We start from the raw sequence: 1,153,433 nt of genomic DNA, 5'->3' as shown, positions 1-1,153,433 counted from the left end.
TCGCTGAACCGAGTTCCAAGATAACCCACTAATCTCTGACGGTTGATCAGTTGTCTGTCGATGGTCTGTGAGCACAAGCTTTCGAATTTTTTCAATATTTTAATCGATTCGGGCAGTTGATGGACGTCCAGAACGAGGAATGCCATGAATCGATGTCGCCTTTTTTAAATCGAGCAAACCACTGATGCACTTGCGTTTTTCCCATAGCGTCATCATGGTAAGCTGTTTTCAACATTAGAACAGTTTCAGCAGCATTTTCCCAAGTAGAAAACAAAATTACAATGCTGCAAGTTGTTTTCTTAAACTTGCCATAATAAAAAACTAAACAAGAACGAAACAGTGTTAGCAAAAACAATTACTGCAGATGCACAGAACAAGCCAGGTCGACAACACACTCGGCACTGAACTGGCAATGAGTCGCACTATACGCGCCTAGCGGCAGAAATGCATACTACACAAGCTCCGCCAACGGCAATGTTATTTTATCTTTTATGTGTCCTTTTTTGTGTCCCCCTCGTAGTCTGTCCAATATAAGCCTTTCCACAGTGACAGAGAATTTTATATGACCAGGCTTCCTCAACCTCAAATCATCCTTAACAGATCCAAAAAGCTCTAGTTTTGGCAAAAGGCGAACGGACACTTTTAATATCGTATTTTCTGGGGATTGTTGAAATTTTCTGAGAAGTACTTCCCGCAAAGAGAAAAAAAGTAACAGATTTACAAGTGTCCATTATTGGTCCACATGGTGGTCCAAATTGGAAAGCACGAACAGTTTGATGATCAGTATACCCACTCTGCCTGAAAACAACCTTAAGATAATCCAGTTCCTGCGTCAAATTATCGAAATCCGGTATAGCGTAAGCTCTCTTGGCCTGTGTACTTAAAATTCCCATGCGTTGACGGGATGGATGAAAACTTGTAGCAGGGAGGTAGCGATCTGTATGCATAGGTTCACGGCATACACCGTGACCCGAAGTCCTAATTTCAGTTTTGCGTAATAAAACATCCATAACTACTAATTCGCCTTCTCTTTCAATTTCCATGCGTGGGTGAAGGTAGTGAAAATTACCTAAAAACTGATGAAAATCTTCCATTCCATGTGGCCAAACGCTAAGAATATTATCGTTGTATCTCAAAGAAAAAAAAAAAAAAAAAAAAAGAACAACATGTGAGTTTGACAGAAGAGGTTTTGGCTGCGATATCTTCAAAATCTTCCGTGAGAAGATTGGTGACAATAGGGGAAGGAGGATTCTCTATAGCGACACCGTCAGTTTTTCAAAAAAGGTATCATTGTATAAAAAATATGTCATTGCCAATACGTGGCGACACAGCTCAGTATCATCTAAATCTGCCCAGTTAGCAACATAGACTCTTCCAAAGGTGCCTGAGTAAATAGTGAAACAACATCAAAACTAACTAGGTTAGATGTTCCAAGACAGAGAGACTTCAAGCGGTGAATAAATGGTTCAAATGGCTCTGAGAACTATGGGACTAAACATCTGTGGTCATCAGTCCCCTAGAACTTAGAACTACTTAAACGTAACTAACCTAAGGACATCACACACATCCATGCCCGAGGCAGGATTCGAACCTGCGACCGTAGCAGTCGCGCGGTTCCGGACTGAGCGCCTAGAATCGCGAGACCACCGCAGCCGGCAAGCGGTGAATAAAATCGGTCGATTAGATACATGATGTTCTCATTTCTGAACATGAAGGCTAAGAACAGAAACAGAATATCTGGCCCAATTACAAGTAGGAGCGCCAAAACTGCTGACGATCGGACGAACGTCAAGAGAGCTTATGCTATTTCGGATTCTGATAATCTGACGCAGGAGCTGGAATATCTTAAGATTGTTTTTTGGTAAAATGTATGCAGTGATCATCAAATTGTTCGTGCTTTCCAATTTGAACCACGACGTGAATCAACAATGGACACTTATGAATCAGTTGCTTTTTTACCCATTGCGGAGATAATTTCTCAGAACATTTCAAGAGTCATCGGAAAATACGATATTATAAGTGTCTGTTGAGGATGATTTGGGATTGGGGAAGTCTGGAGTATATAGAATTCCCTGTCATTGCGGAAAGGCTTATATTGGATAGACTATTCGTACGATTCATGACCGATGTGTGCAACATCAACGTCACTCTCGCTTGCTCCAGTGTGAAAAATGAGCCGTCACTGAACGTTGCCTTAATGAAGAGCATAATATAGCAATAAAAGAGACGCAAATTACTGCTCCGCCTTCCCGTTACTGGCACTGTGTACTTTAGGAACCCATCGAAATACGACTGTCCGATGAGATTATTGACAGAGATGAAGGTTTTCCTTTAGGCAATCTGTGGAATCCTATTTTATTAGATACAAGAAATAACCACCTTAATTTGAGATTAATCGCTTTTGCTTCGAAGAAGGCAGCCGTCCCACTTCTCGCGCACGCCCAGAGACCTATTCTAGGGTATAAAGGAGCCGCCGTGCCTCATGTTACCTCAGATCCGGCGTCACTATGCACCTGCAATCTCATCTGAAGACGGCGGCCAGTTGCACCGTCGAAATATCATGTCGTCAGGACGATGAAATACGGCGGCATGCCCTTCAAGAGCATCAATATTTTCTACGCCCGGAAGATCTACGTAATCGCTAAACAAATCTTAACAATTCGTTTTACGTAATTTAGGTACACGTGGCTATCGAACAGCTAATTTGCAAGCAAAATTTCAGAGAAAGAATTACACCTGGAATGCTGTATATACCTGCTCATCTTGTGATCCAAATATTACATCAGGAATGGAGAAAATGAGGAGGTAATAAATGAAATTAACTGCACACTGACTTACCCCTTGCTTTCAGCCTGCAAGAGCCATAGCGGTCGTAGGCACCGTCGGCGCATGTGCAGACTCCACTCGCACACGTCAAGGTGTGAGTCGCGTAGTTGTCGAAGCAATCATCGCTTTCCGTGCACTGCTCCCCTAGACCTGTAAAACGTAAAAAGTTGACCATAGCCTATGATCTCATATTTACGGACTCATTTATATTATTCGCTAAAGTACCATCACTGAAAACATTAGGTGAAGAATGTCCACGCTTTTCTCGAATGGGTTTTTCAGCTTTAGGTGGAAACTGGTGAACAGACAGAGAAGAAGGTCACTGTATAATTTTTTACATCATGACGAGGCGCAATACTCAGAATACATTTTTGTCAGCTGAGTGAACATTGATTTCAAATTTGTCCAAAAAGTATTTTGTTGAAAGGTGCAAGGACTGCACTGTATTGATGTTATTAGTTTACAAAACGAATCATCTATTACGAACCTGACTAAGGGTACTTTATTAAATGGTACCCAAACGTTGTGATCGTTACGGGCCTTCCCCTCGTATACTCTAAAATACTGAGATCGGGTCAGTCATCTTTCCGTGGAATGGTGTTTCACTCACGTATTCGTATCTTGCGAATAGTGATGACTGATTCTGAAGCATGAAGCTAAATTTCGCTTTCTGAAGGAAATAAACAAAAGAAAGAGGCTGAAAACAAATGGTTTACTTTCCCTTCTCCTCTACGTGTATATATCACAGCCCGTTTTACGGAAGATAGCGTGGGCTCTTCGTACGAATATCAGATGTTTTCTTTCCAGTTTCACTTACATGTTCATCATCGTAAAAAAAACCTTGTGGGCTCTGGCATCATTCTCGTTCTTCAGCTTTAACTAACAGGGCTTGGGCTTGGCGAAACAATGTTACCTTCGTTCCGAAGATTCATGAGCTTTACAATTTCATATGGCCTGTGCAGCACACATCGAATTATTAAAGAGATAACTACGAATCTTTGGAACAAAGGAGACATTGTTCTCGCGAAACTCACCTATAACAATGAATGAAAATGCTGTGGTTTGCAAAATATGTAAAGAAGATGTAAAAAACGCTGTGAATAAATTGCACTCCAATTTTGCAAGGAAATACTGTTTTTCGTCTATAGATACCAAAATGGAGAGACATACTAGTACCCATATTCCCAGAATGATCACAGAAGATGCTTTATAAATATAAGCAATATCGCGTCTGCTGGAAATAGACTTTCATTGTAGTAAGCTAAAGACGGTTGAACGAATAATAATTGATTATAACGGCAGTTGCAGTAGATATCTACGCAAAAAATTGATCTGCTAGTTCATTCGATGTCAGTTGTCATGGCTGTTTGCTGGGGACCCCAAATGCACGAGCTGCAGTGTGTAAGTGCTTGCACTAGCAGCTTGTCTGCTATCTCCTTTACACATACACTACTTGTACGGTAGGCAATGGGAAATCCACAGATGACTAGATTTCCAACTACAGTGACCAGCAGGTGTTGCCACTTACCACGCCGGGTAGTGAACTGAAAAGTCACTGGATAACTGGCCCCGTCACAAGGGCAGAATCGGAGAACAGTGGTTTGAGGTGCATGGCCACGAAATCAGCCTGATCTGCACCCATGGAAAACATATGTGATGCTGCCAGGCGGCATCTCCGCGTCCACAAACCAAAAGCCCGTAATTTACGAGAATTGCGAGATCTGTGCTTAGGCGTCTGTTGACTCATACCTTCAGAAACATATCAAGAACATGTCGAATCCATGCCAAACAGAGTTGCACCTATATTATTTATGAAAGGTGGACCAACACGGTATTAAGAAGGTAGTTAGAAGGTTTTTTCACATCAGCGTTTTTGCTACATGTGTCCTTCGACAAGAAGAGCCCAAGAATCTAAAACTGAAAAATGATTGAGATTTTACAGCACCGGGACAAAGAAGAATCCTACACTACACATAAATAATAATTTAAATTCGTGAAAAAATTTGAATCAATAACTTTGTAAAAATATCTTATCTCTTGAAGGTGAAAATACAGTAGTCTTTTATGTTTTATGTTTTTTAAAACAATGTGAAAGACATCCAATATGAATTTTGCTTTCGTCATAAATATACTTTATAACTGTCAGTTCCTACATTCCACTCCACTATGTAGGTCTACAGCAGGTCGTACAATACACTGAAAATTCTCTGTTCAACAGTTTTAATTATTAATTGTGACAATGATAATAATTTATACTATAAAACCACAGCAAGTGTGTTTAAAAATCTTAATAAATTAGAAACAGTATACAACGAAAATAAGTAATGAAACTGAAAAGAAAGATAAATGTATTACATTGCTTCGAATGTGGATTTCTCATAGTTGCCTACCTTCGCATGTCTTCGAGTTTTCCTGCGCATAGCGGGATATGATCTTCACTTAACAAATATGGACCGTTTGTATTCTCTACTGTAAATAGCCCGCGGCCAGTGTGTGGTTCTTTCTGTTTCGTACCAACGCAACTCCTTACGGAATCCGTAAGTAATGTATCTGATTATACCCATTTTAGATTAAAGATTTTAATATTGTAATTATAATTAGTAGTCTAGTTACTGCGCGACTCACCGAACAATTGAATAGCCACAATTCTTTGTAGATGAACATATCTTCCTATTACTTGATACTAACGTAATATTTTTCTCCCCCGCTAGCAGTTAGCCGTTTTCTTCCAAAGGCATCTTTCATTCCTATCATAAGATCTTAGATTCCTGTTTCCATTGCTTCCTGTGTGTATTTTTCCCATCTTAATGCTGGGGATCTTCTCCGTCTTCTTCCGAGCGACTGCCAATTTAAAACCTTCCTTGGTCACATATTTTATTTATTTATTTTATTTATTGATTTATTTAACCTGGCAAGATTAGGGCCATCAGGCCCTCTCTTACATCTAACCAGGCATTCTACTTATTTTACATTCATATGTTTTAGTAGGCATGTTAAACTACATCTAGTATATGGTACTCCACACTTACCCGTACCTCTCAAGCGATCTGTTCTCCGAAGTTTTTGTTATGGAATACGTTATCTGCATTAGCATGCATATTTCCCGTTTCGTAACCTATCTTACCTGGTTAACTGCAGAAATTTTCTCCCACAGTCCATTTGCTCTGTTCTAATTTTCACGCTATTTTTTCTTGTATGAGACCACATATCAGCTCCTTTTAGAACCATATTCTCCACCACACTGTTAAATATCATTTTATTATTGTCTTGCCGAATATTATTATTTCATATTATCCTGTTCAAAGCTCTCTTTCGCTTCTACAGAATATTATTTACCCTCTCTCTGCGTCAATTTTTACCAAATCCTGTCCCTTACACATAGAATCCGCCTTGTCCAGATTTATTCCCAAATCCCATTTGCTATGCTCTTCTTTAACATTTCTCAGCATGTATTCCATAATCATCTTAATCTTGAGAATATGTTGCCTGGCCATCCCCAGAAAAAAAATGAAGAGCGTCGTCACCAATCTGATTCCCATACCTGAACACTTCCTGCAGCAGCCATTCAATGACTATTCCAGAAAAATACACTACTGGCCATTAAAATTGCTACACCAAGAAGAAATGCAGATGATAAACAGGTATTCATTGGACAAATATATTATACTAAAACTGACATGTGATTACATTATCACGCAATTTCGGTGCATAGATCCTGAGAAATCAGTACCCACAACAACCACCTCTGACCGTAATAACAACCTTGAGGCGCATGGGCATTGAGTCAAACAGAGTTCGGACGGCGTGTACAGGTACAGCTGCCCATGTAGCTTCAACACGATATCACAGCTCATCAAGAGTAGTGACTGGCGTATTGTGACGAGCCACTTGCTCGGCCACCATTGACCAGATGTTTTCAATTGGTGAGAGATCTGGAGAATGTGCTGGCTTGGGCAGCAGTCGAACATTTTCTGCATCTAGAAAGGCCCGTACAGGACCTGCAACATGCGGTCGGGCATTATCCTGCTAAAATGTAGGGTTTCACAGGGATTGGATGAAGGGTAGAGCCACGAGTATAACACATCTGAAATGTAACGTCCACTGTTCAAAGTGCCGTCTTTGCGAACAAGAGGTGATCGAGACGTGTAACCAATGGTACCCCACACCATCATGCCAGGTAATACGCCAGTATGGTGGCGATGACAAATACACGCTTTCAATGTGCGTTCAGCGCGATGTCACCAAACACGGATGAGACCATCATGATGCTGTAAACAGAACCTGGATTCATCCGAAAAAAATGACGTTTGCCATTCGTGCACCCAGGTTCGTCGTTGAGCACACCATCGCAATCGCTCCTGTCTGTGATGCAGCGTCAAGGGCAACCGCAGCCATGGTCTCCGTTCTGATAGTGCATACTGCTGCAAACGTCGTCGAACTGTTCGTGCAGATGGTTGTTGTCTTGCAAACGTCTCCATCTGTTGACCCAGGGATCGAGACGTGGCTGCACTTCCCGTTACAGCCATGCGGATAAGATGCCTGTCATTTCGACTGCTAGTGATACGAGGCCGTTGGGATCCAGCACGGCGTTCCGTATTACGCTCCTGAACCCACTGATTCCATATTCTGCTAACAGTCATTGGATATCGACCAACGCGAGCAGCAATGTCGCGATACGATAAACCGCAATTGCGATCGGAAACTTGATGGTATGCATTTTTTCCTCCTTACACGAGGCATCACAACAACGCTTCACCAGGCAACGCCGGTCAACTGCTGTTTGTGTTTGAGAAATCGGATGGAAACTTTCCTCATGTCAGTACGTTGTAGGTGTCGCCACCGGCGCCAACCTTGTGTGACTGCTCTGAAAAGCTAATCATTTGTATATCACAGCATCTTCTTCCTGTCGGTTAAATTTCGCGTCTGTAGCGCGTTATATTCGTGATGTAGCAATTTTAATGGCCAGTAGTGTATTAAACAGAACAGATGACAATCCGCAACCTTGTTTTAGACCTTTATCAACGAAAATATTTCAGGTGCTCTTGTTTCCTATATTCGTCATTATTTTTGTGTTCTTGTGTAACTTTTTAACCAGGTTAATCCATTTTTCTCTCGCATAGGTCATTTTCATTATTTCTCATAATTATATTCTAGGAACATTGTCATACGATTTCTGCGGGCCCAGAAAGGTCATTTCCATAACTACATCTACATACATACTCCGCAAACCACCGTATGGCTCTGAGCACCATGGGACTTAACATCTGAGGTCATCAGTCCCCTAGAACTTAGAACTACATAAACCTAACTAACCTAAGGACTTCACACACATCCATGCCCGAGGCAGGATTCGAACCTGCGACCGTAGCGGTCGCGTGGTTCCAGACTGAAGCGCCTAGAACGGCTCGGCGACAACGGCCGGCTCCGTTTCTGTTCCAATCGCAAACAGAGTGAGATAAAACCATTGTTACGTGGCTTCATGCAAGTCCTAATTTCTGTTATCTTCTTGATGCTTCCGAAAAATTTACGTTGGCACTAGAATCGCTGTGCAGTCAGCTTCAAATAGCGGTACTCTAAATTTTGTCAGTAGAGTTCCTCGAAATGAAAGTCGCCTTGGATCCAGACATTCCCATTTCAGTTCCCAAATAATCTCCATAATATCTAACTATTAAGTGAACATACTGATAAAAAATCTAGGACCTTGTCTCTGAAGTACTTCGATATCTTCCGTTAATACGACCTGGTGAGGTTCTCAGACGCCCGAGCAGTACTTAAGAATTGGTCGCCCTAGTGTTATACAGGGTGTTACAAAAAGGTACTGCCAAACCTTCAGGAAACATTCCTCACCCACAAATAAAGAAAAGATGTTATGTGGACATGTGTCCGGAAACGCTTAATTTCCATGTTAGAGCTCATTTTAGTTTCTTCCACCTACGCTCAATGGAGCACGTTATCATGAGTTCATACGGGATACTCTACCTGTGCTGCTAGAACATGTGCCTTTACAAGTACGACACAAGATGAGGCTCACGCTGGAGCTCCTGCACATTTCAGTCGAAGTGTTCGTATGCTTCTCAACAACAGATTCGGTGACCGATGGATTGGTAGAGGCGGACCAATTCCATGGCCTCCACGCTCTCCCTGACCTCAACCCTTTTGACTTTCATTTATGGGGGCATTTGAAAGCTCTTGTCTACGCAACCCCGGTACCAAATGTAGAGCCTCTTCGTGCTCGTATTGTGGACGGCTGTGATACAAAACGCCATTCTCCAGGGCTGCATCAGCGCATCAGGGATTCCATGCGACGGAGGGTGGATGCATGTATCCTCGCTAACGGAGGACATTTTGAACATTTTCTGTAACAAAGTGTTTAAAGTCACGCTGGTACGTTCTGTTGCTATGTGTTTCCATTCCATGATTAATGTGATTTGAAGAGAAGTAATAAAATGAGCTCTAACATGGAAAGTAAGCGTTTCCGGACACATGTCCACATAACATATTTTCTTTGTTTGTGTGTGAGGAATGTTTCCTGAAAGTTTGGCCGTTCCTTTTTGTAATACCCTGTATACGATGTCTGCTGTACATTTGAACCAAAAAGTCCTAAACTACTTCCAATAAACCATTCGCCTTCACCAGTAGAATGTTCGTTCCATTTGATATAGTTTTGCAATTTTACACCCAGATATTTAATCAACGTAGCTGTGTCGAGCAGCACACTACTAGTACTAATGCTGTCTTCAAACATTACGTGATTATTTTTCCCATTCATCTGCATTAATGTACACTTTTCCACATTTAGAGCTAGCTGTCACTCATCACGTCAATATGAAATTTTGTGTAAATCAACTTCTATTCTCCTACACTCATTCAACGACAGCATCTTCTCGTACGACACCGTATAATCCAGAAACAGCCGCAGACTCGTGCTGCCCCTGTCCGTAAAATTATTTACTTACATAATGAGTAATAGCGGTCCTATCACACTTGCCTATCACAGGTCCTTGTCTCTGAACAGCCGGCCGCTGTGGCCGAGCGGCTCTAAGCGCTTCAGTCCGGAACCGCGCTGCTGCTACGGTGGCAGATTCGAATCCTGCCTCGGGCATGGATGTGTGTGATGCCCTTAGGTTAGTTAGGTTTAAGTAGATCTAAGTCTAGGGGACTGATGACCTCAGATGTTAAGTCCCATAGTGCTTAGAGCCATTTGAACCATCTGATGAACAGTTGGCGTCGAGAAGAATGGACTAGGCTCTGTTATTTAAGAAGTCTTTGAGCCACTCACTTGCCTGGGAGCTTATCCGTATGTTCGTACAGTATGCGGTCTGGCAGCGTGTCAAATGCTTTTGTTATATGTTAAATTACTATTATTATTATTTATTAAAGTATTCGAAATTACATTACAATAAGTTGGTAATGAACACCTCGTCTGTGAAAACCTCGTGATTACAGTCACCAGTAACTCCATCATAAAAGAGATTTGAAAATGCTTGGATTTCTCTAATCTATCAACTAGGCTTCTGCTATGCAAGGTGAACATTAATAAAGCCCACAACTGCAGGGACGGATTCCTGATTGGAAAAGGAAGAAAAAAGATCCTATGAAAATGTATTTGGAAATGCATCATCGTCACGGTAGAAGGCGCTGACGAATGACAGTCCCTCTGACGACGTACTGTGTATTTCTGGAGTGTTGCCGGCTGTGTAATTGACGCAGCATACTGTAAGGAGTAGAATGGCCCGGTGTTAATTTCAGGAGCAAGCCGAGATGGTGTTTATGTATGGCCGAGCAAATGGAAACGGTCGAGAGGCAGCACGGCTACACACAAACATGTACACTCACAGACAGCAAAAACCTCTTACAACATTTCAAGCCCTCTTTGGGCGTTTGTGTGATCTTGAGTCTATTCAGGCGGACGAACGTGCAAAGAGGTAGCGGACTGTGTGTACACCAGATTTGGAGGACTGGGCTCTACAGGATGTTGAGTCGAACCCCAAGCTCCAGGCAAGTGGCCCACCAACATAGCGTAAGCCAAAGTACGATTATGTATACCCTGCAAGACAACCGCTACTACCCCTACCACCTGCAACACACACGGAACAGACGGTACATAGTCAGAGGTACTGTCATTCGTCAGCGCCATCTGCCGTGGCAACGATGCATTTCCGGGCTCATGTTCATGAGACCTTTTTTTATTACATTTCGGGACAGGACCTCGTTCCTGCTGTTTTATTAATGTTCATCCTTTGCAGATGCACGTTATCTGAACCACTATTTTTAAGAAACCGTTTTTCCTTCTCCTGCAAAATTCAACTAAATGGAATTACGAGGTTTCCATTGCCTTCCATCGACATGCTACTATACAACGTACACAACACTTAACTGATGGCACAACGTTTTACACTACTAGGTGTCTGTGTGAGAGAATTCCTAAGGGACCAAACTGCTGAGGTCATCCGTCCCTAGACTTACACACTTAATCTAACTTATGCTAAGAACAACACAAACACCCATGCCCGAGGGAGGATTCGAACCTCCGGAGGGAGGGGCCGCGAAATCCGTGACAGGGAGTCTCAGACCGAGCGGCTACTCCGCGCGGCGTTCCGCTACTTGTGGCGCAATGTTCAAGCATTTTCTAGCCGTGGCCACCTATCTCGTGTATCAGATCGCGACACTCAGTCTCTCACCACTGGAACTACTGGCGTCTATTCATACCGCCTCTCCCTATCACAGGAATCTTCCCTCTCACTCGTTTCCTCTACTCTGTCAACATTGCTCATGCCTGCGTTCCTGTCTCTGACGTCTACTGTGAACTTATTTTTATTTATTTATTGCCAAATTATAGACCTGTTACCTGATGTTTTGAATCAGGTCGTACATTTTACAATTTTCGTTTTCCATCTTCTTACAGTTTTCTTTTCTTTTGTTTTATCTACAACATTTACAAAGAATAATACTTTTCACAATAACAATAATTTAAGATTGAAATACAAATAAAATTTTGTTGTTTTTTAGGGAATAATATAAAATGATAATATGATAGAAGCGAGATTTGTTAGTTCCGTCACTGATTGTGACTGACGGTGAATACCTCGGAATGGTTTCTTCGAGCTGTTGACCGCCAGTCATACACACACACACACACACACACACACACACACACACACACACACAAACACACACAAATGGCAACTAGTAGAGAATTAGTATTGCTAATTCTAGTAACCCTAAGCATTAACCTTAGGTGCTCATCCGTTTACAGCATTTGGTGATTTTTTGGCAAGATCGCCAGCACATTATGCTTATTTACTGTCACATCTCGTCTTCCTCCTCCTGTTCCTCCTCATTGTCACTGTTTCCGCTGTCACTGTGGGTATCACTGTCCACCCTCTGGAGATTGTTGTTACGTTGCGTACAGCCATGTCTCTTACGTCGTGCCCACAGGTACTCTTCATGAGTTGCTTTTGAAATACTGTTTGTCAGTACGTTTAATTGTGCCCATTGTTCTTCGTCTCTCATTGCTGTGTATATCTACGTCTGTTTCTGTGTAGTCTAAGTGTAGCGTATGTATATTGTTCGCCTATTGCCCGCAGAAAATGACCGTGTGTTCTGGGTAACCATCTTCACCGCATGTGCGCATAGGTGTCTGCCTCAGACTCACCCGGTTCAAGTACGTGGGATAAGGTCCGTGTCCGGTTAAGAAATTACCATACCGCGGCTGGGATCGATATGTTTCATTCTCAACTACTTCCTTACGTCGGGAAGGAAGTCGAACAGTCTACTTCCCTTATCACAGCCCACTCATCTTGTCATGTATCCAAACGCCAACTTTTAAGGTGACGCATTGTCTCTATCGGCACACCAGTTATTGTGTGCACCTTATCTAGTCTCCCCATATATAACCAGGATCTTGCAGCTCTATATTTGATCGTGATATCTAACGGGGATATTCCGAGCACCACACACAGTTTATCCACTGAGGTTGTACCGAATGCTCGAGACAGCCTAACTAGAACACTTCTCTGCCCTCGTCAGTCTGATGCTTTATTGGTGACCAGTTTCAGTTTAGTGCCCACGTGCAAGCTGCGAAGCTAAGTACTGATTCGAAGAGCGCACAGTGGTATGTCCGTATAACTGGTAGAGGTTGTCTGTACTGTTAATTTTAGCCTCACCAGTTTGTGTAGTATTTTTTCTGCTTTGCCTGTAGTTAGCCTTATGTATTCGTGGAAATTCAATTTTTCATTAATGTATACCCAAGATAGCGCGTCACGTGTGCTCGTTCGGTGATTGTGCCCCCAATTTTAACTGAAGGATTCCGTTGGAGTGATCCTCTCAGTAATATGTATGTTGTTTTGTTTTCGCCTATCCTGAGTTTATTGTTTTGACACCATTGTGTAATTGTTTGTAGTATTCAACTGGCTTTCTGTTCTAACTGGGCTCTGTTGTTTGCAGTGACTACAACTAATAGGTCATCTGCGTAGGCGAAAATGCCGTCTGACCTGTCATCCCCGTCCAGAAGTTGTAGGAGGGCTTCGATTGTTATGTCCCAGAAGATGAGGCCGCAGATCGACCCTTGAGGACAGCCTTTGGCGATTGTTCTGATTACTTTCCGGCTGTCCATATGCCAATCGACTGCTCTGTCTTTAGAGTAGTCTAGGAAACTGTTGTACAGTGATTGCGGTACCTCCAGATGTCTTAATCTCTGGAACATTGCCATCAGAGATTATCGAATGCCCCGGCAATGTCAATCATTATTGCCATGGCGTATTTCTGTGTTGTGGTGGTGGTAAGTTCCTATGGGGCCAAAGAGCTGAGGTCATCGGTCCCTAATCTTACACACTACTTAATCTAAATTAAACTAACTTACGCTAAGGACAACACACACACCCATGCCCGAGGGAGGACTCGAACCTCCAACGGGGAAGGTCTCGCGAACCGTGACAAGGCGCCCAAGACCGCGCGGCTACCTCGCGCGGCTTCCGTGTTGTAGTATTAGCTATGTGTAGGGCCTGGTTAATGGCATCATCTATCGATCTTCCAGATCTGAAAACAAATTGGTGTTGGCTCATACCCCTGAGAGATTTGTGTGTTTGCAAGGGGTTACATAGTAGCTTCTCTTGAATCTTTGCTAGGATGTTTATTAGCCATATTGGCCTGTAAGTCTTTGAATCTGAAGGATCCCGGTCCGCTGTGCTGTGGCCTTCTCCACCAGACATCACAGCGCCTAGAGTATCAGCAACCAAACTGACAGCGTGCAGCCGCGGGTTGCTCGCCTCGCAGGCACACCGAAGCACTACACAACCGGCAGGCAATATTGATGATAGGCCACAGCAACAACCACAACAACAACAACAACAACAACACAGCAAAGACACCAGGGGCCACTACTGGCCCACATGAACATAAGGAAGAGGTCACTGCAGATCCTGGAGCTATTTTCACGGGTCAAACCACGTGATGGAAAATAGTTCCGCTGTACTCATCCGCCGAAGTGCTATAAAGGCCGGCGCTCGGCCGCACATCGGTAGTTCATCGACCGCCAGCAGACGTGGATAGCTGCCGCACCGGGAGCCCGGCTTGGATCTTCTCGCTGATCTCTGGATTAGGCTTGGTGTATCGGAGAAGCCTCTGGCGGAGACTAGTAGGAATTTATTTCAGTTGTTTTCTATATTATTCCTGCATGTAGTTGTGATTCGAAGACGGATCACTGTTTTGTGTCGGTGTTATACTTGGAGAATTTGTTTTGGTTAATTGAACAGTCCAATAAATTGTTTTCGGACTTTGATCGATAGTTTCTTCTGCTTACGCAGACACTGCACGCTGATTTCTTAATAATGACTGCTTTGGAGGTTTTCTGTACTGTAAGTACACTGCCTAGCCGTAAGGCATCGTTCAGTAACTTTGTTAGGAACGGGGTGATCTGCAGTGCTAGTTTTCTCAGTGCTTCCGAGTGAATACCATGTGGTCGAGGGTGGTAGCTAGATACACTGTTTGCAACAAACTAGAGGTGTGGGCACTGACCTGCGGACCGGCGGCAGCTGCCGTGCAGATAGTGGCTCCCGGGTCCGCAGCGACACACGCTGTCGTGGCACTCGACGCCCAGACCCAGACGGCCGGCGCACTGCATGGCCGCCTCGCACCCCGTGCTGCTGTCCACCGAGGCTGCAACAAGCAGAAGAGCTTATATTAACCCCGGAGTGCTTCCATACCGGTGATTATTTGTTCTCTGGTCGTCAGTCTTCTGACTGGTCTGATACTGCCCTTCACGAATTATTCACCTGTTGCAGCATCTTCATCTCACAGTAGCACCCTACACCCTCAACTGTTGGATGTGTTCCATTCCGTCACACGCTAAAATACCTTGTACTAACGTTCGTCCAGCAAATAACATGGAAACCCTACCCATTAATCAGCAAAATGAAAACCCACGAATAAAACTATAATACTAACTGTCCAAACGTGGGGATTACATCCTACTACAATCCTCCACTGTTATAAATCTTTGATCCGACCTGTCCTTTCCTATACTAATATCGCATGAGTGTCCACCCCACCAAAGTTGTATAAGTGCCTCAAAATCCTTGAACGTCGTGCACATCGCCTCGCTAATTCCTCCACGCGGATCCTCTACCATCTCATAAAATTTCCACCCCTCATTGCCCCTATCAAACACCTCTGCATATCCTACACTATTCGCAAACTAGATTCCAAAAACCCCATTATTTCCCCTGAGATCACCAGTCCTGGTGTGCCACCGCGCCCCTACACACACTACACTCTCTACCCAGCACAACTTCAGTCGACTTCCAATCCTAGACAAGAAGACCTGCCCCGATATCTATCCTCCTTACCAGCTACAATTCTTCATATATCCCACTCCACACCTGGGCTCCCTCTCCCCTTCCTCCCTCTTCCCTAACTACCTTTACCTATCCCACTCCTTCTACCCTCAACTCTATAGAGCACATTCTCTCTTCCCTGAATCCTTTTCTCCCAATGGAAATCCTTCAGCTGTTAGACGAAAGTGCATTGTTTAACTTTTTATCATTTCACATTATTTCTAAATAAGTCTTACTGCCTTTACGTAAAAGGAAACAAAATACAATTTTTTTACAGTTTTTAAAAATCATTGTAAATTTTTCACATTTTAATAATACTTATTTTTGTATTCTTTATATTTTTAAAACCTCTTGGCCGAACAGAGGATGTTGTACTGCTAACAGCCCACCCCTGACCATATGAGTCGACAGGATGAAATTACCATAAAGAAAGCAATCTTTGTCGTCCCTTACAGTTTTTACCTTCTACAGTCCCTCTAGTACTGTTGGAGGTATATCTTCACGTTTTAGCACGAAGCTTGCTACAGACTGTTAGGAAATTAAGTGAAAATAGCATTGCGAGAGTAAGAATTGGAGGTGAATAAGAGTCTGCAGCAGTGTGTGGGGTTTCTTCAGATGACCAGATTGTATTAACACAAAATGAATATGATCTGCGCTGGATGACTAATCCGACAAAGGATGGAAATGGATAGGAATATCTGAGGCGACATCCAACAAAAACAGCTGGTGTGGTTTGACCATCTGAATAGGATGAACGTAGACAGAGACCTTCCGACGATATCTACTTGGTCATTTACATGCAGGGTGAACCAGAACTTCACCGACAAACTTTCAGAGATGAAAGATTAGACCAAAACAAAGAAGAGTCTCATAAACATATATAAACTGTATGCCTTAAGAGCTATAGGCATATGTTCATCTTCGCTACTGTAAGACACATCTCTTCTACTGAACAAGTGCTCATACCTGTTATGGTGCGCATTTTAGAGCCCATGTTTTAATAGTCGCATTTTTCTTGTTTTGGTCCATACTACCACCTGTGAAAGTTTGTCTGCGGAGTTCTGGCTCACTATTTATGATGTGAAATTCTGGAAATTTGTGGTAAGGTGTCATTGGAACAAACTGCGGAGGTCATCGGTTCCTAAGCTTAAGCACAACTTAACCTAACTTAAACTTACACTAAGGACAACACACACACACACACACACACACACACACACACACACACACACACACACACACACACACACACACACACACACATGCCCGAGGGAGGACTCGAACCTCCGACAGGGGGAGCCACGCGGGCCGTGCTAGGTGCCCTAGACCTCGCGGCTACCCCGCGCGGCTATGTTGTGAACACTAATGGCTCTGAAACACTTGCTTGGGGTACTACCGCGGTTGCTTTTGTCAAAAATTTGTCTTAACTTCCGTCTATCCTAAACTAAAGTTTGAGCTATTTTTACTATCCACTAGAGACTTCTTTACTGTTCGCTAAAACAGCTTTGTCACACACTTATTTTAGAATTTATACATCCATTCCCTGCAGTGTTATTGATATTGTGAAAGTGCGGATAACTGCAATAATTGTACCTCTTGAATGAGGTACAGGCTGGCCCCTCATATTTTTTAGCCGTTGCTCTTTTCCCTGAATAGATAGGTGAGTTTGTAGGAGAAGAACAGATACTTTGAGATGACTTGATGGAATAGCGATATGCGCATACAGATAGCCGTAGTATCGCGTACACAAGGTATAAAAGGGCAGTGCATTGGCGGAGCTATCATTTGTACTGACGTGAATCGTGTGAAAAGATTTCCAACATTGCTAAGGGCCGGCCGCGGTGGTCTAGTGGTTCTAGGCGCTCAGTCTGGAACCGCGCGACTGCAACGGTCGCAGGTTCGAATCATGCCTCGGGCATGGATATGTGTGATGTCCTTAGGTTGGTTAGGTTTAAGTTGTTCTAAGTTCTAGGGGACTGATGACCACAGATGTTAAGTCCCATAGTGCTCAGAGCCAGAGCCACTGCTAAGGCCGCACGTTGGGAACTAACAGACTCTGAACGCGGGATGATGGTTGGAGCTAGAAGCATGGGACACTTCATTTGTGAAATTTTCAGGGAATTCAATGTTCCGAGTTCCACATTGTAAAGAGTATGCCGAGAACACCAAATTTCAGGCTCTAACTCTCACCATGGACAACGCAGTGCCGACGGCCCTCACTTAACGACCGAGGACAGCAGCGTCTGCGTAGTCAGTGCTAAAAGGCAAGCAACACTATGTGAAGTAACCGCAGAATGAATCCGTTAGCGCAGGACTGCGAAATTTGACGTTAACGGACTATGGTAGCGGACGATCGAAACGAGCTTTTCTAACAGCACGAAATTGCCTGTCGCGCCTCTCCTAGATTCCTGACCACATCGGTAGGTACCTACACGATTGGAAAATCCTGGCCTGGTCAGATGAGTCCCGATTTCAGTTGGTAAGGGCTGATGGTACGTTTAGAGTGTGGCGCAGACCCCACGAAGCCATCAACCCAAGGTGCTAACAAGGCACGGTGCAAGTTGCTTATTGCTCTATTATTATGTGGGCTGTGTTTATATGAAATGGGCTGGGTTCTCTGGCCAAAATGAATCGATCATTGACTGTAAATGGTTATGTTCGTCTACTTGGAGATGGAGTTTTTTTATGGATGTCAATGCGCAGTATCACCGGGCCTCAATCGTTCGCGATTGGTTTAAAGAACATTCTGGACAATTGGAACGCTTGATTTGGCCACCCAGATAACGAATCCCATCCAACATTTACAAGACATACTCGAGAGGCCAGCCCGTCAACAAAATCCTGTACCGACAAAACTTTCGCAATTATGGACCGCTATAGAGGCAACCTGGTTCAATATTTCTATATGGGACTTCCAATGAGTTGTTGAGTCTATGCCACATAGTCGCTGGACTATGCCGGGCAAAAGGAGGTCCGACACGGTATTAGCAGGTGTCCGACGACTTTTATCTCCTCAGTGTAAATTGTAATTGTTGACGTTAAGGTCTTCGGTGTCAGAGACAGTATCCCAGTTTAAGAGATTAGAAGCCGGAAGAGGCCGAGAAAAAAAACGGGTGGGAGGTAATCTCCGACCGTCGTGTAATTTTTGGAGCCAGTGGAGCATTGTAAACTAGCTGGTCATCCGCTATTACCATGCATAAGTGAGATTAACTGGAGGTTGTGGAGAGTTAATTCAATGCATCACACCGCGGATGGGAGTATGGATGTGTTCATATACTGAGTTAACTCACATGAAACTATGCAGCCACCGTACTTGGTATCCACTGAGCAAGTACATAGTGATGGTTTTATGACGGGAGGCAGTTCGACATGGCAATAACTGTGGTATCTTTACAGACTACATAATTGGAGCCTGGTTTCGTGGGTTTGTTGTACACCAGATACATCAATGTTTTAGTTTTCCCGATCACTTAATCGTAGGTAGAAATCTACGAGGATGTGGATGAAAGCCTGTCTCTTTGCGCATATCTGTCGATGTATCTGAGGATACCCGCAATCATAATTATTTTGCGGTTGAAAAATAAGGAACAGTGTCAGTATTTTAATGTCGCCTGCCTGTATTACATTCCTTCGACAGTAAAAACTTTTACTGTTATAAATAACTGTTATGGCACATTAGGACGGAGTGGGACTACATTCACTTGAATAAGCATCGTCTCTGAGAGGGTAGGTGCGACGTTGACATCTACCGTGGCTAAGGCTGGCGACATGCTCGTTTTCCTGATTTTCTGTACAATTACACGTGTGCAATTACAAGTGCATGCTATTTGTATCAGCAGGTGTCTTGTACCTGAGTTATTCCAGTTTCGTTTGCAGAAACAAACGTCAGTTTTGCAATTACCGAAAGCTGCTACAGAGCTACCTGAAGGTTGTACTAAGACTTCTCATCCATTTGAAGTCTTTGCTTCATGATGTGACTCCTGTTTATCACATACGGCACAAATAATGTTCGGGGTAAAATCATTGAATCTTTCAATAGTATGCAACACGTGATGCAACTTTTAATGCTACATCATTTTGTATTGTATTACATTGCAAGGAATTGGGGACCTCGAAACGACGGAGAGGCTTCGCCCCTCGCCAGAGCCCGCAGTGGTATACAATCCCACAACAGGCTACAGCAGTCCAGTCACCCCACCGCCGCCCCATACCGAACCCAGGGTTATTGTGCGGTTCGGCCCCCAATGGACTCCCCTGGGAACGTCTCACACAAGACGAGTGTAATCCCAATGTTTGCGTGGTAGAGTAGTTATGGTGTACGCGTACGTGGAGAAAGTGTTTGTGCAGCAATCGCCGACATAGTGTAACTGAGGCGGAATAAGGAGAACCAGCTCGCATTCGCCGAGGCAGATGGAAAACTGCTTTAAAAACCATCCACAGATTGGCCGTCACAGCGGACCTGGACACAAATCCGCTCGGAAAGCAGTGCTTTAGACAGCATGGCTAACCGGGCGGGCGTACATCATTTTACTTTCCGATACTACGGAAATGTTCCGAAGAAAATTCACAAGATCAGTTTCAATAATTACGACAGAAAGTTGTAAAGTACGGATCGAATCAAGAAGATGACTAGCTGTGGTATATTAAAACGCACCGTTTATCATCCTCTACGTTCGTAATTGGTGGAATATAAAATACGAGGTTTGACTTCGACAGACGAAAATTTAATCTGTAGCCAGCGCTATCATCACAGTTGTAGCGTGCAGAACAATTTTAAATTGAATTCAAGTCTCGGTCCGGCACGCAGTTTTGTTCAAAATGTGTGTGAAATCTTATGGGACTTAACTGCTAAGGTCATCAGTCCGGAAGCTTACACACTACTTAACCTAAATTATTCTAAGGACACACACACACACACACACACACACACACACACACACACACACACACACACACACACACACGCACAAACACACACACACACTCATGCTCGAGGGAGGACTCGAACCTCCGCCGGGACCAGTCGCACAGTCCATGACTGCAGCGCCTAAGACCGCTCGGCTAATCCCGCGCATTGCCACACAGTTTTAATCTGCCAGGAAGTTTCATATCAGCGCACACTCCGCTGCAGAGTGAAAATCTCATTCTGGCCAATTTTAAATTGTTTACAAAATTTTAAACGCGGATACGAATTAGAGTTGCCGATGCGGGTACAGAAATGGACATGCTGATACGAATCACACCTCTTTTATCCGTGGAGCCCCCTAGCTGCAGGCTTACAAGCTATTGGATAGATTAGCGGAGGTGGCTGCCCAGTGGCCTGTCAGTGATGAATGCAGAGGAGAGCGAATGAAGTCACCAGCCAACACCGTGCTTTCAGGCACAAATAGGGGGAAAAATTCAAGAAAAATTTCCCGAAGGACTCATAAAAACAAAAGAAACTTAGCGCGACACTTTTGTCTTCCACTGACTATCTTCTGATAATTGAAAATGTCGTATACGTAGTTCACAGGAAAGATTGCGTTAGCTCAGCGTTATCAGATCGCACGCACCTGTCTCTTAATCGCTTATCACGCACTGATGTCCAGTTCCACATATGTTATCAGAGCTCAGCTGATCGATAGTGGTCTGACTGTTGATATTCACGTCAGCTCGAAATTCGCGAATGCTTGCAAATTATATATTGTGAAATGACAATGTCTGATCATGTATGTTGCGAAACGCAAAATGACTCGATTCGATTTTCAACTTCGATTTATGTCTGATACCTTCCAATAAACGAGAAATAATATGTAGCCGATGACACATAACCTATCTACTGTACGGTTACTTTTGTTAAAAAGATATTCGCAACGTCTGACATCTGAGGAACCAATAGACAACGTTCATACAGTCAGCATATTTCACATGTCTAAGATCATGTACAGCGTGTCTCAGGAGCAATGGTCAGTATTCAGGGAAATGACAGCAACGATCATTCGAAGCAAAAAATCTAGTAAGCATCGGCTCTAAAATACGTAGTTTAAGAGCTATGAGCACGTGTTCGTCTTCGGTAATGTGAAACAAATCTCTTCTACTGCAAGCTCTTTGCTTTTCACGTGTTAGGAGGTGATAATATGCATCTAAAAAAAATAGAAAAAAAAGACTCCAGTAAATATCGCCTCCCAAGTGCATATCTTAACTTCGCTACCGCGAAACACACATGTTCTACTGAACAAGTTGTCATAGCTCTTAAGGTATTTTACAGCGCATTTTTACTTAAAATCTCTAGACGAAAGATCCGTACCCAAAGACAGGAAATTTGCACAGGTCACACCAATATTAGAGAAAGGCAGTAGGAGTAATCCACTAAATTACAGGCCCATATCGTTAACGTCAATATGCAGCAGGATTTTGGAACATATATTGTGTTCGAACATTATGAATTACCTCGAAGAAAACTGTCTATTGACACATAGCCAACATGGGTTTAGAAAACATCGTTCCTGTGAAACACAACTAGAACTTTATTCACATGAAGTGTTGAGCGCTATTGACAAGAGATTTCAGATCGATTCCGTACTTCTGGATTTCCGGAAGTCTTTTGACACTGTACCACACAAGCGGCTCGTAGTGAAATTGCGTGCTTATGGAATATCGTCTCAGTTATATGACTGGATTTGTGCTTTCCTGTCAGAGAGGTCACAGTTCGTAGTAATTGACGGAAAGTCATAGAGTAAAACAAAAGTGACTTCAGACGTTCCCCAAGGCAGTGTTATAGGCCCTTTGCTGTTCCTTATCTATATAAACGATTTGGGAGACAATCTGAGCAGCCGTCTTCGGTTGTTTGCAGATAACGCTGTCGTTTATCGACTAATAAAGTCATCAGAAGATCAAAACAAACTGCAAAACGATCTAGAAAAGATATCTGAATGGTGCGAAAAGTGGCAGTTGAAGCTAAATAACGAAAAGTGTGAGGTCATCCACATGAGTGCTAAAAGGAACTCGTTACACTTCTATTACACGATAAATCAGTCTAATCTAAAAGCCGTAAATTCAACAAAATACCTAGGTACTACAATTACGAGCAACTTAATTGGAAGGCACACATAGAAAATGTTGTGGGGAAGGCTACCCAAGGACTGCGTTTTATTGGTGGGACACTTAGAAAATGTAACAGACCTACTAAGGAGACTGCCTACACCTGTCCGTCCTCTTATAGAATACTGCTGCGCGGAGTGGGATCCTTACCAGATAGGACTGACGGAGTACATCGAAAAAGTTCAAACAAGGTCAGCACGTTTTGTATTATCGCGAAATATGGGAGAGATACAGGATTTGGTCTGGACATCATTAAAAGACAGGCGTTTCTCGTTTGCCACGGAATCTTCTCACGAAATTCCAATCGCCAACTTTCTCCTCTGAATGCGAAAATATTTTGTTGACACCCGTCTACGTAGGGAGGAACGATCACCACGATAAAATAAGGGAAATCAGAGCTCCTAAGGAAAGATATAGGTGTTCATTCTTTCCTCGCGCTATACGAGATTGGAATAATTGAGAATTGTGAAGGTGGTTCGATGAACCCTTTGCCAGGCACTTAAATGTGATTTGCAGAGTATCCACGTAGATATAGAATTAGAAGTAGATGTACTAGACATTTTTGGTTTTGGTTCATGCTACGTCCTTCCAACACACGGAAAGCAAAGAACTTGCAGTAGAAGAATTTGTTGCACAGTATTGAAGAAAAAGTGCTCCTAGCTCATAAGGTACTCGTTTTAAAGCCCGTATTTACTAGTCTTTTTTTGCTTCTAATGATCGTTCCTGTCACATTCCTGAGAATTGTCCGTCCCTCTTGGGACACCCGTATTAATCACTGCAATGCGGCATAAGGATATTTACAATCAGTTCTCAAACAAAAATTAAAACTTTTTCGTTCCTCATCGTTTTTTGACTTGCTTCGTGGGGCGCGCCACGACTTCCTTTCCTGTTCCGGCCTCTTCATCTCAGGAGTAGCATTTGCATCCACCTGTCGCGTGTAGCGGAGGCATAACCGAAATCTTGCGAAGTGAGAATTTCCAAAGCGTATGCGAGAGCATTCGTGCAACAAGTCAAGGTGTGTGTATCTTCTCGGTATCAGGTCAGAGCGAAAACTTCAAACTGGCTACTAGAGAGAGATTGTGCTGCAAGCGTGAGTGGATTAGTGCAGACTCTCTTGTGTATCGTTCTTTTGTACTGAAAATTGTATACTAATATAGACTTGGTGGTAGGGATTTGTAGATAGAAATGACAATGATGGAATTTATATTCAATGTTTGATGCTTATTTGGAAGTTTAGTCTGACCAGGAACCTGAATTATCAGTTTCTTTATACACCTTTACAGATGAAGGACGTTATAGGTCTCTCCAGGTAGGTCGATTTTACCTGGAATTCATCGTCGGTGAGTGAACTTCCTGCGCTAGTACACTGAAGGACAATAAAACGGATCTGTGCACAAAGTACTTAATTATTTGTTGGGTATATTACTTAAGTTTTGCTTTCCAGTTTCTACCCGCCCAAGATCCTTCCAGTACCATGCAAGCTGTTCCTTACTGTCTTAACAGTGTTTTACAAATCCTTTCCTTGCCGATTCTGAGGGAAAACTCCTCGCTTCTTATCTGCCCATATAGTTTTCTGCATCCTTGTGTAGCACCACATCTCAAATGCTTCTATTACCCCCTTCTTCGGTTTTCTTCAAGCCCAGTATTCACTTCCATAGAGTACTGCGCTCTAGATGTATATTTCTACCTCACATTAAGATCGACGATTGATACCAACAGACTTCTTTCGGCTGGGTGTGTCCTCCTTGCCTTTATTTGGCCGCTGTTTACATCCTCATTGCTTCGCCCATCGTGATTTATTTTGCTTCGAAGGTAATAGTTACTTCACTTTGTCTATGTTCAGTTTCACGCCACTCAGAAGTAATGGCGATAGCTTTCATCTGCACCTACATCTACAGCGATACTTCGCAAGTCACCGTGCGCTGCGTGGTGGAGGGTACGCTGTAACACTACTAGTCATTTCCTGTCCAATTCCGATCGCAAAAAGAGCGAGGGAAGAAACGACTAACTATATTCCTCCCTATGAACCCTAAATCAGAGCAAACAGACGAAGAAACCAAAGGATTCCAATAACATTTCAGTGTCGTCATAATACATTCAAGTTAAGTTAGCTTTAGAAAACTTTAACCGCAATTAGAAAATTTCAACGTTATCATGTCAGACAGGAGGAATTCAGTGTGCACCCCTCCAATTCATTTTTTTTAATAGGCGTTAAGTTATTTCTGAGAAAGAGGATTTACTATTCGTGTTCGAGGAAACTTTCACGTTGTGGCCTCAATCGATATAGAGGAATGTATATACCTGAATGACCGATTAAGGGAGTCTAAACCCTGTACACACCGGATGAAAGTCTGGCATCTTAACATTGAGTCACTTCTTTCAGTCTAACTTCGCAGAGTAACAAAACGAATGAATTACTCCGCAAAGAGTCAGCGGAGAGCAAGGGTTAATTGTAACAATACAGCAAACAACCCAGATGAACCTCTTAAAATCTAACGGTAGAATTCAGACTCCCAGAGCTGGGTAAACAATACTCGCGTTCGAACGGGCACAAGGTTTCCCGATACACGGCAGCGTTCGATTCATGTCGTGCTTTGACTTCGCACGGCGCGATTGCAAGGGATATGCAAGAAACTACGGACTAGCCAGAACGGTAGGCTATGGCTTTGCATTAAATTTAAAATTCGATAATTTTGTGCAGCACTGGACGAAACAGCATTAATTTCTACCACTGCACAAACTCCTATTGCGGGCGAACTTATTTGCAACACAAGTTCTCATAGATTGCCGGTATGTATGCATATTTAAACATTTGTGTTGATTTTAATATTACGATAACAAAGACGAAGACGAAAATATTCTCCAAAACAATAGCACGCGACTGAAACCAGTACAATGTTTTAAAGACTTGCCGAGTAGGTCACACATGAGCAATTCAGTCCCTGTCCACATATCAGAACAACAGATAAAAACGTCACCAGATTGAGGGAAAGCTCCAGAATTAGACAGATTCGTGATAGAAATCTTTCATTTACTTGTTAATTGCCGTTGTTACACAAGACCTGCACACTAAAAGATATTTCTGCCCTGTTTCACAGTCATTTTTAATATTAAACTCAATAGTGGATTAAAAACGCTAAGGCAGGTCGTTCTTAAGGTATAAGCGAAAGCCACTAGATCGCAGGCCGATCAAGAGATCGAAGAGAACCCGAACTTTCCAAAATTGTGACGTAAACTGTTGGAACCGTGAGTCGTGCTCAAACACAGCCCTACAGACGCCCCTTGTTTTTGTTAATTAACGAACATTATGTCACTGGAAAATCGATAAGGCGCAACACAGGGAAGTACGAGGACCTGGAAGAATCCTGGTAAATGGTAAACATTTAACAGGACGTACTGTGACGGCAGTAAATTACAGTGAGAAGATTGTAGAGGTCTGTTACTCTGATGTACCACCATCAATATCTATGGGAGTCAGAATGAACCTAGAAGTTCGTGCGAACAAATTCGAAAGTGTCACCATATACATTCTTTTGACTATTGTTGTTAACTGGATTTTTTACATATCAGCATAATAATGCTCCCGTGATTCGAAGAAAATCAGGTGGATTTGTTGCTCTGGTGTATGGAAATCCCCTGTTGAACCTCGTAGAACACATGTAGCTTGAAGCAGAGAGTTTTTGTCTGCCAAATTATTCAGCCCAAAAATCTCGCAGCATATATTCACCGTCCTGCAGACTGGATGAAAACAAGAAGTTTACTGAAAAACCTTCCTGAAAAGGTTAAACGTTCTGGTAAAAGTAAATGCTTGTGTCTTCGCCGGTTTGCGATGAAGAAGCGAAAATATTGAATTTACCTCCGGAAGGAGTTCAAATGGTTCAAATGTCTCTGAACACTATGGGACTTAACAGCTGAGGTCATCAGTCCCCTAGAACATAGAACTACTTAAACCTAACTAACCTAAGGACATCACACAATCCATGCCCGAGACAGGATTCGAACCTGCGACCGTAGCGGTCGCGGGGTTCCAGTCAGAAGCGCCTAGAACCGCTTGGCCACTCCGGCCGGCCTGGAAGGAGTCATAAATTGTATGAGAATACAATATTTCTGAGAATCTGACGAAGTTTCGAAGGAAAAATTCATCGAGTCTGTTGCCGGTTATCTTCAGGATAAGTATGAGAGACTGATACCGTAACTGGAGAAGATTTCGTTGTAGTGTTAGTCGAACAAAGCGCTCGACTGGCACGACACACGCCAGCCATAAAGCCTTTGGCCTGTTCCGTACAATAAATCTGACAGCGAGGTAGACAGTTTATTGCTTGCGAAGCTTTTAGTCGCATGCCGTGTACTGTCTCACTGCATCGGATCTACTGTGGTTCTGAAGTTCTGTTGGTTTACGACTGGACTGTTATTGTTAAGTTTACAACAGACTAGGCTTCAGTTTATAATCTGTGTTGGCTACCATTTTTCGCTCTTGACAGCCTTGCACGAATTGGACTTGTGATTGATCACCGTGCAGGTGCTTACTTCAGTCACGTAAGAAAGTCACTAGTGTAATATCCGGTGTGTTACTAAATTTAGTTGAATGACTGACATATTTTAAGTAAACAGCAACGTGCTTCTAAAAACATTTTGCTACATGAAGGAGTCAATTCTCGTCAGGCCATGCAAGCCTCCTCTGATAACGTCTTACAAAAGCATATTTAGCTGGTCATTATGAGAGATGTTTTTTTTTTTCTTTTTCTTCTCTCTTTTCTTCTGCTTCATTTTGCTTGTACGTGTATCTTTGATGGTCTAGAATTTTGTTTTTTGTTCTGTAGTATGAAATATTACTATATTTTGCTTTATTGGTCTTACTACAAGAGTCTCTTTTAACTGTGTTTCACTTCCCTCGTCATGCTTATGCGTAATGTGCTGTGTAAAACCAAATGTAATATGCAGCACTGTTATATGAACCGTGATGCGAGAGCGATATCGACACCTGCAGTTGCAGGCGAACAGTAGAGACAGAATGTGTGTGGTGTCGTGGCGTAGGCACCGTTTATGTTGTGCAAAGATGGTTGACAGAATCACACGAAAATTCATGGCCGCCTTCTTATTTTGCGGTCACAGATTGAACTAAACTTCAGGGTGGACGCTGTGGACCAAAACGTTAGACTGTGTGAGTGGTGTGAGTTTCGTGGAGTACTATAAACAGCAGTGATAATGCTTGCGCGAATCTACTGTCACTTGTCCTGTGAGAACTGAACTCTTCGCAGAAAACCGAACTGCACGAACTAATGTAGGTACCTTGAACTTATTACCTCGTGTGCAACTTAATGAGTTGCCGCAAGCGTTGACACGTTGAATGTCATTGTGGAGATTTGCAGACTGATTGTGACGTGTGGCATTGTTTTCGCCAGAACTGTAAATTCGCTATCGTGATTGTTAAAAATATACAGACTGTAATATAGCGATCAGCGGGTGGAATTGAATACTATGGTGTTTTAAAACCGTGTACGGAACGCTAGAAACAGCACATACGAAATTGGATCTATCACAACGATTACCTGTACGTGGGACCATCCTTTGACCACAGAGACGTAAAGGAGGATAATAACATTGAACGGTAGGGCCTGTACCAATTTAGAGGGTGTATCCCTGGCATTTCATAATGGAACCATAATAATTATGCTGCCAGTACCAACGAGCTGTCGTTGACGTCAGAACACATCGTCTACAAAAAGTTAAGCTGCAACGCCAAGCGCTCACTCCCTGAAAAAGACACAAAGAATTTCGAATAATGTTAAATGTAGCTTCTTCTTCTTTTGTGACAATCTTTTCTTCTTACAAGCTTTCTTTAGAAATGGTTCAAATGGCTCTGAGCACTATGGGACTCAACTGCTGAGGTCATTAGTCCCCTAGAACTTAGAACTAGTTAAACCTAACTAACCTAAGGACATCACAAACATCCATGCCCGAGGCAGGATTCGAACCTGCGACCGTAGCGGTCTTGCGGTTCCAGACTGCAGCGCCTTTAACCGCACGGCCACTTCGGCCGGCGTTTAGAAGTAGATGTAACTTCAGTGAAGTGTATTACGTGTTTCGTCATTGCTGACCTACCATTAACAGTAGTTACTGTAATTTTCTGCGTCTATCTTTGTCCTTTATTTTATTGTAGCTATTATTGCATGTGTTTTTACTTGTTCTTTTTGAGCCTGTGTTTTCATAAACGTGTGCTGAGTTTTTATTGGGCGCATGTACGTGTTTGTTGTGGTACGTGCTATACCGCGTAAATTGTGGCGTCCGTCGTTACTTTCCCGCCCCGAACAATCATAGCAAAGCTGCTCGCTCGCTATTAGTGCAACGCACGCTAACGGCGGGATTTTTGATTTTGATAGTTGTCAACTACGTAAACAGTATTTACATTCTTTAAGACGTCGTATTAGGGCATTATCATTTCCAAATGCGAGTTATTCAGTTAGAAGTGAACAAAATTATAGCCATGTCATTAACCCTCCGTTGCTCGCACGGATGACACTCGTCATCCGCATGACTTTCCCGCTCAATTTTGTCTGACAGCGCTGGATTCATTTCGCGCCATTTTCAGTACCTTTCTGTTAACTCTCCGGCTGTTAGCTCCAATCATTGTTGGTTTTCAGTTACGAAAAATACATTGTTTATGAAACATTATTATAGTCTGGAGGACAGTTTTCATCCGTGCGAGCTCTGCTGCCACAATCTGAAACGAAGTCCGTATTACTTTATTGCTTTCCTAGATTCAATCACTCTTTTATGTGCGCAAATTTAGACGTACTGAAACTGATTGCAGTTACCTTCCGTGTTACCTAGTATTTTCTTTATTTTTAGATTATGGAGGAGGTGTCAAAGGCAAAATAACCTCGGACAGAGTTTAGTAGAAATCCTAATGTATGGCTGGAATGGTTCAATGAGCTGAGTGATGAAGATGCCTACAGTGATAGCGCTGACTGAAAGACTGAGGACTGTGTTCACAAAAGCGGTCATGATTGAGGAACAGAACAAGAAGTGTCAGAAAATGATTAATATATATCACAGGAAGAAGTAACTCAAGAGGGTGCATTTTTTTAGGGAAATATGGAATAACTAAACGGAGGAAAAATAAATATCCTACAAATGTTAGAAGCATATCTTGTAATATTATTACGCATTCGCCTGGACCAAAAAATCAAGCTCGTATAAAAAAGACAGAAATAGAAATTCTGAATTTGTTCTTAGATGAAAGCGTAATAAGGATTATCGCAACATGCACTAATATATACGTCAATTAAGTTCGTGGTATCTTCTCTAGGGAAAGGGACGCTAAAGAAACAGAGGCGACAGAGATCAGAGGTTTCATTGGTTTGAGATGTACTAGGAAGAGTATGTCGAAATTGTGGGATACCTCAAAGGGTAACAGACTTGAATCATGCTAGTTATGCATAAGTGAAAACCGATTCAGGGCTCTGTTGAAATGTCTGATGTTTGATAATATCCATGACAGAGGTGTTCAGAGAGAGATTGACGAGTTGGCTGCTATAAGAGAGGTACCGGTACTTTAACTATTCACGAACAATTGACAAAAATATTTTTCACCTAGTGAATATCTTACTGTCGACGAACAGCTTTTGGCATTTAGAGGAAACTGCCCATTTCAGGCAATATATTCCTAGCAAACAAGCGAAGTATGGATTAAAAGTGTTTGCTTTGGTTGATATAAAAACAGCATACACTACGAGTTTTGAACCGTACGTCGGTAAGCAGCCAGAGGGACCATGCAATGCCAGTAATTCAGCTGAAGATATTGTTCTTCGAATTGTTTCAAACGTTAGAATATATTATACTGTGTACAAATATTAACTTATTATATTTAGATTTGATAAAAAACATCATAAAATCTGTCATAAAGACCGTTCAAAGTTTATAAATAGACCTCTTGCTTTGTGGATGACACCTGTCATCCAAGCGAGTGACGATGTCAGGAATTTTTGCGCGAGTAACGGAGGGTTGATTATTTACGGATTTATTTACGGGAGTTTTCATGTTATGCGGTCTTTTGGTGTTAGTTGCCGAACTCTGATGTGGTTACTTTCGTTAAGTTTGGAAGTAAAACACTTTCTTTTGGATTTAAATAATCGTAAATTGCGGTCAAAATTGCGCAAAACAAATCTCTGAGAGCAGTTTTCTTTACACAGATCGTTCTGTAATAATACATTTTAAAAATATTGTATTTAATTTTACACTCAGCACTGAAAATAAACCAGATAACGTTAAAAAGATGTTATAAAATACTCTGTGGTGACATTGCAGAAAAAAAACACCCATACAATTTTATCAGACTGTGCTGTAGTTATTAATAGAGCTGTCTGCGACTGTAGCTTATATATCTGAAGTGCGAATGTGGCAGTTTTCACCGAAGAAGACCGAATGATAGTGATTAGGCGAAGCAGATGCAACGCACAAAAAATGTCAATGTAATCTTTAAAAATAGCGGTGCAGTTCCCGAACTTTTCAGAAACGCTTCTCTTGCTATCACAAAAACTGTGTTTTTTATCCTGTTTCGGACTCTCAGTTATTCTTCTGTCCAAATACCAAACTCGTCTACTACTTTTACTGTCATCTAATTCCCTCACCATCGCATGATTTTAATCAACCTCACTCCATTACCCTCGTATTATTTTCTCTGGTATTCATCTTACAATCTCTCATCAGGACATTATCCGTTCCGTTCAACTGTTCTTTCAGGTGGTTTGCTGTCTCTCACAGAATTACAATCTCATAGGCAAACGTTAAAGATTCTGTTTCGTGTCACTGACCTTTAATCCAACTTCTAAATTTCACCTTGCATTCCCTTACTGCTTACATACAGATTGAATGACATCAGGAAGAGTCTACAAACCTCACTCGCTACCTTCTCAACCACTGCTTCCCCTTCACGTCTTTCGACTGTTATAACTGCAGCATGGTTTCTGTACAAACTGTAGGTAATATTTCGCTTCATGTATTTAATCCCTATTACCTACAAAATTTCGGAGTCCAGCCCAATAACAATTGTCAAAAGCTTTCTCTAAATCTATAAATGGATATTTCCTTCTCTTCAATCTACTTTCTAAGATTAGCCGTAAGATCCGATTTGCTTCGTGCGTTCATACATTTCTCCGGAACCTAAAACGGATCTCGTTCAAGGTCGTCTTTAATAGTTTTGCTATTCCCCGTAATTAATTCGGGGATTACGGAAGTGTCTGATTCCACCCGTCTGCTTTGACCCATGACGTCATCAATATGGCGGAAATGGCTATTCTAAGCGTCTCCAATATGGCGTCTATATTGTCACTACATACACATGGCGGAACACACGAAAACACGTATGAGTAAGACAATAACATATCTCTCCAAAAATACAATCAAACTAATGGGACAACCGAGGGAAATTGGGGGTTTTAGGGAGGGGACAAGCTAAATATAACAGTAAAAAAGGACACACCAAGATCCCAAAACACCCAAAATGACGCTTGCGTTGACCCTTAATTCGTATCAATATTCGGAATCAAGTCTTATTAGAGTGATTCCGTAGTGTTCAAATCTGTCAACGCCTACTTTCTTTGAAATTGGAATAATTACGTTCTTCTTGAAATCTAACGGTATCACCCTTGTGTCATACATCTTGCATACGACGTGGAATGGGTTTATCACGGCTAGGTCTGCTAAGGATTTCAATAATTCTGAGGGAATGTCGTCTACTCTTTGGGCCTTTTTCCCACTTAGGTTTTTCACTGGTCTGTCTCGCAGTATCCTACCTTTCATCTCATTTTCACCTACATCCTCCTCTCCTTGTAACAGCCCACAACGAACCGTTTATCTGACAGCTTCAAAATGTGCGTAAGAGCTAAAGCAATATTTGAGTCCAGTAGTATTTCGGCAGGTTTTCACTTTACTATAGGTCTTATACTTTGTAGATCTAATGGCGCCGTGATCGACGTAACCGACCAACAGTGGGTCACCGTAACGAATACAGGAAGCATCCAAGAATTGTACGACCTACGGTTTTTGTGTATGTGATGTCACATGAAATCTGCTGGCATCCTGTATTGATTTTGTCGTTTTTTTTCGGAGTCGAAACGATGGCATGAAATTTAGGCTCCACTGAGGGAGGAAAACTATCACTATGATACTGCAGAAGGTTATCTTACAAAACATAGGCATCAAATAAACAGTTCGCGTGTTACGTGACAGATTCTGACTTTATTATGAATCTCGGAGTGACAGTAAATCGTACGGAGTCATTGCATATCATAGAGACCACATGTTGGAGCCTTTAGGTAAGAAACTCCGTCACCGAAGTTGCGCAGACACTGCGTCTTCCACTTTCTGTAGTGTGAATGTCAGTTCGGGTAAAAAGACACCGCATTCACATGTCTTGGTCAGTAATGTGTTGATGACAGTGATCGCCCTCGGCTATGGCGGATTGTAACAGTCATCGAGGACCAGTTCCTTACTGACAGCCGGCCGCGGTGGCCGAGCGGTTCTAGGCGCTTCAGTCCGGAACCGCACGACTGCTACGGTCGCAAGTTCGAATCCTGCCCTGGGGATGGATGTGTGTGATGCCCTTAGGATTTGTTAGGTTTAAGTAATTCTACGTTCTAGGGGATTGATGATCTCAGATGTCAAGTCCCATAGTGCTCAGGGCCATTTGAACCATTTGAACCTTACTGTCATCTACAGAAGCCGCTGTTCCAGACGAATACCACTGTTCTCTGCACGCCTCATCCACAGAGATTATCTTGGGTGCCGTAATTCCACGCCTGGGCGGTCAAGGTGTATCAAACGATCGCCTGGACTGCTAAGCCGTTGGTAGGCTCCAATATGGTGTAAGACTCATGCCTCTCCCACATCTTTGGCATTTATGGATGAAAACACACTGACTGCAGGCACCATGGTCATCGCAGACTTAGCGGCTCAGCCACAATCGGCGGTAGCTAGGCAAAGTGAATGCAGTTCACGCAAGTCGATCACCTTGTAAATACGAAGGTAGCATTGTAACAGGAGGAAGACATTTATCTTCAGGCGGCAGCCTCAAGCAGATCATCGCCAGCTTCTCTATGCCGCCGTCTTCTTTACTGCCTCTGTCACTGGACGCCCCGTTCCGCTGGACCCTGCCTAATTCGTCGTTTCGATATACTGTGCCGGCATGGGAATTTACCAGCAATGAAAACGCAAATGTCGTCTGGCATTGTTGGCTGGAATGCCCCACAAAGTGTGTTCAGACGCCCGTCGGAAGCTGTTCTTCCTCCGTGCACACTGGAACTATTCTTTGCTGTTATGTGAGAGTTGACTCGTATGGATTGTTGTACAGTTTGTTTGTGTTGTTGATGATGAGAGAAGGGAGAAGGTGAAAACCGGTGCTGTTAGGTAGCTTACTGCTCTCCAATAACTCCAGTGGGGCCGCCAAGCTTAAGGTTCCTCTCCGACGGATGGATTAACATCAACAGTGTCACATGTTCTCAGCTCACGAGACACTGTGGCGAAGTTCACTATTTAAGTTCTTCATGTACTGGTCCACAGTATCAGTGGATCATAGCAAACATTATCATTATCACACATTTTAAAATAGCCTAAGGCCGAAACTGGAATTTAATGTAATTTATATGCATGGGGCGTTAGAGGAATAAAACTGACAACACGGTGGTTAAAATGGTTCCATAGATGGAATTTAATCCAGGACCTTTGTGAAAAGACTGGTGACAGGGGAAGTTCACGTCACCACCTCTTCTCCCATTGCCAAATACTAGCAATCAAAATTTCGTCCTCCACCATTACTTACGAGTAGAACAAAAAAATGTTTCAAATGGGTCTGAGCACTATGGGACTCAACTGCTGAGGTCATTAGTCCCCTAGAACTTAGAACTAGTTAAACCTAACTAACCTATCACAAACATCCATGCCCGAGACAGGATTCGAACCTGCGACCGTAGCGGTCTTGCGGTTCTAGACTTCAGCGCCTTTAACCGCACGGCCACTTCGGCCGGCTACGAGTAGAACAGAACCACCCAAGAGTGCGTTACTGACTTTTTCGGGCACGCATTTTATCTCTTATTTTATACATAGGAAAAGGAGGGGTCGGGGGCAAAGTGGACAATGGTCGCACCCCGAGGCCTGGCCACGGTGTCCATTCTCTCATTCAGAACTAAGAAGGCTGGAGGGCACAGGTTCCAAGAGGGCCAACATGCATCAATGAAAAGAAGAAAAGAAGATATATTATTAGCATCACCAGCGTGATGCAAAATTTGTGGTATGGCAAACCCCATGATATCGAGCGGGACTAAAACGAAATCGGTCCTCGTCGGAAGAAGAACAAGATCTCGGCTACGGAGCCGGGTTCGCCATGCCTCATAAACTCTGAAACATTTCCTCAGGTTATCCGTGCTACGGCCTCGTACGTCATGTTGAAAACTGGACTTTCTTGTCACATTTCCTTGATTGCATCCTGTCACAGATGCTGAACTGCTTCGCTTATCTATGGTCACTATAAACTTTCTCGGGTGCAAGGCTGTAGTGATTTAGACTGAATTAATGTCTGATTATAATCTTACCATAAATCCGCCTAGTTATTTGCTGTACGTTATGGCATTCTGATGTGAAGAATCGTTTTCATGGGATTGGATAAGCTCTTGATATGTTTGCCATCTTCTCTCAGTGGCGAACGACGTTGGTTGGCGAACGTTGTAGGATCATAGTGTCCCATTATGTGTATCTGTCTGGTTACAGGGCGAAAGCGACTGCTACACGTTACTAGGTAGGTTTACCTAGCTCAGTTTCCCATCAGAGTATATTATTGCGTCGCTTCCCGCATATTATGTAAATTTTTAAGATAAACATATTTTATTTATTTACGCTGTTCATTGGATTCAGTGTGTAAGGATCAGACTACAAATCCAAAGGCGCAGCTCAGCATTCAATCCCCATTCGCTCCTAGGTTTTTTTCTTTCACTTATTGCTTCTTTCACTGGTGTATGTGGAAAATGCAGAGGTCTCTCATGGTTCTGAGTCCTAGTAACTTGTAGGTCCCCCTGTAACTGGCTGTGTGAGTGAGTTTGAAGATCAGAGAAAAGCGAGTACGCGCCAACTTCAATAGCGTCATACCCTTCGTAAGGCATTGAGGTTTTCATATCCGTTTTCATACAGGGGGCAGCTTTACTTACAGGTCTCTGTCTGAATGGCATCCTTTACATGTCAGCGTCCGTTATCATGTTGGAGAGACCGACGAATCGGTTAGCACAATGTGGCGAGATGAACGTATACAGTACGCACCAACATTAAATAACATTTTCTTTTAAAGTTCACTATACAACTTCCACTTTCTTTGTAGTCTGCCAGGAACACACAGATCCCCAAGGGTCTGTGATTCGTATGTTGTGTTATAGAGGATAACTTATCGTTAATGCATTCTGCATTACCGCAGAAGCTGTTGTGACCACTAATCGCATAGCAGCAGTACAGAAAAAGTACCATTTTAACTTCTCAAATACTAAACGTTAATTGTTGCCAGTGACACGTAGCGTAGTAGATATTCCCACCTCCACAAACAGCAGACAAATCGGCGTGTACAGTATATACTCACGAGGTAGACAGAGCGTGTAGTCGTAGTTGGGGAAGAACTGGGATGGACAGGTGCACTGGCCCTCATAGCAGATGGAGTTTTTCAGCGCCGAGCAGTCACTGTCTTCTTCGCACGTAGCGGCTCCTGAAAACATAAAGCCAGGTGTTTAGCCATTCGATATCTGCTTCTACATTACCAAAGAGACAGAAGGCTCCATATACATGAAATACCCTAAAACTTCGTGATAATATAATAATTGCAATTTAAAAAACGACAGGTGCTGATATTCATGTCGGGTCGCCAACCGGAACATAACATCTTGACACAAAATTTCGGCGGTCCATCTGGCCGCCATCTTCATGCCAGTAAGCCGTCGCACTAACTCGCCGGAACTGAAATCAAAAACGCCGCGGCGACTCGTTTATACACCGCCTGTAGGTCCACCGCGCGTGCGCAAACGTAACTGTCCCCGAGACCAAGGCACACCAGCACACCGGTGGTGAAAACTTGCGGAAACGATAAATCGATATCAGACACTACTGAAAGCTTTTGATGGCTGAAACAAAGACGTTGTTTTTTAATGTCAAACATAACAGGGTTCCAACTGTTACTTAAAGGATACCCTTTATCTCTGTTTATAATATTGTCAGATAGCCGGATTTCAGTGGCTTCTTTCAGTACACAGTCCCAATACCCCGACGCAGGGGCAACCACTTGCGTCTCATCGTACAACATTTTATGTTCTTCAGTAAGCCAATGCTCCGCAATCGCAAATTTTTCTGGCTGAAATTAGCGCGTAGTGCGATGGTGCTCCACACATCGATCCTGGACCTTGCGAATCGCTTGTCCGCTTTTCCGCAATGGCAGGGAATTTTGTAGATATCGAGGTTCCTCAAACCCAAATCATCCTTCAGTGAGCCTAGCAGAGCTGTAGTCTTAGCTTAGTTTGTCTAAGGTACACAAGCAAGGGGTTCCACCAATTTGGGCGATCCTACTTATAACTCGACCAAGTATTTAGCATCCATTCTCAGCCCTCATGTCGGAAAATGCGAACATAATTTTTCTAATTCTCTGGATTTTATTCAGCGTTTGAAGACTTCGTGTCTCAGTCCTACGGATTTGCTCGCTAGTTTTTATGTTGTGTTTGTTTTTAACACAGTTCCTCTTGAAGATTCTTTGCTGTTATTTGGTGAAAAATCGGACGAAGAAACAACTAAGCTTTGTCGACGTATTTTTTATTTGATATAAAACTTTGAACAAACTGACTGTGTGACTATGGTAGCCAATTTGTTTCTGGAACATTTTGAGAACACGGCACCGAAGACGGCGTTCTTAAAACCAACTTGTTTTTGGAGGTACGTCGATTACACGTTTGTGGTATAGCCACGTGAGAGAAATGTTCTGGGTCGTTTCTTAGATTTTTTAATTTCCTGCATCGCCATATTGAGTCCACGATGGAAGCTAAAAAGGATTGAAAACTTCCATTTTTAGATGTCTTGGTCTACAGGAGGGATGATGGGACATTAGGACACAGTGTTTATTGTAAGCCCAAGCATATGGACACATATCTTCACGCACCAAGTTATCGTCCATAGTACCAACGCCATGAGGTCCTGCGTACATCGGTAAAATGAGCTTATGCCATCTCAGATGCAGATAGTTTGACACAAGAACTGGATCTTTTAAAAGCTATGTTCAAGCAGAATGGTTATGCCGACAGTCAGATTCGTCGTGCTTTACAGACTGGACCTTCGCGAGCATTCCTACCTTTCGCGAGAAGCATATCTTAAAAAATAGAAAGAATTTTAAAGAGGTTTGATATTAAGTGCGTTCCGTCCACCAACTAAGACTAGAACTTTGCTGGGCTCAGTGAGGGATGATTTGGGTTTGAGGGAGCCCGGTGTTTACAAAATTCCCTGCCATTGCAGTAAAGCCTATATTGGACAAACAATTCGTACGCGTTTGTTTCAGGCCAGAAAAATTTGCGGTTGCGGAACATTGTCTTACTGCAGAATATAAAATGTTGTACTATGAGACACAAATGGTTATCCTTGGGTCGCGTTGTTGGGACTGTGTAGTGGATGAAGCTATTGAAATCCGGCTGTCTGACGATATTACAAAAGGGATCATGGGGCATCCTTTAAGTAAGAGTTGGAACCTTGTTTTGTTTGACATTAAAAAACAACGGCCTTTGTTTCGGTCATCAAAAGCTGTCAGTAGTGTTTGATATCGATTTATTGTTTCCGCGAGTTTCACCACCGGTGTGTTGGTGTGCCTTGTACTGGAGAGCGGTTATATTTGCTCACGCGCGGTGGACCTACAGGCGTTGTATAAAGCACCCGCCGCGGAGTGTTTGATTTCAGTTCCGGCGAGTTAGTGCGACGGCTTACTGACCTGAATATGGCGGCCAAGTGGATGGCGAAATATTGTGTCAAGATGACGTTATGTTCCGGCTGGAGACCCGACATGAATATCATCAATTGCTACGCCAGGGAAGTTTACGAAGCCACATCAAGACAGGTTCTGATAGGTATGGATATCATGAGACGAATTGCTTATAGAAGAATGGGAAAAAGGTAGAAGCTGACCTTGAAGATCGTTTTGGGTTCCTGGAAATGTAGGAAAACGAGCCGCAATATCGACCCTACCATTTATCTTAGAAGACTGGAGAAACGCAATTTTATAGCATTTGTAGATTCAGAGATCATGAGGCACAGCTGCTGTATATAGAAATGCCAACAAGTAGTAGCAGTTCCGAAAAAGTAGTCAAAAAAAGAACCTTTCCTGAAGACAGCATTAGAATTTTTAATCTCTTACTGGCGAAGGAAAACTGGGAAAGCATCGCCACTCAGAACAATGTTGATAGCATGTACATGCATTTTCAGAGCATCTTTCTTCACTATTTTAATGTAGCATTTCCAAAAGTAGATCAAAATTGAACGTTCTTCGGTGCGGCCCTGAGTGCGATATATCGCTGCCAGTAGGGTTCCACTAAGGGCGGCGCCACCTCCCTGTCTTGGAGAGCAGCATCCGTGATGGGTGGCGCATGAGCCGTGTACTGAACCGTGCCCTATACAGCACGTCGATTTGCAGCCTGGCGTCAGTTCTCAGCGGGTCTCATCAGCAGAAGCAGCATTTTCCTGAAGATGGCGACGAGCTGGATCGCCGAAATATCGAGTCAAGTTGATTTTAGGATCCGGCAGCAAACCCGAAGAGACTTTCAAAGATACCTCCCCGTACCAGGTTCATAACTGCAGGCTTCTTTTCACTCAGTATGAGGCATGGTTACCTTCCAGGTTGCAGGTGTTGCGCCACACACACACAATTGTGTGACTGAAGTTTGTTACAACCCAGTAGAACCGATGGGGCAATATAGAAATAAAAGAAAAGGTTTATTTTCAGATAGTTTTGTTTTCATTTTCTGTAAATATTGCTAGATGTTAGGGAAAACTGCAACATAAAGAATGATACGTACGACTTAAAGGGACGTTTTTGGCACATCACAAGACAAAAAGGATGAGGACTACCGAACTGTGCTTTGTCTTTGACTGAGCATTTGGCATAATTCGAAGCAGCTACGTCTTTGATCGACTGTTAATATTATGACACGGAAGCAAATCCGTCTTGATATATTTCTGGTGAATCTCCACCACTGCAGTTTGTACGCGGACTCACAAAGTACTCTTTCGGTAGTTGCTGGATGATATTGTTGAATAAGTTACATATGACATGTTAGATGGTCGACATGTCTGTGAACGTACAGACCATATAAACAGTTGTACCAGTACTACTTCGAAGAAGGCATGTTCATTCCCCTCCACTTGCTGGTGGACATTGTCTTGCTGAAGCAATCCATCTGCAGAGTCTTAAACAACCAGCGACACAGGACATACCAGATATTAAACTGATAAGAACAGATTTTTTGGTATAGAATCAATGTTTAAAGGCTGTGAAGGAAAATGTATGAAAAGGTCACACACAAAAAAAATAGCTCGTGCCTTCTGGTGCTGGAGGCCGGCAGCTGGCAAGTGGCCACAACGGCACTGCGGTCGGGTGGATTGGCCTGCACAGTAGCTCGCAGCAGCCACCATTGCCAAGAGATTTAACTCCAAAAGCCAGTTAATTATGGAATAGGTAACATTTATGCATCTGATGTGCGCTGCTTAAACCATTTAAATTATAAGGAAATGACGAGTGGTAGTGGTAGTGATGTTCAGTCCCAATGGGGCACTGTTAAGTGGGGCATCCCTCAAGGGTCGGTGCTGGGGCCACTGCTGTCTCTTATTTATATAAATGATATGCCTTCTAGTATTAAAGGTGAATCAAAAATATTTCTGTTTGCTGATGACACCAGCTTGGTAGAGAAGAATCTTGTGTGTAATATTGAAACAGTAACAAATAATGTAGTTCATGAAATAAGTTCGTGGCTTGTGAAAAATAATTTGATGCTAAATCACAGTAAGACTCAGTTTTTACTGTTTCTAACGCACAATTCAACAAGAACCGATATTTTGATCAGACAGAATGGGAATATTATAAGCGAGGCAGAACAGTTCAAGTTCCTAGGCGTTTGGTTAGATAGTAAGCTGTTGTGGAAAGCCCACGTCCAGGATCTTGTTCAGAAACTAAATGCTGCTTTATTTACCATTAGAACAGTATCTGAAATAAGTGACAGTTCAACACGAAAAGTAGTCTACTTCGCATATTTGCATACACTTGTGTCGCATGGTATTACTTTTTGGGGTAATTCTTCTGATTCAAAAAGGGTATTTTTGGCTCAAAAACGGGCTGTTCGAGCTATATATGGTGTAAGTTCGAGAACCTCTTGTCGACCCCTATTCAATAGTCTGGGAATTTTGACATTGCCCTCACAGTATATATTTTCTTTAATGTCGTTTGTTGTTAGCAATATTAGCCTATTCCCAAGAGTTTGCAGCTTTCACTCAGTTAATACTAGGCAGAAATCAAATCTGCATGTGGAATGCACTTTCTTGACTCTTGTGCAGAAAGTAGTGCAGTATTCTGCTGCATCCATTTTCAATAAGCTACCACAAGAACTCAAAAATCTTAGCAGTGGCCCAAACTCTTTTAAGTCTAAACTGAAGAGTTTCCTCATGGCTCACTCCTTCTATTCTGTCGAGGAGATCCTGGAAGAGGTAAAAAATTAAGCAAATTCCAGTGTTACATTGTTGATTTTCTTTATTTAAACTTAAGACTTATCGCCTGAATATGTTTTTTATATTTCATTTTATCTGTTTCTACTATCGTGTTATAATTCCACGTATTGACTCGTTCCATGACAAAGGAGACTTCTCCTTAATTTGGTCCCACGGAACAATAAACAAATAAAAAATAAACTAAACGCTGTTCTCCAAATTTTAGTCATGATTCTCTGCACTGGCCCACAGACGAAATTACAGCTATGCCAGACGAGTCGTCCAGCGGTATATACTTCGAGGAGAACACGGACAGTGCCGTAACCAGATTTCCCAGGAACTTCGATCTCTAGGGGCCCTACGAACTTCCCTCACCGATTTGATTCATATTGACAGGCTGCGTAGGGCATGACTAGGACTTCAACATATGTAAATAGCAGAACGTTACTCTGAACTGTTTTCGAGAAAAATCGAGTTTGAATATTTTACACGTTCCTACGTACTTCACATGATCGCTACTAAACAAGGATTCTGCAGCCAAGCGAGTAAGCGCTTAGTTTCGTAAGCGCGAGGTCTGTGGATCGAATCTCGCTTCCGATAGTGTGTCTCTCTCTCTTTCTCTCTTTCTCTCTTTCTCTCTTTCTCTCTCTCTCTCTCTCTCTCTCTCTCTCTCTCTCTCTCTCTCTCTCTCTCTCTCCTTCTTCTCTTTTTTTCTTTACGTAACTATAATGAGAGATATGCGTGGTACGCTACGAAATTGTGTGATGACTGAGAACCGCTTGCGTAGATAACCTAAGTTTGTTTCGCAGTTGACACAATGGATAAAACCATGGACATGCAAAGATTCGATGTTCGATACAAGCGCTGTACGTCGCAGTAATTATTGTTTCCCATGTTTCCAAGATCATAATAATCCTGATTCGTACAGTGCTCCATAGATTACGCGACATTGCTGCTCGCATTGGTCGAGATCCAATGACTGTTAACAGAATATGGAATCAATGGGTTCAGGAGGGTAATACGGAACGGCGTGCTGGATCCCAACGGATTCGTATCACTAGCAGTCGAGATGACAGGCATCTTATCCTCATGACTGTAACGGATCAATCCCTGAGTCAACAGATGGGGACGTTTGCAAGACGACAACCATGTGCACGAACAGTTCGACGATGTTTGCAGCAGCATAGACTATCAGCTCGGAGACCATGGCTGCGGTTACCTTTGACGCTGCATCACAGACAGGAGCGTCTGCGATGGTGTACTCAACGACGAACCTGGGTGTACGAATGGCAAATCGTAATTTTTTCGGATGAAACCAGGTTCTGTTTACAACATCATGGTGGTCGCATCCGTGTTTGGTGACATCGCGGTGAACGTACATTGGAAGCGTGTATTCGTCATCGCCATACTGACGTATCACCCGGCGTGATGGTATGGGGTGCCATTGGTTAAACGTCTCGGTCACTTCTTGTTCGCATTGACGGCACTTTGAACAGTGGACGTTACATTTCAGATGTGTTACGACCCGTGGCTCTACCCTTCATTCGATCCCTGAGAACTCTCACCAATTGAAAACGTCTGGTCAATGGTGGCCGAGCAATTGGCTCGTGTCAAAATACGTCAGTCACTTCTCTTGATGAACTGTGGTATCGTGTTGAAGCTGCATGGACAGCTATACCTGTTCATGTCATCCAAGCTCTGACTCAATGCCCAGGCGTATCAAGGCCGTTATTACGGCCAGAGGTGGTTGTTCTGGGTACTGATTTCTCAGGATCTATGCACCCAAATTGCGTGAAAATGTAATCACATGTCAGTTCTAGTATAATATAGTTGTCCAATGAATACCCGTTTATCATCTGCATTTCTTCTTGGTGTAGCAATTTTAATGGCCAGTAGTGTAGATAAATAAATAAAATGGCTAAATTCTGATTTGATTGAAAGTCTTATGTATCCACTTTTTTCCAATCTCATTACGAAAATATTTTCCCTTTTTTCAGGATAAAAATTATGAAAATAATAAATGAGGGATTCAGTATGACGGTTTGCACAGTCGTAATAATTACGGGGGAAAATAACAAACGAGTGTAGGCAGAGATATTCGATGCACGGTCCGCGCTTAACACCCTCGGATGCGGACTTTTCGAGTAGTATCGATCATACAAAATATACAAACGCTTATACAATTTTCGAACTCAATTTTCTCGAAAACGGTTGAGAGTTGCGTGCTTCTATTTACATATACTAAAGTCTTAGTCGTGTCCTACACATCATGTCAATATGAATCAACTCGGTGAGGGGATTTTCGTACGGTCCGCTTGTGAGTAGAGGGATCAGAATAAGAAAACACGTGTTTCGGCTTATCCGTAGATACGCTACCGCTTCTGAGAAAATGGCATTCGAAGTTTTAGATGTCTTTATCTGCCTTTTAGCATGTTACTCTTTCAGCCAAAGTGGCAGCATAGCTTCACCTTTTTGCGGCCCGTATTCGAAACCACCTTTTTGCGGCCCGTATTCGAAACCTGATTTTTTATTTTTTGTTTTCATTTAGCTACCGATGTCCGTAGAAGATTAATATACCAATGCTTAAAACAATAAACGAATGAGAAAAATTTGAAATTGTTTTCAGTGAAATTCATGGTGTGTGACCTGTCAATAATAATGGTGGTGTCGCGTACTTGTTCCGGTGAAACGGCTTTCGATCTCTCAGCAAGTATGCCCGTATATTCCTGTAGCCTGCAAAGGTCTTTTATTCAGTCGATTCTGACTTGCCCAGCTGTTTCTGTCGTCTTAACGGAATCAGTAAAGGAAACACATCATTCTCCAATTAGATCTGGAAGCGAACAGACAGCAGTGGACCATACACACACACATATTATGTAATACATTTATGACACTTCTTGTGAAACCTAGTTTTCATTTTACAATTAATATAACGCCCTCGTAACCCTTACTTGATAAGAAACATTTCTATAGTAAATTTCTACGGATATAGGTAAATAAATGAAAAACGTAAAAACAGTAATTGGGTCTTGAACACTGGGTGCAGAATTCTGAAGCCGCGAAGCTATATAATGTGTCAAAGCGTCAGTTGAACTTGGCGCCCCCATAAGAGACATCTAAAGTGCATCGAAAATTTGATCGTCGTTTTCTCAGAAACGGTAGAGTAGCGACGGATAATCCGAAGCACGTGTTCGCTTATTTTGACCCTTCTTCTTAAGTTTCTGGGAAACCGGGTTATGGCACTTGTCGTGTTCTCTTTGTTAGTGCTACCCGTTCAAAGACAGGACACGTCGTTTGGAATTGTTAAACCTCTAACCTAACGCAGAAAGGAACCACAACTATTTAAGTCAAAAGGATTGTTTTTCTAATTCATCCACCTATATTTACTTTTCTGTTTGCGAATTTTTGTAAACAGCATCAACTGCTCTCACACACAGACATACAGACATAAATATATGCATTGTGTAGTTGATACCAGCACTTTTAATATATAGGGACTCGTAGTAAGGCTGTCAGATTATTAGTTGTTGGCAATGCGATGCTGATGCTTGAAATCCGGAAAACCACCGGTAACATGGGTTCAAAAGTGTGAAACCGTGGCGCTATCCACTGATGAAACACTTCAGTTGACGTTACCACCCCATAAAAGGCATCTAAATTGCGTCGAAAACTCTGATCGTAGTTTCCTCAGAAACTGTCGAGTACCTGTGGATAATCTGAGACTCTTCCTTGTTTACTTTTGACCCCTCTTCCACTGAGTGAAGTTTCTGGGAAATTTGGCTAAGACACTTGCCGTGTTCTCCTTGTTAGTGCTACCTGTACAAAGCCAGGCCATATTGCTGGTAACTGTTATGCTTCCAACCCGATGTAGCAAACAGTTATTATTTACATCTTTAAAGACTAACAGACAATGTGTCCCTTACGTGTACAGACACTTGCTGACGGATACGCCTGACTGGGGAGAAAGCGGGGTACTCGCCTTGGGCCAGCTGAAAGCCGATGCCGACTGCGAGGACGCCGACGGCGAGGAACAGCGAGGCGAGGTGGGCCATGGCGCGGCGCGGCGTAGCTTGCGAGTGAGACTGCGGAGGAACGCCTCAGCCGGCAGTGCTGACCGGTGTCTCCTGATAAAAGACGGCCGATAACGGCCTCCACCGGCTCTGCGCACACCTGCAACCTCTCTGATAGAGTTCGGAAGAGAGATATGAGCAGGTGGTGAGCTGTCAGCTGCACAAGCGGAGGATGTTGTTTCTAAAGTAGTACCCGACAATGTGTTTGCGTCACGGTCAATGAAAACATTACTTCGGAGCTCAGGCGTAACTGGGATTGCCTTACCAGGTCCAGTGGAACTTTTCTTATGACGTCGTTGGACGGCTACATCAAAACAGGGTTTATTAAAAAAAAAAAGTGTCATATATTCCTGCGGGTGGTAGTGCTGGTCAAAACTAGGAGAAAAATTCCGGCAATAGTGCATGCGAAAACCAATACTTGTTGGGATATGGGCCGTTTGTCTTGGTGACGTATTTCATTCACAGATGAAGTAGACTACACAAAAATGGCATAGTAAAGTAGAGGGTGGCTATAATTAAAGTGCAGCTACCGGTACTGACACAGTTCCAGTGTGGGCTGTAATTATCGTAAGGCAGCAAAACATGGCAGATTCAGTTTTCTTTCTTTTTTGCGTCAGTTTCCTGACTGGTTTGATGCGGCCCTCCACGATTTCCTCTCCCGATGCAACCTTCTTCATCTCAGAGAAGCAATTGAAAGCAACGTCCTCAATTATTTGCTGGATGTATTCCAATCTGTCTCTTCCCCTACGGTTTTTACCCTCTGCAAGGCCCTCTAGTACCTGATATCTTAACAGACGTCCTATCACGCTGCCCTTCCTTCTTGTCAGTGCCATATATTCCCTTCCTCGTGATTCTGCGGAGAACCACCTCCTCCTTTACCTTATCAGTCCAGCTAATTTTCAACAGTCGTCTGTAGCACCACGTCTCAACTGCATCGGTTCTCTTCTGTTGTGTTTTTTCCACAGTCATTATCCAATTATCCAATTCTATGCTCCAAATGCCATTCTCAGAAATTTGTTCCTCAAATTAAGAGCTACGTTTGATATTAGCAGACTTCTCTCGTTCAGAAATTTCCATTTTGCTAGTGCTATATTAGTTCCAATTTTGGACACCAGGTGCGAATCTGACGCTGTTTCCGTATGTAATGGTTTATGACCGGACTTGGGCAGAAGAGGTCAAACAAGTGAGAAACAGATACTGCTGATTTTATTATTAACCGCCACTTACAAAATGTGCTAAATATGACTACCGGAGACGTCATCGACATGCTGTACAGCGCCAAAATTGCAACCATGTATTTCAGCGTTAGCATACCTACCAAGTTTCTCTGCCATACAATAATTACAGTCTACAATGGACTTTCGTGAGTAGTTCCACATTCATTACAACCACCCGGTACCACAATATGCCCGTGTGGGTACACGCAGATCTTCCAGCAATCATGGAGGCGAGACATCAGGATCATTGGAGTATCGGTCTATCAGCAGGAATTGTCGACGACAGACTCGTACGGCCATTTGCTTTTCCAAAAAGATTAAAAGGTCTTGCGAAAAAAAAGTTCAAATGTGTATGAATTCCTAAGGGACCAAACTGCTGAGACCATCGGTCCCTAAACCTAAACACTACTTTAACTTGTGCTAAGAACAACACACACACACACACACACACACACATACCCGAGGGAGGGCTCGAACCTCCAGCGGGAGGCGCCGCGCTGTCTGTGACATGGCACCTCAAACCGCGCGGCCACTGATGCGTCTCACTAATCTCTGTGCCATGAATTACTAGCTCTACTGGAAAATGTTACTCTTTCAGAAAGACAACGAATGTGGTTTAGGTACGACGGGCAATATCCCATTTTCTACTGCTCATGCGACAGTACCTCGCCGAAACAATTCATGGGCAATGGATGGGTGGAGGAGGTCCAGTAATATGGTCTGCTCGTCCATCGGCCTGAATCCATTGCATTTGTGGCTATGGAGACGTTTAAAAACATTGGTGTGTGCTCAACCCATCGTCATTGCGAAAAAGTCACAAGATCGTGTGACCAATGAAAGTGACACAATCCGTTGGTCCAGTTGCATTTGAAAGTGCGCGAGATTCACTTCGAAGAAGGGCTGAAGCATGTTTCAGGGTGCGTAGTAACCACATACAGCACTGTCTCTTACAAGAGACAGATGAAAATGAAAGAATAGCTTGATCCATATCTCAACAGGTGTTGATTTCCAGACATATTATTATAAAAAATTTTCTTCCAGTTTGGGCACTACTACCTCCTGTAGGAATATGAGACACTATTTTTTTTCACTCTGTATTTCCATTTATACTCTGCGAATCACTATTAAGGGGGTGACAGTAACTAATTTTATTTTGTATCACACGTTAAGATCAAAAGCACAGAGGCATATGAATAATCTACAGAATGTACAAAGGCCAAATGATAGTAATGAAAGTAAAAGACGAGGAAGAGAGGTTCTCAATAATGTTTTAGAAAAAGGGTCCACATCCTGATATTATTATTAAGTGACATCATTTTCCCTTCAGTAGGGCATAATTATTAAACAAAATTCTACAACAAAATCAGGCCTACATGAAGGCCTTGATGGGTACAATACCAATGCTCTTACTAAAGGTCAGTATTAGCAACTCATGGCTGTGATACTGCTGATATTCTAGAACATTGTGGGATATCCTTTTGTGCCAACGTTATGGGATTCCCAGGTAGACTGCGTGAGCTTTGGAGACTTTGGACTGAGGTAGCCGGTGGATGATGGTCAAGGATTTCGATCGAGGTGTTGCTCAAATGCGTGGACAAGACGTTCATATTGAGTTTACTGGAGTATAGTGAGTCTGAAAATAATTAGGAGTCGTGTTCGTGATTAAAAGTTCACGGCCAGTCATTTTCTAAAGCAAAAGTGAGTAGATTCATGTGATTTGAGTAATTTTAAAATCGCAGTGTGTTATGCGAATGGCAGCCAAAAATTAATTTTTTCCGCCAACTTGTATATAAGTTGAATATCGGAAGACATCTTGAACAATTTCATGAGAAGTAACTAAATAATTTAAATATTCGTAATGTGAATTGAGTGAGGGAGACCAACTCACAAGCGTGATTGAAACGAGAGAGACTGCTGAGGGAAAGGATAAAACGTGTTTACTTTGAGTGACTTGTAATTTAAGGTCAGTTATTATGGTTCCCTAAACATAAATGATGCCATGCACATGTTGCTTAAAGCGTACAGATCAAATGAATAGGTACGTGCGTATCTGATGTAATGAACCAATTCCACTTGTCTGACTGCCATAAACCTGAGTGAATTGTTTACTTATTTAAGTGAACAAATGGAAAAAGGGGGGTACATCCTCTATAGCCATTTTCAAGCGATAAATGCTGTAGATAAAGACGAGGCAACGTTCAAATAACGTGGATGAGTACGGAAATACACTGTTTCCTGCTAAACACATATAAGATTATGTGCGTGCAGCTTTTACATTTATTCACTGACACAGTAATTTAGATTTTATGTGCATTTTCTAATTAATCGAACATTCGATCACTTATAAGTTCCAAAAGGAGCTGATTTTGTCAGACTTATAGACTCTTGTCTAATAATTATAGTCTACTGAAGGAAAAATCACGTGATTTAAGAACGACAAGTTATTGTGAAGGAAGGTGGAAGACAATGTTGTAAATTGCCGCTGTTACTCAATTTGTAAGTCGGAAAAGGAACGATGAAGTGAGAGCAAATTTGCAACAAAAGATCACAGGGAACAGATGTCAATGTTAAGGTATGAAGATGATGCAGCCCTCCTGGAATACTTTAGGAACTTTTTTTAAGACTTGTTGAAAGGAATGAACAGATTACTTATCAGACCACACAGCTTAAGAATGAACATACCGAAGATAATGAACAATAGTAGAACGGAGATTAGCGACTTTCTTAACATAAAAATTGGGAATGATATAGTAGTAGATGAAGTGAGACAATGCTCCTATCTAGGAACTACGATTACACAACATGGGAGAAGGAGGGGTGATATCAGAAGTAGAACAACATACAACAACAACAAAAGAAATCCCCAGGTACCCGATACCGTCATTGAACTGAGGAAAGTATTCCTGAAACTGTACAATGGAGCTAGACATATTCTCGAAATAAAACAGAAACTAGAAGAATTTTAAATCTTGTAAAATTAAGTGGACGGGAAATATAAGAAACGTAGAAGTTGACGAGGAGAATGGGTGAGAAAACAAGTTTATGGAGGACCCTCGCTACAAGAAGAAGGTGTAGGTAAGCGGGGCTACCTAAGGTTCCAGAAATATATAACTTGGCGGTGGAAGGTTCAATAGAGAGAAGAAATTGTAGGGGCACAGCAAGAGGACATAGCAAGACTGTAAAACCGATGATAAGAGAGGAGATTCGCACAAGGTAGGAATCGATGGAAGATACCATCAAACCAATCACAGGACTGATAATGTAAAAAGTATGAAGTAAGAAGAACCAAACTGGTTCAGAATATACACTCTAAGACAAAAAAAAAGACATACTTCAAAAGAATTATCGAAATGGGACGAAAATCCGTAGATGTGATGAACATGTAAAGACAAACCAATGATTACAATTTCAGAGAAATTGGATTATTCATTCAAGAGAATGGGCTTCACAAATTAAGTCAGTTACGTGTTGGTCCATATCTGGCGCTTATGCAAGCAATTATTCGGCTTCGCATTGATTGACAAAGTTGTTGGATGTCCTACTGAAGAATATAGTGCCAAATTGTGTCCAGTCAGCGCTTTAGACAATCAAAATCCCGAACAGGTTGGAGGGTCCTGCCCACAATACTCGAACGTCCTCTCTTGGGGAGAAATCTGGTAACATAATTGGCCAAGATAGGGTTTGGCCAGAACGAATAAAAGCAGTAGAAACCCCTGCCGTGTGTGGGCGGGCATTATCTTGCTGAAATGGAAGCCCAGGCTGGCCCTCCATGAAGGGCTACAAAATGGGACGTAGAATGTCGTCAACGTACTGCTATTCTGTAATGATGCTGCAGATGACAACCAAAGGGGTCCTGCTGTAAAAAGATGGAGGTCCTGATCATCACTCCAAGTGGTGGGCCTCTGTGGCAGGCGACAGTCAGGTTGCTATCCCACTGCTGTAGAGGGAGTGTCTACATATGTCTTCGCCAGTCATCGGGTCTCGTCTCTGAAGGCAGCTCCACTGCAGTTAGTTTCCAAGCCTAAGACGTGCCTGGAGATGGCCTGGACAGTGGCGGGATACAAACCTGATTGTCACCCACCATACGGCCCGGGAACTAGGAGTGATGGTCTGGAGTGACATTTCTTCTCGTAGCAGGTCCCTTTCGGTTGCCATCCGCTGTACCTTTACTGTACATCGATACGTCGACTATATTCTAGGCCCCATTTTGTTGCCCATAATTGCAAAGCCATTTTGGGCTTAAGTTTCAGCAAGATAAATCCCGCTTGCTTATATTCATGGCTGCCAAACTGTACCTTGTCTAGCAAGGTTGCCGAATTTCTCCAAATTGAGAATGTTTTGAGCATTGTGGGTCGGTCCCTCAAGCCATCCCGCGATTTTTACAATGTAACACGCCAATTGGACAGAAATTGGCCATATGTCTGTCAGGGGGATATCCAACAATTCTGTCAATCAATGCCTAGCAGAATAACTGCTTACATAAGGACCAGAAGTGTACCAACACGTTATTGACTTGCCTACTTTGTGAAGCTCTTTCCCTCAAATAAATTTTCCAATTGTTTTTGAGGTTGTGTAAGGCATCCGGATTTTATGGACCTTACATCAGCTTAATCCATAACGCCAGTTCGGTACCGTATGAGATCCTCAGAAAATAATAATTACATTATATCAACTAAAGGCAATTGCAGTTAATTTTATGTACCAAAAACTAACAAAACAATCACTACCAATATGGACTGGCATGAACAAACAAGTTAAAGTGAAAGGCATTTTGGAGACAAGCCGAACAGGTGGTTAATGATGTCATAAAACTCCCATTTAGCAAGAGAATGGCGAGCTTCAGCGCAGAAAGGGATAAGGCCAGAACAATATATGATTCCTTGTAACATAAATAAGGCTGGGACCGAGGGTTAAGTCGCTGTAAATCATTAATAGGGCTAGGCTGCGACTCAGCATGAAAAAAAAAAGTTTATTCACCTCTAGCGAGATGGTGATTGGCTGAAGCCACACTTGCCAACACAGATGCGACTTGGTGGGAAGGTCCCCATTATATAAAAGCTGAAAATTTCTATCACTCTTTCTCCCGTCTCACGGTGGACTGCTCAAGTGTGTGGAAATAAGCGAGGGCATAGAGTTTTGCTTTCTGCAAAGTGAGGACGATACACTTCACGTATCGTGGCGACAGATAGCGAAGCAGTAGTTAATTATTTCTGCGAGAATTTTGTGGGAAATGAAATTGTGCATGTCACTGCAACCCATAGTGAGTGTGCAATAACCATTATTTCGACTAGGGAAAGATTAGCATTCTACAGAACACAGGTAAGTTGCGACTGTGTGAATTCAGTCAAGGCCAATGTAGGGAATTAGCGTTTCAGATCCAGCACAGAGACAACATCATTTCAGATGCTCCTTGGTAAAGTACCATCGTGCATTAGGCCACAGTAAATGTTGAATCTAGACTTTGCTCATTCCTACTTGCGTATGCTTTCACCGTTGGATATCAAAGGTTAGGATACTAATTTACCTTCACATTGAGTACATGAGTTTTTTCATTGGTCCAAAAAGTAAATTTATCTTCACTAACTCAGTGCATTGGCCAGCTATGCCAACATAGATTTAAATGAGCTGATGAGGATTTTTAATAATCATTCTTTCCTGTTATAAAAATTTTTCATGTTTAAACGATTTTAATAAACGTCATTTCAGTATGTCCAAGAATTAAAGATTTGGTTATTGAGTGTCAAAAGTAATTGAACATGATTGCTGTTTATCACTTGGCCCCTGAAAGCAACAGCTGATAAATTATATGTAGAATAAAAAAGGGAAGGTGTGTTGTCTTTCTAGAATAGACTCCAAACTTTCACTTTTATTCATTCATGCATTCTAGGTACGTGACAGCAGCATTTCTAATGATTTTTGTTACAATCTGCACCTGATGTTACCTGCCTTACAGGGTCAGGGTCATACTTATTTAGAATGTATGTTTGACAGCCTGGGCGTGAGAAGACAGTCCAGATGTTTTGTCCATTTGCGCGCTAAGTGATAAGCTAAGTTTGCACACAGTAATACACTCACTGTGCAGATACAGTGGTCAGAGGTACAACAATATGGCGATCCTGCCAGGATGCAAAATTACAGCATTCTGATAAATTGAGGGTTTGCTTTTGATAGGTACAAAACTTGTAAAGCAGTAAAAAAAAAAGTAAATGTAAATGTGACTCAGGTGTGTAGTAAGTGTAGATGAATTGTATATCATTTATCTCTTAATTACCCGCACACCATATCGTTGAATTGGGTTGTGTTGAGTTCTGACTCAACTCCAGTAATCAAAAGGCTATATAAAGGACGAGGAAACGGATTCAAATATTGAATATAGGACCGTTGATGATGTTTTGAAGTAGAATCAAGTCTTATGATTAGACGCTAACACGTAGTCAGGTTCGGAAAATTCGCGAACAGCAAAGCTTAGTGGAACCCTCAAAAATGACAGAAAATATTCGATTAAGATAAAGAGAAGTCATGGAAGATCTTGATAGGATTGAGTTGGACACACAATAGCTAGGTAATCGTGAACAACACCAGACAGAACACGAAGAAATACTGAATGAGACCGAAAATGCAACACATGATGTTAAAACATGGTCCAAAGAATGGACATGAGAATGACGTTGCTAATGAATCATACGCTGAGTCTGTAGATAGTGATTTACGGTATATTGAACCAAACGTAATCATATTGAATCAGTCAGGCTTGCAATTGAGCGAAAGAACGAGTGTTAGCGGTCCAACACTATGTTCGGAAGTGAAGGAAACGGTTCATGAAAAACGAGATAGGGAATGGTTGCATCAGATGGCAACTGGCGAAAATGGTGTAGATGGAAACGCCATCATATTTGGAATGTTGCAGCGTTTGTTACTACGATATCAGGAATCAGAAAAGCGTATAGAGGGGCGCGTAACACAACAAACAACACAGTTTCAAGAATCAGAAAAGCGAATAGAAGAGCGCATAACACAAGAGCAAAAGGAATTAGAAGGGCCCATAACAATGAGGCTGAAAGAAACTAACAAGGAAATACAAAAAACGAGTGATAATATTCAAGGCCAGTTTGATCAAATGCGGACTGAAGCTAAGGTAGCGCAAATCAAGCTTCAAACACTCGTTACAGGGCACAAACAACTCAGAACAGATATTGACACTGTCCAAACAGACGTGATTACGTTGCGTGAAGATACGCAACAGTGTCAAAAAGCTTAAAGAACAGATAGAACCTTTTGCCATCAAAACGACAATGAAGGCGAAACATGTTATTGCTGAGACGACGTCTCATAAAAGAACTACCAAAGCAGCATTAAAGAAATTCGTGCTCGTATTTTAAAAATACGAGAGAAAAACGAACACCAATTTCAGCGGCTGAGATCGGAAGTTTTACGTGCGATCGAAAGTTGTGGTGGCGTAGAAAGCATTAGTGAGGAGTCGCAGACGACAACAGAATCCACTTTAGTGTCGGTAGATACTACTGTGAATACTGCAAAATAAACAGTAGCCGATAATACGACAGAAATGGTACCCGAAATAACGTGCGAGGTAAGACGGAAAGGCACACGTGGATGCCAGTCCAAAACCGCATACCGCGAAGGGGAAATTAGTCCAAACCAGCGTATGCCAGAACATCATGGTAACCATAGGAATCAATTTCGATTGCGACCACTTGTTCAAGAAAGAATAACAGGTCAATATGGCATACAAGAGCGTGGTTTGCAGCAAGTTTCAGTACATCAAGCACAAAGCGTGACACATACTGATCAAACCATAGTGATGCATTACGCAACGGCGCACCTGCAGGACGAATACCGATGGGTTACAGTACGGTGTCTAACGAGCCAGAATTGCTTACACCCAAGACAGAGCCGGCAGCGGGCGTTATGCACGCATATTGCGCAATGAGACCTGCAACTGATTCGACAGCCAAATGTCACAGAATGAACTAAGTTATACACGCTTGCGTAGATTTGATGCAAACCAAGGACAGAATTCTAGTCTTAAAAACCCAGCAGATACATCACAGAGAGAAGCGAGAGGTTTTGATGATAACCACTTTCTTACAGTGCGGAAATACCAGCACTATAGGGAAAATGCAAATATTCTCCACCCCCACACATTTATTGACCAATTTAAAGAAGGAATACCGACACATTGGCCATTGAAACATAAGTTAGATTTAATTTGCGCACATATGAAGGAAAGTGTTGCTGAAACTATGCAGAAGATAGCAGAAACTTGCGAATCGTATGATTCGTTTAGAGCTGCCTTTGTTGCAAGAAATTGGTCTCCTGAGGCTCAGATGAGAATAAAATATGGATTTTTACAAAATGTCTCATTCGAAAATTCGCGTGAGAAAACAGCAGTCAGATTGTTCGAGAATATGGCTAAAAGGAACCAATACTTATTTAACCCATATAGCGATGGAGAACTGATTCAAATACGCAAAACGAAAGTGCCAATGAAGTATCAACAAGCCTTGATAGGACGTGGGGGCAGTAATGTAGAAACTTTCCAAGGTGTTTTGAGAGAGGTGGAATTCATGTATGAAAACGACGCTCAAAGAGCTCACGATTCAGAAGAGAGTAATTCTGAAAGAAAACGTAATAGTAAGAAGTATAAGAATAATGGTAGTGATGGCAGGCCAGTATTGGGATTGAATTTTGGACGAAATTGGAATAATTACGGAAATGGGAGTAGTGCAAACACTAGACAACAGCGTAATGGATATGGTTTTAATAGTGGTTGGAACAGGCGGAATATAGACGAAAACAGTAATGGAAAACGTCTTTAATCAGCGTACTCTAGGTACAAGGAGAGAAAGCAGATGGGGAGGTGGTGCGAGAACGCAGCCACAGGCAAATACTTCGGGTAATTACCGGAGAAATGAACCACAGATAGAGGTTGAATTACGACCACCATATCCTGGGAAGCGTGAGGATTGATTGGCTTCAGGTATTGTAGGAGTTCAAGCAGATAACACACTTTCTGCAGCAACGGATGACAAAGCGTCCGCAGCAATAAGTGGGTTAAGGTGTGATGCACAAGAGTCGGAATTGGGAACAGGAATGACAGTAAGATCATCAAACGTATCCGCACAGATAGTACAAATAGGGAGGAAGTCACAACTGAAGAGTTGGGACGAGATAGGTTGGAGCTACACTGACGATGAGGATGAACTCCCAGCATTACCTAGTAATGAACCATTTGATTATGACGAAGCATTAATGTATATGGTGCAGATGCTTGATTCTGCACGGACAAAAAATGATTTTCAGCAGGATTATACATATCCTACTGTAAACTGTGACGCTACGATTGGTCAAGACGATAGTATTAACAGACAAAATTCGGCTAATACAAGTCATACGAAAAAGAAGGAAGTATGGATAAGTACAGCGGATCAAAAGTTCGACATGCTACAGGATCTACTTAAGTCCTTTCACAAAACTTTGGAAGAGAAGCAGAGAGTCTGAGGCATTGTGGATTGTGGGAATCGAAAAAAATCGGGAAGAATAAGTTAGTAATGGAGAGGAAAATGACAGGGAAAATATCCCGGCGGGATCGGAAAACGAACCAGATTATAAAGTATGTGAACAGTCTCATTCAAATGCATACAATTTTCGCACATACGAGGAGATAGTACGTCAGTATTACAAGGACTATGTAATCCTCACACCAGACACAGAAAACAGCGTTGTAATACATGACGACACAGCTGAAAATTTGAATCTGCAACTCTCAGTGGCATATAACAAACATGATAACAAGCTGCATCAGGATGCGAGTACAGACAAACTTGAAGTAGAATCTGACGACTCCCCAGAATCTAAGTGTGAAGTACTGTCACACTTAAAGAATACTTGCCAGGCTGTAAAATCCAAATCAAACACGATTACACAGATGTGTGATAAGGAGACAAACTTAAAGGAAGTAGCAAGATATGAAAATGAGGATTTAAATCTAGACTGGTTACTTTAGAAGCTGATCTGGAAGCAGCGTGACTAAAGTTGGACAATTTAAAAAAAGGGAAGTACTTCTCCCCTAACTCTCGATGAAGACCTAATTGCTATATATAACATAAGAAGAGTTCCTTTTGAAAACTACATAACAACAGCTTTCTCATACATTTCAAACGAGCAGAATGAAGACCTAGAGGTGTTAAGGGTCAAACATAAGTGTAAAGACAAGAACTCGATTGACATTCCTCAACATTATTTTCTGAAGAATGAAGTGCTGTTCTACAGACGAGGCCCAAGTACAAGTTTATGGACAGTATGTGTTCCTGATGAATTCGTGAACAAATATATATGGTACACTCACTTAAGTAATGAGCACTTTTGGGTGAAGAAATATTTTATGAAACTTAAATAGACCATACATTTCCCCAACATGGAAAGACGTATTCGGCAAGAACTCAAAAAATGTAAGGATTGCCAACGTGCTAAACACGTTACTTTTCAGACTAGACCACCATTATCATCCATAATACCGAAAAAACTGAAACATCTAGCAGCAACAAATTTTTTTAGAGTTAACATCAAAGTATGTCACTTTGACCCCTTTGAAACGTGCAACTGGTGTTACGATCAGTAAGGCACTACAACATGATTTCCTCAAGCAGGTAGGGCATGTAGAAACGTTAATTTCAGATAATGGGCCCCAGTATAGCACTAAATCTTGGTTGACGACTTGAAAAAGGCGTAAAATTAAACCCATTTTCATATCCAGTTACAAACCAAGCGCTAATTGTGCAGAACGAACGATGAAGGATGTTGCAACATGGTGTCGTCTGTACTGTAGTTCATAACATACCAGATGGGATGCCAATTTGCATCATTTACAGACTATTATTAACGAAATGCCGCACAGTACTACACGATTACCGCCAGTCACAGTGCTCAAAAATAAAATACCATTGGATAGGGTAAGAGAGGTTGTACAGTCCCCCCCATCCAGACGACCATCAACCAGTAGATAATAAAATAAGCACTCGACACCATTGAACGAGTAGCTGCAAAAAGAAAGCTCAGAGCAGACAAAGATGCATCCACACGGGTATTCACTGTGGGACAGTTGGTTCTTGTTAGAACTCTAATAAAGGAAAACAGGTTTGCTATAAATTTTATCCAGCTACCCATGTTAATCAATAAAGTGGTTCATGCAAATGTGGTAGAATTGGTGAACCCAATAATGAGTAAAAATATTGGTCTACATCACATCAGCCTTCTTAAGACTTATAATGAATTATAGTTCTTGCACTGGGCATATGGCAATTAGCCATGAAAACTAAAACATAACTGTATCATAGATGATACAGCAAAAGAATGTAGATATGCTTCAGATAGCAGCAGATCTCAATAGGCAGACAGGATGAGCTACAAACATGTAAATATTCAAATATAGGTACAACAATACTAATCATTTAAACCATCAAAGTAGGTTAGAAAAAAATAAAAGAAAACTAATTGCATGGTGTACTAATTAATTAACCTACACATCATCAATCCATGCTCATTCAAGAGGTAAAGGAACCGTTATAAAATGAAGTAACTTAATGTGACAGAGATAGATTTTAATATTTTAATTTCTTCTGTAAAGTACTGAAAAAACTATTTAAATGTTCGTTTTGTATTATTCATATAAATGTTCAAATGTAAAGCTCATAGTAAATTTAGATATAGAAACTTGTAAGTAGTAGCATTATCAAAAGTGATTCTATACAAATGAAACAAAGAAGGCACTCAAAACAACGTCACTACAGTCGTCTGGGGAAGGGAGCCAAGCTGACGATAGAAGCAGAAAGTCGACCGGTAGCTTTGGTCTGACTGTGAGAGTTTATATGATTGGACAATATGGCATTGGCGACAAACCAAAGACAGAAGTAAGGAATTTATTGTCTCACGCCTCACCCCAATAGCGAGAGGATGGGATAACCTAGTAGCAGCGAAGGACACAAAGGCCACAAACCTGTGAGGAAGGCCACGCAAACCAATAAGTAACGATGCACAACAGCAAACCATCTGCAACAGGTCATTAGTACAACTGCCTGGAAAAATAAACTCAGAATATTTCAATATACCAGATGGAGAAGGTGATAACTGAAAACAGATACATTTCTTCTGAAATTACCTATTCAGACTTGACCATATGTTATAACAACATAATTGGTAGTCCTTCCGAATAACTTTCACTGAATAAGATGTTCTATCCCTATGCCCAAGAAGTTGAAGTAATGAAGAGTAGAAAGGGTCCCAAGATGAGGGTAGAAGACAGCGAAATTCCTTTCTAAACGCTCTGCCTTAAATCGGTAAGAGATTTGGCAGAATCAACAGAAAGCAATATTCAACAAACCCATGGCAGTTATTTCATTATAACTATCAAACTAACCAAAGGCGATCAAACCATCAAACAGAGTACACATAATGAGGACATCAAAATGTAGCAACAATTGTGGGCCTACACACATCATCCTTGATGACAACTACACCAATAAAGGACTATATTGTCACATTATGGCATTGCCTTGGACGAGCTGTTTGTCGTCAAGATAATGCAACGCGGAATCTACCATGTAATGGCATTTGTGCTCGAACACTCAGAACTGTAAATGTCGATAATCATCATCACCATCATTCAGAGTCTACAACTGAATAGAAGCGTCAACCACCACTGATCGACAGCAGCATCAGGAACCAGACCCAATCCAAATTTTAAAGTTTAAAGTGCGTTAAGAGAGGAAGTGATGCATGTGACAAATTTATAGTAATATTTTGAAGAGTGCAAAAGATGATCACTTCAACAAGGAGTTGAGATACCTGTAAATATTCAATCGCACCTGTACCACTGAGATATACTAAATTATGTGTTTCATTTGTGTGTTGTAACTCGATTTGTAAATCGTTAAAGTATATTCATAACTATACCATGTTTTATATTTTGTATTGCATGTGTAATGTGTAAATGATAAATAATGTCAATGAATATAAAATTTTGTTAATGTGTATGGAAATATGTAAAAATATTAACTATTTTAAATATATAATTTCCACTTAAGTACATAAAGGTCTGTTTATGATGACAATCTTCAATAGTAATGTTGGATTTAAGTGTTGAGAGTAGATATAAGAGAAACAGATGCTTCCTTAACTTCACTCATCTGTCACAATCATAATTATCGTGAATGTTTGAGAATTGTGGAATGCCTGAAGTAATTATAAAGAGAAAATCAAATGGATGGATGAACCATTTTAATAGAAGTTAACCACTAGAGAAACATGTTGTAAGATTAGTCAAATAACTATCTATAAAGGACTGTAAAGCCACATAACAATCATCTAAATAGAAAATGACTTTTAAAGCAATACATTTCAAATCAAAATGTAATGTTAAAACGACATCATCTAGCATAACATAGACAAGTAGCTAGACAATGATTAAATTATTTGAATTTATAATTTGCACTGCAATGAGCAATGCCTCAACCATTGATCACAGCAGCACAAAATTAATTTTGAAGGGATGGCATGTGTAAGGCGTCCAGATTTTACAGACCTTACATGAGCTTGAGTCATATCAACAAAAGGCAATTGCAAAAACTAACAAAACAATCACTACCAATATGGACTGGCATGAACAAACAAGTTAAAGTGAAAGGCATTTTGGAGACAAGCCGAACAGGTGGTTAATGATATTATAAAACTCCCATTTAGCAAGAGAATGGCGAGCTTCAGCGCAGAAAGGGATAAGTTCAGAACAATACATGATTCCTTTTAACATAAATAAGGCTGGGACCGAGGTTAAGTCGCTGCACATCATTAATAGGGCTAGGCTGCGACTCAGCATGAAAAAGAAAAATGTTTATTCACCTCTAGCGAGATGGTGATTGGCTGAAGCCATACTAGCCAACACAGATGCGACATGGTGGGAAGATCCCCAATATATAAAAGCATTTTGAGACCTGAAAATTTCTATCACTCTTTCTCTCGTCTCACGGCGGACTGCTCAAGTGTGTGGAAATATGCGAGGGCATTGAGAGCTTTGCTTTCTGCAAAGTGAGGACGATACACTTCACGTATCGTGGCGACAGATAGCAAAGCAGTAGTTAATTATTCCTGCAGGAATATTGTGGGACATTAAATTGTGCGTGTCACTAAAACCCATAGTGAGTGTGCAATAACCATTATTTCGACTAGGGAAAGATTAACATTTTACAGAACATAGGAAAGTTGTGACTGAGTGAATTCAGTCAAGGCCAAAGTAGGTAATTAGCATTTCAGATCCAGCACAGAGACATCATCGTTGCAGATGCTGCTTCGTAAAGTAACATCGTGCATTAGGCCACAGTAAATGTTGAGTCTAGACTTTGCTCATTCCTACTTGCGTACACTTTGGCCGTTGGATATCAAAGGTTGGGATACTAATCTACCCTCACGTTGAGTACATAAGTTTTTTCATTGGTCCATAAAGTAAATTTATTCTCCACCAACTCAGTGCATTGAGCAGCTATGACAATGTAGATTTAAATGAGCTGATGATGATTTTCCTGTGACGGATAATTTTCATGTGTAGAGATGACGATTTTAATAATCGTCATTTCAGTATGTCCAAGAATTAAAGATGTGGTTACTGAGTGTCAAAAGTAATTGAACATGATTGCTGTTTATCACTTGATCCCTGAAAGCAAAAGCTGATAAATTATATGTAGAATAAAAAAGGGAAGGTTTATTGTCTTTCTAGAATAGACCACAAACTTTCACTTTTATTAATTCATCCATTCTAGGTACGCGACAGCAGCATTTCTAATGATTTTTGTTACAATCTGCACCTGATGTTACCTGCCTTACAGGGCCAGGGTCATACTCATTTAGAATGTCTGTTTGGCACCTTGGGCGTGAGAAGACAGTTCAGATGTTTTGTCCATTTGCGCGCTAAGTGGTAAGCTAAGTTTGCACACAGTAATACGCTCACTGTGCAGATACAATGGTCGGAGGTACAACAGTTGTTATCATTGGTTTTTTCTTTATATGTAAATCACATCTACCGATTCCGTCGCTTCGGGCAACTAATTAGCGTTGCGACAATTTTTCCGTCTTACAGTGTATCTGTACCAGTGGGTGACCCTAGTGGTGACACTATGATGTCAGTTACAGTATACCACGTAAGGCTTTCAATTGACACTACTGGCCATTAAAATTGCTGCACCACGAAGATGACGTGCTACAGACGCGAAATTTAACCGACAGGAAGAATATGCTGTGATATGCAAATGATTAGCTTTTCAGAGCATTCACACAAGTTTGGCGCCGTTGGCGATACCTGCCATGTGCTGACATGAGGAAAGTGTCCACCTAATTTCTCAAACACAAACAGCAGTTGACTGGCGTTGCCTGGTGAAATGTTGTTGTGATGCCTCATGTAAGGAGGAGAAATGCGTACCATCACGTTTCCGACTCTGATAAAGGTCGGATTGTAGCCAATCGCGATTGCGGTTTATCGTATCGCGACATTGTTACTCGCGTTGCTCGAGATCCAATGACTGTTAGCAGAATACGGAATCGGTAGGTTCAGGAGGGTAATTCGGAACGCCGTGCTGGATCCCAACGGCCTCGTATCACTAGCAGTCAAGATGACAGTCATCTTATCCGCATGGCTGTAACGGATCGTGCAGCTATGTCTCGATCCCTGAGTCAACAGATGGGGACGTTTGCAAGACAACAACCATCTGCACGAACTGTTCGACGACGTTTGTAGCAGCGTGGACTATCAGCTCGGAGATCATGGCCGCGGTTACCCTTGACGCTGCATCACAGACAGGAGCGCCTACGATGGTGTACTCAACGACGAACCTGGTTGCACGAATGGCAAAACGTCATTTTTTCGCATGAATCCAGGTTCTGCTTACAGCATCATGATGGTCGCATCCGTGTTTGGCGACATCGTGGTGAAAGCACATTGGAAGCGTGTATTCGTCATCGCCACACTGGCGTATCACCCGGCGTGATAGTATGGGGCGTCATTGGTTACACTTCTCGATCACCTCTTGTTCGCATTGACGGCACTTTGAACAGTGGAAGTTACATTTCAGATGTGTTTCGACCCGTGGCTCTACCCTTCATTCGATCCCTGAGATCTCTCACCAATTGAAAACGTCTGGTCAATGGTGGCCGAGCAACTGTCTCGTCACAATACGCAAGTCACTACTCTTGATGAACTGTGGTATCGTGTTGAAGCTGCGTGGGCAGCTGGACCTGTACGCGCCATCCAAACTCTGTTTGACTCAATGCCCAGGCGCATCGTGGCCGTTATTACGTGTTACTACTAAACTGGACAGGAAACCTGCATCATCTGTGGGAAGTATGAGACTGTGATTAATAGTGTCCCCTATGTCCCTGATGTACTACTCCTGTATTTTGAACAGTTTTGTTAACAGTCCACTCTCCTACGAAGGAAGGAATATTAGGGCTTAACGTGCTGTGACGGCGAAGTCCATCAAGCTAGGGCACAGACTCAAACTGGACAAGGATGGAGAAAACATTTACCTTAAATGAATGAGGAGAAGTAAGATTCTTGATAATTAGAAAAACTGATTATAATGAAACTGGAAGTTAAGAAAATAATTTATTGTTGAAATATGTCTAAGACACCGCGGAAACGATGCATTCTATTGCAGCGTAGTGTCATGTTGAGGCCGTCACGGTTGAGGACGCTCTTTCCCTTTCATATGTTCGTAAGTTCTAAGAGAATACGTATTTGGAGCGTAAACGTTGCGCTTCTCGCTGTTCTTCGCAATGGGGTTAGCTGAATCTTGGATTCACTTGTGGGAACCGCTTTGGGCAGAGAGCTTTCCGTGTCTGATACCCGCTCATGGTGCCACAGTTGTGAAAAATCTGTAGAACTGGCCAAATCAATAACCGAAATGCAGTAAAATAAAATACGATGTCTCCTGTGACAAATCTTTCAGAAGTACCTCAGTACGTATGATCTGTTACATACCACTGTATGCTGAAGAGACAGCTCGTAGAACGCAGAACACATCGAAAAGTTATTAAATGCCCTGGACTGACCCTTCGGCGCTGTAATAAAGATGGTAACAAACGAAACAAAAAACAGAAGAAGACAAGTGTTAACTAATAGAATAGCTACGAACTTCATTTGAAAATTATAGAATATTTGAAGAACTACACTCCTGGAAATGGAAAACAGAACACATTGACACCGGTGTGTCAGACCCACCATACTTCCTCCGGACACTGCGAGAGGGCTGTACAAGCAATGATCACACGCACGGCACAGCGGACACACCAGGAACCGCGGTGTTGGCCGTCGAATGGCGCTAGCTGCGCAGCATTTGTGCACCGCCGCCGTCAGTGTCAGCCAGTTTGCCGTGGCATACGGAGCTCCATCGCAGTCTTTAACACTGGTAGCATGCCGCGACAGCGTGGACGTGAACCGTATGCGCAGTTGACGGACTTTGAGCGAGGGCGTATAGTGGCATTCGGGAGGCCGGGTGGACGTACCGCCGAATTGCTCAACACGTGGGGCGTGAGGTCTCCACAGTACATCGATGTTGTCGCCAGTGGTCGGCGGAAGGTGCACGTGCCCGTCGACCTGGGACCGGACCGCAGCGACGCACGGATGCACGCCAAGACCGTAGGATCCTACGCAGTGCCGTAGGGGACCGCACCGCCACTTCCCAGCAAATTAGGGACACTGTTGCTCCTGGGGTATCGGCGAGGACCATTCGCAACCGTCTCCATGAAGCTGGGCTACGGTCCCGCACACCGTTAGGCCGTCTTCCGCTCACGCCCCAACATCGTGCAGCCCGCCTCCAGTGGTGTCGCGACAGGCGTGAATGGAGGGACGAATGGAGACGTGTCGTCTTCAGCGATGAGAGTCGCTTCTGCCTTGGTGCCAATGATGGTCGTATGCGTGTTTGGCGCCGTGCAGGTGAGCGCCACAATCAGGACTGCATACGACCGAGGCACACAGGGCCACCACCCGGCATCATGGTGTGGGGAGCGATCTCCTACACTGGCCGTACACCACTGGTGATCGTCGAGGGGACACTGAATAGTGCACGGTACATCCAAACCGTCATCGAACCCATCGTTCTACCATTCCTAGACCGGCAAGGGAACTTGCTGTTCCAACAGGACAATGCACGTCCGCATGTATCCCGTGCCACCCAACGTGCTCTAGAAGGTGTAAGTCAACTACCCTGGCCAGCAAGATCTCCGGATCTGTCCCCCATTGAGCATGTTTGGGACTGGATGAAGCGTCGTCTCACGCGGTCTGCACGTCCAGCACGAACGCTGGTCCAACTGAGGCGCCAGGTGGAAATGGCATGGCAAGCCGTTCCACAGGACTACATCCAGCATCTCTACGATCGTCTCCATGGGAGAATAGCAGCCTGCATTGCTGCGAAAGGTGGATATACACTGTACTAGTGCCGACATTGTGCATGCTCTGTTGCCTGTGTCTATGTGCCTGTGGTTCTGTCAGTGTGATCATGTGATGTATCTGACCCCAGGAATGTGTCAATAAAGTTTCCCCTTCCTGGGACAATGAATTCACGGTGTTCTTATTTCAATTTCCAGGAGTGTATAAATGTATAACGCAAAACTTTTCTTGGAGATAAGTGTTCACCATGTCTGCAAAACAGAGGCGAAGAAATTAGGCAGCAAAAATGAGGTTTCTATGGTAGACTTTAGTACAAAAAAGAACTGATCGCTTCGAAATGAAGATACATGAATGAGATTCGGTGTAAAGAAATTCAGATACGTCACGTAAAATATTGTTAAATCATGTTGAAATAATGGAAGCTGGAAAGAGTAGCGTTATGTCTTTGAATGTGGAACAGTCTTAATAAGGCTAATTCTGTTGTCGTCGTCGTCGTCGTTGTTGTTGTTGTTGATGATGATGATGATGATGATGATGATGACGATACAGATAAAGAATAAATTCACAAAACCGAAGAACAAATCAGTATAAAATCCTGACACCAATTGCTACTGTACGTATTGAAAGAGGGATAGGTATGGAAATGAAATGCGACGATAAGACATTGGAAACGAAGATGTATTTGAAATTTAGTTCAGATTATTAAAAAGCAAAGTGAAATAGTAGTAAATCGAGATGCATTAGACTGTTTGATCAAGAAAATAACTGTGTAGATACTCTGGGCCACTAAAAAGGATGAAGAACGTTTTATATGCGAAGCGTTTCAGGAGTAGATCAGTCGTCTGTCAGTAATGAGATCGATGGAAAAAAAATTAATTGTAAGAAGAAAAATAAAGTATGTGAGGAACAGATCATTATCATTCGATTCAGGAGGAACAGGCATATGGGAGGATAAAAGAATGGTGGCGCCACATCACAAGAAAAATATAGGATACTAAACAATGTTTGAAAACTAAAACATTTTGTAATTTTTTGTATAATCAAGAAAAATTATACGTGCCTCTGGTCGCTTTTTTTAATCCCTACAGACTAATGTAATAACGACTTTTCGAGGAAGGCCAACTAAAAGTTAATTTTTATTGTCTTCAGAAACACAGCAGCGCCTAATTATACCTTAAAACTAGACAGTTAAACAAGTCATCTTCTTAATAAAGTTGCAAAAAGATCTTGTGTGTGCGTGTGTGTGGTTGAGACTTGAACACGAAAATGGGAAGTAGCAGCTTGCATGTGGTGATATTCTTACACTGTTAGGACAATTTCTTGTAACCAAGAGAAAGTTACACAGGCAAAATAAAGGAATTTTAAAGTGGAACCTGATGTTCAAATGTTGGTCGATATTGTCCGAACACCTGCGATGACGGCAGTATTTATCTGATAAGGCCGACTGGTAATTCTGACCACCTGTTCGCCATGCCAGCGTCTGATAAGGTCTCCAGTAACGGATGCAGGTGTGCGCCAAAGTCATCTGCAGAGATGTCAGACACTGGAACCACAACACACATCAAAATGGACGAGGAAACTAAAGAATAATGCAAACCCATGAGCGGAATGGAGACGCAGGCAGTAAATTAAGCAGTTGTTAGTAACAACTTAATATTAGCTTTAAAATGTGGCACTTCTTTCTCAATAAACTTTCCATAAAGGGAGATTTTTTTTTCATTTTTTATTCCTCGCTCAAATGGGTTCGGCGGAACATTTGAGACCTTGATACGTTGTAGAGCTCAGATCTTTTCCGCCATATTTTAGCAATGTGCAAATGGGGCCGAAAGGTTCCCTATTTGGGAATAATTTGGAGGGGATAAATGTGAACGTCTAGTAAATTTATGTATATTTGTTAGTGAGTGTAATGAAACTGCTCAGCATCTACAGCAGTCTACCTCTTTGTTTGACGCTGTCGTAAACTAAAGCTTCTAACAAAATCATTTAAGTAGGTAAGGGAATATATCCCATTGAATAGGAAAGCTTCTTTAATCTTTAGGGCATGTCTCAGACTGTTATAACACATTTTTCTGTGAAGAAATCAGAAGAGAAAAGGTATACTAGAAAAAATGTTTATGATAGTGTAACACCTCAGTAAGAATACGACGTAGTTAGACGGCAATTTCAACTATATACTCGACTACAAACTGTACTAAGGGACAAGTCTGCACTCGGAAAACTGTCTGCTTAATATGCAATGTAAAGGTTAAAAGCACGAAGAAAAAGCAAAACTGTAGCACTAAGTGGGACACTGAGAATGTGACCCATGGGAGGTAAGGCAAACTATTTTCTATTACTTAGAAAAAGAGGAATGGAAACAAGGAGAGAAATAATTGAAGCTAAAGAGACCTTTTTAGTTGTTAGAAAGGAATGAATAATGATGCATGATGAAATACTCGAGCCAACAGACGAAAGACAAGAAGTGAGAAGAACAGTCAACAATAAACAAGCTTTTTTTCTTAAAAAAAAGCAAAGTTAGTGACTCGAAGGTTCCTGGCTAATACTTGCAAATACAATAATAAATAATAAGTACTCTTCGGAAGAACTGACACTAGAGGCACAGACGAGAAATCATTATTGAGTGGGTACAAAATAGTGGATGGATATAATAAACTGAAAAATATATGCGTTCCTCTGCCATTTATAAAAATATTTTTTCCTATTAATTTCTAAATCTTGCAGAAAAATTTGTCCTCTTTCATTTTGTTTCTCTAATTGCTCTGCCATATCGAAGCATTCCACCTCATATTGTATTACATTTTCATTACCCATAGTTTTCCGTCGTTAGTGAACAACTGAAGCATCAGCATTATTATAGTAGAATACGTTTCCAGATATGGAGAAGATTCTCTCTCTCTCTCTCTCTCTCTCCCATCCTCCCTCTCCCTCCCGTTTCTATCCTACTACCGAGTCTTTAATGCAGGATTTATATTTTAAATTTATCCCAGTCCATTGTGGGTGGAGGTACAGAAACCTTATAATGAGATTCATAATAAAAAAGAAAGACAGTCCCAGGTTGCAGCAGGCCCCGGTGGCCGAGCGGTTCTAGGCGCTTCAGTCCGGGCCCCGCGCGACTGCTACGGTTGTAGGTTCGTATCGTGCCTCGGGCGTGGTTGTGTGAGATGTCCTTAGGTTAGTTAGGTTTAAGTAGTTCTAAGTTCTAGGGGACTGATGACCTCAGATGTTAAGTCCCATAGGGCTCAGAGTCATTTTTGAGCCCAGGTTGCACAGTGTTCTTCATTGGTACAAAAAGGACGTGTTTCACTCGCGTAGGGCATCATCAGGTTATCTCGTGCATCTATGACTGATGACCCACATTGCACGAGATAACCTGATGATTCCCTACGCGAGTAAAACACGTCGCTTATGAATCAATAAAGAACATTGTGCAACCTGGGACTGTTTTTTAATTTTAATTTCTGCTGTTTTTCACGACGACAGGCAGTCGTTCACTGTGCAGACAAGGGTGTTCTGAGGGCATACTCTGTATTGCCCCACCGCATTAGTTAACACGTACAGATAATGACTAACTACGTTGAGTTTTCTGTCGCTGATAATTTTTGGAGAACGTCCATAGTTCTATTTAGAAATCACTATCAGGAAACCAAATAGAAACTGTGTCTTGCCCATGATCGTCACACTAGTAATATTATGCCGCGTGTTTGGCCTTTTTTCTGGTGGGGAACAGTCATGGCGTGACATTAGCCTTTCGATCGTAATTTTTCACGCAGTCTCTAGAGGACCAATGAAAACGCTGGCTACTGACTCGGAGATCACGGGTTCAGTTTGTAATATTTTCCTGAGATTTTCTGTGGTGGAGAGGTCAGCCCCAAGGTGCCAAATTGGAAGCTATTTGAAATAACGATCAGCGACATTAACACACGAGCAGCTGAAATGACACCCAACTGGATGGCTGCTAATACATGTTAATTTAATTTACTTTATTTGTAGTTCTGATATAACCATAATAAATGTGTTAGGATTGGTGTTTTAGTAACCAAGTCTAGAACTTGCCGTTATCTCTTTCTGGATTTGAAGAAGCAGCGAGTCACGTTGCAGGTGGTCTCTTCCTACTGTGCGGATATGATTCATGGCTACCTCTCGTTCTTATCGGACACGTCAGCACTTGTTTTCTCTGATCAACTCTGCGAGTGGCCGTGGAAACTCTACCGACACAACCGACGCCTTGCACGTGTCAAATACAGTCGAACGGTCTTCCGGTCTGTAGCCGAACATTTTCTTTATTTTTCGAAATGTAACTTCAAGGCCGTTGTGTACAGGTGCACAGGAATTCATCTGATCAAGGATAATGCTTGCTTTATCTGTTTATCATTCAAAATACCTCTCAAAAAGAAAGGACTGCATCTATCTCGCTACGTAAATGCAAATTCATTCAGTAGTGGTTCATGGTCTTTTTTTTATATATAAGTATAGGCTGGTCTTAAATGTAATATGGGCTGCTGCTCTGATGCGTAGATGTACATTGTAGAGTATTTTGTCGCTAGCGAATAAGGGAGGGTGGAGATAGTGAAGTGCTCCTCATAGTTACCAAGAGTGACACTATTTTTGTTCTCCTGTACGGTTCAGCATATGACCTAAGGCAATGGCTTTCCTTTGATCACGAAATATGTTCCGCAAATTCTCTTTCCTCGATTGTCTAATTCTGTTGTGGAACCACTCTCAGCCTATGGATTCGAGCTGGAGAACCATGTCGCAAGAGTCAGTACACAACCTGGATTACCGAAGTCGCAAAAGGAGGAGTAACACATTTGTAAATCTGTCGGCGAAAGAACTGTTTATCAGAGGTCCCGGATCAATTCTCTGCACTAATATTTTAGTTTAATATATTTTAGTTATGTTCACAATCGTCAGACTCATTCACAACTCATTAACAGCAATCTGATTGTATACAAATACATTCCACATTAGACCACTGGACTGATAACATACAGTGCTACCATACTCAGGTTAGCACCAAGTTGGCTGTTTGCAAAGTTCTCGGCAGTTTCGGGGCATAGCAAAATGTTCAAAATAAATTCTCAAAGGTCTGAAATCCGAAAAGTCACACCAAAAGTAACCGTTATTTACACTTCCTCGTATAGGGATGGGGAAGAGGTTCTAATTAAAATTACGTAAAATTTATTGACATGAATATAGATGATTAACTTAATCCAACAGATGGTGACACATGTGGTCTTGAAACAGTAAACGTCAAACTTAACTGAAACTATAAACATGGTGGTGCCGTGGCCTCTTGTTTACTTCCCCTGGGTAAGGAATTTGGATATACACTCCTGGAAATTGAAATAAGAACACCGTGAATTCATTGTCCCAGGAAGGGGAAACTTTATTGACACATTCCTGGGGTCAGATACATCACATGATCACACTGACAGAATCACAGGCACATAGACACAGGCAACAGAGCATGCACAATGTCGGCACTAGTACAGTGTATATCCACCTTTCGCAGCAATGCAGGCTGCTATTCTCCCATGGAGACGATCGTAGAGATGCTGGATGTAGTCCTGTGAAATGGCTTGCCATGCCATTTCCACCTGGCGCCTCAGTTGGACCAGCGTTCGTGCTGGACGTGCAGACCGCGTGAGACGACGCTTCATCCAGTCCCAAACATGCTCAATGGGGGACAGATCCGGAGATCTTGCTGGCCAGGATAGTTGACTTACAGCTTCTAGAGCACGTTGGGTGGCACGGGATACATGCGGACGTGCATTGTCCTGTTGGAACAGCAAGCTCCCTTGCCGGTCTAGGAATGGTAGAACGATGGGTTCGATGACGGTTTGGATGTACCGTGCACTATTCAGTGTCCCCTCGACGATCACCAGTGGTGTACGGCCAGTGTAGGAGATCGCTCCCCACACCATGATGCCGGGTGTTGGCCCTGTGTGCCTCGGTCGTATGCAGTCCTGATTGTGGCGCTCACCTGCACGGCGCCAAACACGCATACGACCATCATTGGCACCAAGGCAGAAGCGACTCTCATCGCTGAAGACGACACGTCTCCATTCGTCCCTCCATTCACGCCTGTCGCGACACCACTGGAGGCGGGCTGCACGATGTTGGGGCGTGAGCGGGAGACGGCCTAACGGTGTGCGGGACCGTAGCCCAGCTTCATGGAGACGGTTGCGAATGGTCCTCGCCGATACCCCAGGAGCAACAGTGTCCCTAATTTGCTGGGAAGTGGCGGTGCGGTCCCCTACGGCACTGCGTAGGATCCTACGGTCTTGGCGTGCATCCGTGCGTCGCTGCGGTCCTGTCCCAGGTCGACGGGCACGTGCACCTTCCGCCGACCACTGGCGACAACATCGATGTACTGTCGAGACCTCACGCCCCACGTGTTGAGCAATTCGGCGGTACGTCCACGCGGCCTCCCGCATGCCCACTATACGCCCTCGCTCAAAGTCCGTCAACTGCACATACGGTTCACGTCCACGCTGTCGCGGCATGCTACCAGTGTTAAAGACTGCGATGGAGCTCCGTATGCCACGGCAAACTGGCTGACACTGATGGCGCGGTGCACAAATGCTGCGCAGCTAGCGCCATTCGACGGCCAACACCGCGGTTCCTGGTGTGTCCGCTGTGCCGTGCGTGTGATCATTGCTTGTACAGCCCTCTCGCAGTGTCCGGAGCAAGTATGGTGGGTCTGACACACCGGTGTCAATGTGTTCTTTTTTCCATTTCCAGGAGTGTAGTTGGGGCTGAAAAGCAAGTAGCATGAGAAAGGATATGGGATGAAAACTGCTGTCAAGAGTCGGTACGTAGTTGGTAGGGGCGAGTACGACTAAAAATGTGCAGGGAAAATGGGAAGGAGTCTTCATTTGGAGAAGAAGAGTCGGGGCAGGTTATAATTTATAGGATGGATAATATTACAGTAATAACTTCATACTCTTGGAGGGGAAGGTGATTGAAATTATTCTGGGACCACTCCCGCTGTATGGAGCTGTAAGAAAGGTGGGTACGTGGAGACTGGCAATCAGACTACGGTTTTCAAGGATGGCGATACATGATCGCTATTTTGGGTGAGATGTGCTCTTCTTCTTCGGCACTATATCCTTGATGTGCCTCAGCCACCGCAACAATCTGCGACTATACATCTCTGCTTATCTCTTCCGTCCTCGCATCTCCATCTTGGTGAGGTCAGCCAGCACATTTTACAGCCAACAAGCTGTTGCACGGCCCTTTCTTCTGGTGAAGTACAATCTGCCTTTCATTATTCCTTTACGCATCCTGGCATCTGCTGATACAGGATATAAGTAGTCGGAAAGCAAAGTGAAGTTCAAGTATTTGGAGGGAGTGATAAAGCTTGGGAGGGTCGGAATCTATGCAATATTTACGTAAGTGAGTTTGATATAATTGGCCTTTTAGGTAGGTATGATAAGCGAAGGATTTAGTCTCCGTGTTCAGCCGGTTAATAGACGTAGTAGTTTCAGTCTATCGCAGGCTTTCATTTCGATGGTTAGTAGGTGTAGATCCACTGTTACCTTTGCATCGAGTGTTCTTCTGCGGTATTTTAATATATTAGATGAAATCGAAAGCTCCGGTGACTTTACAGTAATTATGGATTTGTTTGCAAGGTTGTTTGAAAGGTACTAAATTATTGAGGAGATGGAAGCATCGTTTGGTCGAATCAAGAGTGGGACGAACAGCTAGGAAAGAGGTGTCATTAGCGTGTTGAAGAAAGTGCACGAGAACTTGTCACCTGTGTATAAACGAGGTAAAGATGTAGTGCAGTGCTGATCCTTGGGATACGCCTACCGCTGAAAATGCGGGTTGTGTGTGTTGTTTATATAGTTACTTGGAATGGGCGAAAATGTTGATAAGAGAGTATAAAATTCAGGATGAAAGAATATCAATCATTAGATTGCCTTATGACATTACTATTCTCAGTGAAAGTGAGAAATAACAGCATGACCTGTTGAATGGAATGAGGTAATGAGTACATTCTAAGTATCGAGAGTCAACCAAAGAAAGGCGAAATTAATTAGTAATAGCAAAAATTAAATTCAATAAACACAGCATTAAAATTGACGACCACGAAATAGAAAAAGTTAAGGAATTCTGCTACCTTGGACGCAAAATAATACAAGGCGAACGGATAAAAAAATGACATAAAATGCAGACTAGTGCAGGCAAAGAGAGCGTTCCTGGCCAAGAGAAGTCTAATGGCGTAAAACATATGCCTTAATTTGAAGACGAAGTTATTTCTGAGAATGCATTTTCGGAGCACAACATTGTATAGAAGCGTATCATGGACTGTGGGAAAAAAAGAGACTCTAAGCACTTGAGACGTGGTGTTATAGAAGCGTGTTGAAATTAGGTGGACTCATAAGCTAAGAAATTATGAATTTCTGCGCAGGATCAGCGCACAAATTAACGTCTGGGAAACAAGAAGAAGGGATAGGCTGATAGGACACCTTTTGAGACATAAGGGAACAACTTCGATGGTACTAGAGGGAGCTATAGACTGTAGAGAGTAAAAATTGTAGGGGAAGACAGAGATTGGAATATATCTAATTGAGGGTACTGTGTGGAAGTTGTACTCTGAGAAGAAAAGTGTGGAACGTACCTTTCTTAAAAATGGGTCTTTTAATTTAATTACATTTTATTCAATCCCAACTGCTAAAATTAGCAATAATTTAGTTCTTACATTTTCATCTGATGAACCGCCGCAGTAATGGGCTTAAAATAAAAAAAAAACAAAAAAATTTACGTTCCCAGTATAAAAATCATAACTGAGACCTTAGATACAGCGTCCGACCGCATTAAGAAATGCTCTGTCGCTATGTGCGCTTCTCAAAAAACAGATGAATGCAAAATAATAAATCAAAGAGTATAAATATGTCTCATCTTCACGTAGCGATTTAAAAATTGCACATTACCTGTATCTAAAGAATATAATTAATCACACAGTCGTATGTTTTCATTTCGTAACTCAAGTCATTGCCCATTATTCTTCAAAAAATATTACACGTACTGACACTCGTGAAAATAAATTACAAACAGTCCTTGAAAAATATCAGTGGTAACTGCAACAATCATTGTACAGTTATAAATAGGTAAATCCAGAATGAATAGAATGAAATGGCTGACAACCACAATCTTAACTTGTCTATTACTTTTGCAAGAAACCCCCCGGCCGTGATTGCCGTGCCTCAGGACACTGTTGAACCGCCTCCATCGCAGTCCCATCAAGATTATCGAATTAAGTAAAGAATGGTAAATTATAAGTTTTACACGAACTTGTAAATCCTGGTTTGGTGTTTTATGGAAACAAAGTTTTAGTATTCTGACGTGTTTCACAATACGTGTTTCAACGTAACGTAACTCTTGTCGTAAGGATTTTTGAATTTATATGCCTCCAGACGAAATTGTATTTTACTATAATTATTTGAATTCACTATATTCTTATGTACAGCTTTTTTCATTCTAACCAAACCCATTACATAAGAGCAATAAAATAGCGGGCGTTGGCTGTCCAGTAAGACATAATGTGACACTTGATGTGACGATTTTTCGAATCTATTTGCCTCCAGAGAAATATCTTATAATAACTGTTATTTGTGTTCACTGTATTATTCTGTATAATTTTTTTGACTTAACCCAATCCTTAAAATATGGGCAATAAAATAGAAAGCGTTGGCTATCCAGTGTGATGCAAGACGGAGGTTAGCTGTGTGTATCTGTAAACAGCAGGCTCAGTTGGACTAATGTTTCTACGCATTGAAATATGTGTTGTTATAATTATGATGAGTTTACATAGCTACCTATAACAATGTGTAATTATGAAATTGGAATTGTGTTTCAACTGACATGGATTTTGATCAATGTGCTGTTTCTCTATCTGATTGTATTATCTGTATTTGTAGCACTTGTAACAACTACACTGTTAGCTGAAATGTGGATCTACAAAAAAATAAATAAATAAATAAAAAATGAATTAAATAAACGAGTGGTAAGGCTCGTATTTTTCTCTAGTGGTTTAGTTAATGACATCACTATTCTATTATTATAATGGATAATTTATGACGACTTTCATTAGCGTTTATGTCTATTGTAATGGTGCAGTTTTAATGCCTAGCTGCTTGAGAGATACCTACACGATGGCAGCGGGTGAACGCCACATATTATTCTTACTGTCGCTTTGGTGCAGTTACTTTCTAAATGATGAGTTACACCAGAAAAATATTCCAGAAGACATTATTCCGCAGAAATACGAAAAATGTGTCAGGAGGTTGATATGTTTGTTTCCAAGATTAGCAATTACACGAAAAGTAGCTGGACGTGGCTGTCTGAGGAGCTTGATAATGTGCTCCTTCCTGTTCAAGTCTTAGTCCATTTTATGAGAACCGCTTAATAAATCTCTGGAAAATATCATTTACTATCGCTTCTGTTGCTTTCCCTCTAATGGGATTTATTATAAAACAGTACAGATTCAGTTTGTTGAATGTTAAGTGGAAGGTAATTCACACATATGAGGAATTGGAGTGGACCAAAAATTGAACCGTGTGGGACTCTCTTTGTAGTCTCTCGCTAGTCACTCAAATTTTGTACTCTTCCAACCCTGTTCTGGCCCCACAGGCCCTTCCACCTTTTCTCGACGAGGGACAGCGACCGAATCTCAGATATCGCTAGTTCAGAGCAACATGATAAATTTATTATTGTTTCCGGCTCACTTGTATTCTCTGGGTCCAGTCCCATCTACAGCTAATAGCAACACTGCGTACGTCACCATATTAAACAACCTAACGACTAGATAGGTTCCCTCGGTGTCATGTAAACGCTTTGGACGTCACGTGTAGCAAAAGCATTTGCAAGTGCATTACATTTACATGAAGATAATACCTCTTCCCTCCATTTCATTCTTCCCCAATCCCCTCATACTGCCGGCCGGAGTGGCCGTGTGGTTCTAGGCGGTACCGTCTGGAACAGAGCGACCACTACGGTCGCAGGTTCGAATCCTGCCTCCAGCATGGATGTGTGTGATGTCCTTAGGTTAGTTAGGTTTAATTAGTTCTAAGTTCTAGGCGACTGATGACCTCAGAAGTTAAGTCGCATAGTGCTCAGAGCCATTTGAAGCATTCTTGAACCCCTCATACTGCTGAGAATAGAAAGTTCCATCTTCTCTCGCTACATTTTCTAAGACTTCCGCTAAAGCTCATTTCCATGTCATCAATTTCAGTGACACATCGCGCAATGAACAACTCACGAAAATTAGTCGCTAGGTTGATATCTGGATGGATTATTGAGTGCTTTGCTAACCCATACCAATCGGCATTAAAATTTACGGACGGAGTTGTCTGTCAGTCTAAAGATTATTTCTGTTCCTTAACAGTCCAATGTCAGTATTATCCTGGGAGATACATTTGCATTGTACCGCTTCGCTCTACCCGTCGTACTGACTAGTTGTTTCTCAGCCGTACTGCTGAGGTGCTGACACTGCAGTGCTGGGACGAGAAGTCGGCGATATGGCTGGGGAGCGGCATGGCCATTTAATAACCGCGGCCGGAACTCTTCCGCTCATGAATAACTTACCGATGCAAATGACGAGCGGCGTGTACGCCGAGCCGGCGCAACACAAGGACGCGGAAACGGGTGAGCTGCACGCACTACGATCCCTGCCCTCCGTCGGTTCTCCGCTCTGCGGTGCAATATATCTGCTATTTCATTGTTGGATTTCTTTCTTGAGTCATCAGTCCCCTAACTGGTTTGATGCGGCCCGTCAACATTACAGCGATGTGGGAAGTCATTGCATGGTGATTTGCACATACACAGACGGAGGTAGTACCGCGTACACGAGGTATAAAAGGGCAGTGCATCGGCGGAGCTATCATTTGTACTTGGTTGATTGTTGCGAAAACATTTCCCACGTGCTTATGGTTGCATGACGCATGATAGTCGGAGACAGACGCGTGGGATATTACATTTCGGAAATCTTCAAGGAATTCAATTTTCCAAGATCACAGTGGCAAGGGTGTGTCGAGAATACCAAATTTCAGGCTCTCACTAAAGACAACGCAGTGGCCGACGGTATTTACTTAACGACCGAGAGCAGCGGTGTTTGTGTAGGAGTTGTCAGTGCTAATAGACAACCAACTACCCCAGAAATCAACGTGGGACTTACGACGAAAGTTTTCGTTACGGCAGGGCGGCGAAATTTGGCGTTAATGGGCTGTGGCAGCAGACGACATAGCCTGGAGCGCCTCTACTGGACTCGTGATCGTGTCGGTTGGACCCTGGTCACCTGTGTCACGATTCTAGTTGGTAAGAGCCGATGGAAGGGTTCGAGTTCGGCGCAGACCCCACGAAGCCATAGACAGAAGTTGTCAAGAAGGCACTGTGCAAGCTGGTGGTGGCTCTATAATGGTGTGGCTTGGCCTCTGGTCCATCTCAGCCGACCATTGGCTGGCTACCTACAGACCGTTTGCACTTCGTGTTCCCAAACAACGCCGGAAACTTTATGGATGACAATGCCTCATGTTACCGGGCCACTATTGTTCCCGATCGGTTGAAGAGCATTCTGCACAGCTCGAGCGATTTATTTTGCCCTCCAGATTGCCCGACATGAATCCAATCGAACATGTATGAGGCATAATCGAGAGGTCAGTTTGTGCACAAAATCCTGCACTGGTCAAAATTTCGAAGTAATGGACCGTCGTAGAGGCAGCATGGCTCAGATTTCTGTAGGGGCTTCCAACGAATTGTTGAGTCCAAGCCGAGTTGCTGCTCTACGCTGGCAATAGGAGGTCCGACGCGATATGCGGAGGTGTCTCGTGACTTTTACACTTCATTGTAGTACACAGACGCGGCCCATCGCGTCTTCCTGTCCTGCGCCAGTCTCTTCATCCAAACAGTTCGTGTTGCCCTCTTCTATATACTTTCAATATTCCCTATCGGTCGTATCTGGTACGGTTTCACAGACTTGAGCAGTATTCTAGGACGAGTCGCAGGAGTGTTTTATAAGAAATCTCCTTTACAGACCTTTCTTACAAGGAAACGTCGTCTTCTCGACCTCAAATTTCCTCGCGAAAATTTGGGCTATAATTCTGATAGTACGCATTGATGACCTCCTGAGAGTATAGCTTTTAAATTTCGCTTGCACCGGCTGTTTGTCGCTCGCTCCGCCCCACTGCATCAGCCTAATGCCTGAGTGCGAAGCACATAGCGGAGACGCACCCAGAGCCCTCATATTTATGTGCTGTTGAAGACGAGGGAAGAGGAAGGGAGTCGTGGGCGGACAAATCTGCCGAAAGTGTTATAAAATCTTGTTCGAGAAAACATGCTGTTCTGTTTATAAGTAATGTGAGTACGGTACATAGCACGTCACCCTTACGAAAATATATATTCAATATTATTTAGCGATGTTCTCGTACTGATATTTTGCAGCTATATGTACGCCTCAAAAGCAAAGAAACTGAAGAGTTATTATGAAATGAGTTATTTTCGATTTACGATTTAATTTTGCCAATCAAGCTGAATGATAACGTATCTCCTGTAGATGTACGTCACTTTAACATTTACAGCTTTAAAATCAAAAGAAAATAACGCATAACAGTGGTGTATGAATTAGCACTGCGTTACTTCATTAATGATACTGTCACGCGTTTAGTGCATTTACACTGCATTTGTGAATAACAACATAAAAATGTCCAGCATAAAGACATCACTGGCATAAGCTACGTGTTAGAAACCGCAAACTTTGCCGTAATGAACGAATCATGTTACCAGTGTCAGAGCAGTATTTCACATAAATGGCAAAAAGAAGCAAATGTTGTATGTCTCACCAACAACGACCCAGATCGTTGATTTCAGTTTGCAGAGAGTGTGATACGCAAACTTAACGAAAATCATCGTTTCCCCTATGACGTGTAGACTATGTAGGAAGCAAATTTCTATCTGAACGGAAAGGTAAATAAAGAAAATCACAGATAAAGTTCACATGTCACCCTTAACTGGTTTGTTCCATCGAGGGTAGTTGGCACGTGGTATGGTGTGGAAAATGTGGTTCCCGTTTTGTTGGGCCCCTCTTCATTCAGGGTACTCTAATATGTTAGACGGAGATGTGCTGCCGTCGCTGCTATCTGAAGACTGGATACTTCCAGCTTTCTTACAGAACGACGGTGCTCTCTATTCAGCATACCTGTTTATCCAGGATCCCCGAAGAGAATAGGCTGTAGAGTGGAGTGGCTACCGACTTCCCCGGTTCACAAGTCCATTTGATCTCTGTCTATGAGTGCATGTGACGGCACTTGTGTATGCGGTGTGGAACAGAAATTTTACGCACCTCAGGGATGGGATTATGCTGGCATAGCGGTACATGAGTAGGGTAAATGTGTTGATTCGGGTAATAACTACCTAACAACGTGCTGAACAACACGTCGAGCTCATCCTCTAGGCTTCGCTAGTTATCAGCAGCATATGCTTAATTCTGTAAAAAATGCGACGTAGCCCTAGAATCCTCAAATAAGGAGACGACAGATTTTCTCGTGTAAATCCCTATCTATCTGATAAGTCAGCTGATCCCGATCCCTTTGGAAAATTATATTGCATCCAAGATGGCGACTTCCAAAAGCTGCCGTCGTGTTGCTAACATAGCCTCACCGGTTTTTCCTCTCTCCTCTCATACTACTGACATAGGATTTCTATCCACCTGTTTCCGTTCTGAAGGGCGTTTCCGCGCATGTGAAGCAGCCTCTACAACAGTCGAGCAGTTTTATTGCATACATTAACTATCGTGAAACACATCCGTTGTTTTTCTTGTGACTAGAGAGACACTGATCGATCATGTCTAGTGTTTTCGCTGGTATGTGTAGTGCTGCTATACGGGAATTATTTGGCTTTTGGATGAACCAGTGAGGACAAACGAGCCAAGAATTTCAGTTACCAAGAGATATAGCTATTAAAGTCCCACGAGAGGATAACAATGACGCTTGCTCAAACTACGAAAGTTACATAGATTGCAGGTCAAATGTAACCGTAGGCTTCCGCGCCCGTTGTCACTGTCAAAAGATTATTCTGGTTATATCACAGCATTGACAATGTATAAAACGTTTCGTCCACTGCTGCAAACTGCCTTCCTCAGGGTATTCTGGTGACTGAACAAAACTCTGAGGAAGGCCATTTGCAACACTGACCGACACGTTGGTGAATTCTGCATGTTGACAATGCGATCACGTACCCAAAAAATATTATTGACTAACTCCAGCTTAATGATGAATGACTAACGAACATGTCATTTGTCTGTAAAAGCTAAGAAGCATAATATACAGAAAAAGCCGATCTTCATGCTTTGACGAGGCGAAAATTCTACCGCCCTCTTTTACAATGAGTCAGGGCAATAAAGATACAGTGAATGCCAGCATTTGATTGGAAATTGTCTGGTACTCTTCAAATTTCGCACTATAGAGGTTTCGTGTCACTCGCATCGTCGCGCCTCTGCCTATGAGGTCGTAACTGATTCGTGTTGGCTGGAGCAGTTCAGAGCAGATAGGGTTGATATATATATGAGAGAGAGCAAGTTCATGTTTTTGTGCCACAGGTTGGGGGGGGGGGGGGGGCAGAGAGAAAGACACACACACACACACACACACACACATACACACACAATAAATCCGGGAGCAATACACAGACAGCTCTTTTCGAACGTTACCAACTAAAGGGGTGCCGCCACGGCATAGTCTATGGGCACGAACCCGCGAGAAATAAAGCTCAAAATTGTCGTCCTGTCATCCTCATGTTAGTTATTCTGTTGTTCCCCTTAATCGAATAAAGCACTGTCAACTGGTAGTTGGCAGTCAAGTCAGCTGCAACCAGGACTGGTTAAGGAAAGTATGGGCGGTCATTCATCTGGGCAAACAAAGGGATGGCAAGAAGTAAGCCACGTATGCACACTCAGTTTAGCACTCAGACAGCAATCAGTGTATCTGTGCGTTGTTTTCGAAAGGGAACTTGCAGGGCGATATGGAACGTCGATTCCACTAAATATTCGAATTAGGAGGTGAAAAAAGTTAGTCGAAGGAAATACTCGTAGTTCATATCCTTGCGGACAAAAAACTTAATGGCGGGACTAGGTATGCAACGATTCTTGAAATATTTACTCAATTATTCGTTGTCTTTGCTGTAGTGTAGAAATATACGCATTACAAATAACAACTAATACTGAAACAAACAGCTTTAACTGTCTAAAACTATAAATACACCATCTAATAGTAGAATCGATGAGAAAAAAATGAAATGAAATTATTTTATGTAACACTCTGCTGCTATTCTAGCTCCCCATAGTTAACAAAATCAGCAAAAAATCTTTCTGAAATCCGTTTGCTGGTACCGAAATGATGGCTGCAGACGGTTCATCAAATGATCCAACTTAAAAATGTTCTCTTATATCTTCTGACCTCACTGCCCACTTCCATAGCTGAGTGGTCAGTGTGGCCGACTGACATGCGAGGGGCCTAGGTTTGACTCCCGGCTTAGTCGGAGATTTGCTGCACTAGCGGACTGGGTATTCTGTTTTCCTCATCATTATCGACTCGCAAGTCGCCGATGTGACACCAAATAAAAAGCCTTGCACCACACTGCGGAGCTCCCTGGAAGGGGACTCGCAGACATATGGGCCATACGGACATTTCTCTCAAATCATTACAGATAACTTTGAACACTACATTCCTTCTTCTTTCTTCCAGCAGAGGCTGTTCAAGTATTATTTTCCTTTTTCCTGTCCTTTTTATTCTGAGCAATCACAAAAAATACTACGTCTGTGTTCTCTTCTGAGGGTGATCATGGTACACTGCCTGCAGGCTGAAAACGAAGAGCCCAGATTACTTCCTCCCTCGTTCGCTCCCCTGATTGCTCCTACTTTTGGTTGCTGGCAACCATGGCTAGCAGAGTCTTGTGTTACATCTCTAATAACCTCGCAATGGACGAGACTTTAAAATACAATCTTGCCTTTTCATTTCGACCAACACCACCACTGCAACCAGAGTTACAACTTAGCAGACGAAACTGCCATATCTTCCCCCTAACAAGTGACACGAATTCACTTTCAGTTTCTTATAATTCGCAACTTCGGCATTTATAACATGCACTCTTCTTGCTGGAAGTTTAGGTCTAATCTCTTTTATGGAACACTACATACGTATTTGCGCGTTCAGTCAATTACGATTATACTGGTCTTGATGAGAAGGATTAGATGTAACTCCTTTAAGAAGAAAAAAAGCAAATACTGCCAGAGTATGTAATATGATTCTCGACTTTGTAACACCTATTTACATAATGTAAATGTTATGCTATGGGGCAGCAGGTAGTAATTTATTAAATGGTATGAGTTCTTTAATTTTTTAGCTGGAATGTTTGGTAGTCTTGTGCGATATTTAGATACTGCAGCCTTTTACAAGGACCTGAAAATTGTTTGTGCGGACAGGTGAAAACTGGCGGAGAACATTCTGATCATACTCTTCATTCCACATTCCACAGGTCTATTTCTCAGCTCGTTTACACTGAAATATAATGTTCTAAACTCTTAAAATAATTCAAAGGAGTTAGGAATCACGATGATAAATAGACGCCTATTGTCGTTTAACGAAACAGTGTACCATGATCAATATTCACTCTCATAGAATAAGTATCAAAATCATTAAAGCTTGTCCTATAGTTCTCAGCACTCTAGACAGTTCAGAGATGATTTCTATTCTTGGTTCCCATTTACTAAAAGTTAACTGCTAACCTTAAAACAGGAGAATAATCACGGACACCTGCCACGAAGTTTTATACGATGCAACGCGCGAGACATAAAAACAGAACACGAAGAAGAAACATGGTTTTACCAGATAAATTCGTAATTAAAGTAAGGTCACTTTTACACAGTTTCATCAGCTATACGCTGCACATAATTCGATCGACACACAATAGTGCCAGCCATTATGAACACCATACGAAGCTTAACAGGATTGTCCTGGAGTATTGCACGTTCTCCTAGGACAGACAACGATCGAATAACCTCCTCGGGGAAGACACCTCGTTCTTTACATATGCTCGATGTAGGCCGCGAAGGGAACGTTTGCTCTAACACCGCTCCCAGTGTTGGCAGCAGTGCACAGACGGCAACCATTATGACTGCAAAACTATTTATATCGTTCTTAGTTGACTCACAACGATTCCAATTTTTCTATACGTATCTCTGTACTTGATTTATGTTCTATAAAATCCCTCAGCCTGTAACTCTTTAAATTTTGAACTCAAGAGTTTTCCAAACGAAAACAACGGTAAATGGTAGTTTCTGAACATCGTCTTAATTCTGTGCCTTTTAAAATTTACAATATTTTCTTGAAACTTGGTACAGCTTCAGGTACGTGCCGAGTAAAACTGTGAGGGACGGGAAGAACCCACCGTGGTTCAACAACAAAGTTAGGAAACTACTGCGAAAGCAAAGAGAGCTTCACTCCAAGTTTAAACGCAGCCAAAACCTCTCAGACAAACAGAAGCTAAACGATGTCAAAGTTAGCGTAAGGAGGGCCATGAGTGAACCGTTCAGTGAATTCGAAAGTAAAATTCTATGTACCGACTTGACAGAAAATCCTAGGAAGTTCTGGTCTTACGTTAAATCAGTAAGTGGCTCGAAACAGCATATCCAGACACTCCGGGATGATGATGGCATTGAAACAGAGGATGACACGCGTAAAGCTGAAATACTAAACATCTTTTTCCAAAGCTGTTTCACAGATGAAGACCGCAGTGCAGTTCCTTCTCTAAATCCTCGCACAAACCAAAAAAATGGCTGACATCGATATAAGTGTCCAAGGAATAGAAAAGCAACTGGAATCACTCAACAGAGGAAAGTCCACTGGACCTGACGGGATACCAATTCGATTCTACACAGAGTACGCGAAAGAACTTGCCCCCCTTCTAACAGCCGTGTACCGCAAGTCTCTAGAGGAACGGAAGGTTCCAAATGATTGGAAAAGAGCACAGGTAGTCCCAGTCTTCAAGAAGGGTCGTCGAGCAGATGCGCAAAACTATAGACATATATCTCTGACGTCGATCTGTTGTAGAATTTTAGAACATGCTTTTTGCTCGCGTATCATGTCGTTTTTGGAAACCCAGAATCTACTCTGTAGGAATCAACATGGATTCCGGATACAGCGATCGTGTGAGACCCAACTCGCTTTATTTGTTCATGAGACCCAGAAAATATTAGATACAAGCTCCCAGGTAGATGCCATTTTCCTTGACTTCCGGAAGGCGTTCGATACAGTTCCGCACTGTCGCCTGATAAACAAAGTAAGAGCCTACGGAATATCAGACCAACTGTGTGGCTGGATTGAAGAGTTTTTAGCAAACAGAACACAGCATGTTGTTATCAATGGAGAGACGTCTACAGACGTTAAGGTAACCTCTGGCGTGCCACGGGGGAGTGTTATGGGACCATTGCTTTTCACAATATATATAAATGACCTAGTAGATAGTGTCGGAAGTTCCATGCGGCTTTTCGCGGATGATGCTGTAGTATACAGAGAAGTTGCAGCATTAGAAAATTGTAGCGAAATGCAGGAAGATCTGCAGCGGATATGCACTTGGTGCAGGGAGTGGCAACTGACCCTTAACACAGCCAAATGTAATGTATTGCGTATACATAGAAAGAAGGATCCTTTATTGTATGATTATATGATAGCGGAACAAACACTGGTAGCAGTTACTTCTGTAAAATATCTGGGAGTATGCGTGCGGAACGATTTGAAGTGGAATGATCATATAAATTAATTGTTGGTAAGGCGGGTGCCAGGTTGAGATTCATTGGGAGAGTCATTAGAAAATGTTGTCCATCAACAAAGGAGGTGGCTTACAAAACTCTCGTTCGACCTACACTTGAGTATTGCTCGTCAGTGTGAGATCCGTACCAAATCGGGTTGACGGAGGAGATAGAGAAGATCCAAAGAAGAGCGGCGCGTTTCGTCACAGGGTTATTTGGTAACCGTGATAGCGTTACGGAGATGTTTAGCAAATTCAACTGGCAGACTCTGCAAGAGAGGCGCTCTGCATCGCGGTGTAGCTTGCTCGCCAGGTTTTCAGAGGGTGCGTTTCTGGATGAGGTATCGAATATATTGCTTCCCCCTACTTATACCTCCCGAGGAGGTCACGAATGTAAAAATAGAGAGATTCGAGCGCGCGCGGAGGCTTTCAGACAGTCGTTGTTCCCGCGAACCATACGCGACTGGAACAGAAAAGGGAGGTAATAACAGTGGCACGTAAAGTGCCCTGCGCCACACACCGTTGGGTGGCTTGCGGAGTATAAATGTAGATGTAGATGTAGATTACCTATAATGAATGTACTGCTGTCACCTTGGCTTTGTAGCTTAATAACAAATATTAGTGAAACCAAATCGATAATTAAAAAATTTAGGTACGAAAATTGCGTTTGCTTAATAATTCAAAAAGTAGATATCTTCGTGTAAACCTCTACCATATGCTTCTATGATACACTGAACCTAATTCCAGAAGTTGAAAGATTGTTCAGATGGCTCTGAGCACTATGGGACTTTACATCTGAGGTCATCAGCCCCCTAGAACTTAGAACTACTTAAACCTAACTAACCTAAGCACATCACACACATCCATGCCCGAGGCAGGATTCGAACCTGCGACCGTGGTGGTCGCGCGGTTCCAGACTGAAGCGCCTAGAACCGCTCGGCCACTCCGTCCGGCTCCATAACTTGAAGTCTGTAACTTTAATAAGTGCGCTTCTAATATATCGAAGAAACTGGAATAATTCCAAAAGTAAAATAGTTAACTTATTGAAACCATCAATCGTGTGTTTTTATGGTAAACTGCATCTAAAGCCAAAAGTAGAGCTTTCTAGAGTTAATACTCCGCGTCTGTTAGAACTTTACAAAATAATATTTTTTTTTTAAGAAACTAATCAGCGAACCTCATCGAGATTCACAATATTGAACCTTTTCATAGTCTTGCATAATCAGACCAAGTTTTGAAGCAATACTTAAACATCTGATTTTGTACAGTCTCTTTGTTAACGTCTCTTTGCGTATGTCAGACACTCTGTTGTACTGACTTCGGCCGAGCTACTGGGGAACAAAGCAGTACTTTACTCGCCTCACTAAGGACGGCTTGCTTCCTCAGAGTATAAGCAACTATTTTAAAAACGTCTGACTTGATCCTGTTACTAATGGTTTATTTACTCAGTCGAACACAAGGTTGATTATTCTTCTGAAAAATATATCATAATCGGTATACAAAACGGTATGAAATTGCAAACTGTTTCTGTTATGTCACACAAACCTGTAACTATGTGTCGTAGCACGGTGAAATATGGACATAGTTTTTAATGAGTGAAGCAATTGTAGTAATTGAACTCAAATATACAATTTCTAATTAATTGTCTGCATTAACTATTTCATGATAAAGCTACTGATCCAACGTTTACCTCATTTAATACTGATAATGTACTTTGGTGTGAGACAGTTAATCAGGAGATCCTCCCCCTCAAAAAATGGTTCAAATGGCTCTAAGCACTATGGACTTAACATGTGAGATAATCAGTCTCCTAGACTTAGAACTACGTAAACCTAACTAACCTAAGGACATCACACACATCCATGCCCGTTGCAGCATTCGAACCTGCGACCGTAGCAGCCGCGTGGTTCCGGACTGAAGCGCCTAGAACCGCTCGGCAGCAGCGGCTGGCTCCTCCCCCTCACTAAAGCTTACGATAATATTCCTAATGGCATTGAGCTGAGTAATATCTAAAGTAAGCAACGAAATGAATCCGGGGCCTTACTTTCGTTACATAGACGTCCTTTGGATACAAGTACACATAAATGAACATACGCTTGCTATAGTTTTCAAACAATGAAATGGTAAATAAAAATTAATCATTGATCTTGAATATTTGTTGAATAATACTGTCAGAATAAAGCTACTTTTCGATTAATAATTGGCTTTTCTGAAAATTCAAATTCTATTATAACTTTTGGGCAACTAACTGTCTGAACCATTCAACTAGACTCACTCAATAAAATAGTATTTCAAAATAACACAAATTTCTGACAGCCTTAGTTAAGACAATGAGACAGTTTTCTCTCTAAAAGTGATGACACTTATTTGGGCCATAAATTTGTCACAGGCAGTAGTACTTACGTCAATAACAGTTCGTATGCACATGTAAATTAAATTGATAAAGGACACGCAATAAATACGAGTCCATATGATTTACAATGTTAAAGGAAAGGTAACTTTTCCTGGAGACAACGATGCGATGTACTGCGTCGGCTACCTGGAATACTGTGTAGTTTCAGTCCCGTCTGTTGGAAGGCCCACACATGGCTCTTCTTCTAAATAAAAATTGCCACGGAGCACTATTTACCTATTCCATATCTTTTCTGTCTGAGCTAATGTCAATCCGAGGCAATATTTCCTTGGCGCTGTTTGGTTTTCGATCCTCGCTGTGCTCACTATGACTGCTAAGTACTTACTGATGTTCTATTCTCAGTTGGTATGTCCTCTGTGTGCCTTCTACCTCTATCGTTGGAGTGCTTTCGCCTCCTAAGAAAAAAATGGCTCTGAGCACTATGGGACTTAACATCTGAGGTCATCAGTCCCCTAGAACTTAGAACTACTTAAACCTAACCAACGTAAGGACATCACACACATCCATGCCCGAGGCAGGATTCGAACCTGCGACTGTTGCGGTTGCGCGGTTCCAGACTGTAGCGCCTAGAACCGCTCGGCGACACCGGCCGGCTCGCCTCCTGAAGACAGAAAGACTTCCCTGTAGCGTTTTCTATCATAACAATTCTGTCGACCCTGTAACTGGACCAGTGATCTATGAAATATTACGAGTATAGAAATGGTTCATATTTTACACGAAATCAGAAATAAACATAAATACAAACAATATATCCATAGAGAACGGACAAAAACTTATCTATAAGCGATTGAAAATTATAGTTGGGTAAGGTGTATGTGTTACGACTACCAGCCATAGTCCCATGTCCTTCACTTAGCAAACAAAGGCCAAAAACTAAACTTGCTGGAAGCCCTGGAAATTAAGAAACATCTAGCTCACAGTCAAGATTTAATCTTAATGACCAGACACAGCTTAACACTTCCCCTCTTCGAAACTTCACATAACCCTAACAGTTTTTCATTGCTTCCCACACTGTCTGTTCCTTCACACTCCCCCATTTTCCTGCACTGACTTCTTTTATTTTCTTGGAATGTTCAATGTAATCTATGGACTTTTTTAGTTACAATAGTTAAGTCTTTCTTTTAATTGGTACTCGAATTACGTTCATTGTTTAATACCTCTTGAAGTTGTCCCCTCAAGCAATGTTCATTTATTTAATGCAAACTGTTACAGAGGCTCAGTTTTTGAGTATGGTGTTAATGTTCTTCCCATTTCCTCCCTCTATATTTGTATATTGTTCAACACTTTACTTTCAAAATGCAATACCACCACACTCTCAGAGATGGCATTTAGTGTATGTTCCCTCACATTCCTCCATTTTCCTACAATTATTCATTTCTCTTTATCTGACTGATATGCATAAGTTCTTCATATATCCTATAGTTAAAATTGATAATTCTTGTTTGTATGTGTCTCTCAATGTTTTATACCTCTTGAAGTAGTCTTGTCAAGTACTAATTGTATTTTATTCAGTTGGTTTTCTTTGTTAATATAAATATTATGTAGTCATGCTTTTCCAGTGTTGTGTTAGTTTTTCCTGTTCACTCCCTGTATATTTATTTATAGTTCAACTTTATACTTTTTACATTGCTTACCGGCACACCGTTAATAATATCATTTACTGCGCGTTTTTACTTCAATCTAGATGTGTAACTCCTTTTCCAGTGTCATTGACAAACATTGTATATTCTTTTGTAACAATAGTCAGTAAATGTTTGAGGATGGCTTTGTATGCCGAAACCCGGTGAACACAATAAAGACTGTAGAAGAAAAGCAAATTGACGCTTTTCACTTATTAAGAATTCGAAGGAAAATACTGGGACCTATAAGTAGTATTAATGTTCAGTACAAACTAAGACCAAACACAGAGCTGTATTTGAAAATGGAAAAGCTATCTGATCTAATGAGGAAAATAAGACTACAGTTTTATGGATGCATGTACCAAATGGATAATAACTGACTAACAAACCAGCACTTACTTAACAACTACAAACCCAAACCCTCATCTCTCACCTATATTGACAAGGCATGAAAAACAGAGGACTCAGAATGGACATTATAGATAAAAGAATACTTTTTAGAGAAGCAACACAAAAGGCATCACTTAAGCAAAGAAAGAGTTCTCCAAAAGTGGATCCCAGAAGAAAAGGAACGATATTCTCAAGGGATGAAGAAAGTAAGGGAGAAACGAAAATCAAACACAAAGAAGTAAAATCAAAGTTGATTTATCGAACCCTCCAAAAGGGTTATTTGAGTAAATAAATAACTGTAAGAGAAACTAGATCTCACACGAAGATATTTAAGTGTTCGTTTTACGCCGCGTTGTGCGAGAGTAAAATGGAGGAGAAGTAGTGTGAAATTGGTTCGATGAACTCACTGCCACGCATTTATGTGTGAATTGCAAAGTAGTCACGTACTTGTAAATGCAAAAGTGGATTGAGATGGGATCAACAGGCCTCAATCTTGTTTGAAGGCAATGCGCTGTTCGACTGAAATTATTTAATGTAACTTCGGCAAACAAAACTGAACGTGTGCGTTTAGAATTTTTAAATCCTCTTGTGATATACGAGTCCGATGCCGTAACCGATGCGACAACCCGCTCTGTCTTTAGTTCTTCGAATACGGAAACACATTTGCTACCGCCTGGCAGGTCGTCAACTCTTTCGACCGTTTCGTAGAGCGGGTAACATAAGTTCTTAACTAGCAGGCGCAGCTTCAAATACCGCTTGCCGTTCGCGCTTTGTGCATTGGGCTATATAGCGCTGAGGTGGATTCTTAAGGGGACTGAATCCTGTGATAGTCAATAAATCTAAGTGGTACAAAATTTAAGCTAGTATCTAGAAGGCAGACATAACTGGCAAAAGAGGAAAATACACTTACGGAAATGGAAAAAGTTATACTATGAAGCCCCAGTCTGCCGGCCGTTGTGGCCGTGCGGTTCTAGGCGCTTCAGTCTGGAATCGCGTAACTGCTACGGTCGCAGGTTCGAATCCTGCCTCGGGCATGGATGTGTGTGATGTCCTTAGGTTAGTTAGGTTTAATTAGTTCTAAGTTCTAGGCGACTGATGACCTCAGAAGTTAAGTCGCATAGTGCTCAGAGCCATTTGATATTTACCTAACTTCTGGGAGGCGTTCTTGACGTAACAGCTACTAAATGTTTAAACACTCATTCCATTCGAAATTGATGCCCGTCATTAACATCACTATGAGACGTGGCCCACACTTGCACGAATATCCTCTTGTGTTTGTTGTAGCGTGGAAGCAAAAAGAAACAGCTCCAGAATGTCACCTTGTGGAATTTCATATCATACCTGAAACACATTGTCTGTTGATTCGTGAATATGTCTGGCTGGAGGCTGGTATGGAAAAAAATACACATTCGTATTGAATTCCAAGTACGATTCATGGATGAGGAGATGGGGCGGGGGATGGGAGGCGGAGCGAATCAAGGGGCTGGGCAAGAATTCATCAAGACTGTTGTGATCGCCAGAGCTGTGTTGGGTCTTGCATTATCCTGATGAAATATACCATTTGGTACCCTGAGCGTAAACTCCACCGCCCATATTTCACTAGGTACCACAATGCTGTGCTCCAAACGTACATTCTCAGAAATTTCTTGCTTACATTAAGGCCTATGTTTGATACTAGTAGACTTCCCTTGCTGGGAATGTGCTTATTGCCAGTTCTAGTCTCCTTTTTGTGTCTTCCTTGTTTCGTCGTGTTATTTTGCTGCCTAGATACCAAATTCCCTTAACTTTGTCTACTTCGTTATCTTCAGTTCTGGTGTAGTTTCTTGTTGTTCTGATACATGTTGCTTCTCATTACTTTCGTCTTTCTTCGATTTACTCTCAATCCATGTTCTGTACTCATTAGACTCATTCGTCTTCTTTTTCAGTTAGGATAGCAATGTCATCGAGAATCTTATCATTGATGTCATTTCACACTGAATTTTAATCCTACTACTTAATCTTTCTCAAACCCAAGAGACTGCGACGCTATGGCCCAGTTGATATCATACAAGTCTCTGTTATCTGAGGTTTGGTGTCAGGGCTAAACGATGGATGGCAAATGTAGATCCTGGTCTAGTTTCCCGGAATCTGTTGGACGCTAGAGTCCGTGTATTCGCCAGAGGCAGTTGAACGATCCTATTCTCGTGGTGTAGTCCTTCTGGAAGGAAGCGTACCTCTCTTCTTTCCACACTGTTCAGCTGAGTCCACATCGGCACCACTCGTTTTGCCGTTATTGTAATGTAACTATCTATGTCGTCTATCTGTGTGATGCTCCAATGTGCGAATGATTCGACTTTTCTCAACAGTTGAAAGATGAGGATAATCTGTATGCGTACGTCTTCTGGACATGCGATCTCTGCTTGAGATGTTCCAATATTGTTAGGCACATCAAGCAGCCAACATCACACCGTTCATCTTCTGTGAGAATGGCTGACAATACTGAAAATAAGCTCGCATACTTATGAAATTTTAATCAACATATTCCACAGGCATGGAAATGTTGGAGTTTGTTTAGTGTCGTTCGGTGAAGGTATCTGTGGTTATGGACTTTTAGTCTACGACAATACAGAGAGAGAAAATGTGCCCAAAGGAAGAGAGCGTGAAGGTCTCTTCACAAACTAGGTTTCTGGTACCTATTTTGGAATATTCTTCACATCGAATAACCATGTGATTAAAAGACGATGAAGAGGAGTTCCTTACTGTCATAACAAACCATTCATGTTCGCACTTTAATTGAGAGCTTGGTGTAACTTCTTGGTGAAATTTACAATGAAATTCACAGTCGTCGTTTGGACAGTGATTTCAGACTCTAGCTGTCGTCTCAACAGTGTTTGCTGTGTTAGGAAGTGCCTTTGCAACGATTTGGCGACGGTTACGAGACACGGGAAATGTTCGTCGAAGGCCAGTGAAAGTTTTAACACGAGCAAGCGCTCAGGAGGACTGCCCGACAAAATCACTATCAGGTTTTATTCCGTATGGAAACAAATGCGCCATTCTCGAACCCTACGATCAGTTTGTACCGATTGAAATCGGGACTCATCCGACCAGACCACGGTTTTCCAGTCGTCTAGGGTACAACCTATATGGTCACGAGGCCAGGAGAGGCCCTGCAGGCGATGTCGTGCTGTTACCAAAGGCACTCACTCGCGTCGCTCGTCTGCTGCCTTCGCCTGTTAACGCCAAATTACGCCACACTGTCATAACGGATGCGTTCTTCGTATTGATTTCTGTGGTTAGTTCAGGCAGTTTCTTGTCTGTTTTGCACTGACAACCCTATGCAATCGCCCCTGCTCTCGGTCGCCAAGTGGGCCACTGTGTTGTCCGTGGAGAAAGGTATTGCCTGAAATTTGATATTATTGGAACGCTCTTGACGCTGTGGATCTCTGAATACTGAATTCTCAAACGATTTTCGAAATGAACTGTCCCATGGGTCGAGTTCCGATTACTATTCCGCGTTCAAAGTCTGTGAATTTCCGTCGTGCGGTCAATTCTTTTCACATGAATCACCTGAGTACAAATGATAGCTCCACCAACGGACTGCCCGTTTATACCTTGTGCAAGCGATATCACTGCCATCCGTGTAAGTGCATATCACTATACCCGATGACTTGTCGCCTCAGTGTAGTTTTACTGTATGGATGGAAGACATGCCACATATATAGACCCTACCTTTCCGGATGCATTATGCGGCAGCCAGAGTCAAGGTCAGAGAACGCACAGTGAAGTCACGTATCTTTGAAATAATTTTATGGTGGCAACAATGCTATTAAGCTTCTTGGAATTATTAGCCAATGTTCGTATCGTTCATCTGGTTTTAATGGAGCTGCCAGTAGAAACGAATTACGTATTTTTCTTTTGTTACTAGTTATCAACACAAGAGCAAAACAACCTTAGATATCAAAAGAAATCTTGAATTTTTGGACAAAACGGCATCGAAAGAAAAGTTTACCAACGGGAGATGTGTATTTAAGAATCTACAAATGCATATTCATTGGCGCTCGGTTTCCTGCTAAAACATTCCTTAATCTCAGCTGGATCGGTGATCTCGACAGAGAGCATTGGAAAAAAGAAGGTTAATGCCCCTGCAACAACAAGACAGGTCCTTACAGAACACCGACCTGACGCTGTTTAGTCTTGGCCGCTGGAATCGTGTGTCAAATTGCAATGTTCTACGGAGCGTCGCATATGGAGTCAGAAATAACGACGTATTGTGAACTGAGAAGATTCTTGCATCAACCGTCGTGTAGGTACTTCTAGTAAGATTCGAAACCTTAGCGAACAACGAAATAATCGAGCATAGGGCTATAAACTCCTTGCATTGCGAGAAGCGGTGTTACGTATTCAAAGGAAGGGCTGCCAATTATGTCCAGATCTTGTAAAAAGGAAGTATGGGAGAATAGGGTTTAATGTCCTTTCGTCAACGAAGAGGTCATTAGGTACAAACCTCTGGATGGGGAAGGATGGCAACGGAAATTGTCCGTACGCTTTTCAAACGAATCATCAGTACATTTGACATCACTGATGAAGGTAAAGCACGGGAAAATTTAATTTGGACGACCAGATGGTGCTTTAAACGTCGTCTACTCGAATGCGTGTCCACTGTGCCACCCTTCTCGGTTGAGCAAACATATGATTCCCAGTTAGCACTGTGGCAACGGAGTAGTCAGTCCATGACATTCTGCTGCCCTACTTCCTGCTACTTCGCTAATCATCACTATTACAGAAGATGACTGTGCAAGTGCTCATACAGCTTTCTTCACCCTAGAGACGTTATGACTTGAAGATGTTGTTCTTTGGCCTTCTTATCGTTGGAATATACTTTCGATGTTTAAAGATAAAGGTTGCTAACCGAGAAATACGATCTCTACAAGTGATTACAAACAGAATAGGCGAAAGCATTACAGGAGGCTATTTCAAATCAGTTTCACATTCGCACTGTCATCTATATAGCTTTAAGTGACGACTCTCACGATCTGTTATGATTTAGCGTTCTCCATTTCTGCAATATGCCGGCCAGGTTCGGTTAATGAAGGTTCAGAGATACCCACCCATCACCCATCCATTCAGAAAAGCGATTTGAAAGTAATAAATCGGATTTTTTCTTTATCCATTCGACTATACTGCACATGAGAGTCAGACGCCTTAACACTGCACTGTGCTAATTAAATTCGTTTCAGAGATAATGTTTGTTGACGAAATGAAAAGTATTACACACAACAGCTCTTTTCCGAATGTCTGAAACTATTAATAAAAATCTGCATTCCTCTAAAATATTATTTTAAGACGGCGAACAGATGTATTGGCCTACGGTCCAGCTGGTTTTGCATCTATTGTATAAGAACACATCCACATATAATATTTAAGTAATCTGTAAGAAAAATTGTGGACAATCCAAACAATTGTGTTATGTATGTGCAACCATAACCGCTGCACCTCATGTCGCTTTTATATAAATATATTTCCAAGTACCCACTTTGGAAATGTGGTGCTGCTTACATTGGATGAAGGTAAACTTGACTTAAAATCACATGAAATATCTGAAAGGATACCAATGTACTATGATAATAATGGAAATTGTAGGCGCCAATTAAGAAACGGAGTTACAACCGGCGGGAGCAATCGATGCTGATTTATTGCACCCGTAACGTGAAGTGAATTTGATTGCGGTGTTCTTCGACAATGGCTCGTGCTACATAAATATGGCTTCACTAATTAGCACCACTTGTTGCTGGCTGAAAATGAATTGGTGTCATAAATATTCTGCGAAACATTCAGTGCACCTGTAACGCTTGTAGTTCTCATGTCTCGGAAGTTAGTGCCATCTCTCAACCAGACAATTGCTTCTAAGCGGAGGTAAAGGCAAATGGGTATTATTTACAGGTGTAAAATAAGAAGAAACTTCTAAGAGTAGTTAGAATGAGGTCCGGCGCTAATATTCGCGTGGCATTATGTAATTCGATAGTCTCAATTTATTATTCTTGACTAGCCAGGTTACAATATACAAAGGAATATTTTTGTCAGGAACGTTTAGCCGTTATAAAATCTAAAGTATTTAAAAATTTCGATTCTGAAAGGTATTTCGATCCTATTTTAGTTTTTATCTATTTTAGTGCTGAATTTTTTAATTGGTCTCCAGGTGATAAACATAATAATCTTTGATACGTATTGCAACACTCCTGTGTTGCGCCTTATACTGCTGAATAAATTGGACCACGTCCACCAACCTGCACGAATAGCAATTTCAGTATCAGAATTTATTTGAAACATTAAAACTGAAACTGAATTTTCGAAGTAGATTACGCATTCAGTTACTGCTACTACATTATGTACGTAGTGGTAATATACCATGCAGTATATACATCAGTTTGATAACCGATTTCAGTGAATTTTGGAAGCCAAGGTACAAGTACTGATCGAAACAAATATTCTTATAGTGTATAATACTTTACACATTCAATTTGCAATTACAGACATTTTTATTGTTGTTGTTCTTGTCACTGAAACTACAAAACTAAATCAGTTCCTATTATTTGGCATATGTAGCGAATAGCTGAAGCAGTTCGTCGATAAATGTGTATTTGCGGTGTCTGTTCTTTTAAACCTGTGCTAAAGAATAGACACAATTTTGATCCTGCAGCCACTATGAAACAAGACACAAAGCAATTAAAGAATTAAAGACATTAGCAGCCAGTCGGCATTGATTTGTACCAAGGAGGCAAGTTGAAAATTTGTGCCGGATTGGGATTCAAACCCGGGTCTCACGCTTACTAGACAGATGCGGTGATCACTACGCCATCCGGACACAGTGGTCACCACAACAGCGCGGACTGCCCTAGCACACCCAAATTCTGACCTACCACACACTGATGTCGTGCTCCTGCTCACTAGCTACATTACTCCCGGCATCTCGTCAATTCCTGTAAAGAGTTCGAGACTGGTGTGCATCTACACTGTACGGATCATCGATCGTCATCACCTCAATTGTATGTCCAAAACATACGGACCCGGGTTCGAATACCGATCTGGCATAAATTTTCAACTTACCCCATTCATACATGTCAGGTCCACTGGCAGCTAATGTCTTTAATCCCTTTGTGTCTTGTTTCGTCGATAAGTGTTTCACACAACTATTTGCATTGAATTATTCGTGATGTTTATAATGTCAAAAGCCCAGCGAGCACCATTTGGCGAAGAAGATACTTTTACGAATTCACCGTTTTGTACTACTACAGGCAACCGGCTGTAAAGCTTTATTGTTATGTAGTCGATACACAACGAGGAAACAAGTAATAGCTCGATTCTGCAGAGGCTATTGTGCTGTATTGTGATTGACACTGTTCTGAGGGAACAGCACGCAGCTTCATTAAAATGTATCAGCTCAGTTCCTCTACAAATCGAAAATATAATGTCAGATTTGAGGGTACTAGCGGAATTGCTTCTTTTCACGCTGTATTTCTTTAAAAAATAATTAGTGTCTGTACATGTTATCTTTAATATACCTTATGCTGCATCACTTAGTCGAGCCACAAGTTACTTCGAAGGATGAGAGGAAGATGAGGTTTAAACATCCTGTCGTCAACGAGAGCTCCAATGACGGAGCACGAACTGGACCGGAGAAGGATGTGGAAGGAATTCGGACTTGTTCTTTTCCAAGGAACCACCTCATCATTCAGTTTAATGCTAACGATAAACCACAGAAATCGAAAATCTGGAATGTTATTGTTTTATAATCTAAAGATTCGAGTCTCTTATCTTACACTTATAAGAGTTTAAGGAATGTCTCACCATAATAATAAACGAACGCCTTGGACTGAGAGGCAATAACTAAAAAGGAGAGAATAACAGATTTGAAGGTCTCGCGCTATCAATATTATTAGAGACACTGCACAAGAATTTAATCCCCCCCACCCATGTACCCGTGGTCTAGGGGTAGCGTCTTTGAGTCATAATCAAAACGTCTTCGGTCCCGGGTTCGATCCCCGCCACTGCCTAAATTTTGATAAATAATCAGCATTGGCGGCCGATGTCTTGCGGCATAAGAAGTCAGTCTCTTTCTGCCAACGGCCTTGTCAAAGAGGGCGGAGGAGCGGATAAAGGTTCAGGGCACTCTCTTGTCCTAGGGGTGGGAAATTGCCCCTAAAGGCGGAAGAATCAGCAATTATCAACGACATGAGGATGCAGAAGGCAATGGAAATCACTGCACTGAAGTCACGTAACGTGTATCCACAGGACATGTGGCCTGTAATTGAAGAAGTGTCATGATGATCTGTCCATTGGCAAAAGATTCCGGAATAGTCCCCCATTCGGATCTCTGGGAGGGGACTGCCAAGGGGGAAGTTACCATGAGAAAAAGATTGAATAATCTACGAAAGGATAACGTTCTACGAGTCGGGGCGTGGAATGTCAGAAGCTTGAACGTGGTATAGAAACTAGAAAATCTGAAAAGGGAAATGAAAGGCTCAATCTAGATATAGTAGGGGTCAGTGAAGTGAAGTGGAAGGAAGACAAGAATTTCTGGTCAGATGAGTATCGGGTAATATCAACAGCAGCAGAAAATGGTATAACAGGTGTAGGATTCGTTATGAATAGGAAGGTAGGGCAGAGGGTGTGTTACTGTGAACAGTTCAGTGACCGGGTTGTTCTAATCAGAATCGACAGCAGACCAACGCTGACAACGATAGTTCAGGTATACATGCCGACGTCGCAAGCTGAAGATGAACAGATAGAGAAAGTGTATGAGGATATTGAAAGGGTAATGCAGTGTGTAAAGGGGGACGAAAATCTAGTAGTCATGGGCGACTGGAATGCATTTGTAGGGGAAGGAGTAGAAGAAAAGGTTGCAGGAGAATATGGGCCTGGGACAAGGAATGAAAGAGGAGAAAGACTAATTGAGTTCTGTAACAAGTTTCAGCTAGTAATAGCGAATACCATGTTCAAGAATCACAAGAGGAGGAGGTATACTTGGAAAAGCCGGGAGGTACGGGAAGATTTCAATTAGATTACATCATGGTCAGACAGAGATTCCGAAATCAGATACTGGATTGTAAGACGTACCCAGGAGCAGATATAGACTCAGACCACAATATAGTAGTGATGAAGAGTAGGCTGAAGTTCAAGACATTAGTCAGGAAGAATCAATACGCAAAGAAGTGGGATACGGAAGTATTAAGGAATGACGAGATACCTTTGAAGTTCTCTAACGCTATAGATACAGCAATAAGGAATAGCGCAGTAGGCAGTACAGTTGAAGAGGAATAGACATCTCTAAAAAGGGCCATCACAAAAGTTGGGAAGGAAAACATAGGTACAAAGAAGGTAGCTGCGAAGAAACCATGGGTAACAGAAGAAATACTTCAGTTGATTGATGAAAGGAGGAAGTACAAACATGTTCCGGGAAAATCAGGAATACAGAAATACAAGTCGCTGAGGAATGAAATAAATAGGAAGTGCAGGGAAGCTAAGACGAAATGGCTGCAGGAAAAATGTGAATACATCGAAAAAGATATGATTGTCGGAAGGACAGGAAAGTCGAAACAACCTTTGGTGACATTAAAAGCAACGGTGGTAACATTAAGAGTGCAACGGGAATTCCACTGTTAAATGCAGAGGAGAGAGCAGATAGGTGGAAAGAATACATTGTAAGCCTCTATGAGTGTGAAGAGTTGTCTGATGTGATAGAAGAAGAAACAGGAGTCGATTTAGAAGAGATAGGGGATCCAGTATTAGAATCGGAATGTAAAAGAGCTTTGGAGGACTTACGGTCAAATAAGGCAGAAGGGATAGATAACATTCCATCAGAATTTCTAAAATCATTGGGGGAAGTGGCAACAAAACGACTATTCACGTTGGTGTGTAGAATATATGAGTCTGGCGATATACCATCTGACTTTCGGAAAAGCATCATCCACACAATTCCGAAGACGGCAAGAGCTGGCAAGTGCGAGAATTATCGCGCAATCAGCTTAACAGCTCATGCATCGAAGCTGCTTACAAGAATAATATACAGAAGAATGGAAAAGAAAATTGAGAATGCGCTAGGTGACGATCAGTTTGGCTTTAGGAAAAGTAAAGGGACGAGAGAGGCAATTCTGACGTTACGGCTGATAATGGAAGCAAGGCTAAAGAAAAATCAAGACACTTTCATAGGATTTGTCGACCTGGAAAAAGCGTTCGACAATGTAAAATGGTGCAAGCTGTTCGAGATTCTGAAAAAAGCAGGGGTAAGCTATAGGAGAGACGGGTCATATACGATATGTACAACAACCAAGAGGGAATAATAAGAGTGGCCGATCAAGAACGCAGTGCTCGTATTAAGAAGGGTGTAAGACAAGGCTGTAGGCTTTCGCCCCTACTCTTCAATCTGTACATCGAGGAAGCAATGATGGAAATAAAAGAAAGGTTTAGGAGTGGAATTAAAATACAAGGTGAGAGATATCAATGATACGATTCGCTGATGACCTTGCTATCCTGAGTGAAAGTGAAGAAGAATTAAATGATCTGCTGAACGGAATGAACAGTCTAATGAGTACACAGTATGGTTTGAGAGTAAATCGGAGAAAGAGGGGGAAAGACGAAGGTAATGAGAAGTAGTAGAAATGAGAACAGCGAGAAACTTAACATCAGGATTGATGGTCACGAAGTCAATGAAGTTAAGGGATTCAGCTACCTAGGCAGTAAAATAACCAATGACTTACGGAGCAAGGAGGACATCAAAAGCAGACTCGCTATGGCAAAAAAGACATTTCTGGCCAAGAGAAGTCTACTAATATCAAATACCGGCCTTAATTTGAGGAAGAAAATTCTGAGGATATACGTCTGGAGTACAGCATTGTATGGTAGTGAAACATGGACTGTGAGAAAAGCGGAACAGAAGAGAATCGAAGCATTTGAGATGTGGTGCTATAGACGAATGTTGAAAATTAGGTGGACTGATAAGGTAAGGAATGAGGAGGTTCTATGCAGAATCGGAGAGGAAAGGAATATGTGGAAAACACTGATAAGGAGAAGGGACAGGATGATAGGACATCTGCTAAGACATGAGGGAATGACTTCCATGGTACTAGAGGGAGCTGTAGAGGGCAAAAACTGTAGAGGAAGACAGAGATTGGAATACGTCAAGCAAATAATTGAGGACGTAGGTTGCAAGTGCTACTCTGAGATGAAGAGGTTAGCACAGGAAAGGAATTCGTGGCGGGCCGCATCAAACCAGTCAGTAGACTGATGACCAAAAAAAAAAAAAAACATACCCCCATGAACCATGGACCTTCCGTTGGTGGGGAGGCTTGCGTGCCTCAGCGATACAGATGGATGTACCGTAGATGCAGCCACAATGGAGGGGTATCTGTTGAGAGGCCAGACAAACGTGTGGTACCTGAAGAGGGGCAGCAGCCTTTTCAGTAGTTGCAGGGGCAACAGTCTGGATGATTGACTGATCTGGCCATGCAACACTAACCAAAACGGCCTTGCTGTGCTGGTACCGCGAACAGCTGAAAGCAAAAGGAAACTGTGGTGTCACCGCCAGACACCACACTTGCTAGGTGGTAGCTTTAAATCGGCCGCGGTCCATTAGTACATGTCGGACCCGCATGTCGCCACTGTGTGATCGCAGACCGAGCGCCACCACAAGGCAGGTCTCGAGATACGGACTAGCACTCGCCCCAGTTGTACGGACGACATAGCTAGCGACTATACTGACGAAGCCTCGCTCCTTTGCGGAGCCGATAGTTAGAATAGCCTTCAGCTAAGTCAATGGCTATGACCTAGCAAGGCGCCATTAGTAACATTGCATGTATCTAAAGAGTCTCACTTGTATCGCCACAATCTCCAGATGTACCAAAAGGATGGATTAAAGTTAAGTATTCCAGAAGCTACGTACTTTTCTTTATAGCATTCATTACGTATCCTGTTTCAGACCTCACGCCCATCTGCGTGAGCGTAGCGCGTGCCTTTCGGCTTCCTCTCATTGTGTCTAGGCTGTCTTGTCTAGCCACAACATTTTTTGGCGACGAGGCTTCAAAGAGGATTTCGCGTTCATATTGCTCTAATTTAATTGTGTCATGGCTTCGCCAGATGTACTGTCCGAATTTTATCGCTTGCAGAATCAGTAGACGCAGGCGTTATTGGATGCCCTTGGACAGCTCGTCCAGGGTCAACGTGCAATGCAAAACGATGGGGCGGCCGCCGCTTCATCGCTACCGCAGCCACCACATGCTGTTGCACCCACGTTCCAGCCATATGAACCAGCTAAGGAAACATGGACGGAGTGGTCACGCCAGTTTGGATTTCATCTCGCCGCCTACAGAATTCAAGGTAACGAGCGGCAGCCACACTTATTGTCTTGTGTCGGCGTGCAAACGTACCGTGTGATAGTGAAATTATTTCCCCGACGCGACGTAGCAACTCTGTCCTACGAAGAAATTTTGTCTGCTTTAGATGCCTATTTCAAAGAAACAGTCAATGTCGTTGCAAAAAGGTATACGTTCTTTCGTACAAAACGTACGGTCGGTCAAACTAATAGGGAATGGGTTGCAACATTGCAAGGCCTTACTGGGGACTGTGCTTTTGAGTGTGAATGTGGACGCCCTTATTCAGATACTATGATACGTGATGCAATAGCACAGAACGTTTCTGATGTTCGCATACGGGAACAGATTTTGAAACTCGTCAATCCCTCCCTTCAACAAGTGATAGACATATTGGATAGACAAGACACGCTTGACTTTGCTCAGGAATCATTTGCAACTTCGCCAGCCGTGTGTAACATTAACCGGCCCGCCGGGCGCGCTGCACGGCCCGGTAAACTGCCCTCGCACACGTCCGTGCAGCTGCCGCCACGCTCTAAACCAGGTGTGCCGCGACAGCATACAAATGCAGTGAAATCATGCCCGCGGTGTGCTACTAGACATTCGCGTGATAATTGCCCGTCACGCCAAGCTATTTGTTTTTACTGTAATAAAAAAGGACATGTTCAAAGTGTTTGCCAGAAAAAGCTCAGATCAGACACTCACAACCATTCCAAGCCCTTTGCTTCGCGCCGGAATCGAACCAAGAATACTTAGGCTCGTGAACCTTCGCCCATGGAAATTCATGTAGTTAATTCCACTCCGCCCAGTGCCACTCTTTCTAACAGTGACTGTGTTCGTCCCACACAAAGTGTGCATCGACGTCGCCAGAAATCACGTCAATTAGCAAGTGATGCTCTACCTGCATCAGTTCCAATTGCACGAGACAGTCGCTCTTGTCGTCAGCAGGACAATAAACTTTTTGTAGATTTGGACTTCAATGGCAAGGTCATACCATTCCAGCTCGATACCGGAGCTGCTGTTTCATTGATTTTAGTTACAGCCACAGCTGCTGACCTGGTCCTTGCAACCGTTTTGCGTTTTGTTGCTACGCAATGGCCTTTGTCAAAGTCTCGGATCGAGGATCCGTTGGTTCGCCGATTTTTTGCTCACAAGGAGAGACTTTTTGTTCGACGTGGTGTTTTGTTGTTGCGTTCTGATAATGATCAGTCCCGAGTCGTGGTCCCACGTTCGTTACAGTCCTCTGTCTTACGGCTTCTTCACCAAGGACATTGGGGTATAATGCGTACGAAACAACTTGCTCGTCGGCACTGTACTTGGTTCGGAATCGATGCTGCGATTACGAATATGTGTTCTTCTTGCATGGCGTGTGCCGAACAACAATCCGCGCCGCCGTGGAAAGTCTTTGCATGGCCAAAAGCCACTTCCCCTTGGCAACGCTTGCACATCGATTTTGCTGGTCCATTCTGGAATGCTCGATGGTTGGTTCTGGTAGATGCTTTCAGTAATTTTCCTTTTGTTATCCGGATGTCTTCCACGACGTCATCTGCCACCATCCAAGCGTTGTCTGCTATCTTTGTCATTGAAGGTCTTCCACAGACTATTGTTTCCGACAATGGCCCATAATTCATGTCCGCAGAATTTCAGTCATTCTGCCAGGCCAATGGTGTTCAACATCTGACATCCGCGCCGTTTTCGCCTCAGTCAAACGGTGCTGCTGAACGATTGGTCCGGACTTTTCAAGTCACAGATGTTGAAGTTGAACGAGTCGCATTCTCGGGAGGACGCGTTGTTGCTTTTTTGTCATCATATCGCTCTCAGCCCCGAGATGGTCGCTCGCCGGCTGAGTTGCTCTACGGTCGTCCTCATCGAATCTTGATGTCTTTGCTGCACCCGCCGCATCAGGTTCCTGTGCAGCAGCAGGCTCCTGCTTTTGCTCCAGGCGACGTTGTATTCTATCGCAACTATCAAGGTTCACGGCGTTGTCTCGCAGGGTGCATTCTTCGCTGCCTCGGCCGCGCGATGTACTTGGTTTTGGGGGCCTCTGGTGAGGTGCGTCGGCATCTCAATCAGCTGCGCCTCTGTCGTCGCACGGGTTCTGCCGCTCCCCGTCTGCTTTCAGCGACGGTGCCGTCCGGTCAGCGCCCTGGGGACCCATCTACTGGCTTGCCTCATCCCCAGGTGTTACCGACGATGCCTTCCATTTTGCCCCATGGCGACGCGCCGCTGCCGCCTCCGCCGCCGCCGCCGCCGCCGCCGCCTGTCCTCCGGCTGGCGCCGCCCGCAGTGGACGCTTCGCTGCAGCCGCCAAGCGCCTCCTTGGGTCACGCGCCGCCGATCGCTTCCCGTGACCAGCTGTCCTCCGCCATGGAACTCTTGCCCGCTCCGGACCACATCACGTCATCGCGCGTCGGATACCCCGACGCAATGGAGGTCGACCCTTCGGCCCCTCCTGTCTCTTTACGGGCGCATACACCGCATGTTGACGTGCACCCTGGACTAGGTTTTCAGGCGTTTCCAAGCTCCCCTCGGACCGAATGGTCGGGTGCGGGTGGCACAGCCTCGCCTGTTGTTAGGCTCCCCACCTCATTGCATACGTCAACATGGAGTCCTCCCCACGGCGGGCGGAAGCCTTATAACACGACCGTTCGCCGATTTGCGGGGGAGGAATGTGGTGTCACCGCCAGACACCACACTTGCTAGGTGGTAGCTTTAAATCGGCCGCGGTCCATTAGTACATGTCGGACCCGCGTGTCGCCACTGTGTGATCGCAGACCGAGCGCCACCACAAGGCAGGTCTCGAGATATGGACTAGCACTCGCCCCAGTTGTACGGACGACGTAGCTAGCGATTATACTGATGAAGCCTCGCTCCTTTGCCGAGCCGATAGTTAGAATAGCCTTCAGCTAAGTCAATGGCTATGACCTAGCAAGGCGCCATTAGTAACATTGCATGTATCTAAAGAGTCTCACTTGTATCTCCACAATCTCCAGATGTACCAAAAGGATGGATTAAAGTTAAGTATTCCAGAAGCTACGTACTTTTCTTTATAGCATTCATTACGTATCCTGTTTCAGACCTCACGCCCACCTGCGTGAGCGTAGCGCGTGCCTTTCGGCTTCCTCTCATTGTGTCTAGGCTGTCTTGTCTAGACACAACAGAAACTACAGCCATAATTTTTCCTGAGGGCATGCAGCTTTACTGTATGGTTAAATATGATGGCGTCCTCTTGGGTAAAATATTCTGGAGGTAAATTAGTCCCCCATTCGGATCTCCGGGCGGGGACTACTCAAGAGGACGTCGTTATCAGGAGAAAGAAAACTAGCGTTCTACGGATCGGAGCGTGGAATGTCAGATCCCTTAATCGGGCAGGTAGGTTAGAATATTTAAAAAGGGAAATGGATAGGTTGAAGTTAGATATAGTGGGAATTAGTGAAGTTTGGTGGCAGGAGGAACAAGACTTTTGGTCAGGTGAATACAGGGTTATAACTACAAAGTCAAATAGGGGTAATGCAGGAGTAGGTTTAATAATGAATAAAAAAAAAAGAGTGTGGGTAACCTACAGCAAACAGCATAGTGAACCCATTATTGTATCCGAGATAGACACGAAGCCCACGCCTACAACATTAGTACAAGTTTGTATGCCAACTAGCTCCGCAGATGATGAAGAAATTGATGAAATGTATGATGAGATAAAAGAAATTATTCAGATAGTGAAGGAAGACGAAAATTTAATAGTCATGGGTGACTGGAATTCGAGAGTAGGAAAAGGGAGAGAAGGAAACATAGTGGGTGAATGTGGATTGGGGGAGAGAAATGAAAGAGGAAGCCGTCTGGTAGAATTTTGCACAGAGCATCACTTAATCATAGCTAACACTTGGTTCAAGAATCATAAAAGAAGGTTGTATACATGGGAGAAGCCTGGAAGCTCTAGAAGGTGTCAGATAGATTATATAATGGTAAGACAGAGATTTTGGAACCAGGTTTTAAATTGTAAGACATTTCCAGGGGCAGATGTGGACTCTGACCACAATCTATTGGTTATGAACTATAGATTAAAACTGAAGAAACTGCAAAAAGGTGGGAAATTAAGGAGATGGGACCTGGATAAACTGACTAAACCAGAGGTTGTACAGAGTTTCAGGGAGAGCATAAGGGAACAATTGACAGGAATGGGGGAAAGAAATACAGTAGAAGAAGAATGGGTAGCTGTGAGGGATGAAGTAGTGAAGGCAGCAGAGGATCAAGTAGGTAAAAAGACGAGGGCTAGTAGAAATTCTTGGGTAACAGAAGAAATATTGAATTTAATTGATGAAAGGAGAAAATTAAAAAACGCAGTAAATGAAGCAGGCAAAAAGGAATACAAACGTCTCAAAAATGAGATCGACAGGAAGTGCAAAATGGCTAAGCAGGGATGGCTAGAGGACAAATGTAAGGATGTAGAGGCTTATCTCACTAGGGGTAAGGTAGATACTGCCTACAGGAAAATTAAAGAGACCTTTGGAGAAAAGAGAGCCACTTGTATGAATATCAAGAGCTCAGATGGCAACCCAGTTCTAAGCAAAGAAGGGAAGGCAGAAAGGTGGAAGGAGTATTTAGAGGGTTTATACAAGGGCGATGTACTTGAGGGCAATATTATGGAAATGGAAGAGGATGTAGATGAAGAAGAAATGGAAGATACGATACTGCGTGAAGAGTTTGACAGAGCACTGAAAGACCTGAGTCGAAGCAAGGCCCCGGGAGTAGACAACATTCCATTGGAACTACTGACGGCCTTGGGAGAGCCAGTCCTGTCAAAACTCTACCATCTGTGAGCAAGCTGTACGAGACAGGCGAAATACCCTCAGACTTCAAGAAGAATATAATCATTTCAATCCCAAAGAAAGCAGGTGTTAACAGATGTGAAAATTACAGAACTATCATTTTAATAAGTCACAGCTGCAAAATACTAACGCGAATTTTTTACAGACGAATGGAAAAACTGGTAGAAGCCGACCTCAGGGAAGATCAGTTTGGATTCCGCTGAAATGTTGGAACACGTGAGGCAATACTGATCCTACGACTTATCTTAGAAAATAGATTAAGGAAAGGCAAACCTACATTTCTAGCATTTGTAGACTTAGAGAAACCTTTTGACAATGTGGACTGGAATGCTCGCTTTCAAATTCTAAAGGTGGCAGGGTTAAAATACAGGGAGCGAAGGCTATTTACAATTTGTACAGAAACCAGATGGCAGTTATAAGAGTCGAGGGGAATGAAAGTGAAGCAGTGGTTGGGAAGGGAGTGAGACAGGGTTGTAGCCTATCCCCGATGTTACTCAATGTGTATATTGAGCAAGCAGTAAAGGAAACAAAAGAAAAATTTGGAGTAGGTATTAAAGTCCATGGAGAAGAAATAAAAACGTTGAGGTTCGCCGATGACATTGTAATTCTGTTAGAGACAGCAAAGGACTTGGAAGAGCAGTTGAACTGAATGGACAGTGTCTTGAAAGGAGGATATAAGATGAATATCAACAAAAGCAAAACTAGGATAATGGAATGTAGTCGAATTAAGTCGGGTGATGCCGAGGGAATTAGATTAGGAAATGAGACACTTATAGTCGTAAAGGAGTTTTGCTATTTGGGGAGCAAAATAACTGATGATGGTCGAAGTAGAGAGGATATAAAATGTAGACTGGCAATGGCAAGAAAGCGTTTCTGAAGAAGAGAAATTTGTTAACATTGAGTATAGATTTAAGTGTCAGGAAGTCGTTTCTGAAAGTATTTGTATGGAGTGTAGCCATGTATCAAGTGAAACATGGACGATAAATAGTTTAGACAAGAAGAGAATAGAAGCTTTCGAAATGTGGTGCTACAGAAGAATGCTGAAGATTGGATGGGTAGATCACATAACTAATGAGGAGGTATTGAATAGAATTGGGGAGAAGAGGAGTTTGTGGCGCAACTTGACAAGAAGAAGGGACCGGTTGGTAGGACATATTCTGAGGCATCAAGGAATGACAAATTTAGCATTGGAGGGCAGCGTGGAGGGTAAAAATAGTAGAGGGAGACCAAGAGATGAATACACTAAGCAGATTGAGATGGATGTAGGTTGCAGTAAGTACTGGGAGATGAAGAAGCTTTCACAGGATAGAGTTGCATGGAGAGCTGCATCAAACCAGTCTCAGGACTGAAGACAACAACAACAACAACAACAACAACAACGCTGAAAAAAATTGCGGTACATCAGTCACTACTAGTAGAGTTACAAAGTGTCTAAAATCGCAACTCATCAATGCACCAGGGCTCGGCGGAGTTCCTGTCGTAGATAGTAACTGCGAGTGAGTTAGTTTCATTCCTGATCGTAACCTGTCGGAACCCTAGTTATCAGTGAAGTCATTTTTTCGACAAGTTTCGTACGGTGAAAAACCAGATGTCACATTGCGATTTTTATTGTTATTTTGAATTATCACGTATCTTTGAAAGCTGATTAATTTCAAATCAGATATTTAATTAAATTTTTAATTGTTTTTGGACTTCTCAATTGAAATTAGTTCTGAAATCATTCACAAAATTCAGTCAAATTTATGTAGTGAAGATTCTAATTCCTATAGAGAAAGAAGCGGCTGGAATACGGCCACACTGATTGCAATGCGTGCAGGATTGTGTAACTCAAATACTTTGTGAACTAATTAAGGAGAATCTGCAGGATCTCTCGCTATCTTATCAAAATCTCAGCTTTTCAATTCCATAATAAATTCTTGAACTCTTAAAGGAAGTGATCTGTAACAACAAAGAGGTGTAAAGAATCTAGTTAAGCCTCAACATTTGTTCCAACAGACGTTTAGTAGTTAATCTTCCCTCATGAAATTCAGTTTTTCAATTCCATAATAAATTCTTGAACTCTTAAAGGAAGTAATCTGGAACAACAAAGAGGTGTAAAGAATCTAGTTAAGCCTCAACATTTGTTCCAACAGACGTTTAGTAGTTAAGCTTCCCTCATGAAATTCAGTGACTTTTACAGCAAGCAATGGCTTCGATAAAGCTAAACCAAATCACACTTCCGTGTCCAGTACAGCTCTAGAGCAGAAGGTAATGGTATTACGTACTTCTTCCGGATAGGGAACACAAACAATAGAACGTAACGTGGAGATCAAACCAAAAAAGTTTCTCTGGTCAATAAATCGGCGCACCGTCTGTATAAATATTTCATTTGCACACCTAAATGTAACATAATAAATGGTATATTATAATTTCTCGTTGCTTAACTAGTCCATCTGAGACGTGTCTGCTTAATCAATAATTGCACAAAGCTTTCCAGTAAGTGTCACTAAATGCATTTCTTCCAAATTATAAGACGAAAAATATAATGTATTCTGTATTCTATAATGCTCTGTTCCCTCTCATTACTTTTTATAACATTTCACTCACCTTCCACTCAACAATTCTCAAAAAATACTGTCTCTGAAAATATCTCTTTCCTTTCATTCTTTTTATTTGATTGTACTTCTTTTTCGTAATCTTCTCCTGTTTTTCATTTAAATTTCAGCTTGGTGTTGACCAGTACTAGATTATAAAGTGAATCTATACCCGCGGAGTCCAGCATTTGCTTCTCAAATCGTTGAGTAGATATTACCTAGCCAGCTGATAGCCTTTCGAAAATATTTGCAATATTTAAGATTCAAGCAAGGAGATTCGTTACATCCAGTTGAAGCCTATCGTAGAACTTTGTAACGGGTGCTCTTCGTTTCGTTTCTGCTCACAGTGATTCTGTCGTCTTTACCCTAAAGTGATATTGCCCTCTAGTGTTGGAAGATCACTAGATTTTCATTTACATTTAAGTTTTGCACAGTTCCTGTCTTTCCTCTTATATTCTTTTTATTTCATGCCAGCAAACATGTATCGGGACAAGAGTACAGGTTTTGTTTTCTTAAAATCGTTACTGTTTCTTCTTAATTTTTGGACATTTTCTCAAATGAAGCTCTATAGTTATTTCACATTGTTTTGATAGGACCCCTGACTGTAAGTAGCTGACTGTTTACAACGGGAGTAACCATCTAATAATTCGTAATTTATGCTTCAACAATGGCTAGAAAGGATGGAAGACTTTTATACTGAAAATTTAAGATAAAGAACGACTCTTCAATACTGTGTCACTGTCCCAATGGACTCCACCTTCGGGAAAAAGTGCGATTTCCTGGTGTAAACTACTGCCCACTCGCAACCAGATGAATGTTATTCGTTCCTATCAGGTGTCCAATCCTCAGCTACAAAAAGAAAGAAAAAATCGTAACTCAGTGGTGGTTGGGAGGGGTAGGATTAGCCATCTATTCGGTGTTCTTGTGAGAGTTGTACCTTAAACGTACGTATAGAGTGCAGGTGACTTTAGTGGGCGGTAGTATAATGTTGAGAGGTATTTTCATAAGGTGAAGAGAGAGGAGAGAGGGCGAAACTTGGTGCCAGCGCACAGACTTCTCTTCGCGGATGGCACCAATGGGTCTCCGCGCTTGATGTCCCCATAAAGTGTCACGCGCCGTCATTCCATGAGACGCTGCGGCGAGGTTTCGTCTTTAAACTTGGACATTGGCACCCAGTGTAGTGATGAGTAACTGTACGCCACCAACTCTCCCCTCGTTACTGGCCGGGTGTTATAATTAAAGTGCAGCTACTGACGGGGCTGCAGTGCGGCCTGTAATTCTGTATGGCATCGAAACTTAGTACATACGCTAATGTGTTAATGCAAAACCGGTTTACAATTGGAAAAAAGTTAATTCCAGTTTCGGCCACCAGGTGCAAATTTGGTGCTGTGAATGTAAGAAGGACGTAAGAAATGTTCCAAATTTAATGGATTAGGAACGAGATATGGGTAGAAAAGGTCAAACAAGTGAGAAAGGCATAATCTTGATTTTATTATTAACCACTGTGGCTTGTCCAGTGACAACGTTGACGTCGTGCTGTCACACAATGTACCGCGCTTGATTTGCACCCGGTAGAAAAGATGTAAATCGGTTCCGCATTAACGCATTAACATATCTACCAAGTTACGCTGTCATACGACAACTGCAGTCAACACTGGACCTAAGTGAGTAGTTCCACTTTAATTGTAACCACCCTTTGTTTCAGTGAAGCTTTCTTCCACCACCGGGATTCGAACTGACTACGTCCAAGTCGGGCGCCACCGACCTTAGCTAGGGAAGCGCTTATTTTATCATCTTTTTACTGCTGACTATCGGCAGACAGTAGGAAGTGCTTTTTACGTGTAACACTTCGTTGTCGATCCTAAGAGAACAAAATGAATTTATTAGTTTGTTGATAATACGCTGGAAAGCTGTGTTTCTCAGCAGTACTCGTTGTAATTGGGAATGTGTTTCATTTTTCTTAATCGTGCGATAAATGTTTCCACGAACGTGAAAAATGTTTCTGTGAGCGTGGAAAATCCCAGAAAATATGTTTCGGCACTGATACCCAGCAGGCCGCAACATAGTGATCGTGTCGCATTAACTTGGCACTGTTTATCTCATGTAATGCGTCGCTGTGGTGAGACGAATTCCATCGGTGACTAACTGATAAGTTTAGTGTGACGTAAATCTTCTTTCCAGTGTCCCGTCCCTTCCTCGTACGGGCTCAAGATTGGGGCAGGCGAGCCAATGATTGCGTAACTACTAAGGTGGGAATATCCCAACGCATATCGGGTTCTTGTCATAAAGCGTTCCTGCTGCGAGGAAGCGTGTGCGTTAGCTGGCAGCTAAACAACTAATGTATGAAGAAAGTGTGCGACTGTGAGTTGACTGCGGCATTGTTCATGTGGCATTATGTCTATGCTCCGAATCGTAAAAAAACGCATATAAGAATGTTTTCAGGTTGAAAATATTTATTAATGCTAGTTTAAACTGTAATTCAACGAGTATTTTTAATCTAGTGAGACAGTCAGATTTATAGACCTCTCAGTGACGATGAAGAGAAAAAGTACGTTAGTTCAAACCTGTACTAGCAGTTATGATGCAAAGCTGAACACAAATATCTAATGTTACGGTTAGAGTAATTATCGTTGCGTATGAAACTTTTTTCTATATCTTTTATTTTGAACCCTCTTTTTCTGTCAGTATCTTCGGACCATCAGATTCATATGAAAAATAATGCACCTGCCTCTGATTGGAGGTTGTGCTGTGATTAACTTTCTAAATTTAGAGGCTAAAGTGGAAACATAATAACGCATATAATATGAAATGAACCAACAGGACCGGTGTTGCATTTGAAAGAACGGCGTTCGTCCGGCGATGCAGATTCAGGTTTCTCGTCGATCCCTAAACCGCCAAAGGCAAATGTGGGGCTGGTTCCTTTGAGGATAACAGGGCTGACCTCCTTCCACATCCTTCTCCTGTGAGAGCTTATGCTAGGCTTCTGATGATCTCGTTGTCGACGGAACATTAAACTCTAACCTGCCTTCCTTCCTGACCTCAACCAATAGGGGAAAGATGACGCAGAGAAAAAAACAGAGAGTCAGTAAGGCGGGAATGTAATTCGATGACAGTGAAAGCGTGTCTAGAGGGCGGTAACCTTGTTGTCCAGTGTTTCAGCTGGATTTAACTTGCCCTAGAAAGACACGGATATTGAAATGTTTGCTTTCGAGTGGATGTGATTCAAGGAAAGCTCTGCTCGGCAACAATCTTACTGTTACGTGTAATTAGGAGGAGGATACATCTTCTATATTCGCACGTATTGTGCGTTCTTCGCAATGGTGAAGAGATTGTGGTAGCTGACTGGCGACGTACGTGGTCACTGGTTTGATCCCCACCGTCTGCATTAATAATTGTTTAATGTTTGTCATTTATGGAAGGTTCTGGAACTTCCTTTTCTGTAGTTTGGCGTAATTTGCTTACGCGTCCTACAGACTGTTCCACAATTAATGTTACACACTTGTAAAGGTTGCTGAGTGGACTTAGAAGATCAAGTTTTACATAGAAACTCATGGTCGGTAACGTCATCGAACGAGGCTACAGAGCGTAAATGTCATAGGGGCCGGCGCCTGTAAATGCATGTATATATAGGGTGATTCCCTGATGATATTACAAACTTTCGAGGGTTATGGAGAGGGATAAATGCATCAATTTGAGGTAAGGATCCCTGGTTCAGAAACGAACGAGTCGGTACTTAGAAGCGGAAATCAGTCTGATACTTCTGACAGTGTAATACATGTATCGGTACTTTTGTTAAGAATGTAGCAGATGCAACTTTCGTAGGTGATAGTATGGACCAAGACAAGAAAAAATGACTTGTAAACATGGACTGTAAAAGCATACCTACGTAGCTATAAGCACTTGTTCATCTTCGCTAGTATAAAACACATCTGTTCTATCGAACAAGTGCTCATAGCTCTTAAGTTATGCATTTTAGACCCAATGTTTAGCAGATTTTTTTTCTTGTTTTGGCCCAAGCTTATTACTTCTGAAAGTTGCCTACCGTAAAATCTTAGCAACAATAGTATCGGTACTGTCAGAGGTATAAGAACGGTTTTCACTTATAAATTTCGTGTCGTTCGTTTCCGGTACAGGGAGCCTTACCTCAGATTGAAACATTTGTCCTTCTGCGTCGGCCTTGAAAGTTTGTTACATCATCACGGAATCACCCTGTAATACATTCACAGGCGCCGATGCCTGTAACTTTGACGCTCTGTAGCGTCGTTAGATGACGTTCCCGGACATGGGTTTCTAGGTAAAACTTGATCTTGTAAGTCCCTTCTATAATCTCAAGAAGCGTGTAACATGAAATGTGAAACACCCTTACATGCGCACAAACAGGAGCAATGTAAAGCGTTAGACCTTGTTGACGACGCTGCTGTCGTGGCTGGTACCTGACTATGGAGTCTACTTGACAATGTGTGTAGGCTATGAGAGATGATTGCGTGAAGAATTTGCATGGGCACTCGTTGGCCGACGTGGTGGCAGACTCTCGTGACCATGGTGGGGGTCCAGTGAGCCGTCGACAACGAGAAACAATTAGACAAAAGTCAAGAAAACAAAATTGATAAAGAACTGTTCGGTTCTCATTGTCCAAATATAACATGCAAAATGGTAAGTTATACTACCTGTATTTTAAAAAATATTTTCTACATTATAAAGAATGCTTCTATTCAAGATTAGTTTGTAACATCCTTAAAAAATACACTCCTGGAAATTGAAATAAGAACACCGTGAATTCATTGTCCCAGGAAGGGGAAACTTTATTGACACATTCCTGGGGTCAGATACATCACATGATCACACTGACAGAACCACAGGCACATAGACACAGGCAACAGAGCATGCACAATGTCGGCACTAGTACAGTGTATATCCACCTTTCGCAGCAATGCAGGCTGCTATTCTCCCATGGAGACGATCGTAGAGATGCTGGATGTAGTCCTGTGGAACGGCTTGCCATGCCATTTCCACCTGGCGCCTCAGTTGGACCAGCGTTCGTGCTGGACGTGCAGACCGCGTGAGACGAAGCTTCATCCACTCCCAAACATGCTCAATGGGGGACAGATCCGGAGATCTTGCTGGCCAGGGTAGTTGACTTACACCTTCTAGAGCACGTTGGGTGCACTGTCCTGTTGGAACAGCAAGTTCCCTTGTCGGTCTAGGAATGGTAGAACGATGGGTTCGATGACGGTTTGGATGTACCGTGCACTATTCAGTGTCCCCTCGAGGATCACCAGTGGTGTACGGCCAGTGTAGGAGATCGCTCCCCTCACCATGAGGCCGGGTGTTGGCCCTGTGTGCCTCGGTCGTATGCAGTCCTGATTGTGGCGCTCACCTGCACGGCGCCAAACACGCATACGACCATCATTGGCACCAAGGCAGAAGCGACTCTCATCGCTGAAGACGACACGTCTCCATTCGTCCCTCCATTCACGCCTGTCGCGACACCGCTGGAGGCGGGCTGCACGATGTTGGGGCGTGAGCGGAAGACGGCCTAACGGTGTGCGGGACCGTAGCCCAGCTTCATGGAGACGGTTGCGAATGGTCTTCGCCGATACCCCAGGAGCAACAGTGTCCCTAATTTGCTGGGAAGTGACGGTGCCGTCCCCTACGGCACTGCGTAGGATCCTACGGTCTTGGCGTGCATCCGTGCGTCGCTGCGGTCCGGTCCCAGGTCGACGGGCACGTGCACCTTCCGCCGACCACTGGCGACAACATCGATGTGCTGTGGAGACCTCACGCCCCACGTGTTGAGCAATTCGGCGGTACGTCCACCCGGCCTCCCGCATGCCCACTATACGCCCTCGCTCAAAGTCCGTCAACTGCACATACGGTTCACGTCCACGCTGTCGCGGCATGCTACCAGTGTTAAAGAGTGCGATGGAGCTCCGTATGCCACGGCAAACTGGCTGACACTGACGGCGGCGGTGCACAAATGCTGCGCAGCTAGCGCCATTCGACGGCCAACACCGCGGTTCCTGGTGTGTCCGCTGTGCCGTGCGTGTGATCATTGCTTGTACAGCCCTCTCGCAGTGTCCGGAGCAAGTATGGTGGATCTGACACACCGGTGTCAATGTGTTCCTTTTTCCATTTCCAGGAGTGTATATTCAACTAGATGCTGTGTATCTTTTCTCCTCTCTATTGCTCTTTGACTTTATGGTGTTCTACCCTTCGCTGAAAACCTCTACATCTGCTTTCGCACTTTATAGATTACTAAATGCGCTTCGCCCCGTTGTCAGCAGGTAAACGATTATTTACAAATAAATGTTAATGTTGAAACTCACTAAGCACGCGTATGCGCCATCACAAAAGTTATCTCTTGGAAGTATTGGGACACAAGCCAGACAAACAGCACGACATCAGGGAAAAAAAAGGAAAAAAGAATGAGGCGATGGGGTAAGGTGATGGAGTACATGTCACTCACAACTCACTCGTTTACTTAAGGAAAGGAGTTTTACGCGACCAAGTAGCGAATTGCAAAGTGTGCAGCACTATGACAAGCACACCCACCTCCAGCTTAACGTGTGTGACGGCAGCCCCGACAGCTCTAATGAGGTTACAAACTGTACAGAGTATGCAGCAGCGTCGCTTCTTGTCATCACTGTATCGAATGACATGCAGATGGCCACCGCAACAAGTTACTTTGCCAATAATTTTTTACGTTAACGGAATGTTACGTCGGTTCTTGGAAGAACAACATTATAGCAAATGAAAAGCGCTAGTTTGTTTTTGTTCTACAGTGTTACTTTTATTGTGTTAACCGGTTTTCGGCTTGCAGGGCCATCTTCAGACATTTGCTGAGTATTGTCACTGAAGAAGTTACAATTTTTGTAAACAAAATTGGAAGAGAAGTTACGCAATAAAAGTAATACTGTAGAACAAAACCAAACTAGCGCTTTTCATTTATTATAATGTTGTACTACCGAGAACCGACGGAAGATTTAGTTCATACGATAAACTGTGCCACAACAGCACAGTTATCCGTCTTTTATAGTAGATTACTGAGATAAAAAGCAAGTCAACACGACAAATTTGGTTCAACAAATAGTGTTTGCAACGCAGAATTACTGTTTTAACTTTTTACTTTTTACGTTGCATTACCACCACATTGTTCTTTACTGTACGTTCCTGCTTCAATGTAGACATGTTACTTCTCTTCCAATGTTGCTTACAAACATTGTAAGTTCTTTGGTGAGAATAGTAAATGTCTAAAGATGGCCTTGTAAGCCGAAAACCGGTTAACACAATAAAAGTAATACTGTAGAACAAAAGCAAACTAGCGCTTTTCATTTATTGTAATAATTTTTTGTTGACGTTCCACACCGATTCATTCTTGGGCGCCAATAACTCTACGCTAAACGTAATGCACACATTTGATAGTTTATCTTTCATGTATGGCTTTTTAGTCACGTTACCCATTGCATGGGAAAAGTAGTCACATTGACCATCCTACGGGAACAGTGATTTTTTTTTTCGGAATGAAAGATAGCCTATGTGTTTATTCAGGGTATAGATTATCTCCATTCCAAAGTTCATTCATATCCGTCCAGCTGCTTTCGGCACATGAAGTAGTAACAAATATACTAACTTGGCGAAGAAAAAAAGCAATTTATAGTTAGGTGAAGTGCAAATTTTACAATATTGGTACGTGCAAAAACGTCATCTATCCTTACGTGTGTGTCTGTTACCAGCGAATATACTAGCATACCATAATCAAATCGAGCCTCACTAAAAGCCTTCTAAGTTCTACATATAAGGGCATGACGTCTCTCTGTCGTACAGCATTTAAATGACACCGTCGTTGTCACAGACATACATTACTAGATTGGCAAAGATGTAGCTTTTACTGAAGCCTGACGTTCGGTGAGGTAAGAGGGCGGCGTCAAGAAGTTTGTGTATGGTCCTAACACGATTTCCTGAAACGAAATGGCGTTGTAAGCTTTACGAAATGGTTTAAAGAATTTCTGCTGTCGAGCAAATATTTGCTTTCTTGTTGAGTTTAATACATAGAATGTATGTGTTATGAGAAGAGCACTACTTTACATGTATACACGTTTAAAGCAGATTATAGTTTTCGTAAGAACACTCAGATAAATAAAGACACTTGTTGTCAACAACAAATAGCACGTTCTACTTATAGGAGCACATTTATAAGTAGCATACCATTCGAAAAAGAGTCGATCAAAACTGGTTAAAAGCGCTTCATTAAATTACATCAGTTAACATTAGATTATTAAACCCCCTAAGATATATACATAAATTATTAAAATACTGCCGGTATTTCGGCTAAGACAAACAGAAATTTAATCATTTAGGCTTACATACAAAAGCAGAAATGGTTAAGATGTTCCTAGTTATGCTCGCATTGAGACATGTTCCTTTCTTTGTATCTTCCCTCTGCTATACGAAAAATTACAGGCAAACACGACGCATATATTGACCATTAAATCAAAACTCTGAAGGTAACGTAGTTATGTCAGTTTACTCCAATTTCTTTCGAGTGTTTAATGAGTAAGTAAACAGCTGTTTACTCGTCCTGCGCTCGCCGCCATATTGCTATTCTAAATTGCTGGATTCGGTGGCTGTATATGGTACTGCCAGTTTAGTGATGTATGTTTGACGTCATTGTGAGTCTTCCAGCCTCTCAGAAGCTATGAAATACTCCTGATGCTCAGCGGCTAAAATGCAGCGGGCTTGTATGGAAGCATGGATTGTGTAAGCATTGTATTAATTATGTTCGATCGTATTATGTAGGACATATTAAACAATAACAGAACTGTCACAAATACGATACAATTCAAACAGTAAATAGCTTTTTGTAAGAGTAATTATTGTTCCATGTTTTTTCAAATCAGTAGATATCCTTTTCAAAATAGCCTATGTGTCAATTCAAGTTATGAGCCAAATCCATTCCAATTTCTTCCGAATCCGTAAAGCCGTTTCAGCGTGAAGGAGCAACAAACTTACACACAAACTTTCTCATTTATAATATACACTGAAGCGCCAGAGAAACTGGTACAGGCATGCTTGTTCAAATACAGATGTACGTACACAGGCAGAAAACGGCGCTGCCGTCGGCCTATGTAAAACAACGAGTGTCTGGCGATCGGTTACTGCTGCTACTCTGGCAGGTTATCAAGATTTAAGTGAGTTTGAATGTGGTGTTGGCGCACGAGCGATGGGACACCGCATCTCAAAGGTAGCGATGGAGTAACGATTTTCCAGGACGATCATTTCAATGGTGCACAGTCAATGGCAGGAATCCGGTAATACATCTCTGCAGCCGGAAGAAGGATCCTGCAAGAACGGGACCAACAACGACTGAATAGAAGCAGCGTTCACCGTGACAGAAGTGCAACCCTTCTGCAGATTGCTGCAGATTTCGATGCTGGGTCATCAATAAATGTCAGAGTGCGAACCATTCAACGAAACATCATCGATATGGCCTTTCGGAGCCGAAGGCCCACTCGTGTAAACTTGATCACTGCACGACACAAAGCTTTACGCCTCGCCTGGGGCCGTCAACATCGGCATTGGACTATTGATGACTGGAAACATGTTGCCCAGGCGGACGAGTCTCGTTTCAAATCGTATCGAGTGGATGGACGCGTACGGGTATGGAGACAACCTCATGAATCCATGGGCCCTGCATGTCAGCAGGGGACTTTTCAAGCTGGTAGAGGCCCTTGTAATGGTGTGGTGCGTGTGCAGCAGCAGTGATATGGGACCCCTGATACGTCTACATACGACTCTGAGAGATGACACTTAAGTAAACATCCTGTCTGATAACCTGTATCCATTCATGTCCATTGTGCATTCCGACGGACTTAGGCAATTCCGGCAGGACAATGCGACGACCCACACGTCCAGAGTTGCTACAGAGTGGCTCCAGGAACACTTCCGCTGGCCACCGAACTCCCCAGACATGAACATTATTGAGCTTATCTGGGATGGCTTGCAACGTGCTGTTCTGAAGGAATCTCCACCTCCTCGTACTCATACGGATTTATGGATAGCCCTGCACGACTCATGGTGTCAGTTCCCTCCACCACTACTTCAGACATACGTCGAGTCCATGCCCCGTCGTGTTGTGACACTTCTGCATGCTCGCGGGAGCCTAACGCAATATTAGGCAGGAGTACCACTTTCTTTGGCTCTTCAGTGTATATGGGATATACGTAAATAGTTATGTATTCATGAGCTAGTCGATACATATATCGTATACATAAAAGACAAATGTGTGTATTTAAAGATACACTTTTCTCCATGACCACTCACTGTCACCCACTCGCAGTTGTGGCGGTAGATTGGCTACGGTCTCCTGCTGTTAATAAGGGTGTATGGTCGCAGTGGGTGGAAATGGATGCAGTGGGTGCAGGTGTGTGTGTGTAGGTGGCGAAAATAGTTTTCTCACAGATGTGTTTATGAATAACGTCTAAAATATTTTGAATGGCGTTTCATGAGTCAGTGTGAACGGAGATGTATTTGGAATTTTCTAGAAGTATGTTTTGAACTGAATTTTTTGAGAAAGTTCAAAAACCTTTGAAGATAAATGTGGCTGAAAGTTATAGCACTATAATCATGATTCCCGGGGAAGAGAAAGTTCACCTGTTGTTCGGCAACATAAATAAGAAAAATGAAACAGTAAATTTTCCTACTGCAATTTTAAATTTGTTAAATGTTCCACCAAATGCCGTTACACTGCCTCAGATGTTGGTCCGACAGTCGTTTTAGTGCAGAGTCTGAATTCGCCAAACTGTGCAATGGTACAAGATTTTGCATCAAACAATTGCAGAATAATACCATCAAAGCCAATATAACGACTGGCAAAGAGAAAATGCAGACAGCATTTGTATCAAGAATACCTTTTAGTATCAACTGGATTGCCCTTCAGTTTAAAGCGATTGCAATTTACATTAAAGTTGGCTTACAGCGTGATCATCGACGAAGCACAGGGCCAAGAATTCCCATATTGTGGCGTTAATTTAAGCGAATCGTGCTTTTCACACAGCGAATTGTACGTCGCGCGCTCACGAGTTGGATCACCTAAAAATTTCTTAATTTATAGTCCGAAAAATAAAACTACAACTATAGTCTAAGATTTGCTTAAAAGGACATCCGTAACTGAGCTTCACGATAGAATCAGATAATTAACCAAGTCAGAGGTAAATAGTTTTACTGATTCAACCACGACCAGTCGTGATTGAACCAATAAATCTATTTACAATTGAAGCGGTTAAATATCTGATTCTAGAAATATAGTGTATAAGGAAGAGCTGTAAAAAATATTTTTTACGATAAAAATTTTATTTCTTATTAAATTAAGTAACTTTGGTTTCTGACCGGTTTTATTTGAATACAGCATTTCATAGCATAGTTGATTAAGTGATGTAATGTACACAATATACATCGTGCGTTTTTTTTGTGGTAAGTTCCTATGGGACGAAAATGCTGACGTCATCGGTCCCTAGGCTTACACACTAAATCTAACTTCAAATAACTTACGCTAAGGACAACATACAGACCCATGCCTGAGGCAGGACTCCAACCTCCGACGGGAGGAACCGTGCGAACCGTGGCAAGGCGCCTCAGAAAGCACGGCTACCCCCCGCGACATCGTGCGTTTAATGGAATTGTAAGTAGGCTGGTTAGGTTCTTATATTGGTAACGCCACGTAGCGCTCTGTATGAAAATCACTGGCTGTGCTGTGTGCAATCTGTGGCTGGTTGGCAATGTTGTAATATTCGCTATTGTAGTGTTGGGCAGTTGGGTGTGAACAGCGCGTAGCGTTACGCAGTTAGAGGTGAGCCGCCAGCAGTGGTGGATGTGGGGAGAGAGATGGTAGAATTTTGAGAGCGGACGGTCTGAACGTGTGTCCATCAGAAAGAGTAAATTTGTAATATTGGATATCATTAACTTATATATATATATATATATATATATATATATATATATATATATATATATATATATATATATATATATATGATGACTTTTGAACATTATTAAGGTAAATACATTGTTTGTTCTCTATCAAAATCTTTCATTTGCTAACTATGCCTATCAGTAGTTAGTGCCTTTAGTAGTTAAAATCTTTTATTTAGCTGGCAGTATTGGCGCTCGCGGTATTGCAGTAGTTCGAGTAACGAAGATATTTGTGAGGTAAGTGATTCATGAAAGGTATAGGTTATTGTTAATCAGGGCCATTCTTTTGTAGAAATTATTGAAAGTCAGATTGCGTTGCGCCAAAAATATTGTGTTTCAGTTTAGTGTTGATCAGAATAAGTGAAGAGCGAAATGTCTGAGTACGTTCAGTTCTGCTCAGCTGTTTGAAAACCAAATAGCGTAAGAGGTTTATCAGCACTGTAATTCATTAATTTTTCTAAGGGGACGTTACAGAATAGACGTCTTTATATATGTGATAGAGGGAATGGTCCTCATGCCATCAGCCGTGTGACTGACTTGGGCAACGCTGGGTAATGGAGCCACTAATACTGTAAAAAAGCTATAGCACGTCAACTACAGTTGCCCAGCTAACGTTTGTAGCGCAGTAAATAAACAAAAAGAGTAGTGACGATGATTCATAAGAGACTGTATAACTTTATAACCATTTTCGTTACTGCTTTCAGAGAACAGCACTGACCTGTCGGACCTCGATAGTAATGTTTTATGCCTTCAATGAGTAAGACTATAGGGAGATGTAGAATTCACCCCACGACATGAGTACAGTCCGGCGAACAGAAGCTATACTGTCACACATGGCTCCTAAATGACGTCACAAGCGGCGTTGCATCAACCCGATGTGACTAATGGTGACAGTAATTTAGTTAAGGTACGATTAGTAATAGTATAACTTCCCGATAATAGTGGACATAATTTAATGCTTTGGATATTGTTGAAGCCAGTGGATCGTTACGTATATGTTATAGAGTACTGCTCTTTCCAAAAAAGGGAATACTCACGAAGTTTTAACTATCGTCTCGAAAAAGTGAAACTTGATTATGTTGTTAGCTGTTCTCTTTATATTTAGCCTTGAATGTGACATTTTTCGCAGTGAAATTATTCTAGCTAAGCCTGCCATGCGGAAGTTTCTTCATTCGATGAAAGAAGAAGAATAAGTATATTTGGTAGCCAAGATCGCTTCCTGTGATATTTTAATTTTAATTTTATTTTTCAGTGACCAGTTTCGATAGTGTCTACCTGTAGGAAATATTTCTGTGCATGAATCGCACAAAAATAACAGGAGCACACTGCACTTATAGAACAGAGGCGCCACATTGGCTTGTGAACTCCGTGAAACAAAGTAAATAAGAAGTCCATAACATCAACAGTGTGCCCCGGAGTGGAGGCGAGTTTGTCAATGGAGCAGTCTGAATTCATCCCACTGTTGGTGCTATGGACTTTTTATTTATCGCTCCTCTGTCTTACGTATTTAACAACCCATAAGGAGTCTCTGTTTATGTGGAGCTGTCTCTCGTTATGTTTGTACAGTTCATCCACAGTAATATTATATCCAGCATAGGGATGAAACAATGGAAAGCCGGCATATGTGTTGACAATGATCACGTTTCTGCCCAAAGCGAGAAGCACAGATCAACGATCGAAGAGTCAGTCGCCGCCCTAGAAACTTAGCAACATTGGCTTGAGGTTATGGTCCTTTGAGGGGAGAAAGAAGAGATGAAGAAACGTCGCCTGGACCGATGGTTAGTCATCGAACGCCACTGCAACGACTTAGCCACTACCCTGCTCGACGAGAGATGTCGGTATCGCGCCAATAGGTCGACGCAGAAGATGCCATCCGAGATGTTGCCAGAAAGACGTTCGTCTGGTACTTGCCCAGGGGGCTGGTGAGTGCGAAGGGACTGCGGCGTCACCGAATGGGTCACCTGTGAACTTCGAGGTTGATGAACTTCTGCATAACGCGCCAACTTGAGGGTCGCTGGTTCGATTCCGGGACGGAGCACTCCACGTCACCAGTAGCCGCTTGTTAATAAAGCAACGAGCGAATTCACAAGCAGAAGACCTCGCCGCCACCGCGGTATAGGGCTATTACAAATGATTGAAGCGATTTCATAAATTCACTGTAGCTCCATTCATTGACATATGGTCACGACACACTACAGATACGTAGAAAAACTCATAAAGTTTTGTTCGGCTGAAGCCGCACTTCAGGTTTCTGCCGCCAGAGCGCTCCAGAGCGCAGTGAGACAAAATGGCGACAGGAGCCGAGAAAGCGTATGTCGTGCTTGAAATGCACTCACATCAGTCAGTCATAACAGTGCAACGACACTTCAGGACGAAGTTCAACAAAGATCCACCAACTGCTAACTCCATTCGGCGATGGTATGCGCAGTTTAAAGCTTCTGGATGCCTCTGTAAGGGGAAATCAACGGGTCGGCCTGCAGTGAGCGAAGAAACGGTTGAACGCGTGCGGGCAAGTTTCACGCGTAGCCCGCGGAAGTCGACGAATAAAGCAAGCAGGGAGCTAAACGTACCACAGCCGACGGTTTGGAAAATCTTACGGGAAAGGCTAAAGCAGAAGCCTTACCGTTTACAATTGCTACAAGCCCTGACACCCGATGACAAAGTCAAACGCTTTGAATTTTCGGCGCGATTGCAACAGCTCGTGGAAGAGGATGCGTTCAGTGCGAAACTTGTTTTCAGTGATGAAGCAACATTTTTTCTTAATGGTGAAGTGAACAGACACAATGTGTGAATCTTGGCGGTAGAGAATCCTCACGCATTCGTGCAGCAAATTCGCAATTCACCAAAAGTTAACGTGTTTTGTGCAATCTCACGGTTTAAAGTTTACGGCCCCTTTTTCTTCTGCGAAAAAGAAACGTTACAGGACACGTGTATCTGGACATGCTGGAAAATTGGCTCATGCCACAACTGGAGACCGACAGCGTCGACTTCATCTTTCAACAGGATGGTGCTCCACCGCACTTCCATCATGAGTTCGGCATTTCTTAAACAGGAGATTTGAAAACCGATAGATCGGTCGTGGTGGAGATCATGATCAGCAATTCATGTCATGGCCTCCATGCTCTCCCGACTTAACCCCATGCGATTTCTTTCTGTGGGGTTATGTGAAAGATTCAGTGTTTAAACCTCCTCTACCAAGAAACGTGCCAGAACTGCGAGCTCGCATCAACGCTGCTTTCGAACTCATTGATGGGGACATGCTGCGCCGAGTGTGGGAGGAACTTGATTATCGGCTTGATGTCTGCCGAATCACTAAAGGGGCACATATCGAACATTTGTGAATGCCTAAAAAAACTTTTTGAGTTTTTGTATGTGTGTGCAAAGCATTGTGAAAATATCTCAAATAATAAAGTTATTGTAGAGCTGTGAAATCGCTTCAATCATTTGTAATAACCCTGTATGTATGTAATAAACTGGGGACCTAGAAACGACGGAGAAGCTTCTTCCCGCCGTAGCCCACAGTGGTTCACAACCCCATAACAGGCCTCAACAGTCCACCCACACCACTGCCGCACCATCTCTCATAACAGACGAGTGTAGCCCCAAATGTTTGCGTGGTAGAATACTAATGGTGTACGCGTATGTGTAAATGCTGTCTGCGTAGCAATCACCGACACAGTGTAACTGAGGCGGAATAAAGGAAACCAGGCCGCATTCTCCGAGGTAGATGTAAAACCGCCTTAAAAACCATCCACAGGCTGGCCAGTGCACCGGACCTCGACACTAATCCGCCGGGAAGCAGCGCGTTAGACAGCTCGGTTAGCCGGGCGGGCACGGGTACGCTACTGAATGGAAGAGTGCGCCGATAGGCGCTCCGCTCCAACACGAGCCGTCGCCGCGTCAGCGTTCCCTGGAATATGTACGCTACGACTCCGCGCCGCATCGTTGCGGCGAGGAATTGAGCGAGTTAAATACGGTGTATTAGTGTTTGTTTAAACGGTCTTATGTGTCAATAAATGATAGTGCAACCACCAATGTTTCGCTCATACCTCACCCTCTGCGCCCCTCTGTCGCTGACGCTCAATATCTACTCTCACAAAACCATGACTCGCTACACTTTTTCCAATATACGAATCTAAAATTATGAAAATTTTAAAAACTTTAAATAAAACTTTTAGAGTTTTCAAAAGTTTCTTATATATTGTCTCAATTGCTTTTAAAATCAACTTTTTCTTTTTAAGTGGTGACATGTAGAATTACAAATGCAATTAGCAGTGTACAACACTGTTACATGGTCCATAACGGTCTTATTTTAAATCTACATGTAAAATCTGTTATATTCAGTCACACTACCTCTGACAGCAATTGAAACATAAGGCCCTTACAGGGTTATTTCCGTTACAGTCAGTAACTCCAAACAGAGATTTGCGACATATAGTATTAAACACACAATTAGCAGTGTACAAAACCGTTGCATTGCCCAGTACATTCTTATTTTATAATTTTCTGGTTAAGTCTGGTATGTTCAGTCACACTATCTGCGACTGCAAATCTCTGTTTGCAGTTACTGAATGTAGCAACGAGGCCACTGGATAACGGTGCTCAAGATCGTATTTGGAAAGGAAATGACCTGTGACGTTTTGAAAGGAACTGTTTTGGCACTAATTTTAAGTGATTTAGGGAAAGATCCGAGAATTACACGCCATCTCTCAGCACCATGTGAGAAGCTTCTTCTCCGCTTACTGGTCATCCATAACAAGACCAAAACTCTCAGGCAATAAAGCTAGCTACAAAGGCTCATCGAAGCAGGATACGACAGTTTCCCCTCCGGATTTGTCCTAGTAGATAATGTAGAATTAAATCTATTAAAATGATTCTTGTGTTGTAATTGAGCTATAGGATCTCCCCCGACCACCCCCCCCCCCCAAAAAAAACTCCCTATTTTCTAGATAATATTGCTAATACGCTTCACATGACACAATGGCTGCTGTCTAATTGTGCTGAAAAATAATGCGTCCGTATTTTTTATTCTGTTCTCCAAATCAGTTAATGTGTTACATGTCATGCAGATTACTAGGTCGACTTGTTACATGTCATGCAGGTTACTCGGTTGACGTGTTAAATGTCATGCAGGTTACTCAGTCGACTTGTTACATGTCATGCAGATTACTCGGTCGACTTCCCCACTTCGCAGTCGCAAGTTGCAGACCTCTCCCGCTACAGTGTTCCGAATTGTAGCGTGTAACATGGCGGTCTGTAACGTAACTATGATGGAGAGCGAGAAACAAGAAAGTTGTAATCGAGTTCCGCATTCGAAGAGTTCGTTTTCATATCGAGCACCCTCTCCTCCAGCATGACAACGCACTGCGATATGAACAATTACAATCCCGAATTGCCGGCCGTGGTGGCCGAGCGGTTCTAGGCGCTTCAGTCCGGAACCGCGCTGCTACGGTCGGAGGTTCGAATCCTGCCTCGGGCATGGATGTGTGTGATGTCCTTAGGTCAATTAGGTTTAAATTGTTTTAAGTCTAGTGGACTGATGACCTCAGATCTTAAGTCCCATAGTGCTTAGAGCCACTTGAAAAAGTAGACGAAAAAATTTTGCTACCTTCGAAGAAAATAATGCTATACAGAGAACCAAGGACGATGTTGAAAGCTGTTGAGGACAGGTAAAGATGGCATATCTGACCACAGTAAGTCACCTAGTCTCAAAAATTTGAGGAGGAAATTTCTAAAAATATACACTGATGAGCCAAAACGTTCTGACCGTCTGCTTAATAGTTTTTTTGTCTGTCTTTGGAACGAAATACATAACTGATCATGCGTATCAGGGATCCGACAGTTTGTTGCTATGTTTGTGGAGGTATGTGTCGCACAGGTCATGTAATTCGCGTAAATAAAGGGCCGCTGATCTGCGTACGCGGTGATGGCGCCCGATAGCGAAAAATATCTGTTTTACAGGATTTACATCACCAGAATTTGGTCGCTGAGCCAGCAACGTGAGTTCACTATTATGCTCCACTGTAGCACAATCCTGGCTCCGAGACACGGAGAATTATTCAGCAGAAAGACTCCATCGCCGTCAGGGAAGACCTCAAGCTGTCAGCGTGTCTTCGATTTCTACCAAGGGCAGGAGACTGTCTCCCATGGCATAATACTGCTCCTACAGCATAATACTGATTTCACCAGCCTGCGGTCATGGCGCGCTGCACGTTTAGAGTCGCCGTTCACCTCGATGACGGCGTTTCTGTACACGACTAGCGACCTAGTGTAGTAAAAATGTGATTCACCCGCAAGAGCCGACACGTTTCCATTGATCGACGGTGGACTCCCAATGGCCCCGTGTCCACTGAAATCGTAATCGACAATGTCGGTGGGTCAACATGTGGACAAGTAGGGGCTCCATGTTCAACAACGTACAACGAACGGTGTGCTCCGAAACATTTGCACGTGCACCAGCAACGCGCTCTTTCGGCAGAGATGCCACAGATCACCATCTATCTTACTTTACATGCAGACAAGCCTCCGAGCTCCACGTTCTGTGAAGCACCGTGGACGTCAAACCATTTAGCGCCTAGTGGTAGTTAAACTGTCCTTCACGTCTTTCCTTAATGCTCACCACAGTAGCATGTGAACATTCGCCATTTCCTAGATACTTCTTCACAGGCACTAATAATAATCTCCTCTTTGTCAAAGTCGCTTATCTCGATGATTTTCCCCATTTGCAGCCCATATCTTCGCTAGAGTGATACCCTGTCCGTGCCTGCTCCGTCTACATACTTTTGTTACCGTGTGCTGCGCCCGTAAAGCCAATGGGCGGCATCCAACGTCACGGTGAGTTGTGGTCATAACGTTTTGGCGGATCAATGTAAATTTAGAACAAGACATTGTATGTAAGTGAATCATAGACTAAGTGTTTAAGATGTGGTGCTACAGGAGGATGTTGAAAATTGAGGAATAGGAGAAACGAAGTTCTCCACAGAATCAGAGATCAGGGAAGAGAGGTTCATATGGAGAACATTAACAGGAAGAAAGGGCAGGATTATAAGACACGTGTTAAGACATCAGGAAATACCTTGCATGGTACCAGAGGAAGCTGTAGGGGAAGAGAGGCACTGGAATATACGCAGTAAATGATTGAGGACGTAGGGTGAAAGTAGTACTCTGAGATGAAGAGGCTGAGACAGAAAAGGATTTTGTGGCGGGCTTTATCGAGCCAGAAGACTGGTAACCCCATACGGCAATTTGAAAAAGAGAGCGTGTTAGTGGGAAAGAGAGGGTGATACTTATAAATCCCTCAAAAATATTTCTCTCCTTCATACCTGCTCTGTGTTACCACAGATGACGTGCCGCTGATCTCTTTTGTACTGAGATTGCAGTATACGCGAGGTGCCTATTTGCTTCCACCGCCCTGAGTGGAATGCATACGTTCTAATAAATGTTCACCAACCTGCAGTCTTCTACAGTTGTTTTCCCCTGCGCAGAAAACAGCACTTAGGTCGTGATTCCGTAATCGTGATGCTGTAAGAAGCTCTTAGCAAGGAATTGTTTATTCTATGGGAGGGGGGGGGGGGGGGGTTCTTCGGGGGAAGAGACCAAACTTCGAGGTCATCAGTCTCATCGGATTAGGGAAGAATGTCGGTCGTGCCCTTTCAAAGGAACCATCGCGGCATTAGCCTGGAGCGATTTTGGGAAATCACGGAAAACCTAAATCAGGATAGCTGGGCGCGGGATTGAACCGTCGTCCTCCAGAATGCGAGTCCAGTGTCTAACCACTGCGGCACGTCGCTCGGTTTATTCTGGCAATGATTAAATTTCCAATCAGTTCGTTCATATGGGATGCCATTTGCTTTTTTATCACTGTCAGAACACGAGAAACTGCACAATTACATTCCACTTTAGAGTCACAAATCATTTCTATTCTTCAACAAATTAATGACCTGCCTATTTCTGCAATTACAATCACACTGTTCTCAACTACACGTCCATATAATCATACGTTGCGAATAAAGTTTTAACGTGACACCGACCGCGGCAGACAACATGTCTGTCCTCCGACACTGCTGAATCAGCTCTGATCTTACAGCCGATCCACTTCATCCACCATCCAACATAAGTGCGATCCGAAGATCACCGATGTGCTTCGTCTGCCTTTTCGATTAGCTGTTGTTTGTTATTCTGCTGGTTATTAATGCTTGTGAAATAATGGAATGATAACACGCTGTTGAGAGATGCTTTAAATATGAAATGCAAGTAAATACGCTGTGTAGTTTGTGTAATATTAACAATACATCACCGTTTTGGCGTGCAACTTCCGAATGCAGCAGCAAATCGCGGAGAAGGATTACAATTTAGATGATATAGCTCACGATTACCATACCGAACAAACCACCTGCATCGGTACCTCACAGCACATTACATCATATTGCCACTGCAGCCTTCTCAACTGCTCGAAGAAGAGCTTTTTGTACCCGAATATGATGAATGCAAAGCCAGAAACATTAAACATCCTCCTGCTTCTGAGATTTCCAAAAATTTGGATGTTCTCGCAGAGAACAATCAATTTGGGAAATAAACAAATTTTTTATGAATTTTTTAGCTATCATCTTTCAAGAGCCATACAATTCCACTAAGCCTGTAATTTGTTACTGTTTTTCAAAAATAGAATCTATATTTTTTCATTCTCTTACTATTAATCAACTTATATAATCATAGACTTAAGTATTTTCTAATTAGAAAAAAACTATTTGTTACCCTCATTAAATTCGTGTATGACCTTCTATTCCATAATCATTAATCTTTAGTAACACTTTCTACGCTAATTACGTTATTCTTTTAACAGTAAAGATTTTCAAAGTAGTATTACTCTGCACCTCTACGTTGTTCGTAGTCTTTTATTAACTTACAATCTATAATTTCTGCTAGAATACTCTATAGCAGTCTGCTATTTTCTAGCCAGACTTCAATTAATCAGAAATTGTATACTGCTGTTAAACTACTATCGGCGCATTGCCGCCCATTAAATTCAATAAAATATTTCTCATGAAGAATTTACAGTGTTACTCTCTTTTGGCACACTGCCGTTCTTTAAACTGACCAACTGATACACCTCTACTATTGGCGTATTGCCGCCCATTAATTCAACAAAACATATTTCGAGAAGTTACACTGCTACACAACTACTATCGGCGCATTGCCGTCCTTTCAATACGACGAAACATTCTTTACACTTTACGCTATACCTCACTATTATGTCAGCACCATGCAGTTCTGCACTTAAATATATCTGAATGCGTCAATAAAGACATCAACTTCACATGGTCACAAATATAATAAACACAACACCTATATATTTCACAAATATGTGGAGACGGAAGGACATTACACTCACACAATTTTACCAGAACATACGCAAGCAGCACACAACAGCAACCCATATTAATGATTCTGTTATCCATGATGTGATCTCGCGTTGAAACACCAAACTTTCCAAAGTGGTTTGAATTCAACAACTGTAAGTTCATTCTTCCATCTCAAACCTCAGCGTACAGCACCAGTAGAATTACATGAAACCGTTCAAAATGCCTTAAATTAGTTTCCTAACATTTTAAATAAGTCACAGCTGCAAAATATTAACACGAATTCTTTACAGACGAATGGAAAAACTGGTAGAAGACGACCTCGGGGAAGATCAGTTTGGATTCCGTAGAAATATTGGAACACGTGAGGCAATACTGATCCTACGACTTATCTTAGAAGCTAGATTAAGGAAAGACAAACCTACGTTTCTAGCATTTGTAGACTTAGAGAAAGCTTTTGACAATGTTGACTGGAATACTCTCTTTCAAATTCTGAAGGTTCCAGGGGTAACATACAGGGAGCGAAAAGCTATTTACAATTTGTACAGAAACCAGATGGCAGTTATAAGAGTCGAGGGACATCAAAGGGAAGCAGTGGTTTGGAAGGGAGTGAGACAGGGTTGTAGCCTCTCCCCGATGTTGTTCAATCTGTATATTGAGCAAGCAGTAAAGGAAACTAAAGAAAAATTCGGAGTAGGTATTAAAATCCATGGAGAAGAAATAAAAACTTTGAGGTTCACCGATGACATTGTAATTCTGTCAGAGACAGCAAAGGACTTGGAAGAGCAGTTGAACGGAATGGATAGTGTCTTGAAAGGAGGATATAAGATGAACATCAATAAAAGCAGAACATGGATAATTGAATGTAGTCGAATTAAGTCGGATGATGCTGAGGGTATTAGATTAGGAAATGGGACGCTTAAAGTAGTAAAGGAGTTTTGCTACTTGGGGAGCAAAATAACTGATGATGGTCGTAGTAGAGAGGATATAAAATGTAGACTGGCAATGGGAAGAAAAGCGTTTCTGAAGAAGAGAAATTTGTTAACGTCGAGTATAGATTTAAGTGTCAGGAAGTAGTTTCTGAGAGTATTTGTACGGAGTGTAGCCATGTATGGAAGTGAAACATGGACGATAAACAGTTTGGATAAGAAGAGAATAGAAGATTTCGAAATGTGGTGCTACAGAAGAATGCTGAAGATTAGATGGGTAGATCACATAACTAATGAGGAAGTATTGAATAGGATTGGGGAGAAGAGAAGTTTGTGGCACAACTTGACTAGAAGAAGGGATCGGTTCGTAGGACATGTTCTAAGGCATCAAGGGCTCACCAGTTTAGTATTGGAGGGCAGAGTGGAGGGTAAAAATCGTAGAGGGAGACCAAGTGATGAATACACTAAACAGATACAGAAGGATGTAGGTTGCAGTAGGTACTGGGAGGTGAAGAAGCTTGCACAGGATAGAGTAGCATGGAGAGCTGCATCAAACCAGTCTCAGGACTGAAGACCACAACAACAACATGTTTTCATACACTATTACAATAAAAATACACAATATATAATGCTTTGCTCTGATTTAGTGCTTTTTTAAACAAAGCCAACGGTTACATCGTAATATGACAGTGATCGATCAATGTTTTTGTTTTGGTCGCAGATGTAGCTACATTCAGCTGGGGCATTGCCCTTCGCATTCTAGAAGAGATCTGTGTTTGCTCGCATCATCTGCTGCTGCCGACCCAGTTCCCTAATGAGTCACGCCGTTAGCCGGCGACACCTGTTATGTTCTTTAAATCTTGTCTGCGGAGGCTCATAATTGCGATTCACAGATACATCGAGAGAAAATTTAAGGATCTCGTTTCAAACATAATGCACATATACTCATTTACCTAATCGTTGCTTCATTCTACAGTATGAGGTATCATTCCTTCTACATTTTTGTGTCATTGTTGCTACAAAAAGTGCTAATGGAACTCTATTCATGTAATGGCAGTGTATTTTTTATTTAATTTCGCATACGAACATTGTGTGGCTTTGTAATGTGTAGGGGCTAATTATTCTTAGCTAGACATTTATTATACCGTCCTTTCATATTTAAAACCAGTACTTCATATATTTAGACCTTATTTACTACGTTCATGTCTTTTATGAGACTTCCATGTCAGTGTTGTGTCTTACGCCGACAATATGTCTACTCCCTTGTACTTCATAAAATGGTTGGGGGGAAACCACTTCGCCCATAAATACTACTTAATGGCTAACTTACACGTCGCATTTTGCCTTTCCTCCCTCACTTTTCATTAGTGATTGGCCGACTTCCCTGTCGCCCAGTAACAATACTTCTCCTTTCTCCCTCTGCATAAATAATTGGCCGACTTTTCTGTCTCCTAATAACCATAACTCTCCACTTAGCCAAATTTTCTGTCGCATTATAGCCATAAATCTCAATTTACCATTAACCTCATTGGCATGACTATTCCTAGCCTATCAGTATCATAATTCATTACAGTGAAACCACTTCGCCGTTCAATACATTCTGAACAGTAACGATATGCTTATTTTGGCACAATTTGTACATTATCTCAAGGCAACATTAGTTATTTCTACGACTTTTTGCTATCACAATTGCTTCTATTGTACACCTGGTTTAGCGTCGTCCACTTCTTCTGCATCCTTCAGCTTATTTTTAAGCGTTATTTCATCTGTATTGTAAATAATACCCTCGCCTTGCTTTCCTACTCTTAAAATATTTACAAACATAAACGTTTGTGTATCGCCTTTATAAACATTTAAAAATTGTTCCCCTACATGCTGTATGGCATGTTCTTGTTATGAACATTAATCTGGTACTGGTGTCATGTAACTATATCTTGCGTCCTCTTGCCGGCGTATCTGTAATCCCATCTTCGTATTTTCTAGCCTGTCCGCTTATATTCTGTCAAATGTTTGTTTTTCACACCTGCTATCCAAACGTTCATTCTGCTGGGTTACTTTGTATGGGTCATTGCTTGTTTCTTTGTTGTCACATTCAGTATAAAGAAAGTTCCTGATCTTGATCTTGACAGTGAAGAATGTTAAAGGAGACATGTAATAGCTCTGAATGAAAGAAGGGGAAGAACTAACAGCGGGAAAAGAAAATGAAGTATACTGTCAGTTAACTCGGGCAACTGGTATTCGTCACTTACCTAGCAATATAAAGACAGTAATCTTACAGCCGATCCACTTCTCCCGCCATCCAATTTAGGTGCGATCCGAAGATCACCGATGTGGTTCGTCTGCCTTTTCGTTTAGCAGTTGTTTGTTGTTCTGCTGGTTATTAATGCTTATAAAATAATGTAATGATAACACGCTGTTGAGAGATGCTTTAAATATGAAATGCAAGTAAATACACTGTGCAGTTTGTCTAATATTAATAATACAAGATTACCATTTTGGTGCGCAACTTCCAAACGCAGCTGGCAATCGCGGAGAAGGACTAAAATTTAGGCGGATTTCTCACGATACCCGTACCGAACAAACCAACTGTCATCGGAACCTCACACCACATTACGTCATCTTGCCACCGATGCCTTCTTAACAGCTCTATGAAAAGCTTCTTGTAGCCGAATATGAAGGCTGCAAATCAATAAATATTACACTCCCCCCACTAAAAAAAGAAAAACTGCAATTCTTAGCTGTAGCACTGTGGGATGTGAACTGCTAACAAAGAGTAATTTGTCCCGTTGTATGCACAATTTATGTCATCTGCAGCACTACAACGTAAATGGAGAACGTTGAATCGGAAAAAAAGACTCCAGACGATACAGTTTCAAATCGATAGGTAAAATAATCTAAAAAAGAGACGGAAGTGTAACGAAAGAATAACTGTTGGATGATAATTTATTTTGAGTAAACACTAATAAACTAAAAACGATTCCAGAATGAGTTTTTCACTCTGCAGCGGAGTGTGCGCTGAAATGAAACTTCCTGGCAGATTAAAACCAATGCTTGGGTGGCTCAGTTGGTAGAGCACTTGTCCGCGAAAGCCAAAGGTCCCGAGTTTGAATCTTGGTCCGGCACAAAGTTTTCATCTGCCAGGAAATTTCAAACTAACAATGTTAGTCACATTGACAACAATGTCGAATCAGATATCTAAAACGTCAAACACATATGGTATGTGGAATTACAATCGTAACTAGGAAGATGCATCAGATGACACGTGCTCAGGTTGAAAATCTTGATATGTGTCGAGAAATTGAGGGGAGTTTCTGGGCGAGACCAATGGAAAAAATAGATATTTTTTAGATAATCTGCATCCCTCAAGTATATGGGTTACGCCCGCTAAAAATATTTCATTGTGAAATTATTTTGGAATGTTGAATGGAAACGTGAGCAGACCGACATATAGTCAGCTTTAGGCCGTAAGCGAATTAATTCAAGAAAAGATTCGACCCCTGCAGATTTGCCTAAAATATGCATCGGTGCCAGTACTGAAAATGGCTTTGGGAGCTTCAACGCGTGCATTTTTAAAGTGATACCGAAACATCAATTGTTATTCTTCTATTGCAGTGCTTCCCAACCTTTATTAGACCATTATCTATGAGTGCAATCAGACATTAGCTATGTAGAATGAAATTATTATTTTTTTTTTTTGAACACTTTTATTTTTGAAATGATGAAAGATTAAAGATATTTACAGGGTGACAACTACTGATCTATATGAAATGAAATCGTCATAACTTATGAACCGTTGCGTTAAGGCCTTCAAACTGCACTGTTGGCGGAGGGCCATGATGGGGATTAGTATGCGAAGCCCACTTACATTTGGATGGGTTCGTTAACAAGCAAAATTTGTGCATTTTGGGGGACAGAGAATCCGCATTTCGTGATCGAGAAATCTCTTCACCCTCAACGGGTGACTGTGTGGTGTGCAATGTCCAATCATGGAATAATCGGTGCGATATTCCTTGATGGCACGGTGACTGCCGAACGGTAGGTGAAGGTTTTGGAAAATGGTTTCATCCCCATTATCCAAAGTGATCCTGATTTCGACAAGATGTGGTTCTTGCAAGTCGGCGCTCGATCCCATCGAAGCAGGAGAGTGATGTCCTGAAGGAGCACTTTGGGAACCGCATTCTGTCTCTGCGGTACCTAGAGGCCACTAGCACGGACCTCGATTGGCTGCCATGTTCTCCGGATCTCAACTTATGTGGCTCCTTGTTGTGGGGCTATATTAAAGACAAGGTATACAGAAACAACCGCAAAACCATTGTTGAGCTGAAAACAGCCATTCAGGAGGCCATCGACAGCATCGATGTTCCGACACTTCAGCGGATCATGCAGAATTTCGCAACCTGTCTGCCCCATATCATGGCCAATGATGGCAGGCATATCGAACGTGTCATAACCTAAATCCGAATATCTGAAGTGACGTTTACATGTTGAATAAAGTGTTTGCAGGCCATAGTTTGTAACCAATTTACGTTTTTTTCATATAGTTCAATAATTGTCGCCCTGCATGTCAACACGAGCCTGGACAAAAGGAGCAGGGCATTATTGATGAATATGCAGCTGCACTTCGAGAATATCGCCGTATGAAAGGATTACGCAAGAGTCCTCTATCTCCACCTGCTGTGTGGGGCATGATGAAGAAGTTTGAATCAACTGGAACCATGAACTGGGCGTCGTTCCGGGAAGCGGCCGACGACCATTTGGACCACAGGTAGTTCATTAAATCGCTGCTGTTACGGCAGACAACGCTGCATGCAATTCCCGATCGTCAGGTAGTGCGCTTACTGGGCCACGACAGTTGAACATCCCGTATGGTATACGTACAAGATCCATATCGAACAGCAGCTTCCACCACAGAATACAGAACTACGTGTTGACTTCACTCTGAAGTTGTGGAGGGCTGGTCCTAGACCACCCTATGGACAGACGAAGCTCATTTTTCTCTGACGGGTGAGGGAACGCGAAGAACTGCCGAGGGTGGGAATCTTCATCTCCAGTCAATGTGCATGAAGTTCCTCTGGGAGGTGAATGGTGTGGCTTCACGGCTACGTTCATCTTTGGCCCCTCCTTTCTATATGATATAAAATCGTCATAACGCTCAAGGACGAAAGACTTGCAGTGTGACTGGCCAGCGTTACTGCGATATGCTTCGCCAGCACGGCATACTCGCCCTAAAGAAGAGAGACGCAATTGTGGTTGTGGGGCTACCTGAAAGACAGGACCTGATCTCAAGCATTGCATGTCAAGAGAGGTAGCTGGCATACCCACGGGCATGATTCGTTTTGCTGTGCAGAAGGCAATACTCTGCTTTCAGACTCTTCTGGACACCATATTGAGCCCCCTTTTGTAGCAGCAATGGTATCGGTATATAATGGTATGATGTACCGTAGCAGCACATTAAAGTAATTCAATTGAATTGATTCTGCATTTTTTGCTCTTTCCCATGTCCTTGACGTTAATGCTGCCAAGTTTGATACTTGTAGGCTAGTTAGTTTCCGTGTTATAATGTGTTAAATAGGGAAAGTTTAATTATAACCACCCGGTACATCACGGAGAGCCTTATTGTTAAAATTCTTGGATCGTGCGTTTCAATAAAAGTTAGACGAAGCATTACTTACTCCCTCCCACCGAATGACGATCTGGCGAACATATGAAAATTGCAATTCAAAATGAGGGTGCTTTCGCCCCTCTGTTTGCAAACAGAATAGGAAAGAGGAGGAATGAATATGGTACTCGAAGTAACCACCAGTACACACCGTAAGATGACTTGCGAAATATAGATGTAAACTCGACGCGCAACAGGGATGGAGCTCTTAACAGACAAACATCGTCAAGAGAAGCTACTGTCTCCTTGATTAAAGTAATGTACCGTAATAAATTTGGAGCGAAACAACAGCTGATACCAGAATGATAGAGTACTGGGGTTCGTTATTGGATTAGCAGTTCCTCGTGTCTCAGATGAAACACAGTCAGTCTGTGTGTGAGATAAAGAGCTCCGCCTCACTAGTGTGTAATACATCGTGTGTCAGCCTGCGACCTTGTGCTGGATCTACTGCAAGGCCCGATCGTGATCAACGAGCAGGTGATTTGTGATGACAGCCTTTACTTCGAAGTTTATTGTTTGGAAGGGGCCCCTGTCATCGATTACGTGGAGGTGACCTTCAGATATTTCTGCCGTAATTGCGCTCCACTCAGTGTAATGACTAGTTATTATGTGAGGGGTCGTGGTCACCGAGCATCACTGTAAATTCGTAATTACGAAGTGACGTTCCTCTGACCTTATTTGCCTCGCCTGTCCGCCGCTTACCTGAGGCTTCTCCAACGATGAGTTTACGGTCATCGTTATGTTTCATCCAGAAAGATTTCTGACTCGCCTGTCTCCTAGCTACAACAGAAACAAAGATGTGACGAAGTTCCACGAGAATTGGAAGGGAATCTTGCTCAGGCACTTACCATATTTATTTCAGTCGTCGCTACTGCGATGTTGTGCAACATGGTGCAGGCAATGTAAACGCCAGTCCATAGAACTAGTTACTAATAGTTGCGTGCTATATGTTTGGAAGCTGAAGTAGTTTTCTTGCACGAATTTCGGTATGCAGATTTACTCATGGCATAATACGTTAGCACTCAGAAACATTTGTGCTGGCCTACGCTTTTAAGCTGCGTTGACTGAAATTGTGAAGCAGTCATATGTGAATGGCATTATTGTCATCGTCGCCATCATCCATACTGAGTGTCTTTTTAAATGGGTGATTATCTCGATGAATGTTCCACCTACAGAATCCAGTACATAATATCGGATGGCAAATGTTCTACAAATACGGGAGTGACACTGAGCAACGGATTTCCTGGGCAGGAGATGTAGCACTGTGTCGTAACATGACGTAGATCGCAACATATTTACTTAGCTGACGCTCAGATCAGAGGTGAACCAGGATTTGAAACTGTCCATTTCTTGGAATACGAGGAGCAGCGTACAGGAAAGAAACGAGCTCACCCCGAGATTTTTCAGAACTCCGTGATTGGAGACAGCACAGAATGACGTGGATGTGAGGCTAAGGAGGTAGTTATGGTAATAACGAAACAAGACTGTGAACAGCACAGGAACTAATTTATAACTTCAGTAAGTGTAAGATATATTTTATTCCTCAGTCAGTTACCAGAGCAACTGGCCAAGCTGGCCAATAATTTCCCTAGTAAGCAGGAGATCTCGAGTTCGAATCCTGGTCCAGCACATATTGTCACTAGTTGTCGCTAATTCTGTATGCAGTACCGATGTAGCTGACATCAATAGTTCCTTTCCTTTCGTTCCCTTTCTCCGATTGCACCCCAATTATTTAACCACTCAAGATGTTTTATTGCAACAGTGCACATAGAGTACATGAAATTATTACATTTACAGATCAACGGCACAAACGGTTCTGAGGTACCAGGTATCTACCAATGCTGAAACACCCATATTAGTACACGGGCTGGAATGCAAGCGCTGACTCTGATATCCAGTCGATGGTACAGGCGGCGAATACTGTCCTGGGATACATTATTTCACTCCTGCTAGACCTGTTCACGTAATTCTGTAAGAGTTGTTGTTTGACGAGTCACCTCAGCAGTTTGGTCCCTTACGAATTCACACACATTTGAAGATTTGAGCATTTTTGTGTTGGAAGAATACATCATCTTCCTGTTCTAAGAGCGGCAAAATCCGAGTCTAACAACATTCTGCATGTACCGAGAACTGGTTAGCGTCCTCTCCAGGAATACCAAAGGCGAACGAGAGTTGTAGCTTATTGCAACCCAGACCTTAAGACCTGGGATGGAGCCAGTGTGTCTTGCACGAATGCCGTACAACCCTTCATGAAACACTCATTACAGTTCCCACTTGGAGAAGGTTTGTCCTCAAATCTTAGACACAAATTTTACACTTCTTTTTTATACAATTTACATTAGAGTGTACATATAGATGCATAAATATGTTCTTTTAACACATAATCATATATAGGTTTATTCATTGATACAATTAATACATCCTTGTAACACAAATATGTGCAATAGGTAATAACGTCTTCTCCATTCTTCTTCATCTTTCATCTGCGATCCTGTGAATCCGGTGACCTAACTCTAGGGGAAGATAATCTGAGCAGCCGTCTTGGCTTGTTTGCAGTTGACGCTGTCGTTTATCCCCAGTAAGGTCATCAGAAGATCTGAATAAATTGCAAAACGATTTAGAAAAGGTATCTGCATGGTCGAAAATTGGCAATTGGCCTTAAATAATGAAAAGTGTGAGGTCATCCACATGAGTGCTAATATCGTGTAACTTACGTTACACGATAAATCAGTCAAATGTAAATTCAACTGAATACCTAGGAATTACAATTACGAAGAACGTAAATTGGAAAGAACACATAGAAAATGTTGTGTGGAAGGCGAACTAAAGATTGCGTTTTATTGGCAAAACACTTTAAAAGTTACAGCTAATTGACGAAAGAATCTGCCTACACTGCGCTTGTCCGTCCTCTTTTGGAGTTCTGCTGCCCGGTCTAATATCCTTACCAGATCGGCTTAACGGGGTACATCGAGAAAGTTCAAAGAAGGGCAGCATGTTTTATATTATCGAGAAATCACGGACATGCTACAGGATTTATGGTGGACATCGTTAAACCAAAGGCGTTGCGCGCTGCGGTGGGATCTTCTCATAAAATTTCTATCACCAAATTTCTCCTCCAAATATTAAAATATTTTGTTGACACCGAGCTAGATAAGTAGAAACGATCATCATAATAAAAGGAGGGAAATCAGAGTTCGCACTGAACGATATAGGTATTCGTTTTTCCCGCGTGCTGTTCGAGCTTGGAATAAAAGAGAATTATTGTGAAGGTGGTTCGATTAACCCACTGCCAGGCATTTAAGTATTATTTGCAGAGTATCCATGTTGATACAGATGTAGAGGTAGGTAATTTCACTTACAAGGTGCACTTCTTGTGAAATTTACTTCGAGCTGGAGCACAATTATCACGCACATAGTCGTAATATTTGTCTTCTTTCCACTTCCTGCACTGGATGCTGCGTCTGGGACGCCCAAGCGTCAATCCTACGGCCTCAAAAACGGAGTAAGATCGTGTGTACCACAAGAAGAGTGACAGGTCTTCTAATGTTGTCAATGTAAGTCGTTTTAAATGTCGTAAGTGCCTATGTGGCAATATCTTTTTATGACTATGTATACCAGACAGCGTTGTATGACAGTTAAATATGAGTTGCATTTCATGCGTTCTATCCCTTAACGTACGGCGGACTCAATGATGATCCAAAACCGGTCCTAATAAAGAGGTAGGGGAACTCGGGACAGAACGGGATAGCGGGGCATAATGGGAATTTGTTCTCTTTTAGACTGGACAGTGTTGCAACCTGTTGTATGGGCATGTAACTATTTCTCCGGATGGAAGGGGAGTGAGGGCAGCCATTCTGATTTAGTTTGAAGTTCGAAATATAAGTGAATTGTTGTCCGTCACGTTACAGCTTGCGTTGTTCTAACGTTTGGTGAATTTCAACGCCAGGTAAGCTGTTAATTGTTAATTGTATACCCTAAAATGACACATTCCCTTAAAGTGCATGGCATTTGTTATACTTTAGTTATTTAATGCGTTTAAATACGTCAGTTATTACGCTCCACAAAAGTTGTTAACCTCAAAAGTGCTCTTGGGGCGGAACGGGACGGGACAGAATGGGATAGTGTCCCGTTCTGCCCCGTCATATTTTGAGGCAAGTAGAAAGCAAACCCAGCCTGGATGTTCATGGATGCCAGACTCTCCCAACCAGCTATATTCGCAGAGCAACTCAGCTTTCTAGATATCGCCCGAGGCTGTCATTCCAATCCCACTAATCTGTCAAAATGCTCGGCAAACTACAAGACGTAAAGGAAAAACCGTCGTATTACCAGAGTCTCCTTATAAGAAGGAACCGCAGAATGCTGTCACACGTAAAGTAGGCCTACAGAAAGGAGTAGGGTGCACAAACAATGTCAGGACAGAGATGTCAGGTGCAATGCAGTTTAAGGCAAAAATATCAGACTGTACATCCAAAAAAACCAAAACAGAGGATATCAAAGACCTTAAGAAAAATAAAACGAAGAAGATGATGGAGAAGGGAGAATCAGAGAGTGGGGATGCTGAGTGTCTCTATTGTGGGGACTTCGTTTCTAATGAGGGCTGGGTCGCATGCCAGAGTGGGCACACAATTCATGTGCTGGCGTAGACAGTGAAGATGAAGAGGAAATACTGATTTGTGACTATTGTCGATAGGACTAGTAGTTAGTTGGTTCAAATGGCTCTGAGCACTATGCGACTTAACTTCTGAGGTCATCAGTCACCTAGACCTTAGAACTATTTAAACCTAACTAACTTAAGGACATCACACACATCCATGCCCGAGGCAGGATTCGAACCTGCGACCGCAGCGGTCGCTCGGTTCCAGACTGTAGCGCCACTCCGGCCGGCTAGTAGTTAGTGGTTTGGTGGTTATTAAGCATTGTACATTTTTCAGAATGACATTAAAATATTTTCTTATTTTGAAGAATGACTTTTTAATTGTTTAAATTACACATTCCTTAGTCTGAATTGCTTGTTATACATCATTTTGTCATAGTTTAATACGATATTCGTGATTCAAATTCAACGTTTATGCAATAATTTAACAAAAAATACCCTTATCCCATTCTGCCCCGTGGGTGGGGCGGAACGGGAAAAATGCAAGACTTCCTTTGAAAAATTGTAAAAAATGCAAAATGTATTGTTTTAAGTGATTTTATGGTAAGGTACATTAGGTTACAGTACAAGGTGTTTTTTATCACTTTAGGAAGTGTTTCCTTGTGTTCCCTTATTTTATACAAATTGTTAAACATTAAGTATCCCGTTCCGACCCGAGTTTCCCTATGTATTATCAATTCTTGTCAGTGAATTGTGACTTCTTTTATATATTTTCAATCTGTGTTGCGGCGCCTTCGCAAAATATAATCGTGTGATTTCGTATTATTTCATTGGCATTTGAACAAGTGTGGGTTAACAGTACCGAATCAGATTTTGTTAAAGAGTTTGTCTGCAATGGGGGGATTGGATGACTGTGTTGATAAAATATTTCTGGAGGCCCGTAGCTGCAATTCGTTTTACGATTCGACTGGGAGTGAGAAGTGAAAGGAATCTTATACACTGCAGGTAGAATATGCTGCAGTTTCTAAACTGTGTACCGGAACACAATTTTTCCCTTTTGCGGGCAGTGCGGAACAAAGTACGCTATCCAAGGACATCTTGCCGAATAATTAAAATCTTCAACTTATTACTGCCTGCCACCTGCAATATCTGCTATGTTTTTTCCACGATGCTGTGAGACTTGCATCTCTGAGGGGACGGATATTCGGGTTTGAATCCTGGTTTGGAACGCAATTTTAATTTCACAGGTATAATGGAGTAGGCTCTACTTCGCAACAACAACGCTTCGTGGTTCACTCTTGACAGGTGAGAATTAATTTTGCATCAGATAAGGTATCGCAATTTATGCAACTTGGACAACAGCTGGAAGCAATATAAAGCCTGCCAACTTTTGATATTGCTCGTAAGTCGTGGTTCACTCCGAGACGAAAGAAAAAGTACAGTATGTCTTCGTCTTGAACTGTGTGTTAATTCAAATGTGCAGTATTTTATGCCTCCGTCGTGAGATGAAAGAAACGACGATGATAAATAAGCACACCAGTTACGATTCATTACGCTGTAGAAAGGAAAAAAGTTTCATTGTTTAGTTTCGCAATAAAGAACTAAATAAAGCAATATGACTACTAGACAAGCAATAAAGTGTGCTGTAAAACACACACGTGGATGAAATAACGCCAGGTGAGGTCACATTAAACAGGACTTCACAGTAAAATAACGAAATGCGGTTACCGGGCAGCTAGTGATTTTATGGTTCGATGTATCAAATGGGCACAACATCATGCTAACGACAACAATGTACATGGGTGAATGGCGTTATAGATAATCTGTAATTATGGAACACGAGAGAGGTGGGAATGAAACATATATTTTTTTCTTGTAAATATCTGTAGGTCTATTATATAACTTTGTTGCTGGATAGGTTCCGCCATGAGCACACACAGTTTTTTCTTGTATTTACCGAGACAGACTTTGTTGAAGTTACCGCTTATCATTGGTATTTTTTACTGAATTTCTGTTAAATAACAGAATAAAATCGCTTTTTACTATCCGTAGATACAAAACAACAGTTTTTCAGTAAATTTTTCACAAGCTCAAAGGCATGAAATACATATACCATATTAACCCATGCTGTGGTTTCTGTGGTTTAGTCTACTTTGGATTATAGCTGTTTTTTTACAGTTTGTCTTCTGCAACCATAGAGAATTAATATAGAAAGCATTTTTCATCGAAGATTAGACCATCGTGGTTAAACTTGTGTGAAAGATTGTGTGTGTGTGTGTGTGTGTGTGTGTGTATGTGTGCGTACAATATGTTTACACTTACCCTTTTTTCTTCATGTTATCATTTTGTACTATATTATGATAAAATTATTTCATCGCCGGCTGCTGTAGCCGAGCGGTTCTAGGCACTTCAGTCCGGAGCCGCGCTGCTGCTATGGTCGCAGGTTCGAAATCTGCCTCGGGCATGGCTGTGTGTTATGTCCTTAGGTTAGTTAAGTTTAAGTAGTTCTAAGTCTAGGGGACCACAGATGTTAAGTCCCATAGTGCTTAGAGCCATATTTCATCTCTGCGTACATGAAACGTACTCTACTGCTTATTTAATGTATTCTAATCTTTGCATACTATCATTTTTTCTGTTTCTGTCTCTGATAGTCATTCCAGAGCCGTGGTGCCTATTGCGGGAGTCTTACAACGCATCAAGTTAATTTATTTCTACAGTGGATCCATCAAATTAATTTATGCTGTATGAGTAGTGATGCGTTGGTGATGCGTCAGCGTTTTCTTATCTCTACATATGTCTATAAAAGTTCGTCTGTTTCTCCAGCAAAAGTAATCGAGACATTTCAGAGGTTTACTCACACCGTTTTCTTTCCTCATGTTTTACACTTTTCGTTGGTGGCTACAGTATAAAGCCTGTAAAATTTCTCAATAGTTGTTGTTGAATTAGGTAGCACGTAGCAGTTCGAGCCTAACACGCTGGTCATGTAACAAGCAGGAACCTGTTTTGCTACTTTTACAGCGTTCAATATTCGGTGAAATCTTAAACAGAAAGGAAGGAAGATTAGGTTTTAACGTTTCCCCGAGAACGAAGTCATTGGAGACGGAGCACAAGCTCGGATTGTTTCTAGGATGAGGAAGGAAAGCGGCCATACCCTTTCATAGGAACCATCCCGGCGTTTAGGGGAACCACGGCAAACAGGAATCGGGATCGTCGGAAGTGGATCTGAACCATCGTCTTCCGAATGCGAGTCCAGTGTACTTGCCACTGCGCCATCTCGGTCGGTTGGTCGTCGGTGGGACCGGTCGGTGGACAGTCGTTCGTAAATTCTTGTATAATGAAGGCAGAATTTGTTTCCCCTCGCACCACATCTTTGTGAATAGCTGTTGCTGGCTCAATATTTCAACCTGATGCGGAAATACAGGAAACAAGAAATTGCTTAAAATATTTCTATTAAATGCTGAAATTCATTTTGGAATTGATCAAACCTATATGTTCGAGCGCAAACTCAAAAAAATAGTCCTGCTGTGTGACACCAAAACATCGCACATCAGTGTCCCCTCAACACGCTCACTTCCCCGTAACCCAAAAAAGATCACGTCTGCACTAATAGTTGTTTTATTTAAGGGAGGTGTACACAGTACAATCATCAACAAACTTGAAACTTTGATACATCACGAGATGATTCGATGTTAAAATAACATCTATTAAAGTTCACAGTGGTTCGATGATCAAACTGACATTGTCGATGTATTAATTTAGAACGAATAACTGCTCATGATTTCGCTTCTTACAGGACTTGAATGTTATCGGAAGGTGTGCGACGCTATTTTCACTCATTGGTCAGGTTCGCACTAAGTCCGTAAACCCATCTGAGTACCGTATCATCTTCCGTGCCTCATCACTCAAAGCAAAACATACCAGACACCAGTAACGCCACTGTAACACTAAGCGACACGTGATTCGTTCTTATCATCAGCAGCTTCAGAACGGTAAAAGGACCACGAGAATAGTATTTTATGGTCTTTCGAAGGATCCTTTCGTATTTCAGCTAGTCTTGTGTAGGTCTGGAAGAAGAGGACGCCACTGGAACTGGGTGCCGACAACACTGAGTGGTGCAGCAAAAGGCGATGTTCCCAAGGCTGGCGATCTCTGCAATGAGTACGTGGCACAGTTGATCCAGAAACCACTGGACTTGGGAGTGAAGTATCGTCCGCGATTTTGCAACATGGTCCGAGGCAGCAAAACCACACCTCATCATTGTCCAACACAAGGCCCGAAACCGAATGAAATTACTACAGTTACTAATTAACTGTACATGGATTCTGCATCTTTTCACCACTATCCCTAGCTATGTCTCTTACTCATTCTATTCTAACATAACTGTTGTTTGGACCTCTGGTCTCTCTAAATTCTCAAGTCACTTGATACAGAAAGACATGCATTACGTCTTAACCTTTTCATCCACCTACATTTTCGAGCTTGCATTCTGTTACCACACCTTACCTTCTGGAACCCTTTCGAAACTGGTACATTCACAGGAAAATCACATCCCAGCACCCAGTATTCTACTCTGTAATCACAAATCAAAGCAAGCCTTATCCACCCTATACAACTGGAACCTGAACCATGTTGTACTTTCGATCCATGATCTCTTCCTTTTTTTCCAGTTAACAGTGTTTCATCCCAGCCTCGTACCAGTGTAAGGTTTCTACTTTACTTTTAGTATTCAAGAAAAGTGATGTGAGTTTTACATTTAACATTTCACGTTTGTACGTTAAACACTTTTCAGTAGTCGATACGTTAACCACAGAGGCTCTGAGTACAAGTAGTGGGATCTTTGGTTGCTAGTAGCATTGCCGTTGCAGTAGGCATTCTTAACTGTGCTAGTGAGAGAGTTGGGTGTTGGCTTTGCTACTGATCGTATGGAAACAGGTTGCAGAGAACAGAGATAAGGATACAGAGAAGTATGAATCATGAATTATGATTTGGTAAAGATTAATTGGAGAACTTAAGATTTTTTGAGGTAAAAATGTTGCTGCATAGCTTGGCTGTACGTGGTTTAATGTGTGTTTGAAAAATGACATGTTTTAGTGGATTTTTTTGTTTATTGGTTTGGGTTACACAACTTACTGTTCAGATGAGAGTAGGTAAAGTTACCAGAACACACAGATTGCACTCAGAGATTACAGATTTTAATTCTCTTTTCCATTTCCAGAAATTAAATACTTGGAAGAATAAAATTTGTTACAAAAGAGAAAATTTTTGGCTTTCATTGTAATAGACAATGAAATTCAGTTTTTGCAATATAAAGGTCAGTTATTTTCAATCATACAGCAAGTACAAATACCACCACAGTCGAACATGTAAGACGTCAGCCTCGGTTGCAAATAGAAATCAAACTTTACCCGGGTTTCAGCCAAAATAATCTGGCCTTCATCAGAAGTGAGTGACACTAAACTACTACATTCCAATGATTGGCCATGTCAAGTATAAAACTGTGGCACAATGGTAACCAGTTATAATCTACATTACCTGGGCTAAAGAGAAACAGCAGGTCCCACTGCGCAGACGAGGTCGCTAGGCCGCGAGAGTTGCACCGGTATTTTAGTGTCACTCGTTTCTGAAGAAGGCCAAATTATTTTGGCTGAAACCCGGGTATATTTTGGTTTCTATATGCAACTGAGGCTGATATGTTACATGTTCAGTTATCACAGTTGCTGACAGGGCTGCACAATGTTAAAAATTGTTAAACCACCACAGTCACCTCCCAAAAGAATTTCATATTTTCTGATGATGTGTGTCGCTGCATTTTTCTCTGCAGAATATGGGGGCTAAAAATGATACAGTGTCTCATTAGAATAGTTGCAAGTCCTTGCATTGTACTTGCACAAGGCTTTTCTTTTATTTAGCTTGCTTGTTGCTGCGTTGCATATTTTAGGGGTCCAGTCCCAGACTCCTAGATTTTTCAGGAGAGAGCCAGGTGGAATGCAGGGGCGAGATCTAATTATGCTTGAGAGTGCCGAGGGAAACATCGTTGACTATAACATATTTATTAGGCAGTAATACAGGCTCGTCTTCCAGAGCGCCACACCTCAGCCAGGCCAGCAGAACACTGCCTCGTTAGCAGAGGAAAGCCAGTACGTGCTCGGCTCACAGTAATATGGCCAGTGCAGCAAAACATAGCGGCTGCTACGTCACTGGCGACCGTCGACTGTGAAATCCAGCTGCCCCCAAGTTTGTGTATAGATCTGTAAAGTCCTCTCACGGACGTCGAAGATTTCCCCACAGGAGTCTCGACCCAGGTCCACCTGCAGTATTCACCAGCTCGCGGGGTCAGCTGTCAGCCCCTGTTTACGAGACAGAAGGCACCAGCATCACGTCTGCAACAGGAACTGGGTGAGCAGGAATGATGCCCACTCACTCAAAGGCGGATTGTGGACAGCATCCAGATCGTACAAGATAGTGTCTCCTTCTTTCACAAAATTCGTCCCAAATTTTTCAGTTTGAAGTACTCATCCAATATATTTTGCACACTATAAAACTTCAGTTATTCTTCCATTAACATATAGCCAATTTACATGGTTTTCAACAGTTGATACATCAAAGCGATAATGCAGGTCTTACTAGAAGTCGTGTGTTACATACTAACATTATTCATATACTAACACAATACACAATTTGCCTTTACTATGCATGAGCTTTATTTAAAAACCAATCAACGAGTATCTGATGCACAGGTAAATCTGAGCATTGCACTGACTTTCGTTTAAAACAAAAGTACATCACACAAATCGCAATCGGAACCACTAAAGCGCTGGCAGATGTCACGCTTATATTCGTGATACTATGATGTCGTCTACCGTGGTATTCCTGCACGTGCTGGAACATTTGTTCAGCTGTAATTCTCCCTTTTTCCATTGCTACTAGTTTGCCTAGTTAGTCTAGACTATCTGGATTAACGATATTATTTAGAAAGGTTTGGGTTGAAATGCCTGGGCTAATAGGACAGAGCGGATGGATGCGGTTATATGTGTGGAAAGGGGTCAAAATACGTTACTGTCAGTTGCACTCAACATATAAACTTTATTTCTTAATACTCACATTCACACAAGCAAGAATCAAAACTCTCAAGGTTTTAACGAAAGCCGGCCGCGGTGGCCGAGCGGTTCTAGGCGCTTCACTCCGGAACCGCGCGACTGCTACGGTCGCAGGTTCGAATCCTGCCTCGGGCATGGATGTGTGTGATGTTCTTAGGTTAGTTAGGTTTAAGTAGTCCTAAGTTCTAGGGGACTGATGACCTCAGATGTTAAGTCCCATAGTGCTCAGAGCCATTTGAACCATTTTTTAACGAAAGACCTCCTTTGATTTAATTTAGATCGGCTGAAGGCCACATCGAAAATCCAAGGCACAAGGCCTTAAGCAAGGCATTGAGGTACAGGAGTTGTTCTGGAAGTTTCACTTCCCTAGAAAAAAAAAATATCTTCAATATAAATAGGTAACCTCTTAATCGGAAGGCAACCACCTGAAAGCCAGCTGACAAACCAACCAACAAGATCAGTTCTGCTCCACCCGACCAGCAAATCGACAACAAGATGTCAATAGCACAACGTTCTGGATACAGGTTCCCCATCCAGCCAAGTCAGAATAAACGCCCAAAACTACCAACAACACTTCAGCTGTCGAAGTACACGCCGTGGTGGACAGCATCAACACGCCGAGGAAAATACACTGCCGAAAACTACGTCAACGACCATGGGAGGTCACCGGAATGTCAATGGCCACAAGGCAGAAGATACCGCTGGTACACTTCATTAATGAAAGAATGAATTAAGTTAAACGCCACCAAGGAAGACGGCTGCAATTCTAGCCGACTTCAATGCACACACGTTGTTGCTCACGGAAATCTCCCAGAAAGCACAACCAGGATTAAACAAAGATAGTAGGTTAAGTGAGCACTCAACTTTAGTGTCCAGGATTGGTGGGCGACGAACTTCGTAACCCTTGCAAGAAGCACCTCACATCTCCAACCACGCGTGCACGCCGCCAGCGGCTCCAGCCTGACCACGCGCCACGCAGACCTCGCTGCTCTGCTCCAACCGACCGACTGCCTAGGCCCAGAAACAGTCAAAGGACCAAATACACGTCAGCCAATGAGACGACAGACCGAACGACCAACCAACGGCCGTTCCCGCTCCTGTCGGACAGTTCAAGAGTGTCGCCAGCGGTCGGCGAGCTCTGGCTATCCGCGCCTCATGGGCGCTCCGTCCCCGTATTCACTGCTGCTGCGTCCCGACTGAACTCCAGACACACTACGACCTGGAAATACTATCGGTCGCTCCAGAGATGGTACGACAGTGCACTTATCGATAAGTGCTGCTGTTGCCACTCACGCCTGGTAAGGCAGGAATTTTTAACGCCAATAAATGTAATAAGGAAACGAGGCGGCTGTACTGTAAGAGAAGATGACAAACAATAAACAGCGTGAACACGAGCTGCGCAAGGCTCAGGTAGGCAATACCTATAGTGGCTTCTCAGACAGTTACAACATAGGTTGTTCCCACTTAAATGTGGTTGTACTGGTGATCGTAGCAGATTGACAGAATGTCACGCCTGTTAAGCCACAGGTGGTACTATTTAGTATTATTTCACTATCCTGTAATTCCATTCTATTCGTATCTATTGATCTCCTGTGTTTGTTGTAACAGTTCGCTAAGACCAATTCTAGTGAAAGAACTGAGAAGGCAAATGGCTCTGAGCACTATGGGACTTTACATCTGTGGTCATCAGTCCCCTAGAACTTAGGACTACTTAAACCTAACTAACCTAAGGACATCACACACATCCATGCCCGAGGCAGGATTCGAGCCTGCGACCGTAGCAGTCGCGCGGCTCCGGACTGAGCGCCTAGAACCGCTAGACCACCGCGGCCGGCGAACTGAGAAGGTCCGTGGGTATGTGGTCTCTGAATATGTGGATATGGCTGTAACACTTCTTTCTGACATTCACTTTCTTCGGTTTTTTCCCAGCAATAACTATACCTTTCATGCCTGTACGCCATTCTGTATCATCCTACTCTGGCAGATCGTAACATTTTTCCTCTGGCATCTCTGTAGGCCTTCCAACGACATTAGACGGTAGCCTTCTCTTTGCTCTGAAATTGTTAATATATCTTTGGTTCGCACTTGCACCCGTTTCGGTATACGACCTGAGAGAAAGGATTCTGTATCACTATCCCCCATCCATTCAGAAGGCGAGATTACCCAGACAAAACTATACGGCTGCATATACAAAAACAACGTTCTATCGATCCCCCGATAATGAAAATTAAACAAACACATTAAATAGAACAAAATAAAACTGGATGACTTCCTAAATATCTATACAAGATAAAACTAAGTGCAATATAGGCAAACAACTATCTCAAATCTTACCTATCGATGTGGCCTAAGGACGTAAAATTTTTTAGACGTACTCTGGTCATCAGTGGTCTGTTTCTTCTTTACTCAAAACGCAGATAAAATACCTTCTGCATCATCAAAAATTTTTGCTGTTTAATATCCGTTGATAACTTATACTATTCTTCCTATTCTGAGCCTGTAAGCTGTTTTACAGAAACTATATTCAAAAAGTAATCGATGTAATAGTGTATTTATTGCTGACTGTTTATAATTGATTGTAATTATAAAGAAATTAATGGGTAATAGCAAGGGAACTTTATTTAACTGTATCGCTAGCAACTACGAAATAGCAATAGCTGTGCTGTTGTTTATCTTTGAATAGGGAGACACTCTATCTCGTTACGAGCAGAGAGGAGGCAGAACAGCTTGAGTGACGAAATAGTGCGAAGTTTGTTGGGCGCTCCCACAGATACGGTGTGCAGCTATGCTCGCGCCAGTGTAGACACGCCTGATTCGTTAACTCGCGAGTTTTGAGAGTGGACGGGAGGAGGAAGCCGCAGTTTTACTTGTCGTCTATCACATAAGTATCCGTGGCTCTTTAGGCGGCTCTTGATTCTCAAACAGCAGCAGCAACAGAGGTAGCTCAGCACTGTCGTCGGCTACATTCTTCGTCGTATGCACAACTACAACATCGTGTCTGTTAAGCGGTAAATTATAAACTGATATAGGCATTAACCAGCGACATTTCTTTCACAAAGTATGACTAACTTGATTAATAACTTGTAATAGTTAAAACTTGTGGGACACCTGTGTTGTCATTGTCCTTAGACATTATCACCAGACAGGGTCCCTTTCTCTTCCATGCAATAACCCAGTCTCGTAAGAATATGAAAATTGATTAACTATTTACTGCCAGTTTTGTGTGTTTGCTAATGACCAGTTTCAGTCTAAATTTTCTGCCTTAGTAATTGTTCACTATTGTGTTGCATAACAGAAGTTTAACAATTTCAGTTTTGCATAATAGCTTCATTCACTGAAAGTAACGTAAAATTTCACTGGCCAAACTCATAACTAAAGATACGGCACAAATTAAGAGTGCGCAGTTTCATTTATTCTGTATTTAGCTTAGCAAGTGACTTCTGCTGGCTTGGTAAATAGCTTAGTGTTGTTATATTAAAAGTAAAATCATTTGCTCATTTGCTTAAAGTAAATTCCCTTCAATCTTTCAATAATCTTTTTTTAAATTTTGCTTTACGTTACGCTGAGGTTACTGAAAGTCGTTTTTTTACATAACAAAGTTTAAGCCAGACATTTATTTAACCAGTAACTCCACTCAAAATTGCTTTCAATATTTTCTATTTCAAAATAAGTAACTGCAAACTCGGTGCTTTCTAATTCATTTATTTTCTCGTGAACTGTTGTTCTGTAGAAATGCGTGACAAACTTCTGTTGCCTCGCCAGTCATTATTTGCTTAAATTTCTTTGCCATTACCTTTCTTAAGATTGTAGAGATTCATTGTCCTAGGGGGCTGACGACCGTTTAATTATCCCCTTTTTAGTTAATCAGTGTTTTCTTTGTGTTATCAATAATTTTTGAAGTAAATATTAAGTGGGACCTCTTTTCCCCCCTGTGTGGTTCGTGAGCTATTACACTATATTCCACGCATTTCAAAATTATCATCACCATTTAGCTTAAGTTTAGAATCGATTCTTCCCTCAGAAGAGTCTGTTGCACATTTTCCTCCAACTAACCGATGTTATCTTCCTTCGGTAACGGTAGCCGTATTCACTGTAAAATTTCATTAGGCATATGGGATGACGGCCAGTTATATCGCAGTCCAGCAGGTCAATTAGGAAGGGGGAGGTTACACCATGAGGCTTCGCATTCTGCACTATCTGCGGCAGTGTGTCGATAGCTCCCTTAGAAGGCTTGATACGTACCAGGTGAATAATCGAAGTCTTCGTTGACATCTGTATTTTATCATTGACAGGTTCAAAAATTGTTCAAATGTATGTGAAATCTTATGAGACTTGCCTGTTAAGGTCATCAGTGTCTAAGCTTACACACTACTTAACCTAAACTATCCTGAGGACAAACACACACACCCATGCCCGAGGGAGGACTCGAAGCTCCGCCGGGATCAGCCGCACAGTCCATGACTGCAGCGCCTTAGACCGCTCGGTATTGACAGGTGACATCATTTCCACTACTTAGCAAGGTCCATGATATCGGGTCAAGAAATTCTTTGTTTTGCTTTTTGGTGTATATGGGTTCGTTACTAATACCCATTGGCCAATCCTGTGCTGCGGTTACTTCTCTACAAGTTGCCCTATCTTCTCTTGTCATTCAAAAGTTTTCCTACTTGCTCGTTTTACTTGTTGCCAAATGTATCGCACTTTTTTAGAAAACTTTTTTACGATTGGACATCGGATCCATGGTTTGGCTTAACCACGTCGAAAGGTGAAGGCAGTTTCCTCCCATATATTACCTCATATGGAGTAAGACTGGTGGCCATATGGACTTTAGTACTATATGCGCTGGTTACAAAATTTAAACGTACATCCGAATTGCCATAATTACTGTTAACATAACAGCTTGACATCTTCGCAATCGTGCTTGAACTTTCCCATTGGCTTGAGGATGGAGCGCTGTAGTTTGAAAACTGTGAATTCAGAGGAATCGACGCAACAGCCTCATAAAATCTGACATTAAATTGGTATTCTCGTTAGATAAAGTTCGTGAAGATTGTATCTGTTCGCTTGTTGCCGCGGGAAGAGACGCCACTTCGGAGAGCCGGCCGAAGTGGCCGTGCGGTTAAAGGCGCTGCAGTCTGGAACCGCAAGACCGCTACGGTCGCAGGTTCGAATCCTGCCTCGGGCATGGATGTTTGTTATGTCCTTAGGTTAGTTAGGTTTAACTAGTTCTAAGTTCTAGGGGACTAATGACCTCAGCAGTTGAGTCCCATAGTGCTCAGAGCCATTTTGAACCACTTCGGAGAAAAACACCTCCCTCTACTAAAACCCAAAAAAGCCAGTAATTCGTGGTTTCTTTTTTTCCAGAGACGCAGGTTTCTTAACTCTTGCGCTCATTCGACATCAGTTTGTGCTGTCGTGTAGGAGGTAGAAGGGGAGATTTAGCGCCTCTAAAGCCCTGTGATTGGTTCAAGACGGGGTGAAGGCGGAGTCGTTCGTGCTCTTTGCGGAAAAACGGATTTTTTTTAAATTTAAGTCTGGAGAGGTGCGAGGCACTCGGGTTCTGGACTTAGGTCTTGAAGCATCTTCTGGTCGAAGCTCTGGCATGTGTGGTTGGTGTTCGGGACCTGTTCTGAGACTGACTTCACTTGCAGATAGTTAGACTGGAGAGCCTGTGGCGAAGTTCTTACTGTACCGGCAGTGCGACTTCAAGCGTCTCGCACTACTCGGTTGCCGAAGGCACACTTATTTACTTCTGGTTTAGCAATCTTGACGTTTAGTATCCTTATGCCCTCTGTCGTATTAGTGAGCCAAATTGGCCCTTGGTACGACCAGCGAACGGGTGTATCACATACTGAATTCTACCGTGATTTCAGGGCTCTGGTAGAGAGTAAATTGCGATATATCAGCCTGATCGCTAGACCGTGAGATTTTGCGTTTCTTTTGTTGCCGCGATCGATTTACAGGTGCCGCCTTACACTTCGCCTCCGCAGCACACATCTCTACAGCTGAAAGTTACGTCACCGCACGAAGCAAACATGGTAATGTACTGCTGCTCTGGCCTTGTCAGAGCGTACAGAACTCAATCGCCACTTTCTCTCAGTTGCACCTATATAGACTTCTGTAGATTATCAATCAAAGTCTGCTCAGCGCAGATCGTTTCAGATTGCGTTACACACATTTTTAGGGCGAGAGTACTTGACTCACTTCTGCCACCCAGAATCCTTGTCCATTGTTCTCTTGTTTACTGTATTCAATCAATAACTATAATTTATGTCTGATTTCTTTAAAAAAATAAATGTTGTTAGTAAATTTTACTACATTCTCAATCATTTTGTGCAGTCAGCACCACGGGTTAACTTTCAGTGTGATGTCCCATGCCAGGATAAATTTCAACTTCTCTAGTGTTCCCACCGAACTGCGAAAAGTCTGTAGGTTCCAACTGTCTAACACACGACACTTTTAATATACTGTAAAGGTACCAACAACTCAACATGGCCATTCGAAAACACAGTACAAAAAAGCAAACAAATATCAGGCACTCATCACACCACATTTTTACGATTTTCAGTTGATAGCTGTTGACTTCATGTCGGAGCTTCACAGACAGTTGCCTGATGTTGTCCTACATTCGTGGGTGTGGCACCAGACGTAGGTATCTCTACTGCTGGAAACCACTTGCTGACCCCAGATATATACGTCCAGTCCTTGATTCCTATAGTCGTCAGGAGACAGCCAGACAGGATGCGATGGTGAGGTCCTAAGTATGCTCGACAGCACCAAGGACAATGCCTCGTCAGTGGAGGAAAGCTGGAGTGCGCTTGACTCACAGCAATACGGCCAGCTCAGCAAAGCATTTGGTACTGGCTGCTATATCATGGTCAGCCAGCGACTGCGGTAACCAGTAGCCTCCAAGTCTGTGTATCGATCTTCAGTGTACTGTCGTGGACACCAAAGATTTGCACAGAGGAGTCTCGACCCAAGTCCACATGATGTATTCACTAGGTTGCAGCGGTCGGCTTTCTACCCTAGTTTAAGAACCAGAAGCCAGCAGCGTCAGTATTTATCACAAGAACAGTCCACCCACTCGAAGGTGGATTACGGGCAGTGTCCAGATGATGCTTGTCAAGCCTCCAGCAGACCTGCTTGGTGATGGCAGCCTCTGCAACCTATCAGTGTGACCTCAGAAGTTGGCAGTGCAGCTTACAGCAGCAGTGTCTTTCCAGCCGGACTCTGGAACAATAGACAATCAAGACAGTTAGGCGAACTGAGGACCAACCTCCATAGCCTCCCCTCACACTGGACTGCTGCAGCTGACACAAGCGTCGACATTATGTACTGGGCAGTCCGCAATCGGCACTCAGCAATCAGGAATGACGTTTGTTTACAAGGGTGCAGTATTTATGTTGGCGCATCCCGCGCGCTCTGGAGCGGTAAGGATGCTATGACACGATGTGTCCTGGTTTTACCTCGCTGAAAGCTCTCCTAGAGGTTCAGACTTTTGCAACTTTACGTTTCAGAGGCTCTTTTCTACTGGATTGTCACCTGAATACTTGAAGTTGTGCTATACCTAGCCTACCTTACAAAACTCTGGCTTCGTCAGTAGTACGACGGCATCTCTAGCCTTCCATGATGTCATTACGCTTCGCTTGCAGACTCGGACGCTCTGTTGTACCCCCGGGCTGCGATAACTCGCGTTTTCCGCAACTCGCTCATCATTTCCCCCTAACTGGTAGTCTTCAGGTCGTTGACACAGGCGGTTCGGCTTCCGGGAGCCACCAAGGTAGAACTTTTACGAATTTTTAATGTTCGCTGGGGACACTATGCTGACGTGCAACAGTATTTTATGTTCATCGCTTCGAACAGTCCAAGTTTCCGTTGCCAAAGTTAAGCCACATGAAGATTTTACATTACAGTCAAGACAATAAGATCATTTACAGTCAGATTTGCTTTTCAGATGGTTCAGATGGCTCTGAGCACTATGGGAATTAACTGCTGAGGTTATCAGTCCCCTAGAACTTAGAACTACTTAAACCTAACTAAACTAAGGACATCACACACATCCATGCCCGAGGCAGGCTTCGAACCTGCGGCCGTAGCGGTCGCGCGGTTCCAGACTGTAGCGCCTAGAACCGCTCGGCCATCCCGGCCGGCATTTGCTTTTCAAAATCCATTATCAAAGTTAGTCTATGTAAAGTTCATTTCAGATTACATTATGTATCTAGACAGCTGTTCTCACAGTGGAGTGTCGCATTTGAATATTTATTATTCAAAATTTGGAAATTTGTTCAGCCATACTTTGTATGAATATTGTCAGGGCATTGTTTTAGAAAAATTTTGGTTATTTATTCTTTCAAAATTCGACTGGTTATTTCATGCAGCCTTTTTCATTATGCAATGGATTAGCAAATGCCGCGTTGTGACGACACGCATTGTATACTGTTCACTGTAGCACACAATAATGGTTCACGGGGTAGCTGATTTAGTTTACAGTCTTGATTTTCTAATTACTTTGGCAAAGTTAGTTAAAAATGCGATTATACAATTTAAATTTTGACGAATCATTTATCAGATAGCTTTTCCGTAAGTACGCAATTCGTATTGTGCAGACGTGCGACGCAGAGACACACAAGTATATAGAATAGCAGTAAAGTTTACCTTTGTTTCAGTTCACAAAAATAAACAGAGGAAAAGTTACACCAGTTACGATGTTTCCTGGACCTTCCTTCACCCTCGTTTCCCCCTTCGTTTCATCCATCCTTTGTCAGTTGCCATCATAATAAACCATTTCATATCCAAAAGGCTTCTGAAGGAGATAATTTCATTCATTATCAACATCATCGTACCACAGTAGCATTAAAATAATAATTTCTATCGTCCGCAGCTCGTGGTCGTGCGGTAGCGTTCTCGCTTCCCGCGCCCGGGTTCCCGGGTTCGATTCCCGGCGGGCTCAGGGATTTTCTCTGCCTCGTGATGACTGGGTGTTGTGTGCTGTCCTTAGGTTAGTTAGGTTTAAGTAGTTCTAAGTTCTAGGGGACTGATGACCATAGCTGTTATGTCCCATAGTGCTCAGAGCCAATAATTTCTATCTGCACTGTTATCTTCTTGTACAGTCACCCGCCAATTTTAAATATGTAATGCATATTTTCTAAACCATAACAAGAATCACAAATTTATCGTTACAAATGCTTATTGACCGAAGAGCAGTTTTATCCACTGCAAAATTGCTCCCTTGCATGGATCTTGAGTAGAAATACAGAAAAGAAGGCAACACATCGTGGTTGGATCTCGCAACAACTCCGATTGTGATTTGGGTACGATCTCGGTTTATTTATATATCGTATGATGCTCTTAGACGATGAAAAGAATATTAACTTACAAACAAAGAAACTATAAACAACCAGTCAAAATAAAAAAAGGAAAAAAAATCAAAGATAAATGTGCAAGTTCTCCAACCATGCAATAACTTTAGAGCCAGCTTGATGTAGTTCTTCCAGAGATCCAGTGAAACTAGCGAAGAGGAGGTCCTGAACGATATGTTGCACTGTGTGCGCGACCACGCAGCAGTCATAGCTTGACGAGTATCGTCATTCGCAGGTATGGACATCAGCAGGTGTCCTTTCAGTCCAACATGTGATTCAGTTCTGTTTGCGCCAGGTAACACGACTAGACTGCGAGTCTGATATTAAGCCGCCAACTTGGTAGTTGAGTTTTCGACTCGCAGGAAGATGACCGCTCCGATTTCCATATAGCCACGGGATTGAAAGCGCTGTCATGGCGATTCCCCTGGCTAGTTGGCGAGATTAAAATCGCACGACATCGTTTACGGGAAGAAAGTGATTCTTCTATATTCGTGTCCATAATCGAGAAGACACTGAACTAGCGCTGGAAGAAGCGTACCGGATACAATGGAGACGGCCGGTCGAAGCTAAGCATGTGAAACGCCCCTTTCGCCCAGGCCTCGGGATTTACGTGGCTTGGCGCGAAGTCAGACTCGCGGCCAGAATCCACGGCGATGTGCGGCGTGTTAGACAGATCAAGCAACGGACGGCTCAGCGGATTTAATTTGAAAGTTTATAAGTGGACCAGAATTAATTCTATGCTTTGTTACAGTATAATATCAGTTTAAATAAGTGTCACCAGCCACCGGAGAGACAGGGTAAAATTTCTCATTATTCCGAAGTCACTAATTAAAGCCCTGTAGCAATCCAGCTACTTCCAAAAGGGTTCCAAGATCCGACCACTGGACTGGAACATGTCAACCGACTCGAACTGGCTGGCCACTAGCAACTCTTGCCGGTGGTCACATCAAAAACAAAGCGGGACTACAGTTTAATTTCAGTCGGGAAAGAGTAACACAGAAAAGACCACTCTCAAAATTGCACGGAATCAAATAAAGTTTATTTGCACGAATTAAGCGAAGCCAAGAGTGTTACTTTTATCTAACACCATCTCCAATTAGCTGACGTTGCCACGCCCTGCTCTGAGTCTTTCTCTTCACCGAAGACGCGCAGGCACACCTGTCCGAAACGCGAGCCGGAAAAAAAACAACATAAGAACACCTGTGCAGAATTCGACACCCCCGCACATGAACGCACTTTCGAATGGTTTGCAGGATTTCGGAAAAGAAAAAATAATCGTGTTGACCACTAACTCGAGATATAAATACAAAAAAAAAAAAAAAAAACACCCACCCCCACCCCAAAGTGCCCACGACGTGCCGCTTCAAACCCACTAGGGTTATAGGCTGACTCTTCCATCCCATGAGCTTGTAGTAAATTATTCAACACTAACTTAGAGCCCGCTACTTCGCTCGCCTAGAACGTGTGGCCTGCAGAGATCTTTTATTTTTATTTAATCGAATTTTTATATTTTCCACAAATTGCAACACCTGCTAAGCTTTTCACGAAAATTAAGGGCTTATAAGCACTTCTCAACAAAAAGTGATCTGAAGTCCAAAGTTTTTGTTGATCATCTCTTTTGCGTGCTTGTGGAGGTATTTTCATTGCAACTATCATTCCCTCATAAATATTTATTTATGTCTAACCGAGTTTTCAGAAATTCAGCATTAAATTTTTTTAATTTATCGAAATATTTCTTTAAAAATTTTCATCCCCCTTTCCACTCCCTTAGAAGGCGAATTTCCAGAAACTTTAAAACATGTATGTTTTTATTTCTAACCGAGAAATCAAATAACAGTTGTCATAGATATAGCCTTAAAAATCCTTCAGTATTCTTCAGTAATTATTTATTTTCAAAAAAACTTTCACCATCTATTTTACCCTCTTAGTGGTTGAATTTCCAAAAATACAGAAGCACGTATTTTTTATTTTCTGACTGAGAAACCAAATACCAGTTTTCGTAATTCCAGCTTCAGAATTCCCTTAATAGCGTCAAACTTTGAAAAGCCCTTTCATCCCCTATGTCATACCCTTAAGACTGGAATTTCGGATAATCTCTTCTACAACGGTGCCTATGGTGGAAGAGCCACACCCTCTCCAAACTAAAAGCTTCTATCCTTAGCGATTTGGTCTGGGCGAGGATGAGTCATTGAGTCAATCTGTGACTATTTCACTCCCATAGATGTTGAATTTCCGGAAACAGAGAAACACGTATTTTTTCATCTGTAACCGAGAAGCCAACACCAGATTTAGCTTTAAGAATGCTTTCGCAATGAAATAGTTTCATAAAACCTTTCACCTTCTATTTCAGCCCCTCAGGGGCTGAATTTCCAAAAATTTGACATCTGTGTGTTTTATTCCTAACAGAGAATCCAATTACAAACTTTTATAGATTTAGCTTAAAAATGCTCGCACAATGAAATATTTCCATAAATACTTTCATCCCCCGTTTCAACTCTATAGGGGTTGAATTTCCAAACACAATGAAACACATATTGTTTTATTTCTAACTGAGAAACCATACTTAAATTTTCATAGATTTAGGTTTAAAAATGCTTTCACAATAAAATATTTTCATAAAAATCTCATCCCCTATTTCACCCCCTTAGAGGTTCAATTTCCAAAAACACTGAAAGACGTATAATATATAACCGAGAAGTCAAATACCAATATTCATAGATGTAACGTTGATAATACTTTAATAGTTCTTTAACAATGATGTATTAAAAAAAGAGTTTGCCCACTATTCCATCCCCACAGGGTTAAATTTCCAAAAATTGTGAAACGTATTTCTTTTTACTGTCTGAGAAACCAAATACCAATTCTCATAGGTCTATCTTCAATATTGCGTTAATAGCGACTCTTTCCAAAAAACTCTTTATCCCTTACGGTTGGAGCTTCGAAAAGTCCCTTCTTAAACGACGCCTACAGCAGAAGATCCACCCATTTCCACGTTCTCCAAATTACAAGTTTTGCGATTTGAGCTTGACGATTATGAGCCAATAAGTGAGTCAGGACATTCTCTAAGAAGTACAACGGTCACCAACATCTAAGAAATAAGGGTGGGGGTGGGGGCTATGATTTGATCTGTGCCGGAATAGCAGATGTGTTCCGATGGCATAAAGTGTGTGCATTAGGAGCTATAATGCTATCGCTGTATTGCGCTTGCGGTTGCGGATTGCGTAACCTGCGGAAACCAGCAGACCTGCTTTGTACTGCTCAAACACAATTGCCCCGCAGGCTACACCTTCACCTTGTGACCTGTAGAACAACGGATACGACCAACATCCAACACACTGAATGTGTGACAACACTAACAGGAACTAATAAAGTAGCCAAGGTCGCCACCGGTTTTCCTACACGGAATAAAGTTGAGCCAGGATAAGATATTTTTATTATAATAGTAACATCCTACATACAATACGCTTTTATTAACAGCGTGGAATCATAATATACATCTTATGCCATTACTTTCATTAACGCGGTTAGGCAAAAAATTGTTCTTGGTTAGGGAAAACTAACGTCAGTACAACAAAGTTAATACACCTCATTTTTTGCAGCATTACAGTCAAACCTATCCGCAACCATACTTAAACTTCTGAAGGGACTTCATATTTCGAGAGGTCTGAATCAGCTCCAAAGTAGGACTCCAATTTTTTCCTCTTGTATTACGGAATTGAGAATAGACAGAGCGTGAGTTACTATTCTTTGCATCATATGTTTTAATTTGTGAATCATCATCTTGAACTCTGAACTCATTTGAGCTGATGAATATTTCGTGTATCTTTGATGAATATTTAGTTTGTGTGTTTTGCTGCCTACTGATAATGCTCTAGCGTAACTTTGCCTTTAATAAGCGTATTTTTTTCTGTGTTTTAACTGAACGTCATAGGACCACTTACCGTTTGTTTGAGATGTCCTTTCTTGAACAGACGTTGCTCAACACTATTCTCTGTCATCTGAATAAATTACGGACGTTTAAAATAGAGCCCTTGTTATTAAGCTATTCATTTAACTTTGATTTCAATGTCTGTGTAGTTTATTAACTCGCAGTTCTTAGGAATTCATAGAATATTTAACTACAGGATCACAGCTGCGGGTTACTATTTGCAGCGAATTAGCTGCGAGGCTTGAGAGCAGATGTGCGCGGCTCGGCCCTACGACTGCATCGAGCTATTCTTTTTTAAACAGTACCGTGCATAGCCCCAGTACTTAAAGTGCGAGTAACCACAAATAAAGACGCAAAAGACGCAACTGGCTTGCACGTATGGGATGCAGTTAGAAAGAGCAACTACACTCAGCAGTAAACCTTAGGTACCGCCGCAAAGGTAACTGCGAAGAAACCATGGTTAACAGAAGAAATACTTCGGATGATCGACGAAAGAAGCAAGTACCAAAATGGTCAGGGAAATTCACCAATACGGAAATACAAGACGCTCAGGAATGAAATAAATAGAAAGGCCAGGGAAGCTAAGGCGAAATGGTTGCTTGAAAAGTGTGAAGAAGTCAAAAAATAAATAACTATCGGAAGAACTGACTCAGCACATAGAGAAGTAAGAAAAACTTTCGTCCGGCCCCGTTAGCCGAGTGGTCAGCGCGGCGGTATGCCACGCCAAGGGCCCGGGTTCGATTCCCGGATGAGGCAGGAGATCTCCGCTCAGGGACTGGGTGTTGTGTTGTCCTCATCATCATTTCATCCCCATTTCCGACGTGCAAGTCGCCCAGTGTGACGTCGAATGCAATAGGTACTTGCCCTCGGCAGCCGAACTTCCCCGAATGGGTGACTCCCGGCTCACAATGCGGTACGCTCATTCCCATTTCCAAGAAAAACCTTCGGTTAAATTAAAAGCGAGGGTGGCAACATTAAGAATCAATAGGAAATCCACCGTTAAATGCAAAGGAGAGAGCAGACTGGTGAAAGAGTACATCGGAAGCCTCCATGAGAGGGAAGGCTTGTCTTATGACGCAATAGAAGAACAAACACGAGTCGATATTGAAGAGATATGGGATCCTGTATTAGAATCAAAATTTAAAAAGCACTTTAGAAGATGTAAAATTTAATAAGGCAGGAGGGATGGATAAAATTCCATGACAATTTCTAAAATCTTTAGGGTAAATAGAAACAAAATGACTAGTCACGTTGGTGTATAGAATGTGTGAGTATGGCGATGTAGTATCTGACCTTCGCCAAAATATTACCCATACAATTCCGACAAGTGCGAGAATTATCGCACAGTCAGATTAACAGCCCATGCGACCAAGTTGTTGAGAATAATAATATACAGAAGAATGGTAGTGAAAATTGAGGATCTGTTAGAGGACGATTAGTTTGCCTTTAGTAAAGGTAAAGCCATGAGACCGGCAGTCCTGAGGTGGAGGTTGATAGTGGAAGCAAGACTAAAGAAAAATGAAGTTTATAGGATTTGGTGACCTGGAAAAAACGTTCGATAGTGTCAAACGGTGCAAGATGTTCGAAATCCTGAGAAACATAAGGGTAATCTATAAGGAAAGACGAGTAATATTCAATATGTACTAGAACCAAGAGGGAATGATAGGAGTGGAAGACCAAGAACGAAGTACTCGTATTAAAAAGAATGTAAGACAAGGATGTAGCCTTTCACCCCTACTGTTCAATTCATACATCGTTGAAGCAACGACAAAATAAAAGAGAGATTCAAGAGTGGAATTAAAATTCAAGGTCAAAGGATATCAATTGTAAGATGCGCTGTTCGCATTGCTATCGTGAATGAAAGTGAAGAAAAATTACAGGATGTGCTGACTGGAATGAACAGTGTAATGAGTACAGAATAATCGAAGAAAGATGAAAGGAGTGAGAAGTAGTAGAAATGGGGACAGGAAGAAAAGAGGAAACTTAACATCACTATTGATGATACGAAGTAACGGAACACCGCTACTTAGGCATAATCCATGACGGACGGAGAAAAGACATAAAAGGCGGACTAGCACTGGCAAAATGGCATTCCTGGCCTAGAGAAGTATGCTAATATCTCACAGAATGTAACGTTGGAAGCACAGCACTGTATGGTAGTGAAATAGGGACTGTGAGAAAACCAGAACAGTAGAGAATCGAAGCATTCGAGATGTGGTGCTACAGACGAATGTTGAAATTTTGATGGACTTACAAGATAAGGAACCAGAAGGCTTTGCGCTGAATAGGAGAGAAAAGGAATAAACGGAAAACCAGGACAAGTATATGGGGCAGGATGCTAGGATATCTGTTAAGGCATCATGCTATAATTTCCATGGTACTAGAGGGAACTGTAGACTCTAAAAACTGTAGAGGAAGACAGAGACTGGAATACACCCGGGAACTAATTGAAGACATAGGTTGCAAGAAGGGAACTGACACCATGAATCCTGCAGGCCTGTCCATAAATCAGAAAGAATACGAGGGGGTGGAGATCTCTTCTGAACAGCTCGTTGCAAGGCATCCCAGATATACTGAATAATGTTCATGTCTGGGGTGTCTGGTGGGCAGCGGCAGTGTTTACACTCAGAAGACTGTTCCTGGAGCTACTCTGTAGCAAATTATTGACGTATGGGGTATCGCATTGTCCTGCTGAAACTGCCCAAGTCCGTCAAAATGCGCAATGGACATGAATGGATGCAAGGGATTATACAGGATGCGTTCGTACGTGTCACCTCTCATAGTCGTATGTAGGCATATCAGGCGTCAGTCCAACGGCACACTGTCTCCACCATCTTGAACAGTCCCCTGCTGATATGCAGGGTCCATTGATTTATGAGATTGTGTCAATACCCGTACATGTCTTTCCGCTCGATACAACATGAAACGAGACTCGTTCCCCAAGGCAACGTGTTTCCAGTCATCAACAGTCCAGTGTCGGTTTCGACGCGCCCAGACGAGGCGTAAAGCTTTGTGTCGATCACTCATCAAGGGGGCACGAGTGGGCCTTCAGCTCCGAAAGCCCGTATCGATTATCCGGTGACAGTTATTGATGGCTCAGCATTGAAATCCGCAGCAATTTTGCGGAAGGGTTGCACTTCTGTCACACTGAACGACTCTCTTCAGTCATCGTTGGTCCCGTTCTTGTAGCATCTTTCTCCGGCCGCAGCGATGTCGGCGATTTGATGTCTTATCGGATTCCTGATATTCACAGTTCATTCGGGAAATGGTCGTAATGGAAAATCCACATTTCATCGCTACCTCGTAGATGCTGTGTCCCATCGCTCGTTCACCGACTTTAACACCACGTTCAAACTCACTTAAATCTTGATAACCTGCCATTGTAGCAGCAGTAACCGATCTGACGACTGCGCCACACACTTCTTGTCTTTTGTAGGCGTTGTGTACCGCAGCGCTACATTCTGCCTTTTTACATATCTCTGTATTTGAATACGCGTGCCTTATTTGAATACGCATGCCCGTACCACTTGCTTTGGCGCTTCAATGTAAGGTACAAACTGTTGTATAATGGTGCCTTATAATTTCCTAAATAAAAATTCTCTTATAAAATTCTTATTTCCGATGTCGAAATACAGCTTCTGAATCCAGAAGATTCATGTGAAATAACGTTCTCCTGTTTCATCGTATTGTTTTACTAGCCTCTCCTACGAAAATGTTGTTTTCGGCATTTCTGTTCTAGATCTCCATTACCTACTTTCACAACTTTTACTCTCAATTTATATATATAAATTAACATACATATTGTTGTGTCTTGGCAAGACAGCCAAGCCACAATGAGGTAGCCGAAAGGCACGCGTTTAAGATCACGCAGGCTGGCGTGAGGTCTGGAACAGTTAAAGGAGTTGAGTCTAGTAAAAAAAGTACGTAGCTTCTGGAATACTTAACTTTAATCCATAATTGATGAACATCGGTCTGACGGTACATGCATCACAAGATATATAGCAAATGATAATAGCGCCTTGCTAGGTCGTAGCAAATCACGTAGCTGAAGGCTATGCTATCGTCTCGGCAAATGAGAGCGTAATTTGTCAGTGAACCATCGCTAGAAAAGTCGGCTGTACAACTGGGGCGAGTGCTAAGAAGTCTCTCTAGACCTGCCGTGTGGCGGCGCTCGGTCTGCAATCATTGACAGTGGCGACACGCGGGTCCGACGTATACTAACGGACCGCGGCCGATTTAAAGGCTACCACCTACCAAGTGTGGTGTCTGGCGATGACACCACATTCCTCCCCCGCAAATCGGCTGACGGTTGTGGCAAAGGCTTCCGCCCGCCCGGTTGTGGCAAAGGCTTCCGCCCGCCGTGGAGAGGACGCCATGTTGACGTATGCGACGAGGTGGGGAGCCTAACAACAGGCGAGGCTGTGCCACCCGCACCCTGCCATTCGGTCCGAGGGGAGCTAGGAAACGCCTGAAAACCTAGTCCAGGGTGCACGCCAACATGCGGTGTACGCGCCCGCAGAGAGACAGGAGGGGCCGAAGGGTCGACCTCCATCGGGTTGGGGCACCCGACGGGCGAAGACAACATATGGTCCGGAGCGGGCAAGAAGTACATGGCGGAGGACAACAGGTCACGGGAAGTGATCGGCGGCGCGTGACCCAGGGAGGTGCCCGGCGGTTGCAGCGACGCGTCCACTGCGGGCGTCGCCGGCGGGAGAACAGGCGGCGGCGGCGGTGGCGGCAGCGCGTCGCCATGGGGCAAAAGGTAAGGCACCGTCGGTAGCACCTGGGGCTGAGGCGAGCCAGTAGATGGGTCCCCAGGGCGCTGACCGGACGGCACCGTTGCTGAAAGCAGACGGGGAGCGGCAGAACCCGTGCGACGACAGAGGCGCAGCTGATTGAGATGCCGACGCACCTCACCAGAGGCCCCCAAAACCAGATACATAGCGCGGCCGAGGCAGCGAAGAATGCGCCCTTCGAGCCAACGCCGTGAACCTCGATAGTTACGATAGTAGACAACGTCGCCTGGAGCAAAAGCAGGTGTCTGCCGCTGCACAGGAACCTGATGCGGCGGATGTAACAAAGACATCAAGGTTCGATGAGGATGACCGTGGAGCAACTCAGCCGGCGAGCGACCATCTCGGGGCTGAGAGCGATACGAGGACAAAAAGACCAACAACGCGTCCTCCCGAGAATGCGACTCTTTTAACTTAAACATCTGTGACTTGAAAGTCCGGACCAATCGTTCAACGGCACCGTTTGACTGAGGCGAAAACGGCGCGGACGTCAGATGTTGAATACCATTGGCCTTGCAGAATGACTGAAATTCGGCGGACATGAATTGTGGGCCATTGTCGGAAACTATAGTCTGCGGAAGACCTTCAATGCAAAAGATAGCGGATAACGCTTGGATGGTGGCAAATGACGTCGTGGAAGACATCCGGACTACAAAAGGAAAATTACTGAATGACTCGGCCAGAACCAACCATCGAGTATTCCAGAAGGGACCAGCAAAATCGATGTGTAAGCGTTGCCAAGGGGAAGTGGCTTTTGGCCATGCAAAGAATTTCCGCAGTGGTGCTGGTTGTTGTTCGGCACACACCATGCAAGAAGAGCACATATGCGTAATCGCAGCATCGATTCCGAACCAAGTACAGTGCTGACGAGCAAGTTGTTTCGTTCTCACTATACCCCAATGTCCTTGGTGAAGAAGCCGTAAGACAGAGGACTGTAACGAACGTGGGACTACGACCCTGGACTGATCATTATCAGAACGCTACAGCAAAACACCACGTCGCACAAAAAGTCTCTCCTTGTGAGCAAAAAATCGGCGAACCAACGGATCCTCGATCCGTGATTTTGACAAGGGCCATTGCGTAGCAACAAAACGCAAACCGGTAGCAAGGACAGGGTCAGCAGCTGTGGCTGTAGCTACACGACGAAAATCAGTCGGAAACGATTCGACCACGTCATCGGTTTCCGTATCAATGAACATGCAAGCAAGTTCGGAAGAATCGAATGCTCTATCCTCAGCAACAGGCAAACGGGACAACGCATCGGCGTTTCCGTGCTTAGCAGTGGACCGATACAAGATATCGTATCTGTACTGCGAGAGGAAAATAGACCAGCGAATGAATTTCTGCGCTGTACGTGGAGGTACAGGCTTGTTCGGATGAAAAAGCGACGTCAAAGGTTTGTAGTCTGTGATGATGGTAAAGTGACGACCATACAAGAAATCATGAAACTTAGTAACACCAAATACGTGAGCCAATGCTTCTTTCTCGATCTGTGAATTCTTTCTTTGCGCAGACGAGAGCAATTTGGACGCAAAGGCAATAGGGCAATCGTGCGATCCATCTTTGTGCGCAAGCACAGCACTGATCCCGAAATCCGATGCATCGACCATCAACAAAAGGGGTTTCTGGGGATCGAATGGCGTAAGGCAAGTATTGGAAAGCAACGCCGATTTCAACTGGCGAAAGGCGCGTTCGCATTTCGTCGTCCAGACGAACGGAACACCTTTACAGCGTAAGCGATGAAGCGGAGCTGAAATGGAAGAGGCGTGGCGCACATAGCGATGATAATAATTGATTTTTCCCAGCACACTCTGTAGCTGCTTCAAATTCTGCGGCGAAGGCAAGTCTTGTATGACACGGAGGTGCTCTGGACTGGGATGTATGCCTTGGGTATTGAGTACATGTCCCAGATATGGTAAGTCACGAGCAAAAAACACACATTTGTCCTTCCGCAAGCGAAGACCATTTTGTCGCAAGACCTGAAATAATGTTCTGAGATTGGCTAAATGTTCTTCTTCCGTCTTTCCGGAGATCACAGTATCGTCCAGGTAGTTTGCTGCAGTAAGGACCGACGCACAAACTGTCTGTAGATATTGCTGAAACAATGCAGGGGCGGATGCACACCCGAATGGCAGTCGTTTGAATCAGTACAAACCAAGATGCGTGTTAACCACCAAGACGCGCTGGGATTCTTAGTCCACCGGTATTTGCAAGTACGCATCTGCTAGGTCCAACTTCGAAAAATATTTTCCCAGGTATTTGCAAGTACGCATCTGCTAGGTCCGACTTCGAAAAATATTTACCCGGGCACAGTTTGCCAAAAAGATCTTCTGGGTGGGGTAAGGGAAAAGTTGCAATCACTGGCTGGGGATTCACTGTTGCCTTGAAGTCCACACAAAGTCTCAATTTTCCGGAAGGTTTTTGCAAAATTACTAAGGGTGATGCCCAGAGAGAAGCCTGCACACGTTCGATCACACCTTGTGATTCCAAATCGTGTAATGTTTTTGCGACCTCAGCACGCAATGCGTGGGGAACATTGTGCGCTTTGAAAAATTTTGGTTGCGCATTTACTTTCATTTCCAAATGTGCTTTATAGTTCTTAGCGCAACCAAGGCCCGGTGCAAAAATGTCTGCAAACTCGTCACATAGACGAGAAACACTGTCTGAAGGCACAGTCTGATTCACTGATAGGACCTGATTGACTACAGACAAGTTAAACAACTGAAATAAATCGAAACCAAACAAGTTCACTGCAGCAGAAGAACGAAGTATGCAAAATGACACAAGTTTTGTTTGGCCTTTGTATGTTGCAAGAAGGCTGCACTGTCCTAACACAGTGATCGCTTGTCCTGAAGAACTACGTAACTTAACATTTGCGGCACGCAACAGAGGTGTGCCCAGCTGTTTGTACGTGTCCTGATTGATCAGTGAAACTGCAGCTCTGGTATCGAGCTGGAATGGTATCACTTTGCCGTCAATGTCCAAGTCGACACAAAGTTTATTGTCCTGTTGACGACAAGAGCGACTGTCTCGTGCAACGTGAACGGACACTGGTACAGAATCACTTGCGACGTGACGGGATTTCCGTCGATGGCGATGCACACTATTTGTGGGACGAACACAGTCACCATTAGAGAGAGTGGCACTGGGCAGAGTGGAATGAACTACATGAATTTCCATGGGCGAAGGTTCACGAGCCGGAGTATCCTTGGTTCGATTCCGATTCCGGCGCGAAGCAAAGGGCCTGGAATGGTTGGAAGTGTCCGATCTAAGCTTTTTCTGGAAAACACTTTGAACATGTCCTCTTTTATTACAGAAAAAGCAAATAGCTTGGTGTGATGGACAATTCTAACGCGAATGTGTAGTAGCACACCACGGGCATGATTTTATCACTGCATTTGCTTGCTTGCGTGGCACACGTGGCTGAGAGCTTGGCGGCAGCTGCGCGGACGGGCGCGAGGGCTGTTTACTGTTCCATGCAGCGCGCCCGGCGGGCCCATTAATGTGACACATGGCCGGTGAAGTTTCAAATGATTCCTGAGCAAAGTCAAGTGTGTCCTGCCGATCTAATATGTCCATCACTTGTTGAAGGGAGGGATTGACTAGTTTCAAAATCTGTTCCCTTATACGAACATCAGAAACGTTCTGTGCAATTCTATCACGTACCATAGTATCTGAATAAGGGAGTCCACATTCACACTCAAAAGCGCAATCCCTCGTAAGGCTTTGCAAGGTTGCAATCCACTCCCGATTAGTTTGACCGGCCGTACGTTTTGTACAAAAGAAGGTATACCTTTTTGCAACGACATTGACTGATTCTTTGAAATATGCATCTAATGCAGACAAAATTTCGTCGTAGGACAGAGTTGCTACGTCGGTACGTCTGGACGCCTACGGACGCTAACAAAAAAGGCTGCCGCTCGTTACCTTGAATTCTGTAGGCGGCGAGATGGAATCCAAATTGGCGTCACCACTCCGTCCAGCTTTCCAGCGCCGCATCAAAACGACGAAAAGGTGGTGCAACTGCGTGTTGTGGCTGCGGTAGCGGTGGAGCGGCGGCGGCCGCATCGTTTTGCATTGCACGTTGACCCTGGACGAGCTGTCCAAGGGCATCCAGTAAGGCCTGCGTCTGCTGATTCTGTAAGCGATAAAATTCGGACAGTACATCTGGAGATGGTGGCGAAGCCATTACACAAGTAAATCAGGACAGAATTAATACAAACGCGATTTAGCACGTCGCCAAACTGTTGTGACTTGGCAAGACAGCCAAGCCACAATGAGGTAGCCGAAAGGCACGCGTTTAAGATCACGCAGGCTGGCGTGAGGTCTGGAACAGTTAAAGGAGTTGAGTCTAGTAAAAAAAGTACGTAGCTTCTGGAATACTTAACTTTAATCCATAATTGATGAACATCGGTCTGACGGTACATGCATCACAAGATAAATAGGAAATGATAATGGCGCCTTGCTAGGTCGTAGCAAATGATGCAGCTGAAGGCTATGCTAACTACCGTCTTGGCAAATGAGAGCGTAATTTGTCAGTGAACTGTCGCTAGCAAAGTCGGCTGTACAACTGGGGCGAGTGCTAGGAAGTCTCTCTAGACCTGCCGTGTGGCGGCGCTCGGTCTGCAATCAGTGACAGTGGCGACACGCGGGTCCGACGTATACTAACGGACCGCGGCCGATTTAAAGGCTACCACCTAGCAAGTGTGGTGTCTGGCGGTGACACCACACATATAAATAAATTACATGCCCACTCAATTGCTTTTTTAATTTCGCATTTAATAACTGATGGTTTGAAGTTACATTCGTTTCGTCTTAGTTTTCCATCGTATCCAGGTCGCATGTTTCCACTTTTTCGACCCTTTTTACCCTCACGAAATTGTAGTGTGTATTATCTCCGATATACCCGCTAGGATAGGTAAGCGTGTGTGCTCGCCGCTTTCGGGACGCAAGGGGATGAAGCTTTCGTATCGAACCTGCCTCTCGAATTGACGAGAGCTGGTGAGCCACCCAGCCTGGAAGTTGTTGCTAGGCGGCTTCCCACATCCCACTAGGCGAATATCGGACTGTACCATGTTCCAATTCGGGTACTTGTAACGCAAACAGGCTTGTACATAGGAGATTACCTCTAAACGCAGACGGATGGCGTACATGATTATGGGGGCGGGGGGTAAATAAGAGACTAATGACATCAGATCTCGGATCTTTAGCCTCTTCAAACTGTTAATCACATTCAGCATTATTTGCGATGTACACAAAAAAGAAAGAAAGAAAAGAGAGAGAGAGGTGAAGTACTTATACAGAGAAACAAATAATTACAAAGTCAGAAAAAAATTGATGATTTATTTAAGGGAAAGAGCTTCCCAAATGGAGCAAGTCAATAACGCGTCAGTCCACCTTTGTCGCTTGCACAAGGAATTACTCGGATTGGCATTGATTGATACAGTTGTTGAATTCCTTTTGAGGGATATCATGTCACATTTTGTCCAACTGACGCGTTAGATTATGAAAATCCCGAGCTACTTGGAGGACCTTGCTCATAACGCTCCACACGTTCTCAATTGCGTAAAGATCTGGTGACCTTGCTGGTCAAGGTATGGTTTGGCTAGCACGAAGACAAGTAGTAGAAATACTCGCCTTGCGCGGGCGGGCATTATCTTGCTGAAACGTAAGCCCATGAAGGCTTGCCATTAAGGGAAACAAAACGGGGCGGCGACGTACCGCTATGCTTTGATGGCACCGTGGATGACAACCAAAGCTGTCCTGATATGAAATGAAACGGCACCCCTGACCATGGTTGTCGGGCCGTATGGCAGACGACAGTCGGATTGGTATCCCGTTGCTGTCTGTGGCGCGTTCTAGCTGGAATCTCATTGACTGGAATATAACGGTTTTCAGTGATGAATCCCGCTTCAAACTGAGCCTCGATGATCAGCGAAGATGTGCACGCACACGCTCCATTTTGTTGCCCTTCATGGCGAACCACCCTGGGCTTACTTTTCAGCAAGATAATGCCCGCCCGCACATGGCGAGTTTTCTTACTGCTTGACTTTGTGTTGCCAGATCTGCATAGGCCAGCAAGGTCGCCGGGTCTCTCCACAGATCAGAGCCTGTGGAGCGTTATGGGCTCTCCAAGCAGCTCGGGATTTTGACTATCTAACGCACCGATTGGACAGGATTTGGCAAGACATCTCAGGATAAAATCTAACAACTCTGTCGATCAATGCTCATTGCATAACGGCCAGAGGTTGACCAATGCGTTATTGACTTGCTCAGTTTGTGAAGATCTTTCTGTTGAATAACTTATTCAATTTTTCTGAAATTGTAATGTTTTGTTCGTCTGTACAAGCAAATCACATCTACCCGATTTCCGTCCCATTGCAATTATACCTTCGTGGTGCGTCTTTTCTTTTTCTTTTTTTCTTCGGGTGTATTTGTGGTATTCACCTACCTGCTGCCTGATACTCACAGATTAATGTTAGGAAGTAAGGAAGAAAGATTTGGGTCTGAAATTTATGCCGAGGTCATTAGACATCCTCCTCACACTAGCAGCTAGTAAAGAGTGCCGTAGTGTCAGTAAGGAAGAAAGCGGTCAGCTTTACGCTACAGTTGTTATTAAGAGCTGACAACGGGTCAGGGCATCGAGTAAATGTCTACAGTTCTGGAAGAAAATTATCTAAATGGCTCTAACAAGGGAACCTCCCCATCGCACCCCCTTCAGATTTAGTTATAAGTTGGCACAGTGGATAGGCTTTGAAAAACTGAACACAGATCAATCGAGAAAACAGGAAGAAGTTGTGTGGAACTGTGAAAAAATAAGCAAAATATACAAACTGAGTAGTCCATGCGCAAGATAGGTAACAACAAGGATACAGTAAACTCATGGTTGCCGTGGTCCCGTGGTTAGCGTGAGCAGCTGCGGAACGAGAGGTCCTTAGTTCAAGCCTTCTCTTGGGTGAAAGTTTAACCTTTTATTTTCAGTTTATGTGACATACGCTTATGTTTTCATCACTTTTTTAGGAGTGATTATTACATCCACAAGAAAACCTAAATCGGGCAAGGGAGAAGAACCTTTTTACCCATTCGCCAAGTGCACAAGTTAGGTGAGTCGACAACATATTCCTGTCATGTGACGCACATGCCGTCACCAGTGTCGTATAGAATATATCAGACGTGTTTTCCTGTGGAGGAATCGGTTGACCTATGACCTTGCGATCAAATGTTTTCGGTTCCCATTGGAGAGGCACGTCCTTTCGTCTACTAATCACACGGTTTTGCGGTGCGGTCGCAAAACACAGACACTAAACTTATTACAGTGAACAGAGACGTCAATGAACGAACGGACAGATCATAACTTTGCGAAAATAAAGAAAGTAAAGTTCTCACCCGAGGGAAGACTTGGCGAAAATAAAGAAAGTAAAGTTCTCACCCGAGGGAAGACTTGAACCATGGACCTCTCATTCCGCAGCTGCTCACGCTAACCACGAGACCATGGCGCTCCTTAGCTCACACTATCCTTGATGTTGCCTATCTCGCACATGGACTACTCGGTTTGTATATTTTGCTTATTTTTCATAGTTCCACACAACTTCTTCCTGTTTTCTCGGTTGATCTGTGTTTAGTTTTTCAAGGCCTATCGAATGAGCCAACTTATAACTAAATCTGAGGGGGGTGCGATGGGGAGGTTCCCTTGTAAGCACTACGGGACTTAACATCTGAGGTCATCAGTCCCCTACACTTAGAACTACTTAAACTTATCTAACCTAAGGACATCACGCACATCCATGCCCGAGGCAGTATTCGAACGTGCGACCGTAGCAGCAGCGCGGTTCCGGACTGAAGCACTTAGAACCGCTCGACCGCAGGAGCGGGCAAGAAAATTATCTTTCTAAAGTATTGCGATTGTCGAGAGCTCTTCACATGAATCGCAGACTCTCGGTACTCAGTATGTCGTTCTTCATATGCTGTTGAGAGTGTTGATGCTCTACAGGAACTACAGGAAGAAGAATCTTTTGCCTTATGGCCAAAAGCAGAATCATGGGGGCTTGCAACTTGTATCAGTTTTTTGTCAAAAGAGTAGATGCAAAGCTGTGAACAATTGTTTACTTGCAAGTATATCGTAATAACTTTTAATTAAAATGCCACTTTTTGTTTCTTTTTAAAAATTTTGTAACGTGGCGCCATTGTGACAGAACAAAACAGTGCTTTGACGCGACATAATATATACATCCATTGTTTCAGTTTCAGAGAGATTCTCTACATTATTAATTAAAATGTGAGACTGTTACGCAATGGATATAAGTAAAGACTCGGAACATAATTACAACTGTGTAAAAATAGAAAGATTAACAAAAATACGACAGCAATATTAGTGGAACATTATTGTGTCAGAGTTAAGAGAATGCTGTTAAATTGAGTACAGAGTAACAATCATTTCGTAATTTATGTTTTGAATGCTTGTTTTATTATGATGTCCTTTATATCTTCAAATTTCACTCATTACATGCTGAATAGACTAACCTATCGATTTGTGTCAATGTGGTGGTTTGGCTACGCTAAGGCAAAAATCCCAGTAAAGATATTTAATGAAAGATTCATTGACAATTTTGTAAATTAGATTTTTTCCTGGTAAGAAAATAAGAATACTTGTTCATACAGCTGCAGTGTTACGACCACTTCAGATAAACTGATAACGCAGGAGGTCTCACTGGTTACAGTTCACGCAGGAACATTGTTTAATAATGTATAAAATAAGTGTCCACTAAGTGGAGCTGTGTCACAGCGTAGATCAGTTTGTTAGTATGGCACGACACTGCTCATAAGTATCTCAGAGGACCTCACTTCCTCCAACTGTAACATGATGACAGAAGTACTGAGTGATTTGGTGACCATGTATTTCATTTAAAAAAATATATTGCGTACTCTACGACAGTAATAACAGTTGCGCCGGCCGAAGTGGCCGTGCGGTTCTAGGCGCTGCAGTCTGGAACCGCGAGACCGCTGCGGTCGCAGGTTCGAATCCTGCCTCGGGCATGGATGTGTGTGATGCCCTTAGGTTAGTTAGGTTTAAGTAGTTCTAAGTTCTAGGGGACTAATGACCTCAGAAGTTGAGTCCCATAGTGCTCAGAGCCAATAACAGTTGCACTAACTGAACGTAGTTTCGAACCATTTGATGACAAGTAAATTACATAAGAAGTATCAAACATTCTTAATACAAAGCAGAAAAGCATTGTCTTTCAAACACGCGTTCGACCATCCTGATTTAGGTTTTCCGTGATTTCCCTAAATTGCTGCGGAGCGAGGTGGCGCAGTGGTTAGCACACTGGACTCGCATTCGAGAGGACGACGGTTCAATCCCGTCTCCGGCCATCCTGATTTAGGTTTTCCGTGATTTTCCTAAATCGCTTCAGGCAAATGCCGGGATGGTTCCTTTGAAAGGGCACGGCCGATTTCCTTCCCCATCCTTCCGTCACCCGAGCTTGCACTCCGTCTCTAATGACCTCGTTGTCGACGGGACGTTAAACACAAATCTCCTTCTCCCCCTAAATTGCTTCAGGCAAATGCCGGAGTGGTTCCTGTGAAAGGGGACGTTTGCCTTCCGTCCCCAGCTGTCCATAATCCGATGGGACCGGTGGCCTCGCTGTTTGGTCCACTCGCCCAAACCAAGCAACCAGCATTGTCAACACACGAGCTTACTTACGAACTGGTAGTATATTGTGCCTTGTCGTATGAATAAATGATCCAAAACGTATAAAGAGGTGCATCTTGGTATTGGAACGTTATCGGTACAGAAGAAGAAAATCGGCTTTCTAGTGTTACGTTCCACCAAAATCTCAGAGAAAGGAACGAGCGTTTGAAGATTTAAGTGTACTCGTTAGATTTCGAATATTTGTATGTGCAAAGAAAAGAATAACTTGTTTTTACTGTAAGACGTGACGCATTTCGTTCGGCTCTCGAAACGTTGACAATGGGAAATGGTGGTGATAATAGTATCTACAGCAAGTGCTACAGCTATCTAAGACATTTTGCTTCTGGAAAGAATATTCGGCTTTAACAAAATATTTCTTATGCCGTTGAAGACTAAATTAAAAAACGCTTTACGCACAGTTACGAAGGAGAAACGAATTAAGAATGGTGGAAATAGTCTTGAAGAAGAACACTGTTTGAAGCTGTACCAAAAAAATTGTATTGTCTTCCGTAATAATTAGAAAAATTATCTGTGACATTTTTCTTCCGGCAGAATAACAGTAAATTTATTTTTTGCTCAACCGATACATATTCAGCCTTTATTATATTCACGTCACGTTGCTTTCATGACTTCAGTAACTATGTACTGGCAGGTACAGCTCGTGTGGAAAACTGTAATGAGAACCTACAACTGCTGTGACTGTTATTGAATATCTATAGTGATCTGAATATTTAATGACTGTTGTTAAAGATCTAAAAAGATTTGAATATTTAACTACTGGAATTATTTTTCTTTATCATTTTTGCATGATATTCGCATCTGACTTGAGTCACGACCAGTTTATCACTTGTTTTCTGAAATGGTGAAGTAACTAAAAACAATATTAGAATAGATCATATAACTGAGTCACATAATTAAGAAACGTAAAGGGTCCAACTACGATACCCATCTTTCCGAAAGTTCACCAATTTTTTTGTTTCGTAACAGTTTCGTGCTGCTTTTTTCATCGTGATAACTTTGTATGTGCCAAAATTAAGTTGAACAGATGGTTAAAGTTTCCTTCAGCCTTGCCTCAACTGTTTCTTTTAACTGTCGAAATTCTACATATTTCCACAAACGTGGAGCAGTTTACTTACGTTCAGGGTAGCTCGTGTTGGATAGGAAAGTCTTCTTGCCCTGTGTATCCACAGAGCTGTGTGCCTGTTTGCTTTACAATGTAACAAGTCTTACGGGTTTGGGCATGCTTACTGTGACAGCCTCTGCCTCTGTATGCACCAGTCCATCCAATTCAAGCGCTGCCTTTTAAATAAATCTATCTTTTCCGCAAATCAATGAGTAATTTAAAACTCATATTTCTGTGAGAATGATGAAAAAACTTCAAGTACAGTGGTAAACAATCTCTGCCCCTACCCTAACAACAAAATGTCTACGTAAGAAAAATAGCCTCCTGCCCCACACACACTCATAAAGACTCAAAGCTCATCAACTGTAATTTAATGCAAATTTTAAGCAGGTATTCCATATGGAATTTACACTACCGACTATTATAATCGCAGTGCTATGAATGCGGTAAGCTACAAACGTGAAACTGGTATGAAGTGGACTGTATGCTTAGATATGCTTGACTGGCATTTCATTGCAATCGCACAATGTAAATGACAGTAATACCACCTACTCATCTGTATGTAAAGAAAGATAATGCCTCTCATTCATAAATCACATTAGTACGCAATTTCTAATAATATTGAGTTATGCCTAACATTGTAAGTAGGAGAAATATTTACCAGCAAGGGCCGGAATTTGACAACGGTAGGATCATAGCCAGTTGAGACTATTGTTCAACGTTCTACGATATTGCAGTTCGCATTGCAACGTTTAACGGCCCCACATGACTAGCAAGACATGTATCCACATGGTCAGTGCGACGATGTATGGAGAACCAGGGAGTGTCCATGCACCGACCACTGATGCAACTTTCCTTGATGCAGCAGCAGGGAAATGTACACACGAGTGGCTCCCTCATTTCATTTCAGAAGAGTTCTTATTCTGCATAAAGCATGACGATGGGCGTACCCATATTTGGAGGGTCTGCAGTTGCGTATCCACAGCCGCCATTCAAGTTCAGTTCGACTGTATGCCCAGCTAGGTTGCTGCTGTAAGATGTAATAGTGGTGCATACTATTTAATTTGCTTCCCATATATCCCAAATCACCTACAAATTAGACATTATGGTATACTGTATACATGCAATATGTGAATTTTCGTTACATGCTACCCTTCATTGTGCTGCAGTTTTCATTGTCAGCAGTGTGTAAGTATCGCTAGCAGTCGTGGTTTCGGTGCGGCAATATTGTGCGCATTTCGGTATCTCACTCGCCGTTCCACTTGCTTTTAGCCGTATGTCTGGCTACAGCAACTAGATGTCTCTTTCTTATTCCAATATCTGATGAGTTCTTTGGCAGTTGGTCGCCTTCTCATTCTTCATAATTTCAGCATGCTACTTGGTGCATACAAATCATACTTGTGCACCGTTTATTCATAGCTATGATACGATAACAACAATACAGTCTTCAACAATTGATGTTAGTGTTCCCAAAACGGAGAGCGAGTCCTTTACTAAGATGAGCGTTCAGCAAGTAATGCAACAATTTTTTTTTTCTCATCTAATTTCGGTTGAAAAAAAATGCAGACTTTGTTGTGAGACATCGTAGAATATTTCCGCTACAGCCCCTATAAATTCACGAAGTTACGTTCGGTGGCGGCGCTGATATTTAGCCTTTAAAATGGCGTCTACAAAGGAGTTGCGTTCCAAGCAGAGAGATGTCATTCTTTTGGTGGAAAACCAGAGCTTTGCAGATAATCATAGTTGCTTGTAGTGTGTCAATGGAGACCTAGCAGTGAACAAAAGCACGGTGAGTCGTTGGGGAGGCAAACATGTCCGCTCTCCCGTGTGCTGGCCGGCCGCACTCAGCTGTGACTCTTTCCATGTTGGAACGTGCGGACACTCTAATGTGAGGCGATCCACGGGTCTCAATCAAGCACTTCTCTGCACAGCTGGACGACTCTGTTGGTGGTGCTGACCTACTCGTTCACCAGATGGGGTACTCATAGGTGTACGCCCGCTCGGTTCTTCGCCGCCTATAAGAGGACAATAAAAAGCTGCATTGTATGAGTGTTACGTGGGTGATAATGAAACTTTTTGTCTAACATTGTCACAGGCTATGAAACATGGATTCATCACTTCGAGCCGGAAACAATCCAGGGAGTGGTACCACACCACCTTGTAACCATCCCGTGTAAATAAAAATATATAAAATAATGATGTGTAGCCTTCCCGAATATAAAATAAAAAAAATAAAAATAATTAGATTTGGATAATTAAATTCTGACTATGAAAACTGATAAATCTTAACTCATGAAAAACGATAAATTTTGACATAATCAGAGCTACGCTATGGCCCTGTGAAATCAATCTGAGTTTGTCCGTGAGAAATAAACTGAAAAATTCTTACCTCGTGATGGTGTCGCCGGATAACGCTGTCTATATATCTGTTCGTAAATGGCACAGCTTAGTGCAATGCTGGCCTATCTACTAATGCTGGATAACATTTGTCTGAGATCTGAATTACGAGAGAATCTGACTTTACTTAGTGACACAGCTGCCCAGCTGGTCGTCTGGTTACTAAAGAGCACATGACTATCATCTGACAAAAGTTCTGAAATACTTTAATTTAGATAAATGACTGGGTCGGGACTTAAGGGGAAATTATACTTTTACAGCTGACTGTTAAAAACAATTATATTCTGAAAATTTTTTACGTTATTGATAAAGATCTACAATCCATTACACGGGAAAATTGCATATATTAAAAATCTGGGTCAACTGGTGCTGACGAATCACAAAAGAAAAGATTGAAACAAATTCATATTAACATCTCAGACAACTGACTTAACTCCGCTCATGCCAATAAAAATAATAAAATTTACCTTACAATAGATGGTTGACTTAATTACACTGTTGATTTTTCATTATATTAACCATTATTCATTTGTTTATCATCATCTCATCCCATGGTATCATTTAGCTCTGCGGCTGATCACAATTATTATTCAGTTCCATATAATAAAATTTTACAATTTGTTCTGCACTGTGACTTTAACAACTACTAACAGTAAACTGCACTGCACCAGCGACAGACTACAACTACACTGTAGCAGCGAGCGACTGCAACTGCGGCAGAGACTGCTCTGACCTGCGACTGTCTTGCAGGTCTCTTTTGACAGGGGCAAAGATATTTCATATCTCAGGCAGCGTCTGTGAAGTGTCGTGAGCAAGTGAGCAATACATCGAGATTACATTTGCTCCAGCAGGGTAGTGAACCTCTTACAACCTCTCCTTCGAAGAAAAAGTTTAAAGCCGCACCCTCAGCCGTTAATGTCAGGGTGACGGTCTTCTGGAACTTACAAGGGGTTATTCTGTTTGATGTCCTCCCTCACGGTGCAACAAGCAACTCGAAAGTGAATTGTGCTGCCCGCAGGAAATTGAAGAAACTTCGACTTCTTCATCGGCACAAAAGTGGCTAACGAATTTCTCCTTCTCCATGACAACGCAAGGCCTGACACAAGTCTGCGCACACGCGAGGAGCTCACAAAACTTAACTGGACTGATTTTCCTCATCCACGATACAGCCCGGATCTGGCACCTCCCGGCTTCCGATTTTGTTTGTGCCAATGAAGGATGCACTCCGCGGGAAGCAGTATGTGGATGATTGGGAGGTTATTGATGCAGCAAGACATTGGCTCAGAGTTAGACCAGTAAAGTGGTACAATGCGGGCATACAGGCTCTCTTAGTAAAGTGGCTTACAGCGGTCACAATGAACGGACATTATGTTGAAAAATAAAGTTTTGTAGTCAGAAGAGTCTGGAATAATACGGTGTACTGGAATTCTGAACAAAACCAACTTGCCTTCAGAAAAAAAAATGTTGGCTTGTTTACTGAACGCGCCTCATATTACGATACGATCAACTTACATTCTCATACTCTGTCTTTAGTGTTTTTTCAATGGTTCAGATTTCTACCATATAAAACGAATCCTCCTTCGGTAGACGGAATAGTCCATACATTCTAATTCTGATGAGAAATGTTTATTGATTCTAAACAATAACCTCCTCAGGATAATTTTGATAACGTTTGTTAGGAAAACCTCATTTAACCGCATGAAAATATATTTAGTTTCTCGAGTGCTAAAACTGCAAACAGCTTTCACAACATTGAAAACCAGTGTTCAAGAATGTACGTTCTACGTCCTGTGTACGTTGTACGTAGAAATGAGACTAAAACGTGGCAGTGCGTGTAGCGGTACATTCTTTAAGGCAGTGTACGCTTACCGGGATGAATAAGGTTTCCGCTTATTAATACAGGTCTTTAAGAACCAAAGGTGCATATAACATGCATCCTATAACAGAGCCATCATTCATTATCCCTCAGTCCCTTGTTGAAGGCAGCTTTACTTCCCCCCAACAACAACGATCTCTACGGGACGCCAGACCATAACCTATACTAACTGTAGAGCTATCACAAAGCTTGGTGACTCATTTAAAACAAATCTTTATCATGTTAATATTTTGCGCGGTTTTTTGTCGAGTAATATTAATTCAGCTGCAAACTCTATGACATTCAGATGTCAAGAAATACTGTTCACTGCTATTGCGCGCTTCATACTGTACGTAAATTAAAAAGAGGCACAACAGATACCCCACGGTGCACAAAACAGGTCAGAACAGTGTTGCAGAAGTAACGAAAGGAGCACGGCAGGTTTAAAAGAACGGAAAATCTACAAGATTGGCGATGCGTTTTGCAAACTCAAGATTTATCACGGCTTCCAGCATAAGACTGTCTCGACAGTAAACTGGGTGTTTGGATTCTTGCTGTTATGTGTTCAAGAAAGTGTTCGGGAGCTCCAGTGCCTTGAGGCCAGACCATAAACGTGTCGTCAACGTAACGATAAAATGATGATGAACGAAGGGGAGACAAATTTAATGCACCTTCCTCAAAATGATCAATAAAAAAGTTGGCCACTGCTGGTGACAACGGAGTATCAATAGCCATTCCGTCCGTCGGTTCAGAAAATTTACATTGGGCTATATAAGGCCATCACAGCAGCTGTTTATATGGTCAGTTTCTCCCGACGAAGACGGTACTGGTGGGATCGGGGGGGGGGGGGGGGGGTGGAGGTGGGGGGTGGGGGTGGGGGGGGGTGATCGTCGGAGGATCGATGTTTTACCGTAAATTGACGTTGCAAGAAGTCTGTTTTATACAAAATAAAACTGAAAAAAACTAACGGTGTCTACATAAATTCACGAAATGAGAACGCTTGTACGCAGTAAGTTCTTCACAATAACACACAGTACAAATAAGGAAAACATCTGTTTTAACTATTTCACTTGTACTCAGGCGTGGACACCACTAAGTGGCACGTCATACATAAGACGTAATGTTACGCCACTCGCACACAAATATCGCTTATATCCTACGAAGGTGTACGTTAAAGCATCTTTAATATTAATTCCCTTTTCAATTGCTTTGGAGAGTTGAGACACGCTTCTTGATTACCCTCACCTTTCGGAGACGTCAGATTCATTTTGAGCGTGACTATATTACAAATATGGCATGGACGGCACGCCAGTCGTACTGGAATTTTAATTAATATACAGGGTGAGTCAGCTAACGTTACCGCTGGATGTATTTCGTAAACCACATCAAATACTGACGAACCGATTCCACAGACCGAACGTGAGGAGAGGGGCTAGTGTAATTGTTTAATACAAACCATACAAAAATGCACTGAAGTATGTTTTTTAACACAAACCTACGTTTTTTAAAATGGAACCACGTTAGTTTTGTTAGCACATCTGAACATATAAACAAATACGTAATCAGTGCCGTTTGTTGCACTGTAAAATGTTAATTACATCCGGAGATATTGTAACCTAAAGTTGACGCTTGAAACCTCCGACGTTCAGTTGCGTGTTGTAACAAACACGGGCCACGGTCGGCGAGCAGCATCTGCAGGGACATGTTTACGATGACGACCGTGTTTACGAGTGTGGCTGTAGTGCACTGTTGTGGTTTGGTCTAGCTGTCGCAGTGTCCGCATGTAGCGCTTGCTGGTATTGTTATTCTGCATTCGTCTCCGCACGCAGACCAACTGTAGTACACCGTGTTACCAGACGTCTGTGATAGTGTAGTGTTGTAGGAACTGTGACCATGGTGTATTCGAACTCTGAAAAGGCGGAGATGATACTCATCTATGGCGAGTGTCGACGAAATGCAGCTGAAGCCTTCAGGGTGTATGCAGAACGGTACCAGGACAGAGAGCATTCAACGTGCCGCACATTGCAAAACATCTACCGCCAACTGTATGCAACAGGTATGGTCGTAGCACGCAAACGGGTCCGTAACAGGCCCGTCACAGGAGAAGCGGGTGCAGTTGGTGTGTTAGCTGCTGTTGCCATGAACCCACACATGAGTACACGGGACATTGCGAGAGCCGGTGGACTGAGTCAAAGGAGTGTCATGCGCATACTGCATCGTCACCGCTTTCACCCGTTTCATGCGTCGCTACATCAGCAATTACATGGTGATGACTTTAATCATCGAGTGCAATTCTGTCAATGGGCATTAACAGAGAATGCGTTGCTGTTCTACCTGTTTACCGATGAAGCGGGTTTCACAAACCACGGGGCAGTGAATCTACGGAACATGCATTACTCGTTTTTGGACAATCCTCGCTGGCTCAGACAGGTAGAGCGACAGTGACCGTGGACTGTAAATGTATGGTGCGGAATCATTGGCGACAACCTCATTGATCCTCACTTCACTGCAGGGGCCCAAACAGCTGCAACATACATCGCGTTGAAACAGAATGATCTGCCAACGTTGCTCGAAAATGTCCCACTGGAAACGCGTCGACTTATGTGGTATCAGCATGATGGTGCACCTGCACATTCCGCAATTAACACTAGGCTGACCCTTGACAGGATGTTCGACGGGCGTTTCATAGGACGTGGAGGACGCATAAATTGGCCAGCCCGTTCTCCTGATCTTACAAATGGTTCAAATGGCTCTGAGCACTATTGGACTTAACTTCTAAGGTCATCAGTCCCCTAGAACTTAGAACTACTTAAACCTAACTAACCTAAGGACATCACACACATGCATGCCCGAGGCAGGATTCGAACCTGCGACCGTAGCGGTCGCGCGGTTCCAGACTGTAACGCCTTAACCGCTTGGCCACCCCGGCCGGCCCTCCTGATCTTACACCTCTGGACTTCTTTCTGTGGGGTACGTTAAATGAGAATGTGTACCGTGATGTGCCTACAACCCCAGAGGATATGAAACAACGTATTGTGGCAGCCTGCGGCGACATTACACCAGATGTACTGCGGCGTGTACGACATTCATTACGCCAGAGATTGAAATTGTGTGCAGCAAATGATGGCCAACACATTGAACATCTATTGGCCTGACACGTCGGGACACACTCTATTCCACTCCGTAATTGAAAACGGAAACCACGTGTGTACGTGTACCTCACCGCTCATGATAATGTACATGTGCGTCAGTGAAAAAGATCAATAAAAAGGTGTTAGCATGTGGACGTAATGTGCTGTTCCAGTCTCTTCTGTACCTAAGGTCCATCACCGTTCCCTTTGGATCCCTACGTAATTCGGTGCTCTCCGATACACACGATCGAACAGCGGGGGAGTGGTACTCAAGCGCCAACTTTAGGTTACAATATCTCCGGATGTAATTAACATTTTACAATGCAACAAACGGCACTGATTACGTATTTGTTTATATGTTCAGATGTGCTAACAAAACTAACGGGGTTCAATTTTAAAAAAACGTAGGTTTGTGTTAAAAAACATACTTCCGTGCCTTTTTTTATGGTTTGTATTAACCAATTACACTAGCCCCTCTCCTCACGTTCGGTCTGTGGAATCGATTCGTCAGTATTTGATGTGGTTTACGAAATATATCCAGCGGTGATATTAGCTGACTCACCCTGTATAATTACATTACCCTTTTCAGGACAGCCACCCGGTATTTAGAAGTTTACATACTGTATGTGCATACGAAAATTACTTCTTACAGTTGACAGGGGAAATAAAACCCACTTAAAATTGATTGCTTTGATGCGAATGTTTAATTGTGTTCCCGTTGTAGTTCACGTTTCGGAACTTACTTCAAAATAAACGAGGTGTCAAAATGGTAAGACACCGCCCTGCTGTTGAAATCCCCATCCGGCCATCCACATTTTTAGATTTTCCGTTATTTCCCTAAATCGATTAGGCAAACATCGGGATGATTTCCTTGAATACGAGAAGGAAGACCTTCCTCATCCTCCACTACCCGAGTTGTACTCCGTGTCTGTTGATTTAGTCGCCAGTGGCAAGTCAAGCAACAATCTTTCTTCCTTACGGCGGGTGTTTTGCACCTGCTGTTTCATTTTCTACGAACCAATAATTTAACTGTGTTCCGTGCACAGATATCAGCGTTAACTGTGTGCAGTGCATGTTTTCGTACACTAACAACACAATCGACTGATCTTGTTTTCGCCGGCCGGGGTGGCATGGATGTATGTGATGTCCTTAGGTTAGTTAGGTTTACGTAGTTCTAAGTTCTAGGGGACTGATGACCTCAGAAGTTAAGTCCCATAGTTCTCAGAGCCATTTTTGATCTTGTTATCGTGCGGCAATGTAATCTCTGATCGCTTTTATGATAATATGATTTCAATAACGTAATCAAAAGACGACAAAGAATATTATGTGACTGATGTGCAACCCATTAATAGTAAAATATGAATATTTGGGTACATCATCTTTTTGAAGCCGCGTTGCTCATTTTCCAGTCGTTTCAGCTTTCATCTGTGGTGCGGTGTAGTAATCTTTTTTGTTTTGGTATCAGTATATGAAAGGTTGTTATAAAATGTAAGTACTTGACACGCAACACTATCAAGCGAATTGTGGTAGTTGGTGAACAGTGGCATACTTAAGAACTCCTTAAAATACAGTCCGCGCAGTTAGGCATGCTTCCCTGTTATTTCGTGTTCTTTCTCCAGAGGAGAATAATATCTACAGTAAAATGTGGTATGTTCCATTTTTCACTTGTTCCTTATGACCGACAAGAAGGCAGGGTACTGCCCTCACTGCCAAGCAAACGCTCTGCTTGATCGAACTGTTACTGACTGTCGTGTCCGGCATGTGAGAGAGGGGGAAAGGGAGTTACACGTCAGTATGCAATTCCTGAGCGGTTAGGAGCAAATGCAGAAGACACGCTTACAGTGCTGGCAAGTGATTGTTTAGATCAGCGCCAAATACTGCCATTGGGCACCTACGAGAGGCGCGGATTTTGGGCCTCGACAAGGATACTTATAGCAGGCAAGGAGCTCAATGGTCTGAATAACACGATTTTATTACATTCATACTAAGTTCCACGCTGAAAGCTAATTCTAAACATCAGATAAAGCAAAGGATTCGAGTGTTGGCACAACAGAAGTCAGTGTCTGAGTTCGTGGGATGAGAGCTAATACATGTAGATATCACAAACAGCATTTGAGCAGCGTTCCAAATAAGAAAAAAGACTTAGTAGCAGCTTACCCAAGGCTGACGACAAGTGACACAGAACTGGTGTTCGAATGGTCTAACTGAGAACTCTTCTGAATACGGAAATCCTGCATTATTAAAGAATTGTGGCTGCCCCTAGTCGGCCCGCCAATCCATCCACACTTTACAGGCATGAGGCAATTCCCGAGGGTGCCTGTGGCCAATTACATTCGGTTCCCTACCTTTCTCTTACTCTGTAGATAGGGATGTTCCTGGCTTTTATACTAACATACTTCTTGTTTGGCAGCGACAGCGTTAAATTGAAAGCTACCTGCCCTTCCTAATACGGGTGGCAAAACAGTGTTCTACATCACTTTGCTGCGCCATGAAGGACTCTCGTTAGTGGGGACCACTGTTCCAGCAGTTTTACTCATTTTCCATCATGAATCAACTGACGTTGCTGTTCTCAGGACCAAGTATCTGGCTTGCTGTCTGTGCTAAGACATTCCTGTGCAATCTTAGAACAGTGTCTTGACGGTATACTGACAAGAGATTTAATTCTGCTTTGAAGTGAAACTTCTACGCTGGCACAGTTGTCAGCAGCAACTGTAACTTACTGTTACTGTTTACATCTGGTAACCTAATCGCTACCACTTTTTCCTGCTCTCGGCAATGTGTCTCTAGTTCCCTATCGTGCAATGGCTCTGGGCACTATGGGACTCAACTGCTGAGGTCATTAGTCCCCTAGAACTTAGAACTAGTTAAACCTAACTAACCTAAGGACATCACAAACATCCATGCCCGAGGCAGGATTCGAACCTGCGACCGTAGCGGTCTTGCGGTTCCAGACTGCAGCGCCTTTAACCGCACGGCCACTTCGGCCGGCCCCTATCGTGCAGCGATGTCACTTCCAACAGATTGTAAGCCATCAATACATGACATTACAACGTTTAATATGGCATTGGACTGTTCTCGCCGATGTGCCGTTTTTGTGTGAGATATGCCTACAGTTCGTAAATTACTTCCAAAGTGATGTTATACCGCTCATCCCAGTGATGATAAGAAAGCATATGTGTGCTGGGTTCTAGGCTTACAACTGTAGTCTGTAAATCGCTATTAAGTGTCTGACAGAGAGTACTTTTCCATTACGTTAAATACTAACGTGTATTCCTCTTCGTTTCTCCAGTAAGGAGTGGGAAAATAATTGCTTAAAAGTTTCTCTGGGAATTGTTAATCTATTTTTACGATGGCGATATCTACTTGGCAGAAGTCTGTGGTAGGTTTCAATGTAAAAATAGAATCATCAGATTCTGAAAGTACGTTTTTCACGTAGTTTTATGAGTACTTAGAGTGTAAAAGAAATGTTTTTTAAGAGATTTTCAAAAATCCAAAACGGTTGGTTTACCTTTTAGAGACTGGATTGATAAATATAGAGGATAGTTGGTGATTTTCACGCTTCAGATGTTCTATATTGGCCGGCCGGAATGGCCGAGCGGTTCTAGGCGCTACAGTCTGGAACCGCGCGACGGCTACGGTACCAGTCTCTAAACCTGCCTCGGGCATGGATGTGTGTGATGTCCTTAGGTTAGTTAGGTTTAAGTAGTTCTAAGTTCTAGGGGACTGATGACCTCAGAAGTTAAGTCCCATAGTGCTCAGAGCCATTTGAACAATTTTTTGTTCTATATAATAGTCCCCATCAGATTAAAATACACAAAACGTTCATACAACCATGTGGGACTGGTAGAAAAGACCTTCTTTTGGATGATGTTCAACTCGCGCGTTGCGCTGGCTTGAATGTCGGTGTGTCGTTAAAGCGTTGACCTTTCATGTGAATTTCTGCACTTTGTCGTTTTTTGGTAGGTTCGTATTGAAAACATCATAACTCCTCACTCACTGTAACTTTTTCCAGAGATGAATTGTCCGCGGTTTGCATTTCAATCAAGTCGCAGCAAGCGTCCACCTGTTTATTTATTTCTTTCTTCTTCTTCTTTTCCGGGGATCATGGTGTGCGGAACAAATTTAGCATGCCTTTTCCTCTTCTTAAGAACATTCTGGAAATGTCTCGAACACATATTTAGAGATGTTACTAGATTGCGGTTTGTGACACAGTAACTTCATACACTGCGGCTGCAGGTCCACTACTTAACGTTGCCCTACAACTCACTGATCGAATGCACAGCTGCTGTTTACAGTTCCTAGTTACAGCTGCCACCGTAATTACTGGGCTGACGTCGCTTGTACGCCAGGAATGAAAGAAGTCTCCGAACTTTTTGGCCAGGCGTCTGCATATTCCTTTGATTTACCTACAACTCGGTTTTTTGATAGTTCCAATGCATATCCACACTTACTGTTGCTTAGAGGTATTTTTATAACATGTTGCACTTTAGTCGCGTAATCAAAGGAGTCAACGTATTTACATTTCGCATAATGCAACGATGTTTCTCTTCATTAAGAACTAATATTCAATATTTGCACCACATTTTATAAAGATCTAACTAGAAATAACTAATGCATCAATTTTATCGGATAAAACGCACTGCAACGGCGTCATTCCTGAGCAGCCATATTGCAGCTAACACCGTACACTGATAATAGATAATATCAACAGAGATGGATGCATCGCAAGAGGACGCAAAACTACCCCCATATCTATGAATGGCTCTCCGTCCGAAATATGTTGTGTGGTGCCTGACAGTAATTTGTCATTCGTATCACAAACCTGGCTAGGTATTCCACAGGTATGTGTCTTCTTCGCTTGATGTCGACATAGTATAGAATCGAAGCTTCTCCTAATGTACACTCCTGGAAATTGAAATAATAACACCGTGAATTCATTGTCTCAGGAAGGGGAAACTTTATTGACACATTCCTGGGGTCAGATACATCACATGATCACACTGACAGAACCACAGGCACATAGACACAGGCAACAGAGCATGCACAATGTCGGCACTAGTACAGTGTATATCCACCTTTCGCAGCAATGCAGGCTGCTATTCTCCCATGGAGACGATCGTAGAGATGCTGGATGTAGTCCTGTGGAACGGTTTGCCATGCCATTTCCACCTGGCGCCTCAGTTGGACCAGCGTTCGTGCTGGACGTGCAGACCGCGTGAGACGACGCTTCATCCAGTCCCAAACATGCTCAATGGGGGACAGATCCGGAGATCTTGCTGGCCAGGGTAGTTGACTTACACCTTCTAGAGCACGTTGGGTGGCACGGGATACATGCGGACGTGCATTGTCCTGTTGGAACAGCAAGTTCCCTTGCCGGTCTAGGAATGGTAGAACGATGGGTTCGATGACGGTTTGGATGTACCGTGCACTATTCAGTGTCCCCTCGACGATCACCAGTGGTGTACGGCCAGTGTAGGAGATCGCTCCCCACACCATGATGCCGGGTGTTGGCCCTGTGTGCCTCGGTCGTATGCAGTCCTGATTGTGGCGCTCACCTGCACGGCGCCAAACACGCATACGACCATCATTGGCACCAAGGCAGAAGCGACTCTCATCGCTGAAGACGACACGTCTCCATTCGTCCCTCCATTCACGCCTGTCGCGACACCACTGGAGGCGGGCTGCACGATGTTGGGGCGTGAGCGGAAGACGGCCTAACGGTGTGCGGGACCGTAGCCTAGCTTCATGGAGACGGTTGCGGATGGTCCTCGCCGATACCCCAGGAGCAACAGTGTCCCTAATTTGCTGGGAAGTGGCGGTGCGGTCCCCTACGGCACTGCGTAGGATCCTACGGTCTTGGCGTGCATCCGTGCGTCGCTGCGGTCCGGTCCCAGGTCGACGGGCACGTGCACCTTCCGCCGACCACTGGCGACAACATCGATGTACTGTGGAGACCTCACGGCCCACGTGTTGAGCAATTCGGCGGTACGTCCACCCGGCCTCCCGCATGCCCACTATACGCCCTCGCTCAAAGTCCGTCAACTGCACATACGGTTCACGTCCACGCTGTCGCGGCATGCTACCAGTGTTAAAGACTGCGATGGAGCTCCGTATGCCACGGCAAACTGGCTGACACTGACGGCGGCGGTGCACAAATGCTGCGCAGCTAGCGCCATTCGACGGCCAACACCGCGGTTCCTGGTGTGTCCGCTGTGCCGTGCGTGTGATCATTGCTTGTACAGCCCTCTCGCAGTGTCCGGAGCAAGTATGGGGGGTCTGACACACCGGTGTCAATGTGTTCTTTTTTCCATTTCCAGGAGTGTATGTAAGTAGCGAATATTGGTTATAGGTAGTTGTTTGAATGAGCTCATTGAAACATTTGACAGGGCAGTGTCTCTCTTCCATCACTTACGAAAGTCTAATTTTGTCACTCTCTTATGGTATGGTTAAGGTCGAAAAGCATATCATGACTGGGGGATGAAGCTGTCGAACTTCGGTTATTTGAATGAGCTCATTGAAACATTTCACAGGGCAGTGTCTCTCTTCCATCACTTACGAAAGTCTAATTTTGTCACTCTCTTATGGTATGGTTAAGGTCGAAAAGCATATCATGACGGGGGGATCAAGCTGTCGAACATCGGTTTCTCTACAGTTTCTTCTGGGGGAGGCTTTGCTGACTGGTAGAAGAACTTTTAGCCTACATTCTACTCAAAAACGTACTGACGTCAAATCTGCGTGAGTTGCCGTGTTAGGGCATGTACTGGAGTTCATCCTCATATTCGTTAAATTACGCCTGAAGTGCATCTTAGGTTAGGATATAGTTGCAGCAAACTCTGTTTCGAAGATAGAATTTGGCCACCATCGGATCAGAAAGACTCTTGCAATATATGTCTTCTGTCGATAAGGTTAAACGAAAAAGTTGCCCAACTCATTCATTTCCGTTTCTAATCTCCTACCTATGTATCGTCACTCTATACTGTGCTTACCTGTTAACTATAATAGAACATACAGGAATGTACTTTCCTCTTTAGGCGTCGACCTTATCACAAATGTCGTATTAAATCAAGAAAGGTGACGAGATAATATAAATAGCAGCAATGGAAATCCGAAAAGACAATGGTCAATGACCAAAGTTGCGTAATAAGCTTGGCACCTCCTTTTCATCGGCATATATTCTGTGGTGGTCGATCTGCCTATCGGGAGGTGGATATTATAGCAGCTGTTTAGTAAGTCCGTTCAATTTCCACCTTCCCGAACCAAGATGAGCAAAAATTTTAAAACCCGACCCACTTGCAAACGCCAGCTGAAGGAAACTGAAGTAAATTCCTGAGAATGCGAAGTGATTCTTAGTTATTATGGGTCTGATAGAAATGTTATCTGGGAAAAAGATAAGAAAAGAAAAACACCTTCGGTCACAAATTTTGCGTGTCTTATGAAATACACGATGCATTTCGGACCCTGGGGTCATCATCAAGTGTAAATTGTCTTAATAGTTGAATTATTTTTGCTGTTGAATGAGGTGAAATTCTTGTCCCTGTTATGAAATGGTTTGATGTTAGGTTATGAGATTTGTAAGTGAAATGCGAAAAACATGTACTAAACAGCAGAAAAATAAACAATATAAACTTTCCACACAATCAAATTAAAGCATTAGACATACGAAATTCATAACCTAACGTCAAACCATTTAATGAGAGGAACATGCAAAGTCAATTTACACCTGATGATGGAACCACAGGGTTGGAAATGCACCTTGTATTTAATAAAACATGAAAGTTTGCGACTGAAGGCTTTTTTTTAAATTCATGCTTCCAGTGTATTGCATACAGTCACGTTTGCAACTGCAAAATAAAGATAAAATTAAAACGATATGTTCTCATCTAACTGCGTGGGTTTTCAAGTAAAAAATTGCTACTACTCACGACTGGTAAAAGCTTCAACACTAACGGAGATTCTAATGTATTCAAAGAACACCCATTTGTGACTTACCGTAAACTTCTACTACTGATTTAAGTAAAACTATTCAGTGTTGAACTTCATTACGTAATCACGGCAAAAGGCAATCACTTCGTTAAGCACCAGACTGCAGGTCATAGGAACACAAATCTTCATACATTGAGTGTATCATTTACACATAAAGCGGCATAATATTTTCTAACTTCTACCATGTACAGTTACAAGCGAAATATCGTCAGAGTAATCTTGGCCTGGTGCTTACGTTGTTCACAAATGCAATGCAATGGTGAACTCAGCTACGAACATTCTTTTTGTTATTTTTTACAGTTCCTTAACTCAATTGGTAGAAGTGAAACCATTATATAACTTCGTTGTCCGTCTGTTTGTCCGACTTTTAAGACCCCCTTTTCTCCGAACGGGTAGAAATATCAAGTTGAAATTTATATTACATGCTGAAGTCTACGATGCCTTCGCGCAGTAGAAGATTTAAGCTTCTAAGTAAATGTGCTCAGACGATACAACCATTTAAGTAATATATTTCGATACTTACAAACTCACTCAACAATAGGGCACATTTCCTTGACCTAGAAACATGAACTTCGACAAGAAGCGAGATTTCCCAGTTCGAGTACAGGAACAAAATTATGAACCTGTTAATTTTTAATCATACCAAACAAAATATTTTGCCATTTATTGTCCGACAGTCTGTCTGTCGGTCTGTTAAGACGTCTTTCTCTCAGGGGCGGGTATTGATATAAGTTTGAAATTATGTCAGGTACTAAGATGTACGATCCCTTGCGGTGTAAGTCAATGCAATCAAAAGAATCGGACGTTTATGTCACATATTTCGATAACAGGAAACTTACTCATCGAAACCTATAGGGTGCTTCCCGTTGAGCTACAATCGTAAAATTTGATATGGAGTAAGATTTCACTGTACAAACAAAGGGGCAAGTTCGAAGATTGTCATATGGCAATTATATCGTATAATTTTTGTTTTGCCGTTTCTGTCCGTCTGTTTGTCTCTCCGTTTGTTAAGACCCCTTTTCTCAGGAATCAGTGGGGGTATCACATTCAACTTTACGTCAAATACAAAGGTATACGGTCCACTTGCGGAGTAGAAAATTTCAGCTTCTAAGTCAATGCAGTCAAATGATACACTCATGTGTGTTACATATTTTTGATACTCGCAACTCACACAGCAAAGCCTATTTCGAGCCTGTTGGATTAGCAGTTAAGCACATTCCGGGAAATCGAGAGGTCTTGGGATTGGATCTCGGTCGGAGCACGAATTTCTTAGTCTTCATTTTAACCTATCCTTGACCTCCCAACGATGTGACGAGTCGCCAGAAACAACACGTGGTTCGGATTCCATGTTAAACTATAGGTCACCTTTCCCCCCATTGGATAGCAGGGGTGGGTTATGGACACGCAAGTCGTCAAAGCTGCATCGAACAGAAAACCTTGAACAAGGCCGTGGAGCCACTCAAAATTATTATTGTTATTATTATCTGTTTACGTAACTAAGTTTCTACGAAACACTCAGAGTGCGAGTCCTGTTCGCAGTTGTTCGGCTTTTTCTTTATTCAGGAATGATGTTCTGAAACAACTTCTATCACTGCTCGTCAGTTTCGTTAACAGGTAGTGTTAGCTCTCCGGAACTTCGGGACGCAGTTAGGCTCATTGTGATTCATAACCAGCGCAACATTTTCATACAAACATTAGGATAAAAACATTTCCCTACATGTAGCCGGCTTATCCTCTCAGCAGAAACGTTTCTTAAAAATCTGGTAAAAGCACTTGTCAGTTGCTAATGGAACCATTAGCCTATCCTAGGATAGGCAAAGCAATATACATCTCATGAGCTTTCACAAAAGATTGTCATAGGTCAAACAATGCGGGTACCTCATGAATCTTACGGAATTTGTAGCAACATGATCACAGGAGATACCACGACTTGGATCAATTACAAAATCGCACGTGAGTAGGGGCAATAACACTAAATCAGACTTTACTGATTTGAAGTAATACATATCACCAGAAATAGCGTGTTGCTGAAAGTGACACAATAAAAGTGCTCATTCCATTGAGGTGGCTGAATTTTAAAAACGCAGCGCACTCATATTTCTAGAAGTGAAACTTCAAGTGAAAAAAAGTTGAATTCTGTTAACGAAATTGCCCAATAGAATCTTATTAACAACTATTACCAGTCCCCTGAACACGATTTTGCTGACTCGATGGTGCTAACTGAGTCCACCTCTATTGTAAATCCATACCAGCCAACGTGTTTTATACAGCCTACAACGGATGTTCTCTGACGTTACGTCGTGTGAAATGAATTTCTACAGAAGTATTTGGTGCTGTCAACCTTTCCAGTATTCCAAACAAGGGTGTTGCAGCGCAAGAGATTAATAGACACAGACATATAAGTATGTGCCGCGATAGCCGACTGCAGCAAGGAAGAGAGAGTGAGGTATATGTTTATGTGCAGTGATTAATCGGCTACTGCAAGACAATCGTATGTAAACGTTGTACATTTCTTGATGACGAAACTTGCGGAAGATACAGCCACTTATAACACGTAACTCCGTTGGAAAATAATGCTTTCTGTCTTCAGTTAGCGGGAGTTGAGCTTTTGCTTCTCATAGAGTCCCTGCACATCGCAATTTGCAATCTTTGAAGGTTGTTAACGAACGTTCTTTTCTTATTGCCGTATTACGCTTTTATATTCTAGTTAGTATAGTACAAATGATAGCGCTGTTTAATGTGATGTGATTAATACGTATGTCTATGAGGAGAGTTCGGTTCGATGCTAGGCAAGAAATATGACCTGAATGAATTGGAGAGGCCATGGCTATTTGTTATAGTTTTTTCAATAATGTTTCTTACAAGATAATTTTAGATCTATTTTAATGCCAGAAACCTTATAATAGAGCTATCGGAATATCACTGAGTTGACATCAGTTCTGGACATATGCTCGTACATTGTAGCAATTTAACCCAGAATGTGTCGCATTGTTACAGAGGGTGAGTAAATTGTTACACATAGTGTAGCCTATTAAACATTGATAAAAATGTTATAGTTTCGTATCATTTATTGTTGTTTCTTCTTACACACAATTTGTTATCAGTATAAAAGCAAAGCCTATTTTATTTTTACGAATTAGTGTAACCTTAAATTACTTATTTTGTAGATCCGTTATATGTTTCTTTTAGCATTGTGCCTCCATTTGTGTTCTTTTTATAATTTCTGATGTTGCCTTCACAAGGAAAATGCATAATACAAAACTGAAAACTAGCCCCGACGGACCTATAACAGATTGCCCCATACAACGTCATTTGATATTCGTTTATAGATTAACATCAATTTTCAGTTGTAGAGAAATTTTAAATATTTTATCACTCACTTGCAGTTAAGACTACTAGGTGATCCAACAATTGCAGTTATATACAGAATGGCTATGTCGCTATTAGAAAACATAATCAGAGAAGAAAGAAGTTGCAAACAGACAGAGAAACAATATTTTCTCTCGCAGTCCTTTACTTCAGATAGCATACCATCCAGCGATTGACTACCATCTACTGGGAAGAAAATGCTTTGCCAGCAGCAGTTAATTCATAATTCGCATGTAACAAGTTGCCCCACGTAACAACTAGCCCCAGTCTCCCCTAAATACACGTAATGAAGTTACTCTTCTCTGAATTACTAATTATTAAGCGCTAAAGAGAGTCTTCTGCGTGTTTGTGTTATGAAAATTGTCCACTTTCAATGAAACAGCATCCAGATAAAAAATTTGACTGACAGAAAGCGGTCCAGGACTAAAATGTGAGACCATGATGTCGAAACAATATTGAAAATTTTAAAGACTAGTGCAACACAAGAGAAAATGCATTTCCACTCTTCGCTGTAGTGTTGTCTGTTATGGTTAGTGCACTGAGGATAATGTCGCCCATTCTGGAATGAAACAGAAAAATACACAGAAAGTAAAACTGATCATCTGTTAAATAAATATGAGCAGTTATACTCCCGAGCACGTTCTCATTCAGGTATTCAGAACTTATTGTGCCTACATGACTACCTCAACTACCAGGGAATGCTGAAAAGTAATGTCCGCTAATTCTTTATGTGTAATCTCAAACAGATTTTTAAAGTAAACAAATTTTACTAGCATCCTAAATATTTATTCTTCTTGTCTACATATTTATTTCTGAACATAGTCACCCTAGGGACGAATGTATTTCTCCCAGCGTAAGGCCTGTTTGTTGAAATCGTCACTGTACAGTATTTGACTTCGTTGACGGACCCACAATATCACCTCTACTTGCACCGCTTCCTCACTATAAAAATGAACTTCTCGAAGGTATTCTCTAAACTTTGGAAACATATGGAAATAGGTTGTGGTCAAGTCGGAACTGTATGGAGGATAATCGATGACGGTGAACCGAAGGCGTCAAATTGTCACAAATGTCGCAGTGCTTGTGTTTGGGTTGGCATAGTCATTCTGAAGCGAAGAGGGCTCTCCATGCCCTGACGAAGTCATCGAATTCTCTATTACATAATGATATTTCTAAGACACCGACATTGTTACATTACACACAGAACAAGCCATTTAACATTAACATTTGCCTATATGATTAAGATTTATACTATTCGTCTGAATCAATAACACTAATCTCATATTTACACACCTTGTCCACCAGAATTTGGAGGACGACGGTTCGATCCCGCGTCCGGCCATCCTGATTTAGGTTTTCCGTGATTTCCCTAAATCGCTCCAGGCAAATGCTGGGATGGTTCCTTTGAAAGGGCATGGCCGACTTCCTTCCCTAATCCGATGAGACCGATGACCTCGCTGTTTGGTCTCTTCCCCCAAACAGTCCAATCCAATCCAATCCAGAATTTGGTATTATTTCACACACTGTATGTCAAGAAAGAGGGAAAATTGAATCATTCGGAACACGAGGAGTAATTTATGCCATACTACCTCCATGTTACACGCTGTAAGTCGGAGCGGAGGGCTACAAATATTTACACACGAAGAATAATGATGTAGAATATTAATATCGCTTGTTTTGTTTAAAAAATGGTTGAAATGGCTCTAAGCACCATGAGACTTAACATCTGAGGTCATCAGTCCTTTAGACTTAGAACTACTTAAGCCTAATTAACCTATGGACATCACACACATCCATGCCCGAGGCAGGATTCGAACCTGCGACCGTAGCAGCAGTGTGGTCCCGACTGAAGCTCCTAGAACCGCTCTGTCGCAGTGGATTTGCTTAAGAGACTTCAAGAATTTTCACATAAAAAATTCAGAGGCATTACTTCTCAACGTACAGAAGCTCATAGCCTGGTACAAGCATCTGACTTGATCTCACTTCTGCGGATTATTTGCTGAAGCAAATTCTCTGTTTTCCGCCTTTGGAATGAACCATGTTCCAGACAACTAGATAAGAAGCAACTATATGGCAGTACCAGAAATCCAAGTCGAGATCACTGTGACAGCAGTCAGTGAAGCTAACCATATAAACAATTATCTAGAGACTGGACGCTCAGTAACGGAAAAGCGTCATATCACTCCATCGCTACCACACCATGCCATAGAACTAGACTACTGCAACCTACATTCATTTGAACACGGTTACTGTATTCATCCCTTCGTCTGTCGCTACAATTCTTGCCCCTCTTGGTTCCTTCCACTACCAAACTGTCGACTCCTTGATGTCTCGAGAAGTCTCCTTGTTGTGACATAAATTTCTTTTTTTCCCAGTTCGATTCAGTACCTCCTCATCACTTACTTAATCTATCCACCGCATCATTAGCACTATTCTGTAGTACCACATTTCAAAAGCTTCTTTCACAACCATACACGGCTACACTACAGACAAATTCCTTCGTAAAAGACTTCCTAACCCTTACACTTATATTAAATTTCTAATTTTCAGACCTGCTTTTCTTGCTCTATATTGGCTATCATTTATTTTCCTGCCCGAATAGCAGTACGCATTTACTACTTTTAGTGTCTCATTTTAATCTAATTCTCTCAGGATCGTCTCCTTTAATTTGACAAATTCCATTACATTTATTTTACTTTTGTTTATGTTCATCTCACAACTTTTTTTTTTCCAAGACACTATCCATTCCGCCCAACTGATCTCCCAAGTCCTTTGCTCCCTCTAACAGAATTACACCATCACCGGAAAATCTCAATGTTCATCATTCTTCTCCTTGAACATTAATTTCCTCCCCAAATTTTCTTTGTTTTCCTTACTGCTACCTCATGGTACAAATGTAATGAATTGGGAACAGGTTACTATGAGGTCTCATTGCCTTCGCAAGCACTGCATCCTTTTCAAGTCTTTCGGTTCTTAGAACTGCACCGTATTTTCTATGTAACTTATAAATGATATTTCTGTCCCTGAATTTTATCCCTCCTCCCTTCATAATTTCAAAGCGTGTATTCCAGACAACATTATCAAACGCTTTCTCTATATATACAAATGATATAAACGTAGGTTTGCCTTTCTTTAACCTACACTCGAAGCTAAGGCGTAAGGTGAGTATTGGCCTACATTTCTCTAGAACCCAAAATGATCTTCCTCGATATTAGCTTCTACAAGTTTTCCGTTCTCCCACAAATAATTCGTGTCATAATTTTGCAATCATGACTTATTGAACCGATGTTTCGGTAGTATTCTTACCAAGCAGCCCCTACCCTTTTCTAAAAATTAGAATTATTACATCTTTCTTGAAGTCTGATATACCCTACACATCAAGTGGAAATGTTGTCATGGCTGGCTCTCCAATGGATCTCAATAATACAGAGAGAGTGTCATCTATCCCAAGTGCTATGTTTCGATCTAAGTCTTTCAATGTTCTGTCAAATTCTGTTCGCGGTACCCTATCTCTAATCTTCCGTTTCGATATTATTCCCTTAGTTTCCCTTGTACAACCTTTCTCTACATCGCTTCCATCATTCAGCTTTCCTTTCTTTGGTCAGTACTGGTTTGCCATCTGAGTTCTTGATGTTCGTACAGATGCCCTTCTTTTCGCCGAAGGAATCTTTAATTTTCTTATAGGAGGCATTCAGTTTTCCCTTAGTTATGAATACGTCCACATCCTACCATTTGTCTTCTAGCCATTTCTGCGTAGCCGTTAACCACTTTTTTGTCAATATCATATTTTAGATGTCTGGATTTATTTTTGACTGTATCTTTTGATCTACACTCCTGGAAATGGAAAAAAGAACACATTGACACCGGTGTGTCAGACCCACCATACTTGCTCCGGACACTGCGAGAGGGCTGTACAAGCAATGATCACACGCACGGCACAGCGGACACACCAGGAACCGCGGTGTTGGCCGTCGAATGGCGCTAGCTGCGCAGCATTTGCGCACCGCCGCCGTCAGTGTCAGCCAGTTTGCCGTGGCATACGGAGCTCCATCGCAGTCTTTAACACTGGTAGCATGCCGCGACAGCGTGGACGTGAACCGTATGTGCAGTTGACGGACTTTGAGCGAGGGCGTATAGTGGGCATGCGGGAGGCCGGGTGGACGTACCGCCGAATTGCTCAACACGTGGGCCGTGAGGTCTCCACAGTACATCGATGTTGTCGCCAGTGGTCGGCGGAAGGTGCACGTGCCCGTCGACCTGGGACCGGACCGCAGCGACGCACGGATGCACGCCAAGACCGTAGGATCCTACACAGTGCCGTAGGGGACCGCACCGCCACTTCCCAGCAAATTAGGGACACTGTTGCTCCTGGGGTATCGGCGAGGACCATTCGCAACCGTCTCCATGAAGCTGGGCTACGGTCCCACACACCGTTAGGCCGTCTTCCGCTCACGCCCCAACATCGTGCAGCCCGCCTCCAGTGGTGTCGCGACAGGCGTGAATGGAGGGACGAATGGAGACGTGTCGTCTTCAGCGATGAGAGTCGCTTCTGCCTTGGTGCCAATGATGGTCGTATGCGTGTTTGGCGCCGTGCAGGTGAGCGCCACAATCAGGACTGCATACGACCGAGGCACACAGGGCCAACACCCGGCATCATGGTGTGGGGAGCGATCTCCTACACTGGCCGTACACCACTGGTGATCGTCGAGGGGACACTGAATAGTGCACGGTACATCCAAACCGTCATCGAACCCATCGTTCTACCATTCCTAGAACGGCAAGTGAACTTGCTGTTCCAACAGGACAATGCACGTCCGCATGTATCCCGTGCCACCCAACGTGCTCTAGAAGGTGTAAGTCAACTACCCTGGCCAGCAAGATCTCCGGATCTGTCCCCCATCGAGCATGTTTGGGACTGGATGAAGCGTCGTCTCACGCCGTCTGCACGTCCAGCACGAACGCTGGTCCAACTGAGGCGCCAGGTGGAAATGACATGGCAAGCCGTTCCACAGGACTACATCCAGCATCTCTACGATCGTCTCCATGGGAGAATAGCAGCCTGCATTGCTGCGAAAGGTGGATATACACTGTACTAGTGCCGACATTGTGCATGCTCTGTTGCCTGTGTCTATGTGCCTGTGGTTCTGTCAGTGTGATCATGTGATGTATCTGACCCCAGGAATGTGTCAATAAAGTTCCCCTTCCTGGGACAATGAATTCACGGTGTTATTATTTCAATTTCCAGGAGTGTAGTTTATTATTTTCTCCTTTTATCTATGTAAGTATATATCTCTTCTGTTGTCCAAGGATTTGTACTAGCCGTTTGTCTTTTTACCTGTTCGATCACTACCTTATTTCAAAGCTACCAATTCGCTCTCTATTGTATTTCTTTATCCTTTCCCCTGTTATCAACTACCTCCGACTCCTTCAATTTATGCAGCTCCTTACTCCTTAATTTCCTATATTTTTGCAGTCTCTTCAGTTTAAATCTGCACTTCATAATCAATAAATTATAGTCAGAGCGCATACTTGCTCCTTCAAATGTCTTACAGTTTCAAACGTTGTTACGGAATCTCTGTCCTGTCATTACAAAACAAATTTTAAACCTTCAGGTGACTCGTGACAGAGGAAAAACGTAATAATTTTTTAATTCGTTTTGCCTCCTGAGTTACATCCGTTTCTAATGAAAATACCTTCACGACAGTGGAAAAGCTTATGTTATGCAATCACACAAAAAAGGGCCAACTGTCAGATGGGAAAATACTGTGTAGTGTCGTCTCCGCTGCGGGAATAGCTCGGCATAGTCATTGTGCTGTTCTTCCATTAGATGCAGTGAACCCACAGACGAGTTGCACTTCGGCCAGCTCTTCATCGGTAACTCTATCCATAGTGCTGTGCATCACTGTAAATGTACAGCTAACACAGCCGGGAAAACAAACCATTAACGGAAGTGAACAGTGCTAAATGCAATATAGAGAGACCAGTACGACACACAACACAAAGTCCAAATACTGGTGGGAGCGACCGTGTACCCCTAACATTAGCGAATGTACTGTTCACGACATCTGACGGTCAAAATTTAGATTGATGTACCAGACAACAACAGATTTAAGAAACCACGAACTGTCATCTGCTGCAATGAAAGCTAACTTCACCGGCCGATGTGGCCGAGTGGTTCTAGGCGCTTCAGTCTGGAACCGCGCGACCGCTACGGTCGCAGGTTCGAATGCCACCTCGGGTATGGATGTGTGTGATGTCCTTAGATTGGTTAGGTTTAAGTAGTTCTAAGTTCTAGGGGACTGATGACCTCAGATGTTAAGTCCCATAGTGCTCAGAGCCATTCGAACCAAAGCTAACTTCTTTCATGTACCACTGAGGCACTAATTACAGACTACCACTTAATGTAACGTGGATATATGGCAAACCAACCAACAGGGTCAAACCAAAGTAAACTGACATAATTCCTGCAATGACAGTCAAGAACTCATTTGGCACGCTTAGAGAGCATAGTCTCTAATTGTCACTAATTTGTACAATTTGTAGCGGATTTTATCGTTGACAATGACCAACGATTGAACCGTGATTTGTTTTCAAAGAATATTGTTAAAAATTTATTTTATTTACTAGCGATTCTTCAAGAACATTAACACATCTAATCACACTATGTAATCGTGGTAGTAGTTGCCAGGGAGTAACTGATGAAATCATAACCAAATTCCTTTTAACAAATGGGAATTTTATTCACTTTAATAGTGCCTAAAAGCATTTTTCTAAAAGAAACAGATTTAAAATTATAATCAGAAATCTCAAAGTTACAACTTATTCATAGGCAGAAAGAAACAAGTTTTGACTGTATGTGCTTTCGGGCAGAGAACCTTGCCGCTCCCTTTTGACACGGCCGTAGTTACGACCACTCACAACAGCCTCTGAAGGACTACACTGGTGCAAATCTGCAACACACCAAATAACCTTAAACTAAGAGTTTTAACAATTTACACAAGCATACAAACTATGCACCCCCCGTAGGAGGGAAGGAAATGGTACAAAACACTAACAATTAAAACATTAACCTTGCCACCGAGGGTGCAACTTGATTTTAACTTCTAAGAAAAGTCTTACGGTGAAAGGGTGGCAACTTTATATACTAAAATGATCATTTAAATAAAAGCCCATGAAATGCAATCTTACATAAAATTCTACAAGGTTGGCCAAAAAATAGTTAAGATGCTCTACAGTACACAGATACCACCTCTCAAGATCACAGGCAATAATATCAAAGTTTTCAAAGATCAAAACACATTTCAGGTACTAGGCCGTTACACTCCAAGCAATAAATTCGTTAACACACCAAATCCGACAAACATGACAGAGGCAGCTACTAACGTAGGGTACATTGATAGGGAGATTACCGAACAACCCGAATTGCAGGTTAATCTAACCCGCCCCTACTCCACAAGGCAAAAACGGACCACTCAATTTATAAAGAACCACCTTCCCGCGGGTGGGAAAACGGGGAACAATGGTGGGACGACCCCAAAGCAAAACGGCTGGTGACCTCACCAAGAAAACAAGTAGAATTTAGCAAGAGTAAATCAATAAGATATCACCAATCACTTAACTTCTAATAAACTGGGATTTCTCGAGAAGAGCCGGCGCAGCACCCCCAAATCGCTCTCCCGAACCGTCCGCTACCAGCCGCTTCAACGGAAGCAGGAAGGCGCGCCGATCTCCCGTCTCACGGCGTCGCAGCTCGCACCGGCCAGACTGATGTCGTCGGTTGACTCCTGTTGCTCTCGTGTCGACTGCGAAGTCACTATCCCTCGCTATACGCCGCGGCCCACTGGACTCACGTGGCGACCTCACATGCGCCGACGCTCAAGACGGACAAATCATCTTGTGTCTCAGTGCGCGACCGACCAACCTATCGATCCAACCGCCAATGGCCATTGCCTGAGCAAACTCGAGCTGACTGGCGGCGGACTCAGATGCAGGAACTAAGCCCCGACCAGGCGACCACTCGCCGAGTTCTCTTACTGCCGGAGTGGAAAGACTCTCATTTTGCCGGCTTTAAAGGTTGATCCGAACGACAGACATACGAGCACTCCGAACGACAGACAGACACTAACTGCCTTAAAAATGCGGACGAGAGACAGACTAGCAAGTTGGGGACGAGAGACTGACCCAGACACATCGTCTGGCGAACTCATAGCGCCCCTTAAATGCACGTGAACAGGCAGCCCTTCCACTTTCCCACCAGAGGGAGAGACACCAAAGCCGCGATTGCCACAGCGGCGCCACCTCCAGAAACGGAGGGCGACTGCTTCACACTACGCGCTGCGGCGCGCTCTTCAAAACAGCAATTTTTACGACGGCTCATCAATTAAACATGTTCCGTGGAGAGAAACGTGTCCGAAATGTAAATACTCTGCATCGAGCCACTGGAGACCATGAGTCCCTTATGCCAAAATACTGAGAAAATATCCCTGAACAACCGCCAAAATTTTGTCTTTAGAATTCGCTTTCACCCTGTAATTATCATGTACATTGCAAGAGATATTTCCTGACATAGAGCAAACCATTGTATGCGATGTGTTATGAATGCCGACCACCGAAGATCAATCCAGCTTTTACTAACCTCATTAATGGGGCCAGCACTGGTATAACCCCATTAAACGTAACACGAAGATGAAAAAGACTGACGGCACGAATTTTTCTCTGTAGGCTGACGTACTTAATGCCTGTAGCAATTCTAACAAGACAACGATTTTTCTGTTACACGGTGCTCCATTCATCAAGCCACTGACCGTCGACGTGAAACACCTTCGATGTGGTACTCTCCTGGAAACGTAGGGAGGTCTGCAACTACGCAACCGCCACTAATTATTACATTGCGCAGTCATTCTGGAGTAGATTCCGAATCTTTCCGTTGCATCACAGTGAGCAACCCACTGTTGACCGTGATTCTACTCTTGCGCTGCAGGGATACGACGGCTGGCTGTCGCAGCTTCAAGTTGATTCTTGTCATTGCCCACTTATGCACACCTAGCGCGCTGGACGACTCCCAATATTTTTAAGAAATTATTTGCTCACCTACAGTACGTTAATATGTTCTGGAGAGTAGCGTAAAATTACCCTGGAACTATCTGGATTTAAGATATACGGGGTTTTTCCAAATGTTCAAGTGTTTCTCTATCAAATGCCTTTATCGATTTCATCCCTTTTTTTTATCCAGATGCGCTAGTGCTGCAGCTCTACAGACCCTGTAATCTAAAACAGTCTTTGATCCAGCTTAAAGATATGTCACCACAACATGATTCCCAACTTAGTTTTGAATGTTCTAGCGTATTAAGCACATCAAACAAAGTTTTTCATCACCTCTGTTCCGAGAGTTCCGGAACCTGTACAGAAAATTGGAATAGAGGTCAACATAAACATCATTTCCGCCCTTTTTAAAGCTCATGAAAACCACAAATTGCATGCTGTGCCACCATACAGCGAGACCTTCAGAGGTGGTGGTCCAGATTACTGTACACACCGGTACCTCTAATACCCAGCAGCACGTCATCTTGCATTGACGCATGCCTGTACCCGCCGTGGCACAAGTTCATCAAGGCACTATTGGTCCAGATTGTCCCACTCGTCAATGGCGATTCGGCGTAGATCCCTCAGGGTGGTTGGTGGGTCACGTCGTCCATACACAGCCCTCTTCAATCTATCCCTGGCATGTTCGATAGGGCACATATCTGCAGAACATGCTGGCCACTTTAGTCGAGCTATGTCGTTATCGTCAGGGAAGTCATTCACAAGATGTGCACGATGGGGGCGCGAATTGTCGTCCATGAAGACGAATGTCTCGCCAATATGCTGTCGATATGTTTGCATTGTCCGTCGGAGGATGGCATTCACGTATCGTACAGCCGTTACAGCGCCTTCCATGACCACCAGCGGTGAACGTCGGCCCGACTTAACGCCATCCCAAAACAGCAGGGAACCTCCACCTTGCTGCACTCGCTGGATAGTGTGTCTAAGGCGTTCAGCCTGACCGTATCCCCTCTAAACACGTCTACAACGATAGTCCGGTTGAAGGCGTATGCGACACTCATCAGTGAAGGCAATATGATGTCAATCCTGATCGGTCCATTCGTCTTGTTGTAGGGCCCATCTGTACCACGCTGCATGGTGTTACGGTTGGAAAGATGGACATCGCCATGGACGTGCGCATCATGCAGCCTATTGCGCACAGTTTCAGTCGTAACACGACGTCCTGTGGCTGCACGAAAAGCTTTATTCAACATGGTAGCGTTCCTGTCAGGGTTCCTCCGAGCCATAATCCGTAGATAGCAGTCATCCACTGCAGTAGTACCCCTTGGGCGGCCTGAGCGAGAAATGTCATCGACAGTTCCTGTCTTTCTGTCTGTCTGTATCTCCTCCACATGTCCGAACAATATCGCTTTGGTTCACTCTGAGAAGCCTGGACACTGCCCTTGTTGAAAGCCCTTCCTGGCACAAAGTAACAATACGGACACGATGGAACCGCGGTATTGACCGCCTAGGGATGGTTGAACTACAGACAACACGAACCGTGTACCTCCTACCAGGTGGAATGACTGAAACTGTTCGGCTGTCGGATCCCCTCTTTCAAATAGGCGTTGCTCATGTATGGTTGTTTAAATACACTCCTGGAAATTGAAATAATAACACCGTGAATTCATTGTCCCAGGAAGGGGAAACTTTATTGACACATTCCTGGGGTCAGATACATCACATGATCACACTGACAGAACCACAGGCACATAGACACAGGCAACAGAGCATGCACAATGTCGGCACTAGTACAGTGTATATCCACCTTTCGCAGCAATGCAGGCTGCTATTCTCCCATGGAGACGATCGTAGAGATGCTGGATGTAGTCCTGTGGAACGGCTTGCCATGCCATTTCCACCTGCCGCCTCAGTTGGACCAGCGTTCGTGCTGGACGTGCAGACCACGTGAGACGACGCTTCATCCAGTCCCAAACATGCTCAATGGGGGACAGATCCGGAGATCTTGCTGGCCAGGGTAGTTGACTTACACCTTCTAGAGCACGTTGGGTGGCACGGGATACATGCGGACGTGCATTGTCCTGTTGGAACAGCAAGTTCACTTGCCGGTATAGGAATGGTAGAACGATGGGTTCGATGACGGTTTGGATGTACCGTGCACTATTCAGTGTCCCCTCGACGATCACCAGTGGTGTACGGCCAGTGTAGGAGATCGCTCCCCACACCATGATGCCGGGTGTTGGCCCTGTGTGCCTCGGTCGTATGCAGTCCTGATTGTGGCGCTCACCTGCACGGCGCCAAACACGCATACGACCATCATTGGCACCAAGGCAGAAGCGACTCTCGTCGCTGAAGACCACACGTCTCCATTCGTCCCTCCATTCACGCCTGTCGCGACACCACTGGAGGCGGGCTGCACGATGTTGGGGCGTGAGCGGAAGACGGCCTACCGGTGTGCGGGACCGTAGCCCAGCTTCATGGAGGCGGTTGCGAATGGTTCTCGCCGATACCCCAGGAGCAACAGTGTCCCTAATTTGCTGGGAAGTGGCGGTGCGGTCCCCTACGGCACTGCGTAGGATCCTACGGTCTTGGCGTGCATCCGTGCGTCGCTGCGGTCCGGTCCCAGGTCGACGGGCACGTGCACCTTCCGCCGACCACTGGCGACAACATCGATGTACTGTGGAGACCTCACGGCCCACGTGTTGAGCAATTCGGCGGTACGTCCACCCGGCCTCCCGCATGCCCACTATACGCCCTCGCTCAAAGTCCGTCAACTGCACATACGGTTCACGTCCACGCTGTCGCGGCATGCTACCAGTGTCAAAGACTGCGATGGAGCTCCGTATGCCACGGCAAACTGGCTGACACTGACGGCGGCGGTGCACAAATGCTGCGCAGCTAGCGCCATTCGACGGCCAACACCGCGGTTCCTGGTGTGTCCGCTGTGTCGTGCCTGTGATCATTGCTTGTACAGCCCTCTCGCAGTGTCCGGAGCAAGTATGGTGGGTCTGACACACCGGTGTCAATGTGTTCTTTTTTCCATTTCCAGGAGTGTATTTGGGAGGGTTTAGTGTCATCTCTGAACAGTCAAAGGGACTGTGTCTGTGATACAATATCCACAGTCTACGTCTATCTTCAGGAGTTCTGGCAACCGGAGTGATGTAGAACTTTTTTTGATGTGTGTTTTAAGTTTTTAAAGTGAATCGTACGCCGCCTCCGCAACAGATCGTCGTTAATGCACGCTTTTGCGTTGGCGCTCGACACACAGATAAAAGGGTTCTGACGCTGGTGGGGGATAAAATTTTCACTGCCAGTATTTGGCCGGTAAGGAGGGGAGGGTCGTGACGTAATATTCCTGATCACCAATCTTTTCTCCAATAACCTAGGTTATATTCCAAACCTCTCAGTAGTGCCTCATGAAGTGAGCATATGTGACACTGTTGATGGTGATTCGTCTATCGCCCCTTCGCGTTTTTCGCCAGGAGCAGGCTATGTGCCAGAACCCCTTCAGCCTCTTACCAGATGTCACATGGTATCAACAATGTTTGGTGATTCATTCGCTCAACAATTGAAAATTATTCCTATCTCTAATGACACAGTGCGTAGAAGAATTTTATACATTTCTGACGATTTACTCGAGCAATTAATCGATAAAATGCGTAGCACCTGTTTTACTCTTCAGATGGACGAAGCGACTGCTATTCATAAACACGCTATAATAATGATTTATTTATTCCTAGTATTATTAGCAGTTGTGGAAGTTACAAAGCTTAATGAATGATATATTCCTAAAATTGCTTACACTCGTTTCGTTGATAATTTTAACATTCAAGAGGAACTGTGTCTGTGAGCCGATACTGAAAACAGCTACAGCTCACAACCTTCTTGAAAAGATCATTACTTTGTTTTTATCAAAACGGGATATTATGGAATAGATGCACTGGAGTATGTGCAGATGGAGCTCACTCAGTGACCGTAATTCATGTGGATTGCAAGCGAAAGTTAAAGTTGTAGCTCCTGATGCGGAATGGACTGACAGCTTGATGCACTACGATGCTTTCGACCTTAAAGAAATTAGTCCACCCCTTCATTAAGTGTTGCAAACGGTTATTTATACAATTAATATTGCTAAGGCAAAATTTACAAATTAAACGATTTTTAAAGAGTTTTGTGAACACTCTCAGCTGCTCTTTTTTTTTTGGTAGTGGCCGATGGCTTTCAAGGGGCATAGCACTAAAAAGAATATCTGAACTGAGGAATGAAGTATTTTGTTTCTTAAAGGTGAGAAGTCATTCTCTGGCAAACTGTCTCAGCTGTGGAGATTTTCTACTGAATGTGGCTGACCACACTGACACTTTTGATAAATTTAATATTATTAACACTTCACTTCAAGTACTATCTTGGAATGAAAAGTGAAGGCACTAATAAAGAAATTAGAGCTGTGACAAAACAGAATGGAAAGTAGCATTCTAATACGCTCCCTACTTTAATGTCACTGTTAAAGGACACAGAAAATTCAATACTTCCAATGGAGAAGGAAGCCTGCCTTCATCTTGCAACAGTAAAACTTCAGTTCGAGAAGTATTTCTGCCATGATTTTGATTAATTTAATTCGACTAAAAATCAATTCAAAAATGCATTTTTATCGTCAGGTCTAGATATAAAACAGTCAGAAAACAGCTTATTTGTATCACTTGTGATACTTCATTGTAGAGTAATCTAAATAAACTTACTTAGTTGGAGTTTAGGATGTATATTAGCAAGGAATTACCAACTTTGAGCCAAAATGCAATGAAGGTCCTCACTTCTTTTGCAACAACATATTTTTGCGAGACTGGTTTTTCAGCTTTGTCAATTATGAAGTCGAGCTACCGCTCAAAACCGACTATAAGCAAAGACCTCCGTGTGGCTGTTCCTGCTGTTACACCACGCCTTGCGAATCTTTCTTCTCAAAAGCAAGCTCGTCCATCACACTAACTTTGTACTGTAAATTTTTAACGCTCTAATAATCCTTGTTTGCTGAATTGTAAAGTACTGTTTATTTCTCAGTTTTTAAATAAATGAAAGTGTGATAAATTTAAACAATTTGTTCCGCATTTTCGTTATAATAATTCATTTAGTTTTTTCCGTGCAGCGAAAAATTTTTCTAAATTCACTTTGCTAAAACAGAGAATAAGGCAAAGAAAATGTGAAATCATCACTGTTTTTATTAGTTAATTAGACTGAGGGGCTGATACACTGGGAAGCACAACTGAACACCGATCACAGCCATCTGCGCGCCACAGATGCACACTGGATACTTCGTAACAGATCGGACGGAGGTAATGACAAATTAGCTCCACTGTGACCTTGCCCATAACGGCGGTGCTGGAATCTTGCATCTGATCCCCACAGTCAGTTCCTGCATTGGGGACTCTATGTCAATTCAAATTGTAATGAAGTTATATCATGACTATCCATCGCAGAGGATGGTGGGAACGCAGCCGTTAATGATTAACAAGCGGTAGGCGTTTGTATTTTGGTTGTGTCTCTTCTCGAAATCTCCCTCAGTCTGGCCTACATGAAGGCCTTTGCATATACTAGACACTATTTTTTAAATGCTTGATTGTGCATCTTTAACTCCCCGAATATTTATGTTATCTCTCAGTGTTTCTTTCAGTTTGTTACGTGTTCTGAAAGTGATGTTAATGTTGTGTAGTCTAAAAATATTTGCTATTCTGCAGAAGAATTTTCTTGTGAATGGTAAAAAAGCAGTGGGTTTCTTTTTATTTTCTGTATAGCAGTTGGTTTACTTTTTGTTTTCTTTCTGTATGAAGCTGTTAATAAGTTTTCTTGACGACGTCATAAACAAGAGGATGAAAGTTAGTTAATTAGTTAGTTAGTTACATGTTCCTCAGATAATTTGAACGATTCCTTTAACAAAATAATATGTAACGAGTCAGTTTACAGGATATGTACACATGATTAGCGTTAACATTAATGAACACATTATTATATTCTAACTCATGCAGCTACTCTTAAAAACAAGTGTTTCTTTTCTTGGCAACCAGTTGAAATTCGTCAATGGAATAGAAGGCGTTGTCCAGGAGAAATGATTTTAAATTAAATTTAAAAATTGCTTTGCTACATGTCAGACATGTTATAGGGCAAATAGTCAAAAAATTTTGTTGCTGCATATTGACCTCCTCTCTGAGCTACTGACAATGGGTAATAAATGTCATTTCCCTCTATTGTTGTAGATATGGTCTTCTGATATTGTGATGGATTATTTATGACGAATTTCATTAGCGAATATATATATATATATATATATATATATATATATATATATATATATATATATATATATATATAAATTGTGACATCGCAGCTAAAATGCCTAGATCCTTGAAGAGACGGGTACATCATATTCGTGGGTGAACACCACATATTACTCTTAGTGCTGGCTTTTGTGCGGTCAATACTTTCTTTCTAAGTGACGAATCACCCCAGAGAAACAATCAATAAGATATTATTGAGTGGTAGTATGGAAAATCTGTTAGTAGGTTGATGCGTTTGTTGCCAAAATTAGCAATTATACGGAGAGCAGAAATAACTAAACTTGAGTGTTTGAGAATCTCTGTAATAAGTTTTTTTCAGTTCAAGTTTACATCAACATGTACACCGAAATATTTGGAGCATTATATCATAATTACTGACTCCTGCTCATGTGCTACATCAATTGTTGGTATGACTCTGGTACACAGAACTGAACGTAATTGTTCTTTTTTTTCAAAATTTTTGGGAGAGTCTGTTTCAGTGAATGACCCAATAATTCTTTGAAAAATATCATTTGCCAACTCTTCTGTTGTTTTGTCTCTAATAGGCTTTATTACAACAATAGTATCATCAAAATTACCAATTTTACTTGTCGAATGCTATGGGAACGCCATTACATAGGGGATAGGAGTGGGCCAAAAGTTGAACCCTGTGGAACTCTCTTTATGATTTTTACCGCAGTCACCAATATTTTCTTTCTTCGCGACATTGTCCGAATTATTCAGCATAACTTTTTGCATTTTGTTTGTCAAGTATGTTTCAAACCAATTGTGTGTGAAGCCATCAGCTCCACAAAACGTAAGTTTTTCTAAGGGTGTATCATGATCTACACAATCAAACGCCTTGGTGAGATCACAAATTATTATTTAAGGCTTGTACTACTGAAGAGTGGATGTATACGCTACATTGTCAGTGGAGCAACCTTTCTGCAATCCAAAGTATGATACGCTGAGAAAACTGTTTCCACTTAAGTGTGCAACTACTCTTGAGTATTTTACTTTTCGGAATGTTTTCGACAAAGAATAATAAACCAACTGAATGACATAAAATAAAAAAGGCTTCATCATTAGTGCACTGTTCTACACCTCCTCCAAGTTGAGAGTAATCCGCGCTGTTGTTTCTAGGTGTTCAAATTTTCTCAGATGTTAGTGAGCACTGTCCCCTTACAAAAACGGCCCAGACACAATAGCGCGTGACCAACGTAGGTCTCTCTGAATATGACTGAGCAAGATTTCTGCATTGCTAGCTTTGTCAGTCCCCGCCTCTGCTACGAGACTGGTTATCAAGAACCGGACTCTGAAAACGAAGCACTTAAATTCAACAAGAAATCTCACTTAAACAACGGCCCTGACTCTGGCGTGGTGCGGCGGACGACGAGAAGGTATGTAGCGCAGTGAGGACAACCGCCGGTGCGTCCGGTCATTTCCGCTTCGCTGACGTCACTTGATGGCTGTCCTTCTCTCTACGTTCCTTGGCCGGCGCTTTCTGAGACACGCTTCTTTTCGTTGTGTCTTCACTTGGCATAATCTTCATACTTAAAATGAACCTGGCAGTTCACCGGCAGGTAGATGAAAGAGCAGTTTGAGTTAGACATTTAACAATAATACGAGGGACGCTCAGTAAGTAAAGCAAGACATTTCTTCTGCAGCCAGTTTCGGTTGAAAAAATGTGGAATGCCGTAGAGTACTGTTTTCAAAACAGCTTCGAGAGTTTCATGAAGTTCCGACTGGTGGCGACAGCTTATGTAGCCTTCAAAATGGCGCCTGTAACGGAGGTGCGTTTCAAAGCAGTTTCTTCCTGCGAAAAACTAGAGCACTGCAGATGTTCAATAGGCTCTTGCAGAATGTCTACGGAGACATGACCGTGAACAAAAGCCCGGTGAGTCGTTGGGCTAGGCGTCTGTTATCATCGGAACAACGTCGCGCAAATCTGTCCGTTCTCCCGCGTGCCGGTCTGACGCACACAGGTGTGACTCCTGCGACGAAGAAACGACTTCAGCATGTTCGTCGCCTCATAAAACCAAATGAACATATCCTTCTGCATGACAACGCATGGCCTCACACAAGTCCGTGCACCCGCGAGAAGTTAAGAAAACTTCCTCATCCACGCTACAGCCCGGATTTCACCTTCGGACTTCCATCTATCTGGCCTAATGATGGTTGCACCCTGCGGGAAGCAGAACGTGAGCGATGGAGAAGTTATTGATGCAGCAACACGTTGTCTCCAAAGTCGACCAATAGAGTGGTACCATGCTGTCATACAGGCTCTGCTAGTAAAGTGGCGTAAGGTGATGCCCCCGGTTACAGGAGTCAAGGATGACACTTTATTAATAATTGTAGTACAGAGTTACATCTCCAGTTAGACTTACATTTTCCGCAAGTACACCAAGTATTTTAATACAAACATGTATTTTTTTCATCATTACTAACTTTACGACAGGATCGCGTATACAGAGTGAAAGGCATATTACTATAGACAAAACTAGGTCTACTAGTCCCATACGGCCTCCAATGTATAAGAACTTCCAACTTTGCTGTCTCAATCTCCGACCGCTGACGTCATCAACCGCTAGACGTACATCTAGAAGCAGGGGCTCAAGGATGCAACAAATTGATAAAAAATCACTATACTGAGTGCAATGATTACTATTTAGCAATAGCATGCTGTACTGTGCAATCGCACGGTGGGCAGTTTTAGGGGATGGGTTGGTGGGTCTTACCAACAGACGCGTGCTGTCAGTGACACTACAGCACGCGTACGCTATAACGTCTGTTGGCCGAAAAAGCAAAGTCCTTGTATTTTGACTTTCAAGCACTTAAATGAGAGATACAATTACTAATAATCAGCTGTCTGAGTATCAGCCCAGCTATACTAACAAATAATGAACTTATTAACAACGGATATTATGTTGAAAAATCGGGTTTTGTCGCCAGAAGGGTGGGAAATAACAAAGATGTATTGGAATCTTAAGTAAAACCAACCTGCTTTCAAAAACAAAACAAAAAATATTGCTTTACTTATTGAACGCCCGTCGTATCTCAATAATTGTTAATGATTGCACTATTGATATGCAAAAATGTCTTCTGTTAGAAGTTGGTGAAACAACAGAAAATCTCGCTCTCACACAATCAATCTTACAGTCTGCATAAATCGTTGAATATTATAGCCGTGTATCAACACTAACTGAAACACAATCGTCGAAAAAATTGTGCGCACAAAGAGAACCTTGAGAAATGGAGATACATTTCATGTGTGCTTTCGAACATTATTGTATACTGGGTGTTTCAGTATTGACGGTGCAGTATTTCAGCAAAAATTTTACGAGAAGAATGTAGCGAAGTAAGTTAAAATCTTAGATCCTGGAACGACCTAGCCACAGCACTATGCTTTCGCGTTTCAATCTCTATTTCTTTTCATAAAAACATAGTGCTGAGTAAAGACGTCATGGCAGTCATGCGGAATTGACAGCACTGTCGAATGGGACTTGTGAGACACAGAACAGTTGCTTATTTTCTGCAGACTCTAGTTGTCAATATATGGTTTTCTACCAGTCATGAGCCTTAAAGTCGTAAGCTTTAAGCTAGTGTTTTCAATGGATAAAATAAAACGCAATTTCGAATACTGTGTTGTTAAGGACACGCTCTAATCACTCTTTTTTGATTTTTTATACTTTTATTGTTTTTGCCTCTAAAATTCCCATTGTCTTACGTCACCCCGTAACTGCGAAGAGATATAGAAAGTATATTTTAACATATCTAACACTACCAACTTTTGTTGTAATTTCTTCCTAGTATTCTGAACGTCCCCGCGAAGAAAAGTTTGGGTAAATGGGAAGTACCTCCGACCCAATACTGATTTTGTAATAGTCTTGTAAACATTGTTTTGGCTTATGACGTTTCTCATTAACGCTCATAATAGCCAAATACCTTATCAAGTAACTTGTGGCGCAAGCTAATGGATTAACGAGACTCCAAGTCTCCCTAAAAGATAACGTGCTTGATAAGACAGTCCAACCGGCTGCCAGGTCTTCATCATGTGTTAGCAAATATGGATGAAGAGACATTTGGCTAGAAATAAAATTTATCCCTACAGTCGGAAGATCAGTACGTTTTCGTTCGGTGTTTTGAAAGTCAACTTTATTATCTACAAAATATCAAAAAGAAAGAAGGAGTGTTAAAGTTTAGCGTATTGTTGATATCGAGATCATTATAGACAGAACACAAGCTCACTTGGATAACGATGAGGAATCGCGTCGATCGTGGCCTTGTCGAAGGCTGCATCGCAGAACTTTACCCAAAACAAGTATTGCAACCTCCAATCCAAATGAACACGACGCCTTCTCTTACCACTGCGCCGACGCGGGTCATACATATTTTACAATAAACATGTCGGCTTGGGCCGTACGTTCACTCCAAATTTTTTTTTTTTTTTTCGTGCTTTACGGTTTTCGATGAGAAATAGTACTATACGAGTACATGCTACTCCTTTACGTTCCTAATGCCATCCACCCACCGTGCATTAGGACGACATCTCGGTCTTTTCGTGTCACTGAATTCGTAAAGAGACCTCCTTGGTCTGTTGAACATCCATTTGCCTGAGTATAATTTCCGCATCCTGCAGTTCATTCTCACTACAGCCATAATTATATCTTAAACGCCACTTTGTTGCCTCTTTCATGTTTTTTTTTGTTTTCCTGCATTTACTGGTAGTTTCAACCATGCATGTCTCCATTTTATTGAGTTCACATTTCGCTGCCATAAGATAGAATTACTAACACTGACTGATTATAAATTTTCAATTTCATAGGCATCGGAAGACAGTTTTGAAAACACTATTTAGTTTAACAAAAGCGTCCAAGGTCGCTATTACTTTTCCATTCGTTTCTTTTTCTATCCATCTAGACATCTAGACACTGATTTCAACTTTCGTAAACATGAAAACTCAGCTGGTCCTATTGTTTCATTTCTAATTGGTACAATTCTATTCTGTGTGTAGACTAAACGTTTTGTTTTCTCAAAATTAATTTTCAGGTTTACTTTGAAAAAAGTTCTCTTAACTTCTGCCATTAGCTACTGAAATTTATTTGCACCAGATACAAACAACATTACGTCATTAGCAAAACGACGGTGGTTAAAGTACGTTTTATAACACGTTACTTTTCCACATTTGAAGATCTGAAGATTTTTTTCTATGTTCGGATTACTTTATGTGATATGGAATTTCCTTGCCTCATTCCACTTTCATTTGCTGATTCTTACTACCTCAGTTTACTAAATAATGGTAATGGGAATTTTAATGAAAATCTAAGATATAAACTAAAAGACAATCCTTCAGTTGGAAAATTTGAATATGCTTCTGGAAATGACATACATCATATGTTGGTAGATTTTTCCGGGTGAAAGATACAAAGAAACTACCTAATGATGCATAACCGTATATTACGAAAAGAAAGCAGACCAAAATGAAATTAAAACCATAGAACCTATTGATTTTTTCTCCTACTTTTTTATTAATCACACCCGGAGGCAATGGCTGGATGGATAAGAAAAACAGAGGAATAAAAGTGGCGAAATAAATAGAGTTATCAAAACAAAAGTTGCAATGCTTCTGAAAAGCAAAATTTCGTCAACGTTGAGATCATTAGAGACAGAGCATAAGTCCGAATCGTAGCAACGATAAGTAAGGCCGTACTCTTTTCAAAGGAACAATCGTGTCATTTTCCGTAAGTGAGTTGGGATAACAACGGAAAACCTAAATGTGGTGGCCGGAAGGGGAACTGAAGTGTCGTCAGCCTAGTGCGATTCCAGTGTGATAACCACTGCGTCACCTCGCCCGGTAAATAGACTGGAGAGAAAAACGAAACAACGACTGTAATTCAAATGAAACATTTAAGAAGCGCAACTAACGGATGATAGATGGACCATGGAAGTTCTTTGCTGCATTACAGAAGACAAACAAGTGCATGGCAAATACATGGTGATAGGTTGACGACTCTGGAAAACATACAGGAGCATCATGAATGCGTATCTCAGTAATTTTTGGAAATGTATCAGAGATTCCTTTCTCCAGCAACGGATGTGACTTGGCTGATGGTGAGTATGATGATGACGATGATAACAACATAGATTGCGTCTTTGGCTTATTGTATAATGAGGGTTCAAACGAATAAGTACGGAACGTCGTAACAACCTAACCGGTTGATTACCCACTCCATCAACCATGTCCTTCACAAAGTTATTCTTTGATTAGTTGTTAGAATTTAGCTGATAATTACTCACACACACACACACACACACACTGACACACACACACACACACACACACACACACACACAGGAAGTAATATTCAGTGAAGATTACAAAATTAAAAGATTACATTCTTGCGGTTAATATATCTTTATGTGAAGGTGGTTGGTTGGTTTGAGGGGGGGTGGGGGGGAGGGAGTGGGATGGGATCAAAAAGCTAGGTCACCGATATCCTCGAATTAGGGAAGGATGGGGAGTAAGTCGGCCGTGCCCTTTCAAAGGAACCATCCTGGCAATTGCATAAAGCGGTTTACGGAAATCACGGAAAACCTCAATCAGGATGGCCGGACGCAGGTTGAACCGTCGTCCTTCCGAATGCGAGTCCACTGCGCCAATTCCCTTAGTAAATGTAAAGTGAGTAAACTCCTTTGTATGATGTGTGCGCTAGCCTATCATGTTCTTCACTCATCGAGCTCAATTCTATTGTAGTTACGGCTTGTGTGTGTTCTTAGTCTTTATTTTTTTATTTGCATTGCTTGTATGACACACTGAGAATGCCGCACAACGCTATCCTATCTCCCCTACTAGTGTCCTTCCACAAGAGAGACAAGATATGTAAAAATAAAAAGATATTTGGGTATATATGAAGAAAAGTGTATACTGTGAACAAATCAGAACTTAAATAGAGAAACATTTGGTTAATAAAAATTGTTTCAACACTGAAAATGTCACATCTGTTTAACGACAAAAAATATGTCTAGATTATTTGGCATTTGTAAAAATAAGTACTATACATGTCTTCTAAATACTGGTTGAGGTATTTGAAAGAATGTATTTTCTGGAGAAAATAAACGTAAATACTTTGAAACGTTTGGGCGACTCTTTTCTTACAGTAGTTCTCACGAGCGTGGAGTATTTATCAAACACTGCTTGTTACTACATTCTCTTATTATATTCTACCCTTTTAGTAAAAAGGGTGGTCGCTCTTGAGCTGACTTTCACCGTCCAGGTGCCAAACAGCACAGCAGACGCCCGTCACAACACAGTCAATTCTGGCGCTAACGTGTAAATGTAAATGACGCAACAGGGGAGACTCAGGAAGGGAATAAAACTTCCGGGGCGACGCAGCAGACTAACGTGCAACAAGCAGTCGACAGAGACAGGAAAGGCGCTCGGGTAAATGGAGCGTGACGTTATTCCACAATGAGAGCTCATATGGATCTGCTTCAATAATCGACACGTAGGAAGCAACCTGAATTTGAGGTAGACAAATAACTGTTGCGGTTATGTTTTTATTTATTATTATTTAATTTTTTATTGTAACTTCGTGCCCCTCTCTCCACAATGGTGGGAGAGCTGTCAGCGGTTGTAATCCGCTGCTTATTAGCGAAAGGATTTGAAAAATTTAAAACAAAGAAAGTTTTTAGTGGCGTTAAAAGTGGATTGTTTTGCAAAAATAAAAAAGGTGGGTGAATTGCGTTGGTTTAAAAATAAAAGTCTGATTTGTTGACATAGGGCCGGCCGCTGTGGCCGAGCGGTTTTAGGCCCTCCATTTCGGAACCGTTCTGCTGCTACGGTCGCAGGTTCGAATCCTGCCTCGGGCACGGATGTGTCTGATGTCCTTAGGTTAGTTCTAAGTCTAGGGGACTGATGACCTCAGATTTTAAGTCCCATAATGCTTAGAGCCATTTCAACCATTTCTTGACATAGCGAAGAATGAAGCAATGAGCCTATAAACTGTCTGGGTTGAGGACATGATAAGATCTTCAGGTTGTAACCGAAGAATATGTGACGAATAGAATCACCTGTCCGACTCCCCCCCCCCCTCCCCACCCCACCCCCACTCCCCTGCTCCCAGACTTAAATCCCATCGAGCACATATGGGGTGCCCTGATGGGACATACTACAGAACGTCCATATGGTCCAACAACCATGGAGCAGTAGTCAGCCGCGCTTCTGGTGGAATGCGACCCCTATCATAACAACTGCTGGTAATTTCCAAGAAGCTTTGCCTGTGGAGCTCCGAACGTTGTACAGTCGTGCTCAAAAGTATCCGAACGACCTGAATTGCATTTCGCCTGATTCGCATGCAACCCACGTAACGCAGCTGTCTAGCAGGTCCTCTAATCGCTCCTTAGTACAGTCGTTTGACTATTGGGTGTTGTCACTACAAAAACAATACTCTGTATCGCAATAACTTTAGATGTAAAGTAATACTACGATACTACAGATATCAGGGAACACCTTATCACAGGTAAGACTGTTATTAAGGCTTGTAAGCTCACATTTATTACAGTAAATGACATACCTGAAACGTTACCACTCTCATTATTACGTCAGATAGGTAATGCACGTAGTAAGTTCGTCGAATTCATGATTTCCTCTTCAAAGTAACATACCGTACTTATTATTTAACACAAAATGACACTAAAAATTTAAGTTATTCACGAGCAGCTAGGTGAGAATATGTATGAACTTCAAATGACACGTCGAATCGTCTCGTTCTGCATATGGATTCAAAAACCGGTCATGCAGACTAAGCAAAGATTTCGTGATTGACGGAAAGTAACAGTCATTCCTGATTAGGCATACAGAGAGTGATATACCTCGATTTTAGACCGTATCAATTAGCAAATACCAACTTTAAATTACATAACGCAAACATTTTTAACGGACCTGAACTCCTACCCAGCTCCTATTGTCCCTATTAACGAACTACGAGAGATGTTAAATATTGCTTCTTAACAAGTAACTTATTTGAAATGCCGTGAGGTAAAGCTTTGTGTTGGACAGGGATTCGAACCCAGAACCTAATCGGATAGATATCGAAGCACAACCAACTGTGACGTTTCGCATTTTCTCGGCAGTAGGTAGATGTTTTAACTGAAAAGACGAGACGAAACATTAATTTTTTCCCTCCCAGGACTCCAAACCGGCACCTAACGCTGTTGTATTCTAGAGAAAACGAACGTTAAATATGGGTTTGTTGCACCAGCAGCGACATGTGAGCATGTTTGAACTATAAATAATATGACGAAGAGTTCACTGCTGACTGGGAATAGAGCCCCACACATATCGCTGTTGACTACACGCAAAGAGACGTCAGCTACCGAATTTTTCTCCACCAGCAGCTGAAATAACATCTTGTTGAACTTACAGTGATCTCGCAAATATTTTTGTGTCTCTCTGGGAGTCATAAGGTCAAATATCGTTAGTGTTGACAACGAATGAAAATACATTAAAAATTGAAATTATTATCCACCAGCAGATAGGTGTTCTCATGCTAGATCTTCATAATACATAATGAAATTTTAGTGCCGGGCCAGGATTCGAACCCATTCACGCGCAATATGTGGAGATGTTGAGGAATCTGCAGTATTGAAGAAACAACAAATTGTAGCCCAGCTGTATTGTCACGAAGGGAACAAATTCCGCGTTAAGGGCGGTCTGAGTTGCATTTCCACTTCAGAACCAATTTTATCGACATACAGAAGCTCAGATAAAAGATGCAGTAAGTGTCCTGTGAGCCTACATAGCGTTTATTTCGTCACTAGAAATAAATAACTAGTATAAGAAAGGTTCTGGTGATAGAGTTTCTACATGTCGCCACTCCAGACTTTATTGTGGCTCAACCTAACGTCTTCTTGTTAGAGAAGGAATATCATTTTTAATGTGAATTTCAGACCACAATGCCATTATATCTTCTTCACTTGGTGTAGCCAGAAAAGAATGGAATCTGTCTCTCTCTATCTAAAATCACTGACCGAATTTGAAATCGAACCCAGACCAAAGATATATGAACCTCACATCAGCCCAACAGACCATCAAAGCCTCTTCTGAGTGCCTCATTTTTCTATCATAGCGCCGTTGTACCACACTGGCTGAGAATTCTGGCTCACAGGTTCCCTGTATCAACTTGCAGCATGTTCAGTATATTCATTTACTTGGTTGACCGAATAACCATGAACTAGCTGCCTCGGCTACCCAGTGCATACATTCAACTTTATTTTGTAATCACCAAAATAAAATTACGTAAATGCCACCAACACAGAACTGCCAACAGTGTAGGATGCAGAAATTTAAACAGGAAGTGTTCCTTTCCACTTGAGCTGCTCTATTGCGCTATCTGTTTGTTGAAAACGTCGTGCAGTGCAAAAGAAAAGGTATAACTGTTTGTCTCTCATAAGTATTGACCTGGCCATATGCATTATCCCACAGCGCTGTGGAAGGCAGAAGTTCTGGAGGAATTGTTTTTGACTTATGGAGCTGTTATATCTATGTGTCGGCTAGTAGCGTAATGGTAGGTATCGCGCATGGTAGATAAGATGTCGCGAGTTCGAGTACATTCACTGCTATATATTTTATATCCTTGATGATTAATTTCGCTCTCATGTTTACTATTGTTTTAACAACACAAAAGGAAACCTTACGAAAATTGTGAGCTTTATTATAAGAAATGTAGTAAAACTACCCACAATAACCTTCTGAAGTAAGTCTGTCTTAATGAAACTGATTCTCTGCCTCGTGATGACTGGGTGCTGTGTGATGTCCTTAGGTTAGTTAGTTTTAAATAGTTCTAAGTTCTAGGGGACTGATGACCATAGATGTTAAGTCCCATAGTGCTCAGAGCCATTTGAACCATTTGAATAAAACTGAGTATCTTTACACAAGCGTGCCTCTATCGACACGAATTGGTAAAATACTACTCACATAGATTTTGAGTGGGTCTGTGTTTAATTGGTATGTTGTGTCATACTCAAGATGTATGCAAATGTGGCATTTCATAAATAAAGTTATGTATTCCTAGAAACTTAAAATTTGCTTGTCAGCAGCGGAAAGAGGCGTTACCTGTTGTGCACCATTGTAAGTTTTTCACCATTGCACTATGAGCCGAAAGTATTTTCTTGCGATTTCCTTGTCGATGTTTGATTTGACTGTTTGTAACTCTTTCATAGAAGAGCTACACTCAGTGAGACTGGAACTGCGAACAATAACAGACGCTGTTTCACAGGTCAGTACGTTACCACAGAGCTGGCGATGAAGTATATGTCTTAGCTTCCTCTTACGAGACCAATAGTGGCTATGGCTAGAACTCGTAAACCACTACTTGAAGGACGAGATTAGTTGCGATTTCCACGTGCAACGACTTTCCTGGGCTGAAAACAGTAAATTTACAATCTTTTGTTACACCTCAAGCGATAATAACTCAGATTATTCGATGGAAATGACAGGTAAAATCAAGTGAACTTTGAGGCTTAATTCCGTGCACACCAGCAAGTAACTCGTCGATCACAGAGTTGCCAGACATACATTGCCTTGTTGCCAAATCTCAGTTACAATACCATCAGGAAGAAAACGAACCGATGTGATCCTACAGTGGGCTGGGAAGTGACTACAGCTGGTGTCTCCAAGTCGCGGCTGCAACGGCTTGGTATACGTAATGCGTCTGATTCGCATTTCTGTAGCTAGGTTTAGGAACTGGAACGTAGTTACTAATAATACTCAGAACTGACTGCAAACTAAGCATCATAAATCAGTAACTCTCATAGTTGTTTTTATATTTCTTTCGTAAGTGTACTCAATGCTAAGAAACTAATTCACAGACATTTTCGTGCCTCGCCGATAGTCGAGCACAACAAACAAATAAAAATAAAAAAAGAAAGTGTATGTGTGTGTGTGTGTGTGTGTGTGTGTGTGTGTGTGTGTGTGTGTGTGACAGAGAGAGAGAGAGAGAGAGAGAGAGAGAAATCAAAAAGAATGACAGAGAGAGTAAAAAATTGTAAAGAAATTGGATCATGGTATGTAATCAAATCATACATTAAAATGACACATTCCGCATCATTACGATAATCGTGTTCATGATCTATGAAACAAGACTTAATCTAATGTAATGTAATCTAATCATATCCTATTGATGACTAGCCATGAAGAGTCATAAATTACCGAAGTTTTTGCCAATACCAGTAACCAAATCTAAACTTGAAAATAAAACCGGGACTTTTATCAAGACCCTTTCATCCCTGTTAATTAACCACGAAAGATGTCTGATATACCTCTTTGTGAAGTAACAAAGTGTGCATACATTTAAAGATGAAGTGCATGATGTGAAGTTCTGAGACAGAGATACGAACCCATCACGGTTCCTTCCCTGTCTACGGAATCCTTTTCAGGTTAATATCAAACATCAGCAGTTACTCGTAGATTACATTAAAACTAAAGTAGTTGATGAAGACGTTACTTGATAACAAAAACGCGCTGCCTTTCTTCATTTACTTGTGCCTAGAAATGGCTAATGAGTATTGCTAAACCAAAAGGCAAGAGATCTTACTGCCTTCCGATATACGTCGCTGTCAGTTCTTCCATATGATTTGGTCGACATGACCTGTTTCAGGTTGTGTATGACAGACAATGTTTTAGAAAATCTATTGTTTTCCTTTGCAATAAACAGAAAGATTTTTATTCTAAGTATCCAAGTACAAAATTTTCGCAATATTAGTTCAAATTTAATATTCGCTTCTATAATGTAGGAAAGTATTTCACAGTTGCAAAACTCGCATCCGACTCATTGACCTTACACTTAGTCGCTGACCAGATTAAGTAACCTGATGTAGCGAAGACTGTTTGCCAATGCTCTTTCTCACCGGAAAATTCGCAATTCGCTCATTGGACTCCATAAGTACACTGTAACAGTAATTTCTGTGTATGCAATGCATACGGATTAGACTTTAGTGGTGCTCTCTCTTCCACTTCTGTATACAATATGCCAGACCTAACCGGGCCCTTTATCGTTACAGGCCCTGGGCATTGTAACATCATACTGACAACAGTAATGTGCTTACACTGACAACCTGACTGTTCGTTTTGCCTGATTTTGTAATCATTTAAATAAAAGAACGTGACCTTCCAGTGGGAGACATTTCGTCCCTCTTTTTCTTCTGTGAAATTTGTCAGTAAGCTTTTTGCCTTCCAGCCAGTGAAATGCGGCAGAGTACGGCCGGTAAACGAGTCACAAACCACGTTTTAGTGCCGTTAAGACGATTTCTTTAAACATTGCCGTAGCTGAAGGAATTTAGTTTCGTCTTAAATCGTCTCAATCAGCAACGTTCACAGACATCTCAAACAGGAAAAAGCTCATTATCCAGGTACGAAGGTTGTAAAACAAACTTCCCACAGTTTGTGTCAGGTTGATCTTTTCGTCTGATAGCTCTGCGTAAGTATTTGGTCTATGAGGTATCACAAGAAGTGTTCCTGTAGCTGTGGGAATCATTGATTGAAAACGAGTTTATCACCAATGGGTACAGTACTGCTAAATATTCTAAATGATTATCAACCTAAGTCTGATTTCATCCGCAAACTGAGGCGAATTTATAATATCGAAGCTAGACTGTGTATCCTTGTCTTCCTTGAGTGGGCATTAGAAGGCGTTTACACGCACGTATACAATACTATGAATACTTCGAACGCTATAGTTAACGTAGCTCTCATAAACTACTTTTGTTTTTTAATTCTTCTGGATCTTCAGCGTGCAATATGTGTTGTAGATACAGTCTTAGAGCAAAAAATTGACCGCTGAGTCGTTCGCGTAAGATGGGCAATACAGTCGTGCTCCTCTCAAAATCTTATGTCCGACAATATGGTCCATCTGACAACATTTTAGACTGCGGCACTTCCCAGAGGAAGTCTTGACTTCAGTCTTAGTACTTTATTCTTGACTACTACCGTAGTCTTGAGGTAAAACGCGAGACTAGCTAATACGACGTCTGGTAACTAAAAGGACACGTCGACAAAGTTTTTATCGCCCCTTTCCTCTTGGTGCTGAAGCTATGAATGTAATTCAAGCGAATCTACGATAGATTTCGCTTTCTGTCACACTGGTAATAACAGTTTGGTCCAACAATGTTTTAGCGAAAGATTTCTTTGCCGACCATCTGCCTCTGAACACTGCATGCGTCTGAGTTCTCTGGGACCCGTTTGCTGCCTACCGGCGGGGGCTGAGACACTGCATTGTCTCGCCTTCTGCCGACAACGTCTGCTCCACTCCGCACTCTCGACCATGTAAAATGCTTTAATGTTGTTGAGTGGTGACCCATAAAATCTGTCTACGATTTGTTCAAATGACTCTGAGCACTATGGGACTTAACATCTGTGGTCATCAGTCCCCTAGAACTTAGAACTACTTAAACCTGACTAACCAAAGGACATCACACACATCCATGCCCAAGGCAGGATTCGAACCTGCGATCGTAGGGTCACTGCTTTTCCAGACTGAAGCGCCTACGATTTGTGTTTCACTCTTGATAGCAAAGGAGGCACAAAACCGTTTTTATTTGACGATTATTTTATTACACTAGAATGCAATACATCAAAGTGGCACAGAATTAATTTCGTTGTTTCTGATCCAGTGCACTACAATTAAAGCGTCACATTCTGTTCTTTTTCCTTTCACGGGAGGTTCCTCAAATAATTTATTATTGTCATTGATTAATATATGTTAGTCAAGGCACAGAGAGTAAATGCAATGTAATGTGTTTGATTTCTCTCTTTGATTCTCTATGGTAAATGGATGCAAAAGATTGTGTCAATACCTATCAGAACCTGCTCTATAGCTACTCAGGCAAATTACTTGTTTTGAGATATATACCCTAATTAATAGAGAAGTGAACGCTGTTCACAAGTGATATTTAAAATATTCAATTGGATTTAAGGCGACAAAATTACCCATATTTGAAGCTACCCAGAGAAAAAGTAAGTTGCTAGAGCCGCTGTTAGCAAATGTCTGCAGGGAGTTCCTAATTGCTTCTGTGGAAATTTAGCATCGAGGCCCTATAGTAACCAAGAGATTCATTTCCTTCATACTTATCACCCTGGCATGCGAGTCTTAAGTGCAGAACAATATTGAAATTCGTATCGCTGATGGTCGATTCGAATTTCTTCAGAGATGCTGGTATTGCGAAACAGCTTGGCAGTCAGAAAGCCAAGATCTATGACCATTAACACAACTTCAACTTACTGAGTCTAGCTACCGAGAGGATTTCTTGTCTAAAGGTTTTCGTCTGATTTCGGTACAGAATTTTTTCTGGAAATTCGCAGCTCCATAAAATATATCAGAAAAAAGAGCTCGCATACGCTGGCCCCTACCACAGTTACAACTGACGACTGATTGAGCCGTTCTGACCCAAGATACGGGCGGTACCACCGGGCTACGGACGCACTGCTGCCTGTACGCCACTCTCATCATGGTATTTGTCGCTTAGCCTCATAACGCATCGTGAAAGATAATAAAAGTTGTCACTTATATGAAGAATAGTATTTCTTTAGGCTAAAAATTGAATTTTCTGTGTCAGTGTCTTAGTTTACATGAGGATTATATAGCACGAGTCATTCAAATGGAAAGGGAATATCAAGTGAATTTAGCGAGTCAATTCAGTACCATACGCGGAAGTGATTGCACTGTCACAGTGTTGCCTCATGTTTGTGACGATGTTGCCAATTTTCAGCTGCGCTAGGAACAGCTCTGTAGCCGTATGCGAGGAGAATCCCGTGCTCGTGTCATAGGAGGGTATGGAGCCCCAGAGTTTGGTTAATATGCAGAATTTTCTCCTACCAGTAGTGACAAACATTCAGGTGTATAATCTTCCATCACGATTACAGTTTCCTACAAAATATATACGGATAAAACACTTACCTTGTTACTTTGTGACAACATATTATTTCAGTACAATAAAAAGTCTTTGGAAATCTCTTATGCCCACCTGTCACAAAAGTAAGATAACAAACACTTTGCTACTCAAAATCGATTGCACCTATGTAAAGTCTTGTGACGTATAAATACATCGTCTTAACGGCACTAAATCGTCGTTTGTGAATCATTTACCTGCCGAACTCTGCCGCATTTCACTGGCTGGAAGGCAAAAAGCTCACTGACAAATTTCACAGAAGGAAAAGGGGGACGAAATGTCTCCCACTGGAAGGTCATGTTGTTTTATTTAAATGATTACAAAATCAGGTAAACCGAACAGTCAGGTTGTCAGTATAAGCACATTACTGTTTTCAGTATGATGTTGCACTGCCCAGGGCCTGTAATGATAAAGGGCCCGGTTAGGTCTGGCATATTGTATACAGAAGTGGAAGAGAGAGCACCACTAAAGTCTAATCCGTATGCATTGCATACACAGAAATTACTGTTACAGTGTACTTATGGAGTCCAATGAGTGAATTGCGTATTTTCCGGTGAGAAAGAGCACTGGCAAACAGTCTTCGCTACATTAAGTTACTTAATCTGGTGTCACTCTGAGCTAGAATTTATGGTCAGCGACTAAGTGTAAGGTCAATGAGTCGGATGCGAGTTTTGCAACTGGGAAATACTTTCCTACATTATAGAAGCGAATATTACATTTGAACTAATATTGCGAAAATTTTGTACTTGGATACTTAGAATGAAAATCTTTCTGTTTATTGCAAAGGAAAACAATTAATTTTCTAAAACATTGTCATACACAACTTGAAACAGGTCATGACGACCAAATCATATGGAAGAGCTGACAGCGACGTATATCGGAAGGCAGAAAGATCTCTTGCCTTTTGGTTTGGCAGTACTCCATAGCCATTTCTAGGCACAAGTAAATGAAGAAAGGCAGCGCGTTTTTGTTATCAAGTAACGTCTTCATCAAATACTTTAGTTTTAATGTAATCTACGAGTAATTACTGATGTTTGATATTAACATGAAAAGGATTCCGCAGACAGGGAAAGAACCTGTTCTTGGGAATCTACTTCTATAGTGACCAAAAGGCATCACATGATCTTCAAGTACAGTGTTCCAGCAGCAGTATGAAGAAAATGATAGTAATAATGACGGTAATAATCGAATTATCCGGTAACCTCACACTTCCCAGTGGATTTTCTCGAACTAAGAAATTGGCTGAATTTGTGAATATTTCAAAATGCCTAGAAGACTCTTTACATCCTGCTGACATGAGCATAATCTCCGCTTCAGAAGCTTGCTTCTACTTAACCATTTAATAGACTCGCGTTTTTTCCACCGTGACTAATTTTGTAAGCTAAGCACATCATCTGTTACAGCACACTCCTGGGGCTGGGAAATGTGGCCACAATGGTCTGGCGGAACGAACTATCACAGGTGTAATGCGTGGCTTCAGGCATTTACTTTTAAGAAGCACAAACAGATTTACTTTTCCCCTGGTAACATCAGGAGAAAGACGTTATAATCTAGAATCCGCATTAAACATCACGTTCCTTCATTACCAACTGGGCAGAGCCGGTTTACGTTGGGAAATGACATAGCGGAAGTCATGGTAAACAGAAATATAGTCGCCAGTAACTTACATTAGAAAATTTTATTTTATTTGATGAACCGATGGCCATTTAAAGGAACAGGGCTCTTACTTTATTTGTACTTGACATTGAAAAATTTAGTGCTGGACTGTGATTCGAATTCGTATCTCCTCTTTCGAGGATCTGAATCTCTCGGAACAGTATAGTTCAATCATTTCGTTCCTTTTCTTAAGACTGCAGTCTTCTCTAGGTCTCCTCCAAAGGTAAGTATGTGGGTCCGAATCCTGATCCAGTACAAAAATATTCATAATTTCATTTCAAGCCCTATCACGTGCACACCGGCCTGTTAGTGAAAATTAACGTACATTTTTAATGTCTGTTCATGTGTTGCCAACAATCGCAATAGGTGTCGTTATTTCTGGTCAAACACGCACACATCTTACTATTGGTGAGTAAGCAACTGTTACTTAAGCTATATTCATAAATGCACGGTAGGTGTGCAGTTCGATTGTCGCTTAGGCACAAAGGTTTGTATCCTTATTTTAGATTCAAACACTTAGCAGCTGGTAACAAAAACCGATACGAAACATTTGATTTTACTTAATTAACAATCCGATTACGTGTTGGGTTCGTATCTCCGTCACAGAACTTCACATCATGCACTTCATCTTTAAATGCATGCACACTTTGTTACTTCAGAATAGAGGTATATCAGACATCTTTCGTGGTTAGTTAACAAGGACGAAAGGGTCTTGATAAAAGTCCCGGTTTATTGCAAAAACAGTCGTCTTTTATTTTCAAGTTTAGATTTGGTTACAGGTATTAGCAAAAATTTCGGTAATTCATTTCTCTTCATGGCTAGTCATCAGTTTGATATAATTAGATTAGGTTACATTAAATTAATTCTTGTTTCATAGATGATGAATACGATATTTCGGAATGATGTGGAACGTGTCATTTTAATGAATAATTTCTTTACATACCATGATCCAATTTTTTTACAATTTTTTACTCTCTCTCTCTCTCTCATTCTTTTTGATTTTTCTCTCTCTCTCTCTCTCTGTCACACACACACACACACACATTCTTTTTTATTTTTATTTGTTTGTTGTGGTCGACTATCGGCGAGGCACGAAAACGTCTGTGAATTAGTTTCTTAGTTTTGAGTACACTTACGAAAGAAATATAAAAACAACTATGAGAGTTACTGATTTATGATGCTTACTTTGCAGTCAGTTCTGAGTATTATCAGTAACTACGCTCCAGTCCCTAAACCTAGCTACAGAAATGCGAATCAGACGCATTACGTATTTCAGGCCATAGCAGCCGCGACTTGGGGACACCAGCTATGGTTACTTCCCAGCCCGCTGCAAGATCACATCGGTTCGTTTTCGTCCTGATGATATTGGAACTGAGATTTGGCAACAAGGCAATGTATGTTTGGCAACTCTGTGATCGACGAGATACTTGCTGGTGTGCACGGAATTAAGCCTCAAAGTTCACTTGATTTTACCTGTCATTTCCATTGAATAATCTGAGTTATTATCGCTTGAGGTGTAACAAAAGATTGTAAATTTGCTATTTTCAGCCCAGGAACGTCGTTGCACGTGGAAATCGCAACTAATCTCGTCCTTCAAATAGCGGTTTACGAGTTCTAGCCACTATTGGACTCGTAAGAGGAAGCTAGGGCATACTTCTTCGCCAGCTCTGTGGTAACGTACTGACCTGTGAAACAGCGTCTGTTATTGTTCCAGTCTCACTTAGTGTAGCTTTTTTATACCTTCTACGAAAGAGCTACAAACAGCCACATCAAATATCGACAAGGAAATCGCAAGAAAATACTTTCGGCTCATAGTGCAATGGTGAAAAACTTACAATGGTGCACAACAGGTAACGCCTCTTTCCTCTGCTGACAAGCAAATTTTGGGTTTCTAGGTATACATAACTTTATTTATGAAATGCCACATTTGCATACATCTTGAGTATGACACAACATACCAATTAAACACAGACCCAATCAAAATCTACCAATTCGTGTCGATAGAGGCACGCTTGTGTAAAGATACACAGTTTTATTAAAACAGACTTACGTCGTAAGGTTAATTTGGGTAGTTTTATTAAATTTCTTAAAATACATCTCACAATTTTCGTAAGGTTTCCTTTAGTGTTGTTAAAACAATAGTAAACATGAGAGAGAAATTAATCATCAAGGATATATGCGAATTCTCTTATGTTACCTATAACAGTCTGAAAATGCACATGCAGTTTATTGATTACATGCATGTAGAAAACTTGTTCTGAGTTAAAGCTCTCAGACAAGGTTTGAAGAAGAATAATATGCCACTACCAGACGACAGCTAATGTAGAAAATACTTTTCCGACGCATTTTGGCACGATGCGCTCTACCCATACATAATACAAAAGTTTCTAGATGCATCTATGTCTGGCTGTCTGTTAAACCTGAAATGAACAAAATGTCGCACAAGTTAGCCCTTTTTCCACATACGACTATTTTGGGTTAGGAAGTGAAGGGAATTATGTTACAAGTTCCATTAGATGGATAACTTTAGCAGACAGCAGAATTGCGTTTTAAGAAATATAGCAGTGAATGTACTCGAACTCGCGATATCTTATCTACTATGCGCGATACTTACCATTACGCTACTAGCCGACACATAGATATAACAGCTCCAGAAGCCAAAAACAATTCCTCCAGAACTTCTGCCTTCCACAGCGCTGTGGGATAATGCATATGGCCAGTCAATACTTATGAGAGACAAACAGTTATACCTTTTCTTTTGCACTGCACGACGTTTTCAACAAACAGATAGCGCAATAGAGTAGCTCAAGTGGAGAGGTACACTTCCTGTTTAAATTTGTGCATCCTACACTGTTGGCAGTTCTGTGTTGGTGGCAGTTACGTGATTTTATTTTGGTGATTACAAAATAAAGTTGAATCTATGCAATGGGTAGCCTAGGCAGCTACTCCATGGTTATTCGGTCAACCAAGTAAATGAATATACTGAACATGCTGCAAGTTGATACAGGGAGCCTGTGTGCCAGAATTCTCAGCCAGTGTGGCACAACGGCGTTGTGATAGAAAAATGAGGCACTCAGAAGAGGTTTTGGTGGTCTGTTGGGCTGATGTGAGGTTCATATATGTCTGGTCTGGGTTCGATTTCAAATTCGGTCAGTGATTTTAGATAGGGAGAGACAGATTCCATTCTCTTCTGGCTACACCAAATGAAGAAGATATAATGGCATTGTGGTCTGAAATTCACATTAAAAATGATATTCCTTCTCTAACAAGAAGACGTTAGGTTGAGCCGCAATGAAGTCTGGAGTGGCGACATGTAGAAACTCTATCACCAGTAACCTTTCTTATACTAGTTATTTATTTCTAGTGACGAAATAAACGCTATGTAGGCTCACAGGACACTTACTGCATCTTTTATCTGAGCTTCTGTATGTCGATAAAATTGGTTCTGAACTGGGAATGCAACTCAGACCGCCCTTAACGCGGAATTTGTTCCCTTCGTGACAATACAGCTCGGCTACAATTTGTTGTTTCTTCAATACTGCAGATTCCTCAACATCTCCACATATTGCGCGTGAATGGGTTCGAATCCTGGCCCGGCACTAAAATTTCATTATGGATTATCAAAATCTAGCATGAGAACACCTATCTGCTGGTGGATAATAATTTCGATTTTTAATGTATTTTCATTTGTTGTCAACACTAACGATATTTGTCGTTATGACTCCCAGTGAGACACAGAAATATTTGCGACATCACTGTAAGTTCAACAAAATGTTATTCCAAGCTGCTGGTGGAGAAAAATTCGGTAGCTGACGTCTCTTTGCGTGTAGCCAACAGCCATATGTGTGGGGCTCTATTCCCAGTCAGCACTGAACTCTTCGTCGTATTGTTTATAGTTCAAACATGCTCACATGTCGCTGTTGGTGCAACAAACCCATATTTAAAGTTCGTTTTCTCTAGAATATAACAGCGATAGGTTGGTTGGTTTGGGGAAGGAGACCAGACAGCGAGGTCATCGGTCTCATCGGATTAGGGAAGGACGGGGAAGGAAGTCGGCCGTGCCCTTTGAAAGGAACCATCACGGCATTTGCCTGGAGCGATTTAGGGAAATCACGGAAAACCTAAATCAGGATGGCCGGACGCTGGATTGAACCGTCGTCCTCCCGCATGCAGCGATAGGTGCCGGGTTGGAGTCATGGGAAGGAGAAAATTAATGTTTCGTCTCGTCTTTTCAGTTAAAACATCTAGCTACTGCCGAGAAAATGCGATATGTCACAGTCGATTGTGCTTCGATATCTATCCGATTAGGTTCTGGGTTCGAATCCCTGTCCAACACAAAGCTTTACCTCACGGCGTTTCAAATAAGTTACTTGTTAAGAAGCAATATTTAACATCTCTCGTAGTTCGTTAACAGGGACAATAGGAGCTGGATAGGAATTCGGGTCCGTTAAAAATGTTTGCGTTATGTAATTTAAAGTTGGTATTTGCTAATTGATACGGTCTAAAATCGAGGTATATCACTCTCTGTATGCCTAATCAGCAATGACTCTTACTTTCCGTCAATCACGAAATCTTTGCTTAGTCTGCATGACCGGGGTTTGAATCCATATGCAGAAGAGACGGTTCGTCGTGTCATTTGAAGTTCATACATATTCTCAACTATCTGCTCGTGAGTAACGTAAATTTTTAATGTCATTTTGTGTTAAATAATAAGTACGGTATGTTACTTTGAAGAGGAAATCACGAATACGACGAACTTACTACGTGCATTACCTATCTGACGTAATAATGAGAGTGGTAACGTTTCAGGTATGTCATTTATTGTAATAAATGTGAGCTTACAAGCCTTAAGGACAGTCTTACCTATGATAAGTGATATTTGTAGTATCGTAGTATTACTTTACGTCTAGAGTTATTGCGATACAGAGTGGTGTTTTCTAGTGGTGACTTGTTGGAACCATTTTCAATAGTCAAACGACTGTACCAAGCAGCGATTAGAGGACCTGCTAGACCGCTGCGTTACGTGGGTTGCATGCGAATCGGGCGAAATGCAATTCGGGTCGTTCGGATACTTTTGAGCATGACTGTGTATATCGAACGGCGGAATACTCCAAACGAATGGTTGAAGGGGATGGAGGTATGGGACGTAGTTAGTGCGTAGCCAAGGGAACATCGTTTAACGTTTAGCTTTGTGAATTGGAGTGAATGAAGCCATTATAGTGCCGATACTCTTACCTGGCAAAACTTCATCCCCCGATTGCGTAGTGTGCAATTTCGTTTCGATTTCTGTTGGGAATATGGATTGCTGCCAAATGACGATTTCAGGATTTGTGTGAATTGTCATGGAGACAGCTGTGTGAGATTTCGTAAGAAAGGCGCCGAGGCCTATTTTCCATATCAGCTATACTGCGCGCGGTGTCAGGAAAGGACATCGATAAAGAAAAACGCATGCTTCGAAAATTGTGCGTTGATAATGGAAAAGAGTATTATTTCAATGTCGTCCTGGGTAAGAAGCCATGACCCACTAGCAACCCTTCTGAAAATGATTTACCAACAAACGCCATTGGTGACTACCACGGGTTCTGTCGAAAAGTCTGGCGTGTGATAGCAACGAATGACAATGTTCTTATCGGTGGACAAAATGAGGAAGTTGAAATAAATGAATAGCATATAGCCACTCGGAAATACAAGAAATGGCGATTACTAAAAAAGCGGATCTTTGGGGACATTGAACGGGAATCCTGGAAGTGCTTCTTAGTTCGAATATATTTTAGGGAGAAGAAAACTTTAGTACTACTTATAAAGCACTTCTTGCCAAGGATCAAAGTTAAAACAGGCGGCTTAAAGTGGTACAACGCCTGAAGGAAGAGGGATTCCAACATAAATTTGTAAATCATTCCGAGGAATGTGTCTTTTTGGACGATGCATGTATCCACACACAGAATGTACGCTGGTCAGCCAGAACATTATCGATATAGATGCGTCCAGGTGATAGAAGCGTCACCTGACGAGGAATGACTGCTAGTCAAGAAGTATCGTGCTGACCGTGCGTAGAATGGGGAAGGCGCGCGATCTATCTGAGTCAGACCGAGGCCAGATCGTGATGGCGCGAAGGCTCGGCCAGAGCAGTTCGGAAACTGCGCAAGTTACCGGATGTTCGTGGAGTGCTGTGCTCAGTGTCTTCAACACGCGCCGAAACCAAGGTGAAGACGTTGTGGGGTTGGGCGGCCACCCCTCATTACAAGTGTTGGACGTCGTTGGCTGGGAAGACTGGTAAAACACGACAGGCGGCGAACTGTGGTTGAATTAACATCAGACTTTAACGCTGGACAGTGCACCGAACACTCCTAAAGATGGGCCTCCGCAGCTGACGACCTATGCATGTGACAGTATTAAAAGCACGACGTCGGCATCTACGACAGAAATATGGGTACGTAACCATCGGCAGTGGACGTTGGCGCAAAGGCAGCGCGTTGCGTGGTCCGATGAATACCGATATCTTCTTCATCATGCCGATGGGAAGGCGCGAATCTGTCGCGTTTCAGGGCAACAGCTCCTTGACACCTATACTGCCAGACGGAAAAAAGCTGGCGGCGACTCCGTTATGCTCTCGGGAACATTCATACGCGCATTCATGGATGTAGTGGAGTTCGTGCAAGGCACCATTGCAACCAAGGAATATTGTACACTGGTTGCAGACAACGTATGCCCCTTCGTGACGATCCTGTTTCCCGACGGCACTGGCATTTTTCAACAAGATAATGCGCCATTTCACACAAGGCCAGGAGTGTGGTGGAGTGGTTCGAGGAACAAAGTGGCGAGTTCTAATTGATGTGCAGGCCCCCTAACTAGCTAGATCTGAACCGGATCGAATACATCTGTGACTCAACGTGGCGTCAGAGCTCATTGCCCCCCCCCCTTTCGCTGAATTTACGTGAATTATGCGATTTATATGTGCATATATGGTGTCGTCACCTCCTTCAAGAAACGTACCAAGACCTCATTGCTTCCACGCCAGGACGCGTCGCCACTGTTATTCGTGCCAAAGTTGGACATACCGATTATGAAGCAGACTGTCACAATCTTCTGGCTGATCATTGTAGAGTCACCTGTCAGACTCCCAACTAGTTAGATCTGAACCCGATCGAATACATCTGTGACTGAACGTGGCGTCAGAGTTCTCCGCCCCCCCCCCCCCTCCCCAGAATTGACGGGCATTAGGTGATTTATATGTGCATATATGGATATATGGTGCTATCTCCTTCAAGCGACGTACTAAGGCCTCATTGCTTCCACGCCAGGAGGCGTCGCCGCTGTTATCCGTGCCAAAGTTGGACATACCGTTTATGAGGTTGGCTGTCATAATCTTCTGGCTGATCAGTGTAGAGTTCTTGGGCAAATTTGTCAAATCGGCGATTATAAGAGAGGGCAAACCGGGGGACAGGGATGGACAGTACCTCTTCCAGTACCTATGCTTCCAGAGTTTGCACTTGCGTGGGAAAACTGAACCTTCTGAGGCTCTCCCAGTCCTCTGCAGAGACATATCTAGGGTGTACCCTAGTTACGGGAAACAAGGATTGCTCCCGGCGGCGATATAACCCACGGAATAGTCACTGAAGAAGACATGGCTGAGAAGTTCAGTTAGTAAAATCATTAGTTTCCTTCGTAACTGTGTTAACTTAGTAAACGTTCGTCTTTTGTCGTCGCTCTAGGCACCACAATAAACTGGATCTGTATCTGCCGCCACGAGAGTCGTGTGTTCAATATACAGGGTGGTCCATTGATCGTGACCGGCCAAATATCTCACGAAATAAGTATCAAACGAAAAACCTACAAAGAACGAAACTTGTCTAGCTTGAAGGGGGAAACCAGATGGCGCCATGGTTGGCCCGCTAGATGGCGCTGCCATCAGGTCAAACGGAATCAACTGCGTTTTTTTTTTTAAATAGGAACCCGCATTTTTATTACATATTCTTATAGTACGTAAAGAAATATGAATGTTTTAGTTGGACCACTTTTTTCGCTTTGTGATAAATGGTGCTGTAATAGTCACAAACGTATAACTACGTGGTATCGCGTAACATTTCGCCAGTGCCGACGGTTTTTGCTTTATGATACATTACCCGTGTTATAATGGACCGCTTACCAATTGCGGAAAAGGTCGATATCGTGTTGATGTATGGCTATTGTGATCAAAATGCCCAACGGGCCTGTGCTATGTATGCTGCTCGGTATCCTGGACGACATCATCCAAGTGTCCGGACCGTTCGCCGGATAGTTCTGTTATTTAAGGAAACAGGAAGTGTACAGCCACATGTGAAACGTCAACCACGACCTGCAACAAATGATGATGCCCAAGTAGGTGTTTTAGCTGCTGTCGCGGCTAATCCACACATCAGTAGCAGACAAATTGCGCCAGAATCGGGAATCTCAAAAAAGTTAGTGTTGAGAATGCTTCATCAACATCGATTGCACCCGTACCATATTTCTGTGCACCAGGAATTGCATGGCGACGACTTTGAACGTCATGTACAGTTCTGCCACTGGGAACAAGAGAAATTACGGGACGATGACCGATCTTTGTAGTTTTTCGTTTGATGCTTATTTCGTGAGATATTTCGCCCGGTCACTATCAATGGACCACCCTGTATATAGTCGGTCGGATAAGCTAGGAAATTGCCGAACTGTTTATCAGCCTTGTGGCCAGCATTGCATCACGTTGCAGGGTATGCATTGGCTTCCGTGGAGATCACATCCTACTATGAACCATATCCCGTCTTTTGTAACGCCCAGTTCCTGTCATAAATCACAGTGACTTCAATGTAATTATTGTCTTTTGACAATAAAACGGTGCTAGTTTCATCGAGCAGTTCTTACTTGGTGCTGACAGATCTTGAGGTAGTTGCTTTCGTCCTTATTTGTACTCCTGTGTGTTTTTAAGTAGTATACTGCGGCTGTGTCAGAACGCAGCGTTTAACAGCGTGGTGGCAGGCAGTTGTAAGAGGAGGAGGGGACGGGCGCGCGTTGCCGCGGTGGCAGTTTCCACGGCGTTGCATTGTAGCGGCTGGGCTGGGCCGGGCCGCGTCCCGGTGTCGTCTTGCGCGGCCAGTGAGAGTGTCGGAGTGAAAGCGAGCCGCCGGATGCCGGCCGCCCGCCGCGCAGCCCGCACAGTGCTCTGGCCGGCGCTCCACGCGACGCAACTCCGGCCTGGCGCCTCGCCGCGCGCACCAAGGAAACCCCGCCGTCTCCTGTCGTTGCGTCTTGCGCCGCAGTCAGCGCCGAGTTTTCCGCGCGTCGGTACTGTACTCGTCGACTGCAGAGTGCTTCGTTTGTTTACCGTGTTCTCGTGTCTTCTGGACACCGAGCAGCCTGCAGGGTCGGAACGGCGCACGGAGGAGGCCAGCAGTCTCAGAACGTCAGTGAAGTCGAGAACTGCTGATTGTATCAGACAGGTAAGCTACGGCGGGTACAGCCATCGCCGCGAAGCTAAAATTTGCTGACATTTGTTCGCTTTGGACCTTTGTCTCTCTTGTGAACGCAGTTGTGTTGTTATAAGCAGCCAATGAGACCTACAGAAATGCCATACAGGGCGATTCAATAAGAAAAATCAGATTTCAGTTACTTGTTACAGACAAATTATTAAACATAGAAACACTTCCGCATGTCACTAGCTAGGGGAAGGTTCGAAGTTTTATGTTCCCACCATACACCAGCCAACCGATTCTTCAAAGAATGTCTATAGTCAATAGCGCGTAAATACCCATGGCATGCATTTATACGAGGGTAATCCCAAAAGTAAGGTCTCTTATTTTTTTATAAGTACGTAGACCTTTTTATTTCTACAACGGTTCACATCAGTTTACAGCTTGAACATTTAGCTATTTTTCGACATAATCACCATTCCTGTCGATGCATTTTTGTAGACGCTGTGACAGTTTTTGTATGCCCATGTCATACCAGCTCGCCGCCATGCTGTTCAGAAAGTTATGAACCTCTTCTTTCACCACGTCGTCGGAGCTGAATCGCTTTCCGGCCAAATGTTCTTTTAACCTAGGGAACAGGTGATCGTCACTGTTTGTCAAGTCAGGACTATAGGATGTGTGGGTGATTATGTTCCACTGAAACTGTTGCAGGAGAGCATCGGTTTGCCGAGCGATGTGTGGGCTAGCATTGTCATGGAGAATGTGTATGCCCTTGCTCAACATTCCTCTTCTCAGTTTCTGAATTGCCTGTTTGAGTTTTTTCAGAGTCTCACAGTACCTGTCAGCGTTAATTGTGGTCCCAGAGGGCGTAACGTCGACCAACATTACCCCTTTCCGACGCCAAAAAACAGTTGTCATGACTTTACCGGCACACTGTGTTTGTTTGAATTTCCGTTGCTTTGGCGAAGATGGATGCCGCCACTGGCATGATTGTTGCTTGGTCTCAGGCCTAAACTGGTATGCCCAGGTTTCGCCACCTGTGACAATTGAGTCAAGAAAGTTGTCCCGTTCGGCTCAAGGCGGTGTGGAAATGCGCGGGAAGCATCAACTCGTTGCCGCATGCGGTTCTCAGTCAGCATGCGTCGCACCCATCGTGCGCACACCTTCCGGTAATTCAATGTTTCCGTTAAAATTCTGTGAGCGGTGCTTCGGGAAACCTCAGGAACCAACGTGCAGAGATCATCCAGGGTGATCCGCCTATCTTCACGCATGCTTTGCTCAACCTTCAACACTGTCTCCTCAGAAATTGACGGTCTCCCGCTCCTTTTTTCGCCATGAATTCCACTCCTACCAGCTGCAAACTCTCTACATAACTTACGAACATTTTTGACATCTATGCACTACTCACCATACATTTCCGTCAATTGCCGATGGATTTCAATCGACGCAGTGTCCTTTGCGTTCAAAAACCGAATAACTGCACGCAATTCGCACTTGGCGGTAACATCCAACGGGGGCTCCATTCTCAACGGCTGTCAAGCCAAGACTGAACGCCTCAGCGCGGCGTTCGCATGTTTAAATATAGCTCGTGAAGCACTCTTCATAACAGTGTGACCAACTGCCACACAGAGTTCTGTACTTATAAAAAAATAGGAGACCTTACTTTTGGGATTACCTTCGTAGTTGGAGGCGATGAACCCTCTGCCAGCCACTTAAATGTGATTCGCAGAGTATCCATGTAGATGTAGACTTGGTTCTCTATGAATTCACTGCAGGGGGTACAGGCAGACAGTCAAGCGAAGTTCTTTTGAACACGTTTCCCGAAAACTGTCTTGACCAGCCATTTCGGTGGCTCACAGGCAGTGGAAATATTTTAGACCGTGTAGCTACGCCGGATCTTATCGACAACGTCAGTAGTGAAACGGGAATTAGCTTTGATAATGCCATTATAGCAACTATGGCTGCGAAAGATAATAAGTAAATAAAGAAGGCTAGAACAGTGCTTCTCCTGAAGAGAGAACATAAGCAGTTGCTAGCATCTTATTTAGTGAACTGATATCACTTACTTTGAGTAAGATGGGCGTAGAGGGTTATAGGCAAAGTTTAAGCAGATTGTAAATCATGGTCTGGAGAATTACGTGCCTAGTAAGTGGTTTATGGACGGTAAAGATCCATCATGGAGATTCGGAAAATACTGAGGAAGCAGAGGCTGTTGCACCTCAAGAGAGTACGTCCAAATGACGACAAGCAAAGGTTAGTAGAGATTCGTGCATCTGTGAAAAGATCTACCATCCTTATACCGTAGCAAAACATCTGGCAGAGAGAAAATGCGCTTCCTACGTAAAAGCGCTGAGTGGGTCTCAGGATTTCATCCACTCACTTGTTAACCAATCTCGTGTGGCAGTTGAAGTTACCAAAACGAAAGCCGAAGCTTTAAATTTCCCGTTCAAGAAATCGTTCACACAGGAGAATCGTTCAAACATACGTCATTTGACTATCGTACAGACTCCCGTATGGACCACATAGTAACAAGATCCCTCGCGTGGAGAAACAACTGAAAGATTTGAAAGCGAATAAACCACCAGATAGAATCCCAGTTCGATTTCACACAGTGTACTCTAAGGCATTAGCCCCTTACCTGCCTTTTATTTGTCGTGAAACTCTCACCCATTACAAAATCCCATGCAACTGGAAAAAAAGCGTAGTTGATTCCAACATACAAGAAGGATAAGAGAACGGAACCACAAAATTACAGACCAATATCCCTGTCCCCTGTTTGCTGCAGGATCCTTGAACATATTCTTAGTTCTAGTACAATAAACTTTCTTGAGACCGAGAAGCTTTTATCCGAATCGGCGTGGTTTTAGAAAGCATCGCTCATGCGAAACATAGCTTGCCCTATTCTCACATCATATACTGCGACCTATGGATAAAGAGCAACGGGTGGAGTCCATATTTCCGGAAAGCATTTAGCATGGTGCCCCATTGCAGAAAGTACGAGCATATGGAATAATTTCACACATATGTCACTGGCTCGAAGACCTCTTAAGTCATAGGACCCAATATATTGTCCTAGATGGAGAGCGGTCATCAGAGACAAGGGTATCTTCAGGAGTGCCCCAGGGAAGTCTTATAGGTTCACTGTTATTCTCTATACAAATAAATGACTTACGGACAGGGTGGGCACCAATCTGCTGCTGTTTGTTGATGATGCTGTGGTGTACAGTAAAGTGTCGGAGTTGAGTCATTGTAGGAGGATACAAGATGACTTCGACAACATTTATAGTTGGTGTGTTGAATGACAGTGAGCTCTAAACGTAGAAAAATGTAAGTTAATGCGGATGAGTAGGAAAAACAAACCCATTGCGTTCGGATACAGCATTAGTAGTGTCGTTTAATTATCTGGTCATAACGTTGCAAAGCGATACGAAATGGAACGAACATGTGAGGACTGTGGAAGGGAAGGCGAATGGTTTATTGGGAGAATTTTTGGAAAGTGTGGTTCATCTGTAAAGGAGACCGCATATGGGACGCTTGGTCTAGTGTTTGGGATCCGCACCAGGTCGGATGAAAGGAAGACATCGAAGCAATTCAGAGACGGGCTGCTAGATTTGTTGTAGGTAGGTTCGAACAACACGCAAGTGTTACGGAGATGCATCGGGAACTCAAATGGGAATCCCTCTAGGGAATGTGACGTTCTTTTCGAAGAACACCACTGAGAAAATTTAGAGAACTGGCATTTGAAGCTGACTGCAGAACGATTCTGTTGCCTCCAACATATTTTGCGCGTAAGAATCGAGGAGATAAGAGAAATTAGGGCTTATACGGAGGCATGTAGATAGTTGTTTTTCCTCGTTCTTTTTGCGGGTTGAACTAGAGAGGAAATTTGTAGTAGTGGTACGATGTACCCTCCTCCACAAACCGAGCGAGGTGGCGCAGTGGTTAGCACACTGGACTCGCATTCGGGAGGACGACGGTTCAATCCCGTCTCCGGCCATCCTGATTTAGGTTTTCCGTGATTTCCCTAAATCGCTTCAGGCAAATGCCGGGATGGTTCCTTTGAAAGGGCACGGCCGATTTCCTTCCCCATCCTTCCCTCACCCGAGCTTGCGCTCCGTCTCTAATGACCTCGTTGTCGACGGGACGTTAAACACTAACTCCTCCTCCTCCTCCACAAGCCGCAGGGTGAATTGCGGTATGTAAATGTAGTTGTGGATATCATACACTCAACAGGAGCACGATGCGTTGCTCGAGATACATCTAAACGGTAGTCTATTTCATTTCACACGCGAATCAACAAGTCCCTGTTTATTGAACCGACAGCTTCAAGATTTCGACTTCTCAGTTCTCGAAGAGTCTCTGACATAGATGGGACGAAAAGTTTGTCCTTATTGTATATCCCCACAGAAAAAAAGAAATCGCAAGGTATGAGGTGTGGTGACCTGGGAGGTCAAAAACAATGAACAACATCTTGTCCATTTCTTACAATCCATCGTTGTGGGATAATGTTATTAAGGTGGCGCCAGCAGCACCTGAAGGTGAATGCGAGGCAGTGCGGCATCATCGATAAAACTTAAGTCATTGACATCTTCGCAAAGTTGAGGAAACAACCCCTTTTGGAGAATTTTACCAAACAAAAAACCGGCAGTTTTCAGAAATTGTTACTTTATTTACACGAGCAGTTTCGGCATCTCATTTATCCGATCTTCAGTCCTGCACTCCTGGGTATACAGAATCAAATACATCGATACATACGTAACCAGAGCCATCAATACCTGGATTGTTTGAAATTTTTGTGGAGCGTTTTCAAGGAATTGACAACGTGGATTCTTGTCAAGTCTTCTAAGTACACACTCCTCAAAAAAGATACGGCATCCAGGTATTGATGGTTCCAGTTATGCTTGCATCGATGTATTTGATTGCCGATACATGGATTGCGTAGAGACCTGAAGACGGGATTGATGAGATGGCGAAGCTGATCGTGTAAATAAAATAAGAATATCTGAAAACATACGGCTGTGGTGATTATTCTTTGGCTGTGCCGCCGCTGACCCGTATCCATGATGGATGAAGAGAGAATTTTGCAGCTTGTCGGGATACGATATTCCTATCACAGTTTCCTCTGCAAAAAAGAAACAGGATCGGTATAAAACACATTCAGTTTTAATAAGTCTCTTTCATGTTCGACAACGACGACAAGTTTTTGTGAGCCCCAAATTCTTACATTATAGCGTTTTACTTCACCCGATGGATGAAACGTCAGTTCGTCCGGAAAAAAAAGTGTTCTCTGTTGTCTGTTGTCTATTTTCGATATAGATACTGTTAGGACATCGGTTCCGAAAAATCGAAGACCGTATCAAAATCTGTAAATTAGTTCCTCAAACCAGCTCGGACATACAAAAAGAAGCGAGCAGGGGACTTCAGTTTACATATGTAGTTATAGAAAATTTAATAAAATATTTTTATTTAATTACTGAAAGGTTACTACAACTTATGTTTTACGTTTACACGCAGTAGTGTTCGTCTACTACACTTTCATCGGATGATGAATGCAATGTATGTTCTAATGGCGAAAAGATATTTTTATATGATATAATTACAGTTTAACCACTTTCGAATTTCTTTCCTTTACTTGTACTGTGACAATTCGCTTTTTGCTAAATTTCATGATTCTACGGCAATGAGAAGTACCCTAAAGGTTTTAATGTGTGAGTTTTCGAGTATCAAAATAAGTGACATAAAAGGACGTATCTTTTGACTGAATTGACTTAGAAGCTTAAAGTGTTTACACAGCCAAAGGACCATAGACCGTAGTAGGTGACATTAATTTGGACACGATAGGTCCACCTGTTATCGAGAAAAAGGTTTCTTAACAGTCGGACAGAGGGCAACAAAGTTATCCTATAACGATTCCTTTTTTAGAGACAGAGGCGAGTCACAGTCAAAAGACGTTCTGCGCACGTATCTTCGTAACGAAGAAGGGTAGAATAAAGTCATCTATGTTGGCCAATGTCCTCCTGGTAGGTAAACATCATTTGTTTGAAATTTTTATTTTCCCTTGAGATAAGAAAGGATACGAGACACAGGAAACATTAAAATGAAGTATTGTAACCTTTGCGTATTTCTTAACTCGGAGGAAATGTTAAAACTGATTCGTTTTAGAATATAATGACTTATCAAATTTAATTCGTAAGGTTAAACCGAGTTGTTTGCAGTAAAAAAAAGTGTTAGGTAATGTTGCATTAAAGTGAAATCTGCATAATATACCCACTGGCGCATGGGTGAACTGAGAATACTTCTCACTGAAAGTCACTGGAACGACACACAGACTTTGTTTCTGATGGAAATCGGCGTAAAGAGTGCCGATTCGATGCACGTGGCGCGTCTCTGTTGACTAACCCTATCGGCTAAGCCCCATACCTACCATTTCTGTTGTGGCGTGATAGGATTTCACTCCACCGTCAACGTTATTTACAGAGCACAAAATCGTCAATTTTGTTACAGGAGGTTGACAAAAATGTGGAAGCACCAAACACAACAAATTACCTTGAATAATACGGTATAGAAAAACGGTTGGCATTCAAAACAGCTTGCAGCCGTCCTGCAGTGGATAAATACGGGTCCTGTATGGTTTTCAAGAGAATCTCACACAATTCATCCTGAGGACCAGTGGAAAGTTCAGGTAGATCACAGAGGCTCAATAACATTGAAGTATCGTGACTGTGGTGGCCATGAGAGATGTAACAATTGATTCTCGTGTTCACAAAACGAGTCCGGGACCATGCGAGATGTGTGGACAAGGGCCTTGTCATCTTGGAACACGGCATCACCATTGGGGAACAAACACTGTACCATGCGATGGATATGATCAGCCGGAATGGTCACATAATTGTTTCTAGTAATGCCACCTTGCGAACTAACCATGGGACCCGTGGGAAACCACGATATGGCTGCCCAAATCACCGCCACGTTTCAGTCGTGGGACGTGGACTCGCCCAGAAGTTGGAAACAGATTCATCCGAGTAAATGAATCTCAGCTCGCCCTGCAGTTCCCTGCTTTTGGAGCTCTCTTCGTGTTGATTTGGTGCTGACAGGCTTAGCGAGTTCGACTTTTCCAGCTGTTGTCTCCTTAGTTTTCATCACAATCCTATTGAATTTCCGTCTGTCACGATCGCTAAACACACAATTCCGTCCGCGATGAGACAAGCGGATGATGTTCTTCCGTTTTCCCTGCATGCGGAATAAATCTCCGATACGGTGCCTCTTGAAACACGAAATACTTCGGCTACCTTGGTTACGGAAGCTTCCACCATAAGAAGAACAACAATTTGTTCGCGTTCGAATTCACTTAGCGTCGACACAATGCTCTCACGACTACATAGAATACTGTTCTGGCCACGACTGACACTTGCAACGTATTGAGAGCATCCCTCAAGTGCCGTTCCTGGTCAAATTCATAAGCGCAACCCTCTGAGTTGGTCAGCATATCCATTTATATTCAAACATGCATTTATCACAGTGTTTCCATATTTTTATCCAACTCTTATACGATGTTAGGGTAACTTTAGAACATATTTACGGAATGGCGGGTGTAGAAGACAAACTGTTAATAAAGGTAATAAAACTACCAAGAAGGCTAGGAGAGTTATTGTGCTGGAAAGAAGATGTAAACGGTTGTTAGCACTCTTTTTAGACAATGAATTTATTTCCGTTGTGATGGGCTGAGAGGAACTATGGGGGGGGGGGGGGGCAGGGGGAGAGTGAGAGTTTAAACTGAAAGTAAGTTACGCTCTGGAGAAATTATAGTTGTATTCTCGGTTCAGAAAAGAAAGGGGGAATGTCGAGATGCGAAAGTATGTGGAAATTAGTGCGTCTATAAATCGATGCTCGAAGTACGTCACTTACACCGTCGTGCTTTATCGAAATATCGTGCCGGGAGCCGAGAAAATTCTGGTCTTACGTAAAAATCACCAAAATCATCACAAGTTGACAAGTCTGGTGTTGCAATAGCAAATGGCAAAAGGAAATGTGAAGTTCAAAATTTCGCGTTCAAAAAATCATTGAAGCAGGATGATCGTACAGACAGTACCAACGGTTGGCCCTCGCACAGATTCCTGTGTGGGAGATATGGAAATAGGCATCCCTGTCTTTGAGAAGCAAGTGAAAGAGCTGAAAACAAATGAGTCGCCAGGGCCAGATGGAATCCCAATTAGATTTTACAAAGAGTGTTCTACGGCATTGCCCCCTTACTTAGCTCGCATTTATCGCTAATCTCTCGCAAAAGAATGGATCCGCAAAATTATAGACAAGAATCGACAGAATCCTTGAGCATATACTAAGCACGATTGTAATTTATTTCCTGGAGACTGAAAGGTTTATATCCACAAATCAGCACAAATATACGAAGCATCGTTCGTACGAAACTAATCTTGTTCTTTTCTCATATGATGTCCTGAGAAACATGGATAAAGGGCAGCAGGTAGATTCCACAGGTCACACGGAGCCCTACTGCAGATTGTTAACGAAGGGCGGAGCATATGGAAGGTTCCCAGATACACTATATGATCAGATGTATCCGCACACCTCGCTGAAAATGACTTACAAGTTCGTGGCGCCCTCCATCGGTGATGCTGGAATTCAATATGGTGTTGGCCCACACTTAGCCTTGATGACAGCTTCCACTCTCGCAGGCATACCTTCAATCAGGTGCTTTCTTGGGGAATTGCAGCCCATTCTTCACGGAGTGCTGCACTGAGAGGTGTCGATGTCGGTCGCTGAGGTCTGGCACGAAGTAGGCGTTCCAAAACATCCTAAAGGTGTCCTGTAGGATTCAGGTCAGGACTCTGTGTAGGTCAGTCCATTACAGGGATGTTATTGTCGTGTAACCACTCCGCAACAGACCGTGAAATTTGAAGAGATGGTCAATCGTGTTGAAAGATGCAATCGCCATCCCTGAATTGCTCTTCAACACTGGGAAGCAAGAAGGTGCTTAAAACATAATGTAGGCCTGTGCTGTGATAGTGCCACGCGAAACAACAAGGGGTTCAAGCCCCTCCATGAAAAACACGACCACACCATAACACTGCCTCCTCCAAAGCTTACTGTTGGCACTACACACACTGGCAGATGACGTACATCGGGCATTCGCCATACCCAGACCCTGCCATCGGATCGACAGATTATGTACCGTGATTCGTCACTCCACAAATCGTGTTTCCATTGTTCAATCGTCCAATGTTTACCGCCTTACACCAAGCGAGGCGTCGTTTAGCATTTACCGGCGTGAGCCGTTCGACCATGAAATCCAAATTTTCTCACCTCCCGCCTAACTGTCATAGTACTAGCAGTGGATGCTGATGTAGTTTGGAATTCCTGTGTGATGGTCTGGACAGATAACTGCCTATTACACATTACGACCCTCTTCAACTGTCGGCGGTTTCTGTCAGTCAACAGAAGAGGTCGGGCTGTACGCTTTTGGGCTGTACGTATCCCCTCACGTTTCCACTTCACTATCACATCGGAAACAGTGGACCACCTTCGAACGCCGTGAGTTCCGCGGAGCGCCCCATGCTGCTCTCTGACGATGTCTAATGACTACTGAGGTCGCTGATATGGAGTACCTGGTAGTAGGTGGCAGCACAATGCACCTAATCTGAAAAACGTATGTTTTTGGGGGTGTCCGGGTACTTTTGATCACATAGTGTACGTGAGCCGCTCAAGTACTTCTTAAGAAATAATACCTAATATGTTTTCCTGAACGGCGTATCTTCATCAAGACAAGGGTGTCATCGGGAGCGTCCAGTGGAAGTGTGATAGGACCACTGCTGTTCTGTATATACCTAAATGATCTGAAGGACAGGTTGTGCAACAGTCTGCGACTGCTTGCTGATGACGCCGATGAGTGACTGAATAAGGATAATGGGTGGTTTAGGGAGAATTTGGATTCGATGTGACGAATGGCATCTTGCTCTAAATGTAGGAAAAAATATAAGTTAATGCAGGTGGGTGGGAAAAACGATACGTTGATGTTTGAATACAGTATTAGTGATGTGCTACTTCACACAGCCACGTAGATTATTCATGTAGGCGTAACGTTGCAGAGCAATATGAAATGTAACGAACACTCAAGGTCGGTAGCGGGTAAGGCAAATGGTCGACTTCCGTTTATTGGGTGAATTCTAGGAAAATATAGCTCTTCCATAAAGGAAGTGATTGCGATCTCCAGCAGGTCGCATTAAAGCAAGACATCGAAGAAATTCAGAGGCGCGCTGCCATATTTGTTTCCGGTGGGTTCTATGAACACGAGTATATAACTGAGATGCTTCGTGAACTGAAGTGGGAATCCCTGGGGGAAGGACAACGTTCTTTTCGCGAAACGCTATTGTGGAAAATTTAGAGAACCGGATTTGCAGTTGACTGCAGAACGATTCCATAGCCACCACCGTACGTTCTCCCTAAGGATCACGAGGAAAAGGGGACAAGATAAACGAAGTTAATGATCGCACAGAGGTATATTGACAGTCGTTTTTCCCTCGTTTTATTTGCGAGTGTAACGGAAGAACGAATGGCTAATAGTACAAGGTACCCTCCGCCACGCACCATGCGGTGGCTTGCAGAGTATGTATGTGGATGTTAATCTAAGGGACATGTTTGACAACAGAATCAGTCAGAGGATTAAGAACTGGGCTTACACGACCGTCAATAAATCAGCAGTGAGCGTCCACGAGCAGACGCGCGACCTAGTATCTCAACAAGTAATTATAAAATGGTTCAAATGGCTCTGAGCACTATGGGAATTAACTTCTGAGATGATAAGTCCCCTAGAACTTGGAACTACTTAAACCTAACTTACCTCAGGACATCACACACATCCATGCCCGAGGCAGGATTCGAACCTGCGACCGCAGCGGCCGCACGGTTCCAGACTGTAGCGCCTAGAGCCGCTCGGCCACTCCGGCCGGCAGTAATTGGACACTTGTTTTTACACAAGCTGTGTGTTTTGTTGATTACTTAAATGATGTCACCTTTCGAAGAAATGACGCCAGCTAAAATTATTTTATGTTGTAAATGTGGGTGCTTGCAAAAATAACAATATGACAACAGAAATGAAAACACAGTTAATGAAAAATATACCTGTTGTACACGAGATACTATAGAAAAAGGAGGATGCCTAAGAGAAGTTCCCTATAATGCGATCTGAATAAGTTCAGTTGAAAGGGGAGAAAACTGTTTCAATTATTCTATACCAGTATGAAGGAAGGATGCATAGGATTTGACGTCCGTCTGCGGCGAGGTCCATAGATACCGTCCACAAACTTAGAGAACGACAAGGATAAGGGAGGAAATTGCCTTGAGTGATTTAGAGGGAAAAACCTACTCTGGACGGAATGAAAGTTCATTGCCTTACCCACCTCCAACTCCGGTTTCTCCAGATATGATAATCGGTCGTTGCACACATTCACGCGGCCACATTTACCTTTACACGGCCTGTACACGTGATGCCTGGTGGTCCGTGCCTACCCAGAACAATGGCTCCAAATCTCTTGCTTGAGCCACGGAAGGCGCGGAGTTGAAGAGCGTGCGTGTGCGTGATTGTGTCGCCGACGATATGGAACCAGGTTCCGCCGGCCGTTACCCTGAGCGTATGTTTACATAAAGTGTTAGATGCGGTGAGCAAGTGTGCGCCATCTGCTCAGAGTCAGAGGAACTGCATCCGTGAACGGGGCAGCACAGGAACCACCATAGAGCGGAATGTGACTCGCAGCGTAAGATGTTTGTGTCCTTGTTCTGTGTTAGTATGTGTCAATGAGATGAGCAGCTGGCTATAAAAGACCGGTCTCAGTAGTCAATAAAAAATGAAGAAATCAGAGTCTGGAAGCTAGCTAATGCAAACGAAGCTGGGATGTTCGTGTCAAAAGTAACTGGCTGATACTTTTACAGTGAAAAGATTCGTTTTCTGTTGTCTGCTGACTGGTCAAGGGCGTTTCTAAGGTAATTGCGCCTTACGATCTCATTGCCTCATGCTTTTCTTTTATCGTAACTTGTAGGAGCAGACAAATTTCAATGGTCGCAGCACACCCATCAGCCTGCTGTGTGTGTGTGTGTGTGTGTGTGTGTGTGTGTGTGTGTGTAGTCTTAGGAATCTTGATTTTGTGTGTGTGTGTGTGTGTGTGTGTGTGTGTGTGTGTAGTCTTAGGAATCTTGATTGTGTGTGTGTGTGTGTGTGGGTGTAGTCTTAGGAATCTTGAGTATATTTAAACAGTGATTATTCAGACATCTGAGCACGGCTGAAGTCTGAGAATGTCGTATACGGCTGTTTCACAATTTTCGCGTGTAGCTGCGTCTACGTACGTTGAGTGTATGCTGCATGAAGCACATGACATCAGTCTCTGCAAGGCTACCGTTAAGTGGAGTCCACAGACTTTTAATCGCTGGCGTAGCTTTTGATATTGATGACGTCCTTCAGTAGGTAAAGTTTTTCACACTCCTTAGGCAATAATGACTCCTTCACTGTTAAATTCAATGCAGTATATTTTGGACACCCAACGTTTTGGGTGGCACACGGTCACGTAATTCAGGTAAATAACTTTATAGCGTGAGACACTGTGAGTGGAAGTATGAGGCGATCATCTATATTTGAGTCTAGCATCCTTTCACAACACTGTATTGGCTAGATCTTCTGATCCATAATCCCAGAACTTGCAACATATTCGAGCACTCTTACATAGCGCAAAAAGCGGCGCAGAATCTCATGTGTATGAAGAGTTTACAATGTTAGAGATAATCACTATAAGCAATACGACACGCCATCCTGCATGATATGGGAACCAGATGAAGCTATTCCGCTGACGGAAACAGGCAAAATACAGTTATTTCAGAAATTGTAAGTTCATCAAACACATGAGGTTCTGCACCGTGTTTTGCTCTATGTGTTCAGTACTCTATACAGTACCTAATATATTGCAAGTTCTGGGATTCTGGATATGAAGGCGGCCATTGAACTGGCTGAAGCTGGTTATCTATGTCACAAAACTGACGATCTAGGCAGCAAATTGTTCCAAAAGCATACTAGACTCAATTTTATAGTAACTACAGCCTGTGAGTGCACCAAAGGCTGAACTGAAACATTATCGGCGAGTTGATACAGTGAGCTGAAATGTAGTTTTTGTGCTAAAGATTAAAACTTTACAGCAGTGTTTGGTGCTGCCCAGCGCATAATCTTCCTGAATTATTTGACACATTTAGGCAGAACACACCATTAAAATCAGATCTGTACACGGCTATAAGAGACCCCGAAAATGGCACCTAATGAACGACCTCGCAAATAAAATCTCAAAGAGACTTTCAGTATATATAAAGGGAATGTGTCGCCGTAGACTTCCCAGGGTGAACCCACAGCGAATACGAGAAACTTGGAAGTGTATGATAGTGAAAGTGGAGTGATCAGTGAAGATATTGTTCATGGCTGTCATACCTGCATGCTCAGGTGTCCACATGGTTGAAACTGCACACACTCAAACTCCTAAACGACAGAAATAGGAGTGCAATTACTACATCTGAGGTCCATGAAACACTTGGGTGTAGGTAACTATAAATTTACACTATTCTTTAATAGCAGTAGCTTTACTGTTTTTCGAAATTCAGTTGTAACTTCACAGTATACACAATGTTTCATAGACAATACTAATAACAGCCCTGTAACAGTAAAAAAAGCTCTAGATTCCCAGAGCGTGAGCCACATCTACATGATCGCATAGAAATGGAAACAGTAATAGAATGCAGGCAACTGGCCATGAGGTGTTGGCTTAACGTATATTCCAAGGCCAGTAACACCTGCTGCTACTAAGGAGACTTAAACATATCTCTTCCTAATTTCTATCCTTTCATTCCTCTCGCTATCTTTTCCTTGATGCTTTCAGTTTTGCTGCATTGTTTGTATCTTTTATATAAAGCGGTAATTGTCTCCACAAATCACTAATAGAACTGTCATTTCTTCAACTATTTTGCTGTGCTACCAGACAATACTGTATACACAAACTGTGGATGAATTCGACAATTGTATATCAGTTCACTATAATTGTGATTTTAGTTGTGCAATTAATGGAATGTATTTGTAGGGCCCGTTATAGTATCTAGTCCGACGACCACAAAATTCATGCATAATCTTACTGTGAGGCAAGACGGTCAATCACAACCGTGATTGTACCCAGGGGTGCAAATCCTCGTCCGAAGCACATCGACGGCCACGAAATTCTCTCTTCAGGGCTGTACTCTGAACAGCCTCAGCAACATGTGGGCTCGTCTATATGTTGTTTCGACTACGCTGTAGAACTTTCGCCGGGAAGCTCTTACACATCCTTGCCGGCCGCAGGGGCCGAGCGGTTCTGGGCGCTTCAGTCTGGAACCGCGCTACCGCAGGTTCGAATCCTGACTCGGGCATGGATGTGTGTGATGTCCTTAGGTTAGTTAGGTTTAAGTAGTTCTAAGTTCTAGGGGACTGATGACCACAGATGTTAAGTCCCATAGTGCTCAGAGCCATTTGAACTATTTGATCTTACACATCCTCCATACAGCCCCTATCTGCCCCATGGGATTTCCATATTTTTGGAGCCCTGAAGAAAGACATTCGTGGATGTCGATTTGCTTCAGACGAGGAAGTGTACGCCTGGGTACAATCATCATTCCGTAAGGAATCACAGACGTGTTTCAAAGAAGGCAGTGAGCGTCTTGTCTCACAGTAGGACAAATGTATTAACAGTTACGGTGATTACTTTTGAAATAAGGAGTTTACTTACTGCTTCGCATCTGTCTCGTTTTCATTTGACAACCTCTCATAGGCTGATGGCCTCAGGCCCCTCTCAGGTGTTAACATCACATGTGCGAAAGAGTTTTTATAATATTCTCCTAGTCTTTCAACCATTTTATCAGCAGGATGAAGTGTGACGTGATCAAAACGATGGGTACAGTGATCCTGTACAGAATTTGTATCAGTTTTTGATTCCAAGTGTGTTTTATAACTTATCCGATCACTAGTTTCGGTCAACTATGAGCATGTTCAGGTCGGTCTGTAAGAGATACACCGTATGTACACAAGTGCTTCCATTTATAATTATATGAAACATCGTAAAACAATATTAGCAATAACAGCTATATGAAACTTATCGTCCTGCATTGGTTCGACTTATAATTATGTACATACCTAAAGGATAGTGTACCTAGAACCACATGATGTTTTTTTGGCAGGTACTTCACTCTAGCGACTGATATTAGAATCACGTGAAGCAATGCGCGCTAGAGACCGCCATAAGCAGTTTCCATAATTTTCTTCAGTTTTTATTGTTGTACTTCAGGTCGTCTTTTGTACCTCATTTGTAAATATTTAAAGTTCTACATATTTAAGAGATTTATCTAAGTGCCGTACCTTGTTCCAAGGCACAAGATGATCATGTACCTGGGAAAAAATATTGTACCGAAATTTAAAAGCGTTATAATAGAGGAAATTGTTGTGTCACCGCCAGACACCACACTTGCTAGGTGGTAGCCTTTAAATCGGCCGCGGTCCGTTAGTATACATCAGACCCGCGTGTTGCCACTATCAGTGATTGCAGACCGAGCGCCGCCACACGGCAGGTCTAGAGACACTTCCTAGCACTCGCCCCAGTTGTACAGCCGACTTTGCTAGCGATGGTTCACTGACAAATTACGCTCTCATTTGCCGAGACGATAGTTAGCATAGCCTTCAGCTACACCTTTTGCTACGACCTAGCAAGGCGACATTATCAGTTATTATTGATGCTGTAAAACATGTACCGTCACGAGCGATGTTCACCAATTGTGGATTAAAGTTAAGTATTCCAGCAGCAACGTACGTTATTGGCTATATTAATTACCTTGTCCTGTTCCAGACCTTGTCTTGCCAAGCCACAACAGAAATCATGTCAGTGCTGTGTTCAGGCGTCTCTTTGTTACGTTATTTCTCTACTGCAACCAATAATCAGTAAGTACCTTAATTTTCCAAAGTAATTTATATAATTTTGGAAAAAGACTGTAGCACATAAAAATTGAATGCCATCATTTAAAAATGGAATAGGACAATATATTAAGCTTCTATGACAGGGCTGGCTCGACTCTGGAAAGCGTTCCATGGTACAATGCTCTCCGCTACATGATCATAGTTTATCGGAATTAATAAGCAAATAAAATATAAAAAGACTTGCGATTAAAGACTGAGGCAAAGTTTACATTTTATCACTACTTTCTGAACTTCGTCACTGTCTGCATAAGTCTGGAATCGAGCGACCGCTACGGTCGCAGGTTCGAATCCTGCCTCGTGCATGGATGTGTGTGATGTCCTTAGGTTAGTTAGGTTTAATTAGTTCTAGGTTCTAGTCGACTGATGACCTCAGAAGTTAAGTCGCATAGTTCTCAGAGCCATTTGAACCACTTGAACTGTCTGCATAATTATCATACCTCTCCACGCTGCGCTGGGGAGTAAAGAGCGGCAGGTGGAGGTTATACAAGCTGGGATTACATCTCAGTTCACCTCAGGCTGCGTGCTGGCTCCTGGCTTCAGCTTCCTTTTTCTTTCATTACCTTAATCACTCACAAGAAACTCAGACGCGGCACAGCACTTGAATTACGCTCAGCACATACGTCATCACATATGAGATAACATACAGAAGGTCGCAGCTGAGCAAGGCAAACTGCTGCCTTAAGAATTTAGCCAGGAGCACAGTGCAAGGTCTCCACATCGCCACCGCACGCTGCAACTTGCAGTGAAACTGATCTGTATGGATTAAGTATACCTTGCCAACTTGGGCATTCGTACAGTCTGTGTAACTGAAAAACAATGATGTCTAAATTATTGTATGAAATTACAGGCATCTCATCGCTGTCGCAAACAGTGTACAACAGTAGAATATTTCTGGAGACCAGTGATACCTTTTCGCTAAACATATCATTTTAAAAAAATGGTTCAAATGGCTCTGAGCACTATGCGACTTAACTTCTAACGTCATTAGTCGCCTAGAACTTAGAAATAATTAAACCTAACTAACCTAAGGACATCACACACATCCATGCCCGAAGCAAGATTCGAACCTGCGACCGTAGCGGTCGCACAGCACCAGACTGTAGCGCCTAGAACCGCCCGGCCACTCCGGTCGGCCTATCACTTAAAGAAAGCCAACTATTTCTAATGGCTGGCTGCCAGACTGGTTGCGGGAGGGACTAACAAACTGGAGGAAGACATACAGTTTTAATTATCACCTCGGAAAATCAAACTTCAAATGGCTCAAATGGCTCTGAGCACTATGGGACTTAATATCTGAGGTCGTCAGTCCTCTAGAACTTAGAACTATTTAACCCTAACCAACCTAAGGACATCACACACATCCGTGCCGGAGGCAGGATTCGAACCTGTGACCGTCCGGTCGCGCGGTTCCAAACTGAAGCGCCTAGAACCGCTCGGCCACATCGGCCGGCAGTCAAATTTCGACGATGAAATTTGGTGTTACTCCTCCTCTACATATTCACCCTCCCCCCCCGAATTCAACATATGTTTCCGCGATAATGGATGATTTGGGAGAAACCTTGGTTGTAGAAATCTACTATTCAGGAACTTTCCAGGGCGAAAATTACCTCGTCGTGTTCTGGGAATTCCTAATATGCAATGGTTTATTAATCAGAGGAAAGACAGGGGAGACACTTAATGTCATGTCAGGAGAATATGGGGAGGCTGTGAAACAAAATTTGAAATATGGTAGCGGAAGGAACCAGCATGCTTGACTGTACTGCGAAGACTATGTTGGCACATCATCTTGATAACCTCCCATAAGCCCCACAGAACATTTCGGTAGTCTATGCTTGCGACAGCTTGTCACTTACGACCATAATCTTGGAAAACAGCAAGCCATTTGGCATTATCATTTAGTATGAGAATTACACTCTACTAACAAGGAAAGCTTCCCAGCACAGCCCCCTTCTCTCACATTTACTTGTAGGAAGGCTCAGTGGCTAGCCCGTCAAAATCCGAACATAAATCAAGCATAAAACAGGAAGAAGGTGCACTGAAATGTGAAAAAACAAGCACAAAAATGAACAGTCCAAACTCTAGATGTGCAACATCGAGCTGACTGAAAGATCACAGCGTCGTGGTTATGTGGTCACGGTGCTGGACTGCAAAGCAGTAGATGTGTGTTCGAATCTCCCTTGTGCACCTTACTTTTTTTTCACAAAGTTATGTACTGTCCGTCCACTCATTGACGTGTGTGTTCTCTTTCTGTAGTCTTGGCAATTGTCATACTATACATTGGTATAGAATATAAATCATGTGGTAACAATATATTACCGTCACAAGTAAATGTGATGAATAGTGAGAGCAAGCGAGATGCCGCATAGACCTCCAGTTGTGCAGCGAGGTGTGTGATCCGTCGATCTCATCGTATGAGGATGTCCGCACGTTCCAACATTGCATGAGTGACAGATGAGATTAATTGTTGGCAAGGCGGGTACCAGGTTGAGATTCATTGGGAGAGTCCTTAGAAAATGTAGTCCATCAACAAAGGAGGTGGTTACAAAACACTCGTTCGACCTATACTTGAGTAGTGCTCATCAGTGTGGGATCCGTACGTACCAGGTCGGGTTGACGGGGGAGATAGAGAAGATCCAAAGAAGAGCGGCGCATTTCGTCACAGGGTAATTTGGTAAGCGTGACAGCGTTACGGAGATGTTCAGCAAACTCAAGTGGCAGACTCTGCAAGAGAGCCGCTTTGCATCGCGGTGTAGCTTGCTGTCCAGGTTTCGAGAGGGTGCGTTTCTGGATGAGGTATCGAATATATTGCTTTCCCCTACTTATACCTCCAGAGGAGATCGCGAATGTAAAATTAGATAGATTCGAGCGCGCACGGAGGCTTTCCGGCAGTCGTTCTTCCCGCGAACCATACTAGACTGGAACAGAAAAGGGAGGTAATGACAGCGGCACGTAAGGTACCCTCTGCCACCACCGTTGGGTGGCTTGCGGAGTATAAATGTAGATGTAGATGTAGATGTGTGCTGCCGACTGGCACGTGAGAGGTCGTTTAGGTTTGCGCGACCATGTTGCGATGATGACAGATGCCCTGCCCAACGACTCACTGTTCTTTTGTCCATTGCCAGGTCTCCGTAGACATTATGCAAGATGCTGAGAATATCTGCGATGCTCTGGTTTTCCGACAGAAGAAACTCAATAACGGCTCTCTGCTTGGAGCACTCCTCCATTACAGAAGGCATTTTGAAAGTTGCGTATAGCGCCACCACCTATCGGATCTTCATGAAACTATAGGAGTTGAAGCGGGGATATTCCACGATGTGCCACAACAAAAATGGTTCAAATGGTTCTGAGCACAATGGGACTTAACATCTGAGGTCATCAGTCCCCTAGACTTAGAACTAAGTAACCCTAACTAACATAAGGACATCACACACATCCACGCCCGAGGCAGGATTGGAACCTGCGACCGTAGCAGCAGCGCTGTTCCGGACTGAAGCTCCTAGAAGCGTTAGGGCACAGCGGCCGTGCCACAACAAATTCCGCGTCTTTTCAACCGAAACCAGCCGAAGAAAAAATGTATTGCTTTACTTGCTGATCGCCCCTTCTCATTTCTGTTGCCATTATCGTAATTCTAAAAGAGACGAATTCAAAACTGTCTTCACTGGTCTGTGATGTAGTCTACATCAGTTAGTAATGAAGTTATAGCCACTTACATATTGCTTTTAGCAAAGTCTTCCGTAAAGATACTAGGTGGTATTCGAAAGAATCTCTCATTCTGCAGCAAGCTTTGCATAATTTTGAAATTTTCTGACAGATTAAAACTCTGTGTCGCATCGGGACTCCAGTGAGGCCTTACCTTTCACACCAATGCTCTCACCGATTTCACTATTCAGATATGATTCACGTTCCATCGTCACAGCTCCAATATCAGCAGTACTTCGTTCTTATTTTCCAAAATTCACTGCTCGTCTATAAAGATATAGAGAATCAAAAGGGAGACTGCGTGGGAGGATCGTGTGTTGTCAGTGAATATATCAGTCGGTAAGAGTGTTGTATGAAAAACGAGACTCAGGCGATTCTGCTGTAGGAACTGGCATCTGTCAGGAGTGTTTCAGGGAAACGATGAAAAACAAATCAAGCTCATTAGATGGCAACTTGAATTCTTTTCATCCCAAATAAGTCTGCTGTTGTGATCGCAGTGCTATCTGACTCACTCGTGAAAACGGGCCGTTATTCTGGGAAACATTACCACGCCCAATATATCTTACAAGGGAACCTCCTCCTCGCACCCCCCCTCAGATTTAGTTATAAGTTGGCACAGTGGATAGGCCTTGAAAAACTGAACACAGATCATTCGAGAAAACAGGAAGAAGTTGTGTGGAACTATGAAAAAAATAAACAAAATACACTCCTGGAAATGGAAAAAATAACACATTGACACCGGTGTGTCAGACCCACCATACTTGCTCCGGACACTGCGAGAGGGCTGTACAAGCAATGATCACACGCACGGCACAGCGGACACACCAGGAACCGCTGTGTTGGCCGTCGAATGGCGCTAGCTGCGCAGCATTTGTGCACCGCCACCGTCAGTGTCAGCCAGTTTGTCGTGGCATACGGAGCTCCATCGCAGTCTTTAACACTGGTAGCATGCCGCGACAGCGTGGACGTGAACCGTATGTGCAGTTGACGGACTTTGAGCGAGGGCGTATAGTGGGCATGCGGGAGGCCGGGTGGACGTACCGCCGAATTGCTCAACACGTGGGGCGTGAGGTCTCAACAGTACATCGATGTTGTCGCCAGTGGTCGGCGGAAGGTGCACGTGCCCGTCGACCTGGGACCGGACCGCAGCGACGCACGGATGCACGCCAAGACCGTAGGATCCTACGCAGTGCCGTAGGGGACCGCACCGCCACTTCCCAGCAAATTAGGGACACTGTTGCTCCTGGGGTATCGGCGAGGACCATTCGCAACCGTCTCCATGAAGCTGGGCTACGGTCCCGCACACCGTTAGGCCGTCTTCCGCTCACGCCCCAACATCGTGCAGCCCGCCTCCAGTGGTGTCGCGACAGGCGTGAATGGAGGGACGAATGGAGACGTGTCGTCTTCAGCGATGAGAGTCGCTACTGCCTTGGTGCCAATGATGGTCGTATGCGTGTTTGGCGCCATGCAGGTGAGCGCCACAATCAGGACTGCATACGACCGAGGCACACAGGGCCAACACCCGGCATCATGGTGTGGGGAGCGATCTCCTACACTGGCCGTACACCACTGGTGATCGTCGAGGGGACACTGAATAGTGCACGGTACATCCAAACCGTCATCGAACCCATCGTTCTACCATTCCTAGACCGGCAAGGGAACTTGCTGTTCCAACAGGACAATGCACGTCCGCATGTATCCCGTGCCACCCAACGTGCTCTAGAAGGTGTAAGTCAACTACCCTGGCCAGCAAGATCTCCGGATCTGTCCCCCATTGAGCATGTTTGGGACTGGATGAAGCGTCGTCTCACGCGGTCTGCACGTCCAGCACGAACGCTGGTCCAACTGAGGCGCCAAGTAGAAATGGCATGGCAAGCCGTTCCACAGGACTACATCCAGCATCTCTACGATCGTCTCCATGGAAGAATAGCAGCCTGCATTGCTGCGAAAGGTGAATATACACTGTACTAGTGCCGACATTGTGCATGCTCTGTTGCCTGTGTCTATGTGCCTGTGGTTCTGTCAGTGTGATCATGTGATGTATCTGACCCCAGGAATGTGTCAATAAAGTTTCCCCTTCCTGGGACAATGAATTCACGGTGTTCTTATTTCAATTTCCAGGAGTGTATACAAACTGAGTAGCCCATGGGCAAGATAGGCAACATCAAGGATAGTGTGAGCTCAAGAGCGCCTTGGTCACGTGGTTCGCGTGAGCAGCTGCGGAACGAGAGGTCCTTGTTTCAAGTCTTCCTTCGAGAGGAAAGTTTAACTTTTCATATAACCAACTTCACTCTCCAAAATTCCAGGACATGTTCAGATTTGCTTGGAAATATGCAGGATTTGACGCTCTACACACGGAAAAATTTGAAAACGTTAAAAACATATGTTTTGACAGAGCACAGGGAAAACTGTGCGACTGTGAAACTGTTGCATTCATTTGTTGCAATTTATGTGACAAACTCTTATGTTTTCATCACTTTTTTGGGAGTGATTATCACATCCACAAGAAAACCTAAATCGGGAAAGGTAGAAGAATCTTTTTACCCTTTCGCCAAATGTACAAGTTAGGTGGGTCGACAACATATTCGTGTCATGTGACGCAAATGCCGTCACCAGTGTCGTATAGAATATATCAGACGTGTTTTCCTGCAAAGGAATCGGTTGACCTATGACCTCGCGATCAAATGTTTTCGGTTCCCATTGGAGAGGCACGTCATTTGTCTACTAATCGCACGGTTTTGCGGTGCGGTCGAAAACACAGACACTAAACTTATTACAGTGAATAGAGACGTCAATGAACGAACGGACAGATCATAACTTCGTGAAAATAAACTTTTCACTCGAAGGATGACTTGAACCAAGGACCTCTCGTTCCGCAGCTGCTCACGCTAACCACGGGACCACGGCGCTCCTGCGCTCACATTCTCCTTAATGTTGCTGATTTTGCACATGGACTACTCAGTTTGTATATTTTGCTTTTTTTTCCATAATTTCACACAACTTCTTCCTGTTTTCTCGATTGATCTATGTTCAGTTTTTTGAGGCCTATCCACCGCGCCAACTTATAACTAAATCTGAGGGGGGTGCGATGGGGAGGTTGCCTTGTTAGTGATTAAATCCTGACTCTGTTTACACACTCCACAAGCCTCCTTACGATTTGTGACTTAGGGTACTTCTGGTACCACTATAAATTTCTTCGTTCCCTGTTCTATTCACGAATGATTATTGAGAAGAAAGGCAGTCGGCAGGCATCCGTACTATGTTTAACTTCTCACATGTTCCTTCCGTTCTCATTTCGTGAGACGTTTATGGTTGAGCAGCGTCAGATTTGGATAGATTTGGGCTTACTTTGAGAAACAATTTTATTAAACACAAATATATATTTCTTGACAACTGACAAATATTGATATAACTGAATTTAACATGTATCCCATTTATAATTCCTGTAGCCAAGTCATAAAAACAGAACGATAGAAGAATAAAATTCCTTCAGCACCATGATAAACAATTTAAATTAAACGCCGTCCGATTGTTAAGTGTGGGCCAACAACAACAGCACAGCAACTCTTGGCTAAAAAGTACTATAAAAACAAATAAAAGTAACTAACACACACAGCCACTAGTGCAATTAATAAATCGGAAAGACAGTCCTCTGGCTCAGTTGACATTAAATCTAGATCTATTAACCACTAACATCACCAGCTACTCAGTAAAGTAACACCGCTGTTACCCACTAAAATACTAACTACACAATCTTAGCGCTTTAGCTCTGTTTACAGTGGCGTATACAATTTCGATTACACTCACAAGATCAATATGGTTCTCACTCTGACAAACAACTGCACGTCTCGCGTGCCAGCGAAGGCACACGATCCTCCCGTGTGAATTATAACTGATAATTAACTGCACTCAATGCGCACCTTGTGCCCTTTCCTGTACACCAGCTTTCGTCACTCAACCAACGAAAACACCTCTGCAAGGTATTTAAAACAGTCTTTTAGTGTTACTCTTGTAATTAGGGATTGTGTTCATCCCTGACGCAACCGGTTTTGGATTATATCGGACTTTTTCCACACCAGTTTAACCTGACTGTTGAAACAGCTCAAAACAACCGATTCCTGAGATAAACGATTTTCAGTCTCCTATTATTTCCTTTAAAAAAGGTAGAAATCTAAGATTGAAAATTTTGACTCTCACAGTTTCAAGATACATAGAACCAAAATATCAAATTAAATAGGTAAATAAGAGAAGACTTAGTCCGCAGCTCGCTGTTTTTTTTCGAAAAGTGATAAGTGGTTGTATACTACAAAAATTCATTAGTAGTTTCCTATTGATTCTAATTTTTTTGAGACTCTGCACAAAAATCGTAATGTAATTATGGATCACATCACTATTTGGGCATTACGAGTAGTCTGTGCTAAAGATGAAAACTGAGTTGAAGAACTCTGTTTTTAGTGATAATTTGTCCCTTTTCAACGCTTGGTTTCATCCATCCACAAATACACATGGATGAAACCAAGAGTTAACCTCAAGTCCATTGCATACTATGTCGTAATAAAGCAAACAACAAAGCTAGTAGTACAAGATGTGAGGGCTATGAGGTGCAGAATGTGGATCAGACCATTTCTGCTAATATCTGAGATATTACTCAAGTTTATCAAAGATACGGAAATTCAAGTTGAATCCTAGCCAGAGAAAGCCAATAACATTCAGTATAGTTTACAAAGCCTTGACCATGGTTCCACCTGCTTCTTGTACCAGCAGAGGATAGCAGGAAAACTTGCTGCCGTTGAAGGAACCTCTGCAGATAAGATGTATGAGATGGTTAAAGAAGCCATTCATAACGCAGCTAATGAAGCACTGGAAAAAAAAAGAAATCCGAAAGAGTAATAGAATATGTGATGAGTGGTGGAACCTATCGGTACAAGAGAAGGTAGAAAGTAAGAAGAAAGCTTATAATAAACGGTTGAGCTCAAGATCAGACAATGAATGGCGTGAATATAGAGAGAGGAGAAAAGATGGACAGAAAACAATAATTAAGGAAAAAAACGAAGCCTGGCAGAAAACCGGCGAAGAGATAGAAAAATGCTTGGGAAATACACGAACAAATAAAGCCTGGAAGGTATTAAAACAATGAGAACACAGAATAAAGATAAAGCAGATATAAACCTCATTAGTATACAGGAATGAGTACAACACTGCCAAGGATTACTAACTGAGAACAGAGTGGCATTCACTGAGAACCCACCGGACATTGAAATCAGTAGTGATAATATACCACCGATAACTCCGAAGGAAGTATAAAATGCAATGCCCTGAAAACAGAAAGTCACCAGGTCCAGGATTAATTTATATAGAACTAGTTAAAGCAGTTGCGTCAAAACTCGTTGAGATAGTGGCAGTGATTTTTGACAAATGCCTTAGAGGTGACTAAACCCCATAGCAGTGGAAAAAACGCAACAATTTCATCAATATTTAAGAAGCGAAACAGGAGATTGTGCAAACTATCGTGGTATTAGTGTGATGCCATCCATGGCGAGAGTCTATGGTCGTATCCTAAAAAAGAGAATAGAAGAAGAAATAACTGAATCTGAAGAACAAAATGGATCGAGATCTGGTCGCTCCTGTTCTGATGTAGTATTTACCCTCAAAAACCTAGGGGAGAAAAGGACAGCAAGGGCCTTACGACCCACCTTGTCTTTGTGGACCTTCAGAAAGCTTATGACACAGTTCCACAGAACAAGCTATGGACAAGTCTAATTGATAATGGCGCATCACCGAGCTATGTGAAAGCTGTCAGACTCCTCTATCAAGGTTGCACGGCAATAGTAAAAGTGAGAAATCAACTATCCCAAGAGTTTGAGGTGACAAAGGGACTACGCCAGGGATGCACACGCACCCCTACACTCTTTAAGATCTACCTAGCGAAGGCACTAAAATCCTGGAAAAGGAAATGCGGAGGAATACGTATCCCCATACACGATGAGATCTTGTTCACTTTATTTTTTGTTGACGACCAAATGTTAGTAGCTGGAGATGAGGAAGGTGCAAATTACATGTTCCGCAAATTAAAAGAAGAATATGAAAAATGGGGTCTTGTCATAAACGTATCTAAAACAAAATATCTGAAAGTGGGAGAAAATGCTGTTAACGACTTACAACTCGGTGCTGATACTGTTAAAGGGTGTTACAGTTTTAAGTACCTGGGAGTGACACTGTCGTCCAAGGGTAGAAGTATGGATGACATAAACAATAAAATTGGTCAGGGCAAGCGCACCATAAAACAACTAAATGGTATTCTCTGGAACAAAAACATAACGCGCGAAATAAAACACCATCTACCACACAATTATTGAAAGTATCACAACATATGGTGCAGAGTTGGGGGAACTAACTCAGAGGCAGAAAGATCGCCTGCTGGCTGTCGAGATGGATTTCTGGAGACGGAGTTGTGGATATTCCAGGCTTGATCGTGTTAGAAATGATATTATCAGAAAAGTTATGAATGTCGAAAGCACAATCCTAGACTACACAGGAAGGAAACGCCTACTCTGGTGGGGTCAGTTACAGCTTATGCAAGACACAAGATGGCCAAAACGTGTATGACAATGGACTCCAGGTCAAAGAAGAAAGTGCTGTAGACCTGCGAGATGCTGGAAAGACGACGTCAACGAAACAATGGCGGCGAGAAGTCTTAATGATATATATATATATATATATATATATATATATATATATATATATATATATATATATGTGTGTGTGTGTGTGTGTGTGTGTTTGTGTGTGTGTGTGTGTGTGTGTGAGAGAGAGAGAGAGAGAGAGAGAGAGAGAGAGAGAGAGTGTGCCGGCCGTGGTGGCCGAGCGGTTCTAGGCGCTACAGCCTGGAACCGCGCGACCGCTACGGTCGCAGGTTCGAATCCTGCCTCGGGCATGGATGTGTGTGATGTCCTTAGGTTAGTTAGGTTTAAGTAGTTCTAAGTTCTAGGGGACTGATGACCTCACAAGTTAAGTCCCTTAGTGCTCAGAGCCATTTGAACCGTTTTTGTGTGTGCGTGTGAGTGTGATCTTGGCTACAGAAAGTTGTTTACAAAAAATTACTCCTTTTCTTAAAAAGGGTATATTCAATAGCGAAAAATTTTAGCAATGCTGCTGGGGGTAGACGATACTTCGATTTTTTTACTTGGTTGTCAGTAAAATATTCAGACTTTTACAACCGAGAGCAAACAAATACGGAAAGATACCGACTACTGTTTTAACAGGTCGGTTTTTCCACCCCTATTTGCAATCTGGAAGCCCCTGTCCTGTCTACTCGGCTAGGACTCCAAGCGCCCTTCCGGCTGATTGGTGTCCGCTCTCACCCCCTACGGCCCGCGTTGACCGTTAGTGAGGTGCCAACTCGGCTCCTCAGCGCACCGGCAGTGGAGAAGGCTTAGGGTTGTTGGCTACCTATAAGAGACTGCTTTTTTGCCTTGACGCCGCAGCTGCTACTGCGGCCACTGCTACATCTAAAGCAGATCTTTCTCCAGCAGGTGATGTCAAATGCGTGATGATGATGATTTTCGTTTAGGCAAATATAAATTACGTCGTTAATAATTAGTTACACCGACGCTATTTTTTTATTTTTCGAAGCGAAGAAGAATATCTGCCAAAATTGTCAATCTGTAATGTAATGAAACCACTGTTTCTGAAGACAGCTTAAGTGAAACGAGTATGCCTGTACAGATAGATATGTGGAGTAAAACTTGCCTGTTGCAGGTGTCTTTTCATCCTTTAGTTTCACAGTTGTGTTTTACAATCATATTTGTTATATTTTGTTCCATTTTTTCACATATTTGAAGTATGTCCTGGTGAATCACCAGAAGCCACTGAAAGAATAATTAATTTTCCAGTAGTTTCAATTAAAATATTCATCATCTTGCAATATAAAACTAAGTTTCATGAGGCATAAGTAATGCTATGGCATTAATTATGGATCTTAAAAAATGGGAATGCATTAAGTTTCACACTCATTGCTGTTGTCACAAGGAAACAGTATAGATTCCATAAGATTTTTCGAGTTTACTACTCTCTGTTCATTATCCTTATTTTAGGAAAGCAGCTATATCGCTGCTGTCAAAACTGTCCGTCTTAAGAACGAATTATATTTACCTTACATGAATTACACCTGTGTCCTCAATATGTAGCATCAGGCTTTATCTCAAACAATCTATGTTGTGATAAATAACAAGTCAAAGTCGCTTTAAAATAGTTACGTATTGGAAAATGTTCTCGTTGAGAATTTGTCACGTTCATAACTTTACAACCGGTTGTCTTGTTAAAATTAAAGTCTAATTAATAAGCTTTAAAATACTAACCAAAGCTTACGCCTGTCCGTAACCGAGACAGAGATAAGAAATAAACTGCGAATTTAAAATTAATCTTCGCCGTGAATGTCTGCCATTCAGTAAATTTAGTTTAGCTTATAGCTACTTCATTGTAACTCTAACAAATTTAAGTAGTCAGTGAAATATTCTGTGCGCAGTGTTATTGCTTTACAGTAACAAAGTTTTATAGCATTGTGTAGTCGTTACTACCTCGGTGAGCTAGCTTAAGTGTTAGGATATCAAGGACAAATGTATTAAACAGGAGGACTTAGCTTGCGGTAAGTGCCAAGACGAGATAATGGTGATGTCGTAAGGCACTGCTAGTAGCTATAAAAATTTTCCCTTCTGTTGGCGAGAATCCTCCGCAGCGTAACTTGATTATACTCATCTCTACTGTTGCCTGCTCCAAAGACACAACACACCGTATCTCAAAAACGTTCAGTAAAACAGTGTGCATTCCCTGTTTAATTCTTCTCTCATCCATCAAGAGCTGAACCTGATACATGAACGCTCTGCATCGTCTACTGCCACATTTAACATTGATGCCGTAATAATGTTCATCTCCTAAATGTCACATTAGTGAGCGTGGTTTGAACGGTTACCGCTCCTGGTATTGACAACACTGCCACTCAAAATGCTCGTGGCAGGAAGCTTTGACGTACTCCGGACAGATTACTGTCTTAAAACTCACTGTGTACTATTATTTAATACTTTCATACATTGAACTTTGGGAGTTACTGTTATTATGACCGGAAATAAATTTAATTCATTTGCAAATACTTTTGAAAACCAAAAAACGAACTTCTTTACAACACGGGTTATTCCAAATGACGAAACCACTGAGAGACAACCATAAACAAGCCATTCGTTTGAAATAATAAAAGATGAACGCCGCAAGCTCCACGGACAAAATTTCGGAGTCTCTTCGCGGATATTTTCCGCTTTGGTCTACGGTGACTAGTTACAGAGTACTTACATTTGGTTTGAATTCATACTACCGTTCATCTTTGTTTCTGTATCGCACTGAAAATATCTGCACACTAGTGCAAATGACGTCAGTATCCGTTGTCTTTTTTGTTTTCAAACTTGTTCCACTCACTCATGGTACTCAAAAAAAAAAAAAAAAAAAGGTTCAAATGGCTCTGAGCACTATGGGACTTAACATCTATGGTCATCAGTCCCCTAGAACTTGGAACTACTTAAACCCAACTAACCTAAAGACATCACACAACACCCAGTCATCAAGAGGCATAGAAAATCCCTGACCCCGCCGGGAATCGAACCCGGGAACCCGGGCGTGGGAAGTGAGAACGCTACCGCACGACCACGAGCTGCGGACACTCATGGTACTCGCTGTTAACAAATGTACATATTACTTTACACTCTCAAGCTCGCATTTGGCATTGCTCCGGTTTGTATTTGCGGCGGTGTTAGATGTGCTTTGCAACGGCCTTGCCGCAGTGGATACACCGGTTCCCGTTGGATTACTGTCGGTCGTGGCCGGCACTTGGATCGATGACCATCCAGGCCGCCATGCACTGTTGTCATTTTTCGGGGTGCACTCAGCCTCGTGATACCAATTGAGGAGCTACTCGACCGAATAGTAGGGGCGGGAGAGCGGTGTGCTGATCACATGCCCCTCCTATCGACGTCCTCAGCTGAGTATGACACGGCGCTCGGGTGGTCCCGATGGGCAACTTGTGGCCTGAAGACGGAGTGCTTTTAGATGTGCTTTGACAGTGATACACCATACGGATAATGTTGCTGATGAAGACTTGGCCGATTTGAAGGACTTCACAGCAAAAGAGCTCCGTGAGCAGATGACGAGCCAAATCTGCGTGCAGTGAATACTGTGTCCCTTCCATCGTTACAGGAATCAGGGTGCGGATCCGTGCGGAGACTTCTGTAAACTAAGAAATATGTTCTGAGTCAAATGCTTGGAGAAATCTAGAATGGGTTCACAGTAATGAGCCAAAACATTCTGACCACCTGCTTAGCACAGTGGACTCGCATTCGGGAGGACGACGGTTCAATCCCGCGTCCGGCCATCCTGATTTAGGTTTTCCGTGATTTCCCTAAATCGCTCCAGGCAAACGCCAGGATGGTTCGTTTCGAAGGGCACGGCCGACTTGCTTCCCCGTCCTTCCCTAATCCGATGAGACCGATAACCTTGCTGTCTGGTCTCTTCCCCCAACAAACAACAACAACCACCTGCTTAATATAAGGTTTGTCCGTTTTTGGAATGAAATACGTCACTGATTCTGCGTATCACGAATCCGACAGTTGGTGGTAGGCTTGTGCAGTTACGTGGCATTAGATGTTTATGCACAGTTCACGTAATTCGCGTAAATACCGGGCCGGTGATTTGCGTAGCCGGCCGCTGTGGCCGGGTGGTTCTAGGCGCTTCAGTCCGGAACCGCGCTGCTGCTACCGTCGCATGTTCGAATCCTGCCTCGGGCATGGATGTGTGTGATGTCCTTTGGTTAGTCAGGTTTAGGTAGTTCTAAGTCAAGGGACTGATAAATGGTTCAAATGGCTCTGAGCACTATGGGACTTATCATCTGTGGTCACCAGCAGGATTTGAACCTGCGACCGTAGCGGTCACGCGGTTCCAGACTGAAGGGACTAGAACCGCACGGCTACACCGGCCGGCGGTGCTGATAACCTCAGATATTAAGTCCCATAGGTCTTGTACCCATTTGAACCATTTGATTTGCGTACGCGGTGATGGCGCCAGATAGCGACCCATATGAGTGTCATAGGATTTACATCAGGCACATTTGGTCGACTACATATCAACGTAAGTTCACTATAATGCTCCTCAAACCACAGGAGCACGATTTTGTCTCCGAGACAGGAACAGTTACACCACTCAAAGATGATATCACCGTCGATTAAGAGATCAAACATGAAGGAATGTAGGTGGCTCGCAGATGTCAGCGTGTCTTCGATTACTACCACAGGTCCGCTGCTAGCACAGGAGAATGTCTCCGTTAGCATAATGTGGCTCCCACCAGCCGGCGTCTGCGGCGCGCTGCACGTTTCGAGCAACCGTTGACCTCAATGACGGCGTTTGTGGAGACGACCATCGACCTAATGTATTTCCACTGATCGACGGTGCTCCTGATGGCCCTGTGCGCATGCAATCATAACTGACGATTCGTTCAGTCATCATGTGAACACGTAGGGGTGGTCTGCTACAGTGCTCCATTTCAACAAAGGACGTTCGTTTAAACGTATTAATCCACAATGATCCACATCATTGTACTCGCGAACTGGGAAATGTAATGAACTCTGATCATTCCATCAAAGTGCGATAATTGCATGTGAACTTTTTAGAATGGCATTATTGTATGCCTTTCTTGTAACATCTGGAATTCATAAATCAAAACAGATAATTTATACGAGGAGGGTAATAGCTTTTAATGTATTTTTTGCAATTTTAGATGTTCGTGATTCATTGCCTACGTCTACGCGATGAAAGCCTTTACGGCGCGATGTACAATTCTGACTCTGAGCACTAGAAATTGATGCAGCGTGTGCAAGAAAATTATTGTATTTTTTGGATCTTAGTGGATCTCTATGTAGGCACAACTTTCAGTTCATCGTGTATGGCTCAAATGGCTCTGACCACTATGGGACTTAACTTCTGAGGTCATCAGTCCCCTAGAACTTAAAACTACTTAAACCTAACTAACTTAAGGACATCACACACATCTATACCCGGGACAGGATTCGAACCTGCGACCGTAGCGGTCTTCATCGTGTATGTTTTGCAATTTACTGTAGAAGTTAGACGTTGTTAACTCAGAATGCACTGCTGCAATGACAAGTTTGTGAACTCGATTTTTCTCCTCTCATGTTCTTAAAACCACACGCAAACTCTAAAACACAGTGAGTACGGCGCGTATCTTGAGCTACGAAGTTAGGTGAGAATTACAGAAATCAATCCTGATCGAAGAGCTACCACTTGTTGCATATATTGACTCATAACCGCCAAACACGGTAAGCACGTACGAAACGCCCTGCAGTTATAGGGCTCGCAAGTCAGCGCTAGGAATAGCGGCTTATAACGAGTTGCAGTTGTATTGCAAGCAGCCGTAAAGCCGAACGACCGCCTGATTATACCCGCGAGGAAAGGGGTTACACACAACCACTTGTCGTGAGGTAATCGAAGGAATACTTTATATTCACACTTAGGACTGATTTCAGAACGCATTATTCTTCTTCTTCTTCTTCTTCTTCTTCTTCTTGCGTTACGGCCTCTGTAGGACCACGGGTAGCCCCTTCGTAGACTGCATTTTCCTCTTCTTCTCCCAGAACCTCTTCATTCTTTATTTTCTTCTCTCCCGCTCTTCTTCCAAGATCTTCAGTGTCCGTTTCTCCTGTCGGATCCACTGGTGACACTCTAATCTTTTCCTATATTCTTTTTTGTTATTGATCTCCGGTATATTGGTCGGTGTATATTTGTTCCTCCAATTTTGCTTTCCTTCGACCTTGATCCCCAATTCCAACCAGTTCAACAACCCACTCGGTTCCTGTCTTTCCCCTTGTCCTCCCTGTTGTTTCCCACACTCTCTTCGTCATTCTGTCCACACTCATCCTAACTACATGTCCAGCAAACCTTGCCCTTTTGAGTCTGATTTCCCCGGATATTGTTCTCATGTTCCGGTACAATTCTTCCCTAGGTCTTCGCATCCACCTCTCTCCATCTTTTTTGGGACGTAGTATTTTTCTCAGTATTTTTCTCTCCTCTTTCTCTAATTGTTCTGCCCCATTTCTCCCTAGAGTTATCGTTTCAGCAGCATATTATACTGCATTCCTTGCCTTGTAGTGGCTTATCTTTGCGTCTGTGGATGTATTCTTTTTATTGTATATCTCTCCCGTCATGCACAAGGCTGACCTCATCATCCTCTCTGTTATTCCCTCCTTGCTCCTGTTCCTTCCTGTTACAAATTCTCCCAGGTATTTGAATTAGTCCACCATTTGCACAGTGCCTTCCGGTGTTTCCCAGTCTGCAGTGGTATTTAATGTCTTTGTCTTTTTATAGGCGATCCTCAGTCCCACCTTTCTGGCTACCTTACTGAAGTTGTCGAGTTGTGTCCTTGCGTCTTCTTCCGTCTCACTTACTATTGCTATGTCGTCTGCAAAGGCTAGGCAGTCCACTTGAGCCCTGTTGTCCATTTTGTCCCCCACATGGGTCTTCGGTATTCCCATTTCCTCGTTTATTGCTCTCCACTGCCTGATCACTTGTCCAGTGCTATATTGGATATTCGAGCTAAATTTGATCTATCGTCAGAATAATCTGGGTCCCCGTAGCATGCGTATTGCACAGTATGTGATTTGGGATGTTCATAAAAAAGTGGCTGATTACACGCTATCCGAGTTAGATGACATGTACTTCATTTAAGGGGAGGCGAGATGCAACACTTGAGCAGACGTGTATTTTTTTGCTGATGGCGCTGTCTTGAAAAGGGAAGAAATATGTTGCAGCCGCAATGGCTATATCAAGGAGATGGAAAGTCCTATGGCAACACGTGTGTATCACATCAACAGAGATTAACCATAAATTTGTGGGCGGGTATTGGTCTCGAATATCTGATTGTACCGTATCTTCTGCCTAACACGATCTTTAGAGGAAATTACCATATCTTTTTCCGTGAAGTACTGCAGAAAATGTTGGAGAATGTCCCACTAGCAGTCAGTTTCAGCATGTTGGGGTCCCATCGCACTTCGCCGTTGATGTCAGACCACATTTAGACCATGTGTCCTCCAATTCTTGGATTGGGAAGGGTGGGCCATTAATGTGGCCACCACGCTCTCACGACCTTACCCCTATGGATTTCTTTTTGTTGTTGGGAAAAGGGGCGGGGGGAGAGGATTGGCTCTGAGCACTATGGGACTTAACATCTGAGGTCATCAGTCCCTTAGAGCTTAGAACTACTTAAATGTAACTAACCTAAGGACATCACACACTTCCATGCCTGAGGCAGGATTCGACCCTGCGACCGTAGCGGTCGCGCGGTTTCAGACTGAAGCGCCTAGAACCGCTCAGTCACAACGGCCAGCATGGGGGGGGGGGGGGGGGGGAGGGGGATGAAGCGTTTGGTGTACGAGATGATAGACGCTCCAGAGGAACTGGGTGTCCTTTGCCTGAATCTACAGCCATTGTTGTAAATAATGTAAATGGACGACATTTTCGGCAACATGTCCAAAACAAGATTCATCGCACGGCAGTTTGAACACCGTCTCTGAACATCTGCAGCGTCAAAACCCTCATGGACTACTAGCGAGGAAACGGTGCATCTGTGACATTTTTGTAAAGTAAAAAAATAGTTTCTTGTGACACAAAAAAGATTCTTTTTAGCTGCCCTTAACGCTCTAATATCTTGTGTACGTAATATTTTTACATGCGTAATTTTTTAAAGTAAAAAAATAGTTTCTTGTGACACAAAAAAGATTCTTTTTAGCTGCCCTTAACGCTCTAATATCTTGTGTACGTAATATTTTTACATACGTAATTTTTTAGTAAGGATACTTCTTTAGGTGGAGGAGGAGGAGATTAGTGTTTAACGTCCCATCGACAACGAGGTCATTAGAGACGGAGCACAAGCTCGGGTGAGGGAAGGATGGGGAAGGAAATCGGCCGTGCCCTTTCAGAGGAACCATCACGGCATTTGCCTGAAGCGATTTAGGGAAATCACGGAAAACCTAAATCAGGATGGCCGGAGACGGGATTTAACCGTCGTCCTTCCGAATGCGAGTCCAGTGTGCTAACCACTGCGCTTCTTTAGGCCAAAGCTTTAAGTTGACCCTTTTAGGTTTACATTTTTTACTTTTAATGCGGCAAATTATAATGAAACAAAAATTTCAGATAAGAGTTCGGAAAGAAAATTAAGAAGACACGTAGAAAACTAGAGATTTTTCCGTCTCATGCTTGAATTACCATAATCTGCCAAGGCATAGTAGCAATAAGGGTACGCTCAGGGGCAACATTCTTGCTACAACTTACGTATCTGATATAAGATCCATACGACGACGTGTAAAAGAATCTTATATTACAGCTATCGGGAGGCGAGAAGTATCGCAATTCAAGCGAAAGATTCGATCAGGCCATTTTAAGACAAGTAAATGTGTGCTGTTTCTTAGATTCGGTATCCTACAATCAATTGCTGCGGTATCTGCAAAACATATGATAATAAAGTTGCATTCAGTTCATCATTTTATGTAGAATGAAACTTATGAGAGTGGTTAATTGCAAGTATTTTACATTTGGTTGGTTCTACAACTTCAAGCCTTACTAAATGACATGATTTGCTAGCGAAATTTAACTCATAAAAAATTTAATTTGTCATGCTGAAGAGGTGCTACGGAATGTAGTAGCACATAGCGCTCCGAAAATGTGCTTAGCAGTGGTAATTGCGCTCCAAGTGCACAAAACACGACGTGTAAGCGCGTTGGATAGTTGCTGTTCAAAGGTGGCTGACGCATGACGTGCACCGGCGCTAGGCATGTCCAGGTACCGACCTGTTCACAGCCCACTATATTACAGCCATTATTTGGCATAAGTTGCCTTCACTACGGCGAACTGAACTGGTCAAACAGAGTGTAGATGACGGAGAAGCCCAAAGTGTAGCAAATCAGTTCCTTATCTCCAACAACTGTATGAGTGCGGAACTCAGGTGTTTACTATATTTCTGACGGGTCTCTTAGTGTAGTGCAAGCCGCACTGCTGGCCGTTATGTCTGCGGCTTCTATGACCGACCTGTACGACGTGTAGCCGAGTGGTATGGCGAATGGAATAAACAGGAAGTGAAGGGAAGTCAAGGCGAAATACCCGCAGGGAAAATGTGAAGAAATCAAAAAAGAATAAATAGGTAGCGAAGGGAGGTCAAGGCGAAATAAAAAAAAATAAAAAAAAAATGGTTCAAATGGCTCTGAGCACTATGGGACTTAACATCTGTGGTCATCAGTCCCCTAGAACTTAGAACTACTTAAACCTAACTAACCTAAGAACATCACACACATCCATGCCCGAGGCAGGATTCGAACCGGCGACCGTAGCGGTCAAGCGGTTCCAAACTGAAGCGCCTAGAACCGCACGGTCACACCGGCCGGCAAGGCGAAATAGCTGCAGGGAAAATGTAAAGAAATAAAGAAAGAAATGTTCGTCGTAAGCACTGATTTAGAATAAAGAAAAGAGAAACAACCTTCACTGAAATTAGAAGCAAGGGCGTCAGCATTAAGAATGCGAGAGGAGTTCCACACTGAAGTGTCGAGGAGAGATCGAATATGTGGAAAGAGTACACTGAAAACCTCTGCGAGATGGAGGACGTGACTGAGACGCGGTAGAAGAGAAAATGGAAGTCGGTATGGAAGAGACAGAGGATCAGTATTGGAGTTAGAGTTTAACAGAGCGTTGGAAGACTTGCGTCCAAATAAGGCATGGGGGTTGGACAACATTCCATCGGAATTTCCAGCATCATTGGGGGATGTGGCAACCAAAGGACTACTCAAGTTGGTGCGTAGAGCCTATGAGACTGAAGGCATGCCGTCAGACCTTCGGAAAAATGTCACCCACACAATCGCGAAGATAGCGAGGAAAAGTATGTCTGAGAACTATCGCACAATCAGCTTAAAAGTTCATGCAACCAAATCCCTGACAAGAATAATATACACACTGGGTTTGTATTCGGGAGAACGATGGCTCGAACAGGCGTCTGGCCATCCTGTTTAAGGTTTCCCGCGATTTCTCTAAATCGCTTCAGCTAAAAGCTCGGATGGTTCCTACGAAAGGACACGGCCGACTTCCTTCCCATCCTTCCCTAATCTGATGGGACCGATGGCCTCGTTGTTTTTCCCCTTCCCCCGAATCAACCAACCAACCTACCAAGAATAATATACAGAATTATGGAATAGATAACTGACGATTTGCTAGGTGACGATAAGTTTGCCTTTATGAAAGACAATGGTACCAGATAGATAGTACCACCGTTGCGCTAAGTAACAGAAGCGTTACTGAAGAAAATCAGGGCACGTTCATAGGATTTGTTAACCCAGAACAAGCGTTCGACAGCATAAAACGATGCAAGATGTTTGGAATTCTGAAAAAAAACGAGATATACAATATATACATGAACCAAGAAGGAACAGTATTAATGGAAGGCCCTGAGTGATGTACTAGGACTAAAAAAAGTGTAAGACAGGGACTCAATCTTTCGCCCACCTACCGTTCAGTCTATATATCGCAGAAGCAATGACGGAAATAAAAGAAAAGTTCAAAAGTGGAACTGAATTTCAGGCTGAAAGGATGTCAATGATAACATTCGCTGATGACGTTGCTTTTCTCAGTGAAAGCGAGGAAGAATTACGGGTCATACTGAATGGAATGAACCGTCTAAAGAGCACAGGCTATGGACTGAGAGTAAAGAATTTGATTTGATGTAGTCAGGGAAACAAAACAGTGGTCCTCGCTTCCTGTTGCCCCCACCGAAACTGAATTTGTAGCGCAGTATCTCTCCCTACCATTCTAGAAAAGCCAGCCTGTATCCTTCAAGAGTAGTAGGAGTCCCTTTATCAAATCTCTGTTAGCCACAATTTCTTCAGGAGTTAATAACACAAATATTTTAGCCTCCTGTGAAAGATTAAATGTGGTGTATTTTCATCTTCCCCAATGCATAGCCTGCACTTAGGAGCTTCTTTATCTAAGCCCATCGCATGCAGCTGTTTCCTGAAGCTCCCATTGTTAGTTATTAGACCTACCACGAATTTAGCCTGCCTCCTGTTCAAGCCAAGGATTGCATATCTTCTCTTAAAACATGGTTTCAGTATCTTAGCTTGCCAGGTTTTTGTTTTCTTTTTTAATTTGTATTTACCTATTTTATTTTAGCCCAGTACTCTACGTGTTGCCTCTTGATCCAGTTTAGAATTTACCGTCGTCTTAGTGGTGGTTAAAACACGTACCAATACAACAAAAAGAATCGCCGCCCCTGCTCTGGCCAGCGAAAATGGTTCAAATGGTTCTAAGCACTATGGGACTGAATATCTGAGGTCATCAGTCCCCTAGACTTAGAATTACGTAAACCTAAGTAACCTAAGGACATCACACACTTCCAGGCCCGAGGCAAGATTCTAACCTGCGACCGTAGCAGCCGCGTAGTTCCGGACTGACTGACCAGCGAATCAGCTTGTTCATTGTCAGTAATTGGTGAGTGCACAGGGACTTACAGCAGGTTTACCCTATTTTTTTCCCCTAGCCTCATAAGGGTTTTACGGCATTCTGCAACTATGTTCGATCTCGTTTGGGGAGGGGGGGGGGGGGGAGGGGGCTGATAGAGATTTCAGAATTTTGGCTGTGTAACGATTGTAGATGCTACAGTCCTTGCCACACATACATGAATTATCCTCCTCGCATACTATGACAGCGAATGTCTCCGCCTGTAAAGGCGTAGCCAGCGTTCGTAGAGAGAACGCACTTTTCAGTCGAGGCTGCGACCGGCGTTCCCCAGCTCCGGCATCTTCGTCTGTTTTCGGCCCGCCCGTCAGTAAACAAGACTACGTAAGAACAAACCAAAAGTGAAGAAATACGAAAGTACTGAGGAGCAGCAGCAATGATATAAGCGTTAAACTTAATATCAAAATTAGTGTCCGATATGAAGACGATGGAATTCTTCTACTTTGGAAACAAAATAAGGCATGAAGAACAAAACACTGAGACCATAAAAAGTAGACTAAATATTCCTTGCCAAAAACGTCTGATATTACCAAACATTGGTCTTAATTTGATGAAGAAATTTCTGAGAAATGTAATTTTGGAGAACACCGTTGTATGGAAGTGAATCATGGACTGTGGAAAAACCGGAAAAGAGGAGAATCGAAGCGTTTGAGATGTGATGCTGTAGAAGGATTGGAAATTAATTAGACTGGTAAGACAAGGAATGAGTTGGATCTTCGCAGAATCGGAGAAAAGATGGAACAAATGAAAACACTTTTAAGAATCAGGATCGTAGGACATGTGATAAGACATCAAGGAATAACTTGCATGGTACTGGAGGGAGGTGTAGAGAGTACAAACGGCGAAAGAAGACAGGGACTGGAATACACAAAAAAGCGTAAGATGCAAGTGCTACTCCGAGATGAAAAGGGTGGCATAAGGACGGGATTCGTAACGGTTCCCATAAAACTAGACAGAAGAAGAAAAAGTCGCTTAAGGCGCAAGCTGGGATAATTGCTCTAAGAAAGTCGGGTTTGATTTCCTTTATCTGCCGTTATCTAATTCGACCTTGTGTGTCTAATTATCTCTTCACTGAGGTGAGGTGAAGTCCTAAAGCACTTTCTTCTCCTGTGTCCTCCATAATAACAAAGAAAGAGCTAATTTTGAAGACTCTCAGAAAAAGTTAAGACAGGTTGACCTATTATTCAAGCCTGTCACACATGAATGTCCCCTTCAGTGCATGTTCTGTTGATCCATATTATGCCTCTCTAGTCAAGGTTTGTAAGAACGGCCGTTTATTGGCATTCCACACTGCGGTAGCGGGTTACTTTCTTGGAGGCAGGAGATAATTTCATCGTGAACTTTTGGCGTGGAAGGAGATTTGCTATGGTGAATTTAAGTTCATAGATACCAATTTTTTTTGTTCATCTGTTTGCGTTCTTTGTGAGAACAAGTCCATGAAAATCTGTCCTTTTTTCCTCATTGCATCGCAGAGATTTTCGGTAGTTTGATAAAGGGTTACGTTTCTGATGTGGGTTAGTTTGTTGTTGCGGAGTCCGGGGCCAAGGATTTTCCATAATATATTCCATTCTTTGATCTGCAGCCTTTCAACTGGCCCATGGTTAGTGATGGACAAGGTTTCGACTACATACAAGGCTTCCGGTTTGATTACTGATTAGCTATTCAGTTGAAATAAACTTTTTTATGAATTAACAAATTATTATTCTGCTTACTGCACTACGACCCCTTTGACAGTTGCGGCAGCATATGCTCACAAGCTCATCTAGGAGAACCTTTGTAAGGGTATAGCCTCATAAAATTAGAAGACGACGTGCCGAATCGGACTCTGTCTTTCAAGAGAAGCAGCCCTTCGTGGCGTCTACAGCAAGCAACACAAAAAGAGTCCACGTACCTTTCTCCAGCCTTTGGAAACTCCCTGAGGGACGAACATAGCTGAGAGAAAGGACTCAGCCGAGAATGACAACTGCTGCCTAAGTGCCGGTTCCAAAGTGAAACTTTCACTTCGCAGCGGAGCGTACCCTATAATGACGACGCTACCCAGTGTGGCCGAGGAGGCCAGTCAGTCGAGCACAGGACAGAAAATTCTCTCTCTAAGGCACAAAACTTTAACCTGTCGGAATTACGCAGGACAGCGAATTCTCGGCTAAGAGTAAAGAAGGCTGATTCGTGCAACAACACCGAGGTTGTGCCTATGCCTCTCAATCCGTTAAACGCACGTTCCCAGAGCTTGTATCTACAGTACGAGATTTGGATAAAGTAGCTGCTCACAGCTGACCACACTTGTAGTTCTCTTTCAAACAAGGCTTGCGAACTGTGTGATTCTAGCGTGATCCTTCGTTTTTGTTTGGAAGTAGCTTATACCTGGAATAACTTTCTGAACAATATTTTAAAATGGAATTCGGCGTTATAGAGTTCGTTCGGCACAAATCACAATCACCTGTTGATTAGAGCCATTGTTAAAACATGGGAGAATAGCACATTTGGCGTTTCCCGATTGGAATAAGAGGACTCAATTTCACTGTTTGTGACGCTCAGTGCACACGAAATCGCTAATATTGTTCTGAAATCAGCACACCCTCAGTACCATACATTTGGCTTCGGGTGATGTAGGAGGCCGCTGTCGCAAAAAAATGGTTCAAATGGCTCTGAGCACTATGGGACTTAACATCTATGGTCATCAGTCCCCTAGAACTTAGAACTACTTAAACCTAACTAACCTAAGGACATCACATAACACCCAGCCATCACGAGGCAGAGAAAATCCCTGACCCCGCCGGGAATCGAACCCGGGAACCCGGGCGTGGGAAGCGAGAACGCTACCGCACGACCACGAGCTGCGGATGCCGCTGTCGCACCGACAACACCAGTACAATAGCAGGATAAGGGTAAACTAGAACAACCTTCAGGAAAATAGCCAACGCCACAGAGTACTGAGCTTTCATCATGCCTGTAAAATGGCCCATAGCTCGAAAAGTTTTTGTTTGAGGACTTATGCTAATAAGATTTTCTTCTAATTATCCTTCCTTGTATGAGATTAAAACATATAACTCTTTTAAAAGACATCAGTGTCGCGCTCGATAGCCAAATTTATTTATGAAGTTCACCATGGCAATTTTGGTGTATGACCATTTTCAAATCGAACTCAGCGAACAACACGAAATCTTCTGTTTTACACTTTAAAATGGTTGAATGCCGAACTTGCAGCCACGGGAATTCATAAACAAATAATTTAAACAGTGGAAGGTGACGATGGCGTAATCTAAAAACATTTTTTCTAGTTCTGACCAGTACCCTCACCTGCCGGAATATGGGACGATTTTTTTCTAACTCTCAGCGTAAATATGAAGAAGAATGTAAAACCATACAGGAGGGAATCACGGACAATTGTTTAGGTATTTAAAATACACTGAAAACAAACGAAAGTTCTTTCTTTTAAATCTCTGTAGTCACGAAACAAGTCGACTGGAAGATACTCAGAGAAGAGTACTTAACAAGTCATTAATACATAACACTATATTTACTCGCTTTTTCTGTGGTAATTATCCACCAGAAGGTGCAATCTACAATGCATTTGCAACGTATGACGTGTGTGTATACGTGAGTGAATGCAGTATGACGCAGCTAGTTTCGCTGCATTGACGTACGTGATCTGAAACACCCGAGCGGTTTATTGAGGCCGCTTAGGTAACGCCAGATTCGGCGAACGCTGCGTAACGTTAATTACTTCGGCCATGCAGGAGAAAAATGTATACATTTTTGTTATTCCTTACGAACTCTTTCGTATTTATTGTAACGCTGTGTTGTACATGACAAGAAATGAGCTCACGTCTCGTCTTCATGCAAATATGATTTCGTTCTTCAAAGGAAATAACTATTTGGTTTTACTTTCACATTTTAAAAGTATCTTCATTTAGTTTAGCAGTAGGGACGGTGCTGCAGAGAAGCATTCCAGTGTCAAAGACTGAAAAGGGCTTAAAGGAGATTATGGATAAAAAATATTAATGAAAGATCGGGATCTCCAAGCACAGAGGATGATGTAGCGTGTTCAGCGAACTTTATTTTTTCCGTGGGTTTTCTGTCCCATTCTTGTCTTGTGATCCGATATAAATGACCTTGTTCCAAAGTATTAACAATGTGATTTTAACTGCATATTAAAACGTGCCCTAAAAGAAAACACTCTCACGCACACAAAATCATCATCATCCGTACGTGAGCACGTAGTGGTATATGTTACATGTTGATAAACGCCGACAGTGAGACACGAGAACCTCGAAAACCATTTGAAGTGATACATCCCAGCTGTGAAAAAGGCAGTGTTCAAGCAGGTGTTGAAGATGATCTGGTGGTACTGCCCTACATCGAGCCCCTGATACGTCTCCTATCGTCTGTTACAGTTGAACGATATGGGAATCCACTGTTCGACCATGTACATCCATTTGTGTGCAGACAGCCCCTCGGGTTCACCAAGGCAGTGTACCACCTTGTCGAACTTGAACTGTGTCTTAATAATTTGGCGGACCATCTACATAGCGTGGAGAGAAACGATGCATTATGCAATTCTGTATCCGCTGCTTGACAACTTTGTATGCACACTGATCAGCCAGAACATTGACCATCTACCTAATAGCCGGTATGTCCTCCTTTGGCACAGATGACAACGGCGAAGCGTCGTGGCATGCATGGAACCAATGAGGCCTTGGTAGGTCGCTGGAAGGAGATGCTTACAAGTCACCGAAGTCACATCAATTGGAACTCGCCACTGAGTTTCTCAATCCACTCCATCACACTCCTGGCCTTGTGACATATCGCGTTATCTCTTTGAAAAATGACACTGCTTCACTGTGACTAGTGGGTCTGGCCACCAATTAGTGTGAAGACAGAGGAGTACATTTTACACACCACACAATGTTCATGAACATAATCGGTATGACCTATGCGTTAACGTGTGGGCAGGCGTTAAGCACAATGGCCGAACACTGCTACATACCTTTGCGCGAGTGCCATTACAGCGCAGTGGTATTGCAGGGAGAATATTCTGGATCATGTCCGTCTCTGTAGGGCTGCGGTATATCCTAACTTTCTGTCTATGGGCGACAGTGCCCACCCACACATGACCGTAGAGGTGTGGGACACACTGGAAAGTAAAGATAATGAGTGTATTGAATGGCCCGCGTACTCTTCTTGCCTAAATGCTGTAGAGCAGTTTTTTTCAACCAGTTTGAATACGCGACCCCTTTCCAAGTAAAAGTAACCTGGCGACCCCCAGAACCATGATACAAGTAAGTCAGCGATTTCAAAGGCAACGTATATGATTTTCTTTGTATTGATACTACATTGATCGAGAAATCAAGTGCAGTGTGCAAAGAGGTAGCAGTACTCTGCCAGCAGAGATTTAATTATATTCTTTGCCGCAGTAGAGGCGTGGGCTTGAGAAGGGGTCAGCGGGGCAAGTCGCGAGTTTACGGTCACTAGTCAGTTGTCCGACTACGCCAGCAAGTATGGACGTGATTACTGTCTTCGCCCTTCGCTCTGATCGAGCATCAAATGGGCAAGTTTTTCTAAGTTTTTTTCAGATCTTTCTTGGATCTTCTCCATTTAGTTATCGATAGGTTCCTGAAAACAGTTTTCCAGTTTTGCGTTTATTTATCGTTAACACGGTGTATTTATTATAAAACAATCTACATTATGCTCAATCCGGAATTAATGTTAAACAAGGATTACGTAATTTTAATAAAAAATAAATACCATTTTCCATAGGCCTATGTTTTTGTATTAAAGAACCCCAAGTTTTGAGACATGTAGCAGGGTGGTTATTTCATTTACTTTCATTCGGTTTCAAAAGAAGACAGCATTTCCTTTTAATTAAATGCGAGAATATGTAGTACATATATTTTTACAATTGATGGCACTAGTTTTTTTTGTAAAATATTTTTCAGCTCTTTTATAAATCACTCTCAAAACAACAACGATTCACTTCACGGCCATCACCACAATTAACTACACGAAAGAAATGAGAAATTAACCAGGTGACCAGCAATGACGATTTTGTTGGAATCCCGATGAAGCCCCAGAACTAGGAAAATACACTCCTGGAAATTGAAATAAGAACACCGTGAATTCATTGTCCCAGGAAGGGGAAACTTTATTGACACATTCCTGGGGTCAGATACATCACATGATCACACTGACTGAACCACAGGCACATAGACGCAGGCAACAGAGCATGCACAATGTCGGCACTAGTACAGTGTATATCCACCTTTCGCAGCAATGCAGGCTGCTATTCTCCCATGGAGATGACGTAGAGATGCTGGATGTAGTCCTGTGGAACGGCTTGCCATGCCATTTCCACCTGGCGCCTCAGTTGGACCAGCGTTCGTACTGGACGTGCAGACCGCGTGAGACGACGCTTCATACAGTCCCAAACATGCTCAATGGGGGACAGATCCGGAGATCTTGCTGGCCAGGGTAGTTGACTTACACCTTCTAGAGCACGTTGGGTGGCACGGGATACATGCGGACGTGCATTGTCCTGTTGGAACAGCAAGTTCCCTTGCCGGTCTAGGAATGGTAGAACGATGGGTTCGATGACGGTTTGGATGTACCGTGCACTATTCAGTGTCCCCTCGACGATCACCAGTGGTGTACGGCCAGTGTAGGAGATCGCTCCCCACACCATGATGCCGGGTGTTGGCCCTGTGTGCCTCGGTCGTATGCAGTCCTAATTGTGGCGCTCACCTGCACGGCGCCAAACACGCATACGACCATCATTGGCACCAAGGCAGAAGCGACTCTCATCGCTGAAGACGACACGTCTCCATTCGTCCCTCCATTCACGCCTGTCGCGACACCACTGGAGGCGGGCTGCACGATGTTGGGGCGTGAGCGGAAGACGGCCTAACGGTGTGCGGGACCGTAGCCCAGCTTCATGGAGACGGTTGCGAATGGTCCTCGCCGATACCCCAGGAGCAACAGTGTCCCTAATTTGCTGGGAAGTGGCGGTGCGGTCCTCTACGGCACTGCGTAGGATCCTACGGTCTTGGCGTGCATCCGTGCGTCGCTGCGGTCCGGTCCCAGGTCGACGGGCACGTGCACCTTCCGCCGACCACTGGCGACAACATCGATGTACTGTGGAGACCTCACGCCCCACGTGTTGAGCAATTCGGCGGTACGTCCACCCGGCCTCCCGCATGCCCACTATACGCCCTCGCTCAAAGTCCGTCAACTGCACATACGGTTCACGTCCACGCTGTCGCGGCATGCTACCAGTGTTAAAGACTGCGATGGAGCTCCGTATGCCACGGCAAACTGGCTGACACTGACGGCGGCGGTGCACAAATGCTGCGCAGCCAGCGCCATTCGACGGCCAACACCGCGGTTCCTGGTGTGTCCGCTGTGCCGTGCGTGTGATCATTGCTTGTACAGCCCTCTCGCAGTGTCCGGAGCAAGTATGGTGGGTCTGACACACCGGTGTCAATGTGTTCTTTTTTCCATTTCCAGGAGTGTAGAAACAACGTCATCATTCAGTGTGTGAATTAAGGTCTGAGTTGAGCTCAGGCATCCTAGATCCGTTAGGCAGAAATTGCTGTACTTCTTGCCTTGTTTCACTGCTACCAATCCTAGCGATCTATTGTTTGGTTCGAAGCTTGTTACTGAAATGCATTCTGGTAACCGTGGTGCCAAATTTTGCACGTGAGCTGTGTGCGTGTTGCTGCAGCCGATTTGTATTACATTTGAACGCCAGCATCTTTCATAAATTCTTCTCGTTTCGTTTGATATTTTTATCACAGCAGATGAATGGCATGTAAACTAAGTTGTCAGGACTACACAAGACGCTGCCACTGCACCGCCGTTCCAGCCCGGAAGTTGATGTAGTCTTTTCCCTCTCCCTGCAAACCTCTCAGAGGTACATGCTATCTGTACAAGACTTAGTTCCATTCCGAAGAAGTGTGAAGAGATCGATAGACATCGTGTTGCTTCTCACTGCTGCAAGTGTCTACGTATTTGAACTCTTCAAGAGGTTTAAAAATGGCTCTGAGCACTATGGGACTTAACTTCTGAGGTCATCAGTCCCCTAGAACTTAGAACTACTTAAACCTAACTAAACTAAGGACATCACACACATCCATGCCCGAGTCAGGATTCGAACCTGCGACCGTAGCGGTCGCGCGGCTCCAGACTGCAGCGCCTAGAACCACTCGGTCACTCCGGCCGTCCAAGAGGTTTAAATTAAATTACAATTCATCATTATAAATAAGTACCAGAGCTGAACTTGAGTGAATTTGCAATGTGCTTTCACAAAACCTTCTCAATTGCGGGTGCCGTTTGTACCATAGCAGATGATCATGAAATATGCGTTACGAGAATGCTGCAACTGTTTTATCTTGCGACCGTGACCCCCTGAGCAAGGCTTTGCGACCCCCCAGGGAATCGCGATCGTCAGGTTGAAAGACACTGCTATAGAGTATACAGCTTGCTTCGAATGCTCCTGGCAGACGTTTCTCCGCCAACTCCCCCTCCCTGAACCGTGCAACAACTGAAAACTGTGTTGAGAGTGGAGTGGGACAATATTCCCCAAGGACTCTTCAATAGTTTGGTAACTAGCATGAATAACAGGTATGGAGGGTGCATTAGTGTCTGATATCGAACTTTATGTTGGAGCTCTGATCTGTGGCCGCACGGGATTAGCCGAGCGGTCTAAGGCGCTGCAGTCATGGACTGTGCGGCTGGTCCGCCGGAGGTTCGAGTCCGCCCTCGGGCATGGGTGCTTGTGTTTGTCCTTAGGATAATTTAGGTTAAGTAGTGTGTAAGCTTAGGGACTGATGACCTTAGCAGTTAAGTCCCATAAGATTTCACACACTTTTTTTCTGATCTGTGTCAAACTTGAACGTTACTTATGACTGTTATCCTGCTCTCCTGTGTGATGAGAAAAAGTACCACTCCACCTCTGTTGTGTATGTACTGTGTCTTATGTCGTCCATCATTGCCTGTGATTATTTCTGTCCAACAATGCCTCTGTTCGTAGCAATTACCAAGTAGTGTATTTAAAATATGTATGATAGCCTTGGGAAGCCGATAAAGAACTTGAAGAAAATGATAATTCCTCTCAGATTCGTATTTTATTTGCTGAAGTGATTTCCGGACCACATACGTGACTGCGATGAACACCTCGAGCTAGTAAGCAGAGGGACTCCGTTTCAATCCGTCAGTAATCAGTATGTTGAATGCCGAAGCAATGTGAAATGTTTGCAATCCGACAGCGTAAAATTGTTTTGTGTGTGTGTGTGTGTGTGTGTGTGTGTGTGTGTGTGTCAATAGTCCACTTAGTTATCCACCGACATTCATTGCACCAGTGCTAAGAAAATGTAATTTACCTCTGAAAGAAATCAATTTACTAAAGTCCCTCTCTTCTGATTGCTGCGTGTTTCTCGCCAGTCGGGGACACCAAATAGGTGAGATTAATACAGGCAACAAAGAAGATTCAAGAGGAGCAACACGTCTTCTTATGAGTTCACGCAGCAAATGAGCGAGCGGCACGGAGATATTAACATATCTCCAATGTCAGTCGCTACGAGAGAAGCTCTGTGCGTCACAGAGTTATTTATTGCCAAAATTACCGGGACGCACATTCCGAGGAGAGCCAGGCAAGCCAGTACTTCCTCATACATGTTTCTCGGAAAATAATGATGACGCAAAATTCAGAGAAATTACTACAGGATATGCGGAGGCTAAACGGCAGTCGTTCTTCCGCGCACCGTTCGCGAAAGGAATTTGAGAGGGCGGGAAATTACAGCTGCATCTTAAATATACTTTGTCCAACGCCGTAAGGTAGCATCCAAAGCGAAGATGTGGATTGAAACTGTTATCGTCCAAAGAGTTTTATGATGAGGTAGTATTCCAGTTCCTCCTTTGTCATAAAAAAAAAACACAGAACACCATTAAATTAAAAAGCCGTGTGAACAAGTCTTCCTGAGATCAACTTGACACTGACGCCGTTGAGAAATATATACAAGCATAATCAATAAAAAAAAATTATCTTGATAACAATGCTATATGCGGACGAGGCAGAGAACTTTTCACCTCGACCGCGTTTGGCGATAATCTGCAACGCTACAAAACAACGCGTGAAAACCTTGTTTGGAGGGCTGTATTTCCCTACTTCTTTTGTGTACGCAAGGGTGATGTTGCAATGTTACACGCAGCAGCCACGTGTTCGAGTAGCCGGGGACGGCGTCCGAAGGCTGGGTCAGCAGAGCCGCGGCGCTCACTGAGGTCTTGGTGGTCGTGTGTGCGCCACGGGGAGGCGCGCCAGCGTGTCAAGGTCTCGGCCCTCTCGCACCTGACAACACTTCGTAGAAGCGCAGGCGCCGCGAGCAAACGCTCTTACCGGCACGACTCACGCGCCGTCCACACAACTTCCCCAGCAACTTTCCCAGCAGCAACCAAATTACTCCCACCAAAGTCCACTGAGTTTCGGTGGAATAATAAAAAAAAAAAAAAACTGGATAAACTGTACGAACTGAGAGGATTACTATATAAACTGACGGAAAAAAAATCGCAACACCAAAAATTAATTAATATACATAATGAAATTTCGAGAATACATTTGCCTAGGTAGCACATATAACTAATTAACATTGCAAGATCGCAGGTTAATGTAAACGTGAGGTAAGATATTGCAAATGTCAAATGATGGTACATTAATAAGCTACGTAACCGTCAGAATACTGAATGCGAGCATGCAAACGTTTATACAGCACTGGCCATTAAAATTGCTACACCGCGAAGATGACGTGCTACAGACACAAATTTAACTAACAGGAAGAAGATGCTGTGATATGCAAATGATTAGCTTTTCAGAGCATTCGCACAAGGTTGGCGCCGGTAGCGACACCTACAGCGTGCTGACGTGAGGAAAATTTCCAACTGATTTCTCATACACAGTCAGCACTTGACCGGCGTTGCCTGGGAAAACGTTGTTGTCATGCCTCGTGTAAGGAGGAGAAATGCGTACCATCACGTTTCCGACTTTGATAAATGTCGGATTGTAGCCTATCGCGATTGCGGCTTATCGTATGGTGTCATTCCTACTCGCGTTGGTCGAGATCCAATGACTGTTAGCAGAATATGGAATCGGTGGGTCCAGGAGGGTAATACGGAACGCCGTGCTGGATCCCAACGGCTTCGTATCACTAGCAGTGGAGATGACAGGTATCTTATCCGCATGGCTGGAAAGGATCGTGCAGACACGTCTCGATCCCTGAGCCGACAGATGGGGACGTCTGCAAGACAACAACTATCTGCACGAACAGTTCGACGACATTTGCAGCAGCATGGACTATCATCTCGGAGACCGTGGGTGCGGTTACCCTTGACGCTGCATCACAGACAGAAGCGCCTGCGATGGTGAACTCAAAGACGAACCAGGGTGCTCGAATGGCAAAACGTCATTTTTTCAGATGAATCCAGGTTCTGTTTACAGCATCATGATGGTCGCATCCGTATTTGGCGACTTCGCGATGAACGCACATTGGAAGCGTGTATTCGTCATCGATCGCCATACTGGCGCATCACCTGGCGTGATGGTATGGGGTGCCATTGGTTACACGTCTCGGTCACCTCTTGTTCGCACTGACGGCACTTTGAACAGTGGACGTTACATTTCAGATGTGTTACGACCCGTGGCTCTACCCTTCATTCGATCCCTGCGAAACCCTACATTTCAGCAGGATAATGCACGACCGCATGTTGCAGGTCCTGTGCGGGCCTTTCTGGATACAGAAAATGTTCGACTGCTGTCCTGGCCAGCACATTCTCCAGATTCTCACCAATTGAAAACGTCTGGTCAATGGTGGCCGAGCAACAGGCTCGTCACAATACGCCAGTCACTACCCTTGATGAACTGTGGTATCGTGTTGAAGCTGCATGGGCAGCTGTACCTGTACCCGCCATCCAAGCTCTGTTTGACTCAATGCCCAGGCTTATCAAGGCCGTTATTACGGCCAGAGGTGGTTGTTCTGGGTACTGATTTTTCAGGGTCTATGCACCCAAATTGCGTGAAAATGTAATCACATGTCAGTTCTAGTATAATATATTTGTCCAATGAATACCCGTTTATCATCTGCATTTCTTTTTGGTGTAGCAATTTTAATGGCCAGTAGTATATATTAACATTGCAAGTTCGCGGGTTAATGTAAACGCGAGGTAAGATATTGCAAATGTTAAACGCTGGTACATTAATAAGAGACGTAACCGTCACATGCTGAACGCAGGCATGCAAACATTTATACATTGCGTTGTGGAGGTGCCGGATGTTAGCTTGTGGCATGGAGTTCCATTCATGTTGCACAGGGTCTGTCAATACGGTAGACCCTGGAGTTGCCGTCAGGTGATGTCCCATATGTGCTCGATTGAAGGTAGATCTGTTGATCGAGCGATCCAACGCAACAAGTGGACACACTGTAGAGTGTGTTTTGTTACAACAGCGGTGTGAGGGCGAGCCTTACCCTGTTGCAAAACACCCCCTGGAATGCTGTTCATGAAAGGCAGCATAACAGGTTGTGTTATCAGACTAACGCTCAATTTTGCAGTCACGGTGCGTGGGATAACCACGATAGTACTGCTGTTGTCATACAAAATCGCACCCCAGGCCATAACTCCAGGTGTAGGTCCAGTGTGTCTAGCACGCAAATAGATTAGCTGCGCCGAGGCAGGACCAGCTTTTATCAGGGAACACAACATACACCCTGCCCACCAATGAACTCTCACTTGATACCACTGAAGTGGTGGTGGTGGTGGTGGTTAGTGTTTAACGTCCCGTCGACAACGAGGTCATTAGAGACGGAGCGCAAGCTCGGGTTAGGGAAGGATTGGGAAGGAAATCGGCCGTGCCCTTTCAAAGGAACCATCCCGGCATTTGCCTGAAACGATTTAGGGAAATCACGGAAAACCTAAATCAGGATGGCCGGAGACGGGATTGAACCGTCGTCCTCCCGAATGCGAGTCCAGTGTGCTAACCACTGCGCCACCTCGCTCGGTACCACTGAAGTCGCAAATGCCAGTGGTTAGGGGTCAATAGAACGCACGCTACAGGGCGTCTAGCTCGGAGCTGTCCTTGAAGTAACCGATTCTTAACAGTTAGCTGTATCACTGGTGATGCCAGCTGCTGCTAAAACTGCTGCTGCAGATGCAGTTACGAAGCGCCAGACATGAAGGTACTCCCTCTCGGTAGCACCACTCGGCCGTCCGGAGTCCGGTCTTCTTGCAACCGTACATTCTCGTGACAACTGCTGCCAGCAATGATGTACAGTGATTACATCCCAGGAAACTGTTTCTGCATTGTCTCAGGAAAACGTCCCACATGTCATAGTCCTATTACACTACGTCGTTCAAACTCAGTGAGAATTGCATAATGGCTTCTTTGTCGCATTATTTATTTGCATAAACATCATCTTTCAGATGTAGAAACAACTCGCCTCCCAATTTTCGTTTACGTCACACAACTTCTCTCTGGTGTTGCGAATTTTTTTTTTCTCACAGTGAATTATTCAGATTCTTGGATATCCGTTACTAAATATGTAACACACTGACGGTGAAGAGAAGAATTTTTTTTTGGGGGGGGGGGGAGGGGGGGTGGGAAGGGGCGGCGTCTTCAGACATTGCCCTCAAGTGCTAACCTCTTAGAGTCCTACTTGCACCCTACGTCCCCAATTAATTGCTGAATGTATTCAGAGCTCTCTCTTCCTGCATAGTTTCTGTGGGGTCCTGCTCACTCGTCTCGTATAGGGTGCCTAAAGGATGCCGCGTTCTCGGAATGCTATATAACAATTCAAGCAAATGACATTAATAGTTTTTATTACAATAAAGACGATAGACAGTATTTAACTTTGTATTACAAGAGCCTGTCGCAAGTGATGGGCGACAGGCAAGCAATGTCTTCCTCTATATACTATGTCCACTCAAGAAATGGGTATGCTATTGTAGTGCTTTCCTAGTGCCGGCTAGTAGTGGCCGGCCGAGGCTGGCAGTAGCGGCGCTTACATTCTCTTCTTGTAGAGGCCGCTCCTGTCGCGGTGCGGTCCTAGTAAGTGAACTACTGGCTGACATCACCTCGTACCCTGCTCTGCTCATGTGTTCTTCATCTTCGTGCCAGCACGTCTTATCATACTGCCTCTTCCTCTTTTTAGTTTTTTACACATATTTCCTCCCTCACTTAATCTGCAGAGAACTTTCCACTTTTTACCTTATCAGTCGAGCTAATTTTCAACATTTTTTATAGCAACACGTTTCATATGCTTCGATTTAGGATTTTTTTTTCCCTGGCCCGTGATTCACTTCAAGCAATTCTATGCTCCAGGCGAACGTTCTCAGAAATTTCTTCCTCAAATTAAGGCCTACCTTTGATGTTAGTAGACTACTTTTTTCTAGAAAAACCCTTTGTCTGTGATTGACTGATTTTTACTTCTTCGTTGCTTCGTCCGTAGCATAATTCCTACACTTTGTGTGTTTCCTGGTGCCTAAGTTTGATGTTAAGTTTATCGCTAATCTCATTTCTGCTGATCCTCGTTCCTTTTGTCTTCCTTCAGTTTATTTTGAATCCATATTCTGTGCTCATTTGACTTCATTCCATTCAGCACACACTGTAATTCTTCCTCGCTGTCACATAGGACAGCAATGTCATTCATATTCTTTCACTCAAAAATTTTGTTGCCATCCCTGAACTTATCTTCTGTTTTTGTCATTGCTTCTTCGATGTAAGCTTGAAGACTTTGAGAGAAAGACTGCATTCCTCTGCTACACCTTTTCTAATCCGAGCACTTCGTTTTTAGTCTTCCATTCTTATTATTCTTTCTTGATTTACACATATTGTACCCATCCTTTCCTGTAGCATATACTTATTTTTCGAGAATTTCGGACATGTTGTATCATTTTAGACTGTCGAGAGCTTTTGCTAGGTCGACAAATTGTATGAATATGTCCTGATTTATCTTACTTCTTGTTTCTGCTATCAAGCACAGCCTCAGAACTGCCTCTCTGGTGTCTTTACCTTTCCTAAGGCCAAACTGATCACTAACTATGACATCCTTAATTTGCCTTTATTTAATGCCATGTAAATTCATCAATAATCCTACAACTTGTCTATCCGACTCCACCTCCCTTGCAAATACCACGAAAGAACGTCAATAAAATTCTTCAGGGTGTGTGACCGTACTGTCAGCATGTAAAATTCATCGATGTTTCGGCCACTCTTTCAAATGACTCTTCAATCAGCAAAACACCGTGAGGAAGGCAATTTGTAACCGCGCCCGAAACGTAGGAGAATTTTACATGTTGACAATGCGGTCGCGCACCTGACAGGACTAACGACCGTGCAAGCTTGCTCTTACACCACGAAAAGATATTTATTTGTTGTTAGTCTTGGGATAATCCAAGTCACTTTCATTTTCTTTGTCAATTTGAAACGTTTCCTTGTTAGGTAGTTCTCACTCAACTAATTCCCTCGAGCGCATGTATTTTTCTTCGTTCCAAACTCAAATAGGCATGTGGACAGGCTCGTGGCATCTCCCAGAGAATAAATACACTCGAGCTGAAGAGCTGTTCGAACCACAGTCTGAGATTTTCGAAGTGAAACAAGTCACCCTCTGTTAAGTTCAACCCTGAACTGATCCAGGAGAGATGTGCTCAGATCACTCAGCTGGAAGAAGGATGAGTGATAAAAGCAGGTATCAGCATCTGTCGCACGGTCAGGCACATGCATTTACTTTCCTGTAGGTGATGCTCCACAGCTTCCAGATGATTCAGGCATAATATTTTCAAATCGCAGAGAACTGCTGTGTCAATGTTATTTCTATTTTCAACTAGTTTAGATCACAATTCATCATATGGTCGATATATTACCAGGGTATAGGATGCAAGGGCAGATCTGTGACATCAGCCATTCGCATGAATCCACTATGATTTTACAACTACACTACCTTACAAAGAAAGTGAACCACCCAGAAGACATGGTACGTTAACGATTAGAGCTGCAATTCCCTGTGGCAGTTGCCGGCCGACGTGTCCGAGCGGTTCTAGGCGCTTCAGTCTGGAACCCCGTGACCACTACGGTTGCAGGTTCGAATCCTGCCTCGGGCATGTATGTGTGTGATGTCCTTAGTTTAGTTAGGTTTAAGTAGTTCTAAGTTCTAGGGGACTGATGAGCTCAGATGTTAAGTCCCATAGTGCACAGAGCCATTTGAACCCTGTGGCCGCTAGAATGGCCACGTGAGTGCATTAGCTTAGCATTGTTACAAGTCGTGGTAGGGTATTTAAGAGACATGAACAGCGTCAGATGTTGAGTGATTACTGTGGAGGACAATTATTGTCGCGTATCCGTGTGAGGTGGCGTTATCAGCACCTGCCAGTGTTTGAAATGGACCTCACTGTGGGTCTCCATTTCGCTGACTGGTCGAATCATTCAGTATACGTGCACATGGGAATCAGAGAGAAAGTAATCTGTCGTCAAGATTTCAGTCAACTACTACTGACCACGACAAGAGTGCACCAAGCACATAGTAACACCTTCAGTCCTGCACCTGTCGTCTGAGAACAGGTAATAGACTCACTGTTATATTCTGTGTCATCCCCCACCACTGGCTGGAAACTGACTGCAGCCGGTCTATGGAATTACCATCCCATGCTCAGGCTCTCATTAATAGCACAGACAGCTGTATTTAAAGAGTGATGTCACCAGGAAGCTGATGAATACCGTCGGATTATGTTCAGCGGTGAATCACCGTTCTGCACTACCACGGTTGACCGTCATCGGCGAGCACTGTAGCGAGTCTGAAAGGGCCCATTCTTCCAGTACTTTCAAGTGGCACAATGGTGTTGCTCCTGGCGGCGGGTATACAGAGCCATTGGGTATAACTTTAGGTTACTGCTGACAGAGGTTGAGAGAGCTCTGGAGACGCAACAGAACCTCACGGTTATCCTGAATCCTCATGTGTTACCTTTCATGTGACACTATTATGGTGCCATTTTTCAATACGCGATGTTCGTCTACTTATGTCACTCGTCTCTATGAACTGTTTGTGTGATGTTGAGGTTCTACCGTGGCCAGTAAGTTTCAGAGTTCTGTCCCCGACAGAACGTGTGGGACCAGCTCGGATGTCACCTTTGTTCTAGCGCCATTATCCAGAAGATTAGGGACAAGTTAGAAGAGTTGTTGGTCCATCTTGGGTGCGCCTTTACATAGGCAGAGAAAGCCACTACTGTACACCTACACTATTGGTGAGAAACTGCTGGAAACTGTATCTGCCGTAAAATATCTAGGAGTAAGTATGGAGCGACCTTAAATGGAATGACGAAATAAAACAAATAGCAGGGAAAGGAAATGCCAGACAGATTCATAGGAAGAATCTTAAGGAAATGTAACTCGTCCACGAAGGAAGTGGCTTCTAAGGTTCTTGTTCGACCGATTCTTGAGTTTTGTTCATCAGCACGGGATCATTACCAGGTAAGACTGATATAAGAAATAGAGAAGGTCCAGTGAAGAGTGGAGCGTTTCGTCATGTGATCGTTTGGTCGGCGTGAGAGCGTTACCGAGATGACCAACGAACTCCATTGGCATAGGTTACAAAGATGCGAGTTGTATCACAGAGAGGTTTACTACTAAAGTTTCGTGAGAGTACTTTGCGGGAAGAGTCAGACAACATATTACTTCCTCCTCCATACATTTCCCGTAATGACCACGACGAGAAAAGTCGAGAAATTAGAATGCATAGAGAGACTTACGGACAATTATTCTTCTCACGGGCCATTCACATGTGGGACAGGGTAAGGGGCGACCAGTTAGTAGTGCCAGAAATTCCTACCGCCACACCATCACTAGGTGGCTTGTGGAGTATGTTCTAGACGTAGAGAGGATATAGCAGCCTTATGATACTCTTCACAACCAAATCAAAGCATGCACCCAGAACAGAGTGGAGTCAACATCATATCGGTAACTGGAGACATAATGCAAAGTTCTTTGTATAAATAACTCGATTCTGTAATCACTGAAGTAACAAAATTTGCTCTCTCATCCCTTGAAGTTTCATTTCGTTTCCTCGTGGCAAAAGTTGGTGAGTAATGTGAAGTTTGTACGAATATCATTTCAGAATTGTTGGCTGCACTTTCGAAAGGTGGACCATGGAATGTTCACTTGTCGGAACACAACTCATACACTGCTTGAAGATCGTACACTGCGTCCATCATTCTCAGCCATGGAAACAATAACATCTTCAACAATTTGTTGCGCCATTGACCTCCTCTCCCAGGAGAAAACCGAATTATTGACCGATCGTTCCAAACCGCGTAAAGACCAAGATCAACATGTTTCAACCCTCTCACGTGGAAAATGAAATGTGTTTCTTTCAATGATTTATTGGTTATTGCTCTTCCCCGTGTCCTCGCAAATGTTTCCACAACGTTTCATTGCCTACGATCACTTGTTTTTCTCAAATGGCGAAAGTTAAATTCTAACCACCCTGTACTTGATATCTCTGACATCGGAAGTACGAAACTGTCAGGTAGCGTACTTCAGATCTTCCACATCAGACGTACGAAAAAGTTAAGAATGTTCACTGTATAGCGCGCAATAACTTTCCTTCCGAGCCATTATGCACAACAGGACAAAACATGGTAGATGGCCATGATTTTTTCAAATGCCAATTTCAAACCATAATACATAAAAAACACTGGAAATATACATGTATTGTTTTATATATTTATAAGAAAATATGACTTCGTTCGCAAAGTTAGTCCACATTTCAAAGTAATTACTTTTTTTTAAATTGTGTAACACTTTGCCATCTCAACCGTGTATCAGGGTTAGATGACAAGGCACAAAAGGGATAGATATCCAGCCGGCAAAACACTTTAAAAACAAAGATAAAATCGTATTAAAACAGTATCAGATAATCTAGTTGTTACAGGTAAATTTTGAGGAGAAAATTATGCGAAATCACACGGTTCCTGGTTGGGTGAACCCAAACAGGAATCTGGACGCATTGCATTTTTGAATCATAATCAGTTTTTATATTCCGCTCTAGGGTTTTCCTAGGAACATTAAACTCTATAGAACCATTACAGTATTTTTTTATTTTATTAATTGGAATGTCAAGTCTTCTTCTCTCCATCTGTCTTTAGTAGGATCAATATTGGGAATGTACGTAGGTGGCGTCTATAGAAAAAATGAATTCCCAATAAATCTAAAAAATAGACAAACTTTTGGGCGGTGTCTAACTATCCCAAAGATGATTGTCGTATCTACTAATCGGCAGGGAGAGATATGGCAATAGCACGTCGTCATACGTGGTGGAAGAAACTGCAAAGAGAAAAAAACCTGCCTGTATGCAGATGGACCTATACAGTCCAGAAATGTAAGTTTTCGTAACTACTCACAGCCTAACTTAGGGAAAAATTAAAAAAGTGTTGGCATGCTGTATAAAATTAATCTGTGTTAAAATCTAGAAAAATGGAAAATACTTGCTTTTTGATGAAATAAGAATCAGGCGAAGCGTCAACGTGTCACTCGCGACCAAGACTCACTACCATCTGACCGGCAACGCTGTAAATCTGGTAGTTGGATAACCACAGCCGTTGGCCATCTCTGTCCCCATTTTACCCTACATAGAAACAAAGGTAAAATAAAAGTAGCCTTATACAGAACTGCTTGATTGCATTAAGTAGCGTGTTGATCCACCCAATGCTCGGCAACATTCTTGGATCTTCTTTGGCACGTCGTCCACAGGCTGATTGGCACGGTAGTTCTCTAGCCGGTCCCACTCTTCTCCTTATCTCATTCAGAGAGTGAGGAGCGTTCCTGCGGCGACGCATTCCCTTGTATGCGAACGCATGTTAGGAAATATCCCACGTTATTCCATCTGGGTAAGTCCCGCCTACCGGAGGGACATCTTCGCGCTGGGGGCGCGGTGTGTTCGCGCTCTGTCGCCTTAAGAGACGAACTCAGCTTCGAAACGTTTACTATACACTGAGGTGACAAAAGCTATAGGATAGTGATATGCCCGTGCACAAATGGCGGTAGTATAGCGTATACAAGGTATAAAAGGGCAGTACAAAGGCGAAGTGGTCATTTTCACTCAGGTGATTCATATGAAAATGTTTCCGAAATCATTATGGCAACACGATGGGAATTAACAAACTCTGAACACGGAATGGTAGTTGTAGCTACACGCATTGGAGTTTCCATTTCGGAAATCGATAGGGAATTCAATATTCCGAGACACAGTGTGAAGAATGTGCCGTGAACGCCAAATTTCAGGCATTGTCTCCCACCACGGACGACGAAGTGATCGACGACCTTCATGTAACGGCCGAAAGCACCGGCATTTGCGTACAGTTGCCAGAGCCAACAGACAAGCAATACCGCGTGAAATAACCGCAGAAATGAGTTTGGGGCGTACGACGAACCTGTCCATTAGGCCAGTGCGGCGATATTTTGCCTTAATGGGGTATGGTAGAAGAATTTGCTAACAGCACGACGCCACTTGCAGCGCCTCTCCTGGGCTCGTGAACATATCGGTTGGGCCCTAGACGACTGGAAACCATGGCCTGCTCAGATGAGAAGGGATTTCAGTTGGTAAGAGCTGAAGGTAGGCTTCGAATTTCGTGCAGACCCCGCGAAGCCACGGACATACGTTGTGACCGGGCAATGTGCAAGCAGGTGGGCCGGCCGAAGTGGCCGTGCGGTTCTAGGCGCTACAGTCTGGAACCGCGTGACCGCTACGGTTGCAGGTTCGGATCCTGCCTCGGGCAGGGATGTGTGTGATGTCCTTAGATTAGTTAGGTTTAAGTCGTTCTAAGTTCTAGGGGACTGGTGACCTCAGATGTTAAGTCCCATAGTGCTAAGAGCCATTTGAACCATTTGACCCAAGCAGGTGGTGGCTCCATAATGGTGTGAGATGTGCTTACATCGAATGGACTTCTAACATTCTGCGTGGTCTCTGTTGTTCTATGTCGTGTCTCCCTACCACTTTCACGCAACGACGCTCTGAACGTGTTTTTTAGGGAATTGACTAGTTTGAACCTGGGACCTGTTGCTGGTAAGGAGACGCCAGACCACACATGAGATGTAGTGTTCAGAAGAGTTCAGTGAGACTAGCGATGATATAACCAAATACTTAATGATTTCAGCGTCAGCTTCACTGCACTCCCTGTAAAAGAATCTTAATACTAACTAAATTTAGTGGAAGGGGTTCAAGGCTTTCCCATTTTTAATTAGCTAGTAAAATAACGTCGAAAAAGCAGTTAAGTTTACCATTGGAAATTTTATTCTACTCACAAAACATTGTTTATAAATTGCACTACTGATAAAAGGAAATGTTTTAATACAGGATGATAAAAACCAACTGCGTTCAACAAAAATGTGAACGAATATTCCCTGAATGGGTTTCCAAGTTCTACAATGGATCGAAGGATGACCTGTGCGATATCACATCTATAATCTAGGTTTAAATTAAGTTTCACAAAAGAGAAAACTATCAAAATGGTCTACAGTGACCTTCAATTATCTTTAATTACTTATCTAACTTGTCGTAAATTACAGTGGCTGATGTGGCTTCTTAATAATTATATAACAGAAAAATCAGCGCGTTTCAGATTTTAACTTACGTAGCAAATGTGGATACCATGAGCTTCAATTGACGGTCGACACTAGTATTAAGTAAAAAGGGGATGAGACAGATGAGACTTCTGCAGTTTTTAGTGAAGCCTTATGCGCTCAAAAATGCGGCATCGCGTGCGTTCATTACCTTGTCGGTGTTCGTCAGGGGACGGCGGCCGGCGCAGCTCCATACAGCTCGCCGTCTCCGAAGCAACTCTCTCCTAACTTCTCCTTACTACAATTTACCGAAGTTGGTTTAAAAAAAACTATCTGGCTGTGCTTTCATCTGACCAATCAGGGTCTCAATGTTAACCTTCAGCTCCACCTACACAAATTCTGTCTATCCAATGAGAAACGTTATACTTTTCGTGGTGGAGCAATGTTTTTAAAGTTTGCAAAGTAACAGAGACGCGAAAAAGCCTCACGCTAAAACTTGCAGCTGGTGTGGCCCTTTTAGTGTTATCGTAAGATCTATACTGTTTTTCTGGAGGGCTCTATCTTTTAACATGGGCTGGGGGTGGTCCTGGTGGTAAGCTGGCGACGTGGGTGTCCGTCCCTTATCGTAGGGCCTTCTAGCATAACACGGTTCTGCTCTCGGCTTCTGTTCTCGTTTCTCCCCTCGGAACTGCGTCTGTCTCGTGGTGGGAAGGTATGACATGCATTTAGGCATTCTTGTGTTAGTCTGTGGTATTCCATTTGCTCACTCGTTACTCGTATTACTTTGGTTAATTTACTGTCACGATTCATTCGGAGCTATGTGACATACTACTCGATTTGCTTATCATGTCAGGGTTTTCATGGAAGGTGTTGGATTTGCCTGACACCTTACAGACTGTGTCCTCTGGTCCAGCTGAACCGGGAAATGGATATGTTCAGCTACTTGGAAACCATTTGCTGCCATTCATGGACTTCAGTTTTTATGGATGACAATGCACGATGTCACCAGGCCACAGCTGTTCGAGTGCATGATGTGGCCACCCAGATCGCCCGACATGGATCCCATCGAATATTTATGGAACATAATGGAGAGGTCAGTTCGTGCACAAAATCCTGCACTAGCAGTACTTTCGCAATGATGGGCATCTATGGAGGCAGCAGAGCTCAATATTTCTACAGGATACATCCAGCGATTTGTTGTTTCGATTCCACGACGAGTTGCTGCACTGTGCGCGGGAAAAGGAGGACCGACACGATATTAGGAGGTATCCTATGAGTTTTGTCATCTCAGTGTAAGGTTGAGGCATCCTATCCTAATAATTTACTGCTTTTAAATTCCATTCGTCAGCGATGAAAGTCGTACGTGACACAGAATTTAAAAAAATGATTGATCCACTTCCCCACTGAACCCAAGAGACAGCTTGCATGTGACGTGTGGCGGTAGTTGGTCGACTCCATACCCTATTACGACGCGAATCAACAGGCGTCAGGATATTGTGTAGTCGTCGCTGAAGAGAACCCGACGACTGAAAGGAGTATGGTGTTGAGTAAAACACCTTTCACGCCACGTATTCAGTAGTGCTACAAGAGGCGGTGGTCTGCCTCAAAAATGTGTAGTCACGTATCTCTCTATTGGGGCAGTACGTCACTGCGTGGAAACTGTGAGCTTTGTCTCGACGAGCAGTGTGAACCTTGACTGGAGTCAGCCAACACGGGAGCTTTGCGGCACAATTAGTTTCGAGGCGTCTTGGGCCGCAGACAGGAGGACACTGTTACCTCACGGCTGCTCCCGCGATGACGATGTGCTCATTTTTAGTAGTGCAGACGCTTTGTCGTAAGATATTGAAATGAGCACACTCATCCGACCTCGTTTTGAATTATGGTCAGATTATTGCTGGCTTTGTACATTTCTGCTGCATTCACGTGATAGTATGATATATTAAGTGACTTTTCAGATTACGGAGCATCAATTTTCTGGCCATGATACATGCAGCCTGCTCATATTGAGAACCTGAGGTCTTTGTTCGCGGTTTCAACTTCTTTAGAAGACTTGTGGATCGACATCCAATTTTTATTGAGACATCCCAAGTTTCAAGTGGCTTATCTCATGGGTCTTTCGTTTGTGAAATAATGTTTCAGGCGTTAATGCCAGTATTTGGTGATTTTGTTTTGTGTATTGTGTCCGGTGGTAATACAAAGACACGTGATTCGCTTGATTGTATTTTGCACATGAAATATGTTATGTTCAAATACTGGAAAAGATAGAATGTTTGAGCATAAATAAATATTTACGGGTATATTGTCATCCTCCCGTCGTTGTTCAATTGAACATTCCACGTGTTACATGCCTCCACATGAGTTTACTAAACAACCACGTTCTCGAAACGTAGCACATTCATTGATTGCATATAAAATCTATGAGAAATAGTCTGTATTAAGCAGAGACTGGTGATTTATTACGTAAATTCCTCAGCTACGTAGGTAAGCTCGAGCTACTGTTGAACTTCCCATATTTAATATAAACTGATGGCATTTCATGATACTAAAAACTGGTGTCGATTACTGAACTTCCCTGTTAAAGTACATGTCGGACGACAGGCTTTCATGCGATTGGTCCAGATGTTCCCTTGGCTAACGTGTCCGTGCAGCACGATGTTGAGGAATTCTTGCCCGTCTTCTTAATGGGCGTCTGGAGGCCAAATTCTTTTTGTGGAGGACGTTTCTCGCTGCCTGAGTCGACGTAGCCCTCCAAGTTGCTTCCAAGAGGGCAATGTGGGCGTATTGTCGCATTCTCCTCGGTCTACCTAAAGCCTGTAAGCTGTAGGTCGTGGACATCAGCTCATGTCGTTGACTGCTCGAGCAACACGAGGCAAATCTTAAATGTTTTATGTCTCGTGTGGATGGTCCGCGGCTGGAATGAAGACGCCGTGGTGGACTAGGATTCGCTGGGTTGCTTCTCGTTTTGACAACCTTTCTTGACAGGTAGTAGAAACTTGATCCTTCGAGGCTAGTTGAAAGACTGAGTATCGCTCACAGACTTCATTGTCTGGTTCACGATTGGAGCCACATCACACTGTTCTGAACTACACTGAGAAAGAACGTGTACTTTCACTGATATTATTACAGGTGGCTGTGCGCACCGATTTCCGATTGTTATATACATATTGAGAAAGAAGTTTAGAAGTTTCTGGAAAAAAGTTTCCAAGCCATGAGGGTGACGCAAAACTTTTTTGCGGCAGTTTATAAGCTTACGTACAATCAGTCTGATTCGAATAAAATCGTCAAAAACACATCTACAGAAATTGAAGCTTGAACGCCTGTCTTCTGTTCTGGTATCAGTATTTTGCCTTCTAGATTCAGAATAAATGTTATAAATTCCCTTCCTGGTTTTTAAGTCGAATAACATACATAATTAAGTTTTAAGAATACCCTGAATTGAAATGAACTCTCATGTACATAGCTTAGACCCATTAATTTTTATAGTAACGCGATTTAGACTGCAATGTTTAGGAAATGAGACAATCGAACAGAAGACACTTGCTTTGCTCAAAGCATTTATGTAATGGACATAGCAAATAGTTGCATGAATCAGATTAAACTTAGCAGACCTCCGAATTTACACGAAAAGCGAGTTGAGGGAACAGCGACCGTTCAACAAGTCAGTCTGCTGTCTCATTCGCCGCCATCATACAGTAAAGATTTTAGTTATAGTTTCGTCTTGGTTAATTCTGCTTTGCCCCCCTTTTATTATTCAGTAGTGCTTTGGCAAGGTGCATATATTTGAGTAGTGTCTATTCCGTCGGACATGTCCGACAGAAGATACGCCTCTAAAATACATATACATTTCTGTAAGAGCGTGACGGCTCCTTTGTATTTTTTTCAGTGCGGATGCACTAATACCGTCCGAACTCCTACCGAAATCAATAATCTACATCTACATGCATACTCTGAAAATCACGTGTAAGTGTCTAACAGAAGGTTCATCGAACCACTTCCACAATTCTCTATTATTCTCATTAAAGCGCGCGGAAAAAACGAACACCTATATCTGTCCGTGCGAGCTCTGATTTTGCTTATTTTATTATGGTGATCGTTTCTCCCTATGTAGGTCGACGTCAAAAAAATAATTTCGCATTCGGAGGAGGAAATTGGTGATTGAAATTTCGTGAGAAGATTCCGCCGCAACAAAAAACGCCCCAAAACCGGTATCATTTCAGTGACACTTTCAACCCTATTTAACGATAGTAAAATGAGCTGCCCTTCTTTGAACTTTTTCGATGTACTCCGTCAATCATATCTAGTAAGGGTCCCAGACTATGCACCAGTATTCTAAAAGAGGACGGACAAGCGTAATGTAGGCAGTCTCTTTAATGGATCTGTTACATTTTCTAAGTGTCCAGCCAATAAAACGCAGTCTTTGGTTAGCCTTCCCCACAACATTTTCTATGTGTCTATGTGTTCCTTCCAGTTTAAGTGGATCGTAATTGTAATTCCTAGATCTTTAGTTGCCTTTGCAGCCTTCAGATTTGACTGTTTTATCGTGTAATCGAAGTTTAATGGATTCCTTTTCGCACTAATGTAGATGACTTCACACTTTTCTTTATTTAGGATCATTTACCAATTTTCGCACCATAGAGATATCTTTTCTAAATTGTTTTGCAATTTGTTTTGATCGTCTGATGATTTTACTAGGCTATAAACGACATCGTCATCTGCAGACAACCTAAGCCGGCTGCTCAGATTGTCTCCTAAATCGTCCTGCGCAGGAGAGCTTCTGTAAAGTTTGGAAGGTAGGAGACGAGGTACTGGCAGAAGTAAAGCTGTGTGGAGGGGGCATGAGTCGTGCTTGGGTAGCTCAGTTGGTAGAGCACTTGCCCTCGAAAGGCAAAGGTCCCGAGTTAGAGTCTCGGTCCGGCACACAGTTTTAATCTGCCAGGAAGTTTCAATTGTAGAGTTGTTAGATTTTTGACACTATTTAAAGACCCAGTACACGATTTTAGGCCGCAAGACGTCGTACGATTCGCCCTTTGAGACTTACATAGGCTCGTTGTTTGCCCGCCCTCGAGAGCGTGGGGTGTACATCGTGTGGGACAGGTTAAAAGTATAGCACGAGATGGATTGACGAGAGACATCAACGGTAATTACAGGGTATTTAACCCTCAATGTACGAAAAGACGACCTGGATATCCCACCGTCTGGCAGCTGTGGACACCGATGGAAGAAAAAGAAGAACAAGAAGAAAACGAGCCGGCCGGAGTGGCCAAGCGGTTCTAGGCGCTTCAGTTTGGAACTGCCCGACGACTACCGTCGCAGGTTCGAATCCTGCCTCGGGCATGGATGTGTGTGATGTCCTTAGGTTAGTTAGAATTAAGTAGTTCTAAGTTCTAGGGGACTGATGACCTCAGATGTTAACTCCCACAGTGCTCAGAGCCATTTGAACCATTTTGAAGAAAACGAGCGGAGGCGTGTTTCTATTTTTTACCCGGACGGAGCCTGAAGTAGTGTCAAAAAGTTTACAAAATTCCATCCTAGTTAGCTTAGTTTAGGGTGAAAGTGCCCCTAGCATTAGATATAGTTTTTGTTTGTAGATTAGAAAGGTTTTGGGGATAATATGGGTGTTAGGGGCCAAAGTTTGAATCGCCCATGAGAAGCGGTAAATCCAGGTTCTAGTCCCGGTCTGGCATAAATTTTCAGCTTTCGTCATTGCATTGCCACAATTCCTTATGTGGCTAGAACTCACGAATTTTGTCCCCTTCCCCCACCCTCCACCCCCACCCACTGCCTCCCTCCAATCTCTTCCTCAAAGTCCGTGCCACACTGAAAGTTGAAACAGTCTCAGATTTTACGTATGACGGCGGCGCTGTCCACAACCAGACGTATTTAATGTGGTAGCCCTTGGCTACTTTAATTTCAGTAGATGCTCGTGTTTGTCGAGCGAAAAACGTCAAAGAAATTTAGATGCGACTTGCAATTGTTCTACAATTTAAATTTCATGAAAAGCGTGTAAACAACTGTGCTTATAGCGCATTTGGGTGCAAGAGGCATGGTATACCTAGAATGTAAACATAGCTCAGAGATACAAGACATAAAATACTTACGCTACATATAAACTCATGAACTGCAGCTCTGCCAGCTCACTCACTTACCTTCTCTTCTGGAAAGCAAACGAAGAATAACGATGCGTAATGTTCGATACTGATCGCATAAACAACTATCTGTTACCCGCTGCTTCCCTGGCATATGAGTTGTTTTGTTACGATGAGCGACGGTGTGTAAGCACGCTAGGAACTTTACGAGATGTCTGTACATGTAGTAGTGTAGAGAAGAGTACATACAAAAATGTATGCAGTGGCGGTATGTAGGTACATATTGAATGTGTTTTTATTATTTTGCTGTACGTCGAATCCGAAAGCATGCATCATATTTTTTTAACAATACTTAAAAAATTCCTCGATTCATTACATTCGTGCAGAAGTAGAGTTGTTTCTCTGGCTCACCTCGTACTTGATGTGAGATTTTGCCACCAGAGCAACATAAACCAACCGTTTTTCTCTTCCATTTTAAAGCGATATGTTGCTACATCTTTGATCCATGCCAATATGACGACTAATTTATGATTAACACAATCAGATAATAGATCATAACCAAATGCAGCCTGACCAAAAGCCTCCCACGTCCCACACAGAAAGGTTCGACTCTCTGTTTGTCGTACAGCCTTTCAATGGCGCCGTCATTGTGAATCTTCAAGCATCTTGGAAGCTGTAAGAGACACGTGATGCTCTGCGTCTAAAATGCGACTGGCCTGTGACCGTTCTAATGTCTCCGTAGCTCTTAAGGCTGCCTGAAGATCTGAATCCAAATTCAAAAAAATGGTTCAAATGGCTCTGACCACTATGGGACTTAACATCTAAGGTCTTCAGTCCCCTATAACTTACAACTACTTAAACCTAACTAACCTAAGGACATCACACACATCCATGCCCGAGGCAGGAGTCGAACCTGCGACTGTAGCGGTCGCGCGGTTCCGTACTGAAGCGCCTAGAACCGCTCGACCACCTCGGCAGGCTGTCAAAGAGCAAATAGCTTTTCCAAAGAGTAAATATTTTTTCCTTAATTTGCGTAATATTCTTCAAATCAATAAATATCTTGTACTACACTCTTTATAAAATAGCTACCTTACTCCAAATTTCATGGATATCGGTTCAGCAGTTTGGTCATGAAAACGTAAGCGACAGATTTACTTCCACATTTATAATATCCGTATGTAAGTATGGATTAGCACGGATAAAACCGTTGAGGAATGTATAAAGCATTGTATTCTAGCTGTTAACCACGGCTGCGCTCGCGTATCAGCGAAGTGAAATGAAACGTGCGTATGACTTTATTCGCCACGAGAACCCCATTGGGATGTTCGGAAGCTTGTGCAAGTCCTTTTATTTGACGCCAGTTGCATGTCCAGGACGATAAAATAATGATGAGGACAACACACACATTCAAACTGGAGCAGATAAAAGCGACCTGGACGGATATTGATCCCGGAAACCCATAATCCTGAAGCAGTAACGCTAATTGCATGACCACATGACGAACATGAACGCAGCAAAGGAGTTATAAAAGACACAAGCCGATGAGTGGCTATAATGTGACAGGTTTGTGACTGATATTAATATGGAAGTACGGATTAAACACGCGGAGGACTGTATAAACATTGTTTTTATTACGTTCAACCGCACTACGTAGAACATGTCAAACAATAAAAGCATTTTCAAAATGTGATAAATTTCAAAAGTTAAAGAATAAATAACTTCTCAAAGAGTAACTATTGTTCCATGTTTCGCGCTATATTCTTTAAATCAATAAATATGTTGTACTACACACTGTGTAAAGTAGCCTAGGTTCTTTCTCAGAGTTCACGCTATTTGCATACGAAATTTTATCAAAATCGGTTAATCGGTTTTATCGTGAAAGTGTAACCGACATAGTTACTCTCGCATTTATAATATTAGTATGAATTTAAGGGGATACGGAATCGGATTTTGGGTTAAAAAATCGAATTTTTTTTATTGGCGTATTATATTCTGCCATGTTTCCTCTTTAAAATGACGTATCATACATAGCTCTACTACAATTATAACTATTTTATTTTTATATATTTGTGAGATCGGGTATTGCGCTTTAGTTATACACGTCTCTCGTGGCTGACCATGAACTTTTTGGCAGTACCTTTAAAGTGACATGAATTCAAATATCCCGGTTTCCAGCGACTATTTATACACTAGTTGCCCGAAAATGTTTCTCTCTGGTTTCCTCAAGTTACTCTTTGACTTTGTGGCGGGGCTGTTTTGTAAACAGTGTGATATAAGAAAGTAGTTGTTGTTGAGTTATTTCGTATTTAGTGCTTCATTTTTCGCAGTGAAAATGCCTAGAGCTAAAGCAAAAGTATTTAAAAAGCGTGTGAACTGGCAAAAGAAAAGAAATAATGATTCATTAGCAAAGCAAAGCAGTTCATCATCATCACTGTTGGAAAATGTGAATCCACTTATTACTGATTTGCCGAACGAACTTACACCAAATGAAAACAGTGCTTCTCATAAAAAACTAAGAGATTTGGAAGAGAAATATAATTTACTTGATAGAGGGAATGAAGTTTTTGAACTCATTGATACGAATATATTGTGTGAAGCTCTTGAAAACAGTTTGTGCTGCAAAAAATGTCATGGAAACGTTTCTCTGAAAGTAGAATCCCATGTTGGCCTGGCTGCCCAGTTTAATTTAATATGCAGTGTTTGTAAATACAGCTGTAAGTTTCCAAGTTCGGTTTCAGTAACTGTAAATAATGGATACAAGAAAACTGAACTTTATAGTGTAAATATTAGGTTAGTTTATGGATTGCGAGCAATTGGTAAGGGCAAAGCAGCTGGTGATATGCTATGTGGTGTTCTAAATCTTCCAAGTGCACCTTCAAAGTTTGAAGCTTACAATTATGTACTAGGATCTGCAGTTGAAGATGTAGCACAGAAGTCAATGCAGGTTGCTGTGGAAGAAGCAGTGGAAGAAAATGACGGCAGTCGTGACCTCACAGTGGCGTTTGATGGCACGTGGCAGAAAAGGGGCCACACCTCCAACAATGGTGTTGTAACAGCAACTAGTGTTGATACTGGCAAGGTTATTGATGTTGCAATAATGTCTAAATACTGTAGGTGCACAGGCAGGCTGAAAAATGAACACAGTGATGACTGTATTGCTAATTATTATGGTAGTAGTGGTGGCATGGAGGTTGCTGGGGTGAAGAAAATTTTTCATCGCTCTTCACAGTGGTATAATGTTCGCTATGTCAAATATCTGGGAGATGGTGACTCTAAAGCATTCAAAGAAGTTTTGGAAAGCAAACCATATGGGAACAGTGTAAATATAAGCAAACTTGAATGTATAGGACATGTGCAGAAGAGAATGGGTGCCAGGCTGAGAAGGTTAAAATCAGTTATGAAAGGGAAAAAACTAGATGATGGGAAAACCTTGGATGGCAGAGGAAGATTGACTGATTCCATAATAGACCACATTCAGAACTGCTATGGCCTTGCAATCAGGCAAAATACAGGCAATCTTGAAGAAATGAGGAGAGCTATATGGGCTTTATATTTCCACACCGCATCCACGGATGAGCATCCACAACATGGTTTGTGCCCCAAAGGTGAAAACAGCTGGTGTAAATACAATAGGGGACTAACAACAGGAGAGAAATACATTCACCACCACAGTCTACCATCAGCCATCATGGCAGAAATAAAGCCCATTTTCAGAGATCTGGCTGACAGAAGTCTTCTGATGAAATGTCTTCACGGAAAAACGCAGAACCCCAACGAGTGCTTGAATAGTGTGATATGGCATCGTCTCCCAAAAACAGTGTTTGTCGGAATTAATACACTACATTTTGGTGTGTATGATGCTGTGGCAACCTTCAATCTTGGAAATATAACTAAATGCCAGGTCCTTCAAAAGTTGGGTATGTGTGTTGGTTCCCGTACGGTACGTGCTATGTTCTTTTTAGATCAGCACAGACTAAGGCATGCTGATAATATAATCAAGACATTAGTGAAAAAAGCAAGACAGGTGCAGAGGGGTGCCAAAAGAAGACTTGAAGATGATTATGAAGACTGTGAAGGGGGTATTAGCTACGGATCAGGAATGTTTTAATCTTCTTTCTCCGTTTCCCGTAAGTTTACTTTTTACTTCATCTAGGAACATTATCTCAGGTACTGGTCAACCTAGAAGTCTGAAATTTTTATGACGTAGTGACATAGGTCCCTATTACATACTGAAACAACGATTTTTTACTTACTTGATTTACAAAAGACTTAGGGGTGATAGTCTAGTAAAAAGCGATGGAAAAAATTTACTTAAAAATAAATGTACAATATCTCTGTAAGAAAATACTTTGACAATAAACTGTTGTTTCAGTATTGTTGTAACATATGAATGCACATACAGTAAAATTTTTACCTCTCTGTCTCCAGTAGTTTGTGAGAAAATGTTCCCTATAGTAGGCATATATTAACATTGCGGGGATAGGTGATTCCGTATCCCCTTAAGAGCATACCGATCTTTGTCAGTGGCAAAGTCCACTCTGTGTCCAGTGTTCTTGTACTGTCTGCAAAGTGGAATTCCGCGTAAATTCGTCTGAATAGGAAAATAAAGGCAAGGCAATTCAACTGACTAAGAAATCAGGTTACCTTCCATTAGGGAAGTGGATGCCCTCAGCGACTGTTACGTGATTTATAAATGGTAGAGCTCAACAATCAGTCGTCCTTTTTTTTTTTGGTAGGTGTAATTACGCAAATCCAGATTTCGGCTAGCGTCTAGTTCTTCAAACTGTGACTGAGGCGAACAACAGGGAACTAACACGCATCGAGTTTAAAACATAGTGCATTGATAAATGCTAGGCGCTAGCCGAAATCTGCATTTGCAAAATAAAAATGGCCAAAAAGAAAGGACTACTAATTGCTGCGCTCTATCATTTATAAATGACTTAGAAATATTCGAGAGCAACATCATATCATTCCTTCCAAAATTTAGTTAAGCCACAACTGTAGATACAACATTAGTGCTCAGAGCACGTGGTACAAGATGTTTCATCTCATGAAGACTTCATTCGAAAAGACAATCCACATATTTCGAAAAAGATTGAATAAAGCGCATTGACTGGGAGCGTCACGAATTAAAGTGCTCTACTATTCGGATATATTAACAGCAAACATATTCTGTACCGTGAGTGAAGACTACTCTCTTAGAAAAGACACAAAAGTAGCTTCTCCCCACGGAAGACAGGCTTTAAAGTCATGAAACATCTCAGTAAGAACCAAAAGTCGGTATGTCTCAACTATACGACATCTCATTCACCGACCGACGCAAGTATGAGACTAGATTCGACACGCTATTGTGTCTTTCAAACGCCGTGTCCACCAATTGGTCAGGAGGCGCGCTGGAACCTGATTGGCTCATGGAACCGGTACTTAGAGAGACCTTCCGACCACCCTGCAGACCGTGCCAGAGACAACTATGCTTGCAGAAATCGATAAATTAGCACAGATGTGTCTCTTCAGTGAATTTATGAGTTAATAACACGTGAAACAATTCAGCAGTGAAAGCTGCAAATCTGCAGGTAACTTCCAGGTCCTACATAACGATTCGGGTGCACTAACTCAGAAGTTGGTTCGTAGTATTGATTATTTGAAGTACGGTTTCATGTTATTTTCTGTACTCTGCTATACTTCCATCAACGTACTTTACTTGTGCAATTCCTAATGATGGCTAACGGGACAATATGCCATTTGAAAATAACGCGACCTAACTGTTTCTTCTCAAAGCATCCTATATTTGCATTAGCTCTGCGATGGAGTAGTTTAATTTAGTTGCTTGATCGTTGTACGAAAACATTGGATATTACACGCACACAGGCATGTTATCAATGACCATCGACATTTCGCCCAACAATGATTCAGAAAATTTCACAATGTGTGTTTACTCCCTCTCTGCGCATCGACAGGTCTGTGAAATTTCTTTCTTGTTATTTTCTTTATTGTTTGCAAATTTCCTTTGGTTACTAACATGGAGTGACTGGTAGGAAGACAGTTATCTGTGAGAGAACTAGATCAGTGTTGAACAAAGGCTGCATAGAAATATGAAAAATCATCTGTTTGTCAATTCAAAACAACGTTCATATAACGTGCAGTACTAACATGAGTAAGAGAGGTATAAAGCTGTAAAATGATGGTAGCATGCGTGACTGATAATTACCACAAAGTCATATGCTGATCCCGCAGACTTTAAAGTATGCAAGTGAGAGAGTTTCATAGAAAATCAATCTAGCAAAACCGCATTGTAGACTCGACGAAATCGCATAGTTCAAGAAATGTAACGGCTTTTAAAAAGTTATCAAGACAGTAAATTATTTGTATTTTTGTAAAAACATTGGAAGAGAACGCAAGTATCTGGGGTATATCATGTCTACTTTTATTGAGATAATACTTGGAAAATAGTAATTACATTTATTGTATGCAAATCTTTTTTCTTTATTCGTAACTTTTTTTACTGTCAGACCTGCGACAGTTGTCGATATTGTTAATTATAATTTAATTTCTCGATCTCATGCAAAGTTTCTCATGGAAGCAGTCGGAAGGCATCAAAACATCACTTTTCGTGTCAAATGAACAGCTGGTTATCGTAACTGAGTGGTAACACTGGACAGAATTCATTTGACTAACAAATTAGACATACAACGAGCACGGAAGCGAGTACTGCTGCTTATAATTTCAGTGGCGTCACAGCCCTAATTACAACGAGGAAGGTTCTAGAGTTTCGATAAACACCACCGCTTCCGCGAGATATGTAGTAATGGTTTCAAAAAAATGTTAATGTTAATGTTGACTGAAAAATGCGCATTGAGAGTGAGAACTTCGTAATACAGATAATTTTGAACGAAGGAAGCCGCGCGACCGCTACGGTCGCAGGTTCGAATCCTGCCTCGGGCATGGATGTGTGTGATGTCATTTGGTTAGTTAGGTTTAAGTAGTTCTAAGTTCTACGGGGCTGAAGACCTCAGATGTTAAGTCCCATAGTGCTCAGAGCCATTTGAACCATTTTGAAGGAAGGAAGATTAGGGTTTAATGTCCCGTCGACATCGAATTCATTAGAGACGGAGAACATGCTCGGAAAGTTTCATGTATGGGGAAGGAAATCGGCCGGCATTTGCCTGGAGCGATTTATGGAAATCACGGAAAACCTAAATCTGTGTGACCGCACGGGTGTTTGAACCATCGTCCTTCCGAATGTGAGTCTAGTGTGCCGGTTCGCTAGCTGATAATTCTGAGAATAACAGATATCACATTGAAGAAGAGTATGTGCTCTAGGTACGTTAAAATAATTGACTAAAATGATAACCACACGAACTACATAGTTTTAGTTTTATGTGCTTTTATTCGCCTTTGGAACTTAAATTATTTATTCAGTGAAGTAATAATAGATTATATAAATTTTTCTTTGTTTATACTGTTTTATGGTCAGTGAAGCATAATTATTTGGAATAGCAGCGTTATATTCGATCAAAGACCCACAAAACTGCGCGAGTTGACACTTGCATCCCTGTAGAAATGTTTACAAGCATCGTTGTATTTTAATCGTGTGAGAACACTGATAACACAGTAAACAGTAATATTTGAGTGTTAACTCAGCAAAATAATGTGAGTAAAAAACTGAGTAAGGACATGTCAGAATTTTATTGCAGATGACATGTGAGTCTTTTTTCCACAGTTATTGCAGAAAATATCCATCACTAGGGGCGTGCTGGTGTTGTACAGAGAGGTGCTCAACAACAGTGAGCGACGTGACACTGTACATAAGACATTGCACTTGCATTCCAGGGTCCGGACATCTTAAGTTCTGTTTCCCCTCGTATCCGTAAATTGCTGATCGCACATACTCGTTTCTGCAGTAACTACTACAGCACAACTATCCCAAATAGTATACGAAGAAATTTCTTGTTTTAATTGGCTTCTGCAGTGCCCTTTTTACGCCTAGCACCTGCTTTGCGCAGGTCTAAATTCGTCATTACACATCCCTATGAATAGCCACTTGTGAGCTTCCACCTCCTCTCTCTATATTTAGATTGTTATAAGAGATCATAAATTAAATTAAAGGTAATCGGAAATTATTTAGTCAGGGGTGAAGGACTCACAAGCAGGTAAACAAGAGAAGGCTAACAGCTGTATCTTTGTACCAAATGTCAATTACACGGTCCTGTTTCGATCCTTTAACACGTTTTGGTGAATTCTTCGTTTTAGTAGGTAGTAGGATTGTCTGGTTTGTATTTAATAATTAAGATGGAGCACTTGTAATAATGGTTGCGAAAAGTCAACTTTGTATATTAGAGTTAATCTTAAAGGTTTCATTTCGCACTTAGACAAACTGCTGCTTTATAGTACTGCTTTTACTTTGGTAATTCCATTCTGGTCTGTTCCCCTCCAGCACAGTTACTTTTCATATCAAGTAAGCACGTTTGTTAACCTTCAGCACCTTAGCCACTTAAATTTGAATGCGACTTCCTTCATTGTGTATTATTCACATCTTTTCCTATGAATTCTCTAATTAATACTGTAACTCTAACTACTTGTTCCATTCTTAGATATGGATTCGATTTATTTCAATTAAATCTGCGCTAATATACAGTACTATACAAATGTCTTTCACTCCATATTCTATCTATCTCCTCACGACGCGATCTACTGGCTAATTCCAATTGCGCTACCGTGCGACGTGGCGCAGTGGTTAGTACGCGGCAGCACGACTGTTCAAATTCGCATCCGGCTATCCACATTTAGGTCTTCCCTGGTTTCTCTATATCACTGCAGCCAGTACGGATGTTTTCTTTGAAAACGGCACGACCGATTTCCTTCCCCGTCCTTGAAACGTTCCGAAAATGTGCTCCGTCTCTTACGACCGAGATGTCGACGGGACGTTAAACCTTAACCTTTCTTTTTAAAGTTATATTTACTGTTAACTGACCGTGACTGTTTCATAAACAGATTTTTCAAATTCCGCTGACAGTTTTCCTTCCATCTTCGACTTACCCTTGATTACCCAACGCGTGCACGCTCAAATCGTAGAACTCAACGTCAATGCCCGCCTTCCAAACGACTTGGCTCCCGGTAGTTACGTGTTAGGCTTACAAACTGTGGAAATAATTTGGTCTTGGCCTTGAACTGTTGCTTTCAATTTAAATCCATTTGCCTCCATAGTTCCATGAGCCCATTACGTTGTCATTGTAAGAAAATATGCAAAAGCCATTACAGCCGCTTGTAGCCCTGATGTATAGTTGTGTTTCCTTTTATCATCTTTTATCAATAGTCAGATTTCAGGCACTTACTTTTGTAAAAACTCGACACAGTGGTGATAGCTGGCAAGATATTACTCTGTTAGCTGTTTATGCCATTAGGTTGTCAGGATGAATTTGGCAGTTACGAAAATCCTTGCAAGTAGCAAGCAATTAAGTGTATTTCGAAAATAAAAAACTGTGAAATTAGTTATATTATCAGTCCACAGCAGTTAACAGTCCATCGAATTACTATTTACATCCTTTCACACCGAAATATGAGCTCCTTCTGCTATACACTGATGAGCCACGACATTACGACCGAAGTCTACAGGAAGACATAATGCGTCATGGGAGCGTTGCAGGTACGCTACGTCGTAAAGTAAATACAAATAAGCGGAGAAGAGACGAACGGGAAATCACTGTAGCGACGAATGGGAAAAATCATTGCCATAAGTGACTTTGACAAAGGGCTAGATGTCATGGTACGGCGTGTGGGAATGAACATTTCGGAAAGGTTAAGGTGTTTGGTTGTTATCGTGCTACTGTCATGAGTGTCTATGAAAATTGGTTGAAGAACGGTGAAACCACGAGAAGGCAACTATATATTGGACGACCATGCCTCATTACAGAACGTGGAGCTCGCAGCGTTGCCCGATCTGCAAAACAACAGACACAGAATTATTTAGAATACACATTATTACAAAATTAAATTTTTTTGGTATTTGTTGTGAACAGTTGCACTGGACACTAATTGTTGGTTGTACAACAACGATGTTTTATTTGGGGGTTACTGTTGTGGATTGGCAGGAGAGCCAACCCAGGAATACTAGAGGAAGCCGAAAGGCACGCGTTTTAGCTCACGCAGGCTGGCGTGAGGTCTGGAACAGGACAGGGAAATTAGACTTTAGTAAAACGGACGTAGCTGGTGGAATACTTAACTTTAATCCATTAATGGTGCACGTCGGTCTGACGGTACATGCATCACAAGATCAATAGCAACTGATAATGGCGCCTTGCTAGGTCGTAGCAAATGACGTAGCTGAAGGCTATGCTAACTATCGTCTCGGCAAATGAGAGCGTATTTTGTCACTGAACCATCGCTAGCAAAGTCGGTTGTACAACTGGGACGAGTGCTAGGAAGTCTCTCTAGACCTGCCGTGTGGCGGCGCTCGGTCTGCAATCACTGATAGTGGCGACACGCGGGTCCGACGTATACTAACGGACCGCGGCCGATTTAAAGGCTACCACCTAGCAAGTGTGGTGTCTGGCTGTGACACCACAGTTACATTTTGTTATTAGAAAAATTGTGTATTAATGAATACCAAATATTACATTGTTACAGTTGAGTTTCATTTAGTAATGTAAAGACATAAGGGAGGTTACATTATATTGGGGTGTGAATTTGTTTACTATTATTACACTTTGTGGCTAGTAGCAGGTTTACTGTATTGTGTAAAGTTTAAGAGTGGTGAAGTGCTCAGTAGCAACTGGTCGTTTAGAACCAGCTGTGGATTTAGGGCTAACCAACAATTAGTGTCCAGTGCAACTGTCCACAACAAATACCAAAAAATTGTAATTTTGTAATAATGTGTATTCTAAATAATTCTAATTGTTGTCATAAATGGTACTGACAAACCATGAAATGTGATTTGTTATGTTAAAGTACAGTTTTACAGAACAAAATGTCAAAAGACCCGTTTGACAATTCCAAAGACAATACCACAACTAAAGATCGCAAGTACCGTAAGTGCGTTGTATCGTATTGCAGAATGTTTGGTTCGCAAGAACACAAGCTCCTTGTAAACAATAGCCAGTAGTTATCTGACGATGGCCTAATAAGCCGAAAACTAGTTCATACAAATAAAAATCAGTAGAACAAAAAAACGGCCTAAGTGTTATTCAACCCTCAGTACGGTAATGTTCTATCAAGAAGCGACGGAAGAATCCATAAATAAAATTCACTTTGATGTCCTGTCCACCTAATTCGTCCGCTATGAACCCGATGGAATACATCTGTGACGCTAGGCGCCGACGTACCACCGGCCCGTAATTTGTGTGATGGGTGAGTCGATATCTGCTGATACATACCTCCGGAAACCTTCTAAGGAAGCAGAAATACTGCTTTACTGCGTTCCGAAAGTGGAACGGCAAGCCGTTAAGCAGACAGTGAGTTTGTTTTGGCTTATTAGTGGATGGCCCATTTACATCTACACCTACGAAGATACTTCGCAAGCCACAGTACGATGCGTGGCGGAGGGTACACTATACCGCTCCTTTCTTGTTCCACTCGCAAACATAGCGAGGGAAAAACGACTGTCCATATGCCTCCATATGAGCCTTAATTTCTTGTATTTTATCTTCGTGGTCCTTACTACGCGCAGCGTATGTTGGCGGCAGTAGAATCGTTTGGCAGTCAACTGTAAATACAGGTTCTTTAAATTTTCTCAGTAGCGTTTCTCGAAAAGAACGTCGCCTTCTCTCTAGGGATTCCCACTAGAGTTCCCGAAGTATCTCCGTAACAATTACGTGCTGTTCTAGCCCACCGGTGAAAAATCTAGCAGCGCGCCTCTGTCATCCCTCAATCCGACCTGGTATGGATCCCAAACACTCCATTAGTACTCAAGAATAGGTCGTACCAGCATCCTTTAAGGTGAACCACTCTCCTAAAAATTCTCTCAATAAGCCAGTCGACCATTAATCTTTCCTGCCACAGTTCTCATATGCTCGTTCCATTTCATATCACTTTGCAACGTTACGCCCAGATCACTTTGCAACATTACGACCAGATATTTACACGACTTGACTGTGCCAAACATGTCACTAGTAATACTGTATCCGAACATTACAGGTTTGTTCTTCCTACTCATCCGCATTAACATACATTTTTCCAGTTTTGTATATGGAAATTCTGAGGTTCTTTTGTGGGAGCAGTTTATCTCTAAGAATAAATTCTAATCCTGTGTTACAATAATAAATAAAACTAATAGGCATGCAAGTCAGAAGGCGCTGGTAACTTCCCACGCTCCCGGAACCTCGCCACGTGGTCTATTCGCTCAACCATCCGTCACTCAGCATTGTGCTGTTCCGTCACACCCGTCACCGCAGCCACTGCTTTTGTAAGGACTCAAGGCCAGCAAGACCTTTCGTGACGTTGCCAGGACAGCAAACATTAAAGGACTTATGGTCAATGGCGAGTCACTGCAGCACTAGCAGCTACTCCGAGGAAGGTGAAACTGACGGCGATTAGTCCTTCGGTAGAGCAAGCTCCGATGTAGCTAATGGTGCTTGGCTCAAATGGTCCAGAACTGTAACAAATACTTTTTTCAAGAACCAAGTATAACACACTGGAACTTGAAACTTTCTGGCAGATTAAAACTGTGTGCCGGACCGAGACTCGAACTCAGGACCTTTGCCTTTCGCGGGCAAGTGCACTTTGGCAAAGGTCCCGAGTTCGAGTCTCGGTCCGGCTCACAGTTTTAATCTGACAGGAAGTTTCATATCAGCGCACACTGCGCTGCAGAATGAAAATATCATTCTGGAAACATCACCCAGGCTGTGGCTAAGCCATGTCTCCGCAATATCCTTTCTTTCAGGAGTGCTAGTTCTGCAAGGTTCACAGGAGAGCTTCTGTAAAGTTTGGAAGGTAGGAGACGAGGTAGTGGCAGGAGTAAAGCTGTGAGGACGGGGCGTGAGTCGTGCTTGGGTAGGTGAGATGGTAGAGCACTTGCCCGTGAAAGGCAAAGGTTCCGAGTTCGAGTCTTGGTCCGGCACACAGTTTTAGTCTGCCAGGAAGTTTCATATCAGCGCACACTCCACTGCAGAGTGAATATCTCATTCTGGAACTGGAACTTGTTTGAGGGAGACGTAGTTCACATTTGTGTTAGTGTTCAGGAGCATATCGGTTCAAACATGGTATACAGGTTATCTTTTAGATGCTACTTTTTTATCTAAATGTCGCATAGTATAGTATCCTTGTCCTGATGAACTAGCTTGCTGCCTCTGATGTACAGTACTTGGTTTGGGTGCAACGTAAAAGGCGTCAAGCTGTTAAAAGGACATCAAGGGAACCAGATACAATGCTACACGTTCTTACGGAAATGAACTGAATCGCGGAGGTGAATCTATCTGAGTGCACTGAACTGGCACCTATTGTACACCAGCTTTTAATGCTAAATACAAGGGCACCACCTACTGTTTCAGCTTTGGGCAATTATTCAAATAGAAATGAATTTTTAATGTACCACGTTTTAAATTGGACTAAAAAGTTTAAACCCCTAGCTCCATACAAATAGTTCTGAATATGCACGATTATGAATTTTTTACAACTACAGAGATACTTGCAAGATTTAAAATGAAACGAGATATACTGCTTATCAATTATGTACTGCTTGTGCCTCATGTTCTTCCTTTTTAATCTTACAATTTTTGATAGCTATTAAAAATTTACGATCACAAATTTTCAGGACTATCTTTAAGGAGTTAGTGGTCTGTACGGGACTAGGAGAAATTATTTTACACTTTTCAGTCCAATTCAAAAACATAGTGCACAAAAAATTCATGTTTATTTAAATAAGTACTGTATATTCTGATTTTTAGTTGTATGTGTATGAAATATTTCAATCGATTTCAAACATTTTGATGAAAGTTTTGCTGAGATTACAACTGACTCAACCAATATGTTGCTTCCTCCTATGTATATCTCGTGAAAAGACCATAAAGATAAACAATGTACATTCTACCAAATAATAAACAAGAAAGTGAGTTACTATTGCATTGTCATCCAGTTTTGAGATAGGTTAAAAATTTCACGTCTATAACTCACTAGGAACTTAGCTTAAAATCAACTGCAAATTTTGTACGGGACAAACAGACAGACAAGAAAGCGACGTCTTAGAAAGGTGGTAAAATGTAGAATATGAAATTGTTGCTTAATATTTTGAAGCCAGTATTACATGTCACAAATCAGCTATCAGGTGAAGGGTACGTGGCTACATAAGTTCCAATGGTCAGTTGCTTAAAAGAGCACATAAATGTTTTAAGTAGACCTGACTATACCCTTGACAGCAGTGTAGAAGAGGCAGCAAAATATAAGCCGTACAAGCAAACTGAACACAGCTTTGGTCAAATCGAATATAATCATTAGGCTGCAATAACCTGCTTTCTTGATCGAAGATTCGGAAATATCCCAGAACTTGTGCTATAGCATACCTACGTGTACAATAACGCATTTATCAGCAAATGCTGCTGCTTTCCTACTACCAGCAATTAACTGGGTAGTGAGTGTTCTTTTGAAGCGGTACACGACCATTTGGTGTCAATATAAGACATCAGATCCCATGTAAAAAAGCAAAAAAAAAAACTGCTCTGACCAATAAAAAACATGAAATGAGCCTGCATTTGGCAACATGTGTCTACTGCTTTGCTTTAATCTTTATAACAATGGGAAAACATGAAAAAACAAAGAAGATAACATGTATTTTATTCCTCCAGTTGTATAAACTATGCAACGAGCATCTAACAATTCCAGAGACTTCCGTATCACCTGAGCGTTTATTTTCAGAACCAGGGAGCACGTTGTCAAAGTTACACAATTGATCAACACGGAAGCGACTGGATAAAATACTGTATGCAAGCGACTGCGTGAAGGAAAAATGGGAAGTTTACGTAAGATTCAATTTATTTAAATTTCGGAACAACACAACGTTTTTCTAGTAATCTGTTCTAAAATTCTACATTCCAAGTTGCAAATTTTAAAAAATTATAATCGACATGTAAATAAAAACATAGGCTGGTTCGACGCTTGTATTACTCTAATTAAAACTTGTGAAAATCTTTCGCTCTATTACAGACAAATTTTAAAAAGGAAGGTGGAGAGATTGGAGCCAGTAGAGACTAATATTATTATCAGAGATAAGTATCGATTCCTCAAGGTACCATTCCATACCAAGTCCATAGGTAGAATCCAGTCTCCAGCCTGCAGACCAACCTTCGATTTGTTTGAAAACTACAGTCAGTCAGATTACTGAGTCTGACGTTTATTTATATTCTATATTTGATATATCGGCAGTGATGAACATGTAATGATCGGCGTTCTTGTTAATGCTAGTGATGTACAAACTCTACATGAAAGGGGAATCGTGGAGACTATCAAAATATTGTCATTGTTTCCTTTGTTTCGTCCAACATCGTGTGTGTGTGTGTGTGAAGAGAAAGAGAGAGAGAGAGAGAGAGAGAGAGAGAGAGAGAGAGAGAGAGAAAGAGAGAGAGCGAGAGAGAGAGAGCGCTGTTGTAATTTTGAATTTGGAAATGTGAGGTAACTTGTGATGACCAATAATTTTGCAATTGTTGGCTATAAGTGAAGTTGTGCATCGAATAAAGAAACTAGCTACTGGAGGAGGTATTTTATTTAACTTAGGGTACCACAGAACCAGTTGTGGCACTCAAACCGGCTTCCAAGCTTCAGAGTAGATCATAAATAAATATGCTGTAGGTAGCATGTACCTCCACTTTATGCCTTTTTCCACTGATCGATTACCATTTCGCAGACATCTACAAAGCCATACTTTGACAGTTGAACTAATAAACGTTACGTAAGTATTCATTATGCACACGCTCTGCCAGCTAAGAGCAACAGTGGAAAAAACACTCCCGCCAGCACTCAGCGTCTCGTTACACACAAATAACCGTACCATTAACTGAACGTGAGTCAACGGCTGTAGCAGGAACTAAAGTAGTTAACGCCACGTGAAACTTTTATTAGATTGTACTGTGCTACAAAACAGAAAAAACTGGTAGTATAAGAAATAGAAGAAGTACCTACCGCTGTCATATAAAATAGTACGTATCAAGCAAATAGTTACCAATACATAGAAATAACTACTGTGTGTTGCAAATCACAACATCTTTCGAAAAGTAGTTCTTCATTGTTATGAAGGCTAGTCATAAAGATGAGTCTTTGCACTTAAAAAGGTGCTAAAGGTATCCAGAAACTATTTCTGATTTCTCAGAGGGACCTCATGAACTGCTTTTCCCACTTAAAAAGTCTTCATTCTTATAGGACACATCAATTTCCTAAAATAGTAGCAAGCAATTCTGAAAAACATTAGACCACTGTTAACAAAAAGCCACTTCCAGGCTGTCAACATAGTTGACAGTAACTGAGTATATACTGTAAAAGTCTAGTAATCGTAATGTTGCTGCTTCCAATCTCACAGGTATCAACTTTTTTTACTTTTGTTTGAATTCTAAATTTTTAACAAATGGAAACGTTGATTGACAAATGTTGAGTAATATTTTTTTAACAAAAAAATTTATTTCATTTTCCAATTACTTACTGCATGAAAATGAGGGTATTTCCAATTAGTAAAATTTAGTAGATAGTTTCGAAATATTTATCACAAAAAGTATTTTCTTATTCCTAGAGACTGAGCAATATGTTTAATGTACAGGATACAGTAGACACACCTGACGGTATTTAAACTTTCAGTGCACTCAAAAACTGGTACCAGTCTTGACCAATGTATTTATTAATTTTATACTGTCTTACGCGCTTCGGCGTTACGCCATTCTCAAAGAGTCTACAAGAGAAATACGTCACAGAGTATCAGTAAAAATACATTCTTACAACTACATAAAACGTACTTCGTACAAACGGAAGAAGCAAGCACTCAGTGAAAAACATTACTAAAATACATGAAATGGACATCGTAAAAAAGAGAAGTAGAATTCAGTAAACATATATAACTGATTGTTACGTAAAACAAAATTAAATTTGTCAAACATGGATAGAAAATATCTAGCATACATTATTTGATGTCATCTGAGTGCAAACTGACTCACTGTACACATCGAAGTATTAGGTGAAGAAGCCGCCAGTACTACACTGCCTTAATGAAAATTCTGTGTTCTGAAACACAGAAGTCCTGATGCAACTGACAGAACGTAAAATTTTCATTAACGTCGTACAGTACTGCCATCTGGCGGCTTCTTGACCAAATACTTCGATGTGTACAGTGAGTCAGTTGGCACTCAGATATCATCTGACAATATAGGCCAGATACTTTGTATCCGTGTTTGACAGATTTAGTTTCGTTTTACCGAAGAATGTGCTGCAGATTTTTGGTGAGTTCTACCTTTCTTTTTTACGATGTTCATTTCAAGACTTTTCCCTGACTGCTTGCTTCTTCCACTTGTTCAAAGTAATTTTTATGGAACTGACCGATGTATTTTTACTGATTACTTTTCGTGTATTTCCTTGCAGAGCTTTTGAGAATGGCCTAACGCCGAAACGCGGAAGGTAGAAAAAATTAATAAATACAGTTCAAACGTAATATCATTTTCTGATTGCGTTAAAAAATAGCCAGCACATCTGAGACAGCATTTGTGCATTTCGCTGCTGTTTTAAACTTTCTTTCACAGAACACCCACCACGGGTCCTGTAATACTACGTGCTATGTTAGGCACTGTTCTCTGGCGTGTAGTTGAGATGGAACGCTGGTACGTGGAGCGTCTTATAGCGCTGGTGGCGGAGTTTATAAATACAGACTCCATCACAGCTCCAAGACGCTACTTTCAATGCAGGATTGGTCGATGTGATGCCGCTATTCTCAATGCTCTGCTGCTGTTGGTATCGAAATGGTGTCAAGATGGAACTGTGAAGTATAATAACCCCACAGGGCGTCTTCGTATACCGGAAAAGGCGAGTCGTGCACGGTACGCGATCTTGCATATCCTTCAACGGTCAGCTCGGAGGCAAGCTATCGCACTCGGCGGATATCAGCTTTCCCCGTATTTTGTACAGCCGTCTTCAGTACGATACGTACTATATCCCAGTTTTCCATAAGAGTACTGAAAGACGCAGGACGACGAGACTTTAATTTGACAACGAACTGTAGGAGCTTTTGCAAGTTAAAGAGGCCTTTGTGAACGGATCACTGAGGAAAACGAGGGCCTACTGTAACAATATATTCCGAGCGCTACACAGCCATGTTGCAAACATATCTGCGTCATAAAGTCGATTCCCATCGTTATTCATTGTTCCAGCAAGATGTAGCAATAGACCTTACTTTCCATGGCAGTCCTGAATCAAATGTTTCCACGCAGACTCATGTCTCGCTTTGCGGACAACAAATGGTCTATTCATTCGCCTTCTCCGATAGCACTTTTTTACTTTTGTGGGACTATCTGAAATAAAAAGCTTATGAGCAACGCCCAACCAGATAGAGATCTAATTCATGTGTACATTTGGAAGAAACCAAACGACATGTTGGGACGAGTTATGTTATCTCTTCCAAATAGAACACATGAATGTGTTTTTCTGCACGGTGGGCACTTCTCAAATTTTATTTTCGACGAATAGCGATATGCATTACTTCTCCATAAAAAAAACAGAATGGATCTGAATCATAAAATAGTTATTTACACTTGACCGGGCGCTATTGTTTTCAAAACCGTTAGCTGTTTCTGGTGCACCATGCATATAACTTTTCAGTTTGACAATGAGACATTTCGCATCTCTACCAAATTTTAATTCATTTTCATGTGATTAGTAATTAAAATTAAAATTTCCATATCTTAATAGAAGTGGAGTTAAATGAAAAGTAAACAAATGATTGCTTCTTACGAGATTCGAACCAGTGACGCTACTTTCGATAGACTTTTGGTAATGGAAGTAATAAGTAGGAGACACTAGATAGCTTTAGTCTACTGAAGAACTGCAGAATGCCTTCATTAAAGCAAATTAGAATGAGAAGGAGATAATTTATAGTTCGTAAACCAGAAAAAATCGAATAAAGAGAAACGATAATTAAGTAAAATCCTACTTATTACCTGAATGGTTGACAGGATATCAATTTATTGCCACTGCTGTTTACCTTGTATGTCAAAGAAGCAGAGCACTAAATCCAAGAAAACCCCAAAATAATAGAGTGCAAGGGCGGAGCTATGAACACCGAAGGTGGCAGATTAATGTTCCTCCCCGTTGAATGAAAGGAACGCGTATTACTGCTCAGTAGTATGACCGGCAGCTTAGAGGATACACAAATACAGAAGGATAGTAGAAATAAGAAAAGATATACGTGAAACGTCGGAACTGCAGAAGTTGCGAGACAGTAAGTGAAGGGATACTGATACCTAGAAACATTTGAGCTAGGAGAAGGAAGTAGGGTAAAAACAACATACTGGCATATTTTTGAAGGATAGAGCGAAAGAGCGCAGCTTTGAGTGAAAGTGAAAAATGGACTACAGGAGTAGAACGGATAGCAACTTTTGTAAAAAGGCGTTACTGTTGGATTTTTTAAAGTCAAATTAACGTGAGAAGTAAAAGGAAGTGTGTGTCAGCCAAATATGGAAGCAACGAAATTTGTGAATAATTGTTTGGTGCAACACGCGCCAAACCTGTGGTGATGGAGCAAACAAAAAATGGTTCAAATGGCTTTGAGCACTATGGGACTCCACTGCTGTGGTCATAAGTCTCCTAGAACTTAGAACTACTTAAACCTAACTAACCTAAGTACAGCACACAACACCCAGCCATCACGAGGCAGAGAAAATCCCTGACCCCGCCGGGAATCGAACCCGGGAACCCGCGCGTGGGAAGCGATAACGCTGCCGCACGACCACGAGATGCGGGCGATGGAGCAAACACTAATAGTCGAAAATAACAGGGGGCAGCAAAGATTATCTAGACTTTTTATTGAAGGCAGCTTACAGAGATAAACGGAATGGAGCAGCGTAGAAAGAAATTTTGGGTAGTCAAACAACTCAAGAGGAAACTATTAAGACCTGCTGCAGACCACTAGAGCGCACAAACGCGTCATTTAAGGGTTATGTAAAGCGAATTCAGCTGTTCTTGTTTTATTTGCCGGAACAGCGAGCCTTGGACCGCAAAGTACTCACATTACAGAACAGCAGCTGAAGCATCAGCTTCTTCTGATACGAGCCAAGGGGAGCCGGTGGGGACAAGCTACTTTGCTCTCGGTGAGGTGCTGGGAACAACTGCTCGCGATCACTTACTTTGAAAATAAAACTATGCTGGAAATTACAATTCTCTCATAAAAAGGGTACACAAAGATTTTATATGAGCACTTAAGTACTTACAGTATCTATGACACGGTCAAAGTGATAAGAAAGAGAGAGACACAGACAGACAGAAAACGAGAGCGAGAGCGCCTTATCTAAAACCGTGAACAGCACGTCATTGTATTTCTCGAACCCATTGAACCCAAAGGCACAATTTAAGGTCATTCCCGCTCCTTGTTTCATAGCCTTACTTCGAAATAACAAGGGACACGTTTCTTGGCGTCATCGAAGAACGCGATTGCCGCTTATTGTCCGTATTATGGGCAGCGGCCTCTATATAACAGGGAGTAGCCGGATTAATATCAGCTTCTGGCCCTCCTGATTTATATGAAATTTAAAAAAAATACTGAAGCAACCAGAAGAGGAGGATGAACCGAAATGAAATTTCACGGCTTAATAGCGTATGTGTTTTTCTTCCTGTGATTACAAAATCGAGTCAAATTTTCGAAGACCTTGACACTATGAAGCCGGTTCAAAGAAATGGTTCAAATGGCTCTGAGTACTATGGGACTTAACATCTGTGGTCATGTCCCCTAGAACTTAAAACTACTTAAACCTAACTAACCTAAGGACATCACACACATCCAAGCCCGAGGCAGGATTCGAACCTGCGACCGTAGCAGTCGCGTGGTTTCGGGATGAGCGCCTAGAACCACTAGACCACCGCGGCTATTAAGCCGGTTATCAGTAAGATTTCGAACCGCTCTGTCCTGGATGAATGCTTTGCTTCGGTTGGGAGGGGTATCACAAAGCTGTTGTTTTCTTTCCTGAGACAACCTGGCAGACAACTCCTGTAATCATCCTTCATATCTTGGATATTCACACTGAGACGAACTTGACGTCCGAGCTTATCCTAGATATGTCCTAACAGGGATATATCTAATAGATATCTTTCCTGCTAGTGTTGTACCTCAAAATCACGTAAGCAGTTTGTAGAGACACGGCCCCTGTGTGAACGAGCAATATCATGCTGCAAAATTGCAGCGTGGTACTGTAACAGATGAGGACTCGAGTGTCCGTGACGTACCGTTGTACCATCAGAGATCTCTCAGTTACTGCCATCCGCGGCCTGAAATCATTTCCAATGGCTTCCCACTCTATGACTCCAGGAATAACACTGCTTTGCTTCTCCCTAGGTCGCCGCCATACTCGCCTGCGATGGTCATACGGGGCAGTGCAAACCGTGATTCGTCGCTGAACACAATGCGATGCTATAGATCTTATTTTTAAATGTTTCCCTGAGACATTTAAGTCCCTTTTTATTATCTACGATAATGATCGTGGCAGACGAAATGAATTAAAATTTGTGTTGCGGCCGGGACTCGAACCCGGGTCTTCTGACTTGCGAGGCAGAAATGCTAACCACTGCACTACCATAGCACAATAGAAAACGTTGCTGCACGAACTACCTCAGTGCAGGAGAGAAATCACCTTAGGTAGTTCGTGCTGCAATGTTGAATATTGTGGTGTGGTAGTGTAATGGTTAGCATTTCTGTCTAGCAAGCAAGAAGACCCGAGCTCGATTCCTTGCCGGCACGGTAGCTCAGCGTGTTCGGTCAGAGGGTTGGCAGCCCTCTGTATTAAAAAAATGAGCTAATCGATCAACAAAGAACTTAAACGGATGTCTTACGACGTCCGCCCCGAGCAGATGCAACGAACAAAAGTGAACAAAATGAGATTAAAAAAAAAGTCCCGGCCGTAGCACACATTTTAATTCATTTCGTCTGCTTCGATCATTATCGTAGACAATGCGATGCCACTCATCAGCAGTCCATGCTTCCAGGTCACGGTGCCACTCCAAATGCACCCCTTTTTGTTGAGGTGCGAACGACACCCTCCACATGGGACGATGATTCCCTAGGCCGGCAGCTGATAGTCTGTGACCAATGCTGTGGGATGTCAAAGAACGTTGCAGGGGGTCCATTACTTGTTGCCGGATAGCAGACGCGGATGTGAGGGGATCACGACGTAATTGGTGTACAATACAGCCTTCCTCCTTTATGGTGGTCAGACGTGGTCGACCGGAATCTTGACGACAAGTTTGTCTGACTTGACGTTCTTATGCATTCCAGCGTGGGAAACTGTTACATATGAAGGCCCCACAAATCTGGGTATTGTACAATTTGACCAGCCGGCTAAATGGAGACACGCAATGAGGATCCCTTCAAACTCTGCCAGATGCCGATTGTCTCACAAGAGTACGTAGTCCCTCCATGTTCTTCAGTAATCATTCAACATCTGACTGTTCCCACGTCTTATATACCCTGCTAGTCCAAACAACAACCACAGTAAACACGAACAGTAACGCCTTCTGGTGGCTGTCATTTGTGCCACCGTGAATTGGACCTCTGATTTGTCTCATCTTTAGATCAAAGTAAGTGCATCAGCAACCCGTCTTGTCTACACAGAACAACATATCAGAGTACTTCCTTCCCGTCATTTCCCACACAGGCCCAATAAGGAACTTAACTGGTGGTTGTGCAGGCCAGGGAAGATGAGAATCGCGTTAAAAAGCAAGTTTGATAAGGTTAGGCTTGTCTGGATTAACCTCAATTGTTTAGCCTCCCCAACCTATGGCAGCTGATGCCATGATGGCTCCAGTATATATTATGGATCGGCTGTTTTTCTTTAGCTTCAGAGCCACTGCACAAGTGTACCTTTGGGTTATCGAAACGGTAGTAAGCGCGTAGTGTCCCTCTCTGCCCTGAGATGTCACTGACTGTGAGCTGTCTGCTGGATCCGTATGTCTTAGGCGACAGTGACTCTAGCAGGTGACAGCTGTGCCCAACCATCCGGCAGGTTGCACTGGTGCGCCATCACGGACCTATCTACCGGGGAAAGGGACATCTTCTTGAAAAGCTGTTCGTTTGAATCTCAGGAGCTCCTACTAAGCAGTGTACGGTTTGAAGCTGGACCTTAACTACGGGGAAGAAGTCGAGGAGGGGAGGGGGGAATGTCTGGAAGGCTGCCCCTTCCGGTGTTTGTTGAAATAAGGACGCATCCAAACTTAGGAGTGACTTTCTGCCTGGAAACATGTCATATAAGTCAACAGATAAGCCTGGACCTGCATAAAAATCTTTTGTCTCTGACGTCATTGCGCCAGTATTCCAGAACTCTGTCCCAGTAAGCACTGACGTCATGCTCAATCGCCATCTTGAATTCCAGGTCAACCATCTCGGATTCTAACGTCGTAGTAGAGTCACGCTAGTATCTTAAGTCTGGGCCAGTATGACAGAATTCCACACTGTAATAGGCTAATAGGTCTGAGCTGGACTTTGACGTCATAGAGCTGTGCCAGTATGCCATGTTCGCAAGGCTGATAGCCTTCTTATGTTCCAGGTGAGCCATCTTGGTTTCTGGCGTCATAGTTAGGCTGGTGCTCGTGTTCCAAGTCTGCTGCCACCACCTTGTCTTCGCTTTCGCTGTTGAGAAGATGGGTTCCTCATACCACCAGGTCTCCTGGAGACCTAGCTGATGTAATTGGTGAACTACCGAATTATTGTCATCCCGGGAGAATGCAGTAGATCTGCCCCCCGACCTGTACCTATGAGCAGACACAGGCATCTTACAGCGTTCTCTCACAGAGAGGCGATGATATAGTTCTTCATAATTACAGTCACCTCTTGCAGCGCTGACGGGTGCTTCTCCGGGGCGCCGTCTATGACGTCACCAAGAGAACCCTAGTAACTTGCTAGCTGACCTGCTGGCCACCGGGACAAAGCGGGCGTCAAGTCAGTAACCTCTTGTGTGGTAACTGCCCACTGCGCGTGGAGCCTTGTCACTGTGGTAGCTGAGACTGCGAGACACGCAGGGGTCAATGCGTAAGTTTCGCCTGCTCGTCTTGCTACTGCCAGTCACTAAAGAAGACAGCTGAGTATCCATGAAAAATAAATCTGTATTTTGTCAACAATGTCTTGTATGCGCCAGCGGACATTCGATAGATCCTCACTGCCGCACACTACACTCCACCATCCATGCCACGGCTCCGGCCCTCTACGAGGCGTTGTCAATCGAATGTTCACCCACTGTCGTGAAGCACGAAACACTTTAGTTGTGCCTCGTAGTAGTCTCCAGCGATGAACGCCAGTTAATGACGTCTTCCTACGACTTATGGCTCGTACGATGGTAGTTACCTCAATGAGAATGTGAAAGAACTACGCGTTGTATTTTTTGAAGGCAACAGGGGAGCTGTGAAAACCTAGACGATTAAGTTGTCCTCTGCGCGTTCATTACGAACAGCTCTACAGAATCGTCCAGCACCCTCTACTACAAACAAGGTGGGCAAAGGAAATGAAGGAATGGAGCCTTCATCATTGGTGCTGAGGTCTCTCTGCCGACGTGCAGATGTCTTGTTCTGGTGAAAATATATGGAAATGGTATTATAATAAAAATTGAAATGAAGATGAATGTTGTTCCATGATTTTGATCCGGATATGGTTTTGAACTCATTTTGTAAGGTTAAATTTAATTTATTTCAAATAATATTAATCCGTGATGGTATAACTCGCAAGATTTGTTTGGTCTCTGACAGCGGTCATAGAGGAACACGGAGGTTGAAATCCATATCTGACACATAGTGTGTAAGCGGTTGCCGTTTCTGAAATTTGGTTTCCAAGTCTAAGGTAAACCCAACATGCCTTGACTTGACATAACTATGCCTCATTGTAGATAAACCTTTGACCCATATAACAAATTAATGAACCCAGTAAGACTGTAACAAGATGAACGACAACTGACAGAGCAGAACAGATATCGGTATAGTATCCTCTTTGAATCTTATGGGAAGTCAAAGCATCTGGTTGCGGTACATTGGGCCAATCACAGCGTTCCCCGCTAGGCAAGGAACTCTGGGTTAAACATCTGAAAGATCTGTGCTATGCTGGTCATGAAGCTTGTGAGACGTGTGTTGTTAAAAGCAGTCGGTCGCTGTGTCTACAGTCTGACGGGGAAGTATAGCTTCAGAATTAACTGATTCCGAAATAAAGTAATAAAATAACTGAAAACTGAAAGTGGCTGTCATACAGGCAACTTTCATGTCCCTCCAATTAAGCAGAGAGGTGCGCCTGTCATCTGTTGGGCCAGTATCATGTATGGATGTCTGACGCCATTCATCACCCTCGAGTGCAATTGAAGGGCTTTGGAGTTTTAGGGGCTAGACACTTTAGCCTTGTGTTGAACCCTGCCCTGTACTTTCAGCGATGGGTCTGTCTGTAAAGATGATAATGCACGATCAAACAGCGCCAATTTCATGAGAACCCCCCTTCAGGAGCCAGGAATGAACTGAATGAGATAGCGTGCTATATCTTATACCTTATATATATATATACCATTTGGTCGGGATACGGACTGTCGAAACCTTGAGATTCGTCGTCGCGGTAGCCCTCCTCGTAGAATGGGGTGACCTCAGGAGAGCCTTTTATGGAGAGTGGAAGAGCCTGAGCAGATTTATTCGGAATCTGCATGGTGACTAAGCCCCACCTACAGAAAGGGAAAAGAGAGGCTGGAACTACAGGACATCGAAAATAACGATTATATTACCATCTCATTAACAAATGTGGTACACGTGGCGTAATTTTCATATAGAGAAACGAAACCCTCCAACTACTTACCCCATTATGCCCCAAAACTCACCAAAATCTGATTTAATCCTATAATTTTTTAACTCTCACAATGATTTCTTATAACATGATGTAGTTTAGAAAAGCCATTAACTCCATCTACTTGTTCATTTTTATGCAATTATATTGGGCATACATTATTTAAACTTTTAGCAATGACACATACATGTACCGGAAAAAAGAATAAGAAAACTGCCTGCATCCAAATCATTCTCTTTCAAAAATAGCCGACAACATCATTCTGTTCGAAAAGTCTCAAGCCAGTTCTTTCCCACAAAATACTATTTAAATAATTGAGTGACTGTATTTTGATTTGATGGTTTTTCATTTAGCTTTTACAGCAATTGGAAGGTCCTAAATTTGAGCACGTCAGTCCATAAGTCATGATAACTCCAGGCTGAAAATGAAAAATAGATTTTTCACTTCAGGTTTTTAAAAAGGAAAGATCAAAACCGAGCTTCAAGTAGAATAAACACTTAATAAATCTTATGGTTTTCTTTGCTGAAGAATCTTGAGAGCCAAAAATAGTGAAGTATCTAAGTCCGATAAGGATTGGGACCTTCAGTCTGGCGCTATCTTGTTGGCTAGAAGAACGACAGTACAATTATAACAAGCTTCAACAAGCACATCGCTGATCAGTTAAGAATCCCACCTGAGAAGGTGATGTGCTGTCTAGAAGTCGCTGGCCCGGGCCTTGGCTGAACATAGTGGAGATCTTCCGGTTGCTGGCTGCAATGGACCAGCTGTCTGGAGCTCATGTACTGGCCCAGATATCTGCCTCGTGGATGGATACGTACGGGTCTGCGATTGGCTTGTGACATATTGGATGCATGAAGAGCTGCTGTTTGCCAGCGATATCCACCACCGCCATGCAGCCAGCTAATGACCTGTCTGGGGTGCTGTTAACAGCCTCCGCTGGCCTGGCCGCGGAGTTCTGGGGTTGCAAAGTTCCATATCGTCTGCACTGTAGGGGCTGAGCTCGCTGCAACCCACAAGATGATTAGGTTTTGCGTGGTGCCATTGTCACCCGATGTCTAGGCGCCACGGCAGATGACGTTGGGTCAAGATGGGAAAAGTATGGTTCGTCTGTTGCCGAGCCTCAATGCTCAACCGTGCGCACTGAACGGCGTGCTCCAAACATTTATGCGTGCACCAGCATTACGCTCCATTGTCAGATGTGCCGTAGATCGCTGCCTGTCCTGCTTTCCAGATCGAGCAGCCTCCAAATTATGAGATGAGGTTCAGACGACCTACAACTTGTCGCCTATTCGCGGTATCACCGCCACTCTAGCGCTTCCCGTAGATGCTCACGGCCGAGGCATGGGAACAATAGACCAGCCACGCCTTCTGCGAGACGCTGGTTCCCAGGCGCCGGTCCGTAACATTCCACCCGGTGTCAAAGCGACCTATATCAGTGGATTTCTGCATTTGCGATCCCTATCGTAGCTAGAAGGATTCCCCTTTTTTCTCTCCGCCATTTATGTACTTTCCTTGCCATGTCATGTGCAGGCAGCACCTACAGGCGACACTTAGTGTCGTCGTTGGCAGTGGTCATAAAAAGAGAGATTGTGTAATGGGTACGCAGGAAATGTTATAGAAATTTGGGCACATCTCAAGAAGAATTGTCAGTCATCTAGCGTACAGTCAGCGAATAAAACAGGAAGGGCGTGAAATTAAATTGATTTCCCGCCACACATATCTTCCGGTGTCCCGTGGACAATAGGTGTGAAGAGCAAGGAACAGTTTCTTAAATTGATCCGAAAATCCCGTACTTCACGAGTTTTGCCTTAAGAGGTTATGGAGGCACCATTTAGTTCGTGGCCGGTTCCTGAGAAAAACTGAATAATGCCTTTTTCACCATTTCTCGGCGTCAGGAGCGGATATCAGAATATCTAAACGCAACACATTGCTCAAATTTTAAAGGTATGTTTTTCAGGACTTTATCTAGAAGTGGCATACATCCGTTTTCAAAAATCCAGAATATCTAAACGCAGCACATTACTCAAATTTCAAAGGTATGTTCTTCTGGCATTTATTTAGAAGGGGCATCTTCCCATTTTCAAGAACCTGTATTAGTTATCTGAAATATCCCAAAAACCCCGTTTTTGGATGCCAGAACCGAGCCGCAAATTCCAAGACGACTATTAAAAGCAAATGGCTGAAGTTCTTACGAGATTCCAAAGATCTGGATCTCGAACTAGCTTGAAAATATTATTGATATTTTTATACGTTTCCGAATACAGCGGTCAAAGTTACCTTACTTGTAAAGTGTAAAATATGAATCTAAAATTCGGCGTGAGGCAAAAACTGGGTTTTTAAAAGTGACGTAGCACGGAGATATGTGCTGTAAAGTGACTCTGTTACTATCGGAAGGTTCAGGGAAATCCATGTTGCGGTATTGAAGCACATGCAAAAATGTTTCCACTTTTTCCGGTCTGAGGTGTAAAATTAGTTTTGCAGTATTTCAACTTGACATAAGCAAATTATCAAATTTTTTCTGGTCCATAAAGTTCTTTTCATATTAGTGACACGCCCTGATTTACCTGGGAAACGAAGGGAATCAGTGGAACAACGATCCTCTCGGAGCACAAAAAAGGCTCCATAAAAGACTCTGACTGGAAAGTGGGGTACAAGCCTGCTACTGCTAAGTTCATCAGCACCTTTAAAAATTTTAGTATGCAAACATATTGGCGCTCTTTTTAATATGCAACCCACCTCTCACTCGCTGAAGTCATGTGTGTACGTAGCCGTTAACATAAGTAAAAGGAAGTAGACATAAACACAAGAGAAAAGTTTTCCTCTGCCTCTCACACTTCTACCAGTTTCTACCCCACGTGGTGATTAGATGCTATGGTAGAAATGTAGAAATGGCAAGCGAAAGTAAAAATGTTTCGTGAAATCACATTCTAGTGACGTTCTTGTTTAAATTTGCGGACGGTTCATTTGCAGTAACACAAGCATAGCGAGCATCTACGATGCCACAACTGCTACGTCGCTGAAGTCACCAGTGGGGAAACAAACGTCTTAGTAACGAAGCCCTCGGGGATAACACAGACTGTGAAAAACGTTGTACAGCACTGAGCAGAAATATGTCATTTACTGTTTTCGTTTTTTCGTTTACTTTCGTCTGAGATGAAACGGAGCTAACTTGCCGTTCATTTGCAGCCGTTATCACAAAATTTGAATAAGGAGGTACTGAATAGAAGTTTGCGGCATAGCTTGACTCAAAGATGAGATCGGGTACAGAATATACTCTGAGACATCAAGGGGTCACCAATCTAGTATTGGAGGGAAGTGTGGGGGGTAAAAAGTATAGATTTAGTGCAGGAGATGTATACAGTAAGAAAGTTCAAAAGGTTATAGGTTGTAGTAGATGTTTTGCGATGTAGAGACCTGCTGCATCAAACCAGTCTTCTGACAAGACGACAACAACGACATTTTGAACAACTACGACTTCCGTTATTATACGTAAACTATTTCTTTTAGACTCTGCCTCGAAGACGAAGAGCTAGATCAAAATGTTAAAATGTGTGTGAAATCTTATGGGACTTAACTGCTAAGGTCATCAGTCCCTAAGTTTACACACTACTTAACCTAAATTATCCTAAGTACAAACACACACACACACACACACACACACACACACACACACACCCATGCCCGAGGGAGGACTCGAACCTCCGCCGGGACCAGCTGCACAGTCCATGACTGCAGCGCCTCAGACCGCTCGGCTAATCCCGAGCGGCCGAACAGCTAGAGAGGCGCAATTTAAGCTGGAGGTATAATGTGGACACTCATAACTACAATTCTATAGTTGTTTTGAAAAACACTTTTACATTTCACTGAAGGTTGTTATAAATCATTTGAAGAATTGTAATTGCAGTTTGATGAATTTACAGTGCAGGTTTTGTAATTCAAAACATTTTGCAGAGTGTTCTCGTAAGAGCTAAGAATCTGCATACTAGAAAATTCCATTGATTTTTTTTTTTTTTTTTACTTTCGTTACTTTATAAACACAGCTAGTCGAATTTCGAACACAGACGATACTAATTCTCGTAGTTATTTGAGAGTTTAGAAGCTTTGACATTCCTGTCAAAAAATGGTTCAAAGGGCTCTGAGCACTATGGGACTTACATAGGAGGTCATCAGTCCCCTAGAACTGAGAACTACTTAAACCTACTAACCTAAGGACATCACGCACATTCATGTTCGAGGCAGGATTCGAACCTGCGACCGTAGCAGTCGCGCTGTTCTGGACTGAAGCGCCTAGAACCGCTCGGCCACCGCGGCTATCCATTGCTGTCCGTACGTTTTATGACGTAGCATATGAGGCCCAAACTGCAGTTTAGCTGTTGCTAATTCCTAGAGAAAGTACTTTTTTTATCACATTTAATAATGGCAGGTAGAATCGAGTCGCCAAACATATAAAAAGGGCGATTGACTATGGAGTTGTCTCCTTCAAACAAAAACGACCATGTTTGATACATCATCATTAAAAGAGAACAAAATGATCTAAAGTGAAAGAAGGAGCCTTTTGATCCGGAACGAGAGTAACTCAGAGGCTTAATAATGCGAAAATACATTGTAGAAGCTGGTCCAACATGCACTAGTTTCTACGTATTGAATTTCTTTCTTCCATTTGTTCTATTATTTGCTCTACACTAGGTGGGCCCCTCTACCGTTTGGCTCGAAAAGAGAAAGAAAAAAAAGTTAGAGAGAATAAGAAAGAAATCATGTGTCCACGGAACAGAAATCGAATCCTTTAGAAGTTTAGATATGGCACAATACGCTGCTGGATAACCGAAAAGAGGAACGTTTGACGAACACTTCGGCTAATAAGCTCGTACATCCTTTCCAGATCTCTGGTATAATTATGCTTGCGTCATTCTGGGCAAGTGGTGCCTTTTATTCCCACTGGAATGCTCCATGCAAATTTCGATGAAGAAGAATCACAATGAACTGTTGACCTAAGCTCTCACTGTAAATAGCTTCGTGACGTAATCGGAAGTTCCGGCAGCACTTTTCTTTACTTGTAAGAACCGGAAACTACTGCATAACTCCCTATGCAGCCTTCCCCCAGTCTCGAAGCACTGTGCAGGAAAAATATAGATAATTAAATTGTTTCCATCATTGGGAGTCATAATGATCTCAATTCGGGGGCTGTTGTATCACCAAGATTCACTGGGCTCCGTCACGCAGCCAATCGTACTCAGTGTATCAAGCTGCCTTTATTTTTGTGTACATAGATCTTTCCGCTGGTGTGACAGTGTTCTAGATTTAGTCCATTATGTGCTAATTAAGTGATGAATTGAAATTCTTCTGGATTCAGATAAAGTCACATTAATTTCGTAGTTCCGGCTGGTTGAAGGAGGAGGGAGAAATAGTTTTTTTAATTGATTGCGCATGATTAATTTCGATGACATTGATCCATATTCAGTTTCTTACAAGATTTCATTTTTGCTTCTGAAATCATACGGGGTAATTCAATCATAGGATTGAGACAACTACAGCAGACTTGGTGATTGCGATACTAGCTGTCACTTACAGTAAAAGTAGATACTTGTTTACTCTCAGTGCCGAACCGATCAAAACATTTTTGGAAAGGTAACTTCAGTAATGTTACCAGTGAGGATAGTCTATTACAGGAAAACAATTTATTTATATTTCGTGAAACTTATTGGCAAAATTGTGATTAACCTCATTACGAACATTACTGATGCCATTATTTGCTCAGTGGTAAAGATACAGAAAGTTTTGTGTTGTACACTGTCACACAGAGTCATATTGATAATATCGTATGTGGTACGGCGATCGTTCAGTTATAGATGGACCACAGCGCAAATCGATATTTTTACGTTCATAATCCACTTACAGGGAAAACCTAGGAAAATCTAACCGCAGGTCTTTAGAATTTTAGTAAAATATTTACTCACTGAGCCAGGAAAACGCCACATTCATTTGTACCTAACAGAAATAAAAACATTATAGTTCTAAAAGACCATTACCAAATCAGTTCACTAAGCATAGTTCAGATACATTGTATCATTAAATAACAAGGAAATTAGAAGTTAGTAGCACCATTCAACTAACATAAAGATAGTTCTTTCGATGTCATTAGCTCTCCATCTTTTGAATGGCTGGCGGACCTCTACGATGCTGCAAATCACGAACGGCGTTCCCTACACGGTACTGTATGACGCAAGCGTGACTTCAGTGGTAACGCGATGTTTAGTGCCTATGTTGTCCTTTGTAATTTACATCCACTGCCAGAGTGCCTCTCCGTTGTTGTACTCTTGCGTCCAGCGCACATGACATTGTTTCCAAGCTACAGCTCCCACACATGTGAGTTTGTGGCTATACACACACATGTGAGTTTGTGGCTATACACAGATGTCACCTGTCTAACACAGTGGTTCGGTACACCAGTAAGCCTAAAGTCATTAAAAATGGGAAACACACTACGTTGATCTTCATTGAGGCGACTTTTAAAAGGGAAGCCGCTCTAAATATAGTAAATTATAATTCGCTCAATTCAGAGCTAGTTAATTAATTTTGTGAGATCCACTTTCATACACATGAAGATGAGATTTTAAAATCCCCAAAAAGGTCGTTGTTTGAATAAATAAATAGAACAACTGTGTCTGAAAAAATAACCAGTACAACTGAAGCAGATCTCTCTAAATTAATTATCATGACTCTTAGTTGTAGATGCTCTACGTATCCAATCTTGTGTTAAAGCTAATTGTATGATATGACAAGGAATAAACTTTTGTTTGAAACTTAACTCTTCTTCATCATATGTCGTGGACTGTAGCATAAACAAATATTTAATAAAACTAGGAGCAGGGGACGAAACTAAATACATCAGTCGTACTGGGTGAGCAATCAAAGGCACTGCTGTTTAAAAAAGAACGTACCATTTCTGCAAACGAAAATATTGCTTGTAGGATATTGCAGTGCCTGTGTTGTCAAGAAGAACGATGTAATGTACCTTCGGTCACGCATGCAGGTAGTGACACAGAAAAGATGAAATTGGGAAGTTTGGGTTTGGTCGAGAGTCAGGCATGGATAGCCAAAGTGGTTAACCCTACCGCTCGCGTAAAGTGGGAAAAGCGGCGTTCGATTTCCGGTCAGCCACAAATTTTCATCATAGTTCTTTCCTTATACAGGTAATTGGGTATTCGCAACTGTGAATACATGTCATATCTTCCTTGTAGGTTGTCATAAGAACAGGCAATTTACTTTATCCAGAAAGTATAACCTTATTTTGTAGCTGATATAAGAACGTAGGCTTCCGCGGCCGGTGCAATAGTGATTAAAATTCTTCTGGGTATTAAGCCGCGTCGTTGCTAAGAACTAACAACAATAATAAACTAAAACCGACGTTTCGTCCGAATTGCAACGGCCTTCCTCAGGGCAATGACGCCGCTTAATTCCCAGAATAATTTTAATCATTATTTCGTAGCTGTTTCCTAATAGGATACAAAACTTATTTTACGATTGTAATAGCATCCATGGTGACAAAAGAAACTACGTATCCTTGCTTCAGCCTTCAAAGTTGCAGGACTGGATAAGACCTGTTACCCAGCAAATTTCATATATTCTTTAGGTACAATAAAATATTGTTAACTTATAGTTGTATTTAGTGGCACAGAATGGACTGTTGTTGATTTGTACTGACACCCGAACCCAATAGGAACATAGAGGCCGAAATATTAGTTTCAATGCGAACCAGTCCACACATTTTGCTTCTGAAGCCACTAGCATTTTTCCCATGTTAGTTTAGGGTCCAGACCAGCAGTACAATATCATACGTTCAACTGTCAAGATTGAACCAAATATAAATCGCCAATGCGAGGAGGAGGATAAAGTAAAGAAAAAAAACAGTATTTCTTAACTAACTTTAAGATTATCCCTTTAAGTCTGGATTTTTCAACTTATGACATACATTTTGTTCAACATGGTGAGTTCAACACTGTAATTCTACCCATAGTAACGAGAGGTTTATGGTGAGATAGCTCCTTTTCTTATAAAATTAGATATCAACAATCTCAGATAAATCAGTTTATGGTCTCTTAACAATAACTGGCCAGATACACCTTTTAAATGTAGTTTGGCAAGTAATTAAGAAATGATATTTGCGACATGGAATCTGGTTTCCACTTTGCAACATTTTTTTACAAATCTGTAAAGATCCACAACTAAATCACGTCTTTTCTACCGAAAATAAATGCGTTAATACATTTTATGTGTGTCTTTCGTCAAATAGTTTTTCATAAAACATACAAGTATATCATGTTTTAGTCATTACCATATATGGCTTTCCGAGTGCCACAATTACTGATTAGCTGCAGATGACAGAAACAACTCAAAAGCACTAAAACGCATTTCTGTCATAAACCGCTGCTGTAAGGATCTTAGCATCTCTTCGCTATTCCTAAGTACACTCCCAATGGCAGGTAATGTTGTTGTTGTTGTGGTCTTCAGTCCTGAGGCTGGTTTGATGTAGCTCTCCATGCTACTCTATCCTGTGCAAGCTTTTTCATCTCCCAGTACCTACTGCAACCTACATCCTTCTGAATCTGCTTAGTGTATTCATCTCTTGGTCTCCCTCTACGATTTTTACCCTCCACGCTGACCTCCAATACTAAATTGGTGATCCCTTGATGCCTCATAACATGTCCTACCAACCGATCCCTTCTTCTGGTCAAGTTGTGCCACAAACTTCTCTTCTCCCCAATCCTATTCAATACTTCCTCATTAGTTTTGTGATCTACTTGGCAGGTAATACAACGCGTAATTGCCTGCCGTTGGTACTACATGCAAAAAAAGGTATGAAAACATAAAATTCGTGATATCATCTGTAGAAGACGGTAAGCGCTCCAGTCGCCTTTCGTACTGTCTGTGTTTTATCCAGCGACTGTTTAAAATACTTTTATCAGGAAACATTTATAAAAATTCATAAAGAACAGAAAATGAATACATTACATTCACACTGCAAATGAGGACAATTGAAACGGTTTGATGCTGGAAATTAAGTGGACCAATAAGAAATGAAGATGCTCCTCGGGAGGAAAGTAATGTGTGAAGATATTGTTGAATGAGAGCAAGTCATGTAGGGCCACATAACAATAATTCAAAAGAAAAAAAAATGGACTAACAAATAAGAGCGTTACTGATGGATGACATATGGTCAGAGAGTGAAGAAATTGTTAAAGTTACTTACAGAATTATAATAACGAAGTTGAAGAAATGAATTAAATTTGTGTTATGGTTGCGACTTGAACCTGGGTCTTATTGCTTACTGGGCAGGTAAGCTAGCCTCTTTTTTTTTTTTTTTTTTTTTTTTTTTGTTCGATGTTGTTTGTTATATGTGTTCGGTGCGGATTTCCCAGGACAACCGTTCAAGTTCAGTGTTCAGTCGTTGACTCAGTTTTTTATTACAGAGTGCAGCTAACTCTCTGACCGAACACGCTGAGCTACCGTGCCGGCTACCATTAAACCAACACAGCAGTACAGCTTACTCAGCTGCAAGGACTATGCTAGTCCAACGCCCTCCCAATCACAAATTTGCGTCCTCAGCTTATTTGTCCCTTCAGAGATCGTCACTACTGCTGAGGCTCTCTGGTATTGAATACCACATCAGCTTTGGACATAATGGGGTAATCCTGCCCTTACCTCAGATGTAAACATTTGAGTCTCATCTTTATCTACGATAATGACGCCTCAAGGAATATTTGATTATATCAAATCTATAATCACCAACACCTGAGGTAAAGGCAGGATTTCCCCATTTCATCCAAGACACTGGGGTACTATTCCAATACTGGAGAGCTTTGGCAATAGTGATGATCTAAGAAGGAGAAAATAAGCTGAAGACATGAATCGAGGTTTGTATTTCGGAAGGCGTTGGATTAGGGTAGTTCATGCAACTGTGTTAGCTATACTGCTGCCGTGGTGTAATGTCTATCACACATGTCTAGTAAGCAAAGAGATCCGGGTTCATGTCCCAGCTGTGGCACAAATTTTAATTTATTTCTTCAACTCCTGTCATTACTGTAGATAAAATGAGACTCAAATATCCCAAGAAAAATTTAATTATATCAGTTCAATAGATTACCTACTAAACGTTTACATCAGTAATGTAAAACATTTATTATTGAAGGTGCAAACCCCTAAATATGTTGGTTTTGTTAGTTTAGAATTATTGAGCCAGAGACTAATGAAACAGATTACGAAAGATTTTAATTTACGTTTAAAGTTTATTTGAAGTCGATAAGTGCTGTCATTAACACTGGATGAGTGATGTCTAAGTAAATTGCGCTCCATTTTAAGACAACCTAGATTTTTGCTAATCGCAGTATGTAGGATTTATAATCTGAACTATGATATAATTTTTGCAAGGTCATTCCGTGATATATGTGGATACTTTCTGGAAAATATGTAACTACTAGAATTAGTAGAAAGAATTAACATTAAAAAACGTCATGCCTATTGCTGACGTTTTACTGCAATGACAACGAAAATGTAGTCAGTGATAAACTTTTTCGATGTTATTAGACTGATAAAACCTCATCAACGAATTTACTTCCAAATTTGCGGCTGTTGATGACGATGCATTAATGTGTGTATTAATTCTACATGTGGATTCATACGTTCTGTCCAGCGTAACGTTGCAGCCCGCATTTAGCAGTGTTATAATGAATGAGCAACGAACAGGATGCAAGAGATCACCATAGGTTGCCGCTAGGATCAAAACTATTTGAACTTGTAGTGCTCTCGACAGCAGCAGTAGTAGTAGTAGTAGTAGTAGTAGTAGTAGTATCCCTCCCCCCTCCTCCTCCTTCTTCTCCTACTACTACTGCTGTTTGTACCAGAACTATTCTCTACTGTTTCTAACACCATGTCCTTCATTACCCAGACCAAGTAATTGAGGAAGCGAACACCTGGGTTTATAAGTCTGGAGCCTCAGACCTTCACTTCAGTAAACGAGGGAGTATTTTTCCCCTGTTGTATGGACACTTACGACTTATCTGCATTCGATAACTGATCATTATATGTCAACAGTAAAAATAAGGACCATTGAACCACTGACTTGGTTCTAAGCATCCAGGGAGTTAATACTACAGAAATACATCACATTGCCTGAAAATACTTATTACATGTCTCTGAATCGGTAGTATTTTTACGAAATTTTAAATATTTATGTACCATGTTATTCATCATTTTCGTGAACGGCTTTGCTCTTCTTATGATCTCTGAGTCCATCCTAATCATTCTGTCAAGTAGTGTACAATACACTCAACGGTTTGGAGGAAGACATGGCATATATATGTGAATACTTTGTGACACCCTTGTACCTAGTGTGTCAACGACATTCGTTTCATGTCACAACAGTGCCATAAATATGTTTCCGATCTATTCGGCCGTATTTGTATCGCTGGCTATCACGAAAGGTGCGTCTGGAACGAATTCTGAGTGCCAAAAATCACCACTCCCTCTATATTGGGCCTCAAGCCACTCGAAATACAATTTCTGATCAGTAGCATACAAACATTTCTTAAGTGCTGTATTACATTCGATTCAAGGCACTTATAGACCCCTCGACTCCCCTCTTGTGATAACACTGTATCTGACTGACACAATAATAATAACAATAACAATAATAATAATTACTACTATTATTATTATTATTATAACTGTACTCTAAATATAAATCCGTTCATGTTTTGGAGTTCAAATGATAGCTGCTGCACTGACAATAAAAGAGGTTAGTTCTTTGCATGTACCATTGGTCATTGTCGAGATGTTTCTCGAAATGATGTGGAACGAGTCAGATTACAGGCTACCCATACATGATTTGTTTGAAGACTACTGATGGCCATTTACATATAACTAACCAGTACACTAGTTTCAAACTGTTCTTTTATTCACGTACCTCGCGGTACACGTAAATTATTGCCTATTTTCTTTTAGCCGTACACGATACCATTTTTAACGAAAATTTAGTCTACAGGATATCTGGAGTTTTCCAGAAAAAATATTTTAGGCTATATTTAAAATTTTCTTTGCTATATATCAGATATTTCACGTTATTGGGCAAATGATGAAATGTTTTCTTTCTTCATATTGAAGTACTTTTTTGAGCTACTAACAGCTTTAGTAAGGATTCGTTTCCTTTATTTTTGTGGACATAACTGTACTTATAAAATTATGACGGATTGATTATGAAGAAGTTCTTTGGGGAGTTGTCTGTAAGATGATCCTGACTGTACGCCAAATGTTGATTTCAGTGCCCGCTTTTGTGCAATCAGTACTTGTTTATATTTAATAATCTATCCAGAAAATTATACCATGAGAAATTTTTGTATGTTTGACTTCAAAACTAAAGAATGATCAGTCACCAATTCAAATGAAAGACAGGTAGCATTCACAATGTGTTGAAATATAATAATGTTGCGGTACCGAGCGAGGTGGCACAGTGGTTAGCACACTGGACTCGCATTCGGGAGGACGACGGTTCAATCCCGTCTCCGGCCATCCTGATTTAGGTTTTCCGTGGTTTTCCTAAATCCTTTCAGGCAAATGCCGGGATGGTTCCTTTCAAAGGGTACGGCCGATTTCCTTCCCCCGTCCTTCCCTAACCCGAGCTTGCGCTCCGTCTCTAATGACCTCGTTGTCGACGGGACGTTAAACACTAATCTCCTCCTCCTCCTCCCTCCAATAATGTTGCGGTGATTTGTGCTGAAAAGTAGTGCTAAAGGCTGACGATGTTTTCATTGACTTACAGAATGGGTGCAATACAATTCCATTGCCACCTAATGAACAAAATACGAGCGCACTAAATGCCAGGCGAGCTTGTGATTGGACTTACGAGATCTTAGCAAACAGAATGCAGCATGTCATTTTTAATGGAGAGACATCGGGTACACCCCAAGGAAGCGTTATAGGAACGTTACATTTCCCAATATACAGGATGCCCCAGGAGGAATGATCAGCACACATGGGCTCTAAAATGCATTCCTTAAAAGCTACGAGCAGTTGTTCAGTAGAAGAGATGTGTTGCATGGTTATGAAAGTGACCAAGTGTTAATAGCTTTTATGGTATGCATTTTAGAGCCTAGGTTTAATGGGCATTTTTTCTCGGTTTGGATCACACTACCACCCCTGACAATATGGAAAGAAAGGAGCTTGCAGTAGAAGAGATTTGTTTCACAGGAGCGAAGTTGAAGGAGCTCTTAGCATTTCAGAGCCGATGTCTACTAGTCTGCGTAACATTTCAGAGCCGATATCTACTAGTCTGTTTTACTTACAGTGATTGTTCCTGTCGTATCCTTGAGTATAGACCAATCCTCCTGGGACACGGTGTGTAATGTAGTGGAACATCGGAAGTTCCGTAAGGCTTTTCGAGGATGGTGCTGTTACGTACAGCGATGTTGCAACGCTGAAAGAAATTATAGCTCTTCTTAAGAAATGCACTATTTGACGACAGTACGAGAAAACGCATAGTGCATTGTTCGACAAATTGCAGCGTGAGTTGCGTGAACGTAAGCTTTAATCATTGAAACGTGGAATTTGTTTTCAACAAAGTATTTTTAGGAACCGTATTCAGAAAAGTGAAGCCTTTACGAAAATATGTTTAAATAAAATCGCCGAACAAGGCAAGGCAAGCCATTTCGTGACGGTGATTACGTAATGGATTGCATTTGAAATGCAGATGAAGAACTGTTTTCTGACAAAACCGATAGATAGACGTTTATTGTTTGATTTCATAATTGCTAAACAATCATTGGAAGTAGTGACGTCCATAAAATATGTAGTAGTATACGTACGCAGTGATTTGAAGAAGAACTCGAGTAAGGCAGATGCCAGACAGAGTCATTCGAAGAAACCACAGGAAATGTACTCCATCAACAATGAAAGTAGCTTTTATTTATTTATTTATTTATTGTTTCGTGGGACCAAATTAAGGAGAAGTCTCCATGGTCATGGAACGAGTCAATACATGAAATTACAACACGATAGTAGAAACAGATAAAATGAAATACAAGAAACGTATTCAGGCGACAGTTCGTAAGTTTAAACAAAGAAAATCAACAATGTAACACTGGAATTTGCTTAATTTTTCAGCTCTTCCAGGAGTTCCTCGACAGAATAGAAAGAGTGAACCATGAGGAAACTCTTCAGTTTAGATTTAAAAGAGTTTGGGCTACTGCTAAGATTTTTGAGTTCTTGTGGTAGCTTATTGAAAATGGATGCAGCAGAATAGTGCACTCCTTTCTGCACAAGAGTCAAGGAAGTGAATTCCACATACAGATTTGATTTCTGCCTAGTATTAACTGAGTGAAAGCTGCTAACTCTTGGGAATAAGCTAATATTGCTAACAACAAACGACATTAAAGAAAATATATACTGTGAGGGCAATGCCAGAATTCCCAGGCTATTGAATAGGGGTCGATAAGAGGTTCTCGAACTTACACCACATATAGCTCGAACAGCCCGTTTTTGAGCCAAAAATACCCTTTTTGAATCAGAAGAATTACCCCAGAAAATAATACCATATGACATAAGCGTATCAAAATATGCGAAGTAGACTACTTTTCGTGTTGAACTGTCACTTATTTCAGATATTGTTCTAATGGTAAATAAATCAGCATTTAGTTTCTGAACAAGATCCTGAACATGGGCTTTCCACAACAGCTTCTATCTATCCGAACGCCTAGGAACTTGAACCGTTCCGTCTCGCTTATAATATGCCCATTCTGTCTGATCAAAATATCAGTTCTTGTTGAATTGTGGGCTTGAAACCGCAAAAACTGAGTCTTACTGTGATTTAGCATCAAATTATTTTCCACAAGCTATGAACTTATTTCATGAACTACATTATTTGATAATGTTTCAATATTACACACAAGATCCTTCACTACCAAGCTGGTGTCATCAGCAAACAGAAATAATTTTGAATCACCTGTAATACTAGAAGGCATATCATTTATATAAATAAGAAGCAGCAGTGGCCCCAGCACCGACCCTTGGGGAACGCCCCACTTAACAGTGCCCCATTGGGACTGAACATCACTACCACTCTTAATATTGCGGAGAATTACTTTCTGCTTTCTGTTCTTAAAGTAAAAGGCGAACCAATTGTAAGCTACTCCCCTTACTCTATAATGGTCCAACTTTTGCAGTAATATCTTGTGGTGAACAGTCAAAAACCTTCGTTAAATCAAAGAAAACACCTATCCTTTGCAACCTTTTATTTAATCCGTCCAAAACCTTACAGAGAAAATAGAATATAGCATTTTCAGTTGTTAAACCATTTCTAAAACCAAGCTGTACATTTTACAGCAAATTATGTGAATTTAAATGCTCCAGTAACCTTGTATATACAACCTTCTCGATAACTTTAGCAAACACCGATATCATAGAAATAGGTCTATAATTGTCAACATTATCCCTGTCTCCCTTTTTATAAAGTGGCTTCACTACCGAGTACTTTAATCAGTCAGGAAACCGACCACTCCTAATGGAAAAGTTACAGATATAGCTAAGTACTGCGCTAACATACATAGAACAATACTTCAGTATTCTGCTAGATACCCCGTCATATCCATGAGAGTTCTTGGTCTTTAGTGATTTAATTATTAACTCAATCTTCCTCTTGTCAGTATCATGGAGGAGCATTTCAGGTAACAGTCTCGAACACTTTTTTTCTGCGAGCGCTATATGATTCCCTGTTGGGACTAGGTTCCTATTTAGTTCACCTGCTATATTCAGAAAGTGATTATTAAATACTGTACATACGTGCGACTTATCAGTAACTCGGACATTCCCACTACGCTCTGATTCTATATCCTCGACCTGTCTCTGCAGACCACCCACTTCCTTTACGACTGACCATATGGTTTTAATTTTATCTTGAAACTTAGCTATTCTATCTGCATACCACATACTTTTTGCCTTCCTAATAACTTTTTTAAGTACCTTACAATACTGTTTGTAATGGGCTGCTGCATTTAGATTTTGACTGTTTCTAACGTTTTGATATAATTGCCACTTTGTTCTATCCCTCTAGTCAGCCACCCAGACTGCCTATTTGTGCTAGTACCCTGTTTTGAACGTTCTAACGGAAAGCAACTTTCAAAGAGCACGAGAAAAGTCTTGAGGAAAGCATTATATTTATCGTCTACTGTACCAGCACTATAAACATCTTGCCACTCTTGTTCCTTGATAAGGTTTACAAAGGTCTCTACAGCAACTGGATCAGCTTTCCTAAAAATTTGATAACTGTATTTAACATGTGTTGCAGGACAACAATCTTTTAGAATTAAAACTTGTGCATCATGCTTACAAAACACTTCAGTTTTGCTCATCAGTATGGGATCCGTACCAGATAGGACAGATAGAGGAAACAGAGAAGGTCCAAATAAGGGCAGCACATGTCGTTACAAGTTCATTTAGTAAGCGCAAAAGCGTCACGGAGATGCTCGGATAACTCCAGTGGCAGACAATGCAGGAGAGGCGTTCTGAATCTACTGTTAAAGTTGTGAAAGCATACGATGCTCGAGAAGCCAAATAATACACTGACAAAAAAAAAAAAAAAAAGAAAATAAAAAAAAATAAACGCAGCACCAAAAAAAAAATTAATGTAAAGTAAAGGAATTTCGGGTATACATTCGTCTAGGTAACACATTATCTGATTAATATTGCAAGGTCACGGGTTAACGTAAGAGGGAGATAAGCCGTTGTGATTTTCTTGAAATAAGAGAGTCTCGGTTGCAAAATATTTTTTATTTACGGAAATGACGCTTTTCGCCCTTCGGGGTCTTCATGAGATTGGCGTAAAAATTGATGCGAAAAACCAACATTCGTCCACTAATGCCATTGCTTGTAAATAAAAAAGATTTTGCAACCGAGATTGTCTTACTGTAAGAAATTCATAGCTGGTTACTGTACCAGGAGCCCAGTATGAAACGGAACCAATTTTAAGCCATTGTGAAATGCTGGTACGTTAATAATCGCTGTACCAGTCAGACTGTTGAATGGAAGCATGCAAACGTTCATGCACTGTGTTGTACAGGTGCCGAATGTCAGTTTGTGGGATGGGACTCCTTGCCTATTGAATTGGTCGACCAATACGAGGATGGTTAATGATGTTTGTGGATGACGCTGGAGTTGTTTGATGACATCCCATATATGATCGACTGCAGACAGATCTGGTGATCGACCAGGCCAAGACAACATGTCGACATCTACATCTACATCTACATCCATACTCCGCAAGCCACCTGACGGTGTGTGGCGGAGGTTACCTTGAGTACCTCTATCGATTCTCCCTTCAATTCCGGTCTCGTATTGTTAGTGGAAAGAAGGATTGTCGGTATGCCTCTGTGTGGGCTCTAATCTCTCTGATTTTATCCTCGTGGTCTCTTTGCGAGATATACGTAGGAGGGAGCAATATATTGCTTGACTCCTCGGTATGTTCTCGAAACTTCAACCAAAGCCCGTACCGAGCTACTGAGCGTCTCTCCTGCAGAGTCTTCCACTGGAGTTTATCATCTCCGTAACGCTTTCGCGATTATTAAATGTTCCTGTAACGAAGCGCACTGCTCTCCGTTGGATCTTCTCTATCTCTTCTATCAATCCTATCTGGTACGGATCCCACACTGCCGAGCAGTATTCAAACAGTGGGCGAACAAGCGTACTGTAACCTACTTCCTTTGTTTTCGGATTGCATTTCCTTAGGATTCTTCCAATGAATCTCAGTCTGGCATCTGCTTTACCGACGATCAACTTTATATGATCATTGCATTTTAAATCACTCCTAATGCGTACTCCCAGATAATTTATGGAATTAACTGCTTCCAGTTGCTGACCTGCTATATTGTAGCTAAATGATAAGGGATCTTTCTTTCTAAGTATTCGCAGCACACTACACTTGTCTACATTGAGATTCAATTGCCATTCCCTGCACCATGCGTCAATTCGCTGCAGATCCTCCTGCATTTCAGTACAATTTTCCATTGTTACAACCTCTCGATATACCACAGCATCATCCGCAAAATGCCTCAGTGAACTTCCGATGTCATCCACAAGGTCATTTATGTGTATTGTGAGTAGCAACGGTCCTACGACACTCCCCTACGCCACACCTGAAATCTCTCTCACTTCGGAAGACTTCTTTCCGTTGAGAATGACATGCTGCGTTCTGTTATCTAGGAACTCTTCAATCCAATCCGTAGGGCATGGTGGGTTGCAACACTGATGCTGTTCATGAACGGCAGCACGACAGGTCGACTCACCACAGTGAGGTACAATTTTACGGTCAGTGTGCCTGGGATAACCACGAGAATGCTCCTGCCGTCATACGAAATGGCAGCCCGGACCATGACACCAGGTGTAGGTCCAGTGTGTCTAGATCGCAGACAGGTTGGTTGCGGGTCCTCAACTGGCCTTCTCCTAACCAACACACGGCCATCACTGGCACCGACACAGAACCATCTTGCGTCACCTGCATACCCTGCCGTGCAATGAGCTCTCATTTGACACCACTGAAATCGCAATGGAGGTGATTTGGGGTCAGTGAAATACACTGGCTCGTAACTGTCCTTGAAGTAACCAATTTGTAACAGTTCGTTGTGTCACTGTGGTGCCAACTGCTGTTCATACTGCTGCTGTAGATGCAATACTATGCACTACGGCCGTACGCCCAACTCGATGGTCTTTTTTCTGAATACTGCCACGTGGCTGTCCAGAGCCCAGTCTTCTTGCGGCTGTACATTCTCGCAACCACCGCTCCCAACAATAATGTACAGTGGCTAGATTTCTACCAAGTATTTCTACTGTATCGCAGGAGGAAGTCCCAGCTTGTCACAGTTCTTCTACACGACAGCGCTCTAATTCAGTGAGGTGCTGATAAAATCATCTTTGTAGCCTTAAAGGCATTCTTTACTAACGTCAACACATCACATCCAATCTCAAAGGTAACCAACGCTCATGACTGTTACAGCGTGTATTTAAAGCGAACGTGATTTGTATCTTCACGACACTAGCGCTAATTTTATGCGACGGGTACGAAATATGAATAGATATTATCTCTCAGATATAGAAACACGTCTACCAACTTGCATTTACGTCGCGCAACTGCTTCACGTAGTTGTAATTTTTTTCCGTCCTTGTATATTGCTGCATTCTACGTATATTTCGCGAAAAGACCATCAAGATAAAATGAGAGAGATTGGAGCCCACACAGTAGCTTACCAGCAATCGCTCTTTCGTTTTTCTCGCGAACCTTACGCTACTGGAAAAGAGAAAGGGGGAAGTGATAATGGTACACAAAGCACCCTCCGCCACACACTCTAAGGTGGCTAGCGGACTATAGATGTAGATACAGATGAAAAACGTAAAACAGTTACTCTTTCAGCAGTTATGCTTGAAATCGAAGATATGTTCGTAATTTATCACATCAATTATAAGAAAAGGCAGCTTTTTTTACTTGGTATTTAATATACCTGGACGAATCTGCAGACATGTCTGATACTGCTCATGTCATTTTGTTTCTTAGAGGTATTAACGCAGACTTCGAAATTACTCAAGGAGAGACATTGGGTTCCCGGGTTCGATTCCCGGCGGGGTCAGGGATTTTCTCTGCCTCGTGATGACTGGGTGTTGTGTGATGTCCTTAGGTTAGTTAGGTTTAAGTAGTTCTAAGTTCTAGGGGACTGATGACCATAGATGTTAAGTCCCATAGTGCTCAGAGCCATTCGAACCATTTGAGAGACATTATTTCCTTACAATGTGAGGCTGTCTCTTTGTCTGCTGTAATATACCCAACAGGTAGAGGGAGAAATGTGTGGCAAATATGCAGGCTAAGTTCAGAATGTGAAGGCAGTGGTGTTACTGAACATAACCCAAAATCGATTTATTAATTTTGAAGTAAGTTTAAATTTGGGCGACAAGTCATATTTTCGCAGCACTTGGCACTCTGACATAGCGACACACTACAGAGAGAGACAGCAACGGCAGAATCGGAATGAAAAGTTTTCCGAATAATCTTTTATTGTCCGTTGTTGAAAGTCGTAGGCTCGTAATACATTCTGAAACGCAACTTCTTATACTGGTGTAGAGGATGCTCGGCTTCATTTTGTTATACAATATGAACACTGGTGAGGTTTCTGTTGTTGGATAAATGTATTTTTGGTATTGCACTTCACAGTACAAATTAATATCAACCACCAAGGCCCCGGGAGTAGATAACATTCCATTAGAATTACTGACAGCCTTGGGAGAGCCAGGCCTAACAAAACTCTACCATCTAGTGAGCAAGATGTATCAGACAGGCGAAATACCCTCAGACTTCAAGAAGAATTCCAATCCCAAAGAAAGCAGGTGTTGACAGTTGTGAAAAGTACCGAACTATCAGTTTAATAAGTCACGGCTGTAAAATACCAACACGAATTCTTTACAGACGAATGGAAAAACTGGTAGAAGCCGATCTCGGGGAGGATCAGTTTGAATTCCGTAGAAATGTTGGAACACGTGAGGCAATACTGACCCTACGACTTATCTTAGAAAATAGATTATGGAAAGGGAAATCTACGTTTCTAGCATTCGTAGACTTGGAGAAAGCTTTTTACAATGTTGACTGGAATACTCTCTTTAAAATTCTGAAGGTGGCAGGGGTGAAATACAGGGAGCGCAAGAATATTTACTATTTGTACAGAAACCAGATGGTGGTAATAAGAGTCGAGGGGCATGAAAGGGAAGCAGTGGTTGGGAAGGGAGTGAGACAGGGTTGTAGCCTCTCCACCATGTTATTGAACCTGTATATTGAGCAAGCAGTGAAGGAAACAAAAGAAAAATTCGGAGTAGGAATTAAAATCCATGGAGAAGAAATAAAAACTTTGAGGTTCGCCGATGACATTGTAATTCTGTCAGAGACAGCAAAGGACCTGGAAGTGCAGGTGAACGGAATGAACAGTCTCTTGAAAGGAGGACACAAGATGAACATCAACAAAAGCAAAACGAGGATAATGGAATGTAGTCGAATTAAATCGGGTGATGGTGCGGGAATTAGATTAGGAAATGAGAGGCTTAAAGTAGTAAATGAGTTTTGCTATCTGGGGAGCAAAATAACTGAGGATGGTCGAAGTAGAGAGGATATAAAATGTAGAGTGGCTATGGCAAGGAAAGCGTTTCTGAAGAAGAGAAATTTGTTAACATCAAGTATAGATTTAAGTGTCAGGAAGTATTTTCTGAAAGTATTTGTATGGAATGTAGCCATGTACGGAAGTGAAACGTGCACGATAAACAGTCTAGACAAAAGAGAATAGAAGCTTTCGAAATGTGGTGCTACAGAAGAATGCTGAAGATTAGATGTGTAGATCACGTAACTAATAAAGAGGTACTGAATAGAATCGGGGAGAAGAGGAATTTGAGGCACAACTTGACCAGAAGAAGGGATCGATTGGTAGGGCATATTCTGAGGCCTCAAGGGATCACCAATTTAGTATTGGAGGGCAGCGTGGAGGCTAAAAATCTTAGAAGGAGACCAAGAGATGAGTACACTAAACAGATTCAGAAGGATGTAGGTTGCAGTAGGTACTGGGAGATGAAGAACCTTGCACAGGATAGAGTAGCATGGAGAGCTGTATCAAACCAGTCTCTGGACTGAAGACCACAACAAACAACATCAACCACCATGCTAGCGCCGCAGGCACGTAACTTGTACTCCGTACTCGCACTCCCAACTCGTACTCCAAAGTCGTACTCCAAACTCGTACTGAACAAGAACAAAGATTTACCTATAACAACATGAAACAAAGAAAATGTACCGATCTATTCGTGCAAAAATCTTTGAAACATACATTACAGAAATAAAGCACAAATAATTGTTTATTATTGCTTGTCTTTTTAACAAGTTTATAATAGTCATAGTAATTACATAAAGTGTTTATGTACGTTCACATTTATACATTTTCGTATTGCTGTATAGTAGTATATTTCTAGGTTTTGAATCTTCAACTTGGAAGTTGGTCATTTCATATGATCCACATCGGTTAGTACATTTATCTCACCATATCTAGTTTTATTGCAAGTGTCCTGTGTGATGAAGTCGCTAATTTGTGTTCTCAGTTTCTTTCGCAGAAGAGATATAACCTTTGTCAAGTGATATTTCATACCACAGGGCAGTAAGTTGCTTAACCTAGACTGAAATATTTACGAATGAGAGAAACAACCCTTTGGAAGAGTGGCTATGGAAACTAACTCTCTTGGCTGATTTTACTTCCCATTTAAATGAATTGAATAAAAAACTTCGACGGGAGGAGAATATTATTTTTTACCCTTATCAACATGTTAAGGCTTTCAGACAGAACACACTTTTTGAACACGACGTCAGATAGAAAATTTGTCAGAAGTCGGCAACTGACAGTCGTTGAAGGCCGAACATTACTCAAGCTTCCCACTCTTATTTGAAATGGAATTTCTTGACAATCTGAAAAAGAGTTCCCTTTTAGGTTCTCCAATGTAGATATCCGTTCCAAGGCTCCCAAATTTTACATAACCTCTTTTCCTGCGTAGTGGAAGATGTCCAGGCAACACTGCTAATGGAAAATACTGATCTGCAAGTCAATGACATCCTTAAAGACATGGTTAAAGATGTTCAGTTTTACCAGTTTCTTCCAGGAGAAAATTACCTCAAGATGAAAGATTTTGCATGATGTTTGTTATCTGCATTTGGTAGTGCTTATAGGTGTGAATTGACGTTTTCTTTCTCGAAATTTACAAAATCTAAAGCAAGAAGTAACCTAAGTGATGACCATTACTAGATATTTTACATATACAGCAGACTAAGCTTCAACCATAGTTTAAGAAAAATTTTGTTTCAAAAGGCATATTTCGTATCTCTCACTGAGTGTACTGAGGAATAATAAAGTGTATCTGAAGTTTTTACAGAACATTAGGTTTCCAGACGTAGTCTATTTGTTACGATTTTATCTTTAATTTCTGAGAAAATGTGATATCCAGCCCCCTCTAAGATTGAAAACTTGATGTGTAGCTCTCATGGTCTAATATTTTGGAGGCTCTTGCTTTAGGGAACAACAGAGTGGAAGCAAAATAAATGAACCTTTTTGTTTAAATGTCTGAGAATGTGCAGATAATTCTGCAGCACTCAGTTTCGGCACAAGATCTTGAAGCTTTTCGTCTACAGTATTGGTTAAAAACAGTCTTGGTTGCAATTTTAGTTTTATTTTATTTTTCACCGACGCGTTTCGCCTTATTTAGGCATCTTCATTAAGCATATGCATACTACCTGAGCCCCCATCTTGCTGTTACTCGCTCCTGTGAACGGGAAAGCGTTATGCAGATCTTGGTGCCTCTCGCGTCTATCTAGAAAAGATAACCTGAATATAATCATCTTGTGGTGCAGTTCTTCTTGTTGTCTCCGTGCTTGCTAAGAAAATGGGATGAGAAGTCCCGCCTTATGCAAGACACCTTTTTCTTTTGTTTCACCCATAACCGATCCAATCACCCCATAACTCACAGAGAAGCCAGCTTCAGATATTTACTTCACAGGCTGAACAAAGTACCCATGAACAAGCATGACTACACACAAGAACTGAACACAATAAAACAAATTGCACAGGAGAATGGATATGACGCAAAGAGAGTAGACAAAATAAACCACAAAATACAAAAACAAACAGCACATAACCATGAAACACACACAAACACAACTCATCACACAACAAACCAGCAGGCAGTAAGCAACAAACGGCACATAATGACTTACAACAACAAAGTCACACACAGGGTGGGTAATATACTAAAGAAACAAGGACTCAACATAGCATACAGAACGAACAACACAATACAGAACAGACTCGGAGGTAATACCACCAACACTGACAAATACAGCCAGTCCGGCATCTACCAACTTACTTGCAACTGCTGCCAATCTGTACATGCGGGCCAAACATGTAGGACCTTCAGAACCAGATATAATGAACACCTCAGAGCACTGAAAAGCAATAGCACACACTCAACATTTGCAGACCACCTGGTAGCACACAACCACCACCCAACAAACATTGAAACTGACCTTCACATCCTAAACACTAGCAGCAGCCTATCCCAAAAATTAACTATAGGAGAAAACTACCACATCCAAAAATCAATAGCCCAAGGAAAGAAAGTTCTCAATGAATACACATCACTGTGCAACAAAACCCTCTTCGCCACAATAGAAGAACTATACAAGTAAAACACACACACACACAAACAAATCCTCTCTCTCTTTCTTTTCTTTCTTTCTTTCTTTCTTTCAGTCTCTCTCTCTCTGCCCCAGTACTCATCACACACACGCAAACCATACACCACTAACACCAAATACAATTCAAACTCACGCGCCTCACCCAGCAGAACACGCTACGGAACAAATGAACGCCACACAGCCACAACAACACGTAATGGCAGCGAAAACTCCGCGTATGTTTTGAGTAATCGGAAAAACTGCATTGCCACGCAAACACAGGCAAAGAAGCAAGCCTATTTATTTCGCCAACAACACAGGAAAACGTACCACAACTTCAAAACTGTAAGTTACAGAAAGAAAACGTGATATAGTCCTACTTCCGTTCGTAAATGCTTAACAAACAGGAAATAAATTACGGTTTGCTGTTTGCAGATGACAAGTTGTATATTGTGTAGCAAAACAGCTACCAAACAAGTGGACAATTACATCATGTAAGGTATGTTACTAACGACTACACCCACTTTTCGCCAATTAAGTTATAAATGTAACTTTTACATAAAGTTGTAAACAACGCAAAGGTTAATATGTTAACAACAATTTTACAGTTAAAAATAAAAATAGAACCCACTGACGGCAGCACAAAAGTGCTGAAACATGTATGGGTGAAACAAAAGAAAAAGGTGTCTTCCATAAGGCGGAACTCTCATCCCATTAACCTGAATATGCCTAAATAAGGCGAAACGCGTCGTTGAAAAATAAAACAAAACTAAAATTGCAACCAAGACTGTTTTTAACCAATACTGTTAATCACTGGTTTGATGTTGCCACGTATGGACTGGAAGAATTTCTTTTCATCTACCTTCATTCGAAAGAACTTAAAATTATGGACTTCACTGTAGCTGTTAAGCGATTATCTGAAAGCCATGTGCTGATGTTCTCTACTATCTTATTAGCTGTATCTTTCACATTATATCCCACATCTTTCACAATAGCACATGAGTCATCTGCAGTGAGATGTCATGTTTAGCGATGTCCCTAAATCAGTATAGAGAAAACCCATGGACCTAGCACTGAACCCCGTGGTTCCGACCATTTTACATCATCACTGTCAAATCAATATGTCCTGTTTATTGACAATGAAACTCTAACATTCTGCGTGGTGTGTCTGTTCTATATCGTGTCTCCCTACCACTTTCGCGCAACGACGCTCTGAGCATGTTTTTTCGGGAAATGGCTAGTTTGAACCTGGAACCTGTTGCTGGTAAGGAGACGCCAGACCACACATGACATGTAGATTTCAGAAGAGTTCAGTGAGACTAGCGATGATATAACCAAATACTTAATGATTTCAGCGTCATCTCCACTGCACTCCCTGTAAAAGAATCTTAATACTAACTAAATTTAGTGGAAGGGGTTCAAGGCTTTCCTATTTTTAGTTAGCTGGTAAAATAACGCCGAAAAAGCAGTTAAGTTTACCATTGGAAATTTTCTTCTACTCACAAAACATTGTTTATAAATTGCACTATTGATAAAAGGAAATGTTTTAATTCAGGATGAAAAAAACCAACTGCGTTCAACAAAAATGTGAATGAATATTCCCTGAATGGGTTTCCAAGTTCTACAATGGATCGAAGGATGACCTATGCCATATCACATCTATAATCTAGGTTTAAATTAAGTTACACAAGAGAGAAAACTACCAAAATGGTCTACAGTGACCCTCAATTATCTTTAATTACTTATCTAACTTGTCGTAAATTACAGTGGCTGATGTGGCTTCTCAATAACTATATAACAGAAAAATCATCGCATTTCAGATTTGTACTTCAAGTGGCAAATGTGAACACCATGAGCTTTAATTGACGATCGACACTAGTATTACGCAAAAAGGGGGTGTAACAGATGAGACTTCTGCAGTTCTGAGTGAAGCTTTATGCGCTGTTATGTGGCATCGCGTGCGTTCATTACCTTGTCGGTGTTCGTCAGGGGGCGGCGGACAGCACAGCTCCGCTCACCTCGCCGTCTCGGAAGCAACTCTCACCTAACTTCTCCTTACTACAGTTTACCAAGTTGGTTAAAAGAAAACTATCTGCTGTGTTTTCATCTGACCAATCAGGGTCTCAATGTTAACCTTAAGCTCCGCCTACAAAAATTCTGTCTATCGAATGAGAAGCGTTATATATTTTGTGGTGGGGCAATGTTTTTAAAGTTTACAACGTAACAGAGACGCGAAAAAGTCTCACGCTAAAACTTGCAGCTGGTGTGGTCCTTTTAGTGTTATCGTAAGATCTATACTGTTCTTCTGGAGGGCTCTATCTTTTAACATGGGCTGGGGGGTGGTTCTGACGTAACAGAGACGCGAAAAAGTCTCACGCTAAAACTTGCAGCTGGAGTGTGGTCCTAGCGGTTAGCTGGCGACGTGGGTGTCCGTCCCTTATCGTAGGGCCTTCCAGCTTAACATGGTACTGCTCTCGGCTTCTGTTCTTGTTTCTCCCCTCGGAACTGCGTCTGTCTCCCGGTGGGAAGGTATGACATGCATTTAGGCATTCTTGTGTTAGTCTGTAGTATTCCATTTGCTCACTCGTTACTCATATTACTTTGGTTAATTTAATGTCACGATTTATTCGGAGCTATGTGACATACTACTGGATTTGCGTATGTCAGGGTTTTCATGGAAGGTGTTGGATTTGCCTGACACCTTACAAAACATAACCTTCTGCTTCCTACTTTCTGGATGTGAAGTGAGCCGTTGTTGAGGTGTGACTACTACAAATGAAGTGCTGATTGCAGATACAGCGCGAATACCAAAAAGACATCAAAATTACTTGTTTCAGGTAGGTCCAGTGAAATGAGTCATGCTGTGGCCAGCCTCTTGTTTCGTTCCTATTCACTCAGAATGTTTAATTCCTCAATATGACAGGTCTAACTGATTGTTAATTTTCTATGTATATGCAAAGGAGCGGTATTAGCTGTGGAGCTTCACTGGGCTTGGCTTGCTCTCAAAGGGTCAGAAGGATGGGGGGTGGGGTAAACAATGGTCGCCCACGTCCCTGTCAGCAGCTCCCTCTGTCCCATTTACTGCGGCAGAGGGCGGCGTGTGTCTTTGACAGGATTAGCAATGCTCGCGGAAGAAAACGTTTGCATGCTGTGTTCAGTGATCTCCCCCAACCCTCGCCGCAATGGCCAATATGAAGCCAGAGTTTCTCTGAAGGAACCGGGCCACCCACGAAAATGGAATGTCTTGTAACATAGCATCGCATTGCTGTGAAGCAACCACAGGGTGCCCCTTGCCGTTGGACTACTGGCACCTTCTGCGTAAACACTGAAAAGGCAAAGCTACAGAAAGCTTTGGAGAGACGGTTTTGAATAGGTCGCCGCTGACAGTCTTTGAGAGTGACTATTTGCCACAGGGTGGTACTCACAACTTTTGGAACAAGGATTTGCGGTAGGTCGACGCTCGCAGTCTTCCGAAAACGACGCCAAATATTCCAGAATAAATTTGTTAGGAGTTTTCGGATTGGAGTAATAAACTACGCAATCTCACATTGGCCAAAAATGGCAGCTTTGCTGGGCTCACCCCGCGAAGGAGCAGGAGAGCAAACTATAAGTGCATTTCTCCGCCACCAGTGGTAGAGAACGGAACACTTCGCTTTTCAGAGGTAGAGACAGATAGTTGATGCACCCGCCAGGGTAGCCGAGAGCGCTAACGCGCTGCTTCCTGGACTCGGGAAGGCGCGCCGGCCCCGGATCGAATCCGCCCGGCGGATTAACGACGACGGCCGGTGTGTCGGCCAGCCTGGATGAGGTTTTTAGGCGGTTTTCCACATCCTACTAGGTGAACACCGGGCTGGTCTCCACGTCCCGCCTCGGTTACACGACTCGCAGACATTTGAAACACATTCACACTATTTCACGATTTACACTAGACGCAGACAGATGGGATACACTAATTCCGTCCCGGGGGGTAAGGGGTGGCGGCAGGAAGGGCATCCGATCACCCCTTAGAATTCACCATGCCAAATCCGTACTTAACCGTGCCGACCCTGCGCACAATGCGGGATAAAGGCAGTAGCAAAAGAAAGAAAGAAAGACATAGTTGATGCCTGGGGCTGATGCGGATTCGAAGTCTGGCTTTTGAGAGGAGCGGTCGATTTGCGAGCAGATGCACCGGGCCTGGCCAGCGACCGTCTCCGCCTGCGACTTCGCTAAGTCTCGTCTCCAGCAACTGATGTAGTTTTCGAAGTGAAATAGCGTACGAAATTCGTACAGAATGATAGATTAATTAATCAGTCACTGTATTTTGACCTCTTGGCCATGAGTTTACTCTTTGGGACTCTGCTTCTCTTTATCCATTAACATTGCAATGCAATCATCACCATCAATTTAATTTCGCGATTTGTAAACAGTTAACATTATTTCTTATCCATCCGGTCTGTTCTATGAGAACTTTGCCGGTTGTGTCTTTTCGCCGGCCGGTGTGGCCAAGCGGTTGTAGGCGCTACAGTCTGGAACCCCGCGACCGCTACGGTCGCACGTTCGAATCCTGCCTCGGGCATGGATGTGTGTGATGTCCTTAGGTTAATTAGGTTTAAGTAGTTCTAAGTTCTAGGGGACTGATGACTTCAGCAGTTAAGTCCCATAGTGCTCAGAGCCATTTGAACTATTTTTTTTTTTTTTGTTTCATTTCCGAAGATCCACAATTATCGAGTGTTCATCTGTTTATGTACACACATTTTTCCATGAGGAGTATTTCATCCGTATTTGTTGTGACCAATCATTCGAATTTGCAACGAATAAAGATACGTAATATGTAACTCTTGATTCATTAAAGTAGCTGATAGTCCCCATCACTGCTTAGTAAGTGTTTACATTTATCAGGTCACACAGGTACGATCCACGTGTTAAGGCCAACCCTCTCCTTTCGTTTCTTTGTACACGGTAGTGAGAAGCTTGCACCTCGAGTGGGGATTCCCAGTGCATGTCAGTGGCAAATCAGACTGACTAGACCTTTGACCCCAGTGGCTTCTTCCAACAGTTTATAATGCAAAAGCAGCTAGTGGATACTTGGATTGTCAAGTACTAAGATTTTCCAGCAGTATGACTACGAAGTCTAGTAGTCCTAAACAGTGTAAGAACCGGTGCCCGCTCACCCAGGCCTGCGACACGGCCTCTCCGATTCTATCTAATGAGCGCGGAGCCATGTCCGCCGCTAATGAATGTGAAGCCCGACGGTGCGATAGCGAGTCCCGAGCGCGCTATCACAAACGGTCACGAGCAGGTAATGGCGCGGCGGGCAGCCCCGGCCAACTACACGTGGGACGTCCGGCCCGGCCGTCTCGTCACGGTGCGCTAATCGGCGAAGGACCGCCAGCGAGCCTTTAAGGGCACGCGAGGGCGCCGCAATCTGGCCGACGGCGTAAATCAAAGGTGCGGCCGCGTGTCGCGACACAAAAACGGCGAGGAAACTGGAAGACAAAAAGAGGGACGAAAGAATGCCGCGCCGGCGGCGCACGCGACCCGCGCGACGCACGCGACACCGGCCGTGCCCGATGGCATCGGGGCCTCACGTAGCACGAGACTCGCCGTGCGCCTCCGCGCCACACCGACACCGTGCGGTAAATAAGTCAGAAGCCGTCACGAACGGTTCAGGTGGCTTACACTGAGCCTGTTGAGAAGGATGTCGTAAAGCCGTTGTTTCCTCTTCTGGGGTAATCTAATACTAGAAACTGGTCCTTAGTATCATTGATAGTGTGTCCGCAGCTCGTGGTCGTCACATATCTCTGAGACTTGACAAAGTGTCTATTCATTTATCTTCATGGCTTGTGTACAGGAATATGATAATCTTATTAGGCGCAGACTGAAACTTGACTGCGGACTAATGCAGACTGACTAATCGGAGGACTGTACACTCGTTATAATACCTCGAGCGTTCAGGTATCACTGCGCGAGTGTGATCCGCGAGGAGAAAAGGTTCTACGTTAGCAGCAATCTCATTGGCTGCGTGACATATTAATACGCGGATCGGCGGAAGCAGAATTTGGTCCGTCTCTAAGACAGAGCCATCTGGTAGTGCGGAGACGGGCGAGCGCTGCACCTGCGCTGTTGTGCTCAGCGGGGCGCCCTCTAGTGGGAAAGTTGTGTACGCGCTGACTACGCGGAACTATGTACACAACACCCGTCATAGTGATCTGTGTCCTGTATCGACCAGCGAAATTCTATTGAAAAATGGCATAAGCATACTGTCGCATGGTCCGCCTCCGTAGCGTAGCGGTAGCGTTAGCACCTACCACGCAGGGGGCCCGGGTTCGATTCCTGGCAAGAGACTGTGTGTTTGTGTGTCCATCATCATTGACTCGCAAGTCGCCGATGTGTCGTCACCTAAAAAGGACTTGCAATACGGCGGCCGAACTCCCCCGAATGGGGCCTGCCGACCGAAAGTGCCATACGATCATTTCGTTTCCACTGTCGCATGAGGGGAAATTGATGCACTCATATGGGGAAGCGGAAACAAAACGAAACTTCATGGGTTGAGAGGGTGCATCTCGTCACTTCAGTGAATACGAAATCGAGTCAGATTTTCAAAGAAAAGCGTGAGCGTGAGCGTGCTTACCAGTATGACGTTGTACCTACTCTGGCATGCACCAACCGGCCGCTGTGGCCGAGCGGTCCTAGGCGATTCAGTCTGAAGCCGCGCTGCTGCTACGGTCGCAGGTTCGAATCCCACTTCGGGCATGGATGTGTGTGATGTCGTTAGGTTAGTTGGGTTCAAGTAGTTCTAAGTCTAGGGGACTGATGACCACATATTTTAAGTCCTATAGCGCGTAGAGCCATTTGAACCATTTGAGATGCACCGGTTCTGTTGGGAACGGTGTCAGAAGACTGTTTTATCCTCTCCTGACGCAGGCTGGTCTACAGCTGTTGTAAATGGTCATTGGTATAATTGATAGTGATACTGGGACTGAGCTGACGTCTGAACTGTTCTGACACGTCCTTTTGGGGACAGATCTGGGAATCTTGTTGGCCCCCACAGTAGCTCAGCATCATGCAGATAGTTCATAGCGACATGTGTCATGTGCGGACTGGCATTGTCCTGTTGAAAAATGGCACTACAACAGTGTCGCATGAGAGGTAACGTATGAGGACGCCGGGTGTCCATGGCGTACCGTTTGCCATCACAGTTCTTCAGTCACTACCAGTCACCAACTGACGTCATACCCGATGGCTCCGTATACGAAAACGCTAGGAATGACGAAGTTGTGTCTCTCAAAAATATTGACTACCATACTCGCCGACGAGGGTATCCTGGATAGTACAGAACCACCATACATCGCTGAACACCACGCGGCATCATTCATGAGCATCCCATGCTTCCCAGTCACGGCACCATTCCAGACGCAGGCATTTTTGTTGTGGTGTTAACGGCACCTTACGCATGGGATAGTGGTTCCCTAGACAATCCTCTGCTAGTTTCCGATCTATGGTGCAGGATGACAGACTGTGGCAGGAAAACCAATTCTCTTGTTTGCAGATGGCAGGCACTGATGTCAAGGGTTACAATTGCTTGGAGCGCAAAACGGGTATAGTCCCTTGTGGTGGTTAGACGTGGGCGACCAGAGCCTTCACAACGACTCCTCATGCATCCCAATATCGGGCCACTGTCATAGCCACAAATATGGCACTTACACGATTAGACCAGCCATACGCATGGATATCTACAATAAAGCCCATTTCAAACTCTGCCATGTGCTGATGGTGCTGTGCGACAGGTGAACGCGGATTTCCGTACCCTTATGAGTGCTCCTTCAACATACGATGTCTCTTACATATCCTACGTGGTCTGGCAACAGTTCTAAATACGAGCAACACCAATGCACTCTGGTGGTCGTTCTGTCTGTCACAGAGAATTACGACTCTACTCTTTTACATAATCGGCAATGGTGTGTGTGTGAGTGCTAATTGCATTGTCTATGTCGTTAGGAATTTAATCTGGAATAATACAGTTTTGTTTTTACATTCAATACCTAAACTAAACTCAGGCCGAATAGGCCTTCGGAGATCCAACAGAACCGATTGACCGCCGCGTCATCCTCAGACGATAGACATCACTGCATATGGTATGGAGGGGCATGTGGTCAGCACACCGCTCTCCTGGCCGTTGTCAGTTTTCGTGATCTCAATCATATAACTCCTCAATTGGCCTCACAAAGGTTGAGTGCACCTCGCTGGCCACCAGCTCTTGGCAGATCCGGTCGGTCACACATCTAAGTGCCATCGAAACCAGATAGCGCTTACCTTCGGTAATCTGGCGGAAACCGGTAATTACCACTGCGGCAAGACCGTTAGCATATGCGATACCTACAAATTAAGAAAAGGTTCATGTTGTAATTTGTACATTAATGAATATTTACTAAAGTTATTCGTTTTTCCGGCTGAAATCTGCGTTTCCACTCCCCTTTGCACGCGCTAGCCTGCTTATTATATCCTCCTTGCTTCATCCGTCAATTGTTATTTTACCTCCAAGGTAGCAGCATTGCTGACATCGTTTACTTCGTGCTCAATAATTTTGGTATTAAGGTTATTTCTAATCTCATTTCCGCTACTCCTTAACGCTTCCGTTTTCTTCGATTTACTCTCAATCAACTATTCTGTACGCATTAAGTCATTCCACTTGATAGGTTCCTCAGTTTTTCTACATATTCTCTGAGGGTACCAATGTCTTCAGCGAATCTTACCAGTCATATCCTTTCACCCAAAATATTAATTCCAGTCTTGTACCTTTCTTTTATTCCCGTCATTGCTTCTGCAATGTACGGATTGAACAGCAGAAGCGAAAAACTGCATCCCGGTCTTGCACCATTTGCAATCGAAACCCTTCGTTTTAGGAGTTCCATTCTTACTGTTCCTTCTTGGTCTTGTACGTGTTGTATATTACCAGTCTTTTCCTGTGGCTTACGCATACTTTTCTCAGAATTTCACAGTGTCAAACGCTACTTCTACGTCGGCAAAATGTTGTAAACGTGTCTTCATGTTCCTTGAGTGTCGCTTTGTAATGTAATTTAATAAAATTTGAAATTTATTATATCTGCTTTGATAGCTTTTAATAATGTGACGTCAAAACAAAAGAGAAATAACTCTAATAATACTATGAACAGTGTAATGTAATTTAGTTTAACCCGACGCGGATCAGCAATCAGCAAACTAGCTCAGTATTCAGGGTGGTTGTGGGACAATAAATAATTAATTGTCTCTCTCCTGAATCCTCACAGATATTCTCCAATATATACATATATTGTTAAAACTCATGTGCTTGTAGCACCAGATAATATTTTGTATGCCAGTTCAATTTGAAGTAATATAACTCGTAACTCCATATCGTGGTTTCGTCTCGAATACCAATATAAGATAACAAGCATAATCTTTTGCAGATGACATCATCTATTAGAACTAGAATCCTGTGATCAGGCCTTTCTACCTGGGATATTATCTCGCACCCTTGACAAACTCTGAAAGTGAAATATGTTAAATTATTCATAGCGGCCACATAGCTCGTAGAATCTAAAAGAAAGTTAAGTGCCCTAACCGGCGGCTCGTCCCGAAAATGAGCTGAAAGAAAATTACTAATTATTTTATAGTATGGCACTTAACAATGGTCAATATTCCGTTAAGGCCACGTCTAATCATGACAAGTAAGGTTGAAGAATATGCATTATTGAATACCGTACACAAATTTTAAGTTATGAACAACTATATTTTTTTTCGTTTTCAACTTACATAGACTATTATAGCAAGATGAACTTCAAACAATCGTTCTTTTCTCTTCAAGTCCATTATCAGGAGAAGACGACAAAAGAATAGAGAGTTCAGACACACAATATCGAATGTCCATGGAGTTGCTGTATAATGCATTTGTTTACTCGCTGGCATGCTTCGCCAGCTATTCATACAATAATTATCGATACACGGCATTTACACACTTCAAGTTCATGACCACCTCAGGAGGTACAGTACAGCTTCCGTTGTCAAGCACAGAATCAGAACTATCTCTCTGGTGCCTTTACATTTTTCAAACTCAATCTGCCATTTAACGGATTCTCAATTGTCTTTTCCATTTTTCTGTGTATGATTCTTGTCGACAACTTGGATGCATGAGGTGTTACTCAGATTGTTCAGTATTTACTGCAATTTTCTGCCCTTTTTGTCTTCGAGATTGTGCGAATGATATATTTTTTTCGGAAGTTTGATGGTATTTCTTCAGTCTCAAAGATTCAACACACCAACCAGTATAGTCGTTTAGTTGCCATTTCTTCCAATGATTGTTGCAATTCCGGAGAAATACTATCTATTCCATTTTCCTTATTTGACACTAGTCTTCCGAAGCTCTGTTAAACTCTGAGTGAACAACTGGATCATTTATAGCCTCGATATCGACAACAGTTTCCTTTTCTATAATGTCCTCGCACAAGTCCTCACCCTCGTAGAAGACCCCATTGTACTCTTTCTACTTATCTGCTTCCTCCTCTGCGCTTAACAGAGGAATTCCCATCGCACTTTTAATGTTGCCGCCCTTGATTTTTGTTACACGGGAGGTTGTCTTGATTTTTCTGAATGCTGAATTAGTCCTAGCGACAACCATTCCTTTCTCGATTTCGTCAAACTTTCCTGCAGCCATTTCGCTTTTGCTGATTTTTTCTCAACAGTTTTCCCCATCAGCTCTATACTTACTACTCTGTGTTGCCTTAGGACAATAATAAAATAACGATTGTTATTTTTAAAGTTATCCTTATAACTTAAATTCTCCGTAAAAGGATGATGTGCTTGTATTTCATTCTTGAACTGGAAATATTTTCTAGATTTTCATTATCCTCGGCAACAAAGTTTAGTTTGATGGTTTGTTATTGTTCCGAGCTTTGTATTTAAGTATCGTGAGTAATTATCATCCATCTTCATCAGTGATCTAGTTTATACCGAAGTACCTACGAAGCTACTGTTTGTCGTCTTCTATCTTTGCTTTTACTGTGAAATTTTATATCTTATTACCCTGATTTTCACTTTTCTCACATAAAAAACTATGCGAAACAAATTATACTATTGTCATTAAGCTTTTAGAAATAGTACCAACAGCAAAATGGAATAATCATCCCGAGCGACATCGATTGGAACGACTACATATGTCAGGTTGAGATTCAGGGAAAGAATTCTAAAAGATGTAAATCATCCACAAAGCAAGCTGCTTACGAAACCCTCATTCGACCGATTCTTGAGTGGTGCTCGTCAGTCTGAGTGGTATTAGGTTGCGTTAACAGAGGACAATGAGGATCTTAACAAACAGCGCTGCGTTTCGTCACGGGAGTTCGTTTAGTGAGAACGAGAGGGTCGCGAAGACCATCATCAAACTGCAGAGGTAGGTGCTACAAGACCGGTCTTGTAGAACCTTCATCACGGACAGATTTATTGTTAAAATTCCGAGAACGTACGTTCCACACCGAGTCAAGCATTATATTATTTCCTACCAAATGATTGTGTAGGTAAAATTAATGGTAGGAATTATATCTCAAAACGAGGCATTAGTGCAATCGCTCTTCATACGCATAAATCGCATATGGAACAGAGTGGTACGTAAACGACAGTGGAACGATAAGTACCCTCCAATAAATACGGTGAGATGCCTTGTGGAGTGTACATATAGATGTAGATGTAAAAGACTGGACCAGTATTCACCTGTAGACTAAATGGACAGTTGCTGCAGTATCTTGTCTTATCCAAACAGTTTTTGTGTCAACATGGATTTATATCCGTTGTGTGTAGGGGGCTTTTTTAGGGCATTTCTTCGATGGGCAACCAATTGAACCAGCATTATTTGACGTCTGGCTACAAATTCAATGGGTTTTTTATGTAAGTAATTTTCCAGAATTTATTCCGATTATTCCGGAAATGGTATATGTGCTCTTGATTACTTGTGCCTTAAACACTAAGACATTAATTCGTAAAGTTAACAATCACTGCGAATTGGGGTTGTTAGTTTATGAAGCTGAAATGGTTAACAAGGCACATCGAGAGATGGAAGTCTAAATACCATACTGAACTTTCTCAATGAATGAACGAAGGCGCGGGAGAAAGATCGGAGGAAATTTTTCAACTCGTCACAGATTAACCTCAAACCAGTATACTATTTGAAGACAAGGAAACTACAACCATATAATTTAATGAAATAAGCTGAGTGGGCGAGAGAAACTTCACTAGGCCTCTCAAACTAACAAAAAAGTGTAAATGGGAACAAGTGATAGTGATATATACAGCACGAAATTTGATTAAGACCGCAACGCTAACGCCCTGCGTGTTCCTGTATTGACTGATTAATTTGAGCGTGCAGTGCAGAACGGAGATTACGGCCCCCTTTCAGTTAATTATTCGGGTCTGACCCGCATCACAGTGGCTTTAGGCACTTGTTCGAGAGTGACCTGAATATTAAAGTTGTATGTGCAGATAGAGACCGTTTGAAAGACAAATACAGAGCACCGTCTATGAAGGCAGGGGGTGGGTGACGTTTATAACTGCTGTTCATAAACTGCTTATACGTATTTTAGGCCATATGTGATTTTTTTTAAGTACCATGGAAATTCAGGGGCGTTCTTTGGTTCAACTGTATGATGTTCTTTGCCTCTGTTCTCTTTCTGTTTTCGCTACAGACCGCTTCTACGCTTCCCTTCAGTTCAAACTCCTTAGGTTTCCAATCCAAGATTTCCCTGTTTAGAATCGCCCTTCGAAGGGGTTTTACAATACGCCTTTATCTTACGTGGAGCACATCAACGTGTGATTTCTTAACCGTTGTTGGAAATTTTCCTTCACAAAAATAGAAAGTTCTTCGTAGCAGTCATCTTTAATTTTAGTAGGGAATTATTCATTTCAGTTGCGAATAATATGAGACAAAAAGTGTTTAGCCGCGCGGGATTAGCCAAGCGGTCTCAGGCGCTGCAGTCATGGACTGTGCGGCTGGTCCCGGCGGAAATTTGAGTCCTCCCTCGTGCATGGGTGTGTGTGTTTGTCCTTAGGATAATTTAGGTTAAGTAGTGTGTAAGCTTAGGGACTGATGACCTCAGCAGTTAAGTCCCATAAGATTTTACAAACATTTGAACAAAAAGTGTTTAGCCTCAGCTTCTTCGTACGTATTTTAAACACTTTTGCGCTTCAGGGGTTCAGCGGTGACTGTTGCAGGACCCTCTGCCTACAAGACGGCATTGCAGTTACTTGTTTAGGTACACTGCCGTCATTCAATCGTCCCAAATAGTTTTTCCATTTTTGTGCGTTGTTGCCTTTTATCATTTAGACGATTAAGCAACTCTTGGATTGAACTTTCATTTCTCTGTGTAATAGCGCGCAATCTTTCGATTTTTACTCGAATTTAGTATGAGCTATCTATACATGGACAGTGTCTTGAAAGGAGGATATAAGATGAACATCAACAAAAGCAAAACGAGGATAATGGAATGTAGTCGAATTAAGTCGGGTGAGGTTGAGGGAATTAGATTAGGAAATGAGACACTTAAAGTAGTAAAGGAGTTTTGCTATTTGGGGAGCAAAATAACTGATGATGGTCGAAGTAGTGAGGATATCAAATGTAGACTGGCAATGGTAAGGAAAGCCTTTCTGAAGAAGAGAAATTTGTTAACATCGAGTATAGATTTAAGTGTCAGGAAGTCGTTTCTGAAAGTATTTGTATGGAGTGTAGCCCTGTATGGAAGTGAAACATGGACAGTAAATAGTTTGGACAAGAAGAGAATTGAAGCTTTCGAAATATGGTGCTACAGAAGAATGTTGAAGATTAGGTGAGTAGATCACGTAACTAATGAGGAGGTATTGAATAGAATTGGGGAGAAGAGAAGTTTGTGGCACAACTTGACTACAAGAAGGGATCGGTTGGCAGGACATGTCCTGAGGCATCAAGGGATCACAAATTTAGTATTGGAGGGCGGTGTGGAGGGTAAAAATCGTAGAGGGAGACAAAGAGATGAATACACTAAGCAGATTCAGAACGATGTAGGTTGCAGTAGGTACTGGGAGATGAAGGAGCTTGCACAGGATAGATTAGCATGGAGAGCTGCATCAAACCAGTCTCAGGACTGAAGACCACAACAACAACATCTATACATTTCATTTTTCTTTCTTAGAGTGGACTCGGCTTCCACATCCACACCATACTGTTAACCTTGTTACTGTAGTGTTTGATTTTAACAACATGTTTTTATCTTGTTTTTCCAAAATACTGATATGTATATAAACATTGGAAAGAATATTGTCGACAGAATACGTGCGAATACTATAGAGAAAATTCCATGAACTTGTGGTTTCACATCGGAAAAAGAGGAAACACTACGTACGATGAACACTTCTAGGTCAAGTGGTGCAAGTAGACCACACTGTCCAGCCACATTTTGTGACCACCTGTCAAAAGCCTGAATAATCACCTTTTGCTGCGCAGACTGCTGCAAGATGTGCAGGAAGTGTGTCAGTAAGTTTCTGGAATGTACCGACAGGCATGTGGAGCCCTGACGCCTCCATTGCCGTGACCTGCTGGGCTAGGTTCAATTGGTTCAAATGGCTTTAAGCACTATGGAACAACATCTGAGGTCATCAGTCCCCTAGAGTTAGAACTGCTTAAACCTAACTAACCTATGGACATCACATACATCCATGCCCGAGGCAGGATTCGAACCTGCGACCGTAGCAGCAGCGTGGTTCTGGACTGAAGCGCCTAGAACCGCTCGGTCACAGAGGCCAGCCTAGCTGCTCTAGGTTTCACCGTTGAGGATACATGGCGCAAACAAGCTGATCAAGGTTGTACCACAGAATCTCGACTGTGTTCAAATTCGGAGAGTCTGGTGGCCAGGAAGTACTGTAAACTCGTCGTGGTGCTCTTCGAACCATGCGCATACAGCGCGAGCCGTGTGGAACTTTGCACTCCCCTGCTGGTAGATGCCATCGTGCCGAAGAGAAAGAAACTGCATGTACGTGTGGACGTGGTCCCTAAGGATAGGTGCACACCTGTGTTGCTATACTGTGCCATGCAGAATGGCGAGATCGTCCATCTGTCTGATGGGGTGATTCATCTAGATAGGCCACCTGTCGCGACTCAGCCGTCATTCGCCCCTTTCATCTATGACTAGTGTTGCACCACAGTGCCGTTTTGCTATGCACGGTATACTTTAACCTTGGCTGCATGCGAGCAGTTTACAAACGTAGCCGTTTCGGAACGGCGATCAGCAGTTGTTGCGCCGACGATCATCGACCAAAACGCGGCGGTGTCGGCCTGTGAGCTGCCGTGACCGTGGCAGGGGCCCCTGACGTCGCACGCGGCTGTGTCGTAATGACCTCCGTCGCTATGCAAATTGCCGGCTCCAGTCAATGCGAACGGTGACCTTTGGTGGATGGCTATCAGGCAGCACTGTGCAATAAAGCAACAAGATGCTTCATGAAGCACGCTTCTGCGTAAGATGTAGCGAGTGCCCCCCCCCCCAAATTAAGTACAGACTGGCGACAGCGTCTATATTGTTAAGCGACTACCCAAGAATCCGGAACACGGAACCCAAAACCAGATGCAGGGTGCCCGTCTAAGAGCTTAAAGTGAAAATGAACTTGATTTTCAATATTGTGCGAAGTTATTGATCGAATTAAAAAATTAAAATGCTTAAGTAATCTTCTGACTAAGCGGTGTAAACTCATGTTAAAAGTCTTACAAAATAAGACAAATATTACAGTTATACACTGTGTATTTGTCCTAAGGCACACAAACTCACGGCGCGCACGTACCTGGACTTAACTCATCCAGAATTTCAGAATGAAAGAGCTTGACAACTTCCAACAAAATTTACATATAATTCCTCGCTGGAACACCCGCCACCCCCCCCCCAAAAAAAAAATGAAAGAAAAGAAGTTTATACGAACTACATTTTCACTGTTCATGCAATGAAACTTCATCATCAGACATTAATTTATTTTTTAATATCTATTAAATATATTCACAACAGTTTTCAGGCACTATTCAGATATATCACTGAATGCACAGTTCTGCCAAGAACTACCTGACAAAGGACTTAGGCAATACCCTCCGGCTCTTACAGCTAAACATAGAGGGAACAAGCAGAGCAAAAAGTGAGTATCTCACTCAAATATTGATTGAAAACAAGGTGGACGTTGTTCTACTACAGGAAACCCACTGCTCAGACGAAACCCAACTTCATTCCAGGTGTAAGCTCCCTGGCTACACGTTAGCTGCTGCGACATACCATGCAAGTTACGGATCTGCAACATACATCAAGAATGATGTTGAAGAGGTAACAGATGTCCAAACAAAAACGGAAAATAACATCCATACCATCAGGCTGAAAATCGCCAACACAGAGATTGTGAACATCTATAAGCCCCCAGCACAACCATGGGTAAATGAAGCTGCTCAAAATATTCCACATCCAGGAATAGTAATTGGAGGCTTCAACAGCCATAACACACAATGGGGCTAGAGAACCACGAATGAAGATGGTGAGAAAGTATCAGAATGGGCTGAAATGGAACGCCTTTTCTTACTATTTGATGGGAAGGACAAAGGGACATTCCGCTCAGCTAGATGGTCTCAGGACTACACTCCCGATCTCTGTTTCGTTACCACTAACAACAAAGGATTACCCTTGCAGAGCAGCAGGGAGGTGCTCAGTGCTTTCCCTAGAAGCCAACACCGACCTGTACTGGTGAAAATTGGACTCGAAATCCCAGTTGTGAAGTCTATACCAAAGCCACGATGGAACTTCCAAAAAGCCAAATGGGAAAAATTCTCTGAAGAGGTTGATCGTATTATTCAGTTTATTCCACCTAAAGTTAGGCACTACTACCGCTTTGTTAGACTAATTCATTCCATTGCCAGAAAACATATTCCAAGAGGCTACAGGAGAACTACATTCCTGGATGGAGTCGTAGATGTCAAGAATTGTATGACGAATTTAAAACTCGAAACACCAAGGTAGCAGATGAATTGATTTCGGCCCTAGATTCAGCTAGGCAAAAGAAATGGATGGAACTAACTGAAAACATGTCTTTCCAACACTCGAGTAAGAAAGCTTGGAATTTATTAAGAAAGCTTGGCAGTGCCACAAAAGTTAATATCTTATCAGACAAAATAAATCCTAACAAAATAGCAGCCAGGATTGTTAATATAACAAGAACACCAAGCAACAACAACAAACAGAAAGCCATAGAAATAAAACATGAGCTAAAGTCTAAAATGTCTCAAGCACAGCCTTCCGAATTTGCACAGAAAATCTCTGCAGCCGAAGTTGTTTCAGCCCTAGATACTCTGAAATCTGGTAAAGCGGCTGGTTGTGATGGTATATACCCGGAGTTCCTTAAACATGCTGGCCAAGGTGAAGTGCAGTGGCTAACTGCACTGTTTAATGAAATTCTCGCAACAGGAAGACTGCCAAATCTTTTTAAGAAAACTAAAATAATTTCCATCCTGAAACCGTCAAAATCTGGTAAAAATCCTGAAGACTATAGACCCATTGCACTTCTAAGTGCCTGCTATAAACTGCTGGAGAGAGTACTCTATAATAGAATTGCACCAACTATCCTGAAACACATTCCTGTAGAACAGGCTGGCTTCAGACGGGACCGGAGTTGTAGTGATCAAGTGCTAGCGTTGGCAACACACATAGAGAAGGGCTCCGAAGACCTGAAGAAAACAATGGCCGTGTTTATTGACCTAACATCAGCATATGATACAGTGTGGTGGAAAGGCATGCTTCTTAAGTTCTTAAGAATAATTCCATGTAAAAGAATTGCACAACTACTCAATAACAAGCTGTCCAACAGGAAATTCCAAGTTCACCTAAAAGGTCAAGTAAGCAAGGTATACAATTTAAATGATGGACTACCACAAGGATCAGTATTGGCCCCCCTACTTTTCAATTTATATGTCGCTGACTTGCCAGAAACTAAAGCAAGAACAATTATCTATGTTTTGGTTGGCAAGAGAGCCAACACCGTGTTACTAGAAGGAGGCCGAAAGACACGCGTTTTACCTCACGCAGGCTGGCGTGAGGTCTGGAACAGGACAAGGAAATTAGAATTTAGAAAAACGGACGTAGCTGGTGGAATACTCAACTTTAATCCGTTAATGGTGAACTTCGGTCTTGACGGTACATGATTCAATATCAATGGCGCCTTGCTAGGTCGTAGCAAATGACGTAGCTGAAGGCTATGCTAAACTATCGTCTCGGCAAATGAGAGCGTATTTTGTCAGTGAACCATCGCTAGCAAAGTCGGTTGTACAACTGGGGCGAGTGCTAGGATGTCTCTCTAGACCTGCCGTGTGGCGGCGCTCGGTCTGCAATCACTGATAGTGGCGACACGCGGGTCCGACGTATACGAACGGACCGCGGCCGATTTAAAGGCTACCACCTAGCAAGTGTGGTGTCTGGCGGTGACACCACATTCCTCCCCAGCAAATCGGCGTACAGTTGTGGCATAAGGCTTCCGCCCGCCGTGGGGAGGACCCCATGTTGACGTATGTGACGAGGTGGGGAGCCAAACAACAGGCGAGGCTGCGCCACCCGCACCCTGCCATTCGGACCGCGGGGAGCTAGGAAACGCCTGAAAACCTGCCCCAGGGTGCACACCAACATGCGGTGTATGCGCCCGCAGAGAGACAGGAGGGGCCGAAGGGTCGACCTCCATCGGGCCGGGGCACCCGACGGGCGATGGCGACATATGGCCCGGAGCGGCCAAGAGTTCCATGTCGGAAGACAACCGGTCATGGGAAGCGATCGGCAGCGCGTGACCCAGGGCGGCGCCCGGCGGTTGCAGCGGCGCGTCCACTGCGGGCGTCGCCGGCGGGAGAACAGGCGCCGGCGGCGGTGGCGGCGGCGCGTCGCCATGGGGCAAAATGGAAAGCAGCGTCGGTAACACCTGGGGCTGAGGCGAGCCAGTAGATGGGTCCCCAGGGCGCTGACCGGACGGCACCGCCACTAAAAGCAGACAGCGAGCGGCAGATCCCATGCGACAACAGAGGCGCAGCTGGTTGAGATGCCGGCGCACCTCACAGAGTCCGAGGCAGTGAAGAATGCGCCCTTCGAGCCAACGCCGTGAACCTCGGTAGTGACGATAGTAGACAACGTCGCCTGGAGCAAAAGCAGGTGTCTGCCGCTGCACAGATGTAGCAAAGACATCAAGGTTCGATGATGACGACCGTGGAGCAACTTAGCCGGAGAGCGACCATCTCGGGGCTGAGAGCGATACAAGGACAAAAAGAGCAATAACGAGTCCTCCCGAGAATGCGATTCTTTTAACTTCAACATCTGGGACTTGAAAGTCCTGACCAATCGTTCAGCGGCACCGTTTGACTGTGGCGAAAACGGCGCGGACGTCAGATGTTGAATACCATTGGCCTTGCAGAATGACTGAAATTCTGCGGACATGAATTGTGGGCCATTGTCGGAAACAATAGTCTGTGGAAGACCTTCAATGCAAAAGATAGCAGATCACGCTTGGATGGTGGCAGATGACGTAGTGGAAGACATTCTGACAACAAAAGGAAAATTACTGAATGAATCTACCACAACCAACCATCGTGCATTCCAGAATGGACCAGCAAAATCGATGTGTAAGCGTTGCCAAGGGGAAGTGGCTTTTGGCCATGCAAAGAATTTCCGCGGTGGGGCTGATTGTTGCTCGGCACACACCATGCAAGAAGAGCACATATTCGTAATCGCGGCATCGATTCCGAACCAAGTACAGTGCTGACGAGCTAGTTGTTTCGTTCTCACTATACCCCAATGTCCTTGGTGGAGAAGCTGTAAGACAGAGGACTGTAACGAACATGGCATCACGACCCTGGACTGATCATTATCAGAACGCAACAGCAAAAAACCACGTTGCACAAAAAGTCTCTCCCGGTGAGCAAAAAATCAGTGAACCAGCGGATCCCCAATCCATGACTTTGACAAGGGCCATTGCGTAGTAACGAAACGCATAACGGTAGCAAGGACAGAGTCAGCAGCTGTGGCTGTAGCTACATGACGAAAATCAATCGGAAACGATTCGACCACGTCATCGGTTTCCTCATCAATGAACATGCAAGCAAGTTCGGAGGAATCAAATGCCCTATCCTCAGCAACAGGCAAATGGGACAACGCATTGGCGTTTCCGTGCTTAGCAGTGGACCGATACAAGATATCGTAGCGGTACTGCGAGAGGAAAATAGACCAGCGAATGAATTTCTGTGCTGTACGTGGAGGTACAGGCTTGTTCGGATGAAAAAGCGATGTCAAAGGTTTGTGGTCTGTTATGATGGTAAAGTGACGACCATACAAGAAATCATGAAACTTTGTAACACCAAATACGAGAGCCAGTACTTCTATCTCTATCTGTGAATAATTTCTTTGCGCAGACGAGAGCAATTTGGACGCAAAGGCAATAGGGCGATCGTGCGATCCATCTTTGTGCGCAAGCACAGCACCGATCCCGAATTCCGATGCATCTACAAAAGGGGCTTCTGGGGATCGAATGGCGTAAGGCAAGTATTGGAAAGCAACGCCGATTTCAACTGGCGATAGGCGCGTTCGCATTCCGTCGTCCAGACGAACGGAACACCTTTACGGCGTAAGCGATGAAGCGGAGCTGAAATGGAAGAGGCATGCGGCACATATTTATGATAACAGTTGATTTTTACCAGCACACTCTGTAGCTGCTTCAAATTGTGCGGCTAATGCCGGAATGGTTCCTCTGAAAGGGCACGGCCGAGTTTCTTCCCCATCCTTCCCTAATCCGATGAGACCGATGACCACGCTGTCTGGTCTTCCCCAAACAAACCAACCATCCAAATTCTGCGGCTAAGGCAAGTCTTGTATGGCACGGAGGTGCTCGGGACTGGGATGTATGCCTTGGGCATTGAGTACATGTCCCAGGTAGGGCAAGTCACGAGCAAAAAACACACATTTGTTCTTCCGCAAGCGAAGACCATTTTGTTGCAAGACCTGAAATAATGTTCTGAGATCGGCTAAATGTTCTTCTTCCACCTTTCCAGAGATCACAATATCGTCCAGATAGTTTGCTGCAGTAGGGACCGACGCACAAACAGTTTGTAGATATTGCTGAAACAATGCAGGGGCGGATGCACACCCGAATGGCAGTCGTTTGAATCGATACAAACCAAGATGTGTGTTAACCACCAAAACGCACTGGGATTCTTCGTCCACCGCTTTGCAAGTATGCATCTGCTAGGTCCAACTTCGAAAAATATTTACCCGGGCATAGTTTGTCAAAAAGATATTCCGGGAGGGGTAAAGGAAAAGTTGCAATCACGAGTTGCGGATTCACTGTTGCCTTGAAGTCCACACAAAGTCTCAATTTTCCCGAAGGTTTTGGCAAAATTACTGAGGGTGATGCCCAGAGAGAAGCCTGCACGCGTTCAATTATACCTTGTGATTCCAAATCGTGTAATGTTTTTGCGACCTCATCACGCAATGCGTGGGGATCATTGCGGCTCTGAAAAATTTTGGTTGCGCGTTTACTTTCAGTTCCAAATGTGCTTTATAGTTCTTAGCGCAACCAAGGCCCAGTGCAAAAATGTCTGCAAATTCTTCACATAGACGAGAAACACTGTCTGAAGGCACAGTCTGGTTCACTGATAGGACCTGATTTACTATAGACAAGTTAAACAACTGAAATAAATCGAAACCAAACAAGTTCACTGCAGAAGAAGAACGAAGGACATAAATGACACAAGTTTTGTTTGTCCTTTGTATGTTGCAAGAAGGCTGCACTGTCCTAACACAGGGATCTTTTGACCTGAATAGCTAGTTAACATTTGCGGCATGCAACGGAGGTGTGCCCAGCTGTTTGTACATGTCTTGATTGATCTGGAATGGTATCACTTTGCCGTTAATGTCCAAGTCTACAAAAAGTTTGTTGTCCTGCTGATGACAAGAGCGACTGTCTCGTGCAACGTGAACTGACACTGGTACATGATCACTTGCAACTTGACGGGATTTCCAGCGATGTCGACGCACACTATTTGTGGGACGAACACAGTCACTGTTAGAGAGAGTAGCACTGGGCGGAGTGGAATGAACTACATGAATTTCCATAGGCGAAGTTTCAAGAGCCTGAGTATCCTTGGTTCGAATTCGGCATGAAGCAAAGGGCTTGGAATGGTTGTGAGTTGCCGATCTGAGCTTTTTCTGGCAAACACTTTGAACATGTCATTTTTTATTACAGAAAAAGCAAATAGCCTGGTGTGATAGGTAGTTCTCGCGTGAATGTCTAGTAGCACACGGCGGGCATGATTTTCGCACTGCATTTGCTTGCCTGCGCGGCACACGTGGCTGAGAGCCTGGCGGCAGCGGCGCATCCGGGCGCGAGGGCTGTTTACTGCTCCATGCAGCTCGCCCGACGGGCCGGTTAACCTGACAAATGGCTGGTGAAGTTTCAAATTATTCCTGAGCAAAGTCAAGTGTGTCCTACCGATCCAATATGTCCATCACTTGTTGAAGGGAGGGATTGACTAGTTTCAAAATCTGTTCCCTTATACGAACATCAAAAACGTTGTGTGCAATTGCATCACGTACCGTAGTATCTGAATAAGGGAGTCCACATTGACACTCAAAAGCACAATCCCTAGTAAGGCCTTGCAAGGTTGCAACCCACTCCCGATTAGTCTGGCCTGCCGTACGTTTTGTATGCAAGAAGGTATACCTTTTCGCAACTACATTGACTGATTCTTTGAAATACGCATCTAATGCAGACAAAATTTCATCGTAGGACAGAGTTGCTTCATTGCGTCGGGGAAATAATTTGACTATCACACGGTACGTGTTCACTCCTACTGAGAACAACAAAAAAGGCTGCCGCTCGTTACCTTGAATTCTGTAGGCGGCGAGATGGAATCCAAATTGGCGGGACCACTCCGTCCAGCTTTCCAGTGCAGCATCAAAAGGTCGAAAAGTTGGTGCAACAGCGTGTTGTGGCTGCGTTGGCGGTGGAGCGGCGGCTGTCGCATCGTTTTGCATTGCCCGTTGACCCTGGACGAGCTGTGCAAGGGCATCCAGTAAGGCCTGCGTCTGCTGATTCTGTAAGCGATAAAATTCGGCCAGTACATCTGGAGATTGTGCCGAAGCCATTACACAAGTAAATCACGGCAATATCGACAAGAACGCGGTATTGCCTCGTCGCCAATGTTTTGGTTGGCAGGAGAGCCAACACCGTGTTACTAGAAGGAGGCCAGAAGGCACGTGTTTTAGCTCGCGCAGGTTGGCGTGAGGTCTGGAACAGGACAAGGAAATTAGACTTTAGAAAAACGGACGTAGCTGGTGGAATACTTAACTTTAATCCATTAATGGTGAACGTCGGTCTTGACGGTACATGATTCAATATCAATAGTAACTGATAATGGCGCCTTGCTAGGTCGTAACAAATGTCGTAGCTGAAGGCTATGCTAAACTATCGTCTCGGCAAATGAAAGCGTATTTTGTCAGTGAACCATCGCTAGCAAAGTCGGTTGTACAACTGGGACGAGTGCTAGGAAGTCTCTCTAGACCTGCCGTGTGGTGGCACTCGGTCTGCAATCACTGATAGTGGCGACACGCAGGTCCGACATATACTAACGGACCGCAGCCGATTTAAAGGCTACCACCTAGCAAGTGTGGTGTCTGGCGGTGACACCACAATCTATGCTGATGACATAGCCTTGGTGACGCAGGCTAACGAATGACTCTCACTCAGGATCCACGAATTCTAGATGAATTTTTTAATGGATGGCGACTCAAAGTAAATAGAAATAAAACTGAGTCCTCCACCTTCCATCTGAGTAATAGGCATGCTCGCTGTAAACACCTAACTGAAACAGCATTAAAAATGAGAACCAGAAACAATATATTACACAAACTCTCCGGAACAAGCTGGGGAGCTAAGGCATCAGTACTCAAAACAACTGCCCTCTCACTTATATACTCTGTTGGGGAATATTGCAGCCCTGTATGGCTGAACAGCGCTCATACAGCCATGGTAGACACGCAGCGGAATGTAGCCATGAGAAGCGTATCCGGGACAATAAAATCCACACCCACAGAATGGGTACCTGTTCTGTCTAATATTGCCCCACCGAAGTTACGACGTCAAGCAGCGTTGATATGGGAATGGGAGAAAGGCTCCAAGAATTCCGAGTTACCGCTACACCAGGACTGTGATGCCACTCAAAGGTAACGCTTAAGTCCAGGAAACCCTCCTGGAGACTTGGAGAAAGGCTTACTTCTGAAGGATTCCAACCAGAAACAGCATGGCGGGAAGAATGGTTCGCAGCCAATCCCGATTCTTCGGGATCCTACACGAGTCCCTCCTGGATTCCACTTACCTAGGAGGTCATGGACCACCCTAAATCGCATACGCACGACGCACGGAAGATGCCGGGACTTGAAGCATAAGTGGGGAATCGCTGAAAGTGCGAAGTGTGACTGCGGACACCAACGACAAACAGTACACCACATAGTCACAGAGTGTCACCTACGGAAATATGCTGGAACTCTGTCCAGCATACATGATGCTCTGGGGAAGCAATCTCCTGGCTGGATACTTTAGACATTAACCTATAGTTTTTATTACAACTTGAAGCTCTGTTTGTCAATATTACTGTTTATAAAAACCACATTTCCTCTTTTACATGTAACGCATCCTAGTGTTTTTATCCGTATGTATATTATTGGAGGAGGAGGATGATATTAGTGTTTAACGTCCCGGCGACAATGAGGTCATTAGAGACGGAGCGCAAGCTCGGGTGAGGGAAGGATGGGGAAGGAAATCGGCCGTGCCCTTTCAAAGGAACCACCCCGGCATTTGCCTGAAGCGATTTAGGGAAATCACGGAAAACCTAAATCAGGATAGCCGGAGACGGGATTGAACCGTCGTCCTCCCGAATGCGAGTCCAGTGTGCTAACCACTGCGCCACCTCGCTCGGTGTATATTATTGATTTATCGATCTAATCTAAGACTTTTATTACCATAAATGAATGTAATCTATTTTATTTGTAGTATATGCATATTGTGTTACCAGTAACATCATTGCTGTTCAATTCAAGTAATGTATCCTTGATGCCAAACGAAATAATAAAAACTGAATGCAGTTGCAAAATTATATCAATGTACAAAAACATACTTGAGCAAGTATGACGCCATAAATATAAATTTGCACGGAAAACTAACTTTCACTTAAGCTGGAGATGAAGTATTTATCCAACGTTTCATAAAGAGAACACTTAGCGAGTTCCAACAAAACCTTAAACATAAAGACAAACTTCCCCTAAAATTTTTCTTCTTACTTCCTTAACGGGAAATATTTAACGCGTTAACTCATTTGTAAAGTAACCAGACGTTTGAAGCTGTTTTATACATGGGAGCTCGATTCTTTAAGGAATTGGGGGTTTACTTTTTATTCTCGTGCTACTCACAGGAAATCAAAATATAGTACAAAACTAGAGAACGGGCGCCGCTGTGATTGTCACATTGGACACGCCTTCAGAGAAATATGGGGTTTGGGTACCCACCTTACCACAAAGACTTAGGGTTTCCGTGGCTCTTTAATTTACATGATACAAGTGATAGATTCCTTCCGTTCCGAAGGCTGCAGACGATTTCATTTCGCATGTTTATCCCAGAACGCTGTATCAAGCAGCCTCTAAGTCGAAGGCATGTAAAAATTTTTAGTGCATTAAATTTACCAAACAATATGCAGCGGCTATAGCGGACTGTTACGTTCTCTCATATCAAATATCAGTAATTTGCCGTTACTTGTTACAGACCACGGCAGGTATTCCCTTCTACACTTTAACAAGCGTAGTATGTACAACCTTGAGGTTAGCGCTGGCAGGATTTTTGTTATCACTGAAATCCGCTTTAGCAAACTGGGTTAAACAGAGGAACTTTCATCAAGGACGTGGAATTCACTCACATGCAGATAAGAGTAGTAAGAGTCCTTTTATATCCTCGTTAGCGTTTTCAGCAGTAAAATCTACAGTGTTAGACAAATATCAGTGAGCAGTTGCCAGTATCAAAAAGCAAGAGCATGTATATTAGGCCCACTGTGAAAGGAGAGGATTAATGAAACATAGTATCTCTTCTGAATGAGTGAGCAACTACGCGAAAAATCAAATATTGCCCAATTACTCATTTTTCTCATGTACTCAATTACTGCAAATACTGCAAATGCTTGATAACATTATGTTCTCTGAGTAAAGCGAACTGCCTAGTTTGACTATTGCGCAATTTCTGACTCTACGGAAGTTCTGCCCATGTACAGCCTACCAAACAGACAAATTAACTAATTGGTTCCTAATAGATACAATGCAGTTCTTGGGTCGCTTCTTGCTACAGGGAGAATCTCACAATCGCAAGAAATATTAGGCAGGCAGACTGAACACTACTTTTTACAAACAACCTTGCCACTGTTTACAGCGTTGAAGGAAATGTTTCGTTTAACAGTAAACAGGACGTCATCTGATGTGTTTTTGACATCTGCTTCTTTGAATACGCCAAGATTTCTTCCTGATCTGTTACCCTTATACATTAACTGTCACCAGCCCAGTTATAAATTTCCGATGGCCTTTCCCGCCATCTTAATAAATAGTGCTGATCCTTGATCGGACAAGATTGCGACGACTAGCTGCTATGGTCATTTGAAAATGTACACACTAAGACAAAAAAGAGCACCACGAAGGAATGATCCGAATGGGACAGAAATAGGTAGTACAAACATATGTTTATAATTTCATAAAATATGGACGCCTTATGCAAGAGAAAGTTCTCCACAAACTGAGGAAGTGAATAATGCGTTGATCCACTTCTGTCCCTTTCCCCCCCCCCCCCTCCCCGCCCCCGCAAGAAGTTATTCGGCATGGCATTGATTGAGACAGTTTTTGGATGTCCTCCTGAGGAATATCGTACCAAATTCTGTCCAACCGGAGCGTTAGATCGTCAAAAGAATTCTGCACAGGGCGAAAATTTCTACTGCTCGTCTTCGTGTTTGCCTATCCCCACCTTGGCCAGCGAGATTGCCGGATCTCCCCGCAATTCAAAACTTTTGGAGCATTATGAGTAGGGCTCTCCTACTAGCTCGCGATTTTGACGATCTATGCGCGAATTGTACAGAATTTGGCACGATAGCCTGGAAGAGGATGTGCAGCAGTTCTATCAGTCAATGCCAAGCCGAATAACTGCTTGAATAAGGGCCTGAGGTGGACCAACGCGTTAATGACTTGCTCAATTTGTGAAGCTCTTTCTCCTGAATAAAGCATTCGATTTTTTAAAAATTGTAATCATTTGTCTGTCTGTACATGTACATCACATATAGGGATTTCGGTCCAATTCGGGTAATTCCCTCCCGGTGCGCAATTCTTTTTTGTCTTAGAGGGAATATCACAGGTCGTAAATGCTGTTTATTACTTTAGTTACTACAAACAGCCGATTGCTTTGGTGCTAATACATTCATGATAGTTTGATAAGTGTGAACACAATTTTTACGTTTCTTGGTAGGTAGGCTTGAGATACAAGTGAATAATTGTGTAAGTTTTTACCGATAGAATTTAAGGCACTCACCTTGAGAGTTGTTTTTGTTTAACTAGCATTTTTCCCCTTTGGATTTACTCTTTCGCTGTTAACGACGACAATTTCAATTCATAGTAATATTTCCTATATTATAAAGTACAAAAACGATATAGGACACGTTTCTAAGCATATTTACAGTTAGTTTTCTTCCGCTCGCTCATGTAAGCAAATGGAGCGTCATGCACTCGGTTACTACTTGCATCCAATTTTACTTGTTATATGCTTTAAAATTCTTCACTCTATGAAGAACTGACTTTGGAGATAATATTGTTTTACAAATTATCAAAAAAAAGTTCAAATGTGTGTGGATTCTTATGGGACTTAACTGCTAAGGTCATCAGTCCCTAAACTTACACACTGCTTAACCTAAATTATCCTAGGTACAAACACACACACCCATGCTCGAGAGAGGACTCGAACCTCTGCTGGGACCAGCCGCACAGTCCATGACTGTAGCGCCCTAGACCGCTCGGCTAATCCCGCGCGGGTACAAATTATCTCGGAAAGATTAACCGCTGAGGTAATATAAATTATTTTCGCAGACAGACATGTAGAACGATTACTGAAAATATGTAAAATGGCGAAAACAAATTATTCACTAATTTGAATGCAATTGACGTAATATTTACTCACTTTTTGTTGTTATTCATTGTCACAGGGATCATACTCAAATTCGTGAATATTTCTTTTAGATCTCTAACGGTGTCTTCATTGAGGAGGTATAGTTCCTTGGCAGATGAGGTTCTGGCTGATCATGTAATGAACTGCTGGGAAGAGGTTACAGTAGAGCACGCAGAAGATTCAGTAATTGGAAGGAGTCTGGCACAGATCAGTACAGTATCATACTCTTCTACAGTAGATGGTGGTAGTCTTGGGTAACAGACCGTCAAGTGGGCCAGTGACTGAAACTTTTAGTACTGACGCGGTATATAGGGTTGACTGCTTGGCTGTGCTTGAAGAACCATTTCACGACAGTCGTAAAACTGACTCTGATAGGGTAGTGTCCGTAAATCCGGATTTGAATGTACAATATAAAGTTGGTTAAAAACTTCTGTCCTCTGGGAAATATCTCCCTCCTGAGGGCAAATGCTTACTATTGCCAATTTTCTGCATATTTTTTCAAAGTTTATCAGTACAGATTTTGTGTCTCCTATTCATTTGTATGAATATTAATCATCCCATAATTCATGGTGAATTTAGAAATATATAAGAAATTGAGCAGTTTCATTGATTAATATTTTCAGGTAGTACATACCGATACGTATTTTATTGTTATGCTTTATAAGACTGTGTCACTTATATGGTTAAACGTCTAGTTGCTATAGTATGTGCGACTGTAGGTAATGCTTTGGCGATAGTGGATGACATTTTTAACATTTGATACATAGATCTTGTGAACAATCAAGCACCTTTAATTAATAGGGAACAAGGGTGATTCTCTCGAGAATTAATCGTTCACTCTGAAGTGGAGTGTGTAGTGTTCTTAAAGATTCATTCCGTAAACAATTGCCTCAGATAAAGCTGACTTATTTCTGCGCCACATCGTTTCTTCTAGGAGTGCAAACCCAGTAAGGTAACCAAGAGAAATTCTGTGAAGTTTGGAAACAAGGGAAAAAGGACTGATGAAAGCAAATCTGTGAAGGTCTGACGTGCTTGGATAGCACTGCCGGTAAAAGCATTCCCCGTAAAATACAACATTCCAGATTTGAGTCGTAGTCCGACACAAAGTTTTAAACTGGCAGGTAGTTCAGTGGTGATCCTAGTTAGTCTGAAAGTTGTTAAGTGACTCGAATAATTTGTTCTATGTGCTATGGTTATCCGTACTAGTATAAATTACGTGACAGTCGACAGAAAGTTATAATAGTAGCAGTGGGCGCACGAACTACCACCTCCAAAAATATTTATTCCTTAAAAGTTTTTTTTTATAAATAATACGTCGGTTTTCCAAGAGAAGGTGTCAGGAACAATCTATAAGTGGCGATCAGACAGTTTCCGTTCGAAGTCGCGCGGAGTGGCAGCGCGGTTTAAGGCGTCATGAAACGGACTGCGCGGCCCCTCCCGCCGGAGGTTCGAGTCCTCCCTCGGGCATGGGTGTGTGTGTTGTTCTTAGCATAAGTTAGTAGTGTGTAAGTCTAGAGACCGATGACCTATGCAGTTTGGTCCCTTAGAAATTCACACATTTGAACATACCGTTCGATGAGCGTACAATCCAGAATCGATGTACCAGACAGGCAAGATCGCCGTGAGCATATCCTACCGACGCACCAGATTGAGGATATCCGTTTGGTAAAACACCGTGTTCTGCAGCGTGAAGAAGTCTGAACTGTCTGCCACCGGCCGATGTGGCCGAGCGGTTCTAGGCGCTACAGTCTGGAACCGCGCGACCAATACGGTCGCAGGTTCGAATCCTGCGTCGGGCATGGATGTATGTGATGTCCTTAAGTTAGTTAGGTTTAAGTAGTTCTAAGTTCTAGGGGACTGACGACCTCAGAAGTTAAGTCCCATAGTGCTCAGAACCATTTGAACCATTTGAACTATCTGCCGCACATGCTCGTCTGACAGGAATTGTTGATCCTTCAAGGCCTGTTTTCAGGGACCGAAGATGTGATAATGGCATGTGGAGAGATCAGTACTATAGTGCGGATGCTCGAGTGTCTGCCACGTGAGTTGGCGTAATTTCTGCGTTACAACATTTGCGATATGGGGACGTGCGTTATCACGAAGAAGCACCATCCCTCGGAGCACCATTGCACAAGTGTGGTATTCGTGAGATGTGATAGTTCATACACATTCCTCATTAAGCGATGAATGTCTATCGGTGTTTATTGGTTCAAATGGCTCTGAGCACTATGGGACTCAACTGCTGAGGTCATTAGTCCCCTAGAACTTAGAACTAGTTAAACCTAACTAACCTAAGGACATCACAAACATCCATGCCCGAGGCAGGATTCGAACCTGCGACCGTAGCGGTCTTGCGGTTCCAGACTGCAGCGCCTTTAACCGCACGGCCACTTCGGCCGGCTATCGGTGTTTATTCTTCGGCAGCCAAGACAAGAATAACACCACGTTGGCCCTGTTTGGACGCATTTAGTAACAATGTCGTCATAGTTCATGTTTCCGCATTTATCGCACACACGTCGGAAAGACACGAATGGCACAGTAATTCCTTGCCTATATATAGGTGCATATACAGTATACCCGCATCGGAGTAGCGCTACGATGCATATACGTTGCAGCAACGCCTCAAACGGTAACCTTTGGATCGGCCCTTATACATAAAGGTTCAAAGTTACTTTGGTCCAGATAAGTGTCCATTAATCGGTATCAAATATTATTCATAATTTTCCAGCATCTACAAAATGTTTCGCTACTAATAAAGTACGATTTAACACTAGCATTAAGGATTTATTGGTTGCCATCTCGTTCAACTCTTGTTAGTAAAATCAAGATATGACTTTACTATTAATAATATCAAATGACTTGATTGTTAGATAAAAACGGACTTCTGCACATGTTCAGAACAGTAATGCGAAGTTTTTAAGTGTTGAAACTGCTTTCTGTTCGATAATGTTTGACTGTAGATTAGAATTATCTTATAGGATTCAATGTTTATACATTTATGTATGTGACCAGTTTTGTTTTGGTTTTAAATGAAATTTTCAAGTTTTTTACGCATTACAAATCCTTGAGGACCATTTGATTTTGGTCAGTGGAAATAATATTTAATCAGGAGCACTAGCGTAACTTCTTCCACATCCTTGAGGATCCTTTCACTCACGCTCTATCGAAAGGACGTTAGCGCATCTACTCTTTTATATTTATGTATTTCTGCTTTTATAACGTCCATATCCATCACAATCTTTTGAGGATCTATGAAACTCGGAGTATATCTATTATCTATGTATCCATCTAGTAATTTACTTTAAGGGGCTCCGGAAAGGCTCAAAATCATGAAAAGTTCAATTTTTACTTTTTTGCGTTTTCTGAATCTGCAGACTATTTCCTTTTAATAGATATATAATTTATTCAATTCCGAAGACTACAACTATTTTTAAATTTTTTTTGAAATGTGTTCTACATGGGCGTGACCCACTGTGGCGCTGTTAAACTGCTGTCAAATGGTGTTATTATTAACGTCCGTGTTCATCAGGTACATTTTAGTGATGTGAGATAAAGTATGTGTTGTGGCTAACCTGTGATGGTTCAATATATATCGCTGGTGTGATTGTCGATTGTTTCATGTTTATTTACTCTGTCGTTATCTCGAAAATATTCGTAATTAATTCTGTTTCTTGAGTCTCTGTTTTTTTTGAAGTATAATAATGAGTAAAAGTAAAGTTATTAGAAATCCTCTGAAGGCTTTTAAGAAAAGGAGAAATGTTGGAAAGCCAAAGGTATGTGTTATTACTGTAAACAATAAAGACGATAACCAAGTGAGTGAACCTAACCTCTCAAGTACACCTGCCCATAACAGTCAAAGTGGGAAAGAAAATACTCCACAGAAGAAGCTTGGTTCAATGAGTGAAAACTATTAATGTTTAATGGGCGAATCGGATGTGAATGAAATGTTTGATATGTCGGTTCTCAAAGGAATTTTTTCAAACTGTGTAAGATGTATTCATTGTAGTGAAGTTGGTCTGGAACTCTCAATAATAAAGCACTTAGGACTTGCTAGTGAAATACAACTGAAATGTGATCAGTGTTCATACATGATCACCTTTTGGAACAGTGTTGCAGTAACTGCAACTGAAGAAAATGGTAGCAAAATCTACGAACACAACAACGAGCGATGCTTGCTTTAGACAAGGAACGCCTTCGGGCTGCAGACAGGGCTGTAAAGAGTCTATAAATACAAGCAAGAGTAAACAGGAGAGGAACAAGAGGAAGCTGGAGGAGGAGTTTGCAGAGGATGAAGATAATCCATCCTATGGACCTGGAATGCACTAAAAAGTTAATCCAATCTTTGTCGCTCGATTCCCAAAACTTTTATTTTCTCATACTAATTACATGTTTTCTAAGGATCTTCCAAACATATTTGTTTCAAACTTTCAGTAAATGTTACACAGTACCTTCTGCATAATTTAACACAGCCTTTTTCCAAAAAACTGTATATTTTTGAATATATAAATAAAAAATTGCAAAAAAATGTTGTGAATTTTCATTACAATTGAAAAAAAATCATCTTTAATAACTGAACTAAAATTTTGTAAAATCCCTGTGTTAAGTTGTAGCCCATATTCCAATAAATAATCTGTAAAAAGTTCAACTTCGTACCTCAAATACTTTGTGAGGAAAGATGTAATTTATAAGCGTTATTTTAACATTGCAAGTATAGGGCGTTCCGGAGCCTCTTAACGTCAAATGTCATCAGTGACGGTCCAACCAGTTAACCTCCTTGATCTCAAGAGCTAGCAAGTAGCCTGTAGGACCCCTTTCACGTTGACGACGATGGCGATACGTCGTGCTATTTATTCGAGACTGAAAGGACTCAGGTGAAGGCACATTTGGGGAGAGTGGGGGGGGGGGGGGGGGGGAGTGACGCACAAAGGTACCCGTCAAATATTCGCAGATATTGCACGTTTTACCTGTACTGCGCTTCACTGTCACGTCTGCCAACATTCCTGTCACGTGACAAATTTCTGTTCTATTCTATTCGGCTTGGAGAGAGGAATGCACTTCCTGCAGAACAGCGGCGATTTCTAATTCGCTTACTCATGAGTATACTATTGCAACTCAGTTGACAAAAAAACCGTAGGTAAGTAGAATTAATCGATGTCTGACAATATCACGTTGGCTCAAACTACGCACGCTCTCTGTGGTTGTCAATCTTGTGCTCGAACAAGCGAAACCACGAGACTAACGACATATATCTGAGAGAAATAAAGTGTAATACGAAAACCAGTATACCAGCTCGATAAGCGTACATGTTGCGATTAAGAAGGAAACACTGAAGTAAGGAAAAGTATTAGGTGGTATCGAATAAGTACAGGTTCATTCAAAATGATCTAAACCCTTTCGTGTGATTGTAAAAATATTTGTACTGACGTAAGCTGATATACCGGGTGATCAAAAAGTCAGTATAAATTTGAAAACTTAATAAACCACGGAGTAATGTAGATAGAGAGGTAAAAATTGACACACATGCTTGGAATGACGTGGGGTTTAGGGGTTTTATTAGAAGAAAAAAAAAAAAACTATTGCTAGACGCGTGAAAGATCTCTTGCGCGCGTCGTTTGGTGATGATCGTGTGCTCAACCGCCACTTTCGTCATGCTTGGCCTCCCAGGTCCCCAGACTTCAGTCTGGCATGTGTGTCATTTTGTACCTCACTATCTACATTATTCCGTGATTTATTCAGTTTTCAAATTTATACTGACTTTTTGATCAACCGGTACATTGAGGGGACAGTCATGGGAAAGCTATATGCACATATGCAGCTGGCGGTAGCGTCGCGTACACAAGATACAAAAGGGTAGTACACTGGCGGAGTTGTCATTTGCACTCAGGTGATTCATGTGAAAAGGTTTCCTACGTGATTATGGCCGCACGAAGAAAATTAACAGGCTCTGAATGCGGAATGGTCGTCGGAGCTAGATGCATCCTCAGTGTCAAGAATGTGCCGAGAATACGAAAATTCAGCCATTACATCTGATCACGGGCAATGAAATGGCCGACGCCTTCACTTGAGGACCGAGAACAGCGGAGTTCGCTTAGAGTCGTCAGTGCTAACAGACAAGCAAACTGCAGAAATCAACGCGAGACGTTCGACGAACGTGCCCGTTAGGACAGTGCTGCGAAATTTGGCGTTAATGGGCTAACAGCACGACATCGCCTGCAGCGCCTCTCTTGGGCTCGTGACCTATCGCTTAGGCCCTAGACGACTGCAAAACCGTGGACTGGTCAGATTAGTTCCAACTGCAGCTGGTAAGAGCTGATGGTACGGTTCGAGTGTGGCGAAGACCCCACGAAGCCGTGGACTCAAGCTGTCAAGACACCATAATGGTGTGACTAGGGCCTCCCGCCGGGTAGACCGTTCGCCGGGTGCAAGTCTTTCGATTCGACGCCACTTCGGCGACTTGCGCGTCAATGAAATGATGATGATTAGGACAACACAACACCCAGTCCCTGGGCAGAGAAAATATTCGACCCAGCCGGGAAACGAATCCGGGCCATTAGGATTGACATTCTGTCACGCTGACCACTCAGCTACTGGGGGCGGACACCATAATGGGGTGGGCTGTGTTTACATGGAATGGACTGTGTCGTCGTCCGGGGTGGCCGAGCGGTTCTAGGCGCTACAGTCTGGAACCGCGCGACGGCTACGGTCGCAGGTTCGAATCCTGCCTCGGGCATGGATGTGTGTGATCTCCTTAGGTTAGTTAGGTTTAATTAGTTCTAAGTTCTAGGCGACTGATGACCTCAGAAGTTAAGTCGCATAGTGCTCAGAGACATTTTGTTAAGTCCCATGGTATTCAGAGCCATTTTGGACTGTGTCCTCTGGTCAGACTGCACCGATGATTGACTGGAAATGGTTACGTTCGGCTAGTTGGAGACCACTGCCATTCATGGATTTCATGTTCCCAAACAACGGCGGAATTTATGGATGACAATGAGTCATGTCACCGGGCCAAAAGCGTTCGCGATTGGTATGAAGAACATACTGGAAAATTCGAGCGAATGATTTGGTCAGCCAGATCGCCCTACATGAATCCCACAGGGCATAACTGAGAGGTCACCGGTTACACTTCCGCAATTATGGACGGCTATAGGGGCAGCAGGCCCAGTATTTCTGCAGGGGACTTCCAACGGCTTTCTCAGTCCATGTTACGTTGAGTTTCTGCACTTTGCCGAAGAAAAGTAGGTCCGACACGATATTAGGAGGTATCCCATGACTTTGTCATCTCAGTGTGTGATTCTATGTATAGAAACAGCAACTGAAGAAATTTTTTGTGTCATGTTCATAAATGCTCAATGTATGAACTACTAGTCACATAGCACATGCCCAGTCTATAGATAACTTCAATCCACGTTCTCCTGGAAGTGTCTTCATCGATGGCAGCGTAGTTGCCCTGAAACGTCCACCTTTACAAAGATATTCTGTTTGTTGAAGCTTCTGTACAGACTTAAAAATAGATTGTCTCTTAGGTGGAGCCTCGTTAAATGTGGTCCTGAATTTCCAACACACTGCAGCTGCGGACTCAGTCTTACGGTACTTCACTACGCTAAACGTCCTCTCCGTTGGAGTGGTAGCCATGTTACTGGAGATCAGTGTAACATAAAAAGCTTCTTCAGTTGCTGCATCCATACATACAATTATGAAATACCATAATTAACATAAACATTTTATACAATCACTTGAAAGTATCTAGATCATTTTAAATAACTCTGTAGTTCTGAACATATGGAGTACCCATTCTTCAGCAACAAATGCATATGAGTAGCATCAGAATTAGAAGTGACATGTTACTGGGACGTGCACTACTGCATCTGGCAATGAAAAATAATAGTACAGTGATAAACAGATTATTATGTGTCGAATGGATATTTGAGGCCGGTTTTAGTTGTCTATATGTCAAGGTTAAAACAGCAGATCATAGCAAGAGATTGCTGTGAAAGGTGAGCCGTAGTGGCTCAGTCTATCTCTGTCTTCCCGGTGCCTTCTTTCACTGGCGCCCAGACAGGTGGCGCAGATTTAACTTGCAGTTTTCATAGATGATCGCTGGCTCAGTGAAGTTGAAACAGGCTGGCAGTGGAATGTGAAGTGGCAACGGGCAGCTGGGGCGCAGCGTAAGAGTATCACGTGGGGTCTTCGCGCACGCCTGTTCTTTCGGCCGTTAGTTCTGTTTGTGCCGAGATTGGTTTGTCACTTTTCCGGGTAGTGGTAATCACACTGCTGTATCGGCAGTGTCCTCCTACGGCCTTCAGTGGATTTGCATTTCCCTGTTTACCCATGCTGTGTGGACCTGGACGCTTGCAATTTTGCCCTCGTCGCCTCACCGAATGGAAGGTCCCTTGCTGGAAAATTTTGCAATCAGTATAGCTCGCACTTTGGTTCTGTGATTCTGTTGTTGGTGCCTTGGGCGTCACTGGAACATTTTAATTTATTGTGATTAATCCCGCCCGTAACTGTGATGTATCTTTGCAGTTATTTCATTGGTGCAAATTTTGGATGTAAACTAGTGACCGTTCCTGCGCTGGTGATAAAGTGTACCACTGAGACCTTTACTTTCTGTGGATCACCAAGGCCAAAAGCCGCGCAGCACTTTCAAATTCAGTGGTTTATTACTGAAATACAACTTTCATCTCATGTGTAAGGCAATTTGCTGTTTCAGCTTTAGTGTTTAATGAAGTTCTTTTCTCAATTTTAGTAACTTGGTTATGAGCTCCGTGGCATAATTCCTGTTCACTGACTTTGAGAATTTTTAATGTATCATAAGGTTTGTAATTTCACCTTTTAATTATTTTAAGAGAAATTCCCAATATTACTATGAATGTTTTGAAACTAGGTTTTAGATGTTTGTCAAGCCTGAGGACTGATTCAAGGAAGCACTCTTTGTAATGCCTAGTCACTAAGTATTCCAGTGTTACCTTGGAGCGGTAAGTTCAATTATTTATTTTTTCTATCTATTTGATTCAAGTAATCACCTGGCCGTGACAATTTGATGTAAAGTTCACATATTGTTTTGGAAGACGTTAATTATTATATTTTTATACTCGCCGCTTACCAGTGATTTAAGATCTATTTCCTTTAGGCAGTTTTTTGGTTTTTTGGTTTTGAGTAATATTTCCTACCTTATTTTAGATGGAGTTTTTTGGGTTACAGCCGTGATCTCTTAAGAAGGTGGCGATTGTTGTTCATGTAATTTTTGTTTCCGTAGCCTGTATCTCAACTATATGGTGTTTGTTAGCAGCGCCTCTTAGCCTTGTGAAGCGCGAGCCCGGCATTTCGGCCTGTTGCTGTTGTATCCTCGCACGTGCCTTCCGGCTGTGTTAGAGGCGTGTCCGATATTGCTGTAATGGAACTGTTCTCCTTGGCGGCTTGTGTTCTTTAAGTTTCGCCTTTCCCTTCTTAAGGCTCTGTTTTACTTGCTTTAACTTCTAAACATTCTGCCTACAGGCCTGTATGTGAGCGATGTTATAATTAAATTCTGAGGTAGTCCCTTTGCCTGTTTAAATATTCGCGTATGTACTTGGTGTGCTGAGAAAAATTTTAATGTAATTTGCGTTCATATTTCCATCTCCTTTGGTCTCTATTTTTAATTATAACTCACTATTCATTGCTTGAGCTTAATTTGTCAATGTGTCCTTTCTGTGGATGTAAGAAAATATGTCGGATCTGCATGCTTGGGCGTTTAATGTAATTACTTGTTCTTAACTTAATAGCTCTGACTGTTTACGAAGATTGTGGAAGAGTTATCGTTTACTTACTTATTGTTTAAGAGAGGTTTTACTGTGAGCCGGCCGAAGTGGCCGTGCGGTTAAAGGCGCTGCAGTCTGGAACCGCAAGACCGCTACGGTCGCAGGTTCGAATCCTGCCTCGGGCATGGATGTTTGTGATGTCCTTAGGTTAGTTAGGTTTAACTAGTTCTAAGTTCTAGGGGACTAATGACCTCAGCAGTTGAGTCCCATAGTGCTCAGAGCCATTTAAACCATTTTTTTACTGTGAAAAGCCGGTCGTAGTGGCCGAGCGGTTCTAGGCACTTCAGTCCGGAACCGCACTGCTTCTACGGTCGTAGGTTCGAATCCTACCTCGGGCATGGATGTGTGTGATGTCCTTAGGTTTAAGTAGTTCTGAGTCTAGGGTTTTGATGATCTCAGATGTTAAGCCCCATAGTGCTCATAGCCATTTGAACCATTTTGAACTGTGAATAAATTTTTTATTTGTTTCTGGTGCTGATTCCTTGGGGTTGCAAAAACTGAAAGTTTAATCTTGTCAATCGGTGGTTAAAATTTAAAAAGGCTTATTTTCATTTAACTTCTTATATTCAGAGATATTTGGAGATGACTGTATTTGATTTTGTGCCATAATGTGCACTGTAAATAAATGTGTTCATCCAAAGGACAAAAGTTGCAAAATTGTGGACCTGCCCCTTCCATGTGACTCCTCAATTATCCCAACCTGTATTTTGAGGTTTTAAAAAGGATCGTGATTTAAAACAGAGAGTGGTGAGTTAAAAATTAGGCTGCTGGTCGATGATTATATGAATTTTGTAGCTTTGATATACTGGAAGACAGAAATATAAGGGATGCACAAACCAAACCAAGATGCTGATGGACTAAAACAGCGAAAAGAAACTCTTGTAGAATCGGCACATCTGGCTCCGCCTTGTTTTTCGATCGAGCATTGCGTGACGAAGGCGAAGACCTAAATCTGGGCAGAAACAGGGTAGTGTGTATCCGTGGATCTGACACGTAGTAAGAGAGAGAGGTGGCAGTGATTTGACACAACCTGAGATTCCGCGCGGCATGTTGGCACAACTGGGTCACGTCGGCCTCGGCACGCAATGCGAACCCTCTCTGCCCGTGCAGGTAGCCACGACGGCGCTGCACGTAGCGCAGGCCGCGCTTGGCAGATCACACGCTATAACCCCCCCCCCCCCCCCAGTCAACAACCCCACCACAACTTACGGACCGCGTGCTTGTTTCTAACCTTATCTTATCTCCTCTAAAAGTCATCAGTCTTTCGTCAAACGTAAAAGAGCCCCTAATTTACATCTCCATAAGCCGCTTGTTCACCTTTTCCTTTCGTTCCTTTCGATTTGCTATTTGCAACTATTCAGCTTTATTTTCAGTTCCTAAAATTAGTCACGAAAACCAGTCTTTTTCTTAGGTTTCTGTTGCCATACCCAGATCTTTCAATTTGGACTATGAGCTATGAGCACTTGTTTCACAGTATCCAAATAAAGATGTGTTCGTAGCTCTGATGCTATGTCCATCTTCACTACACTTTCTTTGCATCGAATGATCGATCCTGTCCTGTCCCTGAATACTGACCATTCCTTTTGGGACACCCTACACAGGAGCGTGGTCATCCAAAGATCCACTAGGCATAGCATCTCACGGAAGGTAACAATAGGCCCACTATCAGAATGCAGGTTCCATGGGAAATCACTTCCCACTGAATATTAAAGCTAAGGTTAATCGTATTGCATGCAAGTAGTGTAGCCTTAATAATACAGTCCGTCAGGTTCAGCGCTCTTGTTTATGCATAGTTCGAAACAAATTTTTCAGGGCAGTGGTTGGGTCATTGTGTTCCTCCTGGATAGTCAGACGGAGTTTAAGAGATCTCTCTCTCTCTCTTTGCCACACCCAAACAAAAATTACTGAAGATAGAACATATGAATTGCTAAGCCCTTAGAAACATACCGTCGGATTGACCGCAGTAGTTTCTTTCGAACATGTCAAATCATTTAGACAGACTGATGGATTTTAATCATGTGTAAACGTTCTAACATTCTAGAAAAATGACAAGCAGGTAAAATTTGAAAAATATGTGCAATTTTCAGCAAGAGTAAATTCTCAAACCACGCTGAATTGCTACTAGTGCCAAAAATTTTAGGTTTTCTTTTATGCAGAAGAAGTATCTGGTATACATCCCACACAATATGAACCGCCTCAATAGTCAACAACGCCTGAAAAATTCTGCCGATATCTGAAGTTGTGCAGTAATTTGTTTACCACTTCAAGCAGTGAAAACAAAAATAAGTCGCCAGCACATGCTAAACATGAAATCAGCAGTTGGGAGCAGTGGAGGAGCAATGCGCCCACATGATACAGAGCAAGAAATGAAGTAATCAGATTTACCACAGGCCTTTAACATGATATAACCTGCATAGAACATGACGTGGCACAGATTTATACACTGGATACAAACAAACCACAGTTTTCAGTCCGCTGGGCTCACAGCACTATGATATAAGAGATCTGCACGCTAACCTCTCGTCCAACACTGGCGCGGTGGGGGTACAACGCATTGTTGTTCCACCACGTATAATGTTGTAATTAATTGGAAATTTTGTAAGTGTGTCAATTAAAAGAAGGAATGACGAAATAGTTATGTATTCAAATTTCGTTGGCATTATTGTAGGTTCACAGTCAGCGTTTTCTTTCTTTCCTGAGTCCTGAACACAGTCTGTTTTCGGAAACTTCTCCGTATATGAAGAAGAGACTGGCTGAGATTAGCATTCCACAGACGTATATGCCATTATAGTCGGGGCACAAATTGAGATGGGCCAGGGTGCGGAAATAAATACCCATGATCTTGCGTACACCCATGATCTTGCTAGAAACAGCTGTGCGAAATAAGACTCAAAAGACGAGACAAAAATAAAACAACAGAAAAGACTCAAAAGCGTGTCCGTCCACACAGAAAACGAACTCTGTTTTTCAAGCACCTTGTCAACTCGCCAGGTACATTTGTATTCCAGAAGGAAAATATTACGGTGTAGTAGAGTGCGTTGGAAATAAACTTTGCGGCGGGCTATGAGACGAATTCATTATTGTCAGACCAAAGCTTGGATTTTGTGAGGCGTGTTTGGATGATTTAGCTAGCACATAATTGTACATGATAGTCAAATATGCTGTTTTAATCTGTTTCAGAAATACATTTTCGTAGGTGTATCGCTTTTTCGAAGAATAGGATGGAGTGAATATCAACACCATCATTTTTGGACTTTCGTAGATAAAATTGAATTCTACTTCACTATAAATGTGTCGATTTTAGTGACGCTTGTCACAACTTCAGTGTACAATGATGTTGTATAGACACAAAAGCGCGTTTTCAGTACTTCAAGACGTTACAGACACTGGATACCAAAATCCAGAGAACCATAGTCTAGGCGGAAGAAGAAGACACCATAAACGGATAGTTTATTTTGGTGGATGGGGTTAACGTGTTACCAGAAGTGCTGAAAAAGAAGTAACTGGCCTCCCATACGGCCCCCACACTCATCCATCTCCGTCCAGACCCTCCACTGGACCCATGGAAGCAAAAAGAAGAACGGTGTTATAATCTCGTATATCGGAGTTGAATGATTTTGTATTGCCAAATTTGACCGAAGATGAGGACTTACCTGCCGGCCGCGGTGGCCATGCGGTTCTAGGCGCTTCAGTCCAGAACCGCGTGACTGCTACGGTCGCAGGTTCGAATCCTACCTCGGGCATGGATGTGTGTGATGTGCTTAGGTTAGTTAGGTTTAAGTAGTTGTAAGTTCTAGGGGACTGATGACCTAAGATGTTAAGTCCCATAGTGCTCAGAGACATTTGAACCATTTTTTGAGGACTTACCTGTAAACACGTGGCAGAAATAAATGAAGATAGTACACAATTGACTGGTATGTCTCCATAAAAAGACAGGTGAAATTTCGTGTTCCTGCACTAGACGAGCGAGGGCTAGTCGGACCTGAGCGACTCTCGTGCCGTCCTCCACCAACGGCCTCATTAGATGCTGCACAGAGGGGGCACGTGGTCAGCTCGGCGCTCTCCCGGTCGTTGTCGGATTTCTTGACCCCGAAACCGCTCCTAACAGATCGAGTAGATCCTCATTGGCCTCAGGGGGTTGAGTGCACCTGCGCTGTTGAGTTCGGTCGCACAGTTTTATGAGAGGTGCATGTGGGACTTAATTAGATATATCGATAGTTCATCTATAGGTTTTGATGACGGATATCAAAATGTGCGACGTAAGTGGCCGTTGCTTTTAATTATGTTTACTTATAAGGTAAATTTTTTGGACCACCAAGGGATCATGGACCTTAGTATTTGAGATAAATTTCAACTTGATACCTCTTCCCGTTACCCATGAAAAGGGGTTTTAACGGACGACAAGCGGTAAGATATCAAAGTGATCCTATAAGGCTTCCGTTTTTACCGAATGAGGTAGAGAACCCTAAAAATTAAGTCAGGGCCGAATGCACCAATGAAAAGACGCGCATGCGGAAACAGAACAGTATTACAATAACGTTGACCCGTGAGTGTACCGTTTTCAAAGATATTGAGCTCAGTATGCCCCTGCAACATTATGCGTCTCCGCACTGTAACACCAGGACCACCAAAACGATCATGTTTGACAACGCTGATCGTATCCTCATGTAGCGAGAGAGGTGGGATCACGTAATTCACCCAGGCACATTCATGTATGTACCCCCTGTTAAGAACCACGTTTCGCCTTTTGTAAGCTCCAAGGGATAAACATAAAACACTCTGCCTTCAATTATTGTCTCTGAGTACAAGTGCCATTTCTGTTCGTCTCTTTGTGTATTTGTTTGTTACATTTTGTACTATACTGTAGCAGTTCTTTCTATGTATTGTCCAAGTTTCATTGAGCTGCGAGGATTGCCCAGAAAGTAATGCACGGATTTTTTTTCTTCAATAAGTTTCCTGCCACACCTTAGTAGACGTGACGCCACCAGCAGTCGACCAGTGGTATGTTCGTCCTGAAGATGGCCCCTGCGATGGGCTGAAACGCGATTAAGACTGTTTTCTTAATACTGAGTACAGAGTGTAATGACATGAGATACCATTCGGTACACAACATGATCACCTTTCGTTCGCGTAGTCTGTAACGTAGACAGAAGGCGTTACGTTTTTGGGTTGTTTAGACTGGTGGCCATGTCCTATATGTGAGATCTTCATGACCTTATATTTCGACAAGATAACCCAGGATCGCATGTTGTCCGTGTTGTTCCGTCTCATCTAGATATAGATGTTGTTCGACTGTTGACCTGTCCAGCACGCTCTCCATGTCTGTCACCCACCGAAAACAACCGTCCATGAGCTGCCGAGTGACTGCCAGGCCACTACTTTCTAAGCCCTAGATTGATAAATTCTGTCAAGGAGTTGAAGGAACATGGAGTGACCCTATGTCAGCCAAACACAGTTCAACTCGCTGCTTAGCCAAGTTATGGTCATTATTGTTGCCAGAGATGGTAGCCGTGTACTAATTTTCGCGCCATACTTACCAACAAATCACCAAATTTAATCAAACATTCTTTGTACTACTGCATACGAGCAATAAATGAAATTTAGTTATTATATATCCTTTAAATGGCCAGGTGTGCGCCGGCCGGTGTGACGGAGCGGTTCTAGGCGCTTCAGTCTGGAACCGCCCGACCGCTACGGTCGCAGATTCTAATCCTGCTTCGGGCATGGATTTGTGGGATGTCCTTAGGTTAGTTAGGCTTAAGTAATTATAAGTTCTAGGGGACTGATGACATCAGATGTAAAGCCCATAGTGCTCAGAGCCATTTTTGAACCAGCTGTGTATTTACATTGTCAGTATATAACGCATGAGAGAGATTATGAGTCAACCAATGACTACGTCAAATGTGGAAGATTGTTGTAATAAATTGATTCGACATTGAATGTGCGCAGGTATTTATTTCATTTACCAGAAATTTAATGACATCAATTCAGCTCTCAGGAAACCGCTCCGGGACTTGGTATTGCGAAATTTTAGCCGCGGTACCGTTTCTGGTTTTGCAGTGAAAGAAAAAAAGGGCTCTGAGCACTTTGGGATTGACATCTGAGATCATCAGTCCCCTAGAACTTAGAACTGCTTAAACCTAATTAACCTAAGCACATCACACTCATCCATGCCCGAGGCAGGATTCGAACCTGAAACCGTTGCGGTCGCGCGGTTCCAGACTGAAGCGCCTAGAACCACTCGGCCACAGCGGCCGGCGCAGTGAAAGATATTACTGTCGGAATGACGTTATGTGGTGTCACCGCCAGACACCACACTTGCTAGGTGGTAGCTTAAATCGGCCGCGGTACATTTAGTACATGTCGGACCCGCGTGTCGCCACAGTGTGATCGCAGACCGAGCGCCACCACAAGGCAGGTCTCGAGATACGGGATAGCACTCGCCCCAGTTGTACGACGACTTTGCTAGCGACTACATTGACGAAGCCTTTCTCTCATTTGCCGAGAGACCGTTAGAATAGCCTTCAGCTAAGTCCATGGCTACGACCTAGCAAGGCGCCATTAACCGTATCTGAAGATAGTCTTATTTGTATTATCAAGAGCGATGTACCACAAGGATGGAATAAAGATAAGTATTCGAGGAGCTGCATACTTTTCTTATGAGAATTCACTACTTATCCTGTTCCAGAATTCACGCCCGTCTGCGTTAGATAGCGTGCATTTAGGCCGCCTCTATCTACAAGGTGTTGGCACATTTACCAACACATCAGGTTACATACGCAGACATTCACAGAGCTTATATAACTACTTTATGAGTTGAAAACTAACACGTGTCTGTCTTAAGAACTATATAGCTGTCAGCACTGTCTCAAAGAAGTTGAAATAACGATATAATGAGCCGTATTTGTGGTTTCTGAACGGTGCTGCGGATGAGACAGTCTCTTACGTATTTTATCGCACAAGCATAATTACGTGTAACTAACAAGAAATATTCTGAGCAGTGAAACATCGAGAAAAACGCTCGTGATTAACTTGTTGAGTTATAACCTTAATGGGCATTTACTGGAAAGTAACGATATAAAACCATAACACTCTGCGATATTGCCTCTAGCAATTTTCGCCATTACTCACCCGTTCATTATCAAAATCTTTCGTGCCCAGAAAACGTTATCGGTCGCTAAATTCTATTATGGTATTGTCGCGTTCTCGCTATGAAAAAGTAATTTTTAATCGCCTGCTAGAGTGTTTTGGACTGTTAACGCTTCGCCTCTTGCTGTCGTGAGTCAGCATTTCCCCGCCTTGACCTTTACAACACTAATCGTCTTTGGCGAGCTGCCTTACGTATTCAAATTTTGATGTCATTCTACTACTACTTCCAGCACTGTCTTGATCTAGGACACTATCCTTCTAAACATTCTGTGTTGTTCTATATTGTGACTCCCTACCACTTTCGCGCAACGACGCTCTGAGCGTGTTTTTTAGGGAATTGACTAGTTTGAATCTGGGACCTGTTGCTGGTAAGGAGACGTCAGACCACAAATGACATATAGAATTCAGAAGAGTTCAGTGAGACTAGCGATGATATAACCAAATACTTAATGATTTCAGCGTCAGCTCCACTGCACTCCCTGTAAAGGAATCTTAATACTAACTAAATTTAGTGCAAGAGGATCAATCTTAATACTAACTAAATTTAGTGGAAGAGGATCAAAGCTTTCCTATTTTTAGTTAGCTGGTAAAATAACGTCGAAAAAGCAGTTAAGTTTACCACTGGAAATTTTATTCTACTCACAAAATATTGTTTATAAATAGCACTATTGATAAAAGGAAATGTTTTAATACAGGATGGTAAAAACCAACTGCGTTCAACAAAAATGTGAACGAATATTCCTTGAATGGGTTTCCAAGTTCTACAATGGATCGAAGGATGACCTATGCCATATCACATCTATAATCTAGGTTTAAATTAAGTTTCACAAGAGAGAATACTATCAAAATGGTATACAGTGACCCTCAATTATCTTTAATTAATTATCTAACTTGTCATAAATTACAGTGGCTGATGTGGCTTCTCAATAACTATATAACAGAAAAATCATCGAGTTTCAGATTTTTACTTCAAGTGGCAAATGTGAACACCATGAGCTTTAATTGACGATCGACACTAGTATTACGTAAAGGGGGTGTAACAGATGAGACTTCTGCAGTTCTGAGTGAAGCCTTATGCGCTCAAAAATGCGGCATCGCGTGCGTTCATTAGCTTGTCGGTGTTCGTCAGGGGGCGGAGGCCGGCGCAGCTCCATACAGCTCGCCGTCTCCGAAGCAACTCTCTCCTAACTTCTCCTTACTACAATTTACCGAAGTTGGTTTAAAAAAAACTATCTGGCTGTGTTTTCATCTGACCAATCAGGGTCACAATGTTAACCTTAAGATCCGCCTACAAAAATTCTGTCTATCCAATGAGAAACGTTATAATTTTCGTGGTGGGGCAATATTTTTTAAAGTTTTCAATGTAACAGAGACGCGAAAAAGTCTCACGCTAAAACTTGCAGCAGGTGTGGTCCTTTTAGCGTTATCGTAAGATCTATACTGTTCTTCTGGAGGGCTCTATCTTTTAACATGGGCTGGGGGGTGGTCTTGACGTAACAGAGACGCGAAAAAGTCTCACGCTAAAACTTGCGGGTGGTGTGGTCCTAGCAGTTAGCTGGCGACGTGGGTGTCCGTCCGTCCCTTATTGTAGGGCCTTCCAGCTTAACACGGTTCTGCTCTCGGCTTCTGTTCTCGTTTCTCCCCTCGGAACTGCGTCTGTCTCACGGTGGGAAGGTATGACATGCATTTAGGCATTCTTGTGTTAGTCTGTGGCATTCCATTTCCTCACTCGTTACTCGTATTACTTTGGTTAATTTAATGTCACGATTTATTCGGAGCTATGTGACATACTACTGGATTTGCTTATCATGTCAGGGTTTTCATGGAAGGTGTTGGATTTGCCTGACACCTTACATACTAACAGATTATATCTTCGCTTAAAGATAAACATATGTCATTCCTTACATATTCTTTTCACTGTGTTTACATGTTGTGTTTCATTTGTCTTATTAAGACGCTTCTGTCTCATCAAGCTTCTCTCAGAGTATTATTGCACGAGGTCTTCACGATCACGTTTCTTCATATGTGTCAGAAATATAGTTACGGAAGCTTCTGCCTTAACTCTGAGCCGTTTTATGACACCAGTGTATCCCCTTCGGCACAAAATATTCTTCACCGACTACCAACCTTTCCATAATACTGTCCTCCGTTCCGTCGAGGTTTTAGAATCTTGTATTCTGTATGGTAGTTAATAATAACTCGCATACCCTGTCTCTTGTTCAATTTGGATTTTTGAGTTTCTGAGAAATTATTCATCGTCACATCACTCCTCATTACATTTAATTAACATTTGTTTGCCACTAACCAAAATGACTTGTGGTAAATAGCGTCTCCATTCCAATTACCACTTAGTTTTGCAAAATCTAGCTTGTGTATCTGTTTTCGTGTTCTTTTTCCTATTTATGAGCTCTGAGATCAGTTTTCGTGCGTACTTGTAGAATACTAATACTAATGCAAATCACTGCTCTTTGCTCAGCAAAGTGCCAAAGATATGTATGTGGGTCGTGTGGCTGGCTTTCATACACGCTTCTGCTGTGTGTCACAGTGATTGTGTTTTTCTGGGCAATTATGAAAATTAATGAGTAGAGACATGATGTTATCCAGTTGCTGGAATTTAGACTCTTCTCACTCCCGGTGTGTGCGTGTGTGTGTGAGGCTTTTCCCTCGATTTACATTCTGTAGTAATAGCGCTTAAGAAACGAGGTATTCATTCAACCTGTCTTGATATACTGGAGAATATATGCAGATTATGTTATTTTTTAGAGATTTGAGAGTTTTCGTGCCATCAGAACTATTCTTAGCTGCTCTGGAGAAAGTTATGAGATGATTAAATTTTGGAAACGGAAAAAAATTATGTGATAATGGAACACATTCGTTTTGCTGACGAGATTTTAGTTTTTGCCTTCAGAGCATTTGGGAAGAAAGTCTGACAGTTCATTACGATCAGAATAAAACAATGTAAGTCCGGGGAGTATGGTGGATGGTACAGTACTTCCCAGGGTACTTGCAGACAGCGACTGGATTTACGGGAAACCAAATAAACAGAAGGGTAGACATGCCTTGTAGTGATTTAGATAAACTAAAAAATAAGCTTACTGTCAGTGTTTGCTGCCAGTTTTGACTGATTACAGTGAGACATGGAGTATTAATGTCATAAATTATTAAAAAATTGAGGTCTGCCCAGCGAGTAATTGAGGAATACATTTTGGGAATTACTAGACGAGACATAAAAAAGAAAAAACGATTGAGAAAGGCATAAGATGTGAAAAGGAAGTATGACTTTAATGAACATACACTGTCTGACCACAAGCATCCGGAACTGACCTCTAGATGTCACGAGAGGCGGACCCGCCAGAGTAAAAGGAGGCGGGAAGTGTTGTGCCGTCAGTAGGGAAGGAGTAACGAGAGAATGGGCCGGTCAGGAGACGTCGTACGTGGATTAGTCACTGGATCTCACCGGAATAACAAATCCATCAGGGACTTCTCAACCCTTGTAGAGTTGTTCGAGTGATGTCCTTGTGATATGGAAACATGAAGGAGCAACCACAGCTGAAGCAAGAGTGGGCATACCTCTTACACTAACGGACAGGGACCGTCAACAATTGCGTAGGGTTGATGTGGATAATTGCATGAAATCAACGGAAGGAATCACTGCGAGCTCCAAAGTCCTGACAGCAATCCATCCATAAGAATGGCAATGCTGACAGAGTTAAAAAGAATGGGATGCAGTGGTCGAGCAGATCCTCTTAGTGCGCTTAAGGAAACGCTAACTGCGGAAAGATACGAACACATTTTACAGCATTATGTACTGCGTACAGTAGAGGAACAGCTCGGAGACGATGATTCTATTAGCGTGACAGTGCACCCTGTCATAGAGCAGCGTGTGTGAGGCAACGGTTTGTGGACAATAACATTCCTGAAATGGACTGGCCTGCCCAAAGCCAAGACCTTAACTGAATGGAATAACTATGAGATGAGTCAGAAAATCGACTTCACTGCAGACCCCAGCGTTCAACATCACTACCTTCTCTGTTTTCGGTTTTTGAAGAAGAATAGACTGCCATTCCTGCTAAGACATTCAGGCACCTCATTGAAAGTGTCCCCAACAGAGTCCAAGCCGTCGTAAAGACGAAGGGTTGATAAACCTTATATTAATGTCCACTAATAGGTGTCCTGATACTACTGATCACATTGTGAACAATGAAGGGGATAAGACATGTATCCAGGAAAATGGGCACTAAATGCAGCGCGGAAGTTTATTTAGCTTAATTTCGTTCATCATATTAGATGTTTTTGGAATGCCTGCATCTGTCCCATTCATGATTTAAATAATGAAATCTGCACCAGTTACATATTTTTTTCTGGTTAGCGCAAAGCGCTTCGTGAATTTATTATCATTTTCAAATGGTATTTGTTTACGTGAATATGTTTGGTGATGTTTGCATTTGTGATTTTTTGCCTCTCTTCCGTCTTTTCGAAGTTACAAGATATTCTGCCTCTTACATTACATAGAATATCACGCACGCAAATCATCACTTACACTGTTTACAGAACATGCTACAAATATGCATGTTTTGTAAGCAAACAGTGTAAGTGATGATTTGCAAGTGTGATATTCTGTATACAGGGGTTGGAGCTTAAGTAGTGGTAACTACTTATTCACAACCGACAGAAAAGAGTTACATGTTTGCACCTGTTACTGTCCTTCAAAGTAGTCACCAGCGTTGTGTAGAACCCGTTGCCAGCGATGTGGAGGGCGTAGTATACCGTTAGCAGAGCCTATTCTCTTGATGGTTCGAATGAAGTGGTCACCTGCCTGTCGAATCTCTGGAACAGTTCTGAAGCGAATGCCACCGTCAGTGCACAGTATTACTGTTCATTTTTGTAGCATCACCTACGACCAGCTTTGTGGAAGAAGCCGCGACACCTTCTGCGCAACCCACCCATCGTTTTGTACGACAATTCGCGGGCGCATACAGCGCAAGCTGTGGCTGCTCTGTCCGGTCGATGGGACTGGGAAGTACTGTAGCATCCACCATACTCCCCGGACTTAAGTCCTTCCGACTTTGATTTGATTCCGAAGATGAAGGAAACACTTTGTGGCATTCGCTTCAGAACTGTTCCAGAAATTGGACAGGCAGTAGACCGCTCCATTCGCACTTTCAACAGAACAGACTCTGCTAACAGTATGCTACGCCTTCCACATAACTGGCAACGGGTTCTACACAACGCTGGTGACTACTTTGAAAGACAGTAACAGGTGCAAACATGTAACTCATTTGTATCGGTTGTGAATAAATAGTTGACATTATTTAATTTCCAGACCTCGTAATTGAGGAGAAAAGACGCAAGAGAGGCAGAAAATCACACAAGCAAACATCACCAAACATATTCACGTAAACAAATGCACTTGAAAATGAGAAGAAATTCACGAAACGCGTTGTGCTAAGCAGCAAAAAATAAGCAACTGGTGCAGTTTTCATTATTTAAACTAGGAAGTTTATTTTTGGAGGTAAGAAAAGAGAATGACGTCGACCATAAGGAAGGCGAGTAGAGGTCTTCGAGAAACTTACAGGAGGCCCTTGAATACATACAGCTGAAGAGTGTGATTGCGCGGAGAAGTTTGAAGGAAACCTTTGCGTGGCGGTGTATGTAGAATTGTTTTATAAATACTTGTGTGGCAGGTCGATACTGAATGTTGCTGATGTAGACAGCGGGTCATCCTGGCTCAAACGCAAGATTCTCGCCGCTGCAATAAAACCGCTGAAGTGTTTTCATTTATGAGAGTAAACTGAGAGTGTTAACTGGTCTTAGTTTCTTGTCTTGGATTTGTATTACGACTGGACTCTCATTTACTACTACACTTTGGCACTGAGCGTTAGTATGAGGGTGTTTAATGGAAATGATTTATGTGTCAAAGAGCTTTCTCAACGTTTACATCTGCATCTTACATCTATATCTACATCTGCATATACACTCCACAAGCCACGGTATGTATCGAGGCTACATCGTGTATTACTATACATTGAGGTGACAGAAGTCAAGGGTTACCTCCCAATATTGTGTCGGACCTCCTTTTACCCGGCGTAGTGGAGCAGCTCGGAGTAGCATGGACTCAACAAGTCACAAATATCGAACCATGCTGCCTCTATAGCCGTCTATAATTGCAAAAGTGTTGCCAGTGCAAGATTCTGTGCACGAACTGACCTTTCGATTGTGTCCCATAAGTGTTCTACAGGATCCTTGTTGGGAGATCTGTGTGGCCAAATCATTTACTCGAATTGTCCAGAATGTTCCTCAAACCAATCACGAACAATTCTGTCAAGGTGACGTGGCTCACCGTCATCCATGAAAATTCCAACCTTTTTTTTTGGAACATGAAGTCCATGAATGGCTGAAAATGATCTCCAAGTATACAAACATAACCATTTACAATCAATGGTAGTTGCATCCGGACAAGAGGACTCAGTTCATTACCTGTGAACATAGTACACACCATTATGAAGCTACCACCGGCTTGCACAGTACCTTGTTGACAACTTGGCTCCACGGCTTCGTGAGATCTGCGCCACACTCGCACCCTACTCTTGCCAACTGAAACCTAGGGTCCAACCGATATGGTCACGAGCCCAGAAGAATCACTGCAGGAGATGTCGTGCTGTTTGCAAAGGCACTAGCATCGGTTGTCTGCTGCTGTAGCCCATTAACCCTATATTTCGCCGCCCCCTCCTAACGGATACGTTCGTCGTAGATCGCACATTGATTTGGTTCAAATGCCTCTGAGCACTATGGGACTTAACATCTGAGGTCACCAGTCCCCTAGACTTAGAACTACTTAAACCTAACTAACCTAAGAACAGCACACTCATCCATGCCCGAGGCAGGATTCGAACCCGCGACCGTAGCGGTCGCGCGGTTCCAGACTGAAGCGCCTAGAACCCCTCGGCCAAACAGACCGACGCACATTGGTTTCCGCAGTTATTCAATGCAGTGTTTCTTGTCTTTTAGCACTGATAACTCTATGCCGCTGCTTTCGGTCGATAAGTGAAGGCCGTCGGCCACTGCGTTGTCCGTGGTGAGAGGTAATGCCTGAAATTTGGTATTCTCTGGACACCCTTGACACTGTTAATCTCGGAATATTGAATTCCCTAACAATTTCCGAAACGGAATGGCCCATCCGTCTAGCTCCAAATACCATTCCGCGTTCAAAGTCTGTTAATTCCCATCGTGCGACCACAATCGCGTCGGAAACCTTTTCGCATGAATCATCCTGGTAACAAATGACAGCGCCTCCAGACCACTGCTACATTTTACCTCGTGTTCGAGATACTACCGCCATCTGTATATGTGCATATCACTGTCCTATGGCTTTTGCATCACAGTGTAATTTCCTGCCTTTCCTGTTCTCTTCGTGAATCGTACGTGAGAAACTCCCGAATAACGTCTTATTTCTCTAAATTTTCGTCGTGGTCATTTCACGATATGTTTGTGAGAGGAAGTTATATATTGCCCGAGTTTGCTCTCGGAATTTCAACAGTAAATCTCTCCGTGATGCACAATTCCTCTCTTGCAGCGCCGCCCATGGAATTTGTTGAGCATTACCGCAAGAAGGGAAAGCAGAAAGGTGGAAGGAGTATATAGAGGGTCTATACAAGGGCGATGTACTTGAGGACAATATTGTGGAAATGGAAGAGGATGTAGATGAAGATGAAATGGGAGATATGATACTGCGTGAAGAGTTTGACAGAGCACTGAAAGACCTGAGTCGAAACAAAGCCCCCGGAGTAGACAACATTCCATTGGAACTACTGATGGCCTTGGGAGAGCCAGTCCTGACAAAACTCTACCATCTGGTGAGCAAGATGTATGAAACAGGCGAAATACCCTCAGACTTCAAGAAGAATATAATAATTCCAATCCCAAAGAAAGCAGGTGTTGACAGATGTGAAAATTACCGAACGATCAGTTTAATAAGTCACAGCTGCAAAATATTAACACGAATTCTTTACAGACGAATGGAAAAACTAGTAGAAGCCAACCTCGGGGAAGATCAGTTTGGATCCCGTAGAAACACTGGAACACGTGAGGCAATACTCACCTTACGACTAATCTTAGAAGAAAGTTTAAGGAAAGGCAAACCTACGTTTCTAGCATTTGTAGACTTAGAGAAAGCTTTTGACCATGTTGACTGGAATACTCTCTTTCAAATTCTAAAGGTGGCAGGGGTAAAATACAGGGAGCGAAAGGCTATTTACAATTTGTACAGAAACCAGATGGCAGTTATAAGAGTCGATGGACAAGAAAGGGAAGCAGTGGTTGGGAAGGGAGTAAGACAGGGTTGTAGCCTCTCCCCGATGTTGTTCAATCTGTATATTGAGCAAGCAGTAAAGGAAACAAAAGAAAAATTCGGAGTAGGTATTAAAATTCATGGAGAAGAAATAAAAACTTTGAGGTTCGCCGATGACATTGCAATTCTGTCAGAGACAGCAAAGGACTTGGAAGAGCAGTTGAATGGAATGGACAGTGTCTTGAAAGGAGGATATAAGATGAACATCAACAAAAGCAAAACAAGGATAATGGAATGTAGTCGAATTAAGTCGGGTGATGCTGAGGGAATTAGATTAGGAAATGAGACACTTAAAGTAGTAAAGGAGTTTTGCTATTTGGGGAGCAAAATAACTGATGATGGTCGAAGTAGAGAGGATATAAAATGTAGACTGGCAATGGCAAGGAAAGCGTTTCTGAAGAAGAGAAATTTGTTAACATCGACTACAGATTTAAGTGTCAGGAAGTCATTTCTGAAAGTATTTGTATGGAGTGTAGCCATGTATGGAAGTGAATCATGGACGATAAATAGTTTGGACAAGAAGAGAATAGTAGCTTTCGAAATGTGGTGCTACAGAAGAATGCTGAAGATTAGATGGGTAGATCACATAACTAATGAGGAAGTATTGAATAGGATTGGGGAGAAGAGAAGTTTGTGGCACAACTTGACCAGAAGAAGGGATCGGTTGGTAGGACATGTTCTGAGGCATCAAGGGATCACCAATTTAGTATTGGAGGGCAGCGTGGAGGGTAAAAATCGTAGAGGGAGACCAAGAAATGAGTACACTAAGCAGATTCAGAAGGATGTAGGTTGCAGTAGGTACTGGGAGATGAAGAAGCTTGCACAGGATAGAGTAGCATGGAGAGCTGCATCAAACCAGTCTCAGGGCTGAAGACCACAACAACAACAACAACAACAACCGCAACTCTCTCGTGATTACTGAACAATGGTGTGACGAAACACCCCGCTCTTCATTCGATCTTCTCTATTTCTTCTGCTGATAAAATCTTTTACCGACAGGTAAGCAATAATGAAGTTGTTACTCCAACGAATTACATTTCGTTAAGATTCTTCTAGTTCGGGTGATCAACAATAGTGTAATCGAACAGTAATGGATATCATCACCTATGTATGTTCAATGCGTTATATTTACTTACGTTCAGCGTCAATTTCCACTCCTTACACCATTTGTCTAACCTCTGCAAGCTCTCATGCATTCGTCTACAGTCTTCTGCCATGGCAGCCTTACAATAGACGAAAGCAAAGCCCGCAAACAACTTGGACAAAATACAATGTATCACGGGCAATCGTATGACTAAGATCACTGAACAAGATGAAACGTCCTGTGAGTTTTAGGACAGGAAATGCAACATTAGTATGGGGTGTTTGTTTACACACCTGCGGTTTAGAGGCCGGCCGGTGTGGCCGTGCGGTTCTACTCGCTTCAGTCTGGAACAGCATGACCGCAACGGTCGCAAGTTCGAATCGTGCCTTGGGCATGGATGTGTGTGATGTCCTTAGGTTAGTTAGGTTTAAGTAGTTCTAAGTTCTAGGGGACTGATGACCACGGATGTTAAGTCCCATAGTGCTCAGACCCATTTGAATCTTTTTTTTTTTTTTTTTTTTTTTTTTTTTGCGCTTTAGAACAGCACAACCCCATCTCGACTTTTGGTACGATATTTGATAGAGCCACTGAAGTTCGTCTAGGCTTACTACCGTTCTGCATATTCTTTAGGTTCATGCGTAAATACACCTCCCGTTAAATCAAAGAAACCAACGCAGACTACAGATGGTGTCATAACGATTATGGAACTTTTACATCTGAAAAGTGTAGCCGTGCTTAAGCATATACTTGAAGCTGTATTCTAATGGGTCCCATGCATGTGTAGACCTAATGTCCAAGGCTTTCACGGTGGACGATATACTGCGTTTCTCATTAACATCAGAATATGCCTCATGTGTTCGATTTTGTCAGTCATTTCATGACCTTCACATGTTATTCAATAGAACTAAAATTTGTGTGTCAATGGGATACGTTTCCGGTAATTTCCAGCCGGATCCGGTGTAGGCCTATTTGATTCGATGCCACGAAGTGTAGACAGCCTTATCATACCTCGTGACAGCTTCAACAAACATTGATAATAGTAATTTAATATTGTGTTATTGCGTAGTTACTCAATGTGTGTCAATACAAGCCATTCGTGGGGGAACTTTAAACATTTTGTTGCAAGTTCTTCGTTGTGTTGCAATTTACAGTTAGTTTCTGAGATGTCTGTTAGTGTAGAAGAATGTCGTTCGATATAATTACTTCTAAATCAGCCGGCCATTGTGGCCGAGCGGCTCTAGGCGCTACAGTCTGGAACCACGCGACCGGTACGGTAGCAGGTTGGAATCCTCCCTCGGGCATGGATGTGTGTGATGTCCTTAGGTTAGTTAGGTTAAAGTAGTTCTAAGTTCTAGGGGACTGATGACCTCAGATGTTAAGTCCTATAGTGCTCAGAGCCATTTGAACCATTCGAACTTCGAAATCAAGCTTCTACTTACATACCTTCCAGCATCTCTATGTTGGTAATTCGCATTTATTTAGTAATCTGTGATCAATATAATTTACAACTTTTGTTTTCACGCTGATTAGGATGTTCTCGATAGCATGTTGTTGTGGCTGCATGTGTCACCTTCGAACTTCTGCAAGAAAAGCTTGACTTTCGTGTGTTCCAGATAGATAAAGTGGTCCACTACAGTAATTCCTTTTGAGACTGTAAAAAAATGCTTTCTTCGAAATTTTCTTTTGTCTACCCGCTTTTAGCGACCGTTCTTAGTACAGGGTGTCTTAGGAGGACTAGAGAGTGTTCAGAGATATGACAGGAACGATCATTTGAAGCAGCTAACAACAATAAACCAAGCGCGGTTAATCCATACAGCTCTGCAGGCTCCTGGTGACCTTGTACCATGGAACTGTTGCAATTCGTAGAGAAAAAAAGAATAGCTAAACTGCTTTATCATCTCACATTGCAACTCAGATTCTAGTCGGCGTGGTTACTAAATAAGAAGTTCATGTTAACCGTGGTACACAAAAATAATATCTTATGCAGTAGTTGTGTGTTATTATGAAATATGGTAACTTGAAGGGACCTAATATAGCGAAAGGTACTTCATAATTGTTTATTTCTTCACAATAGCTCCACCTACAGATGCGCTCTACCAGGACTACAGATCGGTAGTTTTGGGACACTACATAAATGACGTAGTAAATGGTGGGATTACCGGTAGTATCAGCAGCATTGGTAGGGAAAGAAACGTAAAGGACTGTGTGAGAGAGAAACTGGGAGACGACGATTGTTCTTTGTTTCGTTGTTTGCTTTGCCCGTACTTAGAATCGCAAATCATTCAGTGTTTGACCACTGTGTATTTTATTTCCTTACAGATTACAAATTGCATTTTATGAGTAATATAATTCTCCAGGGACTCACACCTAGTGAGTACGTGGCTGGCGACCACGGGGTCCCGAGCTGAGTCCTGGCATTGCTTCCACTTACTTATACCAGGCTCCTCACTTTTATCTTTCCTATTTGGCCATCCTCGGCCAACTCTTGTTCTTTTCCGACCCTGACGCTATTAGGCTTCGAGGGCTAGGGGTCTTCCATTTCCAACCTATACTTCTACTGAGCCGAATATCTCCCGGGATAAGGAGATTACCTTCTATCAATTGCCAACGGCCTTCTAGGAGGGCGGATGAACGGCTAGAAGGAAGGGCACTCTCTTGCCCTTGGGGTGGGAAACTGCTCCTAAAGGTGGAGGAGCCACAAGGTGGCCAACGGCATACAATGGAGAAGGCAACGGGAAACCACTCCATTAAAGACCCGGGCGGGTATCCCAAGTATCAACAGCTTATGATGGAAAGCTCTTTGGTTAAATTCTCCGGAGCTAAAATAGTCCCCCATTCAGATCTCCGGGCGGGGACAACTAAAGAGATACCAAAATCCAAAAGCATTAATGTAAGAAGGATAGCAACATGGAACGTCAACTCACTCGTTAAATGTGGTAAACTGGAAAAATTGAAAATGGAAATGAAACGAATGGATATTGATGTACTGGGAGTCTCAGAAATGAGATGGCCAAACGCTGGCGACTTTTGGTCAGGGGATTACAGAATCATACACACTGGAACAGCACAAGACAATCCCGGGATTGCAGGAGTGGGAATTATCCTCAATAAAGAGATGGGGTTAAGAGTAAAAGATTTTGTTCAACATAGTGAGAGGATAATTTATGTCCGATTGGAAACTAAACCAAGAGACACAATCATAATCCAAGTATACATGCCAACTACGAGGCACGAGGATGATGAAATCGACATGATGTATGACCACCTTGAAGAAGTATTTGGCAGAATTAAAGGAGCTGAAAACCTTGTCATCATGGGAGATATGAATGCCGTTGTTGGGGAAGGTAAAGAAGAGGATGTGGCAGGGAATTTTGGATTAGGATTAAGAAATGAAAGAGGGGATAAACTTGTAGAATTCTACCAAAGAAATAAACTTTGCATTACAAATTCCTTTCTTTAATCATCATCCAAGAAGAAGATATACTTGGAAAATGCCTGGTGACATTAACAGATATCAAATTGACTTCATATTAGTGAAGCAAAGATTTAAAAACCAAGTTAAGGACAGCAGATCATATCCAGGCTGTGATGTGGAAAGTGACCACATACTCGTTATGATGACGACTGAACTAAAATTCAAGAACATTAAAAAAAGAAGTACATGTAAATGGGATTTGACAAACCTGAAAAACGAAAATACACTGAAGCACTATCAACTAGAAACAGACAAGAAAACAAATACACAGGGCTGCAATGACATCCAAAGCAGCTGGGAAAAAATAAAAACTGGTATTTTAGAAGCAGCAGAAGAAGTAATAGGAAAAGAAAGGACAGAGAAAAGGAAGGAATGGATTACTAATGACCTACTAAATATGATGGAAGAAAGAAGAAAATTAAAAAATTCTGTGAAGAAGGAAGACCAAGAGAAATACAAGAGTCTGAAAACAGAATCAACAGAGAGGCAAAACAAGCAAGAGAAAAATACCTTGATGATCTCTGTATTTCAGTTGAGGACAACATAAGCAAGGGAAATATCGACAAGGCCTATAAATGTGTGAGACATTGCTTTGGAGACAGAAGAAACAAGTGTAGGGCTGTGATGGATGAAAATGGCAATATGTTGGATGACGATGATGAAGTTGCAAGAAGATGGAAACAATATATAGGAAAACTGTACAGCGGACCAGACCTGTCTGAAAACATCATGGAAGAATAAACAGAAGTAGATGCACACAACATAGGTGAACCTATATTAAAGGAAGAGTTTGAACTAGCTCTGAAAAAATTGAAAAACAACAAATCGCCTGGTATAGACAATATCCCAGCCGAAATTCTGAAATCTGGAGGAGCAAAACTGAATCAGGAGTTGTATAATCTTGTTTTCAACATGTACGAGCAGGGTAAAATTCCTACAGACTTTGAGAAAAACATTATGATGCCCATTCCAAAGAAGGCAAATGCTACAAGATGTGAAAATTATAGGACGCTCAGCCTATTTACTCACGCCTCTAAAATATTAACCTCAATTATCCTAAAACGCATAGAACAAAAAGTCGAAGCTACACTCTCCGAAGACCAGTTTGGATTCCGGAAAGATAGAGGAACCAGAGAAGCGATATTTGCTCTAAAACTAATAATACAGAAACGACTAGATAAGAACCTGAAAACATACATAGCTTTCGTAGATGTAGAGAAAGCCTTTGATAATGTTAAATGGGATAAGATGTTTGAGGTACTCAAAAAAGTAGGAATAGACCATAAAGATAGAAAAATGATATGGAATCTGTACAAAAACGAGACAGCAGTTATCCGTGGACGGACAAAACAAGAAGAGGTGCAGATACGGAAAGGTGTCCGACAAGATTGCGCACTATCCCCTGTTATCTTTAACGTATGCATTGAAGAGGCGCTGAAAAAAGTGAGGGAAAATTCACAGAAAGGTGTAGTAATTCATGTCCAACGAATAGATATGATAAGATATGCCGATGATATAGCTGTCCTGGCTGAAAGTGAAGAAGATCTTAAGTCCTACTGAATAGAATGGATAAAATTATGGGTGAAGAATATAATATGAGAATTAATAAAGCAAAAACAAAAGTAATGGCATGCGACAAAGAACATCAAGTGAAAGTCCAGGTTCATGTAGGCAATGAACTGCTTGAACAAGTTGATAAATTTACTTATCTGGGCAGTAATATTACCAGGGATGGAAGGAGCAAGGCAGAAGTGAGAAGTAGAATAGCTCAAGCAAAGGCTGCGTATAACAAGAAGAAAAACATATTAACATCTAAGAGCATCAGCCTTGAAATCAGGAAAAGATTTTTGAAATCATATGTGTGGAGTGTGGCATGCTATGGTTGTGAAACATGGACTCTCGGGACAGAGGAAGAGCAGAAGCTAAATTCTTTTGAAATGTGGTGCTATAGACGCATGCTCAAAATAAAATGGATCGACAAGGTCACAAACGAAGTGGTTCTGGAAAGAGCAGGTGAGAAGAGAAGCTTCTGGAGTTTCATTGTTAAAAGAAGAGTGCAATTTACAGGCCATCTATTAAGACATAAAGGACTCCTGAACACAATCATAGAGGGATATGTCGAGGGAAAAAGACCAAGAGGAAGACCACGACTGAGGTACATGGATCAAATCGTGAAAGATGTGGGATGTAATACCTATAAATAAATGAAGAGAAAAGCTGAAAGACGCACAGAATGGAGACAAGCTGCCATTTGTAGGTGTTGCAAACCAATCCTTGGATTGACCACTACAGAAGAAGAAGAAGAGTAATAAAAATCATTTAATCGCGTAACTTCTGCGCTTTTATGTAAGCAAAGCAATTACTTTTGATGAAAGCATAGCTTACATGCATAAACATAAAAATATACGTAATTGTTGTTGTTATTTTGTACTGAATAGAATGTTCAAAAATAGTTCAAATGGCTCTGAGCACTATGGGACTTAACAGCTGAGGTCATCAGTCCCCTAGAACTTAGAACTACTTAAACATATCTAACCTAAGGACATCACACACATCCATGCGTGAAGCAGGATTCGAACCTGCGACCGTAGTGGTAGCGCGGTTCCAGACTGTAGCGCCTAGAACCGCTCGGTCACTGCGGCCGGCTGAGAGAAAATGGCATACTTCCTAAAGTATCCGTTGGAAGAACTACAGAAGAAGGTTAAGCACAAGACATATCGGTACAGTGCCTATGTGTGCGTGTAACAATAAAATCTGTAGTCGAGGAACGACGTGAAATAAGCAACCGAAATCAGAAAATCTTCGTAACAACAAAGGAACGTGGAATCTGACGTTTTCGGGACGTATTTCTAACAAAGAAATATTTACTACAGAATAAGAATCTTGCAGCTGCCACAGTTGCGTGGACCGAACGAGCTGGCGCAGTGGTTAGCACACTGAACTCGCATTCTGGAGGACGACAGTTTAGACCGATAATTCAGACTTTAGTTTTCCGTGATTTGCCTAAATCGCTTGAGGCAAATGCCAAATTAGTTCCTTTGAAAGGACATGAAAGATTTCTTTTCTTCTTTTTATCCCATCCAAACTTGTGATCCGTCACGAATGATGTCATCGTCGACGGGAAGATAAACCCTAATGTTTCCTTCTACTTTAGCCGGCCTTTGTGACCAAGCGGTTCTAGGTGCTTCTGTCCGGAACCGCTCTGCTGCTACGGTCGCAGGTTCGAATCCTGCCTCTCGCATGGATGCGGGTGATGTCCTTAGGTTAGTTAGGTTTAAATAGTTCTAAGTCTAGGGGACCGACGACCTCAGATGTAAAGTCCCATAGTGCTTAGAGCCATTTGAACCATTTGAACCCTTCTTCTTTCATGTATTTGGCAGTGATCGACACAATCTTTGTGAGGAAATTCAAGAGCGCTGTTATTAGCTGATACAATTTCTGAGAATGTGGAGGTCTGAAGAAGTCCTTGGCCTAGGCTGCTGGGTTCCCAAATATCTTCCAGAAATGCTGTAAAGGATTCGTATCCGAACATGTGACCATGTGGTGGCTGTCTTCAACTATAAGGAATGCAGCAACAGTAAAAATTCCATATGGCCGAATATTATCGTCCATCAAGAGGAATACAGATCCAGATACGCATAGGATCAATGGAAGTGTTATTTCAGTATCTCATGTCTGTACCTGTGTCCGTCACAGTGGCTCTGGGAGCGTGGCAGATTGCTAACTTTAGGGGCCTGGGTTCGATTCCCGGCCGGGCTAGAGATTTACCCCGCTCGAGCACTAGGTGTTGTGATATTCTTATGTTCGTCTAGTTGCAATCACAAGGAAATAGTCTCGAATACACTGCCGTATTGTCCTTCCGTTGTTGAGATGGCTGAACAGACACGAACCGAAAGCCAGTAAATTGAAATATAAAAGTCTGTACTTCCAATCACCAGTAAAGAAGCGTAGCCCTGTACTGTCACCCTACGTGGTGGCATCCTACTTTTGCCTCAGCTTTCTTTCCTTGCACGACATTTCTTTAATTGTACTGATTGCCAGTTTCCAACTATATGAATATGGAACTGTGTAAACAAAAGCGGGATTCATGTTGTTTGACTTAGTCAGAATGGAGACACCCGATCTGTCCTACTGATTAAGGAAAATCCTTTACAGTCAAGATCACAATTTTTTTTATTTGATTACTCGTTTCGGCTTATATATAAGCCGTCTTCAGATCAAATCCAAATACACTGAAAAGTGAAATTCTGAAAATAACTGCTGTTCAGCAACGGTGAATGTGAACGAGTGATTTGAAAAATCAGCTGACAAATTGGAGCTGATTTACTTGGACCTCGGTTTCAGCAACTGTAAAATTTTCGATAACACTTAAAATCACATATTTGTGACGACACATTTTAGAGAAAACGGGATCATGTCAATTACACTATGTGATCAAAAGTATCCGGATACCTGGCTGAAAACGAAAGTTCGTGGCGCCCTCCATCGGTAATGCTGGAATTCAGTATGGTGTTGGCTCACCCTCACCCTTGATGACAACTTCCACTCTCGCAGGCATACGTTCAATCAGGTGCTGGAAGGTTTCTTGGGGAATGACGGCCCGTTCTTCACGAAGTGCTGCACTGAGTAGAGGTATAGATGTCGGTCTGTGAGGCCTGGCACGAAGTCGGCGTTCCAAGACATCCCAAAGGTGTTTTAAAGGATACAGGTCAGGACTCTGTGCAGGCCAGTCCATCACAGGGATGTTATTGTCGTGTAACCACTCCGCCTCAGGTCGTGCATTATGAACAGATGCTCGATCGTGTTGAAAGATGCAATCGCCATCCCCGAATTGGTCTTCAACAGTGGGAAGCAAGAAGGTGCTTAAAACATCAGTGTAGGCCTGTGCTGCGATAGTGCCACGCAAAACAACAAGGGATGCAAGCCCCCTCCATGAAAAACACGACCACATCATACCATAACACCACCGCCTCCGAATTTTACTGTTGGAACTACACACGCTGGCAGATGACGTTCACCATAACCACACCCCGTCATCGGATCGCCACATTGTGTACCATGATTCATCACACCACACAACGTTTTTCCACTGTTCAATCGTCCAATGTTTACGCTCCCTACACCAACCGAGGCGTCGTTTGGCCTTTAGCGGCATGATGGGGTGGCGTATGAGCAATGAAATCCAAGCTTTCTCACTTCCCGCCCGTCATAATACTTGCAGTGGATCCTGATGCAGTTTGGAATTCCTGTGTGATGGTCTAGATAGATGTCTGCATATTACACATTACGACCCTCTTCAACTGTCGGCGGTCTGTCAGTCAACAGACGAGGTCGGCCTGTACGCTTTTGTGCTGTATGTGTCCCTTCACGTTTTCACTTCACTATCACATCGGAAACAGTTGACCTAGGGATGTTTAGGAGTGTGGAAATCTCGCCTAGAGACGCGTAACACAAGTGACACCCAATCACCTGACGACGTTCGAAGTCCGTGACTTCCATAGTGCGTCCCATTCTGCTCTCTCACAATGTATAATGACTACTGAAGTCGCTGATATGGAGAACCCGGCAGTAGGTGGCAGCATAACGCACCAATACGAAAAACGTATGTTTTTGGCGTGCCCGTATTTTTTTGATGACAGAAGATGGTGGAGCCAGAGAAGGTGTCAAGAACTGCATGAAGAAGACAAATACCGTCTTCATCTGACTGTATCCAATATGGAGAAGCATAAACATCACAAGCAAAATCAAAATTCGTATTCTGAACACAAATGTGAAGGCACTCCTTCTGTACGGCAGTGAAAGTTGGAAAGTAGATAAAAATATAACGTAACAGTGATAGAGCTGCATAAATAGGTCTCTCCGGCGCTTAATGAATATCTGATGACCAGAAAAAATAAGTAATGAGGATCTCTGGAGAAAAACAAACAGGATGTCTATAGAAGAACAAATACGTGAGAGAAAGTGGAGATGGCTGGGGTACACGTTAAGAAAGCCAGGTGATGCAATCGAGAAGAATACATTGGAATAGGAACCTCAATGGACAAGGATGAGAGGCAAGCCTTGAGTTACATGGAAGAAGACAACGCAAGGAGAACCAAGAAGAGTTGGCAAGACCTGGCCGTAAATGAGGGAAATGACTAAAGACGGAGATAGATGGTGAGTTCTTGTGTATCTCCTGTGCCCCAATAGGGGCAAAGAATTAAGTCAAGTAAGTCAATATGTGATTTTACGTGTCCATATACTTCTGAAGAACATGTTGAAACCATGGTCAAGGGTTGTTAATAAACGTTTATACCTGCAACTATTTGGTAAGTTTTCTCAAATCATTCATTTATACTGATTGGTGTACAACTGCTAAACGGCTGGATACATTGTCATAATTTTTGTGACAGGTCGTCAAATGTATTGCAGACAAACAGAATCAGACAGTTTACATGCAGGGTGACAATTATTGAACTATATGAAAGAAAACGTAAATTAGTTACAAGCCAAGGTGTGCACACACTTTATTCAGCATGTAAACTTCACTACATATATTCGGATTTTGGTTATGACATCTTCGATATGCCTGCCATCATTGGCTCTGATGAGGTGCAGACGAATAGGTGGTGAGGTGCATGACCCGCTGAAGCGTCGGAATATCGATGTTATCGGTGACCTTCTTAATGGCTCAGCAATGGTTTTGAAGTTATTGCTGCACACCTTATCTTTAATATGTCCCCAAAAAAAGGAGTCTCATGTGTTCAGTTCCGGAGAATATGGTGGCCAATTGAGGCCCATGCCAGTGGCCTCTGGGTATCCCAGAGCCAGAATACAGTCCCCAAATGCTCCTACAGAACATTAGACACTCTCCTGCTCTGTCTTGCATGAAGAATATCTTGCCGAAATCAGGGTCGTTTTGGATAATGTGGATGAAATCATCTTCCAAAACCTTCACGTACCATTCGGGTAGTCACCGTCCCATCAAGGAATATCGGACCGATTATTCCGTAACTGGACACTGTACAGCACACAGTCACCCGTTGAATATGAAGAGACCTCTCGATCGTGATATGAGGATTCTCAGTTCCCCAGTTGCGCCAGTTTTGCTTATTGACGAACCCTTCCAAATGAGAGTGGGCTTCAACAACAAGGCGCGTTCGCATGCGCCCACTAATTCCCATCATGTCCCGCGGTCAACCTTGCAGTTTGGGCGTCCTAACGCAAACCGTTCAGACGATATGACGATTTTATTTCATGTAGTTCAATAACTGTCATCCAGTACGTGGACACTGTGCTCGTATTTGCCACATTATCTGTTCTAAAGCAACGTGAAAAGCAGTGACGGTTGTGGACTCCGCAGAAAGAGGTTCATGTTCCTCACTGGAAACTAGTGTATAGACGTCGTGTGTCGCTCATGGTACAAACCTCGGTAAACAAGGAAGTCTCCACGTTGAGGCCGGCAGATGCTCAGTTTCCACGTATATAAACTGCCTGATTTTTTGTGTGCATTACATGTAATGATCTATTACTCTGTGATCATTTGAAACGTCCCCTTAGAAAAATTATACATGACTGTGCTTATACTGACACACAATATTTTTAGCGCAACGCAATCTGACTTTCAAAAATCCCTGCAAAAGAATGGCCCTGACCAACATTAATCTATACCTTTCACAAATCACTTACCTCACAAAAATCTTCGTTACTCGAACTACTGCAATACAGCGAGCGCCACTACTGCCAGCTAAATAAAAGATTCAAACTACGGATGGCACTAACTACTGATAGGCATAGATAGCAAATGAAAGATTTTAATAGAGCACAAACAATATATTTACCTTAATAGTGTTGAAAAATCATAATATACATAGCAGTTCATGACATCCAATCTTACAAATTTCAAAACTCCGCCATCTCGCTCCCCACATCCACCACTGCTGGCGGCTCACCTCCAACTGCGCAATGCTACGCGCTGTTAACATCCAGCTGCCCAACACTACAATGGCAGACAACAATGCAAACTAGCCACAGACTGCACACAGCACAGCCAGTGATTTTCATACAGAGCGCTACGTGGCGTTACCAATATAAGAACCTAAACAGCCTACTTACACATTTAGATCATTGTTCCACGGGATTGTACAAGAAAAAATCATTATCACACAAATTATGACGAACCTCTCGCCGTTTAGCAGTTGTATACTGAAGAGTGTAAATGAATTATCTGACAAAATCCGATCTTGTCTATAAGAGGTTTATCTGAATCCATAGCTTCCAAAAAGCGGAATTAATGTATGAACAGCACGTTCCTTCATTCATTCACTGACCAGTGTAAATTTTGCTGATTCCCCCATAAGAGGTTCGCTTGCTGGATTGCTGTCTGTGATGTACAGACTGTCGGAGGTCAGACAGAAGGACCAACTGATCTAAGACTGCACTGCACAGTTTTCTGCACCACCTGGGTCTGCCGTAGTCTCTGGGGTCCATCGCCTCGCAGACATCGTAGGATTTTGTTATGCAGCTGGGGCTAGGTGTCGGTTCTCTAGTGGAATGTTTACTATTGGTCCACCATCTACAGACCAACGACAAACGTTTATTGTATCTCTGAAGCGTCGTCAAAGACTTGAAACTAAGTTTTGTTTTATATTCGACACTCATGAGGGAGAGTCCTCTATATGACCCGCTTAAAGGAGCCCACGGATTCTGACCTGAACTAGACGCCCCGAATGGTTAATTCATGGAATTATGTTGTGAGCTTAATCAACGTACTATAGGCCACTCACGAAAAAACAACAAATGTGACTGATGCATTGTCGGTATGCCGCACAGCTGTTGTGTCTGTGGATCACGAATGCATTCGACAGACAAATAATTCTGATATCAGGAGAATAATAGAGGTTCTTTTAAGTAATTGCTTACCTTTTCCGATTTTACCATATGTGGTCTACTTTTGGACTACACTGCATTTTTCACTCAGGTTGTTTCATTTTTGCAGTGAAGAAAAAAGTAGCAAGAATGTGTGAACGAAAAACCAGTCGTTCTCTCCGCACTTTGAAACAGTCAAGGTTTTCGGATGAAATACATTGCCGCTCCATACATGATTCGTAACTCTTTAGTGGGAATACATTGTATTGTACTGTAGAGAAAGAGTATAAATAAAATCGCATTCAATGGCTGTTATATTCCTTTTCAATTTAGTGTAACGTGTTTCTGAATTCATACTGCAGAGTAGTGTATTTCTTGTAATTCACGTGCTTCTAATGATTCATGCACTACATCCCAAGGTCACTGATTACGCGTATGTTAGTGGTGTGTGAGATATTTGTGTAGGGGTTACAGGCCAGAAGATAGCAGTGCGAACTAAAAAATAAAATACCTGTTTAGTAAGAGGTAGACTAGCGGTACAATATTTGGAGCAAGAGACATAAGAGAAATTGACTGTGAATATCAATAACGATCTGGTAATTTATTTTATTGGTGCTACTTTCCATTCCTTTTAGTTTCAAATGTTTGCTTCTCTGATATTATAGATAATCGCTGCCCTTCAAAGAGTGTCACATGATATCTTTGGAAACGTATGGAGCTTCCTTCAGTTGCCAAATGTACAAATACACCCACAAACACACACACACACACACACACACACACACAAACGAGCAGGCTGACCATGGATGCATTACGCTTTCCCACCTCTCGTTATACGAGGATACGTCTAATCTTATCGAAAATGATCGTTTTGGTGGTTCGGGTGTTATGACATGAGGAAGCATAATGTTGCATAGACGTACCGATCTCCAAATTTTTGAACACGGTGCACTAATCGGCTTAACGTTATTGTGACTCTGTACACCTTCCCCATGTGCGTCTTTTCAGGGGTGCATTCGGCCCTGACTTCATTTTTGTGGATGACAACGTGCGACCACATCAAGCAGCGAGGGAGGAGGAGATCCTGGAGCGGGAGGATATTCGGCGATAGGAGCTGGCCTGCCCGTTCTCCGACCTTAATCCCATTGATCACATGTGGAACGCGTTAGTGAGACGCATGACGGCACTTTCACGTGCACTAAGGACCACACTGCAGTTGTCAACCGCGCTAGTTGAGGAATGGAACACCGTACCACAAGAACTCCTTACAAACCTTGTAGCGAGCAATGGAACACGTTGCAGAGCATGCATCGCCGACCCTGGTGATCAGGAACTCTATTAAGAACCGTGTCCCGGCTTTTGTTATGTCCAGGAGACCATCATGAATCGTGGTGATTTCAGTGTAATTATTGTCTTTCTACAGAAGTGTCATTTTTGTTCGTCCCATTGGGCATATCTCTAAAATACCTTCTGAACTACATTATAGAAGTTCTTTCTATGTAGGGTCCAAGTTTCACCAAGCTGCGTTACACGGCACTAACATATCATGCATGAGTCACTTTCGTCCTTAAGTTTTGCACACCAGTGTATTTATACGACTGATTTTTATTTTCGATCTGTACTATCTCCAGAAAAATATGGCACAAATTTTTAAAGACCGTGTAGCAGAGAACGTGTATCTAGACTTAAGGTTGCCATCATCAAACACACCATCATCAACAGTATCACATGAGACGCACCGACGACGTGTCTGTTTTCAAACAAGACGTTTGACACAATGGTCAAAATGTTACATCAGCACTTGTCAACCAATTGCCAGTCAAAGTCTGATGAAACTATTATCCACCAAGAAGATGCGAACGGCTAAGAGCCGAGCGACACACAGCTTCGCCACCTCGGTTACAGCGACAATATCGACAAGAACATCGCCGTTTCACATAGTGAAAACTGGCGAAGACGGACTTCCTAATCAAGAAAGTTTGACTAGAAGTGTGATGGGAGTGCTGGACTCGTTAGGCTTCGTAATGTTGCCAAGTGAGTCCGCGGCCGGGGTCTCGACCATGACCTTGGTTGCGGCCGCCTCCCACAGACAGGCGACAGCTGCTCACGCCGACTGAGCGCGGTTACAACACAGCCGGCCGCCCGGCAGCTATTGGCGCCTGCCATCCGTGCTCCACAGCCGCCGGAGAATTGTGATCACCGTACGATTAGGTCTGAACTACTCAAAAAAGTTCTTCCGCCATCCTCAAGATTTACATATGAGGGGCTTCAATAAGTAACGCAACACATTTTTTTCTCGTCCAATTTAGGTTGAAAAATGCGGAATATCTTGTGGGACATCGTGGAATACTCCAGCTTCAGTCTGTGTAGTTTCACGAAATTCCAATAGATGGTAGCGCTATACTTACCCATCAAAATGGCATCTGTAACGGAGGTGTGTCTTAAACAGAGGGCTGCCACTGAGTTTCTTTTGACGGAAGTAAACCAGAGTATCGCAGATATTCGTGGGAGCTGGCAGAATGTCTACAGGGACCTGGCAGTGAACAGAAGCACGGAGAGACGTTGGGTGAGGCATCTGTCATTAACGCGACAAGGTCTCGCAAACTTGTCCGATCTCCCGCGTGCCGCCGGCCGCACACAGCTCTGAGCCCTGCAGTATTGGAACGTGCGGACACTCTCATTCGAGGTGATCGACGGATCACAATCGGACACCTCGCTGCATAACTGTACGTGTCTGCTGGTAGTGCTGCCACACTGTTCCACCAATTGGGTGCCTGCTGAGATTCTCGCCACCTTGCAGAAGACTGTAAAGAGCAAGGAACGACCAGCTATGCGGAATTGCTTGCGCATTGCGACAGTGATAGTGACACCTTTTTGTCGAACATCGTCACAGTCAATGAAATATGGGTTCAGCACTTCCAACTGAAAGCAAAATGTCAATCCATGGAGTGGCGTCACATCACCTCTCCTCCGAAGAACAAGTTCAATCCATGGAGTGGCGTCACATCTCCTCCGAAGAACAAGTTCAAAGGTATGTCGATTGTCTTGTGGGACTATGTGGGGGCTGATTCGTGTCCTCCCTCATGGTGCAACGATAAACTCTGAAGTGTGTTGCGTTATCCTCAGAAAATTAGAGAAATGACTTCAGCGTGTTCGTCGCCGCAAAAATGCGAACGAACTTCTACATGATAACGCAAGTTCTCACACATGTCTGCCCACCAGAGAGGACCTCATAAAAATGTTATTGTGCTGTTCTTCCTCATTCACCCCACAGTCCGGATCTCACGTTTTTTGACTTCATCTGTTTGGCCCAATGAATGATGCACTCTCCGGGAAGCAGTACTTGGATGACATGGATGTTATTGATGCAGTACTTGGGTACCATGTGGACGTTCACGCCCTTCCAGTAAGGTAGAGTAAGACCATTGCATTCAACGGAGACTACGTTCAAAAATAGGGTTTGTTAGTCCCGGTGTATTGGAATCCAGGATAAACCCAACCTGCTTTCAGAAAAAAAGTGTTGCATTACTTTTTGAACGCCTCTTGTAGTTCGTTTTTTCTCATTTCTTAGTTTCGTTCAGCTACGGACGACTTCAATCACTTGCCTCTTTTTCCGAGCTTTGACTGCCGCCCAATGCTCCAACATTCGTTTTAGATGTTGTTCTTTCTCTCTTGTGTCCACGCCTTCCCTATCTTCATCATCGGCTCTTCCTGGAAACCTTAATGTGTTCGTAGTTTTTCCTTAAGCGGAATGTATTTAGGAGAAATTTACAGTCCTTATTGATCTTTTTCACCTCCTATGAACAATGTCCCGCTGGTTTCTCATTTTGAAATTAGGTTAATATCTTTTTGGGTATCCTTTCTGGCCTCATTCGTGTCACATGGCCATGAAAAATAGTCCCTCTTTCCTGCACCTTCTCCACGTGCCTACGAGGTGCATTCAAGTTCTAAGGCCTCCGATTTTTTTTCTCCGGACTGGAAAGAGATAGAAACATGCGCATTGTTTTAAAATGAGGCCGCGTTCATTGTCAATACGTCCCAGAGATGGCAGTACCGTATGGCAGATGGAATTTTACCGCCAGCGGCGAGAATGAGAACTGTTTTAAATACTTAAAATGGCGACGTTTTCCTTACTTGAACAGCGTGCAATCATTCGTTTTCTGAATTTGCGTGGTGGGAAACGAACTGAAATTCATAGACAGTTGAAGGAGACATGTGGTGATGGAGTTATGGATGTGTCGAAAGTGCGTTCGTGGGTGCGACAGTTTAATGAAGGCAGAACATTGTGTGACAACAAACCAAAACAACCTCGGGCTCGCACAAGCCGGTCTGACGACATGATCGAGAAAGTGGAGAGAATTGTTTTGGGTGATCGCCGAATGACTGTTGAACAGATCGCCTCCAGAGTTGGCATTTCTGTGGGTTCTGTGCACACAATCCTGCATGACGACCTGAAAATGCGAAAAGTGTCATCCAGGTGGGTGCCACGAATGCTGACGGACGACCACACGGCTGCCCGTGTGGCATGTAGCCAAGCAATGTTGACGCGCAACGACAGCATGAATGGGACTTTCTTTTCGTCGGTTGTGACAATGGATGAGACGTGGATGCCATTTTTCATTCCAGAAACAAAGCGCCAGTCAGCTCAATGGATGCACACAGATTAAACGCCACCAAAAAAAAAAAAAAAAAAATGATGGTGTCCATGTTCTGGGATAGCGAGGGCGTAATCCTTACCCATTGCGTTCCAAAGGGCACTACGGTAACAGGTGCATCCTACGAAAATGTTTTGAAGAACAAATTCCTTCCTGCACTGCAACAAAAACCTCTGGGAAGGACTGCGCGTGTGCTGTTTCACCAAGACAACGCACCCGCACATCGTGCTAACGTTACGCAACAGTTTCTTCGTGATAATGTGGTGTCACCGCCAGACACCACGCTTGCTAGGTGGTAGCTTAAATCGGCCGCGGTCCATTTAGTACATGTCGGACCCGCGTGTCGCCACTGTGTGATCGCAGACCAAGCGCCACCACAAGGCAGGTCTCGAGATATGGACGAGCACTCGCCCGAGTTGTACGACGACATTGCTAGCGACAATACGGACGAAGCCTTCCTCTCATTTTCCGAGAGACAGAATAGCCTTCAGCTAAGTCCATGGCTACGACCTAGCAAGGCGCCATTAGCCTTACATAGTTTGATAGTTATCGTATGAAATGTCTCATCCAGAATGCTGTACTCACATGAAGGAATTAAAAGATAAGTATTCGAGGAGCTGCATACTTTTCTTATTAGAATTCATTACTTATCCTGTTCCAGAATTCACGCCCGTCTGCGTTAGAGAGCGTGCATTTCGGCCTCCTCTATCTACAAGGTGTTGGCACATTTGCCAACACATCAGATAACAACTTTGAAGTGATTCCTCATGCTCCCTACTCACCTGACCTGGCTCCTAGTGACTTTTGGCTTTTTCCAACAATGAAAGACACTCTCCGTGGCCGCACATTCACGAGCCGTGCTGCTATTGCCTCAGCGATTTTCCAGTGGTCAAAACAGACTCCTAAAGAAGCCTTCGCCGCTGCCACGGAATCATGGCGTCAGCGTTGTGAAAAATGTGTACGTCTGCAGGGCGATTACGTCGAGAAGTAACGCCAGTTTCATCGATTTCGGGTGAGTAGTTAATTAGAAAAAAAATCGGAGGCCTTAGAACTTGAATGTACCTCGTATTTCGTTTGTGGTTGTGACACCTTCTGCAGTCGCTGTTTCTTTAGCGGGTCCCAGGATTTTTCTCGAAATCCTTCATTCTTTGGTGTCATATTCCTCCAGTATACAGTTTTTGTACATCTTAAGTGTCTTCTGTACATAGAGCCTCATGTTCAATAACAATGTAGTAGTGTTAAACTTTCGGCGTTTACTGATATCGATCTCTTTTTGTAGATTTATTTTCAGTTAGTTGGTAGCCCATATCCATCTTATTAATGCATGATGCGAAGGTTTTCCTATCATAGATTAGGCTCTCTCTGTTCACCAAGCTATTTAAACACTTATTTATACTTTTTGTGTCAATAGACCATTTGCCGAGCGGGATTAGCCGAGCGGTCTTGGGCACTGCAGTCATGGACTGTGCTGCTGGTCCCGGCGGAGGTTCGAGTCTTCCCTCGGGCATTTGTGTGTTTGTTTGTCCTTAGGATAATTTAGGTTAAATAGTGTGTAAGCTTAGGGACTGATGACCTTAGCAGTTAAGTCCCATAAGATTTCACACACATTTGGACATATTGAATAGACCATCTGCAAAGGCTAGACAGTCGATTTTAAGTTTCATATACTTGTTGTCTAGCCTTACCTGTCAATTCTTCACTTTTAGTTCTTTTTTATTTTTGTTTGCATACCTACTTTTTTCCAAAAACTCTTTTTCAGTACTCTTTCGTCCACAGGAAATAACCACTTTCATCCGTTATGGAGGTAAAACTAAACCTGCTTTCCCAGTATAGTTGAGTATAGCAGGTAGCGTCTCCAATTGGGTAAACTGTTCAGTTTGTCAGCATGTCTTGAAGAGTCATTTCAAGCTTAGTAATTTTAAAGTAGTAAGGGTAGGGCTGGTGTACTTCGCAGGTAGCTCATTGGGAAATTCAGCTGCTGAAGTGAAACACAAAACACTGAAGATCTGTCAGTAGTCAACGACACAGTCTGATGACCAATGGCTACAAATTATGGAATATACACTATCTGACGAAGTATTAGAACATCTACTGATGGACATTTATATGGCTAGTGTTCACTTTTCGCCTTTATGACGGCTTTAATTGGGGGCACTTTCTGTGAGGTGTCTAAATGTTTACAGAGGAATGACAGCCCATTCGTCCTCAAGAATCAAAGCCAGAGAAGGTAATGAAGTTGCACGCAGGGGTCTGGAAGGAAGTCGACGTTGTAACTCATTGCAAAGGTTTGGTTCAGGCCGGGACTCTGAGCAGGTTATTCCATTTCAGGAATGCTACTTCATTACAGAGTGCACTGTCAGCTGATGCAAACAATAATTGTCTTCGAACTGTTTCTGTATCGTACGCAGTACACAACGCTGTAAAATGTCCATATCCTTCCGCATTTAGCATATTCTTGAACGCTGTATAGGGACCACTTCCTAATTATGAAAAACAGCCTGTAACAGAATTTCCTCGTACTTCGCTGTTGGCCTATGCAATAGTGGCAGATTAACATTCACCAGGCATTCGCGAAACCCAAGTCTCTAAATCGGATTTCCGCATGGAGTAGCGTGAATCATTACTCCAAATCACTCATTGCCAGTCATCCACTGGCGTCGCTGTTTCTATTCGTTGTTACTACTACGCTTAGCAATGACTAAAAGTGTGTTTTATGAGAAGCTGCTCGACCATTTCATCTCACTCTTTTTGACTCGCTACGCTCATCCATTGTGCTAGTTGGATTTCTGGTAGCAAATTGAAGCATATAACTGGTTTCTTTCACGTTACTGCGATTTCTTACAAGCATCGTCCGCAGTGCTTGACGCTCGTTGTCCGTCAGTACGTGAGGTATGCCTGCTCTTGGCTTGGCTGTGTTCCTCCGCGTTTCCACTTCACAATAACACCACCAACAGTCGACTTGGGCAGCTATAGAGGTGATGGAACGTCCCTGATGCATTTGTTACTCTGGTGACATCCAGTGACGAGCCCATGTTCAATGTCAGTGATCTCTACATTCTGTTGGTACTTATGCACTGACAACAAAATAACCCTACCTTCTGCCATACTGATGGGTCCGGCTCTCGTGGCACTTAGTGATCAATTCTGCATTCCTCATTAGTTCTGATTAGATAGTGTACAAATTCACGTCTCAGTGTATTACAACGGATAACTTGACGGCCTCCGTTGAAGAGTGTTTAAGACTTGAGCAGCAACGACTCGACCGTCTTGTGGACACCATTACAAGGACAATCCAAGCATGTTACAGTATAATCCACGAGATGCAGCAACATGGTATTGAATGTTACCCCAAAACAAATATTGATTTCGCAGATTTGCACAGATTTACACTTTAGAGTGGATTGTTTTGGATCTGTTTATTATTTCTTTTTATTTCACAGTAAATTTATTTTGTTAGTTTATCGCGGAGTGTTCTTTCACTCCATGTTCCTCTGGAATCTCAACTCACGTTCGTAGATACAATGTTTGGATAAAACTAATGAGAACTGTTATTGTTCTCTGAAATGACTTTAGTGATAGAGCTACTTATAATAACCCATCTACAATATAATCGCCCCTGTTATTTATTACCTTTAGCCAAATGTCCAGACGGCGTCTATACCATCTACACGTCTATTTCTGTTGACATCCCGTATTGACTGCCCTATGGCATGGATAATGTCATCCCTAGCGTTGTACCGGATTTCTCGCATTAGATCTTTCACTTTGGCAAAGAGATCGTAACCGCAGAGACTCATGTCGAGTGAGTACGGTTGATGTTCCAGACTCTCTCGTTGCCAGTGGTGCAAGAAGTCCTGGACAGCAGCAGCGGTGTGGCGTCGTGCATTGTCATTCAGAATGACAGGGTGCTGTTAAATGAAGTGTCGTCGCTGTCGCCTGAGTGCTGGACGAAGATGGTGTTGCAGGAACGTGCAGTAGTACGCAGCGTCTACCATCACCCTTGGTGGTATAGTATTAACCCATTAGTGTCATACTCCACAACGAACATCACCACAGTACTTGGTGCAGCACGCACTTTCTGTGGACTAGGAGAGTCGGGATGCCTCCATTCATTGGACTGGCGTTTCAAGTTTGGTTCATGCGAACGCATCTATGTTTCGTCGACAATGACGATGCGTCGAAGGAAGTCGTTGCGTTCCTTTGGTCCCGGCTTAGTGGTGCTATTTTGTATCTCGGACATTTCACGGGGATCCAACTTGCTGTAATTTTGTGGTACCCCTGAATGTGGAGCACAATTTTGTGGCATACTCCGACTTCTGTTGTTAACTGACACGCAGTCCAGCTGCGATCAACGTCCAAGAAGGAAGCAAGTAGTTGACTGTATTGTCCTTCACGTGGGGACGTCCACTACGTGGGTGATCCTTCACAGCATCTCTGCCTAATCTGAACGCCTTAACCCATCGTGCGATTGTGCTGTATGGAAACGCTACGTCACCACATGCTTCGCACAGTCCCTGGAAATATTCTCGCGTACTCAAAACTCTTGATACTTCAGTTTTGAACCAAGAATGTTAGTCTATCTTTGTAAACATGAAGTTAGGCCGGTTGCACTATCGCTGCGACGTTCAACGGTCTATACACTGCAGAATACTGATAGAGTGCTGTCTCTGTGCGCTGCTCAAACTTGTCTCACAGGCCTTCGTTATGCTAACAGAGATGGCAGCTCGCCGGCTCACCGGTTTGACGTTACAGCACTGTTGCCATTGCTGTCGATCCAGCCATTGTATGCAGGTTGCAAAACACTTCTTTCAGCAGTTTACGTTCCCAACTAAACGTGTTTTTCACGAACAATAATGATTTTGAGGCTCATCTTGAATAAGATGAATATAACTTTCATTTTGATCCAGTGAATACAAAGATTTGTAAAAGATAACGAACATCGAAACTTGGCTATCCATCTGACAGAACTGTCAGTATAATCTAAAACAGAAGGAACAAAGATCCTTTATTCACTCAGTAATTATCCACGTACGGATATTCTTTGTATTGAGGAATAAGTGTGTTGTACTGTCTCGAGTATGCTTACTGATTTGTCTTCCATCAATGAACATATCACTAACGATAAAGAGATTCCGGTAGCTGTGTGACTTCACAAAGGTAGGCGCTAAAATTTAACCTCATTTTTCAGTGTGTTGTTATGCATCTTTTAAGTCAGTCAGTAAAACTGATATGTCAGCGTAAAGGACTCAACATGAAACGCATAATTTTTGCAGACAGTGATCAACGTTTGCACTGCCACCCTTCCACAATGAGCTTATTACGATTTCTGATCAAATGACAACAGTTTCATTATTATGTTCCTCAAGTCATTTTCAATGGACTTGAGACTCAGATGCAAATAGATTGCGAACTAATACCTCAGAAATTCATCGAACAACGTTCTGATGTGTTGCTTTCATATGGATAACACTGCGCTGGAATCCCAGCCTCTTGCTATTTAACAAACTAGCAGAAAAATTACCCCTTCGCATAAAACTATAATAAACTTACTCGTGATTGTAAGAAGGCTGAATAATTATACAGATCAACCGAATAAAATTTTTCAAAGAAACCTACTGATAATTTTGTTGTCTAGGAGTACCACCGTTAAAAATGTTCAGGTTCATATTTTTCAACGCTATTGATAAATAAACTATCGATTTACGATTTGTTTTTAATACTGAGTGTAAATTCGTCCACACTGACACGTAATTACACACTATTGCCAAGTTCGGCAATATAACATTCCACAAAAAATTGAATGCAGCACATATACTTTTTATCGTACTGAAACTATAAACCAACAGCTTTGGATTTGCACATGGAGTGAGTTTCAAAGTATGCAATACCACACATTAGAGTGACTGAATTTTTTTTTATTTTTTCATTAAATATCTCACAGTAATTACTATTTTTTTTACTGTGGTGTATATGAACATAAAGTTAGGAATTCTTATTCCAACAATTTTAATACGCATGCAGTTTCCAGTAATATTTGCTGATTTGACTTTGGCTAGGAACAGGCCAAATTTTTTGCGTGAAAATAACGAAATCAATCAAATTTTAATAATGTTATTTTACTAACAATAATTAGTTTTAACAGTTCTGAAACTACACGAAAAGAATAACTTAGAAAATTATGGGAAAATGATAATGGTGAACCAATTGTCGATTAATACAAATGTTTAAATACGGGATACAAAGAAGTGTGACTCTAGTGACTTCCAAATTTATTGGAAACGCTCTCTTTGAAGTTTGAAACGTACATAAAAAGTAATGAACGGAGTTGGACAAAAGCATTTTGTGCAGATTAATTATTATAGATATATTATGTGTCAAAAGTTATATTCGTATACTTTTGGTCGTACATCAGTAATCTGTGACTAAATAATCGTAATTAACAAAAGATATTCATAACTTTGTGTCAACAGTAAAGAAATTGCAATATACTAGATCTTAAGGCTGAATAGAAATGGCACAATGCCCGCTTCCATTACAGTGTGAAGTCGCAAAATACCTCGTTATAGGGTTGTTAGTGTTAATGTGAAGCTCCAGTAGTTTCATTGTCCCGCGTGAGCTACCTAATCGCTCACGTCTTTTATAATTATTCTTTTATTTGTTAATTACCATCTTTTGATAATTAGCTATATGCAGTTCATTAAGCCCAGTGGATTGAGACGTCACTATTAGTTTAATATATCCTTTGTTGGAACCTATTATTGAATTAAAGTAACAAAATAATGCTTAGATATTCGAATAAAACTTCAGCTTCCATGAATGCTTCGATCTTGGACGTCATTCCCTACTTGCGAATTACTGTTCAGTATCACCAGTACATCGTAAGTATCCGGAGACTTATATGTAAAGCCCATTTGGTCATTAGATGGACACGTCAGTGTAATAAGAGGCGGGACCAAATGTAGACCAAGACCGACAGACCTCATGTACTGACGAACGTTGGCCGACGAGCATTCCGAGCAGTGGTTGTAAAAAATCACATGAAATCAGCGGAAGGAATCATTCGTTAGTCCAAACCTGTTACGAACAGTTCAGCTAGAATAACGATTACGTAGGCAGTTAAAAAGGATGGTGTACAATGTTCGAACAGTTCCTCATAACCTACATAAATTTCTAAGTGACACCTGAGGTGGTGTAAAGAGTGACGACACTGGACAAAGGATCACTGGACAGGTGCGATTTGGAGTGATGAATCATGCCATCCCCTGTGGCAATCAGATGGCTTGGTTTGGGTTTAGCTAATACTATGACGTTAGCTATCACAATGTGTAGTGTCAATAGTGAAGCAAGGAGGATGGTGGTACGTTATGGCGGTGTTTTTCGTGGTTAAGTTGCGGTCCCATTATGGTACGCAAAGAAAACGAGAAATACATAAGAATATATACATACGAGGGTTGTCCAGAAAGTAAGTTCCGATCGGTCGCGAAGTGGAAACCACAGTGAAAACAGAAAATGTTTTATTTACAACAGTTAGATACACCTTCCACATACTTCGCTTCATAGTAACCACTCCAACTTCGAGATTTGTCGTAGTGTTGTATCAACTTTCCAATATCCTCGTCATAGAAAGCAGCTGCCTGTGCTTTCGGCCAGTTATCTGCACTGGTCTGCAGCTGGTTGTCTGTGGAAAAATTTTGTCTTCATAGCCAGCGGTTCTTGTGAGCAGTGATGAGACTCAGGGGAAGCCAATTACGGACTGTATTGTGGGTGATCATACACGTCTCACCAGAAACACTGCAGGAGCGTCTTCATTACCCCTGCAGTGTGCGGCTGAGAATTGGTATGAAGAAGAAGCTGCTCGACAGTTGTGTTATGTGGGCTGCATAGACACAGGCGAAATCTCTAACCAGGCCCTCGTACTTGGCGGGAGACACTATTCCCTATGCATCTTTGCGTGCTCACTGTTCACTCAAAACTGGAAAGAGCGACGCGACACGATCGACAGGCGTACTAGAGACACTGCCCAACACATCTGCGCATAGCTTTACTGGATTTTCCCAGTGGTTTCCATTTCGCGTCCGATCGGAACTTACTTTCTGGGCAACCCTCGTATTTTAGAGCCCTATGCAGTGTTTGGTGACAATCACTACACTGAGTCACTGGTCGAATGAACAGTTAAGCTACCCCATTATATACATTAAGGTGACAAAAGTTATTGGACACCGATATCCACATATACAGATGGCGGTAGTATCATGCATTCAAAGTATAAAAGGGCAGTGTATTGGCAGAGCTGATGATTTGTGTGAATTGCTTTCCGACGTGATTGGGGCCACACGACTTTGAGTGTGGAGTGGTAGTTGGAGCTAGAAGCATGGGACATTCCATTTTGGAAATAGTTAGGGAATTCAATATTCTGAAATGTACGGTGACAACCGTATACCGAGAATACAAAACGTCAGGCATTACCTCTCACCACAGATAAACAAGTGGCAGACGCACTTCACTTAACGACCGAGAGCTGCGACGTTTTGGTAATGTTGCCAGTGCTAACAGACAAGCAACTCTGCGTGAAATAACCGCAGATATCAGTGTGGAACGAAGGACGGATGTATCCGTTGTGACAGTGCGGCGAAATTTGGCGATAATGGGCTATGGCAGCAGGCAACAGAGTGGGTGCCATTGCTAACAGCACGACATCGCCTGCAGCGCCTCCCCTGGGTTCGTGACCTTATCGGTTGCAGCCTACACGATTCGAAAACTGTGGCCTGGTCAGCTGAGTCCCTATTTCAGTTGGTAAAAGCTGATGGTAGGATCGAGTGTGGCGCAGACCGCACGAAGCCATGGACCTTCGTTGTCAACAAGGCACTGTGCAGTCTGATAGTATCTCCGTAATGGTGTGGGCTGTGTTTACGTGGGATTCACTGGGTCCTCTCGTCAGACTGAACCGATCATTGACTGGAAATGGCTGTGTTCGACTACATGGAGGCCATTTGCAGTCATTCATGAGCCTTATGTATCCAAATCACAATGAAATTTTTATGGATGACAAGGCATCATGTCAGAAGGCGACAGTTGTTTGTGATTATTTTGAAGAACCTTCTAGACAGTTAGTGAAAATGATCTGGGCACCCAGATCACCCGACGTGTATCGCATCCAACATTTGTGGGGGATAATCGAGAGTCAGTTCGCGCACAAAACCCCTCTCCGGCAACACTTACGCAGTTATGAACGGCTACAGAGTCAGCATGGCTAAGTATTTCTGCGGAGGATTTCTAACGAGTTGTTGGGTCCGTGCCATGCTAAGTTGCTGCACTACTCTGGGCAAAGGAAGTCCGACACGGTATTAGGAGGAATCTCATGACATGGTCACCTCAGTGTGTATCACAAAGACATCCAGGCAGATTAAAACTGTTTGCCGGAACGAGCCTCCAACTCGGGACCCTTGCCTTTCGTGGGAAAGTGCACGCGAAAGACAAAGGTCCCGAATTCGGGTCTCGGTCCGGCACACAGTTTTAATCTGCCAGAAGTTTCATATCAGCGCACACGCCGCTGAAGAGTGAAAATCTGATTCTGGAAACATCCCCGAGGCTGTGGCTAAACCATGTCTCCACAATATCCTTTCTTCCAGGAGTGCCAGTTCTGCAAGGTTCGCAGAAGAGCCTCTGCGAAGTTTGGAACGTAGGAGACGAGGTACTGGCAGAATTGAAGCTGTGAGGACGGGTCGTGAGTCGTGCTTGGGTAGCTCAGCTGGTAGAACACTTGCCCGAGAAAGGCAAAGGTCCCGAGTTCGAGTCTCGGTCTGAGACACAGTTTTAATCTGCCAGGAAGTTTCATATCAGCACACACTCCGCTGCGGAGTGAAAATCTCATTCTAGTGTTAAGATTCCTGAAATGGACTGGTCCGCCCAGAGTGCTGACCTGAACCCAGTGGAACATCTTTGAGATGAGTTAAAGTGTTAACCTCGCTCCAGACCCCAGCATCCAACACTACTATCTTCTCTGGTTTCGGCTCTTGAGAAGGAATGGCTGCCATTTCTCCACAGACATTCAGACACTTCATTGGAAGTGTCTTCAGCACAGTTCAAGCCGTCGTCAAAGCCAAGAGCAGTCGCCCCCCACATTAATGTTCACCAATAGGTGTCTAGACACCTTTGATCAGATAGTGTATATGAGTTACTACAAGTAAAACTAAAAATTTCCCTTTCTTTCTCTCGCAGGTTCCTTCGCTATCGAACACCGGAGAGAAGAGCGGTGCTGTTGTAATATAGACAGTTGATAAGCGCGGCACGTGACACGCATCGTAAGACTAGTCGCGTGCGTAGCGGCCGCCGATACGGAGTGACCGCGTGTCGCAAGCGCCCGCAGCCGCCTACGTCACCCGGGCGGCGCTCTCGCCAGCTTCGCGGGGGTCCTGCTATTCCCGGCGATCTGACTGCACGTACACAGTGTACAGCGCACGGTCGCTGCCGCCGGAAGAGGCGCTGCCCAGCTGATCGCGACACAGCGCCACTCCCCTGCCTCACTCTGCCATCTCAAGTCGCTGCGCCCGACCTCCATCCCACTTACTACTCTGCCGCTCAGAGTTGGGCACTGGAACCTTAGAGGTAAGTGCCTTCACTACAGTGCGGCGTCATAACTGTAGTTTATTTGGTTGGCACGTAAGTTGTAGCGTTATTCTGAAACTTTAATAAACACTACAGGTACACATAACAGAGAGTTTAGTCATCAATAATATATTCTCCTTCACTATTTACAACAGTCTGCCAAAGCTGCGGTAACTTTTCGATTCCGCTACTGCAGAAATCACGTGGTTTTGAGGCGACGAATTCGTCGAGATGTTCGGAGCGCGTTTTCGTCTGGAAAATTCCTCTTCAATAGAGAGCGGGAAAGATTAAAATGTGAAGGTGCAAGATCAGGTGAACAAGGCGGGTGCGGAATGACTTTCCAATCCAACTTTTGTATAGCGCTTTTTGTCAGTCAAGAGGAATGCGTGCGGGCGTTATCATGGAGCAGCATCACTTCAAGCTGCTTCCTGGTCTTGGTTGTTGGACTGCGTCTTGTTGACAACAAATGTCAACACTGATGATTACACCTCGGGGAAGCAATTCGCACTGTTCCACCAGATGCATAACATTACCTTTTGCGAAAGCGCACAAGTCTTTGTATGGAGAGTTGCTGCTTTGTTTAGGGTCAATCATTCCTTTCTTTTCCTTACGGTAGCATAAAGACAACACTTCCTCGTCACTGATAGCGATGTAGTATAGGAATGGATGGTGTTATTCACAAGCCAGTTGATGACGAGCATGCGGATGGTCCCGGCGGAGATTCGCGTCCTCCCTCGGGCATGGGTGTGTGCGTTTGTCCTTAGGAAAATTTAAGTTAAGTAGTGTGTATGCTTAAGGACTGATGACCTTAGCAGTTAAGTCCCATAAGATTTCATACACATTTGAACATTTGATGACGAGCAAGCAGAGATGCATATATGGCCACCCGCGGATTTTTGCGAAATGGTTCAAATGGCTCTGAGCACAATGGGACTCAACATCTATGGTCATCAGTCCCCTAGAACTTAGAACTACATAAACCTAACTAACCTAAGGACAGCACACAACACCCAGCCACCACGAGGCAGAGAAAATCCCTGACCCCGCCGGGATTTTTGCGATTTTGGCTTCGAGCGCTCTATGTTTCAACCTTCCTTGTTGCATGTAAATGTTTTACGGTGGTGGGATGATCGCAGCTCATCACATCTGCCAGCTCTCGAGTACACTGACGTGGAACATTGTGTATTAATGGGTTTAAAAGATCTCCATCAAACCCCGAAGTGCTTCCTGAAAGCGAGAAAATCATTTTCTTACGGTGTTCTCTCCAGTGATATTATTCCACATACACGGTGTAAATGTTTCTGAATGGCTCCGGCCGCGCTGGATAGTCGAGCGGTCTAGAGGCGCCTTGTCACGGTTCGCGCGACTCCCCCTGTCGAAGGTCCGAGTCCTCCCTCGGGCATGGGTGTGTGTGTTGTTCTTAGCATAAGTTAAAGTTAGATTAAGTGGTGTGTAATCTTATGGACCGATGACCTCTGCAATTTGGTCCCATAAGACATTACCACATTTTTCAGATTTTCTTGAATGCCTCTGTTGCTGTCAGCCTTCTACTGAACTCAAACAGAAGAACGTGTCGGAAATGTTCCGATTTCTCCACTGGCCATTCTATTTTCTTACGTCCACAGATCGATTCGTTATCTTGAAATGACAGAATGACAATACGTAAACCCAAATAGCAACACTGAACCACAAATAAAAAATGACAATCGATAAATATACTGCTATCAACCGGAATATCAACATGCAAAGCAAAAACGCTACAAACATATGAACCAACCTAACATATAGAAAGATAAGGCATAGTCTCTCCTCTAGCGTTCCGTAGAAATACCATTTCAGATGCTACATATGATGCCTTTTTATTTCTTTGATTGTGAAAGTGTAAGATCGGTATGTTACTGAACGTAATGGTACACATTTTCATTTATACTAAAGGTAATTTTTTTTAATTTTCTGTACAACACGGCTTTTCATTAGTGGCCTCCTCATCTCTTAAGTCCGTTATTCTTCTCTTTATGGACTCATCATACATACTTCCTGATGTACTGAAATTGTGTGCTGTCCATTCCGACGTAGCAGCTGTAGTTCTGTCATTACCTTTCCCCTCTGCTCCGGTAGGGGCAGGCTGCTTGTCGCTTGACTATACAATCTCTCCATCGTCGTTAAGCACGTTCTTGGTGGTTGCGTGGCAGGACGGAAACTAAATCATTATTTGCTGCCTTCAGTTTTTATAATTTTTGCAGATGATGAAGTAATTTTCGCAAACAGCACACCATATAGGGGATAGACAAAATAATGTGAACGCCTGAACATATTTGGGAATGGTTTATTAATGAGGAGTTGGACCCCCATTTGCCCTTAATCAGCCGCGATTCTTCTTGGAATACTGACGTATAATGATTGTATAGTCTGTGGTTGAATGTTATGCCACTCTTCGATCAGAACCGCTTCTAACTCCTGTAGTGAAGAGGGAGGTGGAAACCTGCTCCGGAGTCTCCATTCCAGTAACGCCCACAACGGTTTGATAATGTTCAGGTCCACAGATCGCTGGCCAGGAAAGGCGCTGCAGTTAAGCTGCATGCTCCTCATGTTACGACTGTACTGTCCTGGCTGTGTGAATGGGTGCATTATCTTCCCAAAATACGGCATCATTGTTGGGGAACAACATTTGAATCAACGGGTGCATTTGATCACCTAAAATGTTCACATATTCGTTGGCTGTAACACGGCCTTTGAGAGTAATGGTGGCACCAGCAAATATCATGATATGGCTGCCCGTATTATCACACTTCCACCTCCATGCTTAATCGTTGGAATCAAGCAACCATGATTGTAGGCTTCTTTTCGCTTTATCTAGACGTAAAGCCAGTCAGATGTTGGAAATAACGAAAATGTTGACTCGTCGGACCATATGACGTGTCTTCACTCATCAGCCGTCCAGGATTTATGCTCTTGACACCATGTTTTACTCTGCTTTGCGCTTGTTGAAGTCACTAATGGTTTCGGTATAGCAGCTCGTCCATGAATAATCGCTTAATGTAGTTCTCAGCCGACAGTGTCGACAGATAAGGGGTCTCGAAGATGACTATTGAGCTCTGTAGTCACTTTAACCAACATAGTTTTGTGTTGTTTTGACACAATTCGTGTTAGCGTACGACGATTTCTGTCATTTAGTTTTGATTTGTGATCGCTGTTACCTGTACACAGTGATGTCTTTCCATGTTTTGTGTAGGTTGTAATCACTGTTGAGACAGTTGCTCTTGAAACGTTCAATAAGTTGGCTGTCTCGGTTACTGTTGCTCCTGCTAAACGAACCTCCACAATCTGCCCTCTGTACTGAACATTCACAGTGCAGCGCGACACGTGCCTTACCTGCGTTGTTGACCATCAAACATAACCATACCATTACTACCACTGTTTACATTATTTTTCCTATCCCCTGAGATATCAAGCACACGTTTGATAAATTGCAGAAAGAATACACAAGATATTTCCAGAATGAGATTTTCACTCTGCAGCGGAGTGTGCGCTGATATGAAACTTCCTGGCAGATTAAAACTGTGTGCGCGACCGAGACTCGAACTCGGGACCTCCAGAGTTCGAGTCTCGGTCGGGCACACAGTTTTAATCTGCCAGGAAGTTTCAATACAAAAGATGTCGTCTCAAAATTAATTTCGACAGGACAGCGTATCCATGTGAAATAATAAACAAGGAACGGGATTTTGTTCTCGAAGACACAAAATTTTTTTAAAAATTTGAAATTTTAAATATGTTGGTTCTTTTATATCGATATTTTTGGAAAGTGACTACTAACAACCGTCAATTAAAATAAAATGCATGTTTGGCCATCAGCTGTTTTTTTTATATCAAACTCAAATATCGACCGGTTTCAGTCACCTTCACGGATTGGAGTTAAAACAGTTTAGGCCACAACATAAGTGCTTGTGCCTCTGAGCTTCTCTTCACTTATGCTCTGTTAAAAGTCCTGTATGTTACACTGGAGTTCTTGGCATGCTCTACATATGAGACGTGGCCATTATTTACGTAATGACAGAGGTGATCTTGTAGCCTAAACTGTTTTAACCTTAATTCTTGAAGATGGTCTGTAGCTGAAACCAGTCAATATTTGGGTTTTAAATAAGAATCGGCTGATGGTCAAACATGCATTTTATATATATAGTATATCCAGTGACGGAACCTGCGACAGAGTTATTGAAACCAAAGCAGCGATGGGCAGAAGTCCCTGCATGGACTGATTTGGAACAATGGTATTAATCAACAGACCAAAAAAATGTTTAACCATAGTTTCATCCACAATATAGTTACTTGCGGTACAGAAACGTGGACGCTTACGAATAAAAGAAGGAACAAGATTGGGACAGTGGAATTATGCCAACCCTGAGGATATAATAAAAATATCTAAAATACAGGAAAAAATGGAAGTAGTACAGTGGTCTGGCCTGGTTAAGAGAATGAGCAATGACAGGTGGCCTACGACTATAAACGACCCCGACAAGCACTAAAAGGGGAAGGCTGCTTTGGTTGTGTGAACTACATACTGATCGTGCAGTGAGTGCGGAGAGATTAAAAATTTTCGATTGGTATAAACGAGACCACTGGAAGGGAGAAACGATTAATATCTAGTGGGAAAAGTAGAAGACGAAAAAGAACAAGAATAAGTTATAATTAATAAAATTATAAACAGCCGACCAGTTGCAATGGATAAAGAAATTCTTTACCTAGGTTTCGACAAATATAAATTTGTCTTCTACAGATGGTAACCTAAGGGCAATGAATATCATAGCTTACAATAGAAAAGTATGAAACTTATAAGCCAAGAATTTGTATTAAAATTTATTCTTGGCTTATAAGTTTCATACTTTTCTATTGTAAGCTATGATGTTCATTGCCCTTAGATTACCTTCTGAAGAAGACAAATTTATATTTGTCGAAACCTAGGTAAAGAATTTCTTTATCCATTGCAACTGGTCGGCTGTTTATAATTTTATTACGTGAAACTGTTGCTGTTGTGCAGCTATGTTTAAAATATTTAAGTTATAATTATTTGTATATTAGTGGCATTGGTACCTGCAGATTTGCCTACCAGGCTACAAATTCGAATTATCAGAATTCGACTGTGCTCGGTCACTTAAACTATCTTCCATCTATGGCAGCAATCTGTCTGTGATTACGCCAACCTCATCAGACCGACTTCTACGCTGAACTGTAGATGTTCTTTAACGTGTGAGATTATTCGCACGTCGGAGGAAAGCAAGCATGTATTATCATTAATAACATTATCTCGAGTATTCTGACCAACCATCTGGTCAACAATTACTGTACTTTTTCGTTACGGTCCCACTGTCCGTTATTTAAGGCCTCAGCCAGTCCGTTTTGACATCCGACCATTTGAATTTGGTGATGGTAGAATGTCGTAGCGGTGGTGGGGGTTGCGATTAGGGTGGAAGTGATATGCAATCAGGAGAGACAGACATCAATCGAATGAAACTGTGTACTGCGCATGTCTCTCGATTAGGCATCTGGCAGCGTAATAATGAGGCCATCATCGGTTATGGTAGTTACCAGTAGCATCTAACGTTACCTAGTTGTGTTTCATAAGTATATCAGATTGCCAAAACTGAAAACTCACTCCAGCTACTTTATTTTATTAACAATCTGTTTCAGGAGTTGAAATCTCATTCTTACATGGCCATTTTCTCAGTTGAACGTCAGTTATAAATATCAGTGCTGTTAGTATGCAGACAGATTTATGTTTATTATTTATTAACTAAGGTTGTGCCAGAGTTGCATATATCATTTTTATTAGTGACTAGTTTTGAACATTTTCGTTCGTTCTCAAACCATTACCTACATCAGAAGGTACAATTTTACTAGAAAAACAATCATCCTTCCTTCCCTCCTCTGGGCCATAGACACCTATAACTGTTAGATGGCCCTTTGGAATTTGAAATCTGTCATTATTCTTTCCTTTATGGAGCTGTATTCAAGAATCTTTCCTCTCCATTTATCATCGACTAAAATTGCTACTCCATCACTGGCTCGTTTTCTTTGTGGGACACCACTGTAAGCCGTCCAGTAGTCTGTCAAATCTTTTGTTCTTTTAAGTTTTTTCTTAGTTTTTGTCATTGTTGCAATGTCTACTTTCCTCTCTTTGAGTACTTGATTTAACTCGCTTTCTTTGTTGGTCAATCCTCGAACATTCCATGTTGCCAAAGACACATGATCCATAACGCCAAACCGTTCGTCCTTTAAGATATTCCGGTTGTCACCAATTCATTCAGTCCTGTATCCGAGGCTGTTTGCGAGTTTGCCAGTAAGTTTATAACATCCCCAGTTGTTGTATGAGCGCTGCCAAGTTAAGTCTAGATATCGCGATCTGCCTGATTGTCTGTCGAGGTTGTCTCCGTTGGAGAAGCTGGCTTTACCGCGCCTCTAGAGCCCTCCAATGTTTACATACATTGTCATTAATATGGACTGAATTGGAAATATTCCAAATGTGTACCAACGGAGATTTATCATTTCTTTATGTTACCAGTAGGATTTTTATAGCATACTAGCTTTTCGTATCTTGTGTTACATCTTTATCTCATTTATTCGTTTCAGTATAATTGTAGTTGTTGTTGTGGTCTTCAGTCCAGAGACTGGTTTGATGCAGCTCTCCATGCTACCCTATCCTGTGCAAGCCTCTTCATCTCCGAGTAACTACTGCAGCCTACATCCTTCTGAATCTGCTTAGTGTATACATCTCTTGGTCTCCCTCTATGATTTTTGTCTTCCTCGTTTCCCTCCAGTACTAAATTGGAGATCCCTTGATGCCTCAGAACGTGTCCTACCAACCAATCCCTTCTTTTAGTCAGGTTGTGCCACAAATTTCTCTTTTCTCTAATTCTGTTCAATACCGCCTCATTAGTTATGTGACGTACCCATCTAATCTTCAGCATTCTTCTGCAGCACCACATTTCAAAAGCTTCTATTCTCTTCTTGTCTAAACTATTTATCGTCCATGTTTCACTCCCATACATGGCTACGCTCCCTACAAAGACTTTCAGAAAAGACTTCCTGACACTTAAATCTCTACTCAATATTAACAAATTTCTCTTCTTCAGAAACGCTTTTCTTGCCAAAGCCAGTCTACATTTTATATCCTCTGTACTACGACCATCATCAGTTATTTTGCTCCCCAAGTAGTAAACTCTTCTACAACTTTAATTGTCTCATTTCCTAATCTAATTCCCTGAGCATCACCTGATGTAGTTCAACTACATTCCATTATCATCGTTTTACTTTTGTTGATGCAGTATACTATGGATGTAAAAATTTGTTTTGAGTCCGAATCTATCCTTTAGCAAGCCTATGCACCGGGTTACCGATTAAACTAATGTATACAGTGAATTGTCCAGACAAACTGCCGTCCAATATTTTCAGTGTTGAGATGGCTGCACGGACACGTTCCGAAAGTCAATAAATTTTAAATAAATGCACGAGTGTACAGTAGATTGTAGCCCATAAGGTGATGAAACAGAACTGTGTTTTTTGTTAAGGTAAGACATATATAAAATTTGAGCCCTGTTAGATCGAGTTTCAATAGAAAGAAGTTACATTTCGAATACATTTATGCTGACTAGGCCCATAGGTCATACTACAGTCACGCCAATGGTTAACCACAAATTCGCAGTTATCTCACGAACTGCTAGTTTGCAGAGGCAGTTTTGCTGGGTTTGTTCGCTTCTAATGTCGTATACTTTCAATCATGTCACAACTTACAGTTGTTACTTACGTTCTTAACAGCTGTTTGATGTGATGTAACAGATAGTCGTAATGTATGCATTATGACGACAAATGAAATTTCGACTCACTCTGTGAAATATCCTGTTGTCTGTTGGGCATTGAGACAGGCAGCTAGTAGCCTACCAATTAGTTTCATCCTGAACACATTACAAACGCTTATACAGGATGGTCAGAAACGGGCTACAAAGTTCTTAACAGCTGTTTGATGTGATGTAACAGATAGTCGTAATGCATGCATTATGACGACAAATGAAATTTCGCCTCACTCTGTGAAATATCCTGTTGTCTGTTGGGCATTGAGACAGGCAGCTAGTAGCCTACCAATTAGTTTCATCCTGAAAACATTACAAACGCTTATACAGGATGGTCAGAAAAGGGCTACAAAGTTCATGAGGGTGCTGTGGTGAAGGCTGTGCTGAGAATGAATTGTTAAAAAAAAATTAGACACTTTGCGCTTTTCTCCAGTTATTTTTAATTTTTTTACTGCATTGAAGTTAGCCCTTCTCTCTGAGTTCGTAATTTACCACTTGCTGAAATGTTTATTAACACATACAATGTACCTTTCTCGGAAGTGATAAATAAAAAGATAGGCGAGCAAAAGCTTCCTTCGTTCTGTTTGAGGAAAGAAAATACGTTTGGCGTCACTGTCTCTAGCAGGCTGTTTGAATTTGCGTGCGCAACGACCTAGTTGGCTAACGTCAGTGCAAAATAACTCGGAAATGGCTCAAAGTATCGAATTTTTTCTTAACAATTGTTTCTCAGCATAGCCTCCCCTGCAATACCCTTACAAGTTTCCAGAATGCTTCTGACCACTCTGTGGCTTTTTTTCCATGGTCGTTCCACTAAGGACGATGCAGAAATGTTAGCAGTTCACAAATACACATACTGATAAATCTAGATGGCGTACAGCCTAACATAATCGATTCATCGCCCCAAAGTTCTCCGTTTAGCATCCTAAGTCACCTGTACAATTTTGAGCCTAAAAGTTTTTGACATAACATACTGTAATTGATTTCTGAAATTCAGCTTAACTGTGATGGATATGGATGTACTACCTGAAATGACATACGAAAATTTGTGCCGTACCGGGACTCGAACCCGGATTTCACCCTTTTCGCGAGCGTTCGCGTACCACTTAGGTTATCCTAGCTCGCTACCCATACCCACCCAAATTTGCATATGTCACTCACCTATACATTTCTTCTCGTAGATTATTAATTCATTTATCCACACTCGATCATCCCGTGTGTCCCGTGCATGTTTTAGAATGAAGACAACGAGAATTAGTAGTTGTCAATTTCGTCGCAGGCCCATCATCGCCTTATACATATTTACATTAGATGTGCGAGTGTGGGTAAATGAATTAATAATTCATGAGAAGAAACGGACAGGTGTGTGAGATATGGAGGTTTGGGACGGTCCCGGGAGCGCTCCCGGATTGCCTAAGCCGTAAGGCTACCGCTCGTGACAAGCAGCAAATCCGGATTCGAGTCGCTGTCCAGTACAAATTTTCATAAGTCGCCTTAGGCAATACATATATATCTATTACAGTTCTGTCGAATTTCAGAAATAAATTTCAGTATTTGAAACTGTAGGTCGCCGTCAATGTACGAGGGTAAGTCAATTATTATCCACAATGTGGTTATAAAATTATATTGTAATCAAACAGGAAACGTACAAGAACACCACTATTCGACGTAGTCTCCTTGCGTTTCAACGCACTTGGTCCTTCGTTGTACAAACTTCCTGATGACCTCATAAGAGAAGGTTCTCGGTTGAGCTGTGAGCCAGGAATGCACCGCTTCTTTCACTGCTTCGTCCGAGGCAAATCGACGGCCCGTTAATGCCTGTTTGAGTGGACGAAACAAGTGATAGACAGAAGGGGGCAAGATCTGGACTATATGGAGGATGATCCAGTACTTGAAATCTGAGTTTCTGGAGCGTTTCAGCAGTGTGGGCAGCAGTATGCGGACGGGCATTGTCATGCAACAAGACAACACCTTTTGACAGCAATCCTAGGCGTTTGCTTCGAATTGCAGGCTTTAGCCTGGTAGTAAGCCTCTCACTGTAGCGTACACTGTTTACTGTTGTGCCCCTTTCCCCTTAATGTTTCAGTACTGGACCTTATGCGTCCCAAAAAACCGTAAGCATCAGTTTTTCTGCGGACGTTTGGGTCTTGAACTTTTTCTTGCACGGCGAATTTGGATGTTTCCATCCCATTCTCTGCCGTTTACTCTCCGGCTTGTAATTATTGATCCGTGTTTCGTCACCACTAATGATCCTGTCTACGAAGTTGCCCCTTCGTTACCATAGCGATCAAAATATTTTTTGCAGATGTCCAAGCGCATTTGTTTATGCAACTGTGTGAGTTGTTTTGGGACCCATATAGCACAAACTTTATGAAACCCTTAGTCTGTTGTGGATGGTTTCGTAGGTAGAACTGTGACTAATTTGCAGACGATGTGCCACTTCGTCAATATTTAATCGCCTGTCCAAGAGACTAATTTCACGTGAACGCTCAATGGTTTCTTTATTTGTGGCGGTAAACGGTCGTCCGGCTCCTTCATCGTGCGTAACACTTGTGCGACCATTTCGGAAATTTTCAATCCATCGTAGACACTCCGTTGTGGCAAAACACTGTTCCCGTACTGTACCGAAAGTCTTCGAAGAACTTCGGCTCCTGATACGCCTTCCGACCGCAAAAAACGGATCACTGAACATTGCTCTTCTTTGGTGCTAATAGACAGCGGAGCAGCCACGATTAACTGCACGGCAGCGATAACGAAACTAACCTAGCAGCTTGAAAATTGCAAAGATATAACAACAAATAAACAAAGCATGCGTCATCGACGTAAAACGACAGTACTACCAAAATAAACAAAAATATAACTACGTTGCGGATAATAATTGACTTGCCTTCGTAAATGTCACCACATAGATATCTTGAAGTTTCAGTGAGCGTACCAGTAGTCAATGTAAACTGGTGGCGAATGGCAGTAACTGCCATTCAATTCTCGCTTACTTTCCTCAGTCAAGAGTGTTAACTGTCAGTACATGCATGAAATGAACAATATGTGCATGTTAAAAATGTTCTTAGTCATGACTAACATTTACATCACCTCCTGCAATTTTAGATATGTTAAACATTTTCACTCTTGTGAAGATGCTGCGGGTTTTGCGACCATTTAATGTTGCGCTAGCTGTTTTTCTCTATTTCACATCCTATAAAACATTTCCTACTGTTTTATCGGAATGAATTAGGGCAATTTTGATTTCGGTAGCAGTGAGTAATAAGCAGGCGCACACATGTGTTCCGGCGCAGCCACTGACCCGGGGGGCTGCCCCGGCCGTAGGCGGCGTGACGTACGAGGCAGTTAAAACCCCGTTTACCTTGATGCTTTCCTCCTTCCTGATCAAACTGGTGGCGAGTTTCTCAATTTCTGGTACTTCTCTGCATGCAGAGGCGTGCCAGTTTCGCACACAGTCCAAACCAGTGCGTCGTTGAATTCATTTTGCCGTTTGCCGGCTTCGCAGCCAAGTGCGGTGGCTTGATATGGAGATTGCCGGTACGGACCCCGACACCGAAAGGAGTTTTCGTGTCTGAGACCCGCAGGAAAATGAAGGATGCTTTCTTAACAGCTTAGCACCATCATACGCCATACCAGTGGCCAGGGTCAGGCTTTAAAACCCTCCATGGTGCTTCATCCTGTGGGGGCATGGAAGATCGTTGACGGTGTTCTTCATTCGAATGTGGATGTTGCGTCTCCGGTGTTGCCCTTGGGTGTTATTTGAAAGGAGTACGCTATGTGCCAATACCCCGATAGAACTCATCATTGTCCTAGTTTCTAAACAGTTACACCGTTTGCATGATCATTCAGTTGTGTCTAAGAAAACATACGAAAAAGCGCGGAGGAAGAAATCCATTCTAATGAGACAGTTTAACAATTCCTTACAACTCTCTTGATTTCACATGTCCATACCTCCACCAACTATACGTGGCCGTAAAATGAAAACGAAACAGATGGGAAAAAGTAAGCTGTTTATTATTTCAAAAGTAATCGCCATAACTGTTAACACATTTATCCCACCGTGAGACAAGATGGTCAGTGCCTTCGTGGAAAAATGTATGCGTTGTCTACGGAACCATAATTGTACCCAGGCGTGCACCTGTTCGTCGGTGAATGTCGACGGTGACGAGTGTCTTGCTTCAGTGTTCCAAAGTTATCAAAACCACGTGAGACATCGAGGTCGAAATCGCCAAGTTTTTTTTTCTTTTTTTCACTGCTGTAATTTAGCTGGGAAGCCCTTAGACGCCCTCCATAAGGCCGATCGATCTCCCTCCATGTGATTTCGATGTTTTTGGAGCTCTTAATAAGACATTCACGGCAGGCGATTCGCTTCGGACGAAGAATTGCACGCCTGGGTACAGTCATAGTTCCGTAGGCAACTGAAAGCATTTTCCCAAGAAGGCATTGACCATCTTGTCTCACGGTGGGATAAATCTATTAACTGTTACGGCGATTATTTTTGAAATAACGAACAGCTTACTTACTTTTTTCCATCTGTCTCATTTTCATTTGACTGCCCCTTATGTGTTCTGGCTGTGTTACGAACTTTCATAGAAAGCAGTTTTCTTCTCAAATTGTTAATTGAAACTCTTATTTTTATTAACTGTATATATAATCCTCATTTTCGTTGAGTTTTATACTGAACCTGATTAAAATCCGACCGTAAAGGCCGTCGGGAACTGTTTATGACAGTGAAAATTCTAATAATGTACTAGCTACTCAAACTGATCACTGTTTCCGTCACTTCTAGAAGAGACGGACAGGTTTTTGTTTTATAGGGTATGCTACAGAAAACCACAGTTGCTTCAGACTTGATACCTTATTAATAACAACCAATGATTCACCTAAGGCAATAATCAAGTAGGACTTTATACCGTCCTTAGTGAGATCATAGTTTTGCACTGTCAGCTGATCGTTATGCACTTAGATAATCTATACTAAGAATCACCAATGAAACGTGTACAGCCTTTGTTAGTATTAGCAAACGAATCACGGGAAGTTGCCAGACGTAGTGGTCCCGTCTCGTTTAAACAGTTCAGAGTTTTCTGCAAATGTTACTGTATAAAACAAACTAGAAATACTGCAGAATCATTGAGAGGAGGCCACGTGACTGGAGATTTACATACTACATATTACTATTGGCTAATTACATCGAATATCTACGGCCTTTGGTTACTAATCCTAAGTCTAAATATCATTCAGGTGCCCATTCTAAACTGAAATTAAATAAAACAAGTAGGTAATGGAGGGAAATTTTGCTGTTGGCAACAAGGCTCTTCAAAATATGAGTGAGTGTACCTCTCTCGGCGAGGTTACAAAAATGAAAGACCAAGGTAGATCTGAAATCTTTTTCTGCATCAAATTATGACGAGAAGTCTTTGTGAAATAATAGCGTTAGATTCAGGTCAGAAAAACTGAACAGAATAATTTTCGACCAATATCTTCCCTAATTTTCACCGAAGACTGTGAGACTTGGAAACTGAATAAATTCTCCAAAGGAAAACTCTGTGTGTTCACATAACTACGGAAAGGTCAATATCGGGCTTCGTCCGTAACGGACACTCTTCTGTTGCGAAAGTTATATTGTGGAAATGACAACTATACAGCTGAATAGTAGTAGGCTAGCCACATTGCCAAGAATGAAACTTGAGAGACGGGTAAAACTTTTGTTGCAAAGAAATCGATGGAACATATGTAGCCCCAGTCGCGATCACCCGTTCTGCGAGCCATGTTTATTAGGAAAATAGTTTGCATTATCTGGCAAGAGCGGCTTAAGGTAGAGTGCTAGCTGCAGAAGACTGCTAACTGCCCAGCTCAACTTGTGGTTCCAAGACACTACACCAAGTTAGTACAGAGCTGGTGATCATGGTGGTGGTGGTGGTGGTGGTGGTGGTGGTGGTGATGACCTGTTATCTGTCACCGCAAAGTAACTTAAGCTCACTAGACTGTGTTATTCACTCTCTGAAATGGCACTGGTCCCTTTGCTGTGCTCTAGATGTCACAGAACCTGTCCGAGGAAGTTGTGTGCTCATCCACTGCTGACCAAAGACGCAATGAATTAAGTGTATGTTCGATTTTTAACACAGCCACTTTTCTGTGACCAATCATAGCCGGTTTCGTCACACAATGGCTATCTTCAGATGATAGAGACGGCATTTGATGAACAAATTTTTATGCTTTCTTGACAATGCAGTCGGTTGAGTGGAATCAACGCAGTAAGATGGGGTGCTGCAGAAATATGTCACTAGGAGAGAAATGAGATTTCGTATTTGGATGTACCCTTGATATGCTGCAAATAATGTTGCTAGATTTGTTGGTGTGTCAATGCGGAATGTCCAACGTGTCTACAAGGAATTTTGTGCCACCAACCGTAAAACGGCGTAAGAGCGATGATTGCATAAAAACCGGAGACGCGTATCATGACTTGTCACTGACAACCTGCTACAAAACAGACAGGAAGTACTGCTATCAGTGAATACAAGGTCATTTCAACCAGATACCGAGAGAACACCGCTTGGGATCTGCGTGCAGTAGAAACTTGGAGTCAAGTACCTGGCAATAAGGGAATGCTGAAACCACTGCATAAACTACACATCTTCAGTGATCTAAACAACGCAGAAATTAGCCAGTATCTGACTGAAAGCGGGTAATGTAGTCCGGCCTTCCACAATTTTGCGTCTTTCCAAGTGATGCATGGCGTCGAGTTCACTGTGTGGAAAGTGAATTTCAGGCCGGAGGTGATTCAGCGACGCTTTAAGCGTATTTGTCGTAGCATGATTTGACCCCTATCATTCTCTACAATGTGAGCACGAACGAGGATATTTATTTCCACTGTAAGTAGGCTGTTTAGGTTTTTATGTTGGTAACGTCACCTAGGGCTCTGTATGAAAATCACTGGCTGTGCTGTGTGCAGTCTGTGGCTGGTGGCCATTGTTGAAATAGTCGCTATTGTAGTGTTGGGCAGTTGGCTATTAACAGCACTTAGCGTTGCGCAGTTGGAGGTGAGCCGTCAGCTATGGTGGATGTGGGGACAGAGATGGCGGAGTTTTGAGAGTGGATGATCTGGACGTGTGTCCATCAGAGACAGTAAATTTGTAAGACTGGATGTCATGAACTAATATATATATCATAACTTTTGAACACTATTAAGGTAAATACATTGTTTGTTCTCCATCAAAATCTTTCATTTGCTAACTATGCCTATAAGTAGTTAGTGACTTCAGTAGTTAGAATCTTTTATTTAGCTGGCAATATTGGCGCTCGCTGTATTGCAGTAGTTCGAGTAACGAAGATTTTTGTGAGGTAAGTGATTCATGAAAGGTATAGGTTATTGTTAGTCAGGGCCATTCTTTTGTAGGGATTATAAAAAGTCAGATTGTGGTTGCACTAAAAATGTTGTGTGTCAGTTTAGTGTTGATCAGAGTAAGTAAAGAGAGAAATGTCTGAGTATGTTCAGTTTTACTCAGCTGTTTGAAAATCAAATAATGTAAGGGGTTTACCAGCACAGTAATTCACTAGTTTTTCTAAGGGTACGTTTCACCACAATCTCGATGACCAAGTGTTGCCCATTGTTCTATATCTTGATGACAAGTGAGCCGTGGATAATTGCGTCTTCCAAGATAGCGACAGCTTTCAGAGGGCTGCACGTATAAACAAGCACTGAAAAACAGGTGTCTCGTCGTATTGCTTTTTGGATGTACCGCTAAATCTTAATCTCTTTCAAAATGTTTGGGGTAGTTTAAGACGGCGGGAGAAACGCAGCAACCAACATCCCGGCAGTCTGGTAACCCTGTGAGACTTAATCGTCAATGAGTGGCTTCATCTGGGTCGCCCGACTGAGGCTATTGCCAAGAGGCATTGTTACACGGTGTTCACATGATGTCCTCTGGGGGAGGGGGGAGATCATTAATTGCCCCTCTGGTGTGATTAGTTTTACTAACGTGAATATAGAATTATATCTCCTCCCCGACATAATTCTTTTCCCCTAGAAGTAGGTTGTTTGTATTCAGTGACTGACCGATACTTGAGCCAGTGACTCGTATTCTTTAAAAAAAGCGATAATTTCGTGTTGTCACTAGTGTCTCGAAGCACAGCTTTTCCACTCAGTAACAGCAGCAGCTGCAGTTACCGATGTACCTGACAGAGAGAGACAGAGAGAGAGAGAGACAGCGCCAGCCAGCGGGCACATCGCTTTCTCCACTGACGCTGCCGTCCTCGCACTTGCTTCGAGCTATACCCAGCCCAGCAGCTTTCTCTAACGGTGATGCTGTAGCGGTCTCTGAACCACAGTGCCACTCATGGCGTTGCCACTGCTGACTGAAATAACATTGACGCGACAATTGCGCTGAAAACTGAAAAACGTGGCAAAGGGGCGTGCATTGCTTTCAGCGGTTTACGGTAAAAATTGCAACAAAAGATTACGTAAATTGTATAAACGCGAAGCAGTTGGCAAGAACGTTTATAGTTACTGTACCAGGACTAATCGAAACTACTAAATTTTAACAGTGAGTACTGTAAAACGCGAGTGTCATTGGTTCGTTGTACGTAACTGTAAGCTTGAGAGTAAAACTGACAATGGAGTCGTATTAGTGAGAAAATACTGCTCGGGTCGGCAACGGGCTCGAATATCCTTGAGCGAACAAGGAGGTGCTGTGGTAACAATCTGGAATCACATTCAGGACACGGGTACGTGGTGGTTCCCATGAGACAGACATCCGATTGGATTTCCCCATCCTTCATCAACCCGGGCTTGTCTTCTCTCTAATAACTCTAATGACCTCATTGTCGACTGAACGATAAACCCTAATATTCCTTCCTTCTTCCGTTTCGAACTGCCATGTGGCGCTATTCATCGAACGAACTGCAACCGAGAATGAAGTAGTAGAATGCCAATCTTTGCGTGATTGGAGAGGAATTCCGCCTAAACAAGTTTCAGCACTTCTTGTGCTATCTTCAGGCTGTTTATTTATTTCCATTCTGAGCAACTGTTACTACACGTTAACCTCTTTTGTAGTTTTATGAACTTTTGACACAAAATATTCACGTATGCAAACGGAGCGATTATTGTCAAATGTTTTACATTAGTTTGCTTAGATTACAGACTTCAGGTATATATCACTGAATTGAAACATTGTATGTTGTTCATTTACGACATGTCTAATGGTTTTGGTTTCATAATAAAATTTGTCCGCAGCTCGTGGTCGTGCGGTAGCGTTCTCGCTTCCCGCGTCCGGGTTCCCGGGTTCGATTCCCGGCGGGGTCAGGGATTTTCTCTGCCTCGTGATGACTGGGTGTTGTGTGATGTCCTTAGGTTAGTTAGGTTTAAGTAGTTCTAAGTTCTAGGGGACTGATGACCATAGCTGTTAAGTCCCATAGTGCTCAGAGCCATTTGAACCATAATAAATTTGGAAATGAAGTAGGTGTACACATTTGCTTATACACCTCACATGAAGCTACTGGTTGTTTATGCTGGTAGCTCTGAATCTACAACACAATTTACAGATTGTCATCTGCAACAACAAAATGTTTTTCTGTTTGTATTTCATTTCCGACTGAGAATCGCTGTATACCGGGCTATTTAGCGCGCAACTTACAATTTTTCGCTGTTGTGGTGTTTTTTTCCCCTTATTTGTGTCGAAGCAACACGCTTATTTCTTTCCCTGTTGTCCTTACACATGCGTTTTGGAAGATAAGTTCGCCAAGCATAGAGTTTCTTCCGTCATTTACGTGTTGTTATGGCTGTGAGGTGGTCATTTGTTTCGTGCCGTATTTGTTAGGGACATCGCATGCCGATTTGAACTGTCGTTGACGTTTTTTACGTTGTGTGTGTGTGTGTGTGTGTGTGTGTGTCTGAGAGAGAGAGAGAAGAGAGTTATGGATAAGAAGGCTGAGTGGTGTGAGGTATGGGAGGTGGTATTTAATTTTACAGGGTGACCATATGGAGTTTTGCATGTCATCGTCCCGTAATTTCTCTTGTACCCAGTGGCAGAACTGTACACGACGTTCAAAGTCGTCGCCATGCAATTCCTGGTGATTAGAAATATGGTACGGGTTCAGTCGATGTTGGTGTAGCATTCTCAGCGCCGACGTTTTTGGGATTCCCGATTCTCGCGCAATTTGTCTGCTACTGATGTGCGGATTAGCCGCGACAGCAGCTAAAACACCTACTTGGGCATCATCATTTGTTGCAGGTCGTGGTTGACGTTTCACATGTGGCTGAACACTTAGTGTTTCCTTAAATAACGTAACTATCCGGCGAATGGTCCGGACACTTGGATGATGTCGTCCAGGATACCGAGCAGCATACATAGCACACGCCCGTTGGGCATTTTGATCACAATAGCCATACATCAACACGATATCGACCTTTTGCGCAATTAGTAAACGGTCCATTTTGACACGGGTAATATATCACGAAGCAAATACCGTCCGCACTGGCGGAATGTTACGTGATACCACGTACTTTTACGTTTGTGACTATTAAAGCGCCATCTGTCACAAAGAGAAAAAAAGTGGTCCAACTAAAACATTCATATTTCTTTACGTACTACACGAATCTGTAATAAAAATGGGGGTTCCTAGTTTAAAAAAACGCAGTTGATATCCGTTTGACCTATGGCAGCGCCATCTAGCGGGCCAACCGTAGCGCCATCTGGTTTCCCCCTTCAAGCTAGACGAGTTTCGTTCTTTGTAGTTTTTTCGTTTGATGCTTATTTTGTGAGATGTTTTGCCCTGTCGCTATCAAAATATACCCCCTACTGTTTATTCTAAGATATCTACATACCTTGGACTTGACTGCATAACTAGGGGATAGTGTGTGTGTGTGTGTGTGTGTGTGTGTGTGTGTGGGTGGGGGGGGGGGGGTACATAACGACTTTATTGATTTCAGTGCACTCTTAATTAGAGCGTATGCACTCTTAATTATAGCCTAGCGAAGAATATGTCCCTTTCTATCAGATTAATCACAGCTTGTATGGAAGTTTATCTATCGACGATGTACTTGTACTCATATTGTAGTATCGCCGCTATACCTATGGTGCTATTGCTGCAGCGAGGACGCAGAGTAATCGCAATTGTAATAAAGTAGTCACTGAGGATACTTAGTCTCACCATAATCTCTTATTCCATTTCTTCAACGTATATGAACAACTAATATGTTAATAAAAAAATGGCTTTGAGCACTATGGAACTTAACATCGGAGGTCATCAGTCCCCTAGAACTTAGAACTATTTAAACCTAACTAACCTAAGGACATCACAGACATCCATGCCCGAGGCAGGATTCGAACATGCGACCGTAGCAGTCGCGCGGCTCCGGACTGAAGTGCCTAGAACCGCTCGTCCACCGCGGCCGGCGTGTTAATAATATTCATGGAGGTACAGCTAATACATTTAGACAAAATTGGCGATATGTGACTGATTAGTAACACGCCTGTTCTATTCGAAAATCAAAATTATAGAGAAGATATTTAACTTTGCCGTTTTTTGATTAGAAATTGTGAAACAAGTGAAGCGTAACAGCGATAACAATACAAGCACTGCGCTCTTTATAGCAATTTTGATTCACACAAAAGACGTGGCGATCTTTATGATTTGTTACACGTCCCCGAAATGCGAGTCCATTGACTTTTCACGATGGACTGGACAGGAGCTGCAACTGGGTCTCGAGATTGGGCGGACCCTGACTTCGTGTTCTGTGTATACAAACAGAGCGTGTGTGGTCACATGAAATGGACTAATAATTAATTTGACTGTAGGTAGTGGTTAGGGCAAGTGAGCGGCGGCGCTGCGTCAAAAATAACGTGGTTAAGTTTATTTTATAAGTGAAGCATGATCTTCAGTGCGAATAACGTATTCCTATCACTCACAATACGCCGCGACGCGAACGATTACGTGAGATCAGGAAATGGAATCGCAGGTGAAACTGCAACGTCTGGAACACGAGTTGTAATGATCAAGTAACTACTCGAATGTTATAATGACGATCCAGTAGCAAGAGCAACAATGAAGTTAACAAACTGTGGGGTCCTGAGATCAGTGGCCGAAAGAGTCGTCATATCTGGCACTTCCGAGTGAGGATTCGCAAAAACTGTAAACAGTGCAGTGACAATGGTGTCCGTGTGATTGAGAAGTATTTGTCAGAATTTAGGGACTGTCGCTCGTACAAGTAGGCAATACCCAGTATCGAGCAGGAAATTACTGGTGGTGGTGATAAGATGAAAGTAGCCCAAGAGAGGCAGCACGCCGGCGCAACGAATGGCACACGGTTTCGTGGAGTTTACGCATCGGTCGAGAAATTGTGACGCGTCGCGTGGATGTGTAAGGAGTTGCAAACTTGCCCGTTTCAGGCAAGTGTCCCGTATTTGGAACGGCAGTGCACATGAACTGTGCGAAATGGCGGGTCATGCAAGCGTTTACGCGCTTACAGACCACTGTCTCTTGTCCGTTAAATATTTTAAAACGTTTGTATCACAGCTAGTTAGTCTATACAGTTTCTCTACAGTTTACTTAGCATGGCACTAAATCTGTTGAGATGAAGGATCTTTCTTTGGCACTGAAAGAGAGACTGTACCAAACGACCAGTACCGGCCGTTAGAGTTCCCCTTTACCACACTTACGTAACCAGACAGTCCCAAACGCGGCCGCATTGTTACTTCCACAGATTTACGTAACGCTGGTTGCTCCTGTCGCGCATCATTAGTTCTCTAATCGAAGGCCGCCACTTCTATTCAGCTTTCAGTTCGAGCAACATTTCACGTTTCTATATAATTACGGCCCGTTATCTTATAAACTGAGAATCTTAGCGCGATCAGTATGTACGACAGAGGAAATTCGTTGCGAAATAACCACGTATCCGAATAGCCATTACTTCCCAGTCTCTACTGAATTATTTGATCCTGGTGTGAATCCTGTTACTGAAATTTGAAATATCCTTAGATTGTGTGATGCCTCTGGTGACAATAACAGCCTACATTACGACATTACCATAACACTATTTTAGCTGATCTTTCGACATGATAGTATGACAGCGTTCGTTTCTGAAATATGACTCTTGCTGCTGCAAGATAAATAATTTGCCTGCAAGAGGACAGGAGTTGCAAGTATGCGAAATCTGATCTAAAGATTACGAGTAAGTGCCCTTAACATCCTAATAACCTCTGTGCCAGGGCCGTTCATACATCTTTCACCAGTTCATCTGGGGTCTGTCTCCAGACAGAAACATCTCATGCAATGACAAGTGTGTCTTTAAGTCAGGATGATGTGAGGTGCAGACCACGGTGGGTCAAATCTTCGTCTATCGCTGACTGCACTTGCAATTTACTCTCCCTTTCTCAGCATTTCTCCCGACGTGGTGCGTCCACTATGATTATGATTTTCCACATTTCAATGTCTGTGTTTGCAAAAGATGAACTTTTGTCTAAAACTCTCGAAAATGTCGTCCATTCCGTTAAACAGTAAAAACGGAAAACCCTCCCACGCCTAACAATATGCTGTATTAAAGTGAGGTATCTAAAACAAAGTTACACAACTTTCATTTCCAAATGAAATTATTTCATACGGTAATTTACAAGAAGGTTTTAAATTTGTGAATTACTATTGATGAACTTGCTCGTAACAAGTTTATAGCCTTAGGGCGCTTCAGTTTGGATTCAGCAGCATACAGCTCATTATGTGTGTCCTGTAAATAGTGCTGATTTGAAAACGACGCGTTTGCCTGTGCAGTTGCGATGAAGTCACAAGTAGCTTTAAGCCAATCTCTCCGTTTAGGAAGGAGAAAATAAACAGTCACCACAAAGATTGCCGGCGAACTCCTCCTGGCACTATGGAGGGAAGGTAGCTTCTGGTATTTGTTTAGAGCCCATTTTTTCTCCTCCTGATAGAAATTATTCACTTCATAGAGTTAAAAAAATAAACCTAAAGTCATCTCCTCATCCCGTATTTTCATGTGTCAGTGTCTTTTCTAAGCCAGAATTGCTTGTTTGTAAGTCTTCGCCGGCCGCGGTGGTCTCGCGGTTCTAGGCGCGCAGTCCGGAACCGTGCGACTGCTACGGGCGCAGGTTCGAATCCTGCCTCGGGCATGGATGTATGTGATGTCCTTAGGTTAGTTAGGTTTAAGTAGTTCTAAGTTCTAGGGGACTGATAACCACAGCAGTTGAGTCCCATAGTGCTCAGAGCCATTTGAACCAATTTTGTAATTCTTCGTATCCTGCCAAAACATCTTCAGTGAAGTGTTAGTTGATGCTGGGTGACCGTGATTTTGTCGGGAACAAGGAATCCATTACGTGCCGTAGAACAATGATGTTGATATCTGATAAACTAAGGCTCTTCTAGACCTTTTTGTCTGAACTGTCTTTGGAGTCTAGTAGCTACAACACTTTTGTGGCTGATATTGACTGCTGTGGCGTTCAAAATAATCATTTTGACACTCCTCCATGCATTGTATTCATCCATGAGGGCCCACAACCCGATAAACATATCCTCATCTGATCCTCTTTCACAAGCCAAAGTTCCGAGGTATAGAGTTGTCGTAGAATTTCTCAGACAGACCACCTGGCATTCTCTATTGTCAGTTCTGTTCACATCAAAATACAAACAGAATTCCTGTTCCCCAGTAAGTTCTATGAGCCAGTTCTGGATCACTCTACGCCAAATCCCCTATTGTTATGGTGTAGGTAAATCTGTTCCATCTTCTGCCACGTTTTGAAGAACTTGTGATGCTTTTCTTTTTGACAGCAACATTTCGGCACCAACTTGGCTGCAGATTTTGTAGGCTGATACTTTCGTTTCATAGTAGGACAGTATTCCGCAATATCACTATCAGTGCTGCTGCGCCGGGGGAGTGGCCGTGCGGTTCTAGGCGCTACAGTCTGGAGCCGAGCGACCGCTACGGTCGCAGGTTCGAATCCTGCCTCGGGTATGGATGTGTGTGATGTCCTTAGGTTAGTTAGGTTTAATTAGTTCTAAGTTCTAGGCGACTGATGACTTCAGAAGTTAAGTCGCATAGTGCTCAGAGCCACATGAACCATTTGAACCATTTGAACCAGTGCTGCTGCCGCTACTCTTGTCTCCTTCAGTACTACTATTACTGAACTCTTGCACTTAGCAAGTTGACTGATCCGATGAGTTTCTTCGACATTTTGATGAATGAACTGTTTTCATAGTAGCCACTTTCTCAGTACTGTATCCCACTGGACCTCCTGTTTCAATTTGTTTTTTGTAAAGTTCTTTGTCTTCACTGAACAGCCAGGTCCCATCCGAAAATCTGAGTAAGATTTTATTCAAACGCTACAGTCTTCCGACTTCTATAATTTTCGAACACTTTTATAAGTTTGTCAACCTTTGCAATAAACTTGTTCTGTGGTAAGAAAAGGGAAGCTTAGCTCTTCCCAGAGCTTCAGTAATTCTTCTGAAAGTTTCTTTATTTTGTGAGCTCGTTCTTTGAGTTCATCGCGCAACACCAAAAACGTTCCAGTTATACCTCTGCACAAAGGTATTCCGCATACAATCTCATTCGTGCCCATTCTCGTCTCTGGTATGTTGGGACTGTGCTTTGCAGTTGTTGTCAAATTTCTCGTCCACATCTTTCCAGGCGACTCTATAGCCGATTTGGATCGTTTAGTTTTAAACGACGTGTCTGAACCTGAAAGTAAAATAAATGTTATTACAAATGACAACTGATGAAACACTGCACCAAATAAATGTGATTGTGTTGTTTTCCTGTACCAGAAAAATGAAATTATATTGGTTGTGGGATGTTTTTACATGCCCAGATAAAAATAATACCTAAAAAGTGACATACAAGAAAAAGTTCTTCAAACGCTACATTAGTAAATTTAATGTTTTGAAAAAAGTTAAAAACTTATAACCCTCCTCTCCACTGGTTACATAATTTAGAATTTTTTTTTTATTTTATTTTTTTTTTCAAATCGTAATTCTTTGGCCTGAAGTCCTTTCTGACGCCACAGTTTTCAGTTAACCTAAGGGACGGAAGGCGTGTGAGCCACCTGCTCACTAGTTTTGTAAGTCTTGTTGTGCGTATCGTAAGCCGGCTGGAGTGGCCGTGCGGTTCTAGGCGCCACAGTGTGGAGCAGCGCGACCGCTACGGTCTAAGTGACGAAAAATATGTGAAATGAATGTAATTACAAAAAAATGGCTCTGAGCACTATGGGACTTAACATCTGAGGTCATCAGCCCCCTACAACTTAGAACTGCTTAAACCTAACTAACCTAAGGACATCACATACATCCATGCCCGAGGCAGGATTCGAACCTGCGACCGTAGCAGTCGCGCGGTTCCGGACTGAAGCGCCTAGAACCGCTCGGCCACCATGGCCGGCTGTGAACGAATAACTCGAAAACGGAGAAGCTGGTAAGGTAATCATTGATCACTATACAGTAAACGAAAGTTAGCAATTTGCAACGCAGTACTGAGGAACCCTAAATCAATGAGTATACACGACAGCAGACAATACAATTTCCTACTGTTCGCTTGTATGTTTCTTTGTTTTTTCTTATGTAAGCTCTTCAACGTTTGCAACTACTGTCGTGATACAAAACCGACGAACATCTTACATGGTGCATCTCGGTGCTGTTTTAAACTTTTCCATTCAGGGAACGTAACTGCTCAATATAATACCGATTGTCTGCGGTGCATATAAATGAAGATTTAGCAAACTTTCCTGTCATAAAACTTGTTTCAAATACATTCACAACGATCAGTTCCGTACTACTAAAAAAGAACTCGTTCCAGTCATCCACACAAAACCAATATATTTGGCACTTCACTGACAGACCACTATCTCCACAACGGCTTCGCCCAAAATACAATTAGAGATTCTCACTTTCGCGTCGTAGGCACAGTGTTTGCTAAGAAAACCCAAGTTTGATTTTAAATATCTGTTTTTATGGAAACTGTAAATTAAGCACATAAAATACTTAGAGTTAATATTCACGTTTGAAACTACTAGACTGACACCATTACATTGTAGACTAGGAAACATTATAACATGCATCGTTTCTGCTCTCTACATAGCACTACAAAACGCCAATACAAAACGGCTATATGACCAGAACTGTGTGGACACCTATTACTTGACGTTAATATGAGATGTGTGCACTTTTCGTCTTTATGACGACTTGAATTCTGCGGGGACACTTTCGATGACATGTTTGAATGTCTGTGGGGGAATAGCAGCCCAGTCTTCTTCAAGAGCCGAAAGCAATCAAAGTAGTGATGTTGGACTGTAACGAAGTCTGACTCATCCCAAAGGTGTTCCGTTGGGTTTAGGTCGTGACTGTGGGCAAGCCATTCCATTTGAGGTACGGTATTGTGCACAAACCACTGCCTCACAGATGCTGCTTTATGACACATAACATTATTACACTGTCTTGCTGATACAATCATCTACTCCGAACTGTTCCGCTACTGTACGCAGTACGCAAAGCTATAAAATGTGTTCATATCCTTCCGCATTTAGCGTTCTCTTGAGCGCACTAACTGTTTATACACACATCAAAAACATTTTCATCACCCCGGTTCCCATTTGCAGTGGATATTGTGTCACGGACACAGTCCCTTTGACTGTTCAGAGATGTCACCAAACACGCCCAAAGATGTAAACTACCATGCATGAGCAGCGTCTGTTAGGCGGAGGAGGTCCGACAACCGATCAGTCCAGCCATTCCACCTGGTAGGAGGTACACGGGGCTTGTTGTCTGTAGTTCAACCACGCCTAGACGGTCAAAACGCTGTTCGATCGCGTCCGAATTGTTACTTTGTGGCAGGAATGGCTCTCAACAAGGGAAGTGTCCAGGCGTTTCGGAGTGAACCGAAGCGATGTTGTTCGGACTTGGAGGGGAGAGACAGGTACTGTCGATGACATCCCTCGCTCAGGCCGCCCAAGGGCTACTTACTGCAGTTGATGACCGCTACCTACGGATTATGCCTCGGAGGTACCCTGACAGCAACGGTACCATGTTGAATAATGCTTTTCGTGCACCCACAGGGCGACGTGTTACGACTCAAACTGTGAGCAATAGGCTGCATGATGCGCAACTTCACTCCCGACGTCCATGGCGAGGTCCATCTTTGCAACCACGACAACATGCAGCGCGCTGCAGATGGGCCAAATAACATGCCGAATGGACCGCTCAGGACTGGCACCACGTCCTCTTCACTGATGAGTGTTGCATATGCCTTCAACCAGACAATCGTCGGAGGCGTATTTGGAGCCAACCCGATCAGGTTCAACGCCTTAGATACACTGCCCAGCGAGTGCAGCAAGATGGATGTTCCCTGATGTTTTGGGGTGGTATTATGTGGGGCCGACGAACGCCGCTGCTGGTTATGGAAGGTGCCGTAACGGCTGTACGATACATGAATTGCATCCTCCAACCGATAATGCAACCATATCGGCAGCATAATGGAGAGGAATTCTTCGTCATGGACGACAATTCGCTCCCCCATCGTGCACATCTTGTGAACGACTTCCTTCAGGATAACGACACCGCTCGACTAGAGTGGCCAGCATGTTCTCCAAACATGAACCCTATCGAACATGCCTGGGATAGACTGAAAAGAGCTGTTTATGGACGACGTGCCGCACCAACCAATGTGAGAGATCTACGCCGAATCGCCATTGAGGATTGGGAGAATCTGGACCAACAGTGCCTTGACGAACTTGTGGATAGTATGCCACGACGAATACAGGCATGCATCAATGCAAGAGGACGTGCTACTGGGTATTAGAGGTACCGTTGTGCACAGCAATCTGGACCACCACCTCTTAAGGTCTCACTGTATGGTTGTACAACAAGCATTGTGTGGTTTTCATGAGCAATAAAAAGGGCAGAAATGATGTTTATGTTGATCTCTATTCCATTTTTCTGTACAGGCTCTGGAACTCTCGGAACCGAGATGATAGAAAACTTTTTTGATATGTGTACTAGGTACATCTGATAGCATGTAACGATATCTAGGTATCTGCCAAACTCAAACCCTTCCATTAGGCTGCCACAGGGTACAGCGTGATTCATCACTCCAAATCATACATTTTCAGTCATGCACTATGCAGAGGCGTCGCTCTTCACATAAGTGACTTAGAAACGTGTACCCCACTCTTTTAAACTCCCTACTCTCTAGCTGGAATGGTGGAAACTCACTAGTGAATTCTTCCGCTGATTAGATGCAATATATTACTTCCCCTTTCGCAACGTTCGATGGTTGCTGTACGTCAGTAGATGAGGTCCAATTGGTCTTGATTTAGCTGTGCTTGCTGTTTGCGTCTCCACTTCACACTGACATCGTGAACTGTTGACGTGAGTGACTTTAGAAGTACTGAAATATCAGTGATGGATTTGTTACTGATGTGACATCCGATGACTAGTCCAGTTTTGAAGTGACTGAGCTCTCCTAACTAATCCATTCTGCTGTAACTGCTTCTCTCCTGGCAACAGCCCTAGTCTCCTTTTGTACTGGCGGGTTCGCATCTCCTGACGTACTATGGCCAATTTCACATTACATAGGGGTATAGGGGTGCCCCGACTCTTATGACTAGATAGTGATTAGTTCAGCGCTTCTCTACTAGCAACAGTCCGAGTCTCCTTTTCTACTGGCTGGTTCGCATCTCCTGACGTACTGTGGCCAATTTCGCATTACATAGCGGTATAGGGGTGCCCCGACTCTTATGATTAGATAGTGACCTTTGCAGCGGCCGGTGACTGCAATAGTTAACGCGTTTTATAACACAAATTTGAATAAGATGGTACGAGAAAATTTCGGGCATTTTGCACAGCGTCTCTAACATCTCCGAAATTCAACCTTTTGATTGTTCACCCCATGATTTTGAAAATGCTTTCTCTGCTACAGTCATCCAAATTAGTACTGTCTAGCTTAGTACGCACAGGAAAGACAGGTTTTTCAGGCGCTTTCTGAGAACAAAACTCCTTGAGAAAGTAAATCACAAAATCAGTTTGGTGCATAGACGACGGGCGTTTTCTCAGGAACGTTTCTCAATAATGCGTGATAGTTTCGGCGGTATCTTAAATGATAATTTTTTGACGTCGCTCTTGTAAATTTCGATAGCTCCAATTCATTTTTAATCGGAATATTTTTATTAGTGTAAAATTTCTTGAAGGAACACAGGTTTCAGTAACCGGAGAAACATTTTGTATAAGTTGATAGCAAGAAGATATTAATGCAGAAAGGCACAAAAAGTAAAGCAAAAGGAAGAGGTGAAGTCTTACAAATGACAAACTACTGCGAAAGTACTTGCCGCACGAAACAGTTAAAAGCAAATTACCTCTGTCATGCAAAACTGCATTGCATCCTGGGTTCTTTTACGTTTTTTTTTACCAGCGTTTTATTCCACCTTTATCCCCATCAGTTTAATATGCGAGAGGGGGAGTATGGCGTGTCACATGAGACCTTCTGTTATTTCTCAGTACATGTATTTCGTTCGTAGAACTAGTAATATTTTCCTTCTGATTTACGACACTGCCTCGGAAGAAATGCAGTAGATCTCAAGCCAGTGTCGAATGTCGGCAGATTTAGTAGGACACTAATGAAAGGTAACGCTGCTAGCGTGCTTCCAATGTTATATTACTTTGACCGGTAAAAGTTACAAGAAATGAGGCTTCAAAACCAGTGTCACGGGTTTCGGTGATGCGATGTCTCGGTGGGTAATCGTGAACCTTGATTCAGAATTTGCAGAAATAACTGGAAGCCAAGAACGTGCAACTTATGAGTAGCATTAGTGTACAATTGGTGACACCGTAAAGAAAGCTTAGTTCAGTCACTTTGTTCATAGAACTATGGCAAACTTTACTAACGCACAGGTGTTGCGTACATTGTGTCCATGGACATTCAGCGAATACCGACGACTGAAGTCCACTGAACCATCAATAAAAAATCTCATTTATAGGGCTTGTTGCAGTTCTTAATTCGACAGTCTTTCAGGATTTCCGTATTTTTTTTTTTCTTTTTGCTTTCTAAATCGCCTAAATTAAGTGCTGAGATGATTCCCTACACAGTGAAAGGACGCGTATTTAATCCCTTGCCTGCTCTTTGCTCAGAGCAGCCACATTGTGACTAACCGCTTTGATGCCTACGACACGTTACTCAACAATATTCTTTTTCTTCAAAACAGGTTCCTTTCATCTAATTGGTACCTAAAAATAAAATATATTGGAAGCGGCTTTTAGCAACACATAGGTGATGCGGGCTTAAAATTAGGAGGTAAATGAAATGAAATAATCGTATGGCATTGTTGGCCGGGAGACCCAATCGAGGAAGTTCGGCCGCCGAGTGCAAATCTTATTTCAGTCGACGTCACATAGCCGCGCGGAGTGGCCGCTCGGTTTGAGGCCCCACGTCACGGAGCGGGCGGCTACTCCCACCGGAGTTTCGAGTCCTCCCTCGGGCATGGGTGTTTGTGTTGTTGTTAGCGTTAGTTAGCTTAAGTAGGGTGTAACTCTAGGGAGCGATGACCTCAGCAGTTTGGTCCCATAGGAATTCACATACATTTGAATATTTCGACGCCACATTGGGTGACTTGCGTGCCGGTGATGAGGATGAACTGATGATGAGGACAAAATAATACCCAGTCCATAAGCGGAGAAAATCTCCAACCCGGCAGGGAATCGAACCCAATAAGAGGTATAACACACTGGAGCGCCAAAGGAAATGGTACACTGGTCAAATATCGTGTAGGGCCTCCGCGAGCACGCAGAAATCCGCAACACTACGTGGCATGGACTCAAGTAATGTCTGAAAGAGTGCTGGAAGGAACAGACACCATGAACCCTGCAGGGCTGTTCTTAAATCCGTAATCTAGACAAAGCGTTGCAAGGCACCCCTGATATGCTCAATAATGTTCATGTCTGGGAAGTTTGGTGGTCATCGGAAATCTTAAAACGCAGAAGAGTGTTCGTGGAGCCGCTCTGTAGCAATTCTGGACGCGTTTGGGGTGTCGCATTGACCTGCTGGAATTTCCCAAGTCCGTCGGAATGCACAGTGGACATAAATGCATGCAGGTGATCAGTCAGAATGCTTACGTACGTGTCACGTATCAGAGCCGTATCTAGACTTATCAGGGGTCTCATATTACTCCAGCTGCACATGCACTACACCAATAGAGTCTCCACCAGCTTGAACAGTCCCCTAGTCCCCTGCTGACACGCACTGTCCATGAATTCATGAGGTAGTCTCCATACACGTACACGTCCATCCGCTCGATACAATTTGAAACGAGACTCGTCCATCAAGGAAACATGTTTCCAGTCGTCAACAGTCCAATGTCGGTGTCGACGGGCTCAGGCGAGACGTAGAGCTTTCGTCGTGCAGTCATCAAGGGTACACGAGTGGGCCTTCCTTTCCGAAAGCCCATCTTAATGATATTTTGTTGAACGTTTCGCATGATGACTCTTTTTCATGGTCCAGCATTGAATCTGCAGCAGTTTGGGGAAGGGTTGCACCGATGTCACGTTGAACGATTCTTTTCAGTAGTGGTTGGCCCCGTTCCTGCGGAACGGCGATGACGGAGATTTGATGTTTTACCGGATTCCTGATATTTACAGTACACTCGTGAAATTGTCGTACGGGAAAATCCTCGATTCATCGCTACCTCGGAGATGCTGTGTCCCATCGCCCGTGCGCCGACTATAACACGACGTTCAAACTCACTTAATTCTTAATGACCTGCCATTGTAGCAGCACTAATCCATCTAACAACTCATCAGACACTTGTTGTCTTTTATAGGCGTTGCCGACCGCAGGGCCATATTCTGCCTGTTTACATATCTCTGTATCTGAATACGCATGCGTATACTAGTTTCTTGGCGCTTCAGTGTAATAGCTGTAAGGCTATTAGAGTGGGTGACAAATATAAGAGGTGCACTCAATAAGTAATGCATCTAATTTTTCTTGTCGGCCAATTTCGGTTGAAAAAATTTGGAATTTGTAGTGGGACATCGTGGAATATTCCCACTTCAGTCCCTACAGTTTCATAAATTTCCAATTGGTGTTGGCGCTACTGTTTACTTCAAAATGGCATCTGTAACGGAGGTACGTTCCTAGCAAAGTTTCTTTTGGTGGAAAACCAGACAATCGCAGATATTCATAGGCGCTTGCAAAATGTCTACAGAGATATGCAAAGAACAAAAGCACAATGAGTCGTTGGGCGAGGCGCCTGTCATCACCGTAACAAGGTCGCCCAAACCTGTAGTGTCTCCAGCGTGCCGGCTGGTCGCACACAGCTGTGACTCCTGCAATGCTGGAATGTGCAGACTCTCTCATTCGATTGGATCGCTGGATGACAAACAAATACCTCGCCGTGCAACTGGACGTCTCTGTTGGTAGTATTGATACACTAGTCCACCATTTGGGGTATTCACAGGTGTGTGTCCGCTGGGTTCCCCGCCGCCCATCAGAAGACCATGTCTGTGTGGTCCAAATGAAGCATGCAAAATGGTTCAAATGGCTCTGAGCACTATGGGACTTAACATCTGTGGTAATCAGTCCCCTAGAACCTACTACTTAAACTAACTAACCTAAGGACATCACACAACAACCAGTCATCACGAGGCAGAGAAAATCTCTGACCCCGCCGGGAATCTGAAGCGTGCACTCGGCGGGAAGCAGTACATGGATGATAGGGAGGTTACTGATGCAGGAAGACATTGGCTGCGGCTTCGACCAGTATAGTGGTATTCTGTGGGTCTACAGGACCTCTGAGTAAGGCGGTGTCAGACCATTGCAGTATATGGAAATTCCTTTGAAAAACTGGATTATATAGCCAAAAGGGTACAATATGGTGTACTAGAATTCTGAATAAATCTAACCTGCTTTCAGAAAAAAAGGGACTTACCATCACATCATTCTTCTGAGTTGTTGACCAAAATAATATACAGCAGAATAAAAAAATGAAGATGAATTAGAAGAAAAAAATGGTTAAAATGGCTTTCAGTGCTGTGGGACTTAACTTCTGAGGTCATCAGTCCCATAGAACTTAGAACTACTTAAACCTAACTAACCTAAGGACATCACACACATCCATGCCCGAGGCTGGTTTCGAACCTGCGACCGTAGCAGTCGCGCGGTTCCAGACTGCAGCGCCTAGAACCGCTTGGCCACTCCGGCCGGCTAAATTAGAAGAAGTTCAGTTTGGTTTCAGTATTTTGTTACAGACTGACCAGTTCTTTTGCAGAGCTTCTCGTATGGGAAGCCGTGGTATTGGTTCTGCAGTGTCGTGCCACGAGTGGGGTCAACAATGTTTACTCATTAGGAACTTGATGCCTTTTGTACAATACTTCTACGGTAGCGATCAGCTCTAGATGTCCTCAGCAGTATGTGTAGACCTGTGGTGATTCAACATTCTTGTTAATCAGCCAGTACTCATATCGTGGTAGGAGGCACTTCGGGCCATAAGTGTACCTATGCCGGCTCCTGTGGCCAAGCGGTTCTAGGCGCTTCAGTACGGAACTGCGCTGCTGCTACCGTAGCAGGTTCGAATCCTGTCTCGGGCATGGATGTGTTTGATGTCTTTAGGTTAGTAAGGTTTAAGTAGTTCTAAGTCTATGGGTCTGATGACCTCAGATGTTAAGTCCCATAATGCTTAGAGCCATTTGAACCTTTTTTTTGTGTACCTATCTCATTAATTGGCAACCCACATGAAAGTGAACAGTGGAAGTGGGGTGCTAGGTTGAAATGTGTTCGTGAAGCGCCGAAAATTATATATCCTGGGTATGTAAACCATCTAAGTACATTTACAGGGGGAGACACATGCACTAATAGCACTACAAATCGCCACTGAAGGCATTTCAAAAATAAAAAGAAGCGAAAGGCGTATAGCACAATAGAAAGAGCATTTCATCAGCTAATTTAGACGAACCACATCCCAAGAATAAATTAGGATGTTATGAGTCTAGTAAGTAAGTCTAGTAAGGGCCTGAGAATTTGGCCGTCGGCTGACAGTCAACAGTCGGCACCATACGGAACACGACTTGTCGACTGTTCTCCGTTTCAGATTGCGGCCACCGTCTCCGACTCCTAAGTGGTGACACTGTAATTGGCTCCATTGTCTGTGTGAGCAGATGGTTAACTGATTAATAATTCTAATTTAAATGCATTATACAATATGAGACACGATCAGAAATGTCTACTAAATGTTTTGAATCAGTTTTCTCCTACTCATTACGTTTTCTTAGAACAACCTGAATTTAATTTCGTATTCCTTGTGACAAATAAGTACCGCATTTGAAGATGACGGTTCCTGTAATATGCATCCACGAATCCACGTTACTTCCGTGTCAGAATTTATACAATAGCTTTAATCGGTACGGGTCGTGCACGCCTGTAGGTTATCGGTGCAGGAAAACATCATCTAACCCTGCAGTGGCCGCCCTACTTATTCCTCTGCCCCTAACGTAAAAGGCCAGCTTTACTTAGCTCACGGTCAAACCACTAATGCCAACTCAAACTGTTCGCAGCTCGTGGTCTAGTGGCTAGCGTTTCTGCCTCTGGATCATGGGATCCCGGGTTAGATTCCCGGCTGGGTTAGGGATTTTCTCTGCACGGGGACTGGGTGTTTCTGTTGTCCTCAACATTTCGTCCTCATCATCATCATCCGTGACAGTGAATAGATTGGATTGAGTACAAATTAGACTGTGTGAAAATTGGGAGTTTCTACCGGCGCTGATGACTGTGCAGTTGAGCGCTCCCCAAACCGAACATCATCATCACCCAACTCAAATTAAGCATATCTTAATATATTACTGTCTTTTTAAGTATTTTTATTTGTTATTGCGCAGAAAAACTATACTCTAAAGAAACTTGAAGCGTTGGTTGACATTTTTGCTGTTAGTTGCTAGATGCACATTATTATAAAATACGTCTGAGAGCCGCGCGCAGCAAAGATGCTAGATAGTATAATAGGCCGCAGTTTGACGAACACTGTACATACAATGGCTGCCCACAACGGGCAACGACCTTGCTAATGCAAGTCGCCTTGACTGTTTGGTGATGCAAGGCCAAGACAGGCGGCGATCGAAGACTTCTGGCGCCATGTAACGCTGGTGGAGCCCCATGTCGACCTCAGGCCATTCGGAGGATGTTTGGGAGTGTCAGACGGTGGGTCCCAGTTGGCGGCCTTACCTCGGCAGATCCAGAATCTGGGGCTGATTGACGGCTCGTAGATCAGTGAGTTCGCCCAGCGGGCGACGCTGCTTTACACTGAGGTGACAAAAGTCATGGGATACCTTTTAATGTCGTGTTGGACTTCCTTTTGCTAGGCGTAGTGCAGCGATCGACGTGGCATGATTCAGCAAGTCGTTATTGAAAGTCCGCAGGCGAACTATTGAGCCGTGCTACTTTTATAGCCGAGAGTTTTGCCGGCGCAAGATTTTCTGACCTCTAGATAATGTCCCATAAATGTTCTATTGGTGGCCAAGTAATTTGCTCCAACCGTCCAGAACTGTCATTCATAAAAATACAATCGATGTTTGGGAATATGAAGTCCATGAACGGCTCCAAGCGGTTTCCATGTAGCCGAACATAGGCATTACGAGTCATTGATCTGCTCAGTTGAACCAGGCGACCAAGTCCATTAAATGTGAACACAGCCCGCACCACTATGGAGCCACCACCAGCTTGCACAGTGCACTGTTGACAACTTGGGTCCATGACTTCGTGGGGCCTGCGTCATACTCGAACACTAACATCAACTCTTACCAACTGAAATCGGAACTCATCTGACCACGCCACGGTTTTCCACTCGCCTAGGGTCCAACCGATATGGTCGCGAGCCCAGAAGAGGTTCTGCAAGCGATGTTGTGCTGTTAGCAAACGCTTCGGTGTCGGTCGTTTGCCGCCATAGTCCATTAACGTCCAATTTAGCCTCATTGTCTTAACGGATACGTTCGTCGTACGTTCCACGTTGATATCGGCGTTTATTTCACGCAGTGTTGTTTGTCTGTTAGCACTTTACACAAACGCCGCTGCTCTCAGACAAGTGCGTTAGACTGTGCGTTGTCCGTGCAATGCCTGAAATTTGGTATTCTTGGCAAAATCTTGACACTGTGCAACTCGGAATATTGAATTCTCTAACGATTTCTGAAATGGAATGTCCTATGCGTCTAGCTCCAACTACCGTTCTACGTTCAAAGTCTGTTAATTTCCGTATTGCGGCCATAATCACGTCAGAAATCTTTTCATATAGATCACATGAGTGCAAATGACAGCTCCGCCAATGCACTGCCCTTTTGTGCCTTGTATACGCGATACCACCGCCTTCTGTATATGAGCATATTGCTGTCACATGAGTTTTTGTCGGCGGCCGGGGTGACCGAGCGGTTCTAAGCGCTTCAGTCTGGAACTGCGCTGCTGCTACGGTCGCAGGTTCAAATCCTCCCTCGGGCATGGATGTGTGTGATGTCCTTAGGTTAGTTGGGTTTAAGTAGTTCTAAGTTCTAGGGGACTGATGACCTCAGCTGTTAACTCCCGTAGTTCTCAGAGCCATTTGAACCATTTTTGAGTTTCTGTCACCTCAGTGTACAATGGTGCTCGCAGCGGGCAGTGATCTTGTTAATGCGAATCTCCTATCTACCTGGATATGGAAGGCCACGCCAGGGGACGGTCGATTACTTCCAGTACTCTGTAACGCTGGCGGATAGCGCGCAGCTCCATATCGAACTCAGGACCATCGGAGACTGTTTGGAATGCCAGACGATGGCACCCAGTCGGCGGCGTTACTTCGGCAGATCCATTCTCAGTCTGAGGCTTGTTGACAGATCGAAGATCAGTGCCTGAGGATAGTTGGCGACGGTGCTTTATATGGTGAAGCAGCTTGACTGTTTATTCGACAGTAACTGACAAGTCGATTGCTCTGGTTAAATGCAGGAATTATGCTACCAGTTGAGCTGCGAACATTTAAACTCACTCCGGCTGGATGGCTTATGGCAGTTGATAGGCTCCCATTATACAGGTTGGTCAGGAACAGTCTGGAAAGCTTGTAAGGATGTTGCAGGGTAGGTTGTGCTGAGTCATAATTATTAAGAAGAAAATTCGACACGCTACGTCACTTTCACGTTAATTGGCATTGAAGTTAGCCAGTCATGCCGACGCATGCGCTATTTCAGGCTGACAAACGCGTTCTTCGTTTGTTTCCCTCAAATCGAACAAGAGAGCTATACAAAAAATGGTTCAAATGGCTCTAAGCACTATGGGACTTAACATCTGAGGTCATCAGTCCCCTAGACTTAGAACTACTTAAACCTAACTAAGCTAAGGACATCACACACAACCATGCCCGAGGCAGGATTCGAACCTGCGACCGTAGCAGCAGCGCGGTTCCAGACTGAAGTGCCTAGAACCGCACGGCCACAGCAGCCGGCTTAGAGCTATACAAATATTTGACATGGGACGGTACTTAGGATCAAACCCGAGCTAAAGGCTGAGCGATCTCGTGCGAGCTCATCTATACCATGAGACCACTTGACACTAATTGTACCTTGTAGAGATAAGAAATACCAACAGGCGTCCTTTTTATAAAATATATTAATTACGTGACGAGTTTCGGCTCTGCGTTAGTGTCATCGTCAGGTTCCTATGTAAACTGAATGGTGATAACCAACCCTCGGTGCTATGTGTATGCACTGGTCTCAGCGATTTCTGCTTACACATTGTGTGGACTCTAACCACCTAACAATAACTGTCAGGTGTACAGGGGCTTGTGAAGCATAAACGGACTGCGATGATTTGTTGAGGCTCAGTGTCGCAAATCTTTGTCGTGAGTTCTTGATGCCAGACTTCTTCGCCGTGCCACGCAAAGAATCGTGTCCACATCTGGGTTTCATTCAAGGAAGGCAGAAAGTCGAAATCTGGGGCATCTGCTGCGCTCCAGAAAGAACGTACTGCCTGTAAACAAAGCAAAGTAGTTAAAATTGCTGAAGTATTTTTTTGAGAAAACATTTTACTTGAAGCATAGAAATAAAACGCCTTGTATTTTGGATTCGAATGATTTTTCGCTTGCAACTGTTCTCAAATGGTTCCTGGGAAACTATGACGTAAAGATATTTAATTCTTTCCGATCGTAAGTTTCACGTCACAGCCTGATGATGAGGTGATTATCTGCCCGCTATTTCTTATAACTATTATGATACTGCAAACCTGAATAACTTACTACCCATTGCTCGAACAATTTGTAGTGACTTAAGACTGCGGACTGCGATTGCTAATCTGAGGGAAACAGAATTTGGCTGTCTGAAATTGTCGTCATAGTCATATTTCGAAATTCTTCCCTCCACATCATTGCGAAGTGAACGCTAGGTCAAATAGCAGACTGAAAAAAGTGACTCATACGGGGATTCGATTTTACAACCTTTCGGTTTCCAGTCAGACATCCCACAGCTATACCACCATGCCAAACACGCATTAGAAATCGCCTGTTTTGTCCTCAAGTGATTGCTGCTCTATCAAGTTATGGTGTCTGTTCGATAGGTGGAAATTGCATTGTTTTCACAACTTAAATTTAATTTATCTTAGTTCTGACAACTTGTATGAAATATTTATAAATTTTATACAAAATCATTCCTCGTGAATAAGTAAATCTATTAGTCAAAACCGGTTCAAAATCCCTGAAGCAGATCCTGAGATTAGCCTGCATATACAGACGGCTGCGAGCATACTGGATTGGTGCATATAAGTGCCAAGTGTTTTTTTTCCGTAGTTTAATAAACATGACAGATACTTGTAACAGAGACTATAGTTATCAGTGATATATTTTCCTTCGAACGCTGGGATAACTTTTCTATTGCATTATCCAGTAGAAAAGTTCATTGAAAGTTGTCCGATACGGAGCTGAAAAGGTGAAAATCTGAAGATGCAAGATCAGGTGAATAATGCGGATGCGGGCGCTATCCTGGAAATGCATCACTTTACGCACTCTTCTTGGTCATTGTTCTTGGACTGCGCCTGCAAGACCTCTGAGCTGCTGACAGAAAATGTCAACAGTGATAGTTACATCTGGGGAAGCAATTCGTAGTACACCACACCGTCGCTGGTCCCCCGAATTCATAACATTTTATCCTGTGGATGCGCGTAGGTGTGGGGATTTGCTGCTTTGCTTGAACTCAAACATTCCTTTCATTTCTCGTCACCAACAACGATACAGAATAAGAATGGTCGGTATTTTTCAAGAGACAATTGATGACGAGCAGAGATGCACATATGGTCACCAGCTGAATTTTTTGAGATTTTTGTGATTTTGGCTTAGCGCTTGCGGTACCCATACACCTGATATTTGAACCTCCACACGCTCCATTCTCGTCTGATTGGTTTTAATTTAAATTTTATACTTTCATGTCACGTATAAAGTAAAAACAGGCCAGAACTTAGTCACAAAATGTTTTGTTTATTTTTTATAAAAAGAATGCATGAAGGCGAGCCACTATGGGCTGCTCATATCTGTAAAGCCACAGGTAGCAAGGGAATGAGGCGCCCGCGTTAACAAGTGCGGGCGGGTAACATGACACCAAGAGTGCCATCTGGTAGCCGTAAATACAGTAGGCTACTTAACATTTAAAATATAGACAGCTGAATGTTAAAATGAACAGTGTTTCGTACTTGAACTCACAAGCAAATTGTGTCTGCTGTTGTCATATAAAATTTTGCCTGGCCTGTTATTTATTTTACACGTGACATGTAAGCGTCGTCCTGTCTTGTATTGTTAGTCAGTACTTACACTTTTATATAAAAATTTTCTTTTCCCATAAGTTTGTAATTATATTATAGGCCGCTTTAAACCTTTAAATTCTGATGAGGGCACTGTTAGAAGTGTTGAAACCTGGTTAATAAGACTGAAAATTGTGACCGAGGCTTCATTTGCTTCACCTTTACAAACGGCCACTGAACCCAGCAGTCATGTTTAAAACATTTTAAATTTTCGCTCTGTTCGCACTGCATTTATTTCCTTCTTATCAAAACAACATTATTCCTTACTTGCTTTTCTTCATCACTGAACGTAACACAACTCACTTAATATAACATGGAGCTGTCTTAAGTGATTCTGGCGAGGTTCAGTTCCTTGTCTCGCAATCTAAATCTCTCTACGTTGCACGGTGTGATCAGTTCTGGAAGAAAGTTATCCAGTTGTACGAGAATACCCGCTAGCATTGTGCGTTGCCCATGAGGAAGTTCCTAGATTCAGGGCGAATCAGTGAGACTGAATAGCCGATTTTTCTCCACATGTGGCTTAAAAAGACTTATTTCTATGAGGTAATAACGGCACCTTTAAAGATAATTCCTTTAGTGAAATTCGGGATGCTGTGACTGAGAAACAGTTCAAGAATATCTCACCGCTTGTGTATGCTTCAGAAAATCTATGCGAATGACGTACACGTTTCATAAGAGGTTATTTTCATATTATGTTTCTCAAGCATCTTATTTACAGTTTATTATTGTCACATAATATCTCTTACTTCATTTTTATGTGAAACGGATGATTTCTTTCTCTAATCACAGAACACTCCTGCAAAGGTACCAAAAAATGTGTATACGTCTCGCAACGTACTGTCGTTGCTTGTTCATGTTTTGTAAACACTGCACACCCATCGGTGTATCCCATTAATGTTGGTAGATAATAAAAATTCCATCGTGTTCGAATAATTACGATGTGTGTTGCCGCAACGTGCCTTCTCCTTATTTACCAAAATAGTTGCCAGTTGTCTCTGAATGTCTAGAGTACATTTCCTCGAGCATATTAGACAGTCGTTAAACATGAGATAAGCATAAGTCCCCTAAATGATTCGAATTTCTCCTCTGTCAAACAGTTAGTAACACGACCATCGCCATTTAATGTTAAAATATCTTTCCTAATCAGAAATAATGACCGTCGGCATACTGGACACGCAGAGTGTTGTTACAACGGCCACATTACAAGCACGCGTAATAGGAGTACTTTACTTTTGAAATCGAAATTAGAGAAAAAAATTACTCATACGATAAATGGAAGGTTTGCGTTGATATGATTAATGATTTAATACCAACCAGCACTGCATTTACGTAGTAAGAACTTCTCATAACAATAGCAACTCACTCATACACAAATTCATAAGAACAGTATTGTTCATCATGCACAAAAATAACGCTGTAGTTAAAGTAGTATGCAGTAAGGTATACAGTAGTATACAGTAAGGTATATTGAAATATGTGTTTGCAGGTAGTAAGATTCAGTGACGTGCCTTAACGGCCTTTAAATATGTAACATTGTTAGAAAGAATTCGCAGAGCGAAGTAAAGTAAACGTTAGTGCCAAACAGCGCTACTGAAGCACATTTATCTTTCAATTTCAATGGAATAGCTACGTTTCCGTCACCTTTCTTATATTTGCGATTAAGGTAATTTTATTACTTCGTTTAGAAATTGATAAAAAAATACAGTTTTGCTGAAATCACTTTTAATTGACGAAAGTCAAAAATTAAAAAAGAAAAAAAATATATTGAGAGCTGCATTTCGCAAAGTTTATCGGTTGACTTACCTCAGCAGATGAATTGTTGAAGTGACTGTCACGACTTTGGCGTCAGACTGGTATCTTCCTCTTTCTGTCTCTGCGTCTCCTTGGCGACCTTATGGTTAATAATCCAATAATCCATCATCACCCCAATACGTCCTCTGGCCACCAAAAGTAAACACACACAATGCCAGACGTTATTTTATGCTGCACCGTCTACTGTTTGTATATTGATTGGTAGTTTCAAGAGCAGGTATCAAAAAAATTATAAAAAATGAAATTATTACCTTACACAGTCAAAATAAAAGCATTTACACAAATATTTTACCACGCCACAATCAAGTCTCGCTGCTTGTTATATTCACGGTGGATCGATGTATATATTGAGAAACTTCGAAATCAATTATTGAAGACACTGACAAACAATATAAAGAAAATTATGTTGTATAACTCCAATGAATTTACTGTATCTTCACAAGTTCCGTAGCTTCCTTTTGAGCCAGCTGAGACTTCTGAGGTTACCTATCCAGTTATCTAAAACGGGACATGGCTGAAGGAAAGCCATCCTTAAAAGCACGAGGCGTGGCAGGCAGAGGAAGCGTCAGTAATGGAGCGGAATGGCTATACCTGGAGGCACGATACGCCGTGCTTCATTTGCATCTAGGCCGAGCAAACTCTGTGCTGCTCCATTTTGCACTCCGGCACTAGATAGCTATCGAGCCGATCTAGCTGTGATTCGCAAAAGACCATGCTTGGCACAGAAGTTGCCATGTGTCTATTCAAAAAATACTTAGCTATATGAAAACGTAGCATTTGGTGATCATTTTTACCTCAGTGTCGTGTATACAGATTTTATAACTGACATGTGACAAATATATAAACACGTTTTCGCTAACGACCATTTGAATAAATCATCTTCCTAGTAGAGCGTCTGGAGGTAGTGTCTTTCACTAGCAATCAGAACGTCCTCGGACACGAATTAGAACGCACTTTCATTAATAATCATCAGAAATGGCGGCCGAAGGCTTCCAGTACAAGGAGTGGCCCTCGTCCTACCGACAGCCTGGCCATGAAAGGCGGAGGAGAGGACAGAATTTCAAGGAAACCTCTTGCTCCTCGGCTGGGAACTGCCGCTAAATGGCGGAAGAATCAGCAATGAACAGCAGCATGAGGATGCAGAAGGCAAAGGCAACCACGACATTAAAGTCATAAGGCATGGGGCTTGTAATTGAAAAAGTATCAGGAGGATCTCTTCATTGGCAAAAAATCCCGGACTAGTTCCTCATTCAATTCTTCGGGAGAAGACTGCCAAGAGGAAGGTGGGCATTAGAAAAAGATTGAATAAGAAATGAAAACATTTTTACGAGTTGTAGCGTGGTGTGTCAGAAGTCTGAACGTGATAGCCAAGCTAGAAGATCTTGAAAATGGTAATCCAATGGCTCGGTGAAGTCAAATAAGAAGAAGTTAAGGATTTCTGGTCAGATAAATTTAGGGCAGTACCAGCACAAGCAGCAAATAGTGCGAGGAGAGTAGCATTCGGTATAAATAGAAAGATTGGAGAGAGAGTGAGTTGGTGCGAACAACTTAGAGATAAGACTCTTCCCATCAGAATCGACAACAAACCAAACCCATAGCAAAAACTCAAGCGTGCATGACGATGTCACAAGCAGAAGATGGAGAGTTAGAGAAAGTATGTGAGGATATTGAAGGGGTAATTCAGGATGTAAATGTTGGTCGTAAAACATTAATCATGGAGGATTCTAACACGTTGATAGGGGAAGGAGTAGAAGAAAGAGTTACGTGAGTATATGGACTTGGTATTAGAAATGAGAGAGAGGAAAAGCTAATTGAGTATGGCAATATGTGTTTGCTATAAATAACAAACACTGTTCAAAAATGACAAAGGAATTATGCTTGAAAAATCCAAGGCGACAAAAGTTTCCAGCTGGATTACATCATAATGATAAGGAGGTTCGAAATCACGTACTGGAATGCAAGGTGTACCCAAAGCACTCTAGACTCGGATCATAATTTAGTAATGATGAAGAGCAGACAGAAGATTAAAAGAATCGTCCGGAAGAATCAGTGTAGAAAGAAGTGGGATTGCATGATTATTGAGGAATTGTGAGATAGGTTTGAAATCCCTAAGGCTATAGATATTGCGCTGATTAGTACCAAAGCGTTTCATTCAATTCAAGAGTAATGAGCATTTCCAAAAAAGGTAATCATAGAAGTTACACAGACAAATGTAGATATAAGGAAAGTCATCACGAGGAAATCCTGAGTAACAGAAGAAATGCTTCAGCTGATCGAGGGAGGTGGGAACTATCAGGAAAAGACAAAAATAAAGCAATATAAGTCACTTAGGATTGAAATAAATAGGAAGTCAAAGGAATAAAAGGCTTACAGAAAAGTCATAAAAACCTGCGAGGAAATTAAAAACAAGGGTGGCATCATTGAGTGTAATGGGAATTCCGCTGTCAAACGGTCTGGAGAAATCTGATAGGTAAGAAGAGTGCATTAAAGCCCTCTGCGAAGATGAGGCACTGTGTTCGAAAATGGTTTAAATGGCTCTGAGCACTATGGGACTTAACTTCTGAGGTCATCAGTTCCTTAGAACTTAGAACTGCTTAAACCTAACTAACCTAAGGAAATCACACACATCCATTCCCGAGGCAGGATTCGAACCTGCGACCGTAGCGGTCACAGGGTGAGTCACCTAACGTTACCGCCGGATATATTTCGTAAACCACATCCAATACTGACGAATCGATTCCACAGACCGAACATGAGGAGAGGGGCTAGTGTAATTGGTTAATACAAACCATAAAAAAATGCACGGAAGTATGTTTTTAACACAAACCTGCGTTTTTTTAAATGGAACCCCGTTAGTTTTGCTAGCACATCTGAACATATAAACAAATACGTAATCGGTGCCATTTTTTGCATTGTAAAATGTTAATTACATCCGGAGATATTGTAACCTAAAGTTGTCGCTTGAGTACCACTCCTCCGCTGTTCGATCGTGTGTATCGGAGAGCAACGAATTACGTAGGGATCCAAAGGGAACGGCGATGGACCTTAGGTACAGAAGAGACTGGAACAGCACATTACGTCCACATGCTGACGCCTTTTTATTGGTCTTTTTCACTGACGCACATGTACATTACCATGAGGGTTGAGGTACACGTACACGCGTGGTTTCCGTTTTCAATTACGGAGTGGAATAGAGTGTGTCCCTACATGTCAGACCAATAGATGTTCAATGTGGTGGCCATCATTTGCTGCACACAATTGCAATCTCTGGCGTAATGAATGTCGTACACGTCGCAGTACATCTGGTGTACTGTCGCCGCAGGCTGTCACAATACGTTGTTTCATATCCTCTGGGGTTGTAGGCACATCACGGTACACATTCTCATTTAACGTACCCCACAGAAAGAAGTCCAGAGGTGTAAGATCAGGAGAACGGGCTGGCCAATTTATGCGTCCTCCACGTCCTATGAAACGCCAGTCGAACATCCTGTCTAGGGTCAGCCTAGTGTTAATTGCGGAATGTTCAGGTTCACCATCATGCTGATACCACATACGGCGACGCGTTTCCAGTGGACATTTTCGAGCAACGTTGGCAGACCATTCTGTAGATACGCGATGTATGTTGCAGCTGTTTGGGCCCCTGCAATGAAGTGAGGACCAATGAGGTGGCCGCCAATGGTTCCGCACCGTACATTTACGGTCCACGGTCGCTGTCGCTCTACCTGTCTGAGCCAGCGAGGATTGTCCACGGACCAGTAATGCATTTTCCGTAGATTCACTGCCCCGTGGTTTGTGAAACCCGCGTCATCGGTAAACAGGTAGAACTGCAACGCATTCTCTGTTGATGCCCATTGACAGAACTGTACTCGCTGATTCAAGTCATCACCATGTAATTGCTGATGTAGCGACACATGAAACGGGTGAAAGCTGTGACGATGCAGTATGCGCATGACACTACTTTGACTCAGTCCACCGGCTCTCGCAATGTCCCGTATACTCATGTGGGGGTTCATGGCAACAGCAGCTAACACACCAACTGCACCCGCTTCTCCTGTGACGGGCCTGTTACGGACCCGTTTGCGTGCTACGACCATACCTGTTGCATACTGTTGGCAGTAGATGTTTTGCAATGTGCGGCACGTTGGATGCTCTCTGTCCGGGTACCGTTCTGCATACACCTGCAGGGCTTCAGCTGCATTTCATCGACACTCGCCATAGATGAGTATCATCTCCGACTTTTCAGAGTTCGAATACACCATGGTCACAGTTCCTATAACACTACACTATCACAGACGTCTGGTAACACGGTGTACTACAGTTGGTCTGCGTGCGGAGACGATTGCAGAATAACAATAGCAGCAAGCGCTACATGCGGACACTGCGACAGCTAGACCAAACCACAACAGTGCACTACAGCCACACTCGTAAACACGGTTGTCATCGTAAACATGTCCCTGCAGATGCTGTTGGCCGACCGTGGCCCGTGTTTGTTACAACACGTAACTGAACGTCGGAGGTTTCAAGCGTCAACTTTAGGTTACAATATCTCCGGATGTAATTAACATTTTACAATGAAACAAACGGCACTGATTACGTATTAGTTTGTATGTTCAGATGTACTAACAAAACTAACGTGGTTTCATTTAAAAAAACGAAGGTTTGTGTTAAAAAACATACTTCCGTGCATTTTTGTATGGTTTGCATTAAACAATTACACTGGCCCCTCTCCTCACGTTCGGTCTGTGGAATCGGTTCGTCAGTATTTGATGTGGTTTACGAAATATATCCGGCGGTAACGTTAGGTGACTCACCCTGTATAGAAAAATGGAAGAGTAAGTTGAGGGTATGTTCGATAACCATTACATTAGTTTTCGGAAAGGCAAAAGCATCACTGAGGCATTTCTGGAGTTGTGCTTCATAACGGAAGCAAAAGTAAAGAAAACTCAAGATAAATTAATAGGGTTTGTCGACCCAGAAACAGCGTTCGACAATATAAAATGAAATAAACTATCTAATGTGTACGGAGTATGGGTTGAGGATAAACCAAAGGAAAACGAAAGCAATGAATAACAGAAATGACATGCAGCAATATAAATAATATCAAAATTGGTAACCAAGAAGTAGAGAAGTGAAGGAATTCTGCTACCCTGGGAGCAATATAACATGACGGACGTAATGAGGAGGACATAGAAAGTAGACTGGCCAAGAGAAGCGTGCTGGTATCAAATAAGGACCTTAACCTGAGGAAGAAATTTCTGATTATGTGCGTTTCGGCACAGCACTGAGTGATAGTTAATTATTGACAAAGGATAAACTGGGAAACAACGGAATCGGAGCGTCTGTGATGTGATGATGTAGCATTATGTTGAAAATTATATGGACTGCTAAGAAGTGAAAATGTTCTCCACAGCGGCGAAGAGGCAATAAATACACTCCTGGAAATGGAAAAAAGAACACATTGACACCGGTGTCTCAGACCCACCATACTTGCTCCGGACACTGCGAGAGGGCTGTACAAGCAATGATCACACGCACGGCACAGCGGACACACCAGGAACCGCGGTGTTGCCCGTCGAATGGCGCTAGCTGCGCAGCATTTGTGCACCGCCGCCGTCAGTGTCAGCCAGTTTGCCGTGGCATACGGAGCTCCATCGCAGTCTTTAACACTGGTAGCATGCCGCGACAGCGTGGACGTGAACCGTATGTGCAGTTGACGGACTTTGAGCGAGGGCGTATAGTGGGCATGCGGGAGGCCGGGTGGACGTACCGCCGAATTGCTCAACACGTGGGGCGTGAGGTCTCCACAGTACATCGATGTTGTCGCCAGTGGTCGGCGGAAGGTGCACGTGCCCGTCGACCTGGGACCGGACCGCAGCGACGCACGGATGCACGCCAAGACCGTAGGATCCTACACAGTGCCATAGGGGACCGCACCGCCACTTCCCAGCAAATTAGGGACACTGTTGCTCCTGGGGTATCGGCGAGGACCATTCGCAACCGTCTCCATGAAGCTGGGCTACGGTCCCGCACACCGTTAAGCCGTCTTCCGCTCACGCCCCAACATCGTGCAGCCCGCCTCCAGTGGTGTCGCGACAGGCGTGAATGGAGGGACGAATGGAGACGTGTCATCTTCAGCGACGAGAGTCGCTTCTGCCTTGGTGCCAATGATGGTCGTATGCGTGTTTGGCGCCGTGCAGGTGAGCGCCACAATCAGGACTGCATACGACCGAGGCACAAAGGGCCAACACCCGGCATCATGGCGTGGGGATCGATCTCCTACACTGGCCGTACACCACTGGTGATCGTCGAGGGGACACTGAATAGTGCACAGTACATCCAAACCGTCATCGAACCCATCGTTCTACCATTCCTAGACCGGCAAGGGAACATGCTGTTCCAACAGGACAATGCACGTCCGCATGTATCCCGTGCCACCCAACGTGCTCTAGAAGGTGTAAGTCAACTACCCTGGCCAGCAAGATCTCCGGATCTGTCCCCCATTGAGCATGTTTGGGACTGGACGAAGCGTCGTCTCACGCGGTCTGCACGTCCAGCACGAACGCTGGTCCAACTGAGGCGCCAGGTGGAAATGGCATGGCAAGCCGTTCCACAGGACTACATCCAGCATCTCTACGATCGTCTCCATGGAAGAATAGCAGCCTGCATTGCTGCGAAAGGTGGATATACACTGTACTAGTGCCGACATTGTGCATGCTCTGTTGCCTGTGTCTATGTGCCTGTGGTTCTGTCAGTGTGATCATGTGATGTATCTGACCCCAGGAATGTGTCAATAAAGTTTCCCCTTCCTGGGACAATGAATTCACGGTGTTCTTATTTCAATTTCCAGGAGTGTACATGGAAAACACTGATAAGAAGGAGTACAGGATGATAGGACTAGCGTTAAGACATCAGAGAATAACTTCCATGATACTAGAGAGAGAGCTGTAGAGGGTAAAGACGGTAAGAGAAGACAGAGATGGGAAAATATCCAAGAAATTATTGATGACTTAGAGTCCAAGTGGTAGTCTGATATAAAGAGGTTGTCACTATAGAGTAATTCGTGGCAGGCTGCATCAAGCAATTTAAAAGACAGATGACTCAAAAGTGTAGAGTGCAGCTTACACAACACACGTTCGTCCGATGACTGAATATTGCTCGTCAGTCTAGGATGCAAACCAAATGCAAGTGATAGAGAAAGGAAGTCCGAAGATGAGCAGCGCATTTCGTCGCAGATTTGTTAAGCAAGCGTGAAAACTGCAAAGGAAGCTCATTCCACTCCATCGGCAGACGCTACAAGTGAGGCGTTGTGCATGACGGTATGGTTCTCTGTAAAATATTGGAGAACGTATATCCTAAGTTGGGTCAACCAATATTTTTCTTCCTGTTTTGCAGAATTTAAAGAGATTTGAGCCTACACGAAAGCTTGCCAACATTCGTTTTCTCGCGCTCCATTCGTGAGTGCAACAGGAACGAGGAAAACTGACAGTGGGACACAACGTGCCCTGCAACACACGCAGGAAGGTGGCCAGTGTAATGTAGAGGGAAGGAGCATGTGCAAAACCACTAGCCAGAAGAACGAACAGAATGACAGGAAACCTATTGTGATGTCAGAGGATGCCATAGAGGAAAAAAATTGTGGGGGAGGACATAGACTGAAATATGCAGTAAATAATTGAGAGAGGACGTTAATTCTGAATTATTGAGAGATCAAGTGGTTGACATAGGAGAGGAAATCGTGGCAGACCAAATCTTATCGCCGGCCGAAGTGGTCGTGCGGTTCTAGGCGCTGCAGTCTGGAACCGCGAGACCGCTACCGGTCGCAGGTTCGAATCCTGCCTCGGGCATTGATGTTTGTCGTGTCTTAGGTTAGTTAGGTTTAACTAGTTCTACGTTCCAGGGGACTAATGACCTCAGAAGTTGAGTCCCATAGTGCTCAGAGCCATTTGAACCAAATCTTATCAGTCTGAAGGCTGTTAAACCGAAAAATATAAATCATGTACACTACTCGAATCATTATCTAAGCATAAATTGTTCTTTGCCTTTGAGCTGCACTTCGCAGTAATGATGAAAGGTGATACAGTAAGCCGTTATCTATTCACATACCCGTGACTATTCATCTATCCACTTTGAGATAATTTGGAAGCGGTGGAGCAGCCGACCGTGTAGTTGAATTCCTCTTATGCTACCAGGGTGCTACAGACCTGGGTGCAAACCATCTGGAAACCGGTTTCTATGCTGAAACCACACGAACCACAGGTTCCATATAATTATACGCAAATATTTGCCGTAAGAGGCTGCAACCACTGACATGATCATTCTCCAAGGGCAAGATAGATCGACTGAAACCATTTACTGCGTGGTAAATAATGACTGCGTGGTAAATAATGACTCACAGACGTCAGGTGGCAATACTAGCAGTGGAGGATATATAAGACATGTCGGGGAGATGCTGATAAGAGAGCAGTCGTTGTGGTGATGCAGAAACAGAGCGAATTATCTGACGTCCAAAAGGGCATGATCACTGGCTTTCGAACCAAGGCTAAGTTTCTAAACTATTCGCGTGCCGCAACGGTTAAAGTATACAGCGCACGGCAAAATGGCGCTGTCCAAAACGAAGGTGAATGACGGCTGAGAAGATGTGACGAATAGACGTGCAACTGTTGACCAACCGACCGCCCGGAAGAACCGAGGGGCAAGCAACGACCTTTCAGCGAACTTTGATGCGTCTGGGCCTGGCAGTAGGTGTCTGGTTCATCCACTACTGTTCATCGACGACGTAGGCTGGAATCTGCACGCCGGTACCACAATTTGACGTACACTGATGGCGACAGCGACAGGTGGCCTTTCTTGGCGCCATAGAGCCTCCCCCGGTCCACAGCACTAGTGTCGGCAGGGCTCCACGTCCAGAACGTCATAGACTCTCTTCCTGCATGTCTCGCAGCGGTCCACGCTATAGTAGGTCGCCGGCCGAAGTGGCCGAGCGGTTCTAGGCGCTACAGTCTGGAACCGCGCGACCGCTACGGTCGCAGGTTCGAATCCTCCCTCGGGCATGGATGTGTGTGATGTCCTTACGTTAGTTAGGTTTAAGTAGTTCTAAGTTCTAGAAGACTGATGACCTCAGAAGTTAAGTCCCATAGTGCTCAGAGCCATTCGAACCATTTTTTTTTGGTAATAGGCGGGAAGTGCAAAATGGCTAAGCAGGGGTGGCTAGAGGACAAATGTAAGGATGCAGAGGCTTATCTCACTAGGGGTAAGATAGATACTGCCTACAGGAAAATTAAAGAGACCTTTGGAGATAAGAGAACCACTTGTATGAACATCAAGAGCTCAGATGGAAACCCAGTTCTAAGCAAAGAAGGGAAAGCAGAAAGGTGGAAGGAGTATATAGAGGGTCTATACAAGGGCGATGTACTTGAGGACAGTATTATGGAAATGGAAGAGGATGTAGATGAAGATGAAATGGGAGATACGATACTGCGTGAAGAGTTTGACAGAGCACTGAAAGACCTGAATCGAAACAAGGCCCTGGGAGTAGACAACATTCCATTGGAACTACTGACGGCCTTGGGAGAGCCAGTCCTGACAAAACTCTACCATCTGGTGAGCAAGATGTATGAAACAGGCGAAATACTCTCAGACTTCGAGAAGAATATAATAATTCCAATCCCAATGAAAGCAGGTGTTGACAGATGTGAGAATTACCGAACAATCAGTTTAATAAGCCACAGCTGCAAAATACTAACACGAATTCTTTACAGACGAATGGAAAAACTAGTAGAAGCCCACCTCGGGGAAGATCAGTTTGGATTCCGTAGAAATACTGGAGCACGTGAGGCTATACTGACCTTACGACTTATCTTAGAAGAAAGATTAAGGAAAGGCAAACCTACGTTTCTAGCATTTGTAGACTTAGAGAAAGCTTTTGACAATGTTGACTGGAACACTCTCTTTCAAATTCTAAAGGTGGCAGGGATAAAATACAGGGAGCGAAAGGCTATTTACAATTTGTACAGAAACCAGATGGCAGTTATAAGAGTCGAGGGACATGAAAGGGAAGCAGTGGTTGGGAAGGGAGTAAGACAGGGTTGTAGCCTGTCCCCGATGTTATTCAATCTGTATATTGAGCAAGCAGTGAAGGAAACAAAAGAAAAATTCGGAGTAGGTATTAAAATCCATGGAGAAGAAATAAAAACTTTGAGGTTTGCCGATGACATTGTAATTCTGTCAGAGACAGCAAAGGACTTGGAAGAGCAGTTGAACGGAATGAATGGTGTCTTGAAGGGAGAATATAAGATGAACATCAAGAAAAGCAAAACGAGGATAATGGAATGTAGTCGAATTAAGTCGGGTGATGTTGAGGGTATTACATTAGGAAATGAGACACAAAGTCGTAAAGGAGTTTTGCTATTTGGGGAGCAAAATAACTGATGATGGTCGAAGTAGAGAGGATATAAATGTAGACTGGCAATGGCAAGGAAAGCGTTTCTGAAGAAGAGAAATTTGTTAACATTGAGTATTGATTTAAATGTCAGGAACTCGTTTCTGAAAGTATTTGTATGGAGTGTAGCCATGTATGGAAGTGAAACATGGACGGTAAATAGTTTGGACAAGAAGAGAATAGAAGCTTTCGAAATGTGGTGCTACAGAAGAATGCTGAAGATTAGATGGGTAGATCACATAACTAATGAGGAGGTACTGAATAGGATTGGGGAGGAGTTTGTGGCACAACTTGACCAGAAGAAGGGATCGGTTGGTAGGACATGTTCTGAGGCATCAAGGGATCACCAATTTAGTATTGGAGGGCAGCGTGGAGGGTAAAAATCGTAGGGGGAGACCAAGAGATGAATACACTAAGCAGATTCAGAAGGATGTAGGTTGCAGTAGGTACTGGGAGATGAAGAAGCTTGCACAGGATAGAGTAGCATGGAGAGCTGCATCAAACCAGTCTCAGGACTGAAGACCACAACAACAACATCAACAACAGGCGGCTATTCAGATTTTTGACGGCTGGTCATATAAAAGTGACTTGACAGTGGATTTACCACCATTCGTCAGTATAGGTGATCAGTTTCCATGTTTCAGGCGTCAAATGGAGTACTAATCTCTGTGCCATAGATTTCCTGTGCTCAACAAACAAACGAACATGCTATTACGTTTTATGAAATTAAAATCTCATACCACGCGTCTACCTACTGAAGTTCTGCCATCAAAGCAGCGGTTGGTATCAGAATGTGCAACAATCACCATAATCGGAATAGCGGGTGTGCATGTAAATGAGCGCTCCATATTCAAACGCTACAGAGAAAAAGCTTAGTTAGCCACCATGTAAAGAAATCAGCATCACTGCTAATGTTCCTCCATCGGACATCGATATAATCTCGGGTAGCACATATAAACTCGGGAATTCAAGAATACGTGAAATAAGTCTGTCAACAACACATGAGACTACCACTTCGCCTTTTAGTATGACAGCTAACCCCCGAAGATAATGACAGAGGAAGATATTGAAAGCTTGAATATGTAAAGATATCTGACGTGTCAACAAAACCAAGCCACATTTTACAATGTTCGCAGATTGTTACAGTGTATTACGGGAGCATTTTCCCATCTGTAGTCTAGTATCGTTGCAGAGACATGCGTGTAACGTAGGAATGCATCTACGTGAATCATATTGCAAGCTTTGTTCACTATTCCCTGCCTTGTACCAGCTTTTCATTATTCTATCATACTACATACCATACTGTATTATATCAGTGGGGCCAGTTGCCGATCTCATAGAGAGCAAGTGAACAAGGGTTTCAATTAGTTTCCTTAAGTAGAACGATGCTGTTGGAGCGAGCAGAGATTTTACTCTTGCTCATAGGCCTATTAATACTTAACCCGTTTATGGTTAGTTTATTTCGGCAATCAGATATGTGACGCAAGGATAGTCCCACGCCTCACATCTTATTCTTAGCCAGACTTCCTCCCCATTTTGCATAGCCGCCCTTCCTCCTTATTAACGCTGTTGTAACGCGCATGAATTTTCATAGCCTCTCTGAATAAATGAGAACGTCAGTTGTTGACATTAGCTGCTAGGCGTCACGAAATCACAGAATTGTTCGTCACTGCTTGTGTTAGCATTTGCGCTCCAATACTGATGCGTTGAATGATGAATTCATCATAACAGTCACTAATTTTCTGTAGATACAAGGAATTCTCAGCGCTGCCACTGAATTTCTTCCTTCTTTGTCTGATCTTAGGTATGATTTTTCAGTGTTATTTCCCCAGAGCATTGCTAGACAATCAACACAACATGTGAGATGTTGCGCAAGTACTAATAGAAATCGGTAACTGCGGTAATTCTTTTTCTTTAAAAGGTTTGTGTGTTTAATATTGTAGTTATTAAAACTTGCATCTAAATATGACGAGGAGAAAACAGCGAAAATAAAAATTTTTAAAATATTCATTATTACATCTTTTTTAAAGCATATTTCTTTCTCACATAAACTCACATAGTTGGCAGTCAATCGTATAAAATTAAATACTGTGGATATATTCTGTGTACAATACTTTTTTGATGAACAGTCACCGCGTTCAGGTAAGAACAAAAGTTCATGTTTGAATTTGTGTTTCATCACAGTTGTGACAATATCAGTGGGCATTTATCTATTCCCTCTAAAAATTCAGTGGTAGAAATTCTGTCAGTCTAATATCTGTGACATTAAGATTATCACTACTACATACGTTATGTTTCTGTCTCTTGAATTGTACTTTCGGTTATATTTTATGTTTTCACGTAGTACGTATCCATTTCACTCATAAGCCTATACGAAATGCAGCATGCTATCTGTACCACTGGGATACACAGCGATATATCTGTTTTAGTAGTGACGCGAACACAGTGCATTGCGAATTGCTATTAAGTAGTAGACTGGTAACGTCATGTTATTAGTTATTCATATAGATTGCTCGTTTAAAATACCTTCATTACAGTGGACCCTATTGTGCCTTGAACATGTAACGAAATACCTCATTGTAGTAGAAAATGCTTGTCGAAAAAAAAGTTGTACAAGCGGATTGTTGAGGCTAAAGCAATATCAAACAGCTACCGTTGCTATGGAATGAGGAGCAACTGCTTGGTGAGTGTAGTCCAGTATTCAAACGGTCCACAGGTGTGAGTCCAGAACCTGTCTGGTGTAGTGTGTGTCCTCGTAACAAGGGGAACGATGCAGATTCGAAACTTTGGCTACGAGATCTAAATTGTCACCCCGAAAAAATCAAGTTGCGACTATGAAACGCGAGGATGGCGCTAGTCTTTCTCTGCGCATTCATCCCTCAACTCGACGCATTTTTGGTAGTGATGGATGACATGTTTCATAGTCGACGACATGCCTGAGGAAAGGTGGTCTCCATTAGTACAATGAACGAAACACGTTTGGAGAAAACTGTACAACCTGTATGACTATCGAGAACTCAGATGGTACACTAGCCCTCAGCAAGGAAGGGAAAGCTGAAAGGTAGAAAGAGTCTCACAGAACAATTGATGTTCACCATATATTTGAATGGCCTAGCGGATAACGCCGGAAGCTCCATGAGGCTGTTTGTTAATTAATAATGTTGTACACAGACACGTATTGCTAAAAAAAACTTTTGCGAAATTCAGTGATACATGCAGAGGGTCGACGATTGGTGCATTCGTTAAACCTACTTTTGCAAATTGTACGCTATCAGCTATCAATTATTCTGATTTAAAAACTGGATCTGAACTTATGATTATTCCACATTGACTATTGTCTTAAAATCACAGCAAGTTCTCCATGTATCATTAGGTATTTGTACCGCAACAGTTGGTGTCGCTGCTACAGTCACTGGTAAAAAATCGCGTGGATTCAGTGGAAGAAATCACTCGCGAGTTCCAAAGCGCTACGATCAATCCAGGTAGCACAATGATTGCGCGTAGAGAGTTAAAAGAAAGGGGTATAGTGGTCGAGCAGTTCCTCGTTAGCCATACACTTCTGTTGTCAATGCTAAGTGACGCTTGAGGTGTAAAAGAGCAACGCCACTGAGCAGAGGTTGACTGAAAATGATTTATTAGATCTGATAAACCACGCCGTACCCTGTGGCAATCTGATGGAATGATATAGAATTGGCGAATGTTTGTAGTTTTGTAGTGCCTGAAGTGAATCAAAGAGAGGGTTTTGTTAGGATACGAGAATGTTTTCTGCCGTTAGGGTATGGCCCCATTATTGCGCGTTATTAAGACGCTAAATGCGGAAGGGTGTGATTACATCTGACAGCATTGTGTACTGCGTACAGTAGAGGAACACTTCGGAGACGATTATTGATTGGATCACTATGAGAATGCACGCTGTCATAAAGCAACATCTGTGAGGCAATCCTTTGTGGACAATAACGTCCCAAAAATGGATTGTACTGCCCAGATTCCTGAAATGAACCAAATGGTTCACTTTTCACTATCTTCTATAGTTTTGTTCTTGAGGAAGAATCGACTGTCATTCCTCCAGACATTCAGAGGCATCACTGAAAATTAGACAACCGATTTCAAGTCATCATAAAGTCGAAGAGTGGACAAGAATGCCCAATAACAAGTTTTCGGACACTTTTGATTAATTAGTGCATATTGGCAGTGTCCTGTTTTATAGCCACGTTCGTTTGTAAACTTCAGTGCAGTAAACGGTCCAAGCCTTCGGTGTTTGCGGAAATGACTATACCAAAACAAAGCGCCCTGTTGTAGAATACAGCTATCCGCCATTTTTGAAGCTATAGGTTGTCTCCACAGTTCGTTATTGACATGATACACTCTCCCTATCTAGGCAACTAAATTCTTATTTTCCTTCCGGCCTGTTATTTACTTTCCTCATGCAGAACCTAAGTCGAGTTTACGTGCTCGCTGCGGCGCCGTGAGCCTTCAACAGATTATCTCACGAAGAAGCCGTGCCCACGCAAACTTCATAATGCGGTCAATACCCTGCGTATAAGAAGCGAAACAACAGGTCTCTGTTGCTGCCGCTGCTGCTACTGAAAATAAGGTTCTTCGAACATTAGCTATGGAAGAGGCTCACCATATTTTGAGAATGAAATAATTTACATGTGACTGAACTAGCGGATTGATAGCACTGAGTGACGACTCGAGATAAAGAGAGGTCTGATTAACGCACATTCATCAGCTACCAACAACGAAGTACGATGATCATATGCCAATATGCCGATCAAATTTATGCTTACGTTATTTCAACAAGATAGCCACAACAAAAAGTTTTACAAGCACACGAGAGCACTCTAAAAACACCCTCAAGTTGTGTCAGGAAATAAAAAGAAAGACTCTAAAGCAAATACTTTGTGCTCGAGAGTTAAAACTCCAATATACACTGAAGTGCCAAAGAAACTGGAATAGGCGTACGTATCTAAATACATAGATATGTAAACAGATAGAATACGGCGCTACGATCGGCAACTACTATATAACACAAGTGTCTAGTGCAGATCGGTTACTGCAGCTACCATGGCAGTTCATGATGGTGTGGTATTGTGAAAACAGTATTTGATAACATCTTGTCACGTACACCAGTCGAGTCGAAGGATTCTTTCCCTGAGGCATTTCTCCTGTCTGTGGATGTCAAGTTTTAAAATTCTGTCAGAGGAGCATTTCTTGGAAGTAAGTAAAGTAGTGAGGACGACAAAAGCAGGATTCTTGAGGCATGACAAGGCCTTGCAGTTTTCATTAGGAACGGTAAACGACGTTTAACTATTTTATCTATCATGAAGGGAATCCAAAATCAAAGTAAGAAATATTGAGTCCTTTAAAAAAATAAAATAAAAAAATATTCGTTGTGACTGGTTAGATGCAGCTCGTTACGAATTCCTTTCCTGCGCCTACCTCATCATCTCAAAGCAGCACTTGCACCCATCGACCTCAGTTACCTCGTGGATGTGTTTCAATCTTTGATTTCGCAACAGTTTTTACTCTCTTACAACTCCCTCAACTACCATGAAAGTTTTCCCTGATTTCCTACCATGCAGCCCCTTTTTCTTGTCTGTGTTTTCCCCATGTTCCTCTCCTCATCGGTTCTTAGGAGAGTCCTCCCATTACTTATCTTATCAGTCCACCTAATTTTCAACGTCCTTAGGCAACACGGGTCTGCCTCCGTAGCTGAGTGGCCAGCATAGATTGCTGCCTCGCGGAGGAACCGGGTTCGATTCCTGCTACTGCCAAAGATTTCTCCTTTGTTGGAGGACTGGTAAGGGGTGCACTCAGCCTCGTGATGCCATCTGACGAACTACTTGACCGAGTAGTAGGGGCTCCACGGTCTGGTAAGTCTGCTAAACGGCCGCGAGAGCGGAGTGCTGACTGCACGACCCTCATACCGTACCCGCATGACGCAGAGGATGACACGGTGTCCGGTAGTCATCCCTGGACCTTCGCAGTCTGTCGAGGAACTTCTTGTGTAGCACCAAATCTCAAACGCCTCTATTGTCCTCTTTTATGGTTTTCTGTGATTTACTTAAATGCAAAGCTGTGCTCCAAACGTACATTCTCAGCGACGTATTCCCCAAATTATGACCGATGTTTGATACTATTAAATGCTTGATGTCAGGAATTCCTTCTTTGCCGCTGCTGGATTTCTTGCTTGTCCTACGTGTCTTATTTTGCTTTCAAGGCATGAGAGTTACTTCAGTTTGTGTACTTCAAGATCCCAAATGTTTAGATCTAATCTCATTTCCGCTCCACTTCATTACCTTAGCTTTTCTTCGGTTTGCTCCAGTCCATACTGCGACTACGTTTACCTTGTACATTGATGTGTAAAACTCAAGGACGAAACTAACTTACGCATGATGTGTCACTGTCAAGTAATATCTTACAATGAAACTTGGACTATATATAGAAACAGCTGCTACTGTATAGTACAGAAGGTAAATGAAAGAACTACGCAATGAAACGCATTTATGACTGAGGCATGGTATTTACTGGAATTAAGGAAAATGTGGAAAATGGTTCAAGTGGCTCTGAGCACTATGGGACTTAACATCTAAGATCATCAGTCCCCTAGAACGTAGAACTACTTAAACATAACTAACCTAAGGACATCACACACATCCATGCCCAAGGCAAGATTCGAACCTGCGACCGTAGCAGTCGCGCGGTTCCGGACTGAAGCGCCTAGAACCGCAAGACCACCGCGGCCGGTGTAAAAAATGTGGAAGGGAGGACTCAGCAATACAACGTTTTCTCACATAACCTGTTTATTTAACAATATATAATCATAAATTTTGTTCTTGTTTACAAAGTTAACGAATTTGTGAAATGAATAAGCTTTTGAAAGAGAAATCAAAACAGGAACAACATGACAATAATTACAAGACAACCGGACCTGCAGCTCACCCGTTATCGAGTGAAACAGCGGTGTTTACTTCCGCGCTGGACACCGTTTCTCTTATTAAATGCCCTTCTGCAACACATGAAAACTATATAAGTACCATTGATGACAAGAGTGTTTTAATTACTCAAACAGATGATGTAACTTTTAATTTGGAAACTGTATGTCCAAAGGTTGAGGGTTAAGATGCGCACCTGTGCTTAAAGGTTAAGCAGATTAGGAAACCATTATGACAATGATAAGGCTTATTTCAAAGCAAGCAACCTCTTAATTTCAAACAGCAACCAAGTTGCGACGGGATCCCAACCCGTCCCTTTTGACAATCTTATTCTGACTAAAGCCCTGGTGACAGTTGGCTGTTAATATTTCAAAAATTAAACTGACTATCAATTATGAAGACCGCTCTGAAGGAACGTTTTAAATATTACGTATGAACACTTATTCCAAGAGAACTCACTCGGCGGAACCAAAAGATCTAGTTAAAAACACACCAATAATGACCAGGTCTTTCAATGACAGCAACGCACAGCTTAGTACAACAGCTTGTTCAGATTACAAGTAATGCAAACACAATCAAAGAACTGAACCGGTTAACATCTAAATCTAACCACAAGACCCCTGTTTGCTTAACGGCAACCTGTGCCTTGGCACAATTGTTCCGACTGTACGACTGTTTCGACTGTTACGACCAGGAGCTGACTCATTAGAACATTAATGACCGGGTATAAACCAGAGAGGAAAGGCAATATAATATGGGAACAAATTTTCAAACGACAGCTAGTGTCTAGTACAATACTACGGCCTACATTTACGACCAAAGAGCCGATCGAGTAAAACTCTTAGGATCGGGTACAACCAGAAATTAATTAGGAGGTCAGGTAGACAATGACACAAATCACCACGAGGATTGCAGAATGTTACTCCCCTTTATCAGCAAGCAGTTCCATGGATCGACGGTGCATCGCGGCGGTTACTGAGTGATGGCGATGACAGCCAGCTAGAAGAGGGCAGGCAGGTCACGAGCGGTCGTCCGACACGAATGTTGCCAACCAACCGACGGGATGTTGGCCTGCTGCTTATAGTCAACGCTGACCCCGGTGCAGTATCTTCGCTGTGCGCAGGCCATCCCTGTGCAGGTTGTGGCTTCGGCCGCTCGGACCTCGTAACCACCTCTTGGTGCGACGCTACCGCCAGTCCCCAAACTTGGTGCCTCCCCTCTCGGGCAGTCGAACCCGCATATATATCGGCAAGCAAAGACCTTCTAAGGACACAACCCACAGATACCAACTCTTCCTCAGAGGTATTGGCAATGGGGCCGCAAGAGGGATAGTCCATACTACCCCTGAGCTAGTGGCGCCAGGCAAAACATCCTACTAAATGAGGCCACGGCTCAATTACGTTCCTTTGGACATTAGAAAAGGTAGGCCATGGCTTTTAATAGGGTGTGTGAGCACCATGCACAGCATTGCAAACCTTGTAACGTGCTCTCTTGCTGAGGAGTTCTTATGGTAGTACGTTGCATTCCTCCACCAGCTTGGTTGACAATTGCTGGATGGTCGTTGATGAATGTGGACCTGCTGCAAAACATCTCCCTAACGCATCCCGTACCTGCTCGATGTGGTTAAGATGAGGGGATGGGGATGCCAACCCATTCGCTGAACGTCCTCTCGTCCCAACAGTTCCATCAGTTGCGCCGTTCCATGAGCGCATCTTCATCCGTGAAAATTAATTCAGGGGCGAATGCAAACCTGAAAAGACGCTCTTGGAAAAGTAGTACATTGCGATAATACCGCTGACTGACAAGAACACCATGTTCAAAGATTTGGAGATCAGTACGCCCATCCAACGTAATACCTGACCACCCCATAAGACCTTGACCACCAAAATAATCATGTTCTCCTCAAATGGCTAGAGGTGGGAACAAGTAATGCATCCAGGAACATCGTCGAACATGAGCTTCTTGATGGACCAGATGCTGTGGTATGGGGTGGCGTAATCTTGCATGGGCGTTTTTTTTTTTTTTTTTTGGTCATCAGTCTACTGACTGGTTTGATGCGGCCCGCCACGAATTCCGTTCCTGTGCTAACCTCTTCATCTCAGAGTAGCACTCGCAACCTACGTCCTCAATTATTTGCTTGACGTATTCCAATCTCTGTCTTCCTCTACAGTTTTTGCCCTCTACAGCTCCCTCTAGTACCATGGAAGTCATTCCCTCATGTCTTAGCAGATGTCCTATCATCCTGTCCCTTCTCCTTATCAGTGTTTTCCACATATTCCTTTCCTCTCCGATTCTACATAGAACCTCCTCATTCCTTACCTTATCAGTCCACCTAATTTTCAATATTCGTCCATAGCACCACATCTCAAATGCTTCGATTCTCTTCAGTTCCGGTTTTCCCACAGTTCATGTTTCACTACCATACAACGCTGTACTCCAGACGTACATCCTCAGAAATTTCTTGCTCAAATTAAGGCCGGTATTTGATATTAGTAGACTTCTCTTGGCCAGAAATGCCTTTTTTGCCATAGCGAGTCTGCTTTTGATGTCCTCCTTGCTCCGTCCGTCATTGGTTATTTTACTGCCTAGGTAGCAGAATTCCTTAACTTCATTGACTTCGTGACCATCAATCCTGATGTTAAGTTTCTCACTGTTCTCATTTCTACTACTTCTCATTATCTTCGTCTTTCTCCGATTTACTCTCAAACCATACTGTGTACTCATTAGACTGTTCATTCCGTTCAGCATGGGCGTACAGACGTCCAAATCTTTTACCACGGTAACCTCAGCAGTCAACGTTATTGTGGCACTGTACTCCTTCCCCCTGAGAGTTTTTTCAGGAGTTCATTCGGCCCGGACTTCATTTTTATGGATGACAACGCGTGACCCGCATGGAACAGAGCAGGAGAGTAGTCTTGGAACGAGACGATGTTTAGTACCTGGAGTGGCCTGCCCACCGATCATGTGTGGGATGCGCTGGGGAGACGTGTGGCACCATGTCCACATGCACCGACCACTATTCAGCCGTTGCTGGAGGAATGGAAACCACCGCACCACAGGAACTCCTTTCCAAACTTGTGGCCAGCACGGTACCATGTGTCAGAGGATCCATTGCTGTCCACGGTAATCACACATCCTATAAAAAACTATATCCTGCCGTTTGTAATGTCCAGCTGATCATCATGAATCGTGTCATTGACTACGCTGTTATCTTCTGTACTATACTGTACCACTTATTTCTATGTGTAGCCCAAGTTTCATCGAGCTCTGTTACTTGGGAGTAACGCATCATGCGAAAGTTTCTTTCATTCTTAAGTTTTCCACACCAGTGTACTAATTCTGACGAAATTGCTCACATTTGTTTCGCATGTAATAACACTTTGCTGTCAGTTGTAGTCCGTGGAGCGCCATTTTCAGTTTGCCCTCTTCAACATGTGCTGTATTTTCCAATAGGTTCATGACACGACGCCGATGCTGCGTTATTAACAAGAGGAACTGACACCGCTACTGGTGTGGAATGGAAACCTTGCAGTTTCAGGGTCCTTGTACCAAAAAAATAGAGATAGGGAAGGAGTTTCGAAGTCACCGAATAAATTTTTATTCGTGTATAGATTTTTGTCTGCATTCATAGTCATTTTTCCGTAGAAATTAAATAGTCGTACGCCCAAAGAGTATTATGTATTACGTAAGGTATTCCGAGCTGATAGATCGAAAGGAAAACGTTTGAGGTTCGATGTCCTATAGTGCACTCGTTTCGGACGGTATTCAATCAGAAACGTGTGGTTGTCCGTAGAGTAACAATTTTTTAAAAAAAGAAAGGAAGACAGAATAAGGAAACCGGCAGACAGACGGTGTAGGGAGTTTCCTTCCGGCTTTGGATACAGCGTTTACCTCATTCTCTGATGTTTTCGCGTACAAATGGTTCAAATGGCTCTGAGCCCTATGGGACTTAACTTCTGAGGTCATCAGTCCCCTAGAACTTAGAACTACTTAAACCTAACTAACCTAAGGACACCACACACATCCATGCCCGACGCAGGATTCGAACCTGCGACCGTAGCGGTCGCGCGGTTCCAGACTGTAGCGCCTAGAACCGCTCGGTCACCCCGCCCGTCGTTTTCGCGTACAGTCTTTCCCATAAATGAGGTCGTAAATCAATTGTTAACTGCAGACTTGAACGGTGAAGGAAGATTTGTGATTGGGATGAAGAGCATCTAGCAAATAAAACACAGCATATCCTTCTTAGCGAAGAGCAATCTTCAGACGTAAAAATAACTTCGGGTGTTCACAAAGGCATTCTCATACAACTATTGATGTTCACAATATATTTAAATGGCCTAGCGGATAACGCCGGAAGCTCCCTGAGGCTGTTTGTCAGTTAATACTGTTGTACACAGACACGTACTGCTAAAACACTTTAGCGACATTCATTGAGACATGCAGAGGATCGACGATTGGGCAGGAAGTCCCAGTTAACCCACCCTATAAACAAATGTATTTTGTGTATGCAATCTGCAATACTAATCCGACAAATAATCAGAAAGAGTTTATGAAATTTGTTAATTGCAGCACTCACGTAAACGTATATCCGATTCAGATAAAACACCCATGACTCTGTAGGGGCTGTAAACTAATTTCCACAAACGGACAGTCTCCAGAGAGCAAGTCAGTTACCACGTCGCTGCCCAGGCTGTGGTGGTCACTATCCTCGTGGGCGATTTTCTTGCGAGCGGCAGCTCTCTTCCGACTGTTGCCAACGTGAGCTCTTGCCTGCGAAGCTGATAACCTCTGACCGGTGGAGACAGTCTCCTGGCTGGCGACTATAAACTGTTCGTTGAGGAGGAACCCTGAGCTCTCCGCCGATAAAGAGCTCTGCTAAACTCCTGATAAACTTTGCCAATGAACTGTGCCAATGAATTGTCGCTGACTCGCTGGGTTGCGAGTTACAAACCCGCGTGGGTTGGGTTACGACTGTACACTGAATCTGAGCAACTGGCTGTTGCTACAAGCGGTAACGTGCGCCCCACTCGTTGGCTCCGCATTTGGTTAAGTGTCATCGTTGTGTGCGAGTGGCGCACGTGACGAATCATGGCGATATGGTGCGCATCGCTGGCGCCATCTGAGGAAAACCGCTGAAATCCTGGCCGCTCTTCGTTCCCCTTGATGTAGATATGCTGACTTGTTGCGACGTCAGAACGGTGGACGAATTGGCAAGAGGAGTGAGATAGGCAGTCTTTAATGTTATTCACATGTTAATCTTATGGCAGAAATAGAAATAAGAATGAAAAAACTGAAAAAGGCGACAATGGTGAAGAAGTGGGATCTAGAGAAGATAAGGTCCAACAAAGAACAAATTACAGAAATGCTGTCTCGGGACTTTCTAAACACATTACGAGACAAAGAAGCACCCGATAATGCCATTTCACATGCAGCCAAAGTGATGTTAAGAATAATTAATAAAAGACTTGAAAAAGTAATAGAGGAGAATCTCGGCGAGGAGCAGTTTGGCTTTAGACGGAATACGGGCACCAGAGATGCAATAGGGCTCCTACGAATATTGGGAGAAAGATTTATTGAAAATGGAAGAGACCTATATATGTGCTTCATCGATTTAGAAAAGGCATTTGACAATGTGGTTTGGGACAAGCTGGCGACTATTATGAGGGAAAAGAGAGTGGACTGGAAAACCAGAAGACTTATAAACTCATTGTACCTTAATCAAAAAGTTTCAGTTAAAGTAAGAGGAGAAAGTACAAACTGGATCAGACTAGGGAAAGGAGTAAGACAAGGGTGCTGTTTATCACCTACTCTTTTCAACCTGTACTTGGAAAATATGATTGACCAATGCTCATTAGATGACAAAGGAGTAGAAATTGGAGGAAGAAGAGTAGGGTGCTTGAGATTTGCTGATGACATGGTCCTTCTAGCCACAGGGGAAAAAGAATTACAGGATTTGGTGGACACCATTGCAACTAACGGAAAAAAATATGGAATGAAAATTAACACAAATAAAACGAAAGTATTGGCAATAGGAGGAAATAAGGAAATAAAAATTGTGCTGAATGGAGAAACACTAGAACAGGTGCAAAATTTTAAGTATCTTGAAAGCAGGATAGATACCGACTGGAAGTGCACCACAGAAATTAAAACAAGGATAGCAATGGCAAAAGAGGCGTTTTATAAGAAAAGGAGAATCTTCTGCAGAGGTCTGGACAGAGAACTCAGAAAGAGACTCATAAAATGTCTTCTATGGAGTGTTCTTCTATACGGCGCTGAAACATGGACTATGAGGAAAAAAGACAGAGAAAGGCTGGAGGCTTTTGAGATCTGGACATGGCGGAAGATGGAAAGAATAAGTTGGATGGACAGAGTAAAAAATGAAGAAGTACTGAGAAGAGTGGGAGAGAAAAGGCAGTTTCTAGATGTAATAAAGAGAAGAAAAAGAAATTGGACTGGGCATATATTAAGAAAGAATGACGGACTGATAAAAACAGTTTTAGAAGGTTATGTAGAAGGGAAAAGGAAGCGAGGAAGGAAGAGATTCCAGATACTGGATGACATGATGGACGGTACAACATACAGCAGCCTTAAGAAGGAAGCAATGGATCGCAGAAAATGGAGAGGCAAAGGACCTGTTAATATAGCAGATAACTGATGATGATGATGACATGTTAATCCTCAGTTGCTATTAATATTACATTGATGATTTGCAGGTTAGGGCCGTCTGTGTGCAGCTGAATCAAGGCAATACTTGTTTCTTCATACATTTACCCTCAGTTGATTTAATTTGTATGCAGTACGTTTAACTTACAAACTCTGCGGTCGTACATGTAAGTTAAAAACAATTTTGGTCCAGGCACCTGTTGCTCAATATATGTTTCAGTATTTACTGCATGTGTTGATGTTGTTCTACATTATAAAATAGATTCCACAGTTGGTGACACTATATAACACTAAACTAGTTAACATGGTGGAACAGTGACTTTTGGTACTGTGTCCTAAACAGTTGCTGCCACAGGCACAACAACAGCTTCACCAGCAATAATGCACGAGCACATCTACAACAATATCAAAACATTATAATAAAAAATATACAAAGTGAACAGTAATAAAACCGACAAAATGCAGGGACGACTTCCTGACTGGAAGTGGAGGAAAAGAGGTCCTATGAATATATGTCCAAAAATGCATCGTTGCCACGGTAGATGGCCCTGACGATTGAGAGTTCCCCCGACCATGCGCCGTGAGTTCCTTGTGTGTTACAGGTTGTGTGACTGACGAAGTGTACTGTAAGCCGAGATGGTATTTGTGTACGTCCAAACAGATGCAAACGGTCGAAACGCAGCACGGCTATACCAAAACAAGTATGCTCAGAGACACCAACCACATCACACAACACGTCAAGCCCTTTTTGGGCGTTTGTGTTATCATGGGTCCTTTCAGAGAGACGAACGTGGAGGGAGGCGGCGGACTGTGGGTACAGCAAATCTGGAGGACTGGGTTCTACAGGATGTGTAGACAACCATAGTACAAGCTCCAAGCAAGTGGCCCGCCGACGTGGAATAAGCCAGAGTAAGATTACGTGTATCCTGCATGACAACTGCTACTATTCCTATTACCTGCAACGGGTGCAAGGATTGTCAGCAGTGGATTTCCCTCTACGGGAAGCATTTTGTCAAAGGTTTTTGCATCAGACCATCATAATTATGGGATTTCTGTCGTCAGTCCTCTTTACCGACGAAGCAATCTTCACCAGAACTAACGTCATCAATGTGCATAATCGTCATATGTGGGCTGCAGTCTATCCTCGGGGAATGGTTGAGGCGTCTTATCAGCATCCGTTCAGTGTCAATGCGTGGGCAGGGATTCTTAGAGGCCACATACTGGGACCGGTTATTATTCCACAACGCCTCGACGGAGGAACGTACATGGACTTTCGGCGGAACACTCTGCCTGGGCTGCTTGAAAACGTGCCTTTGGCAATACCGCAGGTTATGTGGTTTTTGCGATTCCGTTTTACTGTTCGCCGACACCTCAGCAACATCTTTCCCGGACGTTGAATAGGGCGCAGAGGCCTTGTAGCATGACCTCCTACATCACCGGACTGAAACCCCGTGGATTTCTACCTCTAGGGGCATCTGAAAAGCGTTGTGTATGCCAAACCAGTTCCTGAGGTGGAGACTCTTCAACAGCGTGTTTACGCCGCCTTTGACGCTATTCGGTGAGAGGCAGGAACGAGCGAAATATAGCGGGAGTCAATGACGCGACATGTGAACGCGCGCACTGCATCCTATGGTGGACACATTGAACATCTGTTGCGACGTGGATAGCATCCAGCGCTGCACTTTGTTCTGGGACGATTTTTAGTCGTTGCACGCCCTCCGTCCATTTCCGGACACATGTTTATAGGATCCTTTTTCCTCCTTTTCAGTCAGGAATCCGTCCGTGCATTTTGTCGGTTTTATAAATGTTCGTCCAGTGTTGGACAAAATATGCCTGGATCAAAATTCTTTTTTTTTTTTTTTTTTTTTTTTTTTTTTTTTTTTTTTTTTTTTTTTTTGTACGTAAGTCAAAAGCGCTGCATTGAAATAAAAGGCCACCGATGATACGAAAATAAACAGAGGAGTGACGCCTTTAGCAAACGATATATTGCCTCTACTCAGTTGCTTACACCTTGAAGAAAACTGTCTATTGACAAATATCTGGATTTCCGGAAGGCTTTTGACACTGTGCGACACAAGCGGCTTGTAGTTAAATTGCGCGCTTATGGAATATCGTCTCAGTTATGTGACTGGATTTGTGATTTCCTGTCAGAGAGGTCACAGTTCGTAGTAACTGACGGAAAGTCATCGAGTAAGACAAAAGTGATTTCTGGCGTTTTACGTTGCTTACAGATGACGCTGCCGTTTATAGACTAATAAAGTCATCATAAGATCAAAACAAATTTCAAAACAATATGGTGCGAAATTTGGCAGTTGACCCTAAATAACGAAAAGTATGAGGTCATCCACATGAGTGCTAAAGGACATTCGTTAAAATTCGGTTACACGATAAATCAGTCAAATCTAAAGGCCATAAATTCAATTAAATACCTAGGTATTACAATTACGAACAACTTATATTGGAAGGAACACACAGAAAACGTTGTGGGGAAGGCTAACCAAAGATTGCGTTTTATTGGCAGGAGAAAATATAACAGATCTACTAAGGAGACTGCCTACAATATGCTTGTCCGTCCTCTTTTAGAATACTGCTGCGCGGTGTGGGATCCATACCAGATACGAGTGACGGAATACATCGAAAAAGTTCAAAGAAGGGCAGCACGTTTTGTATTATCGTGAAATATGGGAGATAGTGTCACAGAATTGATACAAGATTTGGGCTGGACATAATTAAAAGAAAGGCGTTTTCGTTGCGACGGAATCTTCTCACAAAATTCCAGTCACCAACTTTCTCCTCCGAATGCCAAAATATTTTGTTGACGCTGACCTACATAGGGAGAAACAATCACCACGATAAAATAAGGGAAATCAGAGCTCGTACGGAAAGATACAGGTGTTCGTTCGTTCCGCGCGCTATACGAGATTGGAATAATAGAGAATTATGAAGGTGGTTCGATGAACCCCTTGCAAGGCACTTAAATGTGATTTGCAGAGTGTCCGTGTAGATATAAATGCAGAGGAACCTAAAAAATCATTAATACAAAAAAAAATTATAATGCACTACGGACAAATAGGTGGAAAGACTTCTCACTGCGTTACTACACAGTTGCTGAGCGGTACTGGTAGCAGTCACATCCATTAAATATCTGGGAATTTGCATACAGAGTGATTAAAAGTGGAACGACCACATACAACTAGTCCTAGGAAAGGCAAACGCAAGACAATGGCTTATTCCAAGTATTCTCAGGAACATAAATTCAGATACGATCTCACTCGAAGGCTCACAAACAATCGTTCTGCCCTTGCTTCGTTTGCGACTGCAACATGGTGAGAGGGGTTACTTGATATTGATACACGAAGTATCCTACGCCACACACCATAAGAGGACTTGCGGAGTACTGATGAATATGTAGATGTAGGTGTTGTTTGGAAGACCACTCTGGAAGCTACAACAAATAAAATCAGAACACGTGTCAAGCAATCCAGTTATTAACGTTGTAACCTCCCCACAAAAATTTTAAAGACAGAAATATTAAATGAATAGGAGCCAAACGTCCAAACGTAACCTCCCTGCAATTAAATTTAATGACAATAAAGCTGATAATCGCAATCTGACTCAAATATAAATTCTTCACAAAATTTAAAGTCCGTTCAGTGACAAGAAAATACAATTAAACCGAAATATCGGTCTTTGGCCCTGTGTAAAACAATCAGAATTAAAGTCTTACCTCAGAATAAATGGATGTCACATATCTGCTCTTGTTGTTGCGCACCGCTTGGATGAACTGCATTGCAAATAATAATATTCTCTTTTTTTTTGTGATTCTAGTGAAATTTTTCTTCAAAAGAAGTGGAATGAAATGGGAAGTGCAACGAGATCTTTAGTTCAATAAAAAATTAAATTTTTGAAAAAATGCTTTTGAAATAAAATTATTATTAGGGAACTTGTTGGAGAATAATTACAATAAATAAATTTTTACATTATCTAATGATTATATTAATTAATGGTATACCTTATTCACCATCTTGACCAGTGTTGCCGACCGCCTACATCACACAACCGCACTGGGCTGCTACTACTGACCGACCGCTCTGCATGACGACTATTAGCGTACAGCACGCGACGACTACTGACAGAGTACTGCTCTCAACTAGACAGAGCTACAGACTCGCAACGACTGACTGACAGACTCGCAACGACTGACAGACTGAGAACCGCTCGCAACACTCGCGCGGTCAAGCGCATACTCTCTGGTCACAGATGCTACAATGCCTCGCCATCGCTGCTATGTTACATACGTGTTTCATAACCCTCCACTGGGGGGGGCAAAAATTTGGCAGCGATGGTGAGTCATTTGGACTTGCCAAGCGCGGCAAAATTTTTCTTTAATTAACAAAATTCTACAACTTACAGAATATTTAAATGTTGTGCACACGCACTAAGTACAAAATATATCAGACAAAGACAAAATGTGAATACTAAACATAGTAGCAAATCAGAAAAATGTATATACAAATTTTTTGACAGATAAAGTGCACAGGCACTGAAAAAATTCTTTAGCATATTCAGAACAAATAAACAGACTGGCAAAAAATATTATGTTGACAAGTGACATGAGTGTACTTAATGAACATATCAGGAAATCATAAAAGTTATACAAATCATATTGAAAAATGAGAAAAATGCACAGGCACTGAAGTTCAGTAAAAAACATATTAACACCTAACAGAAGTGCTCATGCACTGTAGTTCAGAAAATAAAAAATGTATATACAATATAAAAGACAAAAGTGCACATATACTGTACTTCAGAACAAATCAAAAAATGTCTTTAGCATTTTCGCAATAAATAAACTTAATGGCAAGAAAATCATGTCCAAAGTGCACATGCACTGAAAAATGTCTTTAGCATTTTCACAACAAATAAACATAATGGCAAACATCATGTCGACCAGTGCCATAAGTGTACTCGCACTGGAGTTCAGGAATCGAAAAAATGTATAACCTATGAACATAAACGATGTTACCAAAAAATTTTTTTTCTTTATGTGACAAGAATCAGGATAGGAAAGGGAAGGATTGCATCATGGTTGTAGCACTTTAGATTGCACACAGCTGCTCTGAAAGTCCATATCTTTCCACAGAAGTACAACACCAAGTGACACAACTTGAAGTTCTTTTCCCATCAGAATTTATCAGTGTAGCCAAGACACTGAACTGTCGTAGTAATGTTCCATGTTTTCATTTTGGCAGTACATTACGTACACCAAACAGTGGGACCATAATAATGTCTTCATCGCTCATGGTGGTGGACAGCATGTCGTGTCAACACCACACTCTTACAAGGCACACCAACGTAGAATTAGTGCAAAACCAAATATAGTGCTCCATGATCACTGGGATAAACAGGACAAATGGACATTGCAGTAATTCAGGGTAGTCAGCTTATGAGGTGAAGGACATCAAGTCACATAATATTGACAATTACAGACTTAATTAGTAGTTTGTGGCATTCATAGCCCAGTTATTGAACATTTCTGTACCAAGTATGTAGTATTACAGAAAAATGTTCATTAATTGTTTTACATAGAATCAGTAGCCTTCTTTTCCTGGTTACAAAATATTATGAAATAATCGCATTCTTTTCAGTTACAGAGTATAATTAAGAATCATTAACCTTCTCCTAATTACAGTTAATTAATCATTTGTCATTCCAATAATAATCATTAGCCTTTTCCTAATTACAGTTGATTAATCATTTGTCGTTAATTAATCATTTGTCTAATTACAGTTAATTAATCATTTGTCTAATTACAGTTAATTAATCATTTGTCGTTAATTAATCATTTGTCATTCTAATATAGTAAGAATCATTAGTATTCTCCTAATTACAAAGCATTATTAAACAGTACCATAGTTAATTAATTATGTGTCATTCCAATGTAGTAAGAATTATTACCCTTCTCCTAATTACAAAGCATTATTAAACAGTAATTAAGATTCATTAGCCTTCTAATTACAAAACATCCTAATTACAGTTAATTAATCATTTGTCATTCCAATCTATTAAGAATCATTAGCCTTCTTCTAATTACAAAGCATTATTAAACAGTCACATTCTTTTCTGGTTACAAAGTATCAACATTGGAAACAAGAGCTAATCAATGGCATAGTTAATCACAATTCTTCAAGTGACATTAATTATTGGCACTCAGTGGCCAGCAAGTATTGAATAGAATCATCGTTCAGTATTATTCAGATTATTACGAAGTCATTATTAAAAATCAGTTAATTACAGTCAAATCATTAATAATCACAGGCATTATAAGTAGTATCATTACAATAAACAGTGGCAGTTATTAGCTAGTGACAAAGCATTATTTTGAATATAGTCTCATTAAGAGGTCATTACTCAAGTGACATGCTATTCATAGTTGATCAGTATTATTCAGAATTATCATAAACTAGTGACATTATGTGGGACTGGTAATACATTTTTTTTTGGTAGCAATGCATTGCGTTGGGATCGATAATTAATTGCTGATACATAACACTATTTGCTTTTGACCTATTGCAGCAAATGAGGATAGGTAACGTCATTCGTCATGAGTCAGCTGTAGCAAGATTATGTAACAAGGCAGTACATGTGATCACATTTATAAACGATAGACACAAATGGGTAAAAATATAAAAATGCAAGTACCAGAACAGGTGTAATAAGTAACAGGTTTAGTAAGTATCATGAAAAGCTTCTCCTGGAAAAAATACAAAATGGATTATTGACCTGAAAGAAGAAACGCACACTATGCTGAAAAGTAGTGAACTTCGAATTAACAGGTAGTGAAATGTGTATAAAATGTGCTCCATAGCTGTCCTTTCCAAAACTTTCTGTCATCCTACTATGCAATATAACACCTGCTGTCAAAACAAACTGCAACAAATACTTAAATAACTACATAACATAAATACATAACTTCAACATTATCCTCATCTGTAAAGAAAACTTCATTATCCAGATCATCATAACTTCACTATTATCATCACCTGTAAAGAAAAACTTCATTGTTCATAATACCATTTCCTTCATCATTATTCATCAGTATTCATTATCATCTGCAAAAAATAACTTCCTTACTCATTATACAACTATTCCTTATCTCTAGCATATGTCATCACTAAAACTAAGATGTGTAGTTCTCTCTGACAGCCTGCATCAATCACCTTGTATTCTGAAAGAAAAAATTAGTTAAGACTGCTATTCTGTGATGAGTATAGTATATTCGTGTTAATGTTTGTTAATCCTGATCCATTTACTCTTCCTCATAAAGTTATCGCATCTCCTTTCGTTTATTCCGTAGGTGAAATTCCCATTTCTGTTGAATTTATTTCTTACATACATCATTTCTTTCTGAAATTGATGAACAGAGATTAATGTCTTGCATTTAAATCATATACCCACTAAATAATGACTGGTTTATGGTGACACAATTAACCATACAGCATAACATGACAGAAAACGTAATATGTTAAAGACGTTGACAGTGTTCAGATGCAAAAATGTACACAGAATAATACAATGCAGTAGCAAAAAAAAAAAAAAATGTAAAACAGTCACGATCCTGAGGTGTCATAGGGCAACAAAAAATGTCAAAGTCAACTGGTGTGTGTTATATCTTAACTATTTCACAGTACATACAAACAAAACTTGAAAACAATCATACACACAAAAAAGTGGAAAATGTGCACGGTCTGATGTGTAACGACAAGAAAAGCGACCTGCTAACCTTACCTTGCCGGGCACTTGCCAAGAAAAAATACGATAATCATCAGTAATTAGTCAGGTGAATTAATTGCATTAGTAAATGACATCATTGTGTGTTGAATCATACAGTGGTTTCACTCAATAAACGGTTTAATGTTTGAGATATGGTGATTGCCTTTCGATTTTCTGGTTCTCAAAGTTTCGACGTGTACAACATTGGGGTGAGGGATGCTGCGAATCCGATATGGACCTGCGTATAGAAGTTCAAATTTACTGCACTTACCTTTTAATTTACTGGATAAATAGTGTGTACGTATCAATATCTTCTGTCCAACGTGAAAGACGCGGCGTGTACAAACCTGTTTTTGCTGTCTTCTCCGGCGCTCTGCGGCACGTTTGATGTTGTTCAGCGCAATGTCAATTATTTCGTGGTGTCGTAATCGACGAGATGTAGGAAATGTTATTAATTCTTTAATTTTGTTAGGTGGTTCAGCATTTTTCAGTATAACAGACGGAGATAGCATAGTGGATTCATTTGGAATGGAATTAATTACATCTTGGAATGACAATATGTGTGTGTCCCAATCAATATGTCTTTTGTGGCAGTATATTCGGCACAGTTTACCAATTTCTTTCATTAATCTTTCACAGGGGTTCGAAGAAGCGTGGTACTTGGATATATAGATCGGAGAAATGTTTCTGGCTCGTAACATGCGTGTCCATACGCTACTACGAAATTGAGATCCATTGTCAGAAATTACTTGCATTACATGCCCTACATGAAATAGAAAATGTTTTACAAATGCTTTCGAAACAGTTTTAGCAGTAGCTTTGCGTAATGGAGTGAAAGTAACAAATTTTGAAGTGAGCTCAACAGCGACAAAAATGTAGCAAAAACCTCTGTTAGTTCTCGGAATCGGACCAAAAATGTCTACTGCGGCCATGTGTCTTAATTTAACAGGTATAATGGGATATAAAGGAGGAATATGTGAAGTGGTGTCTGATTTAGCTTTCTGGCAAATTTTACAAGACGCTAAAACTCGTCGTATACGTTTTTCCATGTTAGTAAAATAACAGTTCTGTCTCAGTATAAGAAAACATTTTCGTGCTCCGTAATGTGCGTAGCTTAAATGAGTGTACCAAATTAATTTGTTGACCAATTCGTCAGGAATGCATAATAACCAATTGTTGCTGTCAGGATGAGAGCGGCGAAACAGAACGTCATTGCGTACAGTGTAGTGGTTCCTAATCGTAACATTATTCTTATCTTGCCAAAGCTGTTTAATTTCTTTCCACACGTTGTCTTTGTTTTGTTCTTGTGCTATGTCCTGTAATGACGATGAAATAAAGTTTTCAAATGCAACTTGCTGAATGTACATGACACTGAAATTTGTTTTGCAGAAGTTGGTCGCTACGTCTTGCTGATTGTTGCCGAGAGAACGCGATAGTGCGTCTGCTATAACATTTTGTGTACCGGGAATGTGAACTATTGTAAAATTAAATTCCTGTAAATATAGTTTCCATCTGCTTAATCTGTCGTGAGTAAATTTAGCTGAAAGCAAAAATTGTATAGCTCTATGGTCTGTGTAAACGGTGGTATGTCTGCCATAAAGAAAGTGCCGAAATCTCGTAAAAGCCCATACAACACATAATGTTTCCAGTTCTGTAACGGAATAATTTCGTTCAGCAAGTGACAAAATGCGACTTGCAAATGCGATGTTTTTAATTACTATAGAACCGTCTTCTTCGATTTCCTGGAAAATGTGTACGCCTAAAGCGGTGTTGGAACTGTCAGTGGCAATGGAAAAATTTCTAGTAAGATCTGGGTGCGATAATAGTGGTGCATTCAACAAAGCATGTTTCAGGTTCATGAATTCAGAGTGTGCTTGCTTATCCCAAGACCAAATAGTGTTTTTACCTGTTAATTGACATAATCTAGGCGTGTCTAAAGCGGAGTGATGAATAAATTTGCGAAAAAAGTTAATTAAGCCCAAAAAACTGCGTAATTGTTTCTTCGTCGTAGGAACACTAATGTCACGTAGAGCCTGAAGTTTTTCTGGATCAGGCGCAATGCCTTCTGCTGAAATTACGTGTCCAAGAAATTTTATGGAAGTTTTGCCAAAATGCGATTTACTGAGGTTAACTGTAAGTCCTTGTGCATGGAAAGTTTGTAACAGTTGTTCAAGAATCAGATTGTGTTCAGACCAGTTAGCTTCTGCGATAAGAATATCGTCTACGTACGTCGTAATTCTGTCCTTAAGTTTTGTCGGAAGTATGGTGTTCAAACCGCGAATAAAAGCTGCAAAAGAAATAGTTAAGCCGAACGGTAATTTGCAAAATTGATAACAGTCGCCGAAACAGAGAAAAGCTGTGTATTTTCTGCAGTTCGGATGAAGTTGAATTTGCCAAAATCCCGATTTCAAATCTAGTGTAGAATAAATAGCTGTACCGTGAAATTTCTGTAGAAGTTCCTCTAATGTCTGTGGTCGATCTGTTTCATTAATAATAATGTCATTAATGTGACGTGAATCAAGTACAAGGCGAAGTGAGCCATCTTTTTTCTTAACAATATGTAGCGGGTTTATGTATGGACTAACTGCCGGTTCTATAATTCCTTGGTCAAGCATATCCTGCAATTCCTTTTTAACCTGTTCTCTGTGAATATATGGGATGGGATAATGCTTTGCTTTAAATGTGTCGTGCGGTTTGACTTGAAATTCATACATAAATCCGGACATAGTACCAGGAATGTTGTCGAACACTGGAGCTTGCTGTAAAAGAATTTTGTGTAATTGCTTTTGTTCGTCGTCTGTAGTTGCACTGCTCTTTTTAACCTTATCTGAAATCAATTGCATAACGTCGTAGTCAGCTTCGTCTGGAGTATTATAGTTGTGTACGTACGTATCCGTGATCAATGTGGGATTACAGTCTATGTTACGTGTTGCGGAAATGACCTCTGTGCGGTTAATTGTTTGTTCTTCCGCAGATAAAGAGTGCTGAAATTCTAAAGCCAATTGTACATTTTCATCCTTTAACATTAAATAAGAATTCTGAAAGTCGATAACTGCGTCGTGTTGTACCAGAAAATTCGTGCCTAAAATAACGTCTGTTGTCAATAAAGGAACAATCCAAAAATTAGAGTGAAACGTGTGACCTGCGATACAAAATGATAAATGCGTCTGTAATTTAACGTCTACTCCTTTACTCGGTACTGCTCCTTTCACTTTTGTTTTGCCTAAAGGTAATGTCGGATAGGTATTCTCTTTGTTGCACTCGTTGAAAGTCTCCTCATTAATTACTGATATAGGTGATCCGGAATCGATTACTGCTGAAAATTTCGATGAACCAATTTTAATTTCGATAACAGGATGTGAAATGGTTTTCTGAATAACTGGTCTTTCCTGTAAAAGAGTGTCTCTGATGTCGTCAAAAGTAATTACATTTTCGTGAACAACATTTTGCGTGTCAAAGGTAGTGCTTGTGTTATTAGAAGATGCGTCCTGTGCAGTATCTAGTCAGATTCTATCTGACGTGTTATTATTATTAGGAGGGTTCTGTGGCATTTCTACTATTTGAACTGTCCTATTACTTCTTCCAGACGTATTACGCTCTGGATGATACCTACTGTCGGGTTCATTCATGAGAATATGTTCTTGTTGATTACTTTGTCGCTGGTAAGACCGACTGTTATTAAACGTATGTTGGTAATTATGCTCATTATTTTTACGTCTGTCGTGAAAGTCATTCCTATACCGTGCATTGCGATAGGAATTGAAATACTGTCTTCTCTGTACGTAGTTGTTTCCTTGCTGCCGTGCGTTACTATTTGTTGTAGCTGAGACTACGTGCACGCGGCGAAACATTAAAGTTTGGTTGACCTTGTAGACTGCATTGTTGGTTAGGTATGCTAAGCGGCTGACTTTCATGCTGTTGTGGTGAAAAACGTGTATTGTTACCAAAAATGTGGTTCCTGTTACTAATAATTTTACACATACTGATGATTACGATTTTATCTGTAATTAAAATTACGGCGGTAGTTGTCATTACGGGAATGCTTAATAAAATTGTCACATTCGGTAAAGGTTTGTCATATCCGGTTTTCATTACATATTCTTAATCCTAAATAGAGCAATAGTTAAAGAGCAGTTTGGATAGATATAAAGGATAGTAGAAGAAAAGGCAGCAGTGCAGAAAACTAAAGATGAAACAGCACTACTACAGCTCGGGGCCCTATGCTCGCTACGGCACATATTCATTAAAGCGTAATGAATCCCCTGAGGTCTTTTACGCACTGCAAATAAATTTTAGCTTTTGCGTTGCACGCAATAGCGGTAAAAATTCAAAGGCAAATTGTTGTATCCGTGCTAATTCAAGTTTCCTCATTACAGGCAATGCTGATGAAAATACAATAACAAATTGTCGCCTCTGGTTCAAAGCTAGTTTCTGCATTACACGTAATAGCGGTGAAAGCACAAAAATAAATTGTCGTATACAGCTCAAAGCGTGTACCTGTGTTCTGTCATTATTTAATTCTTTACATTTTCTGGCGGATAAAAATTGCTCGTAATCTACGTTCTCGTCATTGGATTTGAAAACACGTTCAGGTTTGTGTGTGAATCTGTTCGTCTGTGTAATTACGGATTTCAAGTTGCGTAGCTTTTCATATTTTAAGTCGCGTGGCTTTTCGGATTTTAAGTCGCGTAGTTGCTGTAAATTGCTCACATTATACACGCTGCGTAAGTCTGACAAATGTTCATAAAGTGGCGTCTGTTGTATGTTATTAACTGAAATGTTTTTCATCTCTGTTACTTCTTGTTGTAAATTTGACAACTTCCTACGTAACGTATTGTGAGATGAATCGATCTCATTAATTGTCTGCTGTAAATTTTGAAATTCAGGTGTTTGGATAAATGAAACCGGTGCAGTATCGTCTGATTTATTGTCATTAGTATTTTCGATAACATCAATACGACTGGCCAATTCATCACATTTTTCAGTCAGTATTTTAACCTGATCATCGGTTTTAGAATCGGACGCATTAATCTGTTTTTGCAGCTTGCGCGTAGTTTCGCTCATTTTTTTAACATCAGCTTTGATGACATCGCAATCCTGTGTTAGATCTAATTGTTCGAATCTATCTGTCACTGTTTGAATATTTACTGTGTGTGTATCTGTTTTTGATTTAAGATCAGAAATTTCATCCCTTAATTCCGCGTTCAATTGTTCTATGGTATTAATTTTGTCGGACACTGTAGTAATATTATTGTCTACATACGTTTTTGCTTTCGCGAACATTTTACGTTTGTCCTCTTGTCTTTGTGCAGTGATTGTTTCCATGACTTGTCGTTTTACTTTGTTTTGATCTTGAATAAATCTGCGGAAACGCGTATCACTGTTCTGTATGTGCTGACTAAAGCGCTCGTTAATCTGAGTGTTCTGCTGTTCGAATTTCGCGTCTATCTTTGCGTCCATAGTGCGCGAAAGTTCTACCGTCATTGCTTTAAACTCGTCCCGTAATTGTGCAGCTTTTTCAGAGCATTGTTTAGCGACTCCGCTAATTTCGTCTCTGAGTGTTTCTGTTGCGACTGTTTGCATTTCTCTTAATTCTTGCGCAACAGATTTAATTTCTTCGCTATTTTTTTGTGAACACGCCTCAATTTCCGCGCGCAACTGTTCCTTAGTGTCATGACACTGCGCGGCAACAGCTTTAATTTGTTCACTAAGCTGCCTCGAATTGTCGTCAAATTTTTCATTTTGTTGTCTGACCTGTTCACTAAGTTGCTTGAGGTTTTCATTCTGTTGTTTGTTATCTTCCCTAAGTTGTTTGAGATTTTCGTCATTATTGTCAAGTTTCTCATTTAAGTGTTTGGAATCATTATCCTGTTTTTCAGCCATTTGTCGTAAAAATGCCATAACTTGATCCCACCCAAAAGTAGCTGTTGCATTCTCAGTACTGTGTGGTGGTATATGTGCAATTGTCACGTTCTGTGCGACCATTTGGTCATTCTGCATTTTAGAAAAAGGTTTGCCAGTCAAATGTACATTATCAGTCATTGTTTCGGAATTAAATAAATCTGTCCTACTTTGTGTGATCTGTTCATTTTCATTAGACAGATTTGTCTGTACATTACTTGAGTTTTCCGAATCGGGTGTGTTAAGCTGGGCAGCGCTCATTACAATAGAGCGTTCTGCGTCATCAATTGTCGTCAAATTAACAGACGAGACAATTGAGTTTGTTTGTTCATTATCAGGGTAAAAGTCATCACTAGTGGTTGGAATGCATTGATTGTCAGTGAACGCAGGATTGTCATCATTACACTGCGTGTCGCATGTCCTATCGGCAAAGTTGTTTGGGTCGGTAATTTCATTCATAATACCTCGCGATACACTATTCACAGTCTTTCGCGGCATTTTAACAATAGTCAAAATTATTCACAAAATAAATAAGCACAATGCAAAAGCAACACACAAATACAACAAAGCAGCAAATTGCCGTTGACCTGTAGAAAGAAAGTCACAATATTATTAAAAGCGTTGCGCCAAATCCTAATTATCTAAGCAAATAAGAGCAGATATCTGACTGTCGCTCAAAAGACTCTCAACGAAATACGATCCTGGACTGGGTGTCGCCAAGTGTAACCTCCCCACAAAAATTTTAAAGACAGAAATATTAAATGAATAGGAGCCAAACGTCCAAACGTAACCTCCCTGCAATTAAATTTAATGACAATAAAGCTGATAATCGCAATCTGACTCAAATATAAATTCTTCACAAAATTTAAAGTCCGTTCAGTGACAAGAAAATACAATTAAACCGAAATATCGGTCTTTGGCCCTGTGTAAAACAATCAGAATTAAAGTCTTACCTCAGAATAAATGGATGTCACATATCTGCTCTTGCTGTTGCGCACCGCTTGGATGAACTGCATTGCAAATAATAATATTCTCTTTTTTTTTGTGATTCTAGTGAAATTTTTCTTCAAAAGAAGTGGAATGAAATGGGAAGTGCAACGAGATCTTTAGTTCAATAAAAAATTAAATTTTTGAAAAAATGCTTTTGAAATAAAATTATTATTAGGGAACTTGTTGGAGAATAATTACAATAAATAAATTTTTACATTATCTAATGATTATATTAATTAATGGTATACCTTATTCACCATCTTGACCAGTGTTGCCGACCGCCTACATCACACAACCGCACTGGGCTGCTACTACTGACCGACCGCTCTGCATGACGACTATTAGCGTACAGCACGCGACGACTACTGACAGAGTACTGCTCTCAACTAGACAGAGCTACAGACTCGCAACGACTGACTGACAGACTCGCAACGACTGACAGACTGAGAACCGCTCGCAACACTCGCGCGGTCAAGCGCATACTCTCTGGTCACAGATGCTACAATGCCTCGCCATCGCTGCTATGTTACATACGTGTTTCAACGTTTGTGAAAGAGTGAAGATCGTTCATAATAGCCAGCTTTGTCATAGCCCTTTTCGTATCGTACATACTTTCCCGAATAATATATATATAGTAGTAAGAAATTTCAAAAATAATTGTACCGTTAATTTTTCCATTTCATTTTACAATTTCTTTTTACGCTATGACTAGTTTCGATCACACTCGATCATCTGCAGATCTATGTACGAGGGGTGTTGAATAACCGCATTTTTCTGTGATAGCAGTTTTGTTTGTGGTGACATTGTTGTGGTCCATAGTCCGACTACTGCTTTGATCCAGTACACCCTTTTATTCACCGTTGTTCTGGGCACAAAAATCTATTTTTCGACATAATCTCCGTTGAATGCGACGGCCTTACGCCACCTTACTAGAAGATTCTGTATACCCGCATAGAACCACTCTACCGGTCGACGTCGAAGCCGACGTCTTGCTGGGTCATGCACGTATTGCTTCCCGCGGACTGCATCCTTCATTGAGCCAAACACATGAAAATCGGAAGGTGCGGCATCCCAATTGTAGGGTGTATCAAGAAGAACAGACCAATGAAGTTTTGAGAGTTGCTTTCGTGTGCACATACTTATGTGAACCCTTGCATTGTCATGGAGGAGCAGTTTGTTTGTATTTTTGTGGCGGCAGACATGCCGAAGTTGTTTCTTCAGTTTCCTGATGGTAGCACAGTACACTTCATTGTTGATCGTTGCACCGTGAGGCGCCGGCCGCGGTTCTAGGCGCTTCAGTCCGGAACAGCGTTGCTGCTACGGTCGCAGGTTCGAATCCTGCCTCGGGCATGGATGTGTGTGATGTCCTTAGGTTAGTTAGGTTTAAATAGTTCTAAGTCTAGGGGACTGATGACCTCAGATGTTTAGTCCCATAGTCCTTACAGCCATTTGAACGAGTTTGAACCACCGTGAGGCAGGGCATCAAGCAGAATAACCATTTCCGGGTCCCAGAGGAACATCGCCATGGCTTTTCCGGCTGAGACGCGACTCAGCACTTTCTCTTCGGAGAAGAGGTGGGTTGATGTCACTCCATGGATTGCCTCGTTGTTTCCGGTTCGAAGTGATGTGCCTATGTTTCATCGCCTCTGATGATACTCTACAAAAAATCAGCCTCGTAACACACAAGTAATTCCCCACAGATGGTTCTGCGTTGCTCTTTGAGGTCTTCTCTCAGGCAGCGAGCAATCCAGTGGGCAGACATCTTTGAGCATCCAAACTGGTGGACGAGTGGGTCAGCCCTCCCAACAAAGACGTCCAGTTTTGTAGCGAAGTGTTTGACTGCGATCCGTCGATGACCACGAAGGAGAGTGAAACTTCCTGGCAGATTAAAACTGTGTGCCAGACCGAGACTCGAACTCAGGACCTTTGCCTTTCGCGGGCAAGTGCTCTACCAACTGAGCTACCCAAGCACGACTCACGCCCCGTCCTCACAGCTTTTAATCTGCCAGGAAGTTTCATATCAGCGCACACTCCGTTGCAGCGTGAAAATCTCATTCTGGAAACATCCCCCAGGCTGTGGCTAAGCCATGTCTCCACAATATCCTTTCTTTCAGGAGTGCTGGTCCTGCATGGTCCGCAGGAGAACTTCTGTAAAGTTTGAAAGGTAGGAGACGAGGTACTGGCGGAAGCAAAGCTGTGAGGACGGGGTGTGAGTCGTGCTTGGGTAGCTCAGATGGTAGAGCACTTTCCCGCGAAAGGCAAAGGTCTGGCACACAGTTTTAATCCTCCCAGGAAGTTTCATATCAGCATACACTCCGCTGCAGAGTGAAAATCTCATTCTCGACGAAAGAGAGTGTCCGCACGTTCCAACACTTCAGAAGTCACATCTGTGTGCAGCCGGCGGACACTCAGGAGATCGGACAGCTTTTCATGACGTTTTGCGATGATGACAGGCGCCTTTTCCAAAGACTCGCCGACATTTTGTTGACTTCCAGATCTTCGTAGACACATTTTGCAAGCGCCCGTGGGTATCTGCGATGCTCTGGTTTAGCACCATAAGAAAGTGACAGCTCTATGCTAAAACGCACCTTCGTTACAGACGCCATCGTGAAGGCAATATAAGGCGGTGCCACCGTTTGCAACATCATGAAATTATAGGGGCTGAAGCGGTAATATTTCTAGATGACACACAACAAATTCCGCAGTTTTGCAACCGAAATCGGCAGAGGAAGGAGATGTGTTGAACTACTTACTGAACGACATTCGTAGGTGCGTAAGGTACCCGTTGTGTCTATACAGGAACTAAAGATCGAAATAAAAGCCGGCCGTTAGTGGCCGTGCGGTTCTAGGCGCTCCAGTCTGGAACCGCGTGACCGCTACGGTCGTAGGTTCGAATCCTGCCTCGGGCATGGATGTTTGTGATGTCCTTAGGTTAGTTAGGTTTAACTAGTTCTAAGTTATAGGGGACTAATGACCTCAGCAGTTGAGTCCCATAGTGCTCAGAGCCATTTGAACCATTTGATGTCCTTAGGTTAGTTAGGTTTAAGTTGTTTTAAGTTCTAGGGGACTGATGACCTCAGATGTTAAGTCCCATAGTGCTCAGAGCCATTTGAACCATTTCTTCGAAATAAAATATTTTTTAAATATCAACAGAGAAGATTAATTCCCTCGCGACTTATGCGCTTGGTATAATAAGAAATTGTTTTTCATTGAGGCGCGAGAACAGTCTGGTTGATGATAACGGTAAACTAATTCGTTGGTGAAACGCCCCATACCGTGCCTGTTACCACGTGCATACTGTCGACTGCTGACAAGCTTATGTAAATGCGGCCGGTCTCTTAGTGCGGCCGTACAAGGAAAGCAGCAGGAAGAGTGGCGCTCCTAATAAAGCACCTCGTCCGGCAGCGTGTTAGCCACTTCTCGTCCACACCGGCGCGGATTTTGGCCGGCGCGCCGGGGGGGGGGAGGGGGGGGGGGATCGAAGACGGAGAACAGGGCGGCGATCCGTCTTCTTTACGAGCAGGGCCTCCGTTATTTCTGTACTGCGAAGCCAAAAAAATTGTTATTATTACTGCAGGTTGTAGCGGCAATGTGTAGCGGCTAAGGCGAGGGCCCGGCCACATGCATTATGCATGACCGGCCGTGACGGACAGACGTGCGTGTCCGCGCAACGGTCGCGTGGACGCCGCCGCCGCTACTCCGCGCCTCTCTCTCCAAGTTCGTACACTGACCTTCAGCAAGGCTTACGTTAGCTGCCTACCGTACGGCATGGCAACGATGTTTGTTGAAGACCAACATTCTGACAACACCGTGGTCTTGAGAGACTGAGTCGTTGTTGTTTGTGGTGACATTGTTGTGGTCCATAGTCCGACTACTGCTTTGATCCAGTTCTCCATGATAGTTTATTAAGTGCAGTCCTCTTCATCTGTGCATAACTGCTCGAACATACACTACTGGCCATTAAAATTACTACACCACGAAGATGACGTGCTACAGACGCGAAATTTAACCGACAACGAGAAGATACTGTGATATGCAAATGATTAGCTTTTCAGAGCATTCACACAAGGTTGGCGCCGGTGGCGACACCTACAACGTGCAGACATGAGGAAAGTTTCCAACCGATTTCTCGTACACAAACAGCAGTTGACCGGCGTTGCCTGGTGAAACGTTGTTCTGATGCCTCGTGTATGGAGAAGAAATGCGTACCATCACGTTTCCGATTTTGATAAAGGTCGGATTGTAGCCTATCGCGATTGCGGTTTATCGTGTCGCGACATTGCTGCTCGTGTTGGTCGAGATCCAATGACTGTCAGCAGAATATGGAATCGGTGGGTTCAGGAGGGTAATACGGAAAGCCGTGCTGGATCCCAACGGCCTCGTATCACTAGCAGTCGGTATGACAGGCATCTTATCCGCATGGCTGTAACGGATCGTGCAGCCACGTCTCGATCTCTGAGTCAGCACACGGGGACGTCTGCAATGCAACAACCATCTGCACGAACAGTTCAACGGCGTTTGCAGCAGCCTGGACTGTCATCTCGGAGACCATTGCTGCGGTTACCCTTGACGCTGCATCACAGACAGGAGCGCCTGCGATCGTGTACTCAACGACGAACCTGGGTGCACGAATGTCAAAACGTCATTTTCTCGGATGAATCCAGGTTCTGTTTGCAGCATCATGATGGTCGCATCCGTGTTTGTTGACATCGCGGTGAACGCACGTTGGAAGCGTGTATTCGTCATCGCCATACAGGCGTATCACCCAGCGTAATGGTATGGGTTGCCATTGGTTACACGTCTCGGTCACCTCTTGTTCGCATTGCCGGCACTTCGAACAGTGGACGTTACATTTCAGATGTGTTACGACCCGTGGCTCTACCCTTCATTCGATCCATGCGAAACCCTACATTTCAGCAGGATAATGCACGACCGCATGTTGCAGGTCCTGTACGGACCTTTCTGGATACAGAAAATGTTCGACTGCTGCTATGGGCAGCACATTCTCCAGATCTCTCACCAATTGAAAACGTCTGGTCAATGGTGGCCGAGCAACTGGCTCGTCACAATACGTCAGTCACTACTCTTGATGAACTGTGGTATCGTGTTGAAGCTGCATGGGCAGCTGTACCTGTACACGCCATCCAAGCTCTCTTTGACTCAATGCCCAGGCGTATCAAGGCCGTTATTACGGCCAAAGGTGGTTGTTCTGGGTACTGATTTCTCAGGATCTATGCACCCAAATTACGTGAAAGTGTAATCACATGTCATTTCTAGTACAATATATTTGTCCAATGAATACCCGTTTATCATCTGCATTCTTCTAGACGTAGCAATTTTAATGGTCAGTAGTGTACATTCGTTTGAACCAGCTTAATGCGTTAAACACTTCGTCTCTCTCAACAACCTTCACAACACTCCCCCTCCCCCTTCCCTCTCCAAACTTTCCTGCATTACCAAATTGAGAATTCCTCGATTCCTCCATCCTTTTAGTCAAGTTGTCCAACAAATCATTTTGCACCAATTTAATTCCGTATCTCCTCATTAGTCGTTCGATCTGCCCATCTAATCTTCAACATTCTTCTGTAGTTTTGAGAATAGTCCATGTAGGCTGCAATCTCATTATTATCCATGGAATTTGCCAATTTCAAGACCATATTTTAAGCTTTACGCTTCATTTCACGTTTTAACACATCGTTGGTACATGCGATGCGAAGCGTGAAGCATCAGATATGTGCTTGAAAACTACCCATACTTGAAACTGGCCAATTGCACGGATAACAAACAGATTGCAGCCTGTTTGTACAATGTTTTCATTCTCAAAACTCATGGAGACAGTGAACCTCCACAAAAATTAAGGTTTAAAAAATTCCTCTGTAGCACCACGTTCCAAAAGTTTCTATTATCTTCTAGTTTGAGGTGATTCTAGGCCATGTCTCACTTCCGTACAAGACTACACTTCAGACGAATACCTTCAGACAAGACAGTTACAAATATTTTCTATTTTAACAAATTTCTATTTTTCAGAAACACTTTTCTTGCTATTCCCAGTCTGCATTTTATTTCCTCTCTCCTTCGGCCATTGTTATTTTGGTGGCCAAACCGCAAAACTCATCGAATACTTTCAGTGCCTCATTCAATAAACTAATTCTATCAGCATACTTACATAATTTGAATACAATGCATTACCTTCAGTTCTTTTATCACGATCACGTAAAAACTTAATTTCCTCTTCTTTTCTATTTTCCCAGTCTCCTTAACTTTTTCCCCATGTTGTCTTTTCATTTCCTCTTTACATATTGTTCACAATCTCTTATGTCTTCTGCATTGGAAGCCTTCTAAATTTAGCATTTTACTCTTAAAGAGTTTTTCTGTTATTTACGATTCTTCGAGGTTCCTTTCTAGTTATTTCCTTATTTCTCTAATCCATGCTACATGCTATTCTCAATTTCTTCTTCCAGAAATACCACAATATTTGTTTTGTGAGCCTGTTTTCATTCATTCGGCAGAAGTGTCTAAAAATATTAGTCTTTTTTAGTCATTACTTCTGGTATTTTCACCCTATTTTTGTAGATCTCCTTATTATTCTCATTTTGTAGCCATCTGTAGATTGTATTGCACCCATTTTTTTTTCTAACAATCCGTCTTTCAAGTACCTCTAGTCTGTCCATCTTATACTTCATCGTTAGGTGTTCACACCCGTTTAAACATCCTGGTCGTACCAGTGTGGTATGGTGTTTTAGTTGTGATTTTCAAAATATGCATTTATTGTTGTAAATATATTTTGCCAAGCAATGTCCCGTCTCCATTTTATTAACTGTTACATCTACAGCAAATTTTTGGTGTCCATTTCGTTGTCTAGTTTCTCCAAAATATTTAAATTTGCTTTCTCACTCTTATTATCCGTTTTTGTTTCTATGAATTTTGGTGCATTTTTTATATTTGTCATGAATTTTGATTTCTTTTTTGGAGCTGAAATTTTCAGACCAGTTATATTTACTGTTTCTTAGAAGATTTATTTCAATATCTACTTCTGTCAGATTTTGAGAAGTATTGCAAAACCGTCTGCATTTATTATCCTTCCTAGAATTAGAGAATAATATATTTTTATTGTTATTGATATTCATTTTACAAAATCTTTTTAAGACGATGTCCATTCTGTTCAAACGCTGTTCCAAGTTCTTTGCTGTATTTGACAGAATTACAAAGTCTTCGGCAAACCGCATTGTTTTTACTTCCTTAACCTTTCTTTACAACATTATCTTTGGTTTGCTTTGCTTCTTGCTCAGTGTACAGATTGATAACATCGGGAGAGACTACAACCCTGTGTCACTCCCTTCTCAATCGCTGCTTCCCTTTCATGTCCTTCGACTCACTCAACTGACATCTGGTTCCTGTACAAGCTAGAGACCTTTTTTCTCCTTTTATTTTATCCCTTCTACCTTCAGAATGTCAAAGAGAGTATTCCAGTAACCGAGGTGAAAGAAGGAATCACACTCATTCTCGTATACATGTCAGAACGAAAATACGTCAGTTATGTTTCGCAGTCAAAAAACCTAAGAACGCAGGGCAGTAATGAAGAGCAAACTGTCAATTAAGAATGTGTAACGTATTTGGCCAGCAATATTCCTAATTTCAAATATAAAGTTCCAAAAGCAGTGCAGCATGATTCTGATTAATACTGAGTTCAATTGAGAGCCAATAAACCTGTAGATAAATCTTTAGGAATTACTTCTTTGAATAAACATATAAAATATGGTAACAATAAAGCCTAACTGAGGCATTGCTTTATGTGTGCTGTTGTTATTTGGGATAGAAGAACTAACTGCAGGAAAGCACAAAATAAATTGTATTGTCGTAGAAGGTCAATTTTGACTGGAATCACTTTTATTCTGAGAGTGTTGGCTACTAATGGTTCAGGTACGAACCTGCTACGAGATTGCAGTACCGCACCGATACTTTACCGTAGCACTCGTGGTGTCGAAGATGCTGCCGGAGCCTTCAGTTCATTATCCCACATTCCAGTGCCAGATTCCAGTTCTCTCGGATGCTGGTAGCATGTATCAGAGTCTTCTTTTGGTTATTAACATCCCTGACTAGCCAAGGATCGCTTATGCATAGTTGTATCGATTTTAGACTACATCAGCATGCTATCCTCAGAGAAAGTGAATTATTATTACGGGATCTGTTGAATGCTATGAACAGTGTAATGAGTGCAAATTACAGATTCAGAGTAGGTAGTGAGGAGAAGCAGAAATTAAGTTACCCATAAGCTTAACATCGAAACTGGCGTCCACGAAATAGATGAAGAAATTCTACAACCATGGAAGTAAAATGATGTCGGACGAAGAAGGACATAAGAAGCAGAGCAGCACAGGCGAAGAGGACATTCCTGTCTGAAAGAAGTCTGCTAGTATCAAACATAGGCCTTAGTGTGAGGAATAATTTCTGAAAGTGTATGTTTGGAGCACAACATTGTATGGTGACGCATCATGGTTAATGGAAGAACCGGAACAGAGGAGAATCGAAGCGTCTGAGATGTGGTGCTGCAGAACCATTGGGGGAAGTGGCAAAAAAACGACTATTCACGTTGGCGTGTGGAACGTATGAGACTGGCGATATACCCTCAGACCTTCGGGAGTACATCAGCCACACAATTCCGAAGATTGCAAGAGCCAACAAGCGCTATGATTATCATACAGTCAGCTTGCTGGCTCATGCATCCAAGTTGCTGACAAAGATAATGTACAAAAAATGGCTTTCGGAAAGATGAAGGCGCCACAGAGGAAAAAACCTTCAACATCGCAGCGCGTCAGCAATCGTTGGTTAATATATTAAAAAACTAAAAACCCGCCTCGATTGCGAGAAAAGCACATAGTGTTTACCCAGGTTTCAGCGTAGATAACTACACCTTCCTCAGAACAACAATAAAACCCACAAGTGCCTAAGAAGACCTTTGTCAATGATTAAAAGAACACCATAGCTAAACAGTTATAAACGACAAAGGAAAGGAAAACACAAACAGTACATATGTACAAAGTCAAAACCACTACTTAACTTAATAGTGTACGCTCCACCTTACATCGGCCTATGTTCGATGGGCCATGACCCGCCTGCAGTTTATGGCTGGTGGCATGGACAGTGTGTCTAAAGCGTTCCGCCTGGCCCGGTTGTTGCCTCCAAACACGTCTCCGACGATTGTCTGGCTGAAGGCATATGCGACACTCATCGGGGAAGAGAACGTAATGCCAATTCTGAGCGGTCCATTCAACATGTTGTTGGGCCCATCTGCGCTGCATGGTGTCGTGGTTGCAAAAATGGACCTCGCCATGGACGTCGGGAGTAAAGTTGCGCATCATGCGGCTGCATGAAAAACTTTATTCAGATTATTCAGCATGGTGGCGTTGCTGTCAGGGTTCCTCCGAGCCATAATCTGTAGGTAGCGGTCATCCATTGCAGTAGTAGCCCTTGGGCGGCCTGAGCGAGGCATGTCGTCGACAGTTCTTGTCTCTCTGTATCTCCGCCATGACCGAACAACATCGCTTTGGTTCACTCTGAGATGCCTGGAAACATCTCCCTTGTTGAGAACCCTTCCTGGCACAAAGTAGCAATGCGGACGCGATCGAACCGCGGTATTGACCGTCTAGGCATGGTTCAACTTCAGACAACACGAGCCGTGTACCTTCTTCCTGGTGGAATGACTGGAACTGATCGGCTGTCGGACCCTTTCCGTCTAATAGGCGGTGCTCATGCATGGTGGTTTATATCGTTGGGCGGGTTTAGCGACATCTCTGAACAGTCAAAGGGAGTGTGTCTGTGATGTAATATCCACAGTCAACATCTATCTTCAGCAGTTCTGGGAGCGGGGGTGATGCAGAACATTTTTTGATGTGTGTATGTTAATTACAGTCATCTTACGCAGGTTTTCCATCTTTTACGTAAAATTACATACCCCTTTTTATATAGTACACAAGACACTACTTGTGTGTGCTATCGTGAACACAAACTTGGGAATGTGAACTAACAACCTAGATGTGCTACTGAGCTCCAAGCCACATCACTTACATGAAATTGAAAAGAATACTGAGTGTGTTTGAGAACCCTTCCTGGCACAAAGTAGAAATGCGGACGCGATCGAACCGCGGTATTGACCATCTACGCATGGTTGAACTACAGACAACACGAGCCGTGTACCTCCTTCCTGGTGGAAGGAGGTACACGGCAAATACAGAAGCAAAACAATAATTTCACGCTCAGTACATTTGGTCAGTGCGACTTGTTTAAAAAAACGTAACTGCATAAAAAAACCTGTAATGTCGACCTCTATAAGAAAGTAAATTAAAACACACGAAATTTTCGGCACTAACATATGGCCCTGGAAAAATAAACTGACAGAACCTCCATTGCGCAAAGGAAATGAAACAATCACGTATTACGAATCTCACTTGCAAAATGAAGTACTGGCAGAAACTGCAACAGAGCAAGACTCCGCAACAGCTAACAAAACACTGCTAAAAACTAACTGCAGTTGGTCCAGGGAAACTGTTCATAATCTTGACACAGAATGTCAATGAAACACTTGAATTAACTATAAGTTCTGAAATTTCGGTTAGGAAGGAACTTATCAAACAATAGCAATTATAGACTGTAACTTGAAAATTCATTTAATCTAACAACTTCCATGGTATCGGAAATTAACTCATAAGATCAATCAACAGAATAATTATCAAAAACGAGCGTGAAGTAGACCAACAACACATGGCTACAAAAACAAAAATAAACTTTTTACCTCATCAAAGGATACCTTGTTCCTCATTTCAAAAGCTTTTTTTATGTCTGTATGGTATCCAACTATTCTTCTGAGTCATTATTCTTCGTAATATATTTTCGACTCACATAGTTCCAAAAGTACACTCAACGAATCCCCATCTGCTGCACTCCGTAGCTGGCCACTGCTGACTGTCAAAGATTCTGCGACTCCAGAGAGCTGCCATCGCAGACACGGATACTGTTGCCTAACAACTGTTTCTCTGTCCATAAGTCTTCAAATATATCATTTCCCTTAACAAATATTAACACATCCAGTAACATCATCAAAAAATAGCCATCTTACAAGCAACACTGAACGTCGCATGTCCTAGAAATCCCGTAATGCTACTTCTTACTACCAGGCACCTCTTTTATCGTTATACAAAATAATAGTTAACAGTGCTGCTGCTTTTGCATGGAGAAAACGCTAAAAGACCAGGGACACAATGTATTCTCATTCATAAAACATCGTTTATAGAAAAACTTATATGAGACGCTACAAGTGATGTTCACTATACTTAGCCGCACGTCGGTACAAGTTTAGCCAAAAGTAGTCACTACCATCCCCTCCCCTCGCCCCCTGCCCCCCACTCGCTAGAAGCGACAGCTGCACGACAGAATGTAAAGAAATCTAAAAACCAGAATGAGATTTTCACTCTGCAGCGGAGTGTGTGCTGATATGAAACTTCCTGGCAGATTAAAACTGTGTGCCCGACCGAGACTCGAACTCGGGACCTTTGCCTTTCGCGGGCAAGTGCTCTACCATCTGAGCTACCGAAGCACGACTCACGCTCAGTGCTCACAGCTTTACTTCTGCCAGTATCTCGTCTCCTACCTTCCAAACTTTACAGAAGCTCTCCTGCAAACCTTGCAGAGCTAGCACTCCTGAAAGAAAGGATATTGCGGAGACATGGCTTAGCCACAGCATAGGCTGCTAGTTCTGCAAGGTTTGCAGGAGAGCTTCTGTATAGTTTGGAAGGTAGGAGACGAGATACTGGCAGAAGTAAAGCTGTGAGTACCGGGCATGAGTCGTGCTTCGGTAGCTCAGACGGTAGAGCACTTGCCCGCGAAAGGCAAAGGTCCCGAGTTCGAGTCTCGGTCAGGCACACAGTTTTAATCTGCCAGGAAGTTTCAAATCTAAAAATGTTTGCAAGGCATTTCCCTGGAGTGCTTACAGATGCCTTGAGAGTTGTGATTTTCCATACCGCTGTCTATGAAAGGCTTGCATAGTCGCCCACTCCATGTGGGTGTGGACGGCTGGCCATATTGCAGGGATTGAGCCGTATATTGTAGAGACAGAAATAGAGACACAGAATGAATGAATAGTTAACTTTGCAGAATAAGGTATATAATTATGTGTCCCGTAGGTCATATGAACAATTTCTATCAAAATTGTGGAACCAATCATTCTACAGAATACATATATATTATTTGTTTGTAATCATGGCTACATGCTAGGAATTTACGGGTTATTAAGCAGCTCATCAGCTTAAAATTAATAAGAGAGACCATCGTGCTTTCTAAGCATGCTTGTGTTTGCAGTTGTTCAGCAGAGTTTTTGTTTCCGTTTTATGTTCAGTATTTCGACGACCCACCTAGTCTTTTTCAGGTGTTGTGAGTCATGCTATTGAGCATCCTCTTGCGTAGATCCTAATCAGACTGGTTGGAGTCCACATAAGGAGTACACGTTGCAGCAGAACTCGTAGTACCTGATGAAGACGACTTGGTCTGTCGTTGAAGCACTGTTCTTAAAATGCAAACAACCCAACTAAATTCCCGGAAGCACAGCACTAAGAGTGAAACCAGTAATCTTTAATATCGTTCACGAAACTGCTAATACACTTAAATTCAGGTTTTCCGCGGTTTCTCTCTATCATATAAACCGAATGCAGGGATGGTTCACTAATATGGGATAGCGCAGATTTACTTCCTCATTCCTGTGTAACCAGAGTTTGTGATTCGTCTCTGGCGACCTCGACTTCGATGGACTCTTACAATGTTTTGGCATCTTCCTCCTTTAAGACATCAAAGATGATCCGTAATTCATAAACTTTAACAAGTGCTTAACCAACGCAAAGAAACAAAACAAAAAATTGAGGGGCTGAGAGAACATTCTACACACCATTGAGCTTAATCTTCAGTGGTTTGAAAATTCGCTGCATGTGTAGGACGCATTCGCGGAGAACTTAGTTGAATCTTACTCTTCCTCGGAGAAACAACCGTAGGCGTCGACGGTTGAAATAGAGTTCCGCCTAATCACGCATCAGGCCTAAAGAGCAGCTGCACGCCTTTTCCTTTGTTCGTTCCTCAAGGTAGCCGGAAAGTAATCAGTCATTCTCGTTTTCTTTTATTTCACAGTCCTTGTGGACGCAAAGAACAGCAAGGACAGGCATCCGAGAGGTGACAGCGTTTTCTTAGGATTCCAGGAAATCCTCGTTATTTGTACGGCCTACTTCTTGAATGTCGGAAGCCAGCTAACCCATGTTTCTCAGCAAATGGAATACCCCAGTTGTCCTCTAGTGTAATTGGTGATGCATATCTCTAGTATTGCTCTAAGTAGTAAAAGCTGTAATCTACAATATTAAAGTTGTTATAGTTTCTTTGCAGACGTCACTGTCAAGGGAGATAATGAAAATCATTTCGCTTGTAGCATGATTAGTGCTGCAATAGTCAACGTATTTACATATCAGCTAACACTGTCAAGCCTGTTTATGCAATTACTGATTTTGCTGATGAAAGTACTGCACAATTAGATTACTTTCGTAGTTATACTCACTGATGTCATGGAATAATCCTCTGTGACAATTCTACCCATACACCGAAGATTAATTGCACAGAAATGCACTGTAAGGAAATTATGTAGTGCCCACACTCGAACTTCATGTAGGTAACCGTTTAAAAAAATTGACATAGTCACAATAACCGCATAATACACTGTCCCGCTTATGAAGTTAATTGTGAAAATTCAAGAATAATTTGAACTTGTTAGTAGCTTTCACAAGTATAATACTACGAGCCAAATAGCCTCCACTAGGCGTAACTTAAATTTACTCTCGTTCGGAAAGGATGAAACGTGCAGCCATAAAAATATCATATCACCTACCTTGTGTACTGGAGGTGGTAGTAAATAATGGAAATATTAGAAAGAAATCAAATAATTTCTGCTAGACAAATCCTTCTACTGCGTGCATTAATATCTAAATAGATAGTATGTACACTATCTGATCAGATGTATCTAGACACCAATTAGTGCAAAGCTACCAGGATAGCTGTTTGCACTAAAACGCGCGTTTCTGGGAAGGGGAGGCACGCTGGCCCCGTTTACAATCGGCCCAGCAGGTTGACGATGAAGTCTGGTCGCCGGATAACCTGTATGAATTTTTTAGTCGGATTCCCACATCTCAACAGGTGAACAACTAGCTGTTACCCATGTCACGCCTCAGATAAACGCTACGCAAACGTTTAAAAAACTTTCTCACACATTCACATAGAATTTACTCTAGAGGCAGACAATGATTCCATCTTGAGAGGATGAGCCGGCCGGTGTGGCTGTGCGGTTCTAAGCGCGTCAGTTTGGAACCGCGTGACCACTACGGTCGCAGGTTCGAATCCTGCCTCGGGCATGGATGTGTGTGATGTCCTTAGGTTAGTTAGGTTTAAGTAGTTCTAAGTTCTAGGGGACTGAAGACCTCAGTAGTTAAGTCCCATAGTGCTCAGAGCCATTTGAACCATTTTTTTGAGAGGATGAGGGGGGGGGGGGGGCGAGGCAATGGATCAGCAGTCCTTTAGATATTTAGCCTCCTCAAACTCATAATCAGCAGCAGCGGCAGTATAAGCCGATCAGTGGACAGTAATATCGGGTGTGTCCACCCTTCACATTTGTGACAGTTTTTACTCTGCTGAGAATATTTTGAATGAGGTGTCTGAATGTTTGTGAAGGAATGACGGTCAGTTCTCTCTCAAGAGCAGGAACCAGAGAAATTTCCGCTGGGATCTAGAGGAAAGTCGACTACCTACTACATCGCAAAGATGTTCCATTGGGATCAGGTCGGAACTCTGAGCAGGCCAGTCTGTTTCAGGAAATTTACTGTCCACAAACCATTGCCTCACAGATGCTGTTTTATGACAGTGTGCTTCCTCATGTTGATAAAAACAACCATTGTCTCCGAACTGTTCCTCCACTGAAGACAGTAGACAATGCTGAAACATATTCTTCCACATTTAACGTTTTCTTGTGCGGCACACCCTAACGAGAAAAACACACCATATCGTGACACCACCTCTTCCGTCACTACACGTTATGACAGGTATCTTTCTTCAGGCATTCACAAATTCCAAACCGATCCATCGGTTGACATGGAGTATAGTGCGATTCATCACTTCAAATTATTCGTTTCCACTCATCCACCGTCCAGTAAAGTTGTTCGTTTCACCCCCTAAAGCACTCACTACAGAAATTTGGGTTTTATGAGGAGCTGCCATAGAATTTCTTCTTAACTCTTTGTTATTGACTCAGTGTGCTAGCTGGACTGTCAAAGCACTTTGGACCCCAGGAGTGATTCCTTCGCTGATTTATACAACAATGCTCGATGACCTCTGTCCGTCATCAGTGCGCGATCTGCCTCGCCTTGGTTTAACTGTGGCTGTTCATTCGCGTTTCCACTTCACAGTCATACAATAAACAGTTGATTGGGCAGCTTTAGAAGGGATGAAATGTCCCTGATGGATTTGGTACTCAGGTGGCATCCAGTGGCTAGTGCACGTTCGAAGTTCTTGACCGACCCACTGTGCTTTTGTTGGTTGTTTACTGACTACACAATACTCCACGCCTCTAAGTCCCACATTACTTTTTTTTTTTGTCATCAGTCTACTGACTGGTTTGATGCGGCCCGCCACGAATTCCGTTCCTGTGCTAACCTCTTCATCTCAGAGTAGCACTTGCAACCTACGTCCTCAATTATTTGCTTGACGTATTCCAGTCTCTGTCCTCCTCTACAGTTTTTGCCCTCTACAGCTCCCTCTAGTACCATGAAAGTCATTCCCTCATGTCTTAGCAGATGTCCTATCATCCTGTCCCTTCTTCTTATCAGTGTTTTCCACATATTCCTTTCCTGTCCGATTCTGCATAGAACCTCCTCATTCCTTGCCTTATCAGTCCACCTAATTTTCAACATTCCTCAATAGCACCACATCTCAAATGCTTCGATTCTCTTCTGTTCCGGTTTTCCCACAGTCCATGTTTCACTACCATACAATGCTGTACTCCAGACGTACATTCTCAGAAATTTCTTGCTCAAATTAAGGCCGGTATTTGATATTAGTAGACTTCTCTTGGCCAGAAATGCCTTTTTTGCCATAGCGAGTCTGCATTTGATGTCCTCCTTGCTCCGTCCGTCATTGGTTATTTTACTGCCTAGGTAGCAGAATTGCTTAACTTCATTGACTTCGTGACCATCAATCCTGATGTTAAGTTTCTCGCTGTTCTCATTTCTACTACTTCTCATTACCTTCGTCTTTCTCCGATTTACTCTCAAACCATACTGTGTACTCATTAGACTGCTCATTCCGTTCAGCAGATCATTTAATTCTTCTTCACTTTCACTCAGGATAGCAATGTCATCAGCGAATCGTATCATTGATATCCTTTCACCTTGTATGTTAATTCCACTCCTGAACCTTTCTTTTATTTTCACCATTGCTTCCACGATGTACAGATTGAAGAGTAGGGGCGAAAGGCTACAGCCTAGTCTTACACCCTTCTTAATACGAGCACTTCGTTCTTGATCGTCCACTCTTATTATTCCCTCTTGGTTGTTGTACATATTGTATATGATCCGTCTCTCCCTATAGCTTACCCCTACATTTTTCAGAATCTCGAACAGCTTGCACCATTTTATATTGTCGAACGCTTTTTCCAGGTCGACAAATCCAATGAAAGTGTCTTGATTTTTCTTTAGACTTGCTTCCATTATTAGCCGTAACGTCAGAATTGCCTCTCGCGTCCCTTTACTTTTCCTAAAGCCAAACTGATCGTCACCTAGGGCATTCTCAATTTTCTTTTCCATTCTTCTGTATATTAGTCTTGTAAGCAGCTTCGATGCATGAGCTGTTAAGCTGATTGTGCGATAATTCTTGCACTTGTCAGCTCTTGCCGTCTTCGGAACTGTGTGGATGATGCTTTTCCGAAAGTCAGATGGTATGTCGCCAGACTCATATATTCTACACACCAACGTGAATAGTCGTTTTGTTGCCACTTCCCCCAATGATTTTAGAAATTCTGATGGAATGTTATCTATCCCTTCCGCCTAATTTGACCGTAAGTCCTCCAAAGCTCTTTTAAATTCCGATTCTAATACTGGATCCCCTATCTCTTCTAAATCGACTCCTGCTTCTTCTTCTATCAAATCAGACAAATCTTCACCCTCATAGAGGCTTTCAGTGTATTCTTTCCACCTATCTGCTCTCTCCTCTGCATTTAACAGTGGAATTCCCGTTGCACTCTTAATATTACCACCGTTGCTTTTAACGTCACCAAAGGTTGTTTTGACTTTCCTGTATGCTGAGTCTGACCTTCCGACAATCATATCTTTTTCGATGTCTTCACATTTTTCCTGCAGCTATTTCGTCTTAGCTTCCCTCCACTTCCTATTTATTTCATTCCTCAGCGACTTGTATTTCTGTATTCCTGATTTTCCCGGAACATGTTTGTACTTCCTCCTTTCATCAATCAACTGAAGTATTTCTTCTGTTACCCATGGTTTCTTCGCAGCTACTTTCTTTGTACCTATGTTTTCCTTCCCAACTTCTGTGATGGCCCTTTTTAGAGATGTCCATTCCTCTTCAACTGTACTGCCTACTGCGCTATTCCTTATTGCTGTATCTATAGCGTTAGAGAACTTCAAACGCATCTCGTCATTCCTTAGTACTTCCGTATCCCACTTCTTTGCATATTGATTCTTCCTGACTAATGTCTTGAACTTCAGCCTACTCTTCATCACTACTATATTGTGATCTGAGTCTATATCTGCTCCTGGGTACGCCTTACAATCCAATATCTGATTTCGGAATCTCTGTCTGACCATGATGTAATCTAATTGAAGTCTTCCCGTATCTCCCGGCCTTTTCCAAGTACACCTCCTCCTCTTGTGAGTCTTGAACAGGGGTGTCCGGATAGTTTATAAGGTACGTGGTTGCGTTACATACATCAAATTTTGTTACAGATGAAGATAAGAAAACAACACGGAATCCCTAAATTATCAGTATGTAGCCATGTTTTTACAAATAGAATGCGTGTTATTTGTAAACCTATTGACACGATCCAATTCACAGTGAGTTGGCGCAGACATGATCCATAAAAAATGAAAAACTATCAATCTACAGCGATAAGCATTGTCAGCACTGCCCACCGCGACGTTCGATGCTGAGTGGTGGCGTTGAGTGAACGTGATGCTGTTACAAAAGTGTAAGCGGAGGGGACACGGAGTGGGTAGCACTAGTGAAGATATAGTCTGCAGATGAGGAAATCCACTGAGGTAAGGGACTATGACAAAGAGCTGATTAGTATCACGCACAGCCTGTGAACGAATAACTCGAAAACGGAAAAGCTAGTAAGATGTTAACGTGGTAGTGTCGTGAGCATCTACGGGAAGAGGTAGAAGGACAGTGAAACCACCACTAGGCGCTAAATGGTCGGACGTCCACGACTCTTCACAGAATGCGGAGTTCGGAGACTTGTCTGCCCTGTAAAGTAGGTTAGATGGTTCAAATGGCTCTAAGCATTGCGGGACTTAACATCTGAGGCCATCAGTCCCCTACACTTAGAACTACTTAAACCTAACTAACCTAAAGACAGCACACACATCCATGCCCTTGGCAGGATTCGAACCTGTGACCGTAGCAGCAGTGCGGTTCCAGACTGAAGCGCCTAGAACCGCTCGGCCACAATGGTCGGCTGGGATAGATGGTGGTCTGTGGCATCTTTGGCGAAAGAGCACAATGCTGGTACATGCACTAGTGTTTCAAAGCTCTGCATCAGACCGTTCCTACGTGTTCACATGTTGTAAGGAGTGTGTCAGAACTACCCGCTACACTGAAAACAATTTAGTCAACTTAACGCTATTATTTGCATTATGTAAGCACTCAGATATCGATAACAACAATCTGAAGGCGAAACATGGGAGTGCGATCCGAAGCACTGTTGTGAGACGAGGTCTGTCTGCGAGAGTGAAACTAGTAGTGTCGGTTAAGAGCTCGGAGACAAAAGACGTGTCACGCTGCCCTCACATCGGTGATGGCAGATCTTACCACACTCAAGGGCTGATTTCATTTATGTAGCCAGGAGAGTTCTAGATGGCTTACCACACCACACTTGAAGATGGAATTCAAGGTAAAATTCGCAAACATAGCGCAGAAGCAATTGCAGGGTTAGGCTCGTGATTGTTAGTCTGAGTTTCGATAATCCCATGTTTTGCTAGTCAGTTAAAGAAGCTTCCTCATCCTTCAAATAACAATAATTATTCTCCACATCTCATTAATATATCAGCTGTGGTTATTAAATGTTAACGTACCTTTTAAATTGAAATAATTTGTCAATCTAGCACTCAGCCATTATTGACACCTATGTCATTTTCTATTATTGGTCATGGGTTATAATGATTCTGAAGTCTTTAAATAGAGTTAAACTACGAAATCCCTTCTCACAACTTATTTAGTAGTTAACAGCCAACTCTTTGTTTATTAAATTCATTCCTAGTAACAATAAGCTTCAGCCGCTGCTGCTGCACGCTGCTGCGGGATTGGTTGTATATACATTACAAAGTTGACCCGCCGGCCGCTGTGGCCGAGCGGTTCTAGGCGATTTAGTCTGAAACCGCGCTGCTGCTACGGTGGCAGGTTCGAATCCTGCCCCGGGCATGGATGTGTGTGATGTCCTTAGGTTAGTTAGGTTTCAGTAGTTCTAAGTTCTAGGGGACTGGTGACCTCAGAAGTTACGTCACATAGTGCTCAGAGCCATTTGAACCATTTTGTTAAGTCCCATAGTGCATAGAGCCATTTGAACCATTTTGAACAATGTTGACCGAACGACATCGCCAATAACGACTGCCGTGGATACGGGACCATCGGAATTCCACTGTCGATCAATGGAAACGTGTCGGTTGTTCGGATGAATAACATTTTTGCTACACTAGCTCGATTGTCTTCTCAACAAACACCGTCATCGGGATGAACGGCGGCTCGACACGTGCAGCGCGCCACGGAGGCAAGCTGGTGGGAGCAGTAATATCCTGTGGGAGACATTCTCGTGCACTTGAATGGGGTCCGTGGTAGTAATGGAAGACACCCTCACAGTTGCGGACCATCTGCATCCCTTCATGCTTGCCGGGCGCGGTGGTCTAGCGGTTCTAGGCGCGCAGTCCGGAACCGCGCGACTGCTACGGTCGGAGGTTCGAATCCTGCCTCGAACATGGGTGTGTGTGTGATGTCCTTAGGTTAGTTAGGTTTAAGTAGTTCTAAGTTCTAGGGGACTAATGACCACAGTAGTTAAGTCCCATAGTGCTCAGAGCCATTTGAACCTTCATGCTTGATGTCTTGCCCGACGGCGAAGTCATCTTTCAGCCGTATAATCGTCCGTGTCTCGGGGCCAGAACCATGCTACCGTGTTTTGAAGAGCACTATACTGAACTCACGTTGATGTCTCGGCGACCAAATTCAGCTGATGTAAAGCCTGTGGAACCCATCTGGGTTGCTATAGGGCACCATCACTGCGTACGCAAATCAGAGGTCTGTTATTTACGCGAATTACATGACCTGTGCGTAGACATATAGTGCCACATACGTCACGAACCTACCAACAAACTGTCTGATCCTTGATACATAGAATAGACGGCCAAATAGGTAGTTAAGCAGATGGGCATAATGCTTTGTCTCATTAGTGTAAATAAACTGAAGAATGAAAACTTTGAGGTTTTGGCCTAGCGCACTGTTTATAATGAAATAGTTGTCTGTTACAGAGGGTGGTGATACGGAGTTAATAATGAAAGCTGATGGCCTCCTCCTCTTTAAAACACAGTCTAGCCTTATCGTTTATCGTCCCTTCCAAATCATTACGAACGGAGCATGCGCAGTTACTGGATAATGATGGGGTGTGAGATTTAGCCTAAAGGACTTAGGGAAAACGTGGAAAATCTCAATCGGGATATTCGGATGAGAATATGTATGTTTTTTTTCGTTTTTTTCTGAGTACGAGTGAAATCTCTGAACCACGGAGCTACGATAACTCGACAAAACCGATCCTTAAGTTTTGGTCACACTGTAAGTGTACCAACGCAAGCCTTCCTTTAATAAATAAGCAAGTTTCAGTGCTACAGTCCCTTTGACCCGCTGTGATGCGCACAGCGTACAGTTGCAACTGGCACCCACGCATCAGCTGAGTTAGAAACATCTGTGTAGTATAGAAATGAGAATGTTGCGAACTTAAGTGCAGTTTTTTCCATCAGTGGCTTGCAAATAATTCCGATTGCAGTCAGAAGCAAGCACTAAATGCACCTCTGCTCCAGGGAGGTATTATCATACTACCTGGGGATTTTGCTATTGAGACTACGTATAGATTTTGAACCTTCCTGTTGCCTTGATGCAACCATGCCACTCAATATTGGATAATCATTACTCGTTCACTTTCATACCATCCCTAAAAATTTATTACACTAACACAAGAAAATGTTCCAAATTGGCAGCTGCTGAAGATGATGCAATTTCCAGATCAGACGTCACGTTGTTTAACTGACAGTGGCAGAAGGTGTGACGTCGTTGTTTTCGAGATAGCGAAGCGCGTCCTTGAGGGAGTCGTGTCCAGCGTGTGTTATCATTGGCTTGTTGCGGCAGTGTTCCGACTAGCGAACCTTATCAGTCAGCTGACGCCCTCGGACATGTATTGTCCAGTTGTCCGCCTGGCCAGCAACTTGCAGCGCTCGTACTTGGGATCCGTCAGCGTCGTGTCGGAAGGTTTACCACGAGGTGGGTCACAGCAAACGTTACATCATACAAGCACAATGCCTGTGAAAGACGACGGCGTGTAACGAAGCGTGACGAAGTCGTATCAGCTCTCGGCGGCGTGTTCGTTTCTCTAAGCACAGCCATGGAAGGCTAGTTGGAAATCTACAGTTTCACTGTTACATTAGTCTCCAGTAACGAGAGTTTGAAGTAGATTAGCAGTAATCTCTGCGTGAGTGCGTCGGAATCTCAACCGAGAGAGAGAGTAAGTGTGTGTGTGTGTGTGTGTGTGTGTTTGTGTGCGTGCGTGCGTGCGTGCGCGAGCGCGCGCGCGCGCGCGTAGGGTTGTAAAAATACCGTAGTCTACCGTAGACTGTCATAAGTAAGCTAGTAGATTTGGTGAGTTACTGTCGTACCCCAGTTACCTGCACGTTAAATGAGTTGCACACCTGTCGGGCGTTACCTCGTAACGATTGCTTCCTTTACATATCCAATCAGTGTCTTACTAGATTCCCTTAAAAACAAAAAGCAGTAAACCATTTGGGAAGTGAGTGACAATGTATAAAGGGCCGCGTATCCAAGGGAACATTTTTTCTCATAGTCTATTACTTAAAAATAAACAGCATTTATAGCAAAACTGAACTTGTCAACGTTTGATTCAGGTTTGACTCAAAAATTGTTCATTTGTTGTGTATAATAGAGGGATGTAGTACCGTACTAAAAATAAAAAAATACAGATTTATCATATGACCCCAGAAAACATAAAAAAACACCACAACACAAAAATATATCAAACATCTCCTCAATACTTCGTCGAACTTACTTAAAAACATATTCCTACTGTTCATAAACAACTTCCGCATCTATCAGTAATGACAGAAAATTCGTGCCTTTAATTATAATGAAGCATATTCTGTCGAGAACAAAATAACAATAATAATTATATGTATTGTATATTCTTATCATAAACTGTAAACTGTATTTACGTCAAAAGCAATTGCTTTGGTTACATAAACGGGCAGAAGCTACTTTCTATTACGTATGTAATACAATTTATGTTCTGAGGGATACAAAACACAATTTTACTAATACTGAATGACGCGCGGTTCTAATTATGTGCAAAACAAACAACCACGCAAACAAAAGACTGTAGAGAAATCGTCGGCTACCAGTTATCCTCTTACATATTCATTTATATCTCTTTCCTTACAAATGCTACCAATACTGTCGGTAATCCTATCATGTACTACGTCGATTATGTACTGTACCATAGCTACCGAACAGTAGTTTTGGTAGAGCGCAACTCCACGTGTGTGTAGTTGGTTGATGGGGTCCTAGAGGGTGTTACCTGATACTATCTTTCTGACCAACGTATTATGTCCAAAGCGAAATATAAGTGACTTTCTTCGCCGGGCTTGTTGGTCTAGTGGAGACGGGGCGGTAGCTCAGGTGTTCGATAAGGGAAAGGACATCAACTGTAACAAAAAAAGTAAACTGAGTGAAGTTTTTATCGATAGAATTTCAGAAGTAACATGTGACATTCGCACAGAAATGATGACGAAAAATGACGAACAGACATATAGGCAGAACGACAAAAAATGTGGTAAAGTGCTAACCTGCAGGCTATGGGTTCATGATATCGAATCCCGGTCAGACACCGGAATTTCTTCAGTTTGCCTTTACGCTATTCTTGATCTCTGAATGATCTGAAAATATGACAGGAAAGCTACGTTGTTTGGTCGGATTACGGGTTATCTGTAGGTCCCATTTCCCCGGTAGCGTTAGTCTGGTAGGTTAAAGACGCACAAGTCACCGAATGGGCGACCAATTGAAACAACTTGCAAACGGCGACTAAACATCCCTCTTGAAGGACTCTCAGCCATCTTGCAGGATAACTTCATGTTTTAGTGACTGTCGTTAAGGCACAGACCGTTACGAAAATAATCAGACCAAGGTCGAGAGCAAAATATCTCTGTATAGTACTCACGTTTCTCACCGCAGCGTTCGACATTAATATGAGTTTCACCCAGCAATTTACATAGTAAAACAAAATTGAAACTGCTCGCACTACTTCATTAGTAAAGTTTTATATTGGTGCTTATAGCTGGAATTGTCAGGGACTTACATAAACTTGTCTAAACTAATTGCACTCGAAGAAACCTGTCTCATTGAGCTTCAGAGAGAGTTTTTATATTTTGTCTTTATCTCGACTGACTGGAGACGGACAAATTCGTAACGCAAGAACCTACAGAAAAGGATGGATAATGGTCATTGGCTAACGAACTATATGTCGTATTCATGCCCGACTCTTTTTCGACCTTGAACTGTATTCTTACGCTGAGACCAGATTAATCAAAGTAGCTCAAATCCGTGTCATTGGAAGAGAAGTTCTTTTATATGTGTTATTGCTTTCTACTGGAAGTAAGGAGCTGAAATACAACACTTCCTGTGGAATCTAATAAAATGCCCTTGCTTAAAATTATTACAGCCTTAAGTACAAATTTAAGGTTGACAATATTCACTTGCTAATATTCTACTACAAAAAGCTCTTTAGGATTGAGAGTAATCTGATTTCATATTTGTAGCCTCATGTTACATATTTGTTCGTGCTGCTTACCAGGCGAGGCCAAGAAGAATGGGAACAGATTTTGTATTTCCATCTTTCCAATAGTTGGACTGCGGCAGTTCGGCCGTTCGCTTACGTAATAAAATGAAGCACCTACAGCGGTCATTTTGTTATAATGCAATCAGTTTCGGTGACTCAGTACACCATCTTCAAGGTCTTAACTGACACTGAGGGGGTGATTTCCAGTCATTTGCACAACCCCATCAGTGGCCACCTTGTATCAACTGGCTTCCGTAGAATACTTAAAAGCAATGTTGTGTCTGCAACCATCAATTACCAACTTACTGAATAAACATAGCTGTTCGAGTATACTGCGGAAGTCAGTTCATAGTTGTTGGTCACTGATGGGATCGTGTATGCAATTGGTGTCAACCCTCTCAGCGTCAGTTAAGGTCTGAAGATGGTGTATTGAGTCACCGAAAGTGATTGCAATATAATCAAATAACACAAATATGATAGCTGTAGGTGTTTCATTTTATTACGTAGAATGGGAATAGTCTCTAACACCCAGCGAATACAGACCGTTCTAGCACAATTAATTCAGAGAAGTTCATGACATACTGTCGGGTCTGTAGATGCACTATGATTAAAAGTATCAAAAGTCTGAAAGTTACCTGTTAAATAGGTACTTTCAGTGCTTGATTTTGTTACTGTGTTTTATTGATTCATTTTTATTTATTTATTTATTGTTCCGTGGGACCAAATTAAGGAGAAGTCTCCATGGTCATGGAACGAGTCAATACATGAAATTATAACACGATATTAGAAACAGATAAAATGAAATATATAAAAACATATTCAGGTAACAAGTCGTAAGTTTAAATGAAGAAAATCAACAATGTAACACTGGAATTTGCTTAATTTTTTAGCTCTTCCAGGAGCTCCTCGACAGAATAGAAGGAGTGAGCCATGAGGAAACTCTTCAGTTTAGACTTAAAAGAGTTTGGGCTACTGCTAAGATTTTTGAGTTCTTGTGGTAGGTTATTGAAAATGGATGCAGCAGAATACTGCACTCGCCCGCATCTCGTGGTCGTGCGGTAGCGTTCTCGCTTCCCACGCCCGGGTTCCCGGGTTCGATTCCCGGCGGGGTCAGAGATTTTCTCTGCCTCGTGATGGCTGGGTGTTGTGTGATGTCCTTAGGTTAGTTAGGTTTAAGTAGTTCTAAGTTCTAGGGGACTGATGACCTAAGATGTTAAGTCCCATAGTGCTCAGAGCCATTTGAACCCATACTGCACTCCTTACTGCACAAGAGTCAAGGAAGTGCATTCTACATGCAGATTTGATTTCTGCCTAGTATTAACTGAGTGAAAGCTGCTAACTCTTGGGAATAGGCTAATATTGCTAACAACAAACGACATTAAAGAAAATATATACTGTGAGGGCAATGTCAGAATTCCCAGATTTTTGAATAGGGATCGACAAGAGGTTCTCGAACTTACACCACATATAGCTCAAACAGCCCGTTTTTGAGCCAAAAATACCCTTTTTGAATCAGAAGAATTACCTCAAAAAATAATACCATACGGCATAAGCGTATGAAAATATGCAAAGTAGACTACTTTTCGTGTTGAAGTGTCACTTATTTCAGATACTGTTCTAATGGTAAATAAAGCAGCATTTAACTTCTGAACAAGATCCTGGATATGGGCTTTCCACAACAGCTTACCATCAATCCGAACGCCTAGGAACTTGAACTGTTCCGTCTCGCTTATAATATGCCTATTCTGTCTGATCAAAATATCGGTTCTTGTTGAATTGTGAGTTAGAAACTGTAAAAACTGAGTCTTACTGTGATTTAGCATCAAATTATTTTCCACAAGCCACGAACTTATTTCATGAACTACATTATTTGTTACTGTTTCAGTATTACACACAAGATCCTTCACTATCAAGCTGGTGTCATCAGCAAACAGAAATATTTTTGAATCACCTGTAATACTAGAAGGCATATCATTTATGTAAATGAGAAACAGCAATGGCCGCAGCACCGACCCTTTGGGAACGCCCGACTTAACAGTGCCCCATTGGGACTGAACATCACTGCCACTCTCAATATTGCGGAGAATTACCCTCTGCTTTCTGTTCTTAAAGTAGAGGCAAACCAATTGTAAGCTACTCCCCTTACTCCATAATGGTCCAACTTCTGCAATAATATTTTGTGGTCAACACAGTCAAAAGGCTTCGTTAAATCAAAGAAAACACCTAGCGTTCGCAACCTTTTATTTAATCCGTCCAAAACCTCACAGAGAAAAGAGAATATAGCATTTTCAGTTGTTAAACCATTTCTAAAACCAAACTGAACATTTGACAGCAAATTATGTGAATTTAAATGCTCCAGTAACCTTGTATATACAACCTTCTCGATAACTTTAGCAAACGCCGATGGCATAGAAATAGGTCTAAAATTGTCAACATTATCAATGTCTCCCTTTTTATAAAGTGGCTTCACTACCGAGTACTTTAATCGGTCAGGAAACCGACCACTCCTAAAGGAAAAGTTACAGATATAGCTAAGTACTGCGCTAACATACATAGAACAACACTTCAATATTCTGCTAGATACCCCGTCATATCCATGAGAGTTCTTGGTCTTTAGTGATTTAATTATTAACTCAATCTCCCTCTTGTCAGTATCATGGAGGAGCATTTCAGGTAACAGTTTCGGAACACTTTTTTCTAAGAGCGCTATGTGATTCCCGGTTGGGACTAGGTTTCTATTTAGTTCACCTGCTATATTCAGAAAGTGATTATTAAATACTGTACATATATGCGACTTATCAGTAACACGGACATTCCCACTACGCACTGATTCTATATCCTCGACCTGTCTCTGCAGACCAGCAACTTCCATTACGACTGACCATATGGTTTTAATTTTATCCTGAGACTTAGCTATTCTATCTGCATACCACATACTTTTTTGCCTTCCTAATAACATTTTTAAGCACCTTACAATACTGTTTGTAATGGGCTGCTGGATTTAGATTTTGACTGTTTCTACGTTTTGATATAATTGTCTCTTTGTTCTACAAGATATTCTTATCCCTCTAGTCAGCCACCCAGGCTGCCTGTTTGTGCTAGTACCCTGTTTTAAACGTTCTAACGGAAAGCAACTTTCAAAGAGCATGAGAAAAGTCTTGAGAAAAGCATTATATTTATCGTCTACTGTATCAGCGCTATAAACATCTTGCCACTCTTGTTCCTTTATAAGGTTTACAAAGGTCTCTACAGCAACTGGATCAGCTTTCCTGAACAGCTAATGACTATATTTAACACGTGTTGCAGCACAAAAATGTTTTAAAGTTAAAATTTGTGCATCATGATCTGAAAGGCCATTCACCTTTTTGCTAATAGAATGCCCTTCTAGTAATGAGGAATGAACAAAAATGTTGTCTATGGTTGTTCTACTGTTCCCTTGCACTCTCGTTGGAAAGAATACGGTTTGTATAAGATTATATGAATTAAAGAGGTCTACCAGCATCCTCTTCCTTGCACAATCACTTATACAATTAATATTGAAGTCACCCCATATAACTAACTTTTTGTATTTCCAATAAAGTGAACCAAGAACCTCCTTTAGCTTTAGCAAAAATGTTGTGAAATCGGAGTCTGGGGATCTATAAATAACAACAGTTAGAAGTTTAGCTCTGCTAAATTTAACCACACCTGCACAACATTCAAACACCTTTTCAGTGCAGTATTTTGAAACATCAATTGACTCAAATGGGATACCGTTTTTCACGTACATGGCTACTCCCCCACACCGCAAAGAGCTCCTCGAAAAGCTGCCAGCCAACCTGTATCCTGGTAAAGGAAGCCTCTGAATTATCTCCTTATTTAAGAAGTGTTCAGATATACCAACAATTTCAGAGTCAACATCTATAAGCAGTTCACTAACTTTATCTCTAATACCTTGTATATTTTGGTGAAATACGAGTTGTGGCTAGAAAAAAACTGAACTAGTACTGGTGAAACAATAAAACGAATGCAATAAGGCTGAAAGTCGCGTGGCCTGTCACGTGACTCTCGCTCCGCCTACTGCTAGAGTTTCATCTGCCTCCTGCACTCAGTCTGCCCGTGGCGTCTGTTTTAAGTAGTTGACGTTTTGTCTGTGCGTCGGAAAATGTTGAGTGTACAGAAAGAACAGCGTGTTAACATCAAATTTTGTTTCAAACTAGGAAAATCTGCAGGTGAAACGTTTGTAATGTTACAAAAAGTGTACGGCGATGATTGTTTATCGCGAACACAAGTGTTTGAGTGGTTTAAACGATTTAAAGATGGCCGCGAAGACACCAGTGATGACAATCGCACTGGCAGACCATTGTCAGCAAAAACAAATGCAAACATTGAAAAAAATCGGTAAACTTGTTCGACAAGATCGTCGTTTAACAATCAGAGCAGTGTCTGAGTTAACAGGAGTTGACAAGGAAGGTGTTAGGCAGATTCTTCATGAAAGTTTCAACATGAACAAAGTGTGTTCAAAAATGGTTCCAAAGTGTCTCACAATTGAACAGAAGGAACGCCGAAGAACGATTTGTTCTGACATCCTGGAAAACATTGAAAGTGATCCCACCTTCTTACAAAATGTTATTACTTGCGATGAATCGTGGTTTTTTACTTACGATCCCGAAACTAAACGCCAATCGATGCATTGGAAAACTCCTGGTTCTCCACGACAAAAAAAAGCACGAATGTCAAAATCGAAATTCAAGGCAATGATGATTGTTTTTTTTTGACATCAAAGGGATTGTGCACATTGATTGGGTACCAGAGGGACCATCAGTGAATCAGCATTACTACATTAGCGTCCTGGCTACCCTACGTGAGCGAGTGCGGAGAAAACGGAACGATTTGTGGAGAAAAAAGTCATGGATCGTTCACCAAGACAATGCCCCAGCTCACAGTGCGTTGTCAGTGAAGACGTTTTTGGCAAAACGCAACATTCCCATCTTAGATCATCCACCCTACTCACCTGATTTGGCCCCCTGTGACCTTTTTCTTTTCCCTAAAGTCAAGTCAGCTTTGAAAGAAACTAGATTTGAGACTGTTGAAGCAGTAAAAGAAAAAGCGACGGAAGTAATGTATGGACTTACCGAAAATGATCTGCAGCATTGCTATGAACAGTGGAAAATTCGTATGGAGCGGTGTAGAGACCAAGGAGGAGAGTACATTGAAGGAGATAACATGAAATTGTAAATAATTGTAAATAAATGTTTTTTCCAGCATCAGTCCGGTTTTTTTCTAGCCGCACCTCGTATACTAATTCCCTCATTACTCGGATACCTAAGCTTTGTCAAAAGTGATTCCCTTGTTATAGAGACTTCCCTTAAGCAGGGATACCTGACTTCAGTCTAAAAAAGGTGCATCTCTAACACCCACTACTGCAGGAATTTTCCCATGAGTGCTCCCACCAACCCCACCTATGCTGTCACCTATAAGCTGTGCCAACCTCCCCTTCCCATACCTGTTGAGGTGCAGGCCATGTCTAGTGAAACCCGTCCTGCTGATAGACTCCACCGACACCACTGAAATGTGACCCATGCTTTCTGTCATCAGCGCACCACCAAGTCTCATGTTATTACGCCTGACGGCTGTATTAAGATGAGGCCGATCGTGACGCTGAAACAGTTCCACGAAATGCACATTCGTGTTGCCAGTCTGAGTGGCTATCTTTTCCAGGTCACCATCTATGTTATACTCCCCATCCCTATCAATACTATTACCAGCCCCACCCACAATCACTACCTGATCCTCTTTAGTAAAATCCCTACATAACCCCCCTATGTTGACAGTCACCTGAGCCAACCCTGCATTAGGCTTCACAATGCTGGTGACCTGGTACTCACTCCCCAGCACTTCCTGCAACTGCTGGCCTACACCTCTGCCATGAGAACTACCTAACAGCAGAACGTTCTTCATCCTCTTCGACTTTGCAACCGTTCTACGCACAGTAACTACTGAGGTCTGCTGCATACTTCCTACATCTACAGCTACTAGAGATTCCTCTCCACTAGACTCTGACAGTTGGTCATATCTATTGTAAACACTAATAGTAAAACTATCTGAACATCTTCTTCTCCTAGCAGATCTCTTGCCAACAGCCTGCTCCCATTCCCCAACCCCCTTCACCCTCCTCATCCTATCTAGCTCCTCCTGTGCGTTTTTCAACTGCACCTGAAGGGCACAGATCCTACGCTCCTGCTCCTCTATCAACTTACTCTTGCTACATAAACTGCAGTTCCAGGAGAGGATCTCACCAGAATGCCCACTGGCTTCCCCACTGCATTCCCCCCCAGTGAAAATACTTCGAACAAGTCTCACACCGCAATCCACTACTCACGAACCTACGGCAAAGCCCACACTTCTCACTCATGGTAAAATTTTACTTTTTCTAAGTTCCGCTACTACAATAAGAAGATGTTAAAAACCTGACTACAATAATCACAAACTTACTCTACAAGGGAAGTAACTACTATCACTAACAGTATTAATAAACAACAAATGTGAATATCACAAAAGACTAATACAGAAAGAGAATCAAACGTCTATCGACACGGTAACGAAGCTGAAAACAGTTCCCAAAAGGTTCTTCTGAAATTATTTCACCAGAAAACACCAAGAACACCGGTTGAAGTCTACTAAAGTTCCTAAATAAACCACTATGCACAAACAATTAATTAGTACTTAGCTTTCGATACGCCGCTACAGCTGCAACTGGTCAGCGCGGAATGTAAACACAGGCAAGAGGTTAAGTTGCTCGATACGAAACACTCACAAATATCAGGTCACAACACAAGAAAGGCAGAGGTGAATGAAGAAACCACTAATACGTCACTTATATAGTAAATATTATCACAAAAACCGTTAAAATATGTATCTCAAACCTATAAATATATGAAAACTTAGAGAGCGATCTCACACGCAGTCACTCGCTTATGACGTCACACAAAAGATCATTTATTTCATAAACCAACAGTTTCTGGAGTACGACAAAGATGATTCTGTACCTACTAACGACTACGAACACTAGTATCTTTGTTTAGTCTCTGAGGTTTGAAGAAAGCATGTTCTGGGCACTTCTGTTCGTACGGGCCAATTGGAACGCTACCCGATCACAGAGTACGCAGGGTCTTGTTTTCAAATACACTCTGTTTTGATGTGTTAAGTGGCGTTCCGTTGAAGTGGCTTGTCGCTGAGTTTCTGTTTGTTGAGCTGTTTTCAAGTAAATGGATTCTGCATGTGCAGTGCAAATCTGTACTTCTATTCCGTTATTCGTTTATGGTGTACTTGCATGTCATCGTTAAGTTTTCATTACTTCATGTTGCGAAGCTGTTACGGCTACAACGAGTAGACCTGATTTTCACTCGCCCTTACCGATTCTTTCTTCTATGTGAGAGTAATAGCTTCGAGCCTCGCTGCAGAATCTGTTCATAGTCAGTGAATTCAAAGAGTTTTGTTGTCATTTCAGTCACTCTTCCCCCCAGTCCAGCTTCCTAAATGGTTTTTGATTTGCATGGAGTTTCTGTTTGTACGGTGAAGTGACAAAGGTCATGGGATATCTCCTAATATCGTGCCAGACCCCCTTTTGCCTGGCTTAGTGCGCCAGCTCGACGTGTCACGGACCCAAAAAAGCTTTGGAAGTCTCCTGCAGAAATATTGAGCCTTGCTGCCTCTGTAGCCGTCCATAACTGCGAAAGTATTGCCGGTGCAGGATTTTGTGCACCAACTGAACTCTCGTTTACAGTCCATAAATGCCCGATGGGATTCATGTCGGGCGATCTGGGTGACCAAACCATTCTCTCCAATTGTCCAGAGTGCTCTGACATGGCGCATTGTCCTCCACAAAAGTTCCATCGTTGCTTGAGAACGCGAAATCCTTGAATGGCTGCAGATAGTGTCGAAGTAGCCGAACATAACCATTTCCAGTGAATGATCGTTCATTTGGACCATAGGACCCAGTCCATCAGTCCGTTCCATGTGAACACAGCCAACACCATGATGGAGCCACCACCAGCTTGCATGAACTCGGGTTCATGGCTACGTGGGTGTGCACCACACTCGAACCCTACCATCAGCTCTTGCCGAATGAAACCTGGACCCATCTATCAGACTATGGTCTCCCAGTCGTCTAGTGTCCAGCTGATGGTCACGAGCCCAGGAGAGACGTTGCGGGCGGTGTTGTACTGTTAGCAGAGGCACCTGCGTCGGTCGTCTGTTACCGTAGCCCATTATCGCCAGATCCCATCGCACTTTCCTAAGGGATACGTTCGGCGTGCGTACCACATTGATTTCTGCGGTTTTTTCACGCGTAGTTGGTTCTCTGTTAACACTGACAAGGGTGCTGGTAACCTCGCCGTTGGGCGCCCATAGGATCCCCAACCACATACACACACAACACTGACAACGCTACACAACCTCTGCTGCTCTCGGTCGTTAAGTGGAGGTTGTCGGCCACTGGTTCGTCGTGGTGAAACGTAATGCCTGAATGGAACTCTCGACACACTTTCGACAACGATTTCGGAAAGGGAATGTCCCGTGCATTTAGCTCCAAGTACCATTCCGCGTTCAGAGTCTGTTAATTCGTGTCGTGCGCCTTTAATCACGCCGGAAACCTTTCCATGTGAATCACCTGAGTACAAATGACAGCGCCACCAATGTACTGTGCTTTTATGCCTTGTGTACGCGATATTGCCGCCATCTGTTTTGTGCATAACGCTGTCTAACCCATTACTTCTGTCATCTTAGTGTACAGTAACGTATTTGAACGTAACTGCCATATTTATTTATTTATTTATTTTCGGCCATAGTGGCTGCGTTTGTGAAGCATGACTGTGTGAGATAATTATTTATTTGTAATTTCTGCTACCAGTCACTTTTATTTTTTAATATTTAATCAAACATGATACAACGCGTTTCGAACATGTTCTGTTCATTAGGCGTTTATACATACATACATACATACCTACATAAATACAGAGAAAAATACAGAGAAAAATAAAGTGTCACAAACTAAATTAACCTAGAACTTTTTGTCCATTGTTCGTTACTGTAGTGGCTCGTGAGGCATTTCTGGAGGAGGGGAGCAGTGGATGGCCGGATATCTATGTCAGTGATGTCTTTGCTGGTTTTTCTTGCTGTTGCTTATGTATGACATCACAGCCTGTATTGGATGCAGATAGTTTTGCATCAGTTGTGTGTTGCGAAAATCGTGTGAAAGGCTTTTATATGACAGTTGATCACTTACGATCAGGAGCGGGTCAGCGCTAATTTTTGGGGACGCCGTGATTATTACCAATAGTGCTTTTAGAATATAGAGATCTCTTTTCGTAGCGAAAATGCAAGGTTCAAATGGCTCTGAGCACTATGGGACTTAACTTCTGAGGTCATCAGTCCCCTAGAACTTAGAACTACTTAAACCTAACTAACCCAAGGACATCACACACATCCATGCCCGAGGCAGGATTCGAACCTGTGACGTAGCGGTCGCGCGGTTCCAGACTGTAGCGCCTAGAGCCGCTCGGCCACAGCGGCCGGCGAAAATGCAAGGGATACGGAATTATTCAACGTTACACTTTCCCAAACTTCCTCATTTAAGCATGTTGAGGAGAATTTTGGATATTATTTATCGTATGGCTTTTAGTGCAGGGAGTTTCCAATGGAATGCTTGGCTCGTCCTCGATGGAGCTATTTTCATTTAAGCAGTGGGGCTGCATCTTGAAGGAACTAGGAATCTTTAAAGAAGGAAAGGTATTTGGAAGGAATTGGCTTTGGCCTACATTAAGGGACCAACACCGGCATTTTCCTACATTGTGAAGCCTCAGTAAACAATTTTCAAGTTTGCTGGGGGATGCCTCCCGAAGGCAGGGATTGCTAGCTCAGCGGCCCAACACGCATAGCTACCCAAGGTCGGTAGAGAATTTAGAAAAAAAAAATTGTTTTAAAATAAAATAAAAGCGTCACAAAAAAGATTTGCATTCTGACATTGCATGTTTCTCCTTTTATTGTGCACGTTTCGTCATTTGATATTGTGTGGATGCATGCATATTTTAAGATTTAATTGTGCATGCAACTGCTGGGTTCAGTTACTATTGTATTATAAGAGCGCAAATAGATTTTGGACGAAAGAGGTGGTGGTGGTGGGGGGGGGGGGGGGGGGGGGGTAGGGATGCAGAGTACAGTCGGTTCCGCCGAAATCAAGCAGGCTGAAAAAAAATCTTTTAGAAACGAACGAAATAAAGAATGTTTTGTCATCCCGCACCTCTTACGCTCTCCACAAACCTCACCCCAACGCTGCATATCGGAACTGGTTTTCATAAATGAGTATCGCGCACGTAACCCCGATTGGGCAATGTTTTGCTGTTTAGGATAGTAATGATAGAATGCTGAGCAAAATTTTTAAAGACATGAAACCATTGCCATTTGGCCGATGTTTCTGTTGGTCAACTCGGTTTTTGGACGACACAGACAAATCCGAGTGTATTCTTAGGCAGTGATTTTAATTTAGTTTTGTTTGTAATGACATTTACCACTCCGCTGCCTTGTGAAATACTGAAGTGTTGTAAGCCCAAAGTTTCTGCCAGCCTCCAAATAACGAATCCAGTGTTAACATTAAACTGCTGTAAATAGGTAATTAGGCTGTTGTAGGAGTGCTTACATACTTTTAACTTACCATAACGCTAGCGGATGAATCAGAATCGATATTGCTCTTCTGTCATGGTACAAACTTATCCATAATTAGAAACTATCGCAACAGCACAGATGCAGTAAACTATAGCTCTTACATTAAATTCAACTGCAAGTAAGAACAGAATGGTTAGCAAAACAAAAACTGAGTTCAAACAAGACAAACAATTGGCCTTGGCTAAAACAGGGCCGGGCGATTGCCGATAGTACTATGGATGTATAGATAGTTTAAATCAATCATTAGTTTTGATGATTATAGATAGTGCGTGTTCTTTTTTCCTCGTGTGATTGAAAATTAAATTATCTTTCAGTTTCACAACAACACAAATAGTTCGTGTATAATTTCATGTAGGTGGCAGGGAGGGTCCAGGCCCCCTGGACTCTACTTTTGGCTACGGCTTTGTTTTGGGGCGGCAGTAACTGCGACACAAAGACAACGCCGCTAACGTTATATCTGTAAGAGCGACCTTTAGTCATGCCGGTTTTTAACCGTCCAGTTCGGTTAAACGCAGCATAACTAGCGTTAAGTAAATCCTAAAATGCCGTGGGTTGAAAAGCTATGTCCTTTCACATACAAAGTTTTCGACCAATGCAGGCAGTTTCATTTATGAACGCTGTCTGACTACAATAAGATAAAACGAAGTTACGTGAGTAGCTAACACTTAAGAGCGCAACAATTAATAGCAGGCAGAGCAATGAGGAATTCAATTTAATAGAATATGCAAAATTATCTCTAACATCTCAACAATAATAAATGTTTTTAGCGACCTGGCTTATAGCCATCTTCTGCGTCAGGGGGATGTGAGACCAACTCTGTAAATTATAGTAGCTGAATATGATACAGCAAACATACATACACTTTCGTGAAACCAAGTCCACCGTCTTTCGAAGTTGCACCAGCATCACAACTTACTTTGCCTGCTGAAAAAATTCGTGAAGATAACTTGATATTTATATTAAGAATAGTGGATGCTAGGTTTAGTGTAAAATATCTAACGAAAAATATCAAATTTATCAATTACTGGGGACAACGTTCTTGTTATCAGCACATGGTTGCATAATAGCTGCAGAATGGAGGTCGCGCCGAAGCATTTAGATAACAAGTATGTGCCCAATTGAATTGAACTGACAGAGAATGATTGGACACCACTTAATATAAGTGATTTTAGAAAACCAAATAAACACGATAATACACATCTCATTGATGCTCATGCAACATATGGCAGTTAATTATTTATTGGCAACTTCTGCTATCAATCACTTTTATTTTTTTATGTTTAATCTAACATAATGAAAAGCGTTTCTGACATGTTCCGTTCATCGTCAGGTGTTTATACATACATACATACATACATACGGAGAAATGTTGCTTAAAAATAAATTGTCTTAAACTAAATTAATCTAGAACTTTTTGTCCACTGTTCGTTTGCCTCGTGATGACTGGGTGTTGTGTGATGTCCTTAGGTTAGTTAGGTTTAAGTAGTTCTAAGTTCTAGGGGGCTGATGACCATAGATGTTAAGTCCCATAGTGCTCAGAGCCATTTGAACCACTGTTCGTTAGTGTAGTGTCTGGTGTGGCTTTCAGGGGAGGGGGGGAGTGCTGGAGGGGAGCAATGGATGGCCAGAAATCGATGCCAGTGATGTCTTCTGGTGGTTTTTCTTGTTGTTGGTTATGTATGACATCACAGCCTGTATAGGATGCAAATAGTTTTGCATCAGTTGTGTGTTGCGAAAGTCGTATGAAAGGCTTTTATATGGCAGTTGATCACTTACGATTATTTCGCTTTGTAACTTCACTTGCATCATTGGTGTGATGGCCTATTGCACTTTGTATTTTGTCACTGTTTTCCGATGTAATTCAGTGCACAAATTGTTTCGACATACATGTAAACATTACGCACTTAATACAAGATGGATGGCGTGTAGCATGTGAGTCAGTATCGATTATCGAGATTTTGTATCGATGTTCTAGGTACTGACAAATTTGTAGTCGTTTATTTACATTGTCAAATCTTGATTCTATTGAGTTAGAACTGGTTTAAGACTGTTGAAGAATTTTGAGTTTTTGAATTCGGTTGTCGGATTAAGAATGTTATCTTCATGTTTTGTATTGTGAGTAAAAATGTCCATTTCTTAAATGATATCCATTCTTTTACTTTTTCGTGTTTTGTGTAAGATTTCGAGAAGGTTTTCGATTTCCAAGGGTTGTCCTGTGTCTTTAATGTGAGTTGCTACCGCTGATTTGTTACATTTATCAAGTCTGTATCAGTCTAAATGTTCATTGAATCAAATTCTGAAATTTCTCCTTGTTTGGCCTATATAGTATTTATTGCGTTGGCTGTAGGTAATTTTGTAAATGCCAGATGCATCAAGACTTGCATCAGGTGGTTCTATATTGTAAATAAGCTTCCAACTATTGTTGTTGTTGGTGCTGAAGCTGATATTTACATCTGTGTTTTTGAATAGTCTTGCTAATTTTTCAGATACTAGTCCAAGATATGGCATTTTTAGACATTTGTCAGCTGAGAGTGTAGTTTGATGCTGTTCGTTCAGTTTGTTTCTTATCTATTGTTACACAATATGAATAAGTGAAGGATCATATCCATTGTTTATTGCGGCATATATTATGGTCTCTATTTCATGTTCGAGTTCTGTATGTTGCAGTGGAAATTTGTGTGCTCTGCACAGCATTTATCTATAAGCAGCTTTTTTGTGGGAGGACGGATGTGTAGAGAAGTTTGGTATAGTGGTGTCAGTGCCAGTAAGTTTTCTGTAAACATTTAAAGTTACCTTTCGGTTCTGTTTTGATATTTTCATGTCAAGAAAAAGTGTGATGTTGTTCTTTTCTTGTTCTAGGGTGAACTGAATATTTTTATGTAGGCTATTGAATTTGTTAAAAATGTTTGTCACTTCATCTTCTGTGCCATCAAATACAATAAATTAGGTGTCATCCACATATCTCTTATAAAATTTATCATTTCTTGTGATGTTATCATTTAGTGACTGTATTTTATTTTCTGTGCGGTTGATACATGTTTCAGTTGTGTTGTTGGAACAATATTTCAGTTATTAAGTCACTGAGAGGGCTTCCTATCGTTAGTCCTAGGCCCTGCTTGTTAATGTTATTGTTGAAAGAGAACTAATTATGTGACAGTACTAGATTGAGTACATCTATAGGTTCTATGATTTCTGGTTTGCTCGTTGTCCTAGCGTCTGTGTCGAAAAGACTTCTCTATATTCCAAAAGCCCTATCGGTAATAATCAAGGCGTCCCAAAAATTAGGGCTCATCCGCTTTTGATCAGTTCCTCAGCTCAAATCGAGACTGAAAGAAGAAGAGTGTAAATTGACGTTGAGGGGTGAAGTGGGATTGGAGCATGACTTCTTCTTAGTGGCCTGTCAAAATACAGAACTTCTAAGTAAGGAGATTATACCTCCGCTTAGTGAAAACTCCGAGGTCGTCGTCGGTAAAATGGTTTATTGTTCTTTACGGAAATTTAAAGAATAAATCAAAAAGTTTAGTCTTTTTATGATCCTCTTTACCGAATCGTAACCCCCCTCCCCTCATCTTTTGACAAAATCCTGGCTACGTTCTTTGCCGTAACATTTTCGTTTGGGTGACTAGTACTAAATACATACAACTTACCATAAACGTTAGCGAATGAATCAAAATCGATTTTCCTCTTCTGTCTTGTTACAAACTTATCCGTAATCATAAACTATCGCTACAACCCGCAGCACAAAAACAATAAATGGTAGCACTTACATTAAATTCAAGTAACAACTGGAAAACATAGACTAGCGGACCTAAGACTAGGGGTGTCAGTCCACAGCTTGATGATTCAGAGCAAATTTACCAATTTATTCACTGCTGTTGTTGAGCAGCTGCGATGTGTATTCCTTTCACCAAAATAGCGACCAGTCGTCAGGTGTAGGAAAATTTTTAATTTCACTTTACTGAGTTCAACAGATCAATCTATCATCTTCAGATGTTTGATGCAGGTATAAATCGTGAGTAATCCGACGTCAAATAACAATCGGGCGATTGTTGTTTGACATCGGATTACACATGATTTTGCCCTGTACCGGACTTCTGAAGATTACGGATTAATCCGTTGAAGCTGGTACACTGATAATAAAAAAATTTGATCAGCTAACGAGTAATGTCTATTGTAGTGAAAAGAATGACAGAGAATCTATAGTTGTCGTTTTCTTAATTTTCCTGGTCGTTCCTAGGCAGCTAACTTGGAATTTAGACATGAGGTTGGTGACGGTATACATACCTTTACGGAAAACATCCAGAGTTTACATATGACTCCTTCTTTTCCACCTAGTCCTACGACTCTGCCCTTATCATGATATCGTTTGCCCACTATCGGCACCTCGAAATTCTACACAACATATATCAGTCGGTGGGCCTTATCACTGCCACAGGCTCGAATAGATGGATTAACAGTGAAGGTATCAGTACTATAACGAATGTGAAAGCGGCTTCAATTAGATAGTGTTTACCGATTCTCTGCATTGTTTCAGGGTGTCGGATGCCAATACAGCAGTAAGGCGGTGGTTCCCGTGAAGCAGAGGAAAACCTCGCGACGCCATGGGGGGCGTCTACAGGGAGACGCCTTACCGTCCGACGACGACGAGTGTGGAGAAAGGTGAGACACCACGTCATCCATCAGAGGCTGAGCTAAGCATAAGTACACACAGTTCACCATAAGCCTGAAGTTTACTATTTTGTAATAGAGGCCATCATATTTTCCAAGATCTACTGAACTATTTACAGCGTTCGTGGGCTAGTTAGTTATTATGTGACCCTTAAATGGCACTCGTGATAAACAAGTCGATTACCGAAAAGTTGCACACACTTCTTAAGAAAATATGTTCATGTGATTACATGCTAGCCACTTAAATGTTTATAACTAACTACTAATGCCTACTCAAGAAGTTTTCTATGGTTTTGGAGGAGCTGTTGAGTAAAATCAACATTAATTTGAATATAAAAAATTCTTCTCTTTGTCAGTCATTCCATGACAGTGAGAACACTCTCAAAGAGTTTTGGGGCCGTGTGTTTCATTCCTATTTGTGTCGTTGGCAAAGGGTAGTGCAGATAATTTCTCCTGCTGTTAGTAAATTGTTGAATTTCGCTAGTACTTCTCTAATTAAATAGACCATTAACAACAAATATTCGTGAATTAAAATAGTTTGAGGTTATGTCAAAAAGTCCCGATAGCTTAAGTGATGGATACAAGACGTACTTGTGCGAGAAACGCTTAAAACAAACAAACAAACACACACACACACACACACACACACACACACACACACACACACACACACACACACACACACACAAGACAACAAACCCACAAACACACGGTCACACAAAACCGCTCTGTCTTCTTTCGCCTGTACCAGCCAGTTCCTTAAGTCCGTTGCTACGGCTGTCTTGTGTAATCTTGTTTCTTATGTAGCAAAGTTCTTCCATTTCTTCCAGTTCATTCCAATGTCGTTTGATAAGTTGATAAAACAGCATTAACAAATGTTTGAACAAAAGACACTCCATACTCTTCTCTACAGTTCCTACCCATAGTTAAATATTATCCGGTCACTTTCCAGTCTTTACTAGTGGCATTCAATAAGCACTGCAACACATGTTCTTTTTCTGATACCAGGTTGGTTTTATTCAGGATTACAGTACACTATCTTATTCTTCACTCTTTTGGCTACATATACTATTTTTCAACATAACCGTTCAATTGATGGTCTTACACCACCTTACAGAGAGGCCTCTATGCCCACCTGGTACCACTCTAATGATAGATGTTGGAGCCAACGTCTTCCGCCAGAGTGCATCCTACATTGGGCCAAACAGATGGAAATCAGAAGGTGCGAGAAGTCAGTGGTTAACACCTTTGAATACCCCAAATGATGGCGAGTGTGTCAGCACTACCAACAAAGATGTCCAGTTGTGTAGCGAGGTGTTTGACACCTCGAATGTGAGTGTCCCGTACCAACAGTGCAGGAATCACAGCTGGGTGCGGCCGGCCGGCACGCAGAAGATCGGACATTTCTGCATGACCTTGCTCCTATGACGACAGACGCGTCGCCAACGACTCATAGTGCTTTTGTTCACTGCCAGGCGTCCGCAGACATTCTGCAAGAGCCTATGAGTACTTGCGATGCTCTGGTTTTCCGACAAAAGATAGTCAGTAACCTCCCTGCTTGAAACGCACCTTCGTTATAGACGCCAATTCGAAGGCGACATTTACCGCCGCTGCCTTCTGAACTTAATGAAACTATAAGGGCTGAAGCCTTAATATTCCATGATGTCTCATAACAAATTCAGCACTTTTCTTAATCGGAATTGGCCGAGAAAATAATATGTTGCATTACGTATTGAACTCCCCATCGTACATTCCATTGTAAAATTTGTTGAACTCCGATAAACACTCATTTATGGGAATAATGCTCATTTGATGCAAATTTCTTAGCACTGAGTAATGTTTCAACTTGAAGAACAGAAAGAAATTACGTGAAACAAAATCTGGAGAATACAGTGGATGAGGAAACAATGCGAGTGTTGTGTGTGTTAACATTGCTAGCAGTTCATTCTGCTCAAGTTTCAAATGATTCCACATTGAAGAGTAATAGTCCTCAGTTATCATTCTACTCTTTCCCAACTACACCCTGGGAACTCCAAAAAAACCCAGTTATCATTCTAATCTTTCCCAACTACGCCCTGGGAACTCCAAAAAAGCAAAGAGCATCACCTTGCCAGCAAGTAAAATGGTATTTATCGTCTTCTGCCCAATATTGCTTATGTGATTCCATTCTTTTGACAGCAGTTTAAATTTCAGTGTGTAATTATAGATCCCACTTTTATCCCAAGACAGAAACTTTCACAAGAGGGTCCGCCAAGCATTACCTTACACTGAGTTGTAACACCAATCCGGATGCTTTTATAGTCGGAAACTGCGATACTTAACGTGTATGGAGCTTTTTAGCTCAGGATGTTGTGTACTTGTTCCAATGAGATATCTGTCTCACGCACTTTCAATCGGTGGTCCTACGTTGTGATGTCATGTATTCTTACAATGATCTCTGGTGTGATGACGTCAATTTGATTCTCTTAATCCTCCTCCTCCTCCTCTTCATTCTTAAATTAATTACAATGAATGGTCTTCAAAAATAATCACTTCAGATGGCACGACAACAGTTCAGGCTTTGTTAACAGCTTCTACAGGAATCACTCATACAACCGGTGTGTTATTTTACACAATTACTCTCATTTTATGGAAATTTACCACACTTATCAAACGGCCTTCCCTTCGCCATCTGTACGGTTATGTTACTGATGTGTATCATAAGCGGGGCGTTCATTCCACGCACCAGGTTTTTCTGTATAAAAATTTGTTTTCGGGACGTGCCTATACAGCTATCTCAACAGTGAAAAGATGATATAACGGTGTGTTTCGACAGTTCATAATATTCATTAGGGTGAAGCCGTACCCTGTTACGAAGGCTTAGAATTGTCTTGTGACGCCTTGCAGGCGATTTCAGTGTCTGTTATATCGGTACGAAGATGAGGACAACACAACAATCAGCCTACGAGCGGAGGAAATCTCCGACCCGGCCCGGAATCGAACCCGGCTCCCAACAGTTAGTAGTCCACCGTGTTGAAGACGCAGTTGCTGAGGACGACGCTGAATAACCGCCTTCACTTTTCCTTCTTTTCAACAGACGTGCTTTATACAGGGTCGTTTTTCCTTCTTTTGTGGCACTGGCTTTCAAAGTTTATTCATATTTCCTTCTTTCCTATTCTTTGTTATTAATAATCAGGTAACCTGTTACTTGCTTGTTCATCGACAGTCGTTCTTCCCACGCACCATTCGTGAATGCAACAGGAAAGGGATCAAATTTCTGGTGCCCTCCTCCACAAACCGCAAAGGGGCGACTTGCGAAATATAGATGTAGATTTAGATGTAATCTTCTTTTCTTCAAATCTGGTTTTGGTAAGCGTTTTTGTTCTTGTACTTATAGGTGCGAAGGGTGGTGGTTTGTTAACTCCTCAAAATCAGCGGACATATTGGGGTATACAAATGTAGCAAAGCGGTTAGATTCTACCAGTAGACCAACAAAGAGGAACCAACTGGCATCTTTGCCGTAGAAAGACGATGTCAGCACTTCTTGTTATCCTCACTAACGCGCGAAAGTAACGCTAGAGCATGACAGCTTTACCAGAAGTACCTCCAGATCGTTGGTGCTGGCAACTCTACGATCTCGATGACCTTTACGTGTCTGTCGACTAACTCCTTAGAATAGTTACTCGAGTTTGCGCTGGGATTAGCAGACGCCAACGAGAGAACTAGCTCTGTTTTATCTCAAGTGACGAATCACAGCTTTCTTTGAAACGGAAGAACGAAAGACGACGATGCCGTAGATAGTAAAAACAGGAAAGGTTGATGGAGCGTAATTGAGCGACGGATTCATTTCAAAGCAGTGAAGGACTGGTGCTACTGGCTGGATCGTCTGGGAATCCAGTACATTTAAAAATTGGCGTTTGAAAACTGTATATGGAGGTAAAAATGCAAGGGAGGTTGACCCCCATGTTAACTAGACCAAAACATTAGGTTCATTGCATTCATACCCCCATAGTTCACCGCGGTGGCACTTCCCCATGACGACACACTGATTGTGTCGTATTACTAGAGCAAATATGCATTCCAGAACACAAAAATGTTCGAAATTGCCTTCCTGACAATTTTATTTGTGTAAGCTCCATAATTTTTAGTATTTAAAACAGATGTTGCGCGCACACTACAGAAATAATTAACAAGAAGCATTCGTAAACTGTAGTCTGCTAATGTTTTGGGTCACTTAAAATAGCGGCAGGCCCTGCCCACTCTGGCTTCAAAGCGGCGCATAGAGTTAAGCCTATAGTGCCACCTCCCTTAGTTTTATACCTCGATGCAGCAGTAGGCCTAAATAAAGAATTCTGACTAGCAACTGCAGCGTTGCTCTGATATTACCAAGTCAGGATTTCAAGAATTTCCTTTTTATATGCATGGAGGCAAGACCAAATGATACGAAAACCCTGCCACAGCCCTCTCATTTTAGAAGAGGAATATCTGAGTTACCTCTAATGTACTTTCATGTTCAGAAAAAAACAGAGCACCTTCAACGACTAGAGACAGGACATTCATATTCACACAACATGTACATTAGTATGTTCTGCAGAAATGATTAGCGTTTCAGTCATCTCGGTTCAGTATGTGTCCTGTTGCCTAGCAGGCACAGGGTCCGCCATGGGCCCTGATAACCTGTTCCATGCGTGATGGCATCGACGCTTATAAGGCGCAAATAGCATCCTGCGGTGTACCCGTCAATGCTGCATTCTCCTGGTTCCAAAGGTGGGCTGTGGTGATCCGCAATGCGTCACAGCGCTGCAGCCGTCGTTTCACCATACCCCACACATTTGATAAAGGTGGCAAGTCTGTTGATCTGGCGGTCCCGCACAAAAGGCTGACATCCTGAGACACAAAGAAGGCATGTGTTCGTGCAGCAAAATGTGGTTGTCTATTAGATTGCTGAAAAATGGTTCCCAGAGTGTTGTGCAGAAAGGGTATGGCTGCAGGACGCAGCATGTCGTTCACGTAGAGCACACTGGTCACAGTGTCCTGGACACCAACTGTGATTTGTGGTAGTATCCAATAGCACCCCATAGGCATCGAGCTGGAACTACATGTCTTGTGCGAATGCAGTCACTGTGATGTCGCTCCCCATGCCTGTGGCGAACCAAAATGCGGCCTCATTTTCAAACAAACAGATCGTATCCTCGGCCGAAAACTCTATGTGATGCTATTCCTGCTCCCAGTGACGTCTTTCCATACACCATTGCCCTTTACCATGTTTCTGCACATTCGTTAATTGTAGGCGGAGAAGTGGACGACGCGTACGTAACCCACGCCGTAATAAACGGCGATGGACTGTCACCCCCGATAGCGTACAATGTGTTACACTGTTTCACGATTGCCCAGAGCCGAGGAGGACGAAGACCGGTCTTGCCAATGCTATTCGGATGAGGTAACTAACTTCTCGGGGGCTGGTCTGGATGGTGCGACTTGATCCATCTCCTCGCGTTCTTCGGTCTTCCGTTAACCGTCTTCCCAGACCAGTTGCACTGCCGAAACACTTCGTTCCACATGAGGAGCAATAACTTTCCGGATGGATGTATCACGTACTCTCGTGCCAATAGTGTGCCCTGTTTCAAACTCATTGATTTTACAGTACAGTTCGCGCATACGTCTGCGAGCCATTCTTCACCTCTGCCCAAGTCACACTGATCCATTACCTCCGGTATAGCGATAACTAGAGGCGTAGGCACATTTCATTGGTAGATGGTGTTGCTACGATATCGATGTTGACCTTGAACCCGCGGACTGACGTTGTACAAACGCTAATCATTTATACGAACCCGACTCACACTGTTACAGTTGGTGGTGACTTTACTTACCCTTGACATTTTGGCGAAAATGCATGTTTAATTCCGGAAGTATGCATAAAACATCATCAGAAATGGTGCTAAACACATTGTCTGAAAATTATTTCGAGCAGTTTGTTCCTGAACAGACGCGAATAGTAAACGGCTGTGAAAACACACTTGACCTTTTAGCAATAAATAATCCTGAGTTAATGACAAGCATCAAAACGGATACAGGTGTTAGTGCACACATGGTTGTTGTAGCGAAATTGGATGTTGTAACCCCTAAAACCTGAAAAGCAGATAAAAATTCACTTGACGCCTTTCTGAAAGACAATCTCCACTCCTTCCAAATTAATATAAGTGTAGACCAGATGCGGCATCAATTCAAAGGAATAGTATCGGCAGCAATTAAGAGTTTTGTACTAAATAAATTAGCAAACGACGGAGATTATCCTCCTTTGTACACAAAACGGGTCAGAACACTGTTGCAGAAACAACGAAAAAAACACGCCAAATTTAAATAGACGCAGAATCTCCAAGATTGCCGATCTTTTACAGAAGCTCGAAATTTAGCGAGGACTTCAATGCAAAATGCTTATAATAGTTTCCACAAGCAACTTTGTCTCGAAACCTGGCAGAAAATCCAAAGAGATTCTGGTCGTATGTGAAGTATGCTAGCGACAAGACACAATCAGTGCCTTTTCTGCGCGATAACAGTGGAGATACTATCGAGGACAGTGCTGCCGAAGCAAAGTAACTAAACATAGCCTTCCGAAATGCTTTCACAAAAAACGGATGAGTAAATATTCCAGAATTCGAATCAAGAACAGCTGTCAACATCAGTAACGTAGAAGTAGATATCCTCGGAGTAGTGAAGCAACTTAAATCACTTAATAAAAGCAAGTCTTCTGGTCCAGACTGTATACAAAACAGGTTGCTTTCAGAGTGTTCTGATGCAATAGCTCCATACTTAACAATCACATACAACCGCTCACTCTACGAAAGTTCGGTACTCAAAGACTGGAAAGTTGCACAGGTCACGTCAATATTCAAAGAGCTAGTAGGAGTAATCCACTAAATTATAGGTCCATATCATTGACGTCGATATGCAGCAGGATTTTGAAACATACATTGTGTTCGAACGTTATGAATTATCTCGATGAAAACGGCCTATTGATACACAGTGAACACGGATTTAGAAAACAACGTTTTTGTGAAACACAACTAGCTATTTACCCGCATGAAATGTTGGGCACTATTGACAAGGGATTTCAAATTGATTCCGTATTTCTGGAATTCCGGAAGGCTTTTGACACTGTACCATACAAGCGGCTTGTAGCAAAATTGCGTGATTATGGAACATCGTCTCAGTTATGTCACTGCATTTGAGATTTCCTGTCAGAGAGGTCACAGTTCGTAGTAATTGACGGAAAGTCTTTGAGTAAGACCGAAGTGATTTCTCGCGTTCCCCAAGGTAGTGTTATAGGCTCTTTGCTGTTTCTTATCTATATTAACGATTTGGAAGACAATCTGAGCAGCCGTCTCAGGTTGTTTGCAGATAACGCTGTGTTTACCGACTAGTAAAGTCATCAGAAGATCAAAACAAATTGCAAAACGATTTAGAAAATATATCTGTATGGTGCGAAAATTGTAAATTGACCCTAAACAGCGAAACATGTGAGCACATGAGTGCTAAAAGGAAACCGTTGAACTTCGGTTGCACGACAAATCAGTCAAATCTAAAGGCCGTAATTTCAACTAAATGCCTAGGAATTACAATTACGAAGAACTTAAATTGGAAGGAACACATAGAAAATGTTGTGGGAAAGGCTAACCTAAATCTGCGTTTTATTGGCAGGACACTTAGGAAATGTAGCAGATCTACTAAGGAGACTGCCTACGCTCCGCTTGTCCGTTCTGTTTTAGAATACTGCTGTGCGGAGTGGGATCCTTACCAGACAGGATTGACGGAGTACATCGAAAAAGTTCAGAGAAGGGAAGCACATTTTGTATTATCCCGAAATACGAGAAAGAGTGTCACTGAAACGATACAGGATTTGGGCTGGACATCATTAAAACAAAGGCGGTTTTCGTTGCGGACCAATCTTCTCACGAAATTCCAATCACCAATTTTCTCCTACGAATGCGAAAATATTTTGTTGACGCCGGCCTACATAGGGAGAAACGACCACTCTGATAAAACAAGAGAAATCAGAGCTCGTACGGAAAGATATGGGTGTTTGTTCTTTCCTCGCGCTATACGAGATTGGAATAATAGAGAACTATGAAGGCGGTTCGATGAACCCTCAGCCAGACATTTAAATGTTATTTGCAGAGTATCCATGTAGATTTCGACGTAGATTTCTGCACAATGCACTAATGTAAATGTCCTGTGAATATGAACATCCTATCTCTAGTCGTTCAAGGTATTCTGATATTTCTGAAAGTGATTGTACTTATATTGTTTTTTCCTTAATCCCCCTCAAAACTTAACATGTCCGGAAGTCACAGTACACGTGTAATGGTATTCGAGTTACATCGCCATTGAGAACCTCACAAAGTGCCGAGGAGGGCAAACTATCGGCTCCTATTTTGCTGGTGCATACGTAAGAACAGTCTTAGATCAGATAGTTGTATCTCGAGCCAATGTGTACATCGTCATGGTAGAGTTCACAGGAAACATTCGTCTGCTAAACAGAAAGTTAAAGAAGTGGCACTACCTAACAGAGAACATGTAAGAGATCTATATTCGCTCAAAGCAAAGTACAAACACATATTCAGCCTCCTTAAAAACAGCCAGGCAGTCATGGGTAATTCCAAACGAGGTCTCTGGTCTCGCAAGTAGGCTGTCCGAACAGAACGTTACATCAACAGCATATGCAAAGCGACCATATGATTGCAGCTGACCCATCGAGCGAGCAGACAGTGATCAGTTGTGAAGTGATGTCTCCAGATGGCAAAACGATCTCTGCAGCGTTGTTTTAAGGCCAACGGGCGGATCACACTGGACAACAGCGGCCTTCGTCTCTGCATGTGAGGCGTAGCAGCAACAGACAGCAACAGGTCAGCATCCACCTACTCATTGGAATGGCGTCTTTCAGAGGGGCTACGTCTGCCGGCGGAATCCATAGAGTATAGGTACTGTATCTATGGAATGAGAATTCGGATGCGCAGAACGAGAATTCTGTCCTCAACATCTCCATCACCTTCAGAAATTCCGTGAAGCTATGTGTTAACAATTTGATACCTGGAACTCAGGTTAAATATGTGAGGAGGAAGAGTATGGTGCCTTTTAGACGCAGTATCATAGCTCAGATTACACTTTATTTAGGGAGTTTACACTTCTGAATATTTTGAAAAGACTAACTTCTTCTGTTTTATTTTGTGGTACCATATTTCTACTCTTTGTTTATCTTTCGGAAAAGTAGAACACAAAAAGCACATACCGCAAGAAACTGTCTCATGCGGTGGTACTGAGAAACACACAACGGTTTGAGGACAGTGCATAAACTGGAGGAAATTTATCAGACTGTCAGGTATAAATTTTATTTTCATATGAGTCAGACTGTCACGTATAAATTTCATTTGCATATGAACATAGCACGAATATGTATACAATGACTGGCAGATTACTCAAACACACTTCCAGATTGTCTAGCACTTGCCTCGTAACCATGTGGCTGAAAAAATCGCAGAAATTAGCTCTACAGTGTAAGAATTTACGATACCGTCTCTCGATATTTTTCCAATATAGAAAGTACCTCATATCGAAATGACATTTACAATTACACATTTGTTGTACATACCCATGAAAAGTTAGCAACAACAGCACTGCACCATAGCTATTACTAATACTCAAACGTGCAGAAACGTATAAAAAACAAGGCGAATACGTGTATTATTCACTATTACCAAGAAATGTAGACAAGCAGCGTCGTGCCAAAATCACGTGACTAGCTCTGCTTGATGTTTAGAACATGTGCAGTAGGCTATGTTTACTCGATATATATATATATATATATATATATATATATATATATATATATCTATGGTGGAACCAACGGATCGTGAGCGAAAGTTGTACGTATGTAGAGTGGTTGTAACGGGGACGGGAGGGGGAGGGGGGCGAGGTAAGCGAGAGTGGATGCTGAGGGACACTGTGCATGGACTCCAGGTACTTGTACCTGGGTCCGGTTCTGGTGACGGCCCAAAAACCCGCTCTCGGTCGACACGGAAGGAAAGAAGAAAATTAGGCATTGACACGCTGTCGACGACAAGGTTATTAGACGCAAATGTACAAACAGCATTTCCAGCGACCTTAGGCTGGTGTCTTGAATACACACTGCCTGACTCTTGAATGCGTGCTGCCACATACCGGTACCTAGGCTATGACAACGCACAATAGGGTCCCGCGATGTTGGAAGCAGTCTGTGGAGAAGCTGCAGCACGTGCAGGATTTCTGACAGGGGTTCTCCTGACCCACTAGTTCAAGTTCCACAAGAATAATGTCAATGCAGATTCTATATATTCTCTAACAGTTTTTTGCACGTGAAATGTGCAAACCAATATTATGCTACATCCCTGGGTATGAATTGTTCCCTTTGTTAGAATCTGCGTCTACTGTGCATCTATGTCTGTACTGCTTAAATCACATTACCGCCTGTGGCAGAGGGAACTTAACGTACTACTGTCACTTCCCCCTTTTCTGTTCCAGTCGTGAATGGTGCACGGATGAACGGTTGTTGGCAAATCTCCCTGTCATCTCAGATGTCTCTAATTTTACCTTGACGGTCTTTTCGTGATATGTGTGAAGGAAACAATGTATTGAGGTATCTCCTCGGGACGTACATTCTTGAAATTTTAACAGTGATTCACACCGTGATACACAGCACCTCTTGTTGCGTTTGTCACTGCAGTTGGATGATAATCTCTGTAACATTTCGTACTTCCTAAACTAATTCGTCTTGAAATTCGCTTCCCTTCTTTGAATTCTGCACCATAACTAACTGGTAAGAACACTAGAGAACAATACTGAAGTGTTGTCTGAACGGAGGCCGCGCGGGATTAACCGAGCGGTCTAAGGCGCTGCAGTCAGGGGCAATGCGGCTGGTCTCGGCGGAGGTTCGTGTCCTCCCTCGGGCATGGGTGTGTGTGTTTGTCCTTAGGATAATTTAAATTAAGTTGTGTGTAAGCTGAGGGACTGATGCCTTAGCAGTTAAGTCCCAAAATATTTCACACACATTTGAACATTTTTTTCTGAACGGAGGGTTTCGTAAGCTACCTCCTTCGTAAGGTGACAACACATCCCAGAGACCCTTCCAGTACGTTCAGTCTGTTAACTACCGTTCCTTTATTGGTTTAATCTGGACGTTCCACTTCAAATCGCTCTATAAGCATAAGGATATAGCGGAGACATGCACGGTTCGCAGAAGAGCTTCTGTAAAGTTTGGAAGGTAGGAGACGAGATACTGGTAGAAGTAGGGCTGTGGGTACCGGACGTGAGTCGTGCTTCGGTAGCTCAGTTGGTAGAGCACTTGCCCGCGAAAGGCAAAGGTCCCGAGTTCGAGTCTCGGTCGGGCACACAGTTTTAATCTGCCAGGAAGTTTCATATCAGCGCACACTCCGCTGCAGAGTGAATATCTCATTCTGGAAACATCCCTCAGGCTGTGGGTAAGCCATGTCTCCGCTATATCCTTTCTTTCAGGAGTGCTAGTTCTGCACGGTTCGCAGAAGAGCTTCTGTAAAGTTTGGAAGGTAGGAGACGAGATACTGGCAGAAGTAGGGCTGTGGGTACCGGACGTGAGTCGTGCTTCGGTAGCTCAGTTGGTAGAGCACTTGCCCGCGAAAGGCAAAGGTCCCGAGTTCGAGTCTCGGTCGGGCACACAGTTTTAATCTGCCAGGAAGTTTCATATCAGCGCACACTCCGCTGCAGAGTGAATATCTCATTCTGGAAACATCCCTCAGGCTGTGGGTAGCCATGTCTCCGCTATATCCTTTCTTTCAGGAGTGCTAGTTCTGCACGGTTCGCAGAAGAGCTTCTGTAAAGTTTGGAAGGTAGGAGACGAGATACTGGCAGAAGTAGGGCTGTGGGTACCGGACGTGAGTCGTGCTTCGGTAGCTCAGTTGGTAGAGCACTTGCCCGCGAAAGGCAAAGGTCCCGAGTTCGAGTCTCGGTCGGGCACACAGTTTTAATCTGCCAGGAAGTTTCATATCAGCGCACACTCCGCTGCAGAGTGAATATCTCATTCTGGAAATTAGAATATTGCTTAAAAGTAGCGCTGTTGAACCAAAGGTTCTACAACAGTGCTTGCCCACAATTTAGCGCTACTCCCTGTAATCCGACTCTCAGACTACAAGTATGTTTATAGCTATATTAAATTATCCTGCTCTGAATTTAATCACTGTTATCAGTCAATAGCTATTGATTCTTTTCAAGCCACAACACATATTGTTTTGCTTTTGCATTTGTTCTGCAATGCAAATTCATCGAACCACTTTCACACAGTTCTGTTCTCAACACGACGCGGTACAAACGAACATGATGATCATTTGTCTCAACGTAGGTGGACGTCAACAAAATATTTTCGCATTTGAAGGAGGAAGTTGGAGATTGAAATTCCATCCATAGGCTTCGCCGCTTGGAAATGCCTTTGTTTTAATGATTTCCACCATAACTTGAGTATCACACCAGTGACACACCCTCCTCTATTCGCGATATTGCAAAACGAGCTGCCCTTTTTTGAAACTGTCCGATGTCCTTCGTGAATTTATCTGGTAAGGATCCCATACCGCACAGCAGTACTCTAGCATAGAGCGGGCAAGCGGAGGCACTCTAGTGGATTTGTTGCACCATCTAAGTGTTCTGCCAATGAAACGCAGTCTTTGGTTTGCCTTCTCCACAATATTATTTACTCATATTTGGGTGTTCCAATTTAAGTTGTACGTAATTGTTATCCCTAGGTACTTAGTTGAAATGACAGTTTTTAGATTTGTGTTATTCATCGGGTAAGCGAAATTTAGCGACTTCCTTTTAGTATTCTTGTGCATGACCTCACATTTTTCATTACTTAGGGTCAATTGCCACTTTTGGTACCACACAAATATCTTGTCTAAATCATTTTGCAATTGGTTTTGGTCATATGATATGGTAAATGGCAACATCATCTGAAAAAATCTAATAGGGCTGCTAGCGTTGTCTCCTAAATCGTTTATATAGATCAGGAGCAATAGAGGGCCTGTAACACTTCCTTGTTGAACGCTAGATATCATTTCCGCCGTACTCCATTATTTTCCGTCAGTTACAAACTCCGTGGCTTTTCTGAAACGAAATCACGATCCCATAGCTCAGACGATACTCCATAGACAAGCATTTTGTTTAGAAGTCGCTTGTGACGGACGGCAATAAAAACTGGAACTCTAGGAATAAGGAATCAATTTGAGATTCCCTGTCGATAGCACTCAGCGCCCCATAATAATGAAGAGCCAGCTGTGTTTCACAACAACAACATTTTGTGAATCTGTTCAAAATGTGTGTCAATAGATCGTATTTTTAATGTTCGAACACAATATGTGTTCTAAAATCCTATGGATCTGTAATTCAGCAGACTATTCCTGTTTCCTTTCTTGACCGTTACTGTGATCTGTGAAACTTTCCAGTCTTTAGGTACGGATCGTTCGCCTAGCGATCTGGTGTATGCGATTGGTAAATAAGGAACTATTGCATCGCTTACTCTGAAAGGAATCTAATTGATTTGTAACCTGGACCGGAAGATTTGTCTTTATTAAGTAATTTGAGTTGCTTCGCTACACCGTGAATATCTAGTTCTAAGTTCCGCCTATTGACAGCAGTTCCTGATTCGAATTCTCAACTATTTTCTTCGTCTTCGTCAGTGAAAGCATTTCTGAAAACCGTGTAACCTCCCAACAGAAAATATATAAGTATAATATTCACATTCAGTGTAACCTCGCAATAATAACGTGACTAACCTCCCAATAAAAAATGTGACTCATATGTAACCTTTCAATAATTAACTGACTGTGACGTCAGCAGTGCTGCACCATGGCCCTGAAAGATCATACTGAATAAACTAAAAATTCTTACCTCAATGAAGTCGCGGGAAAACGCGTATATACCTGCTCCTATAAGAAATTTTTCTGGCACAGCCCAGTGCAGTGCATGCCGCTATATTTGTCATGTATAAAAGAAACAACTGATTTTTCTTTACGATAACAGGGATGACCATGGATTGCAGAAATTAGTAAACTCTTCAAATTCAAATGAATGATTGTCAAAAAAGTTAATTTTGTAAAGAAAGATTATTATTAAAATATTTTTTTTGAAACATTTACATGGGATTTGATATAACAATAGTACAAATTTTGTTGTAACTAACTACATATGTGCGCGGCTGCTTTCACTTTATGCTACATCGCTCAGGCACCGCCATCGCTCCCCACGACCGGCCCAGCCAGCTCCATACACACGACTCCTAGCTACTACTTACTCTATTGACACTGCCCTTACTGCAGCCAACACTGCTCTCTGGTCTGAGATTATCTTATAGCTTACATATCGCAGGCAGTTCGTGAGCAGTCCATCGAAATTATATCTGGTCGAGTGCACTAGCAGTAAATTCCTTAGTCATGGACCTCTTATAACTGTATTTAGTAAGTTCACTGTTCAAATGGTTCAAATGGCTCTGAGCACTATGGAACTTAACTTCTGAGGTCATCAGTCCCCTAGAACTTAAAACTACTTAAACCTAACTAACCTAAGGACATCACACACATCCATGCCCGAGGCAGGATTCGAACCTGCGACCGTAGCCGGCGCGCGGTTCCAGACTATAGCGCCTAGAACCGCTCGGCCACTCCGGCCGGCTAAGTCCACTGTAGTGGGTCTGTCATCAGTAACAGCGCCATTGATATCACGCAATGAAAGTATTGGTTGTATCTTTCGCTGGTGTATTTTACATAGAAATAGAACTCTTTGAATTTTGTGTCAGGTTTCGTGGTAGAGTTTCGTTGTGGAAACTATTGAAACATCTCACTTTTCAAATCAGTGATTAATTTTGAGTTTCTGTTAAACTTCACCAATCTTGAGCATTTCTCATATTTTTAAATTTGGCATGCTGTTTTCGTTGCTTCTGCAACAGTGTTCTAACCTGTTTTGTGTACCATGGGGGATCATATCCGTCTTTCATTAATTTATGTGGTATAATCTTTCAGCTGCTGTCCGTACTATTTTTTTTTAAATTTAAGCCACATCAGATTTATACTTAAGTAATTAGTTCGGAAGGAATGGAGACTGTTTGTTGGGGAGGGGCCATGAGAACTTTTATCTGCTGTTTTAAATAGATATATTTTGCGTTCATTTTTGGTGGATGTAAATGTTACTGTATTCAGCGTCACAACAACGACCTTATGTTTACTAATCCCTGTCATGACGTTCCCTATTAGCTCAGTAGTATTTGTTGCGAGCCGCGCGGGGCAGCCGCGCGGTCTTAGGCGTCTTGTCACGGTCGGCGCGGCTCCCCCCCCCCCCCCCCCCCCCCGCGTCGGAGGTTCGAGTCATCCCTCGGGCATGTGTGTGTGCGTGTGTGTGTGTGTGTGTGTGTGTGTGTGTGTGTGTGTGTGTGTCGGTGTGTGTCGTTCTTAGCCTAAGTTAGTTTAGCGTAAGTTTAGGGACCGATGACGTCAGCAGTTTGGTCCCATAAGACCTTACCACAAGTTTCCAAATTTATTTGTTGGAAAGAGGTCATGTATGTTTCCGCAATCATTTACACTTCAAGTGGGCTCCTGGACTAATTGTCAAAATAATTTTTGGTGAAAGAATTTAGTACAATTTCTGATGATTATTTATACCTACTACCGGCTTTGATCATGTATTTTCACCAACATATCGAGGATAGATTGAAGTTACCACCAATTATAATTATGTAAATGGGGGTACCTATTTGAAATGATACTCAAGTCTTCTTTGAACTGTTCAGTAACTGTATCACCTCAGTCAGAGGGTAGGTAAAAGGTACACGATTCTGTTGAAGGGGCTAATAATTATATCCAAGAAACCTTTTTCAGGGCAGTATTAAGTTATCTATGTAGGAAAGTCATTCTCCAAGAAGAAAACACCATTTAAGCCTAGTTTACATGACGACATTGGGTTGCGCCAATCGTTGCGTGGAGTGAGTTGCACGCAAGTGGTGTATATGCTGTAGACACGGCGACATCAGTATACACTTCAATTTCGTCGCTTTGTTTATCCCTGACTCGTGTCTGAAATGAAAGTTTTGGCAGCTGCACGTATCACGACTTGTCATGGAGTTGAAGCTTGTCACGTGAAATCACTGCATAACAAAAAACTAAAACGTATTTCGATTCGTGACTGGATGAAGGAAAGACGTCAGCTCGGTTGCTAAACATCCTTGCTGAAATAATTTATAACGGAAGACCCAAGAAGTTCTTTTAATTATCTTAGAATGTCACCAGAACTGTTCACGTTTCGTCTAAATAGAATTAATTATGTGATAAGGGATAATGGTACTGTAACTCATGAAGCACTGTCGCCATAACTGAAATTACATATCATATCGCGTGCATTGCTATCGAGAACACTCGGCATGCTATAAGATGTGGTTTCAGTTGGTGATGACGCTTTTCCATTGACACCAATAATTATTAACATTATCAGTAATAATTATTAACGTTAACAGCAATAATTATTCGAAGCAGGCCGCATTAAGAAGAGAATGGTTTGCAAACTACTCTCTTGAAGATAGATCTGAACAGTGGCAATATTTCAAAATTCTAACATATGTGAATGGGGAGCACTGCTGCGACGTTTTAAATAGATGAATATTGAAAAACGAATGCAGCTTCTTAAATTTGTATAGCCTTCCCTCCTGTCAACAATATTCCTTAACCAAGAGTTGGTCAACTCGAACGATGGGATTTTAGTCTTGTAGACGAGAGCTTTGCCACAGCTAGAACTACACTTGCCCGTATTTTTCTTAATTCAGTTGTATATGTGCTCCTAACTCAATAAATTTTGCCCTGCAGCTCAAATATTGTCAAACCATCTATGTTATGATCGCACATGACGGTCTCAGTGGTAGCAATGTGTTGCTTATTTCAGTAATCAGCATCACTGAACTCCCACAAAGAACTGTGCGAAGCATAGATATCCAAAAAGTGAACATTATTATTCGTTCCTCACTTCATATTTCAATTTGTCTACACCCTACGAACACATGTAACCTCAAAATTCATGCAACTAGCGTCGCCAAAGTTGGAACACGCCGAAAGTGTTTAGTTTCACCAAAAACGCTCGAGGCACACGCGCAGTGGCAGGTAGCGCAGTTGCCTGCAACCTGGTGTCGTCGTATGAACTAGGCTTTAGTTGCAGCACGGTTTCGCCAAACCTGTATCAATGTGGATTGCCTTTTGACTTCAAAAACATGCTTACACTTCAGAATTATTATTTTTTTAATCTTATGGGACTTAGCTGCTAAGGTCATCAGTCCCTAGGCTTACACAGTGCTTTAACTAAATTATCCTAAGGACAAACACACACACTCATGCCCGAGGGAGGACTCGAACCACCGCCGGGACCAGCCACACAGTCCGTGACTGTAGCGCCTTAGACCGCTCGGCTAAAGAAATCTGTTGTCCCTATTTATTTTGGGATATGACACACATTCAAATCATTTCTGACAGCTAATGAAACTGAAACCAACAGGAGTCTTGTCGTGACGACATTGGAAGTAAGACATGGGGAAGAGGCTGTCGTAGCATAGTGTTCGCATAGCTGTTATGAATGTCACTTGATTGTTCCGTTCTTTTAACAGCGCCGCTGATGGGATCGTGTCGACTGACGTTCACGATGTGCGCATTCGCGACGCTGTTCAACCTGATCCTGATGCGCTACAACCTGAGCTTCGCCCTCGTCTGTATGGTGAGCGACACCAGCGCCGACTTCCTCAAGAGCGGTAGCAGCCGCAACTTCTCCGAGGACGGTCTCGGCAAGGATGGCTGTCCCGTGCACCAGCAGAACCCAGGGTCCGCAGTCGTCACGCACGTAAGTCTCCGTTAGCTCCTCATCACTTCACTTGAATGAAGTTTCTGCATCCGTTCGAAGATCGTGTGTTGAATTAAGCTTGTGCAGCTACAATTGTAATGCTGATAAAGCGGAATTGTATAATAACAGTTTCTGTTAGTCTTTGTTGTCTCTAACCGTCACCACACTGCTTAACTTTCTCCCCATGCAGCATTTTTCTTTCTTATATCGTTGTTGTTCCCGATTTTTTTACTTGGCCTGAGTTTGTCCTCTAAATTAAGTATTTCATTGCCAAAATTTGTTTCGTATTTCCATTTTTTTCACCGTTCCCTCCCACCACATTTGTCCTTTCTGTGAACTTGGAAAATAATTGGAAAGGCATAAGCTTGAAGACTCAGAAAAAGACAGAAAGAAACTTCCAGACTTCATTACCTTGACACAATTGACTGGTTAAGCTTTAATAACTTTGGTCAAGGCTATTGTTACCTCTTTCATTTAGAAAGATACAAATCCTTGTTTTGGTATTTTGTTGAACAGAAATGTCCAACCAAAGATTAACTTTTCGTATCACTCAACTTAAAGTATCTGTTCAATCCGTTTGAAAAATATATGGAAGGGTATTCAGTTTGTAGAGTTACTGCTACATGCAGTCCTTTAGTATTGTACTTATAATTGTGTATTTCTGATTATGTATATCTTTCGTAGAGCCAATTTACTACATACTTTATATACACTCCTGGAAATTGAAATAAGAACACCGTGAATTCATTGTCCCAGGAAGGGGAAACTTTATTGACACATTGCTAGGGTCAGATACATCACATGATCACACTGACAGAACCACAGGCACAGAGACACAGGAACAGAGCATGCACAATGTCGGCACTAGTACAGTGTATATCCACCTTTCGCAGCCTCAGTTGGACCAGCGTTCGTGCTGGACGTGCAGACCGCGTGAGACGACGCTTCATCCAGTCCCAAACATGCTCAATGGGGGACAGATCCGGAGATCTTGCTGGCCAGGGTAGTTGACTTACACCTTCTAGAGCACGTTGGGTGGCACGGGATACATGCGGACGTGCGTTGTCCTGTTGGAACAGCAAGTTCCCTTGCCGGTCTAGGAATGGTAGAACGATGGGTTCGATGACGGTTTGGATGTACCGTGCACTATTCAGTGTCCCCTCGACGATCACCAGTGGTGTACGGCCAGTGTAGGAGATCGCTCCCCACACCATGATGCCGGGTGTTGGCCCTGTGTGCCTCGGTCGTATGCAGTCCTGATTGTGGCGCTCACCTGCACGGCGCCAAACACGCATATGACCATCATTGGCACCAAGGCAGAAGCGACTCTCATCGCTGAAGACGACACGTCTCCATTCGTCCCTCCATTCACGCCTGTCGCGACACCACTGGAGGCGGGCTGCACGATGTTGGGGCGTGAGCGGAAGATGGCCTAACGGTGTGCGGGACCGTAGCCCAGCTTCATGGAGACGGTTGCGAATGGTCCTCGCCGATACCCCAGGAGCAACAGTGTCCCTAATTTGCTGGGAAGTGGCGGTGCGGTCCCCTACGGCACTGCGTAGGATCCTACGATCTTGGCGTGCATCCGTGCGTCGCTGCGGTCCGGTCCCAGGTCGACGGGCACGTGCACCTTCCGCTGACCACTGGCGACAATATCGATGTACTGTGGAGACCTCACGCCCCACGTGTTGAGCAATTCGGCGGTACGTCCACCCGGCCTCCCGCATTCCCACTATACGCCCTCGCTCAAAGTCCGTCAACTGCACATACGGTTCACGTCCACGCTGTCGCGGCATGCTACCAGTGTTAAAGACTGCGATGGAGCTCCGTATGCCACGGCAAACTGGCTGACACTGACGGCGGCGGTGCACAAATGCTGCGCAGCTAGCGCCATTCGACGGCCAACACCGCGGTTCCTGGTGTGTCCGCTGTGCCGTGCGTGTGATCATTGCTTGTACAGCCCTCTCGCAGTGTCCGGAGCAAGTATGGTGGGTCTGACACACCGGTGTCAATGTGTTCTTTTTTCCATTTCCAGGAGTGTATATGAGATATTTCTAAATTGTTTTGCTGTATAGTATTCCTGTGATATTAAAACACGCTTTTCCGTTTTCACCTATTTCTGTTTCGATGTATTTTGGTGTAATTTCGGTATTTGAGACGAATTATTTCTCTCCCATATTTACACGCTGTTGCTTTTCACTATGAAAGATTAATTCTGCTAATTATTTTTGTAGAACATTCTGGAAAAATTATGTAACTGTCAGATATATCGTTAAACTGTATGTTAATTTGCCTTCTTAACCTTCGTAGAAGTAATGATTCAATTTTATAAGTTTAGAGCTTCGTATTCTACATTTTTACATAATTTTTTCTGAAATACAATTGGGCTGTAAAAGTTACCTCGGTCATCCTCCTTTGCTCCAAATATCAGCACTATTTCTCCCATAAATTTCATTTTCGGTGTTGTTTTAGTTAGAGGACGATAACGTATCATTAGCGTGAGGCTTCCTCAATGCAAGAAAAATTACTGAGGTTTCAGGAATTGCGTTAAATGATGCTATTGAGACGTGGCAAAGATTTAACTGGTTCACTTCTGGCGATTGGGTTCCCTGTTAGCCGGAAATCTCAGCAGTGTTCTAATTATGTTATACTCGCTGTTGGCAGGCTGCTGTGGTCTTCAAACAACGATGTCATTGTATCACATCAGTTCGCGGTCTTTGGAAATATAGGAAAATTTCAGTAAAATATCTCAGAATATTTTTGAATTATGTTTGCAAATTTTTATCTCACTGCATTCTGCAGTGGTTTTGCGTATTATTTCTCTAACGTTACCTTGAAATCGATAATTGAAACTAGGTATGTTGTTCAACATTCAGAGGAATTAACTATTAGTTAATCTGTTTGTGTAGATTCTTCACTTCCACAAAACCCTTGATCTCTTCCTATCCTTTTATTATTTGCCTAGTGTCCCTTTCACGTTACTGAAATAACTTTCAGTAACGTTTTCTGTGACTTTGCTGACAGTAACAATTTGACTTTTATTTACCTCAATGTTGATGCATTTAGTGAATTAATGTTTTTTCCTATTCTCTAAGACTTAAGTCTTGAGTTTCAAAAATTTTGAGAAAGAAGTTGGATGTTCCCAATAATTTTTGGCCTTGACCATACAGAACAGTATGAGCATATTAGACTAAATATAGCAACATCTCATACGACTACACTATTGCTTGCACGAATTGATAAATTTCTGAACTCTGATCCAACTAAGGGCATTCTAATGGGTTGTACATTTGAAAATGTCTCTACAACTGAAACTGTACCGTAATGGGAAGAAAATAAAGGAAATCATACTTCAACCAATGACAGAGGTTAAAGATACATTGCTTGGCATAAAAAGAGATGCGTCTAGAAGGGAAGGCCGAAAAGAAATGAAACTTCATGAGTTGAGAGAGTACCCGATGCTTTTTCAGTCAAATTTACAAAGAAGTTGACAGTACGCGGCCTCCTTATCAGTATGACATAGCACCCCTCTCTGGCCTGGATGCATCCACTGATTCGGTTGGGAAGCCTGTCATACAGCCGTTTTATCCACTCCTGAGGCAAGCTGACTGTTGTTGCAACGGGTCCTTGATATGCTTGATACTGGCGCTGCGAGATGGTTCCACATATATTCCACGGGGGACAGATTATTACACTGTCAGCTACTATTAAAATAGTAATCTGCCGATCTGTTACCTTTGTGAAAGGAATTTTGTAACCATGACTGTGTGCAATGCGGAGGTACCGGACTGTTTTAGGACTCTGGGAAGATTGTTATTGAGAGGAAATAATGGTAAAACAAACGGGAATCTAACCAAGGTTCTATCAGTAATCAAGTAAACTGCAATTACGTAAAAAGAAACGTCGACAGCCTAATTAGGCAAAGTTGTACCCCAGTACTAGCATGGTTCAGTACAGTAAAACAGGACACTCGGACTCATCGTAACACTTGATATGACCCTGTCTAAATGAGTAAGGCTCAACACAAAGTTTGCAGAAGACAAAATTATTAATGAAAACAAAACCACGTAACTGGTCCAAGCAATGATACAGTAGTCAACTGATAATTTGAGCTGAAGGTGGTGGCTGCGTCGATCTCCTGTGTGTTGACTTTACTTAAAACTAAACTTCTGTTTTGTTTGTAACATACAAGACACTAGCCACACTTTACCAAGTAATACACCAGTGATTTGACTTGAAGTACACTGGAAGAGTATTAATGCGTGTAGGCAACAACTGGCTGTGAATAACACTTACTATCTGAACGTTACAGCAGGGACATAATAACAACTGTAGATAAAAGCCTTACTAATGGTGGAGCACTACTGACTTGGAGAAGAGGTTCTTTTGTTAGTTTAATCATAGTAAATGACTGCTATTACAATAATTATGAAGTAATTGTATCTTTTGTTTATATCCTAGTATAGTTTGAATATTTGTAGTCAGTTGCTTATTCTTGATTATTGTTATTGTAATATGGCATTAATCTCTCGTTCAGCTATGGGCACCCAGAAACTAATTTATCGGTAGATTCAGGTCGTAGCTGAACTCTTTAGACACAACACAATATGGGGAACACTGTCAACGACATGAGAAATGAAACTGTAAACACTATTATTTCAGTAAGAAAATTCTTTGAACTGAATAGTTTAACTGCCCATTTATGAGAACTACGAGGAGTATTTCTATACTAATGCTCACTAAATAATTATGTGCTTTACAATCCTACAAAGTTTATTAACTTTTATTAAAGACGATCATTGCTTTTCAGTACAGTAAAACAGGACACTCGGATTCATCGTAACACTTGATATGACCCTGTCTAAATGAGTAAGGCTCAACACAAAGTTTGCAGAAGACAAAATTATTAATGAAAACAAAACCACGTAACTGGTCCAAGCAATGATACAGTAGTCAACTGATAATTTGAGCTGAAGGTGGTGGCTGCGTCGATCTCCTGTGCTATTCAAAAATGGCGGCAAAAGTATCCATGGCTCTTTCTGTGCAACAAGCTCTGAAAATTCTCTTCTTCGCGTCGGATTTTCATAGTAGAGAGATACCGGAAGTATGGCATGAATAATAAGCCCCATTACTTCCACATCCGTAGCTGTATTATACAATCTTGCAGTTCTTCTCGCCTCTTTCAGTTCCGAAGATGTGCACTCTTCGCCTGCTGCCCACCGACTGACTCATGGTACACAGGGACTTTGCAGCTCGACCGCCAGAACCACCTTCTTTACTCCCACCTAGCCAGTTCCGTTGTGGAGGGGCTTTCCCTGTGCATGAACCAGTAAAATATAACATTTCAACTCTTTTACAGGACATTACTTCTGTCATTACTTCCAGAGATTAAATACAATTAGATAAATTATCATAAATAATAAATAAAACATTTACATCCATGTTATATCAAAGAGCATGGTTGTACAGAAATCACATTAAGTGAAAAACAGACAAAGAAGTTAGATAAGACCACTATAGGTTACAAGATCTAGGGATCTTGCTGGCCACTCAAGTATCTCAACATCACGCCTGATAGTTGAGAGAGACACGTGTCATGTCCAACAGAACATTGTCATGTTGAAAAATGGCACCAAGGTACTCTCGCATGATAGGTGAAACACATGAGGAGGGTGGCCATCGGAGAGGTACCATTGTGCCTGCAGAGTTATGTCAATCACTAGCAGCCCTGAGCTGATGCCATACCCGACTCCTACCCGTATCAGGACGTCAGCAGTAACACTCAGTGCCTTTCAAAAACAATGGTCGCTGCCATATTGGCCGACAATGGTTATCCGAGGCAGTGCAGAACCTGGTCTAGGTACCACTCCAAACGCAGCCGGTTGTGCTGTGGTGTTAGCGACAGTTTACACATCGAACGGTAATCCCGTGGTCTGGCTGCTGCTGGTCTCCTAAAGGACCAAATTGCTGACGTCATTGACCCCTAGACTTACACACTACTTAAACTAACTTACGCTAAGAACAACACATACACCCACGCCCGAGGGAGGACTAGAACCTCCGGCGGGAGGGGCCGCGCAATCCGTGACAGGGCCCCCTACACAGCGCGACCACTCCGCGTGGAATTCATCAATCTGACGGTTGATAATTTAGGTATTCAGGTATTTCTGCTGCTAGTCTCCGACCAATGGAGTAGGATGATACAGAATATTCCAGGGAGTTCATTACTTGTTCTCGGACGGCGGGCGCAAATGTGAAGGAGTTGCGATTTGCTTGAGTGCGCAATATTTCCCTTGTGATCGTCAGACGTAGCTCGACTGGAACATTGCCAAAGACTATGCCTGATCTCAAGTTGCCATGTAGTCCAATATCGGGCTACTGTCACATTCGACTGACCTGGGAATCTGGGTATTACACGATTCGAGCAATCGGCCAAACGGGGACCCACAGTGAGGACCCTGCTACAAGAAAACGAATCCAGCAAAGTATTTTGAAAACTCCCATGTACTTGGAAACTTCCGACAATCTGCGCACATCTCAATGACTATATCGACCTCTCGCATCAGTCTTCACGCACGTAAAACCACTCAGGAGACTGACATGCGAGCCAATTAATTTTTCCTTCTATAAAATAGCAGTGCAGGATTGAAAAATATACTTGAAGATGTCTCATTTCAGCATAAAAGTCAATAAGCACAAGAAACGAAGAGTCTTTTGAAATTTCCCTAGCCTATTTCAGTTTCTCGATAGTACCGTTGCAGGAAATGTGATCCCGGATATGTAGATAAATTTGTTAATGCTACAATTTACTAGGCAGGAGAACACAGAAGGCTTCGGTTCACAGTGAGGTAGGCTCCAGTCTAATCGAATTTGAATATCCAGAAATACCTAAATCATCAACTGCCAGATTGATGAATTGCGGCGCAGAGTGATCTGAGGCACCATGTTACGGACTGCGCGGCCCCTCCCGCCGGAGGTTCGAGTCCTCTCTCGGGCAAGTGTGGGTGTGTTGTTCTTAGTATAAGTTCATTTAAGTAGTGTATAAGTCTAGGGACCGATGACCTCAGCAGTTTGGTCTCGTAGGAATTCACACACATTTGAAATTTTTTTTGATGAATTGATCGTACATTACGACACACACACCTTCCGACAGGGCACGTTGTTTTCTTGTGAAGTTTCGTTAAGGCGAATTTTACTTACCTCCACATCCTACGACGTTGCTAGAAATGAGAATACCCATTGCCACAGCCATTGACAACATCTCGCAAGACCTCTATGAGAGAGCTTCGTGAGATTGAAATTACCGTCTGGGCTTCTCTCTATTAACACGACACTGTTTTCATATGAATCTGAAGATAGCGTACGCTCTTCATATATTCCTCTTGAAGATATTGCTCAGATCATTTATGTACATTTAATTCTAGTGATAGTGTAACCTCTTGAAGTAGTCTCACAATTCATAAGTACAGGTTTTTGTATTTATACATAAAAGATATGGCGGACAGTGTGTGCAGCAGTCTACAATTGTTTGCTGATGATGCTGTTAGACTAGACGCGGGAAAGTGTCGCCGTTGGGTCACCGTAAGAGAATACAGGATGACTTGTGTAGAATTCTATTTGGCGTGATGAGTGACAGCTTGCTCTAAGTCTGGGAAAACGTAAGTTAATACAGATTAGGATGAAAAACAACACTTCAGTGCTCTAACAACGTTTTAATGGAGTGCTCCTTGATACAACCACGTCGATGAAATATCTAGGCGTCAAGATGTAAAGCAACATGAAATGGAACGTTCACGTAAGATGGGTAATAGGAAAGGCGAATGGTCGACTTCGGTTTATTGGGTGACTTGTAGGAAAGTGTAGCTCCTCTGTAAAGGAGACTGCGTAAAGAACACTTGAGTAGCTCATGCCTGAGTATTGCTTGATAGTTTGGGATTACGATCAGGTCGGATTAAACAAAGACGCGGAAGAAATTCAGAGGCAGGCTGCTCTATTTGTTGCCGGAAAATTCGATCAGCACGTGACTATTACACAAATGTTCGGAGAATTCAGATGAAGGGAAGAAGGTGTTATTTTTGCGAAATAGAGTTCTGAAAGTTTAGAGAATCAGCATGTGCGACAGACTGTAGAACGACCCTACTGCCACCGACGTACACCTCGCATAAGGACCGCGAGGATACAGACAGCTGTTTTTCCCTTTACTCCATTTGCGAGTGGGAAAGGAAAGCCAATGACCGACAGTGGTATAAGGTACCCTCCACCGTGTAGTGTATGGTGACCTGCTGAGTGTGGAGTGTGAATGTAGATGTAGGTGATACACAAGCAATGATCAGAGTCGCACTTACTGCAATTTGTATTGTTCACGCATGAGATCTGTTTCTACAGTAAAAACGTTTTCGTATCATATAATAGGTCTATCTGGAGTGATGAAAATATATACGTCACTCTTGCCTCTGCAACGAAATAACGTTATTGCTACTAAACGTTACATTCCAAGGAGTTCCTGAATGTACTTATTCGGAGCACAGTGTTGTATGACACTCAAACTTGGCACTTTGCAGGATAACAGAAAAGTAAATTACAATCATCCAAAACTGGTTCCAAAGAAGGATGTTAGGAAACAAAAGAATATCTAACATACGAAATCTATTGGTAACAGGAAGAACAGCAGAGGTCATGAGCCTATAGAAGATTTTCACCAGGAGAAGGGAGAGATTAATGGGGCATTTGTTGCTTGTGCCGTTGAGAATTTAACTCTGAAAACAGTGGAACACTGGAGAGGGAAGAAGAATCAATATGACGTATACACAGTATTGAAAAAGTCGCACATAGAGGGCAGCATGACAACGCTCGAAAGATTGATGACTAGGATGAATTATCGTGGTGATTCCCACATTTTTATACTCTCACAGTTCAAAAGGGTTTCCTTTAAATTTAGTGGCGTTTTCCTATAAGGAAAATTTCAGTAAATGATTAAAGCACAACACACCTATTGTGTGTTTTAACGGCAACAAAAAATAAATAATTCTGCTGATAGTTGTCGTCTAAGATGTCCTACCGTAGTTATTTAGACTGGACCTAACGTTTTCCCCTAACGGGTGTGATTTCAGCTTGACGATGCGTCTACAGACCTGTGGGATAACATGACTTCGGCAACCTGTGAAGACTTAGCGGAAAGTGAAGGAACTGAGTGAAAGAACCAGCTGCCTGTGTCGTTTTATAACAGATTATTAAGAGAAAGCAGCAAAATTTTGTGCAGGTTTGCAGCTCATGCGTTTAGATAGAAGTTCGTGACGGTAGGAGCTAACATTCTTGCTATAGAATGTATGTTGCTTGTAATAATTTCCGACTATCACATCCTCGTATGAGCCTGTTCAGGATCCCCTACCCTTTTTATAATTTTGACCCAAGGACAGGAATGTTTGAATACTTCACTATAAATTCATTCTTCGGAAAGAACATACTCACTCACCGGTTTCATAATGTTTGATAGTCTACAGTAACGCGTTTTCCTGGGCACCAGTTTGTTCCTCCCTCTTATCGTTCCAATCGCTCCACATCACAGCCTTCCAACTGCTCCACTTCACTCTGCCATACATATTCTACGGCTACTCAGCACGCTCACATTAAATGAAAATTACACATAATTGGTCGCGTATCTGCTGAAATTAGCGTGTGTATTCAGACGGACGTCTTTACCAGCACGGTAAGTGTCATGTCACAATATGCACACGTAATCTGCATAACGTATTCCCCTAGACGTTCTGTTCCGAATGGCTGGAGAATGAAGCCGTATAATGACGTGTTTTCTACGGGCACCGTCTCTACCCCGTTGCTTGGAACGCTCTAAAGGAAGGACATCATATTCCCCATTGACCGTAGCAAATATTTATTTTACTACTGCAATTTCAGCCTTTAGGTCAATTTCATATCGTTGTGCAAAAGATTTTGCTCATGTCAGACTTTCACATTGTTAAATCATTCATGTAAATCGTAGCAAATCGATGGAAACGTAGCGCTAAGGCCTATTTTTGACGATGATATAAAGTCTAACATTTGCTGAGCAAATCATTTTGCAGTACCGCTTGAAAATGGCCCTAAGGCCGAAGTGGTAATAGTGAAATAAATAATTTCTACACTCAACGGCGAATATGATGTCCTTTAAAAATTTTTACATGACTGTGAATCCCGACCATGAGAAGTTAATCTCTTAAACCTTGTTTCACTACATCCAGTTGCTACGTAACTTTGAATGCGTGAGACGGTCCGAAGGGCAGAAGCAATGCTATATTACAACAGAAGTAGTGATGCGGCAGAACAACTATAAACGTTTCTTATGTGTCGTTGTTGTTGTTGCTGTTGTGGTCTGCAGTCCAGAAGACTTGTTTGATGTTACATGCTATTCTGTTCTGTGGAAGCCTTTTCATCTCCGAATAGCTATTTCAACCCACATTCTCATGAACCTGCTTACTTTAATCATTGTCTCCCTGTACGATTTTAGCCCCTCCCTTCCCACCCCACCCCCACGCCACACACTTCCCTCCGCTACCAAACTAACGATTTCTCGATTTTTTAAGACGTATTCTATCGACCCAGGCCTTCTTTTAGCGAAGTTGTGCCATAAACTTCTTTTTTCCTAGTTCGATTCAGTGTGTCTTCGTTAGCTACGCAATCTGTCCATCTAATCTTAAACATTCTTCTGTAGCAAAACATTTCAAAAGCTTCTATTCTCTTCCTGTCTGAACTGTTTACGTCTACGTTTCACTTCCGTACAAGGCTACACTCCGGGAAAATACATTCAGAAAATACTTCCTAACACTTAAATTTGTATTCTTTAGTAACAAATGTTTTTTTTCACAAATGCTTTTCTTGCTACAGTCAGTCTGCATTTTATGTTTTCTCTGCTTTGGCCATTATCAATTATTATACTGCCGAAGTAGCAAACATGACACCACTTTTAGTGCCTCATTTTCATGTCTAATTCCCTCAGAATCACCTGCTTTAATTAGACTTACATTCTGCTACTCTTGTTTTACTTTTGTTGATGTTCGTCTTATAATCGCGTTTCAAATATTATCGATTGTGTTCAACTGCTCTTGCAAGTCTTTGCCGTCTGTGACAGAATTACAGTGTTATTGGCAAAACTGAAAATTTTTGTTTCTTCTTCTTGAATTATAATCCCCTCTCAAAATTTATCTTTGGGTTCCTTTACTGCTTTGCTCAATGTACAGATGGAACAACATCGTGGATTGGGGTGTAACCGCTCTCACTGAATTCTGAACCACTTTTTGCCTTTCATGTCCTTCGGCTCTTATACGTGCAGTCTGGTTTCTGTGCAAGCTGTAAATAACGCTTCGGTCCATGTATTTCATTCTTTCTACCTTCATACACGTACGCCAGTTAAATCTTCTGTGGGCTTAAGGTTTCCGTACACAATCAAAGATCAGGTTTCCCCTATACCGTGCCTCTTCCTAAGATGTAAAAGTCCTTACACGATTTCATTGAGATGCATACGTTAGTTGAGGCAAGTTTTTTTCTTCATTTTTTATTTTTAAATCATCGTGTTCCTTCGACGACGAGAATCAGTAGTGCCCATTGTTGCTAAATGCGTCGAAATGATGTGTAATACAAGTTACAGTAGGTTCATATACAGCTGGAGTCTAGAAGTCGTTCCATTTTACTTCCCTTGTGATTGCATATACTGCTGAAAGGTGCCAAAGAATCGGCAAACCTTTTGAAAAACTCGCACGAGACCATGGCAGAAATGATTACTTTACTGTGGCGTTTTCTTCAACTTCTATTCATTCTTCTGTCAAAAACCTCCTGCTGAGAAACTACCATTTCAGAACTCTACGGACGATTCTTAGTTCTTGATCTCAAATCTTCCGAGTTCACCTTCATGGGCCCCCAATAATAGAAAGTGTCCATACACTGAACAGCCGGAACATTATGACCACCTACCTAATAGCCGGTACGTCTCAACGTTTTGGCATAGATAACGGCAGCGACGCGCCTTGGCACGGAAGAAATGCGGAATGGCACCATATCTGTCCACACACACACAAGTCATCTAACTCCCGAAAATTCTGGGGAGGGGGACGATGAACACTGACACCATGTTTAATCTCATCCCAGACGCATTCGCTCGGGTTCAGGTCTGGCGAGGAGGGGGACCAGCACATCAACTGGAACTCGCCACTGTGTTCCTCGAACCACTCCATCACACTACTGGCCCTTTTTTTCTTTATTGTATTTCAATTCCCCATCGGGGTGGGCTGGCAGCCGCATATGCCCTACTCTTCAACTGAAAGACATACAACATACAATAGAAGACATGTAAAAAAAACATAAAGGGGAAAACATGGTGTACATAGATATAAAAAGGGGGTAACATTATGGAAACCAATAGACAAAAGGGGCGACTGTAACATGAAGATTAAAACCGTAAAAAAGTAGTGCACAAAAAAAAACCACACACTGGGACTGTTGTGTTGGCAGAAGTGCCAACACCGTGATGCTAGAGGAGGCCGAAATGCACGCTTTTAAGCTCACGCAAACTGGCGTGAGGTCTGGAACAGGACAATGTAATTAATATAGCCAATAAGGTACGTTGCTGCTGGAATACTTAACTTTAATCCATAATTGGTGTACATCGCTCTTGACGGTACATGTTTTACAATCTCAATATAAACTGGCAATGGCGCCTTGCTAGGTCGTAGCAAATGACGTAGCTGAAGGCTATGCTAACTATCGTCTCGGCAAATGAGAGCGTATTTGTCAGTGTAGCATCGCTAGCAAAGTCGGCTGTACAACTGGGGCAAGTGCTAGTAAGTCTCTCTAGACCTGCCGTGTGGCGGCGCTCGGTCTGCAATCACTGACAGTGGCGATACGCGGGTCCGACGTATACTAATGGACCGCGGCCGATTTAAAGGCTACCACCTAGCAAGTGTGGTGTCTGGCGGTGACACCACAGGGACAATTAAAAGAGCATAAGGCGAAGTATGACCGGAGCATAGAAGTATTGACGGATGGCGGAGCACGTAACAATCACTGACAGTAACACTAAGTACAAGGCCAGCACACAATTAAAATCACACCTCTCCACACACAGGAGAACAGCACCAAACACGTCACTGACGTGGCACACTGATGACGATGATCAAAACGGAGGATCTGCCAGGTGCAAGGAGATGAGGGAGAAGGGAAGAAGCAAGGGAGGAGAATAGAGGGGGGGGGGGAGATGGGCGGGGGTTGTACCGAAGAGGGCCAGGGAGGAAGGGACGTGGGAGGGAAAGAGGCGAGGACAGGGTGCAGGGTCTGAGGGGGTGGGGGGAGAGGGGAAGGAGGAAAATCCGCTCTGGGAGAAGGAGGGGAGAGGAAAAAGTGGTCCCGTGGTCCCTGGGGAGGGAGGGAACAAGGCCAGGTTATCGTTGGAAGGAGCGGTATATGTCACAGCAAAGTCCATCATCCTAGAGGGGGAGACTGCTGGCCTTGTGACATGGCGCATTATCTTGTTGAAAGATGCGTCTGCCATAGGAGAACATGATCGTCTTGGGGCAGTGTACATGGTCTGCAACCAGTATACAGTACTCTTCGTCATCATAGTGCCTTGCATGTGCTCCACTTCAATCATGCATGACTACGTGAATGTTCCCCAGAGGATAATCAGTAGATCACGCACCTTCCTCATTCTACACATGGACAGCACACTCATTGATACTACATCCACCGTGCATGCGTCTGACTAGCAGTTGCCGGCCAGTGTGGCTGTGCGCTTCTAGGCGCTTCAGTTTGGAACCACGTGACCGCTACAGTGGCAGGTTCGAATTATGCCTCGGGCATGGATATGTGTGATATCCTTCGGTTAGTTAGGTTTAAGTAGTTCTGAGTTCTAGGGGACTGATGACCTCAGATGTTGAGTCCCATAGTGCTCAGAGCCATTTGAACCATTTCTGAACTAGCAGTCATTCCTCACCACATAACCCTGCTGTCACCCGAACGGGTTTATATCGATAGCAGGTCGGCGGTGATAATATTCTGGCTGATCAGTGAATACTAGTAAAACCTATTCAAAGTTTCTCTGAGCAGTATAAGGAGCTTTAAGTGAGCTATGATCTCAAACGTTTCTTGTTAACTGTTCTCATTACCAGATTGACTCGACGACGCATTAAGTACCAGGCTACAAATTCAGAGATGCGGAGTTCGGCGTCCAATCGGTCCTAGCATATATTTTTGTCATCTGTCGCTTCTTTCCCCTCTGGCAATGATTTGTTAAAGTGAGAAATGAGAAGCTGCCTCATGGTACACAGTCCACATAGAACTGCAGTCCCCGGCGTATTTCAAAGTCTGTGTGAAGGCAACGGCAAACTACGTTCTGTAGCAGCACGTCTGGTAAAGCTCTGCTATGTTCAAACAAATCTCCGGGCTGAGGATCGCTTTCCTTCTTACGGCTTCTAACTCAGTCGGTAAAAGCGGAGTCTTCATAGCATCACTTTGTTGTCTCTCTGTCCGATTGTTAAAACACCTTTTTTTCAGGAACGAGAAGACATATCGAGTCGAAATTTATGCCACATGTTAACGTCTACGGCTCCTTCGCGGTGTAAAAAATTTAAGCGTTTAAGTCAATTCAATCAAAAGATAGGGTTATTTATGTCACATATTTTGATAATGTCTCACTTACCATAACCTGTGGGGCACTTCCTGCTGGCCCAGCACCATGATATTTGACAAGTAGCAAGGATTCACAGTGCAAGTAAGGCGGAAAAAAATCAGGAAATTGTTAATTTGTAATTAGAGCGCAGGAAACAATTTTGTCATTTGTTATCTTTGTATGTGTCTGTCCTTCTGTTAAGGCCCCCCTTTTTCTCAGAACTCGGTAGATGTAAATCTAGCTTGTATCGATATCAATAACAGGCAATAATAGTCTATATCTGCGACTCCCGGTAGGGATGAACTATCTATACACATAATTAATTATGCACGGATTGCTCGGTGCTCCTGTCCTACTCGAACTCAGCCGGATATTTTATTATCAAGTTTGTTTGCGTGGCCATTCTCCGCACCGAGCACGGATATACATGTTTTGTAAATAAAACCGCCTTTTCTTGCTGCAACTTAATTTATTTTTCCCATCGCGTTTCGCCTTTTTCTTGCTCTAAGGCATCTACCGTGGGGTCTGTAACGATACAGTTTTGATAGTTTTAGATTATCAAACAGTTCACGTCGAGTTTTTTATGCAAATAAGTAATTACTTAAGGTTTTCTGTGATCTGCGTTTCTCTCATCTGGTCTCTAGGTCGCACTACCATTTTATTTTCGAAACATAAGCAGAATTTTGTATTCCGAACTTTCTCACAGCGTTCACCATGTTTCTCCTTCTTTTTTGCGGTGTACTATTATTCTTTTGCCACTAGGTATAACTATTTGTTCGAACACTGCGCTTTTAATAACGTAAATATTGTAACTCCTTGGTTTTCTTACCTAGATGTTGCCAAACTGATTAAGCATAAGTTTAAAATGTTTATATTTGTGTGTGTGTGTGTGTGTGCAGGTTTAGGTGGTGTTTTTATTGTTGATTCTAATTATTTTCATGTCTTCTTCCCTAGTGGTTGGTTTGTGGTTACATTCTGTTAGGTGTTCTGTAAATGTGGAGAGGTTTTCCCCATACTTCCAGGCTCTCAAGTGTTCTCTGTATCTGACGTCAAATGTTCTACCTGTTTGTCCTATGTATATGCCTTCACAAGTGTTACACTGTAGTTCATATATACCTGCTTTATGGTATATGTCTGCGCTTTTTGTCAGTTTTGGGGTGTATTTTTGTGTAGAATCGTCTATTGTGTATGCTATGTTTATTCCATGTCTTTTGAAAATGGCCGGCTGCTGATAGCAGACCGGTTCTAGGCGCTTCAGTCTGGAACCGCGCGACCGCTACGGTCGCAGGTTCGAAACCTGCCTCGGACATGGATGTGTGTGATGTCCTTAGGCTAGTTAGGTTTAAGTAGTTCTAAGGTCTAGGGGACTGATGACCTGAGATGTTAAGTCCCATAGTGCTCAGAGCCATTTGAACAATTTTGTTTGAAAATGTAGGTGATTTTATGTATGATTTTGTGTTTGTACGTCATTGTGTACCATCAATGCGTTTTCTTTCATCTTTTTCTGATTATTCTGTGTAGTTGTTATGGTACTGCGTGTTTATGTTTACTTCTGTTGTATTGTTGTCTGTGGTTTGGTGCTTTCTGCTTTTATTTTACTTTTAATTTTGTTGTTTAGCTATGGGACTATGTTACTATTGTCACCATTGTTTTGTGGTATCTGCAGAGTGTGAAAAAGTTCGGAATACAAAACTGTGCTTATGTTTCGGAAATAAAATGGTAGGGCGACCTCCAGACCAGGTGAAAGGAAACGCAGATCACATAAAACTGTGATTAATTACTTATTTACATAAAAAACGCTACATGAACTGTTTGATAATCTAAAAATAACGAACCTGTCGCGTTGTAGACCCCACTGAAGAAGCCTTAGAGCAAGAGAAAGGCGAAATATGTATGGGAAAAATAAATTAAGTTGTATCAAGAAAAGGCTGTTTTATTTACAAAACAAGTTCAAAATTACACTTTTTGTTATCTTATAGACGCCTTTAGAAAACTAGAAAATTGTGGACGGCTTTTGCTGCTGTATGCTTCACCCCTTTCCGAACAATGCCAAAGTGTGGATAATGGGTAACGTAAGACGTTTTCCCTTTTTTCATTAAATTTATTAACAAGTAATGTTGATTTTTAATTGTAATTTTGAACTGTGATTTCAGCTGATTATCAGTAAACGTTAATTATGGTGGAGAAATGTTGTGTGCGAAAGGTCAATTGAGCGCCCAAGCTGTCGGAAGGTAAAGGACAACTGCATTAGTTTTGGCTTATTGCCGCATAACCATAAACACATTGCTCTAAAAGGCAATGCTACTCACGCAAGAAGTTCCATTGTTCGTAAACTTCAACGAAATACTGATATTATCAATGTATTAACTTCCAAGTGTTAGTAGTTACCTTCCTCGTGAAATTTACGTCTCTGCTAATGACCATGAGTGCATCACCTACAAAGCTATCCTGTAGGGCCTTCTTAATTCTACCAGCCGCATGGTTCGACAGTTGTGCCGCAGCGTTAACGACCGCTGCTTCGTCACTGGCCATGAGGTTTAAACGTGGCACCTTGGCATATAGATGAATGCATAACCGAATTCAGCCTGCGATAAGCCACGACAAAAATGCAAGACCATAGAGAAAACTGACTGTTCAATGCAAGCAAGGGTACTATGTGACCCCATGTTAACTTCGTGTATATTAGTGCTGGAGAACTACCCCAAAAATTTGATCCACGGAGTCGTTCCTGTCTCCGCCTGGAACGGTTTGAAGGAATCCCGATAAACAGACGTCAAGATGGGTGAACGGGAATTTGAATCCTGCCACTGCTACAAAAGGCTCCATGATGATACCAGTGGCGCCTCATTCTGTATAGTGACCTACTACAAAAGTGGAAAAAGTCACATTCATGGATGATGATGATGATGAAGTCCCATACTCCCAGACAGAGCGTAGGCAAGGTAATAATGGATGTGGTTTGCCATTGCCTTCCTCCGACCGCAATGAGGATGAATGATAATGATGAAGACGACACAACAACACCCAGTCATCTCGAGGTTGGTGAAAATCCCTCGCATTTACAATGAACTATTCAAGTTTTCAGAGTACCACAAATCGGAACGAACCTCAATCTTTGAATTTGAGGCTGTCTTTTCGAACTGGCTTTCTCAAACTTCTATCTCAATCTTTGAATTTGAGGCAGTGTGTCTTTTCGAACTGTCTTTCTCAAACTTCTGTTCCAATGCCTTATTCACTTGTACTCATGAAAGGTTGTTGTTATATGTGGCTGACTTACTAATAGTGCATATTTAACCTTTTGTGTGAAATTTAGTGTTGGCAATTATTTTAATACAAGTCTTTTGTGTATTTGACAGTGAGAGAGTATTCCATGAGTGGTAAACAGTTTTTCATTTCCCGATCGTTATCTGACTTTCGTGAAAGCCAAAGATGTCATGTCAGCTGAGGTTCCGTGAGACAAATAACTCGAGAACTGAGCCCATTCTGTGTGCCAGCTACTTACATAGTCGCCACGATGACTACGATTTCCCCCATCAATTAAACACAGTAGGGGGGGGGGGGGGCATCCTGGCCTCGTCATTAATCATTACTCGGTAAGACTAAAGGATTTCTTGCTCAATAGTCACCACACGATACGCTAAAGCTCGAATGTACTAAGAAATTCCTCTTCTACAAGTGAAGAGCACGCTACATGTTTCAACGCAACAAATTCTTAAACATAGTGCTATGTGTAGCCAACAAAGGAAGAAAACTCAGCCTGTTAGAAGCACTTGAGGTAAACAAATATTTAGCTCAAGATACCCAGCTGACTCTAAATGATCGATTACAGACGAATACATCCCCACTTTTAAGCTTCACATTGTACAATCATCCAGCCACATATCAACAGATCGTCACAATAATCACAGAGTGCCACAGAAATTAATACCAAAATAGAATTTCTAGTCCTTACCTTGATTCCCTCACAAGCTTCATTATTATAACGATATAACTTTTAATACAGTAATATCGTGTATTTTAATCATGTATTATGTTTAGTATTATCCACTGGGTAAACTGTAATTTACAGTGTAAAACCTGTTTGTTGCGCAACGTAAGAGACAGTGCTCATTTAGATAGTTCTCAACCAGTGTTGTTTATAATGTTTAGATACTTAATAACTATTGTTCCTTGAGGACACTAGTCAGTTGTTTCCTAAAGATGGCACAATAAGCCAAAAACTAGTTAGTAACATACAAAAATCAGAAGAATAAAACCAATTTATTTGTTATTTAATCTGAAATTTAGAAAAAATGCTAAACAATTACGAAATTCGCAACAGGTAAACAACGACAGTAACAGCATTTGTATTCACACAAACGAATATGGCAAGAAACACTAATCAACGTCTTGACACGCTTATTTACGAACAATTATATGTAAGGAACACATCACAATTTTAAAAAAGGCAAGACAAAGAATTTATGTGGTGAATGAAAAAGGGAATTTCAAAACTGACTAGTCGGCTGATGGCCACATGGGTTTTTAAGAACACGACTCAATAAAAGACTTTTATTGTCAATTTCATTAATCATTTTCCAGGAAACTACTCAAATAATTAAAATAAGAGGAGATATGTAAGGACAAGAATAGTCAGAAGCTAACTGCCGGTCTCTCGCGCAACCTCGGCATGGAAAAAACCACAAATCACGGAAATACTCCAACAGCGACAGCAAGAACCATCGCAGGGAGGAGGAAATTGACAGAAGAAGGGAAGGTGGAAATGTACAGAAATGGGAAGGGAGGAGATGGAAAGAGAGAAGGGAAGGAAGGGATTGACAGTGGGGAAAGGAGCAGATGAACAGAAGGGAAAGTGGGAGAGAGGGGGAGGGTCAGTTGGGCAGAGATGAATGGAGCAGGTAGACGGAGGGTGGAGGGGCAGATGATGGACAGAGAAAGGAAAGATGAAGATAGTGAGAGAGGAGGAGAAGGAGGAGGAGGACATGGACCGCGAGAGGAGGAGAAGGAGGAAGGTGAACAGAAAGAAAGGGACGAGGACAGTGACTTAAAAGAGTTGTGGAGAACACAGAGGATCAGTAGGAGATTGACTTAGAGGGGTGGAAGAGGAGGAGATTGATGAGGAGAAAGGAGCAGATCGACAGAGACAAGAGGAGGAGGACATGGACAGGTGAAGGAGGAGGTGGAGTAACAGAAGACTGGAATAAAGACTCGGGCAGTACCAGGTACTGAGCTGGTATCACATAAAAATGTAATGTGATGTTGCTGAGTCATCTGCACAGAGAAGGAAACTTTCACTCTAGTGGCAGCTTGTTTCAGTGTGTCAGTTGGCACAAGGTTAAACAAATGTAAGGAAATTAGAAATTAAAGAAACAGATCGACCACACACAAAAAACTGTGATTCAAATTCCCTTAGAGCCTTCAGATCAGGCTTTCCTTGTGTTCTATGTAGTGTGTAACTTAAGGCTGACATTTGATTGGTTCTTTTGTAAGGGCAAACATCTATTTCGTACCCTGTCCTTATCATATCCAATGTTGTGCCCCGACTCTTCACCGACAGGATGATGCAGTGTCTTCCTTCCTTCTTCATTTGATCCTCTACAATACAAACCATCTACTCCTTAATTACCGGCCATAGTAGCTTCCTCTTCACCTAGACTAACATGTTCCATCATGCACTCCAAGAATTTCCACGATTTTTCACATTCAAGTAGCGACAACCACGCCAGAATCTAGCCATTAACTCAGTCCTACACTTTTTCCGCTCTACGTAACTCCTCTCGTAATTTGAAGTGGGAGTCTCCGACCCGGTCGCCGGCTCTTTATTACTTCTCAGTTAGTAGCATTAAATCGTAATTCCGTCACCACCACCCGGCCATCAAAATTAATAACATAATTTTCAAAGTTAATTCAGAGCCTAATAATTACTGTTTCGAGAATTGCACGACTGTTAATTTTCCTTCTTTCATTTTTGACAAGCGATTGAAGTGGAAGTAAGGAAATGAAATCGTATTTAGTGGTAAAGTTACGAAACACTATTGCAGAAAGTAGGTAGCTGTAGTTAGTGCCCACTGCGGCTCCTTTTGAGTGTAATGAATATAGAAGTGAAATCGGAAATCTGTGAAGGGAGTCAGTAATTTATCTGACATTTAGAGAAGTAGTTCATGAGAAATATTACCGGGAACGAGCTAGGTTTATTAATAACTTACTACTTACAGGGTAATTACAAATGATTGAAGCGATTTCACAGCTCTACAATAACTTTATTATTTGAGATATTTTCACAATGCTTTGCACACAGATACAAAAACTCAAAAAGTTTTTTTAGGCATTCACAAATGTTCGATATGTGCCCCTTTAGTGATTCGGCAGACATCAAGCCGATAATCAAGTTCCTCCCACACTCAGCGCAGCATGTCCCCATCAATGAGTTCGAAAGCATCGTTGATGCGAACTCGCAGTTCTGGCACGTTTCTTGGTAGAGGAGGCTTAAACACTGAATCTTTCACATAACCCCACAGAATGAAATTGCATGGGGTTAAGTTGGGAGAGCGTGGAGGCCATGACATGAATTGCTGATCATGATCTCCACCACGACCGATCCATCGGTTTTCGAATCTCCTGTTTAAGAAATGCCAAACATCATGATGGAAGTGCGGTGGAGCACCATCCCTGCTTGCTTTATTCGTCGACTTCCGCGGGCTACGCGTGAAACTTGCCCGCACGCGTTCAACCGTTTCTTCGCTCACTACAGGCCGACCCGTTGATTTCCCCTTACAGAGGCATCCAGAAGCTTTAAACTGCGCATACCATCGCCAAATGGAGTTAGCAGTTGGTGGATCTTTGTTGAACTTCGTCCTGAAGTGTCGTTGCACTGTTATGACTCACTGATGTGTGCATTTCAAGCACGACATACGCTTTCTCGGCTCCTGTCGCCATTTTGTCTCACCGCGCTCTCGAGCGCTCTGGCGGTAGAAACCTGAAGTGCGGCTTCAGCCGAACAAAACTTTATGAGTTTTTCTACGTATCTGTAGTGTGTCGTGACCATATGTCAATGAATGGAGCTACAGTGAATTTATGAAATCGCTTCAATCATTTGTAATAGCCCTGTACTTGTTCATTGCAGTAAAAGCATGAACTGAAGTTGTTACTTGACACATCAGCCAGAACCGCAATATTTTCCCCGCCGCTTTCTCACGAATTTCCTGCTTGACAGTCACAATTTGTTTTGCTTTTTATTCTTATACTATAATCTTTGCCTTTGTTTCCCATTGATCTTCTACCGTCCATATTTTGTCTTTCAACACTGCCCTTACAATATCCATATTATGTACTCACACAGTATTAATTGCTCGTGTTTAACTTTTGCTACTATGTCAGTCCTTCCTGTTGTTCCTTCGACTCCAGGCACCTTGACTAACTCCTCTAGGTAATTGTCTCACGGCTGTATTTTCGTGAGCTTCCTTTTCTTCTGTTGCCTATCAGCATGCCACAAAACCATAAATTGGGTTATTACTTACTGCTATCCTTGTTGCTTCTGCTCATTGTGAGCAGTTAGATTTATTTTCTGGTCCATATCGAAGCCGATTTCTTTGGCCTTCTCCGTTGATATTCATAACTTACGGTCCAGATCTTCTTCATTACGATCTACACGAAGTAATCACCATGTTGTTGTTGTTGTGGTCTTCAGTCCTGAGACTGGTTTGATGGAGCTCTCCATGCTACTCTATCCTGTGCAAGCTTCTTCATCTCCCAGTACTTACTGCAACCTACATCCTTCTGAATCTGCTTAGTGTATTCATCTCTTGGTCTCCCTCTACGATTTTTACCCTCTATGCTGCCCTCCAATACTAAATTGGTGATCCCTTGATGCCTCACAACATGTTCTACCAACCGATCCCTTCTTCTGGTCAAGTTGTGCCACGAACTTCTCTTCTCCCCAATCCTTTTCAATACTTCCTCATTAGTTATGTGATCTACCCATCTAATCTTCAGCATTCTTCTGTAGCACCACATTTCAAAAGCTTCTATTCTCTTCTTGTCCAAACTATTTATCGTCCATGTTTCGCTTCCATTCATGGCTACACTCCATACAAATACTTTCAGAAATGACTTCCTGACACTTAAATCTACACTCGATGTTAACAAATTTCTCTTCTTCAGAAACGCTTTCCTTGCCATTGCCAGTCTACATTTTATATCCTCTCTACTTCGACCATCATCAGTTATTTTGCTCCCCAAATAGCAAAACTCCTTTACTACTTTAAGTGTCTCATTTCCTAATCTAATTCCCTCAGCATCACCTGACTTAATTCGACTACATTCCATTATCCTCGTTGTGCTTTTGTTGATGTTCATCTTATATCCTCCTTTCAAGACACTGTCCATTCCATTTAACCATTTAAAGGAGCACTCACAGACCAAGATTCATATTATCATCGATCCGGCGTGCATCTGGTGCTTGAGTGACCACAAGAACCATTAGCAGGTGGCTCGCAAAAACGTGCATGAGCTCTCTGCACCCCTTGCACCGACAACCATTGACCTCTGAACACCAACAAACCAGTTTGCAGTGATGTCAGGAATATTCAGCGTGGAATTTAATTGGCGGGAGTAGTAATGTCTTCAGTGATGAGTACCATTTCTAGCTGAGCCCCGATGAGGAGCGAAGACAAGTCTGGAGACGCCTCTGACAGCTATGAGGTAGCGGCCAGATCACCATAGGCTACAATATTTATCTTTTGTCCTTGCTGAACGCCTTTATCTAAGCTTGCAATTTCGCTTAACACTCTAAGTAAACTCGAAACACACAGAAAAACGAAAAAAATAATAAGTTACGCAAACTGGTTACAAATTGTTATAGGTACAGATATCGATGCAAGTAACTATTCCTCGCAGACAGGCGGTTGAGCAATATACACAGATGTCCGCACTTCAGAGAGGAACTGTAGTTGGGCTCAAAGACGATGTTGGCAGAGCGGTTCTAGGCGCTTCAGTCCGGAACCGCTCTGCTGCTACGGTCGCAGGTTCGAATCCTGCCTCGGGCATGGATGTGTGTGGTGTCTTTAGGCTAGTTAGGTTTAAGTGGTTCTATGTCTAGGGGACTGATGACCGCAGATGTTAAGTCCCATAGTGCTTAGAGCCATTTGAATCATTTAAAGGGGCACTCACAGACCAAGATTCATATTATCATCGATCCGGCGTGCATCTGGTGCTTGAGTGACCACAAGAACCATTAAAAGGTGGCTCGCAAAAACGTCCATGAGCTCTCTGCACCCCTTGCACCAACAACCATTGACCTCTGAACACCAACAAGCCAGTTTGCAGTGATGTCAGGAATATTCAGCGTGGAATTTAATTGGCGGGAGTAGTAATGTCTTCAGTGATGAGTACTATTTCTAGCTGAGCCCCGATGAGGAGCGAAGACAAGTCTGGAGACGCCTCTGACAGCTATGAGGTAGCGACCAGACTATCGTCCGCCATACGGCCCGACAACCAAGAGTGATGGACTTGGGTGCCTTTCATTTGATAGCATGTCTCCTCTGGTTGTCATCTGGAGACCCTTACAGCACAGCGGTGCGTCGACGATATCTTGCGCCCCGTTTTGTTGCCTTTCACAGCAAACCATCCTGGGCTTACTTTTCAGCAATATAGTGTCCGTCCAGGCACGGTGAGAGTTTCTGCAGCTTGTCTTCGTCCATGACAGACCCTACCTTGGCCAGCAAGATCGCCGGATCTCTCCCCATTCAGAACGTTTGGAGCATTATGGGCAGGGATTTTGACGATCGAACAACCCAATTGGACAGAATGTGGTATATTATTCCTAAGAAGGACATCCAACAAGTCTGTCAATCAACGTCAAGTCGAATAACAACTTGCATACGGGCCAGAGAAGGACCAACACGTTATTGACTTGCTCTGTTCCTGCTGCTATGTCCTCCTGCTTAGCTGGGTGGTAATGTGCTCACCTCCCATGCAACCGGGCCCGGGTGCGATTCCCGGCTGGGTTGGAGATTCCCTCCGCTCGGGGACTGGGTGTTGTGTTGTCCTCATCCTCATTTCATCGTCATCCCCGGCGCGCTAGTCGCCCGATGTGGCGTCGAATGAAATAAGGCTTGCACTTGGTGGCCGAACTTTCCGAATAGGGGCCTTCCGACCAACGATGCCATACGCTCATTTCCATTTCTTTTCTGCTCTTTTTCTTGAATGAGTCATCAAATTTTTCTGAAACTGTAATCATTTTCTTGTCTGCACAATTGCAGCACGTCTACCGATTTCCGTCCTGTTTGGATAACTCTTTCGTGGTGCTTCGGTTTTCCTTTTGCCTTACAGTGTAAGATGGAGGAAAGACTGTTGCCTTTGAGTTGCGTTGACGGTGGAGGATCACATAACCATATGGCAACAGTGTCGCTCTTTTATGGAGGTGATTGATACTTATCCGGTAACCTCACATTATTCTCCTTTCTCTCTAATGGATAGCTATTTTTCTTACAGTTACACTCATCTTGCAACATGTAACGTTGTCTAGCGGATTTCCAAGTTCAACAAATTTTATGACTGGTGGCTTAATGAGGGATGTAAGAGAAACTAGAAAACCTTCAAAAAACCATACAAAGTCCAAAATTATCGAGTCGATGTAACTAAATTTGGCACAGTTCTTAAGAAATGTTGTATGTGTACACATCCAAGTTTTCGTGCTTATTGACGTTATATGTTTTTAATTATAAACAAATGAAATATTTTGTACAGAGTGAGTACAAAGTTCCTCTTTTGAAAATCTATCAGAACGGAATTGGTGCATATTTGTACAGAGTTTGAGTTGTGTGTTTGTGTGTGGGTGGGTATGTATGTGCAGTGTAATGTTCGTGTTGTATGAGGATGAGAGCAGGGAGACGGTGAAAACCGGTGTCGGCACAAGGCCTACTCCTCGTGAATAGCACCAAGGGGCCCACCAAGCTTAACTTCCGCATCCGACGGACGGACCACCATTAACAGTGTCGCACGTCCTCAGTTCAAGAGACTTTGTGACTTTGTTTTGATGAAACAGATGTGATGATGGTCATTAAAGACCGAAACCGGTATCTGTTAACAAAAAGTTTGTGACCATAGACTTATATTAAAGGAAATTGTGGAGAGGTTTGATATTTAAATCACTACGTTCCTAGTGATCAGGAACTTTACGCTACCACCTCTCCTTCCCTTCTAGCCAAACACGGCAATGAAAACTTTTTCCACCACCAGGACTCGAACCCGCTTACCGCCTGGTCGAGCGCTACGGCACAAGAATGCGTTAGCGATCTCGGCCACGGAGGCGGGTTGCTACATGCTACTGAAATGTCAGTTGCAGAATACAACGCTCTAATTCCAATCCTACGTGTGATAAAAATAATAACCGTTTTGTTTCCTCATACTATTTATTCCTGCGATGTTTTCTGCCAGTTTTATGCAATGACAATGTCAGTGATGTTTAGGTGTTAAGCGATTCACAACTCCTGCAAAAGTGTGTGCCTGGAAAAACTCAAAATCCTAATGTGAGTTACAACCTTCGATTTGAAAACCATCCCCCAAGACAACATTTGTTTGCGTAACTGCTGTTCAAATTGGAGCGATTTTTTTTTACCTCTGGTAAAATTAGAAGATGAAAAACTCTACAGGGAATAGGATTTGCTCTAGGAGCTTTCACACTGTCAGTAACAGGAGAATTGCTGCAGCTGACATTATTGCTGCTCAGTTTGAAAATCAGTAACCAAGAAAGTCAAACAAAGAAAAGAATGCTTGAGGCTCGAGAAGAGAATGTACATGGTTTGCACTACTTCACACAGATTAGGTAAGGTATAATACGTGACAAACATTCTCAGACATTTGATTTAGGTTTCCCGTAGCTTACATTTGGGTAACCTTATGTACCTTCTCCCCAGAAACCACTGACGTTATACAACTACTTAAATTTGTTATGCAACTAGTCAAATTATAATCAATCATTCTGTGGAAGGAATTTTTATTTAATACAACAATAAACCACTTATGTAAGAGGAAAGCCCTATAAATTTGGTGCATTTTTTCACAGATAGTTCCAGAGACGTAAAAATTCTGCAAAAGAAGATACCAAAATTCTATTCCACAGATATTTATAATAATGGTATATCAACACACACACACACACACACACACACACACACATACATACATACATACATATATGTGCTATTACAAATAGTTTGTAATGTTGCATATTGCAAGTAAACAAACAGACAATACCATGTGTCAAAAGAAGAGTCAATAAAAAAATTCACAATTTTGATACCTTCTGCGGCGAAAAGTGGTAACTGAAAGTGTATGTGTTGGTAACTGACGCTGTGTGTGTGTGTGTGTGTGTGTGTGTGTGTGTGTGTGTGTGTGTGTGTTGTTTTGGACAGGGCGAGTTCGAGCTCGATTCCCGGTACCGGAACCACAAGAATGTGCTTTCGGCAGGTGAACGGCGATGACGTATTCTTTGCATCCCGTCCGCAGAGTCGCGAGCGCGCTTAGTTTGTTTACTTCTTCGCCGCAGCTGGTACTCACGTCCGTTGACATTGGGCCACTATAGCTCATTCCTACAGAAAAGCTACCATCAAGATCGTCTTCCAGCCCAACCACGCAAGACCACAAACCTCTGAAATCGAACTATTCATCCGTAGCTAAGTTCAAATACCACCACAGCACATCGTCGGTGTCCACCTATCCATCACAAGTAGCGTCGTCTACGTGAAGATGATCGATGATGAGTTATGTCACGCTGTTGTGAGCAGATGTACGAACACTTTTAAGTTCAAACACTCCAATAGTCACATCGGGGCGGTTACCGTTGACCATCCAGGACTACGATTACGCACACTGAGAGTCTTCGAACTCCCGTTCGAAGTACCATCGGACGTAGTTACCTCAGCTTTCCGACCGTATGGGGCGGTAATTAGCCACGTGACCGAGAAATGAAACACCTTCAAGACATACCAAGTCTCAACGGCGTCCGAGAATTGAAGAAACACGAGCCATCCTACTTAGCCATAGGTGGAAGTCAAGCAATCGTAATGTACGATGGACACCCTCGTACTTGTTCTGGTTGCGGCCAGGAGGGTCACGCACGCTCCGCGTGTATTCAACGTCGGGTTACACAAATTCCGTTAGATGACGCGGCACCACCTCCTACACTCACGGCCCTTCGCCTCAATTACGCAGGGGTGACACGGTCGACCGTCATTACAGACGAAAGACCACTTGGAAGTCATGGAGCGTTAGAATGCAGACCCGTCGCAAGTCCTGAGTTGACCATCGCCATTACAGAGTCACAGAGACTGCAGAAAGCCGCCCCTGGGCTCCACAAGAATATTCGGACGAAAGAATGGAACTCGATGCTAAGGTTGCTTTTCTCCCTGAGGGGGATACGGTGCAGGAACCACACACTCTATCGGACACAGAAACCCACGTCCGCATGTAGAGGTCACCGAGGAAACATAAAAATGCGACGTCGCACACACTCTGACGTTTTCCTCCTGCGGACGTCTTCTCCAGTTGACGACCGGACGGCCAACGAGACGGGAAAAGTAGATGACACAGGATCGCCCTCATCTGTTACTTTTCCTGATTTCGGCACACCCGTTTCCGCTCTCTCGGACAAACATATCACAAGAACAGCGCCCGCCACTGGTACACAACCTGAAACAACTTCGGATTCACCCTTGTTTATTCAACTCGCAAGTATCCTACCGCAGCCATGGTTAACTTACGGACCTTGGGCGGACGACATTGAAGACGAATCTACGCCCGCTGTGGTGGATGAGCAGAGGGATCTCTCCTCCCACACCTTCCCCTCCCGAGTAGCAACAGATGACGGCGCGGACGCGGCCAGCAGATCACAGGCCCCAACTTTTACGGCGACGCTGATGGTGGCCCCCATTGCAGACGACAATCGACAGACCTATCGCTTAGTGCCCACCAACGTTAACGCCATTTGGACACGTATGCAGTTGTCGCTGCTGCAAGATATGCTCAACGCAGCAGATGTTGACACTGTCTTTCTCCCAAGAAGTCTTCGTCGACGACGTCCCGGGTATATGTGGTTAGAGGACTCATATGTCCCACGCCTCGTCAACTAACAGTGGAGTAGCAGTTCTCCTCAGTGTGGGCCTCTAGGCGGACGATGTACGATATCATCCCATCGCCAGAGAAATGGCCGTAACGGTTCTAGACGTCCAGTTTATCAATGTGTACGCCCCTTCCGGAACGAATCGCCGTCGCGACATATCGCTCTTCTTGGCGGAAGGAGTAGCACCGCTTTTTCAGGGCAGGCATGCCGGAGGGAGGGGGGGGGGGGGCAGCGGGGGGCGGGGCAATTTCATTAGCCCTCAAGCACGTAAAAATCAGCTGCCATGCCATTCACCGTGCCCAGAACTTAGGACACTCATCAGCAATCTCCGGCTGGTAGATACATGGGAACATGTCCAAAGAAATCGACCGGGATTCACTCATTTCACGAGTCAGTCGTCTAGTCGCATTGATAGGATTTACGTCTCCCGTTCTCTCGCAGCAACAGTGAGCGACGCGGATGTGTGGCCAGTATCCTTTTCTGATCATGAGTCCTATATATGGGCCACCACGCTTCGTCGTTAACGCGTGTGGCGCAGCTGACATCCCTGGAAATTAAACCTTGCTCATGTCGCTTCTCCAGATTGCCGACGCACCATCGAAAACACGTGGAGTTCGTGCGACCCCCGCTTCTCGACGTATCCTACATCGATCAGTTGGTGGTTAAGCTGCACCAAGCCGACCTAATGGAGAACCTTGATTACGTATGGTTGTGAGACCGCTGCTTGGAAGCGGCAGACCCTCGATTTTTATTTCACCATCCTTCGCGAATGTGCCTTCTTGCCACCCACACCCGAACGACAGATGATAGTTCAGCGTGCGAAAGCACAGATCGTCGCCCATATGTGCCGGCACCTCCAAGGGACGATCGTCGGAGCGCGAACACACGACAGACTCGCAACGGAGCGACCAATCATGTACCACGTCATTCGAGAACGTAAACTGCGAAGACGGGCGCTGATGCAGGCCATCACCACGGTGGACGGCTGTCGGCAGTCCACATAGCGCGATACTGGTCCAGCCTTCTTCGACAATTACGCACGGCGTTATTCTGCTCAATGCTCCGACCCGACGACGGGGACAGGACTCTCAAGATTGATTTATGGCGTTGTCCCAACAGGATTTACGAACTGAATTATTGAACGATATTACGGAAGACGAAGTTATTGACGCCATAGGTAAAGGAGCGGTGAACAAATCTCCTGGCCCTGGAGTTTCGTAGAATTTTTCAGTATTTACTGGCTCCCAAGTAGACAGACATCTGTCGGGAGCTTATGTCCCCCGCAGCCTCCGTAGAAGGAATGGGTCTACCGGTTCACGAACCGAAAAGGTAGCGCTCGAATACTTTACCGCCCGCTGACACTCGTCAACTGCGACATGAAGATATTCGGCAGACTATTAGCAAATTGTTACGACCGAGGCTGGCTCACTTCATCTCACCAGATCAGGCTTCGTTATTGGGTATCAAAAACATCTACACAGCACTGTGTTGATACCGCAACAAAACAGCCCTAGCGAGGGCACGCCGCATCCAGAGAGTGCTGGCATCACTAGATTTTAGCCAAGCTTTCGAGCAAGTGGATCACTTGTAACTGACGTCCGTTCTCCAACACATGCAGTACCCACAGCAATTCATAGACGTAGTGATGCGCCTTCTCCGAGGGGCGAAATCCAAGGTGCTCGTTAACGGGCGTCTCACGCAGTCTCTCCAGATTTTCAGATCGGTGCGTCAAGGCTGCCCCCCGTCGACCTTACTCTATGCTCTGGTAGTGGAACCGCTCCTCTGTGGCCTCCGTCAACACCTCACCGGACTCACCTTACGTGACGTCACATTTCGCCGTACAGTATTATACAGACGACCTGGTTCTCGTACTCCGCAACTGCCATGAAACCAAAGCACTAGAATGGATTGCTAAATACTGTATGGCTTGAGGCAGCTGTCACAACGTCACCAAATCGGTCGTCATGGCCATAGGAGACGCACTGGCCCCAGCGTGTGTCGACCCCCTACAGCTTAGTGGTACTGTCAGATGTCTCGCAATAGAGTTTCACGACGACACGACGCACAGCGGCCCTTAACTACCGCCGCTTATTACATCAAATTCGGGTCCAGATCTCCAACCTTCGTCTGCAGACCCTCGGCATTCTTCAAAGGACACACTTCGTCAATGTTTTCCTTGCATCGTGCCTTCCACACAGAGCTCATGTTCTTCCAATACCGTTACTGATATCTCGATGTATATTAGCGTCAATCGGAGCCTACTTCAGTACAGGCATGCCCTTCGAAGTCAGTTGATTCTCTGACTCTTCCCCCAGAAAGGGGAGGTCTTGGCCTAGTCCATGTCCACGACAGAGCGGTGGCGTGGCTCTGTATGTCAGCTCGCACAACAAGCTGTGGCGCCACCACTCGGAAAGTTTGACGGGTTTGCTCCTGGAGTCGTTAGCTCCGCCCTCCCTTACGCCCCCGCTGACGACGAAAGACACACGCCCACCCTTCTACTGCTTCAGATTCTTTTATAACACAGTTATATCCGTATAGCAGTACCACCGACGAAACAGGCGACGGTGCGGGATATATATCGCGTCCTCCACCAGAGGTGCCCACCAAATATCATGGAGGCCAAAAACCCTCATGTTAGTTGGAAGATGATGTGGCGGACGATACACACGATTGCACTGGATACAGACGTCCTATCCACATAGTAGATCACAGTCAACGGTAAACAAAACACCCGATCCCGCCTCCACAAGATAAACATGACGAACTCGTCTCTGTGTGCAGACTACGGAGTACCGAACACGGACGAGCACCGTCTCAGATGTGGCGCGGCAGAAGACGTACGGTGCTTGGTGCGACAAATTTTATCGTATTATGTACGACTGACCCCGGAAAATAAACCAACGCAGTCACGTGGTTCCGTGGGCACGCAATATAATATTCATTTCACGATGGACCTAAAGGCGTATTCGTCTTTTTGAAGGACCTTCAAGAACGTCATTGGAACATTGTACGGAACCCAAAATATGGACAATATTTTTCTAATTGCTTAGGGAAAGCCTTATGGGACCCTCCACACAGCTGAATCATGAACTGGTAGGAGAAGATACCCACTTACTCAGCTGAAAAGAACACGTCCGATTATCGGTGAAATAACTTACGACATACGTGAAGACTTACCTGGATGATGAAGCGTAAGGAGAGTAGCGACGCACCCTTCTACATCGTGTACGAAACACATTTTCCGTTTCCCCATATATATTACCTCGGCGTACAAAAGTACCGAGATATTTGTTCTGGTTAGTTAGCGCACGATGCGGTGCTAGGTACATTTATTTTCGGTGTGGTTTAAAGGAAATACGGATTAAAAATATATTATAAAATAGAATAAAAAAACGCACGCTTGTGCCATGCCGCTCGACCCGGGCGTAAGCAGGTTCGAATCCTGATGGTGGAAAAAGTTTGCATTGCCAGTATTTGGCCAGCAAGGCGAGGAGAGGTGGTAGGGTAAGATTCCTGATCACTAGGAACATCCCGGTTTAAATACCAAACCTCTCCACAGTGTCTCTTGAACTGAGGACATGTCACACTTCATCTACATCTACATATACATTTATACTCCTCAAGCCACCCAACGGTGTGTGGCGGAGGGCACTTTACGTGCCACTGTCATTACCTCCCTTTCCTGTTCCAGTCGCGTATTGTTCGTGGGAAGAACGACTGCCGGAAAGCCTCCGTGCGCGCTCGAATCTCTCTAATGTTACATTCGTTATCTCCTCGGGAGGTATAAGTAGGGGGAAGCAATATATTCGATACCTCATCCAGAAACGCACCCTCTCTAAACCTGGACAGCAAGCTACACCGCGATGCAGAGCGCCTCTCTTTCAGAGTCTGCCACTTGAGTTTGCTAAACATCTCCGTAACCCTATCACGCTTACCAAATAACCCTATGACGAAACGCGCCGCTCTTCTTGGGATCTTCTCTATCTCCTCTGTCAACCCGATCTGGTACGGTTCCCACACTGATGAGCAATACTCAAGTATAGGTGGACCAAGTGTTTTGTAAGCCACCTCCTTTGTTGATGGACTACATTTTCTAAGGACTCTCCCAATGAATCTCAACCTGGCACCCGCCTTGCCAACAATTAATTTTATATGATCACTTGACAACTTGATGGTAGTGCGCACGATGGATGCCGACGTTAAGCTTGGTGGACCCCTTGTGCTATTCGCGAAGAGTAGGGTATGTACCGGCACCGGTTTTCACCGTCTTCCTTTTCTCATCATCATACAACACAAACATTACACTACCACACACACACACACACACACTCACTCACACACACACACACACACACACACACACACACACACAAGTATTATTACAAATAGTTTGTAATAGTGCATGTTGCAAGTAAACAAACAAACAATACAATGTGGTAAATGAAGAGTCAATTAAAGAAATTCACAATTTTGGTACCTTGTGCGACGTGAGGTGGTAACTGAGAGAGTGTGTGTGTTTTCTGTTGGACAGGGCGAGTTCGAGTGGAGCAAGGCGGTGCAGGGCCGCGTGCTGTCGGGCTTCTTCTACGGGTACGTGGCGAGCCAGGCGCTGGGCGGCTGGGCCAGCGACCGCTGGGGCGGCAAGCGGCTGTTCGTGCTGGGCAACCTGCTGCAGTCGGTGGCCACGCTGCTGCTGCCCGCCGCCGCCCGCCTGCACCACGACGCGCTCTTCGCGCTGCGCCTCCTCCAGGGGCTCGTCTGCGTGAGTACCGCGCTCCACGTCTGCGTTCACGCTCAAGTGTTTGGTGAAGCTGAAAGGGGTCTATTAGACGCGCTTTAAGAAGACGCTGTGGCAGAAGTAAAGCTGTGAGGACGGGCCGTGAGTCGTGCTTGGCTACCTCAGTTGGTAGAGCATTTGCCCGCGAAAGGCAAAGGTCCCGAGTTCGAGTCCCGGTCCGGCATACAGTTTTAATCTGCCAGGAAAGTTTCATATCAGCGTACACTCCGCTGCAGAGTGAAAATCTCATTCTAGTCGAGCTTTCATTTAAATAGTAGCCCTTATCGCCTCACATCTAGTTTAGTTTGTGTTATAATGTAATGTACAATCGCCTCTCACAACTGTGTTTCCTTTCATATATCAGTGAACACCCAGAGCCTCGGGCAAGGCAGGATGCAAATGTGTTATTTTTTTTTACCACGATACAGATCCGTCCCCTTTCCTCATCTTTCTATCTCCTGTTGTGAATCTTGAGTGGTTTTTAAACTCGTAATGCTCCACAGCTTCGAAAGTGAGAGATGTACGGTTGGTGCTCTACTGGACTTGCGTGCCTTCACTTCGCAAAGGGGTTATTAGTACCTAGACTATAGCGAGGCTAATACGATAGGTGATATTATTCACGTATTCACGTGGAATTTATTTCGATGACTTATTTTAAGTAAATATCAGAGGGTCTTATGCACTCACTTTCTCCTGCGCTGTCCGCTGAGTCACGTGGTTCCGTTCTTACGCGTGTAGTCTCTAAGAGGGGGGTACATCTCTATTGGATGGTTTGCGATGCACCCGCTTTGATTGACGTGACCTTAAACTCTCTTCGGATCAATATTCATTATCAGCCGATTACTTCGATCGGCAGCCACGTGCGTAGATGATAAGAATGGATCTCCCTACCACAAAATGATGATGAGTCAAGTTATGTAATGAGGTAGTATAAAAAATGGGGAGATTACCACAGAGTGTGTCGATTAAACTGCCGTCCAGAAAAAAATTACTATTTTGCGTGGCCTCTCACCCATAGGAGTGTAGATTCAAGTATGGCACATCTCACGGACGGTAAGCCACCTAACATTCGCAGAAGAATGAAAGATGGACAATTCGTGGGACATTATCATTACTTATTCTGGGAATTTATTCTTTGCCGTTATGATTCCCTTTGAGCAACATGTAATGATCACAATGTTGTGTTGAATAAGACGCGCTTGCGTTCACCTGTTGGTCTGGTACAGCCCCATTATTAATAATACTTTTCGTAATGTTTCTCGTTGCCTGCAATTTATCTGTCTTCGTTGTGCCAGTTGCCCAATGCGTGTTCCTATTTCTCCTCCAGCGTTTAGAACATTTCTTTCCATATTGTCGGGAAACAATGAATGTCCATGCGTAACTGTGAAATTAGATAATGCTAAAAACCCAAGAGGGAAGTATATTGGACTGCATCTCAACATTCGATGCCCATGAAATCACGTACACATTCAATTAAAGTTGGTAGCACTATAGGGCTAATTTAGTGTTACTCTGTATCATTCAGTGTTGTACACACCAAAAGGCAAGGTCAATTATATGTGCAGATCACAAATGCGTTTAATGTTCATGAGTCCCCTATCGCTATGCTTGTCCACATACTTTCCTTGAAAGTATCAGGAGCTCGTAAGGAGCCACGTTCTGGGCCCTCATGGACAGACAGTTGTTTCCCTTTCTTGGTCTGGTTAAATGTTTAGAAAATTCATCGGGATTTCTTTCTAAAAGTAATCTGTATGCCTCATCTATTCTATCCTATGTCAGGTCGTTATCCGATACCAGCTAAATATTCCTAGCTAGATATACTCTCTCTCACACACACACACACACACACACACACTCACACACACATTAAAAGAAGAGAGGGAGCTTTCAAAGTGCTCATAGAACACCTTTCACGCTATTTCTCTACCTTACCACTCTCGAAGAGCAATAGAAACTGTTCTGCCAATAAAACCCTGTCTTTGTTTCACTTTCCCTACAAAATTTTACTTCGCACTACAACCTTTAAATTTATATGGTTTATTGCGTAACGGAAATTCAACGGAATTTTTTTAGCACTCGTGTGGAGGACCTCCCATATTTTACTAATCAGTGTCAGCTGACATGTATCTCACCATGCAGATATCATGTCTAAGTCAATTTGCAATTGGTTTTGATCTTCTGACTACTCTGCTAGACAAAAAAACTGCAAACAGTCTTAGAGGGCTACTCAGAATATCTCCTAAATAGTTCATATAGATTAAAACCAGCGAAGGGGTTATAATACTGCCTTGGGGAATCCCAGATATCACTTCTCTTCCACTCTGTGGCCTCCAGTCAGCTACTATGAAATGTGACCTTCCTGGCAGGAAATAACAAACCCAGTCGCACAATTGAGACGATACTCCATAGTCACCCAGTTGGGTTAGGAGATTCTTGTGAAGGGCGGTGGCAAAAGTCTTCCGGTAATCTAAAAATATGGACTCGATTTGAGATCCCCTGTCGATAGTATTCGTTATTCGTGTTGACTAAAGAGCCAGTTGTCTTTCAAAAGAACAATATTTCCTGAATCCCTGTTGGTTATGTGTCAATAGATCGTTTTCTTCGAGGTGTTTCATAAGGTACGAACACAATATGTGTCCCAAACTCATAGTGCAATGTCAATGATATAGGCCTATAATTCAGCGGATTACGTCTACTTCTTTTCTTTAATACTGGCATGACTTGTCCAACTTTCTCGGCTTTAGATACGGATCTTTGGTCGAGCGAAGGGTTGTGTATTATCACTAACTATGGATTTATTACATCAACATATTCTCAGAGGAATCTAACTGGTATACAATGTGGACCAGAAGACTTGCCTTTACTAAGTAACTTAAGGTGCTTCGCTACACTGAGGGTATCTACCTCTAAGTTACTTATGTTGGTACCTGTTCTTGATTCGAATTTTGGAACATTTACTTCCTCTTCTTTCGTGAAGAAATTTCGGAAAATTTTATGTAGTAACTCAGCTTTAGCAGCGCTGTCATCGGTAATACTACCACTCCTATCCTACAGTGCAGGTACGGACTGTTCCTTACCGCTGGTGTTCTTTACATACGATGAGAGTCTGCGAGATTTTGAGACAGAGTTTCTCGCAGCGAAGTTCGCGCTAAATTTGGAGCTTCTGTAAGACATTATCAATCGTGGGCATTTTACGTTTCATTTAAATTTGGTATGCTTCCTTCGTTGCTTTTGCAACAGTATTCTGACCTGTTTTGTGTGTCATTGGGGAACTGTTCCGCATCTTATTAATTTTCTTGGTATGAAACTCTCAATTGCCATCAGTACGATTTCTTTAATTTAAGGCACGTTTGGCCTACGTGTAAGTTGCTATTTTGGGCATCAACAAAATTTTTATCTGCTTTTTAAGTAGAGATATTTTGCGTTCATCTTTGACGTATTTGTATATTATGGTATTCAGTCTTGCTACAATGACCTTGTAGTCAGTAATAACTGTATCCATCATGACGCTCTCTATTTGCTCAGAACTTTTTGTGGCTAAGATGATAATGATGATGAAGATGATATTTGGTTTGTGGGGCGCTCAACTGCGTGGTTATTGGTGCACGTACAAATTCCCAGACTGTGCACCGTCCAGTCTCGCCACTTTCCGAATGATGATGAAATGATGAGAACAACACAAACAATCAGTCCCCGTGTGAGGCGGCGGGTGGAATTTATTGAGAATATATGTTGTTATTTAAATGTAGAGTCTAATGTAGAAAAGATGTATTTCCCGGACGATTAGCAACATATGTGGGGCGGCGGGTGGAATAATTGTTTATAAAATGGTTCCTATTATTTATTTAATGCTGTTGTTTGCCGTTCTCAACACTGGCTCTCTAACTACAATATTGGCAACCAGAAAGTGATTAGCAAAACGTGAAGCCTGTAATTAGAATTCCTAGTGCCCACTTCATCTGAGAAATACACTTATAGCTACAGCTTATAGCTCTGAGGAATTAGGAGATTGTCTGGGATTCATAATCAAAAACGATTCTGTCTAAAATGTTCACTATATTCTGAAAGTCACAGACCAAAAAAAAAGAATCCACACAATCCAGCTACCAGAGCAGATCAGAGTCTAATGCGCTGATGCAACTATAACTGTTCGAATTAAAGGTTTAAGTGAATGCTCGCCATAATTTGATGATAATGTTCATCAAACGCCACACTAAATAATGGTAGAATGTCTGTCCCGCAGCGGCACGTGAAAATACGACATACGCAGATTGAAGATAGATCATTAAAGTCATCCCAGAATTAACACTTCACTCGAAAACGATTTCATCGTTACGCGTATCCCGAGTAACTTATTACGGCATCCGAGGCTGTTTATAGCAATGATACCGACGCGACGCGACTCCTGGCACAGATGGTGCGCTAGTCAGTGTCTGGAGAGAACTGGGGCCTTTTTTCCTTGCACAGCGTTCTTATACACTCCTGGAAATGGAAAAAAGAACACATTGACACCGGTGTGTCAGACCCACCATACTTGCTCCGGACACTGCGAGAGGGCTGTACAAGCAATGATCACACGCACGGCACAGCGGACACACCAGGAACCGCGGTGTTGGCCGTCGAATGGCGCTAGCTGCGCAGCATTTGTGCACCGCCGCCGTCAGTGTCAGCCAGTTTGCCGTGGCATACGGAGCTCCATCGCAGTCTTTAACACTGGTAACATGCCGCGACAGCGTGGACGTGAACCGTATGTGCAGTTGACGGACTTTGAGCGAGGGCGTATAGTGGGCATGCGGGAGGCCGGGTGGACGTACCGCAGAATTGCCCAACACGTGGGGCGTGAGGTCTCCACAGTACATCGATGTTGTCGCCAGTGGTCGGCGGAAGGTGCACGTGCCCGTCGACCTGGGACCGGACCGCAGCGACGCACGGATGCACGCCAAGACCGTAGGATCCTACGCAGTGCTGTAGGGGACCGCACCGCCACTTCCCTGCAAATTAGGGACACTGTTGCTCCTGGGGTATCGGCGAGGACCATTCGCAACCGTCTCCATGAAGCTGGGCTACGGTCCCGCACACCGTTAGGCCGTCTTCCGCTCACGCCCCAACATCGTGCAGCCCGCCTCCAGTGGTGTCGCGACAGGCGTGAATGGAGGGACGAATGGAGACGTGTCGTCTTCAGCGATGAGAGTCGCTTCTGCCTTGGTGCCAATGATGGTCGTATGCGTGTTTGGCGTCGTGCAGGTGAGCGCCACAATCAGGACTGCATACGACCGAGGCACACAGGGCCAACACCCGGCCTCATGGTGTGGGGAGCGATCTCCTACACTGGCCGTACACCACTGGTGATCGTCGAGGGGACACTGAATAGTGCACGGTACATCCAAACCGTCATCGAACCCATCGTTCTCCATTCATAGACCGGCAAGGGAACTTGCTGTTCCAACAGGACAATGCACGTCCACATGTATCCCGTGCCACCCAACGTGCTCTGCCGGCCGCGGTGGTCTCGCGGTTCTAGGCGCGCAGTCCGGAACCGCGCGACTGCTACGGTCGCAGGTTCGAATCCTGCCACGGGCATGGATGTGTGTGATGTCCTTAAATTAGTTAGGTTTAAGTAGTTCTAAGTTCTAGGGGACTGATGACCACAGCTGTTAAGTCCCATAGTGCTCAGAGCCATTTTTAGCCAACGTGCTCTAGAAGGTGAACGTCAACTACCCTGGCCAGCAAGATCTCCGGATCTGTCCCCCATTGAGCATGTTTGGGACTGGATGAAGCGTCGTCTCACGCGGTCTGCACTTCCAGCACGAACGCTGGTCCAACTGACGCGCCAGGTGGAAATGGCATGGCAAGCCGTTCCACAGGACTACATCCAGCATCTCTATGATCGTCTCCATGGGAGAATAGCAGCCTGCATTGCTGCGAAAGGTGGATATACACTGTACTAGTGCCGACATTGTGCATGCTCTGTTGCCTGTGTCTATGTGCCTGTGGTTCTGTCAGTGTGATCATGTGATGTATCTGACCCCAGGAATGTGTCAATAAAGTTTCCCCTTCCTGGGACAATGAATTCACGGTGTTCTTATTTCAATTTCCAGGAGTGTATATAAAGCCGCGGTGCGGACGGCTAAGGGAACGCCTGATCAAATCGGCTCTCCCGACTAGCCGCTGGGCTAGTAATGCACCGCTTTAAGTTATCGAATAAATCATTGCTTCCTTTGCTGATGGCCGATGAAGCTCTCAATTTAAATGTGCAATCAGCATACAGGTAAGTAATCATAATAAAAGTCTGACATGGCTAAGTCAAATATTTTGGGCGAGAGAATTGATTTAATTACTCTACATGCAGTAGACGAGCTCTGAACTTGCCCTTTGGAGATACGCTATCTCTATAGTTTTATAGTTATTCAGTTGAAACTTCTCACATCTTTATAGTTATAGCGGATCTCCCTTCTACTTAAATTTAAACATCCTAGCCTTATTTATTCGCTTACTTAATCTATCTTGCTTCCTTAATTTTTAAGATAAAAACCAGAAAATCATGAATTTCAACTAAAATTTTAATTTGTGAGATCCAGAATACTGTTTCTACTAAATTATTGTTGTGTCTAGACAAGACAACCTAGACACAATGAGAGGAAGCCGAAAGGCACGCGCTAAGCTAAAGCAGGATATAATGAATGCTATAAAGAAAAGTACGTAGCTTCTGGAATACTTAACTTTAATCCATCCTTTTGGTACATCTGGAGATTGTGGCGATACAAGTGAGACTCCATAAATACATGCAATAAACTACTAATGGCGCCTTTCTAGGTCGTAGCCATTGACTTAGCTGAAGGCTATTCTAACTATTGGCTCTGCAAATGAGCGAGGCTTCGTCAGTGTAGTCGCTAGCTACGTCGTCCGTACAACTGGGTCGAGTGCTAGTCCGTATCTCGAGACCTGCCTTGTGGTGGCGCTCGGTCTGCGATCACACAGTGGCGACACGCGGGTCCGACATGTACTAGTGGACCGCGGCCGATTTAAAGCTACCACCTAGCAAATGTGGTGTCTGGCGGTGACACCACAATTATTATGCAAAAGGAATCTAAATATAAATTTTTAAGTTTCTAGCTCTTTTCTGTTGCGCCAATGATTTTTACTGAAAAACGTCCAAATTTCGAAAATGGTTAAAGTTATTGAACTGATAGTCAACACATATTGATTTAGTATTACTCCTGACATGCTAGAAACGTTTCAGGTTATTTACTTGATTTCTGAAGTATTGCACAACATTTATGACGTCAGAGCTAGTTACTGCAGACTGGCTGGCACACAATGGAAAGACTGATGTGAATTTTATACGGCGTGAGTCGGCTGCTTCCCTACACCCGGGAGGAGAAAATCAGCGTCCCGGCCGGGAATCGAACCTGGGATCCAATCTGTGGTTAAGGGGTTTAGTATGTTATTATTAACAATTTACATTTCCTTTGGACTCCTAAGACCGGCCACGGTGGTCTCGCGGTTCTAGGCGCTCAGTCCGAAACCGCGTGAGTGCTACGGTCGCAGGTTCGAATCCTGCCTCGGGCGTGGATGTGTGTGATGTCCTTAGGTTATTTAGGTTTAAGTAGTTCTAAGTTCTAGGGGACTGATGACCACAGATGTTAAGTCCCATAATGCTCAGAGCCATTTGAACCATTTTTTGGGCTCCTAGGCTATTTTCTCAAAACAATTTTCTGAGAAAGCATTCAGACCACTTTCAGATTTGTTTTTGGATCTATCACCGTCCTTAAAGTGGGCTATGTCTAGCCACCTGTGCGTGTTAAAAGTACATTCTTACTGCATATTCGTGCCATAGCACCAGAAACCGAAAATTATCATGTCATTACACGAGACGGCTTTCACTGTTACTGAAATGTGATATAAAAAGTGAACGTCACATACACAAATTAATATATCAGCGAGTACAGTGTTATGGAAATACTGATTTAGCTGAATCATATAGGGTAAAGGGGTGAGTATTTTATTGTACGTTTAATATTTGAAATATTTCAGTTACGGAGATATGTTGTTGTTGTTGTGGTCTTCAGTCCTGAGACTGGTTTGATGCAGCTCTCCATGCTACTCTATCCTGTGCAAGCTTTTTCATCTCCCAGTACCTACTGCAACCTACATCCTTCTGAATCTGCTTAGTGTATTCATCTCTTGGTCTCCCTCTACGATTTTTACCCTCCACGCTGCCCTCCAATACTAATTGGTGATCCCTTGATGCCTCAGAACATGTCCTACCAACCGATCCCTTCTTCTGGTCAAGTTGTGCCACAAACTTTTCTTCTCCCCAATCCTATTCAATACTTCCTCATTAGTTATGTGATCTACCCATCTAATCTTCAGGATTCTCCTGTAGCACCACATTTCGAAAGCTTCTATTCTCTTCTTGTCCAAACTATTTATCGTCCATGTTTCACTTCCATACATGGCTACACTCCATACGAATACTTTCAGAAATGACTTCCTGACATTTAAATCAATACTGGATGTTAACAAATTTCTCTTCTTCAGAAACGCTTTTCTTGCCATTGCCAGCCTACATTTTATATCCTCTCTACTTCGACCATCATCAGTTATTTTGCTCCCCAAATAGCAAAACTTCTTTACTACTTTAAGTGCCTCATTTCCTAATCTAATTCCCTCAGCATCACCTGACTTAATTAGACTACATTCCATTATCCTTGTTTTGCTTTTGTTGATGTTCATCTTATATCCTCCTTTCAAGACACTGTCCATTCCGTTCAACTGCTCTTCCAAGTCCTTTGCTGTCTCTGACAGAATTACAATGTCATCGGCGAACCTCAAAGTTTTTATTTCTTCTCCATGAATTTTAATACCTACTCCGAATTTTTCTTTTGTTTCCTTTACTGCTTGCTCAATATACAGATTGAACAACATTGGGGAGAGGCTACAACCCTGTCTTACTCCCTTCCCAACCACTGCTTCCCTTTCATGTCCCTCGACTCTTATAACTGCCATCTGGTTTCTGTACAAATTGTAAGTAGCCTTTCGCTCCCTGTATTTTACCCCTGCTACCTTTAGAATTTGAAAGAGAGTATTCCAGTCAACATTGTCAAAAGCTTTCTCTAAGTCTACAAATGCTAGAAACGTAGGTTTGCCTTTCCTTAATCTTTCTTCTAAGATAAGTCGTAAGGTCAGTATTGCCTCACGTGTTCCAGTGTTTCTACGGAATCCAAACTGATCTTCCCCGAGGTTGGCTTCTACTAGTTTTTCCATTCGTCTGTAAAGAATTCGTGTTAGTATTTTGCAGCTGTGACTTATTAAGCTGATAGTTCTGTAATTTTCACATCTGTCAACACCTGCTTTCTTTGGGATTGGAATTATTATATTCTTCTTGAAGTCTGAGGGTATTTCGCCTGTTTCATACATCTTGCTCACCAGATGGTAGAGTTTTGTCAGGACTGGCTCTCCCACGGCCGTCAGTAGTTCCAATGGAATATTGTCTACTCCGGGGGCCTTGTTTCGACTCAGGTCTTTCAGATATAGGAATTAGTATTTGCTTTTAAATGGAAACAATATGCTTTTCTAACGGTATTGAAAGTTTCTGAATGGAGGATAGTCGTAAAGCATGTGCTAACGGTGATAATGAAATATTTTTTTCAAAGAAGTTGGGAGCTGTGCTAAATAAAGCAACGAAATCTGATGACACTGCGTTTCTTGAACCTCATTTACTTTCATTGCCTAACAGGGCTGAAATTGCACTTTATGGGACATAGCGGTTTCGCGTTCTACTCATATTCCAGCATTTTTCTCGAAATGTTTCCCAGTATAGTTAACGATGTATTATACCATCGAACTTCTCATTCACTGTCTGTCTAATTCAATTATAAACGACATGGCCCAATTTATTTAAATACAGTTTCTTCTATATGTGCGTAGAGAAAACAATTTAGGATGTTAAGCGTACAACAAACTACTCGCTTCCCCTATCTCATAATATCATTTATTGCAAACCGAATTTTGGTGTGTGCAAATGTTGCGAAAATTTTAGGGTTTCCACGTTTATTCTCAAAATGTGTACAGTCTATAGGCTGGTCAGAAACCGTGTGAAAAGCATCAGCAGAAAAATGTGCCTATAGCCCTTCACGCATGTACCACTTTCCATGACAATGAGTAAAATTTGAGCGAAATTAGATGCTTCCTACACATGTGGCAGTTTGTCTGGGAGGCTTTCTTTATCGCAGAAGACGTGCCAGGGTGGTCGGCACTGTCTTCCGTTGCACTGTATGATGATAGCACCATGGCAGTAGGCAGGTATTGGACGAGTTTCTGGACCACCTTAGCAATATCCATCAAAATATTGTTTTCACTATGAGAATAGAGGAGAATGGTTGTTTCCCTTTCCTGGACGTTATAATAAGGAGGAAGGCAGATGGTGCACTAGGGCATTCAGTATATAGAAAAAAGAAACACACAGACCTGCATGTAACGAGCTACCACTATCCAGTACAACATGAAAGAAGTATTCCGGAAAAATGGGTATAGTGAAGTGCAGATTAATAGCGCTTTCAAGAACAGACAAGATACTAGAAACCGGAAAGAGAAAGGCGTAGACAAGAGACTGGTTTTCCTTCTTTACCCGGGACCGCCCCAGCCAAAATTGCTTGGATACTGGAAATAACCAGCATAAAAACCATTTTCAGACCACCGCTAAGACGAGAAAGTTGCCTCGTTCTATGAAAGACCCACTGAAAATGAACGTACTGGGAATATACAGCGTCGCCTGCTGAAGTGGCCAGCGGTACACTGGGTAAACGCAGCGCTCTATTCCGAGACGCTGGGAGTACATGAGGCATGTGGGACCGGGACTGTCAGAAAAATCAGCTATAACAGACCATAGCAACAAGAAAGACTATACGTTTGACTTTTAGAACAGCAAGGTGCTTTGACGTGCAACCAACTATTAGGATATCGCTAGGACGGGTTCGCAAAGTCTTGTCAACAGAGACGAAGAATCCCAACAAAGAATCCGGCGATAGTGGCAACACGACGAGAGCGCGACCAGCGCCGTCCAAATTGCAAGACGTGCCCGAAATGCCAACACAGGAATGCGAACGGATCGCCCGCTACTATCTCCATTGCTGCCTCACCGCTCTCCCGCCGGTCGGACAGTACACGGCCATCTGTAGCCAGTTGCTCGGTCACCATTGACCAGACGTTTTCAATTGGTGAGAGATCTGGAGAATGTGCTGGCCAGGGCAGCAGTCGAACATTTCTGTATCCAGGAAGGCTCGTGCGGGACCTGCAACATGCGGTTGTGAATTATCCTGCTGAAATGTAGGGTTTCGCAGGGATTGAATGGAGAGTAGAGCCACGGGTCGTAACACATCTGAAATGTAACGTCCACCGTTCAAAGTGCCGTCAATGCGAACAAAACGTGACCGAGACGTGTAACCAAAAGCACCCCATACCATAACGCCAGGTTATATGCCGGTATGGCGATGACGACTACACGCATCCAGTGTGCGTTCACCGCGATGTCGCCAAACACGGATGCGACCATCATGATGCTGTAAACAGAACCTGGATTCATCCGAAAAAATGACGTTTTGCCATTCGTGCACCCAGGTTCGTCGTTGAGTACACTATCCCAGGCGCTCCTGTCTGTGATGCAGCGTCAAGGGTAACCGCAACCATGGTCTCCGAGCTGACAGTCCATGCTGCTGCAAACGTCGTCGAACTGTTCGTGCAGATGGTTGTTGTCTTGCAAACGTCCCCATCTGTTGACTCAGGGATTGAGACGTGGCTGCACCATCCGTTAGAGCCATGAGGATAAGATGCCTGTCATCTCGACTGCTGGTGATACGAGGCCGTTGGGATCCAGCACAGCATTCCGAATTACCCTCCTGAACCCACCGATTCCATATTCTGCTAACAGTCATTGGATCTCGACCAACGCGAACAGCAATGTCGCGATACGATAAACCGCAATCGCGATAGGCTACAATCCGATCTTTATAAAAGCCGGAAACGTGATGGTACGCGTTTCTCCACTTTACACGAGGCATCACAACAACGTTTCACTAAGCAACGCCGGTCAACTGCTGTTTGTGTATGAGAAATCGGTTGGAAACTTTCCTCATGTCAGCACGTTGTAAGTATCGCCACCAACCTTTTGTGAATGCTCTGAAAAGCTAATCATTTGCATATCACAGCATCTTCTTCCTGTCGGTTAAATTTCGCGTCTGTAGCACCTCATCGTCCTGGTGTAGCAATTTTAATGGCCAGTAGTGTACAACAGGGAATTTCGTGTAAATTTTATGAGAATTTAGAGTCCTAGTTTTAAGAACCACTTCAGCTGTATTCTGTATTAAGGTACATTTAGAGTTTAATACAGCTAAGGTAAACATGTAGATGTCGTGTGGCATTCTTGGCTGGACATAATACGGTTGGGGTGACTGGGTGTAGCCACCGGTCGGAGAGTGTGTTATCATTAACTGAATCATCTGTGGAGCAAATTGTGGTCCAATTTGAAACAAATCTATCGGGTAGTGAAGTGCAGCTCCTCTCAAAGGTCCAGTGCGGGCTGTAATGGCCGTATGGCAGCCAATCTTAGAAGATATTCTAATGCAGTGACGCTGGAAAAAAATTGGTTCCAGTTTTGGCCACCGGTTGCAAATCTGGTGCGGCGAACGAAAGACAGACGTATAGAAATGTTTCCACATGTAGAGGTTCGAATCCTGCCTCGGGCATGGATGTGTGTGATGTGCTTAAGTTATTTAGGTTTAAGTAGTTCTAAGTCTAGGGGAGTGATGACCTCAGATGTTAAGTCCCATAGTGCGCAGAGCCATTTGAACCATTTTTTGGGATGTGAGCAGGAAAGGTAAAACAAGTGAAAAAGGCATAATGTTGATTTTATTATTAACCAGCACTTCTACAATTTTTTCAACATGGGCACCGTAGACGTCGACAAAGTACAGCGCCAGTTTTGCACCTTGTGGCCAAAACTGGAACTAATTTCTTGAAAGAATAAATCGATTCGGCATTGACGCTTTAGCGTATTTAGAAGTTTCGCTGTCACACTGGACCTTCATGGGTAGCTACACTTTAATTATAAGCATCCGGTATATAGAAGAAATACCGACATGTAAACTATCCAGTCTGTCTGAATTTTGCAAGCGGAACGATCTAAAATTGTCAAGAGAAAAGGGAAGGCTTACGTTTCCCAAAAACAAGGTGGAATCCTAATTCATATAACTTTTTAAAAAAAAAAAAGCTAGACATCACAGCGGTATCTCAGTCCGCATCAGGGCGCTAACGTAACTATTTCTCTAAAAATACCGGGTGATCAAAAAGTCAGTATAAATTTGAAAACTTAATAAACCACGGAATAATGTAATAGAGAGGTAAAAATTGACACACATGATTGGAATGACATGGGCTTTTATTAGAACAAAAAAAAAAAAGTTCGCAAAATGTCCGACAGATAGCGCTGGACAGCAAAACTACTACCGTGACGGGTGAGAGGTACGCCGATATGTTACAGAATCGCATCTTCCCCAGACTGGCTGATAAAAATGTGCTGGAACGTACGATGTTTATGCAGGATGGCGCTCCACTTCATATTGCTAGATGCGTGAAAGATCTCTTGCGCGCGTCGTTTGGTGATGATCGTGTGCTCAGCCGCCACTTTCGTCATGCTTGCCCTCCCAGGTCCCCAGACCTCAGTCCGTGCGATTATTGGCTTTGGGGATACCTGAAGTCGCAAGTGTATCGTGATCGACCGACATCTCTAGGGATGCTGAAAGACAACATCCGACGCCAATGCCTCACCATAACTCCGGACATGCTTTACAGTGCTGTTCAAAACATTATTCCTCGACTACAGCTATTGTTGAGGAGGGATGGTGGACATATTGAGCATTTCCTGTGAAGAACATCATCTTTGCTTTGTCTTACTTTGTTATGCTAATTATTGTTATTCTGATCAGATGAAGCGCCATCTGTCGAACATTTTTTTAACTTTCGTATTTTTTTGTTTCTAATAAAACCCCATGTCATTCCAAGCAAGTGTGTCAATTTGTACCTCTCTATCTATATTATTCCGTGATTTATTCAGTTTTCAAATTTATACTGACTTTTTGATCACCCTGTATATATTGTCTTCGAATTGCCCCGCTTTCTTCATTAGCATACAGTCTGCTGCTTGCGAACTGACCTAGACGTTTTACCCCTCCTGCAGTTTTCTGCGGTTCACTACAAATATCCCTGTCGTGCTGTCCCATTTGCGCTGCAGAAGACTGGGAGGGGTGAGGGTGGGGGGAGGGGGGAGTAGGTGCGGAAGCGAAACGCAGCACTGCAAAGACTTTCAACTTCCTACATTCCCTCGCCTTCTCCACTTTTTTAAAAACATTCTCTTCTTTAGCTCGTACGTGCGCGGGCGTGCTCCGGCCCCGAAGGCGTGGAAACGCGAAACTAATCTGACGGCCGGCCGGAATATTCCGCATAGCCCCATAAATTAGCGGACACCTTTTGTTTTGCGGGCGGGTGGACGCACGGGAAGCGACTTGCGGCGTGCGGCGAGCTCTGAGCAGCGGGCCGGGGCGTGCCGGCGCGCCGTTTTCGCAGCGGCGCGTGCCTCCGTGCAGGGAGAGGGCGAACTAATCTCTTTTAATGGGGGCATGGCGTGACGCGGCCGCCGCCTTCCGTGCCCCGCGACACTGCCGGCTGTAAATTTCTTTCTCCGCCGCGCAGTCTCTCCGAGTGGCGGCCTGACAGAGCACTTCTGTGTGTGTGTGTGTGTGTGTGTTTGTGTGTGTGTGAGAGAGAGAGAGAGAGAGAGAGAGAGAGAGAGAGAGAGAGAGAGACGTCTTTCGCCAACACCAACGGCAAGCCTGACTGACCTCGGGTAATCCCGAGACAGAGGCATAACGAAGTGACGACAAATACACCCACGCTGGTAACATCTGGTGGTAAAACGTTAAAAAAAAGTTTTTATGCTACCCTGATCCTGATGACTTGCACAGGATGGGGTTTGTGGATTCCAAAAATCTTTCTCAGTACTCTCTTAACGCCAGGAAACACCTGTGTAATGGAGTAATTTTCCGTCCGTTGTCGGAGCTTCCGTGGTGCCGTGCGAAGCCCCACTCACGTCCGATGCAAGAAAACGTGTACTAAGACACAAGGGTTCAAAATGGTTCAAATGTCTCTAAGCCTTATGGGACTTAGCATCTGAGGTCATCAGTCCCCTAGACTTAGAACTACGTAAATCTAACTAACCTAAGGACTTCACACACATCCATGCCCGAGGCAGGATTCGAACCTGCGACCGTAGCAGCTACGTGGTTCCCGACTGAAGCGCCTAGATCCGATCGGCCACAACGGCTGGCAGACGCAAAGGCATTAATGGCGGTAGCTCCCAGTGGGCATTGATTTAAATCAATGGGGAAAGTTGAAAACTTCTGCTGTACGGGAATTCGAACCTGGGTCTCCTGCTTACTAGGCAGATGCGCTGACCATGCGCTATCTGGACGCAGTGGTCACCGCAGCTGCGCGTACTTCTCTAGCACGCCTCTCGTCAGGCCAACATTTTCAACTTATCCACACATTACTGATGCAGTGTCCCTTGCCCATTATCTTCATTAGTCGCGATATTTCGCGTAAGAGTTCGAGCATTCTGCGCATCTGCAGTGAAGTGATCGCTGGCCGTCCTCGCCTTCATTATACAGGGTGGTCCATTGATCGTGACCGGGCCAAATATCTTACGAAATAAGGGTCAAAAGAAAAAACTACAAAGAACGAAACTCGTCCAGCTTGAAGGGGGAAACCAGATGGCGCTATGGTTGGCTCGCTAATGGCGCTGCCATACGTCAAACGGATATCAACTGCGTTTTTAAAAAATAGGAACCCCCATTTTTTAATATATATTCGTGTAGTACGTAAAGAAATATGAATGTTTTAGTTGGACTACTTTTTTCGCTTTGAGATAGATGGCGCTGTTATAGTCACAATCATATGGCTCACAATTTTAGACGAACAGTTGGTAACAGGTAGGTTTTTAAATTAAAATACAGAACGTAGGTACGTTTAAATATTTTATTTCGGTTGTTCCAATGTGATACATGTACCTTTGTGAACTTATAATTTCTGAGAACCCATGCTGTTACAGCGTGATTACCTGTAAATACCACATTAATTCAATAAATGCTCAAAATCATGCCCGTCAACCTCAATGCATTTGACAATACGTGTAACGACATTCCTCTCCACAGCGAGTAGTTCGCCTTCCGTAATGATCGCACATGCATTGGCAATGCGTTGACGCATGTTGTCATGCGTTGTCGGTGGATCACAATAGCAAATATCCTTCAACTTTCCCCACAGAAAGAAATCCGGGGACGTCAGATCCGGTGAACGTGCGGGCTTCGACGACCAATCCACCTGTCATGAAATATGCTATTCAAAACCGTTTCAACCGCACGCGAGCTATGTGCCGGACATCCATCATGTTGGAAGTACATCGGCATTCTGTCATGCAGTGAAACATCTTGTATTAATCGGTAGAACATTATGTAGGAAATCAGCACACATTGCACCATTTAGACTGCCATCGTTAAAATGGGGGCTAATTATCCTTCCTCCCATAACGCCGCACCATACATTAACCCGCCAAGGTCGCTGAGGTTCCACTTGTCGCAGCCATCGTGGATTTTCCGTTGGCCAATAGTGCATATTATGTTTGTTTACGTTACCGCTGTTGACGAATGACGCTTCGTCGCTAAATAGAATGCGTGCAAAACATCTGTCATCGTTCCGTAATTTCTCTTGTGCCCAGTGGCAGAACAATACACGACGTTCGAAGTCGTCGCCATGCAATTCCTGGTGCATATAAATATGGTAAGGGTGCAATCCATACTGATATAGCATTCTCAACACAGACTTTTTGAGATTCCCGATTCTCGCGCAATTTGTCTGCTACTGATGTGCGGATTAGCCGCGACAGCAGCTAAAACACCTACTTGGGCATCATCATTTGTTGCAGGTCGTGGTTGACGTTTCACATGTGGCTGAACACTTCCTGTTTCCTTAAATAACCTAACTGTCCGGCGAACTGTCCGGACACTTGGATGATGTCGTCCAGGATACCGAGCAGCATATATAGCACACGCCCGTTGGGCATTTTGATCACAATAGCCATACATCAACACGATATCGACCTTTTCCGCAATTGGTAAACGGTCCATTTTAACACGGGTAATGTATCACGAAGCAAATACCGTCCGCACTGGCGGAATGTTACGTGATACCATGTACCTATACGTTTGTGACTATTAAAGCGCCATCTATCACAAATCGAAAAAAGTGGTCCAACTAAAACATTCATATTTCTTTACGTACTACACGAATATGTAATAAAAAATGTGGGTTCCTATTTCAAAAAACGCAGTTGATATCCGTTTGACCTATGGCAGCACCATCTAGCGGGCGAACCATATCGCCATCTGGTTTCCCCCTTCAAGCTAGAGGAGTTTCGTTCTTTGTAGTTTTTCATTTGATGCTTATTTCGTGAGATATTTGGCCCGGTCACTATCAATGGACCACCCGATATATGTGGTGTTTGTTCGTTCGGACATATGCAGAAGAACAGACATCACATATACAGTGCTAGAACTCTTTGTAATGTGCAGCGTTCGAGAAAAATTACCTGAACTACTGTTCCACTGCTATTGATCAGCGTAGCGGACAGACTACAGCCCTTCTCTCAAGCCTTAACATTTTTTTTTTGTTTTGTATCTGTTCTGTATAAATTCTTCCTATAAAGTGCGTTAAAACGAATACAAGCCGGACGCTCTAAAACGAATGCTACTGCCTACGAAAGAACATGTTGCCCCACAACAGCGCTGAGGCCTCAAACTCGCCGCTAGAGAGACATGGGCGCACGCCCACGCAACTACAGTGTCAGCAGGCGCGGACCAATCACAGCACTCATTCACGAAAACAGAAACATGGGGGCTTCAAAAGAAGAGAAAATGAATCTAGTACGTTTATTTATAGCGGCAAGAGGGCGGGGAACAGAAATGCTTCGAAGAACGACACATGTGTGCGGAGACTACTGAATGTCAGCTGCCATTCCGACTCTCAGTCCGACCTCTGGGGTAATGCTGCCACCGTAACTCTCCGCTCTTCAATAATGAAGGCACCCACCTGCTGCACAATGGTATCGATAATGCGACGTGGCGTTCTAGCGTGACGGCCAGCGATATCCGTTCTTCCTTGAATCTCTTGTACCACACTTTGACCCTTGCAATGGACATACGTTGTCCTCCGTACCCTTGTGCCATTCTTTGTTGAATTTCAATTTCCCGCACTCCTTCCACTGTAAGGAAACGCACTGCACCCTTTCATCTTGTTTTGAACCCTCCATTTCACCGCTTACAGCACGACTGGTCCAGTGGACGGTCTACGCGGGCTCATGCCGACTCTCTCGTCATCCAGGTGTGCGCCCCTGTCCCTCCAGTGGCGAGTTTTTGAGCCTCAGAGCTCTTACAGGGACCACACCGTCTTCCACTGTTTATTGCAATACAGTTCCATCAGCGGTTTTCATTTCCACACTTCGGCTCGTTTCTTAATGAATTAATGATACTTCTTTATGAAGACTTCTGATAGCCGATATAAGGTGTAAAAGTAACCTAACATCTACAAAGGATGGATCCAGAGAAACTATCGCGGCACGTAAGGAACTTTAAACCAAAAGAGAAAGGAGGTCGCGGGAGACAGAGAAAGAGCTGCGAAGCCTAACAGATCGCTGTTGGCCTAATACGGAAAACACAGACGGAAATGAAGGAGACAGTTCCACTGACTCGATCAGAAATGTTTATCGGCGCAGCCACACGAATTCCCTGCACAGCTGCAGTTGTATTATCATTTCATTTCATTTAACGTCGCCTATTTACCTCTGACCCACGAATTAAACGTCACTACTCCAAACTTGATAATTATTACCAGTAGCTAGGTCTAGTCTCACGAATGTACTGAGATTTGACCAGTGGCCTGGAATACGTACACAGCTAACAGTCAAGCATTCCTCCAGATGGTTCCTTCCTACTTCGGCCCAAAATCTCCAAATCACCAAAACAGGAATATAAAGTCCAAAATGGGAAGGGTAAAAACAAAACCAGAACTCCTTAAGTTTCCTCTGGAATAAGCTAATTCATTGTTTTCCATTAGATCTGACCAGTTCCACTTTGTTTATTTTAAACTACCTCCAGCTAGTTACTGGATCCGATCCAACTCATTGGATGTCATCTAAGTAACAAATCTATCTGTGACATTTCAACCCTTCTGTAGCGCCTTGATGGCGGGACACTACTGTGGCTTAGTATGGTTCGAGGTCTGATTGAGGTCATGACATCGACAGTTGACCGCTAAAGGTACGTGAGTACACTGATTTGGAGGATAGATTCCCGTCCGAGGCCCTAAGATGTTACTGAGACAGTATTACAATATTAAGCATTTACTGTCCACAAAATATAAGAGTTAATTTATCGACGTTCAGGCAGCCAGCGTTGATAGGAGAACAAGCCGAAAGCGGCCACCTGTTATGTGCTGACCAGGGTGCAGCTCGTAGTAACAGTGGTGGCAGCAGAGCCTGCACATCAGCACCAACGTTGTCATGAGGCCGTTTTCCTGCGGAGTTAGTGCGCGTCGCCGTCTGTGCTGCTCAAAGTATCAGACTGCATCCCGGACATATTTTACAGCGTTGTGTTCGGCGTACAAGACACAAACTACTCGGGGACGATGATTGTTTTTGTCAGCATGAGAATGCACGCTGTCATAAAGCACCATCAGTGAGAAAATAGTTCATGGAAATTCACATTCCTGAAATGCTGAAATGAACTAGCCTGCCTAGAGAGCCGATCTGAACCCAGTGGAAGAACTTTGGGATGAGTCAGAACGTCGGCTTCAACATCACTACCTACTCTGGTACCGGCTCTCAGGGAAGAATGGTCTTTCGTTCCTCCTTAAACATTCAGATACCAGACTGAAAGCGTCCCCATTACAGTTCAAGCCATCATAAAGTTTAAGGGTGAACATACTTCATATCAATTCCCACTAATAGGCGTCCGGAAACTTTTGATGAAATAGTATATCTTAAGCTGCATTCTGAGAGAACAGAACAGTGGACTCGTGTACACTAGTCCACCAACAAGTTTATACCATGCACGTATTGCCACTTTGTGGCAAAAATAGTTTTCAACAGAGGAACTTGCACGCCAAAGAGGGGCATATCACAACGCCGTCATTCGATATTCAACAGTTACCAAATTATTACCATCGATGGGTAGAGAAGGACATCTGCCCCTCCCCTTCCTACAGGCCTTCAAACCCTCCTAAAAAAATTACGAAGGTCCTCCCGAATCAGACACAGCAACACAGGCGGACGGATCATTTCAGTATCAGTTTGAAGAAAGCCAGGTGCATTGGGTACAGAGTAGTAGCTCGTACACCAAGAGCCATTTGTTTTGAAATCTCCGAACTATTTCTCTGTTCGCCACTGTTCTCTCTCTCTCTCTCTTCTCTCTCTCTCTCTCTCTCTCTCTCTCTCTCTCTCTGTGCCCCTCCTTTTTTGTAATATCAGTTTTCATCTCCTGTGCAAACCTCTTCTTCTCACAGTAACATTTGAAACCAATTTCCTAAATTATTTCCTGGATGTATTCAAATTGCTATCTTCCTCAACAGTTTTTACCCTCTACAGCTCTTGTACGATGGAAGTTATTCCCTGATATCTTAACAAATGTCCTATCATCCCGTCCCTTCTTCTTGTCAGTGTTTTCCGTATATTTCTTTCCTCTCCGATTCTGCGCAGCACCTTGCCATTCCTTACCTTATCAGTCCACCTAATTTCCAACAATCGTCTGTAGCACCACGTCTCAAATGCTTCGATTCTCTCCTGTTCCGGTTTTACCACAGTCTGTGTTCCTTTACCATACAATGCTGTGCTCCAAACATACATTCTCAGAAATTTCTTCCTCAAATTAAGGCTTACGTTCGATACTAATAGACGTCTCTTGGCCAGAAAAGCCTTTTAGCCAGTGTTAGCCCGCTTTTGATGTGCTACTTGCTCCATCCGTCATGATTTATTTTGCTGCTTAGGTAGAAGACTTCCCTGACTTCATGTACTTTGTGACAATCAGTCCCAACGTTAGGTCTCTCGCTGTTCTCATTTCGGCAGTTTCTCATTGCACGTCTTTCTTCGATTTACTGTAAATCCATATCCTGTGCTCATTAGACTGTTCATCCCATTCAGCAGATCCTGCAGATCATCTTTGGCTTCACTGAGGATAGCAATGTCTTTTCACTTTGAATTTTTATTCTGCTCTCCCACCTTTCCTTTATTTCTGTCATTGCTTCTTCGATGTATAGAATGAACAGCAGGGCTCTTGTACCTGTTGAATATTACCCGTCTTTCCCGACAGCTTAGCCCAATTTTTCTCAGAATTTCGAACATTTTGCACCATTTTACATTGTTGAACGCTTTTTCCAGGTCGACAAATCCTATGAACGAGTCTTGATTTTTCTTTAGTCTTACTTCCGTTATCAGCTGTAACGTCAGGGCTGCCTATCAAGTGCATTTACTTTTCCTTTTTCCTAAAGCCAAACTGATCGTCATCTAACAGATCCTCAATTTAGTTTTCCATTCTTCTGAATGTTATCCCTGTCCTAAACTTTGATGCATCAGCTATTAAACTGTGCGATAATTCTCGCATTTGCCATCTCTCGCTGTCTTCGAGATTGTGTCGATGATGTTTCACCAAATGTGTATTACGGACTTGTACATTCTACACACGAACGTTAATAGTCGTTCTGTTGCCACTTCCCCCAATGATTTTATCCATCCCATCTACCTTGTTTAATCTTAAGTCTTCCAAAGCCCTTTTAAATTCTGATTCTTATACTGGATACCTATCTCTTCCATATCGACTCTTGTTTCCTTTTCAGACACGTCAGACAAGTCTTCGCCCTCATAAAGGCCTTCTATGTACTCTTTCCACCTGTCCGCTCTCTCATCTGTGTTTAACAGTGGAATTCCCGTTGCACTCTAAACGTTACTGCAATTGTCTTTAATTTTACCGAAGGTTGTTTTCACTGTTCTATATTCTGAATCAGTCATTCTGACACACATTTGTTTTTCGATTTCTTCGCGTTTTTCATGCAGCCATTTCGCCTTATCTCCCTGAACTTCATATTTATTTCATTCCTAGGCGACTTGTATTTCTGTATTTCCATGAACATTTTTGTACTGCCCTCTTTCATCATTAATAACAAATATGTCTTCTGCTACCTATGGTTCCTTCGTAGTTACCTTTTCTTGTATCTGAGATTTTCTTTCCAGCTTTTGTGATTGCCCTTTTTGGAGGTGTCGGTTCCTGTTCAAATGATCTGCCCACTGAACTATTCCTTATCGAATGATCTGTAGCCTCAGAGAACTTCAAGAGTATCTCTTCATTGCTTAGCACTTCCGTATCCCACTTCTTTGCGTACTGATTCTTCCTAACTAGTCCCTTAACCGTCAGCCTGCTCTTCATCACTACTAAATTTTGATCTGAGTCTATATCTGTTCCTGAGTACATCTCACAATCCAGTATTTGATTTCGTAATCTCTGCCTGATTATGATGTAATCTTCCCGTATCTCCCGGCATTTTTCAAGCACACCTCCTCCTTTTGTGATTCTTGAACAGAGTATTCGCTATTACTGGCTGATATTTATTGCAGAACTCAGTTAGTCTTTCTCGCCTCTCATTCCTAGTACAAAGCCCATATTCTCCCGTAACCCTTTCTTCCACTTATCTCCCTACAACCGCACTCCAGTCCCCCATGACTATTAGATTTTCATTTCCCTTTACATGCTGAATTGTCAGGTCAATTATCAGATCAATATCCTCACATACTTTCTCTATCTCTTCATCTCTAGATTGCGACATTGGCATGTGTATATAAACTACCGCTGCTGTAGTTGGTATGCTGTCGATTCTGATGAGAACAACCGTATCAATGAACTGTTCACAGTAACTCACTTTCTGCCCTACCTTCCTGTTCCTAACGAATCCTACTCCCCATTTTCTTCTGCTGTTGATCTTATCCTACAGTCATCTGACCAGAAATCCTTGTCTTCTTTCCATTTCACTTCATTGACCCCCCACTATATCTAGATTGAGCCTTAGCATTTCCCTTTTTCAGATTTTCTGGCTTACCTACCACATTCAGTCTTCTAAAATTCCATGCCCCGACTCGTGTAACTTTAACCTTTCGTTGGTTATTCTATATGTTTCTCACGGTCACATCCACCTTGGCAGTCACCTGCGGGACATCCGAATGGTGAATTATTCCGCTATCTTTTGCCAGTGCCGGAAATCTTCGGCCACCGAAGCTGATGATTTTTGTTCAAAATTTTTAGCGGTTTCGGAGGTTCAAATCCGGGACTTAGAAATTTTTGATCACTAATGAAAGATGCTATCCCTTGACCACGGGTGCTACTGTTCTATCTAATGAAAATGCCAGATGGCTCTGAGTTCTAAGACTTTCCAGCCAATTTGGAAATACAGAAAAATATAGAAAACATCTGAACTTTACCTGTCAGACAGCAAAATAACTTACAGATCTCATACAAAATTCACTCTTTTAGTGGCCGAGTGGTTCTAGGTGCTTTAGTCCGGAACCGCGCTGCTGCTACGGTCGCAGGTTCTAACTCTGCCTCGGGCATGGATGTGTGTGATGTCCTTAGCTTAGTTAGGTTTAAGTAGTTCTAAGTCTAGGGGACTGATGACCTAAGATGTTAAGTCCCATAGTGCTTAGAGCCATTTCACTCTTTCAGTTGCCGGCCGGTGTGGCCGAGCGGCTCTAGGCGCTTCAGTCTGGAACCGCGTGACCGCTACGGTCGCAAGTTCGAATCCTGCCTCGGGCATGGATGTGTGTGATGTCTTTAGGTAAGTAAGTTTTTGATAGTTCTAAGTTCTAGGGGACTGATGACCTAAGATGTTAAGTCCCATAGTGCTCAGAACAATTTGAACCATTTTGAACTCTTTCAGTTGAGAGCATTGTAGGCACAAAGTACATATCACGAAGTGATAGCATTAGTTTCGTGAGTAATAAACACAGTTATTCAATGAGTGTGAGTTTTATTTTGTAATAAATTTTCTCACCCCTTGAAATTAATACGAATTTACGCCCCTCTGGTTCAAATCCTGGATACATTCTTCACTGCTGTCGTGAGACACAAAACATGGAAGAGATGCCCCGTAGTGGTCGCACACGGTCAACGTCACGTAGTTCTGGCTCTTGGCTGCCCCGAGAACGTGGCAACAATACTGCACGCCGCCCTATTGGTGGTAATTTTTTTTATTTGGCCTTCAGTGTAGGTACACTACTCACCTATCAACAATTACAAAAAAAATTACGTATTTGTCTTGTAAAGATGTAAATTTTCAAATTACTTAAAAATAATGAGACTTTTAAGAAAGAGTTTCTTAATTTCTGAGTACAGAGATATAATAAAATTTTTCTTCACAGGAATGTTTACAGTTTCGTAAAGACACAATTCTTTGAGATACAAACAATGATGCTAATTCCAATATATTAGTTGTAAACTGACATCATCCAACAAAATTTTGTTAATTAATCATTGGTGCTAAATGGAAGGATTATGTCGATCTGGGAAGCATACAAGCGTCATCACAAATCACTTTGGTTTCTAGACGTCCATCACGGACAGTAGCAAAGACTCTTAACCATATTGCCGGTAATCTATCCGTATCAGAACCCACCTGCACTGGACTCTTACCCGAAGCAAGATTCTTCATTGCAATTCTTTCGGACTTTCTCTCGCCCGTGAACAACTGTAGAAGACTTAACTTTACCATCAAGGTGGAAGAATAAGTCATATTACAGGAATTTACTCTGTAACTGAATGTGTTCTTGCTGTCGTGAGCGACTATACTTTCCGTTACTAATTTTTCGATTGCTCAATTTGTTTATTATCTGAATATGGTTATATAGTGAACGTCATTTAGGGTCAGATTTCATTTTTACTTTTCTTACATTTCATTCCTAACTCAAAAAACGCTGTACAAATCTCGGCCACTTTCAGCCAAATCTCACCAAACTGAGAGTGGGGTAAAGGCATTCCCAATTGCAAATGTCGGGGCGGGATTGTCAGTTCTGCAATCACCGTACCTAGTAAAGAGGGAAACCACCTCCCAGGCTCCTTGATGGGAACTGGGGGATCGGACCAACTTTTTTCGTCTGTTTTTTTGCTGAATGTAATCCCAAAACAAAACAGTTCAGCTACGTGCGAACGCGCGCGCGCCTGTGTATGTGTGTGTGTGTGTGTGTGTGTGTGTGTGTGTGTGTGTGTGTGTGTGTGCGCGCGCCAGATAAAGAACTGCCTTGTGTATTTTACATATTCCTGTTTGTGAAGATCATTACGGCAACTTGTTTGCAATGAAGGGAACTTCGTTTCTCCAACGACCTAGATCCGGATCGCTGTGACAGAAAGATGTCTTAGGTAAGAGAAGACTGCGAATGTGTGAAACGTACAAGTGAATGCAGTGAAGTAGTCTATATCTTTATTTCTTTAAAAATGATGACATTCATAATAGCATCTTCGTTATAGCATAGATTCGAAAGAATTAATATTACACAAATTACCAAATTAATTATTATTAGAAACATTGCAGTCACAATTAATTAGCCAACCGTGCTTTCGTATGCAACTACAGCGAGGTTACCTCTTGAAACTTCCCACGTGATGCGATCTGTAGTGCAAGAAACGCTTTGTCTCTGATAACATCACATTAAAGCAATGTAGTTGCGGCTTTCCCTGGACATCAGTATCGACTTATTGGGCTAGCACCAGCTCATTCCACACACAACCACACAGATGTTTCATACCAAGAACCGAATTTCGGCGCGAATAAACTATGAATAGTTTACCACTTCTACGTACGTACCGCATGTCTCTCGTACGAATCAGCAGATTTCTGGAATTAGGTTTTTGCAGTGTGTAGGTGGAGTGGGCTCAAATTAATTCTGCTCATCAACTCCCAACATCGCATACAGATTCTTAATTTCTCATAATGGTAACTATAATAAACTCGTCGTGATCTGTTCTTCATTGCTGTATTATATAAAATACCCAACCAAGTGATATGTGGTGACTGTTATCAACGATACGTAACCAACTAGTTTATCGACTTATCTGATAAAACACCTGTTGCCTCATAACTCTAACAGTGAATTCGTCATCTTTTCAAAAATCTAGATAACAAATTGAGACAAACAATTCGCAATATCTGTTTACAATCGGACGAATGATTGAGTTCAGTAGATATGATCGTGTGCTGATAAGTAATCTAGAAAGAAGCGACTACTTGCGCACACAACAGTATACACGTCGCACAATTGAAATGCGGTCTGTATGAATCATTGCCTTGCGCTTGAGGTGAACATAATGTTCCAAACAGTAACGTGCTAGTTTTTCGGTAGCGGCACTGTATTTTTTGCACCTTTTTCGAGTTCCTGAGAACATAGCGCATTGACAGTATTTGTCGTTTAAAATAACATACTGGACAGAGACTCTAAGGCAGTCACGATGTCTATCAATTCATCTGCCCATCCGGCTATTAGTACCTGAACGACACACCATGTAGTTCCAAGTATGGATTGGGCCAGAATCGAAAAAAAAAGTTGGAAACGCGAATAACGGATTTCTTGGAAAATGATCTTACTATTTCTAGGAATTGTTTTCACGGTGGAAGCTGAATTCTGCTGTAACAGACAACTGCATCTAAACTAACGTGTTAGAACTAGGCGGCAAATATATGCTTTGTCTTCGTATTGCCTTTCCTCGTTGGCAGAAAAGGAAAACGTGTCATGGTATTTGTGACGCCAACGCAAAGATGACTTGAACATTCCCGGCATGTATTCATCCTCGACCTAACTATGAAACACTATTTCTAAAAGAAGGAGAAACCTCGTGGTGTCTGCTCATTCAGTGTCAGATGGTAACTACCAGTCCTAATTTTTCATTGACCACCGAATAGACGCTGTGTTTCCAGCTCTTAGTCGAACCTGTCGAGGCACTGTTATGAAAGTCTTCGACATACACTTGAAAATTCTGCACGCTTTTCTCTCACACATAAGATAATAACGGACAGGCACCTAGTACGTGACGAGGGAACGGCGAGACACAGATATCTGAATGTAATGTGTAGGTCTACCTAGTTCGAACTGAAAATCCATATCACACGTATCGTCCGTCCTCAGAACACATTCAGGCTTCCTACAAAATCCTGCTGGCTTTCTTGTTCTCCACAGGGAGCCAATACACATTCACCTCGTCCGCGAATAGCAGTACGCTCACTGGAGCCCATTTCTCTACAGTGATACTCTTTGGAGTGCACAAAACTCTGGCTGGAAGAATTTCCGGACGGGCAAACTAGGCGCAATATTTTAACCACACAAGTCTTAGCTACCTCCTCCACTTCAACCACTATAAAGACTAATTATATCTACATAACGAGATTCACGGGGAATAGTATAGAATGTGAGACATTCAAAAGGTCGACCTCGTTGGCCTTCAGTCATTGTCATTCACCACATCTTGCTTGACCTAGTCAGTTACTGCCATACGTCATCACGTACACATACCTGACGCTTTGATTATAACAATGTAAAAGGCAGAAAATGTTACACGAATCTGATTTTCATTTGTGCACCGTAGCTTTCTGCGCATAAAGCTTCTGTTGATTTTCACATTAGAGTAAACAGATTATCACAAATTTTGTGAGCAAGTATTCATGCAGATATCATCCGTTAGTGAAAAAAGGTTTGCGTGGAACGCCAAACAATCCTTGCATGTCACTAGGCTTTTTGAAAGACTTCTGAGTCGCAAATCAGCCCTAATGCAAAATCTATCATCATCAGCTGGTAATCTGAAGCGCCTAAATAGAGCTTCATTGTTAGAAACAACTGCCTCACTCCGTAGGTTGCCTGTATCAAAGTTATTATTAATTACGTCTTTTGTGGTAAGAAGGGGAAAGAAGGTTAGTGTCTTAACCCACGTCCACGTCGAGTTCATTAGAGGCTGTGAAAAGAACCAGTACTCGACCTAACTGAATTAGGAAAACCTAAATCAAAACATCTAGGCAGGAATTTGTACTCCTGTTCTCTAGCATACGAATCACTTGTCGCAATCACTCTTCCTCTTTCTCAGTTGAGGCACTCATAACTAATAGCAGCTTACCTACTTACAGACAGAACGATTTAAATTCAAAGATACTAACGCACATTTGTGAGGCGTATGTCTTTCAGCTATTTTAAAATTCACGGGGGCTGTAACAGAAATTTCACCTACATAACCCAAAGCGAATACGATTTAAAATTAAACAAATCATATAAATTTAGTTAACAGATCTAACAAACAACTTTCCACCCAGAAATTATTATATTAAAGTGCGAGATTCTATAGTGGACTTGTGTTTGGGTGTTCTGCATCATCATGAAGTCGTAATTAGCTTTGGTTTCTCTTAATAATTTATGGAAAATTATTGTTGCCCCCACATTTACGTATGTTTGCCATCATTAAACAACTGAATCAGTGGTCTCTTTTGCTGACCACACTGATTTTTGGACTTGTTGTTACTGCTGTTTTGTCTCTACAGGTATGGAAGTTAATAAAAACAAAAAATGATCTGTGTTCCATGCATCGTGCAGAACAGAGAATTTCGTCCCTCCTCAAAATTCAAGGTGGTTGTGTCTTCAGTTCTTCAATACGAAACTGTCATTCTTCTCTTCGTAGCTGCGTGGTCTACTTTTCTTTTTCTTCGCTTGCGAAATTGATGTAAGTGGACATACAATGGTTCTTATTGTTCACATTTCACAGTGATAATCGTAGCTGATGGGGTGAGCATTAGTGCTTTCTTTCATGTTTAATTTATTACTCAGGAGTTCAAGACGGGCTGTTGTTCCTTTCAACCCAATGTTCTGGGGCGGGGGAGTCCCAGTTGGATATTCTGGAAGGGATTATAGACCCGGTTTAGTCTTATGACCAAGGAAAACTATCCTGATCGAAACGGAGGTAACTGAACTATTTTCAGAAAAACTGATCTGTGTTCTATGTATCGTGCAGGACAGAGAATTTCGTATCTCCTCAAAATTCAAGGTGGTTATTTCTGTAACAACGTATTCCATAGCTGCAGAAAAAAATTTAAATGCGCGTGTTCATGCTGGTTTCCACTACATGGTGTACGACTGTTCTTAAAACCGAAGGTATATTTTTAGCACGCAGGAAGAACCTGTTTATTACTGCGTTGTTTCTCGTTGATACAGCATGGTTAGATGTGAATTATCACACCTCATATTGTAATTCACTATTTCATAGTTTCCACGCCTATGGTTTCATGTGCAGGAATCAAAACTGTTTGTACTTGTATTACAAGGTCAAAATTTTTCTTAATCTGTTGTGAATTTTACAGACCATGTATGTAATACACGGTCTTCAACCTTTCTCGAAAGGTAAGTTCTACAAGTTTTTAGTGTGATACTTTTCCTGTTTCTGTCACTCGAGTTGGCCGATCACACCAGTGACGATATCGCTCTGCCTAAACAAATCCGTGAGGAGCCACTCCCATCGGATTATGCACGCACGCAGGGAATAATACGAATTGATCACACATGTGTAACGTAGGCCTATGCGGCCTCCATGCTGAATAATTTATAATTTATAAGAACGAATTTTTGCATCCTTCAAAACAATGCATTTTTGGCTATGCATTTACAGGAATTATAATCCAAATTTTTGATTCTTTTCGACTTTTCGTCGATGATATAGGCATGCATTTTCCCATTGTTTCTAAAATTTATAACATATTTTTATACTGATTGTCAGCCGCTAACCTTTACAACAAATACAAATTAGCCGGAGTGCTTACACCAAAGCCACCTCTCTATAAAGAGTTAGCCGGCCGCGGTGGCCGAGCGGTTCTAGACGCTTCAGTCCGGAAACGCGCGACTGCTACATTCGCAGGTTCAAATCCTGCCTCGGAGATGGATGTGTGTGATGTCCTTAGGTTAGTTAGGTTTAAGTAGTTCTAAGTTCTAGGGGACTGATGACCTCCTATTTTAAGTCCCATAGTGCCCAGAGCCATCTGAACCATTTTTTATAAAGAGTTGCACTATATGCTTCAGAGAGCTATCTATTAATTCAGTTAGCTACGGACCGTTGATAACGACCCCGTAACACTTGTTTGAGGTTGGCCAGACGCTGCTTTTAGTTCTGAGGATGTCCACTCGTTCAGGATGACGTACTGGAATCTGTCTGCTAGGCATGTCCTCGATTCACTTGTAGCTCCAGTAAACTGAAAGCATCTGTTTAACTCTGTAAGGAAGAGTCTGAAAACATATCAATTTTTTAGAATGTAAAAAGTCGCGGTATCAGGCTACGTGCTACTAACTTCTGCTTCGAATTTAGTGTACGAATAAAGCGAAATTATATTCGGACAACTGCTGTATGCAGAAAACGAGCTGATTCCTCAAAAATTCAGAAGAGTTGTTCGATACCCGAAAACTTCACGATACGCTCACTGAATGATTAAGCAATAACCTGTTGTCAGCGATGTATGTAAGTTGTCTTGCGGATTTACCCTGTGGCTTTCATATGCGTCCGCTTCCCCTCACGTGGGACGACTGAAATTTCCGATCTTTTACAAAAGACTTGCAAAAGGAGGACCACTTCCCTTCTGTAATCGAAACAGAATCTTATACATATAACACTTGATAAACTAACTTTGTTATTAGTAAGTGACGTATTTACGGACGACACGTATGAATCGTAAACAAGTGTTCAGTTATGTTTCGCATAGAGCAGTGGTTATAATAACCAGTAGCTTTATCGGTCCACTTGTGCCCGAATTTCAGACTGGTGGCACCAAAAAATTCAAAGAAAAAGTGCTAATTGCTGGGTCACTTTTATTCTGTTACGTTACATTTAAAGAAAATTTTCATGCTTAATGAAGCAAACATATTTACTCGACATGGACCTGTTGTGTTTGGATGCTACGAAAATAAAACGAAAATTGTCACGTCAGCCGTGGCACGTTCCCTTGGCAGTCACTTACGTTTAAGTATGACGTAATGTTCCCAGAAACGAATGAAGAAACTTTTAAGTTTAACGTCATGCCACTTCGAGGACATTGCTTAGAAAACACCAGCTAAATTTTGACATGGACTAAATGGACACAGCCATGATCACCTAGAAACAGTTATAGCAACATTCACATTAACTGATTTGAGAATGGGAAGTAATAACAACAATAAAGATGGACCGGTATTTCACAAAGTACTTTAAGTATATTCTCGGATACGTATCTTCGTTACCTTATAGCTACACTACACCGTCGATATCACAGGGGCTAGAGTCACAGTGAAAGAAATCAGGAGTTCGCCGACGGAAAAAAATTGTTCAGCGGAAACTGAACCCTTCACCTATACAGACTGTGTCCCAGAAAAACATTGACAAAATTTATGGCCAGGTTCCTTACACTAAAACAAGCAAGGAAACAGTGTCTGGTAAACATGAGCTGTAAAATGCATACCTTAAGAACTACGAGCACTTGTTCATCTTCAGTACTATAAAACAGGTCTCTTCCTCTGCAAGGTATTTGCTTTCCACATTTTGGGAGGAGCTGGTGTGGGCCATCTCAAGAAAAATATGTCCAGTAAACATTGGGGCTAAAAAGCATACTATAAGAACTATGAGCACTTGTTCATCTTCGCTAACGTGAAACACATCCCTTCTATTCATAGCTTTTAAGGTATGCATTTTAGAGCCCATGTGTACTAAACATTTTATGATTTTGGTCCACACTACCTCCTCCCAAAATATGGAAACAAAGAGCTTGAAGCAGAAGAGATGTATTTCATAGTATTGAAGATGAACATGTGCTCATAGGTCTTCAGATAAGCATTTTAGAGTCCATGTTTTTTGGAATTTTCTTCTTGATTTGGTATAAGGAAACTTCCTAAGGCTTGTCAGTGTTTTTTTTTTTTTCAGACATCGTGTATACATCCATACTCTGTAACTCACTGTGAAGTGCATGGTAGAGTGTTTCCCACTGAATGAGTTATTAGGGCATTTCCGCAATTCTGGTAATATATAGGGCGTGGTAAGAATATCTGCTAAAACGCCTTGAGAGGGCTGCAGTTAGTCTAATCTTGTCCTGGCCACGGAAGCCATACGTGAAGCCATACGTGAAGGGTTTGCAGTACACTCCTAGTTTCATCACTTAAAATTGTCCGCCCCCGGTAGCTGAGTGGTCAGGGCGACAGACCGTAAATCCTAAGAGCCCGGGTTCGATTCCTGGGTTGGAGATTTTCTCCGCTCAGGGACTGGGTGTTGTGTTGTCATAATCATCATCATTTCACTCCCATCGAGGCGCAAGTCGCCGAAGTGGCGTCAAATCGAAAGGCTTGCATCCGGCGATCGGCTACCCGACGGGAGGCCCTAGTCACACGACAGGAGGATCGCTTGAAGCTGATCCTTGAGAATTTTCTCGAAATAACTAGTAGAAAGGGCTCGGGTTTCCAGTCGAGTGAGTTCCTCGAAATGGCTCTTCGTTTCGACCAGTGTCATTCTCAGCGTCTTCTGGCGAAGTGTCGAGACGAAGTCTTATTTATTCTTTCCGCAGAGGCATGCTGAAACAGTATATCATGGCTATATGAGAGACTAACTCAGCCGAAAATTCGGTATGGAATCTCCATCGATCATTGCTGTGTCCAGACCCACTGAGACTAGCATCTATTTCATTAATATCTGTAGCGGTTCGAGAACTAAACTAGGGCAACATTTCTTGATTTTCCTTTCTAATTCTGTAGCGGTTCGAGAATTAAACTAGGGCAACATTTCTTGATTTTCCTTTCTAAAGGAACATTTGAGAACGGAGTTCAGTATTTCTCCGATTCCTTTGCTATCCTCAGATTGCTCTTATTTCTTTCACGAGTATTCGACACTAACTTTGGTACATATGACCAGGTCTGATCCGGATTTTGTGAAGGATCTCTCTGGTTTTGTGAGGGATCTTTCGATAATATGCGGCTATGATAGGCGCTGAAGGTTGCGCGAATTGGCCTCTTCACAGCTCACGCTTGCACCAATAATTGTGACAAATTTGTAAGACGTTGAGAAATGTACACTGTTTCTGTCAAAGCATGGAAAGTGAACATACTTCACCCAGTAGCTGTCAGTATATAATAGCCAGAGTAGTGCCTGTAAGCTATTAGACGTAACGAAGTAGTAAGCTGCGCTCAATTTTTGTGTTTGTGACTACTTTTTACGAGGTTGCAACACCCATAAACAGTTGATTACGTTTTCTGAGAGCGCATTTACTCGATAAGAGAGTAAAATACACAGCTATTAACCCCCGGCTCGTAATAAGCCTCGTCGAAATAGTAAAACTAAGATTTATAACAGACACTAAAACAGCCCCACAAATAACAGTTTAGTTGAGCATTGCCGACATTCCTTTGCAACGCCAGCATAAACATCTGCCCACACGTGCCGCAAAAAGACGATGTTTTTTAGTGACAAGTGTACAGTCGCGTTGACTATAACTCCAACATAACTTCGGCTGGCGTCTGACCTCAATAAAATCATTCTATGGTCAGAAATGGATTATCATCAATTCCTGTGGAACATTTCGGAATTCTCTTGTCAAATGGGAGTTGACTGCGGTATTATAATTCAGAAAGAAGAAAAGATTACAGTATTTTATGTTATTTCTTACGTATTTGTTATGGAAACAGTCGAGCTCTTCCTGAGTAATTTATCATATGGACAAATCAGTAAACTGTTCAAAAATATTTTTGATAGGAAGCATATTTGACTGCTCAATTTAAAAAATTTATTTAACTGTGTTAATTAATCACCCCTGTTTCAAAAAAGTAGATGAATAATACTTCTGGTTCACTGGCGCTGGAATGATACAGGATTTGGGGTGGACATCATTAAAACAAAGGCGTTTTTTGTTATGGCGGAGTCTCCTCACGAAATTTCAGTAACCAGCATTCTCTTCCGATGCGGAAATATTTTGTTGACATCGAACTACGTAGGGAGAAACAATCATCATAATAAAATAGGGGAAATCAGAGCTCGCACCGAAAGATATAGGTGTTCGTTTTTTCCGCGCGCTGTACGAGATTGAAGTAAGAGAGAATTATTGTGGAGATGGTTCGATGATTCTTCTGCCAGACACTTAAATGTGATTTGCAGAGTGTCCATGTAGATGTAGATAACTAGATGACTGGCGACTTGGAACGGTAATAACAAATGGATATGAGAACAAGTAATAGAGTACTATATCAAATAAAAGACAACAGAATTGAAACAGCATTTAGACACTAAATACGTCACTTTAAAGACAAATCAAATCTAGCCACGAAAAGCACGGGAAATTCAATAAGCATTTAAAATTAAAGCAGAATACAGACAAATATGGCTATGGTTGAGTGTTGTTAACTATATACAACTTTCGCACTCCCAAAATCAACATAGCTTAAGAACAACGAACAATATTTATATAAAAAGGATTCCACAGCTGAGATAAAAATGCCAAAAAACCTGCCAGGTGCGAGTAGGAAAACGCTCTGAGGTTTTCGTACAAACTTAATTATGTATACGGACAGTTTACTCATCACGGGGGTCGAGAATCTCGACGATTTTTGCCTGTTGTGAACATTGATACTGGCAAGACGTCGATCACAGGAATTCCAAGACTTCCCACAATGTTTTTATTTTAAGTTTGAAATCGGATAACATATTAGGAAAGAAATATTGTAATTTTGTGATATAATTACAAATCAACAATTTCGAACTTTTTCTTTACTAGTACTGTGAAACGTCGCATCTTCCAAATTTCATGATTGTAGGTAGACGGGGAATGCGCTATAGGTTTTGACGGGTAAATTTGCGAGTATAAAAATACGTGACGTAAATGGGCTTATCTTTTGGTTGCATTAACTTAAATGCTTAAGATTTTACACCAACAAAGCACTGTAGGCGTCAGTATGTGATAAGAAGGCGAGTCAAACGAAAATCTTTAATATTTTTTAAAATATCATTTATTGTACAGAAGTGGTACAAAGCTGTATCACTTTTCGACATAATCTCCCTCACGCTCAATGCAAGTCCTCAAGCGCTTACAAAGTGCATAAATGCCTTTAGAAAAAAATTCTTTTGGCGGTCCGCGCAACCAGTCATGCACCGCGTGGCGTACCTCTTCATGAGAACGGAACTTCTTTCCTCCCACTGCGTCTTTGAGTGGTCCAAACATATGGAAATCACTTGGGGCAAGGTATGGTGAGTATGATGGATGAGGAAGACACTCAAAATGCAGGTCTGTGATTGTTGCAACTGTTGTACGGGCAGTGTGGGGCCTTGCATTGTCATGTTGCAAAAGGACACCTGCTGACAGCAATCCACGTCACTCTGATTTAATTGCAGGCCTCAGATGATTTTTAGGACATCTGTGTATGATGCACTGGTGACAGTGGTCCCTCTAGGCATGTAATGCTCCAAAATGACGGCTTTTTCGTCTCAAAAGAGAGTCTGCATAACCTTCCCTGCTGATGGTTCTGTTCGAAACTTCTTTGGTTTTGGTGATGAGGAATGGCGCCATTCCTTGCTCACGCTCTTCGTTTTCGGTTGGTGAAAGTGAACCCAGGTTTCGTCCCCAGTAACGATTCTTGCAAGGAAGCCATCACATTCTCGTTCTAAGCGCCGAAGAAGTTCTTCACAAGCATCAACACGTCGTTCTTTCATTTCAGGAGTCAGCTGCTGTGGCACCCATCTTGCAGACACTTTGTGAAACTGAAGCACATAATGCACAATGTGGTGTGCTGACCCACGACTAATCTGTACACACGCTGCAATGTCATTCAGTGTCACTCGGCGGTTTTCCTTCACTATGGCTTCAACGGCTGCAATGTTCCGTGGAGTCACAACTGGTTGTGCCTGACCTGGACGAGGAGCATCTTCCACTGAAGTCACACCATTTGCGAACTTCCTACTCCATTCGTAGACTTGCTGCTGTGACAAATATGCATCACCGTATTGAACCTTCATTCGTCGATGAATTTCAATAGATTTCACATTTTCACTACTCCAAAACCGAATAACAGAACGCTGTTCTTCCCTGGTGGAAGTCGCAAGTGGGGCGGCCATCCTTATACTGATACTGTGACGGTATGTGTGCATCTGCACTATGCTGCCACCTACAGGCCATTCTGCACGCTGTTTGTAGCACGCTTACCAACTTACAGGATAACGGCGCGAAATTTCGATTTGTTCTTAGAAATGTAAGGTTTTCATTTGACTCATCCTCGTACCTAAGAAAAATGTTATTAACAGATGGATAACAAAAGACAAAAAAAATCTTGTGATATAATTACAAATTAACAATTTTCGGATATTTTACTTTTCTGTTACTGTGAAAGTCCGCTGCTTGCCAAATTTTATGATTGTTGGTCAAGGGGAAGTAACCTGTAGGTTTTGATGAGTGACTTGCGAGTAAAAGAATGTGACGTAAGTGGCCGTATCTCTTGACTGCATTGATTTATAACGTTCAATTTTTTACAACACCAAGGGATCGTAAACCTTAGTATATGACATAAATTTCAACTTGATACCTCTGCCCCGTTCTGAGGAAAAGGGTTTTAACAGTCAGACAGACAGAAGAGTTTCGTTTTTACCGATAAGGGTCCGGAATTCTAAAAAGGAAAGACAATATTCATTCTTTGCGACGCGACCCAGAGGAATTACAGTACTTGGTGTCACTCATAATAAATGACTCTGATGAACACAAACACAAAATGTTCACCATGGGTGACAGCAATAAGCGAAAGTTCAATGCCAATCTCCTTTGAAATGGACAATGTTCAATGTAAGATTCTCGTCAAAATAATTTTCCTTTGTGACCACCTTGGAATAACGATTCCATATCCGTCGGTCTCGTGTGCCAATGTTAACGCACTAGGGCTAACTTCCTGCTTATGAACCATCTCGAAGTTAATAGCCAAGCGTGGACTGCAGGAAACGCATCAGAAAATGGTTCAAATGGCTCTGAACACTATGGGACTTAACTACTGAGGTCATCAGTCCCCTAGAACTTAGAACTACTTAAACCTAACTACCCTAAGGACATCACACACATCCATGCCCGAGGCAGGATTCGAACCTGCGACCGTAGCGATCACGCGGTTCCAAACTGACGCGCTTAGAACCGCACGGCCACTCCGGCCGGCGAAACGCATCAGAAACAAGGCCCCAAGTAGAGCCTCCCGCTCGGCCAGACCAGGGAGTAATATGACTAAGCAGCACGTCGAACGCACGAGCGGAGGCTCTGTCCGCTCTTCCTCCAGCACACGACTGCCTCGACGACCACGTCCACTTGGCTTAAGTTGGCTAGTTAGAAGGCATCAAATAAGATACACACATAGTCGCGAGTCGAGCGAAGATAAGGTCTTACACAGATTATCGATCTTACACAGTCGTGTGGTTCAGTTTTTAAGGCATGAGTGTGTGCTAAGCTCCTCGGTCGTCGATGACTTGCACATACACGTAGCCAGCAAGGGTTCGTCATAAAGCTTTAATTATCACCTACAAAGAAACAAGCTACGAAAATGTTAGTCATCCTTTACGTATTTACTCTTCAATTCTACACATTCTTTCCAAAGATGATTGGTTTGGTATACACATTGTTTCTGAAACTCTGCATTTCGGTTGTTCAGGCTACGGGGCGACGAAAAATTTCGGGAATATGTTCCTCTGATGGTTTGCCTATTACGAGCATGATCTGTTGGCGCCACGCCATGGATGGTGCAGTGGTTACCGCACTGGACTCGAATTCGGGGAGACGACGGTTCAAACCCGCGTCCGTCCATCCTGATTAGGGTTTTCCGTGGTTTCCCTAAAACTGCTTCAGGCAAATGCTGGGATGGTTCCTTTGAAAGGGCATCGCCGACTTCCTTCACCATCCTTCTGTAATCCGATGGGACGGATGACCTCGCTGTTCCGTCCCCTCCCCCCAAAAATCAACCAACCAACCAAGTCATAGCAGTCCCAAAAGACACTCAGCATCACCTTGCCTGATGATGCTTGGGTTATCATCATTCTCGTAAACGATGAATCCACGTGTTTCCACTGCCTGCTTTCCTGGTCTGGTCTCGGGATCATAGTGATCCACCCAGGAGTCGTGCATAGTGATTAGGCGCTCTGACACAGCTGCAACATTGCCACTTCGTTTTGGCGTGTTTCTCGAAAGGACTTGAGCAATTGCAGAACACTATTTATGACGACTTTTCTCAGAAATGTTTCAAATGGCTCTAAACACTATGGGACTTAACTTCTGAGGTCATCAGTCCCCTAGACTTAGAACTACTTAAACCTAACTAACCTAAATACATCTCACACATCCATGCCTGAAGCAGGACTCGAACCTGAGACCGTAGCAGCAGCGCGGTTCCGGGCTGAAGCGTCTAGAACCGTTCGGCCACAGTGGTCTGCGACTTTTCTCATGTTAAATATATCGTGCAACATATTGAAAACCTACCCATAACTGACTTTCCCTTTTTCTACTATTGCCTCGATCAATTTTGATACACTACTCTTCCCGCTTCTCTTGCGATTCCTGGTTCTGCACAGAGAGATGATCTGACACTTCGGTCTGCTACATTCAGACTTCTGTGAAATGCGTCAGGCTGTGGCCAGCCTTGTGTTTCATTCTTTTTCACTCAGTGTATTTAATTTCTCCATATTGTAGGTCCAATCATCGTTAAATTCCGATGCATATGCAAATGAGCAGTATTATCCAAGGGTGTGGATGATCGTTGTAGAGAGTTTTTCTGATTTCTTTTCATTCTAAAATGAATGTTGAATTCATTCTTCTGGTAATTAATGGGGAATGAAAGTATAGTCCTCATCTGGCAAGCCGAATGACCGGGTACACGTGAAGGAATGAAGGGGGCAGGGGGTAAAGATCGGCCGTCCGAGTCCCTGGTGGCAGCCAGGCCTGTCGCATTCCCTATGCAGAGGGACAGGATTAGCAGTCGTCCGCAGAAGGAAACGCTTCCGTACTAAATTCAGTGAACTCCCTCGGGCCTTGCAGCAGAGGTGAAAAAGAATACGAAGTTTTCCCAAGAGCATCTACCCCATCCACGCAAACGGTGTGTCCTGTAAGATTATATCTCACTGTCGTGAAGTAGTCACGGGGCGACTCCACAGGCGTGTCTTTTATGTCATGCCACTGAGCCACGGGCGCCTCAAGAGTAAACATTGAGAGGGCAAAGTTAAGAAAGTTTTGATAGGTCAGCGCTCGCGATCTTTGGCAGCAGCGATTTGCCATAGGGTGGCACTGAGGAGCTGTGGTAGGTCGGCGCTCGCAACCTTCGGAAAAGCGACGCTGAAACTTCTAGAGGAAATCTGTTAGGAGCTTTCGGATTGGAGAAAAAAAAGGCGCTATGTGATACTGGCCAAAAAATGGAAGCTTTGGTGGGCTCACACGGCGAAACGTAGAAGAGCAAAGTATCAGGGCACTTCTTCCCAACTTTTGGTATAGTGAGGGGAACACTTCAGTACTAGGACGGGAGAGAGGTAGTCAACGCCTGAGGTTGATGCAGATTCGAAGACCGGACTTGGGAGAGCAGAAGTCGATTTGCGAATAGATGGTCCCCGCCAAGCTAACGTCCGTCTCCACCTACGACCGAGCCATGCCTCGTATCTCGCAACTGATGTAAGTTTCGCAGAAAAATGGCACATGAAGTTCGTACAGGATAAGAGACGCATAGTTTCCAATTAATTAATCAGTCATCACTGTATGATGGTTTTTCGGCCATTATTTTACTTTCTGGGGTTCTCTTTCTCTTTACTCACTTACTTTTCAATCCACCCATCACGACCAATATAATTTCATCATTAGTCAGCTAATTCATATGTGTACGTGCAATCATTCTATCGTGATTAGTATTTTATTCTTATTTATTGCGAGCAATCACTTGAATTTGCACCCAATTAAGATACGTGATTTGTGTAAGTTGTTACATTACAGTAGTTGATAGTCCCCATCACTGTTTATTGTTGCTGTGGTCTACCGTCCGACGACTAGTTTGATGCAGGTCTCCATGGTACTCTATCCTCTGTATCCTGTGCGAAACTCTTCATCTCTGAATAACTACTGCAACCAACAACTTTCTGAATCTGTGTACTGTATTGATCTTTTGTTCTCCCACTCCACTACGATTTTTACCCTCCCCCCCCCCCCCCCCCCCACACACACACAAACACACACATGTCTCTTGGCGATCCCTTGATGTCTCAGACAGTGTCCTATCAACAGATCCCTTGTTTTGTCAAGTTGTGCCATAAATTTCTTGTCTCCCGAATTCTGTTGAGTACCTCCCAGTTACGTGATCGACGGCTCTAATCTTCAGCAGTCTTCTGTAGCACCACATTTCGAAACCCATTACCAACTACCAATTCTTAACATTTGTCGGGGTACACAGCTACGGTCCACGAGTCAGGGCCAGCAGTTTCTTTACGTGTCCTGGTGCACAGTTCCTTTACATACACTGGACCGTAGTGGAGGACTTGAACGTTGAATAGGGATACCCATCACTCGTCCGTGGCAAGTTAGATTGACTAAACCTTGAACCCCAGTGGCGTCTTGCATCTAACCACATTGGAAGATTTTGCACAACCAAATCATTCAGTCACACGATGATTGGACACTGTTGCCATACATTTAAACCTACCCAGACGGATCGTCCCGGTATTTTTCACCTTAAAATGCGGAAAATCCTATTACTCGACAGTATTCCACTGTATCTAAGGACTAAGACATTTTTTATTGCTCCTCTAGTGGCGTGCTACAGTAGTGTTCAAAAACTACTTAAACCTAACTAACCTAAGGACATCACACATATCCATGCCCGAGGCAGGATTCGAACCTGCGACCGTAGCGGTCGCGTGGTTCCACACTGTAGCGCCTAGAACCGCTCGGCCACAGTAGTGTGTACCGGTAGGATTCCAACATGCATCAGCAGTGCAGACACCTACACGGGCTCAACAATAATATGGAAACACCGTGAGCAATGTATGCTAGGTAAGCCTGTAGGTTGTGCTGTTCTAGCTGAACACGAGTGGTAGCTGCGCAAAGTTCTCAACTCATTGCAAGCGTCAATCGAGGTCTCAATAGTGTCGCAAGTGCTTGTTAGTGCATTATGTAGGATTTCAGTCAAGTCGAACTTGTACAAATTATTGGTGATTGTGTGGTGGGTGCTTACGTAACCGAGTAAGCCGAAATATTTGCTGTTTCAAGAGGCACTGGATCGACGTTTTTGTACCATATAAAGAGAAATCGTAGAAGCGTCATTCGATAATACAAATGCAAATACACAAAGCAGACTAAAGCGTGTGTGGTGACAAACGGTCATTGAACAGGATTGTGACTAAAAAAAGAGGACCACAGCTGCAAATGTCTCTGCAGAACTGAATCTTATACTCACGAATCCTGTCAGCACCCAAGAACACGGAGGGAGCTTCATAAGGAGGGAACTACTGGGCGAGTTGCAATTCCAAAACTACTCGTCAGTGAGGCAAATGCAGGCAGCAGGGAAACGTGGTGACGAAGCCATAAAACTTTTACTTTGGAATAATGGAAGAATGTCATTTGGTCGGATTGGTCTCGTTTCACACTGTTTCCAAGTTCTGGTCGAGTTTATTTCGCACGAGTGGAACATGGCCGGCGTTCGGTGATGATCTGGGTAGCCTTATCGCGGTATTCCATGGGCCTCACGGTTACTCTGCAAGGCCCATTACTGCCAAAGATTATGTGATCATTTCGCCTGGTCTAGTCCACCAAATAATAAAACTTTAGTTCCCCAACTGTGATGCTGGTCTACTTTGGAGAAAAGGCTGCGTGATCGCTGCCCATCTCCATTATCGGCAGCGGGCCTTGCCACTATTTTGCAAGAAGACCGATATAAGATTCCCTTGAAAAACGTACACTACCTGTATTTACCCATTCCGAGACGGCTGGAATCTGTTTGAAATGCCAACAGGTTTCCTACACTGTGTTGCGTTTTTCGTCTTTCCATATTTTTTCCCACCACCTGTACCTGCAAACTAACAAAATATTAATTACGTCTACGTAACTTCAGTTTTTCGAGGTGGTAGTTGGAACTGTATCCCTTGTACCAGACGCACTTATACTGACACTAACATTTGAGGCAATGTAGGGGGTTACATTCTCTCCAGGTAACTGAAACATTACTTATGAATGTGTTAAACATTAAGCAGTTTGTACCTCGATATGTGAAATGCAGGTGGATCCTCATGTGGGTCCTCTTGTCAAGCTCAACTCTTAAATGACTGATACTGCCTACGAATTAATGCTACTTTGATGCTGAGGTAAGATGGGTATGTACATAGTTATTGAGGTTGTTGCCTTTTTATGAAGTCATAGAAATATTGTACAGAGGGTAACAGATAAAAGTGCGGATACTTTTATATGTGGTATCTTAATATGCACAGACATCAGTGTTTTGACTGTTTTCCTCTGCGTGTACATCTGCATGGGAACTCTGCAAATCACTCTTAAGGGTCTGGCAGAGGGTTCACCAAACCACCTTGTCAATAATTCTCACTAATTCTCTATTTTTCACTCCCGAACAACGCGCGGTAAAAACGAATACCTGCAGCTTTCTGAGCGAGCTATAATTTCCCTTATTTTATTGTGATGATCGTTTCCCCCTAATTAGATCTACCTCACGAAATTACTTTTGCATTCGGAGAAGACAGTTGGTGATCGATCTCTAACGTTCAAAAACCACTGCATGAGTTTAAAGTCAAAAGTCTCCACCAGGAACAACCTACTGAGAAAACTGGCTGGATCACAGTGGAGCAGCCAATCTGAAACCATTAGAACGTCTGGAATGGCATTATGCTACTCCGGTGCAAAGTATGTCTGTCCTGTCTGGTATAAGTCAGTACATGCCGAAAAGATGGATATTGCCCTAAACGACATATGCAGAATTATAACAGGCTGCTTGAAGTCAACCCCAGCTGAATGGCTCTGTCACCTTCCAGGAATTGCACCACTCTTGTTCGAACAGAAATATCAGCAAACAGCGAAAGAACGAAACTGGAGCAGGAAAGAAAGCATTCCACGTAGGCACAACAACCCTTCCTACAACGACTAAGGCCAAGGAAAAGTTTCCTCAGAACATTGTAGAAACTGACAACCACTGATGAAGAAGCCAGGCTGCAACTATGGAGGGCTGAGACGTCCCACCCCTCTGGCTGTAAAAGATTTTCAGAATGTTTACCCCCTGGTCATAATGAGAATTGGACAGTCTGGATGTCCTTGAACAAGCTGAGGTCCGTAGTGGGAATCTCACGGCTTAACTTGGCAAAATCGGTTTTGTTTTCTTCAATGTATCCTAAAAGTGACTGCGGGGAAGAATAGACTTTTCAACATATGATTCAGTGTCGACTGCGTCCAGTCACCTACACAGAAGATTACCTTCACCAGGCTACGGAAAATGCACTGGAAATGGCCAAATTGTTTTTATCTGTCGGCAATTGAATAAATTGTGTTCTATGGATGTTACTTAAACGGGTATAATAATAATATCTGTTACACTCCGTATAGTCGTAATTTTTACTGCGGGAATAGCCTGGAGTGTAAGCGGCATAAAAGCAGTACGAAAGTAGCAGCTATAGCCTCACCGGGTATGTATTGCGCGTGCAGCCTTCCCGCTACTACAAAAAAGGACAGTTTGTTGTAGTGCTTTGACGACTATGTCGCTGTACGTTAGAATAGAATAGTACGGCAGTCCACGCGTGAGCGCAACAAATTGCAGGTTAGCTTTTCTCGGTGTCGTAAGAAGTGGCACCGGCACTTCAAAGGACACGCCAGCCCGGCGCTCGCTGAGTGCGCGCCGTCGCCGTCTGCGCTGGCCGCTATCAGTTCGCGCAGCCGGAATCCGGGCCCGTAAAAAATGCCTCGCCTTTCTCGGCAGATTCACGCGACTGATTGCGCCGCTGGCTGCTGGGAGTGAGTCACGGTTCGCGTCGGGCAGATAGTTGCTAGTTCCTAGACTAGGCACGTGCACTCCTGCAACACTAAGCCCGCACGGTGCAGTTGGCAGTGCTCCTTCTAGTTCTACGGGACCACTGCTGACGCTGATCCGTAGCCGAGCGGTCTGAGGCGCTGCAGTCATGGACTGTGCGGCTGGTCCCGGCGGAGGTTCGAGTCCTCCCTCGGGCATGGGTGTGTGTGTTTGTCCTTAGGACAATTTAGGTTAAGTAGTGTGTAAGCTTAGGGACTGATGACCTTAGCATTTAAGTCCCATAAGATTTCACACACATTTTTGACGCTGATCCGTGATCAGAAAATCTGTCGAAATCCACGAAAAGAACACAACCAGAGGCTTACAAACTTTCGAATAACATAACGTCAACACTGTTTCTGTCAGATCTGCCATCAAATGCTACATAGTACACCCGACATTTCCTCGTCTGTAATGATTTGCTGCTCTTACTGGTATTAAGTAGCACATCTTCGTCCTTTTTCGCTCCTAGGGAAAACGAGAAGTGTGGATCTATATTCGCGGAAAAACTTTATTTGTATTTCAAACTTCTCAGTGGACGATCACAGTTGTCCCATAATTAACGAGGTATTTGTTTGGATAAAAGATATTTAATAAATATATTAAGTACCCACTGCAAACCATCATATTCATAGTACCACTGAATTTATTCCCCAATGTTGTAACACATTTTCTATCTCCCTGTTCATTCTTCTTGTAGGTCTTCTCCATATGATCCTTTTTTTCGCCGATTCTGCAGAAAACCTTCTCATTCCTTATCAGCCCACGTTATTTTCAACATTCTTCTGCAGCAACTCATCTCTTCTTTTCCGTTTGTCCTACAGTCCATGACTCAACATCACGCAATGCTGTGCTCCAAACGGACATACTAACAAATTACTTCCTCAAATTAAGGCCTATGTTTGATACTAGTAAACTTCTTTCGGTCGTAAATGCCATCTTTGTCAGTCCTAGTCTGCTTTTTGTGCCCTCCTTGCTTCGTCCGACATGGTTGTTTTGCTTTAAAGGCATCGGAACAACTTAACTTCGTCTCCTTTGTGATCTTCTTGTAGGTCTTTTCCATATGATCCTTTTTTTCGCCGATTCTGCAGAAAACCTCCTCATTCCTTATCACTGCACGTTATTTTCAACACTCTTCTTTCATGTTAATTTCTTCACTATTGACATTTCTGTTACTTCTCACTACTTTCGCCTTTCTGCGGTACAATTTAAATCCATATTCTGCACTCAGACTGTTCGTTCCATTCAACAGCCTTTTTAATTCCTCTTCACCTTCACTAAGGAAAAAATGTCATCATCGAATCATATGACTAATATCCTTTCGTCCAGAATTTTAATCCCGCTCTTGAGCATTTTTTCACTTCCTTTATTGCTTTTTCTATGTATAGATTGAACAGTAGTAGTTTGGATTTAGTAAATGTAAAGAAACCAGAGAAGAAATCCTGACGTTGCAGTTGATAAGGAAAGTTAAGAAAAATCAAAACACGTTCATAGGCTTTGTCGACCTGCAAAAAGTATTCTACCATCTAAAATGGTGAAAGATGTTCGAAATTCCAGAAAACCAAGTATAATCTACAGGAAAAGATTAGCAATATACAATATGTCGAAGCTCAAGAACGAATGCTCGGGATTAAAAAGAGGACAAGACGGGGACGCATTCTTTCAGTCCCACTGTTCAATCTAAACATCTAAGACAGTCAGGTAGCATCAGCTGGCAGAGACACAAGCAGAAACAGGGAAGTAACCGATTTTGTAACATTTTAAGATTCCTAACCAGGAGCGAATTATATTGTTGCATCTCTGTGCTTTGGTGGTTTAGTTTCTAAATCTCTGGGTGTTCATCTAATTTACTAGACACACTTATTGCGTTTTCCTCAGTGCCTACAGTAGAGTTTTGTAGTGCGTATCGACAGTCGCTTGTTCGTTCGTTTTGAAAGCTTGAAAGCTAGTGACCGCTCGTTGGCATTAGTCAGTCAGGCAGTAGCAGCCAGCCAAGACCCAAGCAGCAACAGGAAGTAACCAATTTTGTGACATTTTACGAGTTCCTAACTGGATCGAATTACGTAGTTTCTTCTGAGTGCTTTAGTAGTTTAGTTTCTTGAATTTCTGTGCAGTAATTTAACGTTTAATAGGCGTAGTTTTCCAGTTTTTGTTTGTATAGGAAAATTAACCGATTTTGTGGCATATTACAAGTTCCTAATCAGGAGCGAATTACTTAGACTCACACCTATGCTTTGATAGTATAGTTTTTGAATCTGTGCTTGTAGTCTAATTTACTAGACACACTTCCTGCGTTTTCGTCAGTGTCAACTGTAGAGTTTCGTAGCGTGTGTCGGTAGTCCTTTGTTTGTCAGTGTAGAGTAGTTTTCTCCAGCCTTCAGTAAGGATGATTGCTGTGTGCGGATGTGAGTCGAACTGATGACACTTCGCTCTCAGCTCCAGGGTATGATGGCTTCGGTTACACAGCTTGAGGCTCCTGTGGATGGGCATCACTGTTATAGGACGTCCCTGGGGGACTCAACGCACGGCCAACACAACGCACGAGTGCGTCGTTGGCCAGCCCAGTTACTGCTCGCATTGAGGAGATCCCTCCCGCATGGTCGAATGGGAGGTGGCCTCTGGGCGTGGCAGGCGGCGAAGACTTCCCAGGGGGCGTAATGGTTAGTCTTACAAACAGATTACACTTGCTATCTGTGGCTGACACTGTCCCTCAGCCAGAAGCAGTCACAGTTTCAGAGGAAACCTCTCAGGCTGCAACATCCTGGAACCTTATTTCATGAATTACTTGACTTAATTACAAATGTAATTACTTTTACCTTCATTGAAACATCTCTTTCACTTGTGACTTTCTCGGTAATTATGGTGAAAGGTTAGGAGCCTTCTGATGGTTAATGAATCGGGATAGTCAGCACCACTCACAAGGTTTGTGGTTCAATTAAATAAGTACTATAATGTTCAGTTACTAAAACTATTATGTTGGCAAGCCATGCACGTGATTTAAAAGATAACTGGCTTGATCCCATTTTGTGACGGGTTGTTGCCTAACAGTTGGGGAAGTCACTTCACCAAAGTATTAACGAAATGCAAATTTATTTCGGTAGCTCCTGCTGTATTGCACCAAGCTGTTAGGTACATCCGTTCTCAGTGTGAGTAGGAGCCTGGGGATGGCATCAATGAAGTGCTGAAACCGCTAGCTTAAAGACAAATAAATAAGAACCGAAGCCGGCCGCTGGTTGCCGTGCGGTTCTAGACGCTTCAGTCTGGAGCCGCGCGACCGCTACGGTCGCAGGTTCGAATCCTACCTCGGGCATGGATGTGTGTGATGTCCTTAGGTTAGTTAGGTTCAAGTAGTTCTAAGTTCTAGGGGACTGATGATCTCAGATGTTAGATCCCATAGTGCTCAGAGCCATTTGAACCATCTTGCAACACAGAATCACCAATGGGGAATAAACAGTGTACCATGGGATGGAACTCGTCAGCCAAATTGATCTCATAATCATTGGCAGTAATGCGACCATCCAGAGTCCCAAGGAGACCAAGAAATCCCGGATTTGGTTGCCCAAATCGTCACCGAACCCCGCCATGTTTCAGTCTTAAGGGACGTAAAGTCGGCCAGAAGTTGGAAACTGGGTGTAGAAAGGCACATTCGACCAAACGACTTTCTTCCATTGCTCCATAGTGTAGGTTTCCCGCCTTCGGCACCACGTTTTCCTTTTACGTGCATTTCCATCACTGATGAGTGGTTTTGGAATTCCAGCTCGCCCTACCTTCTGGAGCTCCTTTCGTATCGTTTTGGTGCTGACAAGGATTAAGAGTGCGACGTTCAGTTCTGCAGTGATGAACTTTCTATCCGTGCTTGACAAATTCAGTTTAGTTTTACCTAAGAATATGTTATAGATATTTTGGTGAGTTCTACCTCTCTTCGTTCTTTTAAGTAGTGCGTTACAAATATTTTTTCAATGTTCTTCACTGAGTGCTTGCTTCCTTCGTTTGTGCGAAGTACATTTTATGTTACTGTACCACAGTGTTTTCACTGTGCCCTTCATGTATTTCTCTTGTAGAGCCTTACAGAATGAAACAAAACCGAAACGCGTAAGGCAGTACAAAACTAATAAATTCAATGGTAAAGACAGACCAGTTTTTGAGTACATTAAAAAATGGCAGCAACTTCTTACAAAGCTTTAATACATTTGCTGCTGAAATGATATTTGTAGCTCTCATCCTATTATTTTTCGTCACAATCCTTTTCAACGACCGTTCGTCACTGTCACTCAACACTCACGTTCTTTCGCGTTGTGTGTTAGCGGATGATTTTCTCGTGCTTTACTTTCATGCGGTATAAATCTTCAATATGGTACCTCTCGAAACATCATACACAGTAACCTTGGTTGCGCTAACCACCGCCATAAGAGCACCCACAGTTTGATCACGTTCAAATTCACTGAGCTCCGACATAATGCATTCACAACCACACAGAACACTATTCTGAACAAGACTGACAGTTGCAACCTACTGATAACATTGCACAAGTGCCTTTCGTGGCCAGCTACAACAACCGCACCTGCAGGCTTGGCTATCATCTGTATTTATGCTCAGGCAAACACCTCCCGGTGTTACATATCTTTGTCCAACAGATGTAGGTATTGTGTTTCGTTACGCTAAATGGGATTGTACTCGAAATATATTAATTCCTGACTTGGCAGCGTATTAGTCAACCTTAAGATAACTCGTCAGCTGCTTTGTGCAGGTTAGGGACATCCCTGCTCAGACGTGCGTAGCAGCGCCAGCTGACCCCGCGCCCCTGTTATGCAGCGCTTTCCGTGCGCGTCGGGCATTACTCTGGTTTTATCTGCCCCGGGAGGGGATGCGGCGAAAACCGACGCCGGCCGCCGGGACGCCTTATCTGCGCCGCAGATAACGAGCTCCCGTCGGTTTACTTAATCCCGAGTTCTCTCCCTCTCCCAGCTCTGGCGCGAATAATACATGGCCGAGCGTGCAATACTAGCCGCCGCCTCTGTCTGTACCTGTTTCTTTTCTTTCTCCGTTTCTTTTTCCTTACGTGTCTCACTGTCTTTTCTTCTCCGCACTATTCAGCTTCTATTTTTCTCCGTTCTTAGACGCTTGTTAGCTTGCAGCTAATGCTATATCTTATACAGGAGTTGGGATAGCGATATGCACATATAGATATGGCGAGCACAATGTTTGATAGGGCAGTGAATTGGCGGAGCTGTCGTTTGTACTCAGGTGGTTCGCGTGAAAAAGTTTCCGACGTGATTATGGCCGCACGACGGAAATTAACAGACTGAACGCGGGATGGAAGTTGGAGCTAGACGCATCGGGCATTCCATTTCGGAAATCGTTAGTGAATTCTGTATTTCGTGATTCTTAACGTCAAGAGAGTCCCGAATATACCAAATTTCAGGTGTTACCTCAAACCCCTGACAACACCCGCAAGGTTAACCGATAGTGCTAATGCGCTGCTTCCTGGACTCGGGTAGGAGGGCCGGCCCCAGACCGAATCCGCCCGACGGATTAACGACGATGGCCAGTGTACCGGCCAGCCTGGATATGGTTTATAGGCGGTTTTCCACATCCCACTAGGTGAATACCGGGATGGTCCCTATGTCCCGCCTCAATTACACTACTCGCATACATCTGAAAAACGTTCGCACTATTTCATGGTTTACGCTAGACACAGACAGCTGGGGTACACTAATCCCATCCCAGGGGGTATAGAGTGGCGGCAGGAAGGGAATCTACATCCACATCTACATCTACATCCATACTCCGCAAGGCACCTGACGGTGTGTGGCGGAGGGTACCTTGAGTACCTCTATCGGTTCTCCCTTCTATTCCAGTCTCATATTGTTCGTGGAAAGAAGGATTGTCGGTATGCCTCTGTGTGGGCTCTAATCTCTCTGATTTTATCCTCATGGTCTCTTCGCGAGATATACGTAGGAGGGAGCAATATACTGCTTGACTCTTCGGTGAAGGTATGTTCTCGAAACTTTGACAAAAGCCCGTACCGAGCTACTGAGCGTCTCTCCTGCAGAGTCTTCCACTGGAGTTTATCTATCATCTCCGTAACGCTTTCGCGATTACTAAAGGATCCTGTAACGAAGCGCGCTGCTCTCCGTTGGATCTTCTCTATATCTTCTATCAACCCTATCTGGTACGGATCCCACACTGGTGAGCAGTATTCAAGCAGTGGGCGAACAAGCGTACTGTAACCTACTTCCTTTGTTTTCGGATTGTATTTCCTTAGGATTCTTCCAATGAATCTCAGTCTGGCATCTGCTTTACCGACGATCAACATTATATGATCATTCCATTTTAAATCACTCCTAATGCGTACTCCCAGATAGTTTATGGTATTAACTGCTTCCAGTTGCTGACCTGCTATTTTGTAGCTAAATGATAAAGGATCTATCTTTCTGTGTATTCGCAGCACATTACACTTGTCTACATTGAGATTCAATTGCCATTCCCTGCACCATGCGTCAATTCGCTGCAGATCCTCCTGCATTTCAGTACAATTTTCCATCGTTACAACCTCTCGATACACCACAGCATCATCTGCAAAAAGCCTCAGTGAACTTCCGATGTCATCCACAAGGTCATTTATGTATATTGTGAATAGCAACGGTCCTATGACACTCCCCTGCGGCACACCTGAAATCACTCTTACTTCGGAAGACTTCTCTCCATTGAGAATGACATGCTGCGTCCTGTTATCTAGGAACTCCTCAGACCACTCCTTAAAATTAACCACTCCAAATCCGACCTTAACCATGCCGATCCTGCGCAAAATGTGGGACAAAGGCACTAGCAAAAGAAGAGGAAGATCTCACAACACTAACAATGCAGTGGCTGAGGGCCTTCATTTAACGACTGAGAGCAGCGCCGTTTGGGTAGAGTTGCAGCGCCTCTCCTGGCCTTGTGACCACATCGGTTGGGTCACATGCAACTGGAAAACAGTGATAAGAACTGATGGTGGCGCAGGGCCCACGAAGCCGTAGATCCAAGCAGTCAGTACAGCACTGTCCAAGCTGGTGGTGGCTCCATAATGGTGTGGGCTGTGTTTACATAGAATGGACTGGGTCCTGTGCTCCAACTGAACCGATCATTGACTATAAATGGTTATGTTCGTTTACTTGGAAACCATTTGCAGCCATTCATGGACTTCATATTCCCAAACAACGATGGATTTTTTATGGATGTCTGTGCACCATGTCACCGGGCCACTATTGTTCGCGATTGGTTTTTTAAGAACATTCTTGGACAATTCGAGCGAATGATTTGACCCCACATAGGACACTTATGGGACATAATCGAGGGGATGGTTCGTGCACACAGTCCTGAAACGGCAACACTTTCGCAATTATGGACGGTTGTAGGGTCAGAAAGGCTTAGTATTTCTTCTGTGGACTTCCAACGAATTGTTGAGTCAATCCCAACGTCGAACTGCTGTTCTACGCAGGGCAAAGGAAGTCGCACACGGTATTAGGAGGTATCCCATTCCTTTTGTCACCTCACTGTACTTTGATTAAAGTCAAACCAGGTCCCTTTCAAAGAACGTCCACGGTACCTTTCGTTCCCACTCGTTTCTACAGGTATTTCATATGTATGCACCAGGATCATTTTTCTCGAACCGGAAGTACTGTGCAAGAGCCATGGCGCTCGCTATAGGCGGGGGGTAGATACACAAAGTAAGTCTCTGTATAGACTGAACTGACGCAGATTCCGAGGCACAAGCGACCTCCTTACCTGGAAATTCATCTCTCCGAGCACACAAATATGTTCTAATAGTTTTGGTTAACGGAGATTGCATTTCACTCTACGACAAGCAAATTTCGCTACAGTTGTCTACAAGCTAGTTCCCTAGCAGAAAGCTGGAAGAAATGAGAAAGAGATCACTGGATGTGGCAGATAGGCAGACACATTCCTGCGAAGTGTTAGGAGCCTCGTTTGGAACATAGATGTCTCACAAAAAGGCAAAGAAGTATTATGTAGAAGTTACAACATCCAAAAACTGATCTATGTGTCTGAAACATGGCTAATGAAGATAAGAGGCGTAAGCAGATTACATGCATGTGAAATGAAGTTCCTCAGAAGTCGTATACAGGTAACAAGGAGAGACAGAATTAGGAATGAAAGGGTAAAAGAAATAGTGAAAGGGGAACCCTTGCATAGCAGGATAGAAACATAAAGACCAAGACGGTATGGTCACTTAAAGGGTATGGAAAAGAAGATGATTCCGAAGAAGATAAATGAAATGGAGATTTGAAGGAAACGGCCAATAGGAAGACCAAGGGATAGATGGCTGAAAGGTGTGGAGGAGTGTTGAAAGAAGAGGCGAAGACTGGACCAGAGTGAGCACAGAAATATTGTAGGAAAACACGACTAGATGTCGAAGCTTGCGTCCCAATTGGACCTTGCCTCAGGCTGGAAACTGTTCGAGATGATGATGAGTTTATTAGCATCTGTAGTGAACTGCGGGTCTAATGTTTCGATGTTTCAAACCCACGCTCGACGTGTCGTTGTTGGTCGGAAGGTGAATTTAGAGGTACGTGTTGTTTCGATCGACTGGGTGCTACCAACACCGACTCAAAGGAAGACCTCGGCGCTTGTTCGTGACGTCACGTCACCTAGGCACGGCGAACGCCAGGTCTGTTGCAGGCATACTCATAATGGTGGTGTCTCCCTCTCTGACACAGGAAAATGTGAAACTATTGGCGGTAGTTGACCAACACACATCGTTCTGAGAGATTTCTGCAATCAATTAATTGTGCAATTCAATATACTTCTTAACAAATAGTGTACTCCTGAACTTAAATTTCCACCTGTTTTAAGGATTGACATACAAAAACAACTTGATGGTCCAGCAGCAACAGAATTCGTGCTTCTTTACCTTATTTGTAAATCTGAGGAAGTTACGTTTGTACTGGGTTGCTTATACAAGAAACTGTGAACATATTGGTGCTCTTCTTTAGGTATCATGGTTGACTATGGGGTGAGGAGCACTGAATGTTAGTGAAATATCTTGCGATTGTGCACGTTGGGGGAGAGGGGGGGGCAGAAGAAGAGGCAAAAGAGATACTTGTTTTATCAAATAAAATTTTTTTATGTTATAAAGTTTCTGCTTTCAGTTGCAGGAGGGGAATATTTATCTTTTCTAATGTGCATGTTTAAAAAAGTTTAAGCTCAGCAGTATTTTCGATGTATGAAGCTATTTTGTTTCCTGCTTAGAATTCCTTTCGTTGAAAACGACTGCAATGTAATGACTGGCAACAGTTGGACATTTACACACGTAAATTAGTTCACATTTCTAGTGACAATGTCAAACGAAAATAAATAAATAAATAAAAGAAACGAGTTAATTGTAAGGGGGTTGGGGTAAGTTTCGATAACAAAATGGATCAAGTGAATATAGTTACTTGAATGTAAAATTTCCGAAGCTTTCAATGGAGCAAAGCATCTTCTCATGTTGATCTACGTTTGTTTCGACAGGAATCAGTAATACAGAACTATGATCTTCATTTGTAGCTTTACGATAGTAAGAAAACCTTTCATCTAAATAAAACTGCAGAATCCAAAACAATACCAACATTTTGTCCAAAAATAAGAAATTTATAGTGATAAGCCTGCAACAGACGTGGCGTTCGCCGTGCCTAGCTGACGTGACGCCACGAACAAGCGCCGAGGCCTTCCTTTGAGTCGGTTTTGGTGCTACCCACTCCTCTCCAAGTGATCCTTTATCTACAATTCTGCAGTCATGACATACAATCTCTATACTGGGTAAAGAGACGATAATCAACCAATTTTTTGCTTATGGGATGCAATTTCTTAAACTGTTTGGAGAGATACTGTTTAGTTACCCCAACCATAAAACGGTAGTTAAGCAGAGAGTATTAAGCTAAGTTCACATGACCAATATCTGACGCACGTTTTCAGATCGCGCGTTGAGTCATCTAGTATTCAACTTAAGCCGATCACGCAGGCGCGGGTTAACACTCGTTGGCGACCTTTAACTAGAGTTCACGGAAAGAAGTTCTTGATGGAGACGAACGCGACAAGGTTGGAAAGATGGATGGCGCTCGCAAGCTGTTCAGTTGACCGCGCTTTTTCCATCGTAACCAGACGGATTTTCTGTGTGCCTTTGTTATTTTCATTTACTGGACGTTGCAACGAAATCAGGAAGACCGAAGGCGAGAATATTGACAAAGAGCTTCTAATTCATAATACAGAAAAAAAAGCCAGCATTTCGGAACACAGCGACGTAATTGCATAAATTTTTTGGACGGTCAAAAAAAAAAAAAAAAATGAGGTCATCAGTCCCCAAGAACTTAGAACTACTTAAACCTAACCAACCTAAGGACACCACACACATCCATGCCCGAAGCAGGATTCTAACCTGCGACAGTAGCGGTCGCGCGGTTCCAGACTGTAGCGCCTAGAACCGCTCGGCCACTGGGGCCGGCCCTTTGCATATGGCTACTGCAATCACTGTAATTACGCGCACATGCAACTTGCTTTGTGAGCCGACTGCACATCAATGACCGATGCTGACTTGGTAGGAGTTGCTTAACTTGCAATCCTTTGCATTCGAATCTAATTGCTTTCGTGAGCAACAATATTTCCCTCTCATAGTGGTTTCCCACGTTCTGTTACACTGTTACACATTAATATGATCACCTGTGAAAAACCCGAATAACCACCTTTTGCAGCGCAAGACGTGCAGGGAGACTCACTGAGGTCCTAGAAGACACCGACAGGGATGTGGCACCATGGTGGCCCCAGTGCCGTAGCCAGATGCGCTAATATTTTCGGTAAAGGATCCACAGCGAGAACAGCCCGATCGAAGTGGTCCCACAGATTCTCGATTTGGTTTAAATCCGAGAGGTTTGGTGACCAGAGGAGTACGGGAAACTGATCCTATTGCTCTTCGAACCACGCCCGTGCACTGCGAGCTTTGTGACATGCTGCACTGTCCTGCTGGTATATGCCAGCATGACGAGGAGAAAAAAAGAACTGCATGTAGGGGTGGATGGTCCTCAAGGATTGATGCATACTTGTGCTGATCCATTGTGACTTCCAGAAGGACGAGACCACCCAGGAAGTGCACGAAAACATTGGCCACACCATAATGCTCTCTCATGGCTGCAGGGTGTTTCTTTTCAGACGTTTCAAGTCTTGCATGATAACGGCCCTCCGTCCAATGGATCGTAAACGTGATTCATCTGAAAACGGCCACGCCGCCACTCAGTGGACATTCAGTTGCGGTGGAAATTCCAGACGTCTTCGCCGATGAACAGCAGTGAGCATGGGTGCGTGAACCAGGCGCCTGCTGCGGAGGCCCATACGCAGCAAATTCGCTGATCGGTCGTTGGGGAGACCCTACTGATAACCACTTCGTTCATCTGGGCAGTCAGTTGCTCAACAGTTGCACGTCTACTCGCCCGTACACATATCAGCAGCCGTCGTCGTTTACACCTCATCTATGGCCCGTGATGCACCACAATTCCCTCGCCATTGGTTTTGCGCCATTTTGGCATGCGCGATATATTTTAACCACGGCGTACTCGAACAGTTTACAAGCTTGGCCATTTTGGAAATGATTCCATCCTTAGTCCGAAGGCCAATGATCATGCTCTTCTGGACGTCAAATTAAGTTCTCAATTTCCACATTATGACAATGACTGCACTGTTTTTCCGTGTTCCCCTGTCAGGGTGACGTCTGTGCGTAGTTACTGGACGTTGTCATCGAATTTAGGCGGTGATCACCCCTAATGTGCCTGGACCGTTTAGTTAGGACTCCCTAGGCCCGGTGTGAACAGACTTCGTAGTACCAGGGGCCGCAAACTCGTCACTGTGATTACATAAGGGTCGGGGGAAAAAAAAGGGTGAGAGAGAGAGAGAGAGAGAGAAAGGGCGAGGTGAAGCCGTATACAGGAAAGTCCGAACGCTGGCTTTCGCAGCTTTTCCTTAAGTAGTATTCCTCTGTGGTGACTTCAAAATGTTTGCAAATATAGCAAAAGGTATTATTCAACGATTGCACAAAAAGTATGTTGCTTCTCGTCTTTCAATTTGCGCTTCCGGATGCTGTTATATCCATTCTACATTTAATTTTATGCTATCTCCAACAGAGAACACTTTTTTTATTATTATTTAATCGTATGGCTAAGGCCACCCCGGCGGGCAGACCGTTCGCCGGGTGCCGGTCTTTCAAGCTGACGCCACTTCGGCGACCTGCAGTCGATGGGTATGAGAGGATAATGAGGACAGCACAACACCCAGTCACTGGGCAGAGAAAATTCCCCGATCCAACCGGGAATCGAACCCGGGCCCAGAGAATTGACAATCCGTCACGCTGACCATTCATCTACCGGGGGCGGACAGAGAGAGCAGTGAATCTTCCGAACAACGCTGATCGAAAAAAATACCCACTGAAAAAGATTGCTGCATAAAATTTTCCTAGATTACTGTTGACAGGCAATCGTGAAATAAATGTTTACTGCTTCACCGAAATACATAAAATTGTCGCTTACCTTTGTTGTAAAAAGTTAAGTACAGTAATGGGTAGGCTGATGAGGTTCACTGGAGCAAGGTGTGTGCTGTAGAATACACGAACCACTGATGACGAAACAGTGTTGTTTCGTACAGGCCCACGTGCAGCAGCTGTTGACCAGGACCGCTTTGTTGTGGCAGTGGGGAAGATCAGAGTAGAAAAATAATGTAAACTAAAAATTTACAAAAACTAACGGTGAGGAGCGGGCCGCCATCAGATCAAAGGCATACACCCCGCGCGGGCCGCTATCTGTGCATCCCTGCTCTAGGGACTAGATGAAAATTAATTTCCTGTTTGGTTATTTTTTTCTTGTAACTTCTAATTCCCGTGGAGAGCTGGTAAGTCGACGAGTGATCCGTAATCGTAAATTGGTGTCAGCCCATGATGTAAAAAAGCTACCCCCGTATTCTATTGTGTTTCAAATGGCCAACGTATATTTACACTGAAACACCAAAAATAACTGGTATAGGCAAGCGTATTCAAATACAGAAATATCGAACCAGGCAGAATACGGCGCTGCGATCGGCAAAGCCTAAATAAGGTATAAAGGCTCTGGCGCAGTTATTAGATCGGTTACTGCTACTACAATGGCACATTTGGCAAATTTGAACGTGGTGTTCTAGTCGGCGCACGAGCAATGGGACACAACATCTCCGAGGTAGCGATGGGGTGGGGATTTTGCGGTACGACCGTTTCGCGAGTGACCGTGAATATCAGGAATCCGGTAAAACATCGAATCACCGACATCGCTGCGGCCGGAAAAAGATCTTACAAGAACGAGGCCAACTACGACTGGAGAGAATCGTTCAGCGTGATAGAAGTGCTAGCCTTCCGCATATTGCTGTAGATTTCAACGCTGGGCCATCAACAAGTGAAAGCGTTGAGCCATTCAACAAAACATCATCGATGCGGGCTTTCGCAGCCGAAGACCCACTCGTGTACCCTTGATGACAGCACGACACATAGCTTTACGCCTCGCCTGGCCTCAACACCGACATTGAACAGTTGATAACTGGAACCATGTTGTCTGGTCTGACGAGTCTCATTTCAAATGTTATCCAGCGGATGGACGTGTACAGGTATGGAGACAACCTCATTATTCCATAGAACCTGCATGTCAGCAGGGGACTGTCGATGCTGGTGGAGGCTCTGTAATGGTGTGGGGCGTGTGCAGCTGGTGTGATATGGGATCCCCGATACGTCTAGATACGACTCTGGTGACACGTACGTAAGCATCGTGTCTGATCACCTGCATCCATTCATGTCCATTGTGTATTCCTAAGGACTTGAGAAATTCCTGCAGAACAATGCGGCACCCCAAACTCCATAATTGCTACAGAGTGCCTGCACGAACAGTGTTCTGAGTGTAAACATTTCCATTGGCCACCAAACTCCACAGACATGAACATTTTTTAGTATATCTGGGATGTATTCCAACGTGCTGGTCAGAAAAGATCTCCAACCCCTCGAATTCTTACTGATTTGTGGACAGGATTCATGGTATCAGTTACCTCCAGCGGTGCTTCTGACTAGTGGAGTCCATGACACGTCGTCTTGCGGCGCTTCTTTGTACTCGTGGGGGCTTTACACGATATTACGCAGGTATTCCAGTTTCTTTGTCTCTTCAGCGTATTAAATTGATTTATTGCGTTTCTGTTACGTTTTGTTTGTTTTTGACAGAATCACTCTTTTATAACACAATCACAACCGGTTTCGGCCCACAGTGGCCATCTTCAGACATTTTGTGAATGAGTTCATGTGTTTACAATGCATGAAAATTTGTTCGCCAGATCCCACCCATAACATCTGAAGATGTCTGTTGTGGGTCTAAACCGGTTATGATTGCGTCATTAAAATATAGTTATGTATTCTTAAACGATATGTCGGCTTCTTTCTTGTTTCCTTTTTTGTGTTTGTTGGCTTCTCCATGTCCCTTACTCTATAAATGAAACACCTGCTCTACCTTCGATCTCCCACGCCGCCACGGTTAGAAGACTGAAGATCATCTGGCAATCTAGCTTTTATCTGGCGATATGGAAGCGGTAACAGAGATTGCAACAATTTTAATTAATTCTTCATTCAATAATTTGATACTCACCAGGCTGCGTTTAAGATTTCACACTCCACAAGACGAGGCGGAATTATACGGAAATTATCACTAAGTTATCGCAATAGTGTTTAAATAATTTTGAAAATACTTTCCAAGGGACTCTGGACTGATTGTACACTACTGGCCATTAAAATTGCTACACCAAAAAGAAATGCAGATGATAAACGGGTATTCATTGGACAGATACATTATACTAAAACTGACATGTGATTACATTTTCACGCAATTTGGGTGCATAGATCCCGAGAAATCTGTATCCAGAACAACCACCTCTGGCCATAATAACGGCCTTGATACGCCTGAGCATAGAGTCAAACAGAGCTTGGATGGCGTGTACAAGTATAGCTGCCCATGCATCTTCAACACGATACCACGGTTCATCAAGAGTAGCGACTGGCGTATTGTGACGAGCCAGTTGCTCGGCCACCATGGACCAGACGTTTTCAGTTGGTGAGAGATCTGGAGAATATGCTGACCAGGGCAGCAGTCGAACATTTTCTGTGTCCAGAAAGGCCCGTACAGGACCTGCAACATGCGGTCGTGCATTATCCTCCTGAAATGTAGGTTTCGCAGGGACCGAATAAAGGGTACAGCCACGGGTCGTAACAGATCTGAAATGTAACGTCCACTGTTCAAAGTGCCGTCAATGCGAACAAGAGGTGAGCGAGACGTGTAACCAATGGCACCCCATACTATCACGCCGGATGATACGCCAGTATGGCGATGACGAATACACGCTTCCAATGTGCGTTCACCGCGATGTCGCCAAACACGGATGCGACCATCATGATGCTATAAACAGAACCTTGATTCAAAGGAAAAAAGACGTTTTGCCATTCGAGCACCCAGGTTCGTTGTTGAGGCAGAAGCTCCTGTCTGTGATGGAGCGTCAAGGGTAACCGCAAGCATGGTCTCCGAGCTGATAGTCCATGCTGCTGCAAACGTCGTCGAACGTTCGTGCAGGTGGTTGTTGTCTTGCAAACGTCCCCATCTGTTGACTAAGGGATCGAGACGTGGCTGCACGATCCGTTATTACAGCCATGCGGATGAGATGCCTGTCATCTCGACTGCTAGTGATACGAGGCCGTTGGGATCCAGCACGGCGTTCCGTGTTACCCTCCTGAATGCACCGATTCCATAATCTGCTAACAGTCATTGGATCTCGACCAGCGCGAGCAGCAATGTCGCGATACGATAAACCGCAATCGCGATAGGCTACAATCCGACCTTTATCAAAGTCGGAAACGTGATAGTACGCATTTCTCCTCCTTACACGAGGCATCACAACAACGTTTCACCAGGCAACGCCGTTCAACTGCTGTCTGTGTATGAGAAATCGGTTGGAAACTTTCCTCATGTCAGCACGTTGTAGGTGTCGCCACCGGCGCCAACCTCGTGTGAATGTTGTCGGTTACATTTCGCGTCTGTCGCATGTCATCTTCGTGGTGTAGCAATTTTAATGGTCAGTGGTGTGTTAATTGTACGTGAAGCATACTATCAAGAAAGAAAAGAGGTGAGATGCGTTGCACAAGCGAGAAGAGTGCTGCTCGCCGACGGCTGAACTTTTGCAGTGACGTTCCGTATTACGGCTATTACAGCGGAGAATTATCGCGCTCGTGGAACAAACAGCCGCTTCCCCCTCAATTAAGGCGCAACGAGCGCGTGTTCTGCTGGTCTCGCCGAAGCGGCCGCGCGACTGTTAACCCGTTAAATTAGAGCGCGCTGTGACGGCTTGTTGGCTGTCTCAGGCTAAACCGAATGAAGGCCGGGCCGCTTCCGGGGACGAGTAATTACGAACAGCGGCGTCCGTCCTGCGCCGCTGGCTGACTGCTGCCGCTGTCTCCTCGCGTGACCCACATTCCAGTTATCAGGACTGGCGCAGCACGCGCCGCCGCATCAGATTACGAGCGGTTGTACCGTGACGGCATTCGCTGCCACCGCCAGACCACTGGCCTACCTCAAAACATTTCACCAAACTCTCCCGTTCCTCTTCACACACGCGTAACGTTTTGGGCGATCGGTTATCTGCAGGTTGCTTAAATTTCCCAAACGACATCTTGTTTCCAAAGAAGCGCCTTCCCGGTGAGTATAAAATAATTGGAATTCGGTGTTTCCGATTAGCCCATCAGTATGGACCAAAACACTTTATTTATTTTCATATTTGATTATTTCATTCAATCAAGGAAATCAACGGCCTTTAGTTTCACATGTCTACACAAAAAAAATGGTTCAAATGGATCTGAGCACTATGAGACTTAACATCTGTCATCAGTCCCCTAGAACTTAGAACTACTTAAACCTAACAACCTAAGGACATCACACACATCCATGTCCGAGACAGGATTCGAACCTGAGACCGTAGCGGTCGCGCGGTTCCAGTCTGTAGCGCCTAGAACCGCTCGGTCACTGCGGCCGACTGTTTTCCTTCGGCCAACTTTTTATTCATTAACTATCCCCCCTATAGGAATTATCGCTTTAACGAAGGATGTTGGTCCTTCTACATTCTTCGCCGTGATGTTTACCATTTTTGATTGTTTGCAAGAGCTCTTGTGTTTTTACCTATTCTCAGAACTAAGTGCTTATGGCTCTAGTATTACTTTGATGTATAGGGGTTCAGTCACTGTCAGTTATTTATTTATTGTTGTTTATATATGCACCTGATGATGTGGCTACAAGATACGAAACCAGCAGCGCCTTAGTGTAGCTTTTTGCAGGTTTCTTGCCAGAAAAAAACACACTTATTCTTGTGAGCACTCATGAAAGCCAGTCCGTAAGTGCGTACTGTAATCACGAAGACGGCAGCTTGCAATCCCGCTAAGCGACGTAATTCGACATATCGACATCTATATCTACATATATATTCCACAAGCAAAGGAGTGATGCATGGCGAAGAGTTATTCTCTTCCCTATTCCACTCGGAAATAGTCATTTCCTTTCCTATTATACTCGCAATAATTTCTCTCATCTTCGTGGTCCCTACGCCACTCCGGCCGGCATGTCTACACATCTACATGGTTACTCTGCAATTCACACTTAAGTACCTGGCAGAGGGTTCATCGAACCATTTTAATACTGATGAATTCTTCTCGAGTTATATTGTCTGCAGCTCGTGGTCGTGCGGTAGCGTTCTCGCTTCGCGCGCCCGGGTTCCCGGGTTCGATTCCCGGCGGGGTCAGGGATTTTCTCTGCCTCGTGATGACTGGGTGTTGTGTGATGTCCTTAGGTTAGTTAGGTTTAAGTAGTTCTAAGTTCTAGGGGACTGATGACCATAGATGTTAAGTCCCATAGTGCCCTGAGCCATTTTCTCGAGTTATCAGCCCAGTGGTGGCGTGGTCTTGTCGCAACGTTTCAGTGAGTTTCGTACCCATCATCTTCTGGCGAACACAATCTTCGCCAGAAGATGATGGGTACGAAACTCACTGAAACGTTGCGGCAAGACGACGCCACTACACGGCTGATAACCGGAGAAGAATTCATCAGTGGAATACGCCGAGAAAGACTGCAATAGCATACATTTTCGTACTACTTCTCTACCATTCCACTCTCGAATGGCGCGTGGCAAAAAGGAACACCTGAATCTTTCCGTTCGAGCTCTGATTTCTCTTATTTTATTATGATGATCATTTCTCCCTACGCAGATGGGTGTCAACAAAATATTTGCGCATTCGGAAGAGAAAGTTGGTGATTGAAATTTCGTAAATAGATCTTGCCGCAAAGAAAACCGCCTTTGTTTCAGTGACTGACACCCCAAATCGCGTGTCAATCAGTGACACTCTCACCCCTATTGCGCGATAACACGAAACAAGCTGCCCTCCTTTGCACTTTTTCGATGTCCTCCGTCAATCCTACCTGGTAAGGATCCCATACCGTGCAGTAATATTCCAGCAGAGGACTGACAAGTGTAATGTAGGCTGTCTCTTTAGTGGGTTTGTCGCATCTTCAAAGTGTTCTGCCAACAAAGCGCAGTCTTTGTTTCGCCTTCCCCACGATATTATCTATGTGGTCTTTCCAATTTAAATTGCTCATATTTGTAATTCCTAGGTATTTAGTCGAATTGACGTCCCTTAGATTTGTGCGATTTATCGATACCCAAAATTTATCGGATTTCTTTTAGTACCCATGTGGATGACCTCGCACTTTTCTTTGTATAGTTCCAATTGCCACTTTTCGCACCATCCAGAAATTCTCTCTAGATCATTTTATAATTAGAATTGATCGTCTGATGATTTTACTACAAGGTAAACTTCAGCGTCGTCTGCAAACAATCTAAGGGGGCGCTCAGATTATCACCTAGATCATTTATATAAATCAGGAACAGCAGAGGGCCTATGACACTACCTCACGGAACGCCAGATATCACTTCTGTTCTACTCGATGATTTACCGTCTATCACTACGAACTGTGACCTCTCTGAGAGGAAATCACGAATCCAGCCACACAGCTGAGACGATACTGCATATGCAAGCAATTTGATTGATAGTCGCGTGTGAGGAACGGTATCAAAAGCCTTCCGGAGATCTGGAAATATGGAATCGATCTGAGATCCCTGGTCGACAGCACTCATTACTTCATGGGAATGAAGAGCTAGCTGTGTTGCTCAAGAATGATATTTTCTAAATCCGTGCTGGTTATGTATCAATAAGTCATTTTCTTCAAAGTGATCCATAATGTTCGAGTACAGTATATGCTCCAAAATCCTACTGCAAATTGAGGTCAGTGATATGGGTCTGTAATTCAATGGGTTACTCCTATTTTCTTTCTTGAATATTGGTGTGACCCTAGGAACGGACCTTTCGTCAAGTGAGCGATTGTATATGGTTGCTAAGAAAGTCGCTATTGCGCCTGCATACTCTGAGAGGGACCTGATTGGTATACCATCTGGACCGGAAAACTTGCCTTTCTTAAGTGATTTGAGTTGTTTCGCAACATCTAAGATATCTACTTTTATGTCACTCATGCTAACGGCTGTTCTGGTTTCGAATTATGGAATATTTACTTCGTCTTCTTTCTTGAAGGAACTCCGCTTTAGTGGCACCATCATCGGTAACGTTTCTACCTCTATCGCGCAGTGACGGTATTGACTGTTTTTTACAACTGGTGTACTTTACGTACGACATGGCAGATTCAAATGGCATCACGCAGGCACTTTTTTTTTTATTTCGCGACTCGGGAGTCCAATGTGAAGGCCTACTTCGCAGCCACACGAGGGGTGCTTATCTGCACGCCCGATTCACAGCCAACAAGGGAATGATCCGATCCAGCATGTCGAAACAGGTCCTGAAGTTTTCTAGACGGGATGAATACACCGAAAGAAAGACCCTGTCAAAATCTTACATGCTAAGACGTACTGCAAGTATTTTTTATTAATGTTGAAAATTGCCCAAATTCGTAGCTCGACAGGCGGATAGAGACGTATTAGTCGACCACGATTGCGTTGAACGGCCTTCGGTGACCGTATCGTGAGTTTTTATCAAGGTCTTTCAGGAGGACACGCCGAAACACTTGAGAGTAGATGTACAATTGTCTTGAAATCATTCACAGTGCCGAGCGTTTTCCGTAGTCGCCACTGTACTCTTTTACTTTAAAGTCACTGAGCGTTTCCGATAACGGCCACTAGAGGCCAAGTGCAGTAATACCGTGGTCGTGCTATACATCTCTACCGGAACTGTAACACGCTGCGCATGCTCAACATTGCAGGCGCATAATTATCCTTGGTTGTCGGTGCATCGGTAAACAGATAATAGGACTCGGCGCAACAGTAATTTGTAAAGCGAATTTCAGTTATGGTTGACAGTTTCTCTAAAACAGCTGTCCACAGCTCTTTAGAGGCGTTTTCTTGAGGTATGGTTCAAATGGCTCTGAGCACTATGGGACTTAACATCTTAGGTCATCAGTCACCTTGACTTAGAACTACTTAAACCTACCTAACCTAAGGACTTCACACAAATCCATTCCCGAGGCAGGATTCGAACCTGCGACCGTAGCAGCAGCGCGTTTCCGGACCGAAGCGCCTAGAACCGCTCGGCCAAAGAGGGCGACCTTTCTTCAGATATGAAAGATGCAGAACTGTTCGTGACAGGCAATACACCATTATCGATAGAGATCTACGAGATTGGGGCCTCCGAATCGCAACTGAGATTAACATTGCTGATTTCAAGTTTTCTTCGACCTGCTTAAGAAGATTCAAGAAATCATTCGATACAGGAGCTCGAAAAACGGAGAGAGAATGTCTCGCATCAAGACGAAGATTGCTGTTATTGCCACATCTGCTGTGTCTAGCGCCAGTTATATTTCCCGGCAGGACTAGTCACTGGATGACACCTGAGGAACAAATTCATCAGAGACATTTCAACCCTTCTAAAACCTCCCAACTCAACTAATTGTGATGGAACTGTGAAAGGAAATCGCGAAGGAATAACCGCAGCTAAACCGATACCGGGAAGACCTCATATACTGACGGAAAGGGACCGTCGAACATTGCAGAGTGTGTTTGTAAAAAATCGCGTGAGATCAACTGAAGAAATCACTCGTGAGTTCCAAGGTGCTAGAAGCAGTCCAGCTAGTTGACTATCGTAGGGACTTAGAAAGAATGGGGTATAATGGTTGAGCAGCTCTTGATAATCCACACATATCTGTGGTCAAACCTAAGCGACATTTGAGGTAGTGCAAAGAACGACACCACTGGACAGTGGATGATTGGAAACGAATGATATGAACTGATGAACCACGTTCACCATGTGACAATCTGATGGACGGGTTTGGGTTTGACGAATGACTGTAGAATGTTACTTGTCATCTGTAGTGCCAACAGTGAAGTATGTAGGAGACGTCTTTTGTGGCTGGAGTATGATGCCCTTATTGAGGTTGAAGCAATCGCTAAATCTGGAGGATATTAAAAGGTTTTACAGTACCGTGTACTGACTATAGCAGATGAACAGTTCGGAGACGATGGTTCAATCAGTGTGACAATGCACCATATCGTGAAGCAGAATTTGTGAGGTAATGATCTGTGGACAATAACAACACTGATATGGACTGGTGGACTGGCCTGGCCAGAGTTTGAACCTGAACGCAATGGAATACCTTCGGGATGAGTTAGAACATCGACTTTGCTCCAGACCCCAGTGTCCAACATCACTACCTTCTCTGGTTTCGGCTCCTAGGTAACCCGAGCAGAGTTCAAGTTGCCACCCCATATTAGCATCCACTAACATATGTGCAGATACTATTGACTAGACAGTGTGCGTACATGTAGATTATTAAATCAAACATTACCTTCATTCAACAGTTAAAGTTACCTTGCTATATGCGAACAATATGAAAAGTAAGATTTTTCGTTCACTAATATGCGAGATGTAGACATACAGTTTTAATGATCGCCTCGAAAAATAAATTTACTTGATTAATATTTTCTTTGCTTGCAGTTACAGTCAATAACGCTGGTACACACTGAAATCCCTGTGCCGTAATACCGTATCACGTCGCTAGGGAAGCCAAAACAAAATAGCGAAGAGCACTGTAAAAATGCTGTCGATGCTACAGTGGGGACGGGACTTCAGAGCGTAACAGCAATGCAGAATTAATTACATCACTTTAATATTTCGAGGTGATGAATAACACTATATGTCTTCACTCTGTAAATGATTCGCCGGCGGAACAGGCTGTAAGGACTGAGAGAAACGTTCTTCGTAAAAACAGTTCCTGTGGTACTTCCCCGGCGAAAGAACAGGAAAATAAAAAAAGGAATACAGAAGAAACATGGCTGACGTGGCAGGGCAAGCCATTTGCATTTGAGAAGCCCGGCAAAGGAGGCTCACGAAACACGCTGCGGACAAGTTTGCAGCGGTGTTACAAGTGTAATGGTCGATGGAGGCGCGCGATGCGAACGTCCGGCCGCGGTGACCTATCACGCAGTGGGGGCGGGGTCGAGAACGAGAAGGGGGGGGGGGGACGGGGAGGCAAATAGCCAGAAATCACGGGGATCCCCCGCCCCGTACGGACCGCCCCCGTCTCTGACCATTATTAAATATAGCCCGGGCAGCGGGAGAGCTATGAGTTCCTGCTTACGATAGTTATAGTCACATTGACAGAAAACTGAATCAGTCACTATGTGGGTGTCAACAAGAGTTGACTGATAAGTAGAGCTTCCTTGTTACTTTTAATCTGAGCTATCAGTAGTCTGCTCTTCCAATAAAATTTTTCCGGGTTTGTGACTGCATTGTCAAAATGTAAAACTACCGACGTTTCGGTCCCTGTTGCAAGCGATCTTCAGTGTGTCTCTGTTTAAACCAAAACACCCTGAAGAAGGTTGCTTCCAACACAGACCGAAACATCAGTAGTTTTATATATTGACAATGCGGTCACAAACCCGGAAAAATTTTATTGAGTGTGACAACGGCCGCGGAAGCCTACGTTTATAGTCTGCTTCTTGTTTGATTCAGTGCTGTAATGCTGAGTACTTGCGGTTCTTACGTTTTTTCAGATCATTCGATGTCCTGCATGTCAGGTTTGAAAAGCATGAATGCTATGTGATGGTGCCTGACTAAAAGATTTTTTCCACTGTGAAAATAGCATTATGGTTGTAACCGGCTGTGAATAAATTGAGTTACAAGACAGCATTGTGGTCATCATACATTTCAACAAAAGTATTCAGCCTTTTCGCAGTCATTGTCCGGTAGCAATATGTCCGCCATAGCCGACACGCGAAACTGGAATTTGCAGACCTCACTTGTCTCTCATACAGGTTACAGACGTTTATCCGCCTGTCTGGCACTGACAATGACAGCCACGCCGATCTGAGGAACTTTGCAAACGACACACTTGTTTGTCAAATTCGCTGTTTGCTATGCACGAGTTTGTGAAACACGCGCGCTGAAGTACGAATAAAGTTTATCAAATTTAACCTCACTTTATAAGCAGCTGTCACGCTGCACGTATTGTGTCATGAAGTGCTTTAACAGTACTGGGAATGGTTAAAAAGAAAAGAATTTCTTGCACTGACGTTAGCTCTCTGTATGAAGGAGAAAAAGAAAACAATACATTAGTCCGCGGAATGGTATAAACTGAGAGACAGATATACGCATGAAAATCTGCTGAAGGACATATTGCAATCACAATCTGATGATTACACCAATTGTCTCCGAAATGGACAGCCAAACTTTTGATAACTTATTGAAACAATTTCGCACTCACACTGAAAAAGGGAACACAGTTATGCGAAAATCTGTTCTCTTCTACTCCGTCTTCTAATGAAAGTTCATTAAATACCACAACATAAGAATAAGCGCATCGTCTGGGGAGGAACTGGAGAGCTTCAGTTTTTTTATTTTATTTTTTTTTATTTTATAGAACACTTGCTTATACGTTGTGCATGCAATACTGATTTTCTTCTTACCTCCTGAGATGTAAACTGGAAAAGACGTAACATTTCTGTACCTTGGTAACTGCCTGTGGTCTTTAGTTTTTATTCATATACTTTTTTGATCGCAGTTTACAGTGCGTAAATTCAGGATACAGTGAGAAAAATAAATTTTAATAAAAGCTCTATCTCGTTTAACATGGGTGGGGGGGGGGGGGGGGGGACGAAGCTTCAGTGCAAAGTACGTCCGACATCTTGTCAGATCCGCCGACAGTCAAAATGTCAGAATCATATGTCAGACTCATTCCGTGTTTTACAAACACGTCAAACTGGTCTGATCCCACTTACCGTGTGGCCTTACAAGCGTCTGACTTACAGGTCTAAATCAAGCAGTCAATTTAAACATTTTTAATTAGTTGACAAGGAACGGCCCTACCACAGTCATAACGATAGGAGCCGCTCAGTTTGACTCATTGACTGATATGTACGTGCGGTATACATTTCAGTTAACGAGTGAAGTCAAGAGTTACAAACAAACAAGGAAACGAATACTAAGAACTAGAATATGGGGAAAAGGCACTATTACTCGGTCTCAGTTTTAGCGTTTGTTTAAGCGTCAACTGAAATAAAAATGATGTTAAGGAAGCCACTATAGGGTAGAGACGAGCGGGAGAGAGATGTAGTGACCGCGATGATTGACAGTGGAACAATGGCGTCTGTTAGCTGGCCTGTGGGCCGTAGCATCTCGTCATACTATGCAGGCGGCGATCGACAGTTTTCTTCGGATAGCATGAATTCCAGGTCATTTACGTTTCGAAAATAGTAAACCTTACACTCTGCTCTTTTCACAGTTTCGGGATGACGCAAGGCATTCGCCCAGATGGTTCCTACAGTAACAAGTGTCCGTCTTGCAAACGATCTTTCTGGAAATTCTACAGATCCGTTAGACTGCCATTACATGGCCGGACCTAGCCGCGTACTACCTCCCAGAAAGGTGCCCTGGGCTGATGCAGTACTCCTTCAAATCAAGTAGGCCCTGTATTAGTCACCGCCATCTTGGGCACGATCAATAGTTACAGTTTGAAAGTTGGCGTAGTAAAATTAATCCATCCCAAAATTTCTCTTGTACAGAGGGAATGATATTCAGTAACTCCTCACTCACTCGCGTCTCCGGCACGCAAGGCTTTTTTATTTTAATTAATAAGTTAAATCGCTAAGAAAATAATTGCAGTATTGTTACTACAATACCTCTCGCCTGTTCTAGCCATCAGCTCACAAGAATCTTCTTAAATATACCTGTTATCCTACTTTAAACAAATGCAATAACTATGTGTTGCTTCCTTTCAATTTATCGTGAGATTCATTAAGAATATCGGAGACATTGCGATACGTGATCATGTAATAGTATTGCACTTATTGGTGATTTTAGATTCAATACCCTAGAGAAGTTAACAGTTCATCTGTCCCTCTGATGCCATGAACTCTTTTGCAATTATTTAACGCAAGATTATGAACAGAGAAACGAGTCAAGAGTATATTAGGCCACCTTCTGTACCTTCAAACCTAGGAAAGAATGTGTCATTGTGATGGTTCCCACAGTAGTGGGAATGCATACAAATAAGCTACAATTATCAGCAACCAAGGGAAGCTACCAAGATACCATGACGTCAGCGTCGAAGCAGCGGATCATGAGACAGTAGTGAATTAGTGAGAGGAAGCGACAGACCCGTCCAGAAATATGAAACAAACCAATACTGAAACATAGCTCCGCCCAATCCCCTCACGTGAATATGGTTTCTGTGAATGCCCTAGTGTGAAGAACGCACGTTGTACATTAGTTTCGATACACTTACAGCCACACTTCACAAAATATTACACTTCACAAAATATTACTTTATACTTTCTCAGTTTTTAAGTTATTAAATTGTCTATACCTCCGATACTTGTCTCATTTCAACCATACTGAAATTCATTTATCTCTTTTTTTTAATCCTGCTATGATAATGACAAAAGAAAATCGAGTTATAAATGTTTATTTGTTAGAACATAACACAAACACCAGAACAGAAAATATAAATTCACTTTTTAACAGCAAAACCAGCATAATTGCCTTGAGGATTATAGAACCATTACACAGGGTCATTTTAATTATTGCAGAAAAATGCCCAGATAAACTGTTACTAATTTCTTTGCAAATTAGCTCCACGTCGCTACAGCTACATCGACAGATCGATTTCTAGACATTTTAAAAATAATTCAAGATCGAACGCACCTTTTACATTCTAGAAAACAATGTTGTATGAAGGCATTATAACAAACAATCGAGCATTATGCGATCGGCATAGATGTTTATGACTGCTGTAGTTACTTCTATCACGCTAGAGAGAGGAGCGAGACTAAATATTAGTAAATAATTCTAAGTAAAACGTGTCGCTGAAAAATCGTACAAACGAGGCGTTATGAACTCCCTTGTAATTGAAATCAGGTCACAAGAAAAGCGATGCGAATACTACTGAGACCAATGGCGGGAAGAAAAGAATTAACAACGAGTAACACGAGGCATTTACCAAGGATAAGTTTGGCAAGGTCCTTGACTACATAATAGATTTGAGTTGTTCCGCACAAAATGTGCATCTAGAGTAGTATATTTTGCTGAGTAAGCCTGTATCAGCTTGCCTTTTATTTTGCGGCATTGCTTACCCTCTGAAAATGACTATGAGGGACCTTTATGAAATAAAGGTAGTCGATTATTGCGTATAATTATAGCGCTCGTGCGAGACGAAGGCCGCGTCCTTCGATTCTTGGCCACTACGTATTATATAGGAATTTATTAGCTTCAAGTCCCTGATCTGCAAAACGAACAATGCAGCAGCTTGGATGTCCAGGAAGGAGATACAGCCTTCAAGCTGTAGATGTAGTTCTTAAAAAAAAGGCGTAGGAAAGTAGGCCCTTACATTTATTCATAAACAGTTTAAAACCAAAAATAATTTCTTTTAATACGCTATTAGCTCCCATAATGTACGTTATATTTCAGACTCAAGTCCTTATAGCTGATAAACTGCGCTAGAGAAGTTATTAGCTCTTGAAGAGTGGAGAACCAATTTAGCCGAGAATCGTTTTCGGTCGTATCTTCTTTTTTTCCCAATTTTCATCACAGACCTTCCGTGTTCCAAACAGGTTAACTATTATGTATAGTTCATTACACGGATTTCCTCACCTTAAGAATATTACTTCAGTCCGTTCATTACTTGAATAGCCCTTTGTAGAAAAGTAAGAAATATGACGTACTATCGCAAAAATGTGTGTGGTACAGTTTTATTTTCCAGTTGGTAGCAGAAGCTAGTTTCTCAGAAGTATACACGACTGATCTTCATGAAGCATTCTGGCGTAAAAGTAAAGGAACTTCCTTGTGAAGCGTGACCGTGATAAAGGCTTTGTGACTAACAACTTTTTAGTGTTGTACTGAAAACACAAAATACCAAATGTTTTAATTTCCGCTGACAGACGTTACATACAGTCGTTTTTAATTGGAAAATTTCAGACAAATCTTAGACAAGAAAGAGCATTGCTGTTTAGCTTGTCGTCGACGATGAGGTTTTTATAAACGGAGCACAAGCTTCGGTTTGTAGAAAGAAATCTATCACGTCCGTTCCGAGCGGACCATCTTAACATTCGCCTTAAACGATTTAGGGAAATCTTGGGAAACTTACTCCAGAATGGTCAGGAGGATCTGAACCGGCGTCCTCCCTGCTTATTGAGTGTCATACCACTGGGTTATGTCTTTAGGCAAATTAATCTGACGTCAACGTCGTAATTTTCAAGGAAATTGTTTTGATATTACAAGGACAACGTGAGCAAACACTCTCCGCCAGCCATGCTGGTTACAGACAGTGCTTCCAATGATAAATAAAGACGTCTGTAAAAGCTACGTCTTCTCTCTAACCTTGCACCGTGTCTCCTCGCGGAAGATGTGCTAATTCGAATTTGGCCCTGTTAGGTGTAGTGGGTTGGCGGATGCTCTTCCTGGTACCACTACTCTCCATCCCACCCCCCTGAACCCCTCCCCACCATCACCACCACCACCACCACCACCACCACCACCACCAATCGTCCGGGCCGCAATTCGTATACCCCGTCTGACTGCATGTAGTGTTCTCATGTTCAGGTGTGAGAAAGTTTTCTAAACGTTTGCGTAGCCTTTATCTGAGGGAGGACGTGGGTACCTGTCCAGTATTTAGGGGAAAATGGGGTATAGTGGCCCCCTCTAAGGAAAACAATTTTCACCATACCATGGTTACTGATACAAGCCTGCCGCTTGCACGTTTTGAGTCTATGTCTATAAGGTGCCACATAAAATATTTTTATATGCAGTATAAACTAATTTATAGAAACCATACGCATTTTTCTGAAGGCTTGCATATTTTCCATTTTTCCCTAGCTAGGAGTGTAACTTGCTCAGTGCCATAGCAACAGCATCCTATGTTTGTTGTTATTATTTTCGGACAAATTTTCTAGGCGTCTTCATGCCGTAGTGCCTGAAACAATGCCAAGAGGCCAGAGCAGACCGTGTACAATCAGATTTTTGTACTCAGGAAAATATAACGTTTTTAAGTAATATAAATTAATGGTCGAAGTAGAGAGGACATAAACTGTAGACTGGCAATGGCAAGGAAAGCGTTTCTGAACAAGAGAAACTTGTTAACATCCATTATAGATTTAAATGTCAGGAAGTCGTTTCTGAAATTATTTGTGTTGTAGACATGTATGGAACTGAAACATGGACGATAAATAGTTTAGACAAGAAGAGTATAGAAGCTCTCGAAATGTGGTGCTACAGAATAATGCTGTAGATTAATTGGGTAGATCACATAACTAATGAGGAGGTATTGAACAGAATTGGGGACAAGAGAAATTTGTGCCACAACTTGACTAGAAGAAGGGATCGGTTGGTAGGACATATTCTGAGGCATCAAGGGATCACCAATTTAGTATTCGAGGGCAGCGTGGAGGGCAGAAATCGTAGAGGGAGACAAAGAGATGAATACACTAAGCAGATTCAGAAGGATTTAGGTTGCAGTAGGTACTGAGAGATGAAGAAACTTGCGCAAGATAGAGTATCATGGAGAGCTGCATCAGACCAGTCTCTGGAATGAATACCGCAACAACAACAACAACAACAAATTAATTAATTGAAAATCGTCGCAAAGGGATAGAATGTAAGGTGATAACATTGTATATAAAAGGGCTTAGAAGTCAGTTTGAGCTATATTATTATGGATGAACACCTTGGCCCCTTTTCCCAATGTGTTGTGTGCCAGTTTTCCCAATCGGACACCATGTTCACTTTAGTGGTTCACTGAGAAAAGTATCAAACTGAATGAAACAACAAGGTACTACATTTTCAGGCCAAAATACGTTCTTTAAACAATGATGTGATAAAAAAGCATTACTTTATGCGTAGGTAATGTAACAAGAATAATACTAATAACTTACTGTACAACAGATAAATGAAAATCAGAAAAGTTTTTATTAAAAAAATGACGGAACAAGCTTCCTCTCTCAAACTCAATGACAACAGTTACGGTGTATATTAGAACTATTCTGACCACTTCTCGGCAGGCAGAATCACTGTTCCGGGCAAAAATATGTAATGGCCGTTTTCCCGCCCTGGCCACTTTTCCTCTCACGTTTCCCCACCAAGTGTTAAATTTTAGAACATCTTTTTTCAGAATATCTTGAATGGCTTTTGTTTCGCCATATTAATGAATTTACAGGGTGTTTCTAAAATTAATGTAAAAAGCGAAAGGGCTGATAGATTGGATCATAACAAGAAACTTTCTCATAACAACCCCTGTCCACATCAATTATCGTTCGGCACGAGGTGTCATTTAACCGTGTATGCCTATCGATTGTCACATCCTTTCATACACCCCCGGCAAAGTCAGAATTGCATCAGATGTTGCCATAATTCGCGAAATTCGTCTCGATAGGTGTTTCGTAAAGAACAGATTTTAGGTGTCCAAAGACGAAAAACGGATGCTCAATCAGTTGCACACCACCAGTTAGACAGTTCAGTTCAGTGCCTGCAGTCAGCGCAGTGCCAACTGGACGAGGAAAACATTTCAGGTACACCGCCACTCAGAATCGACACAAAGAGCCCTCAGGAGATGGCATAAATAGCGTCAATAAAATCACCTCCTTCCTTGGGTCATTGATTTTCACACATTTAGAGGTCGAACCTCTGTGCAACGCATGCGCCTTTCTTGAGAATGTTAAAAATATGCCTGTCAGAGACTTCGACATCAATTCAGATGTGTAATGCCTCATAGCTGCTCGAGCATCTGAAAGCAGGCAATCCCTTCGGCACTTGTTAGGTGGGGTTGCCTGCCTCAGGCGTTAGAGCAGCTGCAAGGCATCACTCAGCTGAATGAGTGTCGAAGTCTCTGAAAGGTACATTTTTAACATGCTCAAGGGAGGCGCATGGGTGGCAGTGGAGGGTCTTTGCAGGGGGGGGGGGGGAGGGACCCTTTCCCTTTTTATTCACGCATATTTCAGTGTTGCATCCATCTGTGATTACACCATAGGAAAGCATGAAACAGGAGGATTGGAAAAGTATAAACACCAGTTGCTGCTTCGGATCACATTCAAATCTCGTCAAATGGATTTGAATGGTCCCCATTGGTTGCATCCTGTATACCAGAAAAAAATGCGGCCGTACTGCATTCCACAGAAGGGTATGAAAAACGAGGAGTGGAGAAGTATAAACTCCATTTGCTGCTTCGGATAACGTTCAAATTTCATCGAATGATATTTAATAGTCCCTAGCAGTTTCATCCCCTACACCAGAGAAAAATATTGCGATCGCACTTCGCACCAAAAGGATCAGACCACGTTCAGTGGGACTGTAACTCCAAGACGTCCTTAGAGTAGGGTTGAATCCTCTGGGGGAGGGGGGGGGGGGGGCGGCAGTAGTGTCGAACATTGGCAAGAATGTCGTACAGTTACTTACTTCACTGCGAACTGTCGTTTTCGAACTCTAAATTTATGGGAATCAACATTTTCATCGGCCACCGTAAGAAAATTGCATGATTCCAAAGCTGTGTGTCGCGGTTCTGACCTCCAAAGCAGAGGCATCGAAAGAAGGGGTGAAGTGTGGGTAAGATTGGGTGTGACAGCCTCCCAGTCGTGTGACCGGCCACTATGGCGTTGGGCAGAGTTGTGACGGCATTCAGTGTCAATGTGCTGTCATAAGCCCACCTTACGCCTGAAATCAACTTCAGAGCTGTCGCCTTTCTTTTTTGCAAGTTTCGACACCTTGTTTGAAGTATCGACGTCGCAGGGCGCCACGCTTTTGTACTATTACAGAGGAAGATTGTAGGCACATTTGAGCCAAATTTAAAATTTGTGCTTCGCAATGGGAGACAATTACATCTTTTTTAAAAGTAATGCATAAGCTATAGTGGTAATATATTTTGGAGAAATACAGCTCGTTCTGTTTTTATGAAAGCACAATAAACAATCTTCTTGTAATAACGCAGTTTATACTATCATACATTCAAAGACTTTTCATCATGGGGTCATCATCAGTGGGAATTTTAAAGTCTTTATATTCCTTTATTCCTTCACTTATTGTTTGTTACTTTCTTTGTTAGTTTTTCTATGATTCACAGTACCGCATATTAGAAGCAACACTCACTGATTTCCCTAGATCCACGCAGGAAAGTGTACGTGTGTTTCATCCTCGAGCGAGAATCTCCTATCACCTCAGACAAAACTCTGATAGTAGCAACATTGTTGGCTTTACTACACTTCTGTAACGTGTAACTTACAGTGCTTTCCAGCTACAGAGCCCCGCAAGTAATTATTGACGAAAAATTCTGAAGATTTGTTAGTACTTGAATCCATTTATGTGGTGCTTATAGTTAAACTTTCACTACTAATATGCCCCCTCGCCAAAAACGAGTGATTGTAAGACTTTGAAACTTTGCGGAAACATTTGCAATGAAACCTGGAAGAGAAATAACCCTCTCTTTTTCCACTCGTCATTCACCCCCCTCCCCGTCTCCCCGTCCCACAACATTCCAACACAGCACCTAGTGGTAAAACAGCGCTCTTCTCTCTCCCCACCTACGCACTGCTATCCCTTCCCTTTCCCCAACCCTTCATGTTGCTGCTTTCGTTCAACGTGACAGTTGCATTCCAGTCAGCGCTACCGGGAACGCTGGCCATGTGTGTGTGTGTGTGTGTGTGTGTGTGTGTGTGTGTGTGCGCGCGCGCGCGCGCACTCGCTTTGTTTTCTGAAGAGGACTTCGGCCGAAAGCTAAATGTGCAACAGTCTTTCCGTTGTGCATGACTGCAACTCAAGCTGTCATCTTTACAGTGACTAGTAATCTACCGTTTCTCTTACATTGTTCATCTTAAACCACGAATTCTGAAAAATCAGCGGTGGCCAAGCTCAGCCTGTTAAATAAACACAAAATTACATTTGAAAATACGAGAATTCTGGTTCACACATTGAAGTATTGGGACTCTGAGATTAGGGAGGTGTTATAAAAAAGTGTATGTGATGACACCAGGTATACACTTATCAATGGATGGAAGTGTCCAATTGATAAAGAAAGAGCAGAGAGAAAGACTGGTTACAGTTTAGCACCTGATATAAGTGCAGGCACTGCAAGCGACCCAGGGCAGCAATTGCGAACATAATCTCTGGACACGTAGGTTGTTCAGCATATGCTGTGATGTAATCCAGCCAATCAGATTCCGTTCTCTGGGTATGAAATTGGGAGCATCGACAGTTCCAGAACGCTCAGTTCAAGCCATTGTTGACGACGATGGAGGCAATAATCGAAAACGTGGAAATTTATCCGAACGGGGAAAGCTAACTCGGCACTTTTTGTCCAAGGACTACGTCGAGAAAGACTTTGTAGCAATGTAAGGTTTGCTATTGCCGTCAGACAAAATTTCTTTGTAGCAGTTTTACTTATGAGAAAATACTGAACGTAATCCTACATTGGATATCAGTCGGTAATGTGGTACAGTGATTCCAGAATGAGATTTTCACTCTGCAGCGGAGTGTGCGCTGATATGAAACTTCCTGGCAGATTAAAAGTGTGTGCCGGACCGAGACTCGAACTCGGGAACTTTGCCTTTCGCGGGCAAGTGCTCTACGATCTGAGCTACCCAAGCACGACTCACGCCCCGTCCTCACAGCTTTACTTCTGCCAGTATCTCGTCTCCTACCTTTCCAACTTTATAAAAGCTCTCCTGCGAACCGTGCAGAACTAGCAGTCCCGAAAGAAAGGATATTGCGGAGACATGGCTTAGCGACAGCCTGGGGGATGTTTCCAGAATGTGGTACAATGTTGGACGCCTTTCATATTTGTTCGTCTGTATCTACTATTTGCCGGAATTGTTGCTACAATCGTAAGAGTCATCGGTTACCGGTGATGGTAATGAGTGACCGACTCCCGCCTCCTGGGTGTTGCAGGGCTTCAGCCTGCCGAGCGTGTACCAGCTATACACCCGCTGGGCGGCGCCCGAGGAGCGGACGGCGCTGATGGGGGTGGCCTACACCGGCTTCCCGCTGGCCAACGTCGTCATCTTCCCGCTGTCCGGCGTCCTCTGCCAGGCCACCGCGCTCGGCGGATGGCCCTCCATCTTCTACGTCACAGGTCAGCCTCTCCGCTCTCCACTCTCTTAACACACTGATGGAAATGGGAAGTACTACCCCCCTAAATACCTTGAAAGAGCGTTACCAGACTGATCAGTATTTCTGTTCCAGTGGGGTATGCTGATTACAGTTTGATCCTCATGCAAGCTTATATGCAGTATATAAAAATGTCCTTCCTACTGATGTAGGAATAGCTAGCGCTGTTCGTCCACGAGACTCAGAGGGCCATAGACACGGGTTCGCAGGTTGATGCCGTGTTTCTTGACTTCCGCAAGGCGTTCGATACAGTTCCCCACAGTCGTTTAATGAGCAAAGTAAGAGCATATGGACTATCAGACCAATTGTGTAATTGGATTGAAGAGTTCCTAGATAACAGAACGCAGCATGTCATTCTCACTGGAGAGAAGTCTTCCGAAGTAAGAGTGACTTCCGGTGTGCCGCAGGGGAGTGTCGTAGGACCGTTGCTATTCACAATATACATAAATGACCTTGTGGATGACATCGGAAGTTCACTGAGGCTTTTTGCAGATGATGCTCTGGTGTATCGAGAGGTTGTAACAATGGAAAATTGTACTGAAATGAAGGAGGATCTGCAGCGAATTGACGCATGGTGCAGGAAATGGCAAATGAATCTCAATGTAGACAAGTGTAATGTGCTACGAATACATAGAAAGAAAGATCCCTTATCATTTAGGTACAATATAGCAGGTCAGCAACTGGAAGCAGTTAATTCCATAAATTATCTGGGAGTACGCATTAGGAGTGATTTAAAATGGAATGATCATATAAAGTTGATAGTCGGTAAAGCAGATGCCAGACTGAGATTCATCGGAAGAGTCCTAAGGAAATGCAATCCGAAAACAAAGGAAGTAGGTTACAGTACGCTTGTTCGCCCACTGTTTGAATACTGCTCAGCAGTGTGAGATCCGTACCAGATAGGGTTGCTAGAAGAGATAGAGAAGATCCAACGGAGAGCAGCGCGCTTCGTTACAGGATCATTTAGTAATCGCGAAAGCGTTACGTAGATGATAGATAAACTCCAGTGGAAGACTCTGCAGGAGAGACGCTCAGTAGCTCGGTACGGGCTTTTGTTGAAGCTTCGAGAACATACCTTCACCGAGGAGTCAAGCAGTATATTGCTCCCTCCTACGTATATCTCGCGAAGAGACCATGAGGATAAAATCAGAGAGATTAGAGCCCACACAGAGACATACCGACAATCCTTCTTTACACGAACAATGCGAGACTGGAATAGAAGGGAGAACCGATAGGGGAACTCAAGGTACCCTCCGCCATACACCGCCAGGTGGCTTGCGGAGTATGGATGTAGATGTAGATGTAGAATGCTTGGAGTCCACAGGTAGTGGGCGCAACACAGCATGCCTAGAGGACTTGCACATGTAGCATATCGCTATCTTTTGTACTTTGAGAGGAGTCGAATCATTGGCGTAAGGGATACGGGACAGACTGCACTCTGCAGTGCAGTGATCGCAGACTGAATCGACAGGAGGTGTGACAAGAAGTGTTGGTACGAGGCCTTAGAAGTTTACAACTGGTAGATCGTAGAATTGTTCCATTGTCTCTGAAGAATGGACGACAGAAGGTGAAATAAGGGGAGAGATTACAAGCAGTGTGTCGCCATGAACCATTGGTAACAGGTTACTTGATATCTCGAGTTGCCATACGTCGTTCACCGCTCACACTGTATGACTAGTCGCTTAGTATGCAGTCAGAGACGACTTACATGTCAGATAGTGGAGCGGCTCTAGAGATCCATGCCTCTCCAACTCCTGGAACCAAAGTATGCTGAGCCATTGGTTACGACTAAAGAGCTGACTTGGTAACTGTTCAAGGGTAGTTGTATGCTCGCCACCATGTGATAAGAATTTTAATCACTGTTGTCATATCCTTCATGGCCAGTATACCAAGTGCAATTTATCAGCTGGATAATGCAAGCGTGCACACTGCTGTTCACACTACAAAAGGTTTGGTTCAAATGGTTCAAATGGCTCTGAGCACTATGGGACTTAACAGCTGTGGTCATCAGTCCCCTAGAACTTAGAACTACTTAAACCTAACTAACCTAAGGACAGCACACAACACCCAGCCATCACGAGGCAAAGCTACAAAAGGTTTGATGACTGTGCAGGTCACCTGGGCACGTGATTTGTCAGCCACAGAACATACACTATCTGATTAAAAGCATCTGGACACCCCTATTTAATGTGGAACTGACCACCGAATGTCCCGAGAGTCCGGCTCGCCAATGTAAAGTGAGACCAGGATTACTGTCGATCATTTTATTCATGGCGGATATATTTGTTATAGGACATTTCGAAGTTTTTTACATTGACTATTTTTCACAAATATTGAATTTATTATATGTTGAACGATTGGCCAAGTTAGGCCAGGCAGGCCATTTTCAAAATCTAGTTCACTTGAAAGTGGCCTGTAAGACCAAAAATAGCCTGTAAGGCCAAACTAGACCAATCATGCAAGATATACTGGACAGGTGTGAAAAACAGTCTACTTGGAAGACTTCCAAATGTTTTTGAGCAGTACTGTGTTGTCAGTAGAGAAGCAAAAACATCAGAATGGGTAGGTCAGGAGAGCTCAGTGACTTCGAACCTGGAGTAGTCATTGGCTCTCACCTCAGTAACAAATCCATCAGGGGTATTTTAACCGCTCTAAAGCTCCCTAAATCGACTGTCGGTGGTATGATTGTGAAGTGGAGGCGCAAGGAATAAGCGCAGCTAACGAAGACCAGGCAGACGTCATGTACTGATGCACAGCTAACGTGAAACATTGAGGAGGGTGGAATCACTCGTGAGTTCCAAAGTGCTACCAACAGTCCAGTTATTGCAATGACTGTGGCCTAAGAAGTTCAAAAGAATGGGGTACGATGGTTGAGCAGTTCTTCGTAAGACACACATTTTAGCAGTGAGTACTACGCGGCGCTTCAGGAGTTGTACAAAGCGACGCCACTGGACAGTGTAGAGCTGAAGTGAGTGTTCTGGAGAGATGAATCACGCTATGCCCTGTGGCAATCCGATGGATGGGTTTCGCATTAGGCCAATGCCTGCAGGGCGTTGAGTGCTATCACGTGTAGCGGCGACAGTGAAGCACGAAGGATTTGGTGATACGATATGGAGATGCTTTTCGTGGTCAGTGAGTGGACTTCTTACTTCGTGTAAACAAACGATATATCTGGCAAGAAATGAACGTAGTTTATCGCAGCGTGAAGAACCCAGAGACTACGATTGTCCATAACATCATGATATGAAACCTGTCATAAAGCAGCTTCCGTGCAGAAATGGTTTGTGAACAATTGCATTCCTGAAATGGATTGCCCTGCCCAGAGTCTCTATCAGAACCCCATTGAGCAAATTGAGCACCTTTGGAATGAGTCGACTTCATTCAAGACCGCTGCGTCCAACTGCCTCTTCTGGTGTCAGCCCCAGAGACAGATTGGGGTGGTAGGCCTCTTTAGACACCGAGACACCACATTAAATGTATTAAAGTTATATGAAGGCGAACGGTGGAAGGAATTCCTATTAATGTCCTCCAAAATTTGTTCGTATATTTTTGAGCAGATAGTGTAACTGGGATGCGATAGAAAGATATATGTTTCCATACCACCCCCAGCCGGCACCTTCACGTACTAACACAGCATGTTTTTAAGATATTGCAAGAAATTTCTAAAGATGACATTCAGAGGCTATTTGCTGCCATACCACAACGAATACGAAAGTGCATCGTACCTGTGGATATCACTCCTCATACTGATGTTAGTAATGAAGTCAGTTCCTTATAGAATGAAAGCATAATTACTGAATACCCATTATATTATGAACATCTCCATAAAGACTGATGAATTTCGGACAGGTACTTCACACTGTAACATATTCCATTTCCGTCAGTGTAGTCATCCACTTCATGTACTTAGAGGTCAAAATTTCTCGACTTGGCTCATAGCATTGATATCTGTACAGTGTTGTTTTTCGTACGTTGTTATACAGGCCAAATCAGGAGGTACATGCTTTGAGGGGTGATAGTATTAGTGATTGTGAACAAAAACCGACATATGAACATATGTCCTCTTCTTAACAGTTTCCGAGGAAGCTAATGGAAACAATGCAGGTAATAGTAAATGAAACATTGCAATCCAATGTTTTGTTTAATTGTGTACATTTGTTCAAAATCGAAGTTCAAAAAATCCTCTTTCAACCACCATTCGTTTTGCAGCTCTTGAAGATAGCTGCTGTGTTGCTGTCTCAGCTCATTGGTACGGTCCTTTACTTGAGCACATGCATGCAAAACACGAACGAGAAGGTCTTCCTTTTGTATCCGCTCCTGGCTGAGCGGTTCTAGGCGCTTCAGTCCGGAACCGTGTTGCTTTTGCGGTCGCAGGTTCGAATCCTGCCTCGGGCATGGCTGTGTGTGATGTTCTTAGGTTAGTTGGTTAGGTTTACGTAGTTTTAAGTCTAGGTGACTGATGTCCTCAGATGTTAAGTCCCATAGTCCTAAGAGCCATTTGAGCGATTTTGTATCTGCTTCGCGCTCGTAGACTTCGCTCTTAGGCCAACCCTACAAACAGAAATTTAACTAAGATCGGGTGATCTTGTTGGCCAGGAAATGACTCCACGGTGACCAAGCCGGCCGCGGTGGCCATGCGGTTCTGGCGCTGCAGTCCAGAACCGCGGGACTGCTACGGTCGCAGGTTCGAATCCTGCCTCGGGCATGGGTGTGTGTGTGTGATGTCCTTAGGTTAGTTAGGTTTAAGTAGTTCTAAGTTCTAGGGGACTTATGACCTAAGATGTTAAGTCCCATAGTGCTCAGAGCCATTTGAATCATTTGAACGGTGACCAATCTAGCGACCAGGATAGGTTTCAGTGACATGCTGTGCCACTGGCCGCAAGGAATGTGCAGGAGCTCCGTCGTGCAGGAGCTCCGTTGTGTCACCAAAGGAATATCCTCCTAGTATTCTGGTAATACATTTTGAAGGAAGTCAAGATACTGTATTGTATTAAGTTCGGTTATCTCAAACAACTACACCGATGAGTTGCTGTCCGCAGCTCGTGGTCGTGCGGTAGCGTTCTCGCTTCCCGCGCCCGGGTTCCCAGGTTCGATTCCCGGCGGGGTCAGGGATTTTCTCTGCCTCTTGATGACTGGGTGTTGTGTGATGTCCTTAGGTTAGTTAGGTTTAAGTAGTTCTAAGTTCTAGGGGACTGATGACCATAGCTGTTAAGTCCCATAGTGCTCAGAGCCATTTTTTTGATGAGTTGCTCATCAATAACACTGCGCAAGTGAAGTGCGCACTGAAATCATTGGTAAAGACAACACTACGTAGCCTAATGTCGCCTTCACTGTATTCAGATGTGAGTGCTGGTGAAGAAGGACATGCGAGTGACGCCCGTGATTTTCAAACAGCTGTATGTCTCTGATACTGTTAAGAAGGAGGTACATGCATATCTGAAGTTTTTGTTTAAAATCACCAACACTGCCATCCCTCAAAGTATGTACCTTTACTCCTGGTTCACTCTGTGTACATCAACGAGTAACTGAAACAGAGATACCTACGGAAAGTCCAATAAAAAGTCTGTCACTGACGTTTCTGCGAGTCGAAAGGTAGGGTCGTGTTTGCCGGTGTAGCAGGTTGCGTGATGTGGAAGTGGTGACTATATGGCCGGCATCGTCGTCCACCGCAACTGACATATTGTGTCAAACACAGACTTAGTTTAATCGAATTACAGCAGAGAATAGCGCCTCCTTTCGTCCGGATGATGGCGGCGCCTCGTGATCAGAAGGTCAGTCAGTTTACCAGTCAGTGCGATTCCGCCATTTGTAGATGAGATATCATAACATGAGTATGTAACATGAGCAGCAGAGAGAGCAAAAATTATTATTTAAACCCAAATGGCCCTGACACTACTTAGAATTAACAGTAAACAAGCCAGAGGTAAACAGCATTCTACCGTAACTCCTCATCACTGCTAGTATCACGAATGAAATATTACTGAACCTGAAACCGTGAAGTATCTGGGCGAAATTCCTTTCGTTCTCTCTGCGACGTTTCTGTGTTAAAATCAAACGACTATTGAAGTTGTTGTACAGCAATCTCCTCGCGTCTCGCCCCTTTCAGGTTTACACCGTCTCTTCCGAAGACTGTGCATCCCCCCTGCATCTATACGCTGGACGTACCAGCGCTTACATAAATATTACTGTTGTCTGTGCGGTAACTACACAGCTATCATGGACTATTAAGTGCTGAACTGTAACCCGAACGACATAACCTCTAAGGAAGAGGCGACGGAGACACTGCGCGTAAAGCACTGTGCACATTGCAATAAGCTCGTAATATAATATGGTAAACTAACCTCGGGTACGTTACAATAGGCGAAAGGCGTCCCCGTAATGACGCGTGTAGTACTTCCAATGTGCACAGTATCTCAATGTGGTGTTTACCATCAGTGGTGTTTTTGTTGTACTGTTGCAGGCGCCTTTGGGTTCGTATGCTCTGTGGTGTGCTGGTTCCTGGTATACGAAAATGCGAACGAGCATCCGCGCATCTCTGCAGAAGAGAGGGAGTACCTCAACGCCGTCGCCGTCAAGGAGACTGGAAAGGTGAGTGCAACAGACAGGCAGTGTGAGTGTCACGTTCATACAAACTAACATAGGAGCTTGCTAGTATTTCCAGATATCTCATTATGAGAAACTCTTGTGGAAATACAAAAAGTGAAAGAATTTATTTTTAATAGAAATAATACTGTAACGATATCAGTAATGATGTTCTTAGGAAGAAGACATTAATGTGTTTTCAGGATTAGTCCTCCATTTTATTACGCAACCACTCACAGTTGCTACGTTATTTTAGCTGTTGTGTAGTTATGATCTGTGTTTTTTAACCATAGAATTATTTGAGGCATATGTCTGTTGATGTTCTGTGTGAAAGAGCGAGTGCGAGTGAGAGAGAATGTAGCAGGGTGTTTGAGAATTACATTTTATGTTTTAGCTTTTGATGTATAATTTTAAAAAGTAATAAAATAAAAAAATACACATTCGTCTCCAATGAGTTTAGGAAGAGCACTGATATCGTCGCTGTTGAGTGTTCTACACCTACCGCCACCATCACCACTCTTCTTCTTACTACTATAGTTATTATTATTATTGCTATTATTTGGGATCCATTTTAGAAATCGAGGGAAAATCAGAGTCAGAAATCGATTAAAGAATTAGTAGCGGACGGAAGGTCATTGGGATGTTAACTCAGTCTTATGGAGCAGGAAGGTAATGAGCAGAGCAAAAAACTCAAAGTACAAATCTATATTAGAGAGTATGGTTTGGTATCGAACGGAGACGTGGACAATTAACCTGAAACACATTAAAAAATTACAAGCTCTAGAGATGGACTTCTGGAGAAGATCGCCAAGACCCTCCAGGAAAGAGAAGATAAGGAACACCGAAGTAATAAGGGGAATGGAAATAAAAGAAATAATATATGACGCAATGGATAGGAAAAAATTACAGTGGTACGGGCATACGACGAATGGAGGAAGCCAGAATACCAAAATTGATACTGGAGTGGGAACCGGATGGGAGGAGATTAAGAGGACGACCTATGACCACCTGGCACCAAAATGTACAGCACACAATGAGGAGAATGGGCGCAGAGGAAGAGGACACACAAGATCGAAACACCTGGAGGAATATTTTGAATATATAGTTTAAGATCGTTTATTCTTTGTATAGTAATTTCCGAGTAAATTATTATTTTGGAGATAAGTCTCCGTAATGACAAAAAGCTCAAAATAATAATAAAATATTATTATTATTATTATTATTATTATTACTATAACACGGCCTATATAGTATTCCTCTTACTGTATCCATTCGTTTCTCGGGCAGCTCATACTACTGTACCCTCTTGAATGTACTTTCTTAGGAAACGTCTAATGTCCCTTAGTCTGATCTCCTACGCCCTTTCATCGTGCAGTAGTAAGTGGTAGCATTCAACAGTATTTCAGACCTACACACAGCTCATTTTCAAAACGTACAGCGTTAAAATATCGTTCCAGGCAAATAATCTAATGAGACACAATCTGAATCACAATGTCAGTAAAAAGATATATAAATTCAAAAGATTTGAAGTTTGTAAAATTTAATACGTATCCCATGATGGACAGACAGGAAGAACTTTTTAGCTCAGGTACAAGAAACATACAGATGCACTCAGATCAAGTAAATAGGACAAATTAATTGTTGCGTATCACATATATAAAACAGGCTATCTCCTTAAACGAACAAAAGAAGAAGGAAATCTTGCACATAGAAAAGAAAGAGAGGAAACCAGCCCTGCTAAAAGAATTAGCGATCATCAGTCGTCGTGAAAGAAGCATGACAATATTCTGAACGCACAAATGAAAGGTAACGAAATGAACTTTCTTGGAGACTTTGTAGAATTATCTTAGAGCAGATACATGATTACAAATTTGTATCACCTCTTTGAGGAATAGCTGGATGCTGAAGATCGTAGATTTATGAAACGAGGTAAATTAGGCGACCAATAGAACAGCGCTATAGTTGAGCCAGTAGTTGCAGTTCAGAGTAATACAGTGGACATGTCAGTTCACAACAACCGCCTGACCTCTGCAGAAGCGCCAACTTAACACCCTCGGAACTCGCAGCATGAATGTAGGACGCGAGCCAGTGCAGTGTGCGATGTGAGACGGGACGACCACTGCCATATATCGACTATTTTAATGTAAGACATGGCTCCACAGTCCCATGTCCATTTATTAAAATTTACATGATGAACGCCGCAGCTATTATTGTTCGTAGATTTTTTTAACACTTTAACTTCATGAGCTCGTTGTGCAATCTGATGATGAGAGAATTGTCTCTCGAAACGCATTGTTGGGCTTTGTGTAGGCCTGAAATACGGTTGAATGCTACCAACTATTCTGAACAGCCAAAGAAACTGGTACACATGCCTAATACCGTGTAGGGGAGCCGCGAGCACGCAAAAGTGCCGCAGCACGACGTGGTATGGACTCCACTAATGTCTGAAGTAGTGCTGGAGGCAACTGACACCATGAATACTGCAGGGTTGTCCATAAATCCGTAAGAGCACAAGTGTGAGGAATCTCTTCTGAACAGCATGTTGCAAGCCATCAAAGATATGTTCAATAATGTTCATGTCTGAGGAGTTTCGTGGCCAGCGGAAGTGTTTAAACTCAGAACAGTGTACCTGTAGCCAAACTGTAGCAGGTCTGGATGTGTGTGGTGTCGCATCGTCCTCCTGGAATTGCCCAAGTCCATCGGAATGCACAATGGACATTAATTGATGTTAGTGATCAGACAGGATGCATGCGTACGTGTCACATGTCAGAGTCGTATATAGACGTTTCATGAGTCCCATGTCACTCCAACGGAACACGTCCCACACTATTACAGAGCCTCCAACAGCTTGAAGTCCCCTGCTGACAGGCAGTGTCCATGGATTCATGAAGTTGGCCCCATACACGTACAACTCCAGCCGCTAGACATAATTTGAAACGAGACGTCTGCCACCGGTAGCTGAGTGGTCAGCGCGACAGACTGTCAATCCTAAGAGCCCGGGTTCGATTCCCGGCTGGGTCGGAGATTTTCTCCGCTCGGGGGCTGGGTGTTGTGCTGTTCTAATCATCGTCACTCCATCCCCATCGACGCGCAAGCCTTTCTCTGCCTCGTGATGGCTGGGTGTTGTGTGCTGTCCTTAGGTTAGTTAGGTTTAAGTAGTTCTAAGTTCTAGGGGACTGATGACCATAGATGTTAAGTCCCATAGTGCTCAGAGCCATTTGAACCATTTTGACGCGCAAGCCGCCGACGTGGCGTCAAACTGAAAGACTTGCACCAGGGGAGCGGGGTACCCGACGGGACGCCCTGCTCACACGCCATTTTTTTTTAATGAGACTCGTCCGACAAGCAAACATTTTTTTAGTCACCAACAGTCCAAAGTCGGTGTTGATGGGCCCAGGCGGGGCGTAAATCTTTGTGTAATGCAGTCATAAAGGATACACGACTGGGCCTTCGGCTCCGAAAGTCCATATCGATGATGTTTCGTTGAATGGTTCGCGCGCTGACAGTTGTAGATGACCCAGCATTGAAATCTGTAGCAATTTGAGGAAGGGTTGCTCTTCTGTCAAGTTGAACGTTCTTGCAGGATCTTTTTTCCGGTCCTAGCAATGTTGGAGATTTGATATTTTACCGGATTCCTGATATTAACGCTACACTCGTGAAGTGGTCGACGGGAAAATCACCCTTCATCGCTACCGCGGAAATGCTGTGTCCCATTGCCCGTGCGCCGACTATAACACCACATTCAGACTCACCCATATCTCGATAACCTACCATTGTAGCAGTAGTAACCGATCTAACAACTGCGCCAGACACTTGTCGTCTTATATAGGCTTTGGTAATCGCAGCGCCGTATTCTGCCTGTTTACATATCCCTGTATTTGAAAACACATGCCTATACCAGTTTCTTTGGCACTTCAGTGTGTTAGCGAAGACCTTAACAACCGTTACGTCACATGTATCCGTAATGGATAATATTAGATAAGGCCTTTTACTGCTCCAAGAAATATGATTTGTGGAACTTGAATGTCGCGCTAATGCCACCTACTCGTAACGCGCAATTAATTTATGGGGCGATGGCGCAATATTTGGACAGAAGTAAAGAGACTAGAAAGAATACTCTTGACTAGAACAAATTACATTCCAGATGAAATGCTGCTGACGCGTGTGATACACTAAGCTGACAAAAGTCATGGGCATGTATAGATGGCGGTAGTGTCGCGTACACAAGGTATAAAAGGGCAGTACATTGGCTGACCTGTCATTTGTACTCAGGTAACTCATGTGGAAAGGTTTCCAACACTATTATGGCCACACGACGGGAATTAACAGACTTCGAAAGCGGAATGGTAGTTGGAGATAGAAGCATGGGACATTCCATTTCGTAAATCGTTAGGGAATTCAATATTTCGAGATCAATATTGTCAAGAGGGTGCCGAGAACGTAAAATTTAAGGTAATTTCTCTCACCGTGGACGACGCAGTGGTCGACAGACTTCACTTAACGACCGACAGCAGCGGCGTACACGTACAGTTGTCAGTGTTAACAGTCAGCAGAAGTCAATGTGGGAGTGCGACGAACGGGTCCATCAGGACAGTGCGGCGAAATCTGGCGTTAATAGGCTATGGCAGCAGACGACCGACGCGATGACTTTGCTAACAGCACGACATCGCCTGCAGCGCCTGTTCTGGGCTTATGACCGTATCGATTGGACCGCAGAGGGCTAGAAAATCGTGGGTTGATCAGATGCGTCCCTACTTCATTTGTAAGAACTGATGGCAGGGTTCGAGTGTGGCGCAGACCGCGCGAATCCATAGACCAAAGTTGTCAACAAGGAACTGTGTAAGCTGGTGGTGACTACATAAAGGTATGGGCTGCGTTTGCTTGTAATGAGCTTGGTCCTCTGGTAAAACTGAACCGATGTTGACTGAGAATTGTTATGTTCGGCTACTTGGAGACGATCTGCAGCCATTGATGGACTTCATGTTGCTAAGCGACGCCGGAATTTTTATAGATGGCAATGTGTCCTGCCATTTTGCCAGATTGTTTGCAATTGGTGTGGAGAAAATTCTGGACAGATGGAGCGAAAGATATGGATAGCCAGATCGCCCGACATGAATCCCATCGAATATTAATGGGACATAATCGAGAGGTCAGCATGTACGCAAAATCCTGCACTGGTAACACTTTCTCAGTTCTGTATAGGTATAGAGTCAGCATGGATCAGTTTCTGCAAGGTACTTCCAACGACTTGTTGAGTGCAAGCTAAGTCGAATTGCCGCACTACGTGAGACAAAAGGAGGTCCGACACGTTATTAGGAGGTATCGCATGACGTATGCCACATCAGTGTAGTGAAGATGGGCGTGAGAGCTTTGATCTAGTCATGGTAGTATTTGTGGCTGGCTGCGTTCTGCAGGAACTCATTCCATAAAACTTCACCTGTTGACAGCCGCCCAGTATACCGTGGGGCTCCGTGCTGAGGTCCGGCCCCGTGATGGCCTACCTAGTGGCGCACTTCTGCTACTCGTGGGGCTTCGTCACGCTCGCCGTCAACCTGCCGCTCTTCATGAAGGAGGTCCTCTTCTTCGACCTGCACCAGGTGAGTGCCACACACTAAGCACCTTATGAGTCATACATTCATCCAGTCGCGACGTGATATTCTGTAAATCACAACATACAGGAGAGCCTTTAGGGATTTTGCAACAAGTCAAGCTATACCAACAACAAACTATGTGATACGCCCGCTAAACCTGCTGGGCAGAACAGGTAACAGGATTGTGGAAAGGGCCAAGGTTCGAGGTCAGTTTCTGCTTCTACTTCTCATTTATTGTAATTTAATAATCTTTCCAACTAAAGCGGCACATAGCCGAATCTTTACCGAATGCAACTCTTTCTCGGCTGAAGGCCTCCAACAAGAAATCTTAACAAGATAAAAATCCAATTAAGATCGCAATAAAATAATTTAAAAAATACATACGCATAGTGCAATACAAATGGCTGATGCCCACAATTAAATTCCAGAATTTTAAAATATATTACCATAGACCTTTAAAGGCAGAAGGCCAACAAGAAATCTTTAAAAAAATCAAAAATTCAATTAAGATAGCAATAAAATAACTTAAAACCCAAAAGGCAACATATGCAAGGCGCAGCACAAATGGCTGAGGGCCACAATTAAATTTCAAAACTTCAGAATATATTACCATAGACCTTTAAAGGCAGAAAGCCAGCATGTTTAACAACAAGAAATCTTAAAAATCAACAAGATAAAAATGCAATTAAGATGCCAATAAAATAATTTAAAGAAGCAACATATGCAAGGTGCAATATCAAAGGCTGAGGGCCACAATTAATCTTCAAAATTTTAAAAATTTTTACCATAATCTTTAAAGGCAGAAGGCCGCAGTGTTTAAGCTTGAAAGATAAATTTAAAAATAAATTTTGCAAAATTTTAAGAAACAAAACAAAAAACCATAAGCCTAAAATTTAAAATAGCTGACAACAGATAATTAAACACCGATGGCACTCAAAAGGCCTCCAGGGAGGTCGGTATGCCCTCGTTCACTTACGTGGACAGGTGGTGAGCCCAACTATACTTGATGCCTCGGAACCCGACCAGGGGGCAGCCACGGACCGACCGACACAACGACTTTGGTTCCCGTCAATCAGTACATCAGAACTAAAACCGGAAATGTTACAAACGCGATAATCCACAATGGAGTGTGTATTAGCTGTCAAAATTACACACCATGTTGGACAGCAACAACAGGCGAGGAAAGGACGCTGCCTGAAATTACGTTAGTGGCCAGGGCAGGTAACCAGAACACTAACGGCCACTAGGCAGAAAATTCCGCTGCTACATTTGAATTTGAAACACGGTAATAGTTAACTTCGCTCAAAAGAACACTACCTGAATTTACGTCAGTGCCCAGAGCAGGTAACAAGAACACTAACGGCCACAAGGCAGAAAAGTCCACTGCTGCACTCAAATCGTAGTCGACCAAAATAGTTAATTGCACCGCATGGCGGCTAAATCTTAGCAGTAGAACCACTCGGTGTTGCTCACCGGAAAACCTCCCCAACAGAAAACCACCGAAGCGAACCACCACAACATGAATAGACGTGGCTTGGCTAGTTGAAACCACTACTCAACTTTGACGTCCTGGGTCGGTGAACCACGGAACTCGTGGCGATCGGTCAGCTCCACACACGCTCCGACACTGCGCAATTTGAAAACTGAATAAATCACGGAATAACGTAGATAGAGAAGTACAAATTGACACACATGCTTGGAATGACATGGGGTTTTATTAAAACAAAAAACAAAAAATTTCAAAAAATTTCCGACAGATGGCGCTTCATTGATAAGAATAGCAATAATTAGCATAACAAAGTAAGACAATGCAAAGATGATGTTCGTTACAGGAAATGCTCAATATGTCCACCATCATTCCTCAACAATATCTGTAGTCGAGGAATAATGTTGTGAACATACAATGTGAACTTTCACGGCCAGTATTGTCTTCAGTTAAAACTTCCGGGCTGATTGGCCGTGGTCGAAGTATAAAACTCTCTCCTGGCGTTTCGTCTCCGACTGCGGGAGACATCCTCGGAGGTAAAACGGCGAATATAAAAGCAGTTCGCCGTTTTACTTCCAAGGATGTCTCCCGCAGTCGGAGACGAAACGTCAGGAGACAGTTTTATATTTCGACCACGGCCTATCAAGCCCGGTAGTTTTAAGTGAAGAATGTTGTGAACAGCACTGTAAAGCATGTCCGGAGTTATGGTGAGGCATTGGCGTCGGATGTTGTCTTTCAGCATCCTAGAGATGTCGGTTGATCACGATACACTTGCGACTTCAGGTAACCCCGAAGCCAATAATCGCACGGACCTGGGAGGCCAAGCATGACGAAAGTGGCGGCTGAGCACACGATCATCACTAAACGACGCGCATCTGTCGGACATTTTGTGAACGTTTTTTTTTTTGTTTGGTTCTAATAAAACCCCACGTCATTCCAAGCGTGTGTGTCAATTTTTACCTCTCTATCTACATTATTCCGTGGTTTATTAAGTTTTCAAATTTATACTGACTTTTTGATCACCCGGTATATGCACCAAACCAAAGATGGTACACGGCGCAAATAACGATACACATCACTGCTTCTACACGTAGAAGGAAGAAGAACCACAACGTAACTGCAACAGGGGCGGGAAACCAAACGCAGATAGACAGCGAAGTTTACGAAAACGCACAGTCGAGAGAGAGCACGGCTCACTATGACTAGCGCTAATCTGTTCAGACGAGTAATTATGGAAATTATGTATTTACTGCCCAGACACATTAATGTGACCATCTGTCAAAAACCCAAATAACCACCTTTTGCAGCGCGCACATCAGCGAGACGTGCAGTAACGGAGTCAATGAGGTTCTGGAAGGTACCGACAGAGGTGTAGAGGTGCGCCGTCTCCAGTGCTGTGGCCAGCTACGGTAGGTTTCTCGGTTGAGGATCCATGGCGAGAACAGCCCGGTCGACGCGGTCCCGCAGGTTCTTGGTAGGGATCCAATCCGGGAAGTCTGATGGTCGGGGGAGTACAGCAAACTTATTCTGCTGATCTTCGAAACCCGCACGTGCATTGCAAGCTGCCTGACACGTTGCATTGTCCTGTCGGTGACGGCCATCGTACCGAGGAAAAACAAATTGATTATCAGAATGGATATGGTCCCCAAGGATAGTTGGTTACTTGAGTTAATCCATCGTGCCTTCCAGAATGGAATGTCGAAGTGACCCAGCGAATTCCACTAAAGCATTCCCCAGACCATAATGCTCCCTCCTCCAGCCGGGTCCCTTTCCTTTCATACGTTCCACACCGTACACACATATGGACATCTGTTCGATGGAGCATAAAACGTGATTCACCTGAGAAGACTAGCTGTCGGCACTCAGTGGACGTCCAGTTGTGGTGTAAATCCCTGCCTTCGTCGTCGATGAACAGTAATCAGCTTGGGTGCATGAATACGGCCCTTGCTGTGGAGGCACATACAGGGTGTTACGAAAAGGTACGGCCAAACTTTCAGGAAACATTCCTCACACACAAAGAAAGAAAATATGTTATGTGGACATGTGTCCGGAAACGCTTACTTTCCATGTTAGAGATCATTTTAGTTTCGTCAGTATGTACTGTACTTCCTCGATTCACCGCCATGATTTCATACGGGATGCTCTACCCATGCTGCTAGAATATGTGCCTTTACAAGTACGACACAACATGTGGTTCATGCACGATGAAGCTCCTGCACATTTCAGTCGAAGTTTTCGTAAGCTTGTCAACAACAGATTCGGTGACCGATGGATTGGTAGAGGCGGACCAATTCCGTGGCCTCCACGCTCTCCTGACCTCAACCCTCTTGACTTTCATTTATGGGGGTATTTGAAAGTTCTTGTCTACGCAACCCCGGTACCAAACGTAGAGACTCTTCGTGCTCGTATTGTGGACGGCTGTGATACAATACGCCATTCTCCAGGGCTGCATCAGCGAATCAGGGATTCCATGCGACGGAGGGTGGATGCATGTATCCTCGCTAACGGAGGACATTTTGAACATCTCCTGTAACAAAGTGTTTGAAGTCACGCTGGTACGTTCTGTTGCTGTGTGTTTCCATTCCATGATTCATGTGATTTGAAGAGAAGTAATAAAATGATCTCTAACATGGAAAGTAAGCGTTTCCGGACACATGTCCACATAACATATTTTCTTTCTTTGTGTGTGAGGAATGTTTCCTGAAAGTTTGGCCGTACCTTTTTGTTACACCCTGTATACAGCAACGTTCACTGAAAGTGGTTAAGGAGCCACTACTGTCAGCCTCTTGATTCATATGGGCGGTCAGTTGCTCAACACTCGCACGTCTGTTCGCCCGTACACATCTCTGCAACCGTCGTTCTTCCGTTTGTCCTGTGGTACCGGTTTTAGATAGCGCCATTTTGCCATGCACGGTATACTTCAACCACAGCTGTATGTAAACAGTTGCAAACTCTGCCGTTTCGGAAGTGCTGGAAGTGCTTCCACCCTTGGTCCGAAAGCTGATGATTACGCCCTTTTGGAGTCAGATAAATCGCTCCGTTTCCGCATTGCCAAGACGACTTCATTGTTTTCCGCGTCCCCCACCCCCAAACACGCTTTGTACCCTCCACTGCTAGTACTGCCACCTGCCGTCTGTGATTGGTTATTATATGTTGACGTCGAGCACAGGCGGTGGTCACATTAAGGTTACTGGCCCTTGTGCATTACATTATGAACATACAGTATACATTCGCTGCAAAATTATGCACGAGGGGCGTTTGAAAAGTCCGCGCAAAGTCCGAGCGATGGCACCACCGGCACGTATCGAGGTCATGTTTAGTTAGCAGCATCTTTGGAAAGAACGCACACCAAGTTTCAGCTATATTGGTCTATTTCTTTGTGTTTGGCATTCGTGTGAATCAAGGAAGTCGAGTGATGTCAAAAAATGGACGAAAAAGAATTTCGTGTGGTGATTAAACATTACTTAATGAAAGGCAATACGCCTCAGGAGGCTAAAGAGAAGCTTCCTAAACATTACGGTGACTCTGCGCCTTCGATTAGAACATTTTATAAGTGGTTTCAAGATTTTCGGAGTGGCCATGTGGGCACAACTGTTGCTCAACGTTCTGGACGCCCTGTGGAGGTTACGACTACAAAAATCATTGATAAAATCCATGATATGGTGATGGATGATAGATGAGATAAGGTGCGTGAGATTGCTAGTGCTGTGGGCATCTCGAATTTACGGGTACATAATATTATCCATGAACATTTGGACATGAGAAAGCTATCCGCAAGATGGGTTCCGTGATTGCTCACGCTTGACCAAAAACGGAATCGTGTGAAGTGTTGCAAGCATGGTTTGCAGCTGTTCAGGAAGAATCCGCAGGACTTTAAGCGTCGCGTCGTCACTGTGGATGAAACATGGGTACATTATTATACTCCTGAGACCAAACAACAGTCTTAACAATGGGTTACCAAGGGGGAATCAGCACCAAAATAGGAGAAGACAATTCCTTCGGCCGGAAAGGCTATAGCGACTGTCTTTTTGGATTCGCAAGGGATAATCCTCATCGACTATCTGGAAAAGGGTAAAACTATTGCAGGTGCAGATTATTCATCGTTATTGGACCATTTGAAACCCGAGCTGCAAAAAAAACGCTGGCGATTGGACCGCAAAAAAGTCCTTTTCCATCACGACAATGCACCAGCACACACCTCAGCAGTTGTGGTTGGAAAATTAATGGAAATAGGATTCAAACTCGTTTCACATCCCCCCTATTCTCCAGACTTGGCTCCCTTGGACTACTGTTTGTTCCTCAATTTAAAGAAATGGCTGAACGGACAAAGATTTTATTCAAACGAGGAGATGATTGCAGCAACTAATAGCTATTTTGCTGACTTGGACAAATCCTATTATTCGGAAGGGATCAAAAAATATAACAGCTTTGAATGAAGCGTATAACTCTAACAGGAGACTATGTCTAAAAATAAAAGAGGTTTACCCCACACACGTAAGTAGTTTTTATTTTTGCACAGACTTTTCAAACGCTCTCGTATGTCGCTATTTTGTCGAAAATTGATATTTTGAGATCGTGGCTGTGTACAAAATACAGGTTGATTCTAGCAGAGAAGATAACAGCAACGAGCCACTGCTCTTATCTTCACTCGATGTACGTTGTTTTCTCAAGACTCTACATATGTCTATCCTGTGCAATCCTCTTTATCTCATTGTAACCGCCGCAACCTACATCCATTTGAACCCGCTCGGTGTATTCGTACCTTGGTCTCCTTCTACAATTTTTAACCCCCATGCCCCCACACTTTCTTCTATTACCAAACTAATTATTCATCCAGGCATGAGGATGCGTCCAATGAACTGATCGCTTCTTTCAGTCATGTTGCGCCTTAAATTTTTTTAAACTAATTCGATTTAGTACTTCCTCGTTAGTTATTCGACCCATCCATCTGATCCTCACTGTGCCTTTGTAAACGCACATTTCAAAAGCTCCTATTCACTTCTCATCTCAGCTGTTTATCATCGATGATTCAAATCCATACAAGCTACCCTCCCGACAATTACCTTCAGAAACGACTTCCAACATTAAATTTATGTTCTGTGTTAAAAAGGTCCTCATTTTTAGATATATTTCTCATTTCTTACTTTTGCCAATCTGCATTTTGTATCCTGTGCAGTTCGGTCATCGTCAGTTATTTTTATACCCAGGTACCAGACCTCGACGACTACTTTTATTGTCTCATTTCCTAATGTAAGACAGTCAGCATCGCCTGACTTAATTGGACAACCATCCATTACCGTTGTTTTACTTTTGTTGATATTCATCTAATAATCCATTCTGTTCAGCTGCTTTTGCAAGTAATTACCGTCTGTGACAGAATTAAAATGTCACTGGCAAACATCTAGGCTTTTCCTTCGTCTCTCTAAACTTTAGTCCTCTCTCGAATTTCTCTTTGGTTTCCTTCACAGCTTGCACGTTGTACATATTCAATAACATCTTGGATAGGCTACAACCCTATGTCACTCCCTTCTCAGCCACTGTTTCCCTTTTATGACCTTCAGCTCTTCTAACTGATGCCCGATTTCTGTAAGACTTGTAGATAACTTTTCGCTCCCCGTATTCAATTCCTAATACCTTCAGAATTTTTGGAAAAACCTCATCATTGCCCCTCCTGCTTTCTTTAGCAACTGTTTTCATCTAATATTTGACACAAAGTCGTAACAAAACTTTACACAGAACACTGGCACCTGTATATATACTGGCAATTGCGACATTTGTGTGATATAAACATTACTGTTAAGCAGAAGCTGCACCCATTTACCAAAATGTTCTGTTAAGTCGTAAAAGTGTGGAAATAAGGTATTGTTTCACTTTGTTCATGAATATCTGGAGTTTGTCAGTTTACTGCTTCTTACATGTCGGCAACTTATAGACTTTTGCACCAGACTATGAAACTCCAGTCTGAGCCATAGATAGGGATGCATAGACTATTTGGAAATTATTTTAACCTGTAGAATTGCAGTTGCGAATTTCACATTTCATCAGAACTTCATTCTAGTTATTAACACGAATACCATTATGGAGATTATGTATTTCCACGTAAGTCTAATAAAATCAAGACCCCTGGCATCAGCAACATGTCTGGGTATAAATTTTACATAAATTCTTATATCTGTATGGTGCGAAAAGTGACAGTTGAGTCTAATTTATGAAAACTGTGAAGTCTTTTACATAAGCACTGAAAAGAATGCACTAAATTTCGGTTACGCGTTAAATCCCGCAAATCGAAATGCTGTGATTCGTCTAAGTAGTTACGGTTACGAATTACTTCAATTGTAACGACCACACAGATAATGTTGTGTGACAAGCGAAACAAAGACTCTGATTTATTGGCAGACCACTTATAAAATGCAACAGGTTTACTAAAGAGACTGCCTACATTACGTTTGTCCGTCCTCTTCTGGAGTACTGCTGTGCAATATGGGATACGCATCAGATACAATTGACGGAGTACGTCTAAAAAGTTCAAAGAAGGGCAGCTCGATTCGTATTATCGCGAAATAGGGGAGAGGGTGCCACGGATGTGATATGCGAATTGGCGTGCCAATCTTTAAAACAAAGGCGTTTTAAGTTGCGGCGGAACCTCCTCAAGAAATTTCAATCACCTACATTCTCCTCCGTGTGCGAAAACATTTTGTTGGCGCCCACCTACATAGGGCGAGAAAGAAGAAGAAGAAAAAAAAAAACAGAGCTTGCATGGAAAGATTCAAGTGTTCGTGTTTCCCGCTCACTATTTGAGCTTGAATGGTTGAGGGATAGCTTGAAGGTGGTTCGATGCACTTAATTGTGAATTGTAGCTGTAGATGTCGACGAAGATGTTGCACATTCGCGTAGAACAAATACTTTATGCACCTTTGCTGCGTTTCTCCACAACATTAAGCCTTCCGTCGATAATGAGGGAAGTGTGCCAGGAATACTGTATGCCAGCCAACGTAGAGCAAGACACTTCTAAGTGCAAAGCGGGAAAAACTGAGCTTTTAGTTTAGCCTCATGCTGTAACCACCTAGCTGCATTATTCATCTGGATGCACAGGAAGTTTACACAGGAAGTCTCGTGCAGTGTGCGACGTTCAGCTCTACTTATAGAACGTGGAAGCTATTTTCTTTGTTTGGTATTGCATAATATGAGACTTTGGAAGATTAAAGGTTGAGCTGTTAGCTTTGTAGCAGTTGTAAGTCTGTTCCATTGTTCACCTGGCTGTGTCTGGCATGGATGAGGTTGGGCCCTTTATCAGCATAATTAAGTCATCAGCAAACATAACACGTTTTGCAGAGTTATTCAGTCTCCTAGACGAGTAATTTATCTATGTCAAGAACAGCAAACGGCCACGACCTGAAACTTTCGGGACATCACATTGAACATTTGTCCACTTCAAATTCAGCCTTTTTCTGTCGCATCATCTGTAACTGTGAACCTCTATTTTCGTTTGGTAAGAGATGACACTGTCGACCATTGCAAATGGAACACCATGTTTATGCCTAACGGGATTGCACATGATAGGATTTTGCCCAGATCACAGGAAATGCCAACACTCTCGAATTTTGCAGGAGCTGGAGTGCCGATGGAGCTATTTACCTCCAGCTGCTTACTGGGCCAATCACTTGTAAAATTAATACTATTGCGAATATCATTGCTTTGCAGATTCAATTGTACGAACACTCTATAGTGAATGGCCATGCCATTACGGTTTGTAGTATTAGCTAGACATTTCACAATTTTCCAGTCAAAATCTGATTTTGTAGTCGCATACTTATCGCCATGGCATATGGTAATCAGATACATGCAATTATAGTGATATTTAACGTATGTAAAGGGCAGGAAAACCGTATGGAAGAAGCAAGCTTGGTTTCTAACGTATCGCTGATGACGGGGTCCTGACACAAGTGGTGACTGGGAAAAAAAAAAATTGCGCGTGTTATAGGTCGCATTGGCAGCACGCGTATGAGAACGAAAAATAAAGGCGCTGATAGAAAGCCTTTTACCAGTTGATTTTTTCGATTTCGCATTCAGAAATCTTAAATAGCTAAGGAACATTAAAAGTCAACTAAGCCAGAACTATATTATTGTTGTAGCACTGACTTTAAATTAGAAGCTCAAGTTAGTTAACACGATCTTGGCTTGAAACCTAACGCCTGCACCACCTAGCGGGCGCCGCGCAATTTGTTTTCTGCTGAGACAGAGGGTCTACACTGCCATGTCTTCTGCTGCCATCTAGCGTTGAGTAAGTGCACTACGTCGAGCAGCTAGCTTCTCCAAACACGCTGTAAGTCAATAAAGTTGAGCGATGGCCGGTCGTGTAGCCACGTGCCCTCTTCCGTTATAAATAGGGACGGCTGCCTGCTCATTAAATTTGCCGCTTCGCTGAGTGAGATGCTCAAAGGACCGCAAGGCCAGCCGCAAAAGGGCTGACAACTCAAGCCACGGCACAAACGAGATGGTGTGCATAAAACAGAGAACGCTAGGGAGCAATCGAAGCCCGTCAGTCAATGAAGATGGACGCAACTAACAACGAATTTTATGTAAGGTCAATCATTTCAAGACAGCTGTAGGATAAAGTCAACACAATTAATATAAAAATAAACCACTGCATAAACAATCTGATTTAAAATGTTCTGTTGGGAGATACCTGAAAACTGGAATATGATGTAGTAATGTGTGGTTTCTTCTCGTAAGAATAGTTTTCGTACGAAAATTTTTAATTATGGTTACAATTTTATGTTAAAGATAACTATACACGTCGTTCTAGATTCCTCGCTGAGCAGAATTTTGAACAGCAACCCTAATCTTAGCTAAAGATATTACACCTTTACGTCAAATTTCAGCTGTCTTGCAGTTCAAATTCCGTATCTTCTCGTCTCTAAGACGACATAATCAGTGTGTTTTAATAGTGTTGCTAACATAAAGACATAGAAACGAAAAAGACGAAGTCATGTTAAAAGATGCGCAATGTAATTCCACGATTTTTCCATTTCTTCTTTTCTCCTTCCCTTCTCTTTACAAATTTTCATTTGGTGTTACACATTAGTTATACGTAACATAGTTTTTATTATATTATGCCAATTGTTTACTTTTATTACTATTACAGGAATAATTAACATAAAAATCAATTGCTAAAAACAGTTTCTGTATTCCAGCTACATTCTGCCAAGTCTCTCTGTTCAGGGCATCCTCCTTGCGTACACCATTATTCTGTTGATGTGATCTTGCTAGAGTTGCGTTCTAACGAAACTACGGTTCGGTAGTTTTGGTATAGTACATAAATGACGAAGTAAATTTAGGATTTTTGGTAGTATGAGCAGCACTGATGGGAAAAGAAACACAAATGAGAGGGGAACTGGGAGACAACGACTTCTCTTTGTGTTTTATTTGTTTGTTTCGAACATAATTAGACCCGCACACCGTTCAGTGTTACTCCACAGTATATTTAATATCTTTACAAAACATAAATTGCGTTTTATAAGTAAAGTAATTAGTTGCTCACGTAACTACTGCGCCTTTGCGTAACCAAAACAATTACTTTCGATTCAAGCACAGTTTACAAGCAGGAATGCAAAAAGAAATGTAAGTAATTGTTATTGTCGTTTTTGTGCTCAAGAGAATGTTCTTCATCATGAACAAATGCCAGAGTTTCCTGTTATAATTGATAAGTGCGGAAGTAATGTGACAATAACAGAAACAATTTTATGTAAACTCGACGAAGTACTGAAGCGATGTTTGATATACACTCCTGGAAATGGAAAAAAGAACACATTGACACCGGTGTGTCAGACCCACCATTTTTGCTCCGGACACTGCGAGAGGGCTGTACAAGCAATGATCACACGCACGGTACAGCGGACACACCAGGAACCGCCGTGTTGGCCGTCGAATGGCGCTAGCTGCGCAGCATTTGTGCACCGCCGCCGTCAGTGTCAGCCAGTTTGCCGTGGCATACGGAGCTCCATCGCAGTCTTTAACACTGGTAGCATGCCGCGACAGCGTGGACGTGAACCGTATGTGCAGTTGACGGACTTGGAGCGAGGGCGTATAGTGGGAATGCGGGAGGCCGGGTGGACGTACCGCCGAATTGCTCAACACGTGGGGCGTGAGGTCTCCACAGTCCATCGATGTTGTCGCCAGTGGTCGGCGGAAGGTGCACGTGCCCGTCGACCTGGGACCGGACCGCAGCGACGCACGGATGCACGCCAAGACCGTAGGATCCTACGCAGTGCCGTAGGGGACCGCACCGCCACTTCCCAGCAAATTAGGGACACTGTTGCTCCTGGGGTATCGGCGAGGACCATTCGCAACCGTCTCCATGAAGCTGGGCTACGGTCCCGCACACCGTTAGGCCGTCTTCCGCTCACGCCTCAACATCGTGCAGCCCGCCTCCAGTGGTGTCGCGACAGGCGTGAATGGAGGGACGAATGGAGAGGTGTCGTCTTCAGCGATGAGAGTCGCTTCTGCCTTGGTGCCAATGTTGGTCGTATGCGTTTTTGGCGCCGTGCAGGTGAGCGCCACAATCAGGACTGCATACGACCGAGGCACACAGGGCCAACACCCGGCATCATGGTGTGGGGAGCGATCTCCTACACTGGCCGTACACCACTGGTGATCGTCGAGGGGACACTGAATAGTGCACGGTACATCCAAACCGTCATCGAACCCATCGTTCTACCATTCCTAGACCGGCAAGGGAACTTGCTGTTCCAACAGGACAATGCACGTCCGCGTGTATCCCGTGCCACCCAACGTGCTCTAGAAGGTGTAAGTCAACTACCCTGGCCAGCAAGATCTCCGGATCTGTCCCCCATTGAGCATGTTTGGGACTGGATGAAGCGTCGTCTCACGCGGTCTGCACGTCCAGCACGAACGCTGGTCCAACTGAGGCGCCAGGTGGAAATGGCATGGCAAGCCGTTCCACAGGACTACATCCAGCATCTCTACGATCGTCTCCATGGGAGAATAGCAGCCTGCATTGCTGCGAAAGGTGGATATACACTGTACTAGTGCCGACATTGTGCATGCTCTGTTGCCTGTGTCTATGTGCCTGTGGTTCTGTCAGTGTGATCATGTGATGTATCTGACCCCAGGAATGTGTCAATAAAGTTTCCCCTTCCTGGGACAATGAATTCACGGTGTTCTTATTTCAATTTCCAGGAGTGTATTTTTCTATTCTTTTTTCTAAGTTAACTTTTTATTTTTGAGGAAATTGCGTTTCTAGACTTGTATGATATATCTGTATTTTTTTTATTTTAACTACAATATTTCACTGTTTCAGGTTAAAATTAACAATTTTCGAACAAAATTTGAGTTACACAATGACAGTTTCAATTTTGCTATAAATACTGTTTATTTTTACGTGACAGACGCAGGATAACTCATGTAGAAGAAAGAAGTTCCAAAGGTTATTTGGTCCTTTGTACATCCACACTCAGTTTCGGGACGGTTCACGGCTCTCAGTTTCTAGAGAAATCTAGTAAGACTCTGATGACGTGCAGGGGACGGGCAAAATAACGTGGACGGTGGTAGTAATGGGATGGTTGTGTTTGACTGTCAACAGTGCAGGTAAGGCACGTGCCGCGCTGTACTGTGCGTATTTAGTACTGACTAGGCATCAGCGCAGGTTGTTTACGAGTAGCGCACACTTTGTATTTGCATTAAGAGGCCGAGGTCGACGTGCAATGAAAGACCTAACACAGTTCCAAAGAAGGCAGATTATGGGGTTTCAAATAGCTGGAGCATCAGTAACCAAGACAGCCAACTTATTGAATGTTTCAAGACCAACTTTTTCAATAGTCGTGATAGCTTACACAAAACATGGGAAGACGTCATCGTGTAAACGTAATAGTGGTCGCAAATCAAAACTAATGGACAGAGACTGTTGTACGCTAACACGAATTGTGTGAAAGAAACACAAAAGTACGTTGGCTAAAGAGACTGCAGAGCTCAATAGTCATCTTCGAGACCCCGTATCTATCGACACTGTCCGACGAGAACTCCATAAAGCGAATATTCATGGACGAGCTGCTGTACCGAAACCATTAACGACGACAACCAACGCAAAGATGCATAAAACATGGTGTCAGAGCATAAATCTTGGACGGTTGATCAATGGAAACACGTTATATGGTCCGACGAGTCAACGTTTTGGTTATTTCCAACATCGAGTCTTGTTTACGTGTAGAGAACGCCAAAAGAAGCCTACAATCCTGATTGCTTGATCCCAACGGTTAATCATGGAAGTGTGATGGTGTGGGCAGCCATATCATGGTATTCCGCTGGTCCCATCGTTACTTTCATAGGCCGTGTTATAGCCAACGATTATGTGAACATTTTAGGTGATCAGGTGCACTCTATGATTCAAATGTTGTTCCACAACAATGATGCCATACTTCAGGACGATAATGCACCCATTCACACAGACAGGACAGTACAATCGTGGTATGAGGAGCTTGCAACTGAACTAGCGTCTTCCCTGACCAGCACAGTCCCTAGACTTGAACATTATTGAACCCTTGCAGGTGGTATTGGAGCGCAGACTCGGGGCAGGTTTCCGCCTCCCTCGTCACTACAGGAGTTAGAAGAGGTTCTGATAGAAGAGTAGCATAACATTCCACTAGAGACTATACACTCATTATACGCCAGTATTCCAAGAAGAGTAAACCATTTCCAAGTAGATACAGGTGTTCACATGATTTTGCCTATCCCAAAAGCGATCGAAATGAGGCAACGCACAATATGTAATCAACACACCTAACGCGGTTTCGTAAGTGACCAAGGTTACTAGGAAAACTAGCGTGCCCTATACTTACGACACTCTGTGGTAGCCTATGCTAGTTTTTCAACTTTAGGTCTTTCCGCGTTTGCGTCTGCAAGGAGGTTTCCCTTGAAAAATTTTCTTTGACCACCAGTGGTCTGGCATTCTCAACAATTGAAGAAATACCCATAGCACATTAATGATTATCTTTCAGTTCTATCACTGTTTCATTTACTCTCATTGTAGCTCTTACTTCATCATTAGCATTTATGTATTCTTCCTGTTCTTACCCTCTACATCTACATCTACATCTACATCCATACTCCGCAAGCCACCTGACGGTGTGTGGCGGAGGGTACTCTGAGTACCTCTATCGGTTCTCTCTTCTATTCCAGTCTCGTATTGTTCGTGGAAAGAAGGATTGTCGATATGCTTCTGTGTGGGCTCTATTCTCTCTGATTTTATCCTCATGGTCTCTTCGCGAGATATACGTAGGAGGGAGCAATATACTGCTTGACTCTTCGGTGAAGGTATGTTCTCGAAACTTTAACAAAAGCCCGTACCGAGCTACTGAGCGTCTCTCCTGCAGAGTCTTCCACTGGAGTTTATCTATCATCTCCGTAACGCTTTCGCGATTACTTAATGATACTGTAACGAAACGCGCTGCTCTCCGTTGGATCTTCTCTATCTCTTCTATCAACCCTATCTGGTACGGATCCCACACTGCTGAGCAGTATTCAAGCAGTGGGCGAACAAGCGTACTGTAACCTACTTCCTTTGTTTTCGGATTGCATTTTAGGATTCTTCCAATGAATCTCAGTCTGGCATCTGCTTTACCGACGATCAACTTTATATGATCATTCCATTTTAAATCACTCCTAACGCGTACTCCCAGACAATTTATGGAATTAACTGCTTCCAGTTGATGACCTGCTATTTTGTAGCTAAATGATAAGGGATCTATCTTTCTATGTATTCGCAGCACATTACACTTGTCTACATTGAGATTCAATTGCCATTTCCTGCACCATGCGTCAATTCGCTGCAGATCCTCGTTCATTTCAGTACAATTTTCCATTGCTACAACCTCTCGATACACCACAGCATCATCTGCAAAAAGCCTCAGTGAACTTCCGATGTCATCCACAAGGTCATTTATGTATATTGTGAATAGCAACGGTCCAACGACACTCCCCTGCGGCACACCTGAAATCACTCTTACTTTGGAAGATTTCTCTCCATTGAGAACAACATGCTGCGTTCTGTTATCTAGGAACTCTTCAATCCAATGACACAATTGGTCTGATAGTCCATATGCTCTTACTTTGTTCATTAAACAACTGTGGGGAACTGTATCGAACGCCTTGTGAAGCCAAGAAACACGGCATCAACCTGTGAACCCGTGTCTACGGCCCTCTGAGTCTCGTGGACGAATAGCGCGAGCTCGGTTTCACACGACCTTCTTTTTCGAAACCCATGCTGATACCTGCAGAGTAGATTTCTAGTCTCCAGAAAAGTCATTATACTCGGACATAACACATGTTCCAAAATTCTACAACTGATCGATGTTAGAGATATAGGTTTATAGTTCTGTACATCTGTTCGACGTCCCTGCTTGAAAACGGTGATGGCCTGTGCCCTTTTCCAATCCTTTGGAACGCTACGCTCTTCTAGAGACCTACGGTACACCGCTGCAAGAAGAGGGGCAATTTCCTTCGCGTACTCTGTGTAAAATCGAACTGGTATCCCATCAGGTCCAGCGGCCTTTCCTCTTTTGAGCGATTTTGATTGTTTCTCTATCCCTCTGTCGTCTATGTCGATATCTACTATTTTGTCATCTGTACGACAATCTAGAGAAGGAACTACAGTGCAGTCTTTGTTTCAGTACCATTTTGGTCACAGAGTGTCTGGAAATTTTGTTTTGATCCACCTACCACTTAGACATAAGACCAAAATTTCTTAGGATTTTCTGCCAAGTCAGTATATAGAACTTTACTTTCGAATTCATTGAACGCATCTCGCATAGCCCTCCTCACACTACCTTTCGCTTCGCGTAATTTTTGTTTGTCTGCAAGGCTTTGGCTATGTCTATGTTTGCTGTGAAGTTCCCTTTGCTTCCGCAGCAGTTTTCTAACTCGGTCGGTGGTCTCGCGGTTCTAGGCGCGCAGTCCGGAACCGTGAGACTGCTACGGTCGCAGGTTCGAATCCTGCCTCGGGCATGGATGTGTGTGATGTCCTTAGGTTAGTTAGGTTTAAGTAGTTCTAAGTTCTAGGGGACTGATAACCACAGCAGTTGAGTCCCATAGTGCTCAGAGCCATTTGAACCATTTTTTCTAACTCGGTTGTTGTACCACGGCGGCTCTTTTCCATCTCTTACGATCTTGCTTGGCACATACTCATCTAACGCATATTGTACGATGGTTTTGAACTTTGTCCACTGATCCTCAACACTATCTGTACTTGAGACAAAACTTTTGTGTTGAGCCCTCAGGTACTCTGTAATCTGCTTTTTGTCCTTTTGCTAAACAGAAAAATTTTCCTACCTTTTTTAATATTTCCATTTACGACAGAATCGTCGATGCCGTAACCGCTTTATGATCGCTGATTCCCTGTTCTGCGTTAACTGTTTCAAATATTTCGGGTCTGTTTGTCACCAGAAGGTCTAATATGTTATCGCCACGAGTCGGTTCTCTGTTTAACTGCTCAAGGTAGTTTTCAGATAAAGCACTTAAAAAAATTTTACTGGATTCTTTGTCCCTGCCACCCGTTATGAACGTTTGAGTCTCCCAGTCTATATCCGGCAAATTAAAATCTCCACCCAGAACTATAACAGGGTGGGGAAATCTACTCGAAATATTTTCCAAATTATCCTTCAGGTGCTCAGCCACAACAGCTGCTGAGCCAGGGGGCCTATAGAGACATCCAATTACCATGTCTGAGCCTGCTTTAACCGTGACCTTCACCCAAATTATTTCACATTTCGGATCTCCGTCAATTTCCTTCGATACTATTGCACTTCTTATCGCTATAAACACGCCTCCCCCTTCACTGTCCAGCCTGTCTCTGCGGTATACATTCCAATCTGAGTTTAGGATTTCATTACTGTTTACGTCTGGTTTCGTCTGGTTTCAGCCAACTTTCTGTCCCTAGTACTATATGGGCGTTGTGACCGTTTATCAATGAGAGCAGTTCTGGGACCTCCTGCAGTTTACTATTGGCACATTAATATTGTTATTCCCTGTTGCATTTTGCCTACTCCTACCTTGCCGCGTCTCAGGAGGCGTCTTGTCGGGCCTAGGGAGGGAATTCTCTAACCTAAAAAACCCCCATGTGCACTCCACACGTACTCCGCTACCCTTGTAGCCGCTTCCGGCGTGTAGTGCACGCCTGAACTATTCAGGGACACCCTACATTTCTCCACCCGATAGCGGAGGTCGAGAAATTTTCACCCCAGATCTCCGCAGAATCGTCTGAGCCTCTGGTTTAAGCCTTCCACTCGGCTCCAAACCAGAGGACCGCGATCGGTTCTGGGAACGATACTACAAATAGTTAGCTCTGATTCCCCCCACGGGCGAGGCTTTCCACCTTCACCAATTCCGCCAACCGCCTGTGCGAACTAAGGATGACCTCTGAACTCAGACGGCAGGAGTCATTGGTGCCGACATGAGCAACAATTTGCAGTCGGGTGCACCCAGTGCTCTCTATCGCCGCCGGCAGGGCCTCCTCCACATCTCGGATGAGATCCCCCGGCAGGCAGACAGAGTATACACTGGCCTTCTTCCCCGACCTTTCCGCTATTTCCCTCCTTTCTAAATAACCCATTCCCGCAACTATCAATCTTCTTTTAAGGTCAGCATTTTAAAATTAACACGACTCATTTATGCCAGAAAAGTTCTGAAATGAGGTTGCAGTATGTTAGTAGCATTGTTCAGTTTCTATGTAGAAGTGGCTCTCCTAATACCTAAGAACAGCTGGGGAGGAATGGAGATGATTATTAATGATGAACAGCTATTTTCGTTACGTTTTACAGATGATCAAGCCATTCTGACACAAGAGGAACACAATCTTGAGTTTATGAAACGATGTTTGTATCAGGAATGTTACAAGTTATTGCTGCAGATGAGTTTAACAAAAACCTAATATCTGAATATGTAGTAGTAAATAGCGGCACTGCATTTGAGGTTCGCATCAATGACTGAGCACTTATGAGACATTTAGAAAAATTGAATTACCTAGGGGTGTATACGGCGAAAAGTGGCTTGTGTAATGCAGAAGTGCAATACAGAACACAACAAAGGGGAAAGCAACAAGTTATATGGACTCTTTTGGTGAATCAAGAGCATTTCTAACAACAATAAGAAAAGAGTGGGTAGGCTGATGGTTGAATCTGACACGCTATGGAACAGAACTACGGATTTTAAATCGTTTGCGTACTATTACATATTGTATTATACATATGACATATTGTATTTAGTCGTCATGTACAAATTTATTTCAATAGGCCCTTAATTTCGTGTTCCTAGCAGAATGTAAGACATCTGATCCGTTGTAAAAGCTGAAGTAATGTTCTCAATTCGCTAATGAAAAACACACGGACAAATCTACATGAATTAGAAGTGGGAAAATAGTCGGTTTTTTGGAAATGTGGAGAAATACACTGAGGTGACAAAAGTCATGGGATACCTCCTAACATCGTGTCGGGCCTAATTTGCGTGGACTCAGCAAGTCGTTGGAACTCCCTTGCGGAAATATTGAGCCATGCTGCTTCTATAGCCGCACACAGTTGTAAATGTTGCCGATGCAGTATTTTTTGCACGAACTCACCTCTCTATTACGTCCCATAAATATTCGACTGAATTCATGTCGGGCAATCTGTGTGACCAAATCATTCGCTCGAGATATCCATAATGTTCTTCAAACCAATCATGAACAGTTGTGGCCCGGTGACATGGCGCATTGCCATCCGCAAAAATTTCATCGTTGTTTGGGAATATGAAGCCCACGTATGGCTGCAAATCGTCTCCAAGTAGCCCAACATAACCATTTCCAGTCAATGGTCAGTTCAGTTGGACCAGAGGGCCCAGTCCATTTCATGTAAACACGACCCACACCATTATGGCGGCACCACCAGTTTGCGCAGTGCCTTGTCGACTACTTGGGTCCATGGCTTTGTGGGGTCTGCGCCACACTGGAGTCCTACCATCAGCTCTTACCAACTGGAATCAGGCCTCATCTGACCAGGCCAAAGCTTTCGGTCATCTAGAGTCCAAGCGATATGGTCACGAGCCCAGGAGAGGCACTGCAGGTCCAGTCGTGCTGATAGCAAATTCTGCTGCCATAAACCAATTAACCCAAAATCTCTCCGCACTCTCCTAGCGAATACATTCGTCGCACGTTCCATATTGATTTATGTGGTTATGTCACGCAGTGTTGCTTGTCTGTTAGCACTGACAACTCTCCGCAAAAGTCATGCTCTCTCTCTTTAAATGAGTCCATCGCCCACTGCGTTGTCCGTGGTGAGAGGAAATGCCTCAAATTTGGTATTATCGGTACACTCTTGATACTGTGGGTGGCTGAGTACTGAATTGCGTAAATATTTCCAAAATTGAATGTCCCATGCATCTAGCTCCAACTACCACTCTGCGTTCAAAGTCCGTTAATTCGAATCGTGCCAGCACTGTCACTTCGAAAACATTTTCACATTAATGACCCGAGTACAAATGAAAGCTCCGTCAATGCACTGTCCTTTTATACCCTGTGTATGCGATACTACCGTCATTTATGTATGTACATATCGCTATCCCACGACTTTTGTCAGCCCTGTGTATAAAAATTATCTTAACTCTGTCCGCCCCCGGTAGCTGAGTAGGCAGCGCGACAGATGGTCAATCCTGAGGGCCCGTGTTCGATTAACGGCTGGGTCGGAGATTTTCTCCGCTCAGTGACTGGGTGTTGTGTTGTCCTAATCATCATCATTTCATCCCCATCGACATGTAAGTCACCGAAGCGGCGTCAAATCGAAAGACGTCCACCAGGCGAACAGTCTATTCGACGGGAGGCCCTAGTCACACGACATTTATTTACTTTATCTTAACTCTACAACACAGTGAGCAATTTCTACAAAACTACCCACATCCGAAGGGTTAGTCATAATTTTTTAACCATCACTTTGACAAAAAAGTTATGAAATAATTTTTGTGTTGTTTAAATGTACATGTCTGCAGTAATAGTACCCCCAGGAATTCCTGTATCACAGTAACGTAGCAAACCACTAGAGGAGTCAAAAAAGACTCAGCCCAGTGGTACAGCGGAGCATCGTGTACGAATTGGTTTTGTCCATTTGAAGGAAAACAACACGAAACTCCTTGCTGAGCTGGTGGAAGCGTGCAGCAAGAGTCCACCATCATTTGGCACAGGCAGGTTAGATGGGGGAGACGCTTCATATGGTCAAACAAGTCTTAATCTGTGAAGAATTGGGACTCTCAAGAGAAGTGGAGATCCTGGTGCTCGAAGAGTGAAGTACCACAATCGAGGTGACAGTGGAAAAACTGTAAATCAATGAAGAATTTGTTATTTACAATTTGCACAACATATCGAACTTGGTAGTAATCGCCACCTGCTTGTTCCACGACTGCTGGCACCTACTCGAGGCAGTAGCGGAAATATTGCAGATGTGTTAGACAAATCCAGGTGACTTCTTTAGATGTATCGCTCTCACTATGACCCTGAGACAAGGAAGCAAAGCAAACGATGAAGTCGACACACTGTGACATGGCTGTGACATATCGCCCTGCGGTATTGCTTTGTGTTTTTGCCACTATTGCGTGGCTATTTTAATGTGTGTACTAGCCATGTCTGCTTGGGAGGAAAGATTTGCTTTTGTCTCGCTAGGAAGGTGCGAGAACGCCGTAGCAATTACCAGAGAATAACTGAGCATGATATTTTTTTTCCATTTCTGTGCCGACATCAATGTAGAGGTTACCGTGGTGGCAACTGAGCAGCGTGGGAAATTCGGTTGCTTTCGCTCCAAACTTTTGGTGCATTCAGTCGACCGTGCTTGGCGCAAAGAGGTTGACTAATCGGCGGGGGGTGGGGGTGGGGGCAACTGCTCCACTCCAGTACCAACCATGTGCATTATGTACGTTAAGAGTGTGAAGCTTCTGCTGCGTTCCATTGTTTTTTTCTTTTTCTTTTTAGTAAAATTGGAGATTTATCACATTGGCAACAGTACTCAGTTACCTCTATGTGGAATTTTTTCAATGTTGGGAACTGAGGAAAGAGAAAGAAGTTTCTGGGAATTTGTCTTCCAGCTTCTGTCTGGTGTTGAGTGGCCCATCTTACCTGATTTTTCGGCAAATGTGTGTGTTGCAATTGCGATAGCAAGATCCATGTTTATTTGGTCTGCCACGTGAATTCCGTTGGCTATTTGATTATAATGTTTGGTCTCTTTTGTCGAATTAACTTTGAATTCAGGAGCTGCTCAGATGATGAAATCTTGCTGCGTTTGCTCCATCTAGCCTTCCTTATAATTGAATTATGTGCCTCATAAAGACCAAATAACAAAATCTGTTATACTCAGAATTGTCTTAGATTTCAATATCCATTAATTGTCCAACAACTTCCCCATGGTTAGGCGACCCACAAGTAACAAATATAACCTGTTGTATACATAACTTCTTGTTCTTATTGTGACCATGTTTTCGTTGTGCACAGAGGTCAAACACAATCAACTGCTGTTCGAAGGTAAAGAGAGACACCGTCGAGTTTCAACCTAACCAACATCGAGCAAAGCGATGCTGAATGTGTTTTTGGAACAAGAGTGGTGTGCTCAACAGAGGCATACCGACACTGGAGCACATTACCGAAATCTCCAGACGAGGTTTATGGAGGCCGTCAAGGCAACGTGTGCCGGGACGCGGTCCAAGGGCCAGCCAAAATGCCGGGCTCTACAGCCAACATCACGGACAAGTCAGCCATTACTGACAAAAATGTCACGTTGGCAGGAACATTTCTAATGATGGGCTGACACCTTCACTACGTTTCATGGCTGCTTATTGAGGGGTGTTTTTTTCTGAGGGAGCGATTAACATTTAACCACTATCCATTCGGTACGTGATTATTGCGTGGGCCATATGATCATTGTGGCTTTATAACACTGGACTAGTGCAGCGTGGATTCACCGAAAATCATACAGGACGTTGACATGTTTACGCATTTTTCCGCTCATTAGTTGCTAACCGAAAAAAAAACATTATGATTATGCTTCTGTATGAAACATGTACACAACCCCTCTGTTAATTGGTGTAAGTACTTCATATGGCCAGTTAGGATGGTTGTTTCCATACACATCACTGACTACCATACGGTATGTCCACCTTATTGTATCCTCAGTGCGTATGCGCTCCCAGTACTTCACATCAGAGATTAAGCACCTGTCTGCAGTACGGGATCACACTCACGTAATGTCCTAGCTGTGCGCATCCACAAAACAAACTCATTCCCTAATTCTTTCTCCGCTACTGCCGTCCCCGCTGGAACAAGTTAGCCTGCATTCTGCGCACACTACAGCTCCCTGTTCCAATTAAGAAAAAACTGAAGCATTTCCATCATAATATTTCCCCGAAAAATTAACACACATGGCCAGGTCTCTCTGACAAACAGTAGAGCATAATTATGCTCTTTCTCCCCTCAGTTACTCTTCCTTCTCATCTCGTTTCTCACTCACTCACGCCAAGTCTCTTCCCCCTCTCTTCATTACTTGTGTTTCTACCACGTCCGCCTTTCTCTCCCTATCTCCCCCCCCCCCCCCCCCCTCTCATTCGCACAACTGGCACTTTACACTGAGGTGACAAAGGTAAAGCGATAGCGATATGCACGTATACAGATGGAGGTAGTATCTCGTAGACAAAGTGTAAAAGGGTTGTGTATGGGCGGAGCTGTCATTTGCACTCAGCATTCGTACTCATGAGATTCATGTGAAAAACTCTCCGTCATCATTATGGCTGGACGACGGGAATTGATTGACTTTGAACGCGGAATGGTAGTTAGAGCTAGAGGTATGGGACATTCAATTACGGAAATAGTTACGGAATTCAGTATTAGGAGATTCACAGTGTCAAGAGTGTACCGCGAATACTGAATTTCAGGTATTTCCTCTCACCACGTACAACGCAATGTCCGGCAGCCTTCACTCAACGACCAAGACAGTCATTGAGTGACTGTAGGAAGATACAAGATGACTTGGACAGGATTTGTGATTGGTGTCAAGAATGGCAGCTAACTCTAAAATAGATAAATGTAAATTAATGCAGATGAATAGGAAAAAGAATCCTGCAATGTTTGAATACTCCATTAGTAGTGTAGTGCTTGTCACAGTCACGTCGATTAAATATTTGGGCGTAACATTGCAGGGGGGATAAGCATGTAATGGCAGTTGTGGGGAAGGCGGGTGGTCGTCTTCGGTTCATTGGTAGAATTTAGGGAAGATGTGGTTCATCGGTAAAGGAGACCGCTTACAAAACTCTAATACGACCTATTCTTGAGTACTGCTCGAGCGTTTGGGATCCCTATCAGGTCGGATTGAGGGAGGACATAGAAGCAATTCAGAGGCCGGATGCTAGATTTGTTACTGGTTGGTTTGATCATCACGCGAGTGTTACGGAAATGCTTCAGTAACTCGGGTGGGAGTCTCTGGAGGAAAGGAGACGTTCTTTTCGTGAATCGCTACTGAGGAAATTTAGAGAACCAGCATTTGAGGCTGACTGCAGTACAATTTTACTGCCGCCAACTTATATTTCGCGGAAAAAGATAAGAGAAGAGAGATTAGGGCTCGTACAGAGGCATATAGGCAGTCATTTTCCCCTCGTTCTGTTTGGGAGTGGAACAGGGAGAGAAGATGCTAGTTGTGGTACGAGGTAACGAGGTACTCTCCGCCTCGCACCGTATGGTGGATTGCGGAGAATGTATAAAAAAAAAGAGTAGCGGCGTTTCGTAGAGTTGTCAGTACTAACAGACAAGCAACACTGCGTGAAATAACCGCATAAAACAATGTGGGACGTACGACAAACGTATCCGTAAGGGCATTGAGGCGAAATATTGCGTTAACGGACTATGGCAGCAGACGAATGACGCGACTGCTTTTGCTAACAGCACGACATCACCTGCAGCGCCTCTCCTGAGCTTCTGACCATGTCGGTTGGATCCTATACGGCTGGAACACCGTGACCTGGTCAAATGTGTCAGCTGCTAAGAGCTGATGGCAGCAAATTCTGCTGCCATAGCCCATTAAATAATTCGAATGTGGCACAAATCCCACCAAGGCCATTGCTAACAGCAATTCAGTCATAGGCTCCACAATAGTGTGGGCTGTGTTTACATGGAATGGACTGGGTCCTCTGGTCCAACTTGTGATTTAACGGGCGAGTTGTGGCGCCCTGGAAATAATATATGTTTGGAGTTATGGCGGCCGCACAGGAGGCTCGTCAAAGCCGCGGCCCAGCAGCGACCACGTGGCGCAGTCCGGAACCGCGTGACTGCTACGGTCGCAGGTTCGAATCCTGCCTCGGGCATGGATGTGTGTGATGTCCTTAGGTTAGTTAGGTTTAAGTAGTTCTAAGTTCTGGGGGACTGATGACCACAGATGTTAAGCCCCATAGTGCTCAGAACCATTTGAACCATTTTGAACTTTCCAGGCATGACTCAAGTCCTGTCCTCACAGCTTCTTTAGCTGTGCAACTACCTCAGGCCTACCTTCCAAACTTCACAGTATTTCTGCATAAACTGGGGAGTAGAATTCCAGGAAGAAAGGGCATTGTGAAGAAATGACTTAGCTACAGCCTGGTAGACTGCTCCCACAAAGTATTTTTCACTCTGCATCGGATATGCGCTGTTTTGAAAGGTTCCAAGTCCGAGTCACGTCAAAATGTCTTTTGGGGTCTGGTGCACAGTTTCAGTCAGTCACGAAGTACATTACAGTAGAACTTCGCTATTCTGTCCGCTACAGGACCGACAGCATGATCGGAAAACAAAAAAAGTCGGATTATCGGAGGTTCACTTTTATTGACCCATAAAATCACAATACTAACTAACTAACTAACTAAACTCCGCACGAACAGGCCATGAAGGCACAACGGTATCGACCAGCCGCCGTATCATCTCAGCCCACAGGCGTACCAGATTCGGATATGGAGCCGCGTGTGGTCAGCACAGCGCTCTCCCCTCCATATGTCAGTTTACGAGACCGTAGCCGCTACTTCTCAGTTAATATCTCCTCAGTTTGCCTCATAAGGGCTGAGTGCACCCCGTTAGCCAACAGCGCTTGGCGTACCGGATGGTCACCCAGCCCGACAGCGCTTAACTTCGATGATCTGACGGGGATCGGTGTTACCACTGCGGCAAGTCCGTTGACAAAATCACAATACGGTACAGTAAAATTTTAACTTTCAACTAGAATGCTATCTAAAAAGTTATTCCATGTTAAAACAGTAACGAAACGAAAATAAAACGTTGACACACAAGAAAATCTTATATTGAAGTGTAATGTAAAATAATTTATGTACTCTAAAATACGTCTTTATCGTACTGTAAGATATTGCTACTGTAAGTAAACGTTCAACAAGTGTACCTACATTATTACAGTAATGCAGTGACATACAACTGATTTACAATTAACTGTTTAAAACATGAGCTCGCATGGTAAAACAAGTTCTGTTCGTAAGCAAGACGAAAAACATCTCTAATGAATTTTTGCTCAGCAACCAGCAGCCTTAATTTTGCCGCGATATACTGCCATTACCTATAAACAAAATGTCTTTTGGGGTAGATGAAGAGCTTCGTTCGATGCACTGAAAAGCTATATCAACTGCATTTTTACCATCTGTATGTGGTACTCGAGCCGTAGGTTCATTGTCTTCTTCGCCGTCAGTATTCTCGTTCTCATAGATTCTTCGACTTACAATGTCAGCGACTTTTTCGTCCGTTAATTCTTCTTCCGTTGTGCCGTCAACATCATCTGTACTGAGCCACTCATTTACGTCACTGGGTTCAACGACGTGTTGTAACGTTTGCACCTGTTTCAAAATCGCTGGAGTGTCTACGTCTTGACTTCCGTCACCTGTTACATGGTCTGTTTCATCTTGATTCTCTTCCCTCGTTTCTTTTGGTGTTTCATCTTTAATTTCATTCGTTTTTGAGCACAGTTTATGCCAAGATTTTTAAAGTGTTGATGCTGGTATTTGTTCCCAAACTCTGACATTTATATAAATCACGTATTTTATATTTCTTAATTTCATCGCGTGAAATAAGCTGCTGACTTCTTGTGTCCTTTCTAAAATTGATCGAATGTATTTTCGACGATATCGTCTCTTCGACCACTCACTGACTTCCTGGTCCATGGGTTGGATTAGACACGTTACGTCGGCAGGAAGAAATAAAGCTTTTATTTCACCTTTTAAAGTTCATCTTCAGATGGATGAGATGTCACACTGTCAAGTATCAATATGGCGCGTTTGAGGTGTTTTTTTTCCTTTTAGATATTTTGTAACGGCAGAGACTAATTGGTCATACAATCTTTCCTGAAAGGGGCTGCATTCCATCCATGCTGACTTTTGGTTACGACAATATACAGGTAGTGATGCGCTATTAACATTTTTGAGCGCCTTTGGTTTTTTTGCCTTTACGATCACAAACAATGGCATCTTGTGACTGCCATTAGCTGTACTACAGACATCAATAGTAATTATGTCTTTGGCAAGTTTTGTACCTGTTGCGGACTGGTTTTGTTCACGAAGAATTCTTTTAGGGAGCATTTTGTAGTTCAAGCCAGACATATCAATGTTGTACGCTTGATCTGGGATCAGGTTAAGCTCTTTATGTAGGTTCTCAATTTCTGAAAAAATTCAGTGGCAGCTGTTTCGCCGTCAGTAGACAGCTTTTCACCCTAAATAATTACATTTTGAATGGCATGGCATTTTTTCCACTCTGTTGGTCCCGGCGGTGGTTCGAGTCCTCCCTCGGGCATGGGTGTGTGTGTTTGTCCTTAGGACAATTTAGGTTAAGTAATGTGTAAGCTTAGGGACTGATGACCTTAGCAGTTAAGTCCCATAAGATTTCAGACACATTTTTTCCATTAATGTGACAATTCTTCACTCTCTGTAAACTTTTCATTATCATGTAATTTTTCTTACAAAATCAGTGCCTTTTATTTTATAATTGGTCAGGACAACGAAGTTCCTTTTCTCCTCCCCTCCTCAAACCACATCCACAAAGCATTCTCTAGAATCTCACTTTTAGGCTTCTTCAAAGTCTTTCGTATTTCCAGTCCTTCCACATCATCGATCGTCACTGCATGACTTTAAAGAGCTTACGTAGTTTTTGTCCAGTTTTTAACAGTTGTTATGCCAGGTACCACCTCAGTCGTTATATGCTTACGTGTAGTTGATGCCATAATTTTGTTTTAGCACATTAATGTATGAAAAGAACACCGTTAATAATTTAGAAAACAAATGCGTACACAATAAACTTATAAATCGAGTAAGAAACACATTATTTCATTATAAACTCATCTAAGTACCACTCCGATCATCTATCAACTGCTTACTGACCAACATCGCGGACGATGAGTCATCGACAAGTGCTAACAAACAGCAGGAATGGGATGGTCGGTCCAAGAGGGGAGCATCCGAGATTACTGTAATGATTTTTCTCCCAACATAAAATGGGTTATTTAGAGTAAAACAGATAAGAGATGATGGTCATAAAGAAGAGTAAAAGGAGGAGAAGGAGTACTGTTGCGAACCCCACATCAGTGCGCTCTTTAGATGCTTCTGCCATGAACACACAGACTGTCCTTTTAAATTGTGTCCTTTACTATACTTATCTCAGGTTTCATGGGAGAAGTGTACACACGCAAGACTTTGTTGTGTTCTACAACCAGACTAACTGGCAGGTATCGTGTGTCAGTCTGCAGAACGTACAGAGCTGGCGTTCACTCGCTCACTGTCTTGCTTTCAGAACGGCATGCTGTCTGCGTTGCCGTACCTGGGAGTGCTGGTGGTGCGCATCATCGTCTCGCTGACGTTCACCGGCTGCCAGAAGAGGACGGGGCTCAGCCTCACCAACCTGAGGAAGCTCAACCACACCGTCGGTACGTCGCTACCCCGTTCCCCGTACACGCTGCAGTAGACTCCCCGATCTCTAGCAGGCAGCGCTCTGCGGCTGGCAAATCTAGGCTGTAAATGTAGGACTCTAAAAATGGTTGTTAAATTTTGTACCGTATGTATTTGGTATTGTAGAGAGGCGAACAAGTTACAAAGTATTCATTACACGTAGCCGTTACACATAAGAACCTGTTTGATTCCGAATCACGCTGTGCGTATAACGTCGCTCGTTAACTTGCCATTGGAGTGGAATCTCTTTCGTGAGCAGAATTTTCTCTTTTACTTACTGAAGAACATCGTTACAACAAGAGTGGATTCAAATACAACTTTCTGTCGCCCCCACTTTTAATATGCCACATTTGTGTGATTTTAATTTTATATGTATAGTACATAAACACACACACACACACACACACACACACACACACACACACACACACAAACACACACACACACACACACACACATGTACGACTGCCTAACATCGTGTAGGGCCCTGCGGAGAACGCAGAAGTGCCGTAACACGACCTGATATAGACTCGACTAATGTATGAAGTACTTTTCAATGTCAATAAACTTTAACAACAGCCGTACACAATTGCTTCATACGAAGACGTGACAGCAACGTCGCGTCTTCGTATGAAGAAATTGTGTAACGATTGTAATTCACGATATCCAGTGATTTATGTCACTATACGACATGTTCATTTATTTGGATAGAATCGTATGGGGCCTGAAGATGGAAAAATGAAATGCCGAAACTAGTTGCTTTCAGAACAAAATAAAATATCTTAAAGTATACGGCTGTCGGTGAACTTGATTGACATTAAAATTACCTACCAGCCGATGTCCCCTGGTCATGATGCACCAACAGAGACTGATGAGTAATAATGGCGACAAATTGTCTCCTTTTCTAACTCCTTATATAATTTGAGACTTGAAGGCTTTCCAGGAAATTTAGCTTTGTATTTTGTGTCTGTAAGGTTTTGTTTAGTTATTTAAAGGGTTATCGTTTCTATTGCAAATTCTTTCCAGGTTTTTAGAAGAGAGTTGCTGTCTATCAGACATTAGCCATGTTTTAATATAACGATAATAATTTGTTTATCATAAAATATATAAATATTTTAATATAATAATAGTAATTTGTTTACACCGATGAGTTGTGCACTTCATTAGCATACCGTCCAAGCAATTGCAATTCAGAGAAATTTAGCTTTTAGGATGCATCATCCGAAAATTTGAGATGTAAATGTGTTACGCAATTAATTTAAAAATTGCAATAGCCACAAAGCCTCAGGTCTCTGATAGCGCACTAATTTACACGATGTAAAATCGGAAATCACTCAATTTTCAATATTTCGCATTGTACTACGATTGTGGACATTGGTCCACAAACTATTGTTGTACAAGCTTATAAATGAGGGACATGCTGTTTTTTTTTTTTTCAGTCGTTTCCACATACGTTCGGGAAATCGGTGTTTCTGATTTATTTGTCTCCTTAGTGGAGGGTCTTCCTCTTCTGTTTTCCTACTTAACTTCGTTCAGTTTGCCTGTTCTACCTATGGTTTCAGAAACTTGCCAACGAGCGCATTTCCTGACTGGAATCTTATAGGTCGTCACAAATCCGTCAGCATGAGCAAGTAACTGAAGAAACTCTAAAAGACTACTACATTAAATACAGCCTGGGTCAATACGTCTGTTCTGGCGTCATTGCTAACAGCTGAAATTGCAAGAGTTGAACTCGTTGTATGAAAATAACTGCCGACTGAATCGCCATTTCAGTGCCTCACGTACGCAACTACAGGGTCACATGACTGCGTGCAACGGAAAGGCACGGTGATGTACACTCATGCTCATAAATTAAGGATAATTGCAGAATGTGATGCTACACAACGTGGCACTACACAAAACTGGCGCTAATAGCATAGGCACATAGGGAACTCACACGAAACGGATCTGTAAGTCCACGGCATTGGTGATAAGTTGAGAAAACCGTCCCGAAACACATGTGCTACAAAACGCCACTGTTTCCTGCGCATGTACCCCGACATCAATATGGGATATGATCACCATGCACACGTACACATACCGCACAACGGGTTGGTATACTCTGGATCAGGTGGTCGAGCAGCTGCTGGGGTATAACCTCCCATTCTTGTACCAGTGCCTGTCGGAGCTCCTGAAGTGCCCTAGGGGTTTGAAGACGTACAGCGATACGTCGACCGAGAGCATCCCAGACGTGCTCGATGGGGTTTAAGTCTGGAGAACAGGCAGCCACTCCATTCCTCTGATATCTTCTGTTTCAAGATACTCCTCCACGATGGCAGCTTGGTGGGGCCGTGTGTTATCATCCATCACGAGGAAGGTGGGACCCACTTCACCCCTGAAAAGGCGGACATACTGGTCCAAAATGACGTCCCGATACACCTGACCTGCTACAGTTCCTCTGTCAAAGACATGTAGGGGTGTACGTGCACCAATCATAATCCCACTTCACACCATCAAACCACGACCTCCATACAGGTCCCTTTCAAAGGCATTAAGGGGTTGGTATCTGGTTCCTGGTTCACGCCACGTGAAAACCTGGCGAAACTCACTGTTCAGACTATAGCTGGACTCGTCCGTGAACATAACTTAGGACCACAGTTCCAATGATCACGTACTGTGTTCTTGATACCAGGCCTCACGGGCTCTCCTGTGACCAGGGGTCAGTGGAATGCACCTTGGAGGTCTCCAGGCGAATAATACATGTCTGTTCAATAGTCTGTAGAATGTTTGTGTGGAGACAACTCTTCCAGTAGCAGCGGTAAGGTCCGGAGCAAGGCTACCTGTAGTACTCCGTCTGCGGGCACTAATGGTGAGATATCGGTCTTCTTGTGATGTTGTACACTGTGGACGTCCCGTACTGTAGCGCCTGGGCACGTTTCCTGTCTGCTGGAATCGTTGCCATAATCTTTAAATCACACTTTGTGGCACACGGCCGGCCTTTGTGACCGAGCGGTTCTAGGCACTTCAGTCCGGAACTGCGCTGTTGCTACGTTCGCAGGTTCGAATCCTGCCTCGGGCATTGATGTGTGTGATGCCCTTAGGTCAGTTAGGTTTAAGTAGTTCTAAGTCTAGGGGACAGATGACCTCAGATGTTAAGTCCCATAGTGCTTAGAGCCATTTGAACCATTTGTGGCACACGAAGGGTCCGTGCTACTACATGCTGTGTTTGGCCAGCCTCCAGTTGCCCTAGTATTCAACCCCTCATAACGTCGTCAATATGTGTTCTTTGAGCCATTTTCAACATACAGTCACCATTAGCATGTCTGAAAATGTCTGCTCACTTACTCGCTGCACCGTACTCTGACATGCACCAACACACCTGTGCGTATGTGGACTGCTGCCAGCGCCACCGTGCGACGACCGTAGGCCAAATGCACCGCATGGTCATACCCCGAGGTGATTGAATCCCGCAAACCACCCACCAGAGCGTTGTTTCACCATGTTGTATCAGCATTATCCTTAATTTATGAGCATGAGTTATTTCGCTGCACAAAACGTAAAGGTGAAAATGACTTTTGCATGATGTGTTACTGCCAGGAAACAAAGCTTGATGAAATTTGGAGCTTACATAGAAAGAACTGCTACAGTACAGTACAATATAGTACAGTGCAGATGGCAACCGAAAGAAATACGCAATGACACAAACAAAAATGACAGTTTCATTCAGAGAAATTTATTACAGTACAGTCACCGTGATTTATGATGGGCCTTTGGACATACCAACAGGCCGGAAATGATTCTTAATTGTATGTTCAACCACAACGGAAGGCAATGGATGTCCTGCAACGTGATCCATTACTGGTCACGTGGTTAGTAAGGAGTTATTGTGGTAGGGCGTTCCATTCCTGCGTAAGGCCTGGTTGACAATCTCTAGGTGGTCGTTGGTGGGTGTGGACGTGGTGCAACACGACCCCTCAACGCACCCCCACGTGCTCGATGGGATTTAAGTCTGGGGGGATGGAGGGGGGGAGGGCTGAAGGGGCGTTTGCCGAATATCGTATAGTTGAAGAAGCTCCTCATCTGCTCTGTTCGATGCGGTCGCTCATCGTCGTGCCAAAAATGAATTCAGAGCCGAGTGCACCCTTGAAAAGACGCAAATGGGGAAAGGGTACAGTGTCATAATGACGTTCACCAGTGAGTATAACGTGTTTAAAGATTTGGTGGTCAGTACATCCTTACAAAATTTGTCGGTGCGGTGCACGGTACACGGCCACATGCACCAACGACCTTCCAGCTGTCGTGGATGACACTGGTGGCGGAGTGGAACGACGTACCACAAGAACTCCTTGACAGCCTCTGAACGTTGCAGAGCATGCATTGTCGTCCGTGGTAATCACACACTTTATTAAGAACGATGTTCCAACTTTTGCTGATGTAATGTCTAGCGCGTCATCAGGTATCACAGAGACTTCACTGTCTGTTCATCCTGACATGCAAGTGAAAGAAGACTTCAACGTAACTATTGTCTTTGGATAACACTCTCATTCCTGTTTGTCTCCTTACGTTTTTGTTTCACTTAGCTTTTGTAATATACTGTAGCATTTCCTTCTATATATGATCCAAGTTCTATCTAGCTTTGTTACTTGGCAGTGACACATTATGTGAAAGCTGGTTCCGCCGTTACGTTTTGCACTCCAGTGAACTCTGGTAAGCCAAAACATTATGACCACCTACTTTACAGATTCTTTGTGCGTCTTTGGAACGAAATATATAACTGATTCCGTGCATCAGCGATCCTATAGTTTGTTGGTAGGTTTGTGGATGGCTCAAAATGGCTCAAATGGCTCTGAGCACTATGCGACTTAACTTCTGAGGTCATCAGTCGCCTAGAACTTAGAACTAATTAAACCTAACTAACCTAAGGACATCACACACATCCATGCCCGAGGCAGGATTCGAACCTGCGACCGTAGCAGTCGCTCGCTTCCAAACTGTAGCGCCTAGAACCGCACGGCCACTCCGGCCGGCGGTTTGTGGATGTATGTGGTATTAGGTATCTATGACAGGTCTTGCAATTCGCGTGAATAACGGTTCGCTGATTTGCGCGCAGGTGGGTTCCACAGGATTTACATCAGGCAAATTTTCTCATCGAGACATGAACATGAATTTATTTTAACCATCGTAGCACGGTTCTGGCTCTGGGACATGGGAACTTATACCGCTGAAAGATTATATCGCCGTCGGAGAAGGCATCAAGCATGAAGGGATGAAAGTGGTTCGCAGCTGTCAGTGTTTCTTCGATTACTAGCACAGTCCCATGGAAGGGCAGTTGAAGTCTCCCATACCATAACGCTCCTCCCACCAGCCTGTGTCCGCGTCGCGCTGCACCTCGACGATGGCGATTGTGGGGACGACCATCGACCTAGAGTAACACAAATGTGATTCACCCGAAGAGGCGACACGTTTCCTTGATCGAAGATTGAATCTCAGTGGTTCCGTGCCCACTCCAATCGTAATTACCAATGTCGTTGGGTCAGCATGTGAACACAGGGACGGTCTGCTTCGGAGCTCTATGTTCAATAATGTACCATGAACAGTGTACTCCGAAGCTCCTGAGCGTGCACCAACATTGTGCTCTTTCGGCAGAGATGCCACAGATCACACTCTATCCTACCTTACAGAGCAGACAAGCCTCCGAAACCCACGTTCTGTGATTAGTCGTGGACGTCCAACCGTTAAGCGCCTAGTGGCAGTTTCAGTGTCCTTCTACCTCTTTCTGTAGATGCAAATGACAGTAGTAGCAAGTGAACATTCGACCTGTCTCCTCGTTTTGGAGATACTCGTTCGCAGGCTCTGCGAAATAATAATCTGCCCTTGTCAATTTCACTTATCTCAAAGGATTTCCCCACTTGCAGCCCATATCTTCGCTAGAGTGTTACCCTGTCCCTGTCTGCTCCGCTTACATTCTTTTGTTTCCGCATCACGTGCCCGCAACGTCACCAGGCGGCATGCAACGTCGCGGTGGGCAGTGGTTACAATGGTTTAGCTGATCAGTGCATATTATTACGTCTTGCACAATATTAGATCGTAGAATAATTAGTTTACGCTCCTATTCGAGTCAGCAGGGTCCGCGTCTCTCGACTTGTACATGTTCACCGTCACAGCGGATCACGCAGTAAAATTGCGTCTTTTTTGCTGATGCCTGAGCCCTGTTCGGCTCGTGTTCGTGCCGTTTATTGCTTGACATCTTGTCTTTACGGTATTGTCGCCTCGTTTCTTATTCGATTTACTGGCATCACTAAGTTGCTGGTTTGCTTGCCCGTGAGTGGTAGTAGCGGCGCTTATCGATAAGTGCACTGCCGTACTGTTCAAAAATGGCTCTGAGCACTATGGGACTTAACATCTTAGGTCATCAATCCCCTAGAACTTAGAACTACTTAAACCTAACTAACCTAAGGACATCACACACACCCATGCCCGAGGCAGGATTCGAACCTGCGACCGTAGCAGTCCCGCGGTTGCGGACTGCAGCGCCAGAACCGCTAGACCACCGCGGCCGGCTGCCGTACTGTCACTGGAGCGACCGCTAGTGTTTCTGGGTCGTCCTCTGTCGGAGTTCTGTTGGGACAGAGCGCCAGTGAGGTGCGGACAGCCAGTACTCGCCGACCGCCGGCGACACACATGAACTCCCCGACGGAAGGAGACTGGAGCGGGAACGACCGTTCGTTGGTCGTCTCATCGGACGACGTGTATTTGGTCGCCGACCGCTTATGGAAACTCTGTGTGTGTCGTCTTGTGATTTCTCCTTGTTGTTCCACAGTGATTGGTTTCAGGATTGTCGGAGTTCTTGGTGTCAGTGTTTATGTGGAACTGTGTGTAGCTTCTGCGATTTCCACTGAGCAGTTATGAATGCTGGCTACGTACTGGAGTAGGCAGTCGGTCGGTTGTGACAGAGCAGCGAGGAAGTCTCCCGGCGTGGGGTCAGGCTGGGACCGCTGGCGGGGTGCACATGCGGTCGGATTTGTGAGACACCAGCTGTGAGAGCTGCAAAGTTCGTCCCTCACCGAACCTGGATACTGGAGTGGAGTAATCAGTTAACTTGTTATGAAACCTCAACTGCTGTGACATGTCTTTGTTCATTGCCAGTTGTTGCTTCCTGGGCCGTTCCCGCAAGCAGCAACGTATGGTGCGCTGGAGTCTGCGAAATTTTGCAGCCGTCTTCCTGTATGGTGTTAAACTATCGAATTGATTGTAGCTTATTAGTGAATTGCACCAGCGGTATCTTCTGCCTTGTGGCCGTTAATGTTCCGGTTACCTGCCCTTGTCGTTTGCAAAGTTTTCCGGCAGTGTGTTTTCTTTGCTGTGTTAACACTGTCTGGCATTACCTGTAGTTCGACAGCCTTGGTGTTGTTCTTTTTTTTTTTTTTTTTTTTTGAGTGATTATTGTGCGTTGACTGTATTTAGACGCCAATTGTCAAGACATAGTGCTGCTGGTGTCTTTGTCTTCGCTGATATTTTCAGTTGTTGTGCCGTTGGTCGGGTGGAAGGGAATCGATTAGGTTGTTGGTTGGTTCTTCAGCTGTGCCTAGGTCGGGTTGCCATACGATTATTTAGTATTATGCTTGGCTGTCTGTCTCACCTAAACTTGTGTCGGAGTTTCCTCCCCAGGCCGACCCTTGGAGCACTTCTGAGCAACATTGTTCTGTTGTTTTTAGATTGTGATTTTGTCTCAAGTACTGTGTGAGGCCTTCAGTCACCTATTAATTAAGTTTGTTTTAATTTTAAAATAAGGCCTTAACCCGTTTTAAGTTAAAACTTTGAAGACTTTTGTTTTAACTAATTTCTTTAACAAGGGAAAAAGGGGAATTTTGCTCTATTGCAAATCTTTGTTATCGAGGCATTAAGGCTTGAGTTGTTCTATTTTTAGTATGTGGCCCTCAGCTGAGCTTTTATGTCAAATATTTTTAAGATAAGGCCTTCATCCATCTTCAATTAAAACTGAAAATTCACTTGTTTGAAACCGTTTAAATTTTCTTCTCTATTGGAAATTCTTGTTATCCAGGCCTTAAGCCTCAGTTCTTCTATGTCTAGTGTGTGGCCTTCAGCCGACTATTTACGTAAAAATTATTTTTTTTTTAAGTAAGGCCTTCAGCCGCGAGTATTCCTTAAAGCAATTTTTAATAACTTGTATTCGGGCTTTCAGCCGTATTGTTTCTGAATCCTTTTAAGGGCATGTGTGATTAAGTGTTTTTAGGAAAATAAAGTTTGCATGTTTTGTGCAACTAACAGTAACTGGTCTTGGCCACTTTCCACAACCATAACCTGATCCGATCTGTCCTGCGATCCCAGATTTCAGTGCCAAAAGTTCACTCCTTTCCAGTGCCACCTGTGATCTTGGGTCCAGCAGATAAGGGTATCGGTACGGTATCAATACAACAAGCGAGCTTCATCGAGGAAATTTTGAGCACTCAGTGACTAACTTTTCTTTTTCTTTACGCCAAATGTGTGGGTTTGAGAACTGTACGTTGAGCTAGAGGCGGGGCTGTGCCTGTGTGGCAGGCACGCTGGGTGCGGCGGCGAGCCTGCTGGGGGTGGCGTCGCTGTCGTGTCAGCAGCAGTTCTGGGCGGTGCTGGTGCTGACGGCCGGCCAGGCGGTCACCGACCTCGCCTTCACGGGCGGCTACGTGCTCTCCTTCCTCGACCTCGCGCCCCGGCTCGCCGGCACCCTCACCGGCGCCGCCAACGCGCTCGGCAACCTGCCCGGCGTGCTCGCGCCCACCATGGTCGGATACCTCACCACCAACGTGAGTACACGGCTGCCGCAGTCCGGAACTCTCCGTCCCAGTTACCAGCCACATCACCCCCTAGATACCGGAAACGCCTAATAGATTCTTATCCTATCCTGTCAAGTAACTTGGCTCTTTCTCAATGGTTACATTTTATTTTTAATTACACTAATTTAAATTGTAATTCATCATTACACAGAAACACAAGGGATGCAATAAAGAAAGACAGATCCTTTTCACAAATTACAGGGCGTATCAAAAAGAATCATCCGATTTGCCGAGTCTATATTTCTGGAACTAATAAACTTATACGATGAATTTTGCTTTTTGATGAACGAGAAACTCAAAAAGCTTTTTTTTATACACCTTTTCATAGGTATTCAATATGTCCTCCTTGAGATGCACGGCATATGTCAATGCGGTATTCAAATTGATCCCACGCTGCAGTGAGTATGTCTTGAGTTAAACAGCTTCCACAGTTGCTGTTAAGCGATATCTCAGTTCATTCTTGTTGGTAATGCAGGCGCACAAACAGAGTTTTTTATAAACCCCCGTGACATTTAACCAAACACATGCAGGTCTGGTGACCTTGGTGGCCACTAATATAAGGCTGAATCATTTGGTGCAGTGCGACTAATCCATTGTTCACTTATGATAAATGAAGTCGTTCGAATGAGTCTCCAACAGTGGAAAAAGAAAGTTCTGAAGCACATCGAGGTATGCGCTGCCTGTAACAGTGTTCTCGGCAAACAAAAGTAGACCGTACACCTTTCCCCGTGAAACTGTACAAAAAAAAATTAAATTTTGTAGAGTCCCTCTCATGTTGTACAACTTCATGTGGTTTTTCCGTACCCCATATTCTCACATTATGACGGTTCACCTTTCCATTTAAATGGAAGGTTGCCTCATCTCTAAACACTAAGAGTGTAAGAAAACTGCAGAACCCGACACGTTGTTGTTTGTCGCCTCCACGATTAACTTGCAGTAGCTGATTTTTGTATGCTTTCACGTGTAAACGTCGACGCAACACACGCCAGACGGATATCGGGGGCATGTTGAGATGTCGAGCTGCACGGCGAACGGATCTCTGCGGGCTGCTTGTGAAACTATGGAGGAGGTGTTCGACGTCTGTGTCAGACACTCGGGGAGGGCCCGGCGATTTGCCTTTACACAAACTATCTGTTTCTCGGAAATTGTCATACGCATTATCTAAGGCTCTGTGCTGTAGGAGGATCCACACAACACTTAGTCCGAAAGTGACGGTGAACAGTTATTACTGACCGAAACTGTGCAAAACGTAGAACAAAAACCATTTTATGTTGTGCTGACGCTATTTTTACTAGAACTGGAATGGACGCACACTCTTGCTACCTAGCGGGACCCATGTAACTCTAGAATTTGCTCTTTCCAACAGTAGGTTGTTCATGCACAAATCTAAAATAACATAATAGTTATGATTATTTTAAACCAGATGATTCTTTTTGATACACCCTGTATTTGAAGGGCTTCGATAAAGTAAATAAACCATTATTGTAGGAGATATTAAGAAGAAAAGCTAGACAGTTGTACTAATACATCTTATACACGTAGTTCGGAAAGGTCTGTAACAATATAACAATGTAAATAAATGGGGATAATGAGAGCATAACAGAATATTAAGTGTTCGACATGGCTGCAGCCTTTCTCCACCGCTCATCAATACATCTGCATCTACGAAAATGACCGGTAATGGAAAGTAAGCCGAGTGAAGAGCGTTTCTACTGTCACCAATGCAATTTCACGTAGGGACCACGAAGATAAGAGAAGTTGGTTGGTTGGTTTGGGGGAAGAGACCAAACAGCGACGTCATCAGTCTCATCGGATTAGGGAAGGACGGGGAAAGAAGTCGGCCGTGCCCTTTCAGAGGAACCATCCCGGCATTTGCCTGGAGCAATTTTAGGAAAATCACGGAAAACCTAAATCAGGATGGCCGGATGCGGGATTGAACCGTCGTCCTCCCGAATGCGAGTCCAGTGTGCTAACCACTGCGCCACCTCGCTCGGTATAAGAGAAGTTATGGCTCGTACAGAGATGTATAGACAGCCGTTTTCCCTCACTCTGTTTGCCAGTATAATAGGAAAGGAAATGGCTATTTCGGAGTGGAATAGGAAAGACAATAACTCTTCGCCATGTTTCACTCCTCGGCATGTGGAACATATATGTAGATGTAGATGTCGATATGTCGAATTACGTCGCTTAGCGGGATTGCAAGCTGTCGGCTTCTTAGATTACACTACGGACTTACGGACTAGCTTTCACGAGTGTTCACAAGAATAAGTGTATTTTTTTATGGCATGAAACCTGCAGACAGCTATATTAAGGCGCTACTGCTTTCGTGGCTTCTAGCCACATCATCAAATGCTTATACAAACAACAAGAAATAAATAACTGACAATGACTGAACCCCCATACACCAAAGTAATACCAGAGCCATAAGCACTTAATTATGAGAATAGGTAAAAAGAAGAGTTCTTACAAACAATCAAAAATGGTAAATATCATGGCGAAGAATGTAGAAGGACCAACATCCTTCGTTAAAGTTATAACTCCTGTAGAGCGGATAGTTAAAGAATAAAAAGCTGGCCGAAGAAAAACATTTTCATATCCAAACACCGAGACATAAACAGTGGTAGTGATCGAACACTTACATATGAGAACAAAACCATAGCCACAACTGAGTAATTATGAGAATAGATAAAAACAAAAGTGTGCTCACATCTACATCGATACTTCGCACCGGGCGGTCCTAGGCGCTACAGTCTGGAACCGCGCGACTGCTGCGATCGCAGGTTCGAATCCTGCCTCGGGCATGGATGTGTGTGATGTCCTTAGGTTGGTTAGGTTTAAGTAGTTCTAAGTTCTAGGGGACTGATGACCTCGGAAGTTAAGTCTTATAGTGCTCAGAGCCATTTTTTTGATACTTCGCAATCCACCGTATGGTACGTGGCGAAGGGTATCCTGTACCACTACTGGTCATTTCCTTTCCTGTCCCACTCGGAAATAGGTCGAGGGAAAAACGATTGTCTGTGTGCCTCCGTGTGAACCCTAATTCGTATCTTTTCTTCATGGTCCTTACGCGCAATGTATGTTGACGACAATAGAATCGTTTGGCAGTCACCTTCATATGCCGGTTCTCTAAATTTTCTCAATAGTGCCTCTCTAAAGGAAGGTCACGTTCCCTCCAGGGAGTCCCATTTGTATTCTCGAAGCATCTCCGTAACACTTACGTGATGTTCAAACCTACTGGTAACAAACACTAAACAATGATATACAACATGGAGAATTTCGAAGGCCCAAGCTTCACAGCAAAAACCATTACGTCCGTAGAGCGCATAGTCAATGTATACAAAGTTGGGCGACGGAAAAATAAACATGTGCCATGTAACAAGGACGCTCCTCTAATCAAAGAGCAAAAGCGAGACGCTGGACCAAAAGCGAAATACTGTCGCGGCGAGATGCAGAAGGCTTATCAGCAAATCAGCACAAAACAGAGCCAGCCAGGTGAATTGCAGCAGCCTCCGGCCTCATTGCACACACAGACAGAGGTGGTGAAGCAAAGTGGACGGCACAGGAGTCTGCGGAGCGAAGAGCGCCACCGTGACGTGGGAGGGGAGGAATCAAAACAACGACCCCTACATTCTAAGCTCACCATGAAAGTTGGAGCTCCCTTACATCAATTTTGACAAAATAAAGGTAACAAAGTAAGCATGTACCAGTACGGCGAGTCTAGAGGACAGAACCAGACGCAAAAGCAAATTACATTGCACTTACAGTGGTGGCACAAATCCCGAAACTGGTAGTGCCTTTATAAAATTGGTTCAAGCTACAGCTGTTGGGGAAGTTCTTGCTATAAAATATACAACTGCTACGGATGCCCCAACAACAGAGTTGTTTGTTTAGAGGTTTAGTTTGAAATGTACGAATCCCCGCCACGATTGGGGCCCTCTTCTTGGCCTTTCGTGGCACTAGGGACGGTATCTATCTTGTGGTGGAAGGAGACACTGGACAGCCTGTGTATTTGGTTAGGGCCCATTACGACGCAGACGAAGTGGAGCAATTTTGCTACCTCGGAAGGAAAGTTTTTAATACGACGGACGAAGCAAGAACTTAAAAATCTGTCCAGCACAGTCAAAGAATGCATTTCTGGTCAAAGGATGTCTACTATTGTCGAAGATCGGTGTTGGCCTGAGGAAGAAATCTCTGAGAAAGGTGGGTTTTGAGCACTGCAGTGAAAGACAGACAGTGATGAAATCGGAAGAGAGCAGAATCAAATCGACGAGGAAAGGAATATATGGAAAACACTGACAAGAAGAAGGGACAGGATGATAGGATATGTGTTAAGACATCAGGAAATAACTTCCATGACACTAGAGGGAGCTGTCGAGGGTAAAAACTGTACAGGAAGACAGTGCCTGGAATACATCCAGTAAGTAACAGGACGTAGGTTGCAAGTGCTACTCTGAGATTAAAAGGTTGACACATGAGAGGAATTTGTGGCGGGCCGCATAAAACCAGTTTGATGATAAAAAAAAGGTACCTTAAGGGCAAGTGACTTTCTCATAATGGCATATGTTTTCTCCTGCATGTTTGTAAATAACTTCTACTCCTACATCTAACTGAGATCGTTCGTGCCGCCCTAACACATGTCCAGTATTCCCTATTAGTTTTGATTAGTACTGATACGAGTCCCACACATTTGAGCAACATTACAGGTGCGACACACAACTGATATGTAGGCAGTCTCCTCTGTAGATTGAAGGCATTCTTGGCTTTGGACGTAAGCTAGTGTCAATCTTGGGAACTTCTCCAGTAAGTAAAAACTGCGTTAGTAATTACAAGTTTTCTGGTTACAGGTCGTCTATGTACGATTATGATGTGGAACCCCGTGACAAGGTCGTTAGAGACCGAAGAAAATGGAACAAAAACTGGAATATGGGAGAGATTAAGCAGGTTTGCCATGCCCTTCCGAAGGAACTACCGTGTCATTCTGCTTAAGCTATTTGAGGAGCTCATCGAAACCCTGGATTTGATTGGCCAGAAGTGGATTTGAGCTGCAGTCCTCCTTTATTCCCAGTGTCTTACTCGGTATGGTTGGTTTTCTTTTGCACTTCATATTGGAAGCATGGCTTGAGAAAAATCAAGACGTATTCGTCGAATTTGTCAGTCAAGAAAAATCGTTCAACATTATAAATTGGTGCAAGACATTCGAAATTTTTAGGAAAATAAATGTAAGTCATAGGAAAAGAGAAGTATGTAAAAATATGTGAAAGAACCAAGAGGGGAAAAGAAGAATGGAAGACCAAGAATTAAGTAAGTTTAGGATGTTACCTGTACTTTTAAATGTAAACATAGAAGAAGCAATGACTCATGGAATATGATCAAAAGTATCCGAACACCCTCAAAACATAACTTTTTCATATTAGGTGCATTGTGCTGCCACCAACTGCCAGGTACTCCATATCAACGATCTCATTAGTCATTAGATATAGTGAAAGAGCAGAATGGGGCCCTCCGCGGAACCCATGGACTTCGAATGTGCTCAGGTGATTTGGGTGTCACTTGTGTCATACGTCTGCACGCGAGATTTCCGCACTCATAACACTCATAAGTCCACTGTTTCCGATGTGATAGTGAAGTGGAAACGTGAAGGGATACGTACAGCACAAAAATGTACAGGCCGACCTCGTCTGTTGACGGACAGAGACCGCCGACAGTTGATTAGGGTCGTAATGTGTAATGGGCAAACATCTATCCAGACCATCACACAGGAATTCCAAACTGCGTCAAGATCCACTGCAAGTACTATGACAGTTAGGCGAGAGTTGAGAAAACTTGGATTTCATGGTCGAGCGGCTACTCATAAGCAACACATCACGCCAGTAAATGCCAAACGACGCCCCACTTGGCGTAAGAAGCGTAAACATTGAACGATTGAACAGTGGGAAAATGTTGTGTGGAGTGACGAATCACGGCACAAAATGTGACGATCCGATGGCTGGATGTGGATATGGCGAATGCCTGGCGAATGTCATCTGCCATCGAGTGTAGTGCCAACAGTAAAATTCGGAGGCAGTTGTGTTATGGTGTGGTCGTATTTTTCATGGAGGGGGCTTGCATGCCTTGTTGTTTTAAGTAGCTCTATCACAGCACAGGCCTACATTGATGTTTTAAGCACCTTCTTGCTTTCCACTGTTGAAGAGCAATTCAAGGTTGGCGATTGAATCTTTCAACACGATCGAGCACCTGTTCATTATGCACAGCTGTGTCGGAGTGGTTACACGACAATAACATCCGTGTAATGGGCTGGCTTGCACAGAGTCCTGACCTGAATCCTATAGAACACCTCTCCTACGTTTTGGAACCTCGACTTCGTGCCAGGCCTCACCGACCGACATCGATACCTCTCCTCTGTGCAACACTCCGTGAAGAATGGGCTGCCATTCGCCAAGAAATCTTCCAGCATCTGATTGAACGTATGTCTGCGAGAGTGGAAGCTGTCATCAAGGCTAATGGTGGGCCAGCACCTTAGTGAATTCCAGCATTACCGATGGAGAGCGCGACGACCTTTTAAGTCATTTTCATCCAGGTGTCCGGATACTTGTCATTCAACTTTTGAGCCTTTCTTTTATTTACGTCAATGCTTCTTCTACGTTCACATTTAAACGTACAGGTAACCTCCTAACCTTACTTAAATTCTTGGTCTTCTGCCTCTACATGGATACTCTGAAAATCACATTTAAGTGCCTGGCAGAGGGTTCATCGAACCACCTTCACAATTCTCTATTATTCAGTCTCTATGGCAGGACTCTCGTATAGCGCGCGGAAAGAATGAACATCTATATCTTTCCGTACGAGCTCTGATTTCCCTTATTTTATCCTGTTGATCGTTCCTCCCTATATAGGTCGGTGTCAACAAAATATTTTCGCATTCGGAGGAGAAAGTTGGTGATTGGAATTCCGTGAGAAGATTCCATCGCAACGAAAAACACCTTTCTCTAAATGATTTCCAGCCCAAATCCTGTATTATTTCTGTGACGCTCTCTCCCATATTTCGCGATAATACAAAACGTGCTGCCTTTCTTTGAACTTTTTCGATGTACTCCGTCATACCTATCTGGTAAGGAACCCACACCGCGCAGCGGTATTCTAAAAGAGGACGGACAAGGGTAGTGTAGGCAGTCTCCTTTAGTAAGTCTGTTATATTTTCTAAGTGACCTGCCAATAAAACGCAGTCTTTGGTTAGCCTTCCCCACAGCATTTTCTATGTGTTCCTTCCAATTTATGTTGTTCGTAATTGTAATACCTTGGTATTTAGTTGAATTTACGGCATGTAGACTACACTGATTCAACCTGTAACCGAAGTTTAACGAGTTCCTTTTAGCAGTCATGTGGATGAACTCACACTTTTTGTTATTTAGGGTCAGCTGCCACTTTTAGCACCATTCCGATATTTCTTCTAAATCGTTTTGCAGTTGGTTTTGATCTTCTGATGACTGTTAGTCGATAAACGACAGCATCACCTGCAAACAACCAAAGACGGCTGCTCAGATTGTCTCCCAAATCGTTAATATAGATAAGGAACAGCAAAGGGCCTATAACACAACCTTGGGGAACGCCAGAAATCACTTCTGTTTTACTCGATGACTTTCCGTCAGTTACTACGAGCTATGACCTCTGTGACAGGAAATCACAAATCCAGTCACATAACTGAGACGATGTTCCATAAGCAAGGAATTTCACAACGAGCCTCTTGTGTGGTACCGTGTCAAAAGCCTTCCGGAAATCCAGAAATACGGAATCGATCAGAAATCCCTTGTCAATAGCACTCAACACTTCATGTGAATAGAGAGCTAGTTGTGTTTCACAGGAACGATGTTTTCTAAATCCATGACAGTGTGTCAATAGACCGTTTTCTTCGAGGTAAGCCGGCCGTAGTGGTCATGCGGTTCTAGGCGCTACAGTTTGGAACCGCGTGACCGCTTCGGTCGCAGGTTCGAATCCTGCCTCGGGCATGGATGTGTGTGATGTCCTTAGGTTGGTTAGGTTTAAGTAGTTCTACGTGCTAGGGGACTGATGACATCAGAAGTTAAGTCCCGTAGTGCTCAGAGCCATCTTCGAGGTAATTCATAATGTTCGAACACAATATATGTTCGATAATCCTACTGCATATCGACGTTAACGATATGGGCCTGTAATTTAGTGGATTACTCCTACTACCTTTCTTGAATATTGTGACCTGTGCAACTTTCCAGTCTTTGGGTACGGGTCTTCCGTTGAGCGAACGGTTGTATATGAATGTTAAGTATGGAGCTAATGCATCAGAATACCCCGAAAGGAACCTAATTGGTATGCAGTCTGGACCAGAAGACTTGCTTTTATCAAGTGGTTTAAGTTGCTTCACTACTCCCAGGATATTTACTACTACGTTACTCATGTTGGCAGCTGTTCCTGATTCTAATTGTGGAATATTTACTTCGTCATCGTTTGTGAAGGCATTTCAGAAGACTGTGTTTAGTAAATCTGCTTTGGCAGCACTGTCTTCGATAGTATCTCCATAGCTATCGCGCAGAGGAGGCGTTGATTGTTTCTTGCCACTAACATACTTCACATACGACCAGAATCTCTTTGGATTTTCTGCCAGGTTTTGAGACAAAGTTTCGTTGTGGAAACTGTTATAGGCATCTCTCATTGAAGTCCGCGCTAAATTTCGAGCTTCTATAAAAGAACGTCAATCTTGGGAATTTTTCGTCTGTTTAAATTTGGCATGTTTTTTTCGTTGTTTCTGCAACAGTGTTCTAACCCGTTTTGTGTACCAAGGAGGATCAGCTCCGTCGTTTGTTAATTTATTTGGTATAAATCTCTCAACTGCTGGCGATACTATTACTTTGAATTTAAGTCACATCTGGTCTACACTTATTAATTTGGAATGATTGGAGATTGTCACTCAGGAAGGTGTCAAGTGAATTTTTATCTGCTTTTCTTTTCGAGGATTTGGGGATTACAAAAATTCAATCTCGCTACGACAACCCTATGTTCACTAATCCCTGAATCGGTTTTGATGTTCGTTATTAACTCAGAATAATTTGTTGCTAAGAGATGAAATGTGTTTTCACAACCTTTTACTATTCGCGTGGGCTCAAGTACTAACTGCTCGAAATAATTTTCAGAGAATGCGTTTAGCACAATTTCGGATGATATTGTATGCTTTACCTCCGGAATTAAAGATGTATTTTCGCCAACATATCGAGGGTAAATTAAAGTCACCACCAACTATTATCGTATGAGTCGGATACGTGTTTTAAATGAAACTCAAGTTTTCTTTGAACATTTCAGCAACTGCATCATCTGAATTGGGAGGTCGGTAAAAGGATAGAATTATTATTTTATTCCGGTTGCCAACAATGACTTCTGACAGCAACAAACACGCCACCGCCAATCGTGTTTAGCCTATCCTTTCGGAGCCCCGTTAGGTTCTTCGCAAAAATTTCGGCTGAGCTTATATCCGGCTTTAGCCGGCTTTCAGTGCCTATAACGATTTGAGCATCAGTGCTTTCTATTAACACTTGGAGCTCTGGTACTTTCCCAACACAGCTACGACAATTTACAACAGTTATACCAATGGTTCCTGTATCTACGTTCTTCCTGTGTTCAACCTGCAACCTTTGAAACTGTAGCCCTTTTCGTGTTAAAAAAAAAAAAAAATGGTTCAAATGACACTGAGCACTATGGGACTTAACATCAGTGGTCATCAGTCCCTTAGAACTTAGAACTACTTAAACCTAACTAACCTAAGGACATCACACACATCCATGCCCGAGGCAGGATTCGAACCTGCGACCGTAGCAGTCGCGCTGTTCCGGACAGAGCGCCTAGAACCGCGAGACCACCGCGGCCGGCTTCGTGTTTTCCCGAGACCCTCTAACCTAAAAAACCGCCCAGTCCACGCCACACAGTCATTTTCATGGTTCAACCATATTTGGTAAAGACACCACTGCGAAGAAGTACAGTGGGAATAAGTACCACCTAACCTAGCTCTCATAGGGATGGGGTAAAAAGGCTTTCGTAGCGGCTGATACCTAGGCTGCCTGTTCGACTGGTATACTGAGCGAATGGTATTAGAATTAATTGTAGGGAGTACAAGTGCAGATAGTCATGGCTGAGCAGAAAGAGGGGGGAAGATAAGATGTACAGACATAGGTGCAAGTAGGAGATAGACAAAGAGAGCAGGATATGGACAAGGATGTGGGCTTACACTTAATAAGTTAGACGTCATCAGGATCACATTCAGTCCTGATGATGTGCCATACTGGTGAGCTCTGTGACAAATATTGTATGTGTGTGAAAGGTACTTGTTGTGTCGCACAGGGTACGCGCGAGGAGTGGACAGTGGTGCTGTACGTGACGGCGGCGTTCTACGTGGTGGGCGCAGCTGTGTACCTGGTGCTGGGCAGCTCAGAGCAGCAGCCGTGGGCGCCGGGCGACGCCAAGAGCCCGCCCGACATCGAGATGGAGCCTCTGCAGCTGCCGGAGAAGGCGCCCCACCCCCGCACTGACGTCAACAGCAACGGCATCCCCCAGCAGCCCACCACCACCAAGCTGCTGTGAGCGGATTCTCCACCTCTATCCCCGGCACCGTCCGTCGTGTTGCGTCAGATAGTATTCCGCCCACGATGTTGAATACATACATTAAAATATGAAAAAAACGTACGACAATTGATGAAATGGGACACACTGTGATTCGTGGTATTCCTGGAACTCTAAACTAGAGAGCGTTTCCGTCCTACCACAAAGAGGAACTGTCTTCGTCGAGCGTGTGGAGTGACGTGTCAGAACTGTTCGTGATGATTTTCATGAAGTGATTGCTACGCATTAAAACTGAAGTTTGCATTTAAAAGTGCGACACGAGCAGTAATAAACAGAAGTGAACTTTTGACCTAGAAGATTTTATTGCAGGAAACATAGCCTTTCCTGACTTCATTTTCCTTACGTTACAGTGCTCAAAAGGATCAGCTTACCAGTTGAGAGAAGAAGAACAAGGACAGGAGGGTGCAGCAGTACAGCTTGTAGTGCTGACCAAACATTCACGATAAAACATGCACATTGTGGCATCAATGAACTCTGCAAATATTTCTTATAACTATTATTTTGTAGCATAATAGAGGTTTGCTATTCTTTCCTCCGTCATTTACATTGTGTTTGCTGCAACTTCCTTCACACGCTTTGAGGTTCATTTATGGATACAGGAGCGAGAAACAGAAGCGGTTCGTGGGCAGAGAATTTAGATATTAATTTATTCTACGTCTGATATCAAACAGTAAAAGTATTTCATAACTTTGTTGGTTGTAGATGCAGCGTCAGTTGCTAACAGTAAATCTGAGCGTTGAAATTCATACAGATACAAAGGTTTAGAATTCAGTCTTCAACATAATGACTATGTCGTAGGCGTCGAGCCCTGACGCTATATATGTCTATAAATCTTTTGAAATGGCAAACACACAAAATATGGCTCCGTGCGTCGACTTTTGAACTTAAGTAGACCCGCCTCTGGTTGCTTGCATATAAATCGCATCGGCGTAATCGCTCGTGGCGGCGACCTCATACCGCGGTGGCCGCTGTAGGAAACGTGGCGGCGTGACTGACGGCGTCCGTATTCGAGTGCGGTCGACCGGATGGCGGCAAATACCGCAATGTCATTGAATGGTCAGCATGTCTCCACTCTGTGCGGTAGTGAACTGTGTTTATTTCCTAAGATTTCTTCCTGTTTGTAAGAGTCAAGGCACCAGGACCATTTCTAATATTTGGCTCCCGTCAGTAAAGTAAATTTTTCAAGCTCTTCTTTTATTTTCGGAGACTGCAATAAATGCACAGTTTGAAACATTATTGCAATAAACTTAAGAATGTGAATCACCCAGAAGGGAAGGAAGAAACGAACAGCAACTTCATGAGATGAGATGGTTGTTGGATTGGTGCATAAGATGGTAGCGTTTCTCCGTAAGTTTAATAAACACAACAGATGCACATAACAAAGACTTTAGTCATCAGTAATATATTTTGCTCCACTATTTACAATATTCTTCCAGCGAACTTTTCGATTCCACATCTGTATAAATCGCGTGGTTTCGTGGCGCACAACTCTTCGAGCCATGTTCTGAGTGAATTTTTATCCGGAAAGGAAGTTCCTTGGGGGTTTTTCGGTAGAGAACGGATAAGATGAAAATCCAAGGGGCAAGATCAGGTGAATAAGGTGGATACGGAATGACGTCCCAATCTAACACCTGTATAGTGTTTTTTGTCAGTCTAGCAGAATGCACGTGGTCGTTATCGTGGAATAGCATCACTTCACCCTGTATTCCTGGTCGTTATTCTTGGCTGCGTCTATAAAACGTCTCAGTTGTTGACAGTGAGAGTTAACAGTGATGGTTGCACCTCGGGGAAGCAATTCGGAGTACACCACACCGTCGCTGTACCACCAGATGCAGAACATACTGGTTTTTTGGAAGCGTGCAGGTCTCTGTACGGGAAGTTGCAGTTTTTATTTGGGCTCAACCATTCTGTCTTCTCCTTGTGCCAGCATAAAGACGCAATTTATCGTCACCAGTAACGATACAGGATGAAATCGTCGTTGTTGTTCACGAGCCAATTGATGACGAGCAAGCAGGGATGCAAGTATGGCCACCCGTTGATTTTTATGATTTTGTCTTAGTGCATGCGGTTCTAGACGCTTCAATCCAGAACCGCGGTGCTGCTTCGTTCGCAGGTTCGAATCCTGCCTCGGGCATGGATGTGTGTGATGTCCTTAGTTTAGTTAGATTTAAGTACTTCTAAGTCTAGGGGACTGATAACCGCATATAGTGCTCAGAGCCATTGGAACCATTCCTTAGTGCATGCGGTACCCATACACCCGATTTTTGAGCGTTCGCCAACGCCAGTTCTCGAGTACACTGACGAGGATCAACGCTTAAACTATCTTCGTCAAACCCTGAAGGTCTTCCTCAACGTGGAGACTCACTAATGTCAAAACGACGCTCCTTAGTACGAGAAAACAATTTTCTTGCCGTACTCTGTCCAACGGCATTATCCCCATAGACGGCGCAAATATATTTGGCTGCCTCTGCTGCTGTCATCCCTCTATTGAACTCAGACTACTCTTCCGTTTGAGTTCAATAGAAAGATCTCCAATAGCTCCCCATTTTCTAGCGTCCACAGCTCCACTCACTATCTTCAAATGACAAAATGACATTATGTAAACTCAAATAGCAACAGTTAACTCCAAAAAAGAAAACCTGATAATCAATAAATAACCGGAATACCGAGATGTAAAATAAAAACGCTACGAACTTTTACACCAACCTAGTATTCCGTTTCTTACAGAACTGAGTCAAATTAGCAAATAAGGTATATGATGCTATTTCAGTTATTACAAAATCGAATCAAATTAACAAAAACATTGGCAGCATGACCCTTCTTTCCAGTATGAAGTTGCATTCCCTCTGGTCAGGGTGATTGCTATGATTCGAATGGTAAGAGTGCCATAAAGCTGTTGTACCGTGAGTTAGGCTATCTCACAGCTGTTGTAACTGGTCATTGATGAATTGGATACTGGCACTGGGACAGACATAGCTATCGAAATGGCAACACACTTGTTCCATCGTGGACAGGTCTGGCGATCGTGCTGGGCAGTACAGTACCTCAACGTTACTGACAGTTCATAGTGACATGTTGAAACACGTACGTGTTTAATGACGTACCCGGCAGTTGCCCGCAACACATCTGTAAGAACGGGAACGGCATGCGAACGTGTATTTTATCTTGTCGCTTATGTGCTCTGTCCTTTAGTGAACTTTACTGACTGCGAGAATGTAAACTGTAAATAATTTTAAACCAAACGAAAACTGCATGAATTTACGTAACACAAAACTGAATCTGATGCAACAATGCCGATTTGAAATTGGCCCTGGTAATAAAACAAAACTGTGTTTAATGAATGCTGTCCCTGAAATACTAAAATCTCCTATCTTTATCTGCACAAGGGTAACGCTCTTGGCACTGCTCTCTGTTAGTAAGAAGGTCCTACTTTAAATTGTATAGTTATCATACAACTATTGTGCAAGGCTGTTGCTTAGCATACATTTTAATTAAATCGAATATGACTGAGGCAATAACTTCTTGAGAAAAATAGTTAATCAGGAACGATATGGATCTGGGAACTGGTATTCACTTGTGGTTAGTAGCAATATGGCACTAACTTCAAAACATGTATTCTGACTCCCTGAAAATTAATAATGCTCAAAATTAACACAAATAAACTGATTATACATTAACAATTAGCTTTACAAAATCATTGGACGTGAGTGCTATACATTGTCTCGATTATCACTTAATGAATGCGCGAATTGCATTGATAGCAACAAAACTTTCTTTACCTTAATTATTTCCAGTATGGTATCTTGCAAATAAAAATCATTACTGCCGGTAACGAGTACGTATATATCCAGAAAACATCAGATATAACAGGTCTTTACACTTAAGAGTCCTCCATATATCCACTTGTCCAAATTAACTCTATATATAACAGTCTGTCTAAAGTTATTCTAAAATATTACCCATAACACCTTGAACCAGCGATCGCTATTGAGCAGCGACACTACTACACAATCGATACTACATTTGACCATCTCTGGTTCAATATAAAATTTTCTTACAAAATTTTGCTCCGTGTGTATATCTTTCAATGTGTTGTGTCTGGACGACCATTCTCCTGTTCAAAGAAGGATCCTTAATACTGTCACTTGACAGATAACACACAAGGATGCAAATTGCCAGTGAAGTACCGTTGTGTCATCAGAATTCCCACAGTCTCAACCAGCCATAAACCGAGATCATACCAGATGACTCCCCACACCATTACGCCAGAAATAACACCACTGTGCCTCTCCATAACATTGGAATAATTGGCTCTCTCCTCAGATAGCCACCATACTTGCCGACAATGATGACCCTGGGTAGTGCAGAACACTACGCAACACCATTCATTTGCAGTCTATGCTCCTCGGTCATGGAAGCACTCCAGACACATCCGTCTGTTTTGTGCTGTTAACGGCAACCTACACACGGATCTGTATTTACCTAGTCTACCTGCTGCTAATCTCCGACAAGCTGTGCAGGATGGCACCGAATGTTAAAGAGAGTCCATTACCTGTTCTAGAATGACAGACTCAAAGGAGTTACAATGTGTTTGGAGCACGATATGACAGTCCTCCTTTGTGGTGACGAGGTCGACCAGTACTTTGACGGCAAGCATGCCTACCCTCAAGTTCCTATGCATTCCAACATCATGCCACCGTCACATCCGAATGCCCCATAAATCTGGACATTGCACAGTACCCCTAATAAGACCTCTGCATTGTGTCAGGGGCTGTTGTGCGTGTCTCACATCAGTACGTGGTAACTCCGTATCTTTCAGTGTCCCTAATGAGATCCCTTACAGATTGTGTCACTTGCTGAAGAGCCTATCTCACATCAGTATGTGGTAACTCAGTGTCCTTCAGTGTCCCTAGTGAGGCCCCTTGCAAATTGTGTCAGGTGCTGATGAGCCTGTCTCACGTCAGTATATGGTAACTGTGTCTTTCAGCAGTCACTCTTCACGCCCATTATATACCCTACACGACCCTGTAACAACATTAGACACGAACAATAGTAGTGGATTCAGATGGCCATTCTACCTTTCACAGAGAATATCAACTCTAATCAACTTCATACCTGCCGATGGTGTGTTCGTGTACGAAGTTAGAGATCCCACCTTGTCCTCTGACTGCTTCTCTTATTCTGTCAAACAGTGAATATCACATTTGATGGAGGGAAGTTCTTAATGTACTGTTCAAAACATATTCACTGATTAGCGTCGATGTATATTCGTTCTGTTCCTTGTTGCACAAAATTCCCTTGCTTAAATTTTCTTGCCTTTAATATCACTTTTATCTCACTTATTCTGCCCCACTGAAAAAGTGCATAAGACAGTGGTTGTGGAGATCATAAAAGATGCTGTGAAGATCAGACTGCGGGATAAAGGAATACGAATGGTTCGTTCATCTTAAATTTGCACATAACCTCAACATATCTGTAGTTCAGGAAACCAGTAGTTGAACTAAATACAGGATGATTGTAATCAAATTTTCGCACATTGAGAGGATTCCCGCGAGAAACTTGTGATCGTAAGATAATCAAATTTCAACGAAACTTTTGCAAGGACAAGTGAAGAGAAATAACCCTTTTATTTCAACATGACGGGGTCACATTTGTTAACTGCATGCCATGTTTAACTTCAAGGTTCAAGTCGCTGCTCGGTTTGACGACCAACTGTCCCACGACAGCCTGGAACCGCACTAGAGACTGCTCTACTGCTACGCGAAACATATCATGTGGGATGTTCGCTACCTTCCTCGAATTGCTCATCTTTAACCTCCATGTATTAGTGTCCCGTTAATAAATCCTGTCCTTCAGGTAGCCAAATGTCACAAGGGTTCAAATTCTTTGATCTTGGTAGAGATGCAGTTTGGAACAACCGTCCAATGAGTCCGTTTTCTCCAAATGTGTTACGGAGTAACAGAGTTACCTCACGAGCAATGTGTCGATACCTACGAGGACGATCAGTACTGTTACTGTTGTTTTGATAACACAGCCTTACGAATAAAAGACTCGCTCATCTTGTCCAGACCCATCCCGATTTTCTGCCACCGTAATGCACACTGATCCTCGTGTTACAACCGTGCGCCACCACCACCGAGGCCGGCCGGAGTGGCCGTGCGTTTCTAGGCGCTACAGTCTGGAACTGCGTGACCGCTACGGTCGCAGGTTCGAATCCTGCCTCGGGCATGGATGTGTGTGACGTCCTTAGGTTAGTTAGGTTTAAGTAGTTCTAAGTTCTAGGGGACTGATGACCACAGCAGTTAAGTCCCATAGTGCTCAGAGCCATTTGAACCACCACCACCGACGCCTATCGGCGAGTCATGGCAGTAAAAATACTAACAACGCGAGTCCTGCAGCACACAGTCTGAACATCATTCCTATGAAGTTGGGTACCTATACGGTAAATAGTTTTCCGTTTACACCGGCTCAATTAGCAAAAGTTTAATTTTTACCACCCTGTATTTGAAACGATATTTAGTGATTCCAAGCAGAAAATAGGGAATTATGAAAAACTAGAGCTTGTATGAGGCAGGTGTACGTTTGTAGACATTACATAGTTTTTCGTTGCGATTTCTTGGATTACATGTTCATGACACTGTCAAATGCCTATATAAGTTGGGCTTGCACAACATTTTCTCTGTGAATTCTTTTTGATTTGCTCGTGCTGTTCCATAGTCAATTGATTTTCAGCCATATGGATGCCTTAAGGTGGGTTATACAACTCTGAAATTGATAAAATATTGTACGTACGAAGAGAGAAAAAGACATCCGACTCTAATAGCCTTACAAACTTCAGCCCATATTACTTCTTGTCTTTATTTATTACTTGTCGTATACACCAGTTAATCACAGATCGTGAATGTCGTGTTCACTGAATTTCATGCCATGAATAATTAACACTGTACACACTATTGTTCTGAAAATCATGAAAAATTGAAGCAAACTATGAATTTATGAATACATCTAACATTGTCAGATGGGAAGAAACCTATCGTAAGCTGATAATCAAATTACCTTAAGCAACGAAGTTAAGTAAAAATTGCTATTGTCTTGCTTTTAAAAATCTACAGCTAGTTAGACCACATGTAGCAATATAAACACACTAGTTGTGTTTTCAAAGCTGTTGCATCGGCAAGAACATTCTTATTTTGAATCTTCAGGTAAAACCTGTTATCTATATTCGAAACCGAAGGTAAGGACAAATAAATTATATATTGGCAAAAAAAGAAGAGTAGGTTGGTTGGTTGGTTTGGGGAAGGAGACCAGACAGCGTGGTCATCGGTCTCATCGGATTAGGGAAGGATGGGGAAGGATGTCGGCCGCGCCCTTTCAGAGGAACCATCCCGGCATTTGCCTGGAGTGATCTAGGGAAATCACAGAAGAGTAGGAAATAATGTTTTAAAAGGAAGATTAGTTCGTTGAACGCATCACGCTATCTGTGACGGCAATTGAAATAAAAAACCTGTACAGCGTCATCAAAATTTTATACACTGAAACGTCCATATTATTCTTTTCGTTACATCAGTGACAGTAAGCAAAGATTTGACTATGAATAAGAAGAAGCAAGTAACAAATGTTTGCTTTTGGTTCACAGCACACAAAAATAATATGATTTTTCCAAATAGTAAGGTATTCGCAAACATTCCATATAACTTGTACTTGATATCAAAAGAGAAATATAAGATACACTTACAACATCGTCACAGTGTGCAACTTTTACAAACGGTAACGACGGTGTTGTACACTGCTAGTACATTTACACTGCTATATGTGGTAAGTTAATTCCCAGCAACTATTTAAAATTAAGACAACAGCAACTTTTACATAAATTTATTACTTAAGGCAATTTTTTTGTAGCTTCTCTGTTCTGAGATCTAAAGAGGACGGTTAAGCTACCAAAACTAGTAACCACTTTGTAAAAAAAATTTGATGTTAAGTCCGATTGATACAATATACAGAACTTTTTTAACATTTTAAAAAGTTTATATAAATTTTTATAATTTTACATTTGACTATCACTTTATCTCTAGAGTGAGCAATACAAACGTTTCATTGATAAAATAAATACAAAGTTCAAAATTACTGCACTTCTTACTGTCTGTCTGTAATAATGAGATGGTCTCTTAGACCACTGGTTGTCCTTGCGCGATATGTATAAATGCATATATGTCAATTACGCAGCACTCGTGGTGAAGCAAGACACGGTAGAGGGACGTAGTGGCGAGGAGGCGACACGGCCGTCGAGTGCTCATCAGGAACGGCTTTGCGGCTCATATTGCCGGCTCAGACAGCTACGCGGCTAGACCCACATCTTCTGCGGTGGAGGACCGCGGCACACTGCGCACGAAGAATTTTAGTGCACAGGGCCCGCAGCTGAGACTGTGTTCTGCTGCTGGCTACCGATCTTTAGTGACAGAAAATTTCGGCATATCACACAGACACGAGTACATATTTCGAAACATACACAGCATGATTACTTTTAAAAAAAGCCCGTTCACTGAAAACTGATCCGGAAATCAAATTGGCATTTGGGTTATGTCATTATGCAACAAGTACCAACACAAAAATAATAATTTATCATCTTGGTCATCTCTGTGCCAGGCTGAGAACTTTGCGTATGTCACCTGCAGCAATTTAGGTCTCCGACTTTTACCAGAATTATTTTGACAAGATTTTTCCTTATTATTTGATTTCATCCTGTTTGATTGAATCATTGCGTAGAGTTTTGAAACATATACACTGATGAGCCATGACAAATACCACCTACTTACTAGCGTGTTGGTCCATCCTTGAACCGTAGACCTAGTACATCGGAGACTATGCGTGGCTTGGATCCGACAAGTCTTTACTAGGTTCCGGAGGTATGTGGCACGGACCGGTGGTTTGTGGGTCAAGAGCGTCATTAATGGGTTAAAATCATATCAATTTGGTGGCCAAGACATCAACGTGAATTCAATACATACTCGTCAAATACTGTTGCACAATTCTGGCCTTGTGATGCATACAGGGTCCTACTGAATGATGCAGTCGTCGTTGGGGAAGACACTGTAGCGCGAGTCTGGCATTCTGACACAGATAGGTAAGGTGCTGGAGGAGGCTATCGTCGTCGGGGGATACATCAAGCACTAAGGAATGCAGGTGGTTCACAGTAACGTTCACGCACTCCGCAACTGACATGGTGTCTTCGATTGCTGCCATTACTTCTGTGCAAGTCTAGTTGCTAGTCAGACATAGCATAATACTGCCGCCACCGGTTCCGTCCACGGCGCAGCGCATGTTTGGAGCAACCGATCCCCTCGATGATGGTACATCCGAACGCAACCGTCGACCAGATGTAACGATAAACGTGGTTCATTCGACGAGGCTACTCCTTTTGAGTGAGCCATAGTCAAGTCATTATGATCCCGTGTCCACTGCAGTCGCAATTGGCCACATTGATGGGTCAAATGGGAGTCCGCCCCAATAACTGAGTGGTCAGTGATGGACTGTTGTTCCAAGGGTCCCAGGTTTGATTCCTGGTTGGGTCGGAGATTTTCTCCGCTCAGGGACTGGGTGTTTGTGTTGTCTTCAAAGAGGCGGAAACAGGAAGGGCATCCAGTCACCTCTCAAATTAGCCATGCCAGATCTGACCGTCACCATACCGACCCTGCGCAAATGCCGGACAAGGCACAAGCAAAAGAATAAGAAGAAGAAGGAGATGGGTCAAGTGGGAACACTGGATCAAGCAAGTGCACTGAACAGTATGCTCCGAAACACTTGTAAGAGTACCTGCAGCGGCATTGTTCTCTCTCATCATGTTTCCTACAGATCGCTAACAATTCTGCTTTACAGAGCGAAAAAGCCTCCGACTTCCGTATTCATTGTTGAGGCGTGGCGTCCAACATCTTGTCACTCAGTCGCTGTTTCAGCCATCTAGAACCACTTTCCATAGATGCTAACGGCATTGGCACACGAACAGTGGAGGATGAAAGTAACTACTGCATGATGTGTCACAGCCGAGTAATATAGCTCGAACAAACTTTGACTTTACATGGAAATAAATTCTGTAGTATTATACAGTATAGAGCAGCACAGAAGGCAACTGAAAGAATACGCAATGAGACAAACAGAAATGAAACTTTTATTCTGAGACAATTATTATACTAAAGTCACCACTATTCGTGGTAGTTCCTTGGACATTACAACAAGCAGGAAATGGTTCCTAAGATAATGTATAACCACAGCGGACGACAGTGCTTACTCTGCAACGTGCTACTCACCGGTCGCAAGGCTGGCAAGGAGTTCTTGTGGCAGGGCGTTCCAGTACTCTACCATTTTTACATTTTTTTACATCTACACAATTACTCTAGAATTCACAGTTAAGTGGCTGGCAGAGGGTTCATCCAACTACCATTAAGTTATTTCTCTACCGTTCCACTCTAGAACGTCATGAAGCAAAAACGAACACTTAAGGGGAGCCGGAGGTGGCCAAATCCAAAAAATTAACGATTTTTTTTTTTGCTGCCGAAAATTAATTGGACTATTCCTCTTTAATGTAAACTTTGAATTATTGTTCTACTCGCCCTAGAAGTGGAGTTATTACCATTTTCCCCCACGCCTGCAGAGGAAATGGGTGGCCGCTGAATGCATCTAACACCCTCTAGTGACTTCCTGGCGAACTGCTTGGGATTTTCTCTACCTGTTACGCATACAACGCCTTATGTTACGCATACAGCGAGTGTGCAAGGGTTGGCTACATTGTTTTCTGTGACAAATGAAGCGCTAAGAGCGCGGAACATCGTCTCTTTGCTGTTTACCGTTTCGAATTAGCTCAGTGTTGCGCCTGTTGCTGGTAGTATTATACTTCTTGTGTAAAGCGTTGTTCTGGTTACGATGCCACGTTTTAGTAACCTTGTATATAAGAAGAGGAAGAACTTAGGGAAAAGAAAATTAACACTAATACCGAGTTGCGATACTACAATTACTGAAACAGTGCGTTCTTCTGCTAAGCGACACATGGCCGGCCATAGCCCTGTGACATCTTCTAGCAAGAAGCTGACTGGTGGAAGTGACAGATTTCGTGAATATGTTAGTGACAGTGATGATATTTTTCATGACTTGGCATAGCCAGAATTGTTACACAAATGTTTACACGGAAAGACGCAGAATCCTAATGAGAGCGTAAACAATTTGATTTGGAAAGTGATTCCTAAAACGGTGTTTGTAAGCATAAAAACACTGCACTTTGGCATTTATGATGCAATAGCAACGTACAACCAAGGGAACAGTGTGAAGTGTGAAGCTCTGAAGGCATTAGGATTTACAGCTGGGGTGAACACTGTACGAGCACTAAGAAAGATTGACAGAGAAAGGATAAGAGGAGCAGAAAGAAGAGAAAGGCATATGAAGTATGATGGAACAACAGGCCAGAAAAGAAGACAGAAGAGGAAGCTTTTGGAGAATGAAGAAGAAGACCCTGATAATCCATCCTATAGTGCAGGAATGTATTGAGAAACTTTGATAGCCATTTCCCGTAAATTAGAATTTTTCGAATATAAGGAACATTTTCTCAAAATCCACTCACGCTAGAGAGATGAAATTTTTATACAGCACTCCTAGTGGTCAAACTTACATTGTAACACAGCCATTTGGCAATATGTTCAGTAGTTTCATTTCAGTTTAATTATAAAGCAATTATTTGTAAAAAAATTTGGGTCATTAATAAAAAAAATAATTGGAAGGAAACTAGAAAAGATACTCCAAAATCCCTCTGTCATAACTGCAATACTCTATATGTAAAAAAAATTCAAATTTTTCTATTTGGTAGTTTATTCATAAATGTTCCTCAAACTTAGTGATTTTAACATGGACAGCATAGGCACCTCCGGCTCCCCTTAAATCTTTCCATGTGAGCTCTGATTTCTCCTATTTTATTGGTATCATCATTTCTCCCTATTTATGTGGGTGCCAACAAAATATTTTCACACTCTGAGGAGAGCCTGCCACAGCGAAAGACGCCTTTCTTTTAATGATTGTCACCCCAATTCGCTTATCATATCAATGGCACTCTCCCCCTTATTTCGTGATAATACAAAACGAGCTGCAGTTCTTTGAAACTTTTCGATGTCCTCCGTCAGTCTTATGTGATGAGGATCCCATACAGCACAGTAATACTCCAGGAGAGGGCGGACAGGCGCAGTGTAAGCTGTTTCTTTGTAGACCTGTAATATTTTCTAAGTGGTCAGACAGCATTATCTATGTGAGCGTTCCAGAGTACGCTATTTGTAATTGTAATCTCAAAGTATTTAGTTGAGTTTACAGCCTTTAGAAATCCGTGATTCATGACTTAACAGAAATACAGAGGATTCCTTTTAGTGTTCATGTGGATGACTTCACCCTCCTTACGATTTAGGGTCGATTGCCACCATCGCGGTTGACAGCTGTTGTATGGTCGTTGGTATATGTGGGAGTGCTCAATACGTTTCTCCAATGCATCTCATACGTTATGGAAGGGATTTAAGACGGGGGAACGGGAATGGCAGTTCATTCGCCGAATATCCTCTCGTTCTAAGAGCTTATCCGTCTGAACTGTTCGATGCTGTTGCATATTGTCATTCGTAAAAATGATGTCACCCCAGAAACGCATATATAGCTAAGGAGTACAGTATCACAATGACGTTGACCAGTGGCTGTGCAGAGTTCAAAGATTTGGAGGTTAGTGCACTCATGGAACATTATGCCTTCCATATCCTAGCACACAGCAAACCAAAACAACCATACACTCGTGTCCAGAATTAAAGCACCACTAGAAAATTTTGTAATGTTGCGTTTACTTTGCCAAAAAACAGTATAAGCAGGTGATAGTAAAGTAGAAACAATGTAATGAATACAGAACGCAAATAACTGCAACATGCATAACGGAAGACAAAAATTTTCTTCGTTATTTACAACTTAACGGATTTGTACACACATTCCGACAACTGGTTAATGTGCTCAGTATGAGGTGTGACCACCTCTGGCAGCAATGCAGGCCTGACAACGACGGGGCATGCTGTGAATGATATCATCAGTTTGATGTTAAGGCAGAGATGCCAATTCTTCTTGCAGAGCTGCTAACATTCTTGGAGAGTGGTTACCGAATGTTGACGTTATGCAAGCCGTCTTCCTCGTGCACCCCAGACATGCTCTATGGGACTCAAATCGGGATAGCGAGGAGGCCACGCCATGAGTGCAATATCTTCTATTTCCAAGAAAACAACCACCCGTACTCGTCGAACATTATCGACCGTCAGTACGACATCTGGGCCCACAGTACTTCGCAACAACCGCAGATGAGGCCCCAAGATCTCTTCACGATATCTGACAGCAGTTAATCCTTGCCGATTCGCCCATACAATTTCGTGGAGAGGGGTTCGTGTGGTCAACATAATCCCTGCCCACAGCATTATGGATCCTCCCCGATATCGATCACTTTCCACAATCTTTGGGCCCCGAAATTGTGTTCCACGTTCCCTCCAGATGCGAATCAATCTATAATCACTGTCCACACTAAATCGGGACTCATCTGTGAAAACAACATTGGCCATCTCTTCGACCGTCGAGGTGGCACTTTGATGGCTCCACTATAGACGTTCCCCTCTGTGAAGATACGTCAGATGTACACATACAGCAGTCTTCGACAATAAAGGCCACTCTGCTGAAGCCTTCTGCACACCCTTTGCCTTGATACAGCACGTCCAGTGGATGCTGCGAGCTCACATGCCAGTTGCCGTGCAGTACTAAGGTGGTCATGTCGTGCACTTACAGCTAAATAACGGACCTATCTTCTGAAGTCACACGTGGTCGGTCCCGCCCTCCTCTACGGAATACAGTTTCCGTTTCTATAAACTGTCGCCACATCGGAGAAACAACAGAACGATTCATTTTAATCCTCCGGGCCAAATCAGTTTGTGACTGTCCTGCTTCCTTTCTTACCACGGCCCTCCACCGCAGAGCGTCTGATAGGCATCTTCTCTGTGTCTTACTGCACCATCTGTGACTGTACACAGCGATTGTGGATGTGGGGCTACACGGCAAAAACTCCCTCTTTTCATAGGTGCCCTGACGTCGTCATCATGGTTATCCGTTGACTGAAATACCATCTTCTGTGCAGAACACGACGTACGGACATCTGGTTGACAGTTGGTATGATTATATTTTTGATTAGACACAGGACGGGGTAATAAAGATTTGTTGATCTAATTTTGGACAACAGTGTACATTCACCTCTCGCAACGTGAGGGTACATTCAGAATCACTACTCAGACTGAACGTGCTCTCATCCGAGAAGAGCAGAGCATGCGACCTCACTGCTCGATGGTGCAGTTCCTAACCACATGGGACCATCGACGACGGTACTACCGATGTGCGGGTGTGAACACAAACTACTCGTTGTAGAGCAAAGAGACCATCCCCACACTGTCGACGTGGCACAGTGTAGAGCGACATCCCATTCTTCGCAGTCCTGTTAAATGTGGTTGCAATTGCACCCGCTGTTTGGCGTCGTTTCCTTCTTGCCTGATGCAAGTGACCTTGGTCGACCACCTCCTCCCCTACGGGCAACAACACCTGTGGTTGGGAATCTCCCCACGCATGTGAAACTAATATGTAAGCAATATCAAGTTCCTGGGCTACACTCATCATACATCGTCCTTCTAACAGTTTCCTGATGATTCTTCTGTTTGTGAAGTCACTCAAAATTTGTCTCCGAGGCATGTCCTGATGAAGACCACCACCGCAGTGTACAGTAACTGCTCGCTGATTGACACCTACTACCTTTTACAGATGCTTCAACTGCCTCGTGTTACGGGCCCAGCCTCATTTGACGCTGTAGTGAAACTGTCCTCACGCCACGTGACTTCCAGCTTTCTGCTCACCAGTGGGAGACCTCTGGCCACATAATCCCCACTTTCACTGTTTTCCAACGAGTTATTAATATGTTATTTTGTTTTATCTATCTTATCCTTATGTTTCTCAGAGCACTGTACTTTTCCTCACCGCGTCACGCGTCCACAACGCCGCCAGGCAGCATTCATTCTCGTGTTGGACTGCGGACATAATATTTTGGCTCATCAACGTCCATTGTGAGAAATCATTTCGAAGTCAAAGCTTCTAGTTACGCATGTGCGTCTTTCCGCAGAGAAATTATTTTTATGGATGACAATATGCGACCACATCGAACAGTCCAGACGGATGAGCTCTTGCAACGATAGGATATTCGGCGAATGTATTGGTTTTTCCGTTCTCCCCGACGTAAGTCCCATCCAGCACGTGTGGGATGCGTTGGGGAGGACTGCAGCACGCCCGCACACACATCAAAGACCATCCAGCTGTTGTCAATCGCGATGATGGCAATCGACTCTAAATCATCAGAAGTGTGAAGTCGACCACATGATCACTGAAAATAATAGGCTAAATTTCAATTTAAAGGCTGTAAGCTCAACTAAATACTTAGGGATTGCAAATACAAATAACTTAAATTGGAATGGATAATGCTGTGGGGAAAGCGTACGAAAGACAGAGATTTATTGGCTGAACACTTGCAAAATATAACAGGTCTACTGAAAGACTGATTACACTACGTTTTTCCGCGCTTTTCTGGAGCATTGCTGATCTGTGTGGGCTCCGCAACACATAGGACTGACGGAAGACATCGAAAAATTTTAGAAAACGGCAGTTCTTTTTGCATTATCACGAAATAAGGGAGAGAGTGTAACGGATATGATATGGGGATTGGGGTGGCAACCATTTAAAAAAAGGCGTTTTGCGCTGGGGCAGGACTTTCGCATGAAATTTCAATCACCAACTTCCCGCTCAGAGCGTGAAAATATTTTGTTGGCATCCACCTACATGGGGAGCAAAAATCATAATAATAATATAGAAGAAATCAGAGCTCACACACAAAGATGTAAGTGTTCGTTTTTCCCGCGCGTTTTTCGAGAGTGGAACGGTAGAGATACAGATTAATGGTGGTTCGATGAACCCTCTGCCAGGTACTTAATTGTGAATTGCGGAGTAGTCATATAAATGTAAAAGAAAAAAAGTAAGAGTGGTAGAGTACAGGCAAGCAATGCATTAATTTCCTTCTCGGCAGTTTTCTTTTAGCTGCTCGACAGATTGTAAGGTAAGATTAAATCTTCACTTATTAATAGTGTTTTGTGGACAGAACAAGTAAATTTTTCAATGTTGCCGGCCGAAATGGCCGCGTGGTTCTGGCGCTGCAGTCTGGAACCGCGAGACCGCTACGGTCGCAGGTTCGAATCCTGCCTCGGGCATGGATGTGTGTCATGTCCTTAGGTTAGTTAGGTTTAACTAGGTCTAAGTTCTAGGGGACTAATGACCGCAGCGGTTGAGTCCCATAGTGCTCAGAGCCATTTGAACCTTTTTTTTTCAATGTTTTTGAGTCGTAGTGAAATCCGAGTCCATCGTACTGCCACGAATCCTCCAGGGGACGTAAAATAGGTTGCAAAATACTTGCCTACATTCACAGCAGATACAGCTCTAGCCTGATGTTCAATGTCTATACTCTGCAGTGAACATTCATAAGCCATATCTGTAAAGTTGATTCCATCTCTTCTGCACAGAAAATTGTGGAGCACAATACGTGCTTTGATTATTGCACCGCAGAAATCGATGGTAACATCAAGAGGTCTATGGAAAATACGCCATTTGTTCCCCAGTATGCCAAATGTGCATTCAACCATACGACGAGTAGTTGCATGTTTACCGTTGAAAATTTTCTTTAATGAGGTTAGCAAATGGGCGCAAAATGTGCCTCGATAAACCAAAAGCTTAATCATAAACCAAACAAAAAGGCATTGGTTTGCCTTCTGGATCGTTAGGCAATGTTCGGTTGTTCGCTATGTTCGGAAGGTTACGTTGAAGCTTTTTGGTCATATTCGAATTACTAAAAACTGAGGAATCACCTGCTGCTCCATTTGAACTAACATCTATGAAGACAAATTGACATTCAGCATCGTCTCATGCCATCAACATCACAGAAAAGAATTTTTTATAATTATAAAATTCTGAGCCAGAACTTTGAGGTTGTGTTATTCGAATATGTTTTCCGTCAACAGCACCTACGGTTTTGGGGAAATGGGTGTTCTTATAGAACTGTTCAGTAATGTGCAACCACTCTTCTTCACATTTCTCTGGCATAACCATAGGCTGCAAAACATTCCATATTTCAGTGCACGTTGCTTTCACTATTTTGCGGATTGTGCTAGCACCAATCAAGTAGTTGTATGAAAGATCGTTGAAACTTGATCCAGTTGACCAGTACCTGTAAAGAAGTTATTATATATATATATATATATATATATATATATATATATATAATAACTTTTGTAAAGAAGTTATTATATATTATAACTTCTTTACAGGTACCGGTCAACTGGATCAAGTTTCAACGATCGATATATATGTTATAATTTATGAAGTTTCGTAAATGATTTAAATTAACTGAATTACAATAGTTTTCATTTTTATATCATGAAAATAAATTAAAATCTACAGCAATGTCAAGCGTTTCAATTTATTGTCTTTGTGTCTTTGTTTCCTAGGAACGTTAGTACAACGAAAATGGAAAAATATGAGGACATGCTTTGCACGAGAATTGCGTGAACAAAAATCGGCTAAGCCAGGACAACCAGTCTGAAAGCGCCGAAAGTACAAATTTTACGATCAACTTTTATTTCTTCTACGAACCGTAGAAGTACGTGAAAGAAGTGGAAATGCTGAACCAGTAGTTAGCGATGAGGAACCTGAGGAAACAGAGAACGTTCAAAGGCCACCCATTGTTCGTTCTCCGCATACCTCCTACAATCCAAATAAGAAGAAGAAGAGTTATGAAGGAACGTTACTCGATATGCTTCGAGAGAAGAAAGAAACTTACATCATTAATGGATGACACTGCAACACATTTTGCATTGTCTCTTGTACCTGTGCTGAAAGCAGTACCCACACACCGAATGATCGATGCACAAATTGAGATTCTTGAGGTAATAAGACGTATCCAGAACACGTGTCTACCAAATGACACACGTGATGGTTTCAGTAGTGGAGTTCGATATTCTAGCTTCTGTTTACTGCGACATCTATGCCTGACAACCAACCTACCGCTGGAAACAGCTCGTACACCGTCCTTACTACTCCTCATGATTGCGACAGTGTAAACTCATACTTGACTAATTTTTCTGTGTCTTCAGGTAGATCAGAAACTAGGTACGATGTCACTAGACGCAACAGAGTTTAAACTTTATACCTGCACTCATTTTCTGCCGTTTCAATCAGACATATTTTATACAAAATGTAACGATTACTGTTATTAACTGGATTTCTCGAATAATAAATAATATCAGACTGAATAAAAAATGTGTAATTTCATGCAACCTGCCTTAATGTAACACCGAGCCTTTCTTCTGGTGGAATCGCCAGTCGCATATTTGTATTTTGGTAGGTGATGGCAGGTCCCAGAACTGTGACTAGCTCGTCAAATGACTGTACATACGTGTGGAAATAACTGAAGAATTTCTCTGGGTAACATCTTACCTGTTGAAACATTAATGTGAATTTCCTTTTATTTAGTCTTTCAGACATAAGCTGGTGAATCAATACTTCCTGTTCCGTTGTTTTGTCGTTTGTCGAATGATGAGAGCACAAACCACTGCAATCTCAAAACTGCACTGGTTGACTGCACTACAAAAACCCTTGGAAATGGGTCCGCTGTCAGGAAACGGTTGCTCATCGTGTGCGAGCTCTCAAAAACCGAAGCAACAGGAAAACAAGAAAGACGAAATGGTTGCGCGACAGTAAGTCTCCCGTATGCGCCCGCCCTAAGCGCTTTGTTTCATGTGCGCGAGGTGTTTGTATAGAATCTCACCAACGGTGATTTATTTTTCATTCCCACTTAACTCTAACAACAGATTTATTATAACCGTGAGAAGTATCAATTCCTAATACTTTATTTACTATTTTCCTAAACTTTGACATGAGAAAAAGTATTTTTCTTAAGGAGAAATGAAAAACGGATACACGAGAACTTTTTCAATCAAATCAGTGTAGGCATTTTAATTATATCAGTGTATCTAGATTTGCGATAAGTATAATGTGCAACCTATGCAGCACTGCATGAATCAGGATGATACTGATCATACACACACGGAAAACTATAATTATCACGACATACGAGGTGCGACTAGAAAAAAACCGGACTGATGCTGGAAAAAACATTTATTTACAATTATTTACAATTTCATGTTATCTCCTTCAATGTACTCTCCTCTTCGGTCTCTACACCGCTCCATACGAATTTTCCACTGTTCATAGCAATGCTGCAGATCATTTTCGGTAAGTCCATACATTAGTTCCGTCGCTTTTTCTTTTACTGCTTCAACAGTCTCAAATCTAGTTCCTTTCAAAGCTGACTTGACTTTAGGGAAAAGAAAACAGTCACAGGGGGCCAAATCAGGTGAGTGGGGTGGATGATCTAAGATGGGAATGTTGTGTTTTGCCAAAAACGTCTTCACTGACAACGCACTGTGAGCTGGGGCATTGTCTTGGTGAAGGATCCATGACTTTTTTCTCCACAAATCGTTCCGTTTTCTCCGTACTCGCTCACGTAGGGTAGCCAGGACGCTAATGTAGTAATGCTGATTCACTGTTTGTCCCTCTGGTACCCAATCAATGTGCACAATCCCTTTGAAGTCAAAAAAAAAAACAATCATCATTGCCTTGAATTTCGATTTTGGCATTCGTGCTTTTTTTTGTCGTGGAGAACCAGGAGTTTTCCAATGCATCGATTGGCGTTTAGTTTCGGGATCGTAAGTAAAAAACCACGATTCATCGCAAGTAATAACATTTTGTAAGAAGGTGGGATCACTTTCAATGTTTTCCAGGATGTCAGAACAAACCATTCTTCGGCGTTTCTTCTGTTCAATTGTGAGACACTTTGGAACCATTTTTGAACACACTTTGTTCATGTTGAAACTTTCATGAAGAATCTGCCTAACACTTTCCTTGTCAACTCCTGTTAACTCAGACACTGCTCTGATTGTTAAACGGCGATCTTGTCGAACAAGTTTACCGATTTTTTCAATGTTTGCATCAGTTTTTGCTGACAATGGTCTGCCAGTGCGAGTGTCATCACTGGTGTCTTCGCGGCCATCTTTAAATCGTTTAAACCACTCAAACACTTGTGTTCGCGATAAACAATCATCGCCGTACACTTGTTGTAACATTACAAACGTTTCACTTGCAGATTTTCCTAGTTTGAAACAAAATTTGATGTTAACACGCTGTTCTTTCTGTACACTCAACATTTTCCGACGCACAGACAAAACGTCAACTACTTAAAACAGACGCCACGGGCAGACTGAGTGCAGGAGGCAGATGAAACTCGAGCAGTAGGCGGAGCGAGAGTCACGTGACAGGCCACGCGACTTTCAGCCTTATTTCATTCGTTTTATTGTTTCACCAGTACTAGTCCGTTTTTTTTCTAGCCACACCTCGTATAACAGATGTAAGGAACGCCGAATTTTTGACATGTCCACTTTTTTTTTCCTTGTGTCTGTTGCAAAACAAACTTGGTTACATTCATAAACGGTTATCGATCGTCACAGAATTTCGTGGCGTTCTACGCATATCGAAGCATAGCACCAAATATTGATGCAAGCAACTCATAAAAATAAATAGCACCAGCAGCGAGATTCAATCCAGAGACCTTGCGATTATGAAACTGAGTGCTTACTCGCTCGGATGCGAACTCTTTGAGTACTACCGATCATGCAAAGTATAAAAGCAACCTAAACTTTTCAATCTCGATTTTATCGAAAACAGTTGAGAGTTGCGTCTTCCTACTTACACTTGTTGAAGTCCTTGTCATGCCATACACACCCTGGCCATATGAGTCAAACCGCCGAGAGGAAGTTAGTATGGTCCCCTTTAAGCGGAAATGTAACTGGAGCTACATTACCTTGCAGAAAACAGTGTGCCTCACAACACCACTATTCACTTAGTTACGCAGCAGAGACTTCTCAAAAAGGAATTTATTAGTTGGGCAGAATATGTGAAACATATGCATTAGGGATATTAACAGGGAAATGAAAAACAATGACTTTATAGGGAAAAGTCCTCGAAAGGTCAAAAATTCGTGTTAATAGAAAAATATGGGAACAAGTTCAACACACGAAATTTCTAAGGCTTGACACTGCTAGTGAATGTGATAGAGATGAAGAGAAGAAAGCAGTGAAATTCTGAAATATGTTTAGAATGACAAATAGCTGGCTGCAAAACAAAACACGGAAAGAGACAACATTGAAATTTTGTACGACCGTGGCTATTCCTGCTTTATTGTGTGGAAAGGAGTCATGGGTCACATATAAACAACAACAGAGAAGAATTCAGGCAAGACAAATGAGACTCCTCGGAGCAGTAGACTGATGTAGTCGATTAGACAGAATTTACAACAGTGATATTGAGAATAAAGTGGACGACCATAAACTGGGAAATAAAATCAAAGAATACAGAACGAAAGTGAATTAACACATTTACGGGAAGAGGAGCCAGAGATTGCCTCTGAAAGTCATATGGTACAAACCTAAGAAGAGAAGGAGGGAGAAGGCAAATGCCTAAGTCTTGAAGTGTAGAAGAAGATAATAACCAAAAATGTTGCAATTTCTCAGATGGTTAAGGCAAGCAATGAAGAGAAGGTTGAGAGTTTCAAGCAGAAGTATTGGTAAAATGATAGAATGGAAATGTGTTGGAGTGAAGGAGAGAGACGATTAGCAAGGCACTCAGCAAAACGTATCACGTTTGGTCAAGTCGCCAGCAAGAATGGTCACGCACTGCGAGTCTAGCAGCTGTGTGCGGTAGCGACTGAAGTAGGATCTGCGGCGAGTGCGGAGTACATGCATTTTTCATGCGGCAGGTCGAAGGCTGCAGGTAGCGAGACGACGGGGAGAAACGCGATTGGAAAAATGTTCGCTGGTCAGGTGGGCAACAGGGAAGTTATGCGCTTGTGCGATATACGTTTCAACGAATGCCGCAAAATTCGTTTATGAAAACAAATTACGATGCCGTCACAATACACATGGGCATTGCGTGACAGAAAAAGGAAATTTGATATGTGTTTTTCTCGTTGCAAGCCTGCCCTTCCTAGTACGTGTGTAAATTGTATCGTCGCACACCAGGCAACCCACAGCTTGCAACATTTTATAATCTTTGCATTGTATAGAGAAAAAAATCCTATTTTTTATCGTCTGTGCTATCCCAGCAGTCCAAAGCTTCAATCAGCCGAAACCTCTTTCCAGCTTCCTGTAATTTTACGGTGGTCCTCCCTAGCCAAATTGCGACGCTGAGGAAAGATTTGGTGGAGAACTGAGAATTTTTTAGACACAATCACGGGAGTGTTACACTGTAATGAAAATTAAATTAAAACTGCTCTACATATCGGCACTTAGTCTCGGTACTCTGGATAAATCCTTGTCAACGGAGCCCCCTTAGCACTTTTCCTTTGTAAGCAGCACAACACACAAATAGGAGTCACCTTTTTATCTCCTTCTGCAATCAGTACTTATTCTTTGAGCAATACAATAACAGTTCTGTGGAATCGATAGTTCCGATGCGACAACGTATGTGCACGCTCGTAGGTTACCACTACGAGAGCGGACCAACTACGCCGACCACAGAGCCCTCTAGCCGATGCTGTTGAGCTCAACGAGTGCAGCTCTGCTTTCTCCCCATTTCATCAAGAGCACACGGCCTGGATACATCGCTTCAAATTTAGAGGGTGTTGGCTCGCAATTGAGACTTTGTACTACTTATGACGGTAATACGGCTTCGCACCTACGTGCTCATCATCGCAAAGTTATGTAGCCACTTATTAACTTGTTTTTGCCTGTAGTAAATTTGCTTTTATTTTACACGCTGTACCGAAGTGCTTTACCTCACCTGCTCCTACTCGCTTCCTTCACTTGACCTATTTTGCAGATCACCGGAGCAGACCCACGCGCCGCCTTCCAGGCGGGATACAAAAAAGGTCGTTATTAGGTTTCGTGCGGAAAAAGAGTCCCAGACGAATAGTTACATCCAGAGAGCAGCAACAGCGCATCTGTGTCATTATTTACTTCCTCGATGTTCCCAGAAACAGGCTTCTTGCAGAGCACAGATCATTGCAGTACTGCGCTCCCCATCATTGTTTAGCTCGCGAATAGGTTTCAGCGGAGTCCCACGTTAAAAACTGTACACAGCAGCAGTCCCTGGTTTAGGAGGCAAAAATGGACAGCACCTCTCCATCGTGGCTTGGTCCGCATGCAGTATACTAGTCCCGGTTTCTAACTGGCTTCTTCCTCTGCCGTAGTACTGATGCCTTCAGTTTGAAGAGAACTGTATCCCTGCCCTAAAGGCCGGGCACTGGCTCAATCTCCTCTGTCCAGATACCCTATGTTCAACATGGAGTCAATCCTCCAGAATAGGAAATTAATACGCAAATTTAATGATTGGATATGGCAATCACCGACGTTTACCTTAACCATATTTTTACTCTCATCTCAAGCAGGAAATTAATTTAAATTGGCTGAGTTATTATTTTAACGGAGTCTCATTATGGTATGTAGCAGCTTTGACGAAAATGGCCCCATAACATACATGAACATCTGAACACATTATTCATAAGCCACTGCATGGTGCATGGCGGAGGATACCGAGTACCACTACTAGTCATTCCCTCTCATGTTGCACTCGCAAATGGAGAGAAAGAAAAGCGACTGTCTATTTGCTTCTATACAGTCCTAACTTTTATCTTGTCTTCGCGGTCCTTGCGCGAAGTGTATGTTAACGGCAGTAGAATCTTTCTGTAGTAAGCTTCAGATGCCAGTTCTCTAAATTTTCTCAACAGCGTTCCTCGAAAAAAAAAAAAAAAGGAAGTCACCTTCCGTCCAGGGACTGCTATTTGGGTTCATGAAGCATACCTGTAATACTTGCTTGTTGATCGAACCTACCGATAACGAAACAAGCAGCATCCCCCTGAATTGCTTCCACGTCTTCATTTAACCAGATTGTTGTTGTTCGAACCTATCTATAACGAATGTAGCAGCATTCCCCTGAATTGCTTCCACGTCTTGATTTTACCAGACTTGGTGGGGGTCCCAGTAGTCAAGAATGGATCGGAATAGTTAATTATGTGATCTCCTTTATAGATAAGATACACGTCCTAGAATTGTCTAGATACACCGAAGTCGACCATCCTTTCTCCCTACCGAGCTTCCGTGCTCGTTCCATTTTCCGATGCTTCGCAACGTTGTATCTATATATTTAATCGTTGTGACTTTGTCAATCAGCGTGTCCGTAATATTGTATTCGAACATTAAAGGTTGTTTTTCCTACTCATCTCTATTAACTTACATATTCTTACATTTAGTGCAAGCTGCCACTTGTCATTGAAAATAGAATTCCGGTCCAAGTCACTCAAAGATGACACTTTCCCGTAGACAACAGCGTTATCAGAAAACAGTTGAAGATGAAATGGATAAGTGGGGTATCCAACTGCCCGGCGCCAGGCCTAACTGGAAAAACAAAAGAAACTTTGGTGAAAAAGAGACAGATTTTTTGTGAAATGTTCTGTCTAAAACCAAGAAATAAAACAGTTTAGAGTAACATATGACGTGCCATTGAATGATGGTCGAAACCATGAACAACAAATGAGGTGCCGATTGAGAATTTAAAGTTCAGTGTTTAACTTAGAATCTTAGCTTTACATAGCAATACTATCTCAACTGCCAAAATACACTGACAGAAAAAAATCGCAACATCAAGGATGCGTTGTGTGACACTAACGAAAGTTGGTAGGCGAGCTTTTACACCTGAAAGACAATGTCTAACTATGAAAACAAACACTCCAAAGCGACATTTCACGTACGTCACATCCAATGCAAATCTGTAACACAATCATCTGTGTGGCGTGCTTATAATTAGGTATTATTTATATTTTAGGACAATTAATCTGTAAAAAAAAACGCACCACATGTTCTAATGAAATCATGAAAACCGTCTGAAGATGAATCGTAATGATTCGAAACCGGTAAGGGTACCTTTTGAATAAAGGAACTGAAAATAAACTTGTGGCTGGTTGCTGTCTCAACACCATCAACATTTGTCATCAAATAACAGCCACGGTCTCCAACCATGTCATCATGTGACAAAATTGCAATGTCTATTCAGATTTCGAACCAGCAGCATAAGAGTGGCGTGGCTGTGAAGATGCAAATCAAGTTTGCTTTAAATACAACTGTCGTGAACGTTAGCTCCCTTTGAGATTGGAAATGGTGCTGTTAGTCAAGAATGCCCTTAAGGCGGCAAATCGGCAGCGGCGACCGCGAGAATGTGCATCTCAAGAAGACCGCGCTCCTGATGGTCGCGTGATATTACCGACAGGGAGAACCATAGTGTTCAGTGTATCGCTCTGGCTCATCGCATTGCATCTGTAGCAGCAATTTTAGCAGCAGTTGGCACCATAGTGACACAACGAAGTGTTAGCAACCGGTTACGTCAAGGCCAGCTCTTACCCAGATGTCCCGTAGCGTGCGTTCCACGTAGGGAGAAGGCCAGCTGAGGACCTGCACCTAACTGGTCTGCAGTCTAGACACACTGGATCTAAAAGCGTAGTTACGTCTGGAGTACGATTTTGTATAACAGCAGGAGCACTTTCGTAGTCATCTCACGCTCCCTGACTGCAAAATTGTACATCAGTCTAGTGATCCGACCTGTTATGCTGCCATTTATGAACAGCATTATATGGCGTGTTTACCAACAGGATAACGCTCGTCCACATACCGTTGTTGTAACCCAATATGCTCTACCGATTGTCGACATGTTACCTCGGACTTTTCCATCAACAAATTTGCCTCCAATAGAGCATTCATGGGACATCATTGGATGACAACTTCTTCATCCACAAACATTGTTAACCGTCCCTTTATTGACTGACTAAGTGCACCAGGCATGGAAATCCATACCACAAACTGAGATCCGGCACGTCTACAACACAAAGCATGCAAGTTTACGTGCTTTCATTCAAAATTCTCGTGGCTACACCGGTTGTTAACCTACCAGGATTTCACATTTGCAATGTCTTATCTCGAGCTTACATCAGTATGTGACCTTGCAACGTAAATCACTTAGATATGTTTCATAGACAAAAGTATTCCCGTAATTCATTACTTTACATTAATTATTTTTTGTCGTTTTGATTTTTTTCCGCCAGTGTATTTTACCACTTGATTTCAGATAACAATAGTATCTCACGGCCCCAAAGCAGCAGACTCCACTATCTACATAATCCACTACACAGATAGCCTTTAGTACTCTTTAAAATTCCAGGTTAAACACTGAACTTTCAGTTCTTAGTCAGCACCTCATGTTCTGCACATGATTTCGAGCATCATTTAAAGGCACTTAAAATGTTTCTGTAATCTATTTTGTTTCGCACTTCTAGACACATTACTTTAAAAAATATCTGACCCTTTTTTAGATTTTTTACTTCTTTTGCCTTTCTTTCGTAGTAACGATACTTTTTGAGTTCCTTCCCTGTTCCCACTGAATTTTAACTGAAACGGATTCATTGATACGCATGTGCGACCAAAGCACAATCCACTGTACGTCTCCCTGCCCCCCCCCACCTGTTTCATTTGCAGATATTACGTGGAAAGACAGTTTGTCGGTACCAATATATCTAAATTGTCGTCGTGGAGCGTACGCGAGACGCATCTTGACTCGTTTCGAAACTTGGCCTCTTTGAGCTTTGTGAGACTATCCACGATGAACAACGTGTCTGTCATAATGCCTCCGTCTGCAGTTTGCTGAGCGTCACTGTGAGAATTGAGTGGGCGTAACTGAACTCATTTACTTTTCCTATAAAAGACTGCGGGTCTTCTAATTCTTTCGTTTTAGTAGGTTACATGTGGGTTTGTAACGTTTCCCCCTCTGTGAACGTTTCCCCCTCTGTGAACGGCTACGCACATAATCGTTATCTCGTGAGCCTATTCGGATAAAAAAAGTCAAGACAATCGCTTCTGAAATAAAAAGGGTAGAAAATGTACAATAATTTACTTCCACAGATAAGTTACTCCATCCTCTACTTACGTAAATTCTGAATGGTCGTTATAAAGTATTGCAAATTACACACCACACAAAGACAACGAATAGTATCACGCAATTTTGAGTGAATCACAGTAAATCAATGAAGTAATTCTTAAATTCGGTCGCCAATGGGAAAAAACTAAATAGTTATCATAAAGTTATTTATTACCTGAACAAACGTACGATCATGAAATAGTTCACACACAGAATCAACAGAATCACTGTACATAATAACAAAAGCAAATGTAACTACGATTTTAAATTACTGAACAAAATGAAATATATGAACCACCACATATTCATTGGTTCATGGTGTGGGTTCCTGTAGTCATGTCCTAGTTCATGAGTATGAGTGGCCAAATAAGTGGTCCCGACAGTCGGGATACCAGTTACTTTGGAATAAGGCTGGGCATCTCGGACATATTCTGAGTCGTGGTCACCTTTGTGCTCATACGGCAAAGACTACCAAATCCGCCGGCTAGTCCCTCAGCCGTTAGGGGTAAAACCCAATGGGACTCGGGGCAAGTAAGGCTAGCAACCTGCTTCCCTGGTACTTTAAATATGATGCTGGTGCTGGCAACAATCACAGCAAAATGCCTCGGACCTTTAGAGGTGACGGAGTCCCACCTCTAACTGACAAACCAGGGACTCCTAAGATACGACTTGGCAAACAAATGGTAATGAGATGGGGAGCTATTAATATCAATGGGGGCTACTCTGGGAAGAAGGTAGAGCTGGCAGAGGCTGCAAGTAAGATGGGGCTGGACGTTTTAGCTGTTAGTGAAATTCGGGTAAGGGGTGAGAAAGAAGAAGAAGTGGGAGAATACAAGGTCTACCCGTCAGGAGTCAAAGCAGGAATAGCACAATGGGGTGTAGGGCTTTACATCAGGAAAGAAATGGAACCCAGCGTAGTTGCAATAAGGTATGTAAACGAACGACTGATGTGGATAGATTTGACAGTGTCTAGCAAGAAAATTAGGATTATGTCAGTATATTCGCATTGTGAAGGGACAGATCAAGATAAGATGGATAGTTTTTATGAGGCACTCAGTGATGTAGTTGTTAGAGTAAAGGACAAGGACAGTGTTCTGCTCATGGGTGATTTTAACGTCAGGATTGGAAATCGAACAGAAGGGTATGAAAAGGTTATGGGTAAATTTGGAGAGGATATGGAGGCCAACAGGAACGGGAAGCAACTCTTGAATTTCTGTGCCAGTATGGGCTTAGTAATCACAAACTCCTTTTTTAAACATAAGAACATTCACCGGTATACTTGGGAAGGCAGGGGAACCAGATCTGTCATTGACTATATAATAACAGATCAGGAATTCAGGAAGGCTGTGAGGGACACACATGTATTCAGGGGATTCTTTGATGACACTGATCATTATTTAATCTGCAGTGAAATCGGGATTGTGAGGCCGAAAGTGCAGGAGGTCAGGTCCATTTGTAGGAGGATAAGAGTAGAGAAACTTCAGGATAAGGAAATCAGGCACAAGTACATAACAGCGATCTCAGAAAGGTACCAGTTAGTTGAATGTAGTCAATTACAGTCATTGGAAAAGGAATGGACAGGGTACCGGGACACAGTACTAGAAGTGGCTAAAGAATGTCTTGGAATAGTAGTCTGTAAAAGTAGGATGAAGCAAACAGCTTGGTGGAATGATACAGTCAAGGCAGCGTGTAAAAGGAAAAAGAAGGCGTATCAAAAATGGCTACATACCAGAACCCAGGTAGAAAGAGAAAGTTATGTTGAAGAAAGCAACAAAGCCAAACAGATAATTGCAGCATCCAAGAAGAATTCGTGGGAAGACTTTGGAAACAGGTTGGAGACTATGGGTCAAGCTGCTGGAAAACCGTTCTGGAGTGTAATTAGCAGTCTTCGAAAGGGAGGTAAGAAGGAAATGACAGGTCAGGAAAACTGCTGGTGGATCCTGTGGATGCCTTGGGCAGATGGAGGGAATATTTTGAAGCCGGCCGAAGTGGCCGTGCGGTTAAAGGCGCTGCAGTCTGGAACCGCAAGACCGCTACGGTCGCAGGTTCGAATCCTGCCTCGGGCATGGATGTTTGTGATGTCCTTAGGTTAGTTAGGTTTAACTAGTTCTGAGTTCTAGGGGACTAATGACCTCAGCAGTTGAGCGAGGTGTAGCAAAGTTAATGCAGTGAGCGCCCAGCTACGATCTACTCTCTTCTGCAAGAAGGAAGTCAGTACTCAGACTAAGTTATCCGTGCACCGTTCAATCTTTCGACCAACTTTGTTGTATGGGAGCGAAAGCTGGGTGGATTCAGGTTACCTTATCAACAAGGTTGAGGTTACGGATATGAAAGTAGCTAGGATGATTGCAGGTACTAGTAGATGGGAACAATGGCAGGAGGGTGTCCACAATGAGGAAATCAAAGAAAAACTGGGAATGAACTCTATAGATGTAGCAATCAGGGCAAACAGGCTTAGATGGTGGGGTCATGTTACACGCATGGGAGAAGCAAGGTTACCCAAGAGACTCGTGGATTCAGCAGTAGAGCGTCGGAGGAGTCGGGGCAGACCGAGGAGAAGGTACCTGGATTCGGTTAAGAATGATTTTGAAGTAATAGGTTTAACATCAGAAGAGGCACCAATGTTAGCACTGAATAGGGGATCATGGAGGAACTGTATAAGGGGGGCTATGCTCCAGACTGAACGCTGAAAGGCATAATCAGTCTTAAATGATGATGATGATGATGATGATGATGATGATGAATGAAATACATATATAGAGTTTAACAAAAAGCAAATAATCGTTAGAGAAATAATTAATGGTGGTCTCTCGGTCTTACAATCAAACTTGCGTTACCTGACAATAACGTTTACCTGCACAGGCGAACTTAACGACTTCACAAAAGGAAACATACGATTTTACTGTTTCAAATAATTTCGAACGCTTTGCCTGAAATAATAATAAGAACAATTCAACACAGTAACAACACTGACATAGGAAACACCAGGCAAGTAAACACAACACTATGACAAATCTGCCCTGATACGAAAGTTAGAAAAAAATATGGATTCCTTTTGCTAATTTTATTGCATTTAAATTATTTTACTATTACTTCAACAGCTATGTCACTTATATTAAGATCATTTTCGCTGTCTACAATTGTTATATTGAACAAATTGGCTCATTGATTAAGACGATATTACTGAACGACTTATATAGTTTCTGCAATCAAGAAAACTGACAGGGTTTTGAAATATATTTCTTCCTTCAGTAGACAGATTAGATATTCATCAACGATACTCACTTCTGTTGCGACAGGAAGGGGGCAGGATCCTAGTCCAGGTAACAATGATAAGATCGAGGAATTAGAATTTTACACGACTAGCTTTATTATTCTCTTATCAAATCTCAAATCCACTCGGTATGTCGTAGAATAGTTCTAAGCCAATGTCAAGTGAAAATTCTTACACGTTGTTGACGCTGCTGAGACGATGGTACCGGGGTTTGTCAACAAGCTCCATTCGTCACAAGAACACGCTGTTTAACTACTGACGGCTCTTGACGTTATTTGGAGCTTAATTTAGCTGCCCACATACGTCGCTCCCATAGTCTCTTAAAATGGCCCTGAGCTCTGTGGGACTTAACTTCTGAGGTCAGCAGTCGCCTAGAACTTAGAACTACTTAAACCTAACTAACCTAAGCACATCACACACATCCTTGCACGAGGCAGGATTCGAACCTGCGACCGTAGCAGTCGCGCGGTTCCAGACTGTAGCGCCTAGAACCGCTCGGCCACATCGGCCGGCCGCGCAACTGTTGAAACTGGTCCCTGACAAACTGGATACTGTCAGTGTGACGAAATTGACCTCCGTGCCGGCCGCGCAACTGTTGAAACTGGTCCCTGACAAACTGGATACTGTCAGTGTGACGAAATTGACCTCCGTGCCAGATCTCGGGACCTTGTTGGACGTGTCAGTACCTCAATATTAGCCGGCCGTGGTGGCTGGGCGGTTCTAGGTGCTTCAGTCTGGAACGGCGCCTCCGCTACGTTCGCAGGTTCGAATCCTGCCTTGGGCATGGATGTGTGTGACGTCCTTAGGTTAGTTAGGTTTGAGTAGTTCTAAGTTCTTGGGGACTGATGATCTCAGAAGTTAAGTCCCATAGTGCTCAGAGTCATTTGAACCATTTGAAGGTACAGAACGCCAAATATTTTTACTTCTCAAAACTTAGATGACACTTATGTCAAATATTATACAAGAAGCGACCAAAAAGTTTCTGTTAGAAAGCTGTACAGCCCAGAATTATATGACAATCAGACAAAATCACCGTGAACATTGAGGGAATCATCCCACCGATGAAGATGCCATTTTGGTAACCGTGTCCCGCTGCGTGGAGAACTGCCTGCTGCACATCAACGTCCGATAGGATTCGTCGACCTTTCAAGACCATTTCTAGTGGTTCTGAAGGCGTGATAATTGCATGGGGAGAGATCAGAATTATAGATCGGATACTCGAATATCTACCACTTGAGTTGGCATACTTCTGGACGAAGCTACCCTCCCAAATCGACCGGCGTCTTGTATCGAATCGCGACCTGGACGGAACTTGGCGCACCATTCCACAACTGCGGTTTTCGACAAGCTTGCTGGCCCTTCACATTCTTCATTATTCGATGGATATCTACCGATATTTGTCGTTCGGCAGCCAAGAATAGAATAGCAGCACGCTGGTCCTGTTTGGGGGCGTTTGGTAATAACGTCGTCATAGTTTACGTTTCCGCACTTACCGCACGCACGTCGGAAAAATAGTAAATCCACTCTAATCCCTTGCCTACATATCGGTGCTTATATACCCGCACCTGAGTTACGCTACGTTGCATATATGCTACAGCAACCTCAGACGGAAACTTTTCGATCGCCCTTTGCATTTCACATCGGCGTCACAGTGTCATATGTTTCTTATTCACATGCCACGCTTAAACTAACGTAATTTTCCTAAAAATAATTGAAGTTATTTTAAATTCTACCGTTTTTATAATTTATCAGTGACAGCTAAGAGTTACTTGAATAGTGTGATTGTTATAAAGGAGCTACAGAGCCCGTAGTCCCTCGCAGGGGGGGGGGGGGGGGGGGGAGGAGTCGTCGTGGTCCGGTTAAACTGTCCTGCAATGGCGAACTTGAGTATTATGTGTGGTGTCACCGCCAGACACCACACTTGCTAGGTGGTAGCTTAAATCGGCCGCGGTCCATTTAGTACATGTCGGACCCGCGTGTCGCCACTGTGTGATCGCAGACCTAGCGCCACCACAAGGCAGGTCTCGATATACGTATAGAGCACTCGCCCCAGTTGTACGACGACATTGCTAGCGACAATATGGACGAAGCCTTCCTCTCATTTGCCGAGAGACAGTTAGAATAGCCTTCTGCTAAGTCCATGGCTACGACCTAGCAAGGCGCCATTAGCCTTACCTACTTTGAGAGTTATAGTATAAATGTCTCAAGAAGAACGCTGTATTCATCAGAGAATAAAAGTTAAGTATAAAGCAGCTACGTACTTTTCTTGCTACCATTCAATAGTTATCCTGTTCCAGACTTGACGCCAGTCGGCGTGTGTGTACGCGTGCCTTTCTTTCGGCTACCCGTCACTGTGGACTGGCTGCCTTGTCAGTCCACTTCATTATGCGCCACCACACCCATAGTAATCGTTTGTAATAATTATTAATTTGAAAAGCCTTTACAATCAAGAATAAAAAAACTCGATCATTTGGACCGAGACGTGAGCCACTGTACGGAGCTGATCTGAAATACATTTTACTCAAGTCTCAGATGGAATTCACCGTCAGCTGGCATTAATGATGCCTTATGGCAGTCCACATACGAAGTTCAGTTACTTTGCTTGAAAATGACACTGGTATCCACCATTCGGCATTCAACACCGCGCCGTCTTCATGCAGAAAATTTGTGTACAAATCTGGCGTCACACAAGTCAGCCAAGTCCTCTTGACGTCACATCCGTCTTGTCATGAGAAGCGACCGCACACTGTCAGCGACTTCCATCCACTTGCTATGCCGGCACCTTTGTCGCTGTCTGGCCCAGATCATGCAGTCGATTTTTCTGAGCACTACTGATCCAAATATGGCTCTCACTTATACTTTTACAAAGGTTTATAGATATTCAGTTTCGTTTATAAATAAACGAATAATCACACGACACTTGAGAAATACTGTACTTATTATGGTGTGAAACTTTACACTTTCTTTCCCTTCGTGTAATCAAGATGTTTAATAATTTCTACGCGCAGGATCCTTATTTGTGCTCGATTTCAAGCATACGATGTTCATTGGCTGTCTACCGCAAACCAGAATTCTTACCCCTTCAACTTTGCAAGTATCTTCTGCCAACTTTCTTTCCTGCATAGTTTCTGCAATCCCAGCATTTCAGTCTTTGGAAGGTTTGTCCTCTTGCCTCCTTGCTGAAGGTCTCCATTCCGAAGTATAGTGTTACTGTACATGTGTCACACATGGCCACAGCATTCTGTCCATTGTTCTAGGGTTATTTCTTTTTTCATCTTTACTTGCTGTTTTTATTCTTAATTCCGATCTTGTGTGTGGTTTTGTTCCACTTACTCCGGTACATTAATTTCACTGCGAGGAGTCTTTCTCTAACTTTATTTAACGGCGTACACTTTCGCCCCCATACGAACGCTGATTTCCACAAAATAATTTTACGATCGCTGCTCGATCACTTTTGAGATACTGACTGTTACTAGATAATATTGAATGTAGCTGCTTAATTATGACCTTTGCTTTCCTTATTTTATTCTCTACATGTTGATCATCACTTTTATCCGCTATCAGTTTGACACCTAATAACAATTCTCTTCTCTTAAGTCATACCATTATAATTCTTGACCATACGAGGGCTAGCCATGAAGTTTTAATCGTCTCCCCGAAAACACAAATTTACTGTTTATTCGTGTGAGCAGTCCTGGTATATATTGAAATTTCTTCGTTCCAGTGTCGCACCAAGCCGCTAGAGGACGCAAAACAATGCGGCGCAAGCCACTGATATAGCAGACTTCTTGTTGTTGTTACTGGAATCGTTGTTGTGGTCTTCAGCACGAAGACTGGTCTGATTCAGTTCTCCATGCTACTCTATCCTATGCCGACGTCTTCACCTTCGAATAACAACTGAACCCTACTTGCGTTTGATCCTGTTTATGTTTTCATCCTATGGTATCCCCCTACAATTTCTATCACCCCACACTTCCCTCCAACACTAAACTGATGTCCCAGAATGTGTCACATCAACTGAACCCTTCGTTGAGTCAATTTGTACCACAAATTTCTTTTCTTTCCAATTCTGGCAAGCCCATGCTCATTAGGTGCGCGATCTACTCATCCAACCTTCAACACTTTTCCGTAGCTCCATATTTCAAAAGCTCCTATTCTCTTCTTATCTGAACTGCTTGCCGTTCATGTTTCACAAGTCTACACTCCAGATAAATATTGTATGTTAACCAATTCCCATTTTTCAGAAATTTTTTTCTTGCTACATTCAGTCTGTATTTTACGTCCTCTCATCCTCTTTACGTCGGCCATCATCAGTTATTTTGCTGCCCAAACAGCAGGCATATCAACTACTTTCAATGTCTCATTCATAATCTAATTCCCTAAAGTGTCTTGGTGTTGTCTTTATTATTTTTCAAGACACTGTCTATTCCATTCAACTTTTCTTCTGTGTCCTTTCCAAATTTGTCTGCTATTTCCGCCACAGCTAGGCCGAATAACTGCTCAACAACGGTTTCCCATTTGTGTCCTCTGAGTCTTCTAACTGCAGTCCATTTTCTGTACAAGTTGTAAGCAATCTTTCTTATTCTATCCATCATGACATCAAATTTTCAAAGACTCCGGTCCAGTCAACCATACCTATAAGTTCTATGAACTTAGGTTAGCATTTCTTCAACCTACCTTAGGGTCATTACTGCCTCACGTCTTCCCATATATCTCCGGAAGCCAAACTGATCTTCCCAGAGTTCGGTTTCTACCAGTTTTTCCATATTTTGCAACAATGAATTATTAAACTAATGGTTCAGTTGTATTAACAACTGTCAGTAGCTACTTTCTTTGGAGTTCGAATTATCGTATTTTTCCTGAAGTCCGAGGGTTTTCTGACCGTCTTAATGTCATGCGCATAATTGTCATGGTTGGCTCTCCCAGGTATCTCAGTTACTCTGAGTGAATCTCGTCTATTACAGGAGCCTTGTTTCCACTTTGGTCTCTCTCAAATTCTTCTCGCAGTATCATATTTCCCGTCTCGCCCTTCTCCTTCTATGACATTGTCCTCAAGTCTTGTTTCCCTTGTATACAGGGTTATTACAAATGATTGAAGCGATTTCACAGCTCTACAATAACTTTATTATTTGAGATATTTTCACAATGCTTTGCACACACATACAAAAACTCAAAAAGTTTTTTTAGGCATTCGCAAATGTTCGATATGTGCCCCTTTAGTGATTCGGCAGACATCAAGCCGATAATCAAGTTCCTCCCACACTCGGCGCAGCATGTCCCCATCAATGAGTTCGAAAGCATCGTTGATGCGAGCTCGCAGTTCTGGCACGTTTCTTGGTAGAGGAGGTTTAAACACTGAATCTTTCACATAACCCCACAGAAAGAAATCGCATGGGGTTAAGTCGGGAGAGCGTGGAGGCCATAACATGAATTGCTGATCATGATCTCCACCACGACCGATCCATCGGTTTTCCAATCTCCTGTTTAAGAAATGCCGAACATCATGATGGAAGTGCGGTGGAGCACCATCCTATTGAAAGATGAAGTCGGCGCTGTCGGTCTCCAGTTGTGGCATGAGCCAATTTTCCAGCATGTCCAGATACACGTGTCCTGTAACGTTTTTTTCGCAGAAGAAAAAGGGGCCGTAAACTTTAAACCGTGAGATTGCACAAAACACGTTAAGTTTTGGTGAATTGCGAATTTGCTGCACGAATGCGTGAGGATTCTCTACCGCCCAGATTCACACATTGTGTCTGTTCACTTCACCAATAAGAAAAAATGTTGCTTCATCACTGAAAACAAGTTTCGCACTGAACGCATCCTCTTCCATGAGCTGTTGCAACCGCGCCGAAAATTCAAAGCGTTTGACTTTGTCATCGGGTGTCAGGGCTTGCAGCAATTGTAAACGGTAAGGCTTCTGCTTTAGCCTTTTCCGTAAGATTTTCCAAACCGTCCGCTGTGGTACGTTTAGCTCCCTGCTTGCTTTATTCGTCGACTTCCGCGGGCTACGCGTGAAACTTGCCCACAAGCGTTCAACCGTTTCTTCGCTCACTGCAGGCCGACCCGTTGATTTCCCCTTACAGAGGCATCCAGAAGCTTTAAACTGCGCATACCATCTCCGAATGGAGTTAGCAGTTGGTGGATCTTTGTGGAACTTCGTCCTGAAGTGTCGTTGCACTGTTATGACTGTCTGATGTGAGTGCATTTCAAGCACGACATACGCTTTCTCGGCTCCTGTCGCCATTTTGTCTCACTGCGCTCTCGAGCGCTCTGGCGGCAGAAACCTGAAGTGCGGCTTCAGCCGAACAAAACTTTATGAGTTTTTCTGCGTATCTGTAGTGTGTCGTGACCATATGTCAATGAATGGAGCTACAGTGAATTTATGAAATCGCTTCAATCATTTGTAATAGCTCTGTAGACTCTCTTGACACTCCTTCCACCTTTCCTTTCTTTGTTTAGAATTGCGTTGGTATCTGAGCTATTGATATTCATATAGTTCCATTTATTCTTTCCAAAAGTCTCTTTAATTTTCCTATAAGCTGCATCTAACTTTCCCCTACTTATCAGTACCACTAAAGGCTGACATTTACATCTACATCATACTCCGCAAGCCACCTAATGATGTGTGGCGGAGGATACTTTCGGTACTACTATCTGATCCCTACAACCCTGTTCTACTCGCGAATAATGCGTGGGAAGTATTATTGTCGGTAAGCCTCTGTATTAGTTCTAATTTCTCGAATTTTCTCCTCGACCTCAATAAACGAGATGTATGTAGGGGGAAGTAATATGTTGTCCGACTCCTCCTGAAAAGTGCTGTCTCGAAATTTCAATAGTAAATCTCTCTGTGATGCACAACGCCTCTCTAGTCTGCCAGTGAAGTTTGTGTAGCATCTCCGTAACGCTCACTCGACAGCTAAACGATCCCGTGACGAAACGCGCCGTTCTTCGTTGGATATTCTCTATTTCCTCTATCAGTCCTACCTGATAGGGATCCCTGATAGATGAACAATACTCAAGAATCGGGGAAACAAGCGCCTTCTAAGCCAATTCTTTCGCGGACAAGTTACATTTCGTTAAGATTCCTCCGATGAATCTGAGTCTGGTGTCTGCTTTACCCACTGTCTGTTTTATGTGGTCATTCCACTTAAGGTCGCTCTGTACAGTTGCACCTGGATATTTTTCGGCAGACGCTGTCTCCAGCTGTTTGTCATCAATAGTGTAGCTGTAGTAATGGATTTCATTTCCTAGGTATGCACAATACGTTACATTTATTTACGTTCAGGGTCAACTCCAGAGCCTGCATCAATCATCAGTTCTCTGCAGGACGTTCTGCATACGTCTATTGATTTTGCACTTTCTGTCAATTTCATTTCTTACACGTCTGTTTCCCCTTTCGCCAGCTTCATTTGGTGTTTAAAATAATGCATTACAAACCACCATTTGTACAAACACAACTTTATTTCTCTACCGGTTTCGCTTCATAGAACCATCACTTGTGAGACATTAGTGAGTAACACAAATTCATCGGTGAAAATGGCACTTTAGTATGAACTGATCTTTGACTTGATTCATACAATATTTGCTAATCATTACAACAACTTACGTCAGAAGATCACGACCACAAATTTGAAATGTAGTAATCATACCCGTCAGATTACATCTTATATCAAGACTAATTGTCAAAGATAGAATAAGCAGAACGCACAGAAACATATTATATGTGCTAATCATTACAACAACTTATGTGAAGATGATGATCATAAGCTTGAAATATACAAAAAAATTAATGTGCTGTTTTTTTATATTTACTCCTCTCGTCAATTAAATTCATTGTCCAGAGATTTTTAATGGGCCATGTCTTTTTAACAATGTGATCCTTTCTGCTTTCCCTATTTCATCTCTCAAAGCTACTCATTCCCCTTTTATTGTATTACTCTCCCCTATCTCAGTCCTATGTTGTGTAATATTCCCTTTAAAACTCTCAACAACCTCTGGTTCTTTAAATTTATCTACGTCCCATCTTCTTAATACCCTACCTTTCTGCAATTTCTTCAATTGTAATCTACAGTTCACAGCCGATAAACTATGGACAGAGATTGCATCTGCCCTGGAAGTGTCTTACAGTTTAAAATTTGGTTCCGGAATCTCTGTCTTACCATTATATAAATGCCGCAGGTCTTTTCCATGCGCATACAGCCTTCTTTCATGATTATTTAACCAGCTGTTAGCGTTGATTAAATTGTGCTCTGTGCAAACTTCTGTCCAGAGTCTTCCCCTTTCATTCATTTCCTCCAGTCAGGTTTATCCTATTACTTTTATTTCTATTGCTTTCTCTACTGTCCAATTCGGTCACCTATCAGAATTAATGTTTCGTCTTCCTTAACTACTTGAATACTTCCATTTACTTCATTATATATCTTTTCAATCTCCTCTTCATCTGCGGAGCTAGTTGGCGTATTAACTTGTACTACTGCGGTGAATGTTGGTTTGGTATCTATCTTGGCTACGACAATTCGTTCACTACCCTGTTTTAGTAGCTTACTGCTGTATTCATTCTTCGACTTACTCCTGTAATACTCCTGCTTGATTCAGTCTTGGTTACACTGCACTAAACTGACGAGGAACCCTGTTGTTCCTCCAAACACATTTCACTAATTATAATTATATTTAACTTCAACCTAACATTTCCATTTTCATACTCTCTAACCTACCTACACAGTTAAGGGATTTAACATTCCACACTCCGACCCGTAGAATTCCAGTTTTGTTTTTCTTGATGATGACACCCTCCTGAGTAGCCCCGCCTGGTGAACAAAATGGAGCAATATTTTACCTTCGAAATATTTTGCTCTAGAGGATGCCGTCATCATTCAACTAAGGAGTAGAGCTGCATGCTCTCGCGGAAAAGAGATAAGGCCTGTAGTTTCCCTTAGCACTCAGTCGCACGAAGTGTGCTACAAGGATAAATCAGCAGACGTCCATACTGTTGCCCCTGCAACTGCTTAAAAGGCTGTGCTGCCCCTCTTCAGAAATCAGACACTAATTTAGCTCATCCACAGATACCTCTCGACTGTGGTTACACCTACTGTGTGGTGCACGAGCCGCCCCACCTCGACCAGGATCTGCGCTGCAACAATCCATGCTGAGTTGGTGAAGTGTATGATAACAATGCGATACAGTATGACATTATAACGCACACATTTCCAAACAAGATCATCGAAGATCGAAGTTTTAAACCATCTCCCTATTGGGGACTGTGAACTGCAATACAAGGAGGGGATAATGTTGTTCGAAGATCGAGTTACTACTGCAGTGACGATAGCTAAAAATTCGAAAATGACTTCTTCACCAGTTTTCAATACGTTGAGCAACAGTTTGAAGACGAGAAAGGTCACAGCCAGCTAAGTTCTGCCACTGTACACACTCATTCAACCCTCCACTGAACAAAGGTAGCGACGGATATGTTGTAGTTGTCGCCTATTAACCGTGGACGAGTGAGGTGTGTGTCAGTAAGACAAGTAGTAAGACAAACAGTGGAAACATGTGAATTTGCCACAGCTGAAAAAGATGAAAACCAAACTATCATCAGCGAAGATGATGCTAACTGTTATTGGGGACCATCGTGGTGTGGTGTTAACAGACAGAAGCGGAAAACCGTCACAAGAGCGTACAAGTGAAACGTGACGAGGTTGCAGGAAGCTTTCAAGACGATATTCATGAGATGCTGTCCGAGGCATCACTTTCTTGCTGCACGACACATTTCACTTCATTCAGCACAGAACACAGTCACACATGTTGCTTCTTTCAGTGACCAAATTTTGCATAATCCCCCTTTTTCTACTAACTTGGCACCCCATGACATCTTCCTTCTTCTTCATATGAAGAAATCATTGCGTGAAACACAATTCAAGAATGAGAGCAAATTGATTTCCTTGGTAGAACGTATTGTGTACAGTCAAAATGGAGACTTCTACAATTAAAGTCTGTTCCATCGTTGAGAATAGTGTATCGTACTCAAGGCTGAATGTGTAGAGAAGGACTGACACCAACTTTTGATGGGCACAGATTGTCATTTTTTAATTGATGACTAAAACGTTACAATTACTCCTCATAGATACGTCATTCCACAGTACTGGATGCAGTTGGCTAATTCCTTATGTTATTCTGTACTTCTTGTTCAATCCTTCTAACGGTCCAGAGACTGGATGTAGTTGCTTAATTAAGACCTTTTGCTTTCCTTGTGTTATTCTGTACCTCTTGTTCATTCCTTCTATCAGTCCAGAGACTTATACAAGGCTTTATTTTTAATAATTTTCGTCTCGGTCCTATCTGTCTACTCTTGTCACCACATACTACAGGTTTCTTTCAACTTCTAACTCCATACCACAGTCTTAACATTTATTTAAAACTAGCCTTTCCCTAGCGAGTTTGCCTGCATATGCATCTGACACATACTGAACACACCTCCTTCTCCCCCCTCTCTGTGCCCACCTCTTCCTCCTTTTGTCTGTCCAGCTCATCATCCCACTCACATCTGCCTGTCCTATCTATCTCCTCCTCCATTCTCTTTGTCCATTTCCTCTGTTCCTCTCTCTGATCATATCTTCCTCCCTCTCCCTCTGACCATATTTTCCTCCCCCCTCCCTCTGCCCTTATCCCCTCCCTCTCTCTTTTCATCTCCATGCCCCCCTTTCCATTTTCCACCCGCCCATTATCCCTCTAGATTTTTCACCTGACTCATGCACCTCCCCGTCTGCCCCTCTCTTGTCTATTTCCTCCTCTCACTCTATCTCCTTCTCTATCCATCTCAATCTGTTTCCAGCCACACTCATCAGCATGGATAGCCCTGTAATAAAGTACAATAAAGCAGACTGATAATGCCTGTCACACAGGCCAGGCTACACATCAAGGCTTGAAAATCATTTATTTGCCCCTGATATACAGGCCGCCATGAAAAGCAGGTCAATAAAGAAGGCTGATACTGCTCCAACACAACACACATGTCACACAGGGCACCCTATATGTCAGGGGTCAGAAAAACCATTTCTTGCCCCTGCCATTCCTTGCAAAGCATGTTGATTTGGCAGGGCAATATTGTTCCCACACATTTTTCCCTGTATCTCTACTTCTACTGGAACTAGGAGATTATAAGTCCCACTGTGCTAATACTCATGATGCACACTGTTCCTTTACCAGCTCTGATGAAATATATTAGGAATCTGAGATCGCAGACAAACATACATACACTGTGCTGTCTCTCTCTCTCTCTCTCTCTCTCTCTCTCTCTCTCTCTCTCTCTGTCACACACCCACCCACCCACCCACCCACCCACCCACACACACACACACACACACTGCATACATACGGTTGTGGTTACGAAAAACTACACTTTATTTGGTTTATAACTCAGGTGCAGACATTTATTGACTGTTTTCAAAAAATCTTCACAGATTGTAGTCCAAGAATAAAACATAAGCTAGCCAGGTAGTTGACCATGGGAAATAAAGGCAACACACAGTCACATTCGACACGGAAAATACCAGTCAGGGATGTGACATTGCCTAGCAGAATAACAGTTTCCTAATCCAAGTACACAGGCAGGTGTAGGTAGGCATAAGGTCGATGTTACGTGGATAGCGGGCAGTGAATGACATCCTCAGCTCTCGATAGCAACTGATCTGGTGTCAGCAGTGGCCGTGCCTGTATGAGCAGCTACTGCCGATTTCTCGGCAGCTTACTGGAGGGACGGCCGGTTGGGGGCACCACATTATGCAGGTTAAGGTGTTTACTTGCGTCACCCTGTTGAGGCGTAATTATCAGAACAGTAGTAAGACAATACTGCACCGCTGGGAGAACTGCCAAGGCTGTGCGATCCCTCTCGCCCGTAAAAGATACCTTTATACAAATTTTTTCTACAGTCACTCATAAAAAATAATTATTTTGTAAGTAGGTTCAACAGAAATGAAGCATTATTGAAAAAAAAACCTTATGATTTGACACGATAACCACATAAGTTAAACGTTTAGCATAGTGACGGATCAAGAATTTTAAGGCTTCTGAAGCTTTACAGTGTCTCGAAATTTCATTCGCGCTAGAGTAACAAAAACACCCTCCATACATAATTAAGAGCTATCTCCACTGGTCTTACGACACCAGCTGCTTGAGAGAATAAGTTGATGATCAGTGTCAGAGCATACAGTTGTTTACATAGGTGATCAGTTTAGATGAACAGAGTATACCTCTTTGTATGGGTAGCGACTAATACCTTCTGTAATATTATTAGGCACATAATATTATTAATCAGATACAGAAATCTTAGTTTTCAGTTCGTTTTTATGTACACATCAGATTCCACCATTGGGTGCAGCAAAAGCACCGGCTGGAGGAAGAAGAAAACCACACACTCATAATAGTGTACCAGTTCTTATTCGATGTGTTTTCTGCTCGTTTCTGCCGCCATTGGTATTAAAACAGCACTGATCGCTTTTCCCATTTTCTGTAATAGAGCAAAATTTCAAAACAACGAATAAAGATTATTAATTCCCTAAAAAAGATTCATACGAAAGCGAAAAAATTTATAACCACTTTTACGGCTAACTGATATTTCGATTTTTTACCCGATTATTAGTAACAAATTAAAACAGCTGTCCGAATCGAGACCAAAGAAATACTGAAAAATACCTGTTATTCAGAATCATACTACTATCGGTTTCAACCGCTCGGTTTTTTCCATCATTAGGTGCTAATAGAAAATGAAACACAGCTGAAGCATGAATCATTATGGATACTGAGAATACGGCTACATCCGGAGATAAGTTTAGCCGAAATTTTTACAAAGAACCTAACGATTTCCAGACAGGATGGATTAAACACAGTTGGTGGTGGCGTGTTTAATGCTGTTAGAGGTAGTCCAGCTCGTAGCGCAATTATAGTACCGACAGTTGTTAGTTAGTATGGGTGAATATTATATTTCACAACCAGAATAAATTAACAATTGGTTCCTTTTACCGACCTCTCGACTAAGATAATGCAGTTCCTGAAGAGTTCCCAAGAAGACTTGAGTCACATTTCAAATAGGTACCGCACTCATAGAATTATTCTTGGTGGTGACTTGAATTTACTCTCGATATGTTGGAGAAACTATATGTTTAAAGTCGGTGGTTGGCATAGAACATCGTCCGAAATCGTACTAAATGCTTTATCCGAAAATTATTTTGCAGAATTAGCTCAGTAGCACACTCAAACTGTGAAGCGATCCACGAATCGATCCAATTTGTGACTTCTCCATAAGATCGGAAGGGTTGGTCAGCCAGGCCATGTGCCATTGATCTAAGCAAAAGCTAGTCAGAGAGAACAATGTCCGAAGAATACGGTGGGTGGGGTTGGACTTCCCATTTTAACGTTTCCAAGTTCGTTTTGACCTCTTTTGCAACGTTGGGTCGAGCGTTGTGGTGCAAAATCACTATCACGCCTCTCGCTGTATTGCGCCCGTTTGTCTTTTAACGCTCTGCTCAAACGCATTAATTGCATTCGATAACGAGCACTTGTGATTGTTTCACTTGGTTTTAACACCTCATAGTACACTACGCCTAGCTGGTCCCACCAAATGCAGAGCATGATCTTGGAGCCATGAATATTCGGTTTGGCCGTCGACGTGGAAGCACGGCCGGAATATCCCCTTGATTTTTTGCGTTTAGGATTATCGTAATGTGTGGTGTCACCGCCAGACACCACACTTGCTAGGTGGTAGCCTTTAAATCGGCCGCGGTCCGTTAGTATACGTCGGACCCGCGTGTCGCCACTGTCAGTGATTGCAGACCGAGCGCCGCCACACGGCAGACACTTCCTAGCACTCACCAAGTTGTACAGCCGACTTTGCTAGCGATGGTTCACTGACAAAATACGCTCTCATTTGCCGAGACGATAGTTAGCACAGCCTTCAGCTACGTCATTTGCTGCGACCTAGCAAGGCGCCATTATCATTTGCTATTTATCTTGTGATGCATGTACGGTCAGACCGATGTTTACCAATTATGGATTAAAGTTAAGTATTCCAGAAGCTACGTACTTTTTTTACTAGACTCAACTCCTTTAACTGTTCCAGACCTCACGTCAGTCTGCGTGAGCTTAAACGCGTGCCTTTCGGCTATCTCCTAGTGGCTTGGCTGTCTTGCCATGTCACAACATAATGAACCCATTTTTCGTCCCCGGTCACAATGCGATGCCTCTGAAGCAACTGTTCACAAACACACAAACACCGTTCAACGTCTCTTGGTTTCAGCTCACACGGAACCCAAGTTCCTTCTTTCTGAATCATACCAATAGCTTTGAGATGTTTTGAAATGGCTTGCTGTGTCACTCCCACTAATCGTGCCAATTCTTCTTGAGTTTGACGGGAGTCTTCACTCAGCAGTGTTACCAATTCTGCATCTTCTAAAACATTCTTTCTTTCCCCACTATGCCGCTCTACGACGTTAAAATCACCGTTCTTGAAGCGTTGAAACCACAAGCTCTTGCACTAATAGCGTCCCTACCATACGTACTTGAGAGCATTCGATGAGACTCAGTCGCTGTTTTCTTCACATTGAAACAAAGCAGTAACACTTCCCGCAAATGACGAGAATTAGGCTCGTAAACTGACATTTTCAATCAAGAACAACTTTATGATGCAGACACAAATCGACTAATGTTTGAATGAGCTTATGTTGACCGAGGTCCAAGCTAACTGCCTGACGTCTGCGATCTGTTTGTTTCGACCGCTACTTACCGTTGTCGCCACCTATCGGCAAACGGTGGAAGCAAAGTTGTACACCTTTTGATTTCAGGAGTGACCCAGGGAAATGTGATAGGGCCGTTCGGGCTATTGCTGTTTATGAATTATTTATACTAAACTAACGTTTAATTGTGGAAAGGGCAAATAATGTACGTAAATGTTTGATACAGTACTGAATGCAATATATCTTCAGGTTTTGTTCCCGCCTGACATTTAGTTCCAGTCGTTCCTGATATGTGGCATTCTTGAAGGAGTTATTTCAACAGGCATTATTCAGTCGTATAACACTGCAGAGTGTTCCCAGTGTTAACGGTTTCATGAATCCGAACCCGCTACTACAGATACAATTCATGACTAAATATCGCAAGGCACCACCTCAGAGACAAACTGCTGCTAATTGGTACAATCGTTCCACATCTGTGGCTGTCTATCGCATAGGAAGTCTGAAGTCTCTGGCGCAGCAACTCAACAAGTTCGGCAGCCTTAAATTCGTAGTCCGGGTAAATCAACGAGACGTGCCAGCTCATAATCGAATATGTGTAATATCACAGTGTGGAAGGTATTACGAAAACGCCTGTCATTCAAACCCTACAAATTGGAACTCAAGCTTTAAGAGAAAGTGACAAAGAAACCGAGCTGAATTTTGGGTGGAAAAATTTAACAAAATGCAGACTAAAGATGATTGATTTTCTTAACAAAATTGTGTTCATTGACGAAGGCATCATCAATACCTGCGATAAAGTGTGTCGACATACGAGGTGTGGCTAGAAAAAAACCGGACTAGTACTGGTGAAACAATAAAACGAATGCAATAAGGCTGAAAGTCGCGGGGCCTGTCACGTGACTCTCGCTCCGCCTACTGCTCGAGTTTCATCTGCCTCCTGCACTCAGTCTGCCCGTGGCGTCTGTTTTAAGTAGTTGACGTTTTGTCTGTGCGTCGGAAAATGTTGAGTGTACAGAAAGAACAGCGTGTTAACATCAAATTTTGTTTCAAACTAGGAAAATCTGCAAGTGAAACGTTTGTAATGTTACAACAAGTGTACGGTGATGATTGTTTATCGCGAACACAAGTGTTTGAGTGGTTTAAACGATTTAAAGATGGCCGCGAATTCACCAGTGATGACACTCGCACTGGCAGACCATTGTCAGCAAAAACTGATGCAAACATTGAAAAAATCGGTAAACTTGTTCGACAAGATCGCCGTTTAACAATCAGAGCAGTGTCTGAGTTAACAGGAGTTGACAAGGAAAGTGTTAGGCAGATTCTTCATGAAAGTTTCAACATGAACAAAGTGTGTTCAAAAATGGTTCCAAAGTGTCTCACAATTGAACAGAAGAAACGCCGAAGAATGATTTGTTCTGACATCCTGGAAAACATTGAAAGTGATCCCACCTTCTTACAAAATGTTATTACTTGCGATGAATCGTGGTTTTTTACTTACGATCCCGAAACTAAACGCCAATCGATGCATTGGAAAACTCCTGGTTCTCCACGACAAAAAAAAGCACGAATGTCAAAATCGAAATTCAAGGCAATGATGATTGTTTTTTTTGACATCAAAGGGATTGTGCACATTGATTGGGTACCAGAGGGACAAACAGTGAATCAGCATTACTACATTAGCGTCCTGGCTACCCTACGTGAGCGAGTACGGAGAAAACGGAACGATTTGTGGAGAAAAAAGTCATGGATCCTTCAACAAGACAATGCCCCAGCTCACAGTGCGTTGTCAGAGAAGACGTTTTTGGCAAAACACAACATTCCCATCTTAGATCATCCACCCTACTCACCTGATTTGGCCCCCTGTGACTTTTTTCTTTTCCCTAAAGTCAAGTCAGCTTTGAAAGGAACTAGATTTGAGACTGTTGAAGCAGTAAAAGAAAAAGCGACGGAAGTAATGTATGGACTTACCGAAAATGATCTGCAGCATTGCTATGAACAGTGGAAAATTCGTATGGAGCGGTGTAGAGACCGAGGAGGAGAGTACATTGAAGGAGATAACATGAAATTGTAAATAATTGTAAATAAATGATTTTTCCAGGATCAGTCCGGTTTTTTTCTAGCCGCACCTCGTAATGTTCCAAATTAGGGTGAGCAGAAACTACGTCATGTAATCGAAAAAGCTGTAACAAAATGTACGGCCCTTTATTTTTTGCCGAGTCAACTGTAACAGGCACATCGTACCTGGTAATGTTTGAACATTATCTAATCCCTCAATTACAACACGATTTGGGCACGGAATTTATCTTCAAGCAAGATGGCGCATCACTATGTTATCGTCGTGAAGTTGTCCGGTACCTCCGTAGGATTGGGCCACCTTGGAATGGACATGCTGGGACGATATCCTGGCCTCCACATTCACCTGATTTAACCCCAAAGTATTTCTGTGTGCAGCCGCTTCGGGAAATGTTGATGGCCTGCGAAAATGGATAATACAACATTGGATAATACAACAGCACTTGCTCCGTAGGATTTGGCAGGAAATCGACTACAGAAGGGACATTTGTGGTGTTAAAGAAGATGGCCAAATTGAACATTCCTAAATAAAACATGAATAGATACAACATTCATTGCTGTGTCAAACATTTATGTAAGACATTGATCTTTTTCGCAATTAAAGTTACTTTTGTATAACTAACGTATAAATACTCTGTATATTACTGATCTAGTAGAGAACGTCGGGCGCTCCCTAATGCTCTTCGCGAATGATGCAGTCGTCTGTAAGAAGGTAGCAACGCCAGAATACTGTATCGATCTGGGCATACAAACTCCACTGCTGTGCAAGTACATAATTGATGACCAAATTGCTGCAAACAGTATGTACCGTAAAACATGTATCAGTAAATATCCGATGCAACCTCAGGTGGTATGACCACATAAAACAAATAATAGGGCCAACAGATTATGGATTGAGATTCATATACAGAATCTTAAAAGGATGTAAAACCGCTCATCACTCTGAGGCCTTTAACAGGCAGGACTAATAGAAGATATAGAAATGATAAGACGAAGACCAGTATGTTCCGTCAAAGGCTCGTTTAGTCACGCGAGACCGTTCCAGAGATGCTCAACGAACTCTGGTGCAGACGCTACAAGAAGGCATTGTGCATTACGGAGTGGTTTACTGTTGAAATTCAGAGAACGTTCCGTGAACAGTCGGACAATGTATTACTTCTAGAACTACGGTTCGGTAGATTTGGTACAGTACGTAAATGACGTAGTAAATAGTAGGATCATCGCTAGTATTGGTAGCATTAGTAGCAAATAAACATAAATGAACGAGTGAGAGAAGAACTGGCAGCCGACGACTTCCCCTTTTTATTTTTATTTTATTTATATATATATATATATATATATATATATATATATATATATATATATATATATATGTATATATTATTTTATTTATTTATTTATTTATTTATTTATTTTTTTTTTTTTTTTTTTTGCTTTGTTCAAATGGCTCTGAGCACTATGGGACTTAACATCTGTTGTCATCAGTCCCCTAGAACTTAAACCTAACTAACCTAAGGACATCACACACATCCATGCCCGAGGCAGGATTCGAACCTGCGACCGTAGCGGTCACGCGATTCCAGACTGAAGCGCCTAGAACCGCACGACCAGTGTGGCTGGCTTTTTTTTTTTTTTGCTTGTTTTGCCCAAATTAGAACCGCTAATCGTTTATTGTTAGTCCATTATATCTTTTACATCCTCACAAAATACACATTACATTTTATAAGTAATAAAAATTAGTTGATCCTGAACGTCTGCGCTGTTATGTAACGAAAGCAATTACCTTTGATGCAAGTACGGTTTACACGCACAAAAATAAAAAACCTATAGAATTAGTGTTGTTATCAACTGAACTTTCTTCATCATTATCAAAGGCAAGAGTTACTAATTATTACTGGTAAGTGCGAAAGTCATTTATGAATAACAGAAACATATAGCTCGACGAACTGTTGAATTGCTGTTTAATATGGTTCTGTGTTGCGCTTTTTATTTTTATTTTTTTTTAGAAAACTGAGTTTTCTAGCGCGGTATGGAAAATGTTTATTTTTTTATATTTTTACTACGACATTCCAGGCCGGCCATTGTGAACGAGCGGTTCTAGGCGCTTCAGACTAGAACCGCGCGACCGCTACGGTCACAAGTTCGAACCCTGCCTCGGTCATGAATGTGTGTGATGTCCTTATGTTAGTTAGGTTGAAGTCGTTCTACGTTCTAGGGGAACTGATGAACTCAGATGTTAAGTCCGATAGTGTTCAGAGCCATTTGAACCCTTTGAACGACATCCGACTGCATAACATTACAAATCAACTATTTTCGAATAAAACCTGAATTAAACATTGACAGTTCCAATTTTGCGATAAATACAGTTTATATCTAAGTAACAGTCAGGGGATAGCTACGTAAATGAGATATGTTTCGTCGATTACGCGGCGTTTTGCATATCCTCAATCAGTTGCTTAATGGTTCACTGCCTTCCAGTTTCTAGGGGAATCTAGTAAGACCATCCCACATACAAACAAAGCGATCGCATGGTACCACTCTGCTGGTCGACGTCAGAGCCAACATCTTGCTGTATCAATAACCTCCCCATCACACACGTACGCATCCATGAGAAGTGCATCTTTGATTGGACCAAACAAATGGAAGTCGGAAGATGCGAGATCTGGGCTGCAGGGTGAATGAGGAAGAACGGTACAATGAAGTCTTGCGAGTCCCTCTCGGCTGCGCAGACTTGTGCGAGGCCTTGCGTTATCAAGGACAAAGAGAAATTCGTTAGCACTTCTGTGGCGACGAACAGGCTGAAGTCGTCTCCTCAGTTTCCTGAGGTTAACAAAGTTCACTTCAAAGTTGGAGGGAGGACATCAAATAGAACAACCCCTCCAAACTCCCAGAAGACCATTGAAGTCGTTTCCTCAATTTCTTGAGAGTAGCAAAATTCACTTCAGAGTTGCTCGTTGGGCTATGAGGGAGAATGCCGAACAGAATAACCCCTCCAAAGTCCCTGAAAACCGTTGCCATGACTTTACTGTCTCAGGGTACGACTTTGAACTTTCCTTCGGAGAAGAAGTGATGTGGTTCCACTCCATGGATTCCCATTTCGTTTCTGGTTCGAAGTGATGAATTCATGTTTCATCGCCTGAGTCAAGGTTCGACAAAAATTACTACGACCAGTCTCGCAACGCGCAAGCGCAAACGGTCCGTCGTTGCTCTTTATGGCGCCAAGAAACTCAGCGAGTACACACCTTTGATTACCCCAGCTGATGGACAAGTATGTCAGCGTTACAAAGAAAGACGTCCAGTTGTACAGCAAAGTGTTCGTTCGTGGTGTCCGCACGTTCCAACACTGCAGAATTCTTAGACAACGTATTTGCGTGGAGATAACAGCGATTGGTTTACTTATAATCAATTATTCAAAATGACAGTGACAATCGCGTTATTTATATTGACGCCAACCGGTTTCAACCTACGATGGGGTCGTCTTCAGGGCAATTTACACCATTTGGTCGCTCGCTGGAGTCGTCACCCTGCCTGTGCCATAGTTACCACAGGCAGGCTGACGACTCCAGCGACCGACCAAATGGTGTGAATTGCCCTGAAGATGACCCCATCGCGGGTTGAAACCGGTTGGCGTCAATATAAATAACGCGATTGTCACTGTCATTTTGAATAATTGACTGCAGAATTCGCTGTGTGAGGACGAAGACTGGACGGGTTCGTGCCACCTTCTTGCGGTGACGACAGACGCCTCGCCCAACGTCTCTTCGTGCTATTGTTCACCGCCAGGTCTCCGTAGATATACTGCAAGTGCCTACGAATATCTGCGATGCGGTGATTTTCCTCCAAAAGATACGCAATGACAGCTCTCTGTTTGGAACGTTCCTCCTTCAGAGACGTCATTTTGAAGGCTACACACAGGGCCTCCACCTATCAGAACTCCATGAAACTATAAGACTGAAGCTGATACACTCCACGGTGTCCCACAATAAATTCCGCATTTTTAACCGAAATTAACCGAGCAAAAAATGCGTTGCGTTACTTATACAACGCCCCTCGTAGCTAGATCCGGTTTGACAATATGAGATGTCATTTTACTGGGCACATTCCGTGAGCACTAGGCCTGTATCGCGTGCCGTGTTGCCAGAAGAAGAGGCACGGGGGTGGCGCATGCTTGGCCGGCATCAATGTTTGAGCGCGCACTTCGCGGTCCCGCCGCTCCCTGGTGGCCAGTAACCGCCACCCGCTGCGCGTGACCCGACTACGGCCGACACACGCGCCGCTCCCGCCGTCAGAATTCACTCGCCTCATGCGTCCTCCAGCCTTCTGGCTGGTGCGCTCATCACATGAGAAAAAAAACATTACCTAACACTGCTTGTACACTATTAGCCATAAAAATTGCTACACCACGAAGATGACGTGCTACAGACGCGAAATTTAACCGACAGGAAGAAGACGCTGTGATAAGCAAATGATCAGCTTTTCAGAGCATTCACACAAGGTTGGCGCCGGTGGCGACACCTACAACGTGCTGACACGAGGAAAGTTTCCAACCGATTTCTCATACACAAACAGCAGTTGACCGGCGTTGCCTGGTGAACCGTTGTTGTGATGCCTCGTGTAAGGAGGAGAAATGCGTACCATCACGTTTCCGACTTTGATAAATGTCGGATTGTAGCCTATCGCGATTGCGGTTTATTGTATCGCGACATTGCTGCTCGCGTTGGTCAAGATCCAATGACTGTTAGCAGAATGTGGAATTGGTGGTTTCAGCAGGGTAATACGGAACGCCGTGCTGGATCCCAACGACCTCGTATCACTAACAGACGAGATGACGGGCATCTTCTCCGCACGGCTGTAACGGTTCGTGCAGCCACGTCTCGATCCCTGAGTCAACAGGTGGGGACGTTTGCAAAACAACAATCATCTGCACGAACAGTTCGACGACGTTTGCTACAGCATGGACTATCAGCTCTGAGACCATGGCTGCGGTTACCCTTGACGCTGCATCACAGACAGGAGCGCCTGCGATGGTGTACTCAACGACGAACCTGGGTGCACGAATGGCAAAACGTAACTTTTTCGGATGACTCCAGATTCTGTTTACAGCATCATGATGGTCGCATCCGTGTTTGGCGACATCGCGGTGAACGCACATTGGAAGATTGTATTCGTCATCGCCATAGTGGCGTATCACCCGGCGTGATGGAATGGGGTGCCATTGGTTACACGTCTCGGACACCTCTCGTTCGCATTGACGGCACTTTGAACAGTGGACGTTACATTTCAGATGTATTACGACCTGTGGCTCTACCCTTCATTCGATCCTTGCGAAACCCTGCATTTCAGCAGGATAATGCACGACCGCATGTTGCAGGTCCTGTACGGGCCTTTCTGTATACAGAAAATGTTCAATTGCTACCCTGGCCAGCGCATTCCACAGCTCTCTCACCAATTGAAAACGTCTGGTCAATGGCGGCCGAGCAACTGGCTCGTCACAATACGCCAGTCAGTACTCTCGATGAACTGTGGTATCGTGTTGAAGCTGCATGGGCGGCTGTACCTGTGCACGCCATCCAAGCTGTGTTTGACTCAATGCCCAGGCGTACCAAGGCCGTTATTACGGCCAGAGGTGGTTGTTCTGGGTACTGATTGCGCAGGACCTATACACCCAAATTGCGTGAAAATGTAATCACATGTCAGTTCTAGTATAATATATTTGTCCAATGAATAGCCGTTTATGATATGCATTTCTTCTTGGTGTAGCAATTTTAATGGCCAGTAGTGTAGTTTGCGAGCCTTCCCAGACATCAGTAAGCGTGAATCCTTCGACATCACTCTTTATTCTCCTCCAGCTTCGACGAATTAATATGACGTCATGTGGTGACTACTGTTGTACAACAGTAGCTTCCTCAGTTCGTTGTTAGTACCCTCACACGGACAAGTTAAGGCGCCTTCCAGATAACGAAACACCGTGAGACCCTACGATAATGTGTGTACTAAAAGGTCTCCCAGTAACATTGTGGACAAAAACAAATTTATGGCACAACTGCTCTACAAGAAGGGATCGGTTGATAGGATACATCCTGAGGCATCAAGGAATGCTCTATGTGACGTGGGAGGGAAGTGTAGAGGGATATCACTGCTTGAATACAGCAAGCAGGTTCAAACAGCTGTAGGTTGCGGTAGTAGATAATGGAGATCAAGAGGCAAGCACAGGATAGACTAGCATGTAGAGCTATCTGTCTTCAGACTGAAGACCACAACATGAACCACAACAACAAGAGCAACATTCTAAAACAATATGAACGCGACACAAAAAAAGAAAGAAAGGTTCAAGAGTTTGATTAAAATTCAAGGTGAAAGGACATTAATGTTAAGTTTCGCTGATGACATTGCTATCCTGAGTGAATGAAAAGAAGAATTACAGGACTTGTTGAATAGAATGAACATTCTAATGAGTACAGAATATGGATTGAGAATTAATCGAAGAAAGGCGAAAGCAATGAGAAGTAGCAGAAACGAGAACAGTGAGAAACTTAACATCATAATTGGTGATCACGAGGTAGACGAAGCTAAGCAATTCTACAAAACAACCCATGACGGACGAAGCAAGTAGGACGCAGAAAGCAGAGTACCACTGGCAAAAAGGGCATACCTCGCCAAGAGAAGTCTGTTAGTATCAAACATAGATCTTAATTTCTGAGAATGTACGTTTGGAGTTCAGCATTGTATGGCAGTGAGACATGGACTGGAGAAGAACGGAACGGAAGTCAACAGAAGCGTTTGAGATGCTGCGCTACAGAAGAGTGTCGAAACTTCGGTGTACTAATAACGTAAGGATTGAGGAGTTTCTTCGCAGAATCGGTGAGGGAAGGAGTGTATGGAAAACACTGACAAGATAGTAGGACATCAGTTAAGACATCACCGAATAAATTCCAGGTACTAGAGGAACTGTAGGCGGTACAAACTGTAGAGGAAAACAGAGACTGAAAAAAGAAATCGACGCGGCGACATACGCTATCCGACCAAAAGTATCCAGAAACCCTCTTGTAATGACCAACCAGCATAAAATGAGGCGGAGAGACTAGAAGGAATTTGACTGTTTTCTGGAATCCGCCTGCCGGCCGGAGTGGCCGAGCGGTTAAAGGCGCTACAGTCTGGAACCGCACGACCGCTACGGTCGCAGGTTCGAATCCTGCCTCGGGCATGGATGTATGTGATGTCCTTACGTTAGTTAGGTTTAAGTAGTTATAGGTTCTAGGAGACTTATGACCACAGCAGTTGAGTCCCATAGTGCTCAGAGCCATTTTTTTGGAATCCGTCTTAGAGGATGAATCGTGTTATTATATACTCATATCATGCTTCCTTTCATCATGCATTTTAGCATTAAAAATAAGAAAGAAACGAAAACAATTTGAGAGCCCAACAAAAAGTTTTATTTGACTCATGTGACGCTTGGGACGTCACTGGATAGTAATTTCCTCCTACTGCTGTAAAGCTCATTCACTGTGATATCTGTTTTTGGAATTCACAATTCGGAACATGAGTTAGATATGGTGTGTAGTGCCACATTCTACAAATACATCTACAAAAACTCCTTAAAAATTGTTTTCGACCGTTCCGAAGAATGAGAAGATGCGTAAAATGTGGTTGCAAACTCGCTCGTAGCGATCCAGATGAGGTAGTGTTCACTGCGTATTTCTTTCTGTGAGTAACGTTTTAATGTAAATAAATACTCGTTACGAACATGCTGTTGCTTGTAACGTAATAGTTAACGTACTGGATGGTCAGTGCAATGTCCACAGGAACGATCAGGACTTTTTTCTTTTTCCTTCCCGTTCTTTTCTCTTAACACTACTGTCTTTTAAAATTTACTTTAGTCGTAAAACAGGTATCTAACAGCTCCAGATTCTGTATCATATTGCATTTTAATATCTATTTTCATTCATTAGCTTCGTTTCATTGTTGTCAACAGACTGTATTTCATGCCTGATGCAGCTCTTACTTTGAAGACTCCGCGAAACCATGCAACAATTTCCGACGACATTATTCTTATCAAACATGTCGCTGAAGACAGTAATTTGTCACTTCCTGTTGCCTCCATTGAGTTTGTTGTAAAGCTGTATGATTTCGACAGAGAAAAATTGAATGTTGCTTGGAACCCAAGAGGAAATGTAATAAGACCAGTGCATTACAGTAAAATGAAAGTTGATGCTACTTAAGCAGTTATAAATCACAATATTCCGGAAGCAGTTAAGTATGAAGCGGACCAACAGATACTTTAAGGTTTTGCTGCGTCAACTGCACGTTTTATAGACTTAAATTAATAACCAGGAGGAACAGAAAAACTGTAATGTGTAGTGCTTTTGAAGGCAAACAAGAGTGTAACTATGCCGTCTGAAAATCTGATAAATGAGAAAAAATGGACGTGGAAAACAGTTGGTTGGTTCATTGGTTTGGGGAAGGGAACCAAACACCGGTGCCATCGGTCCCATCGGATTAAGGGAGGATGGGAAAGGAAGCCGGCCTTGCTCTTTCAAACGAACCATCCCGAATTTTGCCTGAAGTGATTTAGGGAAATCAAGGAAAACCTAAATCAAGATGGCCGGACGAGGGTTTGAACCGCCGTCCTCCCTAATGCGAGTCCAGTGTGCTAAACACTGCGCCAACTCGGCCGCTCTGGCAAACACCAGTAGTTCTGGCAACAACCACAGCAATTAACAATCAGAATTTTGTTCTGAATGCAAAACTATCCAGTGTATTTTATTGTGCAGGCTTTCACAAGTTGCCTTGGAACACCTTTTCAGCATGGTACGCTCAAATAATCCACTTCAAAATTCCCTCAGTTTTAAGACAATTGCGCGACTTATTGCTGTGTCACAGTACTTCCGTCTCAGACGCCATGCAATTGAGTTTTCACGTTTCTTACATTCGGAACATAAAAATCTGTTTCGAAGAACGAGGACACCATAAACGCATCAACATTCGGAAGGTTCCCAATATCAGCCTTCACGAATTCCTTTCCATTGTTACTTAGAAGTTGTAAATTGCATTTTCCATCACTAAATAATTGTTGCAGAAGAAGTACGTAAACACTATTAACTTAGGCTGACACTCTTAGAACACACGTATAGCTTCGTCTTGCTCACAGACTGCGACGTCAGTAGAACTTCAGCCAATAAGAGAGCGTTTTCGATCACGTGACCAAATCTTGGAATTTAATTATTTTTGAGCGTACATAAAAATAACAAATATGTTTTGAGAATATTGACCGAAAGTGCTATTTTAAAGTTACAAACATTCGGAATAACAACAATCCGAACTATTTTTTAACATTGGAAAATAGCCTATCGTGTTGTCAGTAGAGGAGCAGTAACAGGAAGATTGGTAGGTTAGGAGAGATCAGTGTCTTCCAACGTGGACAAGTCACTCAATGTCACTCGAGTAACAAAATCAACGGGGACATTTCAGGCCTTCTGAAGCTTCCCAAGTCGACTTTTGCCGACGTGACTGTGAAGCGAAAACGTGAAGAAGCAACCACAGCTAGACCAAGAGGAGAGGGTCCCCATGAACTAACGGACCGTCCAGCATTGCGGAGTGCGGTCATAAATAATGTCATTAAATGAGCGGAAGGGTCCCTCGCTAGTGGACCCGTTATTCCACACTAGATGTGGAACGAAATGAACGTGTACCCAAATACTATTAGCAGTCTATCCAACACAATGACTGAGTATAATGAATTAAAAAGAATAATCAGTGTTAAGCGACGTCTGAGGTCATATAAAGAGCGAAACCGCTGCATGGTGGATGATTTGGACGAGTGTAGTGATGAATGACGCAATTCCCTGTGGCAGTGTGATGGAAGGGCTTAGGTTTCACGAATTTTAGGAGAATATTACCTGCCAGTATGTATAGTGCCAGCAGTGAAGCATGGCGGAGGTGGCGTTACGACATTGGGGTGTTTTTCGTGATTAGCTAGTGGACCCGTTATTCCACACTAGATGTGGAAGGAAATGAACATGTCTTACAGAACTGTGTATTGTACACGATAGAGGACAGTTCGGGAATAATGATACACTGTATAGCACGGCAGTGCACCCTGTAATAAGCAACATATGTGACGCAATGGTGTGTGGACAATAACACTCGTGAATGAACTCTCCACCCACAGTTATGACCTGGACTTCAATGAAACACCTTTGAGATGAGTTATAACATCGACTTCGCTCCAGATCCCGGCGTCCAACATCACTACCATCTCTGGTTTCGGCTCTTGAGAAAGAATGGGATGTCTTTCCTCCACAGACATTCAAACACCTCACTGAAATTGTCCCCAGCATTCAAGCCGTCATACAGGCAAAGTGTGGACACATGACATATTAATGTCCACTGATACTTTTCCGGCTACCTCCGATCTGTATATCGTGATACAGTATACAGAATATGCGTACACCACAAAACAAATATTTCTCACCCCTTTAAATGAGCACACTGATCGCTTTGGAGCTCTAACCATTGAGTAGAACTGCCACCAGCTGATCACGTTTCCCACTAGTCCTTGCATAAGTTGTAGCAAAGAGATTGTGTGAATACACAACTCGCTCTAATTGAATGAGTGCAGCCGGCCGGAGTTGCCGAGCGGTTCTAGGCGCTTCAGTCTGGAACCGCGGGACCGCTACGGTCGCAGGTTCGAATCCTGTCTCGGGCATGGATGTGTGTGATGTCCTTAGGTTAGTTAGGTTTAAGTAGTTCTAAGTTCTAGGGGACTGATGACCTTAGCAGTTAAGTCCCATAGTGCTCAGAGCCATTTGAACCATTTGAATGAGTGCAATAAAACAGATCGACGTGAAGACGTGACAGAATGGCAGAAAACAGTTGTCCCACCTGGATGTGCCCATTACTATGTCGTGAAAATATTATCCAAGTTGTTCATGTATCAACACGAACTGTTCGAAGTGTGTACAATGAATGGTGAACCATTACACACCCTTGTAACGCAGCGAGAGAACAGAAATGATCTGAACCAAAGAGGACAAGTGTCATGCCCTGTGTGACTGTCACATATCAGTGGGCGACATTAATTTATTTTCTGTCGCTATTTCGCGGTTATTTTACTGAGAATACTAGAGCTGTGTCGTTCGAAAGGTAGTCTCGTACCCTACACGCTGGGGTGGTGTGTCGCCGGAAATGTTTATAAGGCCTCGTTTGTCGGCAGAAGGCAGAGTGCCTCTTTTGAAGATACAGGTAGTTTTTCAGAAGCCAGGTAGTAAATTACTCCACAGTTTTAGAGATCTGGCCTATCACATGCACCCGTCTGGTCGGTCAATACTACGGCCAACCTACAGACCCCAGAGAATAACTGGGAACGCCTTTCTTCCCTTTATGGATGAACGTCAGAGAGCAAGACACCACACGATCTTCTGACCAGAATGGGGGGCTCAGTTGTGTTTGCTCTAAAAATTTGGTTCACTCACTAGAATTACGTCCTTCTAAACTGTATTCTCGGTGTGTAAGGCTTGTAAGTAGGCTGTTTAGGGTTTGATGTTCGTAACCCCACGTAGTGCTCTGTACGAAAATCGCTGACTGCGTTGTGTGCACTCTATGGCTGGTTGGATCATTGTTGGAATATTTGATTGTGTGGTGCTGGACAGTTGAATGTGAACAGCGCGTAGCGTTGGACAGTTGGAGGTGAGCCGCCAGCAGTGGTGAATGTGGGGAGAGAGATGCCACAGTTTTCAGAGATTACTATGAGCGGACGTTGTGGACGTGTGTCCATCAGAAAAAAGGAAATTTGTTTAATCGGTTGTCACAAAGTTATATATATATATATATATATATATATATATATATATATATATTATGACTTTTGGACGCTATAAAGATAAATACATTGTTTGTTCTCTATCAAAATCTTTCATTTGCTAACTACGTCTATCCGTAGTTAGTGCCTTCAGTAGTTAGAAACTTTTATTTAGGTGGCAGTATTGGCGCTCGCTGTATTCCAGTAGTTCGAGTCACGAAGATTATTGTGAGGTAAGTGATTTATGAAAGGTATAAGTTATTGTTAGTCAGGGCCATTCTTTGTAGGGATTATTGAAAGTCAGATCGCGTTGCTCTAAAATATTGTGTGTCAGTTTAGTGATGATCAGAATAAGTAAAGAGAAAACTGTGAGAACGTTGAGTTTTGCTCACCTGTTTGAAAATTAAATAACGTAAGAGTTTTTCCAGCACTGTCATTCTTTACATTCAAAGGAGAAGTATCAGGCTGACCAATCGTGACTTCTTTTATTTATTTATTTATTTTAATGGGGAGTTGGGAAGGAGCAGGTACGCCGAGAATCAATCGGCGGCCGGCTAGCGTCTGGAGAGATAATTTTGAGGCATAGCGTCTTAGTAACCATCTTGAGGAAATTTAAGTTACGCAATCCATATTCCGAGCAACTCGCTTACTCGCTTATTTATTATGCGCAACTTGTGTTGCCACTTTGATTTATTGTAAACCGTAATTTTTGATTCTTTAATTTTGTATTCGTGAGCTGCACTGATGAGGATGTTGCTGCTTTATTCCCCATGCAGTCTTCCAGGTAACTTTTGGTATCTCCCACAGTATTAGCGTCATTCTTGGTCAATTTAATTGAATATTCTGTGGCCAAGATCTAATGATTTATAACACCCCAAACGTTGTGGACTTCTGAAGACGAGAACTAACCTTATTGAAACTACAAAATTGTTAAGGCTTTCTTGGATACTTGTTGACAAACTGCCTATTGGCTTCTCGGGTTCTTCGGTCGACGTTCATCTAATGATTTTACTGACGTTTCGCCAGCACGAGTGGCTGGCATTGTCAAACTTTCGCCCTCCATTGCCGGTGGTGAACTGGAGCCGAGCTCGCGGCTGCAGACCACACAGGGTGGTCCATTGATCGTGACCGGTCCAAATAACTCACGAAATAAGCGTCAAACGAAAAACTAGGAAGTACGAAACTTGTCTAGCTTGAAGGGGGAAACCAGATGGCGCTATGGTTGGCTCGCTAGATGGCGCTGCCACAGGTCAAACGCATATCAACTGCGTTTTTTAAAATAGGAACCCCCATTTTTATCACATATTCGTGTAGTACGTAAAGAAATATGAATATCTTAATTGGATCATTTTTTTCGCTTTGTGATAGATGACGCTGTAATAGTCACAAACATATGGCTTGCAATTTTAGACGAACAGTTGGTAACAGTTAGGTTTTTTAAGTTAAAATACAGGACGTAGGTACGTTTCAACATTTAATTTCGGTTGTTCAAATGTGATACATGCACCTTTGCGAACTTATCATTTCTGAGAACACATGCTGTTACGGCGTGATTACCTGTAAATACCACATTAATGCAATAAATGCTCAAAATGATGTCCATCAACCACAATGCATTTGGCAATACGTGTAACGACATTCCTTTCAACAGCGAGTAGTTCGCCTTCCGTAATGTTCGCACATGCATTGACAATGCGCTGACGCATGTTGTCAGGCGTTGTCGGTGGATCACGATAGCAAATATCCTTCAACTTTCCCCACAGAAAGAAATCCGTGGACGTCAGATCCGGTGAACGTGCGGGCCATGGTATGGTGCTTCGACGACCAATCCGCCTGTCATGAAATATGCTATTCAATACCTCTTCAACCGCACGCTAGCTATGTGACGAACATCCATCATGTTGGAAGTACATCGCCATTCTGTCATGCACTGACACATCTTCTTGTAACATCGGTAGAACATTACGTAGAAAATCAGCATGCATTGCACCATTTAGATTGCCATCGATAAAATTGGGGCCAATTATCCTTCCTCCCGTACTGCCGCACCATACATAAACCCGCCAAGGTCGCTGATGTTCCTCTTGTCGTAGTCATCGTGGATTTTCCGTTGCCCAATAGTGCATATTATACCGGTTTACGTTACCGATGTTGGTGAATGACGCTTTGTCGCTAAGTAGAACGTGTTCAAAAAATCTGTCATCTATCGTAATTTCTCTTGGGCCCAGTGGCAGAACTGTACGCGACGTTCAAAGTCGTCGCCATGCAATTCCCGGTGCGTAGAAATATGGCACGGGTGCAATCGATGTTGATGTAGCATTCTCAACACCGACGTTTTTGAGATTCTCGATTAGCATTCTCAACACCGACGTTTTTGAGATTCCCGATTCTCGCGCAATTTGTCTGCTACTGAAGTGCGGATTAGCCGCGACAGCAGTTAAAACACCTGCTTGGGCATCATCATTTGTTGCAGGTCGTGGTTAACGTTTCGCATGTAGCTGAACACTTCCTGTTTCCATAAATAACGTAACTATCCGGCGAACGGTCCGGACACTTGGATGATGTCGTCCAGGATACCGAGCAGCATACATAGCACACGCCCGTTGGGCATTTTGATCACAATAGCCATACATCAACACGATATCGACCTTTTCCGCAATTGGTAAACGGTCCATTTTAACAGGGGTAATGTTATCACGAAGCAAATACCGTCCGCACTGGTGGAATGTTACGTGCTACCACGTACTTATACGTTTGTGACTATTACAGCGCCATCTATCACTAAGCGAAAAAAGTGGTCCAACTAAAACATCTACATTTCTTTACGTACTACACGAATATGTAATAAAAAATGGGAGTTCCTATTTAAAAAAAAAAAAGCAGTTGATATACGTTTGACCTATAGCAGTGCCATCTAGCGGATCAACCATAGCGCCATCTGGTTTTCCCCTTCAAGCTAGACGAGTTTCGTTCTTAGTAGTTTTTTCGCTGGATGTTTATTTCGTGAGATATTTGGCTCGGTCACTATCAATGGACCACCCTGTATTATATGTGGCGTGCCAACGTCCGAGGGCTTCTCCTCGGCCATTTCCGGTGCGGTTCTCCTCTTGCTACCTGCAACGGTCGCTCTCTGCAGTACGGAAAGCCAGGGTCCGTTTACCTCCAGGCTTTCCTGTTTCTTGTTGAAACTGTTTACAACCAGAACTTCCGTGTCGGGGAATTTTATAAGGTGGTCGCTCTCATTCAGTGCGTGCTCTGCCACGGCCGATTTCTCCACCTGCCCTTTACCGATCTAAGACACTCTTTGATCTTCCTTGTCGGTTTGAAACTGCTAAATTGAAATAACTGTAACTGTGCAACTGGCGACTGAATTTTATTCTGAAATTACACTAAAGTCACCGCAGTTTATGACAGCCCCTGGTCCACTAAAACAACATTCCTGGGTGCATTACGTGTTTCCACCTCTCCTCTTATGGAGGTATGTCGAGCTTTGTCGAAAATGATAGTTTCGTGGTCCAGGCCTTATGGTGTTGAGAGGGATGATGTTGCGTGTACGTACTGACCTCGAAATCTGTGTAAACGTCATTGAAACATTCAGCTTCCTCCTCGTGTTCGTCTGTTTTAGGGGTGCGCTAGATACTGACTTCATTTTTATGGATGATAGTGTGCGACTGGATCGGGGGGGGGGGGGGGGGGGGAGGGGCAGTTGAAAGGAGAGGATATTGGGTAAATGGACTGGCCTGCCATTCCCCCGGACTTACATCCCATCGGGTACGTGTGACGCGTTGAAGGGATGTATTACAGCACGTCAGCAAGTACCAACGACCGTCCACCAGTAGTCAACGGCGCTGGTGAAGGAATGGAATGTCGTACCACAAGAACTTCTTATTAACTTTGTGGCCATTATGGCAGCATGTGCTACCGTCCGTGGTTACAACACACCTTATTAAGAACCACGACCACCTTTTGTAAAGTCCAGGGCACCAGTGTAAATCACGGTGACTACAACGTAATTACTGTCTTCGAATGAAAGTATCGTCTCTGTTCGTCACATTGTGTATTTCTTTCAATTAGTTTCTATACTATACCGAAACAGTTCTTTCTATGCACGGTCCAAGTTTCACCGAGGTATGCTACTTGGAAGCGACATATCATTCGAAAGTGGGAAGGAGCGCCTGGTCCCAGGCACGAATCCGCCCAGAGGGCTTGTGACGAGGTCCGGTGAGTCGGCCAGTCTGTGGATGGTTTTTAGGCAGTTTTCCATCTGCCTCGGCGAATGCGGGCTGGTTCCCCTTATTCCGCGTCTGCTACAATATGTCGGCGATTGCTGCGCAAACAAGTTCTCCTCGTACGCGTCCACCACCATTACTCTACCACGCAAACAAAGGGGTTACACTCGTCTGGTGTGAGACATTCCCTGGGGGGGAGGGGGGAGGGGGTGTCCACCGGGGGCCGAACCGCACAATGACCCTGGGTTCGGTGTGGGGCGGTGGAGCGGTGAAGTGGACTGCGGTAGTAGTCGTGGGGTTGTGGACCACTGCGCCTGCAGCGGGGACGGAGCCCCTCCGTCGTTTCTAGGTCCCCAGTTAAAATACAATACAATACAATACAACTTACATCTTGCTCACCAGTGTACACTGAGGTGACAAAAGTCATGGGATACCTCCTAACGTCGTGTCGGACCTCCTTTTGCCCGGAGTAGTGCAGCAACTCGACGTGGATCCGACTCAACAAGTCGTTCAAAGTCACCGCCAGCAGTACTGAGCCGTGCCGCCTCTACAGCCTTCCGGAGTGTTGCCGGTGCAGGGTGTTGTGCACGAAATGACCTCTCGTTTATGTCCCATGATTCTCTTGTGGTATTAAGGGCTCGAATTGTCCAGAATGTTCTTCAAACATATATTGTGTTCGAACATAATGAATTACCTCGAAGAAAACGGTCTGTTGACACACAGTCAACATGGGTTTAGAAAACATCGTTCTTGTGAAACACAACTAGCTCTTTATTCACATGAGGTGCTGAGTGCTATTCACAAGGGAGTTTAGATCGATTCCGTATTTCTGGATTTCCGGAAGGCTTTTGACACTGCACCACACAAGCGGCTCATAGTGAAATAGCGTGCTCGTGGAATATCGTCTCAGTTATGTGACTGCATCTGTGATTTCCCGTCAGAGAGGTCACAGTTCGTAGTAAATGACGGAAAGTCATAGAGTAAAAGAGAAGTGATTTTAGATCGATTCCGTATTTCTGGATTTCCGGAAGGCTGTCGTTTATCGACTAATAAAGTCATCAGAATATCAAAACAAACTGCAGAACGATTTAGAAGAAATATCGGAATGGTGCGAATAATGGCAGTTGTCCTTAAATAACGAAAAGTGTGAGGTAATCCTCATGAGTGCTAAAAGGAGCTCGTTAAACTTCGGTTATACGATAAATCAGTTTAATCTAAAAGCCGTAAATTCAACTAAATACCTAGGTATTACAGTTACGAACAACTTAAATTGGAAGGAACACATAGAAAATCTTGTGGGGAAGGCTAACCAAACACTGCGTTTTATTGCCAGGAGACTTAGAAACTGTAACAAACCTACTAAGGAGACTGCCTACACTACGCTTGTCCGTCCGTCCTCTTTTAGAATACTGCTGCGCGGTGTGGGATCCTTACCAGGTAGGACTGACGGAGTACATAGAAAAAGTTGAAAGGAAGGCAGCACGTTTTGTATTATCGCGAAATATGAGAGAGAGTGTCACAGAAATGATACAGGATTTGGGCTGGACATCATTAAAAGAAAGGCGTTTTTCGTTGCGACGGAATCTTCTCACGAAATTTCAGTCACCAACTTTCTCCTCCTAATGCGAAAATATTTTGTTGACACCCACTTACAAAGGGAGGAACGATCGCCAAGATAAAATAAGGGAAATCAGAGCTCGGTCGGAAAGATATAGGTGTTCATTCTTTCCGCGCGATATACGAGATTGGAATAATAAAGAATTCTGCAGGTCGTTCGATCAACCCTCTACCAGGCACTTAAATGTGATTTGCAGAGTATTCATGTAGATGTAGATGTAGATGAAACGAGTCGAGAACAAATGTGGCCCCGTACATGACATCGTTGCTTGCGAACATGAAGTCCATGAATGGCTCCAAATCGTCTCCAAGTAGCCGAACGTAACCATTTCCAATCAATGATCGGTTCGCTTGGACCAGACAACCGAGTCCGCTCTATGTAGACATAGCCCACACAATTACTCAGTCGCTACCAGCTTGCACGGTGACTTATTGACAACTTAGGTCCGTGGCTTCGTGGGGTTTGCGCCACACTCGCACTCCACATCAGCTCTTACCAAATGAAATCGGGACTCATCTGACCAGGCCACGGTTTACCAGTCGTCTAGGGTCCAACCGATATGACCACGAGCCGAAGACACTCGCTGCAGGCGATGTCGTGCTGTTGGCAAAGACACTCGCGTCGTGCGTCCGCTGCCGTCGCTCATTGACTCCAAATTTCATCGCACTGTCCCACACGGATTTCTGCGATTATTTCACGCTATGCTGCTTGTCTGTTAGCACTGACAACTCTACGCAAGCACCGCTACTCTCTGTCGTTAAATGAAGGTGCTGTCCGCGGTGAGAAGTAATGCCTGAAATTTGGTGTTCTCGAAACATTATTGATAATGTAGATCTCGAAATACGAATTCCCTAACGATTTCCTAAACGGAATGTCCCATACGTCTATCAGCAACAACCATTCCGCGTTCAAAGTCTATTAATTCCATCCATGCGGCCATAATTACGTCGGAAGCCTTTCCACGTGCGTCACCTGACAAAGGGAACCTCCCCATCGCACCCCCCTCAGATTTAGTTATAAGCTGGCACAGGGATAGGCCATGAAAAACTGAACACAGATCAATCGAGAAAACAGGAAGAAGTTGTGTGGAACTAAGAAAAAATAAGCAAAATATACAAACTGAGTAGTCCATGCGCAATGTATGCAACATTTAGGAGACTGCAAGCTTACGAGCGCCGTGGTCCCGTGGTTCGCGTGAGCAGCTGCGGAACGCGAGGTCCTGGGTTCGAATCTTCTCTCGAGAGAAAAGTTTAATTTTTTATTTTCAGACAATTATCAAAGTTCAGGCTCTCACACATAATCAACTTCGCTCTCCAAAATTCCAGGGCATGTTCAGATTTGCTTGGACATATGCACAATTTTATGGTCTACAGACGGAAACATTTGAAAACGTAAAAAACATATGTTTTGACAGAGCACAGGGAAAACTGTGCGACTGTGAAGCTGTTGCATTGATTTGTTGCAGTTTATGTGACAAACTCTTGTGTTTTCATCACTTTTTTGGGAGTGATTATCACATTCACAAGAAAACCTAAATCGGGCAAGGTAGAAGAATCTTTGTACCCATTCGCCTAGTGTGCAAGTTGTGTGGGTCGACAACATATTCCTGTCATGGGACGCACATGCCGTCACCAGTGTCGTATAGAATATATCAGACGTGTTTTCCTGTGGAGGAATCGGTTGACCTATGAACTTGCAATCAAATGTTTACGGTTCCCATTGGAGAGGCACGTCCTTTCGTCTACTAATCGCACGGTTTTGCGGTGCGGTCGCAAAACACAGACACTAAACTTATTACAGTGAACAGAGACGTCAATGAACGAACGGTCAGATCGTAACTTTGCGAAAATAAAAAAAGTAAAATTTTCACTTGAGGGAGGACTCGAACCCAAGACCTTTCGTACCGCAGTTGCTCACTCTAACCACGGGACCACGGCGCTCCTCAACTTACACTGTCCCTAATGTTGTATATCTTGCACATGGACTACTCAGTTTGTATATTTTGCTTATTTTTTCATAGTTCCATACAACTTCTTCCTGTTTTCTCTATTGATCTGTGTTCAGTTTTTCAAGGCCTATCCACTGTGTTAATTTATAACTAAATCTGAGGGGGGGTGCGATGGGGAGGTTCCCTTGTGAGTACAAATGACAGCTCCGTGAATACACATCCCTGTTATATCTTGTGTACGCGATATTACCGCCATCTGTATATGCACATATCGCTATTTCTGACTTTTGTCACCTCAGTTTAACAGTTTGCGAGATTCTTAGATGGAGTTTCAAAACGATACGACAGGAAACAGGAGTTTGGTTGAAGTGAGTTACTAAATTGCTCTACTCCATTCACTGAGCGAGAGCGTTTACGTGGCATTGTGTTCTCCGGCAGAAAATTATCGCACCGCTTCAGTGAGTTATTGTCAGCTGACAATGGGTGGTCGAGATGCGACAGCTCTGATATTGATGATCCGATAGCGCCGTGGCGGCATCGCGTGCCGGGCTGAATAAAACCGTTAACGCCGGCGACTAGCTCCGGGCGGCTCGTCACTTCCGCAGCATCTCGTGTCTCTCCGCACATCTTCGCCGTTGGCTCTAGACTGTGCAGTGTTTGGAAGAAAAAGATGTTGTGCTACAAAAAATCTGTATGTCGTAGAAACGCTCTTTACGTATCATCCGCAAGGAAACGCTATAGTTTTTATTTCACTATTTAGAAACACAGAAAATTATTGAGTAGTTCTGGATAAGTTGTCATTGATGAACAAAAAACAGAGTTCAGTCTCTTCTTTACAAAATAGGGTATATACACGGTGTAATGGGTTTAAGTTCAGATACGTTTATGTGAGTTACCTTAATATGTATACACATCAGTATATTGGTTTTTTTTTTTCTCTGCATCGAACAGTCTTCCCACAAACACGTCGCAGTCTTCACGACCCGATGTTTTCTGCACGTTCGTAACTGTACCGCTAAGTGCACTGTGCCTGTCAGTATAAATTAATTGTTTTCCTTCCACGTGTCCACACTTCAAAACCTGACCTGCTGTCCAGGAGAAAATAAGCGTTGATGGCTCATCCTGCCACATCTACTTGGAGGTACTATTCTAACTAAAAACATACGACTTGTAATAGCTATAGTTATTACCCTGCAAATGAAGTAAATACTGATATAATGTTGTTCAGAACACTGTCCTCAATTAACACTTAAAATACGACAACTTATACCCGGTAACATCTTTATTTACTGGTAACAGGAGTAAGGAAATAGGCTCTACAGTCTGGAACCGCGCGACCGCTACGGTTGCAGGTTCGAATCCTGCCTCGGGCATGGATGTGTGTGATGTCCTTAGGTTAGTTACGTTTACGTAGTTCTAAGTTCTAGGGGACTGATGACCTCAGATGTTAAGTCCCATAGTGCCCAGAGCCATTTGAACCTTTTTTTTTTTTTTTTTTTTTTTTTTTTTAATAAAGGAAATAGGTAAATCTGAATGTTCAGAATTCATGACTGCGTATATTGTTCAGATCTGGAACTGAAAATCTCACATTACAGATCATTACAATCATTCTTGCTCTGCAACTTCTCGCTGATTTTAGCAATGAAAAAGTCAGAATCCTTGCATTCTTCCATTCATTTGTCTTACAAGATAATATCAATGGGCGAAATCTAAACTTATACACAAAGTATTCACTGATCACAAACATGCTGTAACAATAATGTCTAGTGCCCATCCTCGAGCGTCAGTCCTGCTCTGTACAGTGTTTTTAGAGTATACATGTAGATGTAGATTCTTATGTAAGCGTCTGTTTACAAAAACGTAGGCATACCAACGGTAGGCTGACCGTACAGTGAGCCCTTGTTATTAATTTCTGAGTACCTGTAAGACGGTCTACAGGAAATTGCCCTGTTTAGTAGGTGCTCTTATAAACTGTAAATACTGACTCATGAAAATTTTATTACATGCTATCTGACTTCCTTTAAGAACAGGTTAACAAGAGGAACACTAACTTTGTGGAACGGTAAGTGTATGGGCGTCAATGAACATCTGAATGTACCTTAATGATCAAATATCCTATCAGCGAGTTTATTATCTAGCTTGCAAAATATGTAAATGCTTCATCTTACAGTCAAAGTGTTACGCGAATATTTGTGGTAAAACTGCCATCTATCATAATCAAGTTCCATAAGATCGATACAACTGTCTCGTTTAAGTTAATTCACAGCTGGAAATGAGAATATGTGTATGGTTAAAGTTAGCGTTAGTGATTACCTCATCTTACTACTTACTTCCAAATTAATTTCTTATTCTGGAGGGTTGTTTAAATGAGTAATTGGGAATTCTGTTGAACACATGTTGAGCGGACGTTAGCAGAACAGTGGAGAGCCAGCCAGTGTCGGCCCATTAACAGGTCACATTCCTTTTTAAAAGAAACGCGCTGCTTCTGTGACGGGAAGAGGAGGAGCCAGATAGGAGTCACTGGGCGCAGTGTACTGGGTGTTGGCCAAGATCCATCAGACAGTTGCCACCTGTGTTAGCATCCTAAGCGACAGAAGGTTATTAGTAATGAAGTGCCAGGCATGGATAGTTCCTGACTTCCTGTCAGTGGTAGGAAAACACATATCGATTTTATCTGATAATGTTTCCTATTTTGTACGTATTAAGTGGAAAAATTTCATGGAACTACAGGACATCAAGCATATTTCAATATCGTACTTCAGCCCGAGCAGTAAACCTTTAAAGAGAATATTTCGAGAGTTGACTCGAGTTATAAGAACTTATGCTCATGCCAAGCAAACCAAATGGGTCGACTATGTCATTCCGTTTGAAACAATGTATAATACTCTACCTCATACCTACACCTTCAGATCATATGTTTCCAGTTACAGAATCCAATGAATCACGAAATCATCTTCCTAAGATAGAAATAAATGAAACAAGCCAGGAAGATAAAATAGAGCAACCTCTAGGCACTCTTGCAGAGCAATTTGGGCTTCGCAAGAAACAGTTTGACAAAAGACTAACAGAAACACAATCATAGAATGTTGGAAATCTAGTTTTCCTTAGGTTCCATCCGAAGACATCACTAATTAAAAAGAAAACCAAGAAATGGCAACTTATTGTATAATGGGCCACATAAAATTTTTAGCATACCTCATGAGTGTTGTTATGTGTTGGGATATCCTAACAGTAATGAAGTAAGCGGCTTATAGCCTCAAGTGGACGTCAAGAGGTTTTATACATAATGGGAATTATTTTGGTGAAACAGTAATCAAATATTGTTCTGGATAATAGTTCTAGGTATTAGAAATTGCGTATGCAAGAACACTTTGTTATTTGAAGTGAGAATCAACACACACTACTTGTTGGTTCAAATGGCTCTGAGCACTATGGGACTCAACTGCTGTGGTCATAAGTCCCCTAGAACTTAGAACTACTTAAACCTAACTAACCTAAGGACATCACACACATCCATGCCCGAGGCAGGATTCGAACCTGCGACCGTAGCGGTCGTGCGGTTCCAGACTGTAGCACCTTTAACCGCTCGGCCACTCCGGCCGGCACACTACTTGTTATTTAATGGTGTAGCTTTAATTTCTTTTGTAAAGGTTTCGTTTCACGTTCGTGTATATATGTGTGTCATGATTTGTTGGGCAGCATACACTGTGAGAATAAGTAATTGGTGTGAAATACAGTGAATTGGACCCATATTATAGATAGTCTATTTGTTAGGATACACGCACGCCATGTAGACTGACTGGCACACGATCAGAGATATTCCGAGTTGCAGTAAACTAAAATAAAAAAAATCGTGTTTCGCGATTGTTTCTTTGTTTAGGCTGAGACACATGCACACATATCCTCATTCAGGCTATAAGTCCAATTGACAGAAACTCAGAAAAGGAAGCTATATTTTACTAAAAAGACGGACAATCTGAATAAGGCAACTTACGTAATGATACATCGATGGTGGAATTTTTCATAAGGTGTACACAGTACAAAGATGTGTTTGGCTAAACGAAGTCATCGAAGTACTTACGTGTGCATGATAAACACAGTGAATACTGTTTTGAATTTGTGTTCTACCACATACTATGTAATATACTATGTATAAATAAACATGTGAGTGAACTGATAAATCACAGTAAGTAACGGGGATCAGTGCAATAAAAGACGCTCTGCGAGTGCAAATAACACTTAAATCCGAACGGACGTTCACTGCGTAATTAGGTAAACAAGTAGGTTATAAAGGCACTCAGATCCTTTTTAAGAGCAATTGACTGTGAAAGAATAAAATCGGTGTCGTAAGACAGACTGTACGCACACAGCGCGCAACAATAAACATTCAATGTAGTCGCTCGGAAGCTGCGGGCGCTGCAGACGCCCACAAATGAAGTGGATGCAAATATTTGGCACTTGCTTTACCAAAGTCACTCACTCTAGTGCAAAACGCAGTGCTCAGTGTCGCTAGACAAAGTGTCGTTGACTTGCCCGACACAGCATCAACACAAACAGTGATACCCAAAAACTATGTACGATTGGAGTTTGGATGTAAATGACATTAATCCTTCCATTGGGGGGGTATTAAAAAGTCTATTAGGTGAAATGATATTATTCGTTATTTTCAAGAACATCCTACGAAATGCTGTTCCGGGGAGGCTTGCAGCCTGGACTAAGCGGAAAGTAGAGTGGCGCTAAAGTTCCAACTCTCTCACTCTCGCAGTCGAGTTCATGTAATGTTCCGGCGGGCTGAATGTTCCAGCCGGACAGACATCGATTGTCACCAATCACAGACTACGTACAAAACAAAAACATGTTCAAGAGTGTGTGAAATCTTATGGGACTTAACTGCCAACGTCATCAGTCCCTAAGCTTACACACTACTGAACCTAAATTAGCCTAAGGACAAACACACACACCCATGCCCGAGGGAGGACTCGAACCTCCGCCGGGACTAGCCTCACAGTCTATGACTGCAGCACGTACAAAACAATGTCACCAACAAAGAAGATTGTAAATTCTTTTTAACAATATGAAAGTGCGAAGGACTTGTAAATTCCAACAGCGTGCTGTCTCACGTAAACATGCACAGAAAGCAAGTTTTCAATGGCATAATGTTATCTCACGGCATATTTTTAGTTGTACCTGATATCCCTAAATTACGATTTTTACTTCATGTGTATAGCTAGTTATGTGTTCACAAACCAAACCATATTAATTTACAGTGGCTCACGAACTTAATAATCACACTGCACAGTCAGGTGACGCAGCTTGTAGGCTCGAGGCTCGTTTTCTTTCTCGTGTTTTCAAACGCCTGTGAACCCAAAATGGGGGGACCATTTACAACAACATGCCGGGAAGCAGATAAGGGTTTTTCCGAGCAGTATTCCAACTGACTTACACCACACAGTAAATTACACAATAGATGTTAACATCATAACACAATGATACTATACATTTTTCTGGCATACGACTGTCGTATGAAATGAAGAATATTTAATATTTAACACTTGCATGATGGTAAGACAAGTGTATTTTCTTACAGGTTATATACTTCAAAATTAGACAGTTGTTATCGATCTGAACTGTTCTCCAGTCAACGAGGTGGAAATCTCTAATCTACAAAATATAACTTACGTTTGTTAAAGTGACATGTGATTTTATTTATATAAAAATTAACATCCTCTTTCTTAGTATCTGCAGAATTAATTTCAGAAGGAGATATTGATTATTTTCATGACCGACAGTCAGTACTACCTGGATTACTAACGAGTTGAAATAGGGCCTCAGGGACCACCTTTTCCAGAGAAAAACTGCGTCGTTAATCACAACGATTTATTATCTTTATCATCCAGAACTTCGACAAATTTCAGAAGCACCAGACTACAGACTGTCAAGTTTGTTCCAGTATTAACGCAGCCAACACTTACATCTTATGTCAAAAATATTAAGTGTGCTCTTAAGGGTTAAACAAAAGCTACATTACATCGGCAGCACATATGAAGAGACATCTTTCCCGTGTAACTAAGAGGACATCATGCACTTGACTGAAAAATTGCTGTCATTTGAAGAGGGCAACGTCTCACTTAGATCGCTGCTAGCTATTCTCTAGGAAATCCTCCTCACTGTGGTACGAATAATCACGCTGTAACAGCATGCGTTCTCAGAAATGCTAAGTTCACAAAGGTACTTGTATCACATTGGAACGACCGAAATGAAATGTTCAAACATACCTACGTTCTGTATTCTAATTTAAAAAGCCTACCTGTTACCAACTGTTCGTCTAAAATTGTGAGCCATATGTTTGTGACAATTACAGCACCATCTATCACAAAGCGAAAAATGTGGTCCAACTAAAACATTCATACTTCTTTACGTACTACACGAATATGTAATAAAAATGAGGGTTCCTATTTAAAAAAACACAGTTGACATTCGTTTGACCTATGGCAGCGCCATCTAGCGGGCCAACCATAGATAGCGCCATCTAGTTTCCCCCTTCAAGCTAGACGAGTTTCGTTCTTTGTAGTTTTTTCGTTTGATGCTTATTTCGTGAGATATTTGGCCCGTTCACTATCAATTGACCACCCTCTATACTTGTATGAACATTGTGTCTATTCTTTCGGACATGTCCGAAAGAACAGGCACCATATTCATACAAGTATACAGTTCTGGCAATACCGGCTATGATCTTATTCTTCTGTGCGGATGCACACATATTCCCTGAACTCTTAGGGGACTTGGTAAGAATGTCTTTCACGAGTAATGAGTGTGTTGGGGTGGGACACTACGAATGTAGTGTGTGGACATACAAGGTGAGAATGTGGATCTCGTGGGAGGCGTGCGCGAGATAGTCCATGCAGTCGCACCATCCTCCGTACCCGCGGTAGCTCAGATGGACAGAACGTCTGCCATGTGAGCAGGAGATAGCGATTTCGAGTCCCGGTCGGGGCACACATTTTCACCTGTCCCCGTTGATATACATTAACGCCCGTTAGCAGCTGAAGATATTAACATCATTCTAATTTCATAAGTGAATCACATCAAAATAACGTAGAAAAAAGAGACAGAAAACACAGAAATTTTATCTGAGTTTGCAAATGTTGCGACCAAGTCAAAGAACGCTTAAAGACAATTGCTTATTTTGTAATGTAAAGACTATGTAATGTAGAGGGGTTTGTGATCACTCTGCTTATGGTCTTATCGCTGCGCAGCTTGTAATAGCTGGATGCTCTTATTTTGCTCGGTTGATAAAAGATCTGTATTGCTGGAAATTGTATATTTTTAACGTTACTATGTAATTTACTTGTTAAAGTGATTTGTGATATTATTTATGAGTTATTACTCAGGTACTAATATTAAAGTTCTTCAGAATTTCAGCAAGTTTTAGGTGCACCAGAATGCAGATTGCCATGTATGTTCCAGCATTGACGCGGCTAACAGTTTTATATTCTGTTAAAAGTATTAAATGTTCTCTTTAGGTTTAAGTAAAAGCTACATTACATCAGCAACACATATAAAGGATCATATTTTCCCTGTCAGTAAGAGAACATCAAGTTATTGACTGAAAATCTGCATTTATGTCAAGAGGGCAATGTCTTACTCATATCACTGCTAGCGATTCTTTATTAAATCCGCCTTACTGTGAGACGAATAATATTACATTCGGAATTCATATAACAGTACTGTAATTCTATCTCTCTCTAATAAATACGTGGGCATAAACTGTGGGCTCTTCATGTAGAAAATCCCGCAACTGCATTAACATTTAATTATACTACGAATAACATGTCATATTTTTACATTAGTTCAACCCTTTTAAGAATTACACTACTGGTATACTCAACGACGAACCTGGATGCACGAATGGAAAAACGTCATTTTTTCGGATGAATCCAGGTTCTATTTACAGTATCTGAATGGTCGCATCCGCGTTTGGCGACTTCGCGGTGAGCGCACGTTGGAAGCGTGTATTCGTCATCGCCATACTGGCGTATCACCGGGCATGATGGTATGGGGTGCCATTGTTTACACGTCTCGGTCACATCTTGTTCGCATTGACGGCACTTTGAACAGTGGACGTTATATTTCAGATGTGTTACGACCCGTGGCTCTACCCTTGATTCGATCCCTGAGAAACCCTACATTTCAGCAGGATAATGCACGACCGCATGTTGCAGATCCTGTACGGGCCTTTCTGGATACAGAACATGTTCGACTGCTGCCCTGCCCAGCACATTCTCCAGATCTCTCACCAATTGAAAACGTCTGGTCAATGGTGGGCGAGCAACTGGCTCGTCACAATACGCCAGTCACTACTCTTGATGAATTGTGGTATCGTGTAGAAGCTGCATGGGCAGCTCTACCTGTACACGCCATCCAAGCTCTGTTTGACTCAATGCGCAGGCGTATCAAGGCCGTTATTACGGCCAGAGGCGGTTGTTCTTGGTACTGATTTCTCAGGATCTGTGCACCCAAATTGCGTGAAAATGTAATCACATGTCAGTTCTAGTATAATATCTTTGTCCAATGAATAGTCGTTTATGATGTGCATTTCTTCTTGGTGTAGCAATTTTAATGGCCAGTAGTGTAATATATTCTGTGCCCGGTAGCCGATGTCTGAGATGAAGACAGTCTTAGATCAGTCAATAGCTGCGTCTTGTCCAATAAAGAATCTGCGCGGCGTTAGCTGGTATGGTGTGGGGTGCGAACGAATGTGGATGATATACACTCCTGGAAATTGAAATAAGAACACCGTGAATTCATTGTCCCAGGAAGGGGAAACTTTATTGACACATTCCTGGGGTCAGATACATCACATGATCACACTGACAGAACCACAGGCACATAGACACAGGCAACAGAGCATGCACAATGTCGGCACTAGTACAGTGTATATCCACCTTTCGCAGCAATGCAGGCTGCTATTCTCCCATGGAGACGATCGTAGAGATGCTGGATGTAGTCCTGTGGAACGGCTTGCCATCCCATTTCCACCTGGCGCCTCAGTTGGACCAGCGTTCGTGCTGGACGTGCAGACCGCGTGAGACGACGCTTCATCCAGTCCCAAACATGCTCAATGGGGGACAGATCCGGAGATCTTGCTGGCCAGGGTAGTTGACTTACACCTTCTAGAGCACGTTGGGTGGCACGGGATACATGCGGACGTGCATTGTCCTGTTGGAACAGCAAGTTCCCTTGCCGGTCTAGGAATGGTAGAACGATGGGTTCGATGACGGTTTGGATGTACCGTGCACTATTCAGTGTCCCCTCGACGACCACCAGTGGTGTACGGCCAGTGTAGGAGATCGCTACCCACACCATGATGCCGGGTGTTGGCCCTGTATGCCTCGGTCGTATGCAGTCCTGATTGTGGCGCTCACCTGCACGGCGCCAAACACGCATACGACCATCATTGGCACCAAGGCAGAAGCGACTCTCATCGCTGAAGACGACACGTCTCCATTCGTCCCTCCATTCACGCCTGTCGCGACACCACTGGAGGCGGGCTGCACGATGTTTGGGCGTGAGCGGAAGACGGCCTAACGGTGTGCGGGACCGTAGCCCAGCTTCATGGAGACGGTTGCGAATGGTCCTCGCCGATACCCCAGGAGCAACAGTGTCCCTAATTTACTGGGAAGTGGCAGTGCGGTCCCCTACGGCACTGCGTAGGATCCTACGGTCTTGGCGTGCATCCGTGCGTCGCTGCGGTCCGGTCCCAGGTCGACGGGCACGTGCACCTTCCGCCGACCACTGGCGACAACATCGATGTACTGTGGAGACCTCACGCCCCACGTGTTGAGCAATTCGGCGGTACGTCCACCCGGCCTCCCGCATGCCCACTATACGCCCTTACTCAAAGTCCGTCAACTGCACATACGGTTCACGTCCACGCTGTCGCGGCATGCTACCAGTGTTAAAGACTGCGATGGAGCTCCGTATGCCACGGTAAACTGGCTGACACTGACGGCGGCGGTGCACAAATGCTGCGCAGCTAGCGCCATTCGACAGCCAACACCGCGGTTCCTGGTGTGTCCGCTGTGCCGTGCGTGTGATCATTGCTTGTACAGCCCTCTCGCAGTGTCTGGAGCAAGTATGGTGGGTCTGACACACCGGTGTCAATGTGTTCGTTTTTCCATTTCCAGGAGTGTAGATAATATAGATAAATGTAAATTAATGCAGATGAATAGGAAAAAGAATCCTGTAATGTTTGAATACTCCATTAGCAGTGTAGCGCTTGACACAGTCACGTCGATTAAATATTTGGTTGTAACATTGCAGAGCGTTATGAAGTGGAATAAGCATGTAATGGCAGTTGTGGGGAAGGTGGTTAGTCGTCTTCGGTTCATTGGTAGAATTTAGGGAAGATGTGGTTCATCTGTAAAGGAGACCGCTTATAAAACACTAATACGACCTATTACTGAGTACTGCTCGAGCGTTTGGGATCCGTATCAGGTCGGATTGAGGGAGGACATAGAAGCAATTCAGAGGCGGGCTGCTAGATTTGTTACTGGTAGATTTGATCATCACGCGAGTGTTACGGAAATGCTTCAGGAACTCGGGTGGGAGTCTCTAGAGGAAATCGCTACTGAGGAAATTTAGAGAAGCAGCATTTGAGACTGACTGCAGTATAATTTTACTGCCGCCAACTTACATTTCGCGGAAAGACCACAAAGATAAGATAAGAGAGATTAGGGTTCGTACAGAGGCAGTCATTTTTCCCTTGCCGGCCGTACTGGCCGAGTGGTTCTAGGCGCTACAGTCTGGAACCGTGCGACCGCTACGGTCGCAGGTTCGAATCCTGCCTCGGGCATGGATGTGTGTGATGTCTTTAGGTTAGTTAGGTTTAAGTAGTTCTAAGTTCTAGGGGACTGATGACCTCAGATGTTAAGTCCCATAGTGCTCAGAGCCATTTGAACCATTTTTTCCCTCTTTCTGTTTGGGAGTGGAACAGGGAGAGAAGATGCTAGTTGTGGTACGAGGTACCCTCCGCCACGCACCGTATGGTGGATTGCGGTGTATGTATGTAGATGTAGATGTAGTCTTAATCTAGTCTCGTCGGAACAAAGGAATCGAAGTATGGAAGTCGGAAGAAACAGACTGGTCGCTGCTTGGGTCTGTACGTGGTGAAAATTTCCTTGTGGAGAAGATTAATATGTGAACTTTCAATTAATTTTGCTTCCTGCGTCCTCTTGTTACGAGGTATGAATTATAGTGAGGTAACGCATTGCGCAGCGCGGCTTTGCGTATTTTTTCAGGACAGCGAATTCACTTCGATATTGAACCATTACGAGTGATAGGTCTCAACATGCTTTATATTGTGAGGTATCAAAAATAAGGTCCTAATGTCAATCGGAAATCCTCGCGTACATCGTATAACTCGATTTTTGAATGCTGATATTGCTCACTATACTTGAAGTTACCAGTGGCAACGAACAGCTCCGATGGCAGCAGCTCTGTCTCAGAGCCTGGAATCGAAAGCCCTCTCTGGCGTCCTGGCATCGAAGGCGTTCCGTCCAGAGTGCTGCCCCAAGACAAAGAGGTCTATCACTGACGGAGAATGAAGCTTTAGTGTTCCTGTGTGAGAGAGTGACTTGTGAAAGACTGTGATCACCAATGACAGTGATTCTTCTGACTTCTGACCAAGCAGATCCATTCTAACAAGGCAGCGGTTCCCCTTCCATACTCAGTTTTGATGTAATTAAGCAACAGTGGCAACCTCTGACTCCCACACCTGGCCTAATCCGCGTTTCAGACAATAAGGCCTTCTACAGATGTGCACAAGCGAGTTCTGTTCTTCAACTCCAGAATTTATTTACAATAGCCAATCTTAATTGCTTTCACTATTTCTTAGCAGAGTCAACAACAATTCAATTGGCTTGGCACCAACCCAACGGGTGCAGGTGGCCTACTCCCACGCACAAAAGAGCCGAATGGCCTCTTCCCACTTGACCTCACAGATCTTATCTCTGAACTGTCCTGCGCTCAACGGTTTCCAGAATAATGGCATCCTCCAGGGCAGTTCTAAGGGACTGATGACCACAGATGTTAAGTCCCATAGTGCTCAGAGTCATTTGAACCATTTTTTTGATAACGTCCATGAAGACAGTCATGCAAGTTAATGACAAAGGGAAACTGGGCACCTGATGGTCGCAGAATACATTAACATGTTTTCCATCAACAAAATAATGAGTTTTTTAAATGCTCACACTACAATGAGGGCCTCGAATTCTGTCACGGAATGTGCTCATTCGCATCCTGTCAGGACTCTATTCGAGAAATCAATGATTCTAACTTCTTTTTTCCCAGATGTTTCATCTGTCTGGAAGAGGCATATCCCCAAGACACAACGTGAAGTATCCGTTGCCAGAAAGAAATCCTTACCCATGTCTGGATGTTGCAGAATCTCTAAATTAACTAGGTGCTGCTTAATACCATCGAATTCCGTCTTGCATTATGGGTCCAATGTGAATGAGCAGTTTTTTTTCTTTTTTTTATGGGCATAACAGTACATCGTCATTTAGTAGCTGCACTGGCACGAAGTGCGAAAAATGTGAGGTGAATCATGAAAATGTTTTTGTCTCTTGGACTTGGGGTATGGAAAAATTTTAATTGTAGCCATCTTTCCTGGCTCAGGTACAATTCCACTGGAAGAGGTTATATGCGTCCAAACTTGGAGTTTTTCAAGTTAACTGTGACGATGGCTTTCTCAAACTTAATTACTACTCTTTCATCAGGTTCCACATATTTTTGACAAGTAATTGAGGCAGTAAATAAATCATCTATGTAGACAGTTGCCTTGTCTGGATGTCCCAGCCCCAATATCGTGTCAAGCACAGCAATACATACGTCTGTACTTACATTGAGACAAAAAGGTAACATGTTAAACTGGTAACTACATTCACCAAATACAAAAGCCTTATACATTTTCTATCAATCCGACAATGCAGTCTGCCAGTAAGACAAACGCATGTCGATCGAGGTAAGGTATTTCGTTCCATACAACTTTTGAATCTGTTCTTCTAAGTTTTCCAGCCTAGTCCGCAATGGAATATTGAGTTTATTTAAAAAAATGTGTTTGTGGAGATCGACAGCCTCCAGAAGCTTAATAAACGTGAGCATGATCCGTAGTAGGCTGTAATGCGTTGTTTATTTAATCATGCGATTAGCTAATTTCGACTAAGCGTTATTGTCGAGCACGTTTTTAACATCTGTGTTTCATGTCATTTTCAAATCACTCTTAATTACAAGTAAAAAGTAGGCATATTCCGTCACCTTTCGTAAAATGACATGAAATAAAGATGTTACAAATGTGTTTGATAATGGCACTTAGTCGAAATTAGATAGAATTCTGGAAACATCCCCTAGGCCGTGGCTAAGCCATGTATCCGCAATATCCTTTCTTTAAGGGTGCTAGTTCTGCAAGGTTCGCAGGAGAGCTTTCAACCTCTTTTCAATTTTACACTGTCACAAAAATTAAACCCGCTGTTATTTCATCTTTTGTGATTAGAATTGCATTTGTTCCGGTGTCTGGCATGGCTGGGACTACCACACTGTGGCCTACCATTATTAATGTTTGTGCTACTATTTGAATCCTGGTTGCAACAGCCGTTATGTCCGTTAACAGTATTAATCTGCCTGAAACCACTTCCCCTTCAATTACCATCACTTCGATGGTTGTTGTGGTTCCAGCCACGCTATGGTTTGCCGCATTATTCTAATTCGAATTCTTCGCGTCTTCCTATGTGGGGTCTAAAGAAGCGATAACAGGAAGAAAAATTTCCAAATCTCGGTCGGGCACATCAACTCGTACCTCTCTAATCAAGATTCGTAAGCATGCCTTTAGTATTCGTAAAACATCCCCGTGTGATATCGGCTCATTACAGTATCGCGTCGTATTCAAGTATTTCTCTATATACTCCCTTTGTCAGAAAAGTCACAAGTCTTTTCTTAATTTCTGAGTTTTCAATATTAAAAAGGTACAAATGTTTTTATGTGGTATCTGTGTTTCCTTTAAAAGACCTTGGCCATATTTCCTCGCAAACTCACTAGGCAGCGGGGCTGTGCTTAGGTTCTTGGTGCATTACAGTTACGCTGACTTACCGCATGACAACGCAAGAACTCACACTGCTTTATCTGTTACCGAGTATCTGGTCAGACATTCTTTCATTGCTATCCTACATCCGCTATATTCACCCGACGTGTCCCTTGCTATTTTTTCTTGTTTCCGTCAGCGAAGTGGCGACTGAAAGGAAAGCATCAGGATATCGGAGATAGCCAACTGGCTGTGACAAATGACCTTACAAGTATCGCAGCTGAAAATTTCGCTGCTTGCTTCCAAGACCTGCGGAAACGCTGGAAACTGTGCATAGATAGCCAAGGGGATTATTTCGATGGAAGCTAGGATCCTTATTTGTTAAGTGCAATTTTCTATTTTTAAAAGAACCTGTCCTGGAATTTTTCTGGCAAAAGGAGTATTTTCTACGATTCCCCTGCTTAGGGTCATGTACTTCTGGCCAATAAACAAGCTTCTTAGGTTGTTCTTGCACAGAACTTGATCATAAACGCCCTAAACCGCGAAGGTGCTGCAACTTTCAGCAGCGTGGAGCGCCCACAACGAGGCATCTCCGTTACATGTGAAATTGCAAACTGAATCCTTTGCAGTTTGGTTCACAATCGAGGCAAAACACTACTAAAGTTTTTAATAAAAACTACAGAATGAATTATTTTCTTACCCTCGTTAGACGTCTGAAACTGCCACTGCTTTATTAAGCTTTCTTTCTGGATTAGACTAGTCAACGTTATCATGGCTGGTTCCATGCTAGTCATACTGCTGCTCACTTCTAGCTAATATGGTTTAACTTGACGCACAATTCCATGAAATGTGGATTCACATCCTGATTGTGGCAAAGGTGTGTTCCCATACTGTAATAGAGGGTGAGATACGTTCCTTTGCTCAAACTTTTTAGTGCTTCTTACATCCTGTTCAGGTTCTCCGACGTGACTTACATCCCGTTTCGCTATACTGAAAACGTGGTCTGAACTAGACTTCTTATACTCTCTAACTCTTTTTACAAATGTCAGCAGATATCCCCCTTGCCAAAGGCTGTTTCCACAGCTGCATTCTCCACTTCCATTTCAAACTCTTCCTTAATAATATCCATCATACCTTCGTTAATCTCATCCACAGATGTGGTTAATTGCTTAACCTTTTTCTCCAAATCGGTGTGGGTGAAAAGCATGTTTGCAACATCCGCGCTGAGCTGATTCACAGTCTGAGGTAAATCTTTGCAACTAATTTCTGAAAGCTCATCTCGCTACGAATACTTGCTAAATCTCCCCTGATACTCTCATCAAGAGCTTTGTCGCGAGTATCAAGCGCATGATTTAACCTTCTGATCAGGTATTCGTCACGACTAGCTACAGCTTCATTGAACTGTCGTATGCCCTTTTTTCTCCCTTAGAATTTGATTTTGCTCTCGCTCCTCCTCTAAAACTCCTGTTTTTATCCTCGCTGTTTTTCAAAATCGGAGAGAAGTTGCCTTTCTCTAATCGCCCCTCTTTCCTCTCGTTCCTTGCCTAAGAATCTTTGTTTTTCCTCTCGTTGTTTTCCAAAATCGTCGAGAAGTTGCCTTTCTCTAGCCACCTGTCTTCCCTTGTTCCTTCTCAGGCAGTTCCAGCCTTTGTAACTGCATGCGATTGAATCTTTTTCCGGTTTTATTATAGGCAAGCGATCAGTTGTTGCTGCCCGCTGCCCCGTAATGTATGCCACATTTATGCTACCTAACACCGTTGGGGCACTTTCGCTGTCAGCTGAATCTTGTTCAAAATCCAGTGCGGCCAAAGGCATACCATGATCTTATGTTCCCCACATGTGGTATTCAGAAATCATCCTATCAGTCATTACATTACTATCAAATACTAGTAGACTGTCATGGGATTCCGCATATGGAATTTCTTCGACGTCAGCTATATCTTTCGTTTTTCTGTCTAACCATTACGCTTTACTTAAGTTACATGGTACACACGAACACACAATGTTGCACAGCTTAAATCTGAAGACATACGAATATACAGAAATATTGTTCAGCTGCCAGCAGAAAAATATTCCTAACAGTGGACAACTAACTAGCAGCTAATTTCAAGGCACGATTATAGCGTCAATTGTTTGTGAAATCTTAACACAAATCAGTAACTATCTGCATGCCCTGCAGGCTCACTGATACGCGACCTGAAAACACAAAGACATGCACACAGTTCCTTCCCTTTTGTAGAATCTGGGTCTCTTCTTGTGGTATGTTATTACGATAGTGGTTTCTGGATAGTTCTGGTACAGTATGTTTCTCCCTCAGTCTACCTTCCATCGGTACATTAAAGAGAAATTACACATGTATTAATATACAGAAAACTGCAGGCTTTAGCCTGGCAATAAGAATCTCACCGTAACGTACACTGTTTACTGTTGTGGCCCTTTCCCCATAATGTTCCAGTATTGAACCTTGTGTGCCCCAAAAAACCATAAGCATCAATTTTCCTGCGGACACTTGGGTCTTGAACTTTTTCTTGCACGGCGAATTTGAATGTTTCCATTCCATACCCCGCCGTTTACTCTCCGGCTCGTAATGATGGAGCTATGTTTCGTCACCAGTAACGATCCTGTCTAAGAAGTTGTCCCCTTCGTTACCATAGCGATTCAAATGTGTTTTGCAGATGTCCAAGAGCGTTTGTTTCCGCAACTGTGTGAGTTGTTTTGGGACCCATCTTCCACAAACTTTATGAAACCCAAGTCTATTGTACATGATTTCGGAGGCAGAACTGTGAATAATTTGCAGACAACATGCCACTTCGTCAATAGTTAACCGTCTGTCTAAGAGAATCTTTTCACGTGAACGCTCAATGGTTCCTTCATTTGTGGCGGTAAACGGTGGTCTGGCTCCTTCATCGTGCGTACCACTTGTGTGACCATTTCGGAATTTTTCAATCCATTCGTAGACACACCACTGTGGCAAAACACTGTTCCCGTATTGTACCGAAAGTCTTCGATGAATTTCGGGCCCTGATACGCCTTCCAACCACAAAAAACGGACCGCTGAATGTTGCTCTTCTTTGGTGCAAATAGACAGCGGAGCAGCCATGATTAATGGCATGGCAGCGTTAACGAAACTAACTCAGCAGCTTGAAAATTGCAAAGATGTAACAAAAAATAAACAAAGCACGCGTCGTCAACCTAAAACGACAGTAGAGGAAAGGTGCCTAATATGAGACACACTTTCGTAAACCCATTTGAAAGACCTAAAAGTAAGTGCATTTGTATTTTTTATGATGGTAATAATATTATTTAATTTTATCATACAATTATCGTTCTTGCAATAATAAACAATCTTTCAGAGTATTTATTAAATCTTCACAAACGAAGCTGGCCGGAGTGGCCGTGCGGTTCTGGGTGCTACAGTCTGGAGCCGAGCGACCGCAACGGTCGCAGGTTCGAATCCTGCCTCGGGCATGGATGTGTGTGATGTCCTTAGGTTAGTTAGGTTTAATTAGTTCTAAGTTCTAGGCGACTGATGACCTTAGAAGTTAAGTCGCATAGTGCTCAGTGCCATTTGAACCATTTTTTCACAAACGAGGCATTTCGTAGAAATGAGATCAAGGTTTCCTAATATGAAACAGTAATAATATTTTCCTTTAATTATTTTATTACAGAATAATGACATATGAATGTACAATTTTTACACATTCATTCATTTCTGTTATCCTTCACTCATTTAACACTACTTAGGTTTATATTTACGACATCCAAGGCATACAAAATTGTCTTCTGCGACACCGCAGTGTTCATGAGCGCAGGGATAACATTTCGTGCACTGTGCCTATTTCTCCCCGTGTTTGTCTTCAGGAAAGCGCCCAGTACAGAACAGACACTCTGCGTCATCGTCATCACTGCTGTCTGAATCCCCACTGTCATCAAGATGGACATCGAATGCCGAGTCACTAGACGATTCTACTGCTTTAGGTCTACGATTTGGAGATTTTCCACTCTTCTCCCCAAATAACTTTTTGGCTGCTTTCTTAGCTTCTGTTTAGATTCTTGCAATTGCTTCACATAAGGAGTTGAAGTTAGTAACGAAGCAGAGCACGAACGCGATGTTTGACCATTTTACTATCTCCGGCTAGTTTTGCGATGTGTGGGAGAGGTCTGATGTCTGCCGGGCTGACACCTTGACCATCACCGTCAGTAGTTTCATTTTCGTTTTTGGCATCTCTATCTTGAAGAGCGTCAGCATGGCGATGAATTGAAAATTCATGTTCCCTAAAGATGTTTCTGTTGATGGGATGAGACCTGTTTTTCTGAAGGCATTCACAGATGCTTCCATTGTTGCTGCTCGGTTGTAAGCTGCCTCAAATAACCTGGCTATTAATAATGGGGTGATAACACGACCTGGGTTACTTGCCAACCACGTTTAATTCTCTTGGGCATAATAGGTTTTCAAAGACCCCATAAATCCGACGTCAAGTGGCTGCATTTTATGCGTTGAGTGAGGTGGAAAACATTCAATATGAACATTGCTTTCACGTGCTTTATCTAACACATCGAGAGTCTTTGTGTGGGAATAATTCCCATCAAAAATCAAAATGACAGGGTCATTTGAAGATGTCTTTAGACGACTCACAAAACGATCGAACCACTGAGCAAAAATGTGAGTTTGTATTCAGCCACTTGGATGACAAGCTGATATTGATCCTGTAGGCGCACCGTCCATCAATTCCTGCTTCATGTTCTTCCTTGGGAAGACGATTAGTGGTGGAACATAAGTGCCAGCGGCGTCCATACACGTTACAACTTTGATGAGATTTCTCCTTTCTGCTGAAGTCAAGGCAGCAACTTGCCTCTTCCCTTTCATAGCAATAACTTTGCTGTGTTTGTGCTGCACAGACGTCACCCCAGTTTCGTCAACATTGAAGACTCGATGCGGGTTATGGTTGACTTTAGATAGCACATATTCGTAAATATGAAAAAATCTCCCCGCATTTTCTGGATTGAAAGCTTTCTCTCTTGCTGCTGCAAGACCATGAGGAGTTCTCATTGATAAAATGGGATGTCTCTTAAGGAAAGCTCGGAGCCATTTCTTTCCTGTTGAAGCCTTTTCTGAATTGAAGGGATTCCTCAGCCTATTCCTGACATCTAACTAGAAGACCATGCTTCGTATGTCCTTACATTTAAGAGCATAAAATCGCTCTTCCATTGCAAGGCGGTATTTCACTGGTTCAGCTTTCATTTGAGATGAGAGAACAGGCCTTCCGCCAAGATTAACACCAACCAGCTTCTCGGGTGTTCGAGTTTTATCCTTCACATACCTTTCCAAACTACGTTTTGGTATATCAAAAGTTTTGAAGCTTTTAAGTACCCCATCTCGCCATTTCCCACATATGTAATGACACGAAACATGGCGTCTTTATTCCACGTTTTCCTTGTAGGTGTCAATGCCATCTACAAAGAATAAATACAATAATCAGACATACTTCTTAAAGGACTTCAACTTCTATGATTTTATTTGTTAAATTATTTTTTATAAGTACTGTGAACGGAGTACTTTGAATTTGGAGTAATATTGATCAACTTCTGAGCAAAATTCTGCCTTGAAAGAAAGATCCAAAAAACATTCCAATTTCTGATCATAAGGCTAGTCAAAGTAATCCCTGTTTATGATAATTTAATCGAATTAAAATAAAAGCAGTTGCCAAAATTTTACTACAGTAAATGATAAAATATTGTTATCTCATGGTAGTATTGCGTAAATTACATATAACAAATCGTGAGAGAACGAGTTCTCCCAATATTCGATAGGTATCGTAATATGCGACACTGTCACGTATTTGGATCCCCATACTATCGAATATTAGGAATTTCGCCATCTTACACAAAGAATCACGCACTTGCTAGCAACGTTCGTTGGAGAATGATCCTAACTGTCAATAACTATGGGTAATACCGTCACAAACAACAACAATAAAAGAGTGCAGTAATATCCACTCACCTTTAAGCTGAAATATTGTCTTAACACCGATGTCGCAAAAACTCCAAACACAAACAATTTTGTATCAACCTCTAGGTACTGTGCCCGGCTCAACTATGGCGTCCTACTCGCTGTGTTGTCGTCTGGCACCCAGTAGACGTGATTAAGAAACTCTCCACCAGAGTGCAACCCCTAACATGAGCACAGTTGAGGTGTCTCATTTTAGGGAACTATCGCATAATAGGTATCTTTCCTCTACTGCCAAAATAAACAAAAATGTAACTAAATTGCGGATAATAATTGACTTGAAACTTCCTGGCAGATTAAAACATAGTTTTAATCTGCCAGGAAGTTTCATATCAGCGCATACTCCGCATGCAGAGTGAAAATCTCATTCTGAATAATTTACTTGTGTACTCAATCTGAACTCTTCCACTGTCTCCACTTCTCTTCCACGTAGACAACTGTCTTTCGTGATTCTTAATCTAAGTGTTAGCGATGAATACATTATGCTCTGCGCTAAATTCTGCCAGGTGGCTTAGTCTTTCATTCGTAATGGTAGTCTGATTCCACTACTATTTTTCCCTGTCTTCCTTTTGTTACTATCTCAATCCACTTCCGTATCACAAGTAAATTTTCCTCTCCCTTAACTATCTGAAAAATTCCTTTTATCTCACTGAGCTTTTCCTCAATCTCTTCATCATCTGTGGATCTAACTGACATACAAAGTTGTGTTACTGCGATGGGTTCATGTCTATGTTGGCTATGATTACGTGTTCACTACACTGTTCGTAGCAGCTTACTCATATTCCTATTTTCTTATTTATTATTAGACCTACTCCAGCATAGGCCCCTATTTGATTTTGTATTTATGTTCTTGTACTGACCTTGCCAGAACTCCTGTTCATCATACCATCGAACTTCACTAGTTTCCTCTATGTCTAACTGAAACGTGACCATTTACCTTTTAAGTTTTACAACCAATCTACCCCCCACCACTCCACGCCCCTCCTGAGCAGTACCCGCCTGGATATCAGAATCGGAGACTATTTTGCCTCCGGTATGTTGTACTCAAGAGGATGGCATCATAATTTATCTATACAGTAGCGCTGTATGTCATCGGGAAAAATAAAAGCTGTAATTTACAGTTGCTTTCAGCTATTCGCAGTACCTCCACAGCAAGACCATTTTGGCTGACGTTACATGTTAGATCAGACAGTCACCCAGACTGAAACTACTGGAAAGACTGCTGCCCTCTTCAGGAACGACATACTCGTCTGGAATCTCTACGGATACGCCTCCATTTTGGTTGCACCTAGGCTATAGCTATCTGTATCGTTGAGGCACTCAAGCCAACCCACAATTGTCCACGCACAGTGTTAGACCCGATATTGCAGGAAAAAGCGATATATTTAAATAAAAATGTTTCTAACTGTGATCCTAACTCAACACACAGCCAGTGGTGGTTACTAAGGTGGAAAGAGCGATAAGGAAAATGTCAGCTGTAACTGGTGAAAACCTTCCAGGGGCTGCTGAAAATGGCAAAAACGCATTAGAAAATGTTATTTCCTTTGACAAGTTGACCCCAGATCAGGTTTTCAGAGTTTATGGGTTATACTGATTTCCATTATCCAGGCAGTCCCACATAGTCACTATATGGAAGGTTTCAATGAGTGGAATGTGCGTTTCAACTCCATTATAACGTTTGTACAGCAGATCCAATTTGAAAAACAAAAAACTAAGAGTTAGTAACATTCGCAAAAATAGCATTAGTAAAATGATCCCTCCACTATCTGTAGCATAATCTTCCTCTATGTTAATAAAGGAAATAAATTTCCCTTTTGAGTCTAAGATCGTCGCCAGTATTTTGTGAATAAAACAATCCGGGTCGCTTAATATACTGCAAGGTGCCAAATCGAACTAACGAACCTTTTGGTCTTCTTGTTATATCTTCTGGCGGGACTGATCGAGAGCCAGATCAGTCCTCATGATCTCAGAATATAACTGAGTTTGTCGTGGAATGGATCGCATATTGAGGAAATAAAGTAAATGAAATAAAGTAAATAAGTTCTAGGTGTCTGTTCTCACAAAATAATTAATATTTAGTAACTAGGGCAGGTTAGCTATGTACTGAGTTGATAATTAGGTATAGAATAGCCCCTATTTTATTTATTTTCTTCTAGTACAAACGCAAAGAGGCAGCACACATTAGTGAGATTAATAAAATACGGAAACAAAAGGATGTACAAGCCATGAACACTGAGACAATTTAAGTGAGTCGTAGATCTGTTTGTCAGCCCCAAAATGACTTGATAAGACAAGCGTGACACTCATCTCAACACGATCTCGCACTAAAACGTATAATTGCTGTTGGATGTGTAATGATTGCTCTAGTCGTACCAGGAAACGTGGTACGGTTCCACATGAAAAATATTTAAATCCCCTCAGTCAAGAATGAGCTCAGTCATAGATGAGCCTTCTGCTACAAGAGAAAACATCAAGTCGTATTGCCTAATCGAGTTTAAAAGAAACGAACCAAAACACGTAACTATTTTCCTCCCTTGATAGTCCATGCCGTAAGGTATTCTCAGCGGAATCAATGGTTCAGAGTCGCAAGACCCGCATCTGCTGGGGTCTGTATGTTCTGACCGAGTTCTTCTTCCGTGTCTCCCGAACAAGTTGAACCAGGTTTGTTGGGAGTTTCCTATTTGCAGTTCTGGAATTTGTATATACTTTGAATGACGCAAACGCTAAGCGCCAATTTTGAATCGCTAATTTTTCGTGCATAGTCTTTCGTCAGAGCAGCTGTGTCACTGGACGGTGTGTGTGTTTTGTCATCGCTGCTTGCCTTGAGGAGCGTGGGAATTCTATCGTTAGAGTAGTAGTGAGAAAGACGCCGAGCAGAGGACTCGTAGCAATGTCTACATCTACATCTACATCTATACTCCGCGAGCCACCTTACGGTGTGTGGCGGAGGGTACTTATTGTACCACTATCTGATCCCCCCTTCCCTGTTCCATTCACGAATTGTGCGTGGGAAGAACGACTGCTTGTAAGTCTCCGTATTTGCTCTAATTTCTCGGATCTTTTCGTTGTGATCATTACGCGAGATATATGTGGGCGGTAGTAATATGTTGCCCATCTCTTCCCGGAATGTGCTCTCTCGTAATTTCGATAATAAACCTCTCCGTATTGCGTAACGCCTTTCTTGAAGTGTCCGCCACTGGAGCTTGTTCAGCATCTCCGTAACGCTCTCGCGCTGACTAAATGTCCCCATGACGAATCGCGCTGCTTTTCGCTGGATCATGTCTATCTCTTCTATTAATCCAACCTGGTAAGGGTCCCATACTGATGAGCAATACTCAAGAATCGGACGAACAAGCGTTTTGTAAGCTACTTCTTTCGTCGATGAGTCACATTTTCTTAGAATTCTTCCTATGAATCTCAACCTGGCGCCTGCTTTTCCCACTATTTGTTTTATGTGATCATTCCACTTCAGATCGCTCCGGATAGTAACTCCTAAGTATTTTACGGTCGTTACCGCTTCCAATGATTTACCACCTATGGCATAATCGTACTGGAATGGATTTCTGCCCCTATGTATGCGCATTATATTACATTTATCTACGTTTAGGGAAAGCTGCCAGCTGTCGCACCATGCATTAATCCTCTGCAGGTCCTCCTGGAGTACGTACGAGTCTTCTGATGTTGCTACTTTCTTGTAGACAACCGTGTCATCTGCAAATAGCCTCACGGAGCTACCGATGTTGTCAACTAAGTCATTTATGTATATTGTAAACAATAAAGGTCCTATCACGCTTCCCTGCGGTACTCCCGAAATTACCTCTACATCTGCAGATTTTGAACCGTTAAGAAATGTTGTGTTCTTTCTTCTAGGAAATCCTGAATCCAATCACAAACCTGGTCCGATATTCCGTAAGCTCGTATTTTTTTCACTAAACGTAAGTGCGGAACCGTATCAAATGCCTTCCTGAAGTCCAGGAATACGGCATCAATCTGCTCGCCAGTGTCTACGGCACTGTGAATTTCTTGGGCAAATAGGGCGAGCTGAGTTTCACATGATCTCTGTTTGCGGAATCCATGTTGGTTATGATGAAGGAGATTTGTATTATCTAAGAACGTCATAATACGAGAACACAAAACATGTTCCATTACTCTACAACAGATTGACGTAAGCGAAATAGGCCTATAATTATTCGCATCTCATTTGTGACCCTTCTTGAAAATGGGAACGACCTGCGCTTTCTTCCAGTCGCTAGGTACTTTACGTTCTTCCAGTGATCTACGATAAATTGCTGATAGAAAGGGGGCAAGTTCTTTAGCATAATCACTGTAGAATCTTAAGGGTATCTCGTCTGGTCCGGATGCTTTTCCACTACTAAGTGATAGCAGTTGTTTTTCAATTCCGATATGGTTTATTTCAATATTTTCCATTTTGGCGTCCGTACGACGGCTGAAGTCAGGGACCGTGTTACGATTTTCCGCAGTGAAACAGTTTCGGAACACTGAATTCAGTATTTCTGCCTTTCTTCGGTCGTCCTCTGTTTCGGTGCCATCGTGGTCAACGAGTGACTGAATAGGGGATTTAGATCCGCTTACCGATTTTACATATGACCAAAACTTTTTAGGGTTCTTGTTTAGATTGTTTGCCAATGTTTTATGTTCGAATTCGTTGAATGCTTCTCTCATTGCTCTCTTTACGCTCTTTTTCGCTTCGTTCAGCTTTTCCTTATCAGCTATGATTCGACTACTCTTAAACCTATGATGAAGCTTTCTTTGTTTCCGTAGTACCTTTCGTACATGATTGTTATACCACGGTGGATCTTTCCCCTCGCTTTGGATCTTAGTCGGTACGAACTTATCTAAGGCGTACTGGACGATGTTTCTGAATTTTTTCCATTTTTGTTCCACATCCTCTTCCTCAGAAATGAACGTTTGATGGTGGTCACTCAGATATTCTGCGATTTGTGTCCTACCACTCTTGTTAAGCAAATATATTTTCCTTCCTTTCTTGGCATTTCTTATTACACTTGTAGTCATTGATGCAACCACTGACTTATGATCACTGATACCCTCTTCTACATTCACGGAGTCGAAAAGTTCCGGTCTATTTGTTGCTATGAGGTCTAAAACGTTAGCTTCACGAGTTGGTTCTCTAACTATCTGCTCGAAGTAATTCTCGGACAAGGCAGTCAGGATAATGTCACAAGAGTCTCTGTCCCTGGCTCCAGTACTGATTGTGTGACTATCCCATTCTATACCTGGTAGATTGAAGTCTCCCCCTATTACAATAGTATGATCACGAAACTTCTTCACGACGTTCTGCAGGTTCTCTCTGAGGCGCTCAACTACTACGGTTGCTGATGCAGGTGGTCTATAGAAGCATCCGACTATCATATCTGACCCACCTTTGATACTTAACTTAACCCAGATTATTTCACATTCGCATTAGCTAATAACTTCACTGGATATTATTGAATTCTTTACTGCTATAAATACTCCTCCACCATTGGCGTTTATCCTATCCTTGCGGTATATATTCCATTCTGTGTCTAGGATTTCGTTACTGTTCACTTCCGGTTTTAACCAACTTTCCGTTCCTAATACTATATGCGCACGATTTCCTTCAATAAGAGATACTAATTCAGGAACCTTGCCCTGGATATTCCTGCAGTTTACCAATATTACGTTAACTTTTCCTGTTTTTGGTCTCTGAGGACGGACGTTCTTTATCAACGATGATAATGTCCTCTCTGGTAAGCCGTCAGGTATTTTATCGTTTCGCCCAAGGGGGGGGGGGGGTCCCTCTAACCTAAAAAACCCCCGTGTGCACGCCACACGTACTCTGCTACCCTAGTAGCTGCTTCCGGTGTGTAGTGCACGCCTGACCTGTCTAGGGGGGCCCTACAGTTCTCCACCCAATAACGGAGGTCGATGAATTTGCAACCATTATAGTCGCCTAACGTTGGAGCTCCCTATAACTAATAGGCCCGCCCTCTGTGACTGTCGGGACCTTGCCGGAGAATCGGTCACTGGCCCAACAGGCGAGGCATCCTGTGGTGGCTCGGAAACGATGTCATCACCACTAGGAAGCACCCCGTACCTGTTGGAAAGGGGTAAGGCAGCTGCCACGCGGCCAGATCCCACCTTCGCCTTTCGGCCAGGCACGCGCGAGCCCACCACTGTCCGCCATTCACCCTGGAGTGATGGCTGACCGGTAAGATGCTCACTGCCGGAAGACGCAGCGACATCAGGGGTTCCATGCAATTCCAAGGCCACCGAAGTAGGCATAGGTCTCACCACAGTTGCCCCAACGCCACTACGAGCCGACGCCTGCGCCTCGAGCTCGATGAGCCTAACAGACAAAGCCTCCACCTGCCCCCGAAGAGTGGCCAATTCTCCTTGCGTCCGCTCACAACAACCACAGTCCCTACACATGACTATGTTTACCCTACAAGCGAACGGTGTACTCGCCTTATTAGCAGCAGGAAATCGAAGCGCTCTCTCACTGACGGTCTAACCGACGCTGAGCTGTTCTAACCAAACAAACAAAAGCCTGTACGATACGAGGGTCGATAGCAACGGCGATACTGTACACTACACTGTTATTAAAATAAAAGGTTGTGTCTAGTAGGCACTCAAACACGCAATAAATTACAAAAATAAAATAGTAACTACCCAGATAACTGAAAATAAGTTGTACCTGTTTGAAGCTCGTAAAAATGTGTAACAAGCGAACGGTGTACTCGCCTTATTAGCAGCAGGAAATCGAAGTGCTCTCTCACTGACGGTCTAACCGACACTGAGCTGTTCTAACCAAACAAACAAAAGCCTGCACGATACGAGGGTCGATAGCAACGGCGATACTGTACACTACACTGTTATTAAAATAAACGGTTGTGTCTAGTAGGCACTCAAACACGCAAGAAATTACAAAAATAAAATAGTAACTACCCAGATAACTGAAAATAAGTTGTACCTGCTTGAAGCTCGTAAAAATGTGTAACAAGCGAACGGTGTACTCGCCTTATTAGCAGCAGGAAATCGAAGTGCTCTCTCACTGACGGTCTAACCGACACTGAGCTGTTCTAACCAAACAAACAAAAGCCTGTACGATACGAGGGTCGATAGCAACGGCGATACTGTACACTACACTGTTATTAAAATAAAAGGTTGTGTCTAGTAGGCACTCAAACACGCAAGAAATTACAAAAATAAAATAGTAACTACCCAGATAACTGAAAATAAGTTGTACCTGTTTGAAGCTCGTAAAAATGTGTAACAAGCGAACGGTGTACTCGCCTTATTAGCAGCAGGAAATCGAAGTGCTCTCTCACTGACGTATAGTTAAGTGCATCTGTGTTTAAGTGAAATGATTTGTTGTTGAATACTGTGAAACAGAGGAGAAAGATTTGATTAATGATTTAGATTGAAATGAGATGTAAGGATATTAAGAAATGAGTATGAAGAAGAATGAAGGTAATATTTTTTATTTAGTGTCACTGCAGTCGGGCATAGTTATGTTTCATTGTTGAATGAGACATCCGTATCAGGGAACTTCAGATTTTTCATTAAAGATTGTGTAATTTTCACTGTATGGTATTTTTTATGTTGGTCAATTATTTGTCTGACTTTCGTCAGACTAAGAGTTTGATGTCCCTGTTGCCCTTTGTCAATGTTAATGAGTGTTGTAACATGAATTTCGCAAATTAATAATATATCAGATAGTTTAAAACAGTTTGTTACAGGAATATTTCGTTTAAGAGCATTGTCCACATCCTCGATCCAAGTCATTTTTATTTAAAGGAGTGTCTCACTCAATGATATGTATAAAACAGTTTATTAGTGGTCTGAAGCAATGCACTGAGCTCTCATCAACTGTAGTTAGAAATTTCCAACTGGCTCACAGAGAGCGGCAAGGACCGCGTTTCCAAGCAGTTACATTACGAGGTAAGATATTTTTATTTCATGACAATCTTGCTACAACGCACAGGGAGCATTTCATGAATAGCATTATTAATCAGATCAATAGCGCACAGGGACCACTTTGTTTACTTAAAGAGATTAATAATAAAGTTCAGGATTTAATCGGTTTGCACATATTTTTAGAAAGATTGTTAAACAGGGCCATATTCATAGTGTATTCTCGCAATTAGATATATTTGGTTTCTCTCGCAGTTAGAAATACTAAAAGTCAGCCAAAACGAAACAACTGCAAAGTTACAACAACCAGTACTAAATTGCAAATGAAACGAAAAATTAAAGGAAACTTTCAGAGTCTTCCTAATGCTTCCTTCCCCTACGCACAAAACTCCCGCGTAATATCCCGCACAAACTTTACTCCACCAACGGGGAGGTTTGCCCAAAGATTGACCTATGAAATTTTAGAAATGGAGCTCCAGCAACCCACCTAGCAGATATTTTTAAGCCACCCAATGAGGTGCTTTCCCACGTACTGAGAGAGATATTTCGTGTTTACGTGGCTTTGACTATGGGTGGCGCCATTTCGCCCCCCCTCAAAAGGAGGAAAACGCTGACAATTTCTACCACATAGCTTTCCCACATGAAAATGACGAGATCACTATCTTTCGCCCAGAACGCCTTCCTCAAATTTTCTCAGAAAATTTGACAGCGAAAAACGCACCACCATTTCTCTTTAACAGCAACAGCTGCTTGTAAAATTATTTTTCATTGGCCGAAAGCACAACATTGTTCCCAAACCAGGCCTTTTAGTAAGTCTCCTCTGCCGTGCCGGATGAAATTCTCAGTCCTGAGGACTTGCAGCCAACACGCGACATCCAAGCACCCCCGTGACAAAGTGACGTAAGCGACAGATCCCATATGATGATAAAAGGTCAGAGTACTGACCTGTACTAGGGTAGATCTCGCTTTAGAAGTCACCCTATCCCGAGAGACATGCCTGCCTTCCGCGGACGGCCTTCCAGGCCGCCTCTTACGTGGTTCATCCATTTCTTCTGCGAAGACGTTCATCTCAGTCAATAAAGAAACATTCAGTTAGACAGACAGTGCAGGAAACGTTTCTGTGTCGCCGACTGAGGACAACAGACAGGTAGTAGGTAAGAGCCAATAAATGGAAATCTACCGAGGATGCGATAAATCACACAATGTAAATGTCGTGTGTCTAGGGCCTGCCGACGGATAGACCGTTCGCAGGGTGCTAGTCTTTCGATTTGACGACACTTCAGCGACTTGCGCGTCGATGGGGAGGAAATGATGATGATTAGGACAACATAACACCCAGTCCCTTAGCGGAGAAAAACTCTGACCCACCCGTGAATCGAACCCGGGCCCGAAGGATTGCAATTCTTTCGAGCTGACCACTTTTTTTTTTTTTTTTTCGCTTGCAAGTGCTCTACCAACTTTTTTTTATACAAACATAAACTGCTTCTAGCATTTTTTTTTAAATATATAAGACGATAACTTTATAAAATAAAATTTTCTGGGAAACGTAAATAAGTGAAAAAAAATAAAATAAAATATCCTTCTTCTGTCAATACAAAACAATAACGTTCTACGTTCCTCTTTTAGGCGCGCACCTCACTAATCCCGTCATACCTCGCGTTGGTGTCGGGTACGTCTTCACGTGTGTTTGTGGATCCTCTCCACTGTCCTGGTCCTTTCGTGTTCTGATACTTATAGACAATAATTACATTCTCCTACCCGGGACACCCCAACTGGGTGGGGGATCAAGCAAGGCACTCCCTAAAAAATTTGCGTAATATGTTCGATATGTCTCATAAGCTGTGAGTGATGTTCCTGTAGTAAGGCCCAAAAGTCAAGCACATTCTTACTGCCGTCTCGGAAAAGATAACGCACAGTCAAACTTCGAATCCAAGTCACTGCGTTTGTCTTCGTTCGGGGATAATATGTCCTATCTGGGAGAAGTAGTGTGCGTGGTTCTATTGTTTGCGGCCCCACCCGAAGGAGGAAGGCGATCATTTTTTTGACCAAACACCATACGTCCGCCGAAGGACCGCATATCAGGCGATGCTCCTCAGTGTCTATAACATTGCACTGCGGACACAGTGGCTCGTCCGCCATATGAATTTGATGCAACCTGGAACGAGTCACATATTTCCCATTTACCACCTGATACCACAGTGCGCGCGTTCCCGTATCAAGGTGTGGGTGGTGCACTGTACGCCATACCACTGACCACGTAACTGTTGGTTGGCGGCGCTCTACGGCGTTATTCGGCCGTCGTCGAGTCAAGATGTGATATATATCACGAGCCGTCGCCGTCCTGGTAGTCGGTAGTTCCATATGTACATAACTGTGTTCCACAAAGATGGTTCGCATATGGGCAAGCGATGGTGAGATGTGAGCCACCGCTACCGGAGCCGAAAGAGAAGTTGGAGCGAGTTCGTCTATCAAGCTGCCCGTCAGACTTGTCTGGTGTCGTGTCCACATCTTTATCATTGTGGTTACATAAATAGCCACTGCTCGGTCGCGTACGTGGACGAGTCCAAGACCTCCACGACTACGAGGAAGGGTGAGGGTTTCGTATCCTACCTTAAAAAGCAGACCTGTGCTCACAAAATATGCTAGTGCCGCCAGGATTCGGCGGGCCAACACCACCGGCATAGGAAGAACCTTTGCCAGGTGGGGGATGCGAGAGGCTAGATAAGTGTTGGCAAAGGTGACCCGTTGTATCATATCCAGTGCCCTTAGCCTGTGACTTCGGACACTCGCACGAATTGTTTGCAGAAGATGTCTGTAACCCAGTGCCGCCGTGCGTCGAACGTCTGTAGTGACGATAATTCCTAGGCATTTCATCTTGTTGATCGGCTGTAATGGTGCTACAGTTCCTGTCGGGAGTCCTCTCCCGATGTTCATCGCTCCTGACTTTGCCATGTTCAGGCGACTTCCCGTAGCCATACAATACAAATTAATCCAATGCAAGGCCACTCTTGCCTCGTCGCCTGACCTTGCTAAAAACACTAGGTCATCTGTGTATGTTCCGCATATAAACGTGTTGTGCCTTATCGTCATTCCTTGGAGTCGATTCCGGAGCCCGCAAAGCAGCGGCTCGACAGCGATGGCATACAATATCGTTGACAGCGGGCACCCTTGTCTGACAGATCGTGAGATGGTGATGGGCCCCACCAAGCGTCCATTGATGAGCACTTTGGATGCGGCTCCGTGGAGTAGTCTCATGACGACGGTGACATAACTTTCCGGAAACTTCATTTTCGTCATCACGTTCGTGAGATAAGCATGACTCAGCCTGTCAAATGCGCGATCGAAGTCTATCGATACCAATACACCCCAGAGACGACATGTTGAAGCCAGTGCGATAACATCGCGGTAGTCGCTGAGTGCCGTTTGTATATTGCTAGCTCCTCCTAGCTGGGTTTGGTCGAGTGAAATCACTTGGCGTATCACGCCTTTAAAGCGTGTTGCAAGTATCCTGGCGTAGATCTTGTAGGCCGGTAGGCCTGTATCCCTGTGCCGCCAGATGGTTTGTGGATGGGGATGATCATTCCTTCCACGAAGGAGGGTGGAAGAGTCACGTCGGGAGACATCAATTCGCAGTACATGGCAGTCCATCGTGGAATCATGAGATCTTTAAATGTACGATAGAACTCTAACGGAAACCCGTAGGGCCCCGGCGATTTGTGCGATGCTCCCTTATCAATCGCTTCCATTACGTCGTCAACTGTGATTTCACCTGTTAACTCCAGGTTGGCCGACTCGTCGAGAGACGCGGAGAGCGTTCGTCGGACCTCATGAAAGGCTGCCTGATCGTGTTCCGCTTCTTGATAGAGATGACCGTAGTGTTCCACGAAAGCGTTGGCAATGTCTTTTTGCGTTGTCATGCGGCGACCATCTGGCAGTACGACCGTCTGTATTAAGGTTCTGCGGCTACGTTGTTTTCTCTGATAACGTGATACATCGACGGGGATTCTCCACGGACTCGTTGAAAGGCCCTTGCACGGATTGCGACACCCTCCAGTCGGCGGCGGGTTATGGAAATTATTTGGGCCTGTGCTCGTTTTATACCAGCACGACGCTCCTGTGAAGGTGCTTGTACAGAAAGTTCGCGCAGCATCGTGAAATAAAATTCCGTCGTGTATTGCCTCCACATCATCTGCTCTCTTCCGTATGCATTTAACGCTCGGCGCAATGCAGGCTTAACGCATTCCAGCCACCACTGCAACGTCGTCGGATATGTCGGGAGGCGTCGTTCACACACGTGCCAAGTGTCGTCGACTAAGTGTCTGCACTCAGGTTCCCTAAGGTGTGCTGTATTCAGTTTCCAAACACTGCGACTCCTCCACACTTGTTGACGACTCAGGGAGACCGTGCATATATATGCTATGTGATCTGAATAGGCGACAGGCCACAATTCCGCATCGAGTATCGCAGGTTCGAGACGACGTGTTACGTAAATGCGATCGAGACGACTTGCAGAGTGACTCGTGACGTAGGTGTATCCACGTCTGTCGCCATGTATCTTCTCCCATGTATCAATGAGATTCATGTCCTGTATGAGTTGCCGCAGCTCCGGGCACGAAGTATAACGTGGGTGTTGATCTTTTGGTGCGAGCACGCAGTTGAAGTCGCCTCCAAATAAGACATGTTCATACCGACCTAAGAATAGTGTTGCTATCTCCTCTGCGTAAAATCGGGATCGGTCGCGCCGTCTGTCTGACCCCGACGGTGCGTAAATGTTAACTACCCGTACTCCCAGCACTGTGAGCGCCAGTCCTCGCGCTGACGGCAGGTACACTACGTCCTCGGCTACTATGCCGCTACGTAGAAGTATCGCTGTTCCGCTGACGCCGTCGGTAGTGGGTGTAATGTACGTATCGTACTCATAGAGGTCGGGGAAGCTCTCAACACATACTTCCTGCAGCAGAACGATGTCGACTTCTGACGCATGCAACATGTCTCGTAATAATTGCAATTTGACAGGCGTTCTAATCGTATTAATATTAACAGAGGCCGTTCGATATGCCTGCCGCTGGTCCTCAGTGCGTAAAGCGCACATGAACGCTTATGTTAATTTGTGTGCTGCTGCCCGGTGACATGCTGTCCGTGCGTCAGTCTGCATCTTCTGCGCGGTTAACATCCGGTGGACGCAGCACTCGCCATGGCGGGTGCGTCGTCGGTGTGGGGGTCAGTATCGGATTCGTCGGCCCAGTTCCTGTGCTGGAGGTCCAGCTCCCGTCGTGTCTCTCCGGCCGGGCTGACCGAAGGCTGTGGCGTTGCTGCGGTGGGTGGAGGGACTCCTTCCGTCGGCTTTCCGTCCGGTGTGTCTGTATTTAACCTCTGTGTAGCATGATCCGCGTCGTACTGCTGTGTGGGAGGTAGAACCTCCCGTTGCGCATCCGGATGCACTGTATCGACGTTACACCCAAGTTCGTCTGCCGTGGACTGCAGTAAGCAGGTATCCGACGGCGCTAGTCGTCGTTTCTTGTGGCGCTTCGGCGATCGTTGTTTGCGCGTGTGCGCCTCCGTATCCGAGTGCGGAAGTGACTCCCGGTGCTCAGGGACGAAAGCAGCTGTCGGCACAACAGCAGGATCAATTTCCATTTCTCCTACCGATCCTTTCCGCTCGGTGAAGTGCGTTGTCGGCGCCGGAGCGGCAGAGGTGTGCGTCGTTTCGTCACTGGAGGCGGTCTCTGCCGCAGTCGATTGCCGTAAACTGTCAGGATTCTGTAGCTGGTGATTCTTCGGGATGGGATCCGTTCGAAACGCGTCCGCATACGTTAGTGGCAGCGGCGTCAACGTGGACGGAGGTACGGGTTCGCCGTTTGGAACTTGCGCTATCCTCCTCTGCATACATTCGGAACGGACGTGGCCCTCTTTCCCGCAGCCTGAGCATGTTTTGGGTTGTCCATCGTATATGACTATAGCTCTGCATCCGCCGATGAACAAGTACGAGGGTACATGTTGTGTCAGTTCTATTCTGATTTGACGCACCCCATTGAGAACGGGGTAAGTCGTGAAGTTGGACCATTTTTCCTCAACGTGGCTAAGCACTCTTCCATATGGGCGTAAGGCGTCAACGACCAAGTCAGACGGAACCTCGAAGGGAAGTTCGAAAATACGCATGTTTCGTAAGCCCAGTCCTGCATGATCAATAGTGACTTCTCCAACATGTCCATCAGAGTGACGAAATTTGAGTCCATGTTTAGTATCTCGGATGATTCTGTCACATACTGCATCGTTAATCAGCTTGACGTAAACATCACTGCTCACTATGGAGAGGTGGATTCCGATAAGTTCGTTGTAGTCGAGTTCGTCCCGTAGGAACCTTTGTATTTCGTAGGCTTTCGGTCGCGCATATTCATTCGAAAAACTAATCTTGAGAGTCGACTTTCGGTATGCATGTGCCATTCTATATCGAGTCGCCTAAACGCACGAGTTCGCCGAAGAGGTAAACAACTGCGCGAGCGCGAACTTTCCCGGCAGGGACGTAAACAGACTGCGCCACTCAGCTATCGGAAGCGGACAGTCACGCAATGAATACTGTAGACAATTCATACAAGAAATGTGTTATAGGCATAATGACTGATGTAGCTGGGGCGTTCGATAATTTGTGGTGGTCAACCTGTTTACAAAAAAACTGAAACAAGTGGATTATCCCATGCGTCTCTATAAAAATCTACGAGACCTTTGCACGTACAGACAGGTGCGATTATAATGTCCTGGAAAGAAAATTATCAAAGATATCACCAAAGGATGTCCATAGAGCTCTGTTGTCCAGAGTTCTGACATGTTGGCGTAGAGCCTTTACTGAACCAGTTTCACAGTATAACAAACATCAGAGGCTGCATCGCCTACGCAGACGATCTGCTAATTACGGTATCTGCCAGGACAAGGGCTAAGTTAGAGTTCTTGAAGGACTAACTGAGGGTGCGTAGAAGAAAAAGAAAACATTTTATATGTTACTAAAAGGAACGTTGTCAAGAACGAGAAAACACACAATCAGAATAAATGACCGACCTGTGAAAAACAAATTAGTATATCATCGATGAAAAGTGAAACTTCTGCCAGAGAGGCACTAAATTCCTAAATAAAATATCAATACAGAGAGGGTGAGACAGTTGGCCCTACAACTGCTGCTAGACCGTTAATAGCCACTAAAAGTAGTGACAATACAGAGCCCTGTGGGACCCCATTTTCCTGGATTGGGGGGGGGGGAGGAACTATGGGTGGCACGAACTTGAAGTTGTCAGTTGTCACGAAGTGCAATAATGATGTACCACTGCTATCTTACTCGCTGTTGTAAGCTACGCGTCAAGCTTTGGGGGTCCTAGAGCCAGAAAGGTAAGGAAGGCACAGGCTCTACGGCGAACACAGAAGTGTCATCCCGCGCCTGACAGGCGCCTATAGAACAACACCGACTGAGGCGCTGCTGATGATTTTAAGCTTGATACGCTAGACTCAGCAAAAAGGAAAGAGAAGTGCACAATATTGACTCATTAAACACGAGTTTGATAAGAAAAAGCAGATAGTGGGGCAATAGCCGTATCGAATAAGGAAGTAAAGGCATGCCTTGATAGAGAATGGTAAGAAATCTGGGGCAGTGCAGAAACAGGGAGGTGAACCTACCAGTTGCCTCCGAACATAAAAGAAAGAACAAGAATTACATACTTCCTTCCGAACAAGGAAAGTATAAACTACCTGTAGGGAAATGGTCCATATCCGAGCAACTTACTAAAAACCCAGCAACGCACTACAGACACTTATGAGTGTGGAGCAATTGGCAACCCGGATGACATCGTCTTGGAATGTGCCGTTACACAAGATGTTACAAAATAGAACAGTAATACATTTGGTAATGCAACAGCTTATAATGTAACAAGAAATGAGGAACCGTGGCATAAGCTGAGCTCGCCGGAAGCTAAAAATATCAGCTTATCAGTTGCAAACCTACATGGCTGTGAGACAACAAAGAAGAAGCCATGCATCATGATAACGAGACACGCCACACTAGGACATCCACCTGCAAGAGCCTTCTGGAAGCAGTGAGAAGACAAGCCTCGTAGAGGACCAGGAAGGACTTCCTGCGACACTGACAGCCATCTCCCAAACTCTACACCCTGGGTGGCAAAGCAGCGCAGCCCCTGCGAATTTTGAGTTGCATCTCAGCGCGCCAGGGACTAACCATTCAGACAAATGGGAAATCAAACTTGGTTCTGATACCAAGTACGGAAAGGTAGTGTAAAATGGTTCAAATGGCTCTGAGCACTATGGGACTTAACATCTGTGGTCATCAGTCCCCTAGAACTTAGAACTACTTAAACCTAACTAACCTAAGGACATCACACATATCCATGCCCGAGGCAGGATTCGAACCTGCGACCGTAGCAGTCACGCTGTTCCGGACTGAAAAGGTAGTGTAGCCTAGTGCTGAGTAGTGTAGTGTTGTATAGTAGTGTAGCCCAGAATCGTAAATTACAAAATTTATTATCTACCAATAATGTATGGTGTTAATAGAGAACTGGCGTGTGCATTCGGGTTTCCTGATGAACAGAAGATATCTACGCGCCAAATAAACAAATGGTAGAATGTAGATTTTTTTATTTTTTAGTTATTATTTTTCTATTTACATACATATTCTAAGTAAATTCTTCCCCCAAAAAAAGCATAATGCTTAGTTATTACTAACACATTTGAAATTATGTTAAAATATTATATGCTAAATTCATGCCAATTCCTGTGCAACATTCGGTCTGTTCTGTTATATAGATAACAGACTAAAAGAATACAGTAAATAAATAAATACATAATAAAGAAATAGACAGAAAAAAATGAAATAAAATGGGTATCAGTGGCTCGATCCTTCATGACACTAACAAACAGACTTCTATAAATGGGCTCAATAATTAAACCTTATCAGCCCAAACTTTGGCTGACGCGTTGCAATACGTCTTTATTTGAAAAGTCGTTTACGGCAACTGCCATGACCATATCAAAAATTAGAATTGCAAATCAAAATTCAGTGTCATTATCAATAAAATCTATGCCTAATCGTGATGTCAACTCAAGTTAGGTCCCAATTAGGCTATAGATTTTATTGATACTGAAACCGAAATTTGTTTTAGAACTTCTAGCTTTTGATTTGATGGTGGTAGTAACCGAAACAACGTTATAAGTGAAGACACATATTAAGCTATCTACACAGTTCTTTTACACACAAAAAAATCTTCTTTTGCACGGAAGAAAGCATACTATGAAGCCATAAAAATATTTCAACACTTTCCTTGCGATATGAAGGTGCTGACCGATAATTAAAACAGTTTTAGAAACAAACTGCAGTCATTTCTATTTGACAGCTCCTTTTAATACGTTAATTAATTTCCGATTACTTGGTATCGGTAAATCGTAGGCTTACATTTACAAGTCATTGAAGAATCAGAATAGTAGTGTTTAAAGTTCTGTCGACGAATGGCGGGAAAAAAGCTCTAACTGGGGCAGAATGGGGAAGAACAACTTAAAGAAAGACTAAATCTCGATGGTTGGAAGGAGATTTTAATCGCCGTCCTCCCAAATGCGAAACTACTAGCTTTTCATTGCGGCTACTGGTTCGATGATTCAGATTGAAGTACAAATAAATCTATAGAGATGGTCAGTATATAACCATATTTTCACTGAGGAATTTTACTATATTCGTGAACTTACTGACACATTCTACATGGCAGCGAGATGTCGAAAATACACTGGTGTGAACAACTTAGGGACGAGATTAACTTTCGCACGATATGCCACTGCCAAATAAGATAGTTCGATGAAACTTGGACTGCAGACAGAAAGAACTGCTGCAGTAGAGTACAGAAGGCAGCTGAGAGCAAAGTGAAAGGAGAGCAACAGAAATGGCTGATTCAGAGACAATAATGACACTGGGTGCTTCATGATGGTCCCTGGACAATACAAAAGGCGGAACACGGAGTATAACAGGGTATGTGACCACCACGGACGGCAAAGCTTTCTCTGTAATATGATCCCACGCTGACCACAAGGGCGGTAAGGAGTTCTACAGCTGTGGCGTTCCATTCCACCACAAGAGCGATTGATAGCTGCTAGATGGTCAAGCGCGATTGACAGCTGCTAGATGGTCATTTGCGCATGAAGACGTGCTGCAGTACGTCTTCCCAACACATCCCACACTTGCTCGATGGTGTTTAAGTCGGGAGAATGGACAGGGCAGTCTAATCACCAAATATATCATAAAAATGAAGTCAGAAGCGAATACACTCCTGTAAAGACGCACCTGGGGATGGAGAACAGTGTCGCAATCACGCTGGTGTTGGGTGTACCGTGTTAAAAGGTCTGGAGGTCAGTACGTCCAAGCAAATTTCCTTCCTACACCATAATAAATGAACCACCAAACCGATTATGTTCGACAACGCTGGATGTTGAATCACATGCGAGACGAAGGAACACAAATCCACCAAGGAACGTCGTCGAAGATTGTCATTTTTTGTGAGCCAGCGTTGGTGGTGTGAGGGTATAACGTTATATGGGCGTACAGAGCTCCAAATATTTCGTTACCCTCACTGGTCAATGTTGTTGTGACACTGTACTCCTTCCTTATGTGCCTCTTTTCAGGAGTACGTTCAGCCTTGACTTTATTTTTGTGGAAGATAATGCGCGACCGCATCTAAGCGCAATTGGAAGCAACTCCTGGAAAGAGAGGACACTCGGCGAAATAATGCCCCTGCCAGTTCCCCCAACTTAAATTCCACCCATGATGTGTGACGTGCAGCACGTCCACATGCACCGACAGTCTAACAATTGCTAGAATCGTTGTTGGAGGAATGGAACCCCTGCCACAAGAACTTCATTCCGGCCTTGTGGCCAGCGGAGGAGCACGTTACAGAGCATTCACTGTTGTCCGTCGTAATAACACACCATATTAAAAACCATGTCCTGCTCTTTGTAACGTTTAGGGAACCATCATGAATCGCGTTTACTTCAGTATAACTATTTGTTTTAGTCTATAGTCGCGTGAATCCTGCAGGGCTGTCCATAAATCCGTAAGAGTACGAGGGGTTGGAGATATCTTCTGAATAGGACGTTGCAAGGTAACCCAATTGTGCTCAATGATGTTCATGTCTGTGGAGTTTGGTGAACCAGCCGAAGTGATTAAGCTCAGACGAGTGTTCCTGGAGCCACTCTGTACCAATTCTGGACATGTGGGGTGTCACATTGTCCTGCTGGAATTGCTTAGTCCATCGGAATGCGGAATAGACATTAATGGATGCAGGTGATCAGACAGGATGCTAACGTACGTGTCAGATGTCAGAGTCGTATCTAGACGTATCAGAGGCCCTATATCACTCCAGCTGCACATGGCCCAAACCATTGCAAGAGCCTCCAGAAGCTTGAACAGTCCCTTGCTGACATGCAGGGTGCATGGATTCATGATTTTGTCTCCATACCCATAGATGTCCATCCGCTCGGTAAAATTTGAAACGAGACTCGTAAGACCAGGCAACATGTTTCCAGTCATTAACAGTCCAATGCCGGTGAAGACGGGCCCAGGCGAGGCGTAAAGGTTTGTGTCGTGCAGTCATCAAGTGTACATAAGTGGGCCTTCGGCTCCGAAAGCCCATATCGATGATGTTTCGTTCAATGGTTCGCACGCTGACACTTGTTGATGACCCAGCATTGAACCTGCAGCAATTTGATGAAGGGTTACACTTCTGTAACGTTGAACGATTTTCTTCAGTCGTCGTTGGTCCCGATCTTGCACGATCTTTTCCGGCCGTAGCGATATCGGAAATTTGATGTTTTACCGGATACTCGATATTCACTGTACATTCGTGAAATGGTCGTACTGGAAAATCCGCACTTCATCGCTACCTCGGTGATATTGTCTCCCATCGCTCGTGCGCCCACGATAGCACAACGTTCAAATCACTTAAATCTTGATAACCTGCCACCCTAGCAGTAACCGATGTAACAACTGCGCCAGACACTTGTTGTCTTATATAGACGTTGCCGACCGCAGCGCCATCTTCTGCCTTTTACTTATTTCTGTATTTGAATATGCATGCCTATAGCAGTTTCTTTGGCACTTCAGTGTACATACAACAGCCAAATATTAAAAGTAAACTTACTCCCGTCCGGTAGTGATACAATTTCTTGTTTCATCAAGATGGACGAGCTGTTAGAAACATCATTTTGTGAAGTCAAATTCGCAGAATATGGACCTGTCATCCAACTCGATCGAAACTCGCGTCACCACTTTGACAGAGTACACTCATCAGAACGAAAGTTGAAGAATATAAAATTTGTAAACAAATATTTTCGAAGTAATAACGTCAAATTAAGACACCAACGACTTACTGCTACAATTCAGTAAATGGAAGAACTTCCACTGAGATCATTTCTTCGGCTACATATCTGCGAGTAATGTAAATCGGCAGACTGTCATTCACAACATGAGATTCGTACTAGCAAACTATAGAATAATTCAGGTAGTTAAGTCCCATAGTTCAAATAAATGGTTCAAATGGCTCTGAGCACTATTGGACTTAATATCTGAGGCCATCAGTCCCCTAGAACTTAGAACTACTTACACCTAACTAACCTAAGGACATCACACACATCCATGCCCGAGGCAGGATTCGAACCTGCGACAGTAGCGGTCGTGCGGTTCCAGACTGTAGCGTCTAGAACCGCTCGGCCACCTCGGTCGGCCTAAGTCCCATAGTGCTCAGTGCTATTTAAACCATTTAAAGCCGAGTATTACGAGTACGTGCCCATTGGATAAAGCGGCGGTCCCAAGTAAGTATAATGCGACATTCGTATATCGGTATGCGTTGACAGGAACATCAAAACAAGTACTCCAGAAGCGACATGCATGCTGCCCTAGCCCGCACTGACTGCTGCCGCCACACAGCAGCGCTGCTCAGTCGCTGCTGCAGTACTGGTTACTCGCCGTGTTTCGATGTTTATGTTAACACATATGGATAATACGAATGTCGCATTAGATCAATTTTGGACCACTGCTTTATCGAATGGGCACGTAAAATTTTGCTTTAAAAATCATATTATTTGTAATGGGAGACAAACCGACGCTTTTCGGGGACATTGGGCTCACATGAAAGACGTAATGAGCAGTATTTATCTGGGATGACTGAAGCTATACACTGCAGAAATTGTAAATATCTGTCGAAACGCCAGAGAAAATGTGCCTGACTGCTCGTAGGGTCCGCCCCGACAGCTGAAAGTTAGCGTGACGGACTGCCGTCCTAAGGGGCCCGGGTTCGATTCCCGTCTGGGTTGGGGATTTTCTCCGCTCAGGGACTGGGTGTTGCGTTGTCTTCATCATCATTTCATCCCCATCCGACGCACAGGTCGCCCATTGTGGTGTCGAATGTAATAAGACCTGCACCAAGGCGGCCGGACCTGCCCCGTAAGGGACATCCCGGCCGATTACGCCAAACGCTCATTTCCATTTCCACTGCTCGTAGGATGAACACCCGGGGTAAACTATATGAATGCCTATTTTTAAGCTATTTATTTTCATTGTATTACTATGGCAAATCCTATACCATTGTAAGATTATCGCTGGGTGAAAAAATAAATAAACTGCATGTTCTCTCGGGAACTGGTTGAGACTGACCTGCTCTCATTAACAGTAGCAGATCCAGTCGGCCATGAAGCAGATCGCCGTTCACAAAATATGACGCTTGCCTCCGGTCCTTGTTGTTTAACATATTTTTACCATCACTACTTTTACAGAGTCTTACATGACTACGAGTGATAGCTGATTCGTTGTAGACATGGTGGCCAGTCATACCTTGTTACTCCAACACAATGCAGAACTACAATGACTGCGTAGTTATGGCACGTGCAAACTGGGTGACTAGCAAGTTTCCACATCGACCCAGCTCACTACGCTGATTCCATACAAGCGAAGGCACATACACACCACAGCCATAACGTAGGGCAGCAGTGGAGAGTCCCATGGCTGCCTGCCATCGCTTCTGCTCCATCTACAATGCGACCAGTGTGCCCTTTTAATAGGGCGACTAATTAGAGCATATTGTCCAGCGAGCTTAATACACCGAAGGAGAAAAAGGTTAAGCACCCAGATAATGAGGAGAAGACGAAATTTCCCGACTTGAGAGGGCATGTGTTATTTCACTGACTAAAAAATCGAGTGAAATTTCCAAATAACTTGGTTGTGTGAGCCCTCTTATTAGTGTGACATTGCACTACCTCTGGCGTAGACGTATTCATTAATTCGATTGGGAGGGGTGGCTCAAAATGGCTCTGAGCACTTGGGACTTAACTTCTGAAGTCATCAGTCCCCCAGAACTTAGAACTACTAAGGCCATCACACACATCCATGCCCGAGGCAGGATTCGAACCTGCGACCGTAGCGGTCGTGCGGTTCCAGACTGTAGCGCCTAGAACCGCTCGGCTACCCCGGCCGGCTGGCAGGGACGTTATGAAGCCACACTGTATCCTCTCAAGACGAAATCTCGTGCTATTCTGTTGTAACTGGTCCTTGATGCTCTAGACACTGACACTGAGGCAGAGTAGACGAACGAGCTGCTGTCGCAGATATTCTATCGGGGGTAGTTCTGGGGATCCCCAAGTCGCTGCCATAGTCACCGACTATGGTAATGTAGAGTAGTGCGGAAGCACCGTTCGTGAATGACCACAATGCGATCCCCTTAAATGCAGTCCAAGCTTCCCACGCACACCAGCACTCCAAACGCAGCCACTTGTGTTGTCTTGCTAACGGAAGCCTTCACTTAGATGGTAATTCCGTAGTCCGTTCTGTTTGTATTTGACCAATGATGCACGGTGACACTTGATTTTAGGGACTACATTATTTATAAAATCAGTGGAAAAAAGTCTTGATGGCAATGGTTATTTTACTACAATTACAGGTTTCGGCCCAGGCCATCTTCAGATAGCACCATCAGCTGAAGGACGATCCGTAGAACAGTCAGTTGATGTCGGTCGCTGAAACTGCTAGAGCAGTTGTGGAGGACTGGACAAGCACTCCACCATCGAGCCACTGTTCCACGGGACACAAATATGGATGCACGAGTCTACGTCATCCAAATGAACACAGCTGTAAGGTGCTGATGACGCTGTCACCTTCACTATGATCACTCAATACGCCGTTATATACCCTACCAGGCCTACTGAAGTCACTAAACACGAATAACTCTTGTGCACTCTGGAGACCGTTCTATGTCTCGCAGAGAATTACAGATCCGTTCATTTACATGCTCTCCAGTGGTGTGTGCGTGTACGGTATCCGACCATGTCGTCTGCGTGCTTCAGTTTTTTAGTCAGGCAGTATTTTGAAAGTTGTCCGTCACCACGAACTCACCGTGAAAAGCCGTGCAGCCATATCCTACTTGTAGAAGTTCCTGGTATTAATAGCCTCGTCAGTTCCTCCAGCGCTGCTGGGACGGAAATAGATGGGGCCTACCCGGGTCACGTGGAACCACCCCAGGTGGCCGGGGCGGCCGTTTATCAGACCACCCCCGAGGCGTGTCCACGTGCCGGCCAGAGGCGCCGTCGGCTTTAAGTCGTAGAAGGCACGCGGTATCGATTAAGGGGGGAGCGTTTCCGCCGCCGGTACTACGACCGCGTACTACTGCACCTGTTGCGGGGGCGTAACGCAATAAAGGCTGCGCAGGAGGACGAGCTCGAGGCGGAGACACAGTTGTGGCGGCACGGCAGCTGCTCGCGGGATGTCTGGTCCACACTCCATACCCCCCCCCCTCTCCCCCCGCCCCCCCCCCATCCACCCACCTCTCCGTTTCATTTTGAGGTAGCTACACTGTCGTATTGCTGGCAAATAAATGTATGAATCTTGACAGTTGTCTGGATCAGCGAGTTTCTGTAAGATAATCACTTACACACGGCGAATCTGAGGCACTCAAATAATCTCCAACAAAAGTTTCTCGTCGTATAAACACACACAGTCAGTTCAGAAAGTTCCGAGACTGATTTTACGTTGACGGAAAAAATTCCTAACACCAAGGAGTTGTGCGACATAAACGAAAGTAGGGAGGCGTGTTTCTACATCTACAAGAGGGTGTCTATTCAAATTTCGCACGAGTCGCATAAGAGTGGCGCTAGGAGCGCGTCTATGAGGATGCAAATAAAGTTTGTTTTAAATAGACGTTGTAACGGTCGAGAGGGTTAGTTACGTATGAGATTAGACGTGGTGAATTGATGTTAGTCAAGAGTGCCTATAAGGCGACAAAGACGGCTTTATCGACACCACACTGCGTCTGAACGAGGTCATGTAATAGCGCTGCGAGAAGCTGGATGTTCCTTCTGCGATACTGCAGAGAGAAGGGGTAGGAACGTAGCTTCTATACATAATTACTGGCAGTGGTGGTCACGAGAATGTACGGTCGCAAGATGAGCAAGCTCCGGACGGCGACCTGGCACTATCCAGATGGAAAACGAACGTGTTCGGCGTATAGCTCTGACCCATCTGCAGCAGCAATATGAGCAGAGAATGCACCACAGTTACACAAGGAACTGTTGAAAATTGGTTACTTCAAGGATAGCTCGCAGCCAGTAGCCCTGTAACGTGCATTCCACTGACCCCAATCACCGCCACTTGCCACTTGAGTCTGGCTAAGCGAGAGCTCATTGGAGGACAGAATGGAGACCTGCAGTGTTTTCTGATGACAGCTGGTTCTGCGTCGATGACAGTGATGACCGTCTGTTGGTTAGAAGCAGGCCAGTTGAGGGCTTACAACCAACCTGTCTTCGTGCTACACTGTTCGTACACCGTGAGTTATGGTTGGTGCGCGATTTCGTACGGCAGCATGATATCTCTCGCGGTTATACCACACACCCCGACTGCACCCTGAATAAATTTGTACGACAATCCGGTGATTCTACCTGTTGTGCTGCCATTCTTAAGCAGCATTCCAGGGGATGTTTTCCAACAGATTAACGCCTGCCCACATTTCGATGTTGTAACTCAACATGCTCTACAGAGTGTCGACATGTTGTCGTGGCCTGCTCTATCACCAGATATGTTCCATCTGCGATATTGCAGAGAGAAGTGGTAGGAATGTAGCTTCTATATACACTCCTGGAAATGGAAAAAAGAACACATTGACACCGGTGTGTCAGACCCACCATACTTGCTCCGGACACTGCGAAAGGGCTGTACAAGCAATTATCACACGCGCGGCACAGCGGACACATCAGGAACCGCGGTGTTGGCCGTCGAATGGCGCTAGCTGCGCAGCATTTGTGCACCGCCGCCGTCAGTGTCAGCCAGTTTGCCGTGGCATACGGAGCTCCATCGCAGTCTTTAACACTGGTAGCATGCCGCGACAGCGTGGACGTGAACCGTATGTGCAGATGACGGACTTTCAGCGAGGGCGTATAGTGGGCATGCGGGAGGCCGGGTGGACGTACCGCCGAATTGCTCAACACGTGAGGCGTGAGGTCTCCACAGTACATCGATGTTGTCGCCAGTGGTCGGCGGAAGGTGCACGTGCCCGTCGACCTGGGACCGGACCGCAGCGACGCACGGATGCACGCCAAGACCGTAGGATCCTACGCAGTGCCGTAGGGGACCGCACCGCCACTTCCCAGCAAATTAGGGACACTGTCGCTCCTGGGGTATCGGCGAGGACCATTCCCAACCATCTCCATGAAGCTGGGCTACGGTCCCGCACACCGTTAGGCCGTCTTCCGCTCACGCCCCAACATCGTGCAGCCCGCCTCCAGTGGTGTCGCGACAGGCGTGAATGGAGGGACGAATGGAGACGTGTCGTCTTCAGCGATGAGAGTCGCTTCTGCCTTGGTGCCAATGATGGTCGTATGCGTGTTTGGCGCCGTGCAGGTGAGCGCCACAATCAGGATTGCATACGACCGAGGCACACAGGGCCAACACCCGGCATCATGGTGTGGGGAGCGATCTCCTACACTGGCCGTACACCACTGGTGATCGTCGAGGGGACACTGAATAGTGCACGGTACATCCAAACCGTCATCGAACCCATCGTTCTACCATTCCTAGACCGGCAAGGGAACTTGCTGTTCCAACAGGACAATGCACGTCCGCATGTATCCCGTGCCACCCAACGTGCTCTAGAATGTGTAAGTCAACTACCCTGGCCAGCAAGATCTCCGGATCTGTCCCCCATTGAGCATGTTTGGGACTGGATGAAGCGTCGTCTCACGCGGTCTGCACGTCCAGCACGAACGCTGGTCCAACTGAGGCGCCAGGTGGAAATGGCATGGCAAGCCGTTCCACAGGACTACATCCAGCATCTCTACGATCGTCTCCATGGGAGAATAGCAGCCTGCATTGCTGCGAAAGGTGGATATACACTGTACTAGTGCCGACATTGTGCATGCTCTGTTGCCTGTGTCTATGTGCCTGTGGTTCTGTCAGTGTGATCATGTGATGTATCTGACCCCAGGAATGTGTCAATAAAGTTTCCCCTTCCTGGGACAATGAATTCACGGTGTTCTTATTTCAATTTCCAGGAGTGTATGATTACTGGCAGCAGTGGTCACGAGAATGTATGGTCGCAAGAAGACCAAGCTCCAGACGGCGACGTGGGACATATGAGATATCATCGGATAATTCCAGCAACGTCCACAACCACTATTATCCGTCCCTGTGTCGACCGACCACGTGCAACAGGCACGGAACTCCATCCTACAACCTGACATCCTGCACCTGTGAAACACAATGCATGCAGGTCTGCATGCTTGTATTCAATATTCTAGCGCTTACTTTCTTTTCCTGTAGGCCTTTATCCCGCTGGAACGCAGGGTCGACCTTGTTATGACGGATGTGGAAATGTTAGTGGCAGAGGGTGGCCGGATGCCCTTCCTGCCGCCACCCCGAACCCTCCCAGGACGGAATAAGTGTACCACAGCTGTCTGTGTCTGGGGTAAGTCATGAAAGAGTGCGAACGTTTTCAAATGTCTGTGAGTCGTGTAACTGAGGCGAAACGTGGGGACCAGCCCGGTATTCACCTAGCGGGATGTGGAAAACTGCCTAAAAACCACATCCAGGCTGGCCAGCATACCGGCATACCGGCCCTCGTCTTAATCCGCCGGGCGGATTCTACCTGGGGCCGGCGCGCCTACCCGAGTCCAGGAAGCAGCGTATTAGCGCTCTCGGCTACCGTGGCGGGTAATATTCTGACGCTTACACCAGCTAAAAATGTACTAGCATTCCACATTTGTTACCTCCCCCTGAAACTCTTAAATTTTTGGTTACTCTACATTAATAATTTTTTGGCATTGTGACTTCTTCTGTTAGTGTATGTCCGCTGCCTGAAGACCTGCCGGTCGGTGTGCCCGGGCGGTTCTAGGCGCTTCAGCCTGGAACCGCGCGACCGCTACGGTCGCAGGTTCGAATCGTGCCTCGGGCATGGACGTGTGTGATGTCCTTAGGTTAGTTAGGTTTAAGTAGTTCTAAGTTCTAGGGGACTGATGACCATAGATGTTAAGTCCCATAGTGCTCAGAGCCATTTGAACCATCCCATTGTGCTCAGAGCCGTTTGAACCATTTGAATCTGAAGGCCAGCCGAGAGTTGACTGGAATGCTAAATATAGACAGTTCTTTTCTGGAAAAAAGTATCAAAGGTGATGATAGTTGGTGTTATCAATACAAACCTGCCTCATAACAACAAAGCGCAGAAATTCACATAAGGGTCAACGCTTTGATGATGTAGACGACACTCAAGCCAATGGACGGGCGATTTGAAAAAAATTCTGAGACAAGGATGTTTCTGACTATTTCGCATGGTTAGACTATATCAATGCTCTCAGAATTGTACTCAAGTTGGTGTACACTATATAGAACACCCGAAGCGTTACAACTACACGCTTTGTATGTAATTTATCTAGAAATGATATCTACATCTACATCTACATCTACATTGATACTCCGCAAGCCACCCAACAGTGTGTGGCGGAGGGCACTTTACGTGCCACTGTCATTACCTCCCTTTCCTGTTCCAGTCGCGTATGGTTCGCGGGAAGAACGACTGTCTGAAAGCCTCCGTGCGCGCTCTAATCTCTCTAATTTTACATTCGTGATCTCCTCGGGAAGTATAAGTAGGGGGAAGCAATATATTCGATACCTCATCCAGAAACGCACCCTCTCGAAACCTGGCGAGCAAGCTACACCGCGATGCAGAGCGCCTCTCTTGCAGAGTCTGCCACTTGAGTTTATTAAACATCTCCGTAACGCTATCACGGTTACCAAATAACCCAGTGACGAAACGCGCCGCTCTTCTTTGGATCTTCTCTATCTCCTCCGTCAACCCGACCTGGTACGGATCCCACACTGATGAGCAGTACTCAAGTATAGGTCGAACGAGTGTTTTGTAAGCCACCTCCTTTGTTGATGGACTACATTTTCTAAGCACTCTCCCAATGAATCTCAACCTGGTACCCGCCTTACCAACAATTAGTTTTATATGATCATTCCACTTCAAATCGTTCCGTACGCATACTCCCAGATATTTTACAGAAGTAACTGCTACCAGTGTTTGTTCCGCTATCATATAATCATACAATAAAGGATCCTTCTTTCTATGTATTCGCAATACATTACATTTGTCTATGTTAAGGGTCAGTTGCCACTCCCTGCACCAAGTGCCTATCCGCTGCAGATCTTCCTGTATTTCGCTACAATTTTCTAATGCAGCAACTTCTCTGTATACTACAGCATCATCCGCGAAAAGCCGCATGGAACTTCCGACACTATCTACTAAGTCATTTATATATATTGTGAAAAGCAATGGTCCCATAACACTCCCCTGTGGCACGCCAGAGGTTACTTTAACGTCTGTAGACGTCTCTCCATTGATAACAACATGCTGTGTTCTGTTTGCTAAAAACTCTTCAATCCAGCCACACAGCTGGTCTGATATTCCGTAGGCTCTTACTTTGTTTATCAGGCGACAGTGCGGAACTGTATCGAACGCCTTCCGGAAGTCAAGAAAAATAGCATCTACCTGGGAGCCTGTATCTAATATTTTCTGGGTCTCATGAACAAATAAGGCGAGTTGGGTCTCACACGATCGCTGTTTCCGGAATCCATGTTGATTCCTACATAGTAGATTCTGGGTTTCCAGAAATGACATGATACGCGAGCAAAAAACATGTTCTAAAATTCTACAAGAGATCGACGTAAGAGATATTGGTCTATAGTTTTGCGCATCTGCTCGACGACCCTTCTTGAAGACTGGGACTATCTGTGCTCTTTTCCAATCATTTGGAACCCTCCGTTCCTCTAGAGACTTGCGGTACACGGCTGTTAGAAGGGGGGCAAGTTCTTTCGCGTACTCTGTGTAGAATCGAATTGGTATCCCGTCAGGTCCAGTGGACTTTCCTCTATTGAGTGATTCCAGTTGCTTTTCTATTCCTTGGACACTTATTTCGATGTCAGCCATTTTTTCGTTTGTGCGAGGATTTAGAGAAGGAACTGCAGTGCGGTCTTCCTCTGTGAAACAGCTTTGGAAAAAGGTGTTTAGTATTTCAGCTTTACGCGTGTCATCCTCTGTTTCAATGCCATCATCATCCCGTAGTGTCTGGATATGCTGTTTCGAGCCACTTACTGATTTAACGTAAGACCAGAACTTCTTAGGATTTTCTGTCAAGTCGGTACATAGAATTTTACTTTCGAATTCAATGAAAGCTTCACGCATAGCTCTCCTTACGCTAACTTTGACATCGTTTAGCTTCTGTTTGTCTGAGAGGTTTTGGCTGCGTTTAAACTTGGAGTGGAGCTCTCTTTGCTTTCGCAGTAGTTTCCTAACTTTGTTGTTGTACCACGGTGGGTTTTTCCCGTCCCTCACAGTTTTACTCGGCACGTATCTGTCTAAAACGCATTTTACGATTGCCTTGAACTTTTGCCATAAACACTCAACATTGTCAGTGTCGGAACAGAAATTTTCGTTTTGATCTGTTAGGTAGTCTGAAATCTGCCTTCTATTACTCTTGCTAAACAGATAAACCTTCCTCCCTTTTTTTATATTCCTATTAACTTCCATATTCAGGGATGCTGCAACGGCCTTATGATCACTGATTCCCTGTTCTGTACATACAGAGTCGAAAAGTTCGGGTCTGTTTGTTATCAGTAGGTCCAATATGTTATCTCCACGAGTCGGTTCTCTGTTTAATTGCTCGAGGTAATTTTCGGATAGTGCACTCAGTATAATGTCACTCGATGCTCTGTCCCTACCACCCGTCCTAAACATCTGAGTGTCCCAGTCTATATCTGGTAAATTGAAATCTCCACCTAAGACTATAACATGCTGAGAAAATTTATGTGAAATGTATTCCAAATTTTCTCTCAGTTGTTCTGCCACTAATGCTGCTGAGTCGGGAGGTCGGTAAAAGGAGCCAATTATTAACCTAGTTCGGTTGTTTAGTGTAACCTCCACCCATAATAATTCACAGGAACTATCCACTTCTACTTCACTACAGGATAAACTACTACTAACAGCGATGAACACTCCACCACCGGTTGCATGCAATCTATCCTTTCTAAACACCGTCTGTACCTTTGTAAAAATTTCGGCAGAATTTATCTCTGGCTTAAGCCAGCTTTCTGTACCTATAACGATTTCAGCTTCGGTGCTTTCTATCAGCGCTTGAAGTTCCGGTACTTTACCAACGCAGCTTCGACAGTTGACAATTACAATACCGATTGCTGCTTGGTCCCCGCATGTCCTGACTTTGCCCCGCACCCGTTGAGGCTGTTGCCCTTTCTGCACTTGCCCAAGGCCATCTAACCTAAAAAACCGCCCAGCCCACGCCACACAACCCCTGCTACCCGTGTAGCCGCTTGTTGCGTGTAGTGGACTCCTGACCTATCCAGCGGAACCCGAAACCCCACCACCCTATGGCGCAAGTCGAGGAATCTGCAGCCCACACGGTCGCAGAACCGTCTCAGCCTCTGATTCAGACCCTCCACTCGGCTCTGTACCAAAGGTCCGCAATCAGTCCTGTCGACGATGCTGCAAATGGTGAGCTCTGCTTTCTTCCCGCTAGCGAGACTGGCAGTCTTCACCAAATCAGATAGCCGCCGGAAGCCAGAGAGGATTTCCTCCGATCCATAGCGACACACATCATTGGTGCCGACATGAGCGACCACCTGCAGATGGGTGCACCCTGTACCCTTCATGGCATCCGGAAGGACCCTTTCCACATCTGGAATGACTCCCCCCGGTATGCACACGGAGTGCACATTGGTTTTCTTCCCCTCTCTTGCTGCCATTTCCCTAAGGGGCCCCATTACGCGCCTGACGTTGGAGCTCCCAACTACCAGTAAGCCCACCCTCTGCGACTGCCCGGATCTTGCAGACTGAGGGGCAACCTCTGGAACAGGACAAGCAGCCATGTCAGGCCGAAGATCAGTATCAGCCTGAGACAGAGCCTGAAACCGGTTCGTCAGACAAACTGGAGAGGCTTTCCGTTCAGCCCTCCGGAATGTCTTTCGCCCCCTGCCACACCTTGAAACGACCTCCCACTCTACCACAGGTGAGGGATCAGCCTCAATGCGGGCAGTATCCCGGGCAACCACAGTCGTAGTCCGATCAGGGGATGCGTGGGACGAGCTGGCCGTCCCCAACAAACCCCCATCCCGACCCCCACAGTGATGCCCATTGGCAACAGCCTCAAGCTGTGTGACCGAAGCCAACACTGCCTGAAGCTGGGAGCGAAGGGATGCCAACTCAGCCTGCATCCGAACACAGCAGTTGCAGTCCCTATCCATGCTAAAAACTGTTTTGCTAAGAACGTCTGAACTAATCTACAGAGAGCGCAAACAAATCGACAAAATTTAAACGGTTATTAAAATACAAGATTGCCTAGTAAATGCAGTAATGCTGCTACTTGCGCACTGCTGACACTGCTCGGCGGCGGAAGGAGATTAAGTGAAATTACACTATTCAGGTACTAAAACACGATGCTACACTCTCAAATACTATAATACGCCCGAAATTTATGAATTAAACAATGCAAGAACCAAAAACACGCAAAGAAATTAAGAATTAAACTATGTAACAAATGAGTGAGCTAGGAGTATACGACTTGCTGCTCAGCTGCTTATCCAACGGCGGCAGGGAGCACACTGACTGCGACCAACCGACACTGGCCGTTCAAAACAAAACAGTAGACAAACGACTACGCGAATTTACACTATTCAGGTACTAAAACGCGATGCTACAACTCTCAAATACTATAATACGCCCGAAATTTATGAATTACACAATGCAAGAACCAAAAACACGCAAAGAAATTAAGAATTAAACTATGTAACAAATGAGTGAGCTAGGAGTATACGACTTGCTGCTCAGCTGCTTATCCAACGACGGCAGGGAGCACACTGACTGCGACCAACCGACACTGGCCGTTCAAAACAAAACAGTAGACAAACGACTACGCGAATTTACACTATTCAGGTACTAAAACGCGATGCTACAACTCTCAAATACTGTAATACGCCCGAAATTTATGAATTAAACAATGCAAGAACCAAAAACACGCAAAGAAATTAAGAATTAAACTATGTAACAAATGAGTGAGCTAGGAGTATACGACTTGCTGCTCAGCTGCTTATCCAACGGCGGCAGGGAGCACACTGACTGCGACCAACCGACACTGGCCGTTCAAAACAAAACAGTAGACAAACGACTACGCGAATTTACACTATTCAGGTACTAAAACGCAATGCTACAACTCTCAAATACTATAATACGCCCGAAATTTATGAATTAAACAATGCAAGAACCAAAAACACGCAAAGAAATTAAGAATTAAACTATGTAACAAATGAGTGAGCTAGGAGTATACGACTTGCTGCTCAGCTGCTTATCCAACGGCGGCAGGGAGCACACTGACTGCGACCAACCGACACTGGCCGTTCAAAACAAAACAGTAGACAAACGACTACGCGAATTTACACTATTCAGGTACTAAAACGCGATGCTACAACTCTCAAATACTATAATACGCCCGAAATTTATGAATTACATAATGCAAGAACCAAAAACACGCAAAGAAATTAAGAATTAAACTATGTAACAAATGAGTGAGCTAGGAGTATACGACTTGCTGCTCAGCTGCTTATCCAACGGCGGCAGGGAGCACACTGACTGCGACCAACCGACACTGGCCGTTCAAAACAAAACAGTAGACAAACGACTACGCGAATTTACACTATTCAGGTACTAAAACGCGATGCTACAACTCTCAAATACTATAATACGCCCGAAATTTATGAATTAAACAATGCAAGAACCAAAAACACGCAAAGAAATTAAGAATTAAACTATGTAACAAATGAGTGAGCTAGGAGTATACGACTTGCTGCTCAGCTGCTTATCCAACGGCGGCAGGGAGCACACTGACTGCGACCAACCGACACTCATATACTGAGTATTCCTTTTCAAAAACTTTCACCTCGTGTAACGTGCCCTTTAGCTATCGTATTCAACTGCTGGTCAATATAGACTCTTGGTTGGCCCTGTATTGCGCTTGTGAACAGTGTTATGAAAAAACTTTAATCTTGGTGAGATGCTGAATTATAAGTAATGGAAATAAATCTAATTAAATTCCGAAAAGATACTAGCTGTGTACCCAGTAAAACTATTTTGCTGAAACTCAATATTGAAGCACGTTGCGAAAGCTACGTAAATGGAGTGCAATGTCTGACTTGAAATATCCACAAAATAAAATATTGCTCAACTCGGAAGAAAATAGCTATTTAAGATTACCTTCACTGTTCACTGTAAATTAATCTCCTTACTAAGCGCAACACCTGAACACTATGACTGGGTACTGTTTGCTCACAAGAGTGAAAAATGAGATCTGCCCTGAATGTACAGTAACTTGCTTCATGCTCAGCATTCTATTTTGTGTCTTGAGTACTGACGTTCTCGAAAGCAAATTGAAATCAACAAACGCAGCAGCTAAAGAAAAACAATTTACTCACTACTTAATTTTTCGTTGCTTATCAGAAACAACAAGTGCCAATAGAAAAGCAACTGGAATCACTCAACAGAGGAAAGTCCACTGGACCTGACGGGATACCAATTCGATTCTACACAGAGTACGCAAAAGAACTTGCCCCCCTTCTAACAGCCGTGTACCGCAAGTCTCTAGAGGAACGGAGGGTTCCAAATGATTGGAAAAGAGCACAGATAGTCCCAGTCTTCAAGAAGGGTCGTCGAGCAGATGCGCAAAACTATAGACCTATATCTCTGACGTCGATCTCTTGTAGAATTTTAGAACATGTTTTTTGCTCGCGTATCATGTCATTTCTGGAAACCCAGAATCTACTATGTAGGAATCAACATGGATTCCGGAAACAGCGATCGTGTGAGACCCAACTCGCTTTATTTGTTCATGAGACCCAGAAAATATTAGATACAGGCTCACAGGTAGATGCTATTTTTCTTGACTTCCGGAAGGCGTTCGATACAGTTCCGCACTGTCGTCTGATAAACAAAGTAAGAGCCTACGGAATATCAGACCAGCTGTGTGGCTGGATTGAAGAGTTTTTAGCAAACAGAACACAGCATGTTGTTATCAATGGAGAGACGTCTACAGACGTTAAAGTAACCTCTGGCGTGCCACAGGGGAGTGTTATGGAACCATTGCTTTTCACAATATATATAAATGACCTAGTAGATAGTGTCGGAAGTCCCATGCGGCTTTTCGCGGATGATGCTGTAGTATACAGAGAAGTTGCAGCATTAGAAAATTGTAGCGAAATGCAGGAAGATCTGCAGCGGATAGGCACTTGGTGCAGGGAGTGGCAACTGACCCTTAACATAGACAAATGTAATGTATTGCGAATACATAGAAAGAAGGATCCTTTATTGTATGATTATATGATAGCGGAACAAACACTGGTAGCAGTTACTTCTGTAAAATATCTGGGAGTATGCGTGCGGAACGATTTGAAGTGGAATGATCATATAAAATTAATTGTTGGTAAGGCGGGTACTCGGTTGAGATTCATTGGGAGAGTGCTTAGAAAATGTAGTCCATCAACAAAGGAAGTGGCTTACAAAACACTCATTCGACCTATACTTGAGTATTGCTCATCAGTGTGGGATCCGTACCAGATCGGTCTGACGGAGGAGATAGAGAAGATCCAAAGAAGAGCGGCGCGTTTCGTCACAGGGTTATTTGGTAACCGTGATAGCGTTACAGAGATGCTTAGCAAACTCAAGTGGCAGGCTCTGCAAGAGAGGCGCTCTGCATCGCGGTGTAGCTTGCTGTCCAGGTTTCGAGAGGGTGCGTTTCTGGATGAGGTATCGAATATATTGCTTCCCCCTACTTATACCTCCCGAGGAGATCACGAATGTAAAATTAGAGAGATTAGAGCGCGCACGGAGGCTTTCAGACAGTCGTTCTTCCCGCGAACCATACGCGACTGGAACAGGAAAGGGAGGTAATGACAGTGGCACGTAAAGTGCCCTCCGCCACACACCGTTGGGTGGCTTGCGGAGTATCAATGTAGATGTAGATGTAGATGCCATAAAGTCCAATGTACACATGACAAAATATTTAAAACTTTACTAAGAATGATGGAGGAAGATTTTACTTTATAGAAAAAGTTTTTGAAAAATTAAACTCTGATTTTTCTCAAAAACGATTGTACAACATAAGACGACTAACAATTCTCTCTCTACAAAAAATTTTTGACATTAAAACCAATTGGGTTATTTGTGAGATAATGTAAACCAAGAGATCAAATCAACCCTAATCATGAATATTATTAGTTATTTAAGGGGTAAAGATTTCCTTCAATTAATAGGTTTGATAAACAAACATTTTATTCTTGCGCATGCTTTGGTTACCCTGAAATTTTCCTCCGTAAGTCTTCTACTTCCAAAGAGTCAAGCAAATATCTTTAGGAACAATTTCTCATCTCAATAATAAAGTATTCTAGATAATTTCTCCCAGATCCACAAGTATCAGATATCCTCTAAAAACTCAACTGCTCTCTACAAGCCTCAAATTAGAATGCCGTACGGGACTGCTACGGTCGCAGGTTCGAATCCTGCCTCGGGCATGGGTGTTTGTGATGTCCTTAGGTTAGTTAGGTTTAAGTAGTTCTAAGTTCTAGGGGACTTATGACCTAAGATGTTGAGTCCCATAGTGCTCAGAGCCATTTTTTTAGAATGCCGTAGCGCTGTACAATGACGCGACCAAGCGCACCAAAGATTACACTAAACCCAAAGTCAGGGCTCTTCTCCACTATCAGTGCTGTGCGCTCATGCATCTTTGTCTCAGAACAGTGAAGTTGAAATATTTACAGCGGCAGAAAACATATGAAAACATTACATAAACACCTCTTAACTTACCTCTAATTTTTATTAATCCATCTACATCTACATGACTACTCTGCAATTCACATTTAAGTGCTTGGCAGAGGGTTCATCTAACCACAATCATACTATCTCTCTACCATTCCACTCCCGAACAGCGCGCGGGAGAAACGAACACCTTAACCTTTCTGTTCGAGCTCTGATTTCTCTAATTTTGTTTTGATGATCGTTCCTACCTATGTAGGTTGGGCTCAACAAAATATTTTCGCATTCGGAAGAGAAAGTTGGTGACTGAAATTTCGTAAATAGATCTCGCCGCGACGCAAAACGTCTTTGCTTTAATGACTTCCATCCGAACTCGCGTATCATGTCTGCCACACTCTCTTCCCTATTACGTGATAATACAAAACGGGCTGCCCTTTTTTGCACCCTTACGATGTCCTCCGTCAATCCCACCTGATAAGGATCCCACACCGCGCAGCAATATTCTAACAGAGGACGAACGAGTGTAGTGTAAGCTGTCTTAGTAGACTTGTTGCATCTTTTAAGTGTCCTGCCAATGAAACGCAACCTTTGGCTCGCCTTCCCCACAATATTATCTATGTGGTCTTTCCAACTGAAGTTGTCGTAATTTTTACACCCAGGTACTTAGTTGAATTGACAGCCTTGAGAATTGTAATATTTATAGAGTAATCAAATTCCAACGGATTTCTTTTGGAACTCATGTGGAGCACCTCACACTTTTCGTTATTTAGCGTCAACTGCCACCTGCCACACCATACAGAAATCTTTCCTAATTCGCTTTGCAACTGATACTGGTCTTCGGATGACCTTACTAGACGGTAAATTACAGCATCATCTGCGAACAACCTAAGAGAACTGCTCAATTTGTCCCCCAGGTCATTTATATAGATCAGGAACAGCAGAGGTCCCAGGACGCTTCCCTGGGGAACACCTGATATCACTTCAGTTTTACTCGATGATCTGCCGTCTATTACTACGAACTGCGACCTTCCTGACAGGAAATCACGAATCCAGTCGCACAACTGAGACGATACCCCGCAGGCCCGCAGCTTGATTAGAAGTCGCTTGTGAGGAACGGTGTCAAAAGCTTTCCGGAAATCTAGAAATACGGAATCAACTTGAGATCCCCTGTCGATAGCGGCCATTACTTCGTGCGAATAAAGAGCTAGCTGCGTTGCACACGAACGATATTTTATGAAACCATACTGATTACGTATCAATAGATCGTTCCCTTGGAGGTGATTCATAATGTTTGAATACAGTATATGCTCCAAAACCCTACTGCAAACCGACGTCGATGATATAGGTCTGTAGTTCGATGGATTACTCCTACTACCCATCTTAAACACTGGTGCGACCTTCGCAATTTTCCAATCTGTAGGTACGGATCTATCGGTGAGCGAGCGGTTGTATATGATTGCTAAGTAGGGAGCTATTGTATCAGCGTAATCTGAAAGGAACCTAATCGGTATACAATCTGGACCTGAAGACTTGCCCGTATCAAGCGATTTGAGTTGCTTCGCAACCCCTAAGGTATCTACTTCCAAGAAACTGATGCTAGCAGCTGTTCGTGTTTCAAATTCTGGAATCGTCTTCCTTGGTGAAGGAATTTCGGAAAACTGCGTTCAATAACTCCGCTTTAGCGGCACAGCCGTCGGTAACAGTACCATCGGCACTGCGCAGCGAAGTTATTGACTGCGTCTTGCCGCTTGTGTACTTTACATACGACCATAATTTCTTCGGATTTTCTACCAAATTTAGAGACAATGTTTCGTTGTGGAACCTATTAAAGGCATCTCGCATTGAAGTCCGTGCCAAATTTCACGCGTCTGTAAATTTTAGCCAATCTTCGGGATTTCACGTCCTTCTGAACTTCGCATGCTTTTTCCGTTGCCTCTGCAACAGCGTTCGGACCTGTTTTGTTTACCGTGGGGGATCAGTTCCATCTCTTACAAATTTATGAGGTATGAATCTCTCAATTGCTGTTGCTACTATATCTTTGAATTTGAGCCACATCTAGTCTACATTTGCATAATCAGTTCGGAAGGAATGGAGATTGTCTCTTAGGAAGGCTTCTAGTGACACTTTATCCGCTTTTTTAAATAAAATTATTTTGCGTTTGTTTCTCGTGGATTTGAAAGAAACGGTATTGAGCCTAGCTACAACGACCTTGTGATCACTAATCCCTGTATTAGTCATAATGCTCTCTATTGGCTCTGGATTGTTTGTGGCTAAGACGTCAAGTGTGTTTTCGCAACCATTTACAGTTCGCTTGGGTTCGTGGACTAACTGCTCGAAATAATTTTCGGGGAAAGCATCTAGGACAATCTAGGAAGATGTTTTCTGCCTACCACCGGTTTTGAACAAGTATTTTTGCCAACATATCGAGGGAAGGTTGAAGTCCCCACCAATTATAACCGTATGAGTGGGGTATTTATTTGTTACGAGACTCAAATTTTCTCTGAACTGTTCAGCAACTATATCATCGGAGTCTGGGGGTCAGTAGAAGGTGCCAATTATTAACTTAGTTCGGCTGTCAAGTATAACCTCCACCCACACCAATTCGCACGGAGTATCTACTTCGACTTCACTACAAGGTAAACCACTACTGACAGACACAAACACTCCACCACCAATTCTGCCTAATCTATCTTTCCTGAACACCGTCTGAGACTTCGTAAAAATTTCTGCAGAACTTATTTCAGGCTTTAGCAAGCTTTCTGTACCTATAATGATTTCAGCTTCTGGCTTTCTATTGGCGCTTGACTTTCCCAGCACAACTACAACAATTTACAACTACAATTCCGACTGTTCCTTGATCTAAGCACGTCCTGTATTTGCCATGCACCCTTTGAGATTGCAGCAGACCCCGTACTTTCCCGAGGCCTTCTAACCTAAAAAACCGCCCAGTCCACGCCACAGAGCCTCCGCTACCCGTGTAGCCGCCAGCTGAGTGTAGTGAACTCCTGACCTATTCAGCGGAACCCGAAACCCCACCACCCTATGGCGCAAGTCAAGGAATCTGTAGCCAACACGGTCGCAAAACCGTCTGAGCCTCTGATTCAGACCCTCCACCCGGCTCTGCACCAAAGGTCTGCAGTCGGTTCTGTCAACGATGCTGCAGATGGTGACCTCTGCCTTCATCTCGTAAGCAAGACCGGCAGCCTTCAGCAAATCTCGAAACTTTTCGGATTGACGTGTATACACACACAACATCAGAACTAAAATTCTGTTTACGAGTATAACTGCCGCCCGTTACAGCTGCAACAAGACTGAATGCAACAAACTTCGATTAGCAATAAACTTGATAAGCACTTCAACACATCCGCACAATGTAACAGTAACGCCATCTGCAGTACGTAAACGCAGCGGATTTGTCATTCAGAGATCACATCAGTATACTGGTTGTTATGCCTCGTATCAGAAGGAAGACGTCTTCGACACCTTTACGTACTGGGTCAAAGATGAATGAGCTCCCCACACGAGTAGTGAATAAAATCCTTGACTCTGTGACGTGGTTGGTCGCCAGTCAGTTGTGCAACGCTGGGACATACTTATTTGAGGCTTAGTAGCGAGCAGTTGAGTTTTTTGAGAGAGAAAGTTGATATTTGTGGATCTGAGAGAAATTATCTGAAATACTGTATTATGGAGATGTGAACTTGGTTGTAAATATGTATCATGAATTCTACTGATGGAGAAGATTTTTTGTAAAAATTTTCCAAGGTAACCAGTGCGTGCGCAAGAATGAAATGTTTGTTTGTCAGAACTATTAATTCAAGGAAATCTTTGTCCCTCAGCAAGTAATAACATTCATGATTAAATTTCATTTGGTGTCTTTCTTTTCATTATTTCACGAATAACGCAGTTGGTTGGAACGTCTCTAATTTTTGCATTAAGAGAATTTTGTAACTCTGAGGGTCTTCTTATGTTGTACAGCCTCTTTAACAATAATCAGGGTTTAATTTTTGAAGAACGACATTCTCTAAGGAATAGCCCTCCTCCACCATTGTTAGTAAAATTTTAAATATTTTGTCGTGTGTGCATTGCGCCTTACGCCACAAGAAGCCACAGATTGTTTCTGACAAGCAAAAACCAACTTTTGTACTGAATAGTTTACGTCTTCTTTAGCTGCAGCATCTTCTGATTTCTATTTACATTCAAGAACGTCAGTACAGTAAATACAAAACAACATGCTGGGCATGAGGTAAGTTACTTTTATTTCAGGGAAGATCTCACTTTGCACGCTTATGAGGAAATAGTTCGTAATCAGAATTATCAGATGCTGTGCTAAGCAATAAGATTAATTTACAGTGAACAGTGTATATAATATGAAACAGTTATTTTTTTTCTTCTGAGCACAGCAATATTTTATTTTTGTGACATTTCAAGTCAGGAATAGCACTTCATGCCACGCAATTTTCATAAGGTACTTCAGTATTGAGTTTCAGTTAAATATTTTACACTGAGTACACAATTAGTTACTTTGACATTTAATTAGATTAGTCTTCATTATTTCAAATTCTGTATTTTACTAAGTTTAAAGTTTTGTTACACGACGCTGTTCACATGCGCAACACAGGGTCAACCAACAGTCAGTACTGTTCAGCAGTTGAATATGATATTTAAAGGACACGTTACATGAGGAGAAAGTTTTAGAAATAAGAATATTCAGTATTTTCCATTTATAGGTAATTTTCTATGGAAAGCTTACGCACTTTGTCGTTCAGTGATATTACTGCTCGCATTAGTCGGGATCCCACGACTGTCATGTGAGTGTGAAATCTGTGGGTTCGGGAAGGCGATACTCAACGAACACACATGACAGGACACTAGAGGACAGACATGATGTCGTCATGCATGCACGTCTAGTACCTAGAGTCAGGAAATGTGTTTTCTTGCAGTAAGATAAGTATTAATACTGTCGGTGCGATGACGTATGGAGCATCAAGGAATGTCAGCACGGCGACCATTGCTGACGCAGTAGCAGAGAGACCAGCCGACGGGTGCGCCCAGCGACAGCTCTGGGCACAAGAGTGTCAACACTTCACCTTTTCAAACGAGACAGCGATACAGTCACTGGAGGTGCCAAGGATAACTAATGTTGTCTGATGGAATTTTTCATTGTCATATGGGCCCAGCAAGTGGCGTGATGGTATGGTGTGCCATTGGGAATACAACAAAGAAAATTATTTTTCGCATATCCGTTAGTCTTGGTAGTAGGCGTTACATTTTTGACGTGTTATGCCCAGAGGTTGTGCCCTACCTTTCAGTTGTTCATGAAGCTAGCTTCCAACAAGATAACGCAAGACCACATGTTACCCCTGCTGCCCTGAACTGCCTCGATACAGAGGGTGTCTGATTGTTTCCCTGGCCAGCACGTTCGCCAGATATCTCACCCAATGACTACATCTCGTGGTCGTGGGTTGCCCACAGACTTTCACTCCACCATTTACTAGCTAGTACTGTTGATGAATCTGATATAGATCTGAATCTGCGTAGAGTGACGAACAAGTTTCTGCTATCTGGGGGGTGCGGCTGGGTTGTTTTGGGGGAGGAGACCAGACAGCGAGGTCATCGGTCTCATCGGATTAGGGAAGGACGGGGAAGGAAGTCGGCAGTGCCCTTTCGAAGGAACCATCTCGTCATTTGCTTGGAGCGATTTAGGGAAATCACAGAAAACCTAAATCAGGATGGCCGGACACGGGATTGAACCGTCGTTCTCCCGAATGCGAGTCCAGTGTGCTAGCCACTGTGCCACCTCACTAGGTTGCTATCTAAGGTCAGTGTGGCCGTGCAGTTCTAGGCTCTACAGTCTGGAACCAAGCGACCGCTACAGTCTCAGGTTCGAATCCTGCCTCGGGCATGAATGTGTGTGATGTCCTTAGGTTAGTTAGGTTTAATTAGTTCGAAGTTCTAGGCGACTGATGACCTCAGAAGTTAAGTCGCGTAGTGCTCAGAGCCATTTGAAACATTTTTAAAATCCACACCCAGCCGGGTTAGAGCTGCTGTTGGTGGCAGAAGTGCGTTCTCTAAGAACTATATTTGAAAACCTATACTCCCCACAAATTAATCACGTATTTTTCTGACTATACTGTACGTGTATTATATGATACGTCCTGGAGAGTTGGACCACAGAGTGAGACGGACCAGTGGTGATTTCTCAAATTCGCCGCTAGAGAGCAGCTCCCGATACTTGTGAGGAAGCTCTTTTTTGAACAAACGTGGTGTGAAAGTGTTGCTGTTCTTTTCGTGTTAGTTATGTTTTGTCGTGTGGTAACATGGTTTTAGTATTACGGCTTAGTTTGCACAGCATTGATTTAGTTTTTGTACTGTGAGTTTGACAAACATCTAGTCATAAAACTAACTTAAAATGGCCACTGTGTCCGCTATCTGCAGATAGAATTCACAGTGGTTCCCATGTCCTGGACAGTGGGGAGAGACGGACCATATCCGTTTGGGAGAGATGGACCACTTGTTTTGACGTGGGAGACATGGAGCTCAATTAAAATTAACTTCAAGGCATGTTGAATAATCTCACTGAAGATGGACAGTCCCAGTCAATGCTTAGTTATCGGAAGATAAGTCTGTGCCAGGAAACGGAAAAGCAGGATTTCACACACAGGCCAACCAACCACTTAAAAGCTCATAAAAAGACCCAAGCGCATCAAAAGAGCGGAGTTATCTGTCCAAGACAAAACTTCGAACTCCACGTCTACTAAATGTAAAATTTCCAAGACTACCACTTCAAAATTAATTATCCCTAAGCCACCACAGACAAAACTTTTGGAAGATATTTCACCTGTACCTTCTATTAATAAAATCATAAATTTTAAGAGGAAGACAGCAACCATATCCAAATGGCTAAACTCTGCTGAAACTATCGAAGCTATAAAGAAAAAGAGGCCTAAAGAAAGAAAGACACAGGAAAAAGGCAATACAAGTTAAGAGGAAAACAGACAGATGAAGCTAAAAAGGAAAAATGGCTCTGAGCACTATGGGACTTAACATCTGAAGTCATCAGTCCCCTAGAACTTAGAACTACTTAAACCTAACTAACCTAAGGACATCACACACATCCATGCCCGAGGTAGGATTAGAACCTGCGACAATGGCGGTCGCTCGGCCCCAGACTGAAGCGCCTAGAACCGCTTGGCCACATCTGCCGGCTGCTAAAAAGGAAAAATACTGCAACCAGCTTACCGTGTTCATCACGTGCAGACATTGCAGAAGACTGGCATGAACATGAATGTGTTGGATCTCTTGAATTCTAATACAAAACTAATAAAAATGACTATTGTATTAAGTGTGTTTACCATTCATGATGCTCACATGAATGTTGTTCAACAATTGGCAACAAGTACAGTTGATGCTTGAACGAAACCATCAACTCATCAGAAAAGTCGATATTCAGTCAAGATTTATAATAAAGTGATAATATTGTTTTGGACTAAAATATTCATAGTATAATTCAGTAGTCATTACAACATATTCCAAATGAAAATTTTTAATTTTAATTGGTGCTTTTCATAATGTATAGCTATTTTTAAATGGTCCATCTCTCCAAGTGCACTGGTCCACTTCATCCATACGCCTCTGGGTTAAAGGGACCTCCCACACAATTTTAATTTTATCATATCTTTGTACTGTATCTTGTATCTAAGTGGAAGTGCCTCAGTAATATATTGTAGTTAAGTTTATACGGCTCTGTATATTAAACATGCAGCCGGAAGTCAAGTAAGTTGAAAAACAAATAAATTTTATGCTCAAGAAAGAAAGTGGTCTAACTCTTCCGGATGTAACCCAAATAAAACGGTGTAATTTGATGTCCTTCTTGGTATGGTAATTTAAATGACCATCAGTGAAATTATCTCACATTTACCGCGGAGTGAGCGTCTCTCATCGTCCACGTTCATATCTCCCATTACGATGGCTAGCTCGTAATAACACAGGAAAAGTGCACATGCCTTAAACGTTTTTGGGAAACCTCAGAAAAGCTGAACTGGGAAATCTTTTTCCGAGTACAATTAAAGTGCAGTGCGTCATCTGGTCCAGAATGAGATGCAAAAAGTAATGCGAAAAAGTAAAGCAACGCTGAACAAATGTCATCTTGATACCTGTCGGAAATTGTCGAATACTCTCTACTGGTCTCTATTTTCAATGATGTCACCGTGAACAGCTCATTAACTCCTTTTCGATCAGATAACATGTATAATACTATTACCTCGTTCAGCCTATCAATGAAGTAAATTTCTCATTAAGCCACCGCTATACGGCAAGCCAGTTGGGTATTAAGGAATTTGCGTTGAGATCTAAATGGCACGTGTTAGAAGCGAGTGTAGGAGTATCTGCCGTGTTTATTAATAGAGTTGTTTACACTATCCTCGGCGGTTATGGAGTTACCCGAGCTCAGTGGCGGCCAGCTGTTAAACTGCCTTTTGCCACAAGGAGTCGCCGGTTCTTGCTGGATAGCACTGGTAATCCAATGGCCTCCTTTCTGGACGTTCTTAGTTTTCTCCTCAGCTTTCCCAGTTCGGTGAAATGCGGATGATGTGCAGCAGTGACAGGGAAGAAAACACATTTCCTTATCTCGAAAAAAATTCGATTTTATAGAAAACAGCGAAAGATGTTGCAGGATAAGGAAAAGACAATAGAACGATCTAACTATTAAAAGAAGTTCTTATATCTTTAGCTGAGGCAACCGGTAAATACAGTCGAACATCTACAAAAAGATAATACATTCTTAATGTTATTTACATCATGCACCCACATTGATTGAGCTATACATAACTTTGAATGCTGTAGGCTCTTCTGTGGTGCTGAGTTATATACTATAAACTTGTTGATTGCAACAAACAGTCTTGAATTCTGATACACTTCGACAATACACAGACACTAAATACTTTTAGTAGCGTAGTGCCACAAAGGCCTATTGCCGTCGCTGTAACCTTCGAGACTGATGACGATTCAGTCTGTAGATGCCCTTGATCCGGGGTGAGTTCTGGTGAGCTCTCTTCTTTTTTTGTGTTGGCTGAAGTCTTATAATCTTTGATGATCTGTACTTCAGTATTGTGTGGCACAGGTAAAAGGTATAGCTCCTATTTATTATCATCGATCAGCTAAGGTTTGGTCACTCTAATGGGTCCGTGAAACCTGCTGTTATAAGACCAGTACGTTCCTTTAAGGATTACGTGTAACGCTGCTAAACATCCTTCGTTCTAGATGACTGGGTTATGGTGAATGGAAAACAATTGCTTTGGGTACTTTTTATTTGTGGCATTGTGGTGGTGGTGGTGGGTGTGGGGTGGGGGGGGAGCAACTGTGTCTACCGTAAATAGTTGTATAATTCCTCATAGGGTGTCCAATTTGTCGAACACCTCTTGTGGCTTCTTCCTTCACTTTTTCTCTAAGGTACTTTTCTCGTAGTACATTGTGTAACTCTTGGTTCCGTATCCACCAAGAGGCTCCTGTGATCCAACTAAGGCAGAGATTTTGCAGTGCCTGTAGATTTTGTAATTGGTTTGAAGTCTAGTTCCTTATGATGTCGAGCCGCATAGTAGGTCTACTGTGGCATGGTAGAGTTGTAATTTCGTACATTAGTTCAAATCCGAGCTTTTCAAAAATTTGATGAGAGTCCTAGTGTCCCCATTTTCATTACTCTAGCCGTCTTCTTTTGTAGTACGCGTGGCGTATGAAGCAGCTTCCTGTCAAGATGTACTAGCAAGTAGTTGACAATATTTGACCATAGGATCGGTTGTTCTAGTATCCGAAGCCTTCCGTTGAGGATGCAGTTCCTCTTTATAAAGAAAATGGTGCTATCTTGTTCGGATTAACTGTTATTTTGTTGTGTTTTGTCCACTGCTCTGTAAGGCCTTTGCGTCATCGGTATAAAGTTATCCAGTCGCTAAGTGGTAAGGAGCTCCGTGCCATCTCCCTATAAAGTAACAGACACATATCGCATATTGGGAATGTCAGTAATATACTAGCTGAAAAGAAGCAGCGAGATGATGGAGTCTTGGGAAATTCCAGCGATGACTGATTTTCCTGTCGAGTTCTGGTCTTCGATACGAACATGGAGTCGTCTGTTGTTGAGAAAGCTGTCAATGAGTGCGGTAGCAGCCCGGAATTGGAGTGGCATCAGACATTTTAACTGTGACGTTTTGCCGCCATACAGTATCGTAGACTTTTTCTAGATCTTGGAAAAAACAGGTGGTCGAGTTTTTCTTGTTAAAGTTCCATTGTAGGGTTTGTGTTATTCGTAGGAGCTGTAGTTCAGCAAAAAATTTCTCCCGAAACCCTAATTTCACAGGTGGTATGATGTCATAGGCATCGAGGACGTCCTGTATCCGTCTAAAGATTACTTTCTTTAAGGCCTTTCCCAGCCTTGGGAGGACGCTAATTGGTCTGTAATTTTAGGCTCGGCCAGGTCTTTTCCTGGTTTAAGAGTAGGTGTTGCCCTGGCCACTTTCCAATACTCTGAAGTAGCCCAACGTCAAACAGATGTTAATGATTTTTGTTGTTAGTACAATCGGTTTCTTAGGGAAATGTTTCAAATCCGGGGCGAGATCCAAACTGCGTCAGCTTCAAAGGGGATGCACCGGCCAATCAAGTTGCGCGCCGTGATATCGTACCAGTTTAGCGTCTTGTGGTGGCGTGCATGCGTGGCGCCACCCGACGGAGAACACCGAACGATGGAGGAGCGATGCCTGCTTGGCGGCGCGCTGCCGGGAGATTTAAAAGTGCCGTCTGTCGCGTAGGTGTGAGGGTGCGGTCGACGAAGGTGCTGTCGATACCGCAGTAAAAATTACAAGATTGAAAAATTCAACAATTTAATAACATAATTATGACAGAGTATGCCAAATTAGTCAAACGTGATCGGAAATGTACCTGAGACTATATAAGAAGATATAATGAAAACGGTTATGAAAGTGAATTTACATAAGAGTATGAAGAAGAGAATACAGAAACTTACGTTGAGTAAGTATCACATTTCATCCACTAACAGCATATGGCGCAGTTACTTCTGAGAGTGACAAAAACTTTAAAAGCATTTGCATCTAAGTCTGCACCTACATATGCATCTACACTCTTTAAACCACCGTGAAGCCATAGCGTAGGGTACGTCCCATTGTATCAGTTATTTCTCACCATCCCATTCACGTATTGACACCGGGAGAAATGTTTGAATGCCTCTGTGCGTGTTGTTATTATTCTCACGCTCCTTTTCTGAACGATACATAGGCTGTTGTAATATATTCATAGAATCCTCATTTAAAACCGGTTCTTGGAACGTTGTTATTCGGTTTTCTCTTCAAGAGTCTACAAGTTGCCTCGAACAAATCTGAGACCATTCGTGCTGCCCTTTTCAGTATACGTTCAGTATCCCCTGTTAACCCCACAAACTTAATATTCTAGAATGTGTTGCACAAGTGATTTGTAAACAATCTCCTTCGTAGGCTAACTGCACTTCCTCGGTATTCTACTTACAAATCTGCTTTACCCACAACTGAGCCTATGTGATCGGCGTATTTCATATACTTCAAAGTGTTACACCAAGGTATTTTTACGAATAGCCGATTCCAACTGTGACTCACTGATGTTATAGTCACAGGATGCTTCGTTTTATGTTTTGTGAAGTGCACAATTTAACATCTCTTAACATTTAAAGCAAGTTGCCAATCTTTGCACAACTTTGAAAACTTACCAAGATCTGACTGATTATTTATTCAGCTTCTTTCCGATAGTATGTCATTATGGATAAGTGCATAATCTTTTAAAGAGTCTGAGGTTACTATTGACATTGTTTGCAACGTCATTTATATACATAATGAACACACTTATGTGGGGCACATCCGAAGTTATTTCTACATCTGACGATAATTCTCCATTCAAGATTACAGGCTACATCCTCCCTACCCAAAATTTCCTCAATACAATCACAAATTTCTCTTGATATCCCATACGATCGTACATTTAGCAGTAAAATGCTTCCCGGAAATCAAGAAATACTGCATTTACCTGACTACATTGATCCAAAAACTTCCATTATGTCATCTGAGAAAAGTGCGAGTTGGGTTTCACATGATCGACGTTTCCGAAATCTGTGCTGGTTGGCATGGAGCAGGTCTTTTTGCTCAATGTACCCCATTTTGTTTGAGCTCAGAACACGTTCTAAGATTCTACGGCAAGTCGATGTCAAGGGTACTGGACGGTAGTTTTATGGATCACTTCTACTACCCTTCTTGTAGAAGGGTGTGACCTGGTGTTTTCCAAATACTGGGCACAGTCTTTTGTTCAAGGTATCTACTACAGATTATAGTTAGAACAGGGGCTAACCCAGCAAGAAATTCAGTATTGAATCTGATAGGGATTCCATCAGGTCCGGGAACTTAGTCCAGTTTCAACGATTTCAGCTGTTTCTCAATATCACTGATGCTAGTACTTGTTTCAGCATCTGACAAGTCCCAAAAATTGTCGTAAATCAGAAATACAGCTATGTGGTATCGAAAATAATTACAGGCAAAACGTGTAAAGTGGTTCGATGTATGAAGAAACGAACAGCACCTGGAGAAGAATGTCTCAGTGGAAATGCGTAAAGCTTGAGAGATGACGAGTTCCTATCTTACCTATTTTTCGTATACAGAAAATTATTCAAGATTTTGTTACAACCTGATGCACCTTGAGCAAGACTCTAGAAAGTTAACGGTCTGAGCAGACACTGATGGAGCCTCGTAGGGCGCTAAAGATATGAGGTATTTTTATGGTTCTTAGCTTGTAGAAACGGCGTGTTGGGAGTTGAAAGAAAGTGGCGGCGACCCCATCCCTTAGTAAATCTTGCTGGACAGGCCCACAGCCATACAGGGCAGACAGGGCAGCCACTCATCGAGACTAGTCTCCAGCAGAACAATGCCGTGATACCTGCTGTGGCGCCAGCAGAAGGCCTGGGCTGGGATGACAGTCTGAATGAACGTATCTACACAGTGGAGTCATAAACTGGGCATTGTGTGCAGAGCCACCCATAATAAAAAATTCACAAGTATTCGTGTTTGCCGAAAGTACAAATAGGCCAGTGAACCACTTCCCCCAGCCGCCTTGGTTGTATAAGAAAAATCCGGGGTCTGAGAAACGTTTAGAGATAGAATCTTTATTGAACCTCATAGCTAGGACTAACAAGCTCCAAGGCACAGGCGATTTAGATAAAGATCTTTAAGTTTGTATCTGTGCACTTTTTGCTGTGGGAAGTGGCACAACTTCGGAGAAAATCGTCTCTTCCCCCTCGGTGAAAACTGAAAAAAAGCCAGTAATAGGCGTTCCCTTTGTTTTTTCAGGTTTCGTAACGCTTGCCGTGGTTCAACATGAATTTGTGCCATCGTGTGGGAGGGGAGATTTAGCGCCTGTGGAGCCTTGCGACTGGTTCAAGGTATGGTGAAGGCTGTGTTGTTTGTGCACTTTGTGGGACTTTGGTCTGGTAAGCACTTCTAGTCGAGGCTCTGGCATGTGTGGTTGATACTTGGGACCTATCCTGAGACTGACTTCACTTGTGAGTAGTTTGGACTGGGGAGCCTGTGCTGAAGTTCTTACTGTACCGACAGTGTGGCCTCAAATGACTCGGACTGCTCGTTTGCCGAGGGCACACTTATGAGTTTTTGGTTTACCAGTCTTGACGACATTTGGTATCCTTGTGCGCTCTGTCGTATAAGTGAGCCAAATTGGTCCTTGGTACCTTGGTACGACCAGCGAATGGCTGTGTCACACACTGAAATCTACCGAGATTTCAGGGCTCTGGTAGAGAGTAAATTGCGATCCGTCTGCCTGATGGCTAGACAGTGAGATTTTTCCATTTCTTCCACGGCCGCGATCGATTCACAGGTGCCACCTCCACATCTCACCTCCGCCGCACACATCTCGCCAGCTGCAAGTTACATCGCTGCAACAAAGCAAACAGGGTAACGTACTGCTGCTCAGGCCTTGTCAGGACGCACAGATCTCAATCGCCACTTTCTCTCAGTTGCACCTATATAGAGAAGCTTCAGTAGATTTGATCAATCAAAGTCTTGTCAGCGTCAGATTAATTCAGATTGCGTTATCCACATTTTTGGGGGCAGAGTTAAACCGTCTTTGCGAACCCAGGATCCTTGTCCAGCATAGTCTTAAACCACCTGTTAGTTGTTTATCGTACTTAATCAATAACTTGTTTAGCATAATTTACGTCTGTTTTTTACAAAAAGATGAATGTTGTTTGAACACTGAAATTATGTCAACATTCTCAATCAATTTATATAGTCCCACTAGGGACTTAACTTCCAAGCTGGCGGAAAAGTAATACGATTGGAACTTCCAAAGTTATTTACCCAATGCGTGCAGACCGTTAAAAAAACATTGGGGCAGTGCTGCATTCGATCGAATTCACAAAAAAGGGAACACATAAGACATAAAAAAAATACGCATATCAGCGTCGTCTCTATCATGTAAACCATGTTCTCCAAAATTACTGTCAATTGCACTGAGCGAAAAAGAAATACTGTCTATCCAGGTAAGGAAACATGCAATTTTTAGAAATAGTAATGTTTGGAATTTTTATTATGTACACTGTCAGAAAAAAATTGTGGCATCAAAAATTAATTAACGTAGAGAGACAAAATTTCGAGAATTCGTTAGTGTAGGTAACATATTTCAGTCGTTAACATTACAAGAACACGGATTAATGTAAGTGAGAGATAATCCATTGCAAATGAGAAATGCTGGTACATTAATAACCGGTGTAATCGCCACAATATTGAATGAAATCGTATAGACGTGCATGCATTATGGTGTACAAGTGCCGGGTATCCGCTTGTGGGACGGAGTTCAATGCCTGTTGTATTTGGTCGGTCAATACAGAGACGGTTAATGCTGTTTGTTGTCGACTGGAGGCAGATCTAGCGATCTATCAGCCCAAGGCAACTTGTCGATACTTTGTAGAGTATGTTGGGTTACATCAGCGGTTTGTGGGCGAGTGTTGTCCTGTTGGAAAACACTCCTGGAATGCTGTTCATGAATGGCAGTACAACAGGTCGAATCCGGAGCCTGGTCTTCTTGCGACCGTAGACTCTGCCAGCAGTCATGTACATTCCTGCCACGTCTTTCTACATTATTGCAGAAAGTTCATCTAGCTTTTTGTAGCCCTAAACACGATCTCGTTCAAATTAAGTGCAGTGTTGATAATTGCGTCTTTGTCGCCTTAAAGGCATTGTTGACTAACATCAACTTTTTACGACCAGTGTCAAAGGTAGCTAACGCTAACGACAGTTACAGCCTGTATTTAAAGCGAACGTGATTTTCATCTTCATAGTAGCATTACTAGCGTCACTATTATGCGACTTGCGCAAAATTTCTGCAGACATATTTTAGATGTACAAACACGCCAATCAGTTTGTGTTTATGTTGCACAACTCCTTCTTGGTGTTGCTATTTTTTTCCGTCAGTGTATTATTAAACGGCAGTTCAGTTCGGTATTCGCATATTAAATCAAAGTAACAATAATATCTTAAATTTCATTTGAGTGTAGCACTTGTACGTTCAGTAAAAACGACTTGAAGCATCAGCAGGAAGAATTCAAGGAGATTAGTCATAGGTATTTATATATAGAAGAAAAACTCCTTTGGAGAGCGTTATTCAAATAAATTTACAAGCTATTATCATTCATATGAAAAAGAAATAATAAGTTGTCCAATATCGATTACATAGCTCTCAGAATCGTTACCGTGTTGGCAGGCGGACTTAAGTAAGAGAGTGTGGACATTCAGTTGTAGGCGAAGCTCACGTCGCGGTACGGTCGGAGAGCGGCGTCTCGCAGCTGCGTGAAGGCTGCAGACGGGCGTCCTGGAGTCGGCTCATCTCTCGTGGGCTCGGGGTCCACGAGAAACACGGGCCCCGTAACGAACTTGTGAAATCATACCAATCGGCTCGTATGGCACACTTTGCTAATGCTCGGCTCCGCAGAGGGCTCACGGAAAATCAACAGGTAATTGAAAAGGTACCCACTGAAAGTCTTAACTTTGTCGTGCTCTATCGAGACCTTGCATGTATTCAAACGCGCAGTCGAGAATTAGTTACTCGCTCGCCGCCAGAGACGGTTGCTGGCACTCGGACCACGACCTGTCTTCCTCATGGGCCACATCGATATCTGGCGGCGTGTATGTGGCAGATACTGTGTGTCTTTGGTTGCTACCGGCTCTGGATGTCCAGCACAGATGCCCACCAAGAAGTATCGCTGTTGATATCTTGATGACAAATTTATTCTTCCCAGTTTCGTCAGCAAGTGTCCACCAGGCGACCCTTCTGCTTTCTCCCGAGCTATGTCGCTGGACGTGTTCACACCTTCAATTGGCCGGCTCGCATTCTTCTTCTGTCCAATAAAATTATTGTTCGCCGTTGTTTGACATACTTTCGAACCTCCCACCATTACCAAATTCTCACGGGAAAAAGTATGAGACTGGCGACATACCATCAGACTTTCGGAAAAATATCTCCCACACATTTCTGAAGATAGCAGGAGCCGTAAAATATTTTAAAATTTATCTGTGATTAATTGATACCTAACGTGAGTAGTAAAACCAACTGGCACATCGGAAATCAACTGGCATATCGGAAACCGCGTCAACGAAGGAAGCGATGTCATTTGCAATGCCGTAACATGTCGTTACAGGAGAGAGTATCCTCGAGACCGTTGTTCCTTTTGCACACTTGTCTAGTCTAACCATCAGCTATGGTTTACAGTAACACTGTATTTTATAAATCTAAAATAAGGCAGAGGTGCAACAGCAAATTTTTGGGAATGCCACGCTGAATGATCTCCACGGATGTGTTTTATCAAGGTTTCTCTGAGGGCTATTTTTTTAAAAAATGCATCAGATTCTTGTCCCTCTGAAATAAAGAGTTCGTGAACATTTTATTAATTCCGTATTATTCATGTTCTAAGCGTGAGATCTTTTATTTTGTTACTCGTCCTCCTGTGAGCTTCCTCTTGCGTTAGATAACTTTTATACTCTCCATAGGCCTTTTTCTTAGTATAACTCTTTTTTTTATCTTTCCCCAAGCAACAGTTTCCGTGTTGTTGTTGTTGTGGTCTTCAGTCCAGAGACTGGTTTGATGCAGCTCTCCATGCTACTCTATCCTGTGCAAGCTTCTTCATTTCCGAGTAACTACTGCAACCTACATCCTTCTGAATCTGATTACGGTATTCATGCCTTGATCTCTCTCCATGATTCTTACGCTCTGCGCTTCCCTCCAGTACTAAATTGATGGTCCCTTATTGCCTCAGAACGTGCCCTACCAACCGATCCCTTCTTCTAGTCAAGTTGTGCCACAAATTCCTCTCCTCCCCAATTCAATTCAGTGCCTCCTCATTAGTTACGTGATGTACCCATCTAAACTTCAGCATTATTTTGTAGACCACATTTCGAAAGCTTCAATTCTCTTCTTGTCTACTCTATTTATCGTCCACGTTTCACTGCCATACATGGCTACACTCCATACAGAAAAGACTTCCTGACACTTAAATCTATACTCGATGTTAACAAATTTCTCTTCTTCAGAAACGCTTTCCTTGCAATTGCCAGTCTACATTTTATATCCTCTCTACTTCGACCATCATGTTATTTTGCCCCCAAATAGCAAAACTCATTTACTACTTTAAGTGTCTCATTTCCTAATCTAATTTCCGTGTTATCTGACGTATTCTCTCCTTCTGTGACACTGTACCATGAAAATCGCTAATCCTCAGCAGCATAACGAAGGGATTTTCTCAATACTCTTTCTTTTAATTTGTGTCACTCTACATTTATATCGCAAAGTACCTGTAACATCACCTACAAAATCCTTTTTGTACGTTGTTTATTTGTTACTTTAATTTATTATTGGGAACACCGATCTACACGTGATATTACTCTGAACAGATGACTTGGACATAATCCTTGTCCTTATCTACAAGGCAGAGTTTAGTTGTCTTGTTATTGCTTTTATTAGTCCCATTCTGTGGATCACATCATTTCGTCTGTTCTCTCTGCAAATAGAGTGACAGATTATATATATATATATATATATATATATATATATATATATATATATATATATTATTCACGTTTGGGCCCTACTGGACCACGCGAAGTACAATCACGGGGCATTCACTTATTTTCTTTTAGACTTTCTCTCTGCCCAAATTGTTTTCATTCTCTCGGAATGAGCTCTTTTCCTTTCATCAGACCATGTGGTTCCAGTTTTCTTTGGTTTTTCAGCTTGACCAACTACCCAGTCATGAATTTTTTGCCTAAATAATTTTCTGTCTTGAATTTCATCTTGTTTTATATCTGCCTCTTTCATGTCCTCTTTTATAGCAGCAATCCATTTTATTGTCTCAAATTTAGCTTTACTTCGATTTTCGTAGAATTCCACTACTTGTTTAGTTAGTCTGGTAGCATCCATTCTTTTAATATGCCCATAAAATTTTAATCTGCGTTTTTTCATATCCGAATATATGCTGGTGTATTGTTGAATTTCACTATTTGCTCTTAGCCTGTATGTTCCTTCTTCAGTATATTTTGGACCTAGAATTTTTCTGATTACTTTTCTTTCTCTTTTTTGGATTTCTTGAATGTCCTTGTTTCTGTTTAAAATTAGCGTTTCAGCCCCATAAAGGCACTCTGGTTTTATGACCGTGTTGTAATGTCTCAATTTAGAGTACCTCGAGAGACATTTTTTGTTGTAGATGTCTTTTGTAAGTCTAAAAGCTGTCTCCATCTTTTGACAACGAATTTCATTTCCAATTTTTTCTAGACCAGTCTCTGAGATTGTTTCACCTAAATATTTGAATTGCGAAACTCTTTTGATTTTTCCATACTTAGTTTCCAAAAGTTTGGGTGCCAGTTTGTTGCTAGTCATATACTGTGTTTTTCAAATGAGATTTGGAGACCTACTCTTTCTGCTGCTTCTTTAAGAATTTCTATTTGTTTCTGAGCAATTTGGATGTCCTGCGTTAGAATAACCAAGTCGTCTGCAAAGGCCAAACAGTCTATTCGAAAATTTGTTCGTCCTAATTTCACTGGTTGGTCAATTTTGAACTCCAATTTTCGTTCGCGCCACTCTTGTATTACTTTTTCTAGAACGCAGTTAAATAGCAACGGAGAGAGTCCATCACCTTGCCTCACGCCTGTTTTTATTTCAAAGGATTCTGAAATTTCTCCTCTGAACTTTACTTTTGATTTTGTACCAGTTAGCGTGTCTCTGATAATTGCCGTGGTTTTAGGATCCAGGCCTTGTTCTTTCACAATTTGGAAAAGAGATTCATGATCCACTGAGTCATAAGCCTTTCTAAAATCTACAAAGGTACAAACTAGTTTTTTATTGTAAATTTTTTGATGTCTGAGAATTAGTTTGAGGACTAAAATCTGTTCTGGGCAAGATCTATTTGGCCTGAAACCTGCTTGATATTCGCCAATTTTCCATTCAAGTTGTTGTTGTGCTCGGTTCAGAAGACATTGAGAGAGGATTTTGTATGTGACTGGAAGAAGAGAAATTCCTCTGTAATTATTAACATCAGTTTTGTCTCCCTTCTTATGAAGTGGGTGAATCAAGGCGGTTTTCCATTCATCAGGAATTTTTTCAGTTTGCCAAATGTTTTGCATGATTGAAGTAATTTCTTTAACGGTTTTTGGACCAGCTGCCTTTAAAAGTTCTGCAACAATTCCATCTTCACCAGATGCTTTGTTGTTTTTCAACCTATGAATTTCTTTAATGATTTCCTCTTCATTTGGTGCAAGTGAAACTGGATTGCATTGTTGGGGAATTTTTGGTGGAAATCTTTCTGTGGGCTCGGGGCAATTTAGAAGATTCTTAAAATATTTAGAAAGTTCTTTGCAATTTTCTTGGTTGTTAAGAGCCAACTGTCCATTTTCCTTCTTGAAGCAAAGATTCTGGGGTTGGTACCCCTTTATTTTGGTTTTAAAAGTTTTATAAAAATTTCTGGTATTATATTTCTGAAAATCTTCTTCAATTTCTAAGAGTTGACTATTCTCATATTGTCTTTTTGTTTGTCTAATTAGTTTTGAAGTGTCTTTTCTAGTTGTCAGGAATGTATCATATGTGTCTTCTGTCTTGTTGCTATTCCATGCTTTAAATGTCTCTTGTCTGGCTTTGATTGCATGATCACAGTTTTCATTCCACCAAGCATGTTTCTTGTGTTTTCGTAAAGGAATTTGATCTTGAGCTGTTTTGTCAAATTCGTCTGCTAATAATGATGGTTGGATTTTACTGGTGTCAAATTTGGGGATTAATGGTGTCCTTTTGTTGAAATTTTGGGGTTTTAGCTTTAGTTTCACACGGGTTAAGTAATGGTCTGAGTCAATATTGGCGCCTTTACGAACTTGAACATTTAAAATTTCTTTGTGACATGGATACGAGATTGCAATATGGTCAATTTGGAATTCACCTATGTCCTTGTTAGGTGATCGCCATGTCTTTTGTTTTGAAGGTTTTTTCTTAAAATGACTTGACATAATTTTGAGATTGAAATTTCTGCAAAATTCTACCAGCCTCTTTCCATTTTGATTGGTCCATTTATGTGCAGGGAATTCACCGACCGTTTTTCTAAATTTTCTCTCTTTCCCTAACTGTGCATTAAAATCACCCATTAAAATCTTTACATAATTTTGAGGAATTTTGGAGACTGTATTCTCTAACACTTCCCATGACTTATTTACTTTTTCTGGATTTGTTTTATTCTCCTGGTTGATAGGCATGTGTGCGTTAATTAAACAGTACATTTTATTTGCACATTTCATGGAAATTGTCATTAGTCTGTTGTTTACTGGATTTACTTCGATTACGGAGCCAAGAATGTCTTGCGAAATTGCGAATGCAACACCCAGATGCGGAGTGTTTTTAAGAATTCTTTTGTCTGTTTTACTTTTAAACAATCGGTAGTTTCCAAAATCCATGGTATTCTCATCAGGCAACCTTGTTTCTTGCAGGGCTAAAATTTTGATATTTTGTTCTTTTAGTGTGTCTCCTAATTTATAGAGTTTTCCTGGTGTCAAGAGAGAGTTAATATTGATAGTTCCAAAAAATGTTTCGACCTTGGGCATGAGTCGGTCAAAAGACTTCGATTTCCTCTGGTTTGGGATATAGCGTTTCAGCCTAGTCTCCCCAGAATCCGATAGACTAGTTGCGCCACTGATGGCGGAGGATTTGTTACCACCTGGAGTAATTTTGTAATTACTAAAACGCTCCATAATAGTACTTAGAATCAAAGGGTTGAGCTCAGAAAAGCTCAGTGGTTAAGACTGGAGTGGTTAGTTCCAGAATTTGTATTACGGCCGCACCTCTGGTGAACAGACGCCGACCACAGTGCCGCTTGTTACAAGTCAGACGCAAGGTGGATTTGTTGTATTATGTGCCTCTTCCGCTAGTTCCAACGTACCGAGATTCGTTCTCTCCGCCTTCACTACCGTTGAGGTCTTCGCTGTAACCCTAGCAAAGGGGCCCTGACAGAGTACTATCACCCGGGCCAGGTGAACTCTGGTTTTTTAAACGAGGTTGTTACTCCTCCCCCTCCTCCTTCCTCATCACTTGCATAATGAGGCCCCGGGTTTGGGACCGGTACAGCGGATATATATATATATATATATATATATATATATATATATATATATATATATATATATATAATTCCTGATTTTTTTTTAATTTTTTCGGCACACGTTACTAAGTTCGCTACCAAATATTTTACTTTTTCAATATTTATTTTCATATCTCACTTTATATATTGTTTTGCAGATTTTCTCACCAAATATTGAAAAATCATCTTCTTTGTCAACTAGGATAGCCTCGCCGTTAGCAAATATTAAATTATGCTTACAGGGTGTTCCCGTAAGAGTGTGCAAAAATGTAGTACGACATAGAGGATTCTCCACTGAACAATTTGAGGTAGGGAACCTGGGGTCGGAGAAGCCGGCTAAAGGAGATAATAGGAATAAAATCACATTACTGCGTGTTTTTTTATTTGCATTCATTAACACAATGAATGTACCATTGTACTGTATCTTACAAAAATGTGCTGAAACTGGCGCCCATCAACCTCAAAGCAAGCATAACATCGGCGAAGAAGATTCTGAGGCACTCTGCCAAACACCCTTGGTGTGTTTCGACTCACATCGCAGGCAGCTACAATTCTGGCGACCAATTCCATCTCCGTATTCACTGGGGTCTCATACACAAGTGACTTTATATATCCCCATAGCAAATAAACAAAAGGATTCAGGTCAGATGACCTCACAGACCATGTAATAGGACTTCCCCTTTCATTCCAGCGACCAGGAAGCACTGTACCGGTACTGCTCCATCGTACTGTGCTGTACGTCTCTGAACAGTATTGAGTACTGAATGGATCTGTTGTTCATTCATAGTATGTGCTGTCATGGGACAATGTATATACGAAACAACAGAGTCACCCTGCGGACAAGTAAAATAAACAAAACCTGCACCAGACTTCCTAGTAATCAGGCTCGTCTTCCTTGTTTCCTTGCAGGAAATAAAGAATGTACATGTTAATAAACAGCACAGTACTGTAACCTTGTACCCATGTTAGTTGTAAATTCGCCGGAAAACAGTAAAGCTAGACAAAGAAGTACACAAATCTACTTCCATATCTTCTTAAGCTGAGTTCTCCGACACCAGGTTCCCTATCTCCAATTGTTCAGCGGAGCATTCTCTATGTCCTGCTACATTTTTGCACACTCTTACGGAAACGCCCTGTGTATCTTGTCAAGTTGGACACCCATTTGACTATAGTTTATCGACCAGTATATCATTGCTGCATTACTATACATTTTGAATAACGTTTGTGGAAGACGACGATCTTGCCTGAAATCCTTATTTACAGGTGATGGTCTAAAAACATTGTGTTTCTGAATTTTACTCATATTACGTTAATGTAAGGTTTTTACAGTTTAATGTATCTTGGAAGTATACCGTTGCTGTCCATTACTTTACTATTGGTACTGTATTATTTGCTTTTAGCTCTTTTGCGTATCCAATACTTTTTTTCTCTTGAGAATATAAGGTTCATCTACACAGGATCTCCAAATTCTAAAACCACTCTGATCTTCAAGTTCTCTACTGTCTCAATACTTCCCACTGAACTTCTCTCATTTAGGAATCTGACAAAGTGATTAGCTTAAATGCGTGTGCCTTAGAGGGATCCCTATCGGGCCTAGGTATTTGATACTCCATTCCATTTAACGCTCTCGAAATTTTGTGACATCACAAACCACTTCGCTGATCATCCTGTTTTGGGTTCCACTCATCGTGGTAAGAAATTTACACGCAGCAGTACGGGAAGTGCGTTCGACCTGCCTGTACCGGAAGCGAACGTGTTGGGGCGGTTGAGCGGCACCCGCACGGTACACCTGTTTTCAGATCGCTGTGCTTTCTCCGGAACTTTCGCCAGTCGCGACCTATGCGGGCAGCACTACCAGCTGAGGTATTATAAGGCCGATCCTCAGAACAATGTGCAAGTCGTTACGGCGAGACTGGCCTAAGTGGACAGACAGAACGACAAGGTGAGTACTCAACAAGCGACTGCGACGTGACTTTACCTTTACAGTGCAGTGTCTGAGGACAGACTCCGCCAATCGCGAGAGCAACGTAACATAAATGCAGCATCCTCATACTAACTCATATGGACGGTTCATTAAAAAAAAAAAGGCCATGCCGATATTCTGAAATTTGAGAATAGCTCGCTTATGTAATTCTTTTTGTTTCTACGTCTACATCTACATGCAAAACACATCTAAGTTCAAATGTTCAAATGGCTCTGAGCACTCTGGGACTTAACAGCTATGGTCATCAGTTCCCTAGAACTTAGAACTACTTAAACCTAACTAACCTAAGGACAGCACACAACACATTTAAGTGCCTGATAGAGGATTCATCGAACCATACTCGCTATTCTCTACTATTCCAATGTCGTATAGCGCGCGGAAAGAACGAACACCTATATCTTTCCGTACGAGCTCTGGTTTCCCTTGTTTTATTGTGGTGATCGTTCTTCCCTATGTAGGTCAGTGCCAACAAAATATTTTCGCATTCGCAGCAGAAAGTCGGTGATTGGAATTTCGTGAGAAGATTCAGTCGTAACGAAAAACGCCTTTCTTTTAATGAAGTCCAGCCCAAATCCTGTATCATTTCTGTGACACTCTCTCCAATATTTCGCGATAATACGCAACGTGCTGCCTTTCATTGAACTTTTTCGATGTACTCCGTCACTCCTACCTGGTAAGGATCCCACCTCGCGCAGCAGTATTCTAAAAGAGGACGGACAAGCGTAGTGTAGGCAGTCTCCTTAGTAGGTTCGTTACATTTTGTAAGTGTCCCGCCAATAAAACTCAGTCTTTCGTTAGCCTTCCTCACATTATTTTCTGTGTGTTCCTTCCAATTTAAGTTGTTTGAAACTGTATTACCTAGGTATTTAGTTGAATTTACGGCTTTTACATTGGACTGATTAATCGTGTAATCGAAGTTTAACGAGTTCCTTCTAACACTCAGGTGGATGACCTCACACTTTTCGTTATTTAGGATCAACTGCCACTTTTAGCACCATTCAGATATCTTTTCTAAATCGTTTTGCTGGTTTTTTTTCATCTTCTGGTGACTTTATTAGTCGATAAACGACAGCGTCATCTGCAAACAACCGAAGTCGGCTGCTCAGATTGTCTCCCAGATTGTTTATATAGATAAAGAAGAGCAAAGGGCCTATAGCGCTACCTTGGGGAACGCCAGAAATCATTCTGTTTTACTCGATGACTTTCTGTCAGTTACTACGAACTGTGACCTCTCCGACAGGAAATAACAAATCCAGTTACATAACTGAGACGATATTCCATAAGCACGCAATTTCATTACGAGTCGCTTGGGTGGTACAGTGTCAAAAGCCTTCCGGAAATCCAGAAATACGGAATCAATCTGAAATCCCTTGTCAATAGCACTCAACACTTCATGTGAGTAACGAGCTAGTTGTGTTTCACAGGAACGATGTTTTCTAAACACACGTTGACTATGTGTCAATAGACTGTTTTCTTCGAAGTAATTCATAATGTTCGAACACAATATATGTTCCAGAATTCTGCTGCATATCGACGTTAACGATATGGCCTGTAATTTAGTGGATTACTCCTACTACCTTTCTTGGTGTGACCTGCGCCACTTTCCAGTCTTTGGGTACGGATCTTTCGTCGAGCGAACGGTTGTATATGATTGTTAAGTATGGAGCTAATGCAATAAATCCAGTTATTTATGTGAATCTAATAGCCATCAAATGTAATGCTTACCCCTGTTTTAAAAATCGAAATCATAAAAAAGAATTAGTTGGCGCATCACTGGTAGGCTAAATTTATTTCACATAACTATGTGTCTGTACGTGAACTATGAAAACAACAGTTTCTAAGCTACCCAGTGTTAAGTGACACAGTCATTATTAAAAAAGAACTCCTAACTCGATTACCTACATGACATGCAAACAAACATACCGTAAATTACAGGTTCTACTCATAATTATTCGCCGGCTGTTGTGGCCGAGCGGTTCTATTCGCTTCAGTCTGGAACCGCAAGACAGCTACGTTCGCAGGTTCGAATCCTGCCTCGGGCATGGATGTGTGTGATGTCCTTAGGTTAGTTCAGTTTAAGTAGTTCTAAGTTCTAGGGGACTGATGACCTCAGATGTTGAGTCTCATAGTGCTCAGAGCCATTTGAACCATTTTTGAGCCATAATTATTCACTAATGTCATCATTACTCGTATATTTGGAGAGGTCTACATCAGAAACTGATTCATTTCCTCTTTCCGCTTCATACTCCTTGTCGTTCCGTAGTACATCATTTTCACTGTCGTCGAGAGTATTTAAAATACAGCATTTCTTGAATGATTTTACGATCATTGCTGCTTCATTGCATTTCCAGGCAGCTGAAGCTCATTGTGCAATAATGCTGATTGCAGCATGATGTCAGTTCACAGTTTGCTTTTCGTATTGTTCTTGAACGTAACCTTTGAAAGGTTTCTTTACAATAACGGGCGAGGATTGTAAGACATAAGTCATTCCTCCAGCAATAATAATTAGGTCACAGTCTAGGCTGTGGATGTCGTCAGTGAGATGACCACAAATGCATCAAGACCAAAGCATTGATGGTAATCTGGAAAGCCCACTAGGATGGAGTTTCCACGCGTTTTTGCAGTCAAGCACTAAAAGTTTCACTCATCCATTCCTTCTCTTCATTTCGAACAATGGCGTCATCAGGGAACAGCTTTTCATTTTTAGAGGTCTTGTAGCTTGTTATCCGCTTGAAGATTAAGAAAGGGGGCATGTTTGTGTTCGTCTGCTGCGATTGCGGCAGTACGGTTATGTGCTGTTTTTCAAAACCTGGTGTTTTGGTGGTAACTTCTTTTGTTCCCTTCTCATCAATCGCGTAAATATGTGGCATATCAGTCCAAACTGGCATACCATGAACGTTGCCTATTTGGCCAATGGAAAGATTCTCCTCTTTCCGAAGTGTGATTACATATCGGTACCTCTGAAATTCTTCAAGTTTTTTCTTAATATACTTTCGAAGGTTTTTTTCGTACTGTTGTAGGGTGTCTTAAAGATAAGCCCACCAGTATCATAAAGAATCAGCCCGTCCACGGCTATCCGTAAACTCTTGATTCGCTTTATTCAGAAATGCAGGCACCTCGTTTACTCTCTTTCTTATTATGTCACCAGTCACCGGTTGCCCATTCTTCCTCCGAGCAGTGAATTTCTTTCCAGTAGCGGTAGCTGCAAATAATGCCAATTTCTGTTTCTTCCACAAGCGAACGCTACTCTCAGCTACAGCTACATCTACGTGATTACTCTGCTATTTACAATAAAGTGCGTGGCAGAGGGTTCAATGAACCACCTTCAAGCTGTCTCTCTACCGTTCCACTCTCGAACGGCGCGCGGGAAAAATGAGCACTTAAATTTTTCTGTGCGAGCCCTGATTTCTCTTATTTTATCGTGGTGATCATTTCTCCCTATGTAGGTGGGTGCCAACAGAACTTTTTCGTAATCGGAAAATAAAACTGGTGATTGAAACTTCATGAGAAGATCCCGTCGCAACGAAAAACATTGAACTCTCATCCCGTCCTATTATCACATTTTTTAGCACATAGAATCACTCTATGCATCACACGATGTTCTTCTCTGCTTGCTTTCCATTTGGTAATCACCTAATGCAAACACACCACACAGTAATAGGCCAACAATAATGTAACGAAGTCGATAGCTACAACAAACCATTGTGGCGTAAGTAACAATACCTACATTTCTATTACGTTACTAGTAAACGACGAATTAAAATTTGTTCTCGAATGTACAGCGTCATCGAATCTAGTGTGCATCCAATTTTGAATACTGATATGGTAAAAAAAAGGGGTTGGCCTTAGATTCGCGTAAATACGGCAGTACGCGTGAAAACAGTGTTTTAGTTAGAATAGCCAACATTTAAAAAATATAATTGCAATGAAATTTAGCTTCCTGTGGTTAATTTGTTAGAAAGAGTTCTGAGTCTTTTGTAATTAAGCTGTGCTGTTGAGAGGAACCGGACTATTTTCAAGTTACACATTTTCACTGCAAGAATTTTTATACCAAATACCTGACGTGGACATTATGACCAAACATTTACGAAAGCACACCATTTCTCCGTTACCATCACTTCTACTGCCAGTTTACTCGTTTTCATCTTCAGCTATGTATCTCTCGCATTCATTAACTCCATCCTCGGGTGTTAGATTCATATAGAAGGCGTGGTAGATAGCGGCTGTGTGTGGATGAACTCTCTTGAGAACTTTTAGCTCTACTGAGATTCTGGGCTGCTGCCTTTGCCTCCTCTTTATGCAGCAACTGTAAATTTCTCAGTACTCCTCTTCGTCCTCGATTTGCAGTCTAGTGATCAGTTTCAAATACATTACTTTTTGGCAAGCGTCTTTCTTAATATGGAAATACAGGATAAAATCTTAATTAAACATGATGTGTAAGCACATTCATTAATGGGCTACAGTACTCGGGCTACAGTGCTCTCCCTCAGCGAAAATCCTAAATGTGGATCAATGTTGAACGATATGCCGAAAGAGCCCTAGTATTCTAACCCCATTAAATGTAAGTTTTAACTTAAAACTTGGTATGTAGAAAACAGTTTTGCATTTTTACGTACTTTCATCGCCTCCAAAATTACAGCAAACGTGAAAATACATATTACATTCCAATATTTAATGCCGTGGTCCATTATATTACCACACAGAGAGACCTCATTGCTTAGAACAACACATATCTGCAAGCAAATGGCGAGGAAATACAAACTGCAGGACATGATCCAATTTTTTTTTCCCTAACAGTCCTCTGTCTCAACTATAAATCTGCTCAAATGACAAAATTTGACATGATCCACGATTTTACTCAACTATCCATTCGAAACTGAACTCAGCTAAACTTAACACTAGAAGCCAGGACCCTTTGATAAGAGTGTAGTCAAATTAGAAGCAGCAAAAATAATCTGCCTCCTCATACGAAGGTAGCGTACCTACAGGCAACAAGGGCGTGTACCTAGTTAGAGGATACAAACACTCAGGTCCTAGAGGAAGCGCCGGGGAAAACGGTAAAATATCACTTACTTTGATGTACCTCCTCCAAAAATTTATTAACCAAGAAAAATTCTTTATTTCCAGAACAGTAACAAGGTACAATCATCAATGTCTTCTTTTCTATCTAAAAGCAGAAAAAATATTAAAGATCATTCTTAACAAACATTATTAAACGCCAAATGCTAAATGTTATGCAATTTAGACATGGTTCATAGTTTTAAAAGATCTACAAAAGATGAAACGCATTAAATGTTAATAAGCTAAAGTTGGCTTAACAGATCCCAAGCATAGACCTCGGGCAGCGGACCTAGGCGACAACAATGGAAGCGAGAATAAATTGACGCTGCATCACGTAGAGCAAACACTCTTTGAAACAATGAAAGGGAAAAGAAAACTAAAGCCTTAGGCCTCCTCTAAAAGATATCACACTTAGTGCGAGTATAACCACGGGAACAACCAAGAATCAAAGGTTAATTTTACTTTAAATGTTACCACAATCTTGAAAAATGCAAAACCGCTTTCAGACTAGTGCCCAGAACTCAAAAGGTACCTTGATCCTTCCGGGTGTTTAAATACTTCATCCTAGTGAAGTTTCATATACACTACTGGCCATTAAAATTGCTACACCACGAAGATGACGTGCTACAGACGCGAAATTTAACCGACAGGAAGAAGACGCTGTGATATGCAAATGATCAGCTTTTCAGAGCAATCACACAAAGTTGGCGCCGGTGGCGACACCTACAACGTGCTGACATGAGGGAAGTTTCCAGCCGATTTGTCATACACAAACAGCAGTTGACCGGCGTTGCCTGGTGAAACGTTGTTGTGATGACTCGTATAAGGAGGAGAAATGCGTACCATCACGTTTCCGACTTAGATAAAGGTCGGATTGTAGCCTATCGCGATTGCGGTTTATCGTATCGCGACATTGCTGCTCGCGTTGGTCAAGATCCAATGACTGTTAGCAGAATATGGAATCGGTGGCTTCAGCAGGGTAATACGGAACGCCGTGCTAGATCTCAACGGCGTCGTATCACTAGCAGTCGAGATGACAGGCATCTTATCCGCATGGCTGTAACGGATCGTGCAGCCACGTGCCGATCCCTGAGTCAACAGATGGTGACTTTTGCAAAACAACAATCATCTGCCCGAACAGTTCGACGACGTTTGCAGCAGCATGGACTATCAGCTCTGACACCGTGGCTGACGCTGCATCACAGACGGGCGCGCCTGTGATGATGCACTCAACGACGAACCTGGGTGCACGAATGGCAAAACGTCGTTTTTTCGGATGAATCCAGGTTCTGTTTACAACATCATGATGGTCGCATCCGTGTTTGGCGACATCGCGGTGAACGCACATTGGGATTTTCTCTGCCTCGTGATGACTGGGTGTTGTGTGATATCCTTAGGTTAGTTAGGTTTAAGTAGTTCTAAGTTCTAGGGGACTGATGACCATAGATGTTAAGTCCCATAGTGCTCGGAGCCATTTGAACCGTTTTTTGAACGCACATTGGAAGCATGTATTCGTCATCGCCGTATTGGCGTGTCACCCGGCGTGATGGTATGGGGTGCCATTGGTTACACGTCTCGGTCACCTCTTGTTCGCATTGAAGGCACTTTGAACAGTGGACGTTACATTTTAGATGTGTTACGACCCGTGGCTCTACCCTTCATTCGATCCCTGCGAAACCCTACATTTCAGCAGAATAATGCACGACCGCATGTTCCAGGTCCTGTACGGGCATTTCCTGATACAGGAAATGTTCGACTGCTGCCCTGGCCAGCACATTCTCCAGATCTCTTACCAATTGAAAACGTCTGGTCAAAGGTGGGTGAGCAACTGGCTCGTCACAATACGCCAATCACTACACGTGATGAACTGTGGTATCGTGCTGAAGTTGCATGGGCAGCTGTACCTGTACACGCCATCCGAGCTCTGTTTGACTCAATCCCAGGCGTATCAAGGCCGTTATTATGGCCAGAGGTGGTTGTTGTGGGTGCTGATTTATCAGGATCCATGCACCCAAATTGCGTGAAAATGTAATCACATGTCAGTTCTAGTATAATATATTTGTCCAATGAATACCCGTTTATCATCTACATTTCTTCTTGGTGTAGCATTTTTAATGACCAGTAGGGTACGATTTGACAGATGTAAGCACAGTAGTTGTGCTATTTAAGGAGGGACATATGGTATTGACTGCAAGAACCAAGTCAATGCCACTGATTAAAGTGGATCCACCTTGCTAAACTAAATAAAAAAAAAGCCTTAAAATCAAAATGATAGCAAAACAAGAGTTTGAACTTTTACTTAGGCTCGAGTAGCCGAAATGAAAAAAAGAAAAAAGGGAGAATCTTACTCTAAACAGATCAGTTAAAATCCATACAGGAAGTAATTCAGCACATGCGAGCGGTTCTTTCAAATAATCACCAATTATATCCAAAATGCGGGAACACAGCACAACTGAAATTGAAAACCAAGCGGAAGGCAATCGCCAAGCTGCTTCAGGCAAACTGCAGCCAACTCATAAAAGTTTCTGGCGAACAAAACAAATGATGCTCACACATAAACACAGGGTGGCAGGACCTGGCTCTGTCCTCGACCGGAAAACTCAAGAGGGTATTTACCGGGGGTCAGGCAAAACGCCACGATAACGGTGTTCCGAGCGACTAGGGCAGCCCGAGGCACGATCCGTAAGTTTCGCTACATCGCGCTGGCTTCTGCAAGAGGAGCCCCGAAACTACACGAACTATCGAGGCCAGGACAGGGGGTTGCCTCGGCCAATGTATCACATCAATAACCACACCACCCTGTACGGCAAACGCGACCTCTCGACGCTCGCACCTGAAAATCCTTGCGCCAGCAACATTGACCCAACTGCTCCCCAAGAAGCACGTACTGTCAACCAGACACCACCTTAACCCCCGCCAGCATTGACCACATCCATCTCACTTACTCCACTTCTTCGTCACCACCACAGAGACCAAAGATACTCGAACCTGCAAAGCGCTCAATTCTCCGGGCTGTCGCAGCACGGCTCACTAGTGACATGCAGATTCCACCTTTACTTGCGGCATCTATGAAACATTGTGAAAATCGCAAACTGCGATAGTACTAGTTGTAGGTAATACTAGTCGTTCAAAGAATGTCTACGGTCAGTAGAGCGCAAAAACCCAGATCATGCACTACTAGTTGGAGGCGACGTTAACCTACCGAGTATAGACTGAGATCTCTATGTATTCTTTGCAAGTGGTACAGACAAACAGTCATGGGAAGTACTTTTGAACACGTCTGTCTTGGACAGCTAGTTTGGCAGCCCAGATGCAATGGAAATATCTTAGATCTTGTAGCTACAGATAGGAAGGACCACATTGACAACGTCAGTATAGAAAAGGGGATTATCAACATAATATCATTGTACTGACTATTACTACGAAAATCAATCAGTTAAGAAGGCTAGGAGAGTGTTTCTGCTAAAAAGAGCAGATAAGCAGTTGTTAGCATCTTACTTAGACAGTGAACCGACATAACTTAGTTCCAGTAAGATGGACATAGAGGAACTGTGGGCAAAGTATAAGCGCGTTGTAAATCGTGGGCTGGAGAGTTATGTGCCTAGTAAGTGGATAAAGGATGAATGACAGCTAACTCCATATGTAAAAGAAATGGAAGTTAATGCGGATGAGTATGAAAAAAAACCTTTGTGTTCGGATATATTATTAGTAGTGTCCTGCTTGACACAGTCAAGTCGTTTAAATATCTGGCAGTAACGTGGCAAAGCGATATGAAATGGAACGGGCATGTAAGGGTTGTAGTAGGAAAGGCGAATGGTCGATTTCGGTTTATTGCGGAGTGCTTGGAAAGTGTGGTTCATCTGTAAAAGAGACCACATACAGGCCGCTGGTGCGACCTACTGTTGAGTACTCCTTGAGTGTTTGAGATCCGTACTAGGTCAGATTAAAGGAAGATATCGAAGCAATTCAGAGGCGGGTTGCTAGATTTGTCACTGTATAACCTCCCCACAAAATTATTTTCTCATTTAACCTTCCCACAAAATTCTTTTCTCATTTAATGTAAGCTCAAAACAGAAAAATTCCTAAACTTCTCAACAGTAAAAATTATAATTATGTCGTTCACATTCAGTGTAACGCCCCAACAAAAAAATAAATTCAGTAACCTGGTGATAATACAATGTAACTAACCTCTCAATTAAATTGTCGCTCACTTATGACTTCTCAATCACTGACTGCACCCTGAATTTAACCTGGTAAATTTTGGACGTCAGCAGTGCTGCGTCATGGCCCTGAAAGACCATTCTGAATAAAGAAGAGAAAAATTCTTACCTCAATGAAGTCGCCGGATAACGCAATATATCTGCTCTTAAAATAAATTTTTCTGGCACAGCCCTGTGCAATGCTGGCCGATAGAGTTGTCATTTATGAAAGGAAGCAACTGATTTTTCTTTTGCACCAATCGGGATCATCATGGATTGGAGAAATTAGTAAATTCTTTAAATTGAAATGAATGGTTGTTAAAAGTTACTTTTTATGAGAAAGATTATTATTACGAGATTTTTAAAACATTTACATGGGAGTTGAGATAACATTACTACATATGCGCGAGGCTGCTTTTTACCTTATACAATAATACTCAGGCTCCGGCATCGCTGCACCGCGACCGGCCCAGCCAACACGATACACCAGACCAGACGAGAGCAGACTGCAGACTAGCAACAACTTACTGCTGCAGCTACACTGTTCCTACTGCAGTCAACACTGTTCTCTGGTCAGCGATTCTCTTATACCTTGCATATCGCAGGCAGCGCATGAGCAATACATCGATATTACATCTGCTCGGACCTCTTACATAACTCTCCGCTGGGGGAGCAAAAATTTGGCAGCCATGGTGAGTCAGTTAGACTTGCCATCAGCAACAATTTTTTCTATAATCTACTTAACTAATTAAGTTTACAGTCACGGAGTATATACATATATATAAGTGCAGAACATGAAAAAAATAGAGTGCACATGCACTGAGTACAGAACATATCAAGAAATAACAAAATGTATACGCAATGAGTACAAAACATATTAACAAATGACATAAAGTGCACACGCACTGTATGTATTTTTTACCATTTTACTAGAACTAGGAAAGGAAAGGGAAGGATTGCATCATGGTTGTAGCACAGTAGGTTGCACGTAGCTGCACTGAAAGTCCATATCTTTCTACAGAAGCACAACACCAAGTGAGACAATCTGAAGTTCTCTTCCCTGAAGTATTAATCAGTGTGGCCAAGACACTGAAATGTTGTATTAATATTCAATGTTATCATTCTGGTAGTACATTAGGTACACCAAACAGTGGGACCATAATAACATCTCCATCGTTCAAGGTGGTGGACAGCATGCTGTGTGAACACCGCATTCTTGTAGAATCCACACTCTTTCACCAACGTAGAATTAGTGCAAAATCCAAATATATGCTCCATGATCATGAAGATGGACTGGACAAACGGATATTGCAGTAATTTCTGGTAATTAGGTCAGAAGGTGAAGGACATTAAGTCTTATGCTAGTCATAATTGAGAATTACACTAGTCTATTAACCGACTTGAGTAATTGTTGGCACTCATTGCCTAGTTGCTAAACATTTCTGTACTATGTATGGAGTATTACATAATATTATTCATAAGTCATCTGATGACAGTAAATATTGGCACTCATTGGCCAGTTACAAACCATTTTATGCATTATTCAGAAGTGATCATTCAAAGCAAGAGTTAATTAATGGCATAGCATTTACATAATTCATCTAATTATAAATCATTGGCATTCGTTGGCCAGTTATTAAATATGTAGCAAGTATTGAATATTACAAAACACTATTCATAACTCATCTGATTGCGGTAATTATTGGCACTCATTGGCCAGTTACAAACCATTTTTTATGCATTATTCAGAAGTCATCATTCAAAACAGGAGCTAATGAGTGTAGCATCAAGCTATTGGTATTCATATATGATATCATCGTGTGATGATTAAGTCGGGTGATGCTGAGGGAATTAGATTAGGAAATGAGACACTTAAAGTAGTAAAGGAGTTTTGCTATTTGGGGAGCAAAATAACAGATGATGGTCGAAGTAGAGAGGATATAAAATGTAGACTGGCAATGGCAAGGAAAGCATATCTGAAGAAGACAAATTTGTTAACATCGAGTATAGATTTAAGTGTCAGGAAGTCATTTCTGAAAGTATTTGTATGGAGTGTAGCCATGTATGGAAGTGAAACATGGACGATAAATAGTTTGGACAAGAAGAGAATAGAAACTTTCGAAATGTGGTGCTACAGAAGAATGCTGAAGATTAGATGGGTAGACCACATAACTAATGAGGAAGTATTGAATAGGATTGGGTAGAAGAGAAGTTTGTGGCACAACTTGACCAGAAGAAGGGATCGGTTGGTAGGACATGTTCTGAGGCATCAAGGGATCACCAATTTAGTATTGGAGGGCAGCATGGAGGGTAATAATCGTAGAGGGAGACCAAGAAATGAATACACTAAGCAGATTCAGAAGGATGTAGGTTGCAGTAGGTACTGGGAGATGAAGAGGCTTGCACAGGATAGAGTAGCATGGAGAGCTGCATCAAACCACTCTCAGGACTGAAGACCACAACAACAACAACGTATGATATCATGTAAGCGACATAAGACAAAATTAAAATATAAGAAACAGTGGCATTCATTGGCCAGTTACTAAACATATAGCAAGTATTGAATATTACAAAACACTTTTCATAACTCATCTGACTGTGGTAATTATTGGCACTCATTGGCCAGTTACAAAGTATTCGTATAGTTTTATAAAACATTATTCAGTATTATTCATAAGTCATCATTCAAAATGAGAGTTAATTATTGGCATAGCATTTATAGAGTACAACAAAAATATTATATACAGAGATTATTGGCATAGCATTTATGCATTATTACAAAACATCATTCAGTATTACTCAGAACTCATCATTCAAGTGGCATAGGACATATTTAAAATGTAACACACTGTAACTATTACTCAAGGTCTGTGGTCCAATAATACATAGATATAACGAATTTAATACATCTGAGAAATTTGCATTATATTTAGAACTAGAAATATCTCTTAAACTGGTAGCATTATTTGGGACTGGTAATACGTTTTTTGTGCTAGCAATGCATTGTGTTGAGATCAATAATTAATTGCTGGGGCATGAAAGTATTTGCTTTTGACTTATTGCTGGAAATAAGGATTAATAACGTCATTCGTCATGATTCAGCTGTAGCAAGGTTATGAAACAAGTAGAGTATACTTGATCACATTCATGAATGATATACACAAATGGGTAAAAAAATGCAAGTACTAGAACAGGTTTAATCATTAACTGCTTATATCACATTAATTTCATGAATAGCTTCTCCTGGAAAAAATACAAAATGGATTATTGAGCTGAAAGAAGAAACGCATATTATGCTGAAAAGTAGTGAATTTCGAATTAACAGGTAATGAAATGTGTACTCAATATGTATGTACTCTAGCTGTCCTTTCCAAAACATTCAGTCATTATACCATGCGACATAAGACATACTGTCAAAACGAACTGCAACAAATACTTAAATAACTACATAGCATCTCTTAACTAATAGTAAATATATAAACTTCATCATTATCCTCATCTGCACAGAAAAACTTCATTATTCATATTACCATCACTATCATCACCTGCAAAGAAAAACTTCATTATTCATATTACCATATTCTTCATACAACTATTCATCATCATTTATTATCATCTGCAAAAAAGACACTTCATTATTCATTATTCATGTTACCATTTACTTCATACAACTATTCATAGTATAGAGTTTCTTATTTCTATCATATTTCATCACAAAACTAAGATGTGTAGTTCTGTCTGACAGCCTGCATCAATCGCCTTGTATTCTGAAAGAAAAGTAATTAGTTAAGACTGCTATCATACGATGTGTATAGTATATTCTTGTTAATGTTTATTAGTTCTGATCCATTTACTCTTCGTGACAAGATATTGCATTTTCTTTCCTTCATTCTGATGGTGAAATCTCCATTTCATAGTAATCCACTCTGGTTTGTTTAAGTTATTTCTTTTACACGTTATTGCTTTCTGAAAATGATGAATAAGGATAAATATCTTGTATTTAAATCATATACTCATTAAATAAAACTTTGTTTCCAGTGATATAATTAAGCATACAGCATAGCCTGACAGAAAACGTATTATGTCAAAAACATAGACAGTTTTAAAGTGCAAAAAAAATTGTACACAGAGTATCATAATGTAGTAGCAAAAAAAAAATGTAAAATAGTCACGATGTTGAGATATCATAAGGAAAAATGTCAAAGTCAACAGGTGTTTGTTATATCTTAAAGATTACGTAGTGCATACAAACAAAACAGGAAAACAATCATACATACACGAAAAATGGAAAATGTGCACGGTCTGATATGTAACGACAAGAAAAGCGACCTGCTAACCTTACCTTGCCGGGCACTTGCCAAGAAAAAATATGATAATCATCAGTAAGTGTTCATATAAATGTAATTGCATAAGTGGTCACATAAAAATCAGGAAATGGCATTACAGTGTGATAAATCATAAAGTATGTTCATTCAATAAAGGGTTTAATATTGGAGACATGGTGATTGCCCTTGCTTTTTCTGGTTCTCAAAGTTTCCACATGTACTACATTCGGGTGAGGAATGCTGCGAATTCGATATGGATCTGCGTATAGAACCTCAAATTTACTGCATCTACTCTTTCCTCTGTTGGATAAATAGTGTGTACGTACTAATATCTTCTGCTCAACGTGAAAGTCACGGCGTGTACAAACCTGTTTTTGCTGTCTTCTCCGGCGCTCTGCGGCACGTTTGATATTGTTGAGTGCAATGTCAATTATTTCATGGTGGCGAAGTCGACGAGATGTAGGAAAAGATACTAGTTCTTTAATTTTGTTGGGTGGTTCAACATTTTTCAATATAACATTCGGAGATAGCATAGTAGATTCATGTGATATCGAGTTAATTACATCCTGGAATGAGAGTATGTGCGTATCCCAATCAATATGTTTTTTATGGCAGTATATTCTACATAGTTTATCAATTTCTTTCATTAGTCGTTCACAAGGGTTCGAAGAAGCGTGATACTTGGATATATAAATCGGAGAAATGTTTCTTGTTCGTAACATACGTGTCCATATAGCAGATCGAAACTGTGGTCCATTGTCGGAAATTACTTTCAATACATGCCCTACATGATATACAAAATATTTTACAAATGCTTTCGAAACAGATTTAGCAGTAGCTTTGCGTAACGGAGTGAAGGTAACAAATTTCGAAGTGAGTTCAACAGCGACAAAGATGTAACAAAAACCTCTATTAGATCTGGGAATCGGACCAAAAATGTCTACAGCGGCCATGTGTCTCAATTTAACGGGTACAATAGGATGTAACGGAGGAATATGTGAAGTCGTGTCTGACTTAGCTTTCTGGCAGATTTTACATGACGCTAAAACTCGTCGCATACGTTTCTCCACGTTGACAAAATAACAGTTCTGCCTCAGTATAAGAAAACATTTTCTGGCTCCGTAATGTGCGTAACTTAAATGAGTATACCAAATTAATTTGTTAACAAGTTCGTCAGGAATGCATAGTAACCAGTTGTTGCTATCAGGGTGAGAGCAGCGAAACAGAATGTTATTGCGTACAGTGTAATAGTTTCTGATGGTAACATTATTCCTATCTAGCCAAAGGTGTTTAATTTCTTTCCATACGTTGTCTTTACTCTGCTCTTGTGCTATATCTCGCAATGACGACGAAATGAAATTTTCGAATGCGACTTGCTGAATATACATGACGCTAAAATTTGCTTGGCAGAAGTTGGTTGCGATGTCTTGCTGATTGTTCCTGAGAGAACGGGATAGTGCGTCTGCTACAATATTTTGCGTACCGGGAATATGAACAATTGTAAAATCAAATTCGTGTAAATAAAGTGTCCATCTGCTTAACCTGTCATGTGTAAATTTTGCGGAAAGTAAAAACCGTATCGCTCTATGATCTGTGTAAACGATCGTATGTCTTCCATAAAGAAAATGCCGAAATATCGTAAATGCCCATACAACACATAATGTTTCAAGTTCTGTAACAGAATAATTGCGCTCAGCAGGTGACAGAATGCGACTCGCATAGGCGATGTTTTTAATTACTGTAGTATCGTCTTCTTCAGTTTCCTGAAAAATGTGTACGCCTAAAGCGGTGTTAGATCTGTCGGTGGCAATGGAAAAATTTCTAGTAAGATCTGGGTGTGCTAAAAGAGCTGCATTCAACAAGGCATGTTTCAAATTAACAAATTCAGACTGTGCTTGGCTATCCCAGGACCAAATAGTGGTTTTACCTGTTAATTGACACAATCTAGGGGTGTCTAAAGCAGAGTAATGGATACATTTACGAAAAAAGTTAATTAATCCCAGAAAGCTGCGTAATTGTTTCTTCGTCGTAGGTACAGTAATATCACGTAAAGCTTGAAGTTTTTCCGGGTCAGGCGCAATGCTTTCTGCTGAAATTACATGTCCAAGGAATTTTATAGAGGTTTTGCCAAAGTGCGATTTGCTAAGATTAACTGTGAGTCCTTGTGCACGAAAAGTTTGTAACAGTTGTTCAAGAATCAGATTGTGTTCAGATCAGTTAGCTCCTGCAATAAGAATGTCGTCTACATACATTGTGATTCTGTCTTTTAGTGCAAAAGTGTGTATCGGATGTCGTCAAAACTAATATTTTGGTGAACAAGATTCTCTGAGTCAAAAGTATTGCTTGCGTTGCTGGAAGATGCAACCTGTACTGTATCTAGTCAAATTCTTTCTGACGTGCTATTATTTGCGGGAGGATGCTGTGGCATCTCGACTATTTGTACTGTTCTGTTATTTCTTCCTGACGTATTACGTTCGGGATGATACCGACTGTCTGGTTCATTCATGATAATCTGTTGTTGCGGATGATTCAGTTGCTGGTAAGACCGACTGTTACGCTGAAAATTGTGCTCATTACTTTTACGTCTGTCATGATAGTCATTACTATACGGCGCGTTGCGGTACGAGTTAAAATGATGTGTTTTCTGTACGTAGTTATTTCCTTGTTACTGCGCGTTACTATTTGGCGGAGCCGACGCTATACGTGTAGGCGGCGAAACATTAAAGTTTGGTTGACCTTGCAGACTACATTGTTGGTTAGGTATGCTAACCGGCTGGTTTTGTTGCTGTTGTAGGGAAAAGCCTCTATTGTTACCAAAATGTTGTTCCTGTTGCTGATAATTTTGACGATACTGATAATTAAAATTTTGTCTGTTATTCAAGTTATGGTGGTTGTCGTTCCTGGAGCGTCTAATGAAAATTGTCATTTTCAGAAAAAAAACTTGTCATATCACGTTTTCTTTACTCATACGTAATCCTAGATAGATCGATAGTTGAAGAGCTGTTTTGATACATACAAAGGGTTGTAGAAGAGAAGGCAGCAGTGCAGAAAACTAAAGATGAAATAGCACTACTATGCCTCGGGGCCCTGTGCACGCTACGGCACGTATTCATCGAAGCGTAATGAATCCCCTGAGGTCTCTTACACGCTGCAAATAAATTTTAGTTTCTACATTACAGGCAATGGCGGTGAAAATTCAAAAGCAAGTTGTGGTATCCAATCCAATTATAGTTTCTGCGTTACAGGCCAAACTGATGAAAACACAAAAGCAAATTATCGTATCCAGTCCAAAGCGTGAATCTGTGTTCTGTCATTATTAAGCACTTTAAATTTCCTAACAGATAGAAAGTGTTTGTAATAAAAATTGTTGTCTCTGTATGTCTGAGCAGGTTCAGGATTGCACGATAATCTATTTGTCTGTGACTGTTCGGAATCTAACTCATGTACTCTCTGTAAATTACCTAAGTTACACTGGCTGTGTGAGTGTGAGAAATGTTCAGAATTTGGCGTATGCTGTGACGTGTTAGAGACTGAAATATTTTTCATCTCCGCCACTTCTTGCTGCAAAGATGACAATTTTCTACATAATGTATTATTGGAAGAACCTATCTCACTGAATGTCTGCTGTAAGTTTTGGAATTCGGGTGTTTGATTAAGCGAAACTGGTGACGTATCGTCTGATTCGGTGTCATTATTATTTTCAATAACATCAATACGACTGGCCAGTTCATCACATTTTTTAGTCAGTGCTTTTACCTGATCATCGTATTTAGTATCACAAGCATTAATTTGTTTTTGTATGATACGTGTGGTTTTGTTCAATTTTTTAATGTCTTATTTGATGGCATCGGAATCCTGTATTAGTTCCAACTTTTCAAGTCTATTGGTCATTGTCTGAAAGTCTAATGTGGGTGTGTCTGTTTTTGTTTTACGATCAGAGATTTCATAATGCAATTCGGTGTTCAACTGTTTGATTTTTTCTGATACTGTAGCAATATTGTTGTCTACGTATGTTTTTCTTTCAAAACAATTTACGCTTATCTTCCTGTCTCTGTGCAATAATTGTTCCCATGACTTGTTGCTTTACTTTATTCTGTTCCTGTATAAATTTACGGTAATGCGTTTCACTGTTTTGTAGGTGGTGATTAAAACGTTCGTCAATTTGGCCGTTCTGTTGGTCAAATTTCGCGTCTACTTTCGCATCCAGCGTGTGTGAAAGTTCTGCTGACATTAATTTAAACTCGTCGCGTAACTGTGCTGCGTTTTCAGAGCATTGTTTAGCGACTGCACTAATTTCACCTCTAAGTAATTGAGTTGTGGCTGCATGGGTATTACTTAATTCTTGTGCCACAGATCTAATTTCTTCACTACTGTTCCTAGCACAAGCCTTAATTTCCTCACGTAATTGTTCTTTAGTATCATGACATTGCACGGCAACGGCTGTAATCTGTTCACTAAGCTGTTTGAAATTGTTATCTTGTTTTTCATTCAACTGTTTGGAATTGTTGTCTAGTTTTTCATTAAGTTGTTTGTTTTGTTCATTAAGTTGTTTGAAATTTTCATTAAGATTGTCTTGTTTTTCATTAATTTGTAGCAATACTGCCATAACTTGATCCATGCCAAAAGTAGCGACTCTATTTTCTATGCTGTGTGTTGGTATATCTGCATTTGTCACGTTTTGTGGAACAATTTGGTCATTATCTGATTCCTGAAAAGGTTCGCCAGTTGGATGTGCACTTTTAGTCACTACACCGGGATCAAATAAATCTGACATATTTTGAGTACATTGTTCATCTTCGTTAGAAACAATTATCTGTTCGTTACGTAAATTTTGCAAATCAGGCGTGTCAAACTGGGCAGCGTTCATTGTAACGGATCGTGTCGCGTCATCAATTGTCGTTAAATTAACAGAGGACACAATTGAATTTGTTTGCTCATCATTAGCATTAACGTCATTACTAGTGGTCGGTACGCACTGATTATCTGTAATTAGAGGATGATCACTATTACACTGAGTGTCGCTAGTATGATCGGTCAAATTATTCGAGTCGGCTATTTCACTCATTGCACATCGCGATGTACTGTTAACAGTTTTTCGCGGCATTTTTCACAAATCAAAATTAAGCAAAAAATGAAACAAAGACGAAGCAAAATTAGAACAAACACAATTACAACAAAGAGCAATAAATTGCCGATTATCTGTGAAAGAAAGAGTGACAAATTAGTAAATGCGTTGCGCCAAATGCAAACTACATTTAAGTAAATAAGAGCAGATACGTGACTACTTTTCAGAAATTCACAAAGAAATACAATCCTGGCAGGTTGACGCCAAGTGTAACCTCCCCAAAAAATTCTTTTCTCATTTAACCTTCCCACAAAATTCTTTTCTCATTTAATGTAAGCTCAAAACAGAAAAATTCCTAAACTTCTCAACAATAAAAATTATAATTATGTCGTTCACATTCAGTGTAACGCCCCAACAAAAAAATAAATTCAGTAACCTGGTGATAATACAATGTAACTAACCTCTCAATTAAATTGTCGCTCACTTATGACTTCTCAATCACTGACTGCACCCTGAATTTAACCTGGTAAATTTTGGACGTCAGCAGTGCTGCGTCATGGCCCTGAAAGACCATAATACTCAGGCTCCGGCAATACATCGAAATTACATCTGCTCGGACCTCTTACAACTGGTAGGTTCGAACAACACTCAAATGTTACGTAGATGATTCGAGAACTCAAATGTTAATCCCTTGAGTGAAGGGACTTACGCCCGTATTCCTACTGGGTTATCAAAAGGGGGAATGCTGGGCGATTTGGCATTATTTACTGAGGTAATAAGGGTTTTCTTTCTCTTACTGTTATGGATTTGAACTTTGAGAGACGAGAGGTGATTGTCTAAAAATTCCAACTCCTGTTTCCCTTAGGTGACTGAAATTTTATTACAAATTTAGGTGTTATAATTGAACATAATCTGGAATGGCTGGTCCATACTACTATCGGTGCTGACACGTACTGAAATAGCTAATTGCTCTCGTATTATCAGCCGATCTATGGTCACACCGCAGGGAGGCTGAAAGGAATTCATTATCACACACCAGGGCGCAACACTTCCATGCGCCGTCAAGCTGATGCACACCACGAATCACTACGGGAAAAGCCGCCACTACATAAAATAATGCACAAGCACGACTGCACAGAACTGGGAAGCTACCCACAGAGATGCTCAAGCACATGATTTTCAAGTACCCTCATGAGACGAGCCAAAGAGAGGAAGCTGGTTCGCGAACTGTGTGCACTGTGATACACTGCATTTCACATCTCACCACCTTCCAGACGGAGCGTCTCCACACTGCATCCTCTACTCGCCACGTCCCGGCTATCTTTCTCTCCGCCATGCTACCGGCCGGCCACCGTCGCCGTTATTCGAACTGCCACGTTCCTATTGGCTGAAAGCCAACCTCCGCCCTCTACACTTCTCAGTACCTCAAGCAGTCCCTTTGTTTACCTTCCAAATTTTCTCTTTTGAGAAGCCTACCGCATCTACTGACAATCTCTTTAAACAGCCCTTTACCTTTCTAAGTCCAACACACGCACACAGCATGCCCTCATACATACTGGAAGGTTATAGAAAGGACAAGAAAGTGTGACACATTGAAAAACTAATCGAAATAAAAAACTTAGTTGGCTTCTACATGTCCATTACCTGGGGTTTTCATGCAGCGTATTCACAGTACCGCTTCATAGTTTTCAAGTAACTGTATCATTTGTACTGCTTATTATTTGTAGTCTCAAGCAGTATTCACTTCATCATACTATTTAGCTTAGATGGAACATGGGGTACCTGAATCTAGTATAGTCTGAATAGTTGTAGCTGTTTGCTTAGTATAGTCCACACAAGAAATAGGAATGCCTGTTCTACTGTTAATGTAAAATGAAATTTAAATCTGGCTCAACTGTTAGGATGGCGACCCAGAAACTAGTCTATCAATCAATAAACTCGGATCCAGTCTGAACATTTGTCACATCACAGTATTAGAAACATTGTCAACTATATAACACATGAAGTAATAAACACCGTTATGTCCAAACCAGCACAATGGTTAATCCTTATGCTGGGCCTTCATTTAATGCTTGTGCTGGCCCTCCAATTTTACTAGCCACTAACTATTACGAATCAGCACAGTTTTTTCATTTAACTGTAATACTGTACTGTGATTTCAATAAGAAGAATCTTGAATCTGAATACTTTAAATCTTCTCTTAGTAATTGTACTTTGGTGGAACTTCAACTACCCTTTCATCAAAATTACGTGGAGTATTTCAAAACTTATGCTCACTAAATAATTATGTACTTTACAACTACACAAAGCTTATTACCTGCTGTTAAGGAAGGTAATTGCTGTTCACTTCAGTAAAATAGGATACCCAGAATTATTGTAGCACTTGGGAGAGGACCCGGTCTAGGTAAAGGACTGGGGATAAAATACGGGGGCTCGTCACAAAGTTTACAGAACACAAACTTCTTATTGATAAAGAAATCACATAACTGGTACATGCAGTTATACAGTGCTCAAATGATAATTTGATGTGAAGGTGGTGCCAGTATCGATCACCTGTGCTATTAAAGAAAAGGGCGACAAAAGTATCCAATGGTCTTCCTGTGTAAAGAGCTCTAAAAATTCTTCTCTTAACATCGGATTTCGTAATACAGAGCTAATCACCTTGTACCTATCAGCTGCCATGGTATAAATTTTTACACAGAAATAACTTGAATTTGCATTTGCAATCGTGTCTCGTATTGCACGATGTATTTAAATGTGAGTACAATTACTGTTATTAAACAATAACCCACTCCCAGAAAGAACACAGTACAGCGCCAGGCAATCGTAGTGTCTCTATTTTTGGATCGGCCAAGATGGCAGCAATCTGAAAGAGAAAACAGCCGATAGAAAGTGTCACGAATAGCGACGACTTTTAACGATCAATACTTGGGGGACAGCGCAGAATTTTCGCTCCCTTAGTATAGCTAATCCGTTTGGTGCTCACAATATACCAATTTACGTAGGTTATCAAGTAATAATAAGGTCGGTACATATGTAGCCCAAGGTGCCTCTCCACACTGTCAGTATTGCCTCTAGAAGCAGACCTCCCAGAATAATAGTACGGGAAGGTATTGGATATGACAACAGGACTGATTTGGCAATTGTTGAAGAGAGGCTGAATGCTTAACAGTAACTGCCAACAATAGTAAACACCGTTGTCATGTCATACCCTTCCTTTCCAGAGTATCAAATAACCGAATATTGCCACACATCGACATCGACAACTTGACATTCTTTCCGATAGCTATTTATTTTGCATTATTCTCATGAGGAGCTTTCTGCTTGACACCACACCAGCTTAGTACTTTGTTTTGTGAAATTCCGGCACATCCTGGAGACGTCAACGTTTGCCCACTGGCTGACAAAGGCATAAAGCGGGCAGGCGACCACCAGCTGCGCCCTAATGAAGTCGCTCACCGCCCTCATTGCGTGCCACGCGACTCGAGTTTTACCCGCTTCTTCGCTTCTCCCGTGTCACGCGTTTTTGCGCGTCACAGTAACCCATTTGCAGCTGCTCTCCGAGCTTCATATGGCGGCAGAAACCTTTTTTGCGCTTCCTTTTTTCCCTCTCGGCTACCGCCCCTTCTTCTTCCCTTTTTTTACGAGTCCTCGTCACTGATGTATCTTCCCAGCACCCGCTCGGTACTTTGCCGCGTCACACTCCCCCCTACCCCTACTTCCGCCACCCCTCCCCCTCCCATGAATAGCCATTTACCGTGAAATGTTTCTTTCAGAGCGGTCTGCTCTCCAGTCCGCGACAGAGGGCCGTTGTTAATGGCACCTGTCTCCACGACGTCGCGCACAACACTTTTTTAATTCTTCATTCGTGCCCACTTTAAGCGGCCTTCAGCGGCTTTGCTGCAGGAATTACGTAAAGAGCTCCTAGATGGGACTCCTTGTAACTAACTTCCCTCTTTTTAATCCGATTTTCAGTTTGCTGCAGTAGGACTTCTGCAGTCTTTAATTCACACAGGAGTAACGTTCGTTTGTTTTGCTATTGTGACGTCATTAAATCCCGTCTAGCAACAATGACCACCTAAGAGACATTGCGGGACTCAAAATATGTTCTGACTACCGACATTACTACTGCCGTCTTGCGTTAAACGTATTGACAACCCCCGAGGACCACAGAACACTTTCCTGAGGCAACTGTTGCACTGTAGTCTAGTGTCTCAACTGTTGTCACTTTATATTCATTTTATCAGTTTCGTTTTAGATACAGCAGTAATTTATTTATGCTTAATTCCGTCGATCTTTGGTGAAACATTGACTTATTAAAAAGTTAAATAATGCTATTAGTGTTCCACAATAATATTTATTTCATAGTTCGTTATGAAGCGGCTTTCGGGTTTCTACACCATCCTCAGACAATTTACACAGGTAGTCCGCACGAGATCACCGAGAATTTATAGCTGTACAAAGGTTCTTTTTCCAAATATATGTGACATTTTACAATCACAATTACGTAAAAGAAATCGCAACACCAAGAAGGAGCTGTGCGATATAAACGGAAGTTGGTAGGCGTGTTCCTACATCTGAAAGATAACGTTTATACAAATTTTGCGCCAGTTGCATAAGAGTGGAGCTCAAGAAAATGATGATTTTTTGTAATTATCACCAAGGAATCATCATGACAAATAGAGTCCCATGTGGAACAAGATTCACAGCAGTGTATTATCGTAACTTCATGCAAAACCTTGTGACAGATAGTTCAGAAGAAATAAAAACTGACCTCAGTTGCTAGAGGCTGGCCCACTCATTTTCCACGACATTGCTCGCTGGCATATCGGCAATGTCGTAGCCCAGAAACATCACCTGTCCGGGTGGAAACTGTTGCCGTATCGTCCCTACAGCCCGGACATGAGTCCATCAGACTTCGACTTGTTCCCGAAGTTGAAGAAACCTATGCGTGGACGTTGTTATCTTTCTCTGGAAAAGATTTCTACAACTGTTACCCGATCCATTCGACTGGTGGACAGAAGTGGTGTCCTGGATGGAATAAGAGAGCTTCCGAGACGTTGTTATCTTTCTCTGGAAAAGCTTTCTGTTACCCGATCCATTCGACTGATGGACATAAGTGGTGTCCTGGATGGAATAATAGATCTTCCGAGACGTTAGGATTCAGTCATAGAGAAGCAGAGAGAACGACTGCAAAGAGATATATGAGAAAAAAGTGTAAGTAAGCGATTAAAATTGCAATATCACAGGTTAATGCAAGCGCGAGATAAGCCATTGCAATTGAGAAATGCTGCTTCGTTAATAAACGAAGTAACCACCAAAATGTTGAATGCAACATGCGAACATGGATCCATTGTGATGTACAGCTGCCGGATGTCTGTTTGTGGGATGGAGTTCCTTACCTGTTGCACTTGGTCAATACAGAGACGGTCAATTTTGCTTATGGATGGTACTGGAGTTGTCGTCCGATGCTGTCCTATATGTGCACGCTTGGAAACGTATCTGGTGATCGAGTAGGCCAAGTAACATTTCAAGACTTTGTAGAGTATGTCGGGTTACAAGAGCCTGGAATGCTGTTCATGATGGCAGAACAACAGGTCGAATCACCAGACTGACCTACAGATTTGCATCCAGGGTGTATGGGATAACCATGAAAGTACTCCTGTTGTCATACGATATCGCATCCGAGACCATAACTCCAGTTGCAGGTACATTGAGTCTAGCACGCAGACAGGTTGGTTGCAGACCATCAACTGGACTCCTAATCAACACACTTGGACCGAGTCAGAACCAGTTATCATCAGAAAACTCAACAGATCTCCACCCCACCCTCCAATGAGCTCGCACGTGACACTACCAAGTCGCAAATGACGATGGTTTGGGGTCAGTAGAATCCACGATACAAGGCGTCTGGCTCGGAGCATCCTTGAGGTAACCTATTTGTAACAGTCAGTTACGTCACTGTGGTACCAACTGCTGCTGAAATTGCTGCTGCTGATACATTACGATGCGCCAGAACCACACGCCGAACACAGTGGTCTTCCCTCTCGGTAGTACCATGAGCCCGTCTGGAGCCCGATCTTCTTCTAAACATACATTCTCGTGACCACTGCAGCCAGCAGTTATGAACAATGGCTACATTTCTGCCAAGAGTTTCTGCAGTGTCACAGAAGGAACACATAGCTTCTAGTAGCCCTATTATAAGACATCGTTCATGCTCTGTGAGGTGTTTAATGGCATCTTTGTCGCCTTAAAAGCATTATTGACTAACATCAACTTACTACGTCAGATCTCAAAGTAACAGTCACACACTTACAGTGTTATTTAAAGCAAACCTGATTTGCATCTTTATAGTGGAGCTTTACAGTCCTTCTCTCTGCTTCTCTATGACTGAATCCCAACGTCTCGGAAGCTCTCTTATTCCATCCAGGACACCAATTCTGTTCACCAGTCGAATGGATCGGGTAACAGTTGTAGACAACTTTTCCAGCGAAAGATAACAACGTCCACGCATAGGTTTCTTCAACTTCGGGAACAAATCGAAGTCTGGTGGACTCATGTAAAGGCTGTAGGGACGACACGGCAACACATTCCACCCGTACAGGTGATGTTTCTGGGCTACGAGATTGCCTATATGCCAGCGAGCATTGTCGTGGAAAACGAGTGGGCTAGCCTCTAGCAACTGAGGTCAGTTTTTAAGCATTGTTTTGTGCAGGTTTTGCATGAAATTACGATAATACACTGCTGTGAATCTTGTTCCACATGGGATCTATTTGTCATGATGATTCCTTGGTGATAATTACAAAAAATCATCATTTGCTTGAGCTTTGATTGAGCACGTCGAAATTATTATGGACGTGGAAATCTGAAGCTCTCCACTTATTGGACTATGATTTCAACTCCATTTCAATGTCTCTAATCCACGTTTCATCAATGCGACGATTCGACACAAGAATCCTTGACCTTCACGGCCGTATCGTTGTTTGAGCAAGGTTGCAATTTCCAGGCATTTCTGCTTCTCTTCAGCAGTTAAATGCTGTGAGATTCATCTCGCAGAAATTTTTCTCTTCTTCAAATCATAAGTCAGAATACACGAATACTGTCTTTGGAGGAATTTCGTTGGCTTCTGAGAGTTCCTCACAAGTCACACTGCGATCTTCTTCTAGAGCATCTGCCACAAGTTTCACACTTCGTTCATCTGTTGACGTTTTTAGCCTTCCAGATCTTGCATTACTCTCTATGCTCATACGACCACCACGAAAAGGATTAACCCAACGTGAAACTGTGCTGCGATCCACTGTAAACTCACCACAAACTTCACTTAACGCAATGTGGATTTCTGTTGGGTTTTTGCCGCGTAAAGTTTCAATCTTGATGTATGATCTCTAGTCGTCAACAGCCGCAGACTCGAGACTCCTGAAACGTCCATTTCTACCTCTCGCCAATTTTATATGAAAGAACATAGCGAAAGAACAAAAACACCTGCTTCTTTCTCAAGCTCTCAACTACATCTGACATAATTTTCATTGTTGTTGCATCAAAGAACCCACAGCAACAGTAACCTGTGCACTATTTATTTCCTCGTTTGTTAGCTAGACAAATGTATACCCGAACTTTCATTACTCTTCATTAATTAGTTTTTGATGCTGCGATTTTTTTTCTTCGGTGTATTCAGCAATATAAAAACACAGGCGCGATGAAATTCACAAAGAAACTATGAGCGAGTAAACTTATTTTCCATTCAAAGAGTAAAAATATAAGAATGTACAGACAAAAACGGTACACAGGTGAGTACGTAAAAGGCACAGACTACTACGTAATACGGACAAAGTATCTGGTCAATGTGATGAGCATACCCCCAGAAGAAGTGGGAGGAGTGGGAGAGTAAAAAATAATCAATGGAATATGGTTGGGGAACGATTGTACTACTTAGTACAAGCATATTGTATTATGGTGAGAAAAACATATCTTATTGAGAGAAACTGCTGACTTAATCCATACCGATAAAATACGGTTACGTTATTCACCCTTACAGAAGTAGCAGCAGCCAGTTAATACGAGGGTTATTCGGAAAGTAAGGAACGATCGGTGGCGAAATGGAAACCACAGTGAAAATCCAATGAAGTTTTGCACAGGTGTGTTTGGCAGTGTCTCTAGTATATCCGTCGATCGTGTTACGTTGTTCGTTTTAGTTCTGAGCGTACAGGAAGCAGACAAAGATATCTAGAACAATAATGTCTCCCGCCAAGTACGAGGGACTGGTGAGAAATTTCGCCTGAAGCTATGCAGCCAACATTTCATAACTGTCATGCGTTTTCTTCTTCAAGCAATTCTTAGATGCATTCTGCGGGGCAATGAAGATGCTGCTGCATCGTTTTCAATTGCAAATGTTTGATTACCCACAGTACAGTCCGTAATTGTATCCTTCTGAGTTTCATCTCTGCTCACATGAACCGCTGGCTATGAAGACAACACTTTGGCACAGACAACGAGCTGTAGGCCAATGTAGAGAATTGGCGGAAATCACTAGTGACTGCCTTCTATAACGAGGGTATTGGAAAGTTGGTACAACGCTACGACAAACTTCTAAGTCGGGTCGGCGACTATGGAGATAAGTAGCTCGAAGTTGCAGCTAACTGTTGCAAATAAAACCCTTTTGATTTTCACTGTGGTTTCCAATTCGCGATCTTTCGTTCCTCACTTTCCGAATAGCTCTCTTAAACCATAGAATACACTGATTGAGTATATTATACTACAAAAATACCCTCAAGGTACCCTCGTACTGTGTGGGTGAGGGTACTTTTTGTACGTACCATTTCCCCGTCCTGTTCCAGTCTCGGATGGTGTGGGGAAATAACGATTCTTGATGGGCTACCGTGTGAGCTCTAATGTTTCTAATTTTACCTTCAGGAATTTTTTTTATCAGGAAATACACGTAGGAGGCAGTAATATATTGGTCAACCCTTATCGGTGTTTTCGAAATTTTTACAGTAAACGACGCGTCTCTTGTAGCTTCTGCCACTGAAGTTGGATGCGCATCTCCTAGACCTTTCGAGATCACTATATGAGCCTGTGCCTAAACTGACCACTCTTCTTTGGATCTTCTCTGTCAGTCCTGACTGATGACCAATACTCAGGTATCAGTCGGACGACGTTCTGATTCTGCTTATTCTCACTCATTGCCTATTAAAGTGCGAGATTCGTAGAAGCCTTTGCAAGAAAAGGAGGTTTCAGGCATGAAGAAACAGATATTGTATTCCTTGCAGACGGTACGAGATGAGCCAGCTGTGGAGGACGGGGGCAGCTGTGGTGGCGCTGCTGGCGGCCTGCGGGGGCCGCTGCCAGCTGGTGCCGGGGGCGGGCGCCGTGCTGGACTGGGAGGCGGCGGCGCACGGACAGCCACACATCGCGAGGGACGCGCTAGGGGCTGCTCTCAGGTGAGCGTCCACATCTCCACAAAAAAAATGACTCACCGTACACAGTGAAAAATTCTGTGTGTATAGTTCTTCGTAGATGTCTAACGATATTATTATAACGGACATTGCCATCATTGTCATTAGCAGCAGCAATAACATTGCCATTCATGACAACGACAGCATCACTGACAGCATCATCATCATCATCATCATCAACAACATCATCAACAAAAGAAACCACACTATCATCATCAACAACAACAAAAACTACAGTAACAGCAACAGTAACATGATAATCGTTGACAGCTGAATGTTCATGATCATCATCGTCAATGACAGCAACATCATCATTATGACCAGCAACAGCAATACCGTCGTCATCAATGACAGCAATATAATCATACCCAACATTCAGTCTGTTCTTCTGCTCAGTATTCCCTTGATCCCTGGGATCTCTGCTGCCAGTAGATCTTCAAGCTTCAACATAGTACCAGACTGGTGGCATACGATTTGTTTCACACTCATACAATTCTTGTTGGCATTTATTTCGTCTATTATATTGCATATGTGTATTTCTTTATACTTTGCTTGATTTTTCATTTTATTTATTAATTATTTTATTTACACGTCAAGTTCCGTAGGACCAAATTGAGGAGCAACTCTCCAAGGTCATGGAACGTGTCAGTACATGAACTTACAACGTAAAAGTAATAACAGATAAAAATAAATGTTCATGAACCTGAAAAAAAGTCAGTCCACAAATTTAAGTACACGCTATCAGCAGTGCAATAAGAATCAGCTTAATTTTTCAAGGAACACCTCGACAGAATAGGAGTGACCCATGAGGAAACTCTTCAGTTTCGATTTGAAAGCGCGTGGATTACTGCTAAGATTTTTGAATTCGAGTGGCAGCTTATTGAAAATGGATGCAGCAGTATACTGCACACCTTTTTGCACAAGAGTTAAGGAAGTCCGATCCAAATGGAGGTTTGATTTCTGCCGAGTATTAACCGAGTGAAAGCTGCTTATTCTTGGAAATAAACTAATATTGGTAACAAGAAACGACAATAAGGAATATACATATCGAGAGGCCAATGTCAAAATACCCAGACTCGTGAACAGAGGTCGACAAGAGGTTCGTGAACTCACACCACTTATTGCCCGATCCGCCCGTTTCTGAGCCAAAATTATCCCTCTAGAATGGGAAACGTTACCCCAAAACATAATACCATACGACATAAGTGAGTGAAAATAAGCAAAGTAGACTAATGGTTCAAATGGCTCTGAGCACTATGGGACTCAACATCTTAGGTCATAAGTCCCCTAGAACTTAGAACTACTTAAACCTAACTAACCTAAGGACATCACACACACCCATGCCCAAGGCAGGATTCGAACCTGCGACCGTAGCAAAAGTAGACTAATTTACGTGTCGACGTATCACTCACTTTTGATACCGTTCGAATAGTGAAAATGGCAGTATTAAGTCTTTGAACACGATCCTGAACGTGGGCTTTCCACGACAGCTTACTATCTATCTGAACACCTAGAAATTTGAACTGTTCAGTTTCACTAATCATATGCCCATTCTGTGAGATTAAACCGTCAGGTTTTGTTGAATTGTGTGTTAGAAACTGTAAAAACTGTGTCTTACTGTGATTTAACGTTAGTTTATTTTCTACAAGCCATGAACTGAGGTCATGTACTGCGCTACTTGAAACCGAGTCAATGTTACACACAACATCCTTTACTACCAAGCTAGTGTCATCAGCAAACAGAAATATTTTAGAGTTACCCATAACACTATAGGGCATATCATTTATATAAATAAGGAACAGGAACAGCTGCGACACTGATCCCAGGGGCACCCCCCACTTGACATTACCCCACTCAGATCCCACATCACAGCCGTTATCAACATTGTGAATAATGACCTTTTGCTGCCTGTTGCTAAAGAGATGAACCAATTGTCAGCTACTCCCCTTATTCCGTAATGGTCCAACTTCTGGAGCAATATTGTGAGATCAACACAGTCAAATGCCTTTGTTAAATCAAAAAATACGCCAAGCGTTCGAAACTTTTTGTTTAGCCCATCCAGTACCTCACAGAGGAAAGAGAATATAGCATTTTCAGTTGTCAAATGACTTCTAAAGCCGAACTGTACGTTTGATAGCAAATCGTGTGTTGTAAAATGATCAATTAATCGTACATACACAGCCTTTTCGATAACTTTTGCAAACACTGATAGCATAGAAATAGGTCTAAAACTATCTACATTATCCCTTTCTCCCTTTTTATAAAACGGCTTTACTACTGAGTACTTTAATCGCTCAGGAAACTGACCATTCCTAAAGGAAAAATTACAAATATGGCTAAATACCGGGCTAACATGTGCAGCACAGTACTTTAATATTCTGCTAGGCACTCCATCATAACCATGAGAGTCCTTAGTCTTTAGTGATTTAATTATTGACTCAATCTCCCTCTTGTCTGTATCACAGAGGAGTATTTCAGACGTCAATCTAGGAAAGGCATTTGCTAAGAAATTTATATGATTTCCTGTAGAAACTAAATTTTTATTTGATTCACCAGCAATGCTCAGAGAATGATTGTTAAATACTGTACATATATCTGAATTATCAGTAACAGAAATATTATTACTGTGAACTGATTTTATATCATCGACCTTGTGCTTTAATTTTATCCTGTGATTAGCTGTTCTATTTGCATACCACATAATTTTTGCCTTGCTAATAACATTTTAAGCACCTTACAATACTGTTTGTAATGGGCTACTGTAGCTTGATTGTGACTTCTTCTAACATTTTGACATAATTCCTGCTTTGTTCTACATGATATCCTTATCCCACTAGTCAGCCAACCAGGCTGTCCATTACTGCTAGTACCCCGTTTAGAATGTTCTAATGGAAAGCAACTTTCAAAGAGCATGAGAAATGTGTTATGGAAAGCATTGTATGTATCTATATTATATATCTATATTATCGGCACTATAAATATCTTGCCACTCTTATTCCTTGACAAGTTTTAAAAAACTCTCTATTGCTGTTGGATTAACTTTCCTACGTAGTTTGTAATTAAATATGACATTGGTTTGAGTACAAAAACCTTTTAGTGTTAAAATTTGTGCATCATGGTCTGAAAGGCCATTCACCCTTTTACTAACAGAATGCCCATCTAGTAATGAAGAATGAATAAAAATATTGTCTATGACTGTGCTACTGTTCCCCTGCACCCTAGTTGAAAAAAAAACGCAGTTTGCATCAGATCATATGAATTTAGGATATCTACCAACATCCTTTTTCTTGCACAATCATATACAAAATTAATATTGAAGTCACCACATATAACTACTTTCTGGTACTTCCCACAAAGTGAATCAAGAACCCTCTCTAACTTAAGCAAAAATGCTCTGAAGTCGGAGTTAGGGGACCTATAAACAACAGCATTTAGAAGTTCGCTGCACAACTTTCAAATATCTGTTCAGTGCAGTGTCGTGTCTACGGATTCAAATGAAATACTGTTTTTTATGTACAGAGCCACTCCACTCCCCTACCCCGCGAGGAACTCCTTGAGAAACAGCCAGCTAATCTGTAGCCTGGTAAAGGAAGCCTCTGATTTATCAAATTATTTAAGTGCTGCTCTGATATATCAATAATTTCAGAGTTAACATCTATTAGCAGTTCACTAACTTTATCTCTAGCACTTCTTATATTTTGATGTAATATGCTTACTTGGAAACATTACATCCTCTGGAGGTGAGCCCTTAGTTAGAGGCAGTCCTTTAAGCAGGTATACCTATCAGCTGACTTCAGTCTAAAAAAGGTGCAGCTCTAACACCAACTACCACAGGAATTTTTCCATGAGTGACATCACTACCACCACAACCACCCACTACACTGTCACCTATAAGCTTAGCAAGCCTCCCCTTCCCATACCTATTGAGGTGCAGGCCATGCCTAGTGAAACCCCATCTACTGATAGACCCAACTGGCACCACTGAGATGTGATCCATGCCCTCCACCATCAGTACCCTCCCCAGCCCCACATTAACGCGTCTAACAGCCCCATTAAGGTTAAGCCGATCATGACGATGAAACAGTTGCACAAAATGCACATTAGTAGCACCAGTTTGAGTAGCTATCTTAACTAAGTCACCGCTGGCATCATATTCCCCGTCCCTACCGAGACTGTTACCTGCTCCACCCACTATCACTACCTGATCATCCTTTGTAAAATTCTTACATAACTCCCCTATGCTTTCAGTCACCTGAGCCAACCCTGCACTAGGTTTCACAATGCTGGTGACCTGGTGCTCACTCCCCAACACTCCCTTCAACTGCTGGGCCACACCTCTACCGTGGGAACTACCTAGCTCCAGAACCTTCTTTCCGCTAGAGTTTGCAACTAACCTAGGCCTTCTAATTGCTGAGGACTGCTGCAAGTTACCTACATCTACAGATACACGCGGCTCCTCTCCACTCAACTCTGACAGTTGGTCGTATCTGTCTGAATACCTTCTCTTCCTAGCTACCTTCTTGCCAACTGCCAGTTCCCATTCCCCACCACCCTCCACCCTCCTCAACCTATCTAGTTCCTCCTTTGCGCATTGTATTTGCACCTGAAGGGCACAGATCTTACGCTCCTGCTCCTCTATTAACTTGTTTCTACTACAGATTCTACATTCCCAGGAGAGGATCTCCCTAAAATGACCACTGGCTTCCCCACTGCATTCCCCCCCAATGAAAACACTTTGAGCAAATCCCACACCGTAATCCACTACTCACAAACCTACGACAGAGCCCACACTTTTCACTCATGGTAAAATTTTACAGTTACTGAAAAAAAAACTATACGTCTGCGTTACCAAAGTTCAGTTACACCAGAACTATTTAAGAACTAACAATAATGGTCTCGAAATTCTCTGCCTACTAAGAAAGCAGCTACTTGTATTAATACTACTGAAACAAAGCCGATTCCAATAACAGCAAAACTTCACAAAATTATTAGCTAAAACCAAAAAATTAAAACGACCACTGTAACACCAAGCGAAGTTAAAACGCTGAATGAAAATTTTATTGTCACTACAACGTGCATTCTGATTTCCAATATATTTCATTTCAATCGACCTGTAGGATGTCCGGTCTTCTCGACGACTCTGTTTCGCTGTTCCGTGTCTTGACCTTGCCATCTATCACAAAGTGAAAAAAGTCGTCCAACTAAAACATTCATATTTCTTTATGTACTAAACTGATATGTAATAAAAATGGGGGTTCCTATTTAAAAAAAACGCAGTTGATATCCCTTCAAGCTAGACGAGTTTCGTTCTTTGTAGTTTTTCCGTTTGATGCTTATTTCGTGAATTATTTGGCCCGGTCACTATCAATGGACCACCCTGTAGATTCAAAGAAGGTAGTTGAGAAGAAACCATAGGTAACGGAAGCGTCACTTCAGCTGCTCTAAGAAAGAAGAAAGTACTATAATTTTCGCGGAAAGACAAGAATATAGTAATATAAGGCCATTAAAACTGAAAGTGAATGCAAAAAGTCCTTGGATAACACGAGGAACACTTCAATTAATCGAAGAAAGTAAAATAAAAGTCTGGGGAAAGACAGGAATACTGCAACATAGACCCCTTGGGAGCGAAATAAATGGAAAGTGCAGGGGAACCCAAAGGAGAAATGGGTGCAGGAAAGATGTGAAGAAATCAAAAAAATTATGATCGTCGGGATGACTCAGCATACTGAACTTTCTGTGAAATTAAAAGCGAGCGTGGTAACATTAGGAGTGCAACAGGAATTCCACTCTTAAATGCAGGGGAGAGGATGTATGCATGGGAAGAGTACACTGAAGGACTTTTTAAGGGGATGGCTTGTCTGACAACGTGACAGTAGAAGAAATGGGTGTCGATGTGAAAGAGATACGGGATCTGGAAATCATTAGACCAGGTAAAGATGAAGAAGCATACAACATTCCATCGGAATTTCTAAGACCTTTCGGGGAAATAGCAACCAAACGACTATTCAGATTGATGGGTAGAATCTATGAGACTAGGCTTTCCGAAAAATATCATCCACACAAAAGTGAAGGTAGCAAGGGTAAACAAGTGGGGAAGCTATCGCACAGTCAGCGTAACAGCTCTTGCATCTGACAAGAATAATATACTGGAGAATGGAAAAGAAAAATGAGGGTTTGTTAGATGACGATCAGTTTGGTTTTAAGAAAAGTTAAGGCACCAGAGCCATTTTTGATCTTTTGCTTAATAATAGAAGCACAACTGAAGAAAAAGGAGGACGCGCTCATACCTTTTGTGGCCCTAGAAAAAGCGTTCCATGGCGTAAAATGGTGCAAGATGTTCGAAATTCTGCTTAAAATAGGAGTCAGCTACGGGGACTGAAAGTAATAATGCACACAACGTACAAGACAGAACAAGAAGATTGCAAGACCAAAATCGAAGTGTTCGGATTAAAGAGGGTTAAGACAGGTATGCTGTTTTTCGTCCCGACTGTTCAGTCCATACATAGAAGACGAAACGGAAGGGGAAAAAAAAAGAAACATTCAATGGTGAGATTCAAATTCAGTATGAAAGGGTATCAATGACAAGATTCGCTGGTGACATTGCTATCCCTAGTGAAAGTTATGAACGAGTGCAAGACACAGTCAACGGATTGAAGAGCCTAATGACTACAGAACTTGGTCTGAGAGCAAACCGAAGAAATATGAAAATATCGAGAAGTATCAGATTTGAGAACAGCGAGATGCTTAACAAGTAAATTAATGCTCACAAAGTAGACGAAGTTAAGGAATTCTGCTATTTCGGAAGAAGTTCAACCCGTGACAGAGGAAACAGAGAGAAATTGAAAAGCTGACTTGCACAGGCAAAGAGGGTATTCCTGGCCGAGAGTAGTCTATCAGTATCGAACGTAAGCCTTAATTTGAAGAAGAAATTTCTGAGAATGTACGTTTGGGGCTCAGCATTTTATGAGAGTGAGTCACTGACTGTAAGAAAATCGGAATAGAAGAGAATCCAAGAGTCTGAGATGTGGTGCTACAGAAGAATGTTGAAAATTAGGTAGACTGACGAGATATCGAAAGAGAAGATTCTCTTCAGAATCGATGAAAAAAGGAACAGTTGAAAAACACGGACGAGAAGATGGGTCAGAACGATATTACATGTGTTAAAAAATTAGCGAATAACTTCCATTGTACCAGAGGGAGCTACAGAGGGTAAAAGCTGTGGATCGAGATAGAGGTTGGAATACATCCAACAACTAACTGAGGACGTAGTGAGAAAATGCTACTCACAAGGAAACATCACCAACTTGGCTTCAAGGTTTTAGGAGAAAAAGAAAACACCCGAGTGGGAAGTACTATGCAGTGAAGTGAGTAAAAGATTTGTGATGTAATGTTTTCATGTTGTTTTCAATGTTTTGTTCACTAGGTCAAAGTGTGCGGTATCCATACCTGGAGCAGGTGCCAAAATTTCTTTGCTTTGAACATTTTTATGTTGCTATTCACAAATGCCGTATAAATGAATAAATTGGTGTATCACTGAAGAAGTCGAGTAGCTCTATTCTATTGCTAGCATCGCTGTTGTGCGTTATTATAAAGCTCGCATTTGTGCTGTTAAGTACATTTGTAGGAGATTTACTATACTTCAGTGTGATTAGCACGATTGAATTGTAAATCGAAAATCATTACCCTCATTTCATAATAACTCTTCAGTCACGTAAGTTTATTCATTTTCATTTTGAGGCGTTAATTTTATGAACTGCTGCAGAATATCAGGTCGAGAATATTGTTTAAATAATACTGAACACATACGTGCTTAAGATTGGCATATTATGTACTCATATTACTTACTGTTTTTCGCCAAGAGTAGAGTGTTTCAGAACAAGATTTCCAAACACTTTTGGCAATTGTTTTCACCTCTCACCTCCCTCACTTTCAACATCCCGTGAATAGGAGGGTCTGGTGGTCACTCCGCTGTACAGTACCTTACGTTAGGACATTAAGTGACTGCAATGGGCCGGAGCGAGTAACAGCTGGTACGCGGGAATGTTTAGAAGCTGTACTTTCAGAAGACCATAACTGCGTACTGGTAGAATTATGGCCCAAATTTTCACACGGGATTGATTGTTGAGGTCTATGTAACGTCAGTTGACCAATGTGTCTAATATCACAGAGTAAAAACATAATGAGATCTATAATATAGTGCCGGCCTGAGTGGCCGAGCGGTTCTAGGAGCTACAGTCTGGAAGCGCGCGACTGCTACGGTCGCAGGTTCGAATCCTGTCTCGGGCGTGGATGTGTGTGATGTCCTTAGGTTAGTTAGATTTAAGTAGTTCTAAGTTCTAGGGGACTGATGACCTCAGAAGTTAAGTCCCATAGTGCTCAGATCCATTTGAACCATTTCGTAATATAGCCTTTGGTGGATTCAGAGGGAAAACTTGTTAAAGAGACTAATTTCAATGTTTGCACCATGTAGTTACTATCAACAAACAGCGCTGTATGACTGTAACATAAGGGAAACAAGTTATGGACGACGCTATCTGGCACAATATGCCAATAAAGTAAAATGTACATTCGAAATTAACGTCTTGTTAGAGCAATATAAGGACAGAAAAGACATTTGTGTATATTATTGCGATAAAGAAGGTGATATCAAGATTATGTAGTAATGATACAATATCAAGCATCACCAATAAAATTTATATCAACGAACATAATATACAGTGAATGAATTTTTTCGCCAAGTCACATATTAGATGGATGAATGAACATTTGTGTAATAATCATAAACTAAAACTTTTTGATTATACCTTAGACATGAATTAATCGAAAACAGCGAGTTCAAACTATTGTATAAATAATACAAAAAGTTAATACACAATTGTAGAAACAATGGATGTCACAGAATTACATTAGATAATAAATTTACATTACAAATAAGTAAGATATTCTTGTAGAAAATCGCAGATGTTGGGCTACAGGTGACATGAAACTAAGACTTTAGGCCACCACTAACATAAAACGGAGACCTCGAGCTTTGGCTGAAATATGTATGGGGTGTGACTCATAATAGAAAAGAAAACACAGCATTTACATGTCCCTAGTGATACAAAACAGAAATCTGTAAGTGACAATGTATACAGAAATATCATTGTACACAATTAGTCAGTTATATTAACTAAAATACACACAAATTAAAAACAAAAGGTTTGTGTAAAAATGGAGCCACATACTGGCTAATCTGAACCATACATGTGTCAAGAAATAGACTTGAAACTAAAGGTGGCCCAAAACTAGGATCCAGGGCTACTAACAACATGAAAATTTTGACTTTGGGCTACTGCTGAAATGTACATTAGGTGTCAATGACTGTAAATTTACAATATTTAGACTGCAGTAATAATACAAACACAAAAATCATGTACAGTAATATCATTTGAACATCATTGTATCAATATTATAGATCAAAAGAAACTTGCAGAACAAAAACAATGAATTTCTGTACTAATAGAAATACAAATGGATCAAAAATGAAAATCTAGATTTGAGTGTCATAGGGAATGATTACACACATCATGAAACTCAATCCACCTACATTGCTGGTCCATACTATACCACAACTGTAGGAAAACCTACATGTCATGTTATAGTTGATATAACATTTGCAATGCAAATGGCGTGAACCTCAGGTATCACATAAATAAAACATAAAGATCACCCACTGACTGAAATAAACGATGTAGATCTTTGAATAGGAAAGAATATGTTTACATATGCCCCAAGTTACAGATCATACAAAAAGTTAGGAGTATAAAAATTACAAGTAAACTTAGGTATCACATTACAAATGCAACTTTATGGATGTTATCAGCTTAAAATTCACAGACAAAACGGGATCAGCTTCAGCTGAATGGTAATATGATGAAAAACAGTGATTAACAGAAAAGTAAAATAAGCAGTTAAATGCAGGGAAACAATAAAATAATACAGTACTTAATCATATAGTATTAAAATAATGTTAGAACAGAAACCAATGAAATATGACTGTTAATACATAACATTGTAAAGCGAAATATAATTCTCATGAAGATTACATCAAACTGATGACTAACAACTCTTAAGCTAACTGCTGCCATAATTCGCTACACCAAACAATGATGTAACCAGCTGTCTATGTAGGCCACTAGCATATGTTTAGAATACTGTTCATTCAGGTTGTAATATTTCTGCGAAATTTTATAGGAAGTTTCGTCTTTTAAGTCTTTTTGGTCATATAAAATGTTAGATGGGTGTCATTTAAAGTTACAAAACATCTCAATTTCTTATAGTACATTTATAAATATGCTCTTACTACGTTTATATAAAATTTTATGTTATTTTGTACGACCATCTCACACTATTAAGAATTAATTTCGTTAACTCTTGCTTGTTCAGATGTTCATATCATTTCTAAGTTGCTTTTAAGTCTAGTCTAACATCATTCTCAGTCTGGAAAGCTATTGCGACATTGTTACTTCTAAAAATCGTCTAACTTTATTAGAAATCTTCTGTATATAGCGAAAGGTGACATATTTATTATTAATTCTCTCTTTAGGTTTTATGAGTGTAATGAATTGCTTATTGTTGTTTTGTTACATTCTGACTTTTTTTTTAAATATTCTGTCAATGATTTTAGTAGCTACCCATTCCTTACTGCCACATATGTTATAATACCTAATTCTGTAGCTACATTATCAGCACTCATTGGAACCTTAAGTACTCTTTCAGTCATTGTGTGGATGTAGGGATGCACTTAATGGACAGCATGAAATAATGATTTGTGGATAACTACGTCAGTAATGGTAGGTTTGCTACAAATACTAAATTATCTTTTTTAAATTATCAAGTAAAAAAAATTATTTTTACCATCTTTCTCGTTTTCTAGTGTAAAATTTAAGTGTGGAGGTACATTATTGAACAAGCTACACAATTTGTACATGTCATCTTCATTCCCATTTATTAAAATTATTGTGTTCTCTACATAGGTTTTGTAATATAATATTTTCTTAACAATATCTGAACTACTGTTCATTATTTTACTATCCATTAAATCCATGAAAATGTTAGTATCAGCTAAACAACAACACATAACCAAAGCCTGTGTTTTCTTACAAATTAATTTGTTGAATGCGAAATAGTTCTGGAATTTTGTGATGTTATGGACATCTACAAGTTCAATAAACGTATGAATTAGCATAGTTTTATGTGCAATGAACTTTCTCCCAGTCAATTCAGTGGATTCACTTACAGAAACATTTGTATAGAGATTTGTAACATCAAGGGAAAGAAAGTTGGGTCTGTCAGGGACAAAAATGTAGTTTTCCTTCTGACTAAGGTACAAAATTGACAATTAGTCTTAATGGAATGTCTCTCTTTTGAATAGTAGGTTGAGCCCTAAGTTTAGGTCCAACAGGTTTCATAATAATACAACATTTTTACTACTAATTATTACACAAGAGATTTTTTAACAATGATACCATTACATTCTTGAAATCGCAATGTTGTATCATCTATTTTGGAAATACTGTTATAACTAAAGAATTGCATTATTTTCTTAGGACAATCTTTGGAAGTCATAATAACTTTGGTTTCCTTTATCATCTTTTAATAATATTTCTTCATGGTCATCAAGTGTCTCTTAAGCTGTTTGTATTAGTAACCTTTCACACTTGTAGATGTATTATTGATACACTTTTTATTTCCTTACATGTAATTTTTAGGTACCCTTACCACTTTATCATTTATTCTTCTCAGCTGTGACCCACTCAATTGGTCAATAGCAATTTTCATGTGTACTATCAGACATTTTATGCATCTCTCATCTGGTTTATTATTTAGATTAAATTTTAAACTTTTTCTAAAACACATTTTCATCATTAGAATACTCTGCATCTGTGATATTAACTACCTTATCATAAGACTGAAATTTAATAGCAATGTGATCATCATGAGGGCTGTTCTATTTGAAAATTAATCTCTCAGTCTTTTTACTATGTTGATTTCTGACAGTCAGCATCTCATAAATGACACAATCTTCAACAACATCAATGATTTCATTATGAGTTCGAAAATGAAACAACTGTGTTAATTGCAAATGTGCCACATAACATGGGCTAGTTGATGAAGCTAACCTCTCACATCTCTCTTTTAGTTCACCTTTGATCCATATATTCCATTAAACTCTTTCACTTTTTTTAAAAAAAGACATAGACTGCACTCTTAAAAGTTATTGTTACTGACATGTCCAAGTTTATTCCATATAACTGGAACGGAAATCATTTGTGGAATTTTATTCATGTTTCCTTTCTTGTGTTGCTTCAGAAGTATTCATAAATTATTCTATTTATCTGACTAAAATTAGAAGAAATTGTGTTTTCTTATCAGCACATTAGAAACCATTTTAGGTTATATTTCTTTCGTTACTTACTCTGAGATGACGGGTTACATTATATGGCTTGAGAAACTAATTTGCATTATAAAATTAGCACTCGCTGCATTTGCACTTACAAAGAAATGTATTGGGCATACTATCTGCAGGAACGTTTTGAAGTATGTTACTACTGTTGTTACTTATGCAAAAATATACATGTTTTAGACTACAGCTAGATTGATTGTAGTTACACGTTATAGGTTTAGAAAAACGTAGGTTACTGTCCTGAGAAAATTACTTCGGAAAGTGTTAGATATAGCGAAGATAAGGGGTCCTTTAATTAAAATAATACAAGAAGTATATGAAGATAACATAAATCATAATTGGCAATACACTTTCACAGAAATTTAGGACAAGCAAGGATCTGTTACAAGGCTGCCCAGTGGCACCAGTGCACCCGGTCAGGGTTTAGTGACTCTAGATATTGAGCGCCAGTGACTGATAGGAGCAGTTCATTATTTTGTCAGGGATGGCGGGAAGGAAGCCACACTTTGTGGGCGGTGGAGTAGGCTCTTCCCTTGGCTCCGTGGGTGAGGTGTGAGTGAGACATTGGTGCTTCCACTAACCGTCATTTATTGAGACATACAACCCTTTAAACGAACAGACTAATACATTGTGTTTTAATTCTCTCAATTTCTCGCGGCGGCGGAGCGACGCAACCGTAGCGTGGTGATTCCGGTGACAGTTGATGCGGCGACGGCTCGTGTTGGAGCGCCATGCCGGCGGCATATTCTTCCAGCCAGAACAGTGCCCATGATTCACTGCGGTGGTGGCTCGACCTTCTCCTCTTGCATTCGCTCGTTGCGTTATTAAGAAGCGGCTACGGCGTGACGTGAAGTGCTCCGTCCCGGAATCGAACCAGCGACCCTCAGGTTTGGCTTCTGGCGGATTTCATCAGCTTCTAAGTTCACAGGTGACCCATTTGGTGAGGCCACAGTCCCTTCGTCCTCACCAGCCACCTGCGTTAATACCACACGAACTTCTTTCTGGTAACATCTGGGATGCCATCTTCTGCGTTGACGTATTGGCGCGGTACCGACATCATCTGTCGAGCAGAGTAGCGGCTAAGTCGTTTTAGCGAAGTATGACGTCCATTTGACGTTTTTTCGTGTCTTCTTTCTCCCCTCGATGGACCTCTTCAAAAGACCACCTCAGAGGACCCTTCACGCCCGTTTGCCGGCGGTAGTTACTCGGTGTTCTTGCCACTCTGCGGTCGTTGATCTATGGCTTCTCACGTTGGGCAGAAACGTGACCAATGTCACACACGTGCCGGTCTTCCTTGTTCGACTGCTGCCGCTTCCGAATATTGTGGCTTAACGTGTCAAAGTCTCTAAAATGTTCATTTAACCTATAATAAGTCTTTACGTATTTTTCTGCTTTCAACAACCATAAATAATACATAATTATTATACACAATTATTATACACTCTACATCAACATTATTTAAAATCTATTTAGACATTAGTCTTAAGACTTGGTCTTGTAAATGAAATTGGATGTGGCTAGACATTAAAGATGGAGTTTATTTACACTGCCTACTATTTGCTGATGGTCAAGTAGTTCTAGCACATGACGAGGAGGATGCAAATTATATGTGTAATCAGTGGCATTGGAATATAGCAACAGAGGACTGAAGTTTAAGTATCAGAAAACAGCCTACCTCACAAATTATCCAAATGACTTGTACACAGAGGGAAAGAGAATTAAGAAGGTCAATACTTTCTGTTATTAGGGATCCATTTTAGAGATGGAGGGAAAATCAGAGTAGAAATTAATAAACGAATTAGCAATGGAAAGAAGGTCATTGGATGCTCAACTCAATCTCATGGAGCAGAAATGTAATAAACCGTACCAAAAGAATCATATATAAATCGATACCAGAGACCACAGCTATATATGAAGTGGAAACATGGACTACTAATCAGAAACACATAAAAAAACTGTAAGCAGTGGAAATCGATGTCTGGAGAAGATCACTAAGAATTTCTAGTAAAGGGAAAATAAGAAACGACGAAATAATAAAGAGAATGGAATTAAGAGAAAGAACACATGACGTGACGGATAGAAGAAAGCTACAATGGTACGGGCATGTAAGAAGAATGGAGGAAACCAGAATACTGAAAACGATCGTGGAATGGGAACCGGGGGGAAAGAAAAGAAATGGACGCGCTATGACGACATGACTCCAAAATGTACAATTAGCAATCAGAAGACTTGGCGCAGAGGAATAAGATATATAAGGTCGAAACACCTGGAGGGACATCCTGAGGAGGTAAATTAAGGTCTTATGTAAAGGATGTAATAATTTCCAGGTATCTATTACGTTGGAGGAAAAGCTTTGTATGTAAGAAAACTTTAATATATCAAAATGAAAAAAAAAATTGGAAACAAAACAGAAGTACTATCGTTCCAGGGAAAAGATCTCGTACATTACAAAGTTCTGAAAGAAAGTACTCTTAAAAAAACATTTATTTATATATATATATATTCTTTTCCCAAAAAGTTTTGACCCACCAATAGTTACTCTAGTGATACGAAAGCCTACATTTTCATTCCTCAAGTCGCCTATAAGAATCATCTACATTCATCTCTCTGTGCACGACGCCCCATGTAATGTGGATACCCGTTATACACGACCTGATAAAAAGTTTGCATGTCACTGGAACTTCGCACGCACACTCCATCGGCGGGTATGTAAATTCCCTGTGACAATCGACGAAACCACCAGAGTACGTTAGTGTAGTTCGTGGTTAGTGCTGTTACCAGGCGTGGCAGAGGATGTAAGAGGTGTAAACAACATCAGCTGTTGAGTGATTGTTGTGAAGGACATGGAGATGCTGCATACACATGAGAACAGGCTTATCAGCACATGAAAGTTTGAATGGGGTCTCATTGTAGGTCTTCATTTAGCCAGTTGGTCGAATCGCGCAATATCCGGGTTTTGCAGGGATTCAGATGTGATAATGCCCCGACACAGACTACACGGCAACGTGAGGGGCAGGTACGCTCGTCCTCAAAATTTCAGTCGAACACGAGGGAGAATCGCCGTGTGGTGTTCACCAGGTACGTCGTAGCCCCTTCACGTGTGCGCCAGCCATCCGAGAACAAGGCTTGGACTCCCTGCACATAATTGGTTCGTTGGTCTTAGACAACCAACAGCCGGACTAGGGAAATATCAACCCGAGCATAGGCTGCCACAAACAGCACAACACAAACGGTTGCGTTTGGAGTGGTGCCCTGACTAGGAAGCATGGACTGGTTATGAAACGCGCCTCATTGTATTCAGCAATGAATCATGGTTCTCCACTACCCAGAGATGTCCATCATCGGTGAGTATGGCGGAGGGGTCCCATTCTTCCAGTGATCTGGAGAGGCACAGCGTACCCATGGCATCATGGTATTAGGGTACGAGGGTTGTCCAGAAAGTTAGTTCCGATCGGTCGCGAAATGGAAACCACAGTGAAAACCAGAAACGTTTTATTTGCAACAGTTAGGTACACCTTCCACCAGCTTCTCTACATAGTCGCCGCTCCAACTTCGAGTTTTGTCGTAGTGTTATATCAACGTTCCAGTATCCTCGTCATAGAAAGTAGCCGCCTGTGCTTTCGGCCAGTTTTCTGCAGTGGTCTGCAGCTCGTTGTCTGTGGAGAAATTGTGTCTTCATAGCCAGCGGTTCTTGTGAGCAGAGATGAAACTCAGGGGAAGCCAATCACGGACTGTATTGTGGGTGATGAAACACTTTTCATAGGAAACGCTTCAGGAGCGTCTTCATTGCCCCTGCAGTGTGCGGCCGAGAATTGGCATGAAGAAGGAACTGCTCGACAGTTGTGTTACGTGTGCTTCATGATACAGGCGAAATCTCTAACCAGGCGCTCATACTTGGCGGGAGACGCTATTCCCTATGCATCTTTACGTGCTCACTGTTCAGTCAAAACAGAAAAGAGCGACGCTACACGATCGACGGGCATACTAGAGACACTGACCAAAACATCTGTGCAAAGCCTTACCGTATTTTCCCAGTGGTTTCCATTTCGCGACCGATCGGAACTTACTTTCTGGACAACCCTCGTATATAACAGCAGGTCACGGCTGATAGATATTGAGAGAACTTTGATGGCACAATGGTACGTCTTTGACGTTTTAGACATCTTACATCCTCACGTGTCATGTAACTTTATCGTGGAGCCGATTTTCAACAGGACAGTGCTCGTGTACACAATGCACGTGTCTCTATCGACTGTCTGCGTGACGTTGAGGTACTCCTGCAACCAGATAGCCCCCACATCCCTTCCCAATACAACACGTTGGGCCCAGCTCGTTTATCACCTATGTATCAGCGTCAGTATCCTCAGCTTCAACAATTGTGGACCAGCTTTACTCAGGACAGGATACAATAGCTTACGACACTCTACCTAACCTAATCGGTACACTTATCCAGGACAGAGGAGGTGCAGCGTCATAGTTATAAGTGGGATTATGCTACAGTGTTATTTGTAAAATGACTCGGTATTCCAAGCACAGGAATGAGATCACTTATCATCTCATTTCGTTTCCTGCTGCCAGTTCTGGGTGCTTAGCCGTTTGATAACTTTCTTATGCTGATACTGAGTTAAAGACGCCACGCCAAGGTGTTTACCAAAATTATAATGTTTGTAATCATATGGATGCCCTTCTTAGACAAGACAGTATTGTAAGATCTTCTTAGTTTCCTCAGTCTATCACACGCGTCTCAAGAGCACTGTTTGCACTAGGTAGGTCGCGAAAGACAAAAATGTTCTCAACCCTACTTACTGCGCAAAATATATAGATTTTTCAGATGAAATAAATGGATGTTCGGTAGTAAAATAACTTTTTTATTCTGAGACGACGAAGGAGTCAAATAATTGAACAATTAATGACACAAACTACATTTTCTGGGTCTTCTTGTGTTTGTGATTCACAGCTTTTAGGAGTTGAATTTCACTGTTTCTTGTTTTGCTATATTTCATAACATGTGTGATACAGAGCGAAAAATTACAAATATTGATAAGGGTCTCCTATAAGCGATACACATTTACTTACTAATTATTTTGCGTAGGTGATTTGGATGAGCCATGTGTTAGTCTTGTGCTGCGTTTGTGTTTTTGGTGGTGGTGGTGGTGGTGGTGATGGAGGCGGTGACGATGCTGCTGCTGATTCTGATGATTATGTTGATGATAATAATGAAAAGAGAAAGGAGAAGTTGAAACTTGAAGCCAATACATACTCTTTTCGAATAGTACGCTGAGGTTCAACAAGGTCAACATCTCTTGTCGATGAACGGACCATCTATAACATCTCACTTCCAGACCGTGCCTATGTACCCTCCCTTTGGCCTTTGTTGGCGATACGGTCGTGTTTCTGTGAGGAGGAGGCTTGCTTGGACGTGGAGCTGGGTTTTCCACTAATCCTCCTCGATGGTCTGTGAGTGGAGCCTAAAAGGCGGATTTTAATAGCGAAAAATTTCCCCATGGCGAACGTTGTTGAAAGTGTCCTTAGTATCCTGTCAAAAGGTGCAATTTACAGAAGCGCCATTAGGGCAAACATGCATTGACCAACGAAACTGCCTGCATGCGGCCACCGAATCTCAAATCCGATTCGCCAGAAGGACTGTAGATTAAACAGTTTCTAGAGCGGTTGTAATAGAGCAGTCGACTGTCATCACTCGTGAGGTTGATGTGGCAAGTCGTGCTCCCTCTGGGGCGGAGTTCGGTTTGAATGTAGCTATGACTTCAGAGTCCTGGAGTGAGGTATCCTCAGTGATCAAATAGATTACTTTTACGCTACGCTGAAACTGCGTACCCATGCGCGGGCATCGAATTCTGCTTTGACGCTTCCCGATTTTGTCGGTGAGTGTTGTGAGTCAGAGAAGGGGCTTTGGTCGTTAAACTGCGGCCTCAGGGATGAGCGTGAGGCCGTTAGATAACTGGAACTGGTGTTAGATAAAAGGACGGACTTGGCTTGTTCTAATTGATACCAGCAAACTTCATTCGATCGTGTGTAAATCTAAGAAAGATTTTATGTGTGAATATAGGCTTTCCCGGTGTATACTGCTGATGAAATCTTCTCAGGCTCCCATCCGGGTAGCTACGTCGAAAATCAGCGGATTTTCGATGCAGCTACCTGGATGGGAGCCCGAGAAGATTTCATCAGCAAGATTTTATGTGTTTCTTTTACTGATTTTGAATGTTGATGTGTCTGTCGGCCGAAATTGCTAATAGCCACTTGATGGTTGTGTATTAAACTGTTAGCGGGAACCATATTCCAGTCCAGAGCTCGTAATCCTTCCTGAAAATAGTTGTATAGCTATGGGGCTGTCGTTACTGTCTTTTGGTGTGTGAAGTTTACCCTGTCTCGCCGACTAAAGCAAGGATGGAGACACTTATTTACATTAAGTGGTAATGTAACACAGCATACAGTTACTTCATATCCGTCAATATACGTTTCCAATTAAATCCGTGGAGCACTACGCCAGGGCATTGGTCTCGCTCGCTGCACATCGGTAGGAGTATGTGGACTCTGGTCACGGCGGCACCACGCGACGCCACGGAAGCTTCAAGGAGGGGTCTTTTCACGTCATTTGTAGTATCACACGTCCGAACTCAATGAGAGACTGCGGAGAGGATTGACATGTAAGTCAGGGCGTTTGCACAAAGTCTGGTGGTTAGGAATTTTGCAGGACTACTACCCCCACCGCTGCACTAAGGATTCATTCTCCACTTCAAACACCGATTCTCTTCACAGAGTTTTTTGAAGCAACAAGTGTGTAGAATATCATATGAAAACCCCAAGTTGATATGTGAAGCAGGGAACAAAGATAGGCGTCATTTAGTTTGGGTGCGCAGGATCTCGGTGCGACGCGTCGGAGAGCAGATGCGAATGTGGGCACGCTCGGCAATCTCGCTGAAATATGTGATAGTGTACATGAATACGAGTCGGTAAGGCTCATCTGGCAGTTTGCTCTAAAACACATCAATCGCGCACTGAAATATTGTGCTTTATGGCAGCTTAGGTGTTCAATGAAGGTTTCAGTCCCATTTTGAAAGTTCTGCAAATCGTGTGAGTCGAAGGTGGAAACCACGGAGAAACATTTGCGATCGATCGTAACAATAATCGCCTGCAGGACGCTCACTGCCGCGCGCTACACGATCTCCGCGAAGCGCTGGCGGCCAGGTACCATGTGAAAACTGTGCAGCAGGGAGATTTAGAGGTCGTGGAAGGCTTCTGGGACAGTATAACAGCTGTGAGTATGAACATTTTTACACAAATTCGCCTTAAATCTGATTGAAACACTTTTCTTTTATCTTTAAACGCTTATTTGTCGGTTCAGTGTTTCTCAAGAAGACGGAACGGATTGTGGGCCCGCCGACAAAGATGTTGTTGTTGTGGTCGTCAGTCCTGAGACTGGTTTGATGCAGCTCTCCATGCTACCCTATCCTGCGCAAGCTTCTTCATCTCCCAGTACCTACTGCAACCTACGTCCTTCTGAATCTGCTTAGTTTATTCATCTCTTGGTCTCCCCCTACGATTTTTACCCTCCACGCTGCCCTCCAATACTAAATTGGTGATCCCTTGATGCCTCAGAACATGTCCTACCAACCGATCCCTTCTTCTGGTCAAGTTGTGCCACAAACTTCTCTTCTCCCCAATCCTATTCAATACTTCCTCATTAGTTATGTGATCTACCCATCTAATCTTCACCGTTCTTCTGTAGCACCACATATCGAAAGCTTCTATTCTCTTCTTGTCCAAACTATTTACCATCCATGTTTCACTTCCATACATGGCTACACTCCATACAAATACTTTCAGAAATGACTTCCTGACACTTAAATCTATACTCGATGTTAACAAATTTCTCTTCTTCAGAAACGCTTTCCTTGCCATTGCCAGTCTACATTTTATATCCTCTCTACTTAGACCATCATTAGTTGTTTTGCTCCCCAAATAGCAAAACTCCTTTACTACTTTAAGTGTCTCATTTCCTAATCTAATACCCTCAACATCACCCGACTTAATTCGACTACATTCCATTATCCTCGTTTTGCTTTTGTTGATGTTCATCTTATATCCTCCCTTCAAGACACCATCTATTCCGTTCAACTGCTCTTCCAAGTCCTTTGCTGTCTCTGACAGAATTACAATGTCATCGGCGAACCTCAACGTTTTGATTTCTTCTCCATGGATTTTAATACCTACTCCGAATCTTTCTTTTGTTTCTTTTACTGCTTGTTCAATATACAGATTGAATAACATCGGGGAGAGGCTACAACCCTGTCTTACTCCCTTCCCAACCACTGCTTCCCTTTCATGTCCCTCGACTCTTATAACTGCCATCTGGTTTCTGTACAAATTGTAAATAGCCTTTCGCTCCCTGTATTTTACCCCTGCCACCTTTAGAATTTGAAAGAGAGTATTCCAAATGCTAGAAACGTAGGTTTGCCTTTACTTAATCTTTCTTCTAAGATAAGTCGTAAGGTCAGTATTGCCTCACGTGTTCCAGTGTTTCTACGGAATCCAAACTGATCTTCCCCGAGGTCGGCTTCTACTAGTTTTCCATTCGTCTGTAAAGAATTCGTGTTAGTATTTTGCAGCTGTGGCTTATTAAACTGATTGTTCGGTAATTTTCACATCTGTCAACACCTGCTTTCTTTGGGATTGGAATTATTATATTCTTCTTGAAGTCTGAGGGTATTTCGCCTGTTTCATACATCTTGCTCACCAGATGGTAGAGTTTTGTCAGGACTGGCAAAGATATCTTCCTAAATTTGGATGAAATACTCCTCGAGCATATCCACAAGGAGTAGTAGGCTATTTTTTTTATTTTACTTTATTAATTAGTTACTGCAAAAAACCAAACACATTTTTGTTTCAAACGTCAGTAACTTTCTTATTCTTTTTCGACTTTCCGAAAACTGTCCTGTTACACCGTGTGCGACATCCTGTAGACAAACAAAATTGTTTTTTCTTGATTTCAAATAAGATTTGCAAACTGCAGGACTTCCATCATAGACACAACTCATTTTGGACATCTACATTTACATCTACATGGATACTCAGCAAATCAGCCTGGCAGAGGGTTCATCGAACCGCCTTCACAATAATTATCTATTTCTCCAATCTGGAACAGTGCGCGGAGAAAACCAACATCGATATCTTTCGATCCCAGCTATAATTTCCCTTATTTTATTATGATGATCCTTTCTCCCTGATCCTTTCTCCCCACGCAGATCGGTGTCAGCAAAATATTTTCGATTTTTGAGGAGAAATTGGGATTGAAATTTCGTGAGAACATTCCGGCGCAAAGAGGAAACCCTTGTTTTAACGTTGACCACTCCAAATGCTGTATCATGTCAGTGGCAACTCGCTTCTATTTCACGATAATACAAAACGTAATTCTCTTTTTTGAACTTTCTTGGTGTATTCCGTTAATCCTATCTGGTAAGGATCCCAGACCGCGTAGCAGTCCTCCGCAATAGTACGGACAAGCTCAGTGGCGGCAGTCTCTGTAGTATATCTGTTACACAGTCTGAGAGTTCCGCCAATAAAACGCACTCTTTGGTTTGCCTTCCCCACAATATTTTCTGTGTGTTCTTTCCAATTTAAGTTGTTTGTAATTGTAACTGCTAGGCATTTAGTTGAATTTACTACCTTTAGATTTGACTGATTTATCGTGTAACGGAAGTTTAACGGATTCCTTTTAGCACTCATGTGGATGACTTTACACTTTTCGTTATTTAGGGTCAATTGCCAATTTTTGCACCATACAGATATCGTTTGTAAATCGTTTTGCAGTTTGTTTGATCTCCTGATAACTTTACTAGTCGATAAACGACAGCGTCATCTGCAAACAACCTAAGACAGCTGCCCAGATTGTCACCTAAATCGCTTTTGTACGAGGGTTGTTCGGAAAGTAAGGAACGATCGGTCGCGAAATGGAAACCACAGTGAAAATCAAAACTGTTTTTTTGCACATTTCGCTACACCTTCCAGATACTTCTCTACATAGTTGCCGCTCCGACTTAGACATTTGTCGGAGCGTTATACCAAGTTTCCAACACCATCTTCATAGAAGGCAGCCGCCTGTGCTTTTCGATAATTCTCTACGCTGCTCTATAGCGCGTAGCCTGCTTCCAAGCGTTGTCTTCGCATCCAGCGTTTCATGTGAACAGAGATGATACTCAGGACGAGCCAATTAGGGCTGTGTTGTGGGTGATCCAATACATCCCCGAAAAGGCTGCAGGAGCGTCTTCACTGTAGAGTGCGGCTGAGAATTGCCATGAAGAAAGAAGTGTGTGGCAGTTGCGTTAGGTGGGCTGCATTCATTAAGGCGAAGCCTCTCAGCGGACCCTCCTACTTGGCGGGAGACATTGTTGATCTAGGCACCTTTACTCGCTTACAGTGCGGTCACAACTGAAAAGAACTTCTTGATGCGATCGACGGGCATACTAGAGACACCGCCCAAAACGTCTGTGAAAAGCCTGGTCGGATTTTCACAGTGGTTTCCATTTCGCGACCGATCGTTCCTCACTTTCCGAATAGCCCTCGTAGAGAGGAACTGCAACGGGCCTATAACACTACCTTGGGGAACGCCACAAATCACTTCCGTTTTACTCGATGACGTTCCGTCAGTTACTACGAACTGCGACCTCTCCTAAAGGAAATGACGAATCCAGTCACATAACTGAAAAGATATTTCATATGCAAACAATTTCACTATGAGCCGCTTGTGTGGTACAGTGTCAAAAGCCTTCTGGAAATCGAGAAATACAGGATCAGTTTTAAATCCCTTGTCAATAGCACTCAACATTTTGTGTGAGTACAGAGCTAGCTGTGTTTCACAAGAAAGATGTTTTCTATATTCCTGTAGACGCATTCTTCCAGGTAATTCATAATTTTCGAACACATTGTATGTACCAAATCCTGCTGCATACCAGCGTTCGTGATATGGGCCTGTAATTTAGTGGATATTTGTTACGGCCTATGCTGAGTATTGGTGTAACATGTCCAACTTCCCAGTCTTTGGGTATGGATCTTTCCTCAAGCGAGCGGTTGTGTATGACTGTTAAGTACGGAGCTATTGCAACAGCATACTCTGAAAGTAACGTTATTGGTATACACTAAAGACCGGAAAACTTTCTATTATTAAGTGATTTAAGTTGGATCACTACTCCGAGGATATCTACTTTTAAGTTACTCATGTTGGCAGCTATTCTTGATTCTCACGCTGTAATATTTACTTCGTCTTCTTTGGTGAAGGAATTTCGGAAGGCTGTGTTTAGTAACTCTGCTTTAACAGCACTGTCATCGATAATATTCCCATTGCTATCGCGCAGAGAAAGCCCTGATTGTGACTTGCATACTTTACATACGACCAGAATCTCTTTGGATTTTCTGCCGGGTTTCGAGATAAAGTTCCGTTGTGGAAACTATTACAAGCATCTCGTATTGAAGTCCACGTTAAATTTTAATATTTTGTAAAAGATCGCCTGTCTTGGAGATTTTGCGTTCGTTTAGATTTGGCATGCTTTTTTCGTTGCTGCAACGGTGTTCTGAGAAGTTTCGTGTACCAAAGGGGAACAGCTCGGTCGTTTGTTAATTTGTTCAAATGTGTGTGAAATCGTATGGAACTTAACTGCTAAAGTCATCAGTCCCTAAGCTTCACACTACTTATCCTAAATTATCCTAAGGACAAACACACACACCCATGCCCGAGGGAGGACTTGAACCTCCGCCGGGATCAGCCGCATAGTCCATGACTGCAGCGCCTTAGACCGCTCGGCTAATCCCGCGCGGCGTTTGTTAATTTATTTGATACAGATCTCTCAACTGCTGTCGATACTATTTCTTTGAATTAAAGTCACATCTGGTCTACACTTTCAGATTTAAAATTTAAAAAGTGGGAATTGTCTCTCAGGAAGGCGTCAAGTTAATTTTTGCCTGCGTTTTGATCTGGTATACTTTCCGTTTGTTTTTAGAGGATTTGGGAGTTACAATAAACAATCTCGCAACGACAACCCTGTGTTCATTAATACCTGTATCCCTTTCGATGCTCGTTATTAACTCACGATTATTTGCTGCTAAGGGGTCAAGTGTTTTTTCATAACAGTTTACTATTCGTGCGGGCTCATGAACTAACTGCTCGAAATAATTTTCAGAGAATGCGTTTAGTACAATTTCGGATGATATTTTATCCATACCTCCTGAATTAAACATTTTCGCCAACATATCGAGGGTAAATTAAAGTCACCACCAACTATAGTTGTGTGAGTCGGGTACGTGTTTGAAATCAAGCTCAAGTTTTCTTTGAACGTTTCATCTGTGTTGGGAGTTCGGTAAAAGGATACAATTATTGTTTTATTCTGGTTGCCAAGAATAACCTCTGCCCATAGTAACTCATTGTACTTCAATTCCGCTACAAGATAAATTACTTCTAATAGCAACAAATACGCCACCGTCAACCGTGTTTAGCCTATCCTTTCTGAACACCGTTAGGGTTTTCGCAAAACTTTCGTCTGAATTTATCTCCGGCTTTAGCCAGCTTTCAGTGCTTATAACGATTTGTGAATCAGTGCTTTCTGTTAGCGCTTGAAGCTCTGGTACTTTCCCAACACAGCTACGACAGTTTACAATTGTTATATCAATGGTTCCTGGATCTACGTTCTTCATGTGTTCGAGCCTTTGAGATTGAAGCCCTTTTTGTGTTTTCCCTAGACCCTCTAAACCAATAAACCGTCCAGTTCACTCCACACTGCCCCTGCTACCCGTGTAGCCACCTCCTGCGTGTAAAGGACTCCTGACCTATTCAGCGGAACCCGAAACGCAATTATCCTATGGTGCAAGTCGAGCAATCTGCAGACTACACGGTCGCAGGACCGTCTGAGCGTCTGATTCGGACCCTCCACTCGGCTCTGTACCAGAGGTCGACAATCGGTCCTGTTGACTAAGCTGGAAATGGTGAGCAACTTTAACTGCTCGGATGCAGGCTTACTGATTGAATTTCTTACAAAAATCACAAAATTTTTCTCAAGAATCAATAAATAAAGTTGTAAAAAAATTAAGTTGATTACTTAATTAGCTCTTTTAAAAACTCGCAAAAGCATCTTATTTTATAGGCTGACTGAGGAGAATAAACCGTTCATTTCTAGCCGAGTCTAGCAGCACCACACAACGGGATGTCAGCAACGTTGATTATGCCGACGTTTTGTAACTAGAACACTGATCAAGTGAAATAACATTCTGAATTAGAACACAGGCGCCCCAGAATGGTCATCTGGCAATTTTTAAGAAGTAGAATTCAACTGATACGTCGTTAATATTTAACTGTAATGGCAAACTACTTCAATCTATTATGAAACTTCCTGGCAGATTAAAACTGTGTGCCGGACCGACACTCGGACTCGGGACCTTTGCCTTTCGCGGGCAAGTGCTCTACCATCCTCTCATTCTACTTCACTCTACGTACAAAATACATAACGAAGATCAGAGCAGGAAAAACTGCTGAATAAGAAAACCAACAATAATATGTTCTTAGAATTAGTTTTGTGGTTTCATTTTCCAGTGTTTTACTAACTTCGTTTCTCTTTCCTCAGCATGATGACAAATTGTTAATAATTCGAAGTTGGTGATGTTTCCATTTGAGTGAGTAGACTTGAAAAAAGATTTGCCTTTTCTACATGGCGTTTTGACTGAAGCCCTAGCTAGTGAAAACAGAACTCGATGGCTCTCTGCTGCAGGGACAGACTGCGAGGCGCGCCTGAGTCGGTAGGCAGCCTGCAGGACATCCTGACGCAGGCGCAGCAGCCGCGCCAGCAGCAGCAGCAGCAGCTGACGCAACACCAGTCGCGGAGTAGAGCGGAGGCGTGGACGCAGTCACCGGTAAGCTGCTCTGCCCCACCTTTATCGTCACGTAAATTACGATGACGACAACACCATTACACTGCGATTCAAACACCCTGTGATTCGGCACACATGCATTCAGTGGCAGCAGACACTACCACCTAGAAGACCTTTAACTAGAGGCCTTGTGGATGCAGGTGTCCGTAGTAATAATTACTCGATGCACAGAAGGCTGTGCCGACGACGATATATGTGGGTGTATCTACAGATATCCGCACATAAAATTACTTCGTGATTCATAGCTGCAGGACAATGTCAGTTGTGGGTTTCACGTCTGTTAATGAGTCTCCATACATTAAAGCTGTACCTTTGTTAGCATTTAATTTTAAACTTTAAGCCTCTTATGCACTACTGGCCATTAAAATTGCTACACCTAGAAGAAATGAGGATGATAAACGGGTATTCATTGGACAAATATATTATACTAGAACTGATACGAGATTGCATTTGCACGCAATTTGTGAGCATAGATCCTGGGAAATCAGTACCCAGAACAACCACCTCTGGCCGTAATAACGGCCTTGATACGCCTGGACATCGAGTGAAACAGAGCATTGATGGCACGTACAGGTACAGCTGCCATGCAGCTTCAACACGATACCACAGTGCATCAAGAATAGTGACTGGCGTATTGTGACGAGCCAGTTGCTCGGCCACCGTTGACCAGACGTTTTCAGTTGGTGAGAGATCTGGAGAATGTGGTAGCCAGGGCAGCAGTCGAACATTTTCTGTATCCGGAAAGGCCCGTACAGGACCTGCAACATGCAATCGTGCATTATCCTGCTGAAATGTAGGGTTTCGCAGGGATCGAGTGAAGGGTAGAACCACGGGTCGTAACACATCTGAAATGTAATGTCCACTGTTCAAAGTGCTGTCAATGTGAACAAGAGGTGACCGAGGCGTGTAACCAATGGCACCCCATACCATCACGCCGGGTGATGAAGAATACACGCTTCCAGTGTGCGTTCACCGCGATGTCACCAAACACGGATGCGACCATCATGATGCTGTAAACAGAACCTGGATTCATCCGAAAAAATAACGTTTTGCCATTCGTGCACCCAGGTTCGTCGTTGAGTACACCATCGCAGTCGCTCCTGTCTGTGATGCAGCGTCAAGGGTAGCCGCAACCATGGTCTCCTAGCCGATAGTCCATGCTGCTGCAAACGTCGTCGAATTGTTCGTGCAGATGGTTGCTGTCTTGCAAACGTCTCCATCCCTTGACTCAGGGATCGAGACGTGGCTGCACTATCCGTTACAGCCATGCGGATAAGATGCCTGTGCCGGCCGGTGTGGCCGAGCGGTTCTAGGCGCTGCAGTTTGGAACCGCGCGACCGCTACGGTCGCAGGTTCGAATCCTGCCTCGGGCTTGGATGTGTGTGATGTCCTTAGGTTAGTTAGGTTTAAGTAGTTCTACGTTCTAGGGGACTGATGACCTCAGAAGTTAGGTCCCATAGTGCTCAGAGGCATTTGAACCATTTTTTAAGATGCCTGTCATCTCGACTGCTAGTGATACGAGGCTGTTGGGATCCAGCACGGCGTTCCGTATTACCCTCCTGAACCCACCGATTCCATATTCTACTAACAATCATTGGATCTCGACCAACGCGACCAGCAATATCGCGATACGATAAATCGCAATCGTGATAGGCTACAATCCGACCTTTATCAAAGTCGGAAACGTGATGGTACGCATTTCTCCTCCTTACACGAGACATCGCAACAACGTTTCACCAGGCAACGTCGGTCAACTGTTGTTTGTGTATGAGAAATCGGTTGGAAACTTTCCTCATGTCAGCACGTTGTAGGTTTCGCCACCGGCGCCAACCTTGTGTGAATGCTCTGAAAAGCTAATCATTTCCATATCACAGCATCTTGTTCCTGTCGGTTAAATTTCGCGTCTGTAGCACGTCATCATCGTGGTGTATCAATTTTAATGCCAAGTACTGTAACAGTCTGGACAACTCACTTTGAAGTTGGAAAGAAATATAGCATACCACTTCGAATGGTACCATATCTGATAAAGCAAACCAATATTTGTACTAAAATTTTTCCCAGAGAGATCACACTTTAACACACATGGTTAATGCGATGTCCATTAGTGACATTATTTTTCAATATTACATTTGTTAATGAATCTTAAGGAAAAACACGCCGATTCGTTTGTGAATCAATGGTTTTAAAGGTACCCAAATATTACTCAGGGTAGTACAAACGATCAATCATGCACTTGTAAGTCAGTCCATCTTAGATGTTTATTGCTATCAGCAAAAGCAACCCAGTTGTCTAGGGTTCGAATCCAATTGCCTAAATTTTGAACAAAAAACATCAGCGACGCCGGTCGAAGGTTTCCGGCGTACTTTGTCACTCTCGTTACCCGACATTCTTGTCAAAGAGGACTGAGCAGCGGACGCAAATTAAGGGAGCAGTTTTGTACTTGGAGAGGGAAACTAGCCCTAATAGAAGGAAGAATCAGCAATGGTAACGGTATGAAGATGTAGCCACCATATACACATAATTCTGCCCCGTTCGAACTCGCTCACAAGCCGACTTGGCTCCCTTTGACGTCGACGAGGCATACTGGCACTCACTGTGCAGTTTCCTCCTTGTGTGACAGCTCTGCACCGACTACACTAGGCGCAACGTCTACCCTGCCGGACCGATACGAGAGGGCTCTGCTCGGCCTACGTGTACCCTATCTCGCTGCAAAACGTATCACGTATTGCTTGCAAACCCGTCCCCACTTTCACAAAGAGTGCCGATATTCGGGTAGTTCCTTCTCGGTGTTGCACTTTTCACAAACGGCAGTGTATTTACAATAAAATAGTAGCCAAAAGACAACAGGAAATTAGGTCTCTCAGGATTAGTAATATAAAAGATAGTAACAGCTAATATATATGACATGTGGCAAAATCAGCACTAGAGTGGCATACGTTTTTAAATAGCGTTAAAGTTGTGTTTTTTTTTCGACTACTAATAGCCTTGCTTGTATCTTAATTAATATTGTGGATAAAAGGAATATTTATCATGAATCAGATATTTACAGGATGGATTGTCCTCATTGCGTGGTTCTTGTTATATGGGGCAGGTGGGAAAGCGACTCATAATGAGGTCTGATGAACACATTGCCTTGGAGAGGAAGGATGCGGCTGAAATGTCTAATTTCGTTGCCTGCCTAATCGAATTCGTTGCCCGCTATGCTCGTTGCAGCCATGACTTCGCCCATGATGATGCTTAGTAGAGGGGAGAAACACGGATTTATGGGCGTGGTGGAGGAGACGAAAATTTTTCGTTACGTGAGGCCATCTCGCACTACTCTGCTCAATGAGCAGGTAGCACTCAATTTTAGGAGCTATTTGAAAACCACCTTTTTGCTAGCCGATAAATCCAGGATCCGGGCTTTCTCTCTATATAAAAACCCTCGATAGGTTCTCAAGCGAGAATAAATTCGCCGATGACAAATATTACGATGCGTTTCCCGTAACTCTTGGTAACAGCTTCAGCGTACGTAACATTAAACTAAGACGATAGTTGCTAAATAAAGTTGTCAATAAACCTCTTACAATGGGCTCTAACATTTGTCATATAATCTTGGTAGGTAGGAGGCTGTAACCCGATGATTTAATTACGAATGTTGTTAACATATAAGTATTGTTCTGATGTATACAATAAGGTATTTTTCAAAACAATATGCGATATCTGTTTTGTTAAAATATTTAATTATAGACTAATTTAGCATCAAACATGGACAGTTCGCACTACTTCTCATTAATCAGATAGCACTATACTACGTAAACTTCATACGTGCAGAATTTCAGTCGGGTTTCGTTTATTCAGTGCAACGTTTATAATTTTATGTTAGGTCTTTTAGTTTAATATTTTACTTTTTATGTGGGCTTGATATAATCTGCAATTTGTAACCAAAGGTAACAAGTACAGGGGCGCCTTTTACTATCTACGACGTACATTGTGATTTGCTCTGTAGGCTTGTAAATAGCAACCTCAGTTTGAATTGGGCTATTGACAGTTTAAGGTAGTTTTAACAACCGGTGTATATACATGCTTTCTGCTCCTCTACGTTCGATATCTTTGTCTTGCCAAATAATCTTCAGTTTCTGTAGCTGGTTAATGCTTTTTGATATAATCAATTCAAGTGTCTAATTACTATGTTTCTTATTCCTTTTAGCTCTGAGGATGACTACACTGCAGCTGACTGCTGTGTTCATTCCTCACTCTAACTGAAATTTATGGCAGAAGTCGATTAGTCTTGCTTTTCTCTCGTTCTTGTTACCAAGCCCACACTCTCCCGTAACCCTTTTTTCTGTTCTGTTCTATATAACGGCGTTCCAGTCCGTGATGACCATTACATTTTCATCTCCCTTTACGTACTGAATTACCAGTTCAATATCCTCACATAGTTGCTCTATCTCCATCTCTTCTGCTTGCGATATCGGCTTTTATACCTGAACTATTATTGTCAGCGTCGATTTGCTGTCGAGTTTGGTGAGAATAATCCTACTATTGAACCGTTCTCAGCAACCCACTCTGTGGCCTGGATTCCTGTTCATAGCGAATACTACTCTCATACAAAATTCTGCTGCTGTTGATATTACCGTATATTCGTCTGATTACAAATTTCTTATTTTCTTTCCATTTCACTTAACTGAACTCCCCTATAACTAGACTGAGTCTTTACATATACGTTTTCAGTTTTTTTCCAACTTCCCTACCTCGTTTAAGCTTCTGACTTTCCATACTCGACTCGTATAATGTTACCCTTTCGCCTGTTATTCAATCGTTCACTCATGGTCACCTCTCCCTCAGAAGGCCCGACCCAGAGATCGGGATGGGTGACTAACACGGAATCTTTTTCCAGTGACACTTTTTAAATTACAGGATACAGGTGCTATGTATACACACCTGTAATTCAGTTGTTTCTGTAGCTTTCTGCATCCTCATGCCGTTGATCACTGCCGATTTTTCCGCCTTTTAGGGGCAGCATCCCACACCAAGGGTGTGAACATCTGTCCGCTAATCCGACCTCTTTGACAAGGCTGTTGGAATACACCCAACAGATAACTGAGGATGTTGAGTGCAAGTTCTGCCCTGAGAAAAAGAGGTTGGCAATAATTGCATGAAACGTTTCAAAAGACTAATGACGAGAGGAAGAAAAAATAGAGAAAACAAGTCGATCGCGTTAGGGAAATTAGCATTTCACAAAATTTGGAATGTAGATTTTTATCTTTTTCCACAGTTAATAGACTACAAGAATCATTACTTACGAATGTTGGTATCTCAACCTCATATTTTGTTTGTTCGTCACAGCAATGACTGCATAGGCTTCTTAGTTGGTAGCGGCGTAGGGCAGGTCATTTGCACAACTCGTCGTGATGACTTGGGGATATACTGGATGAGACATTTAGTACACGGAGCTATAACCTCTGGCAGCAACACTGCCTCAAACCGGAGAACAGCCTCTCTGTCGAGGTAGGTCAGAACAGGGAGACAATGCGCAGTAATGCGCTATGTTGTTGACCTCGAGAAAATATGGCTCAGATAACGGCCTCAGCATTTCAGAAATGTAACGAATGCCTTTGAAATTACCGGCTACGTGAACTGGAGGTGACCATGTCATGTATTGAGTAACGCCCCACACATTCATGCCAGATGCTGTAGCTGTTATGAAGACGACGGACGTTATCTGGCAACGTTTGTTCTTCTTGGAGCCTTCACACGCCGATACATATATTGTCTTGTTCACCGAACGAGGATCTGATTGAAAATATCATTTGGTCCAACGTTTGCGCGAAGTGCTTTCGTTGGGCATCCCACTATCACCGCGCCTCTGTCTGTGTTGTCTCGTAAAGAGGAGCCGCTACAATAGTCTCCTTGTTGACAGTTCGTAGTTTTCCAAACGTTACCGCACTATAAGTGTGAATACTTGACACTCTGAAAAGAAACCCATTTTCCAACGCAATTTGTGTGGCGTGGTTGTACTATCCTGCACATCCGAAAAAATAAAAAAAATCTCATTCTGACTGAGTGTTTAACGAGACCAGTCAGCTAGGGCCAGAAGTCTCCTATTTACCTCCCCCCCCCCTTTTCCCCCATACAGCACGGAAGCAATGTTCCCAATCCGTATGTGTATAGAGCAGATGCTGTTTGCACGTATGATCAAGTGTATCTGAGGCGAACTTGGCAACCAGCCCGGTATTCACCTATTGGGACGTGGGAAACCGCCTGAAAAAACTCATCCAGGCTGGCCGACACACCGACCCCTCGGCATTAATCTGCCGGGCGAATTCGATACAGAGACCTCGAACCTCCCTGTCCCGGAACGTGTCACATCGACGAGGGCGGCTAGAGGGATGGGTGAATAATCTCTCTGTCCCGTCCTGCGCTAGATGCATGGAGTCGCTAAGAACCTCCATGACGCTGAGTACTGTCCTGCTGAACCAATCGATCCCATGTTCACATCATAGTTGTGGCATCCAGGCCAACAAGAAACAGTAGCGTCGATATGACACAACTCTGTCGCTGGTGTTGCTGTTAGGTTTTCAGTTTCTTACATGTAGCATAATGCAATGTTCTCACAACAAAAATTCAAAAGAGATTTCTCAATGAGCAGCCCGCTGTGTAATCTTTTCTTTTATGCAAAACGTACATAGCGTCACACCGACCTAGTTTGTGCGACTGCACTGAAATGCTAGTCATTTGCATTGTCTATAGAAGCATATAGTACCCTTCAGGCTAGTTTGATGTTTGTTGCATGTCGTCTTCAAGGTGTTGCAGTTTTAACTGAGAGCAGTGTATTTTGTGCGAAGAGTGGTTCAAATGGTTCAAATGGCTCTGAGCACTATGCGACTTAACTTCTGAGGTCATCAGTCGCCTAGAACTTAGAACTAATTAAACCTAAGGACATCAGACACATCCATGCCCGAGGCAGGATTCGAACCTGCGACCGTAGCGGTCGCTCGGTTCCAGACTGTAGCGCCTAGAGCCGCACGGCCACGCCGACCGACGCGAAGAGTGGTTCTACACATCCTCAGAAGTAACAACAAGATAATTGTGGGTGAACACTACATATCATTTTTTCTCACCTTTGTACAATCAATACTTCCATTCCAAGTACACTCCTGGAAATTGAAATAAGAACACCGTGAATTCATTGTCCCAGGAAGGGGAAACTTTATTGACACATTCCTGGGGTCAGATACATCACATGATCACACTGACAGAACCACAGGCACATAGACACAGGCAACAGAGCATGCACAATGTCGGCACTAGTACAGTGTATATCCACCTTTCGCAGCAATGCAGGCTGCTATTCTCCCATGGAGACGATCGTAGAGATGCTGGATGTAGTCCTGTGGAACGGCTTGCCATGCCATTTCCACCTGGCGCCTCAATTGGACCAGCGTTCGTGCTGGACGTGCAGACCGCGTGAGACGACGCTTCATCCAGTCCCAAACATGCTCAATGGGGGACAGATCCGGAGATCTTGCTGGCCAGGGTAGTTGACTTACCCCTTCTAGAGCACGTTGGGTGGCACGGGATACATGCGGACGTGCATTGTCCTGTTGGAACAGCAAGTTCCCTTGCCGGTCTAGGAATGGTAGAACGATGGGTTCGATGACGGTTTGGATGTACCGTGCACTATTCAGTGTCCCCTCGACGATCACCAGTGGTGTACGGCCAGTGTAGGAGATCGCTCCCCACACCATGATGCCGGGTGTTGGCCCTGTGTGCCTCGGTCGTATGCAGTCCTGATTGTGGCGCTCACCTGCACGGCGCCAAACACGCATACGACCATCATTGGCACCAAGGCAGAAGCGACTCTCATCGCTGAAGACGACACGTCTCCATTCGTCCCTCCATTCACGCCTGTCGCGACACCACTGGAGGCGGGCTGCACGATGTTGGGGCGTGAGCGGAAGACGGCCTAACGGTGTGCGGGACCGTAGCCCAGCTTCATGGAGACGGTTGTGAATGGTCCTCGCCGATACCCCAGGAGCAACAGTGTCCCTAATTTGCTGGGAAGTGGCGGTGCGGTCCCCTACGGCACTGCGTAGGATCCTACGGTCTTAGCGTGCATCCGTGCGTCGCTGCGGTCCGGTCCCAGGTCGACGGGCACGTGCACCTTCCGCCGACCACTGGCGACAACATCGATGTACTGTGGAGACCTCACGCCCCACGTGTTGAGCAATTCGGCGGTACGTCCACCCGGCCTCCCGCATGCCCACTATACGCCCTCGCTCAAAGTCCGTCAACTGCACATACGGTTCACGTCCACGCTGTCGCGGCATGCTACCAGTGTTAAAGACTGCGATGGAGCTCCGTATGCCACGGCAAACTGGCTGACACTGACGGCGGCGGTGCACAAATGCTGCGCAGCTAGCGCCATTCGACGGCCAACACCGCGGTTCCTGGTGTGTCCGCTGTGCCGTGCGTGTGATCATTGCTTGTACAGCCCTCTCGCAGTGTCCGGAGCAAGTATGGTGGGTCTGACACACCGGTGTCAATGTGTTCTTTTTTCCATTTCCAGGAGTGTAATTAGTCACCCCAGAAAAATATTACGTAAAACATTGAGTAAAAATATGTTACGAGATTGGTTCTTTTGTTTCCAAGACGAGTTAAAGTTAACTGTTAGAGTATCTCAGTAATATTGTTTTGTAGTTGAAGTTGTCATCAATAAGTGCACTAAAAATCTGGATCATTCTACGTTGTTTACGGGCTCCTGTTCATGCGCTACTTCAATCGTTGGTATGACCCTAAGCTATGATATGGAAAAGGACGTGTATAAGAAGACTAAAAAATGTCAGTAAATGTATGGAATGATAAACAAAACATTCCAAAAAAATATAGAAGGAAACAAAATTAAAATTTTATGAAACCATGGTTACACCTGTATTGGTACATGGAAATGAGTCACGGTTCCCAAAAAACGTGATGGAAGTAAACTACCAAAAGAAGAAATGATATTTCTGAGGAAAGATCATATAAGAAATGAGGATATTAGGAATAAACTAGATATTTACGATGTTAATGGAAAGAGTCTAGAAAACAAAACATTATTGAAACATCACCTATAAAGAATGAACGTAGGCAGAACTTCACAAGTACTGAAGCCAAGAGGAAGAAGGGATATACGAAGACCCAGAATGAGGTGCCAATGAAAAGCGAAGGTGGACCAGAAACAGGTGCCTAAACTTTATACTGCAGAGAAAGAATCGCTCTTTATCTCGGTAAAAAAGGAACCATTACAGGATCAATTCGTTGTCCGACCGTCCATCTGTTACGACCCTCTTTTCCTATGGTCTGTTAGAGATATGAAGAAGAAATTTATGTCAAATACTAAGGTCAATGGGCTCTTGGCCGTGTAAAACATTTAAACTTCTAATTCAATGCAATGAAAAGATACGGCCATTTGTGCCAGATATTTTGATGTATGAACTCTCTATACAGATGTCAGGATTGGTGGTCCATTGATAAAGCGCGTGCCTGCAAACTGAGAGGTCGCGAGATCAAGTCTCAGTTGGACCAAGAGGTTTTCAATCTTCGTATTAAGCTAGCCTTAATCTCTCAGCTATGTGAGCAGTCGCCAGAAACGAAACGTGGTTCGGGTTGTTCAATTACTGTAGGTCCCATTTTCCCTCTTGGATAACTGAGGTAGGGTAGGGAAATACAAGTCGACTATGTGGCATACATTTCAAGGACGTACTCCACACCATTGAACCACATGAAATTATTATTATTATTATTATTATTATTATTGTCTACATAGTTAATTCTGTATGGAACCCTAAGAGTGCGCCACCAACTCGCAATTGTGCTAGTTTTTTGGGTTTTAGATAACGCAAATATCGCCTACCTCTGCCCACACTGGTGACGCCTTTGCTTTCAGAAAATAATTCAGCTGGCGTGTAGTTGCTTGTGATGTGATGCTCCCGCTTGTTAACGTGGCGCCCCCTTCGCAGACAGCGCGGGAGCTCGGGGAGCCCCGGAGACAGCGGCCAGAACCCGCGGCGCCTGGACAGGACAGGGTGGCGCCCTCCGCTGCAGCCGCGGCTGTGGACACTGTGGAGCGCCCCTACCAATACCAGTACCAGTACCAGCCGCAGCACCAGCAGCGCGGCGGTCCGGTCAACAGCATCCAGGACGTGCTGCGACAGGTAGCGCCTCTGGAGGGTGCCGCCGCTGGACCTGGAAGTAGTGGCGGGGGCGGGGACTACGGCTACGCCGCGATGGGGCCGCTCGCTGCATCACCTGTTCTAGCGCAGCTCCCGGGGCTCTTCGGCAGGCAACTGAATGCTGGGCCGTTCCCCGCCCAGCAACTGGCCGCAGGTAGGGAAGAGTTTTCCATGCTCAGGCGTACACACATTATCCGATCAACGATATCCCGACACCTGTTAGTTGGAGATCAATACAGGGTGTGTCCACTGTAAGACTTTATAATGACTCGATCTCTGGTGGGGACAACTTCAGTGAGGGATCTGGAAGCCTGCACACATGTGGCAGCCCTTTATTGCTCAAGAGCTGAAAGCAGAGAAGGTAGTGTGATGTTGGATGCTGGGGTCTGAAACAATGTCACCTAACTCATCCCATAGGTATTCCATTAGGTTCAGGTCTCGACTCTGCGCAGGCCTGTGCATTTCAGAATGTTTTTGTCCACGAACCATTGTCTCACTGAGGCTACCTTATGGCAGGGTGTACTGTCATGCAGACACAATAAGTCATCGCTTCTGAAAAGTTCCTGCTCAGTACACAGTTCATAATGCTGTAAAATGTGTCCATATCCTCCCCACATTTAGCGTTTTCTGAAGCATAGTAGTAGGACCACAGGCTAACCACGAAAAACAACACCACCACCTCTGTACCTCACTATTAAACTAAATATGATGACAGGTTACGTTCTCCAGGCGTTCGCCATCGGATTGCTACAGGGTATAACGTGATTCATCATCCAAAATCAGTCGTTTCCATTCATCCAGTGTCCATTAGCGTCGGTCTTCCAAAACCTCAAGCATCGCGTAGCATTGTCTACAGAGACGTAAGGTGTATGAGGAGCTCAAAATGACTCAAATGGCTCTGAGCACTATACGGCTTAACTTCTGAGGTCATCAGTCGCCTAGAACTTAGAACTAATTAAACCTAACTAACCTAAGGACATCACACACATCCATGCCCGAGGGAGGATTGGAACCTGCGACCGTAGCGGTCGCTCGGTTCCAGATTGTAGCCCCTAGAACCGCACGGCCACTCCGGCCGGCTGTATGAGGAGTTGCTCCACCTTTTTAAATCTCCATAACAGTCATTCTGCTAGCAGCAATGCTGGTAGCAATTTGAAACTCAAGAGTGATCCCTTCCACTGATTTCATCCCATTTCTTACACTTACCCTCCGCAAGGCTTAATGGTCTCTGTGCTTCATGCGTATGCTTCACAGTCCCACCACCAATAACCGACTTGGGCAGCTTGGAAAGGTCGAGAAATATCAAAGATGGCTTTATTACTTTGGTGACATCCAATGAAAACTCCGTGTTCGAAGTCACTGAATTCTCTTGACCGACCGATTCTGCTTCTACTGCTTCTCTACTGACGACACAGTCTCCCTGCCTCCCCTTGTACTGATGGGTCACCTTTAGTGACATCTAGTGCTCAATTCTGCGTTACATATGCGTGCCCTGATACTTTTGATCAGAGAATGTATAGCCAAGTATCCATCTGTTACGCATATCTGCGCTGTAGGATATAAATACTTTCTGTATAGTGTCGGTGGATACAATACGTGATGATTTTGGAGAATTAAGACGATGTATGGAAGACGATCAGTGAAAAATTGGAAATTTGTGGTAAGTTCTATAGGACTAAACTGCCGAGATCATCGGTCCCTAAGGCGCCTTAGACCGCACGGCTACTCCACGCGGCACGATCAGCAAGAGGACACGAAGCTTCATACCATGCACCACACTCTACCTGCTACCTTCGCAAAAGATTAGTATCGACAATTTTCCAATATCCAGCTGTGCGCTACACAGAATTTTCATTGCACGGTGGCCATGGACCCATCCAAAGGATTCGGTCTCAATGACTGCTGAGTGGTGATTATAGACATGTGAAAAGAGTCATCTTTCTACGACTCTTCGAAGGCATGGTGTGTCTGTATTTCCTGTGTGAGGGCAATACAACTGTTAATAATGGTGTTGCAACAACCTTCCATGATACTGTGCAAAGCCACCTCGACACATGGTAGCGTAAAGTTCAGGAGCCTAGTGGGTCAGAGCACAATTTAGGGGCGACACGAAAGACGAGGTTAGTTTTCGATGCAACGGTTAATAAGCCGAGCGTGGGTATATGTCGTGTTCTTAACGGCATAGCCGGGCTTCATTATCTGACAGAAAGTGAATGGACACCAGTAAGTAATGCGAAATTGACAAATAGAGACAGGGAGTACTGTGCTTCAGTAGGGAAGAGTAACAGCATATTGGGTTGATCACGAGAGCTCAGTGACTTCGAACGTCAAATAGTCACTGGAACCCACCTGAGTTAACAAATCCATCAGGGCCAGTTCAACCCTTTCTAAAGCTGACCAAGTTGACTGTTGACGATGTGACTATGGACACGTGAAGGAGAGGAACTGTCAAGCATTGCGGTGCGTGGTTGTAAAAAATCGCATGAAATCTGCAGAAGAAATCACTCGGGAGTTGTAAGTAGTAGTCCTGCTAGCACAATGACTGTGTGTGGGGAGTTAAGAACAGTGGGCTATAATGGCCGATCATCTCATAAGCTACATATTTCTATTATATAGTGCTAAGAGATACTTGAGGTATTGTGAATATCGATGTCACTGGACAGTGGATGACTGGAATCGAGTGATTTGGAGTGATGAATCACGTTATACCCTGCAGCAATCTGATTGAAAGTTTCGATTTTGGCGAATTCCTGGAGAACATTAACTGCCATCATGTGTAGCGCCAAGAGTGAAGTACGGACGGTACCTCTCGCCGGAGGTTCACTCCTCCCTTGGGCACGGGTGTGTGTGTTCTTCTTAGCCTAACTTAGTTCAAGTAGTGCATAAGTCTAGGGATTGATGACCTCAGCAGTTTGGTCCCTTAGGAATTCACACACATTTGAACATTCTGAAGTACGGAGGGGGTGGTGTTGTGCTATGGGTTTTTTTCGTGGGTAGTATGTGGTCCACTTATTGCACTAAAGGAAACGCTAAATGCAAGAGGATATAAACACATTTTAGGGCATTGTGTATCGTGTGCTGTAGAGGAACTGTGACGATGACATTGAGTCAGCATGACAATGCACCTTTCATAAAGCAACATCTGTGAGGCAATGCTTTGTGGGCAGTTACCTTCCTAAAATGGAATAATCTGCCGAGAGTTCCGACTTGAACGGAATGCCACACCTTTTAGATGAGTTACAAAGCCGAATTCCCTGTGCACCCCGGCGTTCAACACCACTGTCTTCTATGGTTTCCGGTCTTGTAGGAGAACAGGCTGCCATTCTCCCACAAACATTCAGACACCTCGCTTAAAGTACTCCCAGCTGAGTTCAAGGAGTCATAACGACGAAGGGTGGACACACCCCATATTAATGTTCATTGATTGGTGTTTTGACACATTCGATCAGATATAATTGTGCGTAGTCACTGTGTAAAGTTCTGTGTATTACGAGGGTTGACTGAAAAGTAATGCCTCAACCTTCGTAACTCTTCAACAGTTGGCAGCATTGGTATGCGGTAGGTACTGGCTTGTTCCGTAGCCTCTTCTCTACAGCTTCAGTTGGCGTGAAGCCTTAGCACTGAACGGTTGTGTTGTTACAGTGTTAAGTATGGAACCCTGCGGAGACTGTCGGTCAATGCGATTTAAGCAACATGCAGTCATTGAACTCTTGACAGCAGAAGGTGTCACCCCAAAGGAGATTCATCAGAGAATTAAAACAGTTTATGGTGACTGTGTTGATGTGAGTACTGTGCGTCGTTGGGCGAGTAAGTTTAAAGATGTTAAGGCGGGAACATCCGACATGCGTGACAAACAAAGAGTTGGACATCCTATGACAGCAACCACCGAGTTTCACAAGCAAAATGTTGACAGATTTATTTAGGACGATTGTCGTATCACTCATGGAGACATTGCAAGCGCAACCGCCATTTCACAAGAACGTGTGGGTCACATTGTTACTCTGCTTGGCTATCGGAAGATCTGTACACGGTGGGAACCCCGGATGCTGACTCCTGAAATGAAAGCACACAGACTTGAAATTTGCCAGGAACTCCTCTCGCTTTACGAGAATGAAGGTTACGCCTTTCTCCATTCAATTGTGACAGGAGACGTAACGTGGGTACACCATTACGACTCGGAGTATCGACACAAAGACTCGCCTCAAAATGGTTCAAATGGTTCTGAGCACTACGGAACTTAACATCTGAGGTCATCAGTCCCCTAGAACTTAAAACAACTTAAACGTAACTAACCTAAGTGTTGTGACTTGGCAAGACAGCCAAGTCACAATGAGAGGAAGCCGAAAGGCACGCGTTAAGCTCACGCAGATTGGCGTGAGGTCTGGAACAGTTAAAGGAATTAATAGTAGCAAATAAAGTACGTAGTTGATGTAATACTTAACTTTAATCCACAACTGTAGAACATCTCTCTTGACGGTACATGTTATAACCACAATATAAAATAATATCAAATGCTATGGCGCCTTGCTAGGTTGTAGCAAATGATGTAGCTGTAGGCTATGCTAACTATCGTCTCGGCAAATGAGAACGTAGTTGTCAGTGATCCATCTCTGGCTAAGTCGGCTGTACAACTGGGGCAAGTGCCAGTACGTCTCTCTAGACCTGCCGTGTGGTGGCGCTCGGTCTGCTATCACTGACAGTGGCGACACGCGGGTCAGACGTATACTAACGGACAGCGGCCGATTTAAAGGCTACCACGTAGCAAGTGTGGTGTCTGGCGGTGACACCACACTAAGGACATCACACACATCCATTCCCGAGGCAGAATTTGAACCTGAGACCGTAGCAGTCGCGCGGTTCCGGACTACAGCGCCTAGAACCGCATGGCCACCGCTTCCGGCGACTCGCCTCAGAGAAAGAAAGTCAAGGCGCAGCCCTCAGCTGGAAATATCATGGCCACAATGTTCTGGGACGCAGATGGTGTTATCCATGTTGATTTCCTTGATCGTGTAACAACAATAAATTCAGAGCGTTATGTGATAACGCTGCGAACTCTGAAACGACGACTAAAAAGGGTCTGAAAGGAAAAGGGATATGTTTTCCTGCAGCATGACAATGCCAGACCACACACTTCACGTGCCACCACAGCAGAACTTCAGAGAGTGAATCTCACCACCGTACGGCATCCTCCATACAGTCTAGCTTTAGCACCGTCTGACTTCCATCTGTTCCCGATAATGAAAGACGATCTGCGGGGACATCATTAAGCTTCTGATTAAGGTGTGAGACTGTGGTTGCGGAAACAGAGTGTCGACTTCTTCCGTGACGGCTTCATAAAAATTGTTCATTCTTGGCAGAAATGTATCCAATTGACTGGTGATTCTGTGGAAAAGTGAATATTCGTAAGTAAAGATCACATTCTAAGGATTATTTCTGCGTTTGATTTATTAAAATATTCCCGTCCAAACCCAATTAACGAAGGTGGAGGTATTAATTTTCATTCAACCCTCGTATTTCTAGTGAGTTTGTGCTAAGTGATCATCGAGTTATTTTAATGCAGTTATTGTATATAGTAGACACATGAGTATTGCCACTTGTATGAAAGTTTGCAGACATGTTTTGTTGAAACTTTCGAGAACAACTATGCACCTAATAATCACCGTGAGAGACAATTATAAACATACATAAAATGAACAGCCTATTCCGGCGAAACTGTATAATTATTTTAAGAGAACCTATTCAGAATTCTTGCATTTGACGAAGACTTTGTGAAGAAGAAGGCCACCGAGGAAAATTATTGGGATGTCAGTAAACATAAAAAAACTGCCTTGGTTTGTTGCACAATGTTTACCAACAAATTATATGCCAGGAAGAGTAAGGCTAAGAATTATTGCCCTCGTCCTCATATTGTTCGCGACCAATTGCCTGTGCCAATAATTTTAGCGATAAATATTAATATTTAATGTAATTGTGCCTTCTGTAGAACACACAACTTGGTTTTGAGGATGTGCCGCTCGTAGCGTGACAGGTCAAATCGTTCATCCTGGAAAACTAGCCCACATCTGTGTTAATAGTCGTTAATAATTCCAGTGTGTATCAATCAAACAAATCGGCGATCGAGGACTCTGTAGATCATGCGCCAACCACACAATGCTACCCCATAGATGGCGAGCTTGTGCACTTTGGATCCAGTTGTCACGGACAATGCGTATATGTCACCATATTTGGAAAACGCCTAGACTGATGAAATCCTTTCACGTGATTCTCTAGAGCCTAGGAATTAATATTTCCCTTGTTATTTGCTGGACACCTAAAAGCTCTCGTGTCTGCATGAACGGTCTCTGATACGAACGAAGCCTGTGACGCTATCAGGGAGCAGGGGGAATGCTCGAACGGGTTAAGCAACCCGTGATGCCACACGTACACGTATGCTCGGAATCGCTTGGTAGCCAGATCGATAATCAAATGTAAAGTTGACGGTACTACTGCCGTTTGTCGAGTTAGTACAATACACCATCATGAACTTGTCGTTCATTGCCTTAGACGAGATCATTTGGATTCATCGTCCCTTCTCGTGTCTGGAAAAGCCTCCTGGACTTTTCCCCCCTGTATGTTTCTGCCCGCCCTGTTTCCGTACCTAGGTACATCGTGCTGTGTGATGTTACAGGGGCGCCGCTGATGCACGCGCTGGACGCGCTGGCGACGATGCAGCTGCTGCGGCTGGGCGCGCAGGGCGCCGGCCTGGGCGCCGCGGTCCTGGGTTCGAGTCTCGCGCCAGCCGCCGCCCCACCACCAGACCCGCTCATGGCGCTGCTCGTGGCCATGGCGCAGCCCTTCCCGCCCGTCGGATGAACACTGTCGTGTGTCGTACTCCTACGGGACACTGGAACAGTTTGCCGACGGTCACCATCTTCCACATATGTCAGCTGGTGTTCGTTTGGAACCTAATTCCAGCTAAAACTTTCCCACACACACTTTTTTACCAGCACAGTGGGCTGAGCAGTAGTGTGGAAACACAGTGTACCTCCTGACCACAATAACCAAATGTCAACTACCAACGTTACCCATCCAAGAACTACGATACTCCTTTAGCTCGTCCAAATACCTTAATGCAGTAACGAAAAATGTCCAACAAAATAGGAAAAAAAGGAAATAAGTAAACATATGTTTCTTTTGCGTTACATCGACGATGTATACAAGCAGACTGAAGCGACAAATTAGAATTTGTATCAATGCCGGGATTTGAACCAAGGATTCATGGTCATTAGGCAGATGCACTAACCACCATGGCACCTTGGCACAGTTGCTAAACCATTCTATTTCGTTTCCAAATTACGAGAAAGGTCTTACGTGAACACACTTCCCATAAAACCACATAGGGAATTCGGTGTTCTATAGCAATTTCTCCAGAATGAATTTTCACTCTGCAGTGGAGTGTTCACTGGTCTGAAGCTATCTGGTATATTAAAATTATGTGTCGAAACTTTCAACCTGAGACCATGGACTTCCGTAGGCATATGCTCTCCTGCCTGAGATATCTAAGGATAACTCGCGATCCGTCCGCCACATTAGCTGCTCGGTCAGAGGTTTCTCCACTCGGGGACTGGGAGTTGTGCTGCCCTTACTTTCGAGTCGTCATAAATGACGTACTATTGAGATGGCTAAAATGGGAACGGCCCGCAAGCAAAAAAATTTAAAAAGAAAAATAACCTCACTATCCGTTCTTATAGATTAATTTCCGCCAGCAATTCTCTTACCCCCCAAACCCCTCCCGTAAATCTTGAGCGCCTAGCATTCCTGGAAGGAAGGCTGTAGTGGAGAGATGGCTCAGAGCACGCTCCGCTGCAGTGTGAAAATCTATTCTGCTAACAATCCTGAAGCCTATGGATAACCCATTTCTCCGCTATGCCCTTTCTTCCGTAGTGCTAGTCCAGCAAATTACGCAAGGAATGTCTGTGATTTTGGAAGGTAGGAGATGGTGGAAGTAAAGCAGTGAAAGGGGGAGAGGGGGTGGGCGTCGAGAGGTGGAGAGGGGGGGGGGGTGAGTTGTGAGTCGTGTTGCGATAGCTCAGCCGGTAGAGTACTTACCCTTGGAAAACATAAATGCTATTTTCGAATTTCGATGTGACATAGAGTTTTAATGTGCCAGGGAGTGTTAGTTGGAAACTGTCCTAGTGTCACATTTTCTGTAGCCTCTTAGAGAGTATAAAAATTTTTGAGATTGTTGCTACAGTTGCTTGGTCGATATAAAACATAAGAAGTGGCTCTCAAAATTTGTGTTCCCTTAGTGACACAGTCCAACACATCACAGCGGTAGTTGGTCAGGTACATTTAAATAATGCTAATACAATTTACTTATAGAAAGACAGTCTTTTTTGTATATACTGCATTATTAACATTAATGTTTATAAAAGCTAATATGAGTAAATGTATACGCCACTCTCCCCACCTTACAGGAGACTGCCACACTCCACTGCATTTTGTCAACTCGTCATTACTGAAAACATTTAATCAAATAAATACAACACTGTAAATTAATTTATGGGAAAAAACAAGTAGTTTGCAGTGTTATCAGAGATAGGTCTAGTATTGCAACATTAATTCTTCCATTGTAAACATTATGATCATTATAGATAATGTGAATTCTAACTTCTCTGTGATTTCGGTAGAGATATGTTCACAGTATGTTTGAAAACTATGAAATAGACTTTGAAGTTAACATTATACGAAAACGAGAAATAATCCTTGCATTGTTTGAGGAGCAGTTCGTTCTATTTGCTGTATGTAAATAAAGCTGTTGTCAGTGTGGAGAAAGTGGCTCGTGTTGCCTATTATTCTGAATCATTTAATATTTATAACACCACATGTTATCACCGAATATAAATTTAGGCACTAGAACGTCTTTCCTGAGACGAAAAAGTCTACGATATGAAGTTCAGAGCTCAGACACAAAGACTGTTGAAGATTTCTAAGTGTTGTGCCACAGGAGAATGCTGAAGACCTGATGGCTAGATTGGATAACTAAAAAAGATGTACTGAATAGACCTGAGGAGAAAAACAGTTTGATATAACTTGACTAAAAGAAGTGGTCAGTTAGTAAACAAATTCTGAGTGATTATTGAATTGTCGATTTTGTAATAAGACAGTGTGTGTGTGTGTGTGTGTGTGTGTGTGTGTGTGTGTGTGTGTGTGTATGTATGTGTGTGTGTGTGCGTGCGTGTGCGTGTGTGTGTGTGTGTGTGTGTGTTTGTCTATGCGGTAAAAGAATTGTAAAGAATTGTATCACGCCTGTCTTAAGAATGAAGACCATTTGCTGCTATGAATAAGTCACATGAGTTCCTGTAGATTGGTGGGTCATAGCTGAAGGGAACGAAAATGTATTACCACAGATGAGAAACCATATTTACTGCGGACATCTGCAAAAGGCTAATCAGCGAATGATGCACCTATCTCCCACTTAAGCATAACACACGTTTCTGTTTTATTCACTTGCAAACAGTCGAACTTTTGAAATGCCCACAACGTTCCTTCTTGTTATTGTACATTGGTTTAATTTACAATACGGCAAATGAACAAATAAAATGTTAATAATACATTTCATTATGCAAGCGAGGCAATGAAGATTTTATGTCGTCTCGCTGTTACTGTAGGCTTGTAGCAAGAGAAGCAAGGAGAGGATGTTAATTGGTGGCCAGTATCCTCTTTCTATAACACAAGCTCCATGCATATATTAACTGGGTTTTTTATTCATAACCAAAGAAAATTACTTAACTCAAGATAGTCCAAGTGTTGCGACACAAGCTCCCTATAATAGACCACATTAGCCTAACTGCTGGTGAAGTACAAATCCACTATGTGCACTGCTCTGGTCGCTATGTGTTGCATGCGACTGTCTACGACTGCAAGTGACTGGGCTGCGACTGATGTCTCGGTGACTCACTGGAGGCCGACCGCGTGGTTCAAAAAAATGGTTCAAATGGATCTGAGCACTACGGAACTTAACATCTATGGTCATCAGTCCCCTAGAACTTAGAACTACTTAAACCTAACTAACCTAAGGACATCACACAACACCCAGTCATCACGAGGCAGAGAAAATCCCTGACCCCGACGGGAATCGAACCCGGGAACCCGGGCGCGGGAAGCGAGAACGTTACCGCACGACTACGAGCTGCGGACCGACCGCGGCGGCCAAACGGTTCTATGTGCTTCAGTCCGGAACCGCGTGACTGTTACGGTCGTAGGTTCAAATCCTGCCTCGGGTATGGATGTGTGTGATGTCCTTAGGTCAGTTAGGTATAAATAGTTCTAAGTTCTAGGGGACTGATGACCTCAGATGTTACGTCCCATAATGCTCAGAGCCATTTGAACCATTTTTTGACTTGCTGGATGACAGAGTGGGACTGGCTGGGCCCTCCGGTCAACAGCGGCGATCTAAATGCTGGCGGCTGAGAGGGCGTTGGTGGCCCATTTCTTGCGAGTCTGTCTTTGGCCTCCAACGATCTCCTCAAAACCTCTTTACCGTCTGGCATGCAAATTCGTGAGCTCTTACGAAGTGCCTGATATCCATAGAAAATAATATGTTTAATAGTCTGCACAACCACTCACATATGAGTCATCCAACGAATCTCTGGTGGTGCAACCGTTTCGTTACCTTGCAATAAAATGCCTGGTGAGTTTAATGGGTGCAGAAGACTCACACTTCAGATAGTAATTATCGCAGCCACGTCACTCTCTGTATGGGACATGCATTGTCACATTGCAAGTGAACACCTGCAGAAAGCAATTCAAGTCGTTACCATTTGGTCATAGGCCTAAGAAGAGTTTTTAGGAAATCTGTTTGCCATGCACAAATGACAGAGCATCCCCCCATCCCGCCACAGGTCATGATTCAACACGACACCTTCTTCTTGCAGAAAGGATGTCAGCATAGCCCTCTCTGCTTATGGTTATCTTCGAAACATTTTCTTCAACGCCCCAAAGAGTTTGTTTAGGCTAATTAACGCATTGCTGTTTTAATTGAGGAGTTAGTTGGTGGAGGACCCACCTCAAACACTTTATTGACAGTCGAAGACATTGATTTACAGTCAGTTACACTGAACCAACGCTTTTTTCTCTTTTGTATCACTTTCTGACTGGTTTGATGCAGCCTGCCACGAATTCCTCTCCTGTGCCAACCGAATAGCAACTCTTGCAACCTAAACCCTCAATTATTTGCTGGATGTACTCTAATATATGTCTTCCTCACAGCTTTCACCCTTTACAGCTCTCTCTAGTACCGTGGAAATAATTCCTTGACGTCTTAACACATGTCTTATCATCCTGTCGGTACTTCTTGTCAGTGTTTTCCGTAAATTACTTTCCTCGACTATAGTTCAGAGAATCTCCTCATTCCATACCTCATCAGTCCACCCAATTTTCAATATTCTTCTGTACCACCACATCTCAAATGCTTCGATTGTCTTCCGTACCAGTTTTCCTGCAGTCCATATTTCACTACCATATAATACTGTGCTCCAAACGTACATTCTCAGAAATTCTTTCTCAAATTAAGGTTTATGTTTGACACTAGCAGACTTCCCTTAGCCAGAAATGCCCTTTTTGCCTCTGCTAGTCTGAGTCTGATGTCCTCCCAGTGCTTACAAATACTACGGCGTCATTCAGTGTCATACAGCAGTTTTGCGTCGTAATAGCATCAACGGCTGAATAGTTTCCCGGCTGCACGACGAGATGTGCCTTTCCTGGGCGAGGAATATTGGCCACGGATACCACGATATTTACGAACTTCCAACTCCATTCTTAGACTTCCTGCTGTGAGTAACGCAAATTACGGCACCACATCTTCATTCTGCAGTGAATTTCAGTGGGTTTTACGTCTTCAGTATTCTGGAATCTAATAAAAGAGCGGTTTTAGTGGACATTCCCAAAGTTGGGCTCGTGATTACAAACTTACCAGGTACAGGCTTCATTATTCGGTCTTTTCATTACGCATTTAACATGTTCATTTGACTAACATCCGTATTATGCTTGTGTCACAAAATAAACAAGCCAGACAACAGCAGTGATTTCTCCAAGTTTTACAGCACGCAGACTTGGATTTCATTTCAGATTGTCTCGTTAGGTGGAAATACATTATTCCTAGAATATTGTGCTTCTTTTTTAGACGGCACGCTACCGGTAGTATACAATTATTGTTCATTTACTGAGAGATTTTGCTCATCTGATACCCTGCCGTCTTCGAAAACAATTGTACTGTTGGTGTTAGTAACATTTTTAGTTTTTACTACTTGTGTTAGTTTTTTCTTTGGGAAAACAGATAAATCTTAAGCAATATGAGAATCTAACGATCGACCACTTGAAGAACAACATTTTCGATGCTCTGGTTTATTCGAATATATGGTAAACGCTGAGAACATACTGCTTTTCTAGTACCATATTTAAACACAGTACGGAAAAAAGGAACTTATTACGTGTAACGCCCTGCCATCTACGATTTTTAGATTTATATTACGTCTATAATCATAGAAATTAACACTTAAATACAGTTCTTAGGCTGCGCACGACATAGTATATAAGGATCAGATCTTGAAACAGCAGTGTAGGGAACATACCTATAAAAACTGTCACATGATCATAATCATAATCATAACCATCTCACCATTGCACATCTACAAACAGCAGCCAATTAGCGGCTAACGCTAGACTGCCCAGTAAGTGGACTGCGTAACTTGATCCTAGACCACGGTTTTGTATCACTGTACAACTTTCATGTAGAGTTCTGGTATATGTGCTGCGCCCCAACTGTTGACTTTTGCTTTATCGAATATGTTTCATCATAAACAGGTACACAAGGAGATAAGAAAGCTTGGAAAGCTTGTATGGGTGTTGCGCAGGATAGGTTGTATTGAGAAATAACTGTTACGAAAATAATTTGATAAGTTACGTCGTTTCCGTGTTAATTAGTGTTGAAGTTAGCCAATCACGCCGTTGCGCGTGCAAATTCAAACGGTTCACACTGGTTCTGACCACCCTGTATAAATAGCAAGCCGTGTACGTTAGCGTTCCTTACGGAACAAGATGTAATGCAGTAGGTGCGAGCAGGCATTATTCACTGCCACGGGAAAATGCAGCACTGTCAAGAACTGTGTTCAGCGGCACCAGGGTATAATATGTGCATACCTAGGCGTAGTAACTTTAGTGATTTAGTTGTCACATTCATTGGTATTCAGCTGGAGGTCAGGAAGCCTGTCTGTGCACCTCTGTTTTTACTCTGTAACCAGTAACTGTGCTGTGTTTAGAGGTGAACAGTATTTGCGACATTCATTCTAGGATACAATCATGCTCTAGCAACGAGAACGTACTACTGTTGAACAGATTCAACCTTTTGCGCAGAGTTGTCTTGCGAGCCTGCAGGAAGCTGGATGGAGGTACCGACGGACTGCTGCACTTTTGTACCGGTGGTGTGCCGCTGCTTTCGATAGCACTCTGTGGAACATACCCACACCTGTAGACCAGGTTCTGGACATCCACGCAGGACAAACGCACGTCAAGAGCGACACATTGTACGAACAGCGCTGGCCGACCGATTATCACCCAGGGACAAATCCCGGCACTTGCACGTGCTGTGTGATCAAGGACCATTGAAAACCCGCTGCTTGCAACAGGATTAATATTACGTGTCCCACTGGCCAGATTACCACTGACACCACGACGATGCGAAGCGTGGCTACTCTGATGCCGTAAAAGAATCCACTGGAGAGTAGAATGGCGCTCTGTTTTCTGCAGACATAAGAGTAGGTTCTCTCTGTTTGCCTATGACGGACGTGTAAGTGTGTGACTTAGCTCTTGTGGGCTGCCTATTCCGGAGTTCATCCACAAAACAGAGGTCTCATTCCATGCTTCATGCTGTGAATGGCCATCAGTTACAATTCGTCGTCACATCTGGTGTTTCTGCAGGGCAAAGTGACCAGTGCCAGCCACACTGCACAGGCTGTTGTCCCCGTACTATTGCCATTCCTTCGACAGGGAGGAGATGTGCCTTCTCAGCAAGACAGGGCACGCCCATTTACGGTTGTTGCGACTTCGTGGTGTACAACAACTGCCCCGGTCAGCAAAATCACCAGATCTCTTGCCAGTTGAACACGTATGGGACATGATGAAGTGCGAACTTAATCGTTTCCCAGAGCCTGCAAGAACCATTGATGAATGGCAGCAAAAGGTGCAAGATGCTTGGGACAGTTTATTGCAGAATTCCATTCTCCACCTTTATGGTCGTTTGTATGCGAGAATACACACCTGCATTGCGCCAGAGGAGGATCACTGTGTAATGAAGCGACTGTTTGGACACTCTTTACTGTGACATGTGTGTTTCATTTGATCTGAATTTGTTGTCGTATACTCCTAAATGATGGACTACCTATGACCTCACTTCTAAGTTGAATAATCTTGTGTTGATTCTTTTCGGCGGTGCAATAACTAATTCTCTAACAGGAGCTTGTCATTAGATAAAATCCTGCGGCTTTTGACAAGATTTTCAGAGAAACGGGTACGTTTACACTCAAAAAGGGCAATTTAAGACGTCAAGGATCAATTTACTCCTTTTATGCAGTTGTCTGGCTTACCTCCTGCTACAGCTGTGGTGCTTGATGTTACTTGGGCCGCACTGCATGTCTCGTGTAGATGGCTGCAAAAGTGCCAGTGACTGTGTTGTCTTGGTGATGATGGGAGAAGAGATAGAGCGGAAGCCTATGCCGGCACGTAGTCTACAATTCTCGTCGAATAGCACCTAGGAGGCTGCCGAGAATATACTCTCCCATCCGACGAACTGGCCACAACCAACAGTGCCGCATGTCCTCATACCGTGAGGTTATGACGACCGATTTTTAATTTAATCCAGCGCATTGACGCAATGTCTGGTGATCATAGATTTCGTGCCACTACCTCTCACCCCTTTCACTGCCAAACTCTTCAAAAATTCAAATGGCTCTAAGCACTATGGGACTTGACATCTAAGGTCATCAGTCCCCTAGACTTAGAACTACTAAAACCTAACTCACCTAAGGACATCACATTCATCCATGCCCGAAGTAGGATTCGAACCTGCGACTGTAGCGGTCGCGCGTTTCCAGGCTGAAGCGCCTAGAACCGCTCGGCCACAGCTGCCGGCTCCAAAATATTCCATTCCGCCAAATTTCCCCCATTCGAGGATTAGATCTAGCTTTCTGTAAGTCGACTACCATCCATTTCGACTACCAAATACAGGAGCTGAACAGCAAGGACTACAAAATTTAATAAAGAAGTATTTCAAAGTGTCGAAACCATGTTTTCAGCCAACACCAGAGAAACTAACATTTTATTGACTGCCATTCACGGAGTCGCTGTTACCAGCTCGTGACGTAATATTTACCGCCACCACCTCTCAATCGCAGGGCTCTGGTTCGAAATGGCTCTGAGAACTACGGGGCCCGCATCTCTTGGTCGTGCGGTAGCGTTCTCGCTTCCCACGCCCGGGTTCCCGGGTTCGATTCCCGGCGGGGTCAGGGATTTTCTCTGCCTCGTGATGGCTGGGTGTTGTGTGCTGTCCTTAGGTTAGTTAGGTTTAAGTAGTTCTAAGTTCTAAGGGACTGATGACCATAGATGTTAAGTCCCATAGTGCTCAGAGCCATTTTTTTTTTTTTTTTTTTTGAGAACTACGGGACTTAACTTCTAAGGTCATCAGTCCGCTAGAACTTAGAACTACTTAAACCTAGCTAACCTAAAGACATCACACACGTCCATGCCCGAGGCAGGATTCGAACCTGCGACCGTAGAGGTCGCGCGGTTCCAGACTGTATCGCCTCTAACCGCTCGACCACCCATGCCGGCGCAGGGCTCTGGGTTTGATTCGTGTACGGGTGGAGATTTTCTTTGGTCGGAGCTGGGAGTTTCTGTTTCATCACTCATTTCATCTCAGTCGGACGCGTAAGCTGCCCAAGTGGCGTCCAATAAAACAACTTGCACCAGGCGGCCGAACCAGCACAGGCGGTGTCTTCGCCAGCGTCTGTGGCCGAGCGGTTCTAGGCGCTTCAGACCGTAACCGTGCTGCTACTACGGTCGCAGGTTCGAATCCTGCCTCGGGCATGGATGTGTGTGATGTTCTTAGGTTAGTTGGGTTTAAGTATTTCTAAGTCTAGGGGACTGATGACCTCAGATGTTAAGTCCCATAGTGCTTAGAGCCATTTTTAACGGTGTCTTCCGGCCAGTAATACCATACGACCATTTCGGTTCATTGACTATCTTATAATGGCGCAAATCAAACTAGTTTAGTCAGATTTTCGGTATATTTTCGGGCGGAAATCATCGATAATAAGCTGAATGGATTCGTGTGTTTTGTCACATACTTTTCAATCAGACTCTATACACAGCCACCTTAATTACGAAAATACAGACTGAATATCTGTTCACGAATACAAGCTATCGTGTCAATAAAATGAGACATGACTGTTTTAATGTTCTAGAGAGTGCCATCTCACGCGTTTCCAAAACGTTTTAAATTCAGTTTTTTTATATTGATTGATACTCTATACATTACTACCTGTATGCAATAAAGTATAATTCTGTCTTATTTCTTATGGCAAAGAGAAGATAAATTATTTCTTTAGTTTGTTTCATTTTCTCTGTTTTACATTTATTTCCAAAGTGTCATAACTGCGCCTTCAAAAACTTGTACCTAGCTACGAGCTGGGAATGATATAGAGTTGTGTTAAAAAAAAAAAAAATCATTTGAACCAGAAAAAGTTATTTATAAGACGGCACTCAAAATACTTATGTATTTCTTCAGTAATTCCGAGAAACGTCAGTAAATGTGAACAATACAATTTTGGAATCAGAAATTGCGCATTTTAACTGAAAAATTCACCATATTCAAACAAACGAACAGCACAGTTTTAGAATCCAATAGATATAAGCAGATAGGAATCTTCGGTGTCACACACATATTGCCTTTTTAAAATTCAAATAGTTGTGTATAAACATGATTTGAAGCAGAACGCCCATGCGGTTTCAAATAAGATAGGAAAATTGAACACGCCCTTACGTCGAGTATACATTACAGGCACCACTCATAATATTCATGCATTACCCACAGCGCACGAAAACAGACAGAAATACGCTTGAAGAAAAAAAAGTTGTGAGTTTAACTATCAGTAAATGCCTCTTAGTAACACTGATAGTAACTCAAGCGTAAAACATACATCAAATGAAACTATGTGATTCCAGAGACCGTTTCAGACCTCAAACATCTACGATGTATGCAAGCAGATTGAAGCGACGAATTAAAATTTGTATCAATGCCGGTATTTTAACCATAGTCTCCTGGTCTTTAGGCAGATACACTAACAACCACGGCACCTTGGCACAGTTACTTTGTACAACCTCACGGACTAACATATCGTGCTTCCCTACTCAATTCAAATTTCCATTCATGCCTCTGCCTACCTGGTATTCCACATAAACTCGAACAGCGTTCAGTCTGCATACACGAGGTGTGATTGGAAAGTTTTAAGAATGGGCTTGTAATCGTACAATGGTGGTACTAACATGCTACTGTGACGCATCTCCTCCAAAATAGTCCCCTTCTGACTGAACACACCGACTCCAAGGGTGTTTCCACTTTTGTAAACATTTCCGGAAATTTTCTTCCTGGATTGTGTTAAGGACGCTCTCCGTATTTCCCTGGATATATTCAGTCGAGTCAAATCGCTTCCCTTTCAGTGAAAATTTCAGTTTAGGAAACAGGTAGAAGTCCGCAGGGGCCAAATCAGGGGAATATTGCAGTTGTGGAAGCACAGGAATTTTGAATTTGGTCAAAAATTCAACGATGAAGAAGGCACGATGAGCCGGAGCATTGTCGTGGTGTAGCAGCCAACTCCTGTCTGTCCACAATGCAGGCCTTTTCTTCCAAACCTTTTCGCACAAACGCTCAAGGACACATTTGTAGTAGTTCTGGTTAATTGTCTATCCTCCAGAGGTAAATTCTTGATACACAATACCGGTAGAATCGAAAAAAAATCACCAACCTGGAGTCTTACACTGCGAAGACTGCACTTTCGTTTCAGGATCATATCCATATACCAACGATTCGTCACCTGTAATTATCCCATTTAACAAAAGATGTTCAAATGTGTGTGAATTCTTAAGGGACCAAACTGCTGAGGTCATCGGTCCCTAGACTTAAACGCTACATAAAGTAACTGAAACTAACTTACGCTAAGACAAACACACACAACTATGCCCGAGGGAGAACTCTAACCTAAGGCGGGAGGGTCCGTGCGATCCGTGACATGGCGCCCTAAACCGCGCGGCCATTTCGTACGGCCCCTATTTAACAAAGCTAGGTCATTTTTAATCCAATTAATCTGTTCTTGGCACACTTCAAGTCGCTATTGTCTCATGTCACTTGACGACACTTTTAGAATGAATTCTGCGGACACTCGACGCATGTTCAGATCCACAGTTAAAATTGACCGAACTGCATAAAAACTTAAATTAAGTTCATCAGCAATCTCCCTAAGTCGCGAACTTTCACAGCATTTTCATTCGTTTTTGAGGTGGAAAGACGGCTGGACCGTGGTTCATTTTCAAATGATTCGCGGCCATTTTTTAATCCGTCGAACCAGACGAAAACATTTGACTGGCTCACAAAATTATCTCCAAAAGCTGTTTTTAATAGTTCGTAGGTCTCAGAATCTGATTTCCCGGTTTTAAAACAAAATTTCACACAAACTCGTTGCTCCGTCCATTTTCAAGCAGACAGAATCCGGCAACAAGCCCCAACAGACCCGCACTCAACCAGCTGCCACAACGAACTGAATAAAGGAAACGCAGTTTCCTGTCAGAGGGCGTTCGAGAATAAGGCAATGACTCACTCCCCACCCTCCGTGTATCTGCCTGACAAACCAGTAAGCAGTAATGGATCTATTCTTAAAACTTTTCAGTCACACCTCGTATACTTCACGGATGTCTGAGACTACAAAAGTTATGTAGAACCATGGCGTTTCATTTTATTAAAGGGTAGGGTAGCTTAAAAAATGGTTCAAATGGCTCTGAGCACTATGGGACTTAACATCTTAGGTCATCAGTCCCATAGAACTTAGAACTACTTAAGCCTAACTAACCTAAGGACATCACACACAACCATGCCCGAGGAAGGATTCGAACCTGCGACCGTAGCAAGTCCCGCGGTTCCGGACTGCAGCGCCTAGAACCGCACGGCCACCGCGGCCGGCACCAGGCCAGCGTAGTGGTTAGTGCCTCTCCCTAGTGAGCTGGAGACCAGGGTTCAAATTCCGGTTTTGGTACAAACTTTCATTCATCACTTCAGTCTACTTGTATACATCATAAAGCACATAGTTTAAGGAAACCATGGCGCATTGGATAACTCCAGATATCTTCTGATACAGTCTACTTATTAAGATGCTCACCAATCAAGTCCACATGGCGCTGCCATTCCACTTTGCATGCGATATCCGTAGACACCAAACAGTAGACGTAATGTCAAGATTATATTTCACCAGATTCGAGCCTCGTGTTTCTCAGACAAGCAAACTTACAGACTGGCCATGCAGACTGTCGTTCAAAGCGCTATTCAATTCTGGCAGTTGCTTGCAGCGTCCATGTCCCATATAACCGCCATCCTTTGCCGTTGGATGGCCATCCTCCTGTAACCGGTGAGAAACAACTGAGACCGAGCTGATCCAGAGCGGCGTTAAGCCTATGCGTCAGGTCACTCACGTGCCCCTATGGGGACGCTAAGCACGCCATTACCTAGCTACAGGCAAACAGGCTCAATAGCGGTTTCCATTACATTTTGAAAGTACGCAGGCTCACACCAGCTCAATGCAATGGTCACATGAGTCATCATAGCTCCCCACACATCTCTTGCTGTAAGTATTTTAACCCTGGTGTATTGTTTAAATCTATTTGTCTAAACAAAAAAAATTCATAATTTTGAAGAAGATATGGTGCAGTGCACGCGCCTTTCAGCTATAAAAGGATCTCGAACTACAGCACAATGTATGTAAGCATGCTAATGTATTCTTTTCTGGAAATATCTTACATAAATAATTATGGTTTTTGTCAGGCTTTCTCCTTCTAACAGTTGTAAGGGTTTCCATACGGTTGTTCAGCCTATATTGCGTAAAGCGGCTGAGATGTTTGACGTAACTTTCAGTACTTTCCTAAATTGAGGGCCTGCTGTTTACCAATCAATCAAGTGCTTGAGTATAAAATGTTACTATGAAAAAGCCTTTTGGCCAATTGAATACTATTATAATTTCTAAAAATTAAGACAGGTACTTGTTCTTGCCTGTTTCACTTTTAGGCATTAACACGAAAACAGGACTTCAATGTAGCACGTATAAAATACGTCTAGATAACAGCAGTATGGGCAAAACTACCTACTCAAATCTTATCACACATTTTTACAAGCTGTTTAGATGTGGAAGAGGTGGTCATCTCTTAGTTGAAGTAGAAAGGGAGATACATTAAAAAACAGGCTGATTCAGGCGCTCTTACCGATGAGATTTTCATACACTCTCGCTCGCTACATGCAAACTATTAGTCCTACAGCAAAAAATGATCAGGACCTTATTGTAAGAAATTTAATGTAGATAAATTTTGTACTGGGTTTAGTTTCCGCTGGAGGCCACTGTTTACGAGTTATTCAAGAAAAACATATTTGAAGGTCACTTTGGTACGCTTCTCTTCAATAATTCGAAAACTAGGGCCACCTGCGAAAACGTATCCCAGTACTAAATTTAACTTAAATAAATTTCCTACAAAAAGGTTCTGTTCACTTTTTCTTTAGGACTAAATGTTTGCACCTAGCGAGTGAGAGAATATTAAAAATCTTGCACATGGTTTTTTTTCAAGGCATTGCGAGTTGCATAAAACTATCGATATCAGCAAATGAATCACCCTGTATTTTAAATTGCTCTTTTGAAATTGTAGTAGAATATAATTTTACTTTCGCTTTGTGAAGGAGTCTTACTAACTTTTGAGCTTTCGTCACGTCAAGTGCTTCTCTTTGACTGAGTGAAACGGCACCAAGAAGAAATCCGATTGCACTGGGGGAGGGAAGGGGGAAGTGGGGGAAGTGTGAATGGAATAACAAGATATCCGATATGAAGAAATAGCAAACGAGTTGCGTTAAAAAACAATGTTTAACGTAACTAGTGTGCTAATTCTTCAAATCTGCATTCTTCAAAAACTGTTGCTGAAACTGATGAACAAAAGTCTAAATGATAAGATGGACTTTGCAGTGGGCGGAGACGCGTGAGAGAAATGCTGACGTAATTGGCGCTCGGCGCTACCTACAGAAACTACAACGTTTAACTTCAACACGTAGTTTTTACACTACGACTGCTAGGTCGCTGGCGTTTGCAGAAATGAAAAAAAAAAAAAAACAACAGTGAGGTCAACATGAAGTGTTCCAGACAAATCCGGTATGTGACGAAACTGAACGACAGACACATCGGACACCTTTTATAGTGCCACTTACATGCAGTTACCATTGTTATCTAAGTGGTTATCGCCAAGCATGAAAGTGCTTTACTTTCCTTTCAGTTCTTGCTTTAAGGGGCATAAGCAGGCTATTAGCTCGTTAATGTACATGCTAGATAATAATAAACCAATACTTAAATATACAGCCCTTAAACTGGCAGTATATTAACAATGTGCAGCCGATATTTATTCCACAAATATATCTATATATATCGATAATTTTTCCGATATATAGAGAGCAGGTAATGATACTTTTTAAATATCAATATATCGGATCCCAACATTTTTAAAAATATCAACAGTCCTAGTGTAAAATATCGAATGAAAACATTATCTTTATTTTTCTTGCGGGAGAACGGAAACTCCAAGATCATCATCTAATTGATCATCTCTCGTCACGACCACAAAGGCTTCGATATGTGCGCTGCTTTTGTCTTCATCGTCTGGTAAAGAAATTATGATATTTTCTATGAATTCATCTCTTACGCTTTCTTCTCTGTTCGACCTTGTAATCTTTTTCCACGTACGGTCTACGACGTTGTTCCAATGTTAGGGCGCTATTGTGGGACAATATCAGTTACCTACTCCTCGGCGACATCTGCTTTTATTTAAGCACAGACAAGTTCGATGGCATTGTAATGGCAGCGGTACGACATAACTTTGTGGCTGTGGTTCTCTACTAACGTATGAATTACACACTGCAACTTTGTGCCTTGCGTCGTTTCTCTAAGCCCAGAAGTTCCGCTTTTCGAATATTCTGTTCAAAGCCTACTTTATTACCTTTCAACCAGTTGGCTATTCCTTCTCTCCTTGCAGCAGTCGCTGGTACCTTATTTAATTGTACGGAATGATACCGCTCTTTTTTCATTGGAAAAACACAACCAGAACTCACATTTGGTAACAATCTAGTAATGAACCAGTCCTTAGAAATAATTGCATTGATTTACTCGTTGCAATCGTCAGTTTTTTTTTTCTGAGAAACATCATCATAGTACCAGGCACAAAACTGTTCGTAGAGCCAGCATGAACAATAATTTTTCGCCCTCCCTTACCAATTGGCACACTCATAGTTGTGTGGCGCTGGTTGTCTGTTCACATGACCGACCGTTGATGTCGTACGTTGACCCATGTTTCGTCAGTCCAAGTTACATTCTCCGGATTCACTGCTACCAACTCACGCAGAAAACATCATCTTCATGATACAATGTCTCTGCATTCCATTAGTAACTTTCTTCCGCAGAACTTTTTCCATCGGAAGTCAATTTTTTTTTAAAACATTGAAGAGATTTGTCGTCCTATCTGTGAACAAACCATTGCCCGAGAGTGATGCTATCAATCTTTTAAGCTTCTGGTACTCCTTCCTGGTGTAGTACGCGTAAATACGTTGCCTGATAGCACTTTTGTCAAAGCTACCTGTTTAATTCGAAAGACACGACATCTTCCTTGAATTCCCAGGCGTTGCAGTAACAGGGCTCCGAGCTGAAATGGCTGTCTTTTTATTGTTTGTGACTCTATTCACTGTCGCGGTAGAGATGTTCAGTGCTCCTACCAACTGGTCTCTCACTTTACTCAATGGCATCAAAGGCCCAATATTGTCCCTTTCCCTCTCAAAGTAAGCACGCAGTCTGTATATAAATTCGCGCGCTTGAGATTTCAGCTTAGTTCCTTTTCCAAAAGTCTTCTTCTCAACGCTACAGGAAACTGTTTTCCAAACACCCGGCTATAAACTTACATAATTTGAAAAATGCACATGTACACACACACATACCTGAACGAAGCACACGGAATAACTGACTGAAAGCAGGATTCACCTAACACTTCGACGCACTGCGTCGTTGCCAGGGCAACTTAAAATCTCATGATCTGACTGGCCGCCGTGGACCCGCGAAGCACGTGCGCCAAGACCAGCTGTCAGAGGTCTTCTCTTGCCGTACTAGTATAGCGTCTTGTGCGCGATTTCCTTTACTGCACTTTTCCAGAACCTTCCCGACAAATCTAAGTTTATCACACGCCTTACCAAATACTGGCAAGCCGTAGTGGCCGAGCGGTTGTAGGCGCTTCAGTCTGGAACAGCGCGACCGCTGCGGTCGCAGGTTCGAATCCTGCCTCGGGTGTGGATGTGTGTGATGTCCTTAGGTTAGTTAGATTTAAATAGTTCTAAGGAGACTGATGACCTCAGATGTTAAGTCCCATAGTGCTCAGAGCCATTTGAACCATTTTTTGAACCAAATACTGATTATAAATGAACGCCACATTTCATACCGCTCCTTAGTATAATTATACGAGACATGTGCAAGATACTCATCACTAATCACGTAATCAGGCCCATCGAGTCGTTTCTTTTTGTTATGGACATCACTAGTTTAGACAACGGTTCTCTCAGATTGGCGACCTTCTTTAGCACTGCTTGGTAATATTCTTGTTTCGGTCACTAATATAATTTATTTTCATTTTTTTCTCATCTTATAATGCGTTTCAGGATAACCCCATCATCAGATCTGTGGTGTTAAACATACAGTACTAGACAAGATATTGTTGCTATGTACCTACATAGCAACAACGCACGGAAACTGGGAAACGTACCTGTCAAAATCAATAAAAAATATTTTGTGGCCCCCTGCTCCATTCCACAACACCATCAATCCACAAACTTAGGCAGTTCTACGCTATACAAAGTAAACAATTTTTTCCAGTTGGTGGCGTTAGTAACAGTATTTCTATGTAATGAAGCTAACTGTTTTATGAGAACGATTATCAAAAAAGTACATTTATTGTTTAACTTACACTTGTATAAAAACAATAAAATAATCACATTGTAATAACAAGGGCACAGCTGTTACTTTCCAAAGCTACTACTCGTAGATTTTGAACGTAGGAAATGATATAAATCGAATATCTCAGTACAAAATTTCAGTTAAAACGTTAAATGTGATGTTACATGCAAAATCAAAATTACAAATAGCTCAATAAATAGAAAATTTAAAATATGAAAGTAGGGCACGAATTTGCAGTGGTTCGTTGTAATCGTAATTGTTTTCACTGCCTTGCTACCAAACTTTAAGTTTTGTACTTATTGGTCTATTAGCAATTTTGATTTATCCATGTAGCACTACCTTTAACGTTCAAAATCTAGCAGCTTTGTAATGTAACAGAGACGATTTTGTTTAGTACAATGTGATTCATTTATTAACAGTTTTATATGTGTGTAAGTTAAATAATAAATGTATTTTTTTTTAATAAGCGTTCTCATATAATAGTTTACCTAAGGCCAAACGCATATTGTCACTAATGCCACCTACTGGAAAAATTGTTTACTTTGCACCATGTTGAGCTGTCTATGTAATTTATAGCACTGATGGAGTTACAGAATGCAGTAGGTGGCGACAGCAAGTCTCGTATTGATTTTAACAACTACGTTTCTCAGCTTCAGTGTGTAGTTGCAATATATAACATTCATATATTGTCTCACAATTTATGTGTTATACCACAGAACTGATGGTTGCCTTAGCCCGAAACGCGTCATGAGATGTTATCTAGATAATAAACAATCATATTGGCGTCCAAGACAAGTTTATTATGATTTCGCGGCGTTTTATTACATTTCTACACATTCAACCCTTTGATTTTATTCTTTATTCTATTGTCCCATTATACAAAGGTGGGCCGGCAGCGGCGTACAGATGCCGCTCTTCGGCCACCAGAAAAAACATATAGCGAACATGGAGACAGAGAAACAGAAATAAATGAACGTTAAAAACAGAAGACACACACAAGAATAAAAATGAAGGCGTTCGTTGTAAGGCTCTGGGTTCATAAAGAAGGTCCACAGTACACACAAGCGAAGGTAATCAGTTTTACACTCAAACGAAGGAGCATACCGAAGATAACACTGTCGCACAGAAACGTAGAAAACACCGTTGCACTAAACACTGGTGACGACCTTTGGCACAGAAAACACTGAACACACGTGATGAGATGGGGGGAAGGGGGGGGGGCTGCCACTGTGGTTAGGGGACAGGCAGTGGGGAGGGAAGGAGGGGGCGAAGAAGGCAGTGGGAGAGAAGAAGGGAGAGGGTAGGGTTAGGTGTGGAAGCCCAGGGAGGGAGAGAGGAAGTGGGGAAAAATGGGAGAGGGTAGGGGGAGGAAGAAAGGATGGTGAGAAAGAAGAGAGAGGGAGCCCTGGAGGAAAGGGGGAATGGGGAGAGGAAGGGGAGGATTAGACCTGGTAGGAGGGGTAAATGGAAGGAACGAGGACATCATCAGGGAGGGGGAGTTGGCGGAAGCCACCTTGGGCAAGGGTATGGAGAGTGTGAAGATGGAGAGCAGGTATGAGGCAATGGTACAGGAGTGGCAGTGGGGTGGGGTGGGAGATGCTGGGACAGACAAGTGGGTGGGGACGATCAAGCTTGCAGGAGTTGTTAAGGATCCGCATGTGTTTGAGGAAGAAGAGGAGGTGTGGGAAGGGAATCAGGTCATATAGGATCCGTGTCGGTGATGGGAGACAGATGCGATAGGCGAGGTGGAGCGCATAGGGTTCCAGGATTTGGAGGGACTTGCTTGTAGTAGGTGGGAGGGGCGGAAATGCAGGTGGATAAGGGATTTATAAGTGGATGGAGGGGTCCAGACCCCATGTACAGCCTGACTGGACTTTAAGGAGGTGGAGTCGGGTACGTGCCTTAGCTTGGACTGTCCGGAGATGGGGATTCCAGGAAAGGCGGTGTCGAGGGTGACACCAAGGTACTTGAGGGTGGGGTTGAAGTCAGCGGGGCAGCCATATATGGTAAAGTAAAATTCCAGGAGATGGAAGGAAGGGACGGTGTTGCCTACGATGCCTGAACCCTTTAAGTGCTAGCAATGTATATGTCATGCACATTCGTCGTGTCTCCAGTGCTAACGATGTATATAGGATGGTCAGAAACAGTCTGTAAAGCTTAAGAGGGTGTTGTAGGCGAGGTTTTGCTGAGAAATAATTGTTTAGAAAAAAATTGGATACGTTTCGCCATTTCCATGTCATTTAGCACTGAAGTTAGCCAATCTGATAGTCGCGAGCACACGTTCAAGTAGCCTGCCCTACTTGATGTCGGCAAACGTGTTTGAATCGTTGCGCGATCGTTAGGTCGCGCCCCGGTCTCTAGTAGTGCATCTTTGCCATCGGAGGGCGCGGTTCGCGCAGAGGTCGGAGGTGAGGGGAGTGACAGGGAGACCGGGAAGGTGAGACGGCTTGTTCCGAGTGTTGCGGCCGAGTTTGGAACCTCGCGGCGAGGCGGGTAGTGTGGCGCGAGTTGATGGCTAGTACGAGTTCGGCAGTTAACAGTCACCGGCTCTGAGCGTAGCAGCGATACCAGGAAGAGACCCTCAGGCGGGTTTCTGGATTGCCAACCATTATTACCTCGGTTGCCGCAGGCTGGAAACCTCTGGACTTGAGGCTTGCTTAGCGAGGGGAAAGAGCGTGTTGTCTGCTTCAGCGACCGACCGCACCTGGAGGCACGCGGCGGACCGCCGCTGCGTTGAAGTTGTGTGTCGGCTCCACGCTATCCTTCGTGGCTCGCTGTATCGTTATATCTGTTGAGCTTCTGCTCTGATTTATCGAATGCGCCTCTGTCTCTAGGCAGGAAAGTTGTATGCGAGCTCCTATAAAACTGCTGAATTTGTTTCCTTGTTTAATGCGCCAATCTGAGTATTTGTCCTGTCTCAAATGCTTAGTTGGCTGCTGTAAGGCATCAGATTTGTGGCGGCGTGCATTTATGAAACAAGCGGGTTCATTTCATGTGCCAAGCTCTGCATGTACTATTACTGGAGAGCACAATTTCATCTATCGTCTTATTAGGTGTTTCTACGAGGAAGAGTCAAATGAAAACCTTAAATTTTTTTAATAACAAATCGAAATTTCGCGCCGGTATCCTGTAAGTTGGTAAGCGTGCTACAAACAGCGTGCAGAATGGCCTGTAGGTGGCAGCATAGTGCAGATGCACACATACCGTCGCATTATCAGTATAAGGATGGCCGCCCCACTTGCGACTTGCACCAGGGAAGAACAGCGTTCTGCTATTCGATTATTGCTTAGTGAAGGTGTGAAACCTATTGAAATTCATCGACGAATGAAGGTTCAGTACGGTGATGCATTTTTGTCACAGCAGCAAGTCTACGATTGGAGTAGGAAGTTCGTAAATGGTGTCACTTCAGTGGAAGATGCTCCTCGTCCAGGGCAAGCACAACGAGTTGTGATTCCATAACATTGCAGCAGTTGAAGCCATAGTGAAGGATAACCGCCGAATGACACTGAATGACACTGCAGCATGTTTAAAGATTAGTCATGGGTCAGCACACCACATTGTGCATGATGTGCTCCAGTTTCACAAAGTGTCTGCAAGATGAGTGCCACGGCAGCTGTCTCCTGACATGAGAGAACGACGTGTTGATGCTTGTGAAGAACTTCTTCGGCGCTTTGAACGAGAATGTGATGCCTTCCATGCAAGAATCGTTACTGGGGACGAAACCTGGGTTCACTTCCACCAACAGGAAACGAAGAGAACGAGCAAGGAATGGCGCCATTTCTCATCACCAAAACCAAAGAAGTATCGAACCAACCATCAGCATGGAAGGTTACGCTGACTCTGTTTTAGGACGGAAAAGGCGTCGTTTTGTAGCATTATATGCTTAGAGGGACTACTGTCACCAGTGCTTCATACACAGATCTCCTGAAAAATCATCTGCGGCCTGCAATCAAATCAAAGCCACGTGGATTGCTGTCAGCAGGTGTCCTTTTGCAGTATGACAATGCAAGGCCCCACGCTGCTCGTTCAACAGTTGCAACAATCACAGACCTACATTTTGAGTGTCTTCCTCATCCACCATACTCTCCAGACCTTGCTCCAAGTGATTTCCATGTGGTTGGACCACTCAAAGAAGCAATAGGAGGAAAGAAGTTCCGTTCTGATGAAGAGGTACGCCATGCGGTGCATGAGTGGTTGCGCGGACTACCAAAAGAACTTTTTTCTAAAGGAATTTATGCACTTTGTAAGCGCTGGAGGACTTACATTGAGCGTGGGGGAGATTATGTTGAAAAGTGATACAGCTTTGTACCATTTCTGCACAATAAATAATATTTTAAAAAATATTTAAGGTTTTCATTTGACTCACCCTCGTACTACCAAGATTGACTGCGGTTTTTTTATTGTTTGTAAGATTAGTGCCTCTTAATTTTAACTACTAAGTGTCTCTGAGTGAGGGCTTTATTTTTCGTGGTGCCAATGTTATTAAAAAGCTAATGTTTTATCTGCTATTACTTAGGGGTTTGTTGGCCAACCGAACGCGTTAGATTGAGGTTGAGTGATCCGCTCTCCGTGGCCGTTACTTGTTTACCGCTCGCCAACATGGTGCGAGTGCGGTAGAATTTTTGGTTGGCAGTCGAACTACGTGCTCGCTAACTGTATTAGCAACGGTGTTTAGATTTTGGTCGCCTTTCACGCTTCATTAATTGACCTCTGTCCACTCATAGAAAAATTATTTACTTGTTTTTCTTGTTGCTCTAATTTTGACTGTTGTGCGGCGGCGTTCGATCTATATTAGAGGTCTGCCACAGTTCCTGCACTAAATTCTGTATTAATCTGCTAATTAGGCTACCATTGGTGTATCTTTTGGTGGGACTTGGGTGAAACCTACCTGGCTGACAGAGCAGGCGCAACGTCCGAAAGCGGAGCCAAGTCCGCGCTCGACCGAACGGCCAGCCAAGTGCAGACGATCCTGCACCATTTAATCTTTCCGAGTCCACTATGCCTTCCCAAGACAGGACTGCATAGTGCATCGATGTATTTATTTGTGTCTTAATCATTGCGTTCCTACTGCAGCCCTCCTTTTAATTTTTTTAAAATTTATAGCTCATATAAATTGATAAAGTGTTAACTAGCTAATTTGCCAACTGAGTAATTACTGGATTTATTTACTTAAATGTGTTTATCCAAGTGTGGCTCGATAAACTGAATATTTATTAAGCTTATTCCTTGTATGCCCTGTTGGTTTTCAAATTGGTGAAACACTAGGAATTTAAGATCTATTAATTTCATGAAGTTTCTCACTGACTACTTGTACCATCCAGGTCACAATATTTAACATGAACTTTGGTTATTTCTCTTGCTTGCCTTGAGCATTTCCGATATCCTGCGGTATAATAATTTTCTTATATGGTGTTTATTTGCGGAGTATATTTCTATTTTGGATTGTAAATTTTAAAGTTTCTTTCGAGGAAGAGTTTTTGCTCTTTTATTGTACTGCTTCAGTTTTTATTATTGTATTTAGTCTGTTTGCTATTAATCCATCTGCTACAGTTTTATGATTGTAAATTATTTTGTTTCTTAGTAGTCGGTACCACTGGAGGTGTTTTTCCTATGTATTCTTAATAAATCTAAATAAGTGTGTTCTGATAAAATAAAGAGAAAGTTCAGAACACGAATGATGTTCAGTCTCCCTTTGGCCCTGTCCTTCCTATCACAGAAAGCCTGAAGCGGGTACTGCGTCCCAATGTCACTCGTTTGGTTTTCTCAGACCAAACAACCGTATCTTTTGCTCTTCTAGCGTAACTTAATCTCTTCCGAAAAAGGCATATTTTAACTGGTAATGAGCATATAAACAAGTGATAACTCACGGACCCACTGATGTCTGTGCTTTACCTCATTTTAACGCGTGCAATTGCTTGAATTTTCGCACGCAATGCTAAATGACTTGGTAACGGCGCTACGGTCCATTTTTTCCTTAACAGATATTTCTCAGCACAACATCCGCTACAGCATCATTACAAGCTTTTCAGACTGTTTCTGACCATCCTGTATACGCGACAGGAACTGAGTGTGCCAGGGACTACTGAGGTCGGCTTTATATGTTTCGCGGTTTTCTTAGGGAATGCGCGCTGTAAGACACACGGTTAAGTGGAAACTGTTTGCCCGAAAGAAGAAAAATGGAGTAGGTTCCCTTCGCTTAAACAGGAAGGTACGCCAACACAGGAAGCCAAACTGCAAAGCAGTGAGATGGAATTTAGGACAGCAGACACTACGTTGGCTTTGAAATGGTGTGACAAAAGATAACGATGTATGTAGACGACCTCCCATACAGCTGCAATGAAATCGTATGTGAAAATGGACCTTCAACCTAACACATATAAATTTTAACCAAATGTACTTTGGATTACAGCTGCTTAACTCACCAGAATATGTTCGCAAAGCACTGAACTGCTAAAAAACTCTTTTTTCACTCTTTGAATTGTAGGTGTTAAATTCCCACGATATGCACTAGTTTCCTACCGGAAATAATACTTCAATCACCGTCCTTTATCTCAAATACATTTGTGAGATTTTAGAGACGTAACACCAAGAAACGGAAGCGTCAGGAGGTCGTTGATCACAAGAGGAAAACCAATTGCGGCTTAGAGAAAGGCACTTTCTAGGCAATGTTCATTCGTCAGTAAAACAACACGGATCTGTACGAAAATTCACCATACGCAGCAAGAAGAAAAAACGAAAGTATTCGCGTTACTGCTGTAAACAATATGACGTGGGACTGCGTGCTGTGCTTTGTTTCCAGACAACATGGCATAAAAAGACTTCTTGAAATGTACTTATTTGCAGTGTTGTCTAGTTTATGGATAGTCAACAATACAGAATATACAAAGTACAATTTATTTAAAGACCTCACTGGTGGTGATAAATACAGGAGAAAAAATTAGAAATAAATCCGCTGAATGCGAATACTTTGGGATCATCTGCGTTAGGTATAGATGTACCATCAATTCCTGACCTTTTTTTTTTCTTTTTCAGTCATCAGTCTTTTGACTGGTTTGATGCGGCCCGCCTCCTGTGCGAACCTCTTCATCTCAGAGTAGCACTTGCAACCTACGTACTCAGTCATTTGCTGGATGCACAATATTCGTCTACAGTTTTTGCCCTCTGCAGTACCTTCTGGTACCATGGAAGTTATTTCGTAATGTCTTAATATATATTTGCACATCTCATTTTTTCTTCCTGTTAGTGATTTCTTTATATTCATCTCCTCTCCGATTCTACGTAGACTTCCTCATTCCTTACCTTATCAGTCCATCTAATTTTCAACATCCTTCTGTAGTACCACATCTCAAATGCTCTGATTCTCTTCTTTTCCGATTTCCCCCCAGTCCATGTTTCACTACCATGCAGTGCAGTGCTCCAAACGTACATTCTTAACATTTCTTCTTCAAATTAAGGCCTATGTTTGATATTAGCAAACTTCTCTTGACCAGAAACGCCTTTTTTGTCAATGCTGACCTGCTTCTTAAGTCCTCCTTGCTCCGTCCGTCGTGGGTTACTTGATGCCTAGGTATCAGAATTCCTTAATTTCGTCTACTTCGTGATCACCAATCCTGATGGTAAGTGTCTCACTGTTCTCATTTCTGCCACTTTCATTACTTTCGTCTTTATACTATTTACTCTCAATCCATATCCTGTATTCATTAGACTGTTCATCCCATTCAGCAGATTCTGTAAATCTTCTTCACTTTCACTGAGGTTGGCAATGTCATCAGCGAATCTCATCATTGATGTCCTATCATACTGAATTTTAATTCCAATCCTCAAACTTTCATTTATTTCCGTCATTACTTCTACGACATACAGATTGAGCGGTAGGAGTGAAAGAACTCCTGTCTTACATCCTTTTAAATCTGAACATTTCGTTCGTGGTCTTCCAGTCTTGTTGTTCCCTCTTCGTTCTTGTACATATTGTATATTACCACTCTTTTCCTACAGCTTACCCCTATTTTTCTCAAAATTTTAAACATCTTGCACTATTTGACACTGTAAAATGTTTTTTCCAGGTCGACATATCGTATGAATATGTTTTAGTTTGCCTGACCTCTCAATGTCTAACGTAAATACAGAAGAGCCTGCGATGGTATGGACTCAGCACAGCAGTGTCTTCGTCATTGGCACCCGTGTCTTTCGATATCGGCTTCAGTCACACTCAGTGTTTACAGCCGAGCTCTTCACCTTGTATCAGGCCACGAAGTACACCCAGCGACACAGCCTTTCCAATTGTGTACTCTATTCAGACTCACTCAGTGCCCTTCAAAGTCTATGTGCGCTGTATACCGCCCATCCCCCAAGAAATCTGTCACTTCCTCACTGTTGGTGGAGCCAGTGTCATGTTTCTGTGGGTCCCTGGTCATGTCAGTCTGCCAGGAAACGAGGCTGCTGACGCTGCTACAAAGGCTGCAGTCCTCGCACCTCAGGCCACGAGTACCTATATTCCCTCAGATGATCTCTGCGTTGCCATCTGTCAGGAGGTGGCGTCCCTTTGGCAGCGCCAATGGTCCTCCCTTCGCGGAAGTAAGCTTCGGCTTATTAAGCCTCTCCCAGCGCCTTGGACGACCTCCTCTCGGCCCTCCCACCGGAAGGAGATTATTGTAACTCGGCTGCGTATTGGGCACTGCCTTTTCAGCCATCGTCATTTCCTCAGTGGCGCTACCCCACCACTTTGTCCACGTTGCACACAAATTTTAACTGTCCGCCACTTCCTACTGGAATGCCCTTTTTTTTTTAACTATTTACGTTCCAGCCTGGGTTTGCCGCCTGATTGATCAACCGTTTTAGCAGGTGACGCGGGGGCTGTCGACCGCATTTTACTTTTTATCCGCCGCAGCAATATAGCGAAGGCCATTTAATTTTTACTTTATAGGTTTTTTAGCCCTTTTTTCAGCTGCCTTTTTTTAGCTGTCTTCTATTCTCTCCTGTGGGACTGACGCATAGTCATTTAACTCCACTCTGTGTTTGTGTTCTATAGTTTTGACTTGCGTCTTAAAACAAAGCAAAACAAAAGAAAGAGCAGGCGCTGCAGTGTTCAGCGCCATATCCTGCCCACCTTGGCTGGTGCTGCTGTCTGGAGCGGCCCGACCGCACGCAGATGTGCGCACTGTTGTGTCGAAAGGGTTAATGAGAGCTACGTTTATTACATCAAGTGGAGGTTTTCTCCAACTATTTCCAATGTCTAAAGACATTTCTTTCCTGCATACAGTAGCATCGTCAGTGAATGACGTTACAGTGCTTGTGGTCCTATCATTTTTGGGTCTCATCGTTTTGAATGATTTGGGTCTCATCGTTTATGTCACTTGCTGAAGTCTAGGGCCCCTTGGCAATGTACAAAACTGAAGATTTTAAGTCAATGCTGTCAAAAAATGCTGTCGGATAGTAAAAAACCCTTTTTATCAGGAAAGGATAGATGTATCGTGTTGGTATTTATGTCACATACTGAAGTCTTGCGTGCCTTGGTGATGTAAAAAGCCAAAACTTCTAACGCAATGTTGTCAAAAGATACGGCCATTTATGTCACATACCGGGTGATCAAAAAGTCGTATAAATTTGAAAACTGAATAAATCACGGAATAATGTAAATAGAGAGGTACAAATTGACACACATACTTGGAATGACATGGGGTTTTATTAGAACCAAAAAAATACAAACGTTCAAAAAATGTCCAACAGATGGCACTTCATCTGATCAGAATAGCAATCATTAGCATAACAAAGTAAGACATAGCAAAGATGATGTTCCTTACGGGAAATGCTCAGTATGTCCACCATCATTCGTCAACAATAGCTGTAATCGAGGAATAATGTTGTGAACAGCACTGTAAAGCATGTCCGGAGTTATGGTGAGGCATTGGCATCGGATGTTTTCTTTCAGCATCCCTAGAGATGTCGGTCTATCACGATACACTTGCGACTTCAGGTAACCCCAAAGCCAACAATCGCACAGACTGAGGTCTGGGGACCTGGGAGACCAAGCATGACGAAAGTGGCGGCTGAGCACACTATCATCATCATATAACGCCCGCAAGAGATCTTTCATGCGTCTAGCAATGTGGGGTGGAGCTCCATCCTGCATAAACATCGTACGTTCCAGCAGGTGTTTATCAGCCAGGCTGTGAATGATGCGATTCTGTAACGTATCAGCGTACCTCTAACCCGTCACAGTAGCAGTTTTGCTGTCCAGCGCCACCTGTCGGACATTTTGTAAAATTTGTTTTTTTTTCTTGTTTTGGTTCTAATAAAACCCCATGTCATTCCAACCATGTGTGTCAATTTTTACCTCTCTATCTACATTATTCCGTGGTTTATTAAGTTTTCAAATTTATACTGACTTTTTGATCACCCTGTACTTTAATAGTCCAAACTCACTCATCAAAACCTGTAGGGCATTTCCCGTTGGCCTAGAACATTGACATTTAGTAAGAAGCAAAGTCTCACAGTACAAGCCAAGGACAAAATCCGAAAACCATTAACTGTTAACTATATCACACGAAAAAGTATCTTTACCTCATTTGTTATCGGACTGTCTGTTCGTCCATCTGTTAAAACCCCCTTTCCTCGGGAACGGGTAGACATATCAAGTCGAAATTAATGTCACATAGTAATGTCTATGGTCCCTTGGCGGTGCAATAAACGTTAGCTTCTAAGTCAATAAAATCAAAAGGTACGGCCATTTATGTTACATACTTTGATTCTTGCAAACTCTTTCATCAAAACGTATGAAGATGATGATGTTTGGTTTGTGGGGCGCTGAACCGCTCGGTCAGTAGCACCTGTACAAAGTCCCAATTGTTACACAGTCCATTTTTTCACAGCCTAATCTAGCCACTGGCACAAATGCTGATTATATGGATGAAATGATGAGGACAACACAAACACCCAGTCCCCAGGCAGAGAAAATCCCCAACCCGACCGGGAATCGAACCCGGGACCCCATGATCCAGAGGCAGCAACGCTAGCCACTAGACCACGGGCTGCGGACCTCAAAACCTATAGGGTACTTCCCTTTCATCTAAAATCATGAAATTTGGCAAGAAGTAAGGTTTCACAGTACAAGTAAAGGAAAAAATCCGAAAATTGTTAATGTAAAATTACATCACGCTAAAAACATATTTCTTTTACCATTTCTTATCCGATGTCAAAGTTCAAATTAAAACAATCAGTTGTTCTGCTTTCAGGCTGACTGGGTTACAATGGTAAAAGTCAGGCAAGGTATGACTTTATTCCTCTTATGGTGTGTTTCGGAATTTATCTATCATCAGATGGACTAGTCTGGCAATGTTTGTTTCACGTACAATTTCAAACGCCATATCTACGTGCAGTAAACGCTGCTGGGCATGTGATGATGGACAATTTCCGAAATGCATCGTGTGGCCAATGAAGTCACTCCTTGTCTGGTGTTTGACTTTTATCATTGCGACCCAGTGAGCCTGAATGGAGAACTACTGGTTATTATAATAATAGTCACCTGCCCCCTGCATGACTTAGTGTTATATTTATATTCTCGAAAATCTTGGAACCCCTGGAACCAATATCCTGCCAGTATCAGCATCGAAAGCAGTAAAAAACGGTGGAGCTTCTCTTATCCTGGAATGGATGAACTGTCTATATGCACAATTACGGGGGTCGTTGAATAACAAATGCCCCACATCTTAAAAAAAAAAAACAGCCATTAATATACATATACAAACGTCCTTAATGGTGCTTCACATTTGATGTTTTTTCTGTGCGCCGGTGAAGTTTTGAACCGTTCTGACAGATAGCAGAGCCGTTGTACAGCTTCAAAAGGGCGTCTACATACGACTCACGTTACAAGCTGCGTGCTGTTATTGAATTCTTGTGTGCAGTAAAAGAAACCGTTGCGAAGATCCATAAACGTTTGTGTGCAGTGTATGGCGATGCTGCAATTGATAGGAACACAGTTGGGCGATGGGTTAAGAAAGTTACAGCCTCAGGAAATGCAGAAACAGAGCTCCATGATCAGACATGCTCAGAACGTCCTGTTACAGCCACTGCTCAAGACATGCTGAATCGTGCAAATGCTAGTATTCGTGCCGGCCGACTCAAAGATTCTCACAAAGTGAAAACATGACTACGCCTACAGGACAAGAGCTTTCACCATGCTCTTCCACAACGTTGGCGTACGGCCATAGAACGTGAAGGAATCTACATAGAAAAATAGGACATGGAAAGACATGTTGATGTATATTGTCACCAAATTCTGACTCTTAACAATAAATACGTTCTGAGAAAAAAAAATGTGGGGCATTACTTATTGAACGACTGCCGACCGTTTTTCGGGAAAGCTCGCTGACGAATCGTACTCGCACCTGGTCAATTATTTCATTGATTTATCTTTTGGTCTTTGCGGCTGGTTTCAATGTAGCGGCCTCATTTCAAATTAACCATTCCTGCCATTAACCTCGGTGTCAGGCTAGAATCCGTTATAACCATCATTCACGTCTGAACTCATGCTGCTTGCAGACGAGGCTGCGACACCCAAATTACTCGCAATAAACGAAAGATAAATAAGTAAAAAACAATAAATCGTAGCTACAGAACGTCTATTTCCAAAGGAAGTACGCTATTCAATTATCATCGAATACGATAGCGGCTTTAAATGGGAGACAGGTGATATAGAAAGTGATTCAAATTGCCAAAAGTACTTATTTATCATTGAAGACGTGCAGTTAGTGTCAGTTCGAGCTGAGAAGTACAACAATCCGTGCTAGCGTGTTGGCAGTGTCTACATCTACTTATTTATATATTTATCATCAGCACGCAACCGTATTGTACGTAGCGGGGGGTGGGGGGAGGGGTGTGGATTGCTCTGTGCCACTGCCCCCCTGTCACTTCATCCATTTCCCGTTCCAGTAGTGAAAGGTTCGCGGGAAGAATGATTCTTGGAGACGCTCTGTGTGACCTCGATTCCCTAATTTTACCTTTGTGGTCTTTCACGAGACAAACATAGGAAGAAGAAATATATTTTTTGACTCTTCTGTAAACAAACGCTCTCGAAAGTTTAACAGTAAACCTCACCCGTGACGCATAACGCCTCTCTTGCAGTGTCTTCCACTGGAGATGACTGGGCACATCCGCGACGTGTTCGCTCTTACTAATTGAACCTGTAGCGAAATGTGCTGCTTTTGTTTGGATCTTTTCTATTTCCTCCATCAGCCTATCTATTCGTTATCCCAGACAGACGGCCAATATTCAAGTATTGATCGAATGAGGATTCTGTAAGCTAACTCCTTGTGGGTGGACCTCACTTCCTGGGGATTCTTCCAATTAATCTCTGTCCGACATCTGCCTTATCTGCGATTAGTTTAATGTTGTCTTTTCTCTCTAAATTAGACCGTATGCTTGCTTAATGTATGTGGCTGCTTCCATTGGTCGATCTGCAGTCGTACAATCGTACAGTAAGGGTTCTTGCCTATTTATGTGCAATACGTTACATTTGCTTACGTTGAGGATCAACTGGCAATCCCTCTATCAAGCGTTGATCCTTTGCAGGGCTTCCTACCTTTCACTACTGTTTTCTAGCCTCGTGAATCTCTGTATTCAACAAGATCCACGAAAATACTATTCCTGATATACATCAATGACTTTCCCAATACTGTTATTCATGGTGAAAAAATGGTTCAAATGGTTCTGAGCACTATGGGACTTACCTTCTGAGGTCATCAGCCCCCTAGAACTTAGAACTACTTAAACCTAACTAACCTAAGGACATCACACACATCCATGCCCGAGGCAGGATTCGAACCTGCGACCGTAGCGTTATCATGGTGAAAAAAATTTCTTCACTGATGACAGCAATATTATAGTCACTTATAAAACAAGAGAACTCCTTGCAGAGAAAGCAAATAAAACTCTCAAGGAAGTTTACTATTAGTCAGTAAGCAATAAAGTGACATTGAACATAAAGAAAAGTAATGCCATGAATTGCTGTAAGAAGAGGGAAAATGACAATGTTAAATTAAATGTAGGTGGCACCTCTATAGACTGTGTAACAAATGAAAAATTTCTAGGAATGTATATTGATTCTCAGTTGAAGTGGTGTGAATACACAAAGGTACTTGCAAACACAATGTCATCAGCATGTTATGCCCTTAGAATCCTATCACCAGCGTGTAACATTCAGTGTCTTTTAGATACATATTCATATGTACACTCAATTCTTAGCTATGGCATTCTTTCTGGGAGAACAAATTCCCAAATTATGAAAATAATTTTCAAACTCCAGAAAAGAGCCATAAGAATAATAACCAAAAATAGTATTCGAGCTCATTGTAAAGATCTGTCCAAAAGACTGGGGATTGTAACTGCTCCGTGTGAATACATTTACCAGTCAGTTGTACATATCAAAAATAACATTGGTAATTATTGCACAAACAGCTCCGTCCTTAACCATGGAACAAGAGACACTCAATTTACATTTATCAAGAAAAAAATAAACACAAAACTCAAAACAGCATTTTCTACCAAGGAATAAAACTGTACAATAATTTACCAAAAGAGATTAAGGGAATCGCAAAACTACACTTACTTAAAAAGGTGGCTGAAATGTACCTGTTATGCAATACATTTTATACATTGAAGGATTACTTAGATAAAACTGAGTAGGGGTTTGATAAAAATATGTTATACAAATAAATAATAATCATGATTATAAAACATCCTGCATTCCACATAACACCTTCACACTATGTTTTTTCCTTCCCAAGTGCTGTGTAACGACAGTCAAACAAACTGTTTGTGGACTTAGTCATTGCCGGACGCTGTGTGCGACTTCAGTTAGACATTGGCGCTTCCATTAAAACGCTTAATCGTGCCACTTATGAACAGTTGCACTTACCCTTTGGCATCCCTTCCGCACCTGCTATGGAGCCTCAGACAGCGTTTGTGGTCAACACACATTTACGGTTGTCCAAATTTTGCGCTTGCCCTTTGGCACCGCTTACGCACCTGCTATATTCGAACGCTACTTAGAACAGCTTACTGCAAAATTTCCATTGTGTTCAAATTACTTGGAAGATATTGTGGTGTCAGGAAGTACACCGGAGGAACATATCAGTAACCTTTGTACGCTTGTTCAAGTACTTTCAGCTGCAAGTTTGGTGTCGCCTGGACAAATGTGCCTTTTTTCAGCACTTAGCCCGTGTTCTGAATAGCCAAGGTGTTCATCCCCACAATGACATTTGCTGGCCATTCGGGACCTCCCTGTCCCCTGGAACGTGACGGAATTGCAGTCCGTTCTCGGGAAGTTGACATATTACACACATCAAAAAAAGTTTTGCATCACCCCGGTTCCCAGAACTCTTGAAGATAGACGTTGACTGTGGATATTGTATCACAGACACAGTCCCTTTGACTGTTCAGAGATGCCACTAAACCCACCCAAAGGGGTAAGCAACCATGTATGAACAGCGCCTATTAGATGGAGGGCGTTAGACAGCCGATCGGTTCCAGTCATTCCACCAGGAAGGAGGTACACGGCTCGTGTTTTCTGTAGTTCAACCATGCCTAGACGGTCAATACCGCGATTCGATCGCTTCCGCGTTGCTACTATGTGCCAGGAAGGGCTCTCAACAATCAACAAGGGAAGTGTCCAGACGTCTCGGAGTGAACCAAAGCGATGTTGTTCGGACTTGGAGGAGATACAGAGAGACAGGAACTGTCGATGACATGCCTCGCTTAGGCCACCCAAGAGCTACTAATGCAGTGGATGACCGCTACCTACGGATTATGGATCGGGGGAACCCTGACATCAACGCCACCATGTTGAATAATGCTTTGCGTGCAGCCACAGGACGTCGTGTTACGGCTCAAACCGTGCGCAATAGGTTGCATGATGCGTAACTTTACTCCCGACGTCCATGGCGAGGTCCATCTTTGCAACCACGACACCATGCAGCGCGGTACAGATGGGCACCGTTGTGTCGCATATGCGTTCAACCAGACAATCGTCGGAGACGTGTCTCGAGGCAACCCGGTCAGGCTGGACGCCTTAGACACACTGTCCAGCGAGTGCAGCAAGGTGGAGCTTCCCTGCTGTTTTGGGGTGACACTATGTGGGGCCGACTTACGCCGGTGGTGGTCATGGAAGACGCAGCAACGGCTGTACGATACGTGAATGCCATCCCCCGACCGATAGTGCAACCATATCGGCAGCATATTGGCAAGGAATTCGTCTTCATGGACGAATATTCGCGTCCCCATCGTACACATCTTGTGAATGACTTCCTTCAGGATGACGACATCGCTCGACTAGAGTGGCCAGGATGTTCTCCAGACATGAAGCCTGTGGAACTTGCCTGGGATTGATTGAAAAGGGGCTTTTATGGACGACGTGACCCATCAACAACTCTGAGGGATCTACACCGCATCGCCGTTGAGGAGTGGGACAATCTGGATCCCTATGCCTTGATGAACTTGTGGGTAGTATGCCACGACGAATACAGCGATGCATCAATGCAAAACGACGTGCTACTGGGTATTAGAGGTACTGATGGGTACAGCAATCTGGACCATCACCTCTGAAGGTCTCGCTGTATGGTGGTACAACATGCAATGTGTGGTTTTCATGAGCAATAAAAGGGCGGAAATGATGTTTATGCTGATCTCTATTACAATTTTCTGTACAGGTTCCGGAACTCTAGGAACCGATGTGATGCAAAACTTTTTTTGATGTTTGTATATACGGTTTATACTCAGCGGAGCCCTGATCGTTGATCCGTTGCATCGTTTGCGCCGGAAGAATGTGCCTTTTGTTTGGGATAAAGAGTGTCAGAGTGCATTCCTCAAACTTAAAAATGCCTTGTTGAATTATCAATGCGTTGCTCACTTCGATCCCGCTAAGCCTGTAGTTTTGGCAGGGGACGTTTCTTCGTGCGGAATCAGAGCTGTGCTCTCGCAGAGATTTGGTTCACAGTACAGACTGCTTGCTTTCGCTCCCAAGTTATTGACTAAGACTCAATGTAACTATTCCCAAATCGAGAATGATGCGATCACTGTTATGTATGGCGTGACAAAGTTTCACCATTTTCTGTCCGGTCGGAAGTTTTACCTAACGACGAACCATAAGCCACTTCAGTCTTTGTTTCTGCCGCCCAAACCTGTTCCGCCATGCAGAAGCTGTAACGTTAGACTTCGTTATTGTCATAGCATCACTGCAAAATATTGTACCGACCCAAACCGAAGGATGCAAATGATGATGCCCCTTTTCGCCTTCGTGTTGGTGCTGATTCTCAATTCGATGCTACTGCCGAAACTTGTTGTCAGATCGATTAGCAGGACATTGAACTTCTATAGACCTTTCCTCTACACTGTAGGAAAATTGTACAGGACACGGAAGTAGAACCTGACTTGAGCCTTTTGTTGCTCATCCGTACTGCTTGGCCTCCTTCAGTGAAAAACATTCAGAATTCTTTGTGGGCTGATATTTTGCTCACCTGCATAGCCTCTCTGTCCAGTACGGTTCGATTGTATTGCAAAATGACATTGAACATTGGTGTGTGCTGATTTCTTAATTCGCTGCAGAGATTTATTGCGATTGCTCACCAAGAACATTGGGGAATTGTACGCACGAAACGATCACTGTACTTGGCCGTACATGGACGCCCACACTGAACAGATGACTCGTGCTTGTGTTGAAAATCTATGGACACACCGCAAACGTTTTCAGCTTGGCAAAAATCTCAATCGCCGGGGCAACGAGTGCGTATTGGCTTTGCTGGTATCTTTTGGAAAACTTGTTGGCTTATTGTTGTGGACTCTTTTAGAAAATATCCGTTTCCAGTGCCCATGAACTCGACTACGTCGGGTAGTACCAGTCAGGCTTTGTCATCTATTTTTTGCTTGGAAGGTTTGCCTGAAGTGTTGCCTACAAACAACGGACCACGGTTTACGGCTCAGGACTTTGAACAATTTTGTACAGCCAATGGTATCACTCACCTTAACAGAATTCCTTTTCATACTCAGTCAAACGGAGAAGCTGAACGATTCGTGCCGACGTTCAACCAGCAGATGAATCAACTATGTGCCTGCCACACATGGGAGCAAGCGTCGCTGCTTTTCTCCGCAATGTATCGCTTCCAGCCCCGCGACGATCAGTCACTGGCCGAGCTTCTACACGCTGCTCCTGTCGCTGCACCCAGTGCAGGGCAAGGCGCCTTTCACGCTCCCCAGGTATCGCTTTGTGCCTATTGATCCCATTCTTTTTCAGTTATTGGTCACACCAGGCAGTGGGAGAGACGAACGATTTTTCGAAATTTCGGCGCTTGCTTGCATTTAATTCAAGCCTGCTGGGTTGCTTCTCCGTCATCAGGACCAGATCCGTGCATGTCGATTTGAGGTTCTTCCGCAGATTTTCGGTCCCCAGATTCGCATCCTAACACGATCTTGAGGCCGGCGCGGCCGCCCCTTGGTGCCTCTCCGGCACCGCCTGCAAAACCGATGGAGCTGGACCCATCGCCTTCGCCGCCGCAGCGGCTCAACTTCCCAGCGCTCGTCCGGGCTACCGCCGCGGCCCCCGGCGCCGTCGCCGTCGTCATCGGCGCCCTCTCCATTTTTCGTCGGACTGGCTCAGGATGAGGGTGGGCGCCTTTCCGACCGACGTTCTCCTCAGAGAGCGGGACGGACGTCAGGCCGCAGCCGGAGGCTCGGCGTCGATCCCTCGACCGCAGTTGTGGCACTCGCCTCCTCAAGCCACCCAGCTCCTTACCTCCTCCCCTCCTCCTCCCTCTCCCTCCCCACCCCACCCCAACCCGGGAACACCGCGTTCAACGTTGTAGTAAGATGGTGGGTCATTTGGGTGGGGAGGAATTTGTAGTCCTAAAGCATCGACTGCAAACCGACCAGCGCAGTGCCACGAAAAGACATCAAGAAGATGCTGACCAGCGTGCCAACGGAAAGAGCGGGCAGCATCATAACTGCCTGCCAACCTTGACTTAGTGAGCCGCCTATCGGTGGTCGGCCCAGTTCGGTCACAAGCTTCGAGAGCATCAGTACTGAGTAATAGGAAGAAGTTACACAGCCTGCGTTCTGCTAGCAGTACTAGCGGCTACAGTACTTGCAAGTAGGAGGCACAGGAAGCCAATTCATGAAGAGAAGTTATATTTAATTTTCTGTTTAGAAATAAAATGTTTAATTAATCATAAAGTTTAATGTAGAGATGATTTTGAATTCCTGCCTCCGGCCATCACAATTTCTCTGCTTCCTTATTTGTGCCGGTGCTGACTCCCACAGTAGCCGACACAACACACAGGAAATCAAGAAACTGTTTGGTGTGCCCATCAAATGTACGCATGTGCAATTAATCAATGGAATGAATTGATTTCTGTGATCAGCTGATGTACACATAAAAACTAAAAAGTGAATTCGGAAGATAAATTTACATTTGATGGATGAGACATCTGACTTAGGGAAAGGCAGGATTTGGTGTGAATGGGTCCTTACTCAGTTACCGTTGGTTGCTCAGATCTTTTTTTTTTTAATTCACTTACACTTTATTTGGAACCAATTGCAAATGTGGTTGACAATAAGGAACAATTACCAAATTTGTCTATTAAGACAGAATGTCTAAGGCCATATTGACCAGAAATTCAAATTACTCGTCGGCTGAAGGCCCCAATAGTAATAACTCAAAATTAAAATATATTTAAAAAAACAATCATCACAATCTGATCAAACCAAGAGAGAAGTGGGCCTCAGAGTCCAAGGATCGGCCTTGGAAAGTCGCTCAACTTCGTAACCGATGAGACAGGCAGCCCAGAGTTGTATTCACTTAACCGGATGGCAACTCAAACTAGTGACAATTCAAACGCAGAACAACACTCTTGCAAAATCTACCTAACGTCTGGTAGCCAACGCAATGATGAAATAGCCCAGGCAAGGCGGAACTGGCGGACAGTACTGTATCTTCAGAATCCAGCGTTTAGAACATCCAGAAGCAGAAGGAACCACTACGACCAAGGTAGTCCAAAAGAAACAAATATCCGAAACACAACCAAGGAGGCTGTCGAACTACATGCGTTACCGGACAGCAGCGGCAAGGCAAAGAAAGGTACACTCCGCGAAAATACACTAACCTCCGGGGCAGGTAACTGGGAAACTACCGACTACTAGGCAGAAAAACACCGCTGGGTGAACGTCACCAATAAACACAAGGAATTCAATGATTAATAATAAGAAGCACAGGACGGCTAACTAATCTCGCCTAGTCCAAACACTCCACTCGTTGCTCTTCGTCTCAGCGACCCTCCGAGCAGCAACGTGTGAACGAACGGGTGGTCGACAACGAGGTTGTGGCCCTCGCAACTGCAGACCCTCGCTCCGGCAGTGCCTGTGTGCCGCCAGCGGTCCCGCCATGTCCACGTGTTGCTGGCTGGACCTCACCGCTGGTCCGTTCCAACCGATCTGCCGACACACCTCGACCCAGAAAACACTTGACGTCCTCCCAAAGATAGTACCACGGTACTAGATATCGATAAACGCTGCTGCTGCCACTCGTGGACAGACAACACTAGCAAACGTAGTGGTGCCGGTAAACATAAGAAGAAAACGAGACGCCACTATCCCTATTACACAATGCCAACCTACCAATGGCACCTAAGCGAGCCACACATGACTCAATGGACTTGGCATGTGACTTCACTATAGGAATGATAGTAAAGCAAATACTGTTCTAACAAAAGGCATACATGATCTGCTTGCATTCCGGAGGGCCATGAGGGAATACCTCATCACAGCACGAAGAGAGAGCCCATGTACGGACTGACGATCATAATGAAACAGAAGAAGAAGAACATCTAATTACAGCTGAAATCAGAAGATATAAACCATCATGTTCACCTTGCACAGATTTAATCAATGGGGTATTGCTGACGATATAAAATCTGCAAGATGTTGCAGGAAAACGCATTGCAAACAGTGTAAAAGAATAAAATGTGATGAGGACCGATATTTATTAAGAGGTGCCAACGGTTTTGGCTTTTATCACACACAGAAAGAATGAAAAAATAAGTAGAGTGTGTGTATAATAAAAAAGTTGTTATAAAGGCCCAACACGCAAATCTGAGTGGTTGCAAAACTTCTGAAAAGTTCTGAAAATAAATTTTTGTCATTCTTCTAATGAATTACATAGCAAAAGTTCCCATTTTCAAAAATAACACATAAATACAATCTTTGGTCGGCTAGTGTTATACGGGGAATCTGAGGAGGAATAGTCAATATTCAATGATGTGGCAGGCACGATCTTTCAAAGCAAAAGAGTTTAGTAAACATGGACTCTAAAATGCATACCTCCAGAGCGATGAGTATTTGTTTATCTTCGCTAATGTGGAACACGTCTCTTCTACTGGACAAGTGCTCGCAGATCTTAACGTATGCACTTTAGACCACATGATAACGAGGCATTTTTTATCCTTATATACTGTGAGAAGGAATGGCCCTATAACACCCTCTTGTGATACGCCCGAAGTTACTCCAACGTGCAAATATATCTTTCCGTTATGAACGACATGACGTGATCGGTTTTCTAGGAACGGTTTAGTCGTGCTATAAGCTGATATTCAGTACGCCCGTATTTTTATATTAGGCGTCATTGGTGGACTGTGTCGAAGTGTTTCTGTACCACCGATGTCTACTGCTTTCTGTGCCTCATGGACGAATAGAGCGAGCTCTGTTTTACATGATCGTTGTTTTCGGAACCTGCAGGGGACTTATTCCTTCTCCATAGTTATCATAAAATGCGAGCACAAAACGTAATCCGAAATTCTACATCAACTGAACGACTGAGAAATAGCTGTGGGTGACTGTTCAAGCACCCTGTTAGGAGCACTTCCATTCTCCAGTGGCGTATGGTACACCGCTCTTAGAAGAGGAGCTAGAGTTAAATTACGCTTAGGTGAGGACAGTCATGCGATTGCTATATGCACATATACAGGTCACGGTAGTATCGCGTGCATAAGATATACAATTGCAGTGCACTGGCGGAGCAGTCATTTTTACTCAAATAATTCATGTGAAATGGTTTCCGACGTGATTGTGGCTGCAAGACGGGCATTAACAAACTTCGATCGCGGAATGGTAGTTGAAACTAGACGCACGGGACTTTTAATTTCAAAAATCGTTACTGAATTCGGTATTCCGAGATCCACAGTGTCAAGAGCCTGTAGAGAATACCAGATTTCAGGCATTCCTCTTGGAAGATTACCGTCTAACCTACTTGCCTAGGGACGCCAGATGAAAGTTGATGCCGTCAAGCCCTGAATGAAAATTGCGCAACGGATAACTGGGGAGGGGAGCTTGAGAGCGCTACCTAGAGAGCGTGCCCTTTCTGTACGATACTAGGCAAGGGGCTGGAGGGCTCACACGCTGATGTGTGGGTCCCTGCATTCTATATCTTTTATTTTAAATGAATTCCTTTAACTTGACTTCTTTGTGATTTTTAAGGTATGTTAAAGATTGATGACAATTGATTACCTATTTATTTCAAGTATTATCACTCTACTTTACAGCGATTGCAGCAATTGTTCCAGTTAACAGATATTACAATTTTACAGCTTATAGCTCGGGTATATTATATACTAATCTGCACGCACATTTCTATGGGCAAGACGGAATTGCGTTGGCCAAATGTATACCACCAAAGTCTCCCAATATTTTACATGGGACATCCACTATGTGAGGAGTATAACGGGCAAAATGGGGACCAGATACATTAACACAGGGGGTCAAATTTCCGAAATTAAACGAGAACATTTAATTCCTTACACAATCCGAAGCTGGAAGTAAAAGAATTAGTACAAATATTCAAATACCTCTCTTCCATGCGTGAACATTGAAACAGACGCACCGAGGGCACGTCTGCTCGCATACCCGTCTTCTGTAACACTCCCAGAATATGGCGGGCACCCGGAGGTCTTCCTGGGCCCCGGTAGAGGGGGTGGTCGAACCACTTGGCCGTGACCAACCTCTCCACACCAAATCTAGTGGCACTAAAAAGTCTTTGACTTTTACCTGCCTGTGCTGCCTCTCTGATCCCCTACCCAGGAGTAAGGTTGGCACTACTATACTTCAGAACTACTTCCCAACTAAGATTTGGCCACTTTTTACGGAAAGGTATGAGGAGCATTAGGAAAGTTCATGTGCAGATTCACACTCACGTACAAGAAATGCGTAATACACGACACATATAAATACGTATTATGAAGCCTGACACATTTCTTTCCACTCGTCCACACGGGTTCTGTTGCACCCGCGGCCGGCCGCGTAGTGTAATAAAATTGGCGGCGGAGCCGCCTCTGTTTGTGATTCCGGGTGCGAGCGAGCAACTAAACCTGCTGCTTATGGAGCGGAAACTACTGTACCGTTTCACTCTCACCACGGACATCGTAGTGGCCGAGGGCCTTCACTTAACGACAGAGAGTAGCGGAATTTGGTTTGGGCTGTCAGTGCCAATAGACAAGTAACACTGTTCGGAGTAACTACAGAAAAGTATCCGTTAGGACAGTGCTGCGAAATTTGACGCTAATGGGCTATGGCTGTAGACAATAGAGGTGAGTGCCTTTGCTAATAGCATGACTTCACCTGTATCACCTCTTCTGGGTTCGTGGCCATGTCGATTGGATCCTAGACGACTGGAAAACCTTGGCTTGGTCAGATAAGTCACGATTTCACTTGGTAAGAGCTGATGGTAGGGTTCGAGTATGGCGGAGACCCCACTAAGCCATGGACACAACATGTCAAGAATGCTTTGTGCAAGTTGGTGGGCTCCATAATGATGTGGGCTGCGTTTCCATGGAATGGACTGCGTACTCTGGTCCAGCTGAAGCAACTGGGACCATTTGCAGCATTCGTGGACTTCATTTTCCCAAACAATGTGGGAATTTTTATGGATGTCAATGTGCCATGTTACCAGGCAACAATTGTTCGCGATTGGTTTGAAGAACATTCAGGACAATTCTACTTCTACATCTACATCTACATCTACATCTACATTTACACTCCGCAAGCCACCCAACGGTGTGTGGCGGAGGGCACTTTACGTGCCACTGTCATTGCCTCCCTTTGCTGTTTCAGTCGCGTGTGGTTCGCGGGAAGTACGACTGCCGGAAAACCTTCGTGCGCGCTCGAATCGCTCTAATTTTACAATCGTGATCTCCTCGAGAGGTATCAGTAGGGGGAAGCAATATATTCGATACCTCATCCAGAAACGCACCCTCTCGAAACCTGGACAGCAAGCTACACCGCGATGCAGAGCGCCTCTCTTGCAGAGTCTGCCACTTGAGTTTGCTAAACATCTCTGTAACGCTATCACGTTTACCAAATAACCCTGTGACGAAACGCGCAGCTCTTCTTTGGATCTTCTCTATCTCCTCTGTCAACCCGACCTGGTACGGATCCCACACTGATTAGCAATACCCAAGTATAGGTCAACTCCTTTGTTGATGGACTAGATTTTCTAAGGACTCTCCCAATGAATCTCAACCTGGTACCCGCCTTACCAACAATGAACTTTATATGATCATTCCACTTCAAATCGTTCCGTACGCATACTCCCAGATAGTTTACAGAAGTAACTGCTACCAGTGTTTGTTGCGCTGTCATGTAATCATACAATAAAGGATCCTTCTTTTTATGTATTCGCAATACATTTCATTTGTCTATGTTAAGGGTCAGTCCCCACTCCCTGCACCAAGTGCCTATCCGCTGCAGATATTTTTGCATTTGGCTGCAACTTTCTAATGCTGCGACTTCTCTGTATACTACAGCATCATCCGCGAAAAGCCGCATGGAACTTGCGACATCTACTTGGTCATTTATATATATCGTGAAAAGCAATGGTCCCATAACACTCGCCTGTGGCACGCCAGAGGTTACTTTAACATCTGTAGACGTCTCTCCATTGAGAACAACATACTGTGTTCTGTTTGCTAAAAACTCTTCAATCCACCCACACAGCTGGTCTGATATTCCGTAGGCTCTTACTTTGTTTATCAGACGACAGTGCGGAACTGTATCGAACGCCTTCCGGAAGTCAAGGAAAGTGGGATCTACCTGGGAGCCTGTATCTAATATTTTCTGGGTCTCATGAACAAATAAAACGAGTGGGTCTAACACAATCGCTGTTTCCGGAAACCATGTTGATTCCTACAGAGTAGATTCTGGGTTTCCAGAAATGACATGATACGCGAGGAAAAAAACATGTTCTAAAATTCTACAACAGATCGATGTCAGAGATATAGGTCTATAGTTTTGCGCATCTGCTCGACGACCCTTCTTGAAGACTGGGACTACCTGTGCTCTTTTCGAATCATTTGTAACCCCCCGTTCCTTTAGAGACTTGCGGCACACGGCTGTTAGAAGGGGGGCAAGTTTTTTCGCGTACTCTGTGTAGAATCGAATTGGTATCCCGTCAAGTCCAGTTGACTTTCCTCTGTTGAGTGATTTCAGTTGCTTTTCTATTCCTTGGCCACTTATTTCGATGTCAGCCATTTTTTAGTTTGTGAGAGGATTTAGAGAAGGAACTGCAGTGCGGTCTTCCTCTGTGAAACAGCTTTAGAAAAAGGTGTTTAGTATTTCAGCTTTACGCTTGTCATCCTCTGTTTCAATGCCATCATCATCGCAGAGTGCCTGGAAATGCTGTTTCGAGCCACTTACTGATTTAACGTAAGACCACAGCTTCCTAGGATTTTCTGTCAAGTCGGTACAGAGCATTTACTTTCGAATTCACTGAACGCTTCACGCATAGCCCTCCTTACGCTAACTTTGGCATCGTTTAGCTTCTGTTTGTCTGAGAGGTTTTGGCTGCGTTAAAACTTGCAGTAAAGCTCTCAAACGAATGACTTAGCCACAAAATCGTCGAACGTGAATCCCATCTAACATTTATGGGACATATTCCTGAGGACAGTTTCTGCATAAAATTCTGCATTGGCAACACTTTCGCAAGTATGTTCGGCTCTAGAGGCAGGATGCTTCAGTAGTTCTGCAAGGGACTTCCAGCGACTTGTTGAATCCATGCCACGTTGAGTTGCTGCACTTCGCCGACATGATATTAGGAGGCACGTTATGACTGTCACCTGTACCCGCCGGGATAGTCGAGAGTGCTAACGCGCTGATTCCGGGTCTCGGGGAGGCGCGCAGGCCCCAGATCGAATCCGCGCAGTGGACTAATGACGAGGGCCAGTGTCCAGCCAGCCTGGATGTGGTTTTTAGGCGGTTTTCCACATCCCGCTAGGTGAATACTGGGCTGTTCCCCACGCTCCGCCTCAGTTACACTACTCGCTGACATCTGAACACGTTGGCACTATTCCATGAATTAAACTAGCCGCAGACAGCTGGGGTACACAAATTCCGTCCCAGGGGGTGGGGGGAGGGGGATGGGGGGGAGGGGGGGATACGGAGTGGCGGCAGGAAGGGCATTCGGCCACCCCTTCATACTAACCTTGCGAAATCAGTTCCTAACAATGCCGACCCTGCGTCAGTGCGGGACATGGCACCAGTGAAAGAAAGAAAGAAAAAAAGTTATGACTGTCACCTCAGTATATTTCGTGAAATCTGGCGGCTGTTAACCTGACAGCAGAGGATAAAAACACCAAACTGCCGACCACCTTGTGGATAGTCTTGTAAGGCAGACCGGCGCTCCCTTGTCTCCGGCGGGGACGCCTGTTGCCGCCAGCAACAAGTCGCGCCGTGCCGCCCCGACCGGCGGCCGCCGGTGGCGCCGACTGGTGGCGAGACTCGGCGCCGGGTGGCGTCGCCCTCCCCTCTCCTCCTCTGGGCAGTGGGGGAGGGGAGGGGGCGTCGGCGGCGTCGGCGTCGGCGGCGGCGGCGCGGGGCTCGGCCAGTGGCAGTGGTGTCCGCGCTAGCAGCCACGCCGGCCGACATGCCGCAGCCGCAGCAGCACCGCTCCGCTTCCGCCGCCGGCGCCGGCGAGGAGGCCATCCGCATGGAGCGCCTGGGCAAGCTGGCGCAGAACGGCGCCGTCACGGCCGGAGCAGGTAGGCCGCGGACGCTGCCGGCTGCTGGCGACGGTCTCCGTCCAGCACAGTGAACCCTGACACCGCAGAATTTCGCTGTTGTTGATGGAAATTTTCCTAATATTTTACTACAAGGGACCCGGAGTTTTGTGTGGTTCCTACTTCTTCTCACGTGATATTGTATTCCTTTTTAGCTATTCCTATTTATTGGTCCATTACCGGTTTCGGTAAGCATTTTTACCTTATTCAGATCTCGATAAAAGATTATTATCCGTACAACGAAACATTGCCAGGTATGTGAGGGACGAGATGAATGATGTACTGGCCTATACAGCTAATATAGGATGTTTACCGAAACCAGTAATGAAGTTTGTTTTCAAGCGATCTTGACTAAGAAATTCATCTCCTCCCAAGTAACGCTTTTTTGTGACCCTTTACTAATTTTTGTCAATTAAAGACTTCAGTCTGACTGCTTATTGAGAGTCTGTAGCTATTCAATAACAGTTAGTTAAGCTGTATGCAGCAGTAAAAAATAACCTTTGCCTACTGACCATTTTTTTTTCAATTATCGTTGTTATATCGCGCGCGCTATGATGGTAATATTTGTATCAGCTCCAATGGGTCGACAGTTTAAGTGACGTACAGATGCGCTGAGGTATGTGTTTCAGTAGAGCTTGGATGAAATTGTACACATCTCGAGCTTATGTTCATTTTAATCATTCGCGCCTCATGACAGTACACCTGAAGCTCCAGTGTGGAGAAATCCAGTATGCATTGTGGGACGCGGGATTTTTCTAATCAAAGTGAAGCTTGAATTGATTTATGGTAAAGGAACGATTCCAATAATAAACAAGATGTTTTTCTAGTTTACTCATCTTGAGTAGTAAGAGGCGATCTGTAGTAATTACTTGAGAGACGGTGAAATTCTCAGCAAAAGTCGCTTGTAAACAACCTTTATTGGTCGATTACCGGTTTAGGTAAGCATTTTTACCGTCTTCAGATCTCGATAAAAGGTTACTGCGTGTATCCCATAATATCCGTACAACGACTCTTTCTGAAACATTGCCAGGTATGTGAGGGACGAGATGAACGATTTACCGGCTTATACAGCTAATATAGAAGACACGCAATAACCTTTTATCGACATCTGACGATGGTAATCATGTTTACCATAACAGGTAATAAAGTTTGTTTACAAGTGATCTTGACTATGAAATTCATCTCCTCTGAAGTAATGCTTTTTTGTGATCCTTTATTAATTTTTTGTCAACTAAATTCTTCATAGTCCGTTTCATAAGATGCTACTGAAGGGGTACCGATTGGAGAAACGTAGAAACGGATGTGGATAGGAGTAATGTAACAGTGTCCTTAATATTTTCGTGATAGTGTTACTGTCTCTCGTAGCCCGTTACAGAATCATACTGTAATTATAATACAAAAATTATAGTATAAGAATTTCATGTTCTCATCGCAAGATACGACTGCTTTCAATGCCTTATACTTCATTCTTCACTATAAAGTGCTTGCCTACGAATACCCGCTCAATGTAAGCTGTAGTATCAGCAGCAGCTATGACTATAGCTCACATTGATGATCTATTCGTAGCCAAGCATTTTACATCCGATCATGCTGAGTACGGCATTAAAACCAGCCATACATTAATTGGAATATTATGCCATTGTTTCAGAACAATGTTTGTACTACTAACAGTATTGTGATCGCTACAAGCCAGAATGGTCAAATGGTTCAAATGGCTCTGAGCACTATGGGACTTAACAGCTGTGGTCATCAGTCCCCTAGAACTTAGAACTACTTAAACCTAACTAACCTAAGGACATCACACACATCCATGCCCGAGGCAGGATTCGAACCTGCGACCGTAGCAGTCGCGCGGTTCCGGACTGCGCGCCTAGAACCGCGAGACCACCGCGGCCGGCTACAAGCCAGAGATGTTGCCGTTGTACCAATGCGATTATAATTTTATACAGTTTGTACCCTATTAAAGATATTTCTACGACTATATCAACACCACAGTGAAAAAGCCTGTAACGTGTCATCAGCAAAACGTGAAACACACAACGCACAATGATGTACAAATCCTCGGCCAGGTAATGAAGATAAACTGGAGTTAGAAAGCAGACGGAATGCTATTACCTGGAATATGTCTTCACCAAAACGTGAAACACCCAACAAAAAGTGATGCAATAACAGTCAGACAGATTATGAAGATAAAGTGGGGTAATAAATCAGACGGAATGCTATTACCTGTAGCATGTCATCACCAAAAAGTGAAACACACAACACAAAGTGATGCAATAACCCTCAGTGAACCGTTACGCGACATGCGTATCGGTCAACTCTTCGCGGATAAAACTATCCATACTGCTCTCTACCACTGACAACGTGCAGCTAACAATGCTGGAAAAACGAAACTGAACTGGTACTGAGTTGTATCGACTTCAAGCTTGAGGGCAAAGAGTGAAATGGACATAAACGTTGTCAACAGCAAGTACTCTTTGTTTCCAAACATCACACGCAGTTCAAACTATCAATATCTGTACTACTGTGCAGGTATGTAGAGTACGATATGGAAAATGTAGATAAATTGGGGTAAGAAGTAAGACGAAATGCTATTACTTCGTAACGAGCCACCAGCGATTGCTAGTCTGATACACGGAAATAGAAAATATCCACGAACAACCTCCAAAATATTGCAAGCTGTGTTCGGATTTACTCTATATATGAGAATCTGTCTAAGTACAAATTGCTACGAGACACGGTTGTGTTCATGCACAGCGAATTCACTCTGATACCACAACAGGTGTTGATTTATTTTCTCCTGATCATCGGACTCGTCCTCACGAAGTTCTTTATGCAACTAGTGCTAATAGTATAGCGTGCTCATCTTTTCTTCTTTTTTTCCAGTTAGAAATTTCACATTATGTCGAAGTTCTTGTAACAGGATCAGCAATAAAACTGAAATAAATTTAAGCGCAACAAAACTGCTGTAGAAGTGACTAAAAATTGGAAAAGTGTTTCACTCTAAATTATTTCGTGGCTAGTGTGATGTGGCAGTAGAAACTCCATTACCACCGAATTGTACCTAACCAGATTTTCCTACTACGATGCAGCAAGCGAGCTTTGTAGCTGCATAGTCCGATTGGCCATAGTTCGTAACATGTTATACAAAATCATGTTTTTTGATCGATAATATTACCAACTACCTTTCTCACGACTAGTGGCTCTCATTTATGGGTCAAACACCAGTTCAACATAAATCAAAGTAGTTTATGCAGCGTTTGATGACAAATATACGTAGTAAATACTCGTACATCTTCCAGCATGTATCACAAAGTAATATTCATTTATCATTTCAAAGTCGACTTCTTTCTGTTTACTCATAATAAAATTTATAGTAAGATGTATGTTCCTGTGGGTGTTTTTAAGTAGTGTAGCGTTATTCTCCGGTGCACTTCATTAAAAATATTTTCTGTCTAATGTGTCGACTGTTTCACTGCTAAATAGTCTGAAAGGAATCTTTGCATTGATAACTCTTCAAGGATTGTGCTAGGACGAAGCTTCTTTCGGTTACCAGTCTTCTTCTGAAAAACCAGTAAAACGAAAAAAAGTTACACTGCTTAGTTTAACGATCACGACAGTTTACAGTGAGGCTTCCACTAAAATATAACTGCTATTGTAAACAGACTCATAATAAGCACATAAGTTTGTGTGCTGTCAAACAATAAGATCATAGATCGCATGTAACGCTCGCTTTGGGCTAGTGTATACGTCATATAGCCGGCCAGAGTGGCCGAGCGGTTCTAGGCGCTTCAGTCTGGAACAGCGCTGCTGCTACGGTCGCAGGTTCGAATCCTGCCTCGGGCATGGATGTGTGTGATGTCCTTAGGTTAGTTAGGTTTAAGTAGTTCTAAGTTCTAGGGAACTGATAACCAAAGATGTTGAGTCCCATAGTGCTCAAAGCCATTTGAACCATTTATACGTCATATAGTATCGTTGTACTAGTTGCGACTTCTGAGCTGCGAGAAAATAACCGCCAGTAGGCACCCGTTTATGATCGATGTCGCACGCAGATCTGCAATAATTACATAAATTAATCTTCCGTTAGGCAACGAGATTATGGGTCTTGTGTAACTAACTAACTCGCCCTCAGCGTGTGTATACGTCACATTAGTACCATTCAGCTACCTGCGACCTCTGTGCTACGAGTGAATAAGCTCCAATACGCACCTGTTTACACCGGTCTCCGTGAGGCCAATTACAGTTTGCGCAGTTGCCGCTGGACGCTATTGCAGGGCGTGCTTTTGTGTGGAGTGTCGCTTTTGTCCCCTCACCACCGCCACTGGCTTGTCCCGACTCTCCTCCCGCCCTTTTCCCTCTCTCCATCCCCCCTCTCTTTCACCCCCTCTCTCTCTTTCTCTTTCTATCTCTCTATCTCCTCCACAGCGAAATTCGGCTCAACATGTTGTGTTTGTCGCTCCTTTCCAACTTCTATATGTGCTTTTAACAGTTGTCGCAACGAGAAGGCGACGAAAACAAACCGCGAGTCTCTCAAAGAACAAACCCGTGTTTCACTATGCTAACGATACAACACATACGATTCTTTTTATTAAACAACGCAAACCTTTATGAAAAGAGAGGGAAACTGACACGCTAAATTTTTTCCTCCTGAATCGCTGTAAGAGCGAGCTCATTATGAAGTATGCAGTTTCAATTTCCATTGTGTCTTTGATACGTATATAGATGCTTGCATGTTGTATGTGGCCCATCAAGATTCTGACTTGTAACGACAGCACATAACTAGAAACTATAATTTTCGAAGTACCGCAACGTGTATCGTTGTGTGTTTCCTGTTCACAGCAACCTTCCCTTCGATACATCCCCCTTTAATACAGCATTTCCTCTAAAGACATTCAGAGTCCATCACAATATTTTTTGTTTTCTCGGGCTGGAGCTCCACGATCTCCTTTCTTAAATTTCCCTATTTTCTCACTAATCGAAGCAGTTTTCTTTTCCGATTTCTACTTCCGTAACCATACGTCGTAAGACCAGATAGGTATTTGAGGACACATGTGATACAAAATAGTTCGCTATAAATTTGTCTTGATTACAGTATATAGAAACAGTTAGACAAGCGATATAGGTGTTCGTTCTTTCCGCGCGCTATACGAGATTGGAATAATAGAGAATTGTGAAAGTGGTTCGATGAACCCTCTGCCATGCACTTAAATGTGATTTGCAGAGTATCCATGTAGATGTAGATGAAGATTTCCATTGTTGAGGAAACATATTCAGGCCATAGCTCTTAATGCAACTGGCATCATAAAGGACGTGACCAACGAGAATGCATCTGCAAACAGCAAATTGTCGAATCTCTCAACAATGTGCCCAATTCTCTACCAGCCTAAGAGACAGCCGCCACAAGCCTTGTGTAAAAAAAAAAAATATACCAGTATGATTTTAGAAACAATTCTGTTTAAAGCATGAACACATATTGCATATAGAGAGGTTACGGTTGAGCAAACGACGTGACGCTGTAGATGTCAGAAATATGTGTACTGGACGATCTTACCGATAAACAGATTGCTACCTGTAGGAGCACATGAATCTAAATACAGGTGTTGCACAACGTATAAGTTAATGAACTGAATTTTTTAGACAGATGTACCCTAGCATGCGTGAAACATGGGTGCTGTAAGAGTTGATAACATAGGGGGCTCATGAAACTACTGACTGAAACAATGGGCACTATAGAACCATATTTATTACAAGACTCTGTGGGCTTCAGATTAAACATTAGTGCACAAAGACAAGTAACCATTACGTTTATTACGTATTAACACAGTCTACAATGGAATTAAAATATCGATAACTCGCCAAAAATCAGATAATGAGACGTTGAAGTCAACACAACATTTGGGGAAACTACTAAATTAGCAAACTGATTGCTGAATTTTAATCAAAGAGGAAGAGAAGAACTACAGCAAGAATCACATGTGGAGCTTCTATTCTGATTGAGCCCATGTTGAGCATGTGGTTGCCAATAAACTTACTTTAATTAAAAATGTAAAAAGCTTAACGTCCATCTCAAGCCCTCACGTGCCTCCTTCAGCTCGGTTTGTGAATGCTACTGTTGCTGCCCATACTTAGCACCCCCAGCAACAAGCTGAAATTTTACCCCGATTTCTTTAAGTATAAGCTTCGTGCATTATTTGGATGGCAAATGACTGTGATTCTTCCGAGTACTCAGCAGCCAGATCATTTACAATAAGGTAGCAGTCTCCCTTCTATACTCAAGTTTTAATATAATTAACCAATAATGGGAGTTTTTAGTGCTGGAGCTCAGAAACAGACAACCTCTGACTCCCTCTCTGTACTATTTCGCACTTCACTCAATAAGGCCTTCTCCACGTATTCACAAGCGAGTTCTGTTCTCCCTCTCCAGAATCTTCATACATGGTGATTCAGCTGCCCTTGTCAATGGTTTTATGCAACCCACAACATCCTCAAAAGCCGTGGGCAAAATTATCATATCGTCTCGCTGGCTACACGTAGACCGTTAGTCCTACAGAAAATGAACAGGACCATTTTGTAGCACATTTAATTTAGTTACATTTTGTATTGGGATACGATATCACTGGAGGCCACGGTTTTCGAGTTAACACGTTTTAAGGTCGGTTTTGTACGTTTTTCTTGAGTAATTTGGAAACTATAGCCTCTAGCGAAAACGTATCCCAATAAAAATTTTAACTACATTCGATTGTCTATAAAAAGGTCCTGTTTATTTTTTCTGTAGGACCAACAATTCGCGTGTAGCGAGCGAGAGAATATAAAAATCTTGCGCACGCTGTATTTGAAGGTGTTGCAGGTTGCATAAAACCCCTAGGGGCAACTGAATCGCCCTGTATGTTATTTCTCCAATAAACACTCCTTTTTTTTCAACACATACTAACTGTACAGGGATGAAAGAGGTGTCGTTAGAAAATTTTTAACATTATTCTGTTATTGTATACCGATTTTACGCTTAAAACGTGTGGACAATTGTAACATAAAAAGAGACTTTTAGCTATCATAGTCGGAATGGCATCCATAGCTAATGCGATTTGTAGCTATATTCTTACTGTTTGTTAGCAAAGTGAACAACAATTAAATTAGCTTTGCGCAAACCTGGCTGCTGCGGGTGCTGTGCTCTCTAGCACAAAGAGCTGTATGGTCTCTCACTCCACCTTCCAGACCTTATCTTTGGTCGGTCATGTGCCCAGTGGTCCTAAGAATACGAGCTTCATGCAGGGCACAGTGCATTACATCGTCCCCTGGAGTGTTAGCTCGAGACGCACCGATGGACACGAATCGCTAAAAACGGTATTTCATTCCACAACAGCTTTCTGTCATTTAGGACACAAGCACAGACTGCGCCCATCCGGCTCAGTCCACAAGCAATATACCAGGCCCAGTGGATTCTACCTGGCATCTCCTGCTCAAGTTGCCGTGCCTGCATGTGTCTTTCGAAAATGTTGCGGTCCTCTAATGCCCTATCACCCGCACTCTCTCCCCTGTTCTGCTAGCCTTTGCTCAACATATATCCAATGGGACTCCCAACTACATATTTGAATCTCTTTCTTTCTTTCTTTCTTTCACTCGTGCCACGTCCCGCGCTGACGCAGGGTCGGCATTATTAGGAACGGATTTGGCAAGGTTAGTGGAAAGGGGTGGACGGATGCCCTTCCTGCCCCCACCCCGTATCCCCCAGGACGTAACTGAGTGTACCCCTGCTGTCTGCATCTAGTGTAAGTGTAAGTCATTGAAAAGTGTTCAGATGTCTGCGAGTATCCAAACAACATAAATCTTAATCATATAGGTAGAGCGATTGCAAATGTTAATGCTAAATGTCTTGTTCTAGTAAAGATGTAAGGGAATAATCCTATAAAATTATTAAACAGTATTATAATAAAAATTGAGATAAAGATGAATGTTGTTCCATTAAATGATTTTGGTCCTAGTAATGTTTTAAATTCATTGTGTAAGGTTAAGTTTAGTTTATTTCAAATAATATTAATCCGTGTAACTGAGGCGGAACGTGGGGACCAGCCCGGTATTCACCTAGCAGAATGTGGAAAACCGCCTAAAAACCACAACCAGGCTGTCTGGCACACCGGCACTCGTCGTTAATCCGCTGGGCGGATTCGATCCGGGGCCAGCGCGCCTACCCGAGTCGGCTACCCTGGCGGGTCAACTGCACATTTAAATAATGATCCAAAATAAAAAATTAATATGAGATTGGGAGTCACTTTAACCCTGCTCGTGCTGTCATTTATAGAGGGGAATTAATTGAGATGAGATGCGTTTACCGATTTAATGGAGTTTCATTGTGGTACGTGGCAGTTTTGACAAAAATAGTCGCGTAACAACAATCAGCTTTGCGCGAACCTGACGGCTGCGGGTGTTCTGGGGCTCACTGTTGGTGGGTCGCCGCGTTTTATTGAAATTTTTCGTGGAAAAGTGAGTGTATTCTTCAAGGAGCCTGATAACCTTCCATGGCGATGGAGACACAAAACTTGAAGGTGAGGGTATGACATTTTTCGAGATATTATCACCGCTGCCAATATGTGTCGCTTAGGTGTGCTCCAGGTTTTATTCATTATTCGTGGGTCACCTAGAAAGTTGAGGACACTGTGAAGTACTATATGTAACAGCACAGGCAGATGAGCTCTTGGGACGCGAGACATTTTCGACAAGTGGATTGGCTTGCCGTTCGCCTGACGTAAACGCCATCGAGCACGTTCGGGATGTATTGAAGAGACGTACGGAAGCATGTCCACATGTACCGACAATCACCATCAGTTGTCAACTGCGCTGGCGGAAATATGGAAGGCCCGACCACAAGAACTCCTTACCACTCTAGTGGCCAGCATGCGCTGCCGTCAGTGGTGATCTCACACCATATTTGGAATCGTACCCCGCCTTTTGTAATATCCAGCGATCTATCTCGACTCGCAGTGACTTTAGTTCAATTATTGTCTTTCAATAAACGTTTGATTTCAGTTCTTCTCATTACGTATTTCTTTCAGTTACCTGTTGTAACTGTAGCAGTTCTTTCTATGCATGCTCCAAGTTTCATCGAGTGTTAGTTGGCGGTGACACTTCATACGAAAGTTACTTTCGTCCTAAAGTTTTGCACATCAGTGTATTTGACGACAAGAAAATGAGCACAGAACCTTAGTAGCACATTGGTGCATTAGTGTATTTCTACACCTACATGGATACTCTGCAAATCACATTTAAGTGCCTGGCATGGGGGTTCATCGAACCACCTTCACAATTCTCTATTATTCCAATCTCGTATAGCGGTCGGAAAGAGTGAACACCTATATCTTTCCGTACGAGCTCTGATTTCCCTTATTTTATGATGGTGATCGTTCCTTCCTATGAAGGTCGGTGTCAGCAAAATATTTTCGCATTCGGAGGAGAAAGTTGGTACTTGGAATTTCGTGAGGAGATTCCGTCGCAACGAAAAACGCTTTTCTTTTAATTATGTCCAGCCCAAATCATGTATCATTTCTGTGACACTCTCTCCCATATATTTGTCAATAAGAAAACGAGCACAGAACCTTTGCAGCACATTGCGCTGCCAACTTTAACTAAGATAAAAACAAAATAATACAGGCCACTGGTAATATGTTCACAGTATATAATTAGAATTACACATAGGCTACTGTACTGTGTTCACATAAATGCACGTAAGATTTTAACTGTGGTAAACACTGTCCTCGAAACTGCCCTTCAATAGACTTGTGGTTAGAAATCTCAAGAGCAACAGGTTATCCCAGCTGTTGCACAGGATCGAGGTCGGCTGCATCCGCAAACACCTCTGGATAAAAGCATTCTCTAGGAATTCGCGATTAGTATCGATTTCGCTCCAGAGTTAACTGACTTCTCTCACACATAACGCACGGCGACTATTAATACGAACAGTTGCACAAAGTTTGGTGATATAAAGACATTCTATCAGTAGAGCTTCGCCGTTATTGCTTCATTGTATTTTTCCATCTGAAAAACGTGTGTTATGAATTTACGATTTACTGAGATAATATCCTACAAGCGTTTGCTTTGTAGTTCATTGACAGTAATGCGGAGCTCAGAACACAGCTAACGATTCTTAGACTCACTTAATATTTACAAATTAATGGACTGGTAGTGAGGCGTGTTATTTCATGTAAATAGTCTGTAGCCAGCACTGATTGCAGAGCTCGGCAATGCGTGTGCCATGTTGTTCAGGCCGTTAGTTAGTTGCAGATCTCTAGATTACTTTTGCAGAAACTCGCTTCAACGTGTAATGTGTCAGTAGGCTTTAACAATTAACATTTAACTACGAACTGGAAGGATTTGTCACCGGCCTCAGGTTCGAATCCTCGCTCGGGCACGGATGTGTGTGATGTCCCTAGGTTAGTTAGGTTTAAGTGGTTTTAAGTACTAGGGGACTGACGACCACAGATGTTAAGTCCCATAGTGTTCACAGTCACTTGAAGGATTTGTCAAGCAAAAAAGATTTCAGTGTTTTCTTATGTTTTCATTTACTGCCGTCCCATTCAGTTCACAAAATAGTTGATCACACATTTTTATTGTTGCTTACCTTTTCTCTTCTGTACAGGGGTCAAAGAATAACTGTATATTTCAAGTGAAACGAATAGCGAACAGCATCTTAGCAGCACATTGGTGCCTTAGTGTATTTGTCAATAACAAAACGAGCACAGACCCTTAATAGCACATTGATGCTTTCCCAAAAATAATAGTTGAATGGATAATATTATGTACCTTTTTGCTTAAAATACATAACAAAGTATCTGGATATAGAGAGCACTGTAAAACAAATATGAATATTTCATTGTTCTCTGGCTCTTGCAGAGGAAAAGTGAGCTATAAATTAAAAAAGAAGCCAGTTTTGTTTTGGTTGAGATACGTCACACAGTAGTAAAACATCGGCTTGGTACCAGAAGCTCTGCGTCAACGTCAGTCTGCCTATTTCAGCTTGTAAACGAATGATATAACAATTCTGTACCAAAGGTTTAGCCCACCGCTCATCGTGTCACACATTAATAACTTTGTATATACGCTTACCTCTCTGTGATAATGGAACGGAGCTATTTTAATAAATTATCTTTTATTGAAAGCAAACACATTTTCATAATTTTTTCTCCTTCTAGCGCTATTTGCGAAAGCTTGGATCATGTTTTACTAGATACATTTTCTGACAGGTTTCCTACTTCTCACACGACGGACTCTTCCTTTAGATCCCAAGTAAGATACGGAAAATGGGATTGTAACTTTACTTGTTGCAACCATTTAATGCCTCTTGGCAGGATAAGATAGCGTCACTGGCATTGTTCTGCATAAATTTTAAGAATCCTGAAGAATGAAATCACTGAGTCAAATAGTATCAAATTATAGTGAATGTATTTACAGCTCAATGGTCTGTTGTTCTTCAGAGTTATCGTTATTCCGTACAAGGTTCATAATAAATGCTGATACTACTGCTGTTAATTCACAATAGATTTTATTCATAATTTTTGTCTTCGTCCAAACTGATGCAACATTACGCTTGCGCCGAGCTCGGAATCTTCACAAAAGTCATAGACATTTGACTACAGCAGATGCACGTATTTCTCCTACTGAGTCCGGATCCTATCTAATTTTCCGTAAAGTCTCATGGCTTGACCCTAAAGGGAATCACTCTCAAACGGTTGAGTGTCTTATAGTTATATATTTCCCAGTTTTGCCCCTGACTCATATTCCTCCTCTCTGTTAATACTCCCTCCTCCTTCGTTACTGGGCCGAATTGTTCCTTGTATGGTTCATGCACTGTTGTTACACTCTTGTTTTTATTATGTATATTTAGGTTCAGAATTAGGCCTCTGTGCACATTTCTGTATTAGTTTATTTCCTTATTAAATTTTTCATTTATTTATGTGGTCACAAGCAGCGTCACTGTACCAGTTTAGTCACTCCACTTGACGGCAGTTCCTGTCATCTTTGTAACAGCGCTAATTAAACTTTGTATGATCTGAGTCGAAACAAGGCCCCGGGAGTAGACAACATTCCATTAGAACTACTGATGGCCTTGGGAGAGCCAGTCATGACAAAACTCTACCATCTGGTGAGCAAGATGTATGAGACAGGCGAAATACCCACAGACTTCAAGAAGAATATAATTCCAATCCCAAAGAAAGCAGGTGTTGACAGATGTGAAAATTACTGAACTCAGTTTAATAAGTCACAGCTGCAAAATACTAACGCGAATTCTTTACAGACGAATGGAAAAACTGGTAGAAGCGAACCTCGGGGAAGACCAGTTTGGATTCCGTAGAAATGTTGGAACACGTGAGGCAATACTAACCTTACGACGTATCTTAGAAGAAAGATTAAGAAAAGGCAAACCTGCGTTTGTAGCATTTGTAGACTTAGACAAAGCTTTTGACAACGTTAACTGGAATACTCTCTTTCAAATTCTGAAGGAGGCAGGGGTAAAATACAGGGATCGAAAGGCTGTTTACAATTTGTACAGAAACCAGATGGCAGTTATAAGAGTCGAGGGGCATGAAAGGGAAGCAGTGGTTGGGAAAGGAGTGAGACAGGGTTGTATCCTCTCCCCGTTGTTATTCAATCTGTATATTGAGCAAGCAGTAAAGGAAACAAAAGAAAAATTCGGAGTAGGTATTAAAATTCATGGAGAAGAAGTAAAAACTTTGAGGTTCGCCGATGACATTGTAATTCTGTCGGAGACAGCAAAGGACTTGGGAGAGCAGTTGAACGGAATGGACAGTGTCTTGAAAGGAGGATATAAGATGAACATCAACAAAAGCAAAACCAGGATAATGGAATGTAGTCAAATTAAATCGGGTGATGCTGAGGGGATTAGATTAGGAAATGAGACACTTAAAGTAGTAAAGGAGTTTTGCTATTTGGGGAGTAAAATAACTGATGATGGTCGAAGTAGAGAGGATATAAAATGTAGACTGGCAATGGCAAGGAAAGCGTTTCTGAAGAAGAGAAATTTGTTAACATCGAGTATAGATTTAACAGTCAGGAAGTCGTTTCTGAAAGTATTTGTATGGAGTGTAGCCATGTATGGAAGTGAAACATGGACGATAACCAGTTTCGACAAGAAGAGAATAGAAGCTTTCGAAATGTGGTGCTACAGAGGAATGCTGAAGATAAGGTGGGTAGATCACGTAACTAATGAGGAGGTATTGAATACGATTGGGGAGAAGTGAAGTTTGTGGCACAACTTGACTAGAAGAAGGGATCGGTCGGTAGGACATGTTTTGAGGCATCAAGGGATCACAAATTTAGCATTGGAGGGCAGCGTGGAGGGTAAAAATCGTAGAGGGAGACCAAGAGATGAATACACTAAGCAGATTCAGAAGGATGTAGGTTGCAGTAGGTACTGGGAGATGAAGAAGCTTGCACAGGATAGAGTAGCATGGAGAGCTGCATCAAACCAGTCTCAGGACTGAAGACCACAACAACAACAATGATCTATACATTTTTGTGTACAGCCTTGTTTTTATAACATTTGTTGATTCAAATTTAGATCTTTTTTCGTGTTTTATACTTCTTTGCTTCATTATCGGGTCATTCAGTAATATCTGTTGGCACAAAAAGCGCCGCTTTTTTTGTTGTTGTTGTTGTTGTTGTTGAAAAAAAATCGCAACACCAAGAAGTAGTCGTGCGACATAAACGGAAACTGGTAGACGTGTTTCTACACCTGGAAGATAATTACTGCAATTTCGCGCCATCGCATAAGAGTGGCGATATTAGCGACTATATGAGTGTGCAAATCACGCGCGCTTTAAACACACGCTCTAACTGTAGTGATCGTTAGTTACCTCTGAGACTGAACATGGTGATCTGATTTTAGTCAAGAATTCCTTTAAGGCAACAAAGACGACATTATCAATACGCCATTGAGTTTGAACGAGGTCGTGTAAGAGGGCTACGAGAAGGTGGATGTCCTTTCTGCAATATTGCAGAAAGATTTGGCAGCAATGTAGTCTGTTGGCAGCGGTGGTCACGGGAATGTACGGTCGCAAGATGATCGGACTCGGGACGGCCACGTGGAAACACCGATAGGGAAGACCATCGTGTTCGGCGTACGGTTCTGGCGCATCGTACTGCATCTGCAGCAGCAATTTCAGCAGCAGTTGGCACCACAGTGACACAACGAACTATTATGTACTTCAAGGACAGCTCCGAGCCAGAAGGCCTGTAGCTTGCATTCCGCTGACCCTAGACCACAGCCATTTGCTACTTCAGTAGGGTCAGATGTCTGGAGGGTAGGTTACAGGTCTATTGTGTTTTCTGATGAAAGCTGATTTTGCCTCAGTGCCAATGATGGCGATACGTTGGTTACAAGGAGGGCAGCTGAGGGCCTGCAAATAACACGTCTGCGTGCTAGACAGACTGGGCCTACATCTGGAGTCATGGTCTGGGCTGCCATTCCGTATGACAGCAGGAGATCCACGCACCCTCACTGCGAAATTGTACGTCTATCTGACGATTCGACCAATCGATCTGCCACTCATGATCAACATTACACGGGGTGTTTTCCAACAGGATAACTCTCGCCCACATACCGCTTGTGGACGTGTTGCTTTCGCCTGCTCGATCACCAGATTTGTGTCCAATCGAGCAGGTATGGGACATCATCGATCGACAACTCAAGTATCATCCACACACAGTGTCATCAACAGACAGCATCAACCATCCCTGTATTGACGTATCAAGTGCAACAGGCATGGAACTCCATTCCACAAACTGCCATAAGGTATCTATACAACACAATGCATGCACGTTTGCTTGCTTGCGTTCAACATTCTGGGGGTTACGCCGGTTATTAATGTACCACCATTCCACATTTTCAATGGTATATCTCGCACTTACGTGATCTTTCAGTGTTAATCACTTAATTCTACAGCAATTACTTTTTGGTGCTGCGATTTTTTCCGTCAGTATACATTGCCACCACCTGGCGGCAATTTCTGTTAGTTAAATGTTATAACTCAGTCTTTTTACCAGCTGAATACTGATGCTAGCAACTAACACATGGGATCCATACTTTTCATGAAGACTTTTATTTTCGATATGTGCTCTTTTTGAGCATTATATGTAATAGCTTTTATAAATTTACTCTTGACTTTCGTCAGCTACGCTTGTCTCTATGGTTATGTACTTTTTTTCGGCATGTCTTCTGATGATGGACTGTGTCCGAAACACGTCCATAACTAAGGACTTTTGAACAGCTATGGACCAGTTAGTCTAGCGTCCTATTCAACAGTGGCATAGATCTCGTCAGTACTGTACTCAGTTCTAAAGGTAATTACATGTAAAGTTTGTTATTTGAAAAATGTCGTATTACCGCCTTGAGCTGCTGACAAAATACTTTATTTATACAACTAGTTTCTGACGTCTGAGCATCATGAGGTTCGTGAAAGTATTCACAGCACCATGTTAAGTGGAGTATAAAATCGTTATCGTCAGATGATAAAACCATGAATAATATACTATTACCATATCGTAAAATAAATTACGTGGTCAATCTATAAATTATCGATTAACGAGGTAATTTATATTACGATATGGTAACAGTGTATTATACATAGTTTTATCATCTGACAGTAACGATTTTATATTTAGCCTAACTTGATGCTGTGAATGCTCTTTTGAACCTGATGGTAGTCAGACGACAGAAACTGTTTGTATAAATAAATCATTTTACCAGGAGGTAACACGACATTTTTAAAATGTACCAGGGCTACTCGGAAATAAGGAACGATCGGTTGCCAAACGGAAACCACAGTGTAAATCAAAACTGTTTCTTATTTGCAACAGTTAGTTACACTTTCCAGCTACTTCTCTGCATAGTCGCCACTGACATCTGTCGTAGCCTTGTACCAACTTCCTCGTTCCCTCGTCATAGAAGGTAGTCTCCTGGCTTTCCGACAATTTTCTACGCTGGACTACGGCTTGTTGTCTGTGCCAAAATGCTGTCTTAATAACCAGCGGTTCATCCGAGCAAAGATGAGGATCATGGGAAGCCAGGCCCATGCTATTTAGTGGCTGATCAAACGCTTTCCTGCTGCTGGAGCGTCCTCATTGTCCCTACAGTTTGGAGATGAGAACTGTCATGCTGAAGGAACTGCATTACAGTTACGTTATGTGTGGTTGCATGAAACCAGGCGAAATCTCTCGGCAGGCACCTACACTTGTCGGGAGACACTATTTTCTAGGCAACTTTATATGCTCACTGTGCGCTCAGAACTGAGAAGAGTGACGTGATGCGATCGACAGGCATGCTAGAGACACTGCCCAACACATCTGCATGCACCTTCATCGTATCTTCACTGTGGTTTCCATTTTGCGAACGATCGGTTCTTACTTTCCGAACAGCCCTCATGTAAGAGCCGTAAGGCACCGCCTCCAGAAAATAAATTCTGTTATTTTTACTTTAATTGTACAGATGCAAAGATTTTACGTGAAAACAAAAATTAGCACAATTTTACTTACCCTGATTTACAGTTCCAAAAATGTTTAAAAAACAATGGTACCGGTAACACTGATTATATAAAGTGGCTGAAATCGAAGTTTTCAAAAATGTGATAAAATGAATAGAATATTTATAATAACATAATTTTTTAAGTACGGAAAATAACTGAAAAGACAAAGGGTGAGAATTATTATGAAATTCTGATTCTAATGAGATCTAAATTTACTGGAATTCTTATCTCTGTACTGAAGTATGTACAAAATGTTATAATCAGTGTAACAAGAAAGCATTGTGGACAGAACAATTAACACTGAAATATTGAAAGTGAAATGTTATTATATCATAACTCGGATGTTGGATGGATGATCTGTATCCAAATAAACGAACGTAACGGGGAAAAATATTGAAATAAAAAAGTCACTGCGCCCAGAAATTACAGACATACGATTTCGGGGCAAGTGACAAAAAAAGGAACATTAGGATTTTTCGTCCCGAAGACAACGAGTTTGTTAGAGACGCAGCACAAGCTGGGATCTTTTCTAAAGGATGGTGGTCGTGTCGTGTGAAAGGGACCATCCCGGCGTTTACTGTTGAGGGATATCACGGATAAACCGAAAGGCAGTTGATCGGAAGCGGATTTGAACCGTCGTCCTTCCGAATGCAAGTCCAGTATGCTACACAGTGCACCACCTCGCTCCGTTGCAAGTATCAAAATTGTAACAAATATCAGAAGAATACCATGAATCATATTTTTGTAACAAAATAAATGAGGTACATTGCCCAGTTCCACTACAAATGTAATATTAAACAGTCATTTGTCTGGAGAGCCTAAGTTTTCAGTTAAAGTGTAGGTTGCCATTTTCATAAATTAACCCTTAATTTGTGACTGAGTGTGAGATTGGCAGTGCCGTCTTGAGTCTCCTTGAAGTAAGAATAATTCTTCGTTTAGAAAAAGATTCCATACGGTGTCTTTTTGCCTTGATGTTTCGAGGCCTGAAGGCAATTAGACTACGACTGGTTTGCCATAGAACAAGGAAATAAATGGAATATGTTATTCCTACGTCATGAAATAGGTTCTACCAGGCTATTGTTAGAAGAAGTTTAAGATCGAATTCATTTTAACTAGAACTTGCATACTCTTCACAGATTTCCGTACTGAGATTTGTCTCTCCGCTCTCACAAACATCGAAAATTAATAGCTAAACTTACTGCGCCGTAATAAATTCTGTATAAGACTCACATCCCAGACTGCTTCGACATAGTTCTCATTCGCGAGCATTTGTCGCCTAGTTCCCCCAGCACAACTTGTGAGCTTTGAATGTCACGCGATACCGTTTCTGCTTTCAAACACGTGGACTTGTTTACGGTTTGCGAGCAATAAAGCCACGTTGTCGTGCAGCTTTGCGGGGGAATGCTTGTATACAACACGCATCGGTTGAAATTTAAGGTCCAGTGTTCGCACTTGTGGAACCGTGACCACCCAGCGAGCGTAGGAGATCGGCTTTCACGCACGCGTTGTGTTTACTAACCACTGACTCATAAAAAAATAAAAATAAAAAAAAACGCTGCTTTCGCTTTCTTCCGTAATCCCTATTACGCAGGACTGCACGTGGCGCTCACATCCGGTGTAAACACGCGTGGTATTATACTATGAAGGACACACGTAAATAAACGGACTGTGTTGTAAGTTACAGTTTCATTGCCATGGAGTAAACAATACTGTAGTCACGCCCCCTACGAATCTGCGCCACACAGGAAACAGAACGAAAATGCGATGTGGCTTTGACACTGGTCTCCTAATCGGACGAAACGAAGATCCAGTTTCCCTTCTGGAAATACTAATTTGAACTTACGCGGTTTTCCTTAATAATTTCTGACTAATATCAGGATTATTCCTTAAACGTGATATGGGTAACATCGATCGACTATAATAAGAACAACATCTCTAAAGATATAGACTGCGTCAGCACGATAATCCTTAATATCTTCTTATTCCTTTAAAGCACTGCTGAAAGGCATTAGTATGGCCACCCAATAGCGTCCAGTGTGTGTTATCTGTGATTTACACTTGTTACTTTTGATATGTATTTCTTCTTGTTTGCTCTGGGTCAATATAGTCGTTGTTACTGTGAAATAAAGTGACCAATGTAGCGTATTCTCTGCACTATCTGCATGGTCTGCTAACATGGAATGTAGCTTTATGCTTCCTTAAGCTAATTCTATGAAGAGTTAAATGGAAGTGAAACGTATGTTGTATAGAATATTGACATTATGAAAATGGAAGCTTTAGACTGGGCAGAGAAGATGGGTACAGCTGATTTATGGTAGTATAGGCGACGGATCTAGGGCCATGCACGGTCAGGAGAAGTAGGTCGGTTTTTACGAGAAATCGAAACAACAGGTTACCTCAGTCACATTCAAAATTCTTCAGTAAGGACTCACCACTCTTTAACATACCAAGTGGCACACTTACTACATGTTACAAGAAAAAACCCATTACAAACATTAACACTGGAACTTCCACAGACAAAACAATTCTTGATCAAAACATGCAATCAGTAAAAAATTAAGTAAAGCATTTTTAAGTTTAGCGTCAATCTTTGATATGCACTGTAGTTTGTGTCACTGACAACTGGTGTAGAGACATAGAAATTTAATCCCCACTACGTGTTTCCATTCTGCAGCGGATTGTGTGCTGATATGCAACTTCCTGGTGGATCAAAACTGTGTGCCGAATCGGTACTCGAACCCGAGAGCTTTGCCCTTCGCCGACAAGTGCTCTACCAACTAAGCTACCCGAGCACGACCCGTCGTGAACAGAGCTCGGGTAGCCTGATAATTAGAGGACTTGTCCGCGAAAGGCAAAGGTCTCGGTTTTGAGTCCCCATCCGGCATACAGTTTTGATCCGCCATGAGTCTCATGTGATATTATCGTTGTATGAAAGGATGTCAACTTACCTCCTTCTACTTCGACTTATCTTTGCATTGAAAGTGGCTCCATTGTTTATGGGATATGGCCTTTTTCAAAGGTGCTTTATGTTTTTAAATATTTTAAGTATGACAGACCTTTTATAATGTGCTGATTATTATCAACATAACAACTTGGCGTGAGGTCCAACGTAAAGTGAACACGTTTCACAGCAACAAAATTTATAAGGCCTGAAGATGACACCAAAGTCTGTCGAAACTGATTGTCTTAAATAACGAAAAATATTACGCGATCTAGGCCGTTGAAAGTTTTTAGCAAATGTCGGAAGACCTTCAGAATTATACTAAGATATAGAAGGGGTAAGCAGACTGAACAGACGATTAAACCTGTAAGCTGAAAGAGCGGCAACAACAACGCTGACAACAACCAGTTTACGTTGCCACTGTGAATAGTGTGCCAAAGGATTGTCCAAGGGCAGATTTAATTATATCATTAAAAGTTTCTGTGTGTGGTTTTTGGGTCTGCAAAAATGGCTTTGAGCACTATGGGACTTAACATCTAAGGTCATCAGTCCCCTAGAACTTAGAACTAACTAAACCTAACTAACCTAAGGACATCACACACATCCATGCCCGAGGCAGGATTCGAACCTGCGACCGTAGAGGTCGCGCGGTTCCAGACTGAAGCGCCTAGAACCGCTCGGCCACACCGGCCGGCTTCGGGTCTACGCCATTTATTTTAAGTGTAAAGAATGGAACAAAAGTGTTTCGTATTAATATGCAATTTAATTATCAGTCTTTTTACTACAGAGGTTACACAGAGAAGTAAAATGTTAAAGAATAGGTAAATCACAAGTTTGGATTATCACTGGCCATTGTTCACTCAGTGGGCTACGTACTTAATTGCTAGGCGTCTTTTTTTCCCCCTTTCGACACTGCCGTAAACCTTACAATCATTCAGCACTGGATTTTTTTGGCTTTCTCGATTCCTGTTGGATGCACGCTTTCCTTTGACTTGTGTTTTCTATAGTTCCGAGAATATTTGCGAGTCATCTGAGACAGTAGTTTTCATTGTTTTGTAATTTTCGGTTTGATACTGATTTTTACTTATATTCTGGCGACCGTTATTCTTGTCTCACTTTGTGTCCTAATATTACCCGACCACGATATTATTGTACTTGGCCTCCCGCGAATGTTATCTGGAACGCACGGTGACATTACAGTAAACAAAACCCTTATAACGCAAGTTGTCTGGTCATTAAAACAGAAGAGCACATTCTGATCGGCTTCAAACACACAGGTAACCACACTACCGAAGCGCACTCACTCCCAGGTGCAAAAATACTGTGGCCGGCTAAAAGTACTCTGCAAGCTCTTCACAATGACACCCGAATCGATGTTCTAGCTAAACATGTTTGCACGCTACACGAATTTGTAGCTTTACACAAAGCTAATTTGTAACAGACACGTGCATGCGGCTGCATTGGTACGATGATGTGGCAGGCATAACAAACACTGCGTGACAAACACATACAAACATGATTTATACAACGTGGGGTCAGCCATTGTTAACGCGTTTCTAGTCTCGTAGTTATTAACGGTTCACATCCTACTACCATTGTAACGAGTAGGCCCCTATATAGACGTTTTCAAATCAAAAGTAAACACATAGGTAATGCTGCTCATTTAAAAGACATGCTTTTCACGTTATCTCAACGAAATGGTTCAAATGGCTCTGAGCTCTATGGGACTTAACATCTGAGGTCATCAGTCCCACTAGAACTTAGAACTACTTAAACCTAACTAACCTAAGGACATCACACACATCCATGCCCGAGGCAGGATTCGAACCTGCGACAGTAGCAGTAGCGCGGTTCCGGACTGAAGCGCCTAGAACCGCTCGACCACCACGGTCTATCTCAACGAAACATTTTATTCATGTGACAGTGTAGTACCCTAAGTAACGAGTTAAATCGGTGTAATAGATCTAGGTGATTCAAATATGACTAATAACATACAAAACATTGTTTAGAAAGAAAGCGAGAGGTAATAGCAGAAGTAAACTGTGATCCGAGTCTTGAGGCACGTCCGTATAGCTTAATCTTAAGATCACTATCTACGTCCAGTGAGGGTGCACGTTCGAGAGTTACTCCGTTAAACATTATCTTAACGTGAGATATATTTCAATTCTATCTGACATCCGTAAGTAGTGCCAGAGGCAATCTAAAAAAATGCTATATGCAGTTTAAAGTAAGGAAGGACCAGGAGATGATATTCCACCGGAAATGATTTAATGCTGGAAGCAAAGTAATAAGAAAGAAACTTGCTTCGTAATTTATATAATATTTGGGGAGGGAGAAAAGTTCCCGAACCTGGAACAATATTGTAATCATTCTGTTTCACTGTAGAGATGAAAGACGAGGCAAACAACAACGGACCTACAGCCTACACTCCATGACATACAAGTAAACGCAAAGTTCGAGGCGTTGGCTGCATTGTTCTTGCAGAAGATCCTTTTTGTGAGTGCGGAGAACTTCAAATTATGGATCACATTTTAAATTGTGCAATTTGTGATTTCAAAAGAGGACAGCCTCAATGTCTCTGGAGCAGGCGTCCAGTGGTCGAGCAATCTTCAGTGTAGTATTTGAGTGTAGTGTGTGTAGTGTACATGTTACCTCCTTAACAGCGCATTTTTATAACAATTATTTTAGATTCATAACGTTTTGCCCAACCCGTTTGCAGTCTGTTTAGTTTATTTTCCTACCTACGTAACATTTTTTTGTTCAAATGTTATGTGAGTTATTATGACTCGTGTTTTTTTTTACTGTCTGATGCGTTTTTACTTTGTGTTGTATTATTGTATTCTACACGTCTAACGAATACACATTTGGCTGCATAACAAGTGAAAAGTAATAAAGTGAAGCAAATGAATATAGCCAAAGAGCGATCTCCTACGATACAAAGATTGGGGAATACGCCATGGTTGTTAAGCCAGAAGCACTTCACAGCTCAGAAGGCGTAATACTGAATAAGAAAGGATAAATGGAATAATTAGAGAAGAAGGGAAGAAAAGTTCTGGGGAAGATTCTCAGACAGCAAAAAACGAACGATAGTGCGTGGAAGAAGAGGGAATATGAGGATCTGTATTAACAGATGGAGTTCATTGACACCATACGCAAGGGAATGTTTCATGGGCGCCTCTTCAGAATTAGTGAATTCAGATTAACTAAAAAGAAATAATCAGCTACATCACCAAACTAAAGGCGACCACAAAATTAGCTGAGAAGATAACAAAGGACATGGGGGAAATTGAGACCAATCAGAAAGAGATCTGGGATAAAGGAGTATTTCGAATCAAGGTTGACAAATTTTCCAGGAACAGAAAAGTACAAGTGTCAACATCCTTTGGACAGGGGTAAAGAGGAGGAACCTCAGCGGAAAAAAAGAGAAGAGATTCTAAGAATAAACGGAAGGACTAATGAACAACCAATTGTTTCCCCTGATCCACAGCAGGCTAAGTTGAAAAAAAATGAAGTAGTAATTACTGACTCAAAATTGAAATATTAAATAACTTTTACTGTTATAAACAGGACTAGTTTAGCCATCCTCTGATATGTTTAACAAAACATATTAAGGTATCAGGATGTTGCTTTTAATGAGAAGTTATAAAATTTAGTTTTTAGGTAAATTTGATCCTCTCTCCAATTATTTCAAGTACGGAACTCTCTCGCCAGTTAAGCATAGTTATTTGAAGAGCTCTTGAAAATTTCGCCTCCACTGGTGTACGGTAACTGACTCTATTAACTCATAGGCTGGCGCGTAATTTAAACGCTCTGCAAAGCGTTTGCGCGTGATCAGGCACGGAACCAGCAAACATATCGGAAACTACAAACGGCAGCTTCCCAACGTGGAAAACGCGCTCTGTAAGGAACCGAGGCCACTGGACAGCAGTACGAAGAATCTTACTGAATGAAGGCGGAATTTTTTCTACTTAGGTTGTTGTTTATTTAATCTTTCCATCTTTTCGAAATTGGTGTCGTTTTGTAGTGATTATCTTTATGGAAAATTGCAATACGAAATGAGTACACAATGGTGTGAAGGTAAGTTGAAAGACAGTTACTTTTTAAATTTCTAAATTTCTAAATTGGATGCGTCTTCTCAATCTGCGGCTCCATTCGTACTGGTTTACGAAATGTAATTGCACTTAAAGTTTTGATAGTATATAATTTGTTATGTGCACATAAGAATTGCTTACTAAAGAATCGAATTATCCATCCTAGAATGTTGTTTAGGTACATGGAACGCATATCAAATGGGACTAACAGCGAAATGCTGAACGTATACAAAGAATGGAAGTGCGTTTGGTCACATGTTTCACCGGTGGCAGAGCGTAACGGAAATGATGAGAAACCTGAGCTGGCTGATGCTTTGAGATTACACACAAGAGATTCCGCGAAAATTTCGTCTCATAAGGGGATCATCAGACCTGTTAGTCAAAGATCTTGACGAGTTTTAGGTTTGTTACGGGGGGCCCCTCCGTGAGTACCTAGGTAGCGGATTTTCATGCGATGGCCTCCAGTTTCAGAGAAAAGCGATGAACTTTTATGCATACTAGCTATTCCCATAACGTTAATCATGCTTCGACCTATCGATCACAGGTCGGTTGGTTGGTTTGAGGATTAAAGGAACTGTAAGGTTATCAGTCCCTTTTGCCTCAGTCACACGGGTCTTCCCAAATAACCCTTTCGCCTGAAATCCGGGAAAGGAAAAAAATGCGTAAACCATGCGTGTAACTACACTGAAGTAGAAAAAGAAAATATCAAGCCAAAATGGAAAACATTAACTGAAACGAAAAAAGGGATAGAAAGTGTTAAAACTAAATAGCAGACGAACTTGGCTGGCTGATTACAAGAATAAAAAGGATGAACCAGGCACTCTGCAACACACTAAAATCCCCAGCGTAGAAACACAAGGCAAGAGAAACAGAGACGGCGAAAAGACGAACACAAAGTCGAACAGACAGCAGCAGAGGGAGCAAGGAAGAGCTAAAATGCAGGTAGGGTAAGGACCTCAAAGATCAGCGTAAAGTGACCACTCTTAAACAGAATGATTAAAAAAAACCTTCACGGATAAAACTATGTTAGCCGTTGAGGCACCGTCGTCTAATCGAAGGGAGCGCGTCAGGGAGATTAACAGCCCACCGCAGGGAAGCCAAATTTCGACATTTCAACAAGAAGTGGACCACTGTCAATTGTGAACCACAGCGACATTGAGGTGGGTCATCGCGACGTAGGCGGTGGCCGATGCGGAGCCGGCAAAGGACAATGGAGTCCTTGCGAGATCCTCGAGTGTAGGACCTCCACACATTCGTCTCCTTTATCATACGTACCTTATTCGGTAAGGTCAAGCAGCATCATACTGTATTCCTGAGCCCAAAAACTTCTGCCGATCTCCAGACTCGATTTAGGAATAGTCTCTTTGGATAGCCTGTCGGCAAGTCTTTTACCCGGGATTCTGACGTGTCCCGGGGCCCGCACAAAAACCACTGACTGTCCACGTTATTCGAGGACGAAAACTGATTCTTAGATGGCCGTTACCAAAGGATGGCAAGGATAGCACTGGTCGAGAGCTTGTAAGGCGCTCAAGGAGTCATTACAAATGAGGAAGGTCTCCCCAGAGCAGGAACGGATGCGATCAAGAGCGCGAGAGGTAGCTACCAGCCACCTAGCAAAGAGCGCAAGTCAGTACGTCCTGCATGAGCATAAGCGAACCCAACGTGACCATTAATCATCGAGCCATCCGTGTAAACTACCTCTGAACGCTGGGAAACATCAAGAGTAGGGAGAAATAGGCGACAGATGGCCACTGAGTCTTCTAGGACTTGCAATACGTGCATACTAAGCCGTGGTAGAGGATACACCTTGGAGGTGTACGTGAGTGTGGACCCAGAGGAGAGGTGGTAGAGGAAAATACGAGCTCAGTGAGAAGAGACCAAATACAGACTGCAGTTGTAATCCCCGACCAGAGTCGTCGTTTGCGGGAGATGGATCGCCATGAGTGCCGTGTTAGGGAAAAGGAGACAGTGATTCGGACGTTTAGGCAAGCTGTGAATGTTTGCAGTATAATTGGCAAGCAGTTGCTGTCGCCTGATGCGCAATGGAGGAACGCCAGCTTCCATGAGTATGCTGTCCACAGAGCTCGTTCAGAAAACTGCCATCACAAATCAAACTCCGCAGTGGTGTACAGGGTCCAGCACCGTATAGGGTCCAGCATCCGCAATGCTGAGGGTGATACTGAATAATACGCCAGGCTCCCATAGCCAAGACAGGACTGCACAAGGGTTTTGTACAGCTGCAACAGAGTAGGGCCATCTGCACTCAAGTCGATCTGACTCAGGCAATGAAGAATGTTGAGATACTGCCAGAGCTTTTCCTTAAGCAGTAGAAGATGGGGAAACCAAGTTAAGTGGACCTCGAAAACCAGTCCTAAAAAGGAGATGGTCACCAAGATAAAGTTGTGGGTGCGAGCGAGTGAACTATACACTGGCGACAAAAGTGCATACTGCAAATCTTGGTGGCTGAAAACTGAAAGCTACGGGTGAGAGCCCATGACTGTACCTTTCGTATGGCTCCCTGTAGATGACGTTCAGCCACACAAGTAGTAGATGAGTGGAAGGAAATACAAAAGTCGTCAGCATATAAGAAGGGAAATACTGAGGTCATCGCAGCTACTACAAGACCATTAATGGCCACTAAAAAGATAGGGCACTCAGTGCACAGCCCTGCGAGACCCCACTCTCTTGGATGTGATGCGGGCTGTGTGAAGCACCATCTCGAGCTCTGGAGGTGTGGAGCGACTAAAAGTTCTGTGTAAGAATCAGGAGGGGGCACCAGAGACGCCACTCGTGTAATGTAGCGAGGATGTCGTGTCGCCGTGCTGAAATAGGCTTTCGTCAGATCAAAAAAGACGGCAATAAGGTGATGACAGCGGGAAAAGGTCATCCGAATGGCAGACTCCAGGTGTACCAAGCTGTCAGCGGTGGAGCGATCTCGGCGGAAACCGAGCTGGGACGGAGCCAGAAGACCCTGAGACACAAGGAGCCAATACAGTTACTGGCACATCATATGTTACGGAAGCTTGCTCAGAACATTCATGAGGCTAATAGGATGATAGTTATCCATATCTAGCGGGGTGTTACCAGACTTAGCACAGGAACGATGATACTCTCCCGCCACTGCTTAGGGAACTCGTCATAGCTCCAGGTGCGGTAGAAGATTGCAAGGATGTGGTGGCGGTAATCCTTTGCTAAATGTTTAATCACTTGGGAATGGATGCAGTGTAGCCCAAGGGTTGTGTTGGGGCCATGTGCAAGGGCACTAAGAAATTACCACTCACTGAACACAGCACTGTATTGCTCAATGTGGTGTGTAGTAAAAGATAAACGCTTTTGTTCTCAGACGCAGAGATTCGAGCATAATGCTCAATAAAACGCTCTGCGATTGTGTCTGGGACGGTATGGATAGCTCCATTCGCGGAAACTGGAAATCCCAGGTATACCTGCAGTGGTCTGGTACCTGTAAAGGCGCCTGATCTTAGTCCAGACTTGGGAACGAGAGGCTCGTGTTCGAATGGCGGAGACGTGCCGTTGCCAACACTCCTGCTTCCGTCTTTTGACTAGTTGATAGACTCGCGTACGGAGGCAATGAAGTGCTCCATTGATGGGTACCGCTTTTGACATTGTAAGGCGCGCCTACATTCTCCAATGGCCCCAGATTTCCAGCGACCACCAAGGTGCTGTATTCCGTTGGGGGCAGCCTGAGGAACAAGGGACTCCGATTCAGCTACGGAAGCAATGGCCCTAGTAATATTCTTGATCAGCCTATCGATATTGCCATGCGATAGAGATCCACCGTTGGTAGCAGAAATGAAAGCGTGTTAGTCAGCCATGGTAAGAGCCCATCTGGGCAAGTGTCCAGGTGAGTGACGCTGCGGGAGAGACAGGAAGAGCAGAAAGTAGTCACTACCACACAAATCGTTGTGAACTCTCCACTGCGTAGATGGTAGAAAACCAGAGCTACAAATAGAGAGATTTGCCCCACTGAAGTGAGTGAGGGAGACCTGTACTTAGGAGGCGAAGGTCGAGCAGATTTAGAAGATTCTCGACATCTTTACCATTACCATTAATCTTGGTTCCATCCCACAAAGGGTTATGGGTGTTGAAATCACACAAAAGCTAGAAATTAGTGCAGCAAATACATCTTGTTATATTTCACTATCTGGAGGAATATCGACGTTGCTGATAGTAATTTTTGCTGCGTTATCTTCACCCAGACAGTCACAGCTTCTAAAGTTGCCTGAAGAGGCACGGGTTCGCTTGAGAGACAGGTAAGGACATATGTACACCCTCCAGCTGATACCCTGTTACACTCATTACAATTTTTGTAATACGCCCAGCCATGAAGGGCAGGGATCTACATTGCTGGAAACCAGGCTTCCTGGAGGGCAACACAGAAAGCAGGTGCAGTGCTTCAGGTACAGAGGATGAGCGTGAAGCCCTTCGACCAACAGCTTGTGGCTCACTCAGCCACTGGCTGGTGTCCACTTTTGCACAGAGGGAGACCAAGGTAGTTCCAAGAGATCCCTTCCATCTGAGAGGAGTCAGAGGAGGCTGTTGCTTTTCGTGTTGGGAGGAGGGGACTGATGTTGCTCACGAAGTAGGTGTTTTGGGAGCAACAGAACAAGTGCCCCCAACCACTAAGGGGGGGGGGATGTAGACGAGAGGATTACCGTCGCCAGTGAGGATGACATCGTTGTAGCTGTTGCATAGGAGGAAGTCAATCGAATGGGGTTCAACTGGTCATATTTCTTTGTAACCTCTTCGTAATTCAGCCTGTCCAGGGTCTTGTATTCCCTAATCTTCCTCTCCTTTTGAAGAACCGTGCAGCCTGACGAGCAGGAGTGCTCTCGACACTTGACACAGATGGGATGAGGGGCACATGGACTATTTGGATCCAATGGACGTCCACAGTCTCTACACGTGATGCTGAAATTGCACCGAGAAGAAATGAGTCCGAATTTCCTGCACTTAAGGCACCACACAGGGGACTGAACATATGGTTTTACGTCACATCGATATACCATCACCTTGATCTTTTCAGGTAACGAATCACCCTCAAAGGCCAAGTTGAAGGCACCTGTGGCAACCCTATTACCTTATGGTCCCCTGTAGACATCCTGGACGCAGGTAACAACCTGTTGCTCTAAATTGGAGTGTAGCTCATCATCGGACTGCAGTAGAAGGTGTCGATGAAAAATAATCCGCTAGACCACGTTTAGGCTTTTATGGGGTGTGACAGAAATGAGAATATCAACTAGCTTGTCACAGGCAAGCAGCACACTTGACTAGGCTGGGGATGCTGCTTCACTGACTCCTTTCTCATTTTGGACAGCTCCGCCACTTCCCCAAACTTACCTCCAGGTTTTCAACAAAACATAGAGGCTTTGTAGCCATAAAGGAGTCCCCATCGGTTCTGCTGTGAACTAAATATTGAGACGAATACGGTTCTCGCGCTTCTGTAACCCTACATTCCTCCCATAGTGCAGCTAGGATGGGGGGGGGGAGGATTTGGGGTCATATTTCTTGGCAATAACATCTAGCTTTGCTGTTTTAGAGACTGCTTGGGCCATTAGGCCACCAGAAAAAGACGACTTGGTCCGCTTCTTTGCGAGTCACCTGCCCTGATGCCACTCGCTCTGACCAGGGGTTCTCCCCACAGGCGCCACCCAGTCACAGCAAGGCCACCTGGCGAGATGGCCGTTGCTGGGAGTCCTGATGCTCAAGAAGACGGGGCATACGCGGGGAGCTTGCAGCTCAGGCATGAGAAGTGTGATCCGTGTGTTGTCAGGGGGCTACAACCAAGAGGGTACATGGCGACCACTCCACGACAGACAGACTTACACAGTGGATTTTGGGTGCGAAAAGATCCATTCTGAGACAGCTGATGTTCCCCTTGTCATTTGTGCGTTTGGATTCGCAAGTTCGGGATTTCCAACCATAAGAGTCGTAGTGCGCCGTGACTAACGGGGAATTACCCTTCTAAATCGAATGATATGTGGAATTTCTCAAGGAAGCACCATAGCCCTTCTGCTCTTCTTAATCTATACAAAAAGTTTACGTGACATCCTGAGCAGCCCGCTTAGATTTTTTTGCAAACGATGCTGTCGTTTTATCATCTACTTAAGCCACAAGAAGACCAAAACGAATTGGAAAATGATTTAAACAAGATATCTGTATCCTGCAGACAGTACTAACTAACCCTAAACCAAAAGAAAGTGAAGTCCACCTCTTGACTACGATAAATTATCCGTTATATTTGGGCTAATTGGTAAATAACGCAAATTTAAAGACCGTAGATTCAAAAAATGCCTAGGGATTACAGTTTCAAACAGTTTAAATTGGAACCATCATATAGAAATTGTTGTGGGAAAGACGGCAGCATTTTATTGTCAGAACAGATGATATAACAAATTTGCTGAAGAGACTGCCTACGCTACAGTTGTCCATCCTCTTCTGGAGTATACTGGGCAGTATGGGATCCTTACCGGACACGATTGACGGAGGACATCAAACAAGTTCACAGAAGGATAGTTCGTTTTGTATTATTGCGAAATAGAGGAGGAAGTTTCACGAATATGGTGAGTTTGGGTGGCAATCGATGAAACAAGAACGTTTCTCCTTGCTGGGAGCTTTTTTCACAAAATTTCATTCACCAGCTTACCCTTCCTAAATCAGATCTCGCACAGGAAGACTTAGATCAAGGACAGCCGAGATGTCAGCACGTCAGCCATGCGGTCCGCAGCTCGCGGTCTAGTGGTTAGTGTTGCTGCCTCGGAATCACGAGGTACCGTGTTCGATGCCCGGTCGGTTCGGGGATTTTCTCCGCTCGAGGACTGGCTGTGTGTGTTGTCCTCATCATTAATCGGGAAAAATATCGTGACTCCACTGTGGAAAGATTGGCGATTTGTACGTGCGCTGATAATAGAGCAGTTGAGCGCCCCACAAACCAAATATTATAATCATCATCATCATCATGAGCCACGCGCTGGTACGAGAACAGAGCTATGTCATATGGCAGCACACTTCCAGCACCGTTATGCCAAACCGTCTTAGCCTGAGGAGGAAAGAGTCGGGCCGGGAGAAGTGCGAAAGTGCTGTATCTAAATGGCAATGTACTCACACTGCATACGACTTGGTATTGTATTTCCTATTTCTCAACTACATAGACCGCAAACAAAACAAGATTTCAGTATTACTTATTTTAGGAATGGTGAAGACATAATGCAATTTTTATCTGGTACAAACTGCCGGCATACGGACATATGCAAACCACTTCACAAAGTTCCACACTGAGCTTTCCACGTAGTTGTGACTTATTTCGCTTTTAAAAAGCCCGTTGACACATATATGATGATTAAAATAAACCTTTGACACACATATGTATATCGAAATATTTTATAAAAATATCCAACTTCATTTCTCTTCCCGAGGAAAACAATGCAGACTTCCTGCAAAGTTTTAACGTAAAATAATTAATCTTTTTAACGGAAGTTACACCACAGGTCAATCCGTTTAGTGACAAATGCGTATGTTCACTTTTAACCGAAACGACAAACGGTGTCTCAAACAGCTCGAAAGCAGACGTAAGGATGACTGTGTTCAACAGTTTTAGAAAATTATCCTCGTAGTTCTTTCAAGGTCACAATGAATTCGTCAAATCTCACGTTTTCTTTAACGTCGGTGAGCTTAGGGAAATGGGCTGTGTTTTTTGTCAGGCCATTTTCTTTCTAAATGTATCCAAATCAAATTAAAAATAAATTGTTCCTGACAGTGTTCAGTGAACAAGATGGAGGTGGATGACGATCATGCAGCCTTCTCTACAAAGTACACCACAAAGGATCAATAACGTTGAGATCTGGTGATTGTGGTTGCCGAGGAGCTGCCACAAATATTACTCACAGCGGAACCGGTCCGAACAATGCGAGCTGCGTGAACAGGTCGTCTTGGCTCAGTCGTCTTGTAAAACAGCATCGCCTTTGGGGAACAAACATTGTACCATGTGATGCACGTGATCAACCAAAATGGTTGCACAATCCTAGGCAGTAATGCGACTTTGCAGAATAACCATCGAGCGTCCGGACTATCATGATATGGCTACCCAAATCATCACCGAACCCCCGCCATGTCCACCATGTACCACTCTTAAGACGTAAAGTCGACCAGGAGTTGAAAACAGTGTGAAACAAGCCCTTTCTACCAAAAACATTTCTTTCATTGTTCCATACTCCAGGTTTTATGGTTTCGGCACCACTGGAAATTGCATCACTGATGATAAGGTTCGCGATTCCAGCTCTCCCTGCCATTCCTTGCTTGTGGGACTCCCTTCGTGGTGTTTTGGTGCTGCCACGTTTCGCGAGTGCAACATTCAGCCGGAAGTGCCTTTTTCACCTGTGATCCTCTTACTTTTCGTCACAGTCATCAGTCACCCCCAGTCACGATTACTCAACTCACACTTTCGCCCGCGTTGTCACTTCGCGGATGATAATTCTCCGCTTTCCCTTTATGTGGTACCTCTTCGGCTCCATACGAGCATGAACAATTTTCTCATGTTCGAATTCGCTTAGCACCGACATAATACGTCAACAACTATACAGAACACCGTTCTATACACGACTAACACTTGCAACGTATTGAGGACATTGCAAAGGTGCTGTTCGTGGTCAAATAGAACAGCGCCCACTGAAAGATTGGCTAGCATCTGCATTTATGTTGAATCACGCGTTTCTCGTAGTGTTTCCATATTTGTCCAACTCCTGTAGCTCAAGATCGGGATGGTTTCTTTTGAAATGCCACGGCCAATTTCCTGACCTGTCCGTGACCTTTCCAAGCTTGTGTTCCATATCTGCCAGTTCCATTGTCAAAGGAACTCTTAAGTCCTAAAGGATAGCTCGATAGCTAAGGGTATTCCCCGCAGAAGATTCGGCTTCGTGTCCCAGTCTGGCACACAGTCGTTTTCTCACAGGAAACTGCAAAACTGCCTACATTGTGTGGAAGATTGAAACATTCATTCTAGGTACTAGATAATCGGTTTGAGGGTAGGTTTCATAGCGCTATAGGGCCAGCAACAACTTTTCGTTTTAAGCTGTATACATGGAGGGATCAGGCAGGATGCATGGCAGGCCATCGCTTTCCAGCCTCCAGCCTGGAGCAGCAGCCGCAGCAGCAGTAGCATCGTCAGCCCGGCTTCCGCTTCAGGGCTGGAGGCTCTGTGCCCCTCCAGAAAGTGCAGAGCTGGCGCCGGAGTGCCTTCAGGCTACCAGGCAGCAGCAGTCGTGGCTCCTCAACACCGCAGATTCGTGCTTGGCTTATCTGTCTTGGGATCGCTAAGAAATAACGCTAGATTCGGAAATACACGTACAGTGATCCGCATTGTGAAAACTTCACAAATTTCACTGGCATATGCCACCGCAGTTACGTTCGGCTTCATCAAAAAAATTCTTAATACCGAAGGAACGGTAAATCATACGAATGATCAGTCGACGGGCCACAAAAACTCATACCATGGGGTGCTCCAAAAGCATGGGAAACGTCGGTCACTTATTTCCGCTTCAAATGGCTCTGAGCACATTGCGACTTAACTTCTGAGGTCATCAGTCGCCTAGAACTTAGAACTACTTAAACCTAACTAACCTAAGGACATCACACACATCCATACCCGAGGCAGGATTCGAACTTGCGACCGTAGCGGTCGCTCGGCTCCAGACTGTAGCATTACAGGCCACGACACCTGTGAAATACGACAGTTGACAGTTTTACCCTAGCGTACTGTGAATGAATACCATAAAAGGAATCCAACCTTCATGAAGAGTGTATCATATCCATCTGCCGCTCACAGTTTTAAATAGCCCAGTATCAATGGTGCTGTCCGGCCCTGGTAGCTGAGTGGTCAGCGCGACAGAATGTCATATTTAACGGCCCGGGTTCGATTCCCGGCTGGGTCGGAGATTTTCTCCATTCAGGGATTGGGTGTTGTGTTGTCCTTATCATCATCAATTCATCCCCATCGACACGCAAGTCGCCGAAGTTGCGTTAGCTCGAAAGACTTGCACCAGGCGAAAGGTCTACCCGACGGGAGGCCCTAGCCACACAGCATTTTTTTTCTTCAATGGTGCTCAAGTTCGAGAACAATATTGAAAGCGAATAAAAATACTTCTTTCTAACGGGAAACGGATCATGACAAATGCACTTACTGCAGGTAACGACATGGTACACATCAGTGCACTAAGGTTTGTGGAATTTGTAGCATAGTGCCACAGATTAGGTACATGACAACACAAAAGAGGGAGTTTAGTTTAATGTGACGCCGTCACGTGATGCACGTCCTGGTATGCAGTGAAAGAGGACCTGAATGAGCTCCTCTTCGTTAATATTAGAAAGATAGCGAACGGCAAGCTGGTGACCCTGTAACATGTGCCTGGATATTGACTAACAGAATTTCGGCATGTGGAGTAGCTCCAAATCCTTCCTGGTCTAGCGATTGTAGTTAGAATACTGTTAAAGTAGTTGCCTTTAGCTGTTGATTGATACAGCCTTCCTCCAGATTCCAATCATAATGCAAGCGAATAACAGTCAAGCTTTTAAGACACGTTGAAGCGGTACATCTTTAAAACATTACACATTGCAACTGTGCAAGAAAACGACGGTGTCCAAAAGCCGTTTCCCATCTGAGGCATTCATCGTTGACGGGAAATGGCTGTTCTCTATGTGGAGACTAATTACAATATGAATGTTGGCACGTCGAAGGTCATCGACGCTCCCCACCACAAAACGCAACAGTACAATGCAGACTTTAAACGTGTCAGCATTCATATTTTAATTAGTTGGTTAGATGGTTGGTAGATTCGGGGGAGGGGACCAAACAGCGAGGTCATCGGTCCCATCGGATTAGGGAAGTATGGGGAAGGAAATCGGTCGCGACCTTTTCAAAGGAACTATCCCGGCATTTAGAATGCGATTTTCACTCTGTAGCGGGTAGTGTGCTGATGTGAAACTTCCTGGGAGATTAAAACTGTGTGCCGGACCGAGACTCGAAATCGAGTTCGAGTCTCGGTCCGGTACACAGTTTTTATCTACCATGAAGTTTCATCCCGGCATTTTTCTGAAATGATTTAGGAAAATCACGGGGAACCTAAATCAGGATGGCCGTACGCAGGTTTGAACATTCGTCCTCCCGAATGTGAATCCACTGCTCCGCCACCTCGCTCGATTTGTAATTAGTCTCCATGTTGGGAACAGATTAATATATACACTCCTGTAAATTGAAATAAGAACACCGTGAATTCATTGTCCCAGGAAGGGGAAACTTTATTGACACATTCCTGGGGTCAGATACATCACATGATCACACTGACAGAACCACAGGCACATAGACACAGGCAACAGAGCATGCACAATGTCGGCACTAGTACAGTGTATATCCACCTTTCGCAGCAATGCAGGCTGCTATTCTCACATGGAGACGATCGTAGAGATGCTGGATGTAGTCCTGTGGAACGGCTTGCCATGCCATTTCCACCTGGCGCCTCAGTTGGACCAGCCTTCGTGCTGGACGTGCAGACCGCGTGAGACGACGCTTCATCCAGTCCCAAACATGCTCAATGGGGGACAGATCCGGAGATCTTGCTGGCCAGGGTAGTTGACTTACACCTTCTAGAGCACGTTGGGTGGCACGGGATACATGCGGACGTGCATTGTCCTGTTGGAACAGCAAGTTCCCTTGCCGGTCTAGGAATGGTAGAACGATGGGTTCGATGACGGTTTGTATGTACCGTGCACTATTCAGTGTCCCCTCGACGATCACCAGTGGTGTACGGCCAGTGTAGGAGATCGCTCCCCACACCATGATGCCGGGTGTTGGCCCTGTGTGCCTTGGTCGTATGCAGTCCTGATTGTGGCGCTCACCTGCACGGCGCCAAACACGCATACGACCATCATTGGCACCAAGGCAGAAGCGACTCTCATCGCTGAAGACGACACGTCTCCATTCGTCCCTCCATTCACGCCTGTCGCGACACCACTGGAGGCGGGCTGCACGATGTTGGGGCGTGAGCGGAAGACGGCCTAACGGTGTGCGGGACCGTAGCCCAGCTTCATGGAGACGGTTGCGAATGGTCCTCGCCGATACCCCAGGAGCAACAGTGTCCCTAATTTGCTGGGAAGTGGCGGTGCGGTCCCCTACGGCACTGCGTAGGATCCTACGGTCTTGGCGTGCATCCATGCGTCGCTGCGGTCCGGTCCCAGGTCGACGGGCACGTGCACCTTCCGCCGACCACTGGCGACAACATCGATGTACTGTGGAGACCTCACGCCCCACGTGTTGAGCAATTCGGCGGTACGTCCACCCGTCCTCCCACATGCCCACTATACGCCCTCGCTCAAAGTCCGTCAACTGCACATACGGTTCACGTCCACGCTGTCGCGGCATGCTACCAGTGTTAAAGACTGCGGTGGAGCTCCGTATGCCACGGCAAACTGGCTGACACTGACGGCGGCGGTGCACAAATGCTGCGCAGCTAGCGCCATTCGACGGCCAACACCGCGGTTCCTGGTGTGTCCGCTGTGCCGTGCGTGTGATCATTGCTTGTACAGCCCTCTCGCAGTGTCCGGAGCAAGTATGGTGGGTCTGGCACACCGGTGTCAATGTGTTCTTTTTTCCATTTCCAGGAGTGTAGTAGGAAGCCAGCGATATACACGATGCACACGACGGTGCGGCATCTTGGCGGCTGACTGCCGTCGTTCCAGATTCTCGACTTATATAGCAACGTGAACATGTGATAAGTCAGCGACTGATAACGGACTTAGAAGCGGCAGCATGGCGGCAGTTACCTCGGACCTATCTCTAATGAGTTCGCGTCCTGCCGCAGACCGATAGCGGCCAAGGTCAACGGCCGCACAGCACGTTGCCATTGACTACGTAACTACTATCTTACACATAGAGGACACAGAGATCAGGACGCTACAACAGACAGGTTAAAAATAAAACTGGATTTTAATAGATCGAAATAATTTATTAACAAAACTGTTGCATCGTTGAGATCCCGATCCTCAATGTACGCTTACTGTTACTCATATCACCAAAAATAAAAAAATCTCGCATCTACTTCACGACCAGGAATAAAAATTGACATGGTATCGTCTTTTGACAATTTACATAAACATCTAGTACGAACACGCTTAGGTCTATCAATACAGGGTGTATCATAAATAATGGCTTAAACGTATACAGTTGAAAGTATACGATACTAGAAGCAAAAAAGTCTCAATAAACATAGAGCTGTGAGCAATTTTTCATCTTCGATACTGTGGAACAAATCTCTTTTAATGCAAGTTCTTTGCTTTCCATATTTTGGTAACTGGTAGTATGGACCAATATTAAAAAGGTCTAGAAAACATGTGCTATAAAACGCATACCTTAAAAGTTACGAGCACTTGATCATTAGAAGAATTGTGTTCAAAGTAGCAAAGATGAAAAAGTGCTCATAGCTCTTAAGGAATGCATTTTAAAGCACACGTTTACCGGGCTCTTTTTCTTGTTTTGGTCCATACTAGCAGTTCCCAAAATATGGAAAGCAAAGAGCTTGCTGTAGAAGAGATTTGTTTCACAGTATCGAAGATGAAAAATTGCTCGTAGCTCTTAAGGTATGCATTTTCGATCCTATGTTTAATAAGACTTTTTTGCTTCTAGTATCGTGTAATTTCAACTGCATGCGTTTACGCCATTAATTATGATCCACCCTCCACAAAAGTTTGCGAACTTGTCGCTCCTGGCTGCAGACCACGACTGATTGGTCATAAACATCCTGTAGGCAACAACATCTCGGGGCGAAAGTTCTCCAAACTCGTCGCCAATGAAAGTAGAGCAGAATCAGCTGCGGCAAGCCATGTATGAAACGATCGTCACCGCACAGTCGACTCTGCCACCACGAAAAACAGCAGGACCGTAGAGAGTGTCGATGACTTTTGACGTGCCAACATTAATATAGTAATTTGTCTGTGCATCGGGAACAGGAAGCAGCAAATGGATCTTCAGGTCCATGAGGGTTAGGCACTGATCATCCCGTGCTGTGACCACATTCGCTCATGGGAACATTAGCTTATTCTGTCCACTGGTTTCTTAGACGCATCATTGCTGGAGCTATGTGTATTGCGAATTAGAGGGTGATTGTATGACACATCCGTTTCTCCTCTGTTGTTGAAGTTGCGCCGTTGATGTCGAGGAGACATGTTGGAAAACAGGCCCTTACTCCCAACAATTTCTGTGCTGCCATCGAGCGAAGTGGCTCAGTGATGAGACAACGGATTTGCATTCGGGGGATAGTAGTTCACATCCTGTTCCGACCACTTAATGGACAGTTCCGTAAACAAGTGGAAAGGTGGCGTCCAAAACCTCGGACGTGTGAGAGAGTGCAGTTAAATAAACCAGAACTGCACATTGCTGGATAGATGCATGCAATGTAAAGATTAACAGTGTGTAAGATCTTGGAAAGTAATCTTAATGTGTGGTATCTTTGAAAAATATTAAATATGATAAGGGGGGTAACATCTACTCGAATCAAAGACACGATTTAAGTGAACGCTTTACTTTATTACGAAAGGTATGAGAATGGAGAAGCATTTAAATAGGTGTGAAATCATGAGATTTACAGGCACAGAATATTAACTGTGAGAAGTATATACGGCCGGCCGGAGTGGCCGTGCGGTTCTGGGCGCTACAGTCTGGAGCCGAGTTACCGCTACGGTCGCAGGTTCGAATCCTGCCTCTGGCATGGATATGTGTGATGTCCTTAGGTTAGTTAGGTTTAATTAGTTCTAAGTTCTAGGCGACTGATGACCTCAGAAGTTAAGTCGCATAGTACTCAGAGCCATTTTTTGAGAAGTATATACGTAAACTACCAGTTGGGAGAGTTACTCGGTAGGAGTCAGTATTACCTCATAATCATATACATGAGTTTGTGAAATTTAACGCAACCTGCCTACGCATCAATTACAGTCATTGTTTGTGCAACCAGAGAAGCGAAGAAGCCATACCACTGATATTCCATAAAAAGAACTTGGGGAAGTGAAACCGAACACGATTCTGAACTTCCAGTTCGCGATGGCCCTAACAAGCCAAAGTTACAAGTTATGCACATCATTATCGGCAGTGTTATATGAGCTGATCGGTGACACAGTATCTGGCTGCCGCCAATTACATCGCTAGGACCACTCTGTCGAGGACTCGAACTTTGAACCCGCTCTGCTAATGGAGCCTGCTGTTCCAGTTGAGAGTGAAGCCTGCGGAGTACTGTGGCATTCAGCGCCCATTTCAGAGACAAAGTCCTCATTTCTAGTCAGTAAAAAACTGACTGCACCCTTAATCCTGCCGACAACCTCAGAAGCCGGCCGGTGTGGCCGAGCGGTTCTAGGCGATTCAGTCTGGAACCGCGAGACCGCTACGGTCGCAGGTTCGAATCCTGCCTCGGGCATGGATGTGTGTGATGTCCTTAGGTTAGTTAGGTTTAAGTAGTTCTAAGTTCTAGGGGACTGATGACCTCAGATGTTAAGTCCCATAGTGCTCAGAGCCATTTGAACCAACCATCCTCAGAAACCTCTTAAAGTTATATCGAACAGCCCATGGCGCAATTGTTTCCAATGCCAAAATCTCCATCCAGAAGAAGCGAAACTTTAAAAACCAATAATCTCGATTCCCTCCCCACATTTCTAAAAAGCTTCGCCCTTCGTATTACGACCTCCTGACGTCACGCCAATTTCACCAGTCGGTGCTCTCTCAGGCAGTGGGTAGCCTCGCAGCACAGGCCATGGGAAAAGATAAAAGCTGTGTTCAAGGTTGTCCATCGACTCTCTGGCTTTTTCCGAATCCAGAGCTATTTTACCGTGTTTTTTCGACAGCTGGGAGATGTTTATAAGCTGAATGCGATTTTCTTAGCACGGACCGGACACCTACCACTTCCCAGCAGAGTTCCATGACGCAGAATGAAAGCTTTCGGATCAGCCATTCTATGTGGATACATGGAATAAATTGAGCAATAGGCCGAGAGCCAGTATGACGTTAGCCGAGGGGACTTTTCCCACGACAGTGCGAGGATAGCTTCTGCCTGTCCATCACTCGTTAGCAGTTCTACAAAAATCGCATCCCCTCATTTCACAGGGGGTCAGTTTCAGCGGGGCACATTTGTGACTCTCCCGCTCCATATCCTCAGCACTATTCAATTCCAAAGTTCACTCATAAAAGCAAAACAGCCAGCATCCGGTTAAATTAAACAGCGATAAAGAAGGAAATGAAATCAGTGCAATCAACCACTGTAAACTCATTTTCCCATCTAAACTTTTATCTTCTCAGATCCTGTCTAGGTCAAAATATATTATCAAATGTGAATGGAAAGGAACTGGATAGCGTGCCGCTTTTCAGGCTTCCTAATACATCAACTACCAACTCCTTTCCTCACATTTCTCCATCATAAGGAGGTGTGATGACCAGTGAAACAAAGAATTTAGTATTTCAGACCAAGCTAGTAGGTGCTGTGGTAAGATACTGAACCCACATTCGTGAGGACGGTGACTTAAATTGGCATGGGGTCCGTCGAATACCTCGATACGGCTGCCCAAATCGTGACTACTCTGTCTTGGGACGTGAACTTGGACAGAGGTTGGAAACGGTTTGAAACAAGACTCGTAGGACCAGTTCTACCTTTGCTCTATAGTACAGGTTTTATGACTTCCTTACCAACTTTACTTTTATAGGAATTTGCATCAGTGATGTGTAGTTCTGGAATTCCAGGTTTCATTGCATTTTACTATTTATGGAGATTCCTTCGCATTGTTTTCGTGCTGACAGAGTTCGCGAGTGCGACATTGAGTTCTGCTGTTGTTTTTAGAGCTCTCATCCTCTTATTTTTCGCCGCAGTCCTCTTCAGTCACCGTCTGTCGTGATCATTCAGTACATACTTTCGTCCACGTTGCGACGTAGTGGATGATCTTTTTCTGCTTTCGCTGTATGTGTTATAAACTTCGATACGGTATCTCTCGAAACAACAAACACTTCGGCTAACTTGGTTGCGGATGCACCCAGCATACGAGCACCAGTAATTTGCCCACGATGTAATGCAATGATCTGAGGCATACTGCACTCTCAACTACACAGAGCACTGTTCTGAACACGACTGACACTTGCAACTTACTGGAGACAGTGCACAGGGGCCCATTCGTGGTCTTCTGCAGCAGCGCAACCTGGAGACTTTGCTTCTATCTACATTTATGTCCAAGCCCGTATTTCTCTGGGTGTTCATCCTCCGCACCAATACACTCAATTGTGTGTGCAGGTTACATGCTACTAAAATTTCCACTATAATTTTGTATATTGTTGCATTTTCTGATGCGAGGTGCTCATAATAGTGGCAAGTTGGTATTCAACCTGTTTAGTCTCCTGCACAAAATGAAATGTTGGTCGCGATACCTCTCAGAGAGAAAGAGAGCAGGATCTTTATATTGCCGTTTGTTGATGAGACCACTCCAATGTGCTGGGCAGTCTCTAACGTTGATTCTGTGGAGATGGTTGAAGAAGTTGACGAGATGCAGGCACAGCCTTATTATGGACGTTAGGTTCCATCTGCCGCACACTCAAACTTTAATGAATGATCTGTTTTGAGAAAAGAGGTAACGTATAATGGTACTATCGATTTTCTGTGCTGTAGTGTTTTTTCCCATTTTTCTTCCCATTTGTTCCCAGTTTACTTCCCACTATTCTTTCTACTTTTCTTCCAACTTTTCTTCCATCTTTTCTTCCCCCTTTTCTTCCCGTGTGTTATACAGGGTGGACACAATGTCTTTCCTTGCTTGCAAAAATTTATTTCTACGGAACTATTGTTCCCATGTGTTACACATGGTGGACGTAATGTCTTTTCGTTCTTGCAAAAATTTATTTCCATGGAACTATGCTAGATACAGCCACGCGATTTATGGCAAATGGTAGCTTAATTCTTAAATACACTTCTATATGTGATCCGTTCATTGCCCTTAGATCGTCTACACCTTTTCTCTCCTGACACCACCTCTGCAGCATCTATTATTCATGCCATAAGGGTTTACACGTCGGGAACTGCTGAACTGAATACTTTATTGTTAACGTGGCCCCTTAATGTAGGCTTTTACAACACTGCCCCATTAGTCAAGGATGCCCTTGCCCACCCCTCATCGCTCTCATAGGCAGGCGCAGGTGGTGTTCGCTACCCACCGTATTTCGAGCTTCTGCACTCGCACCACCTTGCCACTCCTGGCCGCAGGTCTCGTACGCTACGGTCCGGTGGTAAGACTGCACGCACGTCAGCCGGTTGGCCATTCCTGCTCACCTGTGCCCCCCCCCCCCCCCAGGTGGGCACGCGATATGAAACAGCCCACAGGCACTTCGGAACTGTAACTGAACTGTCACGCTGCGATCACAGTGCCACCGGCAGCGGTGGATTCTGCCGACGACCGACTTCGGCGAAAGACGGCCGATCGTTTCACCTGAACGTGCAGACTTCGGACGACAATCGGTATAATTAAGATCATTTTGTTTTCATCGGTCGAATCGACAGACGTTCTCACACACCAAATATGGACTGTGAGAAATTGTAAGTGCATACCAAGAAACAAGGGATTTGTGGCATCCTGAAGATGAAAAGTAGACTATCACAACTGAAATGTAGCTCGGGACCCATGCACTGAAATCTCAGCTGTATTGGAAATCATAAGTAAATCAAATCTTTACGGGATATTTTAGGAGTAAATTGTAGCGTCAAAAGAAAATTCGTTCAAGTAAGAAGGGTGATGTATGTTATGCTTATAGTTACTGCGCTGGATCTTTTGTGAATTGCGGTAGTTCTGCATTAGCCCTCTAAAAATTGTTATTACTGTTTACCGGGGTTTTTACGTCAGCAGGTGGTGATTCAGTTACACGAGGTTGTTTACAAATATTAGTGTTTCCACTTTTCTGTGTTTAAGTGTTCAGAGTATCTTATTCTGAGATTTGTCTGCCTTTCACACGTTTGTTGAATATCAATCATTGAACGTTGGTTGGCATATGTCTGTTTTGCTGAATTTGTTTGAAGTTGTGCAGTGAGTTTGTACTCTTGTTTTCCAATGTAACCCATGAATCATCTCGAGTATGTAATTGAACTTTGCTCTCTTCATCTCATATATTCGTAAAACTTGACTGGTTATTCTAATAACTGAGGAAAGAGCATACAGTACTCTACACGTCCTTTTTGAGACAGATATACGTTATTCACACGCAACCAGCGTCTTTTTAATAGCAAACGCCACAATGCATTACTCGTCTCCAAGCACGGAGCATCATGGCATCTATCCCGACCAAGGAGGTTAAAATCTAACCTAAATCTCCATCAGCCCGTCAAAAATTGACGAAGGAGATTGGACGCACCGTCACCAGGACGTTGGCCGATGTTTTCTGGCGGCGTCTGCCGGTTGAGCCCGCCGATCGCTGTCGGTGCCACTGTGAACTCGGCCAAATAGGGAGCGTGTCTCATGATACGACAAAACAGATCACGCTTTCCCAAGCATTGACACCATTGTGATAGCAGCAGTCCTAAAATGCGCTACCTGTAACAAGAGAGGAAGAGAAAAGAAATCAGATGGTGTCAGGGCACACGTAGAACTGTAGCCATACAAACTTTATGAGTTATGTTACCACTTTCAAGAAACCGCATAACTGTGTGTAGCGTAGATTTTTGCAGTCAGGGAAACACTTCATGCTCACCTTTTCTATCATCAGGAATGCGGTCTGATGCACGGAAAGCTGTGGATAAGCGCCCGCTGGGCATTGGGTCGTTTGCGAGGAGATTCACACATTCGTTTTGTTGGAGGCGTTGGTGTGATGGAATACAAAGATAGTTGACCAAGTTTTATACGGTGGCACAGGAACCACCCCCTGAATTTTGTTCACAAGACGACCATTGTTGTCATTCTCTATTGCCGGGGCGTAGAGAGTTGATGGTCCTTCACGAGTTACCGGCATCTCCTTCATTCCTAAGAACGTGACGAACGGAAGAGCTCGCACAGTTGTCGGTGGCTCTGCCCAGAACACTAACTTGTGCTGGGGGACTGAAATAAGACCGCTCTGGTTCAACACTAACACAGGTGTTTATTTTTCACCTTCAGTGGATATCTCCATTGTATCTGACGACGGCTTTTTTTCAGCGGTTGTCGTGAATATGCTGTTAGTGTTCATGCTTCGAGTATGGTGAGTACATGGTTGTTAAAGGAAACGATTGGAAGAGAAAAAGTTATTTTCAAAGCTCTGGTTCGTCCGCTGAACTCGCCACCAAGGGAGCAAGCGGTTAAGTAGCTGTTACTATCCAACAGAGCGCTTTGTGTTTGTATATAGAAATGATAATTTGCCCGAAGACGTACCTATAGCTCTGCTGGTATCTGAATAACAGGGGACGCTGTAGATGGTATTCAGACGAGATATTTATATTACTTGCCCACCTCTGGATTTGGTACTTGATTCTAGCTCCTGAAATCTTGAGGAAATTAGTTAGCATCTTATCTGCCGCTATCTTCGATTCTCTTATTTTAAACACTTATGAAAAATGGAGGATAATAGAGATGATCCTACGTTGTTAGATGTCTTGCTCATACGAGGTGTGGCTAGAAAAAAACCGGACTAGTACTGGTGAAACAATAAAACGAATGCAATAAGGCTGAAAGTCGCGTGGCCTGTCACGTGACTCTCGCTCCGCCTACTGCTCGAGTTTCATCTGCCTCCTACACTCAGTCCGCCCGTGGCGTCTGTTTTAAGTAGTTGACGTTTTGTCTGTGCGTCGGAAAATGTTGAGTGTACAGAAAGAACAGCGTGTTAACATCAAATTTTGTTTCAAACTAGGAAAATCTGCAAGTGAAACGTTTGTAATGTTACAACAAGTGTACGGCGATGATTGTTTATTGCGAACACAAGTGTTTGAGTGGTTTAAACGATTTAAAGATGGCCGCGAAGACACCAGTGATGACACTCGCACTGGCAGACCATTGTCAGCAAAAACTGATGCAAACAATGAAAAAAATCGGTAAACTTGTTCGACAAGATCGCCGTTTAACAATTAGAGCAGTGTCTGAGTTAACAGGAGTTGACAAGGAAAGTGTTAGGCAGATTCTTCATGAAAGTTTCAACATGAACAAAGTGTGTTCAAAAATGGTTCCAAAGTGTCTCACAATTGAACAGAAGGAACGCCGAAGAATGATTTGTTCTGACATCCTGGAAAACATTGAAAGTGATCCCACCTTCTTACAAAATGTTATTACTTGCGATGAATCGTGGTTTTTTACTTACGATCCCGAAACTAAACGCCAATCGATGCATTGGAAAACTCCTGGTTCTCCACGACAAATATAAAGCACGAATGTCAAAATCGAAATTCAAGGCAATGATGATTGTTTTTTTTGACATCAAAGGGATTGTGCTCGTTGATTGGGTACCAGAGGGACAAACAGTGAATCAGCATTACTACATTAGCGTCCTGGCTACCCTACGTGAGCGAGTACGGAGAAAACGGAACGATTTGTGGAGAAAAAAGTCATGGATCCTTCACCAAGACAATGCCCCAGCTCACAGTGCGTTGTCAGTGAAGACGTTTTTGGCAAAACACAACATTCCCATCTTAGATCATCCACCCTACTCACCTGATTTGGCCCCCTGTGACTTTTTTCTTTTCCCTAAAGTCAAGTCAGCTTTGAAAGGAACTAGATTTGAGACTGTTGAAGCAGTAAAAGAAAAAGCGACGGAAGTAATGTATGGACTTACCGAAAATGATCTGCAGCATTGCTATGAACAGTGGAAAATTCGTATGGAGCGGTGTAGAGACCGAGGAGGAGAGTACATTGAAGGAGATAACATGAAATTGTAAATAATTGTAAATAAATGTTTTTTCCAGCATCAGTCCGGTTTTTTTCTAGCCGCACCTCGTAGTGTGATCCATAAACCAACTCTTACCTATATCTTCGAGGTACGAGCTGCTATCACCCATACCTACGCAGTGGTATATTACGGACTCTCACTGATACGACTAAGGGCATCTCAGATCCTGGAAGGTTATCAGAAGAGCTCAGTCACCTTCGCTCTGTGTTTGTACAAAACGGATACCCTGATAAACAGGCTCGAAATGCATTTCAACCTGTACGCTCTAAACCTCAAGAACGACCAGAAGAAACGAAGAACACCACGAGGATGGTTTTTCTGCCCTATGCTGGTGGCGTGCATTTTAAGAATGACAGGCTGTTCAAGAAACATTAAATAAAATGTGTCTTCCGTCCTCCAACGCGAGTGCAGCCGTTACTGGGTTCTCTTAAAGACTACCCAGCTCTAAGGAGACCATGGATAAATAAAATCCCGTGCCAGTGTGGGAAACCATACATTGGTCAGTCCTGTCACACTGTTCAAGACAGATGCGATGAACAGACCTCGCAACAGTCACCCAGAAAAGTCTGCTGTTTCTGAACACTGTAATGAGACGCGACTTAGTGCGAACTTCGGAGAGACAAACGTCCACCTTCTGGGACTCCACCATTAAGGAAGCAGTCGAAATACACTACTGGCCATTAAAATTGCTACACTACGAAGATCACGTGTTACAGACGCGAAATCTAACCTACAGGAAGAAGATGCTGTGTTATTCAAATGACTAGCTTTTCAGAACATTCACACAAGGTTGGCGCCGATGGCGACACCTACAATGTGCTGACATGAGGAAAGTTGCCAACCGATTAATCATACACAAACAGCAGTTGACCGGCGTTGCCTGGTGAAACGTGTAAGGAGGAGAAATGCGTACCATCACGTTTCCGACTTTGATAAAGGTCGGATTGTAGCCTCTCGCGACAGCTGTCTATCGTACGCCGGCATTGCTGCTCACGTTGGTCGAGATCCGATGACTGTTAGCAGAATATGGAATCGGTGGGTTCAGGAGGGTAATACGGAACGCCGTGCTGGATCACAACGGCCTCGTATCACTAGCAGTCGAGAAGACAGGCATCTTATCCGCATGGCTGTAACGGATCGTGCAGCCACGTCTCGATCCCTGAGTCAACAGATGGGACGTTTGCAAGACAACAACCATCTGCACGAACAGTTCGACGAAGTTTGCACCAGCATGGACTATCAGGTCGGAGACCATGGCTGCGGTTACCCTTGACGCTGCATCGCAGACAGGAGCGCCTGCGATGGTGTACTCAACGACGAACCTGGGTGCACGAATGGCAAAACGTAATTTCTTCGGATGAATCCAGGTTCTGTTTACAGCATCATGATGGTCGCATCCGTGTTTGGCGACATCGCGGTGAACGCACATTGCAAGCGTGTATTCGTCATCGCCATACTGGCGTATCACCCGGCGTGATGGTATGGGGTGCCATTGGTTACACGTCTCGGTCACCTCTTGTTCACATTGACTTCGAACAGTGGACGTTACATATCAGATGTGTTACGACCCGTGGCTCTACCCTTCATTCGATCCCTGCGAAACCCTACATTTCAGCAGGATAATGCACGAGCGCATGTTGCAGGTCCTGTCCGGGCCTTTCTGGGTACAGAAAATGTTCGACTGCTGCCCTGGCCAGCACATCCTCCAGATCTCTCACCAATTGAAAACGTCTGGTCATTTGTGGCCGAGCAACTGGCTCGTCACAATACGCCAGTCACTACTCTTGATGAACTGTGGTATCGTGTTGAAGCTGTATGGGCAGCTGTACCTCTACACACCATCCAAGCTCTGTTTGACACAATGCCCAGGCGTATCAAGACCGTTATTATGGCCAGAGGTAGTTGTTCTGGGTACTGACTTCTCAGAATCTATGCACCCAAATTGGGTGAAAATGTAATCACATGTCAGTTCTAGTATATTTGTCCAATGAATACCCGTTTATCAACTGCATTTCTTCTTGGTGTAGCAATTTTTATTGCCAGTAGTGTATGTATATGTAAACCTGAGACACGAGATTTCAAATTAGCATGGCATGGGACCAGTATATGTCATACTAAGGCATCGTTGTCTGCAGGTGAACGAATCAGAGTTAAAACAGATGGGGGATCGGAGTCCGGACAGTTGGAAAGGCCGTGTGGCTAGGGCCTCCCGTCGGGTAGACCATTCACCTGGTGCAAGTCTTTCGAGTTGACGCCACTTCGGCGACTTGCGTGTCGACGGGGATGAAATAATGATGAAAGAGACACAACACCCAGTCATCACGAGGCAGAGAGAATCCCGTGCGCGGGAATCGAAAACGCTACCGCAAGACCACGAGCTGCGGACGTCCGAACAATTGAATGGACGCCAATACACTGATCGCCCGCGCGCGGTGTGCCACGTTTTGCAGCCACGCTATTCAAGTGTCGGCATTCAAACACCGTGGCACGTTTATCCGGCAGGAATCAATGGATGTAGTCATCCTCTATGATTTCTCTAGCTCCACTCCTCGGTGCCTGCGCTTTTCTAGCCATCCAGCGCATATATTGGCGAGTCACTGTAACAACAAGTCAGTAAGCATCTGATGATGAAGAGCAGCTGTCTCGTTAAAATATTGTGCAACATTCACATTATCCGACGCGATGCCCGTGAACCACTGAAGCATTTACGAACTCTCTCGATTTGTTTACTTGATCACCTTTTACATATTCGTTCTGCTAATATACTACTGGGAAATTTGAGTTGAGTGAGAATTAGTCGCTCCTCCACTACGCCCACCCTTGTGATTGTTAAATATAGTATTATAGTAAATTGGTCAACTCAGAATTCGCAGAAGCTATTTCAATTGCGTGCTTATGAAACATCGTCTCAGTTATGTGACTGGTTTTGTGATTTGCTGTCAGAGAGGTCACAGGTCCGGCAGAAAAACCTCCCCTTTAAGGAAAGCTAATAAAAACAAAAACAAATAAGGTAGAACAATTTTATTTATACTAAATAAAAGTACATATTATGCCATTTTAGAAAATACTCTTATGGTCTTACTTTTTAAATAAAACATCCCTTAAATGGCTTCCTGCACTGTCGACACACTGTTTGAGTCTTTCCCTGAAGTTATTCATTACTCTTTGAGTCATTTCAGGTGGAATAGCTTCAACCTCTTGTGTAATTGCTTCTTTCAGGGCTCGTAAAGATTGTGGACGTTGTTCATAAACTTTTGCTTTTAAATAGCCCCAAAGAAAGAAATCACAGGGCGTTAAGTCCGGCGATCGTGGGGGCCAGCCAATGTCTCCATGCAACGAGATCACATGTCCAGGAAACATTTCCTTCACCAATGCCAGTGACTGCCGCGCTGTGTGGGCAGTAGCACCATCTCGCTGGAACCACACGTTCTCTATTTCACCAAAAAGCTCCCTTAGTTGCGGTTGGAGAAAGTCGCGGAGCATGGCACAATAGCGTTCACTGTTGACGGTTAAATTCCTGTCATTTTCTTCGAAAAAGTAAGCACCGATCACTCCGGAATTGTAAACAGCACACCATACTGTTACTTTAGGGCTATGAAGTGGTCGTTGATGAAGTTCTTGGGGATTGTGTTCACACCAGTACCTGCAATTTTGGCTGTTCACTGTTCCGGCAAGGTGAAAGTGTGCTTCATCAGAAAAAATCACAATATCGTTGGGACGAATGTTCCGAAGAAGGTCTTGGCACAAACTTACACGGACACCACAGTCTCGTTCACTCAGTTCCTGCGTAGTTGCAATTTTGTAAGGATGCATTTTAAGATCTCGATGCAAGATTCTTCTCACACTTCGATCAGATATCCGTAATGCTGCCGCATGCTTTTTAGCGGATCGTCGAGGAGATTGTTGAACTGAAGCTCTAACTGCATCAACATTTCCGGGGCCTGTTGCAGTCCGTGGTCGTCCAGGTGGTTTCCTTTTTAATGCGGAACCTGTCTCACGAAAGTTAGCAACCCAAGAATAAATTGTTTTCTTATCGGGAACAGGGTCCCGTCGTCCGAGCGCAAAGCGAACGCGAAAAGCACGTTGAGTATTAATAGGCGATTCGCCATTTTGAATAAAATCTTCCACTACGAAGGCACGATGTTCACCAGACCACGCCATGGCGTACACTGAAAACGGCACGTAGGCAGCTACTTAACGACGCGCCCCCCACCACTCTGCTCCTTCTACTGTCCGCTGCACGTTACTTTGTAATCGGGGAGTTTTTTATGCCGGACCCTGTAGTAATTAAAGGAGAGTCATCGAGTAAAACGGAAGTGATTTCTGGCGTTCCCCAAGGTTGTGTTATAGGCCCTTTGCTGTTCCTTATCTATATAAACGATTTGGGGGACAATCTGAGCAGACAATCTTCGGTTTTTCGCAGATGACGCTGTCGTTTATCGACTAATAAAGTCATCAGAAGATCAGAACAAACTGCAAACCGATGTAGAAAAAATATCTGAATGGTGCTAAAAGTGGCAGTTGCCCCTGAATAACGAAAACTGTGAGGTCATCCACATGAATGCTAAAAGGAGTCCGTTAAGCTTCGGTTACACGGTAAATCTGTGAAATCTAAATACCGTAAATTCAACTAACCTAGCAATTACAATTACGATCAACTTAAATTGGAAGGAATACATTGAAAATATTGTGGGGAGGCTAACCAAAGACTGCGTTTTATTGGCAGGACACTTAGAAAATGTAACAGATCTACTAAGGAGAATGCCTACACTATGCTTGTCCGTGCTCTTTTAGAATACTGCTGCGCAGTGTGGGATCGTTACCAGATAGGACTGACGGAGTGCATGGAAAAAGTTCAAAGAAAGGCAGCACGTTTTGTATTATCGCGAAATATGGGAGAGAGTGTCACGGAAATGATACAGGATTTGGGCTGGAAATCATTAAAAGAAAGGCATTTTTCGTTGCGACGGAATCTCCTCACGAAATTCCAATCACCAACTTTCTCCTCCGAATGCGATAATATTTCTTTGACACCGACCTACATAGGGAGGAACGATCACCAAGATTAAATAAGGGAAATCTGAGCTCGTACGGAAAGATATAGGTGTTCATTCTTTCCACGCGCTATACGAGATTGGAATAATAGGGAATTGTGAAGGAGGTTCGATGAACCCTCTGCCAGGCACTTAAATGTGATTTGCAGGGTATCCACGTAGATGTGCCACATAGGGTAACGATCCAAGAGTCACTCGTGCCGCGTTACTAGCAAAGGGCGTGCCCTTCGACGAGGCTGCAGTCTGGAGCGAGATGGCTCGGAACGCTGATCGGTCACTGTCCGCCTTCCGCCGATCTGCTGTGGCGGCGCCTCTGTGGCTGCAACACGCACGTTCTTGGCGAAGGCTCACACGCGAAGGTAACCGCGTCGTAATCCGGCGCGAATCTGGCTACTCCTGAAGATGCAACGACTAATTTGCAGACGTAGCCATTAAGACGGTGTCTGAAGCACTGCTGACGACAAGTGTACTGAAAGTCTAAACAGATCACGTCAGGGGAGCATTGGCCATCTTTATTTTACTGTGACCTTATAAACCGCGCGACCATTTAGAATTATAATGGTAAAAGGAAGAAAAGCCATGGGGCAAGTTACAAATCTGTCGACTGAAAGACGTAATCAGTCATATCTAGTTTGGAACCCTTCACGTAACCTACTGGACCTAGTCGCCGTGGGATGACTTGGTTTCTCGACTACATAGCACAGGTGCAACCACAATGGAAGGATATCTTTGGAGAGGCGAGACAAACATAAGATTCATGAAGAACAGCAGAAACGTTTTCACTAGCTACGGGGTCTTCAATATGGATGACTGACTGTTTCGAAATTGTAGCAGTAACAAATATAAAATTTAAGAAAGCATTCTGTCAAAATAAACCACTATCGTTGTATAGTAGAATGAACAGCTTGATTTTAGAGGAAGATCAGTCAGTTTCGTCGCTACTGTCGTCTATCACAGCTGAAACACTACAATGACATCCGAAGAGTCGGATAGCGGATACCTCCTCGACGTTCTGACCTCTGCCATGATGTCTGTGGTCCGCTTCGCCGGAGCGTAACTATCGATATCGACAAACCATTCCTATTATAACCAAATACAGCCATCTTTGCTCGATTACTTCCAACGAGGACATACAAATTCCCATAATGAGCAGTCTACACACAAAAACTATCGAATCATGTCTGTTAGTTCGTTTCTTTAATTTAATTATGCTAGGATTGTTGCGAATCCTTATTTATGTAATTCCTCTTTATATTTCTATATCTACACTCCTGGAAATTGAAATAAGAACACCGTGAATTCATTGTCCCAGGAAGGGGAAACTATATTGACACATTCCTGGGGTCAGATACATCACATGATCACACTGACAGAACCACAGGCACATAGGCACAGGCAACAGAGCATGCACAATGTCGGCACTAGTACAGTGTATATCCACCTTTCGCAGCAATGCAGGCTGCTATTCTCCCATGGAGATGATCGTAGAGATGCTGGATGTAGTCCTGTGGAACGGCTTGCCATGCCATTTCCACCTGGCGCCTCAGTTGCACCAGCGTTCGTGCTGGACGTGCAGACCGCTTGAGACGACGCTTCATCCAGTCCCAAACATGCTCAATGGGGGACAGATCCGGAGATCTTGCTGGCCAGGGTAGTTGACTTACACCTTCTAGAGCACGTTGGGTGGCACGGGATACATGCGGACGTGCATTGTCCTGTTGGGACAGCAAGTTCCCTTGCCGGTCTAGGAATGGTAGAACGATGGGTTCGATGACGGTTGGATGTACCGTGCACTATTCAGTGTCCCCTCGACGATCACCAGTGGTGTACGGCCAGTGTAGGAGAGCGCTCCCCACACCATGATGCCGGGTGTTGGCCCTGTGTGCCTCGGCCGTATGCAGTCCTGATTGTGGCGCTCACCTGCACGGCGCCAAACACGCATACGACCATCATTGGCACCAAGGCAGAAGCGACTCTCATCGCTGAAGACGACACGTCTCCATTCGTCCCTCCATTCACGCCTGTCGCGACACCACTGGAGGCGGGCTGCACGATGTTGGGGCGTGAGCGGAAGACGGCCTAACGGTGTTCGGACCGTAGCCCAGCTTCATGGAGACGGTTGCGAATGGTCCTCGCCGATACCCCAGGAGCAACAGTGTCCCTAATTTGCTGGGAAGTGGCGGTGCCGCCCCCTACGGCACTGCGTAGGATCCTACGGTCTTGGCGTGCATCCGTGCGTCGCTGCGGTCCGGTCCCAGGTCGACGGGCACGTGCACCTTCCGCCGACCACTGGCGACAACATCGATGTACTGTGGAGACCTCACGCCCCACGTGTTGAGCAATTCGGCGGTACGTCCACCCGGCCTCCCGCATGCCCACTATACGCCCTCGCTCAAAGTCCGTCAACTGCACATACGGTTCACGTCCACGCTGTCGCGGCATGCTACCAGTGTTAAAGACTGCGATGGAGCTCCGTATGCCACGGCAAACTGGCTGACACTGACGGCGGCGGTGCACAAATGCTGCGCAGCTAGCGCCATTCGACGGCCAACACCGCGGTTCCTGGTGTGTCCGCTGTGCCGTGCGTGTGATTATTGCTTGTACAGCCCTCTCGCAGTGTCCGGAGCAAGTATGGTGGGTCTGACACACCGGTGTCAATGTGTTCTTTTTTCCATTTCCAGGAGTGTATTTTCTTGTAGAGTTGACTACACCATTCAGTGTTGCTTACCTCATGTAAGAAGTACATAGTTGTTGTCAATGATGTAATGCTGTATCCCATGGGTGGACTTGCAATAATATATACTCGGGTAATGCTTCCGTATTTATCGGTTGTCCGTGCTCTTACAGATATCGGTCCGCCCACTGACATCGTGGGCATAACATCGTACTTCGTTATTACTGTAGCTTTTATTTTAAATTTCTTAACCTTATTACCATCTCTTTGTACAGAACTCCCTCTGAAATTGTATTACTATTGTACTGCAGTCCTTACGGCCAGACGTTGGTGTAAATTATAGACTTAAACCTATGCGCAACCTAAATAAACTTTTGTTCCTATCGAGACTGTTTTATTGAATTTTGACATTAGCGAACGTGATCTTGCGATACTGGTAATTCGGAAATGATAAAAGTAAAGGAAAACTTCAGCCGTTATATGTACGGAGGAGATGCAATTATAGGTTACCTAAAATTAGTATAAAAAACCGGACGACAATTATAAGAGTCGAATGACGTGAAGGGAAGGCTGTTGGATGCATTACAATCTCTGTCTTTCCCTGTAGGTTTCACCCTCTACAGCTCCCTCTAGTACCAGGGAAGTTATTCCTTGATGTCTTAACAAGCGTCCTATCATCCTATCCCTTCTTCTTTTCAGTGTTTTCCCTATGTCCCATTCTTTGGCAGATCTGCGGAGCAATTATTCTTTTCTTCTCTTATCCGTCCCAGTGACTTTTAGCATCCTTCCATAGACCACAATATCATCGCTTTGATTCTCTTCTTTTCCATTGTTCACACAGTCCATTACTCACTACCATGCCGTGCTCCAGACGTACATTATCAAAAATTTCAGCCTCAAATTAAGGCCTCTGTTTGATACTAGTAGACGTCTTTCGGCCAGGAATGCCCTCTTTGCTGTGACAGTTTGTTTTTTGTGTCCCCCTTGCTTCGTCCGTGGTGAGTTATTCTGCTTCGGATACTTTGTAGCCACCAATTTTTATGTTTAGTTTATCTCCTAATCACATTTTTACTACTCCTCATTACCTTAGTCTTTCTTTGGTTAACTCTGAGTCTGTTATGTACATTCATTAGACTTTCCATTCCATTCAATAGGTCCCGTAATTTTTCTTCTTTTTCATTAGGTTGGCAATGTCTCCAGCGAATGTTATCATTCATATCCTTTCAGCCGGAATTTTAATCTCACTTATGAACTTTTCTATTCTCTCCGCTATTGTTTCTTGAATTTATAGACTGAAAACTAGGGCCAAAAGACTGCATCCCTGTCTTACACTCATTTTACACCAAGAACTTCGTTTTGTTCCTCTACTGTTATTGATCCCTCTTGGTTCTTGAAGATTTAGCACATAACTTTTCCCTAGAGCTTACTTCTATTTTCCTCAGAATTTGAATATCTTGCACCATTTTACACTGCTGCAAGTTTTTTCTAGATCGACAAATCCAGTCAACCTGCCGTCATTTTTCTTTACTCTTGCTTCTTATATCAAGCATGCCACCAGTACTACCTCCGGTGCCTTTACCTACTCTCAATCAGCTCATCATTTAATGTTTTATTTGATCTCAAGTCTTCTAGAGCTCTGTTAACCTCTAATACTGGATCCCCTATATCCTCCATAGCGATTCCCAATTCTTCTATCATGTCCAAGTTCTTCCTCCTTATAGAGGCATTCAGTGTACTCTTTCCACGTATCCACACTTTCGTCTGCATGTAACAGTGGAATTTCCATTACATTCTTGACGACTTTGCTTTTAATTTCACAGAAGGTTATTTTAACTTTATTACATTCTGAACCAGTCGGTTTTTTTTTCAATATCTTCAAATTTTTCCTGTAACCATTTCGCTTTAGCTTCCTAGTCCTTTAATTCACTCCTAAATGGCTTTATTGTTGTATTCCTGTCTTATACTTCCTTCTTCGATCAATTGAAGAATGTTTCCTTTTCGCAACGTTTCTTCGTAGTCTTCTTACTTGTATCTACACTTGTCTGTCCAACTACTGTGGTTGCTTTTTTTCAAGCATGTCCATTCTTCTACAACTGCAGTGCCCACTGCGGTATTCATGTTGCAGTATGTGCAGCGTCAGATCTTCAAACCCACCTTATCATCCCTCAGAGTTTCAGTGTCCTACTTCTTCCCACATTCATTCTACCTGACGAGTCTCTGAAACTTCAGACTACTCTTCTTCATTATTAAATTATGGTCTGACTCTGTATCTGCTCCTCGGTACAACTTATAGACCACTATCTCATTTCGGAATCTGTGCCTGGCCAAGACGTAATCCAGCTGGAATCTTCCCATACCTCCAAGCCTTTTCTAATCATATCACCTCCTCTTGTGATTTTTGAACTGTGTATTCACTATTACTAGCTGAAATTTATTTATTAGATTTTCATCTTCCTTTATGTGCTGTGTCGCCGTTAAATGTACTCATATATCTTCTCTATTTCTTCATCTTCTGATTATGAAGCCGGCATGTGTATCTGAAATGTAGTTGTTGGCGATGGTTTACTATCTATTCTGACGAGAATAAACGCACCACTAATCTGTTCACAGTAACTCAGTCTCTACCCTACCTTTTTATTGATGATGAATCCTAGTCCAGTTCCACTATTTTCTGCTGCTGTTGATCTGATCAGGTATCTTCTTTCCATTTCACTTTAATGCCTCCACCCCTATTTCTAGACTTAGAGTTTGCATTTCCCTTTTCAGATTTTGTTGCTTCGCTAGCACATTCAGACATCTGAGATTCTATGGTCCGATCAGAAGTTAGCCTTTCGTTGGTTATCTTCTTATCATGGTTACTTCTCCCTTGGCAGTGCCCTCCCGAATACCCAACTAGGGGACTAATCTGGAATCTTTTGCTAATAGAGAGATCATCATGACACTTTTTCAGTTCAAGCTACTTGTTCTGTGGATGCACATAGTGTGTCTTCGATGCTGTCGTCACCACTTCTGCCCTTTAGGAGTAATTTCCTTGCCCAAGGGCAAGAGGATGTTCCGAAAAAGTGGCTCTGAGCACTATGGGACTTAACTTCTGAGGTCATCAGTCAGCTAGAACTTAGATGGTGGTGGTGGTGTGTTGGGGCTTGTGGGCGCTCAACATCGAGGTCATCAGCTCCCTTACACACATTAAAAGGAACGAATGTGGACAGACCTAAGAAAATTAAAGCACACACTCAGAGAAAGCAGGAAAAGAAGGAAAATGCTACATAAGAAAGTAAAACCTAAGGAAAGGGGAAACATAGCAACAAGAATGTCACAGGAAATTGTTATTGGTTGGCCACATACATAAAATATGGGCAAGCTTGTCACACCGTGAGCAAATTAAAGTCCTCTCCCTAAAATCTTTGTAAAAACATTTGATAGGGCACAGAACTTTAAAACTTTAGCTACATTCGTCTGAGTGTTGCCTAAAAGAGATGGCAGGTCCGCTGGCAAGTCAGTCGCGACTCGCTGGTCAGAAAATAAAACGCAATCCAATAAAACATGGCGCACAGTGACTTGGACGCCGCAAGCACCACACATTGGAGGGTCCTCTCGCCGGAGCAGGAAGCCATGCGTCATAGGGCTGTGGCCTATTTGAAGCCGAGTGAGAAGAACCTCGTCCCGTCGATGGGGCTGAAAGGAAGTACACCACACACGCGTTGTGAGCTTGACTTTACGGAGCTTATTGCCAGTCACTTCCAGCCACTCATCCTCCCACCGACGCATGACCCGTGACCTCAACAGCGAGGTGAGTGCGTGCAAGGGGATAGCACACTGAGATACTTGTGGGGCGAGACATGCCTCCTTGGGTGCGAGATCTGCCCTTTCATTCCCAGTAATGCCGACATGCTCCGGAACCCAGCAGAAAGCTACAACCTTCCCCAGTCGCTGTAGTCGGAGGAGGGAATCCTGGATGATCTGGACAATTTTGTCTGCCGGATACAAACGTTGCAATGAGTGAAGGGCACTGAGTGAATCGGAACAGACAAGAAGCTTAGGAGAGGAAGAATGTCTCATGTGCTCCAGTGACAGCAAGATCGCAAACAATTCTGCATCAAAGACAGTAAAAGTCTGAGGCAGTCGGACCTTGAGGACACGATATGGAAAAGCAACTGAGCAACCAACAGAATCCCCTTGTTTCGACCCATCCGTAAAAACAGCTACATAGTCGTGGTGCTCAGATAAAATGACAGAAAATGCTGCATTAAAAACGGTGGCAGGAGTGCAATCTCTCTTGTACTGCAATAAATCTAAAATCACTCCGGGCCTCTTCAGTAACCAGGGTGGCAGGCGGTTAAAACCTTGGATTTTGGGTTGTACAGACTCCACACCGAGCCGGCCAGTGTGGCCGAGCGGTTCAAGGCGCTTCAGTCTGGAGCCGCGCGAACACTACGGTCGCAGGTTCGAATCCTGCCTCGGGCATGGATGTGTGTGATGTCCTTAGGTTAGTCAGGTTTAAGTAGTTCTAAGTTCTAGGGGACTGATGACCTCAGATGTTAAGTCCCATAGTGCTCAGAGCCATTTGAACCATTTTTGAACTCCACACCGAGGGACTCTAGTACACGTTGCACACGGATCCCAAACGGCAACGTAGCCCGGGGACGGCGGGAAAAAAGGCGGTCCAGAGGTGGATGGGCAACAAGACGGTGGGCAGGCGAGCTGGGAGCTGCAAGAAATTTACAAGCCTGGCGCACCAGCAGGAGCTGCCGTCGGATGGTAAGTGGCGGTTTGCCAGACTCAGCACAGAGGCTGGGTACGGGACTGGTCCGATAAGCACCCGTGGCCAGTCGAATCCCAGCACGGTGAACAGCGTCAAGGATCCGCAAATAAGATGGCCTCGCTGACCCATATACTGCGCACCCATAGTCCAGCCGTGAACGCACAAAAGCTCCATAAAACTGAAGGAGAAGCGCCCTGTCCGCGCCCCAAGACCTGTGGCTGAGGCTCTTGAGGATGTTCAGTGCCTTCAGCGTTCTGGCTTTCAAGTCACGTAGGTGTGGCAGACATGACAACCTGGAGTCACAAATTAGGCCCAGAAACCGCACTGTGTCTCTAAAATGTAGGACAGTATCCCCCATATGCAAGGCAGGCAAAGTAAAAAGACGACGAGAACGATTAAAATGAACACAAACACACTTATCGGCAGAAATCCGAAAACCCGTCTTTGCAGCCCACTCCTCTAAACGCCGCACTGTTAGCTGCAACTGACGGCTCACGGTTGCAGCACTGGAGGAGGAACAGAAAACAGCAAGTTCGTCCACAAATAAGGAGCACTGTACTGGACTCCTCACTGTAGACGTTATACTGTTGATGGCTATGGCAAAGAGGGTAAAGCTTAAAACACTGCTGTCATCATCAGTCCCCTAGAACTTAAAACTACTTAAACCTAACTAACCTGAGGACATCACACACATCCTTGCCCTAGGCAGGATTCGAACCTGCGACCGTAGAGGTCACGCGGTTCCAGACAGTAGCGCCTAGAACCGCTCGGCCACTCCGTTCGGCGATGTTCCGAAACTCTTCTCCCCCCCGTAAGACCTCTTTCACATGGCCGTTTGTAGAACGAGACTGAATCCTTCTACCGGAAGTCTTCGGCCGCCATTTTTGATGGTTTTTATTCAAAATTTAAGATATGGGTGGGTTCTAAACCGAGATCGAGGATGTTTTGGTCACGAGGCAAAGACACTACTCCTTTTTTTCCTAATTTATAACCTCGTGGTTTCCAGGCATGCACATTATTGGCTTTTTAGGCTAGGTAGAATCGAAGATTGAAAAATCCATGTTTTCACAGAGAGTCGATACCGTAATCTTTACCCCTTTCTTTGTCGCTTTTTTATTTTATTGTACAATGGAAGATTGATGCCATGCGTGGGAGAAGAAAAATTTCTTTTGCTCCTTTATTCGCAGGGGGGGGGGGGGTTGAATGATAAAGATATGAGAAGGTTCTGTCAACATGACTCGATCCGGGGACGTCACGCCCTCGAAACCAGGCTCTTACTCGCTTTCGTAATTAAAAAAAAAAAAAAAGTGGAGCGATCAAAATGAAATAAACTGCGAAGCAATTTGCTTGATAAGCGGGAATGACTCGAAAGACACAAGGACCAGCTAACTCAGCCAATACTTTGACGACAGAAGACAAGGTTCAACATATTGGAATAAGTCGCGACACCGTGGCAGGCTAAACACTTCCAATATGCAGCGGCTGTATATTGGCGGAAAGCGAATGGTTCCGTATCGCCCCATTCATCTACAATTTAACAAATTTAGTGGTCCAACAGTCATGCAGTTGTATTTGAAATTGTTCTCTGGTAGTAGAAGGAGTCTGGACGCAGCAGTATATCAACCTGGAAGGCTGTCTCATTAGATCGAGTTAGAAAAGGTAATTGTCTTTTGAGACAGAGCCAGATTATCGGTATTAGGTGTACAGCACAATCACCTCTGTTTCACATAGGTGGTAATTTGGAAAGTAGCTGCAATATTTCTAACGTTTTAAGATCAGTGTCAGTGCCATATCTACAAGGTGTCTGGAATGTCATCTTTCAGTACTACAATACAGGCCATCTTTCCTTCATGGAATCAAAGGATATTCGACTATCGTCCTTTTAAGCAGTTTCTCCAGATGTCCCACCCAATGAAAACATCTTGTCACTGGCTGCCGAGAGTTTCGCACTTCTGCTACTACAATTGATGAATGCTGGCGTAGAGGTGACTCAGTATGGAAAGGCATATCCGTATCTGCCATCCAAGATCAGTTCAGCTCGATGCCCAGCCGTGCTACAGCTGCTGTTTCTGCCACAAGTAGCAGCTCTGTGTACACCATCCTGCTACTTCATACCATCTACGAATTTAATCATGTTTTCTTCCTGTAATACTGCTTACGCTCACCATAAGTCAATTTAGTTATTTGCTATCTTTCCAAGCGAAGTAATTTTAATAGCTAACAATGTTGATTATGAGAGCTGAAATATTGGAACGAAACCAGTATTTCCAGTGTAGATACTGAAGTGTTTACGTGATCAAGTCAATGCGATCTTGAGAAATCGGCTTACGGAAAACAGTCGTTGTGATCTCAGTGACTCTCTTGATTAACTGCGTGAAACATTCGTGAACCCCAGGATAGAAAGCAGCTGCTGCGCCTTATTTGCATACGTGCTAACGCGGCTGAAACGAGGTTAACAGCTGGCGTCAGCCACGTAGTTGAAACCTCTGGAGTGCAACTGCCGCGGTGCTTCAGCATTTACCTTGTAGCGTGCAGCGCGGGTTGCCTTTCTGCGCAGCAAGGCGCTCCGACACTCGCTGCACTGCTCCACTCCGGTCCCACGGCGCTGATTATACCTGTTGCGCTACCTTCTTAGTCACTGGTCCAAGACTTGCAACGGCAGAGCGCATACAAAGGCGTTTCTCGGACGACGGCTGCGCTATTCCTACTTCCACGTGCTTACCGAAAATTTTTTCGAGAAAGATAATCAAGTTGTGTCACGTGTGTTGCTCTGCAAGCCTCTAAAGTTTAGATAGGATAAACTCTCCGACATGCAGTGAACCTGCGGAAGGTGTCGAAGAATTTTTCATGAGTTAAATACGCACCACGTCGAAATCAACAGTGGGGATATCTCACAACACTGCGGACTGCCTTGTCGACAAATACTGAGACCATAATATGTCGGGATAATATCGAAGCACGTTACCTGCAGTAAGCGGACATAAATATCTGACGTATCAGATACTGACGTTCGCAAATTTATACAGGTATAAAATCAGCGCTTACTAAAGATTTGAATGTCTCCAGTAATACTGAAACGCAAATGTAAAATGCTATGTTGTTTCTAGGAAAAGTCAATAAAAACTTAAGCCCCCTTTGTATATCTATATTCATTTTTGTTAATCTCAGTTCCATAGCAAGTTGGTGGTGTCTTAGTGGTTGGTAATACTTCGGAAGACATGCGATTAAGGTGTGATTAATAAAATTGTCATCAAAAATAAAGAGACAAATATTACGACAGCCAGAAGGGGTGACTGTTGACTCCAACTACAAATGAACTGTAAAATTACGAAAGAATGCATTTTTTTGCGGTCACAACATGTCTACTACTAACGGCAACAACATCGGGGACAAGAGAACCGTTTGCATACATAGTCTTACAGCGATGTAAACTAAAGAAAAGTTATCGAGATTTAAGTGGATAAGTGTTCACGAGTTTTTGAATAAATGTTCCTCGGCCGCTGTGAAATGGTGTCTGTCGTGCTGTGGCTGGTTCCGTCATTAAACTCTATCTGATCAACAGTACTCGTACGTCCGTTAATGGTCATTAACTTGAGGTGTATCCACCCATCGTCTTTATGACGACTTTGCTGGGAACACTTTCATTGAGGAGTCTGAATATCTATCGTGGAATGAGAACCCATTACATCCACATATACATCTACAGGATCCTCTACAATTCACTCTTAAGAGCCTGGCAGAGGGTTCATCGAACCATCTTCACACTATTTCTCTATCGTTCCACTCTCGAAAAGCGCAGAGGAAAAATGAACACTTAAATCTTTCCGTGCGAGCTCTGATTTCTCTTATATTATTGCGATGATTATTTCCCCATGTACGTGGGCGTCAACAAAATGTTTTCGCATTCGGCCGAGAAAAATGGAGATTGAAAGTTCGTTGAAACATCACGTCGCAGTAAAAACCGCCTTTGTTTTAATTATTGACGTCTCAGCTTGTGCATCATATCCGTGACATTCTCTCCCCTATTCCACGATAGTACAGAACGAGCTGCCCTTCTTTGAACATTTTCAGTGTCCTCCGTCAGTCTCATCTGGTAAGGAACCCATGCCGCACAGAGGACGGACGAACGTTGTATAGTCAGTCTCTTTAACGGACTTGTTGCATCCTCTAACTGTTATACCAATAAAACGCAGTCTTCGGTTCGCTTTCCTCACTACGTTACAGTGTGTTCGTTCCAGACTAAGTTCGTTGCTGACCTTAGGTATTTAGTTGAACTGACAGCCTTTAGATTTGAGTGGTTTATCGTGTAACCTAAATTGAGTCGAGTCCTTTCAGTATTCACGTATATGACAACACATGTTTCATTATTTAGTTTCAAGTGCCACTTTTCGCACCATACACTTTTTTGACTAAATCATTTTTCAATTGGTTTCGATCTTCTGATGACTCAACTAGGCGGTAAATGACGGCAACCTCTGCAAATAATCTAAGAGGCTGCTCAGATTGTTTATATAGATTAGGAACATCAAGGCCCTTATACATTTTTTATGGAATGTTGCTTATAATCCGTCTTTACTGCAAAATATTTATTCATATGACCGGTTTTGGTTCTTCTAGAACCATCTTTGGATGTGCAGATTTCGGTTACAGAAGTAACCCGTGCACACTCAGCAACCTTCACATGCTGCGTCACATGATTTACAATAACTTTTTGTTTATTTTTGTAAAAATTGTTCAAATGGCTCTGAGCACTATGGGACTTAACATATGATGTCATCAGTCTCCTACTTAAACCTAACTAACCTAAGGACATCACACACATACATGCCCGAGGCAGGATTCGAAACTGCCACCGTTGCTGCAGCACGGTTCCAGACTGAAGCGCCCAGAACCGCTCAACCACAGCGGCCGGCTTATTTTTTAAACCCTCAGCTTCTTATGACATAATCATAACCGGTTTCGGCTACAATAACCATCTTCAAATGCTACAAAAAAATAAAAATCTTTAATTGAAACCTTAAACAAATAACAATATTCTCACGAGATCTGTCAATGAGATAGGTAAAGTGCTGTTAGAATACAGGCGCATTTGTCGAGCACGTATCCATGCGTTGTCTAATTGAAGGGAATTATATACACTATGTGAATTAAAGTATCCGGACACCTGGCTGAAAATGACTTACAAGTTCGCGGCGCCCTCGGCCAGTAATGCGGGAATTCAGTATGGTGATGGCCCATCCTTAGCCTTGATGACAACTTCCACTCTGGCAGGTATACGTTCAGTCAGGTGCTGGAAGGTTAATTGGGAATGGCAACCCATTCTTCACGGAGTGCTGCACTGAGGAGAGGTATCGATGTCGATCTGTGAGGCCCGGCACGAAGTCGGCCTTCCGAAACATCCCAAAGATGTTCTATAGGATTTAGGTCAGGACTCTGTGCAGGCCAGTCCATTACAGGGATGTTATTGTCATGTAACCACTCCGCTACAGGCCGTGCATTATGATCAGATGTTCGATCGTGCTGAAAGATGCAATCGCCATCCCGGAAATGCTCTTCAACAGTGGGAAGCACGAACGTGCTTAGAACATTAATGTAGACCTCTGCTGTGATAGTGACACCCAAAACAACAAGGGGTGCAAGCCCCCTCCATGAAAAACACGACCACACCATAACACCACCGTCTCCGAATTTTACTGTTGGCACTGCACACGCTGGCAGATGACGTTCATTCGCCATTCGCCATACCCACACCCTGCCAACGGATCGTCACATTGTGTACCGTGATTGGTCACTCCATACAACATTTTCCCCCTGTTCAATCGTCCAATGTTTACGCTCCTTACACAAATCGAGGCGTCGTTTGGCATTTACTGACGTGATGTGCGGCTTATGAGCAGCCGCCCGGCCATGAAATTAAAGTTTTCTCACCTCCCACCTCTCATAGTACTTGCAGTGGATCATGATGCAGTCTGGAATTCCTGTGTGATGGTCTGAGTAGATGTCGGCCTATTACACATTACGATCCTCTTCAACTGTCGGTGGTCTCTGTCAGTCAACAGACGAAGTCGGTCTCTACATTTTTGTGCTGTTCGTGTCCCTTCACGTTTCCACTTCACTATCACATCGGAAACAGTGACCTAGGGAAGTTTAGGAGCGTGGAAATCTCGTGTACAGACGTATGACACAAGTGACACCCAATCACCTGACCACGTTCGAAGTCTGTGAGTTCAGCGGAGCGCCCCTTTCTGCTCTCTCGCGATGTCTAATGATTACTGAGGACGCTGATATAAAGTACCTGGCAGTAGGTGGTAGCACAATGCACCTAATATGAAAAACGTATGTTTTTGGGGGTGTCAGGATAGTTTTCATCACATAGTGTAGGCACCTTAAAGTGTACTTTTCTTTCCCTACTCTTTGCGCTAGATCCGCACGTCCTATCTAAGACAATCTTTACTTTTGAAAACCATGAAATGTGACAAATGTATCATTTAAAAACAGCGCACAGGTAGTTAAACCAGTAGAAACATATCTCGAGGTGCCCGGGTGGAGAGTTCGGATGTTCACTTATTTTCATATCAATCTGTATCTCTAGCCCCCTTGAGCTGCCACTTTTTCTATGCGCAATGGTCTATAGTTAATGCTGAAAAAAACTATTTAGGCCTCTGTGTGGACAGTTCAAAAGTTGACGCCTGGTTGATAATTTATTTTGGTGATAATTCGGTTAATTAATATCCCCAAAGAATGTATGCCTCAGGGGTGAGACATTAAACGTCATACCTTAACTCCTGAAATGATAATCAGATTTGGTGTCACTATGAGATTTATTATCTTAGGACCTAGAGTTATTTCAATATACAACGTAAAGATCCTCGTAATGTAATCAACACAGAAGATAGCTGAGAATGAGCTGTTGGCAAAGTCAAATGGTGATCTACTATGTTACTGCGGGTCCCTACGTTCTCATGAAAGCCGGATGAAATTTCAATAGACTAAAATATCTACTACGCTGTGGAACAGTAATCGAGAAACATTACTCATCTACAGTTTACAGACGCAAAAATATCTAGTGTGGCCACAATGCAATGGTACACATAGCTACAAGCGTCAGCATGAATAAACAAGTCCCTACTTTGTGGATGCTGTGAATTCTTCCGGCCGCTGTGGCCGAGCGATTCTAGACGCTTCAAGCCGGAACCACGCTGCTGCTACGGTCGCAGGTTCGAATCCTGCCTCGGACATGGATGTGTGTAATGTCCTTAGGTTAGTTAGGTTTAAGTAGTTCTAAGCGTAGAGGACTGATGACCTCAGATGTTAAGTCACATTGTGTTTAGAGCCATTTAAACCACTTTTTAGTACTTTACGAAAGTGTGAAGTCCAATCGCGAATGGACATGTATCAGCACTAAGTTCCTCTGCACGCAGAAAAACTCTGTCCGGGCTTCCGTGACGGTAATCACCCCTATGTCGACCATGAATTTAATCTTCTACTCCACGATGAAACACTCTCTATATCTACATCTACATCGCACTCCGCAAGCCACCTAATGGTATGTGGCGGAGGGTACTTCCGTACCCCGATCTGATCCCACCAACCCTGTCAACCCTGTTCAACTCGCGAATAGTGCGTGTAGAACGATCGTCGGTAAGCCTCTGTATTGGCTCTAATTTCTCGAATTTTTTCCTCGTGGTCAATATGCGAGATGTACGCGGGGAACAAGTAACATGTTGTCCGACTCCTCCTGTAAAATGCCATCCCCAAATTGGCGTCCCAGAAGAGACGCCACGACATCTCTCTCTGGCGGCCCGGATGAGACTCCTCGAAAACTCTCCTCAGCGGACCAACTACGGAAAATTAGAGCGCCTCGGCCCCTCAGCGTTGCAACTGCTCCAATTTTGGCTGTATGCGGAATCACAAAATACGCTGCTCATGACCCCTCCATAACCACCACGCAAAATCCAGCTCCAATAGAAAGACGAGCTGCCAAATTTGAGCGGCGCTCTACGATGCCAGCATGAACCATCATCAGTCCTCCAAACATCTCGCTCCTTTTTTTCTACAAGCGGGAAGGCAAAGGCGTGAGGAACTGCACCCGAGCTCTATAAAACAACATCTACGTGTGGCGTCTGTCTGTCCTCATTGCAAATGAATAAGACGCGGGAATAGTAGACATCAGATATCAAAACACGGGTTTGTCATTACTTTTCACATAAGAACAATAAATATGGCAGATCTGGGGTCTATAAAACAACATTCCGTAACTGCAAGAAAGGCTATATCGGCCTTATAGGCAGGTCCTTTGTGGTGAAGCATTAGGTTTGCATAAGAAAAAGAGGGGACATAGTATTGGCAATTGAGGAGAAAGTACGAATTACACGTAAAGTTGAAAAAAGTAAACGGTTAGAGATTTCGGAAGAGTTGGACCTTATTCTTTTCTTAAATGTTGTTCTATTGATTGAACTCCCTGTACTCTATTTTTATATAGTCGACTGAAACTTTGTTTTTATATTTGTCACGTTTTATTGATTTCAAAAGTAAATATTGACAAGTACAGAACGTGTGCATCTAGCGGAAAGAGTAGGGAAAGACAAGTGCGCTTAGGTATACCTATATTTTTCCATGATTTTAGGTTTTACGTTCTTTTTGCCAACGCATGAACATATGTTCATGAAATGCCGCTTTTGAGTATGTGTTGTTGTTGTGGTCTTCAGTCCTGAGACTGGTTTGATGCAGCTCTCCGTGCTACTCTATCCTCTGCAAGCTTCTTCATCTCCCAGTACCTACTGCAATCTACATCCTTCTGAATCTGCTTAGTGTATTCATCTCTTGGTCTCCCTCCACGATTTTTACCCTCCACGCTGCCCTCCAATACTAAATTGGTGATCCCTTGATGCCTCAGAACATGTCCTACTAACCGATCCCGTCTTCTGCTCAAGTTGTGCCACAAACTTCTCTTCTACCCAATCCTGTTCAATACTTCCTCATTAGTTATGTGATCTACCCATCTAATCTTCAGCATTCTTCTGTAGCACCACATTTCGAAAGCTTCTATTCTCTTCTTGTCCAAACTATTTATCGTCCATGTTTCACTTCCGTACATGGCTACACTCCATACATATACTTTCAGAAATGACTTCCTGACACTTAAATCTATACTCGATGTTAACAAATATCTCTTCTTCAGAAAAGCTTTCCTTGCCATTGCCAGTCTACATTTTATATCCTATCTACTTCGACCATCATCAGTTATTTTGCTCCTCAAATAGCAAAACCCCTTTACTACTTTAAGTGTCTCATTTCCTAATCTAATTCCCTCAGCATCACCTGACTTAATTCGACTACATTCCATTATCCTCGTTTTGCTTTTGTTGATGTTCATCTTATATCCTCCTTTCAAGACACTGTCCATTCCACGCAACTGCTCTTCCAAGCCCTTTGCTGTCTCTGACAGAATTACAATGTCATCGGCGAACCTCAAAGTTTTTATTTCTTCTCCATGGATTTTAATACCTACTCCGAATTTTTCTTTTGTTTACTTTACTGCTTGCTCAATATACAGATTGAACAACATCGGGGAGAGGCTACAACCCTGTCTTACTCCCTTCCCAACCACTGCTTCCCTTTCATGTCCCTCGACTCTTATAACTGCCATCTGGTTTCTGTACAAATTGTAAATAGCCTTTCGCTCCCTGTATTTTACCCCTGCCACCTTTAGAATTTGAAAGAGAGTATTCCAGTCAACATTGTCAAAAGCTTTCTCTAAGTCTACAAATGCTAGAAACGTATGTTTGCCTTTCCTTAATCTTTTTCTAAGATAAGTCGTAAGGTCAGTATTGCCTCACGTGTTCCAGTGTTTCTACGGAATCCAAACTGATCTTCCCCGAGGTTGGCTTCTACTAGTTTTTCCATTCGTCTGTAAAGAATTCGTGTTAGAATTTTGCAGCTGTGACTTATTAAACTGATAGTTCGGTAATTTTCACATCTGTCAACACCTGCTTTCTTTGGGATTGGAATAATTATATTCTTCTTGAAGTCTGAGGGTATTTCGCCTGTTTTATACATTTTGCTCACCAGATGGTAGAGTTTTGTCAGGACTGGCTCTCCCAAGGCCGTCAGTAGTTCCAATGGAATGTTGTCTACTCCAGGGGCCTTGTTTCGACTCAGGTCTTTCAGTGCTCTGTCAAACTCTTCACGCAGTATCGTATCTCCCATTTCATCTTCATCTACATCCTCTTCCATTTCCATAATATTGTCCTCAAGCACATCGCCCTTGTATAGACCCTCTATATACTCCTTCCACCTTTCTGCTTTCCCTTCTTTGCTTAGAACTGGGTTTCCATCTGAGCTCTTGATATTCGTACAAGTGGTTCTCTTTTCTCCAAAGGTCTCCTTAATTTTCCTGTAGGCAGTATCTATCTTATCCCTAGTGAGAGAAGCCTCTACATCCTTATATTTGTCATCTAGCCATCCCTGCTTAGCCATTTTGCACTTCCTGTCGATCTCATTTTTGAAGTTCGGTGGCAGGAGGAACAAGACTTCTGATCAGGTGACTACAGGGTTATAAACACAAAATCAAATAGGGGTAATGCAGGAGTAGGTTTAATAATGAATAGGAAAATAGGAATGCGGGTAAGCTACTACAAACAGCATAGTGAACGCATTATTGTGGCCAAGATAGATACGAACCCCACACCTACTACGGTAGTACAAGTTTATATGCCAACTAGCTCTGCAGATGACGAAGAAATTGAAGAAATGTATGATGAAATAAAAGAAATTATTCAGATAGTGAAGGGAGACGAAAATTTAATAGTCATGGGTGACTGGAATTCGAGTGTAGGAAAAGGGCGAGAAGGAAACATAGTCGGTGAATATGGATTGGGGCTAAGAAATGAAAGAGGAAGCCGCCTGGTAGAATTTTACACAGAGCACAACATAATCATAGCTAACACTTGGTTTAAGAATCATGAAAGAAGGTTGTATACATGGAAGAACCCTGGAGATACTAAAAGGTATCAGATATATTATATAATGGTAAGACAGAGATTTAGGAACCAGGTTTTAAATTGTAAGACATTTCCAGGGGCAGATGTGGACTCTGACCACAATCTATTGGTTATGACCTGTAGATTAAAACTGAAAACTTTTAAGTATAAAATACGTGTATTCTAACAGCACTTTACTTAGCTCACAGGCAGAGCTAGTAAAAATATTTGATACTTCTTTTAAGGTTTAAACATAAGCTTTTTATTTTTTGTAGTATCTGAAGATAGCCATTGTGGCACAAACCGTCTATGATTGCGTCATAAGAAAGTAATTGTGTGAAGAAATAAATTTATAGCTTGTAACATAACTTTCAAAGACTGTTATTGTGTACTAGGACTCGGCTTTGGATTCCGGGACTTTGTGTTTAAACTATCTTGTTCAGTTTTTTGTCTAGTGGATTTTGATTCACAGTATCTGATTTCATACTGTGACTGCGTTTCGGCTCGTGAAAAAATTATTAATGTAATCTCTGTTGAATATTTCAGCAGAGAAGGTCATCGGTGTGTTCCACCACATTCGTTACGGGGTGCTGTTTGAATGCCAGTGTTCAAAATTGTAGATACATTTTCAATTCAGCTTCACTCCATTTGTAATCGACATCCCAGGGTGAAACTGTTGTCTCGTTTACGGTGTTTAGCTGAGGACAGCTGAATGCATTCGGTGTACACACACAAAGGGCTTTTCACACAGTGTGTGGAAAAAACATTTCAATATGCAATCATTTGTAGCCCAACTTCTTAGAACTAATTGAATAGTTGAGATTCATTCCATTAACCGTTAATCAGATAAGCGGTGCGGACACGTGACGGCACAAACAGGGCTCCATTGCGGTGCGTCGTTCATATCAATCGTCTCATTTGAAGCTCGTTTAGTCTCATTCAGGGCCTCGAGTGACTCCTGTCTCGAGCATGGGTCGCGCCGCTTGTCAGAATGGTCGGACCCTAGTTCCACGTATACGTTTTGAGGTTGACCTAGGTAGATTTCTCTACTCATTAAACTATTCACAAAAATTTTTGCGCCACTTGCATATAAAAGGTGCTTAGAAAAGGTGTCGTATACTGAAGAGCAAAGGAAACTAGTACATCTGATTAATATCGTGTAGGACCCCCGCGAGCACGCAGAAGTGAAGCAACACGACGTGGCATGGAATCAACTAATGTCTGAAATAGTGCTGGGGGAATTGACACCATGAATCCTGCAGGGCTGTCCATAAATCCTTAGCCGGCCGGAGTGGCCGTGCGGTTCTGGGCGTTACAGTCTGGAACCGAGAGACCGCTACGGTCGCAGGTTCGAATCCTGCCTCGGGCATGGATGTGTGTTTTAAATAGTTCTAAGTTCTAGGCGACTGATGACCTCAGAAGTTAAGTCGCATAGTGCTCAGAGCCATAAATCCTTAAGAGTACGAGGGATAGAAATCTCTTCTGAACAGTACGTTGCAAAGGCATCCCAGATATGCTCAATATTGTTCATGTCTGGGGAGTTTGGTGGCCAGCGGAAGTGTTTAAACTCAGAAGAGAGTTTCTGGAGCCACTCTGTAGCAATTCTGGACCTATGGGGCGTCGCATTGTCCTGCTGGAACTGCCCAAGTCCGTCGGAATACACAATGGATATAAATGGATGCAGGTAACCAGGCAGGATGCTTACGTACGTGTCACCTGTCACAGCTAGACGTACCAGGGTTCCCATATTACTCCACCAGCTTGAACAGTCCACTGCTGAAATGCAAGGTCCATGGATCCATGAGGTTGTCTCCATACCCGTACACGTCCATTGGCTCGATACAATCTGAAACGAGACTCGTCCGATCAGGCAATAGGTTTCCAGTTGTTCCATGGAACTCATCAACCAAAGCCAGGTTCAGGAAGACTCCAGCTGGGTGATGTCGTTCTTCTACAAGAGGATGTTCGTCCACGACACATGTGGAGGATGGCGCGGATAGAAGATCTTCATGAAGGAAGAGATGGGAAAATACGAACTGTAACCTTACGAACTTGAGAAGAATCCATAATCTCACGCCCCATTCAACTGGTCATTCCTCTAGAAGTTGACCAGGGTGGGGAGGATGTTGTGGGTTGATATTTGTAAATATAGACACTCTGGAAATATTGATTATCCTTGAATTAATGTCTTATATTCCATGAAGTACGTTCCTTGGAGAGAAATAAATTAATGTTGTATTGGAATCACGGTGTTGTGTGTCCGTACTACCAATCAACAACAGTCCAATGTCGACGGGCCCAGGCGCGGGGTAACGCTTTGTGTCATGCAGTCATCAGGGGTACACGAGTGGGCCTTCGGCTCCGAAAGCCCATATCGATGCTATTCCGTTGAATGGTTCGCACGCTGACTCTTGTTGATGGCCCAGCATTGAAATCTGCAGCAATTTGCGGAAGGGTTGCACTTCTGTCACGCTGAACGATTCTCTTCAGTCGTCGTTGTCCCGTTCTTGCAGGATCTTTTTCCACACCGTTGGTGAGGAGACTGATGACATATTCTAGTGATGAGTCCATGACTTGTTCTCTGATGACAGGCGCAGATGTGGAGGGATTACGATGTGCTTGGTGCACCATACGGCGATCTTCCCCTGTGGTTGCCAGACGCAATCAACCGGAACCTAGACCACGAATGTGCCTGCCCTCCCGTTTCCATGCAGTCTAACATGAGGTGACTGTCACATCCGACTGCCCCATCAATCTGGATATTGCACGATTCGATTTGCAGACCCACACTGAGGCCCCTTTCAACCTCTGTCAAAGGCGTGAGGGGTGTCTCATAAGAGAACGTAGGATCTCCACGAATTTTACAGTGATCATCCAACATCGAACACTGCTCCCGCCCTTGTATACTGTGGAGGGCCTGGTCAACAATAAATGCGATCAACAATAATGCCCTGTAGTAGCCGCTCTAACTGTCACAGAGAACTGCAATTCCAATCATTTACATACCCACAGATGGTATGCATGTGTATAAAGTCACATTTACATGCGACCATGTCTTCTTGACCTTTTTCTGGGGGGGGGGGGGGGTGTATGACTTAGCAGCATTCCTAGTGAGCAAATGGGAATGATTGGCTCCGCCGCGTGGGATTAGCCGAGCGGTCTGGGCGCTGCAGTCATGGACTGTGCGGCTGATCCCGGCGGAGGTTCGAATCCTCCCTCGGGCATGAGCATGGGTGTGTGTGTGTGTGTGTGTGTGTTTGTCCTTAAGATTATTTAGGTTAAGTAGTGTGTAAGCTTAGGGACTGAAGACCTTAGCAGTTAAGTCCTATAAGATTTCACACACATTTGAACATTTTTTTGATTGGCTCCAATATATGGCAGTCGCCACACTCTTCTTTGACGATCATCAGGGATATGACAAATCGTGCATTCGTTGGTGAAGAGAACCGACCGGACCAAACTGGTCCAGGTTACATATCAAATGTTCCCGTTTCCCTCTCCTCCGCACACCACGATGCTGGAGTGGTTGTACTGTCTTTTGTACCTCACATCTAGAGACCATATTGAGGCCATATTGTTCATTTTGAGTCGGTTACGTCGTGACTGGATCGAAAGGGTGTTCATCGTTGCTCTCAGAAAGGCAATGCACATTTCTAAGGTAGTCTCCTCAGGGATACCGGGAATACTTTAGAGCCATAATCAGCTACCCAGCACCCGTTGTTGTCGATGGAGGGCGAGTACTATGAAGCAGATCTTCTACGTTCTTTTTTCTTTCTTTGCAATACGTCGTTATGGCGTAAGCGAATTAGGTGGAGCATTTCCCGCGTTGCAACCATTCTTACCGCATGGTTACAATGAGCGCGTAATCTAGAACTTGAAACGGCCTCTGTAACACGTTGACGGATTGATCAGCATACACGAAGCACACGGTCCCGGGCAAATTGCAGACATAGTACGCTTCACCAATCTGCAGTCAGAAGGAAGGTATACTTCGAAAGTTGGACCCAATTCTGGGTCACAGCTGAGGAATGTAACTGCAATGTTCATTATTAAACAAATCTTCGATTATACAAGACGATTGAGTTTAATTATACTTCTTTTCTTTAGATTCTTAATATGACTTTTAGTTGTGTTTAGCCACTGTACACAATGGTAACGCTGCCACTAGCTTAGTTGTGCATCAGGATATTTATTATTAGTAGGTCGCCTAATCATGGAAAAGTTGGAGGACAATGTATAGGGCCGGAGTGGCCGAGCGGTTCTAGGCGCTACAGTCTGGAACCGCGCGACCGCTACCGTCGCAGGTTCGAATCCTGCCTCGGGCATGGATGTGTGTGATGTCCTCAGGTTAGTTAGCTTTAAGTAGTTCTAAGTTCTAGGGGACTGATGACGACAGCAGTTTAAGTCCCATCTCAGAGCCATTGGAACCATTTTTTGAACAATGTATAGGATCTGGGCATCTAACTCGAGACTAAATTAAACAGATCTTTATTTCCTTTAATGAGAACATTGTTCTTTGACAGCCAAATAAAATTCCAAATTACACTAACACTGTGAGGAGGTACCGAAGAGTGTGGAAGATTATATGGAGAAACTGAACAAGACCTATTCATCCGCGCAGCTCGTGAAATGCCACAAATTACAACGACATTAAACAACACAAGTTACATGGTCTAACGGTTCTCTTTTAATATTCTATATTGGTTTTATGCCTTTTGATACTACGTAAGGTAAGAGGTTAGCATTAATTATTTTCTTTACGTAGGTGAGACCGTTAGAAGCAAAGTATCTTAAGGGAGGCCATAATAAATGTTTGTTTTCAGTTTAAATTAGCGCCACGCTCCCTACTAGATTATCTTACCTGGTTTTCATCTAAATACAGCCAAGGCCAGTGTTCACAGATATAAGATAAATGGTATCTCTGAAAGTATTTGAACTCTCGCAAAATTAACTCATGGAACTATTCAAATTCAAATTAAATAATGTTTTAAAATGATTCTGTCACTTATGCTCTTGTGGAAAGCTGTAAGAAAAGTTAATATTAAGTCCGCCGCGTAATGGCTGCCAATTGTTGCCTGTCAGCGATCACTGCTTTCGTCTTCTTGATAGCTGAAAAATACTAATTATTCTCTCTTTTAAATTAGAACATTGCGATTAGTGGCTGGCATGTTCTTGAAATAATACAATGAAATCACTTTTACTCATATATTTCCATCAATAACCTGATACACACCTTTCTTTATCGTCTAGTCGAAAGGACAAAAGGAACATCTGCTAGCGTTCAACACTACACACAATATCTATCTAACAATACTAACATGAAAATCAGAAACAGCAGAAGAGAGAGTAATAACTTATCTTTTCCCTCTTCTATAATTAAACAAAGATATAAATGTTTTATTTCACCCTATTCTTTACTGCGATATTTTTTATGATCGTTATTGTCTTTCCCTACCGTAGTATCGACGTTATATTTTTTGTAAATAATTTTTTTTTTCGCAATTGACTTTCAGTCTGGTCTGTTTGGTCTTACTCTATATTTTTATACACACTTCACGCATTTTTCTTAAATATCGCAAAAGGGACACTACAGTGGCAAAGTAACGAGCTGCTCAGAATATGGTAGGTCTCAATCCACCACCGTTTACTTTCAAAAGCCTCTATATGGAGGTGACGACATGCCAACATGATGAACAAGAATCTCGCTTATTTCATAAAAACGGAGGAATTCTGCAGAAACGTACAACTACTGGTGCAAAAAATGCATATTAACAAATAATCGGCTGCTACTGGGATGGAGCTTTGTCTCATCGATTGATCGGCTTCTTCGTGTCAAGCACGGTGGCGGAGCGACTCTGTTCGACTGGGTACACCAAATTTTGGGGTGAAAGCAATGGTCCGTCCCACGCCGGTGGCATCTCTGTGTTTTCTCCTTTGATGTCTGAACATAACAGGCGAAAATTTTATGTTCCGTTATATTCTTGGGCTAGCTGTGACAACTAGGAAGCTTGTGTTCAGTGCTACGAGAGACGCTGCTCTGCAGGCAATAATAACACAAGGGAGGGGTAGTTTTATTTCCACAAAAACTGCCCAGACGTTATCCGTCCTAAAGAGATTCACTGGCCACCTCCTGCTGACGATGAGGACCCAGAAATAACAATGGAGACAAATGCTTCCTCCTAGCAAATGTTCCCGAAAAACAACAAATAAAATTAACCAAGAAATGGTGGCAAAAATGAATCAATATCATGCAGCGATATGTAGCAAGCTTACCACCAGTACAGACATAGTGATTTCCTGTTGTCATAAAATAACTGAAACAGAGGATGTCAATAATAAAAATAATAAAAAAAATACACTACTGGCCATTAAAATTCCTACACCACGAGGATGACGTGCTACAGACGTTAAATTTAACTGAAAGGAAGAAGATGCTATGATATGCAAATGATTAGCTTTTCAGAGGATTCACACAAGGTTGGTTCACACAAGGACACCTGCAACGTGCTGACATGAGGAAAGTTTCCAACCGATTTCTCATACGCAAACAGCAGTTCACCAGCGTTGCCTGGTGAAACGTTGTTGTGATGCCTCGTATCAGGAGAAGAAATGCGTACCATCACGTTTCCGACTTTGATAAAGGTCGGATTGTAGCCTCTCGCGATTGTGGTTTATCGTATCGCGACATTGCTGCTCGCGTTGGTCGATATCCAATGGCTGTTAGCAGAATATGGAATCGGTGGGTTCAGGAGGGTAATACGGTACGCCGTGCTGGATCCCAACGGCCTCGCATCACTAGCAGTCGAGATGACAGGCATCTTATCCGCATGGTTGTAACGGATCGTGCAGCCACGTCTCGATCCCTGAGTCAACAGATGGGGACGTCTGCAAGACAACAATCATCTGCACGAACAGTTCGACGACGTTTGCAGCAGCATGGACTATCTGCTCGGATACCTTGGCTGCGGTTACTCTTGACGCTGCATCCCAGACAGGAGAGCTTACAGTGGTGTACTCAACGACGAACCTGGGTACACGAATGGCAAAACGTCATTTTTTCAGATGAATCCAGCATCATTATGGTCGCATCCGTGTTTGGTGACATCGCAGTGAACGCACACTGAAAGCGTGTATTCGTCATCGCCATACTGTCGTATCACCCGGCGTGATGGTATGGGGTGCCATTGGTTACACTTATCGGCCACCTCTTGTTCGCGTTGACGCCACTTTGAATAGTGGACATTACATTTCAGATGAGTTACGACCCGTGGCTCTACCCTTCATTCGATGCCTGCGACACCCTACATTCCAGCCCGATAATCCACGGCCGCATGTTGTAGGTCCCGTACAGAAAATGTTCGACTGCTGCCCTGGCCAGTACATTCTCCAGATCTCTCACCAATTGAAAACGTCTGGCCAATGGTGGCCGAGCAACTGGCTCGTCACAATACGCCAGTCACTACTCTTGATCAACTGTGGTATCGTGTTGAAGCTGCATGGGCTGCTGTACCTGGTCACGCCATCCAAGCTCTGTTTGACTCAATGCCCAGGCGTATCAAGGCCGTTATTACGGCCAGAGGTGGTTGTTCTGGGTACTGATTTCTGAGTATCTATGCGCCCAAATTGCGTGAAAATGTAATCACATGTCAAGTCTAGTATAATATATTTGTCCAATGAATACCCGTTTATCATCTGCATTTCTTCTTGGTGTAGCAACTTTAATGGCCAGTAGTGTATTAAGCAAGTGTTGCCAAATATTTTTGGGGTAGTTTATAACCTACATCAGATTAGACACAGGTCGCTGAAACTTTGCACTTGACATATGCGTTTCAAGTTGGCAGCGTAACATCTTAACAAGGGAAAAACGAGAAGCGCGAGGAGCTAGGCGTGGGGCATGAACCAATCCCAGCGTGGGAATCGCTGCCTGTCGTGACGTCAAAGTCGTTGCCGTGTTGTTTGATGTGAACATAAACAAGGTGCTTTGTGTATGGTTTCTAGCGTGTGCTTGAGTTGTACTGTGCTTTGTTTGGCTGCGGTTTACTTCAAGCCGTGCTGCTAGACAGCGAGGCACTGAAGTTACTACAGACAACTCGTGAGTTTTACGACCAGGAGAAAGAAAAAGCAAGTGTTCATCGACAGCCATCAACTCCTGCCGATAAAGTTGTGGAACGAACATCAAAGGCTCTTGTAATTAGTGCAAGAACGTTAGTACGCAAGGGAGTGTTATTACAACGTGAGCCGTTACGATTCTGGATAAGATATTTTTAGCGACGGTTAGAAAGAAGAAAAAGCAGCCTCACCCTGTCACCGAACTTACATTCTTTCAAGACTGGTGCAATCCGCAGGCATATTTAGGCTTACTACAGCAGGACAAACTATCGTACCGTAACAAAGTTAGTAATGTAGTTAAAATAAAGTGAAATTTTCAGGGGTGGAAAAACGTCACTAAAAATTGTGCAGAGAAGTACGGATTTCCGTTACAATGCGCCAGACGAACGCAAAGTCCTGTTAGAAAAGACGCTATTGTTACAGCACGAAGCATATTCTTCCACAAAATTGTGGGCAAAGACAATTATTCGATTTGCGTTTGTGATGACTGTTGTGGGTTGGCAAGAGAGCCAACCGGTATGAGAGGAAGCCGCAAGGCACGCGATTTAGCTCACGCAGGCTGGCGTGAGGTCTGGAACAGGACAAGGAAATCAGACTGTAAAAAGAACTGACGTAGCTGATGGAATACTTAACTTTAATCCATAAATGGTGAACATAGCTCTTGACGGTACATGTTTTACAGCAGCAATAGTAACTGGTAATGGCGCCTTGCTAGGTCGTAGCAAATGACGTAGCTGAAGGCTATGCTAACTATCGTCTCGGCAAATGAGAGCGTATTTTGTCAGTGAACCATCGCTAGCAAAGTCGGCTGTACAACTGGGGCGAGTGCTAGGAAGTGTCTCTAGACCTGCCGTGTGGCGGCGATCGGTCTGCAATCACTGATAGTGGCGACACGCGGGTCCGACGTATACTAACGGACCGCGGCCGATTTAAAGGCTACCACCTAGCAAGTGTGGTGTCTGGCGGTGACACCACAATGACGACCATGAAGGTGGTTTTGGCGCTAATTCCGACTACGGTGTCGACGGAGAGCTGCACCGTTGTCGCCGTAAAACGGTGAGTGAAAAGCAACAAATATCGGTTATTGTCACTATAAAACGTAGAGCGGGGAGTTAGAACTTCGGTTACTATTTATTTTGTAGACTATGTAGCATATTGTTTTCAAGGTACTGGTTATTATCAAATGCTTATTTTCTGTATTTCCTTGCACCTTTATCGAAGGCGTGTCTTTGTTATGATTATATTTCTACATTATTATGAAGTTGTTTATTTTCTGTCATTGTGGTAGCAAGTCAAACACGAATTCCTATATAAACTGTTATTGCTCAATGGTATACATTTATGAGATGGAACAGAAAATAGTATCGTCTGCTATGTGTATAGAGGCAGCTGTTGCAACATTGCTATTGCAGTATAGCAAACCTGACTTGACGTAATGCGAACACTCAAGTGCAATGTTTCACCAACGCAGTTATGCACCTCCTTTACGCTTTGTTGTGGCGCAAGGGGGAATGAATTCACTGAAGGCCGTAGAGAGTTAACACCCTGTTTATGCACTCATCGCACTTGTCATGGTCATCATCACTTGCTGGATGAAGGCCTCCTCCACACACGTATTACAGTCTTCAGCTGCATCACCCGTGTTTCCCCTGCATGTCTGCTAATGCTGTTACTTATCGCCCACCAGGTGCTCCTCCCGGTGTTTTCTTTTGGAATGCAGCAAAGTGCTAGCAAGGGAACTGCATGACTCTCGTAACACTTAGAGCCTCAAGAAAATGTGCATATAATGTAAATTACTCTTACCATAAACAGTGGAACGAGCCATTCTCATGCTAAACTGACATTTGAATGATCACCTATTCAAAGACCAAGACAAAACATTGGCAACGCGAAGAAACAAAATATCTGTATAAAGACTCATATTTCTTGTCATAATTTAATGCTATATTTTTCTCTACTTAAAATAATTACGCTATGTCATTAAAAAACTTTTTCCTCTGACATTATAACATTGCACAGCTATTCAATCTTCAAAGCAAAGTTGCGGGATTTCACTGAAGCGATCAAAGCAAAGTAGTGCAGAACAACATCCAAATCTGACTAAACCGACTTTTCCCCTCTCAGCTTCACTTCTGCATTCAAGCAAACGCCACACTAATTACATTATCAAACTGTGATATTGGTATGTCAATCTCATAAACTCCGTTTTGCCAAGAATATTGTAACATATGCCTGTAGTTCGGTGCAGAAATCTGATAGTATAGTACAGAGTGAAGTGGGATGATGAAATGATGATTATGTAAACTGCGGTTTTCACGTTGTAGTATTATTAAATCAAGGATCCTTCGCGTACTGAGGTAAAAAAAATGTAAATATCGTGTTACTAGGGTCTCCCGTCGGGTAGACCGTTCACCGGGTGCAAGTCTTTCGATTTGACGCCACTTCGGCGACTTGCGTGTCGATGGGAATGAAATGATGATGATTAGGATAACACAAGACCCAATCCCTGACGGAGAAAATCTCCGACCCAGCCGGGAATCGAACCTGAGCTGTGATACATGACACTCCGTCGTACTATAACAATAACAAACATAAACTGTTCTAGCATTTTTTAAATATATATGAAAATGACCTTTGTAAAATAAAATATTTCTGAGAAACGTAAATAAGTGAGATTTTTTTTACATAATAGTGAAAAAAATATCCTGCTTCTGTCAGTACAAAACAATAACGGACCACGTTCCTCTTTTGGGCGCGGACTTCGCTAATTCCGTTATACCTCGCGTTGGTGTCGGGTACGTCTTCACGTGTGGTGGTGGATCCTCTCCACTGTCCTGGTCCTTTCTTGTTCTGATACTTATAGGCAATAATTACATTCTCCTACCCGGGACACCCCAACTGGGTGGAGGATCAAGCAAGGCACTCCCTAAAAAATTAGCGTAATATGTTCGATATCTCGGATGCCTCATAAGCTGTGAGTGATGTTCTTGTAGTAAGGCCCTAAAGCCGAACACACTCTTACTGCCGTCTCGGAAAAGATAACGCACAGTCAAACCTCGAATACAAGTCACTGAGTTTGTCTTTGTTAGGGGATAATATGTCATATCTGGGAGAAGTAGTATTCGTGGTTCTATTGCTTGCGGCCCCACCCGAGGGTGGAAGGCGTTCATTTTTTTGACCAAACATCATATGTCCGCCGAAGGGGCCCGCATATCAGGCGATGCTCCTCTGTGTCTATCGCTGAACTACCGAGGGTGCCGGCCGATGTGGCCGAGCGGTTCTAGGCGCATCAGTTTGGGACCGCTCGACCGCTACGGTCGCAGGTTCGAATCCTACCTCGGGCATGGATGTGTGTGATGTCCTTAGGTTAATTAGCTTTAAGTAGTTCTAAGTTCTAGGGGACTGATGACTTCAGATGTTAAGGAACATAGTGCTCAGAGCTAATTATAACTACCGGGGCAGACTCGCGTAGAGGTAATATTGCCTAAAGAAGTAAACATCAAGATGTTGGCAACATTTGCTGTGTTCGGTGCGGTTTTGTTTCTATCACATCGATATTTTGTTTCTTCGTGTTACCAATCGACTTCTCTTAGTCCTTTAAATGGAGATCATTCAAATGTCACTCATGGTAAGTGGCGCAGACTTGCATGTGGGTGACTGATACCACTGCTCTTGAGCCGAGCAGTTAAATTCTAAGCAAATTTTCGTGCGGTGGTTTTCACTACTAGAGGTCACACACTTCCCTTGTAGAACGATGTATTTACCACGTATATATGATGTCCATATAACTTTTTTTCATAACATTCAAAATTACGTTTTCCATCCAGTCACGTTCATAATTCATTATATTTCTTATTCTGCTCTTTGTACAGCCCTCACTTGTTTAATGGTTTTCGCACAAAAAGTCCACGTCTCACTGCTTAAGAGAAAAATTGAAGTCACACTACATCTACGTCTACAGGGATTCTCTGCAAATCACATTTAAGTGCCTCGCTGAGGGTTCATCGAACCACCGCCACAATTCTTTATTATTCCAACCTCGTATAGCACGCCCTAAAAACGAACATCTATATGTTTCCGTGCGTACTCTGATTTCCCTTATTTTATCATGGTGATCGTTTCTCCCTATGTAGGTCGGCGTCAACAAAATATTTTCGCATTAGCAGGAGAAAGTCGGTGATTGGATTTTCGTGACAAGATTCCTCCGCAACGAAAAACACCTTTGTTCTAATGATGTGCGTCCCAAACCCTGTATTATTTGAATGACACTTTCTCTCCTATTCCGTGAGAATACAAAACGTGTTGCGCTTCTTTGAACTTTTTGGATGCAGTCAAATGGTTCAAATGGCTCTGAGGACTATGCGAATTAACTTCTGAGGTCATCAGCCGCCTAGAACTTAGAACTAATTAAACCTAACTAACCTAAGGACATCACACACATCCATGCCCGAGGAAGGATTCGAACCTGCGACCATAGCAGTCGCTCGGCTCCAGACTGTAGCGCCTAGAACCGCACGGCCACTCCGGCCGGCTAGGATACAGTCCGTCAATGCTATCTGCTAAGGCTCCCACACCACGTAGCAGAATTCTAAAAGATGATGTAAAAGCGTAGTGTAGGCAGTCTCTTTAGTACATATGTTACATTTCCAACAAAACGCAGTCTTTGGTTAGTCTTCCCCACAGCATTTTCTATGTGTTCCTTCCAATTTAAGTTGTTCGTAACTGTAATTTCTAGGTTAGTTAAATTTACGGTCTTTAGATCTGACGGATTTATCGTGTAACCGAAGCTTAACAGGTTCCTTTTAGCATTCATGTAGATGACCTCACACTTTTCGTTATTTAGGGTCAATTGCCAATTTTCACAACATACACATGTTGGCAGCTGTTCTTGATTCGAATTCAGTAATATTTACTTCGTCTTCTTTTGTGAAGGCGTTTCAGAAGGCTGTGTTTAGTAACTCTGCTTTGGCAGCACTGTCTTCGATAGTATCTCCATTGCTATCGCGCACAGAAGGCACTGATTGTGTCTCGCCGCTAGCATACTTCACATACGACCAGAATCTCTTTGCATTTTCTAACAGGTTTCGAGACAATGTTTCGTTGTGGAAACTATTATAAGCATTTCGCATTGAAGTCCGCGCTAAATTTCAAGCATCTGTGAAAGATCGGCAGTCTCGGAGATTTTGCGTCTGTTTAAGTTTAGCCTGTTTTTTTCCCGCTGTTTCTGCAAGTGTTCTGACCCGTTTTGTGTACCAAGGAAGATCAGCTCCGACGTTTGTTAATTGCTGTCGATACTATTTGTTTGAATGCAAGCTACATCTGGTCTACACTTGTATTGTTAATTTGAAAGGAGTGGAGGTTCTCTCTCAGGAAGGAGTGAAGTGAATTTTTATCTGCTTTTTTTGAGTAGGTATATTTTTCATTTTTTTTGTTTTTTTTTTTTTTTGTTTGGAGAATTTGTGGGTTACAATAATAAGTCTCGATACGACAACCCTGTGTTCACTAATCCCTGTATCCGTTTTGATGCTCGTTATTAACTCAGAATTATGGATGATGTAAACTTACCAATTCTAGGCCATCCAGAGAACAGTTTTGAGAAAAATAATTTTGATTTACCAGGCGCCCCCCTATTCATAATTTCTTATTTTTTTCTTTAAGTCCAGCAGATATTCAGTAAGTCAGTAACTACTGTATGATAAGTAAATAGCAAGCAGCTATAGCGCGGTTCTGTTTATCGTAATTCTCGTGCCAGTCGTTGATTTCCTTTGTCTATTATGGTCGATATATAGGTAAAAAAGTGTCAACGAAAATCCACACCTTTGTCACACCAGAATCTAAACACTATTGTTCCTCTAATTAGATGTTTATTCGCTCATATCGCACAAAAATACACAGTGGTTACTAGTTTCAGCGAAATTAAACCGCCATCTTCAGATCATTTGTACAGAAAAAATTTTTACAGGGCCAGTCCATTTCGTCTACTGTTCGCATTAATATGATACAGCTGTAATGTACGTAAAGATACAATTATGGAAAATTCTGACATCAAACAAACATAAAATGCATACAGATTCAAAGTAAACATACCATATAGAGACGTCACTCCTTAGTATCGTCACTCAATAAGAAAACAGTTGTGCGAACAGTGCGCAACAGTTACAAATAAAATAAGTGTATAAAATTTTTCCATGTTGTGTCCTTGTTGACATCTGATAGGAAACTTGGCATGAGAGCAGTTTTCTATGACATACGATTACGTCTTCGAAATATTATTTTAACAATTTGACTTTTTAATTTTTATATTCTTTATACATACAAAATTTTATAAAAGTAAAAGGATTATATACCTGGTTTTCGAAATATATACGTCCAAAATATTACAAAAATATTATTACTGCATGCTATATCTGTGTTACGGTCATCATCACCAGGCACATTAAGTGATAAACTATTAAGGTTACAGTAATAAATTCTTGGTTCATAGAGATTAAGAATTTCAGAACGGTGTTGTGTGACTTTACTACATGCGAGGGTAGAGAGTCTCATATAGTAATGAATCTTCAATGATCAGCTGATGTGTGCTGAGGAGTTCGAGGTGTAGGTTATGGTTCAATGTATTAAGTCAGTTTTCTGAGTACTGGTCTGTCTCACGATAAGTGTTACATATTGACTCATTATACAAAAGTTTCAGGCCAAACTCCATGTTTAAACTTCAAAAGAGTGAGAAGAGCTGCAAGGTGGAACCATAAAGACGTCATAAATGGCATGTCTTTATTGGCTCAAATGGCTCTGAGTACTATGGGACTTAACATCTGAGGTCATCAGTCCCTTAGAACTTAGAACTACTTAAACGTAACTAACCTAAGGACATCACACACATCCATGCCCGAGACATGATTCGAACCTGCGACCGTAGCAGCTGCGCGGTTCCAGACTAAAGCGCCTAGAGCCGCTCGGCCACCGTGGCCGGCATGTTATTATCTATATAAGACGATGACGACCTATATTTTAATCTAGTACAACGTAATATCACGTATTATTTTGTAATAGATATAAACATATATATAAAAAACTGTCAGTGGGTTACATAGCAAACAGTGCAAAGCTCACAATACCATTTCTTAGCTATCAGTTATTTCTTTCGATGAGATCGACTGTTTCTCACTCATAAGCTTTCCACTCTCATAAATTTTTACGATTTCTGCCAGAGGTTTCAGGTAATCTTTTTGCAGTAGTATCTACTACAGTGGTGTCCTATTTAGGTAGTCATAAGCTTCTGTTGTGTCTATAAAGAAAGCTGGTGGTTCGTGCTATCTTGTATCTCTGGCCCATCAGAGATTACGTGACTGCCTCAGGCACGTAAAAGACACGAGCTGTTGCGAGAGAAAGGTCTGTGCGCGGAGCACGTGCCGGCAGCCGGACGGAAGCGAGTCCCCCATGGCTCAGTCCCTTGCCCAGCTCAATTACTGCAGGGGACGCCCGTCCAGCCGTGAATACCCACCGTCCCCCCCTCCCTCTCCACCCCCTCCTCCATTCGTCGACTGCCTCCTACGTTCCCTGCCACTCTCCCACAAAAGCCGCCTACCGCCAGCATTGCACGCGAACACAATACTATCGCACTTAAGCAGTTAGCGCACTTTCGCTTGACGCCACAGACTACAGGTATATTATCCAACTACAACTTAACTACACTGTAATCACCGAGCTATGAACAATGTGGTACATCTGCATACGTTCCTGCGTTTGCGAGACCAGGCTATGTTTGGAGCACAGGCTAGATTTGAACGTACCATCGACATTACCACCTTTAGAAATGAAACAACAGCACTTTTGAGGAAGTGGACGTAAAGTATACAAGAGACAAAAAATTGCCATTTCTAAATGTGCTGGTGACAAGGGATGGCGAAAACCTGGGACACAGCGTGTGTAGAAAACCCACACACACGGACCGATACCTGCACAAACTGTCAAACCACCACCCGAACCATAAAAGAGGCATGATTAATACGCTCGTAACGCGAACAGGACGAATATGTGAGCCGAAGGACCTCAGACGCGAAATGCAATACCTGGAAAGTGTTCTGAGGAGCAATGGGGACTCCACAAATTACACTCCTGGAAATGGAAAAAAGAACACATTGACACCGGTGTGTCAGACCCACCATACTTGCTCCGGACACTGCGAGAGGGCTGTACAAGCAATGATCACACGCACGGCACAGCGGACACACCAGGAACCGCGGTGTTGGCCGTCGAATGGCACTAGCTGCGCAGCATTTGTGCACCGCCGCCGTCAGTGTCAGCCAGTTTGCCGTGGCATACGGAGCTCCATCGCAGTCTTTAACACTGGTAGCATGCCGCGACAGCGTGGACGTGAACCGTATGTGCAGTTGACGGACTTTGAGCGAGGGCGTATAGTGGGCATGCGGGAGGCCGGGTGGACGTACCGCCGAATTGCTCAACACGTGGGGCGTGAGGTCTCCACAGTACATCGATGTTGTCGCCAGTGGTCGGCGGAAGGTGCACGTGCCCGTCGACCTGGGACCGGGCCGCAGCGACGCACGGATGCACGCCAAGACCGTAGGATCCTACGCAGTGCCGTAGGGGCCCGCACCGCCACTTCCCAGCAAATTAGGGACACTGTTGCTCCTGGGGTATCGGCGAGGACCATTCGCAACCGTCTCCATGAAGCTGGGCTACGGTCCCGCACACCGTTAGGCCGTCTTCCGCTCACGCCCCAACATCGTGCAGCCCGCCTCCAGTGGTGTCGCGACAGGCGTGAATGGAGGGACGAATGGAGACGTGTCGTCTTCAGCGATGAGAGTCGCTTCTGCCTTGGTGCCAATGATGGTCGTATGCGTGTTTGGCGCCGTGCAGATGAGCGCCACAATCAGGACTGTATACGACCGAGGCACACAGGGCCAACACCCGGCATCATGGTGTGGGGAGCGATCTCCTACACTGGCCGTACACCACTGGTGATCGTCGAGGGGACACTGAATAGTGCACGGTACATCCAAACCGTCATCGAACCCATCGTTCTACCATTCCTAGACCGGCAAGGGAACTTGCTGTTCCAACAGGACAATGCACGTCCGCATGTATCCCGTGCCACCCAACGTGCTCTAGAAGGTGTAAGTCAACTACCCTGGCCAGCAAGATCTCCGGATCTGTCCCCCATTGAGCATGTTTGGGACTGGATGAAGCGTCGTCTCACGCGGTCTGCACGTCCAGCACGAACGCTGGTCCAACTGAGGCGCCAGGTGGAAATGGCATGGCAAGCCGTTCCACAGGACTACATCCAGCATCTCTACGATCGTCTCCATGGGAGAATAGCAGCCTGCATTGCTGCGAAAGGTGGATATACACTGTACTAGTGCCGACATTGTGCATGCTCTGTTGCCTGTGTCTATGTGCCTGTGGTTCTGTCAGTGTGATCATGTGATGTATCCGACCCCAGGAATGTGTCAATAAAGTTTCCCCTTCCTGGGACAATGAATTCACGGTGTTCTTATTTCAATTTCCAGGAGTGTATATTAGAAGTGTAACAGAGCCAAACACTCGGTGAAGTAAGGAATCAGAAAAAGAAATGTCGGGTACGGCATTTCTGCCATACGTTCCTAGAGTGATGGACAGAATCGCCCGTATATTGCGCAAACATGACGTAAAGACGATTTTCAAACCGACAAGGAAGATCAAAGAGTGTCTTAGATCGGCAAAGGAGAAAAGGGACGCACTTGCTAAAACGGGAATATACCGTATACCATGCACATGCGGAAAAGTTTATGTCGGAATGACTGAACGATCAATCAACACCAGGATCAGAGAACATAAGCGACATTGCAGGCTGGGGCAGGTGGAGAAATCGGCCGTTGCAGATCACGCACTGAGTGAGACCGACCACGTGATAAAGTTTACTGACACGGAAGTTCTGGCTGTAGAGAAGCACTATCACACGCGCTTGTTCAGAGAAGCTGTAGAAATACAAAAACACGCGAACAGCTTCAACAAGGAAGAGGAAATCCTTAAAGCAAACGGATCCTGGCTTCCCGTACTGCAGCGAACGACCGTTGCAGGTAGCAAGAGAAGAACCGCACCGGAAATGACCGCTGAGAAGCTGTAAGGTGTCAGGCAAATCCAACACCTTCTATGAAAACCCAGACAGGATAAGCAAATCCGGCAGTATGTCACATAGCTCCGAATAAATACTGACGTTAAATTAACCAAAGTAATACGTTCAATGAGTGAGCAAATGGAATGCCACAGACTAACACAAGAACGCCTAAGACACTCACGTCGCCAGCCAACCACGAGGACCACCCCCCATCCCATGTTAAAAGATAGAGCCCTCCAGAAGAACAGTATAGATCTTACGATAACACTAAAAGGGCCACACCAGCTGCAAGTTTTAGCGTGAGACTTTTTCGCGTCTCTGTTACGTTGCGAATGTTAAAAACATTGCCCCACCACGAAAAGTATAACGTTTCTCATTGGATAGACAGAATTTTTGTCAGGGGAGCTTAAGGTTAACATTGAGACCCTGATTGGTCAGATGAAAACACAGCCAGATAGTTTTTTTTAACCAACTTCTGTAAATTGTAGTAAGGAGAAGTTAGGGAGAGTTGCTTCCGAGACGGCGAGGTGCGTGGAGCTGTGCCGCCCGCCACCCCCTGACGAACACCAACAAGGTAATGAACGCACGCGATGCCGCATTTTTGAGCGCATAAGGCTTCACTCAGAACTGCAGAAGTCTCATCTGTTACATCCCCTTTTTACGTAATACTAGTGTCGATCGTCAATTGAAGCTCGTGGTATTCACATTTGCTACGTAAGTTAAAATCTGAAACGCGATGATTTTTCTGTTATATAATTATTCAGAAGCCACATCAGCCACTGCAGTTTGCGACAAGTCAGATAAGTAATTAAAGATAATTGAGGGTCACTGTAGACCATTTTGATAGTTTTCTCTTTTGTGAAACTTAATTTAAACTTAGATTATAGATGTGATATGGCATAGGTCATCCTTCGATCCATTGTAGAACTTGGAAACTCACTCAGGGAATATTCGTTCACATTTTTGTTGAATGCACTTGGTTTTTGTCATCCTGTATTAAAATATTTTCTTTTATCAATAGTGCAACAATGTTTTGTGAGTAGATTAAATTTTCCAGTGGTAAACTTAACTGCTTTTTCTACGTTATTTTACCAGATAACTAAAAATAGGAAAGCCTTGAACCGCTTCCATTAAATTTTGTTAGTATTAAGATTCTTTTACAGGGAGTGCAGTGGAGCTAGTCTCACTGAACTCTTCTGAACTCTACGTGTCATGTGTGGTCTGGCGTCTCCTTACCAGTAACAGGTCCCAGGTTCAAACTAGTCAATTCCCTAACAACCACGCTCAGAGCGTCGTTGTGCGAAAGTGGTAGGGAGACACGACTTAGAACAAACAGACACCACGCAGAATGTTAGAAAGCCATCGGACGTTGGCTCGCCAGGTACATATAGTCTGCGGTCGCGAGCTCGACTCCAGTTCACCACAGCCAATGGAGGGTGAAGCTTTGACAATGGCAGCCACTCGTGCTGGCGAAACGCCAGTAAAATCATTGTATGAACGCCGGCTGAAGAACCCTAGACAGAAGCCTATAGGCAGGATGGTAAAATACCATGATTGAAGGTCGACCACATGCCTAACTAGGTCAGAAAAATATCTTGTTGAAAAATTTTTGTAACAAATTTTTTTTTCCCAAAGTTATAAATAGTCGAAAACAGTAGCTGCAGCGATAGATAGTAAGAAAGCATTCAACAGAACGTGAGACATTCTAGCAGAGACAATAGCATAATTAAGTTATGAATTTTAATATTATTAGAATTAAGTTTTCTCTCCAATGCAAGCGCACAGGTGGCGGATACATTGTTGACAAGTTGGTTCTGACCCAACAAGTGCCGGCCGGAGTGGCCGAGCGGTTAAAGGCGCTACAGTCTGGAACCGCACGACCGCTACGGTCGCAGGTTCGAATCCTGCCTCGGACATGGGTGTGTGTGATGTCCTTAAGTTAGTTAGGTCTAAGTTGTTCTAAGTTCTAGGGGACTTATGACCACAGCAGTTGAGTCTCATAGTGCTCAGAGCCATTTTTTTTTAACCCAACAAGTAAGTGAATGGATTGTAAAGTCGTGTGTGCAAAAAGTTTATGAAACGCGTGAAATCGTATGAGCGCATGTTGACGAGAAGTAGGGAGCGTGAATTCCTTTTAAAACAGAAAATAAGGGATTCGGAAAGATTAGCAATGGCAGATCGAGACATTGACCGAATTGAGGTAGAGACCCAGCATGAAGACGGACAGAGAATAGAGGACAGTACAACAGACGATGGCGGTTCTAGGCGCTCAGTCCGGAGCCGCGCGACTGCTACGGTCGCAGGTTCGAATCCTGCCTCGGGCATGGATGTGTGTGACGTCCTTAGGTTAGTTAGGTTTAAGTAGTTCTAAGTTCTAGGGGACTGATGACCATAGATGTTAAGTCCCATAGTGCTCAGAGCCATTTTTGAACAACAGACGATGCAGTATCGCGAGAAATAGGACAGATAACGTACCATAACGAGAATAATGTACGTCAAGGCATAGAATACATAGGTCAGCATACGACAGAGGAGCAGGAAAGTAGAGAGACAGCCGATGAGGATTCTAACTTGCGTCTTGAATACGCAGAACCCATAGTACAAGTAATCAGAGCTCCCTCACCACAGAGTACAAGGAATTCGAGCAGAAACGTGTCACCGCACAGTTCAATGCAATCGGCTGCAAACCAACACTTGGGCGAAAACACAGAGCGTAGGACGTCGGAAGAAAACGCAATAGGACCTACCAATCTGGCAGAACTATTACAATTAATGACGGAAACCATGACAAGACAAAATAAAGAAACCGCGAACCAAATTAAAATTCAGAATGCAGAAACGACGAACCAAATTGCAGAAACCACGAGACAAATGCGTGAGACTAAAGAACAAAACAAAAAAAATTTCAGTTACACCTAAGTCATATTGAAGACGAGCCAAAAGAATCTCGAGAAGTGATAGGAAACTTAGTAACAGGTCACAATCGAGAACAGACATTGACAACGTACAAGCGGACGTACAAACATTGCGTAATGACACTCAGGGCGAGATCAAAACATTACGTAACAACACCCAGGGAGAAGTCAAGAAACTAGAGAAACAGATAAACGTAATTACTAGACAAGCAGCAGGTACAGCGCGTGAAATTGTTGAAAACAGAGTGTTACGCAAACGTATCACAAAAGCAGCGCTGAAAAGATATGATAACCGCATAGTCAAAATAGAAGCGCAAACGAAGCAACGTTTTCAGAAATTGCGAACAGAGTTGTTGCAAACCAGTGAAGAGCGTAGTGAACAGGATCGAACAAGCACTGAGTCTGCAACCACATCCGTATCTGTAACAGCACCGGAAAAACAAGCAATTAAAGAAGATATCATGGATTTTCGATTCCAATCACAGGCGGAAAATAACATACGTGAAATCAGACAGCCTGCACCGCAACAAACACGTTTCGAAATTCTTGATGAACAAACGGCACCACAAGCACATGCGGAACCACAAATGTATGTTTCAAGACAGTTTGGATCGTGCAATGAAGCAGCAAGGTTAGCCAGACAAGATACCGAACCAATACGTGACAATGGAAAGCCAGGTCGCGAAGAGTACAATGCAATGCATTCAGCTACACGTTAACAACCGATGGAAGAAAATTATGGCGTACCACTCCAACGATACTACGTAAGGGTAGGCGAAAGTTACAGTGGACAATATCCAATGGCTCTAACACAACCGGAAAGAACGACGGGAGAAATGATCAGAAACAGAAGTGGCGAAGAATCGCGAATTTCATATGGAACTACGACGAAGTACAACAACGATGATTTCCTCACAGTCAGAAAATTTCAACACTTTCGAGAAGGAAACTCATTACATCCACGAACTTTTATTGATCAATTCCGAGTAGGATTACCAGAACACTGGACGCTGGCACACAAATTAGACTTTATACGTCCACACATGTCAGGAACAGTCGCAGAAACCATGCAGAATGTTGCAGCGGCATGCCGATCGTACGAAGATTTCAGAGAGAAATTTCTCTCACGATATTGGTCCAGCGAAGCACAGAACAGAGTGAAGTACGAATTATTACAGAACCCATATTTTGAAAATTCGGGAGAGAAGAGTCCCGTGAAATTTTTCGAATTGATGGCAAAGAAAAATCAATGCTTAGATGTACCATACAGTGACGGAGAGTTGATTAAATTATGCGCGATGAAGTTACCATTGAAATACCAGCAATCATTAGTAGGTCGCGGAGGCAATGACGTCGAAGCATTTAAAGGCATTCTAAGGGAACTAGAGTTCATATTTCCGGAAGATGACGCAAGAAAAAAGACGAAGCGCACGTGAAAACGAAAGCAAAAAGCAGTGGAATCCACAAGACACAGTACGAAGAAACAATAATTACGAACCACGTGATAACTACGCACCAAGAAACGACAATAGATTTCAACAAAGAACCGGTTATGGATTTAGAAGAGAATATGACAATAACTATAATTCAACCAGGAACGGCAACAACTATTACAGAGGGAATAAGGACAACCGGAACGGGTATTGGAGCGCCAATAGACCGACAAATTACCAACAAAGAAACCAATATCAACAAGCGGAGCAAGAAAAGAGAATACAGATAGAAGAGGTGGAGGTAAGACCACCAAACCCCGAAAAACGTTCGAATTGACAGCTAAGCGCCCATGACAAAGGGAATGACGCACCGACCCAGGACAATTGCAGCACCTTGAACAGAGAAGTAAATACCTTATCGCGAGAAGAGAAGAAGGAAGAAACAGATCCGCAGGGACCAGATGAAAACGAAGACAGGAAAATAACAATATCGCGTTGGAACGAAAGTAATTGGGAGAATACTGACGAGGAAGATGAATTACCAGAGGCATGCGCAACGAACGTAGGAGGAAAGGAGGAAAGGACGAAGTAATGAGTATTGCAGAGCTATTTGAGATGGAAACCAGGGAAAGCGAATTCAATGAGGATAATGCGCAGTCGACAGAAGTTCAAAATAAGTTACTAGTGGGCACACAACCCAACGTATATAATGAAGGAAATTATGAAGCAATAATTAGATCATTTAGATGCGATTATGTGGAAGTAGCGACGAAGAAGCAGAAGATAGACGAGGACGAGGAAAAAGTAGAGGATGTTGAAGAAAGCGTAAATGAAGGAAGCAATAGACAAGAGGAAATAAAAGAGAGAGAAGTAGCAGTCGAAGCTTATACTACAGAAAGTTCCAATTCACAAGGGAAATTCCTGAAAAGACTCATGTATGATTCAGTGGAGGATTCGTTGATGCAAGAAGAAGAAGAACAGAACCAACCCTTTCAAATTCAACCAATTGTGAAGGCCATGGTAAAGCATATCCCAGTCAATAATGTAATTGATAGCGGAAGTGAACTGACTGCGATCTCAGAAAATTTGTTCATGCAGTGTAAGGCCAATGAGGAATTGCCGGTTCTGAAAACACGTAAGATTAAAGTAAGAGGTCCTATTAGAAACAATGCTGTGGAAGTTACGAGACAAACAAGGTTAACTCTTTCGTGTCAAGGTCAAAAGATCTAAGCCAACTTCGTGATTATACCTAAACTAACTGTAGATTTGATTATAGGTGCAGATTTTTTAAATGAGAGACGAGCGATAGCAGATAGTGGGAAAGGTAGCATAACATTCGGGAATGTCACATTTCTCTTTGAGCAAAAGCTAAAATCAGAAGAAATGCCAGTTATAAACAAGCAATTAAGAATGACGCGAGATAAAGAGGATGAAGAATTAGAATGGTATGCACAAAAGGGGGAATCGCCTCAACTCATGTTAGAAGTCCATAAAGATATCGACGAAAAATTGCATGAAGTTCAAGGTATTTCGGAACGCAGTAAAAGAGAATTAGAGGGTATTTCACGAGATAAAGCAGAGGTATTTTTGCCTAAGACTGGCAGTATTGTACAAGATTGAAGTAAAACAGCACAAACCATTTAGAGTGCCACCCTACACAATCCCAATAAGCAACAGGAATAAAGTATTCCAGGAGATATCTAAAATGTTAGATGATGATATTATTGAACCAGATACCTTCACATATAACAGCCGCTCCATATTGTACAAAAATGAGATGGGAGCATCAGGTTAGTGCTTGATTCCAGACAGATCAAAACAATCATAATCACTGAGACAGATCGCCCAGAAAAATTAGAGGAATTGATACAAAACTTCCACAGTGCTAAGATATTTTCATCAATTTATTTACGGAGTAGTTTCTGGCAAATAGAATTGGCCCCAGAATGTAGAAAATTTACAGTATTTATCGTATTCGGTAGATGTTACCAGTTTAAACGATTGCCATTTGGTTTAAACATATCATCAGCAGCGTTTATTAGGGGATTTAATACTAAACTCAGTCCTGAAATTTTACAAAAAGTTACTTGCTTTGTTGATGATGTGATTACAGCAGAACCCTCTTTGGAACATCACAACGACACATTAAATCAGTTTTTACAGATCATGAAAGAGCATGGGGTCACAGTAAATATAACAAAATCTAAATTTGGAAGCCGAGAGGTCAAATATCTAGGACACATAATTTCAGAGAAAGGGGTAATGCCCGACCCACAAAAACTAACGGCAATCAAAGAATTCTGTACTCCATATAATAAGAAAACTCTCAGAGGATTTCTAGGTCTCACCGGATTCTATAAAAAATTTATTTGGATCGACTATCTCGCAACACCACGCCTATGTGCATTGACTGGAAAAAACACGCCATGGGTATGGGATCAAAAAGCCAATGAAGAATTTTTAAAAGTGAAAAACGCACTAACAACAGCACCGATTTTAGCACATCCTGATCTAACACAAAATTTTTGTATAGCCACTGATAGCGCGAAAACAGGTTTAGGAGTTGTTTTATTCCAAGGATACGAACAGGCAGAGCTAAGATCATATAGAACAATTGCATTTGCCAGTCGTGTACTCACAAAAAGCGAGAAAAACTATCCAGTCACGGAGCTGGAAGCATTGGCCATTGTATGGGGCTTCCAACGTTTCCGATACTTCCTATTTGGAAGAAAAACAAAATTATACACTGACGACAAAGCATTAGAATTTCTGTTATCCGCCAAACTAACTCATGGAAGGTTAGCCAGATGGATGTTAATACTACAAGAATTTGACTTCACTATTACACACATACCAGGACCAGCGAATGTATTAGCAGATGCCTTATCACGATGTCCACAGGGTGCATCCAATAACATAGGTTTGGAAGCAGCAGAAGACCAGTTTACAATGTACTATATGAAACAAGTACCTTTCGAAAACTACATTACGACAGCATTGAAAAACATAGGCAAAGAACAGGACAAGGATCCCGAAATACTAGGAATCAAACACAAGTGGAGAAGTAAGGATTTTCCAGACATTCGACAGCACTATCTCGTAAAGAACAATGTTTTATTTTTTATACGAAATGTTGCAACGAATGACTGGTTAATTTATATCCCAGATGAACTAATTAATAAGTACATATGGTATACACATTTAAGTAATGGCCACTTTGGACCAAACAAATGCTTTTTAAAAATAAAACAAACAAGCCATTTTCCTAATATGGAAAGACGAATTAGAACAGTATTAAATGCAAAAAATGTATGAGGGGTAAACACGTCACTTTCCAAACCAAACCACCTATGTTTCCAATACTCCCTAAAAAATTAAAACAAATAGCTGCAACAGACTGGATGGGGCCCCTCCCACGCACAAAAAATGGATATATTTTCATATTTGTCGTTTTGGAACTTACTTCTAAATATGTTATCTTGACATAATTAAAATGGGCAACAGGTCTTGCTATAAGTAAGCATTTAGACAAGATTTTCTCAGACAAGTAGGTCGAGTGGAACGAATAATTTCGGATAATGGCCCACAATACAAATCAGTGCAATGGCAGAACACGTTAAAACAACACAAAATAAAACCCATCTACATATCTAAGCACAAACCTAGCGTAAATCCAGCAGCACGATCTATGGAGGACATAGGCACTTTATGCCGATTATGTGCAGGCAAAAGACACAACACTTGGGATATGATCTTAAAGATTTTCAAGAAGTAATAAATGAAATGCCACATAGCACTACACTACTACCTCCAGTTACTGTACTTAAAAATATTGAACCCCCAAACATAACCAGAGAAAATGTTAGATTTCCTATTGTACCACATAGACAGCACAAACAAGTCATAGCAACAGCACTCTCCAACATCAGAAAGGCAGCCATTAAAAGAAAAGAAAGAGGAGATAGAACAGCAAGTAAAAGAACATTCTCAGTAGGACAGAAAGTATCTGTAAAAACATACCATCTCTACAGCAAACAGAAACACAAAATACATGAGTTTTACACTGCATACAAAGGACCTCTCATAATTAGCCAAATTGTTCATGATAATGCTATGGAACTAATGAACCCAAAAACAGGCAAAACCTTAGGACTTCACCATGTGAGCCATATCAAAAAGTTTGAAGATTAATTTTATTACTGGTAAATAATTAGCACAATATTTCAAGTTTATGTTGCAGATAAGATGGTCAGGAGAAAGACGATTGAAGAGAGAGGAAGGTGGAAAAAAAAAGTAGTTTCAATAAAAACAAAAACAAAAATAATACCAATAGTAGCATAGATTAAGGTGAAGAGATTAATCGTAGATAGTCTAACAGCATGAAATACTAAAATGCTATACACCACGACACTACACAAAAATAAATAACGAATTTGAGGATTCTTATAGAAGTTAAGACTCAAAATATCTTAGAATTGTAACATGGAAAGGGCGCCGAAATTTGTAAAGCTTTTTATAAAGGCATAAAACAATGTAGGTACTAGACATATGTTAGATGAATATAAGTAAAACTCTTTGTAAGAACCATTGTAAAAACTCCAGCAAGGACCAGATGCAACGACCCAAAAGTTGCAACGTGAGAAATATCAAGAAAGAAAAGGACATAATTAGCAAGACAAAATTCCTACAAGGCAGAAGCATCGAGAGAAGGGAAAGGACAGCGACCGGTGCAGGGACAGACAAGCAAACACCGGACTTTCACCGCTCGTAAACCCTGGGACACCCCCACTCAGCGGAGTGAGCAAAAAACGGCCTGACGAGAAGACCGCTTGGGCAAGCCACCACTGGCAAAAAAATATGTGTAAAAGTCACACTACTGCTATTAAACAGCACGCTGATGCACGAAACTGAAGAAAACTTCCACAAAGTAAAAATGACATGCCCAAACAATTTATCAAACTGTTACTAAGAGGAGAACTTCAAAGCAACTAGTTATCAATAAATATTTCCATATCCTGCCCAGAGAAGAACGAAGAATCAAGTAAGAAGCAGAAAAAAAGCAGGAAGAACAGAAGTTGATGATTCGCAAGATTGAGACCAAGACAGAAAATGGGTGAAGAATAGATGACATACCTTCCCAAATCCCTGTCCTATTGCAAACTAGTTGTCTGCGATGTATTACAACGATAAACGACCGCTTTCAGCGACACATAACGATTACTTCCACGCATACAAAGCCAGTAAACCATGAGATTCTGCACTCACAGCTCCATTCCATTATGGGACCTCCACAACAGCAGCACACACTTGCAAAACCAACAAGGAACGACGAACGAAGCTGTACATCAAATACTTGCCCACATCCATCTCACTCAAGTCCATCAGCTTCGTGCAAAAACATTCGCGAACCTCATGCATAAACATTCATAGGTTTGTGTGAATGTGTGAAATCAAATTATGTGATGTAGGAATTGTGCAAAAGAAATGTGTGAAAAACTAAATAAGTTAAGCACACCAGACAGCTAATAAACTACAAAATAACAGTCATTGACTATGGACTTAAGTAAAAAATAGACTATCGATAAAAATAAGTCATTAGTTCTGAAATGGACAGTATATAAAGAACAAAAGTAAGGCATAATAAATACTAAAACGACATGCCACTTATTTTCTCCTCATAAAAATAAAAGAATAACTATATTTTACTTATTTTCTCCTTATAAAAACAAAGAATAAAAAATTATCTTGTTGGATGTTTTCCCTTTTTTTAAATGTTTGTACCATTTGTTAGGATAATATGTATATTTCTTTGTCAAAGCAATTCTTGGAAATAATTCTTATTTGTTAGTGTAACAATGTTGAAATGAGTGTCCAGAAACAAAAACATTTTACATGTTACTTGTACATAATATTTAGAAAATGTGTTTGGAATAGATTTTACTTAATTACCACATCTATAAAAAGAAACAATATTTCCAAGAAAATCGATGTGAAAGGCTCCTCACTTTCGATAACATAGTTCTTAAAAAGCAAACTTCACACTTAAATAAACAAAAAAAATAATTAAAAATAATAATTATAATAGTATAAAATATTCTTTTCTTGTCAATATAACCATATTTTTAAGAATAATGTGGAAGAATGCAAAAATATATATTAGTAATACAAAGTAGCATAGAACCAGGATAACGTGGCTGAACAGTAGGCAACAAAATTTAGATAAAGGAATAATTTTTGACTGACTTAGACAACGATTCAATCATTGCCTAACTTCAGTGCAAAAATTAAGTTCGAAGGGTGGTGATATGTAAGGTGTCAGGCAAATCCAACATCTTCCATGAAAACCCTGACATGATAAGCAAATCCAGCAGTATGTCACATAGCTCCGAATAAATCCTGACATTAAATTAACCAAAGTAAAACGTTCAATGAGTGAGCAAATGGAATACCACAGACTAACACAAGAACGCCTAAATGCATGTCATACCTTCCCACCGTGAAACAGACGCAGTTCTGAGGGAAGAAAGGAGAACAGAAGCTGAGAGCAGAACCGTGTTAAGCTAGAAGGCCCTATGATAAGGGACGGACACCCACGTCGCCAGCCAACCACGAGGAAAACCCTCCAGCCCATGTTAAAAGATAGAGCCCTCCAGAAGAACAGTATAGATCTTACGATAACACTAAAAGGGCCACACCAGGTGCAAGTTTTAGCGTGAGACTTTTTCACATCTCTGTTACGTTGCGAATGTTAAAAACATTGCCCCACCACGAAAAGTATAACGTTTCTCATTGAATAGACAGAATTTTTGTAGGGGGAGCTTAAGGTTAACATTGAGACCCTGATTGGTCAGATGAAAACACAGCCAGATAGTTTTTTTTAACCAATTTCGGTAAATTGTAGTAAGGAGAAGTTAGGGAGAGTTGCTTTCGAGACGGCGAGGTGCGTGGAGCTGTGCCGCCCGCCGCCGCCTGACGAACACCGACAAGTTAAAATCTGAAATGCGATGATTTTTCTGTTATATAATTATTCAGAAGCCACATCAGCCACTGCAGTTTGCGACAAGTCAGATAAGTAATTAAAGATAATTGAGGGTCACTGTAGACCATTTTGATAGTTTTCTCTTTTGTGAAACTTAATTTAAACCTAGATTATAGATGTGATATGGCATAGGTCATCCTTCGATCCATTGTAGAACTTGGAAACTCACTCAGGGAATATTCGTTCACATTTTTGTTGAATGCACTTGGTTTTTGTCATCCTGTATTAAAATATTTTCTTTTATCAATAGTGCAACAATGTTTTGTGAGTAGATTAAATTTTCCAGTGGTAAACTTAACTGCTTTTTCTACGTTATTTTACCAGATAACTAAAAATAGGAAAGCCTTGAACCGCTTCCATTAAATTTTGTTAGTATTAAGATTCTTTTACAGGGAGTGCAGTGGAGCCAGTCTCACTGAACTCTTCTGAACTCTACGTGTCATGTGTGGTCTGGCGTCTCCTTACCAGTAACAGGTCCCAGGTTCAAACTAGTCAATTCCCTAACAACCACGCTCAGAGCGTCGTTGTGCGAAAGTGGTAGGGAGACACGACTTAGAACAAACAGACACCACGCAGAATGTTAGAAAGCCATCGGACGTTGGCTCGCCAGGTACATATAGTCTGCGGTCGCGAGCTCGGCTCCGGTTCACCACAGCCAATGGAGGGTGAGGCTTTGACAATGCCAGCCACTCGTGCTGCTGAAACGCCAGTAAAATCATTGTATAAACATCGGCTGAAGAACCCTAGACAGAAGCCTATAGGCAGTTTGTCAACAAGTGGCTACGAAAGCCTTAACAGTGTTGTATACAACAGCAGTCTAACACACAACAATGGACGCCGAGTACCATACACTAAACGTGATAAATAATGGAAGTCATAAATTCCACTGCACTTATAATCTTTTTTTTTGTCACCATACGACACAAAAGAAATCTTTCTCACCTGCAATAACTTGTCACGATATTGTAATCTTAGAAGCAGTAAGTGTGTATATGTTCTACACAACCACTGCCATTCATTCTGCAACATTTGTCAAGCTCTGGTCACTTCATCTTCTTTTTTACCATATATTAAAGCCAAGTGTTCCAATTGGTATTCAGGTTACATGAAAGAGGCGAAACGCCTCAGGTTTAATGTAGAATTTCATAACTCCTGTTCCAAAGAAGGTAGAGTCTGAAGTGTTAATATTAGTGAACCATCAGATTGGTAAATAATGGTTGAAAAATACAGACTCGATCTATTTATAGAAAAGTGGGAAAACTGGAATAAGCCGACTTCGGCGAAGAGCAGTTTGCATTTCGGAGAAATATAGGAACAAAGCGAAGGAATACGGTTTATGTTAGAGGGCAGATTACCTAATGGAAGACCTACATTAGAACATTTGTAGATTCAGAGAAAGCTTTTGAAAATGTTGCGTGGCATTCTCTTTTTGTAATTCCAATTTTTTCAAAGATAAAACACTGATAGCAAAACGATATCAGCAGCTTGTACAGAAACCAGACTGTTGTTAACAGTGTCGAAGGAGACGAAAAGGAAGTAGTAGTTGAGAGGGGGATAAGTCATGATTGTACACTCTCCCCAGTGTTATTTAATCTGTATATTGTGTAATCAGTAACGGATATCAAGGAGAAGCGTGGAAAGATAATTTAAGTTCAAGAAGATCATATAAAAACTTTTAGGATTATTGATGACTTTGTCACTCTGATAGAGACGGCAAAGGCCTTGGAACATCATTTCAAGGACTAGATAATGTCTCAAAGAAGATCAGAAGATAAACAACAAATGTAATTCAGTAATGGAATGTAGTCGATTTAAATCAGGTGATCCTGAAAGAAGGGTATTAGGAAAAGAGAAATTAAAACCAGTCGATGAGTTTTGCTATTTGGACAGAAAAATAACTGACGATGGTCAAGTAGTGATGGTATAAAATGCCGAATGATTATAGTAAAAACATATTTTCTGAAAAAGCGAAATTTGTTAGTACCTTAATAATAACTTCATCCACAGTCACATACGATTTACGTTATCCAATCACAATGTGAGTAACCGTCAAAAGCCTGAATGACCACCTTTTCCAGCGCGGACCGATGCGAGATGTGCAGGAAGAGTGTCAGTGCGGTTCTGGAACATACCGAGAGGATACATCGCACGAACAGCCCGATCGAGATGGTCCCACATATTCTCGGTTAGGTTTAAATCTAGGGAGTTTAGTGGCCAGGGGATCACGGTAAACCCACCCCGATGCTCTTTGAACACGCACGTACATTGCGAGCTGTGTGCATTATCCAGCTGGTATACGCCATCTTGCCGAGGAAAAACAAACTGCATGTAGGGCATAGGAGCAGTATGCCCGGCCGAAGTGGCCGAGCGGTTCTAGGCGCTACAGCCTGGAACCGCGCGACCGCTACGGTCGCAGGTTCGAATCTTGCCTCTGGCATGGATGTGTGTGATGTCCTTAGGTTAGTTAGGTTTAAGTAGTTCTAAGTTCTAGGGGACTGATGACCTCAGAAGTTATGTCCCATAGTGCTTAGAGCCATTTGAACCATTTTGAGCAGTATGGTTTTGGATCCGATAGGTCATGCACAAATGCAGTATAACTCCGCTGAATACAACAGACCAGCTTATCTTTGTTTTATTGATCTGTAGAAGGCTTTCGGCAATATTCAGTTAACAGATACTTTAAATGTGCTCTACAATAGGGAGATTTCTTCCAACTTAGTAAAAACAATTGAAGGGCTTATTTCAATAGTGGTACAAGTCCATTGTTGTTCATTCTGAGATACAGAGCCCTAAAATTAAATGAGCACCGAAAAATCTGCAGTTGATATACCAGAAATATTCAAGCATATGACTTCTTGCTAGAGATGAACCTTTCTTTCTGTTTGTTGGACCATTAATTTCAGAAGCATTATAGACAGAAAAGTGGAAGTAGTGGACTTGTATCACTATGGAAATACGCTCTTCAATTAAAGACGTATATTCCGACAACTACATTCCGACAAGCATTAGTTCCAGGTTAACTATCTGCATAGCAGTTAATAGCGGTATTAGACAAGGTGGCTCTTTGAGCCCGTAACATTTTTATACAGTCATGGACGAGGTGATAAAGAAGGTATTGGCTAGTAATGCTTATAGAATGGTGAACGAAGAAATAAAAATCATTTGTTAAGCTGACGATGCAGTTCTGCTGGCAAACACTAAAGATAACCCGCAGAGACTTTTACATATATTTAACGTGGCAGTCGCACTGACGAACCCCGACAGCACCAAAACAACACGAAGCGAACTCCGTTAACAGGGAGTTACAGAACGAGTTAGATTTCCCAAACCACACATCAGTGAGGCAAATGCACGTCAAAGGAAAACATGGTGCCGAAGCCACAAAACATTGACTTTGGAGGACCGGGGGATAGTTATTAGGTCGTATGGGTCTTGCTGCACATTGTTTCCAACTTCTATCCGAGTTTACATTCCAAAAGTGAAACAAAGCGCGGATTCCGTGATGATTTCCGCAGGTACTGCGGCGACTAAAACCATTGTGAAGTACTCATATATTAAATGTATTGGCAGATTTGTAAGGGAATGCCAACAATGACAATTTCTGCCGGACGGGGACTCGATCCCGTATTTCCCGCTGCACCCGAGCGGTCGCTTTAACCGCTATGGCTATTCGTGCACGGCTCACGGCCAGACTAAAACTTTTATATCTTGTCGTTCCTGCGTCACAACCTGTAAACTCGTACACACATTATGTAATTCCCGTACAGGGGAGGGCATTTTAACATAAAAGTCGCTGCCTGGTATCGGCGGAGAAATACTAAATTGCAGTGCCTGTGTTGTTAAAAAATGTGTGTGAAATCTTATGGGACTTAACTGCTAAGGTCATCAGTCCCTAAGGTTACACACTACACTACTGGCCATTAAAATTGTTGCACCAAGAAGAAATGCAGATGATAAACGGGTATTCATTGGACAAATATATTATACTAGAACTGACATGTGATTACATTTTCACGCAATTTAGGTGTATAGATCCTGAGAAATGAGTACCCAGAACAACCACCTCTGGCCGTAATAACGGCCTTAATACGCCTGGGAATTGAGTGAAATAGAGCTTGGATGGCGTGTACAGGTACAGCTGCCCATGCAGCTTCAACACGATACCACAGTTCAACGAGAGTAGTGACTGGCGTATTGTGACGAGCCAGTTGCTCGGCCACCATTGACCAGACGTTTTCAATTGGTGAGAGATTTGGAGAATGTGCTGGCCAGGGCAGCAGTCGAACATTTGCTGTATCCAGAAAGGCCCGTACAGGACCTGCAACATGCGGTCGTGCATTATCCTGCTGAAATGTAGGGTTTCGCAGGGATCGAATGAAGGTTAGAGCCACGGGGCGTTTTGAAATTTGGGAACCCGGGTTCGTCGTTGAGTATACCATCGCAGGCGCTCCTGTCTGTGATGCAGCGTCAGGGGTAACCCCAGCCATGCTCTCCGAGCTGACTGTCCATGCTGCTGCAAACGTCGTCGAACTGTACGTGCAGATGGTTGTTGTCTTGCAAACGTCGCCATCTGTTGACTCAGGCATCGAGACATGGTTTCACGATCTGTTACAGGCATGCGGATAAGATGCCTGTCATCTCGACTGCTAGTGATACGAGGCCGTTGGGATCCAGCACGGCGTTCCGTATTACCCTCCTGAACCCACCGATTCCATATTCTGCTAACAGTCATTAGATCTCGACCAACGCGAGCAGCAATGTCGCGATACGATAAACCGCAATCGGGATAGGCTACTATCCGACCTTTATCAAAGTCGGAAACGTGATGGTACGCATTTCTCCTCCTTACACGAGGCATCACAATAACGTTTCACCAGGCAACGCCGGTCAACTGCTGTTTGTGTATCAGAAATCGGTTGGAAACTTTCCTCATGTCAGCATGCTGTAGGTGTCGCCACCGGCGCCAACCTTGTGTGAATGATCTGAAAAGCTAATCATTTGCATACCACAGCATCTTCTTCCTGTCGGTTAAATTTCGCGTCTGTAGCACGTCATCTTCGTGGTGTAGCAATTTTAATGGGCAGCGGTGTATTTAACCTAAATTATCCTAAGGACAAACACACACACCCATGCCCGATGGAGGAGTCGAACCCCCGCCGGTATCAGCCGCATGTTGTTAAGATGTAAATGTTCCTTCGGTCATCCATGCATGTTCGACGGAACATTGCATCGTACTTTATAACAACACTGGCGCTGCAGTATCGTACTAACAATAAGAGTTACATGTATGACCCAGGTGGCTTTTTTACCATGTTCATTAATTATTATCTTTCTCTGCCCGTGTGACTACTAACTTATCGCTCATTTAACTGAGCGAATCATTCTCTCACTTCAATAGCTGGAAAATCCCAGCCTCCCTGCCACTTTAACAGTTACTGCAAGACCGGTACCCATGGTTTATTTGCGAGGGTCTTTCTGCGTTATTGTTTGTGATAGATTTCAATAGTTCATACCTGAACTCATTGGGCGCGCTCTGATTTCTGATACTCCAGACGGGAAGAGCCATTAAAACCTACCAGTTGGAGTCCGACCGGCACCTTGAAAGTTGTTCTCTCTGGCATGGCCACTAAAAGCGTTTGTCTGTCAACACAAAGTGTTTACTTGCCTTTTCCGCAGAAGAAATTGCCATCACATTCAGGGAATTGTTCAGCTTTACAGAAGAAACCGAGAAATCTAATGTATGCATGACCTTGGAACAAAGGGTTTCCTAATTAAATGTATCAATGGTGTTAGAACATCTCGGTGGTTTGGCGTATTCAGTCTGCTACAGTAGTAACTGCCGAATTGTAGCGGTGCTGTTAGTACTCTTGGCCGGCCGGTGTGGCCAAGCGGTTCTAGGCGCTTCAGTCTGGAACCGCGCGACCGCTACGGCCGCAGGTTCGAATCCTGCCTCGGGCATGGATGTGTGTCATGTCCTTAGAGTAGTTAGGTTTAAGTAGTTCTAGGTTCTAGGGGACAGATGACCTCAGACGTTAAGTCCCATAGTGCTCAGAGCCATTTGTTAGTACGCTTCTTTCAAGTCTTGGTGGCTAATATCATCAGACGATGACCGTACTGATAATCGGAGTTTTGTGTAGTACGAGGGAAAGCTACTTGACTTAATTTTCACATAGTATAGCCATTGTATCTGAGAATAATTACAACTGAGTCTTATTTTTATTGGTCACACTGACCATATCCTCTCTTTACTCCTCCATGAGAGTATAACCGAACAAAGTATGAATGTCTGTCTAATTGAAGGATAGGACTAACCAGACATTCGTAAAAGGTGATGGTCTTGCTAAAAGAAATCAGTGGACATGTATTAGCAAAGAGGTTTTCACGTGTACAGGGCGTCAGATGGTTCAGTCAATAGGAGACTTCTCCCCCCTCCCACCCCCTCGCCCTCCCCACCACCATCACCATCAATTGTTTGAACTGGGAGACTTTGGCTCTTGGTGCGCCATATTTAGGCGCTGTTTGGTAGGTGGACGGGGAGTGAGGATATTTCCATGACAGGTGTGCTGGTATGGTAAGAAATACGGTATCAAATGAATTATATTATCGTGAATCCTTCTCGAAATGTGTTGTTTTTAAGTAAGTGGAGATAGAGAAATATTAAAAGAATTGGAAATTCTTGTAATTTTGTCAGATTAAGTGATTGTACTAGATGTGGTCACAAATGCTAGAACTTGTTGTTGGCCATCAGCTTGTTTGTGAATATTAGTAGCTGAAATCTACTTCAGTTCAGTGAACGGAGGATATTATGAATTTTACGTAGGGTTTTTGTGAATTTCATTTAATTTTATTGGTCATCTCTTTGTGTCTTAGTGCCGAGCATATGTTCGTGCCAAAGGTATGTGAGGTTTAAGCAACTGAAATTCTAAATTCGCCGGTGTTGATCGATTTTTTAATGATTGTTATAATTAATAGAAAGTTGGTTAGGGTGTTTTTATGGGGTCATTTTCGGAGCTTTGTGGCATTGGATTTGGTGATAAACATTAGTTAGCCCCAATAGTGTGAGGTTTAACCTGCACAAAATTCACGATATTATGCAGGCTTATCTTTCTTGAATACTTGCTGTAGGGAGTATAGACTGGGTTAAAGTAATTTTTCTGTGATACTCTGAGTATTTAGTGTCTTTGTGCTTTACCTGTAACCACACGTTACGCGACACTTTTTGGGAAGTAGCATTTAGCGACTAGTAATTAGTGTTTGCTGTGTGTTTTCCTTGCGTTAAACAATTGCAGAGGGAAAGAGAAGTTCAGTGAGTGTGGCTTTATTGATTTATAATGAATAGTTGATTCCTTTGTGATTGGTAGGGGAGCCATATGGCCAACCACCTATAAATATGATTTCTTTGTACATCTTGAGGGGCTTTATAATTTGATGAAATGACTCAATGAATTTTAAAGCTGCTATAGATATCTATGAAACTATTTTTGTATGTGTGAGGAATTTTTCTTCATTTTTATTGGTTTGGATCTCAGTGAAATCTTGACATGGTGGCACAGCAAATAATTTGAATCGAAACGCGACTGCGCTAGCTAATTGTGCAGAACGCCACAGTGGATTTTTAACGACGATCAGCCACATTTGACGAGATAATTTTAGTAATTTCAATTAATAGTAATAAGCAAAGGGAAGTATTCCATGATTCAGATCTTACAGCCATCATCCATATTCAAAGGGGTCTTTCACTTGTTTGCTGGACGTTAAATTCATTCAGGTGCCCTTAATACCAAGTTTTCTATTGACTGACACCTCCATCCATTCTCTTATTGAATGATAACAGACAGCACTGTTGAGTATGATAAAGGTTTTCTTAGACACCAGTCAGTGCATAGTTTACACACTGCCTGCTTATCTCTGTTACGCTTTGCTTTACTACCACATGCGATAGTACATTCACACAATACAGTAGTTACAGAGATTAGTGTGTTCTGGCACGCCGGTGTGAATGTAACGCTGTTTGCTGAAACGAAATAACATGCAGTAACATCTTCCGGCTATCTTAAAGTGTGACACTTTTATCATACCCGTAAGAGACCAAAAGTAATCCCAACCGGGAATCCGTACTGGTAATTGTGAAACATCAGAAAGAGTGAATGAATCTGGTACGGAAATTGCTAATGGCGTAGTAAAATTTTTGTGCGGCTAAAGAATCACCTGTTGTTGTTGAAATCGTACAATAATCTCCCCCTCCCCTCTCCCCAGACAGTGCATAATTTTTCAATAATCGATAACAGCTGTGAGAAGTGAATATATTAACACGTTAAAGAAATCTAATTCAGAGTAATAATTGGACATGAATTGTTCGTGATTAGCTTGTGAACATAAAGAAACCCATACTCCCTCTGTACTGATTGCGGGAGTTCATGAAAACTTCAGGGAGCATTAAGGTTATGCATCACGAAACTCCTTCTGTATCAGTAAGTACGTCCTTCATATCTGGGTGATTTTAACGAAATACCATGGTAGCAAAAGCCCCAAAAAGCAGTAACAGGTTATCTTAAATAATAGAAGTTAACAATAATCAGAAATAGGAAGCATACTTGCTCAGAAAGAGCTGTAACCGTTCATGCACCACAGTCCCGGTGTGTGAAATCTTATGGGACTTAACTGCTAAGATCATTAGTCCCTAAGCTTACGCACTACTTAACCTAAACTATCCTAAGCACAAACACACACACACCCATGCCCCAGGGAGGACCCGAACCTCCGCCGGGACGAACCGCACAGTCCATGACTGCAGCCAAATAAACAAGCAAGAGGTCGGGTTACAGAGCGATAAAAGTATACTGTCGTTTGTACAGACACCTTTCCTTTCATTATTGTTATTTCTGCAAATAATATTAATAAAATTGCTCTGTGTTGTGACTTGGCAAGACAGCCAAGCCACTATGATTGGTAGCCGAAAGGCACGCGTTAAGCTCACGCAGGCTGGCGTGAGGTCTGGAACAGGTAAAGTAATTATACTAGCAAAAAAGGTCTTAGCTGTTGAAATACTTAACTTTAATCCATAATTGGTGAACATCGGTCTGACGGTACATGCATCACAAGATAAATAGCAAATGATAGTGGCGCCTTGCTAGGTCGTAGCAAATGACGTAGCTGAAGGCTATGCTAACTATCGTCTCGGCAAATGAGAGCGTAATTTGTCAGTGAACCATCGCTAGCAAAGTCGGCTGTACAACTGGGGCGAGTGCTAGGAAGTGTCTCTAGACCTGCCGTGTGGCGGCGCTCGGTCTGCAATCACAGACAGTGGCGACACGCGGGTCCGTCGTATACTAACGGACCGCAGCCGATTTAAAGGCTACCACCTAGCAAGTGTGGTGTCTGGCGGTGACACCACATTCTGCAATATTCTTATCACGCGTTCCAATTCTTGATTATGGCAAGAAAGGTGGACGACATCCTCTTGGGTTTGGTGTTTTCGCTAAAGCTTGGCTGCGCAGGTCACCGGCTTGGGCTGTGTGCTAGTATTTAAACCGCGCGCCTGTCAGTGACGTCAGCGGCAGTGGCGGAGCCCCCGTGCGTGGAATCACGCCGGCAGCAGCTCAGTATTCATACCTGCAGAGCCGCGCCGGTAGCGGAAACCGAGTCGTTAGGTGCGACCTGGCTCTGCCATTCGTGAGAGCGGGCGAGCAGAAGCGCCAGCAGGTCGCGGTGCGCCCTCCCTGCCACGAATCTGTACCTCCTCGCAGTCCTTCCGATTCGCTTCTGACGGCAAGGAAGAAGGCCTTCTAAGGTCTCACCATTTCTGGAACTGTACCTTAGTGACATATAAAAATCTGTCTCATCCACATACCTCATATGATGCGTTTCAAGATCAGGCTAATCCTCAGATGAAATACACATATAACTTTTGAAAAAGGCTATATTACTTTAAAAACCTAAAATATAGCAGTCCCCGTCTTATCTTACGTTATTTATTATTTACTTATTTTAATCATAAAAACCTGCCCTCAAAAAAAAAAAAAAAAGGTTCAAATGGCTCTGAGCACTATGGGACTTAACATCTGTGGTCATCAGTCCCCTAGAACTTAGAATTACTTAAACCTAAATAACCTAAGGACATCACACACATCCATGCCCGAGGCAGGATTCGAACCTGCGACCGTAGCGGTCACTCGGTTCCAAACTGAAGCGCCTAGAACCGCACGGCCATACCGGCCGGCAAAACCTGCCCTCCTGAGTGTGTCAAGCAGATGTACGACTCATTCAGTACGCTGAAAGTTCTCTTCACAAGAGTATACATTAATTTTCTTAAGTCTGATAATGCGATATTAAGATACTAATTTATACAAGATAACTTAACTAACGAATCCAGAAATGATTCGCAATTGCTAATTATGTTTGGCAATTGGATATACATTGTGATCTCCTTCCTTTCTCTGCTCGGTACCTCCTCCTCCAGCTATCTCTCTCCATCTCCTCTTCCCTCCCCTCTATCTTCCCCTCCCCTCCGTCTCTCTAATGTTCATTTCTTCCGTTCCCCCTCCCCCTCTCTGCCCATCTCCTCTTCCCTCCTCTCGCCAACCATGAGCCTCATTTATTGTCGCAGCCAACGAAAACTTGATTGGGAACTGAAGTAATTTAAAGTAAATCAACTGGTATCATTGGTATGCGGAATATGAGAGACCTCCTACTGCTCGACCTGTAAGGACAATATTTCCTATAGTTTTAATCAGCAACCAGTTAGGATTACAAAGCTTCGAACGATTAGATGTGGTAGTAGTATTCTAATTATTCGACGATAAGCCTTAAATATAACTTCCCTATTTTCTTTGAAAACCGACTGTGAAGAAGAAAACGAAACGGCGCATTTTTGTTTAAAATTATATAGAAGGAGAAATAATATATATGGGACAAACAATTTGTCTCATGGTTTCAAACTAACAGCAAAAAAGAAAACGAAACCGCACATTTTCACAGCACAACATGGCATACAAAATATGTAGCCTCAGGTCCGTAAAAATGTTTAGAACGTTTTATAGTATAGCTTAAAAATTGGAAATAAAACAGACAAGAACTTTTCGAGATTTTTGCTGCCAATGATTTCTCTTTGTGTATTGTATATATTTATTTATAAACCGTATACTGTAAATTAAAAATATGTAACCTACGTTCGTCCCAGCCAACCAGCCAATCAACAAAAATCGGTTTGCAGCTCAAGAAAATATGTATGTCGAACAATCTTTTCGTAGCCTAAAACCTGGAAAGCCAACTGAAGAATAAAAGACAAGGAAGAACGTTAATCTTGTGCTAATAAGTGTGGTAGATTTACTTCGTAGACAAAAATGCATGCCTGTCGTGTGTATTCTTCTTGGTATCGTAACGCACGATGTCAGGTTTGCGTCTGGTGACTGCCGTCTAGTCAGTGAAATAAATTTTTTCTGAGAGTTGTGATATTATCGAACGGAAACATGCGACATTATAAATGTTTATGTACAGGGTATCCATACCCAAAGTTCTAGTTTCAAAACCCTGTAGAACGAGAACCACTGCTGAGAATGACGTCAAATTTGAACAGCATATTATTGACGCAGGGGGAAATTTCAAGGAATAAAATAATTTTAAATAACATTTCATCAATAGATGGCACTGTAAGTGTCAAAATACGCACAGCAACAGACATGCGTCACTCGGTTGCTCCTCAGTTTGCGTCTGAGATGCCTAACATGACTATTTGTATGAAGGATCGCGCTCTGCTGGTAAACCTCTACTACAAAAACCAAGGACCTGAAAAAAGGTATTAGTCCGATGTCTGCTAAAGGTCTGGAGAAAATGATTACAAAATTCGAAAAGACGGTTCTTTTGAATGCAATGTGGCAGCGAGAGGAAAGCAGTTGATCCGACGTCTGTCGAAGATGTGGCCACAGCAATGAACGAGGAGTCGCAGACATGCAGTGGACGAGGAACTGCCCGAACACTGTACATCCTGCGAACACTGTGCATAAAATCACAAGAAACATTCTGCATTGCTATCCATGTGAAACCACTCATGTTCAGTAGATCCTTCCTGCTGAACTACTAGCAAGACAAATGTTCGCTCTTCTTGCTCGCGTGGATGTGGGCAGTGAATCACCATGGAATAGTCTGTGGACAGACGAAGCCCAACTCCAAGGATACGCACATCAGCCGAAGCCACTTCATTCTGCTGAGGCGACTGTGTGGAGTGGATTGACGGCATCCTTTATCGTTGGAACTGCGGGTCCTGTTACCTGTACCGTAACTAATTAATGCTAGAGTCTTTTGTGCATCAACGTCAGTCCAACTCTTCAACAGCGTGGATATTTTTATACAGGACAGAATACCTCACATTGCACAGCCAGTCAAGCAGCTGCTGCAGAGGCACATCGGAGATCCTAGAATTACCATCCGTCATTTCCCTATAATCTGGCCGTCCAGATCACTTGATCTTAACCTTTTTTTTTTTCATACACAGAGCTGTTTCTACGCCCTCAATGCTGAGATAAATTTGATCAAAACTATAGCAGTTAATAATGGATACGAACCCACTGTAGTAGATGATATCTTCAAGCATAAAACTAACAACAGAGTTACTACTCTCGGTTCCTCCAATACCGAACAGCAAGAAAAGAAATATTTTTCCATTCCGTTTTTAGGGCCTATCTCTTACAGAATCCAGCGCCTCCTTAAAAACAGATATAACTGCAATGTTATATTCTCCACTAATAATAACCTGAAAACTAATCTCCTTCACAATTTAAAATCATTACGTTGCCCTTTCTTACATTCAGGAGTCTATAAAATCATTTGCGACACATGTCCTTCATATTATACAGGACAAACAGGGCGAGCTTTTTCAGTCAGATATAATGAGCATCTATTGGGGGAAAAGGCACTAACGTTCATAATTCTTCTTTCGCTGATCATTTGCTGATCACAGGCCACAAATCTAAGGAAATTAATGAAACTAATAGTCTTCACACAGAGAAAAAAGGTCGTAAACTTGATGTTCTTGAGGAAATGGAAATATTCAAACACTTCTCTCTCAATGATAACCTTATTCTTAATGAACAGTTACAGTTATGTAGCCGGCTTTGGTGGCCGAGCGGTTCTAAGCGCTTCAATCTGGAACCGCGCGACCGCTACGGTCGCAGGTTCGAATCCTGCCTCGGGCATGGATGTGTGTGATGTCCTTAGGTTAGTTATGTTTAAGTAGTTCTAAGTCCTAGGGGACTGATGACCTTTGAAGTTAAGCCCCATAGTGCTCAGAGCCATTTTTAGATTCGAACTGGGGACTATTTTACCTCCGGAATATTTTACCCACGGTCTCGTAAACTGACATACGACCGGGAGAGTGGTGTGCTGGCCACATGACCCTCCATATCCGCGTCCAGTAACACCTGTGGGGTGATGCTGACAAGACGGCCGGCCGGTACCGTTGGGCCTTCATAGCCTGTTCGGGCGGAGTTTAGTTTTAATGTTTTACCCAAGAGGGTGCCATCCTCATTTAATCATACAGTACCGCTGCATGCCCTCGGGAAAAATGTCGTCTGCAGTTTCGTCTGCAGTTTCAGTCGTTCGCAGTACCAGCACAGCAAGGCGGTTTCGGTTGACGTTAAAAGGCCAGATCAGCCAATCATCAGATCGACGCCCCTGCAACTACCGAAAAGACTGCTGATCCTCTTCAAGGACAACACTTTTGTCTGGCCTCTCAACAGATACCCCTCCGTTGTTGTTGCACCTACGGTACGGCTATCTGTATCGCTGAGGCACGCAAGCCTCCCCATCAACAGCAAGGGCCATGGTTTATGGGGGAAGGAGTGAGGGGTGAGGGGAGAGAGGGGGATCTTGAGTGTGTCTTCTCCAACCTTACCACAACTAGAAATCGAAGTCATTTTGTTTTTTATGCGGTTTTTGGCCCTAGGACAACTAAAAACCGGTTTTTTCCCATCCATTGTGGTACGACCGTGCCGTGGTGGGTGGGCTTACCACCTAACAGTGCCACAACTGCTGATCGCCAAACTTGTGCAGTCATGCGCACTGAATAGTACGGATGGTGTAGTGTGCAAGTCAAGCCATAGCCGTCGTACTGCGATTCATTTGTCATTTATAGCCGACCACATTTACTTTAAGACACTTACGCGTCATCTATTGGCAAATCCACTGTTAAATCTTTTATTGTTTCATGACGCTTTCACCTGCGTCAATAACATTCTGTTCAAATTTCTCGTCATTCTGAACAGTGGTTTTCTTTCTGCGGCGTTTCGAAACTGTAAATTTAATTATGAACACCATGTGCTAATTTATTAATTAAGGTCGCATAATTACTATGGCAATCACATTCCCATCTTTGGCAATTTTTTGCCATCTGAAGATACAATTTATCCATATTATCTTTGTCATCATATAAAAAATTCAGGTTGTACGCTCTAAATGCCAAGTTATGATGAGACGTACAATTTGTTTTTTTTCCTTTATTGAATTTCGATTTCCCCCCGGGCTGGCAGCAGCTTAGTATGCCACTCTTCAGCCTACAGACTTGGTTTTAAAAAGGTGAAGATAATACATAATGAAAAACAGGAGATAAAATTGAAGACTTAAAGGGTAACATGGCGAAAAAAAAATCGTGGAACTTAAAACAGAACAAAGGGATGATGATGTTAATAAAAATACATATGAAGCAGACAGGTAAAATAGTAGACAGACAATTTAAAAAAAGCACAGCAACAGTCTGGTTTCTGTTCGCAAAGGACATAAAATTCACACCCAGTGACAACATGGTTTCTGTTCGCAACACGGGAAAAGATGAAACAACACTGAACATGCACTGGAACACTGCACTAAAATGTGACATACCACAGCCGAGAGCACGTGGGGGGAAACTAGACAGATGAGGGGAAGATAAAAAAGGGTAGATGGACAGGGAAAAGCGAAGGGGGGGGGAGGCAGGAAAGGAGCCGCTGGAGGATGAGGACCCATAAGAGGGGTGGGGGTGCTGCGTAGACGCGACAGGGAGTGGGGAAGGCAGAGGAGCAGAATACAAAAGCACTCGGGGGGGGGGGGGGGGGGGAGAAGGGAGGTAGGGAGAGGCTTGGTGGGGAGAAAACAGGATGGAAGAGGGGAAAGAGGGAGCCCAGGGAAAGGACAGAGGGAAGGAGGGGGGTTGGGGATCAGAGTTGATAGGAGGAATAGATGGAGGGAGAGAGGGCATCATCTGGGAGGGGGAGTTGATGGAAGCCACCTTGGGAAAGGAGATGAAGGGTGTAGAGATGGAGGATAGGGGGGGACACAACAGTGAAGGTGTGGTAGAGGGGGGGGGGATGGGAAAGGAGAGGAGCAACCAGAGGGTGAGGGGGATCAAGGCGGCGGGAGGTGTAGAGTATGCGGATATGTTCGAGGAACAGGAGCAGACGGGGGAAAGGAATGAGGTCATAGAGGATCCGCATGGGGGACGGGAGGCGTATACGGAAGGCGAGGCGACGTGCATGACGCTCAAGGATCTGGAGGAACTTATAGAATTTGGGGGGCGGGGGGCAGATATCTAGGCGGGACTGGCATAACAGAGGATGGGACAGATTCAGGATTTGTAGGTGTGGAGGATGGTAGAGGGGTGCAACCCCCATATGTACAATTTGTTATTTTACATCATTTTATAAGGCTCAGAGTTCATAACTTGAAATTTTGTTTACCTTGACGAAGCTGCTGGTGGATAAATTATCATATCTGAAGATGGCAATTAACTGCCAAAACAAGTATGAGAGTATTATACAGGGTGGTCCATTGATCATGACCGGGCCAAATATCTCAGGAAATAAGCGTCAAACCAAAATATTATAAAGAACGAAACTTGTCTAGCTTGAAGGGGGAAACCAGATGGTGCTATGGTTGGCCCACTAGATGGCGCTGCCATAGGTTCAACGGATATCAACTGTTTTTTTTTTTTTTTTTTAAATAGGAACCATCATTTCTATTACATATTCGTGTAGTACATAAAGAAATATGAATGTTTTAATTGGACCACTTTTTTCGCTTTGTGATAGATGGTGCTGTAATAGTCACAAACATATGGCTCACAATTTTAGACGAACAAATGTTAACAAGTAGGTTTTTTAAATTAAAATACAGAACGTAGGTACGTTTGAACATTTTATTTCTGTTGTTCCAATGTGATACATGTACCTATGTGAACTTATCATTTCTGAGAACGCATGCTGTTACAGTATGATTACCTGTAAATACCACATTAATGCAATAAATGCTCAAAATGATGTCCGTCAACCTCAATGCATTTGGCAATACGTGTAACGACATTCCTCTCAACAGCGAGTACTTCGCTTTCTGTAACGGTCGCACATACATTGACAATGCGCTGACGCATGTTGTCAGGCGTTGTCGGTGGATCACGATAGCAAATATCCTTCAACTTTCCCCACAGAAAGAAATCTGGGGACGTCAGATCCGGTGAACGTGCAGGCCATCGTATGGTGCTTCGACGACCAATCCACCTGTCATGAAATATTTATTTATTTATTTATGCATTTATTTTACCTGGCAAGATTAGGGCCTTCAGGCCCTCTCTTACACCTTACCAGGCATACTCAGATTCAACAAATTTCAGTGTCTACAGAAAATTAGGACATATAACATGTTATACAGTATTAATGTTAAAGAAAAAAAATATGCTATTCAATATCGCTTCAACCGCACGCGAGCTATGTACCGGACATCCATCATGTTGGAAGTACATCACCATTCTGTCATGCAGTGAAACATCTTGTAGTAACATCGGTAGAACATTACGTAGGAAATCAGCAGACATTGCACCATTTAGATTGCTATCGATAAAATGGGAGCCAATTATCCTTCCTCCCATAATGCCGCACCATACATTAACCCGCCAAGGTCGCTGATGTTCCACTTGTCGCAGCCATCGTGGATTTCCCGTTGCCCAATAGTGTATACTATGCAGGTTTACGTTACCGATGTTGGTGAATGACGCTTTGTCGCTAAGTAGAACGCGTGCAAAAAATCTGTCAGCGTCCCGTAATTTCTATTGTGCCCAGAGGCAGAACTGTACACGACTTTCAGAGTCGTCGCCATGCATTTCCTGCTGCATAGAAATATGGTTCTGATGCAATGGATGTTGATGTAGCATTCTCAACACCGACGTTTTGGAAATTCCCGATTCTCAAGCAATTTGTCTGCTACTGATGTGCGGATTAGCCGCGACAGCAGCTAAAACACCTACTTGGGCATCATCATTTGTTGCAGGTCGGGGTTGACGTTTCACATGTGGCTGAACTCTTCCTGTTCCCTTAAATAACGTAACTATCAGGCGAACTGTCCGGACACTTGGATGATGTCGTCCAAGATACCGAGCAGCATAGATAGCACACGCCCGGTGGGCATTTTGATCACAATACCCATACATCAACACGATATCGACCTTTTATACAATTGGTAAACGGTCCATTTAACACGGGTAATGTATCACGACGCAAATACCGTCCGCACTGGCGGAATGTTACGTGATTCCACGTACTTATACGTTTTTGACTATTACGGCGTCATCTATCACAAAGCGAAAAAAGTGGTCCACCTATAATATTCTTATTTCTTTACGTACTGCACGAATATGTAATAAAAAATGGGGGTTCCTATTTTTAAAAAAATCGTAGTTGATGTTCGTTTGACCTATGACAGCGCCATCTGGTTTCCCCCTTCAAGCTTTTTCGTTTGATGCTTATTTCGTGAGATGTTTGGCCCGGTCACCATCAATGGACCACCGTGAAGTCTGGACTTAATGAACTACTGTGTACGTATTGGGTGGCCGGGTTGGTCAGCGGGCGCGGTGCCCCTTTAGTGCGTGTGCCGCAGCCCGGTTGCGCAGTCGGGGTCGCTTCTGGCAGCGGATGCGGCCAATTGCGCTCCGCGTCCGAGCCCAGATACAGGCGGTCCAGCCGCAGCAGCAGCCGGCAGACAGACAGCCCCACGCGGTCGTCGCTGAGAGACCCGCAGCACGCAGGGCCGGGCTCTGGCAACTCAAGGTCGCGCAGCTAAAGAATGCCCTCTGCTCTCTTAAGTGACACCCTTTTAGTTCAGTGCACATACAGTCTACCCCTGAAGTACGATTCAAACAAGACTGCAAAATACCAGGAGCTTATAATTAAACTTTTCCTATTTAACACGTCATAAGACGTAAACTAATAACCGTACGAGTACCAAACTTGGTAGCATTAATGTTCAGAGTATGAGGGTGCAATATTTCCACGCGTCACAGCGTCACCGTCCTGTTTCCACTATGGCCACCAGGTGCCGTGACCAGTCATCGTGATTCGTAGTCTCACACAGCTGACCAGTCGCAGTGCACTCGTTGACGTGTCAACATGAAGCAGGGCATTACTGGTGAAGCTCTATTATCAAAACAACAGTAATGCTGCAGCTGCACTTCAAGAATATCGCCGGGTGAAAGGATTACGGAAGGGTACTCTTTCATCACCTGCTGTGTGGTGCATGATGAAGAAGTTCGAATCAACTGGAGAACTGGGCGGCGGTCCGGGAAGAGGCTGACGACCGGTTGTACCACAAGTGGTTGATGATATCACTGTTGCTATCGCAGACAACGCTGCGCGCAATTCCCGATCGTCAGGCAGTACACGTGCTATGTTACGACAGTCGGACATCCCGTAGTCCACCGTACGGAAAGTGCTTCGAACCATTCTCAAATCGTATACGTACACAAGGTCCATATCGTATAGTAGCTTGCACCACAGGACGCGCAACGACGTGTTGACTTCGCTCTCCACTTTCTCGTAATGATTGAAGTTGACGAGGGCTGGTCATCCTATGGACAGACGAAGCTCATTTTTCTCTGACGGGTGAGGTGAACACATAGAACTGCCGAGTGCGGGGATCTTCACCTCCAGTCAGTGAACATGAAGTTTCTCTGTAAGGTGATCGTGTCATCATATGGTGTGGCTTCACGACTGCATTCATCCTAGGCCCATTCATTTTTGAACAGGTTGGCGCTCTAGGACCAAAGACGTGCAGTGTGACTGGCCAGCGTTACTGTGATACGCTTCGCCAGCATGTCATACGCGCCCTACAGGAGAGAGACGCAATGAACTCAACAGTTTTCATGCACGATGGAACACCACTGCGCATCGCTCGTGAAGTTCGACTTCTTCTTCGAAACGCATTTGGAAACGATCGAATTATCAGCCGATAGTTTCCAAATGCTTGGCTGGCACAATTAGCTGACCTCACTCCCTGTGACTTCTGGTTGTGGGTATACTTGAAGGACAGGGTTTACCAAGGGAACATTCACACTTGTGCTGATCTGAAGGCAGCTTATCAAGAGAAGTAGCCAGCATACCTACGAACATGCTTCGTTCTGCTGTGAAGAATGCAATCCTGCGCATTCAGACTCTTCTGGACAATGATGTGTGCCATATTGAGCCCCTTTTGTAGCAGTAATGGTACCTGTGTGTGATGGTATGATGTACCGTAGCAGCACATGAAAAGTGTTTCAATTGAATTGGTTCTGCATTATTTCTCTTCCCCATGTCCTTGACATTACTGTTACCAAGTTTGATACTCTTACAGTAATTAGATTCCGTGTTGTAACATGATAAGTAGGGAAATTTTAGTTATAACCATCCGTACCTGTCTACAACTGTCATAGCCGTTTGAAAACAATTTTTAGGTACAAGTTTTTCTGGTATGCAGACTTACCTTACATCTTAATTCCCATCGTCATCTTCTTCTACCCAAGCGCCTGTACACAATCCTTCCGGCGACTGTGATCATTTTTTTTAAAAAAAAAAAAATCTTTATTCAAAACATTACATTACATTATTCATATAACCCACTACCTAACTACATTAGTGGGTCTTAATAATGATACAGTTAATGCAGCTTTTATTCTACACTACAGGTACTTCTATTAGTTTTACTCTAGTCTTACCGCTATGGGGTTCTAAGCTACTTAATCTAAGAGTCTACATTCTACCTGCAGCGTTACAAGTGTGCCAGTGCTACTATAAACCTACTGGTGTTGGCCCGGCCCACTGAGCTAATCCCAGTGGGCGTGCCCCTGGCACTGGGCTGGCCTTTAACTTGGTGTCGCTGCAGTCTACTCTAGGTATTATCCAATCTTCTACATCTAATCTAATCTAACTACATGTCATAATTGGTGTGCGGTCAAATCCGGTGTTTTGTACCCCCCTCCCTCCTAGTCCAAGGTAAGGCGGATTCCAGCCGTATGACGGCTGGCCAGGTCCCCACTTGGCGGTACAGGAAGGGTGCACGATGTCTAAGTCGGTGAAAGTGTTAGTCTTTTACTGATGGTTGTCCCTTAGAAAGTTCTTAATTACTTTCTTTGATATTACATCAGTGAGAGTATTTAAGATGTTGAAGGTGTTTTCGTGCCTTAATATGTGGTACGTGTCATTGTTCGGTAGCTGTTGTCGTAGATCATGGGCTACATCATCGAAGAGGTGGCACTCATACACCACATGTTCTGGGGTACCTTGCACAGCACCACAGTCGCACGCTGGTGTAGCCTGCTTCCCAAACCGACATAGATATGTTGGGTATGGTCCATGTCCAGTAAGAAAGTGCAGCATTCCTCTTGTGGGTGTGAAAAATGTAAATTTCAACCTTTCCTCTATATCTGGTAGCAGTTCATAAGTTCTGCGTCCCATGTCCTCACTACTCCATTGATTCTGCCAAAGTTCAGTTCCTCTCTTTTTGATGGCATACCTGTCCCCCGCGTAGACCCCAAGTATTTCCCTGATTTTATCCCTATTTTCCTTCTTCACCCAGTACCAGGCGGCTTGCTCCCGGATTTTTATGTCTAATGGACAAATCCCCATTAGTACTAACAGCGCTCCTCCTGGTGTAGTCCTGTAAGCCCCTGCTGAACGTAGAAGCATATTCCGCTGCACTCTTCTTATGGCCATGGCAGGCATGACCCTCGTGAGTCTGTGTGCCCAGACTCCTGATCCGTATCCTACTATGGAGGTCAGAATACTATTGTGATATAGCTTTATTAGGTTGGGTGGAAGGTGAAATCGCTTATGACCAATTCCAATGAGATTATTTAATAAAACCAGTGACTTTTGGGATACGGTATCAATATGTGATGCAAAGTTCCACCTCTCATCAATGATTACTCCCAGGTATCGGGCCTCACGGTGCCAAAGAACTGGCATGCTGTTGATTCTTACGGTGGGATTTCTGACCAATTGGCCTTTAAGAAGCAAGTATGTTGATTTGTTGGGCGCAATTGTCATTTTACTTTTGTGGCACCACGATGTAAGCACAGTTACGGCTCTTTCCACTTTCGGTTCTAAATCCTCACGGCTTCGGCCGCCGACCAGCAAGAGGAGGTCGTCTGCGTATGCTATGACCTCTAGCACATCGTCACAGTTCTTTAGATCTTCAAGTAGAGGCTCCATATTGATGTCCCAAAAGAGAGGTCCCAGGACAGAGCCCCGAGGACATCCTTTGGTCACAATCTTCCTGACCGTGCCGCTAGGGGCCGATAGCCAGACCTCCCTGTCTACACAATAGCTCCTCAGACAGCCGTATAGTAGCCCTGGACAGTTCTTTTCCCGCAGGCGGGAAAAGAGTGAGGGCCACCACAGGTTGTCGAAGGCGCCACTGATGTCTACCATGATGCCGACGACATACTTGTGTGGGGCAGAGCCACAGACCTCGGCAGCCAGGGCGATTGCGTCAGACGCAGAACACCCAGACCGAAAACCGAATTGTCTGTCGCTCATCCCACACAACGTGCGGTGTGCCGTCAGTCTGTGTGCTAGTAGCCTCTCAAAAAGTTTGCCCAGTACATCTAGCAAGCAGATGGGTCTATAGGACTTGATTTCTGTAGGATCTTTGTCTGGACCCTTTTTGATTATGATTACGTTCGCTTTCTTCCAAATTGCTGGGAATTTCCCGACTTGTAGGCACTCGTTGTACAACTTAGTGAGAGGAGCTACGAGCTGGGGGGCAAGGAATTGCACCACTTCCGCTCCGGGCCAGGAGCTTTTCCCTTTTTAAGGGCCTTTATCTGGGCAGCGACTTCCTCTTCAGAGAAGGGGTAAGTTCTTATGTTGTTGTTGTAGTCCCTTTGGTCCTCTCTTCTTATTCTTTTCTGTTCTTCTGTCTCATTTTCCTCTACATCGTCAGGTAACAGGACCCGAAGGAGGGCCTCAGCAGTTTCCTGCCGTGTGCCCGTCATCCGGTCCCCGTCCCTGACGGTGGATAGCACCATAGGTGATCTTATTTTCTCTCGTACTAATTTGTATGGGACTCCCCAAGGGTCTATAGCCAATTGGCTTTTCACGTAGTTTTCCCAACTTCTGAGTCTGACAGCCCTGAGCTCCTGTTGAAATTGATCCTTACCCTCTCTGTAGATCTGTAACCATCTTTGTTTTTCTCTCCAGACGACACTCCACTGGTAGTACCTCATCGCCCTCCTTACAGCCTGGCGCATCTGTTCTAATTCAGCCGACCATGGTGTGGGGGTGGCCGCAACGGCTCTCCTCCTGGTTGGTACTGCGGCTCGCACTGCCCTGGTGATCGCTTGTACCAGTTCTTTGGCGTACTCGTCCAAGTTTTCATCACCCTCCAGCAATGCCGGGATGTTGCACTCTTCCGCGAGACGGTCCCAGTTGGCTTTGTTATAATTGAGCTGCAGCTCCCACCCCATGTCCCAGTGGCACTCCCTTTCCCCAATATTGAAAGAAATTAGGTTATGGTCACTGGTGGTTGCTCTGTCCCACACTTTCCAGTTATTGATTTTTGTGGTGAGGTTTGGTGTTACCAACGTAACATCTATATTTGTGCCATCTCCCCCGCCGCCTGTATAGGTGGGGGGGGGGGGGGTTCCCTTGTTGGTTCGCAACCACCAGTTGTAATGCCATTATCGGCTCTTCAGCCTTTAGCCCTCGATCATCGTGAGTACCACTGAACCAAAGGGGGGACTTTGCATTTATGTCTGCCGTCACTATCATCCTGCGTCCCCGCAGTGCCGTGGTAACCAGTGTGAGTGTCTCCAAGAACTCATCTATTTCTCGCCCATATTGGAAATATATGTTGGAGATGTAGATCACTCCTGTCGATGTTTGCAGTTCCACGACATTGCAGTGTTCGCTCGAGAACTGCGCGAGGACCGTGGCCCTGAAAGATCTGTTAGTAATTACTATTGCAGCTTTTGGTTCTGCTCCGGTGTATATTATTTGCCAATTGGCAGCCATGTATGGGATCCGTCCCACTTGGGAGTACGGTTCCTGTAAACAGAGTACATCTAGACTCTTCTCTTCCACTACCCTCCGAAGTTCCTGCAAGACTAGTTTACTGTTATGTGCGTTTATCTGACCCACGTTTAGTTGGTTCACGTGGGAAGTAAGTGTGAATGTGCGATTCTGACCAGTTTTTGGACCAGTCGTGAGCTATTCTACCATTGGTTATTACTGCTTGATGATATAGTTCCTCTATGTTGAAATCCTCATTGCGTCTTTCAAATACCTTTTTAACTAGATCTCGCAGGGCTCCGAAGTCGGTGGGGAGATTCATTGTCTTGAGCTGGATTCTGTCCACAGCCTCCATTACTGGAAAGGTGACATCTCTGCCATATTCATGGCCGACACGTACCACATGTCTTAATGCCGTAGTGAGAATTGCCGACTCCTCCAATCTGGAGAGTTGCAGTGCATGCTCCAGGTTGGGGTATATTCGTTGGGGGTCTATTCCCATTCCTCTCTGGGTTGGTGAGTCAGGGGATGAGTTTGTGCTGGTCACTTCGTTATACTGGACTTTTTCGGTATTTACCGATTCTTTGCTGTGTGGAAGTGAACTCCCAGGTTCAGGATGCCTTCGTGGCCAAGAAGGTTCTTGGTTCGACCCAGGTCCCCAGCAGGGAGGAGAGGGAGCTTCTTCTTCACACGGATCTGTTTGTATACATACATCTTTCATTATTTTAACCATAGATCTTGGTTGCGTCATTTTTTGTAAAAATTGTTTAAATTTGCTTGCCCTCAGAGCGTCCCTCAACCTCTTGCTTGGGGATTTCCTTTAAGGCTTTCTGAGTTCAGTTATGGCCTCAGCCATAGTCAATTCGAGAAATTAGCCTTTGTTCCAACATCCTGTACGTTGGGCAGTTCCTTCCGGTGGTGTTGCATGGTTTCCTTCCTCTTTTTATGCATGGGATGCATGTTACATTTTTGTTACAGTTTTTCCTTGTGTGGTCTTCTGCCCCACACCTGGAGCAGGCCGGCTTCCTTTCACAATGCTTATGGACATGGTCCAGATCGCCGCAATTGTGGCATCGGGGGACTACTAAGTAGTCTCTGACATTAATTGCATGGAACCCTATGTATACCTTGCCCATAGCGGTAAGTTTGCACCACATCTTACCGGAGACCACGGCGACGTGATGGACAACATCTCGCTCCCGAGGCCCGGTTTTAAAACGCAGCTTAAATTCATTTTTGAAAGTTTCCCATTCACTATCGTCAAAATTCTGATTATACAGGGTTTCGTATATGTCACTTTCGGTCAAGGCTACAGGTACATCATATAAAATAACTAGTGGATTTCTCTTTTTAAGTGGTTCACATTTAACTGCCTTCTTTAGTTTGGTATTATTTAATATCTTATCTCTATCTTCCTCTGTGGCAAGATCCACGATTACCACATTTTTGGTAGCTTTCACTTTATTGACTTTAATTTTGTCTCTTCCCGGGTCGATGGTAGTTGTAAAAATCTCCTGTACTTTTTTAATGGTCTGTCCAGGTAGTGGTCTTAAAAAGACTGCCGTGTCTGGTTTCTTTGAAACCTTGGCAATCGTTTCTTTGGTTGTTTGGGCCTTTGTGGCGGTTTGCGCCACCACTCCAGCCCATGTCTTGATCGGTTGTTGTCGTAGTCTGGCGTTCTCCTTCTCCAACTCTTCGAGACACCCTTCGAGCTTCGCATGTGCTATGGCCCAGGCAGCGAGCTCGTTCTTTATGGCTAATTTTTCCGTTTTTGACACCGGAATCTAGGATCTGACTGATACAACAGTGTCTTTCGTATACATTTTCATCTTCGTGTCGCACTTCCTCCTGTGAGGTAGGGACAGTGGACATACTCGCCCTCGATAACGCACTCGAATCACTCGTCTCTTGTTCAGCCATATTGTCGACGAGTGAAAGAAAGTTGGGAGCCCGTCTCTTACCCCGGATCGGCTCCTCTGGCATGGGGGGGGACTATTGCAGCTCGCCCACCGACCTCGCCCCTAGGTCAAGGGCACTCCAGAGCTGCAGGGTTAAACGCGCCGTTGCCAGCGCACTGGTCCCCGTCGAAGGCCTCATCGTCGACGATTTCACGCGATGCTCCTCGGCAAGTGCACCCCGCACTCCGGAGAGGCGGATGCACCCCTCGCCCTTCGCCGCCTACTAGCCCGAGTTTCCACCTGAAGGCCAAGGACCCACTCCTACTCAGGTGGTGGGTCGGTCCCCCAGTCGTTCGGCGGTCTGGGCCCATCTAACCTAGCCCAGGCGATGTCACCACCTCCTGGGTTTGGCAGAACACGCCCCGGTTACCCAGGGGCGCGGCGAAGCACCCTTGCCGACTCGCGCCGTGATCCCACGCCGACAAACGAGGTCGCCGGCATGCAGAGCACCTGCTGGTCTGTGCCCTGCGAACAGAAAGGGACTGGTGTTCGGTCCCTTGACACAGCTCCCCCTGTGCCACGCACCCTTCGCTTTCGCATCGGGTTGGGTCGCAGCTCTCCCTTTTGTCGCAAGGCAGAATGCCAAGCTTAACGTCTGGCACCACGGGAAGGCGGAAAGAGCCACTTGGGAAGGAGAGGCTATAAGAGACGCTTCACTTCCCCTGTGAGGACTGCCGCGGCACACCCGACTGGGAAGCGATACGCCCCAGTGCGAGCCTCCGTGCCTTACGGCGCGCCGGCACGGGCGGGCCCGCGCCGAAACGCGCCGTCAAGCGACTGACCTCACGCCAGACCTGTGATCAATTTACCGAAGATGTCCTGTTGCACACGAAAAAAAGACAGTGCACTGAAGATAATGTCGGAAGCTGCAAAAGCATTTCGCGGGAAGTCGCGATATTAGAAAACTGTAACGAAATGCAAGAAAACCTGTAGAGCATCGACACTTAATTTGGCGACTGACCTCGACTGTAAACAAATGAAACGTATTGTGCGTATATATTCCGTGCCGAAAGCCTCATTATTCTTCGGCTGCACGACTGTCAGTCAATCACTGCAGTAACAACCATGATTAGGAGCACGCACCCGCAAGAATTTAAAGTGAAACTATCAGTTGGAACTAGTTCCGAGAAGCCAGATACCGAAAACGAGAGAATCCAAAGGAAAGATGAAGTCATCCATATATTGTGTAACTTTCAAAAACCTCGTTAGATCGATTATTGAGTTATGGTACCTACTAGGTAGGGTAGTAAAGAGTATAATGGTAATCTAAAAAACAGTTGCACATTTCATTTCATGTTGGTTTAGCCGCCACCAGATACGTGCCCTTCTCTCGCTGACACGCCACCTCTTATATCGCTGTTACCCTCTTTCTACCGTTTTTCCGCGAATGGAGATCCTATTAACCTTGTCAGGTCAAATAGAACATATATATTGTCGCAGAAAAATCTGAATAGGACGGTGTTGTAGTGGTTATGATACTAAACTGTTGTTTGGAGGGTCGTGAGTTCAAAATTCACCTGGACTGTACCATTCTAATTTCTATATTCGGTTCGAGTACATTCTAGAAGTATCTACAAGTGTCAAGAAGCGTTGTTCTGGAATATTCTGTATCTGTATATGTACTGTATGTGTTCTGACCGAAGGCAGTTCGCTCCCCGCTCTTGTATGTGCAAGTGCTGAATAAACCTTCGTTAAGTAAAGTTAGTGTTCGTCGTTCATTTAGCTACACCGCCTTCTACGTGACAGTATATTCATATGTACAGTTATGTGAGTTCAGAAGACTGTGACGAGTTTAATTTGGTTAATTACTTATTTTTTTTCTCTTTACTTCATTTATTCCATCTTCGTTGTGTACAAAAAAAAAGTTTAAATGGCTCTGAGCACTATGGGACTTAACATCTATGGTCATCAGTCCCCTTGAACTTAGAACTACTTAAACCTAACTAACCTAAGGACAGCACACAACACCCAGTCATCACGAGGCTGAGAAAATCCCTGACTCCGCCGTTGTGTACAACATATGTAAAGTAATATATAAAATAGTACACTGTTATATCTTCTATTTCCCGCGCCTGGGTTCCCGGGTTCGATTCCCGACAGGGTCAGATTTTCTCTGCCTCGTGATGACTGGGTGTTGTGTGATGTCCTTAGGTTAGTTAGATTTAAGTAGTTCTAAGTTCTAGGGGACTGATGACCATAGATGTTAAGTCCCATAGTGCTCAGAGCCATTTGAACCATATCTTCTATTGAATAAGTACTACGCCTGGAGGAAATAACCTGAACGCAAAATCAGAGGAACGGGCAAGGGGGCAGTTAAAGGACAGTTGAATGAGAGAGATAAGTACTGTCCGCTCAATCCGAACTGACACTCGGCGTGCTGATGATGGGAACGCTCGTAAATGGGAAATGCCTTTACGGTCGCTCCCATAAGCCACTACTCAGAGTGTCAGCTTGGATAGCGTGGACTTTAATGGCGTTTCTTGGACGAGAAACACAAAAAGGTACAATTAGGGACACGAAGAATTATTCATTGTTGTGGCAAATAGTGTACAGTGAGAGCAGACTATTGGAGGTAGAAATGTAATGATTAAAAGTAACTGCTACAGATAGAGTTTTAAGGTCTTCTACACTTCTTCAGAGAAACAGTACTACAATTCGGCAGGTCCTCTATATAAACATGTCGGCGAGAGTACAGCTAATTCTATGGCTGGTGCTGGCGGCTTCTCCTGGTATTACCACCACCAGCCACAGGGGGCCAGACATTCTGAAGTTGGCTTTAATATAAGCCGAAACAATAACCTAAATATAGCATCAGATCGTTGCGCTCCATAGACATGTTATTTAAATTTCTGTCATATACATGAAGTGAAAATTTGTGATTTATGTGGTATAGAACAAAATTAAGCACTATATATGCTACAAAATTTTTTTTCCATTGCTTTTTGTTACAATAACTTTTTATGTACAACTGACATGCTATTGTTAGGTTTTGTTATATCTATAGTGATCGTAATAAAAATGAAAAACTTCAGTGCTTACGAATGGTCATGCCAGCACAACACAATTACTCGTATTTATCATTTCCTAAGCACTTCACAACTGGGCTGGAATGGGAACTGCAGACAAATTTTCCACAGTTACTGCAATTGATTTCAGTTTTTTTGTCTTGATATCTTGGATACAAAGAATATCTTTGTCTTTTGTTGATGGGTTGGTGATTCACAGTTGCGCTGTGTCCTTTAGGCTCATCGCTGTATCCAAGGCCAAGGAGTCCACATTTTGCTTCCTTCTGAAACCACCTCCTATCGCGTAATCTTCAACTGATGTGAGGATGCACGTCGTAACTGCAACAGGAATTGCCACCACTTCTGGTATGGAGACAGGCTTTGTGGGAGATGATACAACCATAAAATCATTGCAGCGATACCAACAATGCCAGTCATATTGTACAGGAGTACAAGAAGCCAGCTCTTGATGTGTTTCACGCTGTAGGTGCCCACTAGTTGATCCATGGTGTCAACAAACGTCTTGTGTTCATTGTGATTCTCAATTACCTCTGGCTTCTTTGAATTACGAACGACGTTTCTTGATAGGTGAGGGGAGACAAACATAAATGCTGCTGATTTCTAGTGATGAGAATCTGAACGTTGTGGCCGCATCTTCTTTGGAAATCTTGTCTTTCCTTAGAGTTTCAACGAAACTCCTTCACCAAAGAAGACGAAGTAAATATTCCTGAATTCCAATCAAGAACAACTGCGAAGATGAGAAACATAGAAGTAGATATCCTCCGAGTAACGAAGCAGCTTAAATCACTTAATAAATGCAAGGCCTCCGGTCCAGATTGTATACCAGTCAGGTACCTCTCAGAGTATGCTGATAAAATAGCTCCATGTTTAGCAATTATATACAACCACTCGCTCACAGAAAGATCCCTACCTAGAGACTGGAAAATTGATCAAGTCACCCCAACACCCAAAAGGGAAGTAGGAGTAATCCGCTGAACTACAGGCCTATATCATTAACGTCGATTTGCAGTAGGATTTTGGAACATATACTGTATTCGAACATTATGAAGTACCTCGAAGAAAACGATTTATTGACACATAGTGAGCACGGTTTCAGAAAATATCGTTCTTGTGAAACACAACTAGCTCTTTACAAGCATGAAGTAATAAGTGCTATCGACAGGGGATGTCAAATTGATTCCATATTTTTAGATTTCCAGAAGGCTTTCGACACCGTTCCTCACAAGCGTCTTCTAACCAAACTGCGTACCTACGGAGTATCGCCTCAGCTGTGCGACTGGATTCATGATTTCCAGTCAGAAGCGTCACAGTTCCTAGTAATAGACAGAAAGTCATCGAGTAAAACAGAAGTAATACCCGGCGTCCCCCAAGGAAGTGTTACAGGCCCTCTATTGTTCCTGATCTATATTAACGACATAGGAGACAGTCTGAGTAGCCGTCTTAGATTGTTTGCATATGATGCTGTCATTTCGATTAGTAGCGGCTTCGGTCAAGAATACCATCATAACGACCGGGAGAGCGGTGTGCTGACCCCGCGCCCCTCCTATCCGCATACTACTCTGAGGATTGCACGGCGGTCGGATGGTCCCGGTAGGCCACTCGTGGCCTGAAGACGGACTGCTGTCATTTATTGTCTTGTAAAGTCATCAGATGATCAAAACGAATTACAAAATAATTTAGATAAGATATTTGTATGGTGCGAAAAGTGACAATTGACCCCGAATAAGGAAAAGTGTGAAGTTATTCACATGAGTACTAAAAGAAATCAGCTAAATTTCGATTACGCGATAAGTCACTCAAATTTGAAGGCTGTAAATTCAACTAAATACTTAGGGATTACAATTACAAATAACCCGAATTGGAACGATCACAAAGATAATAATGTGGGTAGAGCAACCCAAGGCTGCGATTCATTGGCAGAAAACTTAGAACGTGCAACAGGTCTACTAAAGGGACTGCTTACACCACGCTTGTCCGCCCTATTCTGGAGTATTGCTGTGTGGTGTGGGATTCGCATCAGGTGGGACTGACGGATGACGTCGAAAAAATACAAAGAAGGCCAGCTCGTTTTGTATTATCGCGAAATAGGGGAGATAGTGTCACAGACATGATACGTGAATTGGAGTATCAATCTTTAAAACAAAGGCGTTTTTCGTTGCGACGGGATCTTCTTATGAAATTTCAATCACCAGTTTTCTCCTCCGATTGCGAAAACATTCTGTTGGCACCCACCTACATAGGAAGAAATGATCATCGCGCTAAAATAAGAGAAATCAGGGCTCGCACAGAAAAAATATTAGTGCTAGATTTTCCCGCTTGCCGCTCGAGATTGGAACGATAGAGAGACAGATTGAAGGTGGTTCATTGAACACTCTGCCGGGCACATTATTGTTAATAGCAGAGTAATCACGTAGATGTAGATGTAGAGTTTCAACGTAGGTGGTTTTCACTGGCAGCAATTTCCTTACTAATTGTATGCTACTGAAAAAACGGTCCGCTATAATATTATGGCCCTTAATGAATCATTGTGTAGGTAAATATGGTTCAAATGGCTCTGAGCACTATGGGACTCAACTGCTGTGGACATCAGTCCCCTAGAACTTAGAACTACTTAAACCTAACTAACCTAAGGACATCACACACATCCATGCCCGAGGCAGGATTCGAACCTGCGACCGTAGCAGTCGTACGGTTCCGGACTGCGCGCCTAGAACCGCGAGACCACCGCGGCCGGCGTGTAGGTAAATATTTTACGACTCTGGAACCCCAATTTACTTCTCTGTTTTGACCAGGTTGTTTCTCTAAGAAAATCTGCCCGTTCAATAGAAATGCAGTTCTAGAATCGCAAGGCCACGACATTTTCGTGGCATATTTAGCAAAATTGATTTTCATTATCGAAATAGACATTTCACACGAAATGCAACAAGCTGCTCATCAACAGTTATGTCAAAGCCTGGGTTGTATATCAAAGAAAAATTTGATATGATCATTTCTCAGATATCTGTAAATACAGCTAATTTGTCATTAATCCTGCCATCTGTGCTTATTGTCAAATCTGAGGAGATGTGTGATACCTGAAATCTATTTAAGCGAGTAGTAGCCCAAAAATAGGCCTCCCATGTTCGATGTTCCTGATCTGAAGCTCCAAAAGATATAAGCCAGTCAAAGTAAGCATGTAACTTTTCCTTACCTAGTTCCTTCAGTAACTCAGGTGTACTATTTGGGTGGCCGAGCGGTTCTAGGTGCTACAGTCTGGAACCGCGCGACCGCTACGGTCGAAGGTTCGAATCCAGCTTCGGGCATGGATGTGTGTGATGTCCTTAGGTTAGTTAGATTTAAGTAGTTCTAAGTTATAGGGGACTGATGATCTCAGAAGTTAAGTCCCGTAGTACTCAGAGCCATTTGAACCATTTTTGTGCTATTTGGTGTAATATTAGGGTAATGTACATTCCACTTGTTGTACATTCGCCTTGCTTCTCTGATAGTCTCCTCTACCGCTAAGTGGGTTTTTTAGGGCTTATTTTATTGAACTAGGGGGTTCCAATTTAGGCCCCGGTTTATCTTGAGTTATATTATGAGATGAAATTTCACACTTAGTTGGAGGCTCTTCGTACAAAAACCTTTTTATTTTTTTCATTAAAATAATCTTTCTTAGTGTTGTCATTACTTACTACTAGATAATCATCAGCATGAATCATGTTGTCTTCAGTATCTTTCTGTTCCGTGACACTGTCTTACTCCTCTTCGCTATCTGAGGGTTGTATTCATCATCATTCAGGCCAAAAATACATTCATTATCGACGTCAGCATCATTCCACATCTGAAGAAGAATCCTATAGACTTCTTCCCCCGAACAAATTTTCCACCAGCGCTAAACAAAAAATTAATCCTACATTTACGTTCCAACCTATGTTATCAGCCGATAGTTTTTCTATAATTCCCACAATTTCCAAAATCTGTGACTTATTTACGTTATAGTGAACTGACGTTTCTTTCATTTTACGAATTAAAGTATCACTCATTTGCTTACGTGTAGACTGTGTGTAAGAGCTTACATGAAATAAACCTCTGTCTGTGTACATTTAGTATCCGTCCCGTCCGAACATTCCCTCATAAAGTACCCTACAGACACACTACTTGTAAAACACAACTTGGTAGAAATGAATAGAACAGCAGGAGCGTGCTGCCAGAGTCTCCAAGTCATGCAGCTGGACGTCACATGGCGCGTGTGTCCCTGTGGCTATAGGTGCATGGAACAGGGCAGGAGGAGGAGGAGGAGGAGAAGGAGCCCCTGGAACGAGATATTCGGTGAATGCATTGGCCTGCCTGTTCTCCGACTTAAATTCAATCAAACAGGTGTGTGTTTCCTTGCAGCACGTTCACTTGCACCAACTACTCTGCATGCAGCAACGACCATCCAGCAGTTGCCAATAAAGCTGGTGGAGCAATTAAACTCCCTGCCCCAAGAGCTCCTTATTGGCCTCATGGCCAGCATGGAAGCGCGTTGAAGAGCATGTGTGGCCATCCACGGTGACAAAACACGTTATTAAAAACCATGTCACAACTTTGTCTTGTACAGGGAACCATCATAAATAACGAAGACTTCAGTGTAATTATTGTTTTGAATAAAAATGTCGTTCCTGTTCGTCTCATTGTCTATTTGGTTCAGTCATCTAACATTTCTTTCTATGTATGGTTCATGTTTCAGCGAGTCACTTGGCAATGACATATCATCCAAAAGTTACTTCCGTCAGCAACTTTTGCTCACCAGAGTATTTGATTTCAAGAAGCTACTGTAAGGTGGCGTGGTCTCCTGACCTTCATTCCTTGCACATTCCGTCTTCATAATCGTATTCTGCACATCAAGACGTTTCATTCGAACCCAAACTCGATAAGGCAGAGTCAATTTTGTATGAATTCATATAAGCTAAATGCAAATCTAATAAGTTAATCGCAAGTGCGCACCAAGGTTGAAAAAGTCGAGGCTGGTGTACACAACATGACGGCCACAGGAATTTTCGTTCTAGTGAGGTGGCCGGCCCGCTGGGAGGCCCATCCCTTCAGAGGGGTGGATAGGTGCACACCTACTTTGGCCGGAACGACCGCCCAGAGAGAGGACAGCTTTTGCCAGCGCGAAAGGATAACAACCCCCATGTTCGACTTAAAACCAAATTCCGCTACATTGTGTGGGAGCGCCCAGAAGATGCATTTTTTGATGGACCGACTGCATAGTTATGGGAGTTCTCACAGGAGGACAGTGGAGATGCTACATCTTTCTGCATTGGTCGACTTAAACGAAACGTCATTCTCCCATTTAAAACAACAACGCTGATTGCCAGAATATTTCTGATGCAAAGAGCCAGAGGATTGAGGGATGACAGTGAATGATATACCCTTGCAGCTTTTCCAGAAAATGGGACCGTTCCGTTGTTGCTCTTCGAGCGGCAACACGTAACGAGAGAGAGTGCACTCGTACGTGTATGCAAAGAGCGAGGAACAAAGTCTCTCCTCAGTACTTCACTGGGAGAGCACCTCCGTCGTTAGCAAATTGGAGTGATACTCTATATTGAGTTGCTCGTGATTAAGCGTTGTTCACTGTGTTGGCCACCACACTTATTGTGCAGTGTGAACACAGACGGAGTACTAGTTAAACGCCTGTGAGGGAATACCGAGTGGCATTGCGGTGGATAGGTTATCTGACCAGTGTACCACGCCAATAGTTAGCCTAGGAGTGGATAGGAATCCTTGACTTCATCAAGGTGTAGGGAGAGTTTGATTGGCGAAGGTCAATCCAGATGGAAAGAGATAGTTGTGTTATTTGTCAGCAGTGAGCGACGCAGGCAGGAGTCGTCGCAGCTCAAGATATTGTCCGCTACAGCCCCATCTGTCCTCCATAACAGTACACTCCATTACATTTCTCATGTGACAGACTTGACCGTACCTAGAAAAGTTATTCAAGTTGTATAGGCACGACTCTCAGCCATCTACATCTACATCTATACTCCGCGAGCCACCTTACGGTGTGTGGCGGAGGGTACTTATTGTACCACTATCTGATCCCCCCTTCCCTGTTCCATTCGCGAATTGTGCGTGGGAAGAACGACTGCTTGTAAGTCTCCGTATTTGCTCTAATTTCTCGGATCTTTTCGTTGTGATCATTACGCGAGATATATGTGGGCGGTAGTAATATGTTGCCCATCTCTTCCCGGAATGTGCTCTCTCGTAATTTCGATAATAAACCTCTCCGTATTGCGTAACGCCTTTCTTGAAGTGTCCGCCACTGGAGCTTGTTCAGCATCTCCGTAACGCTCTCGCGCTGACTAAATGTCCCCATGACGAATCGCGCTGCTTTTCGCTGGATCATGTCTATCTCTTCTATTAATCCAACCTGGTAAGGGTCCCATACTGATGAGCAATACTCAAGAATCGGACGAACAAGCGTTTTGTAAGCTACTTCTTTCGTCGATGAGTCACATTTTCTTAGAATTCTTCCTATGAATCTCAACCTGGCGCCTGCTTTTCCCACTATTTGTTTTATGTGATCATTCCACTTCAGATCGCTCCGGATAGTAACTCCTAAGTATTTTACGGTCGTTACCGCTTCCAATGATTTACCACCTATGGCATAATCGTACTGGAATGGATTTCTGCCCCTATGTATGCGCATTATATTACATTTATCTACGTTTAGGGAAAGCTGCCAGCTGTCGCACCATGCATTAATCCTCTGCAGGTCCTCCTGGAGTACGTACGAGTCTTCTGATGTTGCTACTTTCTTGTAGACAACCGTGTCATCTGCAAATAGCCTCACGGAGCTACCGATGTTGTCAACTAAGTCATTTATGTATATTGTAAACAATAAAGGTCCTATCACGCTTCCCTGCGGTACTCCCGAAATTACCTCTACATCTGCAGATTTTGAACCGTTAAGAATGACATGTTGTGTTCTTTCTTCTAGGAAATCCTGAATCCAATCACAAACCTGGTCCGATATTCCGTAAGCTCGCATTTTTTTCACTAAACGTAAGTGCGGAACCGTATCAAATGCCTTCCTGAAGTCCAGGAATACGGCATCAATCTGCTCGCCAGTGTCTACGGCACTGTGAATTTCTTGGGCAAATAGGGCGAGCTGAGTTTCACATGATCTCTGTTTGCGGAATCCATGTTGGTTATGATGAAGGAGATTTGTATTATCTAAGAACGTCATAATACGAGAACACAAAACATGTTCCATTATTCTACAACAGATTGACGTAAGCGAAATAGGCCTATAATTATTCGCATCTGATTTATGACCCTTCTTGAAAATGGGAACGACCTGCGCTTTCTTCCAGTCGCTAGGTACTTTACGTTCTTCCAGCGATCTACGATAAATTGCTGATAGAAAGGGGGCAAGTTCTTTAGCATAATCACTGTAGAATCTTAAGGGTATCTCGTCTGGTCCGGATGCTTTTCCGCTACTAAGTGATAGCAGTTGTTTTTCAATTCCGATATCGTTTATTTCAATATTTTCCATTTTGGCGTCCGTGCGACGGCTGAAGTCAGGGACCGTGTTACGATTTTCCGCAGTGAAACAGTTTCGGAACACTGAATTCAGTATTTCTGCCTTTCTTCGGTCGTCCTCTGTTTCGGTGCCATCGTGGTCAACGAGTAACTGAATAGGGGATTTAGATCCGCCTACCGATTTTACATATGACCAAAACTTTTTAGGGTTCTTGTTTAGATTGTTTGCCAATGTTTTATGTTCGAATTCGTTGAATGCTTCTCTCATTGCTCTCTTTACGCTCTTTTTCGCTTCGTTCAGCTTTTCCTTATCAGCTATGATTCGACTACTCTTAAACCTATGATGAAGCTTTCTTTGTTTCCGTAGTACCTTTCGTACATGATTGTTATACCACGGTGGATCTTTCCCCTCGCTTTGGACCTTAGTCGGTACGAACTTATCTAAGGCGTACTGGACGATGTTTCTGAATTTTTTCCATTTTTGTTCCACATCCTCTTCCTCAGAAATGAACGTTTGATGGTGGTCACTCAGATATTCTGCGATTTGTGCCCTATCACTCTTGTTAAGCAAATATATTTTCCTTCCTTTCTTGGCATTTCTTATTACACTTGTAGTCATTGATACAACCACTGACTTATGATCACTGATACCCTCTTCTACATTCACGGAGTCGAAAAGTTCCGGTCTATTTGTTGCTATGAGGTCTAAAACGTTAGCTTCACGAGTTGGTTCTCTAACTATCTGCTCGAAGTAATTCTCGGACAAGGCAGTCAGGATAATGTCACAAGAGTCTCTGTCCCTGGCTCCAGTTCTGATTGTGTGACTATCCCATTCTATACCTGGTAGATTGAAGTCTCCCCCTATTACAATAGTATGATCACGAAACTTCTTCACGACGTTCTGCAGGTTCTCTCTGAGGCGCTCAACTACTACGATTGCTGATGCAGGTGGTCTATAGAAGCATCCGACTATCATATCTGACCCACCTTTGATACTTAACTTAACCCAGATTATTTCACATTCGCATTCGCTAATAACTTCACTGGATATTATTGAATTCTTTACTGCTATAAATACTCCTCCACCATTGGCGTTTATCCTATCCTTGCGGTATATATTCCATTCTGTGTCTAGGATTTCGTTACTGTTCACTTCCGGTTTTAACCAACTTTCCGTTCCTAATACTATATGCGCACTATTTCCTTCAATAAGAGATACTAATTCAGGAACCTTGCCCTGGATACTCCTGCAGTTTACCAATATTACGTTAACTTTTCCTGTTTTTGGTCTCTGAGGACGGACGTTCTTTATCAACGATGATAATGTCCTCTCTGGTAAGCCGTCAGGTATTTTATCGTTTCGCCCAAGGGGGGGTCCCTCTAACCTAAAAAACCCCCGTGTGCACGCCACACGTACTCTGCTACCCTAGTAGCTGCTTCCGGTGTGTAGTGCAGCCATTCTGCTGAGTAAATCACATTCTTAAAGAAAAGGGAGAAAAGAACCTTTCCATACTTTATAAATTAATAACATTCCTATACATAAGAGGCAATCTACTGTTCCGAAAAGAAGCCGGAAATTTATTAATTTATAAGAAAAAGTTTCACTTGATTTCTCAGAATATTTTTGCAAAAAATATTTTTTCCATTCATTTAATGTTTTTCTTATACTAACTAGCATTACTCTAGTACCCAACCAATCCACTAGTTACGTAAGAATATAGAATATTTTTGTGTCTTTTCCTTACAGCGGACGACTGCGGAAGATATTTGTTGCTGAATGTTTTTCAAGCAGTTCTTGTTGGTACATTAGGAGCCTCTGTCCGACTTGTGTAGTACTGTGAGGTGGAAATTCTTTCTTGTGGGAGCCATAGGGTACTTGTTGGATCAATCCATTCTGCAACTTGAAAAAATAAAACCCACACACTCAGACTACTACATTATAGGGATCCATCAGTCATTTAGCTTCAACGATAGTTTTAAAGACTGCAGCATCACTTCTAGGCGCTTCAGTCTTGAACCGCGCGCCCGCTACGGTCGCAGGTTCGAATCCTGCCTCGGGCATGGATGTGTGTGATGGCCTTAGGTTAGTAAGGTTTAAGTAGTTCTAAGTTCTAGGGGACTGATGACCTCAGAAGTTAAGTCCCATATTGCTCAGAACCATTTGAACCATTTTTGCAGCATCACTCGCCGTATTGAAACGTCCCCTTTTTAACAATTCTACATGACTGTGCTTAAACTGACACACAATATTTTGTTAGCGCAACGCAATCTGACTTTCAAAATTCCCTACAAAAGAATGGCCCTGACTAACATTAAACTATACCTTTCACAAATCACTTACCTCACAAAAATCTTCGCTGCTCAAGCTACTGCAATACAGCGAGCGCCACTACTGCCAGCTAAATAAAAGATTCAAACTATGGAAGGCACTAACTACTGATAGGGATAGTTAGCAAATGAAAGATATTAATAGAGAACAAACAATGTATTTACCTTGATATCATCATATATAAATATAGCAGTTCATGACAAATTTCAAAACTCCGCCATCTCTCTCCCCACATCCACCACTGCTGGCGGCTCACCTCCAACTGCGCAACGCTATACGCTGTTCTCAGCCAGCTGCCTAACACTACAATGGCGAGTATTACAACAATGCAAAGCAGCCACAGACTGCACACAGCACAGCCAGTGATTTTCATACAGAGGTGGCGTTACCAATAAAAAAACCTAAACAGCCTACTTACATAAAGAAAACATAAACAGCCTACTTACATAGCCCCCATGCTCCCCACAAAAAATTTTTACAAATGGTGTTGGGCACTGGCCAATATAGATTTGACAAAAATTTTTTTACAATTACAGTAACAAAGATATAAAATGCACACACTTATTGATACAATGTTGGTCAAAAGCTCAAATTTTCTCACAGTCCATAAAGACAGTCTTGATCGTTCATTACGGTAAAATAGTGGTGTTTTTCACAAAGTCTGAGCAGTAGAAGAAAATGCACACAGAAGTAGTGGATTTCCATGCAATCTTGAAGAAGTAGTGTTGTCCTTCCAACGGAACGACAGTGCTGACTCTCGACATGCAGACAGATAATGGGCCACAACAGAGCAAACCCACAGCAGAGTCATTCGATGTTTTGAAGAATATTGGTAGGTAGGTCATCACAGAGCAGACCCACTGTAGTCCTGGTAGAGATTACGGTATTGGTGGGCCACCAGAGGTGCAGACCCACTGCAGTCCTTGTAGAAATAATGGTATTGATGGATCATCAAAGATGTAGACCCACTGTAGTCCTTGTAGAGATAGCCAGCAGCCATCTGTTGTGACTGTGTAGGTGCACAATCACCATTGAAGAGTCTTGCGGATAATATAGCAAGTCCATAACCACCACTTGTGCACTCACAAAGTTTTTGGAATTGTCCTTAGAACCAGCAATGCTGTTATCCCGTCCCTTGCTGAATCATTAACACACGTGCAAACACTATCAGTCCCTACTTCTCACATATTGTCCATATACTATGACCAACAGAAACGTGTGCAGTAAAATGGAACTTACAAGTTACTTAATTTGATGAACTGGTGTCAATTACAATTGTATAACATAAGAATACAATTACAAAGGTACAAAATACATCATTAAAAACATAATAATACAGATAACATTTGTAGTAATAGGGGCTTTACAAAAGAATAGAAATAACATATACATCAGTGTTACAGGAATTATGACATAAGTACATACATAAAAGATCGGAATAACTTTTGAAACATCGCCTTCACATATGAGCATTAAAACAAAACAGAATAAATAATGTCTAAGCATATTTACAAGGTAAAGAACATATTATTAATGCCAATTATATTTGAGGATAACAGTATTCCTCATCATAGTGAATGTAGCTTAGTATTAGAAAAATTCTACAACATAAGTCTTAGCAGATAAACATATAAATACAAGAAAAACATAAATACACAAGAGTACACACACATATAGCGGAATAATACAAAAGGAAAGGACAGGGTTTGTTTTACTGCAGTATTTTGCATGGAGATCTCCCTTTGTTCATCATTATTCCCAAAAGTACTATCTATACCTGCTTTCTGTACTTTTTTCGTTTAACTTCTCAATGCATTTCTTCCAATTCATCGCAACTCATTCTCTTATATAGTCTACCCCCTCTTAAGCTAACTTAAATCTACTGAGCTCAGATGCTAAACTAAGAGACGAGGCAATGCAGCAGCACAAAACAAGTAACACAAACAGCAATGACCAAAAAAATGGAAAATTGCAAAGCAAGCTACAGTAAATCTAAATCAACAGAAAAAATGCAAAATTACAACTAATATGAGCCAATGTGCAGCAACAAGAAAAGCTTAACAGAGTAATACAAAGTTAAATTTAGCAGCACTATGCCTGGCAAACAGCAGTAACTTATACCTAAACATGACACAGCTCAAGCAGAAAATATATTACAGTAAAAACAACAATGCAGATAAGGGAAATATATATTCACATCTTAATGTCCATGTAATTAAAGTGGTGCACCACAACAACTTATTGTAAAAGAAATATTACCATGTACTTGAAAAGAAAATTATGTGTTACTGTTACTAGTTCCTTCATATTGTTCTTTCCTTTCCAAGTGCTCCTTTTTTAAAGAATGTGGATCATAAAATAATTATTTAATAGATCTGTTGACAGAAAGTGTTCACATTAGCAAATGCATTTCATTTTATAAAAGCAATGCTGCAACACAGCTGGAAACCAGATAAAAAATGAAATAAGCAACTATGAAAAGCAAAGTATAAAAATATCATTCAGTAGTCATGTGACATTTCAAAAGTTAGTAGAAACTCTCTCAACTCTCGTAGAAAGACGCTTGTCATAATCAGGTGTGCAGATGTAAAAATATTTCTCGTCATTTCATTAGGCATTTCAGTAAATATCGTAAATTAAGAGCTAGTGTAATCATATGTTTTCAAGTTCGACCGTGTCGTTTTTGCGATGCTTTCTACAAAGGAATGTCAGAAGCGAGGTTAATGGCGTCCCCTTTTTTTTTACCTGTGCCGCTGAAAAGGGCTCGCAATAATGGCTTTTCCTCCAGGCAACTGGCACACCTGGCCGCTCGCAACGCATTACGTCACGGTCACTTACCTTTCTTACCGACATATTTACGAAAGCAGTTTCCGCTACAGTGACAGTCTCATATAAACATTTCACAGGTCGAAAATTTGCGTAACAAATGTGTAGAAACAAAATCTTGTGAATATAACAGCGTCCAAAAAAAAATTCGTCAGCATTGTGATACAGTCACACATTTACACACATTTCATAACTCTTAAAGTACGATTCTTGGTTTCCAACATACTTCTTATTCCTCATATACGGTAGCATCACCTTATTGATCATAAACATATCTCAACAGCATAATACACATTGTCGTCGTAATAATAACATCATAACACCTCAGTCAAATCTCAAAAACGTCGTAGCTTTCTGCAATAATTCCAAACCTAAAAAAATTCTCTGCTCATTTCAATAGTGTCATCTACCTCAAACGTACTTTAAAATCATGCTCCCTTACCAAATACATCATTCAAAGCTCTCATAGTATCACAATGATTCCGAAAAATATGAACAGTTTACAAAGTACAGACAAAATACAGTTTCATAAGTGTGAAGTTACCCAACTGTGTATTGCGTAAACATGTGTCACTGATGTAGTAAAAAAATGTTTATCTCTCAGTTAAATGATCAGATAGCTGTGTAATTTGTGTGTTAGAGAAATATGGTACCGATGTGTAAAGTTGTATAAGCAAATACCATATTAGCTAGGGTTCCTTGTGGTTGCCACACACATGGTACACAAAGTAAGCGTGTACCCCCCTGAGGATTAATGTAATTAACCCTCAGGTGTTACAGATTACAGCAATGGAATGAAATGTATCTCGGAAAACTTTCTTTGTTATTCAAAAATCTTTAAAAATAAATGTTTTAAGTAGAAAATTAATCACTCAAATACGTGTACTGTAGCGCTAAATGTGCGTCTTGTTGCAACATAATCTCTGTGGAAGTGTCGTAGTTATCGTCCTCTGAAAGCTAAGTTCTGCAGAAGTCAATGTACTTACCTCATAATACACAAAAGTGAAATGCTTTGCGTATAAATGTCTTAGTTATTACGCTTATTGCCGTGATGAGGAAAGTACTGTGCTGTAACGTATTATCGTGCTACGGAAAAGGCAGTCTCATTGTAGCTATACCACAAAAGTTACTACTAAAACATGTTTTACTTTCCAGAAGAATTCAGAGAAACTGTGCAGATATAAAACAGAAACACTGCAAAAGCAACATTGTAAATTGTCACTCATTAGTAGCGTCGTGATAACATCGTGTAGCTGTCACATAAACTAACCACTGTGTCCTCTGGTATCTCACAGAAAGTACTTTAAACCCAGAATGTATTTTCAAGTAAACCAAAATGTTGCATTAAAATCTCATTAGCAGTACCAGTATGTGTCCTAAGTATGTGAGCCTTATGGTCGTTACGTAATCGTGCAACAAACAAGCAAGAATGTACACACACAATAACACTGTAACGTCTGTTCACTATAACAATGCATTCGTCATTTCTGTTTAAATAAGTTCTCTTGGTTCTTGATTGGATATTTAAATTCAAACATTGTTGTATGTTAACAGATTCTAAGTCTGACAAAGCATATTAGTAATGTAAAGTGAAAAGTTTTATGGCAATGACAAAGTTAAAAAGCAGATTATCTTTCAATAAACGGTTTTACATGTGAAATGTGGTACAATCTTTTACTCTTCCTAGTGCACAGAGTTTCAGCTTCAAAGCAATTATCATGTTGTATACATCGGTAAAGAATACTGGAATTTTCTCAAGGTTAGCATCTGTGTTATTTTTCTCTGAGCCAGCCGGCGCAGGTGGCTGCCTGCGGTGCGGGTCATTGTCTGTTCCTTTGTTGGCGTGCATCGTTATTTGGATTAGGAGACCTAACTTCTACAAATTCACGTTGTCGAAAGTGCCCTGCTCTGTTTGAATCCCGCCAGTTCTGATGAAATTCAGGTCTGTCGTTATGATTATCTCGTCTGTCGTAATGTCGGTAGATTTTATAATTTCTTTCTTGTCGGTCACATGGTAGAGAATTTCTCCCTGAATCGTAACTTCGCGCTGGTCCGTTGCATCTAAAGTTATTCTGTCTCCCTTGACAGTATTTATTTTGGTTCCCATATTGTCTGTTTCTCTTATTGTCTCTGTGATAGTCATTACCACGGAGAGGTGATCTTTCCCTGTAGTTATTACTACTCTGCCAACGGTTGTCATACGGGTGGTGTCTGTTTTGGTCACGATTTGTGTTGTGAGAATAGCCTTGTCATGTCAAGTTATTACTTCTTTCATCGCGGAATTGCGACGGATGTGACCTGTAATTGTTGTGCTCCTGGTTTCGCGTTCCGCGATTGTCAGTTTCAATTTCTAATTCTTGTAAGAGTCCCTGAAATGCTTCAATGTCGTCTTTGCAACGTCCTGCCAAAATAATATGTCGTAAATGTTCAGGCAGTTTGATTAAGCAAATGCGGATGAGTTCTGAGGGGCTGTATGGGTTTGAAAGATATTGATTCTTATGCAACATGTCTTCAAAATATTTCATAAGACTGGAAAATTCAGATTGTTCGAAACGTTTCATCATTATGATGCTATGTTTTACTCGGTCTTGTGTGGCTTGAGACCAATATGCTGAGAGGAAGGCATGGTAAAACTCTCCTTCACTGTGGCAATCGTGAATTACCGATCGCATTCTTACAGCTGGTTCATTCTCCAAGTAGCCACCCATAAATTCTAATCTGTGTTCTAACGACCAGTTGGGAGGAAAACAATGCGAGAATTGATGGAGCCATGCTTGTGGATGAATGTCGTTGCCAGAATTCTTAAATGTTTTGAATTTACGTGTAGTAATGAACAGCTTATAGTCAAAATCATCATGTCGGCGAGTCGCATATCGGTCATTGTTAGGTCGTGTCGGCCGTTCCATCTCAAAATTCGGTGCACATTGCCAATTTCTTTCATAACTTCCGAAATGCCCTGTGTTATTATTTTGTGGCTGTTCCGTATTTCTATGTCCCTCTTCCCGTATTGGGGCGCGAGTATCCTCTGAAATACGTAATTCTTGTATTACCTGTGTCAGCTGATCTTGTACTTCCCGGATTTCTCTTTTGTACTGTGTATTGATTTGATTTTGATTCTGTTTGAATTTTCTAATTTGTTCATACTCTTCTGTGTCAGTGAAGGCTACAGGTCTTGTGTCATTCAGATCATCATCTACCTTTGTAGATAAGTTAGTGACCTGATCCGAAAGTTCGGCTACTTTCTCCGATAGTGAACACATTTCCTCAGTGTGTTTTTCTGAACCAAGTTTCAGAGTGTCCATTTGTGTTGAAATCGAATCTACTGTGTCCTTTAAGTTTTCCTGAGTTTTTGCAAGTTGAGTAACCAAATCGGTAGATGCAACTGAGTCAATTTTAGCCCACAAGGTCTCATGATTTTCATGAACAATGGTTTGCAGTTCTTTTATGGCTGCTTCGTGATTCTGTAATGCATTTTCATGCCGCGAAAAAATAGGTTGAAAATGCTCACAAATTTGTGTTTTTACGTCGTTACAGACTTTTTGACATTTTGATTCAATGTTATGTAACTCAGTAGTTAAATCTTCACGTGTTTGTTCAAGTGTGGTGTCTAACTTTTGAAGATTTTGTTCCATTGTGTCTAACTGTTGCTGTGTTTGTCTCTGGTGTTGTTCCATTGTGTCTAACTTTTTAAGATTTTGTTCCACTGTGTCTAACTTTTTAAGATTTTGTCCCATTTGTTTCTGATTTTGTTCAAGTGTTGTGTCTAACTTTTGTAGCTTTTGTCCCATTTGTTGCATTAACTGTAATAACAATGCACTGGTGTCTGAAACATGTTCCTCAGTGCTTTTCGGCAGTGAATTTGCACAGGCAACATTGACATTTTGACAAGCAGAAAATGTGTCTTGGCTTATTTGAGAAAACGGTGAGGACCCAAAACCTGAATCTGCAGTATTTGCAAGATTGTGTCCTGTCATTCCCGATTCCTGAGGCGAGCTGTTGCCGACCGATCGATCGATAATGCTTACCTGTTCACTATTTGTTTCACTGTCTGCGCCATTGTTTGCCGCCCGCTCCATTTCCCTATGCACTATTACCAAATTACTACTTTGAATGTCTGTTACTTCATTACACAGTGGTGCTGATAAGCTATGCTCGTCGTCACTATTATTTCTCAGTTTACTTTAGAGCCTAGTGTTACGTTTTTCACACGCCATTATTGTCACAATATTTCACATGATAACACAGAAAAGCACAATTTGAAGATCAAAAATAAGAGAACACATTAACATAGCACTGAAAATAATATCTAGTTAATTGCAGCTGCGAAATACTTGGTGCAAATCTACATGCATGCCACAACTGTTTTACTGTACAACAATGAAAGACTGCAACTACAAAGGAGATTTTCTCTACAATTACGCGCTAGCAATAAACAATAGCTACACTAATTACACAAACTACAAGGAAAAAATCAGAAGATTCCAGTGAGGTACCCTCGGCTAAGGGTCGACATATGAAACGTCCCCTTTTTAACAATTCTACATGACTGTGCTTAAACTGACACACAATATTTTGTTAGCGCAACGCAATCTGACTTTCAAAATTCCCTACAAAAGAATGGCCCTGACTAACATTAAACTATACCTTTCACAAATCACTTACCTCACAAAAATTTTCGCTGCTCAAGCTACTGCAATACAGCGAGCGCCACTACTGCCAGCTAAATAAAAGATTCAAACTATGGAAGGCACTAACTACTGATAGGGATAGTTAGCAAATGAAAGATATTAATAGAGAACAAACAATGTATTTACCTTGATATCATCATATATAAATATAGCAGTTCATGACAAATTTCAAAACTCCGCCATCTCTCTCCCCACATCCACCACTGCTGGCGGCTCACCTCCAACTGCGAAACGCTACGCGCGGTTCACAGCCAGCTGCCTAACACTACAATGGCGAGTATTACAACAATGCAAAGCAGCCACAGGCTGCACACAGCACAGCCAGTGATTTTCATACAGAGGTGGCGTTACCAATAAAAAAACCTAAACAGCCTACTTACATAAAGAAAACATAAACAGCCTACTTACAGTATTAATACGTCGCGTTGTAGGCGCGACTTACTTGGGTACATCTTTGATCACATAAAAGAAGCAGTGAACCAAAAATAAAATGAGTCAGGCGTGCACTCCAATCATAACAATAATTATTTTTTTAGCCTATACTTACTTTTCTAGTTTAGTGAAATAAACGATCTTAGAAGTATTATAGCAATCAAGCTGATAATTATCGAACTACAAGAAAAAACGTAAATTAATTACAAACGACGGAGTGCACACACTTTATTCAAAATGTAAACGTCGCTACAGATATTTGGATTTAGGCTTTGACATGTTCGATAGGCCTCTCATCATTGGTGATGTGG

General features: G+C 42.9%; 2 protein-coding genes and 2 non-coding genes across 6 annotated transcripts in view; 2 read left to right on the top strand and 2 right to left on the bottom strand.

Moving 5' to 3' along the window:
* Positions 1–45,564, bottom strand: part of LOC124613923 (multiple epidermal growth factor-like domains protein 10) — a 145,372-nt gene extending 99,808 nt beyond the window's left edge. The window contains exons 1-4 of the mRNA XM_047142676.1: positions 45,469–45,564; positions 36,355–36,477; positions 14,842–14,982; positions 2,839–2,976 (exon numbers count right to left, since the gene is read on the bottom strand). Of these exons, the coding sequence (XP_046998632.1) occupies positions 2,839–2,976; positions 14,842–14,982; positions 36,355–36,477; positions 45,469–45,541 (475 nt within the window). The 5' untranslated portion in view covers positions 45,542–45,564. The remainder of the gene's footprint in view (positions 1–2,838; positions 2,977–14,841; positions 14,983–36,354; positions 36,478–45,468) is intronic.
* Positions 45,565–238,445: 192,881 nt separating this feature from the next.
* LOC124612734 (uncharacterized transporter slc-17.2-like) lies at positions 238,446–746,112 on the top strand. 3 transcript variants are annotated; one of them, XM_047141110.1, is made up of 11 exons: positions 238,446–238,799; positions 436,831–437,217; positions 555,972–556,096; positions 573,771–574,000; positions 607,301–607,531; positions 685,279–685,462; positions 691,958–692,085; positions 697,527–697,676; positions 725,966–726,098; positions 734,659–734,903; positions 745,290–746,112. In XM_047141110.1, exons 3-11 carry the CDS (start codon positions 556,039–556,041, stop codon positions 745,527–745,529), a joined length of 1,599 nt encoding a protein of 532 aa, XP_046997066.1. In that variant the 5' UTR covers positions 238,446–238,799; positions 436,831–437,217; positions 555,972–556,038; the 3' UTR covers positions 745,530–746,112. The 3 variants fall into 3 exon arrangements, with proteins under 3 accessions (XP_046997066.1, XP_046997068.1, XP_046997067.1); XM_047141112.1 differs by lacking the exon at positions 436,831–437,217; XM_047141111.1 differs by lacking the exons at positions 238,446–238,799; positions 436,831–437,217 and adding an exon at positions 538,060–538,155.
* Positions 303,528–303,602, top strand: Trnas-cga. Its single transcript has one exon. It is a non-coding gene; the product is annotated as a tRNA-Ser (tRNA).
* Positions 326,438–326,510, bottom strand: Trnaa-cgc. The gene has a single exon. It is a non-coding gene; the product is annotated as a tRNA-Ala (tRNA).
* Positions 746,113–1,153,433: the final 407,321 nt, after the last annotated feature.

The sequence above is a fragment of the Schistocerca americana genome, chromosome 4 (assembly GCF_021461395.2).
Source record: "Schistocerca americana isolate TAMUIC-IGC-003095 chromosome 4, iqSchAmer2.1, whole genome shotgun sequence".
Lineage (NCBI taxonomy): Eukaryota > Metazoa > Arthropoda > Insecta > Orthoptera > Acrididae > Schistocerca > Schistocerca americana.
The sequence above is the reverse complement of the archived record's forward strand: the minus strand, read 5'-3'. Positions and strand labels throughout refer to the sequence as shown.

Bases quoted from the DNA above. Each gene is read 5' to 3' on its own strand.
- LOC124612734 (XM_047141112.1), top strand. From the start codon at position 556,039: ATGGGGGGCGTCTACAGGGAGACGCCTTACCGTCCGACGACGACGAGT. The intron at 574,001-607,300 runs GTAAGTCTCCGT...TCTGTTGGACAG, and splicing joins GGTCCGCAGTCGTCACGCAC to GGCGAGTTCGAGTGGAGCAA. The intron at 685,463-691,957 runs GTCAGCCTCTCC...GTACTGTTGCAG, and splicing joins CTCCATCTTCTACGTCACAG to GCGCCTTTGGGTTCGTATGC.